The 1,066,425-nt window shown below is 41.9% G+C and overlaps 202 protein-coding genes, 14 long non-coding RNA genes and 3 other non-coding genes across 299 annotated transcripts in view; 111 read left to right on the top strand and 108 right to left on the bottom strand.

Moving 5' to 3' along the window:
* Nucleotides 1-23,447: 23,447 nt before the first annotated feature.
* LOC135350004 (uncharacterized) lies at nt 23,448-25,309 on the top strand. The gene is made up of 3 exons (XR_010399065.1): nt 23,448-23,593; nt 23,651-23,795; nt 23,968-25,309. It is a non-coding gene; the product is annotated as an uncharacterized LOC135350004 (long non-coding RNA).
* Nucleotides 25,310-25,580: 271 nt separating this feature from the next.
* On the top strand, nt 25,581-26,329 carry LOC135349797 (uncharacterized). Its single transcript, XM_064548406.1, is given in 1 exon segment — nt 25,581-26,329. A coding segment is annotated over 1 exon segment (675 nt). The 5' UTR covers nt 25,581-25,654.
* A 540-nt stretch (nt 26,330-26,869) lies between these two features.
* Nucleotides 26,870-34,127, top strand: LOC135349941 (salivary glue protein Sgs-3-like). Of its 9 annotated transcripts, none has more exons than XM_064548610.1 (8): nt 26,870-27,002; nt 27,086-27,131; nt 27,185-27,393; nt 27,616-27,705; nt 27,757-27,846; nt 27,903-27,992; nt 28,049-28,117; nt 28,174-30,937. In XM_064548610.1, the coding sequence occupies exon 8, from the start codon at nt 29,063-29,065 to the stop codon at nt 30,554-30,556; it is 1,494 nt and encodes a 497-aa protein (XP_064404680.1). In that variant the 5' UTR covers nt 26,870-27,002; nt 27,086-27,131; nt 27,185-27,393; nt 27,616-27,705; nt 27,757-27,846; nt 27,903-27,992; nt 28,049-28,117; nt 28,174-29,062; the 3' UTR covers nt 30,557-30,937. The 9 variants fall into 9 exon arrangements, 8 of the variants coding, with proteins under 8 accessions (XP_064404680.1, XP_064404681.1, XP_064404677.1 ...); XM_064548611.1 differs by having other exon boundaries at nt 26,870-26,990; nt 27,053-27,131; XR_010399048.1 differs by lacking the exons at nt 28,049-28,117; nt 28,174-30,937 and adding exons at nt 31,511-32,367; nt 32,539-34,127 and having other exon boundaries at nt 26,870-27,131.
* A 3,029-nt stretch (nt 34,128-37,156) lies between these two features.
* Nucleotides 37,157-38,584, top strand: LOC135349798 (uncharacterized). Its single transcript, XM_064548407.1, has 2 exons — nt 37,157-37,950; nt 38,028-38,584. Exons 1-2 carry the CDS (start codon nt 37,735-37,737, stop codon nt 38,346-38,348), a joined length of 537 nt encoding a protein of 178 aa, XP_064404477.1. The 5' UTR covers nt 37,157-37,734; the 3' UTR covers nt 38,349-38,584.
* A 12,331-nt stretch (nt 38,585-50,915) lies between these two features.
* Nucleotides 50,916-51,794, bottom strand: LOC135349976 (thioredoxin domain-containing protein 9-like). The gene is made up of 2 exons (XM_064548660.1): nt 51,661-51,794; nt 50,916-51,549 (listed from the first exon to the last, which is right to left on the bottom strand). Exons 1-2 carry the CDS (start codon nt 51,792-51,794, stop codon nt 51,018-51,020), a joined length of 666 nt encoding a protein of 221 aa, XP_064404730.1. The 3' UTR covers nt 50,916-51,017.
* Nucleotides 51,795-51,839: 45 nt separating this feature from the next.
* On the top strand, nt 51,840-54,396 carry LOC135349936 (ufm1-specific protease 2-like). 2 transcript variants are annotated; one of them, XM_064548600.1, is made up of 12 exons: nt 51,840-51,945; nt 51,991-52,266; nt 52,348-52,546; nt 52,600-53,018; nt 53,078-53,303; nt 53,352-53,432; nt 53,485-53,561; nt 53,611-53,811; nt 53,862-53,964; nt 54,019-54,082; nt 54,133-54,193; nt 54,239-54,396. In XM_064548600.1, the coding sequence occupies exons 1-12, from the start codon at nt 51,919-51,921 to the stop codon at nt 54,332-54,334; spliced, it is 1,830 nt and encodes a 609-aa protein (XP_064404670.1). In that variant the 5' UTR covers nt 51,840-51,918; the 3' UTR covers nt 54,335-54,396. The 2 variants fall into 2 exon arrangements, with proteins under 2 accessions (XP_064404670.1, XP_064404671.1); XM_064548601.1 differs by lacking the exon at nt 51,840-51,945 and having other exon boundaries at nt 52,131-52,266; nt 52,320-52,546.
* Nucleotides 54,388-55,942, bottom strand: LOC135349987 (ubiquitin-conjugating enzyme E2 A). Its single transcript, XM_064548675.1, has 5 exons — nt 55,782-55,942; nt 55,491-55,571; nt 55,139-55,254; nt 54,916-55,004; nt 54,388-54,646 (listed from the first exon to the last, which is right to left on the bottom strand). Exons 1-5 carry the CDS (start codon nt 55,823-55,825, stop codon nt 54,518-54,520), a joined length of 459 nt encoding a protein of 152 aa, XP_064404745.1. The 5' UTR covers nt 55,826-55,942; the 3' UTR covers nt 54,388-54,517.
* Nucleotides 55,943-56,119: 177 nt separating this feature from the next.
* Nucleotides 56,120-57,303, top strand: LOC135349799 (uncharacterized). The gene is made up of 2 exons (XM_064548408.1): nt 56,120-56,178; nt 56,991-57,303. The coding sequence occupies exons 1-2, from the start codon at nt 56,120-56,122 to the stop codon at nt 57,301-57,303; spliced, it is 372 nt and encodes a 123-aa protein (XP_064404478.1).
* Nucleotides 57,304-57,402: 99 nt separating this feature from the next.
* LOC135349996 (diphthamide biosynthesis protein 3-like) lies at nt 57,403-57,899 on the bottom strand. Its single transcript, XM_064548686.1, has 3 exons — nt 57,764-57,899; nt 57,636-57,710; nt 57,403-57,558 (listed from the first exon to the last, which is right to left on the bottom strand). The coding sequence occupies exons 1-3, from the start codon at nt 57,869-57,871 to the stop codon at nt 57,493-57,495; spliced, it is 249 nt and encodes an 82-aa protein (XP_064404756.1). The 5' UTR covers nt 57,872-57,899; the 3' UTR covers nt 57,403-57,492.
* An 80-nt stretch (nt 57,900-57,979) lies between these two features.
* On the top strand, nt 57,980-61,276 carry LOC135349956 (transmembrane protein 185B-like). Of its 3 annotated transcripts, XM_064548634.1 has the most exons (7): nt 57,980-58,106; nt 58,202-58,378; nt 59,481-59,506; nt 59,584-59,720; nt 60,156-60,239; nt 60,333-60,518; nt 60,725-61,276. In XM_064548634.1, exons 1-7 carry the CDS (start codon nt 58,069-58,071, stop codon nt 61,145-61,147), a joined length of 1,071 nt encoding a protein of 356 aa, XP_064404704.1. In that variant the 5' UTR covers nt 57,980-58,068; the 3' UTR covers nt 61,148-61,276. The 3 variants fall into 3 exon arrangements, with proteins under 3 accessions (XP_064404704.1, XP_064404703.1, XP_064404705.1); XM_064548633.1 differs by lacking the exon at nt 59,481-59,506 and having other exon boundaries at nt 59,507-59,720; XM_064548635.1 differs by lacking the exons at nt 57,980-58,106; nt 59,481-59,506 and having other exon boundaries at nt 58,235-58,378.
* LOC135349801 (proton-coupled amino acid transporter 1-like) lies at nt 61,175-65,082 on the bottom strand. Its single transcript, XM_064548409.1, has 15 exons — nt 64,838-65,082; nt 64,703-64,793; nt 64,567-64,655; nt 64,419-64,514; nt 64,289-64,373; nt 64,034-64,236; nt 63,942-63,982; nt 63,773-63,888; nt 63,530-63,717; nt 63,270-63,469; nt 62,894-63,209; nt 62,595-62,601; nt 61,883-62,070; nt 61,626-61,825; nt 61,175-61,563 (listed from the first exon to the last, which is right to left on the bottom strand). Exons 1-15 carry the CDS (start codon nt 65,053-65,055, stop codon nt 61,265-61,267), a joined length of 2,337 nt encoding a protein of 778 aa, XP_064404479.1. The 5' UTR covers nt 65,056-65,082; the 3' UTR covers nt 61,175-61,264.
* On the bottom strand, nt 62,184-62,571 carry LOC135350006 (uncharacterized). Its single transcript, XR_010399067.1, has 3 exons — nt 62,365-62,571; nt 62,272-62,312; nt 62,184-62,223 (listed from the first exon to the last, which is right to left on the bottom strand). It is a non-coding gene; the product is annotated as an uncharacterized LOC135350006 (long non-coding RNA).
* Nucleotides 65,083-65,182: 100 nt separating the features above from the next.
* Nucleotides 65,183-70,271, bottom strand: LOC135349922 (uncharacterized). The gene is made up of 6 exons (XM_064548582.1): nt 69,749-70,271; nt 69,034-69,308; nt 67,306-68,427; nt 66,823-67,171; nt 65,734-66,314; nt 65,183-65,517 (listed from the first exon to the last, which is right to left on the bottom strand). Exons 1-6 carry the CDS (start codon nt 70,125-70,127, stop codon nt 65,374-65,376), a joined length of 2,850 nt encoding a protein of 949 aa, XP_064404652.1. The 5' UTR covers nt 70,128-70,271; the 3' UTR covers nt 65,183-65,373.
* Nucleotides 70,254-73,831, bottom strand: LOC135349931 (diacylglycerol lipase-beta-like). Its single transcript, XM_064548593.1, has 15 exons — nt 73,697-73,831; nt 72,982-73,361; nt 72,611-72,927; nt 72,506-72,556; nt 72,318-72,445; nt 72,092-72,254; nt 71,947-72,030; nt 71,813-71,887; nt 71,680-71,760; nt 71,447-71,574; nt 71,276-71,344; nt 71,154-71,226; nt 70,958-71,104; nt 70,757-70,905; nt 70,254-70,559 (listed from the first exon to the last, which is right to left on the bottom strand). Exons 1-15 carry the CDS (start codon nt 73,789-73,791, stop codon nt 70,388-70,390), a joined length of 2,112 nt encoding a protein of 703 aa, XP_064404663.1. The 5' UTR covers nt 73,792-73,831; the 3' UTR covers nt 70,254-70,387.
* Nucleotides 73,832-73,896: 65 nt separating this feature from the next.
* LOC135349945 (BUD13 homolog) lies at nt 73,897-77,786 on the top strand. Its single transcript, XM_064548618.1, has 4 exons — nt 73,897-74,031; nt 74,088-75,081; nt 77,120-77,316; nt 77,366-77,786. Exons 2-4 carry the CDS (start codon nt 74,102-74,104, stop codon nt 77,536-77,538), a joined length of 1,350 nt encoding a protein of 449 aa, XP_064404688.1. The 5' UTR covers nt 73,897-74,031; nt 74,088-74,101; the 3' UTR covers nt 77,539-77,786.
* Nucleotides 77,787-78,186: 400 nt separating this feature from the next.
* LOC135349998 (uncharacterized) lies at nt 78,187-85,598 on the top strand. The gene is made up of 20 exons (XM_064548689.1): nt 78,187-78,319; nt 78,422-78,452; nt 78,514-78,630; nt 78,783-78,909; nt 78,976-79,041; nt 79,095-79,160; nt 79,216-79,357; nt 79,414-79,453; nt 79,511-79,587; nt 79,741-80,180; nt 80,228-80,289; nt 80,341-80,400; nt 80,455-80,566; nt 83,089-83,232; nt 83,711-84,058; nt 84,277-84,399; nt 84,456-84,573; nt 84,916-85,129; nt 85,190-85,316; nt 85,371-85,598. The coding sequence occupies exons 1-20, from the start codon at nt 78,238-78,240 to the stop codon at nt 85,512-85,514; spliced, it is 2,640 nt and encodes an 879-aa protein (XP_064404759.1). The 5' UTR covers nt 78,187-78,237; the 3' UTR covers nt 85,515-85,598.
* Nucleotides 85,599-85,849: 251 nt separating this feature from the next.
* LOC135349930 (uncharacterized) lies at nt 85,850-89,795 on the top strand. The gene is made up of 12 exons (XM_064548592.1): nt 85,850-86,010; nt 86,149-86,179; nt 86,269-86,385; nt 86,569-86,764; nt 87,372-87,437; nt 87,506-87,752; nt 87,852-87,925; nt 87,982-88,347; nt 88,509-88,612; nt 88,864-88,975; nt 89,035-89,175; nt 89,241-89,795. The coding sequence occupies exons 1-12, from the start codon at nt 85,860-85,862 to the stop codon at nt 89,793-89,795; spliced, it is 2,160 nt and encodes a 719-aa protein (XP_064404662.1). The 5' UTR covers nt 85,850-85,859.
* Nucleotides 89,796-89,819: 24 nt separating this feature from the next.
* LOC135349955 (RNA-binding protein 41-like) lies at nt 89,820-92,764 on the bottom strand. 6 transcript variants are annotated; one of them, XR_010399052.1, is made up of 11 exons: nt 92,585-92,763; nt 92,381-92,429; nt 92,089-92,316; nt 91,875-92,036; nt 91,409-91,502; nt 91,283-91,350; nt 91,116-91,229; nt 90,891-91,065; nt 90,287-90,417; nt 89,999-90,093; nt 89,820-89,927 (listed from the first exon to the last, which is right to left on the bottom strand). XR_010399052.1 is itself a non-coding variant. In XM_064548629.1 (11 exons), the coding sequence occupies exons 1-11, from the start codon at nt 92,598-92,600 to the stop codon at nt 89,853-89,855; spliced, it is 1,203 nt and encodes a 400-aa protein (XP_064404699.1). In that variant the 5' UTR covers nt 92,601-92,763; the 3' UTR covers nt 89,820-89,852. The 6 variants fall into 6 exon arrangements, 3 of the variants coding, with proteins under 3 accessions (XP_064404699.1, XP_064404702.1, XP_064404701.1); XM_064548629.1 differs by having other exon boundaries at nt 90,291-90,417; XM_064548632.1 differs by having other exon boundaries at nt 89,820-90,093.
* Nucleotides 92,765-92,790: 26 nt separating this feature from the next.
* Nucleotides 92,791-97,796, top strand: LOC135349920 (protein inturned-like). The gene is made up of 16 exons (XM_064548580.1): nt 92,791-93,033; nt 93,087-93,281; nt 93,335-93,534; nt 93,613-94,026; nt 94,088-94,167; nt 94,221-94,421; nt 94,520-94,635; nt 94,689-94,778; nt 94,837-94,914; nt 95,119-95,263; nt 95,315-95,428; nt 95,607-95,732; nt 96,173-96,396; nt 96,698-97,030; nt 97,179-97,553; nt 97,618-97,796. The coding sequence occupies exons 1-16, from the start codon at nt 92,885-92,887 to the stop codon at nt 97,730-97,732; spliced, it is 2,955 nt and encodes a 984-aa protein (XP_064404650.1). The 5' UTR covers nt 92,791-92,884; the 3' UTR covers nt 97,733-97,796.
* A 77-nt stretch (nt 97,797-97,873) lies between these two features.
* On the top strand, nt 97,874-98,814 carry LOC135349978 (MOB-like protein phocein). The gene is made up of 2 exons (XM_064548661.1): nt 97,874-98,085; nt 98,140-98,814. Exons 1-2 carry the CDS (start codon nt 97,977-97,979, stop codon nt 98,691-98,693), a joined length of 663 nt encoding a protein of 220 aa, XP_064404731.1. The 5' UTR covers nt 97,874-97,976; the 3' UTR covers nt 98,694-98,814.
* On the bottom strand, nt 98,782-99,341 carry LOC135350000 (uncharacterized). The gene is made up of 3 exons (XR_010399060.1): nt 99,181-99,341; nt 99,052-99,118; nt 98,782-98,943 (listed from the first exon to the last, which is right to left on the bottom strand). It is a non-coding gene; the product is annotated as an uncharacterized LOC135350000 (long non-coding RNA).
* Nucleotides 99,342-100,452: 1,111 nt separating this feature from the next.
* LOC135349992 (presequence protease, mitochondrial-like) lies at nt 100,453-101,560 on the bottom strand. The gene is made up of 5 exons (XM_064548682.1): nt 101,263-101,560; nt 101,106-101,202; nt 100,923-101,006; nt 100,779-100,871; nt 100,453-100,725 (listed from the first exon to the last, which is right to left on the bottom strand). The coding sequence occupies exons 1-5, from the start codon at nt 101,286-101,288 to the stop codon at nt 100,678-100,680; spliced, it is 348 nt and encodes a 115-aa protein (XP_064404752.1). The 5' UTR covers nt 101,289-101,560; the 3' UTR covers nt 100,453-100,677.
* A 37-nt stretch (nt 101,561-101,597) lies between these two features.
* LOC135350003 (uncharacterized) lies at nt 101,598-102,271 on the top strand. The gene is made up of 2 exons (XR_010399064.1): nt 101,598-101,684; nt 101,965-102,271. It is a non-coding gene; the product is annotated as an uncharacterized LOC135350003 (long non-coding RNA).
* An 83-nt stretch (nt 102,272-102,354) lies between these two features.
* Nucleotides 102,355-113,417, bottom strand: LOC135349957 (serine/threonine-protein phosphatase 6 regulatory ankyrin repeat subunit B-like). Of its 3 annotated transcripts, none has more exons than XM_064548637.1 (10): nt 112,847-113,417; nt 112,439-112,535; nt 109,143-110,664; nt 108,860-108,887; nt 107,949-108,267; nt 105,216-105,317; nt 104,784-104,954; nt 103,112-103,159; nt 102,650-102,991; nt 102,355-102,514 (listed from the first exon to the last, which is right to left on the bottom strand). In XM_064548637.1, the coding sequence occupies exons 3-10, from the start codon at nt 109,166-109,168 to the stop codon at nt 102,456-102,458; spliced, it is 1,095 nt and encodes a 364-aa protein (XP_064404707.1). In that variant the 5' UTR covers nt 109,169-110,664; nt 112,439-112,535; nt 112,847-113,417; the 3' UTR covers nt 102,355-102,455. The 3 variants fall into 3 exon arrangements, with proteins under 3 accessions (XP_064404707.1, XP_064404706.1, XP_064404708.1); XM_064548636.1 differs by having other exon boundaries at nt 107,949-108,270; nt 112,847-113,406; XM_064548638.1 differs by lacking the exon at nt 103,112-103,159 and having other exon boundaries at nt 107,949-108,270; nt 112,847-113,410.
* On the top strand, nt 111,013-112,434 carry LOC135349959 (extracellular protease-like). Its single transcript, XM_064548640.1, is given in 2 exon segments — nt 111,013-112,194; nt 112,197-112,434. Coding segments are annotated over 2 exon segments (1,059 nt in total). The 5' UTR covers nt 111,013-111,237; the 3' UTR covers nt 112,299-112,434.
* Nucleotides 113,418-113,568: 151 nt separating the features above from the next.
* Nucleotides 113,569-116,307, top strand: LOC135349960 (extracellular protease-like). The gene has a single exon (XM_064548641.1). The coding sequence runs from the start codon at nt 115,067-115,069 to the stop codon at nt 116,123-116,125; it is 1,059 nt and encodes a 352-aa protein (XP_064404711.1). The 5' UTR covers nt 113,569-115,066; the 3' UTR covers nt 116,126-116,307.
* A 3,788-nt stretch (nt 116,308-120,095) lies between these two features.
* On the bottom strand, nt 120,096-128,127 carry LOC135349917 (presequence protease, mitochondrial-like). The gene is made up of 26 exons (XM_064548577.1): nt 128,000-128,127; nt 127,815-127,888; nt 127,577-127,730; nt 127,370-127,521; nt 127,197-127,311; nt 126,364-126,460; nt 124,757-124,864; nt 124,528-124,707; nt 124,305-124,393; nt 124,116-124,244; nt 123,370-123,483; nt 123,223-123,319; nt 123,052-123,129; nt 122,895-122,987; nt 122,673-122,841; nt 122,286-122,463; nt 121,870-122,067; nt 121,568-121,733; nt 121,280-121,380; nt 121,111-121,219; nt 120,944-121,056; nt 120,829-120,882; nt 120,710-120,778; nt 120,481-120,595; nt 120,280-120,413; nt 120,096-120,225 (listed from the first exon to the last, which is right to left on the bottom strand). The coding sequence occupies exons 1-26, from the start codon at nt 128,059-128,061 to the stop codon at nt 120,129-120,131; spliced, it is 3,045 nt and encodes a 1,014-aa protein (XP_064404647.1). The 5' UTR covers nt 128,062-128,127; the 3' UTR covers nt 120,096-120,128.
* A 41-nt stretch (nt 128,128-128,168) lies between these two features.
* Nucleotides 128,169-130,437, top strand: LOC135349944 (centrosomal protein of 57 kDa-like). Its single transcript, XM_064548617.1, has 8 exons — nt 128,169-128,444; nt 128,496-128,711; nt 128,758-128,909; nt 128,967-129,056; nt 129,121-129,252; nt 129,345-129,479; nt 129,614-129,819; nt 130,090-130,437. The coding sequence occupies exons 1-8, from the start codon at nt 128,297-128,299 to the stop codon at nt 130,373-130,375; spliced, it is 1,365 nt and encodes a 454-aa protein (XP_064404687.1). The 5' UTR covers nt 128,169-128,296; the 3' UTR covers nt 130,376-130,437.
* LOC135349933 (galactocerebrosidase-like) lies at nt 130,430-136,317 on the bottom strand. Its single transcript, XM_064548597.1, has 21 exons — nt 136,076-136,317; nt 135,884-135,952; nt 135,746-135,809; nt 135,142-135,230; nt 135,021-135,071; nt 134,776-134,889; nt 134,255-134,293; nt 134,068-134,198; nt 133,884-134,001; nt 133,765-133,802; nt 133,580-133,704; nt 132,620-132,759; nt 132,480-132,569; nt 132,299-132,391; nt 131,934-132,075; nt 131,500-131,597; nt 131,377-131,450; nt 130,984-131,144; nt 130,853-130,929; nt 130,662-130,797; nt 130,430-130,605 (listed from the first exon to the last, which is right to left on the bottom strand). Exons 1-21 carry the CDS (start codon nt 136,202-136,204, stop codon nt 130,601-130,603), a joined length of 1,983 nt encoding a protein of 660 aa, XP_064404667.1. The 5' UTR covers nt 136,205-136,317; the 3' UTR covers nt 130,430-130,600.
* A 72-nt stretch (nt 136,318-136,389) lies between these two features.
* On the bottom strand, nt 136,390-137,655 carry LOC135349982 (ADP-ribosylation factor-related protein 1-like). The gene is made up of 7 exons (XM_064548669.1): nt 137,500-137,655; nt 137,319-137,406; nt 137,177-137,259; nt 136,908-136,989; nt 136,778-136,848; nt 136,630-136,730; nt 136,390-136,569 (listed from the first exon to the last, which is right to left on the bottom strand). Exons 1-7 carry the CDS (start codon nt 137,590-137,592, stop codon nt 136,485-136,487), a joined length of 603 nt encoding a protein of 200 aa, XP_064404739.1. The 5' UTR covers nt 137,593-137,655; the 3' UTR covers nt 136,390-136,484.
* Nucleotides 137,656-137,671: 16 nt separating this feature from the next.
* Nucleotides 137,672-174,097, top strand: LOC135350005 (uncharacterized). Its single transcript, XR_010399066.1, has 4 exons — nt 137,672-137,802; nt 137,956-138,070; nt 139,289-139,400; nt 173,962-174,097. It is a non-coding gene; the product is annotated as an uncharacterized LOC135350005 (long non-coding RNA).
* LOC135350002 (uncharacterized) lies at nt 148,999-166,053 on the top strand. Of its 2 annotated transcripts, XR_010399063.1 has the most exons (5): nt 149,000-149,434; nt 149,552-161,234; nt 161,366-162,643; nt 164,465-165,257; nt 165,706-166,052. It is a non-coding gene; the product is annotated as an uncharacterized LOC135350002 (long non-coding RNA). The 2 variants fall into 2 exon arrangements; XR_010399062.1 differs by having other exon boundaries at nt 148,999-149,434; nt 161,366-165,257; nt 165,706-166,053.
* Nucleotides 162,949-164,263, bottom strand: LOC135349968 (uncharacterized). 2 transcript variants are annotated; one of them, XM_064548651.1, is made up of 6 exons: nt 164,131-164,263; nt 163,486-164,042; nt 163,350-163,432; nt 163,225-163,297; nt 163,105-163,172; nt 162,949-163,054 (listed from the first exon to the last, which is right to left on the bottom strand). In XM_064548651.1, exons 1-6 carry the CDS (start codon nt 164,261-164,263, stop codon nt 163,012-163,014), a joined length of 957 nt encoding a protein of 318 aa, XP_064404721.1. In that variant the 3' UTR covers nt 162,949-163,011. The 2 variants fall into 2 exon arrangements, with proteins under 2 accessions (XP_064404721.1, XP_064404720.1); XM_064548650.1 differs by having other exon boundaries at nt 163,225-163,300.
* On the bottom strand, nt 166,138-170,653 carry LOC135349919 (uncharacterized). Its single transcript, XM_064548579.1, has 11 exons — nt 170,504-170,653; nt 170,325-170,433; nt 170,165-170,252; nt 169,770-170,057; nt 169,228-169,709; nt 169,044-169,145; nt 168,840-168,937; nt 168,620-168,709; nt 167,137-168,450; nt 166,437-166,625; nt 166,138-166,314 (listed from the first exon to the last, which is right to left on the bottom strand). Exons 1-11 carry the CDS (start codon nt 170,597-170,599, stop codon nt 166,138-166,140), a joined length of 3,033 nt encoding a protein of 1,010 aa, XP_064404649.1. The 5' UTR covers nt 170,600-170,653.
* Nucleotides 174,098-174,282: 185 nt separating the features above from the next.
* Nucleotides 174,283-175,035, bottom strand: LOC135350008 (uncharacterized). The gene is made up of 3 exons (XR_010399068.1): nt 174,846-175,035; nt 174,524-174,734; nt 174,283-174,422 (listed from the first exon to the last, which is right to left on the bottom strand). It is a non-coding gene; the product is annotated as an uncharacterized LOC135350008 (long non-coding RNA).
* Nucleotides 175,036-175,323: 288 nt separating this feature from the next.
* Nucleotides 175,324-177,721, bottom strand: LOC135350009 (uncharacterized). Its single transcript, XR_010399069.1, has 8 exons — nt 177,585-177,721; nt 177,272-177,521; nt 177,081-177,212; nt 176,501-176,889; nt 176,163-176,348; nt 176,046-176,082; nt 175,554-175,947; nt 175,324-175,463 (listed from the first exon to the last, which is right to left on the bottom strand). It is a non-coding gene; the product is annotated as an uncharacterized LOC135350009 (long non-coding RNA).
* A 1,712-nt stretch (nt 177,722-179,433) lies between these two features.
* On the bottom strand, nt 179,434-184,492 carry LOC135350010 (uncharacterized). Its single transcript, XM_064548691.1, has 11 exons — nt 183,862-184,492; nt 183,694-183,802; nt 183,532-183,619; nt 183,165-183,452; nt 182,602-183,110; nt 182,420-182,521; nt 182,195-182,292; nt 181,978-182,067; nt 180,268-181,581; nt 179,974-180,162; nt 179,434-179,850 (listed from the first exon to the last, which is right to left on the bottom strand). The coding sequence occupies exons 1-11, from the start codon at nt 183,955-183,957 to the stop codon at nt 179,593-179,595; spliced, it is 3,141 nt and encodes a 1,046-aa protein (XP_064404761.1). The 5' UTR covers nt 183,958-184,492; the 3' UTR covers nt 179,434-179,592.
* Nucleotides 184,493-184,604: 112 nt separating this feature from the next.
* LOC135350011 (nuclear factor of activated T-cells, cytoplasmic 2-like) lies at nt 184,605-187,489 on the bottom strand. The gene is made up of 8 exons (XM_064548692.1): nt 187,057-187,489; nt 186,708-186,940; nt 186,459-186,643; nt 186,275-186,376; nt 185,965-186,189; nt 185,364-185,858; nt 185,175-185,248; nt 184,605-185,024 (listed from the first exon to the last, which is right to left on the bottom strand). The coding sequence occupies exons 1-8, from the start codon at nt 187,405-187,407 to the stop codon at nt 184,887-184,889; spliced, it is 1,803 nt and encodes a 600-aa protein (XP_064404762.1). The 5' UTR covers nt 187,408-187,489; the 3' UTR covers nt 184,605-184,886.
* A 150-nt stretch (nt 187,490-187,639) lies between these two features.
* LOC135349641 (protein phosphatase methylesterase 1-like) lies at nt 187,640-192,282 on the top strand. The gene is made up of 15 exons (XM_064548187.1): nt 187,640-187,736; nt 188,094-188,199; nt 188,376-188,468; nt 188,741-188,798; nt 189,119-189,170; nt 189,614-189,685; nt 189,831-189,916; nt 190,544-190,634; nt 191,003-191,068; nt 191,221-191,312; nt 191,368-191,405; nt 191,534-191,708; nt 191,851-191,915; nt 192,042-192,109; nt 192,167-192,282. The coding sequence occupies exons 1-15, from the start codon at nt 187,672-187,674 to the stop codon at nt 192,183-192,185; spliced, it is 1,146 nt and encodes a 381-aa protein (XP_064404257.1). The 5' UTR covers nt 187,640-187,671; the 3' UTR covers nt 192,186-192,282.
* A 29-nt stretch (nt 192,283-192,311) lies between these two features.
* Nucleotides 192,312-197,960, bottom strand: LOC135349636 (cGMP-specific 3',5'-cyclic phosphodiesterase-like). Its single transcript, XM_064548181.1, has 22 exons — nt 197,251-197,960; nt 197,044-197,133; nt 196,743-196,811; nt 196,530-196,619; nt 196,045-196,188; nt 195,914-195,984; nt 195,761-195,824; nt 195,644-195,709; nt 195,511-195,574; nt 195,390-195,457; nt 195,210-195,302; nt 195,085-195,135; nt 194,873-195,019; nt 194,634-194,741; nt 194,462-194,571; nt 194,321-194,408; nt 194,147-194,247; nt 193,537-193,614; nt 193,347-193,485; nt 192,899-193,076; nt 192,788-192,850; nt 192,312-192,596 (listed from the first exon to the last, which is right to left on the bottom strand). The coding sequence occupies exons 1-22, from the start codon at nt 197,827-197,829 to the stop codon at nt 192,358-192,360; spliced, it is 2,700 nt and encodes an 899-aa protein (XP_064404251.1). The 5' UTR covers nt 197,830-197,960; the 3' UTR covers nt 192,312-192,357.
* Nucleotides 197,961-198,066: 106 nt separating this feature from the next.
* On the bottom strand, nt 198,067-198,786 carry LOC135349643 (large ribosomal subunit protein eL31-like). The gene is made up of 4 exons (XM_064548189.1): nt 198,624-198,786; nt 198,412-198,537; nt 198,239-198,351; nt 198,067-198,179 (listed from the first exon to the last, which is right to left on the bottom strand). Exons 1-4 carry the CDS (start codon nt 198,716-198,718, stop codon nt 198,145-198,147), a joined length of 369 nt encoding a protein of 122 aa, XP_064404259.1. The 5' UTR covers nt 198,719-198,786; the 3' UTR covers nt 198,067-198,144.
* Nucleotides 198,787-198,854: 68 nt separating this feature from the next.
* LOC135349635 (protein diaphanous homolog 1-like) lies at nt 198,855-208,236 on the bottom strand. Its single transcript, XM_064548180.1, has 24 exons — nt 208,092-208,236; nt 207,867-207,933; nt 206,989-207,123; nt 206,634-206,747; nt 206,245-206,384; nt 205,110-205,263; nt 204,706-204,836; nt 204,233-204,452; nt 203,799-203,917; nt 203,394-203,629; nt 203,245-203,309; nt 203,043-203,180; nt 202,804-202,987; nt 202,057-202,193; nt 201,684-201,795; nt 201,407-201,499; nt 201,121-201,317; nt 200,955-201,041; nt 200,619-200,687; nt 200,324-200,537; nt 199,765-200,054; nt 199,645-199,713; nt 199,339-199,484; nt 198,855-199,268 (listed from the first exon to the last, which is right to left on the bottom strand). Exons 2-24 carry the CDS (start codon nt 207,894-207,896, stop codon nt 199,010-199,012), a joined length of 3,339 nt encoding a protein of 1,112 aa, XP_064404250.1. The 5' UTR covers nt 207,897-207,933; nt 208,092-208,236; the 3' UTR covers nt 198,855-199,009.
* Nucleotides 208,237-208,255: 19 nt separating this feature from the next.
* On the top strand, nt 208,256-211,208 carry LOC135349638 (uncharacterized). The gene is made up of 5 exons (XM_064548183.1): nt 208,256-208,374; nt 208,429-208,525; nt 208,686-208,918; nt 209,083-209,224; nt 209,553-211,208. Exons 1-5 carry the CDS (start codon nt 208,283-208,285, stop codon nt 211,131-211,133), a joined length of 2,145 nt encoding a protein of 714 aa, XP_064404253.1. The 5' UTR covers nt 208,256-208,282; the 3' UTR covers nt 211,134-211,208.
* Nucleotides 211,209-211,814: 606 nt separating this feature from the next.
* LOC135349630 (leucine-rich repeat serine/threonine-protein kinase 1-like) lies at nt 211,815-220,188 on the bottom strand. Of its 2 annotated transcripts, none has more exons than XM_064548172.1 (5): nt 220,038-220,188; nt 219,690-219,897; nt 219,107-219,399; nt 212,888-218,298; nt 211,815-212,314 (listed from the first exon to the last, which is right to left on the bottom strand). In XM_064548172.1, the coding sequence occupies exons 2-5, from the start codon at nt 219,892-219,894 to the stop codon at nt 211,972-211,974; spliced, it is 6,252 nt and encodes a 2,083-aa protein (XP_064404242.1). In that variant the 5' UTR covers nt 219,895-219,897; nt 220,038-220,188; the 3' UTR covers nt 211,815-211,971. The 2 variants fall into 2 exon arrangements, with proteins under 2 accessions (XP_064404242.1, XP_064404243.1); XM_064548173.1 differs by having other exon boundaries at nt 219,968-220,120.
* Nucleotides 220,189-220,203: 15 nt separating this feature from the next.
* LOC135349631 (pericentriolar material 1 protein-like) lies at nt 220,204-230,442 on the top strand. Of its 4 annotated transcripts, none has more exons than XM_064548174.1 (33): nt 220,204-220,422; nt 220,659-220,773; nt 221,648-221,785; nt 222,086-222,280; nt 222,490-222,546; nt 222,598-222,693; nt 222,837-222,968; nt 223,075-223,170; nt 223,311-223,394; nt 223,445-223,555; nt 223,621-223,886; nt 223,942-224,008; nt 224,064-224,175; nt 224,294-224,433; nt 224,614-224,754; nt 224,807-224,859; nt 224,965-224,991; nt 225,096-225,199; nt 225,320-225,514; nt 226,096-226,457; nt 226,515-227,251; nt 227,326-227,455; nt 227,592-227,720; nt 227,942-228,277; nt 228,392-228,448; nt 228,553-228,663; nt 228,728-228,807; nt 228,861-228,953; nt 229,006-229,177; nt 229,351-229,397; nt 229,456-229,909; nt 229,960-230,047; nt 230,237-230,442. In XM_064548174.1, exons 2-33 carry the CDS (start codon nt 220,669-220,671, stop codon nt 230,287-230,289), a joined length of 4,968 nt encoding a protein of 1,655 aa, XP_064404244.1. In that variant the 5' UTR covers nt 220,204-220,422; nt 220,659-220,668; the 3' UTR covers nt 230,290-230,442. The 4 variants fall into 4 exon arrangements, with proteins under 4 accessions (XP_064404244.1, XP_064404245.1, XP_064404246.1 ...); XM_064548175.1 differs by having other exon boundaries at nt 227,945-228,277; XM_064548176.1 differs by lacking the exon at nt 224,965-224,991.
* On the bottom strand, nt 230,410-235,762 carry LOC135349637 (ABC transporter G family member 20-like). The gene is made up of 19 exons (XM_064548182.1): nt 235,759-235,762; nt 234,730-234,880; nt 234,475-234,634; nt 234,210-234,364; nt 233,993-234,100; nt 233,763-233,856; nt 233,475-233,549; nt 233,268-233,342; nt 233,023-233,164; nt 232,512-232,900; nt 232,208-232,421; nt 232,100-232,149; nt 231,879-231,956; nt 231,750-231,823; nt 231,435-231,627; nt 231,282-231,348; nt 231,126-231,224; nt 230,883-230,987; nt 230,410-230,628 (listed from the first exon to the last, which is right to left on the bottom strand). Exons 2-19 carry the CDS (start codon nt 234,849-234,851, stop codon nt 230,522-230,524), a joined length of 2,307 nt encoding a protein of 768 aa, XP_064404252.1. The 5' UTR covers nt 234,852-234,880; nt 235,759-235,762; the 3' UTR covers nt 230,410-230,521.
* Nucleotides 235,763-236,180: 418 nt separating this feature from the next.
* LOC135349644 (uncharacterized) lies at nt 236,181-237,334 on the bottom strand. Of its 2 annotated transcripts, none has more exons than XR_010398958.1 (4): nt 237,207-237,334; nt 236,961-237,096; nt 236,770-236,869; nt 236,181-236,717 (listed from the first exon to the last, which is right to left on the bottom strand). It is a non-coding gene; the product is annotated as an uncharacterized LOC135349644 (long non-coding RNA). The 2 variants fall into 2 exon arrangements; XR_010398957.1 differs by having other exon boundaries at nt 236,182-236,717; nt 236,770-236,857.
* Nucleotides 237,335-237,356: 22 nt separating this feature from the next.
* On the top strand, nt 237,357-243,517 carry LOC135349634 (ATP-dependent translocase ABCB1-like). Its single transcript, XM_064548179.1, has 14 exons — nt 237,357-237,686; nt 237,795-237,870; nt 237,938-238,419; nt 238,518-238,814; nt 238,980-239,265; nt 239,380-239,493; nt 239,565-239,720; nt 239,847-240,383; nt 240,499-240,963; nt 241,088-241,249; nt 241,410-241,714; nt 241,935-242,247; nt 242,407-242,811; nt 242,981-243,517. The coding sequence occupies exons 1-14, from the start codon at nt 237,589-237,591 to the stop codon at nt 243,356-243,358; spliced, it is 4,074 nt and encodes a 1,357-aa protein (XP_064404249.1). The 5' UTR covers nt 237,357-237,588; the 3' UTR covers nt 243,359-243,517.
* A 134-nt stretch (nt 243,518-243,651) lies between these two features.
* Nucleotides 243,652-251,972, top strand: LOC135349633 (ATP-dependent translocase ABCB1-like). Its single transcript, XM_064548178.1, has 15 exons — nt 243,652-243,779; nt 243,911-243,998; nt 244,102-244,628; nt 244,812-244,983; nt 245,188-245,312; nt 245,519-245,635; nt 246,771-246,939; nt 247,241-247,351; nt 247,484-247,612; nt 247,745-248,821; nt 249,353-249,514; nt 249,742-249,945; nt 250,093-250,193; nt 250,484-251,201; nt 251,397-251,972. The coding sequence occupies exons 1-15, from the start codon at nt 243,652-243,654 to the stop codon at nt 251,793-251,795; spliced, it is 4,227 nt and encodes a 1,408-aa protein (XP_064404248.1). The 3' UTR covers nt 251,796-251,972.
* Nucleotides 251,944-260,405, bottom strand: LOC135349640 (uncharacterized). The gene is made up of 11 exons (XM_064548186.1): nt 259,967-260,405; nt 259,519-259,638; nt 259,056-259,128; nt 258,618-258,813; nt 255,998-256,184; nt 254,576-254,998; nt 252,783-253,535; nt 252,522-252,590; nt 252,337-252,405; nt 252,217-252,291; nt 251,944-252,144 (listed from the first exon to the last, which is right to left on the bottom strand). The coding sequence occupies exons 1-8, from the start codon at nt 260,074-260,076 to the stop codon at nt 252,584-252,586; spliced, it is 1,869 nt and encodes a 622-aa protein (XP_064404256.1). The 5' UTR covers nt 260,077-260,405; the 3' UTR covers nt 251,944-252,144; nt 252,217-252,291; nt 252,337-252,405; nt 252,522-252,583.
* Nucleotides 260,406-260,464: 59 nt separating this feature from the next.
* LOC135349639 (ATP-dependent translocase ABCB1-like) lies at nt 260,465-264,068 on the top strand. The gene is made up of 6 exons (XM_064548185.1): nt 260,465-260,918; nt 261,450-261,611; nt 261,839-262,042; nt 262,190-262,290; nt 262,580-263,297; nt 263,493-264,068. Exons 1-6 carry the CDS (start codon nt 260,604-260,606, stop codon nt 263,889-263,891), a joined length of 1,899 nt encoding a protein of 632 aa, XP_064404255.1. The 5' UTR covers nt 260,465-260,603; the 3' UTR covers nt 263,892-264,068.
* Nucleotides 264,040-267,442, bottom strand: LOC135349642 (vacuolar protein sorting-associated protein 37A-like). Its single transcript, XM_064548188.1, has 13 exons — nt 267,226-267,442; nt 267,097-267,171; nt 266,793-266,880; nt 266,359-266,391; nt 266,265-266,303; nt 265,690-265,905; nt 265,478-265,548; nt 265,128-265,206; nt 264,826-264,942; nt 264,615-264,683; nt 264,430-264,498; nt 264,310-264,384; nt 264,040-264,237 (listed from the first exon to the last, which is right to left on the bottom strand). Exons 1-13 carry the CDS (start codon nt 267,336-267,338, stop codon nt 264,157-264,159), a joined length of 1,125 nt encoding a protein of 374 aa, XP_064404258.1. The 5' UTR covers nt 267,339-267,442; the 3' UTR covers nt 264,040-264,156.
* Nucleotides 267,443-267,476: 34 nt separating this feature from the next.
* On the top strand, nt 267,477-273,111 carry LOC135350015 (PGAP2-interacting protein-like). Of its 2 annotated transcripts, none has more exons than XM_064548698.1 (13): nt 267,477-267,882; nt 268,707-269,019; nt 269,352-269,705; nt 269,897-270,501; nt 270,551-270,627; nt 270,689-270,794; nt 270,960-271,095; nt 271,146-271,210; nt 271,269-271,353; nt 271,904-272,129; nt 272,184-272,245; nt 272,375-272,527; nt 272,912-273,111. In XM_064548698.1, the coding sequence occupies exons 1-13, from the start codon at nt 267,606-267,608 to the stop codon at nt 272,994-272,996; spliced, it is 2,544 nt and encodes an 847-aa protein (XP_064404768.1). In that variant the 5' UTR covers nt 267,477-267,605; the 3' UTR covers nt 272,997-273,111. The 2 variants fall into 2 exon arrangements, with proteins under 2 accessions (XP_064404768.1, XP_064404769.1); XM_064548699.1 differs by having other exon boundaries at nt 271,985-272,129.
* On the bottom strand, nt 273,097-278,411 carry LOC135350014 (serine/threonine-protein kinase PLK4-like). Its single transcript, XM_064548697.1, has 14 exons — nt 278,237-278,411; nt 278,066-278,161; nt 277,622-277,832; nt 277,088-277,200; nt 276,747-276,835; nt 276,513-276,609; nt 276,325-276,432; nt 275,371-276,135; nt 275,052-275,225; nt 274,600-274,855; nt 274,054-274,412; nt 273,691-273,864; nt 273,391-273,503; nt 273,097-273,324 (listed from the first exon to the last, which is right to left on the bottom strand). Exons 1-14 carry the CDS (start codon nt 278,264-278,266, stop codon nt 273,234-273,236), a joined length of 2,676 nt encoding a protein of 891 aa, XP_064404767.1. The 5' UTR covers nt 278,267-278,411; the 3' UTR covers nt 273,097-273,233.
* A 41-nt stretch (nt 278,412-278,452) lies between these two features.
* LOC135350021 (dnaJ homolog subfamily A member 3, mitochondrial-like) lies at nt 278,453-281,132 on the top strand. 2 transcript variants are annotated; one of them, XM_064548704.1, is made up of 8 exons: nt 278,453-278,713; nt 278,901-279,070; nt 279,123-279,455; nt 279,686-279,898; nt 279,986-280,114; nt 280,173-280,288; nt 280,563-280,651; nt 280,889-281,132. In XM_064548704.1, the coding sequence occupies exons 1-8, from the start codon at nt 278,524-278,526 to the stop codon at nt 281,035-281,037; spliced, it is 1,389 nt and encodes a 462-aa protein (XP_064404774.1). In that variant the 5' UTR covers nt 278,453-278,523; the 3' UTR covers nt 281,038-281,132. The 2 variants fall into 2 exon arrangements, with proteins under 2 accessions (XP_064404774.1, XP_064404776.1); XM_064548706.1 differs by having other exon boundaries at nt 280,893-281,132.
* Nucleotides 281,097-282,011, bottom strand: LOC135350028 (ubiquitin-fold modifier 1). The gene is made up of 6 exons (XM_064548715.1): nt 281,911-282,011; nt 281,795-281,857; nt 281,621-281,678; nt 281,531-281,570; nt 281,362-281,394; nt 281,097-281,251 (listed from the first exon to the last, which is right to left on the bottom strand). Coding segments are annotated over exons 1-6 (267 nt in total). The 5' UTR covers nt 281,913-282,011; the 3' UTR covers nt 281,097-281,180.
* Nucleotides 282,012-282,015: 4 nt separating this feature from the next.
* LOC135350027 (uncharacterized) lies at nt 282,016-283,031 on the top strand. The gene is made up of 3 exons (XM_064548714.1): nt 282,016-282,187; nt 282,264-282,414; nt 282,466-283,031. Exons 1-3 carry the CDS (start codon nt 282,127-282,129, stop codon nt 282,857-282,859), a joined length of 606 nt encoding a protein of 201 aa, XP_064404784.1. The 5' UTR covers nt 282,016-282,126; the 3' UTR covers nt 282,860-283,031.
* On the bottom strand, nt 282,647-284,255 carry LOC135350024 (uncharacterized). The gene is made up of 3 exons (XM_064548712.1): nt 284,105-284,255; nt 283,748-284,043; nt 282,647-283,675 (listed from the first exon to the last, which is right to left on the bottom strand). Exons 1-3 carry the CDS (start codon nt 284,253-284,255, stop codon nt 283,055-283,057), a joined length of 1,068 nt encoding a protein of 355 aa, XP_064404782.1. The 3' UTR covers nt 282,647-283,054.
* On the top strand, nt 284,250-288,372 carry LOC135350019 (electron transfer flavoprotein-ubiquinone oxidoreductase, mitochondrial-like). Its single transcript, XM_064548702.1, has 13 exons — nt 284,250-284,411; nt 284,553-284,687; nt 284,876-285,028; nt 285,138-285,214; nt 285,269-285,353; nt 285,407-285,525; nt 285,608-285,838; nt 285,891-285,956; nt 286,025-286,102; nt 286,399-286,449; nt 286,506-286,598; nt 286,720-286,882; nt 287,682-288,372. Exons 1-13 carry the CDS (start codon nt 284,300-284,302, stop codon nt 288,245-288,247), a joined length of 1,929 nt encoding a protein of 642 aa, XP_064404772.1. The 5' UTR covers nt 284,250-284,299; the 3' UTR covers nt 288,248-288,372.
* Nucleotides 288,373-288,401: 29 nt separating this feature from the next.
* LOC135350023 (uncharacterized) lies at nt 288,402-290,409 on the bottom strand. 2 transcript variants are annotated; one of them, XM_064548711.1, is made up of 10 exons: nt 290,260-290,409; nt 290,165-290,208; nt 290,044-290,114; nt 289,930-289,992; nt 289,711-289,851; nt 289,519-289,645; nt 289,249-289,464; nt 288,967-289,145; nt 288,653-288,832; nt 288,402-288,589 (listed from the first exon to the last, which is right to left on the bottom strand). In XM_064548711.1, exons 1-10 carry the CDS (start codon nt 290,307-290,309, stop codon nt 288,467-288,469), a joined length of 1,194 nt encoding a protein of 397 aa, XP_064404781.1. In that variant the 5' UTR covers nt 290,310-290,409; the 3' UTR covers nt 288,402-288,466. The 2 variants fall into 2 exon arrangements, with proteins under 2 accessions (XP_064404781.1, XP_064404780.1); XM_064548710.1 differs by having other exon boundaries at nt 289,711-289,878.
* A 74-nt stretch (nt 290,410-290,483) lies between these two features.
* On the top strand, nt 290,484-293,311 carry LOC135350020 (kelch-like protein 1). Its single transcript, XM_064548703.1, has 2 exons — nt 290,484-292,598; nt 292,690-293,311. Exons 1-2 carry the CDS (start codon nt 291,313-291,315, stop codon nt 293,222-293,224), a joined length of 1,821 nt encoding a protein of 606 aa, XP_064404773.1. The 5' UTR covers nt 290,484-291,312; the 3' UTR covers nt 293,225-293,311.
* A 2,033-nt stretch (nt 293,312-295,344) lies between these two features.
* LOC135350016 (heat shock cognate 71 kDa protein-like) lies at nt 295,345-297,696 on the bottom strand. Its single transcript, XM_064548700.1, has 2 exons — nt 297,537-297,696; nt 295,345-297,422 (listed from the first exon to the last, which is right to left on the bottom strand). The coding sequence occupies exon 2, from the start codon at nt 297,405-297,407 to the stop codon at nt 295,434-295,436; it is 1,974 nt and encodes a 657-aa protein (XP_064404770.1). The 5' UTR covers nt 297,408-297,422; nt 297,537-297,696; the 3' UTR covers nt 295,345-295,433.
* A 97-nt stretch (nt 297,697-297,793) lies between these two features.
* Nucleotides 297,794-305,051, top strand: LOC135350013 (dynein heavy chain domain-containing protein 1-like). Its single transcript, XM_064548696.1, has 15 exons — nt 297,794-298,039; nt 298,161-298,553; nt 298,998-300,664; nt 300,740-300,912; nt 300,963-301,210; nt 301,386-301,554; nt 301,709-301,927; nt 302,057-302,221; nt 302,274-302,393; nt 302,614-302,816; nt 302,896-303,019; nt 303,074-303,217; nt 303,386-303,546; nt 303,613-304,039; nt 304,556-305,051. The coding sequence occupies exons 2-15, from the start codon at nt 298,378-298,380 to the stop codon at nt 304,697-304,699; spliced, it is 4,140 nt and encodes a 1,379-aa protein (XP_064404766.1). The 5' UTR covers nt 297,794-298,039; nt 298,161-298,377; the 3' UTR covers nt 304,700-305,051.
* Nucleotides 305,052-308,622: 3,571 nt separating this feature from the next.
* Nucleotides 308,623-310,972, bottom strand: LOC135350017 (heat shock cognate 71 kDa protein-like). Its single transcript, XM_064548701.1, has 2 exons — nt 310,814-310,972; nt 308,623-310,708 (listed from the first exon to the last, which is right to left on the bottom strand). The coding sequence occupies exon 2, from the start codon at nt 310,691-310,693 to the stop codon at nt 308,720-308,722; it is 1,974 nt and encodes a 657-aa protein (XP_064404771.1). The 5' UTR covers nt 310,694-310,708; nt 310,814-310,972; the 3' UTR covers nt 308,623-308,719.
* A 460-nt stretch (nt 310,973-311,432) lies between these two features.
* LOC135350029 (uncharacterized) lies at nt 311,433-312,821 on the bottom strand. Its single transcript, XR_010399070.1, has 2 exons — nt 312,601-312,821; nt 311,433-312,401 (listed from the first exon to the last, which is right to left on the bottom strand). It is a non-coding gene; the product is annotated as an uncharacterized LOC135350029 (long non-coding RNA).
* A 68-nt stretch (nt 312,822-312,889) lies between these two features.
* Nucleotides 312,890-334,972, top strand: LOC135350012 (dynein heavy chain domain-containing protein 1-like). Of its 2 annotated transcripts, none has more exons than XM_064548694.1 (53): nt 312,890-313,167; nt 313,635-315,301; nt 315,378-315,550; nt 315,601-315,848; nt 316,035-316,203; nt 316,361-316,579; nt 316,707-316,871; nt 316,924-317,043; nt 317,264-317,466; nt 317,546-317,669; nt 317,724-317,867; nt 318,037-318,198; nt 318,265-318,690; nt 319,143-319,370; nt 319,475-319,712; nt 319,871-320,071; nt 320,194-320,326; nt 320,389-321,091; nt 321,324-321,536; nt 321,595-322,104; nt 322,156-322,293; nt 322,351-322,761; nt 322,823-323,071; nt 323,129-323,266; nt 323,443-323,569; nt 323,669-323,834; nt 324,203-324,478; nt 324,604-324,810; nt 324,860-325,055; nt 325,133-325,729; nt 325,831-326,389; nt 326,588-326,791; nt 326,935-327,152; nt 327,211-327,303; nt 327,408-327,567; nt 327,753-328,094; nt 328,149-328,351; nt 328,417-328,577; nt 328,854-328,959; nt 329,629-329,774; nt 329,856-330,123; nt 330,187-330,309; nt 330,369-330,638; nt 330,690-330,960; nt 331,020-331,522; nt 331,782-332,171; nt 332,230-332,436; nt 332,494-332,595; nt 332,735-332,830; nt 332,889-333,215; nt 333,276-333,395; nt 333,460-334,068; nt 334,552-334,972. In XM_064548694.1, the coding sequence occupies exons 1-53, from the start codon at nt 312,992-312,994 to the stop codon at nt 334,858-334,860; spliced, it is 14,514 nt and encodes a 4,837-aa protein (XP_064404764.1). In that variant the 5' UTR covers nt 312,890-312,991; the 3' UTR covers nt 334,861-334,972. The 2 variants fall into 2 exon arrangements, with proteins under 2 accessions (XP_064404764.1, XP_064404765.1); XM_064548695.1 differs by having other exon boundaries at nt 312,893-313,167; nt 328,140-328,351.
* LOC135350022 (septin-2-like) lies at nt 334,956-340,689 on the bottom strand. Of its 3 annotated transcripts, none has more exons than XM_064548708.1 (17): nt 340,372-340,689; nt 339,522-340,312; nt 339,411-339,462; nt 339,151-339,360; nt 338,625-339,099; nt 338,152-338,266; nt 337,943-338,002; nt 337,582-337,635; nt 337,253-337,475; nt 337,114-337,159; nt 336,879-336,950; nt 336,256-336,442; nt 335,994-336,045; nt 335,823-335,939; nt 335,667-335,757; nt 335,494-335,614; nt 334,956-335,290 (listed from the first exon to the last, which is right to left on the bottom strand). In XM_064548708.1, the coding sequence occupies exons 5-17, from the start codon at nt 338,652-338,654 to the stop codon at nt 335,187-335,189; spliced, it is 1,272 nt and encodes a 423-aa protein (XP_064404778.1). In that variant the 5' UTR covers nt 338,655-339,099; nt 339,151-339,360; nt 339,411-339,462; nt 339,522-340,312; nt 340,372-340,689; the 3' UTR covers nt 334,956-335,186. The 3 variants fall into 3 exon arrangements, with proteins under 3 accessions (XP_064404778.1, XP_064404777.1, XP_064404779.1); XM_064548707.1 differs by having other exon boundaries at nt 339,519-340,312; XM_064548709.1 differs by having other exon boundaries at nt 334,956-335,288; nt 335,495-335,614; nt 339,411-340,312.
* Nucleotides 340,690-342,447: 1,758 nt separating this feature from the next.
* On the bottom strand, nt 342,448-345,355 carry LOC135350025 (uncharacterized). Its single transcript, XM_064548713.1, has 4 exons — nt 345,025-345,355; nt 344,880-344,974; nt 344,745-344,823; nt 342,448-342,940 (listed from the first exon to the last, which is right to left on the bottom strand). Exons 1-4 carry the CDS (start codon nt 345,229-345,231, stop codon nt 342,566-342,568), a joined length of 756 nt encoding a protein of 251 aa, XP_064404783.1. The 5' UTR covers nt 345,232-345,355; the 3' UTR covers nt 342,448-342,565.
* A 1,575-nt stretch (nt 345,356-346,930) lies between these two features.
* LOC135350075 (uncharacterized) lies at nt 346,931-348,172 on the bottom strand. Its single transcript, XM_064548784.1, has 2 exons — nt 347,838-348,172; nt 346,931-347,712 (listed from the first exon to the last, which is right to left on the bottom strand). Exons 1-2 carry the CDS (start codon nt 348,122-348,124, stop codon nt 347,103-347,105), a joined length of 897 nt encoding a protein of 298 aa, XP_064404854.1. The 5' UTR covers nt 348,125-348,172; the 3' UTR covers nt 346,931-347,102.
* Nucleotides 348,173-351,111: 2,939 nt separating this feature from the next.
* Nucleotides 351,112-355,151, bottom strand: LOC135350076 (uncharacterized protein y4mH-like). 2 transcript variants are annotated; one of them, XM_064548785.1, is made up of 7 exons: nt 354,986-355,131; nt 354,522-354,636; nt 353,819-353,859; nt 353,513-353,759; nt 353,231-353,334; nt 351,622-351,754; nt 351,112-351,458 (listed from the first exon to the last, which is right to left on the bottom strand). In XM_064548785.1, exons 1-7 carry the CDS (start codon nt 355,059-355,061, stop codon nt 351,308-351,310), a joined length of 867 nt encoding a protein of 288 aa, XP_064404855.1. In that variant the 5' UTR covers nt 355,062-355,131; the 3' UTR covers nt 351,112-351,307. The 2 variants fall into 2 exon arrangements, with proteins under 2 accessions (XP_064404855.1, XP_064404856.1); XM_064548786.1 differs by lacking the exon at nt 351,112-351,458 and having other exon boundaries at nt 351,618-351,754; nt 354,986-355,151.
* Nucleotides 355,152-355,481: 330 nt separating this feature from the next.
* Nucleotides 355,482-359,977, bottom strand: LOC135350077 (uncharacterized protein y4mH-like). Of its 2 annotated transcripts, XM_064548787.1 has the most exons (7): nt 359,797-359,977; nt 359,410-359,524; nt 358,720-358,760; nt 358,421-358,661; nt 358,126-358,229; nt 356,305-356,437; nt 355,482-355,798 (listed from the first exon to the last, which is right to left on the bottom strand). In XM_064548787.1, the coding sequence occupies exons 1-7, from the start codon at nt 359,870-359,872 to the stop codon at nt 355,648-355,650; spliced, it is 861 nt and encodes a 286-aa protein (XP_064404857.1). In that variant the 5' UTR covers nt 359,873-359,977; the 3' UTR covers nt 355,482-355,647. The 2 variants fall into 2 exon arrangements, with proteins under 2 accessions (XP_064404857.1, XP_064404858.1); XM_064548788.1 differs by lacking the exon at nt 355,482-355,798 and having other exon boundaries at nt 356,301-356,437.
* Nucleotides 359,978-360,022: 45 nt separating this feature from the next.
* Nucleotides 360,023-363,956, bottom strand: LOC135350073 (uncharacterized protein y4mH-like). Its single transcript, XM_064548782.1, has 7 exons — nt 363,773-363,956; nt 363,191-363,305; nt 362,343-362,383; nt 362,049-362,289; nt 361,791-361,894; nt 360,481-360,613; nt 360,023-360,328 (listed from the first exon to the last, which is right to left on the bottom strand). Exons 1-7 carry the CDS (start codon nt 363,867-363,869, stop codon nt 360,178-360,180), a joined length of 882 nt encoding a protein of 293 aa, XP_064404852.1. The 5' UTR covers nt 363,870-363,956; the 3' UTR covers nt 360,023-360,177.
* Nucleotides 363,957-365,422: 1,466 nt separating this feature from the next.
* On the top strand, nt 365,423-366,713 carry LOC135350083 (uncharacterized). The gene is made up of 3 exons (XM_064548794.1): nt 365,423-365,744; nt 365,850-366,132; nt 366,230-366,713. The coding sequence occupies exons 1-3, from the start codon at nt 365,575-365,577 to the stop codon at nt 366,467-366,469; spliced, it is 693 nt and encodes a 230-aa protein (XP_064404864.1). The 5' UTR covers nt 365,423-365,574; the 3' UTR covers nt 366,470-366,713.
* On the bottom strand, nt 366,664-372,184 carry LOC135350055 (probable dolichyl pyrophosphate Glc1Man9GlcNAc2 alpha-1,3-glucosyltransferase). Its single transcript, XM_064548756.1, has 12 exons — nt 372,024-372,184; nt 371,887-371,965; nt 370,718-370,911; nt 370,365-370,462; nt 370,103-370,170; nt 369,575-369,823; nt 369,252-369,372; nt 368,775-368,902; nt 368,446-368,585; nt 368,284-368,381; nt 367,832-367,904; nt 366,664-367,122 (listed from the first exon to the last, which is right to left on the bottom strand). Exons 1-12 carry the CDS (start codon nt 372,107-372,109, stop codon nt 366,864-366,866), a joined length of 1,593 nt encoding a protein of 530 aa, XP_064404826.1. The 5' UTR covers nt 372,110-372,184; the 3' UTR covers nt 366,664-366,863.
* A 49-nt stretch (nt 372,185-372,233) lies between these two features.
* Nucleotides 372,234-375,779, top strand: LOC135350051 (protein SHQ1 homolog). Of its 2 annotated transcripts, none has more exons than XM_064548749.1 (13): nt 372,234-372,404; nt 372,500-372,567; nt 372,659-372,723; nt 372,796-372,936; nt 373,057-373,217; nt 373,351-373,463; nt 373,515-373,640; nt 373,693-373,727; nt 373,793-373,846; nt 373,993-374,093; nt 374,280-374,460; nt 374,681-374,841; nt 375,402-375,779. In XM_064548749.1, exons 1-13 carry the CDS (start codon nt 372,330-372,332, stop codon nt 375,777-375,779), a joined length of 1,659 nt encoding a protein of 552 aa, XP_064404819.1. In that variant the 5' UTR covers nt 372,234-372,329. The 2 variants fall into 2 exon arrangements, with proteins under 2 accessions (XP_064404819.1, XP_064404821.1); XM_064548751.1 differs by lacking the exon at nt 375,402-375,779 and adding an exon at nt 375,240-375,339.
* On the bottom strand, nt 375,766-380,457 carry LOC135350046 (gamma-tubulin complex component 4-like). Its single transcript, XM_064548744.1, has 12 exons — nt 380,285-380,457; nt 379,973-380,215; nt 379,689-379,879; nt 379,252-379,366; nt 378,875-379,036; nt 378,726-378,810; nt 377,675-377,850; nt 377,405-377,510; nt 377,021-377,234; nt 376,622-376,793; nt 376,343-376,477; nt 375,766-376,108 (listed from the first exon to the last, which is right to left on the bottom strand). Exons 1-12 carry the CDS (start codon nt 380,366-380,368, stop codon nt 375,848-375,850), a joined length of 1,944 nt encoding a protein of 647 aa, XP_064404814.1. The 5' UTR covers nt 380,369-380,457; the 3' UTR covers nt 375,766-375,847.
* Nucleotides 380,458-380,515: 58 nt separating this feature from the next.
* LOC135350093 (uncharacterized) lies at nt 380,516-382,119 on the top strand. The gene is made up of 3 exons (XR_010399075.1): nt 380,516-380,676; nt 380,823-381,120; nt 381,873-382,119. It is a non-coding gene; the product is annotated as an uncharacterized LOC135350093 (long non-coding RNA).
* Nucleotides 382,120-382,590: 471 nt separating this feature from the next.
* Nucleotides 382,591-387,317, bottom strand: LOC135350059 (integrin-linked protein kinase-like). Its single transcript, XM_064548762.1, has 13 exons — nt 387,186-387,317; nt 386,350-386,458; nt 385,942-386,107; nt 385,472-385,567; nt 385,319-385,415; nt 385,193-385,240; nt 385,107-385,133; nt 384,959-385,044; nt 384,531-384,768; nt 384,211-384,332; nt 383,412-383,511; nt 383,045-383,175; nt 382,591-382,910 (listed from the first exon to the last, which is right to left on the bottom strand). The coding sequence occupies exons 1-13, from the start codon at nt 387,226-387,228 to the stop codon at nt 382,761-382,763; spliced, it is 1,413 nt and encodes a 470-aa protein (XP_064404832.1). The 5' UTR covers nt 387,229-387,317; the 3' UTR covers nt 382,591-382,760.
* A 39-nt stretch (nt 387,318-387,356) lies between these two features.
* On the top strand, nt 387,357-390,606 carry LOC135350048 (uncharacterized aarF domain-containing protein kinase 2-like). The gene is made up of 7 exons (XM_064548746.1): nt 387,357-387,512; nt 387,658-388,685; nt 388,790-388,918; nt 389,276-389,368; nt 389,570-389,860; nt 389,923-389,976; nt 390,354-390,606. The coding sequence occupies exons 2-7, from the start codon at nt 387,687-387,689 to the stop codon at nt 390,543-390,545; spliced, it is 1,758 nt and encodes a 585-aa protein (XP_064404816.1). The 5' UTR covers nt 387,357-387,512; nt 387,658-387,686; the 3' UTR covers nt 390,546-390,606.
* A 28-nt stretch (nt 390,607-390,634) lies between these two features.
* LOC135350082 (vesicle-associated membrane protein 7-like) lies at nt 390,635-392,656 on the bottom strand. Its single transcript, XM_064548792.1, has 9 exons — nt 392,514-392,656; nt 392,127-392,372; nt 392,001-392,058; nt 391,753-391,802; nt 391,587-391,674; nt 391,204-391,291; nt 391,074-391,147; nt 390,875-390,973; nt 390,635-390,818 (listed from the first exon to the last, which is right to left on the bottom strand). The coding sequence occupies exons 2-9, from the start codon at nt 392,357-392,359 to the stop codon at nt 390,780-390,782; spliced, it is 729 nt and encodes a 242-aa protein (XP_064404862.1). The 5' UTR covers nt 392,360-392,372; nt 392,514-392,656; the 3' UTR covers nt 390,635-390,779.
* On the top strand, nt 392,627-393,556 carry LOC135350091 (DNA-directed RNA polymerases I and III subunit RPAC2-like). Its single transcript, XM_064548803.1, has 5 exons — nt 392,627-392,765; nt 392,824-392,924; nt 392,978-393,054; nt 393,126-393,205; nt 393,402-393,556. The coding sequence occupies exons 1-5, from the start codon at nt 392,733-392,735 to the stop codon at nt 393,459-393,461; spliced, it is 351 nt and encodes a 116-aa protein (XP_064404873.1). The 5' UTR covers nt 392,627-392,732; the 3' UTR covers nt 393,462-393,556.
* On the bottom strand, nt 393,472-397,646 carry LOC135350039 (uncharacterized). Its single transcript, XM_064548731.1, has 3 exons — nt 397,510-397,646; nt 396,393-396,666; nt 393,472-395,971 (listed from the first exon to the last, which is right to left on the bottom strand). The coding sequence occupies exons 1-3, from the start codon at nt 397,582-397,584 to the stop codon at nt 393,561-393,563; spliced, it is 2,760 nt and encodes a 919-aa protein (XP_064404801.1). The 5' UTR covers nt 397,585-397,646; the 3' UTR covers nt 393,472-393,560.
* A 59-nt stretch (nt 397,647-397,705) lies between these two features.
* On the top strand, nt 397,706-403,099 carry LOC135350050 (GRB2-associated-binding protein 2-like). Its single transcript, XM_064548748.1, has 5 exons — nt 397,706-397,864; nt 399,764-400,028; nt 401,148-402,427; nt 402,659-402,715; nt 402,842-403,099. Exons 1-5 carry the CDS (start codon nt 397,793-397,795, stop codon nt 402,881-402,883), a joined length of 1,716 nt encoding a protein of 571 aa, XP_064404818.1. The 5' UTR covers nt 397,706-397,792; the 3' UTR covers nt 402,884-403,099.
* A 63-nt stretch (nt 403,100-403,162) lies between these two features.
* Nucleotides 403,163-407,186, bottom strand: LOC135350045 (transcriptional activator GLI3-like). Its single transcript, XM_064548743.1, has 4 exons — nt 406,837-407,186; nt 406,501-406,615; nt 406,025-406,113; nt 403,163-404,849 (listed from the first exon to the last, which is right to left on the bottom strand). Exons 1-4 carry the CDS (start codon nt 406,987-406,989, stop codon nt 403,200-403,202), a joined length of 2,007 nt encoding a protein of 668 aa, XP_064404813.1. The 5' UTR covers nt 406,990-407,186; the 3' UTR covers nt 403,163-403,199.
* Nucleotides 407,186-410,662, top strand: LOC135350081 (post-GPI attachment to proteins factor 2-like). The gene is made up of 7 exons (XM_064548791.1): nt 407,186-407,324; nt 407,492-407,676; nt 408,870-409,125; nt 409,181-409,281; nt 409,568-409,676; nt 410,347-410,429; nt 410,524-410,662. The coding sequence occupies exons 2-7, from the start codon at nt 407,524-407,526 to the stop codon at nt 410,569-410,571; spliced, it is 750 nt and encodes a 249-aa protein (XP_064404861.1). The 5' UTR covers nt 407,186-407,324; nt 407,492-407,523; the 3' UTR covers nt 410,572-410,662.
* On the bottom strand, nt 410,581-416,608 carry LOC135350068 (WD repeat-containing protein 55-like). Of its 3 annotated transcripts, none has more exons than XM_064548775.1 (8): nt 416,515-416,608; nt 412,609-412,784; nt 412,449-412,552; nt 412,297-412,384; nt 412,176-412,248; nt 411,912-412,118; nt 411,023-411,192; nt 410,581-410,932 (listed from the first exon to the last, which is right to left on the bottom strand). In XM_064548775.1, exons 2-8 carry the CDS (start codon nt 412,737-412,739, stop codon nt 410,635-410,637), a joined length of 1,071 nt encoding a protein of 356 aa, XP_064404845.1. In that variant the 5' UTR covers nt 412,740-412,784; nt 416,515-416,608; the 3' UTR covers nt 410,581-410,634. The 3 variants fall into 3 exon arrangements, with proteins under 3 accessions (XP_064404845.1, XP_064404846.1, XP_064404847.1); XM_064548776.1 differs by having other exon boundaries at nt 412,609-412,774; nt 416,515-416,601; XM_064548777.1 differs by lacking the exon at nt 416,515-416,608 and adding an exon at nt 412,847-412,865 and having other exon boundaries at nt 412,609-412,774.
* On the top strand, nt 413,848-416,041 carry LOC135350072 (uncharacterized). Its single transcript, XM_064548781.1, has 3 exons — nt 413,848-414,601; nt 414,829-414,997; nt 415,139-416,041. The coding sequence occupies exons 1-3, from the start codon at nt 414,381-414,383 to the stop codon at nt 415,748-415,750; spliced, it is 1,002 nt and encodes a 333-aa protein (XP_064404851.1). The 5' UTR covers nt 413,848-414,380; the 3' UTR covers nt 415,751-416,041.
* A 28-nt stretch (nt 416,609-416,636) lies between the features above and the next one.
* On the top strand, nt 416,637-426,809 carry LOC135350036 (cytoplasmic FMR1-interacting protein 2-like). Its single transcript, XM_064548729.1, has 21 exons — nt 416,637-416,881; nt 417,013-417,090; nt 417,207-417,493; nt 417,592-417,715; nt 418,275-418,379; nt 419,256-419,351; nt 419,787-419,993; nt 420,271-420,384; nt 420,593-420,670; nt 421,462-421,676; nt 421,863-422,161; nt 422,308-422,464; nt 423,187-423,360; nt 423,456-423,678; nt 423,791-423,990; nt 424,926-425,163; nt 425,281-425,502; nt 425,641-425,713; nt 425,772-426,108; nt 426,233-426,380; nt 426,501-426,809. Exons 1-21 carry the CDS (start codon nt 416,684-416,686, stop codon nt 426,639-426,641), a joined length of 3,714 nt encoding a protein of 1,237 aa, XP_064404799.1. The 5' UTR covers nt 416,637-416,683; the 3' UTR covers nt 426,642-426,809.
* Nucleotides 426,810-426,860: 51 nt separating this feature from the next.
* Nucleotides 426,861-427,721, bottom strand: LOC135350092 (RING-box protein 1). The gene is made up of 5 exons (XM_064548804.1): nt 427,578-427,721; nt 427,498-427,525; nt 427,390-427,440; nt 427,096-427,252; nt 426,861-427,005 (listed from the first exon to the last, which is right to left on the bottom strand). The coding sequence occupies exons 1-5, from the start codon at nt 427,644-427,646 to the stop codon at nt 426,993-426,995; spliced, it is 318 nt and encodes a 105-aa protein (XP_064404874.1). The 5' UTR covers nt 427,647-427,721; the 3' UTR covers nt 426,861-426,992.
* Nucleotides 427,717-428,537, top strand: LOC135350088 (5-hydroxyisourate hydrolase-like). Its single transcript, XM_064548799.1, has 4 exons — nt 427,717-427,830; nt 427,880-428,028; nt 428,077-428,215; nt 428,279-428,537. The coding sequence occupies exons 1-4, from the start codon at nt 427,765-427,767 to the stop codon at nt 428,366-428,368; spliced, it is 444 nt and encodes a 147-aa protein (XP_064404869.1). The 5' UTR covers nt 427,717-427,764; the 3' UTR covers nt 428,369-428,537.
* LOC135349802 (uncharacterized) lies at nt 428,458-429,315 on the bottom strand. Its single transcript, XM_064548410.1, has one exon. The coding sequence runs from the start codon at nt 429,313-429,315 to the stop codon at nt 428,458-428,460; it is 858 nt and encodes a 285-aa protein (XP_064404480.1).
* Nucleotides 429,270-436,928, top strand: LOC135350034 (copper-transporting ATPase 2-like). The gene is made up of 18 exons (XM_064548727.1): nt 429,270-430,206; nt 430,289-430,446; nt 430,514-430,667; nt 430,795-430,961; nt 431,087-431,248; nt 431,579-431,797; nt 431,869-431,979; nt 432,059-432,270; nt 432,523-432,650; nt 432,850-433,130; nt 433,392-433,622; nt 433,682-433,864; nt 433,949-434,158; nt 434,245-434,365; nt 434,418-434,647; nt 436,071-436,190; nt 436,240-436,460; nt 436,557-436,928. The coding sequence occupies exons 1-18, from the start codon at nt 429,375-429,377 to the stop codon at nt 436,798-436,800; spliced, it is 3,984 nt and encodes a 1,327-aa protein (XP_064404797.1). The 5' UTR covers nt 429,270-429,374; the 3' UTR covers nt 436,801-436,928.
* A 2,627-nt stretch (nt 436,929-439,555) lies between these two features.
* Nucleotides 439,556-441,280, bottom strand: LOC135349803 (uncharacterized). The gene is made up of 2 exons (XM_064548411.1): nt 441,276-441,280; nt 439,556-441,134 (listed from the first exon to the last, which is right to left on the bottom strand). Exons 1-2 carry the CDS (start codon nt 441,278-441,280, stop codon nt 440,057-440,059), a joined length of 1,083 nt encoding a protein of 360 aa, XP_064404481.1. The 3' UTR covers nt 439,556-440,056.
* Nucleotides 441,281-442,025: 745 nt separating this feature from the next.
* LOC135350033 (copper-transporting ATPase 1-like) lies at nt 442,026-448,936 on the top strand. 5 transcript variants are annotated; one of them, XM_064548724.1, is made up of 19 exons: nt 442,026-442,162; nt 442,708-443,448; nt 443,543-443,685; nt 443,738-443,900; nt 444,067-444,233; nt 444,318-444,479; nt 444,651-444,869; nt 444,937-445,047; nt 445,093-445,307; nt 445,413-445,540; nt 445,688-445,968; nt 446,088-446,354; nt 446,454-446,636; nt 446,698-446,904; nt 446,966-447,086; nt 447,161-447,390; nt 447,492-447,611; nt 447,662-447,882; nt 448,139-448,936. In XM_064548724.1, the coding sequence occupies exons 2-19, from the start codon at nt 442,851-442,853 to the stop codon at nt 448,401-448,403; spliced, it is 3,801 nt and encodes a 1,266-aa protein (XP_064404794.1). In that variant the 5' UTR covers nt 442,026-442,162; nt 442,708-442,850; the 3' UTR covers nt 448,404-448,936. The 5 variants fall into 5 exon arrangements, with proteins under 5 accessions (XP_064404794.1, XP_064404793.1, XP_064404796.1 ...); XM_064548725.1 differs by lacking the exon at nt 442,026-442,162 and adding an exon at nt 442,378-442,504; XM_064548723.1 differs by lacking the exon at nt 442,026-442,162 and having other exon boundaries at nt 442,254-443,448; nt 443,741-443,900.
* Nucleotides 448,526-457,098, bottom strand: LOC135350038 (uncharacterized). The gene is made up of 17 exons (XM_064548730.1): nt 456,811-457,098; nt 456,166-456,310; nt 455,682-455,876; nt 455,394-455,522; nt 454,989-455,261; nt 454,083-454,256; nt 453,866-454,027; nt 453,510-453,812; nt 453,248-453,422; nt 451,976-452,151; nt 451,801-451,839; nt 451,352-451,751; nt 451,188-451,289; nt 450,910-451,106; nt 450,672-450,836; nt 450,318-450,490; nt 448,526-448,935 (listed from the first exon to the last, which is right to left on the bottom strand). Exons 1-17 carry the CDS (start codon nt 457,000-457,002, stop codon nt 448,684-448,686), a joined length of 3,252 nt encoding a protein of 1,083 aa, XP_064404800.1. The 5' UTR covers nt 457,003-457,098; the 3' UTR covers nt 448,526-448,683.
* On the top strand, nt 457,094-459,713 carry LOC135350066 (proline-rich protein PRCC-like). Its single transcript, XM_064548772.1, has 6 exons — nt 457,094-457,339; nt 457,816-457,866; nt 457,922-458,497; nt 458,657-458,812; nt 458,884-458,949; nt 459,508-459,713. Exons 1-6 carry the CDS (start codon nt 457,166-457,168, stop codon nt 459,592-459,594), a joined length of 1,110 nt encoding a protein of 369 aa, XP_064404842.1. The 5' UTR covers nt 457,094-457,165; the 3' UTR covers nt 459,595-459,713.
* LOC135350056 (ethanolamine-phosphate phospho-lyase-like) lies at nt 459,663-462,649 on the bottom strand. Its single transcript, XM_064548757.1, has 10 exons — nt 462,466-462,649; nt 462,292-462,413; nt 462,078-462,237; nt 461,525-461,702; nt 461,275-461,468; nt 461,069-461,163; nt 460,880-461,007; nt 460,622-460,776; nt 460,487-460,576; nt 459,663-459,957 (listed from the first exon to the last, which is right to left on the bottom strand). Exons 1-10 carry the CDS (start codon nt 462,597-462,599, stop codon nt 459,810-459,812), a joined length of 1,404 nt encoding a protein of 467 aa, XP_064404827.1. The 5' UTR covers nt 462,600-462,649; the 3' UTR covers nt 459,663-459,809.
* A 1-nt stretch (nt 462,650) lies between these two features.
* Nucleotides 462,651-465,864, top strand: LOC135350061 (probable protein phosphatase 2C T23F11.1). Its single transcript, XM_064548764.1, has 10 exons — nt 462,651-462,812; nt 462,925-463,043; nt 463,566-463,715; nt 463,865-463,930; nt 464,124-464,203; nt 464,314-464,398; nt 464,459-464,599; nt 464,699-464,764; nt 464,859-464,938; nt 465,227-465,864. Exons 2-10 carry the CDS (start codon nt 462,941-462,943, stop codon nt 465,740-465,742), a joined length of 1,287 nt encoding a protein of 428 aa, XP_064404834.1. The 5' UTR covers nt 462,651-462,812; nt 462,925-462,940; the 3' UTR covers nt 465,743-465,864.
* Nucleotides 465,834-467,706, bottom strand: LOC135350074 (leucine-rich repeat-containing protein 59-like). Its single transcript, XM_064548783.1, has 7 exons — nt 467,485-467,706; nt 467,345-467,404; nt 466,996-467,259; nt 466,764-466,836; nt 466,337-466,480; nt 466,151-466,234; nt 465,834-466,099 (listed from the first exon to the last, which is right to left on the bottom strand). Exons 1-7 carry the CDS (start codon nt 467,611-467,613, stop codon nt 465,918-465,920), a joined length of 936 nt encoding a protein of 311 aa, XP_064404853.1. The 5' UTR covers nt 467,614-467,706; the 3' UTR covers nt 465,834-465,917.
* Nucleotides 467,707-467,749: 43 nt separating this feature from the next.
* LOC135350090 (mitochondrial import inner membrane translocase subunit tim16-like) lies at nt 467,750-470,102 on the top strand. Its single transcript, XM_064548802.1, has 4 exons — nt 467,750-467,905; nt 468,006-468,090; nt 468,627-468,775; nt 469,821-470,102. The coding sequence occupies exons 1-4, from the start codon at nt 467,903-467,905 to the stop codon at nt 470,010-470,012; spliced, it is 429 nt and encodes a 142-aa protein (XP_064404872.1). The 5' UTR covers nt 467,750-467,902; the 3' UTR covers nt 470,013-470,102.
* Nucleotides 470,057-473,868, bottom strand: LOC135350047 (uncharacterized). The gene is made up of 18 exons (XM_064548745.1): nt 473,623-473,868; nt 473,381-473,481; nt 473,057-473,254; nt 472,901-472,989; nt 472,754-472,853; nt 472,652-472,695; nt 472,517-472,594; nt 472,329-472,437; nt 472,117-472,269; nt 471,958-472,064; nt 471,833-471,890; nt 471,634-471,781; nt 471,517-471,556; nt 471,413-471,464; nt 470,946-471,135; nt 470,528-470,639; nt 470,301-470,391; nt 470,057-470,234 (listed from the first exon to the last, which is right to left on the bottom strand). Exons 1-18 carry the CDS (start codon nt 473,795-473,797, stop codon nt 470,166-470,168), a joined length of 1,914 nt encoding a protein of 637 aa, XP_064404815.1. The 5' UTR covers nt 473,798-473,868; the 3' UTR covers nt 470,057-470,165.
* A 54-nt stretch (nt 473,869-473,922) lies between these two features.
* LOC135350054 (putative metabolite transport protein YwtG) lies at nt 473,923-477,124 on the top strand. The gene is made up of 13 exons (XM_064548755.1): nt 473,923-474,063; nt 474,339-474,447; nt 474,499-474,556; nt 474,610-474,706; nt 474,764-474,805; nt 474,961-475,191; nt 475,453-475,638; nt 475,775-475,834; nt 475,885-475,999; nt 476,056-476,466; nt 476,522-476,598; nt 476,786-476,875; nt 476,926-477,124. Exons 1-13 carry the CDS (start codon nt 473,993-473,995, stop codon nt 476,993-476,995), a joined length of 1,617 nt encoding a protein of 538 aa, XP_064404825.1. The 5' UTR covers nt 473,923-473,992; the 3' UTR covers nt 476,996-477,124.
* LOC135350069 (replication factor C subunit 3-like) lies at nt 477,069-479,855 on the bottom strand. Its single transcript, XM_064548778.1, has 7 exons — nt 479,719-479,855; nt 479,513-479,650; nt 479,293-479,455; nt 478,249-478,430; nt 477,868-478,004; nt 477,574-477,742; nt 477,069-477,380 (listed from the first exon to the last, which is right to left on the bottom strand). Exons 1-7 carry the CDS (start codon nt 479,803-479,805, stop codon nt 477,189-477,191), a joined length of 1,068 nt encoding a protein of 355 aa, XP_064404848.1. The 5' UTR covers nt 479,806-479,855; the 3' UTR covers nt 477,069-477,188.
* An 80-nt stretch (nt 479,856-479,935) lies between these two features.
* Nucleotides 479,936-481,250, top strand: LOC135350084 (uncharacterized). The gene is made up of 6 exons (XM_064548795.1): nt 479,936-480,078; nt 480,145-480,232; nt 480,356-480,526; nt 480,643-480,767; nt 480,816-480,948; nt 481,010-481,250. Exons 1-6 carry the CDS (start codon nt 480,040-480,042, stop codon nt 481,111-481,113), a joined length of 660 nt encoding a protein of 219 aa, XP_064404865.1. The 5' UTR covers nt 479,936-480,039; the 3' UTR covers nt 481,114-481,250.
* On the bottom strand, nt 479,943-482,284 carry LOC135350086 (DNA-directed RNA polymerases I, II, and III subunit RPABC1-like). The gene is made up of 5 exons (XM_064548797.1): nt 482,038-482,284; nt 481,912-481,973; nt 481,787-481,844; nt 481,439-481,739; nt 479,943-481,391 (listed from the first exon to the last, which is right to left on the bottom strand). Exons 1-5 carry the CDS (start codon nt 482,181-482,183, stop codon nt 481,326-481,328), a joined length of 633 nt encoding a protein of 210 aa, XP_064404867.1. The 5' UTR covers nt 482,184-482,284; the 3' UTR covers nt 479,943-481,325.
* Nucleotides 482,285-482,361: 77 nt separating this feature from the next.
* On the bottom strand, nt 482,362-483,794 carry LOC135350085 (ras-related protein Rab-30-like). The gene is made up of 3 exons (XM_064548796.1): nt 483,643-483,794; nt 483,315-483,488; nt 482,362-483,007 (listed from the first exon to the last, which is right to left on the bottom strand). Exons 2-3 carry the CDS (start codon nt 483,486-483,488, stop codon nt 482,540-482,542), a joined length of 642 nt encoding a protein of 213 aa, XP_064404866.1. The 5' UTR covers nt 483,643-483,794; the 3' UTR covers nt 482,362-482,539.
* LOC135350041 (pre-mRNA cleavage complex 2 protein Pcf11-like) lies at nt 483,776-488,677 on the top strand. Of its 3 annotated transcripts, none has more exons than XM_064548734.1 (15): nt 483,776-484,059; nt 484,296-484,424; nt 484,541-484,723; nt 485,028-485,153; nt 485,202-485,360; nt 485,523-485,696; nt 485,785-486,042; nt 486,136-486,670; nt 486,731-486,908; nt 487,051-487,225; nt 487,392-487,437; nt 487,749-487,855; nt 488,081-488,179; nt 488,309-488,344; nt 488,506-488,677. In XM_064548734.1, the coding sequence occupies exons 1-15, from the start codon at nt 483,886-483,888 to the stop codon at nt 488,575-488,577; spliced, it is 2,451 nt and encodes an 816-aa protein (XP_064404804.1). In that variant the 5' UTR covers nt 483,776-483,885; the 3' UTR covers nt 488,578-488,677. The 3 variants fall into 3 exon arrangements, with proteins under 3 accessions (XP_064404804.1, XP_064404805.1, XP_064404806.1); XM_064548735.1 differs by having other exon boundaries at nt 485,202-485,348; XM_064548736.1 differs by having other exon boundaries at nt 484,541-484,702.
* Nucleotides 488,678-488,746: 69 nt separating this feature from the next.
* Nucleotides 488,747-500,692, top strand: LOC135350035 (AF4/FMR2 family member 4-like). Its single transcript, XM_064548728.1, has 18 exons — nt 488,747-489,015; nt 491,557-491,596; nt 491,869-491,952; nt 492,232-493,128; nt 493,252-493,293; nt 493,432-493,568; nt 493,677-493,728; nt 493,994-494,182; nt 494,347-495,665; nt 495,899-496,187; nt 496,361-496,435; nt 496,543-496,622; nt 498,208-498,255; nt 498,444-498,516; nt 498,911-498,940; nt 499,122-499,368; nt 500,172-500,223; nt 500,454-500,692. The coding sequence occupies exons 1-18, from the start codon at nt 488,993-488,995 to the stop codon at nt 500,518-500,520; spliced, it is 3,744 nt and encodes a 1,247-aa protein (XP_064404798.1). The 5' UTR covers nt 488,747-488,992; the 3' UTR covers nt 500,521-500,692.
* Nucleotides 500,693-500,858: 166 nt separating this feature from the next.
* On the top strand, nt 500,859-504,573 carry LOC135350044 (mucin-2-like). The gene is made up of 2 exons (XM_064548741.1): nt 500,859-501,334; nt 502,863-504,573. The coding sequence occupies exons 1-2, from the start codon at nt 500,975-500,977 to the stop codon at nt 504,456-504,458; spliced, it is 1,956 nt and encodes a 651-aa protein (XP_064404811.1). The 5' UTR covers nt 500,859-500,974; the 3' UTR covers nt 504,459-504,573.
* Nucleotides 504,574-505,427: 854 nt separating this feature from the next.
* Nucleotides 505,428-509,197, bottom strand: LOC135350060 (alkylated DNA repair protein alkB homolog 8-like). 2 transcript variants are annotated; one of them, XR_010399072.1, is made up of 5 exons: nt 508,303-509,197; nt 507,941-508,011; nt 506,499-506,608; nt 505,728-505,911; nt 505,428-505,612 (listed from the first exon to the last, which is right to left on the bottom strand). XR_010399072.1 is itself a non-coding variant. In XM_064548763.1 (5 exons), the coding sequence occupies exons 1-5, from the start codon at nt 509,156-509,158 to the stop codon at nt 505,572-505,574; spliced, it is 1,239 nt and encodes a 412-aa protein (XP_064404833.1). In that variant the 5' UTR covers nt 509,159-509,196; the 3' UTR covers nt 505,428-505,571. The 2 variants fall into 2 exon arrangements, 1 of the variants encoding a protein (XP_064404833.1); XM_064548763.1 differs by having other exon boundaries at nt 505,728-505,888; nt 508,303-509,196.
* An 8-nt stretch (nt 509,198-509,205) lies between these two features.
* LOC135350052 (uncharacterized) lies at nt 509,206-511,099 on the top strand. Of its 2 annotated transcripts, XM_064548753.1 has the most exons (4): nt 509,206-509,345; nt 509,427-509,469; nt 509,527-509,591; nt 509,737-511,099. In XM_064548753.1, exons 1-4 carry the CDS (start codon nt 509,248-509,250, stop codon nt 511,097-511,099), a joined length of 1,569 nt encoding a protein of 522 aa, XP_064404823.1. In that variant the 5' UTR covers nt 509,206-509,247. The 2 variants fall into 2 exon arrangements, with proteins under 2 accessions (XP_064404823.1, XP_064404822.1); XM_064548752.1 differs by having other exon boundaries at nt 509,427-509,591.
* Nucleotides 511,100-511,117: 18 nt separating this feature from the next.
* Nucleotides 511,118-517,388, bottom strand: LOC135350042 (DNA mismatch repair protein Mlh1-like). Of its 2 annotated transcripts, XM_064548739.1 has the most exons (20): nt 517,221-517,387; nt 517,106-517,152; nt 516,944-517,034; nt 516,671-516,769; nt 516,551-516,624; nt 516,305-516,490; nt 516,217-516,259; nt 516,058-516,146; nt 515,836-515,948; nt 515,688-515,781; nt 515,400-515,629; nt 514,887-515,204; nt 514,557-514,630; nt 514,464-514,498; nt 513,227-513,290; nt 513,121-513,175; nt 512,313-512,422; nt 512,173-512,265; nt 511,490-511,669; nt 511,118-511,438 (listed from the first exon to the last, which is right to left on the bottom strand). In XM_064548739.1, exons 1-20 carry the CDS (start codon nt 517,329-517,331, stop codon nt 511,259-511,261), a joined length of 2,286 nt encoding a protein of 761 aa, XP_064404809.1. In that variant the 5' UTR covers nt 517,332-517,387; the 3' UTR covers nt 511,118-511,258. The 2 variants fall into 2 exon arrangements, with proteins under 2 accessions (XP_064404809.1, XP_064404807.1); XM_064548737.1 differs by having other exon boundaries at nt 511,118-511,669; nt 517,221-517,388.
* A 5-nt stretch (nt 517,389-517,393) lies between these two features.
* Nucleotides 517,394-522,180, top strand: LOC135350053 (protein Red-like). The gene is made up of 18 exons (XM_064548754.1): nt 517,394-517,527; nt 517,587-517,614; nt 517,988-518,125; nt 518,187-518,256; nt 518,365-518,474; nt 518,694-518,805; nt 518,935-519,058; nt 519,218-519,291; nt 519,348-519,437; nt 519,545-519,665; nt 519,728-519,776; nt 519,833-519,939; nt 520,012-520,073; nt 520,132-520,298; nt 520,678-520,744; nt 520,802-520,890; nt 521,786-521,912; nt 522,021-522,180. Exons 1-18 carry the CDS (start codon nt 517,518-517,520, stop codon nt 522,090-522,092), a joined length of 1,617 nt encoding a protein of 538 aa, XP_064404824.1. The 5' UTR covers nt 517,394-517,517; the 3' UTR covers nt 522,093-522,180.
* LOC135350080 (gamma-sarcoglycan-like) lies at nt 522,145-523,344 on the bottom strand. Its single transcript, XM_064548790.1, has 4 exons — nt 523,132-523,344; nt 522,960-523,061; nt 522,499-522,900; nt 522,145-522,389 (listed from the first exon to the last, which is right to left on the bottom strand). Exons 1-4 carry the CDS (start codon nt 523,303-523,305, stop codon nt 522,237-522,239), a joined length of 831 nt encoding a protein of 276 aa, XP_064404860.1. The 5' UTR covers nt 523,306-523,344; the 3' UTR covers nt 522,145-522,236.
* Nucleotides 523,345-523,380: 36 nt separating this feature from the next.
* LOC135350062 (acylglycerol kinase, mitochondrial-like) lies at nt 523,381-525,662 on the top strand. The gene is made up of 11 exons (XM_064548765.1): nt 523,381-523,507; nt 523,584-523,623; nt 523,674-523,753; nt 523,810-523,885; nt 523,936-524,064; nt 524,340-524,440; nt 524,490-524,559; nt 524,615-524,694; nt 524,748-524,805; nt 524,862-525,181; nt 525,325-525,662. Exons 1-11 carry the CDS (start codon nt 523,416-523,418, stop codon nt 525,515-525,517), a joined length of 1,239 nt encoding a protein of 412 aa, XP_064404835.1. The 5' UTR covers nt 523,381-523,415; the 3' UTR covers nt 525,518-525,662.
* On the bottom strand, nt 525,652-532,815 carry LOC135350040 (uncharacterized). The gene is made up of 10 exons (XM_064548732.1): nt 532,306-532,815; nt 531,625-531,688; nt 530,474-530,614; nt 529,145-529,472; nt 528,584-528,673; nt 527,905-528,012; nt 527,369-527,789; nt 526,632-527,188; nt 526,481-526,570; nt 525,652-526,304 (listed from the first exon to the last, which is right to left on the bottom strand). Exons 1-10 carry the CDS (start codon nt 532,445-532,447, stop codon nt 525,777-525,779), a joined length of 2,469 nt encoding a protein of 822 aa, XP_064404802.1. The 5' UTR covers nt 532,448-532,815; the 3' UTR covers nt 525,652-525,776.
* Nucleotides 532,785-540,535, top strand: LOC135350030 (C2 domain-containing protein 3-like). Its single transcript, XM_064548717.1, has 22 exons — nt 532,785-532,927; nt 533,078-533,273; nt 533,399-533,508; nt 533,572-534,127; nt 534,361-535,044; nt 535,138-535,259; nt 535,326-535,444; nt 535,540-535,695; nt 535,809-535,965; nt 536,176-536,405; nt 536,684-536,788; nt 536,894-536,980; nt 537,053-537,157; nt 537,225-537,360; nt 537,446-537,819; nt 537,878-537,988; nt 538,042-538,182; nt 538,228-538,557; nt 538,609-538,803; nt 538,862-538,924; nt 539,022-539,176; nt 539,232-540,535. Exons 1-22 carry the CDS (start codon nt 532,867-532,869, stop codon nt 540,457-540,459), a joined length of 5,421 nt encoding a protein of 1,806 aa, XP_064404787.1. The 5' UTR covers nt 532,785-532,866; the 3' UTR covers nt 540,460-540,535.
* Nucleotides 540,501-541,977, bottom strand: LOC135350071 (porphobilinogen deaminase-like). Its single transcript, XM_064548780.1, has 2 exons — nt 541,695-541,977; nt 540,501-541,635 (listed from the first exon to the last, which is right to left on the bottom strand). The coding sequence occupies exons 1-2, from the start codon at nt 541,705-541,707 to the stop codon at nt 540,614-540,616; spliced, it is 1,035 nt and encodes a 344-aa protein (XP_064404850.1). The 5' UTR covers nt 541,708-541,977; the 3' UTR covers nt 540,501-540,613.
* A 57-nt stretch (nt 541,978-542,034) lies between these two features.
* LOC135350043 (F-BAR and double SH3 domains protein 2-like) lies at nt 542,035-548,124 on the top strand. The gene is made up of 13 exons (XM_064548740.1): nt 542,035-542,196; nt 543,917-544,069; nt 544,239-544,327; nt 544,447-544,591; nt 544,731-544,793; nt 545,054-545,320; nt 545,479-545,601; nt 545,701-545,949; nt 546,396-546,615; nt 546,733-546,893; nt 547,044-547,296; nt 547,380-547,585; nt 547,762-548,124. Exons 1-13 carry the CDS (start codon nt 542,176-542,178, stop codon nt 548,056-548,058), a joined length of 2,247 nt encoding a protein of 748 aa, XP_064404810.1. The 5' UTR covers nt 542,035-542,175; the 3' UTR covers nt 548,059-548,124.
* Nucleotides 548,125-548,251: 127 nt separating this feature from the next.
* On the top strand, nt 548,252-550,064 carry LOC135350058 (uncharacterized). Its single transcript, XM_064548761.1, has one exon. The coding sequence runs from the start codon at nt 548,478-548,480 to the stop codon at nt 549,948-549,950; it is 1,473 nt and encodes a 490-aa protein (XP_064404831.1). The 5' UTR covers nt 548,252-548,477; the 3' UTR covers nt 549,951-550,064.
* Nucleotides 550,065-550,302: 238 nt separating this feature from the next.
* Nucleotides 550,303-551,543, bottom strand: LOC135350089 (small ribosomal subunit protein uS9-like). Its single transcript, XM_064548800.1, has 6 exons — nt 551,437-551,543; nt 551,297-551,349; nt 551,137-551,238; nt 550,960-551,056; nt 550,856-550,903; nt 550,303-550,520 (listed from the first exon to the last, which is right to left on the bottom strand). The coding sequence occupies exons 2-6, from the start codon at nt 551,342-551,344 to the stop codon at nt 550,375-550,377; spliced, it is 441 nt and encodes a 146-aa protein (XP_064404870.1). The 5' UTR covers nt 551,345-551,349; nt 551,437-551,543; the 3' UTR covers nt 550,303-550,374.
* Nucleotides 551,520-555,795, top strand: LOC135350057 (uncharacterized). Of its 2 annotated transcripts, none has more exons than XM_064548759.1 (10): nt 551,520-551,678; nt 552,277-552,426; nt 552,533-552,661; nt 553,735-553,930; nt 554,107-554,277; nt 554,466-554,600; nt 554,659-554,794; nt 554,849-554,991; nt 555,050-555,091; nt 555,196-555,795. In XM_064548759.1, the coding sequence occupies exons 2-10, from the start codon at nt 552,278-552,280 to the stop codon at nt 555,604-555,606; spliced, it is 1,512 nt and encodes a 503-aa protein (XP_064404829.1). In that variant the 5' UTR covers nt 551,520-551,678; nt 552,277; the 3' UTR covers nt 555,607-555,795. The 2 variants fall into 2 exon arrangements, with proteins under 2 accessions (XP_064404829.1, XP_064404830.1); XM_064548760.1 differs by having other exon boundaries at nt 551,560-551,678; nt 552,284-552,426.
* A 1,865-nt stretch (nt 555,796-557,660) lies between these two features.
* LOC135350064 (beta-1,3-galactosyltransferase 6-like) lies at nt 557,661-559,160 on the bottom strand. 2 transcript variants are annotated; one of them, XM_064548769.1, is made up of 2 exons: nt 559,033-559,160; nt 557,661-558,927 (listed from the first exon to the last, which is right to left on the bottom strand). In XM_064548769.1, exon 2 carries the CDS (start codon nt 558,897-558,899, stop codon nt 557,760-557,762), a length of 1,140 nt encoding a protein of 379 aa, XP_064404839.1. In that variant the 5' UTR covers nt 558,900-558,927; nt 559,033-559,160; the 3' UTR covers nt 557,661-557,759. The 2 variants fall into 2 exon arrangements, with proteins under 2 accessions (XP_064404839.1, XP_064404840.1); XM_064548770.1 differs by having other exon boundaries at nt 557,661-558,922; nt 559,033-559,147.
* Nucleotides 559,159-561,365, top strand: LOC135350067 (beta-1,3-galactosyltransferase 6-like). The gene is made up of 3 exons (XM_064548773.1): nt 559,159-559,509; nt 559,702-559,858; nt 560,544-561,365. Exons 1-3 carry the CDS (start codon nt 559,275-559,277, stop codon nt 561,256-561,258), a joined length of 1,107 nt encoding a protein of 368 aa, XP_064404843.1. The 5' UTR covers nt 559,159-559,274; the 3' UTR covers nt 561,259-561,365.
* Nucleotides 561,366-564,204: 2,839 nt separating this feature from the next.
* Nucleotides 564,205-565,946, top strand: LOC135350065 (beta-1,3-galactosyltransferase 6-like). The gene is made up of 3 exons (XM_064548771.1): nt 564,205-564,595; nt 564,670-564,862; nt 565,142-565,946. Exons 1-3 carry the CDS (start codon nt 564,382-564,384, stop codon nt 565,857-565,859), a joined length of 1,125 nt encoding a protein of 374 aa, XP_064404841.1. The 5' UTR covers nt 564,205-564,381; the 3' UTR covers nt 565,860-565,946.
* A 31-nt stretch (nt 565,947-565,977) lies between these two features.
* Nucleotides 565,978-577,572, top strand: LOC135350063 (ceramide glucosyltransferase-B-like). 2 transcript variants are annotated; one of them, XM_064548767.1, is made up of 14 exons: nt 565,978-566,107; nt 566,355-566,482; nt 568,268-568,340; nt 568,395-568,463; nt 568,619-568,724; nt 570,557-570,658; nt 570,720-570,787; nt 570,839-570,886; nt 571,017-571,131; nt 571,499-571,562; nt 571,614-571,700; nt 571,748-571,934; nt 572,261-573,840; nt 573,928-574,037. In XM_064548767.1, the coding sequence occupies exons 2-13, from the start codon at nt 566,382-566,384 to the stop codon at nt 572,441-572,443; spliced, it is 1,203 nt and encodes a 400-aa protein (XP_064404837.1). In that variant the 5' UTR covers nt 565,978-566,107; nt 566,355-566,381; the 3' UTR covers nt 572,444-573,840; nt 573,928-574,037. The 2 variants fall into 2 exon arrangements, with proteins under 2 accessions (XP_064404837.1, XP_064404838.1); XM_064548768.1 differs by lacking the exons at nt 565,978-566,107; nt 566,355-566,482; nt 568,268-568,340; ... (7 more) ...; nt 571,614-571,700; nt 571,748-571,934 and adding exons at nt 575,140-575,212; nt 575,261-575,329; nt 575,820-575,925; ... (6 more) ...; nt 577,009-577,195; nt 577,343-577,572 and having other exon boundaries at nt 573,679-573,840; nt 573,928-574,036.
* LOC135350070 (beta-1,3-galactosyltransferase 6-like) lies at nt 577,528-578,923 on the bottom strand. Its single transcript, XM_064548779.1, has 3 exons — nt 578,685-578,923; nt 578,442-578,625; nt 577,528-578,377 (listed from the first exon to the last, which is right to left on the bottom strand). The coding sequence occupies exons 1-3, from the start codon at nt 578,851-578,853 to the stop codon at nt 577,663-577,665; spliced, it is 1,068 nt and encodes a 355-aa protein (XP_064404849.1). The 5' UTR covers nt 578,854-578,923; the 3' UTR covers nt 577,528-577,662.
* A 78-nt stretch (nt 578,924-579,001) lies between these two features.
* On the top strand, nt 579,002-588,628 carry LOC135350049 (CD2-associated protein-like). The gene is made up of 16 exons (XM_064548747.1): nt 579,002-579,157; nt 579,234-579,290; nt 579,852-579,937; nt 580,213-580,360; nt 580,466-580,557; nt 580,821-580,962; nt 581,116-581,216; nt 581,310-581,361; nt 581,446-581,591; nt 581,733-581,843; nt 584,511-584,703; nt 586,505-586,602; nt 586,768-586,893; nt 587,961-588,039; nt 588,104-588,177; nt 588,238-588,628. Exons 2-16 carry the CDS (start codon nt 579,275-579,277, stop codon nt 588,526-588,528), a joined length of 1,755 nt encoding a protein of 584 aa, XP_064404817.1. The 5' UTR covers nt 579,002-579,157; nt 579,234-579,274; the 3' UTR covers nt 588,529-588,628.
* Nucleotides 588,629-589,799: 1,171 nt separating this feature from the next.
* Nucleotides 589,800-591,487, top strand: LOC135350087 (large ribosomal subunit protein uL13-like). The gene is made up of 7 exons (XM_064548798.1): nt 589,800-589,961; nt 590,098-590,236; nt 590,553-590,707; nt 590,758-590,850; nt 591,073-591,120; nt 591,197-591,271; nt 591,323-591,487. The coding sequence occupies exons 1-7, from the start codon at nt 589,947-589,949 to the stop codon at nt 591,404-591,406; spliced, it is 609 nt and encodes a 202-aa protein (XP_064404868.1). The 5' UTR covers nt 589,800-589,946; the 3' UTR covers nt 591,407-591,487.
* Nucleotides 591,488-591,552: 65 nt separating this feature from the next.
* On the bottom strand, nt 591,553-594,182 carry LOC135350078 (dnaJ homolog subfamily C member 8-like). The gene is made up of 7 exons (XM_064548789.1): nt 594,047-594,182; nt 593,553-593,654; nt 593,384-593,440; nt 593,263-593,329; nt 593,042-593,205; nt 592,335-592,502; nt 591,553-591,771 (listed from the first exon to the last, which is right to left on the bottom strand). The coding sequence occupies exons 1-7, from the start codon at nt 594,179-594,181 to the stop codon at nt 591,646-591,648; spliced, it is 819 nt and encodes a 272-aa protein (XP_064404859.1). The 5' UTR covers nt 594,182; the 3' UTR covers nt 591,553-591,645.
* A 22-nt stretch (nt 594,183-594,204) lies between these two features.
* LOC135350031 (mucin-2-like) lies at nt 594,205-605,660 on the top strand. 3 transcript variants are annotated; one of them, XM_064548718.1, is made up of 16 exons: nt 594,205-594,367; nt 594,902-595,069; nt 595,778-595,938; nt 597,702-597,804; nt 598,008-598,130; nt 598,595-600,955; nt 601,554-601,677; nt 601,764-601,885; nt 601,991-602,098; nt 602,154-602,246; nt 602,596-602,813; nt 603,014-603,064; nt 603,507-603,616; nt 603,815-603,971; nt 604,181-604,320; nt 604,432-605,660. In XM_064548718.1, exons 2-16 carry the CDS (start codon nt 594,946-594,948, stop codon nt 605,573-605,575), a joined length of 5,139 nt encoding a protein of 1,712 aa, XP_064404788.1. In that variant the 5' UTR covers nt 594,205-594,367; nt 594,902-594,945; the 3' UTR covers nt 605,576-605,660. The 3 variants fall into 3 exon arrangements, with proteins under 3 accessions (XP_064404788.1, XP_064404789.1, XP_064404790.1); XM_064548719.1 differs by having other exon boundaries at nt 601,767-601,885; XM_064548720.1 differs by lacking the exon at nt 603,014-603,064.
* A 115-nt stretch (nt 605,661-605,775) lies between these two features.
* LOC135350032 (tumor necrosis factor alpha-induced protein 3-like) lies at nt 605,776-611,464 on the bottom strand. Its single transcript, XM_064548721.1, has 3 exons — nt 611,346-611,464; nt 610,857-610,925; nt 605,776-610,253 (listed from the first exon to the last, which is right to left on the bottom strand). Exon 3 carries the CDS (start codon nt 610,117-610,119, stop codon nt 605,953-605,955), a length of 4,167 nt encoding a protein of 1,388 aa, XP_064404791.1. The 5' UTR covers nt 610,120-610,253; nt 610,857-610,925; nt 611,346-611,464; the 3' UTR covers nt 605,776-605,952.
* Nucleotides 611,465-611,700: 236 nt separating this feature from the next.
* On the bottom strand, nt 611,701-614,934 carry LOC135350095 (heat shock cognate 71 kDa protein-like). Its single transcript, XM_064548807.1, has 2 exons — nt 614,846-614,934; nt 611,701-614,784 (listed from the first exon to the last, which is right to left on the bottom strand). Exon 2 carries the CDS (start codon nt 614,775-614,777, stop codon nt 611,820-611,822), a length of 2,958 nt encoding a protein of 985 aa, XP_064404877.1. The 5' UTR covers nt 614,778-614,784; nt 614,846-614,934; the 3' UTR covers nt 611,701-611,819.
* Nucleotides 614,935-614,957: 23 nt separating this feature from the next.
* LOC135350099 (mitochondrial tRNA methylthiotransferase CDK5RAP1-like) lies at nt 614,958-619,310 on the top strand. The gene is made up of 13 exons (XM_064548813.1): nt 614,958-615,226; nt 615,275-615,378; nt 615,559-615,763; nt 615,808-615,864; nt 615,930-616,011; nt 616,101-616,221; nt 616,485-616,661; nt 616,911-616,970; nt 617,072-617,225; nt 617,391-617,521; nt 618,562-618,711; nt 618,831-618,983; nt 619,143-619,310. The coding sequence occupies exons 1-13, from the start codon at nt 614,992-614,994 to the stop codon at nt 619,218-619,220; spliced, it is 1,707 nt and encodes a 568-aa protein (XP_064404883.1). The 5' UTR covers nt 614,958-614,991; the 3' UTR covers nt 619,221-619,310.
* A 1,467-nt stretch (nt 619,311-620,777) lies between these two features.
* On the bottom strand, nt 620,778-626,934 carry LOC135350098 (proton-coupled amino acid transporter 1-like). 2 transcript variants are annotated; one of them, XM_064548812.1, is made up of 13 exons: nt 626,723-626,934; nt 626,482-626,661; nt 625,723-626,068; nt 625,577-625,667; nt 625,436-625,524; nt 625,277-625,369; nt 625,133-625,217; nt 624,827-625,029; nt 622,734-622,774; nt 622,568-622,671; nt 621,767-621,954; nt 621,448-621,665; nt 620,778-621,344 (listed from the first exon to the last, which is right to left on the bottom strand). In XM_064548812.1, the coding sequence occupies exons 3-13, from the start codon at nt 626,061-626,063 to the stop codon at nt 621,028-621,030; spliced, it is 1,770 nt and encodes a 589-aa protein (XP_064404882.1). In that variant the 5' UTR covers nt 626,064-626,068; nt 626,482-626,661; nt 626,723-626,934; the 3' UTR covers nt 620,778-621,027. The 2 variants fall into 2 exon arrangements, with proteins under 2 accessions (XP_064404882.1, XP_064404881.1); XM_064548811.1 differs by having other exon boundaries at nt 626,482-626,934.
* A 331-nt stretch (nt 626,935-627,265) lies between these two features.
* On the top strand, nt 627,266-643,176 carry LOC135350102 (uncharacterized). 2 transcript variants are annotated; one of them, XR_010399078.1, is made up of 3 exons: nt 627,266-627,345; nt 636,299-642,689; nt 643,042-643,176. It is a non-coding gene; the product is annotated as an uncharacterized LOC135350102 (long non-coding RNA). The 2 variants fall into 2 exon arrangements; XR_010399079.1 differs by lacking the exon at nt 643,042-643,176 and having other exon boundaries at nt 636,299-638,927; nt 639,164-642,780.
* Nucleotides 631,630-634,403, bottom strand: LOC135350103 (uncharacterized). The gene is made up of 3 exons (XR_010399080.1): nt 632,256-634,403; nt 631,943-632,157; nt 631,630-631,854 (listed from the first exon to the last, which is right to left on the bottom strand). It is a non-coding gene; the product is annotated as an uncharacterized LOC135350103 (long non-coding RNA).
* A 532-nt stretch (nt 643,177-643,708) lies between the features above and the next one.
* LOC135350097 (cytochrome b-245 heavy chain-like) lies at nt 643,709-648,845 on the bottom strand. The gene is made up of 11 exons (XM_064548810.1): nt 648,701-648,845; nt 648,451-648,546; nt 647,424-647,534; nt 647,027-647,269; nt 646,435-646,616; nt 645,996-646,188; nt 645,696-645,923; nt 645,439-645,557; nt 645,060-645,320; nt 644,727-644,903; nt 643,709-643,982 (listed from the first exon to the last, which is right to left on the bottom strand). The coding sequence occupies exons 1-11, from the start codon at nt 648,746-648,748 to the stop codon at nt 643,853-643,855; spliced, it is 1,788 nt and encodes a 595-aa protein (XP_064404880.1). The 5' UTR covers nt 648,749-648,845; the 3' UTR covers nt 643,709-643,852.
* Nucleotides 648,846-648,852: 7 nt separating this feature from the next.
* On the top strand, nt 648,853-653,067 carry LOC135350096 (abl interactor 1-like). Its single transcript, XM_064548809.1, has 9 exons — nt 648,853-649,194; nt 649,553-649,777; nt 649,975-650,203; nt 650,334-650,432; nt 650,492-650,695; nt 651,438-651,608; nt 651,765-652,196; nt 652,348-652,578; nt 652,810-653,067. The coding sequence occupies exons 1-9, from the start codon at nt 648,901-648,903 to the stop codon at nt 652,980-652,982; spliced, it is 2,058 nt and encodes a 685-aa protein (XP_064404879.1). The 5' UTR covers nt 648,853-648,900; the 3' UTR covers nt 652,983-653,067.
* Nucleotides 653,068-653,149: 82 nt separating this feature from the next.
* LOC135350101 (uncharacterized) lies at nt 653,150-658,868 on the top strand. The gene is made up of 5 exons (XM_064548815.1): nt 653,150-655,783; nt 655,973-656,065; nt 656,200-656,340; nt 658,023-658,103; nt 658,597-658,868. The coding sequence occupies exons 1-5, from the start codon at nt 655,765-655,767 to the stop codon at nt 658,614-658,616; spliced, it is 354 nt and encodes a 117-aa protein (XP_064404885.1). The 5' UTR covers nt 653,150-655,764; the 3' UTR covers nt 658,617-658,868.
* A 384-nt stretch (nt 658,869-659,252) lies between these two features.
* Nucleotides 659,253-662,255, bottom strand: LOC135350100 (uncharacterized). The gene is made up of 12 exons (XM_064548814.1): nt 662,103-662,255; nt 661,787-662,049; nt 661,662-661,735; nt 661,519-661,611; nt 661,409-661,474; nt 660,727-660,921; nt 660,359-660,463; nt 659,760-659,859; nt 659,661-659,694; nt 659,558-659,599; nt 659,434-659,503; nt 659,253-659,385 (listed from the first exon to the last, which is right to left on the bottom strand). Exons 1-12 carry the CDS (start codon nt 662,108-662,110, stop codon nt 659,335-659,337), a joined length of 1,101 nt encoding a protein of 366 aa, XP_064404884.1. The 5' UTR covers nt 662,111-662,255; the 3' UTR covers nt 659,253-659,334.
* Nucleotides 662,256-662,296: 41 nt separating this feature from the next.
* Nucleotides 662,297-667,336, top strand: LOC135350094 (uncharacterized). Of its 2 annotated transcripts, none has more exons than XM_064548806.1 (2): nt 662,297-662,469; nt 666,600-667,336. In XM_064548806.1, exons 1-2 carry the CDS (start codon nt 662,382-662,384, stop codon nt 667,250-667,252), a joined length of 741 nt encoding a protein of 246 aa, XP_064404876.1. In that variant the 5' UTR covers nt 662,297-662,381; the 3' UTR covers nt 667,253-667,336. The 2 variants fall into 2 exon arrangements, with proteins under 2 accessions (XP_064404876.1, XP_064404875.1); XM_064548805.1 differs by having other exon boundaries at nt 662,299-665,154.
* A 2,482-nt stretch (nt 667,337-669,818) lies between these two features.
* Nucleotides 669,819-685,546, bottom strand: LOC135350284 (sacsin-like). Of its 2 annotated transcripts, none has more exons than XM_064549027.1 (4): nt 685,474-685,546; nt 683,974-684,143; nt 682,894-683,152; nt 669,819-682,779 (listed from the first exon to the last, which is right to left on the bottom strand). In XM_064549027.1, exons 2-4 carry the CDS (start codon nt 684,085-684,087, stop codon nt 669,935-669,937), a joined length of 13,218 nt encoding a protein of 4,405 aa, XP_064405097.1. In that variant the 5' UTR covers nt 684,088-684,143; nt 685,474-685,546; the 3' UTR covers nt 669,819-669,934. The 2 variants fall into 2 exon arrangements, with proteins under 2 accessions (XP_064405097.1, XP_064405098.1); XM_064549028.1 differs by having other exon boundaries at nt 685,372-685,508.
* A 77-nt stretch (nt 685,547-685,623) lies between these two features.
* On the top strand, nt 685,624-689,565 carry LOC135350309 (cleavage stimulation factor subunit 2-like). 2 transcript variants are annotated; one of them, XM_064549059.1, is made up of 7 exons: nt 685,624-685,778; nt 685,902-685,980; nt 686,604-686,808; nt 687,066-687,263; nt 687,332-687,628; nt 689,133-689,243; nt 689,328-689,565. In XM_064549059.1, the coding sequence occupies exons 1-7, from the start codon at nt 685,703-685,705 to the stop codon at nt 689,442-689,444; spliced, it is 1,083 nt and encodes a 360-aa protein (XP_064405129.1). In that variant the 5' UTR covers nt 685,624-685,702; the 3' UTR covers nt 689,445-689,565. The 2 variants fall into 2 exon arrangements, with proteins under 2 accessions (XP_064405129.1, XP_064405130.1); XM_064549060.1 differs by having other exon boundaries at nt 687,069-687,263.
* Nucleotides 689,458-752,181, bottom strand: LOC135350327 (chromatin modification-related protein MEAF6-like). The gene is made up of 5 exons (XM_064549080.1): nt 752,172-752,181; nt 691,280-691,391; nt 691,068-691,183; nt 690,922-691,009; nt 689,458-689,797 (listed from the first exon to the last, which is right to left on the bottom strand). The coding sequence occupies exons 2-5, from the start codon at nt 691,349-691,351 to the stop codon at nt 689,567-689,569; spliced, it is 507 nt and encodes a 168-aa protein (XP_064405150.1). The 5' UTR covers nt 691,352-691,391; nt 752,172-752,181; the 3' UTR covers nt 689,458-689,566.
* LOC135350328 (protein NDUFAF4 homolog) lies at nt 691,417-694,327 on the top strand. The gene is made up of 3 exons (XM_064549081.1): nt 691,417-691,595; nt 692,384-692,478; nt 693,960-694,327. Exons 1-3 carry the CDS (start codon nt 691,517-691,519, stop codon nt 694,260-694,262), a joined length of 477 nt encoding a protein of 158 aa, XP_064405151.1. The 5' UTR covers nt 691,417-691,516; the 3' UTR covers nt 694,263-694,327.
* Nucleotides 694,852-698,456, bottom strand: LOC135350290 (serine/threonine-protein kinase LATS1-like). The gene is made up of 3 exons (XM_064549036.1): nt 697,902-698,456; nt 696,520-697,370; nt 694,852-696,437 (listed from the first exon to the last, which is right to left on the bottom strand). The coding sequence occupies exons 1-3, from the start codon at nt 698,358-698,360 to the stop codon at nt 695,117-695,119; spliced, it is 2,631 nt and encodes an 876-aa protein (XP_064405106.1). The 5' UTR covers nt 698,361-698,456; the 3' UTR covers nt 694,852-695,116.
* LOC135350311 (putative tyrosine carboxypeptidase MATCAP2) lies at nt 698,631-700,039 on the bottom strand. 2 transcript variants are annotated; one of them, XM_064549062.1, is made up of 3 exons: nt 699,493-700,039; nt 699,221-699,389; nt 698,631-699,106 (listed from the first exon to the last, which is right to left on the bottom strand). In XM_064549062.1, the coding sequence occupies exons 1-3, from the start codon at nt 699,994-699,996 to the stop codon at nt 698,730-698,732; spliced, it is 1,050 nt and encodes a 349-aa protein (XP_064405132.1). In that variant the 5' UTR covers nt 699,997-700,039; the 3' UTR covers nt 698,631-698,729. The 2 variants fall into 2 exon arrangements, with proteins under 2 accessions (XP_064405132.1, XP_064405131.1); XM_064549061.1 differs by having other exon boundaries at nt 698,631-699,112; nt 699,493-700,038.
* Nucleotides 700,041-701,087, top strand: LOC135350320 (EEF1A lysine methyltransferase 1-like). Its single transcript, XM_064549073.1, has 4 exons — nt 700,041-700,251; nt 700,301-700,380; nt 700,461-700,741; nt 700,853-701,087. The coding sequence occupies exons 1-4, from the start codon at nt 700,096-700,098 to the stop codon at nt 701,017-701,019; spliced, it is 684 nt and encodes a 227-aa protein (XP_064405143.1). The 5' UTR covers nt 700,041-700,095; the 3' UTR covers nt 701,020-701,087.
* On the bottom strand, nt 701,009-704,881 carry LOC135350304 (nucleoporin Nup43-like). The gene is made up of 6 exons (XM_064549054.1): nt 704,676-704,881; nt 704,418-704,600; nt 704,079-704,247; nt 702,694-702,829; nt 701,633-701,784; nt 701,009-701,518 (listed from the first exon to the last, which is right to left on the bottom strand). The coding sequence occupies exons 1-6, from the start codon at nt 704,820-704,822 to the stop codon at nt 701,088-701,090; spliced, it is 1,218 nt and encodes a 405-aa protein (XP_064405124.1). The 5' UTR covers nt 704,823-704,881; the 3' UTR covers nt 701,009-701,087.
* Nucleotides 704,900-721,902, top strand: LOC135350288 (exportin-4-like). Its single transcript, XM_064549033.1, has 17 exons — nt 704,900-705,021; nt 705,369-705,474; nt 705,559-705,725; nt 705,894-706,013; nt 706,159-706,269; nt 707,245-707,651; nt 707,892-708,063; nt 708,257-709,036; nt 709,216-709,385; nt 709,539-709,701; nt 709,876-710,157; nt 710,301-710,367; nt 710,543-710,745; nt 716,599-716,729; nt 716,931-717,054; nt 717,941-718,033; nt 721,652-721,902. Exons 1-17 carry the CDS (start codon nt 704,971-704,973, stop codon nt 721,850-721,852), a joined length of 3,348 nt encoding a protein of 1,115 aa, XP_064405103.1. The 5' UTR covers nt 704,900-704,970; the 3' UTR covers nt 721,853-721,902.
* Nucleotides 713,110-715,711, bottom strand: LOC135350297 (solute carrier family 15 member 4-like). Its single transcript, XM_064549046.1, has 3 exons — nt 714,540-715,711; nt 714,130-714,475; nt 713,110-713,516 (listed from the first exon to the last, which is right to left on the bottom strand). Exons 1-3 carry the CDS (start codon nt 715,641-715,643, stop codon nt 713,185-713,187), a joined length of 1,782 nt encoding a protein of 593 aa, XP_064405116.1. The 5' UTR covers nt 715,644-715,711; the 3' UTR covers nt 713,110-713,184.
* On the top strand, nt 718,040-720,483 carry LOC135350303 (TNF receptor-associated factor 5-like). Its single transcript, XM_064549053.1, has one exon. It carries the CDS (start codon nt 718,983-718,985, stop codon nt 720,321-720,323), a length of 1,341 nt encoding a protein of 446 aa, XP_064405123.1. The 5' UTR covers nt 718,040-718,982; the 3' UTR covers nt 720,324-720,483.
* On the top strand, nt 722,211-723,588 carry LOC135350306 (TNF receptor-associated factor 5-like). Its single transcript, XM_064549056.1, has one exon. The coding sequence runs from the start codon at nt 722,254-722,256 to the stop codon at nt 723,433-723,435; it is 1,182 nt and encodes a 393-aa protein (XP_064405126.1). The 5' UTR covers nt 722,211-722,253; the 3' UTR covers nt 723,436-723,588.
* Nucleotides 723,612-725,304, bottom strand: LOC135350321 (uncharacterized). Its single transcript, XM_064549074.1, has 4 exons — nt 725,192-725,304; nt 724,690-724,986; nt 724,493-724,634; nt 723,612-723,904 (listed from the first exon to the last, which is right to left on the bottom strand). The coding sequence occupies exons 2-4, from the start codon at nt 724,983-724,985 to the stop codon at nt 723,692-723,694; spliced, it is 651 nt and encodes a 216-aa protein (XP_064405144.1). The 5' UTR covers nt 724,986; nt 725,192-725,304; the 3' UTR covers nt 723,612-723,691.
* Nucleotides 725,301-726,996, top strand: LOC135350329 (eukaryotic translation initiation factor 1A-like). Its single transcript, XM_064549082.1, has 5 exons — nt 725,301-725,461; nt 725,550-725,737; nt 726,121-726,253; nt 726,449-726,552; nt 726,821-726,996. The coding sequence occupies exons 1-5, from the start codon at nt 725,446-725,448 to the stop codon at nt 726,824-726,826; spliced, it is 447 nt and encodes a 148-aa protein (XP_064405152.1). The 5' UTR covers nt 725,301-725,445; the 3' UTR covers nt 726,827-726,996.
* LOC135350305 (acetyl-CoA acetyltransferase, cytosolic-like) lies at nt 726,909-728,964 on the bottom strand. The gene is made up of 6 exons (XM_064549055.1): nt 728,562-728,964; nt 728,314-728,495; nt 727,897-728,158; nt 727,497-727,774; nt 727,297-727,407; nt 726,909-727,195 (listed from the first exon to the last, which is right to left on the bottom strand). Exons 1-6 carry the CDS (start codon nt 728,752-728,754, stop codon nt 727,025-727,027), a joined length of 1,197 nt encoding a protein of 398 aa, XP_064405125.1. The 5' UTR covers nt 728,755-728,964; the 3' UTR covers nt 726,909-727,024.
* LOC135350294 (CTP synthase 2-like) lies at nt 729,520-735,662 on the bottom strand. 3 transcript variants are annotated; one of them, XM_064549041.1, is made up of 17 exons: nt 735,446-735,662; nt 735,028-735,198; nt 734,814-734,914; nt 734,480-734,596; nt 734,337-734,420; nt 734,203-734,283; nt 733,829-733,983; nt 733,343-733,659; nt 732,956-733,159; nt 732,195-732,362; nt 731,593-732,103; nt 730,677-731,541; nt 730,509-730,606; nt 730,153-730,448; nt 730,046-730,097; nt 729,943-729,984; nt 729,520-729,817 (listed from the first exon to the last, which is right to left on the bottom strand). In XM_064549041.1, the coding sequence occupies exons 1-11, from the start codon at nt 735,660-735,662 to the stop codon at nt 731,832-731,834; spliced, it is 1,887 nt and encodes a 628-aa protein (XP_064405111.1). In that variant the 3' UTR covers nt 729,520-729,817; nt 729,943-729,984; nt 730,046-730,097; nt 730,153-730,448; nt 730,509-730,606; nt 730,677-731,541; nt 731,593-731,831. The 3 variants fall into 3 exon arrangements, with proteins under 3 accessions (XP_064405111.1, XP_064405110.1, XP_064405112.1); XM_064549040.1 differs by having other exon boundaries at nt 729,943-729,999; nt 735,446-735,611; XM_064549042.1 differs by lacking the exons at nt 732,195-732,362; nt 732,956-733,159; nt 733,343-733,659; ... (5 more) ...; nt 735,028-735,198; nt 735,446-735,662 and having other exon boundaries at nt 729,943-729,999; nt 731,593-731,718.
* On the bottom strand, nt 733,234-733,302 carry LOC135350711 (small nucleolar RNA SNORD36). The gene has a single exon (XR_010399241.1). It is a non-coding gene; the product is annotated as a small nucleolar RNA SNORD36 (small nucleolar RNA).
* On the top strand, nt 735,978-741,147 carry LOC135350291 (DNA helicase MCM8-like). Its single transcript, XM_064549037.1, has 20 exons — nt 735,978-736,125; nt 736,485-736,577; nt 736,639-736,721; nt 736,818-736,967; nt 737,151-737,292; nt 737,629-737,771; nt 737,907-737,992; nt 738,083-738,234; nt 738,289-738,413; nt 738,483-738,541; nt 738,630-738,723; nt 738,813-738,881; nt 738,930-739,080; nt 739,213-739,277; nt 739,335-739,465; nt 739,660-739,819; nt 739,948-740,145; nt 740,446-740,700; nt 740,755-740,844; nt 740,913-741,147. The coding sequence occupies exons 1-20, from the start codon at nt 735,978-735,980 to the stop codon at nt 741,027-741,029; spliced, it is 2,511 nt and encodes an 836-aa protein (XP_064405107.1). The 3' UTR covers nt 741,030-741,147.
* Nucleotides 737,803-737,874, top strand: Trnaq-cug (transfer RNA glutamine (anticodon CUG)). The gene has a single exon. It is a non-coding gene; the product is annotated as a tRNA-Gln (tRNA).
* On the bottom strand, nt 741,154-742,870 carry LOC135350325 (2Fe-2S ferredoxin-like). The gene is made up of 3 exons (XM_064549078.1): nt 742,551-742,870; nt 742,242-742,481; nt 741,154-741,332 (listed from the first exon to the last, which is right to left on the bottom strand). The coding sequence occupies exons 1-3, from the start codon at nt 742,739-742,741 to the stop codon at nt 741,242-741,244; spliced, it is 522 nt and encodes a 173-aa protein (XP_064405148.1). The 5' UTR covers nt 742,742-742,870; the 3' UTR covers nt 741,154-741,241.
* Nucleotides 742,902-745,572, bottom strand: LOC135350300 (calcium-independent phospholipase A2-gamma-like). Its single transcript, XM_064549051.1, has 5 exons — nt 744,959-745,572; nt 744,353-744,619; nt 743,997-744,255; nt 743,717-743,918; nt 742,902-743,239 (listed from the first exon to the last, which is right to left on the bottom strand). Exons 1-5 carry the CDS (start codon nt 745,411-745,413, stop codon nt 742,983-742,985), a joined length of 1,440 nt encoding a protein of 479 aa, XP_064405121.1. The 5' UTR covers nt 745,414-745,572; the 3' UTR covers nt 742,902-742,982.
* LOC135350317 (uncharacterized) lies at nt 745,595-747,088 on the top strand. The gene is made up of 5 exons (XM_064549069.1): nt 745,595-745,740; nt 745,796-746,167; nt 746,220-746,365; nt 746,539-746,783; nt 746,843-747,088. The coding sequence occupies exons 1-5, from the start codon at nt 745,722-745,724 to the stop codon at nt 746,922-746,924; spliced, it is 864 nt and encodes a 287-aa protein (XP_064405139.1). The 5' UTR covers nt 745,595-745,721; the 3' UTR covers nt 746,925-747,088.
* LOC135350285 (uncharacterized) lies at nt 746,937-757,497 on the bottom strand. Its single transcript, XM_064549029.1, has 3 exons — nt 757,000-757,497; nt 754,896-756,341; nt 746,937-754,599 (listed from the first exon to the last, which is right to left on the bottom strand). The coding sequence occupies exons 1-3, from the start codon at nt 757,487-757,489 to the stop codon at nt 747,086-747,088; spliced, it is 9,450 nt and encodes a 3,149-aa protein (XP_064405099.1). The 5' UTR covers nt 757,490-757,497; the 3' UTR covers nt 746,937-747,085.
* A 53-nt stretch (nt 757,498-757,550) lies between these two features.
* On the top strand, nt 757,551-761,500 carry LOC135350289 (proteoglycan 4-like). 2 transcript variants are annotated; one of them, XM_064549034.1, is made up of 5 exons: nt 757,551-757,719; nt 757,811-758,935; nt 759,130-759,266; nt 759,731-759,787; nt 759,971-761,500. In XM_064549034.1, the coding sequence occupies exons 1-5, from the start codon at nt 757,656-757,658 to the stop codon at nt 761,360-761,362; spliced, it is 2,775 nt and encodes a 924-aa protein (XP_064405104.1). In that variant the 5' UTR covers nt 757,551-757,655; the 3' UTR covers nt 761,363-761,500. The 2 variants fall into 2 exon arrangements, with proteins under 2 accessions (XP_064405104.1, XP_064405105.1); XM_064549035.1 differs by lacking the exon at nt 759,731-759,787.
* A 56-nt stretch (nt 761,501-761,556) lies between these two features.
* LOC135349804 (sucrase-isomaltase, intestinal-like) lies at nt 761,557-773,294 on the top strand. The gene is given in 54 exon segments (XM_064548413.1): nt 761,557-761,730; nt 761,855-761,916; nt 761,969-762,053; nt 762,134-762,195; nt 762,246-762,330; nt 762,420-762,481; nt 762,535-762,616; nt 762,719-762,780; nt 762,836-762,914; nt 762,972-763,033; nt 763,135-763,209; nt 763,265-763,292; nt 763,346-763,463; nt 763,528-763,629; nt 763,687-763,733; nt 763,788-763,890; nt 763,937-764,010; nt 764,067-764,192; nt 764,401-764,582; nt 764,705-764,749; nt 764,814-764,904; nt 765,046-765,128; nt 765,217-765,315; nt 765,385-765,646; nt 765,858-765,977; nt 766,035-766,142; nt 766,197-766,291; nt 766,409-766,655; nt 766,758-766,888; nt 766,961-767,121; nt 767,172-767,232; nt 767,280-767,486; nt 767,668-767,830; nt 767,926-767,987; nt 768,085-768,163; nt 768,309-768,370; nt 768,429-768,503; nt 768,560-768,714; nt 768,778-768,879; nt 768,937-768,983; nt 769,041-769,137; nt 769,209-769,267; nt 769,323-769,448; nt 769,494-769,675; nt 769,727-769,771; nt 769,825-769,912; nt 770,111-770,292; nt 770,384-770,645; nt 771,072-771,299; nt 771,466-771,807; nt 771,892-772,013; nt 772,070-772,233; nt 772,378-772,438; nt 772,949-773,294. Coding segments are annotated over 54 exon segments (6,201 nt in total). The 5' UTR covers nt 761,557-761,624; the 3' UTR covers nt 773,135-773,294.
* Nucleotides 773,295-773,678: 384 nt separating this feature from the next.
* LOC135350299 (uncharacterized) lies at nt 773,679-776,975 on the bottom strand. 3 transcript variants are annotated; one of them, XM_064549049.1, is made up of 4 exons: nt 776,658-776,975; nt 776,504-776,581; nt 774,715-775,371; nt 773,679-774,381 (listed from the first exon to the last, which is right to left on the bottom strand). In XM_064549049.1, exons 1-4 carry the CDS (start codon nt 776,668-776,670, stop codon nt 773,783-773,785), a joined length of 1,347 nt encoding a protein of 448 aa, XP_064405119.1. In that variant the 5' UTR covers nt 776,671-776,975; the 3' UTR covers nt 773,679-773,782. The 3 variants fall into 3 exon arrangements, with proteins under 3 accessions (XP_064405119.1, XP_064405118.1, XP_064405120.1); XM_064549048.1 differs by having other exon boundaries at nt 776,504-776,975; XM_064549050.1 differs by lacking the exon at nt 773,679-774,381 and adding an exon at nt 774,403-774,534 and having other exon boundaries at nt 776,504-776,975.
* Nucleotides 776,976-777,015: 40 nt separating this feature from the next.
* Nucleotides 777,016-778,440, top strand: LOC135350324 (uncharacterized). The gene is made up of 6 exons (XM_064549077.1): nt 777,016-777,233; nt 777,290-777,461; nt 777,576-777,665; nt 777,728-777,807; nt 778,078-778,273; nt 778,333-778,440. Exons 1-6 carry the CDS (start codon nt 777,151-777,153, stop codon nt 778,354-778,356), a joined length of 645 nt encoding a protein of 214 aa, XP_064405147.1. The 5' UTR covers nt 777,016-777,150; the 3' UTR covers nt 778,357-778,440.
* On the bottom strand, nt 778,374-780,432 carry LOC135350296 (cyclic nucleotide-gated channel rod photoreceptor subunit alpha-like). Its single transcript, XM_064549045.1, has one exon. It carries the CDS (start codon nt 780,353-780,355, stop codon nt 778,412-778,414), a length of 1,944 nt encoding a protein of 647 aa, XP_064405115.1. The 5' UTR covers nt 780,356-780,432; the 3' UTR covers nt 778,374-778,411.
* A 2,524-nt stretch (nt 780,433-782,956) lies between these two features.
* On the top strand, nt 782,957-787,001 carry LOC135350298 (CAAX prenyl protease 1 homolog). Its single transcript, XM_064549047.1, has 9 exons — nt 782,957-783,170; nt 783,284-783,430; nt 783,522-783,614; nt 783,790-783,906; nt 784,032-784,184; nt 784,549-784,700; nt 784,789-785,086; nt 785,208-785,351; nt 786,669-787,001. The coding sequence occupies exons 1-9, from the start codon at nt 783,096-783,098 to the stop codon at nt 786,891-786,893; spliced, it is 1,404 nt and encodes a 467-aa protein (XP_064405117.1). The 5' UTR covers nt 782,957-783,095; the 3' UTR covers nt 786,894-787,001.
* Nucleotides 787,002-787,143: 142 nt separating this feature from the next.
* On the top strand, nt 787,144-789,147 carry LOC135350313 (box C/D snoRNA protein 1-like). The gene is made up of 8 exons (XM_064549066.1): nt 787,144-787,472; nt 787,672-787,778; nt 787,863-787,966; nt 788,020-788,129; nt 788,200-788,271; nt 788,327-788,407; nt 788,463-788,543; nt 788,655-789,147. The coding sequence occupies exons 1-8, from the start codon at nt 787,390-787,392 to the stop codon at nt 788,941-788,943; spliced, it is 927 nt and encodes a 308-aa protein (XP_064405136.1). The 5' UTR covers nt 787,144-787,389; the 3' UTR covers nt 788,944-789,147.
* A 222-nt stretch (nt 789,148-789,369) lies between these two features.
* LOC135350308 (1,5-anhydro-D-fructose reductase-like) lies at nt 789,370-790,917 on the bottom strand. Its single transcript, XM_064549058.1, has 5 exons — nt 790,609-790,917; nt 790,281-790,514; nt 790,025-790,230; nt 789,769-789,946; nt 789,370-789,704 (listed from the first exon to the last, which is right to left on the bottom strand). The coding sequence occupies exons 1-5, from the start codon at nt 790,783-790,785 to the stop codon at nt 789,411-789,413; spliced, it is 1,089 nt and encodes a 362-aa protein (XP_064405128.1). The 5' UTR covers nt 790,786-790,917; the 3' UTR covers nt 789,370-789,410.
* Nucleotides 790,918-791,025: 108 nt separating this feature from the next.
* LOC135350301 (uncharacterized) lies at nt 791,026-794,878 on the top strand. The gene is made up of 9 exons (XM_064549052.1): nt 791,026-791,179; nt 791,851-792,109; nt 792,270-792,436; nt 792,553-792,638; nt 792,773-792,880; nt 793,174-793,381; nt 793,446-793,489; nt 793,657-793,929; nt 794,633-794,878. The coding sequence occupies exons 1-9, from the start codon at nt 791,026-791,028 to the stop codon at nt 794,765-794,767; spliced, it is 1,434 nt and encodes a 477-aa protein (XP_064405122.1). The 3' UTR covers nt 794,768-794,878.
* An 862-nt stretch (nt 794,879-795,740) lies between these two features.
* On the bottom strand, nt 795,741-798,230 carry LOC135350295 (E3 ubiquitin-protein ligase XIAP-like). 2 transcript variants are annotated; one of them, XM_064549044.1, is made up of 3 exons: nt 798,058-798,230; nt 796,143-797,965; nt 795,741-796,067 (listed from the first exon to the last, which is right to left on the bottom strand). In XM_064549044.1, the coding sequence occupies exons 1-3, from the start codon at nt 798,068-798,070 to the stop codon at nt 795,882-795,884; spliced, it is 2,022 nt and encodes a 673-aa protein (XP_064405114.1). In that variant the 5' UTR covers nt 798,071-798,230; the 3' UTR covers nt 795,741-795,881. The 2 variants fall into 2 exon arrangements, with proteins under 2 accessions (XP_064405114.1, XP_064405113.1); XM_064549043.1 differs by having other exon boundaries at nt 796,131-797,965.
* Nucleotides 798,231-798,247: 17 nt separating this feature from the next.
* On the top strand, nt 798,248-802,256 carry LOC135350316 (peptidyl-prolyl cis-trans isomerase 7-like). The gene is made up of 8 exons (XM_064549068.1): nt 798,248-798,404; nt 798,454-798,549; nt 801,061-801,185; nt 801,234-801,291; nt 801,343-801,553; nt 801,688-801,744; nt 801,799-801,934; nt 801,988-802,256. The coding sequence occupies exons 1-8, from the start codon at nt 798,336-798,338 to the stop codon at nt 802,124-802,126; spliced, it is 891 nt and encodes a 296-aa protein (XP_064405138.1). The 5' UTR covers nt 798,248-798,335; the 3' UTR covers nt 802,127-802,256.
* On the bottom strand, nt 802,114-803,589 carry LOC135350330 (profilin-4-like). Of its 3 annotated transcripts, none has more exons than XM_064549084.1 (4): nt 803,447-803,589; nt 803,258-803,392; nt 803,097-803,202; nt 802,114-802,223 (listed from the first exon to the last, which is right to left on the bottom strand). In XM_064549084.1, the coding sequence occupies exons 1-4, from the start codon at nt 803,558-803,560 to the stop codon at nt 802,195-802,197; spliced, it is 384 nt and encodes a 127-aa protein (XP_064405154.1). In that variant the 5' UTR covers nt 803,561-803,589; the 3' UTR covers nt 802,114-802,194. The 3 variants fall into 3 exon arrangements, with proteins under 3 accessions (XP_064405154.1, XP_064405153.1, XP_064405155.1); XM_064549083.1 differs by lacking the exon at nt 802,114-802,223 and adding an exon at nt 802,230-802,501 and having other exon boundaries at nt 803,258-803,377; nt 803,447-803,584; XM_064549085.1 differs by lacking the exon at nt 802,114-802,223 and adding an exon at nt 802,230-802,501 and having other exon boundaries at nt 803,447-803,575.
* A 25-nt stretch (nt 803,590-803,614) lies between these two features.
* Nucleotides 803,615-804,860, top strand: LOC135350312 (uncharacterized). Of its 3 annotated transcripts, none has more exons than XM_064549063.1 (5): nt 803,615-803,751; nt 803,813-803,950; nt 803,999-804,340; nt 804,381-804,595; nt 804,636-804,860. In XM_064549063.1, exons 1-5 carry the CDS (start codon nt 803,629-803,631, stop codon nt 804,805-804,807), a joined length of 990 nt encoding a protein of 329 aa, XP_064405133.1. In that variant the 5' UTR covers nt 803,615-803,628; the 3' UTR covers nt 804,808-804,860. The 3 variants fall into 3 exon arrangements, with proteins under 3 accessions (XP_064405133.1, XP_064405134.1, XP_064405135.1); XM_064549064.1 differs by having other exon boundaries at nt 804,645-804,860; XM_064549065.1 differs by having other exon boundaries at nt 804,393-804,595.
* Nucleotides 804,861-804,944: 84 nt separating this feature from the next.
* LOC135350314 (ribosomal RNA-processing protein 8-like) lies at nt 804,945-805,860 on the top strand. Its single transcript, XM_064549067.1, has one exon. The coding sequence runs from the start codon at nt 804,945-804,947 to the stop codon at nt 805,845-805,847; it is 903 nt and encodes a 300-aa protein (XP_064405137.1). The 3' UTR covers nt 805,848-805,860.
* Nucleotides 805,861-806,037: 177 nt separating this feature from the next.
* On the top strand, nt 806,038-815,883 carry LOC135350287 (uncharacterized). Of its 2 annotated transcripts, none has more exons than XM_064549031.1 (13): nt 806,038-806,519; nt 808,124-808,193; nt 808,359-809,599; nt 811,128-811,731; nt 811,808-812,101; nt 812,352-812,587; nt 812,659-812,739; nt 813,408-813,504; nt 813,664-813,732; nt 814,110-814,767; nt 815,494-815,559; nt 815,616-815,672; nt 815,754-815,883. In XM_064549031.1, exons 2-13 carry the CDS (start codon nt 808,124-808,126, stop codon nt 815,794-815,796), a joined length of 3,516 nt encoding a protein of 1,171 aa, XP_064405101.1. In that variant the 5' UTR covers nt 806,038-806,519; the 3' UTR covers nt 815,797-815,883. The 2 variants fall into 2 exon arrangements, with proteins under 2 accessions (XP_064405101.1, XP_064405102.1); XM_064549032.1 differs by having other exon boundaries at nt 806,038-806,514.
* Nucleotides 815,884-816,530: 647 nt separating this feature from the next.
* LOC135350319 (dehydrodolichyl diphosphate synthase complex subunit nus1-like) lies at nt 816,531-818,020 on the bottom strand. Of its 2 annotated transcripts, none has more exons than XM_064549072.1 (5): nt 817,717-818,020; nt 817,534-817,650; nt 817,163-817,315; nt 816,866-816,965; nt 816,531-816,709 (listed from the first exon to the last, which is right to left on the bottom strand). In XM_064549072.1, the coding sequence occupies exons 1-5, from the start codon at nt 818,018-818,020 to the stop codon at nt 816,619-816,621; spliced, it is 765 nt and encodes a 254-aa protein (XP_064405142.1). In that variant the 3' UTR covers nt 816,531-816,618. The 2 variants fall into 2 exon arrangements, with proteins under 2 accessions (XP_064405142.1, XP_064405141.1); XM_064549071.1 differs by having other exon boundaries at nt 817,525-817,650.
* Nucleotides 818,021-818,164: 144 nt separating this feature from the next.
* Nucleotides 818,165-825,652, top strand: LOC135350293 (iron-sulfur clusters transporter ABCB7, mitochondrial-like). 2 transcript variants are annotated; one of them, XM_064549038.1, is made up of 14 exons: nt 818,165-818,337; nt 818,416-818,490; nt 818,549-818,737; nt 818,790-818,910; nt 818,964-819,150; nt 819,795-819,876; nt 819,943-820,031; nt 820,101-820,188; nt 821,555-821,729; nt 822,941-823,098; nt 823,423-823,586; nt 824,670-824,971; nt 825,120-825,223; nt 825,324-825,652. In XM_064549038.1, the coding sequence occupies exons 1-14, from the start codon at nt 818,236-818,238 to the stop codon at nt 825,531-825,533; spliced, it is 2,046 nt and encodes a 681-aa protein (XP_064405108.1). In that variant the 5' UTR covers nt 818,165-818,235; the 3' UTR covers nt 825,534-825,652. The 2 variants fall into 2 exon arrangements, with proteins under 2 accessions (XP_064405108.1, XP_064405109.1); XM_064549039.1 differs by having other exon boundaries at nt 818,292-818,337; nt 818,416-818,500.
* Trnar-ucu (transfer RNA arginine (anticodon UCU)) lies at nt 822,741-822,812 on the top strand. Its single transcript has one exon. It is a non-coding gene; the product is annotated as a tRNA-Arg (tRNA).
* Nucleotides 825,653-825,668: 16 nt separating the features above from the next.
* Nucleotides 825,669-828,254, bottom strand: LOC135350307 (uncharacterized). Its single transcript, XM_064549057.1, has 8 exons — nt 828,025-828,254; nt 827,881-827,965; nt 827,134-827,302; nt 826,819-826,898; nt 826,686-826,773; nt 826,469-826,629; nt 826,194-826,412; nt 825,669-825,866 (listed from the first exon to the last, which is right to left on the bottom strand). The coding sequence occupies exons 1-8, from the start codon at nt 828,147-828,149 to the stop codon at nt 825,669-825,671; spliced, it is 1,125 nt and encodes a 374-aa protein (XP_064405127.1). The 5' UTR covers nt 828,150-828,254.
* A 90-nt stretch (nt 828,255-828,344) lies between these two features.
* LOC135350326 (sorting nexin-12-like) lies at nt 828,345-830,332 on the top strand. Its single transcript, XM_064549079.1, has 5 exons — nt 828,345-828,558; nt 828,681-828,776; nt 828,831-828,894; nt 828,949-829,009; nt 830,087-830,332. The coding sequence occupies exons 1-5, from the start codon at nt 828,370-828,372 to the stop codon at nt 830,193-830,195; spliced, it is 519 nt and encodes a 172-aa protein (XP_064405149.1). The 5' UTR covers nt 828,345-828,369; the 3' UTR covers nt 830,196-830,332.
* Nucleotides 830,073-832,707, bottom strand: LOC135350318 (uncharacterized). Its single transcript, XM_064549070.1, has 3 exons — nt 832,420-832,707; nt 830,957-832,288; nt 830,073-830,840 (listed from the first exon to the last, which is right to left on the bottom strand). Exons 2-3 carry the CDS (start codon nt 831,248-831,250, stop codon nt 830,349-830,351), a joined length of 786 nt encoding a protein of 261 aa, XP_064405140.1. The 5' UTR covers nt 831,251-832,288; nt 832,420-832,707; the 3' UTR covers nt 830,073-830,348.
* A 174-nt stretch (nt 832,708-832,881) lies between these two features.
* Nucleotides 832,882-833,956, bottom strand: LOC135350323 (large ribosomal subunit protein bL19m-like). The gene is made up of 2 exons (XM_064549076.1): nt 833,825-833,956; nt 832,882-833,542 (listed from the first exon to the last, which is right to left on the bottom strand). The coding sequence occupies exons 1-2, from the start codon at nt 833,907-833,909 to the stop codon at nt 832,977-832,979; spliced, it is 651 nt and encodes a 216-aa protein (XP_064405146.1). The 5' UTR covers nt 833,910-833,956; the 3' UTR covers nt 832,882-832,976.
* LOC135350286 (DNA polymerase theta-like) lies at nt 833,902-840,066 on the top strand. Its single transcript, XM_064549030.1, has 3 exons — nt 833,902-834,048; nt 834,128-836,152; nt 836,282-840,066. Exons 1-3 carry the CDS (start codon nt 833,902-833,904, stop codon nt 839,984-839,986), a joined length of 5,877 nt encoding a protein of 1,958 aa, XP_064405100.1. The 3' UTR covers nt 839,987-840,066.
* Nucleotides 840,067-841,714: 1,648 nt separating this feature from the next.
* On the bottom strand, nt 841,715-847,256 carry LOC135350335 (serine/threonine-protein kinase 4-like). Of its 4 annotated transcripts, XM_064549091.1 has the most exons (7): nt 846,963-847,244; nt 845,368-846,800; nt 843,755-844,890; nt 842,964-843,116; nt 842,685-842,793; nt 842,282-842,446; nt 841,715-842,094 (listed from the first exon to the last, which is right to left on the bottom strand). In XM_064549091.1, exons 2-3 carry the CDS (start codon nt 846,787-846,789, stop codon nt 843,988-843,990), a joined length of 2,325 nt encoding a protein of 774 aa, XP_064405161.1. In that variant the 5' UTR covers nt 846,790-846,800; nt 846,963-847,244; the 3' UTR covers nt 841,715-842,094; nt 842,282-842,446; nt 842,685-842,793; nt 842,964-843,116; nt 843,755-843,987. The 4 variants fall into 4 exon arrangements, with proteins under 4 accessions (XP_064405161.1, XP_064405160.1, XP_064405162.1 ...); XM_064549090.1 differs by having other exon boundaries at nt 842,964-844,890; nt 847,177-847,256; XM_064549092.1 differs by lacking the exon at nt 842,964-843,116.
* Nucleotides 847,252-851,618, top strand: LOC135350346 (vesicle transport protein SFT2B-like). Its single transcript, XM_064549105.1, has 7 exons — nt 847,252-847,411; nt 847,625-847,723; nt 847,879-847,964; nt 848,097-848,235; nt 848,335-848,393; nt 848,459-848,488; nt 851,445-851,618. Exons 1-7 carry the CDS (start codon nt 847,328-847,330, stop codon nt 851,479-851,481), a joined length of 534 nt encoding a protein of 177 aa, XP_064405175.1. The 5' UTR covers nt 847,252-847,327; the 3' UTR covers nt 851,482-851,618.
* Nucleotides 851,578-854,368, bottom strand: LOC135350339 (uncharacterized). Its single transcript, XM_064549096.1, has 5 exons — nt 854,263-854,368; nt 853,353-854,206; nt 852,504-853,208; nt 852,353-852,449; nt 851,578-852,146 (listed from the first exon to the last, which is right to left on the bottom strand). Exons 2-5 carry the CDS (start codon nt 854,202-854,204, stop codon nt 851,746-851,748), a joined length of 2,055 nt encoding a protein of 684 aa, XP_064405166.1. The 5' UTR covers nt 854,205-854,206; nt 854,263-854,368; the 3' UTR covers nt 851,578-851,745.
* On the top strand, nt 854,338-855,908 carry LOC135350342 (pituitary-specific positive transcription factor 1-like). Of its 2 annotated transcripts, none has more exons than XM_064549102.1 (2): nt 854,338-854,477; nt 854,628-855,908. In XM_064549102.1, exon 2 carries the CDS (start codon nt 854,726-854,728, stop codon nt 855,737-855,739), a length of 1,014 nt encoding a protein of 337 aa, XP_064405172.1. In that variant the 5' UTR covers nt 854,338-854,477; nt 854,628-854,725; the 3' UTR covers nt 855,740-855,908. The 2 variants fall into 2 exon arrangements, with proteins under 2 accessions (XP_064405172.1, XP_064405171.1); XM_064549101.1 differs by having other exon boundaries at nt 854,658-855,908.
* A 1,224-nt stretch (nt 855,909-857,132) lies between these two features.
* Nucleotides 857,133-862,218, top strand: LOC135350345 (ATP synthase subunit O, mitochondrial-like). The gene is made up of 8 exons (XM_064549104.1): nt 857,133-857,240; nt 857,303-857,350; nt 859,092-859,202; nt 859,440-859,512; nt 859,569-859,628; nt 859,690-859,802; nt 861,185-861,271; nt 861,931-862,218. The coding sequence occupies exons 1-8, from the start codon at nt 857,193-857,195 to the stop codon at nt 862,045-862,047; spliced, it is 657 nt and encodes a 218-aa protein (XP_064405174.1). The 5' UTR covers nt 857,133-857,192; the 3' UTR covers nt 862,048-862,218.
* A 509-nt stretch (nt 862,219-862,727) lies between these two features.
* On the top strand, nt 862,728-865,781 carry LOC135350341 (palmitoyltransferase ZDHHC9-like). 3 transcript variants are annotated; one of them, XM_064549099.1, is made up of 9 exons: nt 862,728-863,163; nt 863,390-863,571; nt 863,696-863,830; nt 864,226-864,251; nt 864,381-864,492; nt 864,635-864,786; nt 864,891-865,003; nt 865,146-865,254; nt 865,467-865,781. In XM_064549099.1, the coding sequence occupies exons 1-9, from the start codon at nt 862,997-862,999 to the stop codon at nt 865,662-865,664; spliced, it is 1,194 nt and encodes a 397-aa protein (XP_064405169.1). In that variant the 5' UTR covers nt 862,728-862,996; the 3' UTR covers nt 865,665-865,781. The 3 variants fall into 3 exon arrangements, with proteins under 3 accessions (XP_064405169.1, XP_064405170.1, XP_064405168.1); XM_064549100.1 differs by lacking the exon at nt 864,226-864,251 and adding an exon at nt 864,146-864,171 and having other exon boundaries at nt 862,729-863,163; nt 865,530-865,781; XM_064549098.1 differs by lacking the exon at nt 864,226-864,251 and adding an exon at nt 864,146-864,171 and having other exon boundaries at nt 862,730-863,163.
* On the bottom strand, nt 865,757-871,215 carry LOC135350336 (DDB1- and CUL4-associated factor 6-like). Of its 2 annotated transcripts, none has more exons than XM_064549093.1 (9): nt 871,087-871,215; nt 870,831-870,892; nt 870,664-870,756; nt 870,362-870,544; nt 869,991-870,104; nt 868,626-869,819; nt 868,118-868,274; nt 867,073-867,283; nt 865,757-865,891 (listed from the first exon to the last, which is right to left on the bottom strand). In XM_064549093.1, exons 1-9 carry the CDS (start codon nt 871,154-871,156, stop codon nt 865,849-865,851), a joined length of 2,127 nt encoding a protein of 708 aa, XP_064405163.1. In that variant the 5' UTR covers nt 871,157-871,215; the 3' UTR covers nt 865,757-865,848. The 2 variants fall into 2 exon arrangements, with proteins under 2 accessions (XP_064405163.1, XP_064405164.1); XM_064549094.1 differs by having other exon boundaries at nt 867,092-867,283; nt 871,087-871,214.
* A 34-nt stretch (nt 871,216-871,249) lies between these two features.
* LOC135350333 (uncharacterized) lies at nt 871,250-873,988 on the top strand. The gene is made up of 3 exons (XM_064549087.1): nt 871,250-871,393; nt 871,575-871,702; nt 871,761-873,988. The coding sequence occupies exons 1-3, from the start codon at nt 871,250-871,252 to the stop codon at nt 873,841-873,843; spliced, it is 2,355 nt and encodes a 784-aa protein (XP_064405157.1). The 3' UTR covers nt 873,844-873,988.
* LOC135350331 (cation-independent mannose-6-phosphate receptor-like) lies at nt 873,936-886,495 on the bottom strand. Its single transcript, XM_064549086.1, has 24 exons — nt 886,246-886,495; nt 885,784-886,069; nt 885,161-885,667; nt 883,163-885,013; nt 882,315-882,976; nt 881,949-882,174; nt 880,816-881,552; nt 880,485-880,638; nt 879,476-880,096; nt 879,204-879,356; nt 878,703-879,029; nt 878,362-878,554; nt 878,100-878,179; nt 877,790-877,947; nt 877,676-877,740; nt 877,535-877,618; nt 877,283-877,391; nt 877,160-877,222; nt 876,999-877,091; nt 876,720-876,862; nt 875,318-875,498; nt 875,026-875,181; nt 874,902-874,971; nt 873,936-874,255 (listed from the first exon to the last, which is right to left on the bottom strand). The coding sequence occupies exons 1-24, from the start codon at nt 886,470-886,472 to the stop codon at nt 874,079-874,081; spliced, it is 7,323 nt and encodes a 2,440-aa protein (XP_064405156.1). The 5' UTR covers nt 886,473-886,495; the 3' UTR covers nt 873,936-874,078.
* A 147-nt stretch (nt 886,496-886,642) lies between these two features.
* LOC135350338 (uncharacterized) lies at nt 886,643-889,942 on the bottom strand. The gene is made up of 7 exons (XM_064549095.1): nt 889,785-889,942; nt 888,937-889,238; nt 888,484-888,876; nt 887,808-888,341; nt 887,297-887,686; nt 887,131-887,242; nt 886,643-886,992 (listed from the first exon to the last, which is right to left on the bottom strand). The coding sequence occupies exons 1-7, from the start codon at nt 889,804-889,806 to the stop codon at nt 886,790-886,792; spliced, it is 1,956 nt and encodes a 651-aa protein (XP_064405165.1). The 5' UTR covers nt 889,807-889,942; the 3' UTR covers nt 886,643-886,789.
* LOC135350340 (kelch domain-containing protein 1-like) lies at nt 889,922-892,814 on the top strand. The gene is made up of 4 exons (XM_064549097.1): nt 889,922-890,556; nt 891,050-891,204; nt 891,429-891,885; nt 892,528-892,814. The coding sequence occupies exons 1-4, from the start codon at nt 889,995-889,997 to the stop codon at nt 892,680-892,682; spliced, it is 1,329 nt and encodes a 442-aa protein (XP_064405167.1). The 5' UTR covers nt 889,922-889,994; the 3' UTR covers nt 892,683-892,814.
* On the bottom strand, nt 892,661-900,070 carry LOC135350334 (mucin-2-like). The gene is made up of 7 exons (XM_064549088.1): nt 899,786-900,070; nt 895,750-896,057; nt 895,242-895,694; nt 894,743-895,186; nt 894,244-894,687; nt 893,882-894,188; nt 892,661-892,995 (listed from the first exon to the last, which is right to left on the bottom strand). Exons 1-7 carry the CDS (start codon nt 899,961-899,963, stop codon nt 892,802-892,804), a joined length of 2,328 nt encoding a protein of 775 aa, XP_064405158.1. The 5' UTR covers nt 899,964-900,070; the 3' UTR covers nt 892,661-892,801.
* A 25-nt stretch (nt 900,071-900,095) lies between these two features.
* LOC135350344 (uncharacterized) lies at nt 900,096-901,522 on the top strand. Its single transcript, XM_064549103.1, has 5 exons — nt 900,096-900,253; nt 900,305-900,666; nt 900,728-900,806; nt 900,860-901,212; nt 901,265-901,522. Exons 1-5 carry the CDS (start codon nt 900,211-900,213, stop codon nt 901,355-901,357), a joined length of 930 nt encoding a protein of 309 aa, XP_064405173.1. The 5' UTR covers nt 900,096-900,210; the 3' UTR covers nt 901,358-901,522.
* Nucleotides 901,523-901,911: 389 nt separating this feature from the next.
* LOC135350419 (uncharacterized) lies at nt 901,912-916,038 on the bottom strand. The gene is made up of 6 exons (XM_064549199.1): nt 915,838-916,038; nt 907,159-907,261; nt 907,043-907,097; nt 906,929-906,993; nt 905,409-906,721; nt 901,912-905,295 (listed from the first exon to the last, which is right to left on the bottom strand). Exons 1-6 carry the CDS (start codon nt 915,945-915,947, stop codon nt 902,133-902,135), a joined length of 4,809 nt encoding a protein of 1,602 aa, XP_064405269.1. The 5' UTR covers nt 915,948-916,038; the 3' UTR covers nt 901,912-902,132.
* Nucleotides 916,039-916,624: 586 nt separating this feature from the next.
* Nucleotides 916,625-927,796, bottom strand: LOC135350416 (uncharacterized). Its single transcript, XM_064549197.1, has 6 exons — nt 927,573-927,796; nt 923,683-923,785; nt 923,567-923,621; nt 923,444-923,505; nt 921,161-923,226; nt 916,625-921,063 (listed from the first exon to the last, which is right to left on the bottom strand). Exons 1-6 carry the CDS (start codon nt 927,680-927,682, stop codon nt 916,830-916,832), a joined length of 6,630 nt encoding a protein of 2,209 aa, XP_064405267.1. The 5' UTR covers nt 927,683-927,796; the 3' UTR covers nt 916,625-916,829.
* Nucleotides 927,790-943,746, top strand: LOC135350425 (uncharacterized). Its single transcript, XM_064549205.1, has 18 exons — nt 927,790-927,951; nt 932,169-932,599; nt 932,743-932,873; nt 932,954-933,038; nt 933,178-933,369; nt 933,475-933,734; nt 934,374-934,478; nt 934,610-934,817; nt 936,658-936,826; nt 936,913-936,977; nt 937,047-937,207; nt 937,268-937,372; nt 938,790-938,985; nt 940,736-940,998; nt 942,566-942,683; nt 942,750-942,844; nt 943,002-943,203; nt 943,319-943,746. Exons 1-18 carry the CDS (start codon nt 927,869-927,871, stop codon nt 943,636-943,638), a joined length of 3,189 nt encoding a protein of 1,062 aa, XP_064405275.1. The 5' UTR covers nt 927,790-927,868; the 3' UTR covers nt 943,639-943,746.
* Nucleotides 943,747-943,902: 156 nt separating this feature from the next.
* Nucleotides 943,903-946,326, top strand: LOC135350427 (uncharacterized). The gene is made up of 2 exons (XR_010399148.1): nt 943,903-945,414; nt 945,946-946,326. It is a non-coding gene; the product is annotated as an uncharacterized LOC135350427 (long non-coding RNA).
* Nucleotides 946,327-946,591: 265 nt separating this feature from the next.
* LOC135350418 (uncharacterized) lies at nt 946,592-952,914 on the bottom strand. The gene has a single exon (XM_064549198.1). It carries the CDS (start codon nt 952,611-952,613, stop codon nt 946,743-946,745), a length of 5,871 nt encoding a protein of 1,956 aa, XP_064405268.1. The 5' UTR covers nt 952,614-952,914; the 3' UTR covers nt 946,592-946,742.
* Nucleotides 952,915-959,777: 6,863 nt separating this feature from the next.
* Nucleotides 959,778-971,826, top strand: LOC135350423 (uncharacterized). Its single transcript, XM_064549204.1, has 18 exons — nt 959,778-959,947; nt 961,854-962,284; nt 962,446-962,576; nt 962,681-962,765; nt 962,879-963,070; nt 963,166-963,425; nt 964,013-964,117; nt 964,248-964,455; nt 966,128-966,296; nt 966,384-966,448; nt 966,520-966,680; nt 966,740-966,844; nt 968,543-968,738; nt 969,527-969,789; nt 970,604-970,721; nt 970,793-970,887; nt 971,049-971,250; nt 971,368-971,826. The coding sequence occupies exons 1-18, from the start codon at nt 959,862-959,864 to the stop codon at nt 971,685-971,687; spliced, it is 3,192 nt and encodes a 1,063-aa protein (XP_064405274.1). The 5' UTR covers nt 959,778-959,861; the 3' UTR covers nt 971,688-971,826.
* A 55-nt stretch (nt 971,827-971,881) lies between these two features.
* On the top strand, nt 971,882-979,079 carry LOC135350422 (uncharacterized). Of its 2 annotated transcripts, XM_064549203.1 has the most exons (5): nt 971,882-971,934; nt 972,078-972,165; nt 973,206-973,306; nt 973,360-975,613; nt 977,689-979,079. In XM_064549203.1, exons 4-5 carry the CDS (start codon nt 975,465-975,467, stop codon nt 978,971-978,973), a joined length of 1,434 nt encoding a protein of 477 aa, XP_064405273.1. In that variant the 5' UTR covers nt 971,882-971,934; nt 972,078-972,165; nt 973,206-973,306; nt 973,360-975,464; the 3' UTR covers nt 978,974-979,079. The 2 variants fall into 2 exon arrangements, with proteins under 2 accessions (XP_064405273.1, XP_064405272.1); XM_064549202.1 differs by having other exon boundaries at nt 973,360-979,079.
* Nucleotides 979,080-979,831: 752 nt separating this feature from the next.
* LOC135350421 (uncharacterized) lies at nt 979,832-987,484 on the top strand. The gene is made up of 20 exons (XM_064549201.1): nt 979,832-980,023; nt 980,146-980,334; nt 980,387-980,560; nt 980,631-980,798; nt 980,897-981,073; nt 981,248-981,400; nt 981,505-981,672; nt 981,915-982,076; nt 982,318-982,497; nt 982,580-982,658; nt 982,770-983,200; nt 983,259-983,451; nt 983,589-983,716; nt 983,907-984,050; nt 984,370-984,462; nt 984,546-984,763; nt 985,602-985,714; nt 985,873-986,041; nt 986,588-986,730; nt 986,845-987,484. The coding sequence occupies exons 1-20, from the start codon at nt 979,954-979,956 to the stop codon at nt 987,419-987,421; spliced, it is 3,729 nt and encodes a 1,242-aa protein (XP_064405271.1). The 5' UTR covers nt 979,832-979,953; the 3' UTR covers nt 987,422-987,484.
* On the bottom strand, nt 987,462-990,920 carry LOC135350426 (glucosamine-6-phosphate isomerase 2-like). Its single transcript, XM_064549206.1, has 5 exons — nt 990,766-990,920; nt 990,400-990,579; nt 989,295-989,399; nt 988,976-989,160; nt 987,462-987,859 (listed from the first exon to the last, which is right to left on the bottom strand). The coding sequence occupies exons 1-5, from the start codon at nt 990,887-990,889 to the stop codon at nt 987,647-987,649; spliced, it is 807 nt and encodes a 268-aa protein (XP_064405276.1). The 5' UTR covers nt 990,890-990,920; the 3' UTR covers nt 987,462-987,646.
* Nucleotides 990,921-990,938: 18 nt separating this feature from the next.
* Nucleotides 990,939-1,005,359, top strand: LOC135350420 (sister chromatid cohesion protein PDS5 homolog B-B-like). Its single transcript, XM_064549200.1, has 39 exons — nt 990,939-991,065; nt 991,326-991,443; nt 991,916-992,116; nt 992,210-992,296; nt 992,416-992,510; nt 992,858-992,984; nt 993,114-993,194; nt 994,306-994,446; nt 995,342-995,457; nt 995,516-995,610; nt 997,800-997,906; nt 998,006-998,044; nt 998,101-998,204; nt 998,547-998,723; nt 998,776-998,808; nt 998,899-999,005; nt 999,146-999,285; nt 999,569-999,688; nt 999,911-1,000,006; nt 1,000,194-1,000,284; nt 1,000,349-1,000,409; nt 1,000,461-1,000,584; nt 1,000,676-1,000,831; nt 1,001,145-1,001,228; nt 1,001,391-1,001,527; nt 1,001,643-1,001,766; nt 1,001,979-1,002,113; nt 1,002,162-1,002,231; nt 1,002,297-1,002,408; nt 1,002,825-1,002,999; nt 1,003,049-1,003,126; nt 1,003,182-1,003,300; nt 1,004,091-1,004,277; nt 1,004,365-1,004,438; nt 1,004,529-1,004,574; nt 1,004,626-1,004,781; nt 1,004,833-1,004,871; nt 1,004,924-1,004,989; nt 1,005,052-1,005,359. The coding sequence occupies exons 2-39, from the start codon at nt 991,357-991,359 to the stop codon at nt 1,005,079-1,005,081; spliced, it is 4,017 nt and encodes a 1,338-aa protein (XP_064405270.1). The 5' UTR covers nt 990,939-991,065; nt 991,326-991,356; the 3' UTR covers nt 1,005,082-1,005,359.
* Nucleotides 1,005,360-1,005,735: 376 nt separating this feature from the next.
* LOC135350428 (trans-1,2-dihydrobenzene-1,2-diol dehydrogenase-like) lies at nt 1,005,736-1,009,527 on the top strand. The gene is made up of 5 exons (XM_064549207.1): nt 1,005,736-1,005,994; nt 1,007,748-1,007,915; nt 1,008,102-1,008,385; nt 1,008,532-1,008,670; nt 1,009,161-1,009,527. The coding sequence occupies exons 1-5, from the start codon at nt 1,005,794-1,005,796 to the stop codon at nt 1,009,359-1,009,361; spliced, it is 993 nt and encodes a 330-aa protein (XP_064405277.1). The 5' UTR covers nt 1,005,736-1,005,793; the 3' UTR covers nt 1,009,362-1,009,527.
* Nucleotides 1,009,528-1,010,487: 960 nt separating this feature from the next.
* Nucleotides 1,010,488-1,016,154, bottom strand: LOC135350429 (AP-5 complex subunit beta-1-like). The gene is made up of 32 exons (XM_064549208.1): nt 1,015,977-1,016,154; nt 1,015,724-1,015,792; nt 1,015,634-1,015,662; nt 1,015,509-1,015,587; nt 1,015,402-1,015,449; nt 1,015,289-1,015,348; nt 1,015,142-1,015,216; nt 1,015,007-1,015,084; nt 1,014,885-1,014,949; nt 1,014,776-1,014,830; nt 1,014,665-1,014,718; nt 1,014,438-1,014,557; nt 1,014,344-1,014,385; nt 1,014,188-1,014,259; nt 1,014,080-1,014,135; nt 1,013,779-1,013,972; nt 1,013,668-1,013,721; nt 1,013,451-1,013,610; nt 1,013,309-1,013,398; nt 1,013,028-1,013,163; nt 1,012,808-1,012,943; nt 1,012,628-1,012,734; nt 1,012,167-1,012,233; nt 1,011,962-1,012,108; nt 1,011,821-1,011,906; nt 1,011,674-1,011,758; nt 1,011,486-1,011,533; nt 1,011,371-1,011,434; nt 1,011,200-1,011,302; nt 1,011,090-1,011,148; nt 1,010,876-1,010,994; nt 1,010,488-1,010,735 (listed from the first exon to the last, which is right to left on the bottom strand). The coding sequence occupies exons 1-32, from the start codon at nt 1,016,070-1,016,072 to the stop codon at nt 1,010,575-1,010,577; spliced, it is 2,814 nt and encodes a 937-aa protein (XP_064405278.1). The 5' UTR covers nt 1,016,073-1,016,154; the 3' UTR covers nt 1,010,488-1,010,574.
* A 48-nt stretch (nt 1,016,155-1,016,202) lies between these two features.
* Nucleotides 1,016,203-1,026,009, top strand: LOC135350432 (RNA-binding protein 26-like). Its single transcript, XM_064549210.1, has 19 exons — nt 1,016,203-1,016,345; nt 1,016,480-1,016,598; nt 1,016,805-1,016,980; nt 1,017,137-1,017,288; nt 1,017,372-1,017,476; nt 1,018,816-1,018,997; nt 1,019,126-1,019,278; nt 1,019,377-1,019,412; nt 1,019,573-1,019,710; nt 1,020,284-1,020,504; nt 1,021,341-1,021,502; nt 1,021,553-1,021,720; nt 1,021,848-1,021,994; nt 1,022,064-1,022,132; nt 1,022,262-1,022,417; nt 1,025,053-1,025,199; nt 1,025,306-1,025,395; nt 1,025,488-1,025,622; nt 1,025,724-1,026,009. The coding sequence occupies exons 1-19, from the start codon at nt 1,016,287-1,016,289 to the stop codon at nt 1,025,829-1,025,831; spliced, it is 2,523 nt and encodes an 840-aa protein (XP_064405280.1). The 5' UTR covers nt 1,016,203-1,016,286; the 3' UTR covers nt 1,025,832-1,026,009.
* An 857-nt stretch (nt 1,026,010-1,026,866) lies between these two features.
* On the top strand, nt 1,026,867-1,034,822 carry LOC135350430 (N-alpha-acetyltransferase 15, NatA auxiliary subunit-like). Its single transcript, XM_064549209.1, has 20 exons — nt 1,026,867-1,027,178; nt 1,027,642-1,027,726; nt 1,027,824-1,028,086; nt 1,028,377-1,028,517; nt 1,028,656-1,028,803; nt 1,028,936-1,029,151; nt 1,029,736-1,029,842; nt 1,029,897-1,029,969; nt 1,030,036-1,030,199; nt 1,031,152-1,031,304; nt 1,032,832-1,032,960; nt 1,033,024-1,033,103; nt 1,033,164-1,033,233; nt 1,033,281-1,033,350; nt 1,033,406-1,033,486; nt 1,033,541-1,033,732; nt 1,033,798-1,033,896; nt 1,033,948-1,034,094; nt 1,034,230-1,034,327; nt 1,034,381-1,034,822. The coding sequence occupies exons 1-20, from the start codon at nt 1,027,113-1,027,115 to the stop codon at nt 1,034,702-1,034,704; spliced, it is 2,706 nt and encodes a 901-aa protein (XP_064405279.1). The 5' UTR covers nt 1,026,867-1,027,112; the 3' UTR covers nt 1,034,705-1,034,822.
* Nucleotides 1,034,823-1,036,654: 1,832 nt separating this feature from the next.
* On the bottom strand, nt 1,036,655-1,039,898 carry LOC135350439 (phosphoglycerate kinase 1-like). Its single transcript, XM_064549220.1, has 9 exons — nt 1,039,750-1,039,898; nt 1,039,638-1,039,688; nt 1,039,375-1,039,527; nt 1,039,144-1,039,211; nt 1,038,773-1,039,073; nt 1,038,580-1,038,694; nt 1,038,399-1,038,533; nt 1,038,123-1,038,345; nt 1,036,655-1,037,003 (listed from the first exon to the last, which is right to left on the bottom strand). The coding sequence occupies exons 1-9, from the start codon at nt 1,039,812-1,039,814 to the stop codon at nt 1,036,858-1,036,860; spliced, it is 1,257 nt and encodes a 418-aa protein (XP_064405290.1). The 5' UTR covers nt 1,039,815-1,039,898; the 3' UTR covers nt 1,036,655-1,036,857.
* LOC135350434 (ATP-dependent DNA helicase DDX11-like) lies at nt 1,039,882-1,056,031 on the top strand. 3 transcript variants are annotated; one of them, XM_064549213.1, is made up of 22 exons: nt 1,039,884-1,040,023; nt 1,048,462-1,048,705; nt 1,048,778-1,048,970; nt 1,049,043-1,049,197; nt 1,050,508-1,050,638; nt 1,050,715-1,050,760; nt 1,050,812-1,050,919; nt 1,051,464-1,051,554; nt 1,051,838-1,051,956; nt 1,052,042-1,052,290; nt 1,052,344-1,052,390; nt 1,052,448-1,052,661; nt 1,052,715-1,052,753; nt 1,052,823-1,052,967; nt 1,053,026-1,053,138; nt 1,053,204-1,053,276; nt 1,053,351-1,053,454; nt 1,053,521-1,053,670; nt 1,053,726-1,053,794; nt 1,053,848-1,054,033; nt 1,055,518-1,055,751; nt 1,055,805-1,056,031. In XM_064549213.1, exons 2-22 carry the CDS (start codon nt 1,048,526-1,048,528, stop codon nt 1,055,889-1,055,891), a joined length of 2,733 nt encoding a protein of 910 aa, XP_064405283.1. In that variant the 5' UTR covers nt 1,039,884-1,040,023; nt 1,048,462-1,048,525; the 3' UTR covers nt 1,055,892-1,056,031. The 3 variants fall into 3 exon arrangements, with proteins under 3 accessions (XP_064405282.1, XP_064405283.1, XP_064405284.1); XM_064549214.1 differs by lacking the exon at nt 1,039,884-1,040,023 and adding an exon at nt 1,046,170-1,046,431; XM_064549212.1 differs by lacking the exons at nt 1,048,462-1,048,705; nt 1,048,778-1,048,970; nt 1,049,043-1,049,197; ... (16 more) ...; nt 1,055,518-1,055,751; nt 1,055,805-1,056,031 and adding an exon at nt 1,041,398-1,045,840 and having other exon boundaries at nt 1,039,882-1,040,023.
* A 589-nt stretch (nt 1,056,032-1,056,620) lies between these two features.
* Nucleotides 1,056,621-1,062,679, bottom strand: LOC135350435 (long-chain-fatty-acid--CoA ligase ACSBG2-like). Its single transcript, XM_064549215.1, has 15 exons — nt 1,062,518-1,062,679; nt 1,061,755-1,062,464; nt 1,060,833-1,060,921; nt 1,060,635-1,060,755; nt 1,060,486-1,060,566; nt 1,060,332-1,060,433; nt 1,060,188-1,060,235; nt 1,059,905-1,060,134; nt 1,058,614-1,058,736; nt 1,057,797-1,058,091; nt 1,057,596-1,057,746; nt 1,057,402-1,057,541; nt 1,057,136-1,057,327; nt 1,056,976-1,057,030; nt 1,056,621-1,056,864 (listed from the first exon to the last, which is right to left on the bottom strand). Exons 1-15 carry the CDS (start codon nt 1,062,555-1,062,557, stop codon nt 1,056,791-1,056,793), a joined length of 2,451 nt encoding a protein of 816 aa, XP_064405285.1. The 5' UTR covers nt 1,062,558-1,062,679; the 3' UTR covers nt 1,056,621-1,056,790.
* Nucleotides 1,062,680-1,063,032: 353 nt separating this feature from the next.
* Nucleotides 1,063,033-1,066,425, top strand: part of LOC135350436 (long-chain-fatty-acid--CoA ligase ACSBG2-like) — a 9,793-nt gene continuing 6,400 nt past the window's right edge. The window contains exon 1 of one of the 2 annotated variants that reach the window (XM_064549218.1): nt 1,063,033-1,063,310. In XM_064549218.1, coding sequence (XP_064405288.1) covers nt 1,063,277-1,063,310 — 34 coding nt within the window. In that variant the 5' untranslated portion in view covers nt 1,063,033-1,063,276. Of the gene's footprint in view, nt 1,063,311-1,063,359; nt 1,065,146-1,066,425 lie in introns of those variants that run through there. The other variant, XM_064549216.1, reaches the window with a different exon arrangement.

Here is a 1,066,425-nt window from a genome sequence, read left to right on the forward strand (position 1 = left end):
TCAGTCAAGTGAAATCAATTATGAAGCAAAACGATGGAGTATTTCAATCATGCAGTGCCTCAAGAGTACTCTTAAGTATGGTATTTAGTATGGTAACCAAACAAGACTGCCTTTCTTATATCTCTCATAGTGGATACATTGACTAAAACATTATCACAACGTATAATAATAACTATGCACAGCACACCAAAAATTGTCAGTTTAATCAAAGTTGTTGAAGTAACTTCATGATTGTACCCTTCTCTTCACAATACTCCTCGTCAGTCAACACCCCGCTTTGCTTTAGATTTTGTAGTTCATTCAACTGCCTGTATAGCTTCGACCTACTCTCTATAACTTTTGCTGGGCTATTGCTTGCAATAATATGTGTTGAACTGGTAGACACAGCAGGAGACAAAGCAGTAGCAATCACAGTTGCTGCATCAGAAAGAGCCCGAGCAACTGGCACATTGTCTTTTTTTCGAGATGGAGTGCCGCTGCCAGCACGAGTGAACATTGTGGTGTTAGGCGGATTGTCCATACTACAATACATACCACTTGCTACCATTTCGGCCCATATACGAAATTGCATAGGTGTATAATCACTAAGGTGCTTTTCTTTCAATGAGTCGACCAGTTGCTGAACTTTCTGTTCCTTGTTAGCCTTGTCAGGTACTTTTTTCTTTGTATTAACTACAGATACGCCATCACTTCGAGGACGCTTGCGACTCTCTTTGGTGTTGCTTAAGCCATCACACCACAGCATTACTTTGCCTTTAGTTTTTGGATTATTAATACAGGACCACACCTCCTCCAGATCACGCCTATTTCTAATCCGCACAACACTTGAACCCTCCACATATCCAACATCGAAGTCACTATCAACAATGTCATCAGTTAACTGTCTCTTAATGGCATCTTTTAAGTCCTCACATGTGAGAATTGTAGTAATATCTAAATCACGAAGAGTGAACATCTTTCCAGAGCTTATAGGCCCATCTTTTGATGCAACTTTCACCAAAACTTTGGATAGAAGTGGGGAAGCTCCTTGTAATGTTGTATTGAGTTTTGCAGTAGGCACATTTGGCATTGAATATGTACCTTTACTTAATGGTGTAATTAACACGCACCCACCACCGTTCTTTGATACTTGTTTCTGTGATCCACTATTAATAGTCACTCGGCGCCCAGTGGCAGCTACAGCAAGCGAAAGTGAAGACGAAGGCTGTCCTGGTTCCATGACCAGATGATCTTCTAAATATAAAACTAGCATGTGCTTGCAGCTGTGCTGACACAGCAAACCAGAGTACATAGTTCAATGTTTTGCGCAAGCGCACATGATAGTTTCTCAAGGAACCTGAAAACCTCTGTATAGCTTACTTTATTTTCTGGGCTAGTTAGATCCTGTCGGTGTGTATTGTGTGCAAGCATCATCATAACGCAAACATCACCATAATGCAAACTCTAAATATACTTTGTACAGACAACATATTCTAAAAAGTGCTATAAATGATTCATGTTTAATAACCCAAACTTTCACAACTATATTAGGAAACATCATCCCTCTTACCCGAAGCAGAAGTCTCTTACCAGAAGCAACATCATCTCCTGGATTGACCCTATTAGCTGCCTCTGTTTCGACCAGTAGCAGTAGATCTAACATGCAGACTATAGGCCCAGTGTTCAGAAACGGACTTCCAGTGAATTATACTTTACCAAAAGCGTTCAGTGCTTCAGTTATGAAGTCGCTCGAAAAAAGTGTATGGAGCCAACTTTATGCAGTGCGTTTGTTCGAGAACTTGTAGTTCATATGACCAGTTTTGGCGAGATTCCATCCCAGTCCTTTTGTTCTCTGGTAGCAAGACGGATTGTTCATTTCTCCGTGACCCTAGTGGAAATGGATATGTAAGTACTTAATTTCTATGTTATTGCAGTAAGGTGTCTTGGGAGTTGAAGTTAAAGACGCGAGTGGGAAATAAGCAGAAAGCTGAGAAAAATCTAGATGCTTCACCACCAGCCCCCCAAAAGCGGCGAGTTGATGGCAGGTATGCTCCCATTGATACTACAGCTCTTTTAGACAATGATGTGCACAAACGCAATTTGATTGCTCTCGACAAGGAGTTATCTAAACCTAAGCCCATAGTGTGCTTGAGCTGATGGAAGAAACATTTGGTTGTCGTCGTCAATTTGTACTCTGTGATGCAAAGAATGTTGAAGAAGTCTTAAAGTTATACCCAGCTCTTTCTTCTTTCTCGTCCTGATGTTGTAAGTTTACACATACTATAATTATTATGCACTGTTTTCGTTCCCTAAGATTATTCAAGAAATGGAGTTAATCCTAAAGCGCCCACTGGGGTCACTAACTTCTGAATTCCAATCTAAATGGCATAAGTATGTGCCTGCTATCCTGGAGCTTTCTCAGACGTACTCTAAAAAGACTCAAAAAGCTTTGGAGAAGATCTATGACTACCGTAAGGAGGTTATATTCACATTTTTGTTAAAGTGGAACTTCGAACTAAATATTAATAATACATGTATATATTCCCTGTATATGTTGTTTACACAACGCAGCAGATGTTATATATTGTATTATACGTGCTTATGAATTATTATAATAATTGAATCTGAACATTAATTATACTAATGAGAATCAGATTATTTTAGGGAGGAGTACAGTAAAATTAAAAATGTATAAATAGTGAGAGTTACATTTTTGTTTTAAGGAGATGATACAGTTAATAAAGTAAGTGTTTAAGACAAATGTTACGATGTTATTATAACATGAGTTACATCTTTGTTTTAAGAAGAGAGGTACAGTTAAATTAAGTAGTTTAGATTAAAAACATTTACTCATTAAAAGAAACAATGAATTTTATCTTTGTTTTAATCAACTTTTTGGTTATGTGAGTTTCAGTTAAAACAACTGATTTTTTGAACAAACAATTTTTTACAGTGCATGCTCAGAGGGCAACATCCCCCAGCAACAGTGACTGAACTATTTCGCACTCCGTTTTTTTCTTAATTTAGGCTTTACATTGTTTATTTGCTTTTTGTCTCACCGTAAAAAAAAAAGTAGTGATAAAAAATTTTTTTCAAGGTAAGTCAAGGCACCATACCTCATGTTCAGCAAAGAACTACTCAGTAGGAGTTTAAAGAGTGAATGTAAGAAGTAGAGTGCTGATTCCGAATCTGGTGTTATTTTTGTGCACATATACATATAGCTACCATAACAGTTAATGGTGTTTTGAAGCGTGTTGAGGGAGATAACGTTGTTGTATACACTCAGATTCAGAATCAGCAGGGTTAAATTACCTAGGGCAGAGAGTTAAACATTTACGGAAAGGTGTGGATTTACACTACTATCTATGCTTCTATTCACTTGCCTGTTACAGAACAATGGCTACAGTTGCTGAGTATGCTGGTGAACACTGTAGGAGTATTTTTTATGAAGCACATACTAGTCCACCAACTGTGAAGATTACTAATATTAGGAAGGGACCAGTGTATGAATTAGGCCAAAGACGAAAATGCGCTAGTACTACTTGGATTAACTTTTATGAAGCTATTAGGGCAATTCGTGACTCATCATTCACGGCTTCTTTTGATAGTTTTAAAGTAATGGTTGGTAAACTGGAGAAGAAAAGGTCTGAGCTAGTATGAAACAAAAAAAAATACGATGTCGAGGCTTACCGTTTTGTGGTGTGCACACCATTATCCCTACCACAGACACTGCTCTTTCCAAGGACAAGGCTACGATAGAAGAATTATCTACTAAACTACAGACACTTGATGTGCGAAATGTTAACAAACAAATAAAAACGCGGGATATTAAGTTGGTAGAATCTCAGACTCAAGCCAAGAAAATGGAAAGAGAAAGAACCGCCCAAGATAAGACTATACACAACCTCGATACTCAATTACAAATTTCCCACACTTTGGTTCACTGTCTTCGCCAGAGACTGTCTCAATCCAATCGCAACGATAATTCAACTGTCCAGGAGAATAGTACACTTCGTACCGAGCTATATGAAATTGACGAACATTTTTCATGTGAGGTTACTGAGCTGGAGGCAAATCATTCATTACAGAGTTAGAACTTGCAAGACATGAGTGTGACATCCTTTCTGAACACCTTGATGATCTTCAGTCTAATACTATTCACACAAAAATGGGCAAGCAAATGTTCATTGATGGTGTTCATCAGTGCTGTATTAAGCTGTTAGCGTTAAATGTTGCAATAACACAAGTTGAACCTGTCGCAATAACACAAGTTGAACCTGTCATGCATGGCGAAGATACAGTACCATTTTTACTGACATTGAAAGAGGATTTTATGTGGTAAATTGTTTTTGTAATGTGTATGTCTTTACACTGGAATGCTTTCATGTGTGTTTTGAAAACTAATTATGTGCCATTGTAAACAGTTCATAGTTGTGGTGCCACAGTTTGTATAGCGAAGTGGTGCACAAATGTAAATGTAGTTTAATGTAGTTAACCGTAGTTAACGCGGAGTAGTCCAACTGAGGTCTAACCTCGAGGAATCCCGCCTCTGAAGGCGTGGACTGGTATTGCGCATGCCTACCAATCTAGGTACATGTGCTCTAACTGATATACGACAAGCAGGCGAATTCTTTAGCATCACGATCACTTATCAACGACCTCTCTGAGCACTCGACAGATGGCAACCAACCCACCAGCATTCTCGGCAGAACAACTGATGTGGAGATGGAACGGACCTTTGCTAGGACAGGAACCATCCTGATCTCAACAGAGCCCCTACCACTCTCAGTAGGTAAGTAGCTTACAGTTACAGCCCTCCTAGGGCGTGAGGTACCGGCTCATACTGAAGGGGCACAACACTGGCAAGTGGAGATTAATTACAGATCTGTCCTACCCTCCAGGGGCGAGCGTCAATGGCGGCATAGACCCTTCCCTATGCTCTCTCTCCTACACTTCTGTGGACATGGTGGCCCGTCGAATCACAACTATAGGCAAGGGCACTCTCATGGCCAAAACCGACATTGCATGCCTCGGCATACCGCATCGTGCCAGTGCACCCAGACGACTATCCCCTCCAAACGGTTCAGTGGCGGGGTAACACCTACATCGAAACAATGCTACCTTTTGGCCTCCGATCGGCTCCCAAGATTTTAATGCCGTGGCATACACACTCACTTGGCACCTCCAGGGATTCCCGACGTGGAACACTACTTGGATGACTTCATCCTACTGGGACCGCCGGGAATACCTCACTGTCTGGAATACCTGCACAGGCTCCAGGCGGAATGTTGCCTACTAGGGATACCCCTTGCAGCACACAAGACAAAAGGCCCAACCACCTGCCTGACCTTCCTCGGGATAGAAATCGATTCGGAGGTTGCCGGCAACTCGTAGAATCTATCAGTCGGCAACCAAACGGTTCCAATTTAATTTAATGTTCTCAACCCCTTTCCGGTCTCCGAACATCTCCTTTGTGCTTTTGTATCGTTTCTGGCCCAGACCTGCAAGTCGCAACATACAAATCTCGTTAGGCCTCCCAGACCCAAGAGAGCAGTCCAGGCTCCCTCCCGATCACGATTCAACTCATGCACAAACTTCACGACACACTAATGGCATCTAATAACCCGGAGAAACTGGTTATTTAGACAATTGCCTTTTTGGGGTTTTTTCGGCTGGGCGAGTTACTCATTACTATATACTGCCTCAGCATACGACCCATCCACATGTCTGTCATGGAACATGGGGGAACATTGCCATCAACGATAGGGAGAATCCAACCATGGCCCAGGTGCGACTAAAGAAGTCCAAATGCGACCAATTTGGAAAGGGCGCGTGCATCATCCTTGGGCGCACAGAAACCCAGTTCTGCCCGGTGCTGGCATACACAGGGGTGCGGATGACACAGCCACAGGGACCGTTCTCTCTCATGTCGTCTGGTGCCAGCTTGGTTCACGAACTAAATTCAAGATACCCTCCGGGCTCTTAGCCTTACCCAGGACGATTATGCTGGTCATAGCTTTCGGATCGGAGCGGCCACAACTGCTGCCGTTGCCTCATCGATCCAGACCTTGGGAAGGTGGCAGAGTGCTGCCTTCCTACAGTACATACGGACCCCAAAGGAAATTGGCCACATTCGCCCGGATAATGTCCTCGGCTTCAGCTCCCCAAGCTCAGGGACACCCAGTCTGACTCAAACTCTCAGAACACTCCACTAAGTAGCTAGTGAGATTCATGTTGTGTTTTCATAATTATGTGTCCTATCATTTGGTCAGATACCTATCCTACCGTTACTCTATTTTGGGGTATATAATAATAATATACTGACCTTAACTCATGTAAATTTTTTTATACAGGATTCGGTGTATTCGAAAAATTTAACTGTTAATGGAGAACAAAAATGTACATAGTTGCATGATCATGTGTTTATCACATGACAGGTTACGAGCCGACCATGTTGGGTAGAGCAAAAAGATGGGAGTGAGCCACTGGTTATTGGTGTCGCTGTTGTTTGTGACAAATCCGACGGAAATAAGTGAGTTCACACCGTCAGGCTAAAAAATGCAATTTGCACACATTCCTTTTGTGCTTGTGCAGGTTCACTACCAGAGATGAACAAATACTTGAGAGTTCTATTCAACAGACCACGTGTGTGCTGGACAAAACCATGTCCTTCCATAAAGAGAGAATACTGAAAGAACACAACCAGGTGCTTTTGGAGGTTGCGAAGAACCTGTTTACCAATCTCAGTAAGTGGTGAATATTATAACTCAAGCATTTCTGTATCTTAGTATATATATACACTCATGCAACAAGCAGTATTACCGTTGCTTGATTATACTTTTAAAGTCTACTGTGGGTAGAGTACTGTTGTTTGTACTATTTACATGTGAGTCACTGTGTAACACGTTGCACACAATCTACATGCACTGACCAGATTATCAGAGCCACAATCAATGAGCATTAGTATAGTACCCTCAAAGTGAGGGCAATGATTCATACTTATCATTGTGTATAATCACTGTGTTTTTTTTTTGTTCGTTATCAAACCAAATTCTCCAATTTAGGCCAATCAGTAGTTGTAGTTCTGCACAACCACACATGGTTGTGCAGTTAAATTGATTTTTTCGTACTTGTATTTATATAAATATCCCTACATACTCGTTATAGAAGTTATAAGAAAATCAGGCTTTATCACAATCAATGCATACAAGATTATCAGAACCACCTTTAATGTAACCCCCCCAAAAACGGGTAAAACCACACAAAAAACCTTTTTTTGTTTTAGAGTAAGAGTGAAATTCATGCGTACTTTACTTACTTTGTGGTTTAATCTTGTTCGTGATTTTTTTAGAAGTTTTGTTTTTTTGTTTTTCTGTTCTATGTTTGTCTTGTTGAGAGGCTTGTATGCAATTGGTGGCGGGTAGTGGTGGCCTCTGCAATGATCACGCACACATCACATGACTAGTCACCACAGAGGGGATACTAATCCCGGGGTCAATGCTAGGCTACACTCACTCTTATCAATGGCTGCAAAGCCAACTGAACTCAGACAGTGCAGCTCAGAGCGAGCAATGGCTGCAAAAGCCAATTGAACTCAGACAGTGCAGCTCAGAGCGAGCTCTTGTACTAACCAATGGCTGCAAAAGCCAACTAAACTCAGACAGTCCAGCTCAGATCTAACCAATGGCAGGAGCACAAATGAAGTGCCTGCTGCCCAATCAAAGCTTCTTACTGAATGTTGGCTGATAGATCAGACTACTCCCAACAAAGGAGAATGCCAATTAACCAATGACAATGACAATAGTACAATGAAAAGAGTTGCTGCAGCATTGACCCTAGTGGTGTACTTATGCGATAATATGATGTGTCATACAGTATCACAATTATGATACAACATGTGTATATTATAGGCAGTATAACTGCCTGATTGAGTTACCTATATCACCGTAACGGTGACTCAGATTTGAACCCCCCCTCCTAACCCGCTATCTCAGTTCTCAGTGTTGCTCAGAGTGAGCTTAGGCTATTAACAGCACAAATCAAGTGCCTGTTATAATTTTAAATGACTAAGTGTGTTGCCTCTTTTAAGGAACTGTGCTCTCTATAATTATATAGATATAGCTAGCTGCATTGCAGCAGTGGGTCAAAGTACCAAATATCGACTGTGGTTGCTACCATGGCAACACGTTGTGTCATACATATAATTATAATTGTCACTCTCTGTATATCTTTTACAAGAACAGATGATCACATGAGTAACAGAGCTGCTTTGTTGGGAAAACACTGCATGCTGCCAGTGACAGGAAGAAGAGCACAGCACCTGTCTTTGTCTGTGTCAAGATCAATATGCCCCAGGGCACTGTACTGTGTCCTGGTCTGTTGCTTGCATGCAGCCCATGCAGGCTACATGTACATGGTTGGGTGTGCATGTGCAATACTTTTTTCACAGGTTGCCATGTTAACAAACGGTATTGATTTGCTTTCAGCTTCATATGCCTCTGATGGTTCAGTTCCTGAGCCTGTCTCTCCAGTATACGTAGTGATGGTGACCGCTGTGACCTGTCGTCAATTGCAAACCAGTTTATCCACTATCAAGTTCCAATCGTGTACTTTGTATTATCGTGCTTCTTTACACTAATACCTGTGAATGGTCTACATGTATGCGTGTACTTCTAGTACAAGCCCCTCAAGAACCAACAGTAAGCTCCTTTGTAACCTCTTGATTTCAGACCTGTGCTAGGTGTGTGCGTACCTCAAGAACCAACAGTAAGCTCCATTGTGTACTTTGTAACCTCTTGATTTTCACGTGACTCCCGACCCCTAGCGCGGGATCGAGACTGAGGGTCACATGATGTCTGATTAGGCCTGGTACTACCAAATGATTATACTATCTGCATACAGGATATGACGCTTAATACAACGATGCTATATACAATAGCTACGACTATAGTTAAGTGGTGCACAAACTTTTAGTGACCTGCCTTACTAAAAAAAATGAAAGCACCGCAGGTGCGAATGCCTCGGTGGAGGTGCCAAAGAAGGCAAGCTAGCTAATGACCATACGACCCCCAGGTATATATATAGCTACTTATAATTATACGTGTTGTATTATTATTCTGGCTGAATTAAACTTGCTATCTATATATGGCACACGTAGCTAGCTCAGAACTTTACAACATCATTTTCGGCAAATGGACTGGATGAACGGTTCAACCAGACCCTTCAGGGCATGCTAGTGAAGGTGACCCAACGGACAACTACTATACTATTACTCTTTTTCCCAAGAACAATTAGAGAATGGAACTCACTAAAATTTAATACCATCACTTTGAACTCTGTGGCACATTTTCTTCAGATAATTAGTTGTGTGTTGTTACAGGTCTTGATTAATATTAGCTCCATAACAGCTACTTTCTGTTAGACCTTTGATTGCATAAATAAAAAAAATGAAAAAAAGAAAACACTGAAATTGTTCCAGAGCCAAAAGTTTTCTTGATGAAGATATTTTTTATCTTAAGGGCTCCAGAACCTGCTTTGAATTTATTAGCGAGTAATATCCATTTCCAATATTGTCAAGTTCTCTAAAGAGTAACACACCACATTTAAAATGAAGACATAATAATTATAACAAAGGAAACACCTGCTGTTCTTCCTCCATGCAAGAAATCTCGAAATGAACAAGCTTTTGCAAAAGATTCAAAATGACGACAAAAGAGGTATGCTTTAAAGAAATCTAAAAGCAAGAAAAGCAATGTGGCTAATCCAGTGGTATAGTCATAGAATATAATGACAAGAGCGAAGACAACTCTGAGTCAAGGCCTCTTTGGTGCCCATCACTGAAGCTATATTCAAGGCCGACAAAGACATCTTAGAACATCCACGTCGATGGCTCACTGATAATTTGATTGATGCCGGGCAAAATCTACTATGTTCTCAGTTTGGTCATCTGGTCTCAGGCTTACAGGATGTTTGCAAAACTTGTACCCTCTCTCTATTGATATAGAAACTGCGGAGTTTGTGCAGGTTCTTAATGTTGCCGATAGCCACTGGATTCTGATTTCTACTATTAATTGTCTTCCTGGGTTTGTGAAAGTATATGACAGTGGTGGCTGATACAACAAGTCGAAACAAATAAGAAATTGCTGCTCTACATTATACAAGCAAAGATACTATAACGATTCAGTATAATTATGAACAGCATCAAATCGGTATTTCGCATTGTGGTCTGTTTGCTTTGCAACTTCACTATGTCTCGCAATCGATCCTACTAGTGTGATTTATAACCAGATACAGATGAGAAACCACTTGATCCAGTGTCTTGAGAGAGGGCAATTAGACCACTTTCCAATTAATCGCTCAGGAAGAGCTATTATAGTCGCCCCAGCAAAACAGAGTCGTTTGAAAAGTATTTTGTCACTGTCGTTTGACAGATTCCCCTTTCAAGAACAACGATGGGTACTTGAATATTATTGTTGTTGTAATGCTTCCTCGTGCAACCAAGAAAGAAGTGGTATCATGACACTTGCGAGCAAATCGATAAAGAAGTACTGAACACTATATATAATAAACGCTGGTATTGCAGAAAACTGAAAAAAAAAATTTACAGTTGGCTAAGCCCTCATTTACTTAACTGATGCATTCATTGTGAAAGTATACACTAGCCTGATGTTTTGTTGATGGATTAATATTTCCATAGATACAAATATCTATGATATTAATTCACATGCAAGATCTACTCTGTTGTTGATGAAAAATAAACAGTTGATCATGAGACACGTACCATCTACAGTCCAAAAGAAGAAGGAGGCTCAGAGGATTTCATCCTCACAGCATTCATAATGGCCAAGTTAAGCTGTAAAACTTCGGTGGACCGGTTTTGGTAGGGTGAGACCAATTATGGCAATCAAAACCAGTTCGGGGGGACAACTTTTGCTGCCAAATGAGACTAATTTTAGGGGGAACCAGATTTTGCCGTGACAGGCCTCTACCTCCTGGTTTGCATGCACATATAGGGAGACGTTACAATAATACTATGGGATGAGTTGAGTTGTCAATATTTACGTATAATGATCAGTTAATAAATGTTAACAGCAAGGAGCAGGCCGCAATGACATCACTCATCTTGTAGCGGAATGCATGTGCACTAAAGTTGAAGCCTCGTGCAGTCTCTGAACTAATAGCAGTCACTTTGTGACTCTCTACCAATTCTCTCTACCGGTCACCGGCCATGGACCCTCAGTTGTCTCATCAACTACTAACTCCCATTGGGCCAACCACTGTCACACTGCCGACTCCTACCAGCTCGGGCACTCTATCCACAGCACAGACAATTCGTAAACTGCTGGTGAGGCAGTCGCCCTAACAATTCCCCACCTGATGTCCACCATAGAGGGCTGGCCGCATCCAGACAGGAATCCAAAAAGGCACCTCGATAACCCCTCTACATTCCGATGCCATGCACAATTGACTGCCGAGGTGGTGTAGGATCTGCATGCTTTACACATAGTTAAGTACCTCAGTATTGGACAACTCAGGACGGCAGAGTATGACAAACTCAACAAATAGCAGGGTATATAGCAAACTCAACAAATGGATGAGTATATGGCAAACTCAACAGACGGCAGGGTATGGCAAACTCAACAAATGGCAACGTATAACTGAATGCATGATAGTGCATATATAGCCGCACTCTCATGAGAGTGATTAATAATAGCAAGAGTGCATGAATAATAGATATAAGAATTAATAATTATAGCCTCACACATGTGTTGTTATTTATCAGTAGATCTTAGAAAATGCTTGAGTAGAGCTAATACTGAATGCACGATTCTAATAATGACAATTTTACATTGTAGGCTGCTAATGATCACCGTGAACGCTACCGTGTCTGCTCTTCCTACCGATACGCTGTTGCTCATTGATGACAGTAGAGTCATTTCAGGGAAAGAGAGGAACAGCATCGACAAAACCGCATATCGAGCTTACTACACTACAACGGGAGTATTGACTGCTGAAGACATCGAAATGCCGTTGACAGGAACTGTTGAACGTAGATTACTTTATCAGACACCACAGGGTGAAAAGCTTATCCTTCTTTAAGTAAGTGAATGCTTGAATTGTGTAGAAGAGTATTACAAGAGAAACAAGGGAGAGAGTGTGAGGAAGCTGAATTATATTTAAAACCGCAAATTTAGTATCGCATGCATGCATGCTGCAAAAAGGCTGCTATATTCCATGAAAATTAAATTCGCGAAAACCTTTCTACCGCGAAAATTTATACCCTCGAAATATACCCGCTATACGGTACTAATGATGCAACACCACTACATCCAATTCTTGTTAAGTCGAAGGTTTGGAATCAGATGTGTGATCCTGAGTATCCATAATATACAGTGTTCTATCGATATATATAATGTTGTCAAGGTTACAAGGGTGTAATAAAAGTCATACAGTCCCTTATATTACAGTCGCGTAGCCTCGAGGCATGCTATAAAACACATGCATGCATGTAGCATGAGAATCCTTGTGTTTTATTGAACGTGCGTGTGCTTGTGCCATGCCTATAATTATCTAATAATGGTTATAAGACGCCCCTTGTCAAATATACACAAAGTAGAAAAAAGGATTGAGACTGTTTCATCCCGTAACCTCAGATACTGTGTGGAATAGAGTTCAGATCAACCTCATGTCAATGATAGACATGCCAGTGGAAATTGATGGCAAAACATATACCAGTGCATGGATGCTCTCATGCATTGATGTTTTTTTTCGATACTTGGTTCTAAAGCCTTTGCATTCAAAAGATACAGCAGTGGTATCAGAGCAGCTTATCAACATTTTCTCAGATCTGGGTATTCTCTCCATTATTCAGAGCGACAGAGGGTCAGGATTCCTTGGATATGTAACCAAGCTTGCTAAGGCGCTGAATGTCAAGATGATTCACAGTAGCCCGAGACATGCAAGGTAATAATTATCACTGTATAACAATTACTGTATAAAATAATAATAGATAAATAAATAATAGGATGAGCGATCTCATAGAACTGTTCGAGATTTGACATTATGGAGGAGGTTAGCGGTGTTACACTCTCGGAAGGTGCCGACAAGCGGGTGCTGCACCTATACCATTGTATCAGCTACAGTACAACTCCTCATTTCATAAACATATTATCAGAGCAAACTCCTCAAAAAGTCAAAATCACCATAGATGACCAGCTGGCAAAGAAGCTAATGTTCCATAGGCGACAAAGACGAGTAAACACACCTGACAGTGTTTGAAGATACGTTCCCTATCTGGTCAAAAGTAATTGTCACACAATACCCAATTCAAAGTACGTCTCTTCAACTGGAAACTATTCTGAGGACATAAACGTTAAACCTATATACTCAAGTCGCGTCATTTTTATTGCTGAGATGCTGGTGATCATGGCTCTCCGATGTCTCGCTCTTTCGTTTTTCCCTGGGAAGTTAGCGGACGGAGTTCTATACATACTCTCTGAATTCACTGTGAGTTGTAGGGCAGCTGTACATTATTATTACAATTATGCATAGATACTTGGTTCTAAAGCCTTTGTAGATACAGCAGTGGTATCGGAGTGCACAAACACAAAACTCAGGTCCAGGGCTCCGCACATCTCATATGTACCGGAGAGCTTATGGATCGAATGAAGAATTATAGTCAGTACATCAGGCCACGACAACAACGCGGCCAACACCCAAACAACCTCTTCTTCCTGACGCATGGAGCCAAACAACTAACGAACATGGCAGCGAGGGTGGAAGTGCAAGCGAAGAGGTTCAACTTCACCTCCACAGATGTAAGGAAGGCCGTGTCCACAGAAGCCACGAAGAATCTCAAACCCAACCAGATAGGAATGATTTCCAAACAGCTCAACCATAGCCCCCATGTGGAAGCACGATTCTATAATAAAGACCTACACACTACCAAGTCGGCAGTAGATGCATACGACCTCATACAGACCGCGGTGCAACAGGCAGCAGGACCTTCTTCAAAGGTGGCTGAGCCAGTTAAGCCAGTGAGAAAATACTTCACCAGTACAGAACAAAAGAGAGTGGAGACTTTCTTTAAGAGCAAAATCGAGAAGGGCCAAACCATACTCAAGTCAGAGGCCATACAATTTGTGAAGGACAATCCAAACATACACCGAGACTGGAAACAAATTCAGGACAAGGTGCGTAACCTAGCCAAATACATATAATTCAATGAGGTATTGAAATGCATTCATTCTTTTCATGTTATACAATTCCCAAATACTGGATTTCCGACTCTTTCGTTTACAAATTGTGAGTTTTCGCAAACGAAAGATTCGAAGGAGATAGCATGTGCAGCATTTCGTGATCGTGGATAAAAATGCAACATGCACTTAACAGTACACTAGTGTCATTTGCAACAATATCTTCACAATTTGATTTGCAGCACGGTACTCCATGGCAGAGGTCATTGACCACAGCAACAATCAACCAAACATCATATTTCTCAAGGACGATACATGTGACGATAATAGATCCATGTTACCAGTTTTTGTCGCGACTGATTTTGGAGACAAGCAACCTGATCACAGCCGTGTTTTTGGCTCTTGCTGCTCACTATGTCTTCAACTTACAATTATATCATAACAGGAGATTTCTGGATGTTTCTACAGGAGAGAGTGCTTGGAATACCGTCGAAACCAGAAACTAACAAAATGCCTCTAGTGTATCTCATTTCACAGGCATTGCAAGAAAGTATGAAGGGATCAACTGTACTGAGGATCAACACTGACTGAACGAAATTCAATAAAGTTAGTTGCTATAATTATTGTGTTGCATGTGGTGTTGTGATCCTGTTCTATTGATATTCTAACCTCCTGCAAGTGCATGCATGCACGAGAATTAGGAAGTGTGTTAATTAATACAACAAAAGAAATTCACTTCTAGCATGCAGTGTTATGAGCCTCCTAAACAGTGAGTCTATAAAAAAATTCAATGACCAACCTCTTGTTTCGATGGGGTAAAGGTTGTACTTGGACGAATCACATGTGTTTTTGAGTTCTAAGTCTAAAGTCTAATTCAGCATTCGCTTTGCTATTTTAACATACAAGTACACATATTTCTAAGCTTGACAAATTTCTTTGCTTGCATGAAAGTATGTTGTTTCACCTTTGTCATTCTAACAAATAGTATTCTGTCATGTGAGATTCATCACCTGGACAAAGATTAAAGTGCGTGGTTTTTAAGGATGTATTCTCGGTTGTAGGATACTAAATTCCTCGATCAGTATGTAAGGCTTCTTATTCTCTTGAAGAGCTAGATATCACAGAATCAAGGAAGGACTGAGCTACTGTAAATTAAGATGCTGCTCTGTATGGAATCGCCCGGAGTAATCTTCATGACCGTGTGAAATAGGCTGTTACAAAATATTTCAGGAAAGTCGTACAAATAGTTGGACTACAGACAAGGGTGATAGCAACTGCGAGCAGGAAGCACTGGATAAATATCTGGCAATGAGTAATATTTGGTCTCGGGGGACCAACTATTTCAGATACCCTGCACCCGTCACCCAGATGAGAACCCTTAGCATAAATACAGAGAGCCTAGCTCAGTTTGAGAATTGCATCGCGAGATATGCATGGATTGTAAACAATCAGAAGCCATTGCATGCTAGACTGAGGATGAAGAAGCCTGTTTTGGACAGAGCCATTGACTATAAGCTCAGAAGCTAAGAGCTTATACTTCAGACCAGAAGCATTCAGGTTCACTTAGGCCATCCTAAACTGTTGCTCAGAGAATGGCCACAACACTATGGAATGCAGTATGAGAAAGGCTATCTGTTTAACATAATTTATAGTGAGTGTTCATTTTGATAAAAAAAATTATACTGTACATAGAAATGTGCTAGTCAGAGACACAATAATTGTACCTGTAGACTATATAATTATGCACCTGTATTATATAAATGAGAAGTATTTGACAGATAAAAACCACAAAGACAGAGCACTTCAGAGCTGCCAGTCATTCGATGTTTGGTCATTTTGGGATCACCAAGACATGGCACGGACTTGCAGTTATTGGAAGGGGCTTTGTAAAGATGTGAAGAACATGGTATATACAGTGCTTATTATAAGGATTTAGACTTGAAAGGACATAATGTCCTACCATAATTATATACTCTGATGGCCTGACATACAGCTGTGGAGCCATCCATCAAAATGTTTACAAGTTTTTTCTTTGAGTGACTCAACAAGATGGTTCTTCTATGTTGCTTGGCACAGTCATTTCTTCTGTTTTCACCTTTCAAAAGTAGCAATACTATAAACTATAGGTTCCTGCTCCTTCTAGCCTTCAGAGCTATCAGAACTAGAACTACAAGACTTAAAGAACAGAGCTACAGAACTAGTACTTAAAATATTGATCTGCCAATTTGTCAGAGCACATGGCAAATTGACCGGTCACGTGCGTACAATTCAGGGCCTCCCTACCAGATGTCCCTCGCTAGCACTCACACGCCTTATTGGCTCATTGGGGATCTCCTCTCTGGTAGACTGTAGGAAGCTTTGCTTTGTCAACTCTATTGCATGCATGTCAACAGAAGACCTTCCTAAGAGAATACTGAAGCAAAGGCTGCTCCTGGAAACTGTCTCTGGCCTACTCAAGACTTGGTCCTCCCTAGCCTCAACCCATTCGGCTTTCCCGCCAATCTCTACCATGGTTTCATATGGGAAAAACAAAGACTCCTTCAAAGCAGCAGCGAAAAAGTCCTTCCTCATTGGACAGTATGTCAATCTGGTGGACTGCTGCTCTCAAGTCCAAATATCATATCTGCCTGTTCATCTTGGGAAGCCCTCCCAGTTATAGTCATGCTCACTGAAAGATAGATCACTTCACGGCCCCTCTAATTTCAGAATTAGACTTCTCACAGGCTGTGATTGCCTAGAACTATAGATGCATCAAGTTTTAGATATAGGACAACAAATGCCGCATCGGGTGATGCAATTTGCAAACTCTGCCACCTAGAAGATGAATCACCCTCCCACTTCTTGTCCACATGCCCAGCTCTCTCTTTACCTAGGGAGGCTCTCATAGCTGTTGCTCCTATTAGCGTGAGGGCTTACACATCACTAAGAACCTCTGCGGTCTGCTGCTTGGTCTCGTTTGGCCTTCAGATGCCCATGCGCAGGAATGGGTCCTACACTATATCCACAGCTTGCGTCAAACCCGCAGTGAATTACTAACAATAAACTCCACCTGAGGGTGGAGCTCATCTCGTGACAATAATTGAACCTTCGACTGCCCTTTGGGCTACTCTCCAATACTGGAGGCAAGAAAGAGAAAGAAGAAGCACTAAATGGTCGGTAAAGGGCCGACTGCCGACCGTTATAATAAGGACTGTATATATATATACGCGAATTTATAAACTTTGCATGTATTAGTTTATTGAATGGTTTGTACACTGCATCGCGTAAAACTTAATTTTGTTCATTATTATGCAGGTCATGTTCTGCTGTGTTTGTCAGGTGAACAAACCAAAAGCGACCAGAGCTCCACCCAATCCCCGTGACATCCCCCTTGGTACCATCTATATAGACGTGGATATTGTTGGTCCGATTTCTCCAACCTCAGGAAATGGAAACAGGTACATCCTCACTATCTCGGACTATTTCACAGGTTTGGCTGGGCCAAGGCACTATACCCACAATTTATCAGACACGACCACATTTTGGAGCATACATCATGCATATTTTAGAATTGAGCTAGTTACGTTGTTGGTCTTAAACAAACAATTGCTACTCGGTAAGGTTTCATTAATGATGAAACAGTCAAGGAGTACCACACTGTAGTTTTGCCTCAATTCCATGTGCGATATTAACACAAATGAGGATACTAGCGCTAATGATAGACTGTAGTAGTACTACTAGTGAGGAGTCGGACTGTGACTCATCTGACTACATGATTAATTGATTTACACAATTTTACTTTGTCATCTTAATATGAGCTAGGTGAAATGGAAGGGGTAGTGATGAGCAAGAACCCTTTATTAAAAACCAAGAAATGCAGAACAGCTGGACGCTTGCTTCTTTGGCAAGGCAAAAAGGAACCACGACAGATCCGTTTACAAGCGAACTCTAAGGATGTCTAAAAGTTACAGCCATTGAATTTTCTTCTCGTGATGATCACCAGCCCAAATTTAAAAAGGCGCAAAATGATAGATCAAGAGAACAACAATGATGATTGACAAGTAAATGTGCAGCAGTATATAAAACGAAATAAAGTTACCAGTTTTACAAGCAAAGAAGCAAGTTCAGAGCAGAGCCAAGTCAAGAGTGCATGCATGCAAGCAACCCTTTATAGATGGTGATGAAGCCAATGGGTTGTGACTTTTGTACACAATGGTTCCATAAGAAAAGAGCTTATGAACAAAGGATAAGGGAAATTGAACATGCCACCTTTTCCCCGCTACTAGGGAGGCCACTACATTCTATAAGAGACTAGCCTCCATGCTTTCCTCCAAATGGGATCAGACTTATAACAACACACTATGCTGGCTAAGATGCAGATTAGCCTTCTCACTGCTATGCTCGTCGATACAAGCCATCATCAGAGGGGCCAGATCATCACGTGGCCACCCAGTCCACAATTCTGTGGCGGTATAGACGTGGTCATCCAAGAAGCTCGCCTTTAACTCATTAACTAATTCTATCCTTACATGTTTACTTATATTTTTGTTATTACTATTTTATTTTTACCTGTGTACTGTATTACTGTAATGTGTATTGATCGTTCCATGAAGAAAAAAAAATGTGTAAAAGGCTACGTACTCGAGGAAATAAAAATGTACTTTCCAGTATTGATCATGAAACTTGATAAACATTGTAGATACAAATACGACTGACTACCGTATAGCGGGTAATTTTCGTGGGGTAAAATATTCGTTATTTTCGTGGGCAGGCTGACCTCCACGAAATTTTAACGTAGGCGTGGCTTATTGGAACGTAGGAATGCCGTGCAGCCACGAGACTAAACGAAATTTTTACTCACGAATAACACCGTTTCTCGAGTTGAACGAATTTTTTACCCCACGAAACTTACCCGCTATACGGTATAAGTTGCTTTGCGTTTATGTGTTCTCTTAATCATGTACACATAACAGGTTCAAGTGCCAGTAGAATTATCTTCTTGGTCAGTTGAACCATAGATTAAAGGATTGGAAACGACGAGTAACATCCGCGCTATACGTTGCAGTTTAATCGAGACCATCACAACAATACCATAATAAACTACAACTCACTTAAATTTCAAGTTACACTTATACTACTATTCCTGGTCTAATCTATAGGTTAAATAGGAGTCACTGGACAGAAGCAGGCACCTAACAGACATGTTTAAGAGTAAATCGTGCAAGGAAACACACTCGAAAAAACTCTCTCCTATGCAAATGATGTGGCTGAACTAGAAGTGTATGAACTACACAATTAATAATCACGACAAAACCTGTTGATACGGTAGAGCAGGTGGTAGAGCGAGTGTTTCAGATGTAGAGCTGGTATACTGCTGGCTTTAGCGTCTAGTTATTGCATTGTACGTGATTGATCACCAGGATAATGCAATGCCAGAGGAGGTACGACAATGGAATTTCAATGAACAGTAGCAAAAAGTTTTTCTATTTTTTTTATGTGGTTATATACGCCCAGTCTTGTGATATCGAAAAGAAAGAATGGAAGTGTCTTGGTGGGACACAGTTACACTGTGGTAATGGGTGTGTAATATCCCATTGCAGGGTCGGTGATGATGGGCGTTACCTCTCCTCCGAGGGCTGTATCGTGGCTGGGAAGGACGTCGGATGGCACCGGTACCGGGGGTGCGGTGGTGGCAGACCCGGGTCCAATCGGTCCGGCACTTCCGGCCGGGGGCTATATGGGGGAGGGCATCGTGCCTATACCGGAAAAGGTCGTGAAACAGATCCTGCTGGCTTTTGTGGAAATGGGGGACCTTCATGCCAGATGCGAGAAGAGGAGGCCTCCAGTTTAAGAAATGTGTTGGTTCTACCAAAGAAAAGAACGGGCCCGGTGACGGACGTGGGGCAGTGGGTGCAATATTTTTCCGGGTTCGTGAGTGTTTTATCGACAAGATACCCGGCGGCTGTCCCCGAACTTATGGCATATATATGGCCACCATTGTCAAGTGTAACTTAAATGAGTACTGGTAATGACACACGATCCTTGCCTTTCACCATAATTTTCTAGAGATGTCTGAGATTGAAAAAACTGCAAAGGATATTGAAACAATTGCTGAGGAGATTAAAAAAAATGGCGAGGAGATAAAAAAAAAATGGCAAGGAGATTCGTGAGGCAGTAAAAGAAGATGACCTAGATTATCTAAGAAAAAAAGAGGATCATCTAACACACACGCGCACACAATAAGAGATAACGGTTATCACCACAAAATATTCATTTATTATCTCTCAGCTATAGTGTATTTGGTGCGTATCGTGCACTAGCTAAAATTATTATTTCCTCAATCTCTTAGTGACGCTACTCGTGGTTGGGCTGGTGTTGATTGTGCGACTGGCTCCCGGGATTACCATGGCGTGGCGTGGGCCCAATTCAAAAGCTTTCTCAAAAGAAGAAAAACAGCTGTGGTCCTCCCTCAGGAGCTATCAGTTCGAACGATCCCTTGGCACTACTACGAGCTGTATTCTATTACAACGGAAAATGTTTCTGCTTGAGAGGTGGCGTCGAGCACCGAGATTTGAGGCTCTCACAGCTGAGAAGAGAGAAAGATGGCTACACATACATAGAGCACTCTTCAAAGAATCGAGCTGGAGGAATTGCATAGTTAAAACTGGACAACAAATGTATTCCTTGCAGAGGTTCCTGAAGCAGGAGAACGTTACCACTGTAATTTGCTTGACAAGTATTGACAAGTATATAAGCAAACTCCCCTCAAGAGGCTATCGATGCTGATCTATTCTATCTACAACCACTGAGGAAAGTAGTCACAGACTCTCAAAAGTGGTACTCATCTGTTCCTGTTGGAAAGAATAATTATGCTGTACAAAATGGTAAACACAATTTGTGCGCAAGGAGGAATCGAACTCAGAAGTAACCACAGTCTTAGAGCAACTGAATTGTATAATGCCGGTGTTCTAGAGAAAATAATCAAGGAAAGGACTGGATCGATCATTAGAGTCCCTTCGAATGTACATATGCGAACAAACAAGTGACAAACAACACCATGCTGTTCTCAAGACTCATCAGACCGCGAAACAAGCAAGACGACTTCAACTCCAAGACGACTTCAACTCACTTCAACTAGCAACTGCCCATTAACAATTGCATACAATCAAGGAAATGTCACCGGCTCCACCATGTCATAACCCAGCAAGCTCTATAGTAAAAAAAACTGAACAGCTTCATTTATCATTATTTTCTTAATGTATACTGTGGCAAGCAAAAAAATTATCCTTGTGCTCTCTGAAGCTCTGGTGGCAGTCTTTGTATTTCTGTGCTGACAGTCTCTGAAGCTCTGTGAAGATCTGGTGACTTGCTCTCTGTACTTTATATACCCTCAAGATTATAGACTAATCCTATCACTCAGTAGCTAGCTAGCTAGCTAGCTAAGGCCACTCCAAGTGACACTCTGGTTTCTGGTCCTAAAGTTTTTCTAATTGCATGCGGGCGGGCGGCTTTTCTCATTATGTCATTATCAATTTTACCTTATGAATCTCATTATTTTTCAAATGAATATCATTATCACACTATTTTGTACCACATGGACCATTCTGCGCATGCGTAGTAGAAATAATGAGATAGAAATCCAATAATGAGATAGAATCCAAGAATAAAATCTAGTGCGGGCGGTGGACCAGAAACCAGAGTATCACTTGGAGTGGCCAACTGTGCAGCTCCATGCAGAGCTAGAGGTACGTATTACATGTACAAGTCATGACCACGCCCAATTGAGCATGCGCAATCAGCATTGCCATTCCTAATGCAGTTGATCAAGATCCTCTGCACTCTCCCAAGTCACCTCTTGCTCCACTGAGAGATACTGCACTGAGAAGGAAGATCTGCAATGACTAACACTATAGACTGACTGGACATCCCCATTGCAGTGATTGACCAGTTTGCTAGGATGTACCCCAGGAGAATAGTGCATGGAGATCCTACAAGATGACTGACTCTAGTTAGCTAATAATTATGTCTTATTATCACGCTGTAAAAGACCTGCCTCGACACGACCTGGAATCGAGGCTAGTAAAAGACGAGCCACATACAGGAGCCACGAAAAAGAAAAGAAAAGGCAATACGAACAAAGACTCTGTGAGATAGAACACTCCTCATTCTGCCCCCTCGTGTTTTCGTTGACAGGAGGACTGGCCCCAATCGTAACCACTTTTTATAAAGGACTTGCCTCCCAATTATTGGAAAAGTGGAAACAACCCTATGGCCCCACGATGCGATGGCTGAGATGCCGTATCTCCTTCTCCCTATTGAGATCATGCGAGCAAGGTCATCCGCAAACAGCTGAAGTTCAACAGCCAGCTCGCAGCGACTGTAGACCTGAAAATTGCCGACACGATAGATAAAATTGTTCTACTTGAATTGTTGGAAACAAAAAAAAAGAGAAGGAAAAAAAGAGTAAAAGATGTGCCGCAGTAAATGCGGGGGCGTAAAATCACGCGGCGCAGTCCAATTTTTTCTGTGCTCTTGAGCACCCCCCTGCTTCAATCTCTAGAAACGCCCCTGATGGCTATTGATTTAACCTAATTTTAACTTCTAATTTGTAATTCGAGAATTTCCGCATATTATATAGTGTTCAATGTTATAGCTATTATATGTAGTTATTATTCATACTACTTCAAATATGCCAGGTTAAACGAGAATGTATCCAAGAGATAAAATTTGCCAGCGTTAATTGTTATAGCAGACATCTTCTGGTAATGAATAAACAAACCCGAACTCAAGAACGAATGATTGATGTATGTATGTATGTATACGTACTTGTAGAACAAGAGTATAGGTAAAATATTTATACTCTTGTTAAAATTATGCAATAATTATGATGCAACAGGGATCGGTATACCATGCAGATATAGGGAGTAGTATTATATACACAAGTATAAGTGCATGACAAGGTTGTAGGTACTGACTGTGTCAATTTCAAGGTGTGCGCAGGGTTCTTATACTTGTTGGTTGTGGCTACCTTGTAACAACAATCTACTGGAACCATGTGAAATGCAAGTGACAACCTTGTTTTTGTGTATATGGGTAATTTGAAATCCTTGAGCTCCGTCACAAACAGTCCTATTCGTTCAAGAGCCTCGAATTTTGATTGCTTTTTGAACGCCCACTAATTACTTCCTGTCAAGCATCCGCAGTAAATTGTGCTGAGCTGGCACACCATTTTACACATTGAAGTCAATGTAAATCAATGTGTTTTTGCAGCCTCTGCATTCTGCAATGCAAGCAGTTTATTCTAAGCAAAGGAAGTCAAAGAAATATTGAAATCTCAGCTACAAAGTGGTTTTTGTTTGAAAGAAATCCATCCTACTGTTGGAGAGCTGCAGGAGCTAGAAGATATCAAGTTCTTTACACAGGAAGCACTAGTCTAAAAGGTAAGCAAGTATAGTATGTTGTATGAACTTTTTTAAAGTCATGTTCATCTATTATAGATGGCTGTTGCTAGTCCCAGTATTAATAGTCTGACTGAAGATGATGCACCTGGGGCAGGTCCTAGTATTAGTCTGACTGAAGATGATGCACCTGGGACAAAATTGTTACTTCCAACTTGGTGCCATCCCGCAGAAAACTTTACAGGTAGGGGTTGCATAGATTATGCTCGAGATAATTATTACCTATTTAATATGCTATTCTTTTATGCTCAAGTTAGCCAATATTTTCATAAAGGTGCCTGCATAATTCTCACCAAAAAATTGTGCCAAAACTTAAAATTATGCCAGCACAATCTACCCAACCCCTATACTTGCAGGACACTGCATATTGCGTACGAGTGTGGAATGAGTGGTGCCAACATCGACTGAATGAGTGCAACGAGCAAATACAACCACTTTCTGAGCTATACAACCCATGGAGCTCCTACATGCGTTGTTTTGGGTTTGAAATAATGAAAAAAAACGGAAAAGAGTTTCCTCCTAATACGCTATAGAGTCAGCGATCAATAATCGGAGCAATTAATTATCATCAACTTTTTCTTGTGCAAGAGTGACTTACAACAAACACTGGTGCTATACAGAGGTGGACCTGGGTCTAAGCAGCAAGGATCCCAAAGAAGGCCGCTCAGATTCCTTTACCTCGAAAATAGCATACGCTAGATTGCAAAAACTGGTAATATCAATAGTCACACGATAACGATCTATCTTCGATTAGCTGCTATAACTTGGCACTCAGTCAGAAGCAAAGAATATTCCTTGCACAAAGATAGAGTAGATACTAAGCTAGCCCTGCACAAAAACTGTTCTCCTAGTTTTCAACTTGCTTGCTATTAGAAGCTTTTAAAGTCAACCATGCAGAGTGCATATCATTTTTCGTTGCGCATGCGTAGTAGATTGGTCTAGCCTCGTGGCATGAAGAAATCCATTCCATGTCCAGTTCCTAGCAGAATCTCTGGTATTTGACACTAGATCTATCACTGAACAGCGTGGTAAGTGATAAATTTCTCTAGAGTGTTTTTGGAAAACAGTGACCACAAGCAGAGTCCTAGCTAGTAGATCTATAGTGTCACTGTGACATTAAACATTAAGGCTTACCACCCGTCCCCCCTAGGTCTCTCATAAAATTGGAGGCCTAGCATGCAGTAGAGAAAATGGGTGTGAACTAAGTTTAATATTAATTTACAATTCCCCTAAGGTGCTCACATTGACTGGGAACTAAGTTAGGCCTGCGCCTATGTTAGTTGCAAACATGTTTCTGGTCAAAGACTTTTCAAAATAGCATGCGGGTGGCAGTCATTACCCATTATTCCATTAGCGGCCTCAATTCGAGGCTAAGCTGCTTGCTTCCTTCTGGGTGGAGTTTGTTAATGACATCATTAAATAATAGCTGACATCAGCAATAATGGTCATTGATGGCGGGCCTAAAATGAGTACGCGGGTGGCTGACCAGAAACACGTTTGCAACTAACACAGGCCTTTACAATCCCCCAAAGTCACATTGACGCTCCAAAACTAATTAGCTATTGTTCTTTTCCTATCAACTGATGAACCCCTACGCCTAAGAATTCTTCGTGCATCTCACAATAGACATTTTCATACGCCTCCGAAAGTCACACCACAAGCAAGATATGGAAAATACAAACTTTGGACTGAAGAGAGTATGAGAAGCGCACTTGGAGCTGTAGAGAAAGGTATTCCACTTGCTCAGGCAGCAGCAGAGTATAATGTGCCTAAATCTACACTCGGAGACAGAGTATACAATAGAGTGAAGCCAGGAACAAAGAGTGGGCCAGCAAAATATTTAAGTGATGTTGAGGAGAAAGAACTTCAAGCATTTTTGCTTCGTTGTGCAAAAATAGGATATCCAAAAACTAGGAAGCAAGTAATGTCTATTGTGCAACGACTATTAGATTACAAAGACGTATAGCACGCACTGTGACTGATGGATGGTGGACATCCTTTTCTAGGCGACATCCTGAATTGTCTCTGAAAAATCCTGCCCCTATGAGTAAGGCACGAGCCATAGCATCTAACTCGGAAAGTATGAATGCTTATTTCGATTTGCTGGAGGAGACACTGGATACTTAAAATCTTGGAGACCGCCCAGAGTTACTATTTAATATGGATGAAACCGGAATGCCATTGAATCCAAAACCCCCAAAGGTGGTAGCTGGCAAATCAAAATATGTGACAGCAATGTTGTCTGGTGATAAGACTCAGATCACTGTTGTTGGTTGTGTAAGTGCGTCTGGAATTTGTATGCCACCGATGGTAATTTGGGATCGCAAGACTCTCAATTTGGCTCTTACTGAAGGAGAGGTTAGAGGAACACGCTATGCTCTATCTGAACGTGGCTGGATGACTGCAGAAATCTTTGATGGCTGGTTCTGCAATCATTTTCTCCGATTTGCTCCAAGGGATAGACTACTTCTCTTGCTCCTTGACGGGCACTCTTCCCATTTTTGTCCAGAGACGTTGGCTATGGCTGCCAAGCATGAAGTTGTAATTTTCACTCTGCCGCCCAATACAACACATTTAACTCAGCCCCTTGATAAGGAATGTTTTTCTCCATTGAAGTCAGCTTGGCGAGAAGCATGCCATCAGTTTATTAGTCAAAAAATCCAGGCAAAAGTGTCACTCGCTATACTTTTTCAAGGGTTTTTGCTAATGCTTGGATGACTATGCGAAATGTCCAATCTGGATTTGCCACTACTGGGATCTATCCACTTGCTATTTTAGCCAAGATACAGGATATGGAAGACAATGAAGGCCCTCGTCTACAGTTCCTGCCAATGTTTAGCCCATTGCCCAAAAGAGCTCCAAAATCAAGTATTCAATTTACAGCCGAAGAGAAGACAACGTTCCAGCGCCGATTTGAGAATGGTTACGATATAATCACAGACCATAGGTACAATGAATGGCTTCTCTCAAATCATCCCACTGATCAAGTGAACTCTCAGTCTACACACGCAAGCTCTCCGCTGACAACATCTCAAGAGGCTGGGAACATCACTTCTTCTCAAGAGGCTGGAAACACTGGTACTGTTCAATTGGACAAGGTGTATATGCCTCCAAGTCAGTCGCAAGATACTGCACTAAGCAAGTTCTTAATGTCAGAGGAGCCTCCACCTACCCAGCCTCTTCCCAGAGGCATCAGTCCTGGGTGTGTTGTCACACGTTCAGATAAGATTCAAGAATTGCTTGCAAAAAAAGGGTAGGGTAAAGGAGGAGGAAAAGTTGAGAAAAATTCGAGCAAAAGATGAGCGGGAGAGAAAGAAGAAAGAAAGGGCTGAAATGAAAAAGCGCAAAGGCCCTGCACGGAAGAAGAAAACAGCTGCAGGTGCACTATTAGGTATGTGTGTGCATGTGAGTTGATCGTGTATGCGCACTATGTATTATAAGGCTCCTTTCTGTTACGAATCGCTTGCTAATCAGTCTGAGCCTTCTGGCAACGAGGAGTAGAATTGGGATGAACTTGCAGGTAACTGTAGACTCTTGTAAACATTGTTTAAATTGCTAATTTCTTTCTTTTAGGCGACTGGAATCAGGGAGGATCGTACGGGCATTCTTCTTCAGAATCCGAAACAAGTTTAGCCAACAATACAAGTAAGTTTACACATTATTTTGTAAGCTATAGTTGCATGCCTGAGGAGTTCGATCCACTGAGTACTACAAGAACCCTATGCGTATTTTGTGTATGGATAAGGAGGACCTTACTGAATCTGAGAAGAAGGCTACAGGAGGTACAATATATGTTATTAGTTGATGCGTGCGTGCGTGGGTGTGCATCATTTCAAGTTCTGTATTTAATTACACGTACATTCTGATTGTGGTGTGCATCATTTAAATATGAAGTATACATGCACGTATCACGTGACGTATGTATGATAAATGATGCTCCTTAATTTCTTAATATATTCACATAGAGAGTCTCACCATCATTGAATGCATTACCTATTTCATAGAGGGTCAGCAAGCTGATGCTGCCACGAAACTTCCCACAACTAGGAGTAAGGGTGCACAAAGTGGTACGCATACTTCAAGTGGTACTAAAGGTAATTTGTAATTCTATTTTGAGGGTGCTTCACTGAATGCCTATTTTATAGAGGGTCAGCAAGCTGATGCTGCCACGAAACTTCCCACAACTAGGAGCAAGGGTGCACGAAGTGGTGTACATACTTCAAGTGGTACTAAAGGTAATTTGGAATTCGATTTTGAGGGTGCTTCACTGAATGCTTGCCTATTTTTATAGAGGGTCCGCAAGCTGATGCTGCCACGAAACTTCCCACAACTAGGAGCAAGGGTGCACGAAGTGGTGTACATACTTCAAGTGGTACTAAAGGTAATTTGTAATTCTTTTTTGAGGGTGCTTCACTGAATGCATTGCCTATTTTATAGAGAGTCAGCAAGCTGATGCTGCCACGAAACGTCCCACGGACAGGACCTGTACTTTAAGTGATACTGAAGGTAAGTTTTAATGCTTTTTTTAGGGTGATTCATTGAATGCATTACCTATTTTATAGAGGATCAGCAAGCTGGTGTTGCCACGAAACTTCCCACAACTAGGAGCAAGGGTGCACGAAGTGGTGTACATCAGTGTGGATTATAACGGTCGGCATTCGGCTAATAACCGACCCAAACACCTGAAAAACCGGTCAGCTTAGCTCTGGGCTGCCACAATGACCTGCCAGAACTCGAGATCTAGTTGCGCATGCGCATTTGCATGCTGATTCAGCAAGCTAATTAGTTCTCATTGCATGCTGATTCATCATAATTAGCCACGTGAAAAAAATAGTTATTGTTTTTGTGAATAGCTAGCTAGCTAATTATGGCATCAAAGCCCTCTAGCTCTAGCAGTGGACACTCTCAGAATTCTAAGCAGCCTAAAAGACAAGTGTCTGTTGGAACTTTTAAGAAGTGGCAGCTCCAACAAGAGAAAGAGCACAGCACTCTATCGTGGCTGCGTTGTACAGAGCAAGACAAGTTTGTAGATACTTTGTGGTGTGAAACTTGTAGAACATTCGAAGACAAGATATGTGGGACAAAAAACTTCTCTGCTGTCTGGATTAAAGGATCAACAAACCAAAAGCTAAGCAATGTCCTTGATCATGCCAAGAGTGATCAACACAAGCGGTCCATGTCTGTTATGCGTATCCAGCATGCAAAAGCAACAAAGGCACCACTCATCGAGTATGCTCCAATTGCTCGAAGCTTACTGTCTGGGCCAATGGACCAAGCAACGAAAGAGAAAATGGGCAGAAAATTTGACATATGTTATATGCTTGCTAAGGAAAACCTAGCTTTCCGTAAATATTCACCCATTCATCAGTTGGAGAGACGTCATGGTGTAGAATTGGGGGAATCGTATATGACCAAGGACTCAGCTCGATCGTTTACTAAGTACATATAGCAATGACCCAGCGCAATGAATTTGTAAACACTATCCAGTCGAATCTCCACTTCTTTAGTTTTCTTATGGATGGCACTACTGATGCTGGCAATGTAGAAGATGAACTAATTGGTATAATGGGCTTTTGTAAAAATAAAGCTGAAGTAGGGTCATTTGTTAGATTCTTCAGTATCCAGGTCCCTACAAAAGCCAATGCAGATGGGCTAATTGTGTGTGTTAAGCAAGCTCTAGAACCGTTTGGAATTGATAGTGTGCTTGAGAAGGCTGACGTGTTGGCAAGCAGGCCAATACTAATTGGTAGTTGCACTGATGGAGCATCAGTAAATATTGGTCAACGCAACGGTATGCGAGGAAAAATGCAACGAGCACTCCCGTGGATTTTTTGGGGGTGGTGTTATGCTCACAGGCTGGAGCTGGCTTGTAAAGACTCGTTCACCAGCGGTCTATTTCAGGGTATTAGTGACATGCTACTCCGTCTATACTACCTATACTCCAAGTCTCCAAAGAAACTGAGAGAGCTGGCAGAAGTAGTCAGTGACCTGAGAGGAGTGTTTGAATTCCCAAAGAGTGGTGATACCCCAATTCGCTCTGAGGGTAGTCGATGGATTTCGCACAAACGCCAGGCATTGCAGAGGATTGTTGATCGCTATGGTGCGTACATGGCTCACCTTGAATCTCTAGCAGAAGATCGCTCAGTTTCAAGTTCCGACAGAGCTCGTTTAAAAGGATATCTGTCGAAGTGGCAGCAAGGCAAGATACTTATTGGATGCTCTATGTATGTGGATGCTTTAAAAGTGCCGTCTATGCTCAGTAAGGTGCTGCAAGAAGAGAAACTGAACATTGTTTCTAGTTTACAGAACATTCTAAAATCTAAGAAGTCGCTACAGAGCTTAACCGACACTGATCCCCTACAATGGCCGACTGTGAAGCTTATTTGCAATAGACTAACAGCTGGGAATGAGTATCAAGGAGCTACTCTAAAGAACTACAACCAAGCTATGTTGACATCATGCAGAGACCAAGCCTTGGCAGATGTTCAAAGGCTTGATTCTAGCATGCGAGATGTCAACTTACTTCGAGCAATACTGACATTTCTTGATACCCAAACTTGGCGCGCCCCAGTGGCAGAGGCGGAGGACAAAGCACTCACAGAAGTTCAGAATGCTGTTGATGTAATAGCAACCACATTCAGAGAACCCCTGGAGGCTGTAGGTGTTCGAATTCTGGAACTTCAAGACGAAATAACTGAAGTATTAGAGTATTCTCGACAATATTTGTCAATAGAAACAGACGGTTACAAGAGTGTATGGTACAAGCTCCATGTTTGCCCAGATGCTGTCAGATGGGAAAATGTCATTTTGTTGTGTGAGCTATGTTTTAGCCTCCTTTTTTCTAATGGGTGCATAGAGAGAATGTTCTCGGCTTTGAAACTGGTAAAAACAGATCGTAGAACACAACTTAGTCATCAAATGCTAACTGACATTCTAGAAATTTGACTAGAGGGACCTCCACTTAAAGATTTTTCACCTGACAAAGCTGTGGAAACTTGGTGGAATGACTCTACACGAAGACCTAATCAGAGTACTCGCAAGCGGTATGCTCCTCGTAGCGGTGAGGGCTCAACAAGTACATCAATAACAATTCCTGACGAAGCTGAGTCCGACTCTACCTTGTCACTGGATGAATGGGATTCCTGGTTCGATAACTAATAAATTTTCACCTTTGACCTTATACTGATACATTAATTATGTGTATAATTATCTCGATCCTACATAATAACTATGTGAACGTGTAATATAATTATCATTCATGACAAGAAAATTATACGACTATTAATCCATCAAATGTCTCGGGGCATCTAAAATACAAAAACATTCGGGGGGGGGGGGGGGGGGGGGGGGGGCCGCGACATTCATGGCAGAACAGGAATCTATTTGACTGATCATTTGGTGAATGGTCTGACATAAGTCAGTTCACTTCACATTTCTTATAATCCACACTGGTACATACTTCAAGTGATACTAAAGGTAATTTGTAATTCTCTTTTGAGGGTGCTTCACTGAATGCATTGCCTATTTTATAGAGAGTCAGCAGCTGATGTTGCCACGAAACGTGCCACGGACAGGACCTGTACTTTAAGTGATACTGAAGGTAAGTTTTAATGCTTTTTTTAGGGTGATGCATTACCTATTTTATAGAGGATCAGCAAGCTGGTGTTGCCACGAGACTTCCCACAACTAGGAGCAAGGGTGAACGAAGTGGTGTACATGTACACCACTTCGTGCACCCTTGCTCCTAGTTGTGGATTTTCTACTTTACTCTTTAGAATCATTACCTTTAGTAGCACTTGAAGTATGCATGTAGTAGCACTTGAAGTATGCATGCATGCATACTTCAAGTGCTACTAAAGGTAATGATTCTTTAGTAAAGTATTACATTCCACCATGCAGCTTCTCCTTGCGAGCAAGCCAAGTGTTCCCATTTGAATGCCCAAAAGTGGATCAGCTGTGATACATGTTCCAAATGGTACCATATTGTATTTGTGTGAAGGTATCATCAAAATCAGCTGCATCAATATCATTTTTATGTGTAAACTGCAAACTTTAAAACGTATTTTTGTAATGATAAAACTATTGTCATGAATTGTTCATTTGCTGAATTGTTGACTTGCTGTTAAGCTGGAGCTTCACCCCTGTTTACTGATTTCCATAAAAGTGGTTTACAAAAGAGTATTTATTTCTTAGTGCGCATGCGTGAACGAAAAATGATATGAACTCTGGTTGACCTTAAAAGCTTCTAATAGCAAGCAAGTTGAAAACTAGGAGAAGAGTTTTTGTGCAGGGCTAGCTTAGTATCTACTCTATCTTTGTCTCTGACTGAGTGCCAAGTTATAGCAGCTAATCGAAGATAGATCGTTATCGTGTGACTATTGATATCACCAGTTTTTGCAATCTAGCGTATGCTATTTTCGAGGTAAAGGAATCTGAGCGGCCTTCTTTGGGATCCTTGCTGCTTAGACCCAGGTCCACCTCTGTATAGCACCAGTGTTTGTTGTAAGTCACTCTTGCACGAGAAAAAGTTGACGATAATTGATCGCTCCGATTATTGATCGCTGACTCTATGTTGTATGAACTTTTTTAAAGTCATGTTGATCTATTATAGATGGCTGTTGCTAGTCCTAGTATTAATAGTCTGACTGAAGATGATGCACCTGGGGCAGGTCCTAGTATTAGTCTGACTGAAGATGATGTACCTGGGGCAAAATTGTTACCTCCAACTTGGTGCCATCCCGCAGAAAACTTTACAGGTAGGGGTTGCATGCATTGGTAGATTATGCTTGAGATAATTATTAATATGCTATTCTTTTATGCTAAGTTAGCCAATATTTTCATAAAGGTGCCTGCATAATTCTCACCAAAATATTGTGCCAAAACTTAAAATTATGCCAGCACAATCTACCCAACCCCTATACTTGTAGGACACTGCATATTGCGTACGAGTGTGGAATGAGTGGTGCCAACATCGACTGAATGAGTGCAACGAGTAAATACAACCACTTTCTGAGCTATACAACCCATGGAGCTAGCTAGCTTCCTACATGCGTTGTTTTGGGTTCGAAATAAGGAAAAAAACGGAAAAGAGTTTCCTCCTAATACGCTATACCACCTTGTTTGTGGAATTCAGAGGCACATGAGATTTTGTGTAAAAATCTAGCATTGACATCTTCAACGACAAAGTTTTTTCCGACTCCAGAGCGTGTCTGGATGCTGAAATGAAGAGGCTACAGCAAGAGGGACTCGGATCTGCATCAAGAAAGGCCGAACCACTAACTGAAGAGGAAGAAGAGTTGCTTTGGACAAAAGGTCTTCTGGGAAAACACTCGCCACAAACGTTACTCGACACCATCATTTTCATGAATGGTATACTTTGCACTCAGAAGTGGAAAGGAGCATAGGTAACTACGGGTGAACCCATGCCAGATTGCTATACACGAGAGGCCTGGACAGCATTCATACAGAGAAGGCGTCTCAAAAAATCATTCTGGTGGTGTTAAGGGACGAAAAACAAAGCCGAAAATTGTTCAGCACCATGCAAACACTGCCTCCCCAGAGATGTGTTTTGTTGCACTTTTTAAGCTCTACGAAAGTCTCTGTCCACCAGATTGACCCAACAATGCTTTATACTTGAAACCGCTGTTACATCCTATGTCTTCATGCTGGTTCTCCATTCAGCCTCTTGGTCACAATAACTGGAGGCTACAGTTTCTCGGCTTTGTAAAGAAGCAGGAATCCCAGGTTTTCGGACCAACCATTCACTTCGTGCCACAGCAGCAACCAGGCTGTACTGATCAGATGCTGGAGGCTGAACCTAAATTTAAATCCTATACAAAGAAGCCATTGTAGCCGTAGAAGACGCAATGTACTTTTTATAGTATAATGGAACAACAAGAAGCTATGAACCTTGGTACAGTGGACGCTTTCATTGATACTAGAAAATAATTATAATTATGTATAATTTGTTTGAAATACCAAAAAAAATGTTTTTTTACTAACTTCAGAACATGCATATGATATGAAGAGTCTGTATATACACACTAAGAACATGCATATGCCATGCATGTAGGAGTCTCTGATATGGCTATAAAAACTAATTTAATTGAACCTCCCACCAGGGGATAACCTCCAAAAAGAGGACAAAAGCTCTAATTATGATAGTAATGTTGATTTAATGGACAAAATTAGTTGGAGTAATAGTTATCTTTTCACTCGAACGTTGTGTTCGAAAAAAAAAAGTTTGGCTGCAGTCCACTTCTGCTCAACACAGGACAAAGTGCAGATGCAAAAACTAAAGTGCATTTCGTAACTCTTGCGCTTAAGATCAATGGCTATAATAATACCTTCGGGCTAAGAATAGAAATACGACTTATTTGTTGCGTGGTAGAAGATATACACAAAAGATGCAGATTGAGTCCGCATTTAGTAGGACACATACAATGTCCGTATACAAGAGCATAAAGTATCTATGTATGTATACAGTTAGGATATAGTCTGAAAGCCTGTTGATTAGATCTTCTGTTTTGTTGCTGTATTGTGCATTGTTTCACACTAAACTTTTAAAGGCCCTGATTGCACAAATTCAACTCATGAATATTATTGTGTTTTTGTTTTTATTCTTCTCAGAGGATTGTGTTGACCACTGTGAAGGAGGTGTATGGTCAACCTCAGGACAAAAGCTTCATCCAACTATAGAAAAAGGTGACGCATTCCTGTGTGTGTTTTCGGTAGATAGCATCGATTCAACAATACGGCGAGAGTAGAATGTTCCAGTTTTATTGCTAAGAAACAATGCAAAAATAAACAAAGAGAGGAAGACCGTGACAAGTAAAATGGCTAACAATACTTATGTCCCTTGTTTGACCTCCTAAAAATGATAATTTTACCACTTTTGCCAATAAAAAATGACCTCCTTTTTCACATTAGTGATTCATGTACGCCTTTACTAGCTATCCTTAAAGATTGGCCTGTTAATTGCATAATTGTTGTCCTTCACAGTGCTCGAAATAACGTACATCCAACAGCACAATCATTCCGTTGTTGTACTTAGTTTAAGCTAGGATAGCACTAACTAGGCTGCTATAATTATTCTATCATAATTATATATTCAGATACGCAAACAGATGGCCTCTTGACTCCAGTAGTCAAGGGAATAATAATTGGGCACTGGTCACAGGATGGACAACTGTCCCGCGAACAGATCAACTCTTATTGATGCGACTAATTCAGAGTGGTAAGTCATTATAAATATGTCGGTAGCTAAAAAGTACCGGCATAAAATCAAAATTCATCTTTTTACATGCAAAACAACATCAGCAATGTTTGGTTCCTATATAGTATACACAATGTATATACACATGCACACTCGAGCAGGAGCAGACTTGATGGCCACTAACACTATAGAGTATATGGCCTCCATTGCCACTAACGAGACAAAAGTTATGCTATACATAATTATATTATCAAGAATTGTGGTCTGACTTTTTCACAACGTAACAAAGGAAATGATAGTCAACAGCCAGGGAAGATGAGTCCAGGGTCAGTAACCGTATTTATTTACTGATTTACTCCGTATCCTAGGTGATTTTCCAGTGAATATGAGCCATATTTTACTTCCTACAGGCACTAATATTTTAAGATTTGAAAATTTGCATATACAGCAAAAAAACGCAATGAAAAATGTGTGTAGAATTTTATTTGTGCTGAGCTAGCTAAACCTAGCAATCTCAGCTACTTATTACATGTTCATGAGGTCAAACAATGCAGTCAAATTCTTGCTCTGTGCTGTCTATGCTGAGTCAAGGCTGTGGCTATAAGAGGTAGAGGAGTACAAGTATCTATATATAGTATAGCTAGAGTCTCTAGGCTATCAAGGATATAACAATAATGAACCATGTGTGTAAATTAGTGGATTCTGGATCCGGGATAAAACCTTTTTACTGATTTGTGATCACTGATAGATAATTATAGTAAAGTTGTAGTAAGTGATTGTTCTGTGACTGGAATTACTTCATTTGTTAGAGGCTGTCTGGCATTCAACTGTGGGAGATGTGTTAGTCTTGACGAGGGAAGCAACAAGTGAGAAAGATAACCATGCAGTTTAAAAACGGACAAACAGTATAGGACATGTGCCAAGAAATATAGCTTCACTTATTTTTTCTTTCGTGCAAGAGACGTCAATAAAGGAATGGTGGAAATCACTGGGGATACTCTTAATCGTGGTGCAGGAATAGGGATGGAGGTCCCTTGTATTTTTCATTTGTTTGGCCCAGCCGGCCTAAATTGTATCTAAAAATACTTGTAGAAAAATACTGTACTTGCATTGTTAAAATTAATGTACTCTTTCTATATAGGTTATGAGCCCAGAGGAGAGTCAATTCTACCCTGTAGATGATTGGCCACCATTGTCACTAAATGCCAAGAAATTTGGGGATTTCACCCTCCGACCCCTGTTGGTCTACATGCGAATCATCGATCACGATACCATGTCAGTTAGGTCAGCGGCATCTGCGCTGTCAGTTGCCTCCCTCCCTGTCCCATTGGTGGCTAAGAAGCTGGTTCGCAAATAAGCCTAAAAGTTTGCAAGGGCCTTATTATAAATAAATGCTACGCTGCTCCCCATACCATGGTAACTCACATGCAAACCTCAGTATGAAAAGAAATTGATAGTAATAAAATTCAAACTTGCCCTGCCAACCTCTATATTGTCTCGCTATATATAGGTCCAAGAAATGCAGACCTTGCAAACTTTGAGCCCCCCTCCCTCCCTGAATAGCTACTCCCACCTGTCCCACCTATACCAACACCCACACAGAACGAGTTGCGCAATTAAAGCAGCATTGAAAACGGAAGATAATGACACCAGGAATTAAACACTAACAAAAGCACCAAATATAACTCCATGCATGCATGCATATAATGTATAAATACAACGTATACATATAAAAGACAAAAACAGCAATTGGAAGCAGTCCTATATAATACTCTAAGCCATCAGTCACATTCAAAGGTGCATGTAGTCATCAGACTCATGTAAATGGGGGAATTGGCTTTCGTGAAATGCATGTAGAGCTACAGATTTAACCTTTCCATGATAATTATGTCTAAACTTAAAAAAGAGAGGAAGCAATCTTCAATAAGTAAGTGTAATTCTACTCATTTACTCTGTCTATAGCCATTCTACAACCCATTCTACAGTATTCTACCCCATTCTAGTGGCCATGCAGCAAATTCTAGCGCTCCACACATGCAGGAATTACCAAAAGTTTTGCCTGATAATTATGACGTTTTCTTAACAAGGCGCCAATTAGACAAGTTAATTCATGTGGGGGGGGGGGGGGGGGCATGCATCCAGCCCAACAAAGGTGTTTCGATCATTGCTGGGAGTGTTCGATGATTCAACAATATTGGCACAGTCAAGTACTTGCATTAGGATCCAAACGCAATAACGCCCTCGATTGAAACATACTAAGTAAGAGCATTGGTGAGGATCAGTGGACCATATAGTGGCCAACTTGAATTTAGCACTGTGACACAGAATCTGAAATTAGCTTTTGGCTATCAGCTATTCAGCTATCAGTTCAGCTTTATAACTATCAGTGTTTGATCAGCAAGGACTGGACCACAGAATCTGGGAGAAGGTTCTAATTCTGGCTGGGTAGTAAATGCAACCCACCGAATATTCAGCTCCACCCTGCAGGTCACAGACAGTGGCCAATGTGATCACCATGCAGGAAGCTTTCAGCTTTCAGCATTTATATAGCTGCATGTGGTGAATGGATGGATCAACATAATAATGCCTATTTTTTATGTATAAGGCCAACACAACTGCACATGTGCAGATTCTACATAATATTTTTTACATAAAGGGTTATTTTGTGAAACATATCTCTTTACACTTCGAGCTGAAAATCCCTTCATTTGAGGGCATTGTTGCTTCAATTCAGCAGAAATCTCTCTGTAAGTTTTTCCAGTCATAATCATGGCTTTTATATCCTCCACACTAACAGACTCCATGATGTTAAACGTACACGTGTAGCTGCATCTAAGAATAATTATGACGTCAGTAGGTCAGGGGATCTAGTCGAGTCTGCGCATGCTCTACTTTGGCCACATGTGCAATGCCATTTTTTGGTCACATGTGCAACGTATGGTACGCGGTGTGTGCGATGTCTCTTCTTTTCTCAATCACGAAGGACGATAGAACAATCAAACTAAAGCCGACACAGTTGTCTACTGAAACAATGGGTAAAGTGTTCAATCTGTCAGCAGACAGTATCTTTTTGATAGGAGACGATGGTACCGTGGCCACAGCAGAAGATGGGAACTTCAACTCATGAAATGGACTCTGACATTAGCTGAACAGTGAGTGGCAACCAGCTATAGATCTACTCCTATGCCGGCTATAGTTTAACAACCTATTCAACCCAAGTTCTCAAAATGGAAGCCTCAAGGATCCAGCTTAAATGCTCCATCTTCCCTTTCTCTAAAGAAACCAGGCAGCTCGAAGGCATGTTGGACAAAGAGTGTGGAAATCTGCTCCTACGACAAGTCGTACGATTCTATCAAGAAAAAGTTCAACTTGCCAATCATTTTAACTGAAAGTACGGCAAGTGTGTCACAGATAGTTGGGATTGTGTCAGCTGAGGGATTTGAAGGAGATTCTGTCATTATTCTAGACTCTCAAAACCTAAGGATACCGGACAGCAATGGAACCAAAGGTACCGGTATATAATTATGTCATCATCATTAATCAGAGTGTCATACAGGGGGAGAGAAATAATAGTTGGTGCTAATCACATGATCTCCAGCCAATCAGTTGAAAGTAGTCAGGTGACCATGGATTAAATAACTTAATCCACACTTAAGTGTGCTTTAAGTTAGTTTGTTAATGCACACTTTTTATCAAAATCATAATACAAGCAGATTGAATCTGAATGTCATAATAATAATACAAGCAGATTAAAATGTACACGTACACAAGCAAAGCTAAAAAGTATTAGAAAGTTGAATGTTATTGTTTCGACTTGTTTCATGTGTAGTAAGTGTACCGAATTGCTGACTTGACCATAGCATCACTTTTTCGTCTAGAGAAATAGGTTCAGCTTGCTTCGAAGATGTACATACCTGTACCTAAGCCAGACCCATATAATCGTTTCATCAAGGGTGCTTCGAATATCATAGCTTTCCAAAAGAGCAAACCAGATACTCATTGCCATATAGTTTGCGCACAAAGTTTCCCATCCAGTAAGCCAGATCAGCTGGAGGCATATCCAGTAGTGGGATCGGGACTGTTGGTCAGGAGAAATAAGTCGAGAACATGCCCAGTCAGTCCAGATAGCTTTAGATCGTATCTCCTTCTCAGTCTGGATCTACAAACCTACTAAAACTTGCTATTACGTCTAGCTAGCTAGCTAGCCACCAGCAACTGATTTAAAATGTAGCTAGATCTAGCTGCCACGAGGCTAGAGCTCATGTGACAGCACTAAATCCTTTAGAACTACCTAGCCAAGTCACGTGTTTTAATGCTGGTGCACTCGGATGGCCTCTTGGTTATGTAATGCACTCGGCTGCGCCTCGAGCACCACGTTAACCTCGAGGCCATCCTCGGCACGCAGATTAAAACACTTAATCTTGGCTAGGTGTGTTCTAAATAATACTTAGATACTGTTTAGGAGAGGTGTCTATGGGAATTATAAGCCCAAAGGCCTGCTGTAGTATCCCGAGCAAAGCGAGGGTACTACGAGTGCCTGCGGGCTTATAATTCCCATAGACACCTCCTAAACAGTATCTAACGAGTTTAGTTGCTAGGTTCATTTCAAAAACTAACCGAAAGAATGGACGCGGGCGAAGACCTAGGCCTAGACAAGCTCTTTTCTGAAGAAGTACTCGGCATAATAATGACCGAGCCCATAGACCCCGCCCTCTACGACATAAATGTGGAGGCGGAGCTGGCTACTCTTTCTACAGAACAAAGAAAGGAGGAGGAGCTGGACGAGCCAACAGAACCTGCACAATCTTCTCTACCTAACTCAAAGCGAATGAAGCTTTCTTCAAGCAGTGCCTCTACCTCCAAGCAAGTGCGTGCATTTGCACCTCAATGAACAAAAAGTGAGATGGAAAAATTGAAGAAGAGTGCTATTCCTAATAGCACAACTTCAGATACAAAGTACTGCTTCAAGCTATGGAATGACTGGTGTGAGTACCGATTAAATTGCCATGGGGATATTATTCCACTATTGAGTGACCTGAAATCCGAGGAACTATCCGAGAACCTGAAATGCTTTATTTTTCAGATTCGGCAGAACGATGGCTCAGAATTTCCCCCTGATACACTGCACCACATTGTGAGTGGCATACAGAGATATTTGCGATGGAATGGAAATCCCGGGATTGACCTGTTCAAGGATGCTTGTTTTGCTGACTTTCGAATGTGCCTAGACTCCGAAATGAAGCGCTTGCAGAGAGCTGGACTATAGGGTCACAAAAGAAGAAGGCTGAACCTCTAACAGAAGAAGAAGAAGAACTTCTATGGAACAAAGGTCTTTCTTGGATGCAAAACTCCACAACCACTGGTTGATACGGTACTTTTTATGAATGGTGTCTACTTTGCTCTACGAAGTGGTAGCAAACATCGTCAATTGAGGTCAGAACCATGCCAAATTCAAGTAATTGAAGTTGAAGGACAGCGGTCGTATTTGAAATACACAGAACACATATCTAAAAATCGACCAGGAGGCTTGAAAGGCAGGAAACTCAAGCCAAAAGTAGTGTCTCACTATACAACAATCCCGAAAACCCTGAAAGATGCCTATTCAAGCTTACCAACAGCTCCTGCCAAAAGATTGTCCTAAAAATTCATTTTACTTTCGAGCCTTGAAAAACCCAACACCTACTACTTGGTTTTCGAACAAACCAATTGGCCACAATACGCTGGACCAAACAGTGGCTCGACTATGTTCTGCAGCTAGTATTAAGGGGTACCGAATGAATCATTCTCTCCGTGCAACTGCTGCTACTAGACTCTACAACGCTGGAGTGGACGAATAAATGATAATGGAAACAACTGGACACCGAAGCTTGGAAGGAGTTCGCAGCTACAAGAGAACTTCTGAGTGTCAAAAGAAGTCAGTTTCAGACATTCTCAACGTAAAGCCAATTAACATACTGGCACACACACACTGATCACTCACAGATGGCAGTGCAACAGAACTCACAAACCAACTGCTGTCAATTTATGCCTCCAAACTTTAACTTTAGTACCTGCAACGTTACCATCAATCTCTCTATGCCTACATCGAACAACCAACGTATTAACAGCGACTGAACATTATAATTTTATGTCATTACCAAAAACAGAACAGTTACTTCTCATTGTTTATAATACAATCTACAAAAAAAATGTTTGAAAAACACAAAATAATGAATGGTTGTTGTGAACATGAAAATTACAGGTTTATATGAGAATTTACAGGTTAATATGGGAAATATAAACCCTGTACTGACCAATCAGATTGCTGGATTCTGGGCTACTAGTAACTAAGGGGGGATATTCCCCTCTGGCTCCAATTTCCCCCCCTAAAATTTGCTTTTAGGTACTAGACTTATCTGGCAATAATTATTACAGTATTGAGTTGACCTTTTTTGAATTCAAAGCATGCCTTACTTTCCCCCCTTTACTTAAAAATCCTGTATGACACCCTGTTGATGCAAGTGATTTGTGATATGGCCAACATAATGCACCTATTCAATGCAAAGCCACACTACCCCCCTCCTGGGACAAGGGGGGGGGGGGCTTTGTCAATTTTAGGAGGTGCAAAAGACTCGCAACAAACAATACCCAGGAGGTTGGTCACGATAATTAAGATTCACGTGGCTGAGTCTGCACTTTTTATCCATTCTCACATTTATCTCTCTTGTATAACATCTCCTGTTAGTTTATGAGTCGTACTAATTTAACACGGTATACCTGCTAGGAAGTGCAGCAACAACTTAAAGTTTGTGGTTTCTGGCTCATCTTCTAGTATGACTATGCTACTCACTTTCTAGTGTCACTGAGCATTATTAGCATCATAGTATATATAGAGGGCTACAATCATCTGCAGTAGGCTAGCTTAGCTAAAAAAGCTACTTTCTCTGTATATCTTGTCCGTGCATGCACATTCCTCCTTAAAACAGTATGCGTCATGACCAACCTCCTCTGGCAAATACCCCACAACACAATAATAATTAATGCAATACTTAATAGTACACATGCAGACAAACATCTATGATCACCTCTGATCTATCTTTACTAAGTTCCCACCCCCAGGGTTATAGGTTTCACTAACAACTCCCCCCTTTGTCCCGGGAGGGGGGTAGTGGGGCTTTGGTGCATAATACGTGTGATGCTTGGGCTTATTAATTAAATGGGGTTTATATAAATCTAACTGCAAAATTTTTTTTCTGTCCAGGGGCCAGTTTCTGGAAATCTACTCGGAAAATCCGTGCAATAAGTCAGGAAGACTACTCTTCCTTCAAAGGAAAGAGAAAGTATCAACCTGCAGTGTCCGATTCTGACTCAGATTTTGAGACTCCTCCACACCCAAGACGCCCCAGTTTCAGGGAAAGTAATGAAATAAGTCCTGTCCTAATGGAAACCTCCCTAAAGGCATCAATGCGCGAGATAGAGAAAGTACAGCAACTGAAGACAGATGTGTCTGTTCTCAGTGCAGAAGTGAAACGCACCGAAAGTACGCTCTACTCATTCAAAAAAGCTCTCTCCTGTATTGTGTGCAAAGCACTTGCTACGTTCCCATGGAAGGTTACACCATGTTGCCGCATAATTATGTGTAGTGGATGTGTTAACCGATGGCTTTCCATCGAATCATCTTGTCCTCACTGTAGAGCTTCGGTTGAATCTGATTCCTGTCAGACAGTTGAACGAATTCCTTCTATTGGTGCGCTTATCTCCTCTGATGACTGACTCTCTCTGAAATTTATCTGTTGGGTTTTCGCTTTCAGCTGTGTACATGTATACCTTAATCACTGAACTTCTTAGCCTCGATTTTGAAGCCTTGTGAAGGAGGCTATGAACTTCTATGCTCTTCACTTGTATACTCCTGTGTTTCATTAATGTGTTTCATATTCACTTGTATACAAGAGTATACATTATAATTATGGTGTTGCTTCGCTGTGCAAGCGCATGCGCAGGCTAACTAGCCTTAATCTACTGTATTAATTGGAGGAATAAAGCAAGAAATAGAGGCTAACCATTTCTTTCTTTGCTGCCTCATCTAGATTCCTGGAAGAAAGGCGCAGTTTTGCGAGGGCTATACCTGAGATCATAGATAATAGAGACAGGCTGAAATGAAGGCTAACTGATAGCCAAAAGCTAATTTCATATAAATTTATTATGCACCAAATTCTGTGTCACAGTGCTAAATTCAAGTTGGCCACTTTGGTAAGCTGATAGCTGAATAGCTGATAGCCAAAAGCTTATTATGCCTCGAGGCGTAGCCGCAGGAGGGATACGGTAAAGCTGACTGTGTGTGTGTGTGTGTGTGTGTGTGTATTCCAGCAGTAACTGCTCAACGGTTGCAATGCGACGAAAACTAACAGCTTCTATAGGCTTCTAGCCACGTTCTCTTGGATTTTGATTCGTGGATTAGCAAACTAAAGCTTCTTTCTCGAGTTATGGCTAGTTTGACTCACATTGAAGGCTGTTGCAGTCTCTTCAGAATCTTTTATAGCATCATCTGTTCGCACAACCTTTCTATTCAACATGTAAGTTAGCCTTGCAATAAAGCGCTAGCTTTTTGTTAGCTACAAGAGTCAGAAAGAGCTGCTAAAGAAGCTAGCTATTAATTTTAGTAGCCATTTCTTGTAACTTGCCGACACACCCCTTATTCCTGCGCATGCGCTCATTACCACGTGTGAGAGACTCCATTTTAACCCAGATCGTGGCAGAAATCAATTCTTTTTGTGGTCCTGGTAAGCCACAAAACACTACAATGATACCAGAATACTGTAGATGTGTGTACACAAGATATAGCCTTTTAGACTGCTTGTTATAGATCCTTCTTTCTGTGATTGAATTCTATCTTTAATACTTATCTCACAGACTAGACTACTGACTGACTATGCCTTTGACAAAGGTTTGCTCTCACTGTTTGGCTACAGGCCATATAAGACGATCAGTATGCACTAACTGTGGACACCCCTTTCTTGTGAAACAATCAAAGGTTAGCAAGAAATTGATTGCAAGACAAGCATTAGCGACTGAGAGTCTTGACAAATCACTATCGCGTAAAGCGAAAAATCGTAAATCCATGTGTATAGCTAGAGCTATTGAGACCGAGGAACAGGCTGTTGTGCGTAAATGCTACAATACCCGATCCATGTCTCGAGCTAGAGCTAATGAAACTAAGCCTCAGACTGTTGTACGTAGAGCTAAGAACACTGCACACATGTCTCAAGCTAGAGCTAATGAGACCGAGCCTCAGACTGCTGTACGTACAACTAAGAACACTGCACACATGTCTCAAGCTAGAGCTAATGAGACCGAGCCTCAGACTGCTGTACGTAGAACTAAGGACGCTGCATTAACATCTCAAGCAAGAGATAATGAGACAGAGCCTCAGACTATTTTACGTAGAACTAAGAACACTGCACACATGTCTCAAGCTAGATATAAGGAGACTGAGCCTCAGACTGCTGTACGTAAAAATGCTAATAAGCAATCTACATCTCGTAAGAGGAGTAACGAAACTCAGCAAGAAATTGTTGAGCGGAAAACAAAAAATAGACGTACAATGTCTACAAAAACAATTGATGTTGTAATTGATAAGTTTCTCGCTAAGGTGAGAACTGGTCCTGATCTTGTCTGCACTAGCTGCCACAGAATGTTATATAGACATACTGTAGTGCGTTTCAAGCCTTGTAAGTACACTAAAGCTGACCCCGACCTACTCGAAAAGCTTTCTAAGCATGCACACTTCAGTAAAATTAATGGGAACCAGTGGGTGTGTAAAACATGTGATGGTTCAATTACCAGAGGTGTCATGCCTGCTCAAGCTAAAATCAATGGTATGGAACTAGACAGTGAGCCTCATGAGTTGAAGTGTTTGAATGCACTAGAGCGTAGGTTAATTGCATTGCAAGTCAGTTTTAGACAGATTATTTTATACACTTTTTCTCTTCTATACTTCCTCTTCTATACTTTTGAGCGAAAGCAAATCATGGCGAGAGGCATTAGCACAGCGCCAGCTTGAACACTAGTTTCATATGCACCAGATTCTGTGCTAAATTCAAGTTGGCCACTTTGGTAAGCTGATCGTAAGACACAATTATAATAACCTTATCTCCACATTGATAATTCTTATGCAGGTTTCACACAAAAGAAACGAACTGCATTGATAAATGCTATATACGAATGACAAATGTACTCAGGCCAGAAGATAAAAGTTACCTTAATGTGATATAATTATTTTCACGAGTATTAATTTCTGTGAATGAGAGTATTTACAGATAATTGGAAATTGCTCTCCACTTGCGAGTAATTAGAAACGTTATGAATAACAATAATTTCACAAACTTGAACAAGCCATCGAAATCGCAAACAAATCTACTGAAAATAATACAACAAATTAAAGCATCTCTTAACTCCTTGTATTCACAATAACAAAATGACTGAGCTGCGGTGAATAAAATGCACGAGGAACTCATTCTTTTTTGTATTTACACTTACAACAATGATGTCACAGTTATAGTAATTAAGTATGTAATATAGAAGCATGTGACAAGGTTGTTATAATAGCACAACATGTGACAAGAAGTTATTGTAATAATGGCACACACCAATGTTGTATATAACTACCAGGTTGATACAGTGTCAATTTCAAGGTGTGCCATACAGTGAATAAATCCAACACTGAGTATGTGCAACGTACCTGAGAATCACGAATGCAAATTTTAGGGGGGGGGGGGGGGAGGGGGATACCCCTACAGGATCTATAGGCCTATATATAATATAGCTAGCTCTTCTAGCTAGTACGTAGCTTTGTTCTTCGTGTATCTAACGCATAATTATGCCAATAGTAGATCAGTTTCAAGGTAATAAAGATTAACCGAATGTAGATACGCACATTCCAGAAATGCGACACACCATATAGCGCAACATTTTCGCTGATTTGTAGGTTAGCAATCCTACACGAAAATTGTTAGAATTATCTGCTATAACATGCAAAGATTAAAGGCATGGCTTCCGGTAAGCAGCTACTCCACGAACATTGTGCAACGAAATGCTTTTAGAGGAAATATAAGTGCCTCGAAAATTTTACCTTATACGGAATGTACCGTATATAGCCGGTAATTTTCGGGGGATAAAATATTCATGGTTCAGCAATATTTTGACGTTTCATGGATAACATTTTCGTGGTTGCTGCTTGCGGTAAAGGTAGCTTCATTCGTGGGTAAAATATTTGTGGTCAGAGCTCCAACCACGAAAACTACAAATATTTTGTCTCCTGGAAATTACCAGTTATACGGTATATACATAAAAGTTTTCTGAGATACGATGCAGTATTATTTGCCTCACGCTAGGCGCTAGGCAATAAATAAATGCACTGCTGAAAATACACTGCTCTCTATAATGAAAGCACCGCGGGTGCTGATGCCTCGATGGAGGTGCCAAAGCTACATAACAAAAAGCTACAAATAGCTTTATACACATGATGAACATTTTTGCATTAATTAATTTTGCTGCATGCAGGAGAATCCAGAATCGCAGGGAAACTCAAAGAGTGGGTAACGATCGACCATGATTATTGTTAAAAACAATCGATGCCGAAAGTTCAAGCCTTGCAGCTCTCTTCTCATTCTTGCAGCTACCATTCTAGTACAGAGATAAAGTTCTACTAAGTAGAGTAGCAACACTCGGTGAACAATTTTTGCTACGCATTCTTCTGAAAAGGCTACAATGACATTCCAAGTAAGGCATAGCTTGAGAACAAAGCATTATTTTGCACATATACAAATAAAAACATGACTAGAAGCCTATAGAAACTCTAACTTGCACTTGGCTGATAATTGAGCAGCTGTAGCAGTCTACACACACACACACACACACACACACACACACACTACCGTATACTCCGCTTGCGCATGCGTACCGCGGCATAATTATGTTGGAATACAGAGGGCAGTATACTTACTATATTATCCTTGCACCTTTTGTGCAGCTCAGCCACTTCATTGAGAACAGTCCCTCCCCCACAGCTGCAGTTAAGTCTTGCTTGGTCCTCTATGAATGGCTATCCGGTATAGAGAGTTTTGAGTCTGTAAAAATGGGAAGGGAATAAAGGTGAAAGTGGACAACTATATACTGCAGAATGTCTGCAACACATGAATGTTGAGCATTTTGCGTTCCTTATGGAAAATGCTTACAGTACAACATGCAGCCAGTGTGTACACGTATTCCATACAAGGACACACGCTAAACACGATGTGTCAAACTTTGCAAACTCCAGTACAGGAATTTTCAACTGCAATGTCTAGAGCAGCCATACAACATTACGAGAGCACAAACATTGCTGAGCCAGGCAATGTAAAAAAATGTATACTCGCTACTAGAGAAGTCTGAAATGGGAGTGTGCCCCAGCCTTCCTGCTCACTTGATGAGAGTGTAGACAGGAGAATCTCTATTAGTTCCTGGCAGATATGCAGTCCTGTGTGATCAATATAGTAGCTCACAAAAAGATTAAGGATAGCTTCAGCTGTGATGCAAAGCCTCCACCCTAGGTCGATTTTCTCCCAGTTTAAAAAATTGGTTTGGAGCCCTAGACATTGCAGTATTAACGGGAAATTTTCGTGGGGTGCAAAATTTCGCGTTTTTTGAGGGCAGAGTAGTTAACGCGAAAATTAAAACTCCTACGCACTGGTATTTCACATGCAAAGCTATTGGTGTGTGTGGTTTCCTGGCATTGAAACGCGAATATTAGAACCCACAAACATTTCTGCTGAGGGCTCTGGAGCCAAATAGCAAAAATTTGCACCCACGAAAATTTCCCGCTATACGGTAGATAAACGGGATAGGCAACGCACAGCACTTCCGTTGGACGAGGATAGTTACATTTAACCCTTTTGCCGTAAGATTATGCACGCCTCACCGTACTAAGAAATTCACTAAAAATGTTAGACAATGTGGTAAAATTAAAGCCATTTCATAGCCGGACGAGAAGATTCCAGACAAGAACTGTAATGTGGAAGGAGCCATTTACAGTGGAATATGATCTAGTATTGTCTACATGCATAACAAAAAGAAAATAGTGGGTGTGGTCAAGTCAAAGTATCACTACAAGTGATGAAGAGTTCAAGTACGACACATGGAATATCTTCCTCAGTAGACTCAAAAAGAATATTTATGGAGCATACAAGCATTTATCCATGTACTAGGGTGCATAACAACAGAAAACAAATATAGTGAGCTAATGTTTATTTTACAGTGTATGTCTATGCTTTCTTAGTTAGAGTGATTCTCATCAACATCCAGTCTTCACAGCCATCCAGAGCTTCAATGTGTTTGCTGAAGACTTGTTGTAGATAGCATATTAGCTAGACACTTGCTATACTATATATATAGAGCAGTATTGTAAAAAAGGAGAGCTTACAAGGGTGTCTTCTCGAGTAAGATCAAACCACATATGATTTTAGATCACGAGGAATTTTCTTGTAGCCTCACCCACTGTTGACTATATGGAATAAACGAAATAAGCAGTAATGCAATGCAATGCCGAGTCTCCAGCAGCAAGGTAAATGTTTTTAGAAATTAGCTACTGCAGCGGTATAGTGGCCCGCGACATATAAAGAGCAAAAAGGTGCATGCACTCAATGTGTGTCATCACATGGGATGCATGGCGGTGTCAGTGTGGTAGGCCAGTTAGGAAGAGAAGCAACATGCATTACTGCAAAGTATTACTGACAGGGTTTCATCTAGGATTAAAAGTTTGGGGGGAGAAGGTTTACGCACGCCGCAAAATGTTTGGCCACTCCCACATTTGCTGCCCACACCCCCTATTACATGCTACTGCATCACAGTAAATCTAGTTACATCATAGACACTACTAATGTGATGTCATTATTCTACACACATTTTGGGGAGGGGGGAGGTTTATCCCCCCCCCCCCACTAGATGAATCCCTGACTGAATAAATCTCGAAATTAGAACCCCAGACACTTTGATACACCATTCTCAATTGACAGTTTCATTGGCATATGAAGCTGCTCTGAGGCTGTGCAAAGTTATTATGGTGTACACTGTACAGTGCTTGCAATTGGATGTTTAGTGCTTATAATCATTAGCTACATGTATGTGGTTACAGCCAAGTTACCCAGAATAATTAATGTACAGTATTTAACTATGGTCGCAAGGGTATGCAGGAACTAGAGTGTCATACCCGAATCGTGGATATTATACATTTTGGCAGTACCGAGTCTAAGCTGGAGTCACATGCCCTTCATACCCTGTCGGGCTAGAGGTTGGGGGTCACCTGACTGTGGTTAGGTTAGTATTGTAACATGTTGTACATTATGCTGTACTATAGACTACTCTAAGAAAACCCACAGAGAAGACACTATACTCTCAGATTTGTGGGTGACTGGATTAGAAGAATGTATAAATGCAGATTTACTACTAGCCTGGGATGGGACAGAGTCGCAGAGGTAGTTGGGTCCAACCAACGCGTGTGCGTATGGTTGGGTGTCAAGTACTAGTAACACCTTTGTTCCACTGCAGGAAATGTACAGCTAGGCTAATCAGATTGCTGTGTTCCAGTAGGAAATCTTTATCAAGAGGTTGATTGTATAATAGCTAGACACTCTAGCACAAGGAGAGTACAACCAGCTATAAGCCTACAGTACCTCAAGGCTTTTGAAGAAGTTGTTCGCAGACCAGAGAAAACCCACATAACACAGCTTGGTTTTGTCAAAATTAATTTTATTGTTAGCACACCAAAACTTAAAACAAATACAAGTCTTTTTGACTACTGTTCAAGCTTCATTTAGAGCTACTAATAGCTAGACCATGCATTTTGTTGCATCTCTGGATAAATACAGTTAGCCTTACCATGTTAACTAGGTAAACTGGCTCACTGCCTACTAAATCTTGTATTTATAGGCTATAGTATCCTCCTACTTTCTCTACGAGTTCTGAGGTATTTCTTGACTTTCAAAACAGCTATAGCTAGATCTAGCCGGCCAGCTAGACAGTATTCTTTATATCGCACCCTGCATGAGCCATGCGGTTGTTAGCCACTTAAGATCTCAGCCTCAAGTGTCAGTGGAACAAAAGTGCTACAAGTACTGATACCCAACCATAAGCACGTGTTGGTTGGACTCCGCCCAACTAGGTCAGAGGAGGTTCGACAACCGTGCGCCTAGGATTAATTTTTACTGGATTTAATAGACTATGTAAAAGGAGTGTAACACGTACCTCTAAAGGCAAGTTATATGAAAATGCTGATTCATGCTAGAGTTGCAGAATCTTAGCAACACACCAGTAAAAGTGTTGAGCTTTATGCCTTTATATGGAATATGTGTACACACTACTTGGCCTACTTCATTGTATGAGCAATTCCCATACCCATATAAGGAACGCAGTTTATTTCGCAAAGATTCTGCAAACTTCAGTACATTGTACAATAGAAAACCGTTGTATTATAGTTTAAACTTTGTTACTTATACATCTTTGACTAGATATAGGAGTGTCAAGTCAAATACATATACTTCATAATAATGTTGAAAAAAGAAAGCTAGTTATAGTTATGAAGTTCCTTACTTGAGTGCTTTCAACGCTGTCACGGTGTACAGTCATCACGGTGTACAGTCATCATAGTGTACAGTCATCATAGCTCCGCAGTGAGCGGTCTGTGATTTTCAACCTCTGGTTTGTTGTTCCCGGCCGGATCCCTGCAGCACCACCATGAGTCAGCTGGGTTTATGGCATGAAATGTAACAATTTATATTATTAGCACATACAAACAAGCAAAAGTTGCAAAGTATCAAATCCACCTACCAGTTGCTTAGTTCGGGTTGGCTTTGTGGTAAGAAGAGAAGTATCCATTGGATCGATTCGCCTGAAGATTGTTCCTTAGAGATGTCCTTCTTCCGAGGTCCTAATCAGATCCACATGTGCGCGTGCGCATGCGGTTACGTGTCATGTGGGAAAAGCCCCACCCCCTTGGCCTTGAAAAGCCAAATCTTGGGCTACAGTTCTGCTTTATATCACCATAGATTGAAGAGTTCTTCAATCTATGATATCACTCCATTATAATATCCATATATTATAATTACATAGGATTGACAACAATATTACTGTGCACATAATATGTAATTGTCTCGCTCAGACGTGCATTTATAAGTGAGTAGATCAGTCATCAGAGTCACTGTCCTGAGCAGACTCTCTTATAGTCTTCTTGGCTCTGAAGTTGACTTGTTTTTTTGCAGGCTTGCCAACGTCCGGAGGTTCCGACAGATTGCCTGAATAATTTATCACACCTGCACAGCCCAGTCGCCATTCTAGCATCTCCGTGGAGAAGTCGTCATGGCCACCGAGCTCGTCAAACCCTTTGATGTAGTCCTTTGTGATGGAGTCAATGACACAGGATATGGTGGGGAGGACGCGTATACGGAGCCTGTCACAGAGGAAGGGGGCTCGCTCCACGTTGAGCTTGATGAATCTCGTTTCAAGATGTTTGGGGGCCAGAATGATTAGGTGTTTGTCTACAATTTTGCAACGGAAGGTAGAGTCTCGGAAATAATGGCACACCACTTTGTTGCTCTTTTTACAGATGTCAAAGAACTCTTTCTCCTCTGTAATCTCTGTGTACTGCCCATGTCCCTGTGTCATCCACTGCTCCTTTTGAGATCGTGCCTTCTTCATCTGCTGCAGTCGCTGCTCCCTAGGCATGGAGAGATCACATAATAGATAAATGTAGCATTCTGGTCATAGATACAGTTACATGTACAGTAGCCACACTTGTATTTGTCACACCCCCTAAGTTTAGCTGTACCTTAGCTTGTCCAGGTCATCAGCATCCATTTTGTCCATTCTATCTATTTCATTGTCGAGTTGGTTCTCTATGACTTTGGTGGCCTGGAGTAACCTCTGCTCTACGGCTGCTTGCAGAATCTCCTGAGTAGCCATCTCTAGCTAGCTAGCTCTCTCAGCTCACTTTAAACTTTTCCCTAGTGATAAGGTTCAAAGGTCAAATTAGGTGGCCTTTGCAGAGTGGGCGTGGTGCCATGTGTAGTTAGCTAGCTAGCTAGCTATGGAAATCATTCTGGACCAGGATAAGGTAATACCAAAGGTTTTGCAATGACTTTATGTTACCCCTCTCCAGCTGAAAGGCTGTCGTGGCCTGGGTGTGCTGGTGACATTGAAACAAGCGCCAGCACTGACTGTAGTGGGCCAATATGCCTGTGTTCCAGCCAATCAGAGTGTACCACAACTGGAATCTGTTGGTCTACCTACTCCAGACTGGGTCAATACGACTGAGGAGGCCAGGAGTCATTTCCCTGGTGGCTGTGATGTCAGACGTGGTGTGTGGGTGTGTGTAGATTCAAAGGCGACGACTAGTGCAGTATGGACAATGCTGACCTCAATTACTCGCATCTTGGTGAGAAAAAATGCGTTACATGTGGATATTATGTATGACGTCAATTGTAACAGTATATACTTTTGTTCCTCATACTCACAGGAAGTGTTATGTCCAGAGGTGTTAGCCGTGCTGTACAGAGATGGAACTGAAATGGAGTGTTTCACTATCGACTCTGGTAGTCTGAGTAGTCAGTCAGTGGGGCTAGCCACGACCTCTCTCCAGAGCTACCTTACCGAGAGCACTCTTCTCTGTCGACTCCTAATTTCCGTCCCTCTATACTTACCTGAAGGACAGCCAGGTGTTTTATTGCAAGAATAATGCATATGAAATGAAATTCTATCTCTTTTATAGTGTCCACTTCGTTTTCCTCTGTTGAAGAGTTCTTCAACAACAGCTCGACAATATTCTGTGTATCCTCAAAACCACCATTGATCTTCAGTGAGTCTACCACTAGTGGGACAGCAGTCAGGAGGTTGATCAAAGCCAAGCCACAAGACCCAGTCGCAACTCTCCCTAGCTCCTCCCAGCACATACCCCATGCTCAGACAGGCCCTGTGATTATTGAGCTTCTCAGAGACCACACCCAACCAACAGACACTCCATCACTCACTGTGTCTAATCCTCTACCCAACAATTGCTTAAAAGTCAGTCTGTCGGTGGATGTGCTGGTACTGGCCAATATCACTTCACCTTTGAGGGAACTGGCTGCCGTTTGTAGAGAGAAATTAACCACCCACCTAAAATCAATTGCCAAAGGCATTACATGGAAGGTACATTCATTTGTTTGGTACTGAACAGTGTATAGTAATGTGATTGCCTGTACGTGTAGGAGGGAAGTGTGTGTACTGTGACCACCCACCACTTAGCCCTATGGAACCAACACTGTCCGGTGACAATCGTCTACCCACACACAGCCCACTCGTGGGAAAGTCTTGACAATCCTCTACCAGTCACCACTGACGACCTGCGACTTTACAGAGAGGAGCTACACAAGAGACTGTGTCTTGGAACAGACCTGCCATATCTCAGGGTACCGAGACAACCAACAAAGCAAGGTATCATTCATATCTCAGCCTTGATGTAATTTTAATTTTATTCAACAGGCTCTCCATGGCTCACGTCTAATATAATGCTTAGTACAGGTTCTCAGCTACTCAATCCTCACCACCATCTCAAACAGACAGGTCAGTGTGTGTATGTGTGTGGTCACATAGCTACAGTCACTCTCTACAACAGTCAAGACTGGGAGTCTGGCAACAGTGCAAGGAGACTATCTCTACTACCACTACATGCAAAATGGTTTCAATGACAATGTAAGTTATGTCATACAATGTAACTACAATTAACTTAGTCTTTCCGCAGGGCTGGGGTTGTGCCTACCGATCGCTACAGACCCTCTGGTCTTGGTTCTGGCTTCAAGGCTACACAGACAAGCCACCACCAACACACAAGGAAATTCAAGAGAGTGTAGTGGCAGCAAAGACAAGGAGCTCTTCTCTGATTGGCTCCAAGGAATGGATTGGGTCGATTGAAGTCAGCAACTCCCTCAATCAACTGCTAGGGGTATGTATGCATAGTTATGTATGACCGTCTTGTATACAAATTATGCTCAGTTGGTGTCCATAATCAAGCCCCAAATTAAAGGCCCTGACATGGCCAGTGTGGGGAGAGTTTTGCTGGAGCATTTCAGAACACACGGGACTCCAGTTATGATCGGTACATTACTAAATTTTCTGTAACTTAATACTTATTGTAGCCTGTTGGGTTCAGGTGGAGGAGTGTTAGCACACACTATTCTGGGAGTGACCTTCAATGACACCACAGGAGAAACACAGTGAGAGTTAATTGAGCTTTGTTGCTGTCAATCCTTACCTTCCATTCCAGATTTCTCATTCTAGATCCACACTACACTGGTACAGAGGACATTAATACCATCACTGCCAAGGTAAATGGATATCAACAAATTCTTTCGATTTTCAATCACATGCAGGGCAAATGGTGTGGGTGGAAAAAAGTGTCATTCTGGGACGAAAAAGCCAGCTACAATCTCTGCATGCCAAAGAAACCCACTGACTTCTTGTTATAGTTTCAAATGCAATTTGTGTATATTTTTTCGATGCTTTCAAATCAATGTCATAATTTTGTCAATCTGAAACCATTTGAGCATGTAGTGTGTTCACAGAATAATAAGTACAAACATGACTGACAGTGTAGCAAGGTAAAATTATTGATGGACTATAATCTACAACTACTCAGTCACACAGAGCCCCTATGCGTTCATCCAACTCTCTTCAACAATAGCCAGAACTCTTTTTTCATACTCTCTCCTGTTGTCTTGATAGAGCTGAGCAGCTTGACTATTGGCTGGACTGTTTGGGTTAGGCTCGTCCAGTAGCGACTGTGTGTGTTTGTGTTTTTGTATGTGTGATTGCTATGAACTCATTGGCTATAATTTACAAGAGAGCTAGCACACATCAGATTATAGTTTGATTTGGGCCAGCTTGCCATATAGAATCAATCAGAATAGTTGGACAATGTCCATTAGCACTTATACAAGTATGCTAACAGAAGCGACTAACGTGCAGGCCAGTATGCTAACAGAAGCGACTAACGTGCAGGTCAGACTGGGTGTGCTAACAATGTTGTACTATGTACAATTGTATTAACCTGTATTGATGTTAATATTGAAGATACATCATATGTTGGACTCCAGCGATTTTGTAAGATATCCAAACATATACTACCATCAGCGTAAACTGTGAAATAAGAACAGAGGTTGACGTAACACTATAACAGGAAACAGTGCATTGTGAGTGTTCCAAGGTAAGTACCAAGAGTCATACGATACGCATATTTCCTAACACACACACACACAAATCTAGTAATTTACCATTAGGGTGGAACATTTTAGAGACAAATCGAACAGTGGGTGGCTTGTTAGGGTACTCCTCTGAGAAGGCCATTGTTAGTTTGAAGGTGCCATCATCAAACGGTGTGTCTTTGGGCCTGCAAACAATGAATACACATAATCAGCAATTGCTCAATGCCATATATGATTGGTTGGTTATTACTTAGCAAAGCCATATTTGACTGCCAGGTCATCGTTAGCTAACCCATATTCATGACAGCTACAATCAGCAGTATTCCTTGTTTACATTACTGAGCTTCATAAGATAATTATAACATAATTAGATCACTCACAAAAAACGCTGAGCTAGTACTTTCAGCATAATATTACTCACCCGAATATGACGGCATTCCAGAGCATTATGTTATTCTCTGTTGGAGCCCCACTCACTCCGGCAGGGGGATCCTCTTGTAACCTGTAGAGTCACAATAATTATTATGGCAGAAAGTAAATACACGTACATTCGATACAATAGGCCAAGTTGGAATATGTTAAACGCTCTGAATAAGCAGTTTAGACATGGCCAATAGTATGACTGTACTTTATAATATCAACAGTATAAAATACAGTAGCTCTATGGTTTTAGTATCAAACACTGTTTATGATACTCTACAGTAATAAATGCCTTTTGAAATCTCTCATGAGTCTTCTCCTTGCTGGTGTGGACATTATGACTGACAGACGGACTCAGTGCTTGAGCAGAAACGAAGTGCAGAGTGTATAAACTTAGTGTACGTGTTGTTAAAATGAAAAGTAAATACAAGCTATGTCATGTGTACTAAAAACCACGCCCATTTATTTCCCAAATAAAAGGGCGTGGTTTCCAGGTACGTCATGTGGCGGAAGTCCTAATCAACAGGAGCTCACTGCAATATCCCCACTTTGTTGATCACTTGTCCTGATCCTAGTCCTCACTTCCAAGATCTCTCCTGTCTCTGTATTGTCTGGTGTTTGGCAATAATTATGTCTAGCTATGGTTACACCAACCAGGGTCTCTGTGAATCTGAGAAGCCTACCTCAAGGTAAGGTCTAGCTTTGATTTAATCTAATATGTAATTACAGCACCACCACCATTGTTCATAATTTAAGGACAACTCAGCATTTTTGGGGTCCTAAAAAAAGCGCCAACGGTTGCTGTAATTTCGAGTAAAGCGAGGCTCTGATTAGGTTACGTGAGATTTTGAACGGCAGTGCTGTAGTGGACGCCAGACACTTTTACTAATAGTGGCTCGGACTGTAACGGTTTGACTTCAAAGTTGGAGGATGTGTTAGTGATTGTACTGAGGACACTTGAGCTCAATCGTGACATTTTGCTCGTTTATACTTACAATAAAATGTCCGGGCTCTGCCCAGCTAGATCTACATGTACCCCTCTGACACACCCCAACATTATTGAATGTGATGAATGACAGTGATGAATACTCGTAGCGAGGTGTGTCCCTAGTTAATTTATGGCAATTCGCCTTTACTTTTTGACCTATACATGTGTATTATGTGCATCATGCATTTGAGTACTCTTATTACTCTTGATTTGATGCATACATGTAGCTGTGCTATATAACTGTCTAAATGTAGATATAACATTATGGAGACCAAAAATCAAACTGTAGATCCACGTGCTTGTGTACAAGAAATTGTACTCTAAGTAGAGACACCTCACTAGCTTGTGGTATTTATTGTAGCGCCACCATAATTTAAGCACGCAATTTTAAGGATTCTAAATGTTTACCACTTTAGAGTGTAATTATTTTTTCTGGCACTGTAATTACACTAACTATGGTAATTGGATCTAACAAATCCATCATCTTATAATTTACGTGTGTTTTGTATACAGAGTGCTTCGTCCCCCCGGTGGTGGTGGTTCCCTCAACATATTTGGAGGGGGAGGTGACCCATCTCCTGCCAAAAGCAAGCCTCAACCAGTGAAACAGACCCCACCTCCCCCCGTGGCAAAGCAACCAGTAAAACAGACTCCACCTCTGCCTGTGAAACAAACCCCACCTCCTCCTGTGGCCAAACAGCCAGTGTCTACCATCATCAACCCCAGTCCGTCATCAGCAGCTACAGAGCGGACTACACCAGCGAAACGCACCTCAACCAAGGTGCATGCTCCTCCTGGTGGCAAGTCGAGCTTCTCTTTCTATTGAGGGATCTGGAGACCCCTCGGGGCACAAAGCAACAATCATAAACCCTCAATAATTGTACCTTTTAAACTAAACATTCTAGAGACAGGTTTTTATATATGGTTTTAATACAGGTGAAACTTTATTTTTGTTATCAATTCCATTGTGTACATGTGAGAAAATGAGAATAGTGCAAAAGTTTGGGAGATGCTGCTATGTAGCCAGGGCCACTTGGCTGCTTGATTTCTTCACCTTAGGATTGGACAACAAGAAGTCCTCCTGAGGAATGGAATTACAGAATGAATTTACATCGGCTGGGTCATGGGCAACGAGCAATTCATCAATGTACAACTTACTAGATCATATATAACTTTGATGATAAGTGAGCAGCTAGGACAAGTCGCCACATCCTCTCCATTCTCAAGATCCTCCTGTGGGAGTAGGTACGTAAAGATATTACTCAGAATGGTACTGCACTTTATACCCTAGTTATCTCAAACTGGTCACCACACGGACAAGGGTAGAGATACGTCTCTGTTTCTTCATCATACTCAAAGTCTTCAATCTCAACCTCATCATGGAACACGGCCATATTGTCTACTAGCACAGGGACAACCTTATTTCTAACACAACCTTCTTGGTATATCTTCTTTAGTTTCTGGTCTGCGATCTTGCACAACCAGATGAAAAGGGTCAAGGTTTTTGTTATTCAATTTTACTCTTCTCAATTCTCTAGTGCGTAATTGGAAGAAAGCTAATTCGAGTGTGTGTGTGCAGTGTCTTTCAGGGATGCATTTCAAGGACCTTGCTAAACTATTCAACATCAGGTGATACAAAATTCTAGATCTAATACTGCTCCAAATGCCAGACGATAATTATTCATACACATGTACGTAGATCTACCTTTGTATGGCCCCTACAGTAATTTTTTTGTCTATTTGTGTCTTCTCGTCTTCTCAATTCTCCTCTCCCTGCGTGTTGACAATGTTCTGAGCTGGCACTATGCTGTTGTGTTCCTGCCGCTGTGGCTATGGGATGCTGTCCTGGGAGTAAGTGTGTCTTTGGGGGTGGGCTGCTGGGTCAAGAGAAAGGATGCACGGTAAGTACAGGATAGTGTGCATGGCTCTTGTGGAACAATTATTATGACGTCGGGAATTTGTTTTACTGGTACATACAATAATTCACTTGTGGATTGATTTAGGGAGATCAATAGTTAGGCCACTGTTAGTTGCATACTTGTTTCAGATGAGAATACAGCTCAACCCTGATGAGGGAGGAAGGTCTTCATTACCCATTATCCCATAATTTGATGACGTCATATCCTGTTTTTTTAACTGACAAAAATACACAAAAGGATGGAGTCTGAATATAAAAATAGTTAAATTTTTTTTCGCACTGGCTTTTTGGTGCACAATGCAACTTGCACATGGCACATGGTAAAATAATGCAATGTCAGCAAAAAAAATGGACTTTGACCTCAAATAATGGCTGACATCAGCAATAATGACGTAATTGAGGAGGTGAGCAAAACCGAGGAGGGAGGTTGATCTGAAACAAGTATGCAACCATAGATAGAAGAGAAAGGGATTGGCAACGGAGTGCACTTCTGATACCATCCGTGTTTCGCCTCGAGGCTTACTTCTAATGTGGTAGTCTAATTCATGAGAATTGTTTTTACCGTCTGTAAAAAAAATCTACAAGCAGTTCTACTGCTAAACTTGGGACATGGCACACTACTTAGTAACACAACCTTAGCTATATCATAGGTGCTATAGGAACACAAGCATGAAAAAGCCTCTGACAGAGGCTCTGTGTACCTCTAGCTACTTCACGAAAATCAAGATTATATTTTATTCATTTCTAAATGATACCTACCATCAGGGGGCATGTGTTTAAGTTAAGTGTTGGAGGGGGTCTTTAAGAAGTAGGCATTAGACACAATATAGTTTCCCGGGTTTTCGCGGGAGTTTTAGGGCGAAACACGGATGGTTCAGGCCCATCTGTGTACATTCAATGTAAAAGCATCACGTGAACCGCCCCCGTTACCAATCCCTTTCTCTTCTATCTATGATGCAACTAACAGTGGCCTTACTGTATATGCTTGATCAGAGGCCGAGGTGAATATGTAAGCATTATAGTATTACAGAGTCTTACACACAGTGAATTTGCTGGACCATATACACACTCTCTCTCTCTCTCAGTGCTAGTATCCCCGGTCTCTGTGTAGGTACGGTCGAGAGCATCAGCATCACCTCGTAGCCATGCTCCAGACGTCAATGCTCCATCTCCCACTTTTTATTACAGAGGTGCTCGTAGTGGTGAATGCTGAGTCCGCAGAGCCTGCCTCCTGGACGGCTATCTTTATTCCAATGTACATTCTCTCTTTCCTCTCTGTGGCTGCATGCATCCTGGGTTGCTGCATTAAACACTGTAACATTGAGGTAGAGCCATGGTGTGTGTGTGTGTGTGTGTGTGTGTGTGTGTGTGTGTGTGTGTGTGTGTGTGTGTGTGTGTGTGTGTGTGTGTGTGTGTGTGTGTGTGTGTGTGTGTGTGTGTGTGTGTGTGTGTGTGTGTGTGTGTGTGTGTGTGTGTGTGTGTGTGTGTGTGTGTGTGTGTGTGTGTGTGTGTGTGTGTGTGTGTGTGTGTGTGTGTGTGTGTGTGTGTGTGTGTGTGTGTGTGTGTGTGTGTGTGTGTGTGTGTGTGTGTGTGTGTGTGTGTGTGTGTGTGTGTGTGTGTGTGTGTGTGTGTGTGTGTGTGTGTGTGTGTGTGTGTGTGTGTGTGTGTGTGTGTGCAGTGTGTCAGTACATGTTATTAGTGTGTATACAGTGTGTGTGTACTTTGTTATAAATGTTGGTGGCTTGTGTTTGCTTTTGCAGTTTGAGCTACTGAGTATTGCAAGCTTTCTACAACTTCTATTCATCGGTTTGAGACTAGACAAAATCACCAGTTGGACATGGGCAGTAAGTGTTGTCTGTACTACTGTACTAGAACGTGATTAGTGATTCCACTTATAGTCCACTGTACTGACCCTGTCCCCCCTCCCCTCATTGTAGGTGGTCCTAGTGCCTAGTTGGGTGACTCTGGTTCTGTTGGTTGTGGGTCTGGTGGTGTACGGGGTAATCAAGTATTGTGCTGCCCTCACTGAGGAGAACCCTGAAACTGTACGATTGGCCAAACCACTCACTCTCCTCCTCCTCACCACACTCACCCTCGCTACCATCTGTGTCATTGTGTTTATGGTGAGCTGCATAGTTACTATTACTATGGCTACTACCTATGTGCACATATATTATAATATAGTATCTCCTCTGTCCTATGTATGTAGCTTTGTTTGTTGGAGGTTGCAAACATGTCTTTTCAATATCCAATAACTTGTTTGTTACTTCCGTACGCTAGTCAACTGTATACCTCTCTCACAGTGTCTCCTCCCCTTCCCCCACTGTAGGCTCTGTTGAGTGCACGTCTGGATGACCTCGTATCGACATCCTACTCTGCCCTCTTTGTGCCCCTCCACCTCTCCCTCCTCCTACTGCTGACCACCACCTGCTCAAGAGATCCAGCCAACCCCTGGTGGCTAGGACTTGGCAAGAACTTCACAGAGTTTATTCTCGACACTATACCGTTCGTACAAGAGTATGCTAACATCTCTCATCACCGTGGTTACAGTGACAATGACGACGATGTACAGCCGACAGAGATGGAGCCTGGTCACTATGACGACCTGTTGAGCGTTGATGAACCAATCAGAACTATTAGAGTCCGGACTAGACAGTTAGCTGGTAGCTCTAAGAAAAGCACCCCCCCTGCAGTGCCAAACACTATACCCGATGATGTATACCCTTTCGAGAGTCTCTATGAACCTGACTAATCGTGTTATTACAATTATGACATAAAATGTAATAGTGCCATAATTAGAATAAAACATGTACATGTATAAATTATATATACAACATTATTATGTTCACATACTAATGAGGAAGAAAGTTTACGCAACTGTTCCGTTTGCTGGTATTAGTTTCAAAGAAGATAATAATGTTCTTGATAGTTCATAAGTCCCTATGAAGAAACCCAACAAGCCGAGCAAAATGACGCACACGTCTTTAGTCATCCAGATAGCTTGTTTGAATGCCACTAATGGTGAAGCATTCCATGGTAGGTGGTCACGTCTGAAGAACACCAGCATACTGAGTAGAGGAGGGAAGATGAGGGCCAGGGCATTACTCGCCACAGATCCAACCAGTGAAATGAGGTCACCAAGGTCAGGTATAGACAACGCAAGGCAAGCTGCAGAGTGGGGACAGTCGTACTAAGTGCACCATATACGTACATTAGGCTGCTTCACGTACCTATTAATAGAACAATGACTGTTCGAAATGCAGACAAAACGATTACATTCACATTATCACTCTTCCAGTGAAATTTTTCTTTCAGTTGTTCGATACCCTTATTGACTGGGGGCTCCATGAAGTCCATGGGAACATAGAACTGGAGCAGGAAGGTTGCAAATATCACATAGGAGTAGAATATCCTGGCTATCATGAATAGTCTGTAGTGATCATTAAAGTGTACATACATAAAGGTTTTATAATTATTACTTCCTTACATTGATTCAGCGATTTCATTTTTGCGTATCTCAAGGTTAAGTGTGATGCTGGCTTGGATACTGTCCCCGTAAGTGGCATAGCCCAGGGTGCCGACTGACACGTACAAGAACACTGTGAATGCCATCCCCACATACAAAACTGGTTTGAAATCCTTGGGCTTCTTCATTTTGTTCTCCAATGGAAGAATCTATTATATTGTGTATTTTTCAAGGGACGCATTTTTTTACCACTCCAATTCCTTCAAAAGAGAAGATGGCATTCCCAAAGAAGAGGGCTAGCCCAGTGATCTGAGTTGGGTAATAATGGATCCCTCCACCATGACCATCGACAGTGACATTCTCTGCATGCAGCTAAAGAAGGTGGGGGTGAAAGGTTAGGATAAACTTACTTGGACGCAGAGCAGCAGCTTGATGGTAGGGATCCACAGATCTACACACATGGAAAATAATGACAGTAGCTATAAATCTTGATTGGAGCTTACAAGAAAAGGTGTAATTCCTCATAGAAAATGATGCCCAGACTGGCGCATGGCGTTGATGAACCAATCAGAGTCCGGACTATAGACAGTTAGCTGGTAGCTTAAGAAAGGCACCCCCCCCCCCCTGCAGTGCCAAACACTATACTGAATAATGTATACCCTTTTTCGAGAGTCTCTATGAACCTGACTAATCATGTCTTCCAATAATTCGTGTCAATGTTGTATATTTATACATGTAGACTAATAATATAATTATGACTGTTTAATTAATGTAGTTGTGCCCATAAATTGAAACTTGTATACTACTAGTACTGTCAAGGGCTTGAGAGAAAAGTTACCATTTGTGTGAGCAGAAGATCCAAGTCTGAGAATAGTCTGAGTTGCATCAGATACCACATAGCGTGAAATAATTTTGTTCGATATTTTTTTCATGGTTATAGCAATCCTACACGAAAATATCTATAACGTGCAAAAATTAAAAGCGTTACGAAAATTTTTTCATTTTACCTCAAAAATGACAATAATCACATACTAATGAGGAAGAAAGTTTACGCAACTGTTCTGTTTGTTGGTATTAGTTTCAAAGAAGATAATGATGTTCTTGATAGTTGCATAAGTCCCTATGAAGAAACCCAACAAGCCGAGCAAAATAATGCACACGTCTTTAATCATCCAGATAGCTTGTTTGAAGGCCACTAATGGTGAAGCATTCCATGGTAGGTGGTCACGTCTAAAGAACACCAGCATACTGAGTAGAGGGGGGAAGATGAGGGCCAGGGCATTACTCGCCACAGATCCAACCAGTGAAATGAGGTCACCAAGGTCAGGTATAGACAACGCAAGGCACGCTGCGGAGTGAGGACAGTCGTACTAAGTGCACCATACGTACATTAGGTTGTTTCACGTACCTATTAATAGAACAATGACTGTTCGAAATGCAGATAAAACGATTACATTCACATTATCACTCTTCCAGTGAAATTGTTCTTTCAGTTGTTCGATACCCTTATTGACTGGGGGCTCCATGAAGTCCATGGGAACATAGAACTGGAGCAGGAAGGTTGCAAATATCACATAGGAGTAGAATATCCTGGCTATCATGAATAATCTGTAGTGATCATTACAAAGTGTACATAAAGATATCATAATTTGGTTCCTGCTTGCTTACATTGATTCAGCAATTTCATTTTTGCGTATCTCAAGGTTGAGTGTGATACTGGCTTGGATACTGTCCCCGTAAGTGGCATAGCCCAGTGTGCCAACTGACACATACAGAAACACTGTGAATGCCATCCCCACATACAGAACCGGTTTGAAATGCTTGGGCTTTTTCATTTTGTTCTCCAATGGAAGAATCTATTATTATATATCGTGTAGGTAATTACATTTTTCAAGGGGTGCATTTTCTTACCACTCCAATTCCTTCAAAGGAGAAGATGGCATTCCCAAAGAAGAGGGCTAGCCCAGTGATCTGAGTTGGGTAATAATGGATCCCTCCACCATGACCATCGACATCAGTGACATTCTCTGCATGCAGAGTAAATAATGGAGGTGGGGGTGAAAGGTTAGAATAAACTTACTTGGACGTAGAGCAGCAGCTTGATGGTGGGGATCCACAGAGCTGCACACATGGAAACACAATGACAATAGCTAAATCTTTATTGGAGCTTACAAGAAAAGGTGTAATTCCTCATAGAAGATGATGCCCAGACTGACAAACATGAAGAAATGAGCAGTGGTTGAGAAAATGGAGAGCGTTCGAAGGTTCCGTATCCAACAGAATAATACTATAGGCAGAACAATGATAGCTATCCAAGCTTTAATAGCATCAAGCTGTATATCTGCTAGAGAGATCCCAAATGCTGAACAGAACACCTGCAGAGAGAGAGTGGTCGAATTGTGCACTGTTGAATCCACACTAACAAACCTGATTGAGGTTGTTGGCAATAAATACCAAATAAATGCAGCAGAATCCAAACTGAGTAAGAACCAAGAATAAGTTTATGATCCACCTGTAGTAACAGACATAATACTTTCATATCTACTTCAAAACTCACCCAGCCAACTTTTGGACACTCCGTTTGCCTGTGTACTCAGAAACAGCAACTTCAGCAGCTTCCGAATAGTTTAAAGTTTTGAATTTCCCTCCGTGCCTGTAGATATCAATGAATTCCATGCATGGGTAATCTAGCTAAGCGCACTAACCTCTTTGAGAGCTCATGCACCATATTCACCAGTAGCAACATACAGTGAGTGGCTATGATACCTAGACACAGTAGAGACACTCCTCCCACCTGTGCAACGAGATTTTAACATACAAAGGTGGTAAATATGCACTCACGGCTAGGCCAGCATTCTTGATGGCGAGGGGAAGCGATAACAGTCCAGTGCCAACGTTGCCTTTCACCAAGTGGATCAGCGCATCAAACCAACTGTGTGCAACAAATAGTGATATGCGCAGAAATTCAATACATACTTGGTTGGATGGTCAAGTCTTTTGTTCTCTAACTCAGGTCCATTGAGCAAGGGAGCACCTTTCCTGCGTTTTCCCTCACTAGTCTGACTGCTTATGGAGTCATATGGCTCAGAGCTCACAGTAGTGTGTACCGAGTCTCCCACAGCTCCATAGCTCTTGGCTGGGGTGCCTTCATTAATAGGAACACTCATATTGTACTTGTGTAGACTAGAGGTCATTTTGTTATGTTGGGAACCGCAAATGGATGGGGGCGGGGCTGCTGTACCAGCAATTTTTTAGTTTCCAGGCCATAATTATTATGCCCAGGCCGTCTAAAATTATATTATTAGAGACAAATCGGCAATCTACTATTAAAGTTTTGTTGTGTATGCAAACAATGTTGGAACATAACTAGAATCATTCAAACAATATTGCCAACTGCGCAAGTTCACAAAAACACAAACTCTGGGGGATATGCTATATAATTATTGTACTAGCTCGTGAAATGTTATATAATGTGTGCAAAAAACTGGTACTAACACAAACGATACAAACAGTTAATTATCAAAGTCATCCATCCATTCATCGTCCCCAACGTCACTGTCCTCATCACTATCGCTATGTAACACATCATAACGGTCCAAGATGGCTGCCACATCCCAGGACACCTCGGCCTTCGTAAGGGCAGCCTCCTCCTCAACCTACAAGGTGACAAAAGAGTGTGGGATAGTGGGCAAGTGTGACAATGAGTAATTCCGGCAGGCATTTGCTTAGCTAAAGTTAAGTTAGTTAAGCTAAAGCTTAACAGAGGCCAATTAGAATAATTTTACAAGGCAATTATCTTAATTATGAATAGCCATGCAGCATTTCTGCTAATAACACATGAATCCTAACACAAACACTTCGTGAGTCCTCACCTTTTTGAGCTGGGTGCCCCTCCTTATGGCTACCAGTAGGTCACTCCTATTGTGCTTCAGAACTCCAATGTCCACACCTCCGGCCTTCAGTATCTCGTTTGGTTGCTTACTAGACTCTCCCTGGCTTCCTCGAGGGGACATTATCTTGTGAGGGCTCACGTAAAGGCTGCTCGCTCGCTTGGAGAATCGTCTCTTGGAGGGAGGAACATGAGAGGACTTGCCAAACGATCCCGATGGAATAGAGCTATTTGGAGTGTTGAAGCTGTATAGGGGGGACATGCCAAAATGTGGAGAGTGTTCGAAAGGTGTCAGAGTGGAATTGAGGTCGAAAGACCCTTTGCCCTGAGGAGTGACAGGAGAGAGGATCCTATCGAGGGTGGCACTATTCTCAGGTGTGATTGTCCTGTTGAGGTCTCCGTTGACCAAAAGGGGGGAGGTAGGGCTAAGCGGGTTGCTACGACGACTCATGTTTGAGAGCACCTCTGACAGAGCCATTGCAACACTCTGACGACGATCAGCATCCAGGCTACTAGTCTGAGCGACAGCTGTGTGTGCGGTTCCAGGGGTGGCCGGTCCACTCCCTGTGTGTGTATGTGTGTGTGTGTGTGTGTGTGTGTGTGTGTGTGTGTGTGTGTGTGTGTGTGTGTGTAAAGTGTGGGATATACATTTACTCAAGGGCCACCGTGCACTTTTGGTCCAAAATTGGGAGTTTTTGGACGCAATAAAAACTATAACATTATGATGAAGGAACGTGAATCCGGAATTATCGTGAAAAATCTATAAAGCAAAGATTAGAAAACAATGTTTTTTGTGTTGCTTTAATTCGAAGATCGTCAACAAGTTTCAACTGTAAGTAGCCTATTACACCACATAAGCAGTCCATGAAAGTGTCTAGTTCGCTCAAATAGCTCATTTTTATGTCAACACACACACACACATAAACCGACACACATATACACACACATAAACCGACACACACACACCAATCACTCTACCCCTGCTACACTGCGCACACACGGGGTAATGAACGTGCTGCCATACAAGGTAAGCCAATATAGACTAGAGAGTTGTTGTACGTACCCTCCTTACCAGTGATGGGTCCTTGAGCAGTCTTGGAGTTGGCTGATCTGGACAGACTGTCTTGCCTCTGCAGTGGAAGAGGAGGATCTCCATTCACCAGAGTACTGTCAGTCTTCTCTACAGAGCTGTCCAGCTTGGTCTTACTTGGTATCGGACTAGAATCCGTCTGTTGTGATGTCGTCTGAATAGGACTACTTGAATCAGATTCAGCTTTCCCAGCATCCGGTGATGCCATTGAGAATGGACTGGAGTCCATTACAGGAGTGACCCGCCTTTTCTTTGCTGAGTCAGGAGTGCTACGCCCACCACTGTCGGCACTGGGAGGTCTCGGGGGAGCTGGTCGTCGTGGCTTGCGAGACTGCAGGGGAGGAAGTAGAGACATATGACATTAAGTGAAACCTTACTCACGTATTATAAGGCTTTACACATGTGTACGTGTAACTGTAAATGTATTTGACAAGGAATGAAATGTTGCGAACATGTGTACAGTACCTGAGAACTGATTGTCATCTTAGCTTGCAACTCCTGAGACAGAGGACGCTCAAAATCTCCTACCGCCAGTAACATGGACTGGGGACGACCGGTGGAATTGGACTGGGCAGAGGGCGTCCTGTTTAATGAGGTCTGTGAGGAAGCCATCCCCAACAATGGACTCTCTCTACCAGAAAAGGGCATATCAATTACTGAGGATGGTCTATCTTGTATTTTAAGTTTTTCTCTGGCTCTAACGGCTGCATTCCTGAGGTTGGCATTGCTGTGTCCTGCTATAGTCATGCTGCGTTGTATTGGTGATCTGTTGTGTCGGTCGCGGACAGCATCAGAGCCAGTTTGAACACGAAAGTTGGGTGGGGTCGATATTCGAGTGAGGAGTGGGGCGACTGAACGATTGGAGAGGTTTGATGCTGCCTTAAAGGTACTTGTAGCTTTGGGGTAGTCCCCTTTAGTGAGGGTGGTATTAAATCCAGTTGTTCCAAGTTCTAATTGTTCTAGTTGTTTCTTAGGCAATACAGTGAGGTCGCTCGAGCTACTCTTAGCACTGCCTTCCACTGTACGCATCTGATCACTACTGAGTACACTGTCAGGGGTGGCTCTAACGGGAGTGGGGTTGGGGGACTTTGAGCGAGATCGAGAGCGGCTTCTACGTAGGGAGAATGAACGTCTAAGACCTCCCCTCTGGAACTTGCTTGAACTATCTGATTTTGTTGAAGCTTTATCCGACTTTGTAGAGGAATTGTCTACTTCAGGAAGATCTGCTGGCGTCACCTCAATTTGTGGGAAAACAGCTGCAATGGATTTCGAGAGAGGGTCGGCCAAGTGTTTGGATTTTGGTATCTTGACTCCTTTCCTAGCCATAGCCGTGTAGCCGGGAGACACACGCACAGAGTAACTTCGTTGGAGACCCTTCTGTTTGCTTGAGGACGAGAGGCCAAGCATATCGATACTTTGGTTGGATGATGAATGGTAAGATAGGGGTCGAGTTTTTTTCTTTCGTATAGATCGTGATACAACTGTGGCACTACGTTTGAGTTTCTTCGATCCTCCTATAGGAGAGACTGATCCTGTGCTGTCAAACCTTCCTCCAGGAATTCCACTGGGTCTGCCCAGCAGAGTAGGCTGCAAGGGAAACAATAGAAGCTAGGTATCATAACAATCATTACAATTGTAGACTATTTGTTTGTTGCCAAGCAATGAGAATACTTGCTTACTGACCACATTACTAGGAGAGTGTTGGGAAAGGCACCATGGAATCAATGCACTGGGTTCTGTGTGTACATACACAGAACACATACAATATATAGGGGGAAGTGGTAGATATGGATACTGAAAACCTGCTGCCTCACAAAAACAGCAGCTTATCAAGTACTGAATTACTATACAGAAAGCACTAGGACTGCCGTAGTAGTTTCCCCTATTCCAGGAGGTAATTAGTGTGCACATATACAGGTGTGGATTAGTGACAATAGGTTCACACTTTAAAGACATACACAATAATGGCAAACAGTTGGCATTTGAAAACATGAGAGGTTTGGGAAATGAGGCCACATAAAATCGATCCACATCAAAGGTATGGCCTAATTAACACAATTATTATCATGTATCAAAAAGGAATGCCATACTTCATGGTTAGCACGATTGGTATGCAATTTCCGACTACATATAAACAAAGCATGTAAATACACTAACAGCTACATGTTCAATTATCCACCCCCACACACTTACGCTGAGGATATGACCCGAAGACTTTCTGCGTAGAGCTCCCTTCTTGACCGAGCTCATCCACTGCTCAAAGAAGTAGCTTGGGTTGGAGTACATGTGCAAAGCGTCGCGGCCATCAGGCCATAAGCTAGAGAAACTGTTCAGTGGTGGCGTGTGTGCAGCCTGAATGGTCAGAGCCAGCGGAGGGGGAGGGGGGTGCTTGCTAAGCATCAGTTGGTTGGACTCTCGGCGACTCTTGAACTGGAAATCAGGGTGGGGGATCTCAAATCCTTCAGTAGCTGCAAAAACAAGAGTGGATGTGTAATGTTGCCAGGAGGTGACACCACAATAAATGGTCCCTAAATTGAAGTGCATTAGAGTACAATGCAGACTTGTACACACTTTACACAGCCACTGCCAAAGTCTATAGCTCTTTTATAGAGCTACAGTGGTACAGCAAAGTGATAATTATAAGTATAAGGTATATATATGTACAGTCATTACGGACACACATAACGTAGTGTCCATGGCTATGAACATCATCTCCAAGGGCTACCGGAGTACCTCATTTCAATGTTATTACAACTATCCAGTTATGCCAACAGATCAAAGAGCAGCTGATCAGATAAGACACAGCAAGGTATTATTATACCGCAGAGCCTCTTGAATATTCATCACTGAAATCTCACATAATTATTAAATAAATATTCATACAACATCTCAACTCAATCAAATTCACCTTCTAGGTCAGGATCTAGCGATGGCAGCACCTCTTCCTTCAGTCTTCTCATCCGAGCTTCAAGCTGGGTACTGCGAGAGTGACAACTGGCCAGACCATCGGCAATCGCCCCCATCACACCCTCGGCATGTTGAGATAATGAGCTGAGCTGGCGAATAGTTGAGGCAAGGCGATGGACCATCAGAGCTTGGAGAGGGTTGGTAGACACAGACTCAAGGATAGGCATACAGCTCGTCATAGTCAATAGTTTGTCCACCTCTTTGCACTCTTGATCCTCTGGGTGAGGCTGGACATCTTCTGGTCCAGGTCTGCATAGACTAGCTTTGGTTGAGGGGTGACTCTCACTACGAGGCTCGATGTATCGTACCACCAGCGGCATCCTGATTGATAGGTAGACTATTATGGGCGGCAGACTCTCCTGATTAATCTGCTAGCTTCTAAATCTTAAATCTCGCAAGATGGTAGGTACAGGTTTTAGCACAGCGTGCATGAAATTTCAATGATGTCAATTTACGTTTTTGTAATGAATACCATTTAGCAGAGGATGATATAAGATGATAAGTGAAGAGGATAAATCGACTACAAGTCATGTCAGGAGTGCATGAACTCCTGGTCATGTACACGTAGACTACAGCTAACTCAACGTCCTGTTTTAAGTGTCTTCTTTTGCTTCTGCAGTTGCTGGAGACCGTCCAACAGAGTGTAAGGGAGGTGATGTTTGATGACGTCTTTCTCCAGGATGAGCTCTGAGAATTCCGACTGTGCCGTCCAATGAGCTTGCAGCTGTGCCTTCGACAGCAAACCAAAACACCTGTGGTGAGGAAGGAAAATGCATAATTATTCACATTGGAGCTACAATTTTTTTCTCTATTTATATATATATACAGCACTTTCATGCCAAGAACAATATGCTGCTATAACAGTTAGCACTCCTGCAGTTACAAAATGTATATAGCCTAGTAATTTTGTACATTCATACTAAATACTTTTATGGACAAATTGATTCACAGTTTGATAGGGGTGTCCCATGTGATGTGTAAGATTCTGCCAGGAATGTACAGAGGCATCTTGACTCTAGAGCTCAGCCTCTCTTTGCCTGTGATCTTATCCTTAGCACGAAGCAGCTTCATGTCAGCAACGACATCATAGATATCGTCCTGCACACATCCATAATCATACTATAAGGTCATGCATTATATACAAACACACCTCATCATAAGTGGCATCAAAGTCGTTGATAAGGTCAGGGTCTTTTTGGAAGGCCAGCTCAGTGTTTGAGAGCATTCGTTTCTTTCTGAGCAAACACGGGCGACAGCATCCCAACCAGTAGAAGAAAGAGTCGATGAATATGCGATACTATAAATTATATAAGGACGTCAGACAATCAATACAAAATTATGTGTACCTTGGGAACTTTGCAGTTCTGAAGCAAGTCCAGGACATGGGCGCTAAGTGCATCAAAACTCTCAGGTCGTAATCTGTCCAAATAATAATTAATGTCTCTACAAACTCATCAAGCTGGTTCACCTTGGTACAATATCACTGCCCAGAACTACACTGGTTATGAACCCTCTTGTGTAGGGAATAGAGTCACGGCTACAAGTGGAAAAGGTACACAGTAATGGGACACTTGATGTCTACCCATTCAACCACACAATTAGTATCAATTAAGGGTAAACCAAGTTGCGGTTGACCTACTTAATAATACAGCCAGGAGGGGAGTAAGCAAAACACTGAAGTCTGGGGTACTTTGGTTTGAGGGTTATGGCCAGCAGGGCAGCAGCTCCAGCACCTAGAGAGTGACCCACAATCACCAGCCGATAGTGCTGCATTAGGAACACAAAGTTGGAAATTAAATTGAGACACAGCCTATGTGTCATTGCAAGGAGCAACTAAGATTTCCAAAACACTTGGACAGTAATAAAACTTACAGAGAAAGCTCTAAAAGCTTTTGTTAATATCTCATCTTTCTCCAGTCTTAGCTGCACTCCGTGTGCCCCGGCCATCATGCCCTGGGGGGGGGGGGGGGGTAATGGAGGGTTGTGTAAGCAATACTGAGTGTACCCTGTGTCCATATACGTCACCATCCTCACAAGTGGAAACAATGTCAGGCTCTGAACTCAGATCAGTCAATACATCCTGAGGGTAGGGGCACACAACAATAAACTACTATGCTTCATAAGGACAACCATACTCACATGAATGGAGAGAGTACCCCTTATTGAAATGACAACAGCCTCGTATTTGTGATCAATAGCCACAAAGAAAGCAGGACAGAACACCTGCACACAATATGACATCAAACTCAGAGCACAATATCAATTATGGGCGTATACGTCTTACCCCACTCTTGTTTGAGACATGCACAATGTCTTCATCAGCCAGTTCTGCTGTCTTCTTGAGAGCAACCAGTTCACACCCACAGCAACCAGCCTTTACGTTAAACCCATTTCCATTACCTTTTTTATCACTTTCTTTCTTACTGCAGCAGCAGGTAAAGCAACGTCTGGGTGGATGGACACTCATAATAATAACATTGGTAGTGTTAGAGTTGGCGGCTTACACGTACAAGCAACATTTGGTGAGTTTAAGAGAACCAAACAGTATGCCATTGTGGTGGAGATAGGCAGCATTGCCGTAAGCAGCTGCTGCAAACTTCATATAGTAGACTGCTCGATTGAAATGCTTGGAGACAAGCTGTGAAAACACAATAATTATTATATAGCAGTGCAGCTGAGTTTTCAAATGACAACTTACATCATTGCCAAAGTCCAGAGGCTTCCTTAGCTCAATATTAGAGCTATACACCTGTATAATCACAGAGAGTTAAAACATGCTACCAACACATTAGCACTAAGTCACAATTTTGCGATGAAAAGCATAGAGGGCAAGCCCAGCGGCAATATCCGAGGGCACGTAACCTCTGAACTGGTTGAATGCATCAGCCAGTGTGGCGGCGACATCAGCAAAGGCTGTCTTTTGACCATCTCTCAGTTTGAGGCAACAGAACATGCACTGGACCCTCCATTGCCAATTCCTCTGTCTCTTGTGGTGGACCAAGGTCTCACTGCTAGCACGGGAGAGACGACGCCCTCCGTATGTGGTGTCGGGTTGCAGTCTCTCATAACGAAGCTTCTTATTGGGATTACAGCAGCAGCTGCAAGGAACGCGACAGATACCTATGGGTAGAAAAATGGTTAAATTTGCTAACAATATGTGTTGTGGTGCTTTACCTATCCTCATAATGAGGTATAAGCCAACAGTTACTGATCCAATGAAGTTCCATACCAGTACCCCTCTTGTGAGCAACAAAACTTGGTGTGATTTGTGGCAGTCAATGGTCGGATCAAACGCCCAAAGCACTCCGACAATGTCCCATGCAAATTCCAATGTGCCTATTCCAGTGAGGATGTATATTGGGATGCTTATCTTTTTACGAGGTTGGGAGTTGGAAATGGTGCCACTAGAACTGATAAATACAATGGAGACTTCCACCATAGCAGCTATGACATGGAGAAAAGCCAGCACAAAGAGGTAAACTTTCAGGAGTTTATCATCATGGCATTTGTAACTGCTGTCATACGTCAGCATAACACCTCCGACGAGAATAAACCTGGAAGGAAGTATAATTTTATTTTAAAGGCACCATTTAACATAGACGTCTACTACCTATACTGTCTTTCTTCTCGTCTAGTCTAAAATTTTATTTTTACTGTACTGCCAAGTGAATAATTTTTTTGCTGGTGCTTTTAGTTTATAAGTACAAGTAATAGGCTATACATGCAGCAATTGATCTATTCATGGAACAGCTACTATTACTTTATATTCGCTATTAAGCCACTGCGCGCACCACTAGAAAATTATAATTTTTGTGGCGCTGTAATTAGAAAAAAGGTGGTATACGTAACAGCCTCTTTTATAAAATCATGTCAATTTGCTGTAGCTCACCAAAACACTCTGAGTAGAATGGAGCCGATGTAAGGAAAGACAAGGTCATCACTGCCTATCTTCCACTTGCGACAAAAGACCTCTAATGCAGGCATTGTGGTGTACGTGTACGTGTATGCAGGCTCTCTCTCTTTGTGTCAGCTGCATCTCCCTGACAACGATCAGTTGTAGATCTTGCTTGAAGAGCCTGAGGACTCTCCATGCAAATCGTAGCATACCGGTACATACAGACAAGCTGGTAAAGTGTGATTAAATAACATGTAGAGCAAATAGATGAAATCAACCCGTACCCAAAAATTTATCTGGCAGAAGAGCTAAGGTCAGGAATCCCATTGGTGAGTTTTGCAATTATTGAATGAAACTTCTAAACGTATCCAATATCCTTGTACAGCTAAGGTAGATCCTATGCTATGTGCAATGTCTAAGGCAGACTACCTCAAGAAGTACCTTGGTGGGTCTGAAGGCTTGAACAAGGAGAAGAGACGAAAGAAAGTGAAGAAGCGAGCCAATTTAGCCATCCATGATGACGACATTGACTGGCGATCATTGATACCACGAGACCAACCAGAGACAGAGGAGGAAGACGAACCTGATGAGGCACCACAAGTCGCGGATTACAAGGACGATAGCATGTCCAAAGTTGTTAAGTGGCAGCCGGTCCAATCTAGATCTAGTGGCCCAATGGTAGAAGACAATGATCTCAGCCCAGTGAGACAGGCTAGAAAGAGGAGGATGGACTCACCTGATTTGACCCCGCCGCGAGGTCGGAGATATGACTCTGATAATGACTTGTCACCACCAAGAAGAAAGAAGCACACGTCTGATTACGGTGTGCGAGGGCCTTCTCGGAGGTCTAGGGGGAGACATTCCTCACCACAGTTAATAGAAAGGGGAAAACCATCACAAAAATTAAATCCACCAAAGAAAGTTGATAATAGCCCCCCAAGACGCAACAGACACGATTCTCCTGATGTCAGCCCTCCCAGAAGAAAACGTCATGATTCCGTTGACAACAGCCCCCCTAGAAGAATAAATGACGATTTAAGTACTCCCAGAGTCTCTGACATAGCCCAACATTCACCAGACCTCTCACCACAAAGAATGGGGTCTAAGAAAACTGAAAAAAAAACTGACAGAATGTCGTCCGGAGCTAGAGCAGGTCTTCAAAATGCTCAATTGCTTAAGGAGGAAAACGCCACTGTACGCAAACGTCAAGAAGATTTCTTTAAGGGTCTTGACCCCTCAGTGTCTGGTAGGAATGCAGAAACTGTGTATCGTGACAAGCAGGGAAAGAAAGTGGACCCTAAACTAGAGAAACTGAAGCAAAGAGAGGCAGAGAGAGCTAAAGAGGAAGAGAACGAAAAGTTTATGACCTGGGGGAAAGGGTGCGTTCAAAGTATTTGTTCAGTTCTCTATATATACAATTATTTGTTGCCCTTAAAATCAACTTTACAGCTTCTATAATTATTGCTCGAGGCGTAGCCGCACGAGGGATACGGTAAAGCTGGCTGCATGTGATCATAGATTGAATAGGGAGAGGGATTGGAAACGAAAATTACCTCGAATTATATCCGCGTTACGCCGGGGTTTAATCGAGGCTGTGTATCTAACGTTGGTACCTTGACTGTCTGCTAGATTATACTACATTTGTACTAAAACTTGCACTTCCAACTGACACTTGAGACCATAATTATGGGATACAGTACACCGATGAGTTGCACAGTCTTAGCTATATTAGAAGCATTCTAGGTATATAAAGATCTTATAGCGTGTTTTGTACCTCTAGCTCTCTTCACAAAAGTCAAAAATGTATTTTTTCTTTTCCAACTGATGCTCACCATTGGGGGGCATGAGAATGACGTTTTAGGGGGGCTCTGAACATTTTGTAGTGATCATAATTCATGAAACATTGTTTCCCGCGTGTTGAGCAACTAACACGGATTGACATCAAAGGCTCTCTAGTACCATAATGTAAAATGTCACATGACACTACTTCCGTTTCCAATCCCTCTCCCTATTCAATCCAGAGGAGGTCCGACAGGCGCGGTGCAGCTCAAGTAATTAGCCTTTGATTACTCTCAGCCACGACATGCGTGCACGAATCACTATAAATTCAGTGCATTGTGGTCATTGCTGTCACGTGATATGTCCAGGCCAAAAATGCACTAGCACTTGTAGTGATTCGTGCACGCATGTCGGACCTCCTCTGACTCTCAGCAAAAACATACGACGTGGGTGGGGCGTGGGTGGATAATTATTGCTCAATCAAAGGCTAATTGCCTGAGCTGCACCCGCCTGTCGTACCTCCTCTGTATTCAATCTTGTACATGGTGTGACTGTGTGTGTGTGTGTCTGTTCCAGCTGTAACTGTTCAACGGTTGCAATGCGACGAAAACTAACAGCTTCTATAGGCTTCTAGCCACGTTCTCTTGGATTTCGATTCGTGGATTAGCAAACTAAAGCTTCTTTCTCGAGTTATGGCTTAGTTTGACTCACATTGAAGGCTGTTGCAGTTTCTTTAGAATCTTTCATAGCATCATCTGTTCGCACAAACTTTCTATTCGAGTTAGCCTTGCACTAAAGCGCTAGCTTTTTGTTAGCTACAAGAGTCAGAAAAAGCTGCTAGCTAAAGAAGCTAGCTATTTTATAGTAGCCATTATTTTTTGTGAACTTGCAGACACATCCCTTATTCCTGGGATGTAATGCGCATGCGCGCTCAATACCACGTGGTAAGATACCGTATAGCGGATATATTTCGAGGGTATAAATGTTCGCGGTTTTCGCGGATTGAGCCTGTAACCGCGAAAATTTATACCCACGAAAATTTATGAATAGTAGGCGTGTTCAGTATTATGGATTCGAGGCTAACGGTGTGGAGGTACAGCTGCATGTTGATGTGCGCATGCGCAAAAAGGCTGGAACTCAAACCACGAAGATAAAATCCGCGAAATTCTTTGTAATGGTCCATCCGCGAAAATTTATACCCTCAAAATATACCCGCTATACGGTAATCCATTTTGAACCCCAGATCCTGGCGCGCGCATGGCAGAATCATCTTTGTTGAGGTTCTGGTAAGCCACAAACCAACCTTTTTTGATAACTCTTTTTAGACTGCTTGTTATAGATACTACTTTCTGTGATTGAATTCTGTCTTTAATCACAGACTACTGACTATGCCTTTGAAAGGTTTGCTCCCACTGTTTGGCTACAGGCCATTTAAGATAATCAGTATGCACGATTAACTGTGGACACCCCTTTCTTGTGAAACAATCAAAGCACATTGCACCTCTTCTATAACACTAATACTTTTGAGCGAAAGCAAAAACATGGCGAGAGGCATTAGCAAGCGCACGCTTGCAACACTCGTTATTATTTGTTTCCATATATAGTTAACCTATTAAGTTGTTTGTGTTCTCCCTGCAGGACAGCCCAGGCCCAGAGCTATGAGGAGAGGCTGCAAGATGACTTGTATGAAATGTCGAAACCCCTCGCTCGCTATGCTGACGATGAGGACTTGGAGAGAATGCTCAAAGCAAAAGATAGGGCTGGCGATCCTATGTTGGCCTTCATCAAGAAGCCCGAGGGCAACACAACAAAGTCTAACAAGAAAACTAAGAAAGGTGTGTTTACACATTTAATGTGACTCAATCATTACTGTTCTCTTTACAGGGAGACCTACCTACAAGAAAGCTTTCCCTCCCAATCGCTATGGCATCAGACCAGGTTACAGGTGGGATGGTGTCAATAGGTCGAATGGATTTGAGAATACATGGTTTGCTAAGGAGTCCAACAGTGTGGCCGTTGCTGAGGAGGCTTACAAGTGGAGTGTAGAGGACATGTAGGATTTCATTAGTATCTTTATCAACAATTCTTTTCATATTAATTTCATTGTGATTGAACAAAAACCTGCCACAATGTTTGGAGTGAAAAGGTTTGCAACATTATTAGATGATCAATGAATTTTCCACAAGTCTATTAAAGAGAGCAATTAACACTATTTAGTTGATGAGCTAGTGGTGTTACTATCAGTCCCTGTTTTCTGGCTGCCTTCACTTGTCTCCTGCATATTATAACCAATCACAAACATTAATTAAAAATAATTTCTGGCTACCTGTTGAGTGATCTCCACGGCTTTCTGTTGCTTCCGTCTCTGCACCACCCCGTACCCCCCCTGAGCAAGGACCAGGACTCCACACAGGGTAAGACCCAACAGTGACACCGAGAAGGTGCGTTGAGCAAAGTCAGCCACTCGACTCCAGTTCATTACTGAGGTCTGAAAGGGGATTACAGATTGGGTATAATAATATTATGGATCAATAGACTGCTCATGGACTGTACATATAGTCTATTAGTGATGATATAGTGTGATGTGTATCAGGCTTACCTTTATTCACTGTTAAGTGTTGAGCACAGCAGCAGATTGCCTCAGGATCAGGACGAGCAGAGAGTGGGGCTGAGGAAAAGAGAAGGTAATGGTCGGTTATTCAAAAGTGAAGTTTCAACCACGTGGTGGTGTTTACAGATCTACTGCTCAGGCTGGAATGGCTGCATTGATGCTTCAGATTGAGCAGGGACAGAGTGGCTTCAACTCAACACTGGAAGGGCCCTATGGCACAAAGAGAGGTACATATTCATATAAATATCTAGTTAACCACATGGCTGCATATTGAAGTCTAATAGTTTTGTTGATTTATATTAATAATTATGTTCGATTGTGTTCCATAGTGGTGTATGCAGACTACACAGCGTCTGGGAAGTACGTTGCACTGAGCTCATTCATACAGCTTGTATGAGCCTCTCCCCCCTCCCCCCTCCAGGCCTCTGAGGTTCATAGAGGAGTACCTGCAGCAGGAGGTGATGCTGACCTACGGCAACACTCACACCACCACCTCCCTCACCTCACGGCAGACCACCTATTACAGAGAGGAGGCTAGGTGAGCTGGTTACATATTTGTTTATTTACATGCATTAATTTATACAAGCCTGTCAAAATTTGTGTTTATTTCTAGGGCCAACTTTTAGACCAGAAATCGATAAATTTTGCGTATAGCCTTTAGTTTTTTGAAATACCTATATAAATTATCAGGTTGATCATCCGGAACGCTGTAAACGCATCAGAGAATGACAGTGTCCTGTTCACTGGGAGTGGGTGCACCAGTGCCGTGCATAAGCTCATCCATTCTCTAGGATTGACCAACTCTTCACAACTTCCAGTGAGCACGCTAGCACATAATTGTTATAGGGTGTACTATACTGTGAACGTGTTTCTGTGGGTATAGGTTGTCTTTGTGAGTCCATTTGAGCATCACTCTAACTTGTTGCCATGGAGAGAGGTTGGAGCCGAGGCAAGTGTCACAGCAACACATGCATGTTTAGTGATCATCGTGCTCCTGCACAGATAGTATGGATACACCAAACAGCGGAGGGTCAAGCAGACAAAGGTCACCTTGAGGAGAAACTCAAGGTACATACAACATTTTTGTTGTTGTAGTGTAACGTACCTCCCCTCCCCTGTCCAGTACTACAGTGGTAGTGGTCGTCTGCTGATAGGAGCTCTGAACGCTGGCTCCAACATCACCGGAGTCCTCACTGACACTGACACATTCTCCTCCCTCCTCCACCGCTACGGGGCACTGGCCTTCTGGGACTATGCTGCAGTGGGTGTGTCAACCACTCCCCTCTTTTTAACCCTTCCTTTATTCTCATTATCTTTGCAGCTCCGTATGTGAAGATTGACATGAACCCGGTTAGTGTGAGGTGAGAGTACAGCCAGTTTGTTAGTGAGCATTAATAGAAACCTTTTTTCTGTTCTAGTGCAGACAGAGATCGTGTCTACAAAGATGCCATCTATTTCTCTGTACACAAGTTTGTTGGCGGCCCAGGCTCTCCAGGTAATATTACTCAACATGTACATGTACATATTATAGTATTGAAACTTTAGGTATGACTGTAACGCTTACTAATGGTTGATTGATCTACAGATACTCTTTTATGCTTAATTTTGTTGTACTGACTTTTACATAACTTCCACATGTTTACTACAGGAGTTTTAGTAGCCAAAAAGGACCTATTTAAGAACAGCACCCCCCATGGCTGTGGAGGGGGCACCGTGTTCTTTGTGACCCCCTCATCTCATCGCTACTTCCAGGAAGTGGAACTAAGAGAGGAGGGGGGCACTCCTGAGATCCTGGGTTCGATACGGGCGGGGCTAGCGGTCCAACTCAAGGAGAGTGTGGGGAGTGAGGTCATCATGTCTCGAGAGGAACGTCTTACACGACTGGCCTTCAGAGAGTGGGCGGATGTGAGGGAGCTGGTGATTGTGGGACCAGACATGTCCGTCTCCAGGTTACCCATATTCTCGTTCCTCGTCCGACACCCTCAGAGTGGACTCTTCCTCCATCACAACTTTGTCTGTGCCCTACTCAACGATCTGTTTGGTATCCAGGCACGGGGAGGGTGCTCTTGTGCTGGACCCTATGCACAGGTACTCTAGTAGTCAGCACCTAGTTACCATAGCTGTGTTGTTTGCAGAATCTTCTGGGGATAAATGAGGAGATGGCAAAAAACTACGAGAGCCTGGTGATGGAAGACAGGTAAGAAACAATATCCTGTTTACCCAGCTCTGAAATGTCTCCACTTTGTAGTCGATTGGATAGGGTTCACTTGAGACGTTACCACGAGTATTCTGAGAGGGAGATTCTGAGGTGATATTAATAATGGTATGGGGTGGTCATCTGGTTAGCTTTGCTCGTGTGCAGGCCTGGGCTAACTCGACTCAGTCTCCCGTACTTTATGAGCGATGAGGCTGCAGATTATGTCGTTAGTGCAGTTACCATGTTAGCCAAGCATGGATGGAAACTATTACCTCAAGTAAGTGTGCATGCTGTTGGATAATCAAACTGAGTAGGATATTCACTACCTTGTGTGGAGTAAAAGAGGTGGAGTATATTGTTGGGCTCACTGAGGTCATGAGAGGTCCTACAACACAGCCGGTCTATTTGCATTAGATGAGAATGACCTAAGGGTTTAATTTTTCACATTTGTACTATACCATACCGTATAGGTTATTTTCGAGGCACACACTAAATTTTCGCGGATTGCTCAAACTAAACATGTCACGGATTTTATTACAGTGCATCCAGTCTAAAGAGTAGAATACCAAAAATGTGTGAGTAGTTGTACTTAAATTAATGTAAATATCTTATGATTCTAAGAAAATCTGCTGATACCATTGTGTAGGCAAATGAATAAGCTACAACATATCCAAAATTGTTTCCATGACAACATAAGGTGGTGGGTTTGTGGTGATTAATAAAACAGTAAACAATTGTTAGAGTGGGTAATCGGTTAGGGAGAGAAAAGGCCAACGGTTTCCGGCTAAGGTTTGGAACTTTGTCACAACATCTATAGATAGTTTGGCTATCTTATGAAAGGTTCGATGTGCTTAAATATCTACACATCCTCTGCAGTGCTCAAAATTGCTAGTTTTTAGTGCCGTTTCGGTTAGTCACGGCTAAGGTCCAAAAATTATACAGAGTAAGCTTGAATAAATTGTCTAACTTTTGATAAGAAAAATTTGACCTGAAATACTTTAGTTCCGGAGATAATTGATGTTACGTACATTTTTTACGATCACCCCCATTATCACCTAAAATTATTTCCCACTACAACAACTTTTGGGGAAATATTTTGGAATCATGTTGTAGCTTATTCTTTTACCTATACAATGGTATCAGCGCAATTTCTTAGAAATGTTCCAATCTTGAGATACATTTAAGTACAACTACTCACCTATTTTTGTATTCTACTCTCTAGACTGGATACTTACTGTATAGAGGTTCCTACAGTAGAGAGGTCTTTCAATACCGTATAATCTGATTAATAAGCATATGCACCTATAGCGGAAAGAGCTGGCTTCTATGCGCCTATTATTCAGATGCGCTTATAGAGATTAACCACGTCCATGACGTTTCAATGACGCATGCATGATTGTGCACTTCTCCATTAGCTGACTCGATAGTTGTCTGTAAGCAGTGAGGATTATAACAGTCTGTCATCGGTCAAAAACCGACCAAATGGCTCGAATGACAGGCCCACCATCAGCTTGAGCGGACACTATTTACCGACGAAATATACTGAGCTGGCTAGATAATCTAAATACTAAATGTGCATGCGCACTATATTAGTTATTAGCTAGTTATTCTAGTGCTAGTGCAAAGAATAACAGTGACCACCTTCAGGCAGTGGCAGCCTCAGATCTCCTTGAAGTGAATGTTGAAAGAACTTGAACTACAATATTTTTGTACTAACAATAATTATTTATGATAAGCCCAGAAAATCGACCAACAACACACCTCAATGGTGTAGGACAGAGCTAAGCTACAGAAATTGAACAATCAACTTAATCTTTGTTTAGAACATTGGATTAACAAATGTTTTCATAATTTTCGAGATGCATGCTGACCTAGCAAATGAAGTCAATGACCGATCATTTTGCAGTATGGTCTGACAAATGTCTGCTAGAAGAAAAAAATTATAATCCTCACTGGTAAGAAGGTCTATAGTCATATTAACAGTAACACAACCTTTACAGAAGTGTGGAGAGACCAGTTTTGTTGGGCAGAGAACTGTGCAAAGAAACTACAATTTTTTTTGTGAGTGAAAAAGCTTTGCGAATAAGCCAAGCCAGCTGAAAAGTGTACTTTGCAATCTAACTTTTGTGGTCTGGCAAGGATTGTGCGTGATGTCGTACAAGTAACGTATAGGTCTTGTGATCTTTGGCAAAGCCATTAACACTTATACATGTACAACGTTTGTTGCTACAAAATTTAGTAGGTATAATACATACTATAAAGTAGGTATAATACAGTTCTGCACATGCATTCCTATGTCATCACGTATGACGTACATCACAAGCAGTATAAAGTAGGTATAATACAGTTCTGCACATGCATTCCTATGTCATCACGTATGACGTACATCACAAGCAGTATAAAGTAGGTATAATACAGTTCTGCACATGCATTCCTATGTCATCACATATGACGTACATCACAAGCAGTATAAAGTAGGTATAATACAGTTCTGCACATGCATTCCTATGTCATCACGTATGACGTACATCACACGATATAATTACATGTATGGTTGCACTGTGTGTGGGGGAATATCTTTACAAGTGGTTGTAATTATGACTAAGTATACCGATGCATAAATGACCACAGAGCTTGGTTAGGGTTAGGGTTAGGGTTAAGGGCCCTTTTCAACGCAAACAAACTTTATGTCACCAAGCATACGTAGTGTCAGGTGCTCCTGGAGTATATATTGCTGTAATGTCAATTATAGTCCGCATAATTAGTAAATAATATGTTGATCTCCCCATAATTGCACAGTACATTGGAGACCCGGAGAGTGGTCAGTTCAGACAATGGCGGGATCATCCAAGCACTCGTCGAAAGTGGCTCAGTTCTGTTACCCTGAGAGACGGCCGGCTGTCCTATCAGAGGTCACCCCCTCCAGCCACACCCTCTTACCAGGTCAGCAACAATGTCATCACTTGTAGGTACATGTACTACCAGGAGTGCATGTACTCCTGGTAGTACACATTACTAGCCCTCGATCTTATGCTTAGTTACTCAGTTTCACAACATTTTAAAAAGTGCCTTCAATAAAAGTATACTTTTTAGATTAAAAGTAATCTTATACCAGCAACATTTATGTTTAAGTCTATGACATACTAGTTAACCACATGCTACCCATGTATATGACGTACATCACATGCACTGTGTGAGATTCCTTTGCCCACAAGCACATGTAACTATTAGTAATTATGACAAACAAGTAGATGATGCCATAATTATAATAAACACAGAACTCTCAGCTTTCATAAATCACTAATTATTGTAACACAATAATGGTTGTTCGATGATGCTGTTCGATGATGCTGTTCGGTGATGCTACACTGACGATACTCCCATGCATTGTTGTACCCGTACCTACAGTATACCCCTACAGGAGATGTTGTCCGTTGCTAGTGAAGTATTTGAGGCCGCTCTACAGTGTAAAGCCGAGTCCAGTCTCCGTGGCGACCAATTCCTGAGTGACAAGGCTAGAGGCATGAGATGGTTCCTGCTCCCCTCAGAAGCTCAGCTGTACCTCTCTGGTGATATCCCCACTCCACCACCCCCTACCCCTCCCTTTGTGCCCAGGGACTTCAGGAGCTATGGTAACCAGTCACCAACAGACCCAGCAGTAGCTGAAGCAACTGAACAGTGTCCACCTGTTGGAGAGAGTGGTGAGGAGAAGAGTGGCTCTGTGAGATTCCACAGTCCTCCAAAGGCCATCTTCAAACCAACTGCTGAGGTTGGTATCGTTATTTGTGTATCAGAGCTAACTTTGCGTGAGTACCTGTGACTTGATTATCAAATTGGATTTTGTAGTTGTTTGTGCACGTGCATCACTTTTGTTGGAAGCTAATTAAAGGGTTGCGTGTGTTTTAGCATCTGTTATTGTTTTGCTGAACTGTTTTTTAGTACCCATACATAATTTTAAACACTATAATTATATATACTCTAATACAGGCGATAGACGAGTTCAAGATGATAGGAGACGGAGACAGGGTTCTTGTGTGTCTGTCTGGAGGAAAGGATTCCCTGTCACTGCTGCACACACTCCACCAATACCAGTACCTAGCCAAGGGGAAGGTATGTAGTTTGACCTCATCTAACCTAGCTTGTTTACCCTCTTTCTCTCTGGACAGGGTAACAACTTTGAACTAGGAGCTGTCACTGTTGACCCTCAAACCTCCGCCTATGATCCACACCCTCTGATAGAGTACCTTGCAGCACTCAAGCTCCCCTACTTCTACGAGGAACAAGGTGTGGTGTGTTTTGTGCAGCTGTTGTGTGTTGTATTGTATACACACACTGCTGCTGTGTGGGCAAATATATATGGGTATTGTAATGTACACCCCTAAGATATGATGTACCGTAATATAATTATAGTGAGTATATTTCATGAGTATATTTCAAGGGTATAAATTTTCGCGGAAAGACCGTTATAGGATTTCGTGGACTAGTTTATTGACCACACCTACTAGATCTAAGGATATTAATATTCATGGATCAGTAAGTAGATTTTTGACAGCAATCAATGGGTGTAAATGTACACATGCTTCTGTGTGTGTATATGGGAATGGGTATATGTGCACCCCTTTGCAGGTATTCTCCAGCAGGCAGAGACCCTCCCTGAGGTTGCCTCCATTTGCAGCTTTTGCTCTAGAATGAAGCGAGGTCGACTCTACGCCTGTGCTCGTAGGGAGGGCTACAACGTGCTGGCTATGGGACAGCATCTCGACGATCTAGCCGAGAGCTTTCTCATGTCTGCATTCCACAATGGCTTCCTGAGAACAATGAAGGCCAACTACACAGTTAAGTGAGTGATAAAATTAATGTTGTGTCTCTGTTGACAGGTATGTACAAATATTCCTTATAGGGAGGGAGATTTGAGAGTTATACGACCATTTGTTTTTGTCAGGGAAAATCACCTCAGACAGTTTGCAGACAAAGCAAAATTACCCGTTATTACTGAAAACTGCCCTGCCTGCTTCGAGGCCCCTAAGGTACGGTACGTAGCTCTGAACGTCGTTTATTATGAGTGTGGTTTTTGTCTCTAGGAGCGTCACCGAGTGAAGCAGCTGTTGGCAGCTCAAGAGCTCCTCTACCCTCGACTGTACGCTAGTCTCCTGGCCGCCCTCAAGCCACTCATGGCCCGGGACAGGACTGGACTGGAGGGTGGGGCCACTGCAGCAGCTGAGTAGCTAGTCGGTGCACCCTAGCCTTTACATGTGATATGCATGAACTGTTCAGTAATCATTTTTTGGAGAACATTTTTTGTTTAGTTATGCAATGTCAGAGGTCTGACAACCGTGCGCCTAACTAGATGGGCGTGGCCCGCCTCCATTTTATTAAATGCTGATTCAGCAAATATTAATTCCAGGCGCACGGTTGTCGGACCTCCTCTGATGCAATGTCATGTGTAATTGTACTCTGTACTTTTAAATTAATGCATAGCACTGCAGTTATACGTGTCTTTTTCTGCTTTTACATGATGCAAATTTGATCATGTCACGTACATTCAGGCATGCGCATGCATTGATATATAAATGCCTAGCGCCTATAGATGTGTAGATCGTAGTAAAATATTGAGTATAATAGTAGAGATGGATTCAACCCAAGAGCAGCTCCTCCGTTACATTGAGAAGCACCAGATTGGCTATGAAAGCACCTTCCAGGGACCATTTGGAAACAGAAGAGGTGCATGTGCAGAATTAAACTTTATATAAATACCAATAGTATTAGGATATAATAGATCTAGCATGCAAAATACAAACTCATGCATGCAGGTTCACTATGATGACATAGTACTTTATGCACTATGTTTTTCTTTTGCAGTTCTCTATGCAGACTTCACAGCTTCAGGAAAGTAAGTCACAGTGTATGCATGTGCTCTTGCATTTAGCTGCTTGTATATCATCTATTTAAAATAATGATGACACCCCCCCCCCCCTCCAGGCCTCTGAGGTTCATAGAGGAGTACCTGCAGCATGAGGTGATGCTGACCTATGGCAACACTCACACCACCACCTCCCTCACCTCACGACAGACCACCTATTACAGAGAGGAGGCTAGGTGAGCCGTGGCATGGTACAATTTACAGATGAGTATAGCTATAGATATGCCTTCTTGCTCGCTCAAATTTCCGCTATGAGCAGTATATGTAACTGCCTGCCTACAGCTGTTGTTTTTAAAACATGTCATACATATCATCGGCATGCGGCATGCATGCATAATTATTATCTCCCCGTGCATTAGGTCGATCATTCGAGTGTCCCTTAATTGCACTGAGGAGGACTCTCTGATATTTGTTGGCAGTGGGTGTACTGGAGCCGTGGCTAAACTGGTCAGCTGTCTCTGTCTGGACAAATTGGAGCAACCTGCAGTTGTTTTTGTGAGCCCCTTTGAGCACCACTCCAACTTGCTGCCATGGCAGGAGACCAAGGGGACAGAGGTATATTGTGTCGAGTTGGGTTGCCATTATAGTGTATGAAAGATGTCGATGGCTATCAATTTGGCTGCTTGCTATAATGTGTTTGTAGTTCTCATATATAGTTGCATGATTACGACTGCATGTGCTTATACGTTTGATTTGCTACAATCTATACTGTTCATGACGGGTTGACGTATGGCTCTCTCCCACACTTTCTTGTTTCCACGCTTTTGGTTCCTATAGCATATATAGTAGATTTACACATGCTAGAACACTGGCTCGATTATACCGCGGGGGAAAACAGATTGTACCATGAGGGTGCTTCCGTTTCCTTATTCCTTCATCTATGCAGATACTAATCATTACCATTTTAATTTTATGCAGAAGGAGCTTCCCTTAAAGTTTTGCCGGGAAATTCATTGTCCATTTATATATAATATAATAAAATTATGTGCATCAAATAATTATTATAGCACCTATTGGGATTGTCACTATTATATGGACTATACACATTTAGCTATCAATCAGGTCATTGTAATGGAGAGGCAATTTCATCCCGCATTTAGAATCTGTGCATCAGGACATGGAGTATTTTCTCTCTGTTATAACTATAATAATATATATGCAGGTTGTGCGTCTGTCCCTGAATGAATATGGTGAGATGGACAGTGATGACTTGGAAAGAAAACTAAAGGTACAATTGTAATATTTCCTGTTACCGGCTACACGTGTACAATTATGTATTCACCTCCCTCCATACAGTACTACAGTGGTAGTGGTCGTCTGCTGATAGGAGCTCTAAACGCTGGCTCCAACATCACCGGAGTCCTCACTGACACTGACACATTCTCCTCCCTCCTCCACCGCTACGGGGCACTGGCCTTCTGGGACTACGCTGCAGCTGCTCCTTATGTCAACATTGACATGAACTCCACCAGCAGAGAGGGTGCTTACAAAGATGGTGTCTACTTCTCGGTACACAAGTTTGTGGGAGGAGCAGGAACTCCAGGTATGTGCAAGCTTGTAGAAGCTACCTTAAACATTATAATTTGTTTATTGAACTTATGGTGGCAACCTTTGTTATAATGACCTGTTAATTCACATGCAGGTGTTCTGTGTGCAAAGAACCATGTGTTTCGGAACAGCGTACCTCATATTCCAGGGGGTGGAACAGTACTCTATGTCAGTCTCACTAACAAAAAAATTAATGCTTTTAACGTCGTTTCCTACTACTGCAGGTGATTCGTAGCCAGCATAGCTACAGTGACAACCCTGAGATACGAGAGGAAGGGGGCACTCCTGAGATTCTGGGTTCAATACGGGCGGGGCTAGCGGTCCAACTCAAGGAGAGTGTGGGGAGTGAGGTCATCATGTCTCGAGAGGAACGTCTTACACGACTGGCCTTCAGAGAGTGGGCGGATGTGAGGGAGCTGGTGGTTGTAGGACCAGACAAGTCCGTCTCCAGGCTACCTATATTCTCATTCCTCGTCCGACACCCTCAGAGTGGACTCTTCCTCCATCACAACTTTGTCTGTGCTCTACTCAACGATCTGTTTGGTATCCAGGCACGGGGCGGGTGCGCCTGTGCAGGACCTTATGGTCAGGTAAGGAGTAGCTCCCTATTTGAACTAGTGTGTTACAAATTTTAATCTGGACGGCAAAACCCCAAAGCCATTGATTTATATTCCCTGTTACTGAAATACCTGTTTCGTACCAATGTGCTTATAATTACATTACTGTGCATCAACCGTTGTGCTATGTTTAGGCTCTGCTGGATATTGGTGACGAGGAAGCACTCAAATATGTCATGGAGAGTGGGGACTGTAGCAGCTGCTCTGTCTCAAAGGCCAGTGAGAGAGAGCTGGTGAAGTGAGTGTTTTATGTATGCCAACTCTGTAAACAAGCAGCTATTCTTTTTTAAGAATACTTGTTTATACAGAGAATCTTATAGGTTCCTTGCATGCATACATTGCATTACTTCCTTCTTGTATTGTTACCATGTGCACGGAAGTACGTATAATAGTTATTGTTGTATGCCAGCTCACATTCTTCCATGCGTGGGTTCATTGTATGTTTTCTTTCCTTCTTGTAATTGTATGATTATTTAATTTGTTCTATAGGCCTGGCTTTTCCAGACTCAACTTTCCATTCTTTATGAGTCATGATTCAGTGGATTACATTATAAAGGCTGTTGTCATGGTTGCACGAGAAGGTTGGAAACTCCTACCACTGGTATGTGCCGTACCCTATATATCTGTACTTATTGATGTTATCTCTCTTCCCCCATTCAGTACACACTCAACCCTGAGACCGGTCAGTTTTTACACAAAGACTCACAAAACTCCAACAGAAAGTTGCTCAATGACATCTCCTATGACAGTGGAAAAATAGCCTACCCCAAGACTACCCAGCTACCAACTCCTGGTTTCAATGTAAGTAATAATAACACACAATGTGTGACAGGTTATGTATTAAAGTGTGGTCACTACATATGCAGGAAGCGTTGAGGGAAGCTCGCATCTTGTTTGATCAAAGGGTGCTCCATACGGATAGTTTTGATCACATCCCAGCCTTGTCCAAGGAGGCAGAGGAGATCCGCTGGTTTCTCATGCCTCAGGAGGCACAACAGTATCTGTTGGGACGAGACACGCCCCTCACCACCCGCTCATTCTCCCCCAAGGTCTACGTCACCAAGCCAGGCACTGACCATCTCAATGAACTGGATGACCAGGTTCATGATTTGCCAGATATCACGAGTGTGCTGGAGAGAAGGTCCACCTTCAGAAGTTTGGTGCGTAGAGAGTCGGTGAAGGAACATCCTCTCGAGAAGAAGTCCAAGAAACGCAGGAAGAAATGGTTTTTCCCGTTACGCAAGACTCGACAACGAATCAGCAGCGAGAGAGTTGAAGAGAGGAGGAGTTGCAGTGGAGACCAAAATGCTCGAATGAAGAGTTGGATTTCTGCAGAGGTGCTAACTGACTCCGCCCCCCAGCGTGAAAAGAGGGGAGGGACCATCAGGAGAGCTCTGCAGCGCGTGTTTCACAAACATTGACTAATCTATCATCAGCACTTTCAATTATTGTCCCAATTGCAAATAATTTTTATTGCATTACAATAACATCATAATATTTACAATGTAGTGCTGTCTGTCTGTAACAACAGTTGTCATGTTTTTGTAATCTCTCTGTTGGGATAAAAGTAACACGAACAAATTATGAAATTGAGTGAGCTATAAAATCATAATACTTTACTTGCATTGGAGTCTGTTCGGCCATAGCTAATAATGACAGGTCTGTCTCTCATCTTGTAGCCGTTCACTTGGTCCAGGGCTTCCGAGGCATTCTCAACAGCTGCACATGTTTACGTGTGTGTGTGTGTAGGGGAGGGGCACAGAGTTTGCATATTTGTGGCAGTGGAATACCTTTGCTATTCATTCATAGACAGACTATGGGAATTGTATTAGTACTTTGTTAATACAGACCACAGCTGTTTCTAGGGGATGTTGATGTGACATAATTGCATTATAGGGCACACAGTACTTACTTACAATCAAACTCCAGGAATGCCTGCCCTCTCATTCTCCCTGTCAATAGTCTGATCTGTGGCCCACCACCAAATAATGCTCTAAGGTCATCAGCTGACACCTTCGAGTGGAGGTTCTTCAGATACAACACCTGAAGCACAATATTCCTTAAGAGGAATACACAGACGCTTTTAGACATAGGCTTTTGTTAGGGTAGTTAGTAACTTGCAGCTCTAATTAGAGGCAGGTCTTCATCCAGACAAATTAAAATTACAAAAGAGCGAAGTGGACTGTGGTGGGAGGGGGATGAATGCTTTCCAGGGACGAAACTGTACCCACAGGGGTGAGTGCTCCCCTCTAAATGACCCTCTAAATGAAGCACTGAAATGGGTATACCGGAATACTATGAGCATCAAACATATGCGAACTTTGCGAGCGTTGATCAATTCAAATCGCAAAACATAAATTAGTACTGGTAATTACACACGATCCTTGCCAGAACGTAATAGTTAGATCGCAAAGGGTCGATTTTTCTGCTGATTTGGCTCATTCGCAAAGGTTTTTCACCAGCAAAATATTCTAGTATAATACGGTATACTGCTAGTAGTAGTGACCAACCATCACCTTAGTGGGTGGTCCAGGCTGGTAGTTTCTGAACCGTGGTAGTGCTCTGATCTCTGCCTCAGTGAGTCGGTTTCTCTCAATGACTTGTATTGGCAGCTGTACGGGTCCCTCGGCCACATGTGTGTGGTCCACAGAGTGGGCGGGGCTCTCTTGCTCTGAAGATACTGGCATAATGCTGTGAGAGTGACAACAGTTTTAAAGTGGAAAATAAATGTATTAACACACCTTTTTGGATATGCCGTTTTGTGAGTACCACCCCTCTCTTCTCGAGTCAGGTGATCGAGGGAATTTCCCCCATCAGAGCCTCTGAACAAGCTCCTCTCCACCTCCATAGCATGTCTGCACACAAGACAAGACATGAAGACAAAGCGAATGTACTCTAATACACACACCTACTCATTGGCTTAACACCATGGTATGTAGTAGGCTCTTCGATCATTTTTAGTCTCTCGGATATTTTCTACAACAGTGCATGGGATGAACACTCATGTCACTCATTCACTGGAGACAGCTGGTACCTGGTTGACTGCATTTATCCTCTCCCGCTGAGCACTAGGCTCTGCCCCTAACCTCCTCTTCTTAGCGGCGGGATTAGCCTGTATTAGCTTCAGTCTGTGTGAAATACAGTACAAGGATCGTGAACACTGGTACATGATTATTGGACCTTCCAAACTTAGCTCTCACAACTAAAGTACTGAAATGCTAACCCTCAGCTGTAGACATGAATTATAACCAGATGAGTGTTCAGTTATACAAGCAATAATAGAGACGGTAAGGATCACTTCAGCTGCAAATAATTATGCAGATCTACAGTCGCGTGTAGAGCTAGCCAACGTGCAACTTCAAGCTTCTAGTGTTTGGGTAAATTACGGCCTAAATCAATAGTGGTTAATAATTACTTTTAGTTACTCAGTTTAATTAAAACCACTGAAATTAGACCTTCCCGTTACTTGTCCCCCAAAGATATTTGTTGTTGCCACTCACTCTATCTCGTGCTGTGTAAGCCCCAGCCCTCTGAGTGACTCCACCCACTCCATCTCCTCTTCCCGGGACACAAACTGTGTCAGTGAGGCCACACCCTTCCTCTCGTCAGCCAGGGGGCGGTACACCACTGCTGGAGTGAACTCACGTACATGACTCAATGCACTAGGAAGGGGGAGTAGTATCGTCATGTATTAGCCCAGGGGGGTACACATACCTCTCAACAGATGATGACGTGGATGTGTCCAATTGCTTGGCTAGTAGTTTGTGCAGCTGTTGCTGAGCCTCGGACAGCCCCTCCTCAGGACCCCCCACAGATGGGGAGATCCCCCCTCGTGATGGCTGAGGGCCATAGTCTCCTTCGTTCGTGGGGGGTGACTTCAAAGCCAAGGGTTTTTTGAACGATGGTGGAAGTTTTGTGTGAGGGAGGACAAAAGTGGAGGTCCTATAGAGTTGGGGTATAAATTAATAGTCTGTACATATAATTATGAGGATGACGTACTACCTACTTTGGTTTGGGAGGTGCCACGCCCACAGGAGGTTTTGCCTCTCGTCGAGCTGCACAATACAAGCGTATTTAACAAGGGTACAGCGTTGGTCATCAAGCTAGCCCCATGGTTCAGGTGTGTGTATAAATGGGCATTGAGTGGGTCTACCTGAATTAGTGTGTACAGTGTATTTACTTATACAGTGACTAGAAAGCATGAACTTACATTTGATGGCGGCCATGGGATGATAGCATGCAATGAATGAATGAGAGTTTTGAGAGAGCAAAAGCCTATATAGCAAGAAGCTAGCCTTGTCCCCACGCCCACTTCACTTCGAGGAGCCCTGTACATATACAAGGAGCACAGATCCAATGAATGGGGCCAAGGAGTCTTCAATAAAATGTGCATTATTCAGAAAATCCTCTCCCCACCCACAACTCAACTCCAGGTATGAAGGTGTGGCATGTAGAGCTCTACTATCGCGTATCGATCAAGGCCTAACAACAGAGAGAGAGGGGGATTCCTATGATGGCTGCCATATTGCAGCTCCGGAGACAGAGTCTGTCTGTGTCTCTCCCGGATGTGAGCTGTGAGGGAGCCAGTCTAAGTGGCAGCAACCAAAACTTTATTCCCCTACCTCCTCTGACATCCACTCCTCCTTTGACTAACTACAAGTAGGTCCTGCTGTAGCTATACCATTGCTAATCATGGCTGTGATTCGTCTCAGTATTGACGATGATCGATGGGCAGACAAGATGGACGCTGACACTGGGTCAGTGTTTTTCGTGGACCCACAGAACACTGTTGACACTCCCCTCGCTCGGAGCTACTCCAGCTGCTCCAGTCTCTCCTCTATGACCTCTGACCTCCCATATGCTCCCTCTCCCACTAACTCCCTTCGCAGCGAGAACTTCTCAGAAAAGTAGGGAGTAAACTTTGATAACTTGAGTGTAAATAGTTACTCACTCACCCCAGGTTCTCGAGGTCTCTTCACATGCGGCCCAAGTCCTCTTCACTGGATCGTTATCCGAGCACCCCCGAGCCGACCAGAGCTGAGGAGGCTATCCATGTACCAGAGACAGCTGTTTTCTCCCGCAAGAAAACAAGCTCTCTCAAGAAAATTAAGAGAGCCTTCAAGAAAAAGAAGTCTTTGAGAGGGAGCGGCAGCCTGTCAGGTATAAGAACGCACATGCTCTTTGTGCTATTATAGTAATGCACCTGTCTATAGATGTCATTGGCTTGTGTTGCTACAGATTTGAACGAGGTTATCGGGACGACCCACATCCAATCTCTGCCCAGTTTCTCTGAAAGTGAATCGACTCCCCCCTCCACACCCAACACTGTGCTACCAGAGACCACCCTCTACGGCTCAGGAGGAATACCCCTCACTCCCACCCACTCAATCTCTGGCAGAGGCCGCAGAGGTTCCGCTATGACTCGAGTCACCCTTGACCTCTCTCAGTTTGGGCTGGGGGCTGGTCTAACTCGATGTTCGCTGGAAAGACTTGGTATTGTACCATCGCGATCACTCTCAAAGGGCAAGTTTGGGTCAACCTTCTCTCTCAAGTATCCAAAGTATCCGTCAACTTCGGATTTATCGCAGCCTGTCCTAATTAGAGGGGTTGTCCCTGGGTCCCCTGCAGCAGTCACTCAGCAGTTCTTCTCAGGTAATCCTTCTTTCTTTGTATCTCGCTATTCATTCACCTCTGTGTGTGTGTGTGTTTGTAGGAGACACTATTCATTTTGTGGAGAGCCATCGCATCAACGTTGACAACATTGACACTGTATTGGGAGGTCTCTCTGGCAAGGTAATGAAGTAGCCATTACTATGATATCTGTACATGCATCGCATTCCCTTCAGATTCTGTTCTTACTTGAGAAGGGATACCAGCGTCCTCGCTCCTCCCTCCCTCCGTCAGCTAGTCCCTCGGCTGGTGGTCTTGTGAGGCTAGTGAGTGGCGTGAAGGACGTGGTCCGTTTACACTCACACCCCTCACACCCTCACACCTCCCTCCTCCTCTACCTCACACTCGACACACAAGAAGATGACCCTCCAGGAAGTGTGAGTGTTATAACGATGTTGTACTGGACATGTACACTAGTAGGATATTTTCAATTTTAATGTGTGGTTGCTTTTGATATCACATAACTGCACTACAGGACATACTGTACCAGTGGCCTAGGGGTGGTGAGCGGGACAGTCTGGTGCAAGTCAGGGGACTTTTTCTCACTCTTGCCGACCTCCTCGGGGAGATTACTGCCTCCAAGAGCTTCTGGTAGGCCAACATAACCCATGGTAAATATATAGTGCTGACTGTATGCAATACAGCTCGACCGTGACTGTTGAGGGTAAGCTGTTCCATCTCGGCTACATCAAGTACAGTCAGGAGCTGCTGCTACTGGCACTACCTGCCAAAATGTCAGTCAGTGTACCAATATAAAAGTACAGCCTTACTGCGGCCTTTCATTGTTTACAGAGTCACCCCGTATCAAGTGCAGCTGCTGGCAGAGAAGGTCTCCTCGATAGTGGAGCTACTGTATGGATCTGTGCCCAAGTAAGTCGATCTACAGTTCAGGGTTTATTTCAGTGCACCTGGAGCAAGTAAATTTCCTTCTTGCACCTGTCAACCACCCGCTTGATATTTTCAATCACCTGCTTAATATTTGGAACCCACATTTTCACCCACTGTGCACAAATCCGAAAGAAACCCTACTGACACTGTGTGTATTTTCTATGAACCCTCCCTCCCCTCATACAGTGGCTTCACAATATCCTCTGCACATTGGTCACTGGACCACCTCCTGGCATTGATATTTGACTCTGTGACCACACCCACCATATCTGACTTTGCCCACCCCCTCCTAATGGTAGTGCCTCAATTGAAACTACCAGCAGACGTCAAGGTAGCAGTTTCCTACCAGATTGTTAAACCACTGCTGACCTTGCTACTATAGGTTCGTCTGAGTACTGCCTTGAGTGGTCTAGACTCTGCTAACCATAGCAACAGGCCCGAGGTATTCCACCAGAGGAGACCATTCTTTGTACTCGGCTCTTGTCTATTTTACAAGGTGAGTGTAGATTAGAACGATAGCTTTCCTCATAGCTAGGGCCATAATGTCCTGTACAGTTGTTGTCAGTACACGAAAAACTTATTGTTAGAATTTCATGTTTTGATATTTATTCTGCATAATACGTACGTTATTATGAAAAGATTAGAAAATGTTTTCCCTTATGTCATGCACATAGGGTGCCCTGGCATGCAGTCACCTTGGCTACCTGGACCAAAAGGATATTGTGGAAGTGGCCAACGCCTACCGACTGCTAGAGCTGACAGCCTCAGATAGTATCAGTCAACTTGTCATCTGGAAGCAAGTGAGTCGATATAGACTCCATTGTCAGGCTGTTATGATTATTACCCTGTGCGATGCACAGCGCACAGCAGCAGGGGTAGAGTGATTGGAGTGTTGTCGGTTTGTGTGTGTGGACACAAAATGAGCTATTTGAGCGAACTAGACACTTTCATAGACTACTTTAACTGCCAATGAGACAGTGGTTGAAAAATAATGGGCTACATACTTATATAGTGAAAACTTGTAGGCGCAATCTTCGAAAGCGACAAAAAACACTGTTTTCTGATCAATCCTTTATAGATTCACGATCATTCCCCATAATGTTAAGGTCATTACAGTAAAAAGTTATTGTGTCCTTATGTCAACCCACGGGGTGAATGCTCTACTGAGCATCTTGTTGACTATAGAGTACATTATCATCGTACTTGTACTTGTAGTGATGATACTGTACACATTCTGCAGGTATTTCTGTCTCGATTGAAAAGTTGTGTGGACCCAGCCTCCAAACAGAATCACTTTGCTTTGCTAGTCGGTCTGGAGAATATGTTTGTGTGTGTACTGATGGAGGCCACCACCCCCTTCCCCTCTCATACCCCTCCCCCTGTGGACGCTGTCTACGTTGACCAAGCACGCTCACTCATTATGGAACTACGCACAGAGCACCTCCTCTCAGAGTGCGAGGAAAAGTAAGTCGTCTAGCTACATAGTATTTGTACAATTATTATTAGGCTAATGTCCTGCGAAGCCCATGCCTCAGTATACATGTAGGAGCTTCTGTCTCGGTGATATATGTATTTTACTGTAACATCAGACATGAATTGCTAAAAGGAAGATGTACACATAATTATATGAGTGTACCAGTTGTAAAGGTGTTGAATTCAATTGTTATTTGCAACTTAAAATTAGAGAGTTCACCTTCATATACTGTACGTACGGACTTCAATCTTTGTAGTAGTAATCTACATGTATATACATCCAATTATGCAGGGGTCTGCCGTCCACTCCCCTGCCCAGTCTCACCACTGCTGATATTGCCCTGGCCTCGAAGTTCACCCGTCGATCCTCTCTTTCGCTCGCCCCCCTACCACCGACCGTCCCCTCTCGACAAAGAAAGACCTCTGAACCATCGAACCTGTCCAGTCCACTCTTACCCCATATTCGACTGATTGCTGCTGACAGCTCAGACTCTGACGACCCCACCACCAAGTCCTCCCCTATTATTCATCGTAGGACGCAGAGCCTAATATCTGGGAAGAGGAAGAAGAGTCAACCGGTGGAGATCCTTGTGACAAAGGGAGTGGTGCCTAGACCGCCATACATGTGAGTAGATTCTAAGAGTGCAGTATTTTATACATGTATGAAGCTGATATCGCACAGTCATACACATCAATTTAGTTTCTTGTTGATTGTAACAGTTTTCCTCATGATGATTAGGATAGCTGAAACATTGATATTTTCCTCCTTTCAGGCTAACATCCGGGGCTGACAACATTCTACTCCATTATGTGCACCTGACCCCTGGCCGAGGGGTCATGTTATGCCCCACCCACTCTCAACCCGGTCCAGTACACTCTGAACTTTTACACACTTTCCGAGAGACAAGCCTCACCCTCCGACAGGCACTGTGGGGGCGTGTGGAGGCAGGTGTGACATGTGTGGAAAGTGACTCCGAATCTGATGATGAATGGGAGGAAGAGGACACAAATAACGAGAAAAAGCCAGCGATATCCCCGTTTTCTCCTCGAGCTAGCTCAGTGGTGGAGCACGGTATCCTGGTGCAGTGTGGCATACACAGTGTGGAGAAACACAAGAGCTCTCCCCTGCTCAACTACTGGGTGGTCGGGTAAGGGATGAGGATTAGCTGAAGTGTGTGTTTAACAGTGTTGCTCATGCATTATTATATATAGCCGATTGTTTGGTGAAGGAGAGAACAGGACAGAGCTGTACGTGTGCTATCAAGAGAATGTGGCACAAGACACTGTGGAAATGGCCTATAGACTATTATTTGGGTGGACTGGCTAGTACTCTGTCATATCATTATCATAATTATATTCCTCTTTTCTATCCATGCTGTTTTCTATTCATATCATGCTGTCATCTTCTTCTGATGCATTAGCCCCACCCCCAAGGCTGAGACTCACTCAGCGACCACGCCCTCAATATTTTAGGGGGCGTGGTCTCACACTATTGATGAGACTGCGTTCATGTTCACAGTGAAGCTATTTATAAAGCTACACAAACAAGATACAAGGTACCGCTAGCTGTAATGGAGACTGATAAGAAGATAGTGAGAAGAAACAGGAGAGGAATGTCGGCCAAGGACATGTACAGCTGGCCTGATCAAGACTTTGAGGATATGGAAACAGTGTTAGCAGGTGAATTATGTATATATACTAGATTATTAATTGATAATTCTGTTTCCTATGCAGTCCAGCAATACATTCAGCAGCTGATTCGGGCCGACCCCTCAAACGTCGATGCCATTCTAGAACCCCCCTCTAGCCAAGATGAAACCACCTGGAAGTACGAACACCTGAGGCAATTCTGTAATGAGCTAAACTGTATAGCGGTCAAGCTACAGGAGGAGTGTGACCCGAAAGTGTGCGTTCAGATGACGGCTACAGAGCAGTGGATTTTTCTGTGTGCGGCTCACAAAGAACCGAAGGAGTGTTCGGCCCTCGACTACACACTTCACACACTGCACGGGGCTGCGTCTCTATTGAATAGCAACAAGTATTTCCCCAGTCGAGTTGAAGTGAAGGAGAGCTCTGTGCGATGGCTCAGTTCTGTCTCACGACGTATCTATCGTATCTTCTCCCACGCTTACTTCCACCATCGCGACATCTTTGATGAATTTGAAGGCAAGACCCATCTCTGCAGACGATTCACTTGCTATGTGACTAAGTACAACTTGATGTCTAAAGACAATTTGTTGGTTCCCATTGGTGACCATGACCCAGAGACAGACGAAAGCACTGCTTAGTACTGTAGCATCATGTATACTACATAACTATTTCTTTTATGATCACTGTACATTTATAGGTCTTTCAATAGTGGTACATGGTAGCTGATCAGTTTTAAAAATCATTAACACAATTCACAAATGCACTATATAATTGTGATTTGATAACGTACAGAAATGAATGTGAAGAAGCATTGTCTATGCGCGTACGTGTATATACTAGTTTTATTAGCTCAGTCCAAGTTTTCGTCATTGAAAATATCATCAAAATCTGCAGAAATGGAATTATCATACATATAACCAACACCATCAAAGGTAAACATGTACTATGTATGTTCCAATGTTCAAATTATTAATGTCAACTATAATTATATTGTACCATTAAAGAAATTGACATGAACTGCTCTGTCTGTCTGGGACATGTCCGTAGCTATAGAGGTCCCTCCCTGCATGTGTGTACGGGGATATACAATTTTAATAATTATGTACGATCAGGATGGAGATTTACGTCCTCAAAGGTGTCATAATCCATCCACTGTGCCTCCATTGACTCATCAGCTTGAGAGGAGCCGTAGCTAGGCCCATAGCCTGGACCAAACTTGTTCTGAGACATCCTTTAGAGATCACTGTGCCAATTCAGCAAAAAATTAACAAGCCCCTCCCACCTACCATCTGCATAACTCGTAGTAGGTTTCCAGAACATGTTAGGGTGTTTCAACCCCTCAGGGAGCACAATCACAACACTGGGGGAATATATGTACCGTATATGCTCGATCAGAGGCCGCTCTTGTATAAAGGCCGCACTCAAATAGTAGCCTCCCTTGCTAGCAAAATGAAACATTTAGTAGCCGCTCTCAAATAGTAGCCTCAGTGAACTTTGACTCTAGCATTTCTGCACGTGGCAGCAAAAAATTTATTACTAGCAGCTAGCTAGCTACATGTACGTAGCTACAAGTAGCAGCTTGTTAGTGCTTCACAAAGACTTTCTCATGGCAGAGTTCAAGTTTATGCAGGTGAAAACAACTTTTGATGACAAATCAATTATCTGGAGCTAATAAACGCCGCTCTTGAACAGTGGCCTCTCTTGAATTGTAGCCTCCTCTTCCAGCAAAATGAAACATTTAGTAGCCGCGGCTCCTGATTAAGCATATACGGTACCGGTATGCTACAGCTACCATGCAGCTGAAAGCGTCTAACCATGCACTGGGAACATTAATAACTACCAAAGGAAGCTTTTGCTCTGATCAAAAGTTCCTCACTCTTAACTTAACGTGACTGTTAAATGTACCGTTAAATGAACCTTCCACGTTTAGCTACCAAGGAATGAGTGTGAGGAGGGGGGGAAGTGTGGTAGAGGGACTTGTATTTAGCATATAGGGTTGCCTATATATAAGAAGCAGTAGACATATCACAATCCTTTGATTCCACACGCGCACACACACAGAATTTGTTAATCCACAATCCTCGTCGCCAGTTGTAATATCGTAGATGGACTTGAATAATTGAATAATAAAGAACTCTGATTCGATCATGATAAACAACACAGGTATTTATAAAAAACGATAACTCAAGGAATATTCTAGACTAGAATATGTATAAATATAAAATACAGACGTTACATCATAAGTACAGTAGACACAGTTTACAACTAACACCTGATATAGTCTATTCAAGTTATGTCCTGCAAGGGCATGAATGTTCAAGACATCACAGAATCGATTTCAGGGGTGTGACAACGAGGGGTCTTCAGGGGTGCGACACGGGGGGGGGTCTCACGTGATTTCAAGGAAGGGGTATGAATCGATTTCAGGGGTGTGACACGAGAGGACAGATGAGAAGTTACACATGCACACACACCAATCACTGTACCCTTGCTGTGCGCTGCGCACGCACGAGATAATTATGCTGTGAAAATAAGTTGCTACAAATATTATAGAAGACTCAACTCTTGTAGCCTTCTCAATGGATCTGTCTAATGATAGAACATTTTAAACTATCGGGAGTTTTATAACTTCTGCCGTTCCTCTGCCCCCAGCTGCTCCTCATACTCAGCCTGCGTAGGGAGGTACAAAGGTCATTACAGTTGAACCATGTGTACTAACGTACTTGTGGGGACATGATCAATGTGAGACGATGGTTGTTGTTAAGATAGTGTTGCTTGATTTTCTCCTGCAAGTAGCCCGCTGTCTTCAAGTTCTCCTGTAGAGGGCAGCAGCCATTTAATTAATAGTGGGTTGTTAGTGGGGATACCTTAAACCTCTCAACGTGTTCATTGATCTTGGTCATACTGATTGAATCACCTCCGTGTATACGTATCCATGGTGACATCACAGACTGTAGCAACAACACATACTCCATGAGAAACTGAATATACATACGCACACATCAGTCCTCCTAGGCCCCCCACCCACATCTACACAAACACACACTCACAGTGATGAGTCCAAGACCAAAGCTACTGCTCTGGTGTTTGACGCTCAGCTCTACCTGATGTAGCACTGACCTCACTCTGTCCTCATGGAAACCTTCCCTGTACAAACCAAGCTAGGTAACACAGTCCACCATTACTATACTGCATGGGTGTGCTTACATGGCTACTGTCTCGAGGGTCTTCATCACAATCTCCTCCACTCGATCAGCTTCCTCCTAGGAGACCAACAAAGAACACAGTGTCCAGAGTACTGTTGTCATAGCTGTACAGTATTGATGAGAATACATGTACATGCTACAAATTCGCTATTTTCAATCTTCAATTCAATACCCACATTAGGCATTAGGGCTAAACCGTGGTTATTTTTGTCTAGAGATTAATTTTAACTAGACCATTCCTAAACAATATGCCAGAAGTTACTATTGCAGTGATTCTGTGGCACTGAGGAATGTAGTCACGTGCAAGATATTCGTTTACATTAACCAAAGTCACATGCATGTACAAAACATTTTCATTCGCAGCTAGCTAGCTAGCTCTTGCTTGGGTCTGAGCTGTTTGAAACCGAGTTCCTTCGCAGCCAGGTATGGTGCAACACTAAATTAGCATTGTTATAGCTTTTCAAATTACAGACATACATTTATAAACAGAGAGTGAAGTATATATACTGACAGTCTACATTTACATACCGGGAGTAACCACAGCTGGCAATGTTACATACCCTCCCGGTATGAAATAACAGAAACATTTTCTGGTTACTTTTCAAAAGGCATGCCTTAATCTCCCCCCCCTCTACTTCAAAATCCTATGACACCCTGACACATCACAGATGTAGATAGCGTAAACAGATACTTCATCTCACAGGTTGTGTCCATCTCTGCTCGAGGGGTACTTCCACACTCTGTAATCCCAGCTCAAAGCCAGTCAAGGCCTTCTCGTTAATGAACTGGAGATGATCTCCCAGGGGCATGTCTCCGAGTTTTCAACACACATTGGCTAACAGCATTTGAATGCAACTACGTAACAATACTGAACACCATGCATGCACATAGTATATATGCATTCATAATAATAATTATATACATGACAAAATTTAATTGTTTATCCCACTCATAATTAATTACTACTGTTTAATTACGTTAAATTATTACATGAAAAGTGGTAAAGATCATTAACTAAGCAAACCACTAAGAGTGATGTATGGATGCTGAGACAAATTAACTATTCGGTGCCTGTTACCAAGGAAACAATTGATCACCATGGAAACTATTATTATGAATAAAACTTTTTTCACATCATTAAAAATTACATGAAAAGTGGTTAAATGAACAAGAGCATAATTAAACTATAGTTATCTAGAGTCTATAAGTGTTGGTAGTGTCTGATGGTGTTGACTGATCCATGACCTCCAGTCCTGCATGAGGAAGGAGGGAGACACAAGAGTCAGCAACTACACTCTATGGTTAAATTTGCTAGTATGGGCTTATTTGACTACGAATTAAGCTCACGAAACTAATTATCAAAGTGTCCGTCAATTAGGTGAACTCACTGGTATGCTCCACACAGGCCTTGTGAATGCTGCGAACTGCCTCTCCGTCCTCAATCTTTGTAGAAATTTCCACTAATCGACCATAAGTAGCTGCCGGTTTCGATGGATTGTCAAAATCGATGCTTTTATTCTTCCATTTCCGTAGAGCAGCGTAAAATTTTCCTTGTGTACTGTAGAAGTTTCGCAGATCATTATCGATTTCGTCTATGTCAGCACGACTCAGGTCCAGCGTGTGCTTGAATTTGTTGTATCCAGCAATCTCAGTAGACAACTGGAAAAGAGCTTCATCCGAGCACTCGCTACTCAACTGAGCTGCAGTCGCTGTCGTCTCACGTTGTTGAACTGTACAGATAAAACATAATACATTGACAGTTAATTAAGTGACATCAATTCCTCTATAAAATGTACAGTACTGTAACAAATTTACAAAAAAACTACAAACCAATGCATAGTATCTGCTACCTGACTGAGTGGTTGTGTGTGGAGTGGCTAGTGGAGTCACTGCATTACCTGTGAGGAGGATATGACAATATAACAGTCACTTCATTACACATGCAATGTTACGGTCAAGCTACTCTTAGACCTAGGAGCTAACATTTTGTCCGAAGCTGGCTTATATTCCTGAACACCTGGTAAGCTCCAACCAGCTAAAAGTTAACCATGTAGAAATCCCTGGCATACATGTCAACCATATAAAACATAAATGAAGCCATAATTGACCACATAACTTCCGGGGCCGAACTCAACGCAAATAGATTTTAGTGATGTATTTATAGGAATGTGCATGGGAGTTGGATACTCATCATAATGAACTCCTGATTATGGTTTGTCTAACATTCCACATTCCACTCAGGTGGTATTAGGGTCTATACTAGCCTCGATTCTAGGCCGATTAAAATACGGCCTGGTACCTATCTCAGGTATATTAAGGACTGGGACCTTCAATTATTGCTGAATCAGCTAAAACGCAGCCACGCCCACGATTTTTAATATGTTTTGTGTGTAAAAAGTTTGTGCAGCTACTGATCTTTTTTAGTTCTAAAAACGGTGTTCTAAACCTTCCTTTTAGCTCTTAATTCTTAGTGTAGTAGGTAGTTCAAAGGCTTAAGCAGACATATCTGCTGGGAGAGAGCCACTTCTTTGGCCAAAGGTGAGATTTTGCACAAAACTTAGTCTTACAGCTGACAATAAGTGACATTTTTATTTTTATAGGCTAATAACTTACTCTAAATAGAACATGATGCTCTCTCCCAGCGGATATGTCTGCTTAAGCCTTTGAACTACCTACTACACTAAGAATTAAGAGCTAAAAGGAAGGTTTAGAACACCGTTTTTAGAACTAAAAAAGATAAGTAGCTGCACAAAATTTTTACACACAAAACATATTAAAAATCGTGGGCGTGGCTGCGTTTTAGCTGATTCAGCAATAATTGAAGGTCCTAGTCCTTAATATACCTGAGATTGCAGAGGTGATGGTGCGCATGCGTTAGTTTATTCTCCAGAATCTGGGGAATCCCCTTTTTCTTTCTCTCATCTATTTTCTATCTTTGTACATCAGCTTAGCTCTCTATTGCATTGTTCCAGAAGGCTTTCACACTAGTCTGAAGCCAGAAGAGGCTCTCATCTACCTCTATGACGGTTGTATGGTCAGGATGTCTTACCTTGGATCTGTACAGGCTATGGGAAGTGTATGGTGCCTCAAACTGCTACTTGCGAAGACAACCCGGCTATAGGACCATCCTAGACGTAGATGAGAGCCTCTTCTGTCTTAAAACTAGACCAACGCAATAGACGGCATAAGCCACAGCTTCACAGAACTCAGTCATAGAGATAAAGTATTACGGAACATGTTCTTAGTAAACGGACTATAAATTTACTAAGGTTTTACGTTCGTAGTACGATTACCCATAATTATTCTGAGTAATTTGAAGCGCATGCGCACTATCACCCCTGCAATAGGTACCAGGCCGTATTTTAATCGGCCTTGAACCAAGACTAGGTCTATACAAAACACGTAATTGTACCACAACCATTAAAGTTAAGGTATCAATGGAAATGGCATGTCTTATAATTAGTGATCAAGGATACACTACTGTTTGTGGAAATTAGGTATGGGATTTCTAGTGACACATACCTGGTTCAGGAGTGGAGGGCTTCAGAGACTGGAGATAGTCAACAATTTCAGTGTGACCACTCCGTACTGCCAGGTCATCAGTCACATCTGGACAGGTGAGGGACAGAGATCTTGTGCGAACAAACAGTTTTGTCAAGTCAAGAGGAGTGTTGCCACCAACATCAGTCACGTCTGGACAGGTAAGGGACAGAGATCTTGTAGTAGTACTGACAGCATTGACCATTATACCATGCATGCACAATCAGCACAATCAGATAATTATTGAGTACAGGATGTCTATTATAGTATCACGTATGTATTGTATTACAGTAACTATAATTATAATTATGACTACATGATGATACATACAGGTACACAGATTAATTCACGGGTTGTTTACATTTCCAATCAGAGGATCTAATGAAACGGTACCCACTAACAGAAATGACTCACCAACATCAACCTTGCACTCCTTTACTAAGTGCTGTACAACTTGTTTACTTCCTCCCACACAAGCCCTGTGCAGTGGTGCTTGGTCCCACTTGTTCCTCACATCTGTATGTGGTGATATGACCTCAGAGAAGTGGTGACATGCAAACAGTAATACAACATAACTAAAATGGTTTGTCAAAATGAAGTAAATTATGATAATAAATACACATTCAGTATTAATTAACTATTACTGAAAAGCTTCCCAAAATAATGTAGACACACTGATAGACTATATGCAAAATAACCTAGATACAGATCGAATTGCATTTGGGTCATTCCATATCAATTCAACGAAATTTAAAACGTGACGTCTTCAGAATTGCACGAAACTTGGTACATGTGTGAGGAATGGTATGATAACATCTCAGAAAAAATGTTGGGTTTGTAAACAATATGGCTTCTGAGATTAAGTTAATTAAAAAATGCAGAATTTCCCCACTTTTAGAAACTGGCTGCTGTTAGTTAAACTGTAACTTTCTAACCATTAACATTCAAGACTAAGAATGTATATCATCTTGTTGCCTAAGAAATTCCGCATCATTTGGCATGTTGTATGGCTTCACTCGATAAAGTTTGGGTATTCCATCTAATTAGTGTTCTTTGAAGTCTGGCTTCTCAAAAAACGCTGTTTTTTTCCTGTACTTTTTTGAGTATCATGTTCCTTATACAATTCTCTTGAAGTGTGACAAGTTTGATTCTGGGATTCCAATGGGATCATGAGATATGTTGTGGGATGTAGTGTGATTTGGGCAATATTTGTGGTTTTAGAGAATAAACAGTCCTTAAAAAATGTTGCAAAGCCTTTCTGCATTCCCAATTGTTACTGTGCACTTTTCTTTAGTAAGTAAGCTGTGTGTGAGGCCCTTTGTTGTGGCAATATTGCAATTAGCAATATATCGTAGGTTTTAAGTTGATGAGCGACATTACCTACGTTCAAGCTAACAATTGTACGTTTTAGTTGTAGCAATGGTGATTTTCATAAAAGTTGAGCAGTATAAAACATTAGCATTAACATTTAAAAACATTAACAAGCCTAGCCCAAATGTTTGGTCAGTATTTCTGATGCAGCTTTAATCTCCTTTTTGGATAAATTCGACCTGTTTTGATTTGATGATCAATTGTTTAAAAGAATAAAATCATGTAGGCAACGTATAAAATTATATATTTCTGAGGCTGGGATACTTGAATAAGCTGCATTATGGCCCGTGAGGGTAAAGAAATTGTACACACACTAGTGAGTTGTGTGGTTTTACTTGGAAAACACCCTAGCTAACCACCCATTTTTTTATGCAAACCAATCACGAAATATTCTCTGGTGGCATTTCAGTTTCTACTGAGATTACTCAGTGTCCATCTTCTGACTGCAGTACTATACTGTATCAGTAGCTAGAGATGGTTCAAATAATTTATGATGTGTGTAGTTTGCATGTGTCTGGAATCGTTTGAGAAAACAAGAAATTATTGTTCAAGATGATGCTGCTCTCTCTCATATCAAATAGCTGGCGTGGTGTCAGTATTATTTTGCTGCTCGTATGGTCACTGTAAACTTGTTTTAGCTATCAGTCGTTTTATAGTTCCTCGGCTGAAAATGTCACTCGGCCGAAAGTTCGAATTCTTCCTTGTGATAACATAAGTTCAGGAAAGTTAGCACACATGTTTTAGGTCATTACACAACAAAGAAGGACTGTTTATTCTCTGAAACCACAAATATTGCCCAAACCACTCCACTACATCCCACAACATATCTCATGATCCCATTGGAATCCCAAAACCAAAGTTGTCACACTTCAAGAGAATGGTATGAGGAACATGATACACAAAAAATTACAGGGAAAAAACAGCGCTTTTTGAGAAGTCAGAGTTCGAAGGCTACTAATTAGATGCAATACCTAAAATTTATTAAGTGAAGCCGTACAACATACCAAATGATGCGGAATTTCTTAGGCAACAACATGATATACATTCTTAGTCTTGAATGTTAATGGTTAGAAAGTTACAGTTTAACTAACAGCAGCCAGTTTCTAAAAGTGGAGAATTTCTGCATTTTTTAATTAACTCAATCTCAGAAGCCATATTGTTTACAAACCCAAAATTTTTTCTGATATGTTACCATACCATTCCTCACACATGTACCAAGTTTCGTGGAATTCTGAAGACGTCACGTTTTAAATTTCGTTGAATTGATATGGAATGACCCATTTATAACTTTGAGCTGTTTCGAAATTTAGGCTGAGTCAGTAATTATTTGTCGGAAAGCCCGATCCCACCCCCTATACTTCTGTATATACCATTCTCAAACACACACACACACACACAAGCTGAATAAAAAAAAGCTGGGCACTAAAATAGCAGCTGTAGCTATCAGTAGTGCTGGGTGTATGTGTGCATGATGCCTGATTGATCTTTTAGGCCCCCTATGAGAAAAATAAGCAGATATAGGGATCATTGTGTAGTTTCTTGAGCGCATGCAACTCGCTTCCAACCAGAGAGTGTGACATCACACACTGCATTTACCTAGCATCACGTGGGGCGTTGCCTATCCCTTTCTTTCGTTAATCTATGTTACAATCTACATGTACATCAACACATGCATGTTTTGTAATGTGTTATTTAGGAAATTAAACAGTCTATAAAAACATTCTTGTTGGGCTCAATCCTTTAGCTATGAACACTACGTGACTGACACACACTTACCAATACAACATTTCACATTATGTGACAAGTACACCACAGTCTCCATATGTCCTCCCCTACACGCCCAGTGAAATGCAGCCATGCCCAAAAGTCCATCACCTTTATCAATATCAGCTCCACCACTAACGAGTGCTCTAGTGATCTCCAGGTTGCCAATCAGGCATGCTTCATGTACTGGAGGGCGTCTAGCCTTCTTAAGCACATCACACCACTCCTCACTCCAGTAGAGTTGGTGATTAGGGTTGGCCCCCTGCTCCAACAGTGACCTCACTTCGCTAGCGTCATCATGTCTAACAGCCTCCCACAGATCCACGGCCAGCTGCTGCATGTACAATAGTTGGGAGCATCACACAAGCATAAGTTACAATAATTATTTTGTACCATGCATGATACCATACAAGTGCATTTAAGTTGTGACCTTTAACCTGTTATGACACCGCATGTTGTACAACGCTCACTCATTATGACTAGGACTACATGCAGTGGACTACACTATTTCTGATATATGTCAGAGTGTGTACATAAGGTAGCATGCTGGGAGAGATGAAGAGTGGTGACAGAATCAACACATTTCCTATGGCCAGAAGTTACAATAATTTGGTATAAAAATAATAATTTACTACTGCATATAATTATAGGCCAGGCATTTTGAACTATAGACTATAGTGTTGATTGAGACACACATGCCCATGCGCATGCATGCAGGGATTGCTTCTTACTCAGCTACTAACCCTCTGCATGTGTTTAAGTAAGACACGCACTTATTGCTAATAGGGTCACCAACATAATTATAATAATAATTATTGTTGCTAGCACAAGACAATCATCTCTAGCTCAGTCAATATCTGGTACATGTACATTATCTTATTAGTGACCACATGCAAATGTGCATGTGTTGCACAAATACTTACCTGGTTCTTGCGAATCCAAGGCACTAACCTGATGTGTATTGTGTGTGTGTGTGTAAGTTTGTACAATGATCGAAAACCATTTATATATACTCTAAAGCACTTCTTGTGGTATGCTCAGTTATAAGTCCACTGGCTAGAGTAGAGTAACACAACATGCAGAGCTTCTATTGATGAGCTCCATGCAATTTCTGAGGACATGATTCCAGCTAGCTCTGACTGGAATAATCCTCCCTCCATGCAATCACAAGGTGGCACTCCAGCTAGTCTATACATGTTCACTCACCCTGAGTCTTGTCCTGCAGTAGCCATATGAAGCTTGGACACACACGTACATGTACACGTACTTAATTAATCCGGAGCTTTCTCTGTCTCAGTTCTGCCCCTTTTCAGTACAGAGGAGGTCTGACATCACTTGAACTTTCACTAATTATGACCTTTTAATGACATTCCAGGCCAAATTGCTTTTCGTTTTTGCTGACTCAGCAGTAGAACATGGCTGAATCTAGGCGGATCTAGCTAGTATGTGCTGATAGGATTAGGTCCAGTAACCATCAGACACCAAACACAACTAGCTGTCAACAGATTCAGCGACAAAAACCGTGCAGAAATATTGTCTCATAAATCAGTCGCCCTCTATAACATAGACTCGTGATTAGGCCGCCCAACTTTTAGAGGGCGGCTAAAATAGAGACTAGCAGAAGTACAGTAGACGCTACTGCTAAGTCAGCAAAAACGAAAAGCAATTTGGCCTGGAATGTCATTAAAAGGTCATAATTAGTGAAAGTTCAAGTGATGTCCGACCTCCTCTGTTTTCAGTAAACGCTAAATGCCACACCCTCTCTCTGCCACAATATTGTTTTTAACAACAATCATCGTCGATCATTACCCACTCTTAGATGGATTTTGCATGCAGTAAAATTCATCCATGAATATCAATGTGTGTATAAAAGTAGCTTTATGTTATGTAGCTTTGGCATCTCCACCGAGGTATCAGCACCTGCGGTGCTTTCATTGTAAAAGCAATTGCAACTGAACATAAAAATCCTTTATAATAATTAATGCACACTAGTCTAGTCAGGATTGTACAAAGAAGAATCCGTCACTAACACTTGTAGTTGTGTAAACTATTAGCCATGAATAAAATTAAATGTGGGCTGGAGGTACAAACCACAGCAGACCATGTGTGTGTTTGCTGATATCATTTTTAACTAATTAACCACTACACGTACCTTTACAAAGTGCACCTTTTTGCTTATGATACCAAATGCTCCAAGGTTATCGATAGTGTGGAGGATGTCAACAAGCTTCAGTCAGACATCAATGACATCACTAGTTGGAGCAAAAGCTGGTCGCTCCCTTTCAACGAAATGAAAAGCATAGTAATTCAATTCTGCTCCTCCCCTCCACCCCAAACCTCATACACTCTAGCCGGACTAAACGTAACTCAACGTAACTCACTCAATGTCCAACAAAGATCTAGGTCTCATTTTCCAATCGAATCTCAAATGGGTGTCCCACTATAACCAAATTTCTGCTAAAGCTTACAAGCTTACATACGGTATGTGAAAAAGAGCTCGAGGGCATTGGTGGGATGGTAGTGAGAGGAGTGGAACTGCCTCAGGGACTCCCACTGCACGCGTGCACTTTGGCCAGAGAACACAAGATTATCATGATTCAGCTAGCTTACTACATGTGAGGTTGAGGATGTCGTTGGGCCAGCCTCTGCTGATGTGGGAGCAGGTGTGACCTGGGAGGATCTTGTTCTGGAGAGCTTGCACAAACACACTTTCCGGGGAATTCGAAGCCTGTAGAGAGAGAGAGGGAGGGGGGGAGGGGGAGGGGGGGTAATGGACAGCTGTGAATAATTTTTGCAGGCCAACTAGTATGAGGGGAGGACAAGCGCATGATCTGGCACAAGCAATACGCACCAGCACACAAATATGGCTACTGAATACTGCCACTTGAGCATTCATGCATGCAGGATAGAAACCGAGCTATAGGCCTGCTACACACCCAATAAAGGCACAATGGCTATTGTACACTCTGACCACCATACTCGGTATTACAACCCTTTCATTGCCTGCCTAACACAAAGGACAGACAACAATAAAATTGTGTGTATATAGTAGGGGAAAATATACGCTGACTATTATATACTCATGCATGGGAGTGGGATAGGTAGCAATAACCCTTGCCTAGCACAAAGGACAGACAATATGAAAGTTGTATAGGAGAAAATATACACTGACTACTATACCCACGGGACTGGGATACGTAGCAATGAGGTAACCCGAGGTAATAGCCACAAGACAGCCTATATAAAAGCAATATCAAAATCATCAAAATCATCAAAATTATTGGAATCAAAGAAGACAAAAATGAAGTTTGCTGTCTCTCTCCTGCTGTCACTCTGTGTAAGTGGGGCTCTGTCCGCTGGTCCCTTCACTGCCACCATCACCAACAAGCCAGTCTTCAAGCTGGGAGATGAGGTCATTGTAGAGGTGACCCTCACTAACAACCATCCAGTAGATTACTTCATCCTCAAAAGATTCACACCACTCGAGGGACTAAGGGCTAACATCTTCACCGTGACAACAAACAAAGGCTCTGTACTACCATACGATGGACTAATGTTCAGAAGGGGACCTACACAGAAAGATGAATATAATAAAATCCGTGCAAATTCTTCCATCTCATTGACTGCAACTCTATCCAATGCCTACGGCTTCTACGAGGCTGGCACCTATCTTGTCAAGCTGAGCACAACTCTTACATTTGCTAGCTCTCTGGATGTGGGCCCAGTAACACAGCTGCTTGTATCCAACACCAATCGTCTCATGCTAACTGTCGGTGACAAGCAGCCACATCTAACAATCGGGGAGACCAATCGTAGGAAAGATGTGAAACAGAAAGTAGTCGATTTTTCAGTATTTAATACAAAGGCAATGAAAAACCCAAAATTTGGAGGTACTTGGACCGATGTAATGAAGAAAGATGCTACAAACGTGTACACCAAGGCCTTCCAGGTAATGTTGAATGCCACCGATTTGGCAGTGTTCAATACAAATAGATATACTACTTGGTTTGGTACGATTAATTACTCAGGTTATGTTAAATCTGTGCTTCAAGATTGTACAAACGATATGCAAGTGTACTCTTTCACTCTTTACAATGGCTTGAGTGTCCAAAGCGCATGTGGTCCTTACGACTATGCATACAGATTTGACGGAACACTCTATATTGTACTTTGTAAGGTCTACTATACATCAGGTTTTGAGGACAAATATGAGACAATCGTACACGAAATGACACATGCATCAGCCAGGACCGAAGACTATATGAATATGGTAGGACGGGTTGCAAGAAATTGGCCATCGATAATCCAGCAAAGGCTGTTAACAATGCTGACAACTATGCATACTTTACTGACAATCTGTGAACACAGTGATAATTATAAAAATCCCTTGATTGTCAATTATAATTAGTAGATGTAGTGTGGGAGTCTACACGAACTGAATTTAGCTATTAACTATATATAGAGTGTATGCTGGGGTGTGCAGTGTATTAATATACACTTACAAACACTCCTTTCATTTCGTTGAAAATCACACCCTTGAAGATGATAGGTGTGGTTGGGTCTTGCGGGTTCTCATGCTCCAGTCTCCATCCCTCCTGCCTGAGCAGTGGGAGGGGGACAATAACATGGTCAACTGGAAATAAGGCACTTATGTACAGTATTCATGTAACATTAGGATTATTACGATTGGCATAGTGTTTGATGGATCGGTGCACCAGCGCAAGCGAGGTATACGGTAGTGTATTTGTCTGTGTGTCAGTGTCTGCCTGTGTAGACTGCTACAGCTGCTCAAGGATCAATGAAGTGCAAGAAAGAGTTTCTATAGGCTTCTAGTAATGTTTTTTTTGGATCTTAATTCGTGGATTTTCAAAATAATGCTTCGTTCCCGAGTTATGTCTAGTTTTACTTACTTGGAATGCCATTGCAGCCTTCAGAAGAGTGCGTAGCAAATGTTGTCCATGGAGTGTTGCTATTCTACATAGTAGTTACCTCTGCACTAGAACGCTAGCTACATGGTAGCTGCAAAAGTGAGAAAAGAGCTGCAAGGCTCTACTGGTGCAGCCATTAGTCTTAGACTTTGTATATACTTGTACTTTTGGCATCCTTTTTACTAATAATCATTATTGATCATATCCCGCTCTGTGACTTTCCCTGCATGCAGCAAAATTAATACATATGATATCATGCATGTGTGTTAATAGCTAGTATACTTTATGTTATGTAACTTTGACATCCACCGAGGCATCAGCACCCGCGGTGCTTTCATTTTATAAGTTACCTGGAGTGATCCTATATTAGTCATAATCTGGCACAAGCAATACGCACCAGCACACAAATATGGCACACAAATATGGCCACTGAATACTACCACTTGAGCATTCATACAGGGTAGAAACCGAGCTACAATGGCTATTAAACACTCTTGACTACCATACTCGGTATCCAGGGCTGCATTGAGGGGGGGCGAGGGGGGTAATACGCCCCCTCTGGGCACAGTTTCCTAGGATCTGACAAATTCATTTGTACTGCTATAATTCTGATGATTTCGCCCCTCCTACATTTTTTATTTTCCCAATTCGCCCCCCCCTGATCCAAAATCCCGGATGTAGCCCTGGTACCACAACCCTTTCATTGCCTAACACAAAGGGAAAGTTGTGTATGGGGAAATATATGCTGACTACACTATACCCATGGGACTGGGATAGGTAGCAAGGAGGTGACCCGAGGTAATAGCCACAAGACAGCCTAGCCTATAAAAGAAATATCAAAATCATCGAATTATTGGAAGAAAAGTTTGAATCAAATGAAGTTTGCTGTCTCTCTCCTGCTGTCACTCTGTGTAAGTGGGGCCCTGTACGCTGGTCCCTTCACTGCCACCATCACCAACAAGCCAGTCTTCAAGCTGGGAGAGGAAGTCATCGTAGAGGTGACCCTCACTAACAACAGAAATACTGTTTCTTCAGAAACCATAATTAAGTTTACGGAGCATTTCTGTAGTATTTACACTAGTGAACAAACCACAAACATGATTGTTACAAAAAAAGAAATACCATATAGCGCGAAATTTTTGCTGTTTTCGTGGGTTAGCAATCCTACACGAAAATTGTTAGAATTATCAACTATAACGTGCAAAATTAAAGGCCGGTGTAAATGGAGCTACATGACATATAACCACAAGTACGAAGCCAAATTTGGAGTCTAGTGTAGATAAAAGCAATATTAAAAATCATCGAATCAAAGAAGACAAACGAAGTTTGCTAGCTGTCTCTCTCCTGCTGTCACTCTGTGTGAGTGGCCCTGTCCGCTGGTTCCTTCACTGCCACCATCACCAACAAGCCAGTTTTCAAGCTGGGAGAGGAAGTCATCGTAGAGGTTACCCTCAATACTGTTTCTTCAGAAACCATAATTAAGTTTACGGAGCATTTCTGTAGTATTTACACTAGTGAACAAACCACAAACATGATTGTTACAAAAAAAAGAAATACCGTATAGCGCGACATTTTTGCTGTTTTCGTGGGTTAGCAATCCTACACGAAAATTGTTAGAATTATCAACTATAACGTGCAAAATTAAAGGCCGGTGTAAATGGAGCTACATGACACATAACCACAAGTACGAAGCCAAATTTGGAGTCTAGCGTAGATAAAAGCAATATTAAAAATCATCGAATCAAAGAAGATAAACGAAGTTTGCTAGCTGTCTCTCTCCTGCTGTCACTCTGTGTGAGTGGCCCTGTCCGCTGGTTCCTTCACTGCCACCATCACCAACAGGCCAGTCTTCAAGCTGGGAGAGGAAGTCATCGTAGAGGTGACCCTCACTAACAACAGTACTACTGTTTCTTCAGAAACCATAATTAAGTTTACGGAGCATTTCTGTAGTATTTACACTAGTGAACAAACCACAAACATGATTGTTACAAAAAAAGAAATGCCGTGTAGCGCGAAATTTTTGCTGTTTTCGTGGGTTAGCAATCCTACACGAAGAATTATCAACTATAACGTGCGAAAATTAAAGGCCGGTGTATATAAATGGAGCTATATGACACATAACCACTAGTACATAATTTGAAGCCAAATTTGGAGTCTGGTGTAGATAAAAGCAATATTACGAATCATTTGAATCAAAGACAAATGAAGTTTGCTGTCTCTCTCCTGCTGTCCCTCTGTGTGAGTGGGGCCCTGTCCGCTGGTCCCTTCACTGCCACTATCACCAACAAGCCAGTCTTCAAGCTGGGAGAGGAAGTCATCGTAGAGGTGACCCTCACCAACAACCATCCAGTAGACTACTTTATCCTCAAAAGATTCACACCACTCGAGGGACTCAGGGCTAACATCTTCACCGTGACAACAAACAAAGGCTCTGTACTACCATACGATGGACTAATGTTCAGAAGGGGACCTACACAGAAAGATGAATATATTAAAATCCGTGCAAATTCTTTCATCTCATCAACTGCAACTCTATCCATTGCCTACGGTTTCTATGAGGCTGGAACCTATCTTGTCAAGCTGAGCACAACTCTTACATTTGCTAGCTCTCTGGATGTGGGCCCAGTAACACAGCTGCTTGCATCCAACACCAATCGTCTCATGCTAACTGTCGGTGACAAGCAGCCATATCTAACAATCGGGGAGACCCATCGTAGGAAAGATGTGCAACAGAAAATAGTCGATGATTCAGTATTTAATACAAAGGAAATGAAAAACCCAAAATTTGGGGGTACTTGGACCGATGTAATGAAGAAAGATGCTACAAACGTGTACACCAAGGCCTTCCAGGTAATGCTGAAAGCCACCGATTTGGCAGTGTTCAATACAAATAGATATACTACTTGGTTCGGTAAGATTAATTACTCGGGTGATGTTAAATCTGTGCTTCAGGATTGTACAAACGATATGCAAGTGCAGTCTTTCACTCTTTACAATGGCTTGAGTGTCCGAAGCGCATGTGGTCGTTACGACTATGCATACACATATCATGGAGCAATCCGCATTGTACTTTGTAGCGTCTACTATACATCAGATTTTCAGGACAAATATGAGACAATCGTACACGAAATTACACATGCATCAGCCAGGACAGAAGACTATGAATATGGTAGGACGAATTGCAAGTATTTGGCCATCGATGATCCAGCAAGAGCTGTTAACAATGCTGATAACTATGGATACTTTACTGGCAATCTGTGAACACAGTGATATAAAAATCCCTCGATTGTCAATTATATTTAGTAGATGTAGTGTGGGAGTCTACACAAACTGAATTTAGCTATTAATTTATAGAGTGTATGCTGGGGTGTGCAGCGTATTTTTTTTTTATTATTATAATAATAGGAACAAGTACATGTAATATAATAATGAATATGGCAAAATGAGTTAAGTTATAGAGTTCAGCATGGCCTGAAGTTGGTCTCGGCGGCCACAACGTCTACAAGGGGTATAGATCTTGCTGTATGCACTGCATGTACGCTGATCTTAGAAGGCTGAAAGAGATGGTGCATCTGAGCCAGCGTATAGTACTGCTGTAGGATTGGTCCCACTTCTGTGCGAGCATTGTGGCAAGTCTTTTGTAGAATACTGTAGCACCTTTACTCCACTGGCTGACAATACAATTGGAGTGAAGGAAGCATGCTCGACCTCCCTGATTCTCTGCTCGTAAGCTCTTTTCTTTTCAATTTCTATAGCATTGTGTTAGGGTTGTATTCCTGTTAGAAGGTGCATATGGGTTGATTACCCTGACATCAACGAAGGTTTTTTCATATCTCCCGCCCCAAAACCCGTTAGCAGCGACATCTAGTCTTGTTCCCTCAGTGGTGATGGCCGAGCGCATCATCATTCTTTTGCCTGTTACTTCCTGCAGAGTAGGCTCCACAGTGACTTCGTTACATACCTCTGTCAACAGTGTGGCAGTGAGGTCTCTTTTTCATTATGGCGGATTGACGGGAATCCACCACGGGGGCAAGAGAGGACATGTTCCACGGTGAAGTTGGAACCACATACACAGGTCATGGGAGTGCGAGTGGGGGGCCAGCCATAGCGGAGAGCCAGTGCATCCACAAAAGCACCTTTGTGCAAGCAGAATCCATGCTTGGCAATTTATATTTGTTATATTTGTATTTTATAGTATTACATACACTTACAAACACTCATTTCATTTCGTTGAAAACCATACCCTTGAAGATAATAGGTGTGGTTGGGTCTTGCGGGTTCTCATGCTCCAGTCTCCACCCCTCCTGCCTGAGCAGTGGGAGGAGGACAATAACATGGTCAACTGGAAATAAGGCACTTATGTAGAGTATTCATGTAACATTAGGATTATTACAATTGGCATAGCGTTTGTATATGCATCGGTGCGCATGCGCAAGTGAGGTATCCGGTAGTGTGTTTGTCTGTGTGTGTGTGTCTAGTCTGTGTAGACTGCTACAGCTGCTCAAGGATCAATGAAAGAGTTTTTATAGGCTTCTAGTAACGTTTTTTTTTTGGATCTTAATTCGTTGATTTACAAAGTAATGCTTCGTTCTCAAGTTATGCCTAGTTTTGCTTACTTGGAATGCCATTACAGCCTTTTCAGAAGAGTGCGTAGCAAATGTTGTCCATGGAGTGTTGCTACTCTACTTAGTAGTTAGCTCTGCACTAGAACGCTAGCTATTGGTAGCTGCAAGATTGAAAAGACAGCTGCAAGGCTCTACTGGTGCAGCCATTAGTCTTAGACTTTGTACTTTTGGCATCCTTTTTACTAATAATCCTGGCTGATCGTATCGCGCTCTTTGAGTTTCACTGCATGCAGCAACGAAATTAATGCAAATAAAAAATGACATCATGCCTATGTGCGTTAATAGCTAGTACTTTATGTTATGTAGCTTTGACATCCACCGAGGCATCAGCACCCACAGTGCTTTCATTTTATAAGTTACAGCCTAGAGTGATCCTATATTAGTCGTAATCAAATGTATAGGCCATAATAGATATCTGAACATTGTTACTATAGTCACTAGCTGTACCTGAAATCATTCTCTCTGAGTCTGGGGTAGAAGACACAGTCCAGGTACACAGAGAGGAGGTTGTTGAAGTCTTTGCTATTCTGAGACAGTCCAGGTACACAGAGAGGAGGTTGTTGAAGTCTTTGCTATTCTGAGAGTACATTGTCCAGTCACTGGCTGCCAAAGAGAGTGAGCAGTGAGTGTGTTATAACTGTATGGGGGGTGCCTCTCACCAGTGAAGGCATTCATGAAGCTGGTCAGAGATTGCGTGAGCATCTTGAGAAGAGATCTCGAATCGGGAATTGTCTCGACCCACACAGGGTGGTGTGCTCCAGGTAGTCTCATGAATCAGCCGCCGTTCTTTTGGAACCACCGTCTGAGCACTCTTGTCATGAAGTCATTTCAAAATGGAATGTTGATTGCTCACAAAACCAATGGAATGTAATTAAATCGTGATCTTACGCCCACACATATTTCCTAATTGTTATACAAATCGCCAAGCGAAGGCATCTCTCTCTACTTGTGTTTTGCTGTGGTGCTAAATCTGTGCCCAAGGACCCCTGCTTGCCTTGCTTATGCTTCGTAGCAGCTTCTATGTATGAAGTGTTTACCATGCGTAATGCATGCGTAATGATTATCCAAATGCGTTGAGCAAAGTGCAGTTCTTTGCTGCCTCCAAGTTCATCACCTGACTGGACTTCTGCAATTTTATTGGTCAAGACGGAATTCCGTCTTGGCACATACAACGATGACAAGAGTGCTCAGACGGTGGTTCCAAAAGAACGGCGGCTGATTCATGAGACTATGCTCCAGGATGTAAGCCACCCCAGTACTGTCCACAGGCGTAGTCCGGAAACCAACACTGCAGTCGACAACAAGTGGTTCCCAAAATCTCCACACATAAATTAATTATTAGCTTACACGAAGGTGTTGTTGGCGTCTTTCCGTGCAATGTGGTGTTTGGTATTGGTTGTCACGAAACTGTGCAGCCGTAGCATCAAACTCAGGAAGAGGGAACACACCTTCTACGGTGTAACCATGGAGACGATCCCCTACCATCAGTTTTCTGTGGGGGTTTAAAAATACCTTACGTCATACTACCGACAATATTTTCTATTTAGCCATGATTGAGCCAGCGTTTCAGTAGTTCGTATCTAAGGGACTGGATCGATTCAAGGTCTTGGCCCTAGCCTTTGAACCAGACAATCTTGATAGTTGTACAATATAGATCTATACGTAATAAAATAGAAGTGAGGGACTTTTCACAGCTAACAGCAGTTTTGTGCCCACTATTATTAGAGCACTGGATACTATAAGATGATAGAATCACTTACTTCCACTGGTATCCACTCTGCAGGGCAGCCATGACAAGACAATAGTATACAATAGTATAGTATACGTATGCTCTACCAAAGAAGAGACCGGTCTAGCTCCTCCTGTAAGTTAGTACAGATGAAAAGTATACTATTGTAGTACATGCTCCTCAAAATCATACCTTAGCTAGATCTAGCATAAACTCAAAATCAATGCCTAACACATTTGAAAATTTTGTATATCTCAGAACCTACTACACTTACACTTCCTTGGAGCTACAGTTTATGTTGAAGAAGTAGATACTTGCACAGATCTTAAAATGCACACATTATTCTAGCAGTCATTTTGGAATGATGATGTTCACAGGTGGTGGTCCAATGGAAGCACCAATAGTTGAACTTTCAGCAGTACCTGCACTCAAATAGCACATTTAGTTTCCAACCACATTTAGTTTTGAAGATATTCACAAAAACATAAAAAATCTAAAGTTGATCTACTCTCTTTGTTGCACCGTGTTTTTTCAAAGCGCAACTCTACCTTTTATTTCTAATTTTGGCGGTAGTCACCTCCCATACACAATCACAACACTGGGGGAATATGTATGCTACAACTACCATGCACTGAAAGCGTCTAACCACTGGGAACATTAATAAGTACCAAGCTGTTACACCACTTTAGCCTCGTGTACACACACCAATCACTCTACCCTGCTGCGCATTGCGCGCACGAGATAATTGCTGTGTGTATAAATGAAATAAGTTATTATAGTACACTCAACTCTTGTAGCTTTCTCAATGGATCTGTCTATTAGGGTCATTCCTAGAAATACTATAAACTCCCAATAGTTTTTACCAACATTGACTTCACACTTAGAGAACCACATAATTTTATGGCACTGGCTATAAATCAAATACTTTAGTAGTCCAGTCATCCGATAGTTTGTTATTCTTGGGTCCTATAACGGCACAGCTGAGGGTGGGGTAGTCGATCAGATACCTGGGGGAGGGGGGTCATTCGGGTCAACAATATAATTATAGCACTGTGACTCACTTTTGAGCGACAGACTGTAGTTCGTCTCGACCCACAGTGAACAGCTGATCTCTGTATGCCTGTCTCATCTCGTCAGTGACCCCTGTTAGGAATGCTCCCCTCCCCTTGGCACCTGGTGATACAGGAGAGTCAATCTACCGAGGGGGGAGGGGGGGTAAGAAACTATAGCAGCTAGGTTAGGTTTTTCAACGTACACTGTACCTTAGAGAATACTGTTAACAGAGCTTCAGTGATGTCTTGGTCGGTGAACTCTCCCCTTGCCCCCCAAACAGCTGCCTTGTGGAACGTCTCCAGCGTAGACAGGCAGTGAGGGTCCCTGAGCAAATAGAAAGATTAACTAACAAATTTGCTGCCTTTACAATAGGTATGTGTAGTGTTTTACTTTATGTATACATAAAGTAAAACACTACAATGTATACATACATTGTACCTGTAAGACATAAAGGAGAAGACTCCACCCTGATGTACAGCACCGCTGCCATACGCTCCACCCTTCTCTCTGTACGAGAACAGATATTAGAGGATTAACACATCACTGAGAGAGTTCACCTTATTTCCCTGTGCAGGAACTTGGAACTGAGGAGCTTTGCCAGTACGGTCAGTCTGTGGATGTTATACAATAGAGTCAGCTATATAGTCTAATACAAGCTGTAAGGTGGACAACCTTGGAGAGTCTGGGTGTGTGTACGGCACCGCAGGAACAGCTGCTCCAACGTAGTGAACAGGGAAGGGCAACTGATAATACATCTTAGTCGATACTCTCTCGAAATCACTCTCCTACAGTACATAGAGTAACTATAGTTAGTTACTTAGGGACATATAAAAGGTCACCTCGGAGGGGCCTGGGTTGTCAGTTCTTGATCCAGGTAGTGTGTCCACCCACCCATTCATAGCCGTCATCACGTTGTCATAATTACCAGAATTGGTATTAAGCGCACACCTACAGTGCAACCACAGTCACCCCCCTCTCCACATACACTCAGTTAGAGGACGCCCTCACCTGAGACTCCCACTGTCGAGTAGCTCGGCTGCAATGAGGGCCATGTTATGCAACACATCAGTGAGGTCGTCTTTACTGGCCAGATCTTTCAGAAACTCCACCTGAGCAGGAGGACATTGAATGGTTGACAGTTTAGGAGATACAAAAACAACGTATAATTATACTATGCATAAATTATACTATTGACTCTCTTAGCAAAAAAGAGGAACACATACACAGGTCATAATAATTATAGGAACGTGGTCAGTAAACACTTACGACGTACAGTGTGTATTTTGCCCCACTCACCTGAGTCATCCCAGAGAAGAGCTCGCCGAGCTGACAGCTTGGGAAGAGACCACTAGCAGCTGCTGTCATGGCGTAACTGTGTCCAGAGGAGGCCACATTACTAGCCAGACTAGAGGCAGACATCTTGACCAGTGTGCTCAGTCGCTCCACGTCAGATAGATTGGGTCTAGGGGACGGGAGGGGGGGTAGAATCTGAATTTTCGTAGCTAATCCTATTCACTTAGGCTCTTCTCTGAGATTGCATCAATAAGATCCTACCAGCTCATACGTAGCTATGGTAACGACTACACATACCCCCTCACTTTGTGAACACATCCTCCCATAGTGAGAGCATGTGTGGTAGGTGTCTGTTGAGGCAGTGGGAGGAGAACACCACACCCTGATGGTAACAGAGGGGGGTGGTGTGATGAGCCGAGACATGAGGGAACATGGACAGCCCTCCCGAGTACAGATCACACTGGAGAGTGAAGTCACGGTAGTCAAGGTCGCCAGCACCCATACTGGAGGAAGAAAACGTTGACATGAAGATAATAGAAACACATGTAATGTGTAATAATCACACATGTAATAATCACAAAATTTGGATGCTCAATGTACACTACATGACATGACATAATAGTGAATTATTGGACAACATGATTCTGCAGTAAGGCTACTGATCATGACGTACGTGGTCAAGTATAATTTATTTCTAACACAAAGAGAAACATCTCCTTACTTTGTGACGACGCTGGCAAAAAGAGGTACGTAGATCTTGAGGTGGTCAGGCACCATACTGAGGTTAGAGGTGGCTCGGAAGTAAGTGAGTCCGTTGGTGGGCTGTTCCGTGTACTGCACGGGGATTCCCCCTGAGTGCAGGTGGTCCAACTCTGTGGGGGGTATCACTTTGTCCACATCTGCATGTGTGTACAAGAGAGAAGTGTGTAACTACTTGATATATTCCTGGACACGGATTGCTCTGATACAGTAGAGACACAGCAAAACCACATGTATGCGAATATTTTTAGCCTAGTACATGTACGTCTTACATCCAGTATAAACTGGGTGACCCGATAGGACCTATAATTATACTGTATATTTGTCATACACATACATGCACACACACCTGAAATGACAACAGTTGGCAGACAGTCGGCACTTTCGTTGCTGTTCTGCTCCTCTAGTAGCTCCACCCCCTTCCTGTACACCTCCTCTCGGTCAGCCTTGGAGAGGGCGGTCACCATAGAAACCAACTTCTGCCGTTCCTCTGCCGCCAGCTGCTCCTCATACTCAGCCTGCGTAGGGAAGTGCAAAGGTTATTACAGTTGAACCATGTGTACTAACGTACTTGTGGGGACATGATCAATGTGAGGCGATGGTTGTTGTTGAGATAGTGTTGTTTGATCTTCTCCTGCAAGTAGCCCTCTGTCTTCAAGTTCTCCTGTAGAGGGCAGCAGACAGTGAGGGTTATTGTTAAATAGTGGGTTGTTAATTAGTGGGGATACCTTAAACCTCTCAACGTGTTCATTGATCCTGGTCATACTTATTGGATCACCTCCGTGTATCCATGGTGACATCACAGACTGTAGCAACAACACATACTCCATGAGAATATACATATGCACACCTCAGTCCTGGCCCTCCACCCACATCCACACACACACACACACACTCACAGTGATGAGTCCAAGACCAAAGCTACTGCTCTGGTGTTTGACACTCAGCTCTACCTGATGTAGCACTGACCTCACTCTGTCCTCATGGAAACCCTCTCTGTACAAACCAAGGTAACAGAGTCCACCATTATTAGTGGGTGTGCTTACGTGGCTACTGTCTCGAGGGTCTTCATCACAATTTCCTCCACTCGATCAGCGTCCTCTCTCCGTATCCCTTGGAGACCAACAGAGAACACAGTGTCCAGAGTACTGTTGTCATAGCTGTACAGTATTAATATTGATAAGAATCAACCATACATGTACATGCTACAAATTGGTATTTTCAATCTTTCTAATCTCAATTCAACACACAAATAAAGATGGTTATTTTTGTCTAGAGATTTACCTAGACCCTTGAGGCTTCCTATATAATTACGCCTAATTAGAAGCCATTCCTTAGTCTCGCGAGCAGATGTTGGGGGGGGGGAGGGAACGTTTGGTCACTATTGCAGTGATTCCGATGAAGTCACGTGCAAGTATTCGTTAATTAACCAAAGTCACATGTAAAAAGTCACATGTAAACAAATTTCATTCGCAGTTAGCTAGCTCTTGCTTGGGTCTGAGCTCTTTGTAACCAAGTTCCTTCGCAGCCAGGTATGGTGTAACACTAAATTATTTTATAGAGTCAATATTATCCTTTTTTTCACGTTCATTTTATGCTATAATTGGCAAATTATGGGGTGTTACCGCCCACTAAACACGTAGTCAAATCTGATTACTACCAACATATTCGGCTAGAGTTGCTGCAATAGTGACCAGACGGACGGTCCCTCTAGGAAAAGTCGTGCTCATGCGACTAGCCATTCCTATAAGCCCATGCAAGAAGAGCAGTACTAAGACAACCACACACTTACCCTGTACTTGGGGAGTAGTCAGAGCCGATGTTGGTGTCCAGTAGAGCCTGATAGAAAGGGGAGGTGGGTCCATCCACAAGCAGCTGGCCCAGGATGGACAGAACTAATGACTCGTAGGGATCTGTGTTCCTATGGTAATACAGTGAGGAGTGTGTGTGTGTGTGTGTGTGTAGGAGGAGGGGGGCTTACGAAGCTTGTAAAAATGACACTGCTACAGTGGTTTGCTTCTCCGGATCGGTTGCCATGGGATCAGGAGCACAAGATATCTGATTAGTCCTCTGGGAAAGTAATCATTATCTAATTTATAATAGGCAGACAGAAAGGGTAAAATGCACACAGAAACACATATTTTACAAGTACATGTACACATCTAAGTCAAATGTAGATAGCGTAAACAGATACTTTATCTCACAGGTTGTGTCCATCTCTGCTCGAGGGGCACCTCCACACTCTGTGATCCCAGCTCAAAGCCAGTCAAGGCCTTCTCGTTAATAAACTGGAGATGATCTCCCAGGGGCATGTCTCCATATGTGAAGAAGCGGGCATTGGTGGGATGGTAGTGAGAGGAGTGGAACTGCCTCAGGGACTCCCACTGCACGCGTACACTTTGGCCAGAGATTATTATGATTCAGCTAACTCACTGTGAGGTCAAGGATGTCGTTGGGCCAGCCTCCGCTGACGTGGGAGTAGGTGTGGCCTGGGAGGATCTTGTTCTGAAGGGCTTGCACAAACACACTTTCCGGGGAAGCCTGTAGAGAGAGAGAAAGGGAGGGGGGAGGTAATTGTACCGCTGTGAATAATCATTCCAGGCCTACTAGTGTGAGGGAGGACCTGGCAAAAACAATACGCACCAGCACACAAATACGGAAACTAAATACTACCACTTGAGAATTCATGCCGGGTAGAAACCGAGCTACAATGGCTATTGTACACTCTAACCACCATACTCGGTATCACAACTCTTTTATTGCCTAACACAAAGGGAAAGTTGTGTAGGGGGAAATATATACTATACCCTGGGATAGGTAGCAACGCGGTGACCCGAGGTAATAGCCACAAGACAGCCTATAAAAGCAGTATCAAAATCATCGAATTATTGGAAGAAAAGTTTGAATCAAAGAAGACAAATGAAATTTGCTGTTTCTCTCCTGCTGTCACTCTGTGTGAGTGGGGCCCTGTCCGCTGGTCCCTTCACTGCCACCATCACCAACAAGCCAGTTTTCAAGCTGGGAGAGAAGGCCATATTGTAGAGGTAACTCTCATTAACAACCATCCAGTAGACTACTTTATCCTCAAAAGATTCACACCACTCGAGGGACTAAGGGCTAACATCTTCACCGTGGCAACAAACAAAGGCTCTGTACTATCTCATTGACTGCAACTCTATCCAATGCCTATACGGCTTCTACGAGGCTGGCACCTATCTTGTCAAGCTGAGCACAACTCTTACATTTGCTAGCTCTCTGGATGTGGCCCCAGTAACACAGCTGCTTGCATCCAAGACCAATCATCTCATGCTAACTGTCAGTGACAAGCAGCCACATCTAACAATCGGGGAGACCCATCGTAGGAAAGATGTGCAACAGAAAATAGTCGATTTTTCAGTATTCAATACAAAGGCAATGAAAAACCCAAAATTTGGGGTAATTGGACCGAAAGATGCTACAAACGTGTACACCAAGGCCTTCCAGGTAATGCTGAAAGCCATCGATTTGGCAGTGTTCAACACAAATAGATATACTACTTGGTTCGGTAAGATTAATTACTCGGGTGATGTTAAATCTGTGCTTCAGGATTGTACAAACGATATGCAAGTGTACTCTTTCACTCTTTACAATGGCTTGAGTATCCAAAGCGAATGCGAGCGTAACGACGATGCATACACAACTCATGGAGCAATCTACATTGTACTTTGTAGCGTCTACTATACATCAGATTTTGAGGACAAATATGAGACAATCGTACACGAAATGACACATGCATCAGCCAGGACCGAAGACTATCAATATGGTAGGATGAATTGCAGGTATTTGGCCATCGATGATCCAGCAAGAGCTGTTAACAATGCTGACAACTATGGATACTTTACTGACAATCTGTGAACACATGCAGTGAATCAATTATAAAAATCCCTCAATTGTCAATTATAATTAGTAGATGTAGTGTGGGAGTCTACACGAACTGAATTTAGCTATTAATTATAGAGTGTGTGCTGGGGTGTGCAGTACGTGTATTAATATATACTTACAAACACTCCTTTCATTTCGTTGAAAACCACACCCTTGAAGATGATAGGTGTGGTTGGGTCTTGCGGGTTCTCATGCTCCAGTCTCCACCCCTCCTGCCTGAGCAGTGGGAGGGGGACAATAACATGGTCAACTGGAAATAAGGCACTTATGTACAGTATTCATGTAACATTAGGATTATTACGATTGGCATAGCGTTTGTATATGCATCGGTGTGCATGCGCAAGCGAGGTATACAGTAATGTGTTGGTCTGTGTGTGTGTGTCTAGTCTGTGTAGACTGCTACAGCTGCTCAAGGAAGAATGAAGTGCAAGAAAGAGTTTTTATAGGCTTCTAGTAACGTTTTTTCTTCTTAATTCGTGGATTTACAAAGTAATGCTTCGTTCTCAAGTTATGCCTAGTTTTGCTTACTTAGAATGCCATTACAGCCTTTTCAAAAGAATGTGTAGCAAATGTTGTCCATGGAGTGGACAACTACTCTACTAGTAGTTAGCTCTGCACTAATAATAGCAATTGGTAGCTAGCTGCAAGAGAGCTGCAAGGCTCTACTGATGCAGCCATTAGTCTTAGAAATTGTATATACTTGTACTTTTGACATCCTTTTTACTTGGTTGATCGTATCCCGCTCTTTGAGTTTCCCTGCATGCAGCAAAATTAATGCAAATAAAATATGCCATCATGTGTGTTAATAGCTAGTACTTTATGTTATGTAGCTTTGACATCCACCGAGGCATCAGCACCTGCGGTGCTTTCATTTTATGCGTTATATTAGTCATAATTAAATGTACAGGCCATAAGAGATATCAGAACATTGTTACTAATTTACTAGCTGCACCTGAAATCATTCTCTCTGAGTCTGGGGTAGAAGACACAGTCCAGGTACACAGAGAGGAGGTTGTTGAAGTCTTTGCTATTCTGAGAGCTAAACGGGTACATTGTCCAGTCACTGGCTGCCAAAGAGAGTGAGCAGTGAGAGCGTGTTATAACTATATGGGGGGTGCCTCTCACCAGTGAAGGCATTCATGAAACTGGTCAAAGATCGCGTGAGCATCTTGAAGAAGGGATCTCGAATCGGGAATTGTCTTGACCCACACAGGGTAGTGTGCTCCAGGATATGAGCCACCCCAGTACTGTCCATGGGCGTGGTCCGGAAACCAACACTGTAGTTGACAATAAGCGGTTCACAAAATCTCCACACATATATTATTAGCTTACCCGAAAGTGTTATTGGTGTCTTTCCGTGCAATGTGGAGGTGTTTGGCTTTGGTTTTGTCATGAGTTAACTGTGCAGCCGTAGCATCAAACTCAGGAAGAGGGGATACACCTTCTACGGTGTAACCATGGAGATGATCCCCTACCGTCAGTTTTTCTGTGAGGGTTTAATACCTTACGTCATATTACCAACAATATTCCTATTTAGCCATGATTTAGCCAACGTTTCAGTAGTTCGTACCAATACTCTCTAAGGGACTGGATCGATTCAAGGTCTTGGCTGACTTGTGAAGCTCCCTAGCACTTGTACCGGATCTTGATAGTCAATATACATAAAATAGAAGTTAGGGACTTTTCACAACTACCAGCAGTTTTGTGCCTACTGTTATTAGAGCACTGGATACTAAAATGATACCGATCACTTACTTCCACCTGTATCCACTTTGCAGGGCAGCCAAGGAGCCTTTGTATCCTCTCAACTGCAACATCTCTGCAGTATTTTGTCCACGTGGGTGACTCTTGTGACTACGCCCCCCTTGTGGGTGGCTTAGGTGGCTTAGACACGCCCCTTTTCCCGGTGAGGGGCGTGGTAACATCTCTGCTGCGTGTGCATTTATTATTTGAAACCCATCACTTGCCAAGCTCAAGATCACTAGCACTTGCACTGCACTGCACTGTGTCGAAGAGATCAGCTTTCTGACGACTGACGTTACCTTGTATGCTATGGATGAAGGAGACACTACGTCCAACATATCCAGCCTGGCAGGTGTCCCTCCCTACCTGAACAACCAGTACTCACCCCTCACGGAGGTGTTTCAGGCACATACAACCACCCTCCCCTCAAAACACACTCCAGAGAGCAATAGCGATGGTAACTAGGTCATCCTCAAGTAATTATATATTCACCACCACCCCTCTGTAGCTGTGATAAGGTCACTGAAGGCTCTCCAAGAGAAAATAAGGAGCTTAGAAGTTGAGAGGGTGGCCGCTGGAGACAGGTTCAAAGTTCTCTCTCAAGGCACAAATACAACTCCCTTGCCCACCACCAGAACTCCTACAAGTACCGTAGGCATGGTAACGGACAGGGGGCCGAGTGTAGGGGCTTCCCCTCTCCTCACTAACACCACCCCTCACTCTGGTGAGTATGGACATTATAAGATGCTGCTAGTCATGGTTCTTTACAGGGCTTAAGTTTCGTTTGGATTCTTTGGACGAGAGATTGTCACAGCAGGCTCAAGAATTGGACGCTATGCAGATGAAGCTGAGATTGTCAAACACCCACACACCCCCACACACACTTCACACACCATCATCACCAAGGCCAGCTCACATGATGGTAGGTCATGGTGCTACTGAACGGCCATTCTCTGACTGTTATGAGTATACCACACAGAGTGACTGCCAATGTTTAGCTTCTGAGCAGAAACTAAGGTCCCTAGAACAAGGAGTCCATCGTTTGAAAGAGGCACAGAACAAAACAAAGGTATCAAATTGGTTTCATGTCCTTGAAGTAGCCACGATACTGATTGCTGTGTTTTTGGCTGTAGGAAAGAGTGGAGGAACTGGAGACGTGTGTCAAGAGCAGTCCAAGGAGAGGGTGTGTGTCACATGACTTGGTTGGTGGCGGCAATCCACCTCAAGCAAAAAAGAGGACGAAACCCAAGCCAAAGAAAGGAAAAGTGAATGCAATATAGCTACGTGTCTCTGCACATTCGTTGTGCTTACTTAAGAATACAGTATCTAGTTATTCTGTTTTGTTTTTCACCCTCAGACTGTCACCTGTCAACGAGTTCAGAGTGCACCCACATGCAGTGATAATGGACTGGCCGTGGAGTGTCTCCCTCGGCCCACCCCTGGGGTACACTACAGACTGAACATGGGACACCTGCCCTTCATTCTGGGATCAGTGAGTCTTCACCCAGCTCTGTGTGGACTATAAATATAGAGCTACAAAAACACCCCCTACATATTTAACTTACAATTTGACCCCCTAAGTATAATTATGTTCCCATATAAATTATAACCCCTCCCCTCCTCCAGAGCACAGCCCCCTCCCACTCGGTGTGTGCCAACTACCAGCAAGTGCTGTCACTGATGAAGTCCCACAACCACCTGCTATGTGGAGCAGCCTCCCTCAGAGGCAAGAGGGGGACAGGCCAAGGCCGAAGGAAGAGCAAAGGAATCTCAGTGACAGAGCTGGAGGCTCTGTTGGAGGGGCTAGAGGAAGAGTATGGAGCACTTACATTGTAAGAACAGTATCTGTGGCTGTGCATGGCCATTTGTGTGTGCGTGCTGTTGTAAGGTCATGGGGGGTGGGGAGAACTCTCCCTCAGCAAAGCATTCATTCCACTATACAAAGCTTGTCAGTAATTGAACTTCAGTACCTGAGATGTGATCTCAGAAAATGCAATTCTGTTAATAATAAGGTGTTAGGCTGGCTTATACATACATGTACGTATTTGTACATCTATTCTACAACACACATGTACACCCAATTTCTCTTTGCATACACACAGTGAACACCAAGCGCTGACTCGGCATCTGCAAGACGACACGATAACCCAGAAGCCGAGAATGAGAGCCAGTCTGGAACTGCAACTCACACATTCGGAGGAGCAACTCCAGTCAAAGTCAGAGCAGATAAGAATTGTCTCTAAGCAACTGTCGGCTGGTGCGTGTGTCAAAAGTGAGGAGACCGTTGCTCTGCGAGAGGAGGCAACTTCTCAGACACAGCTGTGTTTCTTAAAGAAGATGAAAGCATTACAGAGCACTTTACAAAGAGACGATTTAAACTGGAAATAGATTGTTTACCTTGTACTTGTAATTATTTTTATTATAATGCTGATGACCACAACATTACAAGCTGTTTTTACATGTCATTTGTATAAAATTATAAAAAGACAAATAAAATAAACAACATACAATACAATTGTAATCATGTAGTTCGAGGGTACATTATTAAACTATCTACATAGCTAGGCAGTCAGCTAACAGCTGGAATAATGTACGACTGCGGCACCTTTGAACTCAACCTGTAGGGGTGTATCAATTCATGAAATATGATGAACGATAACCAATATAATATCACCTGTTGCAGTCATGCTGAAGTCATCAAAGACGCCTGGATAGAAACCACCCATCCCGAACCCGACAAACCCTTTGCCCGTCTTCACAGTCTGAGAAGTGACCATCTTTTCGTCAATGGAGGCCTCTACCATCACACCCTGCAGGTGGAAACAATGGGATGGTCATCAGGAGGTGTGGTGATACGATCCTCACCTTGACAGTCAGTCCCAGAGTGTACCAGGTGTTCTCTTTCACCTCATACTTGCCAAAGGCAATAGAGTCTGCACCAACTAGAGCAGAGCAGAGTGAGCAGCTGCCATTCTAAATGAGGGGGGGCGACTCACTGAGATTAGACGTCATGTTCCAGTACCCAGCCGCGTCAATCCAGAAGTAGATTCCCTGAGCTAGGAGGATGCCACACCCACCTCGGTCAACACGTGCGGCCACAAAAGCTCGCTTGGATCCATTCTCTAGGAAAACTGACACCTGGACCGTCACATCTTGCCTGAGGGGATAGATGTAACCACTGACTTCTAAGCCTGATACTACTGTAACCCTTAATGCTACTAATTGACCTCAAGGGTAGACTAGTGTACAAATTAGATTACTACATGGTCCAGGGGGGGGGGGGGGGGGCCCATGGTTGATGTTTTCTCTAAAATAAAGTTTGCATCGAGTGAGGTGAAAATGGTTGTAAACGTTATATGAGATACAAACTGAGATTGTTGCTGGCTCACCAAGTGCTGTTTCCCAGTATGGTGATTGGGTTGTTAGAATCAGAGCACCAAGTTATTGGCCTTGACGTCACCACCTACAGGGTGATGACATCATACTGAATCACTATTACATCACCCCCTCACTTGTCTCATGGCTTTTGCGTGAGAGCTCCTTGTGTCCACAATCTCAAACACACCAGACTGGTCAGCAAAGTACTTTGCCTCAGAGTCCACATCGTAACCTGAAGAGGACAAAATACCACCACTGAGTCCCTTGCAACAAACACCACCACCCATACAATCAACTCCAATATCTCCCAGAGTTGAAGTCTAAAGCATGCACCACATATACAGACATACGCCACGCACACACACACACACACACACACACACACACACACACACACACACGCACGCACAGGACCATCTTATAGCTGCTGGCAATCAAACAGCTCTCATAATCACTACACACAAATTTGTACGCGGACAGAAGCACGCACGCACGACCATACTTTAGCGAGCTTTTCCTAACCACTGCACATCCAGTTTTGTTACACTACTACATGTACACCACTCACTATTGAAGTCATCTTTGTAGCTGTCAGGGAAGGGCTTGGACCCAGGGATGTTGGGGAAAGCCCCCTTCTGTTGTCCCTTGAGAGTGGAGAGAGTGATGACCGTGTCCACTGCTAGATCCAGCGTGAACGACCCCTTGGTTACCTGACATGGAAAAACATGGAAACGCCATAAAACTATTTTACATAACTGTGCGATATAGATGTGCAGTAAAGTGATTCTTGACGTTTACTGAAGGTATATACATCTGACATCATTTGTTATAGGAAGGGTAAAGGTCAGTTGTCTACGACCACGGTGATGACAACTGATGCATCTACCTTCCAAACCCACCACCAACCCCAACCACACACATACTTGTACGTACCTCAACTGATGGCATCTTCTGGAAGTACTCAGACTCATCTCCTTTCTCAAACTTAAGTGTGGACTTCCACTGACTCAGCATAGTAGCCTTGGCCTGTGTATGAGAAGCATAATTGTTATGTATGCACTGAGTACACATAATAGGTTGTACAGCTTGGAGCATAACTACAGTCAATACTTACCAAGCTCCCACCCAGTACAAAGGTTGCAGACTGAGTTTTGACTTCATACTGGGGCAGATCAGGGCGAATACACTTGGAGTGATCGTGAGACTACAAGAAAAAACCAATCTAGCTAGCACATACGCACTCGGTGTGATTACCATGGTTTCAATGACAATAGTGAAGTCTTCGGTGTCCGGGTCCATAAGAGTGACGTAGCTGCCTCCACTGTCTAGGTGGCCAGCACCATGGTTGTGTTGGAGGTAATGGTAGCCAGGTTTCGTGAATTGAGTGGTGTGAGCTGGAGTGAGAGGGTAAAGACACATTCAACAACAAATTAATTAATACGGAAAGAAGAAATGCATCGAATTAGTAACCTATAACTATTATAATACCATTACAGTGGCTATTAAACTCTACACGTATAATAAAACAAGATGCTCTTAGACACTAGTTGATGAGATCTACGTGGGAAGTACATGGGAAAAGTTCCTCAGACGAGGTATACTATGGGACTTAGTATATCTACAATTTACATAGTATACCTAGTATTCTGTTGTCAAGTAATTGTATTGTAGTCAAGCCTCGAGGGCAAGGTTTGCAAATGCGCACTAGTAATAATGAGTTAGACACTGTTTTGTCGGTGTCTATGTGATTTAGAAGCCCTCAGCCACTTGTAGTACCCTCACTACGCTCGGATACTAAATCAGTGCCTTTGGGCTTCTACATGTAATCTCATGACATCTCCAAAACAGTGTCTAACTATTATATAGAGCATTCACTCCGTGCATTGAGCTTAATCGCACAGCGGCAACAGATTATAACGTATAACCATAATTGGTAACAATTGTAAATCTAGAAAGCAACGATTAGATCATTAGAAAAACAGTGTTGTACGTACATATGTAGTAAAGTGTTTTTTGTGGCCTTTGAAGATTGCCAACAAGTTTCAACTATCAGTAGCCTATTTATTATTTTTCAACCACTGTCTCATTAGCAGTTAAAGCAGTCCATGAAAGTGTCTATTCGCTCAAACCGCTCATTTTCGTGTCCACACACACACACACCTATCACTCTACCCCTGATGCTGCGCGCTGTGCACGGACGGATGCTAAAAGTACCTGACATCCAGATTGTGCCTGTGACATCATAGTTACCGGACCAAGGCTCGGCAGCTGTCATGAGACCATCGCTGTAGTAGGGAAGGCCCGAGTAGTAGCTGGCAATCAGGTTCCATGATATGGTACTGGGGAGGGGGGGTGGGCAGTGTTAGTTAACACACCGGTATAAGAGTAGATATACCTACCCGGTCATGTTCCCATTCACATAGTTCTGATTTAGAATCTGAAAAACAAAAGTATGACTTATAAAGGGATAAGTAGTTGAGTTCCACACATATTATGTTCACCCCTCTATCACACTCACCCTTGCCCAACATCCCGCCCCCGTATCGTCATTGAAGGTGCTGTAGTCCTCCGAGGCCCACAGCTGCTTACCACTGGCCACCGCATCAGCATTACTGTTTGTACCAGGATAATGGGCACTGAAGGGGATAATCGAACCCACTGATGAATTCCTAGAACAAAACATATCTCACTCACTCACTCACCCCAGAATACTGACAGCTGCCTTTAAGTCTGGATCACTTTGTACATTAGCAGAAATGTCTTTAAAGTTTCCGTCAGCGGCCACTATCTGAACGCTGGAGAGCCCCATATCATCCAGGGTTTTACGCAAGGTCTGCCAAGAACAACAGCTTTGCTGCATGCATAGCCACTCACTCATTCAACACATACCTTGATGTACGTACTGTTATACTGTCTCTCATTCCACACCTGCAAAAGTGAAAGCAATGCTAAGCAAACAGACAATCAAAAAAACAGACAAACAAACTAACAGACTACTATACCCGTGGCCGCCCACGCGCGCCTCGGGTAATCACATGTATTATGCTCAGCCATGGTTCATCAGAGACCAGCGTGCAGAGAGAGAGTGGCAGGAAAAAAACAACTCATACTCTGTGTACAAAGCTAAATGATGAGTACTGATGATGTCATTGGGTGGTATCAAAAATTTGGAAGGTAACTGGTTTCCCAAAAAAATATGCTATTGCAAATGCATGCCTAGTAATGGTGCAGTTTTGGAGTATAAAACATGTGCCAAGAATACGCGCAGCGCATGACCTAGCTTTGAACATGTGCCCGAGGAACTCGCTTGCACATGTATACCTGAGGTTAAACAAGAGGCCACTCATGGGAAAGCCTGAAATACGTACTAAAATGTTCGAGGCACTTATATTTGGTTAATAGTGACGTACTCCCACATAATCAATGTCCAGCTTGTACTCGGACTTTGCCCCGAGGATCCAGTAGCCAACATATGTTGATGTGAGGACAGGAAATGTGTAGGGACTGCCGGTACCATTGCCTACCTGTGGATGGGGGGGGGGGTACCAAACATTATGCACAGTGGGTTAGTTCACACAAAGGGTAAAAAATTGGATTTGAAAATGGCAATTGACTCTTGACAAAATCTCAAGGCACTACACACAGATGCACTCACCCAGGAGGGGAAGGCCCAGGAGAGAGCACTCAACTTGATGTTTGGGTTTCTCTGTGCATGCAAACAATCACGAGTAATGGGGGGAGGTGAGACATGAACAGAGAGAGAGGTTGGATCTCACCTTCTTTGCCTCTGTCATCAGCCACCACTCATAGCCTCTGTTGAAGTTCATGTCATCAGCAGTGTGCATGTGAGAAGACTCAGTGCCGTCTGAGGGACATCAGAATAAGAACGAAACCATTGCAAATGTGTAGTTGGGGTTTTGGTTAAGCTCTACACTAGACTCTTAAAGTTATTCGTGTTTTTAACCTTCATAACTTTGTCATACTTACAAAATTTTAATATACCATTGGATTCTTTAAAAAGTCCTGGTTAAAAAGCGCTTCTATCTATCGTATTACTATTATAATAATATTTTGCGGGTGAAAAACCTTTGTGAATTCAGCAAAAAATTTGACCCTTTGCGATCTGCGTTCTGGCAAGGATCGTGTGTATTTACTAGAGGTTTTGCGGATTTTATTGATCAATGCGAATTGATCATGAAACCCTCGCAAAATTCGCAAATGTTTGATGCTCGCAAAACATTCTAGTAATACGGTATAATTATGTTTTAGAGCTGATAGCGTTAACCAGCTGAAAATTAGCATTTTCCAACTGGCATACTGATCATAAGCTTAAATGAAGCCATTATTGGCCATAATTATAACTTCCGGGGCCAAACCTACCTGTGCTCTGTGCATCTCCACCAATCTCCACCTTGAGTATCTGCAGAGATGCTCCAAAGTTGGGCTGTGTGGGTGTGTGTGTGTGTGTGTGTGTGTGTGTGTGTGTGTGTAAGTTGGAGAGGATGTCACACTACTCACCTTGAAAAGAAGGTCGAGGATCTCGTCCCTCTGCTTCTCAGGGTAGCTCACTAGGAGACGAGACGTGGCCTGTGTAAATATTTAATGTATCCAAAATGAAGAGTTATCAGCTATAGATCTATAAGCTGCCAGTGCGTGCTATTAGGCCCATGTTGCATGTTCTTAGCTACACACTTTATCACACGATCTCACCCCTCCTCCACTGAGTCCACCGATACCATCGAACCTCCTCCCCAGTCCTACACTGTCGTCAAGACTGTAGGAGCCAGCTGCAGCTTGCAGGCTAGCAATCACCAACAAAGCAACGGTCCACATCTCCATTCAGTACTGGGAAAATATTATATAGGTACTTTATATCCTTATGAGTAGGTCAGTCACATCAGAGATATATACTCTACTTCTGTATCTCTGGTCACATGTGCAGGTAGACCACGCCCACCGACTTGGAACAGGAACCAATTAACATTGTTACACTTGTATATAATTATGTATGTATCTTTGGTCACTTTTCCATTGTGCAAGCAAAACTGTATACATGTTACAATAATTATGTGATTAGCATGCGAACATAAAACAAAATTAAAATGATAAGAGTGTCTGATTATTGACTGTTGCTTTTCATTTGAGCTCTTCTTGACTGCTGCACTCTCTGAGTCAACCACTCGATACCTTCAGTCACACCCTCTCTGCAGGGGGATATATACATAAACACGCCAATGTAGGGTGTACACAAGACACCCACTCACCCTTTGAGTGCAGACACCCTCTGTATCTTACAGTCCCTATCCCCTATGGACTCCACTCCGGTGTTGAAGGCACTCTCCACTTCAGTCAGGGGGAGGGCATCCTAGAGGGGTGGGAGTAGCAACGACATACGAGGTGTTACATACACACCTGTCTGTCTTGCTTGTTAGCCAGTATGAGCAGTGGTGCCCCCTCGAGGTCAGGGTGCAGAATAACCTTCCCTGTGGTACATGGTGGGCAGGATAAAGTGATACGACATCTATCAATGTAGCACTCTTACTGAAGGTCTGCGATGACATGGCCAGGTTCTCAGGGTCAGAAGAATCCACGACGTAGATGACCCCCTGACACTCGGCATAGTACTAGACACAAAGTAAAGATTAGTACAATACCTCCTAGATCTTTGCTCTAATCACACCAACCGACAGGTCTGTCTACAAAAGAGCTACAAAATACTTCGTAAAGTAGGTATGCCTAAGTTCAAATTATGAAGCTGAGCATGATGCTATAGCCTAGTGGACAGTTTTGAGGGTTTGTCACTACATGTACCTTATCCCAAAGGCTCTGAAGGTCCTCTTGTCCACCGAGGTCCCAGAATATCAGTCTAGTGGAGCCTTGCTCAATCCTCGCAACTACGTATTAATTTAATACATAATATTAATTAAACACTCCCACAAGTCATCATAGTTACCGTTTAGTCCGACAGTGCTCGTTATCTTGTTGAGAGGCATTCCATCATAGTTGTTGATAAACAAACTCTTTGTTTGCTCCAGGAAAGTCTGTGTTTAAGTTTGCGCACAAACAGTAAATGATCATGTGATGGTAGTTAAATATATCTATCTAGTTTATAGCCTGTGACTTCAAGGACTAACCGTTTTCCCAGCATTATCTAATCCAAGTATGAGAACATAATATTCATCTTTTCTAAAGAAGTACTTCCAGAGACCTCTGAGCAAAGTGAACATGGTGATTTTGTCGAGGATTTTGTTTCTTAGTAAATTTTTAATCCGCGGCTTGACCCCGAGTGATGTATGTACATCCTTATCCTCGATCCTAGGCCGCTCTTTTTCACCACGAGGCTAACCTCTAGTCTAACCTCAAGAGAAAAAGAAAAGACACCAATCGAATCCAAATGGATCTGGAGTCTTCTCACCACAAAGCCAATCGAAAAACTGGTAAGTGAATTTGTTATGTACATATTTTGCATACAATAGAAACTTTTGCGCTAGCCATATAATTATTGTGTGTATGCTGCACTGATAATAATAAAAAATTATACCGTTTGGTGCATTTGCAGTCTGCATAATATAATTATTGTTGTGGTGCAGATGTCTTCATGATTCAACCCGAATGACAGCAAAAATCAGATGTTAAAGATCACAAAACATTCGCTGCATGGAGCTATGATGACTTAGTGTGCACTGTGACAGTGTTGAAATGTAGGTACGTGATCGTGAGGGAACAGCATTAATTTTATCTTTATAATAATACGCAGTAAAAACCTACACTTTTAAAATTGTTATGAAGCCATAGGTTGCTTTTTTGTTAGTTGAAAAATTATGTTGAAGTCTTGGTGTCGCATAGACTAAGAGGGTCGCATCTAATTGGAGATAGCTCTCTACTTGTCTACTCTATAGAGGTCTACTTGCCTCGATTTCAGGCTGCTAAAAACGGGATAGAAACAGGGTTAGGGGTAGCCTTCTGCACAGGTCTTGTATTGAGAAAGTTCCGCCTGGGATCGAAGCTAGGCTAGGGTGTGACTACATTTAACCTCCATTTAGGACACGACATTAAATGACATTTGTCAAAACAGCTGTCGCTAGTTCAGAAAATTGCCTATAGCTCGGTGGTATTGCATATTTGGAGGGTTGCCTTAAATCGAGGTCACGAGGTCACGGTGTATACTTTTGCAACATTATCTGTATATATTCCTGGTGTCATTTATAAAACTACATGTGCAGCGTAATATATCCTTTTTGTTCTAGGCCTCACCCTTAACCTCTAATCCAGTCACCCAACCCAGAGGTTGTAAGAAGTAGGTAGTGTCTTATGTCTGTGGGTTTCACAATAGTACACACTACACTCTCTGTGGGGTAAGGACTTGTCTAGACTAGGCCTTGTTCAATTATGCTCAAAATGTTGCCTATTAGTCTAGTCTCATAGCGGGTAATTTTTGAGGGCCTCGCAGATTAGCCATTTTTGTAGCCCACAAAAATTACCCATTTAATGTGCAAGTGCTAGAAGCTTAGGACTACATGTTCTTGCATAGCAACATTGTAGTGTGGTTTTGTGGTAATGCAGTGCTAATTTAGTATTTTGCAAGGTCTATGCAAACAGCTGTAGTAGTACTACTACCATACATGTATTACTAGAATATTTTGCTGGTGAAAAACCTTTGCGAATGAGCCAAATCAGCAGAAAATTTGACCCTTTGCGATCTAACTATTGCATTCTCGCATGGATCGTGTGTATTTACTAGTAATAATTTATGTTTTGTGTTATAATTTTATTGATGCAAATTGATCATACTTTCTACCAAAAATTTCCTAATAGGTTGCCTATTAGGCTGGCATAATGCTCAATGCTCCACCCACCTATTAGTCCAAGCATAATTGGGCAAGGCCTAGTCTAGACTATAATATTATGTACTTTCATCTACAGGCATCCAGGCTCTCTGACACGGAGGACCAAGCAAAAATTAACTGGCAGCACTGAGAGAGAGGGGCTCTTCTCATCGATCTGTTTTACATGCAGTGGCTGAGCTGTACAAAAGGTACAAGTATAATATTGCCCTCAGTATAATATTGAGGGCAGTATAAATGCCTCGGGTGCGCATGCGTAGCAGGGTATATGGTAGTGTATTTGTGTGTGTTGAGCGTTACAGCTGCTCCATGATAAATGAAATTCAAGTAGGAGTTTTTATAGGCTTCTAGTTATTAGTTCAAACTCCGTGATATAACTTAGACTGAGTGGTTAGCACTGCACTAGAACACTTAGCTGTTGATGGCTGCAATAGTAAGAGCTGCAAAGCCACACTGTTTATTCATTGCAATTAGGACTTAAAATTTTCGACATTCTTTTAGCAACAATCATTTCCCATTCTTTTCACCATTCTCTGCATGCATGTGTAATGTTAGCCTCCTTCACAAGGCCTGAAATCGAGGCTAGTGTAATGTAAGTTGTAACTGTACATGCGTGTATTTAATAATAGTACTGTAGCTTCATTGCCATAAAACTTTGGCGCCTCCACCGAGGCATCAGCACCCGCAGTGCTTTTGTAATTACATAATATCTATGATTATAATTATTGCTTACGGTAGTTGTCTTCATCAATAGACAAAGTTGGTCAGTCGATTATTGGTCATATGCCTCGGTGCGCATGCGTATACGGTAGTGTGTTTGTGTGTGTGTGTGTGTAGACTGCTACAACTGCTCAAAGATCATGAAGTACAAGTAATAGTTTCTATAGGCTTTTAGCCATGTTTTCTTGGATTTGCAAAATAATGCTTGGTTGTCGAGTTATGCCTAACTTGGAATGCCATTGCTGCGTAGAAAAACTTGTCCATGGAGTGTTGTTACTCTACTTGTAGTTAGCTCTACACTAGAACGCTAGCTATTGGTAGCTACATGAGTGAGAAGAGAGCTACAAGGCTCTGCTGATGCAGCCATTACTTTTAGACTTGGACTTTTGTCATTTTTAACAACAACCATGGTCAATCATTCATTACCCACTCTTTTTTCTGTGATTCCTGCAGCAAAATTAAATAATGCAAAAGTGTTCACCATGATTAATGTGTGTATAAAAGCTATTGCTAATAGCGAGTAGCTTTATGTTATGTAGCTTTGACACCTCCACCGAGGCATCAGCACCGCGAGTGCTTTCATTATTATAACAGTGGCCGTTTTTTATTTTGCACTTAAGTTACTGAGGCGTATATACTCGCAGTAGCTGCTGTTGGGGCATGCCCTCTGGTTTGTTGTCCATACCCTCACTCGTGCTTTGGTCGCCATGTGTCTGCATCATATCAGGGCGGGGCTTAGGCTGGGGTGGAGTTTAGAGACATGTCTTGTCTAGATATGTCTGCCTCAAAGCCAGAATCAGTCTCAGTCTCTAGTTTGTTGTGTTGTTGGAGTTTTGCTTGTTTTGAAGACTGAAGTATTTATCAACAATTAATTAATTAACGAGTTTCACGTGAACCATGTACGTTGTAAAAAATCTGTCTCATCACTAATGGAGAATCGTGCATGTGCAAAATAATTATTCTACTTGGTAGTTTTGTAGTTTTGTATTCTTTTGCATTCCCTGACATGGCACTAAGCTTAAGCGGCCAGACTGTACAGTCCTATAGGCGGTAAGCTTCTGATGACGAGGTCAAGGATGGTTTACAACATGGATCAATGTCTGCATGCTTCATAAATCATTAAGTCTGCTGAGGAAGATAATCCATGTGTTTGTACTTGTCACCACTTGTAGCAACTAACCCTAACCCTTTGATAATCTCTGGGTGCTCGATGGCCGGTTAGTGGCGGAGGGTTGTGTTGGTGTAGTCAAAGCCTATTCAGAGGCCGTGAGCGATACCGTGCAGTATGTAAGATGCGTGGTATTGGTCAGACAATGCGTTGTATACTTGCTTTGGGTGTTTGAGACATGTACAGCTAGTAATCTGGGAAAGTCAGTTATGCATGTTTATTTTACTTTCTTGCCGTTCTGAAATAAAAATACATGGAGGAATGAATGACCCCTATTAAGTAAGTGTTTGGAATTTAAGTAAGTGTTTACACATGTTGTTAGTGTATAGTTATCAATGTCCATGATTAGATTATAGACATGCTAAGCATAGTAAGAAAGCATAGCATACTGAGAAACGCTGGTTAGTAGCTAACTGCTTTTGTTTGGGCACGGTACACTTGCGAGGAAATTGAAGCATAAGATCAATAAGCATGTAAGAAACGCAAGTAGTATGAGAGCATAACATAATGAGAAAACGAGCTGGGCTGCATTTTGTAGAGACTTGGATTGATCATCCTCGAACACTGCTGTCCCACAATTTGCCTTCATCTTCTGTGAAAATGTTGGCGTGTTTTACTTGAATGCCTATTCCTTGTGAGTGTAATTTGTGAAAAAGCGAATCCAAAGTGGCTTGTAGTGGCTTGAATTGACCGTCTTTCTTGTCCAAAAGTTGGAGCAGTTAGGATTTATTTCTCTCGTGTATCTAAGGATACCACACAACAGTTGGTAGACTGTGGCAGGTGGATAGCTTTCACCATTGAGCTTTTTTGCTTCTACTGCCAATCTTGCCAGGTGAGTATTGAGCAAGGTATGAGGCTTTCTTTACTTCCCTGCTGCATCCGTAGAGAGTTTGACGGAGGAGATTCAGTGTTCTTGTTGCTCAGCGTGATACATTGTAACAATGTGAGCTCCACTTTAGGTCTGGGAAGGTCAGAGGCTGTGAGCAGACCTTCTGGAACAGCTTGCAGTGGACAGTGAGTATTTCTTTATTGCTTCCATCAGAGCCCATTGTGTTGCTTTGCTAGTATTAACTGGAGTGTATCCCTTCGTCTTCTGAAGCGAACTTGAATCTTTTAGAAGGCAGCTTGAGCTGCATATATGGCCCGCCTGCCCTCAAGCAACTCACTACAATTATTTCCCCCTCCCCCTGTCCTCAAGTTCATGCGCAGCATCGAAAGTTTTCCTGGCTGCAGAGACTAGTGGGAGGGTCTGGTTGGCTGCATGGGGAGGGTCTGCTCTATTTTTGCGGCTTAATAAGGCTCGATACGTAGGACAACCGGTCCACTCGCACATTCCAAGGCAGTAGGGGTCGTAATAGCAAGCTTGACTCATTGACGGTTCAGCTACTAGTTCAAATGACTAACCTGGCAACGCAGTAAATAAATCAGTTGTTGATTGGTTGCCTATAGTAATTATAACTTATTAACAACCTCAGCGTGCGTGCGTGCATCATCAGTTTAACATATACACATATATTAAGTTCGATGTGCATGACCTTGTACTCTATCAAGTATTGCATGTGTCTGAGTTTTAATGCTTTCAAACTGAATTCCTCACATATTTGACAAGCTTTATGCAATCTATAAAAGCCATGAGCTTACATAATAGATTCTTTTAAGCACATTAATTTGGTAAACCAAATATGCGAACATATTAACTTACACATTCTGAATCATGAATGCTAACTGATTAAATCTTCGTCGATAGTGTCATTGATAACATCAAAAGTGACTATCATTAATTTTAAGGGTGCAATAGCATTATAATTACTAAACTACATCAGGTGACTACGTATATGAAATAGAAATTACTGTAACTGAGAATAATGGTAAACCTCCACAAAGACATTTTTAGCACCAGACATGAAGGCAAAGAACAGCTGGTTTTTGTTTTCCCTATAGCAGTTGTCAAGCTGCAGGTACATGGTAGGTGGAAGTGTGCCTGATTTGCCTCTTTTTGCAGGATCATTAGCAATACTGTGCAAGTAAGATTGACATCATGTGGCCATAGGTGGAGATCAACAAAAGTGTATGAACGTCTTTCATGTATGAGTGCCCCTGTCAAGTGGGTTCGCAGCACCCACATATTACATGCCGACTTGTTTAGCCGCACAAGATGCTGAAGGTTTGTCTTGTTTTGATCCATGCCATCAATATGTGGACGTAACCTGTAATAGTGACACCATAAATTGACTGACCAGATGTGGAAGGTTTGTCTTGTTTTGATCCATGCCATCAATATGTGGACGTAACCTGTAATAGTGATACCATAAATTGACCAACTGCAGTAACAATTTTGGTAAGAATTCACACATAAATGTCTAACTGTGCAGCATGCTTACATGCCGTAAAATTTTTGGATTAAGATTCGCAATTTTGAAGACTATACAAGTCCAGCTCCACCCTCATTTGGGCCCTCAGTTCCTCCCTTAGTTAATTAAAGTCTGCAGAATATCTTTGCTAATGTGTACTCACCCTTCATATTGTTGATGTAGATTGCTGGGTGTAACAGTGCCAGTCCAATGGGGGCCCCTCTTGTTTATATTTAAGACCCTTTACCTGCTTACAATAACAAAGGGTGAATTCTAATTTCAAATATCGATTCAATAAATAATAAGAGTACTTGCGAGTCATGGATGATAACACAGTCACTGGGGCTTATTGGAGAACTGGATCATCCCAATTGTCAACATACAGGAATAGTATAAAAGTCATAATTATATATAACACGCTTCATCCACTGCGGCTTATAGCCTCTCTTTCCAGTGTCACAGCGACTTACTGGTGATCCAACGGAGGGAAGAAGTCCAACTGACCCTCACGAATCTAACAAGCGAGACAACAATTAGACCACTCACTACCGTATAGCGGGTAATTTTCGTGGGGTAGGTGTTGGATTCTTCTTGCAACCATGCAAAAGAGTATTATAGCTAGACAGGCTAGACCATTTCTATTGTTTCAAGTTCAGGGATTGACTACCAATATTACTTCGTAATTAAATTCACAATAAGTACATGCATGCATGGTATCAGCAAACTACTCCAGTACTGCCAATATACATTGGATGTTTTGTGTTGCACAAACTGTTGATACTGGGGGACGATGCATTACTATCCTTTAATTAAGTTCTAATATTTGTTTACAATTTCTTTTTTTCAAACCTTGTCGTCCTCGCCATGCATGGTGATGGAGCATTGTGTGCCTGCATGAGCAGTTTGTGTAATCCTTGTCTTTCAGTAGTGTCCGTCATGGATTCCTATAATCCCTCTCTCTTTTCTCCATTACGTCAAATGCATTCTCCTTCGTTCCCTCCACTTGAAACAGCGACGGACAATCACTAACATAGACATTAGCTAGGATCTTGTGAGAAAGATGTTGATCAAAGTTTGGGGAAACAACGTAATTCCATGAAGAGCTTGACGATTCAATTGACGTTAATCTCCTTTTTCGATTCTGAGTAAGGCGATAAGTAAGGCAATGATAGAGGAGCTTATATCGCTTGTTGTAAATCAATAAAACATCGTGTTTTGGGACCGTAGAATTTGTATATACATAGTTCCCACTTTTAAAAATTCGTCCCAGCTGATCCATCGAACATCAAGGGTGAAACCTTACAATACACTCTTTTTATTGTTAGTTTCCTCCAGTTTTCCAACAAGAAACATTGCGCTAAAAGCAGTTTCTAGTCAATTCAGTACAGTATCTATAGTCTTTTTTCATAAGTTTGTCGTTTTTTCCCGATTCCCATTGTTATTAACTGCAAAGGGGCCGGGGTAATTTCGACCAACAAGCACTGTGAACCATAATTGGTGCCATTCTTATAATTATATATATACACGCTGTAAAAATAATTGCCAGGTTAACAACAAATATTTGTGCCAGTAGCGAAAATGGAATAACATAATAAATATTTGTTATTAATTTAACCATAGCATTCATTTTGACATAATAATTATAGTGCACTTCATTGCCTGTTGCCAAGACAATGTCTGGATGGACCCCCGCTGTTTTCTCATCCTTGCCTTAACGGCAATGCCATGCTTGCCTTCACTTCTCTTGCTTTTTTTATCCTTGATGTTTGACTCTGATCTCGGGGAGAAAAAGTCAAGTAGGGTACTGTTTTCTCTGATTTTGGGAGGTCTGCATGCATAATTATATATCTGTAGACTGGAGTTACCTGCACAAACAACACCGATCCATAAAACTCACTTACAGTATTGGCTGTCCCCATGCGTCTATCTATATCTATTTAATCGACTCAATTCACTCGCTGCTGTCAGGTATGACTGAGTTTTTTTCTTTTGACAAGAACAAACACCAGACACAGGAGTGCACCGCTCTATCTTCCCACCTTTCGTCCTTCTTATAATGAATGCCATGTCTTTCAATCTGTTTCCTTGAACGCTCAAATCTATCAGCACATGATGAGCAGGGCAACTGTCTGTCAGATTGAAAACACGCTGTTGCTTTTTTGGCACTTGAACATTTGCTTCAAATGCAACAACTCGTCATTGGAATACACATAATCAGAATGGTTGTAAGTTTCCATCAGATCACATATCTTGCGCTTGGTGAGAGCTGACTCGCCTTGTTCACGACAAACACTCTTTGCAGATTTTGCATACAGTGATCAGAATCTCTCAGTCTGAATTTCATGGGAATGTGACTAAGCTTACACTTTTTTCTGATTTTCTTTCTCGATAGATACTCACCACCTTCTTGAGCCTAGCCTCGGGAGTGCAACTGTCGTAGTTTGTGTACACACTGGCAAACCTGGTGTACAACACCTTGGCCAGCTCTGTAAACTTTCCCCTGAACATCGGAGCGAGAGTAACTTTTCTGCTGTCCATGTACACGTCATTCGGATTGGTCCTCTTCAAAACACCACTGTCAACGAAAACGTAAGTGATCAGCACGCACAAATTATCAATTGTCATTTTCTCCAGACTTCGCATGTAATCTAAAACCGCTTTTTTTAGTTTTTTCGAACTTGTCCAAATTATCTCCTGGCATGTACAAAGTAGCGCAAGAGTTTCACACCTCCTGGCCACTGCGAAACACACAAGACAAAGTGATGGGAAGCGTAACAACACTAATATCCATAGACATCTTACACACCAAATTGCTCTGCTTTGTCAGTCTGGTCCTGTTGAAATGCAAAATATCTAAATGCACAAACGACTGACAGTGAGCACTCAGAGTGACGTCCTCGATCACTTTGCCAGAACCGTTCAGCTGTACTGTGCGAATTTGCATTTGCACCCACAGCAACTGTACAGCCAGTCTTTGCTTTTCCCCTTACATACTTTATTGAGATTTCAGCAGATGGCAGTGAGAAGACAGAAAATATGCTTGCTCATGCTATCCTCACGCTTGCACATAAACTGAAACAGTCCTATGAGATGACACGGAACACACTCGCCTTTGAAGAATATGATAAACGAAACCTACAGACAAAACACATGAAAATTGTTAATCATTCATTGAAAATTATTAATCAATTAATTTTATTAAATTCAATAAAACTAAGTACTTTAGAATATATAACATCTGTTGTGCATATAAACAACATGCAGGGAATATAATTATATTATGAATACTAGTTCGAAATGTCATCTATATCTATTTAATCGACTCAATTCACTCGCTGCTGTCAGGTGTGACTGAGTTTTTTTCTTTTGACTAGATTGAATACAAACTCTTGTATAAACATTGCCTTGCTCTGGTACATCTGGTGCCCTTACAATTGTGGAGTGTAAACAGTTATGAACGACCTCCGATGGTGTAAAGGTAATGTATAGTATTTATTGTAGACAAATGAACCGTATTAGTAGAGCTGTAGTTAAAGATGTTAGTTTCATATATACCTTCTGTTCAATAAACAAATAATATTCGACTGTGCTTAGAGATTGAAAACGACCAATGCGTGGAGAGTTCCTTACAGGTGTTTCCTGGGCACACATGTCAGGCATCTCAGTCATCTGAAACGACAATGGCCTGGTCAGAAAGTGAGTGAGCTTCCATCTTGAATTTTGCTAAATTCTGATAGTCTCTATGTTCTTTGAACAATTGCTGCGCACAGAGTCGGCAGAATAACTTCCCACACCTGCCGTGCTGGTGTGGTTCTTGTGCTACACAGAGACAGATTATGCAACGAAGATCTTCCGATGGTGTAGTCAGCCATTGGCATTCTTGTTTGTCCATTTCGTGTCTTGTATATACAGCTATGTATATATGGTATATGATATGCTTAAGATTAATTATACAACTCATGTGAAGAGACCTACATCAGTAATACACACACACAAACACAGTGCACTGACAAATTCAGACCAAAAACAGTTACTCAACAACTCTAGTCATTTATCACACGCTGAAATTTAGATTTTACTTGCTATTGATGTGAAGAACTGGTGAAGTAACATGATTAATCATGCAAATGTAACCTTGTGATAATCTCTACCTCGCACACCCATATGCTTGATCAAAAGGAACCATATCGTGTGCCAGGGCGTCCCAGTCCCTTATTTCGTCCTCTTGGAGTGCTTCTGGAGCATTAGCTCTGTTTCCTTTCCCTCAGTTGTTTTCAGATTGCTTTAAGCTTTTTGTTTGAGGAAGTGAACTGGACGTCTTGAATAATGCTGTAGCTTTTGTGGTGGTATTTGGTGAGGTGTGAAGCGGCTTTATAGTATCTGGCTCGTATGCTGCACCATTATTTTTTTCGCACTTTGCAGTAGTATAGTGTCCCAGTAGTAGTTCAATTCGACTGGTGGGATATCTTCGATTGGCCTTGTTTCACCTATATACCGACTTAGATCACTCTTAGATCACTCGTACCATTTTGTATTTTTTGTCTTTCTTTCGGTATTTAGAGTCGTCAGTCGTGTAGGTTCAGTTGCTAGGGTAGTTAGAAGTGGTAGGTAATATCTCTTTGTCAAAGAAGTCGTGTAGGGATCTGTTCATGCGAGTATTAAATAAATGGCTACTATAGCATCACCTGAAGCTACGAAACAAAAACAGTATCTTTCAACAATCATTGGGTGGGTTCTCTCCCCTATATCAAATCATAAATGAAAGTAAACAAAGTGCACCTTATACTTATACTCCATACTATTTTTTTTGTTACTGTATCCACTAGCTGGTCTGCACTATATAGCTGGAGGAAAGTGTTCACAAAAATTAAAAATTACAGTAACTAACTATATGACCTTCCTTGTACTCCATGCTATTTTTTTATTTATTATATCCACTATAGCTGTCTGCACCATATAGCTGATGTTAATTGGGAGTGTGCACTTATGCTAAAAACATCGATGATTTTTTTTTATAGCAACAGCAAAAGCAAAAAATAGCAATATATTAATACTAATCTGCACCCCGAGAACCTGAACAATCCACAAACATAAACAATTATACACAACATAGTTCTTAAATTCAAAAAAAAAATTTTAAGTGGGACCCCTAGCCAGTAGCACAGGCATGAGCGGAATTCACGATTTTGGAGGTGAAGTCCAAGAAGTGAGGGAGAGGGGGTTATGTTTAGCCAATCGTGACCTTGTGGTGGCTAACCGGCTCTTGAGCACAGATTTAAATTCAGGAAGCAGGAGTCTAAACATTACACTTTTTGAAGAACGTGATGTAGCCACATTTGTCAGAATTAAGGACCAGTCGGTTTCCTTTTATCCAGGTACAGACAGATAGAATGTCCTGCTGCAAGGAGACTAAACAAAAATTTTTACTCCCAAAAACCACCGTTTTCAAGTTGAACGAGCCCACGAAAATTACTCGCTATACGGTAACCGACAAATATAGGACATGCGTGGACAAGTGGTACAGAGAAATGTGCAATCCTTACACTTTTCCCTTTTTTCTGATCTCATTTAACCCTTTCCCGGCTTTAGCCGTCATATGACGGCAGCGGTAGTGATAATTTTCAAAAAATTGTTGTGGGCACTGTGTTGGAGCTATGCACACACTGTAGGTACCAGCACATGCGCATTGGGCTGCTCTTTCACATGGTATCTTTAATATCTTGCCTCGAGGTACGCTTTGTGCAGTACTGTCGAAAGAAAAGTGACCGTTTGATAATGGCTACAAGATCTTGGTAGTACAACCTCAGCGAGGTTCTAGGGCAGCTAGACAGTGAGAATAACGATGATTATGGCCTTGTTGAGTAAGAGGACAGTGACTGGGATCATACCAAGAGAGGAAACTACTTTTCAGAGGTCAAGCTATAAACATAGAGCCTGAAGAGCCGGAGGAAGAAGCTCCTGAGCATGAACCAAAGTCCTGGACCTTGTAAGTAACTATGGAGTATCATATGTAGTCTGGATAGCTTCAGTATGGTATGCTTAGTCTAGTTAGTACACAAGTGGACATCATGAGCCACCATTGAACTTGTAAACTTGTGTGTAGGTGAAGAAAACATTTCCCGGGAAAAGAGCGTCTGCCGATACGACCTCGCAGAGAAGTTTCTGCTGATCCTGATTGAACCATGTCACCGTGAGAACATTGAGAACACTTACTTACTGTTTTTAGTTACTTCATGCCTTCATACAATATTCTTTATGTTCATAATTGTGAAATGTGTGAAAAATCGTTAATTAGTGGGGGGTGGTCAGTTGCTAGGTAATGATGATGATGTCATGGTACCCCCAGGATCTGGGCTACCTGTAGGAAATAGTTGCAAGTGATTTCAATGCATTGTTCATGAGATATTTATTTTTAAAGAAAAATATGTATTTATTCTGTATTTTGTTTTTTTAATTAAAGCCGGGAAAGGGTTAATATGCCTCGGTTTTATTTATTTACTTTTTTTATTTTTTGGAGTTTGCAAGATATTTAAATTAGTGTGGAAAGTACAAGTAGGTATTGGGTGACGTACAGACAAGTAGTAATGAAACACTAGATTGTTAGTAAGTAGGCGGTTAGCCTAGTATTCCCATCCAGCACAGTGGGAGACCTGTGCGAGGACGTCGGCCGGGCATGAAGCGGAGTCTGGAACCAGCCCTGGAGTTTCTTTTGAGGGGCTCAGAGCAGCAGACTGAGCAGCGTTAAAAACGATGTCTCGGATGGCGTCCCCACATCCCACGAGGGCTGAGGCTAACCGGCTCTTAAGCACAGATTTATCGATGGCAGCAGAGAGGGCTTCTCGTATGCCTCGGTGCACGAGCGAGGTATACGGTAGTTTTTTTGTGTGTGTGTGTAGACTGCTAGGATCAATGAACTGTAATTTCTTGGATTTTAATTCGTGGATTTGCAAAATAATGCTTCGTTCTCGAGTTATGCCTAGTTTTGCTTACTTGGAATGCCATTGCAGCCTTTTCAGAAGAGTGCGTAGCAAAATGCGTATCAAAACGAATGTTGTTAGTAGTAAATCTGCGGTTTGCATTCATACAAGAATCTGAACCAATTAGTACTACACACGAATCCGTACCAGTGTGTGCGACAGAAAGTTGATTCCCGTACATATATTTAGCTCTGCACTAGAACGCTAGCTATATTGGTAGCTGCAAGAGTGAGAAGAGAGCTACAAAGCTCTGCTGATGGCAGCCATTCATTTTTAGACTTGAACTTTTGGTTTAACAACAATCATGGTCGATCATTACCCACTTGTTGAGTTTCTTTCTGATTCTGATTCTTATGCAGCAAAATTTACAAGATCGTTCATCTTATAATTATAATGTGTTATGTGTTAGCTTTACATGTGTGTTATGTAGCTTTGACACCTCCACTGAGGAGGCATCAGCACCCGCAGTGCTTTCATTTAATATATATAATAAACAGAACACATTTTTTCATTTTCCTTTGTGTGCAATTTTATAATATGGCACATATCATTTCAACTGTCGCGCATTTGGAGGGTCGCATCTCAATAGAGGGAATTGCGCATGCGTGCAAGAATGGCTGTTTCGGAATATGATACTATCTGTGGCTACCACCACTACAAACTATTTGAACAGCAGTAACAGGCCGGTGCTACAAGTACAAAAAGTCATCATGATCCATATGCAGTTTGGCACTGATCAAAATAATAAAACGTTATCGGAAGCAAGATATACTGATCATTCATGTGGGAGCAATAGTGACAGGACCAAAAAATTCGCTGATGATGAGGGCTAGACATTCCTTATAAATACTTATTTATCGATGAGAAACGACTTGTACGAAAGGCGAAGAAGCTATATAGATGTATTGACTGATATCGAAAAACTACGATAAAATTATATCACTATTTTACCTAGTCAATGAGAAGGACATATAACTGATAAATGGGGGTTATATCAGAACAGTCACTGATATATAGGGGACAATTCTCCAGCACAGACTCAGACTCAATTCGCTAGCAAAAGAATCCAGACTATTTTGTCGATTTTTTTGTGTCGAACTCGTCAAAAGAAGACTGACGATCATCGGAGCTGGAGTCTCTAGAAACATCATCAAATAAAATTATATCATCTGCTGGTGGGGGTTGATTCGACCTCTCGCCAAAAACTTCAAGAAGCTGAGCATCAATCCCTTCCATCATAGTGTCACTTCGAATCAAGCCGTCTTCCCATGTTCCAAACACGTTGCTGATCCCTGTGACAAGTAATGATTTCATTATGGCAGCCTTGATTTTGCTCCAGGCCCAGTCTCGTCTTTCCATGCACAAAAAGTGAAATAGACTTAATTATGTACAACTTACCACTTTCCCTACAATTTCTAATTGTAGAAATAGCTATAATACATTAGCTAGCATAATTATAGTTCAAGATTCTCAATGTCATCGGATTTTCACAGTAAATCCAGTTTCAGTATGCACCCACTGACCGTAATCGACGTTGGATTGTTTACAAAGCACTTCACCCTTGCTTACTCGATACTTGTGTGGTTTAAAATTATTGTATATACATAATTATTTGAAGACACAATGAAGTACACTTGAAGAGGGACTTTATGTTAAGTGCGTTTCTGAATAAGTTCAGGCTGCGCTTCTTGATACCATGGTCTTTAATCAATAAATATTTTGTTTTTCCGTTTGCAAATATAAAGAGTCGAGTGACTCTTGGTTTAGCTTGTTATAGGTATTAGCCCGTTTTCTCTTTGCATTCTTCTAGACGTTCTTTGAGGTGATGTGTTTATCATTAGATTGCGTGGATTTTGTACACATAAATTTACTATTATTCTCTTCTCAAGGCCCTATCAATGACCCCCCATCGATGAAGAAGTTATACATGTGCATGTACATGTATATGCTGAGTGCCACCTATTGCATTTTCAAAATGCTGTTAGACGGTGTGTTATGTTGAAAGCGCTCAGCAGTTGCTCCTAAATTGTTAGTACTGTATTGGCTATAAAGTCATTTGGCATTTGAGCAATTTTTACTCTTAATTCAATTCTATGCATGCATGTCCTTCTCGTTTTCCAATAGCATGCATATTAGCGTAATGGTGGAGGGTATGGAAAGCCATTGTGGACAAAATTAGATATGGATTTCCATACTTAAAATCGCACGTCGACTATACATACATTGAAACCCATGTGTGTTGATCATGGATTTCGATACTCGAAATGGCGTGTCGATTGTAATTCGAACCCATGGTCGTACATGTCTGTTGATCACTATGATCGATCACAGCAATCGAATCGAATGGTGAAATCAATCACGGCGATCGATCGGAAATCATTAAGTGAAGCCGTTATTATACAGCGCGAGCGCTGTCAATAATAATGTTATTCATGATTTAAATATAGACCACACTAATAACAGGAGCCCATAAAGAGAAGGAGCGGCTGACTACGGGGATCACATCTCGTAAGTGGTTATGACCGCATTTCCATATATGCAGGGTCACTTAACCCTTTAACCGCCACGGGCCACGATCGTGGCCCGCAATAGTGACTTTTTTGCGAAATTCTAATTCTGCGATACTTAGGAAGTAGCTCGAACTACGCACATCCCTGTATAGAGGAAGAGCTGTAGAATCACGTGCAATTTAGTCTAGAAATTTCCAAGCCACGTTGCTATGTTAAAATTTCATTAGCATCTTACCGCACGAAGTTTATAGCTATGGCTAGGTTGTTTACTTGTGCCGATGTGCTTGAACAGCTTGAGGACAGCAATGGCGATGTCTCCTCTGGTGATAACAGTGCCTATGAAGGAGAGGGGATAGTAGGATACCTCCCAAAGGCTACCAGCTTTATGTCAGACGCTGATGAACTGTCTGGGACTGAGGACATGCATGACATGGACCTAGACGCTAGGGCCAGGACGGTGAAAGACCAGGAGAGGGCTCACTGTGTGACTCTGGCAAGTAGTATAGTATAGCTAGAATATCAGTAGTGTAAGTATAGTATAGCTAAAATAGAATTAGCAGTAATGAACAGTCTTTATGTGAGCTTGTAAATTTTATAGATCGTTCACCGATATAGTAATACATGTACGTATTGTGGTTAGCACTGATACATTCATATGATGTGAAAATCAAGCTTAGTCAAGCCTTTATAGGCTGATCCATAAAAAAAATTTTTTGGATTTTATCTCACTGCTGGCCGAGCATTTAAAATGATAAAAACGGTTGAGCGTAATAACCGTGGTTGTTATGGCAACACATGTTGTACCATTTTATTCTTTGTTGTATGGGCATTCTATTGGTGTATGGTTGCTAGGCATTTTATTGCTCTGGAAACCCGATAGAGAATTTACAGACATTTCACTTCACTGTTAATTAAGAATCCGACGGTTAAAGGGTTAAGTGGTTGAATCCCTACACGTGTTATACGCAATGCAGGGATGCGGTTTGCAAGCACTTAGTCGCTTCCATACAACGAAGTGCGGTTTCACCAGCAATTACGAGATGTGATCCCTGAGTGTACGTTGAAGTTAGCCGCTCCTTTTCTTTATAGGCTCCTGCTAATAACAACTCAAGAATGAAGAATGCCACACATTAGAGTTCAATAGCATAGCGTTCATATACCACCGGTAGCATTGAAGTTGGGTCACAGCATAATTATAATTATCGACATTATCTACAATAACTGAGTTAAGGACATCTTCAAATCTTCATAATCCATCGTTAGCAGACCTACAGGCAATACTAGTAACTGCAAGTGTGAACAGCGATGGCATCTGATTCGTTAAAGTCAATCCGAATAGACTTTGGAAGAGTTGCACCAGTGCAATAGAGTAGGAATACCTCGAGTTCTGAAAGAAATGACCGGTGCAATTAAGTAAACATAATTATACATGCTCTAATACACTCACTCTGATCTGATAATATATTCCTATTATTTTAGGAATAACACTCACTTTCAACATTTGTCCTATTCCATGGTCATTACTAGCATTTGTATTTACAATGTATTCAAATTTGTGAACAGAGCCATGTTTTGCACCACTTACAAACAGAGAGTTACCTCTGATCTTTATGTGGCGTTTTTCGCACTGGTCTTTATTGATTAGCTCCCACCTCTTTTTCAAAAGAATAGACTCCACTTTCCTCTGGTCCCTAGTAAGTGATAGAGATTCCAGGATGTTGGCTGAGATTTCGCCTGTTAAACAGAATCGAGTAAGTTCAATCATGATGGGCCTGTTTTTTGATTTATTGTACTTCCTGAGTCGTATCATCTACTTCCTGAAGCAGCTCTGAGATAGCTTGGGTGTCTTTCCTGACACGATCAATTCTTGAAGTTCCTTTAGATGGACCCAATTTTCTAGAGTGCACTGCAATATGGTAAGCTGCTATTGACAGGATTTTATGACTCTTCGATACCATACACTATGAGCTTAAACTTTCTATCTTTATCCTCTCGTTTTTTGTCAAAAGTGTCCCGGTGGGGTACTATTTTCCTTGTCAGCTACAGTTGCACCCGTGGCGCCAAGGTCTAGTATTGGAGCAGGTCCTAGAGGAGAATAATTTTTATTAAAAAACTTAAAAAGCTTGTGTTCCAGTTTAGTAATTTCTTTTTTTAGGGTTTTGACTTCTTCTTTCAGGCTGAGGGTACTGCAATAGTGACAGAGATACTCATCTGGAGAGTCTTGGGCATGTTTGAAAGCTGTTACAGATAGCCCTGCGCATCCACACTTGACATACACCATCGCAGAAACTAGATTCTTCATTGCTGTCGTCTACATGTTTCTCACAGACACCGCAAGATTCACTTGCAGGGCTAGCGTCCTTCACAGGGCCTTTCTGCATGTCTGGTTGCCTGCTTGCTTTGGCTTTAGCTTTAGCTCCTTGCTGTTGCTGTTGCTTCTTGGGAGGCATAGTCAGAGGATCGAGGCCTCAGTAGCCTGTATAGAAAGCTTGATAGAGGTGAAGTTACAGAGAGAGCTGTAGGCTTTAGCTTTAGCTCCTTGCTGTTGTTGTTGCTTCTTGGGAGGTGCATAGTCAGAGGATCGAGGCCTCAGTAGCCTGTATAGAAAGCTTGATAGAGGTGAAGTTACAGAGAGAGCTGTAGGCTTTAGCTCCTTGCTGTTGTTGTTGCTTCTTGGGAGGTGCATAGTCAGAGGATCGAGGCCTCAGTAGCCTGTATAGAAAGCTTGATAGAGGTGAAGTTACAGAGAGAGCTGTAGGCTTTAGCTCCTTGCTGTTGTTGTTGCTTCTTGGGAGGTGCATAGTCAGAGGATCGAGGCCTCAGTAGCCTGTATAGAAAGCTTGATAGAGGTGAAGTTACAGAGAGAGCTGTAGCGGCCAACAGAATAGTTGATGCAGAACCATTGATGGTGACTTTAATTCGTTAAACCTTCTGTAAAGAGCTACCAAATCACCCCATGGATCATCGAAATCGATAGAAAGTTTTACCTTCTGAAGACGCCGAAAATGGTAATTAATAGACAGATGGATGCTACATCACCATCAAAGCCAGAGAAGTTGAATATTGTTGAAATTTGTTTCGCTGAAACACTTTAAGTGAGAAGTGTAGTTATTAGATTATCCAGCTCGTTTGAGTGACTTGACTGGTGCCAGACGAACCTGGGCTTTGAGTGACTGGTACTGGTGCTGGGCTAGCTTGGGTGACTGATTGGGTCGGAATATCAACTATGATGACATCATCACCCTCTTCTTCTTGCCTTCTAAATTACATAGAATGACAGGTCAGCATTTATAAAATCATAACCATGGTACTGGGTTACATAATTATGATAATTATGCCTCGGTGCGCATGCAATTTATTTGTATTTTTTGTATCAACATTATTTGAGAACTGTAAATCGTACGTAAGTCTAATCAGGCTTTTGATACATCACATAAGTATTGAACCACTGGTTAATTGCTGTGATCAATTCCACTCATTGATTGCTGTGATCGATCGCTGTCAATTCCTGCCATAGATTCACGATTCCCATAATGGATCATAGTGATCATGTGTGTGTATGTAATGTATGTACAATTGACATGTACATACACACCATTCGAGTATGGAAATCCATATCTAATTTTGTCCACAATGGCTTTCCATAGGAGGGATCTTCTCGTTAGGGTCTAATTTGTTCTTCTCTTAGCATTTTAACATGTAGTTTTGCCATGAATGGTGTGAGAGACTTGAAAGGCTTGTTTAAGCAGACGTCTAGAGGCTGGAGCACAGATGTGCACAGGCAAATATGTGGGCCTGAAACTTGTCAAGGCAATGCGGGGATGCACCTTAAAAACTAATACATTTGTTTATTCGTGGCAGGAAGATCAGATGCAAACAGTGAGCAGAGATAATCACATTTTCGTCGTTATCCAGACATACCTACGGCATCCATATCTCATCGATATATCTCAACATCACCATCCATGCTTTATCTTGGGTTGCAACAACAAAACCTGTCAGAACAACATATTGTTTCGTCTTCCCCTTGAAAATTATCATTAGTTTGTGTGCCGTCGATCTAGTTTTTATCTCCTCTGAGAAGTATGTTTGGATGAGGTCTGTCTCTTCCTTGGTGTACGACACCCTCTTCTTCTTCTTAGGAATTAGGAGCGGCGAGTCCTCCCATGTTCGTTTCCTAGTAGTAGCCTTCTCGACGAGGTGTCGGAGGAGATAGAGGTAAGAATCCACCATGAGCAGTGCAGGTGAATACTACCGTCAAGTGACGTATCTCTGACCTATAATAATTATATAAGTATGTACCAGTTATCCTTATTTTGATACTTTTTGCCCATTTCATCTAAATGGTTTTCACCAGACAAGCGTTTCGTCCATATTACCAAAGCACCTATATATACATACAATTATCGGTCCTTTCTCGCAGTTCCTTTATAACACCATATGCCGCTATTTGTTCCTTTAGGTTTTTGGGGAGCTTTTGTGCCAGAGTGGTTTTTGACGGAGCACAAGGGAATGCCGTCTGTATACAGGGAAGATCGAAATTGGAATTTTTATTAACATGATATACAGGAGTGACTGAAATCTTTTTCTACCTATCACTGAATATTGCATCGGTGCACTCCAAACTTTCCATAATCTGCTATCTTGATTTTTTGAGCATAGGAGTATCCTATGAATGAGCTTGGAAGGAGGTTCATCACCTACACAATTTGATAGTCTACAGTTATTATAGCTACACAGTTAATTGTATGTACCAGCAAAAAGCTTCACCCTGAGTGACACAGTCATTGACACTGACCTGTTGCTCGATAAAAAGTGGATGGTTGCTGGTTTGCAACTGCAGCTGCATGGTTGCTGCTGGTGCTTTCTTGGTCTACCTACTCTCGGCTTCTTAGCTGGAAGGTCAGGTCTGATACAGGGTCTGGAGGCAGCCTCCTCTGCAGTTTCAACAGCGAAAAATATGTGATCTCTACCTCCATTTGTATGCAACGGATGCCTGATAGAGGCGAAAATATTACGTTTGGACGGAAGTGTCACATATTTGGAGGGTTGCTTTAAATCGAATAAGTTCGGCCAAGAACCCAAATGGCACCGGACCAAGTCCACTGGATCACCGGACCGGGTCCACGGATTTTTTCCTGGTCTGACCATGAAACAAATTCTGCAAACATTCTGGATTGTTCAAAAGTCTGATTGATCAAGCGACTTTTGCGAATTATGCTATACAAACTGGGAAGATTTATGGTTACGCTTTATTAGAGTACACATATTGAAATTCACTAAGTGTTGAAAGCACGACCTTTGTGGTGAAGACGGGTGACCACCAGGTTCCTGTTTTATCTTCTGCTTTCCATTCCACTTGCCCCCATGCACCCACGGTGATCGAGTAACATTCATTAGTGTAAAATTTGTGCAGACTCGGGGAGAGATGCAAATGCAACTCTTGAAGAGCTTCAGTGTCTTCTGCTTTCGTCTTCAGACTTATAATGTTGATTTGGCTCTTCCTCATGCATACAGTAGAGGTGGTCAACTGCTGGTGGAAGCAACTCCACCAGCCCTCTTATTATTGTAGTCAAGTTTTCTTGTTTTCCTTTGATACAGCAGTAATTGTATTTTTTATTTTTTTTGCAAATGATTTTACATTACAATTAATACAAAATTACATAATAATTAATGATAATCATGAGATGCTATGCAGATATAATCAAAGGCATATAATCACAGAGAAACTCAAAAGAGTGGGAAACGATCGACTATGATTGTTACTAAAAATGATGCCAAAAGTCCAAAGTCTAACATTAATGGCTGCTAGCTGTGCTGGTTGCATCTGTGCGGTGCTTTCATTAAACAGGCAATCTTTTGTCTGTGTATAGCAGCCTTTTTTGCGGCATGTATGCAATTATATCTGCATAGCATCTCATGATAATTATCATGTGTAAAGGAGGAAGTTTTCCCGTCGTACTCTAATTTCTATTATACATTGCTTTGTAGTACACTTCGGAAAACAAAAAACTGATATACTGTGTTTAGTGATGGATTTGAATACCGTAACAACCTCAAAATGTCTTTTGCAACCAAGGTTGCTTTTCGCTCTGTCTCGAGCATACGCGAAGATTGAACTTCTATGAATGTTATGACGTTTTCATTGTTATTTGACCTTTGGGTTGTGGACGCATCCAAATGCGGTAAAAACTTCATGAATTTCATTTCATGGTTAGTTTCGATGCTGGGAATGGCTTCTAAACCGACGTTTTGGAGAAGATCATTAATAAGGCTCCCTGTATAGCAGAATATGACCAATCACTAACTAGAAAGCATCTGGCTAATTGTCTGAGTAATTGCTGTTTCACAACTGCAATGGCCAAGCAGAGCACGCCACAGTCCGACGAATTGCGCTATTTGTCTACATCTACCATTTTTATGGTCAATGTTGAAGACTGGCAAAATGCTAGCCTTGCAATTGTGTCCACTGTAGAGGAGGGTAGACTTTGATACATGGTGTCATACACGAATACGACATTACTCTGGCACCCTAGGTTTGACACCAGCACCCAAAAGTGAAATAGACTTAACTTACCACTTTCTCTCCAATTTCTAATTGTAGAAATACCGGTAGCTATATATATAAGCACATCATTTTACGTTTACATCTATGGAACGCCAAATAGGTCAAAAATACATCCCACTTCAAGGGGGTGTCTCACACATCTATCGGTTACTTTGCACACATCGATCTTTACCCACTTGTACACTTTTGACATCTATCGACTACTTGACATCTATCGACTACTTGACATCTATCGACTACTTGACATTTATCGACTTGACATCTACTGCTACGTATACTTACATCTATCAACTACTTGACATCTATGCAATATGATACTACTTGACACTAGTTGGAATCCGCCCAACTATACTTGACACTATCCATGTACATGATCTAGTTGGGCGTGGCCCCACCCATTGTAGCCCCACCCCACAGGGCATGGTCCAATTTTAGGTCAGAGTACATGTACCTACATACCTGTGAGAAGTATAGTATAGTGCAGTGTAGTAGTAATCTAGTCTAGTCATGGCTCTTCATGTTAGCTCTGATGAAATGATCGAGTTTCTAACAATATTGGAAGATGGTATAAGGACTATTCAAGTGGAAGATGAACAAGGAACTTCCAATGTGCACAGTCTACTTCATCAGTGTGAAGACATTCTCGAAGTTGTTGTTTATGCCTCTGACTTGTTTCCAGCTGGGTGTGGAGATGCCATTGTTGATGCAGTAACAGAAGTGTATAAGTATATTGAAGTAAATTGCCTAAGAGATAGTCACAGAAGAGAGAGACCTTGTGTGAACGTGTCTGAGACTCAGTTGGAGCACCTTTTTTCGTTTGATTTTAGAGTTAGAGATATTGCACACATGCTTCATGTATCTGAGAGCACTGTCAAGCGAAGAATAATACAGTTTGGATTTGAAAACAAATTACAGCGCACAGACATCTCCGAATCTGACTTGGATATTATTACTGCTGATTTTGTTCACCACTTTCCAAACAGTGGACAAAATACTTATGATGGTTATCTAAGAGGGAAAGGGATAAGAATACAACGATATCGAGTAAGAGAGAGCCTTTCTCGTATTGATGAAACAGGAGTACAAAAACGTCTGAGACGAGCCTTACACCACAGGAGATATAGTGTACCTATGCCTAATAGCTTGTGGCACATAGATGGGCACCACAAATTAATACGCTGGAGAATAGTAGTGCATGGAGGCATTGATGGTTTTTCTCGATTACCAATCTATTTAAAAGCGTCTACTAACAACAAATCTGAGACTGTACTACAGTGTTTTTTGCACGCTGTTTCTTGTTATGGTTTACCTTCACGTGTGCGGTGTGATAAAGGAGGCGAAAACGTTAAAGTCTCAGAATACATGCTTTCAAATCCTGAACGAGGTCCTGGTAGAGGTAGCTGTATTGTAGGGAAAAGTGTCCACAACCAACGGATCGAAAGTTTGTGGAGAGACGTATTTGTTGGTTGTCTGTGTATGTTTTACCGGTTGTTCTATGCTCTCGAAGACAACAGTTTATTAGATCCTACAGATGAAGTGGATATATTTGCATTACACTTCGTGTTTCTTCCACGTATTCAACAACAACTAAATGTTTTCCGCGAGAGCTATAGCCATCACAGATTGCGAACTGAAGGCAATAGGACGCCATACCAGCTTTGGATAGAGGGAATGACCTCACTAACAACAGATGGAGCAGCATTACAAGGAGTATTGGATGATTCATCAATTGTAAGTATTAGTGATGTGTTTACCTTCATTAGTTTACGAAGTCTGTGCATGTAGTACGTACAAAATGTATTTGAAACTGGTGGGTCAGAGTATAAGCATTGTGTTTAATTATTTCCTAACTATTATTACAGGGAGATTATGGAATAGATTGGAACGGCCTCTCTTGTATCGAGTCCCAAGATGGGGTTGCAGTCCCAAGCACTAATTTCCCACTGTCTGATGCACAGTTTAGTATGCTTAAAGAAGAGGTGAACCCACTTGCTGTTTGTGATGACTATGGCATATCGTTGTTTGGTCGCACCAAAGACTTAGTAGCTAGATGTCTGTCTATTTAGAATGATGTAACATAATGATATTGAAAGATCATGATAAAGTATGAAAGTGATACAGGGTGAATAGAACACAAAAAGAGTATATGTTCGAAAGAATCATGATAAAGTATGAAAGTGATACAGGGTTAATAGGTTTTGTCAAACACAAAAAGAGTATATGTTCATTTTATTGCAGTGCTTATAGGCAACCAAATCCTCCATGGTTTTTCATACCATATGCCATTTTCTTTTTAAACTCCTCTGGATTGTTATAATACTTGGAGGGCAGGGTTAGCTCCAACGCACAAGTGGACGACGTGGGAAACACATTGGTATCGTTAAATCTCAGACCCAAAGAGTTATCAAATCCCATCGGTGGAACAGACTCTGAACCAGTAGTAAAAGAAAGAATGGTCTTAAGACTGACAGAATCCTCCGAGTCACCTACAGTATTAGCCTAATGAAATTATAGTTCATAGATCTACCTTCAACACATTCACAATCGTACAGAAAATCTACATGTAAGTAGCCTCTTCTTTAGCAAGATCATTTGAGCCCTTAGGTGAAAAGTGGGTGATTTTGAACATGGCCTTCATGGTCTCTGCAATAATTACAACAAAACTAATTATGGTTACCAGTTACACACGACACTTACCAGCAGTCAGAACTTGTGTGTTATTGTGCACAAATAGAGGCCTCATTAGTTCAGGGTACTTCACAAGTGCTTCTCCCACACCGTTCACTTGCAATCCCTCCTTGAGCTGGTTAATCTCTGCTAAAGACTCGAGAAGAGTGTAGTAGAGTTTTAATGTCTTCACTATCTCAACTTTGTCTGCTTGCGTCGAGGTAACAAGTGGCTTGCTGTACCCGGCATTCACAATGGTACAGTGTTGAATTATACACATAATTATATAGATAATATTATATACCTTCTGAATAAGGATCCGGACGTTAGTATTTGGTACTTCTTCATCAGGTATGTCAATATCACAGATTTTAACACCACACAAGTATGCGTAGAGACTACTTCCAAAAAAGGAGAAACCACTACCACCCTGAGTGATTCCCATGGTCATCAATTTTCCTACGAGAAGAAACGTCTCACCCTGTATAAAAAAGTGTATGTCAGCGACTACGCATACACACTTTTACATCAAAATACCTGCAAAGCCAATAAATCATGCCGCACAACCTTACTGTTCTCATGGCCCTCAAACATGGACTGAGCTATCTCTTTCCAACAGGCACCAAAACTCCCTGGATGGGCCTCCACCATCTTCTGCTTCCTCACTTACAAAGTGAACCTTAATTAGAACATAATGTAGAGTGTTTATACACCATTAATCCTTATTCTAACCGTCAATGTCTTGATGCTTGTAAATGCAGGCCGCCTTGCAGCTCTGAGTGCATCTACTAACACATGAGTGCGTCGTATTGGGATCTGATGATATTCCTTGAACCGATACTCAGACAGAAGCTTCAGCAAGCAAGAAAGAGCTGACCATCACACTGCACACAGTACAGGTATAAAAAGTGTTATAGTGAAATTTAAAGCTTACGATTTATGTTGAGTATCAGGTTGCTTGCTCTCTGTCAAAGCCTGTTTAAGTAAGGCATCCTCGATCTCCTATAACATTAAATCAATATTGTAACACTAACTTCACTAAAAGGATACTAACCTCCCTAGAATCGGAATCTGAGTCAATCAAAATGGAGTCCTTTGTTGGTTTGACATCTTCATCAGATGAGAAGCTGCTAGAAAACCTAAAAATGATGCTAGTGAAATGAAAAGTGTTGAACTGACCTTTTATAGCGGCATCTTTCAACATGATTTCTCAGCTTGCTCACTTTCATTGCTTCACAGCAAAACATGCACTTCTCCTCAATCTGTCCATTAAACATCAAAAACAATAATAATTTTGCACTTAACACTTTCCTACCTCATCTGCCTCCCACTGCAGGTCTTCGACAGTTGTCAGATCCAAATTCTTCTGTATCGGCCGGAGGTAGAGCCTTCCACTCCCAATAACGGTTTTCAGCGTTTTAACAGATTGTGTTAGTTTCCCTTCTACAAGTGCTAGGTCTTTTGAGTTGGGTAAACACCTGAGCATTTCAAAACCACCGCAATCACTTAGCTTGGGAAAGGTTCGAACAATAATACTCCGAAATTCTTCCATGGAACATGTGTTGATGTTAGAAACTGTTACAGAATTTTCTCCAAGTCCAGCTCCTACCAACAAAATCTTTGAAGAAGCAGTGGCAGGCGCTTTCCACTGGCAAGTATCACTTAGACAAAAGAGTTTTAAAGTCCATGGCTGAGTGCGTCCTTTTTTTACTTTGGAAGTAGATAGAGAAGTAGATGGTCTAGAGTACGGAGAAAAAATTTTTCTTTGCTCGAGCCTTGCTTCACTACTGAAACTTTGTCTCACAGATCTCAGCGTATCGATAGCACGACCACAAGCAGATGAGCTTGAGCCTACATCACCCACACCCACACCTGCAATGTACACAAATCAATTATCAGGAGGTGGGCGGGAAACTAATTTGTAAGTTGGAGTGGCCTAAACGAAGTACAGCTTGCTTACCTACACCTGATGAGTGTCTTGCAGGTTGTTGACTACGAGCATCTCTCTGTTGGCTAGGAGCTTGATTAGCAAGGATGGTGTTCAAAATAGTTATTCCTTCCTCCAGTTTCTTGACTTGCTCTTCAATCGACATTTTGTCTTTTATTCCACGTGGGGCCAAGCAAGCGTATCACGTGACTTAAGGGGGTTCACCTGAAGTTAGGCCACACCCAACTAAGGACACTATCTCAAATATGTACTCTTGATCTTGCTCGTATATAAATGCACCTAGACCTAGACGCGATGTAGGTGGTGAGTGGTGGACGTGTGATGGTAGATATCAAGTAGTGGATAGATGTCACCTAGCTGGTAGATGTAAGTATACGTAGCAGAAGATGTCAAGTAGTCGATAGATGTCAAGTAGCTGATGATGTCAAGTAGTTGATGGATGTCAACTAGCTGATAGATGTAAGTATACGTAGCAGTAGATGTCAAGTAGTCGATAGATGTCAAGTAGTCGATAAATGTCAAGTAGTCAATAGATGTCAAAAGTGTACAAGTGGGTAAAGATCGATGTGTGCAAAGCAACCAATAGATGTGTGAGACACCCCCTTGAAGTGGGATGTATTTTTGACCTATTTGGCGTTCCATATACATCATCTCGATATATGTTGGTAAACTTGTTGTAACGTAGTGTGTGTTGGGCCATACTGCCACATTATTGAGAGGTCACTGTTTACTGCTCTGAGTCTGGCAGACATAGCATAGGGTAGCTAGCATAATTATAGTTCAAACTCACTTAAGATTCACAGTAAATCCAGTTTCAGCATGCACCCAACTGATCGTAATCGACGTTGGATTGTTTACAAAGCATTTTACCCTTGCTTCCTCGATACTTTTGTGGTTTGAAATTATTGTATATACATATTTGAAGACACAATGAAGTAGAGTAATTTGAAATCTTTGTTTTTCCGTTTGCAAATATAAAGAGTCGAGTGATCTTTGTATTCTTCTAGACGTTCTTTGAGGTGATGTTCATCCTCAAAAAACACACTGGATCGTGTGGATTTTTGCACATTAATTTACTATTATTCTCTTCTCAAGGCCCCCCCATCAATGACCCCCCATCGATGAAAAAGTTATGCATGGTAAGTGAACATGTGCATGTATATGCTGAGTGCCCCGTATTACATTTTCAAAATGCTGTTAGACTGTGTACAGTGTGCTATGTTGGAAGTGCTCAGCAGTTGCCCCTGAATTGTTAGTACTGTATCGGTCATTTGGCATTTGAGCAATTATATTCATCATGCATTTGTTTTCCAATAGCATGCGTATTAGCGTATAGCATTCGTTATTAGATTGATTGGTGGTGAAGTATTAAATCGTGGTGTTATTGTTGTTGTAAGTAGTCTATAGCTGTGATCGTATAACTATACGGTTCAAAACTATATAGTTATTGTAGCCTACAAGGGCTCTTCATCATTAATTGTTTGGAGGAAGAGCAAAGATATAGGAGTTGACTGACTGGTGCCACTTAATTAGAGTTCCTATTGTTTGCATGGTAATCCACTCACTCTCTCTCTCTCTCTCTCTCAGGTGAACTAAAGAGGTGTCTACAAGAGAGCCAGCTGCTTAAACGAGGGGACAGGAGATCAATTATCTGAGCCATAATTATGAACAATTAATGCGATTATGGAATGGGCCTCAAACTTGGATTGGACCTGTTTTACCATGCATGACGACCATGCAGTACTCCCACACTCTGATTGGTCATTTATGACAATTGAATAGAATTTGCTCGGAACTTTTGAAGCAACGAAGCCATCAACTATTAGAGTGTGGCGCATGTTGACTCTATATACTGCTGTACTTTAGTACCACAACGTATGACTTTTGATAAAATTCATCAGCATTGTATGAGAACCAGTATTATAAAATTATTGGGCAGCGGTATTGGGTAATAGAATGCAAACTAAATCATTTACAGTCGAGTGTGTTCATCCACGAATCATTTACAGTTGAGTGTGTTCATCCACGAATACCGGGACTTCCAGGTAGTCCAATGGATCCAATGAAGTGGGGTTTGCTAGGACACACTGGGGTGGAGTCACATGAGCTCCAGATCTTGCGACGACTGAAACTGGAGAGGTTCCAACGCTTTGAAAGTTTGCTCCATCGCTTCTTAGAACCCCAGTAAAACTTGGGCTACAAGGACAAATAAAGTATAGTGCATGGTTTGTAGAACAAAGAATAATGTTCAGTATATTGCATGGTTTGTATAGCTAACAGAACATTACATACAGTAAATTCCAATAGTCACTACATACTGGAAAGATCTTGACTTTTCTTAGCTGGTAGTAAGCATAGATCTCAGCATAGTTGTTGGGCCAGCCGTGGTATATGTTGACACAGGCTTTGACCTTCTTGGTGGCATATCGGCAGTAGTGTATGCAAATCTCAGGCTCGAGCTGGTACGTGAAGCTGGCTGCAACCTCCACCCCTCCTCTCACCGCCAGCTAGAAGGACAAACACACAGTAATGCATTATCACATAATTATGGTACCGTATATCTTCTAATTTATCGGACACTTCTAATTACCCCCGACACTCTTTTGGGAAATTTTCCGGACACTCCAGTACTTCAATATTACATTTGTTCTAAATATCCGGACAATACCTTGAAAAGTTGAGTTATACCATTCATAGTAAGACTTAGAGTGATGCAGTTAGATAGCTTTGAGTAGCTAGTTTTAGATAGCATTGAGTAGCTAGTTTTAGATGATAGCTAGTGCAACTATTCAGTCATACCCTGTTCTATTAAACTTAGCTAGCTTGCATGCAGCTGCTTGCTTGTTCTAATTATTTCGGACACTTCGCATGCTCTATAAAAATCTGTTCCAATTATACCCAGACAATTTCCAAAATAATTATTTTTTGCTGTCTGATAAATTAGAAGATATACGGTATATTAATTGTACACAGCATGGGGAAATGTAATAAATGCACGGACAACTTGCACACACTCACAATTATTGTGGCACTGGCTCCTCCCTCTGCCCTCAGGGTGAGACTAGGAATGAGACTGGCACATGCCTTCACCGACGTCTCGCATACCGTCACTTTCACTTTTAGTCCGAGCTTGGCAGTCATGCCAATATAGAAGTCAAGTGTACCAACATAGATGAAAATGCTGTACTTGAATCGGAATATCTTGATGGTTGTACTGTACAGATTCTTTGTGAGGGTGTTGCAACCGGAGGGTAGGGTGCCAGCTTCATTAATGAGTGTCTTACCAACAACTTTAGCGTAGATCTTCTGATAAATGCTGTTCCCTGTTCTTTGACGTAAGAACTCCGCTCTCAAAGCAGTAGCAGTCTTTCCAAAGGCATGTCCCTTAGCAATCACTTTGGCAAACAATTTATACCCATTTCCATTTGGCTTGATACCAGCAAATCCACCGGCCGCCACTTGTGCATACACTTTACTGAGACCAAACTTTTTCCCCCAGATGTACGCTTTGTGTTTTGGATGATTTATGACGTCATTTCTCCTTGAGGAATAGCTAGCAACGAGGTTGTAGATAGAGCTAGAAGCATCCCAGTCTGATCCTCTACGCACACGAGCGTCATTGACGTCATCTCTTATGTCGTATGTCTCATCTTCATCAACAGGTCTTTCGATATTTTGAAGGACATTATTGTATTCCATCGCACGCTTTGTTCCGAGTTTCTGTAGGTAGTCCATCACTAATGAATGCAGTTTAGAGTCCTCGAAGAAGCCAATGGACGCTAGAGCATCGACGTACGTATCATGTGAGTCTTTGTCCTTTACTTTATCCAGTCCTTCGATCAACATTTGCACAATCGCTTCAACTTGATCCTGGAAATGAGCTGAGAGGATGACATCTTTTAATTGTTCCTGTACCCTTTGATCGACTGAGTGGGCCTTGAGAGCGTTTATGGATGCCAGTTGTATATCGAGATCCTTACTCTTCAAATACTTCAACACCGTCTGTATCGTCAGTTTACTGTCAGTGTTCCCCAACGCATGTATGTTATGAATGAGGGGGTGTATCTTCTTACTGGAGTCAATGGTAGCCTCCAGACGTTCCAGTCGATTGCTCAAATCCTTAACTACGGAGGTTTGTATTCCATGCTCTTTATCGCTCGCCAGGGCCCCATAAGCCAGCAATAGAGGATCCACACTGGTTGGAGAGGAGTCAATCGCATTCCTCACCATCTCAAGAAACTCAGGACGAGGGTTTCGGGTGAAAGCAATGTGCGTGATGATACCATTTTTTTCTTCTTGGTCGACAGAGTCATGGTATGACTTGAGAAGAGCCTAGAAGGAATAAAACATTGATTATTATAGCCACCTTCCGGTTAAGCACATACTACCACTACTAATAAAATATCTAACAAACAGCAGTAGTTAAATCTACATACAAAATTCTAGGATTAAAACGTGCATATAATATGCATTATGCAAAGGGCATTTTGCTTGTATTCACCATTTGAGAGTCAAGGTGCCCCTCTATAGCAAGAAGTGGGTAAATGTAGCTCCTCATCTTCTTGTCTTCTATCTTGTCTGATCCCAGCAGCTGAGGGGAAAGTGGATATTAGCATCTTAAGAAGCCAATATCAAATCACTTTAAGCTAGTGTACTGTCTACATTCTGTTTCTGTTTGATTAATCCAATGCAACACAAGCAATATAGATAACAATATCAACCTTTTCCAAAAAGGTGATAACCTCCCTGATAGCAGGCTTGGCTCCTGGTGGTGGCTGGTACTCCCCCTCCAGTTCAACCAGCTGGTGTAGACGATCGGCTGAGCAATGAAGCATTCAATTGTGAACACCCACACATTGATTGATTGAACACCCATGCATAATGAATAGTGTAACACATTGTACCCATGCATACACACAATGTACCTAGACTGTTGTGTTCTGAGTCACTGTGCAATGTTTCCAAGGCTTCCCAGACAGATGGAATTTGGCGTCGAAGTGCCTCCAAGAGTCGAAGATCAGTTAGAGCTGTAATGAAAATTTAATAACGAGGAAGTTTATTAAGTAATTAAACTAATTAGCTATGTGTTAATTGTATAAGTACACTGACTGTAATTGATGTTAGCTCGTAGAGTGTCAGTCACAAGCGTCTGTCCGTCATCCTCCTCCCAAGCTTCACGTGTAGTTCTAGCCACTGCTGCTCTGCAGAATATCTTCACTAATGTGTACTCTCCCTCTCCCTTCATATCGTTGATGTCTGTGCTACTATCGTAGGTCGCTGGCTGTCCAATGGGCCCTCTTCCGAACACCTGTCGTTTCGCCCTCCCAAGCACCTCTTGCTCGTACTCAGGAAGTTTTGCCAACACACCAGTTGGATTGATTCGTGCAGCAGGTGAGTCTAAATCTCCCAACCCTGCGGTAAGCACAACAGAGGTTGATCCTTGAGATCGAGTGAGCACTTTGCCATCATAGATGATCTGCTCATTTGCAGTAATCTGGACATCTTCTGTAGGTGTATCCCCAGCTAGGACGTGCACATTGGAGCTTTGCACGGTGCGATACGCTGTGATCTCTGTACCTCTTGTAGTATACCTATGGGGGGGGGGAGATAATATCCACAAATGTCAATGTATACTGTACACTGTCACACACTTGTAAGCTGATTTGTGGAAAGATGTTGTGTCCTCCTCTTCTTGTTCAGCTGTTCCCTTGAAATTGGTTTGGAAGGCAGCTACAATGCCCTTCTTAAAGTTGACAGCCTCGCTGCTTTCTCCATCGGGGTAGCTGACCTCAACAATCTTTCCATCGTCTGTTTGGGTGAAGCAGAATTCACCAGCCATCATTTTATCTTCTGGGGAGATAGGAGGGTCGTGAAAAACAGAATCGTTTGGGTCAAGGTCTAGGATGTCTTCTTCAGTCGGATCAATAACTTCATCAGTACTGAATGCAATAACATGACATAATATTATATTGATATGAATGTTAGACACACTTCAAATGCAATATAGAGTAGTTATAGCTATACACAATAATAATTACATATATACCTGTCATCTTTGACCACGTCACCCCCCACTCTTACTCCACTGACTTTAATGCAGTAATGCAGGGCATTCTGCCTTCCATACACTCCGGCTGTAAGAATGCACACACACACAGTGTGCACGATGAGAGAATGGACCAACTACATGCACTAGCTGACAGTACCTGATACACATTGAGAGACGACAACAGCTGACACGGTGGCTACTTGCAGCTCATCACCGTCAAAGCTTCGCTGAGTTGAGGAGTAGCGATACACACAGCTCTGACTGGACTGTAGGGAAGGAACAGAAACACTCAAGACAAAATTCATAAGACAAAATTCATAAGACAAATTCCTATACCTCACAAGAGTCTGTCGGTCGATACTGAGCCTTGCATACCACAAAGATCGAGGCGATGAAGACTATAGCTGCAACGTATCTTGCTTCTTTCTTCATTCTCCAAATTTCTGTCTATCCACTGCGAGTCCGTAATTTTCAGTTAATTCTCCAAGTTATCTTCAGCGGTTTTATACCCGAGGGCTCCAAGGATGGGCCGAGATTATGACTTGGTACACATTTAAAAAGGAAAGAGGGGGAAGGGATTGTGACTACTGTTTGATGGTCACCCACAAATTTGCTAAAGGGTTTCCTCATATACTGTAGTTTCAATATAAGGGACGACTATAAGTGACAGTGATAATACTATTACGTCTAACTAGCACTCTAGGTCAACCCACACCATTCACCATTGCAATTACGAGTTGCTAGTAACTGACAGTAGGATCTTATGCAAAGTTTTCCCTACCCTCCCACTTAATGGGTAACTAGACTCTACATTATTTGACTTAGTCCAACAAAAGCCATCTAGGAATGCAGTTGTATCCACCTGATGTATGCATGCTGTCATCATTACATCATACTAGACAAGTCTTCAGCAAACATCTAGTTAGTGTGTATGCTTCATGAATCATTATCTTCTTGTCGAGGTTGTTGACCACACCCACTATTTTCTGAAATGTACACTCTCCTAGATTTTTATGCCTCGAGGCGTAGCCGCACGAGGGATACGGTAAAGCTGACTGTGTGTGTGTGTGTGTGTGTTGTGTGTGTCTGTTCCAGCTGTAACTGCTCAACGGTTGCAATGCGACGAAAGCTAACAGCTTCTATAGGCTTCTAGCCACGTTCTCTTGGATTTTGATTCGTGGATTAGCAAACTAAAGCTTCTTTCTCGAGTTATGGCTAGTTTGACTCACATTGAAGGCTGTTGCAGTCTCTTCAGAATCTTTCATAGCATCATCTGTCCGCACAAACTTTCTATTCAACATATGAGTTAGCCTTGCTAAAGCGCTAGCTTTTTGTTAGCTACAATACTCAGAAAATATCTGTTAAAGTGAATATAGGATTATGATACAGCCACTTTTATACTTACATGGTCGCACAGGAGGATAGTCAGGGTCAATCAAAGGATTCCAGATAACTTTAGTTGCATTCCAATCGCCATTTTATAGAAAAGGGAACTTCTTAAACAAGCTGTTTCGGTCCAACGTATTCCCAGTCTTCTCATTTGAATTGTTTTCTTCATCAACGCATCCACCACTTACTGGTTTTGTCGAGATTTGGGCTTATTGTACTCAGTCTGTAGAGCCTTAACATGCCTATTGAACGAGGTTTCCTCTTCTCCGTCATCAGGAACAAGTGGAGGGCATACAACCACAGGCCTTTCCTTTTAGGTGAAACTTTAATAGGGTTTGTTTCACTTCTTCTATTATCCAATTAGAATCAGATCTGGATCCAGGTTTATTACTTTGCTTCTTTCATTGAAAGACACTAGGATGGCTTTGGGTACTGGGTGACGCCATACACTTCACTTTTCTCTGACTATACAATTAATCGAGTAATAAATATGCAAGCCGTGCAGCACTCGACTAGATACCATTTACCACTACATAGTTATATATCACTGCAAGCGTTGAGTACAGCTACCCATTACCGCAACGCTCCTTGGAGGGTGAGCCAGACCATGACTGAAGGCTGTTATTATGGTTAGGAAGCCCCTCTAATTAATTAGAGGAGTGCAACCTCGCTAATTAGATAATGATTAAGCGTTTCTAATAATTATGTTACTCCCCTAATTAAGTACTTGGGGGTGAAGAGGTGGCCTAGACAACAGTCATAGCCCATCGAACGAATGTCCTACCCCCAAGAAAAATTAATGCATCGAGTGCCCAAAGGTAATGATAGCTTAAATCCTTATCTTTTTCTACCTATCAATATTGCGTCGGTGCACTCCAAATTTTCCATAATCTGCTATGTTGATTTTTGAGCATAGGAGTATCTCCTATGAATGAGCTTGGAAGGAGGTTCATCACCTACAAAATTTGATAGTCTACAGTTATTATAGCTACACAGTTAATTGTATGTACCAGCAAAAAGCTTCACCCTGACACAGTCATTGACACTGACCTGCATGTTGCTCGATCAGAAGTGGATGGTTGCTGGTTTGCAATTGCAGCTGGTTGCTGCTGGTGCTTTCTTGGTCTACCTACTCTCGGCTTCCCTAATGGCTTCTTAGCTGGAAGGTCAGGTCTGATACGGGGTCTGGCGGCAGCAGTTTCAACAGCGAAAAATATGTGATCTCTACCTCCATTTGTATGCAACGGCAATGTATGCATGCCTGGCGCATGCTATAGAGGCGAAAATATTACGTTTGGACGGAAGTGTCGCATATTTGGAGGGTTGCTTTAAATCGAATAAGTTCGTATAGCGGGTAATTTTTGTGGGCAAAATATTCGTAGTTTTCGTGGTTGAAGGTCTGGCCACGAATATTTTACCCACAAATGAAGCAACTTTGCCTACCTTTACCTGCAGTGCCAGCGGCAACCACGCATGACTAAAATTGCTCAACCACGAATATTTTGCCCCCCAAAAATTTCCCATAAAATTATCTTTCTTGGAAAATTCTAACTTGTATTGCAAGCGAGCCAGGTGAACAATTTAATCACCATTACATGCAAGAATATTCCCAGGCCAGTCACTGAGTGTATACGTGTGATAGCTGAACAAGTTCCAAACGAAATAAGAAGTATGGTGATTTCAGTACAATAAAATCCGAGACTTTAGAGTGCAACCCATGCATTTGAGCCCTATACCCGTTTTATCAAAAATAGAGGCAACGAGCCTTTTAGAACATCAGTACAGGGTAATTATACCAGACACCATTGGACAACAAGGAGTATATATACATGCACGTGGCTGCAATCCGGACCTTATATTAAACAGTAAGCGCTGTTTTTTGGTCTTGTCTTTCCATGCACAAAAAGTGAAATAGACTTAATTATGACAACTTACCACTTTCCCTATAATTTATAATTGTAGAAATAGCTATAATACATTATTTACATTAAAGACATATAGGTCACATAAGTTAGCTAGCATAATTATAGTTCAAGATTCTCAATGTCATCGGATTTTCACAGTAAATCCAGCTTCAGTATGCACCCACTGACCGTAATCGACGTTGGATTGTTTACAAAGCACTTCACCCTTGCTTACTCGATACTTGTGTGGTTTAAAATTATTGTATATACTTTGAAGACAATGAAGTACACTCGAAGAGGGACTTTTATTAAGTGCGTTTCTGAATAAGTTCAGGCCGCACTTCTTGATACCATGGTCTTTATTTAAAATCAATAAATATTTTGTTTTTCCGTTTGCAAATATAAAGAGTCGAGTGACTCTTGATTTAGCTTGTTATAGGTATTAGCCCATTTTCTCATCCACCCACTCACTCTCTCTCTCTCTCTCTCTCTCTCTCTCAGGTGAACTAAAGAGAGGTGTCTACAAGAGAGCCAGCTGCTTGAACGAGGGGACGAGAGATCAATTATCTGAGCCATAATTAACGACCATGCAGTACTCCCACACTCATTTATGACAATTGAATAGAATTTGCTCGGAACTTTTGAAGCAACGAAGCCATCAACTATTAGAGTGTGGTGCATATACGTTACATCTTTCGTACTCTTTGCCTGTGCAGCATTGTATGCATTTGCAATTCTGAAAACACCACAGTCCATTTCTCCTTCTTGCTGCTGTACAGGCTCAATGTAAACTTTGAGTTTGTTGTTTACCGCAAATTGATTGCCGTATATTTGAGCTAGCTGTACTTGAAGACTTGAGGTTAATCCTCCAGTTGAACAGCTGTCATATAGCCTCAGTTTTCCATTGGTGAGGCTGGAAACAACCCAGTGCTCTCTTTCCTCAACAAATAGTATCTGAACGGCTGCATATAATTATAGGCAATAATTATTATTATACACTATGTACATTACAGTAATATAATTAGTGATCCATGAGATAACATTATATAAGCCTAACCCTTGCCTCTTACAACAGAGTCATGACATTGAATTGCTTTAAACTCTTTTTGAGTAAGTAATGTCGATTGAAGACCATGCAGATGAGGGAACTGATACCTCAGCACTTCATGGGCAGCATACATATGCTTGTCACATAGTTTTCCTCTCTTTACAACTGCCCTATCCCTGTAACGTAGATCTAAGTCAGGTATCCAGAGACTCCCAGCATACCTGGTCTGAGCATGTACTATGTAGTTAGTAGTATATAATTGACCGTGCCTGATCACAAAATTAATGTCAGGAAAATTATAATTATACATGCCATGCACGTGGCTGACAGAAGTTACCTTTTGACTCTTAGGTATACAGACTGATTAGACTTTCGTCTCTTAGGTGGTGGTGGTGGACGGTCTAAGGGGACATCAATTGGTTGCAAATGAGTCACCACAGGTCCATGTGTAAGGCTCACGTCTGGTGTTGAGCAAAGTGGCATCTTTTGCTGCTCTTTGTCCATCACAGAACTTTGGCAAGTCTGGAATATACTTAGTGAGATGATAATTATACCCACACGCAGTTTTAGTATACACGCATGCATAATAGTTTTACCGTAATATACCTTGAGGGGTGTTGTTTTCTCATATCGTACATCCATTGACATAGTTCATTGACTTGACCACAAGTGCAGGTTAGATGTTTTACCATACTTTTTTGTCAGGAAAGTACCAGACTGGGGGTGTTGACGGATGTAAATGTAACAGGCTGTTCATTTCTAAGTAGCTGATGTCAGTGTTTTCTGCTTTTTTGAAGTCGTCAAACTGATTGTGAAGGAGTGAATTGACGACCACGAAGTCAAACGCTTCAACTAAGTCTGGTTGATGGGTGTATGCTTTGTAAGCTAGCCACAGTGCCACATCAGTATCTTTGCTCAAGCCATACTCGTGCTTGTTTTGAAAGAGGTACGATAACTGCAATGGAGAATTTTCAGTAATCTATATATATACTATCAAGTGTTAAAAATGTACAATACAATACACTTAATATAGCAGTGAACTTACATCAAAATCATCATCCTCCTCACTTCTGTACAGATGTGTAGAAGCTCCTGTTCTGTATATACAGTCTCAAAAGGCTTGGATCAAACAGACATTCCATCAGAATAGGATCATCAAACCCACTGGAAACGTATTCTGAAGAGAGGCCAGGCGTATTATCCAGGAGTGTGGGTCCATTGAGATCCTCCATTTGGTCATTGAGCCCGTCCGGTGAAGTAGGGACATTGGGATCATCCAATGTGGTGGGGCCATTTTGATATTCTGGTGGGGTGGAACCATCGGATTTCTCTGGTGGGGTGGGGCCATTTGGATCTTCTGGTGGGGTGGGGCCATTGGATTTCTCTGGTTGCATGGGTAGAGCCATTGGATTTATCCGGTGGAGTTTGGCCACTGAGAGCTACATTAGGGATCGAATCTCATGCGCATGCAGGCTATACATGCATGTATATATGTGCAGTATCAAATTGCCGCCTGTGCTGGTAGCTAAATAAATACCTTTTTGTTCAACCAATGAAGAAGGATCTATATAAACCTGTATTATGCATGTGTTATTTATCACAATTATGGTATATATATATAGTTATAGGATTAGCTATATACATTCATATTTACCTTGAGACGTTTGATATTACATTTCTTTTTTAACACCTTCCCATCCAAGTCCTTAAGGGTATAGACACCCTTTCCATCTGAGGTCTTAATAATGTATGGTCCACTATACTTGTTTTCGAGCTTTCCACCTTTCCTCTCCTTTTGTTGGGTGTTCTCAACCAAAACCTTGATTCCAAGTTGCAGTTCCTAAATATAAAATGTATTTAATCAAACTGCACAGTTTGAAACAAACCCAGCTCATATATGCTTCGTACATCTAGCATTCGCACACATGAATGTGCAAGTGTATATACTTGCATGCAGCCTGTATAAATATATAAGGCTGTATAATTATATACCTCCGGTGAATGCCGTTTATCATAGCACTCCTTTTGCTTTTTTTGAGATTTTTTTATGTTTTCACCAGCTATGCTCTTTATATCTTCTTGCCTCTTGAGCATTTTCTCAATAAAAGCATCTGCAATTGTCTCTGTATCTATATCTTCACTGGTCACAACAGTGTCTGTTTCGTTTTGCTCTACATCTGCTTCAATCTATAGGCAGCCGAGCTTCACGACGAAACATCATGAAGAATGCATGGCGAATAGCCGGTTGATCGGTGTTTCGACACTCGGTATGCAAACAGAATAGTTTCTAGCTTTGTATCCCAATCATTGTGTGCTTCATTCACTAACTTGCTGAGAGAACGACAGATTGTCTGATTAAATCGCTCCGTGAGGCCATTAGTCTGAAAATTCAATGATTAGCCATAATAATTATACCATAATTATAATAGTTGTATGTATTCACTCCTTTTTGCACTAGGTAAAAGTAAAACGTTTACTCCTTTAAATAAGTTTGAACTTCCTTTCTGGGGTGGTGTGAAAGTATATCTATATGCCATAATTTATTATAATTATGTGCATGCATGCTTCTTACTTGAGGATGATAGGCGGAAGTGATTCTATGCTGTGTGTTTGTTCTTTTAAAGAGTGCCTCAGTAACTTTATTGACAAATTCTCTTCCTTGGTCACTGAGGAAAACAGTAGGGCAGCCGTATGTGCAAAATACCTGCGTTACAGTAAATAATTATAACTAAGGGCCGTTGCATGCACAGCACATAATTATACCGAGTATAAGACGTTGGCTACTGACAATGCAGTTTTGTCTTTTAGAGCAGCAGCTACAGCCCACTTTGTGTAGTAGATAATCTGTAATTGTCATCAAGAACTTGTTTCCTGCTGGAGTTACAGGCAGAGGACCCACTAAATCCATTCCAACCTGATACCAGGCTTCTTCTTTAACAGGAATGGGATGAAGTGTTGCATTAGTTTTATGCAACTTATGGTTTTGGCGCTGGCAGTGGTCACATGAAGCAATCTGCAAGAGAAATACCGTTCAATGCACCAAACACCTGCTATAACAAGGTAAATTTGAACTTACGTAGGCACATGCTGTCTTGTACATGTTTGGCCAGTAGTATCGTTGAGTTAGCTGAGAAAGTGTTTTGTCTCTTCCTATAGATGAGCTTGCCCATGGATGCTCTCAATGATCTTTCTTCTGTCTTCTTCACCTTCCACCCAACCTAGGAGTGTTCTTCTTATTTCCTCCTACATACTGCCCCCAAACAGCAGGAAATACTTCGCTCTTTTGCGGAGGCCACGCTTCTCCTTTTTGTCAGCGTCTGGTGGATACATGACTGATTGTAGGTAAGTAGTGATGGCAGCATATGGGTACGTCTCAGTTTCTTGCTTCCATTTGCAACTTAGAGGAGCCAATTTGCACTTTGGAGTCCATTTTCACTGAGTTCGGAATTGTGGGAGCAATGTAGACTATACAGTAACTAAAATACTAGCCAAACTGTACATGCATTGTCTTTATATACACCTGATTCATTGACAACTAACTGTGTTTACAAGTCATGGTTACCAAGCTCTACTACACTAGTCAGCAAGAGAGCTTGGTCACCATGACTTTGTGAATGGTAAGCACTATGTGGGAGACCTCAGACTCTACTTAGCATGATTGAGCGAGCCTGAGGGTGCTAGTGTGTAGTAAATCTGGACTATGTCAGCAAGAGAGCTTGGTCCCATGGGTCAGATTTATAGAGTCAGCACTGTAGGATAGAGTCAGCAGGGAATTTTACTTGAGCAAATGGTCAGCACTTTGTGGTTGCCCATGCAGATCTATAGGGGCCCCATATCGCTGGAGGGGCCTCAAAGCGCTAGTGAAATAGGGCCGTGGGGGGGGCCCCAAATCGCTAGCGTTTTAGGGCCGGGGAGCCCCATATCGCTTCTACACCGGCACTGCTATTCCTTTGATCTCATAGGTCAAATTAAACGTACATACAATCTGTAAGCGGCCCCTTCAACAAACTCGCTTGCTGCTTAGTCTTCGTCTATAAACAGCTGAGCAACAATTTCATACAGACATTTAATAATACACGTGTGACAGCTATAGAATTAAGAAGCCGGATGGAACATCAGATTTCAGTGCAAGTTCCGAAGGTGAAGCCCATTATTTTGAGCCCTAAAGTTAACCGTTTTAGAAGGTAACTTGTTCTAGCAGTGGAACCGCTACAATTATAAATGACACCATTGGAACAAGGTTTTAGCCGTTATACAGAGAGTTGTTCGTAGTTGAGAGGTTTGATTATCATCCAACATGCACATGTATTTCAAAAGCCAACTCCTGCTTTTAGCGAACTGGAACTGTACTAAATGCTTTTCTAGATCTTACAAGCTTTGAAAAGACTGCAGAGGCCAGCTAAAGCTAGGTTTTAGTTTATGGATCGTGCGCAAAAACGCATGTATCAGAAAACTGGTCCGTCTATGCATAGGAATAGCGAGGTGGCCACTATATAATTACATGGACTATAAAGAACAATATCTCCCAACCTCTCTCGTCCTTCCTTCCCTACCCTCTGGTCTCTTAATTGAGTCTTTAATTTCCTCCCACATGGTTTGCATGGTAATCTGCATGACCCTCTCTCTCTCTCTCTCTCTCAGGTGAACTAAAGAGAGGTGTCTACAAGATAGCCAGCTGCCTGGATGAGGGGAGGAGATATCCATTTTCTGAGCCACTACAAGAGATTGGGACATATACTTATAACATAAGTGCAATTATGGAATGGGCCTCGAACTCTGTTTTGCCATAACGATTAGTACTTCCGTGCACATGCAACCTGATTGGTCATTTGCTACCTGTAGCGTACGACACAAATGAAGCCACCAACTTATGATTAGATCCATGTGCATGATATTGACTCTTACTGCTGTCGAATATCACGATGTCATGTTAGTTTCAAATAATTCATGAGCAACAGCATGAGAACCATTATATCAACTATATTGAGTAACATAAACTTGGTATTGGGTAATAGTCATTTATAGCTGAGTATAATTTATGTTGATAGTCTCTAAGGAATGTCTTGCATGCACGACTGGTTCCTTTAGGGTGCCGATGGGATACGAATACCGGGAATGCCCGGGGATCCAGGTCGAATGCCCGGGGATCCAATGAAGGGGGGTCGAATGGTAGGAGTCTTTATGGTCCTCAGGGTGAACACTAGAGGGGGTCTGATGGTGGGTATGGAACACACGGGGGTGGAGTCACATGAGCTCCAGATCTTGCGACGACTGAAACTGGGGAGGTTCCAACGCTTTGAGAGTTTGCTCCATCGCTTCTTAGAACCCCAGTAAAACTTGGGCTACAAGGACAAATAAAGTATAGTGCATGGTTTGTAGAACAAAGAATAATGTTCAGTATATTGCATGGTTTGTAATAGCTAACAGAACATTACATACAGTAAATTCCAATAGTTACTACATACTGGAAAGATCTTGATTTTTCTTAGCTGGTAGTAAGCATAGATCTCAGCATAGTTGTTGGGCCAGCCGTGGTATACGTTGACACAGGCTTTGACCTTCTGGGTGGCATATCGGCAGTAGTGTATGCAAATCTCAGGCTCTAGCTCGTACGTGAAGCTGGCTGCAACCTCCACTCCTCCTCTCACCACCAGCTAGAAGGACAAACACACAGTGCATTATCACATAATTATGGTATATTAATTGTGCACAGCATGGGGAAATGTAACTAAGTGCACAGGCGACTTTCACACACTCACAAGTATTGTGGCACTGGCTCCTCCCTCTGCCCTCAGAGTGAGACTAGGAATGAGACTGGCACATGCCTTCACCGACGTCTCGCACACTGACACTTTCACTTTTAGTCCGAGCTTGGCAGTCATGCCAATATAGAAGTCAAGTGTACCAACATAGATGAAAATGCTGTACTTAAATCGGAATATCTTGATGGTTGTACTGTACAGATTCTTTGTGAGGGTGTTGCAACCGGAGGGTAGGGTGCCAGCTTCATTAATGAGTGTCTTGCCAACAACTTTAGCGTAGATCTTCTGATAAATGCTGTTCCCTGTTCTTTGACGTAAGAACTCAGCTCTCAAAGCAGTAGCAGTCTTTCCAAAAGCATATCCCTTAGCAATCACTTTGGCAAACAATTTATACCCGTTTCCATTTGGCTTGATACCAGCAAATCCACCGGCCGCCACTTGTGCATACACTTTACTGATACCAAACTTTTTCCCCCAGATGTACGCTTTGTGTTTAGGATGATTGATGACATCATTTCTCCTTGAGGAATAGCTAGCAACGAGGTTGTAGATAGAGCTAGAAGCATCCCAGTCAGATCCTCTACGCACGCGAGCGTCATTGACGTCATCTCTTATGTCGTATGTCTCATCTTCATCAACAGGTCTCTCGATATTTTGAAGGACATTATTGTATTCCATTGCACGCTTTGTTCCGAGTTTCTGAAGGTAGTCCATCACTAATGAATGCAGTTTAGAGTCCTCGAAGAAGCCAATGGACGCTAGAGCATCGACGTATGTATCATGTGAGTCTTTGTCCTTTACTTTATCCAGTCCTTCGATCAACATTTGCACAATAGCTTCAACTTGATCCTGGAACTGAGCTGAGAGGATGACATCTTTTAATTGTTCCTGTACCCTTTGATCGACTGAGTGGGCCTTGAGAGCGTTTATGGATGCCAGTTGTATATCAAGATCCTTACTCTTCAAATACTTCAACACCGTCTGTATCGTCAGTTTACTGTCAGTGTTCCCCAACGCATGTATGTTATGAATGAGGGGGTGTATCTTCTTACTGGAGTCAACGGTAGCCTCCAGACGTTCCAGTCGATCGCTCAAATCCTTAACTACGGAGGTTTGTATTCCATGCTCTTTATCGCTCGCCAGGGCCCCATAAGCCAGCAATAGAGGATCCACACTGGTTGGAGAAGAGTCAATCGCATTCCTCACCATCTCAAGAAACTCGGGACGAGGGTTTCTGGTGAAAGCAATGTGCGTGATGATACCATTTTTTTCTTCTTGGTCGACAGAGTCATAGTATGACTTGAGAAGAGCCTAGAAGGAATAAAACATGGATTATTATAGCTATACCTTCCGGTTAAGCACATACTACCACTTAACAAACAGATACCGTATTACTAATATTTTGCGAGTGAAAAACCTTTGCGAATGAGCCAAATCAGCAGAAAATTTTACCCTTTGCGATCTAACTATTGCGCTCTGCATGGCAAGGATCATGTGTAATTACTAGTAGGTTTCGCAGATTATAAATTGTTGTGAATTTATCAACCATCGTAAAGTTCGCAAATGTTTGATGCTCGCAAAACATTCTATAATTAAAATATCTAACACTCAGAACACAAACAGCAGTAGTAATTTAAATCCACATACAAAATCTAGGATTAAAACTTCATTATGCTATAAACCAAAGGGCAATTTGCTTGTATTCACCATTTGAGAGTCAAGGTGCCCCTCTGTAGCAAGAAGTGGGTAAATGAAGCTCCTCATCTTCATGTCTTCTATCTTGTCTGATCCCAGCAGCTGAGGGGAAAGTAGATATTAGAAGATGTGTCTGTTCTAAGAAGCCAATATCAAATCACTTTAAGTGTACTGTCTACATTCTGTTTCTGTCAATGCAACAACAAGCAATATAGATAATAATATCAACCTTTTCCAAGAAGGTGATAACCTCCCTGATTGCAGGCTTGACTCCTGGTGGTGGCTGGTACTCCCCCTCCAGTTCAACCAGCTGGTGGAGACGATCGGCTGAGCAATGAAGCATTCAATTGTGAACACCCACACATTAGTTAGGACTGAACACATTATTTTGGTTAGGGTGTTCAACCCACAATGAATAGTGTAACAACATTAGACAGCCATAAACACAATGTACCTAGACTGTTGTGTTCTGAGTCACTGTGCAATGTTTCCAAGGCTTCCCAGATAGATGGAATTTGGCGTCGAAGTGCCTCCAAGAGTCGAAGATCAGTTAGAGCTGTAATGAAATTTAGTAACGAGGAAGTTTGTTAAGTGGTAAATTAATTAGATATGTGCTAACTGTACAAGTAGACTGACTGTAATTGATGTTAGCTCGTAGAGTGTCAGTCACAAGCGTCTGTCCGTCATCATCCTCCCAAGCTTCACGTGTAGTTCTAGCCACTGCTGCTCTGCAGAATATCTTCACTAATGTGTACTCTCCCTCTCCCTTCATATCGTTGATGTCTGTGTTACTATCGTAGGTCGCTGGCTGTTCCAATGGCAGTCCAACGGGCCCTCTTCCGAACACCTGTCGTTTTGCCCTCCCAAGCACCTCCTGCTCGTACTCGGGCAGTTTTGCCAACACACCAGTTGGATTGATTCGTGCAGCAGGTGCTGCAACCCTGGACAAGTCTAAATCTCCCAACCCTGCGGTAAGCACAACAGAGGTTGATCCTTGAGATCGAGTGAGCACTTTGCCATCATAGATGATCTGCTCATTTGCAGTAATCTGGACATCTTCTGTAGGTGTACCCCCAGCTAAGACATGCACATTGGAGCTTTGCACTGTGCGATATGCTGTGATCTCTGTACCTCTTGTAGCATACCTATAGGGGGGGGGGGATAATATCTACACATGTGAATATATACTGTACACACACCTGTAAGCTGATTTGTGTAAAGATGTTGTGTCCTCCTCTTCTTGTTCAGCTGTTCCTTTGAAGTTAGTTTGGAAGGCAGCTACAATGCCTTTCTTAAAGTTGACAGCCTCGCTGCTCTCTCCATCAGGGTAGCTGACCTCAACAATCTTCCCATCGTCTGTTTGGGTGAAGCAGAATTCACCAGCCATCATTTTATCTTCTGGGGAGATAGGGGGGTCGTGAAAAACAGAATCATTTGGGTCGAGGTCTAGGATGTCTTCTTCAGTCGGATCAATAACTTCATCAGTACTGAATGTAATTGATATGAGTGTTAGACGCAAATGCAATATAGAGTAGCTAGCCATACTTATATCTGTGCACTACATACCTGTCATCCTTGACCACGTCACCCCCCACTCTCACTCCACTGACTTTAATGCAGTAATGCAGGGCATTCTGCCTTCCATACACTCCGGCTATAAAATTATGCCCACACACACAGTGTGCACGATGAGAGAATGGACTAACTACATGCACTAGCTGACAGTACCTGATACACATTGAGAGACGACAACAGCTGACACGGTGGCTACTTGCAGCTCATCACCGTCAAAGCTTCGCTGAGTTGAGGAGTAGCGATACACACAGCTCTGACTGGACTGTAGGGAAGGAACAGAAACACTAACAAATTATTGAAATTGCATAATAATTTATATACCTCACAAGAGCCTATCGGTCGATACTGAGCCTTGCATACCACAAAGATCGAGGCGATGAAGACTATAGCTGCAACGTATCTTGCTTCTTTCTTCATTCTCCAAATTTCTGTCTATCCACTGCGAGTCCGTATTTTTCAGTTAATTCTCCAAGTTATCTTCAGCGGTTTTATACCCGAGGGCTCCAAGGATGGGCCGAGATTATGACTTGGTACACATTCAAAAAGGAAAGAGGGGGAAGGGATTGTGACTACTGTTTGATGGTCACCCACAAATTTGCCTCAGGGTTTCCCCATATACTGTAGTTTCAATAGGAGTGTGAGACTAAGGACAGTGATATTGCTATTACGTCTAACTAGCACTGTAGTATCAACCCACACCATTCACTATTGCAATTACGAATTGCTTGCAACTGACAGTAGGACCTTATGCAAAGCTTCCCCTACACTAAACTTGAGTCGCCTAGCAACTGACAGTAGGACCTTATCCCCTACTACTACTAAACTTAAGTCACCTAGCATCTGACAGGACCTTATCTTACCCACCCACTCAGAGTTGAGTACCAATTGCAACTACATTATCTGATTAAGGTAGTCAATATAAACAAAAGCCATTCTAGGAATGCAATAATTATTCATGGCATCTATTCACTGAGGTGTATGCATCCTGTAATGCATACGTGGTGCTGTCATCATTACATCATACTAATTGGTTTATTCATAGCCACATGCAGACTTTCAGACACTTAGGCAACGATAATAATAGCATAAAATGATAACAATGCAAATCTCAAATACAAAAGTTATGTGCATAAATTAATTAAAAATTACATATAACAACTAGCACTACATGGGATAAAAAGGTTTTATGCATAGCATAAAAATTTCTATAAACATCACACTTGTAAGACAAGATAATTAAGAATGGTCACAATTTACTAAACAAATCAACAGTTTGGATGCACTATAATCATCAGTTCTGGAATGGGTTGTTTCACAGAAGCAAACCTCACAAGGTGAAGAAAATTTCACAGGTGTGTTGAATGGATAGAGAGGGGCGGCTTGAAAGAAGCCAACTGTTGCTGGAAGGTGAGGAGGTCACCATTTGCTATATCGAAGGCCTTGAACAGGTCAACATTGTACTGTCTGCACTCGTTCTCATAGAACTGCAATAAGAGAAGGGAACAACATGAAATTGTGGACATTCAGCAAGTTCTTAGAAAGAGAATACATAGCACCACACACACACACACACACATACACACACACACACACACACACACACACACACACACACACACACACACACTACTTACCAAGTAGTCATTTGCTGAGATCCGGCCCTCTACCTGTAAGGCCATGAGAGCTTTTTGAATCTGAATTGCCATATCTGTACAAAAAGAACCATACAGAAGTCAACACATTGTAAACTGAAATGTAGGCAGCATTTTCTGTCAATAAAAGTGCCGTTACTGGCATATGGTACAGGTGACATAATGTATTACCTGTGAAGGCAGGTCCATCGGGGGAGGTAGAGTCACACGGGGCGGTAGTGTACAGGGGAACAACATCTGAGCACGAATAAGGGGGAGGGGCGTTGGGTTCGGAGGAAGCTGGACTCATAAGTTGCTCGACAATTTGCAAGATGTTTGTGTTCATCTCCTGAGCCGAGGGTCCGTACGTTTCGTAGCTCCCACAAGAGATGGTGGGCTGTAATCCAGCGTCCCTGGTGGGTATAGTGAGAGGGCTGTGCACAGAGGGGGTGAGAGGCACCATATCCAGCTGATCATGGAATGGGGACGTGGACGGGGGAGAGGACAAACCAGTCTGCACGAAGGTGGGTGAATAGATGGGCCCGGGGGAGCGCTGCATGCGGGGACTGGCTGAGGGTGGAGAACAGGGGGACAGACCAACAGCACAGGTTGTTGAGCTCGATGCCTGGCAGAGATTAGTCTGGATAGTTGTCATGGGTGTCTCCTGCATGCACTCACGGCAAATGTCTGTATAGGAAAGGAAAACAAGTATCAGCACGCTGAATTGTTTCAATTCAGAATTTTGTACAGCATCAATAACTTAATTAGTATTCTATTAGCAACATTTTCTCACCGTTTGGGATAAACTCAAAGTCCAGGTTGTTGCTGCACATCTGATTGCGACCAGTGATAACAACGACTGTTGCCTCGATCCTCTGATGCCCCAGGCCGTACGATAGATGATCGATTATTGGAGTGCGAATGAGGAGAACATTTTGGTGAGATTTTTCCTTATCAACGGTGCCTGGTAACTCGATGAGCTCACCACCCATTCCTCGTATCCGGAATATAACTTTAGCTGAAAGAAAAGGGAATCCATAGTAACACAATGTAGAGCTGCTGAAGCATGACACTAAAATAGCATATCAGTTATTTTAACTCACGAGAAGTCATCTTTGATCCTTTGATGGCGACCACTTCTTTCCCCCCAAAGTGACCACGAGTGGGTACTAACCAGTCCAACTCAGCCGGTTCAGGAGCAGCAGCTGCAAGTGACATAGTGAAAATGATTAGGGTGTACCACTAAAATGTTCCCTGTTGCCCTGAGAACTGATCATGTCTACTTACTGAGTGAGATAGGGCTTGAAATGGCAGAGCACTTGATCTGTCCATAGCTAGTGTCCACATTAGCAGTGAAAAGAAGGTAGGCCACTTTGTCACACTTCCCATCACGAGAGCCACTCTTGTCGACATTAGAGGCACTTTTTCTTCCTTCCTTCTTCTTCTCACGACGAATTCTCAGGTCTTCAAATCTGTAGCCGAGTAATAATCAAATGAATCAGTGCAATCAATAATAAGGAGCATTTGTCAACTTACTCTGCTTTTATCATGTTGTTGATAGGAGAAGCTCTCTTTGTGAGCGCCTTCTTGCGATCGTCGCTGCTATCTAGAGAGCAACAAGTGTGAGGAGAGCCATCTTCGTGAACCAGCTTGACAGTGACCACAGCATGCTTAATACCCTCTCCCCTTAGCTCAACTGCAGGGTAGTTTTCGTTGATCCCCTTCAGAGGAGCACGTACACCTTCGCTGTCATATCTGGCACGATAAAACTGCAGAGAGAGGAGAGGTCAATATAAATATTATGATAAAATGTATAATTATTATCCATCACAATAATTATCACAATAATTAATAATTAGCTATGGCATGCAGCACTGCAGCTAACCTGCTCAGGCTCTTCAAGGATGACCATGTGCATCTTCTCCTGGTTACTCTTCCTAGCCTCGGGTGCAGCAGCATTGCTCACAAAGGAGAGAGTCGGGACTTCTTTGATGGCTTGCTGCATTTCAAATTGAAAGGATGGCTGCAAGTAGAAATCAGATTGTGCAATGTACTGAGTGTTGGGGAGGGGACAGTGTCTTTTCGGCTCTTCTCCAAGAATATTCTGCTCGTATAGAAAGTGGTCTAGCAAGTCTTCTCCCGTGCCTCGGCTTCTCTTTCGTGTGAAAATGTCTGGAACTATGGCTAAATCGTTGGTGAATGTACTGATCAACAGGCTGCTATCTTGATAACTCATAATGGTCTTATGGCCATAGATTTGTAATCACTTTGTAAGTGTTGTATAATAATTTGATGCAATTAAACTGAATAACATGCTGATTTACACCTTTTTATGAGTGTCGTAGGAATTAGTGTAATAGTCCCCCAAGATCTATGTTTAGCACACAAAGCCTTTGCATCACTATTACCTAATTAATTCCTAATGTCACTGCGCATGCGTCGGTGTGTGGTTAGCTGGGCGGAGTCCAGCCACGCCCATCTAAGTATTTACAATTACAACATGGCACTGAGGAAGGTTGCTTTACTTAGGAGTCTCCCAGCTCTTCCTCCAACATCACAGCGAAGGTAGACCATTGCAATGCAATATATTACACATCTAACAGTCGATTGAGCTAGGCAATTAGTGTATTGTATACATCTGTCGGGCACCCAGTACACAGCATGCATGCATTGCATACATGTGTACAAGGTAACATGCAGCCCCTCCCATTTGTTTCAATACTAAGCAAGTCATCTGCGTGTACGTGTGTGGTATTTAAATGTGGTGTTTAAACGTGAGTGTTGTGTACCACTTGTACCACTTAATCATTATATGGTATTGCATTAATATCAATATTATTATGTATACAAAAGTGGTCAAGTTTATTGTGTGCATTGTACAAGTGCTTCGTGCATGTATCAAGGTTTTCTCTCATTGTTCAGCTCTGGTGGACCCTCTCGCAGGAGAAACTTCTCTCCCCTCCCGTGGGAAAACTATTTTGACTCCTCACAGGAATTCACGACCTCAGGCAACAGCAGCAGTAATAATATATCCTCTTCACACGCACACACACGGCTGCCCTGCTATCGTATTACCTCAGGAATGTGACTATTTGATGGTTAGGAGTGTGCAATCGATAGTACCACCTAAGGCAGGATGTACTGTTGTGTTGTGCACACATTCAAACAAACACGATCTGTGATTCCCCTTAACATACATTACACGTATTCCGTGTTTATTTTCGTGGTCAGAGTGGTCCAGTGGTGTTCTGTCTCCATGGAGGCGGGCACTCGGCCCTCTCATGGGCACTAATGGCGGTGAGCTCACCTTGCATGTAGACTGAGGATTATTAATATACCAGTGTGTAAGTGTGAGGCTATTCATATGTTGTTTGGTGGTGGTTCGCAGCTCCAACGTTGATGGTTTCAGCTTTTCATGTTTTGATGAAAGTATATCATAAAATTGGTCGAATAGATTTTAGAAAGTGGCTTAGCTAGATGCCCGTTTCCCTGGGGATGTTCAATGTGTACATGTGGTGTGTGTTAGTTTCAAGTAAACATATATCATTGTTCTATCGGCCCATCTCTAGGTTTCACTTACTAGGCTTATTGACTGCCGAGTAGTTGCCATGGATATCAGAGGACATGGTAGGTGGACGGGGGATAGATCTAGCCAGGATACATCTACTCCTGGTATAGCCACTTACACATTCAGCCCATTGTGTGTGCATGACCTCAAACAGCAGTTAGCATCCCTTGCCTCCTATGAACTCTATTGCCTATAGAGTAATAATTATGTTTATTAGGAACCAATTCCTTTTCCAGGTGCTTAGTACATGCTTCGTCCCATACAAATGTTCTGTTGTTCTGTCTATTAAGGGAAGGGGCACAAAGTTGACTTCCCAATAATCAATTTGAAGCCTGTCATGGGGAAGTTTCTGAAAAAGTGTGACGTGTGTTGTCTGCAGGCTCCACCCAAACTGAGAAAGAAGATGAGCTGCAAGCCACCACTCTTGTCAAGTAAGTGCTGTCTCTAAGTAATAGGTTGCAGAGGATTTCTGGTTGGTTTATGCTATTTTAAAAGTTGAAGTGCAGCCAACCATGAACACCTCATTCACACACTTGTGTATGTGATTTAGTTATGGTGCAGTTCTCTGCAGTTTTAATTAAAATGTTCGGACGCTGCTGTTATTTGAAAACAAGCCCCGTGCAATTACTCGCTTGAATGTCTGATAAGGAATATTGCTGTACGAATTCCAGTGCACTAATAGCACATCATACGATTCACTCAATTAAGTTACTGCACTTCAACTTTATAAGTAGATTCACTTTTCGAATTCCAAACTGTTTCTCTGACTTCAATAAGAGTATTGACCCCCCCCCCCACACACACACACACACACACACACACACACACACACACACACACACACACACACACACACACACACACACACACACAGTGATGTGCTGGAGGTGGTGAGTACTGTCTTCCCTCAGGAGTCCATGCCCCCCCTGGTGCTGGTAGGACACAGGTATGTGTATGTAGTTGAACACCCTAATTTGTTGACTGTTATCACTGATAATAGCACCACTAGCACTAAGAATAGTATATAGATCTTTGATAATGATCAAGTAGTCTATTTATTGTCACCTGATTGCATCCCCCTCCTCTTACAGTATGGGAGGAGCCATTGCTGTCAGAGTGGCTGCCAGAGATGTACTGCCCTCACTCTCAGGGCTTGTTGTGTTGGACGTTGTCGAAGGTGGGTCCTCTGCTATAATTACGGGCCCTAATTACAGGGGTGCACTCTTTAAAGACATCCTAATGTCACATCCTCTTCAACGTGTTTCTAGTTACTATTCCTGCTTTCAGTATTACACAGCCCCAGCACATGGAGTACGTGTCAATGTCCATCTATGGCTCCATCACTAGCTGTTGTGGTGGCCTGCTTAATTTGCATCTCATTGTTTACAAACCATTTGTACTATCTGCTTTGTGATAGTTTTTCAAAAGGCCTAAAGTGTTGTCCAAACTGGACTACGTGTTTTCTCAATGATATTTTATGTTGCTTTCATTATTGTAGCCTGTGTACCAGTATATCTAATCAGTGCTCTGATGAACAATATAACAGTGGGAATAGTATAAAGAATGTTTTGTTTAGTGTGCACTTGTGTAGGTAACTCAATTAAGCATATCTCCATGTTATGAAAATGTGCTGAGTGGTATCTTTGTTTCCTTTTTTGATGGATCTAGTAATTGCATTTTGGGTCCAAACTGTTGCCACTACATGCCTAATAGAGTCAACTGAGGCTCCTTTGTCAGAGGACTGCACAAATAGTAGTTGAAAGTGTTACACAATGCATATCCCCCTCCCCCATCACCCCCCCAGGCTCAGCCCTGGAGTCCCTCTCAACGATGCAGTCCTTCCTGCGAGGGAGGCCTCAGAGGTTTAACTCACTCGAAAAAGCCGTAGAGTGGAGGTGTGTGAATGTGGTGTGTCTATATTGTGTGTTAGGTGTTAGGGGCTTGTATTTTAACATCAGAGAGCTTTTGATGCCTATTGCATTTGTTGACTTCATTTCCTTGAGTGCTGGAATTTTCTCATGATTATCAGCTTTACATGGTATATGTGGATGTACATTTGTTGTTGTACTGAACGCTTCTAACTTAGCCGAAGCTTTGAAGGTTTATATGTTATTTTGTAGGTCTTTGAGTACTCTATCACCTTATGTAATTGGATATTCCTACAAATGCTATGTGTAGAAGCAGGAATGCATGAATGAACTCTTGGTAGAAGCCATGTTATTTTTGCTGACTAAAATTGGATTTCTCTGACCCCATTGTGTAGTATGAAGAGTGGTCAAGTGAGGAATTTGGAGTCAGCTAGAGTGGCCATGGCTGGACAACTGACCAGGTAATATCAGGAGTACTCCTGGCAATATTCACAGTGTGCTCTAAATGTATTCACATGCAGCCCCCTAATAAGCACAAACATAATTATAGCCAGCCTTGCAGTTGTACTGGGGCCTAGTAGGCTGCACATAACTGTGCACACTATTCTTACAGGAGGTGGTCTAGTGGTGAGACCTCTAGTCAAACTGAGACAGTGGTAGCCCCAGCAGTGCAGCCCCTGGCAGTGGTACAGGAAGAGGGTGAAGGTGAGGTGGTGAGGTGGTGAGGGGACTCTAATTATTGTAATACCCCTTTCTTCAGATTGTGCTGCAGGGTTACAAGAAGTAGCTGATGACAAGGTGTGCTAGTTATGAGTTATGACTGTGCCTTCCCAGGCTGTTTGTACTCAAGTGTATGTATTCTATCAGGAGTACTCCTGATTGTACAAATGCTCTATTGTGGCTATGAATATTGTGGCCTTTGTTAGGCTGGCAGTGGTGTGGAGTATGTGTGGAGGATAGACTTGGCTAAGACAGAACCGTTCTGGCAAGGCTGGTTCACTGGCCTCTCCAAACTATTCCTGAGCACAACGGTACCTAAAGTGCTCCTGTTAGCGGGTGTGGATCGTCTAGACAAGGAGCTCTCCATAGGACACATGCAGGGTACTTAACACTATAACTGTACTAGTGATAATGTTTCATCTTACTCATTTAGCAAAGATTTTCCCATGGGTCCAGTTAACTGTACACATAGTTATGTGAACCGTACATCCTTACTCACGTATACATCTATTGTGCATTATAGGTAAATTCCAGCTTCAAGTGTTATCAGGATGTGGACATTTGATCCAGGAAGACGTACCAGATAAGGTAAAGTAATCATTGAGCCTGCTATAATTAGCCCCACTATTAGGATGACTCATTCCTGTGCATGACTGAGTGATCTGACTGTGTATATGTGATTACAGGAAACTATTTGTTAATATTCATATATAGGTGGCTGAAACATTGGCATCCTTTCTCAAACGCTACCAACTGGCAGTGGCTTCCAATGACTTTGAAAGGTAGGAATAGATTTTTATGGCTGTGCTGATCATCCTTATTCTAACCGTTCATTTCAGACCCCCTCCAGCCTGCTGATCATCACTTCCCGAACTATCTGACAGCAACTATTACTTCTGTTATTTTACTTGCAATCATGTTCACAGACACTTGATGAAATGGGTAATTGAATTGATGATGGCGATTATAAATGAAGCTATGAATTGCTGACAGTGCACAAATTGAAAACAAAGCAAAAATGAATGTATAGTTAACAGAGTGAACATTTTTCACGCTTTCGTCGTTTGCTAGCTATGACCTCTGTTTGAGTATTGTTCTGCATATGTATGCATGACGTCGGTTGAGTGATGTTAGACGGACTCCTGCACCCCTCCTCAATCAGAGGGGAGCTGGGAAATCTCACAGCAGCAACCCCCTCTCTCTCAGGGGTGTTTGGGATCGACACTTGGACCTCCGCTGACTGGAGTTGTTCTTCATCACCACCAGTTACTGTAGGGTATTATAATAAGGAGTAACAATTGATACATAATTATTATGACCCTTTACCAACTACATGCAGAAAGCGTATTTTAATTTCATGTGATATGACCCTTTACCAACTACATGACGAGGGGTGGATTCTATTTCTAGTCGATTACCTATTAATTTTCAGCAAGGGTATAAACAATTAGTGTACTTACAAGGCTTGACATGGATGATAACACAGTCACTGGGGCTTAGAAGAACTGGATCATCCCAATTGTCTACAGAAAAAATATAACAACACGATTCATCCAGTGCTCTGCTCTCACCATTCGGATTGTCTGCAAGGTGTTGCCAGTTGTTCTTGTTATTGATGACGCCGTTAAGGAGGGGTCTGAGTTGATCACTGAACTGGGCCAGCTTCTCATAGAGGGGCATGCACACAAACTGGATGAACCCGACCTGCATACTGGGCAGCTCCTTCTTCTTCCTCCTATCCATCATTGCCTGCACAAGACCATACATGTACGTAGGGATATGCCACATTGCCTGCATAAGACCATAGATGTACATGCAAGGGATATGCCCACATACATGCTGGTCAGTGGGTAATAGTTGGTACTAACCGCCTCTAGTTTACAGGCAAATTTGTGTGTTAAAATTGAGATTGAGGGTTGAAAATAGCCACCACTTTGTACTAGGTGAGTGCTGAGTGAATGTAACATTCCAACACAGGGTCAATAGCTACTAATTGGAACTGGTGGGTGGTTTGCTTACATCTGGCTCAGAATTCAGTTGCTCTCTCTCCACATCTCCTTGTTCAAAGAACTCGTTGGCAACCATTTCAGCCACTCTCACTTGAATGGGCCATGGCTTTGTGATGGCAGCCACATCACAAGCAGTGATCAACATGCTCCTATAATTAGGTATAGAGTCTGTCAGCAGCAATACAGTTGTACAGACATACCTCAGCAAGTCCCTGTGTACAGTGTCACTCCAACTGAACAAATGGTTTTCTACAACATTCTGAAAATCACCTTTTCTTCTGTAAATTATAATTATAGGTGCTTATAATTCATCATCAAAGGGGGCTAAAAAGTGGCATCGTTTAATTGTGAAATGAGTTCAAGCTTAGTCTCATGAATCAGCCGCACCTTGACAGGAGTCTGAACATTTTAGTCGGAAATTTTTTATCTAGGACAGAATTCTGTTAGACGCAGTTATAGGAGCGCTATAATCAGCCTATGGCTACTGAAGGAAGTATAGTGCAACACTTTTATTGTTCTTTAGTAACATTCTTGGAGCAAGCCAAACAAAAATTCCTAGCTGCTAGTTCACTCATAAAAGCTTCTTGCAGGTGTTTTAGCAGTTAAGTAATAACCTTTGCATGCATTTCACAATATTCAATTGTGCAATGACCTTCAGACTAAAGTGCTCAGACAGTATCTTGTCAAGGATGGCTGATTCATGACAAGCTATGAGCACTCAAAGTACATATACGTAAGCTATAAAAACAGGCCCATTTCGGAAAAATCCACAATCAAGGCTATAACCTATCAATAGCACTAGTAACATACTTGAAATAGAACTTGAGATCAGTGGATAGGATAGCGTTGCCTAGGACGCCCATAACCTCATCAAACTCCTTGCTGTTGAGGCTGCTAAATATTTGATTGCCCTGAGAATAAATAGCATCAAAAATAAATGACCTAGCTCCAGTTAAAGATTACATGTTGACTAATTAAGTTTACCTCACTGTTTAGTATCATGGTGCAATGGTCCAAGTGATGATGCTCCATCGTAGAGGTAGTGTACAGCTTAGCCAGTGGGCTCTCACTCCTACACAGTACGTACACATTAACTTTATTGACAGGGGGGGAGGTTGGACTGACTTTGTTTGGAATTCGTTGTTGGTACCCCGGTGATCAAGGTCGTGACAGAAACAGGCGACCAGTAGAGCAAGCTTCTCACAGTTTGTAAGTTCAGTGGACAAGTCATCACTCTATACACCATGTACATTTTATTTTAAGTAGACACAGCAAAATTGTCAAATACCGCACTCACCTGAAACATAGTGAACATGGTCTGTGCTACGTTGAATGCATGTCTCCAGTTGTGGTAGGTGACAGGACGATAGTTCTTCTTCACCGTGAGCATCCATCTGTACAGAGTCTACACAAAACACAGAAACAGTGAAAACGCAATACCTAGGTATACAATACCATGCATACAGTACTCCAACCAAAGATTTATAGTAGTGTAGTCTACAAGATGACAACTTTAACGTCCTTGAGCGTACATACCTTAGTGTCTATTCTGAAATTCTGCAGCAGTCCTGAGTCCATAAACATTCTTATTGACGCCAGTACAGTCTGCTCCTCGGTTAGGGATAAGTCGTCAAATGAGTAGGATAGCAGGAGGTACTGGTCAGCTTCAGGCACAGCAATCGACTGAACATATGTGCATAATATATCAAGTTACAAAAGAGAGGAATGCGCCAATGTGCAAAACACACCATCAATTTGTCGGCTTCCTGAGGGCTTGCAGAGGCATGATAGGAGAGTACCTGGGGTGAGAGGTAGAGGGACAGGGGTAAGGGTGAGGGGTGGGGGGATATGGGGGGTAAATAGAGGAGGTTACCTCGACAGCCACTTTGTGTCGTGCATGAGCTTTAGAGATCTTCTCGTACATGAAGACATTGTGCAATCCTAGCCCACAGAAAGTAGTAAACACCTACATACAGACAGACAGACAACATTGTAGGATCGAGTCACACACATGCCCACACAATACAGTGGTCATGGCTAGAGAGGTACTCACTCCAAAAGTGTCTTTGTCAAGTTGGTTGAATGGTAGTCCAGACAGTTTGTTGACCAGCTTGGCAATACCTATTACATATGAACGAGACTATATAAACTATAGCCAGTAACACACAGCCTACCAATGGTCTGCCTATCTTTGCTGAATATTGGTAAGCATAGCAAGCTACTGGTGTTCTCGTCCACCTGAAGAAGAGAGGGCACATTGTAATATACATGCACAGTACGCACACACACACACATCACTGAGCTGACCTGGTCCGGCGGTGAGGAGGTGGATTGAGAGATACCCTCAAGCCTCTTAGGAGTGGTTATATAAGGCTGTAAAATAATACATAAGATGGCGACTGGCACGTACAGTATAGAACACACCTTTCCTGTCATGGCCACTTCTGTTGCAATTTTAATGTCAGTGACACACTTCATATCACATGATCTAAACACAAGGAAAAGAAAGTAATTTACCAATAAGTATACATTACAAGGGACACAGTTTACTGGTAATTAAAAACACAATGAACATACTTGACACTCGTTAAACTCTGTGTCATCAGTGAGCGGTGGTGAACTTGAAATGCTCGATGGAACTTGACCTCCTGTAACAGTGGGACAATAAACAAACCCTACACACCTGACCCATCTTCATGCAGTCCAACCTCCTCTTCGTTGTCCTCGTCAATGAGCAGAACAGTGCAGCTCTCACTCGGGATGAGCTCCAGAGATTGCTGCATCACCTTCTCCATGACCACCTCCAGACAAGTGGTGTCTTCAAACAGACCTTGCGTCAACTGAAGCAACACCTGTAGACACACACACAACATCTGCATGAGCTATTTTTATTATTGCACAAGAGAATGTAGGTCACATACTGTACGTCAGAAGGTTATAGCCACATCAATATGTGGATGCCACGCAGGTCAGGAAGCCAAATCAGCATACTGTATTGCTAGAAATTTCTGCGGCCCAAAAGTTCCGCGAATGAATGAGTAAACGCAGAAATATTATCCGTAAATGCTTATTAACCACGCCTAATTTAACAGTTGAAAGTTTAATTCGCAGAAATAATTTATTATCCGCAGAAGGTCTTTTTACAGCTATTCGCAGAATTTTTGGGGCGCAGAAATTTCTAGCTATACGGTACCTGTAGTCTTCTAGACAAGGAGAAGCTTTGGTCCAGGAGTTGAGCATTGACGAGACCGATGGCACAAAAGGTGAGGTAGGTTTGGAAATCCTGGAGGGTTGGCACACATGTTTAAAACAGAGATTCTAAACTCTGAAATGTTTCATACATGCACAGGATGTTAAGACTTGCTGCTAGAGCAAATGATGCATTAGCCATAACATTCACACCTACCATCTCATCTTGCTTGGAGAAAACATCCTCCTCCCCCATTTTGTTTATGACTTCAGCTACCCCAATCACCTGCAATTGGTTATGTGCACAGGGCAATGGGTTACTATGCATTGGTATTATTTTGATATAGCTAGTTTTGGGGGACATGGTGAGAAATTTTAATTACAAACTATTTATCAGTTCTTGGTCAGTTAAGGTTGTTAGTCTTGTACATGTTTGTACATGCTTGAAATAGTTGGATAATGGATGGGTATTGTCTTAGTTTAATAGAATGGGGGCAGTGGGAAATCAATTATCTTACATGTCCGTCTGAAGTTTTGATAGGCATACACAGAATGCTCTTTGTCTTGTAACCAGTGGCCCCATCCACATCCGAATTGAAGCGAGAATCCTGAATTCACACAATACTTAGTTACATTTACAGTACTTAACACAGATAATTCAATGAGCAATAAACACTTAGAGGAAGCATAGCTATAGTTTTATGTATTTGCACTAATGTACGCACTTTGTATGCATTCTCCAGGTTGATGGCGACTCCATTCTGTGCGGCGAATCCAATAATCCCTTTTCCAAATGGTATCTTGAGTGCTTCGTTATCCTCATGAATAGCATCTTCAACACTAGTGTGCTCCATCACGTCAAATAGCCGGGAGACCAGGACTGGATTCTCCTCCGTTCCCTCCACTAAAAACAGCGACGAACGATCACCATTAATCAAAACAAGGACATTAGCTAGGATCTTGTGAGAGAGATGGTTGACATCAAAGTTTGGGGAAACAACGTCTGTGAGTAATTCCATGAAGAGCTCCTGGCGATTCAATTGACGCAACTCAGCGTTGGATTTCCTCTTTCGATTGCTGATTGGAAGAGGTGGAGAGGTGAGGCGATGGTTGAGGAGCTTGGTCTCCTCCAGTTGTCCAACAAGAGGCTGAAACATTGGGCTGCTTGTGTTGTGCTGCATGCTGCATAGTCTCTTGGATGTGCTTGGGCGAGTTTGCAACCATTTTTCAATATAGTTTGCAGCGCTGTCTTGATGAGAGTCCAGCCATTTGAAGACGACATCTTCCGACAGTTGCACAGCCATTGTCACACACTCGTTGTCACACTAGCAGCTATAGAATTTCACATACCGCAGTAGTCTTGCACCAGTTCTAGCGTTCCAATAGAAAAAAATTGGGACTGGTCTCGTTAACAGTTCTTTTCCAACCCACATACTTGCACATGTATTATAGATTGAAAGGAAACTTACTACTGTTCTATATATCTATGCTTAGGATATGTTATTATGCAGTCATCATTAACCCCCAGTTTATCAGCCACCTTTATGAAAAAAGTAGCCAAAATCAATGCACACATGTACACAAATCCATCAACTCCATAAATCATTGTATCGTGTTCACTACTCTTCAGAATCAACAGTTACTGTCTCCAGACCTGCACAGGGAGAATATACTAAATGAAAAAGAAAACAATTAAACAACTCGAACTCGTACCTTTAAACGTTTCCACTGGCACATAAGTGACAAAGGTGTAGAACTTGTGCTTGGCATCCTCATCTTCGTTTCTCTTTCTGTGGCACCGGACCCTCAAACGATGTGGAACGTGTCTGCACGGATTTGAAATGCGAGTCAATAAAGATTATTGAATATCACTATGCTATTCACACCTGATTCCCCTCGCCCAAATCGCCTTGTTGAGTTTTGTATCAATACGCACGTCAGGAGTTTTCATCTGCAGCTCAGCGAATGTCTTGATGGCTTTGATAGCCCTTGGAGCTCGCCTCTTGAAGCCTCTGTGTGAACACAACATGACATTAATCTAATTATAAGCCAATAAATTGCATACTGTCAAAATCCAAAAATTTCAGCACTAACTCACATTCCATGAATCCTCTTGTGTAGGTGAATAGTAAACTCTCTAGTTACAACTTCTTTGAGTGTGGACTTTGACTTCTTGTCTGATTTAGGGGCCATTTCTCCAACCTGTATGGTAATCTCTCCTTCCCCAAGTAGGAACACGTGTAGAGGACACGTGACACTTTCTAGTTCCACCTAATGGGGTGTGGCTAGTATTATTCGAGGGCAGCTTAATAGAGGTGTAGATCTACCATTTATATTTAACGATACATACCTATTAATGAAATGCACATAAAACACACAAAATTTGGCATACGAATTGTTTACACATTTCCTGAATGGCTGAAACCAACTACAATGTCAGTGAATAGATAGATAATAGCTATAAACATAAATGCATGATGCTGTTCAGAGTACTGTTCCTGAAGGCTTGTCTTGTATTCGTGCGAGTATATCTTGAGCTTGGCTTCCTCCTTTCCCGTTTCTGTCTCTAGTTCTCGCTGAATAGTTTGCATATCGTGAAGCAGACGCTGTCGATGTGGTATTGCTCCCGTCTGTGTTTGGGACTACTCCAGTAGGACTGTCCAGATCATCTCTTGAGCCAGCTAGAGCACCTCTTGTTCTTGAGGCAGTGACAGCCTTGTTGGCAGTTCCTCTCTTCTTGCCTCTGTAGGGAGAAAGAATTAACTGTAACACATAGCCAAAGTTTGCTTTAGCATCCACTCATTTATACCTACCTAGTATTCTGGAACATGCTCCCTGATTGCAGGCATTCCAGTAGGTTGTCTAGCACACCTTCCTCGTCCCCATCCTTGCTCAGATCAATCACCCTCGTCTTGGACGTGTTGGACGGTCTCTTTTGTTTAGCTTGCTTCGCTCTTTCCTGTAGGCCACAGTTTATACTAAGCTTTTCAAGGGGTTACAAAATGCATCTTTTAATTGTACAATCTTAACTCGCACTCAAACTTAGCTATCATTTGATAGCAATTAATGCACAGCAACTACAGTAAAGCACCAATACACACAACATGCATGAAGGTTACCTCTCTTTCTTTGGCGAGTCTTTGTCTCTCCATCTGTTCCCTGATCTTAGCATTCTCTTTCCTTGCTCTCTGTGGATAAACAGACTAATGACTGTCACTACTTATAATCACAATCCATACCTCAAAGTCCTTGAGGAAGAAGGTGATGTCTCCAAAGAACTCCTCCATTGTCACCTTTTTACGGTCAAATACGAAGAACTTGGCGAGATCATCACACTTCTTGTCCATGAGCTGGAACTGATCTCGAATCTTTTTGAATTTCTCTTCTGCCTTATGCACAAACTTATTCATCTCCTCTGCGAACTTATCGCTCCTGTCTGATGGTTTCTGGTGCTGTTTTATCTCTGTCTTGAGTCGAGAGATTCCAGCCTCCATCTGCTTCACCCCTTTACTCATCATCTCCTCAGAACCTGTGTAAGGGAAACAGAACATTCATAGCTAATAAAGCAAAGAAACCATTAATTTTTGTAGCTCTATACTGTAAGTCTATATCTCTTTTTGAGGTAAAATGGGACAATACACAAGTGAAATTTAAGGTGTTACGTGGTCCAAGGAATTTTGTACATATAGTTTCATAAAATGATGTGAAGGGGCTCTCTCTGAGCTATGTATATGTACATGTACATGTATAATTCGAAAATGGAACCTAAACATGCACCACTTCACTCCAAACACTCACATCTTGAAGCAGCTTCAACGTTCCTCATCTCTGTTGCAAAGTCGAGCAGGTCTGGGAACTTTGACTCCATGACATTGGCCAGGAAGTGGAGGAGGGTGGTCTTCTGGTCAGCGGACTTCGTACCTCCAAGCTTTGTCAGAAAGCTCAAGTCAAAGCCGTATGACTGCTGGTTACGTGACCCGGCATTCATGTAGTTACCAGTCATGAGAATGAGCTGGGGGAGGGAGGGGGGCCATAAAAATAGGCATAATTTATTATTATAGACGTAGCAATTAATGCTCAATACTAAACACACCTCAAGAACTTTGGAGAACTTTTTGCCCTGTCTCATCTCCCTACAAGCAGTCGTTACTGCGGAGACACTCTGTATAACGATAACAGTTAGCACATGGTCCATCACACACATCGACAAGCTCTCAGTAGAGAAGTACATGTATATACATGTATAATAGCCCAGGCTTTTTCTATAAAATGCAACATTTTGACCAGAAAGCAACCATCAAGCTAGTATCAGGAGACACAAAAGGCACCCTTTTTATTATAAAATAACTCAAAGTTAGCTTAAGACAGTCAAAAAAATCACCAATGCTTAAAAAATACATGTATGCATACATGTAGGTAGTACACTTACTGGAGTCAGTTCATCGAGCTCCTCCTGGAACCTTGCTCTGAACAATAGGCACTCCAGTCTATCTGGGAGTCGCTTCACATCACTCATCTGGGAGGAATGATGATTCAGTGAAACGTACAGCAGCATGGTGTATTATAATAGAAAGTTCCACCAAAAGCACACTCACCACAACTCCAAACTGCTCAGCTTCGGCTAGATCGCCCGGTTTGTCTCTGTAAGCCATGAGCTGTATCATCTCATCACGTGACGGCATGTACTTGGATAGCTGCTCTAACAGCTGCTCAGTCAATCGCTCAGGATCACATGACAAGACCATGCTTCTCACGGCCTTGTACTCCATACGCAGTGTACCTAGGAGAATGGCTGCGTGTGTGTAGGGAGGGTATATGTAATGACAAAGACTTCCACCAAGATATCACACTTATAGAATTAAGGATTTTTGATGAACTTACAGATATTCTGAGCTGATTTTGAGTCAAGAACTTTGAGTTGCTTAACCTTTGATGGCTTGAACTTGGGAGTGGAAGATTCTAGCTGAGTGCGAGCTGCAAAGATATGGAGAATTAAACGTGAGCACAACAAGAGGGAAAATCTCTAGTTATTCGCTAATCCTCTATGGATAGGTGAAGGGAAAGTCCCCAAGCACAAGCACACTACTAACGGTACATGTGCATAGCTACATGCACACGTACATGTACACACGCCCCCAAATACATATGCTGCCCTCACCTCTGCCAGTGGCAAATGTTTTTTCTAGTTCTGTAAAGAAATCTCTCGAGGCAAATGATTCCTCGTTAGTCGACACCCAGAAAGAGTCGGGCTGCAGCCTCTGCTTTTCGATCTGAGGGACACAGGGAGAGAACAAACTTTAGTTATAAGTGCACACAATAATGAGACAGAGACCTGCTAGTAAATAACTACACAGGGAGAACTAACTTATACACCACATAGTGGCCGGTGGTTGGTACTAGCCACAAAAATAACCCCTGAGGCATATGATGAATTGAAATTGAAGATTGAATATGGCCACTGTATACAGAGATCTGGTAAATAACTACACAACACTGCATTGTGATGCTGCGTACTGTACTGAAAGGTTCACCTTATTCCAATTCATTCTCCTCATTTGCACGTCCAGTTTGAACTTCTTTTTCTCTTTGAGTCCAGGGATGGTGTTGGGCATTGCAAAGCCTGGAGGGGGCGGGGCTCCAGGCACACCAGGGGGCGGGGGAACACCACCTGCAGTGAATAACAACACATATCAAAAAAAAGTAAAATCAGTAAGAAATTAAGCAGGCCACGCCCTAACTAGGTCACACTAAAAAATTGTCCTCGTTGGTCGAGAAATATAAGACATACCATTGTTTTGTGTTCTGTGGATATTTGAATTGCTTTTATTTCAGGCCTACCCAGTAGAGATTCTTTTAATGATGGACACTAACCACTAATGGCGAGGAAAAGAAGCACATTTATAAACCCTGAAACCCGATTACCAAGTGGTCTCTAGGCAGGAAATGATGAAGCAACCTCTACTATTCTGGTTATACAATGTACATGTAGGCAATGAATAAAGCAACCTCCAACATTCTACCACCAAGTCCCATCATCAGCTCATCATCTACATGTAGCCTAGAATGCAGAGTGTGAGCACATGCACCTCTCACTTTCCTGCCACTCTCTCCCATTTCTGGGGAGGACCGCACTCATACATGTACATGTACATGCTCACTGTTCAACAGCCTGAACTTCGCTACAGACAAGCGTACTAAGGTCTAAGTCACCCTCTCAAAATGTTGGGCCAAAATTTCACCTATTTGCAAAAAAACCTTGTTCAGGAGAGTATACTCACCTGGTAGTGGTGGTGGAGGGGGTGGGGCAGCTCCGCCTGGTCCAGGGGGTGGTGGTGGCGGAGGTGGTGGGGCACCACCAGGACCAGGGGGTGGTGGAGGAGGAGGTGGGGCACCACCAGGGCCAGGGGGTGGGGGTGGGGCTCCAGTACCGGCACCAGCTTGAACTGTAGGCCGTCTGATAAGCTGTACAGATGGGAGGGGGAGTGAGTTGGGTGTGGTAAATTGGTGGTAACTTCACCTCTTCTTTGAGACCTCGTATCTCGTTATCCCTCTCCTGAACGTCGAGTTCATGTTTTTTCTTTGTTTCTTCCGTTTCCTCGATGGCTACACTCAGTTTGGTCTCGGCTTCGTTACGGGCCGCCTCCTCACGTTGCAGCTGCAAGCAAAACAACAAAATCATTCATGTCCATACTGTGTACAAAGGAGTGGGAGTGGCTCACCAGCTGCTCCAGATCGTAAGCTCTCGCTTCAGACTCTTCCACCTTGGCCTTATCCACCAGTCCATCTAGGGAGGGGGGGAGGGGGAGATTATGTAAAGCATAGCTAGAGACACAATCCCAATATCCAGACACAGTACAGTTGTACGTACCTATGAGAGGGTCTACGTCCACGTTGAACTTCTTGGTGTAATGGAAATCTGGGTCAATACCCGACTTGTGGAGGACAATCTGAGTTACACACTGGTCCAACAGTTTGAAGAATTGTGGGCGGGCCCAGTAGTCATCTCGGATGACCATCATGTGCTGGAGGATGGACAGGAAGTGGTGCTCTGATGCTGTCCCAGCTGTCATGTGACGTAGCATCCGGAACACCTCGTCAGGGTCAGTGATCAAGGGGTTAAGGATAAAAGATAAAACTACATGTACGTGCACAGTTGCAGGCCACACAGTCATTAAGTTGAGGGTGAAGAATACAGTAAAAAGTAAATTAACCTACAGGTACACGAGTGTAACAATGTACGTGTGCACAGTTATAGCACACAGTGAGAGGATATTGAAACTCCCCCCGGATATCCTGGAAGCGATGTTGTATCTCCTCGAAATCGTTCTCCCTGTGGTCATCGAAGATGTCCAGGTGAGTGGTGAGGTCGTGGAGCTGGATCTCACGAAGGTTCTGTGGGGGGGGAGGGGGAGTAAGCTGAGTGTGTATAAGGTGTTGGACAAAATCACGTATATATGTAAAATATACCCCTGCCTATGATTTCATATGATACATGACATTGGAAGCGTTGCAACATATCAAAGAGCTGCCTACGTACTACAAGTACCAGCTTGCCTGTAGCCTACAATAACTTTTTTTTAACACTCTGAATATAGGGTACACAGAATCAAACCACAGAGCTTCATCTTTCCGGCAAGGTACATGTACCTTAACAATCGTAAGCATGTATTATTAACACTCCTCCCCCCCCCACACACACACACTCACTACAAGGACGTCCTCGAGACCCCCCCTCATGAACTCGTTACGGAGATGTAGTTTGAAGTCAATGTCATCGGGAGTGTTGACGATGGCGTTGATAAACTGAAGACATGACAGCTGCAACATTGGGTTGATGGTTTTTTTGAGTGCTTGGAGGACTGGGTCAAACCGGTTGATACCGCACGTCTCTCCGTTGACCGTGACCGCCTCCAAAACACGGTCATGGCTGAGTGTGTGTGTGGGGGGGGGGGGGGGGGGGGGAGAAGGTTTGCATTACAAGAAGAGCTAAAGGCAAAGAAGTTTAATGTTAAATCACAGTGATAGGGAACTTTTGTCATTACTGTTTGTACTTGTACGTATACGCCTGTTTGTAAGGGTGACCTTTGTATTGGCCTTGTTCTTCCCCTGTATGTATCTTGTGCATAGAACTTGAGTACAATAATTAAAGGCTGTAACGGTGTATGCTCAATGATGCGTACCCGTCAGCCACCAGACAGACGGCAGCTGCCACTCGTAGAACGTCAGCCATCATGTTTTCGTTGTACGGGTCCATGGCACTCACAAAGATGATAAGTCCCTGCTCACTCTGTAGCATCCTCGTGAGGCCGTACTGAAATGGGGACAAGAGACACTCAGTTCACATTCCTTACAGGAAACATTTAAGTATAGCACGGGAGATATGACATTGTTAGATCACGCAATTGACTGTGTTCATTGTACCAAGAGAGACAGTGACAACAATACATGCATCAACACACAATAGCTGATGCATCAACACACAATAGCTGTAAACATGCAGTCTTGTTAGGTACTCGCTCACACAACTACACAGTATCCCCCCCCCCCCAACACACACACAGTGTACACCCACCCACCCACCCACCTTGTTGTTCATGAAAGCCTTGAGACAGCGTACACCCTGATGCTGGACCTTCCTCAGTATGGCATCCTTCCCCTGGAAGTTGGCTGAGCAGCAACCCTTGAGAATAGTGAGCAGAACATCCAGTCCATTGTGCTCCCCAAACTTCTTGACCCAGCTGCACGCGAAGGAAAAGGGGAGGGTACAAAAGGTGTAAGCTGTAGTCTCATGCCAAACACAGTGAATGATATGACAAATGTGACAGGCTCTGGGAAAACCAGACATTTGGAGCAGAATTTGGTATTGAGCTATAGCTAAATTTGTGCCTACAGTGTAAAATCTCAAATAAAATGTTATTGGTGTATAAGTATCTATAGTCCTTCTACTACCTCTCTGTAAAATCTGATGCTCTAAATCCAACTCTTTCCATCGAAGCGCCTCATCCAAACTTTAGCTATTACCTTATTTTTCCTAATTGAGCAATCTTTGAGAGGCGTTTTTCTCGATACAGTAGAACCTCGATTATCCGGACACCTTGGTTCCAGAGCAGGCCGGATAAGTGAATATGCCGGATAATCGAATAGGTAAACCACGCCTTGATCCACCCACTTTATTGATGAACAGCAGTGCCACTGGTTGTCTGCGCATGCACAAAAGAAAAGTAGGCATGTCTCCATGGTAACAGCTGCAACGCGCATGCGCATTGAGGGACACACCCATTTTCTGAATTATGTAATCTGATTAAAAAGAAAACTGCCAAGCCGGATAATCGAGGTTCCGGATAATCGAGGGCCGGATAATCGAGGTTCTACTGTACTACATTTTACAGCTTCAAGTTTCTAACGCGCATAACTCGGGTATGAAACTAGGTATGTGAACACTAAGCATGCTCTGCTCTATCACTTGGTACATTAATCAACGAAATTTTAGTCTGCTCCAAATGTCTGGTTTTCTCAGAGCCTGTCACAAATATATAAATCTAAATACAGAGTTTTATGAGAGCTATAGAATACAATGATTAGACGTCCAAATTAAAGTTGGGTGTTAAATGGTAACAATAGGCCAGCCAATTATCAGTGTCGTGTACAGGACGTACAGTACAGTACAGTATAACGTCTACCACTTGACCCTACCCAGGCCTGAGGACACAACAACACACCTGAGTCCATTAGTGGAGAGGGACACTCGAAGCTTGTCAATGACACCATAGTCGTTCTCAGCGGCAGAGTCGGCCTGGAAAACAAATTTTTTCATCTCCTCTACGTACTCCTCGGGTGCACTGGGCCCTGCGCTAACGCCCTGGGGGGGGGGGGGGGGTATCGTACGTTAGTAATGTATACACATGCTATAGTACAGAGTAGATGAAAAAGGGGGTTGTACTAATAGTGTACAGGTAGCCTTTAAACTACATGTAGTACTCTAAGAAAGTTGGTGGCATACTAGCCACTATAATACAATTATACTAAACCTTATCAGAGAGGAAATAGGATTCCATTCAAGTTCATAATTATAGAGCCCTAACTACTGTACACCATGCAGTCCTCTCACCCCAGTGGGTCTGTGGTCCCTGAGTATCCAGTTGCGAATGAGCTCCTTCTTGTAAGGCAGGCTCTGTCCAAGGATGTGCTGTCTCCCCACATCACTCGTCACGTTGATGTCCTCCTACAGAGGGGGAGGGGAGTAGATCAGTGAAATATCACATAGCCTTGTTAGGACTTAAATAAAAAAAAATGTTCCACTTGAGTGGGTGGCCTGAGTATAATAATGCACAAGTACTGTACTCCATACAGAGCTTTGACTATTAATAGCTGTAGTTGTATGGACAGAAGCTAGATGTACACTGATTGTAGCTGTAAGAAGCTACTAGTGTTGTAACTGTGTGGGACACGATAGACCCACTCACCAGCACAGTGTACAGTTTCTCGTTGACTTGTGGCTCTGTCATCTTCTCCAATTCTGCCATTTTCGCCTCTGACTCTGGGTCCAGGTGGATCGGCTCTGAAGCCTTCGGACGAGGGACCTTCTTCTTGCCAGCAAACTGGGGGAGGGGTTAAGGGCATACAGTATTGTGATTAAATAACAACTCCAAAAGCCATCCATGAATTCATGCACTCCTGGTGTTACATGTGGCTATGTATGTGTACTATATAGTACTACATGTGCCTGCAATCCCCTAGCAACTACAGAGCTACTATTACCTCAGCTACAGCAGAAATGATCATACAGCAATGAATATTATGTTTGGCAAAGACAGACAGGAACACAATCTTGGCAACAACATTCCTAACTGTGAAGTAAGAATCCCACACTAGTACACATGATGGCCAACCTTCAAGCATGGCTATAATTTACAAGATTGGCTATTATTACCAGTTGTTTACATGTATGTACTCGACGTTGTTGAACACCAACCACTTCAGAAACACTATACACTATATAGATCGGCCCTCCTCATTAATACTGTAAGGTCTCCAGTTAGCTGATCTGTACCCAACCCACTCGAGTGAGGACAATCCCACACCTGACCTTAGCAACACTAGCCTGATCTCTAGTGGGGGAGGTGGTGTTGTCAAGGCTGGAATTGATAGTACAGTCAGTTTACACTACTGCACTTCAGAGAGGAAGTGGAAGGCATACACACAGATTCAGTGTGTGCTGTTCGCTGTACAATACTTAACAATGATCTAAACACGTACTCGTGTATATGATGTCTCTAACCCAAACCCACAAATGTGCATTGTGTATGTGCGATATCTGGTGTGAATGCGTGAGGACACTTACAAAGCTGTATCTTCGAGTGTCGTGAGACATGATGAACGATCAATGGCTGACACTTGTCTCTCTAGTTCTGTATGCATTGGGAGTACATGTTAATAATAGACTGTACTAGCATACCAATCATGTCACGTCAGTGTGTGTGCATGTCTTGTTATTAATTTTATGTTGGGATGGTAGTGGCTAAAGTTACAACACAACAAGATAACGGACATACGAACCAGAGCTCACCTTCTAGTAGCCCACTGGGTAGTAGTTGATCCTAAACTAGCTGGTACAGTGTGGTACCCTTTTTGCTCTTGATAATTTTTATAATTATGCTATTATTTCAAAGTTTCATCTATTACTGTTGTGTATTTAGATAACTGGGTGCCCAACCCTTGATTACTCAATGACGTCACATTATTTTGGGGGCGTGTGCAATGATCTGCTGTCACGCCCATTGCATGTGTACCTGTGCCAGTACCTGTGCCATGCCAATGGCTCTGAAGAATGATCTTACAGCTTTAGGATGGTTAGTAGTCTTGCTTATCATCAGTGCTGTATTCTAATAGTGCTCCCTCTGTAGGCACCTCTCCCCAGAGGGTCTGGTCAAGTGTCAGGAGGTCTGCAAGGAGAAGGGATGGACTCTCAATGTTACAAACATTGTCAAAGTCGCTCTAGATGTGAGCCATAGATACTTTAATTTATAGTATCTATGTGGAGCTCTCCATTTTATAGGACTGCTAAGATTCACACGTAAAATTCTGAACCATATTTTGATGCATGAATTGATTGTACTGCACTGAAATGCTTATCATGGTTTGTTTTCTCACTTGCTCATAGATGGATCTTCGTACTGTTGGAGATAACTCCCTACCAGTTGATGTTGTACGCTCCATGACTGGGGAAGTGGTGGGCCCCCTAGTGCTCCAGATACAGAAAGTGAAGAACGTAGCGATGCCCTCTAACAAGCAGCACCTGCCCTCACCCAGCAGGAGGATGCTTAGGCTCCAACTCACCGATAGTGGTGAGTACATGAGTGCTATAGAGAGCGATGGAGCTATCGACAAACTAAGGTGAGTGATTAAATGCTACAAGAACGCAATTCATACTGAGTAAATGGTTCCTCTCAAGTAGTGAAAACGAGTGTTATGCAACGCAATAGTTGCTATATTGTTGTCTTGTAGGTACGTCAGATCTACAGATATTGACATGCCAAAAATGTTTTTCTTGTCTGTAGTCCAACGACTGCTCCCGGTACAAAACTCAGACTAAAGGGCAACGTGAGGGTGGTCAATGGGTTCCTCCTACTGACCAGAGGGGGAGTGGAGGTGCTCGGTGGACAGGCTGAAACTCTGCTCAAGAAATGGAACCTCAATAAGGTACCGTATAGCGGGTAATTTTCATGGGGCAAAATATTCGTGGTTTTCGTGGTTGGAGGTCTGACCACGAATATTTTACCCACGAATGAAGCGACCTTGCCTACCTTTACCTACAATCCAAGCAGCAACTACGAAAATATTACCCACGAAATGTCTCAATATTGCTGAACCACGAATATTTTGTCCCCCGAAAATTACCCGCTATACGGTAGTTGTGTTTGTTGTTGTTGCTATGTACTGTTCTCATTACGCTATACGGTAGTTGTGTTTGTTGTTGCTGCTATGTACTGTTCTCATTACCATTAATTTTTTTCCTTTTCTTTTTTAGGGAATGACTGATATCAGCCGTAGCAGAACTGGCACGGCTAGTGGACCCCCTCCCTTTGTCCCATTAAGAGACAACCATGGGAAGAGCAATAGCAGAGACAATCGTCCCACTAGCAAGCAGACAAATGAACTCAGCAAAACTACTAACACTCGTAAGCTCACACAACAAAACCAACAGGATCCTGATAAACCAACTCGTACCCAAATGGACAAACCTGCAGAAAGATTACAGCGAAAACCCGACAGAAAACCTGAAGCTAGCTTCACCAATAAATTACCAACTAAACAAGAGGATGCGACAAGGCGACCGAGACAAGATAGAGGCAGGCAACGAGAAGATGATGATGATGAGTATCAGCCCAGCACCAGACCAACAGGAGACTATCAACTTGCAGACTGGTTTGGCAAAAAACTTAAACTGAGCGACAACAAGACGTCCAACTGGGAAGATGCAATAACATACGATGCAATGGCCGAACAGCTAGAAACTTCATCACTAACCACAAATCACTCCCATCAGCACCACTACAGAAATGATGCATACAGCAGGAGAGGCAATGAAACACAGGTACGCGAGGGAACAAGATATCACCGCGGTAGAGACAGACAAGAAAGAACAGATGGTTTTGAACGAGCTATGCGTGCACCGAATGAAAGGTCTCATCGTTCACAACAAAGTGAGTATCCAGGGACGACCAACGAGAGCACCAGACCAACAGGAGACTATCAACTTGCAGACTGGTTTGGCAAAAAACTTAAACTGAGCGACAACAAGACGTCCAACTGGGAAGATGCAATAACATACGATGCAATGGCCGAACAGCTAGAAACTTCATCACTAACCACAAATCACTCCCATCAGCACCACTACAGAAATGATGCATACAGCAGGAGAGGCAATGAAACACAGGTACGCGAGGGAACAAGATATCACCGCGGTAGAGACAGACAAGAAAGAACAGATGGTTTTGAACGAGCTATGCGTGCACCGAATGAAAGGTCTCATCGTTCACAACAAAGTGAGTATCCAGGGACGACCAACGAGAGACACGGGACTCACAGAGACAACAGAACACATATACATAATGCTCGAGGCAACAGAACTCACAATGAAAGAGGCAGCAGAACACACTATGATCGAGGCAATAAAACACATTATGATCGAGGCAATAGAACACATTATGATCGAGATAAAGGAGCCTCTTATGACAGGCCAAAGTATCACACTACAACAACCACTGCTCACACTGATGATCGAGGCAATAGAACACACTATGATCGAGGTAAAGAAGCCTCTTATGACAAGCCAAAGTCTCACACTATAACAACCACTGCTCACACCAATGGCAAGCAACAACAAACAGACAAACAGTATGGCGGCCCTGACGGTGATAGCAGAAAACCATACCTACCGCAGGAGTCAAGCAGACAACAAGAACAATGTTATCAGCCCAAACGAAAAGAAGAGGCCCCCGTCGTTAAGGAGGTGTGGATGCAATCATCAGCGTCATCTAGTGATCATTGGGACTGGTTGGGATCTACCACGACCGCTGTACCCTTCTCTGCCAAACGACAGAACTGAATTAAATTTAAACTATTAATTAGTCTTGTTTATACATAATTATTATGTTATGTAGCACAACAAACAGTCAACAAGTATTGACAAAGTATAGGGGGGAAAGGTCAAAGGCGTGGCTTGAATGGCTAACAAACCAGAAGATGAAGAGACAGTGTCCTCCTCTAGCTCTGGTGCTTCAAGATCTGAGCCAAAATCTGACAGCCAGCTTGATGAGAAAGAGCTGGAGAGGTAAACCAATTAATGCGCCCCCTAGAACTAGAATAGAACAGTGGCTATTATTTTAATAAACGACATTATGTTTTGATGATATTATAGATTAGCAGTTGAAGCTATTTTGCAAGAGACCAAACAATCGAAGTCCAGAGCAGAGCGATCAGGAGTGTTGGGATGGTATGTGCCAACCTTTCACTTCAAATCTTTTCAGATTTGCGGCAGCTCTTTACAGGATCAATTGATGTTGTATAAAATTAATACTCTTCCAGGCTTGTACAGTGTCTCCCCACATCACAGGCAAAGGTGCCCTGTGCCCCGGGCCAATAAAAGGTTCCTCAACAGTATGGTTCTGTCAGATGTGACCAGCAACAAGCGGACAAAGACTACACCCTCTATAGCTCGAGACCTTTCTCCTAAAAGAGACCACCTACCCAGCAAGAAAACAAACTGTGACCCACCCAACAAGAAATATAAAAAAACTCAAAGTTGTCAACATGAGACATTGAAACACAAACAAACAAGAACTGATAAACAATAACATTGTACATTGTAGACTGTTCACATTGTAGACTGTTCACATTCCACTCTTTATTATCATACAATGTCATTTAATACACAGTTCATCAACTCAATTTTGGTGTCTTCTAACAGTTACGTAAGCCACGTCATCGATAATTGAATCCCTCACTTCAGTGCCACTCCCACTCGTTAGTTCCACCTTGCCATACACTGTTCCTTGACGTCTACTACTATCGTCAGTGGCAACAATCACTGGTTTGGGGGCTGTGGAGGGCTTGAGATTTGCAGCAGGGCGTCGAAGAGAGGGAGGTTTAGGTCGAACGGGGGGTGGGAGCACTGAAGAGGACTGGTTTGGTTTGGAGGGCAGAATAGGTGGTTTGGGTTTTGCATAGACTCCAGGGGGCACGGCAGCAGCTGTAGAGTCGACAATGGAGCTGCCATTTGTCTGAGTGCTGTGTGTGTGCATCAGTAGTTGAGTGAGCTGTGACTGTATTAAATCGAAATGCATACAACATGTACATGTACAGTGAAATCCCTCTATAATGAACACCATTGGGGAACAATGTTTTGGCCTTTATACAGAGGTGGCCTTTGTTGAGAGGTTGTTTTGTACACAAACTGGGACGTGGGTGCCTGGCCGTTATATAGCAGCTGGCCTTTATTCGGAGGTGGTTGTTAACAGAGGCTCCACTGTACATGACCTTGAGGGAACATTTGACACAGACCATACATGTATAAATGCACAGAGACTAAACAAAACATGTGGTAGTTGTAGCATGTGCTCGTAGCATTTATTGTAGCTAAAGGTAAATATAAACAATTGTATACCGTATAGCGGGTTATTTTCGTAATGGTGGAAATATTCGTTTGTTTGTATCAGTAGAGCACCTACAAAAATTAAACTACAAATTGTTCTGGCACAATAGGTTCAACGTCACTAATTAAAAATACTGTTTAAATGGGTAGTTTGTACGAAAATGTGCACAAACGAAAATTACCTGCTATACGTGTACGCAGTAAGTTACCTTGGCTTTGCAGGCAATGGAGGTGGTTTTTTCTTTCCCAAGAAGTCGTCTACTGTAACCATAATATCTTCATCTGACAGCTGTCTAGTAGGTTTAGCCCCGAACGATGGCAGGGGAGTGTTAAGCTGTTTTAGAGCTACCTGCACAGCTCGCATGGTAACGTAAGGGTCAAAGTCTTTACATCTGGCTGAGTCTTCCAGCTGAAGGTCGGCAGTTGCCATGGTACTGCGACGATAGTCTGGCATTTGAGGTTGGGGCTGATGCCTCAAAGATTGTGTACGCAGAATGTTATTGAATGGGTAGTCATAATCGAGAGAATCTTCACTATTATCACTGGTGGTGGCTTGGCTCTCACCAACTTGCTGCAAATTACCATCTTTGTTGTTCTGTGTATTAACATCAATTTTGTGACTTGTCAGGGGAGCACTTTCTTTGTCAGTTGGGATAGGAACTGGTTCTTTCTTCTTTTTAATAAACTTGAAGAACTTTCGCTTTTTCTTCGGTTCAGTAGACGAGCTCTGAGCTGTGTCACTTGGCGACAGGTCGTCAGGCCTTGGGGGTAGAGGTGGAGCTTGTTCACTACTTGATTCTGGAATGGTATTGAGAACAGGAGGGTCAATTCTGGGTAGTGTGCGCATTTTTGACTGAATGGGGGACTCAGCCACGTCAGCTGACCAAGTGTTGGCTCGTAACATAATTTCTTCTTCGTCAGAGTCTTCAATTGGAGGCACGTCGTAAATATGTTGATCATCACAGTTCTTCATGTAGGCTATAGGTTGACGACAACTAATTTCTTCCACTGCTTCAAGTCTCGACTCAGTCATGCCCTCCAACACAACAGTATAGAGTCCACTTTGCTTGACAGAGCTATTGCAGTTGTCTAGAATAGAATGCTTCACGTTGGGCAAGTCTTCTTTTATTCCAGTTCCCACACTCAATACCAGAACGGAATCAGGCACTGTTGGACGTAATGATGAGAGTGTGTCCGTCTTGTTTTGAGATGTATTGAGCATTTCACTGGCCGAGAGGACGGTCATGTTCCCCATATAGGAGGGATGGAGTAGGAGGAGCTGACGAACGTGGGAGCAGTGCACATGGAGGTGAGAGATGAGACGAGGGGAGGTGGCCACGGCACCAAAGATAAGAATGTGTCCAGTGTTCAAACCAATCCAGATAGTGTCCAACACTACCCTCAAAGAATACACCCACACCTTGTTAGGGTCTATGGAGACAATTGTGGCACAGCTGATTGTGTAGAGGAGCGCTCCAGTCCAGGAGTTGAGCACTTGCACTTGATCCGTACGTCTGAATGTGATCCAAAGTGTGTCAGGTTGCTCCTCGTCTTCATAGCCAGGCTCAGAGAGCACAATAGAACGGATTTCTGCTTTTGCAGTGATTTCAATCTTTGCTTCTTGGTCTAAAGTATCTGGATGCAATCGATACACGGCATTTCGAGTAGCACACATCACAGAAGCTTCAAGGGGCTCAATACTTTTGAATTCTTCTTCGTGGCACACAACTTTTGTGTGTCTCGGCTCAGTTGGGATATTCTTGTCAGTAACATCATAGATTTGCAGCACTCCATTCACAAGGCCTAGGTACACTGAGGTAGGGCTCACACCTACAACCGCAACGTGATGACTTAACGAAAACTCATTAATGAACTCCAGCTTGCCCAAACTTGAGTAGACACGAACTTTCTTGCTGGAGAAGCTCACCCAAAGCTGAGATCCCACGCACCCCATACAAATCACAAACTCACTTGGCAGCTCAACAGTTCGATTCACTTCAAGGTCAGGTAAGGAAAGGTGGGTCAGATAAGCTGTGCTTTGACCAGTCAGTTCGCCACTGCAAATAAACACATCGGTGTGGAATGAGTTCTTGACTCGAGTAAATTTTGCTGTTGCTGCATATAATTCGTGATTTTCATTGATGAGATTTCCATCTTGAACCAGTGTGTGAAGAGGTGACATCATAAATTCGACAATCTTGTTGGCATATGGCCGTTTAAAGGCGTCCGGGTTCCAGCATTTTGCGAGCAGCTCACAGAGAAAGGGAGCTCTATTTCTGACTGGGTTCAGCGACGGTCTGTCACAAGAGGTGAGTGAATCACTTTGCTTCTGGAAAGGAGAGTTGGAACGGACATGAACAGTACTTCGGGTGATGATCTCATACGCCACAAAACCAAATGCAAAAATGTCCACTCTTTCATCGTACTCGCTAGCTGACACTTGTAACATCTCCGGGGCAGGGAAAGTACCATAGCAACCAACACCAATACCTTGAAAGACTCCATAGCAGGCATCTGAGAATCCGGCAAGTTTCACGTTGACATCATCATTAGTTGAGAGTGAGTAGACAAGGATATTGCCCAGGGACACGTTGCGATGGATCACATGATATGAATGTAGTGCCTCAAGGGCTTTGGCAAGCTGGTATACCATTCGCAGACGTACAATTCGAGGCACAGAGATCTCTTTGATACTGATGACTTCTTCGAGTGAGGACCACTTGGCAAATGGAAGCACAAGGCAGAGAGGCTCCGGGCACATGCCGATTATGCTGAGAAGGAACGGACACTTTGCTCTTTGCATGTGAAGAAACACTTCGAATTCTGTCCACATCTCGAGTACTGGTGTAGATTTGAGTACATTGGGATCTTTACCAGTAGTGTTTGGTACGGGTGGGGGGTATGGTTTCACAGCAACAAGAGTATTGTTGTACTGGCCTTTGAATATGGTCTCCGTGGGAGCAGGACTGAGACAGGTGGCCCTGTCACTAGAGTTGAAACTGACAGAGTTAGGGGGGATGAAAAAGTCCGCATCAATGTCTTCCTGGATTAAGTCTGGAACGATTTTTGCAATGTGGACAATCTTCTCTAAGTGTTGGATGCACTTGACCCCAACACCTTTGGACAGTGCGTACAGACAATCTTGAAATGAGATAGAGGGGACGTTGGGTTTCTCAATGTGTATACAGTAACTGCAGGGCACCCACACTTCAACAGTTCTCCAAACAGTGGGGTACCAATTCTTGAGCAGGCTGTCGACAATAAAACTGAGGATGTGCATCGTGGTGTGGCCAAGTTTTGTGTTGGCAACTCGAATCTCGATTCCTTGGTGAAACGGCTCAGTATTTATATCGATCCTCTCAATACTGTACACCAAATTGCAGGCGTTCATCCAACACACGATACCGTTCTGCCAATACCTCCAATCCACGGCTCTCGGCGGTGGGGAAGATGCAGTGCCCGAGGAGACAAACGAGATGTATTTGGTAAGACTCTCCATGTTGATGAGTAGGTGTGTGATAAGTCGGCCCATTAGTGTGATCGGTACAAGCGTACAGGTGTACTGTCGACGTAGGTCACCAGATGAGAAGTTGTTGAAGATGAGGTCAGGCTGTGGACTCAACATGGAGGGGAGGAGCCACCTTTCGCTGCTCAAGGCCAGGGAAATGGCATTTCTGTTGAGAACATACTGTAGTGCTGTCGGTATGGGGAGTCGTATGGAAGAGCTTCCCAGCAGATCCACGAGTCCTTCTTGTCTCACCACAGCAGAGGTAGAACTAGCCATTAGGAGAGAATTTTGAGAGATGACATTGCCAAGCACGTGGCAGTACCACTGGCGACTGAGTACATAGTAGGTTTCGGAGTCCTTCGAACAAGGAAGATGGACAAGAGTTGCCATGGAGCTGAGGAATTTAATGAGCTCTGGGAGCTCATAGTGACTGCTCAGGTCATGCGACGGCATAGATCGAATCAGTTCCCAAAAATCCCAACCACTCACAAAAAGCGATCGATTGTCTTTTTGCATTTTCTCGGATTCGGTTTTGAGAAGCTTGTCGCAATTGTAGTAGCTGCAAGGCACAAAAGAGGTGGTCTTTATTCTCTCGGCAGCCCGACTGACGGCATCCAAGAACATCTGAACTGATGTCTCCCCTCCAGTTTCCACGACACTTTCACCCCCCTCCAGCAAGACGTGATGAAGATGGATATGATCACTGAGATCCTTCCATAAAGATTCGGCTATTTGATTCTCCACGGCCAGCTCAGAATGTGCGTACAGAATGGACTTCCAACAGGCGACAACAATAATCGGAGAGCTTGGAGAGTGAACGGAGAGATGACGCAATACAATGTGGAGGTCGTTTGCGTCTTGCTTGTTGTGACAGTCCCACGGAACAACGTAGAGAGCATTTGGCATGAGAAACACTTCGTGGAGGAATAAAAACTGAGAGGGACTAGCGAACTTCAGAACGCTACAATTGAGTTCTGAGGTGACTAAAATGCTCATAATTCCATCCAAAGCTTTCGATTGCTTGGGAAAACCGATGACTTGAACTTCATAGTGCGTAACCGTCTGCATTGATTTGAATCGATCTTGAAGGAATTTAAGCACAGAGCCCCTTTGTCGGTCAGGGTCAGGGATGTTGACAGCATTGTGTACATTCTCTAGGGAGAGGGCTTTTAAATGCTTGAGGCCGCCAAGCTCGTACGGAACATGCTTGATCTCGCAATTGTGACTGATATCGAGTGACTCGAGAAAACGCATTCCAAATATTGACTTTGGGACGGCTTGGAAATGGTTGCCACTGAGGTCAAGTTGTGTGAGCTTGGAGTGTGTGAAGTAGTCGGGGAAAGATGTCAGTTTGTTGTGAGATACATTCAGGACGCATAGAGATTCTGAGACACGGTCCATGAGATGTTCTGGTAGAGATGCTATTTTGTTGTGAGACAGATCAATGCTCTGGATCCTGTCCATACAGAATAATTCAGAGGGAACGAAAGTAAGTTCATTCGATGCTACTTGCAGCTTTTCCAGATTATTAAACTTGAGCACCTCTGCCGGTATCTGTTTCAAAGAATTGAACGAGAGACATATTAAGGTGAGTGTGGAGTAGTCGTGTTGTGTTAGCCAATCAGGCTCTATATTTTCCAGTTCAAGATGGTGCCAATCGATGAGCTTTGCTTGAGGGGATTTGGCAGTCTTAGAGAGGAGCTTAGCAGCTGCTTGTATGTGCTTGTACTTGAGAGCCACCTTTATAGGTACAGCTACTGACAGAGTACCATTCTCGATAAGGGGCATGAGGATATGGTTGTACTGCATGACCGAGGAGTAGCGAGGGTGAGAGCAGACATCATCTTCGTCCCAACAGAGGAGGAGGTCAATGGCTGTCTGATCGTCTTCTCGAGCAGCTTGACAGAGACGAACGAAGGCTAGGATGTGGTTCATACGTGCACTGTTTTTGATGCACTCTTCAAAATTGTCAGCTCCTGCTTTTATTAACAGTACAGCGAGTCTATGGTTTCCAAGTTTGCAGGCGATTCGGAGCGAAATGTTGAGCTTCTCTTGTTTCCATTCGGACAGCTCTTCTGAGAGGCGTGTCTGCTTCTCCAGCTGAGTGAGAGCCTATGGAGGAGAGAATAATGGTGGTTAAAGTTGGGTTCAAAGTACTAGTATGTACATGTAGGTGGCATTCAAACAGGGAGTGTCCGTAAAGTAAGTAAGGGACTGCAATTAACTAATAACAACATACAACATTAGACTACACAAGCTAATTAATAATAAAGGTGTTCCCTCAAAACTAGGAGCTCATACTGAAAGCTTTTTCTCAACGACACGACATGAGAAATTGTACAATTTCCATAGAAAGCAGGGGAAAGCACAAACGTTATGGCTTCAAAAGGTGGAAAATCAACTGAAATGCATACACTAACTGCGCTGGTTATTACCAAAACTGCAACTAGTATGTACACAAGTCAAGCGGCTTTAAAACCACAGGTGTGTACCAGGTGGGTGCTATAGCAACACACTCTGTTATCAAGCATTAGAAATATGAACACCTCAGTATCAACAAGATAAGATATAGTTACTACCTTCCTATAAGCTTTGGCTGTAAACAAACTGTCTTGCCATCATGCATACCTTGTTACAGGGCTTGTACCTTGTACTGACAAAGTAAGAGAACAAGGGCATAGTACACTAAATCCCTTGAAACATAAGAGGTGCTTGTACTGCATTTTTAATTATTATTGTAACAAGCTAAAGTGCATGTACAGTCTGCATGGCGTATAAAATGAACAAGAGCTTGTAGCACATGGTGTATAGAATGAACAAGAGCTTGTACACGTTAGCGTAACAGGTTAAGCCACAGCTTGTTACCTGAAGTAATGACTTAATAAATTCCAATAAGGATTGTATATCATTCTAGCCTCACCTCGGTCATTTTCAATATGTTTCCATTCACAGTTGCATTCTCCACTTCAGCTACTGTTATTGCGACTACCACTTGCCAGCGGCCATTCTCCAGGGAAATGTCTTTAGCTGTCCGACACTTTCGATCCACAGCACTCAGAGATGCTCCACAATCCACCAACGCCATTACCGTGTCAACGTGTCCCCTCTCGGCAGCAAGATGGAGGGAAGTAAACGCAGGTCCTTTTTGTGTCCTGACATTGATGTCCAAAAATTCACACTCATCGTTTAATAGTCTGACAACATCAGCTCGTCCTGTACAAAGAGAATGAATGATGTTCTGTAGCGTGTCTGCACTATGTAGATCTAGCATTGTGGTGTGATGTACGCCATGAATGGTCACAAGGGACTCTTGTGTGTAATCTAACTAGCCATTGTTATAAATTCATAATGGGCATCCAATGTCAACTACACATTAGAGAAATCATCATTTACCTTTGTGTTCTAAAACAGCAAACATCACAAATTGCAATCACGTACTTGTGTTTAATTGCTAAATTACACACGACTCTAGTGAGATAGGTAACAGTATGCATGCATGCTACCTGACATGGCTGCCTCGTGGAGTGGTGTGCATCCGTTAACTCCAGCAGCTCTATTGACCACCGTCTCAGTGATAGTTTCGTTGAGATAGCTCCTAACAGCCGATAGGTCACCTGACCTGCAGAGTCGATGTAGCTCACTTCCAGCAGGATGCAAGGAGAGGTGCCTGTTTCGACCCGCCCAACGAGATGGGTCCAGCTCAGTCATGATCTGCAGACATGCACCAAACCATTCATTGTTATTTAAACATTTATGCCTACATCTAGCTAAATTTAGGTACCTCAGCTCAGCTCAGTCTCAGCTAGCTCAACTCAGTTAGTCACACTCATAGTCATATGGCATTAACTTACTGCAGCCTTCTACGACGTGGTAGCTCCAAACAGTTGATCTTTCTGACGGCAGACAGCTAGCTGAGCTTGCAAAACAAGCAACCTCATAAACTCACTGTGTGGCATGGAAATAATTGACCTTGCAAAAAAGCTAAAAGCTTGCTAAGCCTAAGGAAAACTACGCAAAAGTTCATCACGTGGGGAGACATATGAGCTAGCAGCGTGGACGTACACACAGCTAGCTAAACCCGAAGTTCAAGCCAAGTTGCTGTTGAACTTGACACTAGAGTTGGTGCACGTATGCTGGAAGAAGCTAGCTGATATCCATTGACTGTTTGCATCTTGGACATTGGACTTCACCGGAGGAGTTAAAACTCTAGGTGCATTTTGCAAAGTGGGCCAAAAGGTACATTTTCAATTTTGTGGGTGGAATCACTGTCTACCGTTTCTGCACTCACATCAGATCCCTGGCACCGTAATAATTATAATGCTTCCTCCCACATTTTGGCATTACTATCCTTTAATCCCTAACATAGCAGTGCAAATGTCTGGTGCATTTGTAGTAATATTTTTTGAGTACATTGTATTGATACCTGCACACCTGCACACCATAAAAATATGAGCTGCAATTAACTATTGCAGATAATTAAGAATGGCGACACCGCATCCATCCAAGTTGAGAGGTGCTCTCAATCGTTCCCTCCCTGCTAAACCCGGAGCGTTGGTCAGAGCTGCACGGGCCAATGGTGACAGCAATGTGAGCAGCTGTATAATTGCTATCATAGTCTATAATCCGTATGTTCTTTAGTGACTAGAGAGTGTACCCCGTATCACATCCGGTCCAGTAATTGCACATTGTCATTGACAGTGTGCAATTACTTGTCGAGTAATTACACACTATCAATGACAGCGTATATATTATTTTCGAATAACGGCTGTGGCTGAAAATGTTAAGAAAACTGCCGAGAACTTCATCATAAACGATTAAGTATGGTTACTTGTGCAATAAGGGATTAATCGCATTTATAACAAGCACTGGCAAGGTTAATAGCACTCGGCTATATATGCCTCGTGCAATTAGATAGAAGCCTTGCCACTGCTTGTTACTCGTGCTACATGTGTATTAATCCCATTATTGCCAATACTATTACCGTATAATTATATAGCGGCAAATTTTCGCAGGTGCAAATTTTCGTGGGTTTCGATTTCGCATGCCAGGAAACGCGAAATTTTGTACCTCACGAAAATGTCCCGCTATATGGTAATTATACTAACAACTAGAGCACTGAAGTGCTAACCCTCGGCTGTTGACATGAATATAAATAGAGGAGTGTTCAGTTATAAGAAGCAACAAACCACAATTCCAGCTTTCAGAATTCTTGTCCACTGATCTTGATAAAAGATCACTTCAGCTGCATATAATTATGTAGATCTACCTCGAATAAAGGCTGCGTGTTAGCTAGCTAGCCAACGTGCAAGTTCAAGCTTCTTAGCTTTTGTTCAGATATTACAAACAAACAACCAAACGACTACTACGCCCGCTGGCCACGGCACGGCCTCGGGTAATAGATGCAGCAGTCTATGAATTTTATCCAGAGCAGTAAAGTACATTACCATTCCCCTATGCGCAGATGAGTGAGGACTCGTATAGTGGGCGTGTCCACATATCCTCCTCTGTCCCCCGGACACGGTTCACAGCCAAGACCTCCCGCAGTGAAAGAGAAGGCATAGAAAACCTGCGGACCAAGATGACATTCAGTGATCATAGCGTGAGTTGTGGACAGCAAATAATTATAGGGGTGGCTATTTTCCATCCTCTATCTCAATTCTCAACACACACACTTTTGCAGCCCAACATGTAGTGAACTAGGCCAAGGAGGTTTTTATTTTTGTCTAGAGATTAGTACCAACTACCACCGACCAGTGTGGGCATCTCCCTGCACATCGGGCATGCTAGCTAAGTAACTGTGTTGTTGGTAGTCTTTAGCCTTTAGCGCAGCAGTTGACAGCACTGTACCAAACCGACAATATTTAACAATTGTTGTTGCACCTGTTATTGTTCCCTGCAGACTGAAAGCTCTGCACGATCCACCCCACGGAAGAAGCAATCCAATCTGCCACTGGAAGGGATCGTGTCTCCACGAGGCCACACCTCTCTACCTAGTTACGTTCTAGATGCCGGGAGGGACGACGGGGCATCAGAGGGCGAGCTCACCAATTCTGTCACTGTTCAGGACATACTAGTCAAACTGGACTCTGTCAAGGTACAGTAGGTGATGTTTGTACTCGTTGTCAGAGAGTTGCGTGGACAACTGTCATAGATTTGTATCTAAACACATTGTTTTAAGAGCTCCATTACTATTACACGTAGTAGTACTCAAATGTTTCTGAAAATGGATGACCAATACCCAGTATTTGAACAGTCAAGTTAGCTGCTAGTGAAGCAGTAAAATACAAATGCAATTCCTTCTAGAACTATTTAAAGGAAGCGGAGTCCTTGCAGAAGCAGCTGCAAGACAAGGTCTCTGAGGTAAGACTCCTCCCCTACTAATAGGATGTAACTACCCCCCCCTCCCCATAGCCTGGAGCTTCAGCTCAGGTGGAGAAGTTGAATAAACTGATTCGGGAGCTGAGACAACAGGAGACCTCCTACCTGGCAGTCCTGCTTAGGATCATAGTAAGACACAGTACGAATTATGACTTCGATAAATGATTGTGTCTTACTCTACATGTAATGGGGAGGGTATTCTCCATTAGCATGGAAATGTATATATGTGGTCTGTGTTACCATGATAATTGAGTGTATGACGTGCCCGATAGGACCGCGGAGAGACTTTCAGCCAGCTGAACACGACACAAGAGGAGAGTGGATCTGAGATCAGTGAGGACGAGGACAGTCTGGAGGGAGACGAGGCCCTCAGCCTCAGCCTCAGGGCAGAGCTACAACAGCAGGTAGGGTTGTCTGTCACCTGTGCCTTGCATGGTTTAACTTTCAAATCTGTCATTGTATATAAAAGTACTTCATACCTGTGTGTGTGTGTGTGTGTGTTGACTGTAGAAGTCTGAGGAGCTGACCACTGAGCAGGAGGAGGAGTTAAGAGTGCTGAGACAGCAGCAGCAGATGCTCAGAGACCTTATTCAACAGCAGGAGAAGGTTAGAGCATCGTGTTTTGAGAGAACCATGGAGATTTGTTAGCTACAGTATAGTACATGTGTATAAACCGTTCACACGATTATTGTCGTCAACTCTACATTGCTCAGCATTCGGTTATAGATGGTTTGCCATTGTTGCAGATCAAAGAGCTTGAAGGGAAACAGGCAGAGCTTCTTCGTCGCAGAAATATGGCTCAGAAGGAGTTAGTTGATGCTGAAGCTAAGGTTTGTAAGCTTTAATTAAACAGCTCACATGAACTGTTTATCCTTTTTAGACTCAAGAGTATCGGCATCTAACTGAGGCATCTGCTATGATGAGTGAGGGGAAACCCTTAGCTAACGAACAGCCTGACAAACCACCGGAAGATGATCAACAAGAAAATGAGGTGCGTTAATTTGTGCAATGTTTTTGAATGAATTGCACTTACTATTATTCTACCACTGTACACAGGAGGAGACAAGAAGTCGCGAGGCTCTCCTGAAGAAGATAGCCACTCTCAAAGAGCGTAAAGAGAAGCTAGAGGGACTGATGGATTCGTTTGCTCAAGTGCAACTAGAAGACCCCGAGGCCACACCTGAGGGCAGCAGTGAGGAGAGTGACTCGGGTGATGGGGAGGGGGACACCAGCGTGGAGCAAGCAGAGGAAGCGAGTGGAACTAGTGAGTTTGTAAATCCCAGTGAAGGTCTTGCTGACGCTGAGCTGGAAGCCAAACTAAGGTATCTTCTGTGTGTAACTATAGTGCTGGGTGTAGCAACTGAATGCATCCTCCAGGAAAGCTGCTGATGCCAGGCAAAAGCTGAAGGAGTTGAGACTGACAATAGACAGCCTCAAAGAAGCAGTAAGTAGAATCAATCATACTCCCTCCCACTCGCTCTATTGCTGTTTTATTTCAGACTGGGATGACTCCTGATGATAGGGGTGAGTCTGCTGTTAGGAGGTCTGATGGTGGGGCTAGTGTGGACGAGGGAGACACCACTCTGGACGCTACCCTCGAGGAAAGAGAAGGTGTGTGTGTGTATTAGACAACAATGTCTCACACCTGTCAGTTGTCATTATAGAGTCTCTCACATTTTTCCTGTACTCTGCTGACACATGTTGATAGCATGGTTACTCTTGCCCACAGGAGACCTAGACCGCAGTCTGGTGGTGGACTATCAGCAGAGGCTGGTTCAGAAGAGACAGGAGGTGGCTCAGCTACAAAAGCAGAAAGATGACCTCCTCCAAATGCAAGAGAGGATACTGACCATGCAAGAAGAGTACTTAGTGAGTCTAAACTAGCGGCTTGCATGCTAGAGGTCATTATCTGTAAATTGTGGTATGTACTACATGTACAGTAGATTTAAGATTAACCTATCTTGGCTTTGCTATTGAGTAAGCACTTGTGTACTGTATCTCCATTATTTACGTCTGGATTTGTGTGTGTCCCCCCCCCCCTCCCCTTAGGATCCAGATGACTGTGCCCCCTCCCAGCAGTCAGCCGAGGGGGAGGGATTGCCTCTCCTCTTAGCCCAGGAGCTGGAGAAGCAGCAGCAACTTTACGATGAGATCATGGCAAAGACAGAGAAACTCAAGAACTTGCGTGTGGTGAGTGAAACTAACTGACCCTACAACTCCCTCTATTGTGTTGCCTCTGCAGCAATATCAGGAGGAGGTTGCCAAGACTTCTGAGCATGACACCTACTCCTTGACGTAGGTCTTTGCTATGAAACTCAGCTACGTATATGATGTGTTGTTATCTGTTCTAGACTACATTACATTCACACTGTACATGTACAATGTATGTTATCTTTGCAGGAGCTCCACAAGATTGCTCACTGAAGCGTAAGTATGACGTTAATTTTGTCTCGTCAAATTTATACACTTTTGGATTCTCGTACCAAATTTCTTGTAACATGTCCTAACCCCCTCCCCCCACCCCCCTGTAGTGACCTGACAACAGCAACGTGGGGGGGCTCCACTGTCCAGAGTGATGAGAGCAGCGACAATGACTCGGACAGCTCTGGAGGAGATCCTCCTCAACAAACAATAGGTGAGAGCTTTAGCTGGATTTTTGAGCTTCCTTTGGTTGTCATACATGTACACAATATAATCGTTTTTACGCAGGGTATTATGTTGTATCTTGATTGAAGGGGTCTCCTCTTATCTACAGGTGCCAGCGTGTCTGTGCAGACAGGAGATGTTGTTCCGGATGAGCAGCTCCCGTTTAGCGTCACACGCCACACCCCTAGACGTAACCCCGCTAGACGCACCCTCTCCGACACGGGGGACACTCCCAAGAGTGCCGACAAGAGGAGGAAGTTGGAGACAGAGGAGCACAGTAGGGGGGCCACCAGCAAGGGTGCCGGTGAGAGAGAGAGAGAGAGAATACTATATAAGTCTATATAATTTATAGTGGTATGTGTATTATCCCATTGTTTGGTATGGCTCATTAGAAGTGTCGTCTCTACCGTGTTCTCTCTGAGTATGTACATGTATTTAAGTAACACCTATTTTATACACAAAAACTGTTCCTTTAAGACACGCTTTTATGTCACAGTGACCTTTATTCAGAGGCCATCATTACCATGTAGAGAGGGTCCTCAGTACACATATAGGGAATGTCGTATGAATTTGCAAATGCTTTGTACGTGTGCTATACATGCAACAGCACATGCAGGTGAGGGGGGATAATTCGCCTCCCCCTAGGGTATGGCAGATTTGTTAATATATAAGGCATTGTGAGCTGAAATTGCACCAGAATTTTCATGGGGAGCATGCCCCACTCGGACCTCCCTAGTTTAGCGTGCACTTTCGGTGCAGGCATACACTGCTGGGTGCTTCGCCCCTCCTACATTTTCATTTGCCCCTGACCCAAAATCCTGGATGTGGCCCTAACATGTACATTGTATGACATGTGGTATTGAGTGTGCCTTTTCTACTTTTTAGGGTCAAAGTATAATGGGCCCAGTGCCGTGTGGCCTGGTGTTATCTTCCCCACTCAAAGGAGACCTGCTCCTACTAGAGACAGCTCTTCCCAGACACCCAATCACGCTCCAACTAACCACGGTGCCGCTAACTTCCCGCCCCCTGAACCGACAGCTGGTGCAACAATGATGCCACCTGGAGACAACATGAATCCTCAGTTTGGATTCATGTCTAACATGTGCAGTGAGCTACTGCGAGGACAGAACCAACTCATTGGAGCTCTCTGTCATAAAATGGATCTCGACTCCAGCATAAACATACTCTCTAATTACCACAGGGAACTGGACGGTTACTATAGACACATGTGTCAAGCACACGCTAGGGTGAGTTTATTTTGTTGTAGACTTCTCTGTATGACCTTTCCTCCTCTTTCTTTGCAGTTGGAGCAAGCAGCCCCTCAGTCCGAAGCAGAGGAGCCTATTGATGCCCAACCTCCGCCTGAGACCTCCTCCCTACCACCTGACGAACCTCGGCCTAGCCAGTATGGCTACCAACAGCAGCAGCCTGGCGTAACAGACCATCTCTCCAGCGGAGGCTCAAGTCTCCTCAGACCACCTCCCCCTATGCCGATGGTCATGTCGCAAAGCCCCTACCCCCCACGGCCTGTATACCAGCCAGGATGGTATCACAATCCCTCTCCAATGGCATTCTCATTCTCGCCTCATTTCTCGAGCCAGTTTGGGACAAATGGCATGTCTCCATTCCAAGGCTGGCCTCATTTCGGTTCCACTGGGTACTCCCCTCAAGTTGTCCCCCCACACAATGTTCAGCAAAATCCATCCACATTCCACCCTGGCGCTACCAATGACGGAACTCATGCTGAATTCCCAGAGATTAATTTCCGAGATTTGCTTCTGAATAGCCCGTCTGGAATCACGTCAGCGTCCGTACAAGTGCAAGCTCCATCGACTCCGCCCCCAAGTGCCCCGCCTAGTGTGAAGAGTCTAAACAGCAACAACAACAACACTACTCAACTTAGAGTACCAACGACTACTGTAGGCAGCTCCAATTATGCGGAGGGCATGCCAACTAACAGTGAGAGGGAGGGAGGCAACAAAGATCAAGACGAGGAGTCAATCTCTTCAATGCCTTTCAGTGCACCAGACGATACTGAAGTGTGAGTTGGTGATAATTATTATACATATTGCTTATTCTTTGTTTCCAAGTCTCTACTATCTGTTACCCCCACAGAGCTCAGTCATCCTCTGAGGTACTGGTGGAGGGTGGAGCTGGCTTCTCGGTGTTTGATGCCCTCAGGGACACCATCTACTCGGAAGTGGCCACCCTCATAGCCAACAACGAGAACAGACCACACTACCTGGTCAGTCACATGACGTGTAATCGTTACGACCTAGCCATGTTACAGCCACTGTTAACTCGTAAGCTGTTAGTAAGGTTCTGAAATAGTGGCTCTCTTTGTATGTGAACTCTTGTGATCGACTCTGTGTGTTTTGTAGGTGGAACTGTTTCGAGAGCTTCAATTGGTTAACTCGGACTATCTTCGTCAGCGAGCACTCTACAACATCCAGGACCTGGTTACCCGCTTCCTGACGGGGGAGGATGAAGCCACACCCACTCATGGACCCGTGAGTCACCCCCAATAGTTTGACTGCCCATCTATGTAGTGTACAGCCTGTATGTACCTTTTGAGCTTACCATATAAAAAGTATAGCATACATGTACTGTTGACTTTTAAGCATACAATGTACAATCATTATATAAAGTGCAGCATACTAGACATTTTCAATATTGGATTTTATTTACCATATCACTTTCTGTATCACTTTCTGTCCCATTCCGATACCAGCAGATTGCTGATTCTTTGGAGCCAACGTCCAGTGAGAGTGAGGGCACCACTGAGGAAGAACCACCCCAACCCCAGCCCTCAGAGCTCACCAGCCAGGTGTACGATTACGTTGAGTTAGCCCAGAGTGGCAGCTCCCTCTCCACACCGCCTTGTCCCGACCAACCCTTTGCTGCTGACGATCTCGGGGACACTGTGATACGACGAGACAGGGCTCTGGCTAAACTTGTGAGCGGTGAAGAGGAGGGTAGTCCCGCGTTACAGCCCCCCGTGGTGAGTCCCGGACCCCTGGTAAATGAAGAGGGTGTGCTGGAGACATCCTTTGAGCAAGAACCACCGGTACGTATGGATTGTTGTTATTTACGCTGGTGGTGTTACATATGGTATCACTGTAAGTGTGTGTGTGTATGTGTAGTTGGAGTGGTGCTCTAATTCAAACATTTTTGTGTATAGGGAAATACATTTCTGGACACAAAACTATTGGACGAACAAATCAAAGATGTTATGACTGTACGTTATATGTACTGCCCCCCCCCCACCTCCCCCCACATGCTGTCATTGCCCAGGCAATACTACAGTACCTCTCTTGCTACATGTACCCCTCACCCCCTCAGGAGGTGATTCCTATACTCAAGGCCAACATGGCTGCCAGCTGCTGCCCCTCGTTGCTGGATCAGATCAAGAACACTGTGTTGGATCTTGTGCTGAAAAAAGAAAAAGAAAGAGTAAGGAAAAACGTTGTCACGTGTGGCAGGTACCGGTACATGGCTCATTGTGTCCCTCTCACAGAACCCTGAATTCTTAGAGACGCTCACGAAGCAGATTGATTCCACAGTCACAGAAACTTTAGAGAAATATCGAGACAAGAAGTGAGTGATTCCTGGTCTTTGTGTAATGCTGTATCCACTGTTGTGTCACTCAGTTTTAAGGACTGTGGTGAAGACATGTTGGTGGACCTCAGTGAAGTGCTGTTCAATGAGCTTTCATTCTTCAACCTCATGCAGGACCTCAGAGAGTAAGCCCCTCAAATTAGCAGCCAATAATTATAACGTTATGACTCCCCTCAGCCATCCCCAGCTGAGCTCAGACTTTAGGTCAGTCACATCGTCCCAAACCACCACTGAGAACGACGACACTGGTGACGAAACTAAAGCTGGGCCGATGGATGCTCTCCTCCTGCAGGCACTCACTCTACAGGCCAGTAGGAGTCTGGTGGATGAGGAAGAGGCTCTTGGAAAGGTCAGTGTGAGGGGCATGAAGAGAGTTGACCTTAGCTAAGGTTGTTAGTGCAAACATGTAGCTTGCAGCATTGTACATGAAATGTACGTACATATAATGTAGGCATCATTGTAATTGTTAGGGGCTACTGTGTGTTTTTTTGTTTGAATAGTGAATAATGTTTTCTTGCGCAGATGAGGGATGATGAGTTGGCTAAGACGTGGGACCCGAGTCCACAAAGGTAGTGGTAGTGTGCACTGTACACTGATGGTGATTATCTGTCAATCTTTCTGCTTCAGTGATGAAGAAGACATAACAAGAGAAGAGCCTCCTACCGCTTCAAATATTACCCCAGAGGCCATAATCGATTCACCCACGGAGGAACCTTTAAGCAATCCTGAGGCCCCAATCACTCCACCTACAACTACCCCTCAACCTAGTGTGGGAGTTGAGGGAGGGGCTAGTGGAGAGGTTGCCGACAATATTGACCCTATGCCAGGTATAGAGCACAAGGAGACGAGTAGTAGTGCAGGTGACAACACGGAGGCCACTGGTGGAGAGGATTTGCCAACCCCTACCAAACCGACCGAGGGGGAGACTAATGGAGACGATGTCGTTGCTCAGGTGCCAAGTGTGGAGCATGACGAGTCTGGAGATATTGCACCCGTGGGAGGGATTGGAACGGAGGGTGGGGCCATCCAACAACACCACGCCTCCTCTCCACCAAGTCACAGTCTGGTGGCCATCCCTCAGGTAAGTACAGTGTTTACATGATGGTGGTGTGAGTGTTGTGTTGGTTGCAGATCACACTGGATGTTCAGTTGAAGAGTGAGCAGGAGTCCATTGAGGGGCTACCAGCAATCATAGCCAGCATTGAGGGTCAGGGACAAGGTATGTCCTCAATTAATAATTATGCTTCCTATATAGTTACACGCATGTACACGTACTCTGCATGTTGTTGTTGTGTCTGTGTGCAACTTGTTTAGGATTTTGTGTTTTGTGATGTGCGTATAATACATAGCTATAATAATCATCCCTATGTACAAGTCATGATCATGACTTATTTTGTCCCCCTTGCAGAGCTTGCTGGGACTGGAGAAGAGTTGCCCTCAAATGAACAGGCTGAACCGTGAACTGCGTATTAATTATTAGCCACTTCCCCTGAATTGAACTAGAATCTATTTACTAGATTGTAATGTACTATCGATTAACGTACCTTATGACGGCTTGCAGTCACTTAATGCATTATGGTATCAAATTTTGATGATTTATAACGGTAAAATTAAGCTAGTGCTCATAATTAAATTTAATGCACACACAAAATACATAATAATAAGCCAGACAGTAAATAAATTAATAGCTTGTTTATTTTCTGATCCATAGAGCTAGTCCAGCATTGAACAGGAAGACCACACACCATGCAAAGGACACCAGGAACCCTCTGTACACTTGCAGATGAGCTAGTCCCCAACCTGCATGGACAGAAAGATAATGATGGTCAGTGAATGAAGATGAGTCACCTATATGTGACTAGGAGGCTAGCTTAGAGAAGGTTATATAGGGTGAGTGGGGGGGGGGCTTATATACAATCACATGCATGTACATAAACTGCGGCAAGTACTGTGAATCTTATAAGGCATGCACATTGTAAAGTGCATGTGTGTTTGTGCTGTCCTAGCCTCTTTCCCAGGCCGATTTTTATTTGCGCTTGTGCTGCTGTCCTTACCTCTTCCCATGATCGCTCTCATGGCCTCCGCCGGGTAGGTGGCGGGCAGTGCAATTGATATGTAACGCAACCAGGTAGGCATACCCTCAAACGGCCACATCACACCTGCACAAATCACAAAACAGTTATGAGATAACAGTGTTTAGCTTAACTACTTGCTTGATTGTGTATAACTATTAATACTAATAATGACGATAGTGTACACACATCACTAATATCGGAAGTTTCTCAGCATGTTTTTACCACTCAAGAGTATTGCTGGATAGAAGGCGGCCACTGACGCCTGGAGAGCAGCTGTCTCAGAGCTGAAAACGGACGACAGGAGAAGGCCAAACGACATGCCTGTACAGAGGAGGACCTAGCTCAATGATACTGACAATACCGTATATAGCTTGTCACCTGTCAATCCTTGCAGCATAGCTAGAGCAGCTATTAACCAGATATTGTAGAGATATCGATTGTATATCTGAGCCAAAAAAGTCAATATAGCTAGTGTTAATACATGTAGCACTTGAAAAAGGAATTAACAGTCGCTAAGAAAAATTTGCTGACCTTGAATCCGAATATGACCACGGTAACGAGCAGTGTGATCTGTACGAGCAGGATAAAGAACTGAGTGATGACTTGAGAGAGGATAATCTCAGGGACATTGACGCCAGCCACCCACGTTCTATCAATGAGTCCCTCGTTACGTTCCACTATCAACACCACTGCACTCAGAGCAATAGAGATACCAAATGTCAGACTGCAACAATGAAAGATGCAGCAAAGCCAAAATTAAGCAATGCAGTGCCCAATACCAAGTATTTGTACACTGTGTGTTTTAGTTATCTCACTATGCCAACATAATTACGGTATTATCCCCACCTGGAGATAACTCCTGGGCCCATGTAGTCAATGAAAGAGAGGTCTTTTTCCCCATACACAGGTGGAAGGTCAATCTGTACAAGTAAAAAGTGACAGATGGCCACTCAAAGGGATGGCTTAATTACACACATTGATGGGAGCCGAGAACAGCGAGTCGTTGATGTGTAACACATTGGCACAAGAGTCGATGATCTGCGTCAGAAACAGCTGCACAAAACATAAGCAACAGTTTCACAACAAAAACAGTGAGTGCTATACAGTAACTATTAATTGTGACAACACTCCTATCTATCATTTGAATGGGCAAAATTGCACACAATCCCAACCACACACACACACACGCACTTCACCTCATACGCTTGCAGCGTCTGGTTCTGAATGGTTATTGTGATCTGAGCATCTATAGAAACACCGCCATAAGTAACACACTATACAGTCATGTGAGAGTTGCAACGTACTAGTGACGTCAGCTTTGAGGTGAATAGTGGACTGGTTGATGGTGTCTTCATTGGGTGGGGGTATTAACGGGTAGTCCTTGCACTGCTCAGAGGCAATGGAGCACATTCGAACCACCTGATTCCAGGTGAAGTTTTCATAGATAATGACCGCAGCCCATGCATCGCCTTGCTCTACCATGGCAACCGCATCCTCCTCAGTACCATCAACCTCAATCTGTGTGTGTGTGGGCAGAAGATAGATTGTACACTGTATATAGTAAGAATAGCTTTACCGAGCAATAACTATGTACTTAAAAAAACTTACCAGTTCAAATGTTGGATCTTCTTTCAACTTGTTGATGTACAGTTGTCCCAGCGTTTCGACACCGACCAGGCCACCACCATCGTCCGTGTTGCTACAGATATTGTAGAGGTGAAAATCCGTGGGAACAGGAAGGCCAGAGCCATTGAGACCGGTGTCAAGGTTCAGGTAAGCTGTCTTAATGCCCTCCAAATTGTTGCCGATGGCGAAACAGAAAAGGGCAATCTGTAATGTGGGGAGTAGAAACTGGAAGAGGAGTAGGCCGGGGTTTCGCATGATTTTCATCAGGTTCTTCCAACAGAGGGCAACGATGTTTCTTGGCCGAGGAATAAAATCGGAGGGGTTAAACTTACACCTACAAGAGGTCTTCAGAGAAGTGACCACTCCCCTAGCTGTGGGGTAGGGGAAAGTACAGTAAGGACATTCTATAGACAGTAGCAATTTTTGCACACCAAACCAAATTATGCAAAGGGTTACCATCTAAGCATAGTAGAGGGACGGGTTTAGCACTCACCTGACTTCTTTAGTGAGTCGAGGCAGGTCACCTGATCAACCGGTTCGTTGTCCTCAGAGAATGAAGACGTTCGAGTGGCAACGAGGGGAGTCTTCTCATCAGGACCAGAGTCGTACGCTACCAAACTCTCCCCAGTGCCATTCTGGGGGTGGGTGGGTCCGACTCAGTATTATTATCGAAGTATATAGATACACTTGATCGTAGGTATTTGCAGTACTAGCTAAGTTAACGACAAGCACTCTTACCACAGAAACAGCCATAGTGTTAGCACTCTGGACGTCCTGTTTTTTACAGAGCAAGAGAAACACCTCCTCCAGAGTCTGCATAATTATGTAGTTAAAATAATAGCACCATAGTTACCTGAACACAATGGAAACACACAATGTCATACCACACAAGTATGAAGTATTTAAAAATAGCCGATACTGAGCAGATGCCATACATGTACGTACATTCATGTTGTATGTCTGAATGAGCTGGGAAGGTGGAGCCTCGGCCAATAATTTGCCGTCCCTCATGAGGCCAACCTGCAAACAATAGTATAATAACGTACAGCAGTTGGTACAGTAATCCCGTTTTCTGTAGGTGTAATGCATGGCAGGTACTGATCAACCTTGCAGTATGTTCAATGCAGTAATGGAGGCTATAACCTACACAATTGTGTTCGCCTAAGAAACAACAGCTGGTGCCACCAATGCAAAGAAAAGAGACAGGTGTACATGACATTGTGTTGTTCTCACCTGGTGTGCCTGCTTTGCCTCCTCAATGTAGTGTGTAGTGATGATGATGGTGGTCAGACCTGAAGAGGTCAGCTCCATCATATGATGCCATATCCTGAGCAGAAGGGGAACAAGCTGACAACACTCTCAATACCGTCTACTGGTACTATAGTGCTCTAGTTTCCGTGGTAATACATGACTATATAAAGCAGCTGGTGTTGGTGAGAATAGTGATATGAGAAGGAGCTCACTTTGCCCTGAGGAGGGGATCAACACCCACGGTCGGCTCGTCCAGAATCAGCAGGGGAGGTTCCTGTAACATAGCAATGGCAAATGAAAACCTCCTCTTCTGACCCCCACTGCAAAAAACAGCCATTAATAAAAAATGTTAAAGCTAAGGTACTGACCATAAACTGCATAAATTATACATGTACTTGCTTGATCACATAATGAAGATGGATGAGGCACCTTAATGTCCTGACTGTCCTGCTCTTAGAGTGTAGTTCGAGCAGCTCTAAGAGGAACTTGCGTCTTTGTTTTACCCTCTGCCTGCTCATCCCGTGGAGGATGCCGAAGTAGGACATGGTCTCATAGGTAGTGAAGTCTCCATACAAGGCCATCTCCTGTTATGCAACAATAACTTTAAACTACATGTATTGCTTTAACACAATGCTGCAACGTTTGCAGGTGAAATATAGGCATTCCTCTAGTTTAATATGTTTGCTTAAACTACCTGTGGCATGTACCCGACGTCTCTGCCTGGTATATGATGTCCCCACGTCCCAGGGACACGCCCCAACACCCGCACTTCCCCCATGACAAGGTTAAGTCGTCCCAGAATGCAGCGGAGGAGGGTGGTTTTGCCACACCCACTAGATCCAAGCAAACCGTAACTGTGTGGAGACAGTAGGTGCATGCATTATTTTATTATCAGAGATAGCATCAGATTTTCCAATGTGATAACTCTATAGCTAGCTAGCTAGCTCACATTGATCCATAAGGCACGCTCATGTCGAGGCCCTTGAGCACATCCAGACTCCCATAGCTCTTGAAAGCATCCTTCAACTCGACAGCATAGCCTACTTCCTTCATTTCTCCGTTGGCAGCCATGATAGACAAGATCCTGTGCCGCTTGGCTGCAAAGGTCATGGAGAAAAAAGGGGTGGAGCTAATCAAGATACTTGGAACCACTCCCTTTTCACCCTTATTAATTTTGTCGCCTCCGCTTAGAGAGACATCTGGCCACGCCCAGCTATAAAGAGCAACAACAAACCAGACAACAAACATATGTACCTGAACAGAGCCCCCTACTGCACTGGAGAGTGTGTCTCAGAGAGGGGAGGGGTAAGAGAGAAAGAGTCCTAATCCTAATCTAATCCTAGCTCTCTTGATTTTGTGCCCCCCCCCCCCCCCCCGAGCTATTAGGTGTGGCCTCCAGACTACCAGATAGTGCTGATAATTATGCTCAAAACTTTTTTCCACAATCCTTAATCTCTGAGACTATACCGAATTAATTAAGTACAGCCAGTGAACTGGTACAGTTTGCACTTTGCATCATGAAAGGGATATTGTTCTAGTTAATTATTGTATTGATTGTGGGAAACTTCGTATACGCGTAGTACATGTACTTCATATAATTGTTGTTGTACATGAACTGGTACAGTTCGCACTTTGCATCATGAAAGGGATATTGTTAACCCGAGGCGCGTGGGCGGCCACGGGTTATAGTAGTCGTTTGGTTTGTCTGTTTGTAAGTTCAGGATCTGCTCACCTGGCTGCCACAGCACTGCGTTTACAGCATGGATAGCCTTCACACAATAAGTTATTAGTTTTAACAATAGTAGATTTCTATGTTAGAGCTTTGTTGTCGAATAAAAACGAGCATAAACTAAGAAGCTTGATTGCACGTTGGCAGCTAACACTATACACTATACACGCGGCCTTTATTCGAGGCACCCTCCGTATTTACAGCTGAAGTGATCCTGTACCAAAAACAGTGGAAAAGGGTCACTACAATAGAAAGCTAGAATTGTGACTTGTTTGTTGCTCTGTTAGCTGACTCTGGGATCCTACTCCATCCAAGAGTCATACTTCTGATTCTTTGCTGTGATCCTAGACTAGGACCTAGTTCACCTCATGTACCACTAAAACTCTGTTCTCAATGTTTCAGCATGTCTCCAGTCTGGTTTAGTTTTATTGCTCCTGAGTTGCTGTGCTAGACAGCTCAGTCATACATCACTACATGCACTGCATTATATCACTCTTCTGGTTTCTTGTCACCAGCCGAGGGTTTGCACTTCAGTGCTCTAGTTCTAGTTATTGTATTGATTGTGGGAAACTTCATGTACTGCATATAATTGTTGTTGTACATGTCTTTGTATGGTGGTAACTGTTTACAGGTAGACTAAGACTAACTTTTAGTATAAAATTATGTACTTATTAATTAAGCTTTGTGGTTGAAGACCTTGACCTGTACATGTAAACTGATGAAAGTTTTATAATAAATATAGAGCTGAATTCATTACATCATAATGATGCAATTTCAATGGCTAATTGTGTTGGTGGAATGTTAATCCATAGATAGTATCTATGGTTAATCCAACATTCACATCCTGTATGAATTTATGCATTACTATGAGTTGTGGTTGCCCACTGGCATTGATCTTGGCAGGAGTGTACTCCTGATCTTGGGAAGCTTCAACTGAGAGCTTGCATTCCTTGGCTTCCCGCTTGAGAACTCACTTTTGTATCTTGTCTGGTAGGAAACGGATAATGGAGGCTTTACATTGGCTAGAGTTGGTACAATCCCTTGAGCAGCTCGTAAAATGCCTTTACTGCACCCATAGCGAGTTGTGTTGCCTTTGAGATTTAAAGCTTGCCTTGGGATTGTATAAGAAACTTGCACAGACGTGGGCCACGTGGATAACCCTTTTCTTATTCGTGTAGCAGGCTTGCTGCTGGTTGAACCAACTCTTCCTGAGGAATGTTAGGGTGATCAAGTGCTGTAATTACTGTCACAATGACATACCCTGTGTAAAGCTTGTGTAGTCTCTCTGATACGTAGACAAGACTTTGTGGCCCGCAATCAGTTGCTCAGGGTTTAGTTGAGCTGTGGCCTGCAGGGATTGCTTAACCAGTGGGTTGAAATGATGGGGTAGTGTCGACACCATGAAACCCTGCTAGTGTATACCTAAACATAACTTATCGTTTGTCAGATACCTTGTGCATATCAGGAATGTTTCTGGACCCGTATAGCAATGCACTTGTAGTTGTTGGTCCTGGTTTCTGGCAGTATTCCTCATTGTAGTTGGAAGTAGCCTCTGGCTTGTGTGTGAATAGCTTTGATACTCTATTTCTGAAATTAGAAGCATTAATTTTAACGAATGAGAGTTGAAGTCGTAGATTGTATTTCTACAGTTAGAGTCTACCGTATACGTAGTCATGTTACATTTAATTTTTTTGTACCTCATTACTACTGGATATTCGGTGGTTACCATGATTGAAGCACTGCAACTAATTTTGGAAGGGTTATTAACTGTCCACTGGAGGCTGAGCTTGATTGCTGAGCTTCATGGCAACACCTCTGCAGCACCTATACTGCGCATGCGCATGTACAGGACGCTGTGATAATCATCTTTAATTACTAGTAAAAGGTCATCAGGTTACGGTGTGTTTTGTGTTTCATCATCTTGATTAAAGGTTATAAATACCCACAAGCTAGCAGGTTAGCTACAGAATTATTTCACGAGACTTATACAAGCCTTAGCGTATCCCAATCAACATTAGAAGAAATCATCGAGGGCAACAAGAAGCAAGCAACTCATTGCGTGCAGACAGTCTGTTCAGAATGGCTGACAATTCTAAAGAATCTAAGGATCTCGTAATTGAGGTGGACTTGTCTGAGGATCATGCTCCAGAACCCAAGGAAGCAACAGTTGTAATCTCGTGAGTAGGCTATGCCAATGTTTAATTCTGCGCCTATAAATATTAGATGCTTAAAATGTGTATTGAAGTACAATTAATTACGTATGTATTATTTTGCTGTGGCTTCAGGAATAAAGAAGAAAAAGAAAAAGAGGTGAAAGAAGAGGAAAAAGAAAAAAAAAAGCGTGGAAATCCAATTTTCCTTGTGAGTTTCCTTATAATTTATCAACTGTATATCTAGTGTACTAACATTCGTCCCTCCCCTCCCCTAGTTTCGTTTTGCCTCCTGTCTGGACGTGATCTTCATGCTGATCGGCACACTAGCAGCCACTATACATGGAGCATCTCTGCCTCTACTCATGCTCTTCTTTGGAGACCTCATCAACAGTTTTATCTACGAGGCCATTTCCTCGGGTATCCAGCAAAATCTCAATGCCACCTTCAACGTTATTTTTGACTGTGACACTGTTATGTTCAACACCAGTATCGACTCTATCATTATGGAACAGTTTGAAGGATCAAGTTGTTTACTTGGAGACGAGTTCACTGCGGAGATCAATGTCATTGTGTTCATTTTCCTTGGAATTGCCGGAGCTGTGTGGATAGCTGCGTACCTTCAGGTTGGACTCTTGCAAGCGTCTGCTGAACGGCAAGTTCAGAAGATTCGCCTGTTGTACTACAAGTCTGTACTGAGGCAGGATATAGCATGGTTTGATGAAAACCCCTCAGGAGAGGTGGGAAGCAGAGTATCTGAGTAAGTCACGACTATCTCCTTTTTATCTCCTTTTTATCTCCTTGCATTCTGTTTTATTTTCTGCTTACTTTTACTATAATTATTGTTTCTATTTTCAGTGATATTGACAAGATTCTTGAGGGCATTGGAGACAAGATGGCCCAGTTCCTGCAAGGTCTTGCCACCTTTGTCGCTGGTTTTGTGATTGCCTTCTCTCAAGACTGGAGACTGACTCTCTTCATTCTTGCCTTCACACCGTTTCTGGTCATAGCTGCATCAATTATCTCTGTTCTCACGGCTAAGTTCACGACCAGAGAGCAAAAAGAGTATGCCTCAGCCGGTGCAGTGGCAGAAGAGGTTCTCTCCTCCATTAGAACAGTTGTGGCCTTTGGTAGTGAGAAGACTGAGATGAAACGGTAAATAACAATGTCAGTAATAATAGTATGAGAGTGTGAATAAGCTGTTATCCACATTCACACTCTCACACTGTTATTCATTATGTAATTTGTGAGGCATAACACTGTTACATGCTCTCGTTACAATTATGGGCATAATCATGCTTCATTAATTCCTCACCACAGCTACAACTCAAAGCTTGATGAGGCTAGGAAACTAGGTGCAAAGAAAGGATTCAGCTTTGGGAGCATTTTTGGCTTCATCTTTTTCTTCCTATTCTTCATGTACGGCTGTGCGTTCTGGTTCGGAGCTTACCTAATAGCACGGCAAGGGGCGGAGCCTGGCAATATCCTTACTGTCTTCTTTTCTGCCCTCATTGGAGCATTTTCTCTTGGTCGTGCTGGGCCAGACATGGAGGCTCTCCTCACAGCTGCAGGTGCAGCACAGGAGGTGTACAACACCATTGACAGGGTGAGTAATGGTATATACGTGTATAAAATTAGTGTTGATAGTAACTGAAAGATATTTGACCCACAATGTTGATGAAATTTGATACCTTGATTTAGTGCACTGTGTATAATACAGGTTCCACCAATTGATGCAAGCTCAGAGGAGGGTCTGAAACCCGAGGGTAAATTTGAGCCTACTGTTCAACTGAGAAATGTTAACTTCACCTATCCCTCCAGACCAGATGTACAGGTAAGAATTTGTACTGTCACCTTTATTTGGTGTCTGTTGATTATAGCAACGACTATCTGGTGCACATGCAGGTGCTGCATGATGTGAACCTGTTAGTAGGTGTGGGTCAGACTCTCGCTCTGGTCGGCCCCAGTGGGTGTGGCAAAAGCACAGTTGTGCAACTTATCGAGAGGTTCTATGATGTGCAAGGAAGTGAAACAAACTTCTTCAACACTGACAATGGACAGGTAATTGATACGTGTACATAATTATTACCATCATGAAGCATGCATACATGACAACTACTGTGCTCTTTATTTTGAGAACTGTGATCATAAAATTAATGTTTACTGAAACTACATAATTATTCTCAGATTTTGGTTGGAGGTGAAGATGTTCGCAATTTGAACCTCAAGTGGCTACGCAGTCAGATAGGTCTAGTCTCTCAGGAGCCAGTTCTCTTTGACACTACCATTGCTGAGAACATTCGCTTTGGCAAAGAATCTGCCACAATGGAGGAGATACAAGAGGCTGCCAAGAGTGCCAATGCTCACGATTTCATCTCTGCTTTGCCCAAAGGCTACAACACTCTGGCTGGTGAAGGAGGCACCCAACTCAGTGGAGGACAAAAACAACGGATCGCCATCGCTCGAGCTCTCATTGCCAACCCCAAGATTCTTCTCCTGGACGAGGCCACCTCTGCCTTAGACTCTCAAAGCGAATCTATTGTCCAAGAAGCTCTGGATAGGGCACGCTCTGGCAGGACTACGATTGTGATAGCTCATCGATTGTCGACCATCCAAAACGCTGACAAGATAGCTGTAATGGAGAAGGGATGTGTGGTGGAAGTAGGGACACACAGTGAGCTCATGAACAACAAGGGACTCTACTTTGACCTCGTGAATGCACAGGTGAGACACATTCCATTTAAAAAGCAATCTTTCATTGTTGATATTATGTTGTTAATCATGAAGCACACGTACGTACACAAACTAACCACCCCGGCCCCTCCCCATGCACACACAGATGGTTGAAACAGATGAGGTGTTTATACAGACTAGCCCTGTCAAGAGTTCTGGTCGCATCCGAATGACGTCAGAGAGTGGATCAGTACACGACTTCCAACGACAGGGAAGCCTTCATCGTCAGGGCAGTGTGAAACGTCAACTCTCCTCCACGACCAAACAAGAGGGGGTCCAGAGTCAAGTTTCGGCGGTGAAGGACAAGGACCAGGAGCAGTGGGACAAAGATCTGCCAGAGGTCTCTCTCTTTAGAGTGATCCGTCTAAACGCTCCAGAGTGGTGGATGATACTTTTAGGAGTGATAGCGTCTGCACTCAGTGGAGCAGTTTTTCCTGTCTTTGGATTGGTGTTTGGTGAAATTTTGGGAGTATTCAGTTTGCCTCTTGATGAGATTGTACCTGGGGTAAGCCTCTATGCCGGTTTGTTCTGGGTTCTGGGATTTGTGGCTGGATTCGGATTCTTTGTTAAGGTGATTAATCATTGTGGGTGGTACTGTACACGTGTGTGAAGATTTCCAGTGATAATGATTTCATATCATGCTATTTGCTGTCTCTGCATACCTAACTGACTATACATAATTGTAATCACCACAGACGTTGACTTTCACAGTGGCTGGGCAAAACCTGACGGCTCGATTGAGGGCTCTCTCATTCAAGGCCATTTTGCGACAGGAGATTGGCTGGTTTGATGAGGAGAGGAACTCTACAGGAGCACTCACCTCGAGGCTGGCTCACGATGCTGCTCAAGTACAGGGGGTGAGTCTCATTGTTCACGGGTGTGGTTTGCATGTACTGTGTTTGCAACAATAAAAGATTGCAGTACTGCATGCTGTATTGCAAGAATGGTTTAAACTACCTACTGCACATTAGCAACTTTTCTGGCCATGTTTCATAGTAATTATTATTCCCTGTACAGGCCACTGGTAGTCGAATTGGCGTACTCATTGAGACGATGACGGGTCTCGTCCTTGGTGTAGTCATTGCATTTATCTATTCCTGGCTGCTCACTTTGGTTGTCCTGGGCCTGGTGCCCTTCATCATATTTGCCGGAATCATACAAACTAAGGCAATCACCAGCAGAGTCAACAAGAACAAGAAATATGTGGAGACCTCGGGCAAGATTGTGGTGGACTCGACTAGTAACATTCGCACGGTAGCATCTCTCACTGCTGAGGACAACTTCTACAGACAGTACCACAAGGAGCTCTCTATCCCCTATAAGTAAGCCATCCCTTTGGTTGTTTCTTTTGTCAGAATGCATGTACTACATGTACATGTACGTGTATTCCACTGTTGTACGCAACAGAGGAATGTACAGTATATTTTACTGTGCAGTCTTTCTCGGATTTTTTGTACACAAGTGAATGTGCCTAGTTTGTACCCAATGCTGATACAGGTACATCTATGGTAAGTTTATCCCTCTGTCTTCTCTCTCCCCCAGACGCTCAGTCTTCGTAAACCCATTGATCTACGGATTCACATACGCCTTCTCCCAAGCCACCCTCTATCTAATGTACGCTGTTGTTTTCCGATTTGGAGCATTTCAGATTGTTTCCGATGATCCAATTATTCACGAGGATTTCAATGACGTGTTCCGCACTTTCATTGCTCTCGTGTTTGGTGCTTTCTCCATTGGTCAAGCGAGTGCATTTGCTCCCAACTACGTCAAAGCCAAGCTGTCCTCCAATCGGATCTTTGCTCTCCTTGACCGTGAGCCAGTCATCGACAATTATGACGAATCAGGCCAGAAACTAGTAAGGATCGAGTGTATCTTGTTCTGTGGGTATTGAAGTACATGTAAGGCTAGGCTTGACTTGAACAAGGATTACATACGCACATGTCTTTATTATTATGTAGTGTTTCTAACTCTACAGTAGCTGGTGTTTACTGATAATTTAATTTTACTTTTCCAGGACAAAGTATCTGGTGATCTATCTATTGAGGACTTGTTCTTCACTTACCCTGCTCGTCCCGACGTCCAGGTGATCAAGGGAATCAATCTCTCAGTCAAAGCAGGTCAGACTCTCGCTCTGGTCGGCCCCAGTGGGTGTGGTAAGAGTACAGTGGTACAACTTATCGAGAGGTTCTACAACCCAAGTAAAGGTGGACTCAAACTGGAAGGGATTGACCTGCGTGATTTGAACATCTCCTGGCTCCGCTCTCAGATTGGGATAGTGTCTCAGGAGCCGGTGTTGTTTGACGGAACGATTGCTGAGAATATCCGATACGGGGCCCTGTTCAGAGAGGTGTCTGATGAGGAGGTGATTGCTGCGGCCAAATCTGCCAACATACACAGTTTCATTGAGACACTGCCAATGGTGAGTAAAGTAACAGCCTACCGTTTTTGTATTGATTCATCAATTCCAGCCAACAAAAAGCACTGTTTTACACTCCTACTCTTAGCGCTACCTTAATTGTACTGTTTGTAAAACAGAGTACATGCACTGTAATTCTATTGGTTCACTGTTTTTCATTTTATGCATATAGGGTTACAACACAAATGCTGGTGGAAAAGGCACCCAGTTGAGTGGTGGACAAAAACAACGTGTGGCCATTGCTCGAGCTCTCCTCCGAGATCCGAAAGTCCTCCTTCTGGATGAGGCCACCTCTGCCCTGGACTCTGAGAGTGAGAGGGTGGTACAAGAAGCTCTCGACAAGGCCAGGGAGGGCAGGACCTGCATAGTCATTGCTCACCGTCTCTCAACCATATATAACTCCGACTGCATTGCTGTGATCAAGGATGGTCAGGTGCTGGAGTCGGGGACGCACTCTGAGCTGCTGGCTAAAGAGGGCCTCTACTACAAGCTCAACAAGTACCAGGCCCTGGCAAAGGCAGGCTCTAGTGAAAATGTTGACTCTCAGTAAACTTTTCTAGTTGATATTCCATGCACTGTATATAGTCAATCGATTCTCTGTTTCTAATGTTGTATAACTCTTAGTGTTTTAATTGTGATCATTCCTGCAATTATGATTTGCTAACTTTTGTAATTACTATTGTTATTAGTGTGATTATTATGATGTTGATGTAGTTATAACTGTAGTCGAGTCAATTACTATAATGCCTGTTTGAGCAAATGCAGTACATGGAATGCTTGCCAAAGTTTATAATCGTATAAAGTGGTATGAGCTTGTAGTTTTTAGCAAAAAAAGTTAGTGTAATGGATCCCGTGGTCCCCAGAAGCACACTGTCTCCTGCTGGATATCAGGCTAGTGTTGATAGCAAACCCAGGCTATCCTCCCACTCCTACAGACGGGCTATTGGTGGGCCACTAACAGATAAATACAGGTAATCAGTGAGACCTCAAAAGGTTTATTGTGACTGAAACAGGGCTATACCGGATGTGGGCAAGTAATAATTGCCCACAGTCATGTTGACCATTATTAAATTTCAGTAAGTAATTATAACATTTTCTACAGAACAAAGAGTGTGAACAAGGTTAAAGTGAGGCGTCTCAAAATGCCTGACAAAGAAGACAAGCCAAAGACTGTTGGATTCATTAAGCTAGTAAGCTGCACACCATGTACCACTAGGCCTTATCAGTAGATCAGTAGATCTACTGCTAAAAGTGTGCATATTAAATTCTATATAAAGTGGTCCTCCCTTGCAGTTCCGCTATGCCTCATGCCTGGACGTGGTGCTGATGCTGGCTGGACTGGTGGCTGCATGCCTCAGTGGTGCAGCCTTTCCTATTGCAATGAATGTGTTTGGAGACATCACCAACTTGTTTATCAACCACCAATTCTCCCGAGATGTGGTCAGCTCAAATGTCCTCCCGTGTCCCTCGAATCCAAGCATTCTTATCCTAATATCAAATGTGACTGGTGGCGTTGTGAATTGCAGCACTAACTATATTTCTCCCGGCTGCACATTCAACTTGTCTCAGTTCATATCTGGCCAAGTAATGTGTTTAAGTAATGAAGACTTCATTTCAGAGATCAACCTTCAAGTGTACGCATTCATAGGCATTGCTGTCGGATCGTTCCTCTTCTCCTGGATTCATGCATGGTTTTTCCAGATGGCAGCAGAGAGACAGACTCATAGGATCCGTCTCTTGTACTATCGCTCTGTTCTCAAGCAGAACATTGGCTGGTTTGAAGAGAACTCCAGTGGAGAAGTGTCCAACAGACTCTCAAGGTACTGCTATTGTATATACACTCCCATTGAGTTCATGGTACGCTGCTCTGTGTATTTGCTCTTTTGAAGGATAGACATGATTAACGCACTAGTGTGAGCTAGAGCTCGTTAGAAATTGACACTTTCTCCCTCCTTGCGTGCATACACTAAATGCTGATTAAAGTTTGACACCTCTCTTTTCAGTGGACTGGACAAGATCTACAGGGGCATTGGTGATAATGTGTCGCAACTAGTGCAGTGGGTGGCCACATTTTTAGTTGCCCTGGTCGTTGGTCTAGTGCGACAGTGGGAGCTGGCTCTACTCCTCTTTGTGATCATACCGTTTATGGCACTTGCAGGGGCTCTGTTTTCTCGAGTGAGTTACAGCTTTGTCTTTGTTGTTTGGTGTTAGTATGCTTCATGCCCTTGGGTGTTTGGATTGTGCTAGACTGCTACACTGTGCACAATGACCATGGTTGTACATATACACATAATTATGCTTTGTTAATTGTACCTTTATGCAATAATTATATGCGCTAAAATTAATGTGGGCCAAGACTAATTCTTATAATTATAATAGCTTGGAGCCATATTTTCAAGTCGTGAGGAGAAGCTGTATTCAACTGCTGGAGGCATAGCCAGTGAGGTCCTCTCCTCCGTCAAGACTGTCTTTGCCTTCGGGGGACAACAGAGGGAGAGTGACAGGTACCGTAGTACTATACAGTGGGCCTGCGTGCATACTCATCAAGAAGCAACATGCATCACTTTTTGTTAATTGGTGCATTATTGAGGCATCTACCAGGGCTTCGTTGTCTCCTTATTCAGTAATGCTGAAACTTAACAAATTTTGTGTTTGTTCCTGAGGCCCATGGAATGAGTATTACATGGTGTTGTGTTTCTGTCACCTGCAGATATGACCGGAACCTAGCAGCTGCAACCAAGCAAGGGGTGTTCAAAGGTGCCACCGTTGGATTCAGTGTCGGGGTCATCTATTTCCTTATCTTCATTGTCTACTCTGTCTCTTTCTGGCAAGTCAAAGTGTATTATGTTTGTATCCTTTCTCTATACATACCATACCAAACTGAGAAGCACATATGTATTACTATAACTCAGCCTATAGGTCAACAGTTAGCTTCATGCTTTTCCTGCTAACCATAGAGATGATATAAGGAAGCAAAATGTTTGCTGCAATCTATATATATATCAATCTTATATATATATATTTATATCCCGTTACTACGTTGTTGCCAAGTGCAATATGCAGCATAATGCACTGCTGAAAGTCATAATGCACTAACCACAAAACGCCCCTCCGGCATTAGACAATTAAATATTGTATCATGAGAAATAACAAGTATATCAAAGTAAGTCCAGCCATGCAGGAATGTTCAGCACTGCTGGAGTTTCTTCTTTGCAACCATGCAGGTTTTAAAATTGTCCAAGGCTCATTTTGTGGAAGATTCTGTGTTCCTAGACCTAGTCCTCGACTTCGTGATGCATGTCAATTCTGCTTCACCATAGCACTAGAAGCGGCTCTTTTTGCTGGGGCTTGAGCTGTTTTGCAGCAGTGTAGAGGCGAGCTTCTTTGGCTTGGTTGTGATGCCGAGGATAGTGGAGGGCTGTTTCTTCGCAGCAGTTACACTGAGTAGTGGGGTGGGGCTGTTTCTTCGGCAACAATAGTAAGTAGGGTGGGGCTGTTTCTTTGCAGCAGTAGTGGGGTGGGGATGTTTTGCAGTTTTCAGCGTTGGAACTCCAACAATTTTGTGTCAAGCCATTCGTCGGTCATGCCAATCTTATACGCTGCATATACTGGCGTCTAGAAGAGAGAAGAGATGGAGCTGTGTAGAGTTGTCTTTGTCATCTTTTTGTGCAGTTTATATTGTGTTACTAAGACAGTGTTACGTTGCTATGCCCTCGGGATATAAACTAGTTATAACACGTGCACTCGGGATGCATGGCATATATTGCACTCAGCCCTCGGGGCTTACGCCCTCGTGCTTCAGTGCAATAAATATTCCATACATCCCTTGTGCCCGTGTTATAACTATAACATAATAGTATGCATATATGCATGTAGGTGCAACTTATTGGTAGTTATCCATTCATGTACACATAATTATAGTTGTGTGAATACGCTTCTCTGTTTTCTGGCCATCTGTGCAGGTTTGGAGGGTTCCTTGTATCAAGTGGTCGGGGACAAGGTGGTGACGTCATCACAGTGTTCTTTGCCATTCTAGTGGGAGCCTTCCAACTTGGACAGGCTGGACCGAACCTCCTCAACCTCTCCGAATCTAGGGGAGCAGCCGGCGAGATATACAGTACCATTGACAGGGTCAGTTTTGCATCTGTGGTCATGCTCTTCACTGTCACTTTGTTGTAGCCTAGACCAAACTTGTATTAAAAATTTTAGTTGCACACTTTAGTAAATCGTCACCTTCAGGTGCAGATTGTTCAATGTTACACATAATGATTATGTCCACGGCAGATCCCACACACAGATGTGACAAATATTTAAGCCCTGTCCGCATGGTTAGATCAGAACGTACATTCATTAGAACTTTTGTACCTGAAGGGTCACTAACACAATCCACACAGTGTTTTGACAAGATTTTATGACAATGTTAATTGCACAGCCGCTCACAATTGACTCGAGCTCAGAAGAAGGTCTAAAGCCGGATAATATGGAGCACACCATTGAGTTCAAAGATGTCAATTTCTCTTACCCCCATCGACAAAATGTGCAGGTTGGAGGATAGTCTCGTCAATAAAAATTGTTTTGTACATATATGTATACATGTATGCTATGTATACAGTAGATACACATACGCACAACTTGAAATTCCTGCTCCATGCATACGCACACCGCACACCCTCAGGTGCTCAACAACCTGCAGCTGCGTGCTGGTGCAGGTCAGACGGTGGCTCTGGTAGGCCCCAGTGGCTCGGGCAAGAGCACTGTCATTGACCTAATTCAGAGATTCTATGAACTGGGTAGTGTTGGGCAGGTACGTTCTCAGTTTAAACTATTTCCCTCTCTTTATCTCTGCTATGAGCTAGTATATATTATGTATGTTTACGTATGGACTAGCTAATTGTACTAGTCCTCTTGTATCGACAGTATTTTCTTTGCCATGCAGCTCCTGATTGGAGGCTATGACATCAAGGACCTAAACCTCAAGTGGCTACGCAGTCAGATGGGTTTAGTCTCTCAGGAACCCGTTCTCTTTGACACCACCATTGCTGAGAACATTTGCATGGGCAACGATAATGCCACAATGGAGGAGATGCAAGAGGCTGCCAAGAGTGCCAATGCTCACGATTTCATCTCGTCTCTTCCAGACGGCTACAACACACAAGTGGGTGAGGGCGGAGACCAATTGAGTGGGGGACAGAAGCAACGTGTGGCCATTGCTCGAGCTCTCCTCAGAAATCCTAAAATCCTCCTTCTGGACGAAGCCACCTCTGCCCTGGACTCTGAGAGTGAGAAAGTTGTCCAGAATGCTCTCGATAATGCTTGTGCACGTACTGATCGCACAACTATTGTGATTGCTCATCGCCTCTCAACCATTCAAAATGCTGATCTTATCGTGGTTTTAGACAAGGGCCAAGTCACTGAATCTGGTACTCATTCCGAGCTTCTCACCAAGAATGGATTGTACGCTGATCTCGTGAACACCCAGTCCCAAGCTCTACAACTTGAGGTTCCTCGATACAGAGCCAGACCTCTAACTGGACGTAGCCTGAGAAGCAAGTCTTGGAAACAAAAGAGTATCCCTCGTACTCTGCGACGAGCCACAACCTTCACTAGCTCCGTGAAAAACCTCTCTAGGCGATCCTCTAGAATTAGTACACCGTCTAGAGCTAGTAACCGTAGCAGCTCTGCCACAGAACCCACTGAGATGACTGACGTTGGTACATCTGTTGACGTTGTTGCCCCAAGTCCAGTGGAAAGCGATATTGACAAGGATAAGCTCCCTGATGTGTCGTCATGGAAACTGATGAAAAATCTGTCGTGGAGGATTTGGCTGGTGGTGTTCATTGGGATCATGTCCTCCATTTTGAATGGCCTAGTCTTTCCCTCCTTTGCTGTTGTGTTTGGAGAAGTGCTGGGAGTGTTCTCTCTGCCGGCTTCTCAAGTTTTGGACGAAATTCACCCGTGGGGAGCAACGTTTCTCGCTCTGGGCATTGTACTCGCCGTCTCTACATTTGTCAAGGTGAGCAGTAAGCAAGATGGATGCAGGGCGGATCTAGCCAAAAATGTATAGGGGGGTTATAGACAAAAGCGAGCGCGCAAAATGTTTGGCCACGCCCCTTTCACGCCCACTTAATTGAAATTGATATCATGCGTGCACAAAGCAAATCTACTGTCTACTACAGCTAGGTGCCTTGTCATGTATACTAATACATGTGAATGGTATGTTGGTATGTGTGGATGGAAATTATTGTGTATTACTACTTAGTGTGTCCTGGACTTGTACTCATGTCAACAGATACTAATACTTCATCGTTCACAGCTTGTAAGTTAACCATGCACATTGCTCATTTAGCCACAAGCAACACAAGTGTAGGTTGATCTAGTTTTTGTGAGTGTTTGGGGGGTTGCAACCCCTGAAACCCACCCCCTAGATCCGGGCCTGGGATGTGTGTACAGTGTTAGGACCTGAAACTCATGAGCAAATTTTTTCGTGCTATTTTGCCAATAATTTTCACCTCATTCAATCAATCATGACTGCTCTCCCACACAGAACCTATGCTTTAGTATATCGGGTGAGAATTTGACTCGAGTTGTTCGCTCCAAGCTTTTCAAGGCCATTCTTCGTCAGGAAGTTGGCTGGTTCGATGATGAAAGTAACTCAACGGCCGCACTCTCTACAAAGCTTTCCTCCAATGCTGGAGATGTCAGTGGGGTATGTCAGTTTATTCAAGCTAGCCCTAAACCTAGCGATAAGGAATTCCATTGTACATTGTACCTAAAATAAATTTTGGCCCCATATAAAATTGGTCTTACTTCTTTTCTTTTCTGGTGTTGCCTTGTTTAAACAAGTATAACACAGTAGAAGAGTAATTAATGCTCTGTTGGCTCATGTGTTTGCTGTTCTGTGTCTTGAAGGCTGAGTGTGTATGTTTCTTGCAGGCTGCCGGTGTGCGGCTGGGTACTGTGATAGAGATGTCTGTGACACTGTTGGCCTCCATGGCTGTTGCGTTTGGTTACTCCTGGATTACTGCCTTTGTTGTTGTGGGACTCATTCCTATCCTGGCTGTGGGCAGTGTACTGTACTTTTCTTTGGCTGCTGGGCGTAAGAAGTCCTCCAACAAGGGCCTCAAGGAAGCATCAGAGGTGAGTGCTCACCTTCTTAGCCGAGGGGTTGTAGCTATTACTACATTAGGTAGCTAGCTACTCTCACTACCAACTGTAGTTGCAATGTAGCAAACAGTATGTTACAGTCTATAATTATTTCTTGTTACATTGTATTTCTCGGTGCAGATTGCTCTGGAGAGTGTGAAGAACATCCGTGTGGTGGCTGCTTTTGGTCTTGAAGAATCGTTTTATCAAACTTTTGAGAAAGAAGTTCTGGGAACCTACAAGTAAGCGTACATATACATTCAGGAATGCATGAACATGCACTCCTGATACGTTACATATACTTCTTTTTATTTTTATTTCTTGCCTCCACTGATAGGAGAGTATCCTTGTTTGGTAACGTGGTGGTTATCATTGTTATTATTGCATAATCAGGTCTGCACGGGCTTTTCTGAGCCCATGTATGTAATTCACTGCGAATTTTTGGGTTGGGAGGTCATCAAGCCAGGGATGTGCCGATGTGACGTAAAGTGTATGCAACCACATGCTCATTGATGTACACGCACACACACAGATTGTCGGTCTGCCTTAGTGTGCTCTTTGGTGTTGCCTATGCTCTCACCCAATCTCTCGTTTTCTTTGCTTACATTGTCACATTTCGTTTTGGTGCTTACATCGTCATGTTACCTACTGATGACATTCTTTACACTGGTTACGAAAATGTTTTCCGTGTATTTTCTGCCATTGTGTTTGGCTCAATTGCTATTGGAGCAACTGGTTCTTTCGCTCCAGATTACACCAAAGCCAAGGAATCAGCAAAAATTGTGTATGCCATTTTGGATAGGAATCCTGAAATCGACAATTACTCCCAAGATGGATTAAAGCTCGAAGACGTGAAAGGAGATCTCCAATTTGAGAATGTTTTCTTTGCCTACCCTCAGAGGCTCCAAGTGAACGTACTGTCAAGTTTCAGCCTCAAGGTGAAGCAAGGTCAAACTCTCGCTCTGGTGGGGGCAAGTGGAGGAGGCAAGAGTACAGTCATGCAACTCATCGAGAGGTTCTATGACCCGCACGCTGGATGTGCTTCTCTGGATGGCACAAATATCTTGGACATTAATCTCTCCTGGCTCCGCTCTCAGATTGGGATAGTGTCTCAAGAGCCGGTGTTGTTTGACGGAACGGTTGCTGAGAATATCCGATACGGGGCCCTGTTCAGAGAGGTGTCTGATGAGGAGGTGATTGCTGCAGCCAAATCTGCCAACATACACAGCTTCATTGAAACACTGCCAATGGTGAGTAACGTTAACAGGGCCTACCCTGTTTTCTGCTTGTGCTATGGGAGGCAGTGGAGATGGAATGATGGTTGATGTTAAGTACCCCTAACCTCCCGTACATGAATCTCTCAAATCTAACATTCTATATATAGACCCTCGACAAACAAACAACATTATAATACATGGCTGATATAAACTGCGTTTTACGTACAGGGTTACAACACCAGTGTTGGTGGCGAGAGCAACCAGTTGAGTGGTGGACAGAAGCAACGTGTAGCCATTGCTCGAGCTCTCCTCCGAGATCCGAAAATCCTCCTTCTGGATGAGGCCACCTCTGCCCTGGACTCTGAGAGTGAGAGGGTGGTACAAGAAGCTCTCGACAAAGCCAGGGAGGGCAGGACCTGCATAGTCATTGCTCACCGTCTCTCAACCATATATAACTCCGACTGCATTGCTGTACTGAAGAGAGGCAAAGTGGCGGAGTTGGGGACTCATCGGGAGTTGATGGAAAAGAGGGGGCTCTATTATAGGCTGAATGGAGCGAAGGCTACAAGCCAGCCAGAGCAGGAGACAAATAACACCGAGAGTGGCATTTCAATTTTACAAATATAATGTGACATTTTAGATATAGCAATTTTTAGACATGAGTTTACAGTACATTCAAACACATTCAATAGCTTCATAAGCTAGCGTATAAATTTTGAATTTTACCTTATACGTACGTACACGGCAGTGGTTCTAGATCTCCAAATGCCAATAATGATTATGATGACAATTATAATTTTCAAATCAATGACATAAAAAAGTAATGTGCAAATGAGCTGACTATTACGTTATATGCAGCACTTCAGCTAGTATAATAAGCACACACATAATCATACTAGGTATAGTGAGTATCTCTTCGTGAGGACGAGTTAGAATAAGATAGTTTTTCATGCTTTGATTTTCGCTCATGGTGTAGCTGCATGGAGAGACGGAGAGACAGTACAGGTTTACAGTAAAGTCTTAATGCATTTTAATTAAGAGAACTTACCACTCGCTGTTGCTTGTACTTTTGTTTGAACTCTGCAAGAGACAACTTGTTGTCTAGAAAATCTTCTGCAATGACCTGGGAGAAATAATAGAGAAGTATACAGCCTGTCATATTACGTACCTCTGATTCAGTTTCTGCTTCCTGCGTCAGTGTCTTCAATCGAGCCACAATGTTTTTGGACTGGTACCTCTGCAAGTGTGTGTGTGTGTGCGTGTGCGTGTGTGCGTGTGTGTGTGTGTGTGCGTGTGCGTGTGTGCGTGTGTGTGTGTGTGTGCGCATGTACATATAATACGTGATACCATTACCTCAGTAAGCTGTTTTTGTTCTTCTAGCAGTTTCTCATAATCAGTCTTCAGTGCTTGCATCTCTAAGAACTACATGTATATACAACACAAAACGTAAACTTCTAAGAAAATATATAAATATAATTATAGAGTCTCTGCAAAGAGAAGTATTAGATTTATAACCTCTAACAAATAAGTGCTAATGACACCTTACTGTCGAGCACGCACAACACACACACCCACACACACCCACGCACGCCCACACACACACACACACGGTACCTGTTAGCATTGGTAGCCTTGATAAAGACCCTCTCATGATTTGAGAACGACCTGCTCCTCTGAATAGACTCGGCCCTCTCCCTCTCTTCACTGGTACCCTCTGCTCCGGGGGTTATGTCCAGGTCCGCCAGGTTAGAATAGAAATCAGAACCAGAATTACTCGTCATGGTCAGATTCCCAGAACTTGAAGACCGACGCCCGATACTGTCAGAGTTGAGTGGAACAGGAACATCAGGGAACTTCACTTTAGCCCACATGTCATTGTCCACAGCGGACTGTCTGTTAGGCAAATGCTCAACTGAGATTTCTTGATTGAGCGGAATCTCATCATACGATGGTTGGTGTTTTAAGACACTTAGAGGGTGGGCTGAAGGTTTTGCTGTTTTCTTTTCCGCTTTTGATGGCGTTTCTGATGGCTTGGTTATCTTTTTTGTCTTTGTAGCCTCCCCTCTTGATTCTAAATTGGCACTCTCACGCTTTCGTTGAAGATGCTGTTTTAGTATTTGTTTCTGCAGTTCTTCGTGCACAGAGCCAATTTTATCGTCTGTTGGTTTGGGTTTAAACACCGGTTTAGTACGAGGGGTGGGCCGTTGTGGGCGTGGCTTTATGACAGGGGTGTGGTCAGGGGACGATTTGGTTGGTTTGGTTTTGGAAAGCCCCGGACCATCTGTCCCCTCAGTTGCGAGGGTGGTGGGTGTGTCATCGTCTATCTCGGCATAGTCTTCATCAGTGGGTGTTTGAGAGTCCAGGGATCTGGAGTGAACAATTAATACACTGATACACTTTTATCACCGTACAGTATATACATGTAGCCTCCTTCGCAGCCTCTCCTTTTTCTGTTCTTTGTCACAGAAGAAAAAATTGGAGGAACAAAGAAAGAAAGAAGGAAGCAACTAAGAAAAAGGAGAGCCTGCCTTGCTAAGTCGCGTGATCCCCTACTGACGTAGACAAATTTTAACGAGCGTGGGCGAGAGAAAACCTCAATAACTGTCCTCCCACACAGTACTTGGAGCGCATTTACCAGGAACATAATCTGTTATGAACAGTACAGTACAGTGCAGTAGAGTCAGCCTTCGTGAGACCTTTAGTCAGTAGAGGAAGTATGAAAGACTAGAGTAGAGTAGACTATACTGCTGTAATAATTATATCTACTAATCAAGTGGGTCTGTTCTGAACTCAGGAAAAAAAACTGAGCTAAATTTAGATATTAAATTTTAGTCTCTTTAGTCTTTACTAGGTAAGCCCTCGTCTACGATGTCTCCACGCTTGATTCTGGCTTACTATCTACGATGCTAACAGCTTTTATTTAGAGTTTGCAATGCGTAGGCATGCTGTAGCTTTTTGCTCTGTCAGCCTCCGCCCAGCTAGTGATTGCCCACGTTCATTTTCACTCGTCTACCACTCGTCTACCGTCACGCGACTTAGCAAGGTAGGCTCTCCTTTTTCTTAGTCTCTTCCTTCTTTCTTTCTTTGTTCCTCCAATTAGTCCCGTATTTTATCTTATTGAACTATGACAAAGAACAGAAAAAGGAGAGGCTGCGAAGGAGGCTAATATACATGTACATGACGACTGTACATGACGACTGTACATGTACATGAATATAGTGGTATAAAATTAAATGCATGCTCATGCGTTACATCACCATTTTAGAGCTGCATACATATGACACATGTACGTGGCACTCTCATGCAGTCATGATTGCATGCTGTAATCGAAGCCTATTCCACATAATGTACAGTACATGTTATCTATAATTAACACACGTACATGTACAACCATATGAAGGGGTTACCTTGAAGGGGGTATCCTGGGTAGAGGACGATGGACCAACTGGCTGCCGGCTTTACGCTCCCCAGAGGGGGGTGGGGGTCTGGGTGGCTTGACTGTCTTCACAACCCCTAGGTTTGGAGTGGATGGAGACGAGTCAGGAACTCTTCTATCACTTCTATCGAGAAGACTGAAAAGAGAGTCATTCGAAGTAGCTTTGTGTGGCTTTAGGATTTTCTTTGGTGGAGGAGGTGGCTTTTCTTCTGGTTGAGCAATTACTTCATCTCGTTTTGTCTTGTCTTTGACTGATTTTTGGACGACTGTGTATAACTCTGAAGATTGGGGATGTGTGAAATGGTCTATATCGTCGGGGTCCATTTGAGCACTGATTTCACTCTCTGCCCTCTCACGACGAAGTTGGGGGTACTTTATCTTTGGGGACTCCAAACTACATGTACATGACAATTGTATATATAATTGTGTACGATGGTGAGGGAGGCCAGGGCCATATATTAGACTGACTATAGAAGTTAAATCTAGAGTTTTAAATCTAACTAGCATATGTAGTATATCCTATATAGACTTTACATCAGAGGAGGTACATGTATGACTCGATTAGGCTAAAATTAAGGTATTTGGTCACATCAATACATGTAGTCTGGCCACGCCCTCCCCAACTTTGTATTGGGTCGGGTGAACTAGAACAGAACTACCACAAAGCAACAAACACTAATTTTATAGTTTAAAATAATTATAGCATTCAATTATTCTACATGTACATGTATACCGTACTCTACCGAGATTACACCCACCCTAATTGCATGCTACAAAGCAGCTACAGGTGGGATGGGCTTAATTTCGAAAACAGTAGTTTTGTCTCGAAATTAAGCCCACCCAGGTGTTTGCCTCGAAATTAAGCCCACTCATTAAGAAACTATTCTTCTCTGTCTGCGTCTGAGGCCTGCCAGCTTTTGAAATACAATGAATACATCAACATACAACAACGGTGAATGCATGGGTAAAGTAGGTAGGTATAAAAAGTCAAGACTCTGCATCAGAAGGTTGTTCCTTGTCACTGTCAGTGTCTTCAACAGAGATTTAGAGAAGATTGTCCTTGTCTCTCTTATACTTGCTAATAGAATCTAGCTATATCTAATTATTCAGAGCTAACCAGCGTACACAATAAACTGCTAAACCTTTTCTTGAAAACTTGCTCACTGACAAGATGTATCACTTCCTGGTGGGCGTATTTTCGAGGCAAATTAGCCTATGCAGGAACTTTCACCCAAAAGTGGGGGTGGGCGTAATTTTGGACGTGGGCGTAATCTCGGTAGAGTACGGTATATACATGTACGTACAATGTACAAGCAAATAAAAATATATAAAACCCAAAACACGGTCACACCATTGTTCAAATCAAAGCACTCTCACAGATCCACCCACTCACTCCATAAGGTTGGGCGGGTCGTCTCCCGGCATCCCGCTGTCATAGCCTCCTCTGAACGAAGCGTACGAGTTCCTCTTTGCCAACACGTCATCGTCCAACCCAATGTTCCCATTGGTCGCCGTCCCATTGTTGACTGTCAGCTGTTTGCCGTCAAGAAGAGAGGAACGGACATCAGCAAATGGTACATCTGTGTGTGTGGGGGAGAAGGGGGTGGAAACTTTACTATGAAGCATATCGATCTGAATTCATGAGTATTGACACAGGTATGAATATTGCGGTAAGCAGTTGAGAGGATTATTGAGCTACATGTAAGTGCATGAGAGAACAACCCCCCATAGTGAGAGACAACCCCCCATAGTGAGAGACAACCCCCCCCCCATAGTGAGAGACAACCCACCATAATGAGAGACAACCCCCCATAGTGAGAGACAACCCCCCATAGTGAGAGACAACCCCCCATAGTGAGAGAGACCCTCAAATCAAAATCAACTATGAGCAGGCAATGGGATCGACAATATCAATCAATCACAGCGATTAGTGATTAGTGACTCCAGTAACATTTGGTAGTGGTGAAAGCACAATTGCTAGACTTGTAGACTATTAATTTAACGTGAATTTTAGGAGCGTGTAGAGTCATGAATAGCAGAAGTTAATTCATAACACGGTTAAAACATTTAAAAGGGGATACCTCCCACTTTTTTAATTAATATCATGGCTCTGCAAGTAACAAACGAAGTGTTTGGTGTGATACCAGAAGACACCTCAACAAAAGCAATCGAAGCTACATTTGATCATATTCACTATGACGGTGGAGTAGTATCTGCAGTAACAGTGATCAGCAGCCATGAACATATTATTGGCATCGATATACTACGATCTCTGCATTAACAGTTCAAAGGGAAAGTAAATTGGATGGTGAAGGTTTTGGTCACCGAAGATCATGAAGACATAGAAGCAGTTTGTGATACTGCTATTTCATATGTAAAGCGAGTTACCGGTGAAGCACCAGTATATCATGATGGTGGCTTTAATAAACGCAAGAGAAAGCATCATGTGTACGCACTGGTACACCGAAATCTGTACTACGTGGAAAAGACACCATATCCAACCTATTTGAAGAGCAGTGTGAGCGCTTATCTTCGAAAAAATCCACTGTCAGACTTTTATATCGGTATTGCTAGTGGTCGTGATGCTTTCACTGCAATGAAAGCACGTCGCACAGGTGACGACTACAAGGAAATGCACGGCATCAACCGGATGACGGCTGTTTTCAAATCGAAAGATCAAAAAATATGCAAAAAGCGTGAAAAAGAACTTGTTGCAGCGTACAAAACGCACCCAAGGAATTTAAATCGAATAGGCGGAGGTGGGGGAAGAAGTACCAAACAACCATGGAGTTACGTGTACCTCGCCATGCATGTTTGAGATTTGAGACTGACTAGAAACATATAAAGCTAGACTGATAGAAAGACGGACAGTAGACTAGAAACTGTAACATTTTAAGTACATGTACATGTGTACTGTAGCTAAAGATTTCTGTGTACAGATCGAGTTTATATTTTGAATCTAAAAAATTGGTACCTGTACATGTTCAGTACATACACGTACATGTACATGTGAAATGTGTTCCATATGAAGTCTAAGGCGTCCAAGGTAAAGCCACAAGCAAGCTCAAGACTCCTTAAAAAAGTCGACATAACTGTTACAACTTATCCCGATCTTCAACTATTGATCCACGAGCATAACGTTGGATAAAGGTTGCTGCGTTTAGAATGCCTAAATAATTCGTCCTTACGATACATTGTCTAGACCAAGCTTCAATACAATGGCAAGTTTTACTTTGAGGAAACGTTTTTGGGCTATGGACCTTCTTACATGAGTTTGAAGAACAATAACAGCAGATCGCTTTCGTAAGTAATCATTTCGTACAATACACATTCGAGCTGAGGCTTGCAGAATGCAAGTAGCTTTGCGAATTTGCTGGTAACGTGCTTGAGATATCATAGATCGAACGTGTGCCTGAACACGTACCACAGTTTCCACTGTCTTTATATAAACGCTTCGCTCTTGCCTCATAAGCAAAATAGACCTCCATTTTCGCTGCAGCAATGTCGTACAAACACTGACACGTGCAAACAGTTTTCTCAGGTGAAACATTTTCCAACTAGGTCGTTAAAATTTCGTGGAGGTCAGCCTGCCCATGAAAATAACGAATATTTTACCCCACGAAAATTACCTGCTATACGGTACATGCATGCACAACTGTATACCCTCAAGCTTGTAACTCTCCCACTAATGTACTGCATGTACATGTACGTATGATAAACTGTTGTTTACAGTCTTGTACATGTATGTAGAAGCATAAACATGTGCATGTACATTGTATGTGCATGTGCATGTAATTGCCTAGCAACAAAGTATGAAGGGTGGGTGGTATCATGCAGTGGTGTGAGGCCCGGGTGACTACTTAATTTTGATGCACTAATAAGGATCGTGGTTACTCAATATTAGGAGTCCTTTGTTGTGGCAAACTATAATAATTTACTGATATTGAGTAACCACGATTCCGGGAGTATTACTGTACTGTCCAGACAGTTAAAACATTGACCCACTCACGTACCATCAGGATACTGGTCCTCTGCATTGTCGAAGATGAGCTCCACCCGGGTACTATCATCAAATCTCTTGTCTTTGAAAGCATCGTCCAGATCTGCCTTGCTGTACACCATCCGGAGGTTCTCTCCCACCACTGCCGAGTGGAACTGACAGCGAAAGATTATCTCCATTCCGTGGGACTTTTTGTGGAAGCATTTGATCTGAGTGTGCGTGTGTAGTGGTGGGGGAGGTTATGACAAGTGTGACAGCTGTATGGGTGTGCTTCATAATTACATGGTACATGTACATGCATACACGTACACTAACCTACATGTACATGTACGCAAAATGTGTACAAAATGTAGGAACAATTAATAATCAAGGGATGTCAATACAGTACTCCTGACCTACCTACATGTATGTAGCTACATTGTACGTACATGTACATTGTACAGTTACTCACCAAGACTTCTCCTTTTAGACTCAGTCCTCCGTATATGGATATCTTCACTCTCTCCTTGTCCGCCTGGCAAAGACTGTGTGTGTGTGTGTGTGTGTGTGTGTGTGTGTGTGTGTGTGTGTGTGTGTGGGGGGGGGGGGTGAACGGTTAGTTATCGTGGGGCTACAAGTACAGTGGAGCCCGCCACTTTGCAAAAATAAAATCTGCAAAACCTAAAATAGTAATGGTAATGACACACGGTCGGTCCTTGCCAGAATGCAATAGTTAGATCGCAAAAGGTTAACATTTCTGCTGATTTGGTCCATTTGCAAAGGTTTCAAAAACCCGCAAAATATTCTAGTAATACGGTGGGATATATTGATGCACAAAGTAGGCCACAAAACTCACATACATGACATGTATGACAGAGTGAAATAATTGAGCAAAAATGAGTATCAACCCTCCACCCACCCCAACGCCCACTCACTATAGTCCAGAGGTGTAAACGAGGTCCATGTTGTCGTAGATCTTGAGGAACGGTCGAAACCCTCCCTTGCCGTCAAAGTTGGGTATACCGTGGATGATGAGATGCTGGAGGGTCACGGGCCTGTGGAACAATGTGCGTACATGTACATGTAGGCTGTAATACTTAGTATGTGTATGTGTTGTGTAGAGTGTATCAAGACTAGATATGAGTATACATACATGCATATTCAAGGATACATGTACATTGTAGCTAGTATTCTTGCCACTTTTGTATAGATGCAGTACAGTAATTGAAGGATATCTACGATGTATACAGCACAGTTATAGTAACATGTATACAAATGTAGGTACTGTTCCTGTACAAACGTAATTAATTATCCTGATCAAAACATTTTTGAAGAAATAGCGATAACGTCCTAAGCATAGACGGATATAATCCACAGACTCACGGTGATTGGAGGTCGATCTTCCCGGCTAGTAGGTCAGCAAAGTAGTGAACGTACTTCCTCTGGGAGGGTTGGGTCACGCCCCCACACTTGCTATCGTAGAACCTCTTCATGGCGAACCGATCCAGGACAGAAGCAACGTGTGGCCATTGCTCGAGCTCTCCTCAGAAATCCTAAAATCCTCCTTCTGGACGAAGCCACCTCTGCCCTGGACTCTGAGAGTGAGAAAGTTGTCCAGAATGCTCTCGATAATGCTTGTGCACGTACTGATCGCACAACTATTGTGATTGCTCATCGCCTCTCAACCATTCAAAATGCTGATCTTATCGTGGTTTTAGACAAGGGCCAAGTCACTGAATCTGGTACTCATTCCGAGCTTCTCACCAAGAATGGATTGTACGCTGATCTCGTGAACACCCAGTCCCAAGCTCTACAACTTGAGGTTCCTCGATACAGAGCCAGACCTCTAACTGGATGTAGCCTGAGAAGCAAGTCTTGGAAACAAAAGAGTATCCCTCGTACTCTGCGACGAGCCACAACCTTCACTAGCTCCGTGAAAAACCTCTCTAGGCGATCCTCTAGAATTAGTACACCGTCTAGAGCTAGTAACCGTAGCAGCTCTGCCACAGAACCCACTGAGATGACTGACGTTGGTACATCTGTTGACGTTGTTGCCCCAAGTCCAGTGGAAAGCGATATTGACAAGGATAAGCTCCCTGATGTGTCGTCATGGAAACTGATGAAAAATCTGTCGTGGAGGATTTGGCTGGTGGTGTTCATTGGGATCATGTCCTCCATTTTGAATGGCCTAGTCTTTCCCTCCTTTGCTGTTGTGTTTGGAGAAGTGCTGGGAGTGTTCTCTCTGCCGGCTTCTCAAGTTTTGGACGAAATTCACCCGTGGGGAGCAACGTTTCTCGCTCTGGGCATTGTACTCGCCGTCTCTACATTTGTCAAGGTGAGCAGTAAGCAAGATGGATGCAGGGCGGATCTAGCCAAAAATGTATAGGGGGTTATAGACAAAAGCGAGCGCGCAAAATGTTTGGCCACGCCCCTTTCATGCCCACTTAATTGAAATTGATATCATGCGTGCACAAAGCAAATCTACTGTCTACTACAGCTAGGTGCCTTGTCATGTATACTAATACATGTGAATGGTATGTTGGTATGTGTGGATGGAAATTATTGTGTATTACTACTTAGTGTGTCCTGGACTTGTACTCATGTCAACAGATACTAATACTTCATCGTTCACAGCTTGTAAGTTAACCATGCACATTGCTCATTTAGCCACAAGCAACACAAGTGTAGGTTGATCTAGTTTTTGTGAGTGTTTGGGGGGTTGCAACCCCTGAAACCCACCCCCTAGATCCGGGCCTGGGATGTGTGTACAGTGTTAGGACCTGAAACTCATGAGCAAATTTTTTCGTGCTATTTTTGCCAATAATTTTCACCTCATTCAATCAATCATGACTGCTCTCCCACACAGAACCTATGCTTTAGTATATCGGGTGAGAATTTGACTCGAGTTGTTCGCTCCAAGCTTTTCAAGGCCATTCTTCGTCAGGAAGTTGGCTGGTTCGATGATGAAAGTAACTCAACGGCCGCACTCTCTACAAAGCTTTCCTCCAATGCTGGAGATGTCAGTGGGGTATGTCAGTTTATTCAAGCTAGCCCTAAACCTAGCGATAAGGAATTCCATTGTACATTGTACCTAAAATAAATTTCGGCCCCATATAAAATTGGTCTTACTTCTTTTCTTTTCTGGTGTTGCCTTGTTTAAACAAGTATAACACAGTAGAAGAGTAATTAATGCTCTGTTGGCTCATGTGTTTGCTGTTCTGTGTCTTGAAGGCTGAGTGTGTATGTTTCTTGCAGGCTGCCGGTGTGCGGCTGGGTACTGTGATAGAGATGTCTGTGACACTGTTGGCCTCCATGGCTGTTGCGTTTGGTTACTCCTGGATTACTGCCTTTGTTGTTGTGGGACTCATTCCTATCCTGGCTGTGGGCAGTGTACTGTACTTTTCTTTGGCTGCTGGGCGTAAGAAGTCCTCCAACAAGGGCCTCAAGGAAGCATCAGAGGTGAGTGCTCACCTTCTTAGCCGAGGGGTTGTAGCTATTACTACATTAGGTAGCTAGCTACTCTCACTACCAACTGTAGTTGCAATGTAGCAAACAGTATGTTACAGTCTATAATTATTTCTTGTTACATTGTATTTCTCGGTGCAGATTGCTCTGGAGAGTGTGAAGAACATCCGTGTGGTGGCTGCTTTTGGTCTTGAAGAATCGTTTTATCAAACTTTTGAGAAAGAAGTTCTGGGAACCTACAAGTAAGCGTACATATACATTCAGGAATGCATGAACATGCACTCCTGATACGTTACATATACTTCTTTTTATTTTTATTTCTTGCCTCCACTGATAGGAGAGTATCCTTGTTTGGTAACGTGGTGGTTATCATTGTTATTATTGCATAATCAGGTCTGCACGGGCTTTTCTGAGCCCATGTATGTAATTCACTGCGAATTTTTGGGTTGGGAGGTCATCAAGCCAGGATGTGCCGATGTGACGTAAAGTGTATGCAACCACATGCTCATTGATGTACACGCACACACACAGATTGTCGGTCTGCCTTAGTGTGCTCTTTGGTGTTGCCTATGCTCTCACCCAATCTCTCGTTTTCTTTGCTTACATTGTCACGTTTCGTTTTGGTGCTTACATCGTCATGTTACCTACTGACGACATTCTCTACACTGGTTACGAAAACGTTTTCCGTGTATTTTCTGCCATTGTGTTTGGCTCAATTGCTATTGGAGCAACTGGTTCTTTCGCTCCAGATTACACCAAAGCCAAGGAATCAGCAAAAATTGTGTACGCCATTTTGGATAGGAATCCTGAAATCGACAATTACTCCCAAGATGGATTAAAGCTCGAAGATGTGAAAGGAGATCTCCAATTTGAGAATGTTTTCTTTGCCTACCCTCAGAGGCTCCAAGTGAACGTACTGTCAAGTTTCAGCCTCAAGGTGAAGCAAGGTCAAACTCTCGCTCTGGTGGGGGCAAGTGGAGGAGGCAAGAGTACAGTCATGCAACTCATCGAGAGGTTCTATGACCCGCACGCTGGATGTGCTTCTCTGGATGGCACAAATATCTTGGACATTAATCTCTCCTGGCTCCGCTCTCAGATTGGGATAGTGTCTCAAGAGCCGGTGTTGTTTGACGGAACGGTTGCTGAGAATATCCGATACGGGGCCCTGTTCAGAGAGGTGTCTGATGAGGAGGTGATTGCTGCAGCCAAATCTGCCAACATACACAGCTTCATTGAAACACTGCCAATGGTGAGTAACGTTAACAGGGCCTACCCTGTTTTCTGCTTGTGCTATGGGAGGCAGTGGAGATGGAATGATGGTTGATGTTAAGTACCCCTAACCTCCCGTACATGAATCTCTCAAATCTAACATTCTATATATAGACCCTCGACAAACAAACAACATTATAATACATGGCTGATATAAACTGCGTTTTACGTACAGGGTTACAACACCAGTGTTGGTGGCGAGAGCAACCAGTTGAGTGGTGGACAGAAGCAACGTGTAGCCATTGCTCGAGCTCTCCTCCGAGATCCGAAAATCCTCCTTCTGGATGAGGCCACCTCTGCCCTGGACTCTGAGAGTGAGAGGGTGGTACAAGAAGCTCTCGACAAAGCCAGGGAGGGCAGGACCTGCATAGTCATTGCTCACCGTCTCTCAACCATATATAACTCCGACTGCATTGCTGTACTGAAGAGAGGCAAAGTGGCGGAGTTGGGGACTCATCGGGAGTTGATGGAAAAGAGGGGGCTCTATTATAGGCTGAATGGAGCGAAGGCTACAAGCCAGCCAGAGCAGGAGACAAATAACACCGAGAGTGGCATTTCAATTTTACAAATATAATGTGACATTTTAGATATAGCAATTTTTAGACATGAGTTTACAGTACATTCAAACACATTCAATAGCTTCATAAGCTAGCGTATAAATTTTGAATTTTACCTTATACGTACGTACACGGCAGTGGTTCTAGATCTCCAAATGCCACTAATGATTATGATGACAATTATAATTTTCAAATCAATGACATAAAAAAGTAATGTGCAAATGAGCTGACTATTACGTTATATGCAGCACTTCAGCTAGTATAAGCACACACATAATCATACTAGGTATAGTGAGTATCTCTTCGTGAGGACGAGTTAGAATAAGATAGTTTTTCATGCTTTGATTTTCGCTCATGGTGTAGCTGCATGGAGAGACGGAGAGACAGTACAGGTTTACAGTAAAGTCTTAATGCATTTTAATTAAGAGAACTTACCACTCGCTGTTGCTTGTACTTTTGTTTGAACTCTGCAAGAGACAACTTGTTGTCTAGAAAATCTTCTGCAATGACCTGGGAGAAATAATAGAGAAGTATACAGCCTGTCATATTACGTACCTCTGATTCAGTTTCTGCTTCCTGCGTCAGTGTCTTCAATCGAGCCACAATGTTTTTGGACTGGTACCTCTGCAAGTGTGTGTGTGTGTGCGTGTGCGTGTGTGCGTGTGTGTGTGTGTGTGCGTGTGCGTGTGTGCGTGTGTGTGTGTGTGTGCGCATGTACATATAATACGTGATACCATTACCTCAGTAAGCTGTTTTTGTTCTTCTAGCAGTTTCTCATAATCAGTCTTCAGTGCTTGCATCTCTAAGAACTACATGTATATACAACACAAAACGTAAACTTCTAAGAAAGCCCATTATCACATACAAACAAGTTTCAATGTAATCACGTGCACATTCTATGGAACATATTGCTAATACATGTACATGTACATGTACAACCCATACATGTACCTTTTCCTGAAGCTGTGTCCATGATTCCTGCATGTCGGGCTCAACTCTCAGGTTGAGACCAGCCTGCCCTTCATTGTCAGCCAATAACTGGTCTCTGTCGCTGTGCACTTTTCGGATCTGCGTAGCAGGTTGAAACAAGTTCGTAAGTAAACTCCCATCGGACATATAAATTGACACTAGCACAATGACAATGTACTATGAGTATGTACATATCTATACACTGTACACGACATTATACATGTAACAAGGCAAACAAAAATGGTGGACACACAAGTGCATGTGTTCGTGTGCTAAGCACTTACCACATCCATCTTTGTGACGTACTGCTCGACTAGGACCGGCCCTTCTTCCTCATTGAGGTATCTATTCAGCTCCTCAGTACTGCACACACACGACAAGGCAATCAACTTTACACACCTCATTCAGCACACACAATCAAGCGTACAATGGATCCGATGTAAACAAAAACTATGGATACAGTCTTCATATAATACAACCCTTTTCACCTCATTTGAAACATTCAAAACAAAATGTCACTCCAATTGACGTACAGAGTGTGCTACAGTAGTGGTTGACTTATGATAAGGTTTTCATTTAAAGTGAAGTAAAAAGGGATGTGTAAACAAACACACAACAGAAACAATGAATTCACCTCATTTGGCCAATGTCCTCTAATTTATCTTGGAGAGAGGGGGGCACGTAGCGACTCCTGGCAGGGACAGCCTGAGGGTGAGATAATAACACACACGATATCAACACATGTACAACACATTCCAAGCCTGAGGGGATAGTAACACACACAATATCAACACGTGTAGAACACATTCCACGTCAAGGGTACACTGTACAAAGATCAGTACTCACAACAGAGGGTGGTGGGGCTGGTCTCCTGGTTCCCCCATGCTCCCATTCGTCACTGGTCACCGTGTGAGGTACAGAGCTGTACATGAACGTTGTGTGAGGTGCACTCGAGGGGGGAGGAAATAGAGGGACATAAAACATGCTGGAGCCGGCCTGCACTGGAGTGGGGTGTGACATGGGGAGGAGCTCAGGAGGGTGCTCTGTAAACTCCTTAACAATCTGCAAGAAAGTGTGGCATCGCACGATAATTATGTGCTTTGTGGTCGTGTATACCGTATAGCGGGAAATTTTCGCGGGTGCAAATTTTCGCTATTTGGCTCCCAGAGAAATTTTCACGGTTTTAATTTTCGTGTCAATGCCAATAAACCACACCCACCAATAGGTTTTGCACCTGCGTATACCGGTGCGTGGGAGTTTATCCCAGTTTTAATTTTCGCGTTGACTACTCTGCCCTCGAAAAACGCGAAAATTTGCACCCCACGAAAATTTCCCGCTATACGGTATTTGTATGTATAATTATAGAGAACCCAATTTAAAAAAGCCACACTGGCATCACTGCAATACTAAGAATGGCTTACTTGTTGAATGGCTTTGCCCAGGTTTGAGTGAATTGAAAACTGCGAAGGAACAAAGCATAGCTACTAACAACACGTTATCAGCAAAAATACTCACATTCTTGATGGCCGGACTCCCATCCACCATCATCTGCACACAGACAAATCAACAAGCCATGAAAATACAGCAGAATCTCACAAACATCTACACTACATGTATCACACGTGCTTGAAGGACACTGTCATCAATTGCATAGTATTAGACCAGAAGAGGATTGTCAGGGTCAAAAAGGTCTTAATGCTTCCGGATGACTTCAATTGAATTCCACTCAGCTAGCTCCACGTGAATTGGAGATACGTGGAATTCAATTAAAGTCCTCCGGAAGTAGCTTTATGATTGACCCTGACGACCTCTGGTATTAGACTAGACAGTTGAGTTTTAGTATTTTTCTCTACGCATGAGCACATGTGATATAGTAGAGTTATACACATGATGAAATGCCTGACTCTATAGACACTAACAAAGGAAGTAATATGTGTACACTGACGTACATGCTCATTGATCCAGGGATGTCTCATTGGAGGGTACACTGTCACGATCGGGGCATGATCAGTCAGAGGAAAGCTCTGAGGCAGCTTACTGCATAATAAACATTACTAATTCATACTTTAGTGTACAACGCATACGTCACTCCAGTGCCAATGTGTAGGTGGTCTGCTAAGATCATGAGGCTTACACGGCAGCGGATGTGGAAACGCTCTAAAATTTATAACTTGTCCTTTACTAACCCAAACCACTCCCTTCCACACCTACATCCGGTGCCCCATAAATATTACTCAGCACCTTGTCACTTACATATCCAGAGTTATGGTCAGACTGTTCACGGTCAGGTCGACCCGATACAACTCATCTCTGCTCACCTCCACCGCACTACAGTGAAGATAGTCTAGTCACAGTTTATGTTTATATTATAATTATACTCACTTTGGAATGTGCTCCCTCAGACACTCTATCTGCTTGTGCTTTTGTTTCTGAACAGAACTGACTGCTGGTACGTTGCTGGCTGTGCTAGAGCGACTACCAAACCATGAACTCATGTCACTATGTTACAGTACAGTAGAGATGCTACAGTGAACTGATGAATAAAAGGAGATGGTGCCTACACAGCATAAGTTTTATTTTCAAAATTACTTTTCTGTAAATTAAACGACAAGAGTTCTTTGACCTTTGACCTTCATTCCTAGAAGAGGAGCACCAGAGGAGCACTGCACTGCATTGAATCAGTTTACTGTTTAATAGTAGAGTGGTTCTGGTACCTACTTAGTACTAGATCTACAGCTAAGAGCTATATCTTATTGTTGAATATGGCTGACGATGAATTACATATGCAAGATGTGTCTGAAGAAGAAGTTAATGCAATGGAGGCGACAACCAATGCAGTTAAACAACAACGAAAGCAGCACACATCCCTGCAAAAACGCACCCCTGTAAAATTGGAGCATCGACACAGAGCACAGAGCATCATACAGAGCAAGGCCTTGGATGAGCTGGAGACTGAGGTGTTCGAGACAGGCCTCTATGAGAATTCAGACCTGAGCACTGGAAGCAGTTATGGAGTGATGGGTGCAGAGATTCTCTACAGTAAGGGCCTTCCCAGAGAGACTCTACTTAATCGATTAATCATTGGTTGCATGTATGCTATTAGTTTCATAAATCAGCCACCCTTCCTAGGGTCTTTACCTAGGAAGGGTGGCTGATTCATGAGATTAGCATGCCTATAATTATATGCACAGATCATTCACCTGTAGGGGATATTATGAGACATTCATTCGTGCAGTAATCTTGAGGGAGCTAAATAGCCTGTTCACTAACTACTCACAGTAATAGGCTTTGTATGTAAGCAAACAAATTATAGTGACAGTGCACTTTGTTTGCAGCTAATGCTAGCATTTAGTGTTCAAGTGGTTCGGGGCAAGGGGGATATGAGACACACTAATTGGCTACTCTAGCATATCTGGAACTTTCTTATGTAGTGGTTATTCTGTCTATAAAAACAGTTACTCCTGTTTTAACAAATACATTTGGCACCCACTTAAATTTGGTCAATTAAAATGTTTTCTCCAATTAAACTCTGTGCTAAACAAACTATTGTGGTATCTCTGTCAACACAACCAGAAGAGATACGACACGCGTGCCTCAATTTAGCAATTAGCCTAAATCGAGGCACACGTGTCGTACCCTCCTCTGGCATTCAAAACCCAAGCATACAATTCCAAATTTCTTTTGGACTAGAAAGCCTTTCTAAGGTAACACTATTAAATAAATGCAGAAAAATATCTGAAGCACTTTTGAACAGCTGTCTCATATTGGTTCTGTCTATTTAGGATGTGTTTGAGTGCTTGAAGCATGAGTGTATATTCAGAAATTAGGTGTGTACATTTTCCATCATCTGTTTCTGTATGCAGGTTATGTGTGGTGGAGCATCTTCCATGCTCTACCAGCAATGGTGTGGTTCTTCCCTCTATGTGAAATGGAGATCAGTGGATACGAAGCAGCGGCATTCGTTTGGTTCTCCCCAATTTTCACTCTGATAGGTCCAATACGGAGAGCCATTTCTACCCCGTTTGGACTCATGGTCCTCCGCTTGTTGAGTATAGTGGGTGTGGCCTCATTCCAAGCACCCACCAACAAATCCAGACTCCTCATCTTGGCCGCAGGAAACTTATTTGTAATGCTTGGCTGGGTAGCAAACTGGTGGAACATGTCAAAGTTAGACAGGTGTGTCCAGTGCATTGAGTCGGCACATAATTATGTGTATTGATATTAAATTGTTTAGGAGACCCCTCTAGGTGCTTTTGCAGGAACTAGACTGAGTAGTGAATTTTGAATGGTGATTTGGGTGTACATTATTTCCCTGTACATTGTACATGTAGGTTGGCAACAAGGGATTTTACTCAAGGAAGCGTTGCGTTGACTGTTACAAAACACTAAGCTTCACTGTACTATAATTATATACACCACACACTAGTCACACTCCTAATTGTAGGGTTAGGGTTAGGGTTAGGGTTATGGTTAGGTAGCTGAATACTGTGTTGTTTTTATTCATGCAGGCATCGTCGTATCTACCTGCACCTGCTAGGTTACCTGTTCTTCCTGGCTGTGCGGGTGTGGGGCTCCACCTTCAACTACATCTACATGAGCTACCAACTAAACAATGTTGTTTCTGTGCTCTGTGTCCCACTAGCTATCTACTTGTACATACGAGACCAGAGAACCCCAGTGATTAGTCATGAGTTAAGCGAACCCCCACGGGCTAACACTAGATATCCAGGTCTCCTGGCAACAGGGGTGGGATTTGGTGCGCTGCTGTTTCTGACTGGACTATTGTTTGGAGAGGTGTCAGTTATCGTCAGGTACTCAGTGGTGCCGATCGGAGAGCAGGGGCCCCAACCTTGGCCATGGGGGTGAGTTATAATGTTCGTGTACATGCATGTATTTCTTAGCTTGTCTAGATGTCTGTAAGCATACTATGATGTATTGAACCAATAATTTATGTAAAAAGTACATTGGTCCAGAATTTAACACAACTAGACATTTCACAATAACTAGAATGGTTTGTTATGTACAACGTACCTTATTTATTTGTTCTCCTCAGACTGGCCACCCTGTGTGCCCTCACTGTTGGCCTGCTGGGATCTGGTCATTGCAGAGACCTCCTTTCTTCCCATCCCTGGACCATGGTCGGGCTCTTTTTCTCAATGGTCTTCTATTTCATGGAGTCCTATACTGCCTTCTTTGGTGGCCTCATATTAGCAGTGTACACAATGTCCCTTTTGCCTCACATCTCCAAGCGTCTTGTTAATTTCCCATCTGGGAAGGTCTTCCCCATTGCTATGCTGTCATACTTCTTCTTATTGCTACTCTCAGTATGGGTGGTGGCGTATAAGTTTGTACCCGGTGGAGTGATCACTAGGGAACGGAGCGATGCCATGCATGTTCTTTTGATACTGCTAATAGGGATGGCCTCAAGAAAATTTGGAAGTGAGCACGAATCATCGAAGATGCATAGTCAGAAAGCAGCCAACAAAAAATCGACTTTGTTTGGTCGATTCTTTCGTCGATTGTCCACAATCACTGAGGAAGACAGTGAAGAATGGCAGGAAACGACGAGAGGAAGTACCACTCATCAGGTGAGGGCCAGGGAGCTGATAGTAGCCGAGGAGAAAGAAGGAAGACGCTTCCATAGCAAAGCCATCAAAGGTACATATACATGTATTTTATGATTCTAACAATGTCAATACCTATACAGTTGGTGTGGCCATTATTTTGCTCGCTCTGCTTGGCTTTGCTAGTCGTTATCGTCCTTACCCTCCAATGCCAGTCGAGGTATGCCAAATCCTGTGTGTAAAAAATCATGTCTGAATTAACTTTGTTCGTCTGTTCTCAGGAACACCCTAATATTGTGAGTGGTGGAATCTGGGCCTTTCATTTTGGCTATGACAACAAGGCTTTTCCGAGCATGGAGAGAGCAGCTCAACTCATTCTCAACTCAGGTCAGAGTCTGTGCGAAGCAACGTCTATTGTCACTGGCTGGTCTTCTTGGCGTCACTGTTCAGTTTGTAGCTGTTGTAGATTTATAGTTGGAGGAATGCAAAAACTAAAAATCAATCTTTGAGGCCATAACAGTATTGGTTAGCTCTTGTGTGTTTTACTTGCAGAGGTGGATGTGATAGGTCTCCTGGAGACGGATGCAGCCAGGCACTTCATTGGTAGCAGGGACATCGCCACCTGGCTGGAGGAGAGACTGAATGTGTATGTGGATTACGGTCCAGGCCCCAAAGCCCACACTTTTGGGTGAGTGACAATTAGTATTGCTACATGTGCTGATCTATCCCTTTCTGCAGGTGTTTACTGGTCTCCAGGTATCCTATTGTCAAAAGTACACACCATCTCCTTCCGTCACCAGAAGGTAAGTTCACTGCTCTGTTCATAATTAATTTTAATTAATTTTAATTTTGTGCCCACAGGGGAGATTGCCCCAGCTATTGTGGCTACTGTCAATGTATCTGGAAGCCTAGTTGACTTCCTCGTTGTACACTTTGGAAATGAGGAGTAAGTTAATTATGCCTCGATGCGCATGGGCAAACGAGGTATACGGTAGTGTGTTTGTGTGTCTGTGTGTGTGTAGACTGCTACAGCTGCTCAAGGATCAATTATATGCAAGTAAGAGTTTCTATAGGCTTCTAGTCATGTTTTCTTGGATTTTAATTCGTGGATTTGCAAAATAATGCTTTGTTCTCGAGTTATGCCTAGTTTTGCTTAGTTGGAATGCCATTGCAGCCTTTTCAGAAGAGTGCGTAGCAATACTTGTTCACTGAGTGTGCTACTCCATTTAGTAGTTAGCTCTGCACTAGAACGCTAGCTATTGGTAGCTGTAAGAGTGAGAAGAGAGCTGCAAGGCTCTGCTGATGCAGCCATTGATTTTAGACTATAACTTTTGGCATCAATCGTTTTTAACAACAATCATGGTCGATCATTACCCACTCTTGAGTTTCCCTGTGATTCTGGATTCTGCCTGCTTGCAGCAAAATTAATTAATGCAAAATGTTCATGATAATTATAATGTGTGTATAAAAGCTATTTGTAGCTTTATGTTATGTAGCTTTGGCATCTCCACCGAGGCATCAGCACCTGCAGTGCTTTCATTATACCACATTACTTATCTTGTGGTAATTCTTGACAGGGATAATCTGGATCGGAAACTTCAGGCACACGCGGTAGCTGAGCTCTTAGCCAATGCTACGAACCCCATTGTTATGCTGAGCTACGTAACCGATCGTCATGGGAGCAGAGACTACAAAACAATAGTGGAGAAAGGGAATGTGAATGTGAGTTTCTCTCTGTTTGGATGGAATATTAAAAATTAAGATATTGATTTTTAGGATATTGACACGACTGACAGGAAGAGATTCTGTGAGTACATCTTCTATCGAGGTCTCATAAGGTCAGTTCAATGAGTGTCCGCCTATTTTGAGAAAATACAATTTTGATACTGCTGAACTTTTCCAATAATTATATACTCCTGGTTTAAGCGCACTCCTCATGTGCAAATTGGTCTGATGTATATCTGCAGACTTGGCTATGCTAGAATATCCCATGGAGGGCTGAGTGACACCGAGGTCCAGATAGGAAAGTTCAGGATCCCGTCTTCACCTGCTGAACCCGATCACTCCACCGTAACTCAGAACCCGGAGGATGTGCCAGCATGGACACACTTCCCTGACATGTGAGATTCATGCCAATATTTTGATGCCCTATCTCTCTTAGACTTGTTACCATTAGGCCACACAAACTAAATCACTTGTTTCTCAGGCCCACTTCCTTCGTTTTTTACCCCCGCTTGCTCCTTATTTTTAAATGATTAGCTGTAAAGATCGTCAAAAACAACTAACGTAAAGTAAACTTTTAACGACCCTGCATCCCTGCGTTACTTTTTAGGTCTAAGAAACAGTTTGTGTGCTTTTAGCCTTACACATTAATTAGTGCCCATCAAGTCATTGTACCTACATCCGACTATTCACCCTAACCTAACCACTGTATGGATATCACTTGTTCAATACGTGATACACGAGGTTATATGATCACACATGCATCTAAATGCACACTGCAGGTTTGGGAAGTTGTTCCAGGGTCACTATTATGATGAGTCAAGACATCACTTTCATATGAACACACCAAAGTACTTTAAAGTATAGCTACATACATGGTTATAGTGGTCTCACTACTCTACAATATAATTATAGAGCTGAGATCAAGATGTATTCATTTACTATTATTGTATTCGAAAGACAACAATGGAGTCATGTTGAACATGGAACATATTGAGTACATACAGTGAATGAATCGAAGCTAGCATAAAGGCTGACATAAAAAGTGGTAACAGTTCAATAAATAGTTATAGCTATACATCATAATAATTATATATACATGGATTAAGTTTGTTTCACAAAACTGTCAATGACTTTGGGTAGGCATGCAAACTTGGCTTTTACAGTCACTGGGAGCTTGTCGTTCTTACCAAACCTGAGCAAAAGAGATAGCAGTTACCATAACAATTAACAGTGAAACCATGTTGGGTGAGATGCTCACCGTATCTCCTGCCCTTGAGGGTCTGTGTATGTTAGTGCTGCAGCCCCTGGACTAGGCTGCATTTTGACCTTTGAGCCATCGTTATATTGCACCCACACTTCTCCAGAGGACATCTATGAGGGTAAATGAGGGTAATGTCCATAAATGTGTACAATCATGTACATATGGAGTCACATTAAGCATTGGAATCATAGGGACCAGCGGTAAAGAAAGGCTTTGATCATTACTACAATCATGTAATGCACTTGAAATACAATTAACTTAGTAGGACATTGTACGATACACACGTGATGTACTCACTTGTGATGCCCATCCTGCTCCATCCACATACATACTCTTCAAGAGTATTGGATCCTCAGCTCTGGACCTACTGCTGGCAGTGTGTGGAGGTGCTCTCAGGGTGCTTGTGGTGGAGAGATGTGAGGAGGGCTTCTGGTAGGAAGACTCTGTCGGGGTAATCTCGCAGCCACGCATCTGTGGGTGTCGAAGTTGAGTAACCAATGAAGTGATTTGTTCAAAGATGATTTTAGTAGACTACACTTGCAAAGCATTGTGTACACGTAGGGTAAAGAAATACATGAACATGTATTCATGTATTAGTCTACTAGCAACTTCTAGCTTACACCATTATACGATGTCACACAGAACATAACGAGCGCTCACGTGTAGGTGCTGTTGTAGTGGTAGCTCAGACGGTGATGACTGACACACAGTGCTCACTGACACAGGACTGCTTGTACAGGTCCGAGGTAGTGAGGAACTTGGGCTACTCACGTTGCTACCCACATCCTTCTGCGGTCTTCTCCGAATGGTCACAGGAAAGAAACTCTCATTCGAAGACTGCTTCTCTAAATTTGTTATAGCAGACTCGACATCTTTACATTTTTGTAGGGTTTGGTTGGCATGATCTAGACACGAGGCTATCCCTGCAGGTACCTCCAGGGGCTCTTCCTCTAGCGTGTAGCTCACCCCGCCCACCTCTATACAACGCAGCTTGCCACCAGATTTGTGGATTTTGGCACCTGTGAGGAACAAAGAGTCAGTGAACACTTACGCTATTAAACAAGGAGTTACAATGTATCAAGCAACATACATCCCCATACATGACGTATGCAATATAACAGACAAATTCGTACATGCATGACGTAAATATTTTCATGTACATGGTGTAAAAGAAGACAAGGTAACTTCTGTACAATGTAAACTCACCGTTATAGAAGCATGCTTCGTAGTCAGGGTTGCCTCCATTCTCCATGAGCATACACTTAGCCAGGTCTGTGTAGAGGGTGACCTTGGGCGTCTTGGCTCTCACAAGCCCCACAAACTGACTGGCGTACTGGTACTTTTTCCAATAGCGTTGGGGCAGGTCATGGTAGCTGTAGAAGGCATGAAGATAGAATCCCTCATGCTCTGGAGAGGGGTTGTGGACACTACGTGTGGACTTCATGGGTCGGAGAACCTCAATCTGCAACAGGGGCATCACATGTAAGTAAAATGCTGAAGTTAATTGTATACAGTTATGTAATGATAATGGCAAATAAATCACATACGTGCCTACGTGTGCTGTACATCAAACACAGCTCAATTTACGCATACGTATTGAGCACTCCTAAACTGGCAAGCAAGCAATGTAGAAATGCATGCACATGTGACCTGCGTACATTCATCCCATTGGTTGATATCTGGACAACCTCGGTGACCTCCTCGCTGCTCCTAGTGGATGGTCGTGCTGTGCCTGTGGTGGTTGCTGAGATCAGACTCACTGAGCTGCTGGCTGAACCGAGTGGACGACGGATGAACTGGAGGCACACCTTGTTGCTGCTTGAGACGCTCACCTACACACAGGTACATGCCACAAAATCAACACTCATACGTACGTGCATTTAGTGGTTAACTTTTGCATTCACAATTTCAGTGCACACAATGTACGTGTACAGAACAACTACATGTACGTATCATTCAACACTAACACTTGCTCACAATGGCACTCCTGGTCTGCTGTTTTATTGGTCTCAGCCTCGCAGCATTTAGTGGTGGGACCAGCTCCTTCAAACTTTCGACAGCTCTCTTCTCACTCGTTTTTTTCTCTTCTGATCGTGACCGAACATTTGTCCTGTCTTTGAATGGATGGGCTGAATTTGCATGATATTTTTCTTCAAGTGGCCTCCGCGTTGAGTTTGTACGATGGTGTGTGGTAGCTCTTCCAGAATCAAAGTCACTCTTGGCCCTCCGGCTCTGTGTGGGTGTGTTCTCTTTATTGCCTTGCCTTAAATCCTCACAGCTTATAGAATAGTGTTTGGTGCCCAACAGTTGACTGGATTGAGAGTTTGAGTGATTTTGAAAAGGATGCTTAGATTTTAAGCTGTCGACACTGTGTGTCTTTCTGTGGCCAGGGGTGGATTTTTTGGACTGACTCGAGTGTGTAGAGGTCATAGACTGATGTCGGGAGGGACTGGGTCCGCTGCTCTGAGTGCTGGTGGACACAGTGGAACAGAGTGTTGTTGGTGGGATGTGATTCTCGATGCCGTGAGGTCGAACAGTTGCTCTCATTGGTCCACTTCTGTTGACACTTTGAGACGAGGACATTGTGTATTGCCCGCTATCCAGGGAGGCTTGTGAGAGTGGGTGAGCCCCTCTGATTGAAGGCTGGCTTCTTGGTAGAGGTGTTTCTTGCGAAGTTGAGGATTGCTCCATCATAAATGGATGATCAAGTATCTGCGCGAGTCTCAGCCTGTGAGCAGGATGCTGCAAGGAGATTTTGTAGTGAAACTTATTAATTTTGTTAGCACGCACGCACGCACGCACGCACGCACGCACGCACGCACGCACGCACGCACGCACGCACGCACACACACACACACACACACACACACACACACACACACACACAGGAACAGTAATAAAAAACAGGCCAGTAAACATCCATAATGTTACCTTCTTCAAGAGACAGATGATTAAGTCTTTAGCTTCAGAAGATAGATGGCTTGGAATCTCAAAGTCTGCAGCCACCACTTTGTTTAGAGTGTTTTTTACACCATCCATCTAGTACAATTACAATTAATTCTATGTACAAAAATTGCACACAGAAAGCTATATCCACACTTGTATAACTCTTAACTCACGTCGAATGGCGGATGACCAACAAGCAGCGTGTATAGCATGCAGCCCAGTGACCACACATCGCACTCCAGGCCATGAGGGCCCCTACTGGCCACCTCCCTGGGGTAGACAAAACAGTGAGGTGAGATAGTGAAGTGATGGGTGGAAAACAATGGAACTCTGTGGTGTACTAGCAGTCCACATGAGGTGGCAAATGTAAACTAATGGTACATGCATGCCTTGGGGGTTAAACTTACGGTGCTATATAGTTTGGGGTACCACACATTGTATAGTGCTTTTCATCCGAAGCTTTCAGTTGAGCAGCTAAACCAAAGTCACCAATTTTCTAGGAGAGAGAAATAATCATCCAGCATCACTTCAACAGTACACACATACAATCAAGCTTCTAAAACAAATACATACATGTATGTAAAGCAATTACTTGTACAAACTTTCAATTCTTTTGTAGGCTGCCTACAAGAATAAAATCAACAAAAAAGCCACTACATGCTTTTAGGAATAAGAATTAATTGTTACACCCCTGCCGCTGGGGAATGTCCAATGAGGACAGACACTGTTAGCTAAGTAGACGACTCACAGCATCCATGTTCTTAGTGAGAAGGAGGTTGGAGAGACTGAGGTCCCTATGCAGGATCTTGTGGGAGTGGAGGTAGAGCAGCCCTTCGACAGCGTGGCGGAATATGCGACGAGCTGTGGACAGTAGTGACAATAAACACATCTTGATTTTGGCATGATATGTGTGTGAGCCTACCCCATCCTACTACAACCTTCTTTGTCCCACACAGGTGATATTGAGGCGGCATGACAATAATTATCTGAGCTGTAACACCAACCAACGTAGTCTATCTTACAGGATTGTCAAATGCATTGCACAGCATCAGAGGAGGATTGTCAGAGTCAAAAGGTTTTAATCTTAAAGCTGCTTCCGGAAGATTAATTGAATTTCACTCATCTACTCTTTCTTTCCAATTCACGTGGAGCTAGCTGAGTGGAATTTAATTAAATGTCCTCCGGAAGCAGCTTTATGATTGACCCTGACGATCCTCCTCTGGCACAGCATACAGTAAACTGTACTGCCCTCCTAATCACCCCAATAGAGAAAGACCCCTACCATCATTCTCTCTGAGCCTTGTCTGAGTGTTCTTGAGGTACCGGTTGAGCTCTCCATTGTGACACATCTCCACCACCAGGTAGACATAGTTGGCATCCTCAAAGTAGTTGTACAACTCCAGGACGGCAGGGTGCTTGAGTCGACTGTGTATCTCCACCTCGTTCTTCACCCGTGCCACCATTCCTGCAGCCTGCATCAGCTTTTTGTCAATCTGCAGAAGTTTACAGACAACCAATGTGGTGACAGACACCAGAGGTATTAATTGGAGGGCGTTAAGACTTGACCAACAAGCCCAATTTTTAGGGACATGTTTACACAAATAAAACGGAAAAGGCTTGATTAATCACTAAGATAAGGTATTCATTAATTGCCCATGATTAATATAGTGTGTGTACGTGTGTGCGCGTGTGTCATAGGAAGCAGCACTCTCTCAATCCTCCTCACCATCTTGATGGCTACCTCCTGCCCATTGTGCTTGCTCTTGGCTCTGTATACACAGGCAAACCCTCCCCTACCCACCAGATCCAGCACTGAGTAGTCCTGGGTGGTTAGTTATTCATAGCAATGAATATCATAGAGATACTGAGAGATAACAGCTGTTACAAGTACTCATACCTCAATGGAGTCACCAAAATTCGAGTTCATGATAGTTTTTGGTTACAGTAGGGAGCCATTTCACTTAGTACAATGAACTACACTGCTACACAAGCTACTTCTACGATATAGTGCTGTAAACACAGAAGTAAAGGCAATTGCGCAAAATGGTCCTCCTCTTATTTCAAAAGGGTCGAAGTTCAAATTGACTGGTAGCTAGCGCATGCGCCATGTGATTCGTCACTCCCCCTTTTAATACTGCCACATGGCCCATATTTTCTATTTCCAGTTGAACAGCAGCAATAATTATGAGGAGCTGGAGCAGATTATTGAAGTACATTCCAACTGTTTGTCACAGAGGGACAGCGTATGTAGCTCAGGGAGTTGGAAATTCTTTGGCTTGTAAGACAATTCCAAATAGAAGAGTACATGGATGTATCCTTGGCTGTACATCTTCCACTGGCATGTTCCAAGGATGTAGGGCTATACACACCAGTGGTAAGGTTCCTGTCGCCTGGCGTATCTATTAATTGATCACAAGTATTGTGTGTGTGCGTTACTAAATCACCATGCGTGCCCTCATACACTTTTTGAGCTTGGAGTCATTCAAAGATGCATTGTGTAGCTTTGCTCATCACGTTATGGTGGTATTAATTTCTGTGTCACCCAATACCATTGTACTCAGGTTCTTCGGACAAGGATGACTATTACAATATGCTGGGTGTTCCCCGTAGTGCCGGTCAGAAAGAGATCAAGAAAGCATATTATGAACTGGCCAAGAAGTATCATCCTGATCTAAATAAAGACAATCCAGATGCTGCAAAAAGGTTCACTGAGATCGGAGAAGCTTATGAGGTAAATCATACTCATTCATCATGAATGAAAGATAAGCAGCTCCATTGTGCAGGTATTGAGTGACCAAGACAAGCGCAACACCTACGATGCCACTGGACACTCAGAATACACTGCCGGATCTCAAGGGGCTAGTAGTGGTTTTACTTCTTCACAGGCCGAGGAGATATTCAAGTCCTTCTTTGGTGGTGGAGGTTTCGGGAATATGTTTGAGCAGGGCGCAAGTACTCATCGTATTGGTTTGACCTTGAGTTTTAATGAGTCAGTGAGTGGCTGTACAAAGGACATCTCATTGAGGGTGCAAGGTACATGTGGGAGGTGTTTTGGGACTGGAGGTGAGCCGGGAACCAAGGAGCAAATGTGTCCTTACTGCAGAGGGAAGGGAGAGGTCAGTGTTTTGGTCTATTATAGATGTGCTATTATATATCCTTTTTATTGTGTGCTAGATTTACTTTCTGAAGTTTTAATGATGGTATTTACCTATTCTCACTTTTGTCAGGAGTGTATTATAATATCTTCATACACTCCTGCTTTTGTATATGTACTTTTTCCCTCTCCCTTTTTCCCACAAAAGTATTGACTTTTAAATACTTTATACTGCTGCCCCTTCCCCCACAGGAGGTAATCAACACAGGGTTGTTCCACATGAAGTCAACGTGTCGACGTTGCCACGGTCAGGGGAAAATAATCACCACCCCCTGTCATCAGTGCTCGGGTACTGGGACCACTGTTCGTGCCCAGAGTGTCAATGTACAGGTACCAGCTGGTGTTGCTGACGGCCAGACTCTCAGGGTACCAGTGGGCCAGTCTGAAGCCTACGTTGTCCTGAAGGTGAGTGGTGTGTGAAATGGTAGTTTGTTCAACAATCATTACCCTGTGCCGAAACATAATAGTTCTGTGTGTTCTCTGACTGTGCAGGTTACAGACAGTGATTTGTTTGAGCGAGATGGCTTTGATGTACACTCCGATACTGATGTCAGCTTCACCCAGGCAATACTAGGTGGGGAACTCAAAATTCCAGGACTGAGTGGACACATCATGCTCAAGGTACACGTACACGTAGTTGTCATGCCGCAATTAATTTTTATGTCCTGTTCTCATTCAGATACCTGCTGGAGTTCAGTCACATCATCGCATCAAGTTAACCAATAGAGGAATACCTCAACTCAATGGATATGGCAAGGGTGACCACTATGTTCATGTAAAGATCTCAATCCCAAAGTAAGTACTGCTGTTTCATACAGCGGCGTATCCAGTTTTGGGATCAGGGTGCTCGAGCATCCCCCTACACTAAAATTATTACCGTAACTTACTGTTTATCTGGGAGCTATTCTTAAACGGTGAGCAACACTGATATTATCCTATGGATACTGAAGATTATCACTAGCTATTCAGATTGAAAACTAGAGCTTTTGCATGTCTATTGATTAAAACCACACCTTAAAAACGTTGTCATGCGCCATTCGTTCGATTATTGTTGTTATTTTTGTTATAGGAGGTTAACCAAGCAGCAGAGAGAACTAATAACTGAGTATGCCCTGACAGAGAACTTGGTGAATGGGACAGTCAATGGACTTGACAAAGGTCAGTATAATAATATACTAGGGCGCGAGTGAAGTTAGCAAATTAAGATGTACGTAAATCAATCGAGTGACTTCAATTGAGTAAAGCATTAGTTTGTTTGCTTAATTTGAGCGATGTACTTGCATACATACAAACAGAAAAATCCCCATGTAACTCACTAGTGTGAGGCTCGCTTCTCTTGCCCAATAATTATGTCAACAGCTTACAATCTGTTATGTATGGTATATCATTTCCCAGGTAGAACGGAGAACAAAGATGGACCTTCCTCTGTCGTCAAAGTCGAAGAAAAAGGAATCATTCAAAAGTTAAAAGACGTGTTTTGGAAGTCAGATGATGACGAAGCTGAACAACAACAAACTGATCAGAGTAGAGATAAAATGAGCTAACTCACAGCTCTCATTGTACATATAATTGTGTTCATTATTAATTTGTCAATTCACCACAATAATATTAATGATAATTCCATTCTCTGTAAAACTTTTTTGTGAAAACATCAAAATGCCATAATTATAGAGTGTGATCTAGAAGACTACTCTGTTCTTCCAACTCTGTCCCTTGGAATGAGACGAAGCTCTGAGCCATGCTTCAAGAAAATAGTACCTGTATAAATTATTATATAATTATAGGGAGGGTGACACATTCCATTAGAGCAGAGGTGACATAATTATAACATGTATGTATCAAATGAGTCGCCATTTATAGGAACTCACCGGCTGTTTGGGACGGGTTGATTCCTATACCATCTGTAAGGAAGAGAGGAATGTGAACCTGACACTGAATGTACAGTGTAATGCATATAGTCATGTGAGCTCATACACCTATATAGGCAACTGAGGAAGTGAAGTGGACAGTGTTTTAAGCAATACAACATTAACTCACCGTTGGTAATGATTGCACTGGTAGCTGGTGGGACTTTGAACTAAGGAATACACATATAATTACTGCCCAGAAAAAAAGACGCTTACGTACCTCTTCAGCAGCAAACTTGAGGACGGCTGTAAAAGGAGTGCTTTCTGGTACACTTAGCCTGTAGAACAATAGTATCATAATGGTTGTACATCAGGTGAAGTGCACATCAACCACAGGTGGACATATGTTACTATACTATGTATGACCTGGCCATATGAGCAATTAAACACTCACACTTTGTAGGGAAGCTTTGGGTCAGAGGTCAAAGTAATCTTGAAGCTAACTTTAGATGATGCCCTAGTCAGATATTACAAAGACAAAGTAAAGAATACAGAGCAAGTAGAACTCACATAGTGGAGTGTTGTTTCTTTCATATACTTCGAGCTTCATGTACTTGCATATCTGAAACCACATGGCCTAGAAATTTTAGCTGGGTGTGGCCTAACATCTCCACTGCAGGAAGTGAATGGCCCTAATTATTAACGTGTATAACTGGATGTAAACAAACAAGCTCTGTGAGCTCTTGAACGTGATTTACCACAAGCTCCAAGAAATAGCACAAAGCAATGGAGCCAAAAACGTTTCTGCCATTAACTGTCGTGATCATTGGTCTATTTACCCCAGCAGGTAAGGTGTCAAATCCAGTAAAATCTTTGTAGTTAGCTAGAAAATTACGATCCTCCATCGACTATTTCTTTTGTAGCATACGCACAGGGGACTATCATTGACCTTGAGGAATGTCAGTCACTGGGACTCCACTGTGGCAGAGAAGAAGCTGGAACCTCACAGCAGTACTGCTGTATCGAGATCAATGGCCATTTTCCAATTCACAGCTGTTGTAACCCGTACATTGGGTGAGTAGACTAGTTTACAATAATTTTGTGTGTAATACTTTCCATTTACAGACTAGCTATTGGACTCTCAGTAGCAATCCCACTCCTTGTTGCCATCATAATAGGCCTGATCGTCGCCTACTGTTGGTGCTCTCGCTACCAGAATCGGAAGATGGACCGTCTCATGATTGCCTATCGCCAAGCCCAGCTAGAAGATGAGCAAGAGGAGGATGGCAGCGATGAACCAGTCAACTCTGCTGCTCCCCCTGTCTACACACCAGTTGCTAGCTCTGAGCGGGACAATTCTGAAGCTGGGCTACCTGTGTATACCAAGTCTGATCCCTTTGCCCCCCAAAGCACTGATACTGCTGCTGTGATAGAGCCTACGGTTGAGCAGCAAAGCACTGAGACGCAACTCGACGATGTTCCTTTGTTGCCGGATGAAAACGATACTGAAACAGTATAAAAATGTGTGATGGGTAACGTACCAAAACATTGACTTTTTAATGGTTGCTTAGCTTTTCGTCCATTTTAAACCAGTTTTGTATTTCTTGCTGTTTTTGGTTTTAATTTCATCTCATCTTTGAAATTAATTTTGTGTGTGAAACGATATACATAATATTGATTACATGTACATGTACCACGACAAATTAACAAAACTTTAAAGTTTCTTGCCTATTACACACCAATTCTCATGGTCATAAAATTCTTCTATAACTACTACATCAGTACATTTAGACAACAATTGAACAAGTTCCCCTCTTTGAAACACATGGTAGTATCTCTGGAATGTTTGATAGCCCCTCTTCTCAAGACCATTGCTTGCATTAGCTGCACAATCATCATTTGGGGAGTTCCTTTGTGCTAATTCATGTGAATTTGTTATCTTTCCTTTATATGGAGCAATGTCAACATTGTTAGCAATGGCTTCTGTTGAGCATTCGACGTCAGTTCTATGAAGCTCATGTGATTCCTCTCCAATAGTTTTGTGCGGTCCAATTGCTAGATCTTCGTCGCTTAAGTTTAGAGCTGACAAGTCACCCAGTAGATATTCAGTATGTGATGTATCCTCCGTTAAATTGAGTTCAGTAGAGTCCTCGTGTCCAACAGCACTTGCCTGTGATACTTGACTTTTTTGCTGTTTCTTTTGTTTCTTCTTTAGTCTTTTTCTTTCTCTCATTCTCGCATTATCTGTGCTCTTTTGGGATACTTTTTCTTGGCTTGCCCCTTTCGCATATTTAGGTTGTAGATGCCAAGGAACCATAACATCCTGTGCCTCAAACTGCATATACAGAGATATAGCATTTCCTTAGTGTTCATATCACTACCAAATTGGGTGTCATAATACAATTACCTGCTTCCTTTCTTGCTCCATGGCCCAAACATACACCAACATGTGCCCTCCACTCCTAAGTATTCTGGTCATCTCCCTGAGAGCTGCCAGTCGTCTCTCCTCGGTCGACAAGTGGTGAATCACAGCAATGCAGATGACAGCATCAAACATTCCCGTCCTATAAGGAAGTTGCAGACAGTCACACACAGCCACCTCATGACCTCGATCATTTGCTATGGATATCAACTCAGGACAAATATCCGAGCCAAGACAATATGTTGATTGGTTGACTCCGAGGTACTTTCCATTACCACATCCTTGAAAATAATGATTATAGTCATTAGTACTATAGTAGTATCATGTGATATTGCTCCTCACCTACATCGGCAATGATGCTTGAAACAGGTTGGTCATTCAAAAACTGAGCAATCCTGGGCCAAGGCTTGAATCTTGTGTCACTGAAGTGGGTGGCAATCTGTGAATACACCTTGTGCACATGTTCATGCTCTAGATCAGCAGTTAGCTCCATCACAACTTAAAGTACTAGATACAGTGTACTACAGTGTAGTGCACATGGACAAAGTAGAATTTCTAAATAGAGATCATTTTCTGGGTGCAAAGGTCAAATGCAAAAGATTAAAGATGATGAAACGTTCTCTACATGTTTTCAAGGCAGCCAGACATGGTAAACTCAAACTTTAAGCTGTCAGAAATGTATCCAGTGCTCATGGGTGCATGCCCAAAAAGCTTGTATATAAATCTTATATAGGAGATCTAGTTAGGTTTCACATAATTATGATCTATACTGTCATCCATCTTTGCACAGCTAGAAGCAGGGGGCTTGGTTCTGCACGATTTACAGCTGGTATTCACAGTACAGCCATACGCCAACATGCAACGCACCCCCAAATCACCACCCACCCCTCTGTAGTACAACGAGAGAATGACTCAAGATGGGAAGGTACTTTTGTTTAAACAGAAAACGTATTATGTGTGTATGTATGTACTTGAAAGGGATACACTCTTGTAGTTTGCTTGAATTCAAATTTGAGATACTGTTATTTGGTGGTTAGAGGTGTTTAGTAATGCGTTCCTCGTTTGGGCGATTGTTATTTAGTATTAAACTCTTACCCTTCTTCTTGTATTCAGGTGTGGACATGGACCGAGTGTCCGATGAGTGTGACGTTGTGATAGTAGGTGGGGGGCCAGCTGGACTCTCAGCAGCCATCAGACTTAAGCAGCTGGCAGAGGAGAGTGGGCAAGATTTCAGAGTATGTCTTGTCGAGAAGGCTTCTGAGATTGGTAAGGAGTAGTAGGGTGAAAATGTATTGGCAACTTTTATCTAACTCTATAATAATAATAATATTGATGCTCGTATACTTGTTTGGTTAGATGCTATTTGTTGTATCAGGTTCTCACACATTGTCTGGAGCTGTTTTGGAACCAAGAGCACTGCAAGAATTGTTTCCAGACTGGAAGGACAGAGGGGTAGGTGTGGTCAATGTTGACGGTTGTGGCCACTGAACACCAACCTAATTATAGGCTCCTCTACACACTCCTGTCACCAAGGACAAGTTCTACATTCTCACTCAGAAGTCGCAGATTCCATTACCAATGTTTCTTCCAGGTAATGTCATTTCTGTATAAAATACGATTTAGGTATGCTTAACCCCTTATCAGGTTTACCTATGAACAACCATGGCAACTATGTGGTGAGACTCGGTAATGTGGTGCGCTGGCTGGGGGAGCAGGCAGAGCAGCTGGGAGTGGAGATATACCCTGGAATAGCTGCCAGTGAGGTAGGGGCATTTGTAGTAGTAGGAAGCAGTACATGTATTTCCTTATTGTGTAATCATTTCTGTACACTGTGCTTGATTGCAGGTGTTGTACCATGAAGATGGCAGTGTTAAGGGCATAGCTACAGTCGATGTTGGGATAGCTAAAGATGGCTCTCCCAAGCCTACCTTTGAGCGTGGAATGGAACTTCATGCCAAACTGGTTCTGTTTGGTGAGGGCTGTCATGGCTCTCTGGCTAAGACACTCTACAAAAACAAGAGCTTTAAATTGCGAGAGAATTGCCAGCCACAAACATACGGCATTGGGATAAAAGAGGTAAATAGAGCTAGATAATAATTATTCACACATCATTGCTTTCCCCATGCAGCTCTGGGAGATAGATCACTCAAAGCACAACCCTGGCCTTGTTCAGCACACAATTGGCTGGCCCATGGTGCGTATGATAGATGAAGCTAATGTTTTGACTGGAATGTGACATATCCTCTATTACTTTTCGATCAGAATCGTTCAACGTACGGAGGGTCATTCATGTACCATCTCAATGAAGGGGATACTCCTCTCGTTTCTGTTGGATTTGTGGTGAGTACTCCACGCACACTGTTACAACACTCTCGTGTACACATTTATATCATGTTGTCAAGATTACAAGGGTGTAATAAACGTCATACAGTCCCCTCCGTGTTATATTTTATTACACGGTCGCGTAGCCTGGAGGCATGATTTGGTAAGGGGTTGTCATGATATAAAACACATAATTATTGCATAAGAATCCTTGTGTTTTACAGGCAACTCGCCCTTATATTTTATATAAAACACTCGGTCTCATGCTATAATTATCTATTACACACAACATAATTATTGTCACCACTTTACAGGTGGCCCTGGATTATGACAACCCACATCTCAGTCCGTTCAAAGAGTTTCAGGTCCGTATTATCTACTAGTACTTCATAATGAGTATGCTTTTCTAACGTATATACAGCGTTGGAAACTCCACCCACATGTACGATCGACCTTTGAAGGTGGAAAAAGGATTGGCTACGGGGCACGTGCCTTGAACGAAGGAGGGCTTCAGGTTTGTGCACCAAAAATGTGCTTGTACTGTATAACCCCCCTTTAAATAGTCTAGGACCTACATGTACTGTACATGCACTGCGGGTCATGAGGCTTTATTCATGAAGTTACTTTTTCTACAGAGCCTGCCTAAGCTAGCGTTCCCCGGTGGTGCTCTCATTGGGTGCAGTCCTGGGTTCATGAATGTACCTAAAGTGAAGGGGACTCACAATGCCATGAAGACTGGTATGCTAGCTGCTGAGAGTGCTTTTGAAGCACTGAGCAAAAGCTCTCCTGATGACCAAGGTAACATGCTATGTATACATACTTATATCACATTGTCAAGGTTACAAGGGTGTATTAAAGTCATACAGTCTCATCCGCGTTATTTTATTTTGTCGCGTGCCTTGAGGAATGATTTGGTAAGGGATCGTCATGATATATAAAACACATAATTATACATGCGAATCCTCATTAACCCGAGGCCGTGCCGCGACCAATATATTTGTTTGTTTGTATCTGAGTCTATTTACCTGGATGCCATAGCGCTGCGTTTACAGCGTGGATAGCCCTCACACAACAAGTTATTTAGTGGCAGATTTTGATGTTAAAGCTTTGTTGTCAAACAAATTTGCACGTTAGCTGCATAGCTAGCTAGCTACATGTGGCCTTTATTCGAGGTACGTATAATAATTATATAGCTGAAGTGATCCCAAACCAGGAACAGTGGAAAGGGTCACTGAGTAGAAAGCTAGAATTCTGGGTGTGGTTGCTGCTTCTTTTGCTTATCCTAGCCCCAGAATATACCACTCTTTTGATTATCCTAGCCCCCCAAAATACCAGGAGGCTTCTTTGCTGTGATCCTTGTCTCATGCACTACTAAAACTGTCTCTAGTCTACTTCTAGTCTATTGCTCCTGTTTACTTGCTGCTACCAGCTGCCATGCTCATACATACTACTGCATTATTTTATTGTATAGCAGTCTTTTGATTTCTATTGTTTATGTGAACAGCCGAGGGTTAGTACTTCAGTGCTCTTGAAACACTCAGTCTTATGCTATTATACATTGTAATTATTACTACGTGAAAATTGTCCACTGCTTTAGGTATTTACCTCGAGTCATACGAGGCTCGTGTCAAGAATAGTTGGGTCTGGAATGAGCTCAAGCAGGTCAGAAACGTTCGGCCATCGTTTAATACCCCTCTTGGCTATTGGGGAGGGATTGCTTATGCTGGACTTTTTAATTGGATACTGCGTGGCAAGGAGCCGTGGACTCTCAAACACCACGGGACGGATGCCAACTCTTTAAAACCTCTCGAGTCATGCTCACCCATAGACTACCCCAAACCAGATGGTGAAATCACCTTTGACCTACTTACATCTGTTGCTCTAACCGGTACCAATCACGAGGGCGACCAACCACCCCACCTCACACTTGCAGATGACAGCGTACCCGTCGAGAAAAACCTGGCCGTTTATGGAGGACCTGAGCAGAACTTTTGTCCGGCTGGTGTCTATGAATATGTGGAGAGAGAGGATGGACAGGGAACGAGACTGCAAATTAATGCACAGAACTGTATTCACTGCAAGACTTGCGACATCAAGGACCCCTCTCAGAACATCAACTGGGTACCACCCGAGGGGGGTGGCCCTGCATATAGTGGCATGTGACACTGGCTATATTAAACAATATTGCACATAGCTAGCTAGTTTATAAGATTTTACATTTATTGTGGACTATGCAATCTAATTATCATCCGATCATCATAATTATTATAATTATTATAGTGAGTGCATTGCAAGTGAATACATGTAATATCAGGAGTGCATTTTGTAATATTAATTGATTGAGGGTGGAGTGGGAAAATTATGTGAATGAGCGAGTTAGTGTTATACCATCCAGTGTGAGTGGACCTCCTGTGCCCCTGGAATTGCATCCAGTTGGCTATGTCTTTTCAACCGAGGGGCTCCTGCTCCAGCTCTCCTCCAAGGTTCGTTGAAAGAAAGCACATGCTGCAGCAGAAAAAATGAAATTGAGTTTCATGATGTAAATAAAAAATAATGGATTGGTACTACATTCTGCTCATCTGGTTGTCGTCGTCTTCCTTCTTTTTCCCACATCTGAGCCATAGTCTCTGTGTGAAGTACATCTAGTTTCTTGTCATCGTGTCTCCTCTGTTGTAGCTGCTTGTGCCTCAGTTCAGCCTGATCCTGGAGATCAGTGTAGTAGCTCTTAGAGCCACGGGAGTTGGGGTTCTGTAAATGCAATATAATAGGCAGCCCAAGAAAGGAAATTCATCTTCAACTATTGTCATGGTTTACTTGACAAATAACTACAGTACATGCGTAAGTAGTATAGCAGCACAAAAGAAAACATGGAAAGCACTTACATGATTTTCTCCATATTTCTGTCGATGATCAACTTTTCTTTCCACATCTTTAGCTTTCATTAAAGTAGCCATATCGACCCCACACCCTCGACCGAGCTGCATTACCTGGCCTTGTCTGTTTCTCATAGGAGCACCTGCGCCTGGTCTACCCCACGGGTCAAACTCTTCCACACCTTGATCTGAGATAAAAAGATGTCGCTAATTGAGTGAAGCTCATCTCAATCTTCATACTTAGCACAGTACACAGCTATGCAACAATCAGCTATGCAACAAACCACTTACTAATAATGGGAATAGGTGCTTCATATCCTCTTTTCCTCATCTGAGCTGCTATACTGGTAAAGCCAGAGTCTGAACTGTAGGTGTCCCAGTCCATGACCCTCTTTCGTGCGTCCCTGCGGGATACTTCGTTTCTACCCCAGATGTAGTCAGAAGGAGCATCCTTTAACTCTCTTTTCTCTCTCTCACGTCTATCAATATCTTCAAGGCGCTGCTCTTCTGTATATGCAATTATACTCTTACAATGATGAAATAAGACATACATGTGTTTACCTAATTTCTTCCCATAGATCAATTTCCTGTTCCTCTCCTCTATCATTAATAACTTTTCAGAGTCAGACCTTTCCAACTTGTAGTTTTTCTGCCTCCCACTTTTCTCAGGACCACCGGGTAGACATCTCTACAATATAATTAGTTGTTAAAATACAAGTTATTGCCAGCACCTGAAAATGTAAGGCATTGTACCATGGAGTCAACTTCTCTCTTAAGGTGATCCTGGAATTTGATGTCCCTAGCTCCTTTGATGTGAGTGGTGAGCTTCCCTGAGCTAGTCCTTAGTAGCGCTCCAGCCCCCGGCTTGCCATAAGGATCATATCCACAACCACTCTGGGAGTGAGGATGTGTAAATGAGATCTGGAAACGACACGTATAATTATATAGGCACTGTCCGTTCAAACCTCTTACTTTGGTAGATACACCTACAGCTGGTCTCCCCCATGGATTATACTGTTGTAGCTGCTCTAAATCCTGCATTGATAAAATCAGTAGTTATTTATCCCCACTTAAAAGTAACCGTACTTTTCGTTGTTTTTCCACCTTCTCTCTCCTCTCTGCTTCTCTCTTGGAAAGGTATGCACGATGGTCCTCCTCTGTGATTAATATAATTGAATGTACAAGCACGTACACAACTAATACTTACGGATTTCTTCCTGTTGTTTCTTCAACTTCCTTCTTTCAGCAGACCTAGGAACGTTATTTTATATTGGGACAAATATTTAAATGTGACTGCCTTACGTTCTCTGTGCTCCTTCACCAATATAGATATTTGTATGCCAAGAACTCATTGCAAACCTTAAACCCCTCAGTTCACTCTTTGCCTATTGAAATAATAATGTGCACTGCATGTTATCTGAGTTTTAGTTTTATCTCTATGGATACATGTCCATGTACTTTTGGGAGGGAGGGGCGGGGCTGAAATGGAATTCCGAGGGCGGGGCTGGCCTTTGCCCTTTACTTTGCGTAGCTACTAAGCTAGCTAGCTAGCTAGCGTCAAAAACATATAAAATCAGAGATACAAAAGAAAGGGGATTGGAAACGACCGCCCACGCCCTATGTAAAAGGACTGACATCCGGTGAAGCACTCCGTGTAATCATTGCGCTCGCAAATAATTACATGGAGGACTGCGCTACGGTTTTGTATCCCTGGTTTCTAGCTCTCCTATCCACTAGAGATCACTCAGGGCCTGGGAGATACTTGAGAGAAGTAAGCTTATACCACTGACAAGCTCTAAGTCCGTTGTCTTTACTCTGTTTCCAATTTTTTTGAGTTTAGCTTGAATTACTCTGTGTCAACTTTTCTCTGTCCCTCCTGTGAAGTCAAAACAGCAAAGGACATTGCTTGACTTGGTTATTATGTATCTAAGTGCTACATAGAATGGCTTTATGCTATAAATAAGCTGTACTGTTCATAAACGTTTGCAGTATAGTCCTTCAAACTGCTTTAGTATACTTTTAGACACACCACGGGCCTGTCCCTCCTACGACTTCATAGTAAAGGCTATTTCTTCTTGCATAGCATTTATTTGTCTAGTAATAGTGGCTGCATGGCTTAGTCGACTTTTTAGAGCTAAATTCTCTTTACTTTTTAGAAAAATCAACATTAAAGATTATCAATTTCACTGTTTCTATGTACAGCACATTGTAGAGCAGTCAAGACAGGTAATGAGCATGCTGACTATAAATATAATCCTTTGTAGTTTTAGTCACGCCCTATAACACGGAATGCTTCACGCAAAAATTTCGTAAAAATTTCGTTTCCAATCCCCTTTCTTTTGTATCTCTGATAAAATGGAAAGACATTCAAGGTCAAGCTCTCCTTACTCAGAGCTAAGCTGCTCTATTCCCGATGTACGAGTAACAATAGAAGAACGCAATGGTTACACAGAAACTACAGCGGAAGGTATTGTCTTCACTGCTGAAGGTCACTCAACTCGATTGCTCTCCCAAATGGCATCCCTAAGAACCAAAGGCCGGCTACTATGTGATGTCATTCTTAGAATAGGAAGCGAGGAAGTGTATGCACACAGAGTGGTTCTGTCTGCTTGTAGCACCTACTTTTGTGCCATGTTCACCAACAAAATGATGGAAAGTACCCAAGAAACAGTCACTCTAGCTGAGATGGACCCTCAAGCTGTAAAAAGTCTCGTGGAATTTGCTTACACAGCCAAGATCATAGTGAACGAAAACAACGTCCAACCCCTTCTAAAGGCTGCTTCTATTCTTCAGTTGTCTGAAGTTGTTGGAGTATGCTGTAACTTTTTATGTGTCCAGCTACACTCAACCAACTGTCTAGGTATAGTATCATTTGCTGAAGCTCATGGTTGTAATGTGTTAGCTGACTCTGCTCAGCAGTATCTTCTCGATCACTTTATGGAAGTTGTGAAATCTGACGAGTTTGTTCATCTCAGTTTCGATCGTGCTCAGAGGTTGCTCTATTCCGACAACATTAATGTCTCAAATGAAGAAGTTGTGTTCGATGCTGTTTATCGTTGGTTGACTTATGATTCGAATACACGGAAGATGCACGCGTTTGAAATGCTTTCTGCAGTTCGATTGCCCCTTCTCAAACCTCGCTTTTTAGCTGAACAAGTTTACACGAAGGACACTTTGCGACAAAATCCACAATGTGTCAATCTGATGATGAATGCTATGATCTACCATTCAGTGCCTGAAAAGAGACTACATCTCAAAGAGATACTAAACGACACTCCGCGTAAAGGGACAATAGGAACTATGTTTGTTATCGGAGGAATGGAGTCTTGCCAGAACAAAGGTACTGTGGAGTTCTTCAATGCACGCAAGAATGAGTGGTTGCTAATGATAAACTCACAATCGACATGCAAAAGGCTACAATTCGGATGTGCTATTCTTAAGTCCAAAATCTACATTGTTGGTGGCCGAAATGGACTAAGAACTTTAAATACAGTTGATCGATTCAATCCCCTGACCAGTAGCTGGGAGGCTTGTGTGCCCATGTGCTCATACAGACACGGAGTTGGAGTGGGGGTGATGTCAGGTCCTATGTATGCTGTTGGTGGACACGATGGTTGGTCATATCTCAGCTCAGTGGAAAGGTGAGTATTAAATTTATCCTTAAATTAGTTACTGTACTGCTACACAAAATAATGACTTAATAGTTACATCATTTCCTTTTCTGCACCACAGGTATGACCCTAACATGAAAGTCTGGTCATATGTGTCTTCGATGAATTGTGCTCGCAGTACTTCAGGAGTGGCTGTACTCAATGGAAAGCTCTTTGTGGTTGGTGGTAGAGACAGCAATGCGTGCTTGAAGTCGGTAGAATGCTACGACCCTCACACTGATCGCTGGGCAAACGTCCCTGATATGAATGTTGCAAGAGGAGGTGTAGCTGTCGCTGTGCTCTTCAGAAAGCTGTATGCCATTGGTGGACACGAGATATCAGATCCACTCTCATCCGTTGAAGTGTATGATCCTCTCACGAATGTGTGGTCGATGGTGGCTTCCATGCGATATAGAAGAGATGCTGTCGCTGCTGCTTCGTTTGGAGGAAAGGTGTATGCAGTTGGAGGTTTTGATGGGTCAGACTATCTCTGTTCAGTGGAGGCCTACGATCCTGAGTTGAATGAGTGGAGCCTGGCAGCAGAACTGAGATTGGGTCGTGCTGGCTCAGGGGTTGCAACCAGCTCGGACATTTGTGTCAGTGAACTTCCTAAATAGTACATAATATATAATATAGTAGTGAATGCTATTTTTATCCCAATCACTTTTTAATTGCATTCTGTGCATTCTGTGCACGCATTTTTATATCCTCTGTACAGTGTCTGGAGAGTTGATTATGCATGTATTGTCAGCACGCCCCTATTGTTTCTTATACCGTAGAGCTGTCATCAAGTTTATACAGTGAAGCACATGCACGATGTTCGATGTTAGGTCATGCAGAAGGAATTTGAAAGATGTACATGTAACAACTAAGAGACCAATTTACATGTATATTATGAGCATAAACTTGTTAACCATGTACCAGTACTCACACCCAATAGCCAGAGCCCAATTAGCCCCCCAATAATTATGCCTCGAGGCGTAGCCGCACGAGGGATACGGTAAAGCTGACTGTGTGTGTCTGTGTGTCTGTTCCAGCTGTAACTGCTCAACTGTTGCAATACGACGAAAACTAACAGCTTCTATAGGCTTCTAGCCACGTTCTCTTGGATTTTGATTCGTGGATTAGCAAACTAAAGCTTCTTTCTCGAGTTATGGCTAGTTTGACTCACATTGAAGGCTGTTGCAGTCTCTTCAGAATCTTTCATAGCATCATCTGTCCGCACAAACTTTCTATTCAACATATGAGTTAGCCTTGCACTAAAGCGCTAGCTTTTTGTTAGCTACAAGACTCAGAAAATAAAAAACAGCTAGCTAGCAGTAGCCATTTGTGAAATTGATCTCTTTGGACACACCCTTTAATTATTCCTATGGATTTTTTTTTTTTTTTTTTTAGCCTTTATGGCGAAAGTAGTTAAGGTAAGTACAAACGGGTAGACAGATATAAATAGAAATCTAAGTAAGGTAAAGATATGAAGAACAAACATATAGTAAGTTTAGGTATGCCCATCAAGCACAGGTGATAGAGTTGGTGACCTGTGAATGAGCATGGAAGCATTCCCTCGCCAAAGGGCTATGCTGACTCTCCCAAAGAGGTGTTTAATGGTGACTGAGTCTCGGTCCGCGCCTGAGCGGAGACAAATTGACCGGCCGATATCACGGATGGTTGAGATGAAGTCCTCTGCTAAGCCTCCCAGGGTTTCGGCCACAAGGGGAATGCATGTCATACCCACAGACCTGCAGCTGGGGAGATTGGAAGCCAGCTTACGCTGGACCCCCACTTGGAGAGTGTGGCCCTGGGTCCTTGCAGCCTCAGACAGTGTGAGAGACTGGAGAGGAGAAATGACATGGACGTCAAGAGCCGCTGGACGACCATTGATCCAGTTGGGGAGGAGGACGTCTGCAGGGCGAGAAGCCGAGTCAGGAACAAGCCCTGTAGTTTCTCTTGAGGGGCCCAGAGCAGCAGACTGAGCCGCTTTAAAAACAACGTCACGGACGGCGTTGTGACGGCTGATACGGTCACTGTTGCCTCCACATCCCACCTGGTGGTCACCAAGGGAGTCAGCAACACCATGACACTCAGGGCAGGTGAACTGGTCATTGTGCAGCGGGACCCCTAGCCAGTAACACAGGCAAGAGCGAAACTCCCTATCTTGGAGGTGAAGCCCGAGTGAGGGAGAAGGGATTACGTTCAGCCAGTCGTGAGCGTGAGGGAGACCAGTGGAGATGTAATGCGCATGCGCGCTCATTCCCCAGATCCTCCTGGCAGAATCATATTTTTCTTGAGGGCCTGGTAAGCCACAAAACACTACTATGTACACAAGTCTTTTCTTCTTAAATATTATAATTATACACTGCATGAACTACAGATCCAATTTTCTTCTTTCTTGAGGTCCTGGTATTAAAGCCACATAATACAACAATAGCATGTGTAATAAGTCTTTTCTTCTCAGTGACTTTATATAGATAAGCTAACTTTATGAAATAATTATGCACTTCTGCTTATAATTAATTGAAAACAAAATCTTCTTTGTTGCTTCCTAGATCCTCGAGGTCCTGGTATAAGCAGCCACAAAACACAACAATGATACCATAATTATACAATTGCAAGTCAGTTTTAGACAGATTATTTTATACACTTTTCCTCTTCTATACTTTCTCTTCTATACTTTTCTATACTTTTGAGCAAAAGCAAATCATGGCGAGAGGCATTAGCACAGCGCCAGCTTGAACACTAGTTGATTCAGTGAAACAACCATGTAATAATTACAATCACAACAATAAAATAAATATCCCTAGGATGTTAACAGTTTTAGACCGATTGAATTTAATCCACTTCTTCAATTGTTGGTCCACCACTGCTGTTGTCACCACTGTCTGCAGGGCCACCTGGTCCACCAAATCCTCCTGGCATTCCACCGGGCATGCCACCAGGCATACCACCTTCAGGCATACCACCAGCTTGGTACAACTTGGTGATGATGGGAGAACACACTTGCTCAAGCTCTTTTTGTTGATGTTCAAATTCTTCTTTTTCAGCAGTCTGGTTCTTGTCCAGCCATTCAATGACCTCTTTACACTTCTTTGTAATGGTCTCGCGTTCTTCTTCGGTTATCTTGTCCTTGATTTTTTCTTCATCCATTGTGCTCTTCATGGAGAATGCGTAACTTTCAAGCCCGTTCTTGGCACCAACACGATCACGTTGTTTGTCGTCCTCAGCCTTGTAATCTTCAGCTTCTTTAACCATGCGTTCAATATCTTCAGCAGAAAGCCTTCCTTTGTCATTTGTAATGGTGATTTTGTTTTCACGGCCAGTGCTTTTGTCAGCAGCAGACACGTTGAGAATACCGTTTCGGTCAATATCGAAAGTCACTTCAATTTGAGGCACTCCACGAGGTGCAGGTGGAATGTTAGTCAGTTCAAATTTCCCCAACAGATTGTTGTTGTTTGTCATAGCTCTTTCACCTTCAAACACCTGGATAAGCACACCTGGCTGGTTGTCAGAGTAGGTAGTAAAAGTTTTCGACTCCTTCTTTGGAATGGTTGAGTTACGCTTGATTAGAGATGTCATCACACCGCCAGCAGTTTCGATACCAAGAGACAGAGGTGTAATGTCGAGCAGCAGCAAGTCTTGAACCTCCTCGCTTTTGTCACCATTAAGAATTGCAGCTTGCACTGCAGCACCGTAGGCTACAGCTTCGTCGGGATTGATGGACTTGTTGAGCTCTTTGCCATTGAAGAAGTCTTGGAGAAGTTTCTGAATCCTGGGAATACGAGTGGATCCACCAACCAAAACAACCTCATGAATATCGCCTTTGGCCATCTTTGAATCACGGAGTGCTTTCTCAACTGGCTCTAATGTGCTCCTGAACAAGTCAGCACAGAGTTCTTCGAATCTGGCACGAGTGATCTTGGTGTAGAAATCGACACCCTCGAAAAGCGAATCAATCTCAATACTGGCTTCAGCAATTGAAGACAGGGTTCTCTTTGCTCTCTCACACGCGGTTCTTAGACGACGTAGAGATCTCTTGTTGCCGGAAAGGTCCTTTTTGAATTTTCTCTTGAATTCTTTCACAAAGTGGTCTACCAAGCGATTGTCAAAATCTTCGCCTCCAAGATGAGTGTCACCAGCAGTTGACTTAACTTCGAAAATTCCGTCTTCAATGGTGAGAACAGACACATCAAAAGTTCCTCCGCCAAGATCAAAGATCAAAACATTTCGTTCCACTCCAACTTTCTTGTCCAGCCCGTATGCAATAGCAGCTGCTGTAGGCTCGTTAATGATTCGAAGCACGTTGAGCCCAGAAATGACACCAGCATCTTTAGTAGCCTGTCGTTGAGAGTCGTTGAAATAGGCTGGAACAGTAACAACAGCGTCAGTCACGGTCTTCCCAAGGTAAGCTTCAGCTGTCTCCTTCATCTTGGTGAGAACCATGGCAGAGATTTCTTCAGCAAAAAAGTCCTTTGTTTCCCCTTTGTATTCAACTTCGATCTTGGGACGTGAATCTTTGTCGATAATTTCAAACGGCCAATGTTTCTTGTCAGAAACTATGGTTGGGTCGTTGCTTTTTCTTCCAATCAAGCGTTTTGCATCAAACACTGTATTGGTTGGATTCATGGCCACCTGGTTCTTGGCAGCATCTCCAATGAGACGTTCACTGTCGGTGAAGGCAACATAACTCGGGGTGGTACGATTTCCCTGGTCGTTGGCGATAATCTCGACTTTGCCGTGCTGAAAAACACCGACACAGGAGTAGGTAGTTCCTAGATCGATACCGATTGCTGGTCCTTTGGCAGACATTGCTGTTTGATTGACCTGCATGGAAAAAATTGAACACAATATCAAACAGGGTAACACAGTTTATACACAGTATTCCAGTATAATTATAAATTAATGTCGACTTAGACTGGAAACTTACTAAAGACGTACCTTCGAATATAGCAGTTCACTTCAAACTTCAGATTTTCTTCTATGAAATGCATTCACTTTGGGTCACGTATTTATAGACAGCAATCCAACACGTGTTTAAAGAACCTTCTAGAACCCTGTAGAACCCTCAACGTAGTTCTGGAAGCCCGTATACTCCCACACCAACGCAAAATGGGTCACCTTTGTAAGGTTAGGGAAATTCTGGCGCACATTCCACATGTGAAGTCATGCATGACATTTTTCTACTACTTCTGTGGATGATTCTGGCACAATCCACGCCTGAAGTCATGCATGACCTTTCTAATGGAGTGTGTGTAGACACTTGTAATTGTGTAGATGATCTAGATCTACCTGTTAATATTTTGGGAATGCCAGTTGTAGAAAATAAGGATGTCCTTATTTCAGGATTCTACGTGCATCTATTGAGACTTGTTGAGTGTTCGGCATTTCAGCTGAACACTGGGACTGGGTGCACACCTGGTCATATTGAGCATCACTACCAGGTACCTATAGTATAAGTATAGGCTAACCTGTACCCAGCATTGACCTTGAGTTAGCTACAGAGGGTTAGTAATACCCTAATCTCTGACCCTAACCCTAATCTCTGACCTTAACCCTCTATAGGCCCTGGACCCAGGACCGATGTACATGTACATGTGCGACAAACAGTTCCTTTCCTCTGGCCTGGAGCGCGCACAGAGCCTGGAGTCGAGGCTACAATCATGTGACAACAAGTCCCCGCCCTCATCCACAGCTCCGCCCCCTTGGTTCAGATAATAGAAAGGCGGGGCTGTTTTTTCCTCTCTGGAGCTATGAAAGTTGTCATGGCGATCCCTTTACTATGACAAGAAGCATGCTTTCTTTGAAGGATGACATGTCACTCGAAACCAGCTTACCCCATGAAGATGGAGATCCAGAGATTCCTAGTTTGAAGTCCAAGTTACAGCTCAAGCAGCTTGGAGCTCTCTTTGTGACTGCACTGACCCAGCAAGAAGATGGAGCCGAAGATGGAGCCAGGTACGTACGCACAAATCGAACAAGAAAACTATAATTCCAGTTTGGCGCTTAGCAATAGAACGTAGAGTACTAGTAGCTGTTTCCATGAGGCTATCAAAGATCAGTTGTACATGAGCCTCAATTAATAGCCGCGTTACTTAATTAAGCCTCTCAGTAAAAAATAATTCCAGAATTTTCTTGGCGCTCAATTGGAGTAAAATAAAATTATTTGCGCTTCTATTTGAGTGGCGCTGTAATTAGAAGAAAGACGGTAATCCTCGACCTAAGCCTCATACTCACAAAAAATATTTTAACCTAGCCAATTACGTGGTGAAGTTGTGTTTGATTATTAAACGCCTGTCTCTCCCTCCTTCTCCCTCTCTCTCCTCCCTCTCGCTCTGTAAATGTTTGTAACGAGTGTGACCAATGCATTTCGCTACAGTCGTCTATTATATTTTACTGCAGTGTGTCTGCCTGGGAGTACTTGCTGACCTATTTGGAGAGCACACTATCAAGAAGTCAAGTGAACCAACTTTCAGAACTCCCCGAGACTCAGCATTACATTCACAGAGCACTAAAGCATGTTCAAAAACACTCGGAAAATCTTGGACAACTTGAAATCATCAATCGCTTATCTAAACTTTTTCCTGTAATTGTTGAACGTTTGAAAGAGACAATTTTTTTAGTTTCCCCTGACATAACCACACAGACAATTAAGCGTAAGCGAGCTGCTACCACCAATTCTTTTAACTCGTCTTCACCACTACATTCTTATTGTCCATTAAAGCTCCCTGCTACATTTAGAGGACCATCCGTACAACTGAATGAGCTTCTACCAGCAGCTAACAAAGTATCAGTTGAGTTCTATGATGTGGAAAAGAACTTTGCTCACACATTTCCCACAGTCCCGCTAACACAACATAGTGCTAGGGTAACTCAAAGATCTCATCGCAAAACCAAATCAACCCCTGGTATTATGATTGTTGAGCCAAGAGCTATGCTTTTTCCAATGCTCGCTTCAGAAATACAAGATGAACATTTTTCGCGTTCCGATGCTCGCACCCTGTTTCCTAAGAAACAAATAAGATCTCCGAGGAAGAATATTGAAAAAGGAGCCAGTCAAGTATCTGAGATGAGGAGCGTGTATGATGTTATCGAAGCATTTTCTACTGGGAAACTCAAGTCCGAATCCGAGTCCATCTACTTTAACTATACTAACTCTGATAAATGGAATCCATATGACCTGACTATTGTACCTAAAAGGAAAGTGCAGTCAGAACATTTTGTAGTATCCAAGTTTGGAATCCTTCAAGTACACCCTGATGGAACATCAGACTTGCAAAGTTTTGCAGGCTGGTTGAGAGAAGCCAGTTTTTACAAAATGCTGAGGAGAAGCCCATTTTTGAAAACCTATTTGGTTCGACGTGCCTTCAAGCAGTGGTATGGCAATGTACGGTTTGCTCAATTTGCCCGATTCTATAGACAGGTAGCAAGACTTTCGATTCGATTTCTACCTGATTTTGCTAGTGCTCTGCTCAAAATCCAATCTCTCAGTGAAGAATTGCTGACTGTGCCTTTTCACCAACTTGTGCCTCTGTCGAACTATGATCAAGAAACACTGGAGCAAGCTATACAGGGCTCACTGTCAAAGGCTCAACGACTACTACACAAATATTTCAAATATTGCAGACGTTTTATCATGGAAGTTATAAAGACAACTATTAGTCAGGTCATTATTTTTGAGACAGATAGACGGCATAAGCCATTCGTATCCGATCTTCCACTGAGTGTACAAAAAGATAAATTTTCACAGTTGGAAAAAGATTTAAAAGCAGCCAAGTATCAAGCGAGCAATCTTGCTAACTTCGTTTGTCTTGCAGAATATATTTTGTCCACTTGCATACTCACACTGTCCAAGCATGGAGCTCAATCTTGGATAGATACTGTTCTTACTAAAGAAGAAGACAGAGTCAATTTCACACCAGAATTTAGCAGCATTGTATCCAGTGAGACAAGACTGAGCCATACTTTTTGCAGCGCAGTGGATACTGAGTCCAAGCAGCCTCCTTCTGGTAGATCAAGCCCCAATGCAGATGCTTTCCTGTTGACCTCGTTTGAAATCAATGAAACAGGTAGGTGTAAAACATAATTATTTTATTTTGTGTACATCATCTCTTTTCATCCCTTCCCCCCCTCCCTCCATCTAGGAGAGCTGTGTGTTCATCCTTTGCCTTCAGACTTGAAGGGTCTCATAGCTGGCCAACTGCAAAGGATCTGCTCAATCCTCTCGTCAGTTGTAGCCCCTCTCACCAAGTCAACTGCAGCACAAAAATCTATAAGCAGGGACGAGCATCAGCCCACCAACGATTCAAACCCTCAGGTGAGCATTGTACGTGCACATACAAGTAATCATTTTTGTTTTCGCTGTAGTACTCGATCCCCCAAGCAGCCCCTCCGTCAATGGCCCCCTCTAGACAGCCCAGGTCCCTCTTGACAGTCTTAAAGGGTATCAGTGGAGACAACAGGGCTGATGGCATGATGACCAGTGAGAGAGCGCGCAGTGAGCTCAGTGAGGTCACCACCAGGCTGCTCAGTGGTGCAGGGGAGAGAGCAGATGTGTTAGTTACACAGGGTTCACCACTGGAGACCGACAAATTTGTGGACAAAATTAAGACAGAGTAAGTATAATGATCATGATTCGATTAATGAAAGTATCTTAGTGGTTTGCCTTCGATGTTCCATTCTCGAAGATCAACGATTATAGCTTACAATTATAGCTTTGGTGATTTTCCCGAAACGAATTTTTGTAAGGGATGGTGATCTTGTATAACTGTGCTTATCGTTTTTTTGTAGTGAGGTGTTCTTGAATTGTGTGACAACCATTGAGACTGCTGTTGAGAGAGTGTGTGTTGAGCTCAGAGAGATGTGCTCTCAGTACAGCTGGTTGAGTGATGTGTGGAAATTCATCACTGCTTGGGATGGCAACGAGAAGATTGCTAGTATGACAGCAGATAAGTATGAGGTAATTAAGTTACATACGTGTAAGATGAGCATGAACATGTGTTCAGTCTAGTAGATTTTACCTTCAGAAACTCTAGATGACTTTAGGGGTTACTACGATACATAAGGGTTAGATTAGACATGGAATTTAATTATTGCTCTTATTCCCCTCACAGGTAGTACTCTCCCAGCTGCATGAGTGGACTGATCTAGTTGCTCAGTTGCCCCCCAGACTCCCCACCTCCTACTCTCTACTCAGTGTCTCCACGATCCCTGTTGCGGAGCGAGTGGGGCCTCAGCTGGCCGCTATGTTGGAGGAGCTCACAGCAGTTGGGATGCAGCGTGCAATGGCTCTTTGTAAGAAGGTGCTTGAGGATATCAAGCAACGGGTTGAAGTGAGTCATATCTATATCTACAGTCATGTTGTGCACCACCCATCAAAAATACAAATTCATTTTCATATCCTCTATATATTGTAACCACACATTTTTCGTTCCTTATTGTACATGTAAATGTTTGCGTAGGTGCTGTCTGCTAAGAGATATGATCTGGAGGGATTTGCTGAGTATACGCATCAGTTGCGAGAGTGCCAATCATTTAATAAGAGTGAAGCAGACAACATAGACTATGTCCTAAGAGTTCACAATAGCTTGCTGCATCATGGCGTGTGTATACCAAAAGATGATAACGTAACTATTGTACACATTACCTATTTCTTGTCATAATGTGTACTTGCTCTAGGCTCTCAGCATGAAATTGCAATTGGCGTGGCATGCATTTCGAGGCAAGCTAAAAGAGGCTGAGGTGTTTGTCACAGCTCAAACTCCAATGAAGGCACAAGGACTCCAGGAGAGTATTGAGGTAATCAGCCACTAACTAGGGAGGGACCTGTCTATTTGCCAATTTGCAATTTTATAATTTGATACCTAGATCTATACCTATATACATGTACATGTACCTACGTAAAAAGTGATGACAGAACTTTCATCACTTTTTTTCGCTTTTTTGATTCACCTTTTCTGGACCTAATAGCCATTCACTGCTCACTATTTAGTACTATATACATCACAACACTTTGCAGGCATGTGTTGAAGACCTGTCGGCTCTTGTGAGGCAGGTCAATGAGGGCGAATTTATCAATCCTGCGGCTATCCCTAATGAGCTGCTTGATGAACTGAAGCTGACCCAGGAGAGTGTGTTGGCAGTGCGATCACGACTGTTGGGCCTCAGTAAGTGGAAGGAGGCCATCACTGGACAGCCACACGACCTCTCAGGAGTTAGCAGGTGAGGTATTGATTGTCGTGTTGCCTTGATTTGAACTCCAAATTATTGATAATCAACTAACTACTCTTATTTTCTTCAGTTTGATGAATCAACAGTATATGCGCCAGGAGTTGTGGAAGTATCGTAGAGTATTTGACACGTACGAGAGAGAATGGGTCAAAACGCCGTTCAAGAAACTGGACATTAACCATCTATCCCAAAAAGTACAGGCAACTCTACTTATTTGTGTGTGAAAGTGATTATTGTGCATGGAATAGGTTTCAGACTGGTTGACAGCTTGTACCAAGCTGGAGAGAACACTGTCTCCTGATGATCCAGTGGTGAGTGCATGGAGAGAGAGACTACAAGAGTTCAAAGGCAGGATACCGCTACTCCAACAACTATCATCTAAAGCTCTCAAGGTGAGTAGCAGGTTCCCTGTACTTATTTTGTTCTAACTACCATGTGCATGTACGTAGCTTTTATAATTGTTAGCCATGTACACTAGCTTCTCGTACAAAACCTGTTCATGGAAACATTAGCCACAATTTTTATTATTACGTACCTGTAATTTGTCATTCTCTGTGTAGGCTTCCCATTGGTACACAATATTTGCTTCACTGGGCGAAGACTACAATGCAGACTACCCATACACACTGGTAGACTTGATCTCTACAAGATGTACGATCATTCTGACATTATATTCGAGATTTGTCACGATGCCATGCAACAAGAGAAACTTAGAGCCAAGGTATGCCCCCCTTTGCGATGAATGTACATGTACTAGGCACATATACAAATGCACGTACTATTTTAGATTGACAAACTACAATCATTACTTGAGCAAAAGACGATTGCCGTTAACCAGTTTCCAATCGAGCGCTATCCATTTGCCGTTCCCCAAAAAGTCAGTAGACACCTCTGTGCCCCATCGACAGGCCACCATATCACCACGCAAAACATCTCAAGTACCGCGAAAGGTTGCCGTACCAAACACTCCATCGAAAACAACATTCTCTGTTGGTTTCCATGGCCTAACTAAAGACTCTGCTACCCTGGACCGCCTGTTTACCATAGAACATCAGAACCAGCTGTGTTTGTGGCTAGAGGACAAACTGATACAGATGAAGGTGTTGCTTTCCTCCCCTCATCTTGGGAACTTGAAGTCCAAGAGAGAGCATTTGTTAAAGACTCTCACCGAGCCGCAGGAGATTGTCATGATGCTGTCACTGTGTCAGGATAAGGTGAGTGTGTCGGTATGAAATACCGTATACGTGTAGCAGGTCATTTTCGTGTGGTGGATATTTTGTATTTTTCATATTGTAGAGCATCATCTGAAAAATAAAACTGCGAAATTATTCTACCGCAATAGGTTCTATATGTCACTATCCTGTGCTGTATACGAATGTAGAAAACGAAATATTTAATTACATTTAGGTACTTCATACAAAAATTATATCAACGAAAATTACCTGCTATAACGGTACTTACTTTTTTACTCAAATCAATGGCCTGTATAGCTGCAATCATTGAAATTGCACTTCATATGCTTAGTAATTGTAAAGATTTGATGAGCAAATAATTATCTGACCACAAGTAGGCTGGTAGTGTCAGTGAAATGGGTCAGATGGAAAATTCTAATTGAGGTGCACGACATGCATAATACGTAGATCTCTTGTAATACTTGTTTTTGCTTCATAGTGGTGTGCACGACATGCATAATACGTAGATCTCTTGTAATACTTGTTTTTGCTTCATAGTGGTGTGAGCTTCTATCATTATTCTCTCAAATCGACGACGACCAGTACAGCAGCTCTGGCCTGACTGAGCTACAGCAAGGTAGCTCCAAGTACCAGGAGATTGTTATGAGCATACGAGATGACCCTATACACTACTCTCTCTAATGGGGAAGAGAAGGGGACAGAAAGGATCTTCCCTGAGCTAGTCCTTAAGTTAGTAGCGCTCCAGCCCCCGGCTTGCCATAAGGATCATATCCACAACCACTCTGGGAGTGAGGATGTGTAAATGAGATCTGGAAACGACACGTATATAGGCACTGTCCGTTCAAACCTCTTACTTTGGTGGATACACCTACAGCTGGTCTCCCCCATGGATTATACTGTTGTAGCTGCTCTAAATCCTGCATTGATAAAATCAGCAGTTATTTATCCCCACTTAAAAGTAACTGTACTTTTCGTTGTTTTTCCACCTTCTCTCTCCTCTCTCTCTGCTTCTCTTCTCTTGTGTCTTCGATGATTTGTGGTCGCAGTACTTCAGGAGCGGCTGTACTCAATGGAAAGCTCTTTGTGGTTGGTGGTAGAGACAGCAATGCGTGCTTGAAGCCGGTAGAATGCTACGACCCTCACACTGATCGCTGGGCAAACGTCCCTGATATGAATGTTGCAAGAGGAGGTGTGGCTGTCGCTGTGCTCTTCAGAAAGCTGTATGCCATTGGTGGACACGAGATATCAGATCCACTCTCGTCCGTTGAAGTGTATGATCCTCTCACGAATGTGTGGTCGATGGTGGCTTCCATGCGATATAGAAGAGATGCTGTCGCTGCTGCTTCGTTTGGAGAGAAGGTGTATGCATGCAGTTGGAGGTTTTGATGGGTCAGACTATCTCTGTTCTGTGGAGGCCTACGATCCTGAGTTGAATGAGTGGAGCCTGGCAGCAGAACTGAGATTGGGTCGTGCTGGCTTAGGGGTTGCAACCAGCTCGGACATTTGTGTCAGTGAACTTCCTAAATAGTACAATCATTAGCACGGTAGTGCTAATAGTAGGGTTGGGTTAGTTGGGCGGAGTCCAACCAACGCTGCGCTCTGGGTTGGGTATCAGTACACGTAGCAGTTTTGTTCCACCGGTACTTGAGACAGAGTATGAATATTGTTTAATCTTTAAGTGGCTGACAACCGCATGGCTCAGGGGTGCGATATAAAGAAATCAATTAACTATTTGGATGGCTATTCTAGCTGACTGGATCTAGCTATAGTTGTTTTGGAATTCAAGAAAGACCTCAGACTCTTAGAGAAAGTAGAAGAATACTTTAGCCTGTAATATAAGATTTAGTACAGGCAGAAATAAACTTTTTCATAATAGTTAGACATCTAGCACAAGGAGAGGTACAGCCAGCTATAAGACTACCCCAAGGCTTCTGAGAAGCTTTTCGAAGACCAAAGAAGGCATACATAACACAGGTTTTGTCCAAACTAATGATCTAATCTTATTGGTAGCACAACAAAACTTAAAACAAAGACAAGTCCTTTTAATTAATTAATACATACTGTTCAAGCTTCATTCATAGATGCTAGGATAGACTATGCTTCTTTTCTAGTAGCCCAGATATCCAGCAGGAGCTGTTTCTGCATTCTCCAGAGAAATACAGTGTCCCAGCTCGCCTTGTCAGCTAAATTGAGCTGTAAGGTTTCCCACTTGAACGCAGCAATCTGATTGGGCTGCAAATTTCTTGCAGTGGGAACAAAACTGCTACGTACTGATACCCAACCATGAGCGAAGCGTTGGTTGGACTCCGCCCAACTAGGGTTGGGTCGAAAACAGCAAAAAGGCCCCCTCTGGATCTCACCCAAGACACAAGACACAGTTATTTTGAGTTTATATATCTGTTGCCTATATCATTTATGACATTTTTGTGAAATATGAACTGAATTGAACATTGTACAAAAAAGTTATAAGAACAGCAAAACTAAAAAAACAACAACTTTTTCTTCATCTTCCTCTCACGTTCTTCAGTCAGATAATCTAGAGAACTGTATGTCCACAGGACAAACTAATGGCACCGTACTGTTCTCTGTCGCCTTGGGTAGTGCAGTAACTAATCTATTTCCTTCGAAGTTAAATTTGCTAGGGTGGAAGCTACGCCCTCTTTAATGAGTGCAGAGGTGAGGTCGCCATTGTTTACCTACTGAGCATGCTCAGACATAGCAGAAAGCAGGCCACACCCCTCTTTTCTTAGCAACCACTTGAGATCTATAGCAACAGTAGTGTTTTACACTGTCGATTCTTACCGCTCCAGTTAATGCTCCTTGAACTAGCCTCGATCCCAGGCCGCACTTCATCAGGGAGGAATCACTCTTAGACGGCCGCGCCGGTGAAGGAGGCTAGGCTAGCTCCTCGCATGCAAATTAAGTTGACACAAGCTCTTATCTGAGCAGCTTTTATTCTGCCTCTTATCATAAATTTAAGTTATCATAAAGTTCTTGGTCTTGCAGAGATGCATGCAATAATCATATGGCTTATGATTATTGCATGCATCTATATACAAGACCAAGAACTTTATGATAATTATCTGCAACAGTGCAAATAAAAATTCGATCAGCCTTACAGCTAGCTAGCTAGATCTAGCTGTAGCAGCTTTCTTTTTTATCATAGTACTATGGTAATGCCACCTACTGAAGATATTTGATCTAGGTAGCACCATAGAATCTATGTGTTGGTACCTTATAAGAAAAAAGTGTACAAACAAGTGTATTTGTGAAAAAAATAATGGTGAGAAGTAGACTACCGTATAGCGCGAAATTTTCGAGGGGCTTAATTTTCACGGATATCGTGGGTTAGCAATCATACACGAAAATTTAAGTCCATGAAAATTGTTCTTTAATTACCTGCTATAACGTGCAATGGTGTGGCTTCCGGTAAGCAGTCATTCCGCGAACATTGTGCAACGAAATGCTTTTAGAGGTCAATCCACGAAATATAAGTGCCTCGAAAATTTTGCGCTATAAGGTATCTATGGTTGCATGTTGGATAAGCTGTTCAAACCAAAAAGGGAGTGCACAAGATGGGTAACCCTAAAAAAACCGCCCATTAACAAAACGTGATTAGTTACGTGGCCTCCCAGGAGGACCACTCTATGCATGCATGCAGGGAAAAAAGTTTGCAAACAAGTGCAAAAAACATTTTTGAAAAAATGGGGAAGAGTAGGGTTGGAAGAGCATGTGCATTGAAGTAACAAAAAGTTCGACAACAAGATTGTGGGTTGGTATAGTCTTTGCATGCTCCAACTAGTTGGGAGTGGGGCTCAATCTTTACGATCTTTAACAGTTGGGTCCAGCACTACTTCAAGTTTTGGTGGGCAGGGCTCATCTGTAGAGTCTCAAATTCAGGAGTGCGGCTATTCATGCACTCTTGTAATTATACACTATGTGTTTCGGTGCTGGTCCTCCCTGGTGGAAAGAAAAGTCTCATTCAAATGCATTATTATTGTATCGAAACACAAGCAAATTGATGGTCAAATAGGGGATCGAGCGCCTCGCATAAAGAAAAAGGTGAACGAGAAGTAGTGCTGGACCCAACTGTTAAAGATCGTAAAGATTGAGCCCCACTCCCAACTAGTTGGAGCATGCAAAGACTATACCAACCCACAATCTTGTTGTCGAACTTTTTGTTACTTCAATGCACATGCTCTTCCAACCCTACTCTTCCCCATTTTTTCAAAAATGGTTTTTGCACTTGTATATATAGTAGTGAATGACTCATTTTATTTTTATCCCAATCACTTTTAATTGCATTCTGCATGTGCATTCTGTGCAGTACACACATTTTTATATTCTCTGTACTGTGTCTGGAGAGTTGATTATGCATGTATTGTCAGCACGCCCCTATATTTGTTTCTTATACCGTAGAGCTTTCATCGTGGTATATACAGTGAAGTACACACACATTTTTATATTCTCTGTACAGTGTCTGGAGAGTTGATTATGCATGTATTGTCAATGTATTGTCAACACGCCCCTATTTGTTTCTTATATATACCGTAGAGCTTTCATTGTGGTATATACAGTGCATGCACGATGTTATAGGTCATGCAGAAGGAATTCGAAAGATGTACATGTAACAACTAATAATTACAATCACAACAATAAAATAAATATCCTTAGGATGTTACAGTTTTAGACCGATTGAATTTAATCCACTTCTTCAATTGTTGGTCCACCACTGCTGTTGTCACCACTGTCTGCAGGGCCACCTGGTCCACCGAATCCTCCTGGCATTCCACCGGGCATGCCACCAGGCATACCACCTTCAGGCATACCACCAGCTTGGTACAACTTGGTGATGATGGGAGAACACACTTGCTCAAGCTCTTTTTGTTGGTGTTCGAATTCTTCTTTTTCAGCAGTCTGGTTCCTGTCCAGCCATTCAATGACCTCTTTACACTTCTTTGTAATGGTCTCGCGTTCTTCTTCGGTTATCTTGTCCTTGATTTTTTCTTCATCCATTGTGCTCTTCATGGAGAATGCGTAACTTTCGAGCCCGTTCTTGGCACCAACACGATCACGTTGTTTGTCATCCTCAGCCTTGTAATCTTCAGCTTCTTTAACCATGCGTTCAATATCTTCAGCAGAAAGCCTCCCTTTGTCATTTGTAATGGTGATTTTGTTTTCACGGCCAGTGCTTTTGTCAACAGCAGACACGTTGAGAATACCGTTTCGGTCAATATCGAAAGTCACTTCAATTTGAGGCACTCCACGAGGTGCAGGTGGAATGTTAGTCAGTTCAAATTTCCCCAACAGATTGTTGTTGTTTGTCATAGCTCTTTCACCTTCAAACACCTGGATAAGCACACCTGGCTGGTTGTCAGAGTAGGTAGTAAAAGTTTTCGACTCCTTCTTTGGAATGGTTGAGTTACGCTTGATTAGAGATGTCATCACACCGCCAGCAGTTTCGATACCAAGAGACAGAGGTGTAATGTCGAGCAGCAGCAAGTCTTGAACCTCCTCGCTTTTGTCACCATTAAGAATTGCAGCTTGCACTGCAGCACCGTAGGCTACAGCTTCGTCGGGATTGATGGACTTGTTGAGCTCTTTGCCATTGAAGAAGTCTTGGAGAAGTTTCTGAATCCTGGGAATACGAGTGGATCCACCAACCAAAACAACCTCATGAATATCGCCTTTGGCCATCTTTGAATCACAGAGTGCTTTCTCAACTGGCTCTAATGTGCTCCTGAACAAGTCAGCACAGAGTTCTTCGAATCTGGCACGAGTGATCTTGGTGTAGAAATCGACGCCCTCGAAAAGCGAATCAATCTCAATACTGGCTTCAGCAATTGAAGACAGGGTTCTCTTTGCTCTCTCACACGCGGTTCTTAGACGACGTATAGATCTCTTGTTGCCGGAAAGGTCCTTTTTGAATTTTCTCTTGAATTCTTTCACAAAGTGGTCTACCAAGCGATTGTCAAAATCTTCGCCTCCAAGATGAGTGTCACCAGCAGTTGACTTAACTTCAAAAATTCCGTCTTCAATGGTGAGAACAGAGACATCAAAAGTTCCTCCGCCAAGATCAAAGATCAAAACATTTCGTTCCACTCCAACTTTCTTGTCCAGCCCGTATGCAATAGCAGCTGCTGTAGGCTCGTTAATGATTCGAAGCACGTTGAGCCCAGAAATGACACCAGCATCTTTAGTAGCCTGTCGTTGAGAGTCGTTGAAATAGGCTGGGACAGTAACAACAGCGTCAGTCACGGTCTTCCCAAGGTAAGCTTCAGCTGTCTCCTTCATCTTGGTGAGAACCATGGCAGAGATTTCTTCAGCAAAAAAGTCCTTTGTTTCCCCTTTGTATTCAACCTCGATCTTGGGACGTGAATCTTTGTCGATAATTTCAAACGGCCAATGTTTCTTGTCAGAAACTATGGTTGGGTCGTTGCTTTTTCTTCCAATCAAGCGTTTTGCATCAAACACTGTGTTGGTTGGATTTATGGCCACCTGGTTCTTGGCAGCATCTCCGATGAGACGTTCACTGTCGGTGAAGGCAACATAACTCGGGGTGGTACGATTTCCCTGGTCGTTGGCGATAATCTCGACTTTGCCGTGCTGAAAAACACCGACACAGGAGTAGGTAGTTCCTAGATCGATACCGATTGCTGGTCCTTTGGCAGACATTGCTGTTTGATTGACCTGCATGGAAAAAATTGAACACAATATCAAACAGGTTTATACACAGCATTCCAGTATAATTATAAAATAATGTCGATTTAGACTGGAAGCTTACTAAAGACTTACCTTCAAATATAGTAGTTCACTTCAAACTTCTGATTTTTCTTCTATGAAATGCATTCACTTTGGGTCACATATTTATAGACAGACAGCAATCCAACAGAGCCTTCTAGAACCCGTAGAACCCTCAACGTAGTTCTGGAAGCCCGTACACTTCACACCAACGCAAAATGGGTCACCTTTTGTAATTAGGGAAATTCTGGCGCACATTCCACATGTGAACTCATGCTTCTAGAAATTTCTAGTTCTGTGGGATGATTTCTGGCACAATCCACACCTGAAGTCATAACCTTTCTAATGGAGTGTGTGTAGACACTTGTGTAGATGATCTAGATCTAGATCTACCTGTTAATATTTTGGGAATCCCAGTTGTAGAATATGAGGATGTCCTTATTTCAGGATTCTACGTGCATCTATTGAGTGTTTGGCATTTCAGCTGAACACTGGGACTGGGTGCACACCTGGTCATAATTGAGCATCACTACCAGGTTCCTATAGTATAGGTATAGGCTAACCTGTACCCAGCATTGACCTTGAGTTAGCTACAGAGGGTTACCCTAATCTCTGACCCTAGGGGTTAGGGCCTAACCCCTTAAGGCCCTGGACCGATGTACATGTACATGTATAATAATAATAATAATAATAATCGATGCTTTACAGTATGACTTTACATTTACACAAGGTGAATAGATTGTGGTGGTGCGTCAGAAATTAAACATACTGACAGGAAGTTCCTAGAAGGAACACCTGACTAGATCTACATACATAATTATACAGTTATACAGAGGAACAGGGACAGACTAGGTGATAAGTGCAAATTATTGATTGGTCAAAGCGTTTCGAGTGAGAGAGATCTATAAAAGGGAGGGCAGGGCGTTCCAGAGTTTGACCAATCTTTTGAAGTAAAAGTGTCTTGTTGTGTTAGAGCGATGATGACCTTTATGAACTAGCTTGTGATTAGACGATAGTCTTGTGCTGCTGGTAGAGAATGATATGAACTCAGTAATGTCGAAGTTTTCTACTGGTTTTTGGAGACACCTGACGGCGAATATGACATCTTGCAACTCTAGCCAGTTCATTAGTGGCAAAAGGTCCAGTTTAATGAGGCGACTTTTGTAGTCTAGACTATCAGATATACATGTAAGGTTCAGAATAAACTTTAAAGATCTTCTCTGGATTTGTTCCACTTTGTGATGGCCTTGTGTGTCTGTGGTCTCCACAGTTGCGAACAAAATGTTAAATTAGATCTAACAAGCGTAGTATAAAGTGTTCTTTTCGTGTGGAGATCATGAGAGCATTGAGTGTTTCTTACAAACAGCTGTAGGCCTTCGAACATAGGTTGTTGATATGTTTGTCCCAGGAGAGACTATTCTGGATGGTCACTCCCAGGTCTTTGTGAGAGTCTCTTGTTAAAGCTTTGAGTCCAAATTGTATAGCGAGTCATGAATGGTTTTACCAAAGTGGAGGTAGACACATTTGTCTAAATTGAGTGATAAGTTCCAGTCCTTGCACCATGTGACAAGATGGTCTAGATCAGATTGCAGGTCAGCTTGGTCTTCTGCATTGGCTATTCACTTCACTAGTTTAGTGTCATCTGCATAGATATATATGGATGAATTAACGATTGGAGTGGTGATATCATTGACATAATTATACTAAAAACAACAGAGGACCGAGAATGCTGCCTTGAGGTACGCCTAATAGTACAGATAGTGATGAAGAGTTTGTTCCCTCTAAACAGACATAGTGGCTTCGGTTGCTCAAATAACATTCAAACCATTTCCATACATTACCTGTAATGCCTAACCTCCATAGTTTGAATAACAGTTGTTTATAGGACACTTTATCAAACGCTTTTGCAAAGTCCAAGTATACAACGTCGCAGGATTCTCCAGCATTTAGAGCTTCCACAATCTCGCTGTATGATGTTAGCAGATGTACATGTACGACAAACAGTTCCCTTTCCTCTGGCCTAGCGCCTGGAGCGCGCACAGAACCTAGTCTCGAGGCCAGACTCCTCCTGGCACATGTCAGATCACATGCAAGGTCTGGGGCTACAATTGTGAGACTACAAGTCCCCGCCCTCATCCACAGCTCCGCCCCATTGGTTCAGATAATAGAAAGGCGGGGCTGTTTTTTCCAGCTCTCTGGAGCTATGAAAGTTGTCATGGCGATCCCTTTACTATGACAAGAAGCATGCTTTCTTTGAAGGATGACATGTCACTCGAAACCAGCTTACCCCATGAAGATGGAGATCCAGAGATTCCTAGTTTGAAGTCCAAGTTACAGCTCAAGCAGCTTGGAGCTCTCTTTGTGACTGCACTGACCCAGCAAGAAGATGGAGCCGAAGATGGAGCCAGGTACGTACGTACGCACAAATCGAACAAGAAAAACTATAATTCCAGTTTGGCGCTTAGCAATAGAACGTAGAGTACTAGTAGCTGTTTCCATGAGGCTATCATAGATCAGTTGTACATGAGCCTCAATTAATAGCCGCGTTACTTAATTAAGCCTCTCAGTAAAAAATAATTCCAGAATTTTCTTGGCGCTCAATTGGAGTAAAATAAAATTATTTGCGCTTCTATTTGAGTGGCGCTGTAATTAAAAGAAATACGGTAATCCTCGACCTAAGCCTCATACTCACAACAAATATTTTAACCTAGCCAATTATTGGTTTGTAACAATGTACGTGGTGAAGTTGTGTTTGATTATTAAACGCCTGTCTCTCCCTCCTTCTCCCTCTCTCTCCTCCCTCTCCCTCTGTAAATGTTTGTAACGAGTGTGACCAATGCATTTCGCTACAGTCGTCTATTATATTTTACTGCAGTGTGTCTGCCTGGGAGTACTTGCTGACCTATTTGGAGAGCACACTATCAAGAAGTCAAGTGAACCAACTTTCAGAACTCCCCGAGACTCAGCATTACATTCACAGAGCACTAAAGCATGTTCAAAAACACTCGGAAAATCTTGGACAACTTGAAATCATCAATCGCTTATCTAAACTTTTTCCTGTAATTGTTGAACGTTTGAAAGAGACAATTTTTTTAGTTTCCTCTGACGTAACCACACAGACAATTAAGCGTAAGCGAGCTGCTACCACCAATTCTTTTAACTCGTCTTCACCACTACATTCCTATTGTCCATTAAAGCTCCCTGCTACATTTAGAGGACCATCCGTACAACTGAATGAGCTTCTACCAGCAGCTAACAAAGTATCAGTTGAGTTCTATGATGTGGAAAAGAACTTTGCTCACACATTTCCCACAGTCCCGCTAACACAACATAGTGCTAGGGTAACTCAAAGATCTCATCGCAAAACCAAATCAACCCCTGGTATTATGATTGTTGAGCCAAGAGCTATGCTTGTTCCAATGCTCGCTTCAGAAATACAAGATGAACATTTTTCACGTTCTGATGCTCGCACCCTGTTTCCAAAGAAACAAATAAGATCTCCGAGGAAGAATATTGAAAAAGGAGCCAGTCAAGTATCTGAGATGAGGAGCGTGTATGATGTTATCGAAGCATTTTCTACTGGGAAACTCAAGTCCGAATCTGAGTCCATCTACTTTAACTATACTAACTCTGATAAATGGAATCCATATGACCTGACTATTGTACCTAAAAGGAAAGTACAGTCAGAACATTTTGTAGTATCCAAGTTTGGAATCCTTCAAGTACACCCTGATGGAACATCAGACTTGCAAAGTTTTGCAGGCTGGTTGAGAGAAGCCAGTTTTTACAAAATGCTGAGGAGAAGTCCATTTTTGAAAACCTATTTGGTTCGACGTGCCTTCAAGCAGTGGTATGGCAATGTACGGTTTGCTCAATTTGCCCGATTCCATAGACAGGTAGCAAGACTTTCGATTCGATTTCTACCTGATTTTGCTAGTGCTCTGCTCAAAATCCAATCTCTCAGTGAAGAATTGCTGACTGTGCCTTTTCACCAACTTGTGCCTCTATCGAACTATGATCAAGAAACACTGGAGCAAGCTATACAGGGCTCACTGTCAAAGGCTCAACGACTACTACACAAATATTTCAAATATTGCAGACGTTTTATCATGGAAGTTATAAAGACAACTATTAGTCAGGTCATTATTTTTGAGACAGATAGACGGCATAAGCCATTCGTATCCGATCTTCCACTGAGTGTACAAAAAGATAAATTTTCACAGTTGGAAAAAGATTTAAAAGCAGCCAAGTATCAAGCGAGCAATCTTGCTAACTTCGTTTGTCTTGCAGAATATATTTTGTCCACTTGCATACTCACACTGTCCAAGCATGGAGCTCAATCTTGGATAGATACTGTTCTTACTAAAGAAGAAGACAGAGTCAATTTCACACCAGAATTTAGCAGCATTGTATCCAGTGAGACAAGACTGAGCCATACTTTTTGCAGCGCAGTGGATACTGAGTCCAAGCAGCTTCCTTCTGGTAGATCAAGCCCCAATGCAGATGCTTTCCTGTTGACCTCGTTTGAACTCAATGAAACAGGTAGGTGTAAAACATAATTATTTTATTTTGTGTACATCATCTCTTTTCATCCCTTCCCCCCCCCCCCTCCATCTAGGAGAGCTGTGTGTTCATCCTTTGCCTTCAGACTTGAAGGGTCTCATAGCTGGCCAACTGCAAAGGATCTGCTCAATCCTCTCGTCAGTTGTAGCCCCTCTCACCAAGTCAACTGCAGCACAAAAATCTATAAGCAGGGACGAGCATCAGCCCACCAACGATTCAAACCCTCAGGTGAGCATTGTACGTGCACATACAAGTAATCATTTTTGTTTTCGCTGTAGTACTCGATCCCCCAAGCAGCCCCTCCGTCAATGGCCCCCTCTAGACAGCCCAGGTCCCTCTTGACAGTCTTAAAGGGTATCAGTGGAGACAACAGGGCTGATGGCATGATGACCAGTGAGAGAGCGCGCAGTGAGCTCAGTGAGGTCACCACCAGGCTGCTCAGTGGTGCAGGGGAGAGAGCAGATGTGTTAGTTACACAGGGTTCACCACTGGAGACCGACAAATTTGTGGACAAAATTAAGACAGAGTAAGTATAATGATCATGATTCGATTAATGAAAGTATCTTAGTGGTTTGCCTTCGATGTTCCATTCTCGAAGATCAACGATTATAGCTTACAATTACATGTATAGCTTTGGTGATTTTCCCGAAACGAATTTTATTTTTGTAAGGGATGGTGATCTTGTATAATTGTGCTTATCATTTTTTTGTAGTGAGGTGTTCTTGAATTGTGTGACAACCATTGAGACTGCTGTTGAGAGAGTGTGTGTTGAGCTCAGAGAGATGTGCTCTCAGTACAGCTGGTTGAGTGATGTGTGGAAATTCATCACTGCTTGGGATGGCAACGAGAAGATTGCTAGTATGACAGCAGATAAGTATGAGGTAATTAAGTTACATACGTGTCATAAGATGAGCATGAACATGTGTTCAGTCTAGTAGATTTTACCTTCAGAAACTCTAGATGACTTTAGGGGTTACTACGATACATAAGGGTTAGATTAGGCATGGAATTTAATTATTGCTCTTATTCCCCTCACAGGTAGTACTCTCCCAGCTGCATGAGTGGACTGATCTGGTTGCTCAGTTGCCCCCCAGACTCCCCACCTCCTACTCTCTACTCAGTGTCTCCACGATCCCTGTTGCGGAGCGAGTGGGGCCTCAGCTGGCCGCTATGTTGGAGGAGCTCACAGCAGTTGGGATGCAGCGTGCAATGGCTCTTTGTAAGAAGGTGCTTGAGGATATCAAGCAACGGGTTGAAGTGAGTCATATCTATATTTACAGTCATGTTGTGCACCACCCATCAGAAATACAAATTCATTTTCATATCCTCTATATATTGTAACCACACATTTCGTTCCTTATTGTACATGTAAATGTTTGTGTAGGTGCTGTCTGCTAAGAGATATGATCTGGAGGGATTTGCTGAGTATACGCATCAGTTGCGAGAGTGCCAATCATTTAACAAGAGTGAAGCAGACAACATAGACTATGTCCTAAGAGTTCACAATAGCTTGCTGCATCATGGCGTGTGTATACCAAAAGATGATAACGTAACTATTGTACACATTACCTATTTCTTGTCATAATGTGTACTTGCTCTAGGCTCTCAGCATGAAATTGCAATTGGCGTGGCATGCATTTCGAGGCAAGCTAAAAGAGGCTGAGGTGTTTGTCACAGCTCAAACTCCAATGAAGGCACAAGGACTCCAGGAGAGTATTGAGGTAATCAGCCACTAACTAGGGAGGGACCTGTCTATTTGCCAATTTGCAATTTTATAATTTAATACCTAGATCTATACCTATATACATGTACATGTACCTACGTAAAAAGTGATGACAGAACTTTCATCACTTTTTTTCGCTTTTTTGATTCACCTTTTCTGGACCTAATAGCCATTCACTGCTCACTACTTAGTACTATATACATCACAACACTTTGCAGGCATGTGTTGAAGACCTGTCGGCTCTTGTGAGGCAGGTCAATGAGGGCGAATTTATCAATCCTGCGGCTATCCCTAATGAGCTGCTTGATGAACTGAAGCTGATCCAGGAGAGTGTGTTGGCAGTGCGATCACGACTGTTGGGCCTCAGTAAGTGGAAGGAGGCCATCACTGGACAGCCACACGACCTCTCAGGGGTTAGCAGGTGAGGTATTGATCGTCGTGTTGCCTTGATTTGAACTCCAAATTATTGATAATCAACTAACTACTCTTATTTTCTTCAGTTTGATGAATCAACAGTATATGCGCCAGGAGTTGTGGAAGTATCGTAGAGTATTTGACACGTACGAGAGAGAATGGGTCAAAACGCCGTTCAAGAAACTGGACATTAACCATCTATCCCAAAAGGTACAGGCAACTCTACTTATTTGTGTGTGAAAGTGATTATTGTGCATGGAATAGGTTTCAGACTGGTTGACAGCTTGTACCAAGCTGGAGAGAACACTGTCTCCTGATGATCCAGTGGTGAGTGCATGGAGAGAGAGACTACAAGAGTTCAAAGGCAGGATACCGCTACTCCAACAACTATCATCTAAAGCTCTCAAGGTGAGTAGCAGATTCCCTGTACCTACTTTGTCCTAACACTACCATGTGCATGTACGTAGCTTTTATAATTGTTAGCCATGTACACTAGCTTCTCGTAAAAAACCTGTTTATGGAAACATAGCCACAATTTTTATTATTACGTACCTGTAATTTGTCATTCTCTGTGTAGGCTTCCCATTGGTACACAATATTTGCTTCACTGGGCGAAGACTACAATGCAGACTACCCATACACACTGGTAGACTTTGATCTCTACAAGATGTACGATCATTCTGACATTATATTCGAGATTTGTCACGATGCCATGCAACAAGAGAAACTTAGAGCCAAGGTATGCCCCCCTTTGCGATAAATGTACATGTACTAGGCACATATACAAATGCACGTACTATTTTAGGTTGACAAACTACAATCATTACTTGAGCAAAAGACGATTGCCGTTAACCAGTTTCCAATTGAGCGCTATCCATTTGCCGTTTCCAAAAAGTCAGTAGACACCTCTGTGCCCCATCGACAGGCCACCATATCACCACGCAAAACATCTCAAGTACCGCGAAAGGTTGCCGTACCAAACACTCCATCAAAAACAACATTCTCTGTTGGTTTCCATGGCTTAACTAAAGACTCTGCTACCCTGGACTGCCTGTTTACCATAGAACATCAGAACCAGCTGTGTTTGTGGCTAGAGGACAAACTGATACAGATGAAGGTGTTGCTTTCCTCCCCTCATCTTGGGAACTTGAAGTCCAGGGGAGAGCATTTATTAAAGACTCTCACCGAGCTGCAGGAGATTGTCATGATGCTGTCACAGTGTCAGGATAAGGTGAGTGTGTCGGTATGAAATACTGTATACGTGTAGCAGGTTATTTTTGTGTGGTGGATATTTTGTATTGTAGAGCATCATCCGAAAAATAAAACTGCGAAATTATTCTACCGCAATAGGTTCTATATGTTACTATCCTGTGCTGTACTAATGTAGAAACGAAATATTTAGGTACTTCATACAAAAATTATATCAACGAAAATTACCTTCTATAGCTAACGGTACTTACTTTTTTACTCAAATCGATGGCCTGTATAGCTGCAATCATTGAAATTGCACTTTATATGCGGTAACTCGTTGCCTAGTAATTATAAAGATTTGATGAGCAAATAATTATCTGACCACAAGTAAGCTGGTGGTGTCAGTGAAATGGGTCAGATGGAAAATTCTAATTGAGGTGCACGACATGCATAATACGTAGATCTCTTGTAATACTTGTTTTTGCTTCATAGTGGTGTGAGCTTCTATCATTATTCTCTCAAATGGACGAAGACCAGTACAGCAGCTCTGGCCTGACTGAGCTACAGCAAGGTAGCTCCAAGTACCAGGAGATTGTTATGAGCATACGAGATGACCCTAGACTACTCTCTCTAATGGGGAAGAGAAGGGGACAGAAAGGATTCAGAGATCTGCAAGGAGAGCATCTTAGGCAACGGATTCATGACATGGAGTCAGTTTTGGTAAGTTCAGCAAATGTACGTAATTATGTTGTGCTTTATGCACAGGCTACTTATTAGTCACACACATGATACGTGCATATACTTTCATAAGTTTGTCCCTGTAGGAGATTGTGATACACAAAGTTCAGGGACGTCTCAAGGAGAGCTGTGTCCAGTTCCCTCGTCTTTACTACCTATCAGACAAAGATATCCTTCAACTTCTTTCCAACAATGGGAGACCCATTTCCATCATGCCATTGCTAAGCAGGGTGTTCCCCGCTATTAAAGGTATGCAACTGTCTGAAGTGGTTCCCAACCAGAGCTCCACCACATTTCGAAAGCTGGCCTCAAAGAGTGAAGAAGGTAACATATTAATTGCCCCGTTGTAGGTACAAGTGCAATGTACTTTGTGCATACATATTGCCATACGTACTCTACGTAGAACTGCTTTGCACATTCTACATGTATATTATTATTTTGTCTACAGTATTATACCAAAAATCTTCTCTGTGCACACATAGGGCTCCAGGTTATGCTGGTCGAAGGGTGGGGTGGGGAGCAGTTGCCTCTCTCTGTTCCCCTCCCCCTCGGGAGAAGACTTGCCCCTCAGTGGCTGAACGCTCTAGAGGGAGCTATCTCCTACTCACTGGCTGCAAGCCTCACCAACACCATCGCCAGTTTGCCGGACTGTCTAATGGGAATGAGTGGCAGTGCACCAACTGGTACGTATGTGTACTTGACATAAGTGTATGTACACTCTACCCAAAATGTATTGGTAGCACTTTCTAGCAAATCACTAGACTCCATTGTTGACTGTACTGTTAATTGATCAACCATTATACAGATGCTGCTATCATTGGATGGGTGAGCAGCAACCTTAGCCAGTGTGTTCAACTATCACTAGAGCTCTGCTGGACCTCTGCCATTCATTCTGCACTACTCAGTGAAGAGCCGGTGACTGAGCTCAAGCAAACGAGGTACCGTAAATCTATCAGAAATCGTTTTACAGTAACTGTAATATTATGCTTTTGTTATGCAGGTCTAGGCTTTCAAATACTATAGAGTTTATCACTGAATTGGTTCGATCTCTGGGCAGAGATTCTGGAAAGGGCACGGTCAAACGCTCAAGCTTTGTTGTGCTACAGAATTTGATCCTTATACTCATGCATAAGACTGGAATCCTTAAAGCCATTCTTGACACTAAGTTAGCTGCTGTGAGCTGCTTCAATTGGAGGTATCGCATTCTCTACTCAACGGACACAGACACACTCTATCAAGACCATTGTAAGATCCAGATAGAACGAAGCTTGGCCTCCTCTTTTTCAAGCCTAGCTCCAAGCTCTAAGCTTACTGGCAAAGCAGCATCGTTAGGCTACAGATTACAGAATTCCTCCCGTAATTTAGTCGCCTCCAGCAAGAGCTTGCTGTCCTCTAAAAATAACTTGCTGTCAACTACCAAAGCCACTAACGAACATAAGAGTTCCGCAACTTCTTCGATTGTGCTGACAACTGAACTAACCTCGAGCAGACGTTCTGTCCCAACAAAATGCATGGTCCACTGTGGCGAGAGCATAGTGCCATACGGATTTGAGTATCTGAGTCTGGACAGTAGACTGGTGCTCGCCCCTGAATCAGAGGCCTGCATTCTCTCCATGGTCAATTCCCTGGCTCAATTCAACTCTTGCTCACTTCACGGGGGACCAGTGTCAGGGAAGACAGAGACAGGGAGAGAAATTGCGAAGGTACAGTATATACCTACTGTATAATATATTACTGAAGTGTAATAGGCAATAAGTATAATTATTTTGTTATTGGTTGCCATAACTAATTCAGGTAATAGATTGCTTTGATCTTTGCAGTGATCGTGCAACAATAAAAAAATTACTGGAACTTTTTTGTGCATGCATCTTGTACAGATTACTTTTATTGATACGTGTGAAGTACACGTGCTAATGTCTATGATTGTCACTGAAGGTGGTTGGAAGGCACTGCCAGGAGTTCCGATGCTCCCCTGAGACCACCCTCTCTACCGTACACCGGCTATTAACTGGGGCTGTTCAGACGGGATCTCTACTGCTGATAGACAACTTTGTTGATCTCAAATTGGAGGTGATGATCTTGCTAGGAGAGTGGCTGCGTTCACTGAGCTTGTTGTTTGCAAAAGCTTTTAGAGGAACGCTATCAGAAGTAAGCTGTTGGCATAACCAATATTTGTGTTTATGCTACCTACTCTTTCTCTTTTTAGCAAGAAGAAGCTCAAAGTGATGCAGGTCTCACAAATGTTGAAAGTACTTCAACTATTGGCCCCATTAGTTTATTCAATCATCAGCAGTCATTCAAAGCTTCCTCCAACCATTTTCATATCCCCAAGCTACCATCTAACAAAACTTTGACATCACAGACAGATGATCCGTTGACCACTTCATCTCTTAGCCACCATTTGTCTCGTATGCCTGGCCACGGGATAGCAGCATCGTCGAGCAACAAGACATCCACCCCTTTCCCCTCACACAGAACCGAGACTCCTTCACAATACCATCACTCGTCTATGTCCGGGAGAACCAGTCGAGCCACCACAAGAATGGACTGGTACAAGATGGTCGAGGATGAGGCCGAATGGTTTGGGTATGGTGGAGCACCTAAAGAGGAGCTTGAGTTTACTGGTGATCTGCTCAGAGCAAGCCCCGCATTTGGTTGTGTGCTAATCAGTTCTTCAAATGTACAGAGTCGATTTGAAATCCCTCATCAGCTAAGGGTTGGTTGAAATCGATATTTTGATGCCGTGTTCACTAATTAACATGTTCAGGTTGCTCTGCGTAGTGTGGGGGTGATGCCGCCTGATCTCTCATGGGTCACTGAAGTTCTATTGCTGAGTAACGGTTTCAAATCAGCACACAACCTGAGCAGAAGCTTTTCAAAGTTTTGGCAGGTCTTCGGATACCAAGTAAGCTCTAAAACAGTGTAAAGCTCAAGCTATTAACTCTTTGTATTCTGCCCATAGATTTCTTCAAACAGTCTTAATGTGTCTCCACCACCCTCAACTGTCAACCTACATGCTTTGAAGCTTATTATCAACCAGGCAGCCTCAGTCCTCCACAATACTTCTGACCCTGGTCTCTCCGAGAGGAAGATCCTGGTCGGCTCTATTAAGCAGTACTTCTCCCCTCAACTAACCCATCCGGGAGAGACAGAGCAGAGAGAAGAGATCGGGGAGCCTATCAGTACCACCTACGAGCTGGCCACTTGGAACAAGCTGAACCAATTACTAGATCTGCATTTTCCTGAGTGTTGTATGTCACTTGGTGATGATGGTGGAATGGATAGCAGGCATGAGTTGGTAGAGCTTACTGACGCAGTTCAAGCGCAGCTCAAAGAACAGCATCTTCAGACCCTCCCATCACTTGTAAACAAGGTACGTACATGCACTGTGAAGTATATTTTTTGTTTTAATACACAATCTTAAATGGTCTCAGATTCAGCAGCTTCACTTATCCCTGACGAGCTCAAAATGTGTTTTGCTGTGTGGACCATCTGGAAGTGGAAAGACAATGACTTACAAGACACTCGCCTCAGCCTATCAATATATCAGAGAGCTGAGAGCCCTTGGAAAATCCTCGAAAGCTTCAAAAGCTTCAAACCGATTTGATAATACAAAAAAGTGTGAACAATATCCTACCATTGACATCACAGTGCTCAACCCAGCTGCATACACCTATGATGAGGTAAAATCTATGAAATCTGAGCATAGGCGCTTTACATTGTTGTCACACTTGTTTCAGTTGTTTGGGTTCTACAATGGTTCTTGTGATGAGACTGGACATCAACATTGGAGGGATGGAATTCTCACCAGGATATTCAGACAAATACAATCACTAGACGAAGGCAGGGCATCCATTACCACCGACACTTCACGAGAGGTATGTGTGCATGTGTAATGTACAAGTGGGAGGTCAGTGCACTGCTGCTGGTACTGTACATGCATGTAGGTATAGGTTCTTGGTAGCTAGCAATGTACTGTGGTATAAGGTTCACAGCTCGAACCCTAATATGTAAACACACACTCGTAAGGAATGTGCAATGTGTTGCTGTGTAGGTTGAGTCAGTGGTCCACTGGATTGTACTGAATGGTCCTGTAGATAGTATGCTTACAGAGATGCTTGCTTCACTTGTCAGTGGAGAAGGACTGTTTCTCTCCAATGGAGACAAACTAAACCTTCCTGGTAAGATCATAACTCAAATGTGCCATAGGCAAAGTTATAATTCCATGTACAAAAAATGTTTAGAAGTCACAACATGTTCTGCTTACTACACTTCCTCAGGCTCTTGCCAAGTGTTGGTTGAGACAAACAGCCTTGCTGAGCTGAGCCCTTCTTTCATAGCGCACTCACCCCTCCTCTACTTCAGTGGGGGTGTGCTCACATTTGATGCTGTGGTCGATACATGGTTGGACAGGGCACCAACACAACATAACCTCAGTGCCATGAGGTATATAGCAGTACACACGTAGAGTTTTTTAATCACTTTTTCATTTCTTGTATGTCTGTATGCGTAGTATTGTGTAATTTTTAATTGTGTATAGATTTACAGATTGTACATGACTCTTGACATTAGCAGTTATGGGTTAACTGTTGCCTCTTGAATGACCAAAAGCTCATTTTCAAGCCTGATTTTTAAAAATGCGGAGCTATATATGTGGGGGAATTGAATTGTCAACATTTGGCGCTTAGGCACTTTTTAATTATTGTGTAGACGATAGTACTATTAATATTATTGTGTGTACATACATGTACGTACACTAACAGTACATGTAATGTATGTACACCTAACTTTGAGTGTGTTCTATGCTTGTTCAGCACTGAAACTATGGCAAACATTATCAAGAAACTTCTGCCAGAGACTCTCGAATACTTGCACAAGACAAACACAAAGTGTCTAGGCACATCATACTCACTCTGGGCCTCATCTCAGACGTATGGATTGATCGAGACTCAATCCTTTCTTAACTTTCTCTCAGCCGTTCTGGAGCGTAATTCTCCTAAAATTGAGTCAAGTGTGACGCACACAGGGATGGCCAGTAGGAGCAGCAGACTCAGCAGCAGGGCAAGCAGTGCTGTGCTCAATAGTTTCAGGTGAGATCCCAAAACCTGTTCCATTCACCTTCGTGCACTTAATTTCCTAATGCAATATTCATTATTAGCTGTTACTGTGCAAGGTGGTACATACATCATGTACGTACTTCAATTTCTCCTAGCAGCTCAGCGTCAATGCAAGAGCATAGCAATGTCTCAATGGTAACTTCCAAGACTAGTGTGAGCATTGAAGGGGAACCACTCGAGCCATTGCCAGATGACCTCTCGGACTGCAATCTGGAGGTGGAGTTTGGCCTTTCCTTGCAATTCCAAATGGCCTCAATGCTAACGTTTTCATACATCTGGTCTCTCGGTGTTTTCTGTCCTTTCAGGTAAACTGTGATATTCCCTTGAAACACAAACTATTTTCCATTTTTGCAGTGAGCTTTCCTCTTTTAGTGACTTTGTTCGGGAAATGATAGGCAGCTACATACCGTTTGAGATGTCTGTACCTGAAGAGGGCTCTGTGTTTGACTATTACTTGAACTTGAGACAGTACAAGTTTTTACCGTGGTCAGAGAGAAAGGGAGGTGGGAGTAAGGATGTATCTGCGAGTGGATATGTCTCCTTTCCCGAAGTAAGCACTGCATGTGCAAAGTGTGCTGATGCATTATATAAACGTTAAAAAAATTGTTTGTTTTTCTGTACATGCAGTTGGACCGCTACACATATATCATAGACCTGTACATATCGTATGGGTTCAATGTGATGATTGTCGGTGGCAAAGGATCTGGGAAGAGCTCACTCGTTCAAAACGTCCTCCAAATGCAACGTCCCATCACAAGATTACCAATAACTCCTACCCTTACAGCTGGCCAACTTCAAGAGAAAATTCTAACTCGGGTCAGTGACATTGAGAAAAGAGCTGGGCAAAGATTCTCACATAGACAGTCATCGCCAATGAAGTATTTATTTTTTCTGGACGATGTTCATGTTGCAGCTAGAACTAATTTTGGGTCTGGGAATAAAGTCTCTACTGTATTGGAGCTCACTAGATTTGTCTCCACTCATCGTCAGCTCTACGATTATTCTAGAAACTATCTGCACACTTTCAACGAAGCTCGATTTATTTGTTCGTGCACTCCTGAGGAATATTGGAGACTGCCGATTGAGTTTTCTCGAGCGTTCAGCTCTGTGCCTTTCCTACCTCCTTCTGACAGTTGTCTTAGGCACATATTCTCTAGAAGTGTTTTACTATGGTTACAGGGGTTTCCGGAAACTTCAATTGGAGATCCTGAAATATTTGCTGAGGTGAGTGCATGTACAGAATGTACATGCATTACGTAATGTATGTTTTCCATGCATGTGTACACCATTTTACCATACATTTTTCTATATTTTATTGAATTCAGGCTCTTGGTACTGCTTCTGTGGCTGTGATTCGTAGCTTGGCTGATAAAATCTGTCCCTCTCCCTCAAACCCCCATTTTACTTTCTCGTTACATGACTTCATGCACGTGTACGAAGGCTTGTTGCTTCTCTCACCGGACACTAAGACTAAGTCCCAACCACAATTCAGTTTGCTAAATCGTAGGGGCTTCCTCAGCTCAACACAAAGTGATCAATCTCTTCGGAAAAAATCTAGTAGTAAACAAAAGAGACGTTCTTTGCCATCCTTGAGCGTGGGCTCTAATCAGAATCAACTGAGATCTCGCAAGAGAGGATCCTCTTTGGCTGGCAATTTGCTCCTCAATGATCAAGCTCAGTCTACCATACGAATGGTGATAAGACTCTGGTGTCATGAGACAACACGTGTGTATTTGGACAGGATTGTGGACAGTAAAGATAGGATCTGGTTCACAAAGCTGCTTGAAGTGTGTATCAAGTACTGTTTCTGTGGAGATGATCTAAGTGGCTCAACAACCAAATCTATACCACAACAGAGGCAGCTCGGTGGAACAGCATCTTATGGTATGGAAGTGCATGCACATGCATGTACATGCATAACTTACAGGATCTGCAAAATGACATTATGTTGTGTGTTTAATAGTGTACCTTACGTTCAATAGATAATCTGTTGCTTACATTGTAAGACTCACATTTTGAAACAAAGGGAGTATACATTTAGATCTATGTAGATCACTTTTCACTTCATGTGTGTTTGTCTAGGAAGTCGACGTGTACGTGGTGGGTCAATGAGAGGTGGCATACTGCCCCAGTCCTCATCGGATGGTCCTAAACTGGAGGATCTGGTCAAAATGGGGGTCAGGGTGGAGGTCCTGCAGCAACTGATGCCCCCCGGTGATGGTGGCAGTGGACTCACTAAGCTACTTGCTCTAGATCAAGTGACGATGAAAGGAGAAGATTTGACAGGTCAGACACATTTGCTCTCACTAGATTGCTACGTATATAGTTGCTAGGTACACGTGTGTTCGATTTGATACATATAGGTATTTTCACTTTTTTTTATATGCTTGTGAGTTGTCTATGAAATAATGTTCTTGTTTCACTTTCAGAGTTGATATTTGCTCAGTTTCCTAAGGTTGCCAACTCAAATGTCGAAGATTCAACTTCTGCTACTGATTCACCCTCTGATAGTCCCAACTACACTGAACTGGGTGATGGACAGGTCATGGACATACTGAAGATGCACATTGGAGATTTGAATTCAGGAGATGGATTAGTCTTGTTCAAGGGAGCCATTGAGCATGCAGCACGAATATGCAGGGCAATGGTACTAACGTACTCTGTGCACATTGTATATACTCTCACTCTTATGTATGTGTGTATAGAGTTTGGTTGGATCTCATGCAATGCTCATTGGCACTAGGGGCTGTGGAAGAAGGACCCTGGTCAGACTCATGTCACAAATCTTTAAAGCCAAGGTAAGTAAAAACCACACAGCTTGGCTGTGAGGATACTGTTTGGTTTTACGTACGTTGATCGCTGTGTATATTTATTTTCTTGATCGTACACACACTACTTCCAGTTGTTTGAAGTCAGATCAGCAGGAAACATTCTGAAAGACACCTTAAGAGATGTGTGTGTGTCTGCTGCCGTAGACTCGCAACCAACAGTTCTACTGGTCACTAACACTGACGCACTCAAGTCTCAAGATTGGGAGAAAGTACAACTCCTGATGAAAAATGGTATGTTCAGTATGAGTCACTTACACTATAAAAGTCGACAGGTATAGCTAGGACTCCAGTCTGTACATATCGATTGTCTCCTACATTGTACCATCTCTCTCCGCTTTCTTAATTTTAAAACTTGGTTGCTAGACAACAGAGTATATTATGTAGTACTGTTAAAAGTATATTAATTATGTTTATAGGACTATGCCCTAGGCTGTTTACCACATCTGAGCTGCTGGTGATGAGCAGCAAGCTCCAGAAGGGCAGAGTGAAGAACACTACCGATTTTGCCCAACAGATATTTGCCAAGACAGTCAGGAAGCACCTACATGTATTCATAATCTGGGACGTAGACAACACCACTGATACCCTCTTCAGTACAACCACTGCTAATAACAAATCACTAGGGGAGGAGCAAATGAGGGCCGTCTTTTCATCTCTATGTCAGGCTTGCTCGTACATTGATCATGTCACTAGCTGGACAAAGCAAGAGTACACTGACATAGCTTTGAGATCGTGGCAGCAAGGATTTAGCAATACAGGTAAGCTGAATGTTTCACATTGAGATATTACTTATTTTCACACAGGCGGTACAGCTGTGAGGTTGCAGGATTGGATTGATACCAGCAGTCAACTGGAGGCAGTAGGCATGCTCGCTACACACATTCACCTCACAACCTCAGAGCTACTGACCAGGATAAACGGGCGTCGATCCAGCACACTAATCTCACCAAAAGTCTTCATTGAGTCTTTGAGAATTGCTCAGGAACTGGCTGTCAAATTCATAGCTCAAGAAAAGGTATGTACATTTGTACATTCTGTTTCGATGTATTATAATGCCATTTGTCGCAATCATTCATTCAGGTGGAAGAGACCCGTTTGGAGATGGCTCTACAGAAAATGGCCCAATTGGACAGCACTGTGTATGAGTTGGAGCAGGAGCTGGGGGTACTGAAGCCACAGCTGGCCGTGGCTGAGCAGGAGGTGCAGCAGCGAATGAACCAGATAACGACAGCCAAGGAAAAGTAAGCTAGTACTGTTAACCTCATCACAATGCTGCACATGATAAGTTCAATTGGGCTTTCTCTTTAGTAGAGTACATACATGTAGCGTAATTAAGTGCAACATCGGTGTCTAGTTTCTCGTAACACTTAAAGTAGTCCTTGAGAATCCACCGATCTTATAAAAACAGTTGCCCCCAGACCTCCCCTAAAGCTGTACCTTTGCCCCTTCCCTGCAACAAGAATACAACTCTTTATATATCAGGAGGTTAAAACAATGTACTGTATACTTGTGTGTAGGTACATGGCAGCCAACCAGAGGTGTAAGACAGCTGAAGATACTATAAATAGTGAAACAAGAAATGTGGAACGCTACTCTAAAATGGTCAAAGAAAGATTCAATGAGGTACATAAGAAATGATATCACTTTCTTGGTACTATAAACAAGGATAGTAATAATGGTCACTTTAGAGAACTTATCGGGCCCAAATCCACTCATATAATTATAGTAATGCAAGATTGCTATTTAGTCCGTTACCTACCTCGCTGTGAGTGGAAAAGGGGGCCTGTTGCGCGTGCGTATCAATTACCAAATTAGTATTTTAGGACGCACAAACTTTTGTCAATATTCTTATTCCGCTTTTCGTTGATGTTATAGTAAAAAACAGTAGTAAAAAATCTACGCTACGTATAATTATGTCAAGTTGCTTGTTGAGATGGCTTCTACCACTCTACTACTCTTCCGCTCTCACTGAGCCAATTGCCCTACAGTCTGCAGAAGGATGGACACTCAACTAACCATCTGGGTTCTGTACACTCGCTCGTTTAATTGCGAGTTTTACTAACAATTGCACAAACAGTGCATACCAAACCCTATTTAGGGGCCTAGAATCGAGGCTATCTGTTGCCTAATTAATGTTTAGGGCGATGCAAGCCATTGAGGATAATTAGAATTGAGTGATGGGTTCTAACAGCAACTGAATTACGTATCAGGGCATGGGGGACCTTTGTTGAATGATATATTAATTCTCCATAAAATTATATACTATAGCCATGTGTCTCTGTATGTACGCAGGTGTCACCAGTCTACTACTCAGCACTTCATGCTTTGTCCTCTGTTAAGAAGAATGACACTCTTGAAGTAATGGGCTACCGAAACCCACCAGACGTGCTCAAACCAGTTTTTGATGCCCTTTGCATGCTCTTTGATAGGGAACAAACGTGAGTTGACGTAGCTACATGTATATAATTATGGCACTGTCATAATTTTTTTCCGCTGGTCAATTTCTTACGTGTACGTAGGTGGGAGGATTGCCAGCAGTTACTTATTTCACCAAATTTCTTTGAGAACTTAAGGTTTTTCGATAAGGATAATGTTCCTAAACGAAAGCTGCATCGTCTTAATAAAATTATCAGTAGACACTCAAAGTTTGAGATGCTTGCTCAAGGAAGTCAGGCTGTGATCTCACTGTGCTCCTGGCTTAATGCTTTGATAGACTATCACAACACTAAGACGGCAGTGCAGCCTTTTAGAGAGAGTCTGGCTAAAGCGGAGAAAACACTGCTAGATGTACGTGCGAATACAGCATGCATAATTATATTGATGCCAATCACACTTGTATTTTTCCCGTAGGCAAACAAGACATTTGTTGAGATGCGTAGAGACATGATGGATACAAAGTTAGAGCTTGAAGAGACGGTGAAAGTACACAAGGAGAGTGTGCAAAAACAAAGATCAGTTGAACTCGAAATAGAGGTATAATCTGATCCTGTCATATCATACTAGTTGATACTCGTGTGTGTACTCTTATATAGGGCATTCGCTCCAAGCTTGACCATTCCAATCACCTTTTATCCACGATATCCAAACAAAGACAGAAATGGGAAGAAAGTATCAAAATCACCAAAGGGAGGATTGATTCTCTCCCAGGTCATGCTGTACTGTGCTCAGCAGCCGTCTGCTACTTGACCAGAGTCCCGCCCAATAAGCACAATGACCTGCTCTCTGCTTGGTTAGGCTACTGCAATGGCAGCATTAGTCTGGGAAACTTGTCTGAGGATCGTGGAGGACTACAGTCTACACAGGTAAAGGGTATGTGTAAAGTTAGTCGTCATATACACGTATTTATTATGCAGGGATATAAAGTGCACGGAGGACAGCAACAAGTTGTACGGATACAAAAGGACTTCACAGTTGCTGCCCATTTTTCTGAAAAAGCAGAGCGGTCTCTGTGGGAGCAAGAGAGCACATTTCCTGATCAAATCCTCCTTGATAGATGTTTGTGCACAAGATTCTACTGTAGAGCTGGAAGCTGTAGCTGGCCTCTGGTATTTGACCAGTACAGTCAGTTCAAGGGCTACCTGGAAGCATTAGAAAAGCAATCAATCACAGCTTCTCAATTAGAAAGTACGAGATTGAACATGCTAAATAAATGTATTGTTGCTTACATGTATTAATTTTTGTAGGAGAGAGTAGCTCAACTGAACTTGGGGCAGTTCTCCAAATGGACCTGCAAGACTCTGACGTGGCTCAGAGGCTATCTAAAGCCATGACCACTGGACGCACAGTATTACTGTTAATCAAGAATGTGACAATCTTACAAGACGAAAAGGAAAATGTGAATTTTTTGTCGAAGGTGTTCAGAAGAGGCTATTTCCGAAATGGCGGCCAAACTTTTCTTGACCCATCTTGCAGCGTTCTTGTACACCCCCACTTCAAGCTGTATATTGTGATTGAGCAGAGCCTAGAAGATGTGATGCAATCGACTGCCTATTTCAATAGTGTGGGATCTTTTTGTGGTAATGACTGGTCTTCTATATTCGTGGTTGAGCTTGGATTGAGCCTCAAAGGACTCCAAAGTCACCTTCAAAAGCTGATTCTGAAGTACAAAAAACCAGAATACAGTATTCGCTACAAGTCACTACTAACTGACCTGACACTACATCATCAACAGCTTGAAAACAATGAGGTACGTAGGTGCTGTGCACAATACTTAAAATAATATTATACGTTTAAAACTGTTAACAAGCAATCTACATGTATATACAAACATCCAGCTCTCTAATCATTAAACCAAACTAGTCCCTTAGCCAGGTGCCTCTCCTTTGTCTGAGAACAATGGATTGTCCCAAAGTCCATAACCCTGAGCTCTGTGGGCCAGCATCTTCAACATTATACCAAGCACCAATAACCCTGACACATGCTTTAATTTCATTTATTCTGTGCAGAGAGCCGTTATTGACAGTGTGGTGGACACTCCTACCTCTCTTCTGGAGGTGCCTGATCTCCTCGTGACTATTCAAGAAAGTGAATCATCAGATGCTTCAACTCTAGAGCTTATCCACGAAACAAATAAGAATATCAGGACATTCAATCAGCAGTCCCTTGCCTACAAATCTCTTTCGGAATATTCCAGTTTGCTGTACACCTGCATACGGAGACTCCAACAATGTTTCAGATATTTCAAGTTTCCATTGGATCAGTTTGAGGTTTTGTTTAGTGAAGTTCTCACCAATTCAAGCAGAGGAGTGAAAGTGCCAGACAACGTTATGGCCATTAATGCTCATGTCCTCCACCTAAAGCACCAGCTACTGTCAGTTGTATGCAATACCCTCAAGGTATGCATGTGCAGTGATGCATCATATTGGTGTGTGTATATAGTGTGCATTACCATAGGTGCACCTGTTTGAAAGGCATCAAATTCTACTCTTATTGCTGGTGGGCCTCGAGTTTATGAAACACCAGGGTAAACTGGTATCAGAGGAGGTCGAGGTGCTCGGGAGGGTTCTTCTATTGACTGAGGGACAAATTGATTTATCTTCATCTTCATCTGATCCAAGCTCTCAATACGATCCACTCAAGCCTTCATGGATTAGTGATGAGGTGAGTATTAGCTTATAATTATTATCAATGCGTTGTAATTTTGTTGCACTTCTACAGTCATGGTGTGCTGTGCTTCAGCTTCAAAAGGGTCTCCCCTCCTTTAGACGGCTATCCACAGAGATAGTCAATCACAGTTGTGAATGGAATGAATACTTGAAGGTTTGTCGCACCGTATGTATAGGTGTATTCATATTTGGCAAGAATCACCAATGTTATATGTACTACTGTACATGTGCGTACGTATAGATAATACTCGTTTTAAATGCATGTGATGTTTACCACATCACAACATCCGCAGTCCTCCCCCTCTCTCCTGATGCCTGTACCTGGTTATGGTGACAACTGTTCAATGCCACAAAAGCTTCTCTTGTGGAGAGTTTTACGACCAGAAATGGTAGGAGAGTTGATTCTAACTACATGTACATGTGTCTCACTATTTTGGTTGCATGCAGTTTTCTGAAGCTGCAAAGGATTTTATCCTTCTGACCTTCGGCACAGACTTCACCAACACACACCCCTGTACCATTGGCTCGATTCTTCCTTACACCAACCCTACCACCCCAACATTGTGTTACTACTCAAACAGCGTTAGCTTCCCTGAATCTCTGAAGCGAACTGAAGCTACCAGGGAGCTGTGTTGTGTTGCTCTGATTGATGAGCACCACTTAGTTACCATTGAGTCTCAGCTGTCATACCTCATGCAAGACGGGCACTGGCTTGTGGCTGAGAATCTCCAATTATGTCACAACCCATCAGAAATGTTTTCATCGCTTAGCAAGGTGAGACTCCTAAGACGTCTCATTGTTTACTGTCTGTATACTTGTGTATTGCTGCTGCAGGTACTTAGTGAATTGTCCAAAGAAGTGACTGTCCATCCAGACTTTAGAGTATGGATACCTTTGCCCCTTGACTGTTTTGTTGCAACTGATTTGGGAGGAGGATTCGCTTTTGAATACAAAGTAAACAAATAATTGTGTACTACATTATGTAATTATTTAATTTATGGCTTCTGCACACATACAGAGCTTTGATTTTTCTCCGAGTAGCAACCAGCTTATTTATGATCTTCAAACCGTGATCAATTACACATCTACTAAAGATGGGGCCTCCAAAACCAATTGTCAAAAGTGGGAAGCTCATATCACTCTGATTTCAAAGCTTCAGAACTTTATCTCTCAACCTCTTTCTCTGACTGACCTGGCTGAACTCGACCCAAACCAAGACACCTCACAAAACATTTTACCGCTTATCTTTGAAGAGTTGGCGTCAACAAACAGAATATTGACGTCCCTACAATCTTCACTTTGGAGTCTGTATAATTATTTAAATGGACATTTACGATTTACAGCACAAATTGGAGCCACATTGACAGCACTGAGCAACAACTCGATACCTGCAAATTGGGCTTACTCACTTTCAACTGACCACGGTTTCCCAAGAACACTCGTGCCAGCACTAAAACTCTTGAGGGAGAGATTTTCAGTTTATGTCGGTGTTTTACGGAGTGGAGCTGTACCCAGTGAAACCAGTCTATTGATGATCTCCAAGCCCGATGACCTAATATCACGAACCATGCTCTCGTTTGCAAAGGAACATGAGCTACACCCTTGCAATGTGACTGTACAAGCACAGGTATGTGTGTAACTATCTGGGAGAAATTGTATGTATTTTAGTGCATGGGTAATGAAATGGGTTTTTGGCTGGTGGATGGGTCATACTAGAAAATACAGAGCACTACCTTAGGCACAAGCAACGAGGGCAAGTTTCCTGTATAATTATGTAATATTGCATAAAACACAAGGTTTCTCACGCTATTATTATATCATAACAATCCTTTACCAAATCATTCCTCGAGGCTACACGGCCGTGTAGTATATCACGGATGGGACTTTTATTACATGCTTGTAATCTTGACAACGTGATATAATGTGTGCTCTAGCTAAATTTACGCACTTTTTACAAGTATTACAGAGGCTTAAGTGTCATATGTGTGTGTAACTATGTGGGGAAACTTACATGTATTTAGTGCATTGGCATGCTTTAGGTATGGCCAATGCTATATATGCATTCTAGAGTTCTTCCCTTAACTCTAAAATTAAGCAATTTTCCATGTAGGTGTTACTGAGACCCGGAGATGATCAAGTTCATGAGCCGTGTCTCGTGTTGAAAGACCTTCTCCTACACAAAGCTACACTCGACAGTCATGGTCACCTTGTATGTGACATTCACGAAGGAGCTAGCAGTGGACAGTCATGCTGGGTTGCTGTGTATTTCGATAACAGGGAGAATGCCAACAAACTGATTCTAAACTGCCCTGTCTTTATAAACTCTGCTTATAGATTCACCCTTCCACTGGTTAATACTCACTGTGAGCTTGACTCAATTAGTGACAAGATTTACCTCAGTTGTGACAACACCAATTAACCTTATAATCACTTAATTAATTAATTATCAGTTCTTTTTTTAAAACACAGTCTCTGTTACGTTGTGCCCAGCCAGTACATGCTTCATGAAGAAAGTTTGTTATTAAAATTAATATATTAATGCCACAAAACGTAAAAGAGTCGTATATAATAATGCAGATTTTAAAGATAATTATTACAATAAACTACAAAACATGTTCGTTAAAGCAGCTCAGGTATGTCTAGCCAAATCATGATCAATCAGAGCTAATCTCTTTTGGTATAATGTACATTAAAAAAAAATCTACTATCTAGTGTATTTGTAGCAGTGTCAGCGTTCATTGATTTTTACCGCCTACCCTGTTTCTTGGCAAGCTGCTCCCTCTCAGTTTGGGCACGCTGAGCCTGCACTGCCGCCTTCTTCTTGTTAAACAAGCTAATCTCCTCCTCCTGCACATGACACACAGTATACAATAATGTCACAAGCGAATCATAATGTATCTTATGGGGGAAACGTTTGTTTTATTAGGCAAAAGCTAGGGAAAAATTTGATTCAAGAACGCAATCCAGTTACTCGGATATAATTACTCTTAGCTACAAGTTATTTGCAGATTAAAGTTTACACATTACTGATATTCCACTGCTTAGCAACGCACCAGTTGCCTCTTTTTATCATCCAACTGTCTCTTTTCTTCAGCGTTTTGCCTGCGAAGCCTCTCAAACTCATTATGGAGCTTCTGCTCGGATGACTTGAGCTCAGCCTCCTTGTCTTTCACCTGTAGGAGAGCTGCAATCATCTACGCACTAACAGTAAAGGGTAAAACAAACCTTCTGCACAAACATTTGCCTCATCCTCTCTTCTTTGCTCTGCATCTCACGTATGTGCTCCACACGCTTGGCTTCATACGTCTCTTGTAGGCTGTACATGTACGAGTACAAACACAAGATATGCACTACATGTATTCAATTTTCTTTACACAGTACCTAACAGGCTCGTTGTCTGCTCCCATGTCAGCAAACCCCATCTGAACTAGTCGCTCAGATCTGAACCTCTCATAGTGCTGAGTGTGCGTCTTCTCTCGCAGATCTTCCATGTTGGTTCTGTAAGAGAGAACAGTATTACACCAAGAGTACATAGAGGGTACTGGGACTTACCGAAGAACCATCTCCCTGAGCTTGACAAAATCACAGTGGGCTTCATTTTCAACTGCAAAGAATATTGGTATCATAATGTACAGGCTACTCTAAACAAAGACACCTAATATTAGTGTATGTACACAACGCATACACACCCACACTTTACCTAAGTGCAAAGCTATTTGTGGGTGGGTCACTATAGCAATTACTGTACATGTACTTAAAGGCTATTGTTGGGAGATGTCTGGCTGCTGCACTATTCAATTAAGCGTACACGTACCTTCGACTGTTCCCCATGGGTACTGCCTGGCCCTGACCTTGTGGCCATTCACGACCACCTCGTCTCGACTGCCCACCACAGCAAAGGGCACCTGTTCGTTCATCTTTGTGTTGAGATCAGACACTGTGTCATCGTCGGTGGGGAACTGGTAAATCCCTATCCCATTGCTCTGAAGCTCCTCTATGATCTGTAGAAGGAGAGCAAGCAATCACTGAACAATGCACACTAGGGGATTGCATAATGGAGGTGTAAAAGTGTATAGATTCCAAGAACAGGGCATTAATTACAGAACAATTATGTTGGGGTAGTCAATATACAGCACGCACAGGGCTACTGTGAACCCACAACATTCCGATATACCACAATTCCTCACACATGCAATCTTCTACACATTCCAGGAACCCCCACACAGTCAACATATACCGTGAAGCCACTGTTATGAGGCAATCGCTGCACCCTGTAATGCCAGTTGACAAGTTTTTGGCAGACAACACCATTGTATGTATTGGTTTAGCCATAATAATTACTTTGGTATGAGCAAAATACTGTGATGCGTGGATTATGCTCTGAAATCAAGCCACGCAGGTATGTAATGACTGTAGTGTACTGCATGTATGACTCACCCTAGCCTTGAACTGGGAGAGCTCAGCTCTAGAGACTGTGTCAGCTTTAGCAATGACAGGGATAATGTTCACCTACAACAGAAACACAAGTAATTGTAATAGCACTGACCCATTAACGGGACCTCAAGTAAACAGGCACTACACAGATCAGAGCATTAACATATTTGTATAAATACAGGCACATTAGCACCAATCACACAACACGGGGGGGGGGGGATGCTACAAAGTCACTTACCCTTTTGTCTAGCTCCTTCATGCACACCAGGTCGAGAGATTTGATACTAATGTGTGTATGGACAAACAAACATGAGGCTCAGTACAAACAGTGCTTGGAAAATTGGACATGAATCAACTGTACAAAATGCTATGCTTACGAGTGGCCTGTTGGTGAGACAAAGTAGATGCAGGCATGAATACGTGTGTCATGAAAGCTCCTAAGATCCCGTTTGATCTTGAGTTCCTCTTCGAGGAAGTTGGCAAACTGCTGGTCAATGTACTGAATGATGGCGTTGCAGCTATTCTCTTTGTTGATCTGATCTCCATAGCCAGCCGTGCTCACAACTGTCAGGCGGAGGTTCACATTGCTCTCCTTCAGCTCTAAGAGGTATAAAAAAAGAGTAATTTTGATAAAAGTGCACACATAACACAGTAACTATGCCCAGCGGGCATGTAGCAGCTAGTGTTAATTCTGAGAGTTGCTCACGGTAGGTTTCTTGATTCAGCGATACTTCTGGCAGCTTATGCATAACTTCTTGATCTGAATGGAATAACAAGAATCACAGAATGAGTGTGAATGGTAGTGATCATTCATTCATTCATGGAATAAAATTATGGGTGGGCTATCAAAAAATCACAATCATTTATAGGTCGCTATGAATAATGGTCGGTAATCCCAAAGCAATTACAAGGTACACAATCTCCATTAATGTACATATCAGTTCAGGGTAAATTTTAGCAAAAGGAAAACAGGTTATCAAAATTTACATGTACATATAATTATACATTTCATGCGAAAAACGAGTGCATACACCGAGTTCATAATTATGTTTACAAGAGTAACTCACCGTTAAAAGTCGTTTTGAAAAGAGAGTCTATCAGTGTAGATTTGCCACAACCAGTTTCACCTACGCGTACAGATCACCGTGGAGATAATCACATATCCAAATACCAAGGGTAGACACCTCACACACACAAACACACACACACACACACATGTATAGCGCCGAACTGGGAGCTAACACTGACAGGGTGGGGTGTTATGTATGTTGCTCACCTATGCACAAGATGTTGAAGTCAAAGCCTTTATTGACACACTTGTTGACCAGTTGGTCAGGGAGACTGTCAAATCCAACATGGCCGGTTAACCGCAACTCACGACCATCCCCTCCCTAGCAACACAGAGGTAAATGTAACGCACATAATTTTTTAAATACAATGGTGGATTGGAGCACACAACTTTTCCCTATCGAACCCTTAGGCAAAAACGGCTACATGAACGTGTGCAAAATAATTGTTATACTTTCTTTACCTTACACGAAAAACGCATGCAAATTTCCTATTTCATATCTGGGCTACATAGTATATATAAGCTAGCTAGTATCAAGGGCGTATAAGCCCTTGCTAGTATAGGGTAATGAGGTATAATTATATGGCATTTATTGAGTGACTTTCCCCCTCCCCAAAAAAGCTTGTATGAGTCGAGTATACCACCAGATTATATTAATAATAGCTTAATCAGGCACTTACCAACACTCGGAGTACATCAACGTGGCTCATTTTCTGTATACACGCTGCTAGATCTAGCCACGAAACAATTTGTCTTTGTAAAAATTTGCAACACACCCAAAAGTTCAAAGGACAATTAACAGAAGCGTGGGTACAAAAACATCTACGGGGTACTATGTACAATAATACACAATGTTTACCCCGCAACTCAACAATGAACAGTGACTTAGTTTGTAAGCCCACACAAATAATTATGCACAAAAATCAACTAAACAATAATCATAAAAACAGTCTGTGCTCATAATACCACGACAGGCTTTTCGAATGCAAAGTAGTCCTCCAAGCTCATCATCGTAGACATGTCCGATTGTTGGTGAAACACATCATCTTCTTTACATGGATTAATATAATGCTTCAGGCTCATACTATCGTTGTCGAGTGGTGTTGTTGGTGGTAAAAAACACTGGTTATTGTCATTAAAAATTGGGTTTCCCATCTGAGGGGAACATTATGATAATACGATGTAAATGGAAGCAATTTTTCTTACCACTGGATCCAATTCAAAAACAGGTGGTTGACATTGGACATTCACGGAAACCAAGCTCATCATCGTAGACATGTCCGATTGTTGGTGAAACACTTGGATATTATCATCATCTCCTTTATAATAACGCTTCAGGCTCATACTATCGTTGTCGAGTGGTGTTGTTGGTGGTAAAAAACACTGGTTTCTGTCATTAAAAATTGGGTTTCCCATCTGAGGGGAACATTATGATAATACGATGTAAATGGAAGCAATTTTTTTACCACTGGATCCAATTCAGAAACAGGTGGTTGACATTGGACATTCACGGAAACCCTATGGGTAAGAAAACAAACACAGTAATGTCAAGTCAACAAGCAAGAGCTTCGTACAACATTATAAAAGTATAACCAGTCCATCCAGGAATTCCTCCATCAGCAGTGCATGATCCGGTGATCCGGTGATTCGTGTGACATCTACTTGTGACATCTAACTTTTTCAGTTCTGCTCTACGTAACACGAGTTCCAAAACGACACAAATCAGAAGCAACAGACCTTGACATCGTAGGCCAGGGAAAAGTGGGGAGTGATGTGAAACTAACTAGCTGCAGGTGATATGAATAGCCAGAACAATAGCCTGAGGTGAGAAACCAGGGCATGAATACAATCAAAATCTCATAGAGAGGCACAAATCATCTTGCCCTCTCTACATGATAGAGATTGGACCCACACACTGATCAATCTCCAGCAGAACGAATCTTCTGACGACAGTATTCACTAGTCGGCAGTAAGTTGATCGACACTCACCCCACTTAACCCCGATATACACTGACAGGAAAAGTTGCAGCTGAGACGTGTCGCAACGGCACTGGTGTTAGGCAGAGCAGTGCTGGAAAAGTAAGCTACACAACTAGAAGGTGTCTGGTATCAAGTGGAGAGTATACTCAGAACAGTCCGATCAGACAGAAGAGCCACGAGAACAACGGGGATCATAGGTCTGATCCGACCGACCTGAGTATACGATCACATGATACAGACACAATACACTCACCGGTTATCTTTGTCTTGTCATAAACTGTACCTGCTCACCAACTTACTAGAGCTGTATATAACATGGCTGAATTCTTACGGGTGTGCAGGGGAAGCTGTAGGCATGTTATGCTGATTGAGCTCCTGTTCTAATCTCCTACATGGAGAACAACGACATGGCATTGTTGAATTGAAACACAAACCACATTTACTTACGCAAGTGCTGCTTCTACCATGTATTTCACTAACTGCGGTCGTGACTTTTTGATATTGAGTTTCTTGGCCCTCTCTTCAAATTCCCGGAAAAGAGTATTGGTTTCCATAGCTTCATGATTTTCACCAAGTGATATACTGTATTGCTTTCTGCCCTTTTTCCTGACTCTCTTTGGTTGTCCCTGGTTACCTGACATGGTGGCTCAAACCTCAAATCTGATAAGAACTGTTAAAAACTGTATATAAACCTGAGTGTGATATCTGTGACTATAGCTAGCTAGCTGGTACATATGAGCAATAACATTGTTACAGCCAAACATGGTCATGTGATGAATATGGTATGTAATACTGTGTGTACATTACTGATCTCGTGAGAGTAGCAATAATGTTATCACATCGTCACTGAATTGATATTAAAACACGAAAAATCAAAAAACGGTCAAAAGTGCAAAGACACCGTAGAGTAATGCACAGGGATAGGCTACTAGTAACTGCATTGAGTTCATTGCTAAAATACTGACAAAGAGTTTTGAGGCAGAGTAACTACTCCAACAGATGACTGCCAATGAAAGGAGAACACCAACGATACCTCTGTAGGGGGGCAGTAACACAGGGTCAATTGCATTAATTGCTGGAGAGATTAACTTTACTGCACACAATAGTTCTTTCAAACAAGACTGTATATAAACCTGAGTGTGATATCTATAGACTGTAAATGTATATTACGGTGTGCACTACTGAGTCCTGACCTTGTCCTACTATACATACATCCTGCGTACAACTCTACAATACTCACTGTAGATGAACAAGGAGTGAGAAACAGGAGAGAAGCACCATTGGCAAAAGACAGTAGCCCAGGACGCTGACAACAGTAGTCACTGACACCCACACTGTGCTCATGAGGTTCAGCACAGCAAACAGACTGGTGCAGCCCAGCAGACCAAACCCATAGATGTAGCCGAAGTGGACCTTCCCCGACTGTGTATGAAAAACTATTCACTTATGGCCACAAGGCAACGACTGTTATTACATGGCTACAAGGCAACAATCTGAGATTTGCACATAGTGGGCCAAACTGTCTGCCTGGTGTACTAACACATTTGAATACGGAGAGACTATAGCTAATAGTGCTATTTGATGAAGAGTGGTTTGTTATACCATGAGTAGGACCACACCAAAGAGAAGACAGAAGATGAGGGGACCAGCTAGGTCCGTGTCATTGGTGGTCCGAGGGTCAGTCTGTTGCAGAGGATTCAGCACAGAGACAGTCTGCAGGGGAACAAACATCCGTATACCAGACTGTATACAAGTACTATGCATACTCTACTGTACACTACTAAGCAGAACGTAACAGCTCAATATACAGTACAGGGTGCACTACATTGTCAGTCAAAACAAACCTTTTGTTTGATCATGTTGAAGTCAATGCCCAACTCGACAAGGAGCGGTAACTCTTCCTCGAAGCCGCTCTCTCCGTACTCATCCGCCCCACCACCACCACCATAACCCCCTGACGATGCTGAGGAGGCCATTTGTCCCATACTCCCTGGGTCAATGTCACTACCACCTTGGGTACCGTCAGTGGGGAATGAGCCTTGATCCATCCCAGTGTATCCTGCTGGAGAATAGTGAACGATGAGAACACGGATAACTATATTTAACGCAGATACCACGACTATTGTGTGTGCCATGTGCTACATTGTTTGCTGTGTAAATACCTGTAGCTGTGTACCACACTTTCATGCGCGGCTACGTACATAGGAATGTGCTACGAGTACTCTTATCCTACATGCAGAGTTGAGATTGACTTGTAACTTTCTCAAGAGAACAAACGAAATCTATTAGCACACCTTGTCCTTGAGAATACATGTCTGAGTTGTGCTGTGGAGGGCTGTAATAAGAACCCGGGGTTGGATACTGTTGTTGCTGCACACTGTACATGGGAGACACTGACTCTTCCATGCTCAAGCCAGATGCGTTGAACCCAGACTGAATAGAATGCTGCTGACCGTACTCATCCTGTTGCTGCTGGTAGTTGGACATGGCGCGCGAGGCATGCAAAGCTTTTTACGCAATATGTACTGAACAAAGAATCCCAATATTACTTTTAAGTTGTAATGTTCTAATTGACAGTATAAACAAAACAAGACTGAAGTTACAATCATACATGTAGATCTAAGTTTGGTAAGAGCAATGTTCAGGTGCTCCAGTCAGGTCTCACAAGTTGTATCCCCCAGTCAATGAGGGTGTGAGTCATGTGGTATTCAAGCTGTAGTTTTCCAACTTCGTTCCCAATATTATAGTAGCTAAACATTTTCATCTCTGGTTTGGTATCTTCGGCTGATGAAGATGTATCGCAGGGTTTACCATTTCGGATCAGTTTGCCTTGACGTGTGGTTGTCATTGTATAACTCAGTTTAGTGATGTCCGTAACATCTTTCTTGTTTGCTTGGACAAAATCAACAGCGGTGTATCTGTGAACACCCATTGCCTTGTGAGCGAAGGTTGCATCATGACGATTGACTTCTATTTTCCCCACACGACTTGATCTTCCAGATTCTACGCGATCTTTCTGCAAAGAAAACAAATTATCACAGTGCTAGAAATATATGCGAGCATAAAATTAGGCCACTCCAACTGACAATTTAGTCCATTCTTTTGCAAAGAGGATGAAGGATGAAGGAGCAAGGGTATAATTATGTAATTATGTATTACCAAGAGTTCATCTTGGTATTACCAATACTGATTGGATCATGATATTGGATTACGTAATCCTTAATAAAACCACAGACACACCACAAAAAGTAAAAGCTAAAAACCGAGCTCAGAGGTCAATAATAAATTCAAGGACTATTTTCATTTTCATGAGGAATTATGCTATTATTATTGTTGATCGCAATTGTTGATAGAATTGAATTCCAGACAGTCATTTAGGAGAGGAGCTGAATGGCAGACGCCTATCTGATGGCTTTGATGAATAATCTTCAACGATTACTGAAGCAACTGCATGCTATTTAAATGGCCTGTAGCCAAACAGTGGGAGCAAACCTTTGTCAAAGGCAAAGAGTATATTCAAGCACAGACAGTATAGTGTATGTAAACAAGCAGAGAAAAGACGTGTGTACATGTATCTATTGTTACCAGACTTGTGCACATGCATCTTTTGTATCATTGTGGCTTACCGGTATACCAGGACCTCAAGAAAAAGAAGTACTGAAGTTGCCACTGGATTCTAACATGTGGGATGAGCGCGCATGCGCATTACATCCACAATTAAAGAGTGTGCCTGCAAAGAGATCAAGTGTTTACAAATGGCTACTATAGGTAGCTGGTTAACAGACCTTTTAAGCTAAGGCTTTAGTGCAAGGCTAACTCATATGTTGAATAGAAAGTTTGTGCGAACGGATGATGCTATGAAAGATTCTGAAGAGACTGCAAAAGCCTTCAATGTGAGTCAAACTAGCCATAACTCGAGAAAGAAGCTTTAGTTTGCTAATCCACAAATCAAAATCGTGGCTAGAAGCCTATAGAAGCTGTTTGTTTTCGTCGCATTGCAACCGTTGAGCAGTTACAGCTGGAACAGACACACAGACACAGTCAGCTTTACCGTATCCCTTGTGCGGCTACGCCTAGAGGCATAAAAATGCAAATCTTATTACACTACAATGCACACAGGGGACCACACCATAGGCTCTGTACACTATTCCACACATTTGAGGTCAATTAGTGTACATAAGGAATTCAGTTTTCCTTCACCGTATTACACTATACATGTACTAAAATGTTTTGCGAGCATCAAACATATACAATTCGCAACAATGAAATCCGTAAAACCTAAAGTAAATACACGATCCTTGCCAGAACGCAATAGTTAGATCACAAAGGGTCAAATTTTCTGCTGATTTGGCTCATTCACAAAGGTTTTCACCTGCAAAATATTCTAGTAAATAAATACAGTATTTCAAGTGAGTTGAAAAAGGGTTTAACTCAGTGGCGTAGGAAGCAATTTATTAATGGGGGGGGGGAAGCTCTAATTTTTGAATGGAAAAAGTACGGCTATCTACATAGTGCAGGTTGATATCTACTTAATAGCCTAGAAAGATGGGGGGCTCCAGCCCCTGGAGCCCCCCTCCCTTCCTATGCCACTGTAACTACCAATACTGTATAACGGGTAATTTGGGGGGGGGGGGGGGGGAAATACTCGCGGTTGAGCGATATTTAGTCAGTTCGGGGATCTTATGTTTATGGTTGCTGCTTGCACTTGCAGGTAAAGGTAGTCAAGGTCGCTTTATTGGTGGGTAAAATATTAAATTTTATCACGAAAACCACAAATATTTTGCCCCCCCCCCCCCCGGAAATTACCAGCTATATGGTACCTCGTTCTCAGCAAATCTAGGTAGAGAAAAGAGAAATTCGCGGCTAGATCCATCTTGTTCTGCGAACCCTTCAACAACTCTATAAAATATATAATGCTATTGAATACAGTACATGTCACCGTTCGTGTAGCTTACTTTGTTTCCCGGTCTCTCAGCCATACTTCATTTACTTTAACACCATCGACAAACACTTTAAACACAGAGTATGGGCAACCAGCTTTAGAAGATATCTGTGATAATTATTTTTTAATAGTTTCAACAACAACAGGAGAAAACACACCATTATCTGATATGGAGTGACAGGCCACTTTTGCTCCTCCATTTCCTCACTGTAGGATGAGTACTCCCTCACATTTAGCCAGTAGGTGACTGGAGACACCAGGATACTCTCCACCATCCCTCTGGTGCTGTCCTCAGGATGACTGTACTCAGCCAGCTCTTTCCCCCCCACCAGGATACTGAACCCAAATTTGCTGTTAGCTGGCATACTCAAATTTGAAAAGTCAAGACTCTCAGAATACGTACATAGATCTACACGTACACAACAACAAGCCAGAGACAACAAGCCACCTGGATACTAGCCCCATGGGTAGTCTAATGCGCATGCTCTGTGCATACACATTACAGTCATGTAGATATCTATGACTAGACTAGACTAGACTGTAGACAACATAAATTATAATGATAGATCTACAATTATCTATCATCACATAATACATGACTAGACTAGACTGTAGACCACATATAATGATAGATCTACATTGTAGATCTAGATACAGTATAGCGGGCAATTTTTGTAAGAACTACACGTACCCATTATTGCATTAATTTTGTGCACATTATAATTTTGAACCAAATGTGGTACAATATTTTAATTTTCGTACATAATGCTCTACATACCAGTCAATTTCACATTTTCAGTTGTCAGAGTGAGACTATGGTTAGTTGCTCCAGCAAAAGTTATCTCCCAGTCATTAGAGTATGAGTCAGTTATTGTACTACTCCATGCAGCTGCAATCCGCAAACTCTACTGCACTTAGCAACACCTCGTTTCTGGTTTAATATCATTGCTTGGCCTATCATATGGCTTACCATTTCGCACTACTTTGCCTTGACACGTGTTGTTCCCATTGTTTTTTGTAACCTCTTTTTTGGTTGCCTGGACACAATTTACAAAACAACAGTTTACTGTATGGTTTGGCTTATTAGGAGCATCGTAACAAATCACTTCAATCTTGCCAATTACTCTTCTCTTTAGATACTGAGCAATTATTCTGTAGAAAGTATACATGTACAGTTGCAATAAAAAAAAAACATACCTCATGATCAGCAAATCTGGGTAGGGAGAAAAGGAGGGAGAAAAGGACTTAGGGCTACTTCCATCAATGTCAGGATTCCTCAATAATGCTTGAGCAAGATATTATTGTATATACATTACTCACCAACTCGGCTTCCAACATACAAGTATAGTCTAGTGTTGCTTTAATTAATACAGACACCAGCAAGACTGGGCAGCAAGACTCAGTAAAGATCTGATGTGTACACTGGGTATAGATTATCTACTGAGGTCAACACAATAATGCAAGCAAACCTATATTTGATAAAGAGTGACAGGACATGTTTAATTTGTTCTTCAAACTCTTGACTATGAGTATGAGTACTCCGGCTTCGGTGCGGGTCAGTTACGGCCGGGATACACCAGAATACTTTCTACCATCACCCTTGTGCAATGAGAGTGTGCAGGTATTTCTTTGCCCCCCCCCCCCCACCACTAGCACTAGTGCTGGATGGCAGACATGAACCTGTTCAAATTCGAAAATAAATTATGAAGAGACTAGTCTATATTGCGCATGCGCATCATTGATTTTTCCCAGAATCGCTGATGACCAGAATTGGGGTATTCTTGGTAAACGTAGCAATTGAGCAACTTGCCAGGAATACAGGGTCTTTCTTGTGAATTGCAATTGGAATTATAAGAAGACCAAATCATGTCTGTTTAAGGTAAGTAAAGGGGAAAAGCAGTCTTTAATAGTAATATTGTAGTCTATAGTCTTGGCTAGCTATCTATAACTAGCATCCATAAATAATTATTAATCATCTAGCCTTTGGAAGCCATAGTTCTCATCATACTCACTCACTCACTCACTCACTACTTTTGTCTTAGCTAATGTTAAATTATGTAGAGAGCAGCTTTAACAATTCATTATCAGTCTGTGCATATATATAATAGGTCTGTGCATATAATTATGTCTGGATGGAAAAATTATGATCTTGAGATGAAACATAATAGTGATGTAGTTGATGTAGACAAACAAAACATAAAAAATGGAAATGACCAGATTGCGACAGCTAGCTAACTCATTCTATTGGTTCTTGTTTTACTTGTGCTAGTTGAATGGATGTGAGAGTAGATGGACTAGAACACTTGTGACTTGGACTGCCCTGAGAGGATTCTGGGCTGGAAGGATTTGAGAGTCCTTCTGAACCATTTCTGATATCTGTTGGACTTCCAGGAGGTGTGGACGAGCCACTCGGGGACACTGATCGTCTCACAATAACTTTGGACCAGTCAGTTTGCTTTATAGTGATACCCATCTCCTCCAATGTGTGTCCCATTCGATAGCGAACAGTTAATCTGCCACACTCGGGGCCAACTTTCCACAACTTCTTCAATTGAACATCATACGGAGCAGCACGATGAAGGTATCGGCCTTTCTTTGTCGTGGACATGGTATATTTACCTGCGGTTACTTTGAATGCATCCTTTTTGTTTGCTTGGTTAAAACTAGTGTCCTGTACTGGGCGATACTCTTCTTTAATGAAACTTGCTTCACAACGAACAATCTCAATGGTTCCAATTTTGGGCTGTCTTTTCTTGTCAAGTCTGTCTTCATGATTAGTGGCATATCGTGGAAGTGCAAACAGAAACTCTCTGACCCCATCTTTATCTGTGAATCCCTGAATGATTCTGCAAATGAAAAAATACAGTCAATAAGCTTGTGATCAACGTAACTCCTTGTCAATGACACCAATAATTAAGATAGATCTACCGTAGAGTCTATTTAGGAATGAGATAACTCAGACACTACTTACTTTGAATTTCCCTTCTCCAACTTGAGTTTTGTGACCTTGACTCCATCCACATAAATGAACAAAACGCTGTCTTTGCAGTGTGCAGCTAAGTGAATGAATAGTTGATATGGAGTGACTGGGCATTTCTGCGTCTCTGTCTCTCCATTTACATCCTCCTGGATATCTTGGTTGTAGCTGAATGGAGTGTACAAGCTGCTCTCTACATAAGCATGTCCATCATGAACATATTCAGGCACAGGTCTCCCTGCTACTAGAACTGAGACTCCAAAGTAGTTGTCAGAAGGCATTTTTATTTCAGCTCAGTGAGACTAGATTATACTAGACTGGACCAGCTCACCGCTTATATACAGACCTGCATGCTGGTGGGTTTCCTATGAATGCAAGGAGTACTAAGTATTCCCTTACCATAATTATCTGCATGAAATGGCTGAAGCCTCATATTCTAGGAATGTTGTTGATAGTGGCTATGCTGACAACACAATTGAGTACGAGTGGGTGTTCCAGGTAATCACTAGTTTCCTTGAAAGCTGAATCCTACCTATAATCATTTTCTTGAGTACTATCATTGCCAAGAAGGTATGAAGATGTATACATTAGTTAGTTTTCCAAGGAACAGTGTTCTAACAGCATAATTTTGGTTACATGCACTATTTGTGTATAGGTATAGGCACCAGTTCTAAGATAAGCTCCAAGCACTGAGTATATATATAACTCTGCTGAAAGGTCCCATACATTGTGTCAACCTCAAAAGCTGCTAGCAACACATCTGTGACGAGAAAAGAGAAAAACAGTTATTGTTTATGACATCAACATTTATGATGAAACTGAAACTGTACACAACAAACAAAAGGCAATAGCCAAAATACTATGGAATATGCTGTTTACAAAACCGACAGATCTCTCCAATGGAGTGTGTTTGTCTTGACTATCGATTCCAAATATCTCTCTAATACTGGCTTCATGCACCACCTCTTCTAAGGACAGCTGGTTCCATTTTGGGTTAGTCTCATGCACGCATATATATACGTATACAGTAGACTCTCGTTAATCCGGTCACCCTTGGGGCAGTGCAGCTTGGCCGGATTAGCGAGGAGCCGCAGCTAAAAAACGACATTGAAACCTAGTTTGGGGCAGCCATTATACGGAATAGTGAGTGGACGCATTTCAGGGCGAGTTTTGTGCAGTAAACATCTAGCTAGCAATCCGTGCCAAACCAAATGGCCAGTATATCGAGGTAGCCGTACTTCAGAGAGCCGGAATAGCGAGAGTCTACTGTATAGAACAACACATAATAGTTCCACTGGAAGCTATACTTGTAACTACCGACACAAGGCATGTCAAGTCAACACAAAAAATGAGCATGCCCTCCAATTTCAACGAAACTTGCCATACCATAAGTTTAAGGAATAAAGCCAAAAATAAAAAAATCCATTAAAAAATGTATGTATATTATAGTTACAAGAAACACATTCTTTTGATTGCGAATTGCGTATAAATCCCAATCGAAAGACACACAAAGAGTGAACATGCATGCACATGCAATTTCCGATGCATTATATATTAGAAAAACAACCAGTGTCATTTGCATTCAATAAACATTCAAACTTGATATACTGTATTGAGTCACTTGGAGTGGTTGTATAAGACTGCTCCCTGAGTAACCCAACTTAGCATGCATGTGTATATACTGAATCCCCAGAATGGATATTCTTATACCCAGAAATAGTCCTGGAACCTTTACAGAGTTTCCTAGATATATACTATAGCTTCCACAAGACATGACTGATGACACTCTGTTGTTACTAGGGAATGGCACAATATACCTGGTACTAAGTTAGTACCGGGTATATCGTGCCATTCCCTTCGCAACACTCAGAGGAGGTCTGACATAATATTATGTGCACAAAACTACAAGTGCAGTGCATGCATGTATTGGCCTGGACGTTATCACGTGACCGCAAATGACATCAATGCACTGAGCCTATAGTGATTTGTGCACACATGTCGGACCTCCTTGTTCAACACTGGCAAGAGGTTGCATGCATGGTCTTGCATGACATGACATGACATCATTATATTGATAAGGTAACCATAGAACAACAGTGTGGTTTCTTAGTATTTTGTGTTATACAACACGAAGCTATAAACACGCTGGTTTCTAATTTTGCTATGTGCACGACAATAATAATGAACACATTATGAACGTTATAATATCACCGCTGAAAAAACCTTTGCAACAAAGTGTATACAATATAGTTACCAAGTGTACAAATCTGTACTCTGAATTTACAAAGTGAAGTGCATATAATAATTATGACATTTCCTTCTACTTGATAATTATACATGCACACACAAATACTTCCATGTATAATAATGCTGGAATTGTTTCTGGTCCACCGCCCTCACCAGATTTATTCGAAACAAAGTGAATAATGGCATGACAAAAGCTGCCCGCCCACATGCAATTAGAGAAACATCCGGACCAGAGTATCACTTGGAATGGCTGAATGACATTTGAATAACATAATAATACCATGCACTATGCATGCATGGTGTCCCAGTATTGTTTCAGCCGTGAAGGTGTAATTACGTAACAGTATACAGTCATGCAGATCATGGTTAATACCTCACATGCATGTACAAGCTCTAATTATTGGTAATGGATTTGTTGTGACTCCGGTTGGTTGATTCTTAGTAGTGTGACACTTCGGGGAATTACATACTGTTCCAAGAAAACCTAAGTATAGCCACCGATCATCACTACCACATGCAATTACCATCACCATACATCTCCAAGTTGTGGAAGCAGACAGTGGAAAATAGGAACCTATATGCACGCTCTGCATGGCAACCATGCAAATGGGGTTTGCATTCCTATATTGATTATTCCGTGTGAGAGCCACCACATAGGCATGCATGCATGATAACAAGCCAAATCACGTCAATCTATATAAATACATGTACATCCGTCATGAATCCTTTTTGACCAACTGTATAATTATACACTGTAAAAAAAATTGGTTGAAATACCCCATTTATGGTTGAAATAACCATTTTGGGTGCAATTTTGCAATTCAGGTAACCAAAAATGGCAAATTTTTTTTAAGTAAAGGGAGAGTTCATAATTATAACGATTATACTGATTATTATTACAGAAAACAGTAAAAGTTACAATTAATTGCTCCAGCCTAGCCTTGATCTCACGCCCATTTCCTCTCAGAGATGTGAAGGAGGCTAGTTGTAGCCCTCACTATAATTATGTATCGTAAAAACATCATCACCAGAGACAATAATTAAAACCCCCAGCCAATAATTGAAGACATTTTATATAATTAATTCTTTCATTCAGCCTATAGATAGTTAATGTTATCATCATCTTGCATGGTAAAGCTTATCTAACCTTTCCTGAGATCAATGCCGTGCATACAGTTTTCTTCTAATTACTTAGGTGTTTACCCTACACAGTTGTATTATAATCTATAAAACTTTCTTGCATTCCCAGCGTAGAACTTTTGTTGATCTTCTTTTGAGTAGACACTGAGGATAGGCTCCAGAGCACTGAGCAGCTGCTGAAAGGTCCCATTTATTTTGTCAACTGGAAAGTTGCTAGCAAACACACATCTGGATGGAGAGAAACAGTTCTTGCTTATAATTATGACATTGACATTGAAACTGCTGTGCACAACCAACAAAAGGCAATAAGCAAAACTACGATATTACGCTGCTTACATGCATGCTGAACACCAAATGCAGTATAATTATTGGGTTGTGTGATTTTTCTCACCTGTCAATTCCAAATATCTCTAATACTGGCTTCACCACATCTTCTATTGACTGCTGGTTCCATTTCGAGTCAGTAAAAAACATCCCAGACACTTTAGCATACACATTAGAACACTTAGACAACTCTTGCAAACCTACAACATACACGAAGTAACACGCATAAAGTGTAACACCTGGTGTACTTGGCAATTTAGATGTGAGTAACTAGCACAGGTTGAAGTAATTAAGCGATAACATTATACCTTTCTACCAATTAAGTGCAAGCTATGAAAAATATTACAATACATTTCCACCAAATATACTACTCTATACTCATAATGCAGCAAGCAAGAAAAGCATAATAATTTACTTCCACTACAAACTATAATAAATATACATTTATAGACACTAAGATCTACACACGTGAAAAGTGCCTGAGAGGAGGTATATACTATGGGACTTAGTATACGTATCTCGTTGTCAAGCAAAATAAACTTGTTGTATTGTAGTCAAGCCTCGAGGACAAGGTTTGCGCATGTGCACTAGTATCTAGACACTGTTTTGTCGGTGTCCATGTGATTTAGAAGTCCAAGCACTGCTTTAGTATTCCGAGCATAGCAAAGATACTATAATCCCCTTACACCTCCAAAACAGTGTCTAGTTACACCAATGGCATATAAACGAGAAGAGGGAATATAACTGACTATCAAACCCTCTGTGCGAGTAAAAACTGAAGCCACAGACCGGGTATAACTACGTATTGTACACAAAAATCTATCTATATAGATATAGATATATATAGACATGATATTACGGTACTTTTCCACTGCCCACTTCAGTTTTTGCTCGAAAGCTGTTGCATGCCCTCTTCTCCTTTATACGCCCTTGGTTACACGCATACACACCGTGGCAATGTCGTGTCTATTTTGTCTAAGTCATTTTTGCCAGGAATGGTAAAAGGAGTGGTTGGGCATTCTACTCCTTTTAGCCTTTTACCTGGCACTGGAGGGAAGGCCTCCTACATAGCTTCACCAAACATGGCTTGAGGTTGCATATGTAATTACTTACAACACTGGTCATGGGCTAAAGCTTACATTTGCGTACTACCTCACTATAACACAAGTCTATAGGCTCTGTCCACTACAATGTATATTGATTGATTGGTTCTGACCTAAGAAATGTACCCACCAAATCAATGGGAGACGAAATTGACAGTAATTCAGACACTTTTACAAACTGTTCACAAAACATTAATTACTGCCATTACAATATTGAACAAAGCAGCGACACAAGAGGTTGGTCTTGGCATGGACACGATATCATTCTGATAATGTAACCATAGAAAACACTTAGTATTTAGTGTGACAACACGAAGCTATAAACCATACTGGTTTCTTCTTAGTATTTTTGTGAATGACATACCATATAAATTAGTCCTTGGAAAGACCATAATTGATATGAGTTGCATAACAAGTAAACACACATTTCTCATAATTGATAGGCAGGCACAGGACAGAAAGAAATCGCAAAACTCACAATGAAGTATATGGCACTATCTGATTGGCCCGTACATAACAGCAGTGCACCACACCTTCAAATAACAAATAAAACAGAGGATTTTTGAAACCCACCTTCCCTCCAAACTCTCATTGACTCAGGGGTTTTCTCATACGGGACCCCACAATGATTCACTATCACCATCACTCCAGGGTAATCCCTAACCACTGCCGCAGCCCTGCATAGCAACATGCATAGTTGTGCAACCACTGTATATAATCAGTACTCCATTTATACAACTCCAAATCAAGAGTGGCCCGGCAATCAAATGGAATTTCAGAAAGTGGCAGTTATTATTGAAGTGTACATGATGAGGATCTCCAGTATATTACATGTGTCAAAAATACTGCCTGTACCTCTTCATTTGGCCAGGTAGTATGTGGAGGTCAAAAGAGAGGTTGTATTTCTCAAGGAGAGCGAATCCTCTGATCCAGTTTGGGTCAGTGAGGTAGTCATCGTGAGGCACGGCATTATACGGGTGTGTTTTGTGCAAGTTTAACAGCATTAAATTTTGTCTAATTCCTCTCATTCTCTTGTGCTCACTGTGTCGCTTGAGAATGTCTTCAGCATCGGGGGAAGACAGGTCACAGTAGCCCACAATAGCTGCATGAGGTTTGTGTGAAATGACAATTGTGTTTATTGTGTGTACATGCTAGACATACCATTTGGTGTCCCAGTACTGTCTGCTAGCCCATTCAGCCAGCTGTAATTATAAGTATAGATCACTGTTAATTCTACAAACTCTTTTTACTGGTAATTTTGTACTCCTTTATCAGCGAGTCGATTCTCCTAGCAGTAGGGAATTTACTTTTCTAAGAAGCTACAACCCCATGCAATAAAGCATGATCCCTTCAATATACCCATTCGTACAAGAGTTTTGTGGCAGCAATAAAGACAGATTCATAGATTCATTGGAATCCCATACAAAAAGGTTCACAGTTCACACTCCATATTACATGTGAGAACCACTCACATCACCTGACATGCAAATCTGTTTGTTATCATGGTAGACCCCACTTATATGCACTAAGTTAACACACATTGTGCCAAAATATAGCTAGACATATCGCAGTCTGAGGAATAAAACATGCTGTGTGTCCCATTAGTAACAGTACTGATTCATAATTATAACCCATGAAAGACAAGTAAGGCCAGCCAGCCGATGACAGACTGTTATATTTGCATAGGAAACAAGAAACTAAGCAGAACATCCATACTTCCTTTGGATGTGCATAATCAAATGTCAGCCATTATTTTGTGAGCATAGCCATTCTTGTGACCCATGCAAATAGGAGTGTAGCGGGTGTAATCTGTCCATCACATGCAATACAGTTCAGTGACAACGTATATACAAGTAGCACTTACACGGTTTCCTCAACAGGGTCCCCCAGCCATGCTGCCTGCACATGCACACACTGCACCACATTGTGACCCTCTGTGTCTTTTTTGTAGTCGTCCGTCAGGTAAGTAAGGAAAGATTCTGAAGGAAGAGTTCTTCAAACTAAGATCTTATGCACTAATAATGCGCCTCCTGAACATTTGGATTATAGCATAGATTTATATATAGCAGATAATTAATTATACATTTTCATACAGTAGAGGGGGGGGGGTGGGGCGGCGCCTTTTTTATGGTAGAGATCTAGCAGTTTCTACACTATAACCGAATTAAACAAGTATGTACGTATGTTTTCAGCCTATAGCATATTTCATAGCTGACAAACAAAATTGTGACTCATCATGCCTTCACTCTGAACAATTAGCTCCAGAGCATGTATAGATAATTGGCAATTATACATGCTCTGGCTATATACATACATTGAATAGCTTACTAAATATTTTGAAGTTCGAGACCAACGGGTGAGTTTCAGGAGTCCACAAATGTATGTGTGTGTCAATGATCTCCATGATGTCCTACTAGAATTTACTAAATTGGTATTGGTCGTCAGATGTTGTGTTATAAAGTGAGCTTGTTTGAAGAATAGTTGAGTAGGCACAATTTTTTGATGCTGGCATAATGGACACCTTATAAACAATAATAGGCAGGTTTTGGAATACACGTAGCTACATGTCTTAGTATAAACAATTTTACATTGTAGGCTGAGCTTGCAGAGCTAGCCCTTGGTACTAAGCTTTAGACCTAATTTGCTCTTTTGCTCAAATTTGGTGGCTAATTATAGTTTGATGTTACTTGTGCGACGACATGGAGTATGTTGTACTTTGGAGGAATAATGTGGGAATAATAGCCGATTTGTGTTAACTTGAGCATAAAAGAATAGTAAAATCTCGAGCATAATCTACCAACCCCTACTCGTACTCTAGAAACTGCAATCTGCACAAAAATAATTATGAAGACCACAAAAATTCTAGTGGATTGGGGGAAAGCACCAAAAAGCAGATATTGTACATCACATTTTATCAAAAGTGGCACAGCAGTATGATAACATAATTATATATAGAGTCTACATCACAGTTCTATAATAATTATATTTGTCTACAGTTTGTAAAACTTTCTTGCATTCCCAGCGTAGAACTTTTGTTGATCTTCTTTTGAGTAGACACTGAGGATAGGCTCCAGAGCACTGAGCAGCTGCTGAAAGGTCCCATTTATTTTGTCAACTGGAAAGTTGCTAGCAAACACACATCTGGATGGAGAGAAACAGTTTTTGCTTCTATGACATAGACACATAATTATGTGATGAAACTGCTGTACACAACCAACAAAAGGCAATAATCAAAACACTATGGTATTACGCTGCTTACAGTGGAACCTCCAAATAACGGACAAGTTGGTACAGGAGGTTTTGTCCGTGATTCGGAGGTGTCCCTTATATCGGAGGTTATACCATATAAGGTTATGTCACTTATGTGACCGATTTAGTAAATTAAGCGTGAGGCCGTTTTAGTAAATCGGGAACTGATACAGTGAAGAGAATTTTCATGTACCTTAAACATGCAGTTTTTACACATGGTTAACAAACGGCACCACATAGGTGTCCGCTATTTGGGTTGCAAGCACACTGGAGAAGCAGTTGGTACAAGGCATGCTGTCCGCTATAACAAGAGGGGTCCGCTATTTAGAGAGTCCGTTATAAGAGGTTCCACTGATGTCAAACACCAAATACAATTGATTGTGTGTGTTTTTTCTCACCTATCAATTCCAAATATCTCTAATACTGGCTTCACTACATCTTCTATTGACTGCTGGTTCCATTTCGGGTCAGTAAAAAACATCCCAGACACCTTAGCATACACATTAGAACACTTGGACAACTCTTGCAAACCTGCAACATACCGTGAATCATGATTCACAATGAAATGAATGTGACACAGCTGTACGAACTTCTCCGAGGCAGAAGTAACACGTATAAAGTGTAACACCTGGTGTACTTGGCAATTTAGATGTGAGTAAAATAATAACCAGCACAGGTTGGTGGCAACATTATAAGTATCAACACTTTCAAGTGCAAGTGAAAAATAACACAACATATTTCCTCCAAATACTACTACTCTATACCTCATACCGTATTACATTTTTCAGGTGACAATTGCGAATGAGCCAAATCAGCAGAAAAGTTGACCCTTTGCGATCTAACTATTGCGTTCTGGCAAGGATCGTATGTATTTACTAGTAATAATTTAGGTTTTGCGGATTTTATTGTTGCGAATTGATCAACCCTCGCAAAGTTCACAAATGTTTGATGCTTGCAAAACATTCTAGTAATACGGTAATGTAGCAAGCAAAAAAAAGAAAAGCAATAACACTGCAAGCTATAATAAATATAATTTAGACACTAAGATCTACACAAGTGAAAAGTGCCTGGGAGGAAGTTACTATGGGACTTAGTATATATACAACATACGTATACGTAGTATCTCTCGTTGTCAAGCAACTATAATTATTATAGTCAAGTAATCCCATTACACCTCCAAAACAGTGTCTAACTATTATAGTTACACCAAGGGCATAGAGGGCATGTAACTGACTATCAATCCTTCGTGCGAGCAAAAACCAAAGCCACAGACCGGATACACTATGTACTGTACACAAAAATCTATTTATAGATATGTACTTTCCACTGCCCACTTCAGTTTTTACTCACAAGTTGTTGCATGCCCCCTTCTCTTTTATACGCCCTTGGTTACACGCATGCACACCGTGGCAATGTCGTGTCTATAACATAATGTTTTGTCTACGTCTAAAATGGAGTGGTTGGGCATTCTACTCCATTCTATATACTGCATTTCTACTCCTTTTAGCCTTTTACCTGGCACTGGAGGGAAGGCCTAGCTCCTACATAGCTTCACCAAACATGGCTTGAGGTTGCATATGTCATTGCTTACAACACTGGTTATGGGCTAGAACTTACATTTGCATGTTAATTGTACTAAAATAATTATATAGCACTGCACTCACTGCCCTCACTAAAACACAAGTCTATAGGCTCTGTCCACTACACTGTATTTTGATTGTGATGACCTAAGAAATGTACGCATGGAAGAGTTGACAGTAATTCGAACACCTTTACAAACATTAATTACTGACATTACAATATTGAACAAAGCAGCGACACAAGAGGTTGGTCTTGGCATGGACACGATATCATTCCGATAATGTAACCATAGAAAACAGTATGGTTTCTTAGTATTTAGTGTGACAACACGAAGCTATAAACCATACTGATTTCTTCTTAGTATTTTTGTGAATGACATACCATATAAATTAGTCCTCCTTGGAAATACCATAATTGATCAAGTAAACACACATTTCTCATAATTGATAGGCAGGCGCAAGACAGAAAGAAACCACAAAACTCACAATGAATGTATATGGCACTTACTATAGCTGATTGGCACGTACATAACAGCAGTGCACCATGCCTTCAAATAACACGGAGGATTGACAGTAAGTATCAAGGTTATGACTAGACATCTGAAACTATAACCATTCATGGACATTTTTGAAACTCACCTTCCCTCCAAACTCTCATTGACTCCGGGTCTCTCTCATAAGGGACCCCACAATGATTCACCATCACCATCACTCTAGGGTGATCCCTCACCACTGCCGCAGCCCTGCATAGCAACATGCATAGCAACATGCATAGTTGTGCAACCACTATACAATCAGTACTCCATTTATACAACTCCAAATCAAGAATGGCCCGGCATTACCCAAATAGAATTTCAGAAAGTGGCAGTTATTATTGAAGTGTACATGATGAGGATCTCCAGTATATTACATGTGTCAAAAATACTGCCTGTACCTTTTCATTTGGCCAGGTAGTATGTGGAGGTCAAAAGAGAGGTTGTATTTCTCAAGGAGAGCGAATCCTCTGATCCAATTTGGGTCAGTGAGGTAGTCATCGTGAGGCACGGCATTATACTCAGGGTGTGTTTTGTGGAAGTTTAACATTTGTCTAATTCCTCTCATTCTCTTGTGCTCACTGTGTCGCTTGAGAATGTCTTCAGCATCGGGGGAAGACAGGTCACAGTAGCCCACAATAGCTGCATGCGGTTTGTGTGAAATGACAATTGTGTTTATTGTGTATACATGCTAGCATACCATTTGGTGTCCCAGTACTGTCTGCTAGTCCATTCAGCCAGCTGTAATTATAAGTATAGATCACTATTAATTCTTTTACTGTACTCCTTTATCAGCGAGTCGATTCTCCTAGCAGTAGGGAATTTACTTTTCCAAGAAGCTACAACCCCATGCAATACCAATGTATAAGCATGATCCCTTTAATAATTATAGAGCTTTGTGGCAGCAGTTAAGACAGGAATCCCACACAAAAATGTTCACAGTTCACACATCATATTACATGTGAGAACCACTCACATCACCTGACATGCAAATCTGTTTGTGATCATGGTAGCAACTCACTACCCAATTAACTTACACGAACTAAGTTAACACACATTGTGCCAAAAGCTAGACATATCAGAGTCTGAGGAATAAAACAACTGTGTGTCCCATTATTAAAGACCATGACAAACAAGTAAGGCCAGCCAGCCAGCCGATGATATGCAGACTGTTATATTTAGGCAACAAGAAACTAAGCAGAACGTCCATACTTCCTTTGGATGTTGTACATAATCAGTGTCAGCCATTATTTTGTGAGCATAGCAATGATCTAATTCTTGTGACCCATGCAAATAGGAGTGTACGTAGCGAGTGTGATCTGTCAGTCCAGTTAGTCACATGTAAATAGCAATACAATTCAGTGACAACGTATATACAAGCAGCACTTACACAGTTTCCTCAACAGGGTCCCCCAGCCATGCTGCCTGCACATGTACACACTGCACCACATTGTGACCCTCTGTGTCCTTTTTGTAGTCATCCGTCAGGTAGGTAAGGACAGACTCTGAAGGAAGAGTTCTTCAAAATAAGGTCTTATGCATCCCTCTAATAATGCGCCACCGGAACATTTCGCATTATAGCCTTTTTCACGGTAGATCTAGATCTAGCAGTTCTACACTATAACCGAAATAACTCAAGTACGTACGTATGAAGATTTCAGACTATAGCTGACAATCAAATTGTGATTGTGGAAATAATGCATCATGCCTTTTGCTCTGGACAATGCCAATTATCATGCTCTGGATATATAGATCTACAATACATTGGACAGCTTACTAAACATTTCGACTTTCGAGACCCATGGGTGCGTTTCAGGAGTCCACAAATGTATGTGTGCATCAACAATCTCCATGTTACGTCCGATCGTGTTACGTCTGCGTCTAGTCTAGATCCTACGGTTAGATCTAGTTGATGAATAATGTTTTATCGGCAGAAGTCCCAAATAACTAAATTGGTATTGGTCGTCCATAGATACTATAAATTATCTATGGGTCGTCAGATGTTGTGTTATAAAGTGAGCTGGTTTGAGACCTCTAGAAACTACACCACAAAAAATATAAAGACCACTAGTGGATTGGGGGAAAGCACCAAAAAGCAGATATATACATCACATTTTTTTATACCTATATCACTAAAAAAATCAGAAGTTCTGATTCTCTACAGTTTGTAAAACTTTCTTGCATTCCCAGCGTAGAACTTTTGTTGATCTTCTTTTGAGTAGGCACTGAGGATAGGCTCCAGAGCACTAAGCAGCTGCTGAAAGGTCCCATTTATTTTGTCCACTGGAAAGTTGCTAGCAAACACACATCTGGATGGAAAGAAAGATTACTTATTATGACATACACATTTATGTGATGAAACAAACTGCATGCTGCACACAACCAACAAAAGGCAATAACTAAAACACTACAGACATATATAACACCACATAATTATATGTCATTGTGTTATGATCTCAACCTATCGATTCCAAATATCTCTAGTACTGGCTTCACCACATCTTCTATGGACTGCTGGCTCCACTTTGGGTCAGTAGCAAACATCCCAGACACCTTAGCATACACATTAGGGTACTTCGCCAACTCTTGCAAACCTGCAGCATACAATGACACACTCAGCGAACTTTCCCCACATAAACAACGCCTGGTGTACTTGGAAATTATTTCGGAAGTGAGCATGCAATAATGTACGTATAATGTATGTATGTTTTTAAATGTGGCTCGTCTAAATTAATTGGGGAGACGCCCAACCCTACGCATGCTTCTTGGGCGTAACCAGAATTTTGGGTAAGGAAGTGCTCAGAGGTGGTAAACGGGCGCTTTACGCCTGTTTACCAGCTGCGCAGTGATGAACATGTTTTTAATAACGACGTCAAAATTAACTTATGTACCTAGTTGGGTGTGGGCTGAGCTTTTAGTTGCAAAGATAGGCAACGAAAGAGAACTAGTCTATAGATTTAAGCCAGAATAGCTCACAGTAGTTTAGAGACTGAAAATCGTTTTGTTAGCAGCAAGATTAGGAAGAGAAGGGGGCACTCTAATCAGATACACTTCTTTACGTTTCAAGTACTAGCCTCAGGCCAGCACCCCTGGCTACGCCACACTGCACTTAAAGATTTGGCTTGGGCTGCAGCAACATTAATACAGTGGAACAAAACCTGATATAGCAGTCTCTTTGCATTCTGTGTCATACCAGTACAAGTACATGTATAGGTTTTGCAATCAAAGTGATAACACTGGCAAAATTTGTTTATGTTTGACACTCACAAAACATTCTAGTAATACGGTGCCCATGAAGGACTCCTACCGTCGTATAGCACTTTATTTTCGAGGCTTTAACATTAATTTTGGCGGTTTTCGCAGATTGACTTTTGGTACTTCCGGTAGGGGTCAGTGTGGTCACTTGAACCTACCTCTATCCTCGAAAATAAAATCCGCAAAATTTTAGTTCCTTGAAATTAAGTGCTATATGGTATAATATTTTTTTTATAGCTTCTTAATCTTAGCTTTTGCTCGGTTTTATTTAACAGCTCGAAGGGTTTATGTCAAAATTTTAAACGAATCAGGTGACAGACTCAATGGTGGACTACTATAACCAGCGGCTGCTTATATGCGCGCCTTGGGTTAATGAATTCATAAGAGCACCACCCACCCTCAATGACACAGAGGATTGACACACCTAGTATCAACGGTAAGATCATAGGACATTGAAACTAATCATCGAAATCTATGTTCCACACTATACATTTCCACAAATCAATCGTAACCCACCTTCCCTCCAAAGTTTCATTGACTCAGGGGTTTTCTCATAAGGGACCCCGCAATGATCCACCATCACCATCACTCCAGGGTGATCCCTCATCACTGCCGCAGCCCTGCAATAGCAACATGCATAGTTGTGCAACTGTCACAATAGAGGACATTGAATGGACACTCCTGCTATTTGAGAAAGGCCCGCACTTTATGATCGCTGTTGTCAAAGTGTACACCATCCATTACATGTGCCAATAATATACGAACTACCAGTACCTCTGCATTTGGCCACATAGTATGTGGAGTTCAAAGGAGAGGTTGTATTTCTCAAGGAGAGCAAATCCTCTGATCCAATTTGGGTCAGTGAGGTAGTCATCGTGAGACACGGCACTATACTCAGGGTGTGTTTTGTGGAAGTTTAGCATGTTTCTAATTCCTCTCATTCTCTTGTGCTCACTGTGTCGCTTGAGAATGTCTTCAGCATCAGGGGAAGACAGGTCACAGTAGCCCACAATAGCTGGAAATAGTTTGTAGTTAAAAATAGTGTGCAAAAATAATTAGTGTACATACCAGTTGGTATCCCAGTACTGTCTGCTAGTCCATTTAGCCATCTGAAACAGATACAGATCACGTAATAATTATATGTGCAAGCTCCTTTAATGGTAATGATTTGTTGTGACTCCTTTGTCAAGTTGATTCTTATAGCTGCGCTACATTTCTGGGAATCACTGTTTAATACCTGAGTAGCTACATCACTACCACATGCAATACCACATGCAAGCATAATAATAATACCCCTTTTAAGTTTAATATACCCATCTAAGCTTTGCGGAAGCAGTGAAGACAGTGAAAGATCCCTCACCACTACCGCAGCCCTGCATAGCAATATGCATAGTTGTGCAACTGTCACAATAGAGGACATTGAATAGACACTCCTGCTATTTGAGAAAGGCCCGCACTTAGGCAAATATTGTTCAGAAAGTAGCTGTTGTCAAAGTGTACATCATACCAGTTACCATGCAAATAGGTTCCATTTCCATGCCCGTCACATAATTATACCTCCCCCTGACCTGTACCATCATGATTTCTCTGATAGCATTCATTAGATCTAATACCACACAGTGTAATAGCTATGGCATATGGGACTAAAGAACGTACTTTACTGTATGTGTGTTGCATTATTATCAAAACACTGGACAACTAACACCAGCCAACCGTCTTCCTATACCTATAGAGCAATTGTTTCGGAGAAGCTTTGGGAACAAACAGAATAATTATCAGCAGTTTTGGGAGTTGTGGTACAAACTGGGATACAGAAACTTGTAACCCGCTGGCCTACTTAGTGAAAGGGCTAGCCATGTGTACTCATCTCCAGATGAATGCTGTCATACCTCACTCCATGCACGAGTAGCACTCACATGGTTTCCCCGACAGGATCTCCTGGAAACACAGCCTCCACATGCACACACTGCACCACATTGTGACCCTCTGTGTCCTTTTTGTAGTCATCCGTCAGGTAAGTAAGGACAGACTCTGAAGGAAGAGTTTAGTATAAAGGTTAATAGCTACATGAGGATAAAGAGGGGAGGGGCTATGGTGAATCGTGTGAATACATGTACATGGAGTAAGTTTAATAGTGGGTCTGGGGGAGGGGTTGGTAGATTATGCTGGCATAATTTTGAGCATAATAGGCACATTGTTTTGTTGAGAATTATGTTGGCATAATAGGTTCCTTTATGAGAATAATAGGCAGGTTTTGGAATACAGGTCAGTACAAATCATAATGATAGGCCTGATGGAAGTATTGGTGGTTAGTTATCTCCTTGGCATTCTATTTAGATAGAGTCGTGACTCATGTGGCCATTTGTTACTTGTGCAACAGCATGGAGTCTATGTTGTGCTTTGGAGGAATTATAGGCGATTTGAAAGCAATTTGAAAAGAATCTGTAAAAGAATAGTAATTAACCCCCAGACTCGACTAGGGGTCTTAGCAATCTTACCCCACTTTCCTGCTGGGTGACCACCATCTTTGAAGTCCAAGACCCAAGGGTGAGTTTCAGGAGTCCACAAATGCATGTGTGTGTCAATGATCTCCATGATTTTGTCCCAGTGAAAAAGCAAGATGGCTTTAGTGGTGATCTGTAATCGATTGACCTTTACCAGTAAACAATGATCTATGATTATCATCAGGATAAGAACACAAATTGCTTAGTGCTAAGTTAAGTTTGACGGTACAACACCCCATATCATGGACAAGTTGCAAGCATAGATACCGGTACTATATAAAATCTATGTTGCGAAATATGGTGTAATAAATTATAAAGTAAATGACAGACACAGGTCGGGAAGTCACGTTAACTCTCCGCATACATCTTGCATCTGATCACAGTATACGTCCGATACTCTCTCTCTATATAATTCATAAATTAATTTGTAATACATGTAAAACAACATAACATAATTATATATTATTGGGTCGGATGTCTTTCAGAAAAGTTGTTAGAATAAAGTAAAGGGTAAGAACAACCTTCTTTTTGGGCCAAGTCAAATGACTGACACTAAAGATAATGTTATCTTTCCTCACATCTCTGTGTACAAAGCCATTTGTATGCAATTTTTTTAAGCGTAACAGTGCACCAGTAAAGCCAGTTTTGCCAATTTTGCTTGATTAGAATACCTCTAACTATAAACTTGCGCTCTATCATCAAAAAATCTCTTATCAACTGACAGGTGTGTAACTGTTAAAGCATTAATTTGTCATATTGCTTTAAGACCCAAGGTCGGTGCTTGCTTACTACTTCAAACTTCTGCTCTTCTTTAGGGCAGTAACACAGGTGTAACAAACTTGAATCTTTTGGTGGTTGCCCATTTGAGGAGGTACAGAACACCAACATACATTGTACAAAGAAAGGGTACACCTATGGGGTCACATACTTCTACTATTGTCGATCTCCAAATCTTCTTAGGAGTTGGCATATACAATTCAAGCGACATTTTAGAAGGAGTACCAGGCATTCCTAGTACAAATGGCCACATTGTTTTGCCTTCCTGTAGAATTGATGCCGTACAGTAGTGATTTCTTCTCGGCGGTAGATCTATATACCAAAATTTGAACATTTAATATCTGAACAAAGGACGGGAAATAAATTCGGTAATGAGACAACCACTATATCTGCTTTTTCGATTGTTGATTTGTTGTTTTGATCCCGTATTCTGGTAGGAAATTGGTGCATACTAGCTCCTTTATTCAGTACATCTTCAGAAAATAGGAAATTGTCAATCGCTGGATAAGAAGGTGATTTTAGCGCTACAAATCAAGGGTTTACTTCTTACTCCCACTTGTTGATCCATCCGAACATTTGGGCTGCCTTGGATAATTATATATAGCGGTCTACAGTAGTATAATTATATTCAGTGCGGATGCATGGCTCAATTATTTATTGTGATTGTAAATGATCTTACAAGTGAATTATACAAAAACTCATTATCTTACATTTATTTGCAGGATGACTGCTGTCCCAGGGATGGGTATCAGGAAGTAGATGCATAATTATGTAAAATTATTAAAGAAACTCCACCCCCGCTGTCTCCACTGCCCACACACAGCAGCTCTGCCAGTTTTTGGGGGTGGAAGCAGCAGAGACACATTTCATGGGATTCCCAGCTTTAGCTGTGAGAGACCTCAATTATGTGCATTGTAATGGCTTGAGAGCAGCTGGTATTTCCAAGGCTACAAAGCAAGCTTGATTCTAATTCAATTAATTGCATAATAGGGTTTGATTAGCTGGGGTGTTTACAGCACATGTATATTCCAGCCTATAAGTCAATGATAGACTTCTTCAACAACACTCTGAGTATAAAAGCTGCAGAAAAAATCATGGCTGAGCTAGACCACGGGAAGCTTTTGATGCTAGCTGAGCAAGGAGCTGAACTGGATGGAACTGACTGTTGGAAGAAGGGAAAATCGCACTGGTAAATTTTTGAGTCAGTATCTTGCATGCAGCTAGACTATATCATTACATATATTTGCTAAAAATGTTATATTGCAAACATAACAACTGCTCTCTGGTTATACAGGTACTACAAGTGGAGAATGGACACTGTAAAATACTGCTGGATGATGCGCACGTCAATTCCAATTTTCCTCATTCTTTTGCTGTTTCTCAATCTGTGCCTGGCTACTCTCACACTGGCTACACCTGCACACTACACAACCACTGCTGCATCTCACTACGACATCGATGCAACCACCTCTATTGATATCTCCTATGCACCAACTGAAGAGGATGGAGATACTTTCATACACAAGCCACCGGCATTCTTTGATCCAACCAAGCCAACACCTCTCTCATTTATCAAGGTAATTTTTTTTTATATACCTCCAAAAAATTAAATAGATATGTATGACTGACATTGACTGTGTGCTGAATGTTCAAACATCTTATTTTGTCCTGCAGAATGCAAAATGTAAGCTTCACAAAGAGAATGGAAAAACTATTCCACGCAGATGTGGACTGAGGGAGCTTGACCTACCTGACAATGAGAGTGGAGTAGAGTACTGGAACCCTCAGATCTGTCGCTCTGCTCGCTGTCAGTGTGTAGCTACGAAGGAGATTCGCAAGAAGACGAAAAGATCAATTGCTAACAACAAGACTATTATCGAATACCGGCGATTCAAACTGTTTGAGTGTGTCTGAACTAGTACATGCAATCATTTAATGTTAATCTTGATACAGGTCATCCTCACTCCACAATACATGATTTTGTGTTCTGTTTGTTTTTTATGTTCATCAACATCGTTTCATTTAATGTCACTTCATTTGTGTTTTGTTTGTTTTTTATGTTCAACAACATGTCGCACTTTGTTTTAATATCGCTTTGTACATGTACACTTGTGAATTAATAAATTGCATTGCAAACGATAGATCAGCCAAATAGTAACATGTCCATATAATTCCTATTGCACAAAATTAATGATTGTACATGTAGTCAAAAGAAGGGCAAAATCTGTAATTGTTTGGTGAATAGAAGCAGCCCACGAAGAAAAATACAGTGGTACAAATATTAATGCAAAGGATAACTATTAATAGATCAGCCAAACAATACTTTAAAGTATAACTGTAACCATGTCCATACAATTGCTATTGCGCAACTGACTGAAGTCAAGAGAAGGGGCAAAAACTGTAATTGTTTGGTGAATGGAAGCAGCTCATGAAGAAAAATACAATAAGCTTGAATGAACATTAGAAAGATCACATAAACCAGTTCAATCTTGGAAAGCCAAGGTTCATCTTCACGAGTTAAAACACTTTCTGGAGTTGTTTTCTCTCCTCCTTTAGGGTAATGGAATCTACGAATGAAAATTTTCTACGAATAAAATATGGTGAAAGTGTGTGGAGTGTTATACATGTACCAGAACAGGTTAGTACCAGGACAGGTGTACAATATTTTTGGCAGCAAATGGCCGCAGAATTTGCCGCAGACAAAACTAGCTCTCTACCTCTAATAATTATTAAATCAACAGTTAATTAAATTAGGGCAACAGCGGTGATAAGACTCCCGTTCTACCCATGTGGTCCTAACCAATGTATACAGCTGACAGATTGCGACAAACAACCAATTAAATGCAACCTGATGATTTCAACAAGGGCTACTCAAAAGGACCCCGGTGGTGGAAGTAACTAGAGAAGAAAAATGCAGGACAGGGGGGACGTCGTGGGAACACAGCAGTACTCTAATAACATTAACACAGTACGGAAGCCCCACTTGACCATATGACAATACACCTGACAGTACAGTGAGCTATCTGGGGCTTCATTCAAAACTAGAATACACTTAGAAGTGTTGCCTAGCAACAAAGTGGTATGATTCCAATACATAAACAACCAGCTGCAGTATGTTAAAGAGTGTTACGTCAGTTGCTACTTCATGCTTCATTCAAACAATGGTTGCTATGATACAAACCAATTGACTGCAGTTAGCTGTGCTAATGAGCACTTAACTTAAGTGGTTCAAATCGCTGAATACCTGTAGTGTCTTTCAAGTACAAGAAGAGTTACCTGTAGTGTCTTTCAAGTACAAGAAGAGTCAATAGCGAGCAGAGGATGAAAAGAGATAGCTTAATAGGAGTCTCTGTATGAAGAAAATATAGCACAGATTACAATTCATTAATATTCTAGCATTTAATTTGTATATAAATTTCAGGCTGAAATCTTAACAGTAAGGCACAAAGGACATAAATACACACATGTACGTACTCGTAAACATCACAATGCAATGCCAGAGAAGTGTAAAGTCATAAAAGTAAATGAATGCATGAGAATACACTTAGTGATGTTTATACAGCCTAATTAGTGTGACCAGATCATAGACTAGTTAGTGACCTTCAAGTCCTTGCAGGTGCACTTGTTGCACCTTAATATGATTAGTGAAATACGACCTTAAATTCCAAATCATCAACTCAGAATGGGACTCAGCGGAAAACAGCCATACACCTAATTAATTCAATTACCCGCTGGTTTGTAGAGGAGCGGAAAGAGGGACATGTGGCCAGCTGTTGACAGAACGAGAAAGATCCTAGCATAGCACCGCTTTTCCATAGCAAGAAAACTGCAAAAATTAAAGAACATAAAGGGTGCATGTAAATTTAAAATTCAAAAAGCCCCTCTTTCACCATGCTGGCAGAGTGACCATCATGATAGCTTTCTCGTGAACGTGCCATCCAAAGAGAAAGGATGAATAGGCACAGAGGATGAGAGCCTTCACAAAGTCAAGAGGTGTGGAAGGCCTCTTCCAGAGCTTGATCAGTGCAGGCTGCGAGGAAACACACAGAGCTGCTGAAACCAAACACTCGTAACTCATACATTACTCATACATATCTCAACAAAATTAATGAGGGTATAATAATTAGCTGCTAAAATTAATGTTAATTAACCACATCTACTAAATTTCAATTTTAAGTGGACTAATTTTTTGGTCAACAGCAGCCTCAAAGGCAATTACCAGCATGGCTGCAATGGTGAGGAGGAAAGTCACAGGTGGTGAGATTGAAGGGAGGACCTGGAAACTCATCTCTCCTACCAGACCTGACACCATGCTCGCAGCTGACACAGACACACCAAGCTGCCTACCTATAGGTGAATCATGCAAGTCATGTAATAACCAGATTTTGAGCTTTTGTTTTTACAGGTGAATTTACAGGTGAAGTACGTAGCAACAGATGTGGTGTATAAAGCAGGCTGCAACATGACCAAAGATCGTGTTGCTTATTTTGGTCAGATGATGACGGTAGATAATGGTGTGTAACCATTCTATTGAATAATTATTGTATTTTTAAATGTGTATTATTGAAGCCATTTTCATTTTGTTCACACCAATTAATTGACCATTTGCTTACTTGCTCTGTATGTTGAACCACCTGTTGCTAAGATACAGTAAAGCTAAAGCCATTTAGTATTGTGAACATGTGAACACACTCACCAACCACAGCTGCCACTTTGTCTACCAGACTATAGAGTGCCCAAACGTTGGGAGCCCAGTAGGCGTGGCATAGTCCCCTCTTGAACGGGAACAGTCGCGAGATCACCTGGCCCATTTGACCCTGTGATAACCAAGCAACTATCATTGACTGGAAACTACAATATTGTAATTTCTAAGCATTTAAAAGCCGCAACTCATTATTTAATGAGTTGTGGCTTTTAAATGCTTAAACAAATCTTACATCCCTAGTTCTATATACACTGTAGCTCTAGAGAGAGTATCAGAGGAATTATATTGAACTACAATAAAATACTCAGCCTCACCAGGTAAAGAAATGGTCCAAATGAGACGAGAAAAACGATGATCACCAACGCTCCTAATTTTACAAACTTTACCACATCAAAATTCACAAAAGAAGGAGTTCTAATCGCATTGTCTTGCCCTTTTGTATGTCTGTGCTTGAAGCAGTAGTGTTTGAGAAGGTAGACAAAGTAAGCTGGGGCCACGTAAGCAAAGATATGCTTGAAATTTAATAAACACGCAAACCAGAAGGCACCTGCCAAGCAGCGACCCTGAAAGCATGTTACATATAGTTACACAACAGGACCATAGGAATAATGTTACATATAGTTACACATAGTTACACATAGTTACACAACAGGACCATGGAAATGTGTGAGCGTCTGCAATTATAAGAGAGTGTATAAACCACTATCAGCCCATGTGTTGCTATGCAACTGAAATATAATCCGCCTTGATTGTACAGGTGGCTATAATGGGCCCTCAGCCAATAATTGTGCTGGCCACAGTACAAACATATTTAGAGCACGCAGCTGACACCACATTTGTACCTGCAGGATTCGGACCACTGATAATAGTAGGAGACCGAACAGTAAGCCATTGTACTGAAAGTGAATGTCTTTTGTGATGTCAAAGTTACAAACAAACAAACAAAGTATTATATGGCACAAAAATACTCACTTCACCAGAAGCACCTCCTTCTACGAGGTATAGATGAAGTGTGTGCATGCATGGTTTGATTTCCTAGTATCCAAACCTAGCAAGTGCCAACAATTCACTGTATAATAATTCCAACGTAATTAGCGAGGATACGATCCACAACTAGTAGTCCATAGTTGAGTAGAAGGAGAACTGCCAGTGTGGAGGTGGGTCGTACCGGGCTGATCTTGTCTCTAGGCAACTTGTCATACCTGCAGGATGGAGTACCGAATTTAAAGGCCCTGCGTGTACATATAATTTTAATTAGTGAGATGCCCAGAGGCTACATCCAGCACTTAACTAAACTGGATAAGCCATACCAATTTTTTATGTTTATGTGCTAGGGTGCACGGGTCAATTAAGGTGAGGGTAAAAATATGGTATAGGGTCAAGAACATAGTTAACTCTATGACGGTTGCCTGAATTTTAATGACAGAGTGGTGAATGTGATTGGCAAGACAGCTTACTCCAGTACGGCATAGAGGAGCACAAGATCAGTGACACTGACAGAGAGTCTCTGAAAGAGGATACAGGACGAAGCGCTGTAGCTGAGGCTGTCCAGCTGTACTATCAGAGGGTCCACCAGCGCAGCTAGCTGGGAGAGGAGGAACTCAAACCAAGCAAAGAAGGGTGGGTAGTCCAGTGTCCACTCTGACGTGGCCTATGAGGGGAGGGGGCATGTGTGTGCACAGTTACATACATGTACGTGTGTATGTATAATGTGTGTGAATGTATTATAATAATAGTCCTGGAATGGATTATACTGTGATGTAGGGTGGATTATACTGTGATGTAGGATGGATTATACTGTGATGTAGGATGGATTATACTGTGATGTAGGTCTATACATGTACCGTATATGCTTGATCAGAGGCCGCGGCTACTACATGTTTCATTTTGTTGGCAAAGGAGGCTACAATTCGAGAGAGGCGTTTAATCCTTAGGTCTAACACTCCAGCAAATGCAATCACCTTCAGGTTGCTATTTTCACCTGGGGCACAAACTTGAACTCTGCCATGAGAAAGTCTTTCTAAAGCACTAAAAGCTGCTACCTAGCTAGCTGCTAGTATTAATATGGCTGCCACGTGCAGAAATGCTAGAGTCAAAGTTCACTGAGGCTATTATTTGAGAGCGGCTACTAAATGTTTAATTTTGCTGGCAAATGAGGCTACTATTTGAGAGCGGCATTTAGTCAAGAGTGGCCTCTGATCAAGCATACACGGTATTTACCATCTTCAATCATACTAAGAAGGTAAATAAATATTCGATTTAATGGGACACTTTTAAATAACTACAAAGCCATAGGTCGCTTCTTTTAAGGTTGAACATTATGTTGAAGTCTTTGTGTCGCATATTTAGGGGTTGCAGGAGGTCGGTCAAGGTTACTCTGCTAGCCTCGATTCCAGGCCGCTTGTCGAGGCTAGAGATGGCTACTTATTTTGACCTTTAGGATGCGACATAAAAATTTAAGTGAAGCAGTCGCTAACTTTCAGAGGTCATAAAATTGCCTAGATCGAGGGTGTCGCATATTTTGAGGGTCACCTTAATCAAATAAATAACAAAAAGCATGTGTATACGAAGTTTGGGTACATAGATCAGTCAATAAATGGGCATGGTATACTCATTGCAAACTCACCTCGTAATACCATTTTGACAGCGGTAGTGAGTGTGTGATGGCCAGCCAGTTCCGGTGGACCTCAAAGTCAGTCGACCTGCTACAGGTGGAGTATCTGAGTGGCATGGCATCATGAGGTTGAAAATTATGTCACTTACTAGGCAGGTATCAGTAGGATCTTGATACAGGTGGCTGCAAGAAACACACCAACAGGAAAACTGTACCTCCATGACCTCAATTCCATCCTCCTTCACTCTCAGTGAAACATGATAGAGTTAGATTAGCCTCGATTCCAGGCCGCTCTCAATTGAGAAAGACGTGAGAGGGGCTGGGATCGAGGCTAGAGTTAGATCTATCTATGAGGTCAAAGTACAACTAAGGTCATGTAAAAGTTTATTACACCTGTACAACATGTAATAACAAGGCTGAAGCCTAGCACAGCCTATATATATCTTCTAATCAATATGCTGACACCATCTTTTAATATTATACAAGATGAGCAGTTTGTGATTGTGAATATCAGAGTTCCCTACGTGAAGGTAGGCCTTTGTCAGTGTTCTAGAATTCTACCAAGATTCTACCCAGGCCCATGGCATGGTCCACCAGCTCCACCCATCATGAATAATTGTTGCAGATATCTGAGGCTGAGTTTCACATCAATGGCTGTGAGTTCAAGTTCTTCTGCAAGCCATACTTCCTCAGGTACCTTAATGTGCACAATGCAACTCATTGCTTTGTTTGAGTACACAATTACAGTTTACCTGTACTGTTACATCCGTATCCACCGCTACAGGCTGCACTTACCGGGTCAGGTGACTGAGGATGGAAGGGAGAAAGCTGTGTTTGACATAGAAAAAGGTCATTCGTTCATCTATAATTCTTTTCTCCTATCCTTTGCGTCACTTTTATTTTCTCTTTTATTACCTCTAGGTAGCGTGACGGTACACCTGCCCAAGCTGCAATCTGGAGAGCATTTTGACAATCTGGGCATGCTCACCACTCTTCTATCTAAGAAACCAGCAAAGGCCACCCAGAGCCAGAAACCCCTCATTGAGGTCATTGGAGCAAATGGTTTGTATTACATGGCACCATACAGTCTGATCTTTCTTGGTATACTAGTATGTCTGTGTGTCTGTGTCTGTGTCTGTATCTGTTTCTATCACACTTCCTCCTGCACTTTGTTCCGTTCAGTGAGGGATAGCTGCTCGAGTGAGTCGGAAGATGACATTGACTGGCAGGCGGAGCAAATACTTTCTGAGGACCACCCACTAAACCACACCCCCTCCCTCATGCCTAACGCTATTGCCTATGGATTTGCCAACCAACACAGTGGTGTCTTTTTAAAGCTACAGGTTCGAATACTAGATTTAGCTAGTTATCTAATCTCCTGAATAAATGATATTCCTAGTCAAAAGTAATAGCAAATGTTCTTTTGTCGCTTAGGTAAGTACTACTGAATGTTTGTTGAATGTGTGATTTGTTTAGGAGGAGATTCCAAGTATAATTGACTGTCCTGATCCAGATCACATGACATCATATGAGCGAAGACTGGCACGTATTGCTCAGGAGGAGATAAGCTTCAGCCCGGACCACTACCTGTAGGCTGTACGATATGCAAAGTGTAGTGTGTATTCCTGTTTTTGTTGTAGGGCTGATCTCATGGACAATGATGTAATGGATAGCCTGCTAAAGTTTGAACCTGCCTGGAAGAACGAACTGACTAGGTGGAAAGAAATGAAAGATCAAGTGTCTCAAAATACAAGTGCTTCAGTGAAGTGAGTTGCTTGCTGTAATGATGAAATTAATGTACTAAATTTTTATTTTTAGGCCATCCAAGCCCACTGAGGCTGGTCAAGAAATAGGTAAGATGTTGATTTGTAAGGTATTTTAGTAATACTTCTACCTATTATAATTATTATTATTACAGTGCCATTTTCACAATCTGAAAGGGAAAAACTGAAAGACCTCCCAAACAAGGACTGTATCCCCAACACCTATGTTACTTACAATTATACACATTTACTGGATGTTGCACGTATCACATGTGTGTATATGTATGTGATACGTGCAAAAATATAACGTGTACGTTATATTTATTGTGTGCAACTGTCCTTATCTCCTCCCAAGATCTCCTCGACAAGGCATCCTCGAGGTGCCTCTATCTCGGACTGATTGACATCATCTTTGCCTTTGCCTACAATCATCGCACGACTGAGGGAGAGGGAAATGTGAGACATATACTTTCATTACTCATCCCACATGTGCACCCATTGTTATCGTGTCAATGTACTCACAAACACCATCAAACTGTTGCGCACGGTCCTTGATACAGCGTACAATGTACGTAATTCTACCTGCACTGAGTACTTGTTACTAGTATATACATTATATATACAGCATTGTCCCTCTTTCAGGTTGAATCTGCCTGGACAGTGTGTAAACTAAGCCCCACCCTCTCGTGGCTCGAGGTTCATCGAGGGAGTGTGCACGATGTCGTCTGCAACTGTCTCCGACGCTCACTTTGCTACCCGCTCTACCGACACTGGCAGCTCACTCTCACTGTCCTGCAAGACACCAGGGACATCTTCAGACTAGGTGGGTGGATTAGTCGTAGGAGTGATTTCTTGGTAACTCGTTATCAATAACACCTGCTCCCATAATTATTTAATACATAGTCTAGACAGAAACCATTAATTTACAGTTTTGTGTTTCAGAAACCATGCAGTGTAGTGTAGTGTGTTCTCCAAATAAATTGCTGCCCTGAGAATCTATTTAATTAGATGGTTAATTACTGTACTCTTATTCTGTACTACAGGGAGGAGAAAGCTGCTTCAGTCTCTGTTGTCAGTACACCACGCCCTGAACTCCTCTGAACCCTACTATGTTCTCAACAACCTCTACATCACGGACTACTGTGTATGGGTGCAGACAGCAAGCGTCAGACAGATACAGTCATTGGCGGACGATTTAGATGAGGTGTGTGCCTGTTCTACAATATGTGGCTATACTTAGATCCTTATGGCATCTTGCTACCATGTTGCCCATCCCACCCCACACACACATACATGTACGTGATGTAGTACCAGCCTGGCTCTAAAACTATATAACTAGAGCACTGAAGTGCAAACCCTCAGCATTAATTTGGGGTTTAGTGTAAATCTTTTGAGTCAAGTCGGTGTGTACATCTAGGCCAATGCAGGTTCAAGCTTCTTAGCTTCTGCTCACTTTTATTCGACAACGAAGCTTTAACATCAAAATCTGCCAAATTTAAAACTACTTCTCCATAAATCTAGTACTTTGGCTAGGAGAAACCTTCGTAGAGATTTTAAATCAGAAACCCTGTTGTGTTGAGGCTATTCATTGTACTAACACAGCATCCAGGTGAGCAGACTCAGAATATTCAGACCGACATACAGACAGACTGACCGACTACTATAACCCGAGCCGCTGTGGCGCGGCCTCGGGTTAATTATAGTCTCAAGGTTATAGTGTGGTATATGCACCCACATTTATTATTAGAGCCCCTCTCTGTGTAGGTTTGTGTGCCCAAAAAGTCACTGGGTTGGGAGCTGGATGAGCTAGAAGCAGCTGCTCAACTAGTTCTGGAGAGTTCGACCAACTCAGGCAGTGAACAAGAAAACTCCAGTGAGGACAGCAGTAGTGAGTCTAGTGAAGAGAGTTGTGAGGGGTCCTCAAGTGCAGATGAAGATGAAAGTGAGACCAGTGCAATAGACGAATCTAAACAGAATTGTTTTGACAGTGAAGAAGCTGTTGCTAGCAAAACTGATAGTGCTGAGCAACAAGCGCAAAACGTATCCAATGAACAACAAGGTCTAACTTTAATTTCTCCCGCTCGACAAACCACACCTAGTTTGCTAGAGCAACTTGTTAATCTCAGTATTCAAAATCAATAATTCCGATTATGTGGCATAATTATACAATGGTGAGGGAATGAATATTTTTAAGTGTTTGTCCTATAAGGTCAAGTGTGATGTGCCATGGCTGTGCTAAAGTATTTGTTGTAGTCGACTCTTAGCAGCAGCTGGGCCAGGTGAGAGGAGGACTGGTGACTGTGCACGCTCGATACAATACGGAAGAAATAAGAGGCTTGTCGGTTGAAGTCTTTTGTAATGCGATCCATCTTCTCTTTGTCTTGGGGTGTGAGAGAGAGGTCACTCCTGCCTTCGATGACTGAGTTGAATGAGTTACAAAGGCCAGTGATCTCCAGTACGCACTGGTGCACCTGAATGGGGGGGGGGGGGGAATACACTTTTCATGAACAATTCAAGAAATTCTTGTGTGTAAACTGTTAGGCATTGAGCCTCGATCAGGCTTAACTAGCATGAAACTGTTTAAGCACAGTTATGTATACGTACATGCATGTATGATTGCTGGATGCACACAGTACAACCATTGTGTCTTTCATAATAAAAATGGTGTAGATCTCGTTTTATGGTTTCCTTCCATTCCTACTTACTGTTGGCTGTGTCAAGAAGAGCTGTGACTGAATGGCAGTGACGAAGCTCTCGTGAGCATGTTTAATAGACTCGAAGTCGTGGGTGGAGTTAACCTTTTCCAATAGCACGGAGAACTGAGACTCTAGCACATCCACCTACATCAATGTGTGTGCGTGTGGATGAGGGGGAGGGGTGGACTGTGCTGCATACATAAGTAAAATTAACATCTGTGCCTCAGCCACATCAAACAAAACCATAAACTGCCTTAGAACATCAACTTTAACCACCAACACACATACCTGCACATAGTACAGGAGGCTATCAACGAGGAAGCCCATGTGTGTCCTGAGTTCACTGACCCGCCTCAACTCGTCCACCCTCTCCCGGTGCTGCATAAAGACGGTCCAGCTCTGCTGCAGTCTGATTTGAGTACGTCGTAGCAGCAACAGGAACTGGAATATAGTGTTGTATCTGGGTGGAGAAACAAACACTGATCGTTTTTTGGGTAACAATGGAGAGGATGTTGCTTGCATCATTGTGGGTGTATCATAACATTTTTAGTTCACATGCATAAATAAAGTTTAGAGCAACGTTTAGAGCAATGCTACCATATAATGGGCAGTCATGAATTCTCATGAATTGTGGTTGATTTTCTCATACGTCGTTCAGGGAGAGTACTAGCAATAATAAACACTTACTTTTCTAGTATCAGTGGTGTAAAGAGAATGTGCAGGGGCCATTCTACAGTGTGGGACATTCCGAGGAGTTGCCACGCCTCTTTCACACCCTCACCACGCCCACCATCTCCCCTCGGGGCTCTAGTCTGAGGCAGGGTGAGTTGAAACTGCTTCATCAGCTCCTCTTTTTCTATGTTCACCTTCAGCATGGCCTGCTGAAATGCCACATTCACATCTGAGTAGTGAGTTTGTGTGTGTATGTGTGTGGGGGGGGGAGTTGTATTTACAAATTCATTAAGACTACTGCACACAATGGTAAACTATCCACACGTTCTGAGTGGTAAAAACATTCTGAAAAACTGCACAAACTGTGGGTACATTGTGTGTACATTAGTATTACAGTACCATGACTGGTGGTGGGTGTGGGTGGAGACTTGAGGAACGAATGAGCAAGATCGAAGAATGTCAAGAACAGTTCTCCTCGTCCCAGTAGAAAGAAATCCTTGATAACCTACACAACAGATATAACATTTGTATAACATTTGTAACACTGTATGTGCATGTACATGTATGTGTGGGTATAACTAACAGTGCACACATTCATTCATAGGGGATCAAGATGCATATATATCACAAACACCAAGTTAAAGCTTGCCAAAAGTGTAGCCCAGTCACCTGGAGGTGTGCCACAAGACCCGAGTCCTCTACCAACAGTTTCCAGAGTCGCTCAGCCACACTGTCTCGTATCCTATCCACAGCACTCTCGAAGTCCCTCAGTTTGAACACTGGCTCCCTCCGTAAGTCAGCAAACAGCTGGCTGAACCGGAGCTGGTCAGACCTCAACTCAGAACCTGGGATGGAGAACATCAATTTTTTGGGAGAATATGCCCTACTAATAAAACGATGACTACATTATACTGTGCTAGTTGGACGTGGCCCAATCTTCTGTTAAGAAAGGAGGTCGGGTTTCAAGCTAATGCCAGGATTTGTCTGGATAGACACTAGAATGATACTAGTATCATACGTACATGTACATTATGTTAAACTGCTGACACACCTTATTTCGTCGTTCTTACAACCCTGCACTTTACCAGACCTAATACATGTTATGATGTAGTAGAACTATCCCCTCTAACACTTCACCATGGATACTAGCCAACGTGGTTACTTTTAACTATACAGTGGAACCTCCATAAAACGGACACCATTGGGGAACAGCCTTTTGGCCGTTATAGAGAGGTGGTTTTCCTTGGGAGGTTTCGATTGCCAGCTATGTATGCTCTATGAGTCATTTCTTGTTGCAAATGAATCCTTTTGCTAACTGCTTCTACAAGCTTTAAAAAGGCTGTAGAGACACGCTACAGCTAGGTTTTTACGATTGTGCAAAATAATTCTATCTCAGCAATAATTTTATGGGTGTGGCTGTCCATTCTGGGAGGTTATTTTCCATTGCTAAAGCTGGTTAGGGACTAGAAAGCTGCTCGTTATACGGAGTAGAGAGGTGGTCGTTCCTGAGAGGTTGCCTTACATTGAAATCATTGTAGTTTCAATCCGGACCTGAGCTCTTGGGCGTTATATAGCGCGTGGTTGCTCTTCGGAGGTGGTCGTTAATGGATGTTCCACTGTAGATATATTATATACTGTGCTTTACCAGACCGTAAGATGCTATTAGTAGAACAATCCCCTCGAACACTTCAACAATGTCGGAGGTCAGTGGCTCACATACCTGCAACAGTTAACAGGGTAGACAGATCACGTTTGCCATGAGCTCTCATTTGGAATATCCGAACAGCCTCGCCCACAAACAGGATCTAGAAGTACATGTAGATTATGGAAATCACATGATTATAATTACAGTAAATGTTAACAATATACCTTTTCAACAACCCTCATGGGCAGATAGGAAGGCACCAAAGAATGACAGATGGTGTATAGACTATTGGAATCCCCTAGTCCCACGGCTTTCTTTGCATCCCCACTCTTCCTCTTGTCTCTAGTGAGAGATTCCACTTCATCTTCTGAACTGCCAGCAGTGTCCTGTATGGATCACCCCAATCATATGAAGCACTGATGTCCGTACTCCACTTGTCACCACTTTAAAAATTCCATACGTACATATGGCTGACAAGTAACCCAATCTAAGTCTCACAACGAATACAGCTAATACATAACACCATCATGATGCTTAAAATGTATCTATCTTTTTTTCACTTGTATATAATATTATTTAAATACGCACAATATTGTAGTACCTCTTTCATCTGTGAGGTAGGCACTATGAAAAACTCTTCATTCTCTGGGAGAAGTCCATGTAGCATCCATGCTGACAGCTGCTTGTAAAAGACTCCATGACAACTAGCTAGGATCCTAACATAGAGACAAACCACATTTATAGCTGCCATATTATACTGTATAGCCACACATATCAACTTGAACAGTATTGCCAGCAGGGTTCATCTAGTAGGGGGGGGGGTTAACCTTTCCCCCTGTAGAATAGTAATATGTAACTAGATCTACCGTGATACTAGCATATAATAGGGGGTGTGGGCAACAAAGATGGGAGTGGCCAAACATTTTGCGGCGTGCCAAACCTTTCTCCTAACTTTTAATCCTAGATGAAACCCTGGCCAGGTACTACTAAAGATCATAATTATAGCACCAATTAAATAATAATTAGTCAGTTGTTCACCTCTCATAAGCTTTCTGAATATCTGGCACTCCACTAGAGCAGCAGTTGTGCAAGTAACTCAATATCTGCCCCCCCCTTAGCTTGCCCTGCACGATGTGGTTGACAGCATCGTCCAGTGATGGAAGAAGGGTCTGATAACGCTCTAGTGAGGAGGTCAGGTGGGACAGGGGTAGGTGGGGCTCACGTACGAACTAAAGGGGCGGGCGGTAAACACGGGGATGGTTAAAATTGTGAGTATATAAGGAGGACCTTTTTTACTCCTCTGCACAAAGGTAATTCCTCACTTTTTGCTCCTGCTTGACCAGATGTTGCCGATACTCATTGAGCATACTGTCCAAACCAAACGCCAAAGATTTCAAGTAAAGCAGACAGCCAGAGTCCCTGGAGACAGGGGACACAAGACGGAAAATTGCTTTGTTCTGTTCCGATATAAATTCTTTGAGGTGCATGTAGTATGTGCCAAGTCGGCATATTCTGTTCAGTAGCTCTCTCTCACTGGGATGAATGAATGGCAGCCCTGGAACAATCTACAGAAGATGGCAAGTGATTATATGTCATGTTATGCAAGGGTGAAGTATTGGAAGCTTGAACTTTACCTCAAGTTCCCCTGAGTCTTTGGACAACATGAGCAAATTACCAGGATAACCAGCCAGAGCCATCAGCACTTCATGGTGTAGCATTGTGCACTTTTATCTATGGATCATATGGATATGGTGCAACCTCTTCAAAAGTTTCAAGCGGCCTCTATTCGAGGCTAGTAGCTAAACCACCTTAGCCTCGTTTTCGCTTTTAGATCTTCTTCTGCTTTATCTTTCTTGCCTCCCATTTTGAGCGAGCTCCGCCCTTAGCCTCGATTCGCAGGCCAAGGCCTTGTGAAGCTATTACGCCCTGTTTTGTCCACTAGAACTTGAGCAAAATCACAATTCGAGAATGTTGACTTACAGCTTTTTAAACCTTATACTTCTAGTAAGTATAACAGTAGCACAAGGTAAGCATGCATGCTATATCGTGCGCTATCCTATTGTACTTGTAGAGATAGAGTCTACTGCATAAATATAGATACACTATTGCTATAATAAATTATAGCTATTTATTTTAGAGTAAACTTTCATTCTCTATTCTCTAATTTTGCAGATCAATGTCCTCTTGGGACCTACTGTGGTAGAGCATGCTGCTTACCACTTATTCAGCGATGTTGTGCAACGTCTAATGACCCTACTAATCCTTTGCTCACATGCTGTACGGCTGACTCTACCAACGTTGTTGCAACTTGTGGCACTTTTCAATGCCCCAACAGCCTACCACCTGAGGAAGTGTACGACACAGCAGTGACAGTCACTACCGGTGAAGCAGCGCAGTTACGAAACCAGTGTTGCATGTACTTCAGAGAAGGATGTTGCAGCCAGAGTGAAAACAACTTTCTAGATTTGCTGTAAGTTTTAGAGGTTATGATCTCAACCATATTTTCTGCAACAAATCCACCCATTTGCATTCTTTAGTGGATCAATAATATCTACAGACAATAACAATAAACGCTGGTACATGATTGTCACTCAACAGCAATGGTTATATACCACCCCCTGCACCATGTAATAGAGTGTAAACATAACAATGAGTGCATCCCAGCTTTTCCCTCCCGACACCACACATAATATACTGTAAAGATTACCGTATAGAGGGTAATTTTCGTGGGGCAAAATATTCGTGATTTTCGTGGTTGAAGGTCTGTTTTACCCACGAATGAAACGACCTTGCCTATACCTTTACCGCAACCACGAACATATTAACCACGAAATGTCTCAATATTGTTTAACCACGAATATTTTGTCCCCCGAAAATTACCCGCTATATTAGGTATAATAGCTGCATCACTTTTATTTTCTGGCAATGCATAAGCAACTTCTAACATGCAATTGATTCCACACGTAGTATATACATGTACAAACAATGAACCTGGAGCCTAGAATCGAATTGCACTCTAGATCTGGGAAACTAAAACTTGGGCGATGCCTGCCCCAATGCAGGTTTCCCCTTACTTTATAGTATGCTTTGCACACTATCACAGTTTTTTTTTTATGTATTTGGCACCCTTCATGCAATGAGTTAATGCGTCAAAGGATAACCAAGCTATCATTTAGAAGACTGTTAATATAGCAATAACATGCAGTGTTAATTTCACTACAGATACAAGTTGGCACTTGGTCTGGGAATTGGACTCGGTGGTTTGCTAGTGATCATCCTGATACTGGTGGTGTGTTGTTGCTGCTGTGCAGTATGTAGTTAGCCGTAGCTGAGCTGTTTTATGTTATCCTGATCCTGTGGTGTACATGTTGCTGCTAATGTTTTTAAAGTGTAGTTGTATTAGTATATTTAGAGTACATACGACAATAATTGACTATGTTTTGTGTCAAAAATTAGTTTCTCATGTTTACATCAGTCAACTAGTGTCATGCATCCTACCACAGTAAATGATAGTTTGGTACACTGTTCACAGAATGTGCGGGCCATAATGTGGCCATAATAAAACAATGTTGCCTATAATTAATATACAGGCAGGCAATACAACCTATACACATACAGGCCAAATACTAGCAAGTATAATATAGGAGTTTTGCAAAATATTGCCAGGCAGGGCAATGAATACTTCAGGGGGTGTTGCAAAATAATATTGCAGCCAGGCAGGGCGGGCAATGAATACCAGAAGTATTATCAAGAGTATAAGAAAGTATGCATTTGCATCCGTGCGCATGCATGCGCAAGCAAGGTATAATTATCTGTAGCTAGCTGTCTGGAGTCTGCTGATATCTTAGTGAGTACCAATGCATAGTCTAAAATCCAGTCTCAAAACCTACTGCATGTGATCTCATTACTGTTCGTATTACTAACTATAGTAAAAAGTACATAGATCTAAGAGCAATTTGAAAATGTAAAAACACTAAAACAAACACTCAAGGAGCAGTCATTGAAATCTATTTGAAGATATGCATATACACGGACATTAACACTCTATATCACTGTAGCTAATGAGTGTACACTACTCTAACAGTTTGAAAATGGTGGGTTGATGGGTGATCAGGACACCTCCAACTTGTCCAGAATGGGCTGTATCTTCTCAAACCGAGGTCTCTTGTTCGGATCTGCATTCCAACAGATATCAATGATCCTTTGCAGGTGATGATTGACAAACGATGGAATGACCGGTCGAGCGTTGTCCCTGGCAATCTATGAGAAAAGAAAACAATCTACAAAAATTCCATCAGCGCCGCAGCAACAATTCATAACTGTTTAGTATAATAATTATGTCAAAATGCTAGTAGAAAGTTTTATCCTGATGCTCTTGAAATACTGAGCTCCACCTTAGTTCCAGCGTGCATGGGAGATAGGTCTGCGAAGGGAATCTTCCCAGTAGACACCTCCCAGAGGATGATAGCAAAGCTGTACATGTCAGCCGCTTTCTTGTCAAAGTCTTCAGGGCGGTGCTGGAGAACTGGGGGAGGAGGAAAGAGAGTGATATATTGGTATACGAAAAAGGAAGCCACCAAATGGCGTTCCAAACATGTGTATCTAGTCAGAACTACTCACTGGTGTTTACCAAATTGAACGACACGTAGCATTGACTGTAAGACTGTAATAAATCGGCACACCCAACAACTGTGTTTATCCCGTTGTCAGTGGCAACGTAAGAAATGTACATGTAACACCCATTCACAAAATTATACTTACGTTCAGGGGCCATCCAGCTGGGCTTGAAGACCTTATCATTGTCCATGAAAGAGAACCTAGTGTGAGGGAGATCAAGTTTAGCAGTCAGATCCTCATCGACCTGTTGTGTGTGGTGAAGAGACATTGTCAGTGCAATGTCTATTTGTGTGCGAGTGAAGAGAGAATGTCAGTGTAATGTCTATTTGAAGTGGAAATAACTTGTTCTCTGCGAGGTACGTATGTACCGTACTCTACCGAAATTACGCCCACCCCCACTGTTGAGTGAAATTTCCTGCATAGGCTAATTTGCCTCAAGAATACACCCACCATGCAGGAAGTGATGCATTTGTCAGTGAGCAGTTGTCAAGAAAGGTTTAGCAGTTTATTGTGTGTAAGCTGGTTAGCTCTAGATCTAATACTTACTCGTATAAGAGACAGAGACAAGGACAATCTTCTCTGAATCTATGTTGAAGGCTCTGACAGTGACAAGGAACAACCTTCTGATGCAAAATCTTGACTCATTATACCTAGCTACTTTACCCATGCATCACCATTGTTGTATATTGATGTATTTATTGTATTTTAAGAGCTGGCAGGCCTCAGACGAAGACTTATTTCTTACTGAGTGGGCTTAGTTTCGAGGCAAAACTACTGTTTTCAAAATTAAGCCCACCCCACCTGTAGCTGCTTTGTAGCATGCAATTAGGGTGGGCGTAATCTCGGTAGAGTACGGTACCATTTTGGGGAAGTGTGGAGCAATGTCCATTGATACCTTAAGATGAGTATGTGTGGTGCGTGGAAGTGACATGTACATGCTTACAAAGACGTGATGGGGGTTGAGGTCAAAATGCTTGATGAGTGGATCAAGTGAGTGAAGATGGGCCATCCCATGACATATGTCCCTACAGAACTTGATGCCTTCCTCTAGATTCACTTTGATCTCTGCAGAAACAAGTTACGCAAGCACATTACACATCTAGATTGGGTAGAAGGTGTTCACAACGGGAATTTATGAGTACATTAAAACATTAAAAGTGCCACTGAGTTCATACTGGCGGTAACGAATAATAGAGTCCAATCTGAAAGCTCATGCTTGCAAAAAGACATAATTAATTGCCTAGAAACAAAAAATAAACTTACCCGACTCGATATCATGGAGGATATAATAGAGGGAGCCCAGCTTCATATAGATGCCTATAGTGTGAACCTGCGGCTCTATGATGACACCAATGAGAGGAAGGATGTTATCATGGTTGAATATCCTGAGACGTGTGTACTCATGATGAAAGTTCTCCCTCAGAGTGGATCTAAAGACATCTCCCTTTGTCTTGAGCTTCTTCACCACCACAGTGTGACCACTCCACGAGCCTTTCCACGTCTGCACAGGGGAATACATAGCCGTAAATACAAGATGCACATTAACTATGTTTTCCTAGTAAGGCCGTATTACAGTTTCAAATGCAGATTTAGGAGTAATGATTTCACAGTTTTTGTCAAGTAATGAGCCTGAGATCAGGCATATCCACACTCTACTACAGCACCAGTGTGTTCACTACCATAGCACACACCTCTCCATAAGATCCCTGGCCGATCTTGATAGACATTGTGACCTGGCTCTTCTCCACCTCTGCCTGTCGCTGCTTGAAGTCAAGGTCTGTGGTAATCATTACACAAGATGATCATTACAACTTATAATTATTATGTGCAATAACTTACAGTCATTCTTCCTCATTGGCCGAACCTCTGTACAATGAAACACGGAATGAGTTAGGGTAGTAGCATAATTATTAGTACTGGCTTACTCTTGTGGGGTACAATGACCAGGCTTTGATCAAACTCCGCAGCAAGGGCTGTGTGTGTGTGTGTGTGTGTGTGTGTGTGTGTGTGTGTGTGTGTGTGTTAATTGCGTAGGTGGAGTGATAACTTACCTTCAAGCTTCTTCCTCAGTCTGGGGCGTGCCTTGGACAAGGGAGTATCTCCGTACTTGTTGGACATTACAATGAGAGCTCCATTCTTCACAAGCATCTGCAACAAGTGGAGACAATTCAACTTACAATGAAGTGCTACTAATCTAAAGTTACCTCGCAGATACCAATGTAGTTCCAGAAGGATGCGTAATGAAGGGGAGTGTTCCCATGCTCATTGGCCAAGTTCACATCGGGATTGGATCTCAAAATCTAAAAGAGAATTTAAATAAACTCATCAACTAGTGTGTGTGTATGAGAATTGGCCGACTGTATGTGTAGAGATAACGGCCACACAGATGCATGCCAAAGTAGAGACATAATAAATTATGTCCAGTCAACACAAACAACACTGAGATGACCAAATTTGGCAAAATAGTGCCTCAATGTCAACACGCAAGGCATACAGGCCAAATAACAGTTTGAGAACTAAACTCAGGATCTGTGTGCTATATATACAGTAACACATGTAACCATCACCATTACTTGACATTCCTTTACTAATTGGATTCAACCTTATAAGGAAGCTAACCTTACATTATGTGCACTGAATTCAACCTAATACATGTACATGTACTGTACCTCACCTTGACAACCATGTCATACTTGCCGTGTTGAGAGGCCACATGGAGCAGGGAGTCTCCACCCATGTTGACTATGTCCGTCTTGGCCCCCCTCACGAAAAATGCCTCAATGATGTTGGGGTAGCCGTACATGCAGGCATAGTGTAGCGGTGTAAAGCCATGCTGATCCCTACCAAAAGAATTATACCCCAGCTGAATATAACAGGTGGAAATATATATATACATGTACAGTGTGTACCTAAGCTCTGCACGTAGGGTACTATAATTATAAACGACATTTCCAGTAAAGGACACCTAAAGGACGCTCGTAATAGCACCATTTGTATACCTTTAGTGCTACGAGCAATGGACAACTTAGGAAAACGTGGCTGCTCCGAGGATATACTCGGGGGCAGTTGCTAAGAGACTTACGTAATGTTGATGTCATTATCGGGGTTCATGATCCACTCGCGACAGTAGAGTTCGTCCCCATCCTTCGAAGCTGAGAAAATGTCTTCACTTGTCGTCTCTGGCCTCAGGCCTGAGGGGGGGGGGTAACAATGACTATTAGACACTAAGCTGGTAAGATCTACATGGGAAGTACATGGGAAATGTGCCTCAGAGGAGATACGTACACTATGGGACTTAGTATACCTGCAATTTGCTTAGTATCTTGTTGTCAAGCAAAGTAAACTTATGTAGTGTAGTCAAGCCACAAGGCAAGGTTTGCGCATGCGCACTAGTATATCTAGACACTGTTTTGGAGGTGTCCATGTGATTTAGAACCCCTCAGGCACTTGTAGTACCCTCACTACAGTGTCAACTACTATATAGCTACAAGATGCATGTATATAGACTACTAGAGAGAAAATGTGAAACACTGTGTGAAGTATTTCACTGACTCCGGCTCAAACTTACGAGTAAAGAATCTAAAGTCAGACTCCAAATCCATAACTTTGCTACTTTTGTTTATCAATGTTGTTCTAGGTGTAAAGTTATTTAGTAAACACTACTTGCCAGCCAGCTCTCCAGTCTACCAAGTACTATGAATGTGACTTCTAGATACTACTTCTACAGTACTTCTAGATACTACAGACTGGCTACTATAGAGACACGATCTATTTTTAAGCTAGGTGGAGTGAACACCATCTCATTAGTGAGTGCAAACATGCTGATTGAAGACAAACAAAAATTTGACAGCTTTGCCAAATTGGTGTGCTTCTTTCTTGTAGAGAGATGTGAGGTTATTGGCATAGCTACATTCTTACCAGATTTAGCAGAGAATCCTGACATACCCGTTGGAAATGCCATCTTCTACTGTTCTGTATGTTCTAGTTTCGGTTCTTGTCTCTCCTTTTCTATGCAAGATGCGGCTAATTCATGAGACCAACTTAGTTGACTTCAATTTCTGGCCGCGGTCTTCTTCGGTTATTGTCTTTTTACTAATACATCTGACACCCTCTACCAAATATAAAGCTCGTGCTCTGTACTATACCCTCTACTATCTATGACTATACTATGCTAATCTACTGCACACTGGCTTGCTGAGCTGATCTCTGACCAGTAGCCTAGTTAATAGGGTATCCAATAGATTGGTAAGTCTCTGAATATAGATTCTAGTCAAATGCAGATGCAATTTAACTGGTTTAGTTATTGTATCCTGGTTTATTATTAAATACTACAGCTCAATTTAATACAGACTGTAAACGCAATTTTTACCATATTTTTATCTCCATGCAGAGCTTCAGAGGCATTCAGGCAGTGATTAGATGTCGGGTGCACTTATGCAAGCAGCTCGTACGTGCAGCTTCTGTCTGCACAGCTACCCAAGACAAGTATTGTATCATCCGAAACTAAGTGTGCTATCTGTCTCAAGAACAGGCGCAAAACTCATAGAACATCGCTTGTCGTGTATTAAGAGGAATGTATCGAGCACAGTAAAGCGTGCACCTTTGTCATCCTATGCTTCAAAGGCGAAGTTTTGGATCAGAGACAATCGCAAAACTAGTTTATTGCTGGTTGGATGTGGACTCCTCGGAAGCTATCTATCAATATTAAAGGCTCGACATTCTCAATGTCTCTCTCCTGCTATACCTGTGGTAAAATACCCTCAAATCACTAGTCCCATAGAACACTCAGAAATATTTACTAAAGAACTCTCTATTCAACAAAAGCTCAAACTCTCACTTCGTTTCATTTTCCTCTGCCTCGTCTTCTCTCCAATGCTCATCCTCCACACAGCTTCCTATCTCACAGGGAGCACTTTTCTCGAGAAGGTAGAAGTCCGATACCTTATTTTTGTGCTCCAGACTGCTGGTCCTGCCTTCATCAAACTTGGTCAGTGGGCAAGCACTAGGAGAGACCTCTTTAGTGAGAATTTCTGTCAGACCCTCTCATCTCTACACACTCATTGCATTCCCCACACCTGGGCAGAAACGCAAGAGTCCTTGGTGCAGAGTTTTGGCGAGGGCTGGAATCAACACCTTCTGATTCAGGACCACGATCCGATTGGCTGCGGCTGTGTTGCACAAGTCTATCAGGGATATTTGAAACGCTCACAAGAAGAAATTGAGAGTGGCAGTTATCCCTCTGGAGAAGGTGTGCCCATTGCTGTCAAGGTGATGCACGCAGGTATGGTTGAGGCTATGGACCTAGACATTAATTTGATGATGGGTGTCGCCTCCTGGGTGGACTACCTCTATCCTGACGTGCACTGGATTGCTCTAAAAGAGTGCGTGGACGAGTTTTCCATGACTATGCAAAAACAGGTAATAATTATACTCGTTAGCACACGTACACCATTATTATGATCATTATTAGCCATTGATTTTTAATTCTTGACGGTGATAACATTATATTTCTATCATCGCAGCTTGATATGGAGATGGAGGCTCACAACCTATCCAAGTTCAATGTACTGATGACAGGATACGATAGTGTCAAGTTTCCTACGCCCCTCTATCCGTTTGTCACTAAGACTGTCCTTGTCGAGAGCTACGAGGTAATTTGGTATTTTAAGCTACATGTACATATTTTACTTTGTCTGGATTAAATGATGTGGATTTGTATCATCTGAAAAGCATTCGTCCAATTCATGTTAATTCCCATGAATATAATTCATTATCATTCACTTTCACTACCGTATAGCGGGTAATTTTCGTGGGGTAAAATATTCGTTATTTTCGTGGGCAGGCTGACCTCCACGAAATTTTATCGTAGGCGTGGCTTATCTGAACGTAGGAATGCCGTGCAGCCACGAGACGAAATGAAACTTTTACTCACGAAAACTACCATTTCTCGAGTTGAACAAATGTTTTACCCCACGAAACTTACCCGCTATACGGTATAATTATTGCAGCGAGGTGATCACATATCAGCGTATCTCAGTGAGCCAGGTGGTCACCTTCAGAAGAGATTGGCCAAAATTGGTATTGATGTTTTGCTGGATATGGTATGTTGTAGCTATATCCTCCGCCTACTTCATTATCGCTACCAACCTCTGCTTGTACTAGCTGCAAACATTCGGCCTGAGAGCAAAACACCTGTGCTTTCACTTTTTCTGAACTCATTTCCCATTTGAATACCCTGATTTGGTTAATTACCAAAAAAGCACATACTCACCATCCATATATCACACACTCCACCCCCACAGATGTTTATCCATAACTTTGTCCACGGAGACCTTCATCCCGGCAACATCCTCGTCCAAGACCCCTCCTCACACCCTAAACTAGTGTTCATTGACTGTGGAATAGCCACCAGCCTTGGATCCGTGGACTTTGAGAACTTCTACAAATTGTTCAAGGCAATAGTGACAGGTCACGGGGAGACAGTGGCAGACCTGATGCTAAACGGGCAGACGTGTCATACCCTCAGCGAGTACAGACGGGACATGGCCGAGCTAGTTGATGAGCATTTGCAGAGCCATCTTAAACTGACAGAGGTACAATAAATGTGACGCTCGTGTAGGTCATTGATTAATAGTACTAATTTGTATGTATATAGATTCAAGTGGGTACATTGTTCTCGAGGCTTTTCAATATTCTCATCGATCATAAGGTTAGTTAAAATTCTGTCAAGGTGTTTACTGCATACGGTATAATCTGGTTAATAAGTGCACATCAAGTAATAGGCGCATACTGGTTAGCAGACCAAGAGCCTTGATAGAAGGCGCATGGTTTTCTGCATTAAGTCTCTTTCACTACTGGTAGTTGTGTTATACTGCTGTCAGATATGACTATAGACCTCTTGCAGACAAACGATCGAGCTAGCTAATGGAGATATGCTTCATTGAAACGTCATGGGCGTGGTTAAAATAAAATCTCTATAAGCGCATAGAGGCTTGCTCTTTTCCCTATAGGCGCATGCGCTTACTAACCAGATTGTACGGTATGCTGTGTTAGCTCTTGTATGACGAATTGTGCTGTTAATTGTAGGTACGGATTTCCCCTAACTACACTTCCGTGATGGCGGGTCTGATGGTGATTGAGGGAGTGGCTCGATCCCTCGACCCTGGTATAGACATTCTGGACAATGCCAAACTCTGTATCCTACAGAGGGCAACGCTAGTCTTTCAAGATAAACTCAAACAAACTTCTAGGAATGTTTGTGACAAGTTTTTCTCTTAGTTCAATGTATGCTGTTTATACAGCAACTTCTATTTATGGACTTCTATTTATTTCTCAATAATCCACTCTGATTATGAAGGTTGGCATAATGAATTAAAAAATTTGTATTTGCTACAACAAAACATAATGAAAATGTGAGGTGCTTAACAATAGTAACACAAACACATACGTAACACATACTAGCAAAGAGATATACATACACACATCAACACATCACTTTTCTCCGTCTCCTTTTTAGAAAGACACTCCCACATACACAGAGACACTCAATACCTGCAAAAGATAGGTTTTTTTATGATGACGATTGGTCGATTGCTCATGTGACTTACAATGAGCGCAACAATTATCACGCACACCACAACAATTATTTTCCAGTTTCTCCTAAGACACTGACAGCATCTCTCCCTACTTCTGGGGCTGATTAATGCCTGCATGTTGTGTGTGTGGGGAGGGGGGGGGGTACGTGTGAATGATGAGTGGGTTTGTTTCAACGGGGTGAATGTACATACTGACTAGCTGGCAGCCTACCTCAAAACTCTTCACACTAATACTGTCAGATCGTAATAGCTCTAGCTGTTCCAACTGCCCATCTTCAAGTAAATCTACAAAAGTGACGTGTACAAGTGATTTGGAATCAAACAATTGTACATTACCGTACCTAAATCTCTCATTCCAATGTTCTCAAGCACAATCTCATTGTCGGCTGGTTGTTGGAGATTAAATGCTGTCTCCTCAGTGTGAAGTTTCTGTGTGGCGTTACGGTTATTACACTATGCCATAATTTATAGTAGGCGAACTGAAATAGTGTAACACGTATTATTAGTAGTACCAGGAGCACATTGTTAAATGTATGTAGGTATTGTTTGATTCTTTGACTGAATGATTTCAATATCAAAAATCTCCCAAGCTGTATTAGCCTAAGCTACTGTATCAGCTTACTGTATCAGCCTACTGTGCATGGATTCATAATTATGGATCACAGAGTGTGTGTAGCAGAAAGGGTCAATGATGCTGCTATAATAATACAGACGATATTCATACCATTTGTTGAGACAGTTCTCTAGCAAATTCAGTGTTCATTGCAAATGGAAGTGCATTCTGTATTGTATCAGAATAAGCCTCTAGAAACCTGCAAGAAAAGTTAGTGATGATTAAAGTAGTGATAACATTTATAAGCACATGTAAGTACGTGGAATAGCAGCTGTACCTCTCCTTGACGATGTTCAAGAACAAGAATGCCTTGGAGCGCTCAAACTCCTACATGAGGAACACCTACAATAAGCTAAGCACACAAGCCTCAAACACACACACCACCAAAAACGCTAAGCTGACAAGGTATTGAACAATCTGATTACATAATTAGTCGGGCAATTATGGGTCATTATGAAATTGAAAGGCAGGAGAGAAGTGAAGCATGCTACCATTAGTTGTGGACAAACACTTTAGTACACTTACATCGTCAGTGATACACATGTAAACAACTCCTCCCTCAGAGACATAATGATACATATAGCTGTATCCAGAAAAAACAAAATACTGTGTTAATTAATTGAGCTGTATATATAGTAATGATGGACTTACTCTCCAGAGGCATATGTCATCATGCTGTCCTGATCTGAGCGTATGGTCTTCAGCACCTGCTGCGCCACCTCACTAAAGTTCCCATGGCAACAGGCATAATGGGTCAATACAGTTGTGCCCCTGGCAATCACGGCATAGATTATCCCAAGGGTGTAAGAGGCAATGAAAATCCCATCAGCATTGATTGGGGTGGAGTTACTGGAACGAAGAGTCACACGATTCTCTTGAGACATCTCTTCAACAGATCTGAACAAGGTATGCACTTTGACTTTTGTAGTAAGAGGTCACAGTATTCAATTACGTGACATTCTGCAATTACATACAAATCATGCACGTACCTACAACTAGCTCAGTTTTATACACAATATGGATTCGAGGGGAACTCACAGAATCAGTAGTAGACATAATTTCTTGGATCAATCGAAGAACAGTGGTTAAGGTTTGTGTACTGTATAATTATTAAATGTTTGTTTGCTTCTCCTTGTCTGTTTGCCAATTCAGCACAATGTCAAATGAAAAATGACGTCACAGGTGAGTTTAACCCCTTCTTCACGGAGCTAGCTTGCATCAATCAAATCTCAAGGTCTGCATGCATCTCAGTTTCCCATGGCTGAAGACAGAGAAAGATGTTTGGAGATTGTGAGACAGTGATCACAATTCCCCCAACTTGGTTTAACTATTATTGCTTTCTCACCAGGTTCCATTAGATGACCCAGATGACACCACATGTATGACCTTTGTACTCAAGCAAGAAGACCACACCCTTGGGAATGCCCTCAGATACATGATTATGAAGAAGTAGGTACAATAATTATAAGCACCATGCACCTAATCTTTCTTCCGCTGTCCAGCCCAGACGTGACATTCTGTGGATACAGTGTACCTCATCCTTCGGAACCCAAAATAAACTTGAGAGTGCAAACAAACGGTATGCACATAATGGGATAGTGTGTATGGAACAACACTTATCTTGTGTATCATAACACACACATCCACCAGGTGTAGCAGCCACAGACGCATTGAGAAAAGGTCTGGAAGATCTTCAGGAATTGTGTGCCCATGTCCAGCATAATTTTGAGGTACATTTAAGTGTGGCCCGCCTTACACGCACATGCACATACACGTACGTTATATATAGAAGCCCAGTTATTGATTAAGGGTCTACGCTTGATCTCAATGTTTTGAAATAGAAGCCCTGGCAACAATTCGACCATACACCATAATTATAATTATGTCAAGTGGTTGTTGATCGATACTTACATTGATTTATTACAGCAAAAAGTGGCAAGTTTCTCAGAGCAAGACAATTCTATGTCCTCACAAACTGAACCATGATTACACTGTCTCAATAGTTGAATAAATTATGTGTGTGCGGTATTATTTTATACAAAAAGCAACAAAATAATTATTAATGATTAAAAAGACACAAATTTGCTACCTTGGAGGCAACATTGGTTTTGGCTTGAGTGCTACTACAGGTCTCTGGCTAGAGCTACTGGCACCTCCATGTCTACTCAGAGAGGGATTATTGTTCTGCAAACAAGCGGCCAGTTCACTGTTCTGAATTTTGCTCAGGACTGCAGGTTTCGCTTTAGGGGTAGGTGGTGGTGGCTTCCTTGCTGTCTCCGGACCATTAGGTGCTCCATAATTAAAATTTCTGATTTCTGATGGCTTCCTTGCTGTCTCTGGACCATTCGGTGCTCCATGATTAAAATTTCTGATTTCTGATGGCTTTCTTGCTGTTTCAGGGCCACTAGGAAATATCCTCTTTGGTTCCGGATTGTACATGTTTGAGACAGGTGGATCAGGTAGTGTTTTTCTCATTCCCGAATTTTTGACTGGTTGGGTACGTGGAATTTCTGAAGGTTTAGGTTTACTGTTCAAAAATGATGGCTCTGGAAGTTTTTTTCTTACGCTTGGACTTACAGGAGAGGTAGGCTTTCTCTTTAATACAGCATCAATGTCTCTTCTAACATCAGGAGCAGACTGCTTTTTCACAGCCGTTTCGGTACCATTTAGATGTGGTTCTTGCCATTTCTTCCTCATCCCCCCCGGACTGACTGGTGGTCCAGGGAGCTTCTTTCTAGAATTTTGAGGAGAATCAATACTCAATAGGTTATCGAGCGAAGAGCTATTAACTTTTGGTCTATTTGCGACGGGGGGTGGTGAAGTGGCCTTTGGTTTGTGGCTCATGTTGTTGGGCTTTCGTAAGGGTATAGGTTTAGGAGAAATTTCTCTTTTTGCACTCTTTGGAATAGGTACTGGTGGTCTGCTAGAAACATTTTCCATTGAAATTTCCCTTTTTGTACTCTTTGGAATAGGTACTGGTGGTCTGCTAGAAACATCTTCCGTTGCTATTTCCGACCTTTTCCAGCTTGGTTGTACATGTGTAATGTTTTGCTTTGGCTGTTTAGGCACAGGTGAGGACTGTTTGTGGATGTCACTCTTTTTATTAAAACTAACATCTTCGAAAAGATCATCGTTTTTGGTTTCATGATAGCCTAAGGCAATCTTGGGTGGTGGCAATGGGAGTCGTGTTCCCCCTGCAGGTACGGATATTCCTCGCTGAGGGGTGTGAGAAGGAAGAGAATTAGTCTTATTCTCACTATGTGGTCTGCTTAAAGGCGGTCGAGTAGACTCTGGCCCTCTGATAGGTGGTACAGGGGGTACTTCGTCATCGTCTGCATAGTTCATAGGGGATTTTGATCGTGGTGGTAGTGGAATAGGGTTGTTCACAATATGTGGGTAGGATCTCGGTTTATTCGGTGTTGTTGTTGTTTGATGTAAGGACCGACCAGAGGCCTGGGGGTGACGTCTTGGCACAGGTGGGGCTGACTCATCGTCCGAAGATAACAAAGGGGGGGCAGTGTTTGTTTGAGATGGAGGAGGAAGTGGCACAGGTAACCGATCAACATGTCTGGGTGGTAGTGGAAGAGGAAGACTCTTTTCTCTGCTGGAATGGTTGTAGTCCAAATATGCCTGGGGTGAGTTTGGGTCACAATCCACATAACTGTCAGTGTCACTCTCAAGACTCTCCTCTTCACTCATCAATCGCTCCCTAGCTGCTGATTTGGACAGTTCTCTGTTATGTACTGGAGACCGTGGAGGGTATTCAATGTCTTCATATGGGCCTTGCTCATCTTCACTCCAGCTCCTCGACACCTGTCTTCTCTGTTTCAACTTTGATCCTAAATCTGATTTGAAATTGACAGCAAAAGGCATAGCAGGAGGGGTGTTGGCCCTATTCTTAACAGGAGGTGGTGGTGGTTGGAGCTTTTTAGTCCTGGTCAATAAAGGAGATAGCCTTGAAGATATATTGTTCATGGGGGGCCTTAAATTCGGCGATTCATCTCTGAGTGACCTGTCAGGAAGTGGGGGAGGGGGTCCACTGGGGAAGTCAAATTGTGTCTCGTCAAATGACGAAATTACTTCACTTTCTAGTATCTTTGTAAATCTCTTTGATTGCCTGTTAGGAGGTAGTGGAGGAGGAACACTATTGGCAGGGTTTTTCCAAACAGGAGGAGGCTGCAAGTTGAGCTTCTGGAGCACTGTGTCAGAGATAATACTATCGTATACATCATCAACCTGCTCAGCAAATGAATACTGGTCTGGCAAATGAACCAAGTTTGGATCTTCATAGAGGGAAGTCCCATCATACCCCCGAGATGGGGATGACTTGGGTGGAGGAAGAGGTGGGCGGAGCTTTGGCTTGTTCATTAGAGAGGGTTGTGTAGTGTGATCAGGAAATTGTGAGTTAGAGGATATGGGTAAGTGAGGAGGAGACACAGTGTCTAGAGATCGGGAAGACACTTCGAAATAGTTGTCTTCCTCCACTTCACAGTCAACTGTAATGGGATGTAATACACAATAATGAGAATATAATTATAGTCAATCATGCATGGTAATTATCCACTTAAGCAATGACAAAAACATTTTGAGTGTATACTGAAATCCGAAAAGCACACACAAAATCGGCATTAACATATACCGTATAGCGCGAAATTTTCGAGGGGCTTAATTTTCGTGGATTTCGTGGGTTAGCAATCCTACACGAAAATTAATTCCACGAAAATCGTTCTTTACCTGCTATAACGTGCAAGATTTAAAGGCGTGGCTTCCGGTAAGCAGTCATTCCGCGAACATTGTGCAACGAAATGGCTTTTAGAGGCCAATCCACGAAATATAAGTGCCTCGAAAATTTCGCGCTATACGGTATCAGCTAACTGCTAACTGTAAAATGGCATCTATCTAAACAAACAAGCATACCTGCTGAGAAGCCACATACATCAGCCAGCACAGCAACCCATTCGTCCATTGTGTCCTGACTCTCACAGTCAAAAAAATAGTCTCTGTTTTTGCCCTTGACAATAATAGCTATTTTGATGATGAATGTACGGCCACTGATCGGGAAAGGTGCCACCATGTCGTCGCATCCGTTTAGGTCTATTGTCTTGAGGTAATCCTGAGGTTTCTTTTCACTGGAGCTGTAGTACTCCATGTACCCACTAGACCATACGACAAAGTACCGTTTGTGCCAGTTCTGTGTGTGCGTATGGGGGTAGCAAATAGAATTATATATGGGGGTGGTTGGTACTATACTGTATACATAGAAGCATTCTTACGCAGATACTAACAACGTATGTAAACAATGAAAAGTACACTTCAAATAATTATAAATTGGCAACACAAACCATAAACACTGACAAGACTTTATAAAGTCATCCATAATAAAAGGCCCTTCAAATAAATGTACACAAATCTCTTGCTGTACATGGCTGAAATGACAAGTCTAAGCACAGAGTGAGAACGTAGCATAAATACTGCTTCAATGCATCTACTTCCTCGAGCGTCTCTAGTAAACTGGGATGATGGTAAGGGTAGCTGAGAAACCAACAATAGAAAACATCCTTAGTAATTGAGAGGAGTAAAAACATACTATTGATGAGGTTTTAGTTAATGGCATAACAGTTATCTTTCAAATAAAAATTAACAATGCGACAACTGTATACTTACGTAGACACACCTGGTGGGCAATTTTACGAGGGTATCTTCCTAAACAGTATAATAATCCATTTAGGTGACACTCTATAAAAATTAATATCCACTGCTAGAACAACAGTTTGTTATGGGATTTATATACCAGTTCCTAGTCATAATAATTATATAATCTATCTTTTTATAATGTTCCAGTTACAGCAGTTCTATAGCTGCGCTTGATTAAACGCATACCAGTGTAGTCACATATAAAATCAGATGTACAGATTGACAGATAAGTACTTTCTCTTGGATGAATGAAGTGCAAATTAGGTGTAGCTAGCTAGCTAGATCAGTAAACCAAACTGTGTCTAGATCTACCCCACAGCACTGAGCCAACTTCACTCACAGCCATCAGCTTGTCCTGGGGAGGTGACTTGATTAGAAAGCCTTCTTTCACAACAGTGTTGCTTTTGTCAGCCATCTTAGAAAGCAGACAATCACCTGCCAAAGATCAACATCTGCCTAGTGCTAGGGAGAGACCACCACGCCCCCAATTTCCGTAAGTTAGGGTTTTTCCCAAAGTCACAAAAGTATACGGAAAATATCCACAACAAAGCGCTTGTTTTGGCCTTTGCATGTAATACGTGTGTACGTGTACAGGTCATCAGAATTTACAGCAGCAGCAAAAGATGGGAGGTGGTGAAGTTCTGAGAAAGGGATGGCTCATTAAGAGCCCACCTTTAGACAGTGGAGGTATCAAGGTGAGTTTGGCTGTTCCTAGCAAGCTAGCTTACTCTACTAGCTAGCATTGCTTGGTGAATGAGACTCTCAAAGTGAACCTAGCTGCACATAGTATACCACCTTATATGCTTGTACTGTATAAACCAAGTTGTAGATGAGTGCATGTATTAAAGTTATGAGGAGAGATTCGTATGATTTCCGAATCTAACTATTGTTTATCTGTTGGCTAATTCTGGTTAATAAACACTTTAATCTGCCTCGAATCAATAATAATTATTGTGATAATTTAATACACAAGTAGTCCTAAAAGTCCACTGTATGGTACTACATCAGCTAATACTAAAGAGGTGAAGGCTGTAAGTTGTGACAATGAAGGTGACAGTATTTTAATAGCATGCATGTACATGTACATGTAATGTGGATTGCTAATTTCTGGTTTAGGGACAATTTTACATCCTTGGCTTGACATTATTTTGTCAATGTAGAGTGGTTGTAACACGGATTAAGCATAGCCTCTACACAGGCTCTCCTTTTTCTGTTCTTTATCACAATCGTTCAATAAGATAAAATACTGTATAATTCGTTCAATGAGATAAAATACGGTATTAATTGGAGGAATAAAGAAAGAAATAGACGTAAAGTTAGGAAAAAGGAGAGCCTGTATCGGGAAGTCGCGTGAGGGTAGAAGGGTGGTAGAAAGGTGAAAATGAGCGTGGGCATACTGAGCTAGAGATGTTGGACTGCCCACGCAGAGGTCTACGACTAATAAAACTTTGCCTGCAGCAAGCTGGACATGGACTTGGAACTGGAAGTTTGCAAGCACTATAGCTATTAGGCTTAGCTAGATGATCTACTAGTCTAGATTGTGTGTTTAGATTCTATCACTATCACCTTTTCTTGTGTCTTTCTACATGCTATAGTAGAATAGCTTAGTCATCATTATCATATAGCAGGTAGCTACTGCCACCAGAACTGGCCACGCTGGTTCTCTGATCTGACTTGCAGCACAGCTTGGTGGTTGTCTGAGTTTGAGTGCAGTACAGTACAGTCTTACTCTGAATGCGTGGGAGAATACCTTACGTCACAATTGTGGGCTACATATCGCCCACGTTCATAAAATTCCTTGTGGATCACGCGATTTCCCAAACCAGGCCTTACTTTTTCTTAACTGTACGCCCATTTCTTTCTTTGCTGCCTCACTATGTCTTTCTTATGTTTATGGATGAACAGTGACAAGAGCAAGAAAAAGTAAGGCCTGGGAACGAGGCTAGATTAAGCATAACTTTCTATTTCTGCACCTGTTGGGGTTTGCAATGTATATTTTGTGGGAGTAAGTTGTGTATCATTTTTGAGTAAATGTAGCAAATAATCTGATCAGATTTCTCTTCATTACTGATGCGTGTGGCAACATTCTATCTATTGTCACCAGTCTCAGACTCAGACTCCACAGGCTTATTCATAGACTCTCAATATTTTGGAACTATGCGCTCTATATTTGTAAACTTCAAACAAACAACTTTGTTTATTTTATGGTGTTATTTCCTCTTACATCTGTTGCTATTACTCGGCTAGTAAGTGCATGGTATAGAGATAATTATTAGAATTCCTTCCTCTCGCCATTGTGTGAAAACTACAGTTATAGCTTCATAAAGTAAAGTTTGTATATTAATTGTGTGTCTTTATAGCTAAAGAATGTAGTTGCTACATAACTGCTGAGTAATCATTGATCACGAGTAATGTCAATATAATATACGTAGCTGTTCCATTAGTCAAGTACGTCAACAAACTGCACTACCAACTGATGCTTGTATTTGTTTGTATTAATTAGTAAGCAACACATAAATTATTGCAACTGAAGCCTACTGCTGTTGCAATTATTATGCTGTGTAAACTAAACATACTATTTCCTATTTCTCCAGGCCTGGCGGAAGCGATTCTTCAAACTTCGCTCGAGCAAGATTCTCGAATACTACAAATCAGAGGATGGTGACCTAAAGGGTGTGATCAACCTCGAAGATTGCAAGTCTGTAAATTCTGACCTCTTTCACAAGAAGTATAAATACGTGTTTGACATCGAGACACATGACAGGGTATTCTATCTGGTAGCATCCTCCTCTGTAGAGATGACGGAATGGGTGGATACTCTTTGCAATGTCTGCGGCTTCACTCTAAGGAGCGAGCTAAGTGAGTTGATTTTAGTTGTTGAGGGCATCTATATACTGTGGACACTTATAATTATCCCGGACACTTTTCTGGGCAATTTTCGTAGTTCTAATACAGCAGACAATGTAAATTTTAAAGCACCAGAGAGTGGTGCTTTAATTTTACTAAATGTCCGGACAAAACCTTAAATACCTTCCAAGCAACGTAGCTTAATTTATAGCTAGCAAGAGTTCTGCAGTTAGATGCTCGAGTTTTAGTAACAACTGTTTAGTCCCACACTGTATTATTAGCTCGCAGGCAGCTGTTTTACGGACATATCACGTACATGTACGCTATAAAGATCCCTTCCAATTATACTCCAATTTTTTGCTGCCCGATATATAAGATATTTTAACAGATGCAGATTTTTGCTAGTTGGCTCAAGAACCCTCAGAAGAAAATTTCACGTGTTGTAATATTCGTGTTTCAATGCCAGGAAACCACACCCACCAAGAGGCCGGTGCGTGTGAGTCTCCCAGTTAATTTTCGCATTGACTGGAAGTTTTGAACCTCACGAAAATTTCCCACTACATGTACAAAATGTGTAATTTATGGTATACCGTATATCTTCTAATTTATCGGACAGCAAAAAATAATTATTTTGGAAATTGTCCGGGTATAATTGGAACAGATTTTTATAGAGCATGCGAAGTGTCCGGAATAATTAGAACAAGCAAGCAGCTGCATGCGAGCTAGCTAAGTTTAATAGAACAAGGTACGACTGAATAGTTGCACTAACTATCTAAAACTAGCTACTCAAAGCTATCTAACTGCAGCACTCCAAGTCTTACTTGCCGTCTATGAATGGTAACTCAACTTTTCAAGGTATTGTCCGGATATTTAGAACAAATGTAATATTAAAGTACTGGAGTGTCCGTTGTATTAGAACAACGAAAATTGCCCAAAAGAGTGTCCGGGTAATTAGAAGTGTCCGATAAATTAGAAGATATACGGTACTAACTGTTGCTCACTTGTGTGGTCATTGATTATCTTATCTCCTTCTGCATCTGTGTAATATACACTTTTTGCTTCTGGGCCCACTTTAAATCAATTTGGGATACATTCGCTCTTTGTCTACACACACACACACACACACTGCAGCTCCTGCAGAGCAGTCCAAGTCCATGGGTAGCATAAAGCACTCCAAGGGCGATGCTGTCATCTCTCCACCCGTCTCGACACTACCTCAAAATGTCAGTGGAAGTCTATTAAGTGACAAATTCGGAGTAGTAGAGAATCAAAGTGATGTCTACTCACTTGCTTCAGCAGCTCTCTATGATGTGCATACAAAGCTTGGTCGTTCCACAGAGGTCCCTGCAGGAACTTCTCTCTCAGATGCTCTCACCGCTAAAGGAATGGCTCCATCGCCGTATAACTCCACCTATAGTCAAGCTACATGTACACCACTACCTGACGGTGCATATTTCTCACCCCGAGAAAACGATGTATCAGCCCTGTATGCTGTCCCAGATAAGAAAAATAAACTGCAAAAACAAGACAAAGCTGTGAAAGATCTCAGTCCAAACCATCGAGTTCTAAGTAGCACTAAATCCGATGCAGGAGCAGTTTTGAGATCAGAAGAACAGGCACCAAAACTTCCGAGTTCTGCATCTGTCTCAAGTGGCTTTAGACCGGCAGAAACTATGGCCAATGGATACATGCGACCTTCACAGTGGACTAGCAACCCAAGACCTGCCAACTACAGTTATGTATCTGGTCCTCCGAGACCAGCAGATGCATCTTCAGCTACCCATCGCTCTGCTTTGTTGAAAATGGAAAATGACCTTACACCAAGTGATGACAGAAGAGACTCACCTGAATACACCAATTTGAGAGAGCTTCGTGAAGAACTGGGACGAGTCAATGCACCCCCACAAATCGATCGCTCCGTGAAGCCCTCACCGCCTTCAGTTCAACGAAGCTTGAAACCAGGAACAAACTTAGATATAGACAGCCTTCCCGCCTCCCCACCAAACTTCCCCAGTCGGACTGGCTCTGTGTCTACTCCCACTATTGTCGATGCTACTGATCTACCCAGACCATCAAAGAAGACAATGAAGTACACTCAATTAGATTTTCACTCCGAATCTGGTCAACTGTGTTTTATTGCTGATCAGCCAGTTAACGATACAGCATCTCTAAGAGCTCCAGTACCCATACCACGAAGCACCAGCAAGCCAAAGAGAGTTAACTATTCGGACATTAACATTCGGGCGACTGTTGAAATGGAAACCAATTCTTCCACGGAGGAGGCTAAGCAGAAGCACATGAGTCTGGTTGAGGCTGAGGTGGCTGCTCTCGCTGAGAAACCATATGTGAATGTTGCACGAGATGGACTGCCAGATGATGACACTGACCCTGATTACTACACACACATGAGAGTGAGCTCTAACGTAGCATTAATTGCTCTTAGCTGACTATGTTCAACAGTATTGTAACACAGTGAATAGAATCTAGCCAATATTGCCTCATGTGGGAATCCCTCATAACTTGATTGCTGAAATCCCTCATAACTTGATTGCTGAAATACTTCTCAGGTTAATTTGTACTTGCTACATGCACTCCTCTGCATGCCCTGTTGACTTACAATGCCATGTAATTACTATTCTCAGGACCTCCCAGCAGACTCTTTGCTTTACGTTCTCATGACAAAGAAGGGAGATGGAAAGGTAAAATCTTTGTGTTGGACCAGGCTTGTTTAAATTCGTTCAATGATTGTATGTCACCTATTTTGTACAAAACTCTTTCAGTCATACTATGATTAAATTGTGCACCTCCATTTAATCTCACTGCAGTGTGACGAGAACTTGTATCAGGAGCCAAGAGAGGGCCACTAATTAACCAAGTGACTGCCTCGGCATACCCAAGCTTATTATACATGTACAGTCATGTATGTCTACTGTGTTTGTGAGTAACGTTATTATTTATGTGTATTTTTATCATCAAAAATTGAGTATGTGTAAATGAATATTCCAATTACATGTATCTTATATCTTTTTTATTATTATAATGCTCTTTACCTAATTAAACACATAATTGGATCTTTAATCGAATCGTTCTAAGTGCAAAAATGTAAACCACTGCGCATGCTTCGATCATTAGCATTATCATCATCATTACAAAAAGTGATATTCAATTGATTAAACGATCACCCTATACAGATGAATGTGGAATTGATGGTGTGTACAAAAATTGAAATCCTTGTGAGTTCACAAGAGGAATGAATTGGGGACTACCTGTAGTAGTGGGTGTGGTTAGGGACGATACAGACACACCTGTGCATAGGGGTGTGAGAGGGCGATCAGAAGCCGTGCTGGAGAGAGTCACACGTCCATTATTCGACCTGGCGATAACTGTTTGGGTTGTCATGTGATCCATTCTTGGAGGCACATGCTGAAGTAGCATTGGTGGTCGAAGAATTTGTTTATTCTGGTGGGCGATAGCATTTTGGTGAGCAAGAAGAGTTTGTGTTTGACACAGTTCTTGCTGTAGCCGAGCAATTTTCTGTCGAAGTTGAGCCTCAACATTTTGTTGGGAAGATGTATCTTTAATCTGTTCGGCCTGCCTCAAACTGAGAGTGTCATTGGTGCTTGTCACTGGCGATTGAATCGAAGTTGGTTGAGGAGCGATTTGAATCACATGCTGTCTCTGTAAGTTCTCTGCTGAAGAAGCCATTGGCATCAATATCATTCCCTTGGCCACTTGAGGGCCTCCAGGTATTAGTCCTAGCAGCTGGTTTTGGTACGGTGATCCTGCAGGTAGCTGTACCAATGGGATCGGAATAAGCTGAGGTTGATTGCTGATAGCAGGTCCAGTAGGAATCAGCTGAGTTCCATTCATCAATCTCCTCTTCAGATTTGCAGAGGAGTGGGCAATCCTTGCCGACTCTTGAGGCAGAGAGGCGTGCGGTGAGTGTATGGGAGGAGAGAGTGGTGTCCCAGTAGGGCTGTGGAACACAAAGGAGGAAGGAGAGAGTGATGGAGTTCTTGCCGATGAGCCTGAGCTTGAGGATGCTTCGAAGGGTACAATACTGCTTGCATCAATCATTGATGTCATAGCTTCGCAGCTATTTCCCGAGCTGCTACCACGCTCTTGTCTCTCCTTGAGCTTGTGTGAGTATTTAATGTGTTTTCGCATTGAGCTTGGATCCGTATAGCTCTTCTCGCAACCTGGATACTTACAAGCGTACGGTTTTCGCGTCACATGAGTTTTCATATGTTTTGCTCTGTCACTCGTATTATTGAACCGCTTTGCACAGCCTTCGTAATGACACTCGTATGGTTTTTCGCCAGTGTGAGTTCGAACGTGCAGTTTGAGGTTCTCTAATCTCGAAAAGCACCGATTGCAACTTAGCAGCTCACATTTGAAAGGCTTCTCTCCAGTATGACATCTCAAATGTGTGATGAGTTTGTATCTTGCATCAAACGGTTTGAAATTGCGAGTACAATCTTTCCAGTAGCAGATATACTGTGACATGGCCAGTGTGTGTCCCTTGTCTAAATGTGAGACCAGTAGTGGCAGAGATTGAAACTCTTGATTGCAGCCTTCCCACAGACAAACTTGTGGAGTGGTTTCCTCTTCATCGGCTTGACTACTTCCTGCCTGTCCTTGTCCCGAGAGTATGTCCACAAATATGCCTTGGTGTGCTTGAAGAGAGGATGGGGGACTACAGAGAATGGCAGCCGAACCTGGCGGAGAGCTGGAAGTGGTGGTGGAGGAGGGAGAAGAAATCATCGAAAGTTGTGATGAGGTGTCCATACTATAGAGTGCTGTAGTCTCACTGTTCATGGAGTGCAGCAACTCCTATAGTGGGAGAATTATTTGTTAATATATATGGCGTGCAAGCGCATATGCTGTATCGAGATTTCCTATATGGCCAACTTTGTTTACAACAACAATAGTAGTGTAGAGCATTGCAGAGATTACAAAACAAGTGGATTTCTTGGAAATTGAACCCTATCGTAAAAGCACAGTGACATGTGTACCACCAGTTTGCATGATACATTACCCTGCTATACTACAGGAGATAATTTAATTTTAAATGTTGTGACAGCAATTAAAGATTCGCAGATAGTACCAATGTTTGTTTTGTAGCCTAGTATTCTGGAGGGGTGACACATGCTACGAATTCTCTTGCGACCAAAATACTATGAAAAGGTAATGCAGCTATGCTCTTCTTTAACGGATAGCCACAAAAAGTAGACCAATATTATTACGCTACCCTGAAGAAAACACAATAATATTCACTCCATTTACTATCTTTAAATCTTGTGATAATAGTTTGGCTCAAAGTATGGGACGTTAGCTAGACAAATAGAGCTTTGTTCTGGTGACAATACTATTCCTGGTGAACCAGTAAGAATGTTTATTAAATCAAGGAGTTGAAATTAGTTTAGGCTTACTACAGCCGCAAAAAAAGTTAAACATCCCTACACAGGTATCTCAAGCTCACAGTGTGCCTGTACAGGTTCGTGGGGATACATGTGTATGTGCTATATCCATTAAGTGGACATTCCAAGAAGGTATTTTCCGTAGGCACTGTTTAGGGGTGGTTGATTTCCTAATTGAATTAAGTAATTGTCTATTAATTAGTCCATCGCTATTGGATCGCTGATATACAATAGGCAGGGCAATAAATTTACTTAGTCCACTCTCAGATACAAGCCACACCTAGTGAGGAATTGCAAGAAAATGCACAATACCGTACGTACATATTACCTGCCCACTAGATATGCAGGTTTGATTCACAATAGCTTGGAAACAATGGAAGTTGTATGGATTCCTGAGAGTAAGTATGGGGGTGCTCAAGAGAATTCTGGCTACATACATACACACTAGCAACCTCAAACGTGATGGTAAGAGACAAGAAAATTATCTTATATAGAAATCTCTAATGTGAGTGTGTATGAAAATAAGGATACTTCAGGGAGTAGAACGCAAAACACACCAGATTTTTAGTATGGTCATGCAACACATACTTTTTGATTGGGTGATGATGCTGAGCTGGTAGAGAGAGATTGGCTCAGAAAGTTGTGCATGTAACTTGCCCCCAAGGGTAACCAGGTGACTGTGTGTGTGTGTGTGTGTGTGTGTGTGTGTGTGTGTGTGTGTATGTGTGTGTGTGTGTGATGTGCTTGCATTGAGAGATTGTCTATTAAACATAAACAACAAGATTGCTCAGAAAAGAATACTTAGCTTTATCATAATTGATCAGCTGTTGTTTATAGTCTATTTTTGGCTATGCCCAAGGCAACCCACTGCAACCTTACTAATGCCTAATGTTTATCAGCAATCTGGGAATAGTAGCTTATCAGGAGCACATAAACATCTCACCATGAGGCTGTAGCATGGTCTCCATCTACTTACTTTTTGGAGCAATAGTAACCAGCATTATACTTTACTCAGGGACAATAATTATGCGCTTTATGATAGCGGAAAAATACCAAAAACATACCTTGATCATGGGCCTGTGTGTAATTAAGCTGAAGTGGAATAGTTGCTGAGATGTTATCCGAAGAAGATGTGGTTGATGAAGCGTCCACTTGGGCAATTTCAACTTGGGCTATTTCCTGCAAAGGAACCGAACAGAGAATAAAGGACAATAAAACAATGAGCCTCCAGCAATAAACTATCTTGTCACACTTTTGTTTACAGAAAAAATATATATCAACTACGGTAGGTATACGGTAGCCAAATAATGTATAAAATGGAAACACATACACGGCATGGCAGACAATGAGCATTGTAAACACACACAACACACAGGCACAATACATTCTACTTGGCTTACACTGTTGGCATTTCCATTCGAGTTGGAGGAGCTACCTTGCTGGGACTCAGTCTCTAGCTCTGACATCGACACCGAGCTGCTGCTGCTAGGACCAGCTGCAGCAGACATAGCCTCCCTCGGATGCTCGACATCTGATAAGCAATCCATGTACATATCTACAAGTCTGCGTGTGCTGCAAACTTGTTGTCTGCAAAAACAATGAGCTTAGCTAGCTAGCTAGCTAGCTGTGGGGATGCTGACTTGTACAGTGAAGTCTGGGCTGCAGTAAATTTGTCAAGATCTTTCCATTCTTCATGCATTCAAAGTCAACACACTGCATTGCTTATAAGCAAAATCAGTGGTACAAAACGACTAAGTTTGCATAGACACCTCCCACGATCTTTGCAGACCACACGCGAAGACTCTTAATTGAGGCACACCTTCATCAAACAAAATTCATCTTTGCAGTCAATACGCGTTTTTCATTCTGGACTCTACCGACTCTACAGGTTTGTTGTGTGTACTGTGTACGTGTATTGTTCTGGTAGACCTTTGAAGAGGCCTGCTGTGTACGTGTCTATAAAATTATGTAGATCTAAATTAGGGATTTCCCCATCTTTAATTATCACAGTGTTATAAATCTCATTTTATGCAGTTGCTATTTTAAATTCCCCAGAGGTCTCTGTGCTTTTAGAAATCAATGAGAAGATGCCTCCACATGTGCCAACGAAGAGGTTGCTCCATATTCCTTTTGCCTACATACAAGCGTTCACATTTTCCATTCCATTTGTCTCGCTGTTCACTGTGGTTAGCCTGGGCGTGTATTTACATCTGGACAAAGTCACAACTACCCATTGCAAGGTAAACAATTTCCATCCCATAGTGTGGGGTATGTGGTAAGTTTTGGGGAGAGATGATGGACACAAAGTAGTTCATGTCTTCCGATTTTTTGCTTTGTCTAAGTTTGTTGGCAGCAATAATTGAGAAAATGGGCTAGTGGGTGACCTACTAATTTTACTCATGATCTAAGAGCACACTAATTGACGATAAGATTTCAACACAACACTTGTAGGCTGTAATAAGTAGTTTACAAGATCTGCATAGTTCGTGTGTGGGGGGGAGTTAATTATGGGATAGTTATAATTGATATTTGTATTTGTGTATATAGCTAATTAATCTATGTAGTAATTTGGCATGTTTCCATTACGCTCCAAAACGAGAGCTCATATCTTTTAGCGTTGCTAATGTGCCTCTAGCCATCCCCTACTGAGAATAAATTGAAACGTGCTCCTAAATTGGAGTCATGTTTACACAAATTCATTGGCTTGTTAAGCACAGTTGTTTTATTTCATTAAAGTGTGAAATCCTTAATATTATAAGTGCACACTCAAATGAGTTATGCTTATGGAAGTTATCGTCCTCTCCAAATTAGTAAAATGGGCATTCAGTATAGATACAGGAGATATCGGGTAATTAGCCCCAAGACATAGCAAGAATTTAGTACTGTAGGGAATGCCGCTATATACATGCTGTAGTTCACAATGAATGCTGCCATTAGTAACAGTTTTGTACACCTGATGAAAACAATTCTAAACGCTGTACAGAAATATGCACATGCAGTTTGTACTCTTGATATGATTGGTGAGACTGTCTTTCTTTCCATACCATATATTTCAACCTTAACCAAAACAGTTTCAAATAGGCCAGCGCCAGCTTAGTGCTCCATGTAATATGCCCACCCAAACACTGTATTGAAAATACCCACCAAACATGGATCAAAATACATTTTTCTGTCTCACATCTTTGCATCAAAGGAGGCCCCAAACCATGTCGGTAATATAGAAGTATGTTTGCGTCATTTGTGTATGCCATATTACTAGAATATTTTATGAGCATCAAACTTTGCGAGCGTTGATCACTTTGCAAAAAAAACCTAATCTGGTAATGGACACGATCCTTGCCAGAATGCAATAGTTCGATTGCAAAGGGTCAAATTTTCTGCTGATTTTGGCTCATTCGCAAATGTTTCACCAGGTACCAATCGTTGTTTACAGGTACCGAATATAGTCCCTTCAATAAGTGCAGTCATCGGTGGTGTGACTCCGGAGAGATATATTTGGCGGTTTGGAATGGCTTTCTTTAGTTTTCCACAACTTCTTAACTCGTTTCTCTACTACAACTTCTTTGGGCAATCTTCTGCTGCCAGTGAGAAATGGTACCGTACTTTGAACAAACTGGTATGGTTGCTGTTCGTTGTTCAAAATCTATCCTTGTTTGGGCTCACATACGTGTCTTCGGTCGAGTATTTCCGTGAGTTTCTAATTTGATCGTTTTTTTTATAAAATACTGTATTTTGTTTTTCCAGCATTCCATAGAAATTGTTTCATCTTGTTTGTGGTCTGTTCAATGCTGCACATGATTTTGTTTCTCACAATTTTCTACTATGGGAGGCCATCCACTTACAGAGTAAGTAGTTGTGCTCTGCAGCTCACTTGGAAGTTTGGGGCAGTGTAAAAACCGATATAGCTTCAGTAGTTTACATAAGGAAACCATGGCCACCAGCCACCACTCTATCAAAGGTCTTATGTAAACATTTGCACTTATCTCAAGCATTTTACTATTTACCCCAAACTTCCAAGCACAGTAGTGACTAGACAGTTTTTTACTTTGTCTTGTAGTCTTGCAGTGTGTTGTTTATAAAACACTAGGGTAAAAGCTGCTTTTCATTAAGATGTTATTGTCTCTCCCACAGGACAACATATCATTTAGGCTGAGACTTGCATTCGCTGCTTCCCATATCTCGATTTTTCTCATCAGTCTCTACTTTTACTGGAGACACAACACTTACTGTGAACCATATGGTATCCTCAACATTACATAGACATAGTGGTGTAGTTATTTCTTTGACTCTAGTGAGTATTTTCCTGATTTTAGAGGGGTGGTTATCTAAGGGAAACCCTAATTATTGGTGGATTCTGTAATGGGCCCAAATCCATCAGTTTTGTCACTTCTGGAAAATAAGCGTGATTAAGTCAGATTTCCAACCTGTCTGGTGAGAGTGGTACACAAACCTGATCATGTTACCCTATAGGGCATACCTCAACAGAATAGCGAGGTGGCCTGTTAGAACAGCGTTGGGGCCAATTAACATTATTAAGAGTGTGACCTAGCTAGTACTTATTTAGTTAGGGTGATTGCAATTGACATTTAGATTATCAGTCAGTCAGCATTATGTTGCGAAAACGCTTTGCCAAATAGCCTTTATCACTTTTTCGCCCAGGCTACGAAAGGATCAATATATTGTTCGAATGCGTAGTTATCATTTATGATGATACTACAAGACTGATTAATTGTGAATTACATGCTCTTTACATGTTTATCATTCTGTGATCTATGCAAAAACTCAATCAGAAAAACCTCACATTCAGACTTGATGTATGGTATACCTCCCACCAGTTTGTTGATTGTTTATGATAAGATGACTATCAGTTCTTTAATGTGGCTTCAAACATTCCCTAACACTGTTCACAGTCTACAGTATTTATGGATTCTGTGAGTACTTGGTTGTGCTAACCAACGTAGCATTCCAAACTGTTCAGGCTGTGGATTTCCAGGCAAGTTTGTAATGCATTGATCGTATGCATAATAATTATTATTGTGTAATTTGCCTGTGTGTGATGGATGATCTTTACCTATTATCCAATGTAGAATGACTACCACTTGACTATAGAAGTAGCACGGCCCCACAAACCCTGAACTGTAGTAGTGAATTGTCCAATACTCCAATACGTTTTATAGCGTGTATATGATATTAATTGATCAAAGATCAGCAAAAAAATTAACATCACTATTGTCCTCTTTCCTTTGTTTCTTTCTCTTTTTTCTTAAATATGTGTCGTCTCGATCTGCAACCTCTGCTTTTGTTTTCCTCTTACCGGATGGTCCGTCTGAAGGAAGGGTAGGAATAGCTCCTACTGGCCAGAACTTGAGACAGTCTTGTGAACTCGTGGCAAGGAATTCACGGTCATGTGTCAGACACATTGCATCTATTGATAATGCAGTTGGTGATTGTTTTCCAATTATACCCAACGTCTGGTTAGGGAGGATCTGTACAGACCTGTTTGTGTGAATATGTGTGAATGTGTAAGTACAGATTTTAGAATGTGGGAACTAACAAAATTCTGCTTGAGAATTGACACCAACTTACCTGATCATGCCGTCCATGCAACCAGTACAAACTACTGAGTCATTGAGAGCAAGCATACAGTCTATGGACTGAGGGTGGCATGGAAATCTGTCAGTGATGTCTCCCCACAGGCCCCAGTTATATATCATGAGAGTGCCTTCTCCGTCTCCACACACAACCTTCTTTCCACCCTATGCAATTAAGTGGGTTGGTTTGATTAATCACTGGACACAAACAATGAGTGAGACAACAGCTGCAGTTCTAATGGACAATTAATGGCCTATAAAATTATGGTGTTGTAGAAACATAATTATGAGTACTTAAGTGGTGGGTGGCTTAATTATGTTAAAAACGTGGGAGGCTAGTATCAGAGGAGGAGTGCCACATTCTGTGGGCTAACTCACCGTACAGGCCGCAAGTGTGAGAAAAAAGGATGCAAAGGTTTCTTGAAAAATAGTATCATTAATTTTCATGATGATCTCGAGGAAGTGATACTCACAAGCCGAGAAGAATGCTCAGGGTCAAAAGGTCATTAATTAAAACACCACTGGCCTTACAAACTTTACATGTAAAACTGAGTTCACCCTCGTGACCCTGGGTTTACTGTTATCGGTTAGCTATCACGCTCCAGACAGATCCAGGATTTATTTGCAATACCTTTGACCTGCATTCTTTGAAACCACAAGATATTCTGTGGCTATAGGTTTCAATTTTAATGTACTGGTTTGCTGCACTGGATAGATCTAGGTATAGTAAGCAGGCAAATAAAGACAGAAAGTTAGCTGCTATATGCAGCGAAAGTCAAGAACCCAGGACAAGAATGTTTTAATTCTTTTGTGACCCTATTGACCCTGGCATTCCTCTATTTTAGTGAATAGATGTCAGCACTTGGCGTGTACACATTTTGTACCTTTACTATGGCCAGTGAAAGCAGCTCACTCTCATTACAATCTGAGCGCTGGTCTAACAGTCTCTGCCTGAGGTCAAATGCACACAAAGTTCCATCACCACTCGCAGCAAGCAGTGTCCTCCTTGTATCATCAACAGCCATGCTCGAAATAAAGTCATGACTCTCATTGAAACAGAAGGGTGCCTTCCACGACCGAGTGTCCCAAATCTGTAATAAACATAAGTCACGCGTACTTACATATGCAATCAGTATTATTGCAAACACCTTTATTTCTCCACTTTCGTCTCCAGAAACAAGCACACCTTCAGATACTGTCAGCATCGAATAAACTGAGGCGCTACGAGTAATGAGAATAATTTGATGGTTTCATCATGGGCATTACTACCTGTGTGCTTTTCCAATAGATCTCAGTAGCTGCCCTGTCTCTACATCAATGGAGATTATTTCCTTACCTTGAGTTCCACAGAAAAGTCCTATGTATATAAAAAGTTCGTGTAAAACAATACAGTGTAAAAAATTGCTAAGAGCTATACTTACTATTTCCTTTGGATGAGAATTTAAGTTCACGGCAAGAACTCTTGCTCTCAAGATGATTGAAGGAGTGCAGCAGCTTACATGGTTGATTTGAGGTATAGGAGTACCTACAACAAATGCATTATTAATTTTGTGCAGCAGACATAGTCATAATTTTACATACAGATTGATTTGTCCAGTGACGTCACCAGTAGAGATAATGTTGGTGGATGGATGTGAGTCAACGGTGAAGAGTATTTCTTTTTCCGGTCCAGTACCAGTGTCAAATTTTATTGTATAGGGAGAGTCGTCCATTGCTATGCAACTTGACCATAAATCCAACCACAGACCTATACAAGGCTATATACACCATTTAATGATTGCGTGAGTGGATATCAATTATAAATTGGCTATTTAATTACATACAGAAATGCTCAGCAAGCAAGTTTATGAATATTGTTATAACGTGTCAATCAAGCAGTATTCATTTCAGCTTGTTAATACTCTACAGCTGTGAGCCTGTGGAAAACAATTATGTCAGCACTTGCATACGACATGGTGCCACAGACATCCCTAACAACCAAACATTAAGTAAACAAACAATAATTATTTCCTAGTTAGGAGCATGTTTCACCTATGGCTACTATTATAAGCATGCTATCTATAGCACACACTCCACCCAATGAGATCACCAGGCTATTCATTACAGTTCTGTGTTACTTCAAACAATACTACATAGACACTTCACAAACAATTACGCAATCCTTGGCAACATGCATGTACAAATCTGTTCTCATTTTGATCCCTCAAGAGGATACATATTACAATAGAAGTTACTCTACAAGTATCTTGGGGTTAACAATGCCCCAGGCCTCTTGGGGATCAAATTAAAGCAATACAATGAGAGGAGTAAAAAGTTGGAAATGCTGCTCTATACAGTCACAATGGTACAATTGTGGGTATAGTATTATGCACAGGCAAAATTCTCAATGTTTAATGATTAAAGTCTCCCCAAAACCTAGTGTTTTTTAAATGTAGCTATTTATGTAACCTTTAATTGATTAACATGAAACACACACAGTCCTAATGAATCAACTTTTTTATGTAGGGAAATTAACATCTACAAAACTGTGGACAGCTTTTTTCAATAGATAAAAGTCCTACTACTTTCATATTGAATGGCAGAGCCACTACTACATGATCATTGAAATAGCTGAGATGATTACTGTTAAATGGTTTCACACGGTAAAACACTGGTCATATGCCTCACAGCTGATAGGTCTATGAAACATCTGACTTGGTTCATAAAAGGAGATAGTGTACGCTAAGATGACAAAACAAGCATACCAGACATGCTTTGCAGACAATAGCCAACTCAGCAATGACATTAAAAAAAAACATATTACCCCTCTAACCATTTGTAAACCTTGAAGTATCAAAGACTAGAGGCTTATAGAGCTTACACATACAGACAGTGCAACCCAGAGCCACATCAGCAAGTGAGGTGTTACAAAACCACAACTATTTAGATTGTATTGCGCAATTTTTGGCGCCTAAACAGGATACACACTTACTGTGTATTACATTACGCCCTAATCGGTATAGTCAGGAAACTACAATCATCCCGCCAGTTTTGTCAAATCGCCCTCCAGCTGTTGAAAGCTCTTCGAAAAAGAGCGCCAAAAGGCTTTTCTCTATAGAATCAAGGCCTAGAAGCGTTAGTAGATCATTGTGTACAGTCAGCTCTATCTAAAAGTGCTAGAAAAGCTTTCAGAAAACGTCACAAGTGTAACGAAAAGCCTTGAAAAGACACCATTGCCATCGACGTCAGCTGATCTTTATAAACAAAGTTCAAAGTTAAGAAGTCAAAAAGCTAAGAAGTTTCACTCATCAAGTCCTAACTGGAAGCTAGTTACACTTCCTACAGCACGAGAAGAGTGTACAGTGATTATAAGTATGGATCCAGCTACCTTCGCAGCTAACTATGGGTACCCAGCTCTCCCACCACTACCCCCAGGCATTCGATATCCCTACCCGGCTTCAACTGCGGCTCCTACTGCGGTGTCCAGTGGAAGAGGGATGATCTACTATCCACAAGCACTGTCTGTTGAAAAGTCAGATATTGATGTAGACGTTGAAGGGACAGATACAGACGGGTGTCTCGATGACAGCCCAAGGTTAGTTGTTGGTCGCAAACGCTTTGCTAAAACGAGTCTAGTGTATTTTGTGCATGGATATACTTAGAATAGGTACACACAAAGCTACAGTAGTAAATACAGCTATACAAGTAACTCTGTTGAAGTTTTATGCACAAAACAAAGCCTAGAAGCTTAAAAAGCGGGCACTGATTCAATTATTCATTGCTTTGTGGTTATTTGATAAAGATGTGTTTCATGAATTACAGCAGCCCCCAGTCTGATTCAAGGTCTGGCACTCACAAGAGACCAGTGGACAAGAAGCTAAGGAGGCAAATAGCCAACTCCAATGAACGCAGGAGGATGCAGAGTATAAATCAAGGATTCCATTCTTTACGGTTGTTGATGCCACATCTCCAGGGTGAAAAGCTTAGCAAGGTAACATCACAAAGTTGTTAATCATGTATGCTACTGACACCTATGGACTCGCTAAGTGTATAGTATGCATTGTTTCCTCCTATGCTGATAGTTGTGTCAATGTTATTAGTTGGAAGTGATAATAATCATTCTTTACTGTAGGCAGCTGTGCTACAACATGCTGCTGAACACATCTACCGTGCGAATCAGGAGAGGGAACGGCTGATTCAACAAAATACCACCCTTCGCATGATGGTGACAAAACACTACAATCCATTGGACAAGAACAGTGGAGATGTTCTTAGCGAAAATAAAGTGAACAAAGCGACAAGTCCAATGATGTTTGATGAAGAAAAAGCTGCTGCCAAAGAACTCGAACAAATTTTTGCTGCACAAAAAGAGCTCGACAGAATCAGGATGGAACTTGCACGAGAAAGGGATCTCCGAATGCGATTAGAAGCGAAATTCAGCAAAGTACGGAAGGACCTCTCTCCATCAGATGACGAGGACATTGACGAGAGCGAAGGTTCTGAACAAGAAATATACTACAAAACAAAGAGGCCTTGCACTGCCACCAGAGGAACAAGTCCACGAAACAACCTTGACATAATTGTGCGGGCAATTCGAGAAATAGAAGGAGATGCCTTCAGTAGGTCCACAACACCGACTTGTGGTGCTCAAGAACGAAATATTACTGCTGGCACCTTTAGGCCAATCTCAGCTGGTGCAGACAGTACAAGAGTGAGCCCGGTAACGCCGGTTTGTGCATCATAAACTTTTTACTGATCTCACTAATCTCGCATTTCATCTGTAGTCCCAAACTCTAGTATATTGTGTTTCATTAGTTGGTAGTTTCATCTCTGTAGCGTTCTTTTGCTTGTCCTTTCAAAAAATTATATATCAGATCCTCCAGCCGTCTTATTTAAACAGATCATCCCATTGTAAAACATCACCTAATGCTATGCTATTTTCTTATATCACTCAAAGCATTCATTGTTTGTTACATTTGCTCTTTTTCATGTGGCTTATTCCCTACAGTCATATCAACATCTTGTCATCACTAAACCATCATTTAACAATACAGTAACAGGTGGGGCCAGCTATGATGTGATATTATATATGGACTATGGTGTGGCTTTTAATTGTGTGGGAGTGAGAGGGCTTGTGACGTAATACGAATTGCACTTTATACCAAGCTATTGATTGAAAATTAGTAAAGCAGTACCTACTGGTGAGTAGTGTTAAGGTTTCTGGTTTGTATTGAAAACCCACAATTGCATGCACCAAAACACCTGTGTTGATTATAAGAACTCAGCTGAGTAACTCTCTGATGGTAATTAGTCTTCTAAACTAGTCAGCTGTTTGAAGGATACAGCAGCACCATACAAGGAAGTGACAATGCACAATGCGATTTCTGTCCCCAGAACTAGAATGTAGATATAATATACACAATTTGATAACCAACAAAAGCACTGCACTCAGAACATCTTGAGGCAACTATTCTGAACCTATTGTGACAATGTTATCCCAGTACATACCTCAAATATGGATGTAAAGGCTCTGTACTGCTGGTGCAGTGCAGCATCTGTCTGTGGTGTGCTTTAAATAGGCCAGCGCACCCCGCCTTGGTGTGCATTTAATAAAGTGAAGGGCGCCGTAATCTAGCCCGTATATCTATTTTTAGTGAACACAGACTTCAAGACCAAAATGGCGACCCTGAAGGACGCCCTGACTAATGTCCAGTGTCTGGAAACACTGGCTCTTCCTGATGAGCAACCTACTATAGAGGGAGAGCCAACTTCAATTGTCTATGATGTGTCTTTTGATACAAATTTCGCTGATAGAACAGCCTTTATTACAGGCATTGGAAAGTACAATGAAGAAGCAACTGTTTGCTCCAATCTGGTGCGTGTATATCTTTCCTAGTGATTGATGGGTACCTTGTGAATTTGTATTTTAACACATGCTGCAGACAAAATACTGTGTAGTTAGTGTGCTGGTGTGGGTGTGGTTGTCTATTTACACATACATTGTAGAATCTTATTTTGGATGAAGGCGAGAGCTACGCAGGTCTACTGTACACATGGAGGAGCCTGTCACGAGCCGTTCCAGCTGTAAGTCATATACAACTATATATACGTCAGTTCGTTTAAACCACTACGAGTACTTGAATGCCCTTGTTGTGTATCTAATATTTCTATATACATACACGCTTAATGGACTACTTTAGATCAAGGCTAATGAGCAGGCTGATCGCCGAATGGAGATCTACGAAAAAACTGTGGAAGTTCTGGGCCCTGAGGTTGTCAAGGCGAAACAGCTAATGCGCTTTGTTCAGACGGCTGCTACAAGGTTCACCGAGGAAGTACGTCAACTGGCCCACCCTGAGAAAAGAAAGGACTTTATCTCTGAGACGTACCTACTCACGTTAGCCAAGCTCATCAACATGTTTGCTACCCTAGACGCACTCAAGAACATGAAAGCTTGCATAAACAATGATCTGGCTTGCTACAAGAGGTAAATGGGCCTGTTAACTATGTCCGCCCATTCTGTTAGTCTCTAGTAGTATGTTTAAATTATCATCACTAAAATAATGTATGCTCTCATTTTTGTAGAGCCGAGGGTATTCTCAATAGAGGCAATGTCGATGCTTTTGCTCTGGAGGAGTCACAAAGCCTCTCCATTTTTTTTGCTACTAACAGCAGTGTCACCAACCTCCTCAAGAAACAGCTGGAAGAGGTATTAGTGTTTGTCTGTGCATACTACTCTCTTAGTAATTGATGTGTATGCAGTATAAAAAAGCTGTTTAAGTTTGGTGTGGAATATAACAGTGTTCACTGTAGTTGGCAAGCAAAAGGATTCTATTTATAATTATTATCATCTTCACTATAAATAGCGGTTGCTGTGAGCTGGGTTTCATTTTGAAAAGAATTCAAGCTCTCAACACTTGTTCTGCGTGTGCACACTTGTGCCAATATGAAGTATTTATTCATTGTTGTCGTACATCCTTTAAATTATGCAATATCTCCTTTTATAGTATTAAGAGCTCTCCTCTTGATAGTATGTTTAGGGCTCTTGATCGTTCAACTTTCAAACATCTGCTTGCCATATGTTTTTGTTATCTTTGTGCTGTGTAGCATCCTTGTGCGAGTAGGGGTTTCAATTCCCCCAACAATTGGGTGGGGTGGAGCATGTGACAGTGTAGGAGTTGTTCTCCCACTTGATTAAACATACATTTGTGTGTGTTTGAAGACTCTTTTGTATAAACCTATTGATGCCCTCTTGATCTTCTGCGTAGGTACCAGGTTATGAAGAAATTATAGTGGAGACCATGAACCTGTGCTGTCACTACTTTGAAAACCACATGTACATGGTATCCAGGGAGAAGTACATGCTCCTCAAGGTAGAGTTAACCTCTGTTTCATTCTAAGTTCTTACAAGGAGATGTATGCAAACACATTCCCTCCAAAATGTGATTTCCTACTCATTAATTTTAGTGGCGGCCAGATGTTGGTTATTGTTGTGTAATTATAATGACAAATACCAATGTTTGTTGCTTAGCAGCTACATTGTACATTGCAACTCTACCACACATTGATTGCCTTTACACTAATGCCCTCATGTATTCCCCAGGTAGTTGTTATGTTTTGGGGTTCATAAACAATTCACATTCCATTGTGTGTGCACATGTCTAGAGTTTACATCCTGACTAGTATAGTTGTCACTTGTCAGTGTGTTTATGATGTCCCCTGCCACATCCTCAGCCTAAGTAGGTGTTGTCATTATGTGGTTAGTATTGCTATGGATTCTGCCCACACTCTCACACTCTTGCAGGTGGCCGGCCCTTAGCTATGGGCCTGCTATGGCATATTTATGAGGTCAATGTGGGGCAATGGGTTCTTGTGGACAGGTATATAGGCTGCATTTGGGGGGCAGTTCTCAAAAGCATAATGGGGGAGGGGGGAAAGAGCATAATTTGCCAGTGCAGCCCTTAGTGAATTGATCTTGTAAGTTAATTTAATTTAATTGAGACTTAGAGACAGCCCACTCTAAAGCCTATTCATAGCCTGGGGGATGATCAATTCACTGCTCTATTGTATAGTAATGCAGCCTTGCTATTATTTCAATGGCTATTGTTTTCAGTATGCCCCTTTCAATATATACAATTATAGTCTGTGATAGCTAGCTAGTCTTGTTATCAGTCTGATCTACTTGGTTACAAAAGCCCGCATTATCTACATGCTCATACACACACACATCATACACACACACATCATAGGCACTGGGATACGGCCTGCTCTTGCTGGACAGCAATGTCATAAACGTGAACCGCCTGAAGAAACTAAACCTGTCAAGAGTTGACAAGCTTTTCAGGGTAAGAACATTAACTATGTTTTATCAGCTCCCTCCTGTTCAATGTGAAGGTGAAAGCCATTCAATCAGAGATTTTATACATTTTGTACATATACATGTATAGCACACAGGTGTACATAATTGTGTTTCCATAGTAGCCGAAGTATTTACATTGAGACCACAAGATAGCATTGTACAGGTGCCCTCTTACGATATCAACAGTAACAGAACCCATACCATACTAGTAATAGTCATCCTTCTTGCAACGAGGTGTCCGTGGCTTCACTTCATGACTCACACTCACTGACACTACTGTGCTGTAGGGAAGCATTAAAAACATTTGAAACTGGGGTGTGTGTGTTTGAGAGATACAATGTGGGGATGCACCAATACGATATCAATTATCCATCATAGTGCTTGTATGATGCTATAATTATTACAAACACAATCCTCACAGAATCTTCCAGTGGCCCCTCTCTATGGAGACGTTCAGATTCGGTTTGCTGACTGGGTGGTGAAGTTGCCTCACTACGATGCGTCAAAGTGGACGTGTACTAGTGAGCACATTGAGGACAAAGTGGGTGTGGCCATTCAGACAAGAGTAGAGATCATTCGCTCAGAGCATGTGAGGTTTATCTCTGATCTGGCGAGATACAACAATGAGGTGGGCGTCTCATAGTTAGGTTGGGGGAGCAAAGATACATGTATAATTATGGTTCGTCCTATCTCTCAATTTACAATGGCTATCATCAGGAGTGTATGACACTCCTGCTATCATATTATATCATTAATAGTGACTGTTATCTAAAACTAATAACATGCTGCATTCTGTTACATTAGCCACTTGACATGCTGGATTCTGTTCATATACTTTACATGGTCACTTGTTTTTGAGAAAAAATCACATATTTTAACCGTATCATAATGCTCTTCCCCCACAGATCATCACAAGCAGCAATTTCTCCCTGAATGACCAGACTGCCAAGGAGCTGACAGACATGGCTCATCAGGGCATCAAGCTGCTCACCAACTGGACAACAGCTGTCATGGAACTGGTAAGTATACTCAGACGGTTGTATAATTGTGCTTATACCAGAGTACAGTAGTTCTTGCTCTGATCAACTCTGTTTGAGTTTGCCTCCTGCCCTTAGGCCTCTGCATGCGCAGGTTGTGTTGCTTATGTGTATTTGTTGCACATAGTGTTTTTGCTTGTATGTGCACAGCATTTCGATGTGTTGAATGTGTGCCCTGTGTGTTGTGCAGTACTCATGGAAGCTGCTCCACCCCACCAATGAGTATGACAACAAAGACTGCCCCAAGGAAGCTGAGGCCTATGAAAGGGTGAGTGGAGTCTCATGTGATTACCCAGGAGCCTGAGCAGGTTGAAATTCTACTCTAATGGCTTTTGTGTGAGAACCTCAATGTTTGATTTGGTTTCTCGTAGTAAACATTTGAAGTAGGGGGTAATGCAATCTGTAACAGTTATATCCCTTAGGAACTGATATGGCTGTGGGGTGTTTTTTGTGAAGCAATTAAAGAAGCCATTTCTGTATGCATACCAGCAAGAGTCTGCAAGAGTCTATTATCGAACAAAGCAATACCTTGCATCAGATGTATTCGAAAAGTAACGTGACTTCCTGCTTGGTAACTGACCAATCCAAGCGCCTGGAGCCGCCACTTGCCTTGAGGCAGCAATAATGTTATTGCCAAACTGTCGTTATTGATCATGCGTTTCAGATAGGAAGTCACGTTATCATCCGAAGACATCTGATGCACAGTATTGCGTTCGATATTCTCTCTCTTTTATTATGGACTCTTGATACCAGGGTGTCATACAACATTTTGGTGTAGAGGGGGGAATAGGGCACACTGAGTATGCTGTAGGCATACTCAGTGCTAGGGGTATCGGAAGCTTACCCCTCAGAAAGGTTTTGTTAATTGGGTGAGGTTAATTGGATGAGGTGAGGTTAATTGGTTGAGGTGATTTCTGGTGGGCTTTGGGGTTACCTTTCCTAGATATTTTACAAGCATACTACATACATTTTTCTCTGTTAACTGAATTTAAGGGTAGGGATATCCCCCTTTCCCCTGTACGACACCCTGCTGATACATGTATGTACACATACATACAGGCCACTCGATACAACTACTCAGGCGAGGAGAAATATGCACTGGTGGAGGTGATTGGGATGATCAAGGGACTCTCCCTCCTCATGCACAGAATGGAAAGACATTTTTCTAAGGGAATCAGGCGGCACATCTATCGACTCACCCAGGAGTTTGTGCAGATCTCAGTAAGAGAGAGTATCAGAAAAGCAGTCAAAGGAAAGAAGCTACAAACCAAAACGTGAGTTATACAGCTCCCAACCCTAACCTTTTTGTTGTGTATCTTCCTCTTATACATGCATTGTGTATTCCTAGTTATGCTGCTTCAGCGCCCTCACAGTAGAGTTTCATGTTGTCACTTTATAGCTTCCCCTCTCATCAATAATTACTCGTGGAGTATAGCTGACACTTCCTTGCCCACATGCAGTGTTCTCTTGGCTGTCCGTGATGTGTGCATAGACTGGTTGGACGGGAAGGAGAGGAATGATGATCCTGCCCTGCGTGGGGACAAGGACCCTAAATCAGGGTTCCACATTGATGTGCCTCGACGGTCCATTGGGATGTCAAGCACTCAGCTGTACATGATGAGGACTATGTTGGAGTCTTTGATCTCTGAAAAGGGTGGTCGCAAGTCACTGAGGGTTGACCTCAAAGAGAGCTCCATCCCAGAGTTTGAGGCCTTTCACAAGACCAGCTACTTCTTCAGTCACCTCCTCAACTTCAGCGGTAAGCTTACTAACGATAATGCCTGTACACTTTCATACACCAGTCCCAAGCTGTTCTAAACATTGTTTGCGCAATTATATATTGCAATTAAGTTCGTTATCATTTGCTGTTCTAGATCCAATGTACCATTTGATTTATCGTTATAGCCACTCTTCGAGAGTGTTGCGACCTCTCCCAGCTGTGGTTCCGGGAGTTCTATCTGGAGCTTACCATGGGGGTGCGTATTCAGTTCCCCATTGAGATGTCCCTCCCGTGGATCCTCACCAACCACATACTGGAAAACAAGACAGCACACATGATGGAGTGAGTGACGAGTGGGTGGTCTTGGTTGTTATTAACAACAGCATCTGTCTACCAACTGGTCATTTCATTACACTTTTCAATTTGCTTAATTTATCTTCTGAAAATAGGGAGTGCAGTATAGTCTCACGTACATGTACTATATTATGCTGTTGAGCATTGAAATCTTATATATTAGACCAATAATTATGTGGTACTAGTGTACATATAATTATGTTTACATGTATATCCCATGAAAAGTCACTACTGTGAGAGCCTGATACAGGCCATTATTATGGCACAATAGAGTTACATATACTATACACATGTGATCTCACAGTGTGAATGGAGTACAAATCATCCCACAATGAGAGACAGTTAGAGTTTCTCTGAGTGAAACGCCCATACTTAGTATTGCAGCTGATAAATCCCTGGACATTTGTTTGTGCATCTGCTGACTTGAAGTCACATGCTTTTACCAGCTGTATAATCCAAGTGTCAGTTCCAGTCAACAATAATTATATAATACTGCAAAACTTCATGAAGTATGCATGTCTGAATCAGCAATAATTATAAGGACTATACAAAGGTGTAACAAATTGCTAAAGTTTTTCGTACACAACCTGTTAATTTTAAATCTGGGTGGCCTAGCCTTTATACAGGTGGCCAGTATCAGGGTTTACATGCACTGTACATGCGTACGGCTCTAGGATTGACAATAATGTACATTCCCCTGCCCCACCCAGGTACATCTTGTACCCACTGGACCTGTATAGTGACTCTGGCCACTACGCCCTTCACCACTTTGGAAAGCAGTTCCTGTACGATGAAATTGAGGCTGAGCTCAACCTCTGCTTCGATCAACTTGTCTACAAGCTCAGCGAGCAGATATTCCACTACTACAAACACCTGGCAGCAAGGTCTGTTGGTTCTCTTAAAAGTAATATATGCATAGATGATATTTTAATTCATGATTATTTTTGTTATACACAGTTTCATTGTTTCTTTAATGCAGTGTATACCTTGACAAGAGGTTTCGGGCTCAAACCACCCCCCACAAGTTTCCTCACCCCCCTCCTAACCGCTACGTCACCATCCTGAAACAGCGGCACGTGCAGCTCCTTGGACGCTCCATTGACCTCAACTCTTTGCTGGGACAAAGACTGGGGGCCAACATGCTCAAAGCCATCGATCTGGCCATGTCCAAATTTGAGTCGAGTGATTTATGCAGCATTGTGGTGGGTATACATGTGTTACATATACCTATACAAGATTTTGTATACAGGACCCCCAATCCCTAAAATTTAATGCATCCACTCATACGCGCCCCTCCCACACATACATGTACAGGAACTTGAAATCCTCCTCGAAATCAACAAACTGACACATCAGATGCTCTCAGAGCATGTGACCCTTGACCCGTGGGAGTCCATGTTTCGAGAGAGCAATCACTCAGTGACTTCTCCCCATGGCAGAATCACATTGCACATTTTCTGGGAGCTCCATTACGATTTTCTACCCAACTTCTGCTACAACTCCACCACTGACAGGTACATATGTGTACATGTGTGTACTTAAGTGTACATGTAGACCAACCTCAAAATATAAGCACATGTTATCTGATAGTAAATCAACCTCAAAATATAATACTGGACAAGGTTTCACTGAGGTTACCGTATAGCGGGTATATTTCAAGGGTATAAATTTTCGCGGAAATGCCTTTAGAAAGGTTTTCGTGGATTTAATTTTTGTGGAATAGCGCCTTTTTGCAGCATGCAAGCATGCGATATTAAATTCACGGTTATAAATGTTCACGGTACAATGCCTATAATCCGCGAAAACCATGAACATTTTTATACCCTCGAAATATACTTGCTATACGGTATTACAGAGGATTTCAGGTTGGTTGAGTGTAGTCACAGTCAACCATGACCACTAATTGCATTAGTAAGGAAACACACAGTGTGTGTGGTCATTTGACTACACTTTAACTTTTAACAAGCAGTTACTGGAGTTTGCAGTAAAAGCGTAGAGCGTTATGCGTTCCTTATATGGATTTTGTGTACACACTGTGGTCTGTTTTACTACCGTATATTTTCGGGGGACAAAATATTCGTGGTTGAACAATATTTCGTCATTTCGTGGTTGCTGCTTGCACTGCCAGTATATGGTAGGCAAGGTCGCTTCTTCGTGGGTAAAATATTCGTGGTCAGACCTTTAACCACGAATATTTTTCCCCACGAAAATTAACCTCTATACGGTACTTGCAATGTAAATGTATGAGCATTTCCCATAAAGGAACCACAGTTTTACACTTTTATTCATGTGTTGCAAAGATTCTGCAAACTCTAGTAACCAACCTGAAGTCCTCTGTAGGGGAGGGGAGTGTTTGTGGGACTATGTGTGGTATAAGTGTTTGTGTTTGTGTTTGTGTACATATATATAGATGGTGTATTTCACTGCTTGTTTCTCCATGCATGTGCAGATTTGTCCGTGGCAAGGTGTCATTTGCTGATCAGTCTGAGCGAGAGAACCCTCCCAAAGGTTCCAGTGTAGTCAATATGCTCTATGGGTCCAAGGCTCTCAGAGACGCCTACTACAGCATTGTGAAACTCTACGAGCAGTTTGTGGGGCCCATCCACTTCAGGACTATGTCTCGTCTCCTCGGCTACCAGGGCATTGCCATGATTCTGGAGCAGCTACTGCACGTCATTGAGGGAATGGTGCGACCATTGATTGATTAGTGCACATTGTACTGTTCACCTTCTTACTATGATATTACCAAACACGACTTGTATTGCTATATGTAGTCATCATACACTGAACTTGTCTCTCTTCAGCTCACGCAAACTCTCAAACCCTACATTGTTGCTCTGATGCAAGGCATGCCCCAGAAGTGCAAGCTGCCTCTCTACGAGTATGGCTCTAAAGGAGTGCTTGGGTTCTACCAGGCACAGCTCACTCCTGTGGTGACCTACCGGGATCTGCAGACAGATGTCTTCCAGTGTTTCAAGGAATTAGGCAACACTGTGCTTTTTGCCCTGCAGCTGGAGAAGGCTCTGGTGAGTTAATCATTGCAAACTTGAAGGTTTATTTACGTATGCTTCTACACTGCATGTTCAGTACCATATTTATACATTTTTTGTACTGTAGTATTATGCTGTTGTTATGAGCAATCAATCACATAATTATCATGTTAGGGTCAAGAAGAAGTAATGGACTTGCTGCAAGCTGCTCCTTTCCAAAACATGTACCCCAGGCCATTTGTGAAAGGTAGGAGTGCCATAATTAATTTTGTCCTGCCTTATATCGTTTCCCTTGTTTTCTGTAGAGGACCAAAGTGCAGAGATAGTGATGCAACACATGGACCAGCAGTACGCACCATTGCACCTTGTCTCCATGGTCACCAAGCATGGCACTTCCTTCCAAGCTGCAAATGCCAAGGACAGTGACCTCCTCACTAAAGAGAGACTGTGTCGAGCTCTGAGTATGTTCGAGGTGCTGATGCAGAGAATAAAGGGCATAATAGCAGAAGACCTGGTGTGGAACGGCCCTCCTCCAGTTAACGGGGTGATGAGCATTGACGAGTGTCAGGAGTTCCATCGCCTTTGGAGTGCCATTCAGTTTGCCTACTGCACTCCCCCCACACCTGGACAAATCACTGTCGAGTGAGGGAACACACGCACACACACACACGCGCACACCTCACATCACTGTGCGTCAAACTGATTAATATTTTGTTGATAATGTGTTTGTGCTTGCTCTTTTCTAACGTTAATCACTCCTTTTTAGGGAGTGGTGTGGTGAGGGTTTACAGTGGGCTGGTGCAGTGCTTATCACTCTACTGGGCCAGCAGAGACGGTTCGAGGCGATGGACTTCTGCTACCATCTGCTCAGAGTACACGAAGTGGACCGGCAAGATGCAGACCTGCAAGGAGTGGTGCGTGTGTGTATGTGCTTGTTTCCTTTCATGATTAGTTTCAGAGTATTAACTTTCTCTTCTGCTGTTCAATGTATGATAATGTAGCAGTTTCATAGGTTTATCGATTCATTTCTACAGAATCTGAAGAAGATGGTCGAGCGTATTCGAGCATACAAGAATCTCAACTACCAAATTTTTGGCATCCTAAATAAGCACCTTGCTAACAGTGAAGTGCTTGCTAAGCCTATCAGAGAGTATCAACCACCCATCTTCCAATAGCCTTAGCTTACAGATTTTTTTTGAATGTCTTGTATACCTGTATGTGTGATAACATTTATGCACAGAAACTTTTAGAGTGATATGTGTAGTAGATAGATAACCTCAATTAACTGCAACTATGCTTTTGCATTGTCATTGTATTTTTAGAATGGATTGTTTATTGGTAAAGATCGTCGTAACGATAAATGTAATTATGACATTGTTCTATAGTAGAGGTGATCATTGCCAACATAATTATTAATTTATACTGGAGATAAGAATATTTTTAATAATACACAACATGACAAAGGATTGTATGTCAATGTTTGTCCATTTGAAGCACTGAGAGGAGACAATTTCATCACCCAGCGATCAGCGGCCATACCTGCAATCACAAACAAACTCTTCAATGAATGTACTCTTCAGTGAATGTACTAGAAAGCCGATTGCATCTATAGCTATATACGTTACTCACTTGTGGAACTCCCACTCCCTGTTGTCAAGGGGACACACTTGTCTGGTCTTGAGCCACCTAGAGATGCAGTGGAAGTGGAAGGCATGATTGCACACACCCCAAGCCACTGTGCACTCTTCGCTGGTGGCAGACGCCTGGTTGGCCTGACACTCGATACCTGCAGTGTCAAAAACGTGGTGGCATCATTTCGGGCTTTAACCAATCGAGGAGGTATGATTGGTATAAATATCCCTCAATAATTATGCCGACTAAGCAATTAATCTTTACATGTGGGAGAATTGTACACCAACTTACAAAGATCCATAATGTGGTTTCTACAGATAGCACAGTTGTCCACTACAATGTCTGCGTAATAAGAAACACAGTGAGCACATATCCATTGACAAGCACTCACAAACTTACCCCATGCCCATAGTGCCACAGCATTCCACTGCACAAAATAATGTATCGATGAAAATATTCATGACATAACTTAAGCACACCTTTTTGACTTCAAACCGTTTCTTGTCCCTCACCACCGGTGTGGTATCGACTTCCATGCCCTCTGCCATTGTAGGATAACGAATGAGACGTCAGGGAGCTTTGAAGGTCACAGAGAATCAACCCAGAATTTTGGCACACAGATCTTGTATGTGCTGACAGTGCATATACAGTGGGTGTGGTCATTAAATGGCTTACAGACTGCAAGTGGTTTCTGGTCATTTGCAAACTGGTGCTGTCTCAATCAATTCCAAGGCAAGAAAATTCCTTTTACTCTTCCAATTTTTAGCATTGATTTTTGCAGGTTGAATCCTGCACTCGCAGCAGTATGTCTCGACCCCCTATCACCACACATGTGCTAGACACTGCTCTGGGCAGACCTGCGTCTGGACTTCCTATACAGCTCTGTCAAGTTGGTGAAGACAACACCACCTGGCATATCATCGGATCAGGGTAAGCGAATATCTTTCGGCTTCCCAGGCTGACTATTTCCTAATACAGGGTAACCAACTCGGATGGGAGGTGTGGCCCACTGATCACCATGGAGCAACTCAAACCTGGAACGTATCGTATGCATTTTGACACTGCCACATACTTTGCATCACAAAATAACAACCAACCCTTCTATCCGTATGCTGAGGTATTATGTGCTATATATGGCTTGCATGGTCCTTTATTTAGCAATATTTTCCATTTTATACAGGTTGTCTTCATCATCTATGATACAACACAGCACTATCACATTCCATTGCTGTTGAGTCCTTATGCGTACTCTACATACAGAGGAAGCTAGCATAGTTATATCTATATAAGAATTACTGAGGAATGTATGAACATTTTACATTAAAGAAACTGTATTTCACTCGATCACAAAATTAACAATTAGTATGTAGTTCCTTTTCTAATGGCATCTGCTACTTCTGATTTTACTGAGTCGTCAGCATATCTCTGATAGGATTCGATCAATCTTGTATCATCAGGGATTGTCTTCTTGATACTCTCTCGTTCTGTGCAGGCTGCATACCACTGATAATATCGCTCAAACTCAGTGCCCTCTTTGGGTAAAGTGAATCCACGATAGTGAGGAAGGACCACCTGGAACCGATGTGCATATGGAAAGAGCATTATATCAATTTTGTTCAGAGCCTGGCCACCAAAAAACGGCCCAGACTTTTCATCTAGTTCTGCAAAAAGCATTTTGGTTGCTTTGACTATAGAATCTATTGCTTCGTCCCGTTCAGCCTGATCTTTTTTCATCAACAAGCGATAGTAAGGTGCCTCAATCTTACTCCCAATGAAGTTGCTCCAGATTCTAGCAAACGCCCGTTGGTATACATCAGTGGGTAGAAGGTTCCTATCAGTTTTCCAAGCTTCGTCAACATACTCAATGCATACCGGAGACTCGTATACGGGCTTTCCATTGTGAACGATGACCGGCACCAGGCCCCTGGGATTGACAGCAAGCCACTCTGGTGTCTTGTTGTATGGATCTTGTTCTACATATTTGAACTCCACACCTTTCTCCAACAGAGCTATCCAAGCCCTTTGAGCAAACGGGCAGAACCAGGCATTGTACAGGGTGGGTACAGATGACATCTTGGCTGAGGGATGAATTACAGGAGAAGAGTAGTCAGGAGTGTTTTGTCTAGGTGGGTGTGGCCCATCCAAATTAGAGTCACTTTGCATGTGACGTGTGGGCTGTGCATTTGTGGTGAATCTTTGATAAACAACATTGTTCATTTTTGTTGAGACAGAAAAGAGTAGACGGATTATACACTATAGCTAGCTGTGTAATTGCAATGGAGTCATCACCGCCTTGTTGGGCATTGATATATATTTCCCCCACGCCAGAGAAGGACATCAGCTCACCCCGAGTCACTGCAGCTCTGTCTAGTGTCAATGGATATGTGTCAAGTGATGTGATTCAAGGATCTAACGAGAGACTGATAGCCTGCAGTTATGTGGGCAGTCAAGAACAACTTTTCAGTAACATCAAGTCTACAGTGAAGAAGGACTGTGGTTTGGAAGTGTTTGTGTGCCCCTGCATTGAGAACACCAGTCATGGTGCTCTGATTCAGGTGGAAGGTATGACATGCAAGTCTTGCGTAAGGCTTATCGAGAGCACCCTCCCAACACAAGATGGAGTTATCGGGGTCACCGTCTCATTGGCCAATAAAGAAGCTTTTGTTGTGTACGATGCAGAGAAGACGAATGCCAACGATATCTCTGGTGCTATTTACGATATGGGCTTTGATACAGAAATCTTAACAACTTTCACCAGTCTTTCTAAACCCTATCTTGATTGTACCGATCAACCAAATTCTGTTAGAACGCCTTCCCCTGTTGTGGCAGTGATCCCTGTTGAACCTGTAAGCACCAAACTACAGACGTCTTCTTCAAAACCAGGTGGCTGTAAAACAAAAGTTGACAGTATTGGCATTGATGGTATGACATGCCAGTCGTGTGTGGGCCTGATTGAGAGCACTGTGGGGGAACTCCCTGGAGTGATGAGCATGCAGGTGTCCTTAGAATGTAAGGAGGGTGTGGTGGAGTACAACGATGCTGTAGTCTCGAGAGAACAGATCAAGGAGGCCATAGATGATATGGGATTCATTGTCACATATGTTACAGGTGAGTATTTTTAGTAATCATAATTTCCTATAAACATTGCATAAGCTTCCTACATGTGAACGTGGTTTTACTTTATTTATAGCCAGTCCTGTTACGTCTGTGGGTGTTAAAGTAGTTCCCAAAGAGTCCTCGCTGTCGGGTAGTGAGAGTGATACAGCTGGTAGTGACAATCCTCTGCTCAGCAAAAGAGACGAGTGGAATGTTGAGATGAAAGAGAGCAAGAAATTTTTCAGAAAAAAGGCAAGTCTTTCTAGCTGTGTTATAATTATGTTTAGCTTACTAACTTTCTCTTCGATGTTACGTACAGAAGCAGAAACCAAGTTCTCCCAAACGTGTTCCCCCAAGGATTCAAAGAAGTCGTGAGATGAGCCCCCACAGAAAGAGGGTCCAGGTTCACATTAGTGGTATGACCTGCTCCTCCTGTGTCTCCAAGATAGAGAAAGAGCTGGTAAAGAGGCCAGGTATGCTGCATGTCACTGTATGCATGCGATATATGATAGGTATAGAGGTACACTGTATATGGGTGGAATGCACCATGCCTTCAGATGTACATAACTGACTATGAAATCCAAACATCTTCCATTGCAGGAGTCCACTCGGTAGTGGTGGCTTTGCTGTCAGAGAAGGCTGAGATCCAGTACGACCCGGAGCAGACTGACCCAGAGAAGCTGGTCAAGAACGTCTCTAGTCTGGGCTTTGGGGCAAACCTCATTGCAGATCAAGATGGATACCAGCAGGGGAAGATCAACTTAATCGTGAGTGACTGCTCACAATTACCTAACTTTCACTACAGTCCAGATGTCGTGATCATTTCCTATTACAATTCTTATGCCAATTCCCTTTCCTGTCAAATATGACATTGCTTCCTGTCACGCTGCAGATTGAAGGTATGACCTGCTCCTCATGTGTGCACATGATAGAACGCACCCTGCTGAGTCAAGTGGGTGTGGAAAAAGCTGTTGTTGCACTCTCCACCTGCAGGGGTCATGTTGAGTTTGACCCCACCATCCTAGGGCCACGAGATGTTGTGCAGATTGTCAAGGTACGGTGTGTATATTGTAGTCAAACCTCTGTGTTATTGCTGGAAAGAAAGGAGGAGACAGTTAGGGATAGTGGGGGAACATAAGAAGAAAGGGGGAGACAGTTAGGGATAGTGGGAATATAGGGAGAAAGGGGGAGACAGTTAGGGATGGTGGGGGGACATAGGAAGAAAGGGGGAGAGATTTAGGGATGGTGGGGGGACATAGGGAGAAAGGGGGAGAGATTTAACGTATACATATACATTTGTTGCTTTAGTAATTATGCCTTTAGTAACATTTCTGTGATCAATTTCCTTGCCAGCTACAATACATTTCCTCCACTTACTTCACAGGATGCTGGGTTTGATGCTCGTGTAGACAATGAGGGTGGCGCACACACTGGTCTCAGTCACAGTCGCTCTATTCGCAAGTGGCGCAACACCTTTGTCTTCTCTCTAGTGTTTGCCATCCCTACCTTATTATTTGCTTTCATGCCCATCACGTGGCCGGTAATTGTGCCTGGCCTGACCGTTAAGGAGGTGCTTCTTTTCACCCTATCCTCCATAATACAGGTTAATAGCCACATATCTATCAAACGTATGTCCCAAACTCAAGTCCTCAAAGTGTGTGCTTTTGTTTACAGGTCGTCGGAGGGTACCAGTTCTATGTGGCTGCATACAAATCCCTGCGTCACTGTGCTGCTAACATGGAGGTACTCATCGCCCTGGCAACCACTATCGCCTACGTCTATTCAGTAAGTGCTCACCAGCGTAGCCTCTCTATAATGCTAACCTAGAGGGTGTGATAGATAATCTGCTCTTTATTGTGCCCAGGTGATAGCTCTGATCATAGCAATCACAGTGACCCACCAAGAAACAAAGACGTTCTTTGAGACCCCACCCATGCTCCTGGTGTTTGTTTCCCTTGGCCGCTTTCTGGAGAACGTTGCTAAAGGGAAGACATCCGAGGCTCTGGCCAAACTTATGTCCCTCCAGGCCACAGAGGCCAGACTCATCAAGAGAAACGATGATGGCTCTATTGAAGAGTAAGTTTCTTGTGGTTGAGAGGTCGCATTAGCATGTGACTTTTTTACTGCATGTGTTTAGCGCCCTAACACTCATACATACTTTGCCGAGTATCACTTGGTAGCGTACGTTGTACAAGCATGCATGAACACGATGTGTATGTGCCAATCATTAATAGAAACCATACTACAATGTACGTACACCTCACCTAGCTGTAACTGATGCTGAGCCAACAAACATGTGCACAAACTGTGTTTGTTACCCTGCTGTAGGGAAGAGCTGATATCAGTGGAGCTAGTTCATCGAGGAGACACTATCAAGGTGGTGCCTGGAGAGAAGATCCCAGTGGATGCCACAGTCATAAGTGGTTGCTCAAGTGTGGACGAGTCACTCATCACTGGTCAGTATAGTGTATGTCAATCTTATACAGTACGTATGCTTCAGTATGCACTGTACATACAGTAGCCCGTTTTCCTGGTACAAACAATCTGCTTGCTTTCTATTGAAAGAGTTGGTTTAAAATGTTTACATGCGGAGTGAGTGTTTCTGTTTATTATTGTTAGCTTAATTGTCTTGTATTATTATTGTTGCTTCTGCAGGTGAGGCTATGCCTGTGAACAAGAAGCAAGGGGAAACTGTCATTGGAGGGTCGCTCAACCAGAATGGGGTGCTCTATATTGAAGCTACCCACGTAGGCTCGGACGCCATGTTGGCACAAATCGTCAAATTAGTTCAAGAGGCCCAGACGTCTAAAGCACCCATCCAGAGGATAGCTGATCGAATTGCTGGCTATTTTGTTCCTGCCATCTTGGTCCTGGCTGCCATCACTCTGGCTGTCTGGCTAGCTGTTATAATCACTCTGCAACACACCATGCCACAGGTTGGAGTCTGTGCAGTGTTGCATAATAATATTGGATGTATAATTATATGGGTAATGAGATTCTTAAGTGCTATAATGGTTTATCTTTCTCCCTGAATTCTTGCCCCCAGAGTAGCTCTGTACTTTGAAACGCCATCTGTATGTAGAAGTGCTGTACCCTTTCTCTCTCTCACGCATGCATCTCTCTCACGCATGCACACACACACACACACACACACACACACACACACACACACACACACGCACACACACGTACCTCAGGATCACTGCAACGTGGTGGTCAACCTCTCCAATGTGACTTTCAACACTGTCCCCACTGGCAAATGTTACTCCATCAGTCAGGCATTCATCCACGCTATGGCCGTGCTCCTGATTGCTTGTCCATGTGCACTAGGACTGGCCACGCCCACTGCTGTGATGGTGGGCACTGGTGTGGGGGCCGTCAATGGGATACTCATCAAGGGCGGAGAGCCACTGGAAACCACACACAAGGTATTGTTGTGGAGTTGGAGCTTTCAATTTTGATATTGTAAAAATCATCCCTCCTTTAGGTGAAGACAGTGGTGTTTGACAAGACTGGTACCCTAACTCACGGGAAGCCCATAGTGACCAAGGTTCTGTTGTTTGTGTCAGAGATAGTCTGTCCCAACCACCTCTTTGCCGCCATTGTGGGTGTGGCTGAAAGCAGTTCAGAACATCCTCTTGGGGCGGCTGTTGTCAACTTCGCTAAACAGGTGAAATTTCACTCCGCATTATAAATGTGTATAACCTGCAACCTAACGTACAATCCGGTCATTTACCCATGATTTTTTTCGCAGGCTCTGGGTGGTGAATTGAGAGGAGAGTGTCGGGACTATGAGGCAGTGCCGGGTCACGGGCTGCGGTGCATTGTTTGGGGGGTGGACCAGTACTCCAAGTCTGACACGTGGGGAGACACCACGCCACTCAAGAGACTCATCGTTGTACAGAGTACTTCTTCCCTCTTACCCCAGCAGAGCGAGGGAGCCAGTCCACCTAAGAGCTATGAGGTATTAAGTGGTTGGTTTTCCTTCCTTTGTGTTGTTATAATTATTCTCTCAAGAGCACTAGGTTACCCATAATTATATTTTTGCAGGTGCTGATTGGAAATCGAGAATGGATGAAAGTGAATGGTGTAGATGTTGTATTGGGAGTGGAAGACAAGATACAGGATTGGGAGAGGGAAGGAAGAACTGTGATCCTGGTCTCTGTAGATGGTGAGTTTATATCCAGACCTGTTGTTACTTTTTTAAGTTAATCCACATACAGGTATCCTTATCGGCTCACTGGCCATTGCTGACACTGTAAAGCCTGAGGCACTAGTGGCTGTTCGTGCTCTCAAGAAGATGGGCCAAAGAGTGGTGCTACTCACTGGTGACAATAGGAGAACAGCTCAAGCCATTGCAGCAGAAGTTGGAATTCACGAGGTTTATGCTGAAGTGCTGCCTTCTCACAAGAAGAACCAAATATCTGCTCTTCAACAAGAGGGGAAAGTGAAGGTTCGTGCAAGTACATACAAGTTATAGTTGTGACACATGCATGAGTGCCACGTGGGATATATTGGCTCAGTAGTGACTTAGGCCCAGCCAATAATTATATCCAATGTGCGCAAGAGTGAGCTGTGTAACAACTGCATTCCTTGTTGCATTCCTTTCTGTGTACACATCACTCCTTTTATAGGACAACTAGTTTCAACTACTTGTGGTGGCTGTGGAATGCACCAGACGCATGAAAAACGTTTTCTGCCTACCACCAAGAGTTTATGATAGAGAGAGAGTATCGAACGTAGGCATACTGTGTATCAGATGTATGCGGAGAGTAACGTGACTTCCTGTATCTGTCACAAGCTTGGAATTTGCACACTGACCAATCCAAGTGTGGGTGATGTCATCTATCAAGAAAGTAGATTACATCACCCACACTTGGATGGGTTGATAGATTATATCACCCACGCTTGGATTGGTCAGTGTGCAAATTCCAAGCTTGTGACAGATACAGGAAGTCACGTTACTCTCCGCATACATCTGATGTACAGTTAGCCTCAATTCCAGGCCGATTAAAATACGGCCTGGTACCTATTGCAGGGGTGATAGTGCGCATGCGTTAGTTTATTCACCAGAATTTGGGGAATCCCCTTTTTCTTCCCTCATCTATTTTCTATCTTTGTAAGATCAGCTTAGCTCTCTATTACGTTGTTCCAGAAGGCTTTCACACTAGTCTGAAGCCAGAAGAGGCTCTCATCTACCTCTATGACAGTTGTATGGTCAGGATGTCTTACCTTCGATCTGTACAGGCTATGGGAAGTGTATGGTGCCTCAAACTGCTACTCGCAAAGACAACCAGGCTATAGGACCATCCTAGACGTAGATGAGAGCCTCTTCTGTCTTAAAACTAGTATTCAAGCCTTCTATAGACGGCATAAGCCACAGCTTCACAGAACTCAGTCTTAGAGATAAAGTATTACGGAACATAGTCTTAGTAAACGGACTAATTTCCGGTATAATTTACTAAGGTTTTACGTTCGTGGTACGATTACCCATATTCTGGGTAATTTGAAGCGCATGCGCACTATCACCCCTGCAATAGGTACCAGGCCGTATTTTAATCGGCCTTGAATCGAGGCTAATGTACAGTATGCCTACGTTCGATACTCTCTTCTCTATTATATACTCTTGCTACCACTGAATCTGTTAACAGTGTTATACTATAAAAGGGACCTTTTCAGGTTACTGGGTGGAGGTGGGCTTTACGTAACTTCAGCCATACTATGCCAGTATCTAGATAGTGGCAGATATTGGCACAGTGTTTCCTTTGATCTGCCCACTCAAAATGCAACAATACGTGTTTAAGATATAGAATGCCAGCAGTTGACGGTTTGTATGCATTAATTATTTGTTTGCATTGATTACTTCTGTGCCACAGGTGGCGATGGTTGGTGATGGTATCAATGACTCTCCCGCTCTGGCTCAAGCTGACATTGGCATAGCAATTGGCACAGGGACTGATGTTGCAGTTGAGGCAGCAGACATTGTACTAGTAAAGGTATTAGCATTGCTTTGTTTTACTGTACACTAACTATCGAATTTATCAGGACAACCTTGTTGATGTTGTGGCTGCCATCGATCTCTCTCGGCGAACAGTTCGTAGAATCAGAATGAACTTCCTTTGGGCAGTGGTCTATAACTTTGTTGGTATCCCTATTGCCGCAGGTGTCTTGTCCCCGATAGGCATTACACTCGAGCCATGGATGGCCAGTCTTGCAATGGCCTTCAGCTCTGTGTCTGTTGTCTGCAGCTCTCTCCTGCTCAAGTGGTGAGTCAGTTCAAGTCTTCGTCCACATAATGTAAAAAGTGTCCTGTTTTGAATTTTGCAATACATGTATGTTTGAAGAGTGTCCCCTCTCCGCAGCTATATGAAGCCTAACCTGGATGATCCCTGTGATACGCCTCAGGATCACTTGCCCTTGCAGTCCATGTCCAGTCCTAAGCGCAAGGTCTCCTACAAACCATTTTCCAGTTCCCATCTCCCACTTCACAAACGGGCACTACTCTGTCTGGGACTGGACCATCTGGCTGGAACAGGAATGAGGCTTCCAGTGAATAGTGATGTGGAACCTATTTTACTGACTGATTACCATGACAGTAAAGTTTAAGTATCTGTGATTAATTTGAACACTGTAGTTTTTCGATTCTTGTGTGTGTTCATTTTAAGTTAGTAAAGCAGAAATTAATCTGAATATTTAATTATTGTGCATATCAACCATGGCTTTACTTTTTCTTGTTCTTTGTTTAGCACTCAATAGAAATGCATGGGAGGCAGTAAAGAAGGAAATGATGGATGTGAATTAAAACTTTACCTCTATTTCTTTCTTTATTCCTCCAAATAATACCATATTTTATCTTATTGAACGATTGTGACAAAGCTTAACCAGCACTTACCGGAAGCATAAACTATAAAAAAAAAGGATGTATGAACAAAGAGTAAGAGAAATCGAACATTCTTCCTTCATACAACTTGTCATGTCTGCCACTGACAAATGAGCATTCGTACTCATCTACCATGACATGGCTTCATTGCCGATTGATTTTCTCACTGCTACGTTCTGCCATACAGTGTATTCATGGTGCTTGCATCGGTCACGCTTTCAAAGCACCCCCTATCTATGGACCTGGTTACCTCCGAACGGGGGGGGGGGGGGGGGGGGGGTATTTATCGAACTGCAAATAGGTTAATTAAACCAAGTAGATAGTCATCTACTTAACTTCATCATTACTGTATGCTTTCACCTTTATTTTTTCTGTACTGCCGGCCCTCCATATTTTAAAGGGTACACCCCCCCCCCCCCCAACAAAAAGGAGAGCCTGGGTACCGAAGCAGAGGAGGTTGGACAGTTCTTCTTCTTCTTTGTAGCCTCCAAATAATGAAGAGTAGCCCATTGGGCAGACGAAAAAGAATATTGAAAATGGGTATTATTATAACACACAGTAAGAGGGTGGAGCTTTAAACCAATGTGCTTGTGAGAGATCAGCGCGGGTTTGCCTAGTTGGGCGGAGTCCAACCAACGCTTCGCTCATGGTTGGGTATCAGTACATGTAGCAGTTTTGTTCCCTGCAGCCCAATCAGATTGCTGCGTTCAAGTGGGAAACCTTACAGCTCAATTTAGCTGACAAGGCGAGCTGGGACACTGTATTTCTCTAGTCTCGATTTCCAGCCTCTTTGCAAGAGTCTGGTGAACTTCACTATCACCACTCGTGTCAGGCCCTAAGTGCCGCGGTTAGATAACCTAGTAGTGATAATTGGGTGTTAACCAAATAGTGTAGTGGTGGGTGTTACCCATGCACTGTGTGGTGAAATTCATGCAATCACTGAATGGGTACAGGTGTGGCCAAAAATCATTGTGGAACATTTAGTTTATGACTTTCAAGATTTAGTACATAATTATAGTGCAAGACTATGGAAAGACACATGAAGATGCAAGACGTGATAATTGAGAGTGCTAGAGCAATTGGGATCCATTATTTAAAGCCAGAGCAAATGAAAGCAATGTATTCAATCATTGGAGGAAAGGACACATTTGTGTCACTGCCAACCGGCTATGGAAAGTCAGTAATCTTTGCTGCATTACCTATGGCCTTTGACCAATTGAAAGGTGAACTAAAATTGCTGTATGAGTGTACCTATATATACACCTTTTTCTGTTTTGCAGGAACATCTGGAAGCATTGTACTTTGTATTAGTCCCCTCACTTCGCTGATGATGGATCAACAAAAAAAGTGTGCAGCTGGAGGATTGACAGTGGAATACGTTGGAGAAGCTCAGACAGACCGTAGTGCTATTAACAGAGTACTGAAAAGAGAAGCTCAGTTGGTGTTCATCTCCCCAGAGAGCATAATTATTAGCGAAGGGTATTTTTCGAAATAATTATGCTTCTGTCACCACCGTATATAAAGAATCTCGTTGCAGTAGTAGTTGATGAAGCCCATTGTGTTAAAACCTGGAGAGATGATTTTCGAGTTGCGAGATTGGAGATTTAAGGAGCCTCATTCCAGACAATGTCGGTGTTCACGCACTTACTGCTACCTCTACAACAGAAACATTTTACATTGTCAGTAGAAGGTTATGTATAGACGATCCTACTTTAATTGCCTCCCCTCCTTTCCGAGACAATATTACTTATGGTTCTTATTTTAATGGTTGCTGCTGACACGTACACCGGTGGAATGGTTGCTGCTGACGCTGATGGAATGGTTGCTACTGACACTGGTGGAATAGTTGGTACTGAAACAGATGATGGAATGGGTGGTGTGGGGGGTTCCTGCATAACTCTACTTCTTTTTGGCGGTGGTGGTTAAGTTATCTTCTGCATGTCTTGAAAGCAGACCATTTATTAGCTCTGCATGTTGCTTCCTTCTTTACCTTGCATAGCTTTTCTTGTTGAGCATGGACATTCTTCAGTTGTTTCTCGCACTGGTGACACAATATACTGTCACTAGCACTAGTTTCAGGGATGCAATGCAGAGGTACTGGAAGGAGCTGCACAAGTACTTCTCTTGCTTCAGAACAGCTATGACCATTGAGCTTCTTTCGCCTTCGGTTGTCCAGAGACTCATTCGCACACAAACAGCAGTAGAGGCCCATATCTAGCTACTTTTTTGTGATGCAATAGCTTACGTAACAGTTTACACAGCAGGCCACAACGGCCCACAAGGCACTTGACAAGCGGTTTCACACCCCAAGAAAATCTTGGGGTGTCTGCACGAACTGTTCATTGCAAGTTCACCCGACCATATACGAAGTATGGGAGGGCGTGGCCAGACTAGTATTTCTCTGGAGAATGCAGAAACAGCTCCTGCTGGATATCTAGGCTACTAGAAAAGAAGCATAGTCTATCTTAGCATCTATGAATGAAGCTTGAACAGTATGTACTAATTAATTAAAAGGACTTGTCTTTGTTTTAAGTTTTGTTGTGCTACCAATAAGATTAGATCATTAGTTTGGACAAAACCTGTGTTATGTATGCCTTCTTTGGTCTTCGAAAAGCTTCTCAGAAGCCTTGGGGTAGTCTTATAGCTGGCTGTACCTCTCCTTGTGCTAGATGTCTAACTATTATGAAAAAGTTTATTTCTGCCTGTACTAAATCTTATATTACAGGCTAAAGTATTCTTCTACTTTCTCTAAGAGTCTGAGGTCTTTCTTGAATTCCAAAACAACTATAGCTAGATCCAGTCAGCTAGAATAGCCATCCAAATAGTTAATTGATTTCTTTATATCGCACCCCTGAGCCATGCGGTTGTCAGCCACTTAAAGATTAAACAATATTCATACTCTGTCTCAAGTACCGGTGGAACAAAACTGCTACGTGTACTGATACCCAACCCAGAGCGCAGCGTTGGTTGGACTCCGCCCAACTAGGTTTGCCTTAGATCTTTGATGAAGAGCAAGAGCCACTCTTGCGCATGGGCAGCTTTCAGCCAGACAAGGCCTTGCAGGAGATTGTAGAGGGTGTCATGTAGTGCCCTTGGGTCGTGGGGGAGGTGAACACTGATGCAGGATGGGGCATCCTGCAGGAGAGCAAGTCTGCGCATTGAGAGAGCAGGGCAACTTACTAAAAAGTGTGAAGGTGATTCTTCTTCAGTGTTGCATAGTTTGCACGATGCAACACCGGGAGAGATATTTCCTCTGTTGCGATATCTAAACCTGGACGCATCCAGCTCGAGCCCGTCACAGCCCACTAGGAGCCTGATTCTGAAATTTGAGGGGCCATGCATAGAACGATCCAGCTGACAGCATGACCATAGCATCGAAGGGCGACCTAGAAGGGCGGGGAGGGATGAGATAGGGAGATTTGTGCATGTGTCTGTCATCTTGACGTATTGTGTGACTAGTGCAGATTTCTTTGCAGCAGTCTTAAAAGACCCTTTGTTTTTCCCGTTTGAGATCATAGACGAGAGTGAAGGGTAGCAACGAGATAAGACTAGTGTGGACCATGTTTTTAAGAGACCTGATGGAGAGTCGGCGAGAAGTCTTTCTACCATAATCTTTTTCGGGAGATCTTCTGAAGACATGCATGCGATAGAGTTAATAAAACAGAGCTGTCTGCAGTCCACCAATGCCGAGATCTCCAACGAGCCAATAAGGCTGGTGAGGGCGAGTGACGGACATCTTGTAGGCAGGCCTTGAATTGTGCGAAGTAGTTTCCTGTGAGTTCTCTCCAACATGTTGAGATCGCTCTTTGTTAGGGACCAGAGTTCTGATCCATAGAGCATAATTGGAAGGCAGAGTGAGGAATAAAGCTTGTGAGAGGTGATTGGGTGGAGGCAGCCGAACCTCGCGCCCACAGAATTCAGGGCAAAGAAGGCACTCCTACCCGCAGAGCAGCGTCCCGAGATTCTGAGGGAGCCAGAAGAAGACACTAAGCGAAGGACACCAAGGTGTTTGTAACTATCTACCTCCTGGATAATTTCCGAACAAACAGAGAGCAACAATCTAGATTGTCATAATTATGACCTCTTACTTTTACCTTGTTTTGATGGTACATTTCATAGCTAAGAAACTGTGTAGTTTGTAGCTGTTTTTAGCTATTGGTTAAAGAAAGGAGGTCAAACTACACTGATATCCATCGCCAACCCCATATTAACGAAGCCAGGAAATTGCGTTGAAGGTAAAACTGTCTGTACTAGCCACAGTGTTACTGTATTTGGTGTAGACATTAAAATAGTGATTAGAACATTGTAAGTAGAAAGTGTCTATGCTACTCTTACGTTCAGCCTAGTATGGAAGAGCTAACGAAGGCAGAGGGTACTCCCGAGGACGCAACGATGGATGTTCCTTTACTGACGTTAAAGGAGGTAAATATGCCTATGAATCTGGTTGTGATACATGCACTCTTTTGTAGGCATTTATGGATAGCGAAAAGTGACCGTCATGTTTTGGACACGGGCACGGCCTATTTATTGCTGTATAATTGTGCATCGACAAAAGAGGTTGATCTGATTGAAGGTGATATCTTACGGATTTCAGCATTGGTGCAAAAGAGACCAACATAGCCGTCCCCACTCTGACCACCCGAAGCAAGATATTAAACACTTAAACAAGCAATTTCACAAACACCCCGTGACTGTGGAGCTACCACCTCCTCCTGCTAGACCTTCACAAACTCTCATAATGTTAACTCACATGGTGTACTCATTAATTATTTTACTGATATATCTGCTCACTCTATAACTAAGAATGATGTGCTTGAAAAGATCTACAAGAAACAGCCATCTCTCTTGTATCCATGTAGCCTCAATTCCAAGCCGCATTAAAACATTTTAATCAACCTGGGATCGAGGCTAGTATGCAGTGTGCTTAATTGAGGTCAAAGTTCAATTGCTTATAGGTGCACGTGATACTGTCCAACCTCCTCTGGTACCGAAAGTGAATCTAATTATGGTAAAGATCATTCAAGCCAAAGGCCAAAATGTCAGATGCATGCTGTGCATGCTGAGAAGGAAGATCTATTATCCAGCATTGTAAGTTACTAACTGTGTGTTGGGATTATCCTCATGTCCATTGATTTTAACCTTTTTTATCGGCTTATGTTCATTCGTATAAATTATTATTGTAACCTAGATTCACAGAAAGTTGCAAAATGCATTGCCAAGGCATTGCCAATGCCATTGGCCATCTGGTCTCTATCTAGAGTCTACAATGAATATTGCATGGAAATCTATGTTTCTCCTTATAGCTGTGTGGGGGGGGGTGATCAAATTATGTGTACAGCATAGATCGTACTGAGTTCTAGCATAGTGTTTGTGTAAGTCTGAGCACTACATGTACATGTACTGTACGATCACATGGTCTGCCATATACAGGTAATGCAGAATCTAGTGTTAGATAAAAAATTAAATAGGCTTAGCATATAACCAGACTTGTTCGCCTAACCGTTATAAAAGCGAAAACTTGACCTGGGATCGAGGCTAATACCAGACTTGAAAAGATCTATTCACTGAAAGCTTTTCAACTGAATTTCTCATGGATTCTCAAAATATTTTAGTCTATCTTTTCCCCACGCCAGAGAAGGACATCAGCTCACCCCAAGTCACTGCAGCTCTGTCTAGTGTCAATGGATATGTGTCAAGTGATGTGATTCAAGGATCTAACGAGAGACTGATAGCCTGCAGTTATGTGGGCAGTCAAGAACAGTTTGTCAGTAACATTATGTCTGCAGTGAAGAAGGACTGCGGTTTGGAATTGTTTGTGTGCCCTTGCATTGAGAACACCAGTCATGGTGCTCTGATTCAGGTGGAAGGTATGACATGCAACTCTTGCGTAAGGCTTATCGAGAGCACTCTTCCAACACAAAATGGAGTTATTGGGGTCAATGTCTCATTGGCCAATAAAGAAGCTTTTGTTGTTTACAATTCGCAAGAAATGAATGCTGACAATATCTCCAACAATATTTACGATATGGGCTTTGATGCTGAAGTAAAAAAAACGTTTCCCTGTCTCACTAAGCCCTCTGCTGCTCCAGCAACAGAGAAACAAATTGATGCAAGTAGCATAACACTGCGAGAGGCTCTCTTGAAACCAGACCCCAACAAGAAAAGAGTTGACAGTATTGGCATTGATGGTATGACATGCCACTCATGTGTGAACCTGGTTGAGAGCACTGTGGGGGAACTCCCTGGAGTGATGAGCGTGCAGGTGTCCTTAGAATGTAAGGAGGGTGTGGTGGAGTACAACGATGCTGTAGTCTCAAAGGAACAGATCAAGGAGGCCATAGATGATATGGGATTCATTGTCACTTACATTACAGGTGAGGGATTCTTAATATACAACCGTCCTCTTCTGCACCAAAATTAATGGTTTTTTTGTTCTGCACCAAAATTAGTCTTGCATTTTGTTCTTAGAAACATCTGTGAGTCCACTTGGTCCAGAGGATGCTGCAATGCCATTAGCTGATGAGATTGAAGAAATTGGCCTTGGTGACAAACCTTTGCTTCCCAATGCAAGAAAGTCAAACCAAAAAAGTAAAAAGCGCTCCCACAAAAAAGTAAGTAGTTGCATTGAGCACTCTATGCATGCAATTGTTTGCCTCTTTCCAGAAGAAGAAGTCAGTCTCTAGGAAGAAAGAGGCTTCTAGAGCTTCTGATGAGAGCAGCCAACAGTTGCTGATCACAGACAGAAAAAGGGCCCAAATTCAAGTTACTGGCATGAGCTGTGCTTCCTGTGTCGCCAGGATAGAGAAAGAGTTGGGAAAGAAACCAGGTAGTCCAGGTGTTATTACGAATAATTTATGTATAGTAGAATGTAGTGCTGATTGAAGTATTGCTATTGTCACGTTACGTACAGTGTACTTCTGCATCTCTTCATGTATTATTGGCACGTGCATGCACTGCATGTGACACTCCCGACTCCCTATACCCCACTGCAGGAGTTCACTCGGTGGTGGTAGCTCTGCTGTCAGAGAAGGCTGAAATCCAGTACAACCCGGAGCAGACTGACCCAGAGAAGCTTGTCAGGGACATATCTAGTCTGGGCTTTGGGGCAAACCTCATTGCAGACCAAAATGGACACCAGCAGGGGAAGATCAACTTGATTGTGAGTGGATTTTTTGAACTCTCAAATGTAATCGACTAGCAATATAAGGTACTTGGTGTAATTGTTTGGCGTAATTTTTTTCAGATTGAAGGCATGACCTGCTCCTCGTGCGTGCATATGATAGAGCGCACTCTCCTGGGCACGAATGGAATAGGTAAAGCTGTCGTTGCACTCTCAACCAACAGGGGTCGTATTGAGTTTGACCCCACCATCCTTGGACCGCGTGATGTCATACAAATTGTCAAGGTAACCGGAGTTGCATGCATTGGTTCATGCAACTGTTAGCGTGTGACCGAGCTGTTATTCATTTCCAACTGCATGTGCGATAGTAACTAAAGACATTTGCACCTATAGCATTTGCCAATAACCAGAGCACAGAAGTGTGGAATTCACCATAATAAATTATTCCCAAATCAGAATGCTGGGTTTGATGCTCGTATAGACAATGAAGGCAGCTCCCAAAGTAGTCTCAGTGACAGTCGCACCCTTCGCAAATGGCGCAACACCTTCATCTTCTCTCTAGTGTTTGCTATCCCCACAGTGATTGTTGCCTTCATGCCTATTGAATGGCCTGTCATTGCACCTGGGCTCAATCTCAGAGAAGTTCTTCTTTTCACCCTTGCCTCTATTATACAGGTACCGTATACAACAATTTAATATGTGAGAGTGAATTTTTAATGTCAACCTTTGTAAATGCATGTAGGTTGTTGGAGGATACCCGTTTTATGTATCTGCATACAAGTCCCTGCGTCATTGTGCTGCTAATATGGAGGTACTCATCGCCCTGGCAACCACCATCGCCTATGTCTATTCAGTGAGTACTAGACACTCACACCATGTTTATACTCCTTGTGCCCAGGTGATAGCTCTGATCGTAGCAATCACAGTGACCCACCAAGAGACAAAGACGTTCTTTGAGACTGCACCCTTGCTCCTGGTGTTTGTTTCCCTTGGCCGCTTTCTGGAAAATTTTGCTAAAGGGAAGACATCAGAGGCTCTGGCTAAACTCATGTCCCTCCAGGCCACAGAGGCCAGACTCATTAAGAAAGCTTTTGATGGAGCTGCTTTAGAAGAGTAAATCCAATAACGGAGTGTATATGTACATGTGTATACAGGCGTCATATATGTGACTGTCTCACACTGCTCCCAAATTCTGTGTGTTACATCCCTTATCTGCAGAGAGGAGCTTATAGCAGTGGAACTAGTCCAGAGAGGAGACACCATCAAGGTGGTGCCTGGAGAAAAGATCCCAGTTGATGCCACAGTCATCAGTGGCAGCTCAAGTGTGGACGAGTCACTCGTCACTGGTCAGTATATCGTTGGTTATAACCAACTACATACTTTTACTGCATGTCAAAACCACAACTGCATGTTTCAGTACATGCCGTTACAGTACAATCTTTAGCCAAGTAGATATAATTCAATGCAAGACATGCAATGCATACTACATACAGGTGAGTCAATGCCAGTGAGCAAGAAAAAAGGGGACACTGTTATCGGAGGCACTCTCAACCAGAATGGAGTACTCTATCTGGAAGCAACTCACATTGGATCAGATGCCATGTTGGCACAGATTGTAAAGCTAATTCAAGAGGCCCAGACGTCTAAAGCACCCATCCAGAGGATAGCTGATCGCATTGCTGGCTACTTTGTCCCTACCATTTTGCTCCTTGGGAGCATCACTCTGGCTGTCTGGTTGGCCATCATCATCACTCTACAGAACACCACACCACAGGTAAATTGTACTACTATAATAGCAACGGCCGTTGCATGCATCATGCTGCACAGTAAAACATGCATGCTCTGTAATGATTCCAGTGTACATTTGCCATTTCACTTTACTATAATTTATAGGACCACTGCTCTTCATCTGCTAATTCGTCCAACTTTTCAAGCTCCTATTTTGAGGGCAACTTTTCTATTAATGCAACAGACATTCTTCCCAGTCAGATATGCTACTCCATTAGCAAAGCATTTACTCACGCCATGGCCGTGCTCCTGATTGCTTGTCCGTGTGCACTAGGACTGGCCACGCCCACTGCTGTGATGGTGGGCACTGGTGTGGGGGCTGTCAATGGGATACTCATCAAGGGCGGAGAGCCACTGGAAACCACACACAAGGTTAGGTGTGAAGCTTTCTTGGACTGGGCTGACATCCACTTAGCTATAAATATAATACATTGAGATGTGTATGTATATAGAAATGTAAACTCTTATTAGGTGAAAACTGTCGTGTTTGACAAAACTGGCACTATTACTCATGGAAAGGCCAGGGTTACCAAAGCAATCCTGTTTGTCAAAGAGGCAATCTGTACTAGTCCCCTCTTCACTATCCTTGTGGGTCTGGCAGAGAGCAACTCTGAGCATCCTCTGGGAAAAGCGGTCGTCAAATATGCTAGACAGGTATGCTTTATAGGTTGTTCAGTTAAAAATAACATTATTGCTGCCGTGTGCTGCTATAAAGGCCCTGGGTGAATTGAGAGGAGAGTGTCGAGACTTTGAGGCAGTGCCGGGTCACGGGCTGCGGTGCACTGTTTGGGGAGTGGACCAATACTCCAAGTCTGACACGTGGGGAGACACCACGCCACTCAAGAGACTCATCGTTGTACAGAGTACTTCTTCCCTCTTACCTCAGCAGAGCAATGGAGCCAGTCCATCTAGGAATTATGAGGTAATAGGCTGGTCAATCCATACTCTCCACACAATTTGACTATCTTATTGGTGCTGTTCAGGTACTGATTGGGAATCGGGAATGGATGAATGTGAATGGGATAGATGTGGTAATGGGAATGGAGGACAAGATTCAGGTCTGGGAGACGCAAGGAAGAACTGTAGTCTTGGTATCTGTAGACGGTGAGCTCATGCATCTGGACACACACAGACATACATTGCACACATTACTTCACACACCCGGTACCTATAAATAGGTATCCTTGTTGGTGCAATAGCCATTGCAGACAGCATCAAATCTGAGGCACTGGTGGCGGTATCCTCCCTGAAGAAGATGGGCCAAAGAGTGGTGCTACTCACTGGTGACAATAGGAGAACAGCTCAAGCCATTGCAGAGGAGGTTGGAATTCACGAGGTTTATGCTGAAGTGCTGCCTTCTCACAAGAAGAACCAAATATCTGCTCTTCAACAAGAGGGGAAAGTGAAGGTCTGCAAGTTTACATATTGGAAATGTTAAGTGTCAGCATGTATGCAGTTAATCATTTTGTATGCATGCATTAATTCTACTTCTGCATATACATGCCACAGGTGGCCATGGTTGGTGATGGTATCAATGACTCTCCTGCTCTGGCTCAAGCTGACGTTGGCATAGCAATTGGGACAGGGACTGATGTTGCAGTCGAGGCAGCTGACATCGTACTAGTGAAGGTATATATATACTTAATGCGAATGCATGCATGACTGTATACTATCTTTAGAGCAACCTTGTTGATGTTGTGGCAGCCATTGATCTTTCTCGTCGAACAGTTCGTAGAATACGGCTCAACTTTTTTTGGGCAGTAGTCTACAACATGATAGGCATCCCAATTGCTGCAGGTGTCTTGTCACCTGTTGGTATTACCCTTGAGCCGTGGATGGCCAGTGCCGCAATGGCCTTCAGCTCTGTCACTGTTGTCTGCAGCTCTCTCCTGCTCAAATGGTAATAATTTACGTATGTAGACTTCATGACGTGTATATGTCCATGTGCAAAATAATGTATAACATACAGTGATTGTATACATGCAGTTTTAATAGCCACGTTCATTACTATAGTGGGTCATCCTGCTCATAGCCATGCACCAGGACCTTTGTATACCTAATATCTGTGCATGGGATTTACAGTCATAATTATGTGAAACTTGCTGCTTGTATATACAATGAACCCATAATTATGCTTTTTTCTTGTTTCTGTACAGCTACATGAAGCCTAACCTGGAAAATTTCATGGACATCGACCCTCATCCCAGCAATTCAGAGCAGTCTGTACTCGTTCCAAAGCACAAGTTATCGTACAAACTCTTTTCTAGTTCCCATCTCCCACTCCACAAGAGAGCTTTGTTGTTCCTGGGTTTGGACCGCCTCGCTGGAACTGGGATGAAACTTACAGTGCACAGTGATTTTATGGCTGTCTTGCCCAACATAGATGACACCAGTAATATAGTTTACAATAGTATTGTGTAACCTCCAGCTGCAGTACATAACTGCCATGCATAATTATAATTTATACTGTACAATAATTTATAGCTACTGTATTCCTCTGTGGGTATCCCCCCCCCTGCAGGCATAAATAATCGTATTGCTCCTTGTATTGTAACTCATGATCAATTAGTTATATATTTTGTAAAGTGAAACATAACACGTTCTTCGATTTCGATTTCACAGTAATAATTAAAAGTAGTTGAAGTTCAAAACAAAATGAGTCAAGTTACAAAAGGCAATTATGACACAGTCCATGACGTTTTCAAGGAAGATTTGCAAAGAGTGGCTTCTTGGGAAACTCATACATCACTCGAGCACTAATCTCTTTGCCCTCCGTGTAGACAGACAGAGTCATGAAAAGCTTCAACACCTCTGAACCTAATCTCTGAATGTTGGAGATGCGTATCATCGTGGAGACGAGTTGTGGGCTCTCCCCCTGACCACCCACATCACTGTCATCAAGGGGGGAGTCAAAGCTGCACTCTGTCTGATAACCAACCACTCCTTGACCTTCCTACACACGATAAAAACAATTGGGCTACATGTAGTTTAAACATAATAATTATGATTCATATGTAATATTTATATCACACTTAGCTAGCAATTAAGTGTTTTAATGTGTGCACAAGGATAATGAAATAATGCTCAAGCGTAGCGAGTGCATTACTCAACCGAGAGCATTATTGCATCATCCAGTGCACCAGCATTAAAACACTTGGCTAGCTAAGTGTGTTATAAAGGTTTTATTGCTGATCACGAAGCTACAAACCCTGTTCAAGCTAGTTTTCAAAAGCTACCTAACTTCAAGCTACACCTTTGAGATGGCTGGGATGACGATGAATCACAAGTATTAGAAAAAAGTGTGCAATATACAACCAGGAGTGCATGAATACAACTTATTGCACACTTCACTGTGCAATAAGTTATTTAAAGTACAGTCACATGACTGGATTTAATGGATATCATTGGCTGTAGGTCACATGATCAGCAATAACTACATGTATACTCGAGGAACAACATTTTTTGCAGATTGACCTCAAACCTCAAAATTTATTTACTTTTGGTATTGTAAAGACCTCTCTACTGTAGGGGTGTCAGGGTTTCATATAGAGGCGCCCCGGGGCGCCTTGGGATTTCCCTTAGCCAAAAATCCCCCCTAAAAATCTAAATCATGATGTCATAACAAAATGATGATATTTAATTTCTCATTAAAAAATTAATGTCTACAATTAAAAGAGAACTGGACCTAGTAAAATTAAATGGTTTTGAAAACTAATCCATCTCAGATTCGTTCAACTCGAGAAACGGTAGTTTTCGTGAGTAAAAATTTTGTTTAGTCTCGTGGCTGCACGGCATTCCTACGTTCAGATAAGCCACGCCTACGATAAAATTTCGTGGAGGTCAGCCTGCCCACGAAAATAACGAATATTTTACCCCATGAAAATTACCCGCTATATGGTAATCATTCCTCAAAAAATTTCCAGGGGAGGACCTAAACTTTTCCTGTGTGAATCCCTGGGTGGTGGTCACTTGAACCTCTATCATAGAAAATAAAATGGGTGAAATTTTAGTTCCTTGAAAAAAAGCACCAGGATTTTGGGTCAGGGGAGAAATTGGGAAAATGTAGGAGGGGGAAAAGCCCTCCACGGCGTATGCATGTACCGAAAGTGCACGCCAAACTATATAGTGCGGTCCAGGCACTCTGGGGGCATGATCCCTGGAAAAATGTTTATATTTGAGGGCCTTAGATTGATTCTGGTGCAATTTCAGCTCACAGTACAATGCTATTAATGAATCTGCCAGATTCTGGGGGGGGGAGAATTACCCTCCTCGTCCCCCTCAATGCAGCCCTAGGTATAATTATATGCACAATAATACATGTACTCAAATGCATACCAAGAAGCTGATGTCGTACTCCATACAAGCCTTGGTGGTCTTGTCACCATGGAGGAGGTGGAGTCGGGTGTAAACACAGAGGACGTTGGTGAAGTCGTAGGAGAAGGAGAGCTCCAACTTAGCCAGACCACTTAACTCCCCGAGTTCCTCCATCACCACCGAGTCTGGGACATCTGCAGGGTATATATAATACCTTAAAGGGGAACTACAAACTAATGAGAATGGAAAATGTGAAGCACGTAGTTATATACATGTATATTAAGGGCACAAGCATGCAATATAGAGTATGCAGTACACTGAAATTCAAACAATAAACCTACAACTGTATAATTTTATATGTAGGTATTAACTCACAGTGCACTTCCTCATGTAGTTTCAGAATCTTCTCCAATTTGGGCTCATCATCACTGTTGTCCATAAACACTTCGTCATGTAGGGTAATCTTATTGTCCATCAAACTCTCAGTGAGGGTTGGTGTCATTCCAGCACGACTGTTCTTCTGCCTCCTCTCTAGGTCACCTAAATGCAACAGAATGCAAATTATAGGATTACCAAAACACATAAATTAGGTGAGAAGCTATTGGCTACGTACGTAGTGTTTTCATGACGTGAATGAATACATCATGAAGCTCCTTCTTGTCTCTTAGGGCTTCTCTGAATGCAATGTTGAAGTTGGAACAGGGGAATCGCTCTCGGCTGCCAAGTGAAAGGGACTTCGAGTTGACAGTAGGTGTGGCAGCAGGGCTCAGCTCTGTTTCATTCCCTTCATAGGCACGGTTGCCTTCTTGACTGCATGTGTGTGTGTGTTGTGTGACCATGAAACAACATGTACTTTGTGAGAGACGGTGACAAGTTTACAATATTACTTACCATGACGAAATTTGCACAAAGTTGGCCATGTTAATATGATCGTCTTCAGCCTCAGAATCAGGTATAGAGTCTAAATTAAGACTGGACAGGCTCTCCTCAATCCTACAAAACAGATTCATAATCACAGTAATTACACGTGTTGTTGTACCTATAATTATACATACCGTGTTTCCACTCTACAAGAGTCAAGTACCACCACAGCTCTGGACAACTTTTTCCTCATCTGCTTACAGATGATGTCTGCATTGATGTTGGTGTCACACCTCAGAGGGAGGGTGGCATTGACTGGAATGAGGAAATTTTTCTGAGCTGTGGTTATAAAACCATGCCCTGAGTAATAGAACAAAGCATAGACTCCAGGTATGGCTAGCATTTCATAGAAGAACTCTAAGGCCCGCATCATCTCAGCATGGGTGAGATCAAGGAGAGAGATAACTTTAAAGCCGAGCTCATCCTCAAGTAGAGCCCGCAGATGTCTGATGTCGTGCTCAGGACTCCGTAGGTTGTTCAGATCATCACACTGATAGTTCTGGTTGCCAATCAGTAGAGCCACTTTTTCTCGAGCTGTGTGCAGAGGAGAGTATCACAAAGACAGAGTAATAGAGGGCCTTACCATATCGCTCCTCTTTCTTGGTGCGAAACACTTCTTCTCCTGTTAAAGAGGAAGAGAACCAAGCACTATTGATGTAAGTTGAAGCGTACACTTATCTGATCTCTAAATGTACACCCACAGTAACACAGTTGCTAGTGGGTATAGTGACCTTACAAATCCTTTCGTATGAAATCACCTTTTAGCTGCAGCCTTGAGGCAAGAACTTTCCCCACTTCCACGGCCTCAGAGAGTCCATTGTCTGCGGCCAACTCAATGCGAGCTGTCCTTGAAACCACTGGCATAACCCCTGGATTGTTGGCACACGTCACCTCACAGTAGTACGGCCCACAGTCATCCTCTTGAGTGGTTTCTCTGTCATATTGATTGCAGAACGATAATATTATGCTAAATTTAAAAGTACCCATATAACAAACCACAACCACTCGACCATAATCATACTGTACATACATACACACACGATAGACACCCCCATATGCCACACAAATATCTTACCCTACAGGGCTTTGTAGATGGGGGGGCATAGGGGGGCGCTCGCCCCCCCTTGGCAATTGTAAATTTTTGTATTGAAAATATAGGCCAAAATGCACTGTGTTATGGCCTGTGACACACCAACCAAACAAAGAGCGCTGCCTTAATATTCATAACAACAATAATGAGTTCTTTACGATTAATTAAACTGCTATTCTTCTACTCTTTCTGTTCCATACGTCCATAATTTCTTCTTCTAAGTCACTATCTGTAAGTACAGAGGGCGATTCAAGAGCGACTTTCATTAAGTGAGAAAGGCTTGTGTCGCTCAGGCTATGGCTTTTACCTAGTACCATTCAGTCTAGGCAATTGAATTTCTGCATTCCACAATACTTAATAACAATACCCCTAAAACTGACACCACAGTTCCTAAGAATGCACCAGATGCGATGTACGACAGTCTCTAAACACAAAAATTTCCTGGGGGAGCATGCCCCCAGACGGCCGTGTGCATTAACACACGGATAATCGCCTCGCCCCCCCCCCCCCCCCCTGTCAATTTTTTTCTGTATGAAGGCCTGCTTTACATATATACGTGTACAAAGGGCAATACCAGTAACACCATTCAATCTATGTTGTTTCTGTGTCACTGTTAGATACTAGTTGATAAGATCTACATGGGAAGTACATGGGAAGTACATGGGAAAAGTGCCTCAGAGCAGGTATACTATGGGACTTACCTGCAAATTTACTTAGTATACCTAGTATTCCGTTGTCAAGTAATTGTATTGTAGTCAAGCAGTTTGCGCATGCGCACTAGTATCTAAATGAGTTAGACACTGTTTTGTCGGTGTCCATGTGATTTAGAAGCCCTCAGCCACTTTAGTACCCTTGCTACGCTCGGGATACTAAATCAGTGCCTTTGGGCTTCTAAATCCCATAGACACCTCCAAAACAGTGTCTAACTATTATTTAGTACCTGATGTAGGTAAAGTCCGTGGCTCCATGTATTGTTTTGCCACAGTAGTACCACTGATAGCCGAGGGGCACATTCTCAGTGCACACAGCCTCACACATCAGTTTAAACTTCCCGCCCTCAGGAACAATCTGAGACCACGGGTTCTTCTTGATCCGAATCAGAGGAAGCTTAAATGCTGCAGGAAAAATGTACATAACAAAAATTGATTGACAAACATTTGAAAATAGCTATTATAGTCCATGAGAGAGAGAGGTATACTCACAGTTGGACCTTTTCATTGATGGGATGGTGGGTCTAACACACACAGTCTTAGATTGAACAAAGTGTGACCTATTCTCTGCCTGACAAAAGTAATAGCCCCAGTCATTCTGGCGTAGCCGATTGAAATACAAGACTTCATGGTTGTTCGACTGTTGATTCCTTATGGGCTGAAAGTTTCCATCCTTGGTGGAGGATCTAAACCAGATGTACGAAATGTCCCCCACTCCTTCAGCAGAGACTCTCAGAGTGGCTTTGTCCCCAATCAATGCTCTCTCAATAGACTGCGGCTGCTTTGTGAACCACACTGGAGGATAAATAGAGGGTTATATACTTAAAAGCTCGTGATCGAGTACTGACCTGTGTCGATGGTGACTTTGGTGGCTCTGGACTGAGCTACAACCTGAGGATCGTTTACCAGAGAGACTCTACAGTACATGGTCAGTTTCAGACGCCTCTCAATGTCGCCAGTCTTGGCCTGGTAAATGGGACTTTGATCATTTTCCTTAATTTCCTCCTTCCCTAAAAAGAAGTTTTTAAATTCAACAACTCTCTTTCTCTCCCTCTCTCTCCTCACCTGATTGGTTGACCTGCACCCACTCATAAGTCACTTTCCCACTCTGACTCCTGGCTCGACAGGTGAGGACAACATCCTCCCCCACGTGGACATCCAGACTCTTGGGGGGCTGCTCCTCAAACACAATGGGCTCACTCCGAATTCGAGCTTCTTGAGGAAGAGCCAAACTGCTATCTGCAACAGCAAAACACACAGAATGATTATCATTTAAATGAATTTAAAGGTCCTGCCTGATCTATTTATCTGATCAGTATTGTAGCTGTATACATTGTAGGGGAAAGGGAGTTATAATTATGTGCACTCTACCCAAATGAAGACGAAAGCACACTAGGGATATACAGGTATGCATGAATACAGTACTGTGTTACACCATAGATAGAGTTTTACAATGAAGTCTATACGTAGTGGCTCTGGGACCATCCTTGTATCTCTTCATAACTACTGCAAAAGCCCAGGAAACTTATTGTGTCCAATGCATACATCTCAGAGCTACCCCCAATACTGAATCACATGCCCCCTGATAGTAGATATCAATTGGAAATGAAGAAAATATAATCTCGATTGTCGTGAAGTAGCTAGAGGTACACAGAGCGCTTTTTCATGCTATGTTTCTATAGTACCTATGATATAGCTAAGGCTGTGTAACTAAATAGTGTCCTATGTCCCAAATGGCCTCAAGTATGAGATGAAAGTTGATGTTTAGCAGCAGAACTGCTCATGGACTTCTTACAGACAGCAAAACGATTCTCATAAATTATTCATGTTTAGCCCTCGCGTAAAAAGTAAGCCTCGATTAAAACCGCAGAGATACACGGATGGCACTTTGAGGGTACTTCCGTTTCCAATCCCTTTCTACTCTATCTATGGTTACACATATTCGAATGAATCAGAAAAGGTATTGTGTACCTAATTCAACTTTGACAGTTCTTGATTGCACTCTGCCATGATCGTTGACGACCTTACAGTAATACGTTCCAACATCAGCTGCTGAAAATGTCGCAATTACAAACTGGCCTTGCCCGCTCTGAATGATTTTGCCATTCCTGTACCAGTCGTAACAGATGGCTCTTTCAGCTCGACACTCGAGCTTTACTTGATCTCCGTGAACCGCTTTGACAGAGGAGGGGTGTAGGGTGATGCGTGGAGATTGTGACGATGTGGGGGTATTGCTGCCCATCTCTGGAGGGTAAGAATATATTCACATGTAGGTTTGCTAAATAGTACAGATGCTAGAATTAGCAAGGCATGCAGGTATACACACTGTACATGCAGTTACACTTGCATAGTAGTGACACCGTAAAAATATCTTACCTTGTCGAACGGTTGGGTTGTTGTTGACTACCGTTGGGAGAGAGACAGTCACATGCACATACTCAGAGAATGCAAAGTTCTTTTTAGAGTCATTAAGAGATGGGTTGGTTACCCGGCAGTGGTAGTGGCCTGAGGCAAACCAATACAACGTAACCGGCTACACATATGTAATACAGTACAACTGCATAATTATGCTGTGCAATTAGTCTGATGTAAGCATGGACAAAAAGTGTATGAACGCTACTAACAGTGAGTAAACTACAAACGTGCAATACTTGACTAATGTACCAGTGTCGTTGGTGCTGGCATTGTGCAGAAGAAGTGTCTTGGTCATTTGACCGGGGAGGATATTCTTCTGGTCCTTGAACCACTGGTAGAGAGGCGGGCCTGGTTGACACTCAGCACTAACGCTGACTGTGATGGTGCCCCCATACGCCACTGTGATCTTTTCAACCACACTCTGACTCTTGATTATCGGAACACCTATATGGAGGAGAGGGTATATACATGTACAATGGCCGTACATTGTACACACTAACTTGTACATAATCATGCAAGTGCATTGCTATACAAAAAGTGCTGTGTGGCAAGGAAGTATACAATTTCATGGGCCATATGGTACGTGCATACACTCTATGCCAACTTGTATTCTCCAATGCTCATTATCATTTCACTGCGTACGAATATACCAATTAAGACACAACTGTTCATAACTGTGAAGGTGAGTACGGTGTTGTGTGTGTAGTTACTATAATTATATTGATTGTCTTACTCGCTCTTGTAAACATATTGAAAGCTTTGCGACAGTTAATCTCCTTCAAGCATGAGATGAATACTTCCAAGTTGAGCTTGTTTCGGACTAACAAATTGAGGAAGAGGCTAGCAGAATCCTTTTTGCCTTCTATTTGAGCCAGTTTCTGTAAGAATAATGTGTGTACCGTATAGCGGGTATATTTCGAGGGTATAAATTTTCGCGGATGGACCATTACAAAGGATTTCGCGGATTTTATTTTCGTGGTCTGAGTTCCAGCCTTTTGGCGCATGCGCACATCAACATGCAGCTGTACCTCCACACCGTTAGCCTCGAATCCATAATACTGAACACGCCTACTATTATAAATTTTCGTGGGTATAAATTTTCGCGGTACAGGCTCAATCCGCGAAAACCGCGAACATTTATACCCTCGAAATATACCCGCTATACGGTAATTCAAACGAAGCCCACACGTACAGTGAAACCTGCTATTGAGACCACTTGTCATCGAAGTTGACTGTCTCCCTTTCACTACAATGCTCACTGCTCTCCTTTTAGAGGCTCATAAATGATCACAGACAAAATATCACTATAAACCTGAAAGATTGGCTGGCTATATGTAATATCTACAAACATAATTATGGACATATTCTCGACACATACGTGTTCATCGTATTTAATTGCTTGGCCCACGTTCTTCAGAGCTCTCAGAGTGACTGCCAGTAGGTACCAGTATTGCTCAGAGTCATCTTCACCATCTTCACAGCTGGCTTTAGAGGGAGGGCAGAACTCTTCCAAGTAGGAGGCAAGCTCTGCCAATTTATCTGGAGGCACCTCTGCTAGAGTAGCAGCCATAGTACTCTCTTAAATGACAAAACAACAACTCAGACTACTGGGTATTAATTAATTAAAACAACAACTATAAATTATTTTAGTGAAGTCAGCAATTCTCTATGAACTCTGACCTTTAATCAACTAAGGTATTTCTTGGGCCACACCGAGCAACTCTGGGTTCAGTATGTCTCTCTCTCTTGTGTCCTATGGAGACAGTGATTCTGATATTGAGCCAGAAGATAACAGTGCCAAGCCAGGCTCTGATATCAGAAAGTTGCTCTCTGTCCTTCCTTCAAGTAGAAGATCACTGAAACAGAAAGGACCTGTGAAAATTGGACTCCCAACACTCAACAAAGGAGTAAGCTCTTCTCATGCATCATGCCTCATTAAGCACAGTTCTGTTAGACGAGCATACAATGTAGCGTACATTTATGATACAAAAATCTTGATTACTTTGTACCGTAAGATCTCGATTTAAAGCGACACTTTTTAATAATTACGAAGCCAGAGGTCGCATCTTTTGGAGGTTGAAAAATTATATTGAAGCCCTGGTGTCGCATATTTAGAGGGTCGCATCTAATGGAGGTAACTTTACAGAGTCTACTTGCATCGATTTCAGGCCACTTAAAAACACTGATTTTCCAGTGGGCTACAATCGAGGCTAGGGAGTGGCTACAGAACGCGACATTAAAAAATAATTGTCAACGCAGCTGTCGCTACTTTTAGAGGTCAGAAAATTGCTGAAGCTCCTGGGTGTCGCATATTTGGAGGGTCGCCTTAAATCGAGGTCTTATAGTGCATGTCTGTATGTTTAGATTTATGTTAACTGCATAGGACGACTCAGATTCTGATGATGACGTGCCTCAAACCAAGAGAAAGAAACAGGTAGACTACATGTACATTTATTTCATTCCTGTGATTTCACTGTTGTATCATGTAGAGCGGGATTGGACTGACTGCTCTCCTGCCAGCACCCAAGGGAGGAAGCAAAGAGCTGGGCTTTGGCCGGAAAGGCTCATCCAACACAAAGACTATGGTACCTTACACACTTTCAAAAAGGTACCAGGACTCCAAGAAGAAGACGTCTCTCCCCAAGAAGACCAAACTATCTACAAAGAGTAGTGGCGATGGCAGTGATAGTGATGGAGAGGCACCTGTCAGCTTCTTTTCCTTAGACGATTCCCCTTCAGTTCCAGAGCCGTCTATTTCAATTCCATTGCCTGATGATTGTATTCCAGAACCAGAATCTAAATTAGAGACACAAGAACAAAACAACACCGCTCAATTCAGTTCAGTTGGACCGGTCCTACCAGAACAGTACAGCAATTACTATTCAACTTCTCATTGTCATGGCACAAATGAACAATATTCGTGTGTACAAAATCAAAGTGTACAAGGATATTCAACCCAGTATCCCGCAGTTACACAAGCTCAATCACAAACGAGCAAAGGAGAGATAAGCAGTGTCTCAAGTATGTCTGCAGTGGGCCCAGGTCTGAGTATTGACGAAGATCAGGTAGGCAGCACTTATAAATGTGTGTTTTTAAGGCGGCGTGCATAAAAAGGTCTGGGAGATAGGACCTTTTCTCTCCTCAGTGTCTGTGCTGTAGTTGTGAACACATATAATTATACATACATATTCTAACGGTGACTTGCCCTATCACCCTTTTTGCAGCTTCGTCGTCTAGCGGGTGTGAAGAGGGGCCGGAGGAGGGAGGAGGGACTTAACAACATCACAGAGATTAGGGAGGATGACGTAAAGGAGAGCATCAAAACCTTTCAGAAATACCACACTGAGGATTCAGTCAACAAGTTTTTCCAAAATGAAGCTGTGAGTCAATTTATCTGACTAAAATTTACTCTTGTCTTTGAAATTTACTCTGCCTGTGATTCTGTGTATAGTCTAAAATGGATGCTCCCACTGGCCAACAGAAAAGAAAGCACCAGTTGTCTTTTCTTGCCCACCAGGTATGTGTCATGACAATAATTATTACTACTACTGTACTTCTAAAAGAGGCGCCTTCTAATTATGCGCCACCTAGACTGAAAAGTAATTTTGAGGTATCCATATATAGAGCTCCACGTGGCTACAGAGATTATTTTTTGGTGACGCCTTGCTAAATGGAGGCCAGTATCACTTCTATTTTCAGGAAGCTTGAGGATGTGTGAGACACCTCCTCCACTTAAGAAGCATCGTCCTCCACCTGTAGTTGCCACAAAAAGGCCAGTTGGAAGGCCAAGGATACACTTTAGGATCATTTTACAGACCTGAACCTCGAGTTTTATAATGGGCGGCCTGAAATCGAGGATACCACTTGCTCAAATAACCTCTATTTATAAGGCGCCCTTCTAATTATGCGCCTCTTCGGACCAAATCTGTCTCTAATTATAGCCCTAGCTGATATCGTAATTATTAAAAGCGGCGCCTCTTTTAGAAGAAGTACAGTATATATAGCATGGCATTATTGTGTACATTTTGGTATCACCACATCCGAGGCACACTGTGACACATGTATTCACACGCAGGCTAAGGCAAATGAGTTGGAGTTGAGTAAGCACTGGGCACAAGCAGCTGCCTCAAGGAGACAATCACAAATGAAATATGGCTTTTGAACATTGAACATTGAAGTTATGCATGTGTCACGACTTTTTTGTAGTCAGACATCATGTACATCCACAACTGCTGATTCTGACAAAATAATACTCAACTCAACAATACTCGTTGCAGTGCAGTTGCTACTTAATTATAGTCTACTTACTTGTATAATATTTGAAAAATGAATGCATGACTATGTATATACGCTACAATATTGAGGATAGACTGTATTTTACACTCCTAAGCCAGTCATGACCTTGTCTAAGGCAGTCAATAACTTGTCAGCATCTTTTTGAGAGAAACAGAGAGGAGGCTTGATCTTAATCACGTTGTTCTCCATGCCGTCCTCTTTGATCATTATGTGGTGCTCCAGCAGCACTCTACACATTGTGAGTGTGAGTGTGTGGGATGGTTTGTGCATGAGGAAGAGAGTACAATAACGGGAGGATTTCATTTACTTCAGGTGTGTATAATTATAGCTACCGTAATCGTTCTAATTGTAGCACCCAAAAAATTTGGAAACTGCTTATTTGGAGCCCAGAATGGTTCTTCAATTAGGGCAGTTCTTAACAAAATAGTGAATTTGGAACAGTTGAATGGGCGTGGTTTAACAAAGGTTGAACTGAGGCTTAAAAAACGAACCTCTCAGCCTTAAGATAAACTATTCATGGTCTGGTGTTATAATTAAATAATAATCATGGTATTTATAACCGCATGTATACTGCTTTAGGAGGCCATTAGGAAAACACAGTCCATGTGCGTTCTAAATAACTAAGCACATACAAAAAATGAACATTTCGGTAAATTAGAGCAGAAAAAGATTGACTTCCAGTTGATGCTTGTATTAGGGTGGTTCTATAATTAATTAAAACGACTACAGTATCAGTATTATTTGCATACGACCCTCACTTGTGGACAATGTTGGCGCACAGAGTCCCGTCTGGCTCCCTACTAGTCCTGTCCTTCACTATCTCGACACCAAGGAACAAACCAAAACCCCTGGAAAAAACATAAAAAACTAATTAAAAGTCCAGTGCTTATTACCTTATGTCTCCTATGCAAGAATGCCTGTCCATCATATCAGATATCTTCCTCTTCACGTATCCCCCTAGGTTCTTGGCGTTGGCTTGCATCTCCTCCACTTCAATGGTTGTGAGAACCGCCTCAGCCACGGCCAGTGACACTGGATTTCCACGGTACTGAGGCATTATCATACTAGAGTAAACTACAAAGCTCGAGTGCACGTATGCATGGCAAATAATACGAAAACTCGGGGTTTGTAAGATATGGTACAATACTTACTAGTTGCATAGCATCTTCTCCAATTACTTTCTTGTAACGTTCTGCGATCTCCTGAGTGGTAACAACAGCAGAGATAGGATGGCCATTGCCCATGGGCTTACCGATGGTGACCATGTCCGGTACCACACCTAGGAAAAACGAAAAGCTCATCCTGGCTGTATTTTACAACAATCACTGCACTGCACATACCCTGAGATTCATGCAGCCAAAAGTAATCTCCAGCTCGTCCAAAACCTGTTTGTACCTCATCGATGATACACAGCCCACCAGCCTTGCGTACATATCTAAATCACCAACAAGCGTACATACTGTAATAGACTGTTTGAAAGGAGAGACTATATTAATGTTTATGAAAACTAACTCAGCAGTGTGACCAGAACCCTTGATCAACTCACCCAAAAGAAGCTTTGAGGTATCCTTCAGGAAGTTGAACCTGACCGGCACAACCTAGAAATGCCTCAGCAATGAAGCTGGCAACCTGCTTTCCTTGATCTTGTGCTTTAGTAATAATGCCCTCTATCTCATCAGCATACATCTGGCCTGCACCTTCACCCTTGTGGATCCCTCTAAAGTTATCGGGTACCGGTGCCTGTGAGAATATTACCCCACTGGAAACCAACACAGACATTCACACAGAGAACTCACCACCCAAGCATGGGGGTTGACCCTCGATGAAGACTCTTTGTTTTGCTGTCGTAGCTTGTACGTGCTCAGTCCAATGAGGTGTTTTGAGTGGCCGTGATAGGCACCTTCTAAAGCTATAACCTCTGTGTGCCCAGTCACACACTCTGCTATGTGGAGAGCCAGGTCATTAGCCTCGGTTCTGTGAGCAAGAGAGAAAATTGTGGCTTGAGTTGCTTAATTCAATGAAAACAATACGATGTATGGTATTCGTAGTTAGACTACGGTATACGGGTTATTTTTGTTGGTGCAAATTTTCGTACAGACTACCCATTACTTGTACAGCTCAGGATAGTGGACGTTGACTATTGTGCCAGAACAATTTCACAGTGTTTGTAGATGCTTTACTGATATGAAAAATCCCACCATACAAAAATAACCTGCTATACGGTACGGTTATGTATATACAAGTATGGAGGGGCAATCATCCAAGTACTTGTAGGCATAGAATGTGATGTAGTGCCACCACAACCTTGTATGCTCACAACCGTTACCAACTTAATGGGAAATTTCTCACCCTGAGTTGGTGTAAAAAACATAGCCAAAAGATTTTGGGAAATGAGAGAGAAGGTGAGTTGTGTACTTCTCTCGTAGGTCTGAGTTAGTATAATGGTCACAGGAGAGCGTGGAAACTTGTGATGCGAATGCTTTCACAATACGTGCGTGGCAGTGCCCAACTGTGTGATTGGGTACATAGGTTAACATAAATGATGTAATGCTGCCATATGTACCCTGAGTGACATTGTTGATACAGTCCAGGTAAGGTTGATCTTTCTCGTCATAAAGGTAGGCTCCCTTCCCATAAACAATGTCCAATGCACCAACTTTTGAGTAGTGAACACTTAGAGAAGGACTGTGAGAAACAATGAATATCATTATGAGAAACAAGGTCGGTTGAGTCTTACGAAATGTACTCCTTTCTTAGATTGGCTGCAACATCTTTTGGTAGCACTTTGTGCTTTTTGAGATTAGGAGGCCCCAGGTATAGCTTCTCTTGGCATTCCTTGCCACCACTGGAAGAGTTGAATGCCATGGCCATGATGGACTGCTGCAAAATAAACAAACTGTGACGTAATCTCCAGTATAATATTAGGCCTATGACGTTCTCATAATGAGGGACAGTCCCCGAGATGCAGTGCTGCCCGAACTCCATGAACTTGCAACTTGCCTGTTCAATTTCTTGGCTGTTCTACCAGTTTTAAATACAAGAATCCTAAACTGATCTTTTCATAGTTGGACAGCAGATCTATATGTAAGTGCTAGAAATCTAGGTTTATGGCCAGTAGATCTAGACTAAATCTGTTAGAGTACAAGTAGCCTCGAATGAAGTCTGTATTAACTTGCAAATTTCACTTTCTATCCAGCTCTGACTGGCTAGCTATGGGTCAGGTTCTGTCAGAACCAGTTACAACTAAAGACACTGAGAGCTACCAGAATGATCTGTTCAGTGTGGGCTGCTCCAGTATGCAAGGCTGGAGACCACGTATCCTGCAACAATTAATGTCTATCTATACGTACATGCTGGTGTCAGCATCACTGTAGATCCACTAGATCTGGTATAGCGGGATGGGTTTACTGTCATATCAGGAGTGCACTCCTGCTCATATGCATGATGGTGGCTAGACTTCCTTATTGGTCCTAGTAATCCAGTACATATTTAAATATATAGATGTGTAGGAAGCATGACATGACCTACAAAGTGTATGGCTTGTTCGTAACATTATATCAAAGTTGAAACCTGTCACTAATTGATATTTATACCACCATATAAACACACAGATCAATTGGCAGCAATCAGAATGCAATATAGTTGTACAATTCACTGTTGCTGGCACCCCCTTTAATTTGCTATTGTCATGTAGCCTTGTTTACAACTGCTTTTCCTTGTATTGCTTGTTTACAAACAATCTTCGTTCTTTTGAATCTCACCTAGATCATGTTTCATAGTATCAAGTGTAGTTGTGTTGATATGCTATTGGTATGTTGTCTTGACCGTACCCACCAGAAATGGAGGACGCTAGCTGTATTCAGCTGTCTTTCAATGACGACCCAGACTCAGCATACTTTGCCGTATTTGATGGCCATGGGTCTCAGAGATTTTCCATGCACTGCAGTCAGGAGCTGCATAAGCAGCTGGTGGCTGACAGCAGTTACGGTATGTCCGTATAGTTACGTGTGTTATTGTGTCATATGATACTTATAAATGATGGTATGAATTACGTTTTGATTGTCTACATGAGTGATATAATTATAAAAGGAGCATGCATAAAATTAATCATTGTCTGTGCATACCCTCCCCCACAGCTACTGGAAACTATGAACAGGCACTGATAAACAGTTTCTTGTTCCTTGATCACAAGCTACACACAGGTACAGTGCACAAACATACATTCCAACCACTAAGAACTCTTAACCATGCACCTGCGAAATTATAATGATGTCATTCAACCTTATGTACCCTTTACATGCATCACCATCATAATAGAGTCTTGTTTACTTTTGTATTGCCCTCACACGTCCAACCTCATGCCTTCCCTTTATTAATTCCATTACAATACCCTAGACACCAGTTTAAACTATCAACACGAGCCTGGTGGGACAACAGCTGTCGCTGTGCTCATCAAGGAAAGCACCATATTTTGTGTGAGTCCATTTATTTTGTCTGCTTTTTATTGGCCTTGAAAATTCCTTCGTGAATCATTATGATGTGTTTGCTTTTAATACTGTTTTGATTGTCGTATCAACTATTACAGGCAAACGCTGGTGATTCACGTGCCATTGCCTGTGTCCACGGGAATATACAGGAGCTTTCACATGACCACAAACCGCTAAACCCAGGTGTGCTATTGTTAATAATTGACAGTTGAATTAATTACTCACCCACTTATTAATAATTAGATGAGGAGATGCGAATACGTAATGCTGGAGGCTGGATAGAATGCAACAGGGTCAATGGTAATCTGGCCCTGTCCAGAGCTATTGGCGATTTCACCTTCAAAGAGAACAAAGCTCTCCCTCCCGAGCAACAAATTATAACTGGTGGGTTGTGTATTATAGGCTATGGTTGTGTTCTCTGTGTATTAAACAACATTCCTTGAATCCATTCAAACACCCCCACACACATGTACATTCACACAGCGTTTCCTGATGTTGAAGTGTTCCCACTGTTAGAAGATTGTGAATTCATTGTGGTAGCTTGTGATGGTATGTGAACGGTCTTGTATTCGTACCATGAACTACTTTTGTATCCTAATATGGTAATTAAATGTTACTTTCAATGTTCCACATTTTCTCACAGGAATTTGGGATGTTATGTCTAACATAGAAGTGGTAGAATTTGTGCGGAGGAGGATTGCTAATAACATGAGTCCATCATTGGTAAGTACAACTGGCATGGGTTTCGAATGTTCATAGGGAACATGTATAATTATGATATAATAATTATGATGTAGTATATTATACTACACTAACTCGAATAGGTACCTATGTATAAATGTACTTCCCTGTTAATGCGCATGTTTCGTACGCAAACTATTCATTTGGTACCTGAGTCCCTGGCTTTTATGGCCTTTCTTTAGAGGCCAGTGGCTGCTAAGAGGAGTTCTACACTTGTACACTTGTATTCAGTCCAGTTAGTGATGTTTTACTCTGTGCATGATTTTATAGATATGTGAGGCACTGCTCGACCAGTGTTTGGCTCCTGATCGTAGAATGGGGGGCCTCGGCTGTGACAACATGACTGCCATCCTCGTCTGCTGTTTGAACTCTGAACCCTACTCCAACTTGGTGGCAAAATGCTCCAGGGTCACCACAAAAACCACAGCTCAAATAAAGGCTCATCATTCATGGGCACACAGACGGAACAATAAACTGATACCAGAGAGCGATGCCAATGACCACAGTGAGGAAATGCTAACATACGGAGTCTCTCCAAGATCAAAGCTAAACGATACTGTCAGTGGCGCTAATACAGACCTGGACTCAGAGATGGCCAGCTCAAAAGAAAGGAGTATTGATTTTACTGAATTATTTGTTACTGGGGTGACTTGTATCGATGATAGTGGGGCTAGAACGAGACGTCAATCAGCTAGTAGCAGTGAGGAGGAAGAGGTGTTTTGGGACGAGGAAACACTTTCTATTGAGTTGGACACCAGTGCAACTCCTATAGAGACAATGGTCTAATACTTATACTCTCAATCTGTTTCTATTCTTTTTGTATAATTATATATCTTCATATAATTATAGCTAGACTACAGTTCATACAACACATGCATGAGATGTGCATATTCTTAACTCAATCTTCACTTCTTATAAAAAAAACAAAAAATGACTGATTTTGCATGTATAATTATATAATTCAAGAGAGGCCAATGAATTGCATTAACTGTTCAGTCCACTTATTTTTGAGGCTCGCTCCGCTAATGTTTTCTCTCCAATAAGAGCACACTTGGGTGGGGCTCTTCAAGTGGTCACAATATACGTAAGAGCCCACTAACAGCAGGAGCAAGAATAGTACAACACCAACCAACATCAGACGAACTGCAGGTGAAAGCATTGTATGCACCTCTTTTACTCATGTGTGCTCCTTACCATATGAACAATGCCTTGTTTCTGAATTATTGAATTTGACTTGCTTCCCTACGTTTGCCTCATTCTTTACAAGCGCAGCCTCCTCTGTTGAGAATAGTATTCATGCATGAATAAACTGTGCAACACTAACAGGACAATAACTATAGAGCATTTACTAAAATTTAATTGCACATAAATTTAACTAGCCTTGATCATTTTGCACTTCCTGTCTGGCCCTCTCCTGCTTCGATTTGGCATACTCTTCCCTCCTTCTCTGGCGCAGCTCAGCCTTAGCCTTTCGTGCCTCTTCTTGCCTCATTTTCTCCTTTTCAGCAGCCATTTGCTCTTCCTCTAAACAATAAATGCATGTAGACACAGCAGGTAAACAGAGCATCACGAGCTGACATCTATTGTACGTACATACATGTATCTAGACCTGACACTCAATTACTGAAAGTTAAGACAGCATACCGTTACCGTATAGTGCCCGATTTTTGAGGGCCAAATACTTTATGAATTGCTAAATTTTTCACTTTCGGCTATTCAAGGTTCATATAGCCGGCAGTGAAAAATCAAAATTCTGCGGCCATAATACTGCAAAATATGTGCCTCAAAATGTGGCACTACACGGTACCTCTTTTCTGAAGAAGCTCCAGCTGTCTTTTCCTCTCATGTTCAGCTGACCTCTGTTTCACAAAAACGAGAACCTGTATGTACGTATGTACAGATCATGACATTGTCTCAACAACAACATGCAACACCAGAGGAAATGAGGTGGGCACAATGTAGACTATACGTTTATTACCCACTGCACTGCACTAGTACGTAGCTAGGTAATAATTATTGATCTACAACGCAGCTCTCACCTTGCTAGCACACTGCTTACACTCTGCCTGAGACACACAGGGGCCAGCCACCTCAGACAATCCACCCTCCAAGCAATTGCTCCTCAGGTCCAACCATTTGAGTTTTTTTAATTTCCAGAAGGTCAGTGGGAGAGTGGACAGTTTGTTGCTATAGAGATCAAGTTTCTGGAGTACAACAAGGTGTGATATTGTGTCTGGGAGCAGTTTCAGCTGGTTTGAGCTCAGGTCTAGCTCAATCAGATGTCTCAGGGTACCAAAACTATCCTGCAATATTTACCAGAAAGTTAACAGAATGTTATTAGTTTGGTTATTTAATAGTTTGGCCTGAAAGACAGAGAAGAGAACTTGCCGGCAAAGTGGTGAAGAGATTCCTAGAAAGATCTAATCGAGAGCCTCGAGTAACCATTGCCTGATTGAGAAAGCATCATAACACTAAAACCATAGATAGTACTACGATCTATGCTAAAACCTGCACACTGAGTCACTTACCAGCTCATTGACAGGGACCTGGGAGAGATTGCACATGCTCAAGTCAATCTCCTTCTCATCCAAGTGAGCAAGGATAAACTGCTTGTTGATTTCCTTTTCCTTTTCACTCTTTGAACCTTTAGGGGCCATTTTTTCACTGTCTATCAACAATAATCTGAGCTTCTTCTCTGTTCTCTCACACTGCCATGCCAGCTCTGCAAAGTAGTTGGGCGGAGTCCAACCAACGCGCGTCTTGCCACATAGAGTTTTAAAAATTTCTCTCTATCAAAAGACGGTTAATTAGAGATTTTGTACTTTGGCTTTGGACTATAATTATATTAACCTCTGACCTCCGACCACCATGTGGCTGTGTTTCATCATCAGCTCCTGAATTCTACAGCAGTCAGCACATAAAGTTACTCAAAGCCTTCTGAATGATATGGTGAGCTTAATTTTCTGGCAGTTAATCATGCACATGCACACCATAGAGTATATGGAGTGGGATGTCATACCAGCACCATAATGTTCATTTTTATTCCCAGGCTAAATTTTTGGCCCAAATGATAGTGCTTGGTGGCCAAGCTGTTGCCAGAGCATTCCGCCAAGCTCTGCGACAAGAATACCAGGGTAGGTATAACATCAATAAACTTTAACCGTAATTGATGTAATTACAGCGGCAAAACATTTTTTTAAGTGGCGCATCTTTTAGAACACAAAAAATTACATTCAGCCCAACTGGCGCCTAAATTATGGTGGCGCTTAATGTTCTACAGCTAGTGACATTATTTGTAGAGAAAATGGGCGTGGTCTAGCTCAGTTTCACTTGCTAGCTGCACCGTTGAAAGCTGAGTGACTCGTGAACAACATTCATTGACTGTAGCTATGGGTTAGACAACTGTTTAGAAGTGTGAAGGGTCAAAGATGCAGGATGGTTGTCTTGATGTCTCAAACAAGCCTTTTTATAAGCGCCAGAAAAAATAATTCCAGCAACGGTTGGCGCTTCTTTAGGACCTAAAACTTTATGCTGATGCTGACGTGGCTCTGTAATTACATCAACTACGGTATAAATTATGTTTGGATATATAATTATTTTACACAGTTACTAAAAATATATTTATCTTGTAAGTGTGTTTTATATTCACACTGTTATTGACACTGTACAGCAACAGTGGCAGCGAGACAGGAGGCTGAGCAAGCTGGTAGAAGTGGAACGAATGCTGCCAAAGCTAGTTCATTGACTGGAATGAGCCTTCAAGAAGCCAAGCAGATTTTGAATGTTAAAGAGGTTGAAGATATAGAGAGCGTTAGAAAGGTGTGTTCTTTGTTTCATTACTTCCATTAATGGCCAATAGTTTAACCCTTTACTTTATACGTCACGGGGCACGATTGCAGTAGCTAGTTACTAAAATTTGTTAAAAATACTTACCTTGCAGCTAGAGACTCAGGAGTGACATCATTCTGTAGCTAAGGCATTACTGCACATTGTGCAATTTTATTATTGCATGGTCAGCAGTGGGTGAGGCTACAGGACTTTTTTAAAACTAGCAAAAACTCATTGTGAACAAAAATCTTGATCTTACTCGAGAAAGAGCTCTCTTTTGTTACTATAGTAAGTGTCTACTATAGATAACAAGTCTGCAGCAAACATCTTGAAGCTCTGGATGGCTGTGGATATTGATGACTATAAGTAGAAGAACATAGCCATACACTGTAAATAAAGCTTTAGCTCAGTGTGTCTGTTCTTAGGTACTCTAGTATATACTTAGATCAATGTTTGTATGCTTCATAAATCCTCTTGTTGAAGCTGCTGAGGAAGATATTTCATGTGTCGTACTTGAACTTTTCATCACTATAGTGATTGACACCCAGTATATTTTCTTTTACACATGAAAAATGTTTATGTAGACACTGAACTAGGTTGAGTTGTAAATGGGTCCTTCCATATTGTCTGGAATCTCCTCGCTCGGCTTTAGAGACATCTCCTCACTTCAATTTAGGTTGCAAAACACATTCAATATGACACTTTTACCAAGGACTAAATAGTTTGTGGCTTTAATTTTTACCACATTGTCTTAACATTTTTAGTGAATTCTTAGCAAGTAAAGCGTACAGTTAAAATTAATCCTACGGCAAAGTTAATAGCATTAGAGGGATGAACTTGATGTTCTGTGTATTATTTTATGCGAGCGGCTGTCATAATTATTGCATTATTTGTATCGCACAATTAATTCGAGGCCTGTTAGATCCCGAAGTATAATCTTATGCATGACACATCATTTTATGTTCACATAACATAAATTATTTCTAGCACGACGGCAATAGTTTGATTTATACTTGAGCCCCATTGTCTCACACAGAACTACCAACACCTGTTCCAAGTCAACAAAAAGTCGCATGGAGGGTCCTTATATCTCCAGTCCAAAGTGGTGAGGGCAAAAGAGAGGCTGGAAATGGAGCTTAATCAAGATATAGCTTCCAGTGAGGCTCATGAACCAACGACCGAGTCAGACAGTAGTAGTAGTGACAAAGATCAGGGCTCCAAGACTTGAGTCTTTGTAAATGTCATTTGTCATTATTTATTGTTTTGTTCATGTTTCAAGTCACGTACATACGCATCAAGTGTTTACTATCGCACATAATTTACAAAAAAATGTGTAGCAGAGAAAACTAGCTATGCATGCATGTAAATCACTCTGTTTGAGCTAAAAATCTTCTAGAGATGGTAGGTTTGAGACTTTTACATCAGCAAGCATTTGAGCATACCCTTTACCCTGCAAACAAAAGATAAAGGAAGCTATTAGATGTGAGCTCAAAACAATTCATGACGCATTGTATACCTGGGGATCAATGCGAATGGATGCGATGCCACCACCGCCCAAAGCCTTGGTCAGCACAAAGTTGAGGGCATGGATCCCAGGGAGCTCAAATCTGCAGTGAAAGTCAAATGTTTTGGAAGTAACTTTTTCAAGCGGTATTTAAGCGATAATAAGAATTATTAGAGGCCTATATTATTGTGAGAGGGTTGATCTAATCCCGGTAAGGGTTGCACAGAGGTTCCATTCACCTCTCTACTTTTGAGTCCTCCTCCAGTAGCTGCTTGAAATAGTCTGTTACTACCTCAACTGTAAGAGCTTGCTTTATGTAGGGCAGGTAGTTGGGGTGTCTAGCAATCACTCCTGCACAGTGAGTGTGGCACACACATATACCAGTTCTTATTACCAATCAGAGGAGGTACGACAGGCGCGGTGCAGCTCAAGTAATTAGCCTTGATTACTCTCCAGCAAAAACATACGACGTGGGCGGATAATTATTGCTCAATCAAAAACTAATTGCCTGAGCTGCACCGCGCCTGTCGTACCTCCTTTGATTACCAATACAGACCAACAAAAGTGTGGTGATGTCACTAAAACAGTCAAGGGGTGAAAGTTAATTAGGACCACAAAAAAATTCTACCTGACATGGAAGGCAAAATGGGTGTGCACCTATGTTGGATGTGTCTCCTTTGTCTCCGCTCCTCAAGTAAGCCAGTTGTTCCAGTCTGTACTCGTGAGAACCAGTTTTGAGTTGTGAGTCAGTCTCTTGGGATGTGGAAGTCTCTTTTTGTATTTCGTCAGCGGCTGGTGCAGTGTACACTGTCTGTTGCTTTTCCTCTCCATCGACGTTGATGCTCACCTACACAAGCAATCTATAGTTGTATTGGAGACCAAAGAAGGAGTGGCTTTCAAACATGGCTGTATACTTAAAGACAATTACCACATTTAATACTACAATGTTTTGCGAGTACTTATAATAATTGCAAAGACATAATTATTACTTACTGGTACTTGTGTATGATATCACAATCCTTGTCTGATTGTAACTGCTAGCTCATTCGCAAATTAAGGTTTTTCACTCGCAAAAACACGGTTACTTACTGACTCTAGTCAGGTTTGGCTGTAGTAGTACTTACTGGTAACGCACTTTTTGGGTAGAGAAAAGAAAACAATCGAAGAAGAGGTGACCTGCAGTGCAGTGATGTGAAGCAAACATTGTAAAGTAGATGAATTAATTTACACTGTCGGACGTCCACCAATAAGGGTCGTCTGGCCAGGAGCTGCAATAATTATAGAGAGTGAACAATTATTCCTATTCTCAAACACAGCACTCTGCACGCAGTGGTAAAGCTCTCACCCATTCCTGTTCCAGCCGGAGCAATTTCCCTTGTGAACAGTTCCAGGGCCTCCTTCTTTTGATGCTTCACTCCTATCCACATTGTCACCTCCCGGGGCTCCAAGTTCTGGACACGATGTTCTCCATACGACTTTTCTGAACCAATGATCTGTATAGAATATCAAAGACATGACATCGCCACTACTAACTGTTAGCTTACATGGACGTTGGTTGCATCAAAGTCTCCCCAGCCCAACATTTTGAAGAGTTTCCGGTTCCTAAGAAACGTGTCATGTGCACACTGTAAAAGTAAGTATATATCCTCAGAACCTGTATTATCAGTACCTGCTTAAGATTGCATCAGCTGTCTTCATTGACTTCTCAGCAGCACGTGGGCCGATGATTGGTGACACAGATATTGCTCGATATCCATCAGAGCATGTTGCACTGACCTGCAATAGTGATACATAAACAACATACTTTCTTCTTTCAACACTCTCTTACTTTGTAGTCATCTGATGGTTTCTTCCCCAGTGCTCCAGTGACCTTCACTCCGCAGTCCTCACCCTGGGACACCTCAGATAGAGTGACATTGGTGAAGTCACAAGTGACGTCAGGCAGCATGTAGCTCCTCGGGTCTCCAATCTCATACACCAACTATACACAAGACAGGAAATGTTTGGAGACCAACTTAGTTCTGTTTACAAACTGCTTACTTGTTCTGCAATGGTTGCCGTGGACACAAGCCCTCCTGTGTTACTCGGCTTGGTGACCACAAACTCTCCATCGCTGTCACACTCCACTATTGGGAACCCAATGTCATCCCTGCATGAGGGGGAATATATTATTTAACTGTTACTTGGTGGTTAAGCAAGTGACTAGGTTCCAAACTTTGAACACTCACCATCCATCCACCTTGTCCCAGTCGGTAAAGACGCCACCTGTGGCTTGTGCTCCACACTCTATCAAGTGGCCAGCCAGACTGGAGCAGTGTAATAGCACAATGCAATATACCTCGAGAGCTACAGTTTCACGTTACCTTCCTGCAGCTAAAAGGTCATAGTCAGTCCTTTTCCAGCCGAACTGTACATACAGAGGGATCAATTTTATATGGGAAAGTTTGACCAGCCATTTGGCATACCTTGTGTATGAATGGGGCCAGCGCTAAAGCTGAGTCCACACACCTCCCTGTGACTACGATATCAGCTCCAAGATCAAGAGCTTCAGCTATTGGAAACGCCCTGTACATACATTTAAAGCACATGTGCACACATTGAAACATGCTCACCCCAGATAGGCATTCATACTGTGTACTTTGTCTGGCAGTTCTTTTCCAGTGTCTAAGTCCCTCACTCCCAGTTCTCTCACAGTATTCACCTAATGAAGTATGTAAATGCTCAGGGGGTGGGTAGCTATTCTTGAACACATCACCATTAACGCTTACTCTGTCCATCATGTCATCTCCTGCTACCATGGCAACAGAAATGTCCACCCCTTGCTCTTGGGCAGTTTTCCTGAGTGCTTCCACGCAAGCCTCTAAGTTAACGCCACCAGCATTAGCAATGACCTTGATCCCACGAGCCTTCGCCTCCTTCATCACCAACCTCATGCTCTGAATGAAGTCTGGGGTATATCCAAACGCCTAATGCAATGGAGTGTGATTTGTCCATCAGATACAGGACTGTGTACTGTATGTTTATCACACTAGATAGGTTTATACCTAGAATACGCCACCAAAGATGCAACAGACAACTGAGATTATCCTTACAGGGTTTTTCCTCTTGGCTGCAGCAAGCAGAGACATGGTAATCTCAGAAAGGTAGTCTGAGACGAGGTAGTCAATATTTCCATTTTGAACCAGCTGAGGCGCTGTAAGGAATACCATTGGGTTCAACGATCCACATTACGTACATCTCTATGTTGCAGCATCAATGAACATAGCTTAGTGGCACAATTTGTAGTGCTTTTTGATGAACATGTGAGAGACGCAGATAATTTATTAGTGTGTACCTGACACTGAAGAGTCTCCCCAGAATCCCGAGGAGCAACCTACTCTGATAGTATCACCCTTCAGGCAGCCCCACTTTTGGCCCTGAGCTGTCCCTGTACCCAGGCTTCTCCATCCTACACCTCTACTCAGGCTCCCAAGCAAGTGCTGTTTGTTGATACCAAGCAATAACCTCATGATGCTTGGAGCTTGGAGAGTTTGGGAGCTGGAACAACTTCACAGCCAGGATCTAGGAGGGGCAAACGATCAATACCTAGACACAAGTGACAAGTGGGTGTGGCAAGTACTAGGTCCTAGTATTTGCCACACCCACTTGTCACTTGTCTAGCTGACTGCTTGCTCTGATCTTGGTGTCTGATCTGCTTCTCCAAGATGAACCTGTATGTGTGGGGCATTGCCACTTTTGCCGCCTTTGGGGGTTTCATGTTTGGCTATGACATTGGGTGAGTGGACAGTACTACAGCACCTAGCTATAATATCATGATTATCCATGCAAAGTGCAATGTGGCTTAGCACGTACTTGTTGATCACAATATGCCGTGAATCGGTTATGTGTGACGAAAGATTTCCCCAGGCCATCTAGCTAAAGCCAGTGATTTAATTAGCATTATCATTTTCCGAAGGTTACTAAGCTGTGCTAGAAAGAGTTAAATATGACATCTAAATGTATGGTAATACGGTTTAATAGTCCTTCGTCAACGTAACCTTGCCTCTGCAGGGTCATCAATGGAGTGAAAGAGATGGAAGGCTTTCAAATGACTTTTAACCTCTCCCAGGGGAACACCAGTCAGCAGTGTTCCACTGACATTGGAGAGAGCACAATATTGGTATGTTCACATCTATTTGACAAATATCTACACCAGTCATTACTGTTGTAGGGATTGATTGTTTCCATCTTTTCCATCGGGTGCTTGCTGGGAGCTCTACTGGCAGGAGGTGCGTACCAGACTCTGAATGAACAATACGATAGAAACTGTGTTTACTTACAGCTCTCTCCGAGAAAACAGGACGTAAGCCAGCGATCATAATAGGAGGGCTCGTTTTCATTATAGGAGGTGCTCTGCAAAGCGCTGCTTTTTTTATCTGGTGAGTATGTAAAAAAAAATGTGTGTGTGTGGGGGGAAATATCATATTGTTTCACAGGATGATATTGCTGGGACGAATTATTGCTGGAGTAGGAGTGGGGTAAGTGTATGTGACCGCACATTTAGATCATGTACACCCACTAACCCACTACACAAAGATGCATGCACCTGCGTTCCTTAGCTGCCAATAGTAACCAAATACTTAATTGCTACCATGAGCGCGCCCCCCCCCCCCCCATTTCATCTAACACACAGAATTCTCAGCATGGTTGTTCCTGTTTACAATGCTGAAGTGTCTCCCAAATCACTGAGGGGTCGTCTAGTGTCCCTGAACCAGCTGGCAATAACGGCGGGCATCATGGTGAGCTTCATTACCGCAGTGTGGACCAAGTTGTTCCTAGTGGGCTGGAGGGTGGCACTTGGCCTTCAATGTGTCCTTGGGGTCATCTTAATTGTGGGAATGCTGTTCCTCCCTGAGACACCAAGGTGAGCCATGCAGTCACAATTTAATGAGTTTGTTGCCATTCTGTTTTCCTATTTGTACTTGTGTCATGAAGTGTAGAGGTTCATTCACACTAAGACGGTACTGGTACTGTATAGTGGGTAATTAATTGCTTATTTTTGTACATTTCTCATTATTACGCGCATTATTTGCGATTGAACATTTAGTCCCCTCAAAAATATCTGCTATACAATGCTTTAAAATCCACCTAATCAATGAACCTTCCATGTATTAATATCCTGAAGATGGCTTGTCAAGAAGCACAAAGATGAGAGGGCATTGCGAGTCCTGAGTCGACTGAGAGGTGGTGGTCCAGAGGAGATCCAGGAAGAACTGAGCGAGATACAGTCCTCAGTCAAGGAGAGTGAGGCGGGGGGAGGGGGAGCCTTCCTCGTCTGGAGAGCACTATTCACCTGGAACATGATGCAGAGGTACATTCAACATTATGTAAAAGATGATACACTTAGTAACCAGTTGACCCTTACTATATATCAGATACAGTCACTACTGTAGTAGTACGTCTTTACCACATCAAAGCTAAATCACCATATATTCTTACTGACTTAGGGTCCTGATTGGAGTATTTCTGCAGTTGTTTCAGCAGTTCACAGGAATGAATGTTATCATGTATGTTTTGAACCTAATAAGCACAGATAGTCAAGGTTTTTCTATCACAGGTACTATTCTACGTTCATCTTTGGGCGTATTGGAGTGGAGGAGTATGTCTCCACGGCGATAGTGGGCACAATCAACTTTTTGGTCACCTTCTTAGCCATCTTTTTTGTGGACAAGGTAGTGAAAGTGTGCAATGCTCAACTCATCACCTCGTTATTGCAATGTTTGTACAGGTTGGAAGAAAGACCCTCCTTCTTCTTGGTGGAGTGGGAATGCTTCTGTCCATGTTTGCAGCTGCCACTTTCATTAAAGCATTTGGGATCGAAGACTCTCAGTGCTCTTCAGAAAACATTGGAGCCATTGGATACGTTGTGGTCTTCTTTGTGTGTTTCTTTGTCTTCAACTTTGCGTACAGCTGGGGCCCCATTGCCTGGGTGGTTACCAGTGAAATATTCCCCCTGCACGTCCGGGGAGTAGCCGTCTCGGTAACGACTGCTGCCAACTGGATCGGAAATTTTGTGATTGCCATATTGACACCAATTCTGATAACATCTCCTCTGGGAATTTACGGAACATTTTATATTCTTTCTGGTGCTCTGTTCCTAGCCGTTCTATTTGTTCTTCTAACACTACCTGAGACAAGTGTAAGAGATATTTTGTGACATTTAATAGTTGATTTTGTGTCTCTTTGCTGTTTAGGGTGAGAGCCTAGAGGGAATTGATGCTATTTTCGCACAACCTTGGCTTAAGAGAACCAATGTCCTTTACTATCTGAGGTAAAGTTGGTACATTTTTATATGCACGCTGTACCATAAAGCAGGTATTTTGGTACTTTTCGTAAAGAAGCATTCATCTGAACATTTCAACTAAGTGTGTTTTTGTCACCATTATTTTAATGAAAGTTGGCATAAGAAATTTTTTTACTGTGGCTTTCGCACAACCAACACCTCGCTATACATGTAGGTGTGGGTGTCCATGGCGATGCTGGCAGAAGAGGTCTGTAACTTTTCGTTCTAACGTACTACAAGAAAAAGAATCGTCTCGTGCAGACAAGTAAGATGATGGAAGTTGTGTGTATGTAATTTATACAAATTGCTTTGTAGGCAAGAAGATCAAGCTCTGTTGCTTCAAAGCAAAGAAGATTCCATGAGTGACACAGACCAAAAACAATGATCTAGTGAATCGAGCATATTGTCATGCAGGTGCACACGTCTGTATACCCATTCATGTCTTGTTTTTTTAACTCTTTTTATGAATGTACAAGTCAAGTCTTTTTTTATATAAGTATTATATATAATGAAAGTTATAGCATATGATAGCCAGCAACAAAACGACATTAACAGTAATGTGTAGCATAATAACACAGCTAACTAAACATTAAGTCAAGTCCCTCCTCTACAAATCGCTTGTAGATGCTCATGAACTTTGCCACGAAAGCCTCGAGATGGAATATGGCTTTGCTGCCTAGCTGCAGTCTATGCTCGTAGTAGGCTGCCATTTGAGTAACATCAGCCTTAAGCTCGCCATCGCAGTTGGGAAGGAGCTCAGCTAGCAGAGACTGCACAAAGTCAGATAAGCAACAATTGTATATAATAGGCAGACTATTACAACGAAACAAAACATAACCATAAGCCAAAAAATAGGTGACTATTATTATGCCCGTAGATGCTCCCGACATGAAAGCACATAAACGCGTACACATTTATACAAGAGGCCTGATTGTACTGCATAATGTATCCGCTAGCTCTCACCTTGATTATGATCTCGGGAGGTATGCAGTGGGTGAGCAGTTCATACAGTCTGGCACGGACCTCTAGTAGTCTCTGTGGTGTCTGTTGCTCCACTATCATTGTGGCCGTCTCACGCACGAAGGTCTCCCAGTCACACTCTGGCACCAGCTGGTCATCTGAGAATGGGTACCTGGGGACATTTGAGATTGCCAGTAGTATCAAAAAGTAGTGGGGATTGGTGAAGCATTAAGTGGGTATTAGTAAAATAAGACAGACAAAGCGAATAAGTCTGAATATCATAATACACAAACTTACTGCTGTACTCTACAAGCCTCAGCCACAAGGAGAGCTTTCCTCAAGTTCCTGCCAGACTTCTCTGCTATTCTCTGTGCCAACTCAGGAGGGAGAGTAAGCCCTTCTTTCCTACAGGTCTGTTTCAGCACATTGCACACCTGTATGACAACAAATTATAGTGACACCTAAGCAAGCTGTGGCACAGCTGTCATGTTTATTATAATTATGATAATGGTACCGTACATTGAGTACAGAAACTTCTACTGTACCTTCATGCATGGCAGAACACAACATGTTATGAGGCTAGAGTACATGTAGCTCTTACGTACTAGGAGTATAGTCAAACTACAACTACTGTGTACGATAAACACATCATTAAAACACTTGTGTATGTGTATGTACCACATCAATTGTGGGAGCAGGCACCCTCACTCCAAGACACCTACTGCTGATGGCCGGTATGACTTTACTGGTGGAGTTGCAGCAAAGGATGATTCGACAGGAGGACATGTACTTCTCCATGGTTCTCCTGAGGGCATGTTGTGCATCCTTGGTCAGCCTATCAACTTCAGTCAGGATCACAACTGCATTAAAAGATAATAGTGATATCTAGAATAGCCTCATTCCTAGGCTGATTTTTGTCTAATAATTATATGGGAGGTATTTTTAAAGTCTGCAAAAAATCGGCCTGGGAACGAGGCGCTACTATCTAGAGTTTCAGTTGCACATGAATTCTCGGAATATTAATACCTCTATGTATAATTCATGTATATAACAGGTTATGAACTCCAGAATTGATGTTGGCGAGGTATATACGTCCTACATGTAATGTCTCATGAGCAATCTATTATTGATACTGTTTACAGAATGGATGGATGTTGTTGGTGAGGTAATGTGTCATGAATAATCTATGAAAATAGATCACGTGGGCTATGTAAAGCATTTAGGCACTCTCGTTGCTGTCAAAATGGCAGTTTTATTTGTGAATAAAACAAAACAGTCCCTATGGCAAGCTATATGACTCATTTCAAGAGACATGATCACATAATTGACTAGCTTTTAATGTGGCAATAAAAGCCAGAACGCCATTTATTGGCTACACTAGTACATGTTAGCTTTGTGGGACTGAAGCAAAAAGCAAAATGAGGATGGTTCAGTGCTGGGTTAATGTTAGCTATGTATGGTACGGACCAAGAGCGCATAAGAGAGAGAGAGCGTGTAACTTACACACCCGCTACAGTACGGGCAGAATCCAAAACCACTACTATAAAAAGAACAATTCTTGAAATCGCTCACTGCTGCATGTGCATGGAATGTTGGTAACGTACCACTTTCATTTTGGGCAACAAGGTTTAGTCCAGGTTTATGCGTTCACGTGATCTAGTTTCTGAAATTCATATCCTTAATCTCTGATACTGCTTACTACATGTTCCATGGAATAGTCACCTTTGAATGCCCTGTGGGAAGAGTCCAGTGTCTGGTTTTGTGCCATGCTCTTCAGCAGCTCCTGGATGACTACTCGATCGTGAATGCCCGCGTCACTGGGGTTGATCTCAACATGGTAGTTGCTGGAGATGGTTGATATCTCAAGCTTCTTCTTTGAGGGTGTCTACAAGAATAGAACGCATACAATTTGGAAACTGAGATCGAGACTGTTCACACTCACTGTAAACGTCATGTGCTCAATTCTAAGTTTCTCTGCTCCATTCCCAAATAACTCTCGCAGTAGACACATTATGCGAGTCTTCTTGCCTGCACCTGAGGGTCCATACACCAGCAAATGAGGGAAATCCCCAGATTGAGCCTGTACGATAATTAATAGTCTAGTCACTGACCCGGCCCAGTCATGCAGTTAATTAAGAATCTGCTCACCAGTTTTTTCAGCCATGCAGCCTGCTCTTTGTGGTAGTCCAGCTTATTCAATAAAGTAGGCCTGTGCTTATCCACCCAAAGACTCATGTTTGATGTTCCTGATCCTTCATGTGCATGTAGTATAAACTGTCTGTTCCCGCCACCATGTACCAGCACATGTTTTCCAATAATAACTGTTCACGTGATCCTCTTTGTTTATTGGGATGTCCCTGCTGATCACAGCATTTTTACTCACTTGTATCGTACAAGCAAGAATACAAGCCTTCTTTTGTTATTACCACGTACCTGGACTGTATTAATATAAGAGAGTAGGTAACATTCATGAGCAGTATGGCTGAGACAGAGCAAGTGCCCCTGTTGGTAAGTTTTGTTTTAATTCAAGCTAAAAAACACCAAATCTATTTATTTTGTTAACCTTTTTCTTAGGAAAATGTCAATGAAATGGCTCTATTTCCTCCTCCTTCATATCAACCCATGGCCAGTCTGCCAGAAGAGACAAAGACAAAGGCAGAAGGTACTATTAAACCTGGTATACACATGTATTATATCATGTCACACACCTTGCCTATATATTTTAATATACATGTACCACAAGAAGTTTCACATGTAAAACACCGTACACACACACATACTTCAGTGTATGAAGCAGACAAAGTGATTCCTCTTCCATCATATGACCAGTCTCAGAAGTACGAGCAAGATGGAGTGCTGGAAATGGAGGAGGATGAAGAACCAGAACCTACACAGAGTCTGTCTGTTATGTCCAAACCTCCAGGAACATGCCTAGACTTCACAATGTTTTTCTTATGTGAGTTACCTTAGTACATGTATGCTGTGTATGTATTTAGAAGGATATACCCCTTAGTATAGTATTATAGTACACCAAGAGCTATACTACACATACCTGTGTGTTTCATATTGTAGTGTGCTGTTTCTTTGGACTGGTTGGTTTCATCTTTTCCATCTGTTTCGCATTTACCATTGCTGCTGAGTCCGGGGCTCTGACAGGTCTCGGACTGGCTCTCATCTTCAAGCTCTTTGCGTTTGAGGTGATTATGGGAAGTTGTGTATAGAGTGTTTATGCTATTCACTTTCAGACCTATGACACTGTGAATTTCTATAATGGAAGCTGTGAGATGTACTATGGCACAACAGACCACACCAAGGAGCAGTGTATGAAGAGACTGTTCTACCTAACTCGTCTGCTTTTCTGGTTCATGGGAATATTTGGTGGGTCTAGCATATACCCATAAATACTATTGCACTGCTAACTCCCATTTTGCTTACACAGGATTGTACCTCTTCATCAAAGGGTTTCACCGATATGCAGCCTCACGAAAACTACGTATGCAGCTGGTAATCCAATCCCCAAGTGGTTCTGTGGACAGCAGCTAAACCAGACATTCTGAATGAACAATGCATGTAACTGCAGTACATTAGTGTATACATGATATCCCTCAGTCTTCTGTTTACATATAATTAAAATACATGTGCTATTTGAAGCTCAGAATAATTTTCATTGTTAGCATAAATATTACAAACAACTTTGGAAGACAAAGCAGAGTAACAATTAACAGAAAAGGAACAGCATACAAAAGTGAGCAATCTTACTGGACTAGTCTGTATGTGACGTATCTCCCAGCTGTTTCACTGGGCCTGGTGATCCGCACAACCTGTACGAAATATGACATAGTGAGATTAACAGAAAGAAGAAGGTTACCTGGCCTCTCTTCAAGCCATAATATCGAGCTATGGGATCACTCTGTTGGATCCTGGGTAGTTGGTGCTCCTTCAACTTGTAGCGAGCAAGCAACTCCTTTTTCTCATCAGGTGTCATGACAACATGCTCTGGTACCAACTCGTGTGCTATGACATTAATCATCAGCTCAGCTTCTCGGAAAGTTTCTAGGGTATATTTGGGAGCCATGTCCACTAGTGACTGTTTGGCAGATGGCGTCATTCCAGTTTGAACCACAATAATTGCTCTGGAAATTTTTTCTTCCTGCATTCGTTGACAGTACCTGAATCAGAATAGTAAACAAGTGTGTGTGTGCACCGTCAATTTTACTGTTTGATGGTCTTGATTCCAACTTTGGCCTCTTCAGGAAAAAACACAAACATCTGATCTGTGTGGCCACACGTCAGTTTACACATATTGGAGCGGGTGGCTATGGTTTGTTTAATGGTCGTTACCTGTTGGATCATCATGGTGAGCAACAAGAATAGAAAGCTCGGCACGAGATGGCTTTCCTTCACTGTAAGTGTATGTACCGAATCCGATTGATCAGAGGGGAATTGTATTTAAAACTATATATATACCTGGGTCGATCTCCAAACACCCGCTTGAATTCGTCTAAAGTTTGATCCAGCTCATCCTGAGTTACCAAATAACCTCTATCATGACACATCTGCATGATGGTCTTCCTTATTCTCCACAGATTATATGTCTCAACCTCGTCATCCATGAGAACTGTCTATTAGTCGGTCAGCACTGGTTTATCAGATCAGAGTGCACAGTTTAAAGAGTTTTTTGACCCAAGAGTTTTTTTGTTCATGTGAGTAGCCTCGATTATAGGCCGCTAATAAGCATTTCGGTATACATGTACATGTATAATTATGTCATGTTTATAATAATGTCCAGTGTTTTTGTTGCTTCAATCTCATCAATTCACAAAACATCACAACTTAGTAAATATACGAGAAAAAAACATTGCATGTCAATCAGTACAAACAAGGGGATAATCTACATTCAAACATGCGAGGTTATAAAGAAATGCGAAGCAAGTAGTGGAACATCTAATGTAACTACGTATACTTGCCACTAGCAACATCCACCACCACTATTCCCAGAAGATTGTTCATTCTTTTGTGTCAGCGAGACTGTATTTGGTTGTTTTGCAGAGCCACCACCCCCACCACTTGAGTGACTCTTTAGCTTCTTGTCGACGTGGGACTCACGAAGGGATTTAGCAAGCTGTAAAAACAACTCGTCAATGTTATCAGAGTTTTTTGCAGATGTCTCCAGGAAGGGCATGTCATTCTCTGTCGCAAACTGCCTCCCCAGTTCTGCCTGAATTTCTCGGTCTGTTCGATCGCATTTGTTGCCAATTAGTATCCGATGAACGCTATTCCCAGCATACCTCTCCACCTCAGAGAGCCACTCTGGGAGATTTCTAAACGAAGTGGCACAGCCAATGTCGTACACGAGAACAATGGCATCTGCACTCCGATAGTAGCTCTGTGTGATGGTACGAAATCGCTCCTGTCCAGCTGTGTCCCATATTTGAAGCTGTGAATGTACGAAACAAATCTTAATAAGGGAATTGATAGATGAAAATGAGTTTTGGCTTTTAATAATGTGATGCCCAAGTTCTAGTGTTTCTTTATGCATATCACCAGGAGTGTATACACTCCTGATATCGCATAAGTATACACTAAGTTTAATATTAACACTTAAATATTAGGAACACAAACAGTGAAATTACTTTCAATTCTAAAGACGCAACCACAAAGCACTGGGGCTATCAAAAGGAAGAGATTCTACAATAAAACATGCAGGATATTCTAGCACTACATAATAACATATTTGCACATACCTTTACAGCGCTACTCCCTATTTGTAGCGTCTTGATGCAAAAGTCAACTCCAATAGTGGGTATCCCGGCAGAAGTGAATATACCATCAGTGTATCGTCTAACAATGCTTGTTTTCCCAACTCCAGCATCCCCAATCAATACTATCTTGAAGAGATAGTCGTATTCTGTATCCATCTGAGGGAAAACAAAATAATACATGAGAGACACTTCAGTCACAGCCAAACCTAAAATCTTACATACAGTTACTAATTAAGACTATTAATAAACAGGGCTTAAAAACAACTCATACGTATTACAAGTATTCACACCAAATAAAAAGCCAACCTACTTGTCTTTATGTCTTGAAGAGCATCCAAAAAGTTACTTGGTTTTCCTGATAAGACAGTATAGTACAGAATGGTTGGCTTGTCAAGTCAGCTCATGAACTGATGATTTCCGGTCACATGTGACGTTGACCTTTTGACCTTGGACACGTGAGCTATCTACCTGTCATTCTTCAAAATGGCTGCCTGAAGTTGGATTCCTGTTGTCGAGTTATTCATCACTACTGGGTCTTTCAGTGGATGAAATTATGGCTAAGCTGTCGAGTACTTCGGTTGAAAAGTCACTGAAGGCATTCAGCGCGTCCCTGGAAGACCTAACGTTCAATTCCAAGCCCATCATAGATGAGTTGACAAGATTCGCCGGGTCCTACAATCAACTTGCTCCTCAGGTGGTCCAGAGAGTAGAAGAGCATATTCTGGAGGTAGAATGGACACTTTTATGTAGCTATTCTTTTATTTTGTTGTGCAACTATAGTATAACCTTTCATGTTCATATCAAAGCCACGTCTATTATTTGTGCTTGCCCGTGTATGTATATGGGAGAAATGCATAGGCTGTATTTGTTAATAATAAAAGTACTGGCGAAATAGTGCAATTCTCTCAGTGTATAATGAAAGCAAAAAATAGCACTAATTTGTTTTTGTGTTTTGATTGGCAGGTTCGTCCTGATAAGAAGCTCCCTTCTCTCTACCTGCTTGATTCCATTCTCAAAAATGTCAAGGGAGAATATTTACAGTTGTTCTCAAAGAACATCGTTCATATTTTCTGTCACTGTTTTGAGAAATTGGTATGCCGAACTTATTATAATTATACGTATGTGCAGTAAATACATGTATGATTATGTATTCCACATACCTCTCTTGTGCACCGTACCCATAAGATCAGATTATTCCCCCCTCACAGGTCAATCCGGATTCCCGCAAAGCTCTGTACAAGCTCAGACTGACATGGCCTCAGTACATTGAGAATAGAAAGCTGGCACTTATTGACAAGCATGTGAAGGCCCTAGACCCAAACTGGCCAGTGACTGCTGTTCAAGAGGACCCTCCTAGCCCGACCATATTCGTAAATCCAAAGTTCTTAGAGGCGTGTAAAATCTAAATATCTGTGTATGGATGTACATGTATACTGTACCGTAGTCGATGTAAATACAGCACAACTCTAATTATGCAAATCTTTCGCCCATAATTATGTAGTACCATCATGTAAATTCATTTGTTTTGTGCATAGTCTCATGAACAAATAGGAATTTTTTTCTGGCGCTATAATTACAATAAGCATTTGGGAATCCTACATTTAGTTGTACATAGGTTTGTGGTTTGTGTGTATAATATGATAATTGTATTTGTCAACATGAATTGATCATTATTTTGTTGTTCCTTTCCAACAGCCTTCTGGCAAAAGCAGTAGTGTACCCAACAAGACTAGTTCAAGAAACCATGATCCCATCCCTGTGAAGAATCGCTCATCTCCAAAGCCTACGATACCTGTCACTGTGGAAGTACCTTCCATTGAGGTAAGAATATGAATAGTTTGGTTTGTTACTTTCCATCTACATAATTAGAAGAAGAGTTCTCCAAGGAAAGTCCACAGCAAAAAAAAAGAAGTACAATTAACAATTCAAGAAAAACGGAAAAAATTGCTCCAAGAAAAAAAATCTCAAAGGATTAAGCAGCAACAAGAAGCCCTGGGTCTTTCACCAGAGAGAAAGGTGAAGGAAATTGTAAGTTACACATGAGTTATAAAGGGGTGTACGTGTATATGAGCTGTCTATATCAGCCAATTAAAGAGATCTTGGCAACTGGTTTGTGGATAGCCAGTGGGAATGTTGGCAAATATGAAAGCTTTGATCTCAATCACTATTGTCATCTTCCTGCCACTACAGAGGAGAGGAGGAGAAAGCTCTCGCACTCCCCCTAGGAGTCGTGACGTTAGTCCCCTCACAGTGCCCTCCCCTCGAGCCAGGAGTGCCAGCCCTCGCACTATGGCAGACAAAAATTCTGCTAGCACCACTAAGCTTTCAAGTCACCCTGGAAAGGTCAATACTGATACGAAAGAGGTAGGTCCATGTATACCGTCTTTGGTGTCACACACCTATATCTATGCTTCCTGAAGTGGTAATGATCATCGCGTCTACTTTTGTATAGGTAACCCCTCCACCTGAGAAACGGCCCAAGCTTGACCCTGACCAAGAGCACAACCCTGAGCCTAAACCAGTTGTCACTGACCCAAAAGAGGTGGCTAGCAATGAAACTGCTAAGATGGACACTGATGCTCCTAAGATGGACACCGGTGCTACATCATCTGCTGACATAGAACATAGGCCTCTCAAAGGGTCACATTTACAGTTGGACGATATTCCACCTGAGCTATTGCCTAAGCACCATGAGCTCATTCTAAAACAGGTGAGACCTTGGGAATACTAATGGCCTGGGAAGTGTATGCTACAAGTCCAAGGCAGTATTTCAGACGTCAAAACATTGGTACATCCTTTGCAGATACAGGCACAACTCAACAGTGGTAGTCTGAGTTCAGAACAGCACAGCACGCTCTGTAAGCAATTGGACCATCTCTATGAACTACAAAACCAAAAAGAAATGAGCATAGCTAAGACCCAAAAGGATGCTGAACAGACAGTTGATAATAATGATAAACGTAGTGTTCCTTCAGACGAATTCATTAGTTTATCTGGCACCAATTCTGATTTACCCTTTTTTGTTGATGCTCATGGTAGTAGTAGTAGTAATAATAATTCTGATTTCGGCCCCAATCAAGATAGTCACCATGACTACCGTGGTAGACCACGTCCACAGAACAGGTTCTATTCAAGGCGTCCACCTCAAGGTCCATACAGAGGGGACCCCAGACCACCGTTCAGAGGGAGACATAGACCACCATGGCCCAACAGGAGACCAAGAGGACCCTCTGGCCGTTACTTTAACGAGTTTGATGGACCACCCCCTCACATGGGCCGTGGAAGAGGTCGCATGATGTCTGGCCCACCCCCACCCAACTGGCAGGAATCACCACAAGGTGTCACTATACAATGTATTAAGTACTTTGATGTGCTGTATGTTGAACTGTGTGTTGTAGGTGGAAGCTACCCTCCTCACGGATCTGCTCCACCCCCTTCGGTGGACGTCTCCAATCTTATCAACCAACTGGTAGGCTATGGTATGATTCGATCAGATGGCAGCGCCAAGGGTCAAGATGTCAAGAGTGCTCCAGCTACTGTTCCTACTCTCAGCTTCACACCAGCTACCCTCAAACAGTTAGTAGACACATTCTGTATGCGTGTGAAAATTATTAGCACATGTGGTCCATCCTTTAACTGTTGAATTCTGTCTGTCCACCTCTTCCAAAGTCCACACTTGTGCATGCATTATGGTTAGATGCTTTTTGCTCCCCTCTAGGAGATACAGTGCTCTCATTGATGTGCTTCACGTTGGGGAGCAGTGTGGCACTTGTGGCATTCGGTTCTCAAGTAGCTCTAGTGAAGAGTATGAGAAACATCTGGACTGGCATTATAGTCTCAACAGGAGTGAGGGGCAAACTAACACCTCTCGAAACTGGTTTATCCATCCAGAGGTGAGTACACCCCTTTCACATTGTACACTTGTTTGGTTGCGTGCTCTGTCTAGCATGAAACACCATGTTTTTTTATGACCTGTTTGGCCAGATGGATATAATTATTATTATTATTGTGCAAAGGAGTATCGATGGCCTTATACATGTGTTGCTTTATCCTTTACAGGACTGGCTCAAGTTTGAAGAGCTTTCAGAAGATTCTCAAGAGAAAGGTATAAGTGCATGTGTTGTGTTTCAGGCTAATATACTAGGGGGATAGTCACACGTACAGTGACAGTAGAGTGTATGCATTGCCCACAATGTGTCTCTTTGCCATGCATTTTAATTGCTTTTGTACTGTGTGTAAACCATCCTGCCCACTATCCTGTTTCAATACATGTAGCTCATATATGCATATACGTAACAGGTTACAGTGCATATACTTGACGCTGGACCTGTTATGTATTTTGTAAGTTTCCATGCATTCCTTTCGGATTAACTTATACCTTTAACATTGTCCCCTCTATATGTATCTTCCTGGCAGAGGCCACACTGAAGCCCCCTGGTGAGCCCTTAGAAGAGGAGGAAGTGACAGCTTCTAGTGGAGAGGCAGTCAGTAGCTGCCTGGTACTTTTAGGGGAGGATAATGAGGTGTGTCTGTAGGTAGCGCAACTATGTTGACTAACAACACATCCAGCCATCACATTGGCTATTGTACGTAGCACTCCCATATGCTGTAATCAGTAGCAACAATGTGATTAGTGAACCTTAAAATTACATTGATTTACTTAGTAACTTAGTAACTAGTAAGTTACCACTGGTAACAGCTGCCCACATAATTGCAAAGGTAATGGACTTTTCTGGTTCACTTAATAGGTGTGTACCATCTGTCAAGAGCCATTGGAACAATTCTGGGAAGAGGACTTGGAAGAATGGCACTATAAAGACGCAACTAGGATTCAATTATCAGGAAAGGTGACACATTAAATGTTTTTAACACAAGGCTGTATATACACAGTATACAAACTAAAGTTATTGTCCCTGCTGTTGGGGAACTCAAGGAGGGATTCTTACTGTTTGTAATTCGTTTCCTTTTCCCTGCAGCTCTATCACACATTCTGCTTTCAAGATGCTAAAGAGGTAAAAAGTCATCACTAACTCACCAACACATGCATTATGCACCACTAATTAATATTCATCCCTGCTTGTGACTGATATTTGATATCGTCAGTATACTATCCCCTTACAATGTTTGTTGTGGACACCTATAAACACACTGGGCACTGTAATGTCCCTTGCAGGACGACCTCAATGCAAGCAACAACTCGGCGCAACCGTCAAGCCCTGAAGTGAAAGTACTGGACAGTCAGTGAACAATTCAGGGCAATAGCTGCAACTTTTATTTATGGCTGTGTATTAATTTTGTACTTGTACTATAATTATTCATGCGTAATAATGAATTTCCCTTACAAAGTACAATGATGGTCACATCCTCTGACGCATAAGCCGTCATAGTGATTGTGTAATAACTCAGGGGCTTACTCATTTTGACTGCCACCTTCTTCAAGGCCCGTCAAGAATCTCCTACTAGTAGTTCCTTGATGGGTATGATCGTGTCTATCTGCTGTAAGTGTTGGAATAGCTAGCTTCTACCATCCATCTCTAGGACTAATGATTCACTGATCAAGTAAACCGGAGCTCTCAATTCGGATAGCGTGTGTATTGTGATTGTCTGCTGACTAGCTACAGATCCCGATTGGTCGTTAATTGTAGTGCTAGAGCTGTAGCATGGAGTCTGATCACAGAAAGAGGTGAGTAATTCTTAAAAGTACAATAACATGACTGTATTAACAGTTTTGTCATACCAAATGATCCATGTATGTAAACTTAAGTGATAGTTATAGATGATGTCGATGGTGTTATACTTATTTTTACAGTTGGGATTTGCATCGGCAATAGCATTGCCGATGCAACCAATACCAGTTGAGACTATAATCATATTATCTTGTGGAATGTTTTATCTTTCTGTCATCTTCTCCAGTCTATTTGGTTGTTTGTTGGGCGATGGTGGGTGGTGTATTTGTGAAACCTCTTAAGTTTCTTTCATGGCTTTAAAACACATTCTGTAGTCTGTGTATATGTGATTATGCATATGTGGGCACTTCATTCTCATGTGTGGTGAGATATGATCAACAAGTGAAAATTAATGGTTCCATAACTAACTGTCTCGGAAAGTGGTAGTTACGGGTCATTAACATGTGTCAGTTTCCAAAGAAACACAATAATTATAGACTCTTGTAGGCATCATTAGTTCCTAGCTGGTCTGTCCAACACTTTAAAACCTGTTGCATTCATTGTCTCAATGACATTAGCCTTCTCTCGCTTTAGTGGGAGCTTATTGACCTTATATGGCAATTCTGGTCTTCTATATAATAATAATTATGAGAGCAATGTACAGTACGTACATGTACTGACTCAGAAGTAGAATTGAAGTGAGAATTCTTCCCAAAAAATACTTCCCAAAAATGTTACTTACTTGTTGGTATTTGCTTTTTCCTGCTTTAGTACTTACTTAGTACCATCTTAATTAATATTGCTAGTATGCCTGCAGTTTATGGTTTGCAGCGTTGCAAGCAGGACAACAGTTCAGGGTTGCTCCATTTCCCTTGTCTCTCTCTTTGATATCCTTTGTGACACTTGTATAAACTCTCTGTGAGCTGTAACACATTGAACCAATTGCTTGTCCCTCGTGCTAAAGGCACTTGAATAGCTAGAGATCCTCCAGGATAGAAGACACATACATGGTACTTACAAATTGTGCTGCTTCTTTGAATATAAGGAAAGTTTATATTCACTGCATGTACATGTGGTTAGTAATCCATGTACTCACTCTGAAGTGGCTGTAGTGATTTTGCCCTTACTTGAATTATTTTTTTAATGCACATTTTTTGGCTAATTTAAAAGTGCTCTTTTCTAAGAAAAGCTCTCTGGTAGCTTAATTGTATTGTTATACATACAAAGTAGTAGCTACACTATATATTCATTTGTGGAAAGTTTCACTTCCTCTGTTTGTTTTGGTTGGAGGCCTCCCCCACTAGACAAACAGGGGAACTAACAGAAGCTGAAAAGAGTTTCAACATTCGTAATACAACCAAGCACACAGCTGTTATAATTATGTATACGATAGAGATTGTGTTTCATTGTTGCAGCTATATAGTGACACTTAGTTCTGTCTGTAATAGTTGTGGTGCATTTGTATTCCAACCCTGTATAGAGTTACACTGTCTACAGCTATTCTCCTAGTGGGCTGAATTCACTGTATTATGTGGGAGTTTGTACTTGTAAGCCATTCAAGCTCACTAATGGGGCTGTATCGCGTGCTGGCTGAGATTCTTTGTAAAACCAACCATCTGCTTTAATAAGAACTCTCCCCTCTTTGTTGATACCCAATGCTACAGTGTTCACATAGCAGGTAGCCATGGGATACAGTGCATGCAGCTGTGCCATAGTGTGATTATAGCTTGCCTTAATTGTTGTCATCCTCTGATGATCTCCTCGTCAAGTGTGTTTCCACTAAAGACTAGGCATGCTTGACTATTGTTGAGACTTGTCACAAATGTGACTTTTAATGTGTGTAGTTATTCACACTCTGTAGCCACCATAGAGCAAATTAAACACTGCACTAACCTCTGATATAAGCTGATAGAAATGCATGTTAATGCATGGTTTTTTGAGTGTGTATTGCATGCACACTGCTTTAAATAAACAATGTTGTTTAGCTCTTTTCTATCTAATGGTGCTTATGGTGATTTGATTGACCAGCTGTCATAGCCAAATAGTCAGTTCCTGTGGGATTTAGATTGCTACGTTTCCTTGGTCACCTAGCTACCTATCTATACGTGTAGTTTCAGCTTGTTGTCCAAGTTTAATAGTTAACTGTATTAATTTCCAGTTAATAATTCCATTTTTCCAATAATCAGAATCAGCTGATCATGATACGAGTGCATGACTGTATAATTAGTACTTGACAGTGTAAAGAGGCTACAGCATGTTGACTACTTATGAACTATTGTTCGCAAATGTGTAGTTGTGGGCTTGTACATTTATGTAACATTGTTTTTTTTCCCCACAATAGCAGTGTATAGTGAACTAGTCCCAGGTGTTTGTGGTGTGCTCTTATGTTTTGATAACAACCCAGCAGGTGCTGAGAAATTGTTGAGAGGTCTTCGGGAACTGCTACTTTAGCAATTAAACTGTTGATCATAATAATTAAGTGTCACAATTGCTTTAATTTGTATACACACGTGCTATGTATGCATGTGTAGTCAAATTTACTTCTGCACAACATTCAGATCAAAGGAACTGGAACAACAAAAGAGAAGAAACATGCAGGTATAATAGGGTATGTGTCCTTTGAACTTTAACCCAGATATTACATAGCAAAATAGACACTCATCCTACTTTGAAGCCATAATACACCCTCACCGATTGTTGTGGCACTTTTGACATTCTTATAGCCATAATTATTATGCACTTCCTGTTAACCCACCGATGCTTGTAGGAGTTCTTGTTGCACCTTTGTGTATAGACTAGTCCACCCACTTGTTTGTCAGCATGCAAACACCTTTGTGTGTATATATATAGTCATATAGTGCCACATACAGGCTGGGAACTCAAACAGTAAACCACCACGAGAGCCTCTCTTTGGGAAGCCCATTGAGAAAAGGGGTGGTGACGACAGGATACAGGTAAACACTCGCTTTATGAACATTTGTACTTTAGTTGGTTAGTTCTGTGATAATACGTTCAGTTTACTGATCCAGCTATTGGTATTGCCCTGCTTGTCCTAACGGACACTGAATCTTTTTACTTCTAAACTGATACAACTGTATAATTATATATTTCAGCTGCTCAGTTCAACTCAGTCTGTTAGCAGCTTACATGCATGTATGTATATAGACTGTAATAAATTATCTGGGTTTGGTCTTACTGCTTTGCCGTTGAGTATCTTTTGTATTGTATTGTAGGAGATCCTTGGCAGCTACAGAAACTTCCCTTCAAACTGGGAAGCCCAGCAACGATGTTTGGGTGTGGCTGATTCCAACCCCAGCACACCACTCGCTCTTAGCAAACAATCCAATCCTTTCAACTCTATCAGTACTGCCTCCTCGTTAACCAGTTCAAGTACAGGGGCTGCCTCGTCAAGACACCAGGTGGCCGAGCCCCCTACTGGGCAGTCAGTACCCTCCCTGAAGCGAGAAAAAGGCAGCAGGGCAAGCTCCAAGCTTCCCAAACCTGATTCTAGGACTAGTACGGGGAGCACTGGCAAAGGGAAGGTGGTCAAGACTGAGGACAAACCTATATTACAAACCAACACACTTCTCGTTAAGAAGCCCAATAAAGCTGCTATTAAGCCGCACAAAGCTTCTCAGAAGAAGACCTCCCCAAGCAAAACATCTATTCGCAGTAAACCCAAGGTCAAAAAGTCACATTCAAGCTCACAACTTCATACTTCATCTGACCTTCCTACATCTGAGCTCCACACTTCGACAATCTCCTCCCACAAACCCAAAAAGCATCTCAATAACGTTCCATCGACTGTACTACAAATGTCCTCCAGCCCTCTGTCGACTTACAACACGGCGGCATCTTCCATTAAGAGAGTCTCCAGTGCTGGTCCACTGTCTAGTAGGACTGAGGTTAAAATCGAACCGACTGACGTGGCTAGTAAGGCAGCAAAGAAGAAAAAGAAAAAGAAGGTGAAGAAGGAATCTTCAGTTGTGGCACCTGTGGTTGCTGAGTCACTTGATGGTCATGTGATTGCTGAGTCTGCTCCCACCACCTCACTGAGAGTCCAACTGCCAAAACAGAAGAGACCTCTTGAGCTTCAACTTGTGGCCGATACACCTGTCAGTGTCAGTGAGGTAAATTGCTATATGTACATGTTTGGCAACGAGACAGCTAGTCAGTTGTCTGTAATGCATGTGCTAGCATTGTACATTGTTTACTTGTTAGTCATAGGATGTGCACCTGTGCCTTCTATGCAGGATACAACAATGGATGCTGAGAGTGTATCCACCATGCTCAAGGTATGCTGAACCGAATAATATTGTGTTACATATGTATGACATGTACATGTATACCTCACACGCAAACACACACACGCACACACGCACTCACACATAGCACACCACACACACACACACACACACACACACACATCGTAGGAGCTGATGAATCCTCTCCCATCCACCTTGGTCACCCCACTCCCCACTCCAGTCAAAGCCCGCCCCTTCATATTCCCTCCTGCTGTCCCAAAGCTACCTACAGTTACTGAGATCAGACATTTTGTTGAAACCAAAAGGTGAACCAAATGTTGCAACGTACGCTATGACTCATGCTTTTGTTTGGACTGGTCACTAGTTGTTTTCGGTGTTTGCTGTTGCATAACAATGACCTCACATTACCACAGCCGACCGTGCAGCTCTAGCAGCGAAGAGGGATTACAAGACTCCAAAAGCAGGGTAAGTTACTCACGAAACTAGTGCATGTATACTCACAGGCTATACTGTTGTGTTAGTGTATGTAGTATGTGCGTGCATACGCCTGTTCATGCAATGGGTTTGCATGCTAGTCTCTTTTCATTGCATGCCCATTTTATTGTCTTCGACAATTTGCACATTTTAGTGCACACAATACGTGTGCTAGTGGACTAAACTGCAAGGGGAATCTAAGGGAATGTTGTACAACATAACACGACATTGATGTTGTATCACTGTAAACTCCCAGGAAGCTTTGGCGACAGCTATCTCCACACTAGAAAACAATATGGCAACAGAGACTGATCACACCCACTTACATATGGCCCCACCCCCCCATCAGCGGGTGAGGTCAAGTAGTAGTAGCAGCTCAAGTGATGATTCATCATCTGATTCTAGCAGTGACGGTGAAACCGAGGAAGATGATTTGGACCTTTTGGTGAGTGTTAGTTAGAATGTGAGATGTTTCTAAGATGATCCCTTACCAAATTCAATAATTGCTCACTTTCCTGTAGGATTGTTAACCAATTATCAATCATAGCTCTGCTGTGGCTTGTATGAACTTTGCATTGCCCTGTTAGTAACACATGTGGTATCCCACAGCTCTCCAACCAGATGTCCGTACCTACTACCACTATCACGCCTATCAAGACGACCCCTCCTCGAAGGATATCACAGCAGATCATATCACCGCTAGCACTTGATGAATCTGCTAACCTCTCTCCTGCCCAGAGCAAGACTTTTATGCACTTCCCTCAGACAAGCACAGGGTTTAACCCTCAAACTAGCACAGGATTTAACCCTCAGACGAGCATTGGATTTATCCCTCAGATGAGCACGGAATTAAACCCTCAGACGACCACTGGATTTAACCTTCAGGGTAACGCTGGATTTAAACCTATAAATTCTGAACAATCTAGAGGTGGATTGGAGGCTACTGATGTTGCTATGGACTTTAATGTCAGTGATAGCGATAGCAGTTCTGGTTCCAGTTCCGATTCAGGCTCTGAGTCCGATTCCGAGTCTAGTGATTCTGAAGAGGAGTCTGTTGTCCAACCGAACAAAGTTATAACTCAATCTAACCATAGAACCAATCTAAACTTGTCTCGAGGCTGTGAGGATGGGTTGATGCCGTTCAACAGCTCCGGGGGATTTTTGGAAGGCACAGATTTCCTAACTGGATTAAGTAACATTGAAGCACCGTCAAACAGCACAGGTCAATCAATCACTTCACACACAAGCTACCAAGCAGTTGGCTCTGAATCTCTGCAACCTTCCGCTGTCACTTCTATTCCCATCACAGTTGATATCACATCTACTGTAGTTAGTCCCACACCTGTACCGGCCCCTGGTATTGATATGCCGGCTGTCACTACTCAACTTAAGAGAAAGAACTCGTCTTCCCAGAGAACAGCTAGGAAGGCCCCCAAATTGACAATCAAAGAGGCTGCTACGGCTTTCCAGACTCAAGATACCCGACCCTTGGCCAAGAGAACGATTAGCATCACAAGTTCAGAGTACCACTCGGAAGAGGGGGAAGTATCTTCTGAAACAGAGGATCAGTCCGTCTTTTCTATGCAATCAACGGTGTCCACTTCAACCAATCAGATCACTCGACCCGGACAAAGTTGCGTAGGGACACAAGGAGTGCCTTCATCTAACAAGGAGCACACGGAGAGTTTTGTTGTCCGCTATGCCCTCGCTGAGCTCAAGAGAGTGCCTGATCAGCACAAGCCAAAGGCTAAGGTGGAGCCATTCAGACAGACCACGGACAGTCGTACAAGGAGCAGACCCCCTGAATCAGAGCCGATGTCGTCAGATCGCCATGACGATCCCCGTGGCCTAGGACGGGAGAGAAGTGAGGGGCGGAGCAGAGATGGCTACACCAGTGTCAGTGGCAGCAGGCACAGAGACGAATACAGGTACTGTACATGTAATTATAGTGTGTGCTCTTCTAGACTATTACGTGTGTTTATATACGTATACATGACTATAATATTGTATGCATCTAAGTGACTGATAAAAGCGTTTAAAGTCCTTGACAACAATTCAATATTGTGTACATGTAAATTACTTGCACTGTTATACACCTGCAAGAACACTGTTTGAATGTGGAAGTACATGTACAATAACATATGGTATTTTGTGCCCTCAGTCGCTCTTACCACCGTGACCGTTCAAGTGATCGTCCACGCTCTCACCGTGGGGCTAGTCGTTGGGAGCGCGAGTCCTCTCGGGATAGACGCTACCCCCCGGATGATCGGCACCACTCAAGTGGACGTGGCTGGGACCGTGGCGAGTATGACTACTGGACAGACGATCATAGCGACTACGGAGGTGAAAGGTCACGAGGAAGGGGCGGGCGGTATGGCGTAGAGAGTCAGAACTACCCTGAGAAGTACATGTCAGAAGCTCGCAGGAAAAAGCACGAGGCTGACAAGATGGTGGGTACCTTTTGGGTGGCTATAATTATTATAAGTATGTACTGTTACATGTGCTGCATGTGTGCTGCATGTAATTGGAGATTTCGCTGCTTATACTTCAACCACCCATTGTGATGGGCTAACTGAGCATGACTATATTGTTCTGTACGTGATATTAATTATTTTGCATGCAGCCACACAGTGTGGAGAAGGCAAAAGCTTACATGGAGTCAGTGGTCCTGTTTATGAAGTATGGTGATGCCACAGAGGTGAGGACGGCTTGAAATACTGTTATCTCGATCTGTACATACTGTTTTATACATACTGGATCGACATGCTCATGCAGAGAATTATACAAATTTCGTTCATTCTATAGCAACAAAGTGAGTCCTCAAACACGGGTGCTAAGAAGACTAGCGCCTTCAGAACTTACAGCGAGACTGTTGCAATGATAAAGTGAGCTGCTCATGATTTTCTGGGTCTGTTAATTGTGTATGCATGGTGGTGGCAACCAAGTAGCTGAGCAGTTCAAAGAGAATAATTCCCCCACTCATAGTGTGTGTGTGTGGTTAGTAGGAACAATAGCGATCATCGTGTTTAGGTCTACATGCCAGTGTACAATCTTTGTTCAGTTTGGCCACTTGCCAACTTCTACCTCCAAAGCTAACATTGTCCATTGTTTGATGCATATTGGCTGTACAATTTTCTGTATTGGCTTTTTGTATGTACTAGGCTGCCAAATATATTTTATCATTCCTTTGATAATTGCAGTTAGGTAAAATTAATATCTAAGACTCTACAATGTACAGTACAAATATATTAACCATTATATCATAATTACATGTATGATTGATCTACATGTACTTTAGATCCCACTTGTGTGTGTTTAGCAGGGAATTATGAGCCATAATCTCATAGTTTCCCAGGGAATTATAAGCTTGAGGGCATAAAGTACAAGTATAATTTTTTTGAATGCACAGAAATGATAATAAAGCTGTAGCTAGCTGCATGATAATTAGCTATGGCTGTTCAGTTTTTTCACTACCAGTTTCTATAGCGTTTGCTGGGTTGATGGTAGGGTTCACCAGTATCTTTTCTTGTCTCTACGAGGAACACTAAGAGCCAATGATTATAACAGTTCTGGGTCCATTGTCACAAGCATGAAAGCATGTCTTCAACTTGTAGTATTTGTCAACTTTGTCCTCCTGACTTCTGTTTCTATCCTGCAGTCATGTTTCAAACAGTAGACTCCCTGTGTCTTTTTGGGAGGGAACGATAGTGCACTGTAGCATTGCTGCAAGCTGTTCCTTGCTAGCTAGCCGTACATATAAGAACAGTTTACTGAGAAGCTTGAGCTGGGGGTGGGGCTTGAGTGCAGAGAAAAGAGGAGGCTGGGCTCATTTGTTGCAGAGTGCTTCCTGCACAAGGTGGAGTCACTAGTTGTCCATTCTAATGTTGAAGCAAGGCCAATGCAAAGGTTTTTTTAGCAGAGAAGCAGAAATCATCTAGCTTGTCAAAACGAGACATTTTCAAAAATAAAGCTGTTGCTAAGGCTTGCTGCTTTTATAGATACACTTCTTGCCTGAGGCAGCCAATGAAAAGTGGGATCTAAATCAGTTAGCACATGTGCATTCGGTATCTATGGTTATAGTGTCCCTTATCCCTCGGGCAAAGCCCTCGTGATTGGGACACTATAACACATAGATACCTCATGCCCATGTACATCTATAACATAGTACAACACTCTATAATAATTATGTGGCATTAGGTAACTTAGTATCAATCTACCATAATACTATGTTGCCAGGTAATTACCAAGCCTCTAAGTGCCCTGGGAATGAAGTGGTCACCCATACACTTGCAAAAGCCATAGGAGCTAATTAACAGTCTCCTCCACATTTTCTGAAGTAATATGCGTGTCTATAATAATTTTCTTAAAATTGATGGTGATCGAGAATACGGTACCAGTCTTACAGCCACCCACTTTTGGTCACTGTAGTTCTCTCTAGTTATACACATAATTATTTGTTTTTGGCCGCAGGTACTGTCAAAACATGGCTAATGACTGCAAGCCTCTAGTTGTTTTGTGGTGAGTTATCTGCAATAATTTTTTTATGTATCGACATCATTATCGATCACTGTGCATTTACATGTGTGGGAGCACACACAGAGACATGCACCTCTTCAACCCTATACATGCGCACACAGAGACATGCACACACAGAGACATGCACCTCTTCAACCCTATATATGTACCATGCACACAATAAATTGCAGTATGAGGTGTCAAAGTGTTCTACTCTGGAGAATGTATCTGATAAAATTGCCTGCAGCTTCAACTATACAACAGGTACTCACATATGTTATGGTTAGCGCATTAGCACTTCAGGTTATAGTCTTCCTTAAAATTCTTCTTGTTTTCATTCGAAGCTGATTATTCAATGTGTATAATAAGTTGTTTCCTAGGCTACAGCTTAGTGCTTGAAATAATGCAATACCTATCCATTACATTTGTAGTTGTGTTGTTTATTATTGGCATATTATACATTAAGTTATGCTGATTAAGTTGTTTCCCAAGCTCCAGCTCGGTGCTTAAAATATTATAATCACTATCCATTAGTTATGTTGCCATACTCCATTAGCCATACGGGTGCATATAATAGTATAGTCAGTTGTTTCCCAGGCTACATGTCTAGTGCTGGAAATATTGCAATTATACTATCCATTATGCACTACACATGCAGGAGCTTCAAGAATACTTTATTCCACCTAAGGTATGTACTGTGTAAACACTTAACAGGGCTTTCAAATCCACCATGTTAGCTAGTTCTAGCTAACATATAATTATTATAATATTCTAATAATTAATAATATTCTAGTAAATATAATTATGATGTAGCCATATCTACATGTACGCAGTACGTTCCTGACACTGAAAGTTGTAATTGTTTTCAGGGCACACAAGGGAAGTCCCCGTATCCAAACAGCTCCTCCCCCCTCCCGTCCCCAGCCAGTGTGGGCAGCACCACCAGCACCGGTAGTGGGGGGTGGACGGCCACTCAAGACCCCTCCCCTTCCGGCTCAGCCACCGTACCCAAACACATTGTGAACAAGGCCACTGAGCACCTCACTATATCTGGCTATGTCAGTAACAGCGTGGAGTTGTGGAAGACCAGCGAATCGCTCATGAGCCAGTACAGAGGTGTGTGTTCATTGCCTACATATGTACTGTAATAACTAACTATACATGTGCCTTTTGTGAATGTGGCCATGCATACATTCAAAAACATGATCAGTGAGTTTACTGAGATAATTAATAGTTGCTCAATGATCGATCGAGTGGCCAGTTTTTAGCACAACTGGAGAATGACCACCAGCTTCTTAAATAATGTATGTAATCAGAGTGTGTTATTTAGAAACACAACAAATTTACAGACCCTATTTCCTAACACATGTAATAGTATAGTTTTGACTTCTGTAACTGGAAGTATATAGTCCAATTACCCCCCTCCCACTCTTTGTAGGTCATGATTTCCTGCTACAATAACATGATTTAAGCTGTATAATACACAAAGACTGATTGTGATGTATATCCGTTTCATGTGTATAGTCTCTGTGAGGCTGCACTGTTGGCAATACAAACACGATGTCTCATCACTGGCTTGTTACACGGCGCTCTTGTACAGTAGTAAACACCCACTCATACTTTGTGTATTCTGGGTGTGAGAGCACTAGTCTAGACAACTACGAGCCTTGAATATCCATATCGAGTAGTTTCATTATTCTTTGATTGGGCAGTATTTGGCTTACCTGATTTCAGTTGCTCCTATTTTGGCTACCCTAACTTTCCCTTTTTAAGATCGTGTTGCTACAATAGCTGATCACGAGAAACTAAATAGCTGTCATTCAATGAGGTATTATAATTATTCTATGCCTGATCGTCTTTTATTGTTGCTGCCATTGTTACAGAACTTTGAAGTGTTTATTCTCTTTCTTTGATTTCAGATTACTTCTCGAAGCATGACCACACAGCTAGTCAGAGAATGAGCCACCACAGGTACGTGCGTGGCCACATGACTATGCCTCAGGGCATTACGTATGTGCATGCATGATCGAGTGTCGTTTTAATTTACAAGACCTGTTATCAACAACTTAATTGCTCTGGCACGTAGATCACAGAAAATCATTTAAACTTGTTTGACATCAAAATAATTTGCAACACCCCAGCAGTTGTTTAGTTTGTGGTATGCATATCGTGTGATAATTGCATTCTCTTTTTTCCTGCAGCCCTGTGAGCCATGTTGCTACCTGGAGTGAGAAAGTCTTACGGAATATCAGATATAATAGTTACTAGACAGTATGGGTAATAAACATTCAACCATGACTCAGGTCTATAAAGTGTTTATGTGCACTTATTTTTGTGTGTCTTTTATGTTTTTCAGTTGCTGTAACAGGGGAGTCCTGTATGTATGTATGTATACTGTTCCCATTCTTAAATCATCGAGTCTATTGATTTTTGTTGCTTGTGCAGCTCTAAATTATAAATACAAATAATCATTACTGATTCCTTCGATTCGCTAGAATTATGTAGAATGGACATGCACTATGCATGCAGCACATGTACATAATTATTGACATGGGATAAAGTGTTGCAGCTGTCTTGCCAAACCTCAAAGTTCAATAGTTGCATGCTTACTCAGCACAACCATCAAAGGTCAAAGTGCATAATTACTTTTTGTGCTGTTATTATAGTTTCAAGTAAGTATATTAAATTATATAGTCTACACAGTCTTGAAAAGCAGTTCACTATGCCAGTTATAGCAAAGACCGAGTACCTACTGAGCCCAGAACATCTCCTATCTCGACATCAACATCATGTGTCAGGATTTCACCAGACACCCACACTGCCCCATTCAATCTTATTGAACGGCAATACACTGAATCGTTCTCTCTTCATCTTCCGTACTCACCACAGGGCCTGTGCAGAGAGGAGAAAAATTGGTCTTAGCTATGAGTTACAAGTGGAAGCTATCCGGACTGGCAAGTTTCTAGAGAAGATTGACTGCCCACCAACCACAACCAAACACACTCATTCCACTACCAAAGAACCAGAGAAACACTCACAAACTGACCAGGAGACCACTTGTGGGACAAAACCTGAACCAATGGTGAGCTTCCCTTTTTCAACAATTTCAAATGATGTCATAGTATGATAAGTATCGTATAACAGTACATGTCAGTCAGGTTCTATTTTAGTTAACAGCTATTGTCAAACTTGTAAGAGTGTCCTCTTAACTGTACCTGTGTTGGCGTAGTTTCCCTGGATAAGAGTGCGATATCTAGTACTGGTAAGCTGCTGCGTGTAATTACCACATCAGTTATTGTTGATTGTATAGCTCTTTGCTGCACGAACCTTTGATCTGACCTTACCTGCTAGTCTCTATAGAAACAGACCTCCAATTGTTTTAGGTAGGCGGATTTCTTGGAAATAGCCTACCTAAAATTCTGGGAAATGGCCATAGCCGTAGTGAGGTCATAATTTTGTCTAGTACTACATTGTAGTCCGCTGCAATCTTGTCATCTCTGATTTAGCCCATCTCTGATTTAGCCCGAATACTGTGTATGACCCTCTCCCTCTATTACCTTCTTACATGAGTTGGGGATCTGACTTAGGGATGCAGTATCTTTTGTTGTTTGAATGTGGATTGTGTGCTTGCATGTTTATTTGCTTGGGCTACCCTGGTAGAGTAATTGGCAACCCAACTGTTACTGATGTTTGGTCTGGATTACGGATATTTAACTAATAGGGTGGGCACTACAGCCTCTTGAGAAATTGTATGCAACTGTACAATGTAGCGTAATAAAAGTTTCTGTTTCCATGTATGACGGTTTGCACTTAAGTGCTTTTAGTAGATTGCATGTGTTCTCACTTTCGTGAGATTTTTCACTACACCTACACAGCATTTTAAACCCAGATTGCTCATTGTATGCAATGTAAGTGCTAATAACATAACTACCATGACTGCGTGCACATTTACGCACATTTTACACCGACTAGTTTGTGTAGGCAGGTGGGGTGTTATTGATTTTCCTCCTTATAATTATGACAACCTCTCATTTATTTAGCCTATACTATTGTAAATCTGTTTTACAATAGTATAACATTTTCTTCCCGTTATGTGACGGAGTTGATTACATAACCCAAACTTACTTTTACGGCTTTTTGGTTTTCTGCTTCATGGGCCTCTTGTTGTTACGTACTATGTATGGGTGCCCCTGCACCACTGCCTCATCATCTAGTGAGGTGAGCTGCTTTACCCTAGTGGGATGATCTCATTCTAGCGTGTTGGGATAGTTCAAGGGCATATTTTAATCCTACATTAGTTGTGGTGATTGAATGTGAGGTCAGAACTTGCTACCATGGACATCATAGGTACAATACATCATAGGTTCTGTGAGAAAATTGTCAGAGTCTTTGATGTGGCTTTGCCCTTCTGCATCCTTTACTTGCGCATGTGTTTATCACTTTGGCAGCTGCCTCCATAATATCATATTTCCTTTTGTACATGCCACAGGTATCATTGTAAAAAATTAGTGGCCCATGCAAGCGTATGTTACTTGTAGTATAAATTGCTGTGCTACAAGTATGTTGTAATAGCTAAACACAAAATAATCATGCTGTCTCTTTCTTTGCAGGATACTCATCCCTTCAAACATTCTCCTCTGAGTCCACTGACCAATCCAATCTGTCCACATAAACCACATGATTGCTCCACTGACACCAAGCCGAACTTAAACTGTTCCACTGACTACAACACTGCAATGTTATACAATATGAACGGTGAACGACTAACTGGAAAAACTTATAATCACAGCGGCCTTGAAAATAGAGTATTAGTAAAAACTGAACCTGGCACTGAAGAAGCCACACCACATCATTGTGCATCACCAATAGAAAATCGACCAACAAAACCGACTACTCTGATTCCAAGAGGAAAGAACAACACTGGTCCCCCCAGAACAAAACGGAGAAGATACTCCATCTCAACATCTGTCACTCCTCTATCCTCAAGCTACTCTGACGATGCTGGGGATGATCTGAGCCTGTCTGCTGAGGACTGTATATCTGGAGTAATCAGTACACCCCATATCAAGCCACTAGAGGAAGGAGATGACATACTAACAACACCATCACCAGCCACAACACCAACACTCAGTAGAAACAAGACGAATGCGCACAGAACTAAAAGTACTAGTGCAAGAGCTACTCCCTCACCTCCCAATCCCAATGCACTTTCACGCTCGGGGGCAGAGAGTAACAGCAAATTAACTGTGAAAGGAGATTTGGTACAAGACTTAGATGAATTCACAAAAATTATGGAGATGGTCACAAAAGAACAGCTAGCCAAAGAAAGACAAGCCACAATCTCAACAACTCAGCAACAAATGAACATAACTTCTCAAAGAGCTCGACGAATGACGTCACCTCCCCCCTACTACCCTCCTGGAGCCCAGCCCATCAATGGAGGACCACCCGTATCGCAAACAAACTATTTAATGCAGCCACAATTCAAGTATCCAGTGACACCAGTTCCAAGAAGGGTATCGCTACCTGATGGAACTCTAGAGAACAGGCCACTTGCTCGACCTCACTCTCTAGAAATGCATAAGAATCCACGACCTGTGGCTTTGTCTGGAATTTCTCCCCATTTGGATAGCTCAGAATTGATGAGTCCCGCGCTTTTGTCGACACCTCGTACTTCTACTCCTGGCTACCCTGACCATCCAGGACACTACTCTGTGACTGCACCTGAACACACAACAATGATCACACAGCCTCCGTGCACACCAACCACCCCTCGTGGCAACTTTTCTGCTTTTTCAAATCAACAACTATTAAAATCCCCTACTCAAGCTCGCCCGTTTTTCCCACAAAATGGAACCTCTTACCAATATCAACGAAAACACTCTTTGCCGGCTGGTTTACCTAACTCGACACCGTGGTCTCAAGCACAGCAAACTCACAACTCCCCACAACAAAATGAAGCCTGCCTACCCAGAGTCCATCCTGGCCTGGAGACGATCACTTCCCACAAGCGACCCCCAACACAAGGCCAGGCCTGGGTCACTGGAGGACAAATGCGAGAAATGTCTCTGACATTGCCGCAGTTCTCAAACCACTATTCTGTAGTTGATACTACTCCTGTCCCTAATACAGGTCTTCCTCCAACCCCTATGTTGAACTATCACAATCACTCAACTCTCTCTTACAGTCGCCATCACCCACTTTGATTTGTCTGTTCCTCTATAAAATTATATATAGCTATCAGATTTTTAGAATTCTATTCATGAGTTTATCTGTTACCCTGTGAAATACAATGTAAAGTTTTGAGGTTTTTCTTACAAATGGATAATTATATAGATCTATAAACAGGTAGCCCAGTACAACCTGTATACAGATGTCTTGTTCAGTTGTGTTCGTGTACACAAAGAAGGAATTTGCACTATTGCATCAAAGAAAAGGTAATAATTCACATTCATGGACCATGCAAGAGCTACCAAGGGTTATTAATGCACACAAGTGTGTGTGGTGGATAATGCACACTTGGCTATACCAAGAGTGACTCTCTTACAGTCACCATCACCCTCATTCTCTTTGCTATCAAGAGTTCATTACAGGTTATACACGCATACCGTATAGTGCACATTTTCTAGGGGCTTAATTTTCGCAGATTTCGTGGGTTAGCAATCCTACACGAAAATTAAGTCCACAAAAATTGTTCTTTATCTGCTATAACGTGCAAGGTGTGGCTTCCGGTAAGCAGTCATTCTGCGAATATTGTGCAACGAAATGTGCAATGAAATGCTTTTAGAGGCCATTCCACAAAATATAAGCGCCAGTGCCTCAAAAATTGAAAATTTCATACTATAAAATTATGGTATATCAGATGTGAAATGAATTAGGTTTGAGGTTTCCTACAAAGGACTATCATAATTATGATAAACAGATAGCCCCACAGATGTCTTGTGGATTGTGTTTGTGTGCCCAACAAAGGAGCAAGTTTAACCACTATTGTATTAAGATAATGAGCACACCTGGATAAAGAGCTATACCAAGCATGTGTATATATAACCTCGTCCTAGGTAGAGTTGTCTCTAAGGTTGCCAATTAACTAGCCTATAGCGAGGCAACTCGGCCTGGGAACCGAGGCTATAGTATGGGGAGGAGGTCAAGGATGCTGGCTGGTGGCCAGTGATCTATTATCTGAGCATATATGATAATAATTATTTTATGGCATAAACACATAAAATGTACTGGGTGATGTAGATCTACAGACAGTCTATACAGAGTATAATTTGGTAGACCACGAGAGTGATCAGTGCTTTACGCTGCCCAACCTTTTGCTACACACTTGAGTTTTGAGAGTCACATTGAAGGGGATAATCTGAGGAGATTCACATAGTTACACACAATTATGCATGATCACAGCTCCCACACACTCACACCTGCATATGAAGCGCCCACCACTTATCTTATTAATTTATGGGATATGTTCTCACCGCAAGTGCATATAGATGGTTGGGGCCTTATTTTCCTAAAGGTGAGCGATGTTCTTGTACTTCTGGGAAGGACATTACTGGCTTGTGGTCCGATCTTTGAGGGAGTCTCCCAGTATCCTAGCAATTCTAGGAAAACCTCATCACAGGTTCTGGCTGGGATTCTAGGAAAGAATGTGGAGCAGTTCTGGGAATTAATGATTACACACCACTCTATACAAATTATCCCATAGAAACCATGAGATCACATAGAACAAAGGATCAGCATAAATCATTATGAGCGCTGTGAAACCAGCCCTTCATCATTACCAGACATAAACAATAAGGTTTAAATGCAAATGAGATCACATACAACAAAGGATCAGCATACATCATTATGAGCGCTGTGAAACCACTGCTCCATCATTACCAGACATAAACAATAAGGTTTAAATGCAAATGAGATCACATACAACAAAGGATTTAGCAAAAACGTTATAAGAGCTGTGAAACCAGCGCTTCATCATTACCAGACATAAACAAGATCACATAGAACAAAGGATTTAGCAAAAAACGTTATAAGAGCTGTGAAACCAGCGCTTCATCATTACCAGTTTAGTAGCTCAATAACAATTAAAATACATATATCCCATAGCAAATGAGATCACATAGAACAAAGGATGTTATGAGAGCTGTGAAACCAGCGCTCCACCAATACCAGTTAGCTCAGATACAGACACACAAACCAAACAGGAAATACCTTCCCAATGGTATAATGTACATTACATGACTCACCCATGGCCCCACAGGTACCTGGCTTCACCATTCATCACAAGCAAGCTTCTGGGTGGGAGAAGCAGGGGAACCTTCTTACCATCAGTAGGGTGTTTGAATTCCATCACAACCTGCTCAACGACGTTACATGTAAACGCAGTGAAGATGCAGTCATGAATCTGAATGCGTGCAGCAATCAATGCCTGTCTCATACACTAATTTACACAACCCAGTGTTTTTAAATTAATGCTAGTTTCTGCGTGTGTCTAAATTAACTGGTTTGTACGTGGAGAGACATGTAATGATTGGTACAGACTTTGTGGTATAATGATCGATAGTTATTGGTGTTTGAGGGGAACAGAATGGCATAGTGTAAAGGTCGGAATACTGAATGGAATGGATCCAGTATGGAAAGGAATATGGAATGAGAGAGCATGCATTAACTCTCTTTTTTGGTGGACACAATACATATTGCCATTGTAAGTTTAATAGTTGACTGTGTATATAACCAAGCCTTTGCCATAGAATTCCACACACATTGGGTTGCGTAGTCAGCAAAATTCCACATTTATAGTTATACAATAAACTGTTTCTTATTACCACTGTGCAACAGTGTGGCAAGCTGTTGACCCTCTTTCCTACAGGGTGTCATGTGATGATTACAGCCAGCTACATGCTATCTTGCTTGAGTTTTCGGATTGAGCATGTTATGATATTCAAGTCAATATTTCATGCGAAGTATCTAGTTTAATCGAATAGCAGAGTTTAAGCTTCAAAATGACCAAGATGGCCTAGTTTGCGCTTTCCTAGCTTGAGTGAATGGTTGAGAATTATATTTCTAATCTCTTCAACAACACGTACATTTAATTACTATATAGCTACTGAGCAATTGTATAGTGGGTAACTTTTGTTGGGTCAAAATTCATTGAACTTGAACAGCGGTGATTTTCGTGAGTAAAAATTCCTTACGTGCACTGCATTGTACCAGAGGAGGTATGACAGGCGGGGTGCAGCTCAGGCAATTAGCCTTTGATTGAACAATAATTATCCGCCCACTCCCCACCCACGTCGTATGTTTTTGCTGAGAGTAATCAGAGGCTAATTACTTGAGTTGCACCGCGCCTGTCGGACCTCCTCTGGCATTGTATGCGTTATGGTAAACCACGCCTATGTTTTCGTGGGTAAAATTTGAGGTCAGTTTACCCACGAAAATAACGGTTTTTTTACCCCACAAAAATGACCAGCTGTACGGTAGTCCACTTTTTAACTATGTGTCTATAAAAGGCTCCTGTACCACTTTTACAAGTATTAGTCATACTACACCAGTAGTATACAGCTACAGAGCACCATCAGCAGCTCTCTTTTTTAATACTATCTTTGTCATTCCATATATCGTTCCAATTCCAGCTTTTACACTATGCCGAACAGAATTGAGTAATGCAACAAAAATTGTACATTGCTACCTGTGATCCAAGGCTAAGTGAAATTATTGGACCTTGAAAAACTGAGTGGGTGTCCACATGTGAGGGAATACCTTTAGGAGAAAGACAAGAGAGTAGATTTGATCATAGATAGAAGAAGCAGATTTTCCATTACTGCACGTAATATACAGTATAGCGGGTAATTTTCGGGGGGCAAACTATTTGTGGTCGAGCAATATTTAGTCATTTCGTGGATAATATTTTCGTGGTTGCAGCTTGCTTGCACTGCAGGTAAAGGTAGGCAAGGTCGATTCATTCGTGGGTAAATATTCGTGGTCAGACCGTCAACCACAAAAACCACGCCTATTTTGCCCCACGAAAATTACCCGACGGTATATGTATACCTGCTCCAGGGTTGTATCTATTGACAGTGAGTTGGTCTGGGTGGTGTGTGATCAGTCCTTGCTCCATCATCCTGTCCAGTAGAGGGTGAGTGATGGCAGGTAGGCGCCCAGGGAGAGGGTTGTTGGGGTCAACCAGGTTACTTCCATACAGAAACTCGTAGCCAAAGTGCATAACTTGACGATGTTTCAGAGTTGCCTTTGGTGGAGAGCAGCCACCCTCAGTACGTTTTACTACAATGGCTGTTTGTTGAGGTTCGTCATTAGCTGATACTATCCCATGAGTTGTTCTGTTTGGCTGTAATGTTTGCTTTGTCTCACTCTCAAACGAGAAAAATTTCAGCAACTGATCCTCTTCTTGAATTGACACAAAATCTTCCAGCAGTATAAGTCCTGGAGGGACCTGGCTGCATTCTGTTCGTTTAGGCACTCCACATCCTAAAATGCTTGATGGTATTTTATTGACATAGCTCATGTAGAGATGTACAGGGGGTCCATGCAACAGGGCAGGGGGGAGGGACTGAAGAAGGCTCTCGTTGCTCCTACACACTTCTACTATGCACACACCATTCAGTGACACTAGACACTGACTAGCAATTATCGTACTGGTAAATGTGACAAATGCATAATCTTTTCCTGATGGAAGGTACAATTGTTTCAAATATCCTTCGGATTGTAATGGGTTTAGCATGTGTTCTAGTACCTCCCTGGGAACTCCATTCTTCAGACCCCCATTACCAATGAATAAGTGTACAGAGGGTTCTTCTTGAAATCCTATATCTGTCTTAGGCTCTTGCTTCAAGTACTGTGCCTGCTTTCTCTTCACCTTCCTGTGTACCTTGTCCTTGTCCAAATCCATATTTTGTGGGCGTGGCTGCCTGGGTGATTTTGTGCTGACATCAGCACTCTTGTGCATTTTAACAATTAGAGACTAGACATTGAGCTGAGATGATTGTTTGCACTGTGCTGAGTGTAAGGCCCTACTCTGGACTATATCAGGCGTGTAAAAACTGTCTGGGGAAAGTTTTGCAACATCAGGAGAGCAAGTAATTTATTGTCTATGGCACTCGACTCATCGTTTAAATAGCCAGAGTTGGCACACCATCACTTTCATTGTGTTACTGTAGGTGGTGGTGCAGAAAGTGTAGCCGTGTAATCTCCTCCAATGAGGTACATCGACGTTACTGCATTGCCATGGCAATCACAGATCATTCTACACCACCGCAGGATGTCGTAGTGTTTGGGAAGTCGTGTGATCTGATCTTTGGCTGCTCTGCTAGCCACCTAACTGAGTGAGCTAAACATACTTCGTTCGAGATGTGTTGCTATAATTATTATCTCCAGCATAAAGAGTAAACTGCTTATCCTTAATAACCCCATATTGAGCACAATTATTATGTTCACGCATAATATTATGATGGCACTTTTCACTCCCAGGTATTTGGGTGCTACTCTGAATGGCAACAGTGAAGACAGTGACCAAATTCTTTACAAGGCAATTGAAGCAACTCTCGTTGGGAATTGTTTTGCCTTTGTGTTCTGCGTACCATCAATAGTCAAGAACCAAACCACTTTGTTAAGTATTACTGAGGGATTCAATGAACGTAACACTGGTGCTGTAGAGAGAAGGAGGGGGCTCGTTGTCATGACAATCAAGACCATATGCACTGGTTCAGACACAATGCTAAGCAAACTTCAGCGTGAACTTGAGGGTACCCCCCAACCAACTTCATGTCTGCCCTCACTAGCAGTCAAGAGTCTCCCTCAGAAACGTTCTAAGAGTATCGACGATTCAAACTTTTATGATCATACGTTGCCAAGTGAATCCTCTCCCTCGCAGCAGTTCTCACGTTTGTTGGAAACATACTCAGAAAGCCAAGAATCATCACCCCACGAAGATGTTATGGCTACCCCAATCTCTCAATCCGGCTTCATTCAGCAATGTCATACAAATTATGTGTCACCTTCCACTCTGTCGCTCCTGTTGGACACTTATTCGGAAAGTCCCCCACCACCGAAGTGTGAATGTGTATCTCAAAGGAGCCAGAAGACAGAAGTGACCACCATCGACTCAGGACATAAGACGGAACCCCTATCCATCATGATAAATTCAAAGGAGAGCACTTCTCATCCTCAAGCCTTGTCGCAAGTGGAACTTCAAGATTATTTGTCCGAATTGAGCCGAACTGATTGGCTGGTGAGAGAACTGGAATCAGACTGGGAGTCCACTCAGAATAAATGTTCGTCACCCTGTATACAACAGCAGTGCACATTTTCACTCAGCAAAGAGATGCTGAGAGAGCTGCAAGAACCATTCAGTCAGTCAAGAGAAGGCTCACCAAACTGTGACACACCAATAAGTCATTCCAACACTACATCTATGTATAGCTCCCTCTCGTCACAGTTTCGTCTACAAACCCAAAACAGTAATTCATCTCCTGAGTTATTTTCTTCCGCCTCTAGTTCATATTCAAGAAAAACTCTAATAGGAGCAGATGCATCTCAACAGTCAATGCAGACTCCTAGCCAGCTGATGTCTGATTGGAGACAAAGTTCCTCACCAGAGCTATTTGAGTCTTCGTCAAGGGAAGAACAAGACAGTGGAACTGCCACACAGTTGGTACAAACACCTGCACTGTCAGTAAGAGGGAGAACACATGCTTTGAGGAGAAAGCTGGTCCAAAGAACAGAGACAAATGTGTCGATGTTAGCATCGACACATCATACACCTTGTACTCTCAATCAACGTAATTCAACATTAGCTGTAAATCACAACGCTTTCTCTCCTGATATTCTATGAAATTACAGCATTAAATAATTGATTGTAATTGATGACAGATGAATGTTGCAGCTATAAGATGAAATGATTGTACGATTGTAATCAAGTGATTAAAATAAGCATAATTATGTACATGCACGTTAATCAATGAAAATAAATAATTAATGTGCACGCGTTCAGTCAACACCTCTCAAAGACCTTATAGAGGTCATGTAGGTCAGCTATCTGTAAGATACTGCCATCTTCTGCCATTTTTCTTTGCGGAATAAAGTCAGACTTCAGTGCAGGGAAGACAACATGTTCCACAGTCCATTGCCAAGGAGAATGCTTGTACAACTCCGGGATACAATCTGCTCTCACCTTGAGAAGAAAAACGTGAAAAACACGACTTTTCATTTTGATAGTTCTTACCTCAATCCCTTTCTCTTGTGACCCTTTGCTCTGACTTGGCACTTCTCCATCAGCAGGGTGCTGTTTGTTACCTGATTGCTCTTGGCTGTCTAACAGGAAAGGGTCATTCCGAATTGAGTAGAAATCACTGGTCTCGGCAGCCAACGTCTGGAAACACTCCTTCTCATTGTCCCAGTTAACCTGTACGAACGAAAGGCCTGTAATCGAGGCTAAGCTAAACCTATAGACTTCTAAGCACAAATATACTTCAGCTACAAAGTATAAATGCAGCAACAATGTCCTATGGAAATGCACAATAACCAATGTACATGGTTCTGCACAGTAACCTCATTAGACCACATGTAACAGAAGGCTTATAGCTTAGACCACGATCTAAGAAGGCTTATAGCTATGGTTTTGAGGCACTGTATAGCGCTTTATTTTCGAGGAACTAAAATGTCATATGATTTCTTAAAATACGCTTTGAGGCCAAACATAGAGGCTTCAAATGACCATACCTCTACAGTAGAAAGGTCTTTACAATACTGGAAGTAAACAACGATCACAGGAACTAAAATTTCATGGTTTAAGGTCAATCCGCGAAAACTGCAAATTTGTGCCTCGAAAACGCTATTAAATTATTATGAGTGGTCTACTCAAAATAGTAGTAATAATTACACCTCTGTAAAATAGTAGTAATGTACCTCTGTAGCCAGCCTCACTAGGAACATTGGCAGTTTGTCTAGGTTAGGGCAGTAGGAAGGAAGGAGGAGGGGGAGACTGTGGACACACCCATCCTGCAACAAAGCATATTTTCTAACTATAGAATGACACGGACATGTACCTTTCGAACATCTAATGAGAAATAATCTCTGAGCATTTCAGCCTTCGATTTCAAGAAATCAACAATGTACTGAGCAAGTTTCTCCTTGGGTCCATCTTCTTCTGTCCAGCCTGTCAAATTACGTGTGTAACTGTGGTTGCTACAACACTACAATGATCACATAATTAAACTGCAAATAAAATCACGGTGTAGTATGAACCAGAGATTAAAGAGAAGAGGGATATAAAACTGGATCACGTGTACACATAAACTTCTTGCCCAAAATCGGCGTGGCACGTTGTCTTTACTGCAAGTTCTACATGTACATGTATGTAAAATACTTTGTGGTACTGTATCTCTAGACTTGCTGCTACATATAAAACATGTAAAGTGGACTGTTGGGAAGTGAAATAGCTCCTCAGCTAAACTCCAAGAGACAGCTTGTTCGATCACTTTTTTGACTGGTCTTGGAGTAAATTGTATACTAAAAATCGATTATACTTTCAGCATCAGAGCGACCTAGCCTTTGAGAAAGGCACTGTCCATAGAATACAGCTAACATTAAACCCATCACTGAACCATATGAAAACCAATTTGTTTTCTGCTTCAGTTCCACAAAGGCTAGTATAGCCAATAAACCAGGGAATCTGGGGTTCTGGATTTTATTGCCACCTTAAAATTTGCCGCCATTTTATAGCAACGAGGAGTGCCTAAACCTTTTACATTGAGCACATAAGCTCACATGATCTAGTTCTATATCCCTTTCTCTGTGAACACAGATGATGTTATTGTGTGTCAAGGCAATAAGTCTTTAAGAGTGTGACCTTACCACTATCCGGGGAGTTCAGAGCAATCATGGCCACGTCATACATTGGAGCTGGAGGCTGTACAGTATAATATGCAAATACACTGATCAAAATCGACAGAACACTCACTGTTAGAGTCAAATTCCCAAAGTTGGCAAAATCGAATAAGAGTAGCTGATAGAAAAGCTCCTTGCTGAGAAAGAAGGAGATCAGAATAGGCCATTAATCATTAACTCACTAAGCTAGAGCACTGAAGTGCTAACCCTCGGCTGTTGACATTATAGCAACCAAGGAGTGTTCTGCAATAAATACTGGCTAAGCAGCAAGTAACAGCAGCTATAGAGGCATGCCGAAACTTTTGAGAATAGAGTTTTAGTAGTGTATGAGACATACATTGTGGACTAGCTCTAGGATACAGCAAAGTCAGCAAAGAAGCCTGGAGAGTTAGAAATATAGCTCCTGGTATGTTCTGGGGCTAGGATAAGCAAAGAAGCAACAACCACAATCATAATTATGCCTCGGTGCGCATGCACAAGCGAGGTATACGGTAGTGTGTTTGTGTGTCTGTGTGTGTGTGTAGACTGCTACAGCTGCTCAAGGATGAATCAAGTGCAAGTAAGAGTTTCTATAGGCTTCTAATCATGTTTACTTGGATTTGCAAAATAATGCTTCGTTCTCGAGTTATGCCTAGTTTTGCTTACTTGGAATGCCATTGTAGCCTTTTCAGAAGAGGACGTAGCCAAACTTGTTTACCGAGTGTTGCTACTCTACTTAGTAGTTAGCTTTGTACTAGAACGCTAGCTATTGGTAGCTGCAAGAGTGAGAATAGAGCTGCAAGGCTCTGCTATAATGCAGCCATTAATTTTAGACTTGAACTTTTGGCATCGATCGTTTTTTAACAACAATCATGGTCGATCATTACCTACTCTCTGAGTTTTTGCATGCAGCAAAATTAATCATGTCATTCATGTGCTATTAGTAGCTTTATGTATGTAGCTTTGGCATCTCCACCGAGGCATCAGCACCTGCGGTGCTTTCATTCTATTAGTGACCCTTTTCCATTGTTTCTGGTACAGGATCACTTCAGCTGCAAATAAGCGCCTCAAATACAGGGCCCCGTGTAGCTAGCTCAACATGCAAGAGTAAGCTTCTGGTCGGTTTTATTAGACGACGAAGCTTTAACATCAAAATCTGCCACAATAACTTGTTGTGTGGAAGCTATGTCCAAGCTGTAAACGCAGCGCTATGGCATCCAGGTGAGTAGACTCAGATGTCACACACAAACAAACAAACAAACCAAACGACTACTATATAACCCGCTGGCCGCGGCACGGCCTCAGATTAATTACATGTAGATGACACTCACCTTAACTTGGTAAGGTCAACCAGATACAGCTTTGTCTGAATTTAAATGCATGATCATACACACAGTAGAACATGTGTCAATGTAAACGCCTACCTGGTGTTGTACTAGAGCTCTGGTCTGGTCGACACAACCTACGAACTTGTGATTCTGAAAGAGCTCAGTTAAATCTGGAAATGGAACAGTACCACACCAGAGTGTAAATATATCTACAATACATGTATGCAGCACTGCGACAACCAGTAATGTATGACTATAGTCTTTAGTTCTTAATGGGTTTGGACCAGTTACAGAAAGAACACCATAATACATTACCTAAGAGTCGAGTTAAAGAATGCACCTCTTCTGTTTGAAATCAAACAAAGTTAGCTAGCAACTCTCGTGGTTAGCTTACTTTGTATCTCAAAATTGGTAAAGGCCCCTCACCTGTGTGCTGCTGTCCCCTCACTGCCAGCTGCAGACTGCGCACACTCGTCAGCCTAATCTCCTTGCGATGAGCCTTCTTTCTAAATGGGCGAAGGACGCCTGACACACCACTGGAGTGCCTCCTCTTCTCCACCGAGGCAGTGTGCGCTACACCCCCTGATTGGTTGGGTGAGGCATTATCATCCATCGGTTCAGACTGCTCGTCGGAGGGCTGGTTGTGTTGCTGTGTTGATCCTGGCCCAAAGAAAGCCTCCAGTTTTTGCTCTCTAGAGTCAGTTCTCACCATCTGATATGCATATGTAGGAGTATCTTGTTTTCCTACACACAAACAAATTGTGGTGTACGTTCAACACTACTTGAATTGAACAAGAGCAGCAGGAATTGGGTCTATTCTTGTTGGCTAGGCTGATTGTCAGCTATGGCACTACATCAAAATTGTCATGGCCTTCTCTTAGCACACGCAACCGTCTCTTTGGTATGGTGTCAGCAAACATGAGGAGCTGAAAATCTCACCTTCTTTACTGGTCCCAGAAGTACCCTTCTTGTGCAGTGAGTCAGAGAGGGACAGTGCGGTACCTGGTAGTAGCGCCTGGGTGAAGTAGGTCCTGGATGAGTTGCAGCCAAGAAGTCTCTGCTCAATGCCTTTTTGGATGGCCTCTACAATGCTCTCTTCGTGCAAGAAGTGCACCTCATGCTTAGTGGGATGGACGTTGACGTCAATATTGGCTGGACTGATCTCAATGCTGGTACAACCAATGAGAATGAAATAACAGAACTGTCACGATAGGGAATTTGTAGCACCTTAAGTATATGAAGGGGTGAGTTCCTTTAGGTAGGTAAGCAGCATACACGACCATAATGGCCTTCTTGAGAGCACCACTGTCAACAAGACGATCTGAGCAGAGCAATTTCACTTATTTCAAAACCAAATAGAGTCAGTGCGACTTACGATTTATGAACAACAGGAACTGGAGTTTCTTCACAGAGTAGTTGGCATTTGTGACAAGCCCTTGCATTTTAAACCCCAACTCAGCATCATCACTATCAACCTCAAGCAGCTCCCTACAGTGTGAGTGACTATGTCCTCATAAGCAGACTAACACAACAATTCATAGCGGCATTGGCATGAGTAGAGCTAATTCAACCAATGTTGGAGCTGAAGATCACATACCTAGCCACAGACGAACCATACAATGAGGATATATTCTCTTTGATGGTACTGCCCTGAAGGGTCTTGATATCTGCAGCTGTCTCCTCTTGCTGCAACAACATGCACAAACAAGTGCCATTGTAACTGTAAAGAACTCGTGCACACATGCAATAGCAGTACCTTTCTGAGTGAGAATGCAACTCCAGAGTTATGGACTGCATACCTGAAAATCACAAATTACATAGTCTCCTCTCTACAATTTGCTTACTTGGTGACAACATCGGCAACTCTTCCAAATTCCTCTGAGGGACTTTTGAGTGCTTTTCTCCTAGTGGTCACATTGTAGAACAAGTCCTCGGCCACAATCATTGTCCCACGAGTGCCAGCACACGGCTTAGGGTCAGCAGTTGCTCCGGATCTAGGTAGAGCTAGCTGACCATCTTTGTACATAGCTCTAAAGAGAGTGCATCGTGCATCGATCATCTCAGAGATATAAAATCAAACACTAACTCACTTAAATGCACACTTTGAATCGGCAGTTTTTGAAGTAATGGTAACATGTGCAACATGGCTGATGCTAGCAAGTGCCTGCAGTGGTTAGGAACAATAACAAGTATGTTCCCTAGTAACCTACCTCTCCTCTGAACCCATAAGTACTGATGCTGGACAGGTCTTCAAACTTCCTCAGTTTGCTGGTTGTGAACCTCTCACACACAATGGCCATGTCTTCTCTCTGTGGAGTGGGGAAAGGATAATAGACTATACTACTTGGTGGAAGGTAGTGCATGAAATGAGTGGTATCTTTATGACACCTGTATCAAAGTTCCTGCTGTTTCTCTCAGCAAATCATGTCTGGCACTGTGTCTATGGTGCATGGTGATAAAACTTTTGATTACTTACTACTTACTTTGATTCCACTCCCATTGTCAGCAATCTGTATCAACTTCAGACCACCTGACTTGACAGTCACTTGAATCATGGTTGAGCCAGCATCAAGACTGTGTGTGAGTCGAGTGAAAGTATCCAACATTGAGCTTATACCGTATGACAAAATTTTAAGTGCAGCTACCTGTTCTCAAGCATTTCTTTGATCGCATTTGCAGGCCTCTGTATTACCTATATAAAATGGAGGAGAATTGTTGCACTCAAAGTGCAATGCAGACTAGTTATGCAGACTCACTCACCTCTCCAGCTGCAATTCTATTGACAACAGCTTCATCGAGCCTTTGTATTCTCCCAGACTGAGGCTCACACTTAGCCTCACTACTGCTTGCACTGGCAGAAAAGGGCTCCATAAGGCATTCTGCATGCACACACAACAAGCTCGGAAAAAGGGAAAGGATCGATATAGGAGTTTCCAATGGCAAAACATTTCTCTATTTAGAGCTCATTTAGGCCTATAACCATTTTTGCACTCAAGTGGATCTCAAGAGATCAAGAAGCGCTACATGCCCTACCTATAGTCCACCGATAATAAAAATATGCCTGAAGGTAAACTGTTTAGCTTCATACAGACTGTATTACATACCATGTTCCATGTTATTTTGCAGGAGCTCATGAAAGCAATGATGGCAGCAGGTACGCTTTGCATCCTACAATTTTGTACTTTCTGTAAAACTACAATAGCTTAAAAAATTAGAGGGATGGACGGATGTGGATGACGTCTTAGTTTACTGCAGTTTTCCTGATGCAGTTAAGCATCCCTTTGATCTCATCCGCGTTTTGTTTTTTAATTAGTGGAAATGATAGCGTTTATTTAGCTGCTCGAAAAACTCTATTATAAGAGACAACCATTCAGACAGGTATTGTTTATAAATAGTATTTACCAGTGCCTCGTGCTGTTATTGGGGAAGTAAGCCGCCTGTTTTTGTTGATTTCATGTAATTTTATACTTTTTAACAGTCTTAGTGTTAGAGGATATTTGTTCGTTGAGTGTCTTCTTCTTCCTCAGGGCACACTTGACGAATGATGATTTCCGTCGACTGCTGATGACCCCAAAGCCCCAGGCTTCTGCTGACTCAGCAGAAAAGCCCCCGAAGAGGCAGCCAGTGGACAGAACACCAGACACCAGGAAGGCCAAGAAGAAGAGGTGAGAGGTTTGGGTGGTGAGTGTGTATAGCAGTCACGTGCTGCATCCTCCTTCCCTCCAGCTTCCATGCCAAGGTGACAAGAGAGGAAGATGAGTGGGAGGCTGCTCTGTCCAAGAAGTACAGAGATAGGGTAAGTGCTGGCAAAGAGTTATGTGGTTATAACCCATATCCTTGTTGTTGGTGCCTTCTGTTTATTGTATACTTGGTAATAATACGTGTGGTCATTGTACATGTACAGGCCAAGGAGCGTCGTTCTGGAGATAACCCTGACTACAAAGGCAAAGAGGATGCTCTGTCCATATCTGATATCACCACTTACAAGTCTGTGGCCCCTAACATCGTCGATCCGTGAGTGACACTCGTTTTTGTGCACAGTGTATGTACATGTAAAGGCTCTGCTGTTGTGTTGCTACTGACATGTACATTGCATTTGGAAAATGTCTCTTATTTCTTAATGTGATTGTTATTATTTGCGCTGCATGTATACAGCGTCAAGAAACAGACATACATTTAGCATGCATGTACATGTACATCAGGCACTTAATACTAGCATGTGGGTCCCCACAGGAGCTTTGCTGTTGAGGCGAGGAATAAAGCAATTCAAGAATCCAAGTTCTTGGGAGGTGACTTACAACACACTCACTTGGTAAAGGGTCTGGACTTTCTGCTTCTGGATAAGGTTAGTGTTTCTTAGTACGTGCTTTAGTACACTGACTTTGTGCATGGGGTACTGTGTATTCAGTACTGTGCACAGGTAATGGGCATCACGCTGCATTTTAAGAGCTTGCATGTACACCAACTCACACAGGTTCGTCAGGAGCATGTGACTCGAGAGCAGGAGCAGGAAGAGATGATGCTATTGGAGAAGAAAAGAGAGAAGGAGAGAGCACGAAGGGCGGAACACGAGGACCTCAAAGTTCACACAACATTAGGTACCTAATTCTGCTGTAGCTAATATCACTATTTAAAGTATGCTACTGAACAGTCTTCTGTCTCGCTCTAGTATACATGACACTGTACGTGTGCTGCTCCATAACAGCTATAAGACACTGAGTCTCACTGTTGCTATCATTCTATTTCTGCTCCTTTAGGCAAGAATATCTATCGGACATTATTCTTGACGAAGGTGCCGGAAAAGAATGAACTATTTGCACCCAGGAGAATGGTATAGTCCCTAGCTTTCAAAGGTGCATGATACGGTAGTTTGTGTCCCACCTGTAGGCGTACGTGTACGATCTTGAGGATGAGTATGCCCAAAGTGACATCCCCACCACCCTGATGAGAAGCAGGGCAGACTGCCCCACACAGCAGGTACATGTGTATGCACTATGTTGCTTGCAGCATAATCGAACTTAAGTGACTACGTACGTATACACACTTGATAGAGTACGTATCATTCTCACATTCACCAAACACAGGCAACAACTCTTACAACCAATGACATAGTGATCAACAAGCTGACACAGATCCTCTCTTACCTAAGGCAGGGCTCAAAAGCAGGTAAAAAAGGAAAGAAGAGAGACAAAGGGAGGTTTCAAGGTGAGTACATGACTTGATTAATCTCTGCGGCTGTACATGACTACGATTAATATTATTTTTAGCTCCTTCTGTGCCTGTGCCAGTGAAGCTTGGACCAGAGGCAAACTTAAGGTACAAGTAACTGGTAATTTGAGCTAGCCTCATGAGTGTGCATATAATGTACGTAGCATTTTTGGAGATATTGGAGATTACAAGCCTGATCTCAAGTTGAAAGCCAAGTCTGGATCCAAATCTGAGAGTAGCAAATATTTCAACAAGCAAAGTGATGACAAAGGTACCTTCCCAAGCTATGACTTTTATTGATACGTGATAGAAACTCGTGCATCCCCCGTCCTTCCTTTTATAGCACCCGGTAGTAGCTCTGCAGTTGATATGGTCAATTCCATCAATACCAAGTATGGAAGTATGGTAAGGGCTCTTATGTAAATAACACAGCACATCATGCGAACCCCACCCACACCCCTAGTCTGAGATTGAGCCAAGCTATCTGAAGCTACCGTCTGCGGCTCCCCCATTGGCTGAGTCAGAGCCACTCCCTACAGAGACGGAGGAGGAACCCCCCACCAAGTCAGAGAGTGTCAGTGGACTCAGGGGTCTGGCCATGGACAGTCACTATTCTGAGTGTTACCCTGGGTATGTTGCATTTCAAGAACCCTTAGGAGTGTATTTGCACATCGTATATTCTACCTACGTGTGGCATTAATTCGTTAGAGAAAAATTGTCCTGGAGGGATGTACAGTAGATATTTGTACTGATAATACCGTCTTCAAAAAGCAAGGCAGAACATTAATTTTTAGCAGATGGGTAATCGTTTCACGGAAACTGGGCGACGACCCAAATAATTCCTGCCCCAACTATTCTCCGTTGTGGCCTAGCGTTACAATGGAGAAAAGCCAGGCCAGAAACAAGGCTAAAATGTGTACCACCTCACATGTAACCTGTATTATCTGCAGTATTACATAAGGAATGTTTGTCTTCCACTCTTCCACTTGATTTCTTGATTACCCTACAGTGGGTTGGGTGACTATGATGCCAACTATGACAGTGATGATGATGCTGACTTCTCCAAGATGGACCTCGTGAGACTAATCATTCGCTTTTGGTATAGCTAGTTAATTTTTCTGTCTCGTGTGTAGGGGAACAAGAAAGGACCTGTGAAGCGTTGGGATTTTGATAATGAGGAAGACTACGGTGACTATCAGTCCAAGAGAGAAGCCCTTCCCAAGTGAGTAGCTCGCATTGTACTGTACATATAGACACACTAGAATGAGAAACTTTCATCGTTGCGCTTGGAGACAAAATACATGTTGCATACTTGCATCCTCTACATCAAAACTTGCATGTTAATTGAATCCCGTGGTAAACATTGTACTGAATAGTGAATCCAAACATTAGGATTGATATTAGAGCCAAAATGATATACCATATTAATTGTGGGTAAATGTAGCATTTGGTGAATAAGGCTAATGAAGAATTGTGAGACACATTTTTATTTTGCCAATATTTCTGCGCATGCGTTGTTGAATGCAAGATGGTTTGAGCCATGCGCAGCTCCTAAACAAATTTTAATTTGGTGATTGATCCCTACCTACGTAAATTTCCCAAAATTATATTTACATTACCTTAACGTATGATGGTAGGTGAGGCTGCCTGCATTTAGTAGAGGTGCCGAGACCTACAGCTAGGCCCTGGAATACGTTTTTTCCCCCTATTATTGCAAAGCACTGCCCCAAATTCAGCCTATTATGCTTGTCAAAGACATTATGCCCCACATTGACGTATTTTGTTCACAGTATTATTAGTTCTCTTGTTATAATTATTGTAACATAAAAGATTCAACATACCGTACTGTTTTAAATGTACAAAAGCAGCAGAGGATCATTTACTGTGCACCAAACTGACCAAAGTCGCAATTTTTAACCCTACATGTATTATATGTACATGTATGTACTCATCCTATTATGCCGGTATAATTTTCCAGGGCCACCTACGGCAGGCATTTTCGTATTTAATCAGCAGTAGAACAGGGACCAATATTCACATCTATCTTTAGGCTAGTCACATTTTTTATTTGTGTTGTGTGAAATATAAGTACTGACATGTTTTCTGTTGCTGCTCAGGGCTGCATTTCAGTATGGTGTCAAAATGAACGAGGGCAGGAAGACTCGGCGCTACGGAGGGGGTCCGGGGGAGAAGAAGAACAAAGAGAAAGCCAAACTGGACAGAGAGTGGCAAAAAATTAGTGCTGTAAGTTCAGCCATACATACATGTACATGTACACTGTTTTGCCACAAGACGAAATTACATGCTGGAGAACTTTCATGCACTTTAATTTTTTTTCTTCTCCACATCCAGATCCTAGACAAGCGTCAGGGTGGCAGCGGTGGTGGGAGCTCTGCCGCCAAGAAACAGAAAATGAACAATTAAACTCCCCTTTCAATGATTTTATGTACGTGCATGATTAAAAGTGTTTTGTGTATCAATACAACAATTGACAATTTATTTTGTATCAAAATATGCGTGCATGACGATATTGTAAGTAGAGCTGTAAATCCCAGCTAAGCGCTATGATCAGTTGCAGATGCCATTATGATTGTCACAGCTACTAGTTGATGGCACCAAATATAGCTCACCACTGGAACAAGCACATACTTCGTAGATGCTACCTCCAGAACCTGCTCTCTGTAGTCTGGGTAGATTAATGTTTTGACCGTCTAAGGACACCTGCAGTAGTGCATGGTGTGAGTAGCGTATTAATATAATTATGTATGGTTGCTCCCGTGTAGATTTTTGTTATTATAGCAGTTATATAGCAGTACAATACTAAACTAACCGCTCCACTTCTTGATGTGATGGAGATATCGTCGTTAGAAGTTAATTCGATCCCGTTGAACCCGGTACCATCATGAATTCTGACCCCCTGAGATCCGATCAATGTCATCTCCCCTGACGGAGACAAAAGCTGCAAATTGTCCCCTGGAACTGATACTATCTGTGCTGTTTCTAGTGGTCCCCCCAGAGTGAGTCCCAGTGCCCCCCTGACGTCCAAATGTGCTGCCCCCACAGAGACCCCCTGATGATCAATCCTAAGAGCAGGGGTACCACCAGTAGAGGAGGAAAGCATCTGTAGCAAAGGGGCAGTGATACTGCACATGCTATTGCTGAGGCTTAGAGAAGAACTTCCATCCACATTGACATCAATTGCTTCACTTGATTGCAGTAGCAGCGAAGAGCTCTGTAGAGAGAATTGTATAAGTGTGTAGGCCTATTGCAGTATGCTATAGACTGTCTTACTTGATCTGCCGATATGGAATTTGCAAACAGGGGGCCTATAAAGTCTGCTTGTCCTTCCACTCTGATCCCATTGTCTGTAAGTCTTAGTGAGCCCATACCATTCTGCAATTGGTGTTTGATGTTAAAGGGGTAGCTGCTATATCCTGATTATAGCTAGCTACAAGCAGCTTACCACATTGTAGCGTAGCACCACTAGTATCCATATGGTAAGTCCAAGGTTAACCAGCAAAACAACCACCAGCAACAGAACAAAGAAATACAGGCACCTTTTTCTCCAGCCATATACTCCTATTGGGTTGTTGTTCTCTTGTGCATGCAGTTGCTGGACAATCTCTGGCTCATCCATTTTGAGCTGCAGCAAAAAGTGGGCGTTGCTCCTTGTTTACTCCCAACTTAATAATTACACTCGAAACAAGCCGCGGTCAAGGTGGTCCACATGGCATTTCCATTGCAGAGATGGCAAGGCACTTTAGAAAGCACTGGAAAAAGTATACGTTTGGAAGCATTGTATTTACTCTTGGAGGCTCTTACCTCACAAGAAAATTCAGGTGAGTTCCTTTATGTCTTATTCCTTCCACCTGTGTGACTACAATCATCTACCCTATGTCTATGATTACATGGCAGGGATAGAAATGTCATTCGCGAGTATTGTGAGGAAGCCAAAGTGAGCTTTTCATAAAGTTATCACTCATTTACCTACGTTGCTCACAATAGCAATATGGTGAGAAGGGGATCTCTGTTCTCGATAGGCCCAAGAAAGTGACGGTGTTCCTCAATCCAATGGCTAACAAAATGTGAGGATGTGTACTGAGTATACCAATAATTATTAAAAGTATCATTTTGCAATCAGGGATGCAAAGATCCAGTTTAAGAAGTATGCTGGACCTCTGTTTCATCTTTCAGGATATGATGTGACGGTTGTGGAGGTATGTGTTTGTATATGCTCACTTCCGTCTCCATGAGCCATTTAATATAGAGCGAGTATGAGGGACAGATACGAACGCTTATGGGCTACATCGACCCTGAATGTGATGCCATTGTGGTTGCCGGGGGTGATGGTACCATTATGGAAGTTGTGAATGGGCTGATGAGACGTTGGGATGTGGTAAGCCAATCTCAGTTCACTGTAAGAATACTGTTTGCATCTGCTGACTATCCATCTGCAAGTTGTTGTTGATACTCTAGCTTAGCTAGAACAGTGTGAATACCGTATTACTACATGTTTCGTAAGCATCAAACATTTACACCTATGACATAGTAAAGTTCTAACTGGTACTTGTATGTCATCACGATCCGTGCTGCTGATTTTATTGGCTTATTCGCAAAACATTGTAGTAATACGGTACAATATTATTCCCATGTACATTCACTATTGCACAGGAGAAGACAAGAACTATTCCAATCGGTATACTCCCACTAGGAAGAGAAAATCGATTTTACAGCAGATTTTTCTCTTCAAGATTGTCTCTATCGCAAACTAGGTAACAGAATTTTGGTGCTGTCAAAATAATGTTTTAACTTACTTTTCAGGCGCATTAGTGAAGCTGCTATGGACATCATACGTGGAGCCACAGTGCCAATACACATGTTACAGCTGGAGGTATACATTGTGATTCTTGTAGCTTAATTATAGCTTTGTATTATTATTATTACAGCCAGAGAGTGGCAAGACCTTGTTCGCCCTCTCTTCCATTCACTGGGGTGTCTTTAGAGACTCGTTACAGATCAAGGACAGGTGAGGTTATATTAGGTTAATTATTGTTGTGTACATATTGACTTTATTCTCAGATTCAAGTTGTTTGGGAAGTTTCGGTTATTGATGTCCCATGTACGGACAGTATTGAGAGTAAGAGAAAGTGCATGTAGTTTGTTTAAAACCAGCTCATAAAACTCCATTCTCAGGGTTGGCCTGGTGATTATTCCTTACGTCTATGGTTCCCTGCCTCTTCAAGGTCTTCCTCTGTCGGTACCATGCCTCCTGATAGTCAAGTGGCAAACTCGCCAAATAGTACCACATCAGAGGCATTGAATCAAACTGCTGTGGGACGCAGGAAAATTGAACCCACGCGTCTTGTTGCCAGGAGAACCGAGGGCTGGCAGGAGAGACAGCTGGACGTGGTAGGGTTGCACCTTTGTCTAGAGGAGTCAGCCAGCCTAGAAGAGAGACTAAAGACAGTAGTCTGGCCAGCCGATCTCAAAAAGTGGGACTTCATCAAGCAGGGGTGAGTGTTGTGTCCACCGAATATAGATAGGTAATGATCATCAGGCTGTTTTACTCTACAGGACCCCCTCTACATGGTTATTACTATTATTGTAGATTGGAACATTTGTTGGCCTCTATTAATTATTTGTCTTGTTTCTGCAGGTGGTCTGCTTCCCTCGGGAAAAATGTCCCTCCTGTCCCAGGGACGCTTAGTGTCGACTCATCACAGCTAGTCCTTCACCCACAGTCTGGAGGTGTGTCTTGGCTCAACATTGACGGGGAGCCGTACGAGGCGATGCCACTTTCTGTAACTGTCCTGCCCAGTGTCATTAGAGTCTTCACCAAACAATCTTAGTTAATTATTTCAATTCAGGTCAGAATGACTGTACACCATGAGTACACAATGTACTTGTTTTCCCTACTATGCAAAGCTCAATTATTTTCCTCATTAATTTTTGTGTGTAATGTTTACCGGCTCTGGTGCTGCCCTTTACTTCTTCCAACAATAATAATAATTTTGTTGATAATTATAATTAAACATCACTGAACGCAACAAAAAGACTGATTGATGAGAAATAGCTATACAAACAAAGCCACAGTAACTGGTAAATGCGCTATACATCCACTGTAATGCTGGCAGACTGATAACTACTCTGACCTGCATGACTAGTGTGATACAGTGGGACTCTGCTGTGAGGTGACAACAACTTTGTCTCTGAGCGAGCTCTATTACGAAAGTCCAGAGAGTAGCTATTTTGAGACGCTTGAACTTTTTTGATACTGCTCTGGGATTGGTACCTGCCATTGTTGTAGGATTGTTTGTTTCCATAGTGATGGTGAGCGTCTAATGACAGAGGGGCAGGGCTGATGTCATCACAATCAATATCGTAACTGAGTGGTTGTGACAACAGTTTCTCAAGAGGGTAGGAGAACTGAGATTCGAGATCACTGTGGATCACGCAAGATCTAGATTCATGTGAGTTTTCCATAGAGACACTGTCCACACTGCTTGCACTGCCAGTGGCTGCATACCCACTTGCAGTGCTGTTATCATCCAGTGAGGCTTGAGAGCCGCTCGACGAGTTCCCTTGTGCTGGATAGTCTGGTTCCATGTTAGTGTTGCTCTGCTTACAACGTCGCTTCTGTGGGTGTGTGGTGGTGGGGAGGGTATCATTGGACTATAAAAAAAATGTGGCGAATACTTTACTACTACATGTAGCTATTTGTACGAGGACACATATCTGTTTAATCTGTTTACCAGTTTTGTGTACACATAAATCCGGACCTTTAGCATACAACACAATAAAAGGTCACTTACACTTGAAGTGACGGTCTTGTCCCTGATACCATCAGACACATCAGACCTAGAGTTCTTTTTATGTGGCGAGGCAGGAAACCCATGATTGCTCTGTAAATAAATACAAAATAATAAGTATACATATATCGGTGCTAACACGTCACGAGCTTACGTTTCTCTTAGACATCTGCACAGCTTCGCTGTGCATGCCTACAGAAGTATCGGTGCTATCGTTACTGTTCAGATACTCCATAGATTTTTCACTCAATCTACTCAGTCTGTCACGGTTCTCAACATGTGATGATCGTAGGGTACTCGAGCTTGATTCAGTTCCAGTTCCATAATCTCCATTCCCCATTCCACTATCGGGACTAACACCATGATCAGACTCCACAAAATGAGTTCTACCATCGTTCCTCACATACGCATGAGACCGTGGACTGTGTACTCCATTAAAGACACGTACCCCCTCTGGAGAGGAAGTGAATGAACTCGACTGTCCCATGCTAGAAAAATCCAGACTGGCAGTGGTGTGATGATGTGGAGGAGGGTGAGGGACTGAAAACAACTGGCCATCTGCGAGGGTGGTTTTAGGAGAGAAGACAAGAGGGTGAGGGGGCGAGGGACTGCTATGAAGATTGTCAAGTGAGATTTGTCGCTGGCTGAGTGGTGCCCCTGCATCCTCCAGACTCCGAATACGACTGACCCTCATATGTGGAGGGAGTTTAGCTGGAAGATGAATAAGGAAACACAATATTATAACTTCCGTCATAGCTACGGTCAAATGCGAAACATACAGACGTAATTATCGAATGATACAGATCAGCCCTCAGAGAATAAAGATGAAAGTAGTCAGTGGTGCCAAAGCTACCAACTACCAATATCACATAATAGGACACCTATGTTTACCTGTGTTGCTGAACATGCGCTGGCTGGAGTGACAGATCCTCAGCGGTGATTCGGGGGGAGGGGCACGAGTCAAACTGTTCCGTCTGGCTACTTCACCCCGAGTGGGGAGCGTGTGGTGCGGTCGCTCCAGAGTCCTGGGCCTATCCAGACTGACGATCGAGGGTGTCATGGGGGAATAGGAACGGTCATGGCCGAGGGAAACAGAGGAAGAATGATTAGGGAAAAGCTGCCGTCTACTCGCCATGGAGCTTCTATATGAGAGCTGGGAGCTCGAGCGACGCCCATGAACGGAGTAAGAGTCCTCTTGATCGAAATCAGCTGCTGACTGGGCAAGTTGTCTTGCTGATTCGGCAAGTGCTGCTGCTATCTCTTTTCTCGTTTCATGGTCATTTTCCACACCCAAATGGACAGTGACATCGACCTAAAGATTAAAAAGAAGTGATTTGCCACTGTATGTTTATTAAATTACTCTTGTACATCCCTACACATTGCTACGTACAGTATATATTGTACACATGCTCAAGTAGTGCTCTCACATCGACAAGAGTTCTCTGTGAGCCAGAGTGAGTGGAACGAACTGACTCCATGGATTGCATGGAGGACGAGGGGGCAGAGTAGAAGGAGTGTCCGTCAGACGGCAGCACCTGAGGGTGTGTGTTAAATATTGACGGTAGGATGAATAAAGTACCAGCAACACAGTGTAGCCAACAATACTGGGACATTATAAAGCTACAGGGCATTGTGCACATGAAACTGAACTGAACTGAAACTGAACTGAACTAATTCTGTGGTCAAAGTACATGGATAAACAAGCAACCGTGGACTCCCATAGTCCAGACACCTACATGCCCACAGGGCAGAACCTACACATTAATGATCAGTGAGCCAAAATGCCTTTAGTACAAGAAAAGTGATGTGCCAAATATTAGAAACAATAAGCATGGGTGGGTTTGCAGAGTATGCTGAAAAAGGAGATACAACAATAACGCTGTTCTAATGCTCTTCACAAAAATTAATGTGTTTTCATTCATTTGTGTGAAAAACATGAAATATTAAAGATTACAATTAAGCTGTTGAGCCATACAACACATGTACTATATAAACATCACTGGTAAGTTTTAAAGTGATATTTGCTGTTCACTAAAGGGGCCATAGCCAATGGCTGTTTGACCAGTAACTGTACTCTCTCCCATAACTAGTATATGGCACACTAACCTTGATATGTGGATTAGAGGTGGCTCTCTTATGCCTGTCGTGTCTCCCGCTGTGGCGATAGTGGGACCCCTTCTCACCACTAGACGTGCTCTGTAGGGTAGGGGTAAGCAAGTTGGCAAGTGTAGCAATTTCGAGAGCCATTTTTTAACCCCATGTCCCTGATGTTAAAAAAATTTACAGGTATACACTGTATGTACTAAATGTATATCGATATACATGTACATTACTTTGATATGACACTATATATGGTACATGTATACTTGGGGCTGCGTAGTATTTAATCAGTATCAAGTTGTTAGGTGCGTAGGCTCAAAAGACAATAGTACCAAAATAAGTGTTATACAGTAACTCCTCTAAATGCTCCTAATAAACCCAAATAGACTGGAAGTCAACATCGTAACGAAGGCTAACTAAGACACATAAGGTACATCATATCAAAGAAGTGACATCCACACTAATTGATAAAAGTAGATCAATTAATTAGTCTAGACCACAAAGTCACACACTAACACTGTGTGTGATCAGTACGTAGTACGCGAGATCAGCTGCCATGCCACCCACCTCAGTACGCAGTAGCCTGGGGTGGCCTCCTTGACTGGAGCCGTGGGACATGAGCGAGGTGGTAGAGTGGAACGCTCGTATCGTCTCATCGCTACTGGAGCTCACATGACCCGAAGAGTGGTTGCGTCGTCTTTTGCCACCCTGACTACGATAGGAGCGTTGAGAAGAGGCAGCTGACGGTTGGGGGGAGGGGATGGGGGTGGGTCCCACTGAAAGACTGATGGGACTTTCCCCTGCTGCAGAACTACTCCTTGTTGTGTGCTGAGGGAGTGAGTGTTCGTCCACACTTCGCTGAGGGTGGAGAGAGCGACTGTTCTCAGCACCCCGACTGTGTGTGTGTGTGTGTGTGTGTGTGTGTCCAAGACTAAATCTCCGTCATTGACCTAGCCATGTAAATGTTTGTGTACGATCAAATTAGGTACACCTGTTACCAGAATCATATTACATATACTGTAACCCCACGCCTCCCACTTCCCCAAGAGTGCAGAGCTATCAATACACTAGCTGGGGTAATGACATTCATAGCACACACAGGATGAGAATCCTGCAATGATGTGTAAACTAAGGAGCCAGTATATCTAATGACAGAAGTTGAAAGGGCCCACCGATCAATGAACCAGCATAAGAGAGGCTTTGTGGTCTAACACATTAAAGGAAGAAACCTATCAATAGCTCAACAAGCAATTATATTCTATCTCTCACAATTACACACCAAATCTATGTACTGAATAAAAGTTTCCACTAGCGCTGAGCTAGTAACTATAATGAACCTCAATCCAGTGACAATCAGCCTTTGTGCACAACATACAATGTAGCACTATGTAATGAAAAGGGCGTACATACTTGTGTACGAGTTGGTACAGGGATGACCAGTTTCGCATATCAGATATGTAATGAAAAGGGCGTATATACTTGTGTACAAGTTGATACATGACCAGTTTCGCATATCAGATACGCTATACAGATCAGCCTTTCTTCAAGCATAGCGGTGATAACAGGCAAAGCTCTCAAGTATTACAATATACGTATTAATATCTTTATATGCCCTTGATATGAAGCCACACAGTTCATGCACTCTTCAGTGGCCAATTCCTACTTGACTATTGACTCCTCATGTGCTCCTGCTATTGATCACCACAACAAAAACAAGGAAGCTACGTGTACTACGTGCAGTACTTGATTCCTGATTGGCTCACTTACTCAAAACATGGAAGTACACGTAGTTTTTTTTTATTTCCAGGAACTTCGGCTAATTAAAACTTGCATGGCTACAAAGCAGGAAATCTTGTTTTGTTCACATTAGAGTCGAGTCAAACATGGATGACTCACCTGTTAAGCTCCAGGGAGAGAGAGTGATGACTTCTCTTCTTCACTGTCACCACACACGCACACACAAAGACAGTCACAATGACCACAAACAGCAACACCACAACAAAGATGAACCAATAGTTGGAAAAGAACTCGGCAGCACTATATGCAAAAGTGTGAGGGGGGAGGGGCAGTTATTACAATGTTGTACAATACTGAGGGGGGGGCAGACATCATAATAGTGTCTGTGAGTGTGGGCTCGAGGGTACCGTATAGCGGGTATATTTCGAGGGTATAAACTTTCACGGACTGACCGTTAGAAAGGTTTTCGCGGAATAGCAGCCTTTGGCAGCATGCATGCATGCGATATTAAATTCGTGGGTATAAATGTTCGCAGTACATGCTTAATCAGCAAAAACTGTGAACATTTTACCTTCGAAATATACCCGCTATACGATATGACATGCATGTAGTGAACAAGACGTGATAGTGACTACATAGAGCTAGAGCAGATCGACGAAGATAGTACAGACCTCAGAGGAGGCACGACAGCATCTGTCATCACGTGCAAATATGGAATTTCAATCTAACATGCAGTAAATATGCTGAAAGTGCAATGTCAGCATTTTTGCTGCACACATTGATTCAGCAATACTTCCATAGTTCAGCACGTTGATGTTGTCGTACCTCCTCTGGTGCAGTGTACAAGCGGGGAAAAACAGAAACCCTTGATAAAATACAATTCCTCTAGCCTGGCGTAACATCAACTTTTGCAGACAATCATCGTTCAATACAATTAGAACACACACAATATTCAGCATGCTTTGATCAACCCTGAAAAACAGAGCAATTGACCTATAATTACTGTAGTCCAAAACAGTAGCAGCTACGTACGGTGCATGCAAAGGGTGATTGTATAGTGAACAGCAGCTGACTGGTTCGCCGGCTTATTAGGCGACAACTTAACTCTGGGAATCAGAGAGATTTCGCATTCCATTCAAATTGATTCTGATTGATGGTGTTATGGAACAAGCTGGCTATTAGGGTTTGGCATCACACAGGGTGGGAGAATGTAGTTGCACGGAACAATCACATACACAGCATGCTACGGCATAACAGTTAGTCCAAAACGAATGAAATTCCCTTCACATTATAGTGATTTCAATACTCACTCTGTGCTGCTCCCCGTTGATTCAGTAGGTGTGGCCTCCTGTCGTCTGAACACCACCGCCTCTCCTGATAAAGAAACAGTCTAGTCAAACACTTTCAGTACACAGTCAGCGTACATGTTTAGTGAACAGTTAGTGTGTTACACAATGCGTGGCTACGATATTAGGCTCTAATTATGAGTTTTTGTCAAGACACAGCAAGGTCCATGGATACTATTGCTGTAACAACGTGAACAATTCTTCCACTGCCAAAACTAAAGAGGTGCACTGAAAATCAGATTAGTGTGAGATAATAACTGGTCAGCCTACGCCCAAAGTGGGAGCAACCATAATGTACTACATGTAATATAAGAGTGCCTATGTGTGAATTACAGAGTTAACTGACAGAGGTTGGACAAAGGGTGGAAACACATGTGACAGTTCAGTACAGCTGTACAAGTTATGGTCATATCTGTTAAATGTTGGTAAACCCAATGAAACAATAGCGTGGGATCGGGTAAAGAACACACCTGTGCTTACTCATGCATAGGAACAATTCCCTAAGACGAAATTAATGTCCACCACAAATACTTTAAACAAGTTTGCTATTAAAACCTGGGATCCTAGAACATAATTTATGATCTTCCCTAACAGCTTTACATTCGACATTCGAAGCCATTGATGTAATCACACTAGACACAATACCTTGCTGAGATACTTGACGGAGCCGGAGGTGCTGAAACACATTCTGACGAATAAAAGCTCCTAGTGACAGCTTGAAGCAAACACAGAACACAAAAAGGAGTTTCCAGAGAAGGGTATTGTGGCAGTTAAAACAGCCCCCCATGATTAATGGGCCAACACACGTCCCTTGAAAGTTATCTCCCCTCTAGAGAAGGTCTGCATCAGTCTATACTATACTGGCTTCACTGCAGCTGAAGTACAGAGTCAAGAATCTTCTGAAGGCTGATCAATTCATAGACATAAACATAGAAGCTAACACTTTTATCCAAGTTCAGTCAGACAGAGGTAGCCGTTTTTGTTGGGACTCTCTCACAAAACAAAACACTTGAGTGGATCCAGTACAATAGAAATCAGTGACCTCTCACTAGCACTGTACATGTAGGAGTATTCGCTGATACCGTACCATGACTTGTACCACAGATTAATTGGGTAAACAACAGGCTAGCCTTTGTCTTGATTGGACCGATTACAATCTGCGGTTCTAAAAACCGCGAAATTTGCTTTGACAACCAAAAGGTCAACATGAACGTAAACAAAGCCAAGATGAAGAATAGTGCACAAAGCAGCAAGCGCATTACAACAGGTATGTTTTGTGTGGGTAGTACAAGTGTTAAATCATTGCGCCTATAGTCTTTGATTGATCTAGGCAGGTGAGTAGATCTCTAGCTAGCTCTAGATCTAGGCATAATTTATAAACTTTCTATTTAAAGTTCATCATCTCTTAATATTCAAGGTACTCCAAAGAAGAAACAACTAGAGGCCTCTGTGCACACTTCCCTTCCTCCTCTTGTGACTGGTCCACTCAGAGGACATGTGAAAGTTAGTCTAGAGCGGGGGATACAGTGGGAATATAGCATAGGACCACCTGCACCCAAGCTCTGTGTACGACTCAAGTGGTGGGGGGAAAACTCATGTGGCACCATATTTAGGTACCCGATACTGGTTTGTTACATTCACAGTGCACTGTATAGTACCCATCTGATTCTGTAGGTCACATCACCTTGTAAAATGTACGTGATCGTATCTACATAATTATGCTCTTATTTTCATTCAGAGTTCCAGTCCACAGGTGCTCTTCTAATAACAAGGCTTTGGGAGATTGTACTACCCTTGCAGTTTATCAAATTCGCTCTGGGTGGCCACAGTTCAAGTCCTACATTCAAGGTGCGCTTATAATCGCATTTCTCTCTTCAAATACAATCCATGACATTGCTTCTATACACACAGATATGGGATCACTCTATGTTCACGTTGGGCTTGGTCACATGACAGACGAGTCAATGGTGATTGGTAAAGCTTCTGTTCCTAGCCTATCCAAGCTGTCTCCCACCAACGCACTAACCCTGCAGTCTCCTATTGTCAACTCCAAAGGTCTCTGTCTTGGCAAGCTAACTGTTAACATATCTATTCAGCCAGTGGAAGTTGCGACTGCATTGAAGAAATCTTCCAAGGTTGAAGATAGTCTTCCAGAAGTTATTGTTTCCCCGAGTGTGGAACAATTTCAAGGTGGGAGCTCCCCAGAGAATACAAACATTGCTACTCGGAGTACCGAGGAACAAGTGCCGCTGACATACACAGAGGATAATCTTTCAAAAAGCCCGGTACAGCATTCTCCCAGTGAAGACGAGGCAGACAGATCTGATGTAAGCATAGGCCCTCAACAGATGGAGGTCATCTCAGAGTTGATTGACCGTGGGAATGCACTGAGAAATGAAATGGTTCAGTCACTAGCTGATGGGGTGTCAAAGAGACAACACTGCCCCTCCCCAGTTATGGATAACGGGTGAGTTTAAAAGTAATGTAGCCCTCTGCAATTAGTGCAATCCATGAAATCCACGAACTATTATCTCTTCCATTAGTTTTGGTTAAAAATCGGCTACGTATTTCGGAGGTACATGTAAGATTTGGTAACTAAGAGGGAAAATGTAACGTCAAGATTAGCTAAATGTTGGGCAAGGTTTGGTTTAGATGTAGCTAAGCAGTGTCTAAATTAGTATACACTCTTATTTTCCTCAGAGAAGAAGCGATTCTGCACCCCTTACTGTTGACTGGACTCTCTTCAGGCCCTGCAGCTGATCTCCTCCCCTACAGTGACAACCTCCATGAGCTAGTGTGCCTGGGAATGAGCAGTGACGAAGACGAAGATGACATTGTAGCTGGACTGGATGACATCTCTGTCGTGGAACCAGACTACCCTCTCCACAACCAGCACCTGCTTGCCAGGCTACTGTATGAAAATGATGGTAATGAAGATCTCCCAAATTCGGCTAAACCTTTTCATACACCTGTGGAAAATGAACATCAGATTGGTAATGGCTTGTCTAATCAAAATGTTGAGTGTCTTGCTGCAGAACAGAACCCCCCATCGCAAATCTCACCTGACTCCGAAGCACCTACCCAAAAGTTCACTGCCTCAAAGCTCACTAGCAAGCTGGCTACCAAAGATCCACTATCAGCTGGTTCTAGTTTGACAGCTTTCTCGTCTTACCTTGGTTCTGGAGAGAGGTCTCTGGAGGGGTCCATTGTTCGTAGTCTGGGACTGGAGAAACTGACTAATCTGGGCCGTGTCAGCAGAGCTAGGGTGGCTGTGGAGAGTCTGGAGGTAGAGCCAGGACTAGTGCACAAGGTGCTCAAAGAGAGAAGCAGCAAAGGAACTAGGAAACGGAGTCTCATTCCACTGTCGCAAAGCTCTTCTTCATGGTATGTACGTACACGTGATGTATGGTATTCGTGCGCATGTACACTGTGCCTGTATGCCATGCTTATACACAGTACTTCTTAAATTCCCTTCAGTTCGACGTATTTTGTTGAGTACCAATTCCCGGCAGCCTTTAATGGTGGTACCCACTCTTCAAAACGCCTCCCAGCTACCCATGAAGTAATGCGAGTTGCGTCAAAGAAAACAGTGGATAATGGTAAGCAGTGTGTGCATATAATTATATTAGAGTGCGTGTATATATTAATTTAATTCGCCTCTTCAGCTGTGTCCTTCAATCATCAGTCAATGTTTCCGGTATCGTTCAATAGCTCTATCATCCAGAGATGGTGGAACAGTACGCTCATATTTAGAGTCTACTGTAAAAGGCTCTCAGAGAGAATGGTCAGTCCCCTACAAAGTTATCAAAGTGGCCATTACATGTAGCTTGCCATTAACACAATGCCAATACTATAACAATTGCCTCTACACTATTGCAGCCTTTTCTGGTGGGTAAGGCGGTGGTGCCTCTGCGGTCTTGCCTCTCGTCCCCCACCCTCGATCTCCACACACGACTGGAGGTCAGAAGCTCCACCCTTACAGACGCTGTGAAAAGCCACGTGACTGATGAAGACTCTCTTCTTGGTTATCTACAGGTACATAGTCTGTAGGTAGGTACATGTGCATGTACTGTATGCCTACAATTATCAACTGTTGAAAACTTTGTTGCACGTAGTCATAATTATTTGCCTCACTGTACAATCTTCAGGTATTAATTCAGCTGGTCACCAGTGACAAGAAAGCAGCCAAGCCCCCACCACTGACCACTATAATTCCCAACCCTTCAGTGCCTTCTGAGGAAAATGAGACTCCTTCCAACAATGGTCCACCTGTCAAATTCCAAGAGCCCAAACCACTTGCTCAGAGTATGTGTGCTCATTTATTTCTCATGTCTGTATATGCATAGTGATACAGTTCTTTACCAAAACTCTTACAGAACGTACATGTAAGAGCATTCTTGTGTATTGTATGTGCATTTTAACACCCTTGTTTGAAGAAAACCCATACCTTGCTTATATACAGTTTATAATGTACAATGTTAAAAGTGTGAAGTATGTCTGTTTTTGTTACCCCAGTGATCAACCCGCCCCCCTCCCCCCTCCAACTGCTACTGATGATCCCTGAAGCCACAAACATTTCACTGCCCCACAAGGAGCAAAGGGAGAGCCCAGCTCCAGGCAGATTGGTACCTCCTCAGATTGGAGTGCCCAACCCGTACATTGTCTGCAGGTTGTTCTGTGCCAAGCCTCACCCCAGGACAGTGGTACAGTGGGCCACACCCAACCCACAGTTCGGATTCAAGCAGGTGTGTTTAAATTAAGCACAAGCTAATGAGGTCATTAGTAGCTTGAGTGCTTTATATGATTTGGCAAATTGGTGCAATTTGTGAGATCTAAGTTAGCAGTTGTAGCTCACACACCTTTAATGTATTCTGCAAACCGCTGGCCAATCCTAGTAGTTTGAACCTACCTGCACTAATGATAGTTGTGTACCTGAGAACATACAGTATAGTAAACATCAATTTTCACACGACAAATTGCCCCCTGTAAGCTATGTACATTCACAAGCCTCCTTCCTTGTCAGGTACACCCCCTCTATCTGACCCCTGCACTGATGGAGCAGGTTTGCAGCAACTTCACAGTGATTGAAGTGTGGCACAGGACTCCCGGGCCCACGACAGATGATGAGGTACATGTACCATAACGAGAGTAGTAGGTACAGTGTATGATTGTAATGCTCTGGCCAATACTGTTATACTATTATTCAGGGTGGTGATACATTCATTTTATGCAGCTTGTGGGTCTTGTAAAGGTGTCACTCCACCAATTCTACCTGGCATTCTCTGACGTGAATGCACAGCATCTGTATAAACAAGCAAAGGTACCGGTAAACTACATAACAGTGAAGCTGTACGTCTGTTGTATTCTATCCCCCTTTGTGCTCTGGCTGCAGCTTCCAGTAGTGGCTATGGACTCTTATTGTCCCATTGTGAACCCTTTCTGTGGCAATGTCATTGGACACCTTGCTGTGTTGTGTGCACTTGGAACCAGTGATCAGGTATTCATGAGCATTCTCAATAGATGACCCTTTTCCTGGTTCTCCGTAATTTTTTACTTCACTATAGATACAGCTCTTGCAGCAGCAGTTTGCTTGTGGCTCATATTCTCTACACAAACATCATGTCCAATCGAGCCATCAGCAGAACAACAAGCCCTTCACTGACATGTTAGCGTTACCAGGCAACCCTATAAACACACTAGGTATGGTTTACATGTACATTTGTGTTGTAGCTAGCTCTGATATTATTTGGCTACAAACTTATCCTTCTCTACTCTATTGTTGCAGCTCATGTGTTTGAAGTGACGATAGAGGGTGTCTGTGACCTCACAGCTTTCAACAACACAGTGTGGGGGGAGACGGACTGCTTTGTCCAGTACCACTTCCCCTCTCAGCTACCCCCTCAAGATGACCCTGACTCTGTGACGCCTCTCTTACAGCCATATCGCACTGGAACCACACTCTGTGTTCCCAATCCCTCCTTCACACACTCCACACAGCACACCCTTACACTGGCAGTGACGGCACCAATCCAGCAGGAGCTTGTGCACGTATGTGGGCAGGGACGAGGGGCAAGTGGGCATGGCCTGAGTGGCGGAGTCCCCTTTGAACTCTGGAGGAGGTTCTATTATCCAAACATAAGGGATCAACTCATTGCAAAGGTTATTCTTGATACATTTACCTGTTGTGTAACGCTGGCATGGGTGTTTGTCCTTACAGACTGTATTGCCGATTGTTAAACTATGTGCCATGGTGTCCATGGGAAAGGGACCTAATATCCAGACGTTCTCTTTGCCTTTGAAACTGGTAGCTGAAATAGATACTCAACCGGTGAGTTTTGTTGTTGGTATAGTAGTGCTGCTCGTCAGTATTCTATTTTGCAGAAAGCTGAGGGAGGCGTGCTAGATGTGACCATACGCTACAAAATTGTGTCCAGTGACAAGCAATCTGGAAAATCCCCTGAGATCAATGTTCAACAGGAAGGAGTCACCCCTTCTGAAGTTGAAGAGAAGGATAATAAATCAGTAAGCACAACTTTTTAACTTAATCCTGAAACTCTGTCCTCCCAGAATCAGGAGTCTGGTGATGATGGTGAGAATTCCAGCCTCTCTTCAACTGAACCACCAGCTTCACCTGATTGTCAACAACAGGAAAACCCTCCCCTTACGATGGAAGAGGCTGCACCACCAGTCCCTGAAGATGTCTTTGAAGCCAGGATTGTTATACACAGTGCTCTTCACCTACAGATGGAGCGTGCTGTCCTTCCAAGTGTATACGTGACACTCCATCCTCACCCCAATGTAGCTAAAATATCCACCTCGGCTATGTCCAGTGAGCAGGACATGATTTGGGACCACCTCTGTGTTACCTATGTCCCCAACATGTACCTGCAGCCTCAGGTATTATGGTGCATCATTTTAATGGCTGTTTAATTGATTGATTCTGTTTAGTGCCCTGGGCTGGAATTCCAGGTGTGGAACAAGTTTCTAGACTCTTCACCAACTCATCAGAAGAGTGGCCCACGAAATGACTATCACATTGGCTGTGTGTACATGGACCTGAGCCCCCTGGCATTTGGACTTAGGCAAATCAGTGGGTGGTACAATATTGTCGACTTTGGAGGACAGGTGAAAGGACAGCTGAAGGTATGCATAGTAATATTGGCTCGGTCTGGCAGTATGGATAATGTATCGGTCATTATAGGTCACCGTCAGCCCCACTAGCAGAATCAGCTATCCATCTCGACTGCTCTCTTACCGTTTAGAAGTATGTAACGATGCACATTATTGTTATAGTGTTTGTATACTTGCACATCCTTGGTAAAAAAGCTGCTACAAAGTATTCATTTAATTTACGTATTCAGAGTCCTCCTGAGTCCTACATTGGTAAGACCAGTCTGTTGGAAAGACAGCCGTTTCAGGGTCCACCTCACTCCCTCTACAATGAACAAAAGGCGGGCGTTCCACAGAGTGAACCTTCTGAATCAAGGACCACTTCAATGCTTCATGAGCAGTTGAGGTACAGTTCTGATACGTGTTTGTAACATAATTATATTGATGTGTGTGTTATGCAGGGATAACATAAAAGAGCTTGACATTATCCACAAGTCGCTCCAATCTAAACTGGGAGAGATTGAGAAGTCACCACCATTCTCACAAGTGCACATATTATCATCAATCCCACGGCAGCAAATCCATTTATGCCCTCGACAAGCTGGAATTACCGATACCGAACATACCTCTACTGAATACATGGCTCTACCCGAAACAACAATTAGCAAACAAAAAACTGCGGAACACGAGACATTTGTCAGCACAACAACTCAGACTGAAAGAATATATAACTCTTCATTTCACTCTGCTACACTACCATCAGTTGCCGCACCATCTACCAGTCCTGTCATTGCGCAGTCACCAGCTCCTACTCACAATGAACCAACTGACGATACTATCACAACCAGTCCACCACACTCTTACGCACCAAGTGACCTCTCGCCTCAGCAAGAAGAGTCCAGCGATATTCCATACTGTCAATACTATAAAGCAGATCGTTTAACCCCCTATTCGGATTGTCCACAAGAGGACTTGGCTGCTACAGAGGAGAAGTCTTGCTCGCTAACTGATGTAAGCTTGACGAGTGAGAACACTGAGCTATCACGACATTCTGTCCTTAATTCAAGTACTGAAGATGATTCTGAGCAAAGCAAACATTCTGAACTACTTAATTCTTGCCCACCACGACCTTTGTCTAGTGAAATGAGTCATATTGTTGTCGTTCAACCTTCTGATTTGGATTCTTCAGTCCAGGATGATAACCAAACACATGATCACCACCACCCTCCTTACACAACTGAAATACTGGACCAATTGCAAACTGACACTATTCCCACTATTTCGCACAAACTTACTCCAGTCAACGTCCCTACGTATACTGATATAACAACCCAACCTTTAACGGAGATCCAACAACCCACTGCTGTAAAACCTCCCCAATCAAAACCTGAGCCGAGACATTCACGATTTGGACAGCTTCCCAATTTCTTTATGCCTCCGGGGGAACTGGAGGAATCCATGAGGAGGTTGCGAACATCAGCGCTCAGTAGGCCCGCCCCCAGAACAAGACCTCAAAAGGAAAACCAGACCACAAGATCTTCAGGAGGAGCGCAGACTGTGAGCACTCTACAGGAAGTCCAACAGTATCTTGACTCGAGGAAAGTTCAAAGGTTATCTAATGGAACAAAACAGCTGGATATTACTTCTAATGAGACACAGCGAATAGCCAGAATATTTTCATCTAGGTAAATCCTAATTTATTTGTACAAAATTAAAGCCATGACTGTGTGTACATGTACATAAAAAATAATATATTTAACAATCAGTAATATTTATGTTACAGTGAATCAAAGATTCGTGAACAAAATAAATTTGAGACCTGTGTCTATGCAGTTAACTAGGCCTACTTGGCTACTGCTTCAATATATTCCTTGGCTTTGGCTAAAACTGGTCCGGCACCTTTCTCTTGTAGCTTATCTGCCAAATCATACCCAATCTTGGTCACAATACCACTCAACTCAGAGAAGCCAAGCTCTCGATAACTAATAGGAAGGACAAAGGTAACGACGTCTTTGACTAGGTCTTTGCCATCTAGAGACAACACCGCTCCATCAATACACAAGGTGTGGTTGTCTGGATCAATGCTCGAGCAAGTCCCCACGGGCACACTGCACCCCCCACCCAACGAATGCAGCAGAGCTCTTTCTGCAGTACAGCAAGCAACCGTGCACGGGTCATTCAATGGAGAAAGAAGCTTGTTAATGACATCATCATCTGAGCGAGTCTCCACAGCAAGAGCTCCTTGTCCCACGGCGTACATACACACCGTCGTGTCAAGCTCATGTGAGAGTCTATTTTGCCACCCCATTCTTACGAGACCAGCAGTCGCCAAAACAATGGCGTCATATGTTATGTCTCCATCACCTTCATCCAGTTTTCTTAGTCGAGTGTTCAGATTTCCACGAATATCTTGAAATATCAGATCAGGGTAGTTTCTTTTGAGAAATGCGATACGCCTGAGTGAGCTAGTTCCGATAATACTACCTTTTGGCAGTGTGTCAATCCTGAGGCCCTTGTGTTTAGGGTGTAAAACAACTGCATCTGTGGGGTTATCTCGTTTGTATATCACAGAGATCTGCATGTTGGGAGGGAGAGTTGTGGGAAGGTCCTTGAGCGAGTGGGTGATCATGTCGATTTGGTTGGCTGCAAGAGCAATTTCAAGCTCTTTAGTGAACAGGTTTGTTTGTCCGATTTTCGGAAGTGCTTTGTCGAGGATCTTGTCTCCTATCGTTTTCATGGTAATCACCTCAAAGTTAATTGTGGGATAGAGAGCTGAGAGAGCAGAAATTATGGTTCGTGTCTGGATCATGGCTAGCTCACTAGAGCGGGAACCAACTCGGATCACAGAAGGTACTCCAGATTCAGCTATAGAATAAATTAATTAAAAATTTGCAAATAATTGCACCAGTGATAGATCTACTTACTTTTGTTGTCCATGTTTCAGTTCCAGTACAGAGAGATGGTTGGATCAGAGATAGATCTACTCTGGTATAGGTAAAGGTTGGATGTGAAGATGAATATTGTCAGACACACTGTACTCAGACACCAGTATAGAGTAGCAGCAGTGAGTAGATCTAGATCTCAGAGGGAACTCAGAGGTGCATGTCACAGTACAGTACTGTAGATCTATCTCTCAAATGTCTCAGAGAACTCAGACGTGACATGCAGGTCATGTCACAGTGATAATCTACAGGCCACACTACAACCACATCCGGGCCGCCACGTCCACATGGCCAAACAGGAAACAGATTTACGGCTGTGGGTGTGGTAAGTGCCTTGTTGGCCTTTTTATATTTCCAGAATAAACTTCAACCAATAGTTAGCTCCTACTATACTAGCGCCTTGAATCTAGATTACCAATGTTAAACATTCGTTGAAGAAGTACTGTGAAGTATTCGAGGCATTATGAGTACACCTGTGAAGAGGGTGAGTGCCACTACGTACGTACATGTACTAGTAGATCTGCAATCTAACCATAGATAATAGAGTATAGAAATGTCTCTATTATCTATTAAACTTGCAAATCATTGTTTTCCAAGTTATTATTGGCTGGCTAACTATGACTATATATATATATATACCCGTACCCTAGAACTGTTACTTATCAGTGTCATCTTTCTGCTGTTCAGTATGTATAAAACTTGTAAGGTACATGTAAACAAAAACGACGGATGTGGATGATCTTCAATCAGTTGCTGTTCATGAGATTGAAGTTTTGTACGTTTGAATCGTTTCCATCAAACCTCTTAGCTGCGCCTGCTATTGAGTTGGCACCATTCCTGTATGCATGACGATGTAGCAGTACAAGGGTGTGTATTGTGCACCAATTTCCTTTCTGCATTAACCAAGGTCTTTCACACCCATTGTGTATTTGTGGCCCTGTTGTCAGTTTTCTATGAAACCTCTAGGTGTCTGGATGATAAAAGCACCCTAGTTTTGAATAGCCAAAATGAGTAATCACGCTATCACGCTGTCACATCGTTCCTAGATTCAAAGCCGATAAGTGCTTTCCTTATTGTGTCACGTAAGAACACACTGTACATGTAGGTACATGGGGTGGTGTCAAATGAGTACATGTGTATGGTATGGAAGAGATCACATGTATGTATTAGGTGCTCATGCTAGTGAACAGGTCATGCACACACAGGGTTCATTTAAACACCCCCCTGGCTTCTGCTTGGGATAACATTTCAGTTTGTTGAGCCATTTGAACCGTTTAACTCTTTGTTTAGAGCCTGAGGGGCATGTACATTTGATTGATGTTTTTTATTTCCCACCCTGCTTTTTGGGGAAAACTGTCTGTATAATAGCTTCCTCTTCCTGTGTGTGCCAAGGAAAGTGCAATTAACCTTTAATAGAGCTATTGTCGCTGATACTTTTGTTGGGAACCAAGGTTAGGAAATATGTTAACCCGAGGTGCGTAGGTGGCCGTACATGTAGTCTGCCAGTGTGTTGTTTGTTTGTAATTTCTGAGTCTGCTCACCTGACTGTCTATAGCCACAACACAACAAATTATTAACTTCTATGGTATAGATTTTGTTTTTTGTCTAAGAAGCTTGGAGTGCACGTTGGCTATAGAGGCGGCTTTAATTCGATACACATCCGCACTGCAGCCGCGATTGTTTTCATGCAAAGATTACAGGATTGTTCGCTGAATCTATTGTGACCCTAGTCCCAGTGCATGTCTTAGCGTTCACATATAATATGAACTTCAGTCTGTTAAGTGCTGCTTTAGGTTTCCATGCTCATAAGTACTATGCTGCTTTTCGCATTTGTAAAAAACAATTGCGGAGGGCTTAGCACTTTAGTGCTCTAATTATGTAATGAGAGTACAATTTCCTTTTCGTATAATGACATAGGTTTAGTTATCAGAGTCATGTGTTGTGAACTCATCAACTCTGGCATGAGGTCAGGGTTTACCAGCAATTAAAAATACTAACAGTCCATGTCTATAGGCTTGCTCCCATTAGTGATGATGTATTCTCGCAATTAAGATATTGTTTTGTAAACAGTGGATCTATTGTTGCCAAGGCTGATGGCTTAATTGTGTGTCTAACTGGTTTCCGCAAATAATTTATGTATCATACGAGTACTCTCGGCATTTGAATGTCACATTTATGTAACTATCCCACATGCACACCCACAGTCCGTAACGCAGAACAACTCGACCTCAGTTCGCAGTCGCCTCAATGAGCAGCTGTCCCGTCTCCAGGTGAAGCACAATGCAGAGGTGGAACTGATGGAGGACATCAAGACCTTCACCAAGCAGAGGTCACTACTGGACAAACAGTACGCTGAGGTATGTAGTTGGTATCAGCAATACGAAGTTCACGTTATTGTGTAGTAGACAAAATATGAAGCAAATTAATTGTGAATTAACGTACTTTTTGTACCTACCATTGTGCTCTCAAAAACCACACTTGTCATGTGATCACTCTGTACATGTACCTGTGTTAATTGCCTCACAGAGCTTGCAAAGGTTGGTCAGCCAGTTCTCAACCAAAAGGGAGATCAAGACACCCCCCGTAGTCGCAGGCATGGACAGAATGGATAACAGGTATCCCACACCTGCAGAGTGCCCTCAGGCGAATTGTTTCTACACATTTAGCTAAAGTGTAGTATCAATATCCTTTCTCTTTGGTCCATGGATTGACTGACATTTGACTTTGTGTGCAGGGGTGTGATGGAGGTGTGGAAGATGATGTTGGACAAGACGGGGGAGCTGGCTAAGTATCGGCTCACCAACTCTGACTTATTGCTCAACAAGGTCTCAGAGGTCATGAAACAGCAGCGCAGAGTGAAAGAAAACTCTTTTAAGAGAGTGAGTGCTTTGCTGATACTAGATGTACTTTAAGAGCAACTTAAGGTGTATAATGAATATATACAGCTACCACTGCAGAAAAATGTGTGCAGCTTTTTAAGAACTTGTGTGTCAATGACAGTTGTGTATGTTTGTCCAGCTGATAGAGATAGCGCAGAAAATGAACAGTGAACTGCTGGACAGTGTCAAAGAAGCCACCACGGTGAGTTGTTACGTCAACCACTCAGATCATAACAATGCCTTTGTGTGTGGCTAGTTATGTCTAGTTTAATTATGTCATACTTTAGTGTGTATAATTGGACGAGTTATTTATTTGAGCTGAAGCACGATAACGTAACCCTGCTGAGCAAATGTGCTTTGATCTTCATGTTTCACCTACATTGCATATATGCGACACACAATCTTAGTCTTAGAAGCAATGACTTTTTCCAACCCTGCATGTAAGCTTTGTCATCCGTGCAGGCTAGGAAATCTTATGTTGAGGTTGAGAAAGTGGCGGAAGATGCCAGGGCAAAGTTTTCTGAAGCCGAGGCCAAACTCCGCAAAAAAGGGCTTAAATTCTACGAGTCTGTGTCTGGGGTAGAGAAGGCACACAAGAAAGCGTCCGACAGACTCAAGTCGTGTCAGAAGAGGACCTCTGTTAATAGAAATGACTACCTGTTGTGTGTGGAGACCACCAATGCCCACACAAAGAGACACTCCTCCATTGACCTACCTGAAATCATGACGGTGAGGAATGGGCTGTTGGGATCTTTCGTTCTACGAATGTGTGGGGGGGGTTGTCTGAGGACATCTCCCTTACACATCCCATTGTGCATCTTCTTCATTTCTGTTACTATTTTATCTCCTTTCACCGTGTATGCCTAATTTATTCGTGTTACCTACAGGCAATGGATGGTGATTTTTACGACAAAGCCAGAGAAGTGTACATGTTTTATGCTCAAATAGAAGCTGACACAGCAAGTATGATTAAGGCTGAGTTTGAAGATTTAAGAGATCAATCGTATCTGGTGAGTAGTCATCTAGGTATAGAGCTGCACTGTACATGTGGGTTCCCTCTAAAGTGCCAGTTAGCATAATTTTATTATGCTTCGTTACTTCGTCCGCAGGTGAATCGTGAGTACAACTTGCAGTGCTACCTTGATGGCTCCCCAGTACTGAGGGAGGCTATAGACTATGTATTTGAGCCGTACGGACAGGACAAGGTGACTGTCCTCAGCAGAGACCACGGGGCGGAGATCTTCCTCGATAAGGATGCTAGAAAGTGGGCCACTATGCTTGTCAAGCAACAGAATGGGATAGCACAGATAGACAAGCAGGTCAGAGGATTGAAGTCAGTCACAGCTGCTTATATCAAGGTGGGTAACTCTGCATGCTGTTCATAGCCTATTCTGTCATTATATTCATGATGTTGTAACGGACTGCCATAGGGATCTTTCCCGCTTTCTTGTTTCCACGTCATTAATTATTACAAAGTAAAAGCTAAGAAAATATAGAGCAAGCTATAAATTTGACTTCTTTATTGGATCTGCTGTGATCCTTGTCCCAATTAACTGTGGGTGAACTCTTGGTGAGATTCATATCTAAATGTTCACCACCCCTCTCTAGTTATTGTCTTGTTCTTTTTTTATTAACACTCTTCAAGTCACACTTTAATAAGCCGATTTTGAGTTTACTCTTTCTCACTCACACCTGCACCGAGCGTTTGTATTTCATTGCTGGCATTCTGTGCAAAGAATGTACGCTATGATATATTCAATAATGTCCCTAGAAATGTAATCACATGTTGAATGCCCCTCCGCAGACACCTGAGTTTGGTACATCTGAATCGTTCACCGAAGCCCAACAGAATATTGAGAATCTCAATGAGGAGATACGGCAGCATGAAGTGCACATCACCAAAGCGGAGGCCAGACTGGCAGTGCTACGGGGGGTGGGAGTGGATGTGGCCAAGTGGCTGCAGAAGGCAGGGGACAGTCAGGACAAGCACTCTGACCTTAGTTCTGTATCCAGCCTCGGTCTCGGTAAGCTTGTTTCACATGCATCCATTGCTTCAATATATATACATGTTTTACGTTCTTGACAATTAATTTTATCATGTATTCCTGATTTTATATATACTTTCAAATGTTCCTCATCAGCCCCCAGCCGCCTGTCCCAACTTTCTGTACAAGACTATGGCTCCCAGGAATTTGATGTGGAGACTTCCTCTGGTCACGGGCAGGACCTGGACGCTGTCAGTATTGGATCCAGGACCTCTGAGCAAGCACCCAAGCTTGCTGTAGCTCTCTATGACTACACGGTGAGGAGTTTATGACCTTGTCTGTTACACTCAATGCTCTAGATATATACAGTATACATGTTACAATGTAGCTTCCTTGAGGTGGATTTTTACTGGGAAAGAGTGTACTTATTATGCTTGCAGCTCAATGAATTCTAAATTTTCCCACAGGCTCAGCGGTTTGATGAGTTGAGTATCGTGCAAGACGAGGAAATAGAGATTGTAGAGTGGGACGATGGTGATGGATGGTGCAAAGGTCGTAACAAGGCGGGCAGTGAGGGATTCTTGCCCCATAGCTACCTCCAGGCTCGTACTAGCGGAACTAGTCGATCTTCCTCACCACACATTTTCAATGGCGAGAGAGGTCCAGAAAAAACTTTGGCTAGTGGATTGCTATCTGCTAGTCCTCTGGTGAAAGAACCAGGTAAGTGAATTTGTTATAGGGTGCTTGTTGTGTGTGGACTAGCTGGTGATGATTGGTGATATTTTCGCCTGTCTCCCCCTCAGCTGCTTCTGAGAGACAGCCTCGTGTGACAGCCATCTATGAGTATACTGCCCAGTTTGACGAAGAGCTGTCCTTCCCTGAGGGGGCTCTGATAGACCTGCTTCGTACTGACGATAATGGGATCGATGATGGATGGTGGGAGGGGCAGTATCAAGGGAGAGTGGGTGTGTTTCCCTCAGTCGTCGTGGAACTACTCAGCGATGGATGCGTAAGTACAGTGTTCATTACTATTTTCCTATAATTGTGCTGCATAAAATGTTAATCGTCACTGTGTTGTAATGTGTTGAGATCATTAGATTATTATTTTAGTGCACCTACATTTTATGTAGCTAGATTTGCTGCAAAAAACCTGTTACTACAGTGGCGCTTGTTTCCCCTACACAGGCTACTCCTCCGAATGGTATTCATGATGCCACCCTAATAGCAGAGAGTCCATCAGGTGGAAGTGCCCCCCCTCCCCCAGACTCGCCACCCCCCTTACCCCCAGACTACCCCCCTCCTGACATCACAATGGATGAGCTGAGCACGGGTTCGGTTGGACCACCCCCCATCCCTGTCGATGATGCTTACTCTAGCATGGCTATTGATGGTACCCCCTCACTGACTATTCAGAATCCAACCCCTGAACCCGAAGATAGGTATTGGAGAGAAGACTCTTTTGAAGATTTTGAAGTTGTATGAATATTTACTTGTGTAAAAGTTGCTCATCAATATTTTTGTGTTCTTGTAGACTGAGTGTTTATTTTCTGCTGAGCATGGCGCATGCAGTACGAGTAGAATTTACGAAGCCAAAAGGACAAGTAAATATTGTAGTATAGAATCCAAATATGGTAGCCTCTCAAATTGTACACAATGCTGTCATAATTAAGACTGCCATATTTAGAAGTCAATGCAACCAACCTGTTGTTGCAAAGCACCCCAAAGATTCTGCAAAAAGGACTGTGTGTTTGACCAGTTAGAGCACTCTGGTAAGTGCTTACCTCTGAGTGCTTACTATTCTATACTATCGAGCTATACTATACTGTACTGGGTGATTCTGTGTAGTAGATCTATACCAATTAGATCTAAAATTAAGCACACAGGACCATAATTAAAAGACTATGGCCACCCAAGAGGCAGAACTCTCTTCTGAAAAAAAGTGTGCCCGAGAGATGTTCACTGTTCTGAAAAGCTATTTAGAATCAGCTCGTTCTCTTGGTGTTCTTGTTGCTGGTAAAACTGGTGTAGGGAAGTCATCACTGATCAACAGCTTGATAGGTGGTGCTCAGCTTGCAGAAGAAGGCTCTTCTGTGCGGTCCGTTAGTAGAAACATTATTAGTTACACCACTAGCTTCAATACCCCTGTACCAAGCAAAGAAAATGAAGTTACGACTCTCACCGCCTGGGATTCACCTGGTTTTGGAGATATTTTTATCAGTGAAAAGGACAGGGAAGTGCGTCTTTCAGAATTAAGATTCGCGATTGACAAGGCAGACGTTTTTCTATATTGCTTCAAGATTACCGAGCGTATAACTGGTGATGATGCTGACGGCATTGTGAAGATTACAAAGGCACTTGATTCTAGCATTTGGAAAAAAGCAGTGTTTGCTTTGACTTTTGCGAATGAGATTCAGATTCCAAAAAACGACAAGCGCTCTGTGAATCAGTTACCACAATACCTTACTGAAAAGGTGGAAGAATGGAAACAAATCATTTACGATGTGCTTAAAACTAAGGCAGAGGTACCTGAAGATATTCTTAGAGATATCTCTGTTGTTCCTGTTGGATATTTAGCCGACAATCCACCTGATCGAAGTGAATGGTACACACCATTTTGGATGGAGCTCTTCAAGAAGACAAGGGAGACAGGCAAACCAGGCTTACTCCGTCTCACTTGGTCAAGATTTAACTGCCAAGAAGACAAAGCTCTCAACTTCAATGAGCAAATGAACGAGTCACTCCCTGTGAACCTACTCAAAGATGATCAACTATCGAATTTGATCAATATTGGCAATTTGGAACAGTATTTGCCAACCTCACCCCATCAGTCTCTCAGTGATATGCCGTCCAAGCTTCGAGCTGATCATGAAGAACAGCTTCTGCCACCACAAAGTTTGGCATCAGCTTTACCGTCTCACAACACTGCATCACTGTTTGCAACTAGCCAACACGAAACATCTCTGTTTGTAGATATTGCTCCAGAAGAACCCCACTTGGCAGTTGGGGGTTCACCACGAATAACTGCACAAGAATTGAAAATTACTGCTAGGGCTGAGACGACGTCGGTACGTATAGGAGATGAAGGCACCAATGAAAGAGTTAAACATCCTCAACTGAAAAAAGCAGCTAAAATTGGAGCAACTATTGGCAGCACTGCAGCAGCAGGGGCTTTAGTGGGTCTGCTCATAGGGATAATTGGTGGACCTATAGGCATGGCTATTGGGGCAGGTGCCGGTTTTGCTGCTGGTGGTGGTGTTGGGGCTGGAGGATTGATTGCTAAAGAAATTGCGAAGTTCATGAAACAAAAACAAGCCAAAAAGAAACAAAAAGCAGCAGAAAACGTGGGAACGGACAATCCTAGTATAAACAGTTAACTCCCTGGGTTAGTGGCAGTTTTCTAGTTTGAGTGTGTGTGGATGTATTGTATCCGTATATTTTTACCATCAATATTAATGATTGTGCATTATAAAAACATTTTGTGAAAAATGTTCCTGTGATGTGAATGACGTTGTAATGGATTTGAGTTATGTTCTCACCAGATTTTTTGTTTCTACGCTTTTTAATGTTTCTCTATCTCCCCGGCCAATCCTATATAGCAACTTTTACATTAATGAACTCTTGGTACTACTACATATATATACTGTACAACTTACCTGCACTTCATGGCTATATACAGTACGTATGTATAATTATAGTACTGTACAAATTTTACTATTTTTACCAGCACCTGTAATAATACAACTTTTAATGTCAGACAATCATAATTAATCAAATTGAAAACATAGTCAGTTGCACACTTCAACGGTATGATTTCTGGAATCGTGCCCTGGGCCCAGGTCCTCCAAACTTCTTTGGCTCACAGCGTCTGGGGTCCGCCACAAGGAGGGTACGATCATACTGAGTCAAAATGTCCTTGATCTCCTTCTTACTGGCCTCATCCACATCTGGATAAGCAATAAACAGACTGTTGTCAGGAGCCCTGCTATTGTATATAATTATTGCTATTGTACAAGTATAAGTATTCTAAAGACTGAAGTAGTGAGGAGCATTTCCTACCAAGATTAATGTTCGCTACCTGTAATCTGAGCATAGAACAGAAGTCACTCTGTGCCCAGAACTCAGAGGTATAGCTTGTATAATGTTTACCTCTTAAATACACTATCAGTGGTACTAGCCGGGCCAGATAGTATTGTAACAGAGGTACTGTACATGACACACGTAGGTACTACAAAAGTAAACAATCAGAACAGATTTAGAGTACATTCGTGCATGCCCTTACATTTTTGGTAGTATGCAACAAGACTCTTGCTGATCGCCTGACGAATCGCTAGTGAGGAAATAATTCTTTTTTATAGGTAGCAGGATATAATCAGTGGTACTCACCGTAGATTTGTGACACCTGACCACCTCCCTTCACCCTCACTCGAATGTCTACACCCATGAATTTTTCACGCCCAAGCAAAAGAATTGGCTCGTCCAGCTGAAATTAAGAATAATAAAACATAGCACACATTAGGGCGTGGTCTCCAGTCTTTAAAGCGCAAGCGCACCATAAGGTACCTTGTAGCGAAGGGTTGCTGGTTCCACAAGATGCAAAGGCTTTCCGTTCACCTTGATGATGCCATTCCCCTGGCAGCAATGAGCAACAGCAGTGGCAGTTTTCTGAAAGAATTTGGTAATCAAATTATTAAAGATTTATAGACAAATAAATTAACTTTACTTTTCTTCCAAAAACTTGAACACTTGGCTTAGCAGTCTTGGTAGCCATACTTGCTAGATTGCAATGGAGTAGGGTAGTTATAATCACACACTACAAAACTACTGCTACAGCACTCCTTTTATTTATCACAAAGCACTTACTTTTAGTAGTACTTGTCCTTATGCACCACCATCGAAGAGGAACACGTGGTGGATCACGTTCTATTATAAGGCATGAGGCCTAAAGACGTCATTGCATGTGCACAACCGTTAACCCCTGATGCACAACAATCAACAGTACAGTATATCAAGAGTTCATGAACTCTTGAGTATATGTACTTACAGGTACGTACGTTGGGCTTGGCTTCTCTGCAAACTGGATTTAGTGGAAACGTGCAGTAAGGGTGAGTAAATATTTTTGTAAAGCAGAAGATCTAGCCTGTACCGTACCTGTAGACTTCTAAATAGAGAAAATTAATTATAAAAACTCAAGAGAAATAAAGCCCAATATAAAAATCTTAGTAGTCTATTCTAGTCAATGCAGTTACTGCAGTAGAATAGTACCAGTACGTAGAGTGTCAGGTGTATATGTGTATGTGTAGATGGGGTGACTTACCGCAAGGACTCTAATTAAAGCGACCCTCCAAATATACGACACCCTCGAGCTTTGGTAATAGATTTCTGACCTCTAAAAGTAGTGACAGCTGCGGTGACAATTATATTTTAATGTTGCATCTTAAATATAAATGTAGCCACACCCTAGCCTTGATCCTAGCCCACTGGAAAAAATACATGTGGCTAGAAATCAAGGCGAGACTCAGTAGAGCTACCTCCAATTAGATGCGACCCTCTAAATAAGCGACACCAGGTCTTCAACATAGGCTTCGTAATTATTAAAAAGTGTCGCCTTAATTAGAGGTATTACGGTATGCAAAGATCTTGGTCACATGATACAATTATTGTTTAAAATGTACGATGTCCTACACAATGTATGTCATGTAGTATGCAGTGTTTGATGGATAAGAGGCCGATGAAATCTGTTTCCTCGTCAACTGGACACTATAAAGATAATGGCTCCGAGGAGAGCCAGCCCCTGATTTCTGGTCAAGTCCAAGTAGACTACAGGGAGACGTCTAGAAAAGAGGGGGCAAAGTGAGCACTTCAGTGTACATGTATACTTAGTATCATTGTAAGACATTTATCGTAATAGTTTACTACAGTAACAAATATATACCATTGTATTTACGATCTGCTGCAGTGAAGTGGCAACTTTCTTCAACTTTGCCAAGGCTAGTATTGGCTCTGGAAGTTTTGCCTTGTCGTGGGGAATCTTAAAGACAGGTGTGATCCTCGGCTCAGCTGGTATGGTGCTGCTCGGCATTGCAAGGTGTGTGATCACTACTTTCTGCAGTCTTGTTTGCGTGCATATTGTTAACTACTTTTTATGGGACTGACTCGGTTTTTACAGCACTGGTGTAAGTAATAGCAGGAGTGCTGGTGATAGTTGTACCATGTAGCTATCTAGCATGTACAGTAAAACGTAGAATCTCCATTATCTGGAACCTCGATTATTCGGCTTTGCTTTTTATGATAGGGTCAAAGTTCAGATGGCTTATCCAAATGCGCATGCGCATTTAACTATTACCATTGAGACAGTCATTATTTCTCTTGCGCATGCACAGACAACCACATACACTAAATTTGCACAAATGGGTGGATCAAGGTATTGTATCTATTTGGTTTTCCGGCCTGCCTCTGGAACCAAGGGTCCAAATAATCGAGGTTCTACTGTATTGGGTTTGTACCCAGAGGAGGTACATGTATGCTGGACTATGGAATTTCAGCTGAATTAATGCATCAAATTTGCGAAATTCTATAGTCCAGCACGTGATGTTGTCGTACCTCCTCTGGTTGTACACAGTTTTTTTTGTATTTCCTGATGACAGCCCCAATGGACAGCTGCATACAAGCTAGAGTTCAAACCACAATAAAAAAAATTACACCAGACAGGAAGGCTAGGTTCACAGTCAGAAGTTTATCCTCCATAGACCCTAAAGGTGTATGAAGTATAGACCCCCTCCCCCGGTATGGGATTTGTACACTATTAGGTTGTTTGCTTTTATGTTTACACTTATTAGGTACAAGGAATAGTTACCGTATAGCTGGTAATTTCCGTGGGGGGGGGGGGGGGGGAATATTTGTGATTTTCGTTAAGAACTGGACCACAAATATTTTACCCACAAGTGAAGCGGATCCTTGACTACCTTTACCTGCATTGCAAGCAGCAACCATGAAAATAAGATCCACGAACTGACTAAATATTGCTCAACCCACCACGAATATTTCCCCCCCCCCCCCTGAAAATTACCCGCTATACAGTATAATCTTATACCTCAATAAATGCCCCAATCAGTGTACACGGTCAATTGCAGTATAGTAGTATACCCATTGATTCTACAGTGTGTACACCATGCAACTCATGCTGGACTGCAAACGTTTCATTGAGAGACGATCGCCTTCAAAGTCGCTCACCTACACTCAGCTGGGGTGGGAGGCTATGGGCCCCTTTGGCAAGTGGGCAGTGAATATCTCCGTCCTGGGCTGCAACCTGGGCGTGTGTGCAGGGTATATGATCTTTATCTCATCTAATCTTCAAGTGAGTCAGATCACACAATACACTAATATCCCCCTTACTTTAACGCCCCTACCTAATGTACATTGTGTGCACAACTATTGTATCGAACCTCCACCCAACTGCATTGTCTATGGCACACATAAACCCTGCTCACCTTTCGTGTATTTACTCATGTACTTCTCATTTCTCACACACAGTGGTCCTTTAGTTGTCTGCTGTATGAGAGTGGGAACGAGACATGCTTCACCGTATGGGAAGTGTACGCCATGATCCTTCCCATTCTCATACTACTCACTTACCTGCCCTCATTCAAGATACTGGCATATGCAGCTTATGTGGGTTCCGTCTTCCTTGTAGTTGCCATGGTGGTGAGTGCAGATGTACTACATGTTGTAACATTAATTTTAAAAATATAATTTCAGTTGTGGTTTCATAAGAAGTACGTGTAATGTAAGTGGTTACATTCCATACCATTAATTGTTGTATGGAATATGGAAGCTGCATGTTTTGAACAGGAATCAGCAGTCATGTTTTACACACTCACATTGTACCAAAGGTAGTGTACGTGTTTGGTGGACAGCATGGATTCTGTGCTGTCCATGACAATGAAGTGGAGTATCTCCCCTCATCTGCCTTGGGTCTGGCGCAGTGGTTTGGAGTCACAGCTTTCCTCTTCTGTGTACACAGTATGGTAGGTAGTCGGAGCAACTCACTCCTGTTTTGTTCATTGTACCACTCTTTGTTGTTAGGTGATACCACTGGAATCCACAATGAAAAGACCTAAGAACATGCCTGTTGTTTTGGATTCGGCTGCATTGACTGTTGTAGTGGTCAATCTGCCCTTTGCTCTCTATGGCTACCTAATGTTTGGCAGTGGCACAGAAGGTACGATGCATCCTTCGCCAGTCCATATGATTGTTAATATTTATACCCATACAGGATACATATTTGAGAATCTCCCTGGGGGTACATTCAATGACATTGTAAGGATTCTTCTGTCGATCGAGCTGACTCTCACGTTCCCCATCGTCATCAAACCTGCCACTGATGTTATGGAGGAGATACTTCACAATGTTCTCATGGTGAGGGTCAGACTGTTTGAAGCAATGTGTGCATTGACTATCAGTTCCTCTTTTTCAGTACTTTAAAGTTCCAGCAATTAAGGATCTCTATGAAAGCAAGGTAATGCATATAATTACTACATTTGTATGATTGTCCAAATATTTGCTACTCAACATCCGTGCATGTTTTGAATTATTGCGCTTCATTTGTTCATCTGCACACAGCTGCTGAGCTACCGGATTGGACGAACTGTCATGGTTTGTGCTCTGCGTACTATATTGGTCCTCGTTTCCTGGGGAGTGGCTGTTGGTATTCCTCGCTTTGAACTGTGTCTGGCCCTAGTTGGTAGCCTGGCAACAACTGTCCTTGCCTTTGTGCTCCCTCCTATGTTTCACCTTGCACTGAAGTGGCGCCACACTCACATCTTTGTCAATGTGTTCCACATTGTGCTCCTGGCGTGTGGCATTATGGCCACTCTGCTGGCAACTAGCATTAATCTCTACATGGCCATTATTGGTGGTGCTAACAATAATACCTGTGGGGCCATTCACTCCCAGTGCCAATCTTCAACGACTGAAAATTGTGTATCTCATGTTGGCAGTGATAATGCGAGCTACACGTACAATATTCTTTGAACTGTTTTAATGCCATTTCTGTGTTGTTAGTTTATGTATGCCTCTAATAATGCATTATTCACTGTGCTGTTACAATGTTGTGTTCCCTAGCTATTGTGCTAAATTGTTTTGTAGTATGTACACATAATGATCACATGTTCAATTAAGCATATTCATGTACCACATGATTATTAATGTAGTTGTAATCAACAGTCATGATATGTATATGTAGCCATAATTTTAGAATCAGGTAACTGATTTAGCAAGCCAATAATTATGGCTTCAAGTTCTTCATATTACGGTAGTTTCAAGCATTCCCTCAAAGACTTGCTTGCTGTGTGTAATTTGTCCAAGCAAGATAAACTCAACTCTACCTCGGTAAACGCACTACAACAGAGAAATACTTACTGGCTTCGGGTAAGGAAAATCAGAAAGCCACACTTGAAAGGAGTTGTTATAGTACTTATCTGGTCATTTCTTGTTTGGGGTGTCTTGTGGCATTCATTTTCAGAGGTGTCTTTATCGAGAACTGGTAATCAAAAAACTTCGAAGTTCAAATTCGAACAAAAACTATCCTACATTTTGGCAAACTATGTCATTGTTCTGTTAGTTTTCTTTGTTGGTACCCCCTTGTCTGGTTGGCTAGCAGATGCTTATATAGGGCGCTACAAAGTGTTGGTATGGAGTCTTTGGCTGCTTTTTAGTGGAGTAATAATCAGACATACCACAAACCTTGTTCACATCTATGGTTTCTCTTCAGAAGATGATGTTTCGGTTATTTCTGTCTTTTTATTGATATTTCACTGCATAGGAAGTGTACTCCTTTGGAGTGGGGCATTTGGGTTCTTGTCAAACAGTATTCAGTTTGGTGTGGATCAAATGCCGGATGCATCAGCTAACGAAATCAGTACTTTCATTTTTTGGTACGCTTTTGCTCTAAATCTAGGGATATGGAGTATGAAATGCTTAAGTAATTTGGTGCAGAATTGCTCTGACAATCTTGGTGATGTTGAGGTGATTATTCAGACGATAATTCCAGTTTTGCTCATAGCTATTGGGCTCAGTTTGAACTATCTTCTCAAAAACGTCCTGACCATTGAACCACAGACTCGCAATCCATTCAAACTCATTTTTGGTGTTATAAAGCATGCCGTCACTCACAAGAAACCCAGAATTCGAAGTGCTCTTACATACTTGGATGAACCTCCATCACGACTTGACCTTGGGAAATACAAATTCGGTGGTCCATTCACAACTGAGCAAGTGGAAGATGTCAAAACGTTCTTGCGAATTTTGTTTTTAATGTGGTCCACTATATTAATTGTCATTGCCTACTCTCTTGTAGTAGCTTTAATTGACTTAACACCACAGTCCATTGCTTTTTCTGTATGCAGGCATACGGTAATAGAATTATTTGTATACGATCATAGTTTGTTGATTGTTGTTGGCATACTGTTGTACGAGTTTGTCATATATCCATTAGTTCAGCGAAACATGATGAGGATGCTAAGACGTATTGTTGCAGCAGCATTTATTCTCTGCTTTGTGATTGTATTTCTGTCAATTGTTGATCTTGGAAGACATGCTGTTCATCATCGATACGTTTGTACGTACAATAATACAGCTCTTGTTCCTATTTCTGATTTCTTGTCACCAGTAGCATTGTATTCAGTTGAAGCTGTTGGAAACATTCTGTTATCTGTCACAGTGGCCATTTTGAGCACCGCCACTTTTGAGTTTGTGTATGCTCAGTCTCCATATTCTATGCGAGGGATAATGATGGGCCTGACATGGTTTGTGTTTTCCCTCTCTCTGGCTTTAGGTGGAGGCATTTTAAAGGTGTGGAATAGTAACTGGCCCTGGCATTATTGTAATATTATGATTTATGTTGTGTGTTTCACTATATCATTTTTTGGATTAGTTTTCTTTGGGATTACAGCTTTTTGCTACAAGAATCGTGTTCGGGATGACATCAGGAACGAAACTGCTGTGATAGAGGAGGTGTATGCAAGGCGCTGTGCTATTGAGGACAGTCAAATGACAAACAGTGACAATGTCTTGCATTCAGTTCAACATTGAATTGTGTATCAATAGTTTTGTAAAATTGAATCTGTGAGCAATTTTAATTTTGCCTCGCATAATTATACACACATGCATAACTCCAATATAAATATTTATAGTTCAGTACAGCACTTAGAGGGAAGAACAAAAAAGTCATAACTATGAGGCCTTGTTTTGTAGAATTCAGAGTCACAGCAGTTTCCAGTGGCTTCTAGACGTTTTGCAACCACAGACATTTCTTCATTGTCAGCTGGCTGGAAAACAATCAGTTTGTTGTTACATCCTCGTGGCTTGCCGACCTCTGTGTCGAAGTCAATATTGTGTGCGAAGTCAATATCTTTGAACGGAGAGAGCCATGTGCCTAGTGCGATGTCCTCATTGTTGTATGGATGAAGGAATTTGGCTTGAGATAGTAATCGATCCACTAAGACACGAGAGAGTATGTAGCCACCCGAGTGGGCATATCGTATAAATTGATCACATAGAAACCAGTCCGGTTCAGGAAGCCTGTCATTGGTTTTTGGGTCTTTGTTTCCTTCAAAATATCCCAGGTAGGAATTTAATTTTTTTTCGAGTAGCTCATGAAGTACTTGTTTATTGAGTTTATCGATCTGGATGTACATGTTGTCTCTGGTCTTCATTAAATATTGATAGCGATATTTTTGAGTAGACCATACCATTTCAAATAGCAACAGCTCACTTTCAGGAGTAATAGCACTGTCTGTTAACACCACCATGTCTTTGTGATTGGCACTCTCGTCATCAAGCGCTTTTCGTTCTTTTGATGACAAATCTAAGCCAGGAATGGTGAATCGTACAAGAATTTTGTTCTGTGATAATGTGTTGTGGGCGTCCTTCATCCAGGTCTCTCTAATGGCGTTTCGTCTTACAAATCCATTTGGTTTGGAGTAAACGAGTATAAGCAGCGCTAACGGGCTGGGTACCTCTGAGGACTTGTTGATGCAATAGTCGATGGTTTTAATGCTGTACGGCCTTTCAATTGTGGACATGAGCAGTGCTGACACAGGCCTCACCTCACGCGTAGAGGTCAAAGAAAATACAGAGGAGGTGTCTTCAGGTGATTGGCTGTACACTATGACTGTTGCTAAGATGGCCACACCTACAAACAAAAAGATTACACCCAAAGCAAAGCAAATGAATCCACATGAGTCATCGTCTTCATCATCATCGTATTCGTATTGGTTGGATTTGTCTCTTGAATAGGGAGGCTCACTGTTCAAAGATTTCGACATTGTGGGGTAACGGGTGTGGTGACCTGTACTGTGCATGTGGTAAGAAAGTGGTTAATAATCATTAAACTAGGAACACTAGGAACACTGAGTTAAATAATATATAACAGTAGCAGTAGCATAACCAAGCACTCACTTTAGAAACTCAACTCACAGCTAGCTAGCTAGCTACTATACTATACGTACTTGAGGTATTAAATAGGGTGTGGATTAGTCACACTTGGCTTGACCTTTGATCTTAAATTGCAGTGATGTAATGCATGGTGTGCAATAATTTAATATTGGCCAAAAGTACATAGGTACATAATAGCTGTGCAAAGCTTTCGAAGTGCTTTGGAAAGCTACCACACTGAAAGTACCTGTGAAGAATATTTGAACATGAGTATAAGCTTGAAAGTAGACAGTATTGCTAGTTGGTCTTTCTATGTGTGTGCCTGCATATTTAGAAAAACACAGGCCATAAGGTTAAAGTTGTGCCTGTTTTTGATTGTTGTTCTGAGTGTGCTCCTGGTTCTCTTAATGACAAATAGTATTGAAAATAACAGCACATACGAGTTCCCTGAATATGTTCTATTGAATGAAACGGAGGATCAATTAACTGTGAATATAACAGGTACGTGTGAATGTAATAATAGCACCAATCAATGTATAAACTCGACTCATACTGACATGTTTTGTGGTATTAAACATGGTCGATCAGGAACAGTGCAATATTAGCTGTGCTATTATAATTATAGCCATGAAGTGTTTGTTGAAGATTTCCATGTCTCAATAAATCGGTGTATATCTAATTCTCCTGCTGTAGAAGAAGACATACTGGACTCAGCTCCTGGTCTGTTGCTGCTTCTCATTCACGCTAGTGGTAAGGAGGTGGGCAAAGAGAGAAGAGATGCCATCAGAGCCACCTGGGTGTCTGAAATAGATGCAATTTCAGAAGAGCTAGGACAAGAAATTTCCTACAAGTAAGCAAACATGTCTATTTGGGTTGAGTTCGGCCCCGGAAGTTATGTGGTCAATTATGGCTTCATTTATGAGTATGCCAGGGTCTTCTACATCTAGCTGATCAGCTCTACAGCATATAGACCAAGCGCTTTCTTAACAAGGAATCCGGTATAATTATGAAACCAGTTATGACAAAGTTATGACAATAATGTCGAACTCAGTACAAAACACAAAATAACAGAATCAGTTTAATCCTGAAGCCCAGGTTTTGTACAACATTGACACTGAACATGTAATCCTTTGTGATGGTTTCACTTCCTCTTTGTTAGTCTCATGAATCAGCCACACCTCTGGTGTTCGTCTGAGCACTCTTTATGTGATCATGGGCCACGGTGGATTTCCAACGTGACCAATGAGATTGCTCACAAGCATCAGGTGACTTGAATAGGAGGCAGCAAAATTAATAGTGAAACTTTACATGCGGTTAAGCAGCAAGCAGTGATGTGGCTGAGCAGAGATAGCGGATGTGGTTGCATTTTTATGATTTTGTTAGCTTGTACAGTACATTCCATTGTGCTATGACTTCACGTAAAGAGTGCTCAGACGGACACTAGAGGTGCGGCTGATTCATGAGACTACCTCTTTGTATGCATGTCTTGTTCATGTCATTCAATACTGTCAAAATCGTTTCCTTGCCTCAATTAGGTTTGTACTGGGTGGATTCAATGTATCAGCAGTAGTTATGCAGAATCTGTCAATTGAAAACAAGATTTATAAGGACATGATATTTTTACAAAACGTTCCAGATACACATGCTTCATTGAGTCTACGCACACTTCAAGGATTCGAATACTATAGAAACACCTCGATGAATTACCAGTATGTTATGAAATGTGATGATGACACTTTTGTCCATTTAAAGACAGTAGCAAAGGAGCTGAAGGAAATGAATGGAGAAGGCAGACTCTACTGGGGAGAGTTCTTAGGAGCAAGTAATGTGATAACCGAAGGGATTTATGCTGAGTATAAGTGGTATCAATGTGACTCCTATGTTCCTTATGCTTATGGCGGAGGATATGTATTATCTAGTGACCTTGTGGAACTCCTTGCGATAAATGCACCTTATCTAAGAGTGTACAAAAATGAAGATGTGTCAGTAGGAGCCTGGTTGGCTCCTTACAGCATAAGTAACAGATTTGATGCTAGGTTCAATGCTGGTTCCATCAGCAGAGGCTGCAAGAGACAGTTTATTGTGTCCCACAAAATTTCACCTGAGATGATGTACTCGTATTTTGCAAGTTTAACCCGCGATGGTTACTTTTGCAGTCGGAAAAACAGGTGGTATGGAATGAGAGGACACACATACAATTGGAAAAGAATACCGTCAAAATGTTGTAGACACAGTAGAAGAATTCCGTAGCTTGTTTAATGTGTGTGTGTGTGTGCATCTCAATCATTACATCTTCATAAATTATCATTGGTTTATACTAATGAGATATTAATTATACATGTACACAGAACCTTCAACCCCTTCCCTGCTATTAACGCTTTAACGTTTACATGTACCTGCAGAATGATTCTCGCAAAAATTTTAATCTCTCTGCTATAATTATATACCTCGCCTGATTCAACAAGCTCTCACCCACTGGCCTCAATTTTGGTTCCTTTTCCCTGCCATTAGTGACCCAATACTGTAGTGAAACTTCTCCCCTTTTTTCAAATAAGGCCGTAATAATGTGCAGTGGCCGGGATCCTTGATGTTTTTGCAGTACTCTGGAACTGCAGGACGACACCTATATCAGAGGTTGGTACCAAACTGTAGCGTACACCCTCGGCTACCGACCAAATAACGTCAAATAATGGCTGGAATAATGTGCAGGGGATCCTTCATGTTTTCGCAGCCTCCAGTACTCTTGGAACTGCAGGACGACACCTATATCAGGACATGACAAGGTTGGTATCAAACTGTAGCGTACACCCTCGGCTATACCGGCCAAATAACGTCTCGGGGGGGGGATACACAACCTTAAAATTGCTGAAAACAGGCGAGGGGCCTTGAACAACCTTTGAACCAACCCCTTAAGAAGCACCCGTACATATTTTAGCGAGGAGGGCGAGCCCAAACACGGGAGAAAACTTACACTTTACAATATGCCCTGATTTGGGAAACTTTGTGTGCTCTGTGACATTTCTGGTGGACACGTGTGCAGTGCAGGGGTACCCGTTTACGACACCTTAAGCCGTCAATGGCACTGCGGCAATCAGAAATGTCACCGACAAGCACACAAATTAAAGTTGCTAAAATCAAGGTATGTCGTAAAGTGTCACTTGTTGCTCGTGTTTGAGCACGCCCCGTTGCTAAAATGTGCATTGGGGTTTTAAGGAGAGGGCTTTTGCTTGTAACGCCCTTACCTGTTTAGCGGATTGAGGACCTACCGAGACGTTATGTGGCAGGTAGCCGAGGGTGTACGCTACAATTTTGTACCAACGTGGTAATGTCTTGATGTACATGTAAGTCATCCTGCAGTTTTCCAATAGTACTTTGAGGCTGCCAAAAACATCAAGGATCCCCTGCACATTCTGACCATTATTTGCAGGGTGAGTTCACGAGGTATAATTATATTGAGTGTGGTTGGGTGGGGTTACCAAGGAAAGAGAAGGAGCGAATATTGAGGTATGTGGTTGAGTACTGGTTGCACGTGAATCGGACGAGGTAGCAATGAAATTTTAGTAAGAATCCTTTAGGAGGTAAACAGGTAATGCGGAGGACCGACCACTCAATTACATCTTATAATTATGTTGAATCAGCGTTATTTACTCATTTCTGTCACATTAATTATACACACGCATGTACGTTAGGAATTAAAAAAATGGCATCTAAATACAATTATTTCTAATTGGTGTTATATATAGAACCTTGCATAATAATTATTATGTTTCGTGATGCAGTTCTCTCTTCGCCTTTCTGTGCTTTTCTTTCATTACTATATTTCCCCAAATCTGTTCTTTGGTAGCTGAAGGTTGCACACATGTTCTGACTATCTTTCCAAGTAGTGTAATGGATTCCTAGAGGGAAAACATACCACAAAATATTTGCAGCGTTTTGAGAAACAAGCGAGCAATTACATTTTGTTAGGGTTAGGTTAGGGTTATCACAATCATGTATTTACATAATAATTTTGCTGGTGAAAACCTCCGCAAAGGAACCAAATCAGCAAAAAAATTGATGCGTTCTGGCATGATCGTGTGTCACACCGGTACCAGTTTAGGTTTTGCGATTTTATTTTTGCGAAGTGATCAAAGTTTGCATAATTATGTTTGATGCTTGCAAAAAATATCAATTATTTTGGCTCACTCTTTTATATAGATGATGGTCAACCGCTTGATTGAAGGAAGGTTTCCTTAAGTGACTTGTTTTTCTTTGTATGAAGTCTCTCTGAGCCAATTCGTAATCTAGTTTCCTGTTAAAATGTAGATCTATACTAACCATGGAATTTAGAGCAGTGCACCGTACGTACCTACAAGTCCGACAATTTCCCTTAACGATCTGGACAATTTCTTTCTCCAATTTCTAAGGGGAAGAAAAATCAATAGCAAAAAACGAAAACCACAATAATTTTATGGTGACCTCACCATTGATTCAGAGCTCATTCTGTGGTACAAAGCCTCCTGTTTGATCCTCTCGATCTGGCCACCACATAGTATTGCTTGATCCCTAGGCGAATCCATGCACAGTATACTACAATATTTTACTCGTGATGACTTTAACGTATGGATACACTTTTTCTCGAACAATTTGGCTTCAGATGCATCAGAAATGCAGAGAGATTCTCTACTAGATCTATACCAGTCATTTTTTGTTAATAAGTTCAGCCTATGTTTTAAAAATTGCTCGGAAATACTAGCATCAGGATCAGAGTGACTGTTCATCAAACAAGACGTGTTGAATAACACTATTAAGGTTAAGGTCAAGCTGTAGAGCCTCAGTTGACAGACAGTCAGTTTTTTGTTACAGAGCTAGATAGATATAATTATAGCTATATCTGGAGGGTGCTGAAACACTGAACTCATCTAGTGCATCATAGATAATAGAGCACAGAAAGGGGTCACGTGAACGTTTCCAATCCCTGTCTCTATTATCTATGAGTGCATGCAGTTAGCGGGTGAAATCAAAAGTTTTGGAGCCTAATGTGAATTTCACCATGGATACTGTTCTATATAATGCACGCTTTAGTAAGAGCTCAGTCAGGAGGAGAGAGTCTGGCCTCGAGACTAATCTATGTCAGATCACGTGCAAGGGAGTGGTCTGGGGCCAGACTAAATATAGATCTAGGGTGTGTCCGTGATCTGGAATTCTTCACGTGGGCAACACGTTCATTTTGTGGTTTTCATAGAAGTTGAAAACAGATGATAATGCCCACCATAGAAATCCCTAGAATGGTATAGACTAGACAGACTTGAAGGAGATATGATAGAGATAGGTCCTCTGTTACACTAAGTGAACAAGCAAGTTTGGATCAGCAATAACTGAGCCCTTCCCCTGATGGCTTCAATTTCTCTGTTAAAGGGGCCAAAAGAAGTCCTACAGATAGAATTTTCAAGACTTTTTGCGTTGAGATATGTTGTTCATCTCATCAGATACATCCAAAAATTATTGCTGCGATCAACTCATTTGAGAATTGCTGCCCTTTTTATCTTTGCTGTCTTAGTAATTGCGTACACTCTCTACTCTGGCCAAGATCGGCTACAAGACTCAAGTGAGTATTTATATGAACTCGATATTAAATAATTGTCGGATCGTTTATCTTTGTCATGTCCATTCATTTCACAGGCTGGATCGTTCCTGAAACTTGTAAAGCAAGCAATTGTCATATAAAACAACCTCTTCTGATGGCCGAAATGTCTCCAAACTTGCTTCTCATACTTATTCATTCCAGTGTTGGCGGAAATGCTAGACGAAGTGCTATCAGGAAAACGTGGCTCTCTCACCTTACCAATGAAGAGAGCTTTCCAATACAGTACAGGTACAGAATTTATTTTTGGGTTCAGTACCCAAGTTAATCTGTAACATGCTTATTATGTGCACCTTAAGTTTTACGTCCCTGTACAATTGTTATCTAGTTGCCTGCTGGTTTGTTTGACATTGTCCAGAGGTTTGAAACTCCTTGCAGAGATGCAGAAAGCCCTCATAAAATGAACCCAGCTAGTGCATATAGTGTATCTTCCGAACCCTGTCTCAACTCTCAAACAAATTATAAACCAAATTATAATGCAGTTTATTATTAGTGTTGGTCTTTCTGCAGGTTTGTATTGGGTGGTAAAGATATGGACGCAAAAACACTAGAGATCATTCAAAAAGAATTTCGAGAATTCAGAGATATTATTGTCTTACCAGATGTCACAGACTCCGTATATTCTCTTACTTACAGAACTATAGGAAGTTTCAAACACATTTACTACAATATGAACAAATTCTTATACATCATGAAATGTGACGATGATACTATGGTGGATGTGATGCGAATTGCTTCAGAACTTCAACTGAGAAAAACAAAAGGTCTTTTCTTCTGGGGCTATATGGATGGTCGTGCTCCTATATTGGGATGGCCTTCGCGGTACAGTGAAAATGAATGGTTTATTTGCAAGAAATATTTGCCGTATGCACTTGGTGGTGGCTACCTGTTGTCTGGAGATTTGGTCGGGCTGCTTGTACAGAATGAACAGTTTTTGAAGATGTACAGAAATGAGGATGCTGCCCTAGGGTCATGGTTTGCACCCTATAACCTTGAATATAAGCATGATTCTCGATTTAACACAGAGTCGTCTTCTAGAGGATGCAAAGACCCGTTTTTAATCCTTCATAAAGTTTCTTCTAGTGATATGTTTTATTACCACAATTCTTACGAGCAAGAAGACAGATACTGTTCACGGAGAACTAATTGGCACTCTTATCATGGCTATCTGTATAATTGGAAAGCTGTACCGACTGATTGCTGTCTTAAGAATGCTGCAGTGCCCTAGTGTCTATTAGTGTGTGTGTGTGTGTATGTGTGTGTTATGATCAATGATGTGGGCTGTGCTCATGAAAAATAACTTACTTGTTATTTCCGCAGTGTCAGCATATAAACTATTAGATGGGCGTTGCCCGCTTCTAACATCGCCCCCAACTGAAGTGCTAGTGGCAAACATACGTAGATCTAGATATAGTTGGGCGAAACCAGTTGTCTAAAGCTAAGGAGATCTGGATATCTGAGCAGTGCATGCTAGAGGTGAGGCTCCCATAAATAATTATATGAAAATGCTAAAGAGTTGGAGGGCCTAGGGATATTATTACGTCTGAATATCAAATGAGGTGGCTAGCTAGCTATAGCGACTAGATATAGTCTCTTAGACTAAAAAGTAAATCTAAAAGGAAAATTAGCTTTTTTGTATAATATCTAGGTCTACATATATAAATTTGTATTTACATCTACCAGGTGACCACAATAATTAGTTTTTTTTCCCACAATTATGTAGTACTGCGAGTAGGCTGTGAAGAGACAAATGGATGGAGTGCTCGACTACGTTGTGAATGCATTATTTTATATATTTGTGATCTATAACTTTTCTTACCTCTGCTTACGCTGGATGGTTATCATCTCATGGTGAGTGTTAACAAATGGCACACAATCACGTATGATATGCTAGCCTGAGCCACTCCTATTATAGTCCACGATTATTGAAGGCTACGTATATCAAGTCTACCACAATTCTAGGCTTTGTTTCTCCATACATCCATGCAACCAAATCCAGATTACAGCTTTACATAATCTTATTAAACGTAATAGTGGACTCGCACACCCTCTCCCTCGAAACATTGGAACTTTGAATTACTACATTATAATTATTATTGTTGTACGAATTACACTATACCTAGTCTAATTATGACATTTTATGTTATAGTTAGAACATGGGCAAGAGGTATCTATGTGTTATAGTGTCCCAAAGCTCGAGGGCTTTAGCCCGAGGGATGAGGGACACTATAACCATAGATACCGAATACACATGTTCTAACTGATTTAGATCCCAAAACCTATTGGCTACTAGAAATGCACTAGCTTAGCAACAGTCAACCTATATAAACAGCCAACCTAGCAACTGCATCATTATTCTTTTGAAAACTAATATCTGAAGTTGGCATCTCTGTGTCTCTACTAAATCTGTGGTCTCTATTCAAGTCAACCCTGTTCTAATATATAATAGTAGACCTGTATCAATGTACACTATCAGTAGCACTGGTGGGAGCAGCATTGTGGAGGCAGTAATACTATAGTGCTACTATCGCTACTGCTGCTACCAGTGCTACTGACACTGCTATCAATTCTACTGCCACTACCATTGCTAATGCTGCTACCATAGCTACTGCTGCTATTACCAGTGCTACTGACACTATATTCCACTGCTATCAATGCTACTGCGGCTACCATCACTACTGCTGATATTGCCATACTATATACGGATCAGGGGTGGATCCAGGGGTAGGGAATACAGGGATCACTCCCCCCTTCCACTTTTAGTACCTATATCTATAATTAATCTACCAGCTAGCACTGCTTAGCAGTAGTACAAAAGATTCAGTGACCACGCCTATAATTCTTGCTGTGTCAGTGTTTAGTGTTTAAATCAGCATGGGTGACATCACCAATCATGAAATGCAGAAGTTTATTTCTCAGCATGCTACCTTAGTTCCCCACCCTTGAACAATCTCTAGACCCTTCCCTGCAAACATACTACCTACATATATAACGTCGTTATAAGGATTTGGTCACATCACTCATGGAAAAACGATCCCTTAAAACGTTCAGACGGTATCACTCTACAATTCAATCCCTGTGGTTTGACCAAATATCTCCATATACGGTAGTTGTGAAATTCAGTACTTACGAATGATATCAGAGGAGTGTTGCTGTTGCACATTTCTTGTGGGTTTGTCAGCTAATTGTACTTGCACTCAACTCTCCTTCCCTTTATGTACTGTATAAATAGCAATTAAGCCCTCGTAAGTGGACACTTCGGGATCAGGACCCTTGTCCACTATTTGGCTCATGAGGAAGAGTACATTGGCAAGGAAAATAAATGACTTTGGTCAATTTCTTGAGAATTGCATTCTGTGGTTGATTATATCTTTAAAATCTTCCTCAGAGAAATATAGTGTCCGAGTGTACTCTTATTACACACGCGCTAGAATTCCATTGACCAATCAGAATATACAAACTGAGGCAGAAATGCATGCACTTTAATGCATCGGTAGCTCCTTGACTCTTTGTTCAGTTATTAATCACGTGTTGGCAAGATCGTAATAATTATTGTGAATACCTAGCTGAAAACAGTAGACTATGAGAAGAAAAAAAAGATGTGGATCTAGTTCTATGACATTTTGATTTCTGTAGGAAACTAAAACTAAAAGCAAAGAAAGAGTTAAGCAACAAGTTTCTCCAGTCGCAGGGTGTTTCAATCATCAAGGTATAATTATGTGTGTATAATCTTTTTTTTGTAATTGTAACTTATTTCTTTCAGCCACTCTTTGGATATGATTCGAACATGAATGATAACCTGGAAAGCTTTTTTGAATTGAACTACCCAAAGGTAAACAGAAAACAAAAACTTCCCACAATCATCTATTGTTTGTTATGTTTGTTATGTATATACATTGCATGACTGCATGTACATGTTGACTATAGTAAGCACTGCCTTTTGGGAGAGTACGTTGTTTGCATATTTTTAATTATATAACTGTACAGTTTGAACTATTGCTGTGTGTTGGGGAGAAAATCAATGGACCAAGTCTTCCACTCATCACTGAACTGAGAGCAAAGTATCCTGCTGTCGATGTCAAGGTATTCCAAGGTTAGTTTGGATATTTAATAGTAGGTCACTGAATGCTTGCTGCTTGTAAACGTCATGTACTTTTATATAGTCCAGCTTAGGGGTTGGTAAGGCCTAATTTTGATCATAATAGGCACATTTTTTGGGTGAGAATTATGCTGGAATATATAATAGGCACCTCTATAACAATAATTGGCAGGTTTTGGAAGTACAGGTCAGTACGAATTATAGTACATGTATACACATTTTTAAGCCTGATTGAAGTACTGGTGGTTAATTTTCTTCTTGGCATTCTGTATTATAGTAATTAATAGATAGAGTCATGTGGCATGTATTTGTGCGATGACATGGGGTCTACGTTGTGCTTTGGAGGAATAATAATAGGTGATTTGAAAAGAATAATAGGCTGTTAACTTTAGCATAAAAGAATAGCATAATAGGTAATACCAACCTGGCCCTATAGACTCCAGCTTCACCCATGCATCATTCAGTACATGAACCTCGTAGTTTATGCTGGTCTGTACATGCAGAGCCAATAATTATTATTATGCCTCGTGTGCGCATGCGCTAGATGGGCGTGCCCGTCCCCAGCCATAAAAGGGGGGGACGGGTTTCAGCCCTATCTAGCATTCGTTCTGCTGCAGAAAATCATGCAGCACCAATCAGATTGCAGACTGCTTACGTAATACATTTTAGCACCGATCAGATCAGATTGTATAGTTCTTACATAATGCATTCCTTGGCTTCCCAGCTCCTCCCCTTCTCTGCAGCAAGCTGAGCTCTGTGGTTAGAGGCGCGGCTAATATTAACTATATTCATAGTTAGTACGGGAACAGCAGAACGAATGCTAGATAAGGCTGAAACCTGTCCCCCCATTTTATGGCTGGGGACGGGCACGCCCATCTACGCATGCGCAGCGAGGTGTACGATTGTGTGTGTGTGTGTGTGTGTGTGTGTGTGTGTGTGTGTGTGTGTGTGTGTGTGTGTGTGTGTGTGTGTGTGTGTGTGTGTGTGTGTGTGTGTGTGTGTGTGTGTGTGTGTGTGTGTGTGTGTGTGTGTGTGTGTGTGTGTGTGTGTGTGTGTGTGTGTGTGTGTGTGTGTGTGTGTGTGTGTGTGTGTGTGTGTGTGTGTGTGTGTGTGTGTGTGTGTGTGTGTGTGTGTGTGTGTGTGTGTGTGTGTGTGTGTGTGTGTGTGTGTGTGTGTGTGTGTGTGTGTGTGTGTGTGTGTGTGTGTGTGTGTGTGTGTGTGTGTGTGTGTGTGTGTGTGTGTGTGTGTGTGTGTGTGTGTGTGTGTGTGTGTGTGTGTGTGTGTGTGTGTGTGTGTGTGTGTGTGTGTGTGTGTGTGTGTGTGTGTGTGTGTGTGTGTGTGTGTGTGTGTGTGTGTGTGTGTGTGTGTGTGTGTGTGTGTGTGTGTGTGTGTGTGTGGACTGCTACAGCTGTTCAATGCTCAAGGCAAGAGTTTCTATAGGCTTTTTGGATAGCAATTTGTGCAAAATAATGCTTCGTTCTCGGAATGCCATTGTAGCCTTTTCAGAACAGTGCGTATAGCAAAACTTTTCCATGGAGTGTTGCTACCCTACTTAGTATTTAGCGCTAACTATCGTGAAAAGAGCTGCTGGTTCAAGCAGCCATTAATTTTATAGACTTTGTATCCTTTTAGCAGCTATCATTTCCCGCTTTTTGCACCAATGTAAATGTACCCTTAGATCTTGTACATATTATAGCTATGGTGCCTGGGTGGTGACGTAGACATGCTTCCTGGTATGTGAACAGCGATGATACTAGTGAGGACCGCTGCTCTAGCTTACACGAGTGTTACAATATTTTGTTTATGGCTGTATTCCCTGTATATAGGTGGTGAGGATGTTGGTCCCAATCCGAAGATATGTAACATGATGCCAGGCTACAGGGACGCTCAGTATCCCCTGATGTGGTTCAGTGATAGCAGGATTCATAGTGAGAGAGCCCAACCCATATTGACAACACGTACATTATGTTGGCCCATTCATTTATACAGCCTCTCCAGACAACCTAACAGAAATGATGTCTCACATCGGTGACCTAAACGTCGCCTTAGTGCATCAGGTACGCGTGGTGATGTTACATGATGTTGCAAAATTGTTTCCTCCCTCACAGATGCCATTTGTGAGTCATGTGGAAGGATTTGCTGGATACCTTGACAAAGTGAGCTCGTTTGACTCCACAATAATTATTATATTCACACATCTATTGCTCATGACTGTAGTATTTCAGCCTGTTTTGAGGTACGTAGAGATCCTAAACATGTCCTGACCCTCCTCCCATGTACTTGCAGGCGTACTTTGGGACCCAATTTGCACGAATGTATCTCATCGGAGATTTATTAAACCTAAATCATATCGTTGGCATGTCCTGGTTATTGAAAAAGGATGCTTTGGAAAAAGTTGGAGGTTAGTTGGTATAATTATGTGCATACAGTATTGCGGGACTTTTAGACCCAATAATTCGCAGATTTCAACCACGAAATTCACAAAAATACCCAATTCACGAAAAATTAGACCTTCAAAAATTACCTGCTACATGTAACTATTGTCACTTTTTCCTAGTACACTTTTAGATGGATGTCCGCCCCAAGTGTGTTAGTTGTAAACAATTAAGTGATTGTTCTCTCCAACTAACAACCTCAAACTTAATGTGTTATTAATTATGTATGTATCCACATCTCATGAAGTACAGACATGTACGTAGCTAGTTTTTATGGCCCACCGTGTGAACAGAATCTAGGTGCTATATCTAATACACAGATTTTGGCTATAGGTTTAAAAGCTTTTGGCGAATATCTTGCAGAAGACGACGTTATAGGACAAGCTCTGGGGAAGAGGTATTTAATGAACTACATCGATTATACGTATATTCAAATTTCATTGTACAGCGGTTATAAGCTTGCTCTGAGCACTAAGTTAGCAGTACAAAATAGTGGAGCTCCCTCAACTGTGTTGTTTCGAGAACGGATTATAAGGTACTATAATTTTGTGTTGATTATCCTGCTCACCCCCTCCCCCCCAGATGGACCAAATTACGAGCAAACATGTCACCATTATTTTTTATGCTGGAGCCAATCACAGAGTGTCTTCCTAACGCTCTCATTCTAGGTTTTTATTCTAAATCCTTTGGGTTCAGCTTCTTATCTTTCATTGCCTTGTTCATCACAATTTGGTTTCTCTCAGATTTGGTCTATCTTCACGTGCTTTCGGTAAGTGCACAAGTACCGTAAATGTGTCTAATCTAAGGCATCACAACAAATAATTTGCTTTGGCGCACAAATAGAACGGAGAAAAATACATAGCCTTAACGGTGCCTCATTTAGAGTGACGCTTAATGTGTGTGTGTGTGTGTGTGTGTGTGTGAGTCAAGTGCCCTCATTGTCACCTAAAGGTGAAGTTTACATTCTGGCTTCATTTGGCACCCAATTAGAACAAAGACTGTTGAAGTTGGTGCTAAGATTAGAGTGGCGCCTTAATTAGACGTTTTATTTACATATTTATTATACTTAACATTTTCGTTATTGTTTTATTCTAGAATGGAAATCTTGGTTCCCTGTGGCTGATGTTCCTAGCCTGGTTGTACAGAGAGTCAACCGCCTACTGGTATTTTTTGTTAGGATGGGTCAGTAGAGAAGTGACTTGGGGAGGAAAGAGATACAGACTGTTGCCAGGGGGAAAAACAGCTAGAATAAATGTCAGTACTGCTCAAACAGTATAGCCGAATAGTTTATTAAACTAGAACATGGTATCACCATCATTAATTTTGAATCCTCAGGTCAGTTTTGTAAAGTTGTAAGCCAGTTTTGTAAAGTTGTAAGCCAGTGTGCTATGTACTTATGTTATTTATTTATCTATGTCTGAATGGCACTTTATAGATTTATGAAACACCACGCAATTTTATAGCTATTCAGCCTAGTCATATGACGTATAGGCAGGTTTTAGAAGTACATGTACAGGTCATATTACTGTATACATGTAAACATTAATGTTGTATAGGCTTAGTATCCCGTTGTAGACACTGTTTTGTGGTGTCCATGTGATTTACAAGCCCTCAGGCATTGCATTACTCTCGAGATACTAAATCAGTACTTTTGAGCTTCTAAATCCCATAGACACCTCCAAAACAGTGTCTAACTAATATTTAGAACACGTACGAGCTTACCCTGGGTCACTCCTACGCAAACTTACCCATCACCTTGGGATGAGCTTACTCCAAGATACGGTCCCTTACCTCACCCCGGGGTAACCGTTTGGTAACTTTGTAGCTTGCCATACGTTCAAGGCTAGTGTGAAAGTTAGTTAGGTGGAGCTCAACCCTGGACATAGATGCTCACGTTGAGCTCAAGTCCCTATTTTGCTCAACATTTTGCTCAACATTTTGCTAACAAATTTGGTCAAGGCCTACACTGGAACAAAAGCACTGGAGTTGTTGTCTGTGAAAACATGCTCTCCCAGTCCTTAGGCCTCTAAAGACTATTATTAAATCATTAATTATTGCAGAATAAATCTAACGATACAAAGTGTGCACTTGCTGATACGTATGTTGGGCATCAGTGAATGCTTGATCCTGACACGAGAGGGATGCATACACTTATGCGTGCACTTTCATAATTGTCGGGGATAAGGTTCACCTGTGTTGTTGGGTGTATTTTTGTTCATACTGCTTTCTTGCGTACAGCTAGACACTCTTCATGGACATGGTATAAGCTTATACCCGGTACAAACGAGTTTAATGCTACTCCTACCCAAGGAACTTTTTGCACCCCTCAAGAAATGTATCTGCTAGCCTATAGACTGGTTTCCATTTCCTCAGGGTCTGTCTGTCTGGATCTGGTCAGGGATCTGGTAGGTATGTCGATCAGAGAGGTTGGGTAGGGGTCACTCCACTCAGTAATTTTACAATTGTCAGCAAAACCAGAGACCACTCCCCTTCTCCCAGAGAGAAGGGGAGTGGTTTCCAGTCTGGCTACACCACACCCAGCTTGCTGCTTTTTTTACCACTGATTGGTTTCAGTGGTTTTATTGATTGAATACTGCACTGAGTGATAGTCCATGAAGTTCTCTGCCTAGCGCCTGCTTTACGACAGAGTTGAATAATAAACTGACTAAATCAAGGTATAGTCTATACTGTATTATAGATCTACAAGTCTTAAAGTGTTGTTATAGATATTTATATATAATATTAATTTTGGTCACATGCAGTATCAAGAGAGATGGATTCTTTTCGTACTGCATTCTTCATAATATCTATCTGTTTGCTATCTTGGAGTCTTATATACATCTGCTTGCACTGGATAGTCATTATCTATGGGTGAGTACAGAGCTAGAGCAAGTGAACAAGTCTAAGGATTCATTGTGCCGTACCGTAAGGCTAGTCTGGCCACGCCCTCCCCAATTTTTGTGAATTCAACACTCAAAGAAATTTTGGAGCATGAAACTGCATGGTAGGCAGGTGCATGTACTGATTAGATGGATGGATGGAGAGGATGGTCACGCCTATCTCAAGATTGTATGCCCTGATCACTCTAAAATTAAAATTACTGCAAAAAAGCCTATTATTTTGAAAAAAGCTAGCACAAAAATTGTCACAGCTAGTCGTACTCCATAGTTCTTCTCAATGACAACTTGTTCAGTTTTGGTTTTTTGCTGTGTAATGCTCCTTATCTCTTGTATCTTTTACAGATCGAAGAGACAATAATTTTAGTTAAAACAGAGTGTGACTCACTTAATCCATCATATAATTATCACCTTACAGCCACCAAAAAAAGATTTTCTTATGTGTAATTGAGTAATATAGCTCCCTGCAAACAGCTCAACCCTAACCTTCCTGTAGAATAGTTTGTGCAATACCCATTGTCCACAGAGAGATTGATGCAGTCGCCTGACAGAAACCGTGCACATGCTCTCTAGATAAATGTAAATTGCGCAAGTAGGTTTGCCCCAAGCAGGCTTTATTGCGAACATTTCATTTCACATATATAATTATGTGTACCATCCCACATTGCAACGTTTTTGAGTTATGCGAATCACGCGACTTTGTTGTGGGGCGGAGCCTACCGCTAGTAATAGCTATATAGTGCTCTCCTGCAGTTCATTCTCAGGAATCGAGTCATAATTTAACTGCCGCCGCATTCAAAACAGGAAGGAAGCAGGATGAGAACGAACCATTTATGTGGCCTAATAGGCCGGTATATATAAGCTTCTACGATTATAATTATTGTGAGGCCTTTCGTGCATTGTGTTGGTATTGTAGAGAAGTAGAGTATGTTCCACTGTTGACAGTATATAGCCGTGTGCGCTTTGTGTTTGGAGAGGATTTAGAATTGGTTTGTATACGTGCAATCAGTGCATGCATGGAGACTCTTGTGACTTCGCATGTGAAGAGTCACAGTGACTATTATTCATTCACTCCAGGAAAAGAAAGCTACATTCAAAAAAAGAATTATCCAACAAGCTCTATGAATCACAAGGTGTTTCTATCATCAAGGTAATATAGTGTTATCCATACAATTCCATTTTCTATTCTTATAATCAGCCACTCTACGGGTATGATCGAAACCTAAAGGAAAATTTGGAAACCTTTTTCAAATTGGATTATCCAAAAGTGAGTAAATTGTGTAGCAACAATTTTGGCATCGTGTATATATAGCTGCATTTCCATGGTTTTGATTTGTAGATTTGCAAACTAAATCTTCGTTCATGAGATAACGTTGAAGGCTGTTGCAGAATTTATAAGTTAAATACTCCCATTAAAGCACTAGCTATTACGTAATTATAGTACCGGTACATGTAACTAAAATAGCGAGAAAGAGCCGCCATTGGAAAATATGATATCTTTACAGATCCTTCCCTTTTTTAACAACAGTGAGAAGCCATTGGGCACTTTGATCTCTTTGATCCTCCCCTTTTTTCTATATTCATTGACAGGAAATTCATACTACAATCTTGAGACATTAAAAACTTCTGTTTCCACCAGCATGATTTCTGTAAATAAAACCCCATAAACTTCACACTGTGCACTTAGTACTATTTGAGCGCAAAACTGAGGAATTTTGCACCATAGGATTTTTAGTACCATAATTTGTTTTTAACAGTTTGAACTCTTGCTGTGTGTTGGGGAAGAGAAAGATGGTCCCAGTCTTCCAATCATCAGTGAACTGAGAGCAAAGTATCCTACTGTTGATGTCAAGGTATTCCAAGGTTAGCCACATCCGACATGATTGTATATACCTTCATTTTGTGTGTGGAGTGCTTGACTGGGGCAGAGATATAATAACGCTTTCTCTCTAGGTGGTGAAGATGTTGGCCCCAATCCGAAGATCTGCAACATGATGCCAGGCTACAAGAGTAGTCAGTATCCCCTGATCTGGTTCAGTGATAGTACCATTTACAGTGAGTTATGTACAAGTAGTATGGATTAATAACGACAGAATGTGGGAATTGAGGGGCATACAATGCATGTGATCTGCTCAGTTATATGACCATGCATGCACACAACTAATCTATACAGCCCCTCCAGACAACCTAACAGAAATGATGTCTCACATTGGTAACCCAAAGGTCGCCATAGTACATCAAGTAGGTGAACATTATCTGAGACTGAAAATAATTGTTTGTTTTTAATAGATGCCTTTTGTGTGTGATTTTGAAGGATTTGCTGGTTATCTAGATAAAGTGAGCAAATTGCTTTGAATGCCTCGTGTAAGTTGTCGCCCCCAGGTGTACTTTGGCACTCAGCTCTCCAGAATCTACCTACTCAGTGTTCTGCTCAAACAGAACTGCCTCTGTGGTGCATCTTTGCTCATGAGTAAGCATTCTCTGGGGGAAGCAGGAGGTGAGGAATTCCACAAAATATATATATATACATGCGTACACTAGCTAGGTTGCCAGGGCATTTGGACCTTATTATCTAACAGGCCCCTGTTCTTTCAGTGCTAAAGGTAACCATTTAAGGCGCTTTGGTTTGGGTACATATACATAAAGTACTATGTTCCTTGTCAATATCAGTGACGAGAGTTCATGTAGGTTTGCAAGCATTTGGTGACACTCTTGCTGAGGACAATTTCTTGGGGAGAGCTATGCTTGAAAGGTAAGCTTTTGTATATCAGGCTTGCCTTCAATGTTGCGTTTATGTTTTTATAGAGGTTGGGAGTTATCTCTGAGCACCAAATTGGCTTTACTGAACCAAGGAACTAAGTCAGCTGCATTGTACCGAGCACGTGTTACAAGGTACAACTCTTTAAGAGTGGGTAGCATTTCATGCGTGTTTCCCATTCAATGTAGGTGGACCAGGCTTCGAGTAGCCATGCTACCATTTCCCAGCCTTCTAGAACCATTCTCAGAGTGTTTTTGCATTTCTCTCTTAGGAGCACTCAGTGCAAAGTTCTTGGGTTTCAGCTTTCTCGTCTTCTTAATTTCCTATGTCATCATCTGGTTTCTCTCTGATATGGTCCTCCTAAAAATAGTTTCAGTAAGTTAGCTACATGTGAGTGTACATGCAGTCATGTCTTTTGAGGAAAGTCCTTTGTGTAATAATTATCATTGTTCAATTGTAATGCCTAACAATGCCTCGTACACTTTAAAACAATAAGTTTGCGAAACTAATTGTATTCTGCAGAATGGCACTCTTGGTTCTTTGTGGCTGGTGTTCCTAGCCTGGTTGTACAGAGAGTCAACCACCTACTGGTGTTTCTTGTCAGGGCTGGTCGGTAGAGAAGTAACTTGGGGAGGAAAGAGATACAGACTATTGTTATGGGGAAAGGCGGTTAGAATAAATGATTCAATTCCAGAAACAGTATAAGTCATTTCATTTTAATGTTGATATTTCTTATATACTGTCAATCATTATTATGGTTTAAGTAACAAGTGCACGGGCGCCTATTTGACAGCAATGAATGATAGAATGATGTAAACACACATGTTAAGAGACAATTAACCCTAAGGCAGTGAATGGTTAATACTACAACAGCTACTAGGTAAAGTAGTCCAATTGTACAGATAACCCATAAAAAAGTGCCACTCAGTTCTTGACGAGCATAAACTACCGACGCTAGTCAGTGACTTATACAGGATAGGTATCTGATCAGCGCCTATTTTATGAGTAATTAGGTAAGGTTCTTTACAACCACGATTCGGCCATCCAGGAGTATTCAAGCGAGTGTCGTGCTTCCTCTCAATATTGTAGGGAGTTAACATAGCCGACACTGTAGCATCTTCAGCGACATACCAAGTGACCAAGTCTTTGTTAATTGACAACAGTTCAGCTAGATCCCTCGAGAGTATGTATCCACCTCCCGCTGCGATCGGTGTATACTTTTCACAAATGTACCAGTGAGTTTCTGTATACGGACCAATTTTCATAAGAAATTTTGCTCCTGAAAAGTAGCCCCAGTATAACCTATCAGTTCTTTGTCTCTGATATAGCTCTGTTGCTATTCTAGGCACATCCACAACTGAGTCCTCGTCGCACTTCAGGGCGTAAGTAAACCGGAAATTTGCCACTGCTGAAGAAAAACTGTCTAGCGTTCTTCGAGACAGAGTTGCTTTTGAGTCGGTCACATCAGGCAGCAACATCATATCACCATGCTTCTCAGATTCTTCTGTAATCTTCTCCAACACATCCTTTGCTACATTTGAAACACCTACCACAAATCTGATCACGAGAAGGTACGTACATGTATAAAACATTGAATCTAAAGTGACACTTTACTGCTCACCTATACTCAATAACATCCTTCTTCAAGTCAGATATCCACGTTTTTCTGATGATGTTCCGTAAACTCTGTCTTTTTGCTCCAGAATGAATTAGTATTAGCAATAGCTGTGGAGGTAGATCCTTGTACAGTAGTGGTGTTTGCAGTGTGCAGTCTTTAGCAATGCATGTAGCAGGTGTATGATACTCTGTGTGTACAAACGATATAAGTGATATGTAAGTACAACAAAATCATAGCAGTACTCACTTATTTTGTAATGTCTGTTCAACAACAGGTGAACAGAGAGCACAAAGAACACCACCACACCAACCACTACAAAAGCTAATCTTCTGCTTCTAGTAGCACATATCTTGAACTTTTTCAGCATAACCATTCTAAAGTAGATGAATAGTAGCTTAATCTTTGTAGTCAACATGTAAAATCTTTTGATTGAGCAGTGAGGTATATACACAATATAATAATTATTTTATGTAATACAGCTGAATTATCCACACCCCCAAAAATGATCCATTTAAAGCGCATCACTGGTGTGAACTTTACCCTTACTAGGACCTTTAGACTTACCGTATTGTTGTGTGTACAGGAACAGGTCACGTGAGACCCGAACAACAGGCTGGTAAGACATTCCTGTATTTAGTCGCTTTCCTGGTACATGGTACGTACGTACCTTTGTCGCAGCTCAATACATATACAGGATTGGCACATCTATTGAAGTACTGGTGAGTAGGTTTACTGTCCAATTCGTGCTAGATCTAGTACTGTTTTACTCTACCTGTACTATATATAATTCTGCAGGTGCTTGTTTACAAATCAGTAGGTAGCTGGATTACAGAAGAATGTCTCAGAAGCAAGGTCAGTTGAACAACATGCAGAAATATAGGAGTTTAGTGTAGTGTCAGAGGCACTCTTGTCGTACATGTACATGCTTATGAGCTCAGCGGGGAAGTTAATTTACCCAAGCAATGCTTTGGATGTTGTTAACCTTGTTAGTATTAGAACTGGGTGTGATTGTTTTGGCTGGTTAAGTACCATCTCTGCAACCCTTCTTGTACTACTAGCATGATGTGTGTTGATTTATTGACATAGCCAGAATTCAGACCGTATCTCAACATGATTACTATGTATTATGTATATGGAATACAGACCCTATTTCAACATGATTAGTACACACCCACCACTCTATTTGTCCAACATGCTACCATAAAAAGTCAAACATGATTCACCAACCAATTACAGACTTCCCTTCTATTTGATAAAGTTTGCTAAAAGCATGTCTAATTTGGTCATACTGCTGTTTGTAATTCCCCGTAAAATATGAAATTAACAGTAAAAATTGTTCGCAACACCTGTACTTTGTTTGTGTTGTATGTCATGTTTTTCTTGATACACATTGAGTGTTATTTTTCCAAACAGAGGCAGAAGTTCTTTTTGATTACGAGAAAACCCAAGATGATGAGCTGTCTTTGAAGGTGGGGGATATCATTCAAGATGTTGTGACAGTGAGTTGTGTGTGTTGCTTCACTGTTTAGATATCCAGGCTTCTCTATTGTGACAGTGTTTAGTTTTGTATGTAGTGTGTCTTGTAAATGGTATTGTATGTACTGGTCAGGCTGGTGCCTCCCTGTGTGGGGAGAGTCTGGATTTGGACCAATAACCCCCTCTGAAAGGGTGTTGGTACTAGTTGTTTCAGAGGAGCTTTGTGCACCTAGACTTTTGTTTTTCCATATACATAATTAACATTACATGATCAATACAAGCCCACCCACTCACACAGGCTGATGAAGGCTGGTGTGAAGGAACTCTGAATGGAAAAAGAGGGCTCTTCCCTGACAACTTTGTCAAAGTGAGACCAGCCAAGATCCCACCTCCAGCACAACCACCATCACAGCCCCTTCCTGAGCCTAAGGCACCGGTTGTGCGAGGTACTTAACAAATTTTGTTAGTTAGTTAGAGCTACAAGGGAAAATATCCTGATGTTTGTATGTAGACTATGCAAACATTACATGTGCGTGTCTGTGTGTTTTCAGATGGTGGAGGAGCTATAAAGAGCCGACGTGCTAAGGTGGCATACAGCTATGTTGCAGAAAGTCCTGACGAGCTTTCTCTTGAACCTGGACAGGTAATTAAAAACTTTACTATTCTGTGCAGGGTTGATGTTTATGAACTGTGTAAACCAGTCTATTGTCATGCAGATTATTGTCTGATACACTAGAGTCATGTGCTTTCCTTGTTATGTGTACCGTACCATCATAAGGCGTTAGGCAGAGTAACTGCTCATCTTGTTAGGAAGTCTGAGGTTTTACATTATTTAGGTAAAACTGAGTAACGAAAAATGGATTGATAAAATAATGAGTGTTCTGCCCTGCTCGCTTTGTTGTGTAGATTGTGGAGGTGATAGCAGAAGAGGAGGAGGGATGGTTTAGAGGGAGGCTCAACAATAAGGAGGGAGTCTTCCCAAGTAACTTTGTAGAATCCACCCCGGTACCAGCCGAGCCAACACCCCCTCCAGCTGCACCAGAACCAGGTCAGAACTTGACATTGCACGCACGCACACACACACACACACACACACACACACTGTACCATGGGTGGTTCTGTATATTTGCAGTGCTCAAGTCAATATTCACTTACACTCTCTTGATATATTGGATTACGTATGTCATCCATTTATCTATAGTGCGTCCAGAGGAGCCAGTGGCCCCCAAACAGCCTCCGATGGGTCATAAGCTCTTCCCCTCAATAAACCCTGCCCTGGCCAGAGCACAGCTGAAGTCATCCGTAAGTAGTCAAGTACATGTAATGTGTAGCAGCAGAATATGCTAATAATAATAATAATATGAACGTTGTACGGTTAACTGTTCCCTACCGTAGAACCCAGAAAAGAAGACAGCACCCCCTCCCGCATCAACGATCGCTAAGCCAGGTTAGTGACTCATGTGATTTGTAAGTTTGTGTTAAGCACTGTGCATTGGTTGGCCTAATTACAAACACTCCACTGACACTGCAGAGAGGCCACCTGAGAAAAAGGCTCCAGTTGAGCGAGCAAAGGTGGTGTTTGTGTACAATGCAGAAAATGAGGACGAGCTCAGTATTAATACTGGTGATGTAGTGGAGATTATCAACAAGGATGTCGGGCAGGATGGCTGGTGGATGGTACAGCTATATGTGTACATGTACCCAGAATGTATTTAACGAAGCAGGGAATCTGGTGTAGTATCATACAGTAGATCACCACTTAGCCGTTGACGCGAATATTGACTGTATTTTTATATGCAATTGTGTTATGGCTCTCAGGTGAAGTTGGGTGACAAAGCCGGACTAGTCCCCGATAACTTTGTCGAGATCTTGCCTGCAAGTGCTGCCCCTACGCCAATTGCCAAGGCCAAGCATCTGCCCCCAAAGGAGGTTTGTTTTAAAATTGGCATTCACATTCCATTCTACACATTCTGTTACCTTGATTTCCCCAAGGCGTAGCCGCGTGTGTGTGTGTGCGTATCGATTCCAGCTGTAAATACTGACGGTTGCAATGTGACGAAAAGTAACAGCTTCTATATAGCCACCTTCTCTTAGATTTTTTTGATTTGTGGAAATGCTAACTAAAGCTTCGTTCTCGAGTTATGGCTACAGGAAGGCTTTGCAATCTCTTTAGAATCCTTCGTAGCATAATCTGTTTGCACAAAGTTTCTAAAGCACTAGCTATTAATTTGTTAGCTATCCAAGTGTGAAAAAAGAGTTTCAAATACTACAATAGGGTGAGTAGTTGTACTTAAATGTACCTCAAGATTGGAAGAAATTGTGCTGATACTATTGTATAGGTGAATGAATAAGCTATAACATTATTCAAAAATATTTCCCCCGAAGTTGTTGTAGTGGGAAATCATTTAAGGTGAAACGGGGGTGATCGTTAAAAGTAACATCAAATATCTCCGGAACTCAAGTATTTCTGGACAAATTTTTGTATCAAAAGATGGAAAATTTATTGTGCTAAAACAATTAGACCTTAGCTGACAAATTTGCTTGAGTTCCATTGCTAAGCGAAAGGCACCCAAAAAACTCGATAATTGAGTTTGTGTATATACATACAGTAAAAAGTAAAATGTTCTTTTAAAAACGCACGTATAAACGGTAGCGTTAAACCGGATACAGAACAACCACTTCCCTCGTTATAAATTAAAACAGTGACGTCATCATGAAAAATTTACATGATACTGTATAATTTGTACAATGAGCTAGCTAGCTAGCTCGCTATTATAAAGTACGCAGACAGTCAGACATACTGATATAGCACTGGAGAAGAGACGATGGTCTTACAAAAACGGTCATTCCAGGTCACAGATAACTTGCATGGAAGGCAACTTAGTCTTGGGGCTGATGCGAGACCGAGAACAACTGGGGAAACGGTGCACTGTTGCAAAATAGCATCTATAAGCTAACTAAGAGGATTAAAGCGCTGGACAATCAGCTAGATAATACTGTAGTACACAAGCTAGCTAGCTACACTGTACACACGAATCGACACGATCATAAGTTAACGAATCTGCTTACTCAGCAATTTTTTTTCACATGCGTGAAAACGGTAGCGTTTTTGCATAATAAGTTTATTGTGCGTTTTTTATGTGTTTAAACAGGAACGGTGCGTTTTAAGCAAACTGAACGAGAACTTTTTATTGACGGGTACTGTACGTAAACTTTACAAAACCATAGATAAACTATTCAGGAATGTTGTGCCAGAGTTCCCTTACCTTATAGCCGACAACGATTGGTCTTTTCCATCGCTAAGCATTTGTCCACTATAGAACATATTTGCTCTTATAAACCACCACATACCCACCACCTTTGGTTTCCATGGAAACAATTTTGGATATATTTTAGAGTTATTCTTTTATCTACACAAAGGTATCAGCAAAATTTCTTAGAAATGTTCCATCACAAGATATTAGCATTTTGTACCAATACCAGCAAATTTGCATTTTTTTACTCTCTAGGCTGCAGGCACTGTACACTGCCAGAAGCAGCCAGTGTGTTAACTTTCGCCTCTCAACTGATCATTAATTTTCCTCAAAATTTATTTATAGGAAATGCGCAGGATGTCATACAGTGCTGTACTACCGTATATCGAGTTTCGAATGAGCCAGTTGCGAATTGCGGACTTTTCGCATAATTCGCAATCGAAAGAACTGCAAGAGTCAGCATGCGCATGCAATAGTTAGAAACGCAATAAGGCTTGTACAGTGTCATTCGCAAGGCATTTGAAACCTGATATATGGTACCTCACTTTTATCATCATACATCACACTTACGTCACTACTAATTGATCTCATTGGTCAACAGTTATAAGATATATAGAATATTAGCATACAGCACCAGGCATGCACAGTTTTTTTCAAGTTGTTTTTTTGTTTTTTCATTTGTTCAAGAAAGTAAGCAAAGAGAAAAGAGCCATGCTTGACGGTACTAACACTCAAAGCGACGTTAAAAACACGGAAGGTGCTCTCCAACAATATGGCTAAGCTTCCATGGGTCCATGGGCGTGGTTTAGATACATTTTATCCAAGAAAAGCTTGCAACTCCAGTAAGGGACGTCAAATGATAAACGCTTGGACCAAGGAAGCTCTTCAGCATCTGTAGGAGTCGACGTGTTGCTCAACTAGCTCTTTAACGGCTGCAAAATTCATCATAGTCTTGTTCTTTTTTGCAGTCTGCATCATGGATTGAATTGTTGCTAGAGGGGTCATTTTATAGTGCTGCGGTAACGTGGTATAATATAGATATGCCACACCTACTCAGAGGATATGCACCCCATATATCCTCCGCTACCATGGTTACATACGCCTCGGAGTAACTACGGTAGCGGAGGATATATGGGTGCATATCCTCCTCTTAGGTGTGGTATATCCTATATTTCGATCCTTCCAAGATCATCTCTAGCCATCACACTCTTTCAATACCTTTCATCAAAGCAAAACATGCCCTGAGGCATTAAGCACTCAAGGTGCTTGTGGGATTTTTAGGTCCTTTAATTTCGGAACTGACATAACATTATATATTCATTTGTATATTCCTTACCCTCAGACTCCAGCACCTTCTCAAGTGAAACCTCTCCCCCCTCGTAGTACCTCTATGTCGAGGCCCCCTCCCCCTCAACCCGACTCTACTCGTAGCACCTCAGTGTCACGTCATGCTCCCTCTCAACCTCAGCGCCCTCCACCCCCCACAGAACAGAAGAGCTCAATAATAGCAGCTGATGAAGAGGAAGAGAATGCAGGTGTGTGATAATGATGGCATACATGTACAGTGTAGGAAATGTGTGTGTGTGTGTGTGTTTATAAGCATGTAAAATGGAGCTAAACAAAGTCGAGTAATTCGAATCCCTTTAGTTTAAGCTCTTCCTGTTAAGCAAGCATGCATTCTTGTGGAGTTTGTATAACTCACCTGCTTAATTACAGTACGTAATAATAGCAAGGGCGTATGAAGAGAAGAGGGCATGCAACTCACAATGTATACTGCGTAGTCGTCAAATTACTGATGAGTCAGCAGGATATGCTATATTTAGCCAACCGCCCACTAGAGGAGGTTGGTCACTTATGTTTTCTATGTAAAACTTCAAACCGCTGAGTCGGCACTTTTTATCTACTTTCTTCCATTAGCTCGTTTATCTTTCTTGCATAACATGTCTTGTTAACCCGAGGCGCGCTGCGGCGCCATGGGTTATAGTAGTCAGTCTGTCTGTCTGTCTGTGTATTCTGAGTCTACTCACCTGGATGCGATAGCACTGTGTTTATGCCATGGATAGCCTCAACACAACAAGGTAGTAGTTTTAAATTTGGCATATTTTGATGTTAAAGCTTCGTTGTCGAATAAAAGCGAGCAAAAGCTAAAAATCTTGAACTTACACGTTGGCAGCTAGCTATTAAACTACACACGGCCTTTATTCGAGGCACCCTACATATTTACAGCTGAAGTGATCCCATACCAGGAACAATGGAAAAGGTCGCTAAAATAGAAAGCTAGAATTGTGTCTGGCTTGCTGTCTCTGTAGCAGACTGCTAGGTCTTACTCCAGGAGCCATACTTTTCTGAGACTCCAAGCTTCTTTACTGTGATCCACAGTGCATATATCTATGTACTCAGCATCTGTTTTATTGCTCCTGAGTTGCTGTGCATGCTAGACAGCTCAGTCATACATCACTACATGCAGTACATTATATCTGGTTTCTTAATCATGTCACCAGCCGGCGAGGGTTTGCACTTTAGTGCTCTAGTTAGTTTATGAGTCGTAGTAATTTAACACTATGATTGCTATACCTGCTACATCAAGACAAGAGTCAAAGAAACGAAGAAAGTGCAGCAACAACTCAAAGTTTGTGGCTTCTCTTCTAGTAAGACTATGCTACTCACTTTCTAGTTTCACTGAGCATTGTTAGCATCATTTACTACTAGTATAGAGAGCTACAATCATCTGTAGTATGTTAGCTTAGCTTAGCTAGAATAGCTACTTCATGTGTACTTTCTCTGTAAGTTTCCGTATATCTTCACCGTGCACGCACAAAAACAGTGCACGTGCAATGCATTCTTTACTATTTTTAGACATAAGCCCCCGCCCATTTGTAATACGATAGATTGTAGTTGCATGCCCTCTTCTCTTCATACGCCTTTGATAATAGTAATAGTAATCGTAAGCGGTGTCAATTCACTGTGCAATGTGTGCAAGCCTTTCAGGAATGTGGTAGTGTGACCGTTAGCTTATACATGACGATGTAGGAAACAGTTTGTTCTTGGTACCCAATGTTTTAGCTGAAGTTTTTCCCAAGAGAGAGTTCTTAGTTTTCGTAGTGTGTTGAATAGGGTGTAATTGTAGTTGTACTCTGGATATACAGAAAACATTGCCTTGAAAGGAAGCAGATTAGTGAGTGACAGTTGTACTCGGCCTGTAGTGTTATCACTGTGTTCTCTTTGTGAAGCTGTTCTGTATATAGTAATGAGAGTGCTAGATACAACCAATTATAGTACGTTGCAGCTGCTATTAGTTAGAGCCCCTACATGTAAGTATGTGATCTTATCCTGTAGATTTTGGTGTACCCCACACGGACCCACTGGACAGCTCTGCAGTCAAGAATAGGCCAAAGAAATCTAGTCGACCACCATCACGAAGTAACCTACATATGGTTAGTCTAACTACGTTAATGAGCGTGTACATGTAAAATGTAATTAATTAGTAATGCAAACTGTGTTGAAAGTATGGAATATAAAATGGATGCTCTATAAAATGTTACACTCTTTTAGTTTGAATGTACGAGATTTCAATCAATTTATTTTTGCATGTTGTGTAGGATGAAGAAAACGGTAGTGAGCTTCCCCCCGAGCCAAAAGCTCCCACACCTCAAGGTGGTGGTGGTGGTGGTGGTGGTGGTGGCGGCGGCCTCACGCCCTGGCAGGCAGAGGTACAGAAGAGAAAGGTGAGTGGTGTGCTTGTCACAAGTACTCCTTTCTCAGTTACAAGAAGGTAGTTGTTGTCAACATAGTCATGTACATGTACTGCACTGGATTGTTGATTTTTGAATGCAGTGCTTGCCTAGACTAGCAAGCCACTCCCTTTTCTCTGATTGGACGGGGGCGGGAGAAAAGGGACTGGTGACTCTGGGCTACAGCTTGTGTAAATCAGGAATGCTATTAAATATTAATGTCACGTGCAAATTATCAATTTTATTCTGATGCGTCAAAGCAGAGTCAAAGCTAAAGACAAGTACACAGATCTATCTAGCCAGCATTTTGATACTATAGATCCTTGTACCACAGTGTCTGTTGTGTCACAACTTGTGGATTAGCATGGAACAGCTGATGAATGTAGAAATCTTGGCAGTTCTTCTTTAAACCGAGGAGTGGCAGCGATTTAAGACAGCTTGAACAAGTCTGACTACTCTCAATTCAACTGCTGCCCTCTGCCATTATCTGTCTTGTATTGTACAGGTTATTAAAAGCTTTAGGCAACCAATAACACACTGACTTTCAGCTGCCAGTTCTCATCACGTAAAACTGAAACACAGCTAATCTCTGCTGGTGTCTTAGATGACTATATCCTAGCTGAATGCCTGATGTCGTTATTACTCCATCAATCTTCTCTTTTCTAACACTAGCATCCATTCTCAAACTGTAGCTAAGAAGCCCGCGATCACTTTTGCAGGCTACGCAATTCTACTTAACCTCACGCAATTTTTGGATCACGTGGAAAAATCCATGAATAACCTCTACCCAAATTCTGGTAGAGACAGAGCTGTAGCCCAGAGTCAACAGTCCCTTTTCTCCCGCCCCCGTCCAATCAGAGAAAAGGGAGTGGCTTGCGAGTCTAGTGCTTGCCTAATTGATGGGAAAATGTAATGTTTTATGTACAGTCGAGGTTGTGCATGCATGCAGGGGCATTCATAGATCTCTCCCTTTACGATATACAGAGCCACCTCCCCCTCCAGCTCATACATGTACCAGCCCATGCATATCACATATAATTATTGAGATTGTACTTTCGCAGGTTCACAAGCCACCACCAATGGCTCCAGGGAGTAAACCTCATCCACCAACAGCCCCTAAAAAAGCTGTAAAACCACCAGGTACATATTTTTGCACTGCTTCCCTTTGGAAAAACCATCAGTGCTGATGTCTTAAACTTTACAGAAAAACCTGCAGCTGCTGCCAAACCTACTCCAGCACCCCCAAGACCTCAGGCCGTGACCAAGCCACATGTAGACGTAAGGAGCAACAGTTTGTATCGTAGTGCTGTGTGTGAATCTTTAACCTTTATCTTCCAGCCCATCTTCCACCCACCCCGGGACACACCATCACCCCATCTCCCACCGGCTGTGTCTCCCATTCCTCTTACCTCCACACCCACTCACATTCCCTTAGCTGCAGCACCTCCTGCAGACAACCAATGGAAGGAAGCGTATGAGAATCTTCGAGACGACTTTGAGAAATTCAAGAAATTTGTACAGCAGCAGTTTGCTACTCTCACAAATGATCTAGACGACGAAAGGAAGCACTGGAGAGGAATGGAAGTGGACATAGATCGCTTGAAAAAGCAACCCAGTTATCCAAAATAGAACATGTGGACCCTTTTTGTTTTTGAATTTTGTTTGTAGTTAAGCAGTGTTTTTAGCTGTCAGTCTGTGGAATTTAGTATTATATATTATTATTATTATGTTCCAATACTATGCATGCATGATATGCGAACATAAACTCAATGCTCTATAATTATAGTCATGCATGACCTTACTATATATAGTAGACCCTGTTGAAATATAATTAGACTACAAAGCAGCGTACGTATATACGTTTATAATTGAGGCAATATGAAAATACACAATCATAAATTATATAGTCTGACTACCTATGGCCAACTAATTTTTGATGATGAGTTTATACTGATCTGGGATGGACCTGCATCACCTATGTTATCTAGATCTGTGCCTTTTAGTTTCTGCCGTCTGAATGGAGTATCGTCTTGTTGCGCGTCATGTAGAGGTGCTGAGAAAGTGTCATTCACTGAGATCTTTGAGAGGGACTTGTAAGGGATCTGTAGTGAAGGTCTCTTTGAGGAAGTGGAGACACTATCATCAAGGCTCCTGGCAGGTATATAAATAATGTAGTGTAATATTATGAGAATGCTACATGTACTCAGTATGATTGTATAGCACCACTAGATTATGCACGAACATTTTTAGTTTATAACAGGGATTGGGTGCATACCTTTTCCTCGAAATTGCAGTTATAATAGAGACATTGCTTCCAGACCAATCATGATCTTTTATATTCATTGGAGCTGCTCCGCTTGTGCTGTAACCTCTGTTCACACCAGATCGTTTTTTCCAGAACCTACCCCTGCCTCCAGTTCTTTGTGGCTGTGGGGTGACATGTTTCTTAAACAGATAAATGAGCCGCTCTCGACTTGGCGTGCCATTAGGATAGACAGGTATTGGCACTTTTATGTTACTTAACATGGCCACCAGTGTAGAGTCAGTCATCAGCTCAGGATACTGCAGGTCAATTGCGTGCTTATTAATTGTCTCTTCATCACTCATCAATTTAATTTTCTTGGCAGGCTCTCTAGAGGTATCCGTATCACTCTCTATTGTTTCCACCACAGGAGGTCCCTTGCCTCTGTTTTTAGTCTTTCCCCAAGCTCTTTTCCTTTGTTTTTCATCAGTCATTCTGCTTCAGCGTGTTCTTATGATTCTATTAAATTAACACCAAAGGTCAATAGGTAGGTCAAAATTAGTCTCGAGGCCAGACTCCTCCCGGGGAGAGAGTCTGGCAAACAGAGTCACTTTTCTTGGTTTTCAGACAGTTACAAATGGGCGTGGCGGAAATGGGCGTGGTGACTCCCTGGCACATGTCAGATCACGTGCAAGGGAGTGGTCTGGGGCCAGACTAGGGTCAAAATAGGGTTTACACAGCGCATGCGCATATCTCTGTTGTCTCACGTGTTTTCTTCCTTGACCACGTTGTGTGGAGAGGAGAAATGGGGTTTGAGAAGGTGAGTGTTTTTATGATTAAGTGCATGATAGTACACTTTATGTTATGTTTCTTTCACCCTAACTAAGTAGAGCTATGTCAAATACTGTGCTTAAGTTTCTTTTGGTCATCTTGAGCTCAATACTATTTTTTCACAGCAAATTCTGATTGATGGCAAGGGTCATCTCCTTGGTCGATTGGCATCGATTGTAGCCAAGTGTATACTTCAGGGTCAGAGAATTGTGATTGTACGATGTGAAGATATCAACATCAGTGGGAGCTTCTACAGGAACAAATGTTAGTACCTACCATAAGAGGTCGCTTCGTTCAATTCCTTGTGTGTCGCATGTAGCTATCTACTCGAAAAATATGTATTTTCCCGTGGGCTAGAATCAAGGCTAAGGTATCACTACATTTATTTCCATTAAGCACGCAACATTAAAAAAAAATGTTGCTGTCGCTACTTTTAGAGATCAGAAAATTAAGCTCAAGGGTGTCGCATATTTGGAAGGTCGCCTTAATTAGAGGTATTGCGGTACTTAAACCGTATTTACATGTGTGCATGATGATTTTCACTATAATTATATTATTGTTATAATATCTTCTATTGCAGTAAAGTTCCTCAAATTCCTAAAGCTGCGTTGCAATGTAAACCCCAAACGTGGCCCATTCCATTTCCGAGCCCCAAGCAGAGTCTTCTGGAGAACTGTGCGTGGAATGGTCCCCCACAAGACCAAGAGAGGCGCGGAGGCTCTCAACAGACTCAAGGTGAGTACGTCAAAATTAATTTTCAGTTTCTGTGATGTTTACAAATGCAGGTATTTGAGGGAATCCCACCACCATATGACAAGCAAAAGAGAATGGTGATCCCTAAGGCTCTGAGAGTGCTGAGGTTGAAGCCTGGAAGAAGAGTAAGTCTATGCTGTATAATTACGAGTGTGTTGATACGAGGGCTTTTAGAGTCATTTACATGGCCTTTTCTCATGCCGTGTGTGTGCTATCCCCTCGTGACATTAATTGCTCTCTATTCACTGAGTGGTGCCTGTGTTAGTAGGCCTCTCAGTCACCATGTAGCACACAAATAATTAGTAACTTATGCTTGTAGTTTTAGACTGTTGCAACTTTTTTTGCAGTTTTGTAATATTGGTCGTTTGTCTCATGAGATTGGATGGAAGTACAAAGTAAGTCGTCCTGTAATTGTTGAAACAGGTCACGCAACCACTGTTTCTTTTCTCTCTCTCCCATACACACACACAGGAGGTTGTCAAGACACTTGAAGAAAAGCGAAAGGCACGAGCTCAAGAGTTTTATCAGCGAAAGAAGCAGATACTGGTAAGCTTTTGATGCACTACAAAACATTCCGTTTATTTTCTCTTCCTACAGCGTATAAAAGCCAAGGCTGAGGAGGCAGACAAGCCAAGATTGGAGGACATCAACAAGCAATTGGGGGAGCTGGGATATGCATAAACTGATTGATTTTCTGCATACAATTTCGTGTTGGAATAATACTGTGGATAAGATGTTTATAATTATATTGCAACATTTTGATAGCCTTAATATTGAGAATAATTATAATAACGCTTACAGTGAGTAGTTATACTTTATAGTACATGTACTGTATATAATTTATGACTGATAAAACAAAGATCACAGAAATGTCGAAGGTGTAAATATATTACATGCATGCATTGTTAAAGTCAGAAATGTTATTTTTTCTCTAGCTTCAATTTTGGTGGCTTTAGTCCTGTAGATAAACCTTTGCCTTTCTTTTTCTTTTTAGTTTTACTGTCTTGAAATGATCTCCAGCTGTCCACTCGCTTTGTTCTAGTCTCCTGTAAAAATTCCACACCTTATAAACAGCCAACCTTGTATACATGACTGATGTATACTACAGTACCCCTATTTGCCACCGAAGAAGGCCAGACAACCCCTTAATTAAAAAAAGGCCACTTCTGTATAAGGGCCAAACCTCAAATGGGTGTCTTGTACATAATGTATATAAACTCTCAATAAAATGTGGGTGTGGTTTCCTGTTTGCCCGTTATAAGAGGCAGTTTTGCACAGAGTTGGTCAGTTGGAAGCATGAAGCCTGTCCTCTGTCCTTAAGAAGGTTCCGCTTAGTGGTGGCTTTTGTGTACTTACAATGTAGATAGTGATTTCAATCCGTGCCATAGCTAGTGTCCTTCATAGAGAGGTTGTCCTCTAGTGGGAGGGTCCGTTATGGGTTCCACTGTACTCAGTACCCCTCTGCCACCCCTGATCATGAGAAGGCCAGACACCCAGGTCCAAAATGAACTATACAAAAGAAACCTAAAGGCCACCTCTGTAAAAGGGCCAAACCTTCGTTCCTAAATGGTGTCCCTGTATATAAACCCTCATTATTATGTAAACACACCTCCCACTGTTCCTTCCATTCCTTCTCCTTCTTGGCCTTCTCCTTGATTTCATCCACCTCCTCCCTCTTCCTCTTCCTCTCATGAATGTCTCGCTCTTCCATCGCCTTCTTCTTCAGGTCAAGATCAACAAACAACTTCGTCAGGGTGTTGTTGAAAAAAGTCTTGCACTATAATTATGTGTGGGAGAAGAATGGGTAGGTGTGTATTATACATAGAGATTATAAGGCTACACTGTAAAGCTATTCATGTCTGTTTGTCTGACTGTGTATATTCCAGCTGCAACTGTTGCGATGCGAGTACAGCTATAAAGAGCTTCTATACTTTCCACAAAAATTTAGCTACATATGGTATTTGTGGATTTGCAACTATATAGAGCTTAGACAGTTTTTCGAGTTTATGGCTAGTTTTAATTGAAGGCAGTTTGCAAATTCTTCAATGTTGCCTGTCCGTATAATGAACTTATTGAGCACAACAAGCTTCAAACCAGAGGGTGTGACCGTCACACACTGCATTTTTACTTTAGCCATGCAGTAGCTATTTTACGGGCAGTATTTGGGTGTACAGTGTAAATGGTATATACGTGGTGGGTAATAAATAAAAGTAACCTTATTGAGACACACGGTGAATTCTCTGAATACTGTTGGACAAACATTAGGTAGGGGTGACCATTGACCGTACAACATATGGGAGGAAGCCAGGAGCTTACCTTTTCCGGGTCATCTTCTTCAATAGTTATTTTGCCAGATTTTTTGGCAAGTGCTCGTTTCTCCTCCAGTTTGTGCTCTACAAGAGCCTCAGCCTCCTCTATTACACCTTTACAGTAGGCATACTTCTCCTCATCGTTGAACATCTCATATGCTTTACTCACAGCTGAGGGTGTGGGCGGCTTCATGTGAGCATACACATGATGTGTGCTTTTTCACCCACCATCAAAAGCTAGCTGAGCTCTATCTTTGTCATCTGGGTTCTTGTCTGGATGAACTAGAAAGGAAAGCTGCAAGATGTGTGTACAGTGTGATCACCTTTTTGCACGTAAAGACATTCTTACCTTTCTGTACGTTTTCTTTATTTTATCCAAAGTCAAGTCTGCATCTATCATCAGTACCTAAACATAATTTATGTTCATACAGTGGGCATACGACGAAACAGTAATATGGTATAGGTCAAAGCATAGCCAAACTAGCTTAAGCTGGCTCAACTAAAGTGTTTTCACATACATTGTAAGGATTTAAGTTGCTGTACTTAGACCCCGGTCGGAGAAGCCTGTCAATTTGCTGCACACTTGTCAATACAGAATCTCTCTTCTCAATGGCCTTCACCTACAGTAACATACCATAATACATACCATAATAGTGTCAGAAATAATAACCGATTTTTTCTTATAATTTGTCCACATGGTGCTATAATTTAATACGGCACACAAAGGCACTACTTTATTTTAGCGGCGGGAACATCATTGTGCACTAAATGGGTCTCCAAGCTATTCAGCAATTTGAATTGAATGTGACCGCCACTCTAAATAAAGCGCCATCTAAAGTTAAAGTAGCCAACACAACATTCTCGGTTCTATTTGGGTGCCGAAGAAAAATCAGAACTTTACGTCACACACTACGTCAGGAGCAAATGAGATATCTCTCATCACTCTTGGTAGGTTTATAGTTAGAGTATAGAGCTCCCTATTATATGCCATGTGTACTGTGATATAACTTACCTCATTCATAAACTCTGTAAAGGTGTTTTCTCCACTGCTTCCCTCTCCTCCAGTGGCCATTTTCACTTTTTGCATTTTTCGTTTCTTGAATTTCGTATAATTGGTTATAAATGTACTTTGCACTGTGATCCGCATTTTAATATAAACACTGTACATGTGTACGTACTGGAAATTACAGTACTAATTATTTGCGTGCTGTCATGAAATGCAAGACAACTAGCTGCACAGCATTGCAGTAGCGGGGCTCAGCGCAGCTGTGAATATCTACCTACCTTGAGTCTCTATATATCTCCTGGAGAGAGCCTAAGAGAGTCGTGCTGGGTGAGTTGCTGTGTTTGCAGAGGGGTGCTTTGCCAACAGTTCTCTGGTTGTCAATATAATATCATTATAAATGTTTATTATAGTAAAGCTAGCTGTGGGCACACTGTACTGAGTGAGAGTGTTATTTTTACATGTGCCTGCATGTAGACAAACTGTAAACGGGAAAGTCATAATTGCATGTATATCTTACTTCGATCTTCATAATTTGGCAGGTAGATATGTACCATTTATTGGTCCCTGGGGAAAGTTTTAGTTTCATGCTAAACAGAGTAGTTTGCTGATTTGCGCAATTGCTTTGATCATATCCCCTATTTAGTTTTTGCCAGTTGTACAGCTGTGTGTTGGTACATGGTAGGGCAACGTGTTGTTGGTACTGGAAATGCAGGAAATGCACCTTTGAACATCGCACACAGGTGCTCACAATTGATACCGATAAAAATAATCTGAGGTTACTGTTTGGGAAGTTATGATATCACTGTGGTGTTTGTATGTACTTACCTCATGAACACACCATGTGCACTCACCCACCCACAGATGTGTCCAATCGTTTCCAACGTGATCCCAGTCATTTTGTCGTGATGAGAAGGTTCATCTTGCTTCTGTTGCTAGCCACTCCCCTGTGCAGTGGCTACCAGGTGTACATTGACAGCACTGATCTTGAAGAGTACTTCACTGGAACGTTGCACTTTAGCGATGTGCAAGGTAAAGTGGCAATAAATATCGTACAAAGGTTTGTCTGTGAGAACAGTACTTACTTAAGTGGGTATGTTCTGTTGCTATTCCGATTCCACAAGATTGTGCGTGCAGTTAATGTTAGCAAGTGTGCAGAGCTATTGAATTGGCACGACCAGAGCATGTTGGTAAATATCTTAAGTTTATAGTAACATTCCTAGTTGAAGCCTGTTACTCAGATTCCTGTCTCAGCTGAACGGCAGCCTGCCTGACATTTAATAACACCAACACTGTGCCATTTGCTATTTGTTATCATAACTCGTCTACTAAGCTAACTGCATTATAACTGTGATTAAGCACTGTATAAATATGCTACTTAAAATGCATCAAAGCTCCGTTGTGTGCATACATTACAATTGTAATTGGATGGTTGTGAGAATAATTATCATTTGCATGATGTCTTTTTAAGTAATGTGCAACCTTTATGGCTGTCGTTATAATTGGTAACACTCACCGTTGAGGGATTCCAGACATTCCTAACTCACGGTTTCTTGGTCATTGTGGGGCTCTGGGTTTGTAGCAACTGGGTTTAAGTGTTGCCTCAATAGCTAGATACATACTTCGGAATCAGCCCACTTAGAACATTTAGAGTTGGACGACTGTTGTTTGCATCATTAGTAATTCTTCGGGAGACATGATATCCCCTTCATTAGATCATGAACGCATTCACTTTTGCAGGTCGTACGGCAGTTATTATTGAGAATGGAACATCTCAAATAAAAGCCAATGGCTCCCTCTATCTCGTCAGCTCGAGTGGGACGAAGGATAAATTGCTTCCACCTCTTCCCAGGAGTGTTGATAGTGTAACCGTCACTTGGCTGGCTGGTAATAGTTCAAAGGTGAGAGGATGTTAGCATTGCTAGCCTGACAAAGGTTCAGTGGTTAGTGGGTAGACTCGCAAGCCGTCACTGTTGCACGACGAACAGTAGACTGGACAAACTCCGTGTAGAGACTCGTGCAATGTTTGCCACAATATTTGTGGCAACTCAAGTGGCTAGACCGCATGCGGTTACCACAAGATCATTGATAGTGAGGTGGTAGCACTAGGTATCACATGCAGTATACTGACGTCACGAAAACCGCAAGCCACTGATATGCTGACTGTGCAACACAAGTCTCTACACGGAGTTTGACCAGTATACTGTTCGCCGTGTAAACAGTAACGAGTTGCTAATCTAGTTAGTGGGTATTGGCATTTACTGTGATTATATAATTATAATAATGTTGAGAGGCAAGCTAGTAGTGAACTGTCTGACTGGTTGTAGAGAGACACTCCTAGACATCATCACACAACGTCGTCGTGCATGCTAGAATGGTGCTTACTGTGTTTCGTGTGTGGAGTATATCATTGTATGCATGACGTGATGGTGTCTGCCCCTCTTGCTTGATCAGTGATGTGTGGTGCTGTGTGTGCAGCCCACAGACATTCCCTTTGATTCTGGGCATTGTACTGCTCTTGAATCACAATTCCCTATAGTTTCCCCATTGTGTATTACTCAATCCTGTCATGAATTTCCCCATTATCCGTGGTGTTATCAGCAATCAGTTGGTTTCAATGTGGGCTTGTGCTTATAATGGGAAGGGTACTAGCTGCCGGTCTATCATAGTAGTATCTACCTGTAAATGGGGGGAAATTGTTGTGTACAAGTTAGACTGCCCACACACTTTCCGCTCTGCATAGGCATACATTTATGTTAATTTATCTAAAGGTGAACTATCGGAGGACGTGTGTCCATCTCATATTACATTGTGGCAGGTTGTCAGTTGCTCACTGTGTGAAAACTTCTCCACGTAATTACCAGAACATTGTTGGCATCTGAGCACAACATTCCGCTAACCAATTTGCACGTATCACGTATTTTTGAAATACGTCAGCTAGCTACATGTAGCTAGTACTGTTCATGTCGTATACAGTATGGGTCAATATAAACCCAATCACCCGTAGAGTGTAGTATCCTCCCACCTCGAGCTGCATTAACATCTTTATAAGTCAGCCTTGCCTTGAAAGTTACCCTTTATAGCGAATCGTTACACTCACCTCTCCTAATAGGGAAGATAATGGTACATGTGGTGGTGCAGTCTAAGCATGCATATGTACTCGATCCTGTACTTAACCTGTTAGAAAAGTGCCAGGTATTTGCGTATAATTTTTGTACACAGGATATGCTTTTCATTTTTGTAAGGCCAAAGCTCCCAAAGTGCTGCTAGTGTTGTCTATTGCTGCATCACTTCACATTCTTGGAATGTGGTTGCAACATGTGTACATACGCATAATATATTTGTTTGCTTTATTTAATTATTAGCCTGAGTAGCCTACTCTAGCTGTGTAATGAAGTGTGGGTGTGTGCGTATGGACTTCGCTCATTGTGTGGGTTCTGTGTGTTTGAGTCTTTCTATGTATGTTAGTGAGTTCAAGTGCGTCGTGGTATGCAATTGTCCATTGTTCAATGTCCATTGTTCAATTCTGTAACCATGATGTTTCTTTTCAGCTGACGTGAGCGACGTGAGAGTGGGTCAACGAGGTAGCTATCATGTAGCGTTTACACAACCACAATTATGTAAACAATTGTGTGGCTTGTAAGTCAAGTGGTTGTTTTTACAGGTTATGTATAGTCTGAGTGTTGATCAAGATCCAAGCAACTTCTTTGCTTCCCAACAAATCATAAGCATAAATGCCACCGGAGATATTCCATCACCGAAAAGTGGTGAGTTGATAGTGCAAATCCTTGAGGCCAAATAAGTGTATTGCTACAGTATTAAAGGTGCTCAAAGGTAACTATTCAGCCACTGATCGTTCCAAATATGCCAAACAATTATAGTATCCAAAGTCACCTGCTTTTAAATGTTGAGCTGCACAGTGTATATGCACATTGTGTAGTTGTTTCACACTTATGATCATCTTGTGCAGTGTTCACACTGAATGTAACGTGTGGTAGTGTGCCGGGAGAGGGGGACCTGATGATAGATCTCACAAGCACTGTGAACAACTCCATGCAGCTGCTGACGTCTTTTCTCATCACTAAAGACTGTGGTGAGGGATTCGATACTAATACTTACCATGTAGCTGTTTCAAAGTTGTGCTCTAATAAAATTATGTTCGAATGTTATATTCGAATGTTGGCTAATTTTGTATTGAGAGGTCGCTTAGGTGGTACTGTACAGTGTACTTGTGGTTTCATGTGTAGTTTTGTCATTTGTACGTTTTCTTTACATTTTGCCTTGGCCACCAACACATTGTAATTAAGCAATCAGTGTTAATGACATTGTTTTCAACTCAAAAATGCTTCTAGTCATTAAAAGTCCAGTCGCACAATGGGCTGCCTTGGAAAGTGTGGGTGGAATGATTGATTTATGAATATTCATAGCCACTTATCATAACTTTTCCCATACTTTTAGAAGCTGCCATGACACTGACCGTTGTGTATGCTTAGTGTAACTTGAGAACATTACACGTACAATAACATGTGCATTAATTGTGATATTCCTTGTCTGCAGGCTCTCTACCACCAACAAGTTCGCTGTCTGCAGCAATGTCTCCAACGCTATCACCCACTTCAGCCGTCTTGACCTCCGCTGCCTCAAATTCCATGGGCTACACAGCTGCTGTTACTGCTAGTTTTGTACTGTCCAGTGTTTCTTTAGAGTCAATGACTGCTAATACCCAAACACAGACAGCTGGACTCAGTTCTGTATTTGGCTTTGATTCATCTTCTACTGGTGCCACAATACCAGCCACCAGTTCAGTGATTTTCACTCCAACTCCATCCAACCTTCTCGTGACCTCGTCTATTCAGCTGTTCTCCTCTGACCTCATTTTCACTCCAGCTCCCACCAATTCACAACCTTCTCTCACTAGTAGCTTGACCTTTTCCCCGGCCCAAACTAATGCTCCTTCCCTCACAAGCTCAATACATGCTAGCAGTCCGCCTGTCACAATGATGAGCTCTTCTCCTGGAATGCTAATTAGTCCCAGCCAGAGTTCGGAGATTGTCTCCAAAACTATACAGAGCAGTGTGTATTATTCTCCAGAAATAACTTCACTTGTATATACCACATCATTCGCTACCACTAAAAGCATTTTAACAGAAGTGCCTACATTGACTCAATTAGTAACAGAAGCCACTCCCGAGATTATGAAAACCACTTCTATGTCAACAAGAGCTGTGCCATCCACTGCGGTACCAACAAAAGTGCTGACATCCACTCAAGCATCAAAAGAAGTGCTAACATCCACTGAGATACCAACAGAAGTACCAAAGTCCACTAACGTACTGACTTCCACTGCGGTACCAACAGAAATGCTGACGTCCACTGCGGTACCAACAGAAATGCTGACACTGACGTCCACTGCGGTATCAACAGAAATGCTGACGTCCACTGCGGTATCAACAGAAATGCTGACGTCCACTGCAGTACCAACAAAAATTCTGACGTCCACTGCGGTACCAACAGAAATGCTGACGCTGACGTCCACTGCGGTATCAACAGAAATGCTGACGTCCGTGATACCAACAGAAATGCTGGCGTCTACTGCGGTACCAACAAAAATGCTGACACCCACTGCGGTATCAACAGAAATGCTGACGTCCACTGCGGTACCAACAGAAATGCTGACGTCCACTGCGGTACCAACAGAAATGCTGACACCCACTGCGGTATCAACAGAAATGCTGACGTCCACTGCGGTACCAACAGAAATGCTGACACCCACTGCGGTAACAACAGAAATGCTGACGTCCACTGTGGTATCAACAGAAATGCTGACGTCCGTGATACCAACAGAAATGCTGACTTCCACTGTGGTAACAACAGAAATGCTGACACCCACTGCGGTAACAACAGAAATGCTGACGTCCACTGCGGTATCAACAGAAATGCCAACAGAAATGCTGACTCCCACTGCGGTATCAACAGAAATGCTGACACCCACTGCGGTATCAACAGAAATGCTGACGTCCACTGCGGTATCAACAGAAATGCTGACATCCACTGCGGTATCAACAGAAATACTGACGTCCACTGTGGTAACAACAGAACTACTGAATTCCACTGCGAATTCCACTCCGGTACCAACAAAATTACTGACATCCACTCCTGTACCAACAAAAGTTCTAACATCTACTGCGATACCAACTGAGTTTGTCACATCCACTTCAACAGTTTTGACACCCAGTCCTACATTTGTGTCTTCCCCAGTGATAACTATGAGCTCCTCACCACTAGATATGTCTACCATACTCTCGACCTCAATGTCCAGTTTTATAGAATCAAGTTTGTTACCGTCTTCGTCAATCTCAAGCTTTGTTACCACATTAATACCATTGTTATCATCGTCTGCTTCAACACCATCTGCTATGCCAACCTTTACCAATGTACCAATGTCACATTCTGTGTTTACCTCAAGCTATTCACGGTCTCTATCATTATCAAGTGGTTCAATACCAATCTCACCATCTTTATCAAGCTCTGGTGTGCCAGTACCATCTTTAACTTTAGCAGCACCATCAGTCACAATGTCAAGGCCGTTATCCATTTCGAGCTTACCGCGGTCTTTATCCTTATCACAAATCTCGGACTTTGTTATGTCAACACCATCATTTTCTAGTTTAATTGTGTCGACACCGTCTTTGTTGATGTCAAGTTCAATGTTATCTCCGTCATCAACTGTGTCATTTTTGTCATCATCCTCTGGTTCCACCAGTGAGCCTACAGGGACCGATCTCACACCCAGTAGCCCTGTCCTCTTCACCCTTCAGCTAACCAATTCTCGGCATCCCCTATCGACTAACTCCTTGCCACCTGGGGCGTCCCCTGAACCCAATGAAACCGACAATGGAACAGGAATCCCAACTAAAGGTGGGTGCATGGGTGATTGTTATTTTCAATTTTGCTAAGTTATATTTCAATCAATGTGGTATGTGGTTGCTGACATTGCTAGTTTAATTGCACAACATGTACAATACAGTACAGCTGCTCGCTTATCATAATTGGCATGTAATGCCTGTCCATCCCTCTCATACCATCCCTGGGTGTGTCGCTTGCATAGTGCTCCATACTAACTTTATGTGAGCACTGTTGTAAGGAAGTGCCAGCACATTTTTATGGTTCTGGTCTCTTAAATATATAATTCCTAGCCTCATTTGTACACCTGGGATATCGCAACAGCATTATAATGGCTTCTATTATACAAGTTCCAACTATTCCTTATTTAGTCTAGGATATATATCCCAGTCATTCCCTTTTCGAATAGGTTTGCCATGATGGCCACTTTCCATCTCTGGTGCGGCATGATATCGCACTAACTAAAGGGAGGGGCTGCTCGCATCTAGGCGACACTTGTATGTTCACAGTCAGCTAGTGGCTATTTGAGGTGGACACTTGAGGATAGGCCAGTATGCCAGTATGGGTCATATCTTTACTAACAAATTAATGTTTCTGTTTATGTTTGATGTAGAGCCTGAGCTGATGACTATACTTCTGATAGCGTTTGCTCCAGTGGTAGCAATACTACTACTTTGCATTATCCTAATATTCTGCTGCATATGCTGTATCCGTCGTAAGAAGAAGAAGACCAAACAGTAAGTTACTGACTGGCCCACATGCGCTAATTTAAAACTTGATCATTGAGTTTTAATGTTGCCATTTCTTACATACTTCACTGCAGTAGCTTCAATGATGACCCTGCGGACCTACCAGTGTCCATAGCAGAGTCCAATTTTGTGTTAGGAGCCGATGACTTCGAGGCATCTACCAAGAAAACTGAGGCACCTATTTCTCTATGGACGAGTGAGTGTTGTTTACCTGATGACCCTTTACCAGATACATTCTACTGCTCACATCTCGAATATTGAAGAGATGATCCTTTACCTTTGTGCTGACACATTGCTGCAGGTCTTCCTTGGGGTGTAGTTTCCACTCTTCCTAAAGTAGTTCAGGGAACAATTCACCCATACACTGTTGACAGAAGATCACTCAGTATACTATCAACCATCCACAGAGGTAACTAGAAGCAAGCGTTTGTGTTGTACATGTGATTAGTTCCATTGATTTGCAGGGACGTATGGGTGCATTGTGAATGGCCAAATGAGTGTGGACCGCACTGATCTTGTGGACGGGTACAAGGGAGTCATGATGAAAATGCTTATAGGTGATCCCATGTAACAACACACTCAGCTAGACATTAAATACACGCTTGTATATTAATTTCCATGCTGCTGACACACTGAGACATGTGTACATGCAAGACCCACATGCAAGACCCACATGTACATATGCCTCGGTCCCATGTCTACACTCTTTAGACCTACCGTATAGCGGCAAGCTCAGGATAGTGACGTTGAATCTTGCGGTAGAATAATTTCTTAGTTTTAATTTCGTATGATATGCTCTACAATACAAAATATACGAAAATTTCCACCATACGAAAATAACCCACAATACAGTACAATGTATATACACTTGTAATGAAACTCTCCCACCAATGCATAATTATATAGGTTTCCAGCAAAATACAGGGCATCACCAGGAGATTGCCAAGTTCCTCGAGTATGCCACTATTATGCGTGATCTTGACCACCCCAACATTTCCAAGGTGATGAATGTGAGCGTAGAGGACAACTTAGCGCCACTGGTCCTCTACCCGATAGTGGAGTACGGGAACCTGCACACCTTCCTCACCTTTTGCCGAGTCTCACCCAACGAGAGTCCTCTCAATGTAAGCACCTACGTGTACATGTACGTGTACATACATTCTATTGTGATATGATGTAAAAGTTATTTTAGGCACCGTTATAAATTTGTCACAACTTTCACATTTTATAGGTTTAGTGACTCTAGGTAGGTATGGTGTATTTAGTTGGTGTGTGGAGTGTTTAATTGTGGGCCTTGCTTACACAATCGTGAAAACTGCCATAGGCTGATGACTCACCGGAGTACCGTGGCTATGTACGAGCAAATGAGAACCTGGTATGGTGTGTGCCACTGAGGAGTGTTTAGTATGCTGTAGTGACAGTAGAATGGGAACCTGGTATGGTGTGTGCCACTGAGGAGTGTTTAGTATGCTGTAGTGTCAGTAGAATGGGAACCTGGTATGGTGTGTGCCACTGAGGAGTGTTTAGTGTGCTGTAGTGACAGTAGAAGTATCTAGCTAGCATTAGCGGAGGGATAGCATAGCTAGAATTGTAAGAGAGTGATAGTAGTACTAGCTGGCTGAGAGGATTATATAAGTACATATATGTATTTTATATTCAGCTCTATATTCAGCTCTGCTTTTGTGTGAGCTACGTATGTTCTGGGTTTTGTACTCTTGTCGTGGTATTCACTACTGCTACATATTCAGTAATTGTCTGACATTGTTATTTAGAACAACTGTCATTGTTCTCTTTCATTGTTATCCTTTATTTCACAGCCGGTGACATTTCAGTACAAGGTAAACTTTGGACTCCAGGTGGCATACGCGATGAAATACCTCAGTGACAAGGGGGTGGTTCATCCTGACCTAGCACTCAGGAACTGCTTGTGAGTCACCTGTGTACCTGTTCACAGTACTAGTAGCACTAAAGCTTCGGTGTGGTACATGTACATGTATGTATGCATGCTGGCACAAGAAAATACAGTAGTGCGTTACGTTCACATATGAAATGTTAAAACACAGTACATGTACCTACTGGGAACTGTTTCTTAGGGATACCACACATAAATGTATTATGTATGCAGGCTGGACACTAATTACCTGGTGAAAGTTAGTGATGGAGCCCTCTCTCAGGAGTTCTTCCCCAATTGTTATCACGTCATCAAGGGGGCTCTGAGGCCTGTGAGGTGGGCTGCCCCTGAGACATTCGCTGAGGGACTCTGTACATCACAAAGCAACGTGGTTAGTATTATGACTGGCTCTTTGTACTTTATAGTGTGTAATGAAGGTAGTTTCTACAGTGTTACTAATGAGGACACTGTGTTTTCTTGGTTTCTCTACATGAGAAGCATTATTGTACAGTTAACCCTGTAGTCACCTCGACACATTTTGTTAACTCTTTGTTGTTCAATTCTGTCAATTTACTATCTCTCTCTTATTTCCCTCGTCAGTGGTCTTATGCTGTGACTCTATGGGAGATAATGACTAAGGCTGAGTTCCCATACAGAGAGGTGGATAATAACAGGAGCATCCCCTCTCACCTCATGATGGGGGCCAGGTTGGAGCAGCCTCCTGACTGCCCAAATTACCTGTAAGTAACCTTAGTCCTGTACACTTCCCTGAGTGTTTATGTCGAACCGTATGAAGATTGAACTGTTTGCTCATGCCTGCACTTACATATGTCCTATTGTCTTCTTTGTAGGTATGAGTTGATGCAAGCTTGCTGGGAAAGTAAAGCTGAACAGAGACCCAATTTTGGCTACCTTCACAGTCGAATTGAGCAGATTAATCAACAGCTAGCAATGGTTCAGGACGAATCACCCTTATCTACAAGAGTGGATGGACAATTGTACAGTCGGGAGAACTCCCAGGCGAGCTTAGATCACCCTTCCTCCCACCAATCACGACGCAAACGAAGTGGACGAAGCAGTTTATCAAAGAACAGTCCCTCAATCATGCGGAGGAGTATCAACAGCCGAGTGAGCGCAGCTGGCTCTGAGCATCTCAGTCTGACGTTTAGCGTGCTGAGTGGTGACCTGAGCGGCGAGTCTTCTAGTGAGGGGGAGGAGGGGCCTGAAATGCTGTCTCCGTTGGCAGAATCTGTGGTTTACCAGATGATACCGTCTCTCCTCAAAGATGACCCTGAAAACGACGTGAAACACTTGCCTACTACCTCACCTATGAATCTCGTTAATTCTTTCCTGGACTCTAGTAACAAAAACACAATCGAACTTAAAACTTCAAATTATGCACCTACATGTATTCCGTCAACATTAATCAGCCCAGCACCCACTACACCCTCCACTGTCACAACTCGACTCACCCCCTGGGAGACGAATTCCTACACCTCCAGTCAGTTTGCACCATCGACTCTTCGAAGTGACGACTCAGCAAGCACCCAACGTGCGGCATCTTCTCCGAGCCCTGATCTCACCAGCAAATCATCAATGTTTGGCGAGGACACAAACTCAAACCCTCGATTCAGCTACATATCTCACTCTAATGCAGACACAGTCAGTAAAGCATCTATCAGCGAATCAGTGGGTGCATCAAATCCAGGTATGGATGACTGCCCTCAACCACCACCTAACCAAAACTCAAATATGCACACCCATAGTAACGGGCATCCAAAAATAAATGGGGCAGTTTTGAATCACAGCCTTGAAAGAATTGCTGACGCAGCAGACTCCAGTGAAGTGAACACCAATGATATTAACGACTACGAGGGCACGCACAGTGATACCAAGTCATCAGTGAAACCACCGACTGGTGGTGATAGAACTTCTCTAGGTCTTACTGACCTTTCCAGTGACCTAATGGCAACTTTTGATAGCTGGAATCTTTAGTGTTTTTACACCATTTTTTGTTTTGAGCTGAATTTCCACTGTTTTTATATATAATGTTCGTGTGTATAATTATGGTGCAGGGTAATTTCAATGGGATTTCAATATAACAACAGAAATCATGCAGCTGGACTACTGATCACATGCATTGAAAGGACATACAAATAATACTGACAATATAATTATCATGCAGTTAAAATGGCTAAATGATCAATCATAATCTTTTTATTGCAATATAATTATCTGCACATACTTATAAAACAACAACATACAACATACATAATTTATATACGCCTATAATTATACATGTTTTTTTATAGCTAATTATAATTAACTACACGAACGTTTCAGAGTAACAAACAATATTATATACAAACGCTTTACACAAGAGGGAATTTATCAGGGGCTTTAAGACGAGTGGTCTCTTCATAACAATCAGGACATAAATTTCTCAGGTCACGATATCCTTTGAATGAGCAGCCAGGAGTTGCACATAGTAGCTTTTCAAACGCACCTCCTCCTCCACCAACAGCTCCACCAACGGCTCCTCCAACTGTTTGTTGACGAGGCGGCTCCATATTCACTCCAAATGGCACTTCACCTTGTGAGGGTCGTGGTGGTATGTCGGGGGAAAGAGCTTGTTGGTTGAGGTGGTTTCGATATCCACCTTGTGCTCCAACATATCCAGGGTCTTGAATTTGGTGGGGAGGTGCTCTCTGCTGCTGCTGCTGCGGGGGGTTTTCATACTGGTCATATGAGATACCCCGTCCATGAGGCGGAAGGCCTTGATTCTGGCCAGTAAATGGTTGATTTCCATACTGAGAGCCACCTTGTGTGAGAGGTAAAAATGGTTGATTTCCATATTGAGGGCCACCTTGTGTGAGAGGTACACCACCTTGACCTTGCATCCTGCCTTCAAGCTGCTGCTGATAGTTGGGTTGAGTGGGCTGTCCTTGAGGCGTGGACATCACTGGATGTTGTTGTGTCAGCATTTTTTGGGTAATTTCGGCATGCGTTCGACAGAGGACATTAGAGCCAGTATCCCTATTTCCTGTACACACAAAGCACTGTGTGCCTCCCCCTGACACACTCATACCTTCCATTGCAGCGTTGAGGTGCATAATTGGAGCAGTGGCCATTCCTCTAGTACCTTGAGTATTTCGTCTCGGCTTGGGGATGGGTCTTTCACTTTGCTGAGGATAAACAGGATGTTGTTGAGTGGCAGCGTAAGTACGACCAGTGTGCATGTTGCAATTATCACAAAATCCATTCTGTGTTCGCAATCCTCTGCAGTCAATGTTCATGCACTTTTCGTATTGCGGTTGATATACAGGGGCTGTCTTCTGGCGTGGCAGCTGATTTGTAACGCATACATTGCATAAACCATGAACGTCAGCATAGTTAGCGCAATCTTTCGTTTGACACTGTTCATAAATTGGCTTTTGAACAAACTGTTCTGTTCGAGTCTCGGTCTTCGTCTTTTCCATGAAGCAGGTGGAACACAAACCACCATACTCTTGGTCCGCATAAAATGTCCTACACTGAGGACATTTGCCATCGGCACAGTGGGATTGAGCACTTGGCTGGGGAGGTTGCTGCTGTACGTTCCTGTGCGGTTGAGCACTTGGCTGGATATGTTGTTGCTGTACGTTCCTGATACGCTGTTCAAACTGAGCGGGCTTGGGGGGTGGAGCTTGGGGTTGACTAGCTGCCTGAAAGCCCTGAGCTGGAGACTGGTCTACTTCTTTCAGTATTCGTTCCATGTCTCTCTCAAAGCATTTCGAGCAGTAAAAAAGAGTATCTGCGGTTCCAAAAAACTCACAGTTGGGAGTGGGGCAATTTTTTCTGGCATTTCGATCTTGTGCTATCGGTGGCTGCTCTGTATTAGGTGGCCCTGGAATGGTTTCATAGATGTGATTATCTTTTCCAGGAGAGGGATCCAAGCTACCTCCTTGGTAGCATGTTTCACACATGCCAAGGTAGTTAGGATGTCCTGGGTTGGAGCATTTGGGGCACTTGATTGAGCCAGAATTGTTTGGACTGTTACCACCACCGTTGCTAAAGTTTTGTTGTGGTGGGGCATTCAATTCGTTTTGAGAATATTTTCTTTCAGTGGCACTAGCAACTTGCCTCTCCTTCTGCAGACATCCCGAGCACATTCCAACTTCGGAACCAGGGTCAGCGTATGCTCCACAATCATTAATGCACTTCTGCCCTCCATTTGGAGGACTTGGCTGAAAGTTCTGACGAAATTGCTGTTGTTGTTGACCACCATGTTGGACATCTTGTTCGTTTCGTAACTGTTTCTCGTGGCACTGATAGCACAAACCGCCCTTGTGAGGGTCCCCCTGCATTCCACAATGATTAATACATTTCTGATTGTTTCCGTGCTTCTGTGGAGACGATTGTTTGGAATAAAACATGTCTTCTTCATTTCTAGCAGATTGCTGGGGTTGCTGTGCCTGGTAGTTCTTGTAGCAACGTGAGCACATGCCTGCTTTCTCAGGGTCCCCATATGAACCACAATTGTTGATGCACTTTGGCCTGTCTTGATCACCAACAGTAGTTGAAGATGACACATGAACAGAACGTCGTTTAGGTTGGGCTGGATTTGGTTGACGAGAATCGTAAGGTTGGGGTTGCCCTGTGCGTTTTTGCGGCTGATTCCCGAAATGAGCTTCACTACATGCATCAATAAATCCTGATAGAAGTGGTTTCAAATAAGCTGGTCTTTCAGCAATTGATAACTGTGCACAGACAATGCTTTTACTCGTAATAAATGGATCACCCACAGATGAGATTCTGGTGGTACGGAGGTAGTCCATAATGAGAGCAGGCGGTTCTTCCATTTTGAGGGTAAATCGAACTGGGAGCACCTCACCGTGAACGTCTGTCAGCGGAAGAGTAAACATACCTTGGCTGTACTCAGAATGGTACTCAATAGCAACCAAGGCAACAAAGTGACCTCCAATGTAGGCCAGAGGTAGTGGATTCTTCTTACACGAGCTCGATTCCCATAGCAGTGGAAGATAGATGCCGTGAAAGTTGATTTGCTGTAGCGTGCCACCAGTAGCTTGAGATCGTATCTTCGGAGCTGCATACATTATGATCGGTCGACGAAGAACGTTGGCAAGCACAAAAATGTGGAAATCGTCAAGGCTTTCCAAAGGCTGTCCATGAGGGGTGTCTAGTGATGCTTGAGAAACCACCATTCGCCACTCTTTATCCCACTGATGATCTTCCAGCTCTATCCCCATTTGAAGATTTTCAATGCCCCGGCTATGCTTCCATCGACGATGCAGTTGGGTGCTGCTAGAATTTGCAAGTGCTGTGTGGACAGCTCGACGAAGAGCAAAATTTCGATCTTGAAATCCCCACATACTCAGAGATGCGGAATGGAGGAGACAGTTGCCATCTCCAGTGGTGATGAGGGGCACCAGGCGAGTTGCCGATCGACACCAGTTCAGGCATTTTTCTTGTTCAAGGTTCTGTTGTACACCCTTGTCAATCAAACGATCAAACACGAACTGTTGGAAATCGGGAGGGTAAGCATCTAGGTTTGGTAGTGTGAGAGTGAAAATTGGCACAGTTGCAAAGAAGTTTGTTCCTCCAGGTGGTGCTTGAATTACCCAGTCTTGTTGAATGACTGATCGACATTGGCTAGTCTTTTCCAAGTCTGTTGATGAGATACTTCGAGGGAGAGATTTTTGCCGTAGCCGAGGGACAGGAGGTGCACCTTGCTGGTTGCCATAGTGGGATTGCTGGGGGATGGCCCTTTGGTTGCCATTTTGAGAATTTTGGCCAGCAGCTTGCTGATTATCATACTGAGGCTGTTGTTGCACAATATTTTCTTGGTTGCCGTAGTGAAGCTGCTGTCGACTCACAGGTTCTTGGTATGGTACACCAAACGGAGGTTGCTGTTGGTTGCCATGTTGAGGCTGCTGTCGACCCATAGCTTGGTTACCATACTGAGGTTTCTGCTGCCCTTGGTTGACGTTCTGAGGCTGTTGTCGACCAATAGGTCCTTGGTTACCATACGGAGGTTGCTGTTGTAGCATAGGTTCTCCGAAGCTATGCTGAGGCTGTTGTCGACCCATAGGTCCTTGGTTACCATACTGAGGTTGCTGTTGCCCTATAGGTTCTTGATTGCCGTGTTGAGGCTGTTGTCGACCCATAGGTTCTTGGTTACCGTACTGAGGTTGCTGTTGTAGTCCGGGGCCATGAGGATGTTGTCGACTCATAGATTCTTGGTTACCATATTGGGGTTGTTGTTGTTGTCCCAAAGGATCTTGGTTTCTATATTGCTGTCGTTGCACATATTGAGATGGTTGATAATCCACACCTGGCTGATGAGGATGCTGTTGACCAAGCACTTGCTGGTTGCCATATTGACTTTGTCGATCCATAGGTTGCTGGTTGTCATAAAAAGCTTGAGACCTGCCGCCTGGGGGGTTGTCATGTTCATTCCTGTGCTGATGCTGCTGAGGAGGGGGTCCTTGGTGACGCTGGGGCTCACGCTGCTGTCCTGAGTGGTATTGAGCAGCCATGATATATCACCAAAGTCACAACCTTTTATGGGATTCGCTGGTTCTGACACCAACACACACTAGTACCGCTTCAATGAGCAACGTAATTTAGATATGGAGGAGCTTTATTCTTGCACTGCAGACCTGATCACAACCTGCAGCAATTAGTAAATAAAGCGCTGTTAGAATATTAATGGGAGCTAATATCACGTTGTCAAGTTATATAAGCATTCACAGATGTACAGTTATGATTGTATTCTCAAGGTATAATTTGGTAAGGGTCATCCTGATATAAAACATATACCGTACACATACAGTGTACATGTAGTAATAATATAGTAATTATGTCTTATATCACGTTGTCAAGCTATATAAGCATTCACAGATGTACAGTTATTGTCAAGCTGTTATTGTAATAATTAGACAACCATAAAATATTATGCATTTTTATAAGGCTCCGAAAACATGACGCGACATTTATTTATACGATCAACTTATTTCCATCGCCGCGATTTCAATGGGGATTGTAAGACCTCGAACTAATTGTGCAATACAAAATGTGATAGCCGCTCGAATAAATAGCATTAGCTAGTATCACGTATTATTTCTAGCACTAGGTACAGCATGAATCCTCGTGTGGTATGCAATACTATTATACAGGCTGCTCGCTCTCGAGCTTGTTTCCTTACAATTATCAATCTCATGCTATAACTACATGTAGTCTCATGCTATTATCTCTATTATATACACTCACTCACCACAATATCACTAACTGGCAGATTTGTTCTTTGAGTTAGAAAATTTCAACCATCGACATCCGAGTCGTACTGAAGAGATAATCATAAAAACAACCATTTGAAGCAGAAAACAAAACAGAGGAGATAAGGTTCTACATTTTTTGTAGCAGTCAGTATGTACGAGCACATCAGATATAAGACCGACCCATTTAATAATGTAAATACAATGATTCGATGATAGGAGCATAAATCTGAATGGTTGTACAGCTCAGTACAGGGGTGTGGCTGTATCTCATAGTTTGTTTCACTATATTATACCACATTCTTAGTCGAACTCCCAATTTATTGTCAGAGGCTCTCTCAGGGCAAAATCAAGGAGATCAAAGACTAGTAGATATACCTACACAGTACTGGTAGTTTACGTTTTACATGACCAACTTTATATACCTGTACACCTAATTACAACGTATGAGCCTAGCCTAGCCTATAGATATATACATATAATTATACCTGCTTTCAAGAGAGTAGAATTTGTCAAAGCACTTTAATAATGCAGTCGCGCACACCTCATGTGATTTGTATTAACAGACTATCAATGAAGACGTAGACATACGTATATACAATATAATCAGCTCGGGAAAGAACCCGGGACTTTCCTGCTACACAATAATTAATTATGGTAAGCATAGGTCACGCCCACAAAACTTTTTACTGCGCATGCGCGAGAATGGACAAGGTACATGTACAATGGAAAACACACTTGCAAAAATCACTTAGAATTGTTGTGCGTGTGTGTAGTAACACCCTTTTTTCTTCTACGCTTGGAGGGAATTAACTCGCACTAAGTTGGAATTGTAATCATGATGTAGCAACATTGTGTTCATTTTCAAAATGGTACGTATGAGACATAATTTCTGTAACGGTAATTAAATCAAAGATGAGATAAAAAAATAATCCTAACTATAAATTGTTCCAAAAAGTAGTTTAAGCTGTTCTCTGCAGCTGGGATAGTTCCCTCAGTACAGCATCCATTGTGGGTCTTTTGTCTTGATTCATTTCAATGCAGCGGTGAATGAGAGGAACCACCTGCACCCATGCAATTTGCCCAATGAGCTCTTCCCGATCCTCGATTGAAGGCATTTCACGTGTGCATGCTTCAATTAGAACAATGCCAACGCTGAAAACGTCCATTTTGGGTGACTGTTGGTACGGGCTGAAAGCTTCTGGGGCTGCATAGAGTGGGTTGCCAGGGCCAGTCGTGGCTTGGTTGGATACAAAATTAGTGGAGCCAAAATCTGAGAGCTTAGCTTTCCACGTCATTGGAGGGACTAAAGGATCAAGCAGAACATTAGCAGAACTCACATCACGATGGATGATGGGTTTTGGCTGCATTAGATGAAGGTAGTTGAGAGCTTTGACAACGTCTGATGCTATGGATAGAAATTCCTTTTGAGTAAGTGGGGCCGTGGCTAGTCGACATCTCAAACTAGTACTCATTAGCTCCATGAGGATGATGGGTGTTCCTTCTCTGGTGGCACCAAAGAACTGTACAATATGAGGATGACGTGCTCGAGCAGACATGTTCATTTCGCGAGTGAAGAGGCGGATGTTATTGGCAGAGATGATTTCACTGTGCAGCACTTTAGCAGCAACTCTTTGACCACGAAATTCAGCGACTTTGATGACACCCCAGGCTCCACGACCTATTTCCTCTTCTGTCAAGTAGATCTCAGCTCGTGCTACAACCCAGGAAGGCTGTGACTCTTGCATTAACCTCGATTCTAGAGCATGTGCTTCAGCCTGTGCCAATCTACTAGCCACGTCCTCAGAATGTGCCTCTGACACTGTCAGTCTGTTTGTTAGATCTCTTGTGGTAATTTCTAATGTCGCTGATAGTTCTTTTGATAGTTTAGTTTGTTGTCTGGAAATAGCAAGCATTGCTTCAAGGTCTTTAACCTGTACCTCAGATCTTGTTAGTCTGTCTTGCAGTAAGTCGAATAGTGCAGGATCAGAATTACCCTGGTATGGTGTTGTTGGCATGTCATGGAGCAACGGAGAGATCTTAGTTTTCATACAATGGTATGCTTTCTCAAGCTCTTTCTTCAAATCTTCTAATTCTTGTGCTGTCGGGTATTTAGTGTCCACCCGCTCAATAACCTCTGTACACCTCGTAGAAATGCTATTACACTCCAAACAAAGCTGATCCATGTTTTCTACCACAGAAGTAGCGTAAATCTCAAGTTGCTGTTTCGCAACAACAATGGTATCTTGTTCTTCGGATTCGGCTTTAAATATTTCTTCCTCTAAGAGTATGTGTTCTAACTCTTCTGGTGTAAGACATTTCTTACATGGCATCACTGTGAACTTTTCAGACTTACCACTGATTTTATCAACAACAAACACCATAATAATTGTGTTGCGATCTACACTGAATGTTACTTCAATCATAGGCACTTTTTCAGTGGCGGCTGGAGAAATGGTAGTAAAATCAAATACCCCAAGGCAGTTATTGTTGTTTGTCTCACAACTTTCTCCTTCAAAAATGCAAATAGGAATACGGATGTCAGTGCTTGGCTCTGTTTCGAGTGATCTACCAAGATTTACTTCTGTACCCTCACTGAACAAATCTAAGCAGAACCCCCCGGCCAAGTTCTTCCCCACAGTGAAACTTTGCGACTCCATCTTTGGAATAGTTGAGTTACGCTTGATTAGAGATGTCATCACACCGCCAGCAGTTTCGATACCAAGAGACAGAGGTGTAATGTCGAGCAGCAGCAAGTCTTGAACCTCCTCGCTTTTGTCACCACTAAGAATTGCAGCTTGCACTGCAGCACCGTAGGCCACAGCTTCATCAGGATTGATGGATTTGTTGAGCTCTTTACCATTGAAGAAGTCTTGGAGGAGTTTCTGAATCTTTGGAATACGAGTGGATCCACCAACCAACACTACGTCGTCAATTTCGCCCCTGGACAATTCTGAATCACAGAGTGCTTTCTCAACGGGCTCTAACGTACGCTGGAACAAAGCGGCACAAATTTCTTCGAAACTGGCGCGAGTAATCTTGGTGTAGAAATTAATCCCTTTAAAAAATGAATCAATTTCAATGCTTGCCTCGGTGCAAGAAGACAATGTTCTTTTAGCTCTCTCACAAGCAGTCCGAAGGAGACACAAGGATGTCATGTTGCCAGAAAGATCCTTCTTGAAATTCGTCTCAAATTCGTCCACAAAAAAGTCTACCAAGCAGTTATCAAAATCTTCACCTCCAAGGTGAGCGTCCCCAGCTATAGATTTTACTTCAATGATTCCATCTTGTATAGTTGCAACGCATACATTGAGAAAACCACCACCAAAGTCAAAAACCAGAACATTGCGTTCAAAAACTATCTTTTGATCAAAACTGAATGCAATAGCAGCTGCTATAGGCTCGTTAACGATTCGAAGCACGTTGAGCCCAGAAATGACACCAGCATCTTTAGTAACCTGTCGTTGAAAGTCATTGAAATTGGCTGGGATAGTAACAACAGCATCAGTCACAGTCGTTCCAAGGTAAGCTTCAGCGGTCTCCTTCATCTTGGTGAAAATCATAGCTAAGATATGTTCGATGTGCAGTTCTTTTACTTTACCATAGTACTCGACTCTAATCATGGGATGAACGCCTTTCTCGACAACTTCAAAATGCAGCCTTTTATCAGAGATCAGGTCATGGCTACGTCGACCTATTAAACGCTTAGCATTAAAAATGGTATTGACTGGGTGTAAGTGGGCTTGGCTCTTGGCAGTATCTCCGATAAGTCGTTTGATGTCAGTGAAGGCCACACAGCTTGGGGTAGTATGACTTCCCCACTCATTAGGGATAACGTTTACTTTGCCATGTTGGAGCACAGCAACGCAAGAGTAAGTGGTGCCAAGATCAATACCAATTGCTGGTCCTCGTTTATCCATATCGTATCTAAAAAAATGAATAGATCTAGTACTTGAGGTTACCCAATAAAATGAATGGAAATACTTACCACTCTGGATATAGCAGTATAGTAGTAGATCTAGATCTAGAGCAAAAGTACAGTTGAGTTTTGGGTCAGAAGCGAGGGGTCAGAGTACGTGGCATGTGCAGGACAAAATTAATCAACCGACCCTGTTCCAGGTATAGCTGAAGAAAATGCTGAAGATATTGAGGAGTTCACATAATGACCTTCGCATAGCCACTGGACTCTTGAGGAAATATACAAAATGTGCTTACTCTACTGGTGCTGTAAAGAGCCTGAAAGATGGTCCTGGTCTGAAAGAGTTCATCACAAGCAGTAATATCCATGATATTGAGACTTTGGGTGCTGGGGATGATGACCCTGTACCTTATCTCAGCAGTACTGATACAGATGGAGGGGGTCGGAAAGGTTTGTTTTTCCAGATCGCAGTTTGCCATTTATCTTTGTTTGGTACAGTGTATTTTGAGACGTATGGTTGTCAGATGAATGTTAATGACACAGAAGTTGCCTGGTCCATTCTCGAGAATGTGGGCTACATCAAAACATCAGATCCAAACTCAGTGAGTACCGATCACTTCTCACCAAGCAAGTCCATTAAGTTAACGGTGCATGAAGGCTAGCTGATGGTGCTACCCTTGAATATTCGACGGCACTAGCACTCTGCTCTACTGCAGGATAGTTGGTGCACAGCTAGCTAGTGCACTTTACTCTAAACCCTAACCCCTCCCCTCCTGATGCAGGCGGATGTCATTCTAGCAGTTACATGTGCAGTGAGAGATAATGCTGAACAGAAGGTGTGGTCTAGACTGGACTACTTTAGGAGCCTCAAGAGAAAGAGGTCAGGTGAACTAGCTCTAAAGGTGGGGGTGCTGGGATGTATGGCAGAGAGACTGAAAACTAAGCTCCTAGAGACTGACAAAATGGTGGACCTTGTGGCAGGCCCTGGTATGTATAGCTTCTCCATTGTTTTGCTATTATTTTTTGAATAGATTCATACAGAGACTTACCCCGATTACTTTCCATCACTCAGTCAGGGCAATCCGCAGGTGAGCGCTTTGGGGACCAATCAATTCGAAGTGGGCTGTTGAATTGCTTTTGTTCTATTATTTAGTGAATGTGCTACTTTCACTGGATGAGACTTATGCTGACATAATGCCAGTCAGAATAAACTCTGAGACTCCATCAGCATTTGTGTGAGCTCCCACCAGTACTACATGTATCTCACTCATAATGCATATTGCTGACGGTGTCTCTATATCGTCTCATTGCTTCCTCCATGCAGCTCAATAATGAGGGGCTGTGACAACATGTGCAGTTTTTGCATCGTTCCATTCACCCGCGGCAGAGAGCGAAGCAGGGACATTAACACCATCGTCAGAGAGGTCAAGGCTCTCTCAGAACAGGTGCTGTTGGGTCCAAAAAACTAAACTTTCACTTTGTACGAAGGATATAGGGTACCGTATTTTTGTTGGTGCAAATTTTCGTATGAACTGCCCAATTAAATTTCAAATATTCGTATAGCTCAGGATAGTGACGTTGAACCTATTGCGGTAGAATAATTGTTTTTATTTTCCTATAATGCTCTACAATACGAAATTCCACCATACGAAAATAACCCGCTATACGGTATTTTAGCGTCGTGATGACAACCTATCTTTGTGTGTAGGGGGTGAAGGAGGTGACTCTCTTGGGTCAGAACGTGAACAGCTATCGAGACCTCTCTCCCAGCTCCCTCCCGCACGCCTACTCAGACTCCACCCTCCTCAGTCGAGGATTCTCAACCATATACAAGGATAAGGAGGGTGGTCGGAGGTTTGCCGAGCTGCTCCATCAGGTCTCACTGGTGAGTACAGTTGGACAGCAAATACCCAGAAACATGAAAATGAATTGGTTTACTTCCGGTATTGAAACCTCTCTACTATAGGGGTGTGGTCGTTTGAACCTCTACCCTCGAAAATAAAATCCTCGAATTTTTAGTTTGGGAAAAAATGTAGTGCCTCGAAAATAACCCGCTATACGGTAGCTGTATACCGCGGCGCCTATAGGACATAAGAAATCGTATTGGATTATTATATTTTGTGCTTTGTCGTAGGTTGACCCGGAGATGAGAGTCAGGTTTACTTCCCCTCACCCCAAAGATTTCCCTGACGAGGTACAAAACTTTTAGTCTCCAACACATTTGCAATACACAGTGACACGTACTCGTGCACTAAATCTTCAGTATTAAATCGTGATCTTCTTTCTCGTGTGCAGCTTCTCTACCTTATCAGAGAGCAGCCCAACATCTGCAAACATATCCACATGCCTGCTCAGAGTGGAAGCACGGCTGTTTTGGAGCGCATGCGTAGGGGTTATTCCAGGGAAAAGTACCTCGACCTTGTACAGAATATCAGAGCCATAATACCAGGTAATTCATAGGAAGCAGGAGAGCCTGTATGTCTTATTGTGGCAATAAACTAAGACCAATTTTAGAGTGATTTTGTTCGCTTGATCTTGAATGAGCAACTGGAGTACAGTGGATGAATATTCCCACTGGTGGGTTTATGAGACCTCCCTTTCTATGATTATGCAGATGTGACCTTGTCTAGTGACTTCATGACTGGGTTCTGTGGTGAGACAGAGGAGGACCACAGAGACACACTTACTCTCATGGAAGCTGTCCAGTACGACATGGCTTACATGTTTGCCTACAGCATGAGAAAGGTTTTGGGTCACTGTTGGTGACATAGTATTATTGTACAGAGTATTAGAGAGTAAGATAGTGCATAATGTACCCACCTTTCACGGGTGTCTCTATTCACTGGACTACTGGACTGGAATATGACCTCAAATAAATTGCTCCTGAAGTACTTGCTGCTTGTGAAAAATTCATGGCATTCCTCATTTATCTCATCTGCCAGTTCTACTAAAATTAGTAAAAGTTACTATGGGGGAGTCACTGAATTCCAATGGAGACAACGTAGCCAGATTTTACATTTTCAAATTTCTGTTCATGCTGTGAACTAACATAATTCACTGTAATACTGAGAACTATCTATATATAAGCGTGATTAATTCCAGTAGTGCCTTTGCTCCACAGTTACGTGTGCAATAGGCTGTTTAGGATACTTGCCTTGCATCCAATACACACCCTGATGTATACCACTGATTAAATGTAGGGAAGTGGGAAGTGCGGTCTGGGATCGAGGCTAGTAGTGCTTTTGCTCCACAGTTACGTGCATGTGTATATCTTATGCTACAACATTCATTTAATCAGTGGTATACATCAGGGTGTGTATCGGATGCAAGGCAAGTATCCTAAACAGGCTATTGCATTCAGCATGACTAAAGAATAAAGTATGACGAGAATTTACAGTATGCTGGAAATTCCAAGGGATTTGGAAGGTATATCTTTTCCGCAATTGATCTGTATAGTTATCCCTCCTGATATGAAAGTAACTGTTGAGATGTGCATTTAAACTTGACTTCCCTAGCTAGTCTATTAAAAGTATATAGGCATTTACTGTCTGTTTATAGTAGAAATCAGCTAAAATGAGGGTTATAGATATTTGTCGGTGAGTGTTAAAATTGGCATGCAGATATATAAGCAGACATAGAATTTTGCAGAAGCACAGCAGCAGGTATACTTCAGGAGCATGAAAAATTATTCGAAGAGCAATTCTAACCGGTCGTTCCAGTAGCGGTCCAGTGAATAGATTTGTCGCTCAAACTCAACACATATAAGCATTTTCCTGGCCATCCAGAAAACCCATGCTTACCACCGGATGACAGATGATGTTCCTGAGGAAGTTAAAAAGGCTCGGCTGCAGGAGCTTATCACAACATTCCACTCCATTGCAGCTGTTCGTAACCAACGCTTTATTGGCAGCGAGCAACTTGTCCTTGTGGAGAAGGTAAACTTACACAGTATCCATACACACTAGCTTTACAGAAGCGAACATTGAATTTATCCATGCAGTTATCATAACAATGTCATTGATCGAGTCAATATTATACAACAATTTTTTTGCAGACTAGTAAGCGTTCTAGTACAGATTTCGCTGGTCGAATAGATGGCAACATTAAAGTTGTGTTCCCTATCAAGGATGTACCATGCCACATGGCATCGCATGACTCTCACACAAGACAGGTGAAAATAAAACCTGGTGACTACGTCCATGTAAAGGTAATGTCCTTAATTTCGTATGTCTTTTTTGTATTCTCCTGTCTGACAAACACATTCCTAATTCAATTACCTCTATACCCATTCAGATACGATAAATTTATACCCACACACTCGTCACCACCACCCCCTCCACCCCACACACACACACACGTTGTATAGATCAACAGTGCCACGTCGCTGTCATTGAGGGGAATTCCCATTGCCTGTACCAACCTACAGTTCTACAACCAAACATAGTAACGTTAACTCATTTCTGAATGTGTTGTGTTTATACATGTATAATATCATTCTGAAGTTGTTAACTCAATGAAATACCTACTACAATCATCTTATAATCAATCTTCCCTAATTCCAAGCACTATAATTATAGACAAACGTTTTATAACACGAAATACAAATTTTGCCTTACACTAATATGTCATGACAATAGTCAACAAAACCGTCAATAGAAGTATCCTACAAATCCAAGTAGCAGCACGTCCTTTGTCATCCAGATAATTTGCTTAAAAATTCCAGCACTTGACTCGCTGGCGTCTACATGACTGCTGAACTCCAGAACTTGTTTTCCAAACACCAGAATGTGCAAAGATGAGATCCAGCGCACTGCTTGCCACTGCTCCATCAGTGCAATCAGGTCACCAAGGTCAGGGGACTGCCAGCGCAATGGAAGCGCTGCTTGAGGAACTGATTGTTAACTGTATAGATAATTGTCAACAATGGCTGATTTAAAAATCAGCTGAAGAGCAGTGAAGTTTTTTGTGGTGGAATGGGTAGTCTACCTACACAAGAAAGCACTTCTCTTTTAACCAATCAATAATACCCCTGACAGTACGTGTTAATTGGTGGCTCCAGGCGGTCCGTGCATAGATAGTAATTTACAGTACCGGTATCTATATGGTCCATATATAGGCATGTAAAACTAGCGATGCAAATACCGCGAATATCGGTACACATCTCTACAACGAGAAATGCTCTGCAGGAATAATTTAGTTCAATGGCTATATAACTACATGGATACTCCAATCCTCTCATTGAGAGTGACACTGGATCTTATTATGTCTCTATATATACACAACAGAACCCATGCCTTGTCCCAATTAAAACGTAAAAGAAAAGTGCACTTCCCATACAAATGGTGGAGATTTTTCATTTATTCTCCAGTGGTATATAGCACCTGCATGCATGCATTTAGTTATTAACACAGATTATTATGAATGTCTATCTCTCCTTCTAGTCTAAAGACCTTAATTAAGTTTCACATAACAATAAAAGCAACTTTTACTATTCCAACTCCTTTGAACATTTTCAAAAAAAAAAAGAGGGTCATTTCACTCCCTCAGTGATGTGACTGATGTCAGCTGTCACATGCAGGTATACAGTGGACTCCTCTATAACGGACACCTTTGGGGAACAATGTTTTGGCCTTTAACAGAGGTGGTCTTTGTTGAGAGGTTGTTTTGTACACAAACTGTTCATTAGGGACCTGGCCGTTATATAGCAGCTGGCCTTTATTCGGGGTGGTTGTTAACAGAGGTTCCACTGTAATATGGCCAACCAGGTCACTGCATGTGTTCTACGAAAGGTTAGCCTAACAAAATCTACAGCTAGAACACTGTCCTGGGAGCCAAATCATCTTCTCTCTCTCTCACGCTCAGGTATTCAATGCATCCAAGGATCCCGCTCCAGTTGTACACAGAACCACCCTTCAATGGTCCTGGCCAACTCAGAACTATTAAAACTTCTGCGAATGAACATTCAGTTTTACATGTTTCGCCTTCTGTTTTTTCACATTAATATGTAAGCTTAGCTTTAATTTGTATAATTATATACACATATACATTTGATTCTTTTCTAGTCAGAAAAAAAAAGAGAAGCTATGAGGGTGTTGAATACATGTGTGACAATACAGTTTTATTATACACGATATAACAATAATTTATTCTACTCTGTTTATACACCAACAGTAAATTTCGGGTAGGGGGGGGGGGGGGGTAAATTGCAGTTCTCAACTGTATCAGAATTAATAACAAACGTTCAGTCTGGTTCATTGCATAAAATTTACACAAATATTAGGAGAATTGCTGTCATCTTTAAAGTAGCCTACTAAACCATTAATAGAGGCATACGTTCCGAGTCCCATTCCTACGATTCCCAGCAGCATTATTAGAACATCCTTTGTCATCCATGCTACCTGCTTGACCATTGATGAGGAGTACTGGCTATGCCATGGCAGGTGCTGTCGCTGCACAGAGACCATCAGGTGCAGCAGAGGTGGGAAGATGAGGGCCAAGGCACTGCTTGCCACTGCTCCAATCAGTGCAATCAGGTCACTCAGGTCAGGGAGTGCCAGCGCAAATAAAGCTACGGAAAGACAGTTCAGCAATTGAGCTTTAAAGGCACGATAATTTAATAGGTAAGGACTATCTTGTGTAAAAATGTGAGTGTGACTAAAACTAAAACACACCTACTAAAAGGACGAGTGAAGTCCTAAAGACCAGCAGCAGAGCGGTGTTCAACAACTGGTGATGATTTGGGTATCGGTAGACCAGATAAAACTTCTCTTTGAGCCAGTCGATACCTTTAGTGACTGGTGGTTCCAGGAAATCCATGGGGACGTAGAATTGCAGCATGAATGATGCAAATATTGCGTAGGCATAGAACAGCTTTGCAATGAGAAAAGCTCTGCATGTGGGAACAATGAATAGGAGGTGAGACAACATCGCTTGCAGCTCCACGGAAAGCAGTCTTTAAATAGGGTCAATAACAAAATTAATACTACTCACATGGATGCACCAACTCGCTCGAAGTTTTCCTCCAAGTTGAGAGTGACACTGGCGTCAACAGCATCTCCATACACAGAATAGCCCAGTAAACCAACAAATAGGTAGAGGAAAATAACCACGGCCATACCAATGTACACAACCCGCTTGAAATGATCAGGAGTTTTCATTTTGTTCTCCAGTGGTAGCACCTATGAATGATCAGAAAAGTGAATCTTATCCGTAAGCATATAATTATATAGCGTACAATTGAATGCGAGTCAAGTGCTTATTGTAGCTAGTATTGAAGGCTGTGAATTAAGGCAAAGGAAGGAGAATGGAACCTCTTGAGCTTATAATGGATTTCGTCGAGCTTCTCTTGCTGAGACTATTGATTTAGCTTTGGTGTCAGTGGACTTGGAACGTTATTTTTAGGGTATCATTCGACTAATTAATTTTGGCACAGATACAACTCAATGCTGCATACTAGAATGCCTGCGTGTAATTTTTAAATAAACATGAAATGGCCTGACCCATTAGAGCATCGAGTTGTATCTCTGCTTCTGAGGAAAATTGCTTTTGAGTCACCCGCAAAAAAACGTTTCGAGTCCACCAAAATAAGGTCACAGTACTCGTCTGCAGAGAACCAATTATTTACCAGCCTATTCTGATCGACTGATATTGTACCCCCCTGGGGCTGGGGGGGGGGGGGCTTTGCTTGCCTCACTTCGTTATGTAATTGCCAACATGACATAACTTTTCATGAAGTGAGTAACCTTTCCTTGGTTTTCACATGGTCACCAAGTAATCTTATCGTAAACCTACCATTCCGATTCCCTCAAATGAATAGATGGCATTTCCAAAGAAAAGAGCTGCTGTTGTGATGCTCTGTGGTATCATGACGATGCCTTCACCAGTAGTAGCATTTCCTATATACCAACAACAGTACCAATAGACACTCTGATAAGATAGCCTTACAAGTTAGGCTTACTTGGATGAAGGGCAGCTGCTTTGAACTTTGGATCAGGGGATCTATGAAAAACACACACAAAGATAATACTGAGGGCAGGCACATAAGAGAAGAAGGTACGCATTCTAAGAAAAATAATTAATCCAGTAATAAAATTCTTGCGTGGGCTACTGTACATGAAGTTGCATGCCTTATCAGAGGAGGTTGGACACAAAGCCTAAGGATTCGTCCTGTAAGTATTGTGCAGTGGGAGGGTGTGGGATGTCTTCTTTATTAGCGTACTTAAAATGTTTGAATTTTGAACCCACTTTGACCAAAGCAGGCCACCTTTTCATTTTAAGGAACAGAATATACCATATAGTAGATTATTTAGACACTAGTTGATAAGATCTACATGGGAAGTACATGGGAAAAGTGCCTCAGAGCAGGTACCGTATAGCTGGTATATTTCGAGGGTATAAATTTTCGTGGATGGACCATTACAAAGGATTTCGCGGATTTTATTTTCGTGGTCTGAGTTCCAGCCTTTTGGCGCATTCGCACATCAACATGCAGCTGTACCTCCACACCGGCCTAGCCTATAACGGTGAGGCACCTCTTATTGTCGATAGGTGTGGTCAATAATACTGAACACGCCTACTATTCAATAAAGATATAAATTTTCGCGGTAGAGGCTCAATCCGCGAAAACCGCGAACATTTATACCCTCAAAATATACCCGCTATACGGTATACTATGGGACTTAGTATACCTGCTATTTACTTAGTATACCTAGTATTCTGTTGTCAAGTACTTATATTTGTAGTCAAGCGGTTTGCGCATGCGCACTAGTATCTAAATGAGTTAAACACTGTTTTGTCGGTGTCCATGTGATTATTTAGAAGCCCTCAGCCACTTTAGTACCCTCGCTACGCTTGGGATACTAAATCAGTTCCTTTGGGCTTCTAAATCCCATAGACACCTTCGAAACAGTGTCTAACTATTATTTAAATGATGACATAGCTGAGCTATACATTCGTTCTACAGTACAGTAGCTCCTAAAGGTCAAAGGTCAGTTTGACATGACAGAACAACGACCTTTGTGTGAGGTCACCCCCCTTTTATAAATTGCAGCAGCAATAACATCTTAACGTTACTCCTGATAACATGAAGGGGCTATTTTATCACAAGAATAAGGGCTCTTAACTCTTATAACTGATATTAGTGATCTTTTGTGACCAACATCATCTGGGTCGATACAGAGATAAAGGAAGGAAAGCGATTGGCTACGGTCGAAAAAATGTGATTATCCGTGATGCGCTATGTCATCGACTTTTTTCATCTTTTGTAGCCTTCATTTATAGCTAAAAATTAAAAAAACATGCTTAAGGAAATCAAAACAAGAATTTATGCAGCCTAAGTCGATCAACAGAGACAAAACAAAACAAGATATGTTATGTAGGTAAAACATCATAGGCTTACAGCAGTGCTTCTTAAAAGGGGCACAAACTAATATAACACTTTCTCGTCTTTTACGGCCTCCATTTTAGCATTGTGGTTATAAAAAACATACAAAAGAAATTATAACCAAGGAAATGTATACAGCCCAGTTCGTCAACATAGACACGAATAAGCAGGATATGTAGGCAAAACATCATATGGCTACGGCAGTGCTTCTTAAAAGGGGGCACAGACCAATAATAACTAGTTTTCAAGCTCTAGAGCACCACGCTTGGACTTCATTTTAAATAAAGCACAGGACACGTATAGCCTTACTATACGCAATTCTAAGGTCTCATGAGACTAATAGCTAACTAAAAGTGATATTACTTCATTTCGCGGGAGTTGTGCCGGGAAATAATGCGCATCAAGGATGGTTGAGTACACACCCAGAGGAAATCAACAATGTGAAATGATCACGTGAGTTACTCTCGTTGCCAATCCCTCTATTTCTCTGTCTCTGGTCGATATCAGAAGAGGTCCGACAGGCACGGTGCAGCTCAAGTAATTAGTACACCCAGCATGACGTGGGCAGATAATTAGTGCTCAACCAAAGAGACTAAATTGCTAGAGCTCCACTGTGCCAGTCGTACCTCCTCTGGGTTGATATGCCCTTGGTAATACTTAAAACTTACAAGAAGCGGTATATTTCGTCGTACAATATGACGATAAGGCTGATGACGATACAAGCATTGGCAATGATTGAGAATGGAGACAGACTCTCGAGGTTTCTAATCCAACAGAACACCACTATAGGAATGATGATGACAGCAATCCAGGCGTGAATTGCATCCTGCTGTTTATCTGCTAGAGATACTCCAAATGCTGAGCAAAACACCTGTGAATATAGACAGGAAGGTGAACAATGAATAAAGCGATTTGGGAATACGTTGAGTTCAGATCATCAGGTGATATCACATACAATGGCAGCTACAACACACCTGATTGAGGTTGTCTGCTATGAACACGAAGTAAACACAGCAGAATCCAAACTGGGTGATTATCAGAAAGATGTTTACCACCACACTGTGGTTTGAACACAATAATAGTGAAAGTATAAGTGTATCATTACGGCATCCACATACCCTGCAGCTCTCACAAGACGTTTATTGTGCGTGTGTTCAGACGTTGCCACTTCTGCTGTCTGGGCATAGTTCAATGTTTGAAACTGAGTATGTCTGTGTCAAGAATAAGAGTGCATATAATGTAGTGGATCACAAATTAACATTAATCCACACTAATACCTGCTCGTTAACTTGTGAGCTACATCGACCAACATCAACATACAGTGCGTGGCTATGATCCCCAGTAGCAACAAACAAATACCGCCAACCTATGTATAACAAGGACTAAATCAGATGACATAATGGCTTCTAAACACTCACAGCTAGTCCAGCATTCTTGATGGCTAAGGGCAGTGCTAACAATCCAGTTCCAACATTGCCCTTTACCATATGGATGAGTGTTTGCGCGTCACTGCATGTGGGTAGAGAGAGTGCAAGTGTGATTACGGACAAATTCACTGACTTACGATGTTAAATGATCTTGTCTCTTATTTGTATTACCACTGGGAATGACGTCATATGAACTCTCGATATTGTCATCCATATAGTCTCCACCCTTACTACTGCTCCCAATAATCCTGGCAGCCTCCTTTCTACGTATGTTGACACTAGACTGGCTGCCTAGGCTTTCTGACATCATGACGTCACTGTCGTCCAACACAGGTTCGACCAGAGAGCTACTGTAGCTAGGGTGAGATGTGTTGGTAGCTCCGTAGTGGGAGGTGGCTGGAAGCGAATGGGCGATGATGGGTACTGGGGAGGACTCTTCACTGAAATTCACCAGACGAGTTGGGTTTCTCTTGCTCATGTCAGCTTTTTAGGAAAAAAAGCATGCTACATTAACAACACCTAAAAGTAAGATTACTAACCTTAATCCAGCATTAACCGTATGGTTATACATTGTATAACCCCACCCCAATACAAGTGCAAAGTCTAAAGTATTGAAAATTTAGCCATTTAGAATAGAAAAAAGTGGCCTGGAATCAAGGATCCAGGCTATGTATGTATATATGTGTTACGTTGTGAAAATGATACTATCTTAGCCTGCGCCTCGAGGGCTTGCATCTACAACTAGAATGTACGTCCTACTAAGCCCACTCCAACAGTAGAGTGGGCTTCTTGTGCCAACACTAACAATATTTTGACTGCTATTGTTTTAGGAAAAAGCTGGCAACCATTAATAATGATAATCATATATAAATTATATAAATGTATTTATCACTCACCTTATTATTCATGAAGAGGTTCAAAACTGTCAGAGGTTCAACGTATCTGTCTTCTCAACATCAAACTGCACTGATCTGGTTGACTAGCGGCGGCCAAGGGGGTAGATCTCTACCGTATATCTTCTAATTTATCGGACACTTCTAATTACCCGGACACTCTTTTGGGCAATTTTCGTTGTTCTAATACAACGGACACTCCAGTACTTTAATATTACATTTGTTCTAAATATCCGGACAATACCTTGAAAAGTTGAGTTACCATTCATAGACGGCAAGTAAGACTTGGAGTGCTGCAGTTAGATAGCTTTGAGTAGCTAGTTTTAGATAGTTAGTGCAACTATTCAGTCGTACCTTGTTCTATTAAACTTAGCTAGCTCGCATGCAGCTGCTTGCTTGTTCTAATTATTCCGGACACTTCGCATGCTCTATAAAAATCTGTTCCAATTATACCCGGACAATTTCCAAAATAATTATTTTTTGCTGTCTGATAAATTAGAAGATATACGGTATATACTCAACACCATGTACCAACACGGTCATCATTGTGTCATTGTCACATGATATCCGTCTTTATCTTTATTTGAGTCGCTGGGCGCGGCATGGCACACAGAAGCTACTCCTTGCCTAGCCTCGATCCCAGGCCGAGTTTTCGCTTTTATAACGGTTAGGCAACCGTTTGCCTAACCGTTATAAAAGCGAAAACTCGGCCCTTGCCTTCCGGAAATGTGAACACAAAATGCCGACGGTATGGCTTCTTATCCATGTGCTTGCGCATGCGCACTGAGGCATAATGAACACGACAGCTGGAAACTGACTGCAATAGCCAGAAAACAGAAAACAGAACGTTTCCCACATGCACTCAAAGTAAGTCAGTAATATAAAAGGGGCTGGCCGGGTACGTGACTATCAATGACTCGTCCTAAAGGAATGTTTGGAATGTAGTTTAGTCACTGTCTTTTTGGTATGCATAAATACAGTAGCTACCATACCTATACCATGATCACCAAACCCCAACGCAGGAAATTGCACTGAACCTCTTCCACAAAATTCAGTACGCAATGAAGACAAGTTGTTGATAGTTGAGTCACCGGCCAGTCCCTTTTCCCAAAAAAGAGGGTGTGGTTTCCAGTCTATAATTTAGCATAGGTCTAAATCATACACGCACAGTAAACTTAGTTGAGCGTGGCCCGACCGTCCATAGGATCTAGGACGGGAGGTCGGGTTGCAAGCTTATCTTGGATTTGTTCTGCTGCATTATGTAACACTGCTATGAATATTATTATTCTCAAGTGGGTGTTAACTGACTTGATGACGTGGCTAAACCATAGCGTAGTGATGTGATGTACTGCATATAGTTCGCATCTAACAGAATATCGGGCCACGCCCAACTACAGTAGACTCTCGCTATAGACCTTTTTCACTTCAACGTGTGGAGGAATGTTAACGAGCTTAAAATTAGTAGGTCAGTCAGGTTACACCCAAAGGAGGATAGTCAGGGTCAAAAGTTCTCTGCTTTTGGAGGACATTTTAATTGCATTCCGATCATCCAATTTTCCTTTAGTACCTCCAAACCTTGTAATTCACTGTGGTTGAAGGTGACAAAGAAAGAGTAGACGATCAGAATGCAATTAAAGTCCTCCGGAAGTATATTTTAATTAAGAACTTTGACTAAGACTACCGTAGAAACTGAATTATAAGCGCATGCGCTTTTAGGGTCAATAGCAGAGCTCTATACGCTTATATTCGAGAATGCGCCTATAATGCAGTCATTTCGAGCCCCACCCAGCAACCGGATGTCTCTGTGATGAGAGCTGGCTAGAAAGTGAGCAAGCAAGGCAAGCAGGCAACCCTAACTGGATCTATATCATACTAGTTCATTTTACAGTTCATTTACATCATAAACATTCATATTGACCAGGAACTTGGAATAAAAGGACCTCATCCATGTCTCACATTCTCTCAGCATGATCAGACAAGGTAACAGCATGCCCTGAGACTCCTTACAGATGGATATCACCAGCTATATAGCTACCATGCACTGTACAAGCTAACTAGCTCATAGATACAAAATTAGCTGAATCAATTCTAAAATTTCACTAATAACCTTCGCATAATTGGAAAGCGCTTCAATTCGAGTATACTTAAAATAAAGATACGCTTATAGTCGAGTAAGCGCTAATAATCCAGTTTCTACGGTATCCTCCTCTGGGTTACACCCAACATAGAACTTAGCTAGAATGAGCATAGCATAACTACATAATGAGCGAGTGCTTGTAAATTATTGACCCCGTAAAAAAAGACATCAACCGTGCACATTCAGGTGCTAGGATTTAGGAAAAAAAGATGATGCTTATTTCGGAAATAATATTTTAGTGGTACCGTAATTTATCGGACACTTCTAATTAGCCCGAACACTTTTCTGGGAAATTTTCGTTGTTCTAATACAACGGACACTCCGGTGCTTTAAATATTCCGACAATACCTTGATCAGTATTCCAAACAACGTAAGATTTGCCTGACAGTCCTGAGCGTCTGGCAGCATTTGCAGCCCAAGGTGTGATTTCTATAACTAAAGTTAGATCAGTTTGCCATAAATACTGCAATTTGATTGGCTAAATGAAGTGTTCTATCCAACTTAGAAAATCATGTAGCAAAGATTAGATAAGAACATTCAAATCTGATTGGCTAAATACTCATGGTTGCAATGCTTAGACACTGTTTAGGAAGTTTCCACATGATTTAGAAGTCCTCAGGGCTAGTAGAACCCTCACTGCGTTCGGGATAGTAGAACCAGCCCTTTGGGCTTCTATATCATGTAGAAACTTCCTAAACAGTGTCTAACTATTATTTAATTATGCATATTTCCCACCTGCTACACTTTTGCCATGTAGTCTAGTGGGGTTTAACTGTCATAAATTGGCACCTCAGGGCTACAAGGGAAAATGGCTCATAAATTGGCACCTCAAGCATAATTATGCAACAAAAATAAAATAATGGTGTTTTCGATGAATGAAATATCTTGCATGAGAAACAAAATGTCATAAATGAAAACATGTAGTCGTGTGTAGTCTGTAGACTAGTTCATGAAAAATTCTGCTGTGTTCTTGCAGAAGGAGCTGCTTTAGAGACACTCTGGGAGAAGGCTAGGGCTCAAGCTGAGCCTTGCTCACTAGCACTAGTACTGCACGCCACTGCACTAGGCCTGTTCAGTTTCTGTATTCAAAGAAAAAGAAGCCAGTTTCATAATAACATAGGAGTGGCTATTTTAAGCTTACCTTTGCTTGCCTACTAGCCTGGCATAGCCAAAGAAAGCTGGTCTAGACACTGTCTAGAGCTAGCTAGCTGTGTTGTTTTTTCTAGTAGGTACGTGGAGGGAGGGGCTGACTAATTGCACAGAGAGGGGGAGTGGCTCTGTACCGGTCGCTTGGAGGGAGGGGCTGGCTGCTCATATTCTGTCCAAGCTGCGCAAGGCTTTGAGTGTGGACAGGAGCCCTGGTGTGGACGAGCTCTCTTCTTCCTAGTTGTCTTCTTGTTTGAATAGTGTTGCTATGTGGTAGTCATGCATGCAAGCTTATATAGCTGGATGCATAGCAACCAGTCAGCCAATCAGATGAGACATATATCAGTTAATACACAATGCCTCGGGGTTTATGACAGTAAACCCCTCTACACTGTACGTTAACTAATACATATATGCTGCACCTTGATATTTGGTCACATGTGCGAAACAAGTGCAAGATGAGAGCGAACAGTAATATGCAATACGTGTGCCATATGTGCGTGATATGTATGCAGACTGCATTAAATATATGCTGCATTTGTAATTTTGCATACAGTCTGCTTGTATGTGGCTGTGTACATTACAATGATATACGTACGCATGCCACATGCAAGCAATTCATTACATGTATGCATGCCACATGCGAGCAATTCTTTATAATTTTTATGTATGCATGCGAGCAATTCTTTTATGAAGCTTTCTCACCTTGAAAGGGAGCCATACGAGCTCCAAGAGTCCATGCAGACGTCAATTAGTTATCGTCCACAGCTATCTATTATCGGTCTCTATACATTTTATTACTTTCTATTATCGACTAGCTACAGCAAAGTGTGCCGTTACTCGGCAACAAGGCAAAACAGTGCAATTTAAAGCACACCATCATTCTCAGCAGGTCTGACAACCTTTTACCAAATAAACTTGAATATTTCTTATGTTTCATTTTTGTGCAACCAAGGTATATCTGAACGAGTACAATAAATATGACAACTGTACATAAATTATAGGCCGGGTATAGCACACTTATATACTAGTAACACCATAGTAGAAATGCATGCTGACTCTAGCGGAGAGGACAAAGTTTGTTGCCAATAGAACCGTCCGTATCGATGCAATCTTCATGGATCCGCCATCTCTCGCAACTACATTTTAGCCATTCTCTTCCAGTGCCACTATCTTCTTCAAATGATCCATAACACACACAGCAAAGGTTGAGTTTCATCCTTGTCAAGACGGGTTTTTTCCGAATTGATCGGTTTTCAGTTTCTGTGGCATGATTCCTCTCCTCTCCGCTGCTTTCTTTTGCTTCTCCTCTGCTATCCGTTGCCTCTCCTCTGCTTTCTTAAGGTGGGAAACGGATGGTGGTGGTTAATTACTCGAACGTTTAAACCCCTTCTTTTCTTATTGGGCATCTCTTACAGTGGGACAGCTGCATTATTTTAGTACATAATATAGACTAATACAAATCAAGTGAAAAAAGCAAGCTACTGACGCCATTCAGTAAGTTTCTGGTTAATGCAAACGCTCAAACATTTTACCATCAACATAGCTGACTTACTACTTACCTGGAAGTCGATGGCTCTTGATATGTGTATGCTTGAGTCGAGTATAGCTTCTTTGCAAAAGTACGGATTACCGTTACATTTCTCCGTATACTAGCCTAGTCGATAATTGATTGATGATTGGCCGATAATAGGTATAGGTCGATAATCAATGCCTTACGCTATATGCCACTTGTATGCACCATACAAGCAACTTCTTTAATTTGTCACCATGGAAACAACTCAATCAACAGAAGGTCACATGATAAAATGCACACACTACAAGCATGTAAGTTATTAATGTTTACAGAATATATAATTATGTACAATAATGATTATGCCACCTATTTTTATATACTTGGCGAGTATAGCTACAGCCTAGTATAATTAACATGCATGCACTAGCTAACACTATTAAGTCACGTATATATTACTACAACTCCGAATCCGCCCCATTAGCACATCGGTGTCTCGCCCCACAGCACGCACTGTTCACAACCGTGTTGAATGCCTCGTTGTTTATAGCGGTATCGGGGTACAGGGCTTGGATAAATCCTATGTATAAACAAATAGTAAAAGGAGGAAGCTGTGCATATTATGCATGCATGTATAATAATGTGGATTCGACATCGGCAATAGTTACCTTTCAGGGCTTCAAGGTCTTCCTTATCCATGGCTTTATTTTATTCCCCTTTCCTTCCTACGGCACACATGGTCCCTAGCTCACGGTCATCAAAGGCCATTGATAGAACTTTCCGTAAGGTGTATACTTCCAGTTTTGAGAGGGCACCATGCACTTTATAGTGGCTAGCTGGCCTTCAGAAAGGGACAGTGACCCTCCAATAAACTGTCCATTCCCTGCATATATAGACAGTATAATTAGCAAATGCTCACATATAATTATAGTAATTATATTATGCTAATGATAAAGTAATATTATATAATTATATACTTACACTTTGAGCTTGTTTCAACTCCTCCGTTGCTCTCCATCAATTCCACGCGATCGCTCAACTTTTCCATGGTGCTAATTGAACTATCTAATTCGTGGGAAGATCCCTCATAATGTCTTGTTGTGTAAACTGTGGTGTCGGTGGGTGGCGTTGAGTTGGTGGTAGGTATTGAGTTGGTTGAGTTGGTGGTAGGTATTGAGTTAGTAGTTGGTATTGAGTAGGTTGAGTAGGTAGTTGGTGTAGTCGGTGCTGGTGGTAGCTGTGGCAGGTGTTGTGGAGTAGAGATGCCATAGGTACCTGAAACAAACTCTGCTCTTGCCTCACTATAGTACCACTAGGAATGAGAGAAATTGCAGCCTGAATTTTGTTTTCCAGTGACTTTTGGTACTAATGGAATTTTTTTGGCTGCTGCATTTTCAGCTCTTTTTCTTTTCTTTTTTTCGGTTACATCTATTTCAGTTGGAGAAGAAGGTATAACATGTAAATTAAAGCACCAGAGTGTCCGTTGTATTAGAACAACGAAAATTGCCCCGGATATTTAGAACACATGTAAAATTAATTAAAGCACCAGAGTGTCTGTTGTATTAGAACAACGAAAATTGCCCAGAAAAGTGTACAATAAATTAGGATATATAAATTATACGGTATAGCTTTTTAAATGACCCACTGTTGGTTTTGTCGACATTCTCGTAATAAATATGCTGGGTCTGGAGCACACATTCGCTTCAATTGTGACAGTTGCAGGTTTCGATGTTCAACTCCTCCTCGCAGGGCAAAAAACTTCCCGACGACGAAAAATTCAGCGTTTTGAAGTGATATTGGGGTAGATAATTCATTGTTCCACAGTTTAGCTTCTCTTCTTCGACAAGATGTCAGCATGCTTCACTTGTACACCTACGCCCTCAGAGTGTAATGAGTGGAAAAAGTAGTCTAAGGTACCTTGGAGTGGCTTAATTGAAACAAGAATCCTGCTTATTCAGGAAGTTTGGGTATCCAGTAGTATTCTCACGTGCCAGAGTAGTCCACACAGTAGCTGATGATGGTTGAGGGTGCATGGGTACTTGTCGCTGTTAATCTTCCTTAGTTCAACAGCGAACCTTGAATGGTGGGTATTCAGAAATTGAGGGTCTGTTTCATTTGGGTATTGTTAATTCCTTGCATTTTCCTACTGTTCAAGCACATTAAGTAATAGCCTTGCTGGTGTTTTCAGGAGTAAATCCCCTTGCCATTTCCGCTAGCTTGTCTTCAGTTTCGAACTTGAAGGCAGTAGTGACTCTTGCAACTTTTTCTGCGAGTTTGTGAAGAAACTGACTCTTAAAGCGAGTTTGTGGAAGGAAGCGGTGACTTTTAAAGATGGGCGAGTCGGGTTTGTGTGCTGGGTTAATAATACGCATAAGCATTCGGTCAAATCACACAGTCATGGCTGCAAGCAAAGGAGAGTTAGTTATAGGAGAGTAGTTTTCTATTCTTTTTCTAATGCTGTGAGTGAATTGTTGCTAGGAAGGTGGTTGCGTAGTAAATAAGTCAGTTGTTGACTGGTGACCTAGTAACTATGGCTTATAACCAACCTATGCCGAGGGCGTAGCCATAATTACTACAGTAGAACCTCGCTAATCCGAATAGAGTGGGACCAAAATACATGACATTAACGGATGTCATTAATAAGACACTTGTGTACAGTTAGTAGTACCGTATATCTTCTAATTTATCGGACACTTCTAATTACCCCGGACACTCTTTTGGGCAATTTTCGTTGTTCTAATTGCTTTAATATTACATTTGTTCTAAATATCTGGACAATACTTTGAAAAGTTGAGTTACATTCACCATTCACAGACGGCAAGTAAGACAAGACTTAGAGTGCTGCAGTTAGATAGCTTTGAGTAGCTAGTTTTAGATAGCTAGTGCAACTATTCAGTCGCACACTGGTCTATTAAACTTAGCTAGCTCGCATGCAGCTGCTTGCTTGTTCTAATTATTCCGGACACTTCACATGCTGTATAAAAATCTGTTCCAATTATACCCGGACAATTTCCAAAATAATTATTTTTTGCTGTCCGATAAATTAGAAGATATACGGTAGTATAATTTATAGTATGGATATTGCTGGTCTTCCTGAAAGCCCTGACAAGCAATACAGACAATAAACAAAATAGTATACAGTTATTTTATAATGTTCCTTCGTCTAATGAGTTCCAGATAATTGTAGATTTGTAAATAAAGGAGTTTTTAGCCAGTTCGTGTTAGGTTTAATGATGGTCATTTTTGTTGCTCGTACAGATGTCCTGAAGACACTTTGGTGAAATTCTGTTTAGAATCTTAATTCCCGTTTGTAACTTTCTTCTTGTTGAAAGTTTTTACCATCCCTCTAAGGGGTTTTGATTTTGTGCCACTTAGAATATCTCTATCAATGAACTGTTCCTCCCATGTTTCGTCATCCGTATCATCACAAAAGGGTATAGGTCATTATCCCTATGTACTCATCGGTACTGCATAGATCATCATCACCCATCTGATTCAACAACGTATCTAGATCTTTATAAGCATTTACTACCGATGCGAGTCACAACAGTAGAATTGGCAGCAATAACACCACTTTTTCTGAAACAATTGACGACTGTCTCCTTCGTTACACAGTCTCGTGCATCGGATAGCTTTAAGGAAATTTACTGATTTGGCTATTTCCGAAGCTGTACTATTAGTTTCGTCAATTTTGGAAAGCACAAAACGCATCAAGAGCTTCCTAAAATGAATTTTGAAATTCTGGATAATTCCTAAATGTCAGGATATTCGATAGCAGGTACGGAGTGTAAAGTTATTAATGCAGCTGAGAAAGTGTATGGATCATCCATTGTCTTACTGACTAAGTTTAGTTTCTTGACATATGGCTGTTTAACACCTTGTTCCAGCTCATCAAAGTATTTAGAGAATTTTCTTGCATTCTCAGCCATGGATGCACCAACTAATAACGTTGCTACCGGCTGCACTCATGCCATGCGCTCATACTTCATAATAAATAATAATATCCTTGGCCGGAAGTGGGTGGATCTGCTTGGCGATTGACTGAGCATAAGATCATAAACATTCATTCATTATCGGATTTCATCAATGGAAACACCTTGTTAACTTAGAAGGCATTAACTTAGAGGCTGTCTAATTTGACGGTTTCTAATATTCTGAGATGTTCTGTCTCGGTTACTTTGTGACGGCAATGTGAGGAGCAATATACTGCACACTCACTAGCCTCGATCCCAGGCCGCACTTCCCACTTCACTTAAGGAAGTGGTCATTCTTTGCGTTATGTCGTGATAGACTGAAGTCTGTACATTGAAAGCTCTTTCTTTCACAAGCCATGGATTAATCTAGTACTTGCCTGGGAACGAGGTTGCAACTGCATGGCGGCATATATACAATGTACAGGATCTATGATGGCAGCAGATATAATTATTGTAAGGTTTCATGGATCTGATCGATGGACTTTTTTTTCAATAAGTTAACTAAGCAAAACAAAACTTTAATTTCTAGTCTCAGTCTCATTCAATTAAGAGGACGTCCCGAGCTAAGAGTTATTGACCAGTCTACGCCTATTTTTCCTTAGCTTCGAGTTAACCGCTGCCTATTTGTGTCAGGTGATTGGTAATCGTATGATGACGTTCAGGTGGTGTTTTGTGGAAGCTTTGATATTTCTCTTGCGCTTCACAATTTGTAAAAACAAGCAAAATAATAGTGAGTATGATGTAATGTTGCAGGTAGAACAAACCTTTTGGTATGGTGGGTAAGCAATATATACCTTGTGATTGTGATGAGCTTTCAAGTGAATAACAACTGCATGGTGTTTCGAGGGAAGCTTTTGGTCTTTACAATTGGACATGGCACACTGGCCTTTGTAACTTTAATAATGTGATACTGCAGGTATAATATATAGAACAAAACCTTATGATTGGCATAGTGAGTATGCCTAGTAATTGTGGTGAGCTTTCTTGTTGAACTGGAACCCTCACATTTCTAACATCTGCATGTGTTAAGAAACTTGACATGTTATACAGGCACTTCAACCAAACAGATCAGTCCATGCTCTCTTCTTTGTAAATCACTGGTGCTCCCACTCCTTGATTACTGTAGCAGTGTGTGGGACCCCTCATCTTCTAGTGCTATCAATCAGCTGGAGCCTGTTTAGAAGTTCGCAACTAGATCGACTTGAGATTTGTACTAAACGCTGGTCAAGACTGTCTCTTATCGGTCATTTTTTTTTGTAAATATGTTGTTCCACTTTGGAAATTAAATAATGTACTTAGTTCGCCTGTTTTCTTTACTTTCCTGTTTGCTCACTTGGTTTTTTTTTGGATTAATTGTCCTTATACTGTTATGTCTGTACGGTATAGTGCAACATTTTTGAGGCACTTAAATTTCGTGGAATGGCCTCTAAAAGCATTTCGTGGGTCACTGTTTACCGAAACACTCCCAGGCTACGCCTTCAATCTTCGCACATTATATAAGTTTACAGATAAAGATTCGTGTAGCATTGCTGCTCATGAAAACAGCGAATTTTTCGTGCTATACGGTATAATTATGCCACTGTTATTTTTCTTGTTGTTTTGGTTAGGATTACCTTAATATTAACTTTCACTTGCTATTATTTCAGGTGCTATTATTTTGGTATGCTCCTTAATATGCTCTAAAAAAATAAATAAAAACAACTGGTGGTAGGAAATATAGACTAACTGTAAAGCAGTAGCTAGAGTGATAGATTTTGCCAAAAAGTGCAGTAAAAAAAAATGTTGAAAGGAAATTAACACGGAAGTACATGTAATATGTTATATACATTAATTTCTGTTCGTAATGACCTTTCTTGTCAACCATAACTGTTTGGTATTTCATATCGTCGTAGATGTTTGAAGGCACAACGTGGAAATGAGCTATCGATTACTTCTTGACAGGCCTTTATCTATGGTTTGACTGATGTGTGAGTATGTGTTCTAAAACAAATCATTTCTTTGCATGAACTTTCTAACCAAGCTATCTGGGTTTACAGATAGAATAAGGGACGTCGCTTTCAACGGAATTACATGGGTGGATACAGCGACAAAATCCACTTCTCGTTTCGCGAGAAAGTTTTGTCCTCTACCTCTTAATTTTTCTTCTTTCTCCGTTTTTGTATGCACGCTGCTGAGGATTATTACTTGGACCACTTGCTTCTACGTCGATCACTCCATTTTAATGCTAAACAATTTAAGTGGACAATCTTTTTGTTCAAGATTTTGGATAGGGTTTGACTAATGTGTTATTGCTCTCAACACCAGTTCGTTCTATGAATTTTCGTACCCATCCCATCTGATGCTTTAAAATTAGTCAAGGTAGATTCATGCACTGTACAAACAACTCGTCCTTTCTCCACACAACAAGGTCACAATACATATACTGAACATTATTTAATTTGTCGTCAGCCTGAAGCCCTCCCTCCACCCTTTAAGGACCCTCTCTTTTAAAGACGACTATACCGAGACAAAATCTGTGGGTATGATAAACGTCCTTCATGAATCAACAAATTATCCGCCTGATCACCATCTGTATTTACATTGTAATAATTGACTCCCTTGAAGACTTTGAATGTCAACATGCAGTTTCTTCCTTGGTTGTCCCCAGGCAAGTTTTGACAATTCTTTCTTCAAGGTAGCACTCTTACTGATGTGTATGTGGGACTGACTGATGAGCAGGCACTTAGGCTAGCCATGCATGCAGGAGCAACTCGCTTTGTGCACAAGATGGACGTACTCATCGAGATTTGGTAAGTTAATCAAGAGGGGTTAATCAATACGCCCAAAATTATACGTAATAATACACAACCATATAATTATTAATTATTTTATGGCACATGTACGTATAGGTATAGAGCTTGTCAACACAAGTCCTAGGAATAACATTCAGCGACTCCCCAAAAAACACATGATTGTGTATGCAGAAATGTAATTGCAGTTACTATTTTGGAAATCCATCAGATCTTTCTGTGTGGAAAAATGAATAGCTCGCCCAGATCGAAATTGTTGGTCTTCGAGGATTTCTTGCTTCTGCTCTTCTCCACAGCAAAAGGCAGACCAGAAACAGTATGTATTAAATATGCAAGTGCGTAAGTATAGATAATGTTAATGGAAGTTCAAGTTTGTTTGGGAGGTGTGACTGTTACTGCGAGGCCAGCGTGGTATGGTCAGGGTCCTGAGAATCTGATGAATGCATATACTTTATTTTGGCTCACCATATGGCGGTGTTCCAATGAGCTGGCTCTGCTCAGCTGAAGGTGATTCTGGCACTGTAAAGAGAATAAGTACTACCGCTTGACCAAGTGGGGTGAGTTACGTACCAGTCACTACCTCCTCATCCAATATATGGGCCCATACATCTGTGTTTATGGTCCATAAACATTCCTGACCCAATCTGCGAAGGCCTTTGGCTTTTGATTGATACAGCATACGTACTTCAGCATAAATTATTGGAAGTTTGTTTGGGAGTGCCACTGTGACTGTGAGGCCAGCGTGGTATGTCAGAGTCCTGAGAGTCTATAGATAGATCTGAATGTTTTACTTTGTTTTGGCTCACCATATAGTGGTGTTTCAGTAAGCTGGCTCTGCTCAGCTGAAGGTGATTCTGGCACTGTAAGGAGCTACTGCTTGACCAAGTGGGGTGAGCTACGTACCAGTCACTACCTCATCGGCCCATACATCTGTGTTTATGGAACTTGTGGTCCCACCTGACCCAATCTGCGAAAAGTTGCCTTTGGCTTTCGATTGGGTTTTCCCTCACAAATCACATACTTCCTCTGTATATACATATACAGATAGTTCTCTGTGTACTAAATGCAAGTACTCACTAGGAGTGCCAGGCTTTTCATGAAGTTCTTTCAATTTCATCGCCCATAGGGGCCTTCAGTGTTCTGACTGTCTCCTTGGCCAGATCACTACATCTCTTCCAAGGGAAATTTCTGTAGGGTTGGTGATCTAGGACTTACGCGACCAATACTTTTGTTACAGCCACAGACAATTATTTGATGATAAATTGTACCTTGCGTCTCTCGCCAATGCGCATGTCACCTCAACCTCTTCTTTGCCCATTTTAATGTTGCAGCCAGAATATCTGGATCTGCTGCATCATCTGTGTCCATGGCTGCTGTCATTTGTGCCTTGATTGATGGGTCTCCCACTTGCCTACTCTCAGACATCAAAAAGAGCTTTGCCAATTTGGAACCCAAGGATGCCTGCAATTGTAAAATTGATGTACAATTTATGAGAATTTGTCCATGTGTCCACACCTTACGATGTGTTCTCCACAGCAAAACGTGGGTGCATGTTCTTTTCAATCGTATAGCCCGGTATTAATTTTTTTGTTCCTCTCGAACCTGCCTAAGATTTTCACTGATTTCCTTCAAAACTTCTTACCTTAAATAAACATTCTCAGTGATTTACAGTGAGGATAAGTAGAGTGGTTGTGTTGCGGGTGAGCCTCAGTTGTCAGTTGTTTTTTTTAACGGTATATTCCGCCATTGACCTTTGTCAGAGACATCTCCCTCTGTATACACACAAATGCCGTCACGTATAATTATTGGAACAAGGGAATTTGTATACCTTTCTGTCTTGAAAGACTTTTGTAGAACAATCAAAATGTAACCGTTTACTTAAGTGGTCAGTGCTTTCTCGACTGTAGTGAGCTGGAGTTTCCGATGTCGATTAATACCAACCTTTTCCTACAAGTGTACACTGATATCAATGTGTAGTGTGTAATTGGACCACCACTGTGTATTTAAAATTGATTTGCTTTGGCACTACTGTATATGAATAGTAACTCACTTATCTTTGTTTTTGGCTACAGGCAAACTGGACACCTTATTAACTAATTTGTATTTATGCCTTACTTTGGAAGTGCTTGGGATATCCTTTTTTGTCATTGACATACAGCTGCAATACCCCCAGTATGCGCATGCTTATTAAAACATTAGGCTCTGGAGCGCCTCATGCATGCACACCAGACATAATAAGTATTTTCTTTTGCACACAAAAATAGGCAAGTAGTCATACATACTGAAAGACAGGTCCAGGCAAACAGCCTGTAATCAAGACGTTTGGCCTGTAGATCATGCCGTAAACAGGACGTGGGCTAACGTCCTATTTACAGCCTGTGAGAACGGCCTGTACACAGGACATGGGTGGGCTACGTCCTGATACGGGTCTGTTATCTAACAGCCTGAAACGGACCGGACTCATGGATTTTTGGCTGTATATACAGTACAGAAATGATAAACGAAGCTGTAGCTGCATGATAATAATCAGTTTTGGTTCATAACATGGTAGGGTTCACTATGCAGTAACTGTTCTTGTCTCTTCGAGGAACACTGAGAGTTATGATTTTAACTGTTCCGGGTCCATCCGGCCTGGCTTCTGTTTCTATGCTACAGCCATGCATATATTAAAATAATTTACTGCCCATTCAGTAGACTCTTGTGTCTTTTTGGGAACGATAGTGTAGCAAGCTTGCTGTTCCTTGTTAGCTAGCCGTATACAGAACCGAGAAGCTTGGGCTGGGGGCTGGGGCTCAAGTGCAGGTTTTTTTGGCAAAATATTGTATATATACGACGGTAAACTTCAAGTTAAGATAGTACATAGTTTACAAAGTCAGTAAACTTAGCGGTTCTTTGTATTCCTTTTACATCTGGCAGCTCAAGAAGTAATTCTTGAAAAAAAGTAAAAACATCCATGCCGCCACAGGTTTGGGGTAGCTGACGTAGTAGCACAACGGTAAATTCTGGCACTTAAAAAAAAGAAGTTTTCCTTGTGTGGAGGAGTTCTCGGTTTTGCTGGTGAAAATAACCAAACGTGTTTCCGTAAACGAGTTCATTTTCAATATAATTATCAGCAATATACTGATTCCATGCTGCATGTGTGTGCATGGCTGGGAATTCCTCTTCTGCTCTGTGAATTAATTAATGTATAATTATAATTGGTGATCGTACTTCAGAATCCTGTGTTGTAGTGTCCCAAATTCCGAGGGCTTGTAGCAGAACTCGAAAACAAGATTGCAGTGATTGCCAAGTCAACACATTGTCATGTTCAATAGCGCCTACGCTTGCCTGTATGATTTGTTCGACTCTGATTAATTATTGCGCTCTCCTATTTACACAAAAACTGTACTTTTCATTGCTAGCATCAATGACTTGCAGTCTGCTGTGGTTTTGTCGTTTGATGGCAACTTGATTATTCTACTATTGGTATTTGCTCTTGCTGTTCTGATCTGTTTCGTTTTTACGTGATAGCACGAGGCTAGTAAGAACAGTATCTACCTGGGATAGAAGTAATATAGCAAATTATAATTATATCGCTAGATGCATAGTGCAGGTAAAAGGGTGCTAACAATTTTTGAAACTGAGTGCCCTGATAACGTCCTCAGGCAATGTATTCTCAGTGGTGGATAACGTTAATGAAGTAGGCACCAACGGGGTCAGGGTTTCATCTAGGGTTAAAAGTGTGATGTCAGGTTTACCCCTAGGTGAGTTTTTTTATTTGTTTGTGACCTATACAAAAACTTCTAACCTGGTATGCGGTAAAAAATTATTTGTGGCAAATCATAAGCTTCGCTGCCGGGCTTGCACGTTGGCTCTAAAGCTAGTATCCAGATGCTGATCATTCCGAAGCACGGCACATTCCATAGGCAATGGCACTATGGTCGGCCAGACAATGCATCGACATGCTGTTGGTACACCTCCTACTCCAAAAACTGTGTAAGAAAAGAAGGCATGAGATAAAGTCAGTTATTTTGACCACCTGCATGATTTTTGAGGAGAGAGAGGAGTGAGATTAGTCTGTAGTTTGAGTTAATTTGTTGACCTCTATGCAGTAGAAAAAAAGCAGGAAGTTTAGTTGCCTTGTAAGGATACGGATCTAAGTTAGGTCGACAAAAGGATGCGACTTTTTAGGGGGGATAGCTTGTGGAAGAAATCCTGCAGAGAATTGTTTGTTAGTGAAAGAGTGTAAGAAGCGAGCTTTGAGGAGTGTGATATCATTCTAAACTTTTTGTGCTTTGATCAGTTGCAAGGTGTCTGGCGGTTTTGTGTTTCTTGCAAGCTATGGTAATGTTATGTATAGGGAGGGTACAGTTCACAATCTTTGAGGGGATATAATAATGGAGTCAGCAGACATATTAAATTATAGGCTAGTAAATCCACATTTTACATTTTTTTTGTGTTTTGGGCAGGAGGAACCAAAACAAAGAGGTGATCATAAAAGATAGATGTGGAGGAGGTTGACTGTGTGGACTTGGATATATGTTGCGTTTTATTAACGCCTAGACATGATTTCGAGGTGCGTCAATGTGTTAACATCCATCCCCCAGCAGGAGGAGAGTTCTGACGGGAGAATGTCTAGTGCGTCCTCTACATTCGGCTACTAAGCAATTCCAGTAATTATTTCCCTGCCATTAAATTTTACGTTTGTGTTGTTTCTGCTGATAGTGGGCATACATTTGTACCTTAGTTTTGATAATAAGTGTTAATGGGTGCACCAGGAAATCAAGGCATCCGCTCGATTGTCTCTGTAAAACGAGGCAGCAAAGCCAAATCCTATAACTGTTTTAGTTTGTTCCTCCACTTAAGGCAAACATTTGTCGATTTTACGCTCAAGGCTAATATCCTATGTGCACAAGTTAAGGCGTGCAGTGCAGTGTCGGCTGGCCCAACCTCAGCAGTGTGAGCTTAATAATTATTTTATTGAACAAGGAATTTACCCCAGCTGTGTTGTATTGTGTTGTACAGACTTGGAGCAGAAAGGCCAAATCACAGTTTTGACACAGATGCAAAAAATTTTGATTACGGGAACTGCTGTCAAGTTCCCCTGGGTTGTGCAGGGAAGATGGGGTAATACGCCCAAGGCCATCTTACCTGCACAAGGCGTGCAGTGTTGACTGGCCAACCTCAGCAGTGTGAGTTGAACTTGTGTGTGTGTGTGTGTGTGTTGTACCGCATGTTTGGTATGAAAAGTATGTGAACTTAATAATTGTTATTGAACAAGGAATTTACTCCAGCTGTATTGTATGTGTATTGTATGTGTTGTACAGACTTGAGCCGTACAACTGTTGATTCAGATGACTAAGGCAGCTGCTGGATGCATGATAACAGGAATTGATGCACTCCTGATGATAAGTATACCCTGAGATGAACTGATTGTATGTAGGACATTGCTTGTACAATAAATTATATAATTATACCTACTTTATTGCTTAATGTACGATCACACTGATTGGCAGATTCTAAATGCCCGATGCTAATTTTTGGCAACAATAATTTCGTTCAAAATTGCACATAGGTATATTCAGTTATTGCAGCAGTTCACGTAGTAGTGAATTATTAGTTAGTTAGTGTACGTTTTTATTACTGCATGGTTTGTTATCGCATGTCTTAATTGCTTGCGAGATTGAGGTGGTTGCAATTTAATCAACGTTGTCACAGTATCCAAACTAATCTACAACAAAATCAAACCTTAACTAATACTTACTAATAATTATAGAAAGCTACAACAAAAAACTACAATTTGTTTGACTCTGATTAAAATATGCTAGAACAATCGTTAAAAGTTCTCCTTGTTGAAATAGAAGCGGGCTCGTGTGGTATCCCCGCTCTTTGTGTATTCATTGCAGTAGCGGTGGAGGTTGTGGGAGAGCACTGACGGGCCACAGAAAAACACTCCAACAGATGTGCTACAGGGAGAAGTACTCGATATCATTGAGATTGGCTGCCAAATACCGTAGTAAGGTATAACCTTTGAGGGTCAATATAAATTTCGCCGATTGGCAACCAAAAATGCGAGGGTGTTCAAACTAATGAAGTTGACCCATGAAATTTTAATTTGCAAAATAGAAATTACTCACCAGGACCATTACACAACACTAATTACACGTATGTTAATTGTACGCAAATCACTATATACAACAGCTCAAAGGAAGACTAGGTATACTGTACGAGTGTGTCTAAGCGATAAATTCCACTTGTGTGACCGTGATATTGCTAAATCAGCAGCATAAATTTTGATACAATTAGCCTAGTGAAATTTTGTTGTACAACATTAATTATGAAATACTATGGTCACATGACTGGATTAGGCACATCTGCCAGTTTTTAACTTACATACAGTGGAACCTCGATTATCAAAATGGGCATGTCCCTTAAATACGCCTGCGCATTGCAGCTGTTACCATGGAGACATGCCCGCTTATCTTCTGCACATGCACAGACAACCATGTGGCACTGCTGTTACCCAATTAAATGGGTGGATCAAGGCATAGTTTATCTATTCGATTATCTCACAATTTATTCAGTTATCCGGCCTGCCTCTGGAACCAAGGCGTACTGATTATTAAGGTCAAGTATGTCGCTGAGATCAACCAGTTTTTAACATACAGTATGCATGTATGTTAAAACACATGTATACTATGCGTACTTACTTAGGGTGTGCCTGTGAGATGCTGTCAAACTCTTTGTTCCAGTCAGGACGACCAAAGTGCGTCTTTGCCTGGAGACCAGTGATGGCATCACGATCGTCTCCCTCTTGCAGCATAATGGAAAATGCCTGACTGTCCTGCCAACCTCGAGTCAGGTAGATGTGTGTGTCCAAGAAATCACTGCAAATGTACGTGTACATATAATTATGTAAGACAAAACAAAACATTTACTCGACGTCATGCACAGCGAAGAGGCTTGACCTACATGTAGTGTTTTTTATTAACACCAGCTATTATGCTAGTAACATGTGCATGTACAGTGCACAGTTAGTATACCTTATCCCTTTGCTGGCCATTTGAGACTCCACAGACTGCAAGAGGTCAGCGAACCACTCAAACGCACTTGGCTCTGGGCAGATCCAGTAGAAATAGACCTTCCTCAGTTTAAGTGCGGTGTCCTCCTGGGTGAGCTTGTAGAAGACAGACTTGAGAATTGAAGCAAACGGAGTCACCCCAATACCAGCCCCCACGAGCAGTCCAACTTCGTGAGAAAACACATCCTCACTAGCCGTCCCGAATGGTCCATCCACAGATATACTGTACAGAATAAAGAACATGAAGTCACCGTACACATGACATTGTATCTACACAAAAGGAGATGGTTGGCTATGATATGCATGAAGAAACGTGCTACACAACACATGTTCCAACTCACGTGGGTAGCTCCCAGGCCTGTTGGAAGTCTCCTCTGCCCACCCCCAGCTGTTTGGCCACCTTCTCTGTCCAATCTCCCACTATACGAATGTGCACGCTGAAATAATCTTCCTCTGGAGCCTGCAGGTACAACAATAATGTAGATATTTCAAGTTACTGTAATGAAGGGACAGCTACTTCATTTGCAAAAGATACATCTGTACAGTACTAAATGTAATGCACATGTGCTCACATAATGCTACAATAAACGGCACTCACAGAGGTGAGGGTAAAGGGATGCCACTCGAGGAAGGCCACAGAAGGAACGTTGATAAAGACATACTGACCAGCCTCGGCAAAGAAACCTTTCCTCCTCATCTGAATCTCAAACGTTTTGGAAGGGTGCTCCACCACCTTCACAATAACCACATTACGCAGACTACGAATGAATCGAATTATGCGCTCTATTATGTATATGATCAGTCCACCCAGCATGTACTTCCACGACTGTGTGCGTGTTTGTGTGTGTGTACAGGGGGGGGGTTAGTGGAGTGCAATGTAAAATAGGAACTCTCTTACACAAGGTGCGGCAGCACTGAAGGATGCACCACTGCATAGGGTAGTTCCATTGTCAAGTATAATGGTGTTATTATTGGCGCTCATCCTGGTAGTGTGTCCTTCATAAGTATCTCCAATTACACCGCAGAACTTAGGGTCATGAATGTTTGAGCTACTTAGATCAGGAGAGTTATTTTGAAGCGGCAGTAGCTCTCTGAAAAGGGAAGCAAAATATGAAATCACATCAACTGATACAAAAAAATATATAGATGCTAGCTTGATGCATACAGTGTAACTGTTGTGCATGTGCATGTCAACCCAAACAGCATCCAGGTGAGCAGACTCAAAATACAACAGAACGACAGATAGACTGACTGACTACTATAACCCGTGGAACACTAAATATAGCAACTTTTAATCTAAAAATAAATGTAACAGATGTATAATTTAATGAACTTACTGGAACTGGTGAAAGGCAAGGCCCAGCAGGAACACAATGAAGAGGTGGTGGGTGTACCAGAAAACCTCAAAGTAGGAGCGACGAATAAAGTCGAAGGATGAGGTTACCATCAGGAAGAGAGCCACTGTGATTATATGGCCTGTGATGCCAGCAGCTGTCGTGAAGCAAATCGTGATGGGGTCCTATGCGTGTGTTGCAGTGAGGTTATTAAGTAGTAACTAAGTGTGTAAGTCTATTAACGCACATTCAATTGTACGAAGAGTAAAGGAGAAAAAAACACTACAGATACATGCAATGATGGACATGCATACTGGATCAAGGTATTGTATAGTGGTGGCGTTTTCTATTTGTATGAAGGTCATTCGGACAAGGATGCCTGGCCACATTACAGATGGACACGCATACTTGGGGATTGATGTATTGGCCATTGTATACATGTAGTGGTAGTGGTCTTTCCTGTTAGTATGAAGGTCATCCAGGACCAGGATGCTTGGCCACAATACATGTACATGAGTACGTTGCATGGTCTTAATTCTCAGAGACGACCATACAAGGTGTCCAACTGCACATGCCCCCATAAATACCAACTCACTATTTGTACGCTTGCAAGATTCGGCTGTGCTTCAGTAGGCACATTCCTCTTTTCCCAAGGCCACTGTTGATTGAGACGGCGCGGCCCTTGAGGAGCATTGTTATTAGCCAGGCTGACCAGCCTTTCATAGTTGTACCAGTGAGCTATGACGTGCATAGCGCTGGAGGCGATAATGACCCAAGCTATGGCCTTGTGAAAAGTCAGGTTCTTGTCCAGTATTCGTCTGACGGTACGGGGAGGGCACTACGAGTAGAAGTTGAATTTAAAACTAGTACAGTACTACTGTATTCATCTGTCTACTGTATTCATCTGTCTCAACTCAATGCCGCATACTGATAAAGAGAATCATGAATAACAGTGCCATGTATTACGATGTATTTATGCATGTAGCACCCACCCTGCCAGTTCCCCTGATAAAGGAGATGAGGTTTCGGCACACTGGGAGCAAAATTAGAATGACGTTGAAGTTAATGGGTAGAGACGGGCCTCGAGCAAACGCCAGAGCCTCCTATAAGAGAGAAACAAAGTTTAAAGCACATGTCGACATTACAGGGAGATTGTACAATGCCTATGGTATTCTTAGAATGGACGAAATACAGCTTCATATGATATGCATGCTCCCTAACAAATCATTCACAGATCATATTTAAAGGCGCACTGTTGTACGGTTTGTGTATAAGCACCACATTATACGGGAGGTTTAGTTCTAGCTATGTGAAATATGGCCTCTGATTTCAGCCTAATTGGCACCAGCCCACACACACAAATGCTATGTATGTACAATTAGTAAGAAAAACATACTTGAGTGGTCTCATTAGGCAGCAATAAACTTATACTATGGTTTATAATTATTTGCACCATCGATACTTTCAATATCGGTGGTTTCCGAGCTACGTGTAGAATCGTTTCGGTACACATGTTTAAGCTTGCTATTAAGCTTGCTATTAGCACCATAATCTGTAAAAGTGATCAATTGAACCTTTTGCACTGTGAGGTACGATAAGCACAGTGTGAGCAAATTTCGTTCACGTGACTACTGATTTGATTGTGATAGTGGCACTTGGCCAAGAGCATTTGGAAACAGGATGGCAACAAACCTATCAAATTTAGCCATGCACATCCTGTGTGGTGATGGCTTTATAACAAGATTAGCCAAATTAGCATACGCAGGTGTCTACATGATTGTACTTTTACATTCATTCTATCTCTACAAACCAAAACAGAACTAAACAAACGATTTAACTAGAATGAGCAGAGGCGAATTTCAATACACGGCATAGAAGGGGTCACCTGGCCATTTAATAGCAGTCCAGAAATTACATGACTGCTGTGCACATTAATCATATGCCTAAAGCATTGCAGCTACCACTATTTTTAAATGGCTTATGAGGGTCACATCATTATTTAATTTACCAAACACTGACCCTTGTTCGTATTCTCATATAGTAGAAACGATCAGAGTCCTGGAACAGGAAGAACTGGTATAGGAACAGCGCAATATTGATGAGCATGTACGCTCCCTGCAAGAGAGAGCACAAAAGTTAACCTGACAACATCATATCAAGCAACATGCTAGTGCAGTTGTGATATAAAATAAAGTGGACTGAGTTGCATTTGACTTGCATGCATTGATGGAAGTACTAGTCTTTACAACTAGATTAGGGGCTCACTCACAAGCACTATCCACTTTGGAAGCTCGTTGATCACCCATCCAGACGCCATGGCTTGCTTGAATAGAGCTAGCTAGCTAGCCCTTGAGAAAGTTTTATATCTCTGGTTCTATGTACGTATACGCTGTTACGTAATCAGCCACGCCCAACGCTTATATGGGCAAATTAATGTAAACATTACAGAACACAAAAGTCAGTCAAAAGATGGCGGACGGCAAAGAGCTTGTTGATCTGTTAGAAGGCCGTATTCCCGAGGCTAGGAAGCAGCTTAGGGACAGCCATAAGAATCTCGCGGACCTGGCAGCCTACTGTGAGCACAACTATGTCGAATCTGGACAGGGTGGGGCACAGTTGGAAGAAACAAAACGGTATGCAGCACAATCACTGGCTAGTGTCGCCTATCAAGTGAATGTATTGGCTGTCGGTGTGTTGGAGCTACTGGACAAGCAAATGAAGCAAATGGGTGAAATGGAGGCCAGTATACATCACATTTCGCAGGTATTTAAGATATTAAAATATGTGCCACATGTGTAAACTGTGTTCACTCAACAGTACATGCAGTAGCTATAACTATGTAATATCTTCTGTACATTCAGATTCAGCAAAGGCTATGTGTACATACTTCTATTGCTAAGCTTTTTACGATAGTCCATGTACAATCGTAATTATACAATGCATGATTTTGTACATGTAGGCTACATGTATGTTTGAGTCATGATGGCATGAAAACATGGCTGATTGTTTTTATTGTTTGGTTATTGTCAGAGCATATGTTCTTTAGTGCCACATGAATCTTATTCATTGTATGTGCCTAAGTAATGGCAATGCTGTCACATTTTTCACATCATCCTCACAGGCAGTGGACATCCATAAGGAGAAGGTGGCTCGCCGTGAGATAGGAGCTCTGGCCAGCAGCAAGAATATCACCCGGGCACAAAAGGTGGTCGTCCCGGCACAGAAGGAAAGACCCCAGAAGTTCTTTCGACAAAGACTGGATTTCACGTGTCTAGATGGGATAGGGCATGGTACCAAAGTGGCTGACTCCACCACCAGGATTGATGAGCGCTACAGTGGCAAGGAGGTGAGCGAGCTTATCCTGCCAAGTTTTAGTGAAACCATTATTAGTAGCATTCCTTTATGATGGCTCTTACAATAGCCAAGTACATATCTGTATGTATTAATTCTCAGATCTGTATTTTACGTACACTAAAACCACCAACATCCTTTAGAATTGACATACAATTTACTGTACATATGCCTCATTCTCATACCATGCAGGCCCCTATGGAGATGTCCTTGAGCAGCCTGGGCAGCAGTGGAAGCATCGGCAGAGCTGCTGGGATCACTCAGAAGCAAGAACAGCCGTCCTTTACTCGACCCATGGCACCGGTCGCTCCCATTGCTCCAGTCGCCCCCATTGCCCCCTACACTGCTCCCCCTATGGCCCCCATGGGAGATCTCCCACCACCTCCACCCATGACCAACATGGCCCCACACACTCCCCCAAGTATGTTGAACCTATGCAAGTTACTTCGTGTACCTGCCGAATTCGGTCGTTGAACAAGTAGAAGTATGTATAGAAACCCAATTGCATTACACTGCCCGTCAAATCTGTCATGTATCTTACGTATACCCAGTGGCCCCGATCCCACCCGGCCCACCCCCTGTGTACACCTCTGCCCCGCCACCTCCTCCACCGATGGCCCCTGGTCCCCCTCCACCACCACCAGGACCAGGTGAAACGTCGTACAAAAGATTTGCCAACCCATAGCCATAATCAATTCTTCTCACACAGCTCCCCCCACAGCAGGATACCAGGCCCCTGCTCCACCCCCACCCCCACTAGGTCCTCCCGGAGGATATCAGGCACCTGCCCCGCCTATTCCACCCGTAGGGTACCAGGCGCCCGCACCCCCACCACCTCCACTGAGTATGGGATATCAGCCGATGGCTCCACCTGTGGGACCTCCAGCTCCTCCACCCCTACCTGTAGCAGCAAGTAAGCAAACATTATCATTATTCATGTATATACATGTACAACTAGTAGCTCCTTTTTATGCCTCGTGTGCGCATGCACAGCAAAGTACACAGTTTGTCTGTGTGTCTGTATGTCTTGTGTGTAGATTGCTACAGATGATGTTCAATGCTGAATGAAATGCAATCAAGATTTTCTATAGGCTTCTAGCACATTTTCTTGGATTGAAATTTGTGTGGAATTGCAAAATGGTGCTTCATTCTCGAGTTATGGCTAGTTTCAAGGCTGTTGCAGACTCTTCAGACTTTTGCGTAGCAAAATCTGTTGATAAAACTTAGCTACTCTACTTAGTATTAGCTCTGCACTGGAACGCTAGCTATTGGTAGCTGCAAGAGTGAGAAAAGAGCTGCAAAGCCACGTTTATAGCTTGCCATTATATGGACTTTGAAATTTCGGCAGTTTGCTGTAGCTTTATTGCCGTAAAGCTTTGGCACCTCCACTGAGGCACCAGCACTCCAAGGTTCTTTCATTTAGCAGGCATTCACTCTGATACATGCATGTACAACACAATGTACATTGTACATGCATGTACGTTTGTTTATACATGTTGAGCCCAGCTTCAATACCATGATTTTAAAAGCATGCACAGTATAATTATAGTACATGTATTTTGAGTTTTTCTGCTGTTTTGGGTTGTTGACAGTACAGCTGTAATTGTAAATAATTATGTACATTTTGTGTAACGCTTTTTTGTCTCTACTTGCAGCTGGAGGTCCGCCTGCTCCCCCTCTCCCACCTATGGGAATGGGGGCTCCACCCCCACCTGCTCCGCCCCCTATCGGTGGACCTCCTGCTCCTCCGATGGGTGCTCCAGCCCCACCTCCACCACTAGTTGCTGGGGGAGCGCCGCCACCACCACCACCTCCTGGTGGTCCAGGTAATTTTGAATACTTGCAATGAAGCCTCTGAAAAAGAACTCTGTCAAGACCCTATTACGTTTATACTGTGCCGTTCGGATCAGAGTTTTCTCGTCACATATATTGTATCCCCTAGTTACCTAAGTAACTGCAATCTATCTGATCCCATTCCACAGGAGCTCCACCCCCTCCCCCACCCCCACCCCCTGTAAATATTCCAAAGAAGGTGGAGATTCGTCAAACAAATTCCAAGCCACCTACACCCAAACAACTGCCACCTCCCTCTCCTGCGAGCTCTGGCCCATTTGGATTCAACCCTGCTGCCATCAAGCTCAAGAGCACTGGGTCTAGGTTAGTCGCTGGTCGTGGATCCACTGATAAGCCCCCCAGCCAGCCATCACCCAACTTGGCAGACACACGTGGCAAACCCTCACCTCAGGTGGCCCCTCGACCCACTAGATCCAATAGCCTGGCTAGGAACTCTTTGACTCAAGACACACCTCCTCCACCGCCGCCTGGCCCACCAGCAGCTGCCCCACCCCCTCCTCCACCTGGGCCTGCTGGAGCACCCCCTCCCCCACCCCCGCCACCACCAATGGGATTTAATGGTGAGTACTCACTAACATTGTGTTTTGGCCATTTTTGTGGGCATACAGTACGTACATTATCATATTCTTCCAATCACAAGGAACAATGGCATAGAAATTGGTGTAACTGATATCTCGAGCAGTTAGATGACCTTTTCTTTTTTCTCTCCAGCAAATAAGAGCTCAGAGCCTAAGTCGCCGGTGGTCAAGGCTGCAGCTCCCAAGCCCAAACCTGCTCCCACAGGAGGTGGAGGAGGATTTAACCCTGATGACATCCTCAAGGCTCGCTTGGGCGGGGCCAGGAGGACCAGCAACAAGGCCCCGGTTGAACCACCTCCCCCTCCTCCACCGCCTCCACCCTCCTCTGAGCCAGACTGGGCACCACAAACCTATCTAGAGAAAGGTAAGGCCGGTGTGTTGTCATTCATTCTTGTATGTAGTACTGGTGTGACTTCATGCATGTCTGTGTGGCAGTGAATCCAACTAGAGAAAAATACTCTCATTTTATAGCTGTAGGCCAAATTTGAACATACGTATCATTTGTAGTTCCCAATTTACATGTACATGTTGTGCATTGCCTGCCCGAGCAAGCATTACCGTATCTTTCATACGTACCTTGCACCCCTCCTCATAGTTGAGGCCTTGTACGACTACAGCAAGGACAAAGACGATGAGCTGTCGTTCACCATGGGAGCCACAATTTATGTCGTCAAGAAGAACGATGATGGATGGTACGAGGGTGTCTTCAATGGAGTCACCGGGCTCTTCCCGGGGAACTATGTGGACGCGGCCGAGTCAACCGCCTAACTGTGTTGATACTTATTATGTTCTAAACAATGCTAGATTGATCAGTATTTTCAGAGTTTAATATACAATGTCATTCATTTTGTTGTGCAAGTGCAGTATATAAATTAGGGTGTGGATAGTGTGATGTCATTGACACACGATTTTATTTCAATGTGGGCAGTGACTTGTGGGTGTGCTAATCACATCATGTCAGCCATGCACCACAATGGCATGCGGTACACGGTGCAAAGAAAGTCAAGCAAATAAGACGCTGTTTTCCCTCTAACAAGGACCCAAGTATGTTCTCACATAAGCTGTTTATCAGCTGCAGTATTTTGTGTATCCTCTACCCTGTTGTGATCACTGCTGGAGAACAAAATGCTGCTCCACACCCATTTAACTTTGTAAAGTTTGGTAGCATATTGTCTCAACTAAACTGCAATCCTAGCCGGTCAACGATCTGTAACAGCAGTTGGCCTAAGCCATTTATAGGGAAACATGTACGTGATGTTACGACAATTGTTCAGGGGCTTGCCATATTAGTGGGTTATGCTTTCTCTTTAGTGATGTCCTTGATTTTTTTGTCTGTTGTCTTGCTGAGATGTCGGGTATCAACTAACTTTGGTCTGCAAAACTCATCATTTGATCAAGAAATAATGCCAATTATTATTGTAGTTTTGATCATGTTTCAGCTCTCCACATTCCCATGCATCTGGCAAAGGCCCAGGGCCATGCGTAGTAAACCAGTGATTGTGCTCCCATACTTTGAGAAAGGCTTCATTCAGAGTGTATATACCGAAACAACATCCATAATTAGACTTTTGTTGTTGCTATCTGGAGATGTTGAACTGAACCCTGGTCCTCCTCCTAGTGGTAAACGTAGCCATACTGAGGAAGCATCATCATCTGGCTACGAGACTGAACATCTTCCTATTAGCAACGGAGCAATGATACCGGATTCAACTGAAAAAGACTCTTCGCTCAATAGTGAAGGTTCAATGTGTAGTCAATCAGCACAGGTTGATACTCAATCTTTTGCAGGTCCTCGAAGTGCATATTTTAGTTCTAATTTTTCACGTCCTGTGACCTCACAAAATGGTCATCGATTTGATTCACCTAATATAACTCATCCCGACAATTTAGATTCTGAACCGGTTAGACCAATAAGAATGAGAAAAACCCAGACGTGTCCTGATTTTATGCCAAGGGGACTTACAAATAAAGTGGAGTTCGAACAAATGATAAAAACCCTCAAGAAGCAGGCTCCTCTTCGTAGCTATTCCTATCCAATGTCTTATTCAGTCATACAAAATGCTGCAACAAAACAATCCTCCGACTTGATACTCCCATCTCAATCTGCTACTTTGTTAGATCCTGAAGACCCATATTTGATAAAGCTAAAAAGCCGTGTTAAAGGGTTACTTGAGAATGTGAAAGGATGGAATAAAGAAAATGGATTCCAAACAAGCATAGAATCTGAAACATTAATTCAATTCTACCTCCTCATTAATCAGTTATATCGAGCTGGGGGAGAGTGTGACTTGTGCTTGTTGTGCGGAAAATTAAAAACAGGTAAAATAGATAGTCATGTTTTTCCGAGATGCTTACTAGAAGCTTTTAGCAAAATTCATTGTGACGGTGAAAGTAACTGTGTTTTCGATCCAAGTACAGGAAAATGTATGGGTGCAAACTCATTAACACTACCACTTTTCTGTAGTAGCTGTGAAATGGATGCTTGTGATAACGAATGTCGTCTTAAAAACCTTTACATTACAATTATGGCAAAAGGAGACAAGCAGATAAAGATTACTGACGATCAGGTTCAATGGTTAAAGAAAATTTTAGCTATTCTAATGTTTCGAGGATGCCTTACAGGGATAAACTTTTTAGTAGAACAAAATTTCTTCAAGCTAATTAAATGGCTCATTGCATTGCGCAAGTTTATTCGTAGTGGTGAAGATGACATTTCTAAACGCCTTGCTTTATATTTGATTCCAAACAACCCATTTAATCCCAACAATGCTGATCCCTCCTACATTCTTGATTTTGTTCTGAGATGCCCGAGCTTCACCTCACTAGTACGAAGCAAAGGTCGAACGTTCTTCTACACCCAGTTTGATTGTTTTCACTGTGTATTACCTTTCGATGATGTGGAACAAAAGTTTGCTTGCGATGCATCAATGACTCACGTAACAAATTGTTTTTTCACACATAGTCCATCAAATGTTTTTTACCTACCTTCTTCTGAAGCAATGAAGCGCAATTTCCCTTCATTGTTACTTCAAGTTAATTGCTGGAGAACATTAGAAATGGAAATAATTCTTCTTAGAAATCAACACATCGGGAAGTGTTGTCGTATAGTAACACCTCGTTTTCCCAATAGAAGTTCATATAATCCAGTTTTGCCAAACATTACTTGGCCAAATGAATTACGTAATAATGAAGTTCATAATTTTGATGATCAACTTGACAAGGCTACTCAAAATGAATATATAAGGATTGCTCACGATTCGTCTCCTTTTGTTTCTAATCAAATAAAAGAAATTAGAGATTTGATTAATGGTAAGGCAGCAGTAATTGAGCAAAAAAGAAATCTTCAAAGTCAATATGACAAGCTAAAGAATAAGTACAAAAAAAAAATCAGGAAACCCAACAGCTTGAGAAACACATTTCTGAACTAACAAAGGAAAACAAATGGCTTAAGCAACGTGTTTCTGGACTAGAAAAGAATTCTGAAACAACATCCAACGATTATACAAATCAACCTACATTAGCAGTTGTGCCACAACAGTCAAGTGATAGTATGGCTTCTGCAAATAATGGTACGTAACGGTTCCCATTTTTGTCAATCTACTATCAAAAGTGTATGACTTTGGTACCACATTGTAGAACGACCGACTATAGTTTTGTGAATTAATCGTTTGATTTTTGTATTTGAATGATTTTTCATCTGGTTGCATGGTGTCTGTGTGCATGTGCTGGATAATTGTTTTGTTTCTTTCCACTTCCAGGTGGAGATCTGCCTGCTCCTCTGATTGATACTCTAGCCCCACTTCCACAACTCATTGCAGGAAGGGTGCAACCACCACCTCCTGGTGGTCCAGGTAATTTTTTTACTTGCAATGGAGCCTCTTGAGAATGAACTTTCACAAGACCCCATTACTTTTAAAGTATGCCGTTTGGATCAGTGTTTTCTCGTAACAGTCTTAATTACCTAACTGCTGTTTCCATTCCACAGGTGCTCCATCCCCTTCCTCTGTGAAATCCTTAAGGCGTCAACTGGATTTTGAAGCTGCTAGGGAAGAACTAAGGGGAGAACATCAACATCAACCTACTTTTGTTGTGGAGCCAATTGATTTCATGGCTTCTGCAACTATTGGTATGTTGAATTCCTATGCATGAGTATATAATTATGGCCAGGAGCCCATAAATAAGAGAAGGAGCAGTTGACTATCGGGATCACGTGGCTATGACTGCATTTCCATATATGCAGCGTCACTAAGTGGTTGAATCCCTACACGTGTTATACACAATACAGGGCTGCGGTTTGTAAGCACTTAGTCTCTTCCATAAAAAGAAGAGTGCGGTTACACCGGCAATTACAAAACGTGATCCCGAGTATACGTTGAAGTTATAGCCGCTCCTTCTCTTATTTATGGGCTCTTGGAGTCCTGGTATGGCCGTGTATATACTTCATGTAACTTGTGTGTACTTTTTTCACATGCCCTAGCATACCATAAATTACGTTACGTTAAATTACTGACCCACTCGTGTTTATGTCGTAAGACGGCCCGATATTGATTTTATGTGGGCACGCATTATGCATGTGGTTAACCTCGTCCCATGCTGATCATCATTCAGAACACTGCCAGTTTTGTTACCAGGGTTTCTCTTTTAGGGTTTCAAGGGGTGATTGACAGGTGTAAGTACGAAATTTACATGCTCTAAGCAGGTGAAAAATTACCCACCAACTACCTGATTAAAACAGTGATAACATAGCTGGTAATGTTCACGGTGACTAGGCCCTGATAAATTATGCTCGGTAGCATAATAGGTCTCTAAAGAATAATTGGGAATAATAGGCATCAGAGGAGGTCAGACACCACTTGACCTTTCTGCTAATTATGACCTAATTCTTCACTACCCACGCTCTGCTAGATCCGCCCAACTAGTACCGTATTACTGCGAGCATCAAACATTTGCGAACTTTGCGATGGTCGATCAATTCGCAACAATAAAATCCGCAAAACCTAAATTATTACTAGTAAATACACACGATCCTTACCAGAACGCAATAGTTAGATCGCAAAGGGTCAAATTTTCTGCTGATTTGGCTCATTCGCAAAGGTTTTACCCGCAAAATATTCTAGTAATACGGTACTACAATAGTGGCTGTGGCAACATTTGAGACAAGCCGCAACTAGATCTAGACTCTGGAGACGACCTACAGTAGCCAGCCTAGCCTCTTGATCTGCCAGTTCTCTAATCACCTGTTAATCTGGTCCTAGTCTACAATCAAAATATAGTACACAACAGGATTGTTTGGAAACAGAGAATCAAACTGACAGGAAATAAACTCTAAAGCTAGAAGATCAAGAGGCTAGGCTACTATGCATAATTATGGTAGTCTCCAAAGTATAGATCTAGTTTTGCCTCGAGTGTTGCCACGGCTACTATTGTACTAGTTGGGCGGATCTAGCAGAGCGTGGGTAGTGAAAAGGATTAAAGAATAAAAAGTTATAATTAGCATAAAGGTCAAGTGGTGTCCGCCTCCTCTGAATAGGCATCAAATGTTTATTTTTGGTAAAGATAAGTTTTGCATAACGATGTTCTCATGCAAAAAATGGTTGATGGATCAGTTCAAGTCAGCAAGATAACACTGAGAACCATAATTATTATGTCGTGTGTCAGTTGTGTGCTGTGTTTATGTCTACGTCTTAATTTTTATTGTCACATTTTTGGGGAATAATCAGATTTTGGATTTTTTATGAGAATAATAGGCACAAGATGGGTGAAAAAAAAGGCATATTTATCAGGGCCTAATGGTGACTCCACCCACAGAAAACGAACTCCCTTTTCAAACCAGTCAAGATTTAGCAACTCTATCTCCATTACCACCTGGACCAGCAGCTGCCCTTCCTGGTGAGTATATATAATTATTACACTTATGGGAAACTGATTCACTCATTGTACTTACTGGTGGGCGTATTTTTTGAAAGAAATTATATATAAAAACTTCACTTAAAGGGGGGGGTGGGCGTAATCTTGGTAGAATACGGTAATCTTCCTTGAGTAAATGACTGCATGTAGAAATGTTGTGGTGTTATTGAGCTGAGATCGCTGTATAATTACTATGTTTTGCAAGCATTGCAAAATAAAATCGCAAAACCTATAACTGAATTACTCGTACTTGTATTATTGACATCACGATCCTTAATTACCAGATTGCAACATTTTCTGCCTCGTTTGGCTCATTTTCAAACACTCAAAAAAATACAGTAGTATACGTACCATAATTCTCAACATGTCATTCAAAAATTTGAGATTGCAATTGGCACTTTCATGTGTACGTGATTGTATTCTATCTCCCCTGAGTACATATCATAGTTGGCTATAATTATTTTCTCTCACACAGATTTCTTAAAAAAGAATTAACGAAGACAGAAGAATAAAAATATAGAACCTCACAAGAATAAACGGACTTATTTAGTAACCATTTTTTCATCTTCGAGATCACAGTCAATTTATCTCCGTCAGTAGATCTATAGTTATAATTATGTACTCGGTAGGCCTTGGCGGATTTTGCTCAATTGGTTACCTAGTTTCTTGTTATTCTGCTCTTTTTCTTTTTCATCTACATGTACCTATATTTTCTTTATGCTTATACTATCAATAATTTGTAGGATGTCTGAGACATAATTATATAGTATAATTATGTACAAACAAGAATATTCAGGAACCAAGTTTCATATAATTATTTAACTACATGTACATGTACACGGTTTTATAATTAATTTTACACACATAAAAGTAGTTGTCAGGATCGTAAGTCTAAATCTGCCCTGGAAAAAAATTATAGTTTTTCTCGTTAGCTATTTTTCTAGACCACATCCCATCCCATGCAAGCATTAGCCTCGTTTTCGGCCCAACTTTAATTTTCTGTATTGCAACGTAAGATATCAGATGTGTGCAATTGATACATGCCACATGACTTACATGAGTCACACTCACTATATACATTTCTGTATGAGATCCTACCCAGTTATTTGGAAATCTATTCATCTAAAAAAAGTAGTGCAATAACAATAATTATTCTATATAATTATTGTATAAATAATTATGGTTACATGTACAACATCTGAATTTCAGCTCGTCACCAAAGTGACCCTTCTTTCTTGTTCGCCTTTGCCATTTCAAGTATAGCCTACAGGACATACAAATGAATTATTATGAGCTAATATATTTTTCTTACATCCATTCTAGCTTTCTCTTTAGCTCTGTAATCTGAAATCTTTTGAACGGCACTGCTTGCTTTCTTTTCTCTATGGACAATATTATATACTTGCTGAAGCATTACATGGAAGTGCATTACTGACCTATTTTTTTGAATTGATCGTATCCTTGATTGAATGTTATCCCTATAAAAATTGTAGTCAAGTGGCACTGTAGAAAATTAACCATACAGTACATGTATTATACCTTGGTCCCGTTTGAACAAAATGGTCGGCGGGTTCTGCATGTAACATGCATGTACAAAATTAATGTTCAAATGTCACAATATTAATTCAGTATACGCACCTGGGCTGTACTCTTTTGCTCGCCTCACTTCAGCGTGGGCTCTCCTTTTCTCAATCTTTGCTTCCCTTCCAGTGGCTTTGGGCAGTAACTCATCGAATACCTTTAAAATTGCAACAGAAAAATTATCATGCTAATAGTTGCCATATCGATTAATTTGTCTGTTATAGAAATTGTGCAGAGTCAAGCCAAGAGAGTATTTTATTTTCCTTGAGACCAGGCTGTGAGTAGAACCTGGAACATATTTTTAGGAAAATAGTATACCGATAGGTAGGCTTGAGCAATCAAGAAAATAGGTAACTTGGTAAGTGATATGGGAGTAATTCCACCACAACACTTTTGAACTAAGTGTGTCGGTGTGCTTTCTCTATTTTGAAATCGAAATTAATTTTCAAAAGCACTGATATGCAATCAATTGTAACTACGAGCATGTGACTGAGAATTGTACAAATTTATTCTAAAATCTGGAGGAAGCAAAAAGGAAAAGAAATATCGGGAGCTCAATGTGTCGGGGCCTTATATAGCCATGAGAAGAGAGAAAGTGAGCTTCTCATGGCAAAATCTATATACCGGTAGATAGTACAGCATAGAGAATATCTAACCATCTCCTGTTGTTTCCTGTGCTTCTTCCTCTCCCTCTTCACTCGGACGTGTTCCTCCTCCCTCCCCAACTCTCTGTCGTACGGCGGCTCTTCAATTAGTGGTCCCTGTATGTTGGTGTAGATGTGTGAGAATGGTCCTATTTGCAAAAATATTTTGCAGAAACATGATAATAATAATTATTGATTGTGTATGCCCCAGTGTGACTACACAAATTAATTTTTAATTATCCACATACGACACAAAGTTTCTAACCAGTAACTATAGATGTGGTTTAATGAGTAGCAGGTCAACCTTGTCCTGCATGCTTCCTCTGTCATCAACCCCACATAAACTGGCAACTGCATGCACCTGCTCAGATTACACTCACCCTTGATGGTCCAATTGTGGGTCCTCTGGAGGGACCAATCACACTCCTTGACGCTGTGGGCTGGCTGACAAAGGCCTTTGATGTTGTGGGCTGACTGGGACCAGCTGTTGACGTGACCTCTGACCCTTGTGCAGACCATGTTGATACACTATCCCTCATGCTCTTCAGCTCTCCGGAGTTCACACCTGATGCAAACTGCATGAGGTGTACGTCCAATTAGTTATGGACGAAGAGGAAACATACCTTAACATTACTATTATAGACGGGTAGTAATTTTAGCGTTTTCAGATTTTTCTTTGTTTTTAGGGTACTAATTTTGGTGCAACTTTATTAGCACAATATTAATTTTGTCAAAAAATGGTGTACAAAGTATTGTTGAATGAAAAGTTTGGAGTCAGATACAGATCAAAAAAGGGCTAGCTTGCTCTCAAAAGTACATTATACAAAAGTAAATTACATTAGAAATGAGTCATACATTTTTTAAATGTGTTTTACTTAAGACGTTAATTACAAATTCGCTAAAATTAGTACCCGTTTATAATAGTAAGAATAAGGTATATATAGCTACCCTTATTGACTGTCGTGCACTGATTAATTCTGCAGTGGAAGGACTGAACTTATTTAACCCTTTTTCTTCTACTGTAGATCTACATGCATGTACACATGTACTAATACTACCAACCTTCCACTTGTACTTAGACTGAGTGTCGTGAGAGACGGCCGAGCTCTGAATGCCTTTGTAGTACCCCTACAAGTACTTGTATCAGTAGCAAGTACTCAATGTGCACATACCTTGTCCAGCAAGCCCTTGTTCCACTTAGTTACGAACTTTTTGAAGAGGTTCCTAGACTCATCAGATGTTAGCTCACTGAAGTAAGTATCTCTCTGAAAATAAAGAACTGAGTAATCTCAGTAAGAAATACGCTGAGGAGTACTTCTTTGGATAGCCATGTTCTGAACTCTGCACTCTTGAGGTAGTAATCATCTTCTGAGATCTCAACTGATGGCACTGCACATAAAATGTTAATGTTCAGTCAAAAATGTTAATACTCGAACTCACCTATCTTGGGTGGCTTATGCTTGCTTTTCTTTTTCTTTATTTCCTTTCGCTTTTTCTTGGATTTCTTGGATACGCTCCTCTCCTTTTCACGTCCTTTGTGTGAAGACGATCGTCTTTTCTTCTTGGTAGCCTCAACTGAGCTCTCGCTTTCATAGGAGCTGCTCTCTGTTGAGTAATCAGAAGTGGATTCAGAATCATCAGACGATTTATTGCGACTGTGATGTGAGTGCTTTCGTTTTCGTCCATCTTCTTTGTGTATGTGTCTTTTTAATAAATAACAATTAGATCTAGTAGTCAGTGGGAACAAAGAAGTTACCTGCTCATGGTTGTAGGTCTTTTTCATGGTCTGTATCTGATTGTTAGTTGGTACATGGTCGACACAGTCTCATGCAGTCTCTAAAATAACCGCGGCCTTGCCTAGAAATGCTGATTCAGCATCAAACTCACCCTGAGTTCATGTACATGTACATGTACTTTTATAGCCTCGACTCCAGCCCATTCGGCCTGGAATCGAGGCTAGTACTTTTATACAGTTGAGTCAAGTCGAGTCAAGTCTAGTCGAGTCGAGTCCAGAGTGTCCTAATGGGAGCGCTAGATGTGTGGTATTAAAGAGAAAGAGATAATGCTGTTCTCGAACAAGCTGTTCATCTACTGCAGCATTCTATGTCTGTTCTATCCAATGGGTAAGGCAATTGTTAGGGACCAGCATGGTTGCGGTTTAGTTTCTTCATCCCCTCAAACTGCAGAGCTTGTTCTGTTTACAAGTAAACTTGCTCAGCTTGAATGCAACTGGAAGTTGAGACTCTTTAAAAATTGGAGGTGGCCAAAGATATTCGTTATGAGTAGAAAGAAATCACTTCGTTTTAAAGCCATTGTACAAGGACTGGCTGTATTATTGTTGTTTGCTCTGTCCGTTTTTGCTCTGTCTGTTGTACTGTCTATAACCTTTTTCATCGCAATTAGTGTAACGATAAGATTTCCCTTTAAGCACGATGTATATGATATCAAAAAACATGCTTCTGCTATAGCTTTTTTGTCTTTGAGTATGTTCCAATACTCCGTATTCAGTCAGCAAATGAACGCTGTGAATAGCATAGTTCAAAAGCCTATAATTTTGGCTCTGATGGATACTCAGCTAAAGCTGAACTGTTTTAAGGAGTACTCTAGCCCTGAATTAGAATTTGCTTTGGTGCTCCTCTTGTTACTATGTGGAGATGTGGAGATAAATCCTGGTCCTCAAGGTGATGGAAAAGGTGACAACAGTACTAGTGAATCTGTAGATCCTGGCTACGCTAGCATCTCTGTGAATGAGCCTCTTTCAATGCAAATTCCAAGCGATGATGCAGCTGCTTCAAATAACATTAGTCACACTTCTGAACATCTAGTGAGTAATAGTGTATCACCGACTTCACAAAACAAAGACTATGTTCAATTCAACCAGGAACCACTAGAGCCCCAGAACAATGATGTAGAGGATGAATCACCGGGTTTACAGCCAATTCCTGAAGCTCAAACAAATGCGTTATCCAAACCTTTCGAGGAGTCAAATGAATTCGAACAAAACAGGCAGGCAGGGGTAGAAGATGCCTCTTCAATGCTCGTACTCAATCACACTGGAGCTACTTTGCTGAAAAAAGTTGTTGGATACACAGCATCCATACCAAGTAAAGCTCAGCCTGAAGGAGACACCCAAGATATGAAAGATGTTCCTAGACTTAGGAAAGCCCTGCGGGACATGATAGAGAATTGGAAATGTAGCAATATCTGGACAGAAAGGGGCGGGTTTACTGCTGAAGTGGTCCAGTACAAAGAGTGTGGTGAAGAGTGTTATAAGCTTCTCAATCAACTGTATAGACGTCTGCAAGGATCATCAATCATTTGCCCTCTGTGTTTGTGCAAATCTTCTAGTAAACCAAAAAGTAAGTCGATTGAAAGTCATTTCATACCTCGAGCAATGTTGAAAGTTTTTCGTGATATTCACGGTGATGGAGTAGACAATTTTATGTATGATATATCAGCCGGAAAAACACTGGGAATTGGATTGCGATGTCCTGATATGCTATGCTCTGGTTGTGAAAATGTGTCTTCCAAAGAAGAGGACAAACTAAGAGACGTTTATTTAGGTATTTTGGTAGAAACAGAGAGCAACATCCTTACATTCAAAAATGCCCCGACTGGTTGGTTTCAATTTATTCTCGCCAACATTTTTTTCAGAGGTTTGCTTGTTGGTTGTGACTTAAAAGTTGAGCTTAATATTAATAATAGATTGTTCCAAGATTTTTTTTGGAGGCTGAAACAGTATTGCAACAAAGAAAACGAAGTCTTTCCCGATATCAAGCTTTATATTTTGGCAAACAAGCCATTAAATCCGAAAATGAAAAATTTTGTTCATGCATTAGATATGCTGGCTCGTTTCCCCCGATTTACTGAACTGATAAGATGTGAAACAGGAATGTTTCTGTACTGCCAGTTTGATTGTTTTCATTTAGTTGCTCCTCTTGATAAGTGTAGTATTGCACACTTTAAACAGTACCAAAATGGATTAGGATTAGGCTCTGATAGTGAACAACAAGTACACATAGCACAGCACGGACATTGCGAAGTAAGAAAAGACAGAGACACCAACATTCTCACATATTATATACCTGCAGTGGCTGATGGCCTCATGTATCAATTTCCTGAGGTACTCCTACAAATTAATGCCAAGGATTATTCTCGTGTTTCTCCGTTTGTGATTGAGGATCAGTATAGAAAGAGGTATAAGAGCGACAGTACAAGTACGAATCCAAAACCAGTGTCGAAATTAACGGATGATGTTGTTTCATTTGTTGATAGAGCACCTGACTGTCCGCCACGGTTCAATCTTTGTACGAACACTCCTGGTACCGTTTATAGAAATTGTTCGCCAAATAGAGAAACAACACCCATCAATCTTCAACTAAAAGGGGATATTATTCTGAATCAAACAGAAAGAGCATTTAAGTTATCCCCAATAGCGCACTACAAAAGACTAGAACAACTGCATGCTGAGGAAATTGAAAAGATGAAATCAGACCAAAAAAATGTTATAGAAAAGAAAAACCGAGCATATAAGCTTCTGTTTATGAATGAGTTGAGGCATATCATTGAAAGACGAAGTCATGACAGCGAACTAGTTCCTCCTTCAATAAAAGAAATGTTTGATAGTGTTTCCGAGTATGGTGAATCAGATAAATTTATTTGCATAGCCAAACAAATTATTAGCAAAACGAAGATTAGACGATTGTCAAGTGTCTCAGTGCCATGGCCAGATCAATCTGTTACTGAAATCGAGCAAGCAACAACAGAATACTATCATTCCTGTGGTATTTTGTTTGGCTTCATCAAATGTGAGTTATAGTAGTTTAATTGTAGTTAAATGTAGTTAACGAGGGAATACACTAACTGCGGCCTTACCTCAAAGCCCACGATCATATAGGCGTGGCTCCCGGTTACATGCATGCCTACCGCACATGCGCATCCAGTATAGCGTCCTGGTTCCACGTGCTAAAGTACAGCTACTGTCAGCAAGCCACAGACAAATTGGCTGCTCAAATCTTAAGCCTCCCACCCTCCCATTCACGGAGGTTTTAAGACCTACATTTTCCATCCGACGATGTTGATATACCGTTTCGGGGGCTGAATGAGGGCCCCCAACACTTACGTGCTTAATGCTAATCGCAGGGGCCCCTCTCTCAGTACTCCCCCAAAACCTAACCGCAGTCACGTGACCCCAACCTCTAGCATGACAGAGATAAATGGGCACATGACATCCGCTTAGACCGGTACTGCCAAAAGATAGTAATATCCTCACGTAGGATATGACGCATTACCTATAGCATCTACTGCAATCTGTACGACCATATAGTTAAAGTAATGATAATAAATATCGCCAGGCTGAAATTTTACGAGTTTTCTTTGTTGCACAATTTAAATAGAGTGAATAAATTATATGAGCAGCAATTCAATTGCAGGATATAGAGGCTCATTTGACACGCCATGAAAATTAGATGTCAGCGCTAAGATTAGAGTGGTACCTTAGACTTTTACGATTATACATGTATCGGTATATGTTTTTTTCTGCTGCGTAGTATTGGCCATAATCCTATTAGTGACTGGAGTTTGTACAGCAATTAATCCCTATCACATCCGGTCCAGTAATTGTACATCGTCATTAACAGACTGTAAAGTTAATAAAACTGCAGAGAACTTCATCGTAAACGATTAGAAATCAATAGTATGGTTACTCGTGCAACAATAGCACTCACAACAAGCTCTGGCAAGGTAAATTGCATGAGGCGTAGCAATTATGGAAGCCTTGCCATTGCTTGTTACTAGTGCTATTATCCCATATTGCACCCTTAAACCATACTATTAATTATAGGTTATAGCCTGGTAGTAGTCTCATGAATTAGCCGCACTTATGCTCAAACTAATTATATAGTGCTTTATTTTCGAGCAGCTAAAACTTGTTACTTCCGGTATTGTAAAGACCTCTATTGTAGGGGTGTGGTCAATGTTACCTTACATGCATGTTGTTGCACATCAAACTCTAACCACATTCTTGAGAACCTCTTCGCAGATTGCTCATTATATTTTCAGTATTATCACAAAAATATAATGAGCAATCTGCGAAATATTTGCTCTAAACCAAAGTGCTTTAAGGTATAGAGCTTAGGGTAGCCTAAATAAGCCTAAATAACTACTTGTACTGATCTGTCATAAGTATAAGTACTGCTAGCAATATCACGAGGAGTTGAGTTGGTGTGATAATTATGTTGATTTCCTTCTTCAGCACACAAGGGCTCAAATGGAGGCAGTGCTAGGAAGTCTGACAAAAAGGCCCTAGTGGAGCCACCTACCCCTTCATCGCCACAACCTACATCCTATCCTCCGACTGATGATCCAACAGGCGAGCTGCCTACATCCTATCCTCCGACTGATGATCCAACAGGCGAGCTACCTTCTTCCTATCCTCCGACTGATGATCCAACAGGCGAGCTACCTACATCCTATCCTCCGGCTGATGATCCAACAGGCGAGCTACCTTCTTCCTATCCTCCAGCTGATGATCCAACAGGTGAGCTACCATCCTATCCTCCGACTGATGATCCAACAGGCGAGCTACCTACATCCTATCCTCCGGCTGATGATCCAACAGCCGAGCTGCCTACATCCTATCCTCCGGCTGATGATCCAACAGGCGAGCTACCTTCTTCCTATCCTCCGACTTATGATCCAATAGGCGAGCTACCTTCTTCCTATCCTCCGACTGATGATCCAACAGGCGAGCTACCATCCTATCCTCCGGCTGATGATCCAACAGGCGAGCTACCATCCTATCCTCCGGCTGATGATCCAACAGGCGAGCTACCTACATCCTATCCTGCGATTGATGATCCAACAGGCGAGCGTGCACAAAGTTGGTACAGCGCAAAAGAATTTTGATTCGAAAAAACATCATACATACATGCATAGTAGATTTACTGTTAAAGACGTTATCCAAGTGAATTATCAACCGATTTTGTATAATGTCAATTCTATCCATTACTCAAAATAGTGAAAGCTACCTTTCAACATTTCCTGTCATGTAAGGCAACATAAGACATTAAAAGTATATAAAATGTGATTGGAATGGCTTCAGGATTTTTTGGAACTACCGCGGTATATTATATAGACAGGACTTTTGTTCCCAGGAGATGTATTAGCATAATTAATTGTTGCAGTTATAAAAAGCAGTATATTATTGCCCTCTGTGCTGCCGTGACAAACATCGATAATTGTTGTGTCTGTAAATGGTTGCGGCATATCATGACCAGGAAAGTGCCTATAGAAGCACCAAAACTGTGTTTAAAAAAAATAGAATTGGCAAAGCATACACATTAGCATTACCCAAACTGGACAGTGATTGAGATGCCTTATTATTATTGCGAGGATTGCTAGTTGATCGTCAATTTTTAATAGAGCTAGCTAAAACCACACGTAATGATTTACTTGATTTCTGCAAAAATGAAGCTGTTCCAGTTTGTGTTACCAGAAAACCGTTTAGACCTCCATTGCAACCATTTTTGAACCTCATCTCCGATATCTTCGATTTACTTCAGTTTTCAAATTCAAAAATGGCTACATCCATTGGTGTATACATTATTTTGTATCCATTTAATTGACGATCATGTAGTGTGCCAACTTCTTCAAAATTGATTGTACACATGCAAAGAGTACTATTCCCCCAAGTATCAACTGTACCAAGGCTTTATTTCCACTATCAGATTTCAGGAAAAATATTTTCCCAATATCCTTGACCACTAATTGAGATCATTAATTTTAGAAATTGGCCAAAGTTCACCATTGGCACACCGATGAGCATGCCTGGATACAGAAAACCGCACTTTATTGCAGTCAAAACCACTTTATTTACAAGCAGATGATTTTCTGGGACTGCACTGCAAGTCATTGACTTTTCCCATAATTATTGTGCAATGAAATACACAGCAACTGCATGTTTTCTCCATTGTAAAATGAATAGAACTGCAACATGTAAAGCTACAAGCAGCACCAAACAAGAAACGAATGTTTCTCAAGCTTGCGCTGTTTGTGACAATGTGAACCCTTAGAATAATGATTTCTTTCAATAGTAATGTTTTTTATAAATTAGTTTCTTCCTGCGTTTTCTGCACTGTTATGAATGAAAGCACCGCAGGTGCTGATGCCTCGGTGGAGGTGCCAAAGCTACATAACATAAAACTACTAATAGCTAGCTTTTATACACACACATTTATCTAGCCTCGATTCTAGGCCGCTTGACAAGGCCTTGTTTAAGCGGCCTGGAATCGAGGCTAACATTTATCATGATGAACATCTTTATGCAATCAACCAAATAGTGGGTAATGATCAACCATGATTGTTGTTAAAAACGATCGATGCCAAAAGTTCAAGTCTAAAATTATGGCTGCAAGTCAGCAGAGCTAACTACTAAGTAGAGTAGTAACACTCGGTGAGCAAGTTTTGCTACGGACTCTTCTGAAAAGGCTGCAATAGCATTCCAAGTAAGCAAAACTAGGCATAACTCGAGAACGAAGCATTATTTTGCAAATCCACGAATTAAAATCCAAGTAAACATGACTAGAAGCCTATAGAAACTCTTACTTGCACTTGATTCATCCTTGAGCAGCAGCTGTAGCGGTCTACACAGACACACAAACACACTACCGTATACCTCGCTTGTGCATGCGCACCGAGGCATAACTAGATCTACATCGCTATCTGTAGCTGCAATAATTACCCCGTGCGTGCACAGCAGGGGGTAGAGTGATTGGTGTGTGTGTGTGGATATAACTGTTTGACACTTTCATGGTAACTTACTGCATGCTAATTAGAGACACAGTGGTTGAAAAATAATAGGGCGATACTTGTATATAGGCGATCTTTGAAGGTGATAAAAAACACTATCGTTTTCACGATCATTCTACATAATGTTAAGGTAATTACAATAAAAAATTACACTTTTATCGTGTTCGTTATGTCAATGCACTGCCATGGGGGAATGCTCTAAGGATTTGAATTATAGGGGTAACAAAAATAAACCCGCTTGCATCCGTAACATGTAATTAAATGGAATGGCCTAAATTTACTGACCTGGTTTATGCGCTTATTGCTTTTCTACTGATTAATTCCTTTCACTTCTCCTTCTGTCAAAGATGATCGCCTTTTTCTTCTTTGTGGCCTCAACGAAGCTCTCGCTGTCGTATGTCGTAGGAGCTGCTATCTGTTGAGGTTGATTAGAGTAATCAGAGGACTGTGATGTCGTTTATCCTCTTTGTGTGTACATGTCTTAATTAAAGTTGTCAAGTGGGCACATAGAACATGCATAGAAGTTGCTTGCTCAATGACTGCTCACAAGGGAATGGTAATTGATAGATCTCATAAAGTATATTTTTTGCTAAATCTGGAACTATTTAGCCTAATATCCACGGCCATGATGTGTGTGTGTGTGTGTGTGTTGTGGGGAAGGGTATTTAAATTTAATTGAATGGGTATAAAACCAAGAACACTGAAAAACACAAAACTATACTGATAACTGGCAACTGCTGCTAGGCTAAATAACATGTTTGATACAGTGTAAAACTCTGATTAATTAACAATGTTCCGAACAATTTCTAATATTTGATTTGCAACCATTGCAGCTTCCCTTGCATTACTTGGGCTGAACTTGTTTGCTGGAGCAGCATGAGGACAAAACGCATTAGGATACCTTGTCTTGACATAGTAGTCCTCCAATATTCGTGTGAGACTTTGTAAGCCAGCTGCAACAGTGCTTCTCTCTTGCTCAAGGGCACCAGCATACCCAACAAATTTGTGGTGAATCAGGCCTTCAGGTTGAAGCCCACACACTTGATACATGCCAGCTTTGACCGACTTCTCAGCTACCTGACAGGCAAGGAAGCACACATGTGCAGAGAGTTGCTCTCGAGGGTTCTGCAGACAAGTGACCTTCTCCAACAAGAGATTCATCGCTTCAAAGTCATACTCTGCTTGTTCAAACCATGCCTTCGCTTTATCTGGCTCACGATGAACACGCACCCTCCCCACCCAATCGCTAGCAGAGGACCCCCATCCAAAACGTTGGTAACTTCTCTGCTCTTGTCGCCAGGCGGTTCTTCGTGATCTAACAATCTCATCCCACAGATCAAAGTTATATCGACTATAACTGTTATGAGAGTAGTGAGCATCTGGCTCCCAATCCTCCCTGGGGTCTTCAAGAGGCCTGCCATCATTCAGTCGTTGGATTTGTTGTTGCAGGAATTGGAATGCTTTAGTAGCCAGAGGGTTAGAATTCTTGTCAGGGTGCCATTTGAGGTACATTGCCTTGATGGCTTTTCGTTTTGTATTCTCATCTTTTATCTTAGAGATTTGACGAAGTTCATCACAAATTTCTGCCATGATATCTTTGAGCTTGTCTCCTTTTACGGCGTCCCATATCTTAACATTCTCATTCTCTTGGTCCCATATTACCAGCTCTGTGGAATCGCTGTTAGGGTTTCCAAACTCTTTCACACTGAAGATTTTGTATAGCTCGATTACAGATACAATTTTTGTTTCCGAACCATCATCTTCATCCTCAATTTTTACCCTTATCAGGTATTTGTCAGGCTCAAAAAACTCATCTTCATCACAACCATCAGCAACAATGTCAGAAGGAATCTTATACTCCACGACGACATAAATGTACTCCTCCTCGTCAATTTCCAATGCAGCCATTTCTTGGGGTCTGAAGAAGTTGTTGATATCTGACTGAAGTCTGTGATGCCATGCCTTCAGAACTGGATCGCCTACTTTAGGTTTGTAAGTTCTATCTAAGGACTCTTCCAGTTGAAGGTCTGAAATACTGATGCCAAACCTCAATAGGTAATCCTGGAGCTCATCTATATTATCAACACGTATCATAAGTTTAACGGCTTTGAAAGCATCAGTCTGATTTAAATCTGTTAAACTTGTGCTCATTTGCATGTTTAGCACAGATTTGGTAACTTCTTTTGACAAATCGTCGACAAGGTCCGTAACACTAAAAGGATCTAATTTTTCCTCAAGGTAGAGAAAGTAGCCTTGATCATCATGTGGCGGTTGGAAAAAGAAATCAACAGAGGCTGTTCCTATCTTAGCAGGTGGGTCCACTAATTTTAAGAAAACATTGACTTTAAGATTCTTTACTGTGAAGACTTGAAGATTCTCAAGAAACTTGCTCAAATGAGCTGAAAAGCACCGACAAAGATCTGCATTATTGCCCTTGTGTATCAAGATCTTAGATACCACACCAGCAAAATGAGGAACACTGCAGGCTTTCTTCAATTTCAAAGCAAGTGGACATTGGTCTGCCTCCTTGTTTGGTGTGCATGTCTCGTTGAGCTCTAGAGTGCAAGACAACGACAGCGGATGGGGTTGTACATGTGTTGGGATCTTCTCGAAAATATCTTTTGCAGTAAATCCATATTCCCCACGCTCTTCTCTCCTTCCCACCAATAGAGCCATGAATGAGTATTCTACTTGGCTCATGTCAAAATGACCATTTTTGAATCCCATGTCATCAAAGAGCAGCGTTTTGCTGTCAACTAGTACGCCTGTTTGCGCTGACTTATCTGGTAGGTACAATGGATACTTTATCCTAGAAACTTCTGTTGGGATGGCTGTGTTCGGTAAGAGTTGGTACAGTTTCTTTAATAGCTCTTTGAGAACCTTAATGTCGTTAGGATCGTAAGGCTCTTGGCTGTACTGCTTGATGGTATCCAAGCCATATTGTACCTGCTCAAGTTCTATTACAGTGTGTACACCTATTAGTGATAATCGAGGGAGAACATTAAAGAACTTATTCGGAAGTGGATTCAGAATGGGTAGAAAGTTCTTCAAATTTTCTGGATGAGTAGCTACTACACCCACAGGTTTGACGAGCACTGGTCTCACAATGTCTGTAACCTTTCCCTCTTGACAAACAGGAATGCAGGTAATGTCTCTAACCCTATCTAGTTGTACCTCAGTTCCATTGATGTTCAAGAAGAGGAAATGATCATAAACAACATCAACCAGAGAAAAGCTTCGTTTTGGAGCTATCAGCTTGTTTGGATACTTGTGGAGAAGACTAACGTTAGAAAACTCTGTTTGAGAGATGTTGCAAAGGTTCTGAATGACATCTTTAGGAGTAGGTTCCAAAGCAATTCCAATATTGTCGAAAAACCTATTTACTTTTTTTCTCTCATAGGTGAAATGGAGCCGAGGTAATTCAACAATACTTCTCACCGTCCAGACAATCGTTACCGTTTTGCTTTGAATAACAGAGTCACGTAGTGTGGTAAGGCTGAAAGATTTTTTGCCTTGCATAACTATATTTTTAGCAGGAATAGGTGATTTTATCCACGCTAACCTCGGCAGTTTTTGAGCACAGACAAAGGGGATGTTTGATATCTCCCTTAAGAACATTTCATCTTCTTGCCAATCCTCCTCATAACAAAGGTGCTCAACCAGGATTTTGGATGCTGCTAGTAGCTCTGAATGCTTACCATTTGTAATCCTCTGACAATTTAAGGTAAATTCTTCCTTGGTTGGTTTAGTCCTCAAACCAATATTGCGAAAGAAGGGAAGCCATTCCGCATTTTGCAATTCTTTTGGTGGGAAGTAAACATTATCTGGAAAAAGTTTGAAAACTTTTTCGTCGGGGTCACAAAACTCACACAGTGGTTTTAGTACTCCATTCACGGGCAGACATGGAAGCTGTTGAAGAGCTGCCACAAACAAAGCAGCTTCATTCTTTCCTTGAAGGGATTTACTCTTACTTACTGCAAAGGCAGTTTTAAAAAGTTCTTCAGTGTCTCGAATGTGTTTTAGATGACTTATTCTTTCATCGTGACTGAAATTACTAAACTTTGGGAAAATGAACTCTGTGTAGACTGAGAGTGGTGATATGTCTCTAATTTGAAGCAGCTCTTTCCCCGTTCCTAGTTGACTCCAATCTCCGTCAGCTGGCAGAAATATAGCCTCGTGTTCATGTAGCCATTTGTCACTTCCAACAGTTGAGACAATTCCAGGCCAAAGATAAACATTCTGCCGGAGTGCTTGATACTGGTGGTTGATGTCACAGAAAATAGGGAGATTTTTGATTTTTGATAGGCTATCCATGTCTTGGGACAAGTGAATTTTGGCAAGATACATAATGATCTTTTGAATGTTAGTATCAAGGACAGCACGTGTATAGAGTGTACCCGAGCCACTCATTTTCTGATGCAGGTGGAACATATTACTTAGGATGGAACCTGGCTGTGAGAATTGTGGACAAAACTTTTTGCACATTGATACACTGCAAGTGGTAGTGTCAAGGACAGGCATACCATGTTTCGAAAGCAGTTCATACATACTGTAACCAAGAGAGTCACACACTGGATCTGTATCACTTGGCTCAGGTTTATGTGGAGGAATCACAGGAAGCAGCTGGTCCAGCTTGCTGCAAGAAAAGCCCTGACCATCAGTAGAGAGGAGTATGGCCCATTCTTTCACTGTTTTCGTCAGGCAGTTTGAGAAAACTATCTCGTTTTCAAAGCATTTCCATAGAAGAACAAACTTGTCTTTTGGGAAATACCTTGCTACGTCCTTCACTGTATGCACATTATGGAGTACATTTGGCATGGCACGCTTGAGAATTTCATGAACAATATTCGTATTTTTATCAGAAGACCGTAGAAAGTATGAATTTTTGTACCTAATCTCTACGAGTGAAGGATGCAGAAAGTGATTAGGGCTGTCTGAAAATATACTGGAGTAATCTTTAGTAGTGTGAATCACTTTTGATTCTTTGTCAAAGCAACATAATTGATTGTCAGCGGTGAGCAACAAGGGAAGGCTCCAAGGCTCATCTGGAAACTCCACAGCGCTCGTTTGGGCATCTTTCTTTCTAAGAAGGTACTTAGAGAACACCTTAAAGTCTTCAACTGTTTGAAAAGAAGTGTTTTTGATATAGCAAGGGAACTCCCCACTATTAGCAACTTGATCATGGAATTGCTTGTAGTAGGCATATACAGTGGCTGGTGTGGCTTCAGGTAGTTCAATTTTAACGTCTCTGAAATGCTTTCTAAGCCAGATAGGTGCCACAGAGAGATGAAGACCAATTCTTTTCAAGATAGGTGCAACGTTCCCAACTCTCCTACTTGATTCCCAAAAATGGACTTGATTTGAGGGATCCTCCTTATTCACAAGTGGATGAAACTCTGTGAGAAATACTTTGTCGTTCCCCATACCAGATGCTCTAATGACTATATGCACTTTTGCATTCCTTTCATAAAGTTTTTTGTACATTTCTTCAGCAAGTACTCTCATCACACCCTCAGGTACTACACCGACTAAACTGGTGGTACTGCCTGTTTGGGCTTCTCTAGGTGGAGTTGTATCTCTTTCGGACAATTCATCAGCTGATGCAGATTCAGATTTTTGGTCAGTTTCTCTAGGACCATTAGTAGGTGGTGATTTGTGCCAATAAGGAAAAATACTGTAGTAGGACTGACAACTGTTTTGAATCTTCCTTCTTGCAGAGTAAGAAGCTAGCACATAACATTGTTGACAAGAGACTACAAATTCAGAATATGAGGAAGCTATGGCTTCAATCAGATTTATGTTCCATCTGGCTTTGTCATCAGGTGCTTTTAAGTCTCTATGCTGCCATATACTACTTCTGGCAGCATCAAGAATGAAGTTACCGTTGACATGAACTGGCAGACTTGAGTGCATAGGGAGCGGCAGAAAGCAGAACACATTGCCCTTGAAACCTGTACTGCCAACTGGAGTAGCAAGGCCATGATTGGGTCTGATTTGCTGAAGAAATTGCCACGTTTGTTTAGACTTCATAGAGTCACCGATTCCTCGTTTGACAACCCATTTTTCAGATGTCTTAATGGGAGCTTCTTCAGACAGGGTGAGATCATAGAACACTGACGTGGGTGTCGTGTCTCCGTCTGATGTGAATTTGCTAGCACTGTGTTGGATAGCAAGACGCTGATCAATAGCTCTGTCCTCTAGGCAGGCCTTATAATGGAATTTTAGAAGCATGTTACTATCATTTGCGATGATAAAAAATTTCATCTCAACTACATTGTTCAGAAATATGAGCCCATCTTTCATCTTTTGAGCCCAATCAAGAAGATGCTCCTCCAGTTTGCTTGCAGAGAGAACAAGAGTGGCTGTGTCAGTTACGGTATCTATATCAATAAGTTTAGACTTCTTTACAAGTTCAATATTGTGTCGAAGAGGGAATCTAAACAGTGAACCACTCTGCTTGACCTCCATGGGACAGCCAGACACGTTCTCACGAAGATAAGAGCTTTTTATATCGCTCCAATTTTCCCAAAATCCATCAGTAACTTTATCGTACATTCGCCCAGGCTTAAGCACTGTAGCACCTGGGATGTATCGCACATGAGGATCTAATATACACATTGTGTTGCCATTGGTGAGGAAGCTAGGACAGTCGGTGAGATGGTACACACAATTGAACCCAATACCAAATTGACCAATGGATTCTGATTTGGATCGCTTGCTGCCCAGACCCAGTTTCTGAATGCCTTTCAGGTCGTCTGGTGAGAACCCCATATCATTCCACACCAGCAATGCCGGCCCTTGAAGATCCTTCCAGTTAACAGAAGGGATTTTGTTTGTACCATGATTTCGTTTGTCCAGAATGAAATACAGTTGCTTGGCCTTTGCATCATCAGCATTTTGTAGCAGTTCTTTAATGACAGTTATATCAAACGGGTACTCGCTTAGAATGGTCTTGATTCTTTGAGTCAACTCTTCGTGTTGTCCAAACTCTACCCCATCAAAATCTTGCTCTGATGACTCGTAGCTTTCCAAAGCCTTTGAACGTATGGGTTTTACTCCAAGTTTTAGTGCCACAGGTCTAGGTATTTTGTAATATATTTCATGATAAACGCAGTCACTGCCCATTTTGCACCAGGGAGCATCATTGTAAACCAATAAACTAGTTGATCTCATGATCTTCTTTTCATCTGGGAGGTAAACCGCTTGCTCACTTGTATCAAATTCAACTTCTTCATCATCTAGTTGAGATACGATTGCTTCGACTAGTCTTAATTCTCGAGATCCAATAGGTTCATCACTATGAAAGGTATATAAGCTTTCCAGTGCTTTCAATAGCTGATCTTTCGGAAAAATGTCTTGTATGCCGAGAGCTTTAATAAGGTTTTCCTTTGATTTTAAAGAATCTGGGAGCTTGTACAAAAAAGGACCACTCCTACCCCACTGAATAGCCACACTTTGCGGGGACACAAACTCTTCTCCGGTCCAGAGGCATGGAGTGCCACGAAGTTTCTTCAGCTCGCTAATCTCCGATGTGTTCTTGCCCAGCTCAGTTTCAAAGAACTTGCAAATGTCTGAACACATTTCTTCAATCCACTTCTTTACTGCTTGTTCTTTGTCGGGGTTTTCTGTGAGATATTTTGTGACTTTGCGACCAGCAACATATTGCAGGTGTTTTACCACGCAACTTAAAGTAGGAGTTGCTCTAATTTTGAGTGCACGAAGAGCATTATATGGAATAGAGCTACAACCACCATGTTTTGGAGCCTTTTCACAAACGATGGCAGTTTGAGATCCAACAAGTTTGTAATTATCTTCTCCATAAATGACATCACTACAACTCTGTAGGGGTCGTCCCCTGCCTTGCCAGAATAAAAACTCAGGATACCTTTTAGGAGGACTCATGACAGGGAGAAAGTCTATTTGAGCTAGTTCGCTTAAACCATCTGGAAAATCGTTTGTTGACTTGACTTGTTGGTCTACACACTTCAGAATAACTTCCACTTTTAGCAAAGCTAATGCTTTGTTGCTTTTGTAAAGCTTCTGGATATGCTTTGCTCTCTCGATCAACATCTTTAGTGGCAACAGATCACTAATCATATGTAACTTTCTCAGGGCTACACGAGCAATTTCATTGTCATAAATGCTAATTGGAAACACTTCATCTTCTTCATCATAAAGAATTGAAAACAATGCGTTGGGATCGACAATCTCACGGCAATGTTTCACAGTTTTTCCTTTTGGCTTGCAAGGGATACATTTGTTGTTTACGAGGTAGGAATTCAAGTAATGGAGACCAGTAATTCTTGGATTAGCAATTGTCTCTGCATACTTTAGCAAAAGCAGGTGCAGAACTTTATTTCTAGTGTCCTGAGATACAACTAAATTTTTAAAGTTTTTGAAGAATATTTCTAAGAACTTCTTTTCCTCCATAAGATAATCAGTGCTCTGGGTAGGCAAACTTTGCCTATAAATCGCTGGTAAAGAAACCAGAGAATACTTTAAGCTCTCCATCACCTTCACTACACATTCTGGCAGGGAGTGGGAATGTTCGTGGGCTAGACAGAGAATCGTTTTTGAAAGAACTATTATCTCATCAAAAGACATCCATTTCTGTCGATTGGAAGAGTAGAACAGTTTGCTGTCCATAATAAGCTCATAAGTTGGTTGCACTAACTCCTCCCATGGATTCACAATCTTCAATTTGTTTTTCAATGGCCACAAGGAACTAAACACATAGCTACTGACTGACAGATATTTATCTTCACACATAAACCGTACAGCGACGAGGAGTGTATGAATTGCTTCTGGGACAACAGATTGCATCAGTGTAACATTCCAATCGGCTTCACTGTTCTTCCGAGAATTCCTGTCAGAGGAGTGAATTCCAGTTCGATCGTTTCTAACAGCAAAATTGCTACTGATATGTATTGGCAGTCCTGTTTTCTGTGCAAGAGGTAAGAAACAAAACATTTCTCCTTGTACTGGAGAGGGAAACTTTACAGTGCCATTTTGAATGATGCAACAGGCGGCTGAGGAGACTCTGTATTCAGGGTCAGTACTTCTGTGAGTGCCTACCAGCCACTTCTCAGTTTGCTTTGGTATTTTTGAACGATGTTCTATCACATCAATAGAAAGAAGGTTTGCAAAAGTGCTCGACACCAAAGAGCTCTCTGCAGAAATAACTGCCCGATTGTTCTCTCTCCGAATTTCAAAAATGAGAGTTGGATCACTTTCTGTTGGATTTATACGACTGAAAGTTAAACGATTAACATGTTGTAGAAAAAGCAGAAGTTTTGAGCCAGCTTCCCTTATCTCTGTTTCCAACTTATCAATTAGGGTAGAATCGTATACCCTGCTGCTCAACTTACTGCCGTCTGTTCTGAATGGGAATCGAAACATTGTCCCTTTGTAACGTTGGTTCTTCTTAAAGCCAAACAAGCCAATGTAAGGATCAAGTTGATGAGATTGTGCAACTATCTCTTCTGTAATACGCAGACACTTGCCAGGTCTAGACCTATCTTGATTTTCTTCCCTCAAAAACTTAAGCGCAGGATCAAATATGTACAAACGATCTCCACTGACGAAAGATGGAACGTCAGTAATGTGATATACTGAGCAAAATCCGAGGCCAAATTTGCCAATTTTCAAGTGTTGATCACTTTTTGTGGCACCAGCTAATTTCTCAATGTTCTTAAAGTCATCGTCAGAGAATAAGCTATTGTTATGGACCACAAGAGAAGGCCCGTGGCATTTAGCAATTCCTGGAAACAGAAGCACATCAGGATTATCTGTATGCAAGCGTGTGTCATAGCAGATATTGACTTCAGTAGCCTCTGCATCGTCAGCATTTTGAAGTAGTTCTTTGATAATAGTTAGGCCGTCATGATAATCCTTCAAAATGTTCTTAAGCCGAGTAACTAGTGACTCATGTGGACCTACATCACCAAATGCCTCAGAGATGTTCAGCTGCTTACTAAGGGGTCTTACTCCCAGAGCACTTGCTAAATAGGACACATTACTGTGAATGAATTTGTAGTCTTCGGCTTTGTAGAAAGACCTTAGATACGTCAAGTCCGAGAAGACGACATCTTTAACATTCTCAAGTTGAGGAGATGCAGAACTAGAGCTAGAACTGATAGGCACATAAATAATCGATTCATTACTTACATTTGAAGGCACTGACACTTTTCCTTCATCGGTGAGCCATCCAAGAATGCTTTTGACCACAAACCATTGTTTTTTGGGAGATACTTCCTGGAAACTATTGTTTCGAATGTCAACAAGGACATGGAGTATCTGAGGTGTAGAAAATCTCTGCATCGCTCCAAATTTGAGAAAAAGTTTAGAAAATCGCTGTAAATCTTCCGGAAGGAGGTATAGATATGGTTCTAGCTTGTCTGAATCGGAAAATTCTGCGTGCTCTTCCAATGCTACTACTTGAGGTCTCACAAATTTCTTCTTACTCTGAACCCATATCCATTCCTTGTTGTACAAGAATGTACGTGATTTGCTGGCTTCTAAGTTATTACTGAGAAATTCATACACATTGTATGCAACTGGTTTAATGAACTTTTCTAGATTCACAGTGCTGCACTGCTTACTGAAACTCATCACACTCTTGAAGTGATTCAGTACCATACTTGGCTGCAACTTAGTAGATAGCAGAGAGTCTAACTGTTGAGGTATCTGCACAAAGTACGCTTGTGAGCCAACTAAATATGCACATTTCGTGAGGGTTCTACTTGTACAGCATACAACATTAGCAGAAGCAGCAACAAGGTGGGATGCACAAGTAGCACCTTTCCATTTAAAACTTTCAGGATAGTTCCCAGGACTTGTTTGCAGCACTGGTAAACAGTTAATTTGGCTGAGAATATACCTGAAATCTCTATCTAACTGCAATTGCTGATTTCTGAAGTAAACAATTTCTTTGAGCAGACTTAGATGTGAAGACATGTAATTAAGCACTGCTTCCATCCTTGAGAACTCTTGTTCGGTCGCTTTCACAGGAATATCTGTATTCCTTCCGTTGACAGTTGTGAGTATATCAAGCAGTCTTTGAGCATTAACGGACGTTTGAAGACCACATCCTCGAAGATTGGCAACAAGTTCCCATTCGTCAAATGGTGATAGAGGAAATGCATCTTGACCTTTAAAGAGATCTTTTAGCTCCTTACTGGTTGGATCAAATAGATCAATTGGTGCTTTCCGCTTGCCCAAACTGGATGGGAGGAACGGCAGTTTACTCAAGGATACTGGTATTCCTGCTCCACTTTGAATTTTGAGAACAGGAAGTAGCTGGACGATCTCCTTCATCAGCACATCAATCTTTGAGCTTTCAACACAATTATCAGTAATCATAGGGAAAATGCTGTGTTGAATGAGGTCACTCATTGTACTAGGCATTCCCACGTGCATTTTCAAATGATTGAATAGTTCCACTTGATTTTCTGCTCTCGAGAAAATGTTGAGTTTATCGGGAATGTTAGTTATTGTCAACTGAAATCCACGGGGCTCAAGGATTGCTTGGGAGTTCCAGGATAGGGTTTGTGCTGCGATAACAGAGATCATCGTAGGACTGTTGAGTAGTTTAAACATAGATAGGTGTGCTAGCACTGATTTCTGAGATGATCCTAAATGGACTGGCACCTTCATACTCAAAAATCGTTGGAGATTCGTGGCCTCTGGCGTACTAAAACTGACACGGGAAACGTTTTTTGTGGCAGGATTAGCATTACCAATGGCCGTAAGAATTCCAGCGGGACTGCTACTCTTGTGTACATACTGATACAGTTCGTTGTGCCATATAAATGGTACGTACTTGAGCATTCCACAGTTTACTTTCAGTTTGGATAATGCAGTCAGTATCTCTCTAGGGCAATCATCTGACACAATAACAACACTTGACTGAGCAGTTTGTGCTAACTTTATCACACGGAAACCATCTCTAACACTTGTGGTGGCTAAAGGAAGAACTGGCAGACCGATAAAGAGTGAGAGGTCATGACTTTGAACCCAATTCCAGAAAATTTTAAACCAATCGGTAGGAAAAGTTGAACAAGGAAGTGTCACAATTGATTGCTCCTTCCATTGTTGAGGAAAACAATGAGGTAATAATTGGGCTACTCGATCGGTATTGAGTATTTTCAACTGGGTCTTTCCACTTTTAGCTACTTTTAACAACTTGCTCTGTAGCGTTCCCGAGGCATCAATCAGAAACGAATCCAGATTGGGAAGAAGGCTCCTAGGATATCCTTTAGAACAGACGTATCGAGCATTTGAACCTGGTTGAGCAAATTTACTGAACTGACCATTGGCAAGAGGAACTAGAGCAATGGTTTGAAGATCAGAAAAGTTTTCGTCTGCCAAGCAAAATTCAAGCAGCTTAAGTTTCTCAGCAGTGGACTCTCGCTTGTAAGATGCTTCATTTCGGCTTATCTCTCTTCGAGTGATCTTTGCTGTAATTGTCTGAACTTTTATGTGACTTCCATAGTGTGCTAAAGCTGTCCACACAATCTCTGGAGCCTCAACTACGTAAAGAACACACCCAGTGAGAACTCTAGTCACAACGGTTTCAATAATTTCCTTTTGGGGAATGAAAATTGCATTTCGGGGAATGATCCAGCAGTTGAATGCAGCGCACCACAAACAGTCTATCCCTAAGATTTTAGGGTATAGATCTGGCAGAAGACCTGACCAGTGTGAATTGTGAAGCTTAACAGGATTTGGCCAAGCAAGGTAGAACTGCTCTTTACCATAATCTTTGATCTTTAGAAGAAGTTGAAAATAGCATTCAGGAAGCAAGTTTTTAATGAGGAGATCATTCCAGTGGGACATTGTGTCATTAGTGCGTTCGGAACTTGTCCATTTTAGGGCTCGCCTATTATCATTCAAGCTGAAGGTGCCGTTGACATGAACTGGCAAATTAGTAAAGACTCCATCAGGTAGGGGAAGAAAACAAAACACTCGCCCATTATCATCTAGATGCTGTGACAATTCAAAGGCAACTCCTACCCAAGGAAATATTTTGAGTTCATCCGCTATATCTAACACCTCTTGATTTCTTGAGCCCACATGAGTAGATACAACCCAATGACTTGTGTCTGATCGACCCAAGGAATTGTTTACGGTCACTTTGAAATCAACAGTAAATGGCGTGCTGTTGGTAACACGGCAAGAATTTGTCTTGTGTAGTTGAGCAAGGAGAGCGGATCTTCGTTGATTAACTTCTAGCAAACATCTGGAATCAATTGAGACGGAGAAGGAAGGTTTATATTCTTTAAACACTGAGTCAATGTAAACTACTTCAATCTTGGTCACTGATTTCAAAAACAGGAGCAAATACTTTGCTTCTTTTCGCAATGCATCCAAAAGCTTCTTAACCTTATCAACAGTGTAAATGTTTCTAGATAGAACAGAAGCTTCCTTTCGCAGTGGAAGTCGAAAGATTGAATAGGAATATTCTGAAGAGCCGCTACGGAAATTTGCAAGACCATGTAGTGCTGTAGCAATACTACCATCTTGCAATTCACGAAGCTGAAACTGCCGACCTGGGTCACCAGGCCATAGCTTTCCTATAGGGTCCAGAAAACCAACATCCCGACCGCTCACAAGGATTGGGAGATCTGAAAATGGTATAACACTAATGGTTATTGTGCAGAACCATTAGAGACACTACATAACTATTTTTTCCCCACTGATTGTACTGCTGAAAGAATTAGTATTATGCTCAGATGTACCTGTAATGTGATAGACAGAGTTGAAGCCAATCCCAAACCTCCCAACTTTAAAGGGATCCTCGGCTTTGATACTTTCTTGCGGTTTCTGTATCCCTTCCCAGTCGCTATCAGTAAAACATGCATCATTGGCAACCACTAGAGCAGGCCCTTGGAACTTGGCCAGGTCAGGGTGAGGGAGGTTGGAGGTGCCATGTTGTCTCTCATCTACGTAGAACCAAACAGTCGTTGCTCCAGCATCGTCAGCATTCTGGATCATTTCCTACACATGCAAACAACTCACTATATATAATTATACTCTTGTAACAACAAAGGGAAAACAAAAGTCATATAGGTACATGTAGCACAGCAACTGCCAACCACAATGCTATAACAGTTCCAAACCACAATTAAGGTGGTATTGTATAACACAAAATTGGGGTGCAAAATATGTTTTTAACAGGAACGAGCTCCTTCTTGGGCTATCCTTCAGGAAAGAAATTCCAAGAGAAAGCTTGGATTTGTGTTTTCAATCTAATAGTATCAGCATGGAGATCTGCAGACTGTCTTGGCTCTGCAGCCAGTAATGCATTAGCTCTTCTCAACATTGTCGATCCCGGTCTGTAGCAATTATATAGAAAGTAGAGTTTCCAGCTATTGTTGCTAGGTACTTTCAGTTTGTTGCAGCTCTATAGTTCTATAGCCCCGTGCTATTTGCAGTGTCTCCAAAATTAGGGACAGAAAAAATACGTTCGTAGAAAGTTGCTGTTCTACTACTATGTAGAACAGCAACTTTCTACGAACGTATTTCTACACTAGGCTAGGTGTTATAGGTGGCTGCATGCAAGAGAGCGAAAATATAGGTGTAGAGCTACACTTCTAACTCTAGTGTTGGCATGCAGCAACCAACACAAGCCAAAAGTACTACGTGAGCTCCTGGTAGTACTACAAACCACAAATGCACCATTTACACTCATACTCATTAGCCTCCCGGAAGTTTGAGAAGCTTATAACTCAGGTGTGTTAACTATAGTAGTACACCACATGACTATCATTATAAGTAACTATAAAAACACAATGCATGCATGGGATGACACAATTCACCTTGAAGATCTGGCCATCTGGGTACCGCTCCAGTATTTGCTTTATCGTGATATAAACTGGTGGCTGCCTTTGTCCGAACCTCCGACCCCTGCTTGCTGCAGCAAACTGACTCATTGTATATCTCAAAGGATCAGCTCTGTCGACTCATTAGATGATGTCAGCCATAAATCCTGAAATTCGAATAGCTAAAGGTAGTGTTTGATCCAACTTAGAAAATCATGTACTTCATTTAGAAAATCATATATAGCAAGGACTAGATAGGAACATGCAGTCAAATCTGATTGGCTAGGTACTCACGGTTGCTACATGTATGATCTAAAATGCTTAGACACTGTTCAAGAAGTATCTACGTGATTTAGAAGCCCAAAGGATTAGTTGTAGTATCTTAAACTCAGTGATGGTTGTACTAAGCCCTGAAGGCTTCTAAATCACGTAGAAACTTCCTAAACAGTGTCCAACTATTATGTACAACCTATCACGCAAAACCTCATAGCACATTAAATATAAATATAATTATATACATGCATGCACACAGTGCACATGCATATTAAACATAGTGCGCAACAGGGGTAGTGATTGGTGTGTGGTGTGTGTGTGGGTGGGGACACAAAAATGAGCTATTTGAGCGAACTAGATGACTGCTAATGAGACAGTAGTTGAGCCCGTGTAGGCAATCTTTGAAGGCTACAAAAACCTAATCCCTAATCAGTGCTTTATATTCACGATCATTCCCCATTATAATGCGGAAAAAGTTATTGTATCCGTTTTGCCACTGTGCAATGAAGCTCAAAGCACGGGGTGAATGCTGCTATGAGCATCAAGTTTATTATATAAATACAATGATCTAAAAATAACATTCAACATAATTTATTAGGCAATGCATGGTATTCTGAGAGTTATGATTTTACCATGAATATCGGATCTGTAGAGATCTGTATAAGGAAAGCAATAGTGGAGTAGCCATATTGAGCATTTCTCTTAGACAAAACGATACGTATGTTATACATCGGCACTGCTCAGGAATCACCAAAGAAATACGACAATCGACAATCCACTACACTTAAAAAACCCATATCAAATAGATCTAGTAAGAGCAGAAGAGAGTATTGTGAGCCAGGTACCAATTACAATACTGAAATTACCCTTCAATCGTGTTGACAAAGATACCACAATAGTTTGTTTAAGTACAGAAGAAGTAATTAGAGAAAACATTTCATCACAAAACACACAAAAAAGTGTTTTTACTTTCATGCAAAGCCTGACCATGGTTGTTAGTGAGCAAACTAAGTTTGCTTCCCTAAAACAGAGGGGTCCAAAATACGTTGTTGTAGACTCTAAGCTACATAGGTCCTCTACGTACATAGCCATAATTATTTATGATAATTATATAAGACCTACCACAGGGCTAGGGCCATGCGAAATGATCATGGCTTTCTTTATAGCTGTAGCTTGATCAGATCTATCTTAATTATGGCTTCATCATTATCAGTTTTTATTTACCTCAACCAAGGGCTTCATCCACTGGTGGCCAATCTCTGCAGTGAACTGTGGACTGGCTGTTATCATAGAATTTATAATCTATAATATTATTGCAGCAACCCCTTAACATTATTAATATAAGGCGACCCCCCCACCCCCAGCCCTGCCAACCCCTGGCCCTCCGACAACACGTGGATAGTCTAGTCTGAAACTTTCTGGTGAAAGCGTACACATACACTTACTTGTCAAGATGGCTGGTATGCGAGGTAGAGAGGGAGGTCGCAGAGATGAGCACCCCAAGGAGAAAGCTATGAGATCGATATTTGGTGAGACTAGTAATAGTGTGTGCAGACTGAGAGCATAGAAATGTAGAGAAATTCTATGCTCCATTAAATATGTAAATATTGACAGTTTGTGGACCCATTTGCTTAAACTGTGTGTCTTTGCAGTTGCCAATATAGCGTTTGAGACCACAGAGGAACAGCTGAGAACAGTTCTCAGTGAAATAGGACCTGTTATGAATCTCAAGTGAGTTTTCATTGCACCGACCAGTAAATTTCCACTAGTAGCTGGAATCTACGTGACCTTAACCGGTGTCATAGAACTCTGCCCCCCTAGAATCTTAACAGTTTAGGCCACCCAGGGATCGAGTCTATTCTGTGAATGTTTAAGATAAGAGTGGGCCCTAGAATTTTAATTCTATGCCTGGGGGGCTCCCAAAATTTTATGACATCGGTGTACGGTGTAGCAGTGAAATGGGCACCCCTAGATTTTCTACCCCTAAACCACTAGAGATTTGGGGATCCTCGTGTGCCTAGGGATTTGATAACCCCTAGGAAAATAGTACTCTTGCTGGACCATGCTGCACTGCACAGCTTAGAGCTGCATGTAGCTATTAGAGTCAATCCAGAGGAGGTTCGACATGCCCGCACGAATCACTACAAGTCAGGGGGTGACTAAAGCCTATAGTGATAGTCATCCCTAGGGCTAGTGGTCCCCATATCTCTACTGATTTGGGGGGTGCTACACCGGTAGCATACCGTATAACTGGTGGATTATGTAACTAATTTCCCCGTTATATGGAGTAGCTAGAGTTCATATGTTATATTTCTATGCTGCAAAATAATTATGCTTGGGCCCTGTGTGTTTAGGCTCATCTATGACCCAGCCACTGGCAAGCCCCGAGGGTTCGGTTTCTGTGAGTACAAGGATCCACAGACGGCCAGTAGTGCTGTGCGTAACCTGGCAGGTCGGGAGGTCAACGGGCGCCCCCTCAGGATAGACTCTGCAACCAATGCTCCAGGAGGGGAGGGGTCAAAAGGTCCATCTCCCCCCGTTGGAGGGGGGCAGCCCGAGGTAAGGTGGTAGTTGGAGCAATAATTATTATTGTAGAGTTCGTATGCCCTCCATCTCAGATATAGACACATGTCCACTGACACTGTTGGAACAGCACTAATGTATTTGTATAGAGTGAGAAGTTTTCCTTCACTCAGAGACAGTCTCCTTATGGAGGCAATTCCCCATAAACTTTGCCTAGTATTTTTAAATATGCTGTAAAGTATTGTGAAGGGGGTTAAGCAGTATACAACATAATGTTTTAACACCCTGTCCAGCAGCCTCCCACCCATGGTCCATCTGTTGCCCCAGAGAATGCTCCTGAGGTAATAACCAAGGCAGTGGCCTCACTCCCCCCAGAGCAGATGTTTGAGCTCATGAAACAGATGAAGTGGTTCATAGCTCAGAACCCACAGGAGGCAAGGCAACTGCTCTTACACAACCCACAGTTGGCCTATGCTCTACTGCAAGCTCAGGTAAACCTTGATTCGTAGTGGATTTACATTGATAAAAGATTGCAATAACTGAGTTGTTTTTGTCTCAGGTTGTGATGAAAGTGGTAGATTTGGAGACTGCTCAGAACCTCTTGCATCGCACTCCACGGGGCCCACCAATCACACAGCCCTCACAAGGTCCACCCCCTCCACAGCAACAACACCATCCGCCTCCTCAACAGCATCGTTCGCTTATTCCACAACAACACCCACCTTCACAAGACCCACACCCACCACCACCCACCCGTCCCTATCACGGCCCACCCCCTCCGAGAGATGACAGGGGACCCTTTGGTGGACCACGCATGCCCATGCCGCCTCAAGACCACTTTCGCCCTCCTATGAGAGTGAGTGCATGTTTTATGTAAAAGATTTGCCTGAAAGGGCCACCTGTCTGTTACAGTGATGCCTGGTCACTCGCTGTTTAGGGAGGGCAGACAGCATCACGTGAAAACAAAATTAATGTTTGTTGAGTTTTTTTACATTTAGTTCAATGTAAAATTTTTTTACTAAATTTGTTTGCGCAAAATCGGTTTGAATGAGGCTAAGAAGTCAATCTTGTTATGTAACGGTGCACCCTTGTCTGTCTCCCTGGTTACTGGAGACTATTCTAAATGCTTCGAAAATTTCTAGCTATAATTAATACATTTACTCTCGTTAATCCGGTCACCCCTGGGACGGTTCAGCTTGGCCGGAATAGCAAGGTAGCTGTATTTCAGAAAATAGCCGCGGCTAAAAAACCAACCTTACCTCAAATCTAATGACTAATTTTATGGTTCTATCTCGAGGATAGTAAAGAATCATTCTGCTCTCTATTTAAGTGTAATTCAATTTTATCTTCCAAACCACACCCAAAACATCATATACAGCCGTAATATACCTAGTTTGGGGCAGCCAGTACTGGCCAGTATACGGAATAGTGAGTGGCCGCATTTCAGGTCGAGTTTTGTGCAGTAAACATCTAGCTAGCAATCCGTGCCAAACCAAATGGCCGGTATACCGAGTTGGTCGCAGAGAGCCAGAATAGCGAGAGTCTACTCTACAGTAGACTCTCGTTAATCCGGTCACCCTTGGGACCATGCAGCTTGGCCGGAATAGCGAGGTGGCTGCATCTCAGGAAATAGCCGCGGCTTAAAAACGACCTTACCTCGAATCTAATGACTACTTTTGCGGTTCTTGTCTCGAGGATAATGTAGGATAATGTTCTCTATTTAAGTGTAATTCAATTTTATTTGCTAAACCACACCCAAAACGTCATATCCGGCCGTAATACACGTATAAAAGTACATTGAAAACCTTGTTTGGGACAGCCAGCACTGGCCGGTAAACGGAATAGCGAGTGGCAGTACTTCAGGTCGAGTTTTGTGCAGTAAACATATAGCTAGCATTCCGTGCCAAGCCAAATGGCCGGTATATCGAGGTGGCCGTACTTCAGGGAGCCGGAATAGCGAGAGTCTACTGTAGTCGCATCGTCAACAAAGCTTCTTTATCGAACATCAGTGGGCCAAAGTTAAGAAGCTTGTAGTTGTAGCTACTAACTGCTCTATTTCAAGGCTGTTCTATTACGCATTTTGCACTAGACCACATGAAATCTTTACCCTATTAGTTTTGTGTTTTCGCTGACTTTGCTGTGACCTTAGTCACAGTGCATGACAATTTGCATTGTTGTTCTTAACGCCTTGGGGCCTTGCCCCAGCAATGATTGCAACACTCTTCTTGCTAGGCTTGTACAATACACATTTACTACACTCTTCCAATGAGTCATGCTATAGATACCTAATGGTGAGCTAGCTAAAATTATACTAAGTCAGAATATTGGTGTTCAACTAGTGATGATTGATATTTATGCAGGGCCACCCGCCAGAGCAGCGTGGTGGAAACTATGGTGGTCCCCCTCCCCCCAGGGCCCCACTGAGTCGCCCCCCTCCACCCAACCAAGAAGATGGGCAGGATCAACAAAAGGTGAGCAGCTATGCGACATGTTTGGGGATAATGGGGTGTACTACACACACAAAGGATCATGCCCTCTTCCTATCGTCTTTGCAGGCTGCCCTGATCATGCAAGTGCTGAGTCTATCGGACGATCAGATCCAGATGCTCCCACCAGACCAGAGATCCAGTATCTTGAAACTGAGAGAGCAAATAGCTAGAAATGGACCTTAAGTTAAATCTTGCATATCTTAGTATAATTATATCGTTGACATATTAATTTTTGTTACGGTGTACAAATTTAATTTAATGACGGTGTGAGCAATTATAATTGACGGTCTGTGCTATATACAAAGCTACTTGTGGTGCTTGTACTTTCGTTTCTTAGTTGGTGGACCTCTATCTCTCATCCTTTCCTCTTTTTTACCATCCTTTTCTTTATGGGGTGTGGTTTTGTCGCTCATGGTGGAGCACTGGGACTGGGAGTCACTCAGCTCATCATTGGAGTCATTGAGGTCTTCGTTGAGTGAGTCTCCCACTCCCAAAGGTTGGTGGACGTGAACAGCAGTAGAATGAGCGGCATTTGCCTGGACAACAAAACACAGTATGAAAAAACACAATTATGTTTTTATTTGCTTCTGTTGCCATTGACAACTCAAGAACATGGGCAAAGCACATGCATTTCATGAAAAATAAAATATAATTATACACACAACTTGGTGGAACCATCTGCTATACATAACGGCCTGGATTAAAACTACATGCACGTAGAAGTCAAGGTAAAGTAACCTCTCAGGAACAGCCACCTTCCTATTACGTACAATGAGCAGGTTTAGCGATTGAAAATAACCCAGATAAGACAACTGAAATCAGCATGTATATAATTATATGGCTTGGCATTCCAGTACGAAGCATACATGTACTCAAAGGATATACAAGCCTGAGGGTGAGCTTCCTGTATGTAACATCATGCTACAATTACTGTATTTGCGTGATCAGAGGTCGTATAGCCTCGATCCCAGCCCGCACTTCCTCTGAGAGTGGGCCTGGTATCGACTGCTTGCGCATGCGCTAATGTATATGCAATGACGTCACAACGAATGGTGGATTGAGCCCATCTGATAGCATTCCCTTAGCCTGCTGACTCACAGCCTGCAGCAGTGCATGTGGATGACAATCGTCTGAATGAAGCCTATATGGACAGGCCACACCCATCTAATACTAACAGTCTGTCTAAACTTTGAAACTATACTACTGTAAGTAACTACTGCCTACTAGCTAGCTATATAGCTCTGTGTATATGACTTTAATTATGAATTTGTATTCTTTGCAGGATATAAAATGTCAGTATTAATGGGAAAAATATTGCGCATGCGCATGCGCAAGCAGTCAATAGCAGGCCTTCTCTTTAATCCAAGGCCTGTGAAGGAGGTTAAGGACGTGGCTACTAAAAGTTTCATATGCTGGTAAAGGAGGCTACAGTTCAAGAGAGGCGTTTATTACTATACTCGCACCACCCAATCAAATTCAACCCACTTTTACTTTCCATCAAAACATCCCAACAACCCTTACCACTTAATCCCTCGAGGCTACGTGACCATGTAGTAACACGGAAGGGACTATAAGACTTTTAATATATCCTTGCTACCTATTAATTTATCAGGAGTGCACTCTTGATTTTATACATACACCCAAATTACATACAACTCACCATTTGAGAAGTTACTGAAGATCGTGAAAATAAACGTTCTGATTCAGAAAACTTCTTTCGTTTTCGTTCACCTTTTGTGCCTTGAGATCTATAGTATAGTACATGGCACATAAATACTGGACGGACAAATAAAGTTGTTCACTTACTTGTTTTGAGATTGGTATCCATCCCAACCTCTTATAACATTACCATACGCAATTGTATCTTCAAGATAACTTCCCTCAAAAGCATAGATTTGTCGCTCTAAATTGGCCAGACTTTCCTGAGTGTGCAATTAAGGTGTGGGAACAGATTCTAAATGAAACCCATCAACAGACCAGACCTGTGTCTCTAAATTGGCTTAACTACAATGGCTTACAGATAACTCATTCCTTCTTTTGAGCAGCTCTGCCAACTCAGATCTTGTGTCATGTTGTCCAACAGATGCCATTCTCTTTTCCCACTCTTCTTGCTACACTGTACTATACTATTGTGCGCTAGAGGCTAAACATTTTAACTCTGTCATCACTGGAAACGTAAACAACTCTGTGCACGTGGGATAGAATCTAGCTGTAAGCCTGAGATCTCATTCGATTCAGGACGTGTACCGCAATCAATGGGATCTAAAATAGGGAGGTTGTTTACTCGCTCAGCAAGTATCCCAGCAGCTAGTAACAGATCATCTCCCAAAATAGGTATGAACTTTACTGCATTGCTTCTGCTGGTTTTGCGTTTTGTATTAATGATCCTTACCACTCTTTAAGTAGCATCTGTCAAAACAACATAGTATTAGTGATAATATTATATTACGTTTAGTTATGCAACTGCATATTTACCATCACCATTGTGCCGTAAAAGGGTATAATACCGTAGTTGATTACACCAGAAAAATTTGTTTTTGCGAGGCTATGTATAAAAAGTAAATTTATATGGTACTATAATTATGGGCAAAATATGTTGCGCTGTGATTACATCGACTACGGTAAAGGCACATCCACATTTTTTTATTTGACCTTAACTGGCACTGCATTTAGAGTAACAAGCACATTTAAAGTGCAAGGAAAATAGCTTATACAGCAAGAAGAATTTGATCATTCAGTTCAGCTGTAATTAGAATGGCACCTTTATTACGGTATATAATTATAGTGTCAGCCTGCAAACTTTATAAACATAATTGGCTGGCACTTGTTTTTCAGTCATACAATATTGGGAGTTACACAACTATGAAATGCTGCGCTGCCTCCACATTGTCTTGTTATCTTAATTCTAAATTTGGCTATGAATGGATAGCATTAGATATTTACTTATTCCTCTTCAAGAAGAGGCCTATCAAAATTATCACACAGGTGTATCGTATGTATCAGCTTGTTAGATATACCTGTTAAAAATATGTTGTTTCAAGCTTTATACATTTGAAGATGTGACACCAATACCTGTATAGTATTCATAAAGGAATATCGTGCTAAGATTGTCACCCATGCAGTTGCTTCAACTGATGCGAGTGTCCACGAACGAAGTTCAAAACTTCTCCACAGACTCAAGGATGTCTACGTGGAATCCACCACGGACATAATCACGGTAAGCCTCACTGATAGGTATGCGTCTCTTCCGATGAAACTAGCACTGAATGAAGAAGCTGTTGTGTGACATCACAGTTACACATTACAGTATATGTTGTTCAGTGCCTTTATATCAGAACAATCCGATGCAGATATGTGTGTCCTGCAAGTAATTGAACCTGTTGCAAATTTGGGTGGTACACGTAAAACATTTTCCATTACTACTCAATCTTAATGGAGTGTGGAGAGATCCTTTGATCGAACTACAGTATCGGTCCTCTGTCTTTCCTGGGAAAAGATATATTATAGTATGTGTTCCAAATAATGTAACCTTATCCAGTATTAAATCTTTTAAGCTACTTATAAGTTGTCCTTGATAAATAAGAGTTGAGTTACTGAATAGTTGTCATGAGTGATTGACACACCACTCAAGTACGTACCCCATAATATTTTCATACTTGGTGTAGGATGGGCAGGCTCACTTGTAGTGAAGCTTGTTATGAGTTTGGTAGCAATCTTTCTACAAAAATATTGACATTTTAGTGGTAGTGCTGATTCTTGCAATTTGGTTATTGTAAACAATACACATCTGGCAAATAAATAGATAGCTAGAGTTTCCTTGCACACACAAAATTGTGGAATTTGTTTGTGGGAAAGAAACAATTAACTGTACATGCACATATGAACATGTAGACTTAGTCTGCATGAATGCATGTGTAGGTATTGTCTGGTGCTTGAAATTAAGACTTAGTGGCTTGTCTGTGAGCTTATTTGGTAGAGTGTGTTTGTAGGTGGAAATTGGACACCAGAGAGCTAACTCAGTTACAGCTCATGAATATAATTAAGGGTGTACTGCTTGGTGGCAATGTGGCTCTCTAAAATCTACATAATATGCAATCTTCTGGTAAATTATCCATGTCATTTAATGTGTTCCCTTTCCCCCTCTGCTTTTTTATCTGTTTATTAAGTGCATTCATACGTGTGTGTGTGTGTGTGTGTGTGTGTGTGTGTGTGTGCGTGTGCGTGCGCGTGCGTGCGTGTGTGTGTGTGTGTGTGTGCGTGTGTGTGTGTGTGTGTGTGCGTGTGTGTGCACACACGTAACTTTTGTGTGCATGTCATTAAGCAAAAATGTACCTTGTTCATCCGTTAGTCTGTTGGCTCTACACTATAATTATAAATTATCTGTGAATATACATTAAATTTGTAGACTAGTTGTCAGGGCACATATCTTACAATCCAGGCGCTATGAAATCATTGGTGCCACATTCTTTGCATTCCTCACTCAATGTGCCCACTTAATCCACTGCTCTCCTACACACCAGTGTGTGTGCATGGGGAAACATAAATGTCAAATACACATTCATAATGTGCCCATCCTAGTAGTAAGTACCTTGTGGTTTGGACACCAAACCACATGTTCTTTTCATTACTCACACTGTATATATGTGTTATGAAAACTTTAATTATGTTTGTTGCTTTAATTCACACCTACTCACTCAGCAAAAGAATCCGTATGAATCTGACAGACAGAAGCACAAGCTTCCTCAAGACAGAAGATTTGTGGATAAGGATAGCTACCTGACAAGTGGAGTTCCTGACGGCTATGTGACTTATCAACAAGTTTTAGAGGCTCTACATAAATGCAAAGACTCTGACCAATGGCCAATTGAAAAGCTAGCCTCTGAGTACAAAATGGACAAGGCTGACCTCGATACTTTGGTCAAATATTTCAGTAGCTACAAGGTGGTTAGTAAAACTGAAGACAATGCTCCTCCTATGGAATTTCATTCACTCATCAGTTAATTTGCAATTATATGTTACTGCTGTGTCTTTTTGTTAACATTTGATTATGTCATAGATTTAGTGTACATTAACAGGGTGACTTTAGGTCCAGTATAATGTAATCTGAAGTCTGAACCTAGTGTTATTCCCAGGTTTAATTCAATTATAGCATTTTAATTAATTAATTACATGTAGTGACAGCTGCAAGCTGAGTGGAACATGCAGGTGTGCAAGTTACATAAGCCAATCTGATAGAAAACTGCCAGTTTTTTTTCTGTCCCCATATTGTCATAACTACCAGCGACAGTCAATAGAGAGTCAGTTTTCATCTCAATGGCCATGGCATCTCAACTATTCAAACATGGACATTCAACACACATTGCTAACATTGCACAGGGCGCTTCCCACCTGCTCAGTATGTATATTGTTGGTGGATTGATACCCTTTACATGAGAAGTTGACAAATTCCTCCTGATAAACACATCAACTGTGCTTTGAAGTTTTCTAAGATATTGCTTTCTAGCTAAGGATTAATATCCATACACCTTAAATTGGCAATATTCTTATAATAATAGGTGTTTGATGTAGAGACATGAGGATATTGTCAACATCTTGTTCAGAAACAATCTTTGACAGGAAACCACAGAATTTCAATATAAAACAAGAATGGAATCTGAATCTGAATTGGTAAACATAAAAATTTAATAGAGACTGAATTTTAGTTCTGGTTGAGAGCCACAAGGAAAACAATGAAAACAAAGTGCGACCACAAAAATAATATTAGAGTTTGTGAAAATCCCTTAAAGGTGAGATCAAAAATGGGATCTATAAAATTATAGTACTGTTAGATAATTACCTAATCGACGCATATTAACTCAGACATAGACCGGCTGTGACCTCTTATCCTTTGAAGAAGTAGTTGTGGGTGAAGGGGGTGGGGGGTGGTCGTTTGAGGCATGTGACGTGTAAGAGCTAGTGCCATTGTTGTGCACAGATGATGGTGTAACTGTAGGGCGTTTGCCTTGACCAGTACGCTCTGGATAGAATCGAATGAATGTCCACTCGTAAAAGGCATGTTCTGGTTGTCCTTTAGGTAGAGACGACACATCATGTTGTTTCTTGTTGAGTTTCTGCAGCTGTCCTTGGGGTATGGGGTCAAAATTTGATGTGTCAGTTTCAAACATAACCTTGGGAATGTAGGGAGGCTCGTAATTTCTGATGCCCACACTCCAGTCAATGGCCGAAAAGAACGGATGACGCTTGATCTCGTCAACTCCTTTTTTCCCGATTCTGTGTTCAGGGTCACAGCAGAACTTGACGATAAGGTCAGCAGCAGCTGGCGAGAGAACAGCGTGCCGAGGAATATGCAGGTGTTGTGACCAGTTGATTATCTTGAGCTGAGTTTCAGCAGGAGTGGGGGCCATGAATGGAGGCTGGCCTATCAACATCTCGTACATGATGACTCCGACAGACCACCAATCACATGGCTGCCTGTACCCCTCTCGTCTAAGAATTTCTGGAGCAATGTAGTTTGGGGTTCCCACTAGAGAGTGAGCAATGGCACGATTGCGAGCTCCGTCCGTCAGTCTGGCCACCTCCAGAGGCTTAACAGGAACCTCGTCATCCCACTGCCCTGGCTCCATAGAGTGATGTCTTTGATGGTGGCCTTTAGGGAGGTATCGTTTGGAGTCGTGGGTCCATCGGAAACCGGTGCATAGACCGAAATCTGTTAGCTTGATGTGGCCGTCACCACCAATGAGGATGTTGTCAGGTTTGATGTCACGATGGATGAATCCCATCTTGTGTACCGACTCTATGGCACACACAAGCTCAGCAATGTAGAACAGTGTGAGGTGCTCGGGGAAAGTGCCTAGCTTGATCAAGAGACTCATCATATCTCCACCAGCAATGTACTCCATCACAAAGAAGAGGTTCTCAGAGTCTTGGAAGGAGAAGAACAGCTTGACCACCCACTCATTGTCAGCCTCTGCTAAAATATCACGCTCAGCCTTCACATGGGCTACTTGGTTTCGTCTCAAAACATCAGCCTTTCGTAGAGTCTTCATTGCGTACAGTTTGTTTGTGTCGGTCTTACGAACAAGAGATACAACTCCAAATGCACCAATGCCCAAGGGTTTCACCGTGTCAAACATCTCAGTATCCATTTTCGCTCGCTTGATCCGCAGGAAATTGGACCTAAAGTGAGAACAATGCAGGTAAAATTAGGAGCAATCAAATCAGGGGGAATGACACTTTAGTGTAAATTACAGGTACTCACTCTTTCTGGTATAGGATACGTCTCATTTGCTCTGAAGTGGCTTCATCAAGTTTTCTCCTTCCCATCTCCTGCTCTAGTTTCAGCCTCCTCTGTTGTCGCTGGTGGTACGCCTTGTACACATTCTCTATGTGCTGCTCAATGAAGAACTTGAATGCCTCAGGGGGTATGGAAGGTCGCCTAGGGGTCACCTCCTCCTCAATTCCACTGTCTGAGAAATCCCCTGGAGACGTGATTCGTGTGCCATAAGCTGGAGTGGGCTTGTGGACATATGGACTCGAACTCTTGATTGGATAAGAGTAGGGGGAGTAAGATTGGGGATGGACATCAGGGGGGGGAGACACATGTACGTGGGTCTTAGACTCGGGGCTGCTGCTGTATGGGGGAGGACTTGAGTGGACGTACGCAGGTGATGTTCTTGTGGGGGAAGAATCAGAGTGGGTATCGACATCGTACTTGGAGCTGTAAGTAGGAGTTGGCACCTGATCCTTTGGAGGGGGTGGCAGATCCGCGAAATTGATCGGAGTTTGGAAGCCAGGAAGTGTTATAGGAGATATTCTTGAAATACCTCCAGTTTCATACTGACATTCTGGTCGAGAGGGGTATGGGGAGCCAGATGACATTTTTTCTGGGGATCTTCTTCGATTTCTTCTCTGCTCATAGTTGGGTGAGGGAGAACTATTGTCTGGTTGAGGTGGCTGCTGTGTGGTTGATGCTCGGAGACTAGAAGGGGAATCTTCATGGATGGCGGACAACCCATGGGTCTTTTTTTTGAAATCCCTTTGCTGTAGCATGTCCAGGGCAGCATCCACGCTTTCATTGTTGCAAGCTAGCAGAGCATTCACGGAGGAATTCTGGAATAAAAAGAGAGAATTTTAATTAAATCACAGGCAGTCTAGACAACATCCTGACCAATGGAAACAGGCTATTCACTACATTAAAAGGGGGGAACAAGCTGTTGTGGACACATAAGGATGTGATGGCTACAAATCGTGCCAAATAGGAGGATCTGCTGTGCTGGATACAGTTATACCTAAACCATACACACCACCTCTGTTTATCAAGAAAAATTTACTATATTACTATAATGTTTGTGGGTGAAAAACCTTTGCAAACGAGCCAAATCAGCAGAAATGTTGACACTTTGAGTACTCTTAATTGGGGTGGGGGGGGGGGAGGGGGGTTGTGAGATCATACGTCTAGATTTTGCTATCTTACTTTTGCAAAGCCATTAGCACTCGCAAAGTTCGCACAGGTTTGATGCTTGCAAAACATTGTAGTAATACGGTATTATAGCCTACAGCTAGCTACATGTACACGAACAAATGTTACGCACAACTATACTAGGATATCACAACAAACACTTGGTAAAAGCATGATCATACCTCGTTGTATCCCAGACTGATGAGTTGTACCAACATAGCTTTGTTCACTTTGTCTTGGGCAGGGTGGTGAAATCCTGGATCTGAATAAGCAAAAGGACCTAAGCTCTTCTTGATCTCTCGTAGTTTCTCTTTGGTCCCATGTGAAGTCAACTGTTTGGTAGGCGTACGACTTGAGCTGCGCTGTACAATTCTTTGTGTGTTGCTGGGAGAAGCACTTGTCAGTTCACGATCGCTAGGTGGCGATCTCCTAGATGATTCTCTATCCTCTCTAGGCTCTTTGTCTGTGCTCAAAGCTTGAGCAGGGCCAGCCGAGCCTTCACGGTCACTGGCTGTGCTAGCGGTGCTGGTAGCCTGGGCATTTGTGCCCAGGGTGGTTCTAATGTCGTTTAGCATCTGTTGATTTTCACTAGGATTGGGCCCAGGAAAAGTCTGTCTTTGTCTCTTGTCTCTCTTTGCCATACTACTACCATTTGATGTTTATAAGACACAGGCTTTCTAGAGAATTTGCTGTAACTGAATTTAGGACACCGCGTTCAAAGGTAAATCAATTGCATATTTCACATTCCACAAATATTTGAGTAATCACTAGAGAAGCACATGCCCATAAACACCGTTTATGATACCACCTGCTAAATACCAGTTGAGAATTATTATTACCTTTTAGTTAGCAGGTTATGTGATAATCTAAATGCTATGATTGTTAATTACGCAACGACAAATTGACCTAAATTAGCTATACGAGGGTCTAATTATCAATCCTGGTGTAATACAACATACAATGTGACAGCTTGTTCTAAAGCAGTACAAAAAAATAGAAAAATAGATTTCTTACAGAAAATTTGCTGCCTTGATTTCAGCTAGAGTACAACAGTATAACCTAGCATTTTCTTCTGTGCAAATAAACTGAGGTAGTTTGAGTACGGTAGTCTTAGCCAGTCTTCCAACACGTTCACAATCCTCTACACTTAATTTTCCTGAGTGCATCAAAGTGAAATCGATATTATCCAATTGCCGCAAAATGTTAACTGCCCCAATGAAATAGCACTGATCCCACCCACATCCAAAGTAATCAGTGCCTTCACTTGATTTCAGCCCGTGGGAACGCTTAGCTCGCAGAACAATCTTCCTTCGTATGTCAGGATCAAGCACACAACACTGAATGTGACTATACAGCTCATCTGTGTCCATTCTCTGGGCCATGTGGGCTGTATCTGGTGTGTGTACATTTGAGGTAGCAAATTCATCACCATAGAAACTTTCCCAACAATACTGTACATGTATACCCAGTACAAAATGTACTTAAACATGGAATCACTCACAGTAAGTTAGAGCTGGTTTCCAAAGCAATTTGCAATTAAGAGAGAGGTACGTATTCAGTGTGGCCAATCCTTCTTCACTCAGCAGCATTTCATAACAGCGACTACGGGACATATCAAACTTTGCTCGACAAGGATACCACACTTGAAAACCATCATTGCGGGCTCTATACTATACCTTTGTCAAGGAAGCACACTGTGTATAATGATGATGGAATGATGCTAGCATACCTACAAGTTGGTGCACTTAGTTTAGGAATGTAGGTATAGGATACATAGTGTGTTCCAATTTCATGGTTAGCCAAAGCAGTGAGTCCATGTGCTCTCAAGTACATGTTCTCACGTGTGCTGTTTAGGAAGAGGGTGTACTTTCTTCGATGTGGCTTATTGAGTTTTCTGGGGCCCCCAGATGTGGCCATGCAAGCAGTACAGGACAGCGTATCGCTCCATTTCACTTGGATACTTCCCTCTAGTCCCTCGTTTCTTAAGTAACTCACCAACTGTCTGTTTCCAGACTCCACATCTACTTTCCGACCAAACACATCATCCAGGTAAGCATCTCCAATTCCATACTGAAAGTTTACATGCTCCAATATCCTCACAGCATCGGACAAAAGAGACCTCCTCACTATCACTGCTTTGGGAATGGACCTAGCTCTGGAGTGCCACTTGCGTTCAGCTTTTCTTGAGCCTGGGGTAACTTTACTCAGAGAAAAAGGAGCTTCTTGCTCTTCTTTATCCTTATCCTTTTGCTTGCAAGGGACTTCCAATTCCATCATTTGTGTGTTGTGGTCTGGTTGCTAAGATACTCATAGGTTTAAAATTAACCTCGTTGGCCTTTACTTCTCCCACGTGGCTTAGAGACAAGAGAGAAGACGATGAGTTCAGATGAAGATGATGTACCCAAACTTTCAGCCCATACTCTTGCAGCACTTCAAGAATTCCAATCTGAAAGAATGCAAACATTGAGCTTAAGTGATAGGGCTACTACTGAAGACCCATCATCAAAACCCCCAGTAATAGAAGAAGATTGGGTAAATTAATAATTATTATGAGGTGTTTAATATAAACTTATACATGTAGCAACTGAGTCAGTTTTGGTATGATGATCGAACATCTCAAATTCTTGCTGAGGAAGCAATGAGGGCTAGTCGATGTAAGAGGTATGTGTTACAGTGTACCCTACTACTGTTGAGTACGAGTTCATCACATACTTTCCTGCATACTATTACGGTATCTACAGGATAGCCTGTGTCTCCTGCCCAACTCTGTACTCTAAACTGATCTCAATTAAGCCTTCCCATTGCCAAGTCACTTTATTGGAATATGATAGAAGATTTGAGAAGTACGGTGACGACTTTGTTTTTTATGATTACAACAACCCTCTGGATATTCCTGATAAGCTGGGACAAGCTACTTTTGACCTCGTTGTTGCTGATCCACCATACCTATCAGAAGAGTGTTTTTCAAAGACTGCTGAAACAGTCAAATTCCTGTCCAAGGACAAAATCCTACTATGCACAGGTGGGGCAGTCGTTACTGATTATGTAGGCGGTTATTATACCCATAATAGTCACTTATTTTATTAGGATACTGTGCTGCCCACAGTGTGTTCACCTTGCCTACACATTGCAGGTGCCATTATGGAGAAATTAGCCCACAAACTACTGGGACTAAAGACTTGTGCTTTTGTGCCCACACATGCAAGAAATCTAGGGAATGAATTTCGATGCTATGCCAACTATGAAACTAGCCTTTTATACCAGCAACTACATATCACAAATGACTTAGCAATTGTCTGATTCAAATTTTGTTTGTCAAGTGTGTTCAAATGACATGAGCAATGTAACAAAATTAATATCCACTAAGATTATCTTAGCATCAAATCTGGCACCATGAACAAACCCTCACAATCAGAACCACATACAAGATTATTTGATTCAATGTCTAGAGAATTTACCGAGAGAATGTTCTCGGGTAAATAGTTAGTGATATCCACTTTGCCTTGATGAACGGCTCCAGAAAGCCAAGGGCTTGCCTCGCGAGTACTTATAGATTGATCTAGTGTAGGGGAGGACGAGCGATGAGTGGAGTGTGAGTGACGTGTGAGGGGGGTTGACTGGGTTGGAAATAAGCCAGTTGCCTGTGTACGAGACATGTTGACTGAAGGAGAGAAAGGTTGGGAGGAAGATAATTGTGTTGCAGGTGAATTCTGAGTAGCATCCCAATGCCAGAGAGAGCCATCCTCTGAGCACGAGAAGAGATGATTCGGTTGAGACGGGTGGAATTTCACCTCCCACACTGAAGAATGACAATCAGTGATTAGGCGAATATTTTAATCAACATACTTTACTCATTTTATTATAGTCACATTATCAGAATACAGGCTGCTTCATAAACCCATAAGACATTCACCATTTGACGAGTGTCCTTGTATGATTTGCACTGGCTGGCTTTCCTGCCTGAGATCCCAAAAACACAGTGAGCCGTCTCCACGCCCCAAAACAATCAGGCGAGGCTGGTGAGGGTGGCGATCCATGCTTTGAATAGACAAATACTCTCCGGACCTACGTAGGCACATTACAATATAACCACAACTGTAATTGGTGACATGCAAGTGTATGTATAAGCGTACGTAGGAGGATTGTTTTGTACACAAAAATAGAAATGCCTAGCCTTGCTTCCTATTTACTGGAAAGGAAATGTTATATTATTTACACTGTATGGCGTATAACATCATACACAAGAGCATTGTAGACAAAAAAATAGCATTCTTCTACAGTTAGTAAACATTCTTATATTTAAGAGTTCTTCCTTGAGATAAACAAACTCTTTTGATGTGAAATAGTGATAATATGCTATGTCCTGGATCTCGGAAAATGCACATTCTACAATGCACGACCTTAATAGTTAAAATCTCTTTGGAGAGCCCTTGCAATACCCTACACATTCGGAAGCGCTTGTGAGAAAGCACCCCACATCTGTATAACAGACTCTGATACTGTATATAGTCACAACAAATGAGGGTCATTGCACACAAGATATCTATTAGCCTGACCTCTGAACTTAAACAGGCCTTACTTTCTGATGCAACCTATAGGCATTAAGCTGGCTTCCATTAATTATTCGAGTATTGGGTAAAGGAGAATACATGATTAAGGGAAGTGGCAGAATAGTTGAGGGGATTCAGTATGCATTGCCACCCACACACACAGCTACTATTTACTCAACACCAAGAACTTATTGACCCACCCAACACCACTAACCCGATATGCCAGGTAAAGTTACAGCCACTGGAATGACCGACACATGGCCTCAGTCGCAGGATATTTAAAAATAACATACCACATGGTGGGTAGTAATAGCAACGTGACTCTCAATTACCCCATTACAGGGATATGGTTGCACCATTAACAGCGCGCCTCACCCTTAATCGAATACCAAACCCACATGGTAGTAAACATACACCCACTCACAAGACAATAGTCTTGACAGGCTTAGAGCCAGCTGTCTTGAGGTCCCACAGTTTGAGTTGCCCTGACGAGCTGGTGGAGAGGACTTCAGACAACAGTGTACACTTTAGGGAGGTCACTGTTGCATTGTCAGCATTATCTGCACCATGTTACAAACTCAATCAGTGGCTATTATACTAAATACCATACAGCGCAAAATTTCGAGGCACCTAAATTTCGTGGAATAGCCTCTAATTAAAGCATTTCGTTGAATGAATTTCGTGGGTTGACCACTTACCGGAAGCCACGTTTTCAATCTTTGCACGTTATAGCAGATAATTAAAGAATGATTTTAATTTTCACGTAGGATTACTAACCCACGAAACAGCGAAAATTAAGCCCCTCGAATATTTTGCGCTATAAGGCATTAGCTTTGTATACACCCAAAAGAGAGTAACTATTACAGGCCAGTAAAAAGGTGGTACATCACCAAATTCCATCACATGACATCCCTAGTGCCGTGGTTAATAAGAGCATGTGCTTATATAAAGAGGAAAGAGTAGGCCTTTATGCGCCTAGAGATTAACCACGCCCATGACGTTTCAATGACGCATGCACTTCTCCATTAGCTGGCTCGATCGTCGTCTGCAGTCATATCGGCAGTAACACAAACTAGTGAAGAAGACCAGTTGTTGGGCAGAGAACCATGTGCCTTCTATCGAGGCTCTTGGTCTGCTCATAGATAGAGTAGAGAGGGATTGGCAACGGAAGTGGTTCACGTGATGATTCTACAATGAATTCTATATGGTACGTAGCTCAGAAACAATCCGTGTTTCGCTTTTACTCCAGGAACTTCATAATAAGTTTCCCGGGAAACTTATTAAGTCTATATGCATGCGTTTCTTAGACCCCTCTAAAACTTAAACAAGTGCCCCATGATGGTGAATATCATTTGAAACTGAAGAAAATATAATCCTGATTGTTGTGAAGTAGCTAGTCTAACACAGAGCGATTTTTCATGCTTGTGTTCGTTTAGCTGCTAAGGTTCTGTTAGTGTGCTGTGTCCCAAATGGCCACAAATAGTTGATGACGTTGATGTTTAGCAGCAAAACTGCTCATGGACTTTTTACAAACAGCAAAAACAATTCTCATGAATTATTCATGTTTAGACTGTTTAGACCCCCACGTTGGAAGTAAGCCTCGATTAAAATTGCGGGGAAACACGGATGGTACTTCGAGGGTACATCATTTCCAATCCCTCTCTACTCTATCTATGGTCTGCTAACCAATTGATGTGCGCTTATTAACCAGATTATACGCCGTAACGGTATGCTGTATACGTGCAAGTAATAAATGCTTGGTTCTAAAGGACAATCATAGTTTAATGTCAACAATAATACGCTTCTTACCAATGTTTCTGGTGACCTGCTGAGACTCCACCTCTATGACATTCATCCTTCCGTCTTCCCCGCCTGTCACAAGACTCACACCTCCACACACACCAACAGCCGTGCAGGGTGACATTTGCCCACTGGCCAGATAATGCAGTTGTTCCCATGCATGGACTGTATCAAGGCTCTGTAGCACGCAAACCACAAGTGCACGTCACTGAGATCAAATCGTATAATGCAGCATACATGTAATCTAGAGGAGGGCTTTCTGATATGAATTTGCTCTCTATGGTAGTAGATACATAAATAATGGGATTAATGACAAGAGATCAATGACTATTTATGTTATGATAATACCTTTCGCAAAGTCTGATACTTGAACAGGGCTACACAGCCATTGGAGAAGCTGGCCACTAATCTACGCTCATCAAGGAAACTCATATCTGTCACATCAGACGGCACCATAGCCTCACAGACCAGCTGGGGCTCACTGTTCTGCTCGTTGTGCCCATACTCCCATATACTCAACCAGTTTTCAGACTGCAAGCAGTAGAAAGAGTTTAATAATAATTATTATAAATATTATTATGATGAAATATTCCAGAAAATGCCCACCTCATCATCCCAGCTCCCTGATGCGAAAACGTCAGAGCTAGCAATAGCTCCTGAAGGCTGGGGTTTCCATCGCACTTTGGATATCTTTTGTCCCACAAACTTGACTACAGGCTCTGAATTGTGTACGCCATTCGCAACAACAGCCATGCTACGTACATGTACAAAAGCTGTATAGACCACATGTTCACTTTTGAATCTCAATTCACATGCGCATTGGGCTGAGACACACCTCCATGAGGCATCCACATGGCCTCCTCCCCAGCCTAGCTAGCTTGCTAGCTGACCACACTTCAGAATGGAGGGAGAAGAACTAGCACAGTTGGAGAGGGCTGCTTTGGACATCATGGTAAACTTACTTAGGAGAGGGCCGTTTGGGATAGATAGCTAGATCTATCTAGTAGATCTAGATTAATGTTAACCAGTCCTTACAGATATTCCAATTGCCTAGGACTGTAAAGAGCACATCAAGAAACTGTACTGGTCATGATGTTGTGCACTTCCATTTTATATGAGCCACACGTGTATATTTTTTAAGCGTGTATATCTTTTAATAACCTCTCTATTGGGACGCATGAAAAGTAGTTACTGTTCACAGCCTACATGTATGTTGTTTACGTTTTTGGAGGGTGTGGTCTTGTGTTATGCATACAGTTGCTTCTGGAGAGTTGCTAGATTTGAGTCTCTCCCGTGCAGTCTCCTCCTCATGCTGTAAGTGACGATAAGCGCAAGCAGTCTGAGGCCCTCTTCATGGAACTACGACAATCAAAGCTGCCCTACAACATGTGCAAGTTTATCCTAGGTGCTTGTGCCAGCTAACACTTAATCAACCTCCACACTCCATAAATTTGCTATTCTGTTCTCACTTTTCTCTAACTACTCGTAGAGAACAGTGGGTCTGACTTCGTGTTGTTCCAAGCTGTGTCTGCTATTAAAGAGGCGTCCATGCGTGAGTGGCCCCTCTTGCCTACAGTAGAGAGAAAAGGACTTCTCTCTTACCTGCTTTCCTACCTCACTGCACACATCGAGCTTACCAGCTATGTCAGAAGTCAGGTGTGTGTTGCTACATTGTATGCATTAAGTCTGTAAGGAATCAAAGGGTACAGCCAGGCGAAATATTTAAATATTATTTTGTGCAACGGAGGCAAAAAAAGCTTAGTGAACTTGAAGAGCTGTTACATGTATGTGCTTCTTTATAGTCAATGTGCATATTCAATGTAGGTGTTGCATACCATAGCCCTGCTAGTGAAGAGAGCCTCTCTAGACGGTGACAAAGGAGATGTGTTTGACTCCATCTTCACTGCTGTCACACAGCTACTGGCCTCAGAAATCACCAAAATGGTGAGCTTTGACGAAACTATTTTGAGTGCATACAGGTATATCTACTTCCTAGCTTCTTGTGTTCCATTTTCATTGCAGTTTGTAAATTAGTGCAGCAGTTGCTATGCTTAGATGTGCCAAGAAAGTTACTGTGTTCTATTTCCAGCGTCTCCTGGGTTGCTCATTGTTAAGTGCTCTCCTCACGGAATTTGCAAGCTGTTCCAGTCACATGAACCTCCCCCTCGGCTTCCACATACAGGCCAAGAACACTATGCAGGTACATGTATAATTATGTTTGTACATTGGATGCGTACCGAGCAACTAATGTAACTAGAGCACTAAAGTGCAAACCCTCGGCTGGTGACATGATTATAAAGAAACCAGAAGACTGATATAATGCAGTGCATATAGTGATGTTGTTATCATCATCATGCATGACTTGCACAGCAACTCAGGAGCAATAAAACTAAACCAGACTGGAGGCATGCTGAAACATTTGAGAACAGGTAGTAGTACTATAAATATATGCACTGTGGATTAGGATCACAGCAAAGAAGCATGGAGTCTCAGAGAAGTATGGCTCCAGGTCCTGCATGGATCCCAGTCAGCTAAAGCAAGCTTTCTGGTTTAGTGACCCTGTTCCAATATTGTTCCTGGTATATACAGCTTTCTACTTTAGTGACCCTGTTCCATTGTTTCTGGACCTGGTACAGGATCACTTCAGTTATAAGTAACGCATGTGCAAGTTCTGTTCAAGCTACATTTTGCTCGCTTTTATTAGACAACGAAGCTTTAACACCGAAAGCTGCCACTATTAGAAGTACTGACTTGTTGTGTGGAGGCTACCCATGCTGTAAACGCAGTGCTAGAGCATCCAGGTAAGCAGACCCAGTCACAAGCTTCTTAGCTTTTGCTCGTTTTTATTTGACAACGAAGGTTTAACATGAAATTCTGCCACTATTAAAATTAATAACTTGTTGTATGAAGGCTATCCATGCTGTAAACGCAGTGCCATGGCATGCAGGTGAGTAGACTCACACATTACAAACAAACAAACAAACAGACCAACGGACTACTATACCCGTGGCCGCCCACGCGCGCCTCGGGTAATGACCTGTATATTTTTTTGCTGCTAGTTTGCACCTAAAAGGGTAGCTATACCATATCATTATTACATAAAAAAAAAGCAAAATACATGTATTAGTGGCAGTCCTACAGATAGCAGTATAATTATCATTATTTCTTTCTTCAGACTGAACAACTGCTCAAGGTTCTTCATCTCTGTGTGCAAGTACTCCAATGCTATTCTGACCCTACTCACAATGACGAGCTGCTTCCACCGTTCATTCAACTCACATCCCAAATTCTCAACTGGGACTTTCGACAGCGCAACTTCTTCAAAGCCACCACTCTTGAGCACACCCATATAACCCTTCGCCCCCCTAGGTCCTTTGCCCCTACTTTCTTGGACAAAAACTTTCTGAGTTTGTTTTTCAGAGTGTTGCCGGCAGTAAAGAGGAACGAGGAGCAGCTGCATAATGTGATCCAGTGTCTCACACAGCTGGCCTCCCTCACCAGACCGGTGTTTGTGTCCGAAGCTGAGGAGGAGCAGTATGTCCACCATTTTGTGTCTGGGCTCCTTTTATATCTCTCTGCAAGGTGAGTCCTACTAGTGTTGAAGGAAATATTTTTAACTATTTATTAAATTTTTTTTTTTATTTTTTTTTAAAGATTGAAAATTTAGGCAGCCAGACGTCAGCTTATTTTTTTCAGCTAGATTACTGTTATACTAGTTCATCCATGTACATGTATGAAAACTAAAAGTTGATGCTGTGCAATGTATGTTAGTGGTTTACAGTCAATATTAACCTTGGATACACACATATCTTGTACATTTAGTGCTGAGCTGAGCTCTCAGGAGGTGTATGGTCTCTCCTGTGTTGCTAGGAGATTGGCCGCTACCTTCCCTGCTCACCACTTTGGCTCTCTGGAGCAGAGCCAGCTGGCTCTCCTCGTGACAGCTCTGTCCCAGCTCACTGTGCTTTGCGCTCAGAGGTCCGCTCAGGAAGAGGTGTGTAAAAGGTTGTTTTATAGTAATGAAACGTCTCGTTATGTACATAATCATTTGTAAGCTAAGCTACATTGTATAACTCGCTAATGTGTGCCGTGTTTAGTTTGAAGTCTGTCCCTTCATGTTGTGAGCTTCTTCGCATCGATTCAAATTCCTTGTACTCAAGTAGCCCCAAACATACTGTCTTTCTTAGATGGAGGAGAACAGTCTGATGTATCAAGAGTCATTGGAGCACTTCCTGGAGGTTTGGGTCCACCTGGTGCAAATGGCTCCCCAGCTACTCTCTCAGCCCCTGGCTGAGATCTTCACGGCCTATCTCCAGAGCAAGCTCGCTGCCCCACGAGGATGGAGACTAGACAGAGACGACTCAGAGGAGATTCTTGACACGCAAGAAGATGATCGTGTAGCATACAAGAATGAACTTTCCAGTGTGGGCTGCATCGCTAGGGCTATTCCTCACCACTCACTCCCTCTGTTGCTTGGACTACTGACACAGTGTATATCTAAAGTCATGCAAGTGCTGTCTATCGTACAACAGACCCCACACACCCTCCCCTCACATCAGGCACATCTCCACATGCTCCACGAGGACCTCCACTGGCTCGTTCTCATCACTGGCTACACACTTTGTGACGTTGCAGAGGGAGAGAGTGTTCAAATCCCCACTGAAATCATGAAGCACTCCATAGCTCTAGCAAATAACCGATCCAGCCCTGAGCTTCAAGAGGGGTTCAACATTGCCGGTCTGGTTGCTATGGTAACAGAGGGAGGTGGGCAAGAGCTGGAGTTGAACGGATACGACCCTGTTGTGGCACTAGTAGTGGTGGTGTGCCAATTGTGTGCTGTTGAGAGGATGTTCATCTCACAACACCTAATGGAGGCACTCAGTCCACAGCTATGCGACTCGTGTGTATGGTGCTTGGCGAGGATTACTGAACCTTACATCCTCTTCTCGGACGAGACCCACAGCCAGGTTTGTGAGTGTAGGGCTAGTACAGTTTCTAGTATATGTACTGAGCATGAAGACTAGACTACTACATCTTGTAAGATGGAGAAAACTAGTGTCTACATTGAAACACTTACCGCCACAATAATGTTGAACATCAGTTACCCCCGATACACACACGTGCTCAATTTTGTGTCACTCCATAGGTTAGTGTGACACTGTCAGCTGTATTTGGAGCCAGCAGTGAAAGTGGGCGGTGGTTGACTGGTCACATGCTGGAGAAGGTGGTGTTTAACCTCTCAGTATGGGCTTCAGAAGAGCAGCTGGCCCTCTCCACCCTGCAACTACTCAAGAGTATCGTCAAGTCCAATAGGAGGCGAGTATACATTCATCATTCAGAAAGATCATGTTATGCTTCTACATCATAGTGCCCATCTCAGTTTTTCTATACACTGTATTACATAATTATTGTATACTTGACAATTTTCATATGTACATTTTTCACCTGATTAATCCGTCCTCCCACCAGAGCCTCTCTGGCTATCGAGTGTGATGTCCTCTGGTCACTGATGCGTAGCTTCTCATTGTGGGAGGAGCCCCTTGCATCTCTCCCACCCCCCGTTCAACGAGACCTCATGGGAAGTCTTGTACGATGTGCCTTGGGGCAAAAGAGACAGGAGTTCCTTGCACAGGTATGTTTGGTTAAGTATGGTCAAGGTCAAACACACTCATGGTGATAACAGATCATAGCCCATGTTTTCATCATGTATTCTATACTCCTTGTCAATGTGGCCTAGTAGGGAAACATTCTTGTACGCGTTACCCTTTCTACAGGTTTTATAATTGTCGTAATCATCTATTTGCAGCTCTTGCAACCATTGAGGAGTCGTTTCCAAAGCATTGTAGGCTCTCCTCATCCCCATGACTCTGCTATCCAGTGCTCCCTGCTGTCTATCTTGGAGTCTCTGTGTGGTCTATGTCTGAGCGTGTGGAGCGAGGGTGCAGTGGACGCATTCTCCTTTCTTCTCCCCTTCATGGAAACCTGTGTCTCTCTCATTGAGGTGTACCGTGAGAACAGTGAGGTGATCCCACTCGTGCTTGAGCTGTTCTCATTGGTTGCCGAGAATCTCATTGTGTTTCTGGACCAGGTATGTGCAAAGTTAGTTGATGCCTATACGTGTACTGTATATGTATAATATGTGCACATGTGATGTACATATGTATTAACGTTGCATTAAGCCTCAATTGGAGGGCTAGCCTGTAAATTTCATCAAATCTCTCTCTTTTTTAGGCGCACACTGTAAAGCTGTATGAGATCAGTTTAGCTCTCATACGAATGTATGCCAAGTGTAGTACAGGTGAGGATTTTGATACATTTGTATTGAGGTTACTGGGCTTAACCACATACCCAATTACATTCCCTATTTATGGGCTAGTTGCAAGGCTACAAATTGTATGTACCGTAGCACAGCTGAATATTGACGGCCCTCAACCTATAGTACAATACTTGGTATTGTTTTTGGTTTCCCCCAGGCAAATACAAGCGAGGAGGTGTGGCAGAGGAGGAGACTTGCGACGATCTGCTCCTCTTCATGAAAATGTTGTCCCACCTAACCACGAAGGATTTCCTGGATTTCGGGGGAGTGTCCGGTCAAGAGGTGGGCGTGTCACCTGCTGATGTAGTCATCACTGGCGTACAGATCATCATTCCTCTGATGACTGAAGATATATTAAAGGTACGGAATAGGTTTGCTGTTAGTGCCAAGTGGTATCAATTAGCTTTGTGTGTATGCCTACGTACTCGTATATGTACGGTGTACCTATCCCTTGACTCCGCCAATCATCAGGTCAATCTAAGTAGACAATAAAATAGTTTTTCTGTTCTACCCTGCACCTTCTCCATTTGGCATTAATTATACCTCGAAGCGTAGCCACATGAGAGATACGGTAAAGCTGACTGTTTGTGTCTATCTGTCTGTTTCAGTTGTAACTGCTCAACGGTTGCAATGTAACAAAAACTAATAGCTTCTATAGGGTTCTAGCCACGTTCTCTTGGATTTGATTCATAGATTTGCTTCTTTCTCGAGTTATGGCTAGCTTTACTTGCAGCGAAAGCTGTTGCAGTCTCTTCAGAATCTTACGTAGCATCATCTGTTTGCACAAACTTTCTATTCGAGTTAGCCTTGTACTAAAACTCTATCTGTTTGTTAGCTACTGTTAATTAGAAAAGAGCTGCAAAGCTGTACACTGCCAGAACCAGCAGCCATTGTGAACTCTTGAACTCGGGGTTCTTTGCAGATCCACCCATTATTCATCAAAATACTCTATATTGTAGATCTATCTATACATGCATGCTTCTATCCTTGAATCATTCACAGGGTGTCATACAGGGGGGGGAAGGGGGGATATTCCCCCCCCCCCTTTTTTTTTTACTTGTACTAGTTGTATGACTGAGTGTCCATAGCTGGGTATTGAAATAACAGTTGACCTTTTTTTAGCTGGTTACTTTTCTCGTTTCCCCCCTCTACTTCAAAATCCTGTATGACACCCTGATTCATGTAGTTCTGTCTTTATTAAGCTCCTCTTCTGTAACACTCTCGGAGTAATGTATGCAATTCAATTTGTTTGTTAACAGTTGCAAAATTAATGCAAACATTTTACCTCTTCTGTAAACACTCTAATACTTTTTGAGCGAAGCAAAACATGCCGAGAGGCATTAATTGGCACAGCGCAGCTTGTAACGTTCATATTTTGTGCTGATAGAAAAATCCCACAAGCACCTTGGGGGCATGTTTTCCGTAGAGCGCGAATTTTTCGAGGGGCTTAGTTTTCGCTGTTTTCGTGGGTTAGCAATCAATTAGATCCACAAAATGCTTATCGTACATGTATAGCGGGTATATTTCGAGGGTATAAACTTTCGCGGAATAGCAGGCCTTGGGCAGCATGCATGCATGCGATATTAAATTCGTAGGTATAAATGTTCGCAGTATATACATGCTTAATCAGCGAAAACCGCGAACATTTTTATACCCGCTATACGGTATCTAATGGAAGACACAAGTCAATTTGACCAAATAGCGCGAACTTTATTCAACGAAATGCTTTTCAGTGGCGGATTCAGACAGGTTCCATGGAACCCCCCCCTTTCACACAAGAACACACTGGAGATCAACTTACTATAGCTAGCAACTCAGCTGGAATGATCGTGATCAGGCTGTAGTTACAGGCTGATTTCATGCAATTGATATGTGGGCAGGGCTCTCTAATGCACATGCTCATTGCTTAAGAAAAGTGATGAAATTGTAACTGTTTGGAACCCCCCCTCTCATTATTCCTGGATCCGCCACTGCTTTTAGAGGCCATTGCACAAAATTTTAAGTGCCTCGAAAATTTCGCGCTATGTGGTATACGTACTACCAAGCCCTTGGTACTACATTGAACTTGCTCTCTATCATACATTCACACATACGCTATCCTTTTCACCATTACTACTCACTACAACTTCGCTAAGGCTCGCCCCACACAATGTTTTTAGCATTCCCATACATGTAGTTAGTGGTCGATTGAATTGTCATCTGTCTGTTTGTGTTATATTACCCGAGGCGCGTATGGGCGGCCACGGGTATAGTTAATATCAACTCACCTGGGTGCCATAGCACTGCAATTACAGTATGGATAGCTTCCACACAACAAGTTTTAGTTTTAAAAGTGGCAGATTTCGATGTTAAAGCTTCATTGTCGTGTAAAAGCAAGCAAAAGCTCAGAAGCTTGAACTTGCACATTGCCTATAGCTCATTGCCTATAGCTCTACATGCGACCTTTATTCGAGGTAGATCTACATAATTATTTGCAGCTGTCTGCTGAAGTGGTCCTTTACCGGTCTTTGTTAACAGTAAGTTGTTGCTTCTTGGTTTTTATAATTCATGTCAACAGCCGAGGGTTTAAGCACTTCAGTGCTTTAGTTTCTGAGCCAAAGCGGTTAGAGCAGCTATCAGCGCTATAGCAGCTCTTCCTATTGGACACTCCAAGGTTGAAAGATCGGAAGAAACTGAGGAGAAGACGAAGAAAACGATAACTGTTTTTGTGTTAACTTTTTCATACAATGTTTAATCATTAAATTTCAGCAAATAATTATAGCAAGCAAAACTGAAAAGGGTAAAAAAATCACATGAAAATCACTTGACAACAGTAGACACGTTTTGTGGAAAATACACATTTTGTGCATATAGTCTGTTTGTCAAATCCTCTTCATCCACAGCTGGTCTGCGGCGGTTTCGATAAAACCACATGACAATTACATACATCAGGAATCCTAGAGCAGCAACGATTGTGAGCAAGACGTAAAACCATAAAATGTAGTTAATTTTGTCCACTTTTTGACGACTGAAAGGGAAGTAGTAGAACACAATGTTGGAGATACCACCGAATACTCCAAACATGAAGTAGAAGAGTCCAGTTAGAAGTCCTTTCATGGGCTCTGGAGCTTGAGCATAAATGAATTCCAAACCTATTGAACAAGGAAAGCAATTTATTATCTTGTATTACAAGTCATGCATGGTAATGAGTGCATGCCATGCAGTTTATTGGAGTGGTCGCACGTAATTTTTTTGTGTGCAAATGTTTCGGATTCTAAATAGTACAGCTCAGAATAGTGACGTAGAACCTGTTGCAACCTTAATTAATTTCGCAGTTATATTTTTTGGTAATGCTGCATGTACCGTATAGCGTGAAATTTTCGTGAGATGCACCGGTATTTCACATGCAAAGCTATTGGTGGATGTGGTTTCCTGGCATTGAAACGTGAATATTAGAACCCACAAAAATGTCTGCTGAGGGCTCTAGAGCCAAATAGCGAAAATTTCCCGCTATACGGTATACAATACAAACATTTCAACCAGGTACTAATAATATACAATTAAGTGCCAATTAATCCAAGCATTCCCATTCCAGTGTATTAAATAACTACTTTGTAACAGAAAAAAAATAAATATTAATTCTTTTCTTTGTCACTCAACTGTGAACAGTAGATCAGTACCTATACTGGCATTCTGAAGCTTTGGAAGGATTCAGGCAACATGATAGACAATGCACGCATACACAAGCATGTCAAAAAAACTTACAGGAGACGATGGTGAGAGTCTCTGCCACCGAAAATACAATAGCAGGCAGAAGGAGCCAGATCAACTTTTCGTTTCCAGAATCATTCCTGTCAATCTCCACAGTTATTTCGATAAATACAGCTGTTAGAGTTGCTATTAGGTTAAGAACTAGACCAATTATCATCCTGAATTTTAAGGACATGCTCAAAAGAGGGAGGAAAGGCAAGGCCACATGGTTGAAGAGTGGAATGAATATAACAATGGTAACAGTATTGACCAAATCGTTTAGATAAAAAGCAATACTGTAGTATGATTTGCTCAGCTCCTCCGTAATGTCTTCAAACTGATACGGGAGGATTGATAGGGCCTGTGTAAACAAGAGAACATTGAATCAATCTCAAAGTTGTGAATATACAAGAAAACAAGCTTACCCCACCATTACATATCAAAAATCCCCCCAGAGATAATATGAGAAACAGGATTTGATAGAAGGACTTCACATTCTCAACCTCTTCAGCCTCAAAGATCCCATCAAATTCCTTTTTTGCCAGCTCAATTCGAGGCTGTCTAGCTTCTCCGTAGCGAAATGTTCTCCTGTAAACGGGAAGGTGTCTCTTCACAGTTAAACTGTACCAACTGACGTTAATAATTGTCTTGACAGGGTTTTCACGTTGGGAATTCTTGAAGTACCAATTATGTTTGAAAATATGCAAAAGCAGACTGCAAACGATAGCACTAGCTGCTATTAAGATAACTATTAGAGTCTTGTAGTGTATATCAACTGATTTCATCAGTACTTTAAGACCTTTGTAGTAGTAATAGTCTTTTTCGAAGGGGAAAAAAAGTGGGACAACTTGTAGCATTAAAAATGCAATAACTCCCAACAAGGAGCTGGCATTTCGAGCGAAATAATACCATAGAAAGTAAGAGCTTATCTGATCTGATGTGCAACCTTGTGGCAACTGGTCAACCCCAAAGGAAATAGCATTGACCTCAACACATGCAGAACCAATAGCAACCAATAAAATGCATATGATTGGTAGAAATATCCCGCCAACTGGTTCAGTCACATCATCGATTATAGAAAGGTTAATGCAAATGAAGCCTAATGCAAATGCAATTAGCCACAGCCCAAATTTGATAACCTTGTATCTGCCCCAAAACGTATCTGCTAAAACACCAGCAAATGGATAAAAGAGACGACCAAGAGTGTTGTACACAAGTGAGAATAGAAAACTCCCCCGGGCCTGACTGGTTTCATCCTTGAAGAGTAGCTCCCGAATGCTCTTGGTCGCACAATAAAAGGCAAAACTCTCAACAAAGTAAACGAACAATAACAACAGCAATCCTTTTCCTTGGGGGAATGGACGTCTGGCACATGAGGCTCTACAGCCACTCACACTATTAACAGTGTCACTGTTCTGACTGCTACTTTCATCAGATGTTTGCAACAGGGGTGATGTTTCTGTCAGATCCTTAGATACCTTTGTAATATTTCTCATCTTCTGTGAATCTCTCTTTCTATTTTCTGCCATGTTTTGACACGTTGAGCAACACTTATTTGCAGCTGAAGTGATCCTATACCAATAACAATGGAAAAGGGTCACTGAAGTAGAAAGCTAGAATTATGATGTCAAACCATCATAATTCTAACTTTCTACTTTAGTTTAACGTTTTAGTGGTGCATAAGACATGCACTGTGGACTAAGATCACAACCAAGTCAGCAAAGAATCCTGGAGTCTTGCTCCTGGATACGTTCTTATGATTGTGGTTGTTGCTTCTTTGCTTATCCTAGCCCCAGGAACATATCAAGAGCAAGACTCCAGGCTTCTTTGCTGACTTCGTTGTGATTTTAGTCCACAGTGCATGTCTCATGCACCACTAAAAAAGTTTCAACATGCCTCTAGTCTATAATTATTGCTCCTGCTGCTTAGCTAGCTTACATGCTCATGCATGCAATAGTTACATGTTAATGTTAATTATGTTAATGTATACCAACTGCATTTATTGTGTAACACTCCTAGTTTCTATAAATCTTTATTATTCGTGTCAACAGCGGAATGTAGAGTTCACAATAGCTGCTTCTGGCAGTACAGCATTGCAGCTCTTTTCTAACTCTTGTAGCTAACTAGCGCTTTAGTGAAGGCAACTCATAAGTTGAATAGACACCGTGTGCAAACAGGTGATGCTACGAATGATTCTAAGGAGACTGTAACAGCCTTCACTGTCAGTAAAAGTAGCCATAACTCAAGAAAGATTTAGTTTTCTAATTCACAAATCAAAATTAACTGATTATAGAAGCTGTGTTTTCGTCTCTGTTTAACAATTACAGCTGGAATACATACAATTACACACAGTCAGCTTTACCGTATTCTCTTCGTGCGGCCACGCCTCGAGGCATAAATACCATGACATTGTGTTTTGTGTGTGTCAACTACATGTACTATCACACTTGCTTCTATACTTATCCCCACACACACAACAATCAGTTCCCTACCCTCTGTTGCCAGTTCTACTCGCTGCTCCAGTACATGTGTGAGACCCACCCTAAGGGCATTGCGGGGCTTCCTGCAGACATGCTGCTCACCCTTATGACATTGCTGGAGGCTGGACTATTACGGTCAGATTAGCAACACATAAAACCGTAACTATAATAATAGATCCCTACACTCTACTATATTCACGTATTTCAAAGCGATAGTCAGTTATTGCCTACGTTGTAAATGAGCTCAATCACTTTTTTACCATAATATTATGTGTGTATGTATACATGCATGTACGTATATATAATCTGTGGTGTACCTGTGTAATAAAAACGTAGTTATGGAATGGATGTGTCGACTTGCTGCCTGGAGAGTATAGAGAGCCTGGCTGAGCACTATGGAACCACCCCCTCCCTCCACTCCGTAGCCTCGTTTACACAGTCACTCCAACACTTTTTACAGGTTAGTAGGTCGATACAGTAATTGAAATCACCTCTTATCCTACACAGCACAGTGCTAGTGTTATTACAGGGTGTTAGATATACAATGTACATGACATTGTGTAATTAGTAAGGGTGTGCACAGCGAGTCCCTACCTAGTACTTAGTGTTAGAATTTTGTCCATCCGTCTGTCATGAACTGGCACAATAATTATCTGCTTTTTGGACTCTTGATCTCTACGTGAGTCATTGTACTTTAGCTACATCATGTGCATACAACTCAGACAGGACACAGAGACTCTTGAGGCCGTATATAGGCATGCAGGTTTCCAGCAGGTCTTGTTCACTATCCGGACGGCAAAACCTATTTACATAATACTTCACCGGGCTCCAGCTATCCTGAGGGTAACTTCAGAGGGAACTAGCTACTAGATGGTTTGACTAGTCTTTCGCCCCTGTGATGCCCAAATTTAACTATCGATTTGCACGTCAGAATCGCTACAATCTTTCACCAGAGTTTCCTCTGGCTTCGCCCTATTCAGGCACCATCTTTCGGGTCGCAACAGGCACACTCTCACTCAAACCCGCCACAGCATTACCTGGGTGTACTTGTGTCCAGCAGGAGCCATATTATCGTATTGTGCTCCTCCTGTTACATGTTTCACTTTCTGCATACTTGTAATTTATAGTTAGTGTGTATAATATTTGGTCACGTACAGTATTCAGATGCTAAACAATTAATACACGCTTGCAGCTTAACTTCGTATTAGAGAAAAACCTCCCAATGTTGCAATGGCACAATCACTACTTCTCGTACACAAATCATATAACCCAACGATACACAATTTGCCCCAAACTGAAACATGCTCTTTATGCTCCTAGTTTATTTGTTTGTGTCATGTATGTAGGTACTGTTTGAGATAATGTTGAGTAGCTCGTTTGACCTTGATCTGCTGGAGCCCTTTGCCGCAGCAGTTTTTGCACTAATTTGTTCCTTTAAGGTAAGTGTCACATAATTCTCTGTTGTAAATTCTCTGTTGTAATTTAAGTGTTTACTCTTAATGTAACTGGTACGGATGATCCTATGAGTTCTTATCACACTGTTTGTAATGGCATAGATTGAAGAGTTAGAGGGATTGGAAACAATTAAAGGTACCCTCGAATAACATCCGCGCTATGCTGCGGTTTAATCGAGGCTGTCTCATGTACCTATTTCTACACACAGTGTATAATAAATTACAAGTATCTGTGCTCAGTCCGTGCAACTCACTTATATTTCAACATCTATACTCATTGTAGTAGTTATAACCAGCACGCTTACATGTTATAGCAATAAAACTCCGTCTCTTACTACAGTTTAACCTCGATTATCCGGACACCTTTGGTTCCAGAGGCAGGCCAGATAACTGATAATCGAATAGATAACCACGCCTTGATCCACCCACTTTATTGATAACAGCAGTGCCACATAGTTGTCTGCGCATGCGCAGAAGATAAGCAGGCCTGTCTCCATAGTAACAGCTGCACCGCGCATGCGCATTTAAGGGACACGCCCATTTTCTGAATTATTAAAAAGAAAATTGCCAAGCCAAGGTTGTACTGTACTGGGTGTGGTCAGTCATTAGCAAGTACTACACGTGGCTCACGGACTAGGCGTGTCTTTCATGTCGGAAAGAGATGATGTCTCGAGGAAACACAACTTTCTTATTTGAGGGAGTTACCTGGTAAAATAGCCTCGTTCATAGGGCGTAGCGCCGATAGTTTTCGAGGCTCCGTTGCAGATTCAATGTAAAAGTATCAATGCAAAAGTATCACGTGCACCACTCCGTTATCAATCCCTCTAACTCTTCAATCTATGGTCATGGCTAGGGAAGTTTATTTATGGCTCCTGTTGTATCGAGCCCAAAGCCATATTAGTTCAAATTCTGAGGTTGTGAACCACAAACTAAAATGGCAAAGAATGTTGAAACTATCGAGTCTAGCTATGGTGTTAGTAGCAGGGAAGAACAAGACACAGAGTTTGATTTCCTGGAACAACCAAACCCAGATTTCTTCTGCCCTGTTGCCATGGAACTATTAGTGGAACCTCTGCAAACCACTTGCTGTGGTAATCATTTATCTTTAGCTGTAGTCAACAGGATCTTTAAAGAGGGGAAACCGTGCCCACTGTGTATGAACGAAACGTTTGCTCTGAATGATGACAAGTACTTCAAACGAAAAGTAAAGGAATTGAAAGTCCATTGCTCCCATAAGAAATGTGGGTGTGAGTGGATCGGGGAATTGGGGGACCTGAACCACCACACCACCTCCTGTCCAAAACGTCCCTGGAAGTGCCAATACTGTGACTTCGAATCAATCTATGAGACCGGACCAAATAACCACACCCCCAACTGTGCCAACTACCCCTTGCCTTGTCCCAACCAGTGTGAGATTGGCACCATCTCTCGCTGTGATATTGAGAAACACCTGATGGACTGCCCTTTGCAACTTGTGGAATGTGAGTTTTTCGATACTGGGTGTGAGATGAAGGTCCCTCGGAGAGATCTGGCCAAACACATGACAGAGAATGCCCAACACCACCTCATGACAGCCACCCTCCTCAACCTGAGACTCACGAGAGAGTTACACCAGAAAATGGAAGAGAAAGACAAACAAATAAGCAGTATTCAGGAACATGTTATTAAATTAGACAGTCAACTGCAACATTCTGAAACTTTGCTACTCAAAACATCCAACAAAGTCCATGGAATTGAGCAGCACCTGGCAAAATTGGATACCAAATTGAGCGGCCAACTGACTAGACTCCATTGTCAGGTTGAGGACACAGTTCGTTTGAATGGCTTCACCTATGATTCTTTCAATCTTACGGACTTCAAGAAACAGCAAGCCAAAGGAGTGACTGGCTGTTGGCTAAGCGAACCATTCTACAGCTTTCCCCTGGGCTACGTCTTCAAGCTAGGTATAGATACCAATGGCTGTCGTGAAGGAGCTGGAACTCACCTCTCAGCATGTCTATGGCTTGGGCCAGGGGAACATGACAAAGAGTTGAAGTGGCCAATCAAATGTGACGTACATCTTCTGATGCTCAACCAACGAAGAGATCATGGCCATCATAGAGTTATGGGTACAGTAGTGTACAGCAGACCATCTGTCATTTACGAGCACAAAGTGATCGGAGCCTCGTACAAGTTTTTCCCAACTTCTAAGCTAGGCTACGATTCCGATACAGATACAACGTACCTTTTTAACGATATCTTGCGTTTTCGTATGTACCTTCGAGTGAGATCATGATTAATTTTTATGTTAGTTCATGATATAGTTTACCGTACTGAGTGCAAGTCACTTTTTCTGTGCTAGTAGCCACCTCAGTTCAAGTCATGGGGTTGTTGTATGTTATTTCTTCACATTAATTGTTGTCCTTTGGTATGAATGAATTTTTCGATATTATCAAGGACATTGGATAGTAGGACATCAACTAAAATTGAACAAAAATCATTAAGCCTGCCCACTTTGTCACAGACTTTAATGGGAGCAGGCATTAAATCAAGGGTGTGAATTAACAACTTAAAAAATTGTGTCGCTCCTAAAGTATCAGTCTTAAAGCTACTTTTGGGGAAAATAAATCCATGTGACCAGCTCAACACCGCTGTTTACTTACTGTGATACTAGGAAACATCCAGTACTGTGGAGTGTGACTTTGCTGATGCTAGATGTACCAGTGGCCACTCATTAAAATACAGCACTCCACCATGCATTTAAGCACTTCTAAACTAACTAGAGCACTGAAGGGCTAACCCTCGGCTGTTTACTTGAATACAATCAATAAATAGTATGTATGAAGCATGTAAGCTGGCTAATTAGCAAGTAACATGAGCAATGAAATTCCATCGTTCCTGGTACAGGATCACTTTAGCTGTAAATACGTACCTCGAGAAAAGGACGCATGCAAGTAACGTGAGCAATGAAATTCCACTGTTCCTAGTACAGGATCACTTCAGCTTTAAATACGTACCTCGAGAAAAGGACGCATGTAGAAGCTAGAACGTGTAAGTTTAAGCTTGGCTTTTATACGACTTTAACATCGAAATCTGCTGTTAAAACTAATAACTTGTTTCTAAGCATCTAGAAGCGGCTATTTTTGCTGGGGGCTTGATTGAGCTGTGTTGCAGCATAGTTGTGAGGTATATATATAGACTATCGAGCAGCAGTAGTGGGTGGAACTATTTTTGCAGCAGCAGCAGTGGGGTGTGGCTGTTTTGCAGCAACAATTTGTGTCAAGCCATTCGTTGGTCCATGTCAATCTTATACGCAGCAGATACTGGCACATAATAATCGTCTAGAAGAGAGGAAGAGATGGAGCTGTGTCTAGGGTTGTCTGTCATTTTGTGCAGTTCTAATTATTGTGGTACTAAGACAGTGTTATGTTGCTATGCCCTTGGGATATAAACTTAGGATGCATGGCATATATTGCACTCAGTCCTCGGGGCTTATTGCTTCGGTGCAATATATGCCATACATCCCTCATGCCCATGTTATAACTTATGGTGCATAATCATAATTGTGTTTTCCACCTATTATTATTTTGATCCAAAAATTTTTTTTTATTTGTACACACACAGGACCACTACTCATCTCTTGCTGGAGCCATAGTAGGCAACCAGTGCAGTGATGCTCATGCCCAGTCCAAACTGATCGAGTCGTTCAATCAGCTGACCCCTCCCTCACTCAACCTGGACCTTTCAAAGCACTCTAGAACTCAATTTCGAAAGAACCTGGAACACTTTTTACCACATGTAAAAGGATTTTTATACTACAGGTGACCATGATAATTTTTTTGTCTGTTCTGGCTCATAAATATTTCACTGATAAACAGGCTTGAAGTGGGATAATGTCTAGTGCATTTTGCTAGCCGTTGCACCGGATGTTGTAGTATCGCACACGATACTTTAAGAGACATGTTTTGGCCTGGTTATATATATATATCATATACCAGTACAGTATAAAAATATAGCCCACGGCTTGTACGTGTGCATGTGAATGAATCCTTGGCATTCATTATAATTATACACATGTGTGGGCATGTGTAATTTATGTCATTCCGTTTACTTGGTTTTTGTTTTTGTAGTTAACACGTTTACTGAATATAATTGTGCTCTTTCAATATTCACGACATGCACATGTAAAGTCACATGATTTGTTTCAAATAGAGCTAGAGAGCACAATGGCAACTAGCACATACTATACTAGCAGTGACCAATCACAGATTGAGTATGAATTTGTTGGTGAGAAGCCAAATGAGGATTACTTTTGTCCAGTCAACTTCAAACTACTACTTCATCCGCAACAAACCTCGTGTTGTGGACACCATATATCGAGGGAAGCTGCTAGCAAGCTCTTACAACAGCGGGCTCCTTGTCCACTATGTAAAACACTCACTTTCAACACATACAATGACAAGTACTTTTGTCGTAGAGTTGAAGAAGTAAAGGTTTTTTGCCCATACAAAAAAAGAAGTTGTGACTGGATTGGAGAAGTGGGAGCACTAAACAAACATGTGTCCGCTTGCTCGTTACGTATGTGGAATTGTGTTCACTGCAAGTTAGATTTTGATCAACATATGATTCATTGTCCCAAAGCTTTAATTCCATGTGAAAATAATTGTGACACTACTTTTTTGAGGCCTGAGGCTACAGACCACAAGTTGATTTGCCCCTTGGAAACTGTAGAATGTGGTTTTTATGGATTTGGTTGCACTGTGAAGATACTGCGAAAAGATCTTGCCAAGCACATGGAAAAGACCGGCATGCAACATCTAATAGATGCCACTGTCAGCAATCTTAAAATGACGACTAAAATTAGGCTGGAAATGGAAGACAGAAATCGGGAAATCACTACCATGCAAAAATCGATTAATGATGTGAAACAAATTATGTTAGATGTGCTCAAAGTGTCATCATCGCATGGAAATCAACCGTTTGCTGGCTGTAATCAAGTAGGCTTTTCACCTCAGGGACAGCGTACTGCATTTGACCAATATGTAAACTCCCAGCAGCAGCTAAGACAGGGGGAATCACCTCCCTTCCAGTTTGATGAAGTTGGACATTTTGGGGCAGCTACATCACAAAATAGAAATCCCAAACAACAACCACGACCCTCACAAGGTTACACACCCCTTGGCAACCCTCCTGCTCAGCCCAAACCTGGTGAAGTGCCATTCAGAGTGAATATGGTGGCTGAGCCGCCTCGTCAGCGAGCAGTTGGAGGAGGTGGTGCGTTTGAAAAGCTACTGTGTGGAACTCCTGGCTGCTCATTCAAAGGATATCGTGACCTGAGAAATTTATGCCCTGATTGTTATGAAGAGACCACTCGTCTTAAAGCCCCAGACAAGTTCCCGCTTGTATAAATTGAATTGTGTGCATGCACTAGCTATAGCTAACTGCAGGAGTTCATGCACTCCTGCTAACTGTTTATTACATTGTGTTATGAACTTTGTGTGTAGCTGTTTGTACATTGTAAATTATGATCTTTAATTTATTAATCCCCTTGAGTACTCCAACCTGACTCAACTAGTGTACGATGTTTCAATAGTGAACACATTAATTCCGCAATTATAACGTGTCATAAACACACACACATGTCACATAAATGCAAACAATAATCTAATTGTCATGAGATAAGTTTGTCACAGCTGTAGGCGATGTACGAGGTCGATCGGGTGACCGCTTAAACAGCTGTCTCCTACTCAGGGAGGGGGGAGGTACATCAATGCAGATATTTGGTGCAAATAATTTGGTGTCGGCATTTACACTAGAAAGAATAATGTTCAGCTGCCCCAGATCTTTGTCACTTTGCTTTAGTTGTGAGTTCACTTTCTGCATTTTTATCGTGAACATACAATGCATATAAATTACAGTTTTGACATGAAAATGTGAAAATCCACAATCAATACTTCTAACTACAGTAGACTCTCGTTAACCTTGGGATAGTGCAGCGCTACTTGGCCGGAACAGCGAGATGGCCGCATTTCAGAAAATAGCCGCGGCTTAAAAAGCGATCCCTACCTCGAATCTATTGATAAAATTTTGCGGTTCTGTCTCGAGGATAATGACTCATTTTGCTTTCTCTATTTTGTTATCTGCCAACCAAAACGTCATGTCCGGTCGTAATAAACGTCATATTAAAAACCTAGTTTAGGGCAGCCAGTACTGGCCAGTATACCGAAGAGCGAGTGGCCGCATTTCAGGACAAGTTTTATGCAGTGAACATCTAGCTAGCAATCCGTGTCAAACCAAATGGCCGGTATATCGAGGTGGCCGTACTTCAGAGAGCGAGAGTCTACTGTATTTATTCATCCACTGCCCCCACCCTCCTCCTTACTCAACCACAACTGCTGCCTAGGGAAAAAGTGCCAATGCCAATTCTACGTTACTTTCCACACAAGCACATGATGACCACCATACCTCTGCTGTTGCTTGGACTTTGCTCAGATTGTCGTTGACAGTGGTAAGGTTGTAGCAGATGGTGCGATATAGCCGTAGTATTCTGTTCATAATCCTCCGTCTCAGATCGACGTTCGTTTCTCGCAACTTTTTGTGAAGCAACCTACAAAGGTATGTATAGATTCTAAGAAAACTGGCATTACAATAAAGCTACGTACGATTGAGGGGCCGGATTATTGGAGTCCACTGAGGATTTCTGCGAGTGCCCAGGACTAGCACTGGCCGTTTCACTGGGTAAAACCAGGTGGACATCTGGGGGCTCTGTTGACCCATCAGGTTCATCCTCATCATCAGTTTCTGACTCCTCCCCAGCAACAATACCAGCTCCTTTCCCACGAGCGGTGTCTGGTTGAACGGTGGTGAGGGAGCCATCAGGAGTGAGTGTCAGAGCATGAATCTGGTCAGTGTTGATCTCTTCATCACTCTCAGTGTCCTCACCTTGAACCAGAGCCATACTGTTTGTGGTTAAGGTTATGGAGCAGTAGGTATATCCTAGCATAGATACTATAATTTATAGTATCTATGATCCTAGACTGAAAACCACTCCCTTAGCTCTGGGCTTTCTTTCTCCCGAGAGAAGGGGAGTGGTTTCCAGTCTAGGTATATCCTATGCTTACCATACTTATAATAATGCTGCATAGCTAGATGTAGGTGACTTACATAAGTTTCTGTGAGTCAAGTATGAACGTCTATATTTTATATACTCTAGCTTGAATTTTCTCTAGCTCTTGAGTTGTGTCACATGCAGATTGACGTCATCATATTTGCGCAATTATTGCGAAACAACACGAGGCAACGCTGCGACCTTTTCAACTAGCTGACTCATGCTGCCGTCAGGTTTTTCCCAACCGGATCACCACCAAGCAACTGCAGTGAAGTAACAGTTACCAATCGCAAGAGAGAAACCAATAATTATGCCAAAAAACAAGGGTAAGCTTAGGATTAGTACTTTAGTTGAGCACTTTCTTGTGTACACCATGGATCTAATGTGCTGTAACTTCCCTTACTCCGATCCCAGGAAAGGGAGGTAAGAATCGCCGTAGAGGCAAGAATGAGAATGAAAAGGAGAAGAGAGAGCTGATTTTCAAGGAGGATGGGCAGGAGTACGCTCAGGTCATCAAAATGTTGGGGAATGGTAGACTAGAAGCACACTGCTTCGATGGTACTCAGAGACTGTGTCACATCAGAGGAAAATTGCGGAAGAAGGTGAAGGAAAAGTAGTTGAGATTCGTTCATTATGTTGTGTTCTTGTCACGGAAATGTTGATCCCAACAATATATAAGCCCTAATTCGAACCAACTACTGAAATAATAATGGCCCAACCCACATTAAATGGAATTTTGGGCCCGGCCCCCTGACATTTTTTTGGTAACAAAAGTATCTATTTCGACTAACAAGGTGAACAGGTAGCACCATTAATTTTCTTTAGGGTAACTATTGGGGAATTTGTTGGGGAGAGTAAACTTAGAGTCAAACATTGTGGGAATAATTTTCGTTGTGAAACGTGTTTGTGTCCCTGTTGCACACATCAGTACTGTAGTGGTGTAAAAAGTGAAGAAACAAACTTTTAATGTTATACTCCTCTACAGGTGTGGATTAACCAGGGAGACATTGTCCTGATAGGGCTGAGAGACTACCAAGATGCAAAGGCTGACGTTATCCTCCGATACAATCCTGATGAAGCCAGGAACCTCAAAGCATATGGAGAGCTACCAGAAACTGGTGAGCTGGGTGGCAGTTGTTAGTCTACTTCTGGTAGGATCGTACTTATCTGGTAGAGGACATTTGCTAATAATTAGTGGGAATCGTGAATCAGGACAAGTTTGAAGGAAGTGGTGAACTAGCTTCCACAATAATTTGCATTCCTTTGATAGGAAACTCGCAATACTAACTATTAACTCTTTATCCCACCACCAGCTAAGCTGGCAGACCCTGGAGCATTTGAGCCTGATGATGAGGCTGATGTGGTGTTTGATGACATGGTGGATGATTATGACGATGAGGATGACGCCATTGATGCAGTGAGTTGTTACAGTAATTAGTTGCCTCCCGTATTTACTTACTTATATTTGTTTTGCTAATTAAAAGTGGAAGTGACCTAATAATTGAATAGTATACATGTTACTGTGGGCGCTATGTACAGAAAGGATAACTGTATCTCTTGAAGCACAAATAGAAAATGTGTGTGTAGGTGTTTCTTGAAGCACAGAATAGAAAATGTGTGAAGGTGTTTTTTGAATCACGGAATAGAAAATGTGTGTCAAGTTTAAGGTGTCTCTTCCTCTGTAGATATGAAGTGGAGGGCCATGCAGGCACTAAGCAGCAGCACTCATCATGCACAGCATTCATTGCCTTCATAAACTCTTCTCAATCAAGCTTTAACTGTTGTACAATGTATGTTTGAAAATTTAATTTTACTGTTTGTAGTGTTGAAAAACCTGCTAAAAAAGTTTATATAAAAATTAGGTATTGGTATTAGAGATCGCACAGTGTTCAAATGAGCTCCACACAAACAGCAATCCCCATTCCTCCGCCTACACACAGCGCTGCCACACCTTTCTTTCCACCTGATCGCATCAGAGCGTAGATTAGAGTAACCAGAATACGACAGCCAGATGCTCCAATAGGGTGTCCCAGAGCTAGTGCACCACCACATACATTCACCTGCGATACAGGTGTAGAACTGTTGTAATGTACAATCATAATACATGGGTAAACATCTCACAGAAAAATTATACTACGATGGTATGCAAAACAAGTATTACTTTATTGGTATCCAGACCAAGTTCTTTCACAACTGCCAAGGACTGAGCCGAAAATGCTTCATTCAGCTCGAACAAATCCACATCACCCACACACCAGCCGGCTTTGCTTAACTAAAGGGGAATAATTATAAAGTCAGACTCTCCATGCATGCACATTGTTATACAAGTGTACATGAGTGAACAATTAAATAAGAACTTACGGCTCCTCGCACAGCTGGTACTGGCCCCATTCCCATGATAGAGGGGTCCACTCCAGCCTGGGCCCAGGACACAACTTTTGCCAGAGGCTTGCTACATCCACACTCCACACACTCCTTGTTACCCAGCACAACAACTGCTGCACCATCATTGATCCCTGAGGCATTGCCAGCTGTTACTGTACCCGAGCCATCTTTGATAAATGCTGGTCGCAACTTGGCCAAGGTTTCTGTAGTGGTGCCATGACGAGGAAACTCGTCTTTTTCCAGAGTAGTTGTAGCTGGACATAGTGACGTACAATTATAAATTCACAACAAAATTTGCTCAAAGCATGCATAATAAAGATGTGTTGTGAATAGGCACATAATGGTTAGTATATACATCACATTATATGGGGGTTACCTTTTCTTGACTGTATAGTCACTGGAACGATCTCTTGAGCAAACAGGTTATCCTTTTGCGACTTTTCAGTTCTTTGTTGCGACACCGCAGCAAATTGGTCTTGGTCTTCCCTGGAGATATTGAATTGCTTAGCCACATTCTCAGCAGTGATCCCCATATGGTAACCATTGAAGGCGTCAGTGAGACCGTCTTTGATCATTGTGTCCACAAGAGAAGCGTCCCCAAATTTGACTCCATTTCTCATGTGAAGACAGTGAGCTGACTGCAGCAAAAAAGACAAAGGAATAATTATGATCAAGGGTGGGCAGTAAATTTAACGTCGATCAGACAATAAATTCTCATCTCATTTGAGAGTTGAAAACATCATTGATTCAAATGTCTACTACCACCTCACCACAATTATTAATAACCTCTAACCTGACTCATGCTCTCCTGTCCTCCTGCTACCACCAACTTAGCATCCCTGCTCCGAATGGCCTGGAATCCCATTGCAACTGCTTTGAGTCCCGACCCACACAACATGTTGATGCTTGTTGAAGGCACTTCTTTGGGCACTCCAGCTTCCATTGACGCTTGACGAGCAGGATTTTGACCACAGCCTGAGAGATTTTTGCAAAGATGGTTAGGTCTATAGCTTACTAGTAAAACCACACACACATACATACCTGCAGTGAGAACTTGGCCCATGCACACTTCGGACACATCCTCTGGCTTTATGCTGGCCCTCTTCAGCCCCTCTCTAATGGTAATGGCACCTAAAGAGTGAGCTGGTAGGGAAGACAGACCACCATTGAGGGTGCCTATGGGTGTCCTGACTGCACTCAAAATGTAGACTTCTTGATCATGTGAGAAAGACATAACTAGAATCTAGATCTAGTATCACTTTACAGCCCTTGCAATGAAGTTTGAAAAATGGGCTTTACAGGTAGGTGATATGAATTTTCTTCACTGGAATCATCAGATGAGATGGGAGCTGAAAGATGCACACATGGCCTGCAACAGTTTGATCACACCATGCAGAATGATCGAACCGGGAGGGTTCACTAAGTGGGCTCTAAATAAGACATAGTCATAGGTCTAATTAGAGCCCACTTAAGTACTTAGCTGAACCTGAAGTTGGGAGATTGATGGCAGCCAACCAGTATCCTAAGCTAGTTAAACGTCCAGCAAAGCCACCAGAACAATGGGGAAGAATTGATGTAAATTTTAGTTGACCTACTAAAGTAATCTAGCCCTATTTATAAATGTCAGAATTGTATTGCTCGTTTCGTAATTGTTGCACTCTACACTAATGCCCCTTTTCAACCTGTGAATGAGGTTAGGGTAGCTATATCATTTTGGTAGACATTAAAGGATTATCACAAGTCTACAATTTCTTTCCAGCGTTCTCAAGCCATTGAGAGATGGGGGAGCATGCGTGAGACTACGAACAAGCACTTCAAACTGACTCCCAAAACATCAGCCTATGGTATTCTGTGGGCTGGACTGGTCCCGTTGGCACTCCTTGCTCTTATCAAATGGGACACAAGACGCAGAGATATAAAGAAAGGTGTAAAGCCAAGAGAACATTTCTGAACATCATTGTAACTGTCAGTGTAGCTATTTCATTAATTTTATAATAAGTATGAGTGGATGTATCGAAGCCAGCACTTAGCCTAAGTCTAGGCACACCGTAAAAATATAATTATATCAATGTGATTATATTTCTGTTAAAAACAAAAATTGCTATAGCTAAAGAAATTTATTCAGGGATCGTACAGTTATCAATAATTTATCTTCATTTCCTTGAGAATGTTGTGTCGTTTGACATAGAGCGTCTAACTAAACTCCTCAAGCTCTGTTCAAACTGCTCCGTGGAGTCTCCTCCCCTCTCACTCACACTCATCTTTTCCAACTCCACCTGCAGCAACTTCAGTTCATCCTGTAATTTTTTTTAATGATAGCTTGAAGAAAGATACAAATTGCTCCTGGTAATATAAAACATTTCCGTAGTGTGTTTTGCGACAAGGATTACACTAATGCACATCAACTGTATATTCTACTCACTTGAGCATTTTGATACTCAGCTGATATCTCTTGCCGTTTAGTCTGCATGTTCGACAGCTGTTATAAAAAACATAATGAACAAAAATCATGGCAGGTGTCTTACTTGAGTCGTCGTTAACTTTGATTCTAGTGTTGTCTGTCTCAGCTCAAGAGTCCTGTAATCATGGATTTATTGTAGCCTTCCACCATATACATTATTAGGCATCTCACTCGATTTCCTTTGCTCCAGTTTTGTTCACTTCTACTATTTTTCCTTTCCTCTCCTTCTCTGTTTTCACCAGCTTAGCTGCAGTGCATTGGTTCAGTTTCTTCAACTGCTCAACTTCTAACTGCAACTTCTCCTTTTCCGTGTCCCCTTTTTCTTCACTAACCAACCCATGGACAGAAGACTGGACTTCGCCCCTCAAGCGGTCAACATCGCTGTGGATATTCTTGGACTCATGCTCTTGTACCTCTTTCTCTTTTGAAACATTATTTGGGGCTTTGTTGAGCTCACCAGCTTTTGCCTGACGATGAGCAGATTGAGTTTAGAATTATGTACCAGCATAGATATATTTAAGTCTTACTCTGAGCTCTGTGAGTTGCTTCAAGTGTTCTAAGTAGGCCAAATCATTGTCTGTACACCGGAGCCCAGGTAGCTTAGAAACGCCTGGCGACAAGGTGGCTGTAACAAAAACAGTGATTGTATATACGGGATAAAACGTGACTGAAATTTATATACACAATATATACACCTGTGACAAGAGGTGAAGCTGTTGATGTTATAGCTGCCGTAACCTCCCTACGTGGCGATTCGGCCCTAGTGAATCGTGACAAAGGGTGTGTTGGTGTCTTTATTCGCCTGGGTGTGCTCATATTTATATTCAGACAAGGCTGGACCTGAAATTGCTGGAACTGAACAGATGTGGACAACAATGCCTGGGTCTCGATCGGAGTGCGCGGTATCTCCCAATTAGTTGGAGGAGGACCCATATTGACATCTCTGTCACATGCATTGGTAGAGCTCTTCTGCTCAGAGGTTGCTGGGGGTGACCGCTGAAGGGATCGCTTTGGAGTGAAGCATACATCCTGAACCTCACGCAAAACACCTCCTACGTGGAATGATGTTACAGAATCTGACTTTAAAGGAGTGCATATCACAGTTTCGTTGCCGGATAATGTGTGTAATGGATCATTTTCGGTGTTTGTTTTTTCTGTGCAGTGCTGAGCAACGGACGTAGGAGACCTGCGCAGACCTCTCTTAGGAGTAAAACAGTCAGCTTGGTAGGACTGAAAGGAGGCTGACTTTAAAGGAGTGCATGTCACAGTTCTGCTGCTGGATAGTGTGTGTAATGGATCATTTTCGATGTCATTGTTTTCTGTGCAGTGCTGAGCAGCGAACGAAGACCTGCACATAGGAGTAAAACAATCAGCTTGGTAAGATTGAAACGAGGTTGAATCTGAAGGAGTGCATGTCACAGTTTCGTTGCCGGATAGTGTGTGTAGTGGATCATTTTCGATGTCGTTGTTTTCTGTGCAGTGCTGAGTTCGAGTACGAGTAGAGGACGAAGGAGACCTGCGCAGACCTCTCTTAGGAGTAAAACAGTCAGCTTGGTACGACTGAAAGAGATTTACAGCTATAAAATTGACAAGGAACTAGAAACAACTCACCCTCGATAGTGGACTAGTGCTCATGACTACTTTTTCAGCTGTTGGTTTGCACCTACTGATAACACTCTTTCAAATTTGATGTTCCCGGTAAATTTGCCTAATCAGCATTCACATGTTAATACGTATTTTTCCCACATTGAACGAATAAAAAATTTAATGGTGAAACATAAGTATTATAAATAATTACAATCAAAAAATACAGGCTATGGTCATAGGGGTCAATCGTGTTACTGTGTGCTTTAGTCCGTTTTCTCAATGAACACAGAATCTGCTTCAGATTCCTTAAGCCCCAAATTTCCAAATCTACTGAACGCCTGTGTCACCTCATCATCAAGTTCATCATCAGGATTGTAGTCATAGCTAGTATGAGGAGAAAGCTGACAGCCTCGTGTCAGGAAGCGTGAAAGTTTTCCACTCGAGGCAAGGATCAGTCCCAGGTAGGGAGCAGAGGGAGTAATAGGGCGAGTTAAGTACTCAGGATGGTACTGGACTCCAACATAATACGGATGATCTGCAGTAGAGAAGTAAGCAATAATGTCATTATCCTCTCAGTTTTTGTTGCAGTGCAGTACATGTGAGGTTTTGAATGACTATTAACATACCTTTCAGCTCCATGATTTCCATTCTTTTATTGTCAGTACTGTGGCCCACAAATATCATCCCTTTTTTCTCGATCTCTGTGATCATATTGGGGTTTATTTCGTAGCGATGCCTATGTCGTTCCTCCACAAATTTGTAATCTGAAGTGCTACCGAACTGGTAGAGTTTCTCTGTGGGGTGCAGTGGAATTTAATTACAATGTACATAATTATAGCTATGAGACTACAGAGCATTAATGAAGGCAGACCTATATATCTGCATAGGAGTGAAAGGAAAATTGTGTACATTACACCATAGTTATAACATTGGCAGGTACCATAATATTATAGCGTGAAATTTTCGCAGATTTCGTGGGTTAGCAATCCTACACAAAAATTAAGTCCACGAAAATTGTTCTTTAATTAGAATTATCAACTATAACAGGCACAGATTTAAAGGTGTGGCTTCAGGTAAGCAGTCATTCCGCGAACATTGTGCATCGAAATGCTTTTAGAGGCCATTCCACGAAATATAAATGCCTCGAAAATTTCGCGCTATTACATTAGACAGATGAGCCATTTGAACGTAGTTGGAGGTTTATAATTTGGTGTCTCAGGCAATGACGCAATGCTGGCAATGACGTTGTGTCCACCGGAAAACTTTAATTTGACGGTTAAATTTGGTAAAATCCGCCAACGGCCAAATCAAAACACCCACCAAATGTTCCAGTTATACGGTACATGCATGGCTCGATGAAGACAGCATTACATAAGAGATAACTTACTGAGTAAAGAGTCATTGGTCTTGAATAGTGTTTTTCGCTTGCCCAGCCTCATAGTGGCCCCCATCTGACCAGGGTTGTGCTCTGGCATCTCTATGACAACAGGGTTTGTGGTGGATGGATCAAACTCAGTGGAGTTGGCATCTTTCAGGCCCAAAACATTACGAGCAAACTCTATCACTGCAATCTGCATTCCCAGACACACACCTGCATGAGACAAGAGCTACATTGATCAACATGGTACATGTTTTTCCAACGTTGCACTGACAATAAATGGAATGCTTGCTCAGGCAAAAAAGTTGATCCTCACGGTTACATTCAGTTGAAGAAATTCAGACACATCATTGCAAGCAGTGAAAATGTATAGATAAAACCATAATCTACACTCACCAAGAAACGGTAATTTTCTTTCCCTGGCAAATTTAGCAGCTACCACCATGCCCTCTGTACCACGTGTGCCAAAACCACCTGGCACGATTAAGCCCTGAGCCTCTGACAACAACTTCCAGGCCTCAAAGTACTTGGGCGGATTCTTTTGAAGCGAGTCTCCTTCAAGATCGTCTGCTTCCACACATGCCAGGACCAATCGATGTCTACAGAGGAGAGATGCGTGTTTGAGGGCTTTAATGACAGACGTGTAGGCATCCTCGAGTTTAGTGTACTTGCCCACCAGCACAATACGGACTTCCTTTGAGTGCGAGTCATATCTGTCAGAGGGAATAATAATAATCATGTAGGATGTACATAATTATGTTCAAACAGGATGCTGAAAATGTAGCGATTGCTACACCTCACGGCAAGCATTTATATACACAACCACTAAGCCAATCAGATTTACTGTAATTATACACGAGACATAACTATCACTCTTGTTACCTGTCTGCAAGGTTTTTCCACTGGTGTAGAGTGATTTTTGGTTGCGGTGAAGGAGGAGAGATGGCCAGTCTCTTGACGAGGAACTGAAGGATACCTTGCTGCTCTAGGAGCAGGGGAACTCGATAGATAGAGGAACAGTCTTGCACTCCAAGAACCTGCATATCAGAAGTACTTGTGAATATATTCACTGGTTATACGTTATACCAGTTTTACATGACATAAAAGAGGAGTGTTGTCATTATAATTATGTACATATGTACATAGACGATTGATACATAGAGAGAAAAGAGCAGTCTAATTATGGTAATGTTTCAGCTTAGCTCCCTGCTGGTGGTGTTGTATGGAGACTATTTTGGCGTGCTACACACACTGACCTGATCAGGAGGAACATGGCAAAAGTTAGAAACTTTTTCTTTCACAGAATCTGAGACAGGGTTCTTGCTTCGACACACAATCTATAGCAAATACAAATTACTGAACATGTTGTGCATTCCTTAATTTCACTCACCACATCAGGACTTAACCCGAGTCCACGCAACTGACGCACACTGTTTTGAGTAGGTTTGGTTTTCTGTTCTCCAGTTGAACTAGGCTGTAAACAAAAAGACGATAAACATCTAGTTCAAGCAGCCACAATAAACTTGTGCTCACCTGTGGAACCAGACTGACATGAATGTTAGTAAAGTTCTGATGCCCTACTCTGAACTGGAACTGTCTGAAAGCCTCTACAAAAGGCATGCCCTCAATGTCTCCTATGGTACCGCCAAGCTAAGGGGAATAATGATAGAAACCTTTTTACATAATACAATATTTCACTGGTATCCCGATTGATGAACTCCTGATGTATGTAACTAGCTCTAACATAGCAGGGATTAACTAATAAGCTGAACATTACGTATAGATTTAAACTACACGTGCATTTACCCGCAAGATTATAGCTGCACCAGAGCAATTCTCAAGAAAGAACAGCTAACCAACACCTTACCTCTATTACACAGATGTCAGGCGTTTCGTCATTTTTTCCCACAGGTATCCGCGCAACTCTCTGTACCCATTCCTGAATCGCATCTGTTACGTGTGGTACCACTGCAAATATTAAATCAAACACCACAAATGAAAACTTTTACTCTGCCGATTACATGGTAATTAATAATAGTCGTAGATTAAAAACCACCAATAATCCACCATTGACTACTCACCCTGCACAGTTTTTCCCAGGTAGTCTCCTTTTCTCTCTTTCTGGATGACATGTTGGTAGATTTTCCCAGTGGTTATATTGTTGTCCCGATGGAGGGTCACATCCAGAAATCGTTCGTAGTTTCCCAGGTCAAGATCGACCTCACCACCATCATCTAGCACAAACACTTCTCCTGAGAGAAGACAATAATAAGCACTAGTCTGCATCGTATCATAAGAAGAAAAACACAGCTAGCCTACTCCAACAAAAAAATAACGGGGTCTGTTTTGTTTTTGCAACGATGCAGGGTAAACCATGATTTATTATAATAACTATCAGTCCATAAGGAAGAAGAGACAGGTTTTTTAATAAAGACGATTTTGTGGTCCTACTACAGTGGAAGCTTCTCACATATAGGAACTAAAACACATTCAACTGACCATGCTCATAAGGAGAGAAAGTCCCAGCATCGATGTTGAGATAGGGATCAATCTTGATGGCTGTCACTTTGAGGCCCACTGACTTGAGGAGAGTCCCAATGCTGCTGGTGATGACACCTTTGCCCACGCCACTGATAACACCTCCACTGACCAGCAGGTACTTCATGTCTTTTTTGGAGTCTCCACAAACTGGAGACGCACTAGTGTTGGAGGTCATTGTGTCATCTACATATAAAAATACAATCCAGGTGACACAATTTGTGGATATTGGAGATAATTTAATAGACTTAGGAAGCTTTAATACAAGAAACCAGGTAACTTACAGATAGGAGAAGGTAGGAATACAATGATCACACAATATGGCTCTATGCGCTCTAGCTCTATCGATTATCCTGGCCTTCGCGCCGTTTTTATAATTAATGGAATGCCACGTGGGTAAGAAGAATTTATTCACACCTGCTGACAATTGGAGCAAACTACGCATGCGCATTGTAATGTGCTCCCCTGATTGCCCAAGACAGTTCGGGAAAAGATGAGTCAGGGTGGTACTGGTCCTTCAAGTGGTAGGGGGAGAGCTAGAGGGAGTGGTTGGAGAGGTGGATTCAGGGGATCCCGTGGCAGTTACAGAGGTTGGAGGAGAGGAACTGGTTACCATGGCAACCGCGAGACCTCGAATGGTGGTGAGAGATACATGTAAAGTGTTTCAGTAGCCTCGAGACCAGGCCGTTCGTTGTCTGAAAGAACGTCTGGTCAATTCCAATGTAGAACTCGTCTAATTGGTCCAGGAATTTCTTGGACCAATAATTGCCCGCAACCATACTTGCCCGTGAATATCATTATGATGCTTACAGTAACGTGCAGCTAGCTATAGTATTGTTGTGTTTGGGATTACCTCAATCATGTTCACAACTACGCCTAACCACTCACTGACTCAGCTAAACAAGTTCTACATTGGAACTTGACCAGGCGTTCTGTCGGACAACAAACGGCCTGGTCTCGAGGCTAGTGTTTCAGATCCTTAACTTTTGTTTCATTATAGCTCTTGGTACTTCAAGTTATCAGCCTCGACTGGTACAAACCAGCTTAGTCAGCTGCCCATACCCAAGATGGAACACATACCTACCATATGAGGGTTAGCATGCTTGTGCACATACTTGAGAGTATCTTAATACAATTTCTGTTTGGTCCCACAGATTACTCTGAGAGCTCCCCAGCAGTGTTTGTCATTAAAACATTCGTGGGATATTTTGAGTCACATTTAGTTGAGTATAACATAGTGAGTTGAAATTGACCATTAGTAGTCTAGTCTATTTCTATCTAGTGGATTTTGATCAGGTGATACACTATAGTGGTTAAGTCTGCATCATCACAGGATGAAATAGAGGCGACAGGCTCCCTTCCACTAGACTACTCCACACTACTCTCTGATGCTACTGTGCAACGCTTAAGGAGTAACATTGCTGAAGATATCATCAACCATCCTGAAAGGACATTAAACTCAGTTGCTCTGGCTCTTCATACTGTAAGAACACTTTTGTATTGTAGAGCAATACCTGCGAATGTAGTATGCATGCATGCAATGCCATTTACGTGTACAGTTGTATGTAGGGGACGATCAATCCAATCCACTTCTATACAACCTTGTCAGATACTAATACTAATTGATTGTACATCGTAGCATTAATACATCTCTATGTTACTCCAGTTGTTGTCAAGATCTCTCAGTGGTGAATCAGACAAGAACATTGATAGTGAGGAGGCTTCGTTTGATCGGCCACGGTTCTACATTAGACTTTTCAACTTTGAACCTGTTCTCCCACTGAAGCATCTAAAAGCTTCTCAATACGGTGAGAGCCAAATAGATTATAACAAAGTAAAGTATGCGGTTCTTACATTTTTAAGCAAAATGATATCGCTGCTATTGTCAATTTGTGTATGGATGTTTAGAGCTTTTTCTCTTGCTATAATTATAATGTGTATGTACCGTATTACTAACGAGCATCAAACAAAATTATGCAAACTTTGCGTTGATCAATTTGCAAAAATAAAATCGCAAACTTACACGATCCTTATTAGTTAAATCGTAAACGGTCAATTTCTGCTGATTTGGCTCATTCTCAAAGGTAATTCACCAGCAAAATACCTGTAGGTAAAGATCGTGATAAATAACACTTGCATTGCAGGAAAGTGTGTGACAGTGCAAGGTACTGTTGTGAGAGTGAGTAACATTCAGCCGCTGGTCACCACCATGGCCTTCAGGTGCTCCCTCTGTCAATCTACTATCACTGTACACCTCCCTGACGGCAAATACAAACAGCCAGCGAAGGTTAATGTGTGATGGTGATTGAGTATGTAGTGGTCCTGTGGTGTAACGGTTAGCACCTGAGACTCTGAATCTCAAGATCCGAGTTCAAATCTCGGCAGAACCTTTTATACATACTGTTGTTAATTTTTGCTCCAGTGTTTGGACAAGGAGTGCCGTGGCAAGATGTTTACCCCATTGAGGAGCTCACCTCTAACCCAGACTATAGACTGGCAAACAATCAGGTTGGTGTAATACACGTCCATCAGATCATTAGAATTCCAAATCTCGTAAATAATTATAAAAGTGCATGTTATATACTTGCCTTCCTGCAGAGTGCAGGAACTAGCCAGTGATGATCGTCGAGAGGCTGGTAGAATCCCACGCACTGTAGAGTGTGAGCTGACTGCTGACCTGGTTGACTCTTGTGTGCCTGGAGATATGGTCACCATCACAGCTATTGTCAAGGCAACTGGGTCTGAAGAAGGTGAAACTCAATAAAATAAAAAAGATGTGAAAATTAGCTTATTATTCCCTGTAGCTGGTAGAACAAAGTCCACCAAGGACAAATGTATGTTCCTACTTTACCTCAATGCTGTATCGGTCACTAACAACAAGACTGGAGGAGATGCCTCCCATGGATTACACATGGAGTTTTCAACAAAGGTGACGGTTTGAGGCATTTGAAAAATTTACCTCATGCTAAGAGAAAGAAGATCATTGTTCTCATTTCAGGATTACTATGCAATTCAAGAGATTCACTCAGAAAAGAGTATTTTCAAGCTGATTGTCGGGTAGGTCGTTCATTAGTAATAGTACTGCTGTGACCTAATATATACATGTACCATACATCTCATAATTATGTCCTCTTGCACTACCCAGATCTCTTTGTCCCACTATCTACGGTCATGAGCTGGTTAAAGCAGGACTAGTCCTGGGGCTCTTTGGAGGAGCTCAGAAGTACACAGATTTGCTGGTGCATATAATTATAATGCTGGTGCATATAATTATAATGCTTTCTATGCTGTGCTCTGCGTCTATATTGTATCTAACGCATTAATCTAGAACAATCTACCGATTCGTGGTGATCCCCACATCCTAGTGGTAGGAGATCCTGGTCTGGGCAAGAGTCAGGTTAGGCTCATTATATGCAAATGAGTGTGTACTGCATGTCCTATCCAGATGCTGCAGGCAGCTGCAAATGTAGCTCCACGTGGGGTGTATGTGTGTGGTAACACTACCACCTCCTCCGGGTTAACAGTGACCCTCAACAGAGATGGGGGATCAGGCAACTATACTTTGGAGGCCGGGGCACTTGTACTAGCCGATCAAGGTTGGGTTCCGTACATTTATAGTTGAAGTGTAGATTAATGTAGAATCAGTACATAATACATGTAGTCTTCCTTATAGCAGTACCTTGGATATTGCACTCACATAATTAAGGCTTTTTCTTAAATTCATTTAGGATGCTGTTGTATTGATGAGTTTGACAAGATGGGCAGTCAGCATCAAGCTCTTCTGGAAGCCATGGTGAGTGTTTACCTAGTCCAGTGCTGTATCTGTGGTTGAATGTTGAGTGCACTTTAGGAGCAGCAGAGCATCAGTATTGCGAAGGCGGGCATTGTGTGCAGCCTTCCTGCTCGTACGTCCATTTTTGCAGCTGCTAACCCAGTTGGAGGTCACTACAACAAAGCAAAGACAGTCTCAGAGAACCTGAAGTAAGTGTATGTGATTCATATCCCTTATGAATGTAGATTCTCTGTAGTATTCATTGTATAGCGTTATATAGACAGTTTGCAAAGTTTCGTATTGACGCTGAACATTCTCATTTAATTGTGCAATTGACTTAGAACTCGTGATAATTATTATACATGTCTTACTCATCAGTCGCAATAATTATTTTTTAACCCAGGATGAACGGTGCCCTTCTCTCGCGATTTGACCTCGTATTCATCCTGCTGGACAGACCAGACCAAGACCATGACACAAGACTCTCGGAGCATGTTATGGCTATGCACTCGAGAGGTCAGGGATCACCAATCTTACAAACTACGGCTAGGAAGACCAGTGGCGTGAGTAATATAGCAACCATGATTTATTTGTAACTCAAAATAAATAAAAAAAACGAATGCTAACTGAATGTATGTCTCTTCATTGTGCATTCAATTACGTTGGACCCATGTTAAACATTCTCCTGCAGGGTGGGATTGAGAGTAGCATCAATGAGAGCTCCCTGCTGCTGATGGGGGAGGATGATACTTTACTGCTGGAGCGACTCAAACTTAAATCAACAGAGGACTTTGACCCTGTACCCCCTCAGCTGCTCAGAAAATACATTGGCTATGCCAGAAAGTACGTCCACCCCATCTTAAGCGAAGAGGCAGCTGATGTCCTGCAGGTATGAATAGTATGTTACCCATCACAGTCAAGATAATTGCAGTTTATAGGTATAGCTAGTGACATAATCAGTGTTTTCACAAATCCCTTTGCTATTGTCCTGCATGCGCTGGATAACAAGTTGATAACAGATAAGGTGTCACGTACTGTGTGTTCACACTAATCTAGATTGAATTCCAAACCAAATTACAAGCTTGGTGTAAAATGGTGTTCTCATAGTTTTCACACACATGCAATGCATGTCCTCATATTACATTTCCTAGCTGATGTTTAGGGGTGCATCATCAATCTTTTGCTTTAGAAATTCTACTTGGAATTGCGCCAGGCGAGACAAACCAGTGACAGCACTCCCATCACCACACGACAACTGGAGTCACTCATCCGTCTGACCGAAGCAAGGGCTCGTCTAGAGCTCAGAGAGACAGCCTCAGGACAAGACGCTAAGGATGTGGTGGAGGTGATGAAGTACAGTATGTTTGATACGTTCAGTGATCAGTTTGGAATGGTGGACTTTCAAAGATCTCAGCATGGATCGGGAATGAGCCACAGGGCGAAAGTAAGTATTCTTCTGTCATAACTGATACGTATATAATTTGTATGAATTTTCCAGGCTAAAAAGTATATAAATGAGTTGACTCATGAGGCTGAGATCAATGCTAGCTCACTGTTCACAACCCAGCAGCTCCGAGATGTGGCAAAGGTATGTGTTACTAAACTAAAAATTTATGGCATAATAAATTATGTTCAAACTGTCATGACTATGCACAGAGGATTGGTGTGGGTAGTCAGGAATTTGATGACTTGATCTGCTCTCTCAACAACCAAAACTACCTTCTGAAGAAAGGTCCTGGTCGATACCAGCTACAAACTGCTAGCTGTTTGTGAGCATCACTGAATCACATAACATACATGTATCATTTTTACACAATAATTATACACACATCATTATTGCTACATGTATTTTAATTGACAGAATGACTATTACGTTTGAGGGTAATTCTTGTTAGAGTAAAAATTAACTGATGTCTCATTTTGCGGTAGAAAATTTAATGTGCTAAACAAACACTGCTAATAAAATATAATAATTCACTATAAAATCAGTTTCTGATATCCCTAGTGGCACTAGGTACAGTCACTTTGAGGCCTTCCAAGTCTTTGCCCACCAGAATCTGACAGCCCAGCCTAGACCTGGAATTAGAGATACGAGCAAAATGTTACTGATCTGATTCAGATGAACACCGTGCTGTACTATATAATTATAATTATAGATCTACCACATAAATGCTGAACATGCATGCACGACTTGTGCAGTCACGTTTAACTATTATACTGTACATGTATTTATAGCGAGAGGTCGAAACTTAAAGGTGGGGGATTATCTGTAATGAAAAGAGGATGTTCATGTCATCTGTTGATTTCCTAAAGCCATACTAGACACTAGCTATATTGCAGCAGGATAGTGATGCAACTACAATAATCCGGTCACTCTTGGGACAGCTGGAGTCTAGCGAGGTGGCTGCATTTCAGCCACAGCTAAAAGGTGATCCTACTACTTTGAATCTACGACTAATTTTGCAGTTCTGTCTCGAGGATATAATTATAGGATAACGAATCATTATAATTTATTATGCTCTCTATTTAAGTGTAATCTTTTATCTGCCAAACCACACCCAAAACGTCATATCTGGCCACATTAAACGTATACAATTACATTGGAAACTTATATTGAGGCAGCCAGAACTGACAATTAGCGAGAGTCTACTGTACAGTGGAAACGCTGAATAAACGACACGTTGGGAGAAGCACTTATAAGGAGGTGAAATATGGAGGCCAAAATAATGGTGCCATGAAAGAGTGTAGGCGTTGTCTGCATGGTCCCTGTTGCGAGGGGTCCATTATAATTTTAGCTGTTAAACCAGTGGTATAACTAATAAGTAGTATAGTGGGTTATTTTTTAGGAGAGCACAAATATTTACCCACGAATGAAGCGATCATTGATCACCTTTCCTACAGTGCACATAACAGCCACTGACTGAATATTGCTCAACAACGAATTACCCGCTATACGGTATTCAATACACACGATTGTTTGCATACGTGTCGGTAGGATGGTAGGCAAGGTCCAACATGTCTTGCTCTTCCTCCGTCAGTGGGTCCAAGATTTTGTCAAACCACTCAGGGTCCAAGATGAGGTGACAAGTGGAGCAGGACAGGGTGCCTTCACAAGCACCCTCCACGTCTATATCAAATTCTTTGGCTACTTCCAGAAGGGTGTCTCCTATTTTAGCTTGGACTGTGTGTACGTCCCCGTCTCTGTCAGTAAAGATGATCGGTACACTACAGAGAGATGGGAGGAGAGATATATATAGAGCAATATATCTGTGTATTTAATACCACTTTACTTACGTTTTCTTGGATAGGCTGGGCAAACTGCTACTAAATGATCTAAGCAGAATAGTTGAACGTTCCTCTATACAATGAGAGGGCCTGACCATACTGCTGCTCGATAATACTGACATTGCTCTCATTGTAGGCAGCTGTAGACTGGGTAGTAGCAGGGAACTTCTGCTGAGAAAATTTCTGAGGATATTCGTCATTCTTAGAGGTAGATCTAGACTTAAGTGTGACTCTCTAACTTATAAAGCAGGCTAGGCCTAGCATCTACTATCTATGCTAGCATGCGCTATGCAATGATGAAACTTGCACTGTTGTATTATTTTATAATAATACCCACCATGCAATCGACCTATGACATAATTATTGACCTTATGACTTTTTAGTAATTAATGACGTAATGATAGAAAAGATGTGATAAAAGACAAAACCACAAAAATAAGCCTATCTGTTTGCCAGCTTATTCCAATAAGTGTCTGCCCAGTCTTGTGCTTTCTGTATGGTGGTCTTTGGGGCTGTAAGACTTTCTGAAACTTGTTGGACAAGGTTAGGATTAGCTCTCAGGAACCTCTCAGCATCTCGTACCAGTTGCTCCAACTTGTCAGGGTTGCTCTCATCAATCAGTATGTCCTCACTGAGCTCAGGCTGGAACCGAAAGTAGGCAGAGGCTGGGAGCACATCTTTGAGAATAGTGTGAACAGCTGCATATTTAAGTATTACTTCAATGTTGAATTTAATAAGTAGGGGGGGGGGGGGGGGGGGGTTGTGTCAAAATTATTATAAAAATCAGTCGATGTGTTTACACAGTCTACCTTATAAAACAGTCTATCTTTATAACAGCAGTCGATGTTTATAAGCAACTATAATTATCATTAGTCTTTTGTAGTAAGTCGACCATTACTGATACGATTTAATTTCGTTAACTGGAGAAGGTATGGGGGGGGTGGGGCTGCACAGAGCAAGCTTTAACCAATTGACCTTAGTTCATTAAGGTCACTCATTGGATTTCTCCAGCCTGCTCTGTGCAGCACCCAACATTGACTTGATCTTAGAAACATCAAAAGAAACATCAACTCTTAGTAAACATCGGCTCCTTTTAGTTTTATACAGCATCTATTTTGGGATTTTAACACAAACGGCACCCCATAAAATATCACTGTGAGACCAGCGTGACAAACCTTCTGTGTCAGTAGCACTGGCCACAATCTTGGTGAGCTTCTCCTTCAGAGAAGTGCTTGGCTCTTTTTTGCCAGCTGGTCTCTTGGTGTAGAGCCCGGTACCCAGAGAGACAATGCACTGAATGGGGGTAGACTTGCCCCATAGGAGACGTGCCTCATGCAGCGCTATGCCACATGGGTTGTTAGTGAGTATACCGCCATCCTATGAAAAACAAGGGAGTACATAATGTAACAGCTGTATGCACCAATAACAGCACGTGTAATAATTACCTGTTCTCACCTGGTGTACATAGGGACCAATTCGGACCTCCTCAAAGTAGCCTGGAGCAGCAGTGCTGGCCATGAGAGCCTCCCATCCAATTACATCACTTGAACACAAGTAGTGGACATTCTCGGCATTGTTAGGATGATGACGGTAGTTGGTAAAGAGGAAAGGCTGAATGACTGGCCGGTTGACAATGGTGGAGACCACAGAGAGTCTAGGTACGTCTTTTAGTCGTGAGGTCTCATACATCAGATTGTCTGCCTCATCGTTGGTCCTGTACATAATTATAGAGAAAGTAATAACTATGTGGAAAACATGTACCGCACAGATAGTTATCTAAGTATAATATTAATTTGATGCACAAAAGTTACCTGATGATTCTCTGAAGCAATTTGCCATCGTAGAAAGCATGTGTGAGAAAAAGCTGAGATATTCCCAACAAATTGTTCATTTTGAACACCTTGGTGCTCATCTCGTGGTACATGCTCTCTACTTCCACTATAGAAGCCTTCTTAATACAAAGGAGGGCAGCGACGAGGGCCCCAGTGCTGGTTCCACACACATAGTCAAACATTCGGTGAATTGGGAGACGGCAAACCTCCTCCAAGTGTTTGAGAATGGCTATAGGGATAAGACCCCTGGTATACAGGTGGGAAACAAAGGCATAAACATGGTGTTTTGGAATGTGTTTGGTCAGCAGTATACCGTATAGTGATTTCGAGGGTATAAAATTAATGTTCGTGGTTTTCGCGGATTAAGTTACTCAGAATTTAATATCGCATGCAGGCTGCTTATTCTGCGAAAATTAAATCTATAAAAACCTTTCTAGCGGTTATTCCGCGAAAGTTTATACCCTTGTATGTATACATTGTATTAAAAGTATGAACACTGAACAACGGGACACACTGAACACTCAATATGCTGAAGAAGCATCACCTGTAAAGTTTAACTATACCAAAGCATACACAGACACTCACCTTGTTCCTCCTCCATCTATGGACAGTATCCTTAGCCCCCTACCAGCGTATGGAGGAGCATACCCGAGGAGAGAGAGAGCCATTCTGGCCTGGGCCTCCATCTCCATCTGTCCACAGTTACTCAGCTCAACAAGTGTGGGTACTACTCCGTTGTCCCATACCTCTCGAGCACACTCCGGATCTTTTTGAAGCTGAACCACAAACTTACCCAACTGGTCAAGATGGCGAAGATTTTTACTGCCTGAAGGAAATGTTTTGAGCTCATTACACAACAAGGTTATGGAGCTTGAAGGATCCGGCGAAGTAGACAGAAAATTATGGTTGAATTGCTTGAACACACAACGTGGATACGCAGACAGTTTTCTCATAAAATTGATGATTTGTTTTGGAATAGGTCCAGCCATAGTTCTATAAAATTCTCTAGGTGGAAAGCCAGTCAAAATAACTTCTATCATTCATGGCTTAGCCAGAGGGAAACCCAGTCCCCAAAGTAAGGACAAGGCCGCTGGTCTTGTTCTTGTTGCTCCTTGACTCTCTCAGTCTCTGATGATATTGGGATCTCTTCTTCTATTTCGTGTATCAATTTTTGCAATGGGCGCCGGCTCCACCTCAGGCATTGCCAATCGACTAACCTTTTTGTGATCTACTGAAATGACGATCACGTGCCAAATTGTTATTGACGCTATGAAAAACTGCACTTCTATTAGAAAAAAGGGCACTTCCTAGCACTAAAGTGTTTTTCTTTGATTCTCTGGCTAAGTGCATGGATCATACAGATGAAGGTAATTACTGTACTGATTACATGTGCCTCCATAATCATTTTCAATTGGCTTGCAGGTGAAATTCCTCCATTGGAGGACATGCCTGATGACCTGGATAGGTTGAGAACTAGAGACACTTCTGTAATACCAAAATCTACACGGAAGAAACAGGTAGCTAAATCACCAAAAAAGAAGAAGCAAGCACAAGGTGAATTTGGTGGATTCAAAAGAGGCTTTCTCAATCCTAGTCCGTCTGATCAAGTACCTAAGAAAATATCGCCAGTAAAGAAGCCAAATATAAAGCCAACTACAAGCACAGAAAAGGAGAGTAAAACTTCAGGTAAAGATGACGTTCCTCATATCAAGCCAAAGTCTAAAGTGTCTGGTCTGGAGCTACCTGAAGTTCAAGAAGCCATGAAAGATACCTTCCCTTTTCTAGAAAAAAACGGTTGGTCAGATTTGTATTCTGTGAATTACATTTCAGTATTCAGTTAATACAGATTGGTTAACTGAAGACCTACTTTCTAAGGTTGAGAACCACTCTAATCTCTCCAAAGTGTTCCAAGACCCCAACCTCAGTCAGATCCTTGTGGAATTTCAGAAAAACCCACAAAAAGCAATGGCAGCAGCCCAAGACAACAAAGAAGTATGTCTTTTTGTCTATGATTTCTCCATCGTACATTCACACGTACTTTCATACACGAATTTGCATTTGTACAAGAATAAACTACACAGAGAGGAATTTCAATACACATCCATTTTATGTTGGTGGTCTTCTCTTCTCATATCATATTCTAGCTCGTTTTTTCCCGGTCACAGATGAAAGGATTCCTACAGGATTTCTGTGCTTTAATGGGTGACCATTTTACAGAACTAGCTGACCAAGAGGAGAAGATAACTCCAACTGCCGAGGCAGCTCCACTAATTACAGAGGTCAAAGAGCCATCGCCAGAGGATAAAGTTAAAGAGATTTTGTCCAAACCTGAAATTAGAAAATTACTAGAAGACAGGGAAGTTCAGAAACTATTGCATCTGCTCAAAACCAACCCTGATGCAGCTCATAGGTGAGTGATCAAATTAATGTTTGATGTTAACGTTACACTATTGTCTCTTGCCGCCACAGTATGTCACAGACAGCTAACCAGGCATTGCAAGAGAAGATTAAACTCTTAATTCAGAATGGATTGTTAGCCATGCAACCTTAACAGTTTCGTGTGTCTATTTAATAATAATTTTTATGGCACTTTTTTAACTGAAACATAATAATTACATAATTATACAAGCAGCGACAACAATAACTATATCCATGACAAAACACAACTAGGTATATAATGTATGCGTGTTTCTATTTACTGGTTCAATACTTTTATTTTTTTGGCCTCGGTGGCAGCGGAATCTCGTTGTACTCAGATTCAATGGCAGGGGAAAACTCGCCAGCTGTAGGCAGCTCCTCATATAGAGATTCCTCAATGGGTCCTCCCATTGGTTCTATATAAATGTCATCATCTGCAACAGCTGGCGGCTGGTGAACGGGACTAGTCGGAGAAAAGGATGCGCTCGAGAGGGATTTTTGTAAGGGGGTCTCAGGCAGAGGTGTTGCTGATCTCTTCTTTGGTACTGGTCTGGATGGAAGCTCTGGAGGCTTGTCAAATACACCTGAGAACCTTTTGCTGTCTCGGATAGGTTCATCTCTTGATATTCTCTTGTATTCGACGGCCTGTGCAACAGCTGTTTCAGTATCCTCATATAAATCTTCATCCAAAAGGGGGGTTTTGTCATCTGGTTTTGGAGGGAGGGGGGCTGGGCCACTGCTACTACTTGTTGGCATGGATTCAGCATCATCGTAGATCTCATCAATGTGTGTATTGTTGTGTTCGATGGGTGCTGGGGCCATTATAGAATATTCTTCATCAGCCACAGCTCCAGGATTCATAAGCACTTCTTGCACATTGGCATCCATGCCTTCGTACACATCATCATCTTCCAGATGTGCTGAGGGAGATGGTGGTATGGGGGGAGGAGGTTTTGAGTCCTTTGTAGCTGGCTTGTACGTTACAGGTAATGGAGGAGGTTCCTCAGATTTTGCTGTTTTTCTTTCACTTTTTGGTGTAGGCACAGAATAACGTGGTTCTGACTGCATATCATTGTAGAGCAGGCCCGAATTTCGATCACTCTTCTTAAGGCTGTTCGAATTAGCCTCATTCATTGCTTCAGCAGCAGGAATGACTTCTGCCCCTCTGTTAGCGATGGCTCCTTCTCCATCTTCTAAAGAAGTGATCCTTGTGTCACGATATCCTAGCTCAATAGTATCGTCACCACCCTCGTCTACCTTGTAAGAATATCCACGTTTCCTTTGGTGCACTATGTATACTACCAGGACTACAAGAACAATCAGTACAATGACAAGAACAATTATGAATAGGGCAATAGCACCTCCTTCAGCTGCCAATGCACTTCTCGACGGTATGCAATCTATTGACAAGGGACCTGTACAACCAATCTCACAAGTGCTGTGACAAATCTCACACTCGTTTGTATTATCATCAGCATAGAATGTGTAACTATTATTAACATTAGGACAGGCGTTCAAACATTCTCCATTCAGCAGTGGTATTGAGTTGTTACTTCCGGGAATAAGCCTGCAACCTTTGCAATCAAATGCTGTGGGACCATCACATCCCCCAGTGAGTGAGCAAGTGCTACTGCAAGGCTGACAAACCCTCACTGAATCCTCATAGAATGTCAGTCTTGTGGGGTCTGGGTTACATGTAGCCACACACTTCTTCCTTCCGTTTGGGAAAACAAAAGACGCACCCGTACAGTTTACACAATCGAATGGAGACAATCCACTGCATCCTTCCAAGCATTGGTTATTACAGGGGGCACACAAGTTACTTTCACCCTGAAGCAAATATAGTCTTGGGCAGTTCTCTAAGCAAGAATCTTGAGATATACCATCCATCAAGGTGATTGAAACAAACACATTTGAGCAATTTCTGCAATCGGTTGAGTTTGGCCCAACACATCCGTTTTCTATAGCGCACTGACTATCACATGGTACGCATCTTCGGAGTTCATCTTTGTATGTTCCAATTGGACATTCATCGATACATGTCTGGTTTTGCGAGTTGAATACATTAGCACAGCCGCCACATTCTGTTGCACTTGGTCCAGAGCAGCTCAAATTGCGGTCACACTGAGTATTACATTGATAGCAGAATATACCAGCAGTGCCATTTTCTACACCAACTCGCTGATACTCGTCTAATTCACATGCATCTCTGCAGAACCTTAGCTCACCCAATGTTGACACATTCGCACAGGAAGGCACACATTGTACATTATCGGTAGAGTTTCCTAGTTCAAGTGCAAAGTTTTGACAAGTGAAACAATCGGTCGAATTGGGTCCATCACACGTTAAGCACTCCGGATCACATGGTTGACAGTTGATAGAGTTTCCAAATTGTCCTTGAGGGCATTCATTTCTATATTCCCAGCCATTAACTACAACTGTGATTGCACCAGTATCGGATTCTAGTCGAACATCGCCAGTCATTTGTTGCCCATTGGCATTGAAACCGGCATTGAATTGTACAGCTGTGTCATTTGATAGAATATTTTCAGCAGGGATGGACACGAGACTAGCTGATGAAATTCGTGTACCGCCACCGAGCAAATTTGTACCAATAACCTCTACTTGCGTGTTTCCAAAACCGCTTGGTGGTACAACTGCATCGATCGAGCTCTGATTAAGGAACAACCATTCGATATCTTGAAAAAGAATGCCTCCAAAGTTTGAGATCAAAGTAATATCGGATGTATAGAATGAAACTGGAGAATCAGGCTGTCCGACTCGAGCAATAATACTTGTGGAAGTGCTGCTGATAACACTCAACATTACATCATCCATTAAAGCACCGCTCACACTATTTCCACCCGATAGCAATCTTTGCCCAGTGATAGTGACCATAGTCCCCCATTGTCCCTGGCGTGGCTGAATGTCTGTCACTGTTCCTTCTTCCACGTAACTCCAACCGTCCACCCTCCTCACATAGGCTCCAGTATCGGATATCAGCACAACGTCTCCAAGCTGAGCTCGTGGTATTGGATTGGCAGACATATTGGCAGACACTTGTACCGCATCATCAGTAGGCACTTGAGTAAAAGCAGCTTGGATTCCTGCCAGAAAGACAGCTTGAATACTACTTCCTCCACCAAGCAAGTTTTCACCCCTGATGGTCACTTGAGTTCCAGTTTGTCCTTGATCAGGAGTTACACTGAATATAGCTCCTTCTGAAATGTAAGTGAAGTTGAAGTCACTGACAGACATGGTGTTGAAATGGGAAATCATTGTCACTGGTCCACTGAAGGAGTGTGGAGCAGATGGGCGACCGGCTCTCACTAAAAAGGTGCTCGGGAAACCAGAACTCAAAGAGTCCACAATTCTCATTTCAATAGTGGCCTCTACACCAGCTAGAAGTATTCGACTAATTCCTTCTCCATTGTGAAAGAACGATCCGTCAATGGTCACTCTTGTTCCATTTTGGCCTATTTGTGGCATGGCGTTCATTACTCTCCCAGGTGTAAGATAGGTGTAGGCAACATTTGAAGACGATTCAGTTACAGCACCAGTATTAGAGATCACTTGAACATTGCCGGGGGATAGTGCTGTTGCAGTTTGGCCAGCAACTACTTGTATCAAATTGTCAAAGTTGGTCACAATACTCTGTACAGGAACATTGTTTAGAAGGACTGTCTCAGCTCTGTCTCCACCACCAAAAAGATTTGTTCCTGAGATCGTTACTATAGTACCCATTCCTCCTTCATCCGGACTTACAGAAGTGATTTCGCCAGGAACAATATACCTCCAGCTGTCAGGAATAGTATAATCTGCCCGTGTGTCTACCCTGTAGCTAATGTCACTAACATTTGTTTGCATTAGTGAATCACCTGCCGATGCGACTATCTCAAAATCAGTTGCAGTAATTATCGTGGCTGATACATTTCCAAATAGAATAGAGTCTACGGAGGACCCTCCAAGAAGAAGGCCTGTGCCATTTATAGACACTCTGGTTCCTCTTTGCCCTTGCTGTGGTCCAACAGAGTATACTCGAACCTGCACGTATGTGAAGCTAAACGGTAACTCAGAGGTGTATGTGGCACTATCTTGAGATACAATTACAATAGGGCCAACGAGAGCCTGTGACGTTGAATTCCGTTGCTCGGTGATCTGAACCTGCAATTCAGTATCTGTTTGAGATATGATTGTCGTTTCTATACTTGCCAGATATACGTTTGTCACAGTTAAGCCTCTTCCTGCTTGAAAGTTTTCTCCGTTGATGGTGACTACCGAGTTGAAGTAGCCTTGCATGTTTCCGGGTGAGATGGAAGAAATTTGCACAGGATCAACATACGTCCATGCATTGACAATTATCAACTGTGTTGAGTCCAAGAAATTAATTACAACATTTCCTGTTACAGGACTACTAGGATTTGTCGCATCAGTCTGTACGGTTACTGTGAGTGTACCAAGTGCGAAGGAGAAATCAATGACTGGATAGCCAGAAAACGTAACATTCTCTACTATTGGATATGGAGCATCTCCTGGGAGATTGATAGTCACAACAGTTCCGTTTTGCCCAGACGATGGTAACACAGCACCACTGCTCACTATGGGGTAATATCTCCAAGCATTGCCAGCTAGCCCGAATTGCCGCCCATCATTGGTTTCTATTACAATCGTTCCAAATTGGCCGTCAGCAGGTCCTGCTCCAGCGACGACAACAATCTCGTCATTTGTAGCATTGTCCAGTATACGATTAACTGGAATTCCAGCAAGGTATACTTGTGTAATATTAAGATCTCCAATGAGATTTCTCCCAGATATTGTAACCACTGTGTTTTCGGATCCAGCGATAGGAAATACTGACTCCACTATTCCAGGAGTTGCGTTGTATGTAAACGTAATCTGGGGATTGTACACGATTTCGCCTGTATTGTAAACTATCTGCACAGGCAACTGCTCTCCAGCATTGTCCGTCGACTGATAAACTCCTGCAACAAATTCAATATACGAAGAGTTTATAATTCTCGCTTGTGAAGATCTAGTCCGACCAACAATCACCATCACACCAACGTCATTGGCCAAAAGAGGAAATAGGTTCATTCCTATGATTGAAATAGTGTCTCCTGAGAAAGCTGTGCTTGGAGTGATAGAGTCCATCTGACCAGGTGGAGAGTAGTTCCAAGCATTCTCAAGCTCCAAGAAGGAGCCAACGGATGATGTCACTCTTACGAAGTCATTTTGTGTAGCAATTGGGGAGATTCCGACACGAACAGTGATGTCATTGTTAGTACTGGTGACCACTGTTGCTGGAATGTTTCCAAACATTACCGAGGCAATGGTGGAGCCGTCACCTGGGAAGCCAAGCAAATTAATTCCAGATATCTGCACTATTGTGCCGTTATTTCCAGTCGATGGGGTTACTGTGTCTATTTCTGCAATATAGTATGTAAATGTTGTGTTATTATCACTCGTGACAACCACTCCTAGATTGGTAATAATTTCTGCCGGTCCTGTACCATTAGCAGGCATGCTCACAAGATCAGGAAAGAAACCTGCTCTGCATACGACAGTGTTTCTTGTGGACATTATTACGTCTGCAGGAATTCCAGCTAGTATGCACTGCTCAACTATTCTTCCGGAAGATCCCAGTAAGCGCATTCCTCGTAAAGTAACATCAATACCTCTTTGACCAACAGAGGGTTCTATGTTTGAAATACTACCAAGCTCCCTGTATGTCCAGAAAAACAATTCAATGATTCGTGCTCCAGTATTGATAATAATCTCAACATCACCAATTGTATCAGGTCCGCCAGCTTGAGCTATGACAGTAACGGTCTCGCCAGTAAATGATTGAACAATTGCTTCCACTCCAGCAAGAAGCACTCGTTCTACATTCATACCTCCTCCCAACAGATTGGTTCCTCTGATCGTCACACGGGTTCCTGTTGTTCCAGAGTTTGGTTCTAGCCTATCGATTTGCCCTTCCTGCAAATATTCGAATTGCATAGTCGAAGTGATGACAGCACCAGTAACGAGGGTGATTTCAACAGGGCCTGACTGTAAGTTTGATGAAGCAGCCGCTACAGTGATCAGAGAATTACTTGCAGTTCCTTCCAAGTCAGCTTGCACACCTGCTATTGTTACTTGCTGTACTTCTTCACTTCCTTGTAAGAGGTCAGTTCCCGTGATTGCTACTAAGGTACCAACTTGCCCGGAGGCAGGACTCACTGATAGTATAACTCCTGGTCGTACAAGTGCGAAGCCATTTAGTCGACGTGCAATCGCTCCAGTATTACCTGTCAAAAGAATGTCTCCTGTAGATGGAAACAATGTGGATGTTGCTGGATTGTCTACAATTTCGACCGTCACACTTTCGTCACTACTTAACACGACATTTGCGGAAACTCCAGCTAGCATTGCAGAGTCTATGGTAGTTCCTCCCCCAAGCAAATGTTCTCCTTCCATTACAACTCTTGTGCCTTTTTGCCCGACAGTTGGTGTGATGCTGTAAATTGCTCCTTCAGGAAGGTACGTAAAGCTATTAGGCAATCTAGCCACAAGTCTCTGGGGATTCTCAATTGCCACATCAGCCATAAACATACCGGCTCTCTTTGCCCTCGGTACTCGTACAGTAATTCTGTTGCCGGTTATTAAACTAACTATTTCAGCATATTCATCATCGATTGTTGCCGTCAATCCTACTGCTACGTCGAATTGAGGAGATGCTGGTACAATGATATCTATTTGAGTTCCTTCTCTTCCTGACGTTACACCGGGGAGAGAAATAGATAGCTCCACAAATCTGAAAAACATACCACTAACAAAAGATCCATCACTTGCAGTTATCTCGATTTCAGCTAGCATTGGATTAACAGTTGGAGCAGTACCCACAATCACTGATATCTCTGTTACTGTTGAAGTTACAATTCGAGAAACTGAATTTCCACCTATTGTAACACTAGTTAACTGGGCATTGCTTGGAAATAAGGCTGATCCTCGAATTAGAACTCCAATCCCCTCAGCCCCCTCATCAGGGCTAATATCAGAAATAGATCCTGACTGTTCGTATGTAAAGTTCGTTGTAGAGGTGATCGTAGCTCCTGTATTGATTGTCAACTGAATTGGTCCTTCATCTAGATCTAGTCCTGGTCCAACCACAATTATAATTTGGGAATTATCGAACGAGTTGATTGTTGCAATAATTCCAGCAACCGTAATCAAGGTAATGGAATCTCCATATCCAAGCAAGTTTTGTCCAAGAACAATTACCATAGTTCCCTCTCGACCAGTTGTAGGGGAAAAGCTGTCGATGATTCCAGAACTTCGATGAGTATAGTTACCTCCTAGAACAATGGCTCCAGTATCCGCCATTATGAATGCTTGGCTGGGAGTGGCAGTAATTGTACGAGTATCAATACTGCCCATGATAACATCAATCCTCGTATCAGATGAACTTGAAATTATAGTTTCCACACCATCCACTAAAACTTGGATTGCAGCACCCCCACCACCTAGTAGGTTAGTGCCAGTAAGAGTCACTCTAGTGCCGTCTTGGCCTGTCGGAGGCTGTATATCATTCACCATGCCTTGTACTAGGTATGTCCATATTGGAGCAGATTCCACAATTGACGAGGTGTCGGAAGTAATTGTTACTACTACAGGAGTGTTTTGGACAATGTCTGTATTGGTCTGGATACGTACTCTGATAGAAGTGTTGAGCGATTGAGCATGGTCTATGATTGCTGGAGTATTTCCAAACATGACACTTGTGATATTGTTTCCATAGCCGAATAAGTTCATGCCACTGATAGAAACTGTATTAAATAAAAGAGGGAAAACATGTCAAAATGTGATTGGAAAGGTCAGGGTTAGTGAAATATTCACGAAGTGAGATAAACCCATGCAAGGGGAGATTCATTCAATGCTGTGTGCACATATGGAAACCGTGAATAGAGACAAAACTAGAATCGTGCATCATACCACATTATTGATACGGTCAGGAATCATTAGTCATGTTATTTCCTTTCCTTCAACCTGGCAACTACTCATGAATTTCCACAAACAACACATTCATCACTATTATACGTACATACTAATCGCAAGCACTCACCAAATGTTCCACTTTGTCCCTCATTTGGCAATATTTGACTGATTGAACCTCGAACACGGAACTCAAATACATCAACTCCTCTCACTTCAGCTCCATTATCAGAGAATAAAACAATATCTGCTATACTCGGAATGCCATCAGAAGCTCTCAATGTAACTAGTGTGTCAGTCGATTCAACTAATGTCGCATCCAATCCACCGACAGTTGCACGATCGATGGAAGCTCCATAGCCGAATAGATTACTCCCTGTGATTGTTAAGAGAGTGCCAAACTGCCCAAATGTCGGAGAGACGTTGGCTATCTGACCAGGAGGCTCATAGGTCCATGTTTGAATGGTCGAGGAAACAGAATGCCTATCATCGAAAAGGTCTTCAACAGAGATTATAACTGCCCCTTGCAGACCATTTATCGTGTCATTTACTGGCTCGGCAGCTCGTACAATGATTTCCGAATCGGATAAACTCATAATAGTGGCCATAACACCATTGAGCATAACAGTAGTTGTTGGCATGACATAACCAGACAAAAGAGCTGTTCCTCTAATAGTCACAATTGTTCCTGGCTGACCTCTCGACGGAATCACTTCTTGAATTTCGGCAAACGTGAAATTTGTTGTAGATTGCACAAGTGCTCCTGTATCTGCGACCACATCGACGACACCAGTTGTGGAAATACCAGTTGAAGATGGGACTTCTACAGTAATGCATTCATTGCCTGGTAAACCAGAAAATGCAAAGGGTGTTGCCGAGACAACAGAGCTGGAAATTCCAGCGAGAGATACTTCTGAGATTGTTAGCCCACCTCCAAGTAGTCGACTGCCACATAGAGTGACGTTACCTCCTTCTTGAACAGCTGGAGGAATAATATGAGAGATGAATCCATCGTCAAGGTGTGTCCAAATGTTTTCCAGAAAAGTATACGGTCCGTCGTAGTCGATACTATTTATATTTTGTGTTGTGTTGATGCTAATAGAAACTATTCCTGGCGATCCACTGTTTGCACTAAGTTCAATCATATTGTCACTCGAGCTTACGATTTCAGCAGTCATTCCACCGATAGTCACTTGAGAGAGAGAGATAAAAGTTCCCCGTCCAAGTAAATTAGATCCAGTGATTACAATTCTAGTGCCCCTTTGTCCACGGGAAGGTGTTACAACAGCATTGCTAGTTTGTACGAAAAGAGCGAACCGCGTTGAGACCGCCAAAGTGAACATTTGATATTGTGTTGAAATTACAACATCAGCAGCATCATTTGTGGTAATAAACTCAGGAAATCGAGCAACAAAAGATATTCTCGTTGTCTCAAGGAGCTCCAATGAAACGCCACCAACAATAACTTCGTACATAGTGTTGTTGTCGCCACATGAGCTTGGTAAGCATGTGCCCCGTGCTGTGGCAATAGTTGTACCTGGCTGAGCTTGGAGTACGACTGCAAGGCTAAGAACAACTGAAAGAGATTGGAAAGGGACATAGTTAGTTAGTGTGTCAGTAAAGTACTGTATAGCTGGTTATTTTTGCGGCACGAATTTTCGAGGATTGACCCAGAAAGCACACGAATAATTATACCTCTCTACTGTAGGCGTGTGCATGGTTATTTGAACCTCTATCCTCAAAAAATTAGTTTTGGGCGATCCGTGAAAATTTTGTGCCCCAAAAATAACCCGCTATACGGTATTATGAGACAAAACGTTTGAAGAGCATGTTTCCTGCCAACTTGCACGTAGTTGCTAGTTTTAAGACAGAGTGGATATTATGACACACCGTGCATGGCATAATTATATCTGATATATAAATAACTATAATAACTATAATAACTAATAGTATAAATAACTATCGCACCCACTTGATGCTGTCTCTGGGATATTATGACACACCGTGCATGGCATAATTATATATAAATAACTATAATAACTAATAGTATAAATAACTATCGCACCCACTTGATGCTGTCTCTGTCAACACAAACATACAGCTCCATGCAAATTTCCAATTTCACAATCAAGTGGTAATGCACAGAAAGAATGCATAGAGATCTAGCTGAATTGGCCAAATCCATGGCAGACTGCAAAAATAACTCTAGAGCAGTAGCTAGACCTACAACTCACTCGTGTCATGTAGAGAAATGGTCAGTTCCACAGTAGAACAAGATGAGTTTGCTGGAATTATCCTTACTCTTGCAGGATTGCCTCCAGAGCGAGATGGTAAGGGGGGATTAACAGATAGCCTGAAGGTTACTGTTCTTTCATCAATAATCATCATGCTAGCCAGTTGTATTCTTTCAAGAGACAAATCCAGCTCCACGATAATATCAACAACCTGGTCCAGTCTCTCTCCTGTGATGGTGTACAATGTGCTCAGAGACTCATCAGTTCCTGTTGTACCAGAGGGCGGGTCTAGGCTGCTCACCACTGGCTGCTCTACTGAGCTGCATGTTTGAGCATTCCCTGAGTCCAGAAGCAGAATTACGGCAACAATATAAAGTAGACTCTTCAGTATGTACAGCCTTGCTGTAGAAGCCATTTCTTGCAATGCAAAATCAATCACAAAGCTTTTACTGTAAAGCTTGTGTTGGTTGTAGATTTGTAGATCTAGCATACGCCCATCTTTCACAAGCCCCATGAATATGATTAAGATGGGTGGGGCTCAGCAAATTGACCACAAATTCCTGTGTGCTCTTGTGATTTTCCTCCCAGGGTTTTGTGTTGCCGTTCTATCTAATTCTTTTTGAGCTCTGCTTTTCGTTTTTCAGCATTCAACAATAATGGCGTCAAGTTCTTCTACGGAAGCAGCAGTCAACATTGATGAGATACGAGAAAGAAAACCAGGTAGGTAAAAGATGGGCAGACTAGATGTATTAAAATAGCAAGAACTTTACAGTAGGCTAGACAGTAATTATTATTATTCATAATGTTTCAGGGACCAAGAAGGCCACCACCACTACGACTGGCCCAAAATCTGTGAAACCATCTTCGTCTGCTGGGACAACCAAGGCCTCTCTTGATGACAAGATGGCTAAAGCTAAACGCCTTAAGGAGCAGCAAGAAGCTGAGCGTAAGAGGAAGCTGGAAGAAAAACAGGCCCGGGAGGCACAAAGGCTGGAAGCCATGGCGCAGAGGAGGCGAGAATTGGATGCAAAGAAAGCATCAAAATTAGGAACTGCAAAACCGAAGACAATGGATGCGAACGAAAAACCTGAAGGTGGTGTTACATCGAAACCAAAAGCAACTGCTCCTGTCTCACGCGTGCGTTCAGGAAGTACAAAAACAGCAACCAGTATTCCCAAAGCAACGACAGCTAGAGAAGTGAAAAAGCCAACCAGCACCCGAACTGTTACTGCAAAAGCTACTACCAAACCTACAGTCAAATCAACAGTGACTAAACCACCAACCACTAAATCGACTGCTACTTCTAAGCCAGCAACCAAACCAGCTTCTTTGCCTCGGCCTGGTTCAACACGAATTGCTGTTGGTGCTCGAACGACTGGTGCTTCTAAGACTACTGCCAAACCCAATGCTGTCAAATCAGGCCTCAAAAAACCGTCCTCGACAAAGACCGCCGATGTGAAAACATCTCGTACCAAGCCCTCGTCTAAGACCACCAAAGACAGTCCCACAAAGACGTCTGCTAAATCAGCTAAACAGGACAAAAAACAAAACGAGGAGGAGAGCCATGTGGACGATCAGGTTGTAGGTGATGTGGAGAATGAGCGTGTAACCAGTGTAGATCCAGACAATGCTGTGATCCGAAGTGATGCCTTTGTTGAATCCAGTGTGGATCCAGACAATGCTGTGATCCAAAGTGGTGACTCCGTTGAAACCAGTGGATCTCCTTTGTCCAAGCATGTGTCTCAGTCTGTGCCAGCCATCACACCGAGCACTGCGAGTCGTGTGGGTCAGATCATCGCATCTCAAACCTCTCTTAGTAAGGATCTTCAGACCCGGCTCCCCCATGCCGCTGTGGTCGGGAATACAGAGGAGACTGGAGAACCGCAACCTATGGATGAGACAAGTGAAGAGCCAACACCTGTCGAACCAACTGAAGGTATATAATTATATGTACATGTATTTTGTCTGACAGCCTGATTGAGTAATGGGTGCCTGAAAATGTGTATTTTGTACACCGGAATGTTGAACTGTAGCTGCTATTCCTTATACTGTGTAACTAAGATCCCACGTGACTTTATTAAAACTATTGGCTGACATTACTTTCTTTTTCTCTTATGTACACACAAACAGACAACGAACCTCGCCTGGTGAGAGTGTCGAGCCCTGGGCCAGAGCTGACCCTCCCTGATGAGTTTGGAGCAGAGTGGAAGAATGAGAAAGACTTGCAGGCGACCAAAGAAGAGGAGACAAGGACTGAGAGAAGAAAGGTGTGTCTGTTGTGTACACATTCAGTGTGTGATTGGTTGGCAAGCATCCTTATGTACTGCACTTGAATGGGAGTCCATTAACTACACAATCAGTGTTGTGGCATCTTATTCAATTACATCCTCAATGGCTACACGAGTTTTTTTTGAGAGAGAGTAATCCGTGCTGTGTAGTTTTGTACGCATGCATGTATATATACCTTCTAGAAATTTAATGTGACTCATGCTGACACTTCATTATTTTGACTGCATATACACATGTATTGGACACACCCATGTATGTAGTAGTACAGCATACTACACCCATGTACACGCACGCACGCACACACACACACACACACACACACACACACACACGCACACGCACACACACACACACCACACACACACACACACACACACACACACACGCACACACCACACACACACACACACACACACGCACACACACACGCACACACATGTAGAGGGTAGATGTGATTATGATGAAGACTAGAGCTAGGGGAGAAGAACTAGGAATGCAGGTACCGGCTAGCTGTAGAATCCTTGGATTACCGAGCTTCTTTAAGTCAACATAGAGTTGCTAAACTATGTTGCATTCTTGGAATCAGTGTTAGCGTTTCCTGTTGCAACTGCCTCTGTTGACAGTAAATAGAAACACTAATAAGTAAACATTATGGTTAAAATGTACTCTTTGTACATTGTAGGAAATTTCTCTACTGTCAACCACACCCTCTCCATCTGATGTCACAGCAGCTGAACAATTTGATGCAAGAGAAACACTGACAGCTCAGGACTCGTTTGAGTTTAGAGGTGATATTCCTCAGGATGTGCTGCCTGCAGACAACCAAGGAGACGATTATGTAACGTTCGATGTTGATGGTTCTGAAGTGTCAGTCTCAACGCCTCCTTCCGAGTCACCTTCCACTCCTACGCCATCCACACCCCCACCTGATAAACTGTCTTCACTGCCACCCTCCTTATCACCATCAGAGGCACCCTGCACACCTCCACCTGAGGAACGATCCACGTCGCCAACTGAAGCACCAACCTCACCGCCCCCGGAGGCACAATCCACATCGCCAACTGAGGAACCAACCTCACCACCACCTGAGGCATTGTCCACACCTACACTTGAGGAACGATCCACGCCGCCAACTGAGGAACCAACCTCACCGCCACCGGAGGCACGATCCACATCGCCAACTGAGGAACCAACCTCACCGCCACCGGAGGAGGCACGATCCACATCGCCAACTGAGGAACCAACCTCACCGCCACCGGAGGCACGATCCACATCGCCAACTGAGGAACCAACCTCACCTCCACCTGAGAAATTGTCCACACCTACACCTGAGGTACCGTCCACACTGCCACCTGAGGCACCATCTACTCCCCCACCTGAGGCACCATCCTCGCCGTTGCCTGAGGCACCATCTACTCCCCCACCTGAGTCACCATCCTCGCCGCTACCTGAGTCACCATCCACACCACCACCTGAGGAACCAACTTCACTGCCACCTGAGGCATTGTCCACACCTACACCTGAGGTACCATCCACATTTCCACCTGAGGCACCGTCTACTCCCCCACCTGAGGCACCATCCTCGCCTCTACCTGAGATACCATCCACACCGCCACCTGAGGTGCCATTATCGCCCCAACCAGCTGAGGCACTATCCGAATCGCCAACTTCACCTCTGCCTGATGCTTCACAACCAGATTCACCGGCCCCAGAGGTCCCTTCCTCGCCACCACCTGACACACTAGTGGAGGATATCGAAGATAAAGATGATCCTTTAGTCTCATTTGACGAACAGACCTCTTCTGACGTTCTATTGATGTTACCCGAGGATAATGAATCAGAGTTGCAGCAGATGATGGATGACACTTCTCGAAGAATTGACAACATGGAAACCAAACCTGTTGCAGAAGATCGTGTTATTACTGGTGATCTTCTTGGGTTTGAACCGTCCCCCGAAACTGCTACTCAACCGAATATTTCGGACAATCCGTTCGATCTTAACCTCCTAGCAAATCAATCCGAAACGACTGACCACCTGTATTTTGGGGACGGAGAAGAAAAAAATCAATACTAGTGAATAATGTGAATGTGTTAAATAGTTTTACATAGGATTCAATCAAATGTGTGTATGCTGACAAAGTAGATACAATTTCTTATGATCACCCCTTCTTAGATTTCTTCCTGTATCATTATAAGTTGAGTTACCTGCAAACGAGGGCGGCTAAAATTAAATGTAAACCGTAATAGCCGCGAAAATGTTGTACCTCGATAATAACCTACTATAAAATCTGCTTGTGCATGCCAAAATCAGTTAACCGAACAAGTCACTTGCAAAAATGGCCTGGTCATTGTTGCTGCTTATTGTCTGCATGTTTCTTGTGCCAGCCCACTCTGAGCAAGGTGTTACCTGCCAGAATGACAACCTCCCCAGACAAGACTGTGGTCAGTGAACATGAATGCATGATCCTAGCAATTGAGCACATGCATATGCAGATATAGCTAGACTACTTACCACCTTGGGGTTCGTTGTCCGTTTACTGTGATTGTGCTGAATAAATGTGTGCAGGTTTTGTTGGAGTTACTCAGCAGCAGTGCACAGACAAGGGCTGTTGTTGGCATCAGCGGGATGTGAGTTGTTGTCTACTAGTTCTATTCCCACTCTACTATAGATTGTCTGCAGGGTCAGCCATGGTGCTTCACCAAGACCAGTGAATCCGACCCTCAAGCTACCTGCCAGAACGATAACTTCCCGCGGAATGATTGTGGTCAGTGAGACGTAAATTTTATTATTTGTGGCTGTATTGCCTTCAATTATTAATTAAAAGTATATATTAATTTTATGCAGGCTTTGTTGGAGTTACTCAGCAGCAGTGCACAGACAAGGGCTGTTGCTGGAATCAGAGGGATGTGAGTTGTTGTCTATTATTCCCACTCTACTACTTATAGGTTGTCTACAGGGTCAGCCATGGTGCTTCACCAAGACCAGTGAATCCGACCCTCAAGCTACCTGCCAGAATGATAACTTCCCGAGAAAAGAATGTGGTCAGTGAGCTCCTCAGCAGCCAGCAGTAGCTCACAGAAAACAATGCACAGTCATTATGTATACTAATTCTTATCATGCATGAACGCAGGTTTTTTCGGAATCACGGAACAGCAGTGCATAGATACAGGGTGTTGCTGGAATCCCAAGGATGTGAGTTGCACCCCTTCAGTAGAGCAACAAGTAAATTGTCTTTGTGTCTTCAGAATCAACCATGGTGTTTCTCCAAGATTGTTCCACCTCCTCCCACCCCAACTTGTTTACCCGACCGGCCAAGGTTGGATTGCGGTGAGTTATATTAGGAACGTTCTATATTTCACCTGTTACTACTTAATGCGAACAACAATAATTTCCTCGTTCAGAGTATAATTTCCCTGAACTATTGCACAGGTTACGTAGGGATTGATCAAGGACAGTGTGAGCAATCGGGGTGCTGTTGGAACCCAGCTGACGTGAGTTCTTGATCATTGTTTAAGTCCACGATTTAATGTTTCTCCTATATACTAGAATCTTCCTTGGTGCTTCCAAAAGACTGGAGGCACTCTACCTGCTCAGTGCAAAGTGGACGGACCAAGATTTGATTGCGGTTAGCGTGTTGAAATACCACCAGTGATTATTTATCGTGTGTGGTATAATTACATAGGAAGTGTTGGAACCACTGAACAAACCTGTATTGCGCAGAGCTGTTGCTGGAGCCCTGCAGAGGTATGCATACTTACAAAATCAAAATTAGATGCTGCAGATCAGTTGTCTGCACTTGTGATTTATTCTTTCTGTGATTCACAACGATACTTGTACCCCTACAGACTGGGCCTTACTGCTTTTACCAGACCCCTGTCTACACCGTGGAGTCCATTAGCCCGAGTACACTTGGCTTGCAGGTAAGCAATCAATGGGCTCCTCTCAAAACTCTCATACGAACCCCATTTTTTTCAGATGAAACTCGTGACTAAGAGTCCAACATGTAAGCCCTACAGTACTATACGTAATGGATTTTTATGAGTTTCCCCCTGGTAGCTGTTCCTTATGGACCAAACATATCCCCACTAACCTTTGAACTCTGGCAAGAGAGTAAAGACCGGCTCCATTTCAAATTCACTGACCCGAGCAACAAGAGATGGGAAGTTCCAGAAAGGTAAATGCTAATTTAACTGACATACTATACACGCAATCTCGCTTGTGCTCGTTCCCATGAACAGTGTATTGCCGACTCCACCTCCCCCTTCCTCTCCTCCATCAGCCACCAGCTACACCTACCAGGTGCCTAAAGTTGGAGAGGAGTTCTTCATATCCATCAAGAGGTGAGTTTTTGTTTATGTATGTTGTTGAATGTTTTTTTAGGATGGATTGTAAAATAGGGGAGATAACCAGGAAACTATTTTTAACACCACATCTATAGGGACACGTAAGTAAATAACATCATGTGAACTTCTACCATAAAGTTTATTGCATACTACAGTCCAGTTTGGGAACCAATATCTCTCCATTGGAACCCATCTCCCTGTGGGTCACTACATCTATGGCATAGGGGAGCGGAAGGCACACTTTAGACTCACTCCAGGGTTTGTTTTTCAAGCATCGATGACTTGATTTACTTGTGTTTTGCAGTGGCTCTAACTGTGGAAACACATATCCACTCTGGAATGCTGATATCCCTACCATTCCTGAAAACTTTAATCTCTGTAAGTGTGTAGCCTTTCTATACTGTACTGTATGAACAGCTGCACTTACACCCTAGATGGCTCACATCCATTCTACCTGGACTTGCGTAAGAATGGCCTGGCTCATGGAGTGTTCCTCAAGAACAGCAATGGTATGGATGTAGAAGTCGGACAAACCTCACTCCAGTACAAGGTCATTGGAGGTGAGTTCTGAAGGGATGGTGCTTCCTTAGTCAACTATAATTATTGTCAGTGATTGTTCTAGCTTCAGTCCAGAGCTGAATGATTGAGTACAGAATTTTCTTAGGCAAGCCTTAAAGGGTCCTGAACTGGGCCGGGCAGACTTTTCTTATTTACCATGAGACCACCATGGTTATTGCACCTGTACGAATTTTAACCATTACATTGCAGGTGTTCTGGATTTCTATGTGTTTCTTGGACCAAGCCCTGAGGAGGTGATCCAACAGTACCAGGAAGTGATTGGTCGACCTCAGATACCACTGTATTGGACACTGGGTTTCCATCAGTGTCGCTATGGTTATGAACACCTGCAAGACCTCAAAGATGTTATCAATGGCTATGCAAACAGCAAGGTAACCACACAATTATTATCCCAAGTGTGTAGCTTAACTTCCACAAGCCTGAAAAGGCTTGGAAGCTTATTCACTTTAGGACATACATCTACAATAACATATGGTGCTGTGACTATTCATAGATTCCTCTTGATGTCATTTGGAGTGATATTGACTACATGGATGATGTGAGTCAGTATATTGTTGCGTGTGAATAATATTCATAGCTACCTCATCACACACCTGTTGCAGTACAAAGACTTCACGCTTGATCCATCAAGATTCCCTGCTAGTGAAGTCAAACAATTCATTAGTGATGTCCACAGCAAAGGAATAAAATATGGTAATAGTTTGAATTGCCAGAAGCTTATTGTTGGCAAGCCCGCGCGCGCGCCAGCTAAATCGTATTTCCCTACACATTTAAACGTCACATCCTAAAAAGCTGCAGCAATGGATGCATGTTTTTAGCATTTTCTTTGTGCAGTGATGATAATAGACCCTGGAATTGGAATTGACAAAGGCTACCCTGCTTATGACAGAGGGATTGAACAGGATGTGTTCTTCAAGGTATGTGTCAATCTCCATATGCGTCATGCACGTGTATATAGCACGCTAAAACTGTACACTCTTAATTACATGCATATCATTATTACAGGACTTCAATGGGAACAACTATGTTGGTAAAGTGTGGCCTGGCGATGTGCATTATCCAGACTTCTTCCACCCAAAGGCTCAGAGCTACTGGGAGACAGAGGTGTGTAAACGTACTAGCGATTTGTTAATCGTAATTAATCCCCTTTCTTCTCATGCTACAAACACACAGTTCAGAGATTTCTTCAACAATCTGGCAAACGTAGATGGTATTTGGTTGGATATGAACGAGTGTGCAAACTTTTGCGATGGTGTATGTTCTACTGAACCCCAGTCTGGAGAGGTCAAGTGAGATGGTTACTCATTTAACCCAAATGATCCTCCATATTATATCAACAACCGCTGCTCTCATAGCCCGCTCTTCACGCGTACTGTGGCGGTGGATGCTGAGCATCATGGAGGTGTCCTTGAATATGACGCTCATAACTTGTACGGTACGTGGGTGAGAGGATTAATCTGTGACTGCCACCCTTTATGCTAACACCAGCTCTCAAATGTGGTCTTGTTTTATGAGCCTTTAAAATTGTTATGTTCTAGTACGTGATCTAAACTTATAGCATATTAGTGTACTCATTTGCGTGTTCTTGCACACAATACCAAACCAGCACTAGATCTACTTATACTATGTTTGTCATTCCATTGCAGGGATAATGGAATCCATTGCTACCAAGAAAGCTCTTGAGGCAATCCGACCCAACAAGCGTCAGTTCGTCCTCAGTAGAGCCAACTTCCCTGGCTCTGGCGTTCACTCCGTTCACTGGAACGGTAAGCTGTTTGTTGCTATAGCAACACCGTTACTATGTAGCTCTCATGCAACCACAGGTGACAACACAGCCCATGATACGGACCTATATTTCTCCATTCCAATGATGCTTAGCTTTCAACTGTTTGGAATTCCATTTGTCGGCTCTGATATTTGTGGGTTCTTTGGTAAGTTGAGCCTCCAGTTTTACCAAGTTTGATAGTCACTGGTTAATCCTACAGAGGACACGACTGAAGAACTGTGCGGGAGATGGATGCAGATAGGATCGTTCTACCCGTTCGCTAGAAATCACAACTTTAAGGGTCCCATTGGACAAGTAAGAGCTATCGTGATTTGGCTTAATTAGCTGTATAGGTACAAAGTACAGTAAATGTTGTCTAGTGGGAGTTTTCTTTGGGTTTTTATTCCAAGACCAACAGTACTCCAATCGCAGGAACCATATCGATGGGAATCTGTGGCCCACATCAGTCGCAAGTACCTGGGTATTCGTTACTCTCTCCTTCCCTACTACTACACATTGTTCTACAAGGCCCATCGTCCAGTTGACCAATCAAATGCCCCCTCTGCCACTGTCATACGCCCCCTGTTCTTTGAGTTTCCCCAGGACGAGAACACCTACCCTATTGACTGGCAGTTCATGCTGGGTACCTCCTTGCTCATTAGTCCTGTCCTGCGAGTTGGTAAGGAGGAGCAACTGTAATATTAATTAGCAGTTATAATTATTATTTTAACCTATAGTTACAATGTGGACATTTAACCAACAAAATTTCCTGATTCCTCAGGTGATGCTGGTAAATCTGTCAGTGTTTATTTCCCCTCCGGCAGCCGTTGGTACGACTGGTACACACATCAGATTACATCATCAAAGGGTGGAGAAAATAAGAACATTGACACTGCTTACGATTACATGCCAGTAAGAGAAGTTATATAAACAATTGTAGAGACTTTATATCTACACGACTAATTCTTCTCTTCCCTCCCATAGATCCATATCCAAGGAGGGGTAGTGATCCCCATGCAAGACCCAGCGCTGACTACTGAGGCCAGTCGAGCCAACTTGTTCTACTTGCTGGTGGCCCTCTCGGAGACTGGTGTTGCCAAGGGAGATGTGTTCATCGATGATGGAGAGAGTGACCCTGTGGGCAGGTGGGTTACGCACAAAATTGTAATAAATTAAATGTATGGGTGTTCTGCAGCCACACGTTTGTGGACTATAGTGCGTCAGGGAACCGACTGATAGCTACTCCCTCAGGAACAGTGAGTGTTTGCATAGGCACTGTATCTAGTAATTATTTTCATTACAGGGATATGCTTCGAATATGCCTCCTCTTGATCGTGTTGTGGTCATCGGACTAACTAGTGTCCCAACTGTGGTAACCAAAGACAGTGTGAACGTGCCCTTCTCCTACGATAATAGCACTCGAACCCTGACAGTTGGCCCGGGTCTAAAGACCAGCATGGATACACAGTACGTCATCAACTGGAATAACAACCAAGCAAAAACAGAGTTGTGAATAGGACACACAACTAATGTGTATCAAAACTGTGAACTTATGACATGGTTTGTAGCTAGGTAGTAGCTATGCCTTTACAATGTGATTGTCCATGCATAGTAGATCTAGATCCATGTTTGTACCTGAGTTCAGCTACTGAATACAACCAAGTGAACATGTGATCATAATAATTATTTAGCTGCATGTAGACTCTAGCTACAGGCTACAGTATAGATCTAGATCTAGTAAAATCTACTCTACCAAGATGCTAAAGCCAGTGTCCATTCTCTGTGCTGCTCTATTGGTGGCTACAGCTGCGCATGGGCAAACCTGTCAGCCTGACCAGCAAAGGAGTGACTGCGGTTAGTAGAATCTCTGTGCATGTGATGGCTGACTCCATCCATCACATTGATGAACAAAATAATGTGCATGTCATGATGTATGTACTTCTGTACAGGCAAAGTTGGTACTACTCAGGCTCAGTGTGAGAGCAGTGGATGCTGCTGGAGCCCCAAAGATGTATGAATTATGACTATAACTTAAACTATAATATTTTCTATTAATCTATAGCTTGTTTTGTATTCTATAGTGAATTGATCTGCACCCACTTATGCAGAATCAACCCTGGTGTTTCTACAAATCTGGTGGTCCAGTGAACAAGTTGTGTAATGCAGATACCTCACGAGTAGACTGTGGTATGTGTGCCTTAACTAGATCTAGCAAAGCACTCTGAAACATGTTTTCTCTGCCACTTTTGAATTAGGTAGCGTAAACGTAATGTTGGTAAGAATCAACCCTATAAGTGCACGCCTTTGTCGGTGTTCTTGCATGTGTTTGCAGGCAGAGAAGGCACAACTGAGGAGGATTGTCAAAACCATGGATGTTGTTGGCAACCCAAACAGGTTAGATCCATTTGAATTGAACCCGCTTACATTATTTTTATATACTGTCTCTATATAGGGTGCATCGTATTGCTTCTTCCCCAGTCCTGCGTATCTAGTGCAAAATGTGACGAGCACAGCAACTGGAGTCAAGGTGCACCGACCACATACTTCTTTGCGACCTAGCTAATCATCGTATTCACTATCTAGGTTTCCTTGAAACTGAGTGGAGCGAAGTACACTTCTTCTGGCAGAGCTGCCTCGCCTATTTCCCTATTGGTGTTTGAACTCTGGCAAGAGACCACTGAAAGGCTGCATTTCAAGATTACTGACCCAAACAATAAACGTTGGGAAGTTCCAGAAAGGTTAAGCAACCAGAGCTTTTACCATTTATGTCTGATATAATCATCATTATAAAACTCACACAGTTTTCTACCTGTCCCTACTCCACCGTCTTCCCCTCCATCGGATACACTATATACCTATGTTGTGGCACCTGTTGGCAGCGAGTTCTCTCTAACTGTGACGAGGTCAGTTAACTCAGTATGCATTGTGTTGAGCATTGTTGTCATACTATATACGGTTAGGAAAAGTAACAAAGAGACAGTATTCAGCACCTCATCAGCAGGATTGCGTAAGAAATTATAATAATTATAATAATGCTTAATTAGAATGTTGCATCACACTGCAGTATACTTCTCTGATCAATATCTGTCTATTGGAACAACTCTTCCGCAGAACTACAATCTGTATGGACTTGGAGAGCACAAAGCAAAGCTCAGATTGGAGTATGTTATTATGAGTCAACGAAAGCATATCACTAGCTGTGTAACTTCTGTCTGTGTGCATAATTGTGTAGGAAGGCAACATACACACTCTGGACTTATGATGTTGCTACACCCAAGGGTGTTAACTTATGTAAGAATCCTGTGTTTGTGCTATATATGCACTAAGTTGCTGTCATTTACTTCAGATGGCTCCCATCCATTCTACCTCGACCTTCGAACTGATGGCACTGCCCACGGAGTGTTTCTCAAGAACAGCAATGGCATGGATATTGTGCTTGAAGACACATCACTGAATTATCGCGTGATTGGAGGTAGCTTACAATTTAAAGCTAGCAGTATTCTTATTAACCTTATAGGAGTGCTTGACTTCTACATCTTCCTTGGACCAAGCCCTGAGGCAGTGATCCAGCAGTACCAGGAGGTGATTGGACGACCACACATGCCTCCATACTGGGCTCTAGGTTTCCACCAGTGTCGCTATGGGTACAATAATCTACAGGAGGTTATTGACGTTGTGAACAATTTTCATGCTAAAATGGTAAGTCATTGAGTCCGTGATGTTATCATTTATCATTGCATACGTTGTTAGATACCTCTGGATACTGCCTGGGTGGACATTGACTACATGGACAATGTAAGTTGCATGCATGGTAATGATTGTGGAGTCACTTATAATTATTATTGCAGTACAAAGACTTTACTGTTGGCTCAAACTTTCCTGTGGATAAATTGCAAGCATTTGTGGCCCAACTTCACCAGAATGGACAGCATTTCGGTATAACTATACACATGCCTTATAAATAATATCGAGTGTCGAATGCGTGGTTACAAGCCCTATTGTATTTTTAACTATTGCAAATTGCATGTGCATGCTCATTCTCTTTGCATAACTTACACTTCGCAATCGAAAAAACCTCGCATTCAAAACCTGGTATGTACAGTATTCCAATTTAATCAGTGACCTCCCACCCAGTTGTGATTATTGATCCTGGAATCAGCAATGCCCAGAATTACGAGCCCTATAGCTACGGACTGAGTCAGGATGTGTTCATCAAGGACAGCAACAACAAAGTCTTTATAGGGAAAGTTTGGCCTGGCTACACCGCTTTTCCGGACTTCCTAAACCTGAACACTCACAAATACTGGCAACATGAGGTGTGACAAAATTTCAGTACGGTTCACATGTAATCTACCCCCTAGCTGTGGTATACTTCTCAAGCCAACATTTCATGTATACATGCACCAGATCGGTGGTTTCTTGAAGCTTGTTCAAGTAGATGGACTGTGGATTGACATGAATGAAGCAAGCAACTTTTGCAATGGAGCATGTGACTCGCAATCCACGTCTAAGAATGTCAGCAGGAAGGGTACTGCTGGGTTTGACCCTACTGATCCACCGTACCAGATTAACAACCAGAATTCCAAGCAACCTCTCAATATCAAGACATTGGATATGAATGCAATGCACTATGGAGGAGTGCCAGAATATAATGCACACAATCTCTACGGTGAGTGTACTTAATTACATAATCGCATGTTGTCTTATTATTCACTATGATTCGTACAGTGATTAGTCGCGTATCAGTAATTGCACGTCGTCAAGGCAGTAATTGCACGTCGTCATTAACGACGTGCAATTACTGCCTTGACGACCGCACGTTCGAATAACGGCCGCGGCAAATTTTTTTTACTGAAACTGCAGCTAAAAGTGTCCTTAAAACTGCATCACAAACGATTAACAAACAATAGTATGGCTACTCGTGCAATAAGGGATTAATAGCACTCATAACAAGCACTGGCATGCAAGGTTAATATCACTCGGCTACGCCTCGTGCAATTAGTATCCTTGCCATTGCTTGTTACTCGTGCTATTAATCCCGTATTGCACTCTTAGCCATACTATTAATAATATTATTGATTATGCCAAATATTAGGGTTTACCGAAGCCATAGCTACTTGCTCTGCCCTTGAGTCCTTAAGGCCAGGTGTTCGTTCCTTTGTTCTCTCTCGGTCCACGTTCCCTGGCTCAGGAGCACATACAGCCCACTGGACAGGTGACAATACGGCCACGTTTGAGGACATGTACTGGAGCATTCCAGGTATCCTCAGCTTCCAGATGTTTGGTGTTCCACTGGTCGGCTCGGACATTTGTGGATTTATTGGTGAGTATGATTGTTGGATATAATACATGCACTGATACACTCTGAACAAAATGTCCCCACTATTCCCCCTTTTTTGACTCTACGTAGAATTTCTAACAGTTTAATAATGTTTAATAATGTCACAAAATGCTACCGGATCTGGAATAAATTGTGTATACACATGAAGGTAATACAAACGAGGAGCTATGTGGAAGGTGGATGGCACTGGGGTCTTTCTATCCATTCTCGAGAAACCATAACACAAAGGGAGCAAATTCTCAGGAACCATACCGATGGGACTCTGTGGCAGCAATCAGTCGCAAGTACCTGGGTATCCGTTACTCCCTCCTTCCATACTACTACACACTGTACTACAAGGCCCATAGTCCAGTCGACAAAATAAATCCACCATCTGCCACTGTGCTAAGGCCATTGTTTTTCGAGTTCCCTCAGGACCAAAGCACGTACTCCATTGACTGGCAGTTCATGGTGGGAAAATCCTTGCTACTTAGCCCACAGCTGCAACAAGGTATCTATGGCAGTTCATGTATAATGTTGACTACTTTTTATGCTGAGCTGTTAAAACTTTGAAACTACTTTCTACCTTGTTTAGGGGGAACAAGTGTGAGTGCGTACTTCCCTGCTGGTCAGTGGTTTGATTGGAGTACTTTCCAACTATTCTCTGCTAAGGGCAAAGAAACAAAGACAATCAACACACCAATTGATCACCTACCAGTACGTTAGGTCTTTGATAGCTCGTTTAGCACCACCTGCTATTACTTCTTGTGCAGATCCATGTTCGAGGAGGGTCAGTGATTCCTCTTCAAAATGGCACTGTTCTCAACACTACCATGGGAAGGATGCAAAACTTCTCCCTCCTGGTGTTCCTTGATAGCAGCATGGAAGCAGATGGCGATGTTTTCCTTGATGATGGCACGAGTCTTGATATAAAAGAGTAAGATTTTGACGTGTAAGATACGTGTGAATGTCATCTCGTCAGTGGGTAAACCTGGTTGACTAATTACTTAACACGGTGGTAGCTTAAATACAGAAATACTTATGTATGGTATGTACGTGATCAGAGATTTTCCACTTGTAGGTTCACGTATGTTCAGTATACTGTGACCAAGAACATGCTGACCAACAAAATGACTGGAACGGTATGTATGTACGTAGCTTGTTGGGTAATGCTTGTGTTATACAGGATTTCATACAGAAGGGGGGGGGGGGGCGCCCTGGGATTTCCCACCCCTAGCCGAAATCCCCCTAGATCTCTGAAAAATTAATGATGTCATAAAACAAAACGTTTGACTTTTCTCTTTAAAAATGTCTACAATCTCGACTAGACTATATAGTAAAATTTATGGTTTGAAGCACACAAAAAACCCAAATTGCACCTCAGATAACCATTCCTCCAAAAATTTTCCGGGGAAGGACCCCCAGACCCCCCTCAATTAAACGTTTCCCCTTACCAGCTAAAAATCCTGTATTAAACCCTGTGTTATGTATAGTGGTGCATGTGAACGTTATAGTCTTTTGCAATTTGTGGTACATGTATATATGCCAACAGCTTGTATAGTACAATCTAGGGTTGCCATGGACTCATTTCCTCTCAGAGGCTTCTGTAGACGCTGAAGTGTGTACCACCCCTTGTTAATTTACATATACAGGATTATGCATCAAAGGCACATCTTCCCCCACTGAGTAAGGTGACTATCACAGCAGTGTCCAGACCCAACAAAGTGACTGTCAATGGAATGCAAGTGGGCTTTGCATACAACACTGACTCGCAGTCGTTGATTGTTACTGGCCTAAATATCATGATGGATGCAGCACTCAGTCTAGTCTGGGCCTAATTTATATGCTCTAAAAAAAATTTGAGTGTTGTGTGAGCAAAAACGATTTTTAATTTTGTGCAGTTTATTTGTTTATAGGCTTAATGGAACATAAATTTGTACATGTGCTTTATTTTATTGTGTCAGCAAAGTATTTTATAGTGGATTGTTGTGCACTTTGTATCGCAGTTGTGACTAGCGCCAGCCGCCATGAGACTAGATTGGTAGAGTAGAACCAAAAAATGTGCTGTCAAGTTGAACTAGATTTCTGTAAGCCATTATTTTAGAAAAACAGCCACCGTTGAAATGTTCTGAGTCCTGACCAGAGAGACATGTATGATTATTTATGCAACCAAGCAATATAATATGAAGAAAATCTGACCCCTGACATAATTATATTCTGACGATCAAAATAGGTAATGTAATCATTATGAGCGAAATGTCCAAATATCACATAAGCTTACTAACTTTAGAAAGGGAATCTTTTACAGTAGTCCCCCTCATCTACATGTACGCATAGATTTTACAGTAGATCTAGACTAGTCATAGAGACAACTCAGCCATGTACTGTGTTAATTTCCACTCATGTATAATTATAATAAAAATGTATGGTAAAAAAGTAGTAAAATGTTGCGTAAAAATGTTATTAATAATATTGATTAAAAAATATTATAAGTCATCATCGGTTTCTTCAGTGTTTTCACTAACGACAGCTATCGTTATGATAATCACATCTGTTGATTTAAAATGTTGTACCTGAGCATGAGAGAGAAATTGCTGGAAAAATCGAATACCTCTTCTTTCAATTGATTGTTCAACAGTCGGAATTACGCTAGCAGTAGAATTGGGGTCAACTAGCTTCACGACGATCCTAGTGACTGGCAATTTACTAGGTGGTTCGTCCAAACAATCAATGGAAAGGGTCATGTATTTTCCTGCATCACCCCCTATTCCGTGCGGGTGAAGCATTGCTTTGAAGCTTCTCTTGTAATGGTCATAGAACTGTTCACTTTCAACTTTTGAATGTGACTGGGTCAACCATATTTGTAGTTTCTTAACCTTTATTTGCCAAAACAAAAGCCCTTTTCTTGAAAATTGTTTCACCTCACGCCGACCTCGAGTTTTACGTACAGAACTATGAGAGTTTGCAGTAGTGTTGACTAATGAAGGACGGCAAATATGCATGTTTTCAGATTCAGGGGCGTGTAAGACCTCACAATGTCTTGAAGGAGGAGAGGGGAAATTGGAGGTTCCACCAGCTTCTACGTCTGAAAGCAATTGTAATATAGTCAGTGCATACCAGATAACTTCTCAAAAATGACACTAGCCTCCTCGGGACAACTAAATCAAGACCCACACAAGATTCATAAGCCCAGATAAATTATTCTTTTCATCTCTTCGATTCTTAGAAGGTAAAATGCCTTTATGGTAGAGTAGACATAGACAAGACAACGTTTGTTGACATTAAAAAGCTAGGTATACAATCATCTAACACAAAAATCAATGCCTATTCTCAACTATATCTTTAGTACCTAAATTATTCTTTATCTATGCATGCAGGGCCTACACGAGAATTACACACACTGCGTCAGTATACCTACCTTCAAAGAACAGTTTTTTGTTCACTTGCTCCAACTCATGATTAGTCTCCAAGGGGACCAGACCAGCAGAGCCTGAACGACTAAAATTTCTTTCGTCACTTATGTTGAATGAGGGTATTACAGGTGACACCCTGCCAGGGGTTACAGGTAGACTAGATGGTTTTCCTAAGTTTTTGGAGGCTAAAGCAAGCTTGAGGTTACTAGTCACAAGCTTAGCTGATGCAAGGGCATCTCTCAGGCAAGTTGGAAGATTTACAGAAGAGTTCGGAGTAGATTGAGCAGTGATAGAACGTTGTGTCTCATGTGATACAGTAGAAATTTGTTTTACAAGGGATTCCACATTGCTTATGATACATTCAATAGAAAGTCGAAAGTCTTGATGCGACACACTCCGATGAACAGGTGGCATTGACGATGTTCGAATACCTATTGTAGTAGCACATTCGTGGACACCTATTTCACTAGGTATACTGTGAGATTGGTGAAGAGTTGGTTGTGTCAGATCTCTCTCTATAACATCAACAGGAATATTCATAGAGTTGTAATGGTTTCCACGTGCTTGCCATCTTCGAGAATTTTCAGAACTCGATTTACTCCTCCTTAAATCACTTTCTTGAACTGATGTACATTCCAAACTTGATTGAAGTTCACATGATCCTGAATATTGGACAGAGACAATGAATAAAATCCTTGTTGTTGATACGCAAGCATTGTGCCAAGGACCACGAAGCAGTGTCAACCCTCGCACACATACTAGAGTCGCCTACGATGTGCTAAACTTTGTTATCTGATAAATAGGCCTTGGTGGATTTTGTTTCCTATAAATTATAGCTTTTCCCCTTTTTATCGACTTAATATTATGCTGTATTAATTGTATCGTATACCGTATAGCGTAATTTTCGTGGGGTAAAATACTCGTTATTTTTGTGGGTAAGCTGACCTCCACAACATTTTCCCCACGAAAACGTAGGCTTTCTGCAGTGCAGGCAAACAACATTTTTTACTCATGAAATCACGTACCACATACATCTAGTAGCCAGCTGTTTACTGACAGGAGTTTCTCATTAGTACCTATTTTTCTCTTCAAAGCCAATAAGGGGGTATTCCCTATGCTCAACAGCACCTATTTTAGACTGGAGACCACGCCCTTTCTACTTGCGGGAAAGGGACTGGCCAAGTGAATATCAATGATTCGTCCCAACGGAATATAAGTTACGTCATATGTGGCCTCGGTCCCAGGCTGGGAACGAAGCTACATCACATGCTGTAAGCTACACTTATCCTGTTCCCAGGCAGTTTTTTCTTATAATTATAGAACGGATGTTGAAAATATGGCCTGGTGTTGGGACGTGGTCAGGAACCGGAAACAAAACAAAAGCAGAGATTTTGCTTCCAGAGGCATAGTACCCTAAAGTTTCCGTAAAAAATGTAATGTCTTATTGCTATCAATTGGGTAGTTGGGTGCTTTTGTTGGACTATGGTAGGACCAACGCTGCACTTGTCGACAGGAGTGTTGTTCTTCAAATGTGTAAAATCTCTGATCTTGTTTCCGGTTCCTAACCACGCCCTGTACCAGGCCTAGTTGGCAACCTCTGACCTAGTGTTATTTCAGCACACAGGGAAACCATTCCTCTTTCCCTGAACCACTTCCGCAAAATTTGGGACACACAATGAAGACTCGTTGATAGACACTTTCCGCAAGTAGAAAGGGCGTGATCTATTTGCTATTATAAGCAAAATCTGACAAGGCCTATCGATATATACAATCATAACGATAGTTTAACTTTACCAAGATATTCATCCACAAGCTTTGCACAGTCTTCCCTAGATATGTCCTTAAGAGCTTTCATGAGGCCATCCAGACTCTCTGGAGAGAACACACCCTTTCCTTCAAGAGCAATCAGTACTCGCAAAGAAAATGCAGTATCATATGTTGTACCTACTTCGTAATACCATGCTGGCAAGTCATACATGTACGCAAGCCGAAGAGCATTCTCCTTTCTTAGACGATCTGATATGTCTCCTACAAGTTTCCGATAACCTAAGTACCTGGTACTGGTTTCAATAACAGCCTGCCTTGGTAGTGTTTGTGATCCATATGACGACTGAGCACCCAGGTTCACATCAATATTCGCCATGGATTGTTTTGGTAGCCTGTGTTCGACCATAGATAGTAGTATGGTTCGACTTACTAACGTACTTAACTTGTGGTCTTGATCTTGGGGATGATGATTTTACTATGTTGGGCGTGGCCAACACACCAAGCTGTAAACACCTTTGACCCTGGCCGATTTACAAGAGCTACCGTATTGATCTTTACCCTATACTCTGCACACAGGCTAGGGCCGGCCAGGGGTCTCCATCACGTACCATAGTTATTGGTTATTGCATGGTTATAGTATCTATGCTCTAGCTATAGATACGAAGATTTAATATATGGAGACACCAGAAAAAGATGGTCAGGATGGGGGTGATCAAGTCAGACTCCTCATGGGATTAGTTTCTCTCAAAGAAATCAGGTGAGTGTTGAGCAGATTTCATCACTCTCTTTACCGTGTGTTCTGTATACATGTAGAGATCATCAACATACTTTGCAGCAGATGCGTGGCAAACTTGAGCGTTGCTATGGCGACTACACAGAATGCAGAGATTTTGCCATGCAATGTGGTGCTGAGCTCAGCAAGTTGGAAGGTGAAAGGTTGTGTCTGCAGAATCGACAGCAACAAATTGAGGCCGACATGATCCAGGTGCTTTACGTCTATTATCTATGTTTATGTTAAATATTATGTGGGGTACATGTACTTTATTTTTTTTATGAATGATAATCACATATCCTGTGACGTCTATATTTCTTTGTTTAGATGACAGACCTAAAAAAGGAACTAGAAACTGCATCTACCCACTGTGTAATGTCTGCACCCACTGAACTGTACAAAGTATTAGAAGAGCAGGTAATTTTCATTATTAAATTTTGTTCGATTCTGGCATTGATAGTGATACACTGACATAACAGGTGAATGAGAAGAGAAAAACACTGGGTATGGAGATGTTACCTGAATGTGAAGCCTTCTCAAAGCTTTCCAGCGATTCTATGTATGTACGCTATACATCATGTACATGTATGTATACTAGCTATACCGTATAAAACACCTTTGCGAATGAAACCCTTTGTGATCTAACTATAGCCTTTTGGCATGGATTGTGTGTCATATATACCAGTACTAGTATAGGTCAAGTGATCAACACTCGCAAAACATTCGGTAGGTAGTACCATATTAATCACACAGTTTCCACCACATCGCTTCAATTATATTATTTTCTGTCTCTAATACTACATTGTTAGTGTACTATGATCATCCACAGAATAACATCGTCTTCTAAACAAAAGAGACACTTTCGCCAAAGTAATTCACATGGCAACAGCAGAGCACACCCCTATTCCAGCACAGCGGTCAAAGCAGGTCCTTCTTACAAGCAGTGCCCTAAATGTGATCAGCTTATCCCCAGGAATGCAGTAATTTGCTCAAACTGCCACTCTTTATGCAGTCGACCTGGTCATGTGAGTCTTCTAAAGTTTGATTACATCATAATTAAGACAACTATTTTTCTTCCATTTAGAGTACTGGCAAGAATCGATTGTGAACCCCATTTTGAATTAATGGTTATTAATAATTTCACCCACATCAATAACAATAAATTAAAATTGAGATGAAAGTTTTCGTATTCTCTCTGTGATGCTGTACAGTTTGGAGGATGCTGTGGGAGGTGGTTCATCACTATTGGGTACTTTGTAATTGTGTGATGCTTTAACTTCTTGTAGTACTTGAGTGAGTAGTTCTTCTATATGATTCATTCGGGTGTGTAAATGACTTACTCTATCTGAAACTGTTTGTGCTTGCAATGTTGTAGAGTAATCACTTATATTACTAGTGGTTGAAGAAGTTGAAAACCTTCGTTCGGGTAATAAATCTAATGAGCTTCCTTCAGCTTTGATTTCATCGTCATTATCATGGTACGAGTTTTCTTTGATTGAGACATCTTGACTCAATCTCTTCATACCTTTAGCGATTAGTGTCTCCATTGTTTCGGGGTAGTCCTTGAGTACATCCAGTAAGTCGCTCTGCGAGAGGCAAAGAAGAGTGGAAAATCCAACTGAACGAACAAACGCTGTTCTTCGACGATGGCTCTTGCCTGTACCGAGGTTTAATACGCTTATTTCACCAAAGTATTCTCCATGTATCATCTCTTTCAGCACCAATCCATCTTCCTGTGCCATCACCTCGAGCTTCCCGATATTAACAATGTACATCTCTCTTCCCACATCTCCCTTCCTACAAACATATTCCCCAGGAGAATAGACTTGGGTCCTCAATCTGACAACTAACTCCCAGAGTAACCCTGGTTCACACACTGAGAAGAAATCGACCTTTTTAAGAGTTTCGAAGTGGACATAAATACCTATTTCTGCTTTAAGCTTATCTGGAAGGGTATTTAGGACATGCTGATCATCTACTGGGTGGCCGTGTGTCCAAAGATAGTCAAACCATTTAATCACTTTTTCTCGCAAATGTTCAGGCACACTCGTCTTTTTCATGTAGACTTTAATATTGTCCATTTTGGTCTGGAATTTTGCTTTGTTTTTCTGTGTGTTTGCAATGATATTTCCTACATTCCCCACAAGTGTAGCAAACATTAGGATTCCGATTAAATAGTCGAATATGACAAATATGTACTCTACATTTGTTTGAGGGTGGGGTAGGTCTCCAATAGTGGTCAGAGTGAGAGTAGACCAGTACAGAGAATAGATGTACTGCCGAGAGACCTCACCCCAGTGGGCAGATTCTGTTGTGTTCCAGGCTGGATAAACCCAGCTGTCAGATCCAAAGCCTATCCATTGACTGAGGCTATAGTAGATGCATGCATTCCAATGAATGATTGCAACCATGTTGTGTAGGAGGAACACAACACGTGAAACATTTGGAAAGTGAGAGCGGCTCTCAGTACGATCAAAAACACTTTTCAGCCTGTAGAGTTTTAACAGTTTGGGTAAATGCAAGTACAGAGGTGGACAAGACAATTTCATTAGTATGTAAATCCAGTCCATTGGAATAGCTGAGATTACATCAATATAGAACTGCCAGCTTTGAGTGTAGCGGTTCATCATGTTATCAGTATCATCTTCCAGAATGCCGTCTTTCAAATAGCTTGTTCGGCTCTGAATCATTACATCAGTCACATAGATGATGCCACAAAGAAAGTCTAGCAACCACCAAACATACCAAATTTTTTCAACACCAGGAAAGGAAATTCTTGCTATTATAGACCAAGTGAAATAGACTACTGCCACCCCTACAACCAGCAACCAGTTGTAGGTCTTGGTACCAGTTGGATCAAGGAAAAATGCAGGATTAGATCTAGATCTCGATGGTTTTTGGTGGTTTTGATGAGACTTGCTGAATAGATCTTTGGAGCTCAGAGGGCTGTATTTTGTAAAAAATTCTTCCCTTTGCTTGGACTTACTAGCACTGAACTTTCTTCTGTGCACAGAGCTAGAACTTTGTGGCCCTGGAGCATCCCCTGGAGGGCTGCTGTTCACTGGACTGCTCACAGAAGGTGGCATCATGCACGTAGTATTGTCCATCTTTTTTAATTCAGTTGTTAACTGTACTAGTAACTTGATGTTCTGTTTTGTTTGGCTCCAAACTTTTTTATGCAGCAGTGAGCTGACTCCCCCGCTTTTACAATAATTGTTTCAAGACCGATTTGTCTCTAAAATAACGCTAGGACAACAACGTTGAGGTAGCCTCGACCCCAGGCCGCACTTCATCAGTTGAAGTAAGTATAATTTATAATTATATAATTATTGTAATGATGAGCTACAAAATAAGTAAAAGTAAAAAGGTTGATAATATAAAAAAACAGTTAGTTACGTTCTAGGTGTCCCTCGATAACCTGGACCTCGATTGGCTCAAGGAGTACATCCTTAGTAGTCGAGCGCCGCCGCCCAACGGTAGAGGGCGATGGCGCCCGACTACATCCTTAGCTGGTATGTTTCTTGATGACCTGGCACCACCTGGGTACCCCTAATTGCCATATAAATGGATGCTCTTAGTAGAGCGAAGCTCAACTGGCATCGTATCTACCCTATCATTGTATTGTAGGGTACATCTCTCTTCTCACTGAGCATGGATGACAGTCTCTTGTAGAATGTTGTTTCCATGCGCGTGCATGCTGCCACCAGTAGATGAGAGGACTAGTGGTGTGAAGGTTCAGTCTTCCACTTCCCGAATATGCTATTCATAGTGGCGTTTCTTTTCTAGCTCATGTCGTCTGTATCTGTAGATGCTAGAGAGGTTTGCTGATTCGATTGAGCACTTGGGCACTAGATATGGCTATTTCCCCAAGGCCTCTAAGACATTGGCTAATAACCAAAAGCGACTTTCTCTCAACTGCCACCACACTATTTCAAGACACAGAAGTCAGAAACACCACCAAAGGCAGACCGTACCTAGGATCGCCCATAGAAACGGAGGAGTTTATACGCAGCTATACTTCGGAGAAAGTTAATGATGGGGCACAGGAACTGGAGCTCCTTGCTACATTTGGCAAGACCCAGCCTCATGCTGCATACTCTGCCCTCACACATGGCCTAACCTCCAAGTGGGCTTATTTAAGCCGCACCACCCCAAACATTGGCCCAATGCTGCAGCCACTAGAGACAAGGATAAGGTCCATCCTCACCCCCACCCTCACAAACCGACCACCCCTGAACGATTACGAGAGAGAACTTTTTGCCCTGCCAGCCCGGCTTGGAGGCATTGGACTGACTGTTCCAACTAGACGTTTTCAGGAAGAAAATGTAGCTTCACTAAAAATTACTTCGCCAGTGTTTGAAGCAATTCTAATCCATGACCAGACTGATATCATGTGTAAACAAGACACGTGCAAAAAAGAAACTCGCACTCAGAACCGTCAGAAGATGGAAGACCAAGCCTCGACTCTCAAGGCATTCCTGCCTAGCTCTCTAAACAGAGCTATGGCCCTTGCATCGGAGAAAGGTGCGTCTAGCTGGCTACCTATATTGAGGAACAGGCTTCACCCTCCATAAAGGTGCATTCCATGATGCACTGGCACTGAGATATGATTGAAATCCATCACAAACTTCAACCAATTGTGCCTGTGGGAAGTCTTTCACTATTGACCACGCTTTTACTTGCCCGAAAGTTGGGTTCCCCATACTCAGACATAACGAAATCCGAGACCTTACAGCTGACCTACTAACTGAATTTTGCCACGATGTAAGCGTCGAACAACCCCTGACAGGAGAGATGCTCTCAGGTGCTTCCTCTATCAGCCAGGATGGGTCCCGGCTGGACATTGCTGCGAGTGGGAGGTCACCACGAGAAAACGTACTTCGACATCAGAGTGTTTAACATCAGAGTGTTTAACTCTCATGCCCCTTCCAACGTGGGTACCAATCCCTACAAGAAACATGAAAGAATAAAGAAGAAATGCTTATGAACAGCGTGTCCGAAAGGTGGAGCATGCCACCTTCACCCCAATCGTACTTTCAGCAACTGGTGATGGCCAAAAAAGCAGAAACGTTCTACAAGAGACTTGCCTCCCTCCTTGCAGCAAAATGGGATAACCAATATAACACCACACTGGCATGCATGGATTTGTTGCAGACTTTGCTTCTCTTTATTAAGATCAGCTATCAGATGCATCAGGGGCACGCTGGTCAAGATGCATGCGGCCACGCTCTGAAATCGCCTGAGTCTCTTGTCCTAGTGAGAGCTGAGTCAGGTATTAACCCAACTCAGTTCTAATTGTACATGCATGTAGCGTTAATCATTTATTTTTACTACTTGTGTTAATCGTGTACAGGTTTATTTTTACTGTTTAATTTCTTTAATTTCTTTGTGCTTTGTGCTTTCACTTCTTAAAAAAAAATTCCAGGCCGCACTGAAGATGCTTGTTGAGGCCGTGTGAAGGAGGCTAGTAGGGCAGGAGTCATTTGCTACTAACCTTCGAAATACCACGCAGCAGAAGAGCCATGCCAGCCCAGCTGGCAGAAGGACACATCAGCTGAATCGCATACATACATGGATGATTGTTCTACATCTGACTGTACATGTATCTTTGCTGCACTTATTAACTTGCAGGCGCAGGCTGCGCTTGTTGGCACACCAAAATTTTCAATCGGCGGGATTCGAGACTATTGTCGACCTTGCGTTATTTTAGAGACAAATCGTCTCCACAACTCCTTTGTCATAAATTTTTTCTGGTGCTGTAATTATATCAATTACAGTAATTCTATCCATGCTATCTGTGGATTGAAATTGAGAAACAGGAATACGAGAGGAATATCACCTTTCAAAATGGACTATCTTTATCCTTGTATGCTGTTTGTGTGGGTAGCATATCTGTGGGAGACATACCTTCAATGGCGACAAGTAAGATCAAGCACACCTATTTATGTCACGCCATGCAATCTAGATATATCTCCTAGCTATTTGATATCAATCTCTTGGTATAATATGGTATTGATGTGAAATTCGCTCTCCAGCACTGTGTGTATAAGACGTCCACTGTGGCTCCACCTGAGGTGGTGGGCATGATTGACCAAGACACCTTCAGCAAGAGTCGACTCTACCAGTTGGACAAGAGCTTTTTCTCCCTTGTACAGAACTTTGTCAAACAAATCGAGTTTCTTGTAAGTTTTGTCCGAATGTGGTCTCAATTAAAACAATGTGTGGGAGGAAATGACATGTGGGAAATGTACACATTCCTTGAATTTCCTTCAGGTATTCATTGTTCTTGGTGCTATCCCATATGCCTGGAGCCTTGCTGGGTCATGTGTAGAACTACTAGGGTATGATCCTGCTCAGGACCAAGAGGTGATTCCCTCAAGCTTATATGTAATGTAGCTCATAAACTATATCACATCATTTGGGTGCACAGTTTCCTGGTATGAATGGCTACAAACTGTCCGTACTGTGTGCATACATATTTCTGGGGCAGTTATTATGTACCAATGCACAATGCACACATTGCTGTTTCTATACCCTTCAGATAAAACAAGCAGTGGCTTTCTTACTCGTGGTTCAAGTATACTCCACTATCTCTGATATACCATGGAGTTTGTATTCTATTTTTGTCCTCGAGGAGAAGCATGGATTCAATAAGCAGGTAGGACAATTTCTTAGGTTTAGGTTGTAATAGAATACTCCCGTATCAGTAACTGTGTGAATGTGTACAAATGTGTTCCCACATTTTTCAATAATGTAATCAATTACATTAATTAATTTCTCCAGACTATTGGATTCTTTGTTAAAGACTCAATCAAGAAGTTCTTACTTCAAGCTGTTCTCAATCCGTCCATCATGGCTGGTCTCATTTTCATCATCAAGTGGGGGGGAGAGTACTTTTACCTATACGCCTGGGTATTTGTCCTCATTGTGTCACTTGTGAGTCACAGGGTTAATTCCTGAAAACTAACAAATGCTAATAAGACCAAAAAATTTTATTCCGGCTCTAAAAATGTTTTGCGAGTGATGCGAACGAGTCAAATCAGTACAATACTTTGCAATAAAAATTATGATATAACTTTTACGATCAGGCAGAGATCATAATAGCATACAAGTAACTGTAATCTTGTGTTTGCATTGTCATAAGCACTTGCAAAACTTAATTCATGCTCGCAAAACATTGCAGCACACCCTTTAGGTAGTTTCAGGTGTTTACAGCTTGTAGTATAATCATAATAACAGTGAACTATACCCATGTTTTGATAAGCGTATTGATTCTAACCATATCCATAACCCCTGTCAGGTGATGATCTTTATTTACCACGATTACATTGCCCCCCTCTTTGACAAATATACTCCTCTTCCGGATGGAAATTTGAAAACTGCCATTGAAAACCTCGCCTCAACTCTCACATTTCCTCTCAAGAAACTTCTCGTGGTGGAAGGCTCCAAAAGGTGTGCGTGACTTCCGAGAGTTAGTTATGTAGTGTACATGTAAGCTAACCATTTGATGTGGTCACTACCAGTATTGCTTCCACAACAGATCGGCACACAGTAACGCATATTTTTATGGATTTTGGAAGAGCAAGTGTATAGTGTTGTTTGACACTCTCCTGGAGGAAGGTATCCTTCCCAAGACACAGGAGGGCATGCCGAGCAAAGAGAAAGAAGATGTGACCAATAAGGGAGAGGAGGGTGTGGCTACTGAGAAGGGAGCAATGTTAAATGAGAGCAAGAATGAAGTAAAGGGGTGCAATACTGACGAGATATTGGCTGTTCTGGCTCATGAGCTGGGGCACTGGAAACTTAGTCACAACTTAAAGAACATTGTCATTGCTGAGGTAGGTCGAGCTACATATCTTACTGTCATCAACAGGGTCATTTCGCCCAAACTTTATATATGCTCTGCTCACATACATGTAACTCTGAGACAATCATATGCAAACACATGCACACAAACAGGTAAATCTTCTTGTGATTTTGTTCATGTTCAGCTACTTCATGAACCAGCAGGACCTCTACACCAGCTTTGGGTTTTCTGACTCCCGTCCCATTCTCATTGGGTTCATTCTCTTCCTTCAACTCATCTTCCTACCTTACAATGAGGTGTGTAGGAATTGTTGTTAGCAATACTGCCTTTGTCATTAGACACCGTACTGACTAGGGGTTGGTATATTATGCTCGAGATGTTACCTATTATGCTATTCTTTTATGCTCAAGTTAACACTTTTCAAATCGCCTATTCCCATAATTATTATTCCTCCAAAGCACAACATTACCCCATGTCGTCGCACAAGTAACATCAAACTATAAATAATTGCCATGACTCTATCTATATACACTATGATATACATGTAGAATGCCAAGGAGATAATCATTCACCAAAATAATGTTAAGGGTGCTGGCCCACCTACGCCCACACACTGTTGCTAAGGAAAACTAACTATGAAACTGCTGCCAGTAGATACATGGGTCCTTCACTATACTTAAAAGCACTATCCTACTAGTGCCTACCTCAAGAATCAAGAAGAAATATCACCCAGAAGAGGTACAGCAAGCCATTTTTAGTGAATAGCTAAAAATGGTTCCGCTTAGAAAACCACTAGTGCTAGGGACTTGGTTTTTATATCATTTTATGCTGTTTGAAATGCTTTTCAATATTACAGAACGTTTTTTTAGAAACATCCTGTGTTGTTCAATTTATAGACTTTTTTTGCTGTGACACACCCAGTTTAGAAAAATCTAGACCATATATGGATCAAACCTCTCTGTAATGTTGTTAACATGACATCATGGGTTAACTATGCTAAATATAGGCCCTATCCTGCACGTGGAACTCCCAGATCGAACGTTTTAACGCTTACCCTCTACAGTAATGGCTAAATAACTCGCAAATGAAAGCCACGCCCCCAAATGATATTGCGGTAGTATGGTAGTACAGTGTACGTGCGAGCGCAGCCACAACTAATGAGATATAATGCGCACGCAGTGATTGTAAACATTGCGTGTGCAATTATTGCAGCCATACTATCTGCATTCTTGTGGTTAAATGTTATCAATTTGTTACTATGGGTCAGCACCCTTAAATGTTTATACAATGACTCGTACTGACCTGTATTTCTGTAAAATTAAACCTGCCTATTATTCTCATAATTGGTGCCTATTATGCCAGCATAATTCTCTCCAAAAAATGTACCTATTATGCTCAAAGTTATGCTAGCATAATCTACCAACCCCTAGTACTGACACTGTATGCCCTTGTTACCCCTTATTTGAGCTCGCTTGCATGGGATATGATATCGTGGAATTTTGTTTAATGGGATCTCTATATATATAGCTGGTCTCAATCAGCAGAAGTATGTATACTTAGAAACGTTGATGGGGTAGGCTTGCCAGTTGTTATCATTGTTCATGCACATGCAGGTGCTCTCCTTCCTGCTTACTCAGCTGTGTCGAAGGTTTGAGTACCAGGCCGATGCTTTTGCCCGGGAGCTTGGTAAAGCGAGTCCACTGAAGTCAGCGCTCACCAAGCTACACAAGGACAACCTTTCCTTTCCCATAGCAGACCCTCTCTACTCTGCCTTTCACCATTCTCATCCCACATTCTTGGAGAGAATCAGAGTGCTAACTGATAAGAAGCAGGACTGATGCGTGTGTGTGTGTGTGTGTATGTTATTGCTTTACTGCTTTTGTGCACATGCATCACATTGGTTATTTGACAGGGCGGCTTGTTGCAACCTGCTCTGTAAAGAGTGATCTTTTTAACATAATTGGCTGCCTTACCCACGTGGCCAAGATCTAGACTAATAGGACCCATGATTGTACTCTGTACCTGTACATGTAGAACATAGCCGTAATTTTGTGATCTAGATACGTGTCATAAACTAACAAAGCGCAAGCTTGTCCCTTCTTATAATTACATGCCAAAGACACTTCACAGAGAAGCACAATTATGTGTGTGTGTGCTCCTGGTATTTATAGAACTACTTCTCTTACCTCATTAACCCAAATTAATAGAGGGCGGCTTGTTTTCAAACTGCTCCAGGTTGTATTGATTTTTGGTAACGATCGTTCATACAGGAGCCCATTATGGCATACGCCGCCTTACCCACGTGGCTCTTCTCTGGCGAGATAAAATTTCAAGATGGATGGAAATCAGCTGTGTGAAGTTTGTCATCAACAAAGTCACAAGTATAAATGCCCTGGATGTGCCAAAAAGTCCTGTAGGTAAGTGCAAAACGGTAGCCCTATACTCAGGATAACTTCACTTGTATATAGCATGCATTCATTGAATGCATGCTACATTTCAGTTATCCTGAGTGCAAGAGAACAATACCCATTTCATTTCACGTAGTACATGCGTAACGAACCTGAGTGGATCAGCATGAATGTATCGTTTGGAATTACGTATGATTATCATGTACAGTGTGGAGTGTGTCAAAAGGCACAAGGTAGAGTTTGTGTGTTCTGGAAGGAGGTGCAAGTCCAGCTTTGTTAAGCTGTCAAATTTCAATGACAATCAGCTACATTCAGGTTTGTAGGCCTACCTTCATTAATAATTTGTTAAGGATGCTAGAGCGAGATTATGTGGCACAGTATGTATCAACCCTTCATTAGACTATTACTTCTTGGAGGATGTGTCGCGATATGTTGACTCTACACTTCGAGAGCGTATCCAAAGCAACAAACACCACAAGGATTCTAATCAGATATCTCAACAGGTAACGACCCAGTAGTATAACTAAATTTAGTTTTATGAACTGTATATATCTAGATGCACTGGTTGAGGGTACATGCTGGTAGACGTTCAATCCACTTTCTTTCTCAACCTCCTGGAATGGCTAAGCACAAAATCAACCGCTCAAAAACAATTCGAACTAAAGAGTAAGTGGAAGTAATATTGGGGTGTCTTATGTGATTGAAATAGCACTCCGTGTTTCTTATAATGATATAGTGGTAAATGGTCAATTTGTTGGACAGTACGACTCATCTTTAGAGACACAGACGTTGACTGTATTGAGCACAAGTAAGTTGCTTCTTGAATCAAGTGTCCCTGAGTACTTATTGTTTGCTCTGCATAGTGTACCTGAGGGCGTAGTACTAGTAGATCTGCTGAACAGGTTTGTACATCCGACAAAAAGCGATCCTATCCTCAGACACAGGTGGGTTTGTTTGCTGTCATGATTAAGCTGTTAAGCACTGCTCCATACCATATAGGTTGCGGCTGTATTCACAAGAAGATGGCATGCACCAACTGCAAGTCTTACTTAAAAATGAAACTTCTCCTATAAATTCAAGGTTAGAGGTGATGTTTAGAAATTTGGTTTGGTGTACTAAATGCATGGTATTGACGACTGTTAATTCCTGATTTTACAAATGTATATACATAACCACATGTACTACCCCCAGCAATGAAGTATTGGATATTCAGAAGACACTTTGTGACAATTTTCAAGACAAAACTATTGTGGAATTTCCTGTCATGATCATCGGGAACAAAGATACGCACACTTCACCTGTAGAAAATAGCCCTGTCAATAACAGTAAAAGTCCTCTTTCTGAGGCTAGCCCAGTGATCATGGATATAAGTGAAAGTCCAGTTGAAGTGCACAGTGATTGGTCAGACTATGAGGAAGGGGAAGTGCGAGAAGCTGTGTCCTCTCTCCAGCTTATTGCTCAAGAATATGGCGATGACTAGTGTAAAACAATGTAGGCTTTTTATAAGATTTGTTTTTTGGTTGAATGATCAATTTCTAAGTTGTAGCAACTTTTGTTGCTTAGTGTAAGTGAAGTGTGTGTCATTCTCTGTCTCCACACAATGTCATGTACATGTACATTATAGTTACGGCATTCACTGAACCTTGTAGATTATGTTTGATGAATCAGGCAATTTATTTCATAATGGCGGTTTTTGATCATGCATCGATTCCAGGCCGCGAAGAGAAAAGCACAGCATGGTATCAGATACATTTTTTTGCCGATCCTCACCTGATAGGCCAAATTAATGTCCACCAATAATTATACATGCCAGACGATAACTAAATACTAGTAAGGCACTGCATTAGACCTATGCATTCAGATCGAGATTACACCAGCTGTGTTGTTCAGCTCTTCAACCTGAGGCTCACATTTATGATGTAATTAGAAATTATATACACGCATTTGCTAGCTCACTTCACTCTGACTACTAGTGTCAAACAAATTGTCCAGTGTTGTTTGTTCCCATTTTCTAGTGCGCACAGACTTGTACACTGCTTTTGCTACTAGAACTTCCCCAAGTGCTTCCTTGCAGCTATCCACACCTCTTTGTCCTTTGTGGATGGCCTTTAGAAACTCCTTCATTTGCTGTGAAAACCCTTTGTTGTATCCACCAAGAGAGTCAAAACGTTTTCCTTCTGAGTTATTTATAGTTATAACACTCATCCCTCCCGAAAAATCACCGTCGATTGTGATTTCACCCTGAAACAACAGAGTGTATGTCAATCACATTATCACGATTCACCTACTGTTAGATTAGCTCCACCTTTTCTCCAAATATTTGGAAGAATGGAAGTGGATGCATAGGAATACCGTTTCTATGGCAATACAGAGAGGCTGTGATCCCACTTGAGAATTGGAGGAGAACACTAGCTAGAATTTCACCTGTACGCTGCTGCAAAGGGTGACACACCACACCAACTACTTCCTTGACATCCCCAAACCTATAACATTAAAAGAGAAAATACAGTGCAAGCTCCCAATCGACCTCTATGCAATACATATTCTGTTACTAAACATACCAGGTCCTTAACGGCCTGACCCAATGAGTGGCTCCATCCATCAATACACCTCCTCCCACTTTCTCACGGTCACATCTCCAGTCATCCTCTGCCGTAGTACCAAAGGTAGTATTGAACGCACTGCAAGCTGATTCCCAGTAGTTAGCCTTCGCAAACAATGGCTGCCCTATTTCACCAGATTCAATCAACTCCTTCGCTTTTACCACCTGCAGCATTCCACCATGAATCAAGCCTTAGTTTTTTTTTTATAGTTTACCTCAGGCCAATAAGCAGACTGTTCTCCAATCATAAGCACTGCATCTGCCTTTTCAGCCACCCTCATTAGTTCGACACAGGAGGAAAGAGTGTGAGCAAGTGGCTTCTCAAGTAGTACGTGCTTTCCTGCCAGCAGGCACTCGGTGGTGTATGGCTCATGAAGGTGATGAGGGAGCATGATTACAGCAGCATCAAACTGTCCCCAGTGCAAACAGTCAGCTAAAGACGTGAAAACCTGTATTGAACACATTGAGCACGGAATGACAGTGTTGGCTAATTAAAGTGTCCATTGCAATGCTTTACTTTGTAACTATGCAGTAGCGATCTACCTTGCAATCAGACACCTTTGGGAGAGATGCAACTAGCGCTTCAGCTGTGTCCAAGTTCTTGTCCACAGCCCCACAAACACTATAGGCATAGCCACTCTCTTGCAATGCTCTTAAGTGGTGTCTAGCAATGAGGCCACAACCAACAAAGACTAGTCTCACAGTTTCCCCACTTGCCATCGGTTTAACACCAGGTACGTATTATTCCTCCCCTTTTCAGTTTTGGATCCACTCATGAGTCATGACTGTTGTCAGCTTTATCATGATCATGATCTCACCGATCTCTTGCATCACACTTGAACTCGGGATCAGATCAGATGACCATTACCTTTTATAATTATTAGCTGTAGACAGAGCTAGCTAGAGAGCTGTAGATCTCAAAATTGAAAAGAACATACGTACATCTACACATACGTACACATGGAAGAGACAGTTTTATGTTACTTTGAAGACCCTGAGAATTTGACTGTTGTGTGCAATGGTGTCCAATACAAAGAAGAGGATATCATTGAACCTTCAGATTTCCTGTTCTGGTTGTACCTTATCTTGTATGGGGCATTGGTTTGTTTTGCTGGTGAGTCAGACTCTGTACACAACTTAACTCACTCTGCAAAGCATACCATAGCTACTTGCATACAAGTTCCCTCAGTACAATCACTAACACGTCCTCCAACTTTGAAGTAGAACCGTTACAGTCTGCTGCAGCCAGAGCCACTAGTTTAATTGAGCAGTGTTCGACGTCGTCCTTTTTTTCTCCAAAATCTCAACGTGACCCGATTAGAGCCTCGCTTCGCTCGGAATTAATAAAAGGAAAATTGTACCAGGAATTCATTAATAAGAGGAGTATCTAATTCCCACGTACATTCCATTCTACATCTAGGACTGAATACGTGTACCGTAACGTGATTTGTACTACAACTGCCATAGTTACAAAAATTTACTTGGCGCTCAATTGGAGGTAAAATTTGGACTTAGCGCTTCTATTAGGGTGGCGCTGTACCCATTCCCTTGACTGTGGTTCGCTGGATAGTCATTCGTGCTCGTGACGATGCTACCTTAAAATCACTATCGCCGTTATTACCCCTATGCGTTATTATTCCTGTACTTATGTATGGCTAGCTATACACTGTATATACACCGTTTTAACCTACTCCTTGAATTGGTTGTTATGCAATAGAGCTGTGGCAATAGTGCTTACAAGTTCCTCATAATGTGTATCTAATGGTGCGCATTCCTTCTATTCAGGTCTGATGTCAGGCCTGACGATGGGTCTGCTCTCCCTGGACATCATGTCTCTTGAGGTGCTCAAGAGAGGAGGGAAACCTAAGGAGAAAAAATACGCTTCTCGAATTCTCATGTTGGTGAAGCGCCATCACCTCCTACTGGTGACATTGCTGCTGGCCAATGCTGCTGCCGTGGAAACCATGCCCATATTTCTAAACAAGATTACTCTTGAGGTTGTGGCTATCATTGTGTCAGTGACAGCTGTTCTTTTAGTTGGAGAGTGAGTATTATTTCTAGTTATTATAGGAACAGAACGCTTTGTTGCTATGGGTCAGGTTTAAATTAATGTGTCCAAATTCCTACCCTATAATCAATGTCAATTCCGTAAAGTGTTTTTGTCAATCGCACCTCACATCCTGTATACACATTTCAATCCCCAGGATAGTACCTCAGGCCATCTGCACACGGTTTGGTCTGGCTATTGGCTACTACTGCTCTCCCATAGTGCTCGTACTGATGGCTATACTCTTCCCAATATCCTTCCCCATTGCCAAACTACTAGATTTGATCCTTGGCAAGGAACATTCTACCTTTTTTAGGAGAGCAGGTACATCCGTTGGGCTTGCGTTTACAAAGGGCTGGTATACACTTCTATTGAAGTATTGTGGTACTTTAAAAGTGCATGTCGGTTTGTAGCGGTAATGATTGTTTTCATTTCTTTAGAGCTTAGAGAGCTGGTGAAGATGCATGGTGACGGAGAGCAAGGCAATGAAGATCCTCTGTCTTACGATGAGGTCCTGATTGTCAAGGTACGTACATGTATGACTGACGTGAGACTAACCAAGATCTCTGTTGTTTGTTATTGTATCGACAATCCTTGACAGTTGTACCTGTACCAGTATCTAAAATTGAAATGTGTTTTTTTATTTTATTGTTTGTATAGAGTGCGCTGGAGATGAGGGACAAGACAGTAGAAGACGCCATGACTCCTCTGGAGAGTGTATACATGCTCAATATCAATGCCATTATTGATAGAGACACCATGAAAGATGTAAGCATTATGTTTTGTGAGAAAACAAATTTAGTTTGGTGTGTGTTCCATATCTGATGCCGTATAGCGGGTTATTTTCATATGGTGAAAATTGTATCGAAGAGCATCATACGAAAATTTTATCGCAATAGATTCAACATCACTATCCTGAGCTCTACGAAAATTAAAATATGAAATAGTTATCGGTACGAAAATTTGCACCAACGAAAATTATTCGATATAAATTATTATATATACTAAAATTAATGTACATCTATGCCTACAGTCTAGAAATACTGTCTACATATTTTTAGATTCTCGCTCGTGGTCACTCTCGTGTGCCAGTATACAATAACAACCATGACAATGTGTGTGGGATTCTCCTCGTAAAGACACTAATACACTTGGACCCTGAGGATTGTACACCTGTCAAACTGATCCGAGGGTCCCAAATTCCACCTCCCTCCTGTCTCACAATCACACCCCTCTACGACATTCTCAATCAGTTTCAGACAGGAAGAAGTTAGTGACGTGAATAATATCTATGTTTCATAAATCATGATTGATCTTTCGTACATGTATGTAGGTCATCTGGCTTTGGTGTACAAGGAAGAAGGAGAAAATACAGAGGTCAGTTATAAAGGTCAACTCATACGTACGAATTCCATGTCGTTTCAGTATATACATGGTACGCATGGTACGCCCAAGTTTACTCACATGGACTCAATTCATTTCCTTTGGCATTTCCTTTGGAATTATTTTCCCTGCCCCCTATTACCCCTACTCTCACACACCAGCCTATTTTGGTAGGGATCATTACATTAGAGGATGTGATTGAGGAGCTGATTGGAGAGGAAATTGTTGATGAAACAGATCAGTATGTTGATGTCCATCGTCGCATAGCTGTGGCCAAGGCAAGGCTGCAGTATCACAGGCAGAGTATCTCTGCACCGTCTGCCATAGCTACTAACAGGAGACGATCGAAGTTTGATCGGAGTAATAGCCAGCCTGCTTTGGTTCATCAGCACTCAGTAGGTCCCGCTGGATCTATCAACTCCACTGGGAGTGAGGTGAATATTTAAACGAATAAATGTCAATTCACTTTGTCCGTAATACATGTAGCTTAGTTAGTGTGTACCAGGAGCACATGGCAGAAGGAGCGTCTAACTGTGCATGGGTTTGGAAATCGCATCTTGTGTGTTTTCCTAAACGCCGCATTGAAAAGTGTGTAAGTACTGTGTACATAATTACAGGCCGCAGTCAGCCTGCATTATGAACGGATTTTGTATGTAGTGCAGCAGCAGGAGCTAGGTTGAGCCAAAAAGAGCTAAAATGAATAGCTAGGTCTTCGATGGATGTTGGTATACATCATGGAAGAGACTTGTCATGGTGAGGTACACATAAAAGAGGAGCAATCCAATTACTTTGTAAAGAGAAAGTTTGCTAGACTTAGACTATAACACATACTAGGCGTTTTGTTTTTGTAGTATTAGAGGGGTTCTTAAAAGAGAGAGCTTACTACCAGGCCTATAGCTAACTAGCTAGCTGTAGCTTTTCATTTTTATTGATCTGCTTGGTAAAGGCACTGTCAGCTCAATTAGCACTCGCCCGCAGATGATTATCACCCACTTAGCGGTTTTGCGTATAAGGTCATGCTTTGCAAACTTGCACGAGATGTGATTCCCGAGGTAAGATGCTCCTTCTGTCATGTGCTCCTGTGTGTACATATCTCTATTCATGAATCATAATTATACTCGTGCACATACACACCAGGAACCTTATTTTACAAATCCCAAACTAACTGCGATTCCAGAGGGTTTGGAGGCATCTCGTCAACAGTACACTGAAGACGCTGCTCAGTTGGACAACGAAGACGAGAATGCACCTCTAATCGTAGAGATTAAGTGACTTGATCAAAGGGCATGACTGTTTGTTGTTGTTTTGCCATTAGTTTTGTTTTAATACGTACAATTGTGTACATATTTTTTGTAGTTTGCAATGGTTATTTCCAAAATGTCATTGTTTTGGGCGTGGTAGATATACGGAAACAAACTGTCATGGGTCGTCATTGAACGATTGAATGACCTTTTGAGGTAGACTGGAGACTATGGCCGGGGGACATGGATTTGTACTGCTGTGTTAGCAATACTGCTCTGTAAGCATCATGAATAAAATTATAAACCGCAGAATGCTTCCGTTTGCTTATGAATAAAATTATAACTCCGCATTCCAGTTATGAATATCGTTATCACAGAAATACTGCAATCTCATTGGTGCACTAGCTCCTAAGTTACACAAAGAAAGGGGATGGTCTTCAGGTTCTCGCCTTGTTTTGTGTACAGTCAAGTCGAGTCTAGTATAGTATATACGAGTACGTTTAGATCTATAGTTGTTTTTGGTTTGGAAAGACCAGCGCTATGGCAAGTACAAAGAGGACCTTATACAAGTTATCCACCACGGTTATTGTACTGATGTTTGTGCTTTCAGGCTCCATGAAGCTCAGTCCAGTAATTAACCCTGATTATTACGATCATCTGGTAAGTCCTTCACTGCATGTATGTTGTAGGTCTATAATTACTTTATTATATACAGGAACACGCGTTTGGGCAGTTCACTCGAGTCCCACCTGTCAATCTTTTCCAGCTACAGCCTACCACGTACATGCTTATCGTGGGAATCCTGGAAGTCGCATGTGCATTGACCATTGCCATTGGAAAGTATCGTTATGGGAAACTGGCCACCTGGGCTCTTCTGGTGGTTATGGTGGGAGCCATCTACTCTCATTACAGTGTTAATCACCCTGTATCAGAGTTTGTTCCTGCTATGGTAGCCTTGTCTCTTATTTTAGTCCGGTTGTATACCATGGGTGCATTTGAGCAGGTGGAGGTGAAACTCAAGATCTGATGATTATAGGGACTACACTAGAATTATAATGTTATAAATTAATTTTATACGTGTACATGAGATAATAGAGCATTGAACCAATAATGACTTGTTGTTAACTACATGTAGTTGTTAAATTTTAGGGCAAATAAACTCTAAATGTCTTTTCAATACTGACCCTGCACATGGGGCATTGGTGAATACTTGAGGCACATTCCTGGCACATACACAAATGCCCACAGGGTAGCACAACCACCTCTAGATTATTGTCCATACACACTACACACTTTCGGTCATCTTGATCAGGTATTGTGGGTAGAGAAAGCTGTGTGTGTGTGTGTGTGTGTGGGTATAATAAAATAGGTAGTCAAAAATGAAAGAGACACACCTTTCCACTCACAGGTTGTTTTTGTTGATCAGGTTGGTCTAATGTTGAAGTTGACTGAATAACTAGTGATGCACTCTGTGTACTTGGCAATGTGTCATGTTTACTTCTAGCTCTTGATTGAGAAAGTGTTCGCCTACTAGCATAACTTGAACTCTCGTTCTCTTGAGGAGAGGACATGATAGATGTTGAACGTGTCGGTGGATGGTAGTGAGGCTGTGGAAGAGATACACGTAGGCTTGACATTTGTTCCAAGTCTTCTCTTGTGAATTCTGGCTCAGGCAGTGAACCGGGATCGACTGAATAATGGTCTAACTTTGTCGGTAAATTTTTTTTCAAAAACTTGCATCGAGGATTGATAGCTCTGTGCTTCTCTGATGGAATATCGCCAATGATCCAACCACGGACAATTGCATCACATTTGAAACATTGCATTACATCAGGCTTCCGAAGAAAGAATAGGCCAGCTTTTGCACAGTCTTCTGAAGAAACAGGGACTTCTTTAGAGAGCAACTTGAATGATTTGATTCGGTTTTCAACATTTTCGTAATCTGGTTGCTTGATTGATACATGTGATGAGGGTACTTTTTGTAGTGGCATCACAGGTGTAGCAATCGAACTTAGAAATTCACAACTTGGGTTCCATCTCCGGTGGATTTCTATTGGAATGTCTCCCTTCCTCCAATGATCATAAAACAGGCCACATGAAAAACACTGGGTGCGCATATCAACTCCGGTGTAGAAAAAGCCAGCACTGGCAAGCTTGAAGTAGCTGACAATGTCACTAAATCCCCAAGTTCTATACGAATGTAGTCGAGAAGAGTTGTTTGCATACTCAGGGCAAGCATGTTGAATCTTGCTTTGTGCCAACAACCGGTCAATCTCAAAACTATAGTTATTGCGCAAGAACACACACTTCGCACTTTTTCGATAATGCTTTAGCAAAGGATCCTCATCATCATCCCAAAAATCAACCACAGCTTTGCAACAAAAACAGAAAACCCTTTCTTCCAGACCAGTATAAACAAAACCTTGCTCTGCCAACTGCCTCTCAGTAGGGCGTACCCTTGGCCAGGTAGTAGTACCCATTGTGAAGGTAAAGAGCCGATTCTCAAGTTTACTCATGTTTCGATCTCCATTGGGATGATCACTTGTCTCAAGTGAGTCATATCCACCTTCTCCTGGAATCACTAAAGAAGGTCGCTGATCTTTTGGGTCAGTAGGGCGAAGTGTGCACATGAGATCAGTTACAATTCTAACAATGTGAAGATGACCCCTGTACGTTGCTAGCGATGCCGGAGTTGAGCCTTTATTGGTTTCCTGGCGAGGGTTTACATTCAGTATACAAAGAAGATGTTGTACGACTTTTGTATGAGGAAGTGAAGCATCACAAGCAAAATGGAGTGCAGACCAGCCTTGATTGTCTGTAGCAAAGCAATCAGTATTACTAAGCACCTTACTCAGAAAAAAAATGATATCGGTAAAGCCATACCAGCAAGCATAGTGAAAGGGTGTTCGGCCATAATTATCACTTTGTGACAAAGATCTCGGATCTTCATAAGCAAAACGCTTTACTGAAGCAATGTCATGGTTCTGGACAGCTTTCCCAACAGGAGAATAAAGCTTCCATCTTCGGGGGCAATTAGGTGCTTCAGCATCACGAGAGTTAACTACCATAGTACTGTTATTTCCTCTTTCAACACACTTTCCACAATCTTTCTCAGCCTCTTGACAGGCAAAAACGATCCCATCCGTTTCAGTATCATTTCCCCCTCTGTTCGATAGGTGGGGTGATGATACAATGAGTCTATTTGACACACGGATACCAAGTAATCGATCTGCCATTTTTAAAATAAGTAAATAAAAGGATAATCATGAAATTAGCTAGTCTAGTCATGAAATGAAGGCAGTGATCACTTCATAAACTCACCTTCAGTGTTCATAATGAAAAGCTGTGGTCTAGTCTCTGATCGATCCCAGGCCCAGTCGACAACAGTTTCAGGGCCGGCTAGAAGCGAGCGCGCCTGGGCAGAGCTAGCTAGCTAGGGTCGGCTATAGGGTGTGTCTAGCTAGCTAGCTAGCTGTCGACCAAGTGTTATTTTAGAGACAAATCGGCCTGGCTATGTATAGGAAGATAAGGCGTGGCCACAACAATTGATGTCGGTCATCAAATTTATAATATCCATGGTAACATCAAAATTTTAAATAATGAGTTCTACAACAGTTGTAGGTTTGCTCAGCAGCGGGGATTTCCACCAAGCCAAGCATGTTTTAAAGGTACAGCTCTTTGAATTCACTTTAGGCTTTCGTGCATGTTTTTTCACAGGAACTTAGCGTGGATTTACCGAGTCATCTACAACCACCTCAGTGTCAACCATTGATGGAGTTTCAGTGGGTAGACTATGTCCAACAAATGAAAAAGGTAAATACGGCTTGCACTCTGCAGTTTAATTAAGGGGCCGGGGAATATGAGCGCATCTACATAATATTATTTATGTATGCAGCCCATACAAACGTGTTGTTGTCTGACTCTGTCATGTGTAAAAACGCCCACATCTCAAGTGGCTGTACAACCAAGGGCGTATAAAGAGAAAGAAGAGGGCATGCAACTCGCAATGTATACTGTGTAGTTGTTAATTATTGATAAGTCAGCAGGATATACTTTATTTAGCCAACCGCCCACTAGGAAGAGGCGTGAACACTGTTATACTAGCAATTTTACCAATTTAGACCTAGAATTTGGTTAATGGCTCCTTGCTTAGTCGTAAAAGAGAGACTCGTCGCATCTGGCAAGACACCCACCAGTTTTACAGCATAGATTATTATGCCTCAGTGCGCATGTGCAAGCGAGGTATACGGTAGTGTGTTTGTGTGTGTGTAGACTGTTACAGCTGCTCAAGGATCAATGAGGTGCAAGTAAGAGTTTCTATAGGCTTCTAGTCATGTTTTCTTGGATTCGGATTCGTGGATTTGCAAAATAAAGCTTTGTTCTCGAGTTATGCCTAGTTTTGCTTACTTGGAATGCCATTGCAGCCTTTTCAGAAGTTCACCGATTGTTGCTACTCTATACTTAGTAGTTAGCTCTGCACTAGAACGCTAGCTATTGGTAGCTGCAAGAGTGAGAAGAGAGCTGCAAGGCTCTCACTGACTTGCAGCCAGTTGGCATCGATCGTTTTAACAACAATCATCATCGATCATTACCCACTCTTTGAGTTTCCCTGTGATTCTGGATGCAGCAATGTTCATTATGATAATTATAATTATGTATAAAAGCTAACTATTAGTAGCTTTATGTTATGTAGCTTTGGCACCTCCACCGAGGCATCAGCACCAGCGGTGCTTTCAATAATAGTTACAGTAACTGTTAGCGCAAGGTATCGAAGACAGCTCGCTTTTTCACTATAAAGTGACAAAGCAACAGAGAAGGAGCTACTGACGTCAATGAAGCAGTCTTCTTATTATTAAAGCTGCAGCTATTTCCTGAAGTACAGCCACCTCGCTATTCCGGCCAAGCTGCACTGTCCCAAGGGTGACCGGATTAACGAGAGTCTACTGTAGATTCACGATCATTCCCTATAATGAGGTCATTACGGTAAAAATTTATTCCCGCATATATCCGAGGCTCAACGCACGGGGTGAATGCTCTATGACTAATGAGCATCTTGCGAGATTACGGTAGTGTGTTTGTGTGTCTGCGTGTGTGTGTGTGTGTGTGTGTGTGTGTGTGCTACAGCTTCTCAAGGATCAATCAAGTGCAAGTAAAGAGTTTCTAGTCATGTTTTCTTGGATTTTTAATTCATGGATTTGCAAAATAATGTTTCGTCGGAATTATGCCTACTTTTGCTTAATTACTTGGAATGCCATTGCAGCCTTTTCAGAAGAGTGCGTAGCAAATTTTTTTCACTGAGTGTTACCAGGAGTGTATACACTCCTGGTGTTACTACTCTACTTAGTAGTTATGCCTCGGTGCGCATGCGCAAGCGAGGTATACGGTAGTGTGTTTGTGTGTGTGTGTGTGTGTGTGTGTGTGTGTGTGTGTGTGTGTGTGTGTGTTGTGTCTGTCTGTCTGTGTAGACTACTACAGCTCCTCAAGGATGAATCAAGTGCAAGTAAGAGTTTCTATAGGCTTCTAGTCATGTTTACTTGGATTTAATTCGTGTATTTGCAAAATAATGCTTCGTTCTCGAGGTATGCCTAGTTTTGCTTACTTGGAATGCCATCACAGCCTTTTCAAAAGAGCACGTAGCCAAACTTGTTTACCGAGTGTTGCTACTCTACTTAGTAGTTAGCTCTGCACTAGAACGCTAGCTATTGGTAGCTGCAAGAGTGAGAAGAGAGCTGCAAGGCTCTGCTGACTTTCAGCCATTAATTTTAGACTCAAACTTTTTTAACAACAATCATCGTCGATCATTACCCATGCACTCTCTGGATTTTGCATGCAGTAAATTAAAAATGTTCATCATGATATAAATTATAATCAATGTGTGTATAAAAGTAGCTTTATGTCATGTAGCTTTGGCATCTCCACCGAGGCATCAGCACCTGTGGTGCTTTCATTAGCTCTGCACTAGAACGCTAGCTATTGGTAGCTGCAAGAGTGAGAAGAAAGCTGCAAGGCTCTGCTGATGCAGCCATTAATTTTAGGTTTGAACTTTTGGCATCAATTGACAATCGTAGTTGATCATTACCCTCTCTTTAAGTTTCCCTGTGAGTCTGGATTCGATCTGCCTGCATCATGCAGCAAATGTTCATCATGATAATAATTATAATGTGTGTATAAAAGCTATTAGTTATGTTATGTAGCTTTAATTTGGCACCTCCACCGAGGCATCAGCACCCGCGGTGCTTTCATTATTATAGTGCATGGGTGCATGATTGCACTTTAGAGGTGGTCTTTCAATCAAACAAGCACCAATGTTTTTGCAATTCCCAGGAACGTGGTGGAGATGTTTGGGGTTTCAATGGATCTGTGGTGGTATTTGTGAATGAGGAGTTTGTAGGAGAACTTCAGTCCCTCTTATACTGGGCAGAGCAAAACTTTGGACGCGTGGACTTTCAGTGAGAGCACAAAATCTACTCTGTGTGATTGACATGCTAGTTATGCAGATCTGACTATGTGGGTCAAGCTAAGAGTGCTTATAATGCTCATATCGGCAATCCAAAGGTTTGTTTTATTCCTGTTCAACCGTATATTACAATTATGTGCTCTATTTAGAGGGACTTTGTATACATGGATATCTGTGTGGAGGGAGATTTGATTGGACGAATTGTGTTTGAGCTGTACAAAGATTTGTGTCCAAAAACATGTGCCAACTTTGTAGCTCTCTGTACTGGAGAGAAAGGAAAATCCTCCAATGGGACTCAATTATCTTACGTCAATTCCATAATGCATAGAGTAGTTCCCAATGGATGGATACAGGGGGGAGGTAATCAAAGTAACATTTATGCTGCTTTTTTTAAGCAGAGTACTGTATGTCATTGCATGTGTATACGAACTATGTACAACTTAGCTTGAAACTAGATATAATTATTTCCGTGAATTGATGTATATAAATTGCAGACATTTGTGGTGGTAGTGGAGCCAAGGGGGAGTCCATTTATGGCAACACTTTTGAAGGTAAACAGCAATGACAATAAATGTTGCTTGTCTTGTGATTTTCCAGTTCTCCAGATGAAAGTTTTGCCATTAGCCATGATAGTCCTGGTATACTGGGCATGTGCAACCATGGTAAAAACACCAACAACTCTCAGTTTTACATTATCCTAAAGCCTTCTACCTGGATGGACCGACAATATGTTGCCTTTGGGTAAGTTCATATTTACAACCACAATGATGTACCACTCCATAATTAACATGCAGTCGTGTTGTTGAGGGTAAGAGAGCATTGCAAAAGATTGAAGGACTGGAGACCTACAATAATCGTCCAAACAAACTGTGTCAAATTTCTAACTCTGGCGTTCTTACTCCGATAGCAGACACTATAAATTATGTTGAATAGACAATTGAACAATGCATAATTATAATAACATTATAATTTAACATTATAATCTTTATGATTGTTATTGCTCATTTCCCCTTCTCTTTAAAGTAGTCACCTGCAGTCAAGAATGAATAATAATCGTATGATGTACTATTAGCACTGGGATTTGTACAGTGAAACAGTGCGATTAATGCGCATCACATTCGGAACCAGTAATTTCGCGCTCGCCCCCCCTGGAAATTGTAAATTTTTGAATTGAAAATAATATTAATTATAGGCCATAACAAACTGTGTTACGGCATCAACTAAACAAAGAGCTCGCCTTAATATTCGTAACAACTAGTTTTCTACTCTTTCTGTTCCGTATGTCCACAATTTCTTCTATGTCACTATCTGTAGTACAAAAGGCGATTCAAGAGCGACTTTCATTAAGTAAGAAAGACTAGCTTGTGTCGCTCAAGCTATGGCTTTTATCTGATAACTCATAGTACCATTCAGTCCAGGCAATTGAACTCATTCCACAATACTTAATAACCATAACCCTAACACACCACAGTTCCTAAGAATCACCAGATGCGATATACGACAGCCAAACATTTCCTTGGGGGGGGGGGGGGGGGTATGCCCCCAGACTCTAGATGCAGTGTGCTTAATAGCACTCATAACACTGCTTCGCCTCATACAATTATAAGCTTTTCCATCGCATAATTGTTACTCATGCTATTAATCCCATTGACCGGAGAGTGTACAGCGATTAATCCCGTATCACATCCGGTCCAGTAATTACACGTTGTCATTGACAGCGCGTGCAACTACCTTGTCAAGTAATTGCACGCTGTCAATGACAACGTATTGCACTATTAGCCATACTATTAATAATAATAGTATTCAGTAACACATGACAAGATAATTTTTTCTTAGCTAAAACTGTCACATCAAAGTGTGACACACTATGCTCATTATTAATTATACACAATATGCAGCTCACCTAGTTTCTCTACAGCTTCCACACATACGCTGGGGTACATGGAAGAGGAATAGGTACCGAATATAACCATGGAGTTTGTCTTGACTGCTATGAATCCTGACCCCTCCTGTAGCCGGAAATTCAATCAGTGCATGTGTATGATTGTCGATTTTGATACTAACTTTTTTGGCATAGATAGAATCCTTATCAGCACGGACACATTTGTATGAGGCACCATTAAATTGAATTCCATGTTCTCTAGCTGAAATTGGATTGTGAAAAGCTTCAACTAGAGAATCCATCTGCTCAGGAGAGGGCTGGAATTATTGAATTAATTTCCAACATTAAATTCCACCTATATTAAAGTGTACCTCATATCCAATAGAACTGGCCTTGATGGTTCTATCCTTCTTAAAGAGCGTGCAGGACTCCACATGTCCTGTGGCTATCAAGGACTCGTGCAGAAGACTCTGAAGGGTGTTCATTTATAGGTCACTGCTGTTCCCATGACAACTGAAAAACGTTTCTTTCAATAAAGCACACCATAATAATCATGTCTGTCAAGAAAGGATCAGGAGGTGGTGGCTCGATCGTTGTTCACAATAGTGAGCTCTACTCAGAATTAATGAGAGATTGTACTCAACAACAAAATGAAGAAGTTGTTGATCAAAAACAGGTGAGATTATTACAATGTTCCTGTTGTGCCATTGACATTGCCAATGTCATCGATTCTTTAGAGTTCTGTTGTCAGTCCACTTGTGTCCCCACGTCAGCACTATGGCTCTTCGCCCACTCGAGTTCCATCACGATCATCCACAGCACAAATGACCAGAATTGAGGACTGGCTGAGCCGAAAGGCCAGACGAGCTGTTGTGGTAAGTACCTCTAGGTATTTTCTTGTAGCCTCATACTCCATGCGACAGTCTTTCCCAGATGACCCAAAATTAACTGCACTCAAACAACACTGTGACATTATCTACAAGGAGGAAGAGGATTTCTTAGCCGATATGGATTTATACCTTGCTCTGCAAGAAGAAAGACAGCAATGCAAAAAAGAGATACTGTATAAAAAGTGGTGTGAGAGAGTGTTCATTCCAGTACAGGCACAAATTGAAGCACAACTTTCTAGTGATGATTTCCAAGCTTTGGTTAGCGAGAAAAGAGAATTATTTGATCAATATCTCATTTATCGAAATGAGAAGCAAGTTTTCCTGGACACAATCATACCTGATGAGTACAATCCTCTGCCAACTGGAGCCCTTCAGGTGTGAATGGTAACAATCTGATGATTTAACATTATTATAGTACATTCCTCAGGTCCACACTGGTGTTCTAGACGATCCTCTTATTGCTCAAAGGACAGACTACAACAAAGAGAAAATGATACTCAGTGGCTGTGGCCAAGAGCTTCCTCTACAACACTTTCGGCCACCTTGTGATGGACGAGGGAATACTGATCCTGTACGGTGGCTTAAAATGCAGCTGGTACACATCGACAGTGAAGTCAGGCAAAAAAGCAAGTAAGTAAATTGTTTTATCTGTTCCCTGTATTCAGAGTAGCTTTTGTAGGAATCGTATGTGTTGTGACCACAATAGTGAAAGTAGAAAGCAAGTTGGGAGTGAACGAGAGCTGGACATTCCTCACAAGCGTACAGTGCACTACCCCAGAAAGCAGTTTCAGCTGACATGGAGGAATGATCATATCACAAACTCTGACGCAGACAGTGCATAAACTATAATGCCGTGTCTTAGCTAGCTGTCTGGTGGTATTCATTCTAAACACAATGTCATAATTTGGGTTGGAACTTGGTATCCTAGATTGATAAGACTAGACACCGATTCATACCCATTATTTATGTTGGATCGATCATGTTTGAAGAACTAGAAGACGTTGACTGGGGCTGTGAATCACCAGTCTCATCAACTCTGCATGATGTTTTATTCAATGAAAGGTCAACTAGGTGTGTCTCTGTAAAGAGAAAGAGAAAATCTCACGATGAATCATGCAAACTGTCATCTACCAAAAAACCGAGCCCTTTGCATAGTTTCAAAAAGGAATTTGCAGGCCCCAAGCCAAGTAAATCATCTAGATCTAGTGGAATGAAAAAAAAGTTAACATTTCAAGCTAAGCTGGAGAAAAAAATGGACGGAGCTCGATTTCGGTGGATAAATGAACAGTTATACACAACAACTGGAGAAGAAGCAAAAAGAATGTTTGAAGGGGATTGTGAATTGTTTAAAGTTTATCATCTTGGGTTTTCAGCACAAGTTTCGAAGTGGCCGGTCAATCCACTCAAACGGATACTCAGTTATGTCCGTAGTCTTCCAGTTGATTTGGTAGTTGCTGATTTTGGATGCGGTGAAGCTAAATTAGCTCAAAGTGTCCTGCAAAAAGTATTTTCATTCGATCTTGTAGCATGTAACAGTCATGTTATTGCTTGTGATATGGCAACTGTTCCACTTGAGGTAGCAACTGTAGATGTGTGTGTATTCTGTTTGTCGTTGATGGGTACCAATGTTTCTGACTTCATCAAGGAAGCTCGACGAGTTATGGTCATCAATGGAAAGCTAAAGATCTGTGAAATTGTTAGTAGAATGTCCTCACTTGTGGAGTTTGTTCTAGGTGTGGAATCATATGGTTTCCAACTTTTGTCAAAGGAGGTTTTTAGCACGATGTTTGTTGACCTAGAGTTCAAAGCGATTCCTAGAAAGACCAATGACACGACTCCAGTCGAAATTATATTGAAACCATGCAGTTACAAAAGACGTTAGTAGGATTTGTGAACCAACCTCATTTTTGTTTTGTGTATATAATTAATTTATAATACAGATGAATTTATAATACAGTAACTCATAGCTTAACTAAAATTAATAGGACTCCATGACTACAATACCTACACAGACAGTACATGTTCATCAAGCTATCTCCAGTTTAGAGGCTATTCTCGTATCCTTCCGGCAAAGGGTTGGTGTGGGGGTTGTGAAACAAACTGTGGTTTCCATCTCCCCAGGGGAAGGGCTTACTTCTAATCCTCAGATGAGCATAAGGAGTGAACTCTGGGTGGCCATGCTCTTCCAAGTGCTGAAGGTGAGCCTGCTCTTTCTTGAAAGAGCTGTATGTGACAACGCCAATACTTGGAAAGGCTACAAAGATTGATATCAATTTCCATGTGGCCATCGTTTTCAGAGCGTGAGTTTCTTCTTCGGCCCATTCTTTTGCGAATGTACTTTGTAACCTTCTCAAAGATCCTTGAGAGAACTGGTTGAGGCGACGGACACCAAATCTCAGAATAGAGGCCATGTTTTTTCTCTAGGTTTTCTCCTTGTTACTGAGGTCAGAGGTGAGTGACACTGTGGGTTATTTAGAAAATCACACATGTTCTCTAGCTAGCTCTCTTGTGGTTGGTTTTTTTCTGCTCCAGAAAGATAAAGGTTGAAAGTAAGGTGATTATCCAATATCTCTAACTGTGGATTAACTACAAGATGCGTGGTTCATACTGGTGATGATCACTATGAATAATTGTTTTTGTGCACATTCAATAATTGTGTGAATAAAATAGCTGATCTTTGAGATCTGATTTGGGTATCTATGTGTGTGTGTGTGTGGATCCCCACAGGGGTAGACAACCACCAAGAGATGGTTATGACTTGTTGCATGACTTGCTGTCTATCGAGGCATAGCCGCACAAGAAATGCAGTAAAGCTGTCTGTGTGTATTCCAGTGGTATCTGCTCAACAGTTGCAAAACTAACTGCTTCTATAGGCTCTAGCCACGTTCTCTTCGGATTTTGATTCATGGATTTGCAAACGGATTTTGATTCATGGATTTGCAAACTGAATCTCTCTCTCTCTCTCTCTCTCTCTCTCTCTCTCTCTCTCTCTCTCTCTCTCTCTCTCTAGTTATTTTACTTACAGTGAAGGCTTTTGCAGTCTCTTCAGAAATGTTTGTAGCATTATCTGTTCGCACTGAAACGCTAGCTATTTGTTAGCTACATGTACAAGAGTGAGAAAAAAACTGCCAGAAGCAGCAGCCATTGCGAACTTTAAACTTTAACCTCTCTAGCTCAGCAGATCCTTCCAATACATTGACAGGAAATGCACTACCGTGTATATCTTCTAATTTATTGGACACTTCTAATTAGCCCGGACACTTTTTGGGGGAATTTTGTTCTAATACAGCTGACACTCTGTGCTTTAAATATCCGGACAATACCTTGAAAATTTGAGATACATTCCAAGTAACGTAGCTTTATAGCCAGCAAGAGTGCTGCAGGTTAGTAGCTTTTGAGTTTCAGATAAGCTAGTGCAACTATTCAGTCGCACGTTGTTCTATTACACTTAGCTAACTCGCATGCAGCTGCTTGCTTGTTCGGACACTTCGCGTGCTCTATAAAAATCGGTTCCAATTATACCCAGACAATTTAATTATTTTTTGGTGTCCGATAACATAATACTGTATATATAATTGTAATCAAACATACCGTATAGCGGGTAATTTTCGGGGGACAAAATATTCGTGGTTCAGCAATATTGAGACATTTCGTGGGTAATATTTTCGTGGTAGCTGCTTGCACTGCAGGTAAAGGTAGGCAAGGTCGCTTCATTCGTGGGTAAAATATTCGTGGTCAGACCTCCAATCACGAAAACCACGAATATTTTGGCCCACGAAAATTACCTGCTATACAGTACATCTTCTATCACCTGTAGCCATCACATATATTTTCCTCTTCCATAACACTCCGTTACTTTTTCAAAAGCAATTCATGCCTTGAGGCATTAGCTTGTGATTTTCTTTTCTCCGGTACTTTTGCTAAGCCCAGAATATTTCAACACTACTTTTAAGCCATGTACACTTACGTTATAGTATATTATTAACTTTAACTATATTGCGTTGCGTAATGCGCAATTGGCCACAAGTGTGTCACACGTAAATAATGCTAACCATTAGTGTCAGGAAGGCCCTATTTGGACCAACTGTATACGCTATTCACTGGTTGCTCTTAGCTTTAGTGAAGGTACTTGTAGTTATAGTGTCTCTCCTATGGTAGATGTGGCCCACTGGTGGTGGCTACTACTGGCCTCAAGCTGCTTCCAACAATCCAACCCCTCAACAGAGCAGTAAGTGCACGTATAATTTTGGTGTTCCTCACACATGTACATGTACAGACATTACTTGTATTGAGCTCATTGTTAACATACATAATAATGTGATCGCTGTCTACTGTATCCTTGTGTTGCATGTACATGACTGTATAAATGTAATCCCCATCTTTAATTTAATAGATCCTTCAGACTGGGCTGCCAAGGCTGTTCAATGGGCTCAGCAGAAGACTGTTCACGAGCAAGCCTATCAACAGCATATGCAGGTACAACAGCAGCAATATTTAATGGCTGCTCAACAACAGATGGCCCCTGCCCAACAGTACGCACATTCGCAGAGGGCCCCTGCCCAACAGTACGCACATTCGTACTCTCAATCCCTGCCACCTGCTCAGATGTCCATTCCACAGCAAGTGCCAATACAGCCTGCACAACCTCCAGTTCCTGCACAGGCCACACCACCATTGTTTGCTCCTGCTCAGCAACCTACTCTACCAAAAGCGGCTAATCCATCTGAATTAGGACCGGGACATATTGACTTCAAGCCACCTATGAGTAAACAATCTAGCTACTACAGTGGTTCAGGCGGGGGAAGTTTTGAACGCCAGCCTCCAGGAAGGCATTTTTCACCAAGAGACACACACGAAAACTATCGATATCCTGGTCCTCCGAGAAGCGAAATGAGACCAAGAATGCCTCAACATCCTAGTCCAAGGGAGAGGGGACCACCCCCTCGTCAGAGGGGCTTTAGCCAACCTCGGAGTCAATCTCCTGGAGGCTTTGTGCAAAACACTTACAACGACGCTCCTGTCCATGAAGACTACCAACGCACTGAGTCTAATGCAGAAACACAATGGAACGAAAAAGATGAAACTGTCGTTAAAATGCGTAGAGCTGATATTGATGACTCGTTGTATGGTGAGCATCCTGATAATCCTCCAACATTTCTCCAAGACGAATCTCACCCAAAACCTACAAGTTCAAGCAAAACTGAGAAGCTGAAACCAGCCATGAATTTGAGCTCTGGAATGAGCCAACGTGATAAAGAAGATGAACACTTATATGCCAACACAGGAATGACTAAATCAAGTGCACCCACAGTGGCTAGTCCTAGTATAAACAGAGAAGGTGTGGGAGTCATTCCTGGTTTAGGAGAGCCTCTCAGCAAAGCTTCTCCCATCCTCCCCGTGCAAGAAGAAGAAAAAGCAAAAGCAAAATCAGCCAATGCTGAGAATATGTTAGCGTCTCTAGGGAAGCTGATGACTGAGCTGCAGGGATTAAAGGGGCTTACCTCTAGCCTACAGCTGCTCAATGCATTACCTCAAGTAAAAAAAGATAAAAGTGACCAGGCTCTGTCTGAAGAGGCCAACAAAAAAGCTGCTGCTCTGCTTGCCAATGAAAGCGATAGTGATGGAGAGTCACAGGTGTGTTTTGTGTTTACACACAGGTTGCCTGTATACTAGCCTCATGTAGGATTTGTCATAATAATTTATAACACCCGCATGTGGCTGCATTGTATTGTATATGGCTGCATTGATTTGTCATAATGATTTATAACACCCGCATGTGGCTGCAGGTATACACTATAGTGTATACCTACAGCCACATGCTGGTGCACATTGTTGTCCTAACACATTATGCATGCTGTGACATGCTGTGACACGTTATTACCCTAGGCCGTGCTGCACGTTATTACCCTAGGCCGTGCTGCGGCCAGCGGGTATAGTAGTCTATTGGTTTGTTTGTCTGTTGTGTATTCTGAGTTTACTCACCTGGATATCATAGCGCTGTGTTTACAGCATGGATAGCCTTCACATAAATAGTTATGCCTCGGTGCTCAAGCGCAAGCGAGGTATACGGTAGTGTGTTTGTGTGTGTGTGTGTGTGTAGACTGTTACAGCAGCTCAAGGATCAATGAAATATAGCCTTCTAGTCATGTTTTCTTGGATTCGTATTCATGGATTTGCAAAATAAAGCTTTGTTCTCGAGTTATGCCTAGTTTTGCTTAGTTGGAATGCCATTGCAGCCTTTTCAGAAGAGTCCGAAGCAAAACTTGTTCACTGAGTGTTGCTACTCTACTTAGTAGTTAGCTCTGCACTAGAACGCTAGCTATTGGTAGCTGCAAGAGTGAGAAGAGAGCTGCAAGGCTCTGTGACTTGCAGCCATTAATTTTAGACTTGAACTTTTGGCATCGATTGTTTTTAACAACAATCATCGTCGATTATCACCCACTCTTTGAGTTTCCCTGTGATTTTGTATTCTGCATGCAGCAAAATTAAAAATGTTCATCATGATATTATAATCGATGTGTGTATAAAAGCTAGCTATTAGTAGCTTTATGTTATGTAGCTTTGGCACCTCCACCGAGGCATCAGCACCCGCCCGCGGTGCTTTCATTTTAATAGTGGCAGATTTTTATAATAAAGCTTCATTGTCGAATAAAAGCGAACTTGCACGTTGAGCTAGCTACACACTGTGGCCTTTTATTCAAGGCACTTACTTGTAGCTGAAGTGATCTCGTACCAGGCCTAAACAATGGAAAAGGGTCACTAAAGTAGAAAGCTAGAATTGTGACTGGTTTATTGCCTGGGGAGCCTTCTTTACTGACTCTGCAAGGAGCCATACTTCTCTACGACTCCAGCCTTCTTTGCTGTGATCCTAGTCCAAATCTTAGTCCACAGTGCATGTCTCATGTACCACTAAAACTTTGTTCTCAAATGTTTCATCATGCCTCCTGAGTCCACTCTGGTTTTATTGTTCCTGAGTTGCTGTGCTAGACAAGTCGGTCATATATACTACATGCACTCACTCCTCTGGTTTCTGGTTTCTTTATAATCATGTCACCAGCCAAGGGTTAGCACTTCAGTGCTCCAGTTTTTTGGTTTGCCTGCATGCATGACCTACATGTATAATAAGTATGTTCTTTATTATTTTTTATGTTGGTCTGGTTAGACACACTACAGAATAGGCAACCCTACTCCGGCGCAGACAGTGCATGCAGATAAAGAGCCTTCTCAAACAGGAGACGCTAGAGAGTTTGATGGCTACAATGTGACACCTCAGGTCTACAACACCTACTCACAGCAAGGGGACTATCCAGAACATACTGATTACAGGGGTAGAAACGAGTATTCCCATGACTACAACAAGAGCTATGACAATAGAGAATCTGGCTATTCTGACCCCAAACGACCAGAATACTACCCGCCGGAAAGAAATCGCTTGGAGGACCGTGAAGTGTATCAGGAGAAAGGAAATTGGAGCGACTCGCGTGATTTTGATATTCGTCAGAGGTATCAGGACCAGGAGCGCCCTGCTGGTGACAGATATCCTCCCATCGATGGCCCACCTATGAGGGAGGCGAGATTCTCACCCGAGCCCCCTCCTATGAGAGAGAGGTACCAGGCAAATGAACGGAGGGATGATAGATACCCCACATTGCCCAGTACTAGTCCATCTATTTCGGATCAAAGGTATCAGGGGGAAGAGTACAGGAGACCTCCCCCTGTTGCGGATGATTACAGCTATGTAGGACAAGGATCATCCCACACAGAGGGTAAGTTGTTGCGTGCATGATGTACGTGACGTACAGATAGCAATTGCAATAAATGTTTTTCTCTCTATGCCTCTAGAACACTATCGTGAGCCTAGCCGTCCACTAGCATCTCAGATAGAAAGCTTTGACTATGGCCATGGGGGAGCCCCTGCTATCGTTGACTACAATCATGGGAAAAAAAGCACGGGTTCTGAGTCCCATTTCATTGGACAAAGATCAACAGGTTTTCCCCTCCCTCCTGAGCCCAGCTTTCCTGGCTACCCCGGCGTGGGTGGCTACAGCTTCTCTCCTGGCACCATGCCATTCTTTCCCGCTGTAGTAGATTCGGCCCAGGCTGCCCTTATTGCTGCAGCGTACACTGCACAAGCTGGTAAGTGCTTTCTCTGTTCATCAGTATATGTGTGTATACATGGCAATACGGCAGTACCACTAATAATTATGTAGTTTTAGTTCATGTGGACATGTTCAACATAACTAACGATTTGTTATTGTATAGTGCTGACCAATTTAGTAGTTATATACATGTATGTATCTGCTCAATTAGGCCCATTTTCACACCTTATAACATTGCAAAAATTATGCTGAATGTACGTACATGTATAATTATATGTTCAATATAGGGGAGGCTAAGCGTAAAGTTTTGCCTACCTGGCTAAGAGATGAACTGGAGAAGATGGAGGCCAAGAGACAGAAGGAGATGGAAAAAGAGACGGAGGAAAATAAGAAGCAAGCAGGAGTGGGACGTGCCACATGGAGGGATGAGGTTGATTCTGACGAAGATGAGGCAAGCAAAGAAGAAGAGAGGAAAGGAAGGAGCAAACGATCATACAGACAAAAATCTCCCTCCCCGAAGAGGGTAAGTTATACGATACCACTGTATTAAGAGTAGACAACTTATGTTCCTTTTTGGATTCTCCTCTTCTATAGAGCACTGAACAAAAGTCCCCACCAATCAAGCGCAAGAAATTCAAATTAATGGAGGATGACGAGGAGAAAGAAATTGCTAAGGTAGACTGTAGAGCTTGTACTTGTTCACCTGAGTCTGATTCTGTCATTAACCCGAGGCGCGTGGGCGGCCACGGGTTATAGTAGTCTGTCTGTTTGTCTGTTTGTTTGTAACAAGTATATCTACTCACCTGGATGCCATAGCACTGCATTTACAGCATAGATAGTCTTCACACAACAATATCTTGGTTTAAATAGTGGCAGATTTTGATGTTAAAGCTTCTTTGTCGAGCAAAAGCTAAGAAGCTTAAACTTGCCACGTGGCCTTGAGTCAAGGTACGGGATCACTTCAGCTGAAAATACGTAGTCAAGGCTTGATTATGTATTTTCAGCTGAAGTGATCCCGTACCAGGAACAATTGTCAAGAAAGTAGAATTGTGACTGGTTGTTGACTGACTCTGGATCCTATACGTACTCCAGCCTGGAAGGAGCCATACTTCTCTTAGTCTAAGACTCCAGGCTTCTTTGCTGTGATCCCAGTCCATAGTGCATGTCTCATGCATGTACGTTGTTAGTTTAGTTTTATTGCTCTTGAGTTGCTGTGCTAGCGCATGCTAGTCATGCATGCTACATGCACTGCATTATGACTCTTCTGGTTTCTTTATTATCATGTCACCAGCCGAGGGTTTGCACTTTAGTGCTCTAGTTGATAACTTTGTTGCCATTATTAGATTATGAAGATACGTCGAATGTTGACTGAGATACTGCTAGAAGTTACTGACCAGGAAATAGACGTTGTTGCAAATGAAGTGTTGGAAGAAGAAAAAAGTAAGAAACATCAGTGGGTTCAGTCATTTACATGTACGTTTGTTCATTATTCCATTACGATTGTGCATAATAATAGCTTTTTTGGGCTGCGTTTACCTACTTTTGCCTACTTTTATAAGTATTTGACAATGAGTTGATGTCTCTTTTGTACATGTGAAGAGCCTAAGTTGTCTTTTGCTTTCAAGAACACTGCAACTAGTCAGGCAGACTCCGGCGAGAATGTGTTGGGTAAGAAATGCTAGTTATAATTAACTGTGCACATGCATTTATTTAGCGAATGTACTTGTAGTGGTCAAATCCACCCTGTATACCAAGTAGTAGTACCGTATAGCGGGTAATTTTTGTGTGGTAAATGTTCGTTATTTTGTTGGCAAGCTGACCTCCACGAAACATAGGCGTGGTTTAACGGAATGCAGGCAATGAAATCGAACGAAAATCACCGTGTTCGAGTTCAACAAATTTTTACCCCATGAAAATTACCCGCTATACGTTAGTTAACATTTTCCTGCTGTAAATTTTTAAATTAGCTCTTACATACATTATACATGTACATTTTACGTGCATTTTACTTTTCCCTCAATGATTTGTGTCTTATTACATCACAGCTGGAATGAGTATGTATAACTCAGGGAGTGAATCTGACCAAGAGCCCGAAGACAAGAAGAAACGCAAATCCGACGAGAAGAAACACAGTGGCCCTGTCTTAGATTCGCTAGATGTTGCTAAGGCGTTTTCAGGTACTGTTGTCAACCCGACGGTCCCTATTCCCCCTCCTTCCAAGGAGCACCGAGAATGGGCAGACAAGCTGCTCTCAGACCTAACCCCTCGCTCCCGTAAAGATAGCTCAAGGAAGTACGGCAAAAGTGAGGAGAAGCGCTCTCACTCTGACCGACGATCTTCTCAAGGGGAATACCACAAAAGTTCACACAAAAAAAGCAGTCGAGACAAGGAAAAAGAATCTTCTTCGAAAAGCAAGGGTACATCTCATAGCCGTTCCAAGTCTTCTGATACACCCACTAGTAGCAAAAGGTCAGCCTCTAAGGGCATGTCCCATTCTCCTCCTCCTCCATCTGGACCAAGTTTAGCGACAGGCTTCACCGTACCTAAATCCATTAGGGGGAGGTCTCGATCCCCTGGCAAAGGAAACCCAACAAAAAGGAAAAGCCGTCGCTCAAAGTCAGGATCTTTCTCCCCTCCTCTACGCAAGGTCTCGTACAAAAAGGATCGAAGTCGCAGCAGGTCCCCTCCTCCTAATACTCAACGGTGAGTACCGTAGTACTATATAGAAATTTATGTGTGACACTAACTAATGCTATTATGTACAAGCTGCTCGGAACAATAATCAGCATTTAGTCTAAGCCTGTATAATCCAATAGCATAAATAACCACGTGTTTTATGATCGCCCAAAAAGCATAATTAATTTTATGCTTGTACAATTTTTTTAGCACATACGTGTACATACCGTGTAAAATTATAAAGTGCATGCTCTCCAGGCTATAGAGCCTTTTGAGCTGTTATCATGTAGCCGTTTGAAAGCTTTACAAGATTACATGCGTGGGTTGTGTATACGTATAATTATATATACTTAAGGTGACATATTTTCACAGGTAGATTTGTTTGCATTTTTACAGTTTTGTACATTTTGCTGGTATAATTTTTGCAAAATGTCGATCTGGATACATTAAACAAGAGGGCAGCCATTTATTTGCGAGTACTAATTTTTGCAATTTTACTCGAAATAGCAGAAATTAATACACGCGAAAATATGTCACCTTAAGGTAGACCAGGAAATTATGAGGTCTCCAAATTTATTTAAAGGGCCCCAAAATCATTGGAAATCGGCCATGCACTAATTCCCGTATACCCTTCCAGTAAATAGGAAATTACTTTTCCTCTGGTTTTGCTGAGAGAATTTTCATGTAGGGATTCGCAAATGATTAACTAATATATATTCGGTACATGTGATTGTGATGTATAATTATGTATAGGTATCAAGGAAAAAGTGTGTCAGCAGGATTTCAAAGCATGCAGAAATCAAATTGGAGTGAACCCAGGTACTGCTGTGTGTAAATTACACATTCTTTTGCATGCATGTCGATTAATTCTGTAGGCACCAAAAGAAGGCCAGTCAAGAGGGTCAAAACAAATCAAATTGGAGTGAACCACGGTACACTATGCATGTAACATATGTAAAACAGAACATTGTACTGTACAAATTGAGAATTATTACTCTTTCTCTCTCTTGTAGACCCCCTCGACCGAGCCTCCGAATTGTCTCTACAAGAAAATAACTCTACGAGGATCAACCTCGGCTGTTACTGATCAAAATTTATACCAACCTGTTCTTTATTCTAATATAAAGCCTTTTCTTGAGTTAATCATGCCCTTGACACACACGTGTTAGTTACTCGGTAGCCAGTATGTATAGTGATCCTGCTCTAAAACATGTGCGCGTTAATTGACTAATCATGTAGATATAATAAGGGTATGTATATTATTATTGTGGATAGGGGGACGGTGATGAAAACGAAAAGTGGCCACCTCAAATTAATTTTTGTTTTAGAAAACAGCGACAGAAAGTTTACAATGACATTGAATTTCACAGTTTTCCTGTAAATATAGCTGTCTGTACAAAAAAATTGAGTTACAGTTTTCCTACTATAATTGTAGCGGTCTGTATACGTCTAATCAGATCTATGAACTATCTCGGGGGGGGGGGGGGGTGTTGAAATTACCACTAGTATAATTATAAGACTGAATTAGTAAAACTTTTGTTCTCTAGTTGAATATTAATTATTCGCTATATTTACAGTACAAAGGACTTTCAGCTTCGCAACTGTGAAAGTCAATGTAAAATGTTTACTATTGCCTACACCCCATGCACAAGTTGTGAACATGGGAAAGGAGTTTTAATGTCTACTAGACACGGTGACCAGGATTATTTTAATTTGTCTATTTTCTGAAAAGAAAAAAACCGTTTCCCACTGTAGCGATTGCAGTTGATACTAAACTTTGATGAGTTGGGTCACATGTTATCGCTAATAAATAATATTATAATTATTGTGAACATAATAAATACAAAATAGAACTCCTATTAATAGTACATTGCTGTGCTATTTGCCGTATCTCTGTTGGCATTTAGCAAATCTTTGTAACGATTGGAAAAAATCTTGATATGTCACCTTCCCGTGGCCCTGGAGTGTTCTGCAGAAGCAAAGCATATCAGGAGTTAGCACAAATTATTATTATTAGTTCCACACACCACAGGAATTGAATCAGATATTATAATTATGGATTTGGGACAAGTGTAATCTGTTCAACCAGACTATAGATAGATGTATACTCGTCAAAGCAACATACTGTATCTCAGTAAGTCTCAGTTGCCATGGAGGGAATCCGAGGGTGCTGGAGGTGCCTCCACAAACCAAGGCCAGATCTGGATCAGGTATGTTGCTGCTCACTGCAAAGAGAACACATGCACTGACAATAATTATATCAGTGTACAAATACCGTACAGCAGGTATATTTCGAGGGTATAAACTTTTGCGGAATAACCGTTAGAAAGGTTTTCGCAGTACATGCTTAATCAGCGAAAACTGCAAACATTTATACCCTCGAAATATACACTCTATACAGTACATATTAAAGCAAACGTACATACTAATTTATCCGTGAGTAAATGACAGTCTACATCTGTTACTCTGATCTGTCGTTTGAGGACTGATGTTGATAATTTTCTAGCTAGCTCAGTCAATCTCTGTCGCCCGTCTTTTGGAGAGAGTACCAGCACTGTGTGACCAGGACATGAGCCTGGAATGGAGAGTAGACTGAATGCTGAAAATGAGTGAACATAATTATATAGAATGGCTCCAGTGCAGCTGATGAGCTGTGTCATTCAGCGAAACACTGTGACTATTTGGAGTGCCCCTCAAAGTCTTGCTAAGAAATGAGAGGCACTTCAAATGCCACTTGTGTCCTGCACAATGAGCCCTATCAATTAGCTTTTAACACAATATTACCATGTTTACTGGCACTAAGCTGTGGTAACTCGGTGACTTCCACCAGAGGCACTGGTGGGCTGAACATCACTTGATGATGCCGAACAATACACTGGCGGAGAGTTATAAGTTTTTCATTGAGAGTATCTGTGAGAATGCAACATAATTTAATATCATGGCTGCCATGAACAGAGGGTGTGCATGTACACTTACCATTGGGGCTGTAGAGGGATACTGTATTGATACCAGATGCCAATGCCCATACAACAAGCCTTGCTAGATCGTCTAAGTTCAATTGTTCTTCTCTACTGTTGACAAGAATGGCAATATGCAGTGGAATCTTGTTCAAAGTATTTGCATCCTCCTGAATAGCCTCTAATTTTGTTCCTTTGTGTTTTAAGACAAATAGCATACTAGTCCATAACCAACCAAGAGCATAACCAACGTAAATCTTGAACATTCTGGAGTAGTGGAGTGTAGACAGTGTAAAACTCAACAGTCCTTCAGTCACACCCATTTTAGTGGTTTCTCCTTAGTTACTTGCTTCCTAAAGGTATCATCAGCTCACAAGAACATGCTGTTGCTTAAAACTCTGCTTTTTTGTCTATCTCCTCTGCATAGCAGATTTATTATAGGGCTGATGAAAACAAGATCTACACGCTGGGGTCAGTTCAATGACCACGTGAAGTTTCCATCCTGTCACAAGCTTGAATGCACTAGCATGTGATAACAATGGCTGCTCTCATCGTGGCCATACGTTCACCTTGCCTGAGAGCTCCCCTTTCTTTGGCTCCCTATGGAGGTATTTCTAGAGCCAACCGAACCAGCACTATAGTGAGTCTATCACATTCCCTTCACTTGTTCTCTTTAATCGTTTTCATGTTAATACGTGCGTTTGTATAATATTCACAGAGTGGTCTTTGGCCTCTACTGTCCAACGTACGTGCACAGAAATGTTACCACAAAACGTGTTCGTACATTGGTAACGTAAGTGATGGTAAGTAAGCGCGGCTTTAATGTCTAATGGATTTCCTCATCCATGCAGCGACCTCTGAAGGGGCATGTACGTCCTGGAGTAAGGTCCTTCCATGGACCTGGTAATGTCACAGGTGAGACAGCAAAGCTAGAAGGATGGAGAATCATTAAAGAGATGTTGAGGCACATTTGGCCGCGGGAGCAACCCTCTCTAAAGGCCAGAGTCGTCATTGCTCTGGGACTCCTAGTTGGAGCAAAGGTGTTTTTATTCCATTATACTACAAATAAATTTACAAAACTTCCCTGTTCAGTTGGCGAATGTCCAAGTGCCATTTTTCTTTAAGTATGCAGTCGACTACTTTAATAATCTTCCATCTCTATCAACCCCAGAAGGAACCATTATCACTATGGGTACAGCCCTTCTACTTGGATGTAAGTGGCAGTATTTGCTATTTGTAATTATAGTTTATATTCGTGTCATTCAGATGGAGCTGCCAGGTTGAGCTCATCTTTTTTTAACGAGCTACGAAATGCTGTTTTTGCCAAAGTTGCTCAGAGCTCCATACGTCGAGTTGCTAAGTCGACTTTTCTCCACCTTCATTCCCTGGACCTCAGCTACCATCTCTCAAAGCAAACAGGAGCCATGTCTAGAGCAGTAGACAGGGGTACCAGGTAAGGTGGCTGTTGTGCCTGTGTCAATCGTATAAGCATGTACCAGTATACTTATTATGCTTCGGTGCGCATGTGCAAGCGAGATATATGGTAGTGTGTGCGTCTAGACTGCTACAGCTGCTCCAGGATCAATGAAGTGTAAGTAAGCGTTTCTATAGGCTTCTAGTCATATTTTGTTGGATTTGGCAAAATATTGCTTTGCCTCGAGTTGAGTTTTGTTTACTCGGAATGTTATTGCAGCCTTTTCAGAAGAGTGCATAGCAAAACTTGTCTATGGAGTGTTGGCTACTCGACATAATTATTAGTTAGCTCTGCACTAGAAGGCTAGCTATTGGTAGCTGCAAGAGTGAGAATAGAGCTGCAAGGCTCTATACTGATGCAGCTATTAATTTTAGACTTGCGAATGATCCTTTTTAGCATCGATCATGGTCGATCATTTCCCACTCTTTGAGTTTCCCTGTGATTACAGAATAGCCTGCATTTCAGCAAAATTAAGAACATTATGATATCTGTGTGTACATGTACATGTATATTAGCAATAGCTAGTAGCTTTATGTAGCTTTGACACATCCACCGAGGCATCAGCACCTGTGGTGCTTTATTAGTATAATATAGTGCCTCAATCATTTATTTTCTTCCTTTAGGGGCATTAATTTTATTCTGTCTGCACTGGTTTTCAACATTTTCCCAACTGCCTTGGAAGTCTCAATGGTGTCTGGAATCCTGGTATGTGCCTGTACTAGGCCTTTTGCCAGTCTCTAACATTTCTTGCCTCAACATTGCTTGACCCAGGCTTACAAGTTTGGCCCATCCTATGCTGCCCTCGCAGTGGGTACAATCACTCTCTACGGTGCCCTCACTCTTTGGATCACTCAATGGAGGTTAGTTTCTTCAATAAAGAATGAATTTTATCTTCACATTTATATGGCATATACACACCATTCCCACAGAACTAAGTTCCGGGTTGACATGAACAAAGCTGATAATGAGGCAGGATCCAAATCCATTGACTCACTCATCAACTTTGAGACAGTGAAGGTTGGTCATGGCACACTGCATACATTTTTAACCACAGTAACTAAGTTGTATAACAGAAATAGGGGGGACAGCCCTCAGCACTTGGTATTCTTTCTTGATGAATTTGTTGTAATAGGGAGCATGAACCTACATGTATTACATGAGTATGGGAGCTTATAGGTAGAAATCCTATAAATAGTTGTTAGGGAAAGTTAATTAGTAAGCGTACATTATATGTACTGTATTTACTTGATTAAACGCCCAGGCGTTTATCTCCTAGCAACATCTGTAGAGGGAGATGTTACAGAGGGGGCGTTTAAACGAGATGGGCGCTTATTCGAAACGGGCGTTTATTGTTATATTACTTCAAACTCTTGCACAGTAGCTATTCTTGGCTGCTGCCACAGCTCTCAGCTTAAATCTTAAGTCGTAGGAGTGGTGTTTCTCCCTCTGTACCGGTATCTCTCTCTTTGCCGTCATGAATAGTATCTATTATTCTATGCTGCCATGCTTGCAACCACGTGCTACTTCAGCTCCACCCATAGTGCCACGCCCCATACATAGGCGATTATTTAAGATGGACGTTTATTGACAAAGACAGAGCTTTACCATGGGCGTTTAAACGAGATGGGGGTTTAATCAAGTAAATACGGTATGTAATAATAATATACATGTATATTACAGTGCATACATTTTACAAATGTGTTGCTAAAACTCTCTTAGAAGAGTTTTTGATAGTACTATCAAAAATCTAGCTTGCTAAAAATTAGTATCTGGGTGTGCACAAGGTTCACACTTTGCTTTGAATAGGAGGCATTCACGGTTGGCAAGTATGGTTAAAACTGATACTCTCATTAAAGTGGCATGCTCCTTCATCTGATGGTTAATATTATTGTTCTGAATTTCCAATAGGCTTTTGAAGTTGTTGTCATATTCTAGGGAAAACTTATTGACATGTTACCAGTTCCAAATTCTTCGAATCGAATTAAACAAGTAACTTTTTCTGCTCGATTGCTATAGCAAGGCATGTCATTGACAAACGAAGGCTAATACCGCCTCGTTGGATTTCTGTTTAATATGCACAAAGCAAAATCATTGAAATCATTTTTTTCATGTACAAACGCTTGTTGGCACCAAAAGTGCATGAGAATGGGTGCTTGTGTTTTTATTAAATGGTAAATTGAGCCAGCAGTGATACAGTTTTACTTTGAATTTTCTTCACTTTAAATCTGTATCGGGTTTGCTGTCTCCTTCTTGTGTCCCTGCATGAATTCTTCATGTTGGATGTTCATACATGTACATGTATATACGATTCTGGATAGTGCTTAATAATTAAAGTAATTACCGGTACGTATTTGTGACACCTTTCTCCTAATTAATGCTGCAGTATTTCAACAATGAGCACTATGAGGCTGAGGTGTACGATAAGATATTGAGCAAGTATCAATCAGCGTCTCTGAAGACCACCACCAGTCTCTCTCTCCTCTCCTTCACACAGAGTGCAGTGTTCAGTGTGGCCCTCACTGCTGTCATGATTATGGCCAGTCAGGGAATCACACAAGGTACAGAGAGTTCCTTAATTGTTATTCGGGCACATTACCCAGTCACTCTTTAGTCTACAGTAGTTTCCTATGGCTTTGAAAAATAATGTATAGTGGGAAGATTTAGCAAATACTTATTATGCCTCAGTGCACATGCACAAGCGAGGTATACAGTAGTGTGTTTGTGTGTCTGTGTGTAGACTGCTACAGCTGCTCAAGGATCAATGAAGTGCAAGTAAGAGTTTCTGTAGGCTTCTAGTCATGTTTTCTTGGATTTTAATTTGTGGATTTGCAAAATAATGCTTCGTTCTCGAGTTATGCCTAGTTTTTGCAGCCTTTTCAGAAGAGCGCGTAGCCAAACTTGTTTACCGAGTGTTGCTACTCTACTTAGTACTTAGCTCTGCACTAGAATTTTAGACTTGGCATCGATCGTTTTTAACAACAATCATGGTCTATCATTACCCACTCCTTGAGTTTGCATGCAGCAAAAGCAAAATTAATTAATGCAAAAATGTTCATCGTGTGTATATAAAAGCTATTAGTAGCTTTGGCATCTCCACCGAGGTAACAGCACCTGCGGTGCTTTCATTAATTAGGGAATGAGGCCAATGGCGGTTTTGATGCGACTTGTTTATTGTGTGGTGTAATTCGACATCTCTACTAATTAACTCACTATACAGTATCCTCATTTTTGGGGGGTTATTAGTTGGTTGATTCTCTCAGATGATGTGAGTTTATGCCAGCTGTTTTCTACATTGTAAGTGAATTTCAGTTTGGAGAACTAAATGAAGCAATTCTAGGTTTTTCAGACTGACACTTATGGTCCACTGAATCTTCTTGTTCAGTACATTTTGCTGTTTGTAATTTATGGTGCTAGCACTTTCTGTCTCCAATGCTTCACCAAGGGTTACCACTAGTTCATAGTTGTCAATGGGATGTATGTTTGTGATGTGGTCTTGTGGTTTGACAGTGCGTAGTTTGTGAATAGAATTTGGAGTGTGTAACTATGCAGTGCAAATAAATGTGTGGTTGGCCCTCGTGGCGCAATGGTAGCGCGTTGGACTTCTAATTCAAAGGTTGTGGGTTCGAGTCCCATCGGGGGTGTTCTTCTTTTTCCTGTTGTGACCATTACATATTTTGATTCCGTAAACTGTTTGGAAGCCCTTGATAATTATAATTATGCTTTGTACAGTGTTTATGTTCTCCTGCATTTTCATAAACCATTGTAACAGGTACTATGACTGTCGGAGACTTGGTAATGGTGAATGGACTTCTTTTTCAGCTCTCCATTCCGCTAAACTTTCTGGGGTCAGTGTACAGAGACATTAGGCAAGCGCTGGTGGACATGCAAAATATGTTCAATCTGCTCAGTCTTCATCCAGGAATAGAGGTGAACTCTTTTCAGAGATAGGTTACAGTAAACACTGTCATTAAAGTTACGGTAAACCATTTGCTCATTATGGCATTCCAGCTCAAACACAATAATTATACTGACAGCTTGCATCTACTCCTGACATAATATTTGACTAATATTGCATGAAATTATTGAAGCTTGATACTTAATTGTTATTCAAACATAAAACACCTAATACTCATGTGCTTATACAGTCACGACATTTATAGTTTCACAAAATTCGGTGACTCTGTCTGTATGCTTACAAACACACGTAGTGCATCATGTATGGGATAGCTAGTTACGTTTAAATGTTCACAGGATAAACCGGGAGCACCAGCGATTCATTGCTGCCCTGAAACTTCTACTGTTACCTTTGAGAATGTGTATTTCGGTTATGACAAGGAAAGAACAATTTTAAACGGACTCAGTTTCCGCGTACCAGCTGGCAAGAAGGTTGCCATCGTAGGAGGAAGTGGTTCAGGGTAAGTTTGTAGTATTACTCACCATTATCTTCCAGGTGACCATCACAGTCAGTCCTGGTTATTTTGCGTAGTTGTGCAGCTGCAGTGTACATTAATAACTAAGTATAGGCCTTAGCGGACTTTGCTTGGAAAAATAGGTGCTCCTAAGTATAATGGAGAATATAATGCTGGGTAAAATTAATATTCTGACGTTGCTGACAAACTATACATGTAGGTACAAACAAGTAAGCGTGAAAGCTTAAAAACACTGTCAGTAATTTGTTTTCTCAACAACAAGAATCTTTTATGAAGAAGACTACAAGTACCTACAGCTGGCCGTTATGTAACACAACTGTACGAACAATTATAGAAAATATGATTTCTATGTTACAATACAATGTAACTACATGTACATGGTTCTATCTCAATTGACTGTCATTCCTGTGTACCGTGGCTATGTCACTCTAGCGTGTAATTAATAGCAGCATAATCGGTGGATAAAAGAAATGAAAAATAGGTCAATGGTCAAGCAAAATTCTCAGGCCTAAATCTATACAGTAGACTCTCGTTAATCCGGCCACCCTTGGGACAGTGCAGCTCGGCCGGAATAGCGAATAGGCCGCATTTCAGAAAATAGCCGCTGCTAAAAAAACGACTTTACCTCAAATCTAGTGACTAAATTTTGGGTTCTGTCTTGAGGATAATGAAGGGTAATGAATCATTATGCTCTCTATTCAAACCACACCCAAAATGTCATATCCAGCCGTAATAAATATTCACCTAGTTTGGGGCCAGCCTCTTTCGCAGTCCCTTTTTTTTTATTCTTTGTCACAAGGAACTGGAGGAACAAAGAAAGAAAGAAATGACAAAGAACAGAAAAATGAGGGCCTGCAAAGGAGGCTAGTTCGGGGCAGCCAGTACTGGCCAATATACGGAATAATAGTGAGCTAGTGGCCGCATTTCAGGACAAGTTTTATGGAGTAAACATCTAGTTGGCAATCCATGCCAAACCAAATGGCCGGTATATCGAGATGGCCATACTTTAGAGAGCCAGAATAACTACTTGATTTTTTTGCTCGTAACTATTGTCTGTCTTAATTGCAGTAAATCTACTATTGTGAGGCTCCTATATCGATTTTATGATCCAATGGAAGGCCGTGTCCTGATTGGGGACCAAGACATCAAAGACTTGAGTTTGACCAGTGTGAGAAAGACAATAGGAGTGGTGCCCCAGGACTCCGTACTTTTCCACAACTCCATCTACTACAATGTAGCATATGGGAGACTTAATGCCAGCAGAGATGAGGTGATGGACACCATCAAACTGGCCGATTTGCAGACAGCCATTGAGCACATGCCAAACAAGTACGAAACACAAGTTGGAGAGAGGGGACTTAAGTTATCAGGTAAGCCTAAATATTTCGGACCCGTCCCTTGGAGTTCTAGTTATTATAAGGGTAATGTTATTGCGTTAAAATTATTATAGTATGCAATAAAATAATTATGAGCAATCGCAAGGCCCTGACACAATAGATTTACTGATTATACGTGTAGGTGGAGAAAAGCAGAGAGTAGCCATTGCAAGAGCCGTGTTAAAAGGATCTCCCATCTTGGTTTATGATGAAGCGACGTCATCCCTGGATTCTATTACAGAACAGGTGATTCATACATACATGTAGTTGTAACACTAGCTGTTATAATTATGTATGGGTATTATTGTTAACCAGTATAATTATAATTATGTTTCTCTCCGTATAGAATATTTTGTCTGCTATGCAAGAAATAATTCGAGGAAAGACATCAATTTTTATTGCCCATCGCCTGTCTACTGTTGTTGATGCTGACGAGATTTTTGTCTTGGGAGAAGGAAAAGTGATTGAACATGGCAGTCACTCAGAGCTTATCTCAAGCCCAAGCTCACTGTACTCTGAGCTCTGGGCAAGACAATACACGCAAGGGTTTCCCTAAAAATTGGAGCTAAATGAAAATAATGACAATTAGGTAACAAATTCTCAGTTATTAATGATCACTGTCGCACGTACATTTTTATACACAAACAAATTAATGAGTATTTGGATTTGTTCCTGTGTATGTTCAAATGAGCTATTCAACACCAAGTACTGACGAGAGCATGGCGTTCGAAATAGGCCACTTAGTTGTGGGGGGCTGGGCAGTGTGGGACCTGCGTTGCTTCTCGATCGGAGGGAGGTGAACAGTGTCTGGGATGACATGCCATGGGGGTCTGGAGCCTTGCAGTGAGAGCAGTTGCATCTCATAACGACCAGCTTGACCTCCAACTCCCTGAAGGTAACAAAATGAATATTACGAATTGCTGAACTTCTAGCTGGTTTTGCATGGTCATTGGAGATAAGAAGCAGTATTTCTGTACCTTACTGACGAGTTATCAGTGCATATATAGAGTGTTTACTAACATAACAACACATGAACTATACTCTAGTCCAGCTAATTCTGGTCCAACAGACACAGTTAGTCAGGTGCTATACATAAGCTTAGCAAAGCCCTATAGGTAGCCATATAGTATCTATGCGTAAGCAAAGAACCCTGCTATGTGAATGATGACGCGTGTCTGGCATACACGTACTCCTAATAGATCTGTACAGTACTCACTTTGTCAGAAGTACACTTCATGACATCAACCAATGAGGGTAATTCGTCTCCTTGGTTAAAACGCAGTCCCCTACCAGTAGACATGCCGTACAAGTCACTCATGGCCTGAATATCCCTGCTCTGAGCCTCAGAGACAGTTCTTATAAACTGGATATTCTTGCGCTCTAACGCATCAGTCTCCTTTCTCAGTGATTCCAATACCCTCCTCATGTGGTCAATCTGTGGTGGAATTGTTTCTCTCAAATGTGAATTCGGTTTGTATAATTATTTATTACCTGTTTACTTAACCAAATGTTATCCATGAACTCTGATTTCGTGTCCTTATCGAGGTTACTCATAATAAACTCAGTTCCTTTTTTGGTTTGACTTGCTTGAACGTTCAAAACCTTCCTATCCACCTCCCACTTCACCTTTTGAAGTGTCTTTGATAACTCGTCTGCATAATTTGCTTGACTGAAAAAGTTTGAATGAGTATATACATGCAGCGCACACCTTGAAGCTGTCTCTCTTTATATCCAAAACTGTCCATGTCAGTATGCATTTCTGTTATGTACTCACTCCTCTTCCCACGAATGTTATCCTGGTGTGATACTCCGTAATGATGTATAAACAAAACTTAGAATACCTTGTAATTGGTCCACTTCTTCACTTCCTCATTCACAATGAGTAGCTCCTGGTCAATTTCTTTGATCCTAGACTCCAACTCTGTACAGATTAAATGGAAACCATACATTTGCCACATTACACCCGGATCGATATGAAATTTAGGTTACCAAAGACAACTATAAGGTTATAAAAATTAACTTGAGAGGGATTAGCGGGATATAAACTTAGTATCAAAACATCTACTGTATGAGAATAAAGTGTCCAGATAATTCGAAGTGTCCAATTATTTGGACCGCCTAAAGAGTATAATTATACACAGCACATAAATTCTAACCTTTTACGTCTGAAAGACCTCTTTGTTGCAGATCTAGTGTTTCCTTGAGAACTGATTCTATCTCGTCCCGTTCCACCTTTTCCACTGAATCAATGCCATTTTGTAGCTTCCGAGCTTCTTCAACCAGTTCCTTGTAATGAGAGACTTGCTGCTTTTTCAACTGATAATTCTGGAGAAATACATGAACACCATTATTTTGCTGCCTTTGCGAACAAGCCAAAAAATTGACCCTTTGCGATTGCATTCTGGCAACGATCGTGTTTTGCGATTTTATTTTTGCGAATTGATCAACCCTTGCAAAGTTTGTTGCTTGCAAAACATTCTAGTAATACGGTATAGTAGCTACAGGCCCTAAGCTCCCTATACATACAAGTTTGAGCCCATAGTCTTTCGTCAAAATGCAGTAAGCAACAAGTTAGCTGAGCTACCATTCAGTGTGATAGCCACAGGTCCAAATTCTACGGGAATTAATGTGTTTAACATTACACCATTCAGTGTCAAAATGGAAATTATGTGCTCAAACTCGGTATGTATAATAATTATAATAATTATAGGAAATGCATGAGTTGCTCGAAGTTGAAAGCGGTTTTCTTTAACACCTCAAGCACCAAACCAAGCATAAACGAGTTAAAGGAGTGCTATAAACAAAGTAGAATATAAGTTGTGTGAGTATCCGGGATAAACTGGACGATACCGGTATACCATAATTATTATGTCCGCGAACATTGACAATTCACTTTGCCTTACCCTTGCCTCTTGTTCATAATTTTTGTCCTTGAAACCTTCAGCTTCTTCCTCACAGAGACAAACTGCTTCCTCCTTACCATGAATCCTGCACAATATACATTGTTATTAGAAATAGCTGCTTAGCCTAGGTTGCTAAAGCCTTACTGGAACGTAAGTAAGGCTTCGACAGCTCCTTCTCTGGTCTGTTCCAGATTTGGAGGAGGAGGAAGCTTCCCCTCATCTCCACTCTTCTTTCCTTTCCCTCCCTTTTTCTTCTTTTTTCCAGCCATCTAGCTTGACAGTCAGGAAGAAAGACTACACAGACTAATTGACAGCTATAGCTAGCTACAGACTAGACATTACATGTATGTGTATGTTTGCACTTGCCTAAAAATGGGAGTGGCTCGATCACCATGTCCACGTCGAAAGAGGTTCACGCATGCGCATTAAGAAATGTGGGGTGTGTCTGCTGGGTGTCTGTGTTTAGTGGGTGGGGCCCATATCAATCACATGAACTCAGCGAAGATGGCGGCTGATGAGGCGAAAGGAGTAGACACAAAAAGACTGGATTTCAAGAAGCAGAGCTTGGATGATGCTTATGCTGCACCAGCAAATTTGTTAGAGATTGAAATTTGTGATCCACAAGAACATGGGCTTGGTACAAGGCAGCGTTTCATTGACTATGAAATCAAGATGCGGGTATGTTTTGCTGTATGATTATTTATAGCTAGCTAGTCCAGCGTAGGTTGTCAAAAATCAAGTTGTGGTGAGAATATCGAATGCATTTTTCATTTCACATAATTATTTTTTACAACATACAGACTAACATTCCGATATTCAAGATAAAGGAATCTTCTGTGAGACGTAGGTACAGAGACTTTGAGTGGCTCAAGAAAGAACTTGAGAGAGATAGTAAGGTGTGTATACATTGTAAATTAAACAGTAAAATGACCATTGTTATTTCTGTGCAGATTGTAGTCCCACCACTGCCAGGAAAAGCTATAAAGAGACAACTTCCTTTCAGGGGAGATGATGGTCAGTGAGTATTGTACGGTCTCCATAATAATTATTAGCATTAAAAATGTACAGGTATATTTGAAGATGAATTCATTGAGGAAAGAAGAAAAGGTTTGGAAGAATTCGTTAACAAGTGAGTATGGTGCCATAACTATAACTATGTATCCACCTACTTTAGCTAGCTACATTGCTAGCTAGATGTTTACTGCACAAAACTCACCCAATATGCGTATACAGTAGACTCTCGCTATTCCGGCTCTCTGAAGTACGGCCACCTCGATATACCGGTCATTTGGCTCGGCACAGAATGCTAGCTATATGTTTACTGCACAAAACTCACCCTGAAGTACGGCTACTCGCTATTCCGTTTACCGGCCAGTGCTGGCTGTCCCAAACAAGGTTTTTTATACGTATATTACGGCCGGATATGACGTTTTGGGTGTGGTTTAGCAAATAAAATTGGATTACACTTAAATAGAGAACAGAATGATTCATTATCCTACATTATCCTCGAGACAAGAACCGCAAAAATACGTTATTAGATTCGAGGTAAGGTCGTTTTTAAGCCGCGGCTATTTCCTGAGCTGCAGCCACCTCACTATTCCGGCCAAGCTGCATGGTCCCAAGGGTGACCGGATTAACGAGAGTCTACTGTACTAGTCAGCCCCAAACAAAGTTATACAGGGTTTTTTGCAGAATCTTTGCAATATCCACAAAAAAGCGTTATATTGCCGCTTTTTTCACAAGATTTGTTTTTGAATTTTGCTTCCTAAGCAGACTTGGCATTTCATCACAATGTGTAAAGATTAGATATCCATATAAGGAACGTTCTACACCCTCTATTTCAAAGATTCTGCAAAACCCTGTATTATACGTTTATTACGGCCAGATATGACGTTTTGGGTGTGGTTTGGCGCAAAATATCATTAAATTCGAGGTAGGATTGTTTTTTAGGCGTATATAGCTACTTTTTGAAATGTAGCCACATCGCTACATATATTCCAGCCAAGCTACTGTCCCAATAGTGGCCGGATTAACGAGAGTCTACTGTACTATAAATTGGCTTCAACTTAACTTGGCTTAAATGTCCATGAAGTTTGTTATGCCCTGCTGTACTGCAATTTCTACTTAGGGAACTCCTAAATATTATTATTATTTGATGTATAATTATACATGTACTTAATTTTGTCATCAAATTCACTACACACAGGATTGCTGGTCACCCCCTAGCACAAAATGAACGGTGTTTACACATGTTCTTACAAGAGCCAGTAGTTGATCGATCTTATGTCCCAGGCAAAGTGCGTAGTAACAACTAGAACTGTCAACACAACACACATCTTGTTTGGTGGGATGAATTGATGTACTCTGTATATAGCTAGCCCACGCTCCCATACGAGCCTTTTTAATTATTGTATGATTGTTTTGATTGTTTGATTAATACTTATTAAGACAATGTGGTAAAAGTTCCATCATTCCGGCATGGTAACACTCATGGGAAGCACAGCTAGTTGTGTCTGATCTAGGGCAGACAATGTCAAATTTGGACAGAAATACTCCTTGGTTCCTCTGTCTCCATTTTCCTTGTAGGTGAAGCCGTCTCCTTTGAAGAGACTTAAAAGTCTTAGCTCACAGTAAAGAAACAATCTTGCCTGCCAAGACTTTTTTGGGTGAGGGAGTGATAAAAAGTGTAAGTAATTGTGAAATGGCGGCAGAGAAAGATCACTACCAGATATGTTCCTTTTGGCATCTAAAAACTTGAATCCAGCCTCCTTTTCAAAGTCACCCACACACTTGTATTGCATTTCATCTAGATGGAAAAGAATATCTTCATAAGCGTCAGGGTAGCATGTTCTCACAGTTGGTAATAATCCATTCCAGGTAGCTGGAACAATATCACCTAAGTGCCGAAGAGCTGACTTGGTGAACAGAATGAGCCAGTACTTAGATTTCTTTTCAACCACCTATAGAATATTATGAATACTCCACAGCGACCATAGTTTATGATTTACAGAATGGAGATGTATATAGATCATGCACTAATTATTGCAATCTTTAGTAGACTCGACTCTGGACCCACCTCGTGATAAATGTATTCATGATCAAACCCCAAACTTTGTAGGCATTCAAAAGTATCCTTCCTGAGAATGATTGAATTGATCGAATCTGGTCCAAATACAAATACTGTCTGTCTCCCAGGAGTATCAGACAAAATCATGGGGGGAGAGGAGCCCTCTGTGTTGCATATCCTACCGTACACCTCATCTGTGCCATCACTATCATCATATGTTGCGGTAGAGCTGTGAACAAGTTGTCTTCCATCACAAATGGAGTGTAAACGCCTAGCTTGTTGGACGACAGCGTCAAAATCCATTTGAGTTGAAGATGTTATGCATGCTATAGTGCTAGTGCAAATCGATCACGAATTATTCTTGTACTTCGACCTTAGCCTTAGGAGCAGGCACATGATTAGCCTCGATCCCAGGCCACATTTCCCACTTCACTTATAGGAAGTGGTGTGCTTCTGGCCTAAGCTTAATAAGGTAGATACCTGTATTATGAGTCAGGGGTATTATGGGTCTCTTTGATAAAATGCTTCCTAAGTTTCAGTATATTTTTTAGATAACCTGATTTTCATAATCCTTAATTGTATTATAGCGTAAATTTTACATCTCCAGACATTAAGCTTAGGTGACTCATTATATTATACCAACATTTACCTTACTGCACATGGAATTAATTGGTAAGTTCAGGCTTTAACTAAACTCTAGGTGTGCCAAGGGTACTGTAGGTACTATATACTAGGTCTAGTAGTGGAATCATTAGCAGTAATTAATTAGTAATTGAGGTCCTTCATGGATCCAAATGCTAATTAAGCAGTAGAGAACTAGACTAGATGAGTAAAATAATCATGTACCGAAGTACCAACTCTTTAAGCCATGGCATCATGCAGTCGCTCCATCAACTATTATTGTTCCCAATATAGGCTATGAAGACATTTTAACACTATTGAAAGTGAATTTGTGTATATTCTGTCACACCATAGATAATTATAATAATTATAGTCGGAGAGTAGACGGACTCGACACTATTTTGATTTGTATAGTGTTTGATAGGATATAAATACCGGTATATGTGTAACCAATTGACATGAGGAACACTAAATGATCATCAATCTCACTAATTTTTATGATAGATTTTCCTCACAAGATAAGATAATAATTATAGAGTTAATGCACAGTATATATACGATTATCAACTAATTATTATGCATCTATCACTACTTATTATCAATTCGTCTTTATAAAAAATTCATATTAAATCATAAAAAAAATTGCTTTGAGTTTTTTTATTTTCCAACATTGTGTAACCCGATTATCTCTCGTGGTTGTGTAGCCTTTGTGTGATAAATCTGAAGGAAAACAACAGTGTTTTACAATACACCCAGATTATCGACCTTGGATTAGATGGGTGACTAGACCCCATCGATTGAGCCCACCTCAATCCTTTTCTTGATAACTATCTAATTATAGATACACTCACCGAATAGTTGCACACTCCAAACAAGCCAGCAAATCCAAGGGATAAGGCTGATAACAAAGGATCTTGTCTGAGCATACTCCCCAAGGTTCTAGCATCTCTACTCACTGCTGATGATTTTTGCCTCTGAAAATGCATTAATACTGTCCTTTGTGGGCCAACAGCAGTGCTGGCAAGCTTTGAGAGTGATCGCAGCATTATTTTCTTGTAGCTTGATATTAAAATTATGCAATGCCATACAATTACTCATTTTATACTCAGCTGTCGGAAAGCCCACAGATTCACACAGGAACTGTGCATGGCTACATGAAAGGATTTTTGACCCTGTTAACCTCAGTATGAATCTTAAGTGTACTCAACAACCATAAACATTGCTACAATGTGGATGTTTTATGGGGGACAGTTTAATCCAAAGGTTAATGTCAGTAGCCTTTGGACTGTGCACCTGTGACAACATAATATATATGGTCACATCAACAAAAATCAGCAGTAAACACAAAGAATAATGATTTTGCTAATAATTATGTATTCTATGTAAGTGTGTAATGTCACATACCAAGCTATGCAGGTTCTCCTGGCTTTCTCCTATACACTGCAATTTTGCCTGCATTTGGAACAGGCTTCATGTTCTCCTTGACAGTGCTGTATTTTGGTGGCTTGTCCCTGAGGTAATACAGCTTGGCCCGACGTCTTTTCTCAAGCTTCAAAACTTTAATTTCTTTAATGGCTGGGGAATACAGTTCAAACATTATCTCCACACCAATACCATCTATGACGTTCCTCATGGTAAAAGTAGATCCCAGGGTGTTCACTTTTCTTCTTGCTATGCATATTCCTACAAACTTGGACTCGCCTCTTGGAGAGAACGGGTCAGCTCTAGTAACCAAGAGATAGCTACCAGCTGTGAAAAATGGGATTCGCGAGTTTACCTTTCGCTTTGTAATGTCTGACTGGTTGAGAAAGTTCAAAAGGTTCGTGTTGGCTTCTTTCGGATTATCACACACTCCACTTTTCAACTTCGCCACAGTGCGGGAAGAATCAGTCATAAGAATAGACCTTACAACATCGTATTGGCTTCTTCGAGCTTGATGGAAACTGCCAGGTAAAGAGCTTGTACACAACAGTCCTATATAAACAGGAATACAAAACATAAAGAATGAATTTTACATCGACCTTCTTACCGATTTACAGTGCCCACTTAAAAAACAGTGGGCACATTTTGTTTGGAACCCAAACATTTCAGTCTAAGCTGGTGCTTTATTAAATATGTGCTACAGCTAGATAGTGATTAATTTTGTGGCGACCACATCAACTCTACAGTACTTAAATCAACAGGTAGATCTATTAATTAAACATGCACACATATCATGTAGATGCTATCCAACTCTAGGTCTGTGTGTTGACATACTTTGGGCCCAATAATGGCCTGGAATAGAGAAGAATTGATGAAAGATCCTCTGAACCCCTCTAGCTGACATTTTGACCATGGCCATGTGGCAGAAGCCAGAGTTCTCGCTGACCACACCCCCTGTGGCTGTATGGAGCTGGGAGAAGATGAATCACAAACCACTAAGAGCTGGAGGCAAGAGGCGATCTGTTCGTCTGAAAGAGAGATCTAGAGTCGAATCAAAGGTAAGCATACAATTGCAAGAATTCTCGGATGTACATGCTCTCAGTACTATGATTATGATATACACTATGATTTCTGCAGCCTGATGCCCAAAGCCCTGTTCCCAACGTTACATCTCATGGAAAGTTCCATCTCTTAACTCCACCTCCATTTTCTTTGTCGTTTGGCTCAGAACCCAGCAGCAGTGAAGTTGTGCAGTTTTTGGAACATTTTGACGATTATGCATTAGTATCGAGCACTCCTCTTGATAGCAAAAAAATACCCCCTTCTAAGAATTATCCCTTAAAGCAGTCGCTGTTCGATTTATCCAACATTGATGGCTCTAAAAACCAGTCAGCATCTTTTCTCACTACTCCTACAAAACCATCAAAAAACAATCTCCAACTCTCATCATGGGGCATTCCACAACATGTGCTTGATCAATACGCCATAAGGGGAATCACCACTATGTTCCCGTGGCAGGCAGAGTGCCTCACTATACCCGGTGTTTTAGAAGGAGGAAATCTTGTCTTTTCTGCTCCAACTAGCGCTGGAAAAACTTTGGTAGCTGAACTCCTTGCTCTGAAGTGTGCTCTAGAACTGAAGAGGAAAGTGATTATTGTTCTTCCTTTTGTTAGTATTGCTCACGAGAAGTCAAACTATTTGAAACAAGTGTTTGAGCCATCTGGAGTCAAAGTGGGTGGTTTCATAGGCAACCAAGCACCAGCTGGAGGATTTGCATCAGTGGATATTGCTATTTGTACCATAGAAAAAGCTAACAGCCTTGTAAACCGTCTTCTAGAGGATGGTACAGCCCATTTGCTTGGGCTGGTTGTAGTAGATGAACTACACATGGTAGGGGATCCGTACAGAGGATATTTACTTGAACTTTTGTTGACTAAACTTTTATATGTCTCTAAAAAGCAAGCACGAAAATCAAACGAAGAAGTAGCACACTCACATTCGTCCATTCAGCTAGTGGGTATGAGTGCCACACTTCCTAACCTAGACATGCTAGCCAGCTGGCTAGGAGCACAGCTCTTCCATACTGATTTTAGGCCTGTGCCTCTGCAAGAAATGGTTAAAGTTGGACCTACATTGTTTGACATTGGCTTCAAGGCACTGAGAACATATGATCCGTCTGAGTCGTTGCCTGGTGATGAAGACGATATCCTTCTAATTTGTCGAGAAACTGTTTCCAAAGGGCACTCCGTTCTCATTTTCTGTCCAACTAAAGCTTGGTGTGAGAACTTGTGCCTGACTCTCGGGCAAGCGAAAGTAGTTGAAGTCAACAAAGAACTATCAAAAGCTTTGACAGGAGTGTGTGAGCAGCTGCGTAGGACACAAGTTGGAATTGATCCGGCATTGGAGCGCTCAGTTCCAAATGGTGTGGGCTTTCACCATGCTGGTCTAACAATGGAAGAAAGAGAAATAGTGGAAGGAGCATATCGACAGTCGCACTTGAAAGTGCTGGTAGCTACCTCGACGCTCTCATCAGGAGTCAACCTTCCAGCACGACTGGTTGTTATTCGAACACCTTTTTTCCAGAGGTCACTTCTGGATGTTCTCGTGTATAAACAGATGGTGGGAAGAGCTGGACGGAAAGGAATTGACGAATCAGGAGAGAGTATTCTCATATGCAAACCGAGTGAGCGTTCAAAAGTTGTTGGAATGCTAAAAGCAGCACCCAAACCTGTAACAAGTTGCCTGAGTTCCCCTTCGACGTCCATGAAAGATGTTAGTGCAAATCTCAGTGCTATGAAGAGAGCTCTTTTAGAAGTCATTACCAGCTCAACAGCCAACACTGTATCAGAATTACAGTCTTACACCTCATGTACTCTTCTCTATGCCGAGATAACAAAAGATCAATCAGCTAAGAATGTCAAGCTTGAAGATGTTTCTCAATCGGCTTTGGAACTTCTAAAACAAAATGAATTCATATCCTCCCACTCGAACCAGCCTCACAGTGAAGAAATCCAGAAGGAGCTGTCTTACTACGCCACCCAGTTTGGGGCTGCTACTGTGGCATCTTCTCTGTCTCCTGATGAAGCTCTTGTAGTGCTCGGAGATCTTCTGAAAGCAAGAAAAAACTTTGTGCTGGAGAATGAATTGCACATCATCTACTTGGTTAGTTTATATAGTGTGTGCCAGATTGTACAGTGAGAAATATTTCTTCGTTAATTCTCGTAGTGATAACTTGACTATGTTATCAACACATGTACATGTCCCATGATACTACGAATTCTTTGCCTACAGGTTACTCCTGTGTATGTGCAGAACCAGTGGCCAACTATCGACTGGTACAAGTACTTCTGCTTATGGGAAAGACTTCCACCTCCCATGAAGCATGTTGCAGAGATTCTAGGTGTTCGAGAGTCCTTCTTAGCCCAAGCCGTTCAGGGCAGGTTGCCAGAAAGAACTCCTGCACAAAAAGAAACGCTTCGAATTCACAGACGATTCTACACTGCACTAGCCCTCCATGACCTTGTCCACGAGGCTCCCATTATCTACGTCACCAGACGATATGGGGCAACAAAGGGGTTGCTACAGACTCTACAAAGTGCAGCCGGTACATTTGCTGGGATGGTGACAGTATTTTGCAACAAGCTCGGCTGGAAAAATCTTGAACTTCTCCTTTCACAATTCCAGAGCAGGCTGTTGTTTGGTATCGAAAGAGAACTATGTGACCTCGTTAAGATATCTTTGCTAAATGGATTCCGAGCTCGTGCTCTCTACAATGCTGGTTTTCACAGTCTCCCAGCTCTGGCAACTGCCAACCCTTTACTGATTGAGAACTGTCTACGATCTGCTGTCCCGTTCAAGAGCCAAAAGAATTCAGGAGCAGCTGGCGAGGGAACTTGTACAACCTGGTGTGCTAAACTGAGGCAAGGCTTGAGTGAGGAGAAAGCTGCCAAGCAGATTGTAGAAGAAGCACAGAAAATCATATCTTCTGAGCTCAATTTACCTGCTTCAGCTTGGAAAAGACAAATTACGGTGAATAGTGAACTGAAGAAGCAGCCTTTAAAATTTTCGGGGATGAAGTTCCAGAAATCTAAGAAAATCAGGAAGAGTCCCAATTTAGGTGAAATTGCCGACGAGCTAAGTACTAAGAAACAAAAGATTGTGCAGCCATTAGATAATCTTGGTACCGCAACCCCTTCTCATGTTATCACCACGGCAAGGGAACCCATGAGGCCCTCTTTACCTCCCCTTATAACAAATAATGTAGTAGAGCCGGTCAAACAGCCACAAGCAAACACATCCTCCCAACCCAAAAGTGTGATTGCCACTCCAATGGACACATCTGCTCTACATTTCATCGAAGACTCTCTCATTAGCTTTTCTCCGATCCTCTCCCTTGATCCCAGCCAGAGTTCTTCTATCAAAGAGCAGTACAAACGAGAGAAACTCACACCCAGGGAGAGCCCAGAGCCGCTGCTGATTGTTCCAGATAGCTTTATGGACAATTCTTTCAGTTTCAGCTTTGACACCTACGAGAAGATTGATGCTGCCTGTCGTGCCGAAGGCTCAACTAGCCTGGTTCGATCACCAGTGGAATTAGTACGACCACATAGGGGGGTTGAAATTACAAAATCAACACCCCCCAAAACAATATTACCCCTTTCGACAGTTGATGTGGCAGTTGAAACTATAGCTGAATCCCCAGTTGAGATTTTGGCTAACGATGTAAAATTATTGCAAGGTGAAGTTAGTGTTATTGCCGAGTCACCAGCTGCATGTGGTAGTGATCACCAAACAGACCGAGCCAAGGCAAGCTTATTTAAGACACCAACAAGAAAGACCTTTGGACCAATTAATGTCACCTCATCTCCACTATGTCTTCGGGAGTTGTCCTCACTTTGTTCCAGTCAACTGACACAGTCTGGGGTGACCATCATCGACATAACCTCTAACAAGACCCTTTTCGATACTTTTGTCTCAGAATGCCTTGAGCAGTCATCTCTTTCTTTTTCTGTTGCCGTAATGCGGACAGATCAGAGTAACGGAATTGGTTGCACAATCATTGAAATGCCTGTTCAAAGGGGAATTATTCTTCCTGGTGGGAATGAGCAAGTTGTTGGAATTGCTTTCTGTTGGGGAGAGCTCGATGTTTACTACATGTCACTCTGTAAGTCTGTGGAGTGTGTATCTCTAGATAGTCGCAATGAGGCAATCACTAGGATATTCACTAAATCAAACCAAGAGCAACGATTAATCGCCTATGACATGAAGAGACATGTGAAGTACCTAGCTCTCACATGTGGAATACTGCCTGCTAGAGTTGCATTAGACCCAAAAGTTGGAGATTGGCTGCTCAATCCAGACCAGAAAGAAAAGACTATTCATCGTATGGTTCTTCAGTATCTTCCTGACCAGCCCTCAATGTCAGAAGATGACGATGAAGATCAAGTACCTCTCTCCAACTTGGCCACCCATGCCAGTGACCCACAGATAAAAGCATCAGCTGAGTCAGTGCTAGCATTCCTGCTCACCTCAAAGGTGGAGGCTCTCCTTAAAACAGAAGGACTCCACAAACCATTTATTGAAGTTGAGATGCCATCCTTGCTGGTCCTTGCAAAGCTAGAACTCAATGGCATAGGCTTCTCCCCAGAGGAGTGCACTATAGTTAAAAATGCAATGCAGAAACGGATCTCAGAGTTAGAAAAAGAAGCCTACACACTCGCACACCATACTTTTTCTTTGACATCACCAGAGGATGTGGCCCAAGTACTTTTTATTGAACTGAAACTTCCACATGGAGGAGAAAGTGGGAAAAAAACACTGGGTGCTAATACTAGAAGAAAGCGAGCTACTAATATGAGCACTGCTAAAAGTATCTTGGAGAAGATCACTTCTTTACACCCACTGCCTGGGATTGTTCTCGAGTGGAGAAGAATATCATCCACTGTCTCCAATATGGTGTTTCCTCTCTTTAAAGAAGCTGTATCTCATAAAGACATAAAGTCCATCAGGATCCATCCTAAGGTTCAAGTTCATACGGCTACTGGACGAGTTACCATGTCGAATCCCAGTTTGCAAATGGTACCAAAGGAGTTTGAAATTGGGACCAAGCTTTCCTTTACTTCCCTGCAAGCACCATCACTTTTCTCTGACAGTCAGTACTTGGAAGTGTGCCAGAGAAGCACTGATGAATGTGAAGACAAGCTACCATCTTCAGTTTCTATGAGGAATGTGTTTGTGCCTTTCAAGGGAGGAGTATTCTTAGCTGCAGACTATTCCCAACTTGAGCTACGGATCTTAGCACACATGTCAAAAGACAAGAAACTCATTAAATTTCTCAATCACGATGGAGATGTTTTTCGGTTGATAGCCAGTGAATGGCTAGGTATACTTCCTGATGAAGTTGGAGACAAGCAGAGGCAAGAAACCAAGCAGATTTGTTACGGGATGCTCTATGGAATAGGTGCAAAGGCACTAGGAGAACAACTGGGTCTTGACGAGAATGATGCAGCTCAATTTATAGAGAGTTTTAAGATGAAGTACCCAGCAATGAAACGGTTCATTAAAGAGACTGTTCAAAATTGCAAGGAGAATGGCTACATTTGCACCTTGCTTGGAAGAAAACGATATCTTCCTGGCATACACTCCACAAATGTTCATGCTCGTGCACAGGCAGAAAGACAGGCAGTAAACTCCTCTATTCAAGGTTCTGCCGCGGATTTGGTGAAGACAGCTATGATTAAGATTGATAGAGTGTTAGAAGATATTTTCCCCTCTACTGTGTTGACCTCCGCAGCTCGGACAGTTTCTAGTGGTGCTTATTTTGTTCTACAGCTCCATGATGAGTTATTGTACGAAGTTGCTGAAAAGGACCTGCCACAAGTTGCAAGAATAGTTAAAGAAGGTATGGAAAACGCTATGAAACTGACTGTTAAGTTCCCTGTTAAAGTTAAAAGTGGCTTATCTTGGGGACAGTTAGACGTTTACAATGTTCAATAACACTTCTTTTTAGCGCAACCACTTTTACATTAATTTGTGCTGACCATGTTTGCAAATGTGAATACAATAATTAAACTATGGTCCACATGTTTCTGGTTTTTTTGAGTCAGCATTCAGTTATATTTCGCACCGACCGAGCACTTGGGTCTAGCATTGTAAGTCCTAGCACACAGGAGGATTAAAATTATAATGTTCCTGCATAATTATTTGCTTTTCAGGCAGCAACAGTATGATATAATGCGAGCATATGAATTGTGTGTGTTCAATGGTAACGGATGACCTAATTAAAAATAACTTGTCTTAAGTCGATTTATATACCCTTAGCAAATGTGTATTCGAGGTTGAATTCCAGTGCCCAGGTGATTGCGCATTGCCTCATAGGGAGCAGTGTGAATGGAGCTTTGGAGTGGTTCAACTCCAGTGTGCACGCACACACATGCAGGTATTGTATGAAAATATAAGTGCAGTTATATCCCTGGTTAGATCTACCTTCACCTCTCAGCTTTTGGAGTGATCATTGGAGTGATCATAGCATAGATTCTCAGTGTGTTCTAGTTAATTGCGCATGCATGCGTATATAATTATGCTATAATTTGGCAGGTAATTATTTTTCAAAGGTAGACTCTATAGCTGTTTTTTGCAGACTCGTATTTTATATTGAACAGGCACTTTTGCAGTTGAAATGTTCCAGGCTTGGTGCAATTCACAAAACATATTATAGCCCTCGAAAATTACCCGCTATCCCAGTACTAGGCACATAGTATGTGTGCGTGCGTGTCCTCAGACTTCCTTACACCAACCTAATGGTGTGTTTTGGTTGCATGCATGTGTGTCCCGGCTCTGGAACTCTGTACAAATGGCATGCAGTGTACACTGTTTGCATGCATGTGTTGTATATTGTGCATGCATGCATGTGTCCCCTGGACATTAGGGTAAATTCCTTCAGACTGTGAGTTGCGTGTGCATCATACACGCACTTCTGCATGCATGGTTATGTATATGGGTGCATGCATGTATGCATGTGCCCCCTAGAAACTCCTTACGTAGAGATAAATTCCTTACACGTGCAGTGTACGTTGTGTATACATGCATGAATGCATGCACATGTCATTGTCAATATGTCCTAAAAGTTCCTTACATAAATTATAATTATATTGTGTGCAGGTGTGTCATTGTATATATATATATATATATGTCCTGAAATTTCCTTACATACATGTATATACATATTATATATAAGGAGAAATTCCTTACAAATAATAATTATTGTAGTTCCAATTTCATACATGTGGGTGTGCATCACATGTGTGTATGCCCTGAACGTTCCTTATACATAAGGAGAAATTCCAATATAATTTGTTTTATAGTGTCCAATTTCATTGTGTATATACGTGCATGAATCCTGAAAGTTCCTTACATATAAGGAGAAATTCCTTACAAATAATTAGATCGACCAATTTAATTGTGTATAATTATAATATTATTATATACATCATGCATGCATGTGGGTGTGCATGCATCACATGTGTGTATGTCCTGAAAGTTCCTTGCATAAGGAGAAATTCCTTACAAATTGTGTACAATTATATATAGCACTGAAACATAATTGGATGCAGGAACGCAAATTAAGAAGATATAATTATATCTGTACACATTGCTATTTATTACAATCAGGTAATTGATATCACATGCATGCACATAATTATATACCCTAACCCTATACATCTATTTGTTGATTAGCATGATGTGATTTACTGCCAGAAAAAAGAGAATGAAAACGCAGAACAAATTATATAGTCAGTCACATTTGTAACTCTACACAATGTTTATCGAATTATTAAGTTTCATGAGTCAATACTGAAAGTACATTTCCATTTCCTTGGCATTCTGAGACATGGTACTTATTGTACAAAAATTAATATCGTATTGGGATAATTAAATTGTAGCTAGTTACATTATTGAGATTCTCCTCCACCATTCTCCGTAGCAGTCTCTTCCTCGTTCTTTATTTCCTCCCTGAGAGGCCCTTCCGTCTCTGACCATCCTTCAACAACTACTTATCCACTGAACGATACTGTCTGAATGTTTATCAATCAACCTAAAATCCTCTGTATGGGAACATCAAAGTTAGCTTTGAAAATAGACCTGATTCTGAATAGCCAACACTTTCTTTTCCAGAAAATTGACAATTTTAAAGAACGCCGTAATACTACCAATTACGTTTTTAATTTTGGATGTTAATTCCTAACTCCAATAATGAACTCTCTTTTGAGATGCATTGCAAACTAGTATCACCTTGGTATTCTGAGAGCTGCACTGATGGCTGTATTGTACGAGTTCCACCAGCCGAGGTACTGGACCAGAGAGATGACGCTGATGGCCACACCCACAACCACTTGGATGTCCACCTGGGTGGTCACTCGACGACGGTAATAGTAATAGTGACGAACGATACTTGCTCTGTGGGGGGGGCAGTAACTTATTGTGTGAGTGTGTGTGGTGGGCGTATGATGTGAATGGTGCTATTATATAACAACTATTTACTACCTAAGAATGCATCTCTCTAGCTATCCAATTAACATACAAACAGAGAATTGCCATTAGAGTAGCCATGGTAAAGTTGTCACCAATTGCAGGGGAAATGTCTCTAGTTACTAGTAGGTGGTGAGTAATAACTACCTCCTAGCCCTGTACCTACCAGGGTTCTCAAGCATGTAGTCATAGTTTGCTCGCTCTCTCCTAAACATCCTTCAGTGTATCTCGTAGGCCGTGCTGATGAGCTGGAACCTCTCCCTAGAGCCCTCAGCCTGGGGGGGAGTGAGGTATTAGGGGCAAACAAAGAAATGGAGAGCATGAGGGGAGGGGGTACATACAATGTGTCTACACTGTGCAATTCACTTTACTACGGCACCACATTTTGTGATGGTTTAGGACTAGCTGTATATCTACTGAGACTAACCAATTCTTCCTCTGTTACCTTGTTCTTGTCAGGATGGTACTCCAGTGCCAGGTGTCGATAAGCTCTCCTCATCTCAGCCGTAACCAAGCAACAGTGTGTGAGCACAGTCAATAGCTCCACCATAGATAGAGTAGAGAGGGATTGGCAACGGAAGTGGTTCACGTGATGCTTCTACAATTAATTCTATGTGGTAGCTCAGAAACAATCCGTGTTTTGCTTTTACCCCGGGAACTTGATAATAAGTTTCCCGGGAAACTTATTGAGCCATATGCATGCGTCTCAAAAACTTAAAAAAGTGCCCCTCTGATCGATGATGAGTATCATTTGGAAATATAATCCTGATTGTCGTGAAGTAGCTAGTCTAACACAGAGCGATTTGTCATGCTTGTGTTAGTTTAGCTACTATGATATAGCTAAGGTTCTGTCACTAAGTAGTTACGTTGCTAAAAGAACAAGGAAAAGTTGCACAGCTTAGTGCAGTCAACTCAACTTACTATAGCTCCTTCACTGCATGGCTAACAGTAGCCACAGTTAGGCTGACTAGCGCTAGCTATAAATGTGTCAGCTGTGACATCTTTAGGGACTGACGAGGAATAATTATCAGCTAGTCAGGTGCAATTCTATTGGCCTAAATAATAGGTAGAAACGGCTCATACAGATAATTATACTGATAAACCTGTTTCTATAAATCACAACATCTCAGCATGCATATCTAACCAGCTCTAAAATGATTTACATGCATTGAACTAGCTAGCCAAATCTAAATCTCCAACCCCACACACTCGTCAATAGTGAGTGTAGGGACTGACCGTCATAGCAGCTCTCTATGCCACAGTAGAGTCCCTCTAGGGGACCAGCAGCACTGGAGAACAACGCTGACAGAGCACAGGACACCAGGATCTAGGAGAACAGTGTCTTCATCAGAGAGAACTGTCCATGAGCTGGAGGAGGGTCGTTTATGCTGACATTGCAATAGTCTATAAGGGGGAGGGGCTGATTACTGCATATGAGAGCCATAATTATATAACAGTAAAATAAACAATCAATAAATAGTTGTTGAGATACTAATTTTATGCACAGTTGATTGATTTCCATTGTTACTTCCCCCAATCACAATGCACTCAGTTGGAGACAGTGACACAGTGGCAGCGCCTACTATAGGAGATGGTAGATCATCAATGTAGAGCCAGGAGTCCATCGAGGATGAGTAGGCGTAGATCATTTGAGTGGCTTCATCACTATTCAGCCCACCAACAGCAAAGAGGGTGTCGGATATCGTTACAGGGGAGGGCCGCTGAGACGGTGAGTTGGATATTGTATTCCAGACAGAGTTGGCTTTGTTGGCACTCCCATCATCCTGTCGGTCTGTTGAGATGAGCTTGTTGACTTGAGCAGCACACACCTTGTTGAGATTTTTGAAGCCATATCCCCCCATTAGGTACACTGTATTGTTGTAGACAATTCCTCTTTGGCCAGCACAAGCATACGGTAGTCTGTCTGTCTCACTCCACTGGGATGTGCTGATGTTGTAGATCTCAATATTATCAGTGAGGCCACCAGAGTCCAAGAAACCTCCTGCTACGACCAAATGTGTTGGGAGACTAACGACAGCTGGTGAATCCTTCGCTGTGGGCATAGGTGGGATTGTCTGTTTCCAGTTCCTTCCTTCGTTAAACACATGTACTACGTTGGATGAATCCATACCGCCAACTGCTACCAGTTCACCTTTGACCTCCCCTAGACCAAAATAGCGTACAGGAAGTCTGGGCAGAGTTGTCCAGACGTCTTGTGGCGGATCGTAACAGTGGACACAGTACAAGTCATCATCATCATCACAGAATCCTCCACCATAGTAGACTTTTCCATTGATGGTTACCACTCGCCCACGAGACATCTCCACTGGAGCCTCAGAGCACTGACTGTAGGACAACTGAACCTGTAGGGACTGGAGAACACAGAGAGTCAATAACTTGTGTGTTGCATGTAATTAGGAGCATTTGGAATGTAACGCTAATCTCATAATTATAACATCAGATGACAATTAAGTAGAATTACGTGTATCAAATTATACGAGTATCCAACAGTGACACAATTAAATAAACAAGATTGGCGCTTCTTTTAAAGTGGTGATTAGTATACTGTATAACAACGTAAAGTCACATATGGATATAACCCACAAGGCCATTCCATACGTCGCCACTAGACTTCATTTTACAAGCCGCGGTGTAATATAATTATATTACACCGCGGCTTGTAAAATGAAGTGGAAGTTAACTTCCATCCTAATTATCTAGGTCTAATGCAAAAATTGAAGTATATTTGGCGCTCAATTGGAACAGTAGACTTGGGTGGCGATACAATAGGAGAAAAGACAGTATCATAATTATTTTAGCTGTGTGTAATATAATGTTGATGAGCTCACCTGTGGTTTGCTGGTCAGGTAATCTCTAGTTTTTGTGAGTTGGTCATTCAAACTCTGAATGTCGGCTTCCTTCTTATGAAGGGAGGTGTCCTTGGAGGCAAGCATTAAATCTTTGTGAGCAATAGTCGAATCTTTGTGAGCGATAATAGAGTTTTTGTCTGCAACTTGTTGCTCCACCTCTTCAGTGAGTTGCTTACATCGAGTTTCTAACCTAGAGATGGTAGTATCCTTAAAATTCACCAGTGCATCTTTTGTGGCAGCCAATGATTCTTTGAGCTCCAATTCAACTCTGAGACCTTCTATCTCCATACTTCGTTCAGTTAAAAGTTGCTTAATTTCCACTGAGTGGACCAACTGCATACGCTCGACAGTGTTTTCGCTTTTTTCCTCTTGTCGTCTTTTCTCCTCCGCCAGTACCTCAATCTCTCTTGCTTTCTCCTGGATTACCGAGTACTTCCTCGCAACCTCCTCCTCAAGCTCCCTCTTCTCTGTCAGTAGGGCACTCACTCGCTGGAGCATCTCCACTCTGTTCTCAAAGGAGGGAGGGTGTTCAAGTACCACATGCACCATCCGACCCACTATCTCCGCTGCTCTAGGCCTTTGCTGAGGGTTGTTGCTGAGACAGCGAATGATGAGGTCCATTAGAGGGTAATTTGGGGAAATCATTCGAAGAAATTCTTCACGTCGTTCAGCTTCCGTCATTGGTATCAGTCTTTCAGGATTAGCAGGATCGATTCTGGTGGGGCCGATACTAGGTAGTGGCCACTCCGCTGTGAAGGTGTGAATCATCATGATCCCAAAGGAGAACACATCCACACTGGTGTTGTAGTGGGGGTCGGCAACCATCACTTCAGGGGGCATGTACGCTGGGGTGCCGGGGGTCTCTGTCATTCGACTCACTTGAAGGGGGGTTAGGTTCAATATTCGAGCAACCCCCAGATCAGATATCTTGGCTGTCATGCTGGTGGACAAGAGAACATTGTTGGCTGAGAGGTCTCTGTGCACAATGCCTGGTGTTTGGCCATGGAGGTAGACCAGGCCCAGTGATACGTCATGGAGGATGGAGAAGTTGATCTCATCGGGGAGAATACCGTAGCGCTCGAGACAGCTGGTCAAGTTGGTGGGGAGGAACTCCATGACTAGGATGGGGAACTGAGAGCCTTCCTCAAAACAGACTCCAAGAAACTGGACAATGTTTGGGTGCCTAGTTTGACTGAGCAGTTGACACTCCTCCAGATACCTTCGTGCTGCATGTCCGATTCCAGTCTCATAGAGAACTCGGTAAAGCTTCTTGCCGGCACATTTCAGTCCTCGATACTCTAGCTCCATGACAACAGCATAGGAACCATGTCCCAACTCATTCTCAGTGATGCGAATTTGTTTCAGAGTGAACTGCTCGAAAGCTTGTGGATTTACAGCCATTGTCTTCGTTACTGTGTGTGAATAGAAAAAGCAAGCAATATTTAATAGGCAATCCAGCTAATTATACAGAGAATCAATCCTTCAGCTTTGTAATTAGCTATTGCATGCATAGAATGTACGTAGCATTATTAGCTGCCTTACAGGACCATATGCAGTTACACTAACTACCTTACCCTAGCTAGCTGTAAAGAGAGCTTGATCTTGGTCTCAAATCATGTATCAAATGACAATTATTTATACTGATGGCTCACAGATTTCTCTCACTGAGTCATGCATGCACACTGTTTCACTTGAGCCTAGAATAATTATTTCTCAGTAAACAAGTGACAAAGTTGGAGGGTCTCAACTCTCAAACAAGAGTACAGTACAGCAGAGATAGATCCTTACTTTATCTCTGAGTACAGGAGCCTAGAGAGGCTAGTGGCCTATGTGCTTCCCTTTCCTGTGACCAAATCAGAGACCACAAATCCATAAATTACTCTAGCCACACCCCCTGAACACTGAACTTGTGAATAGCTAAAGTTTAAAGAATATCAAGATGAGTGGTATACTAGACTCCATGAAGTCAGCTTTTAGCACATCAGGAGAGGATGAGAGTGACACATCTGGCATTTTCTCAAATGTAGATGAATGTGATTCTTCAGTGTCAGACATGCTCGCTATATCTTTCAATGTATTGTTGTCCAGCTGTTAACAGCTTTTACTGGTTTAATACACCCATTCAGAACCATTCTACGAATGTTTAGTGTTTAGTCTGGCTACAGTACATGTAGGTGGCTGTTAGGGTAAAATGTTAGACAGTCTAGAAGATACTCATGTTTTTGGTGTTTCTCAGCCTAGGCAAAGTGGTTTAGGCCTACCCAAGCTCTCTCTGAAGCAGAGGATCATTGGATTTTGTATCTCTATCACCATAGCAGCAGCCTTCGGTATTCTTGTAAGTCTCATCTGTATGACCAATGACACATGAATATTGTTCTATGGCGCCCATTTATCTTAGATTCATTAATTTTAGAGTAGATCCTTCTAACCTTGAGTTTCATACTGATGTTTGTAGGGCTGCATGTTGATGTTCATTTTTTGTGTCTGCAGGCATGTCTCTTAGTTCTTATTCCGGGGGCTGGCCTTACCCTATTTGGCATCTTCTTTACTATCAGCACAATAGCTGGCCTGTTCTGGTGAGTTTTATCATACTGATGAGTTTTGTCATACCAGACCTCACGAATGGGATAACGGTTATATAGTATGGTTGGGGGTACACCTCATATTGTTGTATACATAATTATAAAACTTCCATTATTTTTATGCAGCACCTTTTTCCTAGTGGGGCCAATAGAGCAAGCAAAGAAGATGTACGACCCAAAGAACCCGATTGGGATGGCAGTGAAGATCATCTGCGCCATTACTCTTGTCCTCATGTTTGCTCTGGCTTTTTGTGCAGTGTTCTGGGTATGTGAGCATGACTTGTACACATACACCATCCCGTTCAAGAAACTACCCTCCACACACTCATTAATATCATGCCTGCACACACACACACACCAACAGTGGAACGTTCAACTTCTTTCTCTTTTGTTTTGCATCGGAGAATTTGTGGCTCTCGTCATGTAAGTTGGTGTTACCATACATGGTTTCTGTCAGCGCTTAATTCATTTTTTATGTCTTTTTACAGATATTCAATCACACTTATTCCATTTGCCACGTAAGTTATTATTTATCTCGGTTACACATACATTACATGGTCAATACACAGGATTTTGGGGGGGGGGGGGGGAACACGGGTGTGTACAATATAGTTTTATAGCAGTATGGTGTGAGGGATATAATTAAACTAGGTATACGCACACGCATGATTAGCTTCTCGCAGAGTTGTATTTGAGTACAATTTTAGGAGAAAGAAGGAGAGTAGACTTGCTAGAGAGTATAGAGAAGGAGATTTGGATGAAATAGCAAATACATATTACAGTCTCTTAAGGTTACGGTATACTAATTGAAGGCCTCCGGTCAAAAACGGTGATAAAACGCATTCCGTATATTTCGAGAAAACGGAGGTCAAAGTTCGCGACCAAATTTTTTTGCGACCTTTGACCTTTATTAAAAACTATCATAACTTTCTAGCTAGTTGCTTTTGACTGTTCATATTGCAGCTGGAGCTTCTTTGATCTATGCAGAATAAGTTAGTGCAGTAATGTTGATTTTGTCTGAATATTGTTTAATAGCCCTTCTTTACCGGAGCCCTTCAATTGCTCATGAATAATTCATAAGATATTTATTTTCTTTATTTCTCATCACTACATTATTTTTGTAACTAGCAATGATTATCAATGAAAAGAGAACATGAAACAATGCTAGCTATTATTGTAGCTAAAAGTATCAATGTCTTATAATCCAATGAAGTGGTCTGAGGTCAGCTGGAAAAAACTGAAAATTTTAGCGTCAAGTTTTATTGACTGCATAGCTTCCAGGTTGTCTTTCTGACCAGTATTCGATGCCTAAAGACTTACTGGAGGGCGACTCGAAGAGATCTTGTTCATAGAGACCTTACAGCAAAAAATATATCCTTGTTACTACTCTACAGTCGCCATATTAGCCTACAAAAACAGCTAGAAATGGCCGTAACTTTGTTTCGGAAAAACTCTTCGAGTCGCCCTGCCCCTTTATTCGTATAATAAGAAACAGCAGACTATACGGTAAGGAGGGGTTTCCTGATGCTTAGAATTGACGCCAAGTGACCATTGCCAGATGAGAGCCATTTTACTAGTGTACTGCATTGAACACCCACGCAAATTTGAGCGTGGGTGGAACAGTGTACCGTAACCGAACTCTGCTATCCTCTTTCCAAGAGTAGTAGTGTCGTTGTTGGCTTTGTTCATGTTAGACTCGTATATATCTACAACCTAAGCTAGCTCTTCCAGCTAGTACGTAATTTTTATTCTCTGCATAATTATGCCAATAGTAGATCAGTTTGAGATTAACCGAACGTAGCTACACCCAATTCTGCATTCCGCATTCCTGAGCGTGACATGCATACATAAATACAAAGGTTTTCTGAGATATGATGCAGTATTAGTTGCCTCGCGCCTTAAAAACGTTGAGGAAACAACAGACAGTGATGTGCTGAAGGCAATCCTGTAAAGGCAGGTTAGGTTACCTGACAAAAAAAACGTTTATACACTTGTATACTTATAGTCACTCAACCTAGTTGGGCGGAGTCAAACCCCACGCTTCGCGAGTGAGGTTACAGGACTGGTATTTTGCGGCACTTGTTGCACGGACATTTAAAATGAAAAGTCCAGGGACTATCGAGTCAAAATGTACACAAATTGCAGCCACAGGAATTCCTTGATTTGTTTCTTAATTGTGTGAGAGTTAAGTGTCGATTGAAGGCAGGCTGTTCCAAAGTCTGTTATATAGCTTTTAAAGATACAAATTTAACGTCTTCTGATTATGCCAGTACTGGGTAATTTTGGGTACCCGTAATTTTCATGGGGTAAAAAATGTGTTATTTAAAAAAAGTTTACCTACAAAAAAACGTGGTTACCAGAACGCATGAAATGCAGTGCATGTAATGAAGTAAACAAAATATTTACTCACGAAAATCACCGTTCTCAAATTACCCGCTATTTTATAGTATTAATTTATTGTGTGTGCATAACCCGGAGTTAACCATCTGAGTGAAATATTAATTTTAGGCATTTGGAAAGTAATCATCAATGAATGCTTGTATGGCCTTTATGTACGTTTTTCTTAGTGGTGTTTTGTATAGCATCTTACTATCAGTGGACAGTGTCAGTCAGAGCAACGAAGATCTTAAATCGAGACTTAACCGTATAGCGTGAAATTTTCGAGGCACTTAAATTTCGTGGAATGGCCTCAATCTAAAAGCATTTTGTTGAATAAATTTCGTAGTTGACTGCTTACCCAAAGAAAGTCGACATCTGTGAGTTGCAGGAAGTGTTTGTGACTCAAATTCCTTATTATCTCCAGGTCAAAGTTCAATTGCGTGTTACCTGCCAATTAAAAAGCATTGGGCTATTTTAGCTGCCAAGAGTCTGATTTTCGTGCACTGGTTACTATTTAAATTTTGATTTAGGTTAATTAACTTATCGTTTCAGCTTCATAATCTCCAGGAGGGATCATATGAGTATCACTTCGGTTGATGTGCTATTGAGCTTTGACAAGGATATAGTAATTAAGGGATGTGGTGCTCAAGACTCGCGGATGTCGTACCTCTTCTGCTGCTTACCGAAAGACTCCCAGGCCACACCGTTAATCTTTGCACGTTATAGCAGATAAAGAACAAGGACTAATTTTTGTGTAGCATTGCTACACAGAAAACATTATCCCCTCAAAATTTTGCGCTATACGGTGTAAACAGTTCTATGTTCTAAAACATGATCTAGTGTGCCTAGGTTCTATGATTTAGCTGTTCTTAAGTCGTTACGTCTGCCATATCATATCCATGTCTTGTGTGTTGTTTCTTGGAAGTGCTTTTGTTGGTAAGGGATGTGTCCAATCCACACCTTTTACGTCTCATAAACTTTTGTATTCAATATTTTTCACTGTTGTGTACATGCATGTTATTCTTACTCTGGGTTTTTGCACATTTCTATTGTATATGAAAAGACCCATGTAAACTTATTGAATTGTCTCTGCAGAACACTTATTCATCGTGGTGTGAGGAGTATGACATGACCAGGAGCCATTATCAACTATAATTATGTGTGTTGATCCAAAATCTATATAATGTGTTATGTTGTCTTATTAATTATTATTATGCTGTAACCACAATTCAATTACTATTTTAATATAATTATACTTCATGTAAATTGTCACGAAATATGCTAAAGAAACACAATCACACATTTAAACACTACAAGCTATTGCTATAACAAAAAATCAGCTGTAAAGTTGTGGCACTTTATTAATACAATAATATACTATAATAACTGTGCTATTTTATGTGGGAAAGGCGACATCATCGTTATGCTTCTGATACTGGACATTCCTGCCTACTTTATACGAACCACGCCCCACACCACACACACAGCGGCATATGCAGATAACAAGCAAGGTCAGCAGGAAACCAATGATCATGCCTCCAAACAACAGACCAATTCCAACGCCAATGATCTCTCTGTCCTTGAGGAGGAGCTGATCCTGAATGTTGTTGGGAGGAGGACAAGTGGCAGGAATAGCAGTGTTGGGGGCTTGAGTGGGCATGTCACAGTTGCTTGGCACGGCTCGGCCCTGACCACTAATGTGGATCGAAGGGGCCACAGTGATGTTGGGAGGGATAGTGATGGTGAATGGACGTGAGGAGTTGCTGGTACCCTTGATAAGTAGTTGCAGTGCCATATCTGCATGTGCAAAATGCAACGTCTGTTAGCTCAATTGCAGGCATAAGACAACAGGAAATAACTATTATAATTATGGTGAACAGAATAAGCAGCCAATTAAGTGTACCGAAATTTAATAGCCAACCTGCAATATCATTAAGGTTGCAGGGTTTCTCTACTATCATTGCCCCTAACTCATTTAGAACAGAAGTTAGTGCATAATGTACCTGAATTGATTCTCTCCTCTTGAGGGGTTGTGGCAATAGTGGTCAGGTTTGCAATGTGCACATGAACAAAGATGGCACTACCATTGGATCTAATTACCTAATATGAAAAAAAATAAATGAGACACAGTAGATGGGTGACTGCAGCACTTACACTGACGCTTGCGATCTGGAGAGGGGACACTCCAGTATAATTGCTGATGCTTTCACGAATATTCTCCCTGAAATCTGCCAAGTTAAAGCCAGTAAGAGATCCAGGAATTATTAGCACGACAGATATAACATTATCATCATCATAACAGGACGAAACATCATAAGCATCATAGGGAGGACGCTGAGTGGAAACATCAAAGAAATCGTACGGCAGTGATCTCCATTTACTTAGGACGGAGCCGTTGTAGTAGGTGGTGAAGTTGCCACTGATCTTTGCCCTGACGACAACTGGCAGGGTAGATACGGAGTGGCCATTTACAACAATAGTTTTTGGGCGTGTGAAAAATATTTCGAACACAGCATTAGTGACATTCACGCCATTGGGAAACTCTTCAAAGTCTCGTACAGATACCCATGAATCAACAACAATCCCTCTAACGGTGGACACACCCTCATAGGAATAGTTGTACAAGTTGTCAAGGAGATTCAACTGATTGGGTGAAGCAATGTGGGGTGTGTCTGAGTTGATATCAAAGTCGAAACGCAATCCACCAGTAATATTAGAAAGAGGAGATGCAGTACATTTGTTAGTGTTTTGGGTGATTTGGAACTGCACTCCTTGGTTGAAATCGTGCACAAAGGTAGTTGGACCATCTCGGTTATAGAAATCAAGTCGGGACAGGTTACGTTGGTAATCATAGTATTCCTGCAATTACAAGCAATACAATAAAACATGCATATAAACTTCACAATTCAATGTGAAACAAAAATACCATTGATAACATAAGTGAAAACGTAACATGCATCTACAATCACAATGATTATAATTCAACACTAACAACCCACGTACCTCTATAGTAGCAACAACAGGACTGCCCATATATTCCGTTACAACTTCTATTCTTGCAAAAAAGGAGTCTGAAAGAGTAGGCAAAGACTGTCCAGGCAAACGACCTTTACAGGCCAATCCAGAAGGCACTTTGAATACGTCATCTGGAACTGATTCAGGCCCAGATTGGAAGTTTATAAAACTGTAGACATTGTAGGCATTATCGACTCCACGCGGAGTGGAAAAACTTGCATTCAAGTTAAACTCAACAGGGATCATAACGGACATGTCTAGTTGGCCACCATAGGTCCAGTTGGACTGAGAAGCAAAGTAGTAATTGACAAGATAAGAGTTGTTGGGAAGAGCCACACAAGACTGCCAACGGTACACAGGAATACCACGAATCACATCAGATCCTTGATATATGGTAGAGCTATTTTCACGGATTCTTTCGAGGAAAGCAGCGGGTGACCCAATGTGGACAGTGCCATTCATTTCGTTGAAACCAAAAATCCGGGACAAGAAAGACGGAGAATTAGGAGTAGTTTCGTACACTCTGCAATCACTTCCGTCACGGTCAGGCATAATGAAAACTTCTCCAAGAGTGTAATCGTAAATTCCTGTCGTTTTTGTACCATTGAAATCGGTCTCAATTTTCCCTCTATCTCCAACTTGATCGTAGTACTCGGTGATAACACGGGACTGAGATCTCTGAAGAAGGTTACCTTCAATTGTGGCAGCAAACTGGTTAGGGATGTCCGGTAGTGGAGGACCAGAATTTGGAAAATCAACTGGGTCACATATCTGCATCAGTTGACCACTGACTAGCAGACATGGAAGGACATAAAGCAGAGCAAAAGCCACAGATTGCATGGCTGTGAAGTGAAAAGATTGTATGGATAAGTTCAAGACTAGACTAAGTATAACTTACTTGGCCTTTCTTGCTGGGAGGTTGTTGCTGCAGTCTTGTACACCGTGCAAATTGATGCATAATCAACCACAACATGTGACCTGGGGAACTCCCCCACATAGATGTGACCCCCGCCCCTTTAAATGTCGCCCATCCAAATTCTTGTTTAGACAAAAGGGTGGAAAAAATCTCTTTCATTCAACCCTGAGTTTGTAAAGCTACTATCTATTCAGATTGTGAGTTACTTTTTGTGTGTGAACATGCTCTTGTTGTAGCTTTACATAACAAGGTGTTCTCTATTTAGCATGTTACATCTTGCTCATGTTTTATTTATGAGCTAGCTAACTTGTCACAGAACGATATTCATTTGCTGCTGATTACTGTAGCTAATTGAGTGCTCGCCTCCTATCCTGCAGACAGCAGAATACATCTTTGCGGTGTTTGACGTTTGGCAAGCAAAGTGCGAGGAGATTATAATATAATAATGGAAGAGTACCAGGCAAACGGCGGGAATGGAGCGTACCCACAACCTGGAGCTGCAGATAGCAACCCCTCTCCTGCACAGCAGCATGTACAGAGCCCAGGCCCATTGCAAAGCCCCACCACAACTATGCCCACCAAAAGTCCACTCGATGTTCCTACCAATCCCATTTTCTCCAAGGATGGCCATCTCCATGCTCAGTTCTCTCCCACTCTCCATTATGGTGGTGCAGCTATGCACCCTGGTGCGCCTATTGCTTTACATCAAGTGCTGAGGCCCAACGTCCCCCTGCAACCTCCTCCGTTGGGACGAATGCGCCATATCCCTCCACCAATTCCGCTGATTGCAGCTAACATAAACAGCAATGGAGAGATTCGTTCTCCTCTGACACAGTTCCCTCCAGGATACATCCCCATGTCTTCGCCTAACACCACGATGCCCTATCAGCCCGTTATACAGAGCCCACACACCCATCGCACGATTCCACAAGGACAACAGCCAGATCCCGACTCAACAGAAGTTAAAGACCTCGAGACTTTTGCAATTGAATTCAAGCAGCGTCGAATAAAGCTTGGCTACACTCAAACGAACGTCGGCCAAGCACTTGCTGAAGTTCACGGTACTGATTTTAGTCAAACTACAATCTGCAGATTCGAAAACTTGCAGCTAAGTTTCAAAAATGCTCAAAAGTTGAAGCCGATCCTCGAAAAATGGCTGGAAGAAGCCGAGAAGCTTGGAGCTAAGCATCACAAAGAGGAGGAGCAGTCCCCTGAGAGGAGACGAAAGAGGCGCACATCAATTGGTGTTGCTGCAAAAGAAACGTTAGAGAGACATTTTATTGGTCAACCGAAGCCAAGCTCAAGTGATATAGGCAAGGTGGCAGATGTTCTCAATCTTGACAAGGAGGTGGTACGTGTTTGGTTTTGCAACCGGCGACAAAGAGAAAAGAGAGTCAGGCATTCCGTAAGCAGCCCCACAAAAGATGGCAGTCCAACTACTCCTAATTCAGCTAGATAAGGTGCTAGACAAACAGTTTTTTGTACTATATAGTTATGCATGCATTGTCGATGATCTATTTTACATTACTTTAATATTGTGGACTACCCAAAACTTTTGTGATTTTAATATAAGAATTATGATAACATTAGTATGAACTGTAAAAAAACTGTATGACAATCAACTCTAATGTTCAGTATTAAAATGGGGAGCCCATTGCAGTATACCATACATCGCTAAAAAATGGGTGGAACAAAATGATTATGTGATTTGAAATTAAGTCAAACATCCACCATATAGCTAGTGCAATGTAGAAACAAACATAACAAACGTGTCAATCAGCTGTTAGAAGGGTATGTGCCCTAAATCTGCTCTAAATGCTATGAAAGTGATAAATGTCAGTAACTATAGCCTCACACGTACCAGCATGAATGTAGCTAGGACTCACTGTAAGATAAATCACATTACATGTTTGAGTAGATTCATTTGTAAATCCCAAGACTTCATAGGGGAGGGGGTTTTATGCATTGTATGAGAGTAAGGCACGAAGATCACAACAAGTAAGTGTGACCACAACTTCATAAGGGAAGGTATATTTATTGATGTTTGATAGGCTGTTGTTACTAGCTGTTCGTACTCTTGTTTGTACTCCTAGGATTTTGGATTACAATAGTCAAACCTAGTTTCCTTGAGGTGCACGTAGTGATGCCACGGTAAAAGTCAGTTTTGATTGGATTGAACTTCGTCGAATTAATCACTTATGAGTTCTAGGAAATGCAAGCTGGAGCACTTGATAAAAATAAAATATTGGAGTCAAAATACATTCATACCAGCGCAGCAACCATCATGAATACTCATTAAGGCACGTTACCTGAGACACACCTCCGAATTCCTTAAGTTTAGCATATCAAAAGGGGTGTGCAGGCCTGGTGACTAGAGGGGTGTGTATGAGCACTTGCATATCTGGTCATGAATAAACAACAAGAGATAAAGTGTTTTTATGGCCAATTAATGCAGCTGTCAATAGGGGAGTGCACTGCACGGAGGGATTAATATAATAATATATGTACCTACCATCACGCTGGGATAGCATTGTATTAAATGGCCCAAACTTATTACTGAATGTCTACGACAAGCCTACAAAAGATTACTATGCTAATTAATGGGTTAATGCAAAACAGTCAATCATGGTAGGTATGTACAATGACAATAATTGTCCAAACGAACATTATTGTGAAAAGCCTAATTCCAATTACATACACTGCATTGCATTGTATTGCATTGGCCACCAAACCACAAAAATAATAATCTTCAGAAGTGGGCCCCATGCACCCCCCAATTTACTTTGTCCTCAAATTGGCTATAAAGGGGCGTGGCTTGCAATTATGTAATTATTATCTGAGTGGCAGTGGGAAGAGTCTAACAATAAATCACGTGAGTGTTGAAGATTTATCATGTGATTGATGTAATCAAAATGGCGGCTACGAGACAGCTTTGGAGACTGTGCCCTAGATTGCCACTGGTATGTTTTTTGCTTTTTAAATGACTTCTCAAAGTTTTTATTCACTTGTATACTTTATACAGGTCTTTAGTCAGGGCTATGCTTCAGCTGCTGCTGCAGAAACGGTCAAGGTGAGTGCTAGGGTTACTTCACTTGCTTTAGCTGCAATGATTGCGTTCCCAGGCCTTTCTTTTTCTTGCTGTTGTCTAGCTATCTCACATAAATAGAAACGTGAAGAGGTAGCAAAGAAAAAAATGGGCGTACAGTTAAGAAAAAGGAAGACCTGGTTGGGAAATTGCGTGATCCACAAGAATTCTTATTAACGTGGGCGATATGTAGCCCACAATCGTGACAGAAGGTATTCATAAGACTGAGACACTGCCATGAAGGTATTCTCCCACACATTACATTAAGATTAAGACTCAAGGTACCAAGCTGCTGCAAGTTAGGGAACCAGCGTGGCCATGCGCCAGCTCTGGTGGCAGTAGCTACCTGCTAGATGGTGACTGTTAAAGCTATTAGTTTAGTAGATCTAGCATTACACAAAAATATAGCTAAGGTATAGCTAGCTAGCGAACTACTTGCAAACTTCCAGTTCCAGTTCCAATTCCATATGGCCATGTCCAGGTTACAGGCACACTAAGTTTTATAATTAGTCATAGATATCTACGTGGGCAGTCCAACATCTCTAGCTCTGCATGCCCACACTCATTTCACTCTTGTATCCTCACACGACTTTGCAATACAAGTGCTGAGAATTAGGACCTGTGAACTGTGTTTTTGTCATTCAAGGCAAAACAAAAAACAGTAACACGTACAACCTAGCAGGTTTAATTTAGATAGTCTGCACACTATTATTCTAAAGGTTCCCGCATATTTCTCACCCAAAAATGCTCAAAATTATGCTAGCATAATCTACCAAGCCCTGGCTCTCCCTTTTCCTCTTTCTTTATTCTTCCAATTAATGCCGTATTGAACGGTTAATACAGTATTTTAACGATTGTGATGAAGAACTGAAAATGGAGAGCCTGTGTAGAGGCTAAGTCTGGCTACCTATGATATAAAACCGGTTATCCGGATCCTCGATTATCTGGCTTGACTGCGCATGTGCATTGCAGCTGTTACTATGGAGACAGGTCTGCTCAGCCATGTAGCACTGCTGTTTATCAATTAAGTGGGTGGATCAAGGCGTTTATCCATTCGATTATTCGGTTATCCAGCTTGCCTCTGGAACCAAGGTGTCCGGATAATCGAGGTTCCACTGTATCGCATAGTAAATTAAGCAGACCTGACAAAACCGCATTGGCCCTCTTATTAAGTTTGACCATAGAAAAAGGAAGAGAGGGATAGGAAACGGAAGTGTCCTCGTGGTACAATCGCTACTTCCCCGCAGTTTAATCGAGACTGTGTTTCTAGCACGAAGAATAGTTACAAGACTAGAAGCTGAACCAGTACATTAGAGTGCTGTTATAGAAGAACTTTGGAGAGTAAAACCCGAAGTCCAAATAACTGCAGTATATAGTCCATGTCTAATAAGTAGGAAGAGAGATTTAGGTGCTAATTAAAGCTTCCGGATGCATTTACGCTACAGTATGGCTGTTAACATGTACATGAATTCAAAACCAAACAGCGGCGGCTTATCTCCCAATAACAGCACGAGGCACTAGTATCTTCAAGACCTGCTAATTAAAAAGCAGAGTTTTCGAGCAGCTGAATTAACGCTATCACTTCCACTAATTAAAAAGCGAAATGCGGATACGATCAAAGCATTATGTTACTTACGTATATAGTGCGCGACCTGCTTACGTTTCCAATCCTTCTCTTTCCTTTATATATTATTTGTCTGTGTTGACTGTTCACTCATTGTTTTAGGCCCCCATCAAGGTCTTTGGAATAGAAGGGAGGTATGCACATGCCCTATTTTCAGCTGCTGCTAAGCAGAAGTCTTTAGACAAAGTTGAAAAGGAACTCAATGATTTCCAGGTATTACTCTGTGTGGTTCTCACATTACTGTGTATGTGTATGTATGTACAATACCTTATGTTTCAATTACGGTGGAATGTAGTATGAGAGCCTGGGGTCCAATTTTTGGGTGTCGATGTCAGATGTTCCCAGAGGTATGTTTACCCAGATTTGTACCGAGTGGCTCTCACTGAAACTTATAAACAGAGCACGCAGGTTTAAACTTGTGCCTGTTCTTATGATTACCTGTATTCACAGTTTGCACTATCCAAAGACAGTAAATTGGAGGATTTTATGCGAAACCCGACTCTCAACAAGACTCGGAAAGACGGTACGAAGCCTAATGTGTATTTACGATAACTTTTACTTATCCACACCTCACTCTAGCCGCATTGCGTGGTGTATTAAAAGAGAAGAAATACTCTGACCTGACGGTGAACCTCTTTGGTAATTTTCTTCACAAATATATCTCACTATGTATTCTTATGTTTCTGTTAATTATATGTAGGTGCCTTGGCTGAGAATAACAGACTAACTAAGACTCAGAGTGTGATCAAAGCCTACCAGACCATCATGAGTGCTCACAGAGGAGAGGTCCCCTGCACTGTCACCACTGCTAAGGTGCCATCTCTAATGAGTAACTTGATGATGATCGATGGTAGTTTTACATGTAGCTGGTGAATATCTGCAGCCAGGCTAATTATGCCTCGGGTGTGCAAATGCGCAAGCAATGTAAACGGTAGTGTGTGCAATAAAGTGCAAGTAAGAGCCTCCCCTCCATATAGGCTTGGGTTTTAATTTGTGAAATGGCAAAATAACGCTCCGTTCCTCGAGTTATACCATGGATAAAGGAGAGAGGGATTGGAAATGGAAGTCAACATGTCTACTTTTGTGCAGGACATGTGGCTTAGTTTGAAAACTATCTGCTTGCAAGCCCAAACGCGGGAAAAACAGGTTTATGGCTGTTAAAAGCAAATCTAGACCAAACCCTGCCAAAGCTTCGATACAATGCCCCTTGCTTGTAGGCATCACTTGGAACTAATGTTAAGTTGCTACAGAGATACTAAGTCTTACTGTCCCTATAATTATCATCTCTAATAATTATAGCTAGAACTGACTAACTAAGAGCGTACTGTACGTGTCTCATAATAATAATGGTCTAAGTATTGTATGGAATGGAACTGCAAGCTAAGCAGCAAAATTCTTACACTGACAGTAATTAAGATAATCGTTTGTCTATGGTTTGTCTTTTTGGCCATTTTTCCAACGATAAAAAGGTGGCCTCAATTAAACCGCATTGGCAACGCGGTTGTTCATTTGAGGGTACTTTCGCGTTTCAATCCCTCTCCTTTACCTATGGTTACCTAGTTTTGCTTACTTGGAATGCCATTGCAGCCTTTTCGGAATAGTCAAGTGTTTTTGCTAGCTCTGAACTAGAACGCTAGCTATTGGTACATGTAGCTGCAAGAGTGAGGAAAGTGCTGCAAAGCTGCTGTTTCAGATCGTGATATCCACTACTTATGAACTTTGGGCAATATTTTTAGCATTCAATCATTTCCCACTGTTTTTGCACCATGAAAATGTCACATAGTAGCTAGAAGCTTCATGTTGTAAAGTTTGGCGTCTCCACTGAGGCATCAGCACCAGCAGTGTTATCATTTATTAAGCGCATTATCAAACATTGTGGCCTGTACTATAAACTAGGTTTCTCGGAATTGACAGATTTGTGTTATGCCCTTGACCAATTTTATAATGTGGTACCGTATAGCGGGTTATTTTCGTGTGGTGGACATTTTCGTATATTTCATATTAAAGAGCATATCATACGAAATTAAAACTACGAAATTATTCTACCGCAATAGATTCACATCACTATCCTGAGCTGTATGAAAATTATGGGTCGTTCGTCCGAAAATTACCCGCTGTATGATACGACTACATACCGCTTCCTCATTGTAACCCGCCTCGTCTGACAATATTTATGTGACTGATTGTTTTTTCAGCCCCTGGCAGAGAAGCACACGAAGGAGCTTGAAAAATCACTCCAAAACTTCACTACTAAGGGACAGGTGCTCAAGTTAGATGTGAAGGCAAGTTATACTACTCTTTTGTTACATGTATCACTGGTCCAGGACAATACAAGTAAACTACAGTAGAACCTCCCTTTATGACCACCTTCGGATTGTAACTAATTAAAAGCAGCTTCTCAGGAACAGCCACCTCTCTCTCTAATCTGTACAAGGAGTAGCTTTCTAATCAGCTTTTAGCAATTAGCTATTAAAAATACCCGTAACAAAAAGGCACATCCCTAATCAACCAAATTGCCGAGATATGCAAAACCAAAATTTAATGTGCCTCGTCTTGTAGCCTTTTCAAATCTTGTATGACCCAGAGAAGCAGCTAGAAAGTTCCAAGGTTTGCTTGTAGTATGAATCGACTCACAGGCATACAATAATTTGTCGTGTGAAATGCAATCAAAAGATGTTGAGGGTTCCACTATTCTGTATATCGGGTTTCGATGCGGCGCTCTTTCAATTTCGAACTGAAAGTTTTCAAAAGAACGCAGAGTACTAAGCACCCATGCAGTTCGCAATAGTCAGAAACGCAATCAGGCTTGTATAGTCATTCTCTATCAATAAACCCTTGCATTTGAAACCGATGTACGGTATAATTCTCCCTTTATCCCTTTGTGCGTATTTAGCAATGTCATGATCATGTGCATGACCAGGTAATTATACATTCTATACAGGTGGATCCATCCATTATTGGTGGAATGGTTGTAGACTTCGGAGACAAATTCATCGACATGTCTACTCAGACGAAAATCAAGAAGATTGTCCAAACTCTGAAAGTAGGCATGTCCTAAGGACTTGTAGGACAGGGTTTATAGCAAGAAAGTTTCACATCTTCGTGTATTGTATTTATAGCCATCAATTGTGATGGACTTCGTGTAGTAAATATAATTATTATTGTGCAACAGGTACAAATGATCTGAATGGACAATTATGGAATGTGATGGTCCTTATGTTTGAGAATGTTCATTTGCTTCCTTGGTGGTGATTGAAAACCTGCACAAAGGTAAAGGGAATCATAACACTACGTATGGCAAATAGGGAATTCCTCTGTGGAGGATGGGGTTTGTAAGTATTAAACTAACAATTTCCAGATCCCCACTCCCACCAAACCAATTGATCCTGTTCCGAGAATAGAAAATAAAGTTCCCCAAGCTAGAGCCCTGGTAGCAAAGAGTACAGGGTCTTCTAGGTCTTCAACACAAGCGACTCCATCCTTTGGTGGTTTTGTCTTGAGTGCAGTTCTGTATTTCCTCCCACTCAAGGCTATTTGTAGGCCAAAGCCACCTAACAGGGCTGCGAATCCACAGCTTGCCAAGAACACAAACTTGATAACAGTTGATGCTGGTATAGTTGTAGGCTTTTGGTCTTGGATCATCATTATGTGGTCGTAACTGATTGGTTCTTGGTGGTGTGCTGTTGAATTGTGTTCATCATCCATCATGGCTAGCTATGTATTCTAAAAGGAGAGCACTGTACATCTAGGTTCGAAGGGTCAAAAGGTCAAGAATAATTAGACGGTAGATATTATTTTTGTGTACACTGCATGCACTGTGTATTAATCAAGGAACAACACAAGCTAGCTAGGTACTAGGTAGATCCTCTGAGGTAGATCTAGTCATAGTATCTACGATCTAATGTAGAGGACAGTCTCAAGAGCACACAAGCAAATAAAGTGAGACTGGATGCTAGACCATAATAATTATTGTCTAGGCAAGTTTGTATGAAAGATCCTCTGTGTTCATGGTGACAAAGTATTCTCCTATCATGACTGTGCGGAAGTATGAACGATTTCGTGGTAACAATCGGTTTTTTTGTTGTGGGTATCTGATATCTGCTCGCCAGATAGGGATCATGGTCTTTGTGGCCATCCTGTTGGTGATTGTGTTTGCCCTCTTCTTGGCATTTGAGTGAGTGCATATAATATACACGCACATACGTACTCAGATGTGCGTGCTTCCTAATCCTAGTATGTATATAGATCTATGCATAGAATGAATTTTGCTGGCTACATGTAAACATGTACATGTCATAGTTAATTTTGATAAACAGCTGATATAATTTTTATAATAAAAAAACATTCATGCTTCAATACTATTGACTCACCCCATTGACCCTGTCCATGCATACACACAGCTCTCGATTCCTTATCGCTAACGTGTATCCAATAGGAGTGGGGGCCATCTTCCCCATTATTGCTGCTTTTGGTCTTTTCTATTCCATGGCCTTCCTCCTCAAGACTGGCTGCACTGACCCCGGCATCATCCCTCGAGCAAAGACCGATGAGCTAGATTACCAACTAAGGCAGGCCGATGATGGTAAGTGTGTACTACATGTGATGTTCATTGAGAAGGTGAGGGTCAGATATGTAATTGTCTGGCCTTTCAAACTTGTATGGCACCGATAACATCGTTATAATTATTCTCCCTCTTCACAACACAGTTATAAAACAAGGTACAGCACGATACATGACGATTACAGTCAAAGGAGAACAGCAAAAGCTCAAGTGGTGTGCCACTTGCGAGATATGGCGACCCCCAAGAGCCTCCCATTGTGGGCTCTGTAACAACTGCTATGGTCAGTGTTTCCCTATACCACTTCCAGCACGGCATACTGTTATTATCTGAGCTACCTGTAGGATGGTAAAAGTTTTGCATTGCAAGCCTAAATTGTGTAATTAGTAATTATGTGTTAGAATTAAGCACAGTAACAAACTTTATGTCTTCCAAGGGCTAGGGTTTGGGAAGGCTTCACGATGATTAGCGCTTACCTGTTGTGTACAAGGATTCAGTAATACACACTGTGTATATAATTATGTGTACTTGTACTGGAGAGAACCTGTATGTGTTGACAGCATTCTTCTTTCCTCTTTCCTTACATATATGCTACCAGAACATTTTGATCATCACTGTCCATGGGTGAGTGCTGTATGTTCACTTTGTCTCTTTCTCTTTCATGTGTCCACTACTTAGACCGCTTTGACCACCATTGCCCTGTGGTAAGCCATGTCTCTTTTTAGAAGGTTATGAATTAGAGGCTTCCTTTTTTTGTAAAGCAGTTACTTGTGTATTGAATGGTACTATAGCTATCTCATTCATTCAGGAAATGTTTTGTTTCATTTGATTAGGTTGGCAACTGTGTGGCAAAGAGGAACTACCGTTACTTCTACTTATTCTTAGTGTCTGTGTTTTGTATGTGTATCTATGGCATGGGCTGCAATGTGGCTGTCATTGTTCTTGGTAAGTTGTTCAGGAGTATGGAGTCGTGTTATTGTCCAGTATTGTAGCTGGCCTTGTAAATAATGTGTAGACATAAGTTTAATATGAACTTTTGATCGGAAACCCCACCCCAACTCTTGAACTTTTTTTCTCCCTAAAACAGCCTCCAAGATGACGAACTTTGGTGATGCTCTCAAGACGTACCCTGCCTCTGTCATAGAGTTTGCTATTTGTGGCCTTGGTGCCGTTGCTGTATCTGGGCTTGCCTGTATGCACACATGGCTCATAGCAACCATGCAGACAACTAATGAAGATGTAAGTTAACTGTTCGTTAGATTGTATATGCTGTCACACACGTGCATGTACAAGACTCTTGCTAGTTGTGTAGGGCATTGATCATTCAAGATTTCGTACTGCAGATCAAGGGAACTTTTAACCCACGGCGACAAGGTCGTGATGTCAGCAATCCTTATACTCAGCGAAACTGCTGCAAGAACTTCCTGTTGGTCATCTGTGGCCCTTTCCAACCCAGGTGAGCTCTGGGCTATGCATTTGGGAATGAATTCTTGTTCTATAGAGGGTGTTATCTTCAGTCTCAGCAACTGTACTGTGTGTATATATACACACGACTTGCCTTTCCTATTACAAGCACAATGTTTTGTATACACATGCAGTCTTATTGATCGCCGTGGAGTGGTGGACCTGGATGAAGAAGATGCTGCTGAGAGGTCTGATTATGGCAGCACTGCTGGTACCGTGGTACATAGTACAGCTGTTCCTGGGGTGAGTTTCAACTAACATACAGTACACGTATGTGAGAGCAGTTACAATTTTCTGCAGTGCATGTAGACGGTAATAATTATTTTTTCGATCACCTTTAAACTTTAAAACATACATGACCGTACGATTTCGTAACTGTGTATAATAATTATAGCCGGTAGTCATTACTAATCTTATTTTAAACGCATGTCATCTGATAGCAAAACCATGCACAGATACCCATAGAATCATCTTCTAAGCCAAATGACCAATCACAAGAGTTACTAAACCCTGTTCAGTCCTCTTCGCCAGCCTCGAAACCAAGTACTGACAACGAAAGTCCATCAGCAGTTATAGGTTCGACAGAGGTTGAAGTTCATGCCAGCGATGATGAGACCGAAACACACAAGCTCATAACAAACGACGTAAACTGACATTAGACATAAAATGAATTGCCTCAGCTTACATTAAATAGTGTCACATATAATTATTATATTTTTATTCTGTTTGTGTATTTGTCCTGGAGTTCATACAAAATGTTGATGATGAAAGCATTAATTCATAATAAATTGCAATGACAAATAAGCTTTTGCACAGTTACAATGTATTGAGTTTCAATCATTGGGGGAGTCTTCGTCTTCCTCTTCCAAGTCTCTGTGCACTGTAATAATTGTTATGACATGTGGACTGTGTATGTGTATGTGTGCATACAGTACATGTATTATATAAGCACGAGACCGACTGAGTGTTGTACGAGAGAGCAAGCTGCCTGTACACCTTAAGGTGACATATTTTCACAGGTAGATTTTCTGCGATTTCACCGTTTGGCACAATTTGCTGGTATTCATAAGTTGCATGTATTTTCCAATTATTATCAGCGAGTACAAATTTTTGAGGTTTTACTCATTCGCAGAAATTAATTACTCGCGAAAATATGTCGCCTCAAGGTTGCGGTAAACAGTTTGCTCATGAATATTCATGATTTTCTGATAATGATTTTTATGAAACTATACATGCCATGATAAAAGTTTGAAGCACATACATGATAAATATATTGGTGTATCATCCTGTATGACAAGTATCAGTCTTCAAAACATTTTCCAGTGAAAGCTCTGAGCGATCATCAAGTTACTAGAAACAACACAAACTAGTAGTCATTTTAAACTTCCAAAAACACTTCTAGCTCTGTGTTCTTGCTCTTATATGATGCTTCTTACCATTCTGGAGGGCGGGTTGAAGCGTTTTTTTTCCAGGCCAAGAAACTGTCACAAAATAATAATATGTAGACTAACTCCACTTAAAATGGCGGCCAGAGCCAAGGAAAACAGCCTCTTGTGAGCTTTCAGTAGCCTTTTTTTAAATATCTCTTCGACCTGCCCTGCATATAGTGAAGCTACAGTAGACTGTACCTAAGCTTTATAGTAAAAATGTCTATTCGAGCCATGAAATGACTACTGCGTTTCAGCTGGACTTCCAGCTCATTCTAGCTGGAAAAGATCACTAGATAGCAAACGGTTGACCGTAACCTTAAAGTAACACAAGGATTCTCATGCTATATAATTAGCAGGACGACCCTTACCAAATTATCCCTCAACTCTCATTGTAACCATATGTAATTAAAATAGGGAAGAGACTGCATGATGGCTCTTATTACATGCTTGTTACATCGACAACGTGACATCGTACAGCGGGTTATATTTGTAGATTTTGTATTGTAGACCATCATACGAAAATTAAAAGCACGAAATTATTCTACCGCAATACACTCAACATAACTATCCTTAGCTGTACAAATATTTAAATTGAGCAGTTTATACAAAAATTTGCACCAACAAAATTTACTCGCTATACGGTAGCTTACTTCTCCGTCTTCTATTGAGGTAAGAGAGTATTCGGAACACAAACATGGATGGAACAGTGATTGTGTTCCTGTTCTCTCTCAGCATTGTCTCATTACGCTTCACCACATCCTCTTTATTGTCAAGGCAACACGGCACATCTGCTGTTGGCTCCCATAGCTTGACGTCATAGTCAATACCACTAGTGGCCAAAACTATATGAAAGAGAGTGATATCTATATCATCAATAAGTACATTGTACATTAATTGTAGAAGTGGAGTTCGATGTATATTACTTTCGTCTAAAAGGAAATGAAGGTTTTGTAGCACATGTTAGCTAGGTAGGTTGGTGAAAGGGTAAAGGAATAATGCACACCGTGCACAGGTTACATTAGCCTCATCACCATGCACGCCTACTTTCGCTCTCCTAATTACTGCTATACAGGTCGCCCTGCCAGCTCAGCGTAGAAGGCTGTAAGGTTACATTTTTTTCTATCTCTACAGAAGAACTTACCCAGTAAATAAAAGAGGTATACAGTAGACCCTCGCTATTCCGGCTCTCTGAAGTACGGGCATCAATATACCAGCCATTTGGTTTGGCACGGATTGCTAGCTAGATGTTTACTGCACAAAATTCAACCTGAAGTACGGCCACTCACTATTCCGTATACTGGCGCATAATTCTATCGCACAACTTTTGACCTTTGTTCGAGGCCTGTACAATCCACAAAATCGCGGCGTTTAATCGATAAAATAAAATTAATCGCGTAACGTTTTTGTAGCCTTATACTTGGCCAAAACACAATATTTTATGCTCACATAACTATATTTCTAGCACTACAGCATAAAAACAGAGGTCAACTATTGATGTGATGGCGAACTTTGAACTGTGTTTGTTAATATTTCAGGTAACTACTTGATTTCGATTGCCCATATTGCAGCTAGAGCAAACTTTTTTTTTTTATCTATGCAGAGTAAGTAAGTACAGCAATTTTGTTTGAATAGTGTTTAATCGAACACGAAAGAAAGACTACGTCAAACACACTTACGATAAGCATGAGGGTGTGGTTGTATACAGTTGACAACATGTGAGTCAGCTTCAAGCATGTTGACGATCTGTCCACTCCACTTGTCCCACACAAACACACGGCCACAATCACTGCCACTCATGATCCAGTTATCTCCCCAAAAGCTAGCCTGTTTTATCTACAGATAAACAGTCATTGTCAGTACGTAACGATTTACATATTCAGCATAATTAATACATGCCTGTACTAAAAGTCTATTTGCATTAAGTTCAACCCCGGAAGTTATGTGGTCAATTATGGCTTCATTTGTGCTTTATGTGGTTGACAAGTATGCCTGGGACTTCTACATGGAAAATACTAACTTTTAACTGGTTGGAGCTTACCAGCTCTACAGCATATAGATAGAAGCGCTTTCTAACAAGAAATCCAATGGTATATGAAACTTTGAATTTCAGTGAAGTATGACAAAGTTATGACAACTTTATGAAGGTCAAACTCAACACAAATAGACTTTAGACTATAGACTCACCATTGTTCGAGAATTTCTGTGGCCCTTGTATATCATGAACGGTTGTAAGCAGTCAGTGAACTCTTGCTTACCACTCTTGACTGTACCTGATTCCGGAACTTCCTGGGCGCGAAGCTGTGACTTCCAATTTTGTGACTGTGCATCATCTTCATCGTCACTGTCGGTCTCTCCTTCTATTATGTTTATGGTTGGGATTGCAGTTTCTGGTTCTTCAACTAAACATGTGGAAGATACACAACTAGTGGCAGCCACTTCATTTCTGTCCACTGGGGACAAATTACATTTTTTAACACCATCGCTAAAACTAGAGTCTGTCGGAACAATAGCTGCCTCCTCAACGTGTTGGGCATGATCAACAGAACTTTGATTGAGTTCACTTTCTTGATTTTCTGCAGGGTGTGTTCTACTTATCTCCTCCTCATCTGTTGCAAATAGTTGGAATGAAGAATCGTTTGATGAATTTGAAGATGTTAGTGAAGTATTAACTCTTGGCACATTCTCGCTACCTTCACTCGCTTCGCCCTCCTCAGGACTTAGCGATATATCGATCCAGCGGGCAAACATCTGAGACATTCTGCTCATGAGGCTGTGTGATGGGCGACTACTTTCTCTTAGTTCCGGCGAACCATCTGGTCTTGCATTAGGACCAGTGTCTGACCAATCACCTCGCAGACGAAACTTCTTCACAGGGGGTGGTTCATCATTTGATGATGAGTTCTGAACTACTGGTAAATCAGCACCTCCTGACGGTTCAATACTTGGCATCGAAGACAATAATTTCGTTTGAGCCTGGTGACTTCTTTTTCGGCAAACTAGAGGAGAGTACATGTAACTATCGGACAAGTACACTGGTTTGGGAATGGCAGAACTGTGTGTGGATCCAGTTCCAAACAGGCCACTGTTAAACAAATAAACATAATCCTCGCTGTAACTGACGAGGAGCTCAGAGCCAACATGATTAAATTGAACAGAGGTAATTTTACGAGGCTCAATTCCAATACATTCTGGACGATACTTGTAGTGGGTGGAGTCTTGGGTCATGTTATAAGGAGAAGTCTCAGTCAGTGCTACCCCAATTTTTCTTCGGTCTAAGAGTTTAAGTGTACCATCACCAACCGCTATGGCAACATAATGCGATGAGAGTGGATGGACAGCCATGCAAGTTACAGCTGACGGGAAGTCATAGAGCACATCCTGTAATAGAGGGTAAATGGCAGCTGTGGTATGATACAGCAAAAAGCAGCACTGAAATTTGCATGATTATCATGATTGCTGTTTTGGGGAACTTGAATAGTATAGACGGGTTGATGTATTTTATTTACAGGTGGTAGGATAAAGATGAGAAAAATGGTAGGCAACATATACCTGCATACATCCATGACAGTGACACGAAGACTTTACTCTGAGATCAAACATCCGCACATAACCCTTCTCCTCGCATGTCAGAAACTCATTAGGAGAGGCTGGAATAGTTCCTACCTATATAGCAGTATTCCCCAACAGTTGTGTTTAGAGTGAGTGACTATCAAATGAGCAAGTTAACTCTATAGAAGTTGATGGCGTATTGAAATACTGGTACTTGAAGATCACAAATGTGGGTATAAGCATATCTGCCTGTTATTAGCTATAACTGTTAGTCCTAATGCTATGCACTGTACATCATGCTACATGTACGACAAAAGTTCCTGCAATGCATGACATTGTGCATGAGGTACTTATGGCAACCCTAAAAGTACCTGATAAGTAAGAGATGTATGACAATGGAACTGGTGTCCCACGTACTCTCCATCAGGTGAGAGCTGGGTGTGCTCCACGGTACCCACACCAGCACATGACACCACTTGGAGGTCAGATGACCACGGGAGAAATTTTGCACTGAAAATGTTGGATAGGTGACTCGTGTGAATGCGGTGCCATATCTGAAAGAGAGTGTGCATGTGGGTGTAAATGATGTACATGTGTACGCTTATGATGATGTCAGTATATACGCTGAGTACAGAAAAACGGCACACTAAAAAGAAAAAATTCAGTCACTGACTGTCCGTGATGCAGAGTCATAGAAGTTCAGATGGCAGTCATCAGACCCAGACACCAGTTGAGTCCCAGACTCGTTCCATGATACAGAGTTGACCTGCGGAACAAAAATAAAAAGTTTACAATACTTGAATTGGTATTAAACGTTTGATTAGCAATAAAAGTACGCACACATCCAGTGTGTCCCTTCAATGTACTGGACCTCTTCAGCCTCGTTACCAGGTAGTGAGAGTCTGCAATGCAATATTTAATAGAGGTGAGTATCGTAGTACAATGTCAGAAAAATAATGGCATTGCAAGACCATGTACGTAAACAAATTGTCACCAAGTTAAGTGCTAGACTAGCTAGTTCTTTACAATAATTATTTAAGTGGCGCAGCTAACAAAAACAAAGCGACTACACTGATTGTCCACCAGGTCTACTCACTTCTTGCTGTTCTTGAGAGAGCATGATCATTGATTAGACCAACTTCCTTCTGCGAGTAAGATGCATACATTTTGCTGTGTCCATAAAATTAAAAATTCTTCTTCCAATTGGGAGTTTTTACGGATTGTATCTAAAAAAGAACATCTCTGGAGCCTTGTAGAAGATGGAGCATTGGCTGAAAGTCTCAAAAAGCAGGCAGATTCCCTCATCATTTACCGCTACCATTTCAAAATTTAACAGTTCTATCCTCACCCTTGCCAATGGGTCATCATTTATCCACTGCATCGATCTCACAGGGAAATTACTGGTAGGTTCAATGTTGTCTCGCAAGCCATCCTCTTTCGGTAATATGAAGAATGGGAAGGGCGTGGCCAGACTACGTCCCTTATTAAATATCGTATCATAGCAATAGCGTACTTTTATATTGGGGGTTTTGATCCTTGCAAGTACTTAAAACAATTTGTGTACAGAATGTAAATTTCCCCCAGGCATGCGCAAAGTACTCAGCTGATGTGAGGTGCATGAGCCAGTTACAGATACCCTCAGTGACATGTGCAGTGTGTTGCCTTGGCAATGGACATATTACAATAATCTCACTGGAGGAGCTTCTTTCAAAGTAAGTAGCTATTGATCACAACTCGATGTTGACTCTACATTCTATTTTGGTTTTGTAGATCTTTTGAAAAAACCTCCCCTGGAGAGAACGATATCTTCCAAGGCCTTCTGTCAAGTTCTATCTCCTCTCATTCAACCTGGAAACCATCTAGCTTCATTCCTGGAGAACATGTCTCTGTCACTATTACAAAGAGCAATGATTCTAATTTTTCTCTTTTGCAAGCTCAGATTGCTAACAATACCCTGCTGGTGTGTCAAAGGTCGGAGGTCACAAGTGAACACTCGCTATCTGTCTATCTGAGCAGCAGGAATATGAAGTATGGAAGGTGTAGAGTACCGCTATTTCCGGAGACCCCAGTGGCAATTTATCCTCTCTCCTTTGCTACATGTATATCTAGACCCCTGCCAAAGACTTTGCTAGCGTATCGACCAGCTGTCTTCCATGTGGGTTGTAGTGACTCCAATTTCAATGGTCAGTGTGATGCCGTGTTGGCACCAAATCTTTATTCCAAATTGTTTGGATCGGAGTTGACACTTTCTGGATCACCTGTGCTTCTTCTTGGCTGTCAAAACGGACATGTGATGTACTCGAGCATTAGTCAGATTACTGCTACGTTGAATCCCTCCTCACCTCAACAACCGTTACCCATTATCTATAGCCTGGGGCAACCTGTGCTGTCAATACATGCTATTTATCTTCCAGACAACGACTCAAACTTTCTGACGGTTAATACCTCAGGAGCACAACCTCATGTACCCAATTCACTACTTTTGATTGGTCGCCTAGGCAAACTTGTACTTTGCACAATGGGGGCTCCTCAGCAACGAACGCCATCTTTCCTTGAGTTCAATACCCCTGGTCCAATAACCTCATCAGTGCTTGTCAAGAACCATGCTCTGCTGCTCAGTACACCATCAGCACTCTATAAGGTTTGTATGGAGGAGGATTGCATTAGGAGACACTCTTTCGCTACAGGCTCAGTGATCATTCCGGAGATGAGGTTTCGATTGCCATCTGAAGTGGCACAGATCGACAGGGGAACACTACTGCTCGACAACTTGAAAACGATCACTGTGAGTGGTGAGACAGCCCTTAAAGTTGTGTGTGTATCACTTGATGGCAGTGTGACTGTGATAAAGATTGCTAGATGTTGTGGGGAAGAGAAGATAGAAGCTACAGACCAAAGCAAACTAACGAAAGAGTTGAAGGAATGTCTTCGAACACTTGAGAGCACAAGTTTTCGATTGGATGAACTCAGTAAGAAGAGGGAACAGCAAGAAAGTTGCTTGCCTGAGCTTAGCAGAGAATTGTCCAGTCTTTGTGATATTTCACGTACCCAAAACATGCCAGCTCAGTCAAACTCCAATTTTCAAATCCGATATCACCCTAAATACGTAAACATTGGGGTGAATTATCATAAGCCATGTATCGATGTTTGCCTCACTTACACTGGAGCTGCCCCGCTATCCAAAGGGTGGTCACTCCTCGTTCAAACTTTCCCATGTAAATTGGAATCTCTCTCGAAGCATTGTACATCCTCTCAGTTAGTCCCGCTTGCCAGTCTACAGCCCAAGGATGAGGTGAGCATACAAATATTGCTGGAAGATTTTGTCAACCTCCACTACAATGTTTGCTGCTATGTGCACTATAATGCATCACACCTCTTGAATCAAGTGACCGCACCCACAACCGTAACAATTTTGTTATTTGAGAAATCGCTGGATTTTGTAGATTTTCTTCTTCCTCCTCAACCTAAGCCAAGGCATGTGCCCTGGAAACCTTTGCACCCTACCACTCCATACACCGATGCAGAAGATGAATTTCCTCATTTCAAAGACGTCGCTGTATCCATGGACACAGTTGCTAAAGTGTCGGCCACACACAAAAGCGACATTGACAGTAATGCTAGAAGCTTGTATCAACCATTTTTAGGTGCTCTTCTTGCCAGGCAGGACTTGATTGATCTTATCTCAGACTCTGAGCCAGATGCTTGTGAGGTCATCTTGAACAGTTACGATGGGAGCAAAGTGTGTCTACAAACTGGCGTAGAAGACGGTTCCTTCGTTTTCTCTGTGTATTCCACCTCAGAAACTGCTCTGTGTGAAGCTGTAAACTGTGTCCAGAGGAGGGTTATATATTAGTTATTGATCAAGTTAAGTCCTAATTGCAACTGCTAAAACAATGTACTTATCGTAGATCTATAGATAATCCTAACCCTAATACACATCATTACTGTAATTGGTCACAACGTTATAATCATGACACTATATATATATAATTATGTTAATTAACATAAATTAAAAGATTATTGGAACGAGCGAGCGTGCATGTACAGCATTGGTATAATTATATATGTTACTGTATGAAAATGGCGAGCTAAATGTTGATAAGCTCTTCATCCGAGTTTGTCTCTTTGTTCTCTGGTGTAATGTCCACGTCCACTTTCAGGGCCCCACCCCCTCCACCCTCCTCGTAAACGCTCACACTCTCATTGGAGTCTGAGTCACTGCTCCCATCCATCAGTGCTGTCTCCTCATCTCTTTCATGATGAATCTGGAGCAGACAATGAGATGTTATTTCGTGTAATCAGAATAAATATACGGTAGTGTGTTAATTTGTGTGTTAATTTGTGTCTGTGTGTAGACTGCTACAGCAGGATCAATGAAGTGCAAGTAATATTAGTGTTTTCTTACGTAGATTTGCAAAATTAATAATGCTGTCCACTAGCGAATCAATTGAACTCTTGTGAACTCTCTGGGCTACTGTAACCCTACTTAGTAGTTAGCTCTGCACTAGAACGCAAGATATTGGTGGGTGCAAGAGTGAGACTAGAGCTGCAAGGCTCTCTCTACTGATGCAGCACTATTAATTTTGTACCAGCACTCCTTAGAAACAGTCAGTCAGCATGCACTGGAGGTTTAGGGCCTTTAGTGAATAGAACTGCACAACAAACAGAGCGCAGGACTTAGGAGAACTAATAAGTGAATATGAAAGCTTGTAACAAAGGAAAACTTGAAGTTGCTGCTTAAGCCTCCCACTCAATCATGTCTATGGATCATTAAGCACCTGCTACTTGCTAGATCCGCCCCTGCCTATGGCACTCTTTTGGATTACAGATTAACTTGCATGTAGCAAAATTAATGCAAAAATGTAATTTTTTATGATATCTGTGTGTATTAACTATTGCTAGTAGACTTACTTTGTGATACTTGACTGGTTCATCTGCTTTACCGATAATCAATTTCTCCAAAAAGTGCTTTGCAGCAGCTCTGCAAAAACACAATCACAATCATTAGTTTGCATTGAATTTTTAAAAACTTCACCTTCTCGTATTCTTATAGAAGACCAAAATAAGAACCACAACTAGAACAACTGCTATAGCCAAGAGCACGAGAACAACAGCTGTGGTGCTGCTGCTGCCAGGAGGAATAGCTTCAGGGGAATTGGTGGTGGCCGGAGGAGCAATGGCTCCAGAATCACTGTATGCATGGGTGTAGTGTATAAAGGAGGGGTAAGGAGGGGGGGGGGGGGGGCATGTGTATACCAGATGAACTACATGTGTGCAATAAATTCTGAAATACAGTGAAGAGTGAATGAGCAGATGCAAGCACTTACAATTTGCATCCCTTGGTGTAAAGGACAAAATAATAGTAGGTGTGCTCATTCTGTTTCCCCACGTTCTCCAGAAGCAGAGTGCCAGGCTTAGGGGTGTGTGTGACTACATCACCAACTAAACACACCACCCTCACAATTGCATGAGATACACTTTTAGTCATCTGGAAGAGTAACTGGTAGCCTGTAGAGGAAGAAATGTCACAAAAATCTCATGTAGGGTAATAAATATACTCTGTGAAGAGGTAGCTCAGAATCATGGAGCCACAAAATTGCGGCAATAACTTTGACAATGTGGTTGTCAAAGTCACATAAACGGAAGGCTAAGGAGCAAGCTAAGCCTCGGATGCACGAAAAATTCAATTTTAGTAAAAATACCGGATAAATGAAAGCACCGCGGGTGCTGATACCTCTGTAGAGGCAATTGATCATTTTCCTACCATGCCAGTGCATGGGAATCTGGTACAAACGAGTGGGAAATGATCGACCATGATAGTGCAGAGCTACCTACAAGGTAGTATAGCTAAGTATATCAACAGATGTTGCTATGCACGAGTCTGAAGAGACTGCATTGGCCTTCGAAGTAAGCAAAACTAGGGAACGAAGCTCTATCTTGCAAATCCACAAATTGATATTCAAGAAAACGTTACTAGAAGCCTATAGAAGCTCTTACTTGCATTTTATTGATCAGTGAGCAGCTGTAGCAGCCTACATACACACAGACAAACACAGACACACAAACACACAAACACATTACCGTATCTTTGCTTGCGCATGCGCAAAGAGGTATACGGTAGTGTGTTTGTGTGTCTGTGTGTGTAGACTGCTACAGCTGCTCAAGGATGAATCAAGTGCAAGTAAGAGTTTCTATAGGCTTCTAGTAATGTTTACTTGGATTTTAATTCGTGGATTTGCAAAACAATGCTTCGTTCTCGAGTTCTGCCTAGTTTTGCTCACTTGGAATGCCATTGCAGCCTTTTCAGAAGAGCACGTAGGCACGTACCGAATGTTGTTACTCTATTTAGTAGTTAGCTCTGCACTAGAACGCTAGCTATTGGTAGCTGCAAAAGTGAGAAGAGAGCTGCAAGGCTCTGCAGACGGCAGCCATTAATTTTAGACTTGAACTTTGGCATCGATCGTTTTTAACAACATTCATGGTCGATTATTACCCACTCTTTGAGTTTGCATGCATGATAATATTATTGGGACTGAATAAAAAAAGTAGCTTTATGTTATGTAGCTTTGGCATCTCCACCGAGGCATCAGCACCTGCGGTGCTTTCATTAATATTAGGATTTCACAAACCTGTTTTTGCACAAAAAGGGGTTAGCTTGCTCTTACTTATAATTATAGCCTTTGTATTTTGCTACCATGTTTGATGCAGAAATTCAATCTGAAGACTTACCTTCAGCCATTATCGTTTGCTGTTTGTAGGATGCTATCATATTCTTATTGCTGTCACATACTGACACATCTTCCTCACACTCTTTGGCTTTCCCACAGAGGTTCACATAGTATGTTGTACCCCCTTCAACAGTTGTATTATAGCTGAAATCAAAACTTAGATAGCGTAGGCTGATCAGGACGTACATAATTATACACCACTGATTGGTTTCTACTCATCTACTACTACTTTCTCATACATGTACGTAACAAGGTTGCTTTGGTTTCAGGTAAGTGTTACCTGGATGACTGTTGGAGAAATTTTGGCTGGAAGGAGAAGTAGCTGCCAGAGAAGAGAGATGCATCAAATTTGCAGTCATTGGAAACAACAGCCCTGCATAAACGACACAGTGGATACAAGTAATTATATTGTGCAATGCTACAAGGATATCTCTTCCCTACTTATTCTCTCCACAAGCATATGGTGTTTTCCAGGTGAAGTCACTCGCATAGCATCCTGGAGAGCTGTGGGTATATATATATACACAGTGACATAGATTCAAATTCAACCAAACAACTGCTCACGGATCTGTGATGAGTATTTCCCCCACTCCACAAGTCATCTGCACACTCACGTGACTTCCACAACCAGTCCCATTACCACTAAACCTTATCAGCACACCTTCGTCAGTCACTGCATACATTATGCAAGTATGCATTCACTGTGGCAATTCAGATACACTGCTTTGACCATGTTTGCTACAAATCCAATATGTGTGATTTAAGTCTTATCAATGTTTTCGCATTCAGAGTGTATTTTGATGATATCGCACTGACCTTGCACTCTTTGAGTAGAAGTGGTGGCCAAACTGTGGAATTTACCAGAGCTTTTCACACACACTGATGACTGTGGACCACATCCTGAAGGTCGCGATGTTAAACGACAACATAATAATTGTAGGCCTAAGAAAATCTCACCTTCAAGTTCATACAAACTTCTATGTTCAATTGCTCCACAAACGTTTATATAATAGGTGTCAGCCCTACAACCAATTTAGTTTAAAATTCAACATAAACAATAAGGTCACTCACCCTAACGTGACCTGCCATGGCTTCCCCAGAGAATGCAACGGAGAGAAGTCATAGAGCACATCCCCCTTATCTGTGGCAACTGTGCAGCTGACCTCCTCTGATATGCACGCGTACGGAGTGGACCAGAAGAAGTACTTATGACACTCATCCGAGACAGACTATATTGTAGAGTGTATGGGAGTGGGTGGGACGAGAATCAGCTTGTGCACATTGTAGTAGGGGTATGAGGGGTTAGTGAATATAATTATGGAGGCGATTTTCTTGTGCTACTCTTCCTTGTGGGATGATACTTTTGTTCTAGCTGACTCACTTTTTGAAGAGTAAGTTCGCCTTGGCTTTTATCTGCAGTTCTGTTACATTCCATGAAGATAATGCTCTGAATACTCCTACCTGCATTAAAGAAACCATCACACCAATTTCCACAACTGAAGTTGACGTACAATGCTGAATAATTCAACGTATAAAATACATTCAACAATCACTACTAGGACCATTAGTAAACAGTTTACATCACCCTCTATAATTATATCTACGAAGCAATGGGTCAACAAATATACATACATCTTGCTCACCTTCACTGCAGCTGTCACCTCCTGTGAATGTAAGTCTGGGGCCCCCAGTGACGGAAGACAGCATCAGACTACTAGCACTCAGAGTGCCCAGTTTGGTGGTTTCACCCCGCTCAGTGGTGGAGTTTATAGAGGCAACAGAACAACGGGCACTCTTGCACAGACATACACTGTACTTTAAGCCCTTAGCTGCAAACTGAAAATTAGGGAAGTGAGTTTTGTACAACACTACCACCGTACATTGTACTAAATGCACATAATGCACTTATACACGACACAAGCAGTTTTCATAGCCTAAAATGTCTCCTATCAGAACTAACTAAGTGATACATTCGTCAGCTTACAGTGAGCTGTTGGCCTAGGGGAGTGAAGTCAAACTCTCCTTCAGATGTGCTCATTACACACTCCACCTGACTGCTCGATTTATCCGGGGGACAAGCAAGAGGGGTTTCCATAGCAACAGCCCATGTACAATTCCCATTGGGGGCATCCTCATGTAGTGAGAGTATAGGGGAGGAGGTTTCTGGGGCACAGTGCAGAAAGAGGGTGGTAGTATAGCGAGCACCTGTGGTGGCGTTGCACACATCTCCACTGGAGTATTTGGCCTGAATGGTTGGATGGGGGTCAGATGTAGCTTGTATCTTAGGAGTACCAGTCATGTGACCAAGATTCTGAAGAACAAGGTTTACAAAATAAAGGTCAAAACAATAGGTTAGTAAATGCACGCAATGTACCCATACACGGTTTTTATAGCCTAAAGTTTATCAATAGCACATGCAGAACGTCAATGCTGCTAGTACAGGCATAAATGTATTGAGATCATAACCCTGTGATCATGCACTGACCACATGATGGCGGCCGTCGGGACTTTTCAAGCAAATCCCTGCTGGAGAGGAGCAATGAGAGCCACTGCCAGAGAATGGGTTGAGGTTACGACAGACACTCATTGTGAAGGTCCCACCTTCCTCAGTGGAGTGGGAATCACTTGTAACAATGCCCTAAGTGATGAAATGAAAAACGCTCCAATCATGGACATTGCAACAAAATAATGCTACCATGGAAAATTATACACACGCGTACAAACATAACATTGTATATCTAGTAAAATGGAACTTACTGTCCAGGTCTGTGAAAAGAGTCCATCAAAATTGTACACATGTCCCTTGTCATCACTAACAGAGCAAGACTCTTCCCCCACACAAAAAGATGCATTCTGCCAAACAAAGTCCAGCCTACAATCATCAGAAGACTGGAAAACGGGCATCTTAGTGGAGCTCTTTCTGGAGGCACACTGCAGACTGACAACAGCTGTCCATGTTCGTAGGAGAGAATGACAGGGCATTCCCACAGTGTACACCACCTCCACTGTGCGCGGAGTGTGAGAGGTTAACACAATCTTGTGGGTCGCTGAGACAAGGGTTGTGGCTGGTTTACCGCTTGACCCTTTGCTACAAATTCCAGTATCTTTCGTGTTACATCCAGCAGCCTCTGAGGGCAGATTAGACTTGGTACCACACAACTGTATGTAGTAGGTAGTGCCAGAGCTAGAGTCAATTGCAGAGATTTGCTCAGAGTTGACAAGGTTTGTGAAGTCGTACATAAACTCTGATGAAGTATCATTAATGGAGCATGCATCCTTTGATGAACTAGTGTAGGCCAGGTGAATGGGGCAGGCATTGACACTCTCCCAGCGAAAAGTGTACTGACAGTCACTGAAGTCAACAAACTCAGGAGAACCCTGTAAATAAGTATAATCATAAACAGGAGCAATAAACCGAGTAGATCACAACTCCAATACTAGACGATATCTGCATAATAATTATGTATAGCCTACAGGTTATTAACGAAAGGTCTTATGTTACGCACATGTATTAGTATTCATTCAACTATCGTATAAAAATAATAAAATCCAACTATCGTATAAATTTGGCAATTTGGCAAATCCAGGTGGTAGGGATTGGCAAATTAAAAATTCGTTGATGTGATCATCTCATATGGATCAATAATGCCATGCAGCATGATCGTCTAATTAAAAATGCTCGCCAAATGTACCCACTATTGTTACGGTGTGCTGCTAACCTAGTAGCATGGTTTTCCAACCATGTATAAAGGTACATGTCACTTACAATTATGATGTTTCTGTTGCAGACAAGAAGTATTCTAGTGGAGTATCTGGTTTTCATACACTCTCCTCCTGCGCTGTACTCCAGAAGCACCCCCTCATCTCCTGAGAGTCCTTCGGGCGAAGTCCTGGGCTTGCCCAAGTGGACCGCTTTTCCACTACGGAAAGTGTGAGAGAGAGGGTAGAGAGTATTAAATATAATGCTGTCATGCAGTTATCGTAGTAGTGGGCCCTAATATGTACATGTACATGTATGCACATGACTATATGTACATCAACGTAACGCACAAGCTAAACACTATGCATTGAGAGCCTCTGGTTACGTGTACACTCACGTTTCAGTATTAAGAAGACACGCAGCTGCTCCCTTAGGACACTTGCTGATTTTGCTGTTAGCGGTATCGAGAGTGCTACACACAGAGAAGTAGACCATTGCAGAATCATTCAGCCTCACTTCTACCATGCCATGAGCTTGAAACACATCTAGATTAGCAAAGTGGGGGAGTATACAGGGCACTCCAATGTTCTCCAAATCCTTACACACGAGACCAGTGTGCACAGTGAAGGTATACTCACATTCCTTTTCAGGAAATACTTCAAGGAAATCATCCCTTGAAGGCTCACAAGCAAAATTCACGACAGTCTTACGCTCTTTAGATACGTGGTGACATTCATCTCCATTCAGATACTCGACACTGATCTCCCCGCCAATGTATTGTAGTGTGGTATTGCTGTTGACATAGCCCAGAGAGTGTACGTTGTGTGTATGGTTGTCCACGCTGTGGAGGGTGTACTGGCATGCTCCAATATCCAGTTGTGTATCGTCCTTCCATTGTCGAGGGCAAAGCACTCCTTTCCCTCCAAGACCTACCGTGTAGTTATAGTTAAAGCCATTGGTTTCTGCATACGTATTGAAGAGTAGGGGGGGTAGAGATGAGAGGTTGAACTGCTGATGAGTAACTGGATCCTCTATGAACCAGTCGGCCACTCTGCTGTCTCGAGGGCAGGCATACTTAGTGTTCCAATCAATGCTCACCACACAGTTGGTATTATAGTCCAGTGTCGGCTCACCCTGCAAATGTAAGTGAATTCTCTGACAATTAAGAGACACTGACAATAAGGAACATTTAATGCATGCAATAAATGCTCCTGAGAACATGCATGCGATAACGGCTCCAAAAGGATCCAAAATTTTACAAAATACCGTATAGCGGGTAATTTTCGTGGGGTAAAATATTCGTTATTTTCGTGGGCAGGCTGACCTCCACGAAATTTTATCGTAGGCGTGGCTTATCTGAACGTAGGAATGCCGTGCAGCCACGAGACTAAACGAAATTTTTACTCACGAAAACTACCGTTTCTCGAGTTGAGAACGAATTTTTTACCCCACGAAACTTACCCGCTATACGGTAATGAATTGGCTTGAATAATTTAATGGGGGAGCTTAAAGACAACACCATACTCTCACCACGCTGTCCCCACATCGGAAGTGGACATGTACCACACCCCTTCTCCCATTTGAGCAATCTCCATTGGTGTACGTCAGTACGAGCTCCCCATCCCTCTCTTCCACAATATCACTACTGATGTATCCCAGCACCGACCCTGAGCCTGGAGAATCATCATCACGGTAGCGACATGCCCCCATTCCTTCTCTCTGTGGACATTGAGGAACCTTGGAAAAGTCCAGAGACCTGAACAATAGGGAATTAACAATGAATGTCACTGAATTAGTCATAATTATTTTGACTACCAACGCTAGTCATAATTGACACATCTACAAAGTACCTACGCAACAAGCTGTTTTCATTATTATGCATACATGAGTACATACCTACATCCACCAATGACATAGCTGTAGCCATCCCCCAACCCTCTCACACTCCACACTTGCTGCTGTAGCAATGGCTGGAGATTGTACCTTCCCCCACTGGCCAAGCACTGGAGTTCTTGCGGTGGACACGCCAGAGCAGTCGGCCAATCAAATGTGTAGCCACAGTCTTCGTTCTCAGAGACAAACCGGGGATAACCTTTGTAATCAACCAGAGTACGGTCACATTCGAAATTGATCAAAACAGAGCGATTTTTATTGTTGTGATGACATTGATCGCCGCCTATAAAGTTCATAGTCAAGCTGCCATCGAAATAAGTGAGTGTCTGTGTGTTTGACAGCCCACATTGATGTGGTTTATGTGATGAGTCGATCTGACACACAGCCACAGTCCCATTGTCTTCGGCTGTCATGCACGGATGGTTTAGAGGGTTGCATATGGATACGTGATAGGTGTGGCCAGAAGGCGTGTCAATGGGGAAGTAAGAAAGGGTAGAGTTTATATAACTAAGTGGAGATAGGTCAAAGGTGAATCCTGATGGGTTCGAAACTGAGCATGTTTGAGAGGTGATAGGATGGATGGGGCAGGCATACACTGTCTCCCAGGTAAAGAGGTAGTCACAAGGGCTGGCATCATCTCCGCCTGACAAGTAGACAGGGCCCGTCTGCAAATAATGTGTTTTTGTGCGTGTGTGAGTGTGAGTCATTGATAGATGGAACATCATGTGCTAGGCACTAACTAGTACGTTTTGCAAGATAGGTCTTTTCTCCCTTCAATAGAACTCGGTTTAAAGCCTATAGGTATCTATATAGTGCATGTAGTACTCAATAATTATTATCAACATACTCACCTCTACATAGAGAGAGGACTTGTTGCAGGTCAGATGTATAATGGTCGTTACAGTAGGGCATAATTCCTCTCCTTGGTTCTTATACTCGTACTTGAGATTGATGAAGTTTTCTCCAGATTGACTTGAGGACGTAAAATTAGCAGTTGATGCTAGAGCAATATTTGTATACTTCGTCCTCCCCGCTATAATCTGCACCCTACACACAGCTGCGAGAGGGTTGCACCCCGCAACAGAGTTCAAGGGTTGACAGATGTTGATGTAGTATAGAGAGTCGTCCCGTCCCCGAGTCTCCCAGTTCCCAATGCCACTAGCTCGTGAGAGAGCAGAGAAGTCAAACGTGTTGGTGGGAGTAAAGTGAAGACAAGAATGCGCTTGATATGCTGGTGGGCATGCTTTCTTTGTTCTAATTTCAATTACGTAGTTGCAGTAATCCTCGTCAATGTCGTTGACTACTGGGTCATGTGCTGTGCTGTCACACACAAAAACTAATGTGGTGTTTCTGTTAGGATTGCCATTGTGGTGACATCGTGTCCCTCCAGTATATTTTAATTTGAGTGTTCCATCCTCATATACTAAAGTTGAACTCGAATTTCCAAGAGAATAGTGATTAGCTCCAACTGATTGGCACACGGCGGTGTTTGTTTTAGTTCTAGGAGAACAAACAGTCTTATCTAGTGGTAGTGGTTTACATATCGATACGTTGTATTGGTAGTTATCTCGGTTGAATGATATAACTGGGAGAGAGGTGAGGTTGAAGACAAAGCCAGTGGAGTGATGGATGACAGTGCAGTCGTTGCCAAGCTCAACACCAGTGGGACAGGCAGCATACGTCATCCAATGGAACTCATATAACATGTCATTTGTCACGCCGATAAAGATAGGGGGTGTGGTGAAATCTCCCACTTTACACACATAGTGTACCACAACAGAAAAATTAGTATTAGTCTCATCTCCCACCACGGTTACAACATTGCTGTCAGCACTGTGGACCTGGGTAGAGCTTGAACTGAAATCGAAACGGCCAATTTTCATAAGAGTGCCATCTTTTTTGACCTGACACACGCTGCTCCCAGCACACTCTTCCGGGGCAAGTTTGGCATTGCAGTAATCTGCTGGTGATGAATGTGGATCAGGAGCCACAGCCAATGTTCCACAAGGGTTAACCATGAAGCACTCGGTGTGTGTTTGGGTGTCTGTTTGGGTGTCTGTTTGGGTGTCTAGTGCGATCCAATTTTCGTTCTCTGTACCAACGAGGGGGGCCAAATTGTAAATGCTCCCCAGAATCTCAAATTGACAAGAAGAGACCCCTGAAGTCTGTGCCCCACAAGCGAGGGGAGTAACCCATTCAAACTCGTAGAAGCAGTCTTCTTCACCTGAAAAAGTTATAACACTTGAATTTGACTCGACATTCTCTGGGCAAATGAAGTGAATGATGGTTGTGCGAGCAAAGTTAGTGTGACAAGGATCTCCAAGTCCATACATAAGTGTGAGCTCTCCGTCCACATAACGAAGTCTTCCGGCCCCCACTCCAAGCACATGACACATACCACCACCATCTATCTGTGTTACACGAATCGGTTGATCCCTAGAAGCACATCCAGTGCTTAGAGAATTCTTGGAGCATATCTTGAAGTCGTAACGATATTGTCCCCCACTTGAGTCTAGCTGTGTATTGCTTGTGACACTCTCTTGAGAACTAAGGCCCGTGAGGTCAAAGTTTAATCCTAGAGAGGTGGTGAGCGTGCAGTCAGTGGACTGTATGGCTGCATTACCACAGGCGTAAGATGAATACCAGTGTACGACGAGGAGACAAAGATTATCGTCCAGGAAGGTGATACGAGGACCCAGGTCCTATATCGTGTTGGATAACAGTGTTGAAAGTAAGGTATTACTTAGTCGCTCAGTGTAAACTATGTACTTACAGTACATACATATGGATCGACACAATAATTCAGTAAGCAAGATCTCTGAGCCTCATATACACTTATAAAATCTTACCTCATTCCCAGTCGGACAGAGGAAGTGGATCTTAACTGAGTGGTTTCCAATGTTGTTGTCACTGTCGAAACAGGCTCCACTTTTCACACTGGTATAGTACACCACTGTTAAGAGACTGCCTTCAACGTGTAGGTGAGAACCAGAATTCATGTCTCCCAACTTTAGGGGAGCGGCTACACCCGAGTTAAAGCCCGAGTCAGTTTGATTTAGGCAAGCCATTGCTCCGGAACAACCACCAACATTTTCCAATGGCCGACACACTGACAATAAGAAACTACTTGCTGGTCGCTCAGGATAGGAAACCGCATATCCTTCAGGGTGAATTAGGTTTGTTAGGTCAATAAACTTTGCCTTCAGGCCATTGTCCAAGTATGGGTGAACGTGATAACACTTTTCCTCCTGGGCATTAGCAGCCAAAGAGGAGCTGTTCTTACAGGCAGCAGATGTCACCCAGAGAATTTCAATGGCATGGGAGTTGGGATCACCTTCTAGTACCTCTGGTACACCCTGGGAGTGTAAAGTGTGGGTGCACATGAAAACCTGATAGTTTATCTACGTGCACGTACAGTACAAAACATAAAATGCTGAAAATGAAACACAGGCTTAAACAAACCACAACTTACCAAGGTACGACCACAAACCAGAGTCACAGACACATTGCCACTCCCATACACAAGTCCAGGAGCGTAGTCGAACACAAATTTAACTTGTTTGATTCCAGCGTCATAGTCATAGCGACAGTTCTGACCTATATCAGTGAAGACGTTGAGATGCTCAGAATAGCATAATCTGGAATTGGCACAGGTAGTGGGAGCACTCAGGGGCCTGCACAGACTGACGTTGAAGAAGTTGGGGATGTCTGGGTTTTCTTCACCTTCTGCTTGACTGTAGTAAACAGTCTCCCAGGTTCTGAGGGGAGTAATACATAATTATAGTATAATGGTGCAGTCATGACGATTTCGGTTACATTCGTTAAACGGCTCATTACTGATAAGAAAAACTTTGCTAGTCAATGTAAAGATACGATCGCTGGTCAATTGTTTAGTTGCGACTTCATGTCAGCATCACTAAGCTATCATGCTTACCCCTGGAGAGGACTCAGATCAATATCCGAGAGGGTAGGACATTCACTTGAGGGACAGTTTTGTAGCACTGCACAGCAACTCAGGATCATACAGGCACAAAGTAGCCAGCTTGACAGTACGTAGTGAGACATCACAGCCTTGAGTATGCAGTAGTTCTGCTTCAATTCTCCCCACCATGTACCAGTGATGAGTGAATTCTGACAGAGATCTTCTCGGATTCTGATCATGGGATTATGTGCTGAGGCAGCATGTAGGCAAAACCAGCCCCGCCCCCATTAAACAAAACAGCAGCTGTGGGGGCCAGACCTTTTCTCAGAGGGGGGAGGGAATCCTAGCTCTCTAGATTTTGCCCCTAGCTTTTTTTTTTTCAGTTTGGCCCCAGACTATACTTCATGTACTCCTGACACAATAACATAGACACATGTACAACTAACTGGGTATTATCAGGAGTACATGAATATTCATGTACTCCTGGTATTATTATAATGAATGAAGCAAAAATATATGATTGTCTGTAAGTGTAATAAAAAACGTGTTTTGCTTTTCAGGCTAAAGGTTCGTCGTCATCGTCATCATCAGTGAGCTGACTGAAAGAATACACCTCAGCTCTCTGCTTGCGTTTCTTAAAGTATATACCCACACAGAGGATGGCTATCACCATGACAACCACACTGCCAAGCAAAAGTAGGGACACAGACACAGCAATGGCAGTCACTGGTAGAGAGGGCTGATCAGTCACTGCAGTGCCTGAAATGTGGATGTAATATTTGAAGTAGTTTATGGCTTTGTTACTGTCTGAACTTCAACTCTATTATAAAAGCTAAACTTTACATGCTTTTATGCTGTTACTTTAGAGAATTAGTATTGTGCATGTGATTGACATACGATATTCATAATAATATGTAAGGTTGTCAGGGTTGCAGCTGCTCCTATCAAGACTGATCCGAGTCATGGGAATTGGCGTGAAAGAATATAATTTTTGAACAGTGAAAGTCATCTGTGGGTAACTGAAATGAATATGCAGTTCACAGCCTTATCACATATTTAGTACCTGAAAATCCATAGAGTAATTGTGATTAACGAATACAACGTCAACAGTATAGTTAATACTGCCCTCTGAGAAACTTCTGGTCTCGTTTCGATCAAAGAAATCTTTCTCTGCAACGTTATTGTCTGACCCTGTGAAAGCTACGGCTTCTTGGCACGGAAGAAACAAAAAGGTGATAGGTGAATCAGCAGCTTGAGCAAATATACAGTTAATTGACGAGCAGTTCTGGTCAGTGGTGCATGTTACTGACAACTGTTGTTGCAATGCTGGTGAAAACTTAAAGTTGGAAGCCACTTTGTCCATAGACTGACACATGCACGAGTGGGGGTCGAGGGGGAATTCAATGTTAGGAATAATCACAACAGCTATATCACCCTCGAAAATGCCTGTTACCTGCAGTATGAGAAAAGGCAGTGATGTAAGCACTGTTATAGGGTTTGGTATCGTTATGAATTATGTACGTGCACTGTTTCGACATTGTCTAGCTAGTAACCAGTGAAGATTGCTAACTCACACTTATGTTGAGATGTGTAGTATTCCTATTAGTATAAATACTAAAATCTCCTTCGCTATGGTACGTTGGCTCGGGTCCACCGACAAAGTAAGTAGCTCTGAGCAGAAAATTCGACGAATCACTTGTACTGATCGATAGATCCACTCTTAGTGGGTCCGAACACTTGTCAATCACCATGACAGCATTAGCGAAGTGGTTGGAGCACTTAAGTTCAGAACAGTTGCTCAATGGCTGACAGACGGATGGAAGAGCAATGTGGGGGCAGGACGAGAGATCAGGTGGTGTTGTCACTCTAGGGGTGGTTGGGTGTGTACCAGGTAGTGTTGTCCCCCCTCCAGGGGTGGTTGGGTGTGTGTCAGGTAGTGTTGTCACTCCAGGCCCTCCTGTTCCTCCCTCTGTGGTACAAATGCTGACTAGTGTGCTGGAGCCAGGGTAGTAGACCAAGTCATTACCACAGTTGCTACGATCAAGTAACACTTGAGTTGGCTGAAACAGAGTAACTTGGATGCCAAACGTTAACGAGGTCACTGAAGCCTGCATGTAAAGGTTTGTGTATAAACATGCACTTGTGTAGGAGTGCACATTCCTGTTAGGAATTCAAGGACATGTGATTAATATGTTTGTACAAACACAACTAAACAAATGCACATATAATTTATTGCAATCCCAAACTTACGCTGAAATACAGTGAGTAGTTGCTGTTGTTAAGGTCCATATGCACAGTAAACGGGTACTGTCCCTCCACAAAATTCCTATCCTCAGTCTGATTGAATAAAGCATTCTCACTACCCCCTGTTGTCGGGTTAGCACCAGACATTAATATTGTCTCTGCACAGGGATCAAAAGTGAAAATAATTGGCTGATCAGAATTGTCTTGGAATGTGCATCGTACAGAAGAGCATGCCTCGTCTCGAGTGCAGTTGTAGCTCAAAGTTTGAATTGGCAGCTGGAACTGAAAATTGTTGGCAACAGTTTCCATCGACTGACACATGCACAAATGTGGTGTGAGAGGCAGGGTAACGGATGGAATTATTATAACAGCAATGTCTACTTGATAGACACCCGTCGCCTGTAGAGTGACACAGTTGCATAACAAGGCAGTAGCTAGAAACATGAAGATAATGCCTACCATAAATGTAAGGTGAGTGGTGTTTCTGCTGTACGTTGCTGTTATCTGCAGACCCCCAACATTGTTACATGTTGATATAACATCAGCACCTCCGACAAGATACTCCTGAGTCAATGGACTCTCTGTACTCACTACCAGAGAGAGGGACAGAGGGTCAGAACATTGCGTGATGGTGAGTTGACTTGAGGTAGCAGGGAAGGTACCACTGCAGGTGAGACGAGAATCAGAGCAGTTGTAATTGCACCCGGATGGGATATGAGAAGAGGTGGGGCACTGACTGAGTGCACAGCAAAACAGAGCAACTATAGAAGAGAGGGGATAATTAATAATCTATGTTTGTTTTACTATCAGAGTTGTGATTATGATGTAGGTATATTGTATAAGAAGAGTTCATTGTATCTACACCCAATAATACTGTAAAGTACCCGTTAACCAGCAAGCAATATGCAAGATAATGCGTGAACTACGGCTCTGAAGCTGATGTGAGGGTCACGTTAATCTACAATTTGGTAGATGGCACAGCAGGGTCGCTATAGCCGCTTATATGCCCCATACTACACACACTAGTTACATTCCACTTTATACCAAAATTTTGTGCTCATATATACAGGACTAGACTGTATCTGACCGCGAAAGTGTTATTTATAGCAGATACATCTTTATAGGGAACAAATATTTCGGATCAATGCTCAGTACAGTGCACCCTGAAGGAGTGACTCAGGCTAGATTTCAAGCTCAAGCTAGCTAGCTTCAATGTCAAACCGACTCGTAGATCACAGCTGTTTTATATGTTTCCTAGCTTTAGACTCTAGAAAAAATATCTAGACATGTAAAAACTTACAACCTACCAAAAAAGATAAAGATTTTCATCTCCTCCTAGATCCTCTGTTCCACAAAGGCAGTGCTGAGTTCGAGTAGAAGCTGATCGATCAATGTGTATTTGTTTATTGTAAAGATTGTCACAGTAAAAAATTAAAGTCTCCTGGCCGATTTTTATTTGATAGAACGGAAGGAGTTCAGAAAGTACACCATAATGTGTAGATCGATCATGTAAACACATGAACATGCAGGAATCACAAGACTTTAAGCCAGTAGGCAGAAGAGGAGTATGTTCTTTTGTTCATAATAGCTCATTTTACTTGTACGGTGGTGCCTTATCAATACCTGGTCTTTCAGCATTCAGGCAAACACCTCATGTGGACATAGAGATGTTGGACATGCACAGTGGACTGTGGTCTTCAGTAGAAACAGAAGTGCTTCATTCTCTACCCCAATTTACATCTGGGGCATGCTGTGCTGTGCTCAATGACAACCTCTACATATTTGGTGGTTGGTTGGCTGGATTACGTAATGCTCATATTCACGAGCTGGATTTAGAAACGTTCTGTTGGAAAAAGCTCCCGATCAATAACCCTGAGAATGGTCCTATCTGTAAGGACAAGGCAGCGATGTTCGGCTATGGAGACGACATGATGGGGGTGTTTGGCGGTTATGGTTACCCCGAGAATGATGCGCATGCCCGATTAGAAGGAAGGGCAGCACAGTACCACCGGGACACTACTAATCCCTTTTTCTCTATCTATTGGACGAATGAGCTTCACCTGTTTCATGTTGGGAAATGTACGTTAAGCAGATTAGGGGTCCATCTTCGGTTAACAGTGAAAAGGGGAATTTTCCGAAAATCTTTATGGCATAAGCACTTTCCTTTTGTAGTGAGGTATAGACTAGTCTCTGCACATGCACATAGACTCTACAAATGGACCTTTGTCCTATTTGTGAATTCGTTCTAATTTTTTGTAGCCTACTATAATAACTCGCCTAAACATTGTGTTTTCTGAATAAGGCGATACTGACGTTTTGCAACCCTATACATTATGTCAGGAGTGCATGAATGTACATCTTGGGCATGCTGTGCTGTGCTATTCATGCGCTCCTGATAATGTACATAACAAACGAATCATTATGGGTGAAATGTCTATAATTATGTCGTATATTTAGAGGTCACCTTAATTAGAATAATGTGTAAGTACGATAGCCTAGCTGTGGCCATGCAATTAACGTTTCTACCTCGAAATTTAAGATATATTATAGCTCTCTTTGTCTCACCACACAGCAGAATGGATTGTTCCTGTTGTCACGGGGATCCCACCACCTCCCTGTGCAGCCTTCTCTATCACTAGAGTTGACCCCCACAGATTGGTTATCTTTGGGGGAAAACAAGTGAATAGTAGAGTCAATGAAATCCATATACTGAATTTGGACACCTGGGTATGTGGTTGTATAAAGCCTGCCTCTAGAGAAAGCAGTAATTAGGAGCGGATGTGGGCATGGGGACAAGGCTAATGGTTGTATAATTATGATTAAGATTAATGATTTCTTAGTGCATGTACCTTAACTATGCATTTTATTTAACACTCGTCTTGTATGAATAATGTCATTGTTCATTGTTTTTCACATGTGCCGGTTACTATCAGCATACTTTCCAAATACAGCATTGGAGTGGTGTTAACCTTCCCTCGAGGCCCGAGGAACCATGGCCTGTTGGGAGGTCCTTCCATACAGCCTGTAGTCTGTTTGACCCGTCTGCAATCACACCACCTTACCCACCATGTGGTACAGTATTTGAGTGGCTCCCTTGTCCCACTCCTGACCTTGCACCATGTGAGCCTGCTGTCACCGTTGACCCGAAGGTAATTGTCTTGTGGGGTATGAGCAATGATGCTGACCCTATCGATGATGCATGGGAGCTCAATGTCAACACCCTGACTTGGAAGCAGGTCCACTTGCCAGAGGGTGCTGGACCAAAACGAGCCTGGCACACTGCGTCCGCCTACCATCCATCACCTTGTGAAACCCTGGTAGTGGTATTTGGTGGAACATCTGAGAACATGTATGTAGTTCCAGACCAACAACTGACGAGCATTTCTAAGCCATCACTGCTTCACTTTGGTTAGTTCTCAAAACTTTTATTGCTATAATTATTGACCTTACGAAATCACTATTAATTTTGCATTGTAACAACTGAAGAGCATTTCTAAGCTGTCAGTGCTTCTCTGCGGTTAGTTCTCCTGATCCGTCTCATTTTCAAGCCATAATTATGTATGTACCTTACGCAAGCACATTAATTACTAGTATGGCTATAGAGTGCAAATGATTAATAGCATAAGTAACAATGGGAAGGCTACTAATTGCAGGAGGCGTAGGCGAATGCTATTAACCTTTCCATGAGTGCTATTAATCCCTTATTCAATAAATAACCATACTATTGATTTCTAATTGTGTATGATGAAGTTCTCTGTAACATTTTTGGCCGTGGGGTTATTTGAAAACGATCTGGTCATTGACGTATATACAGTGTGCAATTACTGGACCGGATGTGATATGGGATTAATTGTTGTACACTCCAGTCACTAATAGCACATCATACGTGATTATTGCATTACCGAAACATTGCTCATGCATCCTCAGCCCTTTTTTTTTATCTTTACCGTAGCTATAATTGTGTACATGTTATAAACTGATCGAAGCCACGCTCTATCCCTTCAAATTATTAACACTGCATGTAGTAATAATTTTATTCACCCCCTCCAGGTGTTCATCGCCTCTTTGAGCTCTGCCTTCAGTACATTATCGAAGACAAAATCCTCATGTCCCATCATGACCATCTCCCCATACCTGCACACCTGCAGCAGCAGATACGAGAGCAAGTGACCAGCAACCAACAGTTGTCCATTACCAGACTGTAACATTCATACGTACAGCATACGTGCAATATTATGTTTGTTTTTTTATAAATCTATATTATACAAAACAATGAAATGTGAATGAATGTTATTATACGCAATGCGTATATTTGGCTACTAAGTTATAAATCATTATCATCATCATCATCATCATTGTCTGTGTTGAATGTCATCCGCTGAAAATGGTACTCTCTACGAACACGTTTGTGACGCCGGATTGCCATCACTATGGCTACCAACATCACGATACCTCCAATAGACACCAGGAGAATTGTCACAGGCACGGCCACAGCTATCGTTATTGACTGACTGGATCCTGATATGAAAATACCAGATATGAAATATAATGGTAGTAGTACAATACACTGGTCTGCTGGAATAGAAGCTAGTACATGCATGACCTGTATACAAATTTGCTAGAGCACTTGAGAATTTACTAGGCTTATGGACCCTGTATTGCACAAAACTGATCAGCTATAGTTCTGACAGCTATTAATTGCTTAGACGCTACCTAGATCAACCTTTGGATATGTAGAAATCCTGGGGGAGCATGCCCCCAGGTAGGTCCTGGCAAATTATGCTCTTTTCCCCGCCTATTATGCTTTTGAGCACTGCCCCAAATTCAGCCTTATTATGCTTGTCGAAAGAACCTATTAATGCTCCACATTGACGTCATAAATATAATATTTTTTCAGCTGTAGTAACAAGTATTGTGCATCAGCTATAACTGAAGATTCAACATAATGATTCTAAAAGAAAAAAAAACACAGGTTCAGCAGCAGCAGCTAGAGGACCGTTGTATTTTAACTGACCAAATTCAAATTTTTAACCCTATTATACCAGCAATAATTTATGACCTAATTTATTATGCCCCAAATTTAATTATGCCAGGGCCTACCCCCAGGTCCCTAGCTTATGGCAAGCTTCGCCCAACAGTAAGTTCTTATGCCAATCTGTTCAATCTTCTTGTGCCACTGGAAATGGACTCTAATTCCAACAAAACACTGTACAGCAAGTACTAGATTAGTGTTAAATAATAGGGGTTATTGAACACGTACATGTACCAGTGTGTCAACATTATAATGGGGGATGGGGAATCTTTTCCAACAAGGGGATTTACTGCTTTTCTCAAGGGATGAATTGTTTGAGGTTACGACCGCACACCAGGTACATATAAATGATTTGTCAAACAAAACACGTACCTGAGGGAAGCTTGGATGGTGAGACCATAGTGGATGTGTTCCTAGTGGTTGTGACGATAACAGCCGTGTAAAACGTTCCCATAGGTGGACGGGAAGAAGATTGAGATGAGCTAGCCAGCTGTTGCAGTGATTCACATGTTTCGCTCGCTCTTGGTGTGGGCGATGGCATACGTAGCGGAGTAAACGTACGGGTAGTAGTGGGTTGTGTGGGTGTGACAGCGCGAGGGCATTGCGCTCTGTTAAGAGGAATTGTTGTTTCAGGAATGATTGTAACGGGGGCAGTTCCTGCAACTACAGAAACAGTAACCTGCAGGTACAAGATGAGCAGATCAGTACAGATACACATGCAGTGACTGGCTTACATTTATAGAAATCGAATCTTCATTTGGGGATTGCATAAGGTTGATGTTTAAAGTGCCAAGTCCAAAGTTTTCTTTACGAGACTTAGTAAGTGTTTCATTGTAAATAACTTCCCCAAGTGCATTCCTTTGAACCACATTCACAGCTGGTGGGTTATGACAAGGCTCCACAGTAACATCAAACGAGCCAGTAACACCACCAGGAAGTTCACAGTGAAGTCCAGAGCATTGGACATTGGTGACACACAATTGAGATGAGCTAGCCAGCTGTTGCAGTGAATCACATGTTTCGCTCACTCTTGGTGTGGGCGATGGCATACGTAGCGGAGTAAACGTACGGGTAGTAGTGGGTGTGACAGCGTGAGGGCATTGCGCTCTGTTAAGAGGAATTGTTGTTTCAGGAATGATTGTAACGGGGGCAGTTCCTGCAACTACAGAAACAGTAACCTGCAGGTACAAGATGAGCAGATCAGTACAGATACACATGTAGTGACTGGCTTACATTTATAGAAATCGAATCTTCATTTGGGGATTGCATAAGGTTGATGTTTAAAGTGCCAAGTCCAAAGTTTTCTTTACGAGACTTAGTAAGTGTTTCATTGTAAATGACTTCCCCAAGTGCATTCCTTTGAACCACATTCACAGCTGGTGGGTTATGACAAGGCTCCACAGTAACATCAAACGAGCCAGTAACACCACCAGGAAGTTCACAGTGAAGTCCAGAGCATTGGACATTGGTGACACACAATTGAGATGAGCTAGCCAGCTGTTGCAGTGAATCACATGTTTCGCTCACTCTTGGTGTGGGCGATGGCATACGTAGCGGAGTAAACGTACGGGTAGTAGTGGGTGTGACAGCGTGAGGGCATTGCGCTCTGTTAAGAGGAATTGTTGTTTCAGGAATGATTGTAACGGGGGCAGTTCCTGCAACTACAGAAACAGTAACCTGCAGGTACAAGATGAGCAGATCAGTACAGATACACATGCAGTGACTGGCTTACGTTTATAGAAATCGAATCTTCATTTGGGGATTGCATAAGGTTGATGTTTAAAGTGCCAAGTCCAAAGTTTTCTTTACGAGACTTAGTAAGTGTTTCATTGTAAATGACTTCCCCAAGTGCATTCCTTTGAACCACATTCACAGCTGGTGGGTTATGACAAGGCTCCACAGTAACGTCAAACGAGCCAGTAACACCACCAGGAAGTTCACAGTGAAGTCCAGAGCATTGGACATTGGTGATACACAATTGAGATGAGCTAGCCAGCTGTTGCAGTGAATCACATGTTTCGCTCACTCTTGGTGTGGGCGATGGCATACGTAGCGGAGTAAACGTATGGGTAGTAGTGGGTTGTGTGGGTGTGACAGCGTGAGGGCACTGTGCTCTGTTAAGAGGAATTGTTGTTTCAGGAATGATTGTAACGGGGGCAATTCCTGCAACTACAGAAGCAGTAACCTGCAGATACAAGATGAGCAGATCAGTACAGATACACATGCAGTGACTGGCTTACACTTATAGAAATCGAGTCTTCATTTGGGGATTGCATAATGTTGATGTTTAAAGTGCCAAGTCCAAAGCTTTCTTGACGAGACTTAGTAAGTGTTTCATTCACTATAACTATCCCAGATGCATCCTTGCCAACAACATGTACAGCTGGTGGGTTATGACATGGTTCAATACGAAAATCAACTGAGCCAATTCCAATCACCACACAGTTTAACCCAGTACACTGGTCACTAGTGGTACAGGTTCCAGAAGTTGCAGCCAACTGCTCCAGCGCTTGACAAGTGGGGTTGAACACAGGTGTGGGGTACAGTTCTGAAAGCATAAAATTGACAAAATAATTGACAATTGCTACAAGTAGTAAACAGCAAACAGTCGCTATACACACATCAAATCCAAGACAAGAGGCTTGGCCCTGTTTATGATTTGATATACATCTCAAGCTTCATGCATACCGCAACACATGGTCTGGGGAGAAAACCATTAATTTGTGGCAGCTATAGGCCTTTTATAGGGGCATCAAAAATAATAGCACAGTACAACCTCGATTACCTGGCCTTCTATTATCCGGAACCTCGATTATTCGGCTTGGCAATTCTGAAAATGGGTGTGTCCCCATGGATACCATGGATACAGGCATGCACTGCTGTTTATCCATAAAGTGGGTGGATCAAGGTGTAGTTTATATACATTCAATTATCCGGCAAATTTTCAGTTACCCAGGCTACCCCTGGAACCAAGTGTCCAGATAATCGAGGTTCTAATGTACCACTTAGGGTAACCATCCGTGGCGCCATACACAGTCTGAGAGAACCATCTGTTCTACCAGGGATACAAAAGAAAGAGGGATTGGAAACGAAAATGTTTGCATGAAACACTCCGCATTATAGGGCGTGGCTAAAACTACAAAGGATTATATTTATAATCAGCATGCTCATTACCTGTCTTGATTGTTCTACAATGTGTTGTACATAGAAACAGTGAAATTGATCATTTTTAATGTTGATTTTTCTAAAAAGTAAAGAGAATTTAGCTCTAAAAAGTCGAATAAGCCATGCAGCCACTATCACTAAACAAATAAATGCTATACAAGAAGGAATAGCCTTTACTATGAAGTTGTGGGAGGTCAAGGCCTTTGGTGTGTCTAAAAGTATACTAAAGCAGTTTAAAGGACTATATATAATGCAAATTTTATGAACAGTACAGCTTATCTATAGCATGAAGCCATTCTATGTAGCACTTAGATACATAATAACCAAGTCAAGCAATGTCCTTCGCTGTTTTGATTTCACAGCAGGGACAGAGAAAAGTAGACATAGAGTAATTCAAGCTAAACTCAACAAAAATTGGAAACAGAGTAAAGACAACGGACTTAGAGCTTGTCAGTGGTATAAGCTTACTTCTCTCGAGTACCTCCCAGCCCCTGAGTGATCGCCAGTGGATAGGAGAGCTCGAAACCAGGGATACCAAACCACAGCGCAGTCCTCCATGTAATTATTTGCAAGCGCGATTAATTACACAGAGTGCTTCACCGGATGTCAGTCCTTTTACACAGGGTGTGGGCGGTCATTTCCAATCTCTCTTTCTTTTGTATCCCTGGTTCTACAAGCATATATTTGATATCCTGTCTCATAAATATTCAGGAAAGCCATAATATTTAACTGACGAGAATGAAGGAAAAAGCATTCCAGAGCTGCCACATCTGTCAATTTTGGCATTAGAACAACATGAATATCGTATTGCGGGTAATTTTCGTGGGGTAAAAAATTCGTTTATCTGGAAAACGGTGGTTTTCGTGAGTAACAATTTCGTTCAGTCTCGTTGCCTGCACTGCATTCATACGTTCCGGTAAGCCACGCCTACGCTAAAATTTCGTGGAGGTCAGTTTTCCCCACAAAAATTACCCGCTATACAGTAGCAGAGAGATTTTGCTAGAGGGGATTGTAACAATGGCATGCGAATGCCTGAACATTATACAATGCTACCAAATCCCATGCACTAAAATGAGGAAGACAAAATTTGGCCCTTTGGGTGGACCAACAGTGGTTGTATAATAAAGAGGCGGCCTGCTAACACAACACACATGCTATGGAAACTTTGGGCTGTAACATTCTGGTTATAGAGTACCCCCAAAACAATCAATAGAAAATGTAAGCAAATGTAAGGAAGTGGCATTCAGTTGTCCCCAACACAACTACAGTACCAGAGATTAAAGAGAGGGATTTGAAACTAGATCGCTTGAATACATACAGGACTTCATAGAGGGGGGGGGGGGGGCGCGGCACTCGCCCCCCCCTGGCAATTGTAAATTTTTGTATTGCTATTCATAACAACAACAATGATGAGTTATTTATGAAGCTACTTTAATTAAAATACGTCCACAATTTCTTCTAAGTCACTATCTAAGTCACAAGCACATGTATACAGAGAGAGTGAGAAAAGCTTGTGTTGCTCAGGCTATAGCTATGGCGCTTTTATCTGATGACTCATAGTATAGTACATGAGTCTAGTACCATTCAGTCCAGGCAATTGAAACTAAGGTAGTTCAATTTAATTTCTGCATTTTTTTTAAATTTTATTCCACGATACTAAATAACCACACAGACACCACAGTTCCTAGGAATGTACCAGATGCGATCTAAACACATCCTGGGAGGGCATGCCCCCAGACCCCCCTAAATAGATAATCGCCTCGTCTCCCCCAATTTTTTTTCCCCCCTCAGTTAATTTTTTTTGTATGAAGGCCTGAGTAATAAACTTGGAAAATCGTTGTTGCCAAAATGGGAATGGTACGTTATCTTTACTACTGCAAGTTCTATGTGAAATATTTTGTGGGACTGCTGCTACATATAAAACTAGAGCACTAAAGTGCAAACCCTCGGCTGGTGACGTGACATGATTATAAAGAAACCAGAAGAGTGATATAATGCAGTGCATGTAATAATAAATGTTATGTATGACTTATTAAACGGTCTAGCACAGCAACTCAGGAGCTAAACCAGACTGGAGGCATGCTGAAGCTTTGAGAACAGGGTTTTAGTGGTACATAGATAGATATATGCACTGTGGACTAAAGTCTATTTGTGTTGAGTTTGACCTTCATAAAGTTGTCATAACTTTGTTATACTCATAACTTTGTTATACTTACTGAAATTCAAAGTTTCATATACCATTGGATTCCTTGTTAAAAAGCGCTTCTATCTATATGCTGTAGAGCTGGTAAAAGTTAGCATTTTCTACGTAGAAGTCCCAGGCATACTTGTCCAGCATGTGGACCATGTGTAAAGCCATAATTGTAAAGCCATAATTGACCACATAGCTTCCGGGGTCGAACTCAACGCAAATAGACTTTAGGATCACAGCAAAGAAGCCTAGAGTCTCATGCAGAGAAGTATGGCTCCTGGAGTAGGATCCCAGAGTCAGCTAACAGAGACAAACCAGACACAATTCTAGCTTTCTATTGTATCGACCCTTTTCCACAAACACACAAAGCATTGGATTATGTTTCGAATAATAGCCGCATCCAACTAGGCTAATTATAATTATTGGCTTATGTTTCAAATAATAGCCGCGTTTAGATTTAGCTAGTACGCAAAAAGCTTCTTAGGTTTAGCTCGCCTTTTCTGCGAAACAAAGACTTCTTTGCAAAATCTGCCAAATTTTAAGCCTTAGTTTTAGTTTTAATGCTACAAGTTTCCCTACGTACAAATTGTGATGTCTAAATCACCAGGTAAGCCATACTGAGCAGTGACAGACACACACACAGACACACAGACACACAGACTACTGTAACCATAGATAGAGTAAAGAGGGATTGGAAACGGAAGTACCCTCGAAGTACCATCCGTGTATCTCCGCGGTTTTAATCGAGGCTTACTTTTTAACACGAGGGCTAAACATGAATAATTCATGAGAATTGTTTTGCTCTCTGTAAGAAGTCCACAGGAATTCTGATATTCATGCTCGTAATTTAATATATCCCGAGGAAGACAATAGAGGACAAAATTAATACAGTCCTCAATTGTTAAAGGTGGAATGCATACCTGACTGCGTTCCAGATCCACTCCAGGAGTCATTATCACCACTGTGCCATGATTCATGGTCTCTTGCGAACAGAGTAAGGCCATTGTGGTGGGTAGTGATGACAGCCAAATACGCCACAAGCAGGCAGCTCATGAACACTGTCAGCACGACCAAAACTCCTTGCTTTCTTCTATTCATACCTAGTCTACCTCTATAGCATTTATCAAACAACAGTGGCTGAATGCTGAACAGAGTCTACTGTGTACCATGCACCGTGGCCCTCGATAAAGGAAGTGTACGTAGATCTACGTGTAGATCAAAACCACTCAATTCTATTTATAGATCTAGACAGAGAAATCCAGTGACCCCCACAAGACTCCCGGGATCCAAAAAATTGTGTTTCACAGAAAGTTCAAGGGTCCATCAAACTTATCCTAGATGCAAAATGTTTGCTTCTGCCATCATCTTGCTTACTGTGGCTATCAATGGTGAGTAAGCATTATATTGATGGATCCATGGTTCCACTTCTGACTCTGTAGAAGTGGCTTTGCAACCAGTACCCTGGCCACCACTTGTGACCAGCTGCAATGTCATGCCACGAATAGCTGCAGACATGACTGTTGCAGCTGTCGGACAGCTCTCTTGTGTCAGCTCAGGGTGGCCAGAATGTGACACCATCTACTGTAACGTGGTTTCCAACAGTGAGCAGCTGGAAATACAACTGCTTCCCTGTTGGGAGTATCCAGCACTCTGGTTGAAGGGCAGGGACATCAATGGTAAGGAGATTCTTCAGCACATTTTTTACAAGGACGTGGAGACATTTAAGATGATGATCGGTGATGCACAAGTTACTCTTTATGTTGCTATTGTGCAAAGGAGCAAACTGACTGTGGGTGTTGAGGTATTACATATATACCAGTCACATGATGTCTGTTTTTTTATCATTTTCAAATTTCTTTTAGGTAACCGCTCAAGTTGGAAATAGCAATGTAACACTCATTCCATACAGAGACATCCCTCTCAACACTTCATTCTGTCAAGGTACTACATCATGAATCTAGACAAATTAATGCATACAATAATATTTTGAACAGATCCTACTCCTCTCACCTGTGAAGTTCTTGAGTTTATTGAGCAATACATTATCGTGGAGCAATCAGCCTGGACACATGACCCAGCCCTTACTCCTCAATGTTTAATACCAGACTCAGCACACTGCACCAGTGTCAAGTGCCAATGGCCATCCAACCCGCTTCATAGTCAGCAGGCAGAGATGGACCTGCTACCTTGCTTAAAGCCGGCTGGAATGAGGATTAGTGTGAGCAATTCACAGGATGGTGTAGTTTTCAACCACACATTTCAACAATCGGAGATAGTTAAATTTAACTCTGATACAAAATTAAATGTGACGTTAACTCACCCCCAAGAAGGAGTGATAGGACTAGAGGTGAGTCTACCGAACGAAGGTTGAGCAGTTTGTGTATTAATTTCTTTTATAGGTAATCTCAATAACAACCACTCGTAACTTTACTCAGCTCTCCTTTGTGAGAGTGCCTCTACCAAAGTGCTCCACATTTGTCGTTTCTGAGTAAATTAGTAAATAATAAATTTTTCAGGTAGTCTTGTGTATAGAGAGAGATACATTATGATCTTTAGTCCTAATATGTTGAATTTGGTGGTACGAACTCATGATTTTTCCTATCCATTTTGTATTATAATTATACTCCCTATCTGATCATGATCATTGTTTTTTGTTGTTCCGCACTCTGTATGAGCGGGTAATTTTTGTTGGTGCAAATGTTCGTATCAACTGCATGTCCTGCAATTACGTATTATAACTATTCATACAGCTCATGATCTGCAGGAGAACCTATATTGCGGTAGACATATAATTTTGTAGTTTTAATAACCGTATTAACACGTCCCGTACCAGTTATACAGTGCTCTGCAATGCGAAAATTTCCACCATACAAAAATACCCATGGTACCGATACATGTACATATATATATAATTATACTAAACGCTTATAAATTATTCAGCACAATAAACTTATTATTTTATTTACTTATAATTATTTATTAATCAAAGAATCACCATGCAGTTATATTCTGCACAGCTCGATCTGTCTATATACATTAATATTAATACGTTAGTGAATAATTATACTGTCATTACATATAATTATGAGCAGTCATAATACTTTATACATAAATTATATGACGTGTACATACAGTAGAACCTCGCTAATCCTGTAATAATAAAATAATAACTTCACATCACAAAATCAATCGTAATTTTATAGTATAATTATATACACATTCAGAATAAATGCCAGATTCTACATATTATATATAATCTGCAATTAGTTACTGGTATTTGATCAGATAAGCTGGATAAGCCTTGTCGTTATCATATGTCATGAACACTTGAGATCCGTTTGTGTCACCAGTCACAGAGTCGTAATCCATATTAGTAAAGTGTACTTTTCCACCCGCAGATCCACGTGGTTTTTGAGGCGGCTTACGAAGGCTCCCATTTGAAACACATCTGTAGCTATCTCCAGTGAGAACTTTGACGAAAAAAATTTCTTTACAACCATCGTATGTAGTGTAGGAATAGTTGTTAGAATAGCTTGCATTGACTGCGAAGTAATTGGCTGTTCCCCACATTCCCTGGTTACTGTACCTCATGTCGAACCCATTCTCTCCTTCATAAATGAGTTTAGGATCGTTGCTGCGGGTACCATGAAAAAGCTCTTTTTCATTGACATTTCCATTGTTCTTCAGATGCAACCTCTTCTTGTGGGCACAATAGGCTTCCCACAACCAGGTATTTTGGATCCTTGAAATAGATACAATACGACTAGTAGACAGCGTAGCTTGAAATTTTTGCTCCACCCTGGTCCATTCGGGAGTTTTCGGTGACACTGGGAACACCTCTGTGGTTAGATTTTGGTCTTGCCATTCAGGTGGAGTGGAGATCTCTGCGTCAGCACGTTCCAGTTGATGGTCGATGATGAGTTGCTGTACTGTCTTCACCACAACTTGCACATCACTATTGATACCCTCCAGGGTTACCAAACTCTGTTTTTTAGACCCAACCTGGCTCTCAGTGACACTGAAACCAACTTGGTGCTTGAGAGCAACATTCTCAAGCTTGCTGGAAAATTGATGAGATAAGGCAAACCTAATGTTAATGTCCTCTGTCTGCATATAGCTGTCTAGTTTCTTTTTAAGTTTGGTTTTGGCAGCCTCCAGAGAGTCCCTAGGTCCACGCAGGGTTACACACACTTCCTGCTGGCCAGATGAAGGGTCACATATTTTGGGTGCAAGAGTAGCAGGAGGGTTAGGCTGATCAGGCCTAGTTGATCTTGGGTACGTACACACCACACATAACTCCTCTTGAAGTTTATATGTAAACTGCAAAAAGTTGGAGGTTGAAAACACCGATCGAAACATGGGTTTGACTGTTAGCTGCTCTTGTCCGACACTCGATTCGATTGGTTGAATCACTTGCGTTATCAGTGGTTGTTCAGCAACAAGAATGGCTGCTGGAGTGCCACTCAGCTTTAGGCCACTCTGAGGCTTCTTGAGGGGGTAAACTTTGATTCTACAATTCCGAGCAATGCTGTTAGCATGCGAAAGGTACGTAGTGTACTTAAAGTGTGAGTTCAGTACTAGACCAACAACCTCATTATTGCTGGTAAGGATCTTGCTGGTCATGGTGCACTCTCCAAGGAACTTCTGTATTTCCTCCTCAGCTGTGTCTAGTTCTTCACTGCAGTCCTCAGGAGCAGTTAACTCAGCCTCAAAGATGGTAGATTGACATTTTATATAGAAGTACACGGCTAATGGCCACAGAAATTCTTTTTTATCTTTTCTGAGGGTGTTGGCTGCAATAGGCGTGAGCGGAATAGTTTTTGTGATAGTGGCTGTTTGCGAGATCTCTTCTCCAATTTGAAAGACTTCAGATTCCTCACCCACAACATAGATAGTGGTTGTAGTTACTTCATCCTTCGGAATTGATTGTTGTCTGGCTTCCTTACTAATAATGTCTATGACAATGTTACAAGTTCTTTCCTTGTCTTTCTTGATTTGATCCCACCGTCTTTTCCACATATGGTAGTATTTGCTCTCATAGTTAACTTCGAATTTGCCAGTGGTGATACTGTTTCTGATTCCTACCAATTTTTCGTACACTGGCTCCACACTCTTAATTGGACCCCTGATGAGAATTGAGAATGGTTCAGACTCACTCTTTGATCTTACGATACGCAGTTCATTACAATCTTCCTTAAGTTCTTCGAAGTCTTGCTTGTGTCTTATAAAGAGCTGTTGGTGGGTGGTGAGGGGAATGAATTTGGTTATCTCATGACAGCTGTCAACTTTGTCTAGTATCTCAGCTGCACAATCACAAACTTCATTCTTTGTGAGACCATGGATCATCAAAAAATCATCACGGTTGATGATTCTAACACGATAACTCATCTCAAGCTCAGATTTGATCTCATTAAGCCTGATCGACCTTGCTGCTCCCTTGCGTAGAGTTAGTTTCCTATGAGAACTTTCAACTTGCTCTAAACACGAGCACACAGTCTGAAACACCTCGCGATGCTTGCTACAGACGATCACGCTAATCTCTGTTTCATCTTCTTCAGATCGTGACCGTTGTTTACGAGCAGGGGCTTTTTGCTCCTGTATTATCCATATCACTTCATCTGACACAGGCTTCAAAACCACATCTTTAATTTGCGATACAAATCTTCTGTTTTGATAGACAAAGCGGCGAGTGGAGACTTGAGAGAGAAAATCGCCCCTGATCAGTGCCTGTCCTGTTTGAATAGCTTGGGGATTTCCTTTAAGGAATACTGTGCTTTTTCTTACAACAAACTCTGCAGAAAGAGAGGATAATTGTTCTCGTGCTTTGTGGTCTGTCTTGTGTAGGTAGATAAGGTATGCAGTTTCCTCAGGAGAGCATTGAACAGGGATTTTCTGAGAGGTAGCTGTTTCCATTCGTTCCCTTAGGGCAGTACATACACTTGCACATTCCTGTTGCAAGTAACTCTTAACTAAAACATTGGATTCCTTTTGTTCTATGTCCACGAATGGTGCGTTCAATGTTGAGATGAGTTCATCGCATACCTCGCTTGATATATTGGTAATGTTCTCAGTGAACAATCCTTGTTTAAGGGCAAAACTAGCGATCTCAGTACTAGATTTGGACAGGGAGTATAGGACAACACTAGGTCTTGTATCATGAGAGAAAATACACACTTGTAGATTTTCAATACAGAATCTCTCTTTAGCTGATCTAAGAAGCGGTTGTGCAAGACTGATATTCAATTCCAAAGTTTCGATATCACCCAGGGCTGATTCCAGTTCCTGCCTAGCAAATTGAAGATTTCTGTTGTCGCCCACAAGTCCAATGAAAGCAGACGACTCATCATAGCCCGTTAGCCTTACATTGTACTTCTGCTGGAGCATGCCTGGTAGGTCTTGTCTGAGAACAACCAGAGAAGTCTTTTTGTTCCTGTAGGATGAGTGGTATCACATAATTAATTATGAACAGTGTGTATATACTTACTTCTAGTAAATATTAATAATCACTCTTTAATTGCACTTATTAAATACATTGCTACCCACCTGTCCTGTATGGTGAGCTCCCGGTACACCTCGCCAGTCACTCTACTGTAAGCACTGGCTATGGCTTCGGGCGATCCAGTGAAGAATATGGTTCGACTAATCATGTCCTCCCTGATGTGTATACCTGGGTTGGTCTTGTACGGCTCAATAACATCCTGATAAAGCATTCGACCTGAAGGTCCAGCAATCATCAGACGATTCCAGTCAGCTGGGGAGAGTGTGAGACTGGATTCTGATCCTGGAGGGTGTGGGTGTGTGATTCTAGAAGATTGCAGGGAAGTAGGCACCGTCACTGATGGTGGGGGAAACGACATTGAGGAAGGAGGTATGATCTCTTGAAGGTATGGTGTATTCGCTGCTAGAGTAGGCACACTGTGTTGATGATCAAATGGAATCTTTACTTCTTTATTCACTGTTCTTCCTGAGGTGATTACATTGGCCTGGATGGCTTTACCATAACGAGACATTCCATTCAGTCGCTTTACAACATTGTGTGCATCTTCATTACTGGGGAGATACAGCATAACTCTCGAAGGAGGTGACGTCAGCCGCTCGACTTTAACCCCTGATACCCCAACCATTGTTTTTAGTTCTTCAGCAGAAACAAGAGAGTCCACATGGTCTAATGAGACTGTCCGCTGACTGCCAAGAGCGAAAGAAGGCGTGGGGGCTTGAGGTACAGAGGGCTTGATGAATTGACCTCCCTTCAGTGATACATTTATGGTGCAACCATCTAGTACCTTCTTATCAAGACCATGTACAGCTTTCTCTGCAGCCATAAGGGTGCTGTATTGTGCCAATGCATATCGATTCTTTACGTCAAAGATTTTGGGCGGTTGAGGCAGTTCACCAAATATTCTAAGACGTTCAACCAATTGTTCGTTAGTTAGGCTTCGAGGAAGACATGTAAGCTTCACAGTAAACTGCTGTTTGGTGTTGTATGGGGGAGTGGCTGGCACATGAATATGTGGGGTTGATTTCTCGCTATTGCTGGGCTGTCTGGCCAAATTTACTTTAATTGAATACTTGTTCAGCAGGAGAGTTTTAGCCATTTGTTTGATAGCCGCCTCAGCCGAGCTTCGATCCGAGAAAGTAATAAAGCCAAATCCTTTTGACTTTCCGCTCTCTTTGTCTTTGATTATATCAAACCCGACTATATTCGCTTTGAATGACGAAAAATGATTCATTAGCTGATTATCAGTCACAAACTTCGGTATAGATCCAACAAACACTTTTGCTGTGTTTTTCTTTTTTAATAGTGGTTTTTCTTTCTCTGAATCCTGTTCCTGTGGGTCTTTTGTATCAATGGTCATCTGTACAAACAATGAAGGAAGCATATACAATCACACCTTTGTGTTGGATGCGCAAAATTAGTTTTTGTATGTCACACTACATCCATACATGTACATTGTCTACGTACACGTATACGTTGGGATATTCTCAATTTGCAATTTTAAGTGGCAGATTATTGCCTATAATATTACAATAATTATTATGATTACGTTTCCACAAGAACGTACAAAGTGGATGTCCTCGGAAGAGGCATGACTATCTTGAGACATTGCACTAGACACTGCACTAGACACTGTGGAACAAAGCATATAGGAGGAGAGCAAATTACAACTTATACATACCTTCAGGTATCCAGCACACATTGTTAAGAGCTCCACTGTCATTAGTCGATCGCTCCTGTAGTGAATCACATGATCACAATAAGGAGGTGAGGCCATACAGCAATTGAGTAAGATACCTGATTGACATCAAGCATCCATTCTCCATCTACCACAAACTTGTACTCGTGTCTCCCTTCAGATAGAGGTACAGTGGCGGTAAACACACCCAACTTGGAACAACTGTAAGTGATACAAATACTTCATTCAATTGTTGGACTTGATTGGATTATTATAACAATACATGTAGATAGAGACAGTGATTATTAGCGCCACCAAATTAAAACATGCACATCTGCTTGTAATAATATAAGATGTGGATGTATATAATGGTTAAATTATATACATGTAAATCTACAATATAGTTCGAACATACAGAGGATGAAGAATACTAGCTGAAATAGCTATTTGATGACTGGCAATGACCAAAAGCAAGGGATGCGAATGGATCTGCTACAAAGTTAGATTCAACACGTCTATTTGTATTGAGAAAAGCCCTTGATAACCACCTAAGCAAATCTATACACCATTGCTCCAATGACATATGACACATTAAGAAAGCACCGGGTGCGAGAATGCCTTTTGCCTCAGATTAGGTACGACACCACCTAATCTGCTACCATATACAGTAGAACCTCGATTATCCAGACACCTTCGGCTTGGTTCCAGAGGCATGCCGGATAACTGAATGACTGGAATCGAATGGATAAACCATGCCTTGATCAACCCACTTAATTGATAAACAGCAGTACAAATTTAGTGCACCTGGGGGCCACTGTAGAAGCGCATGCGATAAACATGCCTGTGTCCATGGAGATAAACATGCCTGTGTCCATGGAAACAGCTGCTAATTGCGCTGTGCATTAAGGGACACGCCATTTTGCAGATATAACGGATAATCGAGGTTTCAAATAATGGAGGATGGATAATCGAGGTTCTACTGTAGTGCCGCCGTTTTACGCGAATTGACCTTGAACCTCGAAAATTATGCTCCTCAAAATTTGGAATCAGGCATTGTTTACTTCCGGTATTGTAAACACAATTTTTTCTCAAATTTGGCGCTATACGATAATCAATTCACTGTAGCTTTTTCAGCTAAACAGTTCGTAGGAATTCATACAGCTTACTAGAGTCGATGTTATGAAAAAGTCGATGTTTACATAACATTAGAGTAGGCCTATTCTGTGTTTTATAGTAAGTCGACCTTTACTAAATTTCATTTTAACGGTAAATTTGCCGGAGCTTAGCGCCTAGGGAGCTGGCCGCGAGGGGTGCTGCACAGAATATACTGGAGAAACCCAATGAGTGACTACTAATGAACTAAGGTCAGCCTGCCCTGTGCAGCCCCACTCCTCCTAACCGGCCCTACACTGGGACTCGACTCTCCAGTTTACATTAAATTGAAATTAAATCGTATTAGTAAAGGTCGACTTACTACAAAACACAGAATAGGCCTACTCTAATGTTATGGTAAACATAGACTCTTTCATAACATCGACTCTTTATAACATCGACTTCATCATAAGATTGACTCATGACACAAACGGCAAAATATCGACCTTTATGAGGTCGACTCTTGTAAACATCGACCTTTATGACGTCGACTCTTTTTAAAACATCGACCTTTATGACGTCGACTCCATTTTATAACATCGTCTCTTTTTGGATTTTGACACAAATGGCACCCCATACCCTACAGCCTTTTCAAAGCTTGTATGAGCTACAGAAGCAGTTAGCAAAGCTCCAAGATTCATTTGCGAAGCAGAAATTGACTCAGAGCATATATTTGATTGGCAATCGAAACCTCTCAACAAAGACCACTTGTCTATAACGGCCAAAAAGGCTGTTCCCCAATGTTTATGGAGGTTCCACTGTCAGTAGATCTAGTTTACTAAGGGAGTGGTGAAACTTGACATGGCACCCCAGATATAAAAGTAAGGGGCAGGACCAGTTGATACTACTTTGGTGTACGACCGAGTGCTGAACGATGATGAAGACAGTGATGAACAAACGTAGGTCAACGATTGAGGGGAACGCACACTAATTTACCGAACTTGTGGCGATGAACATTGCACTTTACGGAGGTAGTACCATTATTCAGATTCTGAATTCTGCAGTTCATGTTCAACGGACACCAGGCCCCTAGCGTTACAATAGAAAAAACCGAACGGCCTGGAAAAGAGGCTACGGTAAAAACCGTTTGCTCATGAAAATTCATATTGATGATTTTTTTTATAAAATGCATGATTGAAGTGACTATAATCAAATCGGTGTATTATTCTGTATGACAAGTATCAATCTTCAAAATACTGTATAGTGCGAAAGAAATTTTCGAGGCACTTATATTTCATGGAATGGTCTCTAAAAGCGTTTCGTTGCACATGTTCGCGGAATAACTGCTTACCGGAAGCCACGCCTTTAAATCTTTGCACGTTATAGCAGATAATTCTAATTAAAGAAAAATTTTTGTGGACTTAATTTTCGTGTAAGATTGCTAACCCATGAAATCCGCGAAAATGAAGCCCCTCGAACATTTCGCGCTATACAGTATCTTCCAATGGAAGCTCTGAGCGATTATTAAGTTACTAAAAACAACAAACTAGTACAGTGTAGTCAAAATAAACTTCCAAAACTTCCAAAAATGCTTCTAGCTGTTAAGGTTGCGGTAAACAGTTTGCTCATGAATATTCATTATAATGATTTTTGTGAAACTACTAGGAGCATGCAGAGCATGTTTGGGGCGAGCGAGCAATTTGTGTTTGTTGTACAGTGCATGATGTGGTAATTTAAGTTTATTTATCGAATGAAATGAAATTAGTAACAGTGATTGTGTAACAGTGAATAAAAACCGAGTAGTCTGATGCAGTGGATTAGATACGACTTCCCTGTGCCAGCTGTATACCCGTGACAATTATTCTGAGTAGTGTAGAGTTGTTGTGGTCTTTGACTGTGGTGTAACATCAAGATTCAAGGTGAAACATATGTATGAGTGAAAGTTCAGCATGAAAGAGCTGGCTATACAAACTAACATGAGGAGCAAGGTTAGGAGCAAGGAGATATTATCACTTCTTGCTGGAACCAAATTACAAGATAGTATACTGTGAACAATCCTTGCCGGGTAAGTAAGTTACTCTGACCTGTTGTAAGCGTGCCAGTGTGGCCTCAGAAGTTTCCATCTGAGCTGGTCTGACCTGCCAGAGTGCTGTATTGTCTAAAGGTGCATGTGCAACTTCAGAAGTCTCCACCTGAGCTGCTCTGACCTGTCGTAGTGACTGGTCTCGATCTCTGTTTTGTTCTGTTGAGCTAGCAGGTTTATTATCACAAAAACACAAGACTTGGAAGTGAAACATGGCAAGTAAGCTGCTGTGACCTCCTGCAGGCGTGCCTGTGTGACCTTAGGCTCAGAAGGTCCCCATCTGAGCTGCTCTGACCTGCTGTAGGTGTGCTTGTAGCCTCAAGAGTCTGTGTCTTGTCTGAGCCTTTGTCTGAGTGTAGCTAGCTCTTGTGCCCATGCGCAGCTTTCACGTAAAAGTTGGTAAAGGGTCACGAGTACAAAAAACAAATATCGTGCCGGTCCACGACACACACAGACAAAATTGCACTAACTCGCTTCGCTCGCCCCAATAAATGCCATGATAAAAATACACATGATAAATATATTGGTGTATGACAAGTACGTATCAGTCTTCAAAACATTTTCCAGTAGAAGCTCTGAGCGGTCATCAAGTTACTAGAAACAACACAAAACTAGTACAACAATGTAGTCATTTTAAACTTCCAAAAACACTTCTAGCTCTGTGTTCTTGCTCTTATATGATGCTTCTTATCATTCTGGAGGGCGGGTCGAAGAGTTTTTTTCTTTCCAGGCCAACAAACTCTCACAAAATAATAATAATTATGTAGACTAACTCCACTTAAAATGGTGGTCAGAGCCAAGGAAAACAGCCTCTTGTGAGCTTTTAGTAGCCTTTTTTCGAAATATCTCTTCGACCCGCCCTGCATATAGTGAAGCTACAGTAGACTGTACCTAAGCTTTATAGTAAAAATGTCTATTCGAGCCATGAAATGACTACTGCGTTTCAGCTGGACTTTCAGCTCATTCTAAGATCACTAGATCTAGCTCATGAATAATTAATGAGCAAACGGTTGACCGTAACCTTAACTTACCATACTGGAGGGCAGCTCGAAGCATTGTTTTCTTTCCAGGCCAAGAAACACTCACAAAATATTTTAAATGGCTGTCAGAGCCAAGAAAAACAGCCTTCTGAGAGCTTTCAGTAGACAGTAAGTGTCTATTCGATCTATAAAATGACTACTGCATTTCAACTGGAGTTTCAGTTTATTCCAGTGGCTCACGAATTAAGTTTAACTGTACCAAGGGAGAGACAAGACTGCCATCCAGATATGCGATTGTACACACTTAGCCTCGATTCCAGGCCGATTAAAATACGGCCTGGTACCTATTGCAGGGGTGATAGTGCGCATGCGTTAGTTTATTCACCAGAATCTGGGGAATCCCCTTTTTCTTCCTTCATCAGCTTAGCTCTCTATTGCGTTGTTCCAGAAGGCTTTCACACTAGTCTGAAGCCAGAAGAGGTTCTCATCTACCTCTATGACGGTTGTATGGTCAGGATGTCTTACCTTGGATCTGTACAGGCTATGGGAAGTGTATGGTGCCTCAAACTGCCACTTGCAAAGACAACCCGGCTATAGGACCATCCTAGACGTAGATGAGAGCCTCTTCTGTCTTAAAACTAGTGTTCAAGCCTTCTAGACCAACGCAATAGACGGCATAAGCCACAGCTTCACAGAACTCAGTCTTTGAGATAAAGTATTACGGAACATATTCTTAGTAAACGGACTAATTTCCGGATAATTTACTAAGGTTTTACGTTCGTGGTACGATTACCCATATTCTGGGTAATTTGAAGCGCATGCGCACTATCACCCCTGCAATAGGTACCAGGCCGTATTTTAATCGGCCTTGAATCGAGGCTAGTACACACTCATACAATGGCTTAATGAGTGATTAATACTCATTAAGTACATGTATGTATGTCATTGTGCGAATTTCTTACCATCGACTAGTCTCGCGAGCAGCCGTCGAAGGGGGAAGGACGTCTGATCGAACCAGCTGCTTTTCCATGGCCCTGTTTCGGAATGCTGTCGCATCAATCAGATTGCCAGATTTCTAATAATTAAAGAGTGTGGTTTTACGTAATCGGTAGAAAGGAAGTCTGCGCTATAAAGATAAGCAGCTAGCAGAAGCCTAGAAGCTAGATTACTCTGCACAAAAAAGTCAGCTGCTGCTATTCGTGACAGTGTTGCTGCCACAAAGCTAGGTTATAAGGAGCTCAAACCCAATCAAAAGCTTGCTGTAAGTGAAAGATTTTGTGAAAGAGAATGTTGAATGGTAGATAGATGGTACCTAGAAACGTGTTTGTCTGGGAGCAGCTCTTGAGGGAACTATGCGTTCTGTAGTCCTTCTTGTAGAGAATAATACTCTTTGCAGACTATTTAAAATACTGTGCTTTAAAAAATTTGCATTTCATGCTTTGATGTGGCCACCCTTAATGATGTAGTTATATCAGCTAAGAGACCTGCAGGTAGTTGGCGCATGAATCTCATTAAAATGCCCATTTTAGAGCTGTAATAATAATTATTATCACCAATCAAGTATCATTTTTAAAAAGTAGAAAATATAATAAACTACTGCTTGATGTTAATAGTAATATTAGTTCCACCAGTAATAGATATGGTAGGCATAAAGTTCTCTTGGGAATCTTGTTGCTTGAGACACACGCTTAGACTTCGGTTCTTGCTCCTCAACTGTAGACACAGTCTTACAATTTAGAACATCATAGGTAGCTTGTTTGAGATTCGTTTGTAAGCTCTAACCCCGTCCGTGCTCGAGTGGCCTGTTCTGCTCATAATCAGTTCATCGACTTGAGCATCAAATAGTCTAGTTGCCGAAGACACTCTCAACGAATGATTGGTATAATGCCCATCATATCCTCCATCTTTCATCAGGTTGTACACCACTTTGGACAGGACATTGGACATTTTTCAAAAAATGCATAATACACACACTCAGTATAAGGCAGGTTTACGGTGGCCCTGAGCGCTACTCTAGTTGGTAGTTCATACTTGATAGTTCAAACGTGTAGTTGGTAGTTCGCAGTTGCTACTTGATAGTTCAAATGCGTAGTTGGTAGTTTGCAGTTGCTACTTGATAGTTCAAACACGTAGTTGGCAGTTGGGAGTTGGCAGTTGGCAGTTGGGAGTTGGGAGTTGGTAGTTGGTAGTTGGGAGTTGGGAGTTGGTAGTTGGCAGTTGGGAGTTGGTAGTTGGCAGTTGGCAGTTGGCAGTTCGTAGCCTTTAAACTTTGCAATAGCCTGCTTTTAAATTATGATACTGGGACCGATATCTAGCTGGCCTAAGACGGCAATATTAATTTTATATGTACACATCTAGGTAGGGAGATCATTTCAAGTCTAATCCTCATGTACCAGATCCCAGCAGGGAGGGGGGAATTATAGAAACAGGTTTTGCATGGCACTTTTAGATTATATTGAGGCTATTTAAAGTTATGGTTAAAAGATTAGAGGCAGTGCAAAGATCTACATGTACATGCTAACTGCAAAGTTTAAAGGTCACGAACTACCAACTGCCAACTCCCAACTGCGAACTACCAACTACCAACTGCCAACTGCGAACTACCAACTACCAACTGCCAACTCCCAACTGCGAACTACCAACTACCAACTGCCAACTGCCAACTGCCAACTGCCAACTGCCAACTACCAACTGGAGTAGCACTCAGGGCCACCGTACAGGTTAGTTCAATGTACTGTGTAATAATTATGCTAGTTAGTTCAATGTTCAAGGGCCTGTTATCAGTGACTCACTGATCACTAAATCGATTGGGAGGGAAGTTGCTTTTGAGGCCTTGCCTGTAGTTGAACGAGCTCCTCTGATGGCTGGGATTGAAGATCTTAAGAGTGAGAACGAGAGGTGGCATCTCAGCCAATTCATTGTGGAGGTATAGGGTTGGTCCCATTTTGCGGCCAGGAGGGTGGCAAGACGCTTGTAGGTGGATGTTGAAGCGGGGCGGAGTGTGTGGCTTCTGCACGACCACTAATTGACCGAGGCGCAGTCATGCCTCAGCAACAACACTCCTGGGGTTCTCAATACTACTAAGAAACCTAGTACACCTAGTCTAACTAATACTTTGTTCAATATTTAATATGACGTGTTCTGACAATACTTGACATTAATCAATTATTAGTAACTGTTTGACAACAATAATAATGATATTCATACACATGTCACATTCCTGAGTATCACGGAAAAACGGTGGGTTCGACCATAGATAAACGAAAGAAAGGGATAGGCAACACCCCACGTGATGCTAGATAAATGTAGGTAAATGCAGTGTGTGACGTCACACCCTCTGGTTGGAGGCGAGTTGCGCTCAAGAAAGTACACAATGATCACTATATCTGCTTATTTTTCTCGTAGGGGGCCTAAAAGAGAAATTCAAAGCAATCAGGCATCATGCACACATACACCCAGCACTACTGATAGCTACAGCTGCTATGTTAGTGCCGAGCTTTCTTTTATTCAGCTTGATTTGTGTGAAAAAACACCAAATTGTCAGTTTGTGTACCTCTATCTCCAATATGAAATAATTTTATAACATACATGTTTCACAGAATTAAAGTGTGTTTTTAACTGCATGGAACAAAGCATATTTTCCAGCTCTCAATGCAGTGAAGTAGTGGCAGCACCATATGAAACGTTTCTCCAAAGTCCAGAAAGTTTGCGTACCTCTCCTGCTCTTACTGTAGACTCGCAAGCCGTCACTGTTGCAGGCGAACAGTAGACTGGTCAAACTCCGTGTAGAGACTCGTGTAAGGTTTGCCACGATATTTGTGGCAACTAACTGCATGCGGTTACCGCAAGATCGTTGATAGTGACGTATCACTAGAAAACTCTACGTAGCACAGCAGTATAGTGACGTCACGAAAACCGCAGCCACTTAGAATCTATCTGATATGCTGACTGTGCAACACGAGTCTCTACACGGAGTTTGACCAGTCTACTGTTCCCCTGCAACAGTGACGGCTTGCGAGTCTACTCTTACTGTACATGGTAATCTAGTTTGAGGTGCTCTAAGACACAGTTTAGGTATTAGAAAGTGGAACACAAGTATCTTTATCTGTATTGTGTGATCGAAGAGATGGCATTTGAAGGACTTGGGAACAGACCTGTTATGGTTTGTAGAGAGTACTGACACCCCCTTTGGAGCTCACTTCCTCATCACTTTGCATAAGCAGCTCTAGATTAATAGCCTATGTCTAAGTGTATCTGGTGTCCTCAAGAGCACAGCTTGCTATAATACTACAAACTATAAAATCTTTACTGACATTTTGAGTGCACACACCCCTTTTTGGCCCCTTTTTAGCAACTCGCCTCATCCAAACGGAAGTGCTGGGCGTTGCCTATCCCTTTCTTTCGTTTATCTATGATTCAACCAGACGTCCTTCCCCCTTCGACGGCTGCTCGCGAGACTAACCATTGACCTTGTGGAAGCAAATCGCTGCCATAGGGTTAATGGTAGTTGGGCGGAGCCAAACCCTGGACGCTCACGGTGAGCGTCCAGGGTTTGGCTCTGCCCAACTAAGGTTAATGGTAGGATGAGCAGCACTATGCTCATACCGATATACATTTCTACATGATACTTAACTTGTGTCTACCTTTTAGCCATTGAAATCTTCTCCCAGCCATTGAAGCTACCACAAACAAATACTTCCTTGCCTCCTCCATCCCAGGAGAACTTGTGACTGAAATCCTCAATGCTAGCCATGTATTAAGCACACTAGCATGGCATGCAGTACAGTACAAGATATCGAGTACTAAGGCCACAACAAGAGGTAGTTCTCACCTAATGCGCATGCGCAAACCACACCCACTCACTTAGGTTGAGTGGGTGTTGCAATAATTACATGTACAACACACTTCAATATTCAGTAAGCTAGTGTTTGTATCTTAATTGTAGTAACAAGTATTATGTATTTTGCCATAAAAGATGTTATTATGCTAACACAATAATTATGTGGTCTCACTTTGCTTTTTTGCTTTGATACAGAGCACGTACAATGGCTCAAGCTAGTGCAATGACAGTATAGGTGTTTGATATAGAGACAATTCTCAGTTCAATGTTCTGGTTGCCAAAAGCCTAAAATACCTCTACCTGTATGTTTTTTAGATGTTATTTTTGTGTTGTAAACCTTTTTTAAACAAACTGAAAAATAAAAAATAAAGTGATGACACTGCAAAATAATGTGTTGCCAGAAACAGAACTACGTTGTGGCCTAATGAACTTAGGTGTGGTCCTCTTAAAAAAAAACTGTGATGTCATTCACCATTTCGACATGTGACTTGTTTATAGAGGTTATGCAGATCCGCCCACTTCCGGCCAAAAAGGGGTGTGGCCACATACACCTCCACATAATATATTTATAAATTAGTGAATAATTATACTGTCATTACATATAATTATGAGCAGTCATAATACTTTATACATAAATTATATGACGTGTACATACAGTATATGTAGAACCAGAACCTCGCTAATCCTGCAATAATAACATTCACATCACAAAATCAATTGTAATTTTATAGTATAATTATATACACATTCAGAATAAATGCCAGATTCTACATATTATATATAATCTGCAATTAGTTACTGGTATTTGATCAGATAAGCTGGATAAGCCTTGTCGTTATCATATGTCATGAACACTTGAGATCCGTTTGTGTCACCAGTCACAGAGTCGTAATCCATATTAGTAAAGTGTACTTTTCCACCCACAGATCCACGCGGTTTTTGAGGCGGCTTACGAAGGCTGTTATTTGCAACACAATTGTAGCTATCCCCAGTGAGAACTTTGACGAGAAACATTTCTTTGCAACCATCAGATGTTGTGTAGGAATAAGTGTTGGAATAGTTTGCATTGACCGCGAAGTAATTGGCTGTTCCCCACATCCCCCTGTTACTGTACCTCATATCGAACCCATTCTCTCCTTCGTAGATGAGTTTGGGATCGTTGCTGCGGGTACCATGAAAGAGCTCTTTTTCATTGACATTTCCATCGTTCTTCAGATGCAACCTCTTCTTGTGGGCACAATAGGCTTCCCACAACCAGGTGTTTTGGATCCTTGAAATGGATACAATACGACTAGTAGACAGTGTAGCTTTAAATTTTTGCTCCACCCTGGTCCATTCGGGAGTTCTCGGTGACACTGGGAACACCTCTGTGGTTAGATTTTGGTCTTGCCATTCAGGTGGAGTGGAGATCTCTGCGTCAGCACGGTCCAGTTGATGGTCGATGATGAGTTGATGTACTGTCTTCACCACAACTTGCACATCACTATTGATACCCTCCAGGGTTACCAAACTCTGTTTTTTAGACCCAACCTGGCTCTCAGTGACACTGAAACCAACTTGGTGCTTGAGAGCAACATTCTCAAGCTTGCTGGAAAATTGATGAGATAAGGCAAACCTAATGTTAATGTCCTCTGTCTGCATATAGCTGTCTAGTTTCTTTTTAAGTTTGGTTTTGGCAGCCTCCAGAGAGTCCCTAGGTCCACGCAGGGTTACACACACTTCCTGCTGGCCAGATGAAGGGTCACATATTTTGGGTGCAGGAGTAGCAGGAGGGTTAGGCTGATCAGGCCCCTCTCTGCGCTGTAGCGGCCTCTTGTAATTGGTAGTCGTGTTAATCTGACACATACTGCTGAAATCGAATGTGTACACAGTACGACCAATTTTCAGGACACCAGGTACACCATCTCGATACATTTGCTCAATGCTCTGATTGTTAGAGGAGTTGTAAGGGGAAAAACCGCTCTTATCGTCCCTGTAGAACCAATGAGCAGTACCTCTGCTGCTGGGTGGGGAGGAGTTAGCGTCATATTTCACAACTCTTCTGTGACCCGTTTGCACATTAGTCTGGATCATTGTAGGAAAGTCAACACAGTACATCTGACCGTGAAGGGTTAAATTGCAATTGCCTTGTGGGCTTACAGAGTAGACTGTGGACAGCTGTTGTGAGATTTCACTGGTGTAAGGTGTGTACGTGCCGAGATCATTTGTCCAAAACCAGGCGCCACTGGGAGCAGAGATCACAGGGTTCGCATTAGCTGGCTGGGAGATATTTGATGCAAGAATAGCACCAGAGTCAAAATATGAGCAGAAATCATCCAATTCTGATTGTGCAAACAGCACAAATCTGACAGTGTGAAGTGTTGAGCTGGGATAGGTCTGGCAGAAATCCTGTACAGCTTTCAATGATGCTTTGGCACATAAACTTGTAGGCACAGCAAAGATGTCAGCACTGATGGCGGGAAAAGATATACTTTCGTACTGAGCAGAGCTGGCAAGAACCAAACTTTTGTACACAGTGATATAGAGTAGTGATTCCTCTCCCACTTTCCCCCCTTTCCAACGAGGTCCAACTGCATGAACAATGACTTTACAAGGCAACTTGCCGGGTCCTAAAGCCACTACCTCTCCTGCCTTTAGCTTCATATGGTCTCTCACGTAGTCATCACTTTCTGTCTGAATGGTTTGTCCTCCAGCCTCAAGGATAGCCTTTGCAAGTCCACCGATATGTTGCAGGTCCTCATTGGCAGCATTCACAATGACGTCGGTCTGTTCGCTGACAACACTACCCTTGCATATCTCTAGCTTGAGGCATCTGGCAGTGCTGCTTGGCTGAATCATGGAACTGCGAACTACTTTATTGGGCCTAGTTGATCTTGGGTACGTACACACCACACACAGCTCCTCTTGAAGTTTATATGTAAACTGCAAAAAGTTGGAGGTTGATAACACCGATCGAAACATGGGTTTGACTGTCAGCTGCTCTTGCCCGACACTCAATTCGATTGGTCGAATCACTTGCGTTATCAGTGGTTGTTCAGCAACAAGAATGGCTGCTGGAGTGCCACTCAGCTTTAGGCCACTCTGAGGCTTCTTGAGGGGGTAAACTTTGATTCTACAATTCCGAGCAATGCTGTTAGCATGCGAAAGGTATGTAGTGTACTTAAAGTGTGAGTTCAGTACTAGTCCAACAACCTCATTATTACTGGTAAGGATCTTGCTGGTCATGGTGCGCTCTCCAAGGAACTTCTGTATTTCCTCCTCAGCTGTGTCTAGTTCCTCACTGCAGTCCTCAGGAGCAGTTAACTCAGCCTCAAAGATGGTAGATTGACATTTTATACAGAAGTACACGGCTAATGGCCACAGAAATTCTTTTTTATCTTTTCTGAGGGTGTTGGCTGCAATAGGCGTGAGCGGAATAGTTTTTGTGATAGTGGCTGTTTGCGAGATCTCTTCTCCAATTTGAAAGACTTCAGATTCCTCACCCACAACATAGATAGTGGTTGTAGTTACTTCATCCTTCGGAATTGATTGTTGTCTGGCCTCCTTACTAATGTCTATGACAATGTTACAAGTTCTTTCCTTGTCTTTCTTGATTTGATCCCACCGTTTTTTCCACATATGGTAGTATTTGCTCTCATAGTTAACTTCGAACTTACCAGTGGTGATGCCGTTTTTGATTCCTACCAATTTTTCGTACACTGGCTCCACACTCTTAATTGGACCCCTGATGAGAATTGAAAACATTTCAGACTCACTCTTTGATCTTACGATACGCAGTTCATTACAATCTTCCTTAAGTTCTTCGAAGTCTTGCTTGTGTCTTATAAAGAGCTGTTGGTGGGTGGTGAGGGGAATGAATTTGGTTATCTCATGACGGCTGTTAACTCTGTCTAGTATCTCAGCTGCACAATCACAAACTTCCTTCTTTGTGAGACCATGGATCATCAGAAAATCATCACGGTTGATGATTCTAACACGATAACTCATCTCAAGCTTAGATTTGATCTCGTTAAGCCTGATCGACCTTGCTGCTCCCTTGCGTAGAGTTAGTTTCCTATGAGAACTTTCAACTTGCTCTAAACACGAGCACACAGTCTGAAACACCTCGTGATGCTTGCTACAGATTATCACGCTAATCTCTGTTTCATCTCCTTCAGATCGTGACCGTTGTTTATGAGCAGGAGCTTTTTGCTCCTGTATTATCCATATCACTTCATCTGACACAGGCTTCAAAACTACATCTTCAATTTGCGATACAAATCTTCTGTTTTGATAGACAAAACGGCGAGTGGAGACTTGAGAGAGAAAATCGCCCCTTATTAGTGCCTGTGCTGTTTGAATAGCTTGGGGATTTCCTTTGAGGAATACTGTGCTTTTTCTTACAATAAACTCTGCAGAAAGAGAGGACAATTGTTCCCGTGCTTTGTGGTCTGTCTTGTGTAGGTAGATAAGGTATGCAGTTTCCTCAGGAGAGCATTGAACAGGGTTTTTCTGAGAGGTAGCTGTTTCCATTCGTTCCCTTAGGGCAGTACATACACTTGCACATTCCTGTTGCAAATAACTCTTAACTAAAACATTGGATTCCTTTTGTTCTATGTCCACGAATGGTGGGTTCAATGTTGAGATGAGTTTATCGCATACCTCGCTTGATATATTGGTAATGTTCTCAGTGAACAATCCTTGTTTAAGGACAACACTAGCGGTCTCAGTACTAGATTTGGACAGGGAGTATAGGACAACACTAGGTCTTGTATCATGAGAGAAAATACACACTTGTAGATTTTCAATACAGAATCTCTCTTTAGCTGATCTAAGAAGCGGTTGTGCAAGACTGATATTCACTTCCAAAGTTTTGATACCACCCAGGGCTGATTCCAGTTCCTGCCTAGCAAATTGGAGATTTCTGTCGTCGCCCACAAGTCCAATGAAAGTAGACGACTCATCATAGCCCGTTAGCCTTACATCGTACTTCTGCTGGAGAATGCTGGGTAGGTCTTGTCTGAGAGCAACCAGAGAGGTTTTTTTGTGCCTGTAGGATGAGTGGTATCACATAATTAATTATGAACAGTGTGTATTATAGTCATAATCACTCTTTAATTGCACTTATTAAATACATTGCTACCCACCTGTCCTGTATGGTGAGCTCCCGGTACACCTCGCCAGTCACTCTACTGTAAGCACTGGCTATGGCTTCGGGCAGTCCAGCGAAGAATATAGTTCGACTAATCATGTCCTCCCTGATGTGTATACCTGGGTTGGTCTTGTACGGCTCAATAACATCCTGATAAAGCATTCGACCTGAAGGTCCAGCAATCATCAGACGATTCCAGTCAGCTGGGGAGAGTGTGAGACTGGATTCCGATCCTGGAGGGTGTGGGTGTGTGATTCTAGAAGATTGCAGGGAAGTAGGCACCGTCACTGATGGTGGAGGAAACGACATTGAGGAATGAAATTGAGGAGGTATGATCTCTTGAAGGTATAGTGTATTTGCTGCTGGAGTAGGCACACTGTGCTGATGATCAAATGGGATCTTTACTTCTTTATTCACTGTTCTTCCTAAGGTGATTACATTGGCCTGGATAGCTTTACCGAGAAGAGACATTCCATTCAGTCGTTTTACAACATTGTGTGCATCCTCATTACTGGGGAGATACAGCAGAACTCTCGAAGGAGGTGACATCAGCCGCTCGACTTTAACCCCTGATACCCCAACCATTGTTTTTAGTTCTTCAGCAGAAACAAGAGAGTCCACATGGTCTAATGAGACTGTCCACTGACTGCCAAGAGCGAAAGAAGGCGTGGGGGCTTGAGGTACAGAGGGCTTGATGGATTCACCTCCCTTCAGTGATACCTTGATGGTGTAACCATCTAGTACCTTCTTATCAAGACCATGAACAGCTTTCTGTGCAGCCATAAGGGTGCTGTATTGTGCCAATGCATATCGATTCTTTGACTCAAAGATTTTAGGCGGTTCAGGCAGTTCACCAAATATTCTAAGACGTTCAACCAATTGTTCGTTAGTTAGGCTTGGAGGAAGACATGTAAGCTTCACAGTAAACTGCTGTTTGGTGTTGTATGAGGGAGTGGCTGGCACATGAATATGTGGGGTTGATTCCTCGCTATTGCTGGGCCGTCTTCCTGCAGATGATTTCATCAGAGAAGGTGCAGCCTTCTCGCCTTGTTTGCAATGTATATTCAATTTGAAAACACCAAGCAACATAGAATCATTGTAAACCCTAGCTGCTTCATCAGCCAGCTCAGCATTGGTAAACGTGACAATTGCATAGCCTTTCGACTTTCGTTGCTTGTCTCTGATGACCTTTGCCGACGAGAAGCGACCCTTGTAACTTGAAAAATGTTCCGAAATTTGTTTGTTAGTGATTTTATCAGGCAAAGGTGGGTTAGAGTTGACAAACAATTGACATTTCTCTCCCGACAATGAGCAAACAGATTCAGTATCTGAATTATCTTCTTCAGGAGCTACTTGACGAGGGGGGCCTATGATGGGGCTATTCGCTACGGGTGACTGATCTTCTTTGGCTAGATTTACTTTAATTGGATACGTGTTCAGCAGGAGAGTTTTAGCCATTTTTTTGATAGCTGCCTCAGCCGAGATTCGATTTGAGAAAGTAATAAAGCCAAATCCTTTTGACTTTCCGCTCTCTTTGTCTTTGATTATATCAACCCTGACTATTTTCGCTTTGAATGACGAAAAATGATCCTTTAGCTGATTATCAGTCACAAACTTCGGCATAGATCCAACAAAAACTTTTGTGTTTTTCTTCTTTGATAGTGGTTTTTCTTTCTCTGAAGTTCGCTCTTCTTTTGTAGAAGATCGTTTCCGTCTTTGAGTGCGATTTTGCTTCTGAACACTCAATTTATACTTTCCAAGCAATAGAGATCCATTGAGCATCAAGATGGCATCTTCCCCTACTTGGGGAGGGGTCACGCAAATAGTATAGTAGCCTTTACCGTTTCGAGAAGTATTCCATTGCATTCTTGTGACATTGTCACTCAAGCCGTACGACTGAAGTTGCTTCGAAAGGTTTTCTTTGAGGATATGTGGTGCCTGGAAACACTTCACTAACAGTTTAACGCATGGCTGTCTTGTAGAGAGGTCCATACTACTTGCTGTGCTCTCTGTATCTGATTCTGAATCCTCTTCCTGTGGGTCTTCTGTATCAATGGTCATCTGTACAAACAATGAAGGAAGTATATACAATCACACCTTTGTGTTGGATGCGCAAAATTAGTTTTTGTATGTCAGCTACTACACACTACATCCATACATGTACATTGTCTACGTACACGTATACGTTGGGATATTCTCAATTTGCAATTTTAAGTGGCAGATTATTGCCTATAATATTACAATAATTATTATGATTATGTTTCCGACAAGAACGTACAAAGTGGATGTCCTCGGAAGAGGCATGACTATCTTGAGACATTGCACTAGACACTGCAGACACTGTGGAACAAAACATTGAGGTTAAAACACAATAGGATTAATTGTGGCAACTTATACATACCTTCAGGTATCCAGCACACATTGTTAAGAGCTCCACTGTCATTAGTCGATCGCTCCTGTAGTGAACCACATGATCACAATAAGGAGGTGAGGCCATACAGCAATTGAGTAAGATACCTGATTAACATCAAGCATCCATTCTTCATCTACCACAAACTTGTAATCGTGTCTCCCTTCAGATAGAGGTACAGTGGCGGTAAACACACCCAACTTGGAACGACTGTAAGTGATACAAATACTTAATTCAATTGCTGGACTTGATTGGATTATTATAACAATACATGTAGATAGAGACAGTGATTATTAGCACCACCAAATTAAACACACCCAACTTGGAACAACTGTAAGTGATACAAATACTTAATTCAATTGCTGGACTTGATTGGATTATTATAACAATATATGTAGATAGAGACAGTGATTATTAGCGCCACCAAATTAAAACATGCACATCTGCTTGTAATACTTTTGGTCAATGAAAGCCGCAGGTGCTGATGCCTCGGTGGAGATGCCAAAGCTATATAACATAAAGCTACTAATAGCTTTTATACACATGACAAACATTTTTGCATTAATTAATTCAAACACAAAGAGTGGTAATGATCGACCATGATTGTTGTTAAAAACGATCGATGCTAAGTTTAAATGGCTGCATCAGCAGAGCCTTGCAGCTCTCTTCTCACTCTTGCAGCTACCAATAGCTAGCGTTTTAGTGCAGAGCTAACTACTAAGTAGAGTAGCAACACTCGGTAAACAAATTTGGCTACATACTCTTCTGAAAAGGCTGCAATGGCATTCCAAGTAAGCAAAACTAGGCAGAACTCGAGAACGAAGCATTGTTTTGCACATCCACGAATTAAAATCCAAGAAAACATGACTAGAAGCCTATAGAAACTCTTACTTGTACTTCATTGATCCTTGAGCAGCTGTAGCGGTCTACACACACACACACACACACACACACGCAGACACACAAACACACTACCGTATACCTCGTTTGCGCATGCGCAACGAGGCATAATAATATAAGATGTGCATGTATATAATAATAAATATACATGTAGATCCACAAGCTACATGTAACTGAAATAGCTTTTTAACGACTGGCAATGACCAAAAGCAAGGGATGCAAATGGATCTGGGCTACAAAGTTAGATTCAACACGTCTATTTGTATTGAGAAAAGCCCTTGATAACCACCTAAGCAAATCTATACAGTAGCTAACCATTGCTCCAATGACATATAACGTATGACACATCAAGAAAGCACCGAGTGCGGGAATGCCTTTTGCCTCAGATTAGGTACGACACCACTAGCTACCTAATCTGCTACCGTATACAGTAGAACCTCGATTATTTGGACACCTTGGTTCCAGAGGCAGGCCGGATAACTGAATGACCTGAATGACCTAATAATCGAGTGGATAAACCATGCCTTGATCCACCCACTTAATTGATAAACAGCAGTACAAATTTAGTGCACGTGGGGGCGTCTGCGCATGCATATGATAAACATACCCGTGTCCATGGTAACAGCTGTTAATTGCGCATACGCATTAAGGGACACACCTATTTTGCAGATAATCGAGGTTCCAAATATTGGAGGGCCGGAAAATCGAAGTTCTACTGTAGTGCCAAATTCAAGGAGCATAATTTTCACCGTTTTACGCAGATTGACCTTGAACCTCAAAAATTATGCTCCTCAAAATTTGGAATCAGGAATTGTTTACTTCCGGTATTGTAAATACAATTTTTTTCTCACAAATTTGTCGCTATACGATAATCAATTCACTGTAGCTTTTTCAGCTAAACAGTTCGTCATACAACTTACTGCTGATTCAGCAATTTACGGGTGACTTGATCTCAATTCCGTAAGGCAACCCCGACACTTAATTAAACAACATACTGAAGTACATGCACACTATTAAACATTAATTTTGCTTTGGATAGAATCTATAATTTTTTACAATGTATTCGGGTCGTACCCATGCACATAAGTCCCACATGTAATCTATGCATCTTTATCCAAGTACAGTTAAGCCTTGATTATCCGAACACTTGGTGTCCCCACCTCATCCGGATGGCTGAAATATTCGAATATCATCTAAATCAGCCACGCCCATCAATAAATCACATGCAAAATCAGCGAACAATGTCCAAAGCTCTTACAAATGTACAACATGTAGTCTTGGACATAATGCATCAGTGGACAGAACAAGGTAGCAAGTTATACTGTTAGGCTAAGCTGAAGCGTTTAGCTGCTTCTGCTAAGTCAGAACACTTCAACCACATGGGACACTTAATGCGCATGTGCGAGTAGGTATTTGCTATGAATATCATCGGATCTTTCATCCGGATAATCGAGAATTCGGATGATCGGGATTCGGATAATAGACCACAAAGGACAAACAGGGTCGATTAACATATATGGATCTAGATGTACGTGAGTGATCCCAGAGGTTCAGCTGGTCAAAACGTCACATTATTTTGTAAAGGTAGGTATAGTCCCTAAATACATTCCATCATAGAAACGGATTAGGAGATCTGCGTTTGACCACTTGACTTAGACTTTGAACCACAAATATCATATAGAAGCCTTTTTCCTAGGCTCATTCTTGTCTAATATACTGGGCGTTTAAAAATGCGATTGCATGGTTGTTAATTAATCATGCACTGCAGTATTACTCAGAATCTGGGTAATCGTGTTACGTTAGTAACACGTTATTAATATGAATATGAAAACATTTACTTGGAATTTGTTACTGTCTCAATGCTGTGAAGCTATGGCTTATAATTATGTTTTCTTGCATTGGTCGAGAAGACTATTAAAGCAAGAGGAGGCTCCTTCACCTCTTTAGACTGACAAGAAATCTAGGTACCTTAATTGCTCCAGCTTGTAGCTATACTCATACTAGACTATGATGCCAGAGAGTATAGCAGCAGAGAACCTCTCTTTTGCGTAGAGGTGGATGAGAGGCTTTTGATTCAGGTCCTCTCGACCAATACAAATAAACAACAGCTTCACGAAACTCAGTCGATCGACCCATTGAAACAGTAACTAAAATCTGGTTGTATATGAACTAGATCTAGTTTACTAAAGAATCGTTGAATCTTGACATGGCACCCCAGACATAAAAGTGAGGGGCAGGACCAGTTGGTGTACGACCGAGTGCTAACAATGATGAAGACAGTGATGGACAAACGTACGTCAACGATTGAGGGGAACGCACACCTAATTTACCGCAACTTGTGGCAATGGACGTTGCACTTTGCTGAGGTAGTACGATTATTCTGGTTCAACAGACACCAGGCCCCTAGCGTTACAATAGAATGGCCTGGAAAAGAGGCTACGGTAAAAACCGTTTGCTCATGAATATTCACATTAATGTGAAATCGGTATTATTCTGTATGAAAAGTATCAATCTTCACAATGTCTTTCAGTGGAAGCTCTAAGTTACTAGAAACAACAAACTAGTAGTCAAAATAAACTTCCAAAAATACTTTTAGCTGCTAACTTTCCATACTGGAGGGAAGCTCTTTTCAGGCCAAGAAACACTCACAAAACACTTAAAATGGCTGTCGGAGCCAAGGAAAACAGCCTTCTGAGAGCTTTCAGTAGCCAGTAAAAGTGTCTATTTGATCCATAAAATGACTACTGCGTTTCAACTGGACTTTCAGCTTATTCCAGTTGCTCACAATTAAGTTTAACCGTATCCATAGGCGAGACGAGTCCGTCATCTAGATATAGCTCATGAATAATTATTGAGCAAATGGTTGACCTTAAGCGCTTGTACACACTCATACAATGGCTTAGTGATAATTATGTATGTCATTGTGCTATACCTTACTATATCGACCTTGTGGAAGCAAATCGTTGCCATAGGGTGTTGGGCGGAGCCAAACCCTGGACGCTCACGGTGTTGGGCTCCGCCAACAAGGTTAATGGTAGGTGGACGAGCAGCACTATGTTCATACCGATATACATTTCTACATGATACTTGTGTCTACCTTTTAGCCATTGGAATCTTCTCCCAGCCATTGAAGCTACCACAAACAAATACTTCTTTGCCTCCTCCATCCCAGGAGAACTTGTGACTGAAATGCTCAATGCTAGCCATGTATTACAACATAGATAGTAAAGGATTACACTGTACAAGCACTATAGCACATGGCATGCAGTACAGTACTAAGAGGTAGGTACTAGGTGTAGTCCTCTTAGTGATGTCATTCAGCAGTTCGACATGTGACTTGTTTATAATAACGTAATACAACCACAGACAACAGAATATCGCTACGGAGGAGCCATGGATAACAAGGCTACTCTTAATCTTGATGGCAAGCATCAACTGAATCACAGTACTGTGTATAAGTCGGCTAAACCTACCAGGTAATAAAGTAATAGAGTAGATCTGATGTGATGCATGGACTATGATGGACTATTGTATAGCTTTAAAAACGTGATGTTTGACTAATGGAATTAGCAGCGCAGTGTCCACAGGATCTACAGCTCCTTATGGGTAGCCAGTCAATCTTTAAAGAAGGTCCCGAGATACAGGTCACTGATATGGCCTTTATATAGTAGGCATGGCAATAAAAACTTCAGTTTATTGGGGCTGTTCTTGTGTATTGTACGTGGTTAGTCTCGTGGGCCATACATTAAAAATTGGAAAAATCGTATGGTAACTGCTATAAAAACGTGTAGGTAGATCTACATGTTGGCACATAGCCAGCCAGGTTTTTGTGTTGCAGTGGAATTACATCCTGTCATATGTGCTTCATTAATCGCAACATTTCCACATGCGTATACGGAGGAGGTACGACAGGCACGGTGCAGCTCAAGCATTAGCCTCTGATTACACAGAGGAGTTACGGCAGGCACGGTGCAGCTCAAGTATTAGCCTCTGATTACACTCAGCAATAACACATGGCGTGGGTGTGGCGTGGGCGGATAATTAGTGTTCATTCAGAGCTCCACCGCACTTGTCGTACCTCCTCTGATGTGTATATATATAATTATAGCCACAAGCACTCACTGTTCAGCTGCATGTACCTGGTTTGGAGCCTCGCTTCTCCACAGAAGAAATCGATAATTATAGCTACAACAAAATTAATACTGAAAGTTACATGTATGGTACTACCGTAAGACCTCGATTTAAGGTTACGGTAAAGTGTTTGCTCATGAATATTCTTATAATGATTTTGCTATGATAGACTAACTCTACTTAACGGTCAGAGCCAAGGAAAACAGCCTCTTGTGAGCTTTCAGTAGCCTTTTTTCACAATCTTCGAGCTGCCCTGCATAATTATAGTGACGCTACAGTAGACTGTACCTAAGCTATAAGTGTCATATTCGAGCCATGAAATGACTACTGTGTTTCAGCTGGACTCCAGCTTATTCTAGCTGCTCACTATCACTAGATCTAGAAACGGTTTATCGTAACGTTAAGGTGACCCTCCAAATAATTATGCGACTGCTCACTATCACTAGATCTAGCTCAAGAATAATTAATGAACAAACAGTTTATCGTAACGTTAAGGCGACCCTCCAAATAATTATGCGAGACACCCTCGAGCTTAGGCAATTTTCTGACCTCTAAAAGTAGCGACAGCTGTGTTTGACTATTATTTTGTAATGTCGCGTCGCGTCCTAAATGGAGGTAAATGTAGTCACATCCTAGCCTCGATTCTAGCCCTCTGGAAAATAAGCGACCTGAAATTGAGGCATGTAGACTTACCTCCAATGAAAGCACCGCAGGTGCCTCGGTGGATGTGCCAAACCTACATAAAGCTACTAGCGATTGCTAATGCACACATGATATCATGATGCACATTTATTTGCTACACGCAGGCAGAACATCACAGGGAAACTCAGACCATGATTGTTGTTATGATGCCAAAAGTCTAGCTGCTGCATCAGTAGAGCCTTGAAGCTTTCTTATCACTCTTTCAACTACCAATAGCTATTGTTATAGTGCAGAGCTAACTACTAAGCAACACTCCATGGGCAAGTTTTGCTACGCACTGTTCTGAAAAGGCTGCAATATGGCATTCCAAGTAAGCAAAACTAGGCATAACTTGAGAACCAAGCATTATTTTTCAAATCCACGAAGTAAAATCATGACTAGAAGCCTATAAAAACTCTTACTTGCACTTGATTTATCATTGAGCAGTTGTAGCAGTCTACGTACACACACACAGATAGACAGACTCACACAAACACACTACTGTATACCTCGCTTGCGCATGCGCACCGGGGCATAATTATAATAGGACCCTCTAATATGTGTCGCCAGGACTTCAACATAATGTTTCAACCTCTAAAAGAAGTAAACTCTGCAATGCAGTGCAGGCAATGAAATTTTTACTCACGAAAATCACCGTGTTCGAATTGAACGGATTTTTTACCCCATAAAATGACCTGCTCAAGATTTCATCTAGGATTAAAAGTGGGGGGGGGGGGGTTTGGGTAAGCATACCCACACCGCAAAATGTTTGGCCACTCCCACATTTGTTGACTACACACCCTATTACATGCTAGTGCATCACAGTAGATCTAGTTACATATTGCACATCATAAACAGTACTACTGTGATGATGTCATCCACAACATTTGGGGGGGAGGTTCACCCCCCCCCCAACTAGATGAAACCCTGCCGCTATACAGTAGTATGATAGCCTTGACGCACTCTACAAGAGACTCTTCGTCATTGCTCAGTAAGAAGAGTGATGTAAGAAGAGAGATGTACCCTACAGCTCAATTATCCCTACTGAAGGCATCCATTATGGCGATTAGAGGTGCCAGGTCATTAAGACACAGACCAGCTAAGATGTTCTTTTTGAGCCAGTCGAGACACCTTCTACATGCATTATTTATATTGTAGGACCTTGGATACCACAACATTTCACATGACCGTGTATTGTTGAATTAGCGTCATTCAGCATTGTTGAATTAATATTATGCTTGTTTGTTTCAACTTTGACCATCGCACACTTACATGTAGTCTGCCCATGCAATAAAAGCTAGTTTTTGTGGGTAGTCATGTGACTACTGGAAGCTGAGTGGTAGTTTCAACAACATTCTGAAACTCTACACGAAAACCTGGCTATAGTCTAGACTTGCTGGCCACCCACATCCACAAGGGAAGGGGCTTGTCAACTGCCTATCATTCAATTGTTCTCATTACCTGACTCTGGCATGACCATGCAATCACAGTGCAAAAGTAAAAAGCATTTCACGTGGAACCAGAGGAGGTGTCCCGACACAGTGCAGTGATGTCATTTACTGCCACGATAACATCAGGCCAATGCACTGCACTTGTAGTGATTTGTGCATGCATGGGACCTTCTCTGGGCTTTGCCAGCATAATATTATCCCGTGTGTGCGCAGTGCGCTACAGGGGTAGAGTGATTGGTGTGTTTGTGGACTGTGTGGACACACAAATGAGCTGTTTGAGCGAACTAGACACTTTCATGGACTGCTTTAACCGCTAATGAAACAAACATAATAGGTTCCTTATAGTTGAAACTTGTAGCGATCTTTGAAGGCGACAAAAACTAATTGTTGCTTATAGATTCACGACAGGAGCCCATAAATAAGAGAAGGAGCGGCTGACTACGGGATCATGTTTCGTAAGTGGCTTACGACCGCGTTTCCATATAATTATGCAGAGTCACTAAGTGGTTGAATCGTTATACGCAATACAGGGCTGCGGTTTGCAAGCACTTCAAATGCTGTTTCACCGGAAATTACCAAATGTAATCCTTAGAATGCGTTGAAGTTAGCCGCTCCTTCATCTTATTTATGGGCTCCTGTTCACATCATTCCCCCATCATAAACATCAAGCTGCTAGGAACAAACCCTCTGGAATGGACCTGAATACTATATATAGCTCACTAGTTGGTAGCTAGTAATGAGAGTGTGGAAAGGGAGCACTCTCTTTGCACAGAAACTTCTGGTTCCAGTACTTGCGTATCACCTTCCTCTCCGGGGCCGGGGGCTGGTTTATTTAAGATCGTTACGGTAAAAATGTATCGTGTCTGTTATGTAAATGCACGGGTGAATGCTCTAAGCATCTTATTTTGAGACTAAAGGTAACCCTGGAGCATTGAGCATAATGCCACCCTATTAGGCAAATTGTGTACTGAATATGAGTAATGCTAACAATTGACCTTTTAATTTTCTGTGCTAAAGAATTCCTTAGAAGATAGAAGTAATAATCAATGATGATTTTTTGAGACTAATTGGCTAATGGGTAAAAACATGACAGACCATTAGCAACATTTTGAGCTATAACCCACACATTCACGAGTTATGCACTTTGGTCAACGCACAAACCACATGATGATGTTGCAACTTCCACTAGATCAAATCGGTGATAGGCAGTTGACTGGGCAGTAGCCTCGATTCCAGGCCGTATTTTAATCGGCCTTGAATCGAGGCTAACTGGGCAGTAGCTATAGTTACTATACAATAATTTTTTACGCGTGGCATAAAATTATATATACAAGACTAATATGTAATTGCCATGTACTAGTATCTGGCATGATCTGCAAAGGGACTGTCACAAAAAAATACTTAATGCTGTCAAAAAAATACCTATGCAGATCTTGGTTTCCAGTTGCTGTCGCCTTGTTCCTATTGCTGTCGGTGGCTGGCTTGTACCATGTGCATCAGTGCTTCAGATTGTCGTCGCTAATCAATCCTCAGTACACGAACTCGGAGAAAGAAACAATTACACTCTATAGAGACCCAATCAAGGACCCAATACCACACGCTGAGACGCCTGTCAGTATGCTGCAGCCTGAGACACTCATTGAATTGTTGCAGAATTTAACGTTTTTGAACTCAGGAGTTGTAAAGAACAGTGATGAGTTTGTGTGGCTAAATCAGAGATGCCAGTACCTTGAGTCACAAAATGTTAGTGGACCTTATACGGGCTGGGCTGATGTAAATTCAGTTAACTACCTGTTCAGAGATCGAGGCCAAAATTATGTTGATCCTCCTTCTGGAATGAGGAGTAGCGTTCCACTCGGAGGTAAGATGGTACTGTAAACAAACCTTACACGAAGGAAGATTCCTATTGTGAACGTACCCCGTTAGAACTCTACGTGTCAGTCTCAGCGCATTCGCATGATCACTTTAATCATCAATCTAAACATACCTCGATTTTCATTGCAGGAATATCAACTGGTGTATTTGAGCTTCGTGCTGACGGTTCATTTCACGAGTTTACTATCTTCAACCAATACCCAGCAGGTGCTGCCAAAATGCAGACTTTTGATGACATGTTTATGGCTGTGAGAACTCAGGTACAGTAGGAAAAGCCCATTGAATTGAATTTCAAGGCTGAGTTAGAGTGTGTAATGGCACTCTGTGATAATTATTACAGGCCAATGATGAAAGTGTTGCACTAGTGTTGCAGACGCACCCCAGCAATAAGGAGCTGCCAGGTGTCCGTTCTCTGGACTACAGAGGTATAATCATCCTCTAATGAGTTAGTAATTAAGGTTGGAATACCGTCACATTTTGCTAAGCCATTCATACACAGGCATATACCCAGCACTGATGTACTGACAATCTCCTTTGGTTCCTAACTATTCCTCACACTTGCAGGCGCCTATCCTGTTAGTAAGCTGTTGGTGAATGATCCTCGACTCCCTGTTGACATGTCAGTGTATGCCTACTCTTGGTACAAGCACAGCGACATGAACATCTCAGCTACACCAGCTGTAGCCTTTACTGCAGTATTTCGTAATACACTGACTGAAGATGTTAATGCATCATTCATGCTCAATCTTCCTATTGGTGAGTGACTATTGCTGCTAGGAACTAAATCTCAAATTTCCTTGTACATTTGTATATATAGAGCTTATAGTGTGATTACTGTGTCAATGCTTGATTCCCCCTCAGGCCTTGAGCATCGTACACAGAGAGTTGCCGACCAGTTTTCACCAAACCTAAACAGCTATGATAGTAGCTACGCCTCTCCCCCTGCTGAAGTACATCAATTAACCGTACAGCCTGACAAAGATATGTCAATCGAGTGTTTCATGATGTGTGGTGATGGTTGTAAATCATGGACTTATAACAAGTCAAGCAGCGAATGTTTGGTGTACAAAGATGCTCCTCGTATGAATGGTCACAATGACAACTGCTCTTCAGGAGTTAAGGTACATGTATTAAATGCTACCAAACTGTACCGGTGATGTATGTCTATTCTATGGTTACAGTTTAACTGTAGGCCTCTAGAAGACTAGCAAATTTGGCAATATTGTGGGGACGCGTAGTCCAATAAGAACTTATTCCTTTCCTGAGCAATGAACAATCTCTTGTAAACAACTTAAAGTTGTTGTCACCGTACAGTGGGTGTATTTTGAGAGTATAAATTTGCGGTTTTCGCTGATTAAGCATGTACTGCGAACATTTATACCCCCGAATTTTATATAGCAGCATGCATGCTGCAAAAGGCTGCTATTTCGCGAAAACCTCTAATGGTATTTCTGCAAACCTCAAAATATACCCGCTGTATGGTATATTCATCAATTATATCAGGTTGTCAAGGTAACATAGGTGTAATAAAAGTCATACAGTCCCTCTGTATTTTATTGCACGGTTACGTGTAGCCTGAAGGCATGATTTGGTAAGGGGTCGTGGTGGTATGAAACACATAATTATACATGTAGCATGATAATCCTCGTGTTTTATGCAATATACATGCAACTCCCCCTCGTACTTGTGCCTGTATATTTTATGAAACACTCGATCTCCTGCTATGTAAATAAGTGCATTTTAAGCTGTCATATCTACAGACTCACTGGACTGTCAATTCTGGGTGCCTCACAGTGAACAGAGACACTCCTGGCTATAACACACATGGCAACATGTCGTTGTGTGCATTTTCATCAGACAAAGAAGTGAGCTTTAAATGTATCAATGATTAAGGATTGAGTGTTGTTGGTGCTTGCATGTTATTCGTGAATCTATTAGGTATGTGTTTGTATGAGTACAAATGAGCTACAAGTATCTAACGAGTCAATGGTCACAGGTTGATATCAAGGTTGGAACAAGCAACAGTGTTACTTCCCTGTGGAAAGATTTCTCCACGTCTGGTAGTTTCTCTGAGGTAACTGAAGGCTCTTATGTGGCTGGGGCTGTATCAGGTCAGGTGTCACTCAAACCAAATGAGGTCAAGGAAGTCACAATTGTTCTAGGATGGTACTTTCCAGAGAGAGACTTTCTTGGATTACCTGTCGGTATGTAATACTGTTCTCCCATATGTTTTGTATGGTATTCGTTCCATTGCTCATGTATTCAGCATTGTTTGGACGCTTTGTGCTTATTAATAAGTACCGTATAGCATGTAATTTTAGGGGGAGGGGGGAGGGGGAAATTTCGTGGTTGAAACTCTGAAAATGTTTACTTACGAATGAATGAATGAAGCGCCTTGAATACCTTTACATGCAGTGCAAGCAGCAACTACGAAAATAATAAAAATATCCACAAACTGACTAAATACTGCTCAACCACAAATGTTTTGACCCCAGAAATTACCAGTATTCTGTTGTTTGTTTGAGCAAGAGATCAAAGAAACCATGTAATTATTGCACGTGGTTACAGTAGAATATCCAGACACCTCGGGGGAACTTTGTAAGCCAGATACTGAATATGCCAGGTAAGCGAATGGATAAACCACGCCTTGGTTCACCCGCTTACATGTATTTCATAACACAGTGCATGGTTGTCTGCGCATGCGCAGAAGATATTTCAGCCTATCTACATGGTAACAGCTGTTATTTGCGTGTGCGCATTTAGAGGACACGTGACCCTGTCATAGAGAAAGTTGCCCAGTTGGATAATAGGTTCTACTGTACTCACTACCTACTAAAGTCTATTTGCATCGACTCAAGAATGATCCTCTTAATATTGTCATAACTTCAAATTTTGTTCCTTGCTATAATTATTTTAGAGGTGATAAGCTCCAACCTAACATGTTCCATGTAGAAGTTTATGGCATACCAGTTAAACACGTAAAAACATAATTGACCACATAACTTCCAGGATCGTTCTCAATGCAAATAGACTTTAGCTTTGATCTGTGTGTGGCGTCACTGTGCAATAGTGTCAGATTAGTGGTGAGCGCCACTTAGCACTTTTTGCAGGTTCTTTCTTTTGTCACAGAAAAAAATACGAGAGTAATTGGAGGACCAAAGAAAGAAAGAAGGATGTGACTTAGAAAAAAGAGGGCCTGCCTCGCTAATTGTTGTATGACAGTAGACAAGTTAAAAATTAACGTGGGCAGAAAGTAGATGGGCCACAGCGAGCCTATGCATTACAGACTTCCACCTCAAGCTGAAGCACCATAGCTAGTATGCGAAGTTCTGAACACACAATTTATTGTAGTGGTATACTAGTCTTTTCATGCTGCATCTTGTAGATCTACTGAGTACACGTCTAACATCACGCACTGTGCATGTACTGTACACACTGCGCTTGCCTTTAAATCCTAGTAAATGCTCTCCAAGTACTGTGTAGGAGAACGGTTATGGCAGTGTACTTGTGCGCTCAATGATATTTGGTAACGTCAGTAGCGAATCACGTGACTTAACGAGGCAGGCTCTCCTTTTCTCCTTCTTTCGATCTTTGTTCCTTCAATTTACCCTTTGACAAAGAACAAGAAAAAGAAAGAGCCTGCAAAGGAGGCTAGGTCCCACTAGCCAATATTATTACGTTGCACGCTGGGCTCATGCAATGACATGGGAAGGAGAAGAGAGCATACAACTATAATTAGTTTAGGCAAGATATATGATATATATCTGTATACCGCATAAGTTAGTGGGGACGTAGAAGGATCTACAAGTAACATGGGTGGCAACTTTAGTGTACGTAGCTTTTTATAGTAAAATTCCTTGCCCACTTTGCTTTTTGCTCGCTAGCAGTTACATACCCTGTTCTCCTTTATATGCCTCCAATAATTAAGTATACATGCACATGCAAGCTCTTACAGAAAAAAGTGTCATTCACAGCACTCCATTTGAAATTTACCGTTTTTGATCCATGTCTGCTTGTGCTCATTGTCCACTCTTTCCTCCATAGGCAACTATTACAGTCATCTTGTTGATAACTCCTCTCAAGCTGCACAGTTAGTAGGGAAGAATGTTAAGAGTGTAGTCAAAGATGCTGCTAAACTGCACACCACATTCTTCGGTTCAGATGTGGACGAAACTCTACAAGACATGCTCATTAACAGTCTCTCTCACATAAGGTATATACATGCATTGATGTTCACAGGTTATTATTGGCACTATAATATTTAAAGTTGAACTCTCACAAATTCTATGTTGCCAACAGATCTGCATTTTGGCTGAAAGATGGCCGTTGGAGGCAATGGGAGGCACATGATTGCGTCAATTTAGGTACAATTATGCAAATTATAGCCTAAATGGTAGAACCAAAATTATTAACATCTGACGGTTGTTGTGCAGATTCTGTGCATAATGATGGAGAGAGGCACATCCCGTACTTAATGATCTTCCCTGACTCTACTATTAGCAAGATGAGGGCGTGGGCTAGCTTTCAACTTGATAATGGCATGATACAAGAACAACTGCGATGTGGTTGTCAGTCGTTACCCATTTTACCTATTGTAAGTGATTTTCACCTGTAGACAAAATATTATATTTTTTGTTTGTTCTTTACACATCAGGAAGTGGAGTTTGGCTGTGGACGTGCAATGTCTGATGTGTCCTCTATGTTCATTGTCTATTTGCTTGAGATTCTGCAGTGGCATCCTGGCCCTACGTCTAACCAGGTTCGTTTGTGAGAGACCGAAGTACTAATTACCCTCGGCACGTGGGCAGTCACAGGTATAGTAGTCGTTTGGTCTGTTGTGACATCTGAGTCTGCTTACCTAGATTTCATAGCGCTGCGTTACAGCACGGACAGCTTTCACACAAAAATTAGTTTTATAATAGTTGCAAGTTTTGATGTTAAACCTTAATTTAAGCTAAGAAGCTTGAACTTACACGTTGGCTGCATGGCTAGCTTGCTACAAGCAACCTTTATTCTAGGTATGTATTTACAGTTGAAGTGATCTCGTCGTACCAGAACAGGGTCATTAAAATAGAAAGCAAGAATTATGATTGTGGTTGCTAGCCCTAGAAACATACCACCACAGGAGCCATATTTCTAAGACTCCAGTCCTCTTTGCTGTGTCCTAGTCCACAATGCATGTCTCATACACAGCATGCCTCTAGGCTAGCTCCTGTTACTTGCTGCTTAGCACCAACATTTATTATATAACACTCTTTTGGTTGCTATACACCTGTAGATTTCGTTATTCGTGTCAACAGCCGAGGGTTAGCACTTCAGATCTCTAGTGAAGTGCTCTAGGTACTTCATACTTGTACACTCAAATCAAGGCTATACTATTCGAAGCACATGTATCATCACATCCACAATATTTGTCGCACATCATATTACATACATTGCACTTGCCCACTACGCTTATCATGTGTACACAACATGACTGATGTATTTCTATATGCGAGTTAACCATACTGTAGAAACTGGATTATTAGCGTATGCGCAATGGGATATAAGTAGGGCTCTATGCGCTTATATTCGAGGGTGCACTTATAATGCAAGCTCCACCCAGAAACCGGATGTCCCTGTGATGAGTGATGACTACACTACGAGTCCTTCGAGATAGATTGCACCAGCTGTATAGCTACCGTGCACTGTACAAGCTAGCTAACTAATTTCACCCACATTAGAATAGCGCTAAAATTTGTGTTACACGTGGTAGACTACATGTGCAGCATTGATGCAACAATCGATGTAATGGCGCTCATAAACGTTGGCAGTGGAACTTTTGCAGCTCTTTTATAACTCTGGCAACTAAAATAATAGCTGCGCTCTACTGCAATGACAACTGCTAAGTAGATAGCTACTACGCTAGAGTATAAACTAAGACTAAAGAGAAATTTCAATGGCCTCCAACTAAGCAAACTAGCCATAACTCGAGAACTAAGCGCTTTAGTTGGCAAACCCATGAGTCAAGAAAAAGTGGCTAAAAGCCTATTAGAATATCACTTGCACCTGCATTGAACCGGTAGAGCATAATACATTATACACTACGTATACCTCACTGTGCATGCGCACGCGCCGAGGCATAATAAGCGCTAACAATCCAGTTTCTACTGTACTGTAACTCACGGTACATTTAGGTGGTCAAGGAACTATGGCCGAATGCCAAGAGAGCTGCACAATGGCACTTGGACGTAAGCAAAAAAGTAGGCATGCCACAGTATCTAGTCAGTACATACGATGTGCTGGGACTTCGTTCTTATCCATATGCAAGCTACAATGGAGCCTTTCATTTGTTGGCCATGAAAGCAGCAGAAAAACTGGCAGTGTGGATGAGTAAGTGTGTATCGCTTTATTGCTCATTGTGGTTAATCAAAGGATTGTACTACTGTTTAAGTATTATTTAGAACACACCTAGCCAAGATTAAGTGTTTTAATCTGGTTAACGTAGTGCTCGAGGCGCAGCCGAGTGCATTACGTAACCGAGAGGCCATCCGAGTGCACCAGCATTAAAACACGTGACTTGGCTAGGTGTGTTCTAAAGGATTTAGTGCTGTCACGTGAGCTCTAGCCTCGTGGCAGCTAGATCTAGCTACATTTTAAATCAGTTGCTGGTGGCTAGCTAGCTAGCTAGACGTAATAGCAAGTTTTAGTAGGTTTGTAGATCCAGTAACTGATGCAAAGGAGAAGGAGATACGATCTAAAGCTATCTGGACTGACTGGGCATGTTCTCGACTTATTTCTCCTGCTGACCAACAGTCCCGTCCCACTACTGGATATGCCTCCAGTTGATCTGGCGTACTGGATGAGAAACTTTGTGCGCAAACTATATGGCAATGAGTATCTAGTTTGCTCTTTTGGAACGCTATGATATTCGAAGCACCTTTGATGAAACGATTATATGGATCTGGCTTAGGTACAGGTACGTACATCTTCGAAGCAAGCTGAGCCTATTTCTCTAGACGAAAAAGTGATGCTGTGGTCAAGCCAGCAATTCGGTGCACATGAAACACGTCGAAACAATAACATTCAACTTTCTAATACTTTTCAGCTTTGCTTGTGTACGTATTCAATCTGCTTGTATTATTATTATGATTATGATGACATTCAGATTCAATCTGCTTGTATTATGATTGTTTGATAAAAGTGTGCATTAACAAACCAACTTAAAGCACACTTAAGTGTGGATTAAGTTATTTAATCTATGGTCACCTGGCTACTTTCAGATAAGCTGATTGGCTGGAGATCATGTGATCAGCACTAAATACAGTTATATAGTACAGGGTAGTATCAATATCACCCAGGATGTGGTCGATAACCTGGAGGATATTGATACTACCCAGGAGGTAGTCCGATTCGAATTCGATAAGAAACTGGAGTGCATTGATGTGTGGCGAATGCAGTAGGGTAGGAATTTGTATTGTGTAATCAGCAATAAGTTAGATTACTACATAATGCCCTCGTGCTGTACTGCTAATACAACTCTTGCCCTCGGGCTCGAGTTGTATTAGCTGTACATCCCTCTTGCATGGTAACCTATACTCGTTGAAAAACTGTTTATTATGCCTCGAGGCGTAGCCACACGAGGCATACGGTAATTTAGAAGCTGTTAGTTTTCGTCGCATTGCAACCGTTGAGCAGTTACAGCTGGAACAGACACACACACAGTCAGCTTTTAACTAACAGCTTCTATATGCTTCTAGCCACGTTCTCTTGGATTTGATTCGTTGATTAGCAAACCAAAGCTTCTTTCTAGAGATATGGCTAGTTTTACTCACAGTGAAGGCTGTTGCTGTCTCTTCAGAATCTTTTATAGCATCATCTGTCCGCACAAACTTTCTATTAACTTATGAGTTAGTCTTGCACTAAAGCGCTAGCTGTTTGTTAGCTACAAGAGTCAGGAAAGAGCTGCGTGCCCTACACTGTACTACTGCAGCCCCCTTGTGAACTCTGACCTCATTGCAGAAGATCCATGTCCTTAGTTATAATAAACAGCACTGAGATGAAAAATCCTTTTTAATTGTTTTTGTGCTCATCATACAGTACAGTCAGTGCTATAATTTTTGTTTGCCCTTCTTTCTTGCAGATGACACTGACTTTGCATTGGAGTGCCATACAGCATTTCTGGTTGGGCAGGACACACTGGATGATATTCTTTGGAACAGCACTGGAAAATACTACAATGCTTACAGTACGACGGAGGAAGATTTTGCAGAAGAGCTATTCTTCGAGGACCTTCGGGTCAATCTGTGTGACTATCCAAAGTATCACAAGGAGGAGTGGGGGGAGTGTTATGATGGCTCCCCTACCAACCCAGGAGCCATCATGACTGACACCTTCTATGCGCAGGTTACATATGAGTATATACATATACAAAGCTACCTTCTAAACCCTTGTAGCCATGTTGACTCGATAGGGTCTTCAGTGACCAAATTACTCTTCCTACATGTCAGTATTACAGTATGTTTAAATAGAACCAGTAACGGTGACTATGAGCTTTTGTACCAGAGCTTAGCCTGAGATATCCTACATTGAGCTACTCTACTTTTGATTTTAAGCTGAAATGCGAAAGCACCGCCGGTGCTGATGCCTTGGTGGAGGTGCCAAAGCTACATAACATAATAGCTTTTATTATTATCATGATAAACATTGCGAATTTGCTGCATGCAAACTCAAAGAGTGGGCAATGATCGACCATGATTGTTGTTAAAAACGATCGATCAAGTCTAAAATTAATAGCTGCATCAGCAGAGCCTTGCAGCTCTCTTCTCACTCTTGCAGCTACCAATAGGTAGCATTCTAGTGCAGAGCTAACTACTAAGTAGAGTAGCAACATTCGGTGAACAAGTTTTGCTACGCACTCTTCTGAAAATGCTGCAATGGCATTCTAAGTAAGCAAAACTAGGCATAACTCGAGAACGAAGCATTATTTTGCAAATCCATGAATTAAATCCAAGAAAACATGGCTAGAAGCCTATAGAAATTCTTACTTGCACTTCATTGATCCTTGAGCAGCTGTAGAAGTCTACACACACAGACACACAAACACACTATCGTATACCTCGCTTGCGCATGCACACCGAGGCATAAAAAGTACATACTTGCTATCCAGTTCTGCTCTTATCAGGTTGTAGCATATAGATATAAGAAGGGAGAGGGATGGGAAACGCTACGTAAATAGCATTGACGATCCGCGTTTCAGTCAATGTTTATTTCCTCCAGCCCATGCTTTTAGCTAGTACTAGGCTATAAACTAGCTACTGACCTCCATGTATTAGCAATGGCTAGTGGAACAGTCACAACAAGGTAGCAGCAATAGTTAGTGAGACCCCTCCAAGCAGTAAAAAGCAACTTGGACAGGCAAATTCTTGAGAAGAGCTCTGTCTGTACCGTTGAGTGTTCCAGTCACAAACTTGATAGAGAATTATGGAAATGTAGCAAAGTTCTGTCGTAAATTACTGTGCCGATACGATGAACCAACTATCAATGAATACAAAGAGACCTTTACCTACACTCAATCATTGATATAACGTTCTAAATGGGTACACAAAAAGTCTGCTTTTCAAAACTAGCTTACTAAGACAAAAATGAACATTACTTACCAACCTAAAGCCAAGTGGCTTTGATTTTACTTGCATACAATGCCCAGCTACTTAAGAAAGAGGGAATCATTAATATTTTGGGCGTCACAACCTCTCCTTGTAGAAGGTACACAAAGCCACTAGGTAGAGCCTAAATGTCCCAGTGGGGAGCTGTGAATGATAGTAATAACATTTCCCACTCGGTTGGCGGGGTCGAAACGCGGATCAACTTTTGGCATTACACAGAAGTGATTGTGCGCACATGCTCCGTTTCCCATCCCTCTCCCTTCTTGTATCTATGGTTGTAGTTATTTGAAGCTCAATCCATTGGTTAGGTCCTGGCATACTCACTTGGTATTGGAACGCTTGTCAAGGATGAGAACAAGCTAAGAAGTCACATGAAGGCTGAGCGAGTCTACAGTCATAGTCCCAGAGGGATGGTTGTAATGACAGGTGAGGTTTGCTTGTCCTACAAAATTGTTGTGACATATTCGCGAACCTTTTGCTCCTTTTCGCTAGGTCGGTACACTAAAGTACCTATCCCATGGAGTGACAATGCCATATGGATGATGGGAAACCCTAACTGGGCAAGCATCCAGCTGCATCTGGGAGAGGTGAGGCATGAATTTGGGTTGTAATTATAATTTCAATTTCTCGGCTCCAGAACCGTCAATTCCTAGTATTGTATATCCCTACCGCAGCTGTTATTTATTTTCAAGATGCACAGAATCATCAACTACAGCTAGATCACCTTTATTTCTCTATGTTTAGGATCGAGACGAGGCTATGGATGTGGTTAGGGAGTCATTCGACCAATGGAGGACAAAACTCAATGAGATTTGGAATGTTGCTGGTATCTTGGCCAGTGGAGACTACACTAACTCTGGAGCCAGTGCCACTACTGATGATACTGAGCTGCCTTATATCACTAGCCACTACGGCTACTACATGTCATCGTGGCACATTATTCTAGGTAGGTACCAGTATATACATGTAAATAGAGTCTGCATGGGCTGAATTAACTGTGTACATGTTTACCAAATGGAGCAACCAGTCTTTGTGTAGCATTGAGATTGATTTATTTGCAGCGCTCTCTGGACAAAATGTTGATGTTAATGAACAGAAGATGACCTTCTCTCCTAAGTTCCCTCTGTGCTGTAGTAGTGAGTGCAAGTCGTACAAACTTCCTGTAATGCTACCAACGGTTTGGGGCACCCTCAAGCGAGACTCAGGTTTTGACTTGGCCAAAGAAAAATTATTGTACGTACATTACACACTCTCACTGGAGTATGGTACTGTGGATGTGATGGAGTTGTCTGTTGATGACTGCAAGATGCAAAACGCTGGTGTCACAACTGTGGATGTAGATCACCCAGCCAAGTGGTACTGCCCTGTTACGTGCTTGTAGAATATCTACACATAACACTGAACAAATTATAATTATAGTTAGTTTTTTGTGACCCAGTAATAAAAATGTAACTATTATTTTATTAACTGTCTGTTTACCACTGGTAAAGATCACTGCAGTATAATAAGTAAGATGTCTAACTGCTACCCACAGCATACAGATCTGGTAGATTTAGCACTATAGTATACAGTGCTGTGAGAATGGAGCACCTGTGTGTGCTAACAGGTGCTAGGCATGATTAATTTTACATGAGGTGTCTGTCACTTCTGGAGAAAGGTTTAATTTGAACCCCGGAGATGATTTTGGTGTGGTATTAACAGGTACTGTGTTTGCTTTAAACTTAAACGACTCAAATAAAAGAAATTACGTTTTTGAATTTTCATAAAAACATACATGTAACTGATGCAGAATGTGTTGACATTGAATACTCTGTTCATTCTGTAAATAAGAATGTCATAATAATTATTATTTTGCTTGCGATAGACAGGAATGCGGCAGCCATACTGCAGGAATTCTATACACATATTTGAAAGAGTACAGAGCTCAAATTAATAATCTTCAGAGGAGATTACTTCTTTCCTTCTTGCTGCTCCTGTGCTTGTCAATGTCCCTGGGGTATGGCCTATAGAATCAAATAGTTCTCTCTCTATACGCATTTTTGATCAACAACTAAACGAATATATGTAAAGGACTGTATTGTAAAAAATGGCTCTGGTTTGATGAAGCGAAATGGAACCAATTGGATAGGAAGGGCTAACACTACATATACAATTTTGGCACAAAGGTTTTGCCCGTTAGATTACTGCAATAATATTTTTGTAGACATACAGAGTACTGAAAGTACTGATAACCAGTCTGCTTTCAATCACAGTGGTGTTCTCTGTGGAGGCTGTGCACCTGGTTTCAGTCTGGCTATCGGCAGCTCTAGGTGTATACACTGTTCCAACAACAATGGGATTTCCTTTTTTGTTTTGTTCATTGTAGTCGGTGTTGCGTTTGTATTAATTGTTTATCAAGCTACTAGACCTCACCGTTGTTCACGGAACTATAAATGGGTTGATTTTTTATGCAAACATAATTAGGATATTTCAGGGAATGTTTTTCCCGAACCTTAACCAAGGGGAGCAGCAAAACATCGTTTACGACATAAGACTTGTCATTGCTTGGATATTAAAATCTAGATTTTGATATTGAAACTTGCTTTATTGACGTGCTTGATACCTATGGTAAAATACCTGTGTATCTTCGGTTTTTAGCTAAACTCATCCGTACTAATTTGCAAGCTTTTAGATCAGTATAGTGTTAAATAAGTTTACTAGTGTTCAAGCTTTTGGACCTGTAGTGTTAGCTTGAAGTCCCGCTTTGAGATGGTTGTTGGATGCTAAACTCACTTTCTTCGAAAATCCTCATGCTTTTCTTTCTGTTGTGGCATTACTTATATTTCTTTTTTTCTGCTTACCGTACACACTACTACTTTTTGTTGTTGGCTAGCTGAACTATCTTCCTTTTGATTGTGCTTCTCGTCTATTGGTTAAGTTTAAGCCCACCGCGTACCGTACGATACACACACCATAGATACTATAAATTACATGGATATGAAACGCCTCTAGATTACAGTGATTCCAGATAGTATCCGGAGTTTTGCTGGGAGGAGGATTGTCTCACAGCTACCAGAAAATGAAGAGCTACTGGCAAGCAAAGAATCTGTTGTCACAAGAGTCTACGATTGAAAACTGAAGTGATACCACTATGATTGGCTTTAACTAGGTCTGTAAAGTAAGTTTTAGTTATGATTGTTCCAGTTAGAGCGTTGTAGCTGATTTGTGGAGCTAAAAATGGCTATATTCACTCTTTTAATAACTTTGTGTTAGTTGATCTGCTGTTTGAAAAGAATTACTGTGTTTATTTTTTGTGTAGTAGTTAGCCAGTAGGTATAGGTACTGGGTCCACTTACTTCTGACCTTGTGTATGCTTTAACTATCTGGTTACAAACAGTTGAAGGTGTTTTCAAGTGTCCTTCTTTGTGTCAGTTGATTTCTTGAACCACATTTGTTGAATGTCTGTACTAAGTTTTATTGCGTAGAGTAAGGGCATGTTCACCGGGTCCACTAAGTTTTATTAATGCACATGTCTTAGTTTGGCTAAAAAGCAAGTTCAAATGTACTAAAAATTCACGCTCTCAATGAATTGTTATTGATTATTTATTATTTTTCGATTATGAAATTATAGCTACAGAATTATTTTTCGTTCGTATAATTATTATAGTAGTTACAATGTCATACTTGACTGTTTGCTTATGTTTTGCAGCCAGACTATGTATACCTCAGACAATGCCTCGCGAGAAGAAGGAACCATTCATTGACTGGCGAAAGAATGACACGAGAATGTGACGTCCATATGTCTATGTCAAAGCCTCTACTCCACATCAGCTATTATAGCCAAGCATTATCATGATTCATTCATTTCCAATCTATCTAGACACATAGTTTTTGTTATTAAATAATAATAATTTGTGCTATATTAAATCCCAGAATGCACATGTAAAGTTATTCTTGTTATTGTCAAGCCTCCATCATCATCATTCTCAGTCAGAAATTTTCAAAAGTCATCTGAGACGCTCTCAGAGCTGAAACAACTAGAGACACACTTTCAGTAGCCATTTTTATTTGGAAAAATTTGTATACTAGACCGTTACATCCGAGGCAATCATCATCCCAGCTAGCCTCGATTCAAGGCCGCTTTAGAAGCTGTAAAGCGGACTTGAGTCGAGGCTACATCCCTATGGAACGCCGTTTGCGACAAAATTCAGGCAGAATGTGATAGGCGTGTGCATCCAATATAAAATCGATTTTTTACAGTTGATTTTCGATTTACACGTGTAACTTCGCTAGCTAGACCCCAGGCCTACAAGCTTACTATAGTACCCCAGAGAAGCTCCCACTGAACTCAACACTTCAATAGAATATAGATAACACGAGACTGCCCTAAGGCATCACATGATACAGTCATGACGTGGCAGCCCTAAGGCTCACGCCTTACAATTATAGGATTAATAACAGTAACAATAAGTAGTGTCATAGTCACATAGTTACATCACTCCCTCCTTAAGAGGCCAAACCACCTGGTTGGTATACTCGAAATAATCGCTCTGGGGGTTGGACGTTCTTCCTGAGCGGATATCGGCCATGGTGTCGTGTCCGGGTCGGCTGCCCGGACTCAGCTTGATTAGAGGCATCGCCCTCGACCTCGGGAGTAACGGTATCCTCGTTGTGTCCGAATTGCACTTCATTCGACTCGGTGGTCTCTTCAAACAGCCCCTCTAGGTCAGGTGGTGGGCGATCCTCAGTTACAACGGTTGAAGGTTTCGGATCGTTGAGGAACTGCTGCACCCACTCAGGTACACTGCCTTGGCTCTTACGCTGCTTATACAAGTAGGAACCAGCTGGAAATCCCATTGGACTTGGTTTCACCCGCGATTGGTGCACTCGAATTTCTCCTTCCTCAGGGAAATATACTTTGACCACACACACATCTGGCCCTTGCACAGATACAACACGATAGGGACCATGCCACGGCCTTGACAATTTCCTCATCCTTCCAGACTCCTCTTGAGGGAAGCGAATAAACACCCAATTTCCAAGTTTGTACTGGTATGGGGTAGCATGTAAATCGTGGTATTTCTTATACTTTTGCTGAGCTGTCTTGATGGACTCGGCGGCCAACCGACGAGCAGAGGAAAGCGAGTAGACTAGTTCCTCTCGATAGTCATCGACGTCCGTCAACGTGAGTGGGGATGGAGGAAGCAGTGCAGCCTCAGTTGGCGAGCGTAGATCCACCCCGTACAGAAGGAAGGAGGGCTTCTCGCCTGTGGACTCGTGGGGGACATTCCTGTACGCCCACACAACACCGGAGAGGTACCTATCCCACTGGTCACCACACTCCGCAGCTCGTTTCCTCAGAGCAGTCTTCAGCGTTCGATTGAATCGCTCTACCAATCCATCGCAGGCCGGGTGGTAGGAGGTGGTGTTGAGCTTCTTAACTCCTAGGAGCGCACACACATCGGTCATCAGGTGTGAGAGGAGATTGGTACCTCGGTCAGAAAGTAGGCTCTCAGGCACGCCCGCGATAGGAATCACCTCTTCAACCAACAATCTCACAAGTCTGATAGCCTTCTGGTCAGGCATAGCAAACACAAAGGGCCACTTTGTCAAGAAATCTTGAAACACCGCTACATAACGGTTGCCATTCTTTGTCTTTGGTAGCTCCATGATGTCCAATCCCATAATCTGAAATGCTCGTTGAACCGGGATCGGTGTGAGTAGGGGCTGATGTATGCGTCCCGAGGCATTAACAGCAGTACACTGGAGACAAGAACCACAGCGTTCAGTAATCTCCCCGTGCATTCCTTGCCACCACCAATGTCGTGCGATGGCCTTCACCAGCTTGGGTGCTGAAAAGTGACCAGACATGGCACTGCTATGGTAGCCTTGAATCAGTGTTTTCCTCAAGCTCTTAGGGACCACTCGTCTCGCTTTTCCGTCACCTTTGGGGCCTAGGAAGCACAATACTCCATCCACTACATCGAATAGAGTGGCCTGGGCTGCCACTTTCTTGGCTAACGCAGCATCTTCAGGTAGTTTTCCTAGCAACAGAAAATCAAACATTGTCTGACACTCAGAGTCTTCAGCTTGCTCGTTACTCAAATCACAATCGATGGTCGTTTGATTGGGGTCAGGATCGATCTGTAAAAGGTCTTCACACTCCAGGCTGTCAATAGTCGCTATCTGGACATCCGTGACTAACTCGACTTCAGATGTCGGCTGGGTAACTGGGGCCCGGGACAAAGCGTCAGCATTGGCATTATCTCGCCCAGCTCGGTACACTATCTCCAGATTCTTGATGCCACTGCAGTAGACTTGGCTCCACCACCTTGCATGCTTCCCATTAGCCTGAGGATTACTCAGAACGGCTTTCACAGCTGAATGGTCTGTGTAAACTACAACGTCATGTCCATAGAGGTATGCATGGTAGTGCTTGACTGCCCATACCACCGCGAGTGTCTCTAACTCTGTCACTGAGTATCTCTGTTCTTGAGGGGATAGGGCTCTGCTTGCATAGGCCACAGGGTGAACCTTTCCATCCTCCTGCCCCCTCTGAGACAGTACAGCTCCAAGTCCTTTAATACTGGCGTCAGTTTCCAGGGTGAAAGGGAGAGAGAAATCAGGGAAAGCCAACACCGGCGACATGAGCATTCTCGACTTGAGGGAATCAAAGGATGTCTGACAATCCGCTGTCCAATCATACCGGCAGTTGGCCTTAGTCAATGCATGTAGAGGTTGTGCAATATCAGCAAACCCTTTCACGAACCGTCGGTAGTACGAGGCAAGTCCGAGAAACTGCCTCACTTCCTTCACACTAGTGGGTCTTGGGAACTGCTGTACGGCTCTAACCTTTTCCGGGTTTGGACAAATACCCATTGGTGTGAGAACGTGCCCCAAATACTCAACTGTTTGACGGATGAATTTGCACTTCGATGGTTTGAGTCTCAAGCCAGCTGAAGCCACTCGATCGATAACCGCTTCCAGGTGCTGTAGGTGATCGTTGAAGCTCTGGGAGAAGATCAATATATCATCGATGTATACAGAGGCAAACGGAACACCCTCCTCAGGGTTCAAACCAGCTAGCACCTGCTGCATTAGTCGCTGGAACACTGCAGGAGCATTGCGTAGGCCAAAAGGCATAACATTGAATTGATAGAGGCCTTGGTGAGTAATGAAAGCAGTCTTCTCCTTCGAGTCTGGATGAACTTGAACTTGCCAGAAGCCTGAGGCAAGGTCGAGAGTACTGAAATATTTAGCTTTGTTCAGCTGGTCTAACAGGTCATCTATGCGAGGCAACGGAAACGTATCTGCTTTTGTGAGTGAGTTAAGTTGCCTGTAATCAATGCAGAAGCGTAAGGTACCATCTTTCTTCCGGACTAGGACCACTGGGCTTGCCCATGGGCTAGCAGATGGAGAAATTACCCCGTTTTCTTGCATCTCTCTCAACTGACGGGCCACTTCTCCTCTCACCGCAAATGGAGTGCGTCTCACTGGCTGTCTCTTTGGCGTGGTCTCGTTCGTGAAGATCTCCATCTGGATCAAGTCAGTCTCGCCTCGCTCGTCCTTGTCTAGGGCGAACACAGAATGGTTGGCCATGAGGAGTGAATACAGTTTGTCTTTGTCTTGCCATCTCAGACCTTGTCCTTCGTCGACCAGGATACTAGCAAGATACTTCCTCCGCTCTTCGTCACTAGTGATCATCCGGATCACCACATCATCGTCACTCTTGGGAGGTTCCTTCTGTGGCTCTGATTCTTCTTCCATGACTTGGTGAGCTTCGCTAGCCAAGCCAACTTGAGTGTCCTTCTCAATACGCTGGGTAAACCCCGTATGGTTCTCTAGCATAACACGGAACACTTCATTTAGACCAACCGTATCAAACAGGGAATCTGCCAACTGTATAGGCTGTGGACTGTCCAAATCCAAATCCTCGACTACGAACGGTCCTTGGAGGCCTTCTTCGCCTTCTAGCTCTACTCTAGCTGGGACACAACGAAGGGGTGGAACACTCAACGATTCCACTAGCTTCACACGAACTACGGGCACACGGACCGGTGGTTTCTCCTTTGCTGTGCCTCGCTTCTTGTTCTCAACGAAGGGGTGGTAGGACACTATGCCTAGTTGACAGCAAACTCCTTCGGACAACAGCAACTGATCACTTGAGTCCATCTTTAGGTAGACCGGAGTAGCAAGAGCCTTGTCTTCGAAAACGATGTCTAACTCGAGCTTCCCATCAAGCTTAATGGGCTTGTGATCATACGTGAACGCTGCCTTGTCTACTGATTTAAGAGATCTCTTCTTCATTCGGGTCGCTGCAGCCACTGTCTTAAATAGTTCTGCGCCCATGATAGATATATCTGCTCCTGTGTCGACTACACCATACGCTGGGATACCCTGCACTTCAACTAATGCACGACGAGGGTGGCTCCCCTCATAAGGAACACGTATCAACTTCACATCTGAGTCACTATCAGAATCACTGGACGTATATAGATATGCCATAGGATCATTTCTGTCCCCAAGTGGCTTGGTCTGGATAGCCTTCAGCCTATTGCCATTGCTGTAGCTTTTGCTAGAACTCTCCTTGCTCGGTGCCTTGCAGTCTCTAACAAAATGATCAGGACTGCCACAATTATGGCAGGTCAAGGTCCTTGGTTTCATTGGTTTCATCGGGCGCCTACGGTCATCAGAGAACTTGTCACTATGGCTATAGCTATGGCTATGGCTCAAACTAGGGCTCGCCCCTTTGTCTGGGAATCTCTTCTTGGGGTTGGAGTCTGAGGTGTTCCCTTTGAGGGCGTACACCTGCCTGCGTTTGATGTCAGCAAGTCGTTTCTCCTCTTGTTTGGCAGCAATACACAACTCCTTGTACCGCTGACAACCAGACACAGAAGGGCTCCTAACAAGATTTAACAACAGACCTTCCTGTAGCTGGCTGTATAGCATTGTCTCGCGCGTCTCAGACTTCAGGTCATCTCGGCCATAGGCTAACTGGAATTGTCTCTCCAGTCTCCTTAGGTAGTCTGCTACTGTTTCTGTCTCCTTCTGGATTGCATGTCTAAAATCCTGGGCAGCCATCACTCTTCCACCTGGGTCCATTCTCCTTGACAGTTCACTGGTGGCTGACTGGTAGCTGGACTTATCGTCTGGGCTAATCAGGTTCCACTCTTGAAGGGCCTTTCCCCTCAGATGTCCAGCTAGCTGCATGAGCTGCTCTTCACTGGACCACCTGTTCCACGTAGCTGCTCTCTCTAGAGTCGGCAACCAGTCCTCGAACCTAGTTTCCTCGTTCTCACCGGTGAACGGGTCTACTGGTGGTGCCCTACCAGACCTACGTCTGTCGTCAACATTACGGGTTAATGTGCGACTTATTTCTGTATCGACCATTACCGGATACTCGTCTGGAGCCCTTATAGTGGGCGTGGCAGGGAATCTAACTCTCCCATCAGGCACTGGTGTGATACTGGTGTCTAGATCAAGTCTCGAAATTGGTACAGTCGGGATCGATGCTGGATTGGGGGCCCCCGGAGTTGTAATCGTCCGTTCATCAAGTGTGCGGCTCGTAAGTGCATTCAGCCTTCGCGTTAACGGCATACATTCAAACTCGCGAACCCGGGTTCTCAACAATTCAATTTCCCGATCTTTACTATCACATTCATTCACACATCTACCACACTCTTCATCTAGCATGGTCAATTGTTCACAATTTAATTTCCACATATTTTTCACTCTTTCCCTTTCATGTTTCACACAATCATTAAGACCTCTTACCTCCTCTCTCAAGGCCGCACTAGTGGCCTGCTCACCCTTGAGAGATGACTGCACAGCCAACTTTGCTTCTTGTTCCTGTCGCAGCTCGGCCTCCAGGTCCCTCACGGTAGCTTCTAGATAGTTCGTCCGCCGCTCCGCCTCATATAGGGCCTGCTTCAGTCCAGAGTCCGGGTTGGTCTCCTGTATCGTGGTCACATCAGAGTCTTGTTCCACCCATCGTTCTGAGTCGGACAACGAAAGTTCTTCTTTCTCTTTCACTTCCTGGGGCTCTTGTTCATTGGGCTCTGCCGGTATCTCTAGGAAATATCCTTCAGCATCACTCAACTTGATCATCCGGACATTAGTCTCTTCCTCAGTAGCAAACAGCCACGCTTGCACCTTCATGGGTTCTCTGCCCCTATCCGACAGCTTTCCGTCTATCATCTGTCTCAGGTCCTCCTGTGTGGTGTCAGCCGGCAGTCCTAAACCCTTTGCGATAGCCTTCAACAATCGCAACGTGAGTCTCTTAGAGTTCAGGGGTAGTGCGCGTGGCCTAAGCCACGCATGCGCACTCTCTCCATCAGCAGCACATGGCTCCTCCTTGACCTCGGTCTGTCCAGCCATGGCAGCTCCTCTCCGTCTTCACGACGTATAGAATCTCTCTTAAAAGAAAGTCAGTCTCGGCAGGACCTCCAAATGTAACTTCGCTAGCTAGACCCCAGGCCTACAAGCTTACTATAGTACCCCAGAGAAGCTCCCACTGAACTCAACACTTCAATAGAATATAGATAACACGAGACTGCCCTAAGGCATCACATGATACAGTCATGACGTGGCAGCCCTAAGGCTCACGCCTTACAATTATAGGATTAATAACAGTAACAATAAGTAGTGTCATAGTCACATAGTTACACACGTGAACGATCTTTGACAATCGATCTGATAATCGATTTTTGAAATTCGATTTTTGATAATCGATTTTTGATAATCGATTATTGAAATTCGATTTTTGATAATCGATTTTTGATAATCGATTATTGAAATTCGATTTTTGATAATCGATTTTAGAACTGCTCTGGGGGGGCCCCTGTCTAAAGCTGTATCACGTGAGACTATCCTTAGAGCATTGAAGAAGCCACTATTCATGACTTCTATTCTATCTGGAATCACTAAACTCTTTCTCAGCTCTCTAAGCACACACAAGATGGCCAAATAAAACAGTGCTGGCGAGAAACCATACAAAAATGGGTGCACGAAGGAACTAAATAAGTTCTAAAATTAATGATTTTTACTGTGACTTATGGCCCTTCTTTTTAATGGTTCCAAAAAACAATAATGTTTCGCTTTTGCGTTATAGTCTATCATGTGAGATAGCTAACCAAGCCAAGCTTTGATTCCAGGCCGCGAAAAGGAGTTTGTGCATGTTCTGAGTTTCAAGGGCGGCCTAACTGTAACCATTTTAATGTATTGCGATTTTTGTAATCGATTTTCAAAAATCGATTATCAAAAATCGAATTTCAATAATCGATTATCAAAAATCGATTATCAAAAATCGATTATCAAAAATCGATTATCAAAAATCGAATTTCAATAATCAATTATCAAAAATCGATTATCAAAAATCGATTATCAGATCGATTGTCAAAGATCGTTTACGCGTAAATTGAAAATCAACTGTAAAAAATCGATTATTAAAAATCGATCTTCAAAAATCGATTTTATATTGGATGCACACGCCTATCAGATTCTGCCTGAATTTTGTCGCAAACGGCGTTCCATACATCCCAGCCCAAACCTCTGTTTACGGAGGCGTTTCATATCCATGTAATTTATAGTATCTATGCACACACTGGACCTCTGAAGGGCAAATATCGTTACTGGGTGGGCTTGACAATTGATTTTTGCGCTACCTTTTTCAGTTGCTCCATGAACGTCTCTTTTGCGTAGAGGTAGATATTATTATTATTATTATTATGTGAACTTTACAGCTATGCACAAAAGAAATTAAGTGAAAATTATTGGGTGAGAGGAAATAGCTGACAGACTTACTCCAACATTGGAGCAGCTGATGTATATTATAATAATCTATAGAGTGATAAGTATAGTTAACAGAGGATCCTATATATGACATTTAGAGCATGGGCAAACCATATGAAATGAACATAAGTTATTTGTGTCAAAGTTTTCTAGAAAATCTGACGCTAAAAAGTCCGAAGTCTTTTTCTTGATTGTTCCTAGAGATGAATCTAGATTTATTAAATTCGACGGCAATTTATTCCATACTTTTGCAATTCTAATGAAGTAGAAGTGTCTTGAATAGTTATTTCTAGCAAATTTAATTTGAAGGGAATGGCCTGAGCAGCCTGCCCTGGTTTTGGATGAAGTGAAAGATACTAGTTCTCTTATATCGTCCGACTGCTGCTGCATACATTTCACAATAAACATGATATCTTGCAGTTCAAACCATCTCATGAGGGGCAATAACTTTAATTTGCAGAGTCTTGCTTTGTAGTCTGATACATAATCATTAAGGATATATTTTGTGGCTCTGCGTTGCACTTTTTCTAGTGACTTGATATCCTTTATTAATTTAGGTCTCCACAACTGCGAGCAATATGTTAAGTGAGTTCTGACAAGAGACAGATATAATTGTTTCTTTAAATTAGTTGAATAGTTTGTTGGAATGATCCTTCTAATAAGATTGAGTGACATGTAAGCCTTTCCACATATTTTACTATGCTGTTGAGACCATGAGAGATCTTGCGTAACTGTTATCCCTAAATCACGATAAGAATTGACTTGTTCTATGGTGTTATCCTGAACAGAGTAATGACTAGTTTCTTCAGTTTGCTTCAACGATAGTCTAATAGTTTTGCATTTGGACACATTGAGTCCGATATTCCACTTTTCACACCATAAACTCAAAGCATTCAAATCATCTTGCATAAGAATTTCGTCCCTTGTATCTCTAAAGGATTTCAACAGTTTCGTATCATCAGCAAACAAGAAACACTTAGAATTCTGGATACAGTCAGGTAAGTCGTTGATGTATACTAGGAATAGTATAGGACCTAAGATACTGCCTTGTGGTACTCCAGACTTTACAGGTAACATAGTTGAGCTTTTATTTTCCATTGTTACATAATGAACTCTCTGTGACAAATATTCCTTGAACCAAAGCCATAATGGGCCTGTTATTCCTAATTTCCAAAGCTTGAAAAGTAACTCATTATGACCAACGGAGTCAAAAGCTTTTTTAAAATCTAAATAAACAGCATCAACAGCACAGCTATTTTCAATTTCTTCTTGGATAAAAGCATAGGAACACAACAATTGAGATAAGCAAGATCTATTCTTCAAGAATCCATGTTGGCATTTAGAGATTTTGCCTTTAATGAAATCTATAATTTTATCATAGACCAGCCTCTCAAGCACCTTTCCTACAATACACAACAAAGATATTGGTCTGAAATTTTCAACAGAACAAGGATTTTTCCTCTTAGGAATGGGACAAATTTTGTGTACCTTCCATTCGTCTGGTAGAATAGCTGAATTTAGAGAGGTACGAAATATATTGTAAAGAGGGGTAGACAATGGACTGGCACATAACTTCAAGATTAATGGGTGAATCTGATCACAACCCATAGCCTTATTTGGGTTCAAGGCAATGAGAGCTTGACGAACATCTTCTGCAGTAAATTCAATATTACTTAATTGTACTGAAGGTGGTGATAAGGACCAAATAGGTGGTAACTCAAAATCGCTTGTTGTGAAGGTAGAGTTAAAGAAATCGTTGAAAGCAGAGACTATGGAGGACATGTCAGAGAGTGGACAGCCCTTATACATGATGTATTGCATATTTGGTCTATTGTCGCTTAAGCTGCTAATATAGCTGTATAGCTTTTTCGGTTGCTTATTGAAGGTTTTAGTTAGACCTGTTATGAATGTGCTCTTGGCCTCCCATCATTTGAGAGGTTAAATTATTTTCCATTTCCACAAGCTTGTTGATTAGATAGGGTGTGCTTGAAGATCCAATACGTTTCCTTAAAGACTTGACTTTATTTAGGTTGTGTCTGATCTCAGAGGTAAACCATCTAGGAGATGTGACAGTAGGGATCCTTAACTTGGGAACAAATTGAAGGCAAGCATTGGTAATAATGTCTTTAGTGAGATTCCAGGAGTAACATGGTTGTAGAACTGATACATCCTCAAGTTGGTAATAGACATCCTCCATAAAGCCTAATAAGCCTTCTTTGTCTACTTTGGAGTAGTTTAACACGTAATCACAATTATTTTTTTGATGAAGTTGGTTATTCCTCTTAGAAAGAAAAACAAATGTTATGAAAAAGTGATCTGAATGTAGCCTACGTTGAGAAGTATTCACTTCTAAATTGACTATTCTCTGGGGAACATTGGTTGCTATTATGTCCAAGATATTGCCATAGGATACTCCTCTTGCTTTTGATTTAGGTCCTCTCGACCAATACGAATAAACAACAGCTTCACAAAACTCAGTCGACCCATTGAGACAATCCGACTAGAAAAACATTTGCAATGTGAAAAATTGCTAGGATTGGCCAGGGGAACCACAAAAAAGCGTGGGAACAAGAAATCAGACGAGAGCATAACTCCAATCCGTTACAACGTCAATCACATGTATACTGGTAGTTTTCCCATGTTTTCCCAGCCAATATGCCACGCAATTTTTACTGGTAGAGTGATGACCAATCCCTATATATATTTATTATACATCCATTTTAGAATGTGGGGCACATAATCATGATGATTTGTGATGAATTGATGTTCCTAATACATGCAGTGTTGAGCACAGGTACACACAGTCCATCCATGCGTAGTAACATGCACGGACCGTACTGGTGACTGCATGGAATGATGTGGTGGATGGAAGCTGATAGGTGGATCTGGAACACAGTCTATTATTTAATATACTATGTATTGTACATGTTCATGACGTTGTAACGGATTGGAGTTATGCTCTCGTCTGATTTCTTGTTCCCACGCTTTTTTGTGGTTCCCCTGGCCAATCCTAGCAATTTTTCACATTGCAAATGTTTTTCTAGTCGGATTCCCTTTCTTTTTCAGTACAGTTTACGTATCATGACATGCATAAAGTGGAACGTCAAGAGGCAGTACAAGAAGAGAAGACAGGACTAATCAGATATCTTCTCGAATATCTCTGGACTAATAATTATAGTATAATGAGTAATAATTAATTTTATTGCTTGATAATTATGTTGAATTTGCGAATCAGTATTAAATGACAGCCATTTTAAGAGCATGATATCTAGCCAGTGCATATAGCATGCCTGTCAGAGAAAGGGAGCTAGAGCTGAACAGTGTGAAGAAAAGGAACACCTCAGGCTCTGGAAAAGCACTGCTGCACTGATTTTAGGCGCACGGTTTATTAGCCACGCCTATCTATTATTATTGGCCACAACGCAATTGCTGAGTCATTAAAGATGGCGGAATTGTCTAGGTAAGAGAAATAGAGACTGAGAGGTCATCTGCCTCGTGGAAGCAATCGCAAATCTGAAGAAGCGCTTTGTAATCCAGGTTGTAGTTGTTTGGAAACCCTGTGCAGAATGTCCTGGAGATGGCTGTACTTGGAGTAAATGCTGGGCAAGAAACTTACTTACTTACTCACTTACTTACTTAGTCAGTCAGACAAAGAGCGGTGAAACGTCGAAATAGTGCAATTTTTAAAATGAAAATATTCATTCATTAAAATGTTTATGGATTATGAAATGAGAGATACAAAGAGAGAAAAGGCTAAATAAACTATCTGTTCAGCCAGTTTCTTGATGTGGCCTTTCCCTGCAGAGATAGAACAGTTTGAACATGAGTCAAAATAATTGAAATATTGCTAAACACGGGCAAACCCACTGCCAATCCTATGTAAAACCTACTGGTTTTACTAATAACTAAATTCCGGTAGTATAAACTACAGTGGAACCTAGACTCGCTGGCCACTCCCATCATCACTATTTTGAGGTTAGAAAATGCTTGTAGTAATACTGCAATCTGATAGGTCACTGAGAGGTCCATTATTTCACTTATGGACCTGAGGTCTTCTAAGTAGGTCTATTATACTGATTATGCCTACAGGCAAGATGATGTCAAGATTAACTTGTATGGAACATGGCAACATCACACAGTTTATGTTGAAGTCATAGTAACGATGATACAGTGCATCATTAAAAATTAAAGTTTTGCGTTCTGCAGTGCCGCTTTGCAGCTACAATAGCTAGTGCTCTAGTGCAGAGCTAACTACTATGACAATAGCAACTTTTTATTTGCAATGCGTGATTCTCAAGAAACAGAAACTGCCGGTGCCTTCATCAATGTGAGTTTTTTTATGTAGACTAGCCAGAGCAAAGCTTTAACGTTGCTTGAGGCTTGTAGAAACTCTTGGTTTCAGAGTCTTCTTTGTGTTAATATAGCCTAGCTTGCTTAGCACTATTCTAAACCAGTTATAGGCCTCGTCAACGGTCACTATGGAGTTTTGAGACCCTCAGGCCCTTAGTAGCACCCTCGCTACGCTCGAGATGCTACAGCCTCGGGCCTTCAGGTCTCAAAACCCCATAGAGACCTTGGACTCACTATTATATAGTGATGATGGGAGTGCATTGCCAGCGAGTCTAAGTGGAACCTCCATTAACGACCACCTCCAAGAGCAACCAAATGTGATTCCGTATAACAAGCAACTTTCTAGTCCCCAATCAGCTCTAGCAATGGAAAATATCCTCCCAGAACAGAGCTCAAAAGATGTGCAAGGTAATGAAGTACTTGCACAACAAATTTCAGATCTTAACTCAAACATATAAGACAGTTCCATGCCTAACATATTTTCCAATGTACACAGATTCTAGCAGCCATTTTGGAATGATGATGTAACAGGTGGTGGTCCACTGGAAGCGCCAATAGTTGAACTTTCAGTACCAATCACATTTAGTTTAGAAGATATACACAAAAACGTAAAAAAACAAAAGTTCTACTCTCTTTGGTTGTTGCACTGTTGTACTCAATGATTGACCTGCCTGCTCCATAATTTTTGACCTGAATGACTATTATACGTTAGCCTTTAGCCTCCTTCGCAGGCCTTCCTTTTTCAGTTGTTTCTGTTGTTTGTCACCATACGGGAATAATTGGAGGAGCAAAGAAAGAAAAAAGGAAGCCACTATAAGAAAAAGGAAGGCCTGCCCCGCTAAGTCTTGTGATCTGCTACTGACGTAGCCAAATTTAATTGAGCGTGGGCAAGAGTAAACCGCAATATCTGTCCTCCCACACACTGTGACACAGTACTTGGAACGTATTTACCAAAAGTATTGCTGTGAGTTGTCCAGGATCTGGGATAGGTTCCTTCTTTGCCCAGGTCCTTTTGACAAGGGCTATTATATCAGATACAGTAGTACTCTAGCCTTTCATGCTTCATCTTGTAGAGCTAACTTCTACATACTGTTCTGTAGCTTCACACACTAGTATAGTACACTGCTTTGCCTCTAGTTCCTGGTAAATACGCTTCCTTTTTTCTTTCTTTGCTCCTCCAATTATTCCCGTATGGTGTTAACATTGTGACAAACAACAGAAACAAATTATAACAGAAAAAGGAAGGCCTGCGAAGGAGGCTAACATGACTTCATGCGACTTGGCTTGGACGGTTCGTTCTTTCTTTCTTTGTTCCTCCAATTCGTACCGTATTTTATCTTGCTGCGAAGGAGGCTAATATACGTATACCGGTAGTCCTCTTAGTGATGTCATTCAGCATTTCCACATGTGACTTGTTTATAATATATACCCAAAATTAACCACAGGCAACAGAATACCTCGACAGAATATCTCTACAGAGGAGCTATGGATGGTAACAAGGCTACTCTTAATCTTGATGGCAAGCATCAACTGAATCACAGTACTGTGTATAAGTCGGCTAAATCTACCAGGTATTGAGTAGATGCATGGACTATTGTATAAAAATGTGACCAATAGAATTAGCAGCGCAGTGTCCACACATGTACATGCACAGGATATACAGGCTCCTTATGGGCAGCCAGTCAATCTTTAAAGAAGGTCCCGAGATACAAGTCATTGATATGGCCTTATAAATTATAGTAGATATTATTTTTAATAATAGTACAGTAGATCTAGGCGCTAGGCGCTAGGCATGGCAATAAAAACTTCAGTTTATAGGTGCTGGGGCTGTTCCTAAGCAGTTAGTCTCGCGGGCCATACATTAAGTAATGGTTAGATAATGGGCATGAGGTATCTATGTGTTATAGTGTCCCAAAGCTCGAGGGATGAGGGACACTATAACCATAGATACCTCATGACTGTACTAAGAATCTAGCTAGTACAGTCATGTTATTACATGTGCATCTCCTTGTACAATGTGCATAGCCTGAAGCGTTGAATAGAGCACGTTGTCAAGTGCTCTATTCTAATAGAGCACATAGCAACAATAAGCAAAAATACTCAAGTGGGATCTAAAAATTGGTATGGCAACTTTGCTATGAAAACGTGTAGTTGACGTAGGTACCTGTTGGCACATAGCTAGCTAGCCAGCCAGGTTTTCATGTTGCAGTGGAATTAAATAATTGCATCCTGTCATGTGCTTCATTAATCGCAACATTTCCACATGCGTATACGTATACAGAGGAGGTACGACAGGCACGGTACAGCTCAAGCATTTGGATCATGTTTCGTAAAGTGGCTACGACCGCATTTCCATATAATTATGCAGAGTCACTACGTGGTTGAATCGTTATACATGTACGCAATACAGGGCTGCGGTTTGCAACAACTTAGTCACTTCCATAAAAGGAAATGTTGTTTCACCGGAAATTACGAAACGTGATCCCGAGTATACGTTGAAGTTAGCCGCTCCTTCATCTTATTTATGGGCTCCTGTTCACATCATTCCCCCATCATAAACATCAAGCTGCTAGGAACAAACCGTCTGGAATGGACCTGAATAATATTATATAGCTCACTAGTTGGTAGCTAGTAATGAGAGTGTGGAAAGGGAGCACCCTCTTTGCACAGTAACTTCTGGTTCCAGTACTTGCGTATCACCTTCCTCTCTGGGAGGCTGGTTTATTTAAGATCGTTACGGTAAAAATGTATCGTGTCTGTTATGTAAATGCACAGGGTGAATGCTCTAAGCATCTTATTTTGAGACTAAAGGTAACCCTGGAGCATTGAGCATAATACCAGCCTATTAGGCAAATTGTGTACTTAATGCTAACAGTTGACCTTTTAATTTTCTGTGCTGAAGAATTTTTTTAATATAGTTTTCCTCAGAAGATTATAGAAGATAGAAGTAATAATTATACTTCTAATGATTTTTTTGAGACTAATGGGTAAAAACATAACAGACCATTAAAGAATAGCAACATTTTGAGCTATAACCCACACATTCACGAATTATGCACTTTGGTCAATGCACAAACCACACAATGATATTACCTTAAGGTGACATATTTTCGCGTGTATTTAATTTCTGCTATTTCTGCGAATGAGAGTAAAATCGCAAAAATTAGTACTCGCAAATAATTGGCCGCCCTCTTGTTTAATGTATCCAGATCAACATTTCGCAAAAAAATTATACCGCAAAATGTACAAAACTGTAAAAACGCAAACAAATCTACCTGTGAAAATATGTCACCTTAAGGTACAACTTCCACTAGATCAAATCGATGATAGGCAGTTGACGGGGCAGTAGCTATAGTCACCATACATTAATTTTTCACGCGTGGCATATAAGACTAATATGTGGTTGTATACTAGTATCTGGCATGATCTGCAAAGGACTGTTACAAAAAGTACTTACTCAAAAAAATACCTATGCAGATCTTGGTTTCCAGTTGCTGTCGCCTTGTTCCTATTGCTGTCGGTGGCTGGCTTGTACCATGTGCATCAGTGCTTCAGATTGTCGTCGCTAATCAATCCTCAGTACACGAACTCGGAGAAAGAAACAATTACACTCTATAGAGACCCAATCAAGGACCCAATATCACAAGCTGAAACGCCTGTCAGTATGCTGCAGCCTGAGACACTCATTGAATTGTTGCAGAATTTAACGTTTTTGAACTATGGAGTTATAAAAAACAGTGATGAGTTTGTGTGGCTAAATCATAATTGCCATTACCTTGAGTCACAAAATGTTAGTGGACCTTATATGGGCTGGGCTGATGTAAATTCAGCTAACTACCTGTTCAGACGACGAGGTCAAATCTATGTTGATCCTCCTTCTGGAATGAGGAGTAGTGTTCCACTCGGAGGTAAGATGGTACTGTAACAAACCTTACACTAAGGAAGATTCCTATTGTGAACGTATCTCGTTAGAATCCTTTGTAACTCTACGTTTCAGTCTTAGCATTCGCATGATCACTTTAATCGTCGATCTCTTGTCAATTTAAACGTACCTCAATTTTCATTGCAGGAATATCAACTGGTGTATTTGAGCTTCGTGTTGACGGTTCATTTCACGAGTTTACTATCTTCAACCAACACCCAGCAGGTGCTGCCAAAATTCAGACTTTTGATGACATGTTTATGGCTGTGAGAACTCAGGTACAGTAGGCAAAGCCCACTGATGTATTTTGTTTCAGAATTGAATTTCAAGGCTGAGTTAGAGTGTGTAATTGGCACTCTGTGATAATTAATTCTCTTTACAGACCAATGATGAAAGTGTTGCACTAGTGTTGCAGACGCACCCCAGCAATAAGGAGCTGCCAGGTGTTCGTTCTCTGGACTACAGAGGTATAATCATTGTCTAATGAGTTAGTAAGGTTGGAATGGCAAGTCATATTTTTTGCTAAGTCATTCATATACGACAATCTCCTTTGGTTCCTAACTATTCCTCACACTTGCAGGCGCCTATCCTGTTAGTAAGCTGTTGGTGAATGATCCTCGACTCCCTGTTGACGTGTCAGTGTATGCCTACTCTTGGTACAAGCACAGCGACATGAACATCTCAGCTACACCAGCTGTAGCCTTTACTGCAGTATTTCGTAATACACTGTCTGAACATGTTAATGCATCATTCATGCTCAATCTTCCTATTGGTGAGTGAGTATTGCTGCTAGGAACTAAATCTCTATTCAATGTACAATTATGTAGAGCTTGTCTGGTTACTGTGTCAATGCTATCACCCCCTCAGGCCTTGAGCGTCGTACACAGAGAGTTGCCGACCAGTTTCCACCAAACCTAAACAGCTATGATAGCAGCTACGCCTCTCTCCCCACTGAAGTACATCAATTATCCGTACAGCCTGACAAAGATATGTCAATTGAGTGTTTCATGATGTGTGGTGATGGTTGTAAGTCATGGACTTATAACGAGTTAAGCAACGAATGTTTGGTGTACAAAGATGCTCCTCGTATGAATGGTCACAATGACAAATGCTCTTCAGGAGTTAAGGTACATGTATTAAATGCTACCAAACTGTGTACCGGTGATGTATGTCTATTCTATGGTTAACAGTTTAACCTGCTAGCCTCTAGAAGACTAGCAAATTTGGCAATAATAATTATTTCAGGGACTGCGTAGTCAATCATTCCTTTCCTGAGCAATGAACAATCTCTTGTAAATAACTTAAGTTGGTGTCACCATACAGCGGGTATATTTCAAGCGTATTAATTTGCGGTTTTCACTAATTATACCCCCGAATTTTATATCGCATGCTGTGCATGCTGCAAAAAGGCTGCTATTTTGCGAAAACCTCAAAATATACCCGCTATAATTTATGGTATATTCATCAATTATATCAGGTTGTCAAGGTAACACGAAAAGTCGTACAGTCCCTCTGTGTTTTTTATTGCACCGTCACGTAGCCTGGAGGCATGATTTGGTAAGGGGTCGTCGTGGTCACATAATTATAGCATGAGAATCCTCGTGTTTTATACAATATACATGTACAGTGTACATACAACTCGCACTCGAGCTTGTGCCTGTATATCAGTCTCATACTATTTAAATAAATGCATTTTAAGCTGTTGTATCTACAGACTCACTGGAGTGTCAATTCTGGGTGCCTCACAGTGAACAGGGACACTCCTGGCTATAACACAAATGGCAACATGTCGTTGTGTGCATTTTCATCAGACAAAGAAGTGAGCTTTACATGTATCAATGATTAAGGATTGAGTGTTGTTGGTGCTTGCATGTCATTCGTGAATCTATTAGGTATGTGTTTGTATCAGTGCAAATGAGTTACAAGTATCTAACGATCAATGGTCACAGGTTGATATCAAGGTTGGAACAAGCAACAGTGTTACTTCCCTGTGGAAAGATTTCTCCACGACTGGTAGTTTCTCTGAGGTAACTGAAGGCTCTTATGTGACTGGGGCTGTATCAGGTCAGGTGTCACTCAAACCCAATGAAGTCAAGGAGGTCACAATTGTTCTAGGATGGTACTTTCCAGAGAGAGACTTTCTTGGATTACCTGTCGGTATGTAATACTGTTCTCGCAGATGTTTTGTATGGTATTCGTTCCATTGCTCATGTATTCAGCATTGTTTGGACGCTTTGTGCTTATTAATAAGTACCGTATAGGGGGTAATTTAGGGGGAGGGGGGAGGGGGAAATTTCGTGGTTGAAGCTCTGAGCACGAAAATGTTTACTTACGAATGAACGAATTAAGTTATACTTATTGTCCACTACATCAGAATTTATGGCAGTAAACCTCCGAGGATGAGGGCGAAGCCCCGAAGCCAAGGATGGTTTACGTTTGCCATAAATTCGAATGTAGTGGACAGTAACTGTTATATACCCACTTGAATGAAAAGTACTTGCTACCTAAGCTATCTCACCTTGGATACAACTAGCAAACAGTCTCAAAAACTATTGGAAACGAACAAAAAGCTTGTGTGTATAGCTTGAAGCCAGTGCTAAGCTTCTAGCTCTACGCACTAACTTGTCAATGTCCAAACAGTGAGCCCCACCCTTCCTCCACCCTTCCTGATGTTTAGCAAGCCCCACCCATCTGTTCTGCCAGTGTCTAGCTTCTTTTTGGCTGTAGTGCGCCCTCAACGCAAGGGAGTTTATGAGGAATGTGCTCCAGGGCTGGGGTTTATGGTAGTTAAACCCCACCCAGTTGCTATGATACTGACCCTAAGTGGGGAATATTGAATGAATGGAGCGCCTTGAATACCTTTACATGCAGTGCAAGCAGCAACTACGAAAATAATATCCACGAACTGACTAAATACTGCTCAAACATAAGTGTTTTGACCCCCAGAAATTACCCACTTTACAGTATTCTGTTGCTTGTTTGAGCAAGAGATCAAAGAAATCATGTAATTATTGCGCGCGGTTACAGTAGAATATCCAGACACCTCGTGGCAACTTTGTAAGCCAGATACTGGGTAAGCGAATGGATAAAACCACGTCTTGGTCCACCCACTTTCATATTTCGTAACAGTGCATGGTTGTCTGCACATGCGCAGAACATTCCATCCTATCTCCATGGTAACAGCTGTTATTTGCGTGTGTGCATTTAAAGGACACGTGACCCTGACATAGAGAAAGTTGCCCAGTTGGATAATAGGTTCTACTGTACTCACCACCTACTAAAGTCTAGATGGTCCTCTTAATATTGTCATAACTTCAAATTTTGGAGTCCTTGTTAATAGTTATGCTTTAGAGGTAATAAGCTCCAACCTAACATGTTCCATGTAGAAAAGAACAAGAAAAAGAAAGAGCCTGCAAAGGAGGCTAGGTCCCACTAGCCAACATTATTATGTTGCATGCTGGGCTCATGCAATGACATGAGAAGGAGAAGAGAGCATACAACTTATTAGTTTAGGCTAGATATACGATATATACTATAATTATATAGCTACATGTATCTGTATACCGCATAAGTTAGTGGGGACGTAGAAGGATCTAGTGTACGTAGCTTTTTATGTAATTAGTGTTAATAAAATTCCCCGCCCCCTTCGGTTTTTGCTCACTAGCAGTTACATGCCCTGTTCTCCTTTATATACCTCCAATAATTAAGTGTACATGCACATGCAAGCTCTTACAGAAATATTCCCCTTCTAAAAAGTGTCATTCACAGCACTCCATTTGAATTTAGATCCATGTCTGCTTGTGCTCATTGTCCACTCTTTCCTCCATAGGCAACTATTACAGTCATCTTGTTGATAACTCCTCTCAAGCTGCACAGTTAGTAGGGAATAATGTTAAGAATGTAGTCAAAGATGCTGCTAAACTGCACACCACATTCTTCGGTTCAGATGTGGACGAAACTCTACAAGACATGCTCATTAACAGTCTCTCTCACATAAGGTATTATACATGCATCGATGTTCACAGGTTATTATTGGCACTATAATATTTAAAGTTAAACTCTCACAAATTGTATGTTACCAACAGATCTGCATTTTGGCTTAAAGATGGCCGTTGGAGGCAATGGGAGGCACATGATTGCGTCAATTTAGGTACAATTATGCAAATTATAGCCTAAATGGTAGAGAACCAAAATTATTAACATCTGACGGTTGTTGTGCAGATTCTGTGCATAATGATGGAGAGAGGCACATCCCGTACTTAATGATCTTCCCTGACTCTACTATTAGCAAGATGAGGGCGTGGGCTAGCTTTCAACTTGATAATGGCATGATACAAGAAGAACTGCGTTGTGGTTGTTGGTCGTTACCCATATTACCTATTGTAAGTATTTTCACCTGTAGACAAAATATTATATTTTTTGTTTGTTCTTTACACATCAGGAAGTGGAGTTTGGCTGTGGACGTGCAATGTCTGATGTGTCCTCTATGTTCATTGTCTATTTGCTTGAGATTCTGCAGTGGCATCCTGGCCCTACGTCTAACCAGGTTCGTTTGTGAGTCCATGTATGCTTTAATTATGTGTGTACACAAGTCATAGTACCGAAATACTAATTACCCTTGGCGCGTGGGCGGCCACAGGTATAGTAGTCGTTTGGTCTGTTGTAACATCTGAGTCTGCTTACCTGGATTTCATATGATGTGACATCTGAGTCTGCATACCTGGATTTCATAGCACTGCGTTTACAGCATGCGCTAGCACAGACAGCTTTCACCCAAAAAGTTATTATAGTTTTATAATAGTCGCAAATTTTGATGTTAAAGCTTAATTGTCGAATATAAGCTAAGAAGCTTGAACTTACACGTTGGCTGCATGGCTAGCTTGCTACAAGCAACCTTTATTCGAGGTATGTATTTACAGTTGAAGTGATCTTGTACCAGGAATAATGGAACAGGGTCACTAAAGTAGAAAGCCTGAATTATGATTGTGGTTGCTAGCCCTAGAAACATACCACAGGAAAGACTCCAGTCCTCTTTGCTGTGATCCTAGCCCACAATGCATGTTTCATTCACTACTAAACTCAGCATGCCTCTAGGCTAGCTCCTGTTACTTGCTCCTTAGCCAAAATTTATTATATAACACTTTTTTGGTTGCTATACACATGTAGATTTTGTTATTCGTGTCAACAGCCGAGGATTAGCACTTCAGTGCTCTAGTGAAGTGCTCTAGGTACTTCATACTACACATGTAACAACCCCCGACATGTGGGAGGCCACGGGTTACAGTGGTGTTGTATACACAAATCAAGGCTATACTATTCGAAGCACATGTATCATCACATCCACAATCTTGTACATCTTTATCGCACATCATTACATACATTGCACTTGCCCACTATGCTTATCATGTGTACACGTGACTGATGTATTTCTATATGCGAGTTAACTATACTGTAGAAACTGGATTATTAACGTATGCGCAATGGGATCAATAAGCAGAGCTCTATGCGCTTATATTCGAGGGTGCACTTATAACTTATAATGCAAGCTCCACCCAGAAACCGGATGTCCCTGTGACGAGTGATGACTACACTACTAGCTAGGATGAGTCCTTCGAGAATGATTGCACCAGCTGTATAGCTACCGTGCACTGTACAAGCTAGCTAACTAATTTCACTTACATTAGAATAGCGCTAACATTTGTGTTACAAAAAACCTGCAGTTGAGCATGAATAAAAGCACCATGGATGCTGATGCCTCAGTGGAAGCTACATGAATAATTCGAGTTTGCACGCAGGGAATGATAGGAAATAATTGACCATGATTGTTACTAAAAAGGACGTTCAAAACAACAACATGTGGTAGACTGCATGTGCAGCATTGGTGCAATAATCGATGCAATGGCGCTCATAAACGTTAGCAGTGGAACTTTTGCAGCTCTTTTATATCTGGCAACTAAAATAATAGCTGCGCTCTACTGCAATGACAACTGCTAGATAGAATAGCTACTACGCTAGAGTATAAACTAAGGCTAAAGAGAAACTTCAATGGCCTCCAACTAAGCAAACTAGCCATGACTCGAGAACTAAGCTTTAGTTGGCAAACCCACGAATCAAGAAAAGTGGCTAAAAGCCTATTAGAATATCACTTGCACCCACTACGTATACCTCACTGTGCATGCGCGCCGAGGCATAATAAGCGTTAACAATCCAGTTTCTACTGTACTGTAACTCACGGTACATTTAGGTGGTCAAGGAACTATGGCCGAATGCCAAGAGAGCTGCACAATGGCACTTGGACGTAAGCAAAAAAGTAGGCATGCCACAGTATCTAGTCACTACATACGATGTGCTGCGACTTGGTTCTTATCCATATGCAAGCTACAATGGAGCCTTTCATTTGTTGGCCATGAAAGCAGCAGAAAAACTGGCAGTGTGGATGAGTAAGTGTGTATCGGGATATTGATATTACCCAGGTGGTAGTCCGATTCGAATTCGATAAGAAACTGGAGTGCATTGATGTGTGGCGAATGCAGTAGGGTAGGAATTTGTATTGTGTAATCAGCAATAAGTTAGATTACTACATAATGCCCTCGTGCTGTACTGCTAATACAACTCTTGCCCTCGGGCTTGAGTTGTATTAGCTATACATCCCTCTTGCATGGTAACCTATACTCGTTGAAAACTGTTTATTATGCCTCGAGGCGTAGCCGCACGAGGCATACGGTAATTTAGAAGCTGTTAGTTTTCGTCGCATTGCAACCGTTGAGCAGTTACAGCTGGAACAGACACACACACAGTCAGCTTTAAACTAACAGCTTCTATAGGCTTCTTAGTCTAGCCACGTTCTCTTGGATTTGATTCGTTGATTAGCAAACCAAAGCTTCTTTCTAGAGTTATGGCTAGTTTTACTCACAGTGAAGGCTGTTGCTGTCTCTTCAGAATCATATGATGCTATAAAAATAGCATCATATGTTCGCTTTCTATTCAACTTATGAGTTAGTCTTGCACTAAAGCGCTAGCTGTTGTTTGTTAGCTACAAGAGTTAGGAAAGAGCTTCATGCCCTACACTGTACTACTGCAGCCCTTGTGAACCCTGACCTCATTGCAGAAGATCCATGTCCTTATTCATTGGTATTATAATAAACAGCACTGAGATGAAAAATCCTCTTTAATTGTTTTTATGCTCATCATACAGTCTATAATTTTTGTTTGCCCTTCTTTCTTGCAGATGACACTGACTTTGCATTGGAATGCCATACAGCATTTCTGGTTGGGCAGGACACACTGGATGATATTCTTTGGAACAGCACTGGAAAATACTACAATGCTTACAGTACGACGGAGGAAGATTTTGCAGAAGAGCTATTCTTCGAGGACCTTCGGGTCAATCTGTGTGACTATCCAAAGTATCACAAGGAGGAGTGGGGGGAGTGTCATGATGGCTCCCCTACCAACCCAGGAGCCATCATGACTGACACCTTCTATGCGCAGGTTACAATATAACTATGAGTATATACATATACAAAGCTACCTTCTAAACCCTTGTAGCCATGTTAACTCGGTAGGGTCTTCAGTGACCAAATTACTCTTCCTACATATCAGTATTACAAATAGAACCAGTAACAGTGACATGAGCTTTTGTACCAGCGCTTAGCCTGACCTTTCCTACATTAATCTACTCTACTTTTGATTTTAAGCCAAAATGCTTAAAAAATGAAAGCACCGCCGGTGCTGATGCCTCGGTGGAGGTGCCAAAGCTACATAACATGCATAATAGCTTTTATATATTATCATGATAAACATTGCGAATTTGCTGCATGCAAACTCAAAGAGTGGGTAATGATCGACCATGATTGTTGTTAAAAACGATCGATCAAGTCTAAAATTAATGGCTGCATCAGCAGAGCCTTGCAGCTCTCTTCTCACTCTTGCAGCTACCAATAGCTAGCGTTCTAGTGCAGAGGTAACTACTAAGTAGAGTAGCAACATTCGGTGAACAAGTTTTGCTACACATTCTTCTGAAAATGCTGCAATGGTGTTCCAAGTAAGCAAAACTAGGCATAACTCGAGAACGAAGCATTATTTCGCAAATCCACGAATTAAATCCAAGAAAACATGGCTAGAAGCCTATAGAAATGCTTCATTGATCCTTGAGCAGCTGTAGAAGTCCACACACACAGACACACAAACACACTATCGTATACCTCGCTTGCGCATGCGCACCGAGGCATAACAAGCACATACTTGCTTTCCAGTTCTTCTCTTATCAAGGTTGTAGTTATTTGAAGCTCAATCCATTGGTTAGGTCCTGGCATACTCACTTGGTATTGGAACGCTTGTCAAGGATGAGAGCAAGCTAAGAAATCACATGAAGGCTGAGCGAGTCTACAATCACAGTCCCAAAGGGATGGTTGTAATGACAGGTGAGGTTTGCTTGTCCTACGAAATTGTTGTGACATACTCGTGAACTTTTTGTTCCTCGCTTTTTCGCTAGGTCGGTACACTAAAGTACCTATCCCATGGAGTGACAATGCCATATGGATGATGGGAAACCCTAACTGGGCAAGCATCCAGCTGCATCTGGGAGAGGTGAGGCATCAATCGTTATTAGTGTATGGGTTGTAATTATAATTTCAATTTCTCGGCTCCAGAACCGTCAATTCCTATATCCCTACCGCAGCTGTTATTTATTTTTAAAGATGCACAAAATCACCAACTATAGCAGATCAACTATATTTCTCTATGTTTAGGATCGAGACGAGGCTATGGATGTGGTTAAAGAGTCATTCGACCAATGGAGGACAAAACTCAATGAGATTTGGAATGTTGCTGGTATCTTGGCCAGTGGAGACTACACTAACTCTGGAGCCAGTGCCACTACTGATGATACTGAGCTGCCTTATATCACTAGCCACTATGGCTACTACATGTCATCGTGGCACATTATTCTAGGTACGTAGGTACCAGTATATACATGTAAATAGTCTGCATGTGCTGAATTAACTGTGTGCATGTTTACCAAATGGAGCAACCAGTCTTTGTGTAGCATTGAGATTGATTTATTTGCAGCGCTCTCTGGACAAAATGTTGATGTTAATGAACAGAAGATGACCTTCTCTCCTAAGTTCCCTCTGTGCTGTAGTAGTGAGTGCAAGTCGTACAAACTTCCTGTAATGCTACCAACGGTTTGGGGCACCCTCAAGCGAGACTCAGGTTTTGACTTGGCCAAAGAAAAATTATTGTACGTACATTACACACTCTCACTGGAGTACGGTAGTGTGGATGTGATGGAGTTGTCTGTTGATGACTGCAAGATGCAAAACGCTGGTGTCACAACCGTGGATGTAGATCACCCAGCCAAGTGGTACTGCCCTGTTACGTGCTTGTAGAATATCTACACATGACACTGAACAAATTTTATTCTTGATATAGTTATGTATGTAATAAAAATGTAATGTACAATTTTGTATCTATGTTTACCACTGGTAAAGATCACTGCAGTAATACGTAAGATGTTTATTAAAATGACTGCCCACATGCAAATCTAGTACTAGTATACAGTGCACCAGCACAGCTAGACTACATATGGGATATGGAGAAACTCCAGTCTAACCATTTCTTTTTAAAAGTCTCGTTGTAAGTCCAATATTCATTTTCTTATAGTATTAAAACATTATACTTCATTGCATATTGCAATGTTCTTTGTATAAATAGATTATAATTATACTAGATCTATTTATTATCTATACTATTTCGATACCCCCCCCCCCAAATTGAAGGATTTTTCAGAGAGCGCCTGAGTTTCTAGTAGATGCTGTCAAAGTAAAAATGGTTATGATGGCTGCTCTTCAGTCTCTTCACGGACAGGTACAAGCTCAATTCAAAGCATACTATTGTACTAATCGTGCTTTTACAGATTTGATGTAGATCTAGGCTCTATGTGGCTTCATTATTAATTTTGTCCGACGTAGTCGCCAAGGCATGAAATCCCTCTATTGTACAGTACGTGTAGTTGGAAGTGATTTTGCTGCATGATTACACATCTCATAGACCGATATTACTAAAACGATTGATGCTCTAATTAGCATAGTAGTATAGAAAACAAGTTTTATGTATATACATACATTGGCTAAATAGCCTAACATTTTCTCGGAGAAATGTCTGGAAGCTCGTGCAGCTTTTCTGTGTGCTTTAAAGTTAGACTTTGAGAACCAGTGTATTTAGAGGAAACGAGAAGACTTAGTTTTATATCTAGACGCTACAAAAAATGAAGAATACAATGTGATTGCGAATATAATGCGATTGCGGAATTCAGTAACATGCTGTCATGCTCCTATAATTATAACTGAGGATAAAGCAACTTGAGTGGTCTGAGATTTAAGAAAAAATTAGCTAGGGAAATATGTACGCTGAAACTGATGCCTTCTAGAATATAGAAGTGGCAGTATAGGAATGTCAATGATGCATTTGTTTCTTTACCCACTGGTTGGAAATAGTACATGTAGTTCTGCCACTTCTATATTCTAGAAGGCATCAGTTCAGCGTACATATTTCCCTAGCTCATTTTTCATTAATTCTCAGACCACTCAAGTTGCTTTATCCTCAGTTATAATTATAGGAGCATGACAGCATGTTACTGAATTCCGCAATCGCATTATATTCGCAATCACATTGTATTCTTCATGTAATTAATAACACATTCTCTCTGTTGTCTCTCAAAAGACGAGTAGGGATGCAAACTCATGCTGGTATAGCTAGAGTGGGTATTAATTTATGATGGCACTGTCATCATCCTGGATAGCCTGCACTCAAAATTATAAGCAGGCCAACATAATTATTTTCAGAGCAGAGTATGATTAATTGTTATTCCACATGTATATGTGGTCATTACTTTCAATTATCTGCAGGTTGGCTTGTCAATACCTATTGATGTATTGTATGTGCATGGCACAGAGGTACAAAGGTCAGGGATTGTCTCCACTCTGTCCATACTAAGAGTACCATGCGGGTGAGCTAGCTACGACTCATTTCTTACTCCAATAGCAATTGTATTCCATGCAGAGAGGTTGTGCGAGTGTGGTCTGCTTTGACATTGCTTGGTTCCTATGATGGGAAACTGTGTGCTTTTCGAGTTTGTCAATTATCTTCATCTTTGGTGTCATTAGCAGTTTTTAGTAGAGACAATTGGTGCAGTGTGCGTGACTGTGAAGATTTTTGCTAATAATTGGCACAATGGCATAATTGTGTACCGGTATGTAAGAATGTCGCAGGCTTTAAAAGTTTTATTTTAATCGAGTCATGCACAATTTAGTTATGAGAAAAAATACTGTATACATAGCAGGTAATTTCCAAAATTAACGTTGAGCAGTCAGCTTTTCGGATATTTTGTTTTCTGCGTATTGGCTATAATTATATCAGTATGGTTTGCACTTGTAAAACCTCAAGAGAGAGATATATATTCAGAACTGTATGTAGGTACAAGATCAATACATACACATCTAAAGCTTTAGCTCAAAACTACATTTCACATAGATCTAATGGTAAAGGCGGGGTCGACCAATGATCGCTTCATTTTTGGGTTTGTGCTCAGGGTTTCAACCACGAACATTTTTCCTTGAAAATTACCTGCTATACAGTAGATTGGTTCCAGCAAACTTAAGTATACCTGCGCATGCATGCAGCTGCCTTGGATGAACGAACCTCAAAGCCACCTCTAAAACTTTAGCTCAAAACTACATTTCACATAGATCTAATGGTAAAGGTGGTCGACCAATGATCGCTTCATTTTTGGGTTCGTGTTAGGGTTTCAACCACGAACATTTTTCCTTGAAAATTACCTGCTATACGGTAGATTGGTTCCAGCGAACTGAAGCATACCTGCACATGCATGCAGCTGCCTTGGATAAACGAACCTCAAAGCCACCTCTAAAGCTTTAGCTCAAAACTACATTTCAGGAATACTCATAAATTCCCTCGTCATGCAGTATAGTATTGAGTTGTTCCTTATAAAGACCAACTGCTGTAAGCAAGGGTTTTTTGGACTTTTTAATAATTATTGTAGTGATAAGCATCAATAGTCTTGCTTAGTATCCAAGAAAGAAACAGCAGTTTTCCAACAAATTTTATTTGCCAAACACTTTACAGTGACAGGGCCCAGGACCCTTACAGTAGCATGCGTGCAATAATTGTGCTTAATTGGATAGAGCAGAGCGGTTTCAAAATGATACCAATTAGATCATTTTCAGTTTCTTAGGCTGCAGGGAGATATTTTCGAGTGAATGGTTGGTAGTAGTAGTGCAGTGACGTTTTGAGAAATCCAAGTTCAAATTAAGGTTGTTTTTTTAGAAAACATGTATACGTGTATATATAATTACATGAACAGTGAAAAAAAAAAGTGAATATTTTGCGAGCATCAGCGAACTTTGCGAGCATTATCAATTCGCCAAAATAACATTGCAAAACCTTTGCCAGAACGCAATAGTTAGATCGCAAAGGGTTATTTTTCTGCTGATTTGGCTCCAAATGCAAAGGTTTTTCATCATCCTTCCCGGCTCTCTAAAATAATGCTAGGTCGCGGTTGTCGACAATTCGGCCAGAAACAAGGCTAAGTTGAACTGTACTGCTGTTGTGTAAGTATGTGTAGATATTAGACTATATAAATGCCGTATTTTCACCTGACTTGACTCATGAGAAGCACAAGCCTCTTCACGATATTCTGCACCCTGTTTCCAACTCGGACTAAAGGCAATTTGCTTCAGATTTGCCAACACTTTCACAAGGCAGATACGGTTCGAATGCATTTTGATGCTCTTCCCGGCCAATCCTAGCCACTGTTATGTTGCAAATTTTTGGGTATGGTGTATTGTCTAGGTAATGTGTGCCATTGTTGAGGTAGAGGAGCCCCTCAGTGATATTTATCTTTGCTGCCTTATTTGGGAACTCTCTGGGGAGAGAAGTTGATGGAGTGGCTTTGGTAATAAGGTATTGTGCTTATAAAGAAGTGGTGTCATCATGCATGCATGTGATTTTTAGTGACTGTGTAATGCATGATTTTAAGGTAGCTATAGTTATGCTACAAAAGATGTCCACTATGAATCCAGTGCTTTCATTCATACTGGTGATGATCATTGTGTTGTGTCCTCTCTCCAGCAAGGCACAAGAGTACTATGTCACTCCTACCCCACCTCCAAACCCTGATTGTCCGGCGGACAAACCTTGCCACACTCTCAACTACTATGCTAATAATACATCATCTCTGCTTGACAGCCGGGAAAATGTGTCCCTACTCTTTTTGGATGGTTTTCATGACTCAAAGGTGATTTCTATATATCATGTTTGTTCTTTGACAATAGCTCCTGTAAGTAACTCGACTCTAGTGTCAATTAGAAAAACTTTGTTGCGTATACAATCTGTCTCAATGCTTTCTCTGAAGAGCGTAAGTTTTAAAACAGCAAAGTTAGAATTGATCGACGTGAACTGGTATAGCAGCCAACAAACTGTTTTCGAAAATTCAACCATTTTTGCTCCATCGATTAGATCAGGAGTTATGATTCGTAACTCAGTATTCATGCTCAGTTCATTTGTCTTTGACTTTGAGCTTGCGTGCAACCGCAGTGACTGCTCTAGAAATGGCACCGGCATTGAACAACAAACAATTGTCCTTACAGGGTCAGTTTTTGATGGACCTGGGAGCTATAAATTTAATTTAAAGCGTTCACTAAGTTTACCTGCACCAGTAACATCCAATGATTATTGCAATATTAGTCTTCATGACATACTTATCACTGGTTCTGAAGTTATGGCTATACATATTGAACAACAATACACTGCCTTGTTTGTGGATGTGAACAATTGCTCAATACACAATAGTACGTTTGGTTTTAAAATGGTTAAAGCTTCCAAGGTAGATGTCTTTATGACAATAGCAAACTCCCACTTCAGCCATAACGGACTAGCTTTGTTTGTTATGAGCAACACTGATAGTTTGGAAACTAGTTTGCTTGATTTAACTGTTCTGCATACCACGTTTTTTCGAAATAATGGCTGTGGATCAATTTCGCTTGGTCCGAGTGGTATCAATCAGTCACTGTTGCTCGAGAATGTTTCAATTGTTGATAGCCAGGGTAACCGACTAGGTCTAAAATCTATGGGGGCCTCGTTAACTGTCTATGGTCCTGGAGCGATTTCTGTAAAAGACTGCATATTCAAAAGCAATGTTGGCGTTTCCGCTTTCGCTGCGATCGATGTTGATCTTTTATTCACTGGAAATAATCAGTTTGTGGGTAATATTGGAATTGATGGTGGGGCCTTGATATTGATCGATACAACAATGTGGCTAGACAATGGTACACACATAAACTTCACTAATAACTATGCACGTGAAGTGGGTGGAGCAATATGGATCAAGGAAGATACTCGACAACCAATCCTCTTCAATATGCGCACTAATCATTACTGCTTCTACCAACTAACATTTGACTTACAAGAACCATGGGAAAACCAATGGATTCCTGTATCTATTACTTTTGAGAATAACAGTGCTCTTGCAGGGGGTGATAACATCTTTGGTGGCAGTTTACAAAGTAACTGTAAAATGACTCCTAACAAACAGATCAGTAGCTTTGAAATTGCAAGCAACCTTTTTAAAATTAAACCTACAATGCCACGTAGTGTGTCTTCGATATCCAGTAGTCCTAAAAGGGTCTGCCTCTGTGAGAATGGAGCACCTGTGTGTGCTAGGCATGATTTAATTTTACATGAGGTGTCTGTCACTTCTGGAGAAAGGTTTAATTTGAGCCTTGCTGTTGTCGGAGATGATTTTGGTGTGGTAACTGGTAGTGTGTTTGCTTTAAACTTAAATGACTCAGAAAAAGAAATCACATTTTTGAATTTTCATAAAAACATAACTGATGCAGAATGTGTTGACATTGAATACTCTGTTCATTCTGTAAATAAGAATGTCATAATTTTGCTTGCGATAGACAGGAATGCGGCAGCCATACTGCAGGAGTTCTATACAGATGAATACATATTTGGTAAAGAGTACAGAGCTCAAATTGATCAATACAACTCTTCAGAAGAGATTACTTCTTTCCTTCTTGCTGCTCCTGTGCTTGTCAATGTGACCATTCTCCCTTGTCCCCTGGGTATGGTAGAATCAAATAGTTCTCTCTCTACATGCGTTTGTGATCAAAAACTGAACGAATATGTAAAGGACTGTATTGTAAAAAATGGCTCTGGTTTGATGAAGCGAAATGGAACCAATTGGATAGGAAGGGATAACACTACAATTTTGGCACATAGGTTTTGCCCGTACTGCAATAATAGTGTAATTTTTGTAGACATACAGAGTCCTGAAAGTACTGATAACCAGTGTGTTTTCAATCACAGTGGTTTTCTCTGTGGAGGCTGTGCACCTGGTCTCAGTCTGGCTATCGGCAGCTCTAGGTGTATACACTGTTCCAACAACAATGGGATTTCCTTTTTTGTTTTGTTCATTGTAGTCGGTGTTGCGTTTGTATTGTTTATCAAGCTACTAGACCTCACTGTTGTTCACGGAACTATAAATGGGTTGATTTTTTATGCAAACATAATTTGGATATTTCAGGGAATGTTTTTCCCCAACTTTAACCGAGGGGAGCAGCAAAACATCGTTTACGACATATTAAGACTTGTCATTGCTTGGATAAATCTAGATTTTGGTATTGAAACTTGCTTTACTAACGGGCTTGATGCTTATGGTAAAATATGGTTACAGTATGTGTTTCCTGTGTATCTTTGGTTTTTAGCTTTTCTCATCATATTGGCGTGTCGTTACTCCCCCAAAGCTACGCAACTGTTTGGAAATAATGCTGTGGCTGTATTGGCAACAATGTTTCTTTTTTCTTATGTTAAACTCATCCGTACTAATTTGCAAGCTTTTGGACCAGTAGTGTTAAATAAGTTTACTAGTGTTCAAGCTTTTGAAACAGTAGAGTTAGATAGAAGTGGTGCATGGAGATGGTTGTTGGATGCTAATCTCATTTTCTTCGAAAATCCTCATGCTTTTCTTTCTGTCGTGGCATTACTTGCATTTTTTTTTTTCTGCTTACCGTACACACTACTACTTTTTTTTGTTGGCTGGCTGAAATATATTCCTTTTGCTTGTGTTTCTCGCCTATTGGTAAAGTTTAAGCCACTATACGATACATACACTGGACCTCTGAAGGACAAACATCGTTACTGGGTGGGCTTGACACTTCTTGTGAGATTGATTTTTGCGCATGTATTATTGGTTTTTCAGGCTACTAGTGGACCAAGTATTAACTTTGGTTTTATTGTGATTTCATCTGCGATTCTGTGCATTCTGGTTGTTAAGGCTTACAAGAATTCATATGTGATAGCGTTAGAAATTTCACTTTTGCTCAATTTACAAATTTTAGGAATTGCGTTTTTGTCCACTACTGACATTGACAAGCGTATTATTTTTATTTGTGTATCAGTGAGCGTCAGCTTTTTAACGCTTCTTGGTGTTTTATTTTTCCATACCTATCAACTGGTGTCCAGTATTAAGTGTTCAAGTAAATGTAGAGCTAAAAAACCTTCTGAAACAAACAATGTGGAAACCGAAATAGCAAAGACTATCAAAACTACCACTTTTATAGATTTGCGTGAAGATTTATTAGTGGAAAAGTGATGTGTGAGTTTCGTGCTATACCTCTTTTTGTACCTTTGTGTGTATCCTCTTCAGGTAGTATTAAAATTTTGTTTGGAGTGTTATAATTAATTATTTTGGTACATCATTATGTGTGCAATCAGGAGTGCATGTCAGGCTAGCGTTTCACATCAAAATTCCCACATACACTAATGGGTAAAGTTTATCTAATGTTGTATGGCCGTACTGCATGGGTTGAGTGGGGGATACGTACACATGCAAGGTCTCATGATGTTTTGTATGAGGGTAGTTACAATTACAATGTGCTGCTCCCAGTGCAGTATATTTAAACAGACGTGTTCTGGTGATATAATTATTGAATACAGTAGACTCTCGTTAATCCGGCCATAGTCCCAGTGGACGTATTTACTCTTCAAATAGAGTGGGCGTGGCTAGATGGCTAGCCATTCATTTTGACCTCCAACAAAGATACAGTGCGAACAAGGTTAAAATTGCCTGGCTACAGTTCTAGCCATTATAATTATAATGGCTAGTCTGAGATTAATGCATTGGGTTTTTGCGAGATACAATAATGGTCCCAGAGCCACTACGTAGATCGACTTCATTGTAAAACATCATGTGAAGCACTTCCGATTGGTTAAAAGAGATCACGAGATGCGCATCCAATCTCAGCCAACATCTCGTGATCTCTTTCCAATCTTTTTTTTTTTCAATAATTATAGTGATCCCCATAATTATTAACTCTGTGACTAAGGCTTTTCTACTGTCCATGATATCAGGGGAGTGCATGAATCCTGGTGGGTACAGTAGATGCATGGCCAGATTGGAAACGGAAGTGATTCACGCCTCCTAGATCCTGTATCTGGCAATGTCAGAGTGGCAATGTTATTCATAACATTCCAATTATGATCTATAAACGCTAGTAGTCTTCGCAGTTTATAAGTACAGTACGTTGCAGTATAACATTAGAGTATAGTGAACTGTCTCTACCTACCTCTATCATGTGCAACCTACATCGATGTCTACTGTTTGCTTCTATCCTGAGTACTATAGGCATTCTGGAAGGATTGGGTATGTGTTTGTCAATAGCTGTTGTAGAAGTTGTAGATTGTAGGCAGCTCACGACTAGACTGTAAGGCTACACTCCAACAATTAACAACATAAAGTAGTCTATTAAACTTTCCTTTGTGCAGAAATGTGCTCAACTGATCATGAGGGTGAGATAAGATTAGTAGCTGGGAAACATCAATATGAAGGTCGCCTGGAGGTGTGCCTCTATCGACCCGAATACAGTTTGAGTCTCTGGGGTACGTTTTGTGTCAATGGCTGGGACTTAGAGGAGACTGTAGTAGCGTGTCGGCAACTGGGTGTCCCAGCAAACAGTAAGCAAACCATTACAGCTACTGACATTTCAAATGATTTTTTGCATTTTAGTTACTATGAATGTTTTTGGAGTTTTATTCATTGGAGAGCGTAGTTCCACACCTGTTCGTTGGACTAACACTAACTGCTCTGGAGAAGAGGGTCGCCTTGTAGACTGCTTTTATAACAATTTCTCCTGTCCAGAACGAGAAGATGTGGGGTTAATATGTGCCCAACCTAACCCTGGTAAATAAAACGGCACTATAATGAATCAAAGTGGTGTATAATTATATGCTGCTCCCTCTTTTTCTTATAGAGTGTAGTAATGGAGATGTACGAATTGTGGATGCGTTTGGTAGAAACTCCACTGAAGGTAGAGTGGAATTTTGTCGTGGCCGACGTTGGGGGACTGTGTGCGATGATGAATGGGATGATATTGACGCAGCAGTGGTTTGCAAACAACTGAATTTATCGCAAGCTAATGGTATTGGACATTTTTTGCTGCACGTTTACAGTTTATACCCTTAGGGCAGGAATTTGTTTGTAGCCAATTTTTTATTTATTCATGAACTATGTTTACAGTCCCTAAAACAATTCAGCAAGACTTAGTGCCATCAGCTGCTAACAATGTTCCCATCAGCCTGGACTTCGTACATTGCACTAAAGATTCCCAAGGTTTGAAGGATTGTCCTGCTCTTACTCATGTGCAGCGGTGCACACACGTACACGATGCTGGGGTCAGCTGCCCCATTTCTTCTGGTGAGCTCAGTGCTTATTGCATGAAAGTTGATAAACGTCCATGTTTAGCTGTATGCTCCTGTAGATAATGCTAGCAACTGAATTTTTTCGTATTGTCCTAGTTGAAACATGTATATACATGAATCATCTTAAACTCTAGTGTTGATAGCTAGATGACAGTAATGTCACATGCAGAGTGCACGGTAGAGGCTTCGGTTCGACTGGTGGGTGGAAACGAGTCTACAGAGGGCAGAGTAGAGTACTGCCGAGACAATCTCTGGGTGTCAGTGTGCAGGGATTCGTGGGACCACAAAGATGCTCAAGTTGTGTGCAGACAACTGGGTTTTGGTCAGTTATTGTCCTGTCCGTACACCCTTTGTAGGTGGTATGATTATGTGTTCACTAACTATTTCTTGTCCATTGTGTTTACTTGGTCTGTCTTATTTACTCAGTTGGAGTCTCTCTAGCGGAAGTTTTAACATTTGAAATGAATTTCGATCATGGGATAAAAAATAACATTGGTCCAGTACAATGTGAAGGCGAGGAGAATAACCTCCTTGAGTGTCCTAGTGAAGGAAACTGTTACTTGAGCCATGGGGCTGGAGTCAAATGCTACAATGGTAATTTTATTGAAATTGAGATTGACATTACATACAGTTACTTAGCTCTGCACTAGAAATTTAGCTATTGGTAGCTGCAAGAGTAAGAAGAGAGCTGCAAGGCTCTACTGTATATACTGTACTGATGCAGCAGCCATTAATTTTAGGCTGTAATTGGTATCCTCATGATCGCATTACTAACCAAAATAAGAATCCTTTACTGTTGTAGCAGTATGGTTTTATGTGTTGACGGTATTGTGCAGAGTCAAACTGTGCTCCTGATTCGAGTGTGAGGGTTGTAAATGGTGTCATCTCTGATGAGATTGGCACAGTGGAGCTCTGCTATGGTGACTGGGGATACGTGTGTGGGGACTCATGGGGTGATACAGATGCTCAAGTGTTATGCCGACAACTAGGACTCACTGGTAATAATAATTGCATCACTATAATGCGAAACCTTATTTGTACTACTCTGTCCCCAGCAATAAATGGCTTTGCCTCATGCAATTAAAAACCTTGCCATTGCTTGTTACTCGTGCTATCCCTTATTGCTAATAATTATGATTATTAACAGAAGTTTTGCTCCCAAGATTCCTTTAGTCTGAGCTATCGATTTTGGTATAATTATGTGCAAGCCATGCTTTCATGTGCAGTTTCCTCTTCCAGGAGGAATAGGATATCCTACTAGCCTGTTTGGCTCAGAAACAGGCAGGTTCAATCTTAACAATGTCAAATGCTTGGGAAATGAAACTTCCTTAAGTGATTGCTCACATGACGGGTATGGTGCTCACAATTGTATGGACAGGATGACAAAGCAGGCAGCAGTCATTTGTGGTACTTCAGCAGGTACAAATATTGAGAATTGAGAGGACTGAGTATGTATAATTATAATAACTCTGGTTGTATGTTTATTTGTGCCTTATATTAGGAGCTGGGGTATCTAGGTGCACAAAAGAGCAGCTTAACAAGAGTGTTGCCACTAGCGAGACTTCACTCCAAGTTGGAAGGTAAAAACTGTTGCAGTATACATGTACATATATGTACACTACTATATATACATGTGTCTATATACTTATACTGATTTGAGAGTGACTTCTCTCTATCTTGTGTGCATGCAGCCTTGGCACTTGTGAGCGTTACCAGCGTCTTTCAAGTATCTGCAACACAGTGTTCAATGAGTCAACAGGCTATGTGTTTATCAGAAACAGTAGCGGACTATTCAACCAGAGTTGGCTTTCCTACAAATTAGATCAAATACTGTCTGACACCATCATTGATGGCAACACAACATGTAGTTTAATGATCAAGAGTGTGGTGTGCAATTACTTCATGCCCACGTGTGGGAATAGTGGGTTCGTCCATATTCCACGGGCTGTGTGCCCAAACGATTGCTCACTTGTTCAGAACGATTGTAGTGATGAGTGGAGTCGCATCAACACTGTGCTGGTAGTGAATGGAAATCTTGGAAAAATTAATTGTGAGGCCACACAACATTTACTGAGCCCTCTTCCTACTTGTTGCATCGAGATACCAGAAATCAACGTGCAAGGTGACGGACACATGTACATTTATATTATTATCAACACCACTATATATTGTACATATAGGTACAACATCCTCAGAGGAGGCTACTATGCCAGCTCCAAGTAGTCAACATGGGACAACTGTTGCCATTGTGATTAGTCTGCTTGCTTTGCTCTCAATATTGATAGTGGCCGTAGTGTTTGTTGTTTTGTATGTCATATCATCTAAGCGGAAGAAGGTCACTCTCAGAAGGCTTCAGTTGGACCTGCTTTCAAGGTATTTGACCCTTATGTGTCATTGATTAATTTAGAGCTTCCACACCTAAGCTGAATAGACTAGACAGACATAATTTTCCCTTTCCTTAGCTTTCATTTTGTGTAACAAACTATGTCTTTGCGCATAAATTCCTGCAGTGCCTCTACGCGATCTACTGATTATCGCTCCCCCACCTACCTTGTGATAGATGATGACGGTAAGCTGCTGCGCTCGACAAATGGATCCGTCAGAGGACCTCTAGCTGCACCCAACCCTTACACTACTAGTAAGTACATCTGGATCTAGTTGGCGGCTGTTAGTAGTATTGTTGTACATTTCAGGCATGCAGTCACCATGCATGCATGCATGCGTACATTACTCTCATACGTACGTGTAGGACGATGTGCATATGTATTTACACGCGCTGTTAACCATGTATGTAGTACCCAGATTAAGCATTGACACTCCTCCTTCAGAGTCAGAGCTTCTGGCCTCTCCCTTTCTCACTCCTCAAGACTCTGGCATGATGGGTCGCATTAGTTCCAGTATTATTCGAGAGCTAACCAGCAACTTGCTCATCCCACACTCACGTCTCAAGCTACTAGACTGTGTTGGCCAAGGTGAGCTTCCTCTACTGTACCATTTTGGCATACTAGATATGAGCCTATAATTATAAGCAAATTAAAACCCATACAAACATTAGTGGCTTTCCCGACTAGATCTAAGGCACTGTAATTGTAGTATAATAATTAGAATTCAGGATGATTGTCCCAGTATTTGAGGTGCTCTAGATTCCTAGTGATCAGTCTTGCACAGTATATACATATACAGTCATGTAATCCGAGGAGGGAGTGTGAAGAATATGTTTGTACAATGGCCATTTTTGAAAGTTAAAATTCTAGGAACAACTATGTATGGAGTGTGTTGTTTTGTGTACAGGGGAGTTCGGTGTGGTTTACAAGGCCCATTACACTGAGCCCGAGGGGGATATTGGTTACAAGACCAGCATTGTGGCAGTCAAAACACTCAAAGGTATGTATGTAATTATTTTGACAGTATCAAGTTTATTATGCTCAGCTTTGCTTTTCAGTAGTTGATTATACCCTGTTGTATAGGTGTGTTTGACCAGATCCAGGTTGATAAGATCATGGAGGAGAGCATTAAGATGAAGAGTTTCGACCATCCTAATGTCCTCAACCTGATGGGGGTGTGTCTGGATGCCGGTCCCGCCCCTTATGTTGTCATACCCTACATGGCCAACGGGAGTCTTCTACACTACCTGAAAAAGGAGCGCAGGAACCTCATCCTGCCTGTGGGCACAGACGATGATGTGGTGAGTGGGTAATCTCCGTATCCTACATGTACATGTAAGTATGTGCATTGTGCCAAAAGTAAGCTCATCATTACTACCACAGTTAAGTGTTAAGGCGAAAAGTTTTCAGGGCGGTGGTCCAATATGTAGTTATAAAGCATGTAGTTAAAGCGGTGTGTTAATTGTACCTAGTGTTTGTTTTTGTATTGATTTCTGAATTTGGCTAGGTTCCTTATTCTTGGAAACATAAATATTACATGTGTATGTACGTATACCAAGAACTGCAACATTTCAGGAATTGTTATTGCCAAGCGGTTGCTACCTACATACGTATATGCACTGTTGTCATTTCATTCGGATGAATGGGTGCTACCCATGCATGCATCTAGGAGTTGCCCTTGGTTAGCAATCCTATACTTAGCAATCCTATACTTAGCAGTCTGTTCCACGTACACCACCACATTTCTCATGTCCAGATACGTACTTGTCGAAGATATATTTATTACGGTCATTGCAAAGAATAGTTTGACAAAAACTTAATTCATAAAAGTTCATGAAGTTAAGGCTTCGTGGTTTCATAATTTAGTGAACTATTTTCCGGAACTGCTTCGCGAAGTCACACAAATTCTTCAGGAATACCTACCTGAGGCTACCGAACTCTTTTTAGTCAGCTTACAGCATGCACATAATTATGTGCTATGCAAAAGCTAAACCGAAGCCAAAGCCTTTACAAACTTTTCTTCCAAGATTGCAACACGCCGTACAAGATCCGCACATTCACCTACATATTTGCTCAATAGACTTTTCTCACACGCACGCACACACACACACACACACACACACACACACACACACACAGCGATCTGAGGTCTGCAAACGACTAGTTGTAATGTGCATGCAGATATCCTGTGGCATGGAATACCTGGCTCATGAGAAATTTATTCATAGGGACTTAGCAGCAAGGAATTGCATGTGAGTATTTCCTTTCATTGAGGACTCGTCCTTCTACATCCAACATACACAGTTCCTTTAATGCTACTAGTACTGCATGTTTATTAACAGAAAACAATCTGTGGATACATGCATGTATATGTGAACTGCTTGTTTGGAGACTGTGTTGTTTTATACAGGATTGACATCCACTTTGTGATCAAAATAGCTGATTTTGGGCTCTCAGAGGATGTGTATGCCAAGAGCTACTACAGGCAGAGTGAAACAGACAAGAGTACCAAGCTTCCAGTAAAGTGGATGGCACCAGAGAGCCTTACAGACGGCCTCTTCTCAGAGAAATCTGATGTGGTATGCTGTGTTTACATACCATAAGTACATGCAAAATCTTCTAGGAATGTAAGTGCACTCATGCATATAAGTATATATAGGAACAGTTCGTAGTAGTGCTTTTGTTAAAAATATTTGTTCTAGTAGGGCACTTGTAATTACATGGTATTTTCTCTGTTGATTAATTGAACCAACAGTAGCTATTGTCAGGAGCCCATAAAGAGAAGGAGCGGCTAACTTCAACGTATACTCGAGGATCACGTTTCGTAATTGCCTGTGAAACCGCACTTCCTTGTATGGAAGCGACTAAGTGCTTGCAAACCGCAGCCTGCATGGTGTATAACACGTGTAGGGATTCAAGTGACTCTGCATATATGGCATATATGGAAATGCGGTCATAACCACTTACGAAACGTGATCCCCGTAGTTAGCCGCTCCTTCTCTTTATGGGCTCCTGCTATTATATATAGATGACTCTGAGACACTTTATTACTCCATAATAATTATATTGTCGTGAGTAGATGAAACTTTACAGCGACTTAAAGGCATTTTAATCCACATGCGCAGTGGTCGTATGGTGTGACGTGCTGGGAGTTGTTCAGTGGAGGCAAAACGCCATATCCTGGAATGGACCCGATGTCACTCATTCGTATGTTAGAGGCTGACAAAAGACTCAACAAACCTCTCAACACAGCATGCCCAGATGAAATGTAAGAGCATTATATACACAGTGCTATGTACTAACATACATGTACTTTTCACATAAGTAACGACGTTTGGTAACCATGTGTAGAAATTAAGGTCAGATTATTTTTTTGCTGTAGGTACCAAGTGATGCAACGGTGCTGGGAAAAGTCTCCTGACCGACGACCGACTTTCAGTGACCTTGTGGAGACTATTTCAGAATACACAGAGAAGATCGCTGGCTACTTGGACATAAGCTTATATAACCCTTTTGTAGCAACCTATGAAGAAATTAGATCACCAGAAGATGAGCAAATAGTTTCTGACCCCGACCAAGTAGTTCGTTGCATGAAAAACAAGGATAACAAGCTAAAATCAACACCCTGCAACTCAACACTAAATTCACCTGTCAGATCACCATATTTCACCCCCAGGGGCTCACCTAGGACATCTCCAATGGCCTCCCCTATTCTATCCCGCAACAGACCGGCCCCTGGCATCTTGTCATGGCATGCTTCTCCTCAGCCACATATCGGTATAAGAAACCATGTCGAAACTCCCTCTCAAACTGGAGAGCAGACTAAAATCGCATTAAATGGGAGGCGACTCAGTGTGGGGGCTGGACCAAGTAGTCAGGTTTTTCATACTCCACAGAGAAGACTGAGTGCCAGTGCTGCAATTCAAATCAAGATAACAGAATCTGAAACCGATGTTTGATAATTTTGCAGTATCGTGTTTAATTTTTATATATAATAACTGAGTGTCAATTACATAATTATATTAATGTGTAAACAGGAGTGCATGAATATTCATGCACTCCTGGTAATAGCCACAATACACGACACAAACAATAACTAATTAACCTATAAGTATTAAGTAACACAATCATGGTATATATAGTCATGTAAAATAATTATTATGGGACAGAAGTACAATCGATCATCAGTCTTGTACCTCCTGATTGTGGACATGCATAAGTCCCTTAAAGTACTTAACAGTTTTTACTCTCAGTTCCAAAGTTGCGTCTTCGTCACACACAAACAGGGCCTTGGGGTGTTGTTGGAAAGTGGACACAGTCCACATGTGACTAATACCCTCTTCTATTGCTTTGTATAGAGCAAATGCCTTACTCACACCAGTAATCAGAATCATTACCTGCATAATTATATACATAATTATAGAGATCAAATGACACACAAACCAGAGGCAGAAAAAAAGGATTCGTACATGTATAGAGGTAATTTTTGTTGCACATTTTCATTGAAGTACCAAATATTATACGTACAGCTTAGAATGCATGGTGATGTAGAACCTACTGCACATTAACTATAGAGCACTGAAGTGCAAACCCTTAATTGGCTTGAGGTTTAGTAAGTCTACAGCCTCGAGTCAAAGTCGCGTGTACATTTAAGCCAAAGTGCAGATTCGAGTTTTTAGTTTAATTATTGGGGTATAATAAATGAAAACACCGCGGGTGTTGATATACCTCGGTGGAGGTGTCAAAGCTATACATAACATGCATACAACTGCTTTTATATACACATTATATCATTGATGTTAATTTTGCTGTCCTGCAGGCACTGCTGCAGAATCCAGAATCACAGGGAAAACTTGAAAAGTGGGTTATGATTGACCGATCGACGCCAAAAGTCTAAGTCTAAAATTAATGGCTGCATCAGCAGAGCATTGCAGCTCTCTTCTCACTCTTGCAGCTACCAATTATAGCTAGCGTTCTAGTGCAGAGCTAGCTACTAAGTAGAGTAGCAACACTCGGCGGACAAGTTTTGCTACGCACTCTTCTGAAAAGGCTACAATGGCATCCCAAATAAGAAAAACTAGAGAACGAAGGATTAATTATTTTGCAAATCCACGAAATAAAATCCAAGAAAACATGACTAGAAGCCTTGAACTTCATTGATCCTTGAGCAGCTACTGCTCAAGGATCAATGAAGTTCAAGGCTACACACACACACACACACACACACACACACACACACACACACACACACACACACACACACACACACACAAGTCTACACACAGACAGACACACACAGACACTACCATATACCTAGCTTGTGCATGCGCACTGAGGCGCTAGGCATAATCAGAACCCGTGGTATAATACTATTACTGCACTGAAGTGAATCGAGTCTATTAGCGTACGGGGGGGGGGCACAGCTGCATCATAACGATTCATTATGATTACATGTGCAACTAGCAATTAGCATTAATCCCTTATTGCACTCTTAACCATTCTATTAATAGTACCTCATCAGCGTCCATCACTGTTCCCACACCGACTGTGAGCGCCATCTTAGGTACCTTGTTCACATCCCCTCCAAAGAACCGGGCATTGGCTTGAATGGTGTCCACTGCTAACGACTTCACTCTAGTGCGGGACACGAGAGATGACCCAGGTTCGTTGAAGGCTATGTGACCATCTGGTCCAATACCTGTGCATAAAAAAAGTTAAAGTCCTGTATCCAGCCATGGCATACACTAAATATTATTACTAGCACGTCACGTGAATATTCAGGCGTTCTATTGACTTTTACATGCACAAGAGGATACCAGAACTACCACTGACCTCCTATAAACAAGTGCACTCCTCCTGCGTCTGTGATCCTCTTTTCAAAGCTGTCGCACTCTTTGACTAGGTCTGGAGCGTTGCCATCCAGCAGGTGAGCGTTAGCTGCATTACGAGGGCGTGAGCAATGCCACGAGGATGAAGTACAAGTTATTATACTACATGTAGCTGTCTACAGCAACACAATAGACTCCTGTACCCAAATGCTTTTCACTAAAAGAATAATGTAGATGCTTATAATTAGATTCTGTCTTCACAAGACTTGCTTGGTATATGCACAGTTGAGCCGCGATTATCCAAACCACGATCATTTGAAATCTCCGGATGAAAGATTTGGTCGGCATATTCAAAATTTTGCGATCTTCCCACAAAACTACTTTTTATCCTAGATGAAACCCTGACGACTAGGCCTGGTAAAGATTGCATATAGGCGTAGTTTCAATTCGTTCAGATTCAACGAATTCCAATGATTTCTCCGTAAAAGCTGCTGTAATCACAAAAATAGCTCTGTGTTACAAAAAAAACTTGAAGAAGCTAATTAACTAGCTAACTAAGCTAGCTAACTAGTAGCTAAGTATTAGATCAGGTGGTAGCTATCAAGTGGCAAAAGAAGGCCTCCGCCCCTCAATGAGCACCATGCAGGTTTAGGCTGTCAACTCCAGTTAAAGGAAGGGACACTTTGTGTGGTTCCCTACTGTGCTTCCAGTTGCTGCAGACAAGGAACTTGGAAGCCATTTATATGTAGCTCGATCTACCTGGGCATAGCAATAATTTCTTGAGATTTAATTGCATAATTATACAGTGTACATGTACAAGCCTAGTTGGCGACCTAGCGTTATTTTAGAGACATTTTGAGTTGTCAACAATAAAATCCACAAAACCTAAATTATTACTAGTAAATACACACGATCCTTGCCAGAACGCAATAGCTAGATCACAAAGGGTCAAATTTTCTGCTGATTTGGCTCATTCGCAAAGGTTTTTCACCAGCAAAATATTCTAGTAATACGGTATATCAGTGATAAATCAGTGGGTGTAAACCACAAGAGTGAACTGTGTGAGCCAACATGTATGAACACTGACGGAGGGTTATATAAAAACTCACCTGGATCGATGTCAATATGCTTAAAGAAATTCTCGTACATGTAGTAATGGTAGCTCTCAGGATGGTCGCTGGGGATGCCCACGTATTCATCCATGTTGAATGTCTTTACATACTTGAAAGAAAGTTTACCCTGCTGGTGGAATTCTATCAGCTTCTTGTACATTCCTAGTGGGGTGCTACCTGTATTAATTTTATACAGAGAGGAAACCTGTTAGCTGACACAATTGGTTCGTTTCTGAGTAGGTTGTTCTAGCAGCCTACCAGCTAGAGATAGAGTTGATACAATGGTTACAGCTATTTATGAATGCATGATGTAGGATACCTGGAGGACTCAAGGATCGATCATATATATCTACACGACTGTACCTGTAGGTAGGCCAAGAACAAAATATTTTTCAGGCCCTGGCTTGAACTTGTGTATCCTGTTCCTCACATACTTAGCAGCCCACTCACTAGCCGCATCATAGTCGTCCAGAATCACTAATCTCATGTTCTTACTAGAGAAGCACAAGTAGAGAAAACTGAAATGCTGTACAACCTTTAGGGCTTCGCTTTGTTTTTTCAGGTTGGGTCAAAGGTCATTTGCCAGGGACTTTCCCTTCCCTCCAAACTGGCGGTTGGAACAAGCCTGTTGCATCTTGAATTTTTACAAACTGAGTCTTACAGGTAAGCTGGGTTTTTTTAGGTAGTATAGTTTGTTCATTCTTTCTAGTTAGACTCCAGCTAGATCTATGTAAATAATATTGTTTGTGGCAGGTGCTTTTCATTCAAATTATGTTCGTTGAATCCGAGCTGCGCTGGCTGTGTGTACGTGTTGGATAAAAACGCATGACTAACCATTAAAATTGATTATACCACACGCCACACTATTGTAATGATGTCTAGTGACTATCCATAGTAAAACACCTATTCTCATTCCTATGTAGATAAGGCTTATACTCAAGACGCTGTCAAGAAATGCCCCGTACTAGCAGCTCTCGTGAGTCACTTTTTCCAGAGCTCACCTCTAAACTGAGCACTGACGAGCTTGTCAAAAGACTCAAGGTAGACATGTATATACATGTACAGTGTATGTACACGACATGTATTGTTCTTGATAATGCCCGTTTATGTATCAATGGCATGTACATGTACATTAAGTCCTTTCATTAGTGGTTGGCTGGTATTTGTGGCTCACTGATGTGAAGTGTTTATTTGTGTGCTATTTTTCACTGCACAGTTTTATAATAACATCGTCATGTATCTGTAATAACAAGAGTCTTATCTAACGCATGCATGCTGTGCATCAGATGTATTCGGAAAGGAACGTGACTTCCTGCTTGGTAACTGACCAATCCGAGCGCCTGGAGCCGCCACTTATCTCGAGGCAACAATAATGTTATTGCCAAATGTAATTATTGATCATGCGTTTCAGACAGGAAGTCACGTTACTTTCTTACACAGTGTATGCGTTCAATACTCTCTCTTTTATTATGGACTCTCGGTGATAGTAATGATCTTTGATTATTTGACTCAGACATGCTTGAAATATTTGGTGGAGTGCGATGTGCTGAAAGAAGTAAATATCTCTCACCTGAACAAGCTCTCGTGTAGTCTGCTCCTCTCATTTCTGCACAACCATCGCAGTAGGGATGTGAAGGCCCTCACTGCTGCTAACATTGTGGAAGTATTCAGGCTGTTCCATCCCGAGCACCCCTATGCTGATGACGACTTAAAGGTTTGTTCTACATGTACAATAAAGTGTGTGTCGTGGTATTTTGCTAAAGTACGTTTTAGATGATTAAGTGGTTGATTCTTGTGTGTGATGTAGGTTGTGTTTTCACTGTTTGTTTCACAACTGAGGGGGCTGGACCAGCCCAATGGAGCTCCATTCAAGCATGCATTTCAGCTCCTTGAGGTACTTACTGCAGTGTCTGTACAATCATTATTCAGTAACACATAATTATATTAACGACCTTTACAATGTTTAAAATTGTATGTACATGTATGTACCGAATATTGTTGATGTGTTTACAGTCCCTGATGAAGCTGCAGCTGTTCTTGCTCTGTCTGTCACCTGACTTGTCAGACATTCTTGCTGACTTCTTCAAGATAGCTTTTCATGTTGTAAGGTACGATGTACATAAAATGGTGTGTTGCATCAGTTGATGCAGTTCTTTCAGCAGTTCCTAAAACTGTTATACCATATAGCGCGAAATTTTCGAGAGTCTTAATTTTCGCTGATTTTGTGGGTTAGCAATCCTACACGAAAATTAAGTCCACGAAAATTGTTCTTTAATTAAAATTATCTGCGATAACGTGCAAAGATTAAAGGCGTGGCTTCCGGTTAGCAGTCATTCCACGAACATTGTGCAACGAAATGCTTTTAGAGGCCATTCCACGAAATATAAGTGCCTCGAAAATGTCGCGCTATACGGTATATGTCATCATATCACTCACGTAAGTCTTGTTTCCCTAGTGACATTCAGACGCCCAAGGTGAAAAACTACCTACTGGATATGCTAGTCCTCCTACTGCACGAGGGAGAGATCGTCTCTCCGGATATACTTGACACTATGCTCACCAACATCATTGATCCAGTCAAGGTCAGCAGTCATCTCATCTACTTTCCTAAGGGCTATATATGTATTTGTGCGTGCTAGCTGCCTCATTTTATCTTGGACTACATTGTGTATGCTGATGTTTTTCAGATCAATTGTTATTTTCTTCTACAGTCATCCAATAAACCTGTGTACAGTTTTACTGTCGAGTTGATTCGTAAGGCTAGCTCTTACATTGAGCCACATTTACACAAAGTGAGTAATATAATGTTATGACGATTGTATTAAGGATGAGCCCTGAGTGAGCCCTATATCAATACCGCTTTTGTCTGGCAGCTTTCCTAGGAGACAACGGGTGCAAGAACCTTATATATTTTCTCATGTTATGGGTACAAGCATTCGTTTATCCCTCTAGAAACAGGCTCTTAATACATTTGCGTATCCTCACAAACAAATGCTCCTGGCAACTATAATTTAATCCAATCGGGTTTGCCAGTCAGGGCTGCATCCAGGATTTTGGGTAGAGGGAAAATTTAGGAAAATGAAATAGTTGAGGGCCCAGGGGTACACTCTCCGGGGAAAGGTGGAAATGTGAGGGTCTAAGATCATTTTGGCTCAATTATCCGGACACCTACCATTTAGTTCATAAACAGCAGTGCAAATTTTAGGTACGTGGTTGGTCTGCGCATGCGCAGAAGATTAACAGGCCTGTCTCCATGGTACCAGCTGTTGTTTGCGCATGCACATTTAAGGGAAAGTTTTACGCTGTTGGAGAGGAATTTGCTCAGCCAAATAATCCAGGGTCTACTGGTGTCCAGAGATCACTTTTGGCAAATATTCTGTGGGATATTGTAGTACATGTAGTAAAGCCAACTAGCTCTAGTTAAGAAAACGACTTTGCTTGACTGTGCTACGTGTACTAATTTAATTAAGGCTTTATAGCAGTGGATATCCTATCATATTTTGGCTGTACCTCATCCTCTGTTGAGGACATCCGATGGCAATATTAAACGTTTGGAGTGGAAAATGACGCAGAGTAGCTGTTTAAAACTAACTGTTTAAAACTGACCCTCATTATAATGTCTGTGCCATCCTGAATGATAAATATAATTTTCCAAATCCTGGAGGGTGGGGGCGAATTATCCTTTTCTCCTCTACCTAAATGCAGCCCTGCCAGTCCTCATAGACACTAACTTGTTGATCAAACAACAGGCAACATGATTGCTATAGAATGTATGTGTTGCTATTGAAAGCCCAATACATTATGTCCACAATCCTCACGATAACAGCTCCCTCCCCCTTGCAGTCTCTGTGTGTGCATTATGTAGAGCACAATTTCACTCAAAATTGTCTTATTTCCCACCAGTTCTTTAACAACATGTTGGTGGTGGGGAACAGCTCTGAGTCTGAGCTTGGCCTCCACCTGTACACGCTCATCTACGAGCTCTATGCCATTGACTCCTCTCTGCTGCTCTCTGTCCTTCCTCAACTGGAGTACAAGCTGACTGTGAGATTATCTGTAACTATTAATTATCTTGACCAACTTATAAGTGCATATGGCGCGCAGCTTACAATTCCTATTCAATTCTGCTCATGTAACTGTGTAGTACAATACTGAATAACGTTAAGTTATGTTGTTATTACCCGAGGCGCGTGGGTGGCCACGGGTATAGTAGTCCGTTGGTTTATTTGTTTGTCTGTTTGTAAGATCTGAGTCTACTCACCTGGATGCCACAGCACTTCGTTTACAGCATGGATAGTCTTCACACAACAAGTTATTAATAGTGGCAGATTTTGATGTTAAACCTTCGTTGTCAAATAAAATGAGCAAAAGCTAAGAAGCTTGTGTGAGTGAGTTTGCTTACCTGGATTCTATAGCACTGCGTTTACAGCATGGGTAGCCTCCACACAACAAGTTAGTACTTTTAATAGTGACAGCTTTCGATGTTAAAGCCTCGTCGAATAAAAGCGAGCAAAAGCTGAACTTACACATTGGCCTCTAGCTTACAGGCGTCTTTTGTTCAAGGTACGTATTTACAGCTGAAGTGATCCTGTACCAGGAACAATGGAAAAGGGTCACTAAAATAGAAAGCTAGAATTATGATTCTTGCTTCTTTGCCCCTATCCCCAAAAGATACCAGGAGGCATATTTCTAAGACTAGGCTTCTTTGCTGTGATCATAGTCCACAGTGCATGTCTCATCCATACCAAATCTCTATTTTCAAAAGTTTCAGCATGCCTCTAGAGTCTATAGAATTTCATTGCTCATGTTACTTGCTACTTAGCCAGCTTCCATACTTCATACATACAACTGCATTTATGTAAACAACCGAGGGTTAGCACTTCAGTGCTCTAGTGTCTTATAACATTGTTATATAGGTGTTTTTGTTTCCTGTGCACAGAGTACAGACATCAATGAGCGAAAAGAAGTCACAGAAGTACTTGCAAAAATGTTCTCCCCCAAAGGTTCAAAATTGGCCAAAGAAAATCGACCCCTCTGGAGCTGTTTTCTGGGCAGGTGAGTAAAGTGTTCAGTATTTCTAGCGTGGATTTATTTGGAATAACTATTTTTTCAGGTTTTCTGATGCTCATACCCAGATTCGTATTCTGTGTACCTCATTCTCTAAGGTCCTTCTTGTCAACCATCCTCACCTTGCAGAGGACGTTGCTTGTGAGTTCATCGTGTTCCTGACTGACTATAGGTTAACACTGTGCATGTACAATGTACGTGGCTTGTGTGCGGGTGGCACCGTATATAGAGTCAAGGTTGCAATGGAGTGTATGGTGCCTTGATGTAGACAATGCAGTGTACACAGCAATTGTGTCAAATATGTACCGAAAGTGTAGTATGCAGACAACACACGATACTCTAAAAAGACAATGTGCTACTTCCCAAAGCAACGCGAACGTTTCTACTGTAGGGTTTGGTACAAAGAGTTATGTTCTTTCCCCTTTTAGGGGGTGAATTTTTGTGAATTTATCATAAAGTGTGATGACCCCCACTCAAAAATTCTTTGTGTTACTAACTTTCGCCTTAGTAACTGAGAGGAATTTTATTACAGTGATACAAAAATTTGACCCCTAGGGGGAAATTATTGTGTGAGGGGTAAAAATATTTGCCTCTTAGGGGGAAGAAATTTGCTAATTGTATGTTAGTCTACAAGTGAACAAGTGAATTGCTGGTGTTTATAATGGAAAGTAGCCAGTATCTCCTAGAGTGCACAAACCTGAGTGTGCCCATGCTACAAACTCTCAATCTTATCAGAGGGACCTCTGGACTTCTATGCATGTTGACAGCCATTCTAGTGTTTGCCATTCTTCTAAGACTGTATTGTATCACGCCCAAGCTTCAGAGGTCCGTGATGAAACGGATGGTACTCGTTCTTACAGCCTTCACAATTCCTCTCCAGGTGCTTTTTGTTTTACAGTTTGAGCACTACTTTCAGTACACAGGGCAGACCCAAGTGTGTGCAATGATCGGATTCTTAAGCCAGTGGCTTAGCAGCATTGAGTACAACTATGCTCTGGGGATAACTATTTACTTGATGTATGTAGTCTGCAGAGTGCTTAGCAAGCAAGTTGTGATGGTATCATCATACCTGAAAAATATTTCTGAAGCGCTGTTTTATGTTGTGGTATTGTTTTTTCCTCTGTTGTACATGTGGGTCCCTTTTGCAAATTCAGGTTATGGATTAGATATGACATTCTGTTGGATTGTATCTTCCAACAAAAATTGCTCAGATTTGGGAGAATTGAACCGTAACATGTTCTTTGGTATATCCGTAACAGAAGGAGTCATCAGCATCGGTTGTATATTCATTGTGTCCTTGATGTACTGTATGGTGTGCGGATACAAGAAGCTTGCTAACAAGAAGATTTTGTCTTTATTGCGCCGCACACTGTTTCTAATGTGTTTACTCATTACTCGTTTGGCTATTGCTGTTCTAGGAACTCTTATAAAGACTCCACTTCAAACACAAATGTTTATTAGGTGGATGTATTTTGCGGCATTCATACCAATAGCCTACATGATAGTACCTCTTGGGTTCCTAGTGTATGCTTGTGCCATTGGGAAAAGCAAAAAGAATAACATGTGTAGCAATTTCTGCAAGAAACAAGACCAATTTATCATGCCGGTTGAGCAATTGTCTGCTGTTACCAATAACCAGTCTAAGAAAGAGTATGTGCGTAGTTACACGTATTGGAGTGTTCCTTACACAAATGGATTCAACAGTATCAGTGAGCATGAGGAGCTGGAGCGATTAGCCGAGTTACAACCATTTCGATCATCTTCAGACACTGGCTACTCTTCTCAACAGTGCAGTAACCAATCTTGACTTAGAACAAATTTATGATTAGTGTGCTGTGATTATATCGATACATTTCAATGTTTCTGACCTGTATAGCGTAACATAATTGTTATACCGTATAGCGGGACATTTTTGCTATTTTGGCTCTAGAGCCGCCAGCAGAAATGTTTGTGAGTTCTAATATTTCCGTTTCAATGCCATGCAGGAAACCACAACCCACCAATAGTTTTGTATGTGAAATACCAGTGCGTGGGAGTTTAAGTTTTAATTTTCGCGTTATCTGTTTTGCCCTCGAAAAACGCAATTTTGCACCCCACGAAAATTTCTCGATATACGGTACTCCCACTTTTGAGGGTTTCCCACTGTCGTAATGCTCTTATTGTTGGCGCGTAGCTGGTCAATCTGTCTGTTTGTCATTCTACATGTATGTATTCTAAGTCTGCTCACCTGGATGCGATTAGCGCTGTGTTTGTGCAAGTGTTGTATGTATGTACACTGTATTTCTATCTCTAGCTTGCAGTAACGAATATTTGAAATGTTTTCTATGTAGGCAAGCTTCAGGAGCGCATCTTGGACAAGGATGAAAAAGTGAGGATGGGAGTGGTGAAAGTAATCTTGGAGACTGCTCAAGAAAACATCAAGTTACTGCCTCAGGAGGTAATTGATGTGTCACTGAATTCAACATTGTCTCTCTTATACTATGGGAAAGTTGTTGTTTTTCACTTTCCATATTACTGCTGTGTTTCTTTCCTTTAGCTCATCGATGCATTAATCAATCGCTTAAGAGACAAATCGGTAAGGAACCTTGCTGGCCTGTGCGAGTAGTTTTCTATTATCTACTCTCTTATTAGTGGAATGTTCGAAGAGAGGCCATGATTGGTCTGGCTAAACTCTATCGTAAACTGCTATCTGGCTCCTCATCATCTGAAGTTGAGCTCAAGCCCTCTTTAGTTAGGTGAGTCAAGTTAGGGTTTTGTTGGTGTTTTATGTGTACCTTAGCACACTTGCCCGTTATCTAACAAGCTTGGCCTATAAATTACACACAACGAGTAGAAAATGATTATATAACATCGCTTCCTACTAGCTGAGATGAATAAATAAACTGCATGTTCTTCAAAGTCTATATAAGGTTCTACAGGGCTTGCTTCACCAGTCCCAATATGTGCCCTGACCTCTACTGCAGTTACAATCAATCATATACATGTACATATTTATAACAGTATAGCACTTGGACAATTGTAGCACGAGATGATCGATGATCTCCAGTCAATTATCCCTATTCTCTCCCATCCTACAGAATGTACTCATGGATCCCCACAAAGCTCCTCCATTGCTACTATATGGTGTCAGCAGAAGACAGACTGTGTGTGGAGAGATGTATGCTTGGTGCGCTGGTACCTGTCAGTTATCGTTCCCAAGATCGCATGCAACGACTCGTGCATGTCTACGCCCGGCTGGATGAGAATGCTACCAAGTGAGCATGAACCACTGGTCGTGTTACAAACGTGGATGTTGTTTCTTTTTAGGGCATTTGATCAGCTACTTGTCTCAAGGCATCAGTAAGTTTTGTTGATTTTTACTCGAAATAACTCCTTACATTAATAATTACTTGTACGCTTATAAGTGGATTTTTCCTCATCCAATATCAGACTGAGGAAGCACATGATGTCCGTTGTTACTGCTATTCGGTCTGGACAGATTCCAGAAGATGAGACGAAGGATCACGTGCTTACTAGTCTTGTACTTCCAATTGCACGTGAGTCCTGGCTAAGCCAGTGTTATAATGATGTGTATGCCAGCTATTCTCAAACAGTACTGTACATTGTACATGCATTGTACCTACAAGTATGAACTCATACAGCAACATCAACATAATTATGTTTGTCTGCTTCTTAGGAAAGCTTCCTGAGCCAGTGAAAGCACAAGCTGCACTCAAAGAATTCGTTAAGATGCTGCTTGAGGACGAAGAGATGGTTGATACTCTTGCAAAGGCAGTTGACTGTGTAATACCATGTGAACATGTTCAGAGTGCAAAGGTGGTTATTACATCATCATTGTGATTGTATTTATCCCCCTGGATCAGTCACTACATTGTTGGCACCATTATTGTACTGTATAAAAATTATACGTAAAACTTTTTAGGTGTCTTTAATCTACTCGCAGTTAGCCTCGATCCCAGGCCGCACTTCCCGCTAGGGAAGTGGCCGGTGAAGGAGGCTAACTCGCAGTATTACATTATAAAGTACATTTGTACATGTACATCTTGATAATTCTTACGCGAAGTAATGGAAGTTGCTTGAGCATGTTACTTTTTCATAGGTGGAAATGCTGAATAGCGTGAAGTCCAACGATGTGGTCATGGAAGTTATGAAGAACCTGTTGGATTTCTGTGGCAAAGTGATGGTTGATAATCTGTGTATTGGACACCTTGTCGAACAGGTACCGTTTTACTTGTCACTGTAATGTCTAGATTGTATTGCAGCTTGAGGTCCCAGTGTGTAGGTTATTTTCATTTGCATACTACATGTAGCTAGCGCAACTGTATTCTGTACATGTATGTATTTCATTGTAGTATTAAGTAACGTATAATGTATGTAAGTGATGGTACATGTATGTATTCTTATGACTACAATGACTACATGTGTATTATTTCTATGATAGGTTTCACGGGCTCTGTTTGACTGCCCATTGTCAGACAGCCAGGAACAGGAGGCAGAGACCTTCATGGTTGCTAAGAAGGCTGTCAGATTGTTGAGGGTTAGTCCAAGGTCTTAATATCCATCTTGTGATATGTTGAGCCACCATGTACCGTCTATATACTATACGATATAATATATGCTCTTTTGTCCTCTTCCCCACTGATTCCAAAACTTTCGCTTCCCCTCCCCCCCTGCTGCTCCTACATGTAGATTCTTCTGTGCATATAAATAATTTCTCTTTGTAGGTTCTGGCGCCCGTTATTCCTGAGTGTTTTACCTCTAATGAAGTGTTCACCGGTTTGGTTGACATTCTCAATCACAAGGATATTGAAATTAGTGAGTGTGTGAATTTTTTGTCATCAATTAAGTGACATATTGCACATGTTTATATCCTTCAAAGCTAAGCAGGCACTGCAAGTGTTCATATCTATTGGAAATCAGGTTGACGCCAAGCTCGCCAGGTATGCCGTCTGTCGCTCAATGTGAATACCTACTAAGTGGTTTTTATGTAGTTGTCTTCAACCCATCCTCACCAAACTTGCCTCAAGTGGTCATGTCCAATTGGCCAAACTCGCTGTCAAATGTATCCACTGTGTTTTCCAAGAACCTCGTCCAATCTTTGATAAACTGTGCACTGTGAGTTATCTGTCGAAGGCGATGTATACTTTAGTTTATAACCGGAAATGGATTTTAAAGATCCGCACAATGAAATGTATTTCACTTCCAGACTCTGGTGGGGCATGTAGACTACGAGGATCCCCATTTTCACACTGTCCTTGTTAGCCTGAGTCAACTGGCAAAGCTGCAGCCAGAGGTGTTCTCTCCTTTTCACAAGACCATTGTCAGGGACAACCTCGTCAAAAATCTCTTCGTTGTTGATAGGGCAAGTCATTGTGTCAGCAACGAAACTTGCACATGCATGTATACAATGTACATGTATATTATACATGTACGCTTACTGTTTAGCTAACCCACGAAAACAGCGAAAATTACACGTTGTACGGTATTTAATTGGCATTCCAAAATGTCTGACAAGCATTGTTATGCTTTTAACATGTACTTTTGAAGTGCTGTGCATGTGCGTGCAATTCTTTATGTACACGCTGAGTGCTCCTGCTGATACTCCCATCGAAGTCACAATGGATGTGTGTCTCTTCGTCCTTGGTAGTTGTTTGAGGGCATCTATTCCCTTCCAGGATGATACTGTGTATGAGTTTGATGTGAACTGTGACTCTGAGTGGTGCGAGGATGACCATGTGTCGTATGAGGCAAAGGCCAAGGTCCGTTTCATCCACCCTTGATATCCGCACAGTACACATTATACACAGTGTACATGTACGTATATAATAATAAATACTTGCATGCTCTATTAATAGTATAAATAGGGAAGGCCCAAAGTGTATTATTTTTGATCAGGGTCATAAACTTGTTTCTGGATGCAGGTGTTTGCTGCAAAGCTACTGGTGAACTGGCTGGTGGGGGACAATACTCTAGGAGAAAAGGCTGCCCTTCCTGTCATCAGGATGTTCATTAGCATCATTTTGAACAATGGCGACTTGCTGGAGAAAGAGCATATCAGGTGCTTCCCAGTGAACTCTTGGTATATATATAGAACTTTGCAAATCATTTAAACCCGGAGTTCCTAGTTAAATATGTGTGCAGCTGGCGTTAAAATTGAGTTTCTGTGTTCACAGTCCCCCTGACATGTCTCGACTGAGACTGGCCGCTGGCTGTGGGCTGCTGAAGCTGGCCTGCTGCCCACGATACGCTGAGCTTATCACAGCCGAACATTTCCAGTCTCTTGCTTACCTAGTCCAGGTATTGGAGTTTATGTTGTCCTCAGCATTCATGATGTGTTTGATTTTGCTCAGCATCCATGAGATGTGATATAATTACTGTTTAGCTAGTGCTAGTAAAAGAGAGCCTGGTGTTCTCTTGGTACCAAAATTGTAAAATAGAGGTTCTTACCCCACTGTGTGCTATTTCTACATGTGACCTCAAATTAAAACCATTGTCTTCTTTGTCATAAGGACTCATGTTTGGAAGTGAGGCATCTGTTTGCTGTCAAGCTCAGTAAAAAACTTTTGTCTATAAGACTACCTCCTAGCTATCTCTCCATCTTTGTGCTGGCTGGAAGTGAGCCTCAGAAAACTGAGAAAGCAACGGTATACTTAAAATTTACTGTTCTTGTACATAACCTATATTTATTTCAGTTTCGAAAGATGGTTGTCTCCACTGTGGACAAACGAAGGAAAGCATTTAGTGAGCTCCTCAAGGCTCAAGGTACATACATATATATACACTCGTTTCAATATCAGTATGATGTGTGTGTGCTGTAATCTCTACAGAGAAACATCACGCATTTCTGCCAGAGTATGCCATCCCTCATGCCGTATACCTCATATCTCACCACAAAGATTTCCGTAGGACAAATATTGAAACGCTCGACAACTTTAAGGAGTGAGCCACTTTTTGATTAGTTGATTAGTATGGCATGCTATGTACGTAAAGGCTTATACCATAGTGCTGGAAATAATTTATATCCGAGGATAAAATTATATGTTTTGGCCAATTTTAAGGCTCTGAAAATGCGATCAAACGCCGCAATTACAATGGGAAATTGTACAGGCCTCAAATTAATTGTGCGATACAAAAGATGACAATATGATAGCCGCTCGCATAAATAGCATTAGTTAGTGTCATGCATTAATCTAGCACTACGGTACTACTGTGCATTACAAGTATCAAGTACAGACTGAAATTAAGCCATTATAATTATGAATCGTTACCCTGTACCATGGTTCTTGCACTCTGCACATGACAATGTCCGTCCATATTGATGAATGTGTTGTCTTCCGTTCACTGTCCTATTCCAGCTGTCTCTGGTTCTTTCTGGAGCCAATTGTGGTGAAAGGAGACAACTACAGCTTTGTGTGGAAATTATTGGAAACGATGAAGTCCACAGTGGATGCTCACAATCCTGATGACCCTGAAATCAACAAGAACATTTACTGCACTTGTGACCTGGCAATGGGAGTCCTCTCAAAGAGAGTAAGTTTAGTTCAACATTGACTAAAAGACTACTGCTTAATTTGTGCAGATGATGCACATAAAGCTTGGTGACTTTTCTGGGGAAGTTCTCCTGCCAGCCAAATTGTACTCTTTAAAGAAGGGGAAGGTACATGTACTAGTCCAATGGTACGTGTTGTCACAGCAACCTTCTTCTGCTATAGATTGCCAAGTCATCAGTGAAGTACCTGCCTCCTGACTACGACTGCACTCCCTCCAAGCTTCCAGGCATCAAGACTGAGACTGATGGCTCCACTCCTAAAAAGATCACTCCTCGGAAAAGGTTTGTTCCGTAAACAATTCAGTCATATCGGTTACATCATAGATAGAGTAGAAGAGGGATTGGAAACGGAAGTGATTCACGTGATGTTTTACAATGAAGTCTACGTAGTGGCTCTGGGACCATCCGTGTATCTCCTCATAACTCCCGCAAAATCCCGGGAAACTTATTGTGTCCAAAGCATACATCTCAGAGCTACCCCCATTACTGAATCACATGCCCCCTGATAGTAGGTATCAATTGGAAACAAAGAAAATATAATCTCGATTGTCGTGAAGTAGCTAGAGGTACACAGAGCGCTTTTTCATGCTTGTGTTCCTATAGTACCTTTGATATAGCTAAGGCTTTGTAACTAAATAGTGTCCTGTGTCCCAAATGGCCTCAAGTATTAGAGAAAGTTGATGTTTAGCAGCAGAACTGCTCGTGGACTTCTTACAGAGAGCAAAACAATTCTCATGAATTATTCATGTTTAGCCCTCGTGTTAAAAAGTAAGCCTCGATTAAAACCACCGCGGAGATACACGGATGGTACTTCGAGGTACTTCCGTTTCCAATCCCTCTTCTACTCTATCTATGGTTACATGTACTTCATTCTTGCTTTCTAGTATGTGCATACAGTTTGTTCAATAGTGAACTAGTAATGGGTTTAAATTTCATGTTTTCTGATTCTTGCCTCTGGTCCAATTTTTACACCCTGTTATGCAGTATTGCACTACCATAAGTCTTCTTATTTGTACATACCCAACCCCCCCTCCCATTCATTATAATGTTACACACACGCTTCCCTGAGCAGAGCCGGTCGATCCAAGTCTCCAGTACTACCTGTTAGACGAGCTAGGAAATTGCGAGGGTTTGCCACAAGCACTCCTGCAGTGAAGCCAATCAAGCCTTTTGGTGCTAGGTTAGGCAAGAAGGCCACACCCGAAAAAAAGACACAGACATACTCCAACAGTGATGAGAATGGACTATCTGATGTTGAGGTGTGTTGGCCACGTATATACACCCCAATAATAGGACTGGTTCATTTAAATGTATACCCCAAATGACAATATTCATTCCTATTTTAGGAAGCTGGTGTTGAGGCAAGTTCACTATATGTCAGTCCGGTGAGGAGTAGCCCAAGGAAAGGCACTGTGCCAAGGTACACTTGTTATAATTATATCACTGCATGGGCACCTACACCATTCATGCAAGTTTTTGTGTATGAATTACTCATAATTATTTTATGCAGAAAACAAGGTGTCATTCGAAAAGTTCTTCAACACAAAGATAAAAAGGTTGCTAATGTTGCTAATGCCCTGCAGCTTTTAAACCATGTGCATATCCAGGAAGATGATGAGATAGACCCAGTCTGTGTTGGGGAGAGTGGAGCATCCCCTCCAGCAGAGCGAAAGGCAACGCGGAGGAGTCACAGGAAAAAGACCGCACAAGAGGCGGTGGTGAGCTACGTGGAGCCTTCATCCCCAGATGAAGATGATGCAGATGTGAGTTGATTTTTATCCAGCTATGTAAACTTTTAGCAAATCTGTTTGCAGTCTGAGGTCGAAGTAAATCCATCACCTAAACGAAGAAAGGTAAACGTAATCTCATTAGATTTCATTTTGTATCAACTGGGTGTCAATGCAGACGAAAGACGTGGCTGCTAAAGAAAAGAAGGTGTGTGCTGATGAACCCAAGAATGCAGCCACGGGTGTAAGTACTTGACATGAGATGTGTATGTTTAGGGGCTTATGAACCTTTTTAATTGTGCTTAGATTAAACGCAAGACAAGACACAGAAGATGAATAAACAAATTATTACTATACCCTATCCACTTCTTCATGATATTTAGTTATAGCAGTCACTCCAATATTATAATTATTATTAGTCCTCTATGATGCCTTTTTAAGATCAACGTGTACAGAACTCATCACCCTCACTTCCTCCTCAAGAGCCTGCATAGATCTATGTGGCAGGTTCTAAACTTTCCTTAACTCAGACTACATATCACCAGTATTCACACGTCACCCTTTGACATTCTCATGTTAAACGATTTTACTGTCATTGATATATTTTATACTGCTGCTGTTAATTAAGTATGTGTAGGCCAAGAGTAATACCTTAAGGTGACATATTTTCGTGTGTATTGATTTCTGCTATTTCTGCAAATGAGAGTAAAATCGCAAAAATTAATACTCGCAAATAATTGACCGCCCTCTTGTTTACAGATTGACATTTCGCAAAAAAATTACACCAGCAAAATGTAAAAATGCAAACAAATCTACCTGTGAAAATAATATTATGTCACATACAAAATATGTAGTAAGTAAAGTCAAGAGTTCCTAATGAACTCTTGGTAAAGTAGATAAGGGAGTATCATACACAGAATGGGGTCAACATGCAGAATGTCGGCCACACCCATAATTATGGCACGGTCTAGCCTCGAATCATCGGCCTGGTCTCGAGGCTAAACCTTACCAAGATAGTTGTGTCTCTAGCTAGTGACAGTGAGTGGACATGGCTATACGTTGGGGGATATGTTCAGCAGGGAAGATTTCCCATGACTTCGTTGTTGGTCTTAAGTCTTTACCAGATTCTGAGCATCAGGTAGTGGCTGTGGCTGCAAGCAGATCACTGGAGCCAGCTACCAAGTTTGCAGAGACACATTCCATCCCCAGAGCCTATGGATCCTACCAGGAACTGTCCAGAGATTTAGAGGTGTGTTGAGCCCAATATAAAATAATCTAGTGATTCTAGTGCACTGCATGCAAGCACTGTACCCATACCCAAGACCTTTAATAAAGGTCATGCGTGCGTACAGGCATGCATATAAAATAATATCTAACTACCGAAAGCAATGGTAAGGATCGCAAATATTGAGCCCCACCGTCTAGATGAAGCATGTGAAGACTATACCAGCCCAGCACAATCTTGTTTGCGAATTTTTTGTGGTTTCAGTGCGTATGCATGCTCTTCCAACTCCCTACTCTCCCTCAATTTTTCACAAAATGTTTTTATGCCTCGAGGCGTAGCCGCACGAGGGATACGGTAAAGCTGACTGTGTGTGTGTCTGTCTGTCTGTGTGTGTGTGTATTCCAGCTATAACTGCTCAACGGTTACAATGCGACGAAAACTAACAGCTTCTATAGGCTTCTAGCCACGTTCTCTTGGATTTTGATTCGTGGATTAGCAAACTAAAGCTTCTTTCTCGAGTTATGGCTAGTTTGACTCACATTGAAGGCTGTTGCAGTCTCTTCAGAATCTTTCATAGCATCATCTGTTCGCACAAACTTTCTATTCAACTTATGAGTTAGCCTTGCACTTAAGCGCTAGCTTTTTGTTGGCTACAAGAGTTAGAAAGAGCTGCTAAAGAAGCTAGCTATTTTAGTAGCCATTATTGATTGAACTTGCAGACACACCCCTATTCCTGGATGTAGATCTAATGCGCATGCGCGCTCAATACCACGTGTAAGAGAATCCATTTTGCAGAATCAGAATCAATTTTCTGAGGTCCAGGTAAGCCACAAACCAACCTTTTCTACATTATTTTCAATTTGTATTATTGTTATACTATGTTTAATGTTCATTCAATTGCTAACACCTATTTTGTCAATTTGAAATCATAATTATTAACCGGCCTTTCTATAACACTCTAATACTTTTAAGCGAAAGCAAAAACATGGCGAGAGGCATTAGCACAGCGCCAGCTTGAACACTAGTTTGCACAGTTTTTTGGTAAAATTGTTTTATAAGGGATGATACAGTATAGCAAGTTGTAGCATAACAATTATATAGAGTTTTATAAATTAAAGTCTGAGGGTCCGGGTCCCTTACCCTTTCCTTTCTAGCATGCTGAAACGAAAGTCACAAACAGCTACCGTCAGGAGTAAATACCGTATATCTTCTAATTTATCGGACACTTTTCTGGGCAATTTTCGTTGTTCTAATACAGCGGACATTCGGGTGCTTTAATTTTACGTTTTGTTCTAAATATATATCTGGACAATACCTTGAAAAGTTGAGATACATTCCAAGCAACGTAGCTTTATAGCCAGCAAGAGTGCTGCAAGTTAGTAGCTTTGAGTAATTTTAGGTAGCTAGTGCAACTATTCAGTCGCACACTGTTCTATTAAACTTAGCTAGCTTGCATGCAGCTGCATGCTTATTCTAATTATTCTGGACACTTTGCATGCTCTATAAAGATCTGTTCCAATTATGCCTGGACAATTTCCAAAATAGTTATTTTTGCTGTCCGATACATATACGGTAACACAGTACGGTATTAAGTTGGAAACATTAAATCAGTGTGCACATGGTCATCTACATCTGTACAACAACATGCATGGCAACTATACATGCATGGGAAAGCATGTCTTAGCCTCTATTGAATTCTTTCAGGCTGTGTACTTACAATAAGGGATGCAGGGTAAAAATGAAGGTGTACCCCAGACAGAGACCTTACACCTTATAGGTGGACGTTGTGTATGTTGGCAACCTCCATGGCCAGCACAAAACTGCTGTATTGATGATGATTGCCTCTGGGAAGCATGTGCTCTGTGAGAAGCCCATGACTATGTATGCAAAAGACACAGCGGAGCTGATAGCAGCAGCAAGAGAAAAGAACGTGTTTTTGATGGAGGTGTGTGTGTCTATCTAACTCTTTTGTTGTAGTTAGCTTTTGTATGAATCTGACCTTTACATGTATGTAGCATATACAGTATGCTACACAGTGGGCCACTATCGTGTGAGGTGAATAATTATAACCTCATTGTGTAGCTGCAGCACTGCAGCAGAGCTTACTACTATAATTATTTCGTTGTTATAGGCTGTGTGGACACGATTTTTCCCGGCTATAGTGGAGCTACGCAAAAGGATAGCTGCCGGTGAAGTTGGGGATGTTAAGTTCGTCAATGCCCATTTTGGTTTTCGCGTACCAAAGCGATCAGACAGGCTAACAGAGCCAGGTCTTGGAGGTGGGTCGTTGCTGGATGTTGGTGTCTACCCTATTCAGTTTGCGACTATGGTGTTTGGAGAGAGGCCTGAAAGCATCCATACTACTGGCTGGTTGATGGATACTGGGGTGGACGAGACAGCCTTTCTTACACTCAAGTGAGGACATAATTATAATAATTATTGTTATGTGAATATTGATTGCACAAACAATTTTTCAATATTTAGTGGTAGCTCTCTGGCTGTCTAACAATTATTTGCTAATTATGGTTGTATGCAAGACTACGTTGTTATAATAATTATAGATACTCTGGAGAGAGAGTGGCACATTTGGCGTGTTCCACCAATCTTCGATTGAAGAATGAGGCTGTAGTGGTGGGGACAAAGGGGATCCTCAAACTTCCATCCCCTTTCTGGTGCCCTACCAAACTAGAGACAACCTCTGTGAGTTAATTGGTTCCTTTGATGTTTGGACAAGCGATAATTAGTCTGGCCTGTATATACCAAGTGTATCAGAATTCTTACATCACGTGTCGAGGTAACAAGCGGGTAATTGAAGTCATACAGTCCCTTCTGTGTTATATTATTTTATTACACTGTCACGTTGCCTAGAGACATGGGTCGTCGTGCATGAGAATCCGCGTGTTGTATGCAATAATATACAAGCAAACTCGCCCTCGAACTTGTGCCTTTCATACACCATTCAGTCTCATGCTACATCCCTAAATTTGCATGGGCGTGCTAGTTAACACTGTTACATTGAGCGGAGTTTTCATAACCTAGGCTCTCTACTGTCTACACAAGTAAGCTTTGTCATTCCATTAATTGGCATTCTTGCAGTCTCCCCAAAACCCCAATTTCGCAAATGTTCATTTCACACAGGTTTTGCCAATTTAGAATTGCTGTGTTTATGATTACTGAATTTCATGCGCAGGAGGTTCTTGATTTCCCACTACCTGAACCCTACCTCCCCACAAACTTTCAAAACAGTGTGGGCTTGCGCTATGAGGCAAGTGCTGTGAGGGAGTGCATACTGGCCGGCAAAACGGAAAGTGAGGTTGCCCCATTGGATCAAACGCAGATTGTTGCAGACATTGTGGAGTCGGGTCTACAAACGCTAGGCGTTAAGTACTAAATATCGTTGCTATAAACCTTAATTTTGTGAACGATTTTGAACTATAAATTATATAATAGTACTGTTAATGACGTGCGTTGTGATGGATTGACATACGACTCTCTCTCACTCGTTTTTACCATGCTTTGTGGTGATTTACCTGGCCAATCAATTCTAGCAACTTTTACATTGCAAATGTTATTATAACGACGGGTCTCCATAGTTTATAATTGTCGCTTTCATTGTTCAGTACACTTGTAACCTTTCTATGAACAGTACACAGAGTGTATAGCACATTCACTGGTGGTGTACACTGGCAATAATTATGAGTCCTCTTAATAAAAATATAATTGACCAAAAATTGCTGCATTTGTGCAGACATCATGCTTTATTTATTTGGTGTGCACAGTGAAGCTACTCCTTAATTAATTGGAAATTATAACTAGATCTACCCAAATGGCCTTATTTCTACAGATTTGTCAAGCTGTCTGTGAAGTACCTTACCCACACTGTATAGCTGCAAGATACCAGGCATAAAGCCTGAGACGCGCTGCTCCACTCCCAGAGAGAACACTCCTATAGGAAGAGAGTAATAATTATGTCTGTCTTGGTTACATGTAACATTATTTTACTGGTAATCATTTCGTTTCTAGTCCTTTGTATAATTATATGCATGGGTGTTAAGTACAAGTTGCCCAATGCTAGACTAGAGCGGTTTGTAAGTATTCATGTTTTGGCTTATGCACCAGCAAGTATGTGCTTGTAACACGAATTTCAACCAGATCCAGAGGTATATTTTATATTTATAAATTCTTTTTTACTGTTTAGTATATAGTCAATGCACTAATAGATCTACTGCAGATAGACATTGTAATCAGTGTCCTGCATCGATCCATGGTGGGTTATAAATTAATTCGAGTTGATCTATATAACATAATCATGTAATTATACACAAGTCATGTATGCATGTATAGGTAGGTGTCAATATCATTTATTTATTTATAATATTATACATGCATGTATATATTATAGCTATAGATTTTGAATTCTACAGCCCTTGATTGTACGTTACATATAATTATATAATGTGTATTATGCATGCAGCTACAAAACCTTCTGAGTATATTTATTATGACTGTGTAAAACGTGTATTATGCAGCTCTGATCGTGAGGAATAAAGTGTTTCATAACGAAAATTATTATTTAGCTGCACAACAAAACACAAAAGTATTCATCAGTTTGAAACCAGTTGCTGTAGAAATCTATGAGCTAGAGGGAGAACATCCCAACTGTCCGTTGCTATGAACACGCTTGACATGTCTTCATGCAATTGAAACTGTAGCAGTAGATAGAAGGATGGAGGGAGGAAAATCATCACCTTGTGCACATGACTATCTGCAGATGTGAAACGTGCTGTTAAAGGTCACATACAGACTCTTATGCATGCTTGGTATAAATCTGTTCCACATGTAGTTTCACTCTGTTATTTTGAGCTTATGAAGCTTATGCCCAAAGAATTGCGATCAATAATGTACCTTGGTTGAGTTCACAGTGAATTTCAAATGCATGAAGCTGTGCACAGTTGAAACTCCACTCATTCTGGTCTTTGGGAAGATGCTGGATCGACAGTACCCCTTGTGAGTCCTTTGTTCCTCTAGATACAGTACAAAAGATTGCTGATAAAATACACATAAATGAGTCTGCTAAGGAGGACTGGTATAATGGGGGATTTATGCAATCAACACTCACTTGTGATCTGATGCTTCAAGAGCCGTCCACAGTGATTCGAACAGTTTGCTTGCTGAAACCTGTATAAACATGACAGAAACTTTCAAACAAAATGTACTTCACAAACTTACTGACGGAGGAATGCATACTGGTTGAAAGAGGTCACTAAACTCTAGTTTGATGGGATCCAGTGCCACAGAATAAGATAAACCGTCATCAGTGCTAAATGTCACACTACGTTAAAGAGAGGCAGAAAGATAAATTTAAGTATAGTAAAATTAAGACATTAAGACATTGCCTACTTGATATTGAATTCAGCAGGTACTGGTTGCTTAGGATAGAACGACAGAGTGATCATCTTTGAACCTAGTGGAACACCAGTGAAGTGTATTATACTTATTATTTCAAGGAACTCACTCTCAGAAGTAACCCTGTTGCTTGCACAAAGACACGGTAGGAAAATATCTGCAGAAAACATGTGTGCTCTGGTAATAAGTATCATATAGGTCACTGGCTCACTATATATTATTATATACAGGTAGAATCAAAATCTATAACCTCTAGCTCTACTACGTGCTTGCCCGAGTGCTGATGTCTATTCTAACCTGGGGAGGAGTAGTAAGGTCCATTAGTGCTCAACTTTAAAACCAAAGCAAATATCCTCTGAGAAATATCTTTAGGTTTTTTTTCCTTAGCAAAATAAAACAATGGTAATACAAATTCATCTAGTAAACAAGCATTATTATGCTTACATAGTGTACACGGTATTGCAGTTTGATTGGAAACTTCCTCGTGGTCTCCTCTCCTGAACCTGCCCTCTCACATTGCAGTGAGGAATCTGCACAACAGGAAACAAAATAATCACATGTAGACGATGTTACAATGTATTGTACCTGAGTCCTGTCCCTCAGATGCTGGTTGGTAATGGTTAACTGTCTCATTCCCTTCCTCTCGGGATAGTGACAGAAAAGTGCTGGACTCCAGTGCCCTAAGCACACGGACGGTAGGGGCAGAGGGGAAGGCGTTGTCAGATATCCTGGCTGTAAAGGTATTGCAGAGCATGTAAATCGAACGGGATGATAGGCTGACCTAGTTTACCTTCAACAATGGCAGCTAAGCTTGAGCCAGTGGCTGTGTCAGATGCTAGAGACAAGATGGCGAAAAGCTAAAAGAAAAAGCAAACAGTTAAAGTAGACTGACTATACACTGGTGCATCTGAATATAGTAGACACTTCGGGATCAGGAATTTTGTCCACTGCGGAGGTTGTCCCTTGTAGGGACTTTTATCATGGCTTGAAAAATATAGCTTTAGAAGGCTGCTTAAATTGGTTTTTCAAAACTAACTGACTTCATATTTGGAGGCTAATTTACATGAATTTGTAATGAGGTGGCTGCATTTCAGAAAATAGCCGCATTTTAAGAGCATGCAATATTTCCTTCATCTAGAATTTTGAGGAGTTTGCTCATTCTACAGTACGTTGAATTTGCAGAATACTTAGGTCGTTATTTTTTTAGAGGGTCCTGAGTATTGCAGTGAAAATGTATGCATCTAGGTCTACCTTTTCTCCCGACACAGTAAGAAGAAGCTGGTGATAAAACCTAGATCTGTCACGAATGTCCAAGTCCTTGTATCGATGAGCAAGGAGCTGCAGCAAGGTTGACAGATCTGCACAGGTAACCAAAGGCAAAGTAATAATGTTGTTGGTATCAAAATTAATATAGAAGCAGAGCTTGTTTACCATTGAAGATAAGCTCAGTTTGGTGCAGCTGCATCAGTGTGGTGCATATATCCAGAATTAAGTTGCCAATGTCCCAAACACCACTCTCACAAATTGAGCTCTCCTTCAAAATTCTCAGTAGTAGCTGGACCAGTACCTAAAAATGATTTTAGTAAATGTGTGAACTAGTGCACATACTGTATGCACCATTCTCTACTATCGACGTGGTATAGATACATACAATGGGACTGATCTGAGGGTTGGTTGCAGCATGCCTGATGAACAACAAGTGGAGATAGAGATATATGAGGATTTGGGAGAGCTCAACTGTGACAAGATACTGAGTTATCTCTGAGAGAACGTTGAGAGGAAGGGAACTACAGGGATGAAGCAAATGCAGGAGGAAGCATTGTGTAATTTTAGTGAGAGAATTAAGCAAACTAAGGTTATGTACAGCTATACAGCTTAGTTTCTCGTGCAAGCACACTATTAAACATTGTTAAATAATTATACACATTGTACCTGTCTGGATGAGAATTGTGCACAGCACCTATGAAGTCGATAGTGTGAGGGATAAGCTGAGGGTGGGCTAAAGTGATGTCCAACACAAGCCTGTAGAGTCAGACACTACGTAAATAGAACGTTGGTACTGAATGATATTTACTTTTCTACTTCTTTTGTTCTGCTGGAGTTGTGATCGGAGTCAACTTGAAGGTAGGCAAGCAGCACTTTGTAGAGGGTCACAGCAGGTGGACCACCCATGTCGTACTGCACCATCTTCAGCACATTGCTGGCTATCTGACGAATGGGCTTACAAAGAATACCTGAGGAGTGGTCTATTCTCAAACCGATTAAGCTAATGTGTACACGAATCAGCTTACTGTTAGCGTAGTAATCTTCTCTGAACAGTGCTTTACACTTGCATAGGAAGATATCTGAAACGATTCCTCTTTAAAAAATTCAATGTTCAATGTACACCAATATACACCCACCTAGTGAATCAAACACAGTTGGGGTCACAATCCTTTGGCTGAGATCCTCCTCCACTGAGAGCAGCCCCTCGTCCACAGGACTAGTTATCTCTCTCCCTACGTCGCCCTCAGTACGCAGCCTCTCCAGTAGCCAGCCCCACACAAGAGCTCTCTGTTCGTCAGACAATCGTGGCTGACCAGCATGAATCAACTGCCTGCAAGAAGAATGGCATTAATAGCATGTCCAGACAAAACTAATTCAAGAGGGAGCACCCTTAAATATAAAATCATAGGTGTTGTCTCTAGTATTACAAAACTGTACCTTGTATGGATATCTTGATTGTCACCACTGTCACATATATCTCCACCAAACTTTCCCTGTACGATGCAACAAGTGCCACCAACATTGTAAATGGTTGCATGAACTCACCCTCAAAGAGAGAACTAAGTGGAAAAGTTGTATGTCATGTGAAAAGGAATGGCTGAGCAGTCTCTTCAGTACCTACACCGTTGCATGTAAAGAGAGTTATAGCCTAATAGGTATTGTTTAACTCCATGTGAGTTTTCTTACCTACAATAAACTCACCTTTGGAGACAGGGAACGGCAACTATCCACAATTGAGATCAACTACAGCGGTGCACATGTACGTATACGTGAAAGTACTCGTATACAACCTTACCTTGTGTGCGACATTTGATAGACATGGTGGAGAGAGCAGATATGAGTTGTCTATAACAGAAAGCACTCCTTTCTTGACCTCACTGAATCTCTCTGCTACCAGTGAGCTGCTCAATGCAGGCTGATAAGATAAAACAGTGGTGAATCGTTAATATATGGGAAAGGGAAAAAGTACTCTTGTTTCGTGTGCAGCTAGATTACAAAGCTTTGAGTAGAGATAATTCGTACCTTTGTTAAGATAGTTTGAGCATGTTCCTTGAAAGTTTCTGGAAGCTTGAATGACTGGTATGAAGAAATAAATGGAGTAAGTTACATATTGCACACCAGGTAATTGCTAACCCTGAGAGGGTCTGAGTGAGAGAGGAGATCAACAAGATTGTCTTGAGCTTGAATGCTGTAAAGTTTGAAGATCAAGGCAGGCATTTACGATTACATAACACTGTTTTACCTGTTCCCATGCTGTTGCAGGATAAATAGCTGCACAGCATTATTCAGCACAGTTGTGAAGAGCATCTACGAGAAAAAACCACAAGTTAATACTGTTGTACAGTAGTACATACATAATCTCACAGTGTAGTGCTGATGTACATACGAGTTCTCAGCTTGACTCATACCGTAGAAATGGCCAACTTTAGATGCAAGCAAGCCCTAAAGTAAAGCACAATACTTCATTTTATATTAATTGTTACCATAACATCCACTTACTGGATATGACATCTCTAACTCAGTAAGGCAGTCACATGCCATTGACTTGAGCAGAAGGTTCGACTCTGACTTAACCTGAATATGGAGTGTAGTTAATACAATGTACCTGTCCAGTATTTCTGAAAGTTATGTTAATACAGAGCATACCTTTTCAACGATTTCAAACAAGAAAACAATGAAATCCACAAGGTACACTTGGTGTTCTGTCTGTATTGTATAATAGTTGTAAGTCACAATGAGACTTTTATTACACTGCATACCAACAACTCCTCCATTTGAATCAAAAGAGATGTGATGGTACACAAGATCTGAGGTCAAAAGTAAAAATTCGGTTGTGTACATGTAATTTACAGTGATGAGTGGGTACCTGTGAGAGAAAGAATGCACCAGCTGTGCTTCGCTGCTGCCTAAATGCCTCATTCAGAGCTGAAATCACTGACTCCAATCTGAACTACCAAATTCACACTAATTTAGGACTCGTCACACACTCACCTGCTAGACTCTTTAAACAGAACTTGGGCCTAAAGAGAGCATTAGAAAATAAAGACTCATGCACTAGTACTAGAGTGCATGCATGCTCACAGTTTCTTGCCATGTTGTAAGGATGAGAATCTTCAGTTGCTCATCTTTCTCCTGCTCAGAACAAATAACCTGGGAAAGAAGTAAGGTTTGATTACACAGTGTCTCTGAAGAGTTCAAATCTCAGCAATTTGACAGCCACTGTTTAGCTAGTTACTGGGTAGATATGGTACATGTAATACATTATAATAATTATTGTGCCATTTGCCCACAGCTAGTTAAGTTGTCATGGTTGTACTGTAGATAATGTTCATACCTGTGTCATTGCTGCTATCAATGATTCAAGATTCCCCTTTCTTGTCAGCAGGTAGGTAGCAGGAGCACTACGAAAATCATTCCACTGATAAGCCATCTTAAAAAGAATAGCAGAACAGAGTGCTAGTGCCAGAACTATATTTTAATTAACAAAGTCTCCATATCAGGACCACGCCCACTATTTCATTAATGCTGACTTAGCTGTTTTTACAACCACGTGTGCTAGTTAGTTCGCTTGGTTTCTAAATAGCGCTACCATCATCCAAACACTTTTATAATAAAAATATAGATCAAATTGTGTACCAAGAGGAATGCAAATAAAAGACACAGACAAACTGAAAGAATGGCTGCTGAAGAAGTTGGAGCCACTGTAATCACTATTACTTTCTCTATGTAGATTCCATTGGCTAGAGATGAATATAGCTTAGTGTTTTTCGAGCTTGGTGTGTGTTTATTTTGTATGATGGGATCCTTGTATGATTATATGTGGGTGCTTGTGTGCAGGTGTGATGCAGACCCTGCTGCCTTGGCCAAGTACGTTGTAGCGTTGCTACGAAAAGAGAAACCAAAAGCAGCTTTGAAAGAACTCTGTATTGACCAGCTAGAAGTTTTTCTAGCCAAAGGTGTGTCCACCATAAATATAATTATTTCTACCCCTGTGCCCTCACAATTGCATACTAGAATGGCTATGCAGCTAGTTCATATAATGCCAACATTACCACTATATAACTTCACGTGTCAAGGGTGGAGTATTGTAATTGCAGGTCATGACTGATAGATGTAACCACCAGACATAATTAATTCTAAAGTGTGTCACTTCATTATGCAGAGACAGCAGGATTTGTGGAGCAGCTTTTTGCTGGCCTGGACAACGAGTTGTACCTCAAGGGGACAGACTCTGTTCCACCCACCAACACCGGCAGCAAGACCCCACCTCCACCACCGGCACCAGACACTGTTAGTGTGGAGAGGATGCAGTCAGAAGACCATAGCAGGAGGAATGAGGTACATATACATGTAACTACACTGTACAAGCTGAGTGTTCCATAGGTGTGGTACACTGTATATTAACATGATTTATACTAACTTGCATTCCTTGCCAAAAACTTTTCAGTTTAAAAACCTTCAGGTGTAAGTGCCATGCTGTATCATAATCTGTAGGTGGATGATGAGGACAGGGATTTTCGTCGGTCAAAGCGATTGGGTGATGGTGGAGCTCCAAAGAGAGTGGTTTCCACTGTAACAAGTAGCACTGGACTTGGAAGAAAAAGGAGAATAGATGCTCCTCAGGAGATCAGTCAAAGTTCTGTGAGGTATGTTACAAGAAAAATTAATGTCCCAATAGACTGTGTGTTTTTGTACCCTCTAGAAAATAATTGCTGTTGTTGTTTTTTAGGCGCCGTATTGAGCACAGTGGTGGCTCTGCTGTCAGTTCTTCCTCAGGTACTGCAAAAAGGCCAGTCAGAGAAAGGCTGGGAGTGAGGCAGGACGATCTGAGGAGGTAACAGAATACAGGGTTTTGTAGAATCTTTGCAACAGTACTGTGTAAAGCTTAAGCGCCTATGTACACTGGTTTACAGATGAGTAACCTCAATACTTATTACCATTAACGACCACCTCCAAAGAGCAACCACACGCTTATAACGGCCAAAAGCTCAGGTCCAGATTGAAACTACAATGACTTCAATGTAAAGCAACCTCTCAGGAGCGACCACCTCTCTACTCCGTATAACAAGCAGCTTTCTAGTCCCCAACAGCTTTAGCAATGGAAAATAACCTCCCAGAACGGACAGCCGCACCCAGAATTAGCAGGAAATTATTGCTGAGATAGCATTATTTTGCACAATCGTGAAAACTTAGCTGTAGCTTGTCCCTGCAGCCTTTTCAAAGCTTGTATGAGCTAAATAAGCAGTTAGCAAAACTCCAAGATTCATTTGCAGCAAGAAATGACTCATAAAGCGTACATAGCTGGCAATCGAAACCTCCCAAGGAAGACCACCACTCTATAACGGCCAAAAGGCTGTTCCCCAATGGTGTCCGTTTTATGGAGGTTCCACTTTATAACTACATCTGCAACATTTGCAGTACTAGAATATTTTTGGAGTGTTGATCAATTTGCAATATATAATCATAAAAACCTGTACTGGTACTGTTATGATACTGGTACTGTTATGACACAAGATCCTTCGTGACGCACTAGTTACACTGTATGTACTGTATTCTACAAGAAAAAAGTGAGGAAATTGTCTTGGGAGCCAAAGCCAAAGCAAACTAAGGTATACTCAGCAAGATGGCAGATTATAGGAAGGTTTGAGTAAGTCATGTGAGAATAGAAGTAGCACACAATCTCTGTGTTGACCCATTACAGTAAGTATACGATATGTATGTAGAACACAGTCAACTAGCAATAATTACACAGCATGGTACAATGTAGCCTCGAGACCAGGCCGATTAAAATCGGCCTGGTCTCAAGGCTAGGTACAATGATGTTTATAGCCTCTCATCTACAATAATAAAAGTGTCTATTACATAATAGTATTGAGTTTACTCATCTGTAAACCACAGTGTACAATAGGCTGCTTTACACAGCACTGTTGCAAAGATTCTGCAAAACCCTGTTATACCATAATTTTAATTTTGTTATACCATAATTTTGATGTTATACATGTAAATATGTATTACGTACAGGTAATGCATTGCGGTTGTTGCTCTGATGTGTACTACATGTGCATTCATATGTGTATAATTAAAGCGTGTATAGCAACATCTCTAGTTTGTCTGCTATGGTATATATATATATATATACCAAAATCTTAAATCTTACAAATGTATATGTACAGTGGTGACAGGCGAGGGAATAGGTACCAGCATCGTGGCCGCAGCAGCTCTTCTTCAAACTCTGACAGTCAGTCGAGCTCGGACAGTGACCGGAGGAGCAGGGGGAGGAAGAGAGTACATTACTCTAAGAACCGCTCCTCCTCCACTGAAGACATGAGGAAGCAGCGTTGCAAGGACTATGATGGTGAGATGTGACCACCTTTAATTCAACATGATAGTCCAGTGTGTATGACAACCTTTAATTCACCATGACATGTAGTCTAGTGTGTATGTCGACAGTGTCTGACTGCATAAACTTTACACACTCCACAGAAAAGGGAGTGTGTATCCTTGGTGAAAGCTGTCCCTATGATCATGGTGTTGACCATCTCGTTATTGGAGGGAATGAAATGCCCCAGTTTCCTGGTCCACCTGGGATACTACCCCCCCACGGCATGCCCCTACCTCCCAATGCTACAAAATCAGGTGAGCCTTCTGTACCATGGAAGCTATACAGTAGCTATAAACGATACGTTGTGCAACCAGAGTTTCACATTGCTGTACATGTACTTACACCTTTGTAGACATGATAATTTCTCCTCTGCTGTCTGGACGACCACGTAAGCACTACGTTAATCAGCATCCATCATTAATAAATATACAATTAGATAGGATCAGGAGTAGAGGAATTCATCTGCTCCTGATAGGATATTTTTGGAAATTATGGTTAACAAGTATCATCTGAGTCACATTTGCATGTACATGTATGTATGATCGCAGATGGATCAGTGCCGGTGACTGATGGGTACAACCCTGAAGATCCAGCTCTCAGTAGTGCCTCAAAGTCTGACTTCCTTCCTGTTCCGCTGATGTTGCCTATGGGTCCTCGGTTTGGCACATTACCCCCTCCAATTCATGGTATGATAATGTCTAGAAAACAAATAATTATACAAATGTACTGTGTAGCATGTAGTTTCGTAAGTGTCAATTTTGACAGCATTAAAGAATGGATCGTACTTGCAACCTGATTGGTTAGAGGTAGTGTTCTATCTAAGTGTGTTAGAACATTGCGTATAATATTATATACCATATAGCGCGAAATTTTTTCACTGTTTTCGTGGGTACTTAAAATACTATACAAAAATTATTCCCACGAAAATTATTAGAATTATCTGCTGTAACGTGCAAAGATTAAAGGCATGGCTTCTGGTAAGCAGTTAACCCACGAAATTTATTCAACGAAATGGTTTTAGAGGCCATTCCACGTGCCTTGAAAATTTCGCACTATACGGTATGTATATAAAAAAAATCATGTTAGCTAGAGTAGATAAGAACAAGCAAACATTACAGTGATGACCATTGTTGATACGTACTGTACATGTACAGTGTATGAACTATTACGTAGATACTGCCAGAAAGGCATTGCGTACAATGTACATGTATTTTGTACTGAGCCACTACAATCAATCATGCATGCCACTGTTAATTCAGGTGTGACAATTCCTCCACTGTCTCTGTCATCTGTACATCCTCGAGTGATGCGCTTTGACCACTCAAATAGTGCCCCACCCACTTTTACCCACCCTCGTCCATTCATGGGCCGACATAAACCATCTGATACTCTCATTGTAAAGAAGGTTCCTCGAGATCTGAACACCATCACTAAGATCAGTGGTCACTTTGAAAAGTTTGGATCTATAGTCAATATCAAGGTATGTATATGCACAATGTAGTACATGTATAGTGGAACCTCCATTAACGACCACCTCCAAAGAGCAACCACACGCTATATAATGGCCAAGAGCTCAGGTCCGAATTGAAACTACAATGACTTCAATGTAAAGCAACCTCTCAGGAGCGACCACCTCTCTACTCCGTATAACGAGCAGCTTTCTAGTCCCCAACTAGCTTTAGCAATGGAAAATAACCTCCCAGAACGGACAACCACATCCAGAATTAGCAGAAAATTATTGCTGAGATAGCATTATTTTGCACAATCGTGAAAACCTGGCTGTATAGCTTGTCTCTACAGCCTTTTCAAAGCTTGTATGAGCTAAAGAAGCAGTTAGCAGGGCCCCAAGATTCATTTGCAGCAAGAAATAACTCATAGAAAATACATAGCTGGCAATCGAAACCTCCCAAGGAAGACCACCTCTCTATAACGGCCAAAAGGCTGTTCCCCAATGGTGTCCGTTTTATGGAGGTTCCACTGTAGTTATAATACAGTGCAGGGTTTCATCTAGGATTAAAATTTTGAGGGGGAATGTTGGCAAAATGTTTGGCCACTCCCACATTTGTTGACCACACCCTCATTACATGCTCGTAGATCTAGTTACATATTGCACATACTACAGTAATGATGTCATTATTCTACAACATTTTGGGGGGAAGGTTCATCCCTGCCCTCCCACTAGATGAAACCCTGACAGTGGTATATTTACTGCACTGTACAAGTAATTGTGCGCACTACAGCTGCGATAATTATGAGTTTTCCCCCTTCATCAAACAACCCGCCATCTGTGGCATGAATTTTTATTCACCCTCCCAGGTTCGTCATGAAGGTGACCCTGAAGCTGCACTAGTGCAATTCTCCTCACCAGGCGAGGCAACTAAAGCTCACAATAGTGCTGAAGCTGTGCTCAGCAATCGATTTATCAAGGTCTTCTATCTGAAGCAGAATGATCTGCCCAGACAAGAAGTCTTCTTGGAAGTATGTGTTTTCGTAATTCTCTTGAATAATTATAATTATTTGTCCACCAGACCCCAGTATCGTTGGCCGTATCTGTATGTGGCCCCCCTACCAGTGTGTCTTCCACTGTGGTCTCATCTAGTGATCAGAGTACCAAGGTTACAGCAGAACCCACACCTGATAGCAGTAGTGTGGCCATCAAACGGAGACAAGGAAGTGATAACCAGCCTGCAAAAATGGTGAAAAAAACGTTATGTGCACAATTGTATCTAGCATGACACATGTACAGAGGCTGCGATTTTCGCTCTCTCTCCTGCTATATTCTGTAAATGCAGTTGGTACATGATTATATCCACCCGCTCTCAGATCTTGCCCCAAACTGCTATCCTCCCGTCAGCTCTTCCTCAGGTTAGCAGAAAGCAACAAAAGAAAAACACTGAGGCAGTCAAGAAGAGCCTTGAACTGCAGAAAAAAACTCATGAACTTCTTCAAAAACAGATTGAGCAACAAAAGGTGCTACTGTACTTAGTTGACGATCTCTCACATTGTAGTGTACATTTTTCATGATATATAATTATACAGTTGCTGATCTCTAAACTTGAAAAGAGTGGCAAGCTGCTGCCTCCTGAAGAAAAAACCAAAATACAATTGGTAATGACGTTAGTACATTACAAATAGTTATTGTTCCTGTAAATGTTGTGTACATTGTGTTGTACCATTGTGTTGTACCATGGACCAAGTTTACATGACTTTCTAAAGGATATTGTTTGTTACGTGCAGACACTGAAGTCTCTGTCTACTAACATCACTAAGCTGAAAGAAGCGGCTACTACCATCAAGAAGAGAGCTGATACAGCCAAGGAAGACCAGACAAAAAAACAACCTTCGATTGACGCAGCTGACCTGAGAAAGAAAGCTGATGCTCTCAGAAAAGAGGTACAGTAAAACAATGTATTGTGTAAGGTTGTGTAAGGTTGTGCAAGTTTGTAGCAAGGTTAAGAGTGAAATATGGGATCAACAAGTAACTTGCAAGTAAATGGTAATAATATAGGTAAGGCACTCGGCTTCGCCTCACGCCGCCTTAAGGTTACGGTAAACCTAAATTTTCTTGTAATGATTTTTGTTTTTGTGAAACTATAAATGCCACGATAGAAAGTTACACTTACATCTTACATATAAATATATAGGTGTATCATTTTGTATGACAAGTATCAATCATTAAAACATTCCAGTGCAAGCTCTGAGCAATTATTAATGTTACTAGAAACAACACAAACTAGTAGTCAAATTGAACTTCTTCTAGCTCTGCGTTCTTGCTCTTTTACTGACCAGGCTACACAAAGCGTTTTTTCGTTCCTGGCCAAGAAACTCTCACAACACAAGAATATGCACGTAAAATGGTTAACAGAGCCAAGGAAAGCAGCCTCTTGTGAGCTTTCAGTAGTGCATGAGGCGTGCAGTGAAAATTAATCTGGCAGCAAAAGGGTTAAACAGCTTAATACGCATAATTATGCCTCGAGGCGTATATAGCCGCACGAGGGATGCGGTAAAGCTGACTGTGTGTGTCTGTGTGTCTGTTCCAGCTGTAACTGCTCAACGGTTGCAATGCGACGAAAACTAACAGCTTTTTAATATAGGCTTCTAGCCACGTTCTCTTGGATTTTTATTCGTGGATTAACAAACTAAAGCTTCTTTCTCGAGTTATGGCTAGTTTGACTCACATTGAAGGCTGTTGTAGTCTCTTCAGAATCTTTCGTAGCATATCTGTTCGCACAAAGTTTCTATAAGTTAGCCTTGCACTAAAGCGCTAGCTTTTTTGGGCTACAAGAGTCAAAAAAGAGCTGTAAAGCTAGTTGCTATACCGTAGTAGCCATTAATTTTGTAAACGTGCAGACACACCCCTTATAATAAGGCGCATGCGCATTACATACACAGGAATAAGGCTTAAATTATTCTTGTGTATGTAATGCGCATGCGTGCTCATCCCCACGTGTGAGAGAATAATATCCAGATCCTGGCAGAATCATCTTTTTATTGAGGGCCTGGTAAGCCACAAAACACTACCATATGCACAATAATTATAGATACATAAGTATTTTCTTCTTAGATATTATCAAGAGTAGATTATCTACTCTTGATATTATATAGACACTGAACTCCAGATCCTAGAAAGATCAATTTTCTTCTTTCTTGAGGTCCTGGTAAGCCACATAATACAATAGATAACAACAATATAGATGCATGTAAATAAGTCTTTTCTTCTCAGTGAGTTTATATAGATAGGCTAACTTTAATATTATAGAAAGCATAACATGGCGAGAGGCATTAGCACAGCGCAGCTTGCAATACTCGTTATCATAAGTATTCAACCTTCTTATAGAAAATAGGCATAAGGCCAATCATTTTTATGTAATCAAGTGAAGCTTCTGTTCCCAATCTCTAGCTCTCTTTCCTTTATAATTATGGTCTGAGTAAGTAAATAGTATGTTTCTCATGGAGCAGTTTTTCAAAGTACAACTAAAGGGCGTATAAAAAGAGAGAGGACATGCAACTGACTATCAAGCGATCGCTTTCACTAAGCAGATGACTGACCTCTTGTGTTTTACTTCTCCAGTCCAAAAGTAATACCCACAAAACAAGCTGTAGCAGTGGTGGAAACTCTACTGCAATCTCCATTACTGCCCATTCTACTGATTATATAATACTACTGTCAAAATGTGTGTTATTTGTGACAAAAATTTTACACAATCTAAGTATAGCAGCTGTGTTGTCTGTTGTGCAGCTAGTGCATGCAACAATAATTATATTCTCCCCATGCTCTTTCAGCTAAGGGGGCCACTTAGCCTTATTTTCCCCATTCTTGAACTGTTAGCTAGTGCATGCAACAATAATTATATTCTCCCCCATGCTCTTTCAGCTAAGGGGGCCACTTAGCCTTATTTTCCCCATTCTTGAACTGTTAGCTAGTGCATGCAACAATAATTATATTCTCCCCCATGCTCTTTCAGCTAAGGGGGCCACTTAGCCTTATTTTCCCCATTCTTGAACTGTTAGCTAGTGCATGCAACAATAATTATATTCTCCCCATGCCCTTTCAGCTAAGGGGGCCACTTAGCCTTATTTTCCCCATTCTTGAACTGTTAGCTAGTGCATGCAACAATAATTATATTCTCCCCATGCCCTTTCAGCTAAGGGGGCCACTTAGCCTTATTTTCTCCATTCTTGAACTGTTAGCTAGTGCATGCAACAATAATTATGTTCTCCCCGTGCCCTTTCAGCTACAATGTAAGGGGGCCACTTAGCCTTATTTTCCCCCATTCTTGAACTGTTAGGTGCACTAGCTAACAATAATTTTAATGAACGAAATTCATAGTTTTCTAGGGAAAACACTGTAAATTAGAGTCAGCTGTTGGAGATATGAAAAGAAATTTGCTACTGTATGTGCTAATTGGTTACATAAAAGTTTATGTACACCGCAACTACCAAATTTTCTCTGGATATCTGTATTAATTTTATGAATGCTTTATCGGCAGATATTGTCTACTCTGCTTGACTATATTTCTTTTGTCAGGCTCATGAACTTGGATTGTTGAAGAACTTTTCGCAACCCCTGACTGACAGTAGGAAGGGACCTCTAAGACCAAAGCAAGCAGCAAAACCCCGAAAGCTTCTAGTGATTGGTACACAAGAAAGAGACAAACTTACAGTCTATTTTGAAGTAAGCAAGAGAGAATAAATCTGTAGCTAGAATGTTCGCTTTTTTCTCTGCTGTAAATAAACTGTACATAATTATGCATGTAATTTCCTGAATTGTTATTTTACAGTCATTTGGTAATTTGGAACAAGTAGAAGTCGATCCTGCAAATAATAACAACTTAATCTTCACATTCAGAAATGCTTATTCAGCTAACAAGGTTGGTCTTTTACATTTTTTCGTTTGGTAGAGTGTTATGTGTATTACATTGTCAGGTTTACACTTACATTTGCATTATTGTCTATTTTCAAGGCTGTAAAAAGTGGTTCTGTGTTCAACGGTAAGCCTCTCATAATGAAGTGGTACGCTCCAAAGCCGGTACATACTGAATCCTCTCCTACTCTCCCTCGGATGGTTGCTACTGACAAGCCAAACAATAACGAGCAGGTACAGTGCAGTATAATCATAATTATTTACTGTCTACTCTACCTTCTATCATGTCCTCTTCTGTTACACATGTTCCTAGCAGTCTTACGTTTGCCGTGCAGATTATGCCTATTGCTGGTGCCATTCTGTTGAAGCCTGATCCAGCTGCCCTCCACCTGGCAGAGGACAGTGACGATGACAAGGAAGAAAGTCGCTCTTGGAAACGATGAGTGTCCCTTCATGATTGAATCAAGACTGTTTTCTTAGCGTTATTTACTGCTCTGTGTTATTTGTAATGTAGTTAGCTCTGTTGGTGCTTGTACCCTATACCTGCATTTACTCACTCTTCACAAGAAAAATCCATAATGTTAGGCTGTACATCTACATGTAAATGTGCAGTTGTTAAAATGGTTAAAGATGCGTGCAGGTATAAAAAATGACCTGGGAACAAAAGCATAATGAAGTAGTACTGATTGAAACATTCACCTTTTAAGAAGTCTACTGCTTCGTTTCTTGATTACAGCTTTCATGGAATTGTATGCTGTGGAAGGTATCAATATAATTGTTGTTGTGCAAGGGTCAATTAAACTGTGGAGTATTAATGAGGAAGAGCATGCAAGTTTTGCACTTTCATTGTTCATATCTACCAGTAAAAACTACTGTAATACCTCTAATTAAAGTGACACTTTTGAAGCAAGAGGTCTCTAGCTTCTTTTGGAGGTAGAAAAATTATGTCAAATACCCGATGTCACATTTTTAGAGGGTCGTATCTATAAATTGGAGGCAGAGGAGGGACATGCACAATTAACCTTATAATTATGACCTTTAAACGATTCTTTCTTGCATGTTGCTTATGTGGCATTCTTTAGCGAGTGGGTGGGGCGTGTCCAATAATGTAATAAAGAATCATTCATAAAAGGTCATATCGTGCCTAAAGTTTATTGTGTCCTAATTGGAGGTAGCTTTACTTTGCCTTAATTTCAGATCGTTTAAAGACGTGTATTCCAGTGGGTTAGAATAGAGACTAAGGTGTGGCTATAATTATTAATTTGCCTCCAACTAGGACACGATGTTAAAATTAACGCTACTTTTAGCGGTAAGAAAATTGTCTAAGCTCATTTATGGATGTCGCCTTAATTAGAGGTCTTTCTAGTTGCATCTATTAGGGGCCTTAGAGCAGGTAATCAATTATAATTACCAGGAGTTATAATTATAATTATTATGCAATAAAAATTTTAATTTATTCGTGGCTCCGTGAGCACGTGAGGGCTCTTGCAAACACGTGCAAATCCATGTGGATGTTGAGCTACTAGCTACAGTCTAGTCTAGTAGTACATGAGTGGCTGGCTGGCTAGCTCTATAGTAGGCTCAATAATTTACCTCTGATGCCAGTTGAAATATCAGACTATCCGGTTGGTTTGAAAAGAAGAAGCTCCAGTTATCTTTGGGATTTGGAAGCTTCCTATAACATTTGAGCTCCTATCAACTACTTACAGTGCATACTACTAGTGATGTCTGCGGCATCCAGTAATCAGCAGTTGCCTCCAAAGGAGGCAGGCATTTTCAAGAAGATTGTGGTACGCATGGGTTTTGTGTTCATTGTGTGTACCGTAATTGAATGTATTTAATTACAGGCCACTAAAAGTGCTGTTAATTGCTTGAATGCGGAGAAATTATTATTAAGTGCCATCTCAAACTGAACGCAATTTTTGAGGTCCTAGAAGAAGTACCCACTGTCGCCACTATTTGATTTTTTACTCGGCTTAATATAAAAAGGTGGCAGGGATGTTTTCTATACATTTTGGCGTATAACACTTCTATATGCGTGCATTTGATGCATAGCTGTGCTGTATTACTGTCCAGATACAGCTGTAAAATGTGGAGACCAAAAATCGAACCATAAATTGTCCTGCATACCTAAGCGCTAGCTCAGCTGAACGCAGTTCGAGGGTTCTATAATGTGCACCACTCCGAATTGTAATTTTTATGGCATTGTAAATTACATCAACAACGGTGACCTTGAATGTTGTCCATTTACAGCGTTGCTATGAATCTAAGCAGTACAAGAACGGACTCAAATTCTCTCGGCAGATCCTCTCCAATCCAAAATACAGTGATCATGGAGGTACATCTTTTATGGTGTTAGTGATTTCTTGGTGTTAAGTTTGATGATTGGATTTTTTCTGGATTTCTAGTATGTTACATGTATTCTGTACATGCAGAGACACTGGCCATGAAGGGTTTGTTGCTAAGCTACATGGGAAGAAAGGAGGAAGCATTCGAGTATGTGCGTAGAGGGCTGAAGAACGACTTGAGGAGTCACGTCTGTTGGCATGTGTATGGACTACTTCAGCGAATGGAGAAGAAATATGATGAGGCAATAAAGTGTTATAGAAATGCTTTGAAGTGGGACAAGGAAAATGTTCAGATTCTGAGAGATCTCTCCTTGTTGCAGATACAAATGAGGGATGTCGAGGGATTCAGGGTAAGTAGAATATCTAAGTTGTATCAACTCTGCAAGAGTTTGAAGAGTCTGCAACAGCCTTAAAAGTAAGCAAAACTAGCCATAACTCGAGAAAGAAACATAATTGCAATCCAAAAAAAACGTGACTAGAAGCCTATAGAAACTTTTACTTGCACTTCAGTATCATTGAGCAGCTGTAACACTCCACACACACACACAAACATGCTACCATACACCTCGCTTGCGCATGCGCACCCGGGGCATAATAATTGTCTCAATGTTATTAATATGCATATTTCATGTATGTGTAGGACACTCGCTACCAGCTGCTTAAAGTGAGACCTGCCCAACGGACCTCTTGGGTTGGTTATGCCCTTGCCTACCACCTGCTTAAAGACTACCCAATGGCTCTCAAGGTGGTAGCGGAGTACAGGAAGACAATGGTTGCCAAGGTAAGTCGGTACAGTAAATGCTTGGAAGTACATCTATCTATATCCATTGAGTCATGTTCATTCGTTACAATGTTAGTCAGTACACTAATAATTGACCAGCATCATTGGTAACTTTCATGCCTTTGTGTGTCCACTCAGGCCAAGCCCCCAGACTATGAGTACAGTGAGATGATACTGTATGAGGTGCAGTTGATGCTGGAGGCAGGACTGAAGGATGAAGCTCTCAAGCACATGAAGACATTTGAGAGCAACATCTGTGACCCTCTCTCAGTTATGGAGACTCGAGGTAAGCATTGCGCTCACCGTTTGAACTAACTAAGAGATTGCTAAGTCTCTATTCCCTATTCCCTATTATTTTATTCAATATGTAGAAGCAAGTGCATTTTAGATTTCAGTCTCGTTTTGATCTTGTATCCAGCTTCTGTTTTCATGGAGTATGGTCAGATGAATGATGCTGAGGTGATTTACAAAGATCTTGTTCACCGGAATCCCTCCAACTGCTTCTACCTTGAGCAACTAGAGAAATGCTTAGGATTGGATGATCCTGACTCAAGACTGAAACTCAACACCCAACTGCAGGAGGAGTACCCTCGATCACATGTCATCAGGAGGATGCCACTTACATTCACAACAGGTAATAACATACCGTATTTACTTGATTAAACGCCCTCCTTGAATAAACGCCCATCTCGTTTAAACGCCCAGGGTAAAGCTCTGTCTTTGTCAATAAACGCCCATCTTAAATAATCGCCCATATATGGGGCATGGCACTGTGGGTGGAGCTGAAATAGCACATGGAACCCGTTGCAAGCATGGCAGCATATACTTTTTATGATGCATCGATGGCAGAGAGAGAGATACCGACACAGAGGGCACTCCTATGACTTAAATTTAAGCTGAGACAGCAGCCCAAGAAGAGCACAATAACTGCTGCTGTGCAAGAGTTTTGGAGTAGACATAACAATAAACGCCCCCTCTAAAGACTTCGATCTGAAATAAACGCCCGGGCGTTTAATCAAGTAAATACGGTACCTGTTTTGTAGTTTATTTAATTACTATCGTTGATGACATATTAACCACCTCTGGGTGTTGACTTACTGCCGCGGAGGCTGCAAAAAGTCAACCTGTTGTGTTAAGGCTACCTGTATCCATACTGTAATCGCCGCTGTTTGGCAGCCTCAGAATACTTATGTAAGCACAACGTTTTTTCTTTGTTAGGTGGCACATTTCATACCTTGATAGACGCTTTCCTCCGCCGGTCTCTGAGCAAAGGTGTTCCCTCTCTGTTTGTCAATGTGCGACCTTTCTATAATAACCCAGATAAAGTGAGTATGTTCAGTCCATCAATTTTTTTTATGTCTGGTGCTGTTTAACGGTAGGTGAAGACTGTTGAGGAGCTAGCATTGTCTTACTTGAAATCACTAGAATCTTGTGGAAGATTTAGTGATAATGGTGCGTTAATCATTCTAACCCCAGTTGGCTTTTCATATCTAACCACCCCCTAATACACTCATAAAGGTCCGGAGGAGTCTCCTTGCACTGTTCTATGGACAAAGGTGTTCTTAGCCCAACATTTTGACATAATTGGTAACTTCGGCCAGGCAATACAACTTGTTGACCAAGCAATTGACCACACCCCCACTGAAGTGCAGCTGTACATGACAAAAGCCCGTATTCTCAAAGTAAGTACTTCCATGCGGGAAAGTATTATACACATTGTGTTGCAATGCACAAAATAACAATTTGTGTAAATGTTCAGCCGTAATGTCCAAGCAAATAACACTTTGGTTGGCCATTAGCTAAGATTGGTAGGACATAATTATTTTGTTCTCACATCAATCAACAAGAACAAGAACAAGTACGTGTGATAGTAAAAGTTGTACATGCAAAAGATGATTATTATTATTATGCATTAAAAAAAATGTCCCAATCAGCTAGCTAAGTCATTTTCACCATGAGTTAATATCAAAGGAGAAGAGGGCATGCAACTGGCTATCAACCCTACGTGCTGAACAAAAACTAAAGCCACAGACCGGATAACTATGTACTGTAGTACACAAACTTTATATTACTGTACTTTTCCACTGCCCACTTTAGTTTTTGCTCGCAAGCTGTTGCATACCCCCTTCTCCTTTATACGCCATTGTTAATGTTACTTTATTGACATAGAATTTAAATGAAAGACTGGCTATGCCATAAATAGATACAGACTTTTCCCCAATTTACGGAGTTAATAGTAGCTAGCGGTTCTTTTAGTTCTAGTGAGTGTATGTCTCTAGCAGAGCTAGCTAAAGAGCTCCAGGCGCATGTGTAGAGTCAAAGTGCATTTCGCTAACTACTAAGTAGAATACCGGGTTTACTCGCATTGCAACCATGGAGCATTTGTCGCTATACTTACTGTATTCTCGCAATATATATATATATATACATGCACCCACCCAGAACGAACAGTTTGAGAATACTGTATAATTATAGCTAACATATCACAATTCTACAGTGGGTTAATTTAGTGTAGTTTCTAAGATACCAGGCTGTATTTTTTTCTTCAGAAAAATTGGTCTGAACGAAGCTATTGTAGACGACCGTACTTACGACATTGTTTATGGCTTCTGTACTGCAACACCCTTTTAATAGCATGCTGGAGATCTGGCTGAGGCTGCTCGCTTTATGGAAGAGGCAAGGACCCTGGACACAGCTGACCGTTTTGTCAACTGCAAATGTGTCAAATACCTATTCAGAATCAATCAAATAGACCAGGCAGTGGAGACAGCTGGACTCTTCACTAGGGTATGTGCTATTTAGTGCCAAGGTACTCCCTTGTGTTAGTATATTATTGATACGGTTAATTGTGTAAAACTTCTCGTTGCACGTACAGTAGTGTTGTGTTTTTTATGGCGTCAGAAAAAGGCGAACTAAACTGTAGCAAATTATTCACCCTAATTTCGTAAATATTTTCCAGAAAGAAAAAAGTAAAAATAAGGATTCCTCGGTGTGCACATCCATGCGCAAGCGAGGTATACGGTTGTGTGTGTGTGTGTGTGTGTGTGTGTGTGTGTGTGTGTGCTGCTACGGCTGCTCAGGGATTAATTGTAGTGCAAAGTAAGAGCCTTCTAGTCATGTTTTCGATTTCAATATGTGGATTTGCAAAATAATGCTTTGTTCTCGTGCATTAGAACACTAGCTTTTGGTAGCTGCAAGGGTGAGAAAAAAACCTGCACTGCATGGTCTTAGTCTATCTGTGCTTGGACTTGGGCATTGTTTTTAGCAACAATCATAGTCGATCATTTCCCACTATTTTGAGCATTCCTGCAATGGCCTGCATGCAAAATTAATATTATGTGTGTATTTAATAGCTAGTAGCCTCCACCTAGTCTCGTGGGCCATACTTTGAAGAGGGATACTTGTAGTGTCCCCCTTGACTATAGTAGTATCCCCCTTTAAAGTATGGCATGCGAGACTAGCCTCCACCGAGGCATCAGCACTTGCGGTACTTTCATTATTACATGTGTGCTGCTAACTAAAGTACAGTGCAATCCAGTGGCGTTTGAAAAGCTGCTATGGGGAAATTGCAGAATTTAATATATGGAAGAGGATGAGCAAGCTGGCATTACCTATTATTATTATTACATGTTCATGTCAGTAACTACATGCAGCTTGCTTGAATCACTTCTTACGGCTTTGTAATAATGGGATGCCGGTTTGTGTCAAAATTATTCTTTCACGATATTTACACACAGTCTTCTACACTTCGACCTTTAATTTAATGTTAAACTGGAGAGTGGAGGGAGAGGTGGAGCTGCACATAGCAGGCTGGAGAGAAACCTGATGAGTGATTAACTAATTCCAGCCTCTGCCCAATCTACATTCTCTAGTTTACCATTAAATTGAAATTAAATCGTATTAATTAAAGGCCGACATCCTACAAAACACAGAAGACTAACGATTGGTAAACATCAACTGATTGTTAGAACTCCATGAAATAATAATTTGGACACAAACAGCACCCCATAGTGAAAGATGAGGATTCTTTGTTTGGTATAATGGCTGACCAGCTTGATTTCTTGAACTCTGTAGCCATCATGCAGCAAGGCTGGAATGAAACGGCTAGTTTCCTTACTTTTTATGAACTATACCCCGTTAAACGGAAACTTTTATTTGAAGGCTGCCTCACTGTATTTTATTCCCGATAGTACAAGGAAGCTAGTTACAGTAATCTAAGTCTAAAGGTGAAACTTCTTCATTGAACCTATAGTCATTCGGCTTTCCAGTTTTTTTAACAACCTGTCCCTTCTCGTTTGTCATTGCTTTTCATAGGAGGGGCTCCCCACCCTTCAAACCATGGACGAGATGCAGTGTATGTGGTTTCAGAAGGAGATGGCAATGTCTTATTGGAGGACTGGTCAGCTTGGAGAGGCACTGCAGAAACTCCATGAGATGGACAAGGTGTGAGGTTATAATACTGTAATTCAGTTAAAAGATTTATTGGTATCGTTTCACCTTATCCAGCATTTTAGTGACATGATTGACGATCAGTTTGATTTTCACACCTACTGTATGAGGAGGATCACACTAAGATCATACATCAGGTTAGTCATTGTGTGCTTTGCTAATTTTAGCTATGGAACATGCAACATGAATTGTTGTAGCGTTCTGAGGCTAGAAGATACCATCAGGAAGCACCCATCGTATTTTGAGGCAGCTAAACTGGCTATTAAGGTATAAAAGTATAAGCACTCGGCTACTTTTAACCATTTCTTTTATAGATATATATCTTCATCCACGACAATCCAGATGCCAAAAATGCTAAAATGAATGGAGATTCTAACAATATCAGTTAATTGCACTTTATTGTGTTTGTTTTATTAATGTTAGTTGATTCATTGTGTAGGTGACTTGACACCCTCTGAGCTTAAAAAGCTGCAAAGAAAGCAGAAGAAAGCTCAGCTCAAAGCTCAAGAAGAGAAAAAAGGTGCTTGCATATAACATACTTGTTACAGGACTAACCAATGTTGATTTTCCATAGAGAACAAACCACAAAAGCAACACGAGGAGGAGAAGAAAGGGGAACAGAAGTATCCATTCTTTGATCCAAAAGAGTTACTTGAGACCAAGACGCCTCTTGAACAGGCCCTGAAATTCCTGTCGCCGTTACGGCTGTTCTCCAGTGGGAGAATAGAGCCCCACTTACTGGGCTACGCTATCCATTCGAGAAGACGTGAGTGGTCATGGTCATTGATCGATCACCTTTACTAATATGCAACATAATGCACATTGCTTTAGGAAAGTTTTTGCTGATGTTACAGTCAATAAAGAGAGCACAATGCATAGATGCTGAAAATGGAGAACTACACTTGAACATCGTAAACTTTGTCGCAGAAGGTGTGTAGATTTTTGTATTTGTATTACATTCTCAAAGTTTCACCAAAACAGTTGAAAAAAGTCGTGACCGGCTACCTGACCCAATCCGCACTGTGATTGATGAGAGTCTCAGCTTGCTTACACACGGCAACAGTCTCACAGAGCTCAACAGAGATTTTGTACAAAAACACAAAGAGTCACATGAGCACTTGATATATGGTAGGTGCAGCATGTTTATTTTTTATAAAACACTGTGTAAATACTACTGAGGTAGGTGCAACACTGTTCAAAACATGGTGTAAATACTACTGAGGTAGGGTGTAATACTACAATCATTGCTTTTTCTTGGAACAGGAGCACAGGCTATGTTTGCCATTGATCCAGCCAACAAAGATAAGGCGCTAGCGTATATTACTGAGCTCTCTGATAATATCCATGGAAGAAGCCTCAAGGTTTGAAATCTCCCCAGCTGTGTGTGTGTGATAATCCATGCGTTAACTTCTAGTCATGCAGCCAAGTGTTGGACTTGCTTAAGCAAGGAGTGTTAGGAAAGTGTTCAAATGAAGTAATTATGTTATACACCCAACAATGCTCAAAGCTATTCCCTATGGCAACTGTGTTCAGACCAGACCCATCTCCTTCCACACAATGTACAGACAAGAGTAAAGTGAGCAAACCGGACAAGTTTGGCCGAAAGACGCAGCCTGTTTCCAATGTTGCAATGTCTGTTCTGTCTGGTGACATAAATGATGGCTCTGGTGCATCTGTTTCTATAAACTCGGTAAACATTATAGCATTAGGTGACGAACGAACTGATGGACCGGATTAGGTCTCTTAGCTGTAGGACTTTTGTTATAGTAGAGTTTATTTTATGAGAGAAAGATGTCTCTAGTAGATCACATTGATTGTGTTGTGTGTTTGTATATAATTGTTGGCCTAAATATTAACACTATTCAGAGCATGAAGTCACTAGATCTAGTAATGTAATTATTATTCTTTATAAAAAAAGTCGTCTTCTGAAAGTGGATTACTGGAACATACAAATGTTACATAATAAAATATATAATTATACCGTATAGCGGGAAATTTTCATGTTTCAATGCCATGAAACCAAACCCACTAATATTTTGCATGTGAAAATACCAATGTGTGGGAGTTTATCTCAGTTTTAATTTTCGCATTACGCGAAATTTTGCATCCCACAAAAATTTCCCGCTATACGGTACCCTGCATATACTGTAAATTTGTAAGGTGCCAATTTACCATTTTGCTCATTAATAATATTTTTAGTGGGAATGCAGTTTCAATTCCCTGTAATGGTTTGTTGTTGCGTCTCAATCAGTGGCATGGTTTAACCGCAGATAGGGCTTGGTAAATTATGCTAGCATAATAATTGCATAATTTTTGGAATAATAGGGAGACTTCTATAGCAAGCATAATTGAGAATAATACTGAATAGGGCATTAATTAAATTATAATAGTTTGACCCTCAGAGTCTTCACATCTTATAATGTAGCTATAGATAGACATGCATGCATCTATAGCATAATTTACCAAGCCCTACCTGCGGTTAAACCATGTCACTGATCGAGAGACGCAACAACAAACCATTATTGAAACTGAAAAGTTGTGAATTCCACATTATTTATGGCACCTTAATTATTATCAGCTGAAGACAAATTAGCAACTAGCAACTAGAATAATACTGAATAGGGCAGAGTCTTCACATCTTATAATGTAGCTATAGATAGACATCTATTTACAATAGATCTGTTCTGTACTGTAAGCACTAGCCACTATACTATAGGCATGCAGGCATGGAGGAGTATTTTCTCTTTCGGCACTGGAGGATTATATTCCACTTTCTGTAATGCTCGATCCCGGGCCGATTTTAGAAAGAAAGTTGAGCTAGAGACAACGAGGCTGGGAACGAGGCTACCTCAGGTAGTCCAACTACTTGACTGGAGTAATGGGTACACCAAACTGGAATAATAGGCTGAAAAAGAATAATAGGCAAAATAAAAACGCATAATTTACCAAGGCCTAACCGCAGGGCATACATGGCCATGGTCTGTGTTTTACCTTCAGAAGAAGTGCATCGCCACAGATAATACATAGCCCTGTACGTGTTCAAAATCAATATTAAGGGTGTGCGAGTCTAGAGAACGAAATATTTTATTGAAGGATACTATTATAATCAGTGCCACACTAGCCTCGATCGATCCACATGCATATGCATGCCATGGGGATGCTGTTAATAATTATATTCTTAATGTATTATTTATAGTGGAATGTTTTGCAAATGAACAAGATGAGCAGATAATTTGTCAAGTTGCGATCTGGCATGCAAGCATACTATACCAGTATAGGTTTTTGTGACAGTATTTTTGCGAAGTAATCCACACTCGCAAATTCCCAAGCACGGTATAAAGTATTATCGTATTGCACAGCTAGTAGAATACTATACACTGTATGTATCATTTAATCTGTGTGCTGAGGATGGACTTTAACTTACGAGGTGCAGCTGAATGCATTACGTAACCGAGAGTCCATCCGAGTTCAGCATAAAAAACATGTGATTTTGGCTAGGTGTGTTCTGGCGCTGTCATGTGATCTTTAGCCCCGTGTACAGCTTACCTCGCTACATTTCATTCAACGTCTTGTATATATATTATTAATTTTTCATTTAGGTGTGTTAAATGCACATGCACTAAGTGTGGATTAAGTTATTTAAAGCATGGTCAACTGACTACATTTAGACTGGCTGGAGATCATGTGATTCGCACTAAAATTATATACATGTTATAATGTATAATTATAGAAGTTGAACAAAACAGAACTATCTTTGTCACAGTTGTGAATGAGTAGCTCGATCCTATAACAACATAAATCAGTAATGCAGAGTAATAGTACATAATCTATGCTGGACACATGACATCAGTCTGATTTGAAAGTTGATCTACTGCGAGTGCGTTGGGCACTCTAACTACTCACATCGCTCAGGGCAGTGACCCCAGGCAGCTGTTTTCCTTCCAACAACTCTAAGCTGGCACCTCCCCCTGTACTCACATGGCTCACTTGCTCTGCCATGCCAAACTTTTCAGCACATGTCGCAGTGTCGCCGCCACCTGTAGGTACATGTATATAGGAGTTACTTCACATTACACAGTTCGTACTCTGCAGACTATTGAATACTTCTAGAATGAAAGCACCGAGATGTCAAAGCTATATATAACATAAAGGTACTAATAGCTTATTTTATACACACATTATATCATGATGAACATTTTTGCATTTTGCTGTGCATGCATGCGCAAAGGCAGAATCCAGAATCACAGGGAAACTCGAAGAGTGGGTAATGATCGACCATGATTGTTTTTAAAAACGATCGTTGCCAAACATCCAAGTCTAATGAATGGCTGCATCAGCAGAGCCTTGCAACTCTATTCTCACTATTGCAGCTACCAATAGCTAGCGTTCTAGTGCAGAGCTAACTACTGAGTAGAGTAGCAACAATCCGTGGACAAGTTATTCTACGCACTCTTCTGAAAAGGCTGCAATGGCATTCCAAGTAGGCATAACTCGAGAACGATGCAAATCCACGAATTAAAATCCAAGAAAACATAACTAGAAGCCTATAGAAACTCTTACTTGCACTTCATTGATCCTTGAGCAGCTGTAGCAGTCTACACACGCACACACAAACACACTATCGTATACCTTGCCTGCGCATGCACACTGAGGCATAACTAGAGCACTAAAGTGCTAATTCCTCGGCTGTTGATAGGAGAAACCAAAGGAGTGCTATACAATATAAAATGCAGTGAGCATGGAATCTGGCTGGCAGCAACTAACAGGAGCAATAAAACAAACTAGACTAGAAACTTCTGAACTATGATGGGAAGCCTACAGAGGAAGTTGAGATCACGCGCAAAAATATCGTGCTGAGTCGGCGCTATTTTTATGTCTAGTCAGCAGTTTCACAGATAGCTACTGGCCATCAAGGAAATGAGCGATCTGACTTCTTCCTCACTCCAAGCTGTACAACATTGATCACTGCACCTGCTTCTAATTTAAAATCTCTCCTAAGGTTTCTCCTAGCCAGATCTACGGAGATGAGACTTATCTTCCTGGATTGAACAGGAGTCTGACGTGTACATGTAGGTGACCCGAAGCCAACAAACCATTATCCTCCAGTTGTTAAAGATTAACTACTGTACTATCACCCATTTCTTCTAATGACATACCAATAATGGAAGTGGCTCCTTTTTTAGTAGCAAGTACCACTGTCTCCAGTACACTCTTAGAACCAGTAGCAAACTTGTCCATCTCAAACACTCCAACCGGTCCATTCCAAATAACAGTGGCAGCACGTGTTATAATGCCTGAGAAGGTGGCTATGGAGTCTGGTCCCACATCTAGACCCATCCACCCATCAGGAATACCCGAGCCCACTGTTGCTGTGCCAGTCTGTGGGGAGCATGTGAAGTATATTGTACCAAAGGTAATCGATTAGGACCTACAATAGCGTCTTTGTCAAACTTGTCAGCAGTGATGAAATCAGTGGGGAGATGAATTTTAACACCTTTCTTCTCAGCCTTAGCCATTAATTTTCCAACAATGCTAGCCCCTTCTTCGTCAAAGAGAGAAGCACCAATCTGTGATAAAATTAAAAATTTTTAAGAGAATTAGAGCTCACTGTACCTTCATTCCATAAAGTGTCTTCAGGAACGTGTAAGCCATTCCACCACCAATGATCATTTCATTGACCTTGTCCAAGAGATTATCGATAAGTTTAATCTTGTCATGGACCTTAGCCCTATTGAGGAAACAGCAGTTATTGTATAATTATTAGGCTACGAGATTGTATGTAATTATCATTAGCAATATCTCTCACCCTCCTAAGATAGCCAAAAAGGGTCTCCTAGGGTCACCAAGAGCCTGTCCAAAGTATGTCAACTCCTTCTTGACTAAAAACCCTGAAGCTCTCTGTGGGAGGTCTATCCCCACCATGGAGCTATGGGCACGGTGAGCTGTCCCAAACGCATCATTCACATATACATCACCCAGTTTAGTCAGAGATGCCCTAAAAGCCTGCACATCTGCATCTGAAGCCTTGATCTTTTTCCCAGAAGTGTCTTTACCCTTGCCTTCTTCTTCCACGTGAAACCGAAGATTTTCCAGCAATATGACTGACCCTGATGAAAAAGTTATGTGCATCACACTACAATGAGATTTTGGACTTTAAGTTTACTATGGTTAATTCACCTTTGGTCGGATTTAGACATGCAGCCTCCACTTCTGGTCCAACGCAGTCCAACAGGAAAGTAACCTCCCTAAACAGAAGGTTGAGTGTTAAGTGCTTATCGGATTTTATCAATTGAAATCGATATGTACTATGATACCGATTGGTCTGCTGTACTAAATAATACAGAAACAGCTCTAGTTTTATTCTACAAAAGTTTTATACCACAACATTTGCTCCACATGTGTATATACCTGTCCAAAAGCTCCTTCAGCTCTTGGGCCACAGGTGCAAGAGAATACTTGTCATTCCTGGTGCCCTCTGGTCTGCCCAAGTGGCTCATGAGCACAACACTCTTTGCTCCATTGGTAAGGGCATACTGAATACTTGGCAGTGCAGCTACAATCCTTTAAAGATAGAAAGAGAAAATAAATGAAAGTTCCAGTGCTAGGGTGACAGTCTATTTCTAACAATGATTCGAACTATTTCATACAGTACAATTATACATGTAGACTACCTTTGGTTGCTTGTGATAGTATTTCCTTCCAATGGCACATTGAAATCGACTCTGTATTGTTAAGGCTAAATTTAAAAAATGTGTACCTGTACTGTATCTTAAAAACACCAACCTCATTAGAACCCTCTTGTCCCTAAGGTTCAGAGTATCAAGACTGAGCTTACTGAGGAAAGCCATTTTGATGTGTGCAGAATTACTTAACTGGAACTAGACTGTAAGTGTAAGGTCAAAGGTCAAGAATAATTGCACGTGTAGAATCTTCTTTCTAGCAAAGCCACCAAGCTGCACTACTATACTAGACTGTACTGTCGTACAGACTAGACTACGGACTAGATTTATGTTGTAAACCTGAAGTCAAGGAGTCATGCATCTGGAATATGCAAAAGGTGATTTTAATAGCAATGTTTTCACATAATAATTTGTTAGATCTACTTGATGATATAATTATCTCATAGACGGAGTTCGAGTACGTGGAGACTTTAATATTGTGTGCTATATTAAAACGTTCACATGCATACAATCATAGATATAAGAAGGAAGGGGAAGGGGGTTGGAAACGGAGTACGTGCGCGCGCACAATCACTTGGGTGCAGACCGTGTTTTGCCTCCAGACACCCATAAAATCATCACGTGCACCACTCCGTTTCCTATCCCTCTAACTCTTCAATCTATGATTAGCTCAAATAAGAATTTCACTGGATAATACACGTTTTTAAGCAGCTAGAAATTGAGGCAAGTAGACTGAGTAGAGCGCTATCTCCAATTAGATGCGACCCTCTAAATAAGTGACACCAGGTCTTCAACATAACTTTTTGTCCTCCAAAAAAAGTGACCTCTGGCTTCGTAATCATTAAAAAGTGTCACCTTAATTATGGTAATATTCATTTTTAAGTTGGTTTTGATATTGTCTACCCATTTAGAAAGATACTGTATAGTACAGTGGGTATATTTCGAGGGTATAAACCTTCGCGGATTGACTGTTAGAAAGGTTTTCGCGGAATAGCAGCCTTTCTGCAGCATGCATGCATGCGATATTAAATTCGTGGGTATAATGTTTGTGGTACATGCTTGATCAGCGAAAACCGCTGACATTTATACCCTTGAAATATACACGCTATACGGTTGGTTCATTGAATTGGCACAGTTATTTTACGACAGAACTTTTCTACATCTCCTTATGTTTGTGACTGTACAGACAGAACTCATCTCAAAAATTTGCTGTCCAAGCTGCTTTTTACTGCTTGGTGGGGTCTCACTAACTATTGCTGCTACCTTGTTCCTAGCCATTACTACTACATGGAGCTCAATTTGTCACAGCGTCATGAACATGCACACAGGCCACGTATTAGTAATTAACAATGTATGTAAGTGGACCGTATTTGTACATACATGATTGTAATTTGCTATTCATGACGTCGTGACGGATTGACGTAGGGCTTCTCCCGTATTATTGTTCCATGCTTTGGTACTTCCCCCGGCCAATTTTATTTTATAATTATGTATGATTACCTTAAAGTGACATAGGTAGATTTGTTTGCAATTTCACTTTTGCTGGTATTAAATTCTGCTAATTATTGCTCAAGTTGTGAAATTAATATTATTCATAATTACTCGCAAGTGGTTTTAATGAGTTCATTGCAATTTCCAATTAGTACACATTTTTGCGACTTTACTGTCATTCGCAGAAATAACAGAAATTAATACTCGCGAAAATATGTAAGTAATCTCAGGCTTTAAAAAGAAATTTCTTTGGTACCTAGACTTGGTGTTGCTGGCTGTCGTGTGCTACCTGTGCAGCCTGGGCAGATGTCATGACATCTATGTAGATCCCAATACTGGTATGGACACCGACAACTGTTGGAATGGGTCAGTGCCCTGCAAAACATTGAAAATGGGACTCAAAGCTTTACAAAACAACAGTAATACCACAATTTGGACAAGCGCTGGAGTGTACAACATTACAGAGGATCACAAGTTTGAAAATCGAAAGAATATAGCAATCGTTGGTGTCACTACAAATGGATCCTTGTCTTCTGCAATCTCAGTTTTAGTCTCATGTAGCAATTTCAGTGGTGGGCTAACGTTTATAAACTCGAGCAATATTACTCTTAGAGGCATCAGTATTGTTGGTTGTGGTGCCCTTCATTACAGTACCAGTAAGAACTTTACTGAATCTCGATTTAAATTTGCCGAATTCTATGCTGCTTTATATTTTCTCTATTGTGAAGATGTAACCTTGCAGATTGTTCACATCAACAACAGTGTTGGTACTGGAGCTGTGTTCTACAGTACAGTCGGCAATAATGTAATTGACGGTACAATTTTTCATAGCAATAGTGCCCAGCAGGGAACACCAGGAGGTGGAGGTTTGTACATAGAGTTCTCGTATTGTACGCCAAGCACAAATGATGGGGCGTATGACGATTGCAGCTTGGGATCAAATGTTCCAGAGTTTTATGCACGAGATGCTTACTACTTAATCAGCCAAAGCTTGTTTGATAAGAACAAAGCCTCTCTTATCAATCCTGAGAGCCATACCTTTATTTTGCCACAAAATAGCTCTCATTTGGCTTTTGGTCGCGGAGGGGGAGTTTCTGTGTTCTTCAAAGGCAATGCATCTTGTAATACAGTTACTATCAATAATTGCATTATAACAAACAATGAAGCATTGTGGGGAGCAGGACTATTTGTGGAGTATCAGGATATGAGTTTTAGCAACAAGATGCTTATCGGAGATTCACATATTATCAATAACCATGTCACAAACCCTTCAAATGAGAGTGGAACAGGAGGGGGAGGAGCAAGAGTGGGATTTATCTTTTTTGATCGTACTCACGTTTGCCATAACTTAATAGAGTTTCAAAACGTCAATTTTAGTGGAAATCGAGCCTATTATGGTGGAGGGCTGTCATTTTATACTGCACGGGAGAATGCTTCTGTGGCCACCAACACTCTTACCTTCCACAACTGTACATGGAGGAGCAACACAGCGAGAGTAGGCACAGCTGTAGACCTGTCCGTGTGGCATCCTGTATCAGAGGGGGCACTAGTCAGGCCCTTATTTTCGTATTGCTCATTCAGTTGGAACAATGCTAATTATGCCAGGATAACTACTATCGGTTCGTTTGTTGGGCTTGGGACGTTGTATTCTGATTCTATCCCAGCATTGTTCAAAAACAATGTAAACTTTTCACACAATACACAAACAGCCCTAGCAGCTGTTGGCACAGGAATCCACTTCATGAAGAACACAATAGCTTGGTTTCATAGCAATACTGGCAGAAATGGTGGGGCTATTGCGTTGATGGGTTATGCCTTTATTGAAGTTGCAAGTAACACCACTTTCCATTTTGTTAACAACTCGGCTGATCTAAAGGGAGGTGCTATATATGGTCATTCGATTGGAGAACATGATCTTATATCTTCTCGAAACTGCTTTATTCGTTACAATGACATTTACGTGACACCTCAAAATTGGAATGTAACATTTTCCTTTGAGGGGAATAGAGCACAAAACCAATCAAACTCAATCTATGTGACCTCCCTGCTCACCTGTTTGTGGGGCGGGGCTTTTGGCTCAACTAATGAGGGCACACAAAATGTGTTCTGTTGGAATAATGGGACTGCACACTGGCATTATGATGGAAACTGTTCAGCAAATATTGCAACTTCTCCTGCTCATTTCCGTGCTAATACTAAGACAGACTCCAGCTATGCAATGACCATGATTCCTGGAAAACGAAAGAAGTTTCCATTTTCAACTGTCGATGACAAACAACTCGATGTTACACAGTACACTGTTCTTATTGCTCGAACAGAAACAAACACAACCAACAATGATAAAATTTTTCTCGATGGCAGCTCAGTATATATTTCAGACAATAGTTTGGAAGTGCATGGCAAACCCTACGCTAGTGGGACTGTGAGAATTGAAACTATTGATCCTCGCGTAGTGTACACACAAATAAATGTGACGGTACAAAAATGTCCTCCTGGTATGATATATTCTTCTTCTGATTCTGGTCTGAATTCTTCCTGTACTTGTGGCAATGGCGCTTTATACAACCGTCTAATCTTGTGTGATAGAGATAAGTACAGCACATCGCTTCAACGTGGTTCCTGGATTGGCTTCTATAACTCTGACCCCGAATTACTAGTTGGACAGTGCCTCTACTGTGCCGGAATAGACTTAGATAATCGCTATATTCCTCTCCATGATGATCTTCACTTTCTATGCGGTAGAATAAATCGTACTGGCATATTGTGTGGGGCGTGTGAGCACCCTTATGGACCTGCTGTTAACTCGAAACACTTCACATGCATGGAGTGTAACGATCAAGATGAACACCTTAACTGGTTCTTCTATTTACTTACCGAGTTCCTACCAATAACAATATTTTTCCTCTTTGTTGTCCTTTTTAATGTCAGTGTCACCTCAGGTCCTGCCAATGCATTTGTTTTCTTTGCTCAAATGACTACTACCGCTCTAAACTTGGACGGCGATGGCTTTGTTCAGGTCAATACAGTGTTACCAAATGGAAATACAGTTGATGACATATTCCGTACTATACCATATGATTTCTGGAATCTCAACTTTTTCAGACCATACCTTCCTAAGTTTTGCTTGAGTTCGAGCATTTCCACTTTGCAACTCCTTGCTACTGGATATGTCACAGCCTTTTACCCACTTGTGCTTGTGGCTGTATTTTTCTTTTTTTCATGGCTCTATTCTCGAGGATTCAGACCAATACTGTTACTCTGCCGACCATTCCATTCTTGTTTTGCAAGGATAAATCGCATATTGGATGTTCGAAAGTCTATTCTCCATGCACTCGCAACTTTTCTTCTTCTCTCTTACACAAAATTTACACTAGTGTCTTTTTTCTTGCTTACCTCAACTCCCCTAATCCGTGCTAATGGTTCAGTAGCTTCATTTAATCTATATTATGATGGGCGCATTGTTTTTGGGAGTGCAGAACACCTTCCATACTTGATTCCTTCTATGGTAGTGTTGGCTACCTTTGTTGCTATCCCTCCTATCATCCTTATAGCCCCCTCCGCAGTTCATGTTATACAGAAATGGTGTGGTAGAACTCCAGACCTCTGTGGCGGTGCAATGTTCAGCCAATTTCTAAATGCATTTCATGGTTGCTATAAGGACGGAACGGGTGGAGAATATGATCAAGGTAACAAATCCGATTGTCGCTGGTTCGCAGGTTTATACTTTATTCTACGTGTTGTTCTACTAGCTATCTATGCATTCACTGCAGACTGGTTTTTTCAGTCTGTGCTTCAGTTGGTGGTTTGCATTGGAGCACTAATAGCTTTTGTAGTGTTTCGTCCGTACAAAAATGACCTGTACAATAAAGTAGATGCTGCTTTCTTCGGCATTATTGCATTGCTTTGTTCATTATCTTTGCAAAACTACTATTCTAGCATTGTAGGTTCAACGTTATCACCATGGACGTTTGTGTTTCAGTACTTTCTCTTTGTCTGTCCTCTGATTTATATATCTTTTGTTGTTGTCTACTTCTTTTGGAGAAGAAACAAATCTATCGTCAAGAAACTGTATCAGAAATGTTTAAAAAAGTTACTGATGAATACTGGATCTCCAGAGCTAGTGCAAGATGATAATGACTTCTTCCAAGATGCAGAAGCAGCTGGGAGATTTGGCAGTCCAGAAAGGAACACCTACTCTCAAAGTCCATGTTTGTCTGTGCAGGAAAACCAACCTCTACTGCAAAACGAACCACGCCGACGTATCTCACCGCCCCCAAACTGCAGTGAGAGCTCAGGAGGGAGTAACAATGAGAATGGGTCAAGTAACAGTGGTACCCACCTTTCTGCTGGAACACAAACACCTACCTTAGGTGCAGAAACTTATAACAATTTTGGGGTAGACGTTTTTGAAGTGACACCGCCAGGAGCATCTAATGGACCTGGAGTCGAAGTTGAAACTCTGTCTAAAAGACGAAAGAATATATTCTTCACTCAATAATATTAACTTTGATTGTTGTTCCCATTACTTAATTTGTTGTGTGTGCATTTTTTTGTTTTCTGCGTTCGTATACTTATAATTATAAGCACATAGTATTCTAATAAAAAAACTTGTTGTCTGTTTATTACAATCTGTTTTGATCTATTGAATTTCCGATCTTATTATTTATACCTTTTACAATTAATTCATGTTTGCTGCAATCTGATTGGTTAGTGAAAAACTCTGGTTAGAGAAAGTGTTCTATCCCACTGTTTATACTTGTCTAAATCGGTGTATTCCTGGGATTATAATTATTAGTCTCGTGTGGCCTTTCCCTGCAGAGATAGGCTAGAGCAGTTTGATCATGAGTCAAAATAATTATGTGAAATATTGCTAAACACACACAAACCCACTGCCATGCAAAACCTACTGGTTTTACTAATCTATCAATGACATTGACATTGACAAGCAAAAGTGCAAGTGAGCTTTGCGGTTACCCCCACTTGCATGGCAGTGGGTTTGTGCCTTAGCCTCCATTCCAGGCCACAAGGAAAAGCACTGTTGAAGGGGCTGGAGTCGAGGCTAGCTTATAATTATTAGCAGCCTCACCCAGAGAGCCTCACCTGTGGTTCCCAACCCCACACTCCGCCCAACTAGATCTATAGGCTTCTTTATAGCATCCACAGATCAGACTAGACAGCTCCAACCATATATATACCATATCCATAGATTGAAGCATTAGACTCTTCAATCTATGCTCCAACAGATGTTCACCGGCACTGGCAGTACTTGGATTTGTGCTCAAAACAGCTAAATTGTAAGGTTTTGTTCCTATATCTCACTTTGCAAGTACATTTATACTAATACTGCATGCTGCATTAAATGAAAGCCCATATTCAATAGAATGGGAATGGTCATGACTCTCTGATGAACACTGTCATTATTATTCTAAAAACAAAAGCTGTTTAATAACTGCTGATAGTACACTTTCACCTATTGTGTTTCCGTTCTTCCAGAGCGGCTCCTAAGTCAGCATGAGCAATGTCTAATCTATTTTGTTTATGCATACCGTATAGCGGGTAATTTTCGTGGGGTAAAAAATTGGAAAACAGTGGTTTTCGTGAGTAAAAATTTCGTTTAGTCTTGTTGCCTGCACTGCATTCATACGTTCCGGTAAGCCACCCCTACGTTAAAATTTCGTAGAGGTCACCTTGCCCACGAAAATAACTTACCTACGAAAATTACCCGCTATACGGGTAGTAGAACAGGAATATAACATTTAATTTTGTGGTGTTGCCTAACTGGATAAAAACTGTGCCTTGTTGTTGCATACCACTTTTGACACATAATGTTTGTATGTATCAGTCACCTAAATTATGCCACGTAAGCTGCGTTTTTGTCAGAAGAAAAAACTAGGAAATCCAAAAACAGAAACATGCTAAACAGCGACCCAGACAGAGAGAGGACCAGATAGTAGATGTGCGTGCAGTTTAATGTTTAGAACAAACCTCACTTTTGTCTTTTCGTATCTATGATTAGGCTAATTAACCTTGAGCGTGGGCGTAATTATGCTCTGGTGAATGCGTGCACGTACGTGTGCAGTTGGTTGGATTCCTCCCAACTAGTATGTGTACATGAGTAGGCCCAGAAAAGATAGCTATAAAGAAAAAGGTAACTGTACTATGCACTCGCCGAATTTCTTGTTTTTTCGCGCTTTTCTTGGCAATCCTAGCAACGTTCACATTGCAACTGTTTTTTTATAATTATGTATGGCAGACAGCTAGCTAGACTAGAATCTGATTTGTACCGTAGACTGGCGACCCTCCAAAATATGCGACACTCTCGAGCGCGCACGCTTGGTAATTTTCTGACCTCTAAAAGTATAGCGACAGCTGTGTCGCTACTTTTAATGTCGCGTCCAAAATGGAGATAAATGTAGGTAATGACACCCTAGCCTCGATTCTAGCCTACTGGAAAATACGCGTTTTTAAGCGACTAGAAATTGAGGCAAGTAGACTGAGTAGAGCTACCTCAAATTAGACGCGATCCGAAGCTAGATGGGCGTGGTCCGCCTCCAAACGGGAAACGGGTTTCAGCCCTATCTAGCATTAATTTTGTTCTGCTGCAGAAAATCATGCAGCACCAATCAAATTTCAGACTGCTTACGTAATGCATTTCAGCACCAATCAGATTGTATAGCCCTTGCATACCGCATAGCGGGTAATTTTCGTGGGCAAGCTGATTTTCACGAAATTTTCACGTAGACGTGGCTTACCGGAACGTAGGAAAGCAGTGCAGCCACGAGACTAAACGAAATTTTTACTCACGAATACCACCGTTTCTAGAGTTGAACGAATATCTTACCCCACGAAAATTACCTGCTGTACGGTAATGCATTTGTTGGCTTCCCAGCTCCTCCCCTTCTCTGCAGCAAGCTGAGCTCTGTGGTTAGAGGCGTGGCTAATAATAATGATATTCATAGTTAGTTAGTACCCGATGCAATAGAATGAATGCTACATAGGGCTGAAACCCATCCCCCTATTTTGGGGGACGAGCACACCCATCTAATCCGAAGCACTAACAACTCGGCCAGAAGTAGTTTGAAAGAGAAGGTCTATTTGAGTTGAGTTGAGCCTCAATAATGTTGTCATAACTTAGTTTAATTTGAAGGAATCACTATTTCTTAGCTGTAAGTAAGACCGAGTTTTTGCTTTTATAACGGTTAGGCGAACAACTAGAGAACTACATGTACAGTGCACTTTTGTTGTAATTTGTGTAATTTATCCCCGGAATAATCTGAGTAATTTTGCATTGAGGTGCTGGCCACTTTCTGTTCACTCTCTGCAGCTCCCTCATTTTGGTTTGCAGTGAATTGACCGGATTAATATTAATAACAGACTAGTTCCCAGTCATGGCATGTTGCCCTGATTCACCATTGCCATCAACCTCAACTGATTTGAACGACTTAAAACCTCCAGCACAATTTCCTTTTCCGTTTGAGCCCTATGACATTCAGAGGGATTTCATGAGGGAATTGTATCTTGCTTTGGAGGGAGGAAAAATTGGAATATTTGAGAGTCCTACAGGCACTGTGAGGAGTATACAGTAGATCTAATAAGACATTGGCAGATTTTAAACGAACGGGAACTTTAATGTTTCATAGGGCAAATCCCTCAGCCTGATCTGTGGTGCTCTGCAGTGGCTGCTGGACCATGAACAGCGAGAAGCAATGAAGGTGGAGGCGGTACTATCTGGTTCTCTATCTCCCTCTGCTCTCGATGACCACAAGCAGTCAGGGTGTTCAGAACTAGTCTCTACTTCTCTAAAACTTGAAACTTCCTCAAAGCCTGCAGCAGGTAGAAATAGCATTTGTGGTGTCCTGGTATCTTATACATGTACTGTCGTGCTGTCAATTGTTCTTGCTATAGTACCGGACTGGTTTGCTGACTATGGGAAGCAGAAAACTCGTAGAGAGGCTGTCGAGGAGGTGAGGGCAGAGCAGGTAAGGAAGACTAAACGAGAGGCAAGACTCAAGAAGCTAAAGGAGCAGGGTGGGACTGCACAATGGAGAACTAAGAGGAAGGTAAGGCTCGTTATTGCATATCTACTCATTGTACCATAGATAGAAAAGGAAAGGGATTGGAAACGACCGGGCCGCCTTGTGTCAACGGGTGAAACACTCCGCGTTATGGTTTCGCGCTTGCGAAATTTTAGTTTGACCGTACTCTGGTTGTATTTCAACTGTTTCTAGCTCTCCTATCCACTAGCGTTCACTCAGGGGCTGGAAGGTACTCTAGAGAAGTAAGTTTACACCACTGACAAGCTCTAAGTCTGTTGTCTTTACTCTGTATTTAATTTTTGGTAGGGTTAGGTTGACTATGCCAACTTTTCTCTTTTGAAGCCAAAACAGCAAAAGACATCGCTTGACTTGGTTATTACATGTAAGTGCTATATAGAATGGCTTAATGCTATGGATAAGCTGTACTGTTCATAAACGTTTGCAGTATAGTCCTTCAAACTGCTTTAGTATACTTTTAGACACACCACGGGCCTTGACCTCCCACGACTTCATAGTAAGGGCTATATATGCAGTGCCAGTTGCTGAATGAAGCTCTCCTCACACGCACACATTTCATGCATGTGGTCACAGCCATTATACTGCACCTTGCATGTCATTCCATGAATCGGGCCTCTCATGCAGCCTGGAAAAGCTCAGTCTAATAAGTGGGCGGGCTACTGGCTTGTGCAACTTATGACATATACATGCATGTGAGCATGTGCAGTGAGCTAGTGAAGCCACATTGAGAGCTGAGCAATGGAGCATCTCCCCACAACAATTTACAGTTTCTTCCATGTAGGAAAACATGGAGGAAGATATGAATTGTTGTCTTTGCACTGAAAATCGTGTGCTTAATTATAATTGTGAATTCACAAAATTTCGCCTCCTTTGGCGACCAGCCGCTAATGTTTGTCTGGGGAAGTTGATAACGACAAATATGACGATGCTAACATTTTTGCTACTTTTATACAGGGTCTTTGCATGCATGTCTCTTTGATGCTTTGTCAACTAATATAGAGCTAACCTATAATATACCACTCTCTACTCTCTTTTGAGTTTGTTCATATTTTGTTCAATCGTGCAGAAAAGGATAGCAGAAAAAAGGGGGGCCTAGAATTTTAACAGAATGGACCCCCTGGGGAGCCTAAACTGTTAACATTCTAGGCCCAGGGGGCCCAACATTTTAAAATTTTACGCCCTAGGGGGTGTAAACATGAGGGGCCCAACATTTTATGACACCGGTACTGGTATCGTAAGCATTCATTCACAGAATTCACAAAATCCTGTTAGTATACGTAGTTGTCGCCTTTATTGAGAACTGGTGTTGTCTCTAGAGAGAGGACTCTCCTACAACGACTAAAGTAAATCAGCTCCTCGCGGCATCTGAGCCAACAGATGACAATGATGTAGTACTGGATGAGTATTTCAGTGATGATGAGAAAAGCAAGCAAGAACTCATCATACAGTAAGTTCTCTTGAGATCGTAAAGTTTTTTTATAATTCGAAAAACTTTGAGTTGACGTTGTGCTTCACTTACTTAGCTCCAGTGACGAAGAAGATGATTTGGACGAGGATCATGTCAAAAAAGTGACCATAACCAATATGATTGCTACTCTGGCATGAGTCTTCCTTTCACAGATATACTACTGCAGTCGCACCCACACTCAACTCGCCCAGTTTGTGAGGGAAGTGCAGCACAGCCCATATAAAAACCTTGTCAATGTTATTACTATTGGCTCAAGACAGGTACTTATTGGTAATTTAAAGTTCAAACCGTCTGAGTGATCAACATTTATGCCTACAGCTATATTTTTACGTACACATGTCGCTCTAAGTGTATGGGTTTACTTACCATAATTTATTACTAGAATGTTTTGCAAGTATCGAACATATGCGAACTCTGCGAGAGTTGATCAATTCGCAACAATAAAATTGCAACTAGTACATGTAAATACACACGATCCTTGCCAGAACGCAATAGTTAGATCGCAAAGGGTCTGTTGATTTGGCTCATTCGCAAAGATTTTTCATCAGCATGTAAATACGGTATTCAAGAGCTTATAGTGATAAATACATTCTTAAAAGATTGCCCACTTTTATTAATCAGCAAGTGCCTTATACAGTAGAACCTTGATTATCCGAAACGTCGATAGGACATTTTCTCTAAAAATGGGCGTGTCCCTTGGTGTGCATGTACAATTAACAGCTGTTACCATGGATACAAGTATGTATATCTTCTGCGCATGTGCATCAGTACCTATTTACAGTTTTACGATTGTTTCACTGTTAGAATCTATGCATCAATGAAGATGTTACTCGTCTCAAATCTCTGACCTTGATGAATGACCGCTGTTTAGAACTGCAGAAAAACAGGAAGAAAGGTAATTTTGTAATTTTTTACTGCTGACCCATTCCTGGTAGTATGTATGTATAATATACCGTATAGCCAGTAATTTTCGTGTGGCAAAATATTCGTGGTTTTCGTGGTTTAACACTGGACCACGGATATTTTTACCCACTAATGAAGCGACCTTACCAGCAGCAACCACGAAAATAAAACCACAAATGGCTAAATATTGCTGAAGCACGAATATTTTGACCCCTGAAAATTACCTGCTGCTATACGGTAATGTATTTGAATTTCTATTACTCACGTACATTTAGAGAAAACTGCTCAAGAAGCTGTACCTGTCAAAAAGCAGAAAAAGCAGAAGAAATTAATGGCCACCTCTTGTCGATTCTACAAGGCTGAGCTGATCAAAGATTTTAGAGATTTGGCTTTGGTAGGCACAATCTGCATTTGTGATGTCATGCAATTCAAATTCAGCACTGGTTCCTAACCAAGCAATTATTTTGTCTTCCATCCAGATCAAAGTGCAAGATATAGAACAGCTAGTGGGGGTAGGCCGACAATTGAAAGCGTGTCCGTATTACGGTGTCAGACGAGGGATCCCAGCCGCTCAGCTGGTAGCCCTGCCATACAACACGCTCCTCCATGCTCACACACGGGATAGTGTGGGCGTAAGGCTGCGAGGGAATGTGGTGATCATTGATGAAGCTCACAACCTTCTTGACACCATCACCAATGTGTACTCTGTGGAGGTCAATGGCTTGCATGTGAGGAACTGAATGACACTCTCTCTTTTATTTATCATTGTGTTTGTCATCAGGTATCCAAAGCCTTTTCTCAACTATCACAGTACATGCAACGATATAGGTAGGTGTAGTATCAAGAAGTTGTATTTCTGTTATCGCTCACTTCATTGATGTATAGATCTCGCCTGAAGGCCAAGAATCTAATGTACATCAACCAACTCTTACATGTACTGAATTGCTTCCTGAATACATTGGGTAGTAAAGGATCTGATGAAGGAGTGAAAAAGGTTGTCAAAGCTCAAGGAGAGGTGGCAAATGAACCGTCCACACAACTGATGAGACTAAACGATTTCCTATTATCGTCATCTATGGATAACATCAACTTCTTTAAGGCAAGTAGACCAAATAAATGGTCTTACGGTAGTTCAAAATAATTATTTTGCAGATTCTTCGATACTGCCAAAAAAGTCAAATCTCTAAGAAGGTAATTCAAGCGTTGTACAGATGTATAGGCATCTGGTTAAATTGCATGTTCCTCCCTACTACATTGTAGTTGAATGGATTTGTGGAGCGTTACTTTGAACCAGGCGGGATAGATTCCCTCTCTCAAATGAAATCACCACTCATGCTAATTGAGTCCTTCTTCGAGGCACTCACAAGCTGTGACAAAGATTGTAGAATTGTACTCAACAAGTCAGGTCTGTTGTCTACTTTGTTAATTATAAGAGTGATGAATTATGAATTACTCACCTGCAGAAAACGTTACCTGCTCTAGTCTCAAGTTTATCCTGTTGAACCCTGCAGTCCACTTCTCTCCTATAGTACAGGAAGCGAGGGCTGTCATTATGACCGGTGGAACAATGCAGCCAGTAAGTCTTTTTCGTTCACATAATTATATACTTAATCCACCACTCATTATGACTTTCTTGATCAGGTTTCCGAGTTCAAACATCAGCTGTTGTTGGCAGCAGGAGTGAGTCCTATGAGGATCATGGAGTTCTCTTGTGGTATATAAAAATAACCTGAAGTATTTTTAAGGAAGTATGTCTCACAAGTTAATTTTCTGGCTTTGTGAGTGCAGGTCATGTGATTCCGGCTGACCATCTTCTCCCTGTATGTCTGTGTAAGGGTCCTGCGGGGGTGGACCTTGAATTTACTTTTCAGCATAGGAACAACCCAGCACTGGTAAAAATCTGATAATTATGATAACTAATGGTGTATTGAAACAGTCACCTTTCATTTCGGTAACAGTTGGATGAATTAGGTCGAGCTTTGGTGAACTTGTGTACCGTGGTTCCTGGTGGCATTGTAGTATTCTTTCCGTCCTATGACTACGAAAAGAGAGTTCATACCCACTGGGAAGAGTTTGGCGTCCTGAATAGGATAGGCAAGAAGAAGAAGGTATCGAATTCTTCTATTTTGTAAAAGAGAAATGATCGAATGTTTTAATATGTAGATATTTAGAGAACCCAAGATTTCTTTGCAAGTTGACTTTGTTTTGTCACAGTATGGAAAATGCATTGAGGTTTGTTGAAGAAACAGGCACATTAAACATGGAGGTCAACAATCTATTTTCAGGTGACTAAAGGAAGCAAGGAGGGACTTACTGGAGCTCTCATGCTGTGTGTAGTAGGAGGGAAACTGAGCGAGGGAATCAACTTCTCGAATGACTTAGGTCGCTGTATTGTCATGGTTGGACTCCCCTATCCGAACCTCAAATCCCCAGAACTCAAGGAGAAGATTGAATACCTCAATTCTACTCAGGTACCCGTTAATTTTTGAACTTTGAACTTTTGGTTTCCTTTTTAGCAACAATCATTTGCCACTTTTGGCACCAATGTAAATTTAATAGTAGCTTCATGTTTGGTGCCTCCACTGAGGCACCAGCACCGCGTGCTTTCATTTGTTAGTACCAACAACCGTCAACCAGGTTGGCACATTTCTGACTGTACATGTATATTTAAGGGGGGAATAAAGCCAAAAATTTAAAAAACTCATCTCAAAAAACTTTTGGGCTCTAAAATATGAAACACAGTAGGACAACTCAGATTTCAAGTTTCAGTAGAAGTGAAGGCTCCATTATGAAACTACAGCCAATTCTTAAAGCCATCTAAGCCAAGAAATCCAGCAAATTGAGAAAAAAAGAACCCAAGCCTAGACAAGATTCTAATAGACAGTTTGTATTTCCCAGTTTTTAATTTGTTCTTTATCCAAATCATTATAATTTATATACCATTAGAAAGCCCTGTTTCTGCCCATCAACCTAATCTATTTTGTTTACTTTATAAAGTATGTATGTGATGCATGTCTTAACATGTATGTGTACTAGTATTTTTTTCAATCTAGTAAAAATGAATTTTCAATATTACTATATATACATAATCAACCTTATCTAAATAGATTAGGGTCATCTAAGTAAACATCTAGGCCACAAACCACTTAGCAAACAGTTAGCAGTTGTAAAATCTGGGATAGCACATCAACAATTACATTATGTACTATAGCTCAGTTATCAGTACCTACATGACGGATGTAAATATACTTTAATTAGACACTAGTTGATAAGATCTACATGGGAAGTACATGGGAAAAGTGCCTCAGAGCAGGTATACTATGGGACTTAGTATACCTGCAAATTTACTTAGTATACCTAGTATTCCGTTGTCAAGTAATTATATTGTAGTCAAGCGGTTTATGCATGCGTACTAGTATCTAAATGAGTTAGACACTGTTTTGTCGGTGTCCATGTGATTTAGAAACCCTCAGCCACTTTAGTACCCTCGCTACGCTCGGGATACTAAATCAGTGCCTTTGGGCTTCTAAATCCCATAGACACCTCCAAAACAGTGTCTAACTATTATATAGCTTATTCAAAGAGCTACATTTTAAGACCAAAATAAAGTTCATAGGAGGTAGTAGGGTGGAGTTATAATTTTTCTAGCCCGAGTCTATTTTTTTGCTTTATTCCCCCCTTAAGAGTTAAACTCTTGGTGTTATTGTGCAAGATCTATGAAAACTGCCTCGACAGTCTTTTCAAAAGCTTGGCTAGACCTATGTATGGATAAGAGGAATCGCTATAATTTTATTATAAAGCAGGAATTTACTCATTCGTCATAAAGTATATAATATCAATACCTCTCAACTACGACCTGTAACGATCAAAATTAATTACCTTGTTCTCCATTGGTGTGTGTTATATGGAGGTTCCTAACCATTATGTCACCAATACGCACAATAATATTATTCAGATTAAACACCCTAATGGGCAACTGCCTGGCCAAGTTCACTATGAGAACCTGTGCATGAAAGCTGTCAACCAGTCCATTGGTCGCTCTATACGCCACTCTCGTGACTATGCCACTATAATCCTGGCTGACAAGCGGTATGCTCGCAGTACTGTACAAAGAAAGCTACCAGATTGGATATCAGGACAATTGCAGGTTTGCGAGAAGTTTGGACCAGCCTTTGCTGCAGTTAGAAAAGTAAGTTGTTTGGAATAAGAAATTTGGTCATTAATACTGTTATCGTTTTGCAGTTCTTTGCAGTGAAAAAGTGTGCTGGACATGCAGATATCGATCTCTCCACAAAGGAATGCCAAAGTATAGACCCAAGCCAATTGTGACTGCATGCCCAGAGGAACTTAATGAAACTATAGGCTCAGAAAATTTCCACAACCATGTACCAGTACTCAACAATCATAATGATTCATAATCTATTCATTTTATTACCATCAGTGTGCTGAAATTCTAATTACACACTCAGCTTGACATTGTAGCCTATAGCTAGTATAATTATAGCTTGATTGACAAGGAGTTTGGAATCGAGGCTGCAAATAATATTGTTAATCTAAAATTAATATTACTATTATTATTAAATTTTATGATGCTAATTATTCGAACCAATTTAAGCTATAGGCCAAAACAGTTCATTTACAAGTCTAGACAACCTTGTAAACCATGAATTTTTGTTATACATAGCTATATAATTATAATTATGTACTTCATAATTATACAAGCATAATTTCCTTCATTGATTAATCATAGATTATAATATTGTAAACTAGTATATTATATAATTGTAATATAATTATAGAGTACGTCTACTGCAGGCTTCTTTAAAGTCGTAAATTATTTGGGTTATCTTATGACTTGTGGAGCTATAATTATTAAAAACAGGACAATCACAATAATTATAATTTTGACCCACAGCTGGCTACATGTACGTACCTAGCATCAATCCCAGGCCGAGTTTTCGCTATAAAAGCGAAATCTTGGCCTGGGACCGAGGCTAGTACGTACTTTATATATAGTGAACACGTCATAAAAAATTATGCATGCCCAATGCACAATAATAATTATTTAATACTTCTTATCCGAACTTCGTAGAATACAAGACAATATACAATTATTATACACTTCTACCTTAATTTTGTCTACAGTCTCTGCATGCTATAATTATATAGACATAATTACTCAACATTAATTTTACTGTTTAACAGGCTGTGCTGGGTGGTGTCTCTTTCTATTCATACATAAGGTCAATCTGCTCAACATATTTCTTGGTAACCACATGTCTCTTGAGCTTCAGAGTGGGGCCTGTGTGTGTGTGGGTCAGTGATTTGCATGAATGGTGGTGGCCGAAATACAAAATATTAATTCACTAAATTTACTGGTACAAAAAGTGTTGTTTGCGTATGAAGACCTCACCAAGTTCTCCGCCAGGAATAGAAAAGTCACGATCAAGCAGAGTGAACTTTTGAACCTGCAGGAAGATCTTGATCAAAAATGTTTCACTTGTACTCGACAACCAAATCAGATTGGCTTAAAATTAATTACTGCAACAATTAGTCACACTGTTAAGTTTAACCTTCTGGGCATTGGAGACAGCTTTCTCATTGGCCTTGGTCAGAGCTTGCTGTATGGCTGCAAACACAACTTCATCCTTCTGTTCAATCACCTCTGAAACTTTGGTGCACTTTGACCCCAATCCAGATATTATCTTAATGGCACTGACATCTAGATCGTCTGTAGGCTCCCCACTGTCAGGATCCATCACACACTGAGAGGGACTACTTTGAGAACACCACACACACACACACACACACTAATGCACTTAACAGAGCGGTATTGTACCTTGAGAGTGGCAAGACAGGAGACAAATTTCCTCTTGTCTCCAATCATAACGACATTGCTAAGGAATGGAGCTGCCTGCTTAATACGATCTTCCACTGGAACTGGGGCCATGTTCTCTCCACCAGATGTGATGATCAGCTCTGAAATGATGGTTCCAAGCATAAATAAAAGAATTTTACTGATTGTGTTTTTACCTTTGATTCTCCCTGTAATAGAGAGGAAACCTTCCTCGTCAACCTTGCCAATGTCCCCAGTGTGCAGCCATCCCTCATCATCGATGGTGCTCTTGGTCTTCTCCTCATTGTTGAGGTAACCCATGAACACATGCCGACCAGACATGCAAATCTAACATAGTAGAGCATTGTAACAGCTGATGATTGACATTCATAACCCACTTCTCCCTCTCCATCTGCATCTGGGTTGTCAATCTTCGTTTTGCAGCCAGGACATGTCACTCCAACACTGCCAGGCTTCCACTTTCCAATTATATTACAAGTGTGTGGCCCAGAATTCTCACTCATTCCATAAACCTCCAGAATAGGCAGGCCAACAGACATAAAAAACTCCAACACGTCTATGTGAATTGGAGCTGCTCCAGTGAGCATCACCTGGCAATGCTGGAGACCCAGGACCTCTCTAACCCGCTTCAGTAGCTTCGAGGCAATTGTCCAGCCCCATGGAACTGACTCACTAAAAAAATAACCACCACTTGAATTAACAATCATAATTATATTAAGCACTGAGGGCTATATATTATAGCATGCCACACAATTAGAGAAGTGTCGTACAAATGTGAAAAGCAGTAGAATTAAAGTTCCTGTCACATTTTTAAAAATGGCTGTTGAAACGCTGGTAATTGCAACGCAAGGCAGGTACATGTATGTGAAACTCATTATAACTGCGGGTTAAGTAGGTTATGATGCCGTGCCTTCGTGCAGTAAGTAATAGATATAGCATGAGACGGGTAATAATTATACAGGCACCAGCACGAGGGCGAGTTCCCTGTATAATTATTGCATAAAACACAAGGATTCTCAGAATAATTATGTGTTGTATAACACGACGACCCCTACTGTGTAATAAAACAAGGAAGGGACTGTATGACTTTTAGTACATGTTTATAACCTTGACAACGTGATACAAAGCTATACAGTTTTGAGCTGTATTAGCGGTACAGCCCTCTCACATGTAATGGCTGCCTACACGACTTACTTCTTTTGAATGTTCTTAAAGCCACGCAAACTTTTCCCTCTTGCCCATGAGCCAAGTGCCTTCTTGATTCCAGTAGTCTGAGCGCCTGCATTCTGAATAGCAGCTGCAAATTTCTCCCATACACTGTAAAAACAAAATGAAACTCACAATCTGCTTTGTAATTGATAACTCAAAAATGATTTTTGGTGATCCCTTTGCTTGTAGTATTCTGTCGCATAAAAAAACTACGAATAAGCTAACTAGTCACGCTAAATCGATCCAGATACAAATGTATGTGAAATTATTGTTCCTAAAGGCCTTTCTCATTGATTTTAGTTACGCACAATTAACTTACATTTATTATAATTAATGTCACGCTTCAGCAAAAGTGAGCACACAAATAAACAAAACTTCTCTAGTGGCTTTAAGAGCAGACTATCCTAATCCAGTGGCACATGAGATGAAATGTCCAAGGAGTCTTGTACATACAAAATGTGGTAGGTTTGAATGGTGCTACTAATGTAATAGCTACTAACATTTAATGCAACTTAGTTTTGACTATTTAGAGTTGTGCAGAATTTGGTAATGGAGTGGGAAATGATCGATCGCGATTGTTGCTAAAAAGTATGCTAAGTAATTAATCCCCCCAATACATGTAGGTCCGTGTCATAATACAGTAGAACCTCGATTATCCGGCCCTCCATTATCCGGAACCTCGATTATCCGGCTTGGCAGTTTTCTTGTTATCAGATCAGAAAATGGGCGTTTCCCTAAAACGCGCATGCGCGTTGCAGCTGTTTACCATGGAGACATGCCTGCTTATCTTCTGCGCATGCGCAGACAACCATGTGGCACTGCTGTTTATCAATAAAGTGGGTGGATCAAGGCGTGGTTTATCTATTTGATTATCCGGCATATTCACTTATCCAGCCTGCTTCTGGAACCAAGGTGTCCGGATAATCGAGGTTCTACTGTAATATCCTTCGCTGTCAAGTTCAATCAATTTAATAAAGCACTAAACTACCTCACATGCATGCACTGTGTTTGTATGGAACAAGAAGGTACACGTCACACTATCAATGAGCATTAGGTCCAGGCAGTCAAACTCCTTTGTGACGTTTTGTGCGGTACGTTTCCTACAGGGTTTGGCAGCCTGAATTTGATGTTCATTGAGAATAGTGCCTTTTTGTTTCATACAACGCAGTTGATTATTAGTGAGTAGTTCATTGAACTGACACTAAACAGTATAGGAACTAGAGATAAATTACGACAGAGCTGTTTTCTAGACTGCTCTCTTATCAGCAATACGTACCGGGGCACCCCAAAGAAGAGGGTGGGCTGGGCCTCACGGAGAGTGACCACAAGTGAGCCCTTCAGTGCATCGGGCTGAGCAAAGCACACTTTGCCTCCAAAGTAAACAGCCAAATAGATGTCCGAAACCTGAGCAGCAATGTGGCTCAGAGGTAGGTAGCTGACCACGACATGTTGCTCATCCGAATTCGGAAGAGTGTGTATCTTGAGTGATTTGGCTGCCCACAAAACCTGCAAACAAAAACAATCATTACCATGTGCACTCACTTCTGTGCGAGGCTCACATTGTCATGACTTAGCATAACTCCCTTCGGATTGCCAGTTGTGCCGGACTGTGGGCATGAGAAACCATATTAATTTTAGTGAATGGACAAGACAAGGCAATATCTTCACACACATAAAGATGAATGCATTAATAAATTCCTTACAGTGTAGACAAGAGTAGCACACTGATTGGGCTTCATGGCAGCGATTTTGTCCTCAATGACACTATTCTCAATGTCCTTCCCCAGCTCCATGAATTGCTCCCACTGAAAAAGATACACAGGTGTTGAGTTTTAATTTTTGTGTGGGCATACTCACATCATAGGTGTTCTCGTACTCCTGACTCAATTTCCCAGTGTATTGGACAATTGCCTTCAAATTCGGCAGCTGATCTCGAAACTGAGCACACACACCAGCCCAATGGTAAACTAGTTACTGTATTGTTTGTGTAACAATGACTATCTTACCTGAAGTATTTTGTCTAACTGTTTCTGGTTCTCCACAACAAGGATATTGGCTTGACAATTCTGAGCAATATATTGACAGGCATCAGCATTGCTGGTGGCATAGATTCCAAACGCAAGCCCACTGAAAAGTGCACAAAGGATGACAACTACACTTACATGCATTACACACAGGTGAAAACACCTAAAATAAGCACTCACCCAGCAAAGATGGCACCCAAGTTGGCTATGACATACTCCTTTGAGTTGAACCCAAGTATACCCACTCCACGGAAATCTTCAAGGCCAAGCTGAGAAAGTACATACAAAAATCATTCAAGCACCTGCGGAGCAAAATAACTCAATGCATGTTTCTTGCGCTCAAACAGTATTCAAAGTGTATGGGAGGAGACAGTGATTTTGCAGAGTGGAAAGGTCATCTTGATGGATAAAGTGTAGTAGCTAGCACGTATGACATCATATTATGTCATTGCATTTCCTGTCAATGAGCTAGCACTACTCTAGTGAAATGCCAATAGTTCTATATTACTGCGCATGATTCTCAAGAGACTGCACAGTCTTCAATAATTAGCCAGAACTCGAGAAAGCAGCTTTATTTGGCACATCCAAGATTCAAAACCAAGAAAACATGGCTAGAAGCCTATAGAAGCTTAGTCGTACTCGCATTGAAACCATTGAGAAGTTACAGCTGGAATAGCCAGACACACACACTGGCAGCTTTATCGTATACCTCCTGCGGCCACATGTACGTCCCAAGGCATAATTATAGTAGTGGTAACTGAGATGTGCATTAACTTTAGGCTCAAAGTATATTCAAACATTCCATTCTAATGTGGCACAAAATTTAATGATTAATTAATGCTAACACCAGCGTATTAGTACCTATAGGAATAACAAACGAGTGAGTCATCCCTTGTTAAATTATTTTACCAGGCATTACTCCACTTTGCATAGTTTTCATCTTTATACTTACTGAGTCTAAATTTGATATTGAATCCTAAACTCATGCAGAACCAATATATCTGAGGCTCTCTACATTAATTTTGCTAGCAGTAGGCAAAAATAGCCACGCAAGAAGACAACACATAGAGAAAAGCCAGACATATTCCTTCTTTATACTCACCTTGATGAATGACTTGGCAGCCGAGACAACCAACTGGTAGTACTCTTTGTAATTGATGAACTTCCACTCATCTCCCTCTTTGTATCCTAGGGCATTTCTTTCCCCGTACCTTTCAACAGAAATTTTGAAGACCTCAGGAATGGTGAGAGGATCGTCGCTTGCAATTCCCTCTTCACCCATAGCAATATCCACACCATCAGCAGGGTTGGTGGTGCGTATCTTTGTTCGAATAGTCACTGATGGCTTGGGCTTCTCCTTTACCTCTTCTTCACCAACTGTAACCTCGATAGTTGCCAAAGTGACCTCGGCTGCTGGGGGTTGAATCACTTCTTCTGTCTCTATAGCTGGATTCTTCGGCGGTTGAGGTTCAAGAGTAGGTTCTTTAGCGGGTTCTGGTTCAGGAGTGGGGTCTTTGGCTGCTTCTGGTTCAGGGGTGGGATCATTTGCTGCTTCTGGCTCAGGGGGGGTGGGATCTTTGGTTACTTCTGGCTCAGGGGGGGTGGGATCTTTGGTTATTTCTGGCTCAGGGGTGGGATCTTTGGCTGCTTCTGGCTCAGGGGGGGTGGGATCTTTGGTTACTTCTGGCTCAGGGGTGGGATCTTTGGCTGCTTCTGGCTCAGGAGTTGGGTCCTTCGTTGGTTCTGCTTCTGGACTGGGCTCCTCGAGTGGTTCTGTAGAAGCAGGTACTTCATCAACAGTTGGTTCAGCAGCTGGAGAGCATAAACACAATAAAGACACACTCTTTTGGCTTTGCAAAACTTACTTGATTCTGGAAAAACATTATTTTCTTGTTGATCAGCCATGATATAGATTCTCTCGCGTAGGTTCCTAGACAATCAACAGCTAGCTAGCTACCGTACTCGAGCAAACAATGGACAGTAGTAAATGTACTACTAAACCACAGCACGTGATCAGAATGTGTCATCACAAGGGGTGGGATAGAGTACCGTATATCTTCTAATTTATCGGACACCTCTAATTACAATTTTTGTTGTTCTAATACAACGGACACTCCAGTGCTTTAATATTACATTTGTTCTAAATATCCGGACAATACTTTGAAAAGTTGAGTTACATTCACCATTCACAGACGGTAAGTAAGACAAGACTTAGAGTGCTGCAGTTAGATAGCTTTGAGTAGCTAGTTTTAGATAGCTAGTGCAACTATTCAGTCGCACACTGGTCTATTAGCTCGCACGCAGCTGCTTGCTTGGACACTTCGCATGCTGTATAAATATCTGTACCCGGACAATTTCCAAAATAATAATTTTTTGCTGTCCGATAAGTCGATGACGTAGCGCATCACAGAGTCACATTTTTTCGACTGTTACCAATCCCTTTCCTTACTCAGAGATAGAGTAATAGATAATAGTAATTTCCTTACTTTATCTCTGATCTGCATAACCTCTATATTAAGTGGTCCTTCGGTACGGTCAGGTCTCCAGTCTGTAGGTACGTACGCCTTTGTAGACCTCAGAGCCACCGTGTACCTCTCTTGTTGTTTCTTCTGGACTAACTGAAAATGGCTGAAAATGTCAGCTCTGAAGCTGTTGAAGGTGGGTACCGGTACGGGTGGGTATGTACATGTATATCTAAATTGTAGGGATTCTGGTCCTGGAATTTACCCTGATATACTAGGACTAGGGTGCAACCTTGCTACGCATATTCATCACTCTGATCAGATAAAAATACACTAGGGGTGCAGCCTCGCTACGCATGTTCATCATTGCACTCTGATCAATAATCTGATCAATAATGCTGGGCGGAGCTATAACGATTGTAGGTATGATCGAAATGTCACTGTAAGAACCATTGTCTAGCTTAAGAACAGAACGCTTGAAAAAGGGCCTTCTGAGCTGTAGAATGGAGCTCAAGTGTCCTCCGTATAATCACCAACACGTCCTCCAACTTTGAAGTCAAACCGTTACAGTCTGCTGCAGCCAGAGCCACTAGTTCCTAGTTCGATTGTGTCCAACGTTGTTGTCGTTGTCTTTTTTCCTCCAAAATCTCAATGTGACACGATTAGAGCCTCGCTTCGCTTGAAATAATTATAATTATAATAAGAGTCCATAATAAAAAGAGAGAGAGAGCGAAACATCTTTGAATTAAGTAATGTGACTCTTCCTGCTTGGTATTACTGACCAATCCAAGCACCTGGAGCCGCCACTTACCTCGAGGCAGCAATAATGTTTCTGCCCAAATTGTCATTATTGAGCACGCGTTTCAGACAGGAAGTCACGCTACTTTCCAAAGCACAGTATTTATGCATTCAATAGTTTCTCTGTTTCATTACAGACTCTAGATAATGATTGCCTAATGTACTTTCAGTAGTGGAATGAAGCGGGTAGTGGGATGAAGCAGCTAGAATTGTTGGTAAATCTATAGAGTAAACCACTGGTCATCGAACAAATGCTATTTTCAAACGCTTGTTCTCGAGGACAAGCGGCTCAGACTCAGAGCACTAAGCTGATAGTACCTAGGTATAGACTAGGTAAGGCTCTATTCAAGTCTGAACTCACGGCCAACAAAAAGCTTCCTCAACTTTTGGAACAGATTTAGTTTGAACATCGCGACGATTCTTCGAACTCTCTCTCTCTCGTATCAACAGAAGGCTCTAAACTGCTAGCTACATGTACAATGCATGACCGTAATCTACAACTAGTAAACTATGTACAGCTCTGGTTTAAGGTCTGACTGCAAACCGTTAGACAATGGTGGCCTCTTGAAAAAGTGCAGTATTGCCATCAAAATCCGAACGATTACTTTCAGAATTAAAATATGACTAGAGAAGCCTATAGAAACTCTTACTGGCACTTCATTGATCCTAGAGCAGCTGTAGCAGTCTACACAGACAAACACGCACACAAAACACACTATCGTATACCTAGCTTACGCATGCGCACGAGGGTTAACTACTAAGTGGAGTAGCAACACTCCATGGACAAGTTTTGCTACGCACGCTTCTTAAAAGGCTTCAATGACATTCCAAATATAACTAAGCAAAACTACAAGAACAAAGCATTAAAAAAACGTTACTAGAATGCCTATGGAAACTCTTACTTGCAATTCATTAATCCTTGAGCAGCTGTAGCAATCCACACACAGACACACCGTATTCCTCGTCTGCGCATGCGCACCGAGGCATAATAACATACAGCCCCAGGCAGGCATGCACAGTTTTCAAGGTGTTTTTCAAGTTAAGCAAACAGAAAGGAACCATGTTTGACGATACTAAGACTCTGAAGTGACGGCAGAAACACGGAAGCTGCTCTCCAACAAGATGTCCATGGGCGTGGTTTAGATATATTTTATCCAAGAAGAGCTTGCAACTGCAGCAAGGGACGTCAAATGCACAACACTTGGACCAAGAAAGCTCCTGAGCAAACTATTGGTGGGTGTGCTTTCCTGGCATTGAAACACGAATATTATAGAACCCACAAACATTTCTGCTGAGGAGCCAAATAGCGAAAATTTCCCGCTATAAAATTATGGTATAAAGAACATGTCTAAAAATTATTTGTGCGTGAGCAGTAAAGGGTCTTTTAGAAACAGTTTTCTTGTAGTCAACAGTGAGTGAAGCTACAGAAATTTTGCATATTATCATGGACTAAATCTTTATGCGGATTTTCTTGTTACACTACTAAGTGTCAAGTGTAAATGGCTCCTTCCATACTAGTTATTGTGTCTGGAATCTCCCCACCCTGCTTTAGAGACATATCTTCACTTTGAATTTTGCAACTGTAGCGTCTCCTAATGAGTTTTTTGGTTGTTAGCAAAGGTGCTGTTCAAATTCGCTGCTGCTTATCCTGGAGCCTATCTGGAACATGTCCTATATAATTATTATTCCTAAAAATTCCACCCAATGTTCATGACATTTGCCCATTATTAAAAATTTAACCCAGTGAAATATAGTCACTTCAACACTTAAAGTTAACACACAAAACACAGCATCGACCAAATTTAGGTTGCTAGGCAACCAAAACACATTCAATATAAAACCTTACCAATAATAATTCTGGTTTAATTTTTACCACTCTCAAAAAATGTATGTGCGCTTCTTTTTGCCATCGGATTAATTTTACTGCACGGCACGCCTCATGTGCTAAGAAATCCACTAGACAGTGTGCTAAAAATTAAATTATTGTTGATAAGGTTCATATTGAATGTGTTTTGGTTGCCTAGCAACCTAAATTTAGTCGATGCTCTGTTTTGTGTGTTAACTTTAAGTGTTGAAGTGACTAAATTTCACTTGGTTAAATTTTTAATAATGGGCAAATTTCATGAACATTTGGGAATGGAATTTTTTAACTCCTTAATAATACAGTGCTGATAATAAACTAGAAACGTATCGTAAAAAGTCTTTAAAAGCACCAAATTTGTTTACCCAAATTTAGAACGGAGAATATTTTGTGAGCTTCAGATACCGCTTCATTTAGAGTGGTGACTGCATTTCATTAGGTGCACAATTGGAGAATTAGGCTGTTCAATCCGGCGCTAAGATTAGAGTAGACCTTCTTAAGTTATTAACATACCTAGATAGGTTATTGAATATAAATAATTATTTTGATTTAGTTTGCTTGCTACATTCCTGTATAAGCCTCACCCTGTGTAACCTAACTTTGCCTGTGCTGAAAAAACAAAAATGGCAGGTAGATCTACATGTACATGTCA

The sequence above is a fragment of the Halichondria panicea genome, chromosome 16 (genome assembly GCF_963675165.1).
Source record: "Halichondria panicea chromosome 16, odHalPani1.1, whole genome shotgun sequence".
Classification (NCBI taxonomy): domain Eukaryota; kingdom Metazoa; phylum Porifera; class Demospongiae; order Suberitida; family Halichondriidae; genus Halichondria; species Halichondria panicea.

Bases quoted from the DNA above. Each gene is read 5' to 3' on its own strand.
- LOC135349941 (XM_064548608.1), top strand. From the start codon at position 29,063: ATGACCCAGCGCAATGAATTTGTAAACACTATCCAGTCGAATCTCCAC.
- LOC135349798 (XM_064548407.1), top strand. From the start codon at position 37,735: ATGCCATTTTTTGGTCACATGTGCAACGTATGGTACGCGGTGTGTGCG. The intron at 37,951-38,027 runs TGAAATGGACTC...GCTATAGTTTAA, and splicing joins AAGATGGGAACTTCAACTCA to CAACCTATTCAACCCAAGTT.
- LOC135349976 (XM_064548660.1), bottom strand. From the start codon at position 51,794: ATGGCTACTCAGGAGATTCTGCAAGCAGCCGTAGAGCAGAGGTTACTC. The intron at 51,550-51,660 runs GTACAGCTAAAC...CTCCATGCCTAG, and splicing joins GATGACCTGGACAAGCTAAG to GGAGCAGCGACTGCAGCAGA.
- LOC135349936 (XM_064548600.1), top strand. From the start codon at position 51,919: ATGGAAATCATTCTGGACCAGGATAAG. The intron at 52,547-52,599 runs GTGTTTTATTGC...TCTCTTTTATAG, and splicing joins CTTACCTGAAGGACAGCCAG to TGTCCACTTCGTTTTCCTCT. The intron at 53,304-53,351 runs GTATCATTCATA...TTTATTCAACAG, and splicing joins GAGACAACCAACAAAGCAAG to GCTCTCCATGGCTCACGTCT.
- LOC135349987 (XM_064548675.1), bottom strand. From the start codon at position 55,825: ATGTCCACACCAGCAAGGAGAAGACTCATGAGAGATTTCAAAAG. The intron at 55,005-55,138 runs GTAAATTACTAG...CTTATTTCACAG, and splicing joins TAAAATGTTCCACCCTAATG to TTTACGCTGATGGTAGTATA. The intron at 54,647-54,915 runs GTTAATACAATT...AAACACACACAG, and splicing joins CAATATTAACATCAATACAG to TCGCTACTGGACGAGCCTAA.
- LOC135349799 (XM_064548408.1), top strand. From the start codon at position 56,120: ATGTCTAGCTATGGTTACACCAACCAGGGTCTCTGTGAATCTGAGAAG. The intron at 56,179-56,990 runs GTAAGGTCTAGC...TTTTGTATACAG, and splicing joins TCTGAGAAGCCTACCTCAAG to AGTGCTTCGTCCCCCCGGTG.
- LOC135349996 (XM_064548686.1), bottom strand. From the start codon at position 57,871: ATGGCCGTGTTCCATGATGAGGTTGAGATTGAAGACTTTGAGTATGAT. The intron at 57,711-57,763 runs GTATAAAGTGCA...CTACTCCCACAG, and splicing joins ACCAGTTTGAGATAACTAGG to GAGGATCTTGAGAATGGAGA. The intron at 57,559-57,635 runs GTAAGTTGTACA...TCCATTCCTCAG, and splicing joins TCAAAGTTATATATGATCTA to GAGGACTTCTTGTTGTCCAA.
- LOC135349956 (XM_064548633.1), top strand. From the start codon at position 58,069: ATGCATTTCAAGGACCTTGCTAAACTATTCAACATCAG. The intron at 59,721-60,155 runs GTAGAGCCATGG...TTGCTTTTGCAG, and splicing joins TTAAACACTGTAACATTGAG to TTTGAGCTACTGAGTATTGC. The intron at 60,240-60,332 runs GTAAGTGTTGTC...CCCTCATTGTAG, and splicing joins TCACCAGTTGGACATGGGCA to GTGGTCCTAGTGCCTAGTTG.
- LOC135349801 (XM_064548409.1), bottom strand. From the start codon at position 65,055: ATGACCTCTAGTCTACACAAGTACAATATGAGTGTTCCTATTAATGAA. The intron at 64,374-64,418 runs GTGAGTTTTGAA...CTGTTACTACAG, and splicing joins AGTGTCCAAAAGTTGGCTGG to GTGGATCATAAACTTATTCT. The intron at 63,470-63,529 runs GTAAGCAAGCAG...TGATCACTACAG, and splicing joins AATGAAATTGCTGAATCAAT to ATTATTCATGATAGCCAGGA.
- LOC135349922 (XM_064548582.1), bottom strand. From the start codon at position 70,127: ATGCCGCTGGTGGTACGATACATCGAGCCTCGTAGTGAGAGTCACCCC. The intron at 66,315-66,822 runs GTAAGGAGGGTA...ATACACACACAG, and splicing joins TGCTCAAGGACCCATCACTG to GGAGTGGACCGGCCACCCCT. The intron at 65,518-65,733 runs GTGAGGACTCAC...GTCACCTTGTAG, and splicing joins GGGGCACCCAGCTCAAAAAG to GTTGAGGAGGAGGCTGCCCT.
- LOC135349931 (XM_064548593.1), bottom strand. From the start codon at position 73,791: ATGCCTGCATTAGAGGTCTTTTGTCGCAAGTGGAAGATAGGCAGTGAT. The intron at 71,888-71,946 runs GTGAGTATGGTT...CCCTACCCTCAG, and splicing joins GGGGTACTCTCTCCATTCAT to GATGTATTGACTGATCTGAG. The intron at 70,906-70,957 runs GTGTGTTTGTAT...GGATGTGTGCAG, and splicing joins TTGATGCCACTTATGATGAG to GACGATATCTATGATGTCGT.
- LOC135349945 (XM_064548618.1), top strand. From the start codon at position 74,102: ATGCTATGTGCAATGTCTAAGGCAGACTACCTCAAGAAGTACCTTGGT. The intron at 75,082-77,119 runs GTGCGTTCAAAG...TTCTCCCTGCAG, and splicing joins TTTATGACCTGGGGGAAAGG to GACAGCCCAGGCCCAGAGCT. The intron at 77,317-77,365 runs GTGTGTTTACAC...TTCTCTTTACAG, and splicing joins TAACAAGAAAACTAAGAAAG to GGAGACCTACCTACAAGAAA.
- LOC135349998 (XM_064548689.1), top strand. From the start codon at position 78,238: ATGGCTGCATTGATGCTTCAGATTGAGCAGGGACAGAGTGGCTTCAAC. The intron at 79,588-79,740 runs GTAATATTACTC...TGTTTACTACAG, and splicing joins TGGCGGCCCAGGCTCTCCAG to GAGTTTTAGTAGCCAAAAAG. The intron at 80,181-80,227 runs GTACTCTAGTAG...TGTTGTTTGCAG, and splicing joins GTGCTGGACCCTATGCACAG to AATCTTCTGGGGATAAATGA.
- LOC135349930 (XM_064548592.1), top strand. From the start codon at position 85,860: ATGCCTAGCGCCTATAGATGTGTAGATCGTAGTAAAATATTGAGTATA. The intron at 86,765-87,371 runs GTATATTGTGTC...ATATATATGCAG, and splicing joins AGGAGACCAAGGGGACAGAG to GTTGTGCGTCTGTCCCTGAA. The intron at 87,753-87,851 runs GTATGTGCAAGC...ATTCACATGCAG, and splicing joins GGGAGGAGCAGGAACTCCAG to GTGTTCTGTGTGCAAAGAAC.
- LOC135349955 (XM_064548629.1), bottom strand. The intron at 91,503-91,874 runs GTGAGTGGCAAC...TATTTCACACAG, and splicing joins CTTACACAGCACGAGATAGA to ACTGAAGCTAATACAGGCTA. The intron at 89,928-89,998 runs GCAAGTAAAGTA...TTATCCCAACAG, and splicing joins ATGGCCGAACAGACTCCAAT to AGAGATTACAAAAACATGAC.
- LOC135349920 (XM_064548580.1), top strand. From the start codon at position 92,885: ATGATGGCTGCCATATTGCAGCTCCGGAGACAGAGTCTGTCTGTGTCT. The intron at 94,915-95,118 runs GTAAGTCGATCT...CCCCTCATACAG, and splicing joins CTGTATGGATCTGTGCCCAA to TGGCTTCACAATATCCTCTG. The intron at 95,264-95,314 runs GTAGCAGTTTCC...TTGCTACTATAG, and splicing joins AACTACCAGCAGACGTCAAG to GTTCGTCTGAGTACTGCCTT.
- LOC135349978 (XM_064548661.1), top strand. From the start codon at position 97,977: ATGGAGACTGATAAGAAGATAGTGAGAAGAAACAGGAGAGGAATGTCG. The intron at 98,086-98,139 runs GTGAATTATGTA...TTTCCTATGCAG, and splicing joins TATGGAAACAGTGTTAGCAG to TCCAGCAATACATTCAGCAG.
- LOC135349992 (XM_064548682.1), bottom strand. From the start codon at position 101,288: ATGAAGACCCTCGAGACAGTAGCCAT. The intron at 101,203-101,262 runs GTAAGCACACCC...TGGTTTGTACAG, and splicing joins ACCCTCGAGACAGTAGCCAT to GGAAGGTTTCCATGAGGACA. The intron at 101,007-101,105 runs GTGAGTGTGTGT...TTGTTGCTACAG, and splicing joins TTGGTCTTGGACTCATCACT to TCTGTGATGTCACCATGGAT.
- LOC135349957 (XM_064548636.1), bottom strand. From the start codon at position 109,168: ATGGCTACTGCAGGACAAGACTCAGG. The intron at 108,888-109,142 runs GTGAGTGAACAT...AATACACATCAG, and splicing joins ACTGCAGGACAAGACTCAGG to GTTAGTGCCTTGGATTCGCA. The intron at 103,160-104,783 runs GTATGTGTCACT...TCCTCCTCACAG, and splicing joins GCCCTCCACTCCTGAACCAG to GTAATGCAGTGACTCCACTA.
- LOC135349960 (XM_064548641.1), top strand. From the start codon at position 115,067: ATGAAGTTTGCTGTCTCTCTCCTGCTGTCCCTCTGTGTGAGTGGGGCC.
- LOC135349917 (XM_064548577.1), bottom strand. From the start codon at position 128,061: ATGTTGCAGTTGAGAGGATACAAAGGCTCCTTGGCTGCCCTGCAAAGT. The intron at 121,381-121,567 runs GTGAGTGGGGCA...CCTCCTGCTCAG, and splicing joins TCTTCTCTGGGATGACTCAG to GTGGAGTTTCTGAAAGATCT. The intron at 121,220-121,279 runs GTGAGGGCGTCC...GTTGCACTGTAG, and splicing joins CTCGACAGTGGGAGTCTCAG to GTGTGCGCTTAATACCAATT.
- LOC135349944 (XM_064548617.1), top strand. From the start codon at position 128,297: ATGGATGAAGGAGACACTACGTCCAACATATCCAGCCTGGCAGGTGTC. The intron at 128,712-128,757 runs GTGAGTATGGAC...GGTTCTTTACAG, and splicing joins TAACACCACCCCTCACTCTG to GGCTTAAGTTTCGTTTGGAT. The intron at 129,057-129,120 runs GTATCAAATTGG...TTTTGGCTGTAG, and splicing joins AGGCACAGAACAAAACAAAG to GAAAGAGTGGAGGAACTGGA.
- LOC135349933 (XM_064548597.1), bottom strand. From the start codon at position 136,204: ATGGAGATGTGGACCGTTGCTTTGTTGGTGATTGCTAGCCTGCAAGCT. The intron at 132,760-133,579 runs GTACTTTTAGCA...CTCTCACTCCAG, and splicing joins AGGCACAATCTGGATGTCAG to CTCACACCACTCAATTCACG. The intron at 130,798-130,852 runs GTGAGGATCGTA...TTCCACCTGCAG, and splicing joins CTCTGGGACTGACTGTCAAG to GGTGTGATGGTAGAGGCCTC.
- LOC135349982 (XM_064548669.1), bottom strand. From the start codon at position 137,592: ATGTTCACTTTGCTCAGAGGTCTCTGGAAGTACTTCTTTAGAAAAGAT. The intron at 136,990-137,176 runs GTACATGTAGTG...CTTTGTGTCTAG, and splicing joins TTCAGAGCCTTTGGGATAAG to TACTATGCCGAGTGTCAGGG. The intron at 136,849-136,907 runs GTAAGAGTGCTA...CATGTACCACAG, and splicing joins CATGTCATCGCAGACCTTCA to GGAAGGTTATTCTGCACCCT.
- LOC135349968 (XM_064548650.1), bottom strand. From the start codon at position 164,263: ATGTCGATTGAAGAGCAAGTCAAGAAACTGGAGGAAGGAATAACTATT. The intron at 164,043-164,130 runs GTAAGCAAGCTG...TGTACATTGCAG, and splicing joins AAGACACTCATCAGGTGTAG to GTGTGGGTGTGGGTGATGTA. The intron at 163,055-163,104 runs GTAAGCTTTAAA...TACTGTGTGCAG, and splicing joins CCTGATACTCAACATAAATC to TGTGATGGTCAGCTCTTTCT.
- LOC135349919 (XM_064548579.1), bottom strand. From the start codon at position 170,599: ATGAAGAAAGAAGCAAGATACGTTGCAGCTATAGTCTTCATCGCCTCG. The intron at 168,710-168,839 runs GTTGATATTGTT...CTTTCCCCTCAG, and splicing joins TTATCACCTTTTTGGAAAAG to CTGCTGGGATCAGACAAGAT. The intron at 166,626-167,136 runs GTGAGTGTGTGC...TTGTCCTTCTAG, and splicing joins GAGCCAGTGCCACAATAATT to CTGGCGGTGAGAGGAGGGGT.
- LOC135350010 (XM_064548691.1), bottom strand. From the start codon at position 183,957: ATGAAGAAAGAAGCAAGATACGTTGCAGCTATAGTCTTCATCGCCTCG. The intron at 182,522-182,601 runs GTCAGTCTACTT...ATTTCATTACAG, and splicing joins ACGAGCTAACATCAATTACA to CTCTAACTGATCTTCGACTC. The intron at 179,851-179,973 runs GTATGTAGTAAC...TTGTCCTTGTAG, and splicing joins GAAAAATCAAGATCTTTCCA to CCCAAGTTTTACTGGGGTTC.
- LOC135350011 (XM_064548692.1), bottom strand. From the start codon at position 187,407: ATGAGTTATCAAGATAGCAGCCTGTTGATCAGTACATTCACCAACGAT. The intron at 186,644-186,707 runs GTAAGTTGACAA...ACTCGGCTACAG, and splicing joins AACAACATGATAAAAGCAGA to ATTTGAAGACCTGAGAATTC. The intron at 185,025-185,174 runs GTAAGTAGTGTG...CTCTTATTGCAG, and splicing joins TCTCAGCAAATGACTACTTG to TTCTATGAGAACGAGTGCAG.
- LOC135349641 (XM_064548187.1), top strand. From the start codon at position 187,672: ATGGCACTGAGGAAGGTTGCTTTACTTAGGAGTCTCCCAGCTCTTCCT. The intron at 189,686-189,830 runs GTATGTGTATGT...CTCCTCTTACAG, and splicing joins CTGGTGCTGGTAGGACACAG to TATGGGAGGAGCCATTGCTG. The intron at 190,635-191,002 runs GTGTGTGAATGT...CCCATTGTGTAG, and splicing joins GAAAAAGCCGTAGAGTGGAG to TATGAAGAGTGGTCAAGTGA.
- LOC135349636 (XM_064548181.1), bottom strand. From the start codon at position 197,829: ATGGCTGTGCAACTGTCGGAAGATGTCGTCTTCAAATGGCTGGACTCT. The intron at 195,985-196,044 runs GTTGGACTGCAT...CCACTGTTACAG, and splicing joins ACGAGGACAACGAAGAGGAG to GAGGTCAAGTTCCATCGAGC. The intron at 195,575-195,643 runs GTCAGCTCAGTG...TCTCTTCTTCAG, and splicing joins CCTCCTCACCGCCGGACCAG to GTGGACGAGAACACCAGTAG.
- LOC135349643 (XM_064548189.1), bottom strand. From the start codon at position 198,718: ATGGCCCCTAAATCAGACAAGAAGTCAAAGTCCACACTCAAAGAAGTT. The intron at 198,538-198,623 runs GTGAGTTAGTGC...GTGTTCACACAG, and splicing joins CACAAGAGGATTCATGGAAT to AGGCTTCAAGAGGCGAGCTC. The intron at 198,352-198,411 runs GTGTGAATAGCA...AAATCCGTGCAG, and splicing joins ATTTGGGCGAGGGGAATCAG to ACACGTTCCACATCGTTTGA.
- LOC135349635 (XM_064548180.1), bottom strand. From the start codon at position 207,896: ATGTCTCACGACACTCGAAGATACAGCTTT. The intron at 202,988-203,042 runs GTGAAGTTACCA...CCATCTGTACAG, and splicing joins TACGAGGTCTCAAAGAAGAG to CTTATCAGACGGCCTACAGT. The intron at 201,042-201,120 runs GTGAGTGTGCTT...CATTCCTCCCAG, and splicing joins CTGAGCAGTTTGGAGTTGTG to ATGAGTGATGTGAAGCGACT.
- LOC135349638 (XM_064548183.1), top strand. From the start codon at position 208,283: ATGATCTGCTGTCACGCCCATTGCATGTGTACCTGTGCCAGTACCTGT. The intron at 208,375-208,428 runs GTTAGTAGTCTT...CTCCCTCTGTAG, and splicing joins GATCTTACAGCTTTAGGATG to GCACCTCTCCCCAGAGGGTC. The intron at 208,526-208,685 runs GTGAGCCATAGA...ACTTGCTCATAG, and splicing joins TTGTCAAAGTCGCTCTAGAT to ATGGATCTTCGTACTGTTGG.
- LOC135349630 (XM_064548172.1), bottom strand. From the start codon at position 219,894: ATGACTGAGCTGGACCCATCTCGTTGGGCGGGTCGAAACAGGCACCTC. The intron at 219,400-219,689 runs GTAGCATGCATG...CTCTTTGTACAG, and splicing joins CCACGAGGCAGCCATGTCAG to GACGAGCTGATGTTGTCAGA. The intron at 218,299-219,106 runs GTGAGGCTAGAA...TCTCCTCCATAG, and splicing joins ACATATTGAAAATGACCGAG to GCTCTCACTCAGCTGGAGAA.
- LOC135349631 (XM_064548174.1), top strand. From the start codon at position 220,669: ATGGCGACACCGCATCCATCCAAGTTGAGAGGTGCTCTCAATCGTTCC. The intron at 224,009-224,063 runs GTAAGTAGAATC...GTTTTATTTCAG, and splicing joins TAGACAGCCTCAAAGAAGCA to ACTGGGATGACTCCTGATGA. The intron at 225,200-225,319 runs GTGAGAGCTTTA...TCTTATCTACAG, and splicing joins TCCTCCTCAACAAACAATAG to GTGCCAGCGTGTCTGTGCAG.
- LOC135349637 (XM_064548182.1), bottom strand. From the start codon at position 234,851: ATGGCTGCCAACGGAGAAATGAAGGAAGTAGGCTATGCTGTCGAGTTG. The intron at 231,225-231,281 runs GTGACAAGCTAT...TCCTCTGTACAG, and splicing joins TATGCTGCAAGGATTGACAG to GCATGTCGTTTGGCCTTCTC. The intron at 230,988-231,125 runs GTAAAAACATGC...TGATTTGTGCAG, and splicing joins TCCAGCAATACTCTTGAGTG to GTGTGATGTGGCCGTTTGAG.
- LOC135349634 (XM_064548179.1), top strand. From the start codon at position 237,589: ATGGCTGACAATTCTAAAGAATCTAAGGATCTCGTAATTGAGGTGGAC. The intron at 237,871-237,937 runs GTGAGTTTCCTT...CCCCTCCCCTAG, and splicing joins GTGGAAATCCAATTTTCCTT to TTTCGTTTTGCCTCCTGTCT. The intron at 241,250-241,409 runs GTGAGTCTCATT...TTCCCTGTACAG, and splicing joins ATGCTGCTCAAGTACAGGGG to GCCACTGGTAGTCGAATTGG.
- LOC135349633 (XM_064548178.1), top strand. From the start codon at position 243,652: ATGGATCCCGTGGTCCCCAGAAGCACACTGTCTCCTGCTGGATATCAG. The intron at 243,780-243,910 runs GTAATCAGTGAG...CATTTTCTACAG, and splicing joins CCACTAACAGATAAATACAG to AACAAAGAGTGTGAACAAGG. The intron at 247,352-247,483 runs GTTGGAGGATAG...GCACACCCTCAG, and splicing joins CCCATCGACAAAATGTGCAG to GTGCTCAACAACCTGCAGCT.
- LOC135349640 (XM_064548186.1), bottom strand. From the start codon at position 260,076: ATGAAGAGGTTCTACGATAGCAAGTGTGGGGGCGTGACCCAACCCTCC. The intron at 258,814-259,055 runs GTGAGTAACTGT...ACGCACACTCAG, and splicing joins GTCTAAAAGGAGAAGTCTTG to ATCAAATGCTTCCACAAAAA. The intron at 253,536-254,575 runs GTAACCCCTTCA...TGTTCACTCCAG, and splicing joins CCCAGGATACCCCCTTCAAG to ATCCCTGGACTCTCAAACAC.
- LOC135349639 (XM_064548185.1), top strand. From the start codon at position 260,604: ATGACTGACGTTGGTACATCTGTTGACGTTGTTGCCCCAAGTCCAGTG. The intron at 261,612-261,838 runs GTATGTCAGTTT...TGTTTCTTGCAG, and splicing joins ATGCTGGAGATGTCAGTGGG to GCTGCCGGTGTGCGGCTGGG. The intron at 262,043-262,189 runs GTGAGTGCTCAC...TTCTCGGTGCAG, and splicing joins GCCTCAAGGAAGCATCAGAG to ATTGCTCTGGAGAGTGTGAA.
- LOC135349642 (XM_064548188.1), bottom strand. From the start codon at position 267,338: ATGAGTTCATGGTTTGGTAGTCGCTCTAGCACAGCCAGCAACGTACCA. The intron at 266,304-266,358 runs GTGAGTATTTTT...GTTCCTTCGCAG, and splicing joins GGAGTCCGGCCATCAAGAAT to TTTTCAATTCACTCAAACCT. The intron at 265,906-266,264 runs GTAAGCCATTCT...ACTTTCTTGCAG, and splicing joins TGGGCAAAGCCATTCAACAA to ATTGTTAAGGAGTTTACAGA.
- LOC135350015 (XM_064548698.1), top strand. From the start codon at position 267,606: ATGGCTGACGATGAATTACATATGCAAGATGTGTCTGAAGAAGAAGTT. The intron at 269,020-269,351 runs GTGTGTCCAGTG...TTATTCATGCAG, and splicing joins AACATGTCAAAGTTAGACAG to GCATCGTCGTATCTACCTGC. The intron at 270,795-270,959 runs GTCAGAGTCTGT...TTTTACTTGCAG, and splicing joins TCAACTCATTCTCAACTCAG to AGGTGGATGTGATAGGTCTC.
- LOC135350014 (XM_064548697.1), bottom strand. From the start codon at position 278,266: ATGAACTCGAATTTTGGTGACTCCATTGAG. The intron at 278,162-278,236 runs GTATGAGTACTT...CTAACCACCCAG, and splicing joins ATTTTGGTGACTCCATTGAG to GACTACTCAGTGCTGGATCT. The intron at 276,433-276,512 runs GTGAGTTAAGAG...TAATTGTACTAG, and splicing joins TTGGTCATCCGCCATTCGAC to ATGGATGGTGTAAAAAACAC.
- LOC135350021 (XM_064548704.1), top strand. From the start codon at position 278,524: ATGAGGAGCTGGAGCAGATTATTGAAGTACATTCCAACTGTTTGTCAC. The intron at 279,899-279,985 runs GTGAGTGGTGTG...CTGACTGTGCAG, and splicing joins AAGCCTACGTTGTCCTGAAG to GTTACAGACAGTGATTTGTT. The intron at 280,115-280,172 runs GTACACGTACAC...GTTCTCATTCAG, and splicing joins GTGGACACATCATGCTCAAG to ATACCTGCTGGAGTTCAGTC.
- LOC135350028 (XM_064548715.1), bottom strand. The intron at 281,679-281,794 runs GTGAGTGTTTAA...ATTGTTCTACAG, and splicing joins CCAAAGCTTCCCTACAAAGT to GCTAAGTGTACCAGAAAGCA. The intron at 281,252-281,361 runs GTGAGTTCCTAT...TAATTTATACAG, and splicing joins CAACCCGTCCCAAACAGCCG to GTACTATTTTCTTGAAGCAT.
- LOC135350027 (XM_064548714.1), top strand. From the start codon at position 282,127: ATGGAGCCAAAAACGTTTCTGCCATTAACTGTCGTGATCATTGGTCTA. The intron at 282,188-282,263 runs GTAAGGTGTCAA...TTTCTTTTGTAG, and splicing joins TGGTCTATTTACCCCAGCAG to CATACGCACAGGGGACTATC. The intron at 282,415-282,465 runs GTGAGTAGACTA...TTCCATTTACAG, and splicing joins TGTTGTAACCCGTACATTGG to ACTAGCTATTGGACTCTCAG.
- LOC135350024 (XM_064548712.1), bottom strand. From the start codon at position 284,255: ATGGAGCTAACTGCTGATCTAGAGCATGAACATGTGCACAAGGTGTAT. The intron at 284,044-284,104 runs GTGAGGAGCAAT...ATTATTTTCAAG, and splicing joins AAGCATCATTGCCGATGTAG to GATGTGGTAATGGAAAGTAC. The intron at 283,676-283,747 runs GTAATTGTATTA...CTGTATATGCAG, and splicing joins TGGAGCAAGAAAGGAAGCAG to TTTGAGGCACAGGATGTTAT.
- LOC135350019 (XM_064548702.1), top strand. From the start codon at position 284,300: ATGGACAAAGTAGAATTTCTAAATAGAGATCATTTTCTGGGTGCAAAG. The intron at 284,688-284,875 runs GTACTTTTGTTT...TCTTGTATTCAG, and splicing joins GAATGACTCAAGATGGGAAG to GTGTGGACATGGACCGAGTG. The intron at 285,029-285,137 runs GTAAGGAGTAGT...TTGTTGTATCAG, and splicing joins CGAGAAGGCTTCTGAGATTG to GTTCTCACACATTGTCTGGA.
- LOC135350023 (XM_064548710.1), bottom strand. From the start codon at position 290,309: ATGAGTTCTTGGCATACAAATATCTATATTGGTGAAGGAGCACAGAGA. The intron at 290,115-290,164 runs GTAAGTATTAGT...TATTAATCACAG, and splicing joins GAAACAACAGGAAGAAATCC to AGGAGGACCATCGTGCATAC. The intron at 289,646-289,710 runs GTACAATGCCTT...ATTATATTGTAG, and splicing joins AGAGAGAAGTTGACTCCATG to AGATGTCTACCCGGTGGTCC.
- LOC135350020 (XM_064548703.1), top strand. From the start codon at position 291,313: ATGGAAAGACATTCAAGGTCAAGCTCTCCTTACTCAGAGCTAAGCTGC. The intron at 292,599-292,689 runs GTGAGTATTAAA...TCTGCACCACAG, and splicing joins TATCTCAGCTCAGTGGAAAG to GTATGACCCTAACATGAAAG.
- LOC135350016 (XM_064548700.1), bottom strand. From the start codon at position 297,407: ATGTCTGCCAAAGGACCAGCAATCGGTATCGATCTAGGAACTACCTAC.
- LOC135350013 (XM_064548696.1), top strand. From the start codon at position 298,378: ATGACAAGAAGCATGCTTTCTTTGAAGGATGACATGTCACTCGAAACC. The intron at 298,554-298,997 runs GTACGTACGCAC...ATTTTACTGCAG, and splicing joins GGAGCCGAAGATGGAGCCAG to TGTGTCTGCCTGGGAGTACT. The intron at 301,555-301,708 runs GTAATTAAGTTA...TTCCCCTCACAG, and splicing joins TGACAGCAGATAAGTATGAG to GTAGTACTCTCCCAGCTGCA.
- LOC135350017 (XM_064548701.1), bottom strand. From the start codon at position 310,693: ATGTCTGCCAAAGGACCAGCAATCGGTATCGATCTAGGAACTACCTAC.
- LOC135350012 (XM_064548695.1), top strand. From the start codon at position 312,992: ATGACAAGAAGCATGCTTTCTTTGAAGGATGACATGTCACTCGAAACC. The intron at 317,670-317,723 runs GTACAGGCAACT...TGCATGGAATAG, and splicing joins TTAACCATCTATCCCAAAAG to GTTTCAGACTGGTTGACAGC. The intron at 323,072-323,128 runs GTAAAATCTATG...CACTTGTTTCAG, and splicing joins CTGCATACACCTATGATGAG to TTGTTTGGGTTCTACAATGG.
- LOC135350022 (XM_064548708.1), bottom strand. From the start codon at position 338,654: ATGAGCCACGTTGATGTACTCCGAGTGTTG. The intron at 337,160-337,252 runs GTAAGCATAGCA...TACACACATTAG, and splicing joins GTCTCACCAACAGGCCACTC to TATCAAATCTCTCGACCTGG. The intron at 335,940-335,993 runs GTAAGTCCCAGT...TCTCTCTTACAG, and splicing joins CTCAGGGAGATGGTTCTTCG to AACCAACATGGAAGATCTGC.
- LOC135350025 (XM_064548713.1), bottom strand. From the start codon at position 345,231: ATGCCAGCTAACAGCAAATTTGGGTTCAGTATCCTGGTGGGGGGGAAA. The intron at 344,824-344,879 runs GTAAGCTACACG...TATATTTTATAG, and splicing joins CTGAGAGACCGGGAAACAAA to AGTTGTTGAAGGGTTCGCAG. The intron at 342,941-344,744 runs GTACCATATAGC...TTTTCTTTGCAG, and splicing joins CTAGATTTGCTGAGAACGAG to AAAGATCGCGTAGAATCTGG.
- LOC135350075 (XM_064548784.1), bottom strand. From the start codon at position 348,124: ATGCCTTCTGACAACTACTTTGGAGTCTCAGTTCTAGTAGCAGGGAGA. The intron at 347,713-347,837 runs GTAAGTAGTGTC...TTTCATTTGCAG, and splicing joins TTGGAGAAGGGAAATTCAAA to AATCATTCAGGGATTCACAG.
- LOC135350076 (XM_064548785.1), bottom strand. From the start codon at position 355,061: ATGGAGATCATTGACACACACATACATTTGTGGACTCCTGAAACTCAC. The intron at 351,755-353,230 runs GTGGGTTTCAAA...TGTATGTTGTAG, and splicing joins AATGAGAGTTTGGAGGGAAG to GTTTGCAAGAGTTGTCTAAG. The intron at 351,459-351,621 runs GTGAGAAAAATC...CTCTCCATCCAG, and splicing joins GAGATATTTGGAATTGACAG to ATGTGTGTTTGCTAGCAACT.
- LOC135350077 (XM_064548787.1), bottom strand. From the start codon at position 359,872: ATGGAGATTGTTGATGCACACATACATTTGTGGACTCCTGAAACGCAC. The intron at 358,230-358,420 runs GTACAGGCAGTA...GTTGCTATGCAG, and splicing joins CTACCTGGCCAAATGAAAAG to GGCTGCGGCAGTGGTGAGGG. The intron at 355,799-356,304 runs GTGAGAAAAAAC...CTCTCCATCCAG, and splicing joins GAGATATTTGGAATTGATAG to ATGTGTGTTTGCTAGCAACT.
- LOC135350073 (XM_064548782.1), bottom strand. From the start codon at position 363,869: ATGGAGATCATTGACACACACATGCATTTGTGGACTCCTGAAACTCAC. The intron at 363,306-363,772 runs GTAAGATTGCTA...CTCTTCCTTCAG, and splicing joins TCACCCAGCAGGAAAGTGGG to AGTCTGTCCTTACTTACCTG. The intron at 362,290-362,342 runs GTATGTACACTA...AACTATTTCCAG, and splicing joins CAGTACTGGGATACCAACTG to CTATTGTGGGCTACTGTGAC.
- LOC135350083 (XM_064548794.1), top strand. From the start codon at position 365,575: ATGTATATTCCAGCCTATAAGTCAATGATAGACTTCTTCAACAACACT. The intron at 365,745-365,849 runs GTAAATTTTTGA...CTGGTTATACAG, and splicing joins AAGAAGGGAAAATCGCACTG to GTACTACAAGTGGAGAATGG. The intron at 366,133-366,229 runs GTAATTTTTTTT...TTTGTCCTGCAG, and splicing joins CACCTCTCTCATTTATCAAG to AATGCAAAATGTAAGCTTCA.
- LOC135350055 (XM_064548756.1), bottom strand. From the start codon at position 372,109: ATGGAATTGAGGTCATGGAGGTACAGTTTTCCTGTTGGTGTGTTTCTT. The intron at 371,966-372,023 runs GTAAGTGACATA...CTCCACCTGTAG, and splicing joins ATCCTACTGATACCTGCCTA to CAGGTCGACTGACTTTGAGG. The intron at 370,171-370,364 runs GTATCCTCGCTA...ACATCACAAAAG, and splicing joins TGGACTACTAGTTGTGGATC to ACATTCACTTTCAGTACAAT.
- LOC135350051 (XM_064548749.1), top strand. From the start codon at position 372,330: ATGCTGACACCATCTTTTAATATTATACAAGATGAGCAGTTTGTGATT. The intron at 373,847-373,992 runs GTATCCCCAACA...TCTCCTCCCAAG, and splicing joins AGACCTCCCAAACAAGGACT to ATCTCCTCGACAAGGCATCC. The intron at 374,461-374,680 runs GTGGGTGGATTA...TCTGTACTACAG, and splicing joins CAGGGACATCTTCAGACTAG to GGAGGAGAAAGCTGCTTCAG.
- LOC135350046 (XM_064548744.1), bottom strand. From the start codon at position 380,368: ATGCTACACCATGAAGTGCTGATGGCTCTGGCTGGTTATCCTGGTAAT. The intron at 379,880-379,972 runs GTGAGGAATTAC...CCGCCCCTTTAG, and splicing joins TGGTCAAGCAGGAGCAAAAA to TTCGTACGTGAGCCCCACCT. The intron at 376,109-376,342 runs GTAAGTAGGAAT...CCCCCCATTCAG, and splicing joins TCTTCTTGACACAGCCAACA to GTGCACCAGTGCGTACTGGA.
- LOC135350059 (XM_064548762.1), bottom strand. From the start codon at position 387,228: ATGGCATTTCCAACGGGTATGTCAGGATTCTCTGCTAAATCTG. The intron at 385,134-385,192 runs GTAAGCCAGTAC...TTCATTGTACAG, and splicing joins GGTCATTGTACCCCACAAGA to AGGTTCGGCCAATGAGGAAG. The intron at 384,333-384,530 runs GTAAGTTTATTT...TTGTTTCTGCAG, and splicing joins CCTCCATGATATCGAGTCGG to AGATCAAAGTGAATCTAGAG.
- LOC135350048 (XM_064548746.1), top strand. From the start codon at position 387,687: ATGTCGGGTGCACTTATGCAAGCAGCTCGTACGTGCAGCTTCTGTCTG. The intron at 388,686-388,789 runs GTAATAATTATA...CTATCATCGCAG, and splicing joins CCATGACTATGCAAAAACAG to CTTGATATGGAGATGGAGGC. The intron at 389,369-389,569 runs GTATGTTGTAGC...CCACCCCCACAG, and splicing joins TTGATGTTTTGCTGGATATG to ATGTTTATCCATAACTTTGT.
- LOC135350082 (XM_064548792.1), bottom strand. From the start codon at position 392,359: ATGTCTCAAGAGAATCGTGTGACTCTTCGTTCCAGTAACTCCACCCCA. The intron at 392,059-392,126 runs GTAAGTCCATCA...TTCTGGATACAG, and splicing joins ATGACATATGCCTCTGGAGA to CTATATGTATCATTATGTCT. The intron at 390,819-390,874 runs GTAAGTCACATG...TATCTTTTGCAG, and splicing joins TGATAATTGTTGCGCTCATT to GTATTGAGTGTCTCTGTGTA.
- LOC135350091 (XM_064548803.1), top strand. From the start codon at position 392,733: ATGGCTGAAGACAGAGAAAGATGTTTGGAGATT. The intron at 392,925-392,977 runs GTAGGTACAATA...TCCGCTGTCCAG, and splicing joins AGATACATGATTATGAAGAA to CCCAGACGTGACATTCTGTG. The intron at 393,055-393,125 runs GTATGCACATAA...CACATCCACCAG, and splicing joins CTTGAGAGTGCAAACAAACG to GTGTAGCAGCCACAGACGCA.
- LOC135350039 (XM_064548731.1), bottom strand. From the start codon at position 397,584: ATGGCTGACAAAAGCAACACTGTTGTGAAAGAAGGCTTTCTAATCAAG. The intron at 396,667-397,509 runs GTGAGTGAAGTT...ACGCACACACAG, and splicing joins CCCAGGACAAGCTGATGGCT to AACTGGCACAAACGGTACTT. The intron at 395,972-396,392 runs GTATGCTTGTTT...ATCCCATTACAG, and splicing joins TGTATGTGGCTTCTCAGCAG to TTGACTGTGAAGTGGAGGAA.
- LOC135350050 (XM_064548748.1), top strand. From the start codon at position 397,793: ATGGGAGGTGGTGAAGTTCTGAGAAAGGGATGGCTCATTAAGAGCCCA. The intron at 400,029-401,147 runs GTGAGTTGATTT...CACACACTGCAG, and splicing joins CACTCTAAGGAGCGAGCTAA to CTCCTGCAGAGCAGTCCAAG. The intron at 402,428-402,658 runs GTGAGCTCTAAC...TACTATTCTCAG, and splicing joins ATTACTACACACACATGAGA to GACCTCCCAGCAGACTCTTT.
- LOC135350045 (XM_064548743.1), bottom strand. From the start codon at position 406,989: ATGTACATGGATTGCTTATCAGATGTCGAGCATCCGAGGGAGGCTATG. The intron at 406,616-406,836 runs GTAAGCCAAGTA...GTTCCTTTGCAG, and splicing joins CGAATGGAAATGCCAACAGT to GAAATAGCCCAAGTTGAAAT. The intron at 406,114-406,500 runs GTATGTTTTTGG...ACACACACACAG, and splicing joins CACACAGGCCCATGATCAAG to TCACCTGGTTACCCTTGGGG.
- LOC135350081 (XM_064548791.1), top strand. From the start codon at position 407,524: ATGCCTCCACATGTGCCAACGAAGAGGTTGCTCCATATTCCTTTTGCC. The intron at 407,677-408,869 runs GTAAACAATTTC...CGTTGTTTACAG, and splicing joins TCACAACTACCCATTGCAAG to GTACCGAATATAGTCCCTTC. The intron at 410,430-410,523 runs GCAAGTTTGTAA...TATCCAATGTAG, and splicing joins TTCAGGCTGTGGATTTCCAG to AATGACTACCACTTGACTAT.
- LOC135350068 (XM_064548775.1), bottom strand. From the start codon at position 412,739: ATGGACGACTCTCCCTATACAATAAAATTTGACACTGGTACTGGACCG. The intron at 412,553-412,608 runs GTATGTAAAATT...CATTTGTTGTAG, and splicing joins GTCACTGGACAAATCAATCT to GTACTCCTATACCTCAAATC. The intron at 412,119-412,175 runs GTGTTTGCAATA...TGTTTATTACAG, and splicing joins ACGAAAGTGGAGAAATAAAG to ATTTGGGACACTCGGTCGTG.
- LOC135350072 (XM_064548781.1), top strand. From the start codon at position 414,381: ATGGATCCAGCTACCTTCGCAGCTAACTATGGGTACCCAGCTCTCCCA. The intron at 414,602-414,828 runs GTTAGTTGTTGG...CATGAATTACAG, and splicing joins TGTCTCGATGACAGCCCAAG to CAGCCCCCAGTCTGATTCAA. The intron at 414,998-415,138 runs GTAACATCACAA...TCTTTACTGTAG, and splicing joins AGGGTGAAAAGCTTAGCAAG to GCAGCTGTGCTACAACATGC.
- LOC135350036 (XM_064548729.1), top strand. From the start codon at position 416,684: ATGGCGACCCTGAAGGACGCCCTGACTAATGTCCAGTGTCTGGAAACA. The intron at 419,352-419,786 runs GTAAGAACATTA...CAATCCTCACAG, and splicing joins GAGTTGACAAGCTTTTCAGG to AATCTTCCAGTGGCCCCTCT. The intron at 423,991-424,925 runs GTACATATGTGT...ATGCATGTGCAG, and splicing joins TACAACTCCACCACTGACAG to ATTTGTCCGTGGCAAGGTGT.
- LOC135350092 (XM_064548804.1), bottom strand. From the start codon at position 427,646: ATGGCAGAGGGCATGGAAGTCGATACCACACCGGTGGTGAGGGACAAG. The intron at 427,526-427,577 runs GTGTGCTTAAGT...TATTTTGTGCAG, and splicing joins AACGGTTTGAAGTCAAAAAG to TGGAATGCTGTGGCACTATG. The intron at 427,441-427,497 runs GTAAGTTTGTGA...CTTATTACGCAG, and splicing joins TGTGGCACTATGGGCATGGG to ACATTGTAGTGGACAACTGT.
- LOC135350088 (XM_064548799.1), top strand. From the start codon at position 427,765: ATGGCTTACAGACTGCAAGTGGTTTCTGGTCATTTGCAAACTGGTGCT. The intron at 428,029-428,076 runs GTAAGCGAATAT...TTCCTAATACAG, and splicing joins TGGCATATCATCGGATCAGG to GGTAACCAACTCGGATGGGA. The intron at 428,216-428,278 runs GTATTATGTGCT...CATTTTATACAG, and splicing joins CCTTCTATCCGTATGCTGAG to GTTGTCTTCATCATCTATGA.
- LOC135349802 (XM_064548410.1), bottom strand. From the start codon at position 429,315: ATGAACAATGTTGTTTATCAAAGATTCACCACAAATGCACAGCCCACA.
- LOC135350034 (XM_064548727.1), top strand. From the start codon at position 429,375: ATGGAGTCATCACCGCCTTGTTGGGCATTGATATATATTTCCCCCACG. The intron at 432,271-432,522 runs GTAAGTTTCTTG...ACCCTGCTGTAG, and splicing joins GATGATGGCTCTATTGAAGA to GGAAGAGCTGATATCAGTGG. The intron at 432,651-432,849 runs GTCAGTATAGTG...TTGCTTCTGCAG, and splicing joins GGACGAGTCACTCATCACTG to GTGAGGCTATGCCTGTGAAC.
- LOC135350033 (XM_064548722.1), top strand. From the start codon at position 442,665: ATGGATTCTCAAAATATTTTAGTCTATCTTTTCCCCACGCCAGAGAAG. The intron at 444,234-444,317 runs GTGAGTGGATTT...AATTTTTTTCAG, and splicing joins AGGGGAAGATCAACTTGATT to ATTGAAGGCATGACCTGCTC. The intron at 446,637-446,697 runs GTATGCTTTATA...GCTGCTATAAAG, and splicing joins TCGTCAAATATGCTAGACAG to GCCCTGGGTGAATTGAGAGG.
- LOC135350038 (XM_064548730.1), bottom strand. From the start codon at position 457,002: ATGGCTGCTACTCTAGCAGAGGTGCCTCCAGATAAATTGGCAGAGCTT. The intron at 456,311-456,810 runs GTATGTGTCGAG...TTATTCTTACAG, and splicing joins CAATTAAATACGATGAACAC to AAACTGGCTCAAATAGAAGG. The intron at 451,840-451,975 runs GTGATTTCATAC...CCTCTTTAACAG, and splicing joins CTCAAGGCTGCAGCTAAAAG to GAGAAGAAGTGTTTCGCACC.
- LOC135350066 (XM_064548772.1), top strand. From the start codon at position 457,166: ATGTCTCTCTCTCTTGTGTCCTATGGAGACAGTGATTCTGATATTGAG. The intron at 457,867-457,921 runs GTAGACTACATG...TGTATCATGTAG, and splicing joins AAACCAAGAGAAAGAAACAG to AGCGGGATTGGACTGACTGC. The intron at 458,950-459,507 runs GTATGTGTCATG...ATTCACACGCAG, and splicing joins TGTCTTTTCTTGCCCACCAG to GCTAAGGCAAATGAGTTGGA.
- LOC135350056 (XM_064548757.1), bottom strand. From the start codon at position 462,599: ATGGCCATGGCATTCAACTCTTCCAGTGGTGGCAAGGAATGCCAAGAG. The intron at 462,414-462,465 runs GTAAGACTCAAC...TGTTTCTCACAG, and splicing joins CTAAGAAAGGAGTACATTTC to TCCTTCTCTAAGTGTTCACT. The intron at 461,008-461,068 runs GTATGTGCAGTG...CGTTTTTCCTAG, and splicing joins TTGGCTGCATGAATCTCAGG to GTGTGGTACCGGACATGGTC.
- LOC135350061 (XM_064548764.1), top strand. From the start codon at position 462,941: ATGGGTCAGGTTCTGTCAGAACCAGTTACAACTAAAGACACTGAGAGC. The intron at 463,044-463,565 runs GTATCCTGCAAC...CGTACCCACCAG, and splicing joins TATGCAAGGCTGGAGACCAC to AAATGGAGGACGCTAGCTGT. The intron at 464,939-465,226 runs GTAAGTACAACT...ATGATTTTATAG, and splicing joins ATAACATGAGTCCATCATTG to ATATGTGAGGCACTGCTCGA.
- LOC135350074 (XM_064548783.1), bottom strand. From the start codon at position 467,613: ATGGCCCCTAAAGGTTCAAAGAGTGAAAAGGAAAAGGAAATCAACAAG. The intron at 467,405-467,484 runs GTAAGTGACTCA...TTTCTCAATCAG, and splicing joins AGGTCCCTGTCAATGAGCTG to GCAATGGTTACTCGAGGCTC. The intron at 466,235-466,336 runs GCTAGTTAAATT...TATTCTCAACAG, and splicing joins GGAAGTGCAAAATGATCAAG to AGGAGGCTGCGCTTGTAAAG.
- LOC135350090 (XM_064548802.1), top strand. The intron at 468,091-468,626 runs GTAGGTATAACA...GACACTGTACAG, and splicing joins TCTGCGACAAGAATACCAGG to CAACAGTGGCAGCGAGACAG. The intron at 468,776-469,820 runs GTGTGTTCTTTG...TGTCTCACACAG, and splicing joins ATATAGAGAGCGTTAGAAAG to AACTACCAACACCTGTTCCA.
- LOC135350047 (XM_064548745.1), bottom strand. From the start codon at position 473,797: ATGAGGTTATTGCTTGGTATCAACAAACAGCACTTGCTTGGGAGCCTG. The intron at 472,696-472,753 runs GTATGCCAAATG...CTGTATGTACAG, and splicing joins TGGCCCCATTCATACACAAG to TTCGGCTGGAAAAGGACTGA. The intron at 470,640-470,945 runs GTGCACACCCAT...CTCACTGTGCAG, and splicing joins AGGAGACACATCCAACATAG to GAGTGATTGCTAGACACCCC.
- LOC135350054 (XM_064548755.1), top strand. From the start codon at position 473,993: ATGAACCTGTATGTGTGGGGCATTGCCACTTTTGCCGCCTTTGGGGGT. The intron at 474,557-474,609 runs GTGCGTACCAGA...GTTTACTTACAG, and splicing joins GGGAGCTCTACTGGCAGGAG to CTCTCTCCGAGAAAACAGGA. The intron at 474,806-474,960 runs GTAAGTGTATGT...TCTAACACACAG, and splicing joins ATTGCTGGAGTAGGAGTGGG to AATTCTCAGCATGGTTGTTC.
- LOC135350069 (XM_064548778.1), bottom strand. From the start codon at position 479,805: ATGAGTCTTTGGGTGGATAAGCACAGGCCTACTTTATTGAATAAGCTG. The intron at 478,431-479,292 runs GTGACTATTCCA...CTTTTAATGCAG, and splicing joins TTCCCACAGGGCATTCAAAG to TTGTGATCCTGACTGAAGTT. The intron at 478,005-478,248 runs GTACATACACAT...GTTGTCATACAG, and splicing joins CTGCTCCCACAATTGATGTG to GTGTGCAATGTGCTGAAACA.
- LOC135350084 (XM_064548795.1), top strand. From the start codon at position 480,040: ATGAGCAGTATGGCTGAGACAGAGCAAGTGCCCCTGTTG. The intron at 480,079-480,144 runs GTAAGTTTTGTT...CCTTTTTCTTAG, and splicing joins CAGAGCAAGTGCCCCTGTTG to GAAAATGTCAATGAAATGGC. The intron at 480,233-480,355 runs GTACTATTAAAC...CACATACTTCAG, and splicing joins GACAAAGACAAAGGCAGAAG to TGTATGAAGCAGACAAAGTG.
- LOC135350086 (XM_064548797.1), bottom strand. From the start codon at position 482,183: ATGGATGACGAGGTTGAGACATATAATCTGTGGAGAATAAGGAAGACC. The intron at 481,845-481,911 runs GTAACGACCATT...GTGGCCACACAG, and splicing joins TCACCATGATGATCCAACAG to ATCAGATGTTTGTGTTTTTT. The intron at 481,740-481,786 runs GTAAAATTGACG...ATTCTGATTCAG, and splicing joins GGAATCAAGACCATCAAACA to GTACTGTCAACGAATGCAGG.
- LOC135350085 (XM_064548796.1), bottom strand. From the start codon at position 483,488: ATGGATACAGAATACGACTATCTCTTCAAGATAGTATTGATTGGGGAT. The intron at 483,008-483,314 runs GTATGTGCAAAT...GTACATTCACAG, and splicing joins TAGGGAGTAGCGCTGTAAAG to CTTCAAATATGGGACACAGC.
- LOC135350041 (XM_064548734.1), top strand. From the start codon at position 483,886: ATGGCTAAGCTGTCGAGTACTTCGGTTGAAAAGTCACTGAAGGCATTC. The intron at 485,697-485,784 runs GTAGGTCCATGT...ACTTTTGTATAG, and splicing joins TCAATACTGATACGAAAGAG to GTAACCCCTCCACCTGAGAA. The intron at 488,180-488,308 runs GTGACACATTAA...TTTTCCCTGCAG, and splicing joins GGATTCAATTATCAGGAAAG to CTCTATCACACATTCTGCTT.
- LOC135350035 (XM_064548728.1), top strand. From the start codon at position 488,993: ATGGAGTCTGATCACAGAAAGAG. The intron at 493,569-493,676 runs GTGAACCAAATG...ACATTACCACAG, and splicing joins CATTTTGTTGAAACCAAAAG to CCGACCGTGCAGCTCTAGCA. The intron at 499,369-500,171 runs GTGTGTGTTCAT...CTTTGATTTCAG, and splicing joins GCTCATGAGCCAGTACAGAG to ATTACTTCTCGAAGCATGAC.
- LOC135350044 (XM_064548741.1), top strand. From the start codon at position 500,975: ATGCCAGTTATAGCAAAGACCGAGTACCTACTGAGCCCAGAACATCTC. The intron at 501,335-502,862 runs GTGAGCTTCCCT...CTTTCTTTGCAG, and splicing joins GGACAAAACCTGAACCAATG to GATACTCATCCCTTCAAACA.
- LOC135350060 (XM_064548763.1), bottom strand. From the start codon at position 509,158: ATGGATTTGGACAAGGACAAGGTACACAGGAAGGTGAAGAGAAAGCAG. The intron at 505,889-506,498 runs GTGAGTCATGTA...ATTCTTTCCTAG, and splicing joins AGGTACCTGTGGGGCCATGG to AATCCCAGCCAGAACCTGTG. The intron at 505,613-505,727 runs GTGAGAACATAT...GAATCTCCTCAG, and splicing joins ACCATCTATATGCACTTGCG to ATTATCCCCTTCAATGTGAC.
- LOC135350052 (XM_064548752.1), top strand. From the start codon at position 509,248: ATGATTGTTTGCACTGTGCTGAGTGTAAGGCCCTACTCTGGACTATAT. The intron at 509,346-509,426 runs GTAATTTATTGT...GTGTTACTGTAG, and splicing joins TTGCAACATCAGGAGAGCAA to GTGGTGGTGCAGAAAGTGTA. The intron at 509,592-509,736 runs GTGAGCTAAACA...TTTCACTCCCAG, and splicing joins TCTGCTAGCCACCTAACTGA to GTATTTGGGTGCTACTCTGA.
- LOC135350042 (XM_064548737.1), bottom strand. From the start codon at position 517,331: ATGGAGCCCTTTTCTGCCAGTGCAAGCAGTAGTGAGGCTAAGTGTGAG. The intron at 516,491-516,550 runs GTGAGTTAGTGT...CACTCTCTTTAG, and splicing joins GATTCAAAGTGTGCATTTAA to AGCTATGTACAAAGATGGTC. The intron at 511,670-512,172 runs GTACATTACTAC...TCGTTCGTACAG, and splicing joins TAGTGAGGCTGGCTACAGAG to GTTAACTGGGACAATGAGAA.
- LOC135350053 (XM_064548754.1), top strand. The intron at 519,438-519,544 runs GTACATGTGTAT...CACCAAACACAG, and splicing joins CAGACTGCCCCACACAGCAG to GCAACAACTCTTACAACCAA. The intron at 520,745-520,801 runs GTGAGACTAATC...TCTCGTGTGTAG, and splicing joins ACTTCTCCAAGATGGACCTC to GGGAACAAGAAAGGACCTGT.
- LOC135350080 (XM_064548790.1), bottom strand. From the start codon at position 523,305: ATGGATGAGCCAGAGATTGTCCAGCAACTGCATGCACAAGAGAACAAC. The intron at 523,062-523,131 runs GTAAGCTGCTTG...CACCAATTGCAG, and splicing joins TGGTGCTACGCTACAATGTG to AATGGTATGGGCTCACTAAG. The intron at 522,390-522,498 runs GTTAGTTTAGTA...GCACTACTGCAG, and splicing joins TCACATCAAGAAGTGGAGCG to GTGTCCTTAGACGGTCAAAA.
- LOC135350062 (XM_064548765.1), top strand. From the start codon at position 523,416: ATGGCAAGGCACTTTAGAAAGCACTGGAAAAAGTATACGTTTGGAAGC. The intron at 524,065-524,339 runs GTAAGCCAATCT...ACTATTGCACAG, and splicing joins TGATGAGACGTTGGGATGTG to GAGAAGACAAGAACTATTCC. The intron at 524,560-524,614 runs GTATACATTGTG...TTATTATTACAG, and splicing joins TACACATGTTACAGCTGGAG to CCAGAGAGTGGCAAGACCTT.
- LOC135350040 (XM_064548732.1), bottom strand. From the start codon at position 532,447: ATGGGGGGCTGTTTTAACTGCCACAATACCCTTCTCTGGAAACTCCTT. The intron at 530,615-531,624 runs GTGAGTATTGAA...TTTTGCATATAG, and splicing joins TCAACGGGGAGCAGCACAGA to TGCTGCCGAGTTCTTTTCCA. The intron at 528,013-528,583 runs GTTAGTGTGCCA...ACACACCCTCAG, and splicing joins CCTCTAATCCACATATCAAG to GTGCTGCCGTCTGACGGACA.
- LOC135350030 (XM_064548717.1), top strand. From the start codon at position 532,867: ATGAACGTAAACAAAGCCAAGATGAAGAATAGTGCACAAAGCAGCAAG. The intron at 534,128-534,360 runs GTGAGTTTAAAA...TATTTTCCTCAG, and splicing joins TCCCCAGTTATGGATAACGG to AGAAGAAGCGATTCTGCACC. The intron at 537,361-537,445 runs GTATGGTTTACA...CTATTGTTGCAG, and splicing joins CAACCCTATAAACACACTAG to CTCATGTGTTTGAAGTGACG.
- LOC135350043 (XM_064548740.1), top strand. From the start codon at position 542,176: ATGAGTACACCTGTGAAGAGG. The intron at 544,070-544,238 runs GTATGTAGTTGG...ATTGCCTCACAG, and splicing joins TGGACAAACAGTACGCTGAG to AGCTTGCAAAGGTTGGTCAG. The intron at 544,794-545,053 runs GTGAGTTGTTAC...TCATCCGTGCAG, and splicing joins GTGTCAAAGAAGCCACCACG to GCTAGGAAATCTTATGTTGA.
- LOC135350058 (XM_064548761.1), top strand. From the start codon at position 548,478: ATGGCCACCCAAGAGGCAGAACTCTCTTCTGAAAAAAAGTGTGCCCGA.
- LOC135350089 (XM_064548800.1), bottom strand. From the start codon at position 551,344: ATGGCTACCAAGACTGCTAAGCCAAGTGTTCAAGTTTTTGGAAGAAAA. The intron at 551,239-551,296 runs GTAAAGTTAATT...AAATTCTTTCAG, and splicing joins TTCAAGTTTTTGGAAGAAAA to AAAACTGCCACTGCTGTTGC. The intron at 550,521-550,855 runs GTAAGGGCATGC...TTGCTTATCCAG, and splicing joins TGTTGCATACTACCAAAAAT to ATGTGGATGAGGCCAGTAAG.
- LOC135350057 (XM_064548759.1), top strand. From the start codon at position 552,278: ATGCAGTGTTTGATGGATAAGAGGCCGATGAAATCTGTTTCCTCGTCA. The intron at 552,662-553,734 runs GTGTGTGATCAC...TTGATTCTACAG, and splicing joins GTGCTGCTCGGCATTGCAAG to TGTGTACACCATGCAACTCA. The intron at 554,992-555,049 runs GTGAGGGTCAGA...CCTCTTTTTCAG, and splicing joins TACTTCACAATGTTCTCATG to TACTTTAAAGTTCCAGCAAT.
- LOC135350064 (XM_064548769.1), bottom strand. From the start codon at position 558,899: ATGTCGAAATCTTTGAACAGTGAGCCTCCCTATTCAAGAGACAAATCC.
- LOC135350067 (XM_064548773.1), top strand. From the start codon at position 559,275: ATGAGTATAAGCTTGAAAGTAGACAGTATTGCTAGTTGGTCTTTCTAT. The intron at 559,510-559,701 runs GTACGTGTGAAT...CTCCTGCTGTAG, and splicing joins ATTAACTGTGAATATAACAG to AAGAAGACATACTGGACTCA. The intron at 559,859-560,543 runs GTAAGCAAACAT...TGCCTCAATTAG, and splicing joins GGACAAGAAATTTCCTACAA to GTTTGTACTGGGTGGATTCA.
- LOC135350065 (XM_064548771.1), top strand. From the start codon at position 564,382: ATGGCTTCAATTTCTCTGTTAAAGGGGCCAAAAGAAGTCCTACAGATA. The intron at 564,596-564,669 runs GTGAGTATTTAT...TTCATTTCACAG, and splicing joins AGATCGGCTACAAGACTCAA to GCTGGATCGTTCCTGAAACT. The intron at 564,863-565,141 runs GTACAGAATTTA...GTCTTTCTGCAG, and splicing joins AGCTTTCCAATACAGTACAG to GTTTGTATTGGGTGGTAAAG.
- LOC135350063 (XM_064548767.1), top strand. From the start codon at position 566,382: ATGGATGGAGTGCTCGACTACGTTGTGAATGCATTATTTTATATATTT. The intron at 568,464-568,618 runs GTAAACAGAAAA...ATAACTGTACAG, and splicing joins TTGAATTGAACTACCCAAAG to TTTGAACTATTGCTGTGTGT. The intron at 570,788-570,838 runs GTACGCGTGGTG...CCTCCCTCACAG, and splicing joins ACGTCGCCTTAGTGCATCAG to ATGCCATTTGTGAGTCATGT.
- LOC135350070 (XM_064548779.1), bottom strand. From the start codon at position 578,853: ATGTTGACTACAAAGATTAAGCTACTATTCATCTACTTTAGAATGGTT. The intron at 578,626-578,684 runs GTGAGTACTGCT...TTGTACACACAG, and splicing joins GAACAGACATTACAAAATAA to AGTATCATACACCTGCTACA. The intron at 578,378-578,441 runs GTGAGCAGTAAA...TCTCGTGATCAG, and splicing joins AAGGATGTTATTGAGTATAG to ATTTGTGGTAGGTGTTTCAA.
- LOC135350049 (XM_064548747.1), top strand. The intron at 580,558-580,820 runs GTAATTAAAAAC...TTTGTTGTGTAG, and splicing joins TTTCTCTTGAACCTGGACAG to ATTGTGGAGGTGATAGCAGA. The intron at 586,894-587,960 runs GTGAGTGGTGTG...GTACTTTCGCAG, and splicing joins CAGAGGTACAGAAGAGAAAG to GTTCACAAGCCACCACCAAT.
- LOC135350087 (XM_064548798.1), top strand. The intron at 590,237-590,552 runs GTTAGTACCTAC...CTTCTATTGCAG, and splicing joins GAGCTTCTACAGGAACAAAT to TAAAGTTCCTCAAATTCCTA. The intron at 591,121-591,196 runs GTAAGTCGTCCT...ACACACACACAG, and splicing joins AGATTGGATGGAAGTACAAA to GAGGTTGTCAAGACACTTGA.
- LOC135350078 (XM_064548789.1), bottom strand. From the start codon at position 594,181: ATGCGGATCACAGTGCAAAGTACATTTATAACCAATTATACGAAATTC. The intron at 593,206-593,262 runs GTGGGTGAAAAA...CCACACCCTCAG, and splicing joins AGCTCAGCTAGCTTTTGATG to CTGTGAGTAAAGCATATGAG. The intron at 591,772-592,334 runs GTGTGTTTACAT...GAATTTTTACAG, and splicing joins AATGGAAGGAACAGTGGGAG to GAGACTAGAACAAAGCGAGT.
- LOC135350031 (XM_064548718.1), top strand. From the start codon at position 594,946: ATGAGAAGGTTCATCTTGCTTCTGTTGCTAGCCACTCCCCTGTGCAGT. The intron at 601,886-601,990 runs GTGAGTGTTGTT...ACATTGCTGCAG, and splicing joins ACCTATTTCTCTATGGACGA to GTCTTCCTTGGGGTGTAGTT. The intron at 603,065-603,506 runs GTATGGTGTGTG...TTTATTTCACAG, and splicing joins TACGAGCAAATGAGAACCTG to CCGGTGACATTTCAGTACAA.
- LOC135350032 (XM_064548721.1), bottom strand. From the start codon at position 610,119: ATGGCTGCTCAATACCACTCAGGACAGCAGCGTGAGCCCCAGCGTCAC.
- LOC135350095 (XM_064548807.1), bottom strand. From the start codon at position 614,777: ATGGATAAACGAGGACCAGCAATTGGTATTGATCTTGGCACCACTTAC.
- LOC135350099 (XM_064548813.1), top strand. From the start codon at position 614,992: ATGCTGAAGATATTGAGGAGTTCACATAATGACCTTCGCATAGCCACT. The intron at 616,012-616,100 runs GTGAGCTCCCAC...TCCTCCATGCAG, and splicing joins GAGACTCCATCAGCATTTGT to CTCAATAATGAGGGGCTGTG. The intron at 618,712-618,830 runs GTAAACTTACAC...ATTTTTTTGCAG, and splicing joins AACTTGTCCTTGTGGAGAAG to ACTAGTAAGCGTTCTAGTAC.
- LOC135350098 (XM_064548812.1), bottom strand. From the start codon at position 626,063: ATGAGCAAGAGAAACCCAACTCGTCTGGTGAATTTCAGTGAAGAGTCC. The intron at 625,668-625,722 runs GTAAGTCAGTGA...ACCCACATGCAG, and splicing joins AGACAAGATCATTTAACATC to TGACGCGCAAACACTCATCC. The intron at 625,218-625,276 runs GTATGTGGATGC...TTCAAACCACAG, and splicing joins CGTCTTGTGAGAGCTGCAGG to TGTGGTGGTAAACATCTTTC.
- LOC135350097 (XM_064548810.1), bottom strand. From the start codon at position 648,748: ATGGCGTCTGGATGGGTGATCAACGAGCTTCCAAAGTGGATAGTGCTT. The intron at 645,924-645,995 runs GTAAGAGAGTTC...ACACGCACACAG, and splicing joins TCAGTGCTGCCGCACCTTGT to TCGTGGAAGTACATGCTGGG. The intron at 645,558-645,695 runs GTGAGTGCCGTT...TTGTACCTGCAG, and splicing joins ATCCCTTTACCCTCACCTCT to GCTCCAGAGGAAGATTATTT.
- LOC135350096 (XM_064548809.1), top strand. From the start codon at position 648,901: ATGGCGGACGGCAAAGAGCTTGTTGATCTGTTAGAAGGCCGTATTCCC. The intron at 650,204-650,333 runs GTATGTTGAACC...ACGTATACCCAG, and splicing joins GGCCCCACACACTCCCCCAA to TGGCCCCGATCCCACCCGGC. The intron at 650,696-651,437 runs GTAAGCAAACAT...CTCTACTTGCAG, and splicing joins ACCCCTACCTGTAGCAGCAA to CTGGAGGTCCGCCTGCTCCC.
- LOC135350101 (XM_064548815.1), top strand. The intron at 656,341-658,022 runs GTATGTTGAATT...CTCCACCCACAG, and splicing joins CATGGCTTCTGCAACTATTG to AAAACGAACTCCCTTTTCAA. The intron at 658,104-658,596 runs GTGAGTATATAT...TCTCTCACACAG, and splicing joins ACCAGCAGCTGCCCTTCCTG to ATTTCTTAAAAAAGAATTAA.
- LOC135350100 (XM_064548814.1), bottom strand. The intron at 660,922-661,408 runs GTTGGTAGTATT...CACCTCATGCAG, and splicing joins AGTCTAAGTACAAGTGGAAG to TTTGCATCAGGTGTGAACTC. The intron at 660,464-660,726 runs GTGAGTGTAATC...ACCAACATACAG, and splicing joins CCACAATTGGACCATCAAGG to GGACCACTAATTGAAGAGCC.
- LOC135350094 (XM_064548805.1), top strand. From the start codon at position 662,382: ATGTGTGGTATTAAAGAGAAAGAGATAATGCTGTTCTCGAACAAGCTG. The intron at 665,155-666,599 runs GTGAGTTATAGT...TTCCTTCTTCAG, and splicing joins TTTGTTTGGCTTCATCAAAT to CACACAAGGGCTCAAATGGA.
- LOC135350284 (XM_064549027.1), bottom strand. From the start codon at position 684,087: ATGAGTCAGTTTGCTGCAGCAAGCAGGGGTCGGAGGTTCGGACAAAGG. The intron at 683,153-683,973 runs GTGAATTGTGTC...TTGCATGTGTAG, and splicing joins CAGATGGCCAGATCTTCAAG to GAAATGATCCAGAATGCTGA. The intron at 682,780-682,893 runs GTACATCTGAGC...TACCATTTTCAG, and splicing joins CTCTGTCTATCACATTACAG to ATCTCCCAATCCTTGTGAGC.
- LOC135350309 (XM_064549059.1), top strand. From the start codon at position 685,703: ATGGCTGGTATGCGAGGTAGAGAGGGAGGTCGCAGAGATGAGCACCCC. The intron at 685,981-686,603 runs GTGAGTTTTCAT...CTGTGTGTTTAG, and splicing joins GGACCTGTTATGAATCTCAA to GCTCATCTATGACCCAGCCA. The intron at 686,809-687,065 runs GTAAGGTGGTAG...CACCCTGTCCAG, and splicing joins TTGGAGGGGGGCAGCCCGAG to CAGCCTCCCACCCATGGTCC.
- LOC135350327 (XM_064549080.1), bottom strand. From the start codon at position 691,351: ATGGCATCTGTTGGACAACATGACACAAGATCTGAGTTGGCAGAGCTG. The intron at 691,184-691,279 runs GTAAGCCATTGT...TTGCACACTCAG, and splicing joins AAAGAAGGAATGAGTTATCT to GAAAGTCTGGCCAATTTAGA. The intron at 689,798-690,921 runs GTGAGTTGTATG...TTTGTTGTCCAG, and splicing joins CTTCAGTAACTTCTCAAATG to GCAAATGCCGCTCATTCTAC.
- LOC135350328 (XM_064549081.1), top strand. From the start codon at position 691,517: ATGGGATCTAAAATAGGGAGGTTGTTTACTCGCTCAGCAAGTATCCCA. The intron at 691,596-692,383 runs GTATGAACTTTA...TCACCCATGCAG, and splicing joins CAGATCATCTCCCAAAATAG to TTGCTTCAACTGATGCGAGT. The intron at 692,479-693,959 runs GTAAGCCTCACT...CTACTCACTCAG, and splicing joins CCACCACGGACATAATCACG to CAAAAGAATCCGTATGAATC.
- LOC135350290 (XM_064549036.1), bottom strand. From the start codon at position 698,360: ATGGCAAAGAGAGACAAGAGACAAAGACAGACTTTTCCTGGGCCCAAT. The intron at 697,371-697,901 runs GTATGATCATGC...TTTTTATTCCAG, and splicing joins TCAGTCTGGGATACAACGAG to AATTCCTCCGTGAATGCTCT. The intron at 696,438-696,519 runs GTGAGTACCTGT...TTCTCACTTTAG, and splicing joins CGTATCCTATACCAGAAAGA to GTCCAATTTCCTGCGGATCA.
- LOC135350311 (XM_064549061.1), bottom strand. From the start codon at position 699,996: ATGATGGAATTGGAAGTCCCTTGCAAGCAAAAGGATAAGGATAAAGAA. The intron at 699,390-699,492 runs GTATCCTATACC...ACAAAGGTATAG, and splicing joins ATGAAATTGGAACACACTAT to TATAGAGCCCGCAATGATGG. The intron at 699,113-699,220 runs GTGAGTGATTCC...TACACACACCAG, and splicing joins GAAACCAGCTCTAACTTACT to ATACAGCCCACATGGCCCAG.
- LOC135350320 (XM_064549073.1), top strand. From the start codon at position 700,096: ATGAGTTCAGATGAAGATGATGTACCCAAACTTTCAGCCCATACTCTT. The intron at 700,252-700,300 runs GTAAATTAATAA...TTATACATGTAG, and splicing joins CAGTAATAGAAGAAGATTGG to CAACTGAGTCAGTTTTGGTA. The intron at 700,381-700,460 runs GTATGTGTTACA...CGGTATCTACAG, and splicing joins AGGGCTAGTCGATGTAAGAG to GATAGCCTGTGTCTCCTGCC.
- LOC135350304 (XM_064549054.1), bottom strand. From the start codon at position 704,822: ATGGCTGTTGTTGCGAATGGCGTACACAATTCAGAGCCTGTAGTCAAG. The intron at 702,830-704,078 runs GTAAGAAGCGTA...AACATGGTGCAG, and splicing joins GCAGGTCACCAGAAACATTG to ATAATGCTGACAATGCAACA. The intron at 701,519-701,632 runs GTGAATGTCTTA...GTCATTCTTCAG, and splicing joins ACAAGGACACTCGTCAAATG to TGTGGGAGGTGAAATTCCAC.
- LOC135350288 (XM_064549033.1), top strand. From the start codon at position 704,971: ATGGAGGGAGAAGAACTAGCACAGTTGGAGAGGGCTGCTTTGGACATC. The intron at 706,014-706,158 runs GTGAGCTTTGAC...TTCTATTTCCAG, and splicing joins CCTCAGAAATCACCAAAATG to CGTCTCCTGGGTTGCTCATT. The intron at 718,034-721,651 runs GTAAGTGTCACA...GTACACACACAG, and splicing joins CACTAATTTGTTCCTTTAAG to GACCACTACTCATCTCTTGC.
- LOC135350297 (XM_064549046.1), bottom strand. From the start codon at position 715,643: ATGGCAGAAAATAGAAAGAGAGATTCACAGAAGATGAGAAATATTACA. The intron at 714,476-714,539 runs GTAAGCTTGTTT...TTGTTTACACAG, and splicing joins TTTTGATATGTAATGGTGGG to GCCCTATCAATCCTCCCGTA. The intron at 713,517-714,129 runs GTAAGTTTTTTT...CTTGTTCAATAG, and splicing joins GACTCTCACCATCGTCTCCT to GTTTGGAATTCATTTATGCT.
- LOC135350303 (XM_064549053.1), top strand. From the start codon at position 718,983: ATGGCAAAGAATGTTGAAACTATCGAGTCTAGCTATGGTGTTAGTAGC.
- LOC135350306 (XM_064549056.1), top strand. From the start codon at position 722,254: ATGGCAACTAGCACATACTATACTAGCAGTGACCAATCACAGATTGAG.
- LOC135350321 (XM_064549074.1), bottom strand. From the start codon at position 724,985: ATGGCTCTGGTTCAAGGTGAGGACACTGAGAGTGATGAAGAGATCAAC. The intron at 724,635-724,689 runs GTACGTAGCTTT...ATACCTTTGTAG, and splicing joins AATAATCCGGCCCCTCAATC to GTTGCTTCACAAAAAGTTGC. The intron at 723,905-724,492 runs GTATGGTGGTCA...ATAAAAATGCAG, and splicing joins AAGTCCAAGCAACAGCAGAG to AAAGTGAACTCACAACTAAA.
- LOC135350329 (XM_064549082.1), top strand. The intron at 725,738-726,120 runs GTGAAGGAAAAG...ACTCCTCTACAG, and splicing joins GAGGAAAATTGCGGAAGAAG to GTGTGGATTAACCAGGGAGA. The intron at 726,254-726,448 runs GTGAGCTGGGTG...TCCCACCACCAG, and splicing joins TGGAGAGCTACCAGAAACTG to CTAAGCTGGCAGACCCTGGA.
- LOC135350305 (XM_064549055.1), bottom strand. From the start codon at position 728,754: ATGTCTTTCTCACATGATCAAGAAGTCTACATTTTGAGTGCAGTCAGG. The intron at 728,496-728,561 runs GTATGTATGTGT...AAAATCTCTCAG, and splicing joins GGGCCAAGTTCTCACTGCAG to GCTGTGGTCAAAATCCTGCT. The intron at 728,159-728,313 runs GTTAGAGGTTAT...TTTTTGCTGCAG, and splicing joins GACAGGAGAGCATGAGTCAG to TCAGCTCACTGTCTTCACAT.
- LOC135350294 (XM_064549041.1), bottom strand. From the start codon at position 735,662: ATGACCTCCAACACTAGTGCGTCTCCAGTTTGTGGAGACTCCAAAAAA. The intron at 734,421-734,479 runs GTGAGCACAAGT...TTTTGTTTACAG, and splicing joins ATGTCAGTCTGGTTCCACAG to CCTAGTTCAACTGGAGAACA. The intron at 733,984-734,202 runs GTCAGTGTGTGT...TCTGATATGCAG, and splicing joins GCCATGTTCCTCCTGATCAG to GTTCTTGGAGTGCAAGACTG.
- LOC135350291 (XM_064549037.1), top strand. From the start codon at position 735,978: ATGAGTCAGGGTGGTACTGGTCCTTCAAGTGGTAGGGGGAGAGCTAGA. The intron at 739,820-739,947 runs GTGAGTAATATA...ATTCTCCTGCAG, and splicing joins CGGCTAGGAAGACCAGTGGC to GGTGGGATTGAGAGTAGCAT. The intron at 740,146-740,445 runs GTATGAATAGTA...CTTTTGCTTTAG, and splicing joins AGGCAGCTGATGTCCTGCAG to AAATTCTACTTGGAATTGCG.
- LOC135350325 (XM_064549078.1), bottom strand. From the start codon at position 742,741: ATGACGAATATCCTCAGAAATTTTCTCAGCAGAAGTTCCCTGCTACTA. The intron at 742,482-742,550 runs GTAAGTAAAGTG...ATCTCTCTGTAG, and splicing joins CCCAGCCTATCCAAGAAAAC to TGTACCGATCATCTTTACTG. The intron at 741,333-742,241 runs GTATGCAAACAA...CTCTAATTCCAG, and splicing joins GCCTACCATCCTACCGACAC to GTCTAGGCTGGGCTGTCAGA.
- LOC135350300 (XM_064549051.1), bottom strand. From the start codon at position 745,413: ATGATAGAAGTTATTTTGACTGGCTTTCCACCTAGAGAATTTTATAGA. The intron at 744,620-744,958 runs GTGAGTGTCTGT...CCTGTATACCAG, and splicing joins ATAGATGGAGGAGGAACAAG to GGGTCTTATCCCTATAGCCA. The intron at 743,240-743,716 runs GTTTGTCACGCT...TTAAATATGCAG, and splicing joins CAGTGCTACTGACACAGAAG to CTGTTCACACTATTCTCAAA.
- LOC135350317 (XM_064549069.1), top strand. The intron at 746,366-746,538 runs GTATGTCTTTTT...TCCCGGTCACAG, and splicing joins CAGCCCAAGACAACAAAGAA to ATGAAAGGATTCCTACAGGA. The intron at 746,784-746,842 runs GTGAGTGATCAA...TTGCCGCCACAG, and splicing joins AACCCTGATGCAGCTCATAG to TATGTCACAGACAGCTAACC.
- LOC135350285 (XM_064549029.1), bottom strand. From the start codon at position 757,489: ATGCTAGATCTACAAATCTACAACCAACACAAGCTTTACAGTAAAAGC. The intron at 756,342-756,999 runs GTGAGTTGTAGG...AATCTCTTTCAG, and splicing joins CATTTCTCTACATGACACGA to TTGTTCTTAGCCTTGCAGTC. The intron at 754,600-754,895 runs GTGAGTGCTTGC...TATTTAATACAG, and splicing joins GGGACAAAGTGGAACATTTG to TTTCTATCAGTGGCATGAAC.
- LOC135350289 (XM_064549034.1), top strand. From the start codon at position 757,656: ATGGCGTCAAGTTCTTCTACGGAAGCAGCAGTCAACATTGATGAGATA. The intron at 757,720-757,810 runs GTAGGTAAAAGA...ATAATGTTTCAG, and splicing joins GATACGAGAAAGAAAACCAG to GGACCAAGAAGGCCACCACC. The intron at 759,788-759,970 runs GTACCGGCTAGC...TGTACATTGTAG, and splicing joins GAGAAGAACTAGGAATGCAG to GAAATTTCTCTACTGTCAAC.
- LOC135350299 (XM_064549048.1), bottom strand. From the start codon at position 776,882: ATGGTCGAACACAGGCTACCAAAACAATCCATGGCGAATATTGATGTG. The intron at 775,372-776,503 runs GTAAAGTTAAAC...TCCAATATTCAG, and splicing joins GCTTGTGGATGAATATCTTG to GATCATGTGAACTTCAATCA. The intron at 774,382-774,714 runs GTAGGTATACTG...AATTGCTTTCAG, and splicing joins CAAAAAACTGTTCTTTGAAG to ACGTAGAAGCTGGTGGAACC.
- LOC135350324 (XM_064549077.1), top strand. From the start codon at position 777,151: ATGGAGACACCAGAAAAAGATGGTCAGGATGGGGGTGATCAAGTCAGA. The intron at 777,234-777,289 runs GTGAGTGTTGAG...GTATACATGTAG, and splicing joins GTTTCTCTCAAAGAAATCAG to AGATCATCAACATACTTTGC. The intron at 777,808-778,077 runs GTATGTACGCTA...GATCATCCACAG, and splicing joins AAGCTTTCCAGCGATTCTAT to AATAACATCGTCTTCTAAAC.
- LOC135350296 (XM_064549045.1), bottom strand. From the start codon at position 780,355: ATGGACAATACTACGTGCATGATGCCACCTTCTGTGAGCAGTCCAGTG.
- LOC135350298 (XM_064549047.1), top strand. From the start codon at position 783,096: ATGGACTATCTTTATCCTTGTATGCTGTTTGTGTGGGTAGCATATCTG. The intron at 784,185-784,548 runs GTGAGTCACAGG...AACCCCTGTCAG, and splicing joins TTGTCCTCATTGTGTCACTT to GTGATGATCTTTATTTACCA. The intron at 784,701-784,788 runs GTGTGCGTGACT...CTTCCACAACAG, and splicing joins GTGGTGGAAGGCTCCAAAAG to ATCGGCACACAGTAACGCAT.
- LOC135350313 (XM_064549066.1), top strand. From the start codon at position 787,390: ATGGATGGAAATCAGCTGTGTGAAGTTTGTCATCAACAAAGTCACAAG. The intron at 787,779-787,862 runs GTTTGTAGGCCT...ACCCTTCATTAG, and splicing joins TGACAATCAGCTACATTCAG to ACTATTACTTCTTGGAGGAT. The intron at 788,272-788,326 runs GTAAGTTGCTTC...TGCTCTGCATAG, and splicing joins GTTGACTGTATTGAGCACAA to TGTACCTGAGGGCGTAGTAC.
- LOC135350308 (XM_064549058.1), bottom strand. From the start codon at position 790,785: ATGGCAAGTGGGGAAACTGTGAGACTAGTCTTTGTTGGTTGTGGCCTC. The intron at 790,231-790,280 runs GTAAACTATAAA...GGAATGCTGCAG, and splicing joins AGTCTGCTTATTGGCCTGAG to GTGGTAAAAGCGAAGGAGTT. The intron at 789,947-790,024 runs GTATGTTTAGTA...TTAATGTTATAG, and splicing joins GTCAGGCCGTTAAGGACCTG to GTTTGGGGATGTCAAGGAAG.
- LOC135350301 (XM_064549052.1), top strand. From the start codon at position 791,026: ATGGAAGAGACAGTTTTATGTTACTTTGAAGACCCTGAGAATTTGACT. The intron at 792,881-793,173 runs GTAAGCATTATG...ACATATTTTTAG, and splicing joins ATAGAGACACCATGAAAGAT to ATTCTCGCTCGTGGTCACTC. The intron at 793,930-794,632 runs GTGAATATTTAA...CATACACACCAG, and splicing joins TCAACTCCACTGGGAGTGAG to GAACCTTATTTTACAAATCC.
- LOC135350295 (XM_064549043.1), bottom strand. The intron at 796,068-796,130 runs GTGTGTCTCTTT...ACACACACACAG, and splicing joins AACAACCTGTGAGTGGAAAG to CTTTCTCTACCCACAATACC.
- LOC135350316 (XM_064549068.1), top strand. From the start codon at position 798,336: ATGAGTTCTACAACAGTTGTAGGTTTGCTCAGCAGCGGGGATTTCCAC. The intron at 801,186-801,233 runs GTGAGAGCACAA...CTAGTTATGCAG, and splicing joins TTTGGACGCGTGGACTTTCA to ATCTGACTATGTGGGTCAAG. The intron at 801,745-801,798 runs GTAAACAGCAAT...CCAGTTCTCCAG, and splicing joins TTATGGCAACACTTTTGAAG to ATGAAAGTTTTGCCATTAGC.
- LOC135350330 (XM_064549085.1), bottom strand. From the start codon at position 803,560: ATGAACACCCTTCAGAGTCTTCTGCACGAGTCCTTGATAGCCACAGGA. The intron at 803,393-803,446 runs GTACACTTTAAT...CAATAATTCCAG, and splicing joins CCAGTTCTATTGGATATGAG to CCCTCTCCTGAGCAGATGGA. The intron at 803,203-803,257 runs GTTAGTATCAAA...TTCCGGCTACAG, and splicing joins ATTCTATCTATGCCAAAAAA to GAGGGGTCAGGATTCATAGC.
- LOC135350312 (XM_064549063.1), top strand. From the start codon at position 803,629: ATGTCTGTCAAGAAAGGATCAGGAGGTGGTGGCTCGATCGTTGTTCAC. The intron at 804,341-804,380 runs GTGTGAATGGTA...ACATTATTATAG, and splicing joins TGCCAACTGGAGCCCTTCAG to TACATTCCTCAGGTCCACAC. The intron at 804,596-804,635 runs GTAAGTAAATTG...TATTCAGAGTAG, and splicing joins GAAGTCAGGCAAAAAAGCAA to CTTTTGTAGGAATCGTATGT.
- LOC135350314 (XM_064549067.1), top strand. From the start codon at position 804,945: ATGTTTGAAGAACTAGAAGACGTTGACTGGGGCTGTGAATCACCAGTC.
- LOC135350287 (XM_064549031.1), top strand. From the start codon at position 808,124: ATGTGGCCCACTGGTGGTGGCTACTACTGGCCTCAAGCTGCTTCCAAC. The intron at 811,732-811,807 runs GTAAGTTGTTGC...CTATGCCTCTAG, and splicing joins AGGATCATCCCACACAGAGG to AACACTATCGTGAGCCTAGC. The intron at 815,673-815,753 runs GTACACTATGCA...TCTCTCTTGTAG, and splicing joins TCAAATTGGAGTGAACCACG to ACCCCCTCGACCGAGCCTCC.
- LOC135350319 (XM_064549071.1), bottom strand. From the start codon at position 818,020: ATGGGTGTGACTGAAGGACTGTTGAGTTTTACACTGTCTACACTCCAC. The intron at 817,651-817,716 runs GTAAGTGTACAT...GCATTCTCACAG, and splicing joins ATCCCTCTACAGCCCCAATG to ATACTCTCAATGAAAAACTT. The intron at 816,710-816,865 runs GTATGTTGCTTT...TTGCTTCTGCAG, and splicing joins CTGAGACTTACTGAGATACA to AACACTCCAGGGCCACGGGA.
- LOC135350293 (XM_064549038.1), top strand. From the start codon at position 818,236: ATGGCTGCTCTCATCGTGGCCATACGTTCACCTTGCCTGAGAGCTCCC. The intron at 818,738-818,789 runs GTGTTTTTATTC...TTCCCTGTTCAG, and splicing joins GACTCCTAGTTGGAGCAAAG to TTGGCGAATGTCCAAGTGCC. The intron at 823,587-824,669 runs GTAAGTTTGTAG...TCTTAATTGCAG, and splicing joins GTAGGAGGAAGTGGTTCAGG to TAAATCTACTATTGTGAGGC.
- LOC135350307 (XM_064549057.1), bottom strand. From the start codon at position 828,149: ATGGCTGGAAAAAAGAAGAAAAAGGGAGGGAAAGGAAAGAAGAGTGGA. The intron at 826,899-827,133 runs GTTAGAATTTAT...TAATCTGTACAG, and splicing joins AGGTCTTTCAGACGTAAAAG to AGTTGGAGTCTAGGATCAAA. The intron at 826,774-826,818 runs GTATTCTAAGTT...GTATCACACCAG, and splicing joins AGAAGTGGACCAATTACAAG to GATAACATTCGTGGGAAGAG.
- LOC135350326 (XM_064549079.1), top strand. From the start codon at position 828,370: ATGAACTCAGCGAAGATGGCGGCTGATGAGGCGAAAGGAGTAGACACA. The intron at 828,777-828,830 runs GTGTGTATACAT...ATTTCTGTGCAG, and splicing joins AACTTGAGAGAGATAGTAAG to ATTGTAGTCCCACCACTGCC. The intron at 828,895-828,948 runs GTCAGTGAGTAT...AAAAATGTACAG, and splicing joins TCCTTTCAGGGGAGATGATG to GTATATTTGAAGATGAATTC.
- LOC135350318 (XM_064549070.1), bottom strand. From the start codon at position 831,250: ATGGATTTTGACGCTGTCGTCCAACAAGCTAGGCGTTTACACTCCATT. The intron at 830,841-830,956 runs GTGGGTCCAGAG...AATATTCTATAG, and splicing joins ATGAATACATTTATCACGAG to GTGGTTGAAAAGAAATCTAA.
- LOC135350286 (XM_064549030.1), top strand. From the start codon at position 833,902: ATGGCCATGTGGCAGAAGCCAGAGTTCTCGCTGACCACACCCCCTGTG. The intron at 834,049-834,127 runs GTAAGCATACAA...TGATTTCTGCAG, and splicing joins GATCTAGAGTCGAATCAAAG to CCTGATGCCCAAAGCCCTGT. The intron at 836,153-836,281 runs GTTAGTTTATAT...CTTTGCCTACAG, and splicing joins AATTGCACATCATCTACTTG to GTTACTCCTGTGTATGTGCA.
- LOC135350323 (XM_064549076.1), bottom strand. From the start codon at position 833,909: ATGGCCATGGTCAAAATGTCAGCTAGAGGGGTTCAGAGGATCTTTCAT. The intron at 833,543-833,824 runs GTATGTCAACAC...CTGTTTATATAG, and splicing joins AGGCCATTATTGGGCCCAAA to GACTGTTGTGTACAAGCTCT.
- LOC135350335 (XM_064549090.1), bottom strand. From the start codon at position 846,789: ATGGCTGTAAATCCACAAGCTTTCGAGCAGTTCACTCTGAAACAAATT. The intron at 844,891-845,367 runs GTGAGCTCATCA...TGTGTTCTCCAG, and splicing joins ACCTGACCAGCAAACCACAG to TCCCTACAGGTTCAGTTGTC.
- LOC135350346 (XM_064549105.1), top strand. From the start codon at position 847,328: ATGAGTGGTATACTAGACTCCATGAAGTCAGCTTTTAGCACATCAGGA. The intron at 847,965-848,096 runs GTGAGTTTTATC...ATTTTTATGCAG, and splicing joins ACAATAGCTGGCCTGTTCTG to CACCTTTTTCCTAGTGGGGC. The intron at 848,394-848,458 runs GTAAGTTGGTGT...GTCTTTTTACAG, and splicing joins GAATTTGTGGCTCTCGTCAT to ATATTCAATCACACTTATTC.
- LOC135350339 (XM_064549096.1), bottom strand. From the start codon at position 854,204: ATGCAATCTGTGGCTTTTGCTCTGCTTTATGTCCTTCCATGTCTGCTA. The intron at 853,209-853,352 runs GTACGTGGGTTG...TTGTAATTGCAG, and splicing joins CTGTTGTTGCTACTATAGAG to GAATACTATGATTACCAACG. The intron at 852,450-852,503 runs GTAAGTGCTGCA...TTTTCATATTAG, and splicing joins TCCAGATCGCAAGCGTCAGT to GTAATTAGATCCAATGGTAG.
- LOC135350342 (XM_064549102.1), top strand. From the start codon at position 854,726: ATGGAAGAGTACCAGGCAAACGGCGGGAATGGAGCGTACCCACAACCT.
- LOC135350345 (XM_064549104.1), top strand. From the start codon at position 857,193: ATGGCGGCTACGAGACAGCTTTGGAGACTGTGCCCTAGATTGCCACTG. The intron at 857,351-859,091 runs GTGAGTGCTAGG...TCATTGTTTTAG, and splicing joins CTGCTGCAGAAACGGTCAAG to GCCCCCATCAAGGTCTTTGG. The intron at 859,803-861,184 runs GTGCCATCTCTA...TTGTTTTTTCAG, and splicing joins GCACTGTCACCACTGCTAAG to CCCCTGGCAGAGAAGCACAC.
- LOC135350341 (XM_064549099.1), top strand. From the start codon at position 862,997: ATGGTGACAAAGTATTCTCCTATCATGACTGTGCGGAAGTATGAACGA. The intron at 863,164-863,389 runs GTGAGTGCATAT...GCATACACACAG, and splicing joins GCCCTCTTCTTGGCATTTGA to CTCTCGATTCCTTATCGCTA. The intron at 864,252-864,380 runs GTAAGCCATGTC...TCATTTGATTAG, and splicing joins TTGACCACCATTGCCCTGTG to GTTGGCAACTGTGTGGCAAA.
- LOC135350336 (XM_064549093.1), bottom strand. From the start codon at position 871,156: ATGTATGCATCTTACTCGCAGAAGGAAGTTGGTCTAATCAATGATCAT. The intron at 870,545-870,663 runs GTCAGTGACTGA...ACTCTCTTTCAG, and splicing joins ATGACTCTGCATCACGGACA to ATATGGCACCGCATTCACAC. The intron at 868,275-868,625 runs GTGAGTCTATAG...GTTTATCTGTAG, and splicing joins ACAGAAATTCTCGAACAATG to ATAAAACAGGCTAGCTTTTG.
- LOC135350333 (XM_064549087.1), top strand. From the start codon at position 871,250: ATGGAGCATTGGCTGAAAGTCTCAAAAAGCAGGCAGATTCCCTCATCA. The intron at 871,394-871,574 runs GTAGGTTCAATG...AATTTCCCCCAG, and splicing joins ATCTCACAGGGAAATTACTG to GCATGCGCAAAGTACTCAGC. The intron at 871,703-871,760 runs GTAAGTAGCTAT...TTGGTTTTGTAG, and splicing joins CTGGAGGAGCTTCTTTCAAA to ATCTTTTGAAAAAACCTCCC.
- LOC135350331 (XM_064549086.1), bottom strand. From the start codon at position 886,472: ATGATCAGAATCCGAGAAGATCTCTGTCAGAATTCACTCATCACTGGT. The intron at 886,070-886,245 runs GTAAGCATGATA...TACTCCCCTCAG, and splicing joins GATCTGAGTCCTCTCCAGGG to AACCTGGGAGACTGTTTACT. The intron at 885,668-885,783 runs GTAAGTTGTGGT...TTACACTCCCAG, and splicing joins TGGTTTGTGGTCGTACCTTG to GGTGTACCAGAGGTACTAGA.
- LOC135350338 (XM_064549095.1), bottom strand. From the start codon at position 889,806: ATGAAAATCTTTATCTTTTTTG. The intron at 889,239-889,784 runs GTAGGTTGTAAG...TCTCTTCTATAG, and splicing joins GAAAATCTTTATCTTTTTTG to TTGCTCTGTTTTGCTGTGCA. The intron at 886,993-887,130 runs GTATGTCAATCA...TCCACATTTCAG, and splicing joins TACATATTATTATGAATATC to GCACTGCAGTGACTGATCAG.
- LOC135350340 (XM_064549097.1), top strand. From the start codon at position 889,995: ATGAACATGCAGGAATCACAAGACTTTAAGCCAGTAGGCAGAAGAGGA. The intron at 890,557-891,049 runs GTACGTTAAGCA...CTCACCACACAG, and splicing joins CCTGTTTCATGTTGGGAAAT to CAGAATGGATTGTTCCTGTT. The intron at 891,205-891,428 runs GTATGTGGTTGT...TTCCAAATACAG, and splicing joins TACTGAATTTGGACACCTGG to CATTGGAGTGGTGTTAACCT.
- LOC135350334 (XM_064549088.1), bottom strand. From the start codon at position 899,963: ATGAATAGAAGAAAGCAAGGAGTTTTGGTCGTGCTGACAGTGTTCATG. The intron at 896,058-899,785 runs GTATGCATTCCA...TTATGCTTTCAG, and splicing joins TGGATCTGGAACGCAGTCAG to AACTGTACCCCACACCTGTG. The intron at 895,187-895,241 runs GTAAGCCAGTCA...TTGTACCTGCAG, and splicing joins AAGATTCGATTTCTATAAAC to GTTACTGTTTCTGTAGTTGC.
- LOC135350344 (XM_064549103.1), top strand. From the start codon at position 900,211: ATGTTTGCTTCTGCCATCATCTTGCTTACTGTGGCTATCAATG. The intron at 900,807-900,859 runs GTACTACATCAT...TATTTTGAACAG, and splicing joins CAACACTTCATTCTGTCAAG to ATCCTACTCCTCTCACCTGT. The intron at 901,213-901,264 runs GTGAGTCTACCG...TTTCTTTTATAG, and splicing joins AAGGAGTGATAGGACTAGAG to GTAATCTCAATAACAACCAC.
- LOC135350419 (XM_064549199.1), bottom strand. From the start codon at position 915,947: ATGGCTAGCATTGAGGATTTCAGTCACAAGTTCTCCTGGGATGGAGGA. The intron at 907,262-915,837 runs GTAGACACAAGT...TATCACTTACAG, and splicing joins AAGATTTCAATGGCTAAAAG to TTGTTCCAAGTTGGGTGTGT. The intron at 905,296-905,408 runs GTGGGTAGCAAT...CTCATCCTACAG, and splicing joins GAGCTCACCATACAGGACAG to GAACAAAAAGACTTCTCTGG.
- LOC135350416 (XM_064549197.1), bottom strand. From the start codon at position 927,682: ATGGCTAGCATTGAGCATTTCAGTCACAAGTTCTCCTGGGATGGAGGA. The intron at 923,786-927,572 runs GTAGACACAAGT...TATCACTTACAG, and splicing joins AAGATTCCAATGGCTAAAAG to TCGTTCCAAGTTGGGTGTGT. The intron at 923,227-923,443 runs GTACGTTCTTGT...TTGTTTGTACAG, and splicing joins CTTCCGAGGACATCCACTTT to ATGACCATTGATACAGAAGA.
- LOC135350425 (XM_064549205.1), top strand. From the start codon at position 927,869: ATGGATAACAAGGCTACTCTTAATCTTGATGGCAAGCATCAACTGAAT. The intron at 934,479-934,609 runs GTGAGCTTTAAA...CAATGGTCACAG, and splicing joins CATTTTCATCAGACAAAGAA to GTTGATATCAAGGTTGGAAC. The intron at 938,986-940,735 runs GTAAGTGTGTAT...TCTTTCTTGCAG, and splicing joins AAAACTGGCAGTGTGGATGA to ATGACACTGACTTTGCATTG.
- LOC135350418 (XM_064549198.1), bottom strand. From the start codon at position 952,613: ATGGCTGGACAGACCGAGGTCAAGGAGGAGCCATGTGCTGCTGATGGA.
- LOC135350423 (XM_064549204.1), top strand. From the start codon at position 959,862: ATGGATGGTAACAAGGCTACTCTTAATCTTGATGGCAAGCATCAACTG. The intron at 969,790-970,603 runs GTTACAATATAA...TCCATTGGTTAG, and splicing joins CTGACACCTTCTATGCGCAG to GTCCTGGCATACTCACTTGG. The intron at 970,888-971,048 runs GTGAGGCATCAA...CTCTATGTTTAG, and splicing joins TCCAGCTGCATCTGGGAGAG to GATCGAGACGAGGCTATGGA.
- LOC135350422 (XM_064549202.1), top strand. From the start codon at position 975,314: ATGCATGTGATTTTTAGTGACTGTGTAATGCATGATTTTAAGGTAGCT.
- LOC135350421 (XM_064549201.1), top strand. From the start codon at position 979,954: ATGTGCAACCTACATCGATGTCTACTGTTTGCTTCTATCCTGAGTACT. The intron at 983,201-983,258 runs GTGACGGACACA...TTGTACATATAG, and splicing joins ACCAGAAATCAACGTGCAAG to GTACAACATCCTCAGAGGAG. The intron at 984,051-984,369 runs GTGAGCTTCCTC...TTTTGTGTACAG, and splicing joins ACTAGACTGTGTTGGCCAAG to GGGAGTTCGGTGTGGTTTAC.
- LOC135350426 (XM_064549206.1), bottom strand. From the start codon at position 990,889: ATGAGATTAGTGATTCTGGACGACTATGATGCGGCTAGTGAGTGGGCT. The intron at 989,400-990,399 runs GTGAGTTTTTAT...CTCGTAATGCAG, and splicing joins GCATATTGACATCGATCCAG to CTAACGCTCACCTGCTGGAT. The intron at 989,161-989,294 runs GTCAGTGGTAGT...TTTTATGCACAG, and splicing joins AGTGCACTTGTTTATAGGAG to GTATTGGACCAGATGGTCAC.
- LOC135350420 (XM_064549200.1), top strand. From the start codon at position 991,357: ATGCCCCGTACTAGCAGCTCTCGTGAGTCACTTTTTCCAGAGCTCACC. The intron at 999,006-999,145 runs GTGAGTCCTGGC...TCTGCTTCTTAG, and splicing joins TCTTGTACTTCCAATTGCAC to GAAAGCTTCCTGAGCCAGTG. The intron at 1,002,114-1,002,161 runs GTATACTTAAAA...TATTTATTTCAG, and splicing joins AGAAAACTGAGAAAGCAACG to TTTCGAAAGATGGTTGTCTC.
- LOC135350428 (XM_064549207.1), top strand. From the start codon at position 1,005,794: ATGGCTATACGTTGGGGGATATGTTCAGCAGGGAAGATTTCCCATGAC. The intron at 1,008,386-1,008,531 runs GTGAGGACATAA...TAATAATTATAG, and splicing joins ACAGCCTTTCTTACACTCAA to ATACTCTGGAGAGAGAGTGG. The intron at 1,008,671-1,009,160 runs GTGAGTTAATTG...TTTCATGCGCAG, and splicing joins CCAAACTAGAGACAACCTCT to GAGGTTCTTGATTTCCCACT.
- LOC135350429 (XM_064549208.1), bottom strand. From the start codon at position 1,016,072: ATGGCTTATCAGTGGAATGATTTTCGTAGTGCTCCTGCTACCTACCTG. The intron at 1,011,303-1,011,370 runs GTAGGCAATGTC...TCTTTAACGTAG, and splicing joins CCTGCTGAATTCAATATCAA to TGTGACATTTAGCACTGATG. The intron at 1,011,149-1,011,199 runs GTAAGTTTGTGA...ATGTTTATACAG, and splicing joins CAGTATGCATTCCTCCGTCA to GTTTCAGCAAGCAAACTGTT.
- LOC135350432 (XM_064549210.1), top strand. From the start codon at position 1,016,287: ATGCAAATAAAAGACACAGACAAACTGAAAGAATGGCTGCTGAAGAAG. The intron at 1,018,998-1,019,125 runs GTGAGATGTGAC...CACACTCCACAG, and splicing joins GCGTTGCAAGGACTATGATG to AAAAGGGAGTGTGTATCCTT. The intron at 1,021,995-1,022,063 runs GTGCTACTGTAC...ATAATTATACAG, and splicing joins AACAGATTGAGCAACAAAAG to TTGCTGATCTCTAAACTTGA.
- LOC135350430 (XM_064549209.1), top strand. From the start codon at position 1,027,113: ATGTCTGCGGCATCCAGTAATCAGCAGTTGCCTCCAAAGGAGGCAGGC. The intron at 1,027,727-1,027,823 runs GTACATCTTTTA...CTGTACATGCAG, and splicing joins AAAATACAGTGATCATGGAG to AGACACTGGCCATGAAGGGT. The intron at 1,029,843-1,029,896 runs GTGAGTATGTTC...GTTTAACGGTAG, and splicing joins TCTATAATAACCCAGATAAA to GTGAAGACTGTTGAGGAGCT.
- LOC135350439 (XM_064549220.1), bottom strand. From the start codon at position 1,039,814: ATGGCTTTCCTCAGTAAGCTCAGTCTTGATACTCTGAACCTTAGGGAC. The intron at 1,039,689-1,039,749 runs GTTGGTGTTTTT...TTAACAATACAG, and splicing joins GACAAGAGGGTTCTAATGAG to AGTCGATTTCAATGTGCCAT. The intron at 1,037,004-1,038,122 runs GTATGTCATTAG...ATGTACCTACAG, and splicing joins AGGAGCCACTTCCATTATTG to GTGGCGGCGACACTGCGACA.
- LOC135350434 (XM_064549212.1), top strand. From the start codon at position 1,040,002: ATGCATCTGGAATATGCAAAAG. The intron at 1,040,024-1,041,397 runs GTGATTTTAATA...TTTGGTACCTAG, and splicing joins GCATCTGGAATATGCAAAAG to ACTTGGTGTTGCTGGCTGTC.
- LOC135350435 (XM_064549215.1), bottom strand. From the start codon at position 1,062,557: ATGGCTGATCAACAAGAAAATAATGTTTTTCCAGAATCAA. The intron at 1,060,922-1,061,754 runs GTGAGTATAAAG...GTACTTTCTCAG, and splicing joins CTGCCAAGTCATTCATCAAG to CTTGGCCTTGAAGATTTCCG. The intron at 1,056,865-1,056,975 runs GTGAGGTCTTCA...ACACACACACAG, and splicing joins TATTCCTGGCGGAGAACTTG to GCCCCACTCTGAAGCTCAAG.